The following is a 1058764-nucleotide window of genomic DNA, read 5'->3' on the forward strand; positions in this document are numbered from 1 at the left end:
AGCCTAAGCATAATAAAAGTGGTATAAACATAAACAGCTAAGCAGTTGTGATTTACATTTTACAATCACTTGGTTGTGACTTCTTGCTATAACATCTGATCATGGTGAATCAATGGATTTGTCTCCCTTCATCTTCCTTTTATCAGAAGCTCTGATTTAGTTTTGCTGATTACTGGTTAGCCCGTTCAGCGGTGGTATTTTTCATAACAGATTTTTTTAGCATCTGTTGCTATGTGTACACACTGAGACTGGTGATTAGGAACTCACTAGATGACAATACACACATTTCTTTATCTAACGAAAATGGTGTTGGTTGAAAGATCTATGCCTATTTTCATAATGCCAAGGCATTATCAAACATTTGCAGATACAGGGTGTTGTGAATTGATTGAAGTCAATATCTGTAGGAATGTGAGGAGAAAGTAACTCTCCATATATTAGTGATGGATCATGATTTGGTAGCAATCTTTCCTGAAGCTAGGGGGATGCCATGATTCATAGATTTCAAGGCCAGAAGGGACCATTATGATCATCTAGATCAGTGGTCCTCAACCAGGGGTATGTGTACCCCTGGGGGTACATAGAAGTCTTCCAGGGGGTACATCAATTCATCTAGATATTTGTCTAGTTTTACAACAAGCTACATGAAAAGCACAAGTGGAGTCAGTATGAACTAAAATTTCATACAGCCAATGACTTGTTTATACTGCTCTATATACTACACACTGAAATGTAAGTGCAAAATTTATATTCCCAGTGATTTATTTTATAATTATATGGTAAAATGAGAACGTAAGCAATTTTTTAGTAACTGTGTGCTGTGACAATTTTGTATTTTTATGTCTGATTTTGTAAGCAAGTAGTTTTTAAGTGAGGTGAAACTTGGAGGTACACAAGACAAATCAAACTTATGAAAGGAGTATAGTAGTCTGGAAAGGTTGAGAGACACTGATCTAGATTGACCTCATGTATAGTACAGGCCACAGAATTTCCCCAAAATAATTCTTAGAGTAGATCTTTTAGAAAGATATCCAATCTTGATTTAAAAATTATCTATGATGAATGCACCATGACCTTTGGTAAACTACCTCAACAGTTAATTACCCTCACTGTCAAAAACGTAAACTCAGACTGGAAATAAGGTGTGTCTAGCTTCAACTTCCAGGCATTGGATCATGTTCTACCTTTCCCTGCTAGACTGACAAAGCCCTTTACTAAATATTTGTTCTCCATGTAGGTATTATATACTGTCATCAGTCACCCCTTAACCTTCTGTTTGTTAAGCTAAATAGATTGAGCTGTTTGAGTCTATCACAATAAAGCATGTTTGCTAATCCTCTAATCATCTTGAAGCTCTTCTCTGAACCCTCTAAATGTATCAATATCCTTCTTGAATTGTGGGTACCTGAACTGGACACAGTATTTCAACAGCGGTCACAGCAGTGCCAAATATGGAACTAAAATAACCTCTCTATTCCTACTTGAGATTCCCCTGTTTATGTATCTCAGGATTGCTTAGTTCTTTTGGCCACAGAATCTCATTAGGAGCTCTTCCCCATTCTGTAAGTATGGCCTATTATGTTCTTTGTTCCCAGATGTACATGTTTACATTTAGCCATATTAAAACATATCTTGTTTACTTGCACCCAGTTTACCAAGCACTCCAGAGTGCTCTAAATCAGTGACCTGTCCTTTTCATTATTTACCAGTCCCCCAAGTTTTGTGTCATTTGCAAACTTTATCAGTGATGATTTAATGTTTTCTTTGAGGTCACTGATAAAAACGTTAAATAGCGTAGGGCCAAGAACCAATACCTGTGGGACACCACTGGAAACACCTGGTCAGTGATGATTCCCCATTTTCATTTACATTTTGAGACTTATCAGTTAGCCAGTTTTTTAATCCATTGAATGTGTGCCATGTTAGTTTTATATCATTAAAAAACTATAATCAAAATGTCATGTGCTACCATGTCAAACACCTTACAGAAGTCTAAGTATATTATGTCAACACTATTACCTTTAGGGTGATCAGATGTCCTGCTTTTTATAGGGACAGTCCTGATATTTGGAGCTTTTTTTTTAATATGGGCTCTTATTACCCCCCATCCCCTGTCCTGATTTTTCACACTTGCTATCTGGTCACCCTAATTACCTTTTATCAACTAAACTTGTAATCTCATAATAAAAAAATATCAAGTTAGTTTGACAGGATCTATTTTCCATAAACCCAACTTTATTTGCATTAATTGCATTACCCTCCTTTAACTTGATTTAATAAAGAGTCCTGTATCAGCTGCTCCATTTTCTTGACCGGGATTGGTGTCAAGATGACAGGCTTATAATTACCCGGTCATACTGTTCACCATTTTTAAAAATTGGCACATTAGCTTTCTTCCAGTCTTCTGGAACTTCCCCAGTGCTCCAAGACTTATTGAAAATAATCATTAATGTTTCAGTGAGCTACTCAGTCAGCTCTTTTAAAACTCTTGCATGCAAGTTGGACCTGCTTATTTAAAGATGTCTAACTTGAGTAGCTTCTATTTAACATCCACCAGAGATACTAGTGGAATGGAGTAAAATCAGTCTAGATCATCTGTCTTTTCCTCCCAAATACTGTGACAAAGTTCCTGCTCTACCTTGGTGGGTCTTGCACTTATTGGCGGATTTGCTCGCCTTGGAGCTTCACGGCAGCCCTCAGCTTGGCCATTTTTCTGAACCCACTGTCCAGGTCAACTCCTCCTGTATCTGATCAGGAGTAGTGAGGATTTAGGGGGAACCCGGGCCCACCCTCTACTCTGGGTTCCAGCCCAGGGTCCTGTGGAATGCCACTGTCTAGAGTGCCTCCTGGAACAGCTGTGTGACAGCTACAACTCCCTGGGCTACTTCCCCATGGCCTCTTCCCAACATCTTCTTTATCCTCACCATAGGACCTTCCTCCTGGTGTCTGATAATGCTTGTACACCTCAGTCCTCCAACAGTCCACATTCTCACTCTCAGCTCCTAATGCCTCTTGCTCCCACCTCCTCACACACATACCACAAACTGAAGTGAGCTCCTTTTTAAAACCCAGGTGCCCTGATTAGCCTTCCTTAATTGATTCTAGCAGCTTCTTGATTGGCTGCGGGTGTTCTAATCAGCCTGTCTTAATTGTCTCCAGAAGGTTCCTGATTGTTCTGGAACTGCCCCTGTTACCTTATCCAGGGACTTAGCCTGGGGATAATATATCTGCCTTCTATTACTCTCCTGTAGCCATCTGGCCCGACCCTGTCACAATACATAACAGAAATATTTATTGGAGGTTTCTGCCTTTACTGCATTAGTACTGGTAATTCTACCAGTTTCATCTAGTAATTCCATTTTCAGGATTCCTTTTGTTCCTAACATACTTTAAAAACTCCTTATTGTCCGTAACTCAGCTGGCCATAGATTTCTCCTGGTTCTCCTTTGCTTCCCTTATCAATTTTCTACAGTTACTAACTTCTGGTTTACATTCATTACTATCAACTCCCCCTTTCTTCCATTCATTATATATTATTTATTTATAGCTGCCTTTCCTTCTCCTCTAAAGCAGATAAGTATATTAGCCAGGACAGCTTTCTTTCTCAGTTATGGGATAGTGGCTTTTTGGACATCTAGTAAGGTGTTATTAAATGATTCCCAATTATCATTCACATTTGTCTGATTAAATTCTTCTTCAGAGCTAATATGGCTGGTAATTGTTTTCAGCTTTGTGAAACTGGCCCCAATAAAGAATGCAATACATACATTAATGGTCTGGACTTTATCCTGCTTGCACATTATACATATGATCAAGTCACAACCACTTGTACCTAAACTACCATTGATTTTTAGTGCTGTGATCGATTCCTCTCTATCTGTTAGTACAAGGCCTAATAAAAAAATCCCCCGTGTTAACTGCAACACTTTTGGAGTTAGGAAATTGTCATCTAGAAGGCTTAGAAATGACAAGGATGCTTTAGTATTGGCTTCAGCGTATATTATTCAAATTGAAGTACCCCATGATTATGCAGCTTTTTCCTATTATATATAGGTGCATAAGGAGTTGGTCATTCTGTTCCCTAGTGTGATTTGGTGGTCTGGAGCATATACCAACTAATACCCCATCTTGTGTTTTATCTGTTAGGTTATTGATCCATAAGCATTTAAGATCATTTTCTTCTCAATTATCAGTGACTCAGAAATAAGGTATTGCCATTTTTAACATAGTGTCACTCCCCTCCTCTTTTTTCTAAGTAGGATATAACCATTGATTTTAACATTCCAGTCATGCAAATCATCCCACCTAATTTCAGTAACACCAATTAGATAGAGTTTACGCTAATAAATAAGCAATTCCAATTCCTCTCGTTTGTTACCCAGGATCTTAACATCGGTATAGAGGCAATTCTAGAATTTCTTCTTTTCAAATCCTTTGGTTCCTTGATTAATTTTGTTCTCAACATCTTGATTTTATGCAGAGTGCTCATATCTTCCCTCTTTTTACCCTTCCATTTTGCTTTTAGTTTGACCCTCTCTTGACTACTCTAGGCAGCCTGTCTCCAAGGTGATTGGTCCTTCTTCTACTGTGGAGGCCATCCAACCCATACACTCTCCTTCCCCTATAGAAGGTGGACCAAGTGTTCCACAAACCAGACCTTTAACACCCATGTTTAGACCAAAGCTTTCCCAGCTTTTCTAATGAGAATGATCCCAAACTCCAGTATCAACTCCCTGGCATACTGGCCTGGCAAATAGAGTAGTGTATATGGCCATCACTAGCATAGGTGGCTGGTTACAAATGTTTCTTCTATACACCCACTAGTATGCAGTCTGAGCATGTGTTTACCATAATAGGCAACACTGTACTGTACACTCACTCAAATGCAGTCTAAAGCCAAGAGCAGCTGAAGAATATTTTTCATTAAGACTGATCTCTGATAAATTAAAAGTATATAGGCAAGCCCTGATGGCGTGAAGATCTCAGAGGATACCTACAATTTAAATAAAATCAGGATTTGGAAAATTATGGCAATGTGTAATAATCCTAATGTCAGATTGGGGGAAGACATAGGCATTTTGTAACACAGCTGTTTGTAAAGTAAGGATTTTCCTGCTTTTGAATTACTGATTTACGTTTCTTACAGCAACAGTTCTGCTGGTCTGCAATAGGCAGGTTGCTTTTTCCCTGCAGGGGACTGGTAGTTATATTATGAAAACATGGTATTAAAAAATTGTTGACCTGAATTTGATGGGTTAGTTGTTATGGCTTGCCACTGATTGCATTCGACCAGAAGATTTATAGGGTTTTATTCAATTTAGACTACAGAGTTGAAGAACTCAAAGAGCTCTATATCGGGAGAGGATTTTTGGGGTGCTTGGCAAGAACACTTACACTGAGGACAATACCAAATTGATACAATCTTTATTGAAATTAATATAAAAGTAAGAAATGCAATTAAACTTGTCTGGTAACAGTTTCCTTTGTAACAGACAAATTCTGGGTATCGATCCCAGAGAACTTATAATACTTCCTTTTTTTTCCTCCTTGCAGCTTGCGGGTTAAATGGTTTAACTGTTTTATGTCTTTTTGTTTTATGTGGCCAAATATTAAGAGTAATGGTAGTGTACGCGCAATAAGGGGTGTTTGGTTTTTTTAGTATTGAGTATTAATTAGGCAATTGCATTGGGCCCAATAACCCACACTTGTGATGGCAGTGAAGTTAATTAACGTGGTTAGCTCAAAACTTGTACGGTTCCAGTTACCCCCTTGGTAGTCCCCTCAGCTCCCCCGGATTGCCCCCCTTAAGCTGTCTCTGAGCAGTATTTGCTCCCCCCCCCCCCCGTTCAGTAGGTCCCGCCAAGGGTTTTTCCTCTTGCTCTGCTAATACACATTGGCCATCGAGGGAAGAGAAGGATCCTACCCCCTCCTTTCTTTTGGGACTTGTTTAAAGTATTGTTGAACAGGTCTGGAGTATATTTTTTATTACTATTATTAGTTTTGTAAGGCGCCTTTAAATTTATTAACTTAAGATTTAGAGTTAAGTTATAGTGTTAAGTTTCTCTCCTTGTGGTTAAGTATATTCAGTGTAAAAGCAAAAATAAGTAAAAGAAGGGCGGCAGAGCCTGTAGAGGCTGCCTGCAATATAGCCTTAGAAACGTTTATCAAAAAATACATTAGGAAACATGGAGAAGGACTGAAGCAATTAAAAGATAAAAAAGTTCTCTCCGAGCATAGTAACCTGTGGGGTCTAGTAAGTCGGGTATTTAAAATTAAAAAAAGAGGAAAATAAAAGGGATTGCAATGAAGTGTTTGTTAACAGCGTGTGGGCTTCTAGAACAAAAGTTAAATGCAAAAGTAAAGCTGCTCAATAAGGCACAAAAAGTTGTAAAAATAAAAGTTAAAGGAGCAGTTATATATTGCCTCTAAAAAGTGATTTTCTCTTTTCTGTAAAGGAAAAGAGTTTAAAAAAAAGTTAAAACAAAGTCAGCATCATAATCATAAGCTGCATAAAAAAGTGTATAAATGGCAAAAACAAGTAGCTGCCAGTTTAAAGTCACTAAAATGTTATAAGCTAAAGCGTGGTCAGTTATTAAATCAAAAAGTTAAAAGGCAGTTGAATTCACTCAAAAAGAATAAGGTAAAGTGTATGGAAGAGACCACAAAAGCACAGGTAACCATAAGCACTGGGGTCCAAACAAAAATTGTAAATAAAAAATGCCCCCACAAATTATGGCCAAAAAGCCAAAAAAAACCCCACCCCCAAATAAGTCAGCAGTGGTTCCTATCCCTATTGGGTTAGTGAAACCAAGAAAAATCAATCGGCCCGTGGGGTCAGTAACAAAACAAAAACAAAAAAAAGGCAAAAAAACTAGCTAGTGCAAAAATGGCTTCTAAAGCTGCTACCTCAAAAAAAAAAAAAAACCTGGTAAGTTTAAAAAAAAAAGTTAACAATAAAGTAACAAAAGCCAGTGTGCCAGCAAAAAAAAAAAAAGTCCTCCAGTCATAGTACCCCCCGTCCCCCCAAAAAGTTAAGAAACCAAACACTTTAAAAAGTGTTTAAAAAAGCAAGTAAATGTTACCCCCCCACACACACAAAAAAGGCAATTCTAAAAAAAACCTGTCTCAGCTCTTAGCAGAGCACAAAAAGCACCTTTAAAGGTTCAAATTGCTCAAAAAATAAAGAGTGCTGTATCAAAAGTAGTTCAGGTATCTAATGTGTGTAATACAATCATCACCAAAATAAAAAAAAAAAAAAGGCAGCCTAAAAATGTCATTCCCTACCTAATGTGGTGGCACCATCCAGTTTAAAAGGTTTTCTAGGATTCCCTTAAAGGGGCGGTCTTTTGCCCTGGCAACCAAGCCACTCACCGGCACCACCCAGGTTCATGGAATACCTGAAAACTCCAACTCCATGGTATGTGTTAACGTCACCACATGTACCAGTAAAAGTGTCAGTCTGGTATAAAAGTACCTTCCATAAAAGTTATCCAAAACGCTACACTAACTATATATTTCCCAGCTTCCACTCAAGAAAAATATCTAATAGTTCTAATAAAAAAGGTACTAACTCGGGTAAAAAAAGGCCTCCAGGTTTAAAAAAAAAAACCAAAAACACTTCAAATACTAATTCCAGTAAAAGTCAACCAAACTCTCCAGTAACTCCTAACTGTCCCATAGCAGTGGTTACAAATATTAAAACTCTAAATTTGGTAGCTAAACAAGTAAAAAATAATTTTAAAAAATTCTGTTGCAGTACAGGCACAGCGGATTCAGAAAACAGCACAAATATTTGGTTTGCCAAGTAATAATTGGGTTAAAATCTTACAGCATACAGTAAATCAAGACTTATAAAGCACTTTGCCCCCAAAGTTTAAAAAGGGCAAAAAGTCTTTTTCAGAAACAGTGATTAAACATAATCAGCATCCTGAACAAGCTGAAATGGCTATCCTGTCTAATTTAAAGCAAAAGCCAAATAAAAGTCTCCCCACCAATTTTATCTACGGTTAAGTGCAGCCTGGCGCAGTCACATGAAAAAGAATACAAAGGGTACACAGTATGTTAGCTTGTTGCTTAATAATTCTCTTCCCTATTTAAAAAAAATGGTTAACATGCTTATCCATAATAAAACTCTCTGGAGGAGGCCCTGGATTTGCTGGCAAAGGGCCATATTCAGAAAAACCCTAAAGCAGGTCAACGTAAAGCCCCAGTTGCAACTTTACAAAGGCCACAGGGTGCTCCTATAGTAAAAATTAAGGGTCCTACTGGGGCACCTCAAAGGCAAAACTGAACAAATCCCAGGTCCCCTCAATCTCAGCGCTGGGCCAATAATTTCAATTCACAAAACAATCAACAAGGGTATGCATTTGAACCCCAAAGGGGGCCTCAAAATCGTGTTTGTTTTGCTTTTTTTTTGCTGGTGCCGCGCAAAACTCTTCTTATCCTCAAGGCTCTAGGTCACCACCCCCTTGTCAAAAGGAAAACCTCTCAGGGATGTCAATGGTCAAGGCGGTGCAGCAAACCCTGGAAACCCAATGCCAGAATATCCAAAAACTCCAAACATGTCTAAACAAGTTGGTGTTGAAAAATCAACATCCAAATCTTTTCAACCAACCAGTGGCCTCTGTAAACTCAAGCGTTCCTCCTAATTGGGTGGCTTATTCTCAAGCAGGGTCGGCTACCCCTAAAATGTTAAACGTAAAAAAACCTAAAGACTACCCGCCTATCTATCCCATAAATTACTACGCATGACGCCAGTCGGCCCCAAAAAGCGTCACAACCCCTTTAGGAAGAAACGCAAGTGAAAAACCCACGGTATCTTTAGTGGTAGGGAGCCGCCACCTAAATTTTGTTGTAAATACCAAAGTAGCAATCAGTATCATTCATGTGAAGGATCCTAGATCCTCTGTTTTGGCATCTAAAAAAACAAAAATGTTATCAACATTTGTAAACTACCAAGATATGGCCATGCCATCTAAACTTATCAAAGTACAAATTGGTCACCTGCGCAAGACCCATGTCTTTGCATTAATCACATTGTCAGACCCCAAAAGTAATCTGTGGGATCTGCTTTCCTAGGTATGCAAAAATGCGTTATTGATTAGCTAAGCAATCGTTGTGTCTTACTGTAAAACAAAAGTAGGGTTGCCCACTAGTGGTCATGCCGAAGCGTAGTATGGTCACCCCATCGGAGGAACCAAAACCAAACAAATACCACCTAAACACATTAATAGCCAAATATGCACTTTATCAAAAGTTACAAGTCATACTTCACAAACATGCACACGTGAGCATGGGAGCACCAGGGGAACCGTGTTAGTGCGGATAGGAAAATCTTCACTTTTGACTGCCCAAGGCCCAGGGAAGAAAGCTTCCAGGTGGTGGTTCTCTTCTCCTCTCTTGGAGGCTGAAAAGGTAGGTAGTCCCTGGCTGGTAGGGGATAAAACACCACTTATGCCAGCATAAATTGGTGCGGGGCCTACAGTAGTTCTTGTCTGAGAAAATTAAATATTTGAACAGTTTGAACATAAGCTGAAAATAAACTGTCCTACTCACGGTGGTCAAGAAAAGAAATATTTGCATAACTGATCTTACCTCTAGAGCCTCTGGGCTAGAAAGACATGGAAGAGAGGCCATAATTTGGCCCTCTGAATTTGATTTTGCATGCTCTGGGTCTTGAACCGCCTACTTGAACAAAACAGTTATCCAGTCACTCCACACTTCTCTCCCTTGGGTCTGGGTCCTTCTACCTTCCTCCCCCGCACCCTACCCGTCTGGAGAACAATGGATTGCAGTTTGACTGCTGGGTTCACTGACCATTGGGTAAGCCCATCCCAGGTCTTTGGGCATGGAAGACTGTCAAGCCATCACCTGCCTATTAGGCCTGCTGGCCTCTGAGTGAAATCTGCTACAAAGGGGTGGAGAACATGGGCACATGTGTCTAAGAGGACTTTGTTGGCAGTAGCTCCAGCCTGATGAGAAAATGGGAACCCAGGTAGCTGAATGAGTAATCTTGAAGCAGTTCATCCAAATCCTCAGGGCTGGAAGATAGGAGTGGGTGATGCAACACCATCCCGAAGCCCTCTCCATGGTTGTAATGTTATCCAAGAATTATCTACTCACCACTGGGCCAATAGCGGAGACCTGACCCCACCCCAGCTGACACAGACCACAGAAGGGAGAGTGAGGAAGAGGGACATAAGAGGGACAAGTCCAGGGCTGCAGTTCTAGGGAGATAAGTGGGAGCTCGCCCCTGCCAGGACCCAAACCTAGAAAGTGAAGCTGGCCCTATGAAGAGCCTCTCCCTGAATCCGGCAGGAGGTGCAGAAGACCAAAAGGGGATCTGCCCAGTGAGGGAAGCTTTGCATCCGGGCACCCTGGACATTTTTGCTGGGACTGCTTGTGCATAGACTGTAATTATGGCCAAGTCTGGGTGGCTGACCTATTTCCTCCTGAACTGGAACTTGGGTCACAGGCTCCAATATTCCCCAGCTCCGATACTGGGGAGCCAGGCTATGGACGGAACAAGAAAGACAAATCTAAAAAGTTTGGCCAGTCCTTCTCTATGGAATCAGTGTGAAACTAGAAATCAGTGAAACAAAACTGGTGTGTCAGAAACTAGGCCTAACTGGTGGACAAAATAACAACGGAATGGGCTATTCTGCCCACCAGGCCTTTGTGGGTGCTTTAAAGAAAGAAACTTTGAGGAGAAAAAGTGGAGGGAGCTTCATCATCATGATTCCCACTCCCATCATCTCCTGGGACCCTGGAGCTTCATCAAAATCCTGAAAGATGTCCTGACTAGACTGGGACATTGAGAGGGACCCAAATGACGTCTCTACCTCTACTGGCTCCAGCTGAATCCCAAACACCACCTGGGATGAAACATGATCAGACTTTAACAACCGCAGCAACAACAGCTCTAGCCCATCACTTTAATTTTTTCTCTTTTTCCCAAGAGGACAGTTACCATCCTAGATACTATCTAAGAGACTGTCAAACAAGGGTTCTTTTCCCTTCTAAAAACTCCCTCCAACCAAAGAACAAGGGATGTTGTTCAAGTTAAAGCCTTACTTAATACTTTACATTTCAAATGCTTTAACTGTTTTCCTTCTTTTCTTTATCTTTAATAAAATGTTAAAAGGATTTTTAATGCTATGTTTGCCAGGATACTATCCAGGCTGAAATATACCAAACCCCAAACCTTGTTTATGACTGTTTAATGTTGAACAGTGACTGGATTATGTTCACACCTTTGGCCCATATATTCTGTCTAAATAAATACAACAGTGGGCTTAGTTCAGTTCTGTGGCTACCAGTCCGTACCAGAGAAAGCAAACCAAATGCTCCAGCTCAGACAGCTGATTGCCTTAGTCTTGACTAAATTTGAGGTATCTGATGCTTTTTCAACTCTCAGGGGTATGATGTCTTGAAAAACAAAGGTATTTTCCTAAAAGGTGTCAATATTCCCTGTCCTCAGCATGCCCTGCTCTGTCTTCTCCTTATATATTACACTAATTAAGGTATTTTAAGAAAGAAAACTGTGTTCATACCAGCTTCCTTGAATTTGAGTCCTCTTTTGGCATAATGTATCATTATTTTTCTTTTAAGAAGTTAGCATTTCACACATTTGTAAACCAGCCTTATCAAAAACAAACTAATGAAATGCAAGTTGTTCTCTTATGGTAAATGCCAGACTCCTTCAAGAAAAATGTTTGATGCCAAAATGTGAAAATATTGATGGAAATATGGCTCTTTAATATGAAACCTTTCAGTTTGTACTGACTTTTGATCACTTACGAAAACTGAAATGCTCTGCTTGATGAGGGCAATACATAAATTAACCTGTCAAAATGAAATTGGACATGTAATTTATGATCTGGCACCTAGCACAATTTTGGTGCTACCTAAAGTAATAGATACTAATATAAAAAGCATATTTTCTATGCTTTGCCAATGTAATATTTCAATTTTTCATATAATATTCACACTAGCCTTTGGACATTCAGCTTACACCATAGCAATTTAGATATCTTGTAGTGACTGATCCCAATGTTACATAGATGTTTGTCAGAATCTTTCTCAGCAAGTAAAATATATGCAGATGGTATCTGTATTGGAGAAAAACTTAACCGTTTAATAATAGAAATGAGGAAAATTCAGGTGCAAATTTTGGAAGACTCATCTTAATTTCTCTTGCTGGGAGTATAACAACCTGCTTTTATGTGTGAAAGGATAGTCACACTTGTAAATTAGGTACATGTAAGGCTGAATACTGAATTTGTGTTTTTTCTCATGCACAGATGACCCATAAATATTGCAGCTGTAGCTATGGAAACCTTTTGAAAATTTGGCTCCTTGTGCTCAAGTTATCAATGGACTTTAACTATAACTCCAGATCTGAACATGCTTGTATTCTGTGGGGTTTGAAATCCAAATTTTGTGTCTTGGGCCCGCTCCTACTAAAGAATGTTGTGTTACTTTTTAAGGGCCAAATTCAGACCCCTGTGAATCAGTGGATTTGCATGTGCTTAACAGCAGGTCTGCAGTTGGCCTGAACTGTTAAACAAAGATGAAATCTTTTAATCAATATAAGCAGTGTCAACAGGAGACCCAAGTATAGTAATGTAATTAAGAAAATTAATATAATATTAAACATATTTTGCAGTTTATAGATGGCAAGAGTTGCTTCCCTCTGTGTGAACGTTCAAAGCACTCTGCTGAGCAATATAGGTGAAGTTTTGTAGTAGGTGTTGTTGACTGATTATATTTGGACTAAGAGTTTGCCTAAATGGAAAGTTATGTTAGTATGAGCTAAGGCGTGAACTTAAACCAATCTTAGTGATATCAATAGGATTTTTCTTGTGGACACTTTTATTCCATTTTTTTTATCAGTTTATTTTGTGTTGCTTGGGAAGGCGTTTGTTAAACTGAAAAAAAACCACTCTTATTTCAGAATAAGGAGAGTTTTATATAAACTCCTATAACTATATTGGTTTAACGATTATACTGGTATATCTGGTAAAACTTTCCTGTGTAGACAAGCCCTAATTTGTGTATATGTGAACCACTGGTTTAATAATAGGAGTCATCCAGAGAAACTAATATTCACTTTGCCCTTGTGGTCACTGGCTGGTGTGCATGAGTAACATATCTCCTACTGGATGGAATCAGATCTGCTCAAGTATTATTCTATTGCCCTCTAGTGGCTGACCTAGTAAGAGGCTCCATATTTCAACCCCCTGATTAGACAACCTGCTTAACACTGCATAGAAACATACAGAGGCGAATTAAGGGTTACTTGGCCCCTGGGCCAGAGCAAGTGGGGTGCCCCCTCCCCACCTCTTCCACCTGTGGCCCTGCCCCCTTCTGCCTTCTCCATATGTAACCCCACCCACAGCCCCACCCCCTTCTGCCCCTTCCCTGGGGCCCTGCCCCTGTTCTACCCAGGGTACCCCTTATTATGCCCCACCCCACTGTGGCCCAAGACAGGAGAAGCTCTGTCCCCCTGCTGCAGACTGTGGCCGCAGCGGAGAGTGAGAGCTGTGCAGCAGGTAGCGAGAGCTTCTCCAGTCCTGGTGCCACAGTGGGGGTCCTGATGCTGGGGCTTCCGATGCTGCCCCCAGTTTCTGCCAGGGACAGAGTTGGGGGGCCTTGGGGATTTCCCCTGTTGCCTGCCGCTTCTGCTGGGGATGGGGTTGGGGTGGCTGCTGGGGGCTTCCCCTGTGGCCCCCCGGCTTCTGCTGGGATGGGGGGGGTAACTGGGGGCTTCCCCAGCTTCCGTGCCCATCCTGCCCAGCAATGCCATGAGGAGTGGGGTCTTTACCCTTGCCCCCATGGCCAACAAGGCCATTGGGGGTGCAGGGTGCCTCCCCTGCTGCCACCCCACCCAGCACTGCCGCCTGGAAGCGGGGTCTGGGGTCACAGGAGCTTCCCCCACCACTGTGCCGCCCCTCCCGCCCAGCACTGCTGCCCGGGAGTGGGGCCTTTCCCCTCCCGCACAGGACTTTGGGCCCTGAAGTTCGCTGGGGCCCCTGGGTACGGGCCCAGTGGCTAATCTGGCACTGGAGACACCCCCCAAAAAATTCATACCTGAGTACCTAAAGTTATGTTCCTGAATAAAAATGGCCTGATTTTAGGAAGTGATGCTGCAGTTTCCTTATGTATAAGGCTAAGTATGGATTTAGGAGCCTATCTTTAGGTTGGTTTTAATCCTCCCTTGCTTCAAATCTGACTCACTAGATTTTGTCATCCCCAAAATTTGCTTTCCTGGAATCTAATACCTGGGTACACTGGAATTCTCTCAATCTATTTCTCACTATGCTGAATTCAGGTTGCTCGAATTCACCAGCAGGGAGCCAGTGTGCAATCTGAACTCAACAATGTCATTTGTAGATGTTAAAAGTGAACCCAAACCTTCCTATTCACTTGAATGTTCAATTTTGATTATCTCATGTCTCCAAGGAAGCCAAGCACAGCTGCCTGCTGTCCCCAACAAGTTCTGGGTCCCTTTAAAGACATGCAAGCTAAGAAAGAAAAAACCTCCTCCTCCAATAAACCTCTCCTTGTTTTGAGAGCTAAAGAGGCCTCACCTAGTTTGAGCTGCAAGGTTTCTGCAACCCCTTGTGTCTCTTGTGCCCCTGTTCAAGCCACTGGATGGCCTTTCCCCAGCACCAGATCTGCTGGTTACAACAGCCCTTCCTCAGTGGGACAGTGTTAGACAGATTGCTTACCTATACACCTTTGGCCCCACGCTAGCCATCTTGGTCCTTCCAGAGGCAGCAATAGAATTAACCCAATAATAAGCTGCTGGGATCCTTACAACAGGAAAATTGAGGGAAAAATTGAAAATAGAAGGCATAAGGGAAGGAGAGAAGGGTGTCACATTTCTGTAAGTATTAATAGGTTTCTAAATTACACCAACCTCACTAAAATATTCAGTGGAACTTCCGCCTCCCCTCTCCTCTGTCCTTTTCTGACCCTTACACACATGGTTTGTAATTCAGAATATTTGTGCATTCAACATCTTCCTTCCGGTATCTATTTCTTCTCTCTCTCCTACCCCTGCACTTCCACTGTTTCATTAGCTACAATGCCAATGCCAACCTGTAGCTCACTGGTAGAGTATGTCAGTGCATGATCCATCTCCGGGCCACAGTGAGTCATCTCTGTTCTTTAATCATATTATCGGAACCCACATTCAAAAGAGGCACAGGCGATCTCTATCCTGATAATATCTTTATGGCATAGTTGCCCTTTCATCATGCCAGTTTGTTCTCTTATTTTCATTACTAGGAGGCATAAGTAGTGAGACAGTAACGTAATAGGTGAAATTAATACAGCCCACAAAAAATGAGCTGTTAAATAAGTGACAATAATCTTGATATTTAGACCACTTAATTAGCACAAATACATAGTGAATTTGACACCTCCTATTGTACCACAGATTCTCTTTGCTTTAAGTTCAAATACTCGCAAAATACTTAAAAGACCTGTGCAACAAAAGAGAAGTTTTTAAAATACATATATAATTGACTACCTTTTTAATTGGTATTTCAGGTAAGTGTTCTGCATAGTAATAAGAGGAAAAATCTTGTAAGCACATAAAATAATTACAACTGATCCTCTTTGCTTCTGTTCTCAAGTTTTGCTAGTGTTGAATGCTTACTTAGACAACTTTATTCATAGATGCCAGAAGGGATCATCTAGTCTGGCTTCCTGAATAACAAGGGCCATAGAACTTTCCAAAAATAATTCCTAGGACAGATCTTTTAGAAAAACAACCAATTTTGATTTAAAATTATCAATGACCCATCATGGCCCTTGATAAATTGTTCCAGTTGTAAGGGGACTGTTACTCCCTTACTAACATTCAGTGGGGGTGTTTTGGTTGGCTAGCTCCAGTACTAAAAGGGGAAGGGTCGATGGGGAATCAGGACCCTGAGACTGATAGCCCCAGGAACAATGGGGAGAAGCCAATGCTCCAAGTCAGCCTGAATGACAGGGCAGGCAGGCAAACCAGGGGGTCCCATCCTCTGGGTGAGCTGGATTTGCTTGGGTCAGACACAGTGGGGCCGAGCTAAGGAGAAAGCAGGGGCCCGAGCTAAGCTGGGGAGCAGAGCTGTGCCAGATCCAGAGGGACCAGAAAAGCAGCCCAGAGAGAGCAGACCCTGTGCTGGGAGCAGAGCGGCAGCCCCAAGGCTAGGGGCACAGCCCAGAGAGAGCAGACTTGCCCTGGGAGGAGAGCGGTGGCGGCCAGGGCCAGAGGGGCAGCCCACGGGGCAGGACAGTGCTGGGAGCAGAGTCACGGGGGCAGCCTGCAGAGTGGACCTGTCCTGGGAGCCAAGCTGTGGCAACCAGCCTCAGGGGGCCAGAGAAGCAGCCCAGGAAGCAGGTCAGTGCTGGGAGCAGAGTCACAGAAGCAGCCTGCAGAGCAGACCTGTCCTGGGAGTAGAGCTGCAGCAACCAGAGCCGGGGGGCCAGAGAAGCAGCCCAGGGAGCTGGAGGCAGAGCAGCAGCCGTGCTGAGGCAGAGTGGAGCTGGAGCTGGGGCTGGGCTGGAGCAGTCCGGAGCCGGGTGTCGTGAGCAGCTGGGGAGAGCGAGGGGGGACCCTGGGCAGTGGGCCCAGCACAGGGAGATGCCTCAGCCAGGAGGCTCTGCAGGCCAGACTCAGAGGGGGATATGTAACCCCGACAGGGCGGGGGCAACGCTGGGAAGAAGGGCCCTGCCACCTCGAGCCTGTGGCCACCACCGGAGCAAGTGTTCAACCTACAGCATCCCTACAGCACAGCCAGAGCCTGAGAAGAAGGCCTGGGACCTACAAGGAACAGACTGTGAACTGCCCTGACATTCCAGAGACACTGTTTGTGATGTTCCCTGCCACAGAGCGGGGTGATGTGTTTCCTTTAACCTTTCCCATTTTTCCCTTATACTTTTTAAAATTAATTGTTGATTAAATAACTTGCATTTGCTGCAAATTGTATGGAATGATCAGTGGGTCAGAGAAGTGCCCAGTGCAGAGAGAGTACCCCCGAGTGGGGACATCCTAGCCCCTGTCCTAGGTGACCACAGCAGGATTGGGGGTTGAGCCCCCAGGAATCCTGGGCCCAGCCTTGTTGGGGTTACGAGGACTCTGCCAGACAAGAGAGTGGAAGGGGAGTCGTCAAGGGCAGGGAGGCCACTGGGTAAAGGAAGTGGGAGCGAGGACTTAGATCCTTTCGCTAACCCACTTCACCGGGGTAGTGCAGAAGCCAGGAAAGTTCCCCACAATAGCGGGACTATTCCCCCGTTTACACAGTGTTAAACTAGATTGAGCTCTTTGAGTCTATCACGGTAAGGCATGCTTTCTAATCCTTTAATCATTCTTGAAGCTCTTCTCTGAAGCCTCTTTAATTTATCAACATCTTTCTTGAATTGTGGGCACCCAAACTGGACACAGTATTCTAGCAGCTGTCACACCAGTGCCAAATATGGAAGCAAAATAATCTCTCTACGCCTACTCAAGATTCCTCTCTCTATGTATGCCAGAATCGCGTAGGCTTATTTGGCCACAGCATCAAAATGGGAGTTCATGTTCATCTGATGATCCATCCGGACCCCAAACCTTTTTCAGTGTCACTGCTTCCCAGTATAGAGTTCCCCATTCTGTAAGAATGGCTTATGTTCTTGGTTCCCTGATGTATACATTTACATTTAGCCATATTAAAACAGATATTGTTTGCTTGGTAAGCTGGCTGCAAGCAATCTGGAGTGCTCTGAATCAGTGACCTGTCCTCCTCATTATTTACCACTCCCCCAATTTTTGTGTCATCTGTAAACTTTATCAGTGATAATTTTATATTTTCTTCAGGGTCACTGATAAAAATGTCAAGTAGCACTGAGCCAAGAACCAGTCCCTGGGGGACCCCACTAGAAACACACCTGTTTGATGATAGTTTTCCATTTGCAGTAAAATTTGAAGAGCTTCATTTTTGCCCTGTTTCTGAATTACTTCCTTATTATGTAGGTTGCTTCATTTTAAGGAGGTTTCTTCATGTCCAAAATTTAAGATTCAGTGTAAAAGGGAAGAACTAAAATTGAATAGGATGAGATCTAAAACTGGTACACAGTTATCAGAGGATTAGTAAAAAGCTTCTGACCCTTTCTACAACAGATAAGGTGTTAATCCTAGTGTCCTGGACAAATTCCAGAGTTCTGCCTAGCTGCCATGTTTCAGCTGAAGTTACTTTTAATTACAAAAATTTTGTGTGGTATTGCTGGAACAGAATGCCTAGTGCATTCCTTTCCAGGGTTGTTTGTATTTTAGCGGCGAATGTGTGATTCCAGGTTATATAGTTTGAAAAACACTTGGAGACCCTTTCTGGATTCTGGATGATGAAAGAGATGTTATGTTACACCCTCTCAGTTCCTGTAGCCTAGTTGTTTTCTGAAACTTCTTATTACGTGGGGACCGATTCGTCCTTAGTGTAACTCCACTGAAGTCAGTTGAGTTGCACTGAGGATGAATTTGACACATGATATTGGAATGGGATCAGAAAACGCCTCCGCTCAACACAAACTTGTCATTTTAAGATGAGAAAAAAATTGAAGGGTCTTAAGGAATAAAGGTGCATATTAGGTTTGGGATATTAGAAAAATTAAATTATCCAACTAGTTACATAAACTGGATGAGTGAAGTAGGTCAGTCAAACTAAGATATGACTCTGTTTAGAAATGAGAGGAAAGTCAAACGAGTAAATGTTCCAGGGACAAATATTTTGCATATTTTTGATTGATAAATTGCTGCAGCTATTTTATCGTGTTTTACTTTGTATTTTATCTAGCTTTTATTCAAGGATCTTAAAGCACTTTACAAAGATGACAACCGAAGCAGTAGTGTTCTACAGTTGGGGAACTGAGCAGAGAGAGCCTGAGTAATTTCCCATAGTTACAAAACAGAGTCCTTCATAGATTGTAGGTCCTATCTTCTGCCTCAAGACTAAACACCACTAACTCCTAATCATGAAAAACTTCCTTTGGGGGGGGGGGGGGGGCGGAAATCACCAAAATGAATTTCAGTCATATCTAAATGACATGAAAATTTCAAATAGTCTGAAATATTTCCAGGTTGATGTTCAGTATATCTCCACATGAATCAAAATCGGCAATGAGGTCTGGTTTGGCTGTCTTTTTGTGCATTTCAATTTTAAATAGTTGTTAAACATTGTTTAGCTCAATTGTGTAAAATAGAATCTCCCAATAAAAATAGCTTGTTACACCAGTCAAATCAATCCAGTGGCTAAACATTCTCAATCCTCTTTATTTGAAATGAGTTATCTTGTTTAATGGATCATCCACCAGGCTGCTCCTTTGTCACTGTTGAGGGAATTTGTTTTATTACTTTAAAATAAATAAAATATTGTTGTTTGTGATGTGTCATTTCTGTGGTTTTCCCCCACCTGTTAATCTTTGATTTAACAAAGAGCTTCTGTTCAAGAGCTTCTGGATAATACCAAGATCAGCTACTGCCCATATGAATCACAAGAGTATTTTATAATTCTATAATGACTGGTAGGAAAGAAATCATATAGTACATTGTACTGCAGAATATTCATGTGCAAATGAGGGCTGCTCATTTTATACAGGCGTTTGTATTTAATTTATATGAGGAATACATTTTGTGATAAGTTCTACCTACTGAAAATGCTCAAGTACTAGAAACGCTGCCTATTTTCTCTACGCAGGTCAGGTGCATCTTTTTGATAAATATGCCATTCCTAGCGATCTCTAACACTTATATACCTCATTCTGTGTTCAAAGTTCTCTGCATGCATAAATAATTAATTGTCATGATATCCTTGTCAGGTTAATAATAATGATTATCCTCATTCAATTTCATAGACGTGGAATTTGAGACCGAGAGGTGAATTGACTTACCCAGTTAATCAGCAGCAGAGCCAAGATTAGAACTCAAGACTTCCTGATTCCAAACCCTGTGCACATTCCTCCAGCCCCTAAGGCCTCTCCCACTAACTTGTTTAGACTGCCTTTCTCTTGACAGTTCTTAAACTGTTTGTGAGTGGCTTTGTTGTGCTTATTTGTATAAGGGTTTGATTTTGATTTTTTTTTTTTTTGTAAACTCAGGATGGTTTCTGTAACCATCAACTGGTGACATTGTCTTTGAAGACATTTGACACCAAAAAAACTGTCAGCTTCTTCCAAAGTGGACTTATGTGTCTGGAGATTTGATATGTTTGGGAGTTCACTAAAAGAATAGTCTCCATGATATGAAAAGTATTGAATACTGCTGGCCTCAGAGGGACTTTTCTAAGCTGACACTTGGTAACAATGACCCTGTTCAAACTTGATTGGACCAGGCTGCATGACTTTTAAGATAGGCCTCACACCTGATTTGCCTGAAGGCCTTGGAGGGAGGTACTGTAATGTGGAGTGAGAGAAATTTGTAAACCACAAGAATCAATGGTCAGATCATGAAGCCTTTTGGCTCAACAAGATGTCTGAGAGAAGACTAATGATCCAGAATTCCAAGAGCACTTGGGAAGTCACAATGTCAACAGCCTTCAACCAGTCTCTCCATGCATCTGAAGGAGGACCGCTAGCAAGAAGCGCTAATTCCAGCTCTTACCCTAAGAGAGCCCAGAAGACTTTTTTGCTCTGAAGAGTTTGTGAACCCTTTTTTTGTTGTCAGTATCATGCTCTTCCTATTCATACTTTCTGTCCTTTGTCTACTAGGGGGGAGAAGTCACAGCCTTTTAATTTTCTTTGTTTTTAGGGTGTGCAAGTCAAATTGTGGTTGTGCATTAATGTGTGAGGAAACCATAAAGTTCACAGTGCACAATTCAACACTTCTGGTGGGCAGGTCCTAGATCATTTATGGCTTGATAAGTTATAGCCAGCACCTTAAACTCTAGCTTGAAACCAACAGGCAACTAGTCCAGATCTCAGAGCACTGGTGCCTTGTACTTTACATCCTTAAAGTATTATGAGAACATTAAATAATTGTCCTTACCACTCCCTGTGCTGAAGATAGAAATTATCATCCCCTTTTCTATAGATGGGGAAATGAAACTACAGAGAGATTGGTGGCATTGCCTGTGCGAGACCCACACACTGAGTCAGTGGCCTCCAGACTACAGCTCACAGGTCACTGGCTCACTTTCATGCTCGGTCTACTAAACCATGCCACCTCTCAGACACAGAAGAATGCTACAAAATATTGCTGTCTACAGAGATCAAGAGTGTGTGAAATCTATCACAGCTACAAATGAAAGCTTATGAACCTCCTTTTCTCTATTTCACTAACGAAACAAAACAGTAACTAACTAGCTGGTTCTCAAGTGATTAAAATTTCCTGCTACTAAATATTAGAACTGAATTTTTTTGAGATTTCAAAAAATGTTCCTGTCCCAAAATGGGACAAACAGGCAAAATCTTGAAAATTTTTGTGAACTGAAATTCTGAAAAATATTTGGATCAGGTCAATTGAAATGGTTTGTTTTGATGATGTTGAAATGGTTTGTTTTCATTTTGACCATTTTTTAAAAAAAAGGTTTACTATAATTAGCTTAAATCTCTGAACAAAGTCATTACAACCCCCAAACTGGAATTTTTCACTTCAAAAATGTCACAATGAAATATTTAGACAATTAAAAAAAAATTTTTTTTCAAAAAAAAATTGGAGTAAAAAAAATGGTTGAAACTGACTCTTTGCTACACAAAGTTTCAACAATGATGAACTGATATTTTCCAAAGGAAAGAAACCTGTTGTCAAAAAATTTTCAATCAGCTTTACTGAACATAGTTCAAAGAACATAAGCCATTGCTTCATAAAGCTTTCAGAGATGTGCAAATATAAGATAAATATTGCAAAAAACAGCAACAGGAAATTCTCACTGGCTGACACTTTTGGCAATGTCCTTGCACAACATCCTAGGTTGAACTATTTTCTTGTTGCAGAATGACCACCCATGCATTTCCACAGTCACTGACCACTCAGACTGTCGAACATGAGAAGCAAGAAAGGATTTCAGATATATTTACTCTATCAATAAAAATGATTCAGCCAACAGGTGTTTTTTGTTGTTGTTGTTTTACTTATCTCTTCTGCCTGGTTTAATCTGTTTTAACATTTTGGCTTATTAAATAAACATTTCTCATCTTCCCATAGGTTTCTTTGCTTATCTGGAAGAATGTAGGATTCCTACCACCTCCCTGATCCCCTTCCCTCCCTATTTACACAAAATAAAAACTAACTCTCAACGTTATATGAATACAAATGGATCCATGGCCCCTGTTGTAGTATCTAGTTTTGCATAATGCAAGTCAGGTGTCTTTCAGTTCAATTTAGCATGGGCTTTGAACATTTTAATACAGAAAAAGAAGATTCCTTCTGATAATAATGAAATTTCATGTTACAGAGTGTGTTTCATTGCTAAGACACCTCAATCACTTTACAGATTGTCTCTTTCATTTTATATACACACCGAGGCACACAAACCATGCAGACATCTCTGGGTGGGAAAATGACAGCCATATATACCAACTGTTAACCAATATACTGCACAACAGTGGGGGAGAGAAATATTGGTCACAAATACCACACCAAACCTTCCTCTTCCAGAAAGAGCCATGGGGTCTTTAATATCAATATAGAGTAGATGTCTTTAATCTCTCATCTATAAGACCAAGTCACACAAGGAACTTAATGGAACTCTGTTTAACTAGATGAAAAACTAAGAATTTGAACCTGTGGCTGCCAGGGAATCTAGGAATGTCAGCACCAATGCTTAGAGCACTAAACCATGCTGTCTGGTCTTGATGAGGCAACATAAGAGGGAGAAAGTTGTGGGAAAAAGCCACCACCATAACGAGCAATGAGAAAAAAAATGCCACTCTGCATTCTGTCAGAGGGGGCTCAGCTAGCAAGCTTTACAAGACACAGACTTTGAAAGATGCACAGAAAGGGCATGTCTATGCAGTTACTAGTGCTACGTGCCTGAGATGTGGATTTTATATACATGTGGGGTTGACATTAAGCAGTCACCCTAGACTGTACATTAGCATGCGGTGAATATTGCCAGCAGTCGGTCTGATCCTCCATGGTAACACTCTTTAGGGAGTGCTGGAAACATTTTAATTATTAAAATGAATCATTCCTACCAACATATTTAATTGGGATAATACTACACATTTAAATGTGCAGTAATGGAACAGCTCTAAGAATCTAACAATGGAATACAGTATGCTGTTTGAAGTGAATTCTAGCACTATTTTTTCATCTAATAACACCATGAATTATTTATCTTGTCTCTTTTTAATACTATCTGATAGTTTATATGAAGACAGAATCACTGGAACCTCAGAGATAAAATGCAAATCTGTGAATTACCCCCTGTGTGCCTGATTGCAAGCTCTACCTTATTCACCTCTCTCATTTCCTGCCTCCTAGCTCCCAAGGAACTAGCTCATTGAATTTATTTCTGAAGCATAAATTAATCCCACAGTTTCTTCTTGAACACACACACAAGCACAGAATGACCAGCAAAAGCAGCACTGCTACCCAAATTGATAGCTCAGTGTAGCATATAATGGGCCAAATTTGGAGATGATACAGAACATGGTGCAGAGGTTACATGTTGACAGGTCAGTGTGAGTATGAGTTTCTGTAATTTACACACTGAGCGGGCAGAGGGCAAAACTGCAGCAGGAAAAGTTATCACAAGGGCATCAGAAGGTGTAAAATAAAGTAGTAGTCTGTTATAACCTCATCCTCTGGTTCTTTTGGGGCCTGAACAATACTGGGTTAGAAGGAACATTGACATGGCATGCACTGGCTAGCTCAGAAGGGTCAGAGTGATACAATGAGCCTGAGACAGGAGCATTGGACACTGAAGAATTCAGGAAGGCTAAGTGCATTTGGAAAAGCTGAGTAGTGGCAAAAAGTGATCCAGTGGGCTACTGCACGTATTGGTTTTAGTTTGCAAATGCCTATTGATGTGAGTGGGAGAGTGTGTGCTTATACCTGGGAGGAGGGGACATTTGGTGTCAAATAGGGACTCAGAGAGTTATAGAGAGAGAGGGGAAAGAGTTCAGAAGGAGCTGCCTACACCATACAGAGAACGTTTTAGACAAAGAGAAAGAATCTTGATAACTAGACATATTGTATACAGAGATTATCCTTTAAAATCTTGCCAGTTTTATCCAAGATAAATAGATAAGGTAACATCCACTATTTGCATTACTCTATTGCTTCTCCATAAATACCACAGGAAATATTTGGTGAATACTACAAATATAGAGGCAGTGTTATTTTAATATCTAAGGCAATTGTCAAGTTTTTAAGAACGGGAACTATATTTCAAGTTTCTCTAGATTTTAAGTTTTGAAAAGTGGATTCTCTCTACAAATTGTCGGGTTTTTTTAGAATTATATATATTCTATCTATATATAGAGATTATATAGATAGAATATATATAATTGTAAAATATGACAATTTGTAAAGATGATCCAATTGTCAAAACACACGCACACACACACACACATATATATAAAAAACACACACACAAATAACCAGAAATGAATACTCTCACTCTCTCTTGAGTGGTCACAGATACCTGGTGTCCTTAGCCTCAACGTTATTAGTGTGGGAGCACTAGAGTGATCCAGTGGCAGTAGAGTAATGCCATCTGAGCAGTCAAGTGTTTCTAGATGGTGTGGCGCAAAGGAAGATAGGAAAGAGATGGGCACTGCACTAGGATGACTGGTGCTACAATTTCAATTATTCTATCTTCCACCTTGCGGCCAGAAAATACATGGGAATTATCCAATAATCCAATTTGTTTTTACTGAGATGCCATTTTCTACACCTCCAACTGGTGCAGGTTACTTGGGAAGAATCTGACTTGAATTTAGTGTCTACCTTTAGGCTATGGAAATTGGCTGGTTGGGTGATAGGGAGGTGCATGAAAGGTTCGCCAAACAGGATTAAAGAAATCTAAACACAATATGTCCTATTTATACTGATAGTCCTCTGCTAGCTGATGAAGTGGTGAGAGTATATATAGTACTCATTCCATTTCCCCCATGCTTTGCTATTGTGTCCTGACCTGTTTCTTCTCTACTTATCTCCCGCTCCATCTATCTCCAACTGGTTACCAATCTGTGACATTTTTGCTCATTTGTTACAGTTGTGCAAGCTGGTCCTGCTGTGCATGAAAAAAGAAACGGTCTCATTTCCTCTCTGAATTGCCATCCCATATGCATAGCATCAACACAGGGCCCTCTAAAACGATATTACTATAGCAACTGGGCTCAGATCTTTCTCTCTGATCTGTTGTTTCAGTGAAGGGATTAAGTGCTATATTAAAGGTTCTAAACTGGATGTTTTAAGCCTTCCATGTTACTGGTTTTGTTACTGTAAAAAGGAACATTCAAAACTGTAGAAAAACATAAACAGTTTAAATACCAGATAGTAAATATTCAGCTCTCTAAAGTATTCAATTTGCTATATTTTAAGATGGATGATTGTATTATTTAAAAAAGTTTTAAATGGAAGCAAACTTTTTTCAAATTCTTTTTTATTGGTAGCAATTATGAGGTCTAGCCTATAGTCCTAGATTTTGTAATTTACTATTTTTTGAGAGAAGGTTATAAACTTTCATACAGCATCTCACTCGTAGTGACAAACTGCTCCTGCGGCCCATATTTACATATGTGATTAACTATGCGGGTGAGTAGTCCTTTGAGTTTTAGGGGGCTACTCACCTGTGTAACTGTTTGTAGGCTCAAATCCAATGGCTGATTTTTTTAACCCCCCTACTTCCCCCCGCTCACCCAAAATTCTAAACTTGAATACCTAAAGTTAGGCTCGTAAATAAGTAGCCTGATTGGCAGAAGTGCTGAGCATCCACTGAAAACAAAACCTTTTTGAGTTCTATAGACAAAAAGTGCCATATAATGCCAAGTGTCATTATCATGGTTTTAACTATTATCTGTATTTAAATGATATACAGATCTATGTTTCCATTTCTTTAAAACTGAGGTTGTTCATATCACATTATTTCTAGTTTAATGCTCAATTTTATTCTTGTTAATCCTTTACTAATACATATTTTTCACTTAAAGGGAGATTATGAATTTAAATTTGTTTTAAAATGTAACACTAAAACCTCCAGATGTGTTTCAACAATTTAAAACAATTAATCATGGAAATAGTTATTTAAACAATAACACATGCTCCCAAACTAAAACCTGAAACAATAATGAACCTGACTTCATCCACTTTCATTGTCCAAGGTGAGAGGAAGTTAAGCAGCAAACAAAGAGCATATAGATCAACAAGAAAATGAGAACTTAAAAAATTCTTTAATAACCAAAGGTGATAAGCATGCCCTATGTGAAGAAATGTGGGTATTTTCAGCATATGATTTTTAAATGGAGACTGTCCCTTTAAATATGGACAAGCAATCTTTATTTTTAGATGCTATCATTCTGTGTTTCACCTTCTTTGTCTTTTTATTTTGAAATAAATGGGGTTCTAGTTACTTTTCTTTCCAGGATGAAACTGGAGAAATGTTTGACTTTCTCCTGCTGTTTCATTCACATATTATCTCAGTTGTCAAAACCTTCAGTGGGAACTAAGGTGAGCAGGATCAGGACTCTCATGTGAGTGAGTCTCTTCTAGCCAGCATCTCTTTCTGTTCTCTTCCATCTCCTGTTTGTCTGCCTCACAAAGAATGATCAGTTAAGGCTTAAAGGAATGAATTAGTCAGCACAAAGAATGCAGTCAAACAACAAATAGCTTAGCACGCAAAACAGGGAGGAAAACTTGATTGAAAAGAGAAAAGGAGTACTTGTGGCACCTTAGAGACTAACCAATTTATTTGAGCATAAGCTTTCATGAGCTACAGCTCACTTCATTGGATGCATACTGTGGAAAGTGTAGAAGATCTTTTTATACACACAAAGCATGAAAAAATACCTCCCCGCACCCCAATGTCCTGCTGGTAATAGCTTATCTAAAGTGATCACTCTTCTTACAATGTGTATGATAATCAAGGTGGGCCATTTCCAGCGCAAATTCAGGGCTTAACAAGAACGTCTGGGGGGGGGGGTAGGAAAAAACAAGGGGAAATAGTTTACCTTGCATAATGACTTAGCCACTCCCAGTCTCTATTCAAGCCTAAGTTATTTGTATCCAATTTGCAAATGAATTCCAATTCAACAGTTTCTCGCTGGAGTCTGGATTTGAAGTTTTTTTGTTGTAATATCGCAACTTTCACATCTGTAATCGCGTAACCAGAGAGATTGAAGTGTTCTCCGACTGGTTTATGAATGTTCTAATTCTTGACATCTGATTTGAGTCAATACTCACCAGCAACCACATACCACACAACAGAACCACTAACCCAGGAACCTATCCTTGCAACAAAGCCCTTTGCCAACTGTGCCCACATATCTATTCAGGGGACACCATCACAGGGCCTAATCACATCAGCCACACTATCAGAGGCTCGTTCACCTGCACATCTACCAATGAGATATATGCCATCATGTGCCAGCAATGCCCCTCTGCTATGTACATTGGTCAAACTGGACAGTCTCTACATAAAAGAATAAATGGACACAAATCAGATGTCAAGAATTAGAACATTCATAAACCAGTCGGAGAACACTTCAATCTCTCTGGTTACGCGATTACAGACGTGAAAGTTGCGATATTACAACAAAAAAACGTCAAATCCAGACTCCAGCGAGAAACTGTTGAATTGGAATTCATTTGCAAATTGGATACAATTAACTTAGGCTTGAATAGAGACTGGGAGTGGCTAAGTCATTATGCAAGGTAACCTATTTTCCCTTGTTTTTTCCTACCCCCCCTGCCCCCCCTCAGACGTTCTTGTTAAACCCTGGATTTGTGCTGGAAATGGCCCACCTTGATGATCATACACATTGTAAGGAGAGTGATCACTTTAGATAAGCTATTACCAGCAGGAGAGTGGGGTGAGGGGAGGTATTTTTTTATGCTTTGTGTGTATAAAAAGATCTTCTACACTTTCCACAGTATGCATCTGATGAAGTGAGCTGTAGCTCACGAAAGCTTATGCTCAAATAAGTTGGTTAGTCTCTAAGGTGCCACAAGTACTCCTTTTCTTTTTGCGAATACAGACTAACATGGCTGTTACTCTGAAACCTTGATTGAAAAGGTCTTCCTGCCTGAAGCTGAGCCCTCCAAGGCACTGACTAGACTGAAGTTTTTTGTCATGCTTATTAACTTGAGGTAACATTCATCTAAGGTACTTACATGGCCCCAGTTATGTATTTACCTTCACACCCCTGAGAGTTGGGGCAGTGCTGTCATCCCCATTTTTGCAGACCAATACCTGGAAACAGTGACCCACATAATGCAGTTATGTATTTATTTTGAAAATTGTATCCCTGATATTTTAAGTTTTTTACACTGCTACATGTTCCTATTTGTGTGCACTGACTCATGTGCCCAACTTTACATATGCATGTAGTTCCATTGAACTTGGGAAAACTCTGCTGTAGAGTTAATTTTTTGTGTATTCATAGCAGCTAACAAGTCAAGTTATGAGCTGCCCAAAATATGTTCCAAGGCCACATCCACCTAACTTGTTGTCCCAGTATTAAACTTTAGGAACGGAATAAAAATACTTATTTCATCTTTTTCTTCTCAGAACTAAAACTGGTGATCTGAAAGAGACCATATGGACCATATGGATCGCTTCTCTTCTGATTCTGACCATTGTTGAAAGATGAATAGAACTGGTAAGTGTTTTCCTTCTTGGGGCATGAAAGTAGAGAGTATGCTGGGTGGTGCTTTGTGTGTTAGTCAGCAGACATCTTCAAGATTCTGTTTTGACATCTGTGTGAAGGCAGCCCCTTTTCTGTTCCTATATGATGGTGGTGCGGCTGTTTCACCTTGGTCTTAATTTATTCAGATGTATATAAGCAAAGTGAACTTTTAAGTAACCACCAACTGTTTTCTTTTTAATAGTATGCCATTATTGTGAAGTGGCAAACACCTCACATGTATAGTGAGTATTGATCCTTACTAAGGAAAAGTGTAATAAAACACAAGGGAACTAGTCCTTCCTGAATCCCACAAGGTTCAGTAAATAGAGATTGCTTAATCTATAAACAGACCTACACCAAATGAACTCTTGTGTCAGAAAGCATTTCACACCAGTGTTAATAACAATTATCAGTGTACTTCACAAATCATTGCAAAAGACAGAAGGAATAATTATCACCTACTTTTAAAGTCAACATAAGCACCACATTGAGGAAATTGATAGTTTTTCCTCAGGTGACAGGTGGCATACTTTCCTCCCTATGCATTTATTATCTCCTCAGTTGACAAAACACAAGGGCTTACTGTAGGAGTCATCTTAAATCACACAGTGATTAGTCTTCATTTGCACACTCACAGCTCAATAGGCAGCAATGTCAAAGGAGAGATCAGCCAAAGCTAATTATTGCAACCTTTGGCAGACACACCATGCCAGAACTCTGAAACTGCTGTAGGGTTTGACTCTCGTCTTCCAGCCCGCTGCCACACAAACACATCCCTATTGCTCTCTGCCAATGCACTTGCACCTGTCTCATCTCCTAGATTTCCCAGAATGAAGAAGAGACAGCTGGATTCATATTGGCTCATCTGTTGAAAGTTGCCTGCCCAAATGAAGAATAAACAGACAAATTTGGTGAGTCATCCACTTCTCTAAATGTATTGAATGAAAGTAGAGACTTAATTTTTATTACAGGAATTCAGGACTAATCTTTCATGGATCTTTAGTGACCTTGCTGGTTCTGAAATTTTTGGAAGAAAGGTTTCATTTAAGTAGGTTTTAATCAAATCTGGGTGCAATATAAAATAGAATATTGTTTACAATGCAGACAAAAGCTTGAATGGATAAATCTTAAGGCGTGTCACAATGTCAGGACGTTACAGATGTTGTTTTACAGAGCGAAGAGTTGAATGGTTCTGAGATTTGTCACCTTAGAAAAGGAAAATAAGATAATGAAGATGTGAGGGTTCCCACTCTTAAATAATTTGACCACTTCCACATGAGAGAAATACTATAGCTTAAAATTACCATGGAGTTTAACATACCTTAAGAACATGTTCATAAAACTTAAATTATTAAAAACAATTAAAATAATTAGAAGATATGTTTTTGAAAAATGGTGGTATTGAATTATGTAAAATAGTTGTGTTAATTTCTATTTAGTCTTCACTGAAGTTATTTTAATGTATTGTTTTAATACATTTTAATGACATTTTAATTGTTTCTGTACACACACATGTACATACACACAATCTTTTTGTATGGTGCTATTGTGCTTCATTGAATGAGCAGTTTCTCCACTTTTTAAAAGGTCTGTAATGCAAATAAATTGAAATGTAAAGTATCAATTTTATCTTCTGTAAGAAGAAATAGAAAATAGTTATTAAATCTGATACGGTATAATTATACAAACTTGTTTTAAATTATATATGTGAAAGCTAAAGCTGCATTTCATTAAAATCTTCTGATTTAAAAATATGATCTGATTATTGACCAAGAAAGTTCAGTTTTCATCTGAAACTTTTGCCTTTATTGTCATTTAAAACGTTAAGGGGAAATATAATTGAAACAGATATTGTAGAGTGGCTAAAATTTATAAAGTTTATTTCATCAAAATTCAGATAGAAAAACGTTTTCTCAATATATATGTGAAAGATACTTCAGTGAAATAATATCTATGACTAAAATTATCAAAATCAAAAGATAATTTCCTCACAGGATGTTAATTTGGAAATGTGCATCAACTATGGTAAGTGATCACACAACTACTAGAATATAAACTCCAGCCTTCTTTGATATCTTGCTGCTTCAGTTTTTCATACTACTATTTCATTAGCATCTTTGACAGTACTTCAGAAAGGTAGGTTTGGTGACACAGCCTAGGAGAGGTAAGTTTAAGAGCTGGAATGCGCCAGTGGAATCCTATATGTTATTAGGGCAAATGCTGAGCAATGACACATTTCTTTGTCTGGCATTCTTTTATATGTTATATGAAACTGTAGTAATTGCCTATGATTTAAAAAAGATAAGGAACTGTATGTGTGGTTTGTAGCACATTGCACTTCAGCTTGTATATTTGCAGGTCTATACAAGTTATTTTATTATTGTGGTTTGTAGATGCTTCATGGAAGATTTAAAACTATAAATTCATCTTCTTGTCCAAAGATGTCCATGAGTCCTAACATCCTTTAGTCCCATTCTTTTGATATTTTCAAGTTACATGTTTGCATCTCTGACGGGGGGGTGTAAATGTTATGGATGCCAAAGATATGTAATACAACTGTTATTAATCTCTTGGGAGTAATAAGATCACCATTTACTCCGTGAGGCTACAATTTAACAGAGCCATGAAGATTTATGGAAACAGCCCCAGTGTATATTTTGCTATAGATAATGGAATGGAATCCACATTTCAAATTCCTTCAAGGATTTGATGACTGTTTATGAAAGACTAAATACATTTTGTTTTCCTGAAGTCATATTGCATTTGTGTTGTCTGGTAGGTCTCTTTGAAAGGTTAAAATTATGGCATGGTCTACGCTACAGAGTTAGGTCAACATAAGATAGCTTATGTTTGGGGCCGGTTCAACCACTAGGCGAACTAGGCGGTCGCCTAAGGTGCCAAGTGGTTGGGGGTGGCCAAAAGCGCACTCCGGAGAGGCGGTGGAACGGAGGTGAGCTGGGGCAGGGGGGGCGCAGGGAGGGCTGACTGCAGCAAGTAACAGGGGGGCAGGGCAGTGCACAGGGGAACTGCTCCCCACCCCAGCTCACCTCTGCTCTGCCTCCTCCCCTGAGCACCGCCCCGCTCTGCTTCTCTCCCTCCCAGGTTTGCACGCCAAACAGCTGATTGGCGCTGCAAGCCTGGGAGGCGGGAGAAGCGGCAGCATGCTTGGGGAGGAGGCGGAGCAGCAGTGAGCTGGGGTGAGGAGTTGCTGCGGGGGGGGGGGGGGGGCTCCCTGGGTCGAAGGGAGGGGACGGCGGTGGGGAGCTGCTGCAGGGCTGGGGGGTGGGGGCGGTGCAAGGTAGAAGTTTCACCTAGGTCGCGAAACCTCCTTGCACTGGCCCTGCTTATGTTGACCTACTTATGAGAGTATGCATGGGGGGGCATGTGAACTGATGTCTGGGGGAGGCTAGCCCAGTCCCACCCCTTGTGCCCGAGGCCCCACCCTGCTCCCCTGCTGGAACCGAGCCCCCCTTCTGCCCCCACGCTGGAACCGAGCCCCCCTTCTGCCCCCTGCTGGAGCCCAGGGCCACCCTCCCCACACCACGGCCACTGGGTCAGTCCCGTGGCTAGCTTCCCAGCCCCAAAGGAGCAGTGGGAGGGTGGGCGGAATGTGGCCCCAGACCAGGAGGGCAGGTGGCGCGCGGCCCCAACCCCAGAGTGCCAGGAAGGCGGGCGGCGTGCAACTCCAGCCTCCTGAGTCCTGGAGCTCCGGGAAGGCGGGTGGCATGTGGCCCCAGCCCCAGCCGCATGCAGAGAGTGGTCATGGCAGGGGGTGGGGTCACACCTGGCTGTTTGGGGAGGCAAAGCCTCCTCCAGCCTATGTGACCCGCCACCCATGAGTGTATGGATTACAGCCTTGCTCCCTCGCCCCACGAGAGGTGTAGGGCTTGTGTCAGTGTCTGTGTAGTCACTGCATTACCTACATCGATTGTTGTCTGTCATTCCTGCCAATTTCAGCTCTCCTGGCTTCCAGCCCAGCTGCTGCCTGGGCTCCCCACTCCTCACAGCTAGGTGGGCTACTGCCTGGAGGCTCCCCCTTCCCACCGCCAGGAGCCCAGCTGCCCCCTCCCAGCTCTCGGCTCCCCGCTCCCCATGGGAGCCTGGCAGCTGCACCGAGGCTCCTGGGAACTCCCAGACTCCAGGCACGGAGCTCGCAGGCAGGAGTCCAGTTACAGCAGGGAGCTGGGCTCCTGGAAGGGGAGAATGGAGCTGAAATGCCAGGCTCTCAGTCCCCCATACTGCCCCTCTTAAGTGAGTGGAAGTGCTCCTCGTGAGGATGCGTACCACCGACAAAAGGAGGGTAGCATGGACATGAATCACCATAGTAATTACTGTGGTCGGTCATCTTACGTTTCTAGGGTAGACGTACCTGTTTGCCACTAGCAGAAACAGTTTGCAATTCCTTGGCTCAATAACCTGGTTCTAAAATAGGTCAAATCATTATAAAAACATATTATAAGGATTTTAATATTTTCTTGATTCCATGACAAAACTAATAAAAGTTGATGATTGTTCATCCCTCTGAAAGTTGTTTTATAACATTTTAAAAGCCACTGATGTGTCAGGGGAAACTCTGAACAACACTCTACTTAGTGTTTTGGGGCTTTGTATTTTCTCTGGCCTTTTTTATTAATACAGACATTTGAGCAAAAACAGGATATTTGGTGATTAAGATCTCATCTACTCCTGCTGCTTTTGACGTCATAATGATCTCCACAGCAATTTAATTGTTATGTCAGAAACAAAGGATTATAATGGGAAGTGAGAAATAATCAGCAGGGGATTAACATTTAAGAATAAACGTTCTGTTCTCATGTGAACTTGTGATAATAAAAAAGGAAATAATATTTTATCAATATTAGAGTTCTCTCTAAAGAGACTATTTTCAAAGTGTTTCTTTCAGTGAGGCATCAGTACATTTCAAAACTACTAGAAACTAGATTTCGAGGATTACACACATGACAATGGTGAACATTTTAAGAGTTTTAAATATTTTACAGTATTATACAGTGCACTGACATATGTATTTCCCTGCTAGATGTTGAAAATCTTAGCTATTTACTATGCAGGTGATAAATAGAATAACCTACGAAGTTTAAGAGGAATGGTACCGATGTATTACAACTGCATTTTATATTACCATACTGTAGTGAAATATCAAACTGCAGTACAGTACATACTACCTAATAACCAATGCAAGTAGTATAAAGACAGTCCTAACTTGTACAATGTCAGTGTCTTTATAATCAAGATTCATATCGTGTTACTGTGTGCATGTGTTTATATGGGTACAGACACTTTTAGAAATTTGATTTTTTTTACATCACAGTAATGTTATGCCTGTGATACATTTTATTGTTCAAAACAGGATTTTCTGTTGTGTTAAAAACTTTATAGAGTTAAACTAACATATTTCGTCTGCTACCAAAAAACAAAATTCCCAAAAATATTGGCATATAATAGTTTTGTTAAAAAAATCTTCACTTTACGGAAAGGAAAATATCAAGCTGACACTGAGAAAAGCATGCTGTGACTGCTACAGAACAGCAATGGCATATTGAGCTTTTGTTTGCTTGAGGCTAGAGATCCTACTTTCATCCTCATAGCAAACAACAATCTTTCCCTCAAGAATCTGTAGACTTAATTTCTCTCCCCAACTCCCTATGACCTCTTCTATACTCACAAATCACAATGTGGCAGACATAGAGGCCATAATTGAGGAAAGCACCTAAGTGTGTGCTTTAGTCCTTTCCTATTCATGGACGCACTGAAACACGTGTTTAACTGTCATTAATAATAATACCTAGTCCTTACAGTGCTTTTCATACATAGTTATCATAGGCTTTACAAAGGAAGTAAGTATAATTATCCCAATTTTACACAGGCATGTGCTCAAGTGCTTTCCTAAGTGAGGATGCTTTCCTTAATCAGGACTAGCACTTCCCAGGCAGTGAGCACAGCAGCTCCAGTTTATGCCATGCTGTGGATCTGTTCATTACAGTTATAAGATCTGTGTTTTCCCCCCATCTGGACACAGACATCTCCAGCTTTCTGACCATTTCAGCTTCTATTGGCCTAGTCAGCCTGAGTCCTGAATTCTTTCCCCAGTGTTAGAGTCTTATTGCTAATGAGTAATAAACTGTATTAGTTTTCATCATATACTGAATTACTGATGAAGGGGGCTGTAGCTCATGAAAGCTTATGCTCAAATAAATTTGTTAGTCTCTAAGGTGCCACAAGTCCTCCTTTTCTTTTTGTGTATCATGGTGTATTAGAAACACATTATCATTAGGCTGAGCCAGTGTTTCCACTAGTAGGGTAACATACAAGCACTCTGGGGAGCTACAACTGTATCCAACCTAAGGACTCTTGAGTCTTGCAATGTTAGGCTTTGGGAATATCATGCTCACAGTCAGTATTGACAGAGCAAAGTGTAGATTCCCTCTCTTCCACCCCATAACTTGCTGACCACAGAGTGGCATTAGAGGCTAGGAAGAGCTTGTTTGCCTGCAAGATTAGAGCCTTGGTGGTGGTGTAGGTTTGGATATGAAAGATTAGGCCTATTAAAAAGGATAGGGAAGCTGAAAACTGTTAACATCTGACTCAGAGAAGCCTAATAAAAATTATGTTAAAAGGGCAATTCCAATTTAAAGATCACATTTGTGTGAGAACATTTTTTTCTTATGTTGTTATAAGTAGCAACTAAGATGACTGGAACTAAAAGAGATTAGAGAAAAAAATCTTTTCTTCCTATTTGTCTTTGCTTTTCGTATTAGACAACAATTTATAAATAATCACTTTCACTGTTTCTAATTTCCCCGTTTTTTGTGATCATCTTTCACAAAGCATTAGGAGGGAGAGAAACATTTTAAAAATAAGGAAATGATTGTTAAACACTCAACTTGGCAGAGAGCTTCAGAGACTAGCTGAGGATTGAAACTACTTTGACTATTTCTTTTAAACTGCCTAGATTTCAAATTAATTGTGTCTCTTTAAATGGCATCTCTTCTGAATGCTTGTTTATATATCTTCCATGATGTAATATGCAATATATGGATCTTCTCTACTTTAAAAATGAACACATCTACTTAAATGCATTTTGGAGCTGAATAACTGCAGTGTTATGGAACACTCTCAAATATGTGTATTTGTTAAAAATTTGGATCAAACATCAAATAATAGCCACCCAATTTATTATCATCACAGTCTGAGTTAGACCCTATCTCTTGAAAAGCAACGTTTCCAGTACAGCGTGAATTTCTGAGCTGGCATTGCCTTGTTAGGTGTATGTTCTGAGAAGTAAAAGTTAACAGAACAGTCACATGAAATGGAGATTGGATCGTTTAAGCGTTACCCAAGAGACTGTGAAATAAGCATTTTTCTTGCCTAAATAAATGAAATGTTCAGAAGTGCTGTTTTTTTTCTTCTTATAGGGAAAAAAATATGTAAAGCTATAGTTAACAGCAGACAGGAACTATTCAAAATGACCAATGTTTGTTGCTTCTTGAGTATTTTGGTGTGAAAGAGTAAAATTCCTATGAACATTCAAATATGTTATTCATCTTTTCTGCCAGCAAACTTAGTGAAATTTTGATATGGGCAAGTGCAAAATTGGCTTTGAAATGAAATTAGGCCATTTGTACCAAGAACTTGGTGTTTCATCATGTACAAAATAATAGTTTTACTTTGGGGAAAAATTGTTCCTGGTTATTCATGGAAACCTATGGAAAAGGAAAATCTACAGGTGAATGGGCAAAATGTTTAATATTTTTGGAAAAGTGTGATTTCTCTCCCAAGCTCCCTCCAGTGCTCTGGTTTTGCTACTAGTGAGAATATTTTTGCATGCATGCCTCTACAACAGCCCACAGGAGGGGGATGGAGGGTGTGCAGGGGGTTGGTATGATAGTAACACAGTGGAAAGATCAGTTGGTCAGGGAAAAGCAACCTTCCTAAATGATGGACTCTTTTCAGCTATTATTTGTCAGAACATAGAACTACTTGCTGAATTGCTAGTTGACTTACACTTCAGTTTTAGGAAATATAAAGCAAAAAAGATCAGTACATTTCAGAACGGTATGTTGTCAGGGTTTTGGATTTTTTTAAACCATGAAAATCCTGGTGTTATAGATACTTATGAACATGCTTAATTTGAATATCAACGTAATCTTCTCATTGAAGTAATTTGGGACCTAAAGTTTACCACACACACACACGCTAGTGTTTGCAGGATAGGGGTCTAATATTGCTTTACTGCTATATAATTAATAGTGATGTGTAAGAGTGATCAACTTAAACTTTCAAAAGCCTTTTGAAATTCAAATCCATTGGGTAAGAGGCTTTTTCTTGATGAAACATGGCTAAAACAAGAAACAAAGAAAGAATAAATGATCAATTTTCTCCCCAGCCCATGCCCCATTCCATGCTTGTTACCATGGTACCTCAGAACCTAAGCACTTCCCCAAGTCTCCATCATTTCAACATCCCTGCATAATTGCTATCTCTCTGCACCCACGTTCAAGCACCCTTGCCACGCTGCATCCCTTCTGCAGCCCAACAACACTCTTTCCCCTACTTTCCCCACCTCCCTCCGCCATGCCCTGTGTCCTTGGATTAGGAACAATTAAGGTGACCTGGTTTCTGCTTCTCTATCTCTAAACATCCTATTCTCCCCTAGGATGTTGCCTGCTTTGATGATGGCAGGGCCAATTTTCAATCAAGGAAGGACTAGATGACACAGAACTCCCAACTGGTCAATTGGGAAGTGCCTCAGAAATTGAATCAGCCATCCTACCCCCTCTCTGCACCCCATCTTCAATTCCACCTCTGCACCTCAGCCACCCACTGAGTCCAACAAACAAATCCTCATTGGCAGCTTTAGGCATAGGGGCAGCAATGGCTCTTCCTGAAGTGTAGTACCCTAGGTAGCTACTTGGCTTGTGAGTAAAGCTGCCAATGGCCAGAAATACTTTGCTTTAAAGGAAATATTAATGGGTGTGATCTACTGCCATTGGAAGACACCAATTCATTGATGTGATGTCACTTCTAGGTGTTGAAAGTGCATCCAAAAATGATGACAAAAGTTCTATTTAGAATAATTACTACAAACAAACACAGCATTATTCTTGTATGATAAATTATTGTATTATAAAACATATTTATTAAATGCAAAATAATTTTTATTAATTTAGATTAAAAATGCCAGAAGATGAGAAATTACTTTTAAAAAATTGACAAATGAGTGTCTATGAAATATAGCAAAGAAAGGCAACTGAGCGTCATCAAAACTCAGAAATACATCCATTTCCTGTCCCTATCATTTATTAATATGATACTATATATTTCATACTATGCAAACTTGCATTCCTGAGATTTGTACTGAAGGAGTTTTTGCTCCCAGGGGCATACATATTTATTCAGGGAATAGTGCATGTGTCCAATGAAAATAATGCTGGCATAAGTGAAGCTAACGAGGACTAACCCTGAGGCAGTTTCTGTCTATTTCTATTGCATTAAAAGGATGCCTACACTCAAAATAGTGAAGGTCAAGTCAGTTATAATCCAGTTTTGGGGTGTAATTTAGGAGTTTGCTCAAGAGTTGTCCCACTTGCCACAGTGTTTCTGAAGGAGCAGGGAGGATGAAGAAAGCACACTGGCTGATGAAGAGAGAAACTCAGTCTAATTTAATTAATAAGAAATGGGCAGGATCATGCATTCCACCCCCAAAGCCCTGCAGTAATGATGAGGAGAGGCAGGATGGGTAGGACAGACACGAGCAATATCAATGAAACATGAGCCACCATTGGGGTCACGAGAGCTGCAATTAGATCTCAGGACTAGTAACATTTCTGACAGAGACAATGAAGCGTACAGAGATGTAAATTACCCTCTGTTAATTTAGTGAATATTTCTCAAGATTAAATAATGATTAAAGTTTTAAAATAAAAATCTGTTCCAAAGTCTTGCTAAATTCACTATACATTTCTATTCCAAAGGCCAAAATCGGTTTGTCTGTAGTGGATAAAGAGACTTAAAATATATCTACTAAAACATTAATGTGCATATCTATAATAAAATGTATTATAAATACCTAAATGAACACATAGAGGAGTTATTACCAAGAAAATCTATTATATGACTTATGGTTAGTTTTCAGTCCATGTAAAAATCACTTATTGTTTGAGTAATATTCCTGAATACATAAAGAATAGACACCTTGTGCCCACCCAGTTTCCCAGGAGTGCTTGCTGAAGTAAAAGCATTAGTATATTTCCACATATGGTATTTTTGTAGGGCTTGAATCTATAGTCCTTTCATCATCCCTATTGGAATCAATGATCTCTACTAGAACTGGTGGAAATTTTTTCATCAAAAAATGGCTTTTTGACTCAAATGAAAATTTTCAAATTTTTTTTCCATTTTGGTTGAAATTTTCCAATGTACTTAAAAAAGAAAGAAAAAAGGTTTTGGTTGTTGAAAAATTGATTTTTTTCCCAAGTTTTTGTTTTATTTTGTTTCTGTCTTACTCTCCCAGTATTATTCCCCTCCCCCAGGCAAAAAATGGAAGAAAGAAGGGAAAAAACTCTAAATTTTTTTTTTCATTTTTCTGAAAGCAAAATAAGTTTTTTGCTTTGTCAAAATTTTGCAACGAGTTTAAAACAATACATCATTTTTTTAGTTTGAAAATTTTCATTGAAAATGTACAGTATTTTTTACCCAGCTCTAACTTAGATGTTACTAGATAAAATTGTTTTTCTTAATACTGATACTTAGCAAACTTTTGCTGGTTCAACACAGTGTTGTACTTATTTTAAACAGATGTTGTCATGTTAAAAAGGGATAGGATATTTGTTTGATATAGAAATGTATGTATTTATCTTTCAGCTATCACATTTGCTAAAGGTGAATTTAGGTATAAATGCTTTAGATTCTCTCCCCTTTCCCCCAACCAAATAAAAATGCTTTCAGTAACTTGTTTGAGCATAATGTCATATTTTAAGCAGGAGTAGGCAGCACAGGTGGTATGTGGCAGGAGATGAGGTTTATAGTTCAGTCTCAAGAATGGGTTCAGATTCAGAGGTGCCCAAGTCTCAAACCATTCTTCCAAGATAATGGATGAAATCCCAGCCCCATTCCAATTAAAGACAAAACTCCCACTGGCTTAAATGGGATCAGAATGTCTCCTTTTTTGGCTGTATGAGAAATGGAAAACAGGCTATTTCCAGTCTTAGATCTAAGCTGAAACCAATACCATATGGTTGGTGTTGGATCCAGGTATTCAAATGTGAACCTTCCCTCATTCCCCAACAAAATTCCAAGAGAGATTTGTGTATCAGTTTGGCCCCCTCCAGTTTATAAAGCACCTAAATCTATTCTGCTAATTTGGTAACAACTCACAAGAGCACTCTGCTATTAAAACAAGCCAGGCATGAATGTGATTATGAATTTATTGATGGTAGCATCCACAATGTGTTAAGTACATTCCAAACAGGAAAGAAGTCTTGGCTCCTGCCCTAAGGAACTCACAATTTTCAGACAGGGTAAGTGGAAGGGATAATATGAAACAGCAGTCTGTATGAGATGGTGATTGGCCAGGTCATACCAATGTAAGGTTAAGTTAACATCTTTTTCAAATATAAATTACCTATGGAAATGATTCCTAACTACTTTTTAAACTACTCCACATCAGATAGTTTTCCCCCTAGACCATATAGCAGAATTGTCTTTAATTGGGGTGTGGCTCTGGAGAGGGTAGTGGCCTTATGGAATGAGAAAGAAGGGTTTTCTATGTATTAGAAGGCAGTGTGGAAAGAGGTGTGAAAACGTTTGTGCAAGAAGCTGGTAAGTGGGTGGATGAGGCTTGCATCACTGGTGGAACAGAGGAGGCATGGGCTGACATGAAACAAAACAAGGAGGGAAAGTAAGGAGGGACAGAGTAGTGCAGTGTGCTCAAAATGGTGACAAGAAGCTTGTCTTTATATAGTGGAGCCATTGGAGAGATTCAAAACTGCAGGGGTGGGATGGGCAGGAAGATTTTGGTGGATTTAGTAGAGGCTAATGTGGATGTGGGGTGGCTGGTAGGGAGGAATGATCAAGACTGGGGATAGTGACGGCCTTATCAAGAATTTTAGTTGTAGGGATAGAGGGAAAAGGACACATCTTAGAGATGTGGAAGGGGAAGATGCAGCAGAATTCTGGACAGGGGTTGGTGTCCATGCCATTTAGATTAATCTAACAATGACTGGTACAAGCAGAATCAGCGGATAAAGAGTGTGTGATGGCATTGGAGAGATGCAGATATATATGCAAGCATTGGGGTAGACAGGGAGAAAGGAGGAGATTCTGGGAGTAAGAGGATTTCCTCCCAAATACATATTACTGTTTCTTTAAGGTCCTGGGGCAAGGATCCCCTCTCCCTCAACCAAATAGGGATTAGCTTGGAGAAGATGAACAGCATAAATACCACCTCTTCTCTCAGAGCACAGCAGACACCAGAAGATACCGGCAGGGAAAGGCTAACCTTCTGAACACCTTGCAGGCTAATTAAGGAAGGGGACTCTGGCTAAATAGGGAAGCTGCAGACACAGCCGATTTGGTCAATTTAATGTATCCTCTCTACAAACATGCATATCCTACATCATTTGAAAGCTTATTATGTCTACTCTAACATGAGGTATGATGTGGAGCTGTCAAGTGGTGCTGTTTCAATAATACCATCAGCATGTTAAAATGGCTACTTTGAAATATTTGCATTCATTTCTGTTAGTTTAATGACAATGTAATATTTCAAGACACAAAATTGGGTTTCTTGATGCTTTGAGGTCATAATAACAAACTAAAGGGCAAAACAAAATCTAATAATACATTTTTAATAGCACTGGTGACATTTCTAGTCAACATCATTATCATTATCTTGCTCATCACTATGATCTCTGTCAAGTGTGTGTGGGTTACCACAGTCTTCACTGCCTTGGCACATACACAGTTCTATGCAGGGAAGATTGTTCTGACTACAGACACAGTTGATTGTGCAGTGTCCCTCACTAGTAAAGGCACAAATAAGGTCTTGAAGAAGCTCAGATGCCACTGGGCCCATGAAGAATATAGAAAGTAGTTCGTCGTGCACATTTTTCCATCAATGTTGCAATGGTGATCCAATACCTGGTTTACCTGTGGGTGAAGACATCCAAATCTTTGTTTCCTAAAATGTTCTTTTAGCATACTCTTCAAAACTGTCCTCACGTGGTGGGAGTACAGTAGCTTGTTCTGTTTGCACTTCTATCTAGCTGTCAAAAAGTTCAGGTCCCTATGGGTCTCCTTTTCTTTCTCACTCTGGTGAGACAGCACTGCTATCAACTTCCTTGCAGCATAAATGACAGCTTGTCTATCATTCTTTCCCAATTTGGTAAGATTTTGGAAGAAGTAAGGTCCCTTTGTTCTGACAACATTAAACAGCAGAAAGTATGTTGCTGAAATCAGGAGTGACTGCATCACAAATTGCATGCACAGGTATGAAGTGGCACTTGTGAGTTGTGCTGATAACGGTACCTGTTTCAATCCACATGTTATCAACATTTTCCATTTTTGGAAAGTAGTGAACAGCAAGAATCAAAAAATCTGTATCCAGTGACCTAATTACTGATTCCTTTGACACCAAGAGAACCAAAAGCCATATTGACACATACAGCATGGAGAAGCATCCTTGTGTCTATTTTCTCTTGTACAAGTCTTGAGATTCTTCAAGATCTCTACTGGTGATAGATCTTGCTGGAGGCTTTTCCAATGGTGAAGTAGCAAAGAGGAGTGTTTGTGCTGGATATGCTCCTACAGTCTCAGGTGCATTTTGAACCATATATTCACAGAGGAACTTTACAAGTTACTGCTTGTTTGGTATCACATTTAGAAACTTTTTCCATGGAGGGACAGGGCATCCACCAATCATCTGGTATTTCCTGCATCCCAGCTTCGTTTCTGTCTGTCACTTCTGCAGTTTTCACAGCATTACTGTTGTCCCGCCTGTCAGGTACTTTGATTACAGAATTAGCTTTGAGTTAAATCCTTTCAGGACTTGCTAAATACTCAGAGCCAATGTTTCTAATGCATAGAATTTATCTCCTGCCATCATTTGTATGACAGCCATGGCATCTCTGATGTATCCTGTGGTTTCTTTGTTGCATGATCCTAGATCATGGATTCTTTCAGCCTGAGCATCCAGTTGATGCCCTAATTCAGCTTTGTCTGTTCTTCTCATAGTTCCATCAGCATGGAAGAGGGACATAGGCACAGGTCCTATTCGGTGACTAAGAACACTTGCCACTGAAACATCATCTCTGCATGTTGTGAAGGACAGTTTCCAGACTGACACCTGCTGGGATTGTCCCTCCCTTGCCAGACCTAAATTTTGTCATCTTGGCCGTGTCAGCAAATATTTTGATTCCAGATTTCTTGATTGGGCCGGAGAAGCTATGTGTCCCATCAGAATCAAGTACATGTCTCACAAATCTCTCCATTTGTTCTTCACTAACAGCTGCTATATTCAGTAGAGACTCCTGTACATCTGAGGTTTTGTGCAGTACAGTAGATATGTTGATAAGCATCTCTGGATGTGATTCAGGGTCAAATGGGTTTGTCATATGGTTGATGACTTGGCTGGTAAGAGCTTAACATGCTTTTCATCCCTCTTCAGTTCAGAGGCAAGGACTTTTTTGTGGACTCTGTCTTCACGGCTTCTCGTTAGGCCACTTCTTTCTCTCATAGCTTTTTCATATACATAATATGGATCAATGTATTGTCATCTCTGACACTAATTTGACCTGTGCATACGTGTCACTGAATTAAGAAGCTGGTTTCTAGAATATTTAAAAGGCTAGTGGTGCATGCAAAGGCAATTACAAATTAAAAGCTTCAGCCAGGCAGACTAGATGCTACATTGCATGTGCAAAGTCTTACAGATGGAGAAGCACTATGTTAGGAATTTGTGTACATTTCTGTCTATCCACTATGTAGTACAAACTGTGGGCACACTACTGCAACTTGTGCACAATCTCCAGTGTGAGACAGATCAGGTCTGCAAATTTAAATTGAAAATATGAAAAACTGCTTTGAAAGATACTTTGAAATTTAAGAATATGAGATGTGAAAACATTTCATATTAACATATTACAAAATATTGATATTCATCATTTTGGTCACATGCTAAACAGTTTCATCATTTCTGGGGGAAAAAAAAACCCTTGCCCATGTAATATCAATAGAAATTTTTTAATACATTATCATTTGGTAGCTTTGACCAATAACTTCAATACCTTATCATGGTTAATTTAAACAGTAAAAACTGTAGTCGTGTTGCAGTGTTTGTAGAAATGTGCGAAAAATGACACACTCATTTTTGGTACCATTGTTTCAACTCACTTGCAGGCCTACATCACTGCTTGACAGCTCCACATCATACCTTATCTAAATGTACATAAAATAAGCTTTCAAATGATATATGATATTGGTGTCAGGTTTACATTCAATTTAAAAAAATGGCCTTTTTTGGAGAATTGCCACATGTCTTTAAGGAGGGACTGAAAGGAATAACCTAGAGAAGGACCTATGAAGAGTTCCAGAAACAGAGGCTGTTTGCAGATTCAGGAAGGAGAAGTCTCCTGAAAGAAGGCATCAGAGACCACTGGTTGGACTAAGCCCAAACAAATGAAAGTCCCCAGGTGTATGTGGGTAAATTCTTACTCATGCTTATGGCTCTTGCTAATAAATGAGACCCTTGGAAAAGGGTGTGCTTTTGGGGGGAAACTTTAGGGGGAAACTTTGAGAGTTTGTTTATAACCTGGGTGAAGGGAAGTGAGGCAGGGCTCAGCAGTGACACCATGCCTGACTGAAATGGGTTACACAAGCATGACCTCCACACCAGCAGGTGCCCTCCTTTTTTCCCCTCTACTGTTTGTTCCATGTTTTACTTGCTGCTGTACAAATCCAGCACCCAGCGTTCTGAGCACCCTGCAGACTAATTAAGGATAATTATTGCAGCTATGCATTTATTATTTTTAGCAATTTACATGGCAGTGTTCATTATAATCTTTCCACAGCAACTGACTTTAAAAACATTTGAGATCTAAGTACTTGCAATAAAAATGCATTTGCAGAAAACCTGTGTGCAACATTTTCTGAGTCAGGTGTTCAATTATATTTGTGTTTAATTAAGGATTGGAGTTTATTTAGCTTGCAATAATGATCTACCAAACCCTTATCAGAGAAACATGATTTCAAGTGTCTCCCTTAGCATTACAGACACACTTTCAAATCTTTTTGCCTTGAAAGTGTTTTTAATTTTTGCTCATTTTTGTGTTTTACATTTCAACTGAAAAGCTTTTAATACACCACATTGAAATAATACACCACATTGAAAACTCCAAGAGGGGATTTTAAATTCAAATATAAAGGGCTCTACTTGCATTGCCCAATGCATGCTATCTTTAGTAATACTGGTTGCAGAGTTTAATTAAAGTATTATAGTCAGGCAAAAAGCAATCAAATGAGTAATTTACAAAATTACTTACTTAATTTTGTCTGAGCTAACTATGCTGCCACTACAAGGTAACCAGAATATTAGCTGCATTGTGATCACAATGGCCTTGATCCTGCAAGGTTTTGGTTTTGGAGAACCAGGTATTGTTCAAATCCAGCTTCAGTTGAAGTTCAAGGGAGAAACAGTTTACATAAAAAGCTTTTGCTTCAGCCTCTCTTCAGTTAAAATTAAATATAGAACAAATTTTCTTGAGTTCCAATAAGTTTTTATATGCAACTGACATGTTGACTTAAAAGGTTCCATGTGAATAAGATGGACTTAAATGAAAATAAATGCAAAGTTTTCAAGTTGAAACTTAACAGTGATAAAACTTGAGTGTCATTTTAGTATTGAGCCTCTCTCTGCACTTACTTTTTGATCCCGAAAGATCCCATTCATGCTCTATTAATAATTTCAAATACTTCTATATTCAGCATATTTACTAGTTTTTTGCATAATATTTCCATGTTATATTCTAGTTGCAACTGTTCTGAAAATAGGGTTTGATATTGTCAGTCTTCCAGCAAAATTTAGTAAAGCTGAACAAATCGGTCTTTCAGGCATGTGCACAATATGATTTGTCTGATTTACAATAAAACAGCTTAAAAAAACCCAAAGCTGTCTTGTAACTTCAGAGGGTCTCTGGCATACATTTTGAATTGGCACTTACTAACAGATTTTAGAGAATTAAATCTTTTGTGACTCATTCACCTTCTACACAAATCTTTGATACAATAAGGTAACTTTAAACAAATGTAAACCATTTTTCTTTAGGTGAAATCTATGTGAAGAACTGAATTTGAAATTTGAAAAATGTGAAAAACTGAAAAAATAAGTCTCTGGCAAAATAGAACTTCTTTAATTAAAAAAGTCAGATGGACAGAAGAGGTCAAGGACTTAAATATTGAGGAAGCTTGGAATTTCTTCAACACAGCTATACAAAAACTATCTGAAAACTTGTCAGGTTTTGAAGCGCAATCCAGACCAGTAAGGGGTTGTATCACCTCCTGCTTTGTAACTTTGGGTGTTTTAAAATGCTCTGCTGCTGTAGCTCCCTGTCTTTATGCTCCCAAGTCCTGGTTCAGCAACTCTGACTCCAGCAGCTCGCTTGTTATACCACACCCACAGTCTGGTCTCCTCCAGCCTTGGATACTACTAGCCAAGTGACCCCAACACACCTCAAGACCCGAGTTTCCTCAAAACAGTGTGCCCAGAATTGTCCATCCCCCTCCTGGACCACTCAGAGAAATAATAATGTTAGTTTGTCCCTTTAAAGACACAATACCCAGTAGCTTGCCATATTAACTAGAGTTAACAATTACTTTTTCAATGAGATATTACATGACACCTTTTAGATATAGATTATGACAACAGTGTGTTAAGTGTTGTGAGTATGTCAGGCCTGATAAGAATTGCTGACACAGAGTAGTGAACCACCAGTGGGCCTCTGTGTCACAAAGTTGCAGCCCACAAAGGGAAAGAAACTTGTAGGGAAAGGCTCCCGATGAAAAACTACCTCAAAAAAATTATTGGGAATAAGCAGAAAGCCTACAGGGAATGAAAAAAGGGGGTTGATCAGCTTTGTGGAGGTTAGAAAATGTAGGAATAAAGTGAGAAAGCAAAAAGTCAAGTGGAGTTAGCTCTTGCCAAGGAAAATAAAATAAAAAAAGGGTTTTTTAGTTAAATAAATAAAAAGAGAATAAGGAAGGATGAGGCTGGGCCACTATGCAGTGTGGATGAGAAGGAGATTAAAGATAATCCATGTATGGCCAAAAAACTAAATGAATACTTTGCTTCAGTTTTCAGTTATGATGATGATATGAAGGCAGTTGATAGAACTCAATGTGCTCAAATTGGGGGGACCGGATAACTTCTACTGAGGAATATTGAAAAAACTGGCACGTGAGATTGCTCGTCAAGGAGCAAGGATTTTTAGTAAATCTGTCTATTTGGGAGTAGTACCATATGACTGGAGAATAGCTAACATTGTACCTAGATTTAAGAAGAGGGGGAAAAAACTGATCCAGGCTATTACAGACCTGCTAGTCTGATGTCAGTGGTATGCAAGGTTTTAGAACAAATCGTGAAGGAAAGGATAATTATATTCATAGGGTTAAATGGTAAAGGGGATGCAATGCAACATGCATTTACCAAAGATAGTTCGTGCCAGACTAACCTGATTTCCTTCTTTGAGAAAATAACTGATTGTCTAGCTAAGGGAAATGCAGTAGATCTAATATACTTGGACTTCAGGAAAGCATTTGACATTGCTCCACATGGGAAAATATTACCGTATTTAAATTAGGTTTATGGGGATCAGTACAAGCATTGTCAGGTTGATAAGGAATTGCTAAAGAGGAGAATGCAACAGGTTGTGCTGAAATGTGAATTGTAGGACTGGAGGGAGGTTACTAGTGCAGTCCCTCAAGGATCAGACTTGGGACAAATTTTATTCAATATTTTTATTGATGACCTTGGCACAAAAAGTAGGAATGTGCTGATGAGAGGCATCATCAAGAGGAGGTTCGGAACATTATACAGAAATATCTGGATGACTTGAAGACTGCAGTGATAGAAATGGGATGAAATTCAATAGTACAACGTGCAAAATCATGCACCTAGGGTCTAATAATAATTTCTGCTACAAGCTGGGGGCTCATCAGTTGGAAGTGACAGCAGGGGGAAAATGTGGTTATGTGGATTGCTCAGAGGATGACTCTGAGCCACTAATGTGATGTGGCTTTGAAAAGGCAAATGTAATCTTAGAATGTATTAGCTGTGGCATTTCCAGTAAATACAGAGAAGCATTAATGTGATTATACGAGGCACTGGTAAGCCCTTACTTGGAAAACTGTGTGCAATTCTGTTCACCCATGTTCAAGAAAGATCAATTTAAGCTGGAAAAGGCTCAGAGAAGAGTTACTAGGGTGAGCAGGGGAATGAAGGGCCTGTCTTATGAGAGGAAGTGGCAGAGCTTGGGTTCTTTAGTCTAGCAAAACAAAGGCTGAGAGGCTCTATGATCGTTCTTTATAAATACATTGGAGGTGGAGGATCAACACCAGGGAGGGTGAAGAGCTATTTAAGCTAAAGGACAATGTTGGCACAAGAACAAATGGATATAAACTGGCCAAGAACAAATTCAGGCTGGAAATTAGAAGGTTTCTAACCATCAGAGGGTTGAGGTTCTGGAATAGCCTCTACATCGGAGTTGTGAGGAGAAATAACTTAATTAGTTTTAAGAGACAGCTAGACAAATTTACAAGAGCATTTGTATGATGGGGTTGTTTGTGATAGTAGGGGGGCAGGGCTCAAGAGCCCTGCGGCTCACTTCTGGTTTATGTCTTATGTTCCTAAAGCTCATGCTTCAGGGTTTCAGCTGGACATCGGTGGGTCAGGAAGGGATTCATCTCTATCTCCCCCATGCCCCCGCAGTGTATTCTGGGAGATTTTTAATCTCCTCCTCTGAAGCATTAGGGATGGCTAAGGCTTGAGATGGGACACTGAGCTGGGTGGGCCAGAGCTCTGAAGTGGCACAGAGCATTCTCTCTCTCAAGTACTTGGTTGGCTGGTTCTTGCTTACTTGTGCAGGGTCTAACTGATCGCCATATGTGGGGTTGGGAAGGAATTTCCCCCCAGGTCAGATTGGCAGTGACATTGGATTTTTTTTGTTTTGTTTTGTTTTGCCTTGGTTTTTGCCTTCCTCTGCAGCACATGAATGTGGATCACTTGCTAGGATTTCCTGTGTATACCTCACTTAATCATTTCCCTGGCGTTACAGGGGTCTCAAGTGTCTCAGTCTCTCCTGTTCTTTGCCTCTGGCACATAATAGTCTAGTCTCCTGTGGGTTGTAGTATTTTGGTCTCATTTCAATTGTTGGGTTAGTCAGTGTGTGGGTGCTAGCTGACGTTGGTGGCCTGTGATACACCCAAGGTCAGAGTAGATGATGTAGTGGTCCCTTCTGGCTTTAAACTCTATGTATGCTGTTAATGATACACGTTCATACTGCAAATTGGTAAGTGTCTGCTTAGCTGCTGTATATTTATAAAATATCTAAAAGTATCCAGATGACTGGATTACAGATTAGTCCTTCTTTTGAAGTGCACTGACATCTAGTCATTAAAACTCAAATGGAAGAGGAATGGCTATATGATGTAAATACATATTACAGAAGCTACATGTGCTGTATGCACTAATTAGTGTTAATTATTCCAATCAAAAGTTTTAGCTGAGGTGTCATGAAGTTACATAATAATAATAACCTTGCAAATGAGGTTTCAGTATCTCCATGGCAACAAATTTTGAGTTTAAAGTTGTAAGCTTTCCATGACTTGGGTAGAGAGGAGACCTAAAATAAAATGCATTGGAACCCTGATAAAGAGAAACTTTTTCAAAATTACCTGTTGATTGGGATAGCCACTTCCCTCCACTTATATACCTGTACTTCTACAGAGATTGCCATTGTAAATCATAATGGAAACATGTTTTTATTTAACCCTTAGGATAGGGTGATTTTTAAGAGAGCGAGACTGAGTCCTTCAAAGCATTTGCTTGTAGGTACATTTCCAGATTCTCTTAATTCTAATGAAAGGTATTCAGTCTGTTTACAACAAGTCCCAGTTTATCAGCAGGTGACTTTCCAGATTATTTTACAGAAAAATATTCATTCCAAAACTTTTGGAGCTATATTTTATTCAGGACTCTGAACTGTCCCGGCACTAACAAAAGCTCATGTCAACTCTGTCTGGACTATCCAATTCAGGTGACACTTGGACAGTTTTCCAAAATATGGAAGTGTTGATACATTTTTACTGAGCCTATGATAATGACAATGTACGTGAAAATGCTTTAGGCACTCACTGTGTGATATATAGTCTGAGTATTTCTCTGTTTTCATTTCTCTGTTTTAATCCTCATTGCCTAATTTAATTACAGAGCAGGTAATGTGGAACTGGATAGTATTTAATATGATTTTAATTTAGAATCCATATAGAGTACTCGTATACAGGCTATGAGCACCCTGCTGATTATTTAAAATTAGAACAAAATGCAATACAAAGAGCTCAACCTTTCCACTCATGGCATAATACCAACAACCCACACGCATCAGCATATACTGTAATATCCTTACCTCTCATCAAAAGTCAGATGAAACTACCGTGCCCTGAAGGTCAGCAAAACCAAGCTATTTTGGGCCAGAGTAGGAGGGCATTCTGGAACCTCAGGACTCTTACACAGAATGCCCTGCCAGCCACCCCCTCTCTTATACCCCAAAGGTATATGCCCACATTGCAGCAATGTATCACAAAGAGAGAGGTAGGTCTGTCCTAGACCATTTAGGGCTTTATAGGTCAAAACCAATGCCTTCAAAACCAGCAATTATTAAGTGTAACAGTTAGTTAGGATTCAAAGTAGCAGCCGTGTTAGTCTGTATCCGCAAAAAGAAAAGGAGGACTTGTGGCACCTTAGAGACTAACAAATTTATTTGAGCATAAGCTTTCGTGAGCTACAGCTCACTTCATCGAATGCATCTGATGAAGTGAGCTGTAGCTCATAAAAGCTTATGCTCAAATAAATTTGTTAGTCTCTAAGGTGCCACAAGTCCTCCTTTTCTTTTTTTAGTTAGTTAGGATGTAATTTCCAGTTCAGGTAGAAGCCATAACCACACTAGCTCTGATCAAGCTAGCATGCTAAAAATAGATGTTTAGATGTGGTAGCACGAGCAGTGGGATGGGCTAGATAACATGAGCACAAGCTCCTCTGAAAACCTAGGTATATACTCAGGCAGCTAGTCCATCTCACTGCTCATGCCACTGTGGCTACATATTGTTTTTAGCACACTATCTTGATCAAAGCTAGCATAGATATGGCTATTTGAGCTGGAAATTCCGTCTCCAGCTGCAATGTAAACATATCCTTAGAGTATATGTATACTGACCCCAAGTCACATTACAGGGCTCTGACCTTTGAAGTCTTGACTCTGGCCATGTGATTGATGCCAGGGTAATAATTGTGCTTGCCAGCACTCCTGTGGGTCAGACCCTGATTTCACCAGTCACTTCAGAATTTCCAATTTCTAGTCTCCCCACGCTCTTCCTCATAGGTGAGCCTCTGTGCTGGGCCCTTGTATACTGCTGCAGTCCACCACTTACTAGGCCATTTGTAATGGAGTTTGAACTGTTCCAACCACTAGTCTTTTGAGTTCCTCTGTGGGTCAGGGCATGCAAGAATGAGTAAGAGATTACAGGTATTGTCTGGTATAATAGCATGGAAAATGAGAGTACAGGTCACTGCACCAGGTGCACTGAGGTAGATGTTGAGAAAGGGTACTTGCAATCTCCTTCTCCAGCACTTGTATACCCATGAAAGGCAGGGCAAAATCTGTCTCTTACCTTTTCTATGCCACCACCAGGAATAATAATTACATACCTCATAGTTAGGTATAGAGCTAAATTCATTGTTTGTTAGAATGCTTTGGGACCCTCAGCTAGAAGGCACCATAGAAGCACAATATTATTACTATTACACTCTGTAAAGGTAGGACCCATTGATGGAGTTCTTTTTTCTCTCCCACCCTAACTTTTTATGTGTGACCACCTGCATTAGCCAAGTTGCTGAGGGAGGATTGGTTATCAGAACCCAAACAAGTTCAGTGGGACTCCTCAGGGTAATGGATGAAACACTAAACTCCTTTATGTATTTGGACACATGTGCCTCAGCTCCTCACTTGTACCTCATGTCACCTGAAGAGAGACTCACTGGGAGATAAAAGCGTGAGCAGAGTTGAGGAAAAAATGCAGTGAGGGAGTCCTTATGGCCACTGAGATAAACTGGGTTCAAAACACCCAATTGTTGATGCTGGGGGGAATCAGAACATAAGCACGGCCATCCTGGGGCAGACCAAAGGTCCATCTAGCCCAGGATCCTGTCTTCCAACAGTGGCCAATGTCAGGTGCCCCAGAGGGAATGAACAGAACAGGGAATCAACAAGTGTTCCATTCCCTGTCTCCCAGTCCCAGCTTCTGGTAACTGAGGCTAGGGACACCATCCCTGCCCATCCAGTCTAATAGCCATTGACAGACCCATCCTCCATGAATTTATCTCGTTCTCTTTTGAACCCTGTTATAGTCTTGGCCTTCAATCCTCTGGCAAAGAATTCCACAGATTGACTGTACATTGTGTGAATAAACACTTCCTTTTGTTTGTTTTAAATCTTCTGCCTATTAATTTCATATGGCGCCCCTAGTTCTTGTGTTATGAGAAGGAGTAAATAACACTTCCTTATTTACTTTCTCCACACCAGACATGATTTTATAGACTGCTATCATATCTCTCTCTCCCCACCCACTTAGTCGTCTCTTTTCCAAGCTAAAAAGTCCCAGTATTATTAATCTCTCCACATTTGGCAGCTGTTCCATATCCCTAATAATTTTTGTTGCCCTTTTCTAGAACCATTTCCAATTCCAATATATCTTTTTTGAGATGGGATGACCACATCTGCATGCAGTCTTCAAGCTGTGGGCGTACCATGGATTTATATAGAGGCAATATGATATTTTCTGTCTTATTATCTATCCATTTCTTAATGATTCCCAAGATTCTGTTCGCTTTTTTGACTGCTGCTGCATATTGAGTGGGTGTTTTCAAAGAACTATACACAACGACACCAAGATCTCTTTCTTGAGTGGTAACAGTTAATTTAGACCCCATCATTTTATATGTATAGTTGGGATTATGTTTTCCAATGTGCATTGCCTTGCATTTATCAACATTGAATTTCATGTGCCATTTTGTTGCTCAGTTCTGAGAGATCCTTTTGTAGCTCTTCGCAGTCTGCCTGGGACTTAACTATGCTGAGTAGCTTTGTATCATCTGCAAACTTTGCCACCTCACTGTTTACCCCTTTTTCCAGATCATTTATGAATATGTTGAATAGCACTGGGCCCAGGACAGACCCACTATTTACCTTTTTCCATTCTGATATAGCTGTTAGTACCACCCAGGAAGGAGTGGAAGTAGAATCCATGGGAAAGAGAACAACCTTCAGTGGGCTGAGATTTGCTTGTGGGTAGGTACAGGCTGAGTATGAGCCTTCTTCAAGGTCCTTTTATCAAGAGAAAGATATTTCAGTCACTTATGCCAGCAAGGCCAGATCTATGGAGGGAGCTGAACTACAAGGAGGATCACCCACACTCCCCATCTGCTATGTCTAGAAAAGGTGTTTCTGTCAGCAGAAGAAGTCTCTGTATGGGAAGAGGTTAAAGGTCTGTCAGGATAACTAGCTAAAAGGATAGCTGAATATTTGTCTGCTACCAGCCAAGAAAAGAACCAAGAGCTGCAGCTGATGAAGAGAGAGAGAGATGGGCAGACTCAAGCAGGGCATCCAGGATCGGGATCAGGATCAGAGCCAGAAAAGATCCCGCCTGTTTTCTGGTCTAGAACATACAAAGACAGGAGATGTTAAACGGAAGCTGTCGGTGCCAGACAAAGAGAGGGTGATTGAATATAAGAAGTATATATTTGAAGAAAAATGTGTCTGTTTAACAGATAATTTTTAGTAACATGATGTTTGTTTTTATTTCTCTCCTCGTTGACTGGTTCAATGAATTCCAGGGTTGGAAGCAGAGTGGGTGTCAGAGAAAGAACAATTACTTGGTGTAGGGGAAGGTTAGGGCACCCATACTGACTCACCTGCTATAACTAGATGTTTATAGAGGAGGAAAGCATCTGTTTTATTAATCTTTGCTATAATCATCAGCTTTCTAATATTACATGGGCTCCAGCTTATTTTGGAATAACTGAAGGAATACTAAATTGCCATTTTGCCAGTATCTTGAAGTCTATAAAACTTGTGCTTTACTATGAAATTAATACAATAGGTATGAATGCTCCATAAAGATGGTAAAATCAGAACATATCATGTTCAGGGGATGCACAGGATGACTTCATTCTTACCCTTCAATTACTTTCTGTAATGGAGTTCAAGTTCCAAACATGGATTTTCCCCAGCCACTGTCTCCTCTCTCCCCACCTTCCAATACCTAAGTACTGTAGCAACCTGTTATCCTGCTGTTACACTACTGAGATAAGGGCACAGGACTGGGGGTCAGCCAACCTAATTTCTGTCCTTTGTTGTGTCACTGAATTTCGGTGACACCTTCGACAAGTCACATATGACATCTCTCAGCTCCATTTATTATACCACTGAGATTGGCAAAATTTCCTTTTTCTAAACTAATGTGTATTAACGCTGGTGCTGCTTTGGGACACACAGTCAAGGGTTCTGTGATTTTTTGCAGGGACCCCCAACAGGTGTAGACGTCCTGGATAGAGCTGCACTGGGTTGACACCACTGTGAATTTTTTTCAGATCAATAGTTTTTCAACTCTCTTACAGCCTCCAGGTGTAGGGAGCGTGAGAATCTATATAGAACAGCACAGAGGGACATGCACACATGCAGCTCAGTTGTCGGCAGGCAGCACTGCACAACATGGAGCCCAACTCAGACAGCAGGGCTCCCAGGTAGTCTGAAAGCTGTCAACCGGTAGGTCTAATTTAACCCCACCTCTCCACAGAGGAGTGCAACTCTGGCTCACAGGACTATGACCAGATGCCTGTTGCCCACTGCAGTTCCTCACAACACTGGGGAACTGGAATGCAGCAGAGCAGACTGGTGGAAGACTAAATTCCCCATTCACACAAACCCTTGAGAGCCCAGCCCTGGGAAGCAGGAGAGCAGGAGGAGTCAATGGCCTAAATCCTGCCCCTACCTATGTTTCTGGGAGTCCAATTTTGGGGAATGAGGATGCAGCAGGAGTCTGGCAGTAGCCCAGGTTACAGATCAACATTCCCCCCTCCATGCTGGTCCTCTGCAGCTCTTTCCTATGGTCTTGCATCCCATTGCACCTCACTAAGATTGGTAGCTCCAAAATGATCTCCTCTTTATGGAATATTCCCATATTCAATGTCTGCAATACTGTCCCATCAGTCTCAGATTAAAGAAACTTGTTTGGCACCAGCATTGGGTCTTTTGTGATGCACACAAATATAAATTGAGTTCACTTCTAATCAGAGATTCATACAGACACATTAGAGGCTTTTTTTCAAGATAGCCAGCAATGCATTCTCTTGAGCCTCTGTTTAGAACCAAGCTCAATCTAAAAAATTAACATGTACTGCAGCTAAAGACCATCTTGTCAAATGCAACTGTCACTCATTATACTGTAGGTGCCAGAACTACTCAGCTTTGCAGGCTTCACAAATAAAATGCTTCCACAGTACAATACTTTTGTAAGACTTGCAACTATGGCACATAGTAATTAGCATTTTGCCTTTTTTCAGTTTCCTTTCCCTTACCTGTTTGTTTGTTTTTTAACAATTTTCAAAATCTTTCCCTTGCCAATTCGCAGCAAAGAAAAAAATTACCTAAATACATATGTTCTGGATCATTAGTCTTTTTATTAATACAGTTCTATTTCTAATTTTTAATGAGCTGACTCACTGTTTACTTGCCAGGGACTCCTGCTAAAGAAGAAACTGTTTTTCTCATGTGCTGTAGCCTTCCTTAAAGCCATTATATCTATTAATTTCTGCATTAGCACAGAAGTTAAACTGCTCACCAAAACAGCCAATAATCCGGAGCCCTGTTCCTTTCCACGGAAGAACACTCCTCCACTTCCACCAACAGGTTTAACTAAGAAGGTTATCTTCTGGATGTGACACAGTCACATAGACTGGTGTGTGGTAAAGGTTATATTTGCCATATCATGTTCTGTGTCAGCAAGAAAAAGAGCAAGGGAAGCAGAGCTTGATGGTAAAGGTCCCACTTCATTCAGCGCAGAAGGATGCTAGTATTGATATCCATTCTTTAAAATCTAAAGAACTAAAAATGCCTTGAGCAAATGCCATCTCCCTGTAACAGGGTACTGGGCCTTGGGGTGTATGTGTGCATCTGTTACAGCCCTTGAGCCTTTAAAACTGGGAGCTGTAGATCAGGGTGTAGCTGTGTGAGTGAGCCAATGACTTCATGGGGAGTGAGGGGGTAATGCTGCAGGGAGGTAGGGAAGGCTCTAGTGATTAGTATGAATGGATCTCCATGGCTAGAACTAGATTTGCCAAGGGCTATACTGGCCACCCTCTTTGCCTTCTCTCTATAGTAAACATTTCCTTTGAAGAGCGAATCTGTTGGATTCTTTATATGGTTGATACACTGAACTCTTAGCATTTTTTCCCCTCCTCCCAAGTTTTTTTCTATGGGGAAGCAGATATAGGCTAGCATGTGAATTTTTGAATGTGCAGACTGAATTTTTCCATCTCTTCTCCAAATGTGAACAGTATTTTTGTTGCAGGAAACATGGGAGAAAGCAAAACTTCTACTTAAAAAATGAAATAAAAATCCATGCTCCTGCAAAGATTAAAAATATACTATAAAGAAATGTCTGTGCAGCTGCAAGTGGCTGGAAGTCAGTTCATCCATAAACAACTACCTAACATGGGATGGCTACCCAAGACATCTTAGCCCTGGTCTACACTAGGACTTTAGGTCGAATTTAGCAGCGTTAAATCGATGTAAAGCTGCACCCGTCCACACAATGAAGCCCTTTATTTCGACTTAAAGGGCTCTTAAAATCGATTTCCTTACTCCACCCCTGACAAGTGGATTAGCACTTAAATCGACGTTGCCGGCTTGAATTTGGGGTACTGTGGACACAATTCGATGGTATTGGCCTCCGGGAGCTATCCCAGAGTGCTCCATTATGACCGCTCAGCACTCTCAACTCAGATGCACTGGCCAGGTAGACAGGAAAAGAACGGCGAACTTTTGAATCTCATTTCCTGTTTGGCCAGCGTGGAAAGCTGCAGGTGACCATGCAGAGCTCATCAGCACAGGTGACCATGATGGAGTCCCAGAATCGCAAAAGAGCTCCAGCATGGACCGAACGGGAGGTACGGGATCTGATCGCTGTTTGGGGAGAGGAATCCGCGCTATCAGAACTCCGTTCCAGTTTTCGAAATGCCAAAACCTTTGTGAAAATCTCCCAGGGCATGAAGGACAGAGGCCATAACAGGGACCCGAAGCAGTGCCGCGTGAAAATGAAGGAGCTGAGGCAAGCCTACCAGAAAACCAGAGAGGCGAACAGCCACTCCGGGTCAGACCCCCAAACATGCTGCTTCTATGATGAGCTGCATGCCATTTTAGGGGGTTCAGCCACCACTACCCCAGCCGTGTTGTTTGACTCCTTCAATGGAGATGGAGGCAATATGGAAGCGGGTTTTGGGGATGAAGAAGATGAGGAGGAGGAGGAGGTTGTAGATAGCTCACAGCAAGCAAGTGGAGAAACCGGTTTTCCCGACAGCCAGGAACTGTTTCTCACCCTAGACCTGGAGCCAGTACCCCCTGAACCCACCCAAGGCTGCCTCCTGGACCCAGCAGGCGGAGAAGGGACCTCTGGTGAGTGTACCTTTTAAAATACTATACATGGTTTAAAAGCAAGCATGTGAAAGGATTACTTTGCCCTGGCATTTGCGGTTCTCCTAGATGTAGTCCTAAAGCCTTTGCAAAAGGTTTCTGGGGAGGGCAGCCTTATTGCGTCCTTCATGGTAGGACACTTTACCACTCCAGGCCAGTAACACGTACTCGGGAATCATTGTAGAACAAAGCATTGCAGTGTATGTTTGCTGGCATTCAAACAACATCCGTTCTTTATCTCTCTGTGTTATCCTCAGGAGAGTGAGATATAATTCATGGTCGCCTGGTTGAAATAGAGTGCTTTTCTTCAGGGGACACTCAGAGGAGCCCATTCCTGCTGGGCTGTTTGCCTGTGGCTAAACAGAAATGTTCCCCGCTGTTAGCCACAGGGAGGGGGGAAGGTTGAGGGGGTAGTCACGCGGTGGGAGGAGGCAAAATGCGACCTTGTAACGAAAGCACATGTGCTATGTATGTAATGTTAACAGCAAGGTTTACCCTGAAAGAGTGTAGCCACTGTTTTATAAAATGTGTCTTTTAAAATACCGCTGTCCCTTTTTTTTTCTCCACCAGCTGCATGTGTTTCAATGATCACAGGATCTTCTCCTTCCCAGAGGCTAGTGAAGCTTAGAAAGAAAAAAAAATGCACTCGCGATGAAATGTTCTCCGAGCTCATGCTGTCCTCCCACACTGACAGAGCACAGACGAATGCGTGGAGGCAAATAATGTCAGAGTGCAGGAAAGCACAAAATGACCGGGAGGAGAGGTGGCGGGCTGAAGAGAGTAAGTGGCGGGCTGAAGACAGGGCTGAAGCTCAAATGTGGCGGCAGCGTGATGAGAGGAGGCAGGATTCAATGCTGAGGCTGCTGGAGGACCAAACCAGTATGCTCCAGCGTATGGTTGAGCTGCAGCAAAGGCAGCTGGAGCACAGACTGCCACTGCAGCCCCTCTGTAACCAACTGCCCTCCTCCCCAAGTTCCATAGCCTCCACACCCAGACGCCCAAGAACGCGGTGGGGGGGGGGGGGCTCCGGCCAACCAGCCACTCCACCACAGAGGATTGCCCCAAAAAAAGAAGGCTGTCATTCAATAAATTTTAAAGTTGTAAACTTTTAAAGTGCTGTGTGGCATTTTCCTTCCCTCCTCCACCACCCCTCCTGGGCTACCTTGGTAGTCATCCCCCTATATGTGTGATGAATGAATAAAGAATGCACGAATGTGAAGCAACAATGACTTTATTGCCTCTGCAAGCGGTGATTGAAGGGAGGAGGGGCGGGTGGTTAGCTTACAGGGAAGTAGAGTGAACCAAGGGGCAGGGGGTTTCATCAAGGAGAAACAAACAGAACTTTCACACCGTAGCCTGGCCAGTCATGAAACTGGTTTTCAAAGCTTCTCTGATGCGTACCGCGCCCTCCTGTGCTCTTCTAACCACCCTGGTGTCTGGCTGCGCGTAACCAGCAGCCAGGCGATTTGCCTCAACCTCCCACCCCGCCATAAACGTCTCCCCCTTACTCTCACAGATATTGTGGAGCACACAGCAAGCAGTAATAACAGTGGGAATATTGGTTTCGCTGAGGTCTAAGCGAGTCAGTAAACTGCGCCAGCGCGCCTTTAAACGTCCAAATGCACATTTTACCACCATTCTGCACTTGCTCAGCCTGTAGTTGAACAGCTCCTGACTACTGTCCAGGCTGCCTGTGTACGGCTTCATGAGCCATGGCATTAAGGGGTAGGCTGGGTCCCCAAGGATAACCATAGGCATTTCAACATCCCTAACCGTTATTTTCTGGTCTGGGAATAAAGTCCCTTCCTGCAGCTTTTGAAACAGACCAGAGTTCCTGAAGATGCGAGCATCATGCACCTTTCCCGGCCATCCCACGTTGATGTTGGTGAAACGTCCCTTGTGATCCACCAGAGCTTGCAGCACTATCGAAAAGTACCCTTTGCTGTTTATGTATTCGGTGGCTTGGTGCTCCGGTGCCAAGATAGGGATATGGGTTCCGTCTATAGCCCCACCACAGTTAGGGAATCCCATTGCAGCAAAGCCATCCACTATGACCTGCACATTTCCCAGGGTCACTACCCTTGATATCAGCAGATCTTTGATTGCGTGGGCTACTTGCATCACAGCAGCCCCCACAGTAGATTTGCCCACTCCAAATTGATTCCCAACTGACCGGTAGCTGTCTGGCGTTGCAAGCTTCCACAGGGCTATCGCCACTCGCTTCTCAACTGTGAGGGCTGCTCTCATCTTGGTATTCATGCGCCTCAGGGCAGGGGAAAGCAAGTCACAAAGTTCCATGAAAGTGCCCTTACGCATGCGAAAGTTTCGCAGCCACTGGGAATCGTCCCAGACCTGCAACACTATGCGGTCCCACCAGTCTGTGCTTGTTTCCCGAGCCCAGAATCGGCGTTCCACAGCATGAACCTGCCCCATTAGCACCATGATGCATGCATTGGCAGGGCCCATGCTTTCAGAGAAATCTGTGTCCATGTCCTGATCACTCACGTGACCGCGCTGACGTCGCCTCCTCACCCGGTATCGCTTTGCCAGGTTCTGGTGCTGCATATACTGCTGGATAATGCGTGTGGTGTTTAATGTGCTCCTAATTGCCAAAGTGAGCTGAGCGGCCTCCATGCTTGCCTTGGTATGGCGTCCGCACAGAAAAAAGGCGCGGAACAATTGTCTGCCGTTGCTCTGATGGAGGGAGGGGTGACTGACGACACGGCTTACAGGGTTGGCTTCAGGGAGCTAAAATCAACAAAGGGGGTGGCTTTACATCAAGAAGTATTTCAGGCAGGACTTCACGGAGGGTTCCAATAAGAAATGGTGCACCTAAGTTATCGTTCTTATTGGAACAAGGAGGTTAGCCTGGCCTCTGATACATGGCTAGATTTACCTCGCTGCACCTTCTCTGTGAGTGACTGCAGTGTGACCTAGAGGAATGAGTCCCCTAGACAGGGGAGGAGGCAAATGAGTACAAAACAAATCTGGTCTATTTCTTGTTTTGACCCACTCCATCTATCTTTTACATCTTTGGCTGGCAGCAGACGGTGCAGAAGGACTGCATGCCATCCACATCTCATGGCTGCTCGGCAGAAGATGGTACAGTACGACTGCTAGCAGTCCGTATCGCCTGCCCGCTCACCATAAGACGGTTCAATAGGACTGACTGCAGGACTAAAGAGAATGACCTGGTCAAGTCACTCCAAATTTAGTCCCTGCGCCCATGTCTGCCCAGGCGCTCCCAGCCGACATGGCCAGGAGCACCTCGGACATGACGATGACGGCTACCAGTCGTACTGTACCGTCTGCTGCCAGAAGGCAAGGGGTTGCTGCTACTGTGTAGCAATGCCGTACCGCGTCTGACAGCACCCAGGAGACATAGGGTGACGGTTACCTGAGCGGGCTCCATGCTTGCAGTGGTATGGCGTCTGCACAGGTAACTCAGGAAAAAAGGCACGAAACGATTGTCTGCCCTTGCTTTCACGGAGGGAGGGAGGGAACGGGGGCCTGACGATATGTACCCAGAACCACCCGCGACAATATTTTAGCCCCATCAGGCATTGGGATCTCAACCCAGAATTCCAATGGGCAGCGGAGACTGCGGGAACTGTGGGATAGCTACCCACAGTGCAATGCTCCGGAAGTCAACTCTAGCCTCGGTACTGTGGAAGCACTCCGCCGAGTTAATGCACTTAATGCACTTAGAGCATTTTCTGTGGGGACACACACACTCCAATATATAAAACCGATTTCTAAAAAACCGACTTCTATAAATTCGACCTTATTCCGTAGTGTAGACATACCCTTAGTATGAATGGCAAGGAGTGATTTGGATAAAATTGTGCAATGTATCAATAGTATTATGGTGCAGCCTACACTGTAACAACATAAAAAGACCCCATAGCATTTAATCAAATCACACTTAAGAAATGTTGGCATTTTTTGCTGGATTTTAAACAAAGGAATGTTTTGCTTATCAAATATTCTTGCATAATGTTGTCAGTTTCCACTAGATGCATAGACTTTTCTTCATTCTTACAAAAAGAAAAGGAGTACTCGTGGCACCTTAGAGACTAACCAATTTATTTGAGCATGAGCTTTCATGAGCTACAGCTCACTTCATTGGATGCATTCAGTGGAAAGTAGCTCACGAAAGCTTATGCTCAAATAAATTGGTTAGTCTCTAAGGTGACACTAGTACTCCTTTTCTTTCATTCTTACAGATGCTAAATTTGCATAAGTAGGAAATATTTATTGGACTTCCCTGTTCTCTGGGCTAATTAAATTCACAGACCTCAAGGATTTTCAGGGTCTGTAGAAAAGAAATGCATAATCCATTTCATTCTGTATTGGGCATGGTAAGGGTATTTTGGTTCACATTGTTGAGACTGCAATGATGTTATGTGATCTCTATTGTTTGTGTACCGTTTTATTTCTCATCAGTATTTGTTGAATCTAAACGTTCAAACCCACATGTTTTATAAAGATTGTCATTCTCTTACCATTAATTTGATGCTGCTTTACTCTTTCTTTAAGAAATACATATTTGAAGTTAAGGTACAGTGGAGACCTATAATAATATGTGATCTAATTCCAGACATATCTAGCTTAATTAAACTTTTTAATGTCTACCCCATCTCCATCTAATTTTCTTTGTTAATATGATTCTGATGAAGAATATATAACCCAACTCAGGACCTTCCAAGCCACTTTGAATATATTTTAAACTAGAGTGGTGGTACCCAATATTATTCATTACCTCTGATGGGCATTTCTAGGCAGCTTTCTGTCTTGCATTTTGAGAAGTTGCCAGCTAAAATTAAAAATTCCCTTAGTTTAGTATCAGAGAATTTCCCTCAGTTTGAGTATTAAGAGCTGGCTGAATCTGGCAGGTAGAGAAATTTAAGAAGCAAACTCTTCCAATTTACATCTACATTTTTTTCCACCAGAGAAATGTTGGACATTCATTTTTGCCTTCTGTGCTGTTAAAATGTACGGTCTGATCCTGTTCCTGTTGAATTTAAGAGACAATGCCTACTGATTTCAATAGAAACAGAATTAAACCCCTTATTTTGAACTACTGTTTAAAGGAAAAAATATGTCTGTGCACTATAAGGACAGAAAACTACATCCTATTTAGTTCTGTTTGTTATGGCAGTTGTCTCACAGATCTGACTGTGGGCAAAGTGTCCATGTCTGTGCTTCTGCTAAATATTGACAGAATCCAATCTATCTATCCAATCCACTCTATCTTTGCTTATGAGTGTCTATATGTGTACAATTTAAGAGAAATCTTGGCCCCTTTGAAGTCAATGGTGGAACTCCTGTAGACTGTCTATTTGTCTCCTATGGCAGTAGCTCTAGTCAGGATTACCTTCTGAGTTCCAAGCCTTTTCTTTACCAGAAAAACATTTACACAGCAGAAAGGCTTGTCCCAGTCACTATGTGAGAAGTACAAAACTTCAGCTATAGTAGGTGTCCGTGGATGTTCTGGATTGTGTCATTCCTTTTATTACAGTAAGGTGTGCCATGTATGTCTAAAGGATGCAATCTCTTTGCCCATTTTTATAAGCATTTTCTGTTAATCTTTGTCCCCACATATTTTCTGTTCTGAAATAAACAAAATGAATAGCCAATTTTCAGTAAATTGTACTTTGACGTATTAAGTGAAGACTATTCATAATCTGAGCTATTTTTTTCCCAGGAAAGATTTCAAACAGATTAATTCAAATATTTTTATGGGAAAATCTGGAAAAAAAATTTCTTTTGTTTAGGTTTAAATCTGGCAGCACAGGGGAGCAAGCACCCTTCACAAAACCAGAGGAGGAGCAGCAGCAGTAGCAAGTAGTGGTATAATTATTTGTATAAAAGGGAATAGCTTCAACATGAAAGAGAGCCCCCACACAGAATATAACCCACATTGCCTGCAATGTGGCAGACCCAAGTCAAAATGTGGCAGACCCTGTTTCAAATCCAGCAGAGAGGGATCTTGAACCCAGGATCCCACATCTTGATCAAGTCTTTAATAATTGGGCTAGCAGGGGAAATCTCCACTTCCTCCTACTGCACTCTTGTGAATAATGCCTAAGTCTCCTTATGGATCTAGCCATTTTTTTTGGATGAAACTATCTGGTGATTTTGTATTGTATTCATAAATAGTTCAGTCAACCTGAAACTGCATTTTTCAGCAAATACACTTGGTCTGAAAAATTTCACCCAGATGTACTGCCAACATCTACAATTCAGTATATCCAAAACTGAATTTCTTATCTCTCCTCCCAAACTTGTTCTCATCCTCGCCTTGAAGGCTCGGCCTTCTACTGAATTCTCTGCTCTCATCTTTGCTCTTGTCCTGCTATTCTCTGCTTCACCCCTTCCATTCTACTCTCAACACTTGGAACAGGCTTCCAGTCCGAGTATGCCAAGCACTTTCCCACTCCAGGAAATTCCTACACCAAGTCTGCTATTCTCATAAAGCTTTCTAATGTTAATCTCTTCTCAGATGAGACATATGCGCACACACATGATTGTTCTATCTTAGGTGTTTCTAAGGTAACTATCCCCATCGTATCTAAGCACCAATATGTGCATTGCATAAGTTGGCTTGAAAGCTTCTCTGTCATTCCAAGGTGCTGTTTATTCTGTAGTACTCTATAAATAACACACCCTTTCCAAAACAGCTCTACTGTTAATACACTGAAAATTTGCAAAAGAAGCTGAATATAGTTTGACGTCTTTGAAAAACATGCCATTTAGTATCTTATATAATGATTAAAAGGACATTTGTCAAACATAAGCAAATTAGGGTATATGGGTATTTGTAGCATTATAGTACTGTATTGTGATAGTATGGGTAGGTATACATGAGTTGTTTGTTCAGTAAATAACATAAGTGATTAGCATCTTTCTAGATTAGTGTAGTGTTGAGGTTGGTTTTCATTGTCTAAAGCACAACTCTTCAGGTCTTGGAACTGTCTCATCCAAGCTATGGTCTGCTTTTCTCTGAATAAATATTTTTCTCTATTCTGTAGAAAAGGGAGCATGTCTCCCAGAACATAATACATCTAGGCTTTTATCAAAGGTGGATGTGGAACAATTATTTAGTTCTCTAATATGTCCTCATAGTATTTATAATATATTTTATGAAGGGTAAGTAAAAAGTATTTTACTCACACTCTTTGAACATCTGCATATTTTTGGCTATTACATGTGAGCTTAACCTGTGCAACTGATCTCTGGAAAAAAATACGTTGGGTTTACTTTATTTTTTTTAATGAACACACAAAGTAAAACTTGATCAAAAAAAAGAGGCCCTGGTTTTCTTTGAGAATTTCAGAAACGTCTGGGAGTACGTTAATGATTTGTTACGTGTGACTGCTTGGGATCAAAAAAGGCCAAACCAAGCCATTTGCTTGTCACATGGTAATCACTCCCTACAGTAATTCTGAATAATTGTTTATCTGCAAAAGGTAGATTAAAAGCAAAACAGAACTATATATCTATGTGCAACCCATCAGCAGTGTGTGTGAAGTACTAGTGGGTATTGAAATCTTGTAAGATATTAGCAATGTGTGAAGATAAATAACTTTAAAATATGTACTATAGTTTTGGTGTATAATTTATGTATACAAATTATATACAACTTTATTAATTTCTGTAATTAAGAAAAGAGTATGCGGATCTGGCACATGAAGAGGAAGCTGCTTTAAATTATGCCAGCTGTCAACACCCGAGGAGCAGCAGGGTGTAGGGAAGTCCCAGCCAGAACTCTTTCTTTATGGCAGCAGGGAGAGATAACAGTGTAGAAGTCAGTGTCAGTCCCATACCACCAAAGGAGCCCCCTATATGTGCGCACCTACTTGGGATGTAGGACTATACTCTACCAGTGGTGTGGCATAAAGCAACTTACAGGATCTGGGCCCCATACTCTAAATATTTTCCCTTAGTAAAGTGAATCTTCCATATCCTGCTTGATATTCAGGCCTTTTCTTCAGAAATGTTGTCTGCAGTGTCAAAAATTCCTTTCTTAAAGGGGGCAACTTCCTTTCTCCTTGTCTGTGTGATGAAAACATAATGGAAATAGAAAATCTCGGATTCTCCAAAATGAATCCTCTGCAAATTTTTTGCTGGAACTGCTTTTGCATAACACTCATTCTCCCTATCATATACACATTTTTCTCATCCCCAAATGATTTTCAGGAGGCTGTTCTAAAATACCACTCTATATACAGTAGGGTCTTATTGAATATTAACAGCTAGTAGATCAGACATAATATTAGATCTACAGTCAGCTGGACTGAAACATTCAGACCCTTAAGCTAACCCTTACAAAATCTTTATTTTTACTTCTCATTTTTTTCTTTTAAGATGTGTACCTTTTTTTTCAAAGACTCCACAACTTGTAAACATCATAATTAATGTCCTATTCTCCATATGCCCCATTTTTCACTTTGTGATACACTCCCGCACCAACTTAAAACCAAAAAACACAGGCATGAAACTATTGTGTACAATGTGAAAATAAGTAATTTTATGAGAACCTCTGCCACATTCCTGTTCTTCCGTAGCTCATCTGAAACCTCTCTCCCTGTCATATTGTACCTCACCTAGGGCCAGCTCCTGCCACCATTACTTATGATGAGTAGTACTTTACTCCATGAACAGTTCCACTGAAGTTCCATGGCAGAGTAAGGTACTCCTCAATGTGAGTAAGAAAGGCAGACTCCAACCCCTGCATTGGAAGATCATGGAGCTGGTTCTGTGTCTTATTTACCTGGCACTGAATCCAAAACCTTCTACTAATTTCATTGGGCTAGGATCATGACCCCATGAAGCACTCCGTGCACTTGTATATATTCTGAATAGCCATCAACATGTAAAATGCTTTCCAAATAAAACATATCTAAAATGTCACCACATTCCCTTTTCCATTTGGGTATTTTAGTCCTAAATAATACGTAAATAAAAACATTGATCTTTCACCTATTATTTTTTTTAAATGTATTCCAATGATAAGGCAGGGTGTCACTTTGACGGAGAGGGGAATTGTAGGCATAAGCCAGCATTCTTTATCAGTCATTTTAAAGAAGCGATCACATTAGACGACAACAGTAATGGCCCTGAGAAAGTATTAGCCTTCTAAAAGAACTTAGGGCACCATGGTAACTATTATTTCCAGCATTCACAAGATATGAGTTAATAAGATGTCTATCACTATTTATGGAAAATATCTTACACAGATAAAGGAACTAGAAATCTATTGCTTTATTCTCAGGCTCAATCTTGGGCAAATCCTTTTCTTTAAAGGTGTTTGAATTTAAAAATATAAAATGAAAGAGGCTTTTCTTTCTGTAATCTTATCCAAAGAAAAGGCTAAGCAACTTGTGATTGCAGGATAATGTTTGATAGTGTAACTCTATGAAACACGGCTGTTACTCTAAATTGGTTAGTCGCTAAGGTGCCACAAGTACGCCTTTTCTTCTATGAAACAGGAAATGAATTATAAAACACCCCATGGAGCTTCTTTTGTCCTCTGAAAAACTGATACAATAAAATATTTATCATTGTCACTGATATCCATCAGGTAAATTCCTAGCGAAGTGAATTGAATTTAATAGTTAAGATTATAGACTTATATTTGTATAATAATAAATTTAGCTGTTAAAGGTCCTGATCTTGGAAAGACTTAAGCATATGCTTAAGTTTATATATGAGTTGTGCCATAAGTGGGACTAATCATATTCACATAAATCTTTGTTGGGCAGGGCTACTTTATTAATGTTATGTTTAATGCACAAACAATTTGTTTCAGTGCACTTAGCACCATATTTAAAATAAACAAAGAGTGCAATATTTAGGCCTGAATTCTCAGTTCCATTGAGGCCTCTTTAAACTGGTAGGATGGTGTAAAGGGGCCTCAGTGGAACTGAGAATAAGGTCCTTACTGTTTTAGGCAATAATCTAGCAATGCACTCAAGCATGTATTTAATTTCAAAACCATGGGTAGTCCCACTGAAGTCATCCTTAAAGAGAAATATGTGCTTAAGTGCTTTCCTGGACTGAGGTCTAAATTTACACAAGATGAAATTTCATGATATCAGCCAGGGGTAGCACCAGCCTCTTCCCTGTGGGATGGGGCTGAGATGGAGTAGGCAGAAAACTGTGGGGGCTGTGCCTCTCTCTGGCCCTGCCCACTGCCCAGACTTGCTGCTGGTGGCAGCACTGCCTTCAGAGCTGGGCGCCCGGCCAGTAGCTAGCGCTCTCTCTGCTCTGCCTTCAGAGCTGGGCAACGAGAGAGTGGTGGCTGCTACAGAGTGCCTACAAGGACGCTAAGGCAAATTTTGCCGTGGCTATAGCCCCCGTAAGCCTCCCCAGCACTGCCCCTGATTATTAGCATAATTAAAGCATGAACTTTAATCTAAAATAACATGAATTCCTTAGATCCCTTTGTATGTCTAATCCTTCTGCCAGGTGCAGTCATCTGCAACCAGGACCACATTCAAATAACTAAGGGTCCCTCTTAAAATGAACATTACCAGCTCTAGCCACCACTCTGCATTTCTGGCATTACTAAATACCTTTCCTGGGCATCTTTAATAGGCAATACTTCCCCACCCCCAAGCACTGAGGGTGTATGAAAAGTGTTATTAGAGGAGGGAAAGTGTTGTTAGAGGAAAAAGAACAGTGCATCATCTTGGGGGAACAGAGCAATACTATAGCTATATGAATAAGTAAAATACTCCCCCATGGTACCATAAGCAGTAATCTGTTACTTGGTGTCCAGTAGGCAAGTGTCCCTTTACCACATCATGTCTCCCTCCCCCATCCACTAGACCCAACTCACAGTTTGGTATCATTGGGTAGCATAGTCCCAGAGTCCCGACATGTCACGCCTTTTAAACTCTTTTATTCAGAAAGGTATTAATTAAAGTTTAGGGACTTGCATTGAAAAGCAAGCTAGAAATTTGTTCCTGTCAGAATCAGAAGCTGTTTTATTTCATTGTTCACTTGTTGAATGATACTGGGCAGATGGTGGGGTTTAGCCCTCATGTTTTTACCAAACCATGGATAGTTACCTCACTTATCTGTGCTTTGAAGACTTACCTTTTATCAGATACAAAAATGTTAAGTGAACACATATCTTACTGAAAGTACATAATGTATTAAAACATGCTGTTATTGTCACTCACCTGAAGCTATATGATGATATAGAGATTGTCATTTTGTATTTTCTGTCAGCTGAATATAGTTATTTTCAAGTACTAAATAATAATAATAATGTGAACTCATAGCACAGAACTTTTATATGGCTGAAGGAGAATTATAAAAAAAATTAATTCTATCATTGACAGTGATGCCCAATAACATGGGCTGATTACCCCAGACATGAATGTAATAGATTTCCCTGTGCTCATAGATCAGACACAGTCAATATTATATAGTTCTTCTGGTTAAACATACCACAGTTCTATAGTGCAGTAAGAAAATGATGCAGTCATGGAAAAAGAGTTTCTAAACTACCTGTGATCTTTCAACCATACTTAAAAAGACAGCATAGATATTAATTAAAAAAAAAAGTAGTGACAAGAAAATTTGTTTAAGTAGATTGGTCCACCATCAAAAATGTCAGCAAAATAATATTCAACTGTCTGTATTTATAGGCAGAATTCATTAAAAATATTGCCTAACAGAGGCAATGATGGGGCTGTCCCAACATTTTTGGAGGACAATACCTAATTTGACATTTTGAGGATGCCCCTCTCAAAAGGAGACAAGTTGTTTTTTTTGTTTGTTTTTAATTTAAAATAGAATTTTAGTATTTCTCTTTCTTGAGGGTGGGATAGGAAGGCCTCTTCTTCCAACAGGGTGACTCCACAGCAAGTCGATACTCCACGCTTCTTATGAAAACACCCGGGAAGACATTTGGAAAGCATGATTTGCTTCTGATCAAGGCCTGCAAGATTAGGTCACGAATAATGAAAAATCATTAAATGATTGAATTAAACTAAGCCTACCTAAAAGCAAGTCCTACCTGTTGTTTGTCTGTTGTCAGAAAATGCTTTAAAAAAATGTCTACGTGTTAAGTCTTTATTACGAGCGAGTTGAGTGTATTATAGGAAGCACAGGTCGTGACACCGTTAGTGGAGGTTGTCTAATACTTCACAATATAAGATCATGTTTTTAGTTGCTTGTAACCTTACCAAACTTCAGCTGTTCAGGTTTACATTTTCTATGATGAGTGTCTGCATTGGGATTAATTTAAAAAAAAAATCAAATAAAAATTGTTCAGCTGTTTTTGAAAAAATATGATGGTCAAAAGCTGGGGAGTAGATAGGAGTCATGGAAGATAGTGACAGGCTGCAGACACAGAATCTATAATCACTAGAGAAAATGCTCCTCCAGAATTGAACCCAGGAGTCCTGAGTCTCGCTCTTCCTGTGCTGTTAGTGAATATCTGTGAAACCTTCTGGCAAAGTGCACGTTTCAGCCCCTCTTTAGTGGCTGGTTTACTCAGAGGATAACAACCAGCTACTTCTATCAGGTACTGTACTAACTCAAGTGATAGAGGTCTAACCTGTGGATTTAAAGATCCATATCCTGCTGATGATGCAAGCTGTGATGAGTATGTTTCCACATGGTAGAATTTCTGTTTTTTATTTAAATTAGGAAACTAAATCCTAAAAGCTGGTTAAAATAACATTAACCTTTCAAAATCAAACACACAAGCACAAAGGTTGTTTGGGGAAGAAAGAGCATGTGAACTTGTAATTAAATAATTTTTAAAAATTAGATTACCATAATACATACACAGAAGAGGGGAAAACTGAGGTTTCACAGGCAGTCTTAATTCTGCCACTTCCTAGCTTTTGAATGTTTGACTTCTCAATCTTTATGTTCTTTTAACTTAGTTTTTTGGATATTATATATATATATAGCATGTGTAAATGTGTATGTGTGAAAGAGAAAACGTGCAAATTTTTCATCTATCCTGAAGTCTGCTCTATGTGGACTAAGGTGACATTCACTCCATTTTGCTAAAGCCAGAGTAGTTGGGCTCCATGTGGATGGAATGGAAAGAGGTGACATTTATTCCCCCATCCAGGCCTGCCATAAAGCTTCTTCACACCCTACAGCTCTAACTCCAATCTCTGAGCTGGAATAGTGACCTCTACCCATCTGGCCTGCTTGCACAGAGTCCTGGATCTGCATAAATGGGTATCAGCAGTGCCTCATCCATTCCCAAAGTGACCATGCGTTGGTTTAGAGACCAGGTCTCTAAGGGCTGCCTGTACTCTTCCATGCAATTTCATTTACAGCTTCTATGTGGTGTTTAAATAGTGCTCGTGCTAGTCCTCCATATCATGGGTGAATTTCATCTTTGGAGCACGTTGTGTATTGTTCAAACATCCTCTGAATACTGTCTTAGCAAGAATGGAATCTGAGAAATGTTCTTACTATAATTAATGAAGCTTATTAAATATGCTGGAAATGGATTCTAGTTCAAGCTATTTAGTTTTGTAGTTCTGTTGTAAATTTGCTGCCTGTTCTTATACCAGATAAAATACAAGAGCCTTAATAAACTATCCTGTACAACTTGTTCATGCTTACTAGCTACACTCCTGAGAGACCTTGCAAGTATTCCTGACAATGTCACAGTGGAGGATTATGACCCTTGACTATGAAAAGAAGGAAGAAGAGAAAATTAGATATAATTAAGATGTAAATATTCAGAGCTTGATCCTGCAGTCTGTACTCAATTCTCATAGACTTCAGTGAATAAACACTATATGCTAGGGCGTCTAGGAAGTAGAATAAACATATTTCATAATCTGATTTTTTCTAGAGTTGCGTTTACTTTGTTTTAGAGCTGAGCATACTTTTAAAAATGTGTAATACAATTAATTATAAATGTTTATTATTCTGTATATTTCCAGTAATTGAGTGATGGTATAACCTACCTATTCATGGTTTACCTGCATTGTGCTAGTGGTGAGGAAGAACGGTCTAATGGATTGGGTACTAGTGTGGGACAAAAAAAATCTGCATTCAATCCCTCGCTCAGTTGTAGACATCCTGTGTGACCTTGTGCAGGTCACTTGATTTATTCTGTGTCTCAGTTCCCCATCAGTAAAATAGGAACAGCTCTTTCCTACCTCACAGAGGTGTTGTGAGAATAAATTCCACTTACGGTTGTAAAGTGCTCAGATACTGTTGTAATAATGACAGTAGGGATTTTAAAAAGGAGATAAAAGATGAGGTAGTGGAATTTGATATAGTGCATCTTTAGACAAAGGTGATTACTTTAAAATGTGGAGCCTGCATCTGCACCCATTGAAGTCAATGGCAAAACCCGATTGACTTCTGTGAGAGTAGGACTGGGCCTTCAGCATTCTGAACAGTATTTAGGACAAGCAGCAGACACCACTGATTTGGTCAACTTAATGTACCCCCTTTCTACACATGCACATCATACATCATTTGAAAGCTTATTATGTCTTCTTTAAGATGAGGCATAATGTGGAGCTATCAAGTGGTGCTGTTACCATAGAAATGGGGATAAACAAGACACTGTCAACACATTAAAATGCCCACTTTGAAATATTTGCATTTACCTGCTAGTTTAATGACTGTGTATTATTTCAAGACACACAATTGGATTTTTTTGTGACCTCAAAGCATCACAACAACAAACTAAAGGGCAAAACAAAACCTAGAAATAAATTTGTACAGGTATCATTGAAATGTAATAATGATGTGTGGTCTGAGGCCGTTTTGCAGTAAGGAACAGGAGCCGCAGCCATTAGCTAAAAGTGGGGAGTCGCATCCCATCTAAACTGTATAAAACAATAGAATATCTGGTTGTTAAGAAAGCTTTCCTGCCCTAAGGAAGTATAAGAACCAAGACTGACCAGATCAGCAGACAGACCTTAAGATGAGAAAAGAAAACTTTGCAAGATAATACTGTCTGGCAAAATCCATTTTGGTTGAGAAGATCTATACTTCCCTTTTTGTTTCTTTGGTTGCTTCTGTTTGTTCTTTAATTGCTTAATCGGTCAATTGTGCAAGTGATTTCTCAAAATTTAAATTAATTCTTGTATGTAAAAGGTGGTGGGCTAGGATTGGTGAAAAATACTGTTTTGTAATATTTTAGTTTAAAATTATTGGTTAAGGTATAGCTAAGTAGGAACCGAGTTTTAACTATATAAACTGAGCTCCAAGAAGGAATTCTTTGGAACCTAACTCCAGAACACAGCCCAGGATCAGAGCTGCCAGACCTCAACACCCTGCCGAGATACTGTGCAGAAACCAGAGTCCCAGACGATCTAAATCTTGATTTGGCCATCAAGAAAAGTTTGTCTGCTTTATTGGGAGAGCTGAGCATTGTATACTTAGTGTGTGTATTCTGTTGATTAACTGTTAATAAATATTGGTTAAGGATATTACTGTGTAAGGCTCTTTCACTGGGAAGAGGTCCCGCAGACCCATAGAGCCCTGAGTTCACTGGAAAGGGGTGTTAGCCCTAAGCCCAAGAAGAGGTAAAGTTGGGTCCCTTACTTCCTGAGTACCCAAAAGAGAAGGTAGGAGGCTGAGAATCCTAAATTATGCAGGTAACAGATGGTGACATTTCTAGTCACCATCATTATCATCATCTTGTTCATAATTATGATCTCTGTTGAGAATGTGTGGGTTACGACAGTCTTCATTGCCTTGGCAGGTACACTGTTCTTTGCAGGGAAGACTAATCTGACTACAGACATAATTGTTACCCCTATTGGTATAGGCACAGATAAGGTCTTGTAGAAGTTGAGATGCCATTGGGCCCTTGAAGAATACAGGAAGTAGTTTATCATCCACATTTTTCCATCTATGTTGTAGTCGTGATCCAGTATCTGGTTTACCTATGAACAATAATATCCAAATCTTTGTTTGCCAAGCTGCTCTTTTGACATTCTCTTCAAAACTGTCCTCACATTGTGGGACCTTGACCAGTGACTTGTTCTTTTTGATGGCTAGATTAAGGTGAAAGCAATTCAGGTCTCTGTGGGTCTCTTTTTCTTCTTTGCTCTGCAACTTTTCTGTCACTCTCTCCCAATTTGGCAAGATCTCTCAAGCAATAAGCCCCCTTTGTTTTGACATTAAACACAGATCTCTTTCCCCCTCCCCCCCATACCAAGTAGGGATGACATATAGTCACATCCTGTTAAATCATATACAGCAGGAAGTATGTTGCAGAAGGCAGGAGTGACAGCTTCACAAATTGCATGCACAGGTATGAAGTGACACTTGTCAGTTGTGCTGCAAATGGTGCCTGTTTCAATCCACATGTTATTGACGTGTTCCATTTTTGGAAAGTATTGAACAGCAAGATCCAAAATGTCTGTATCCGCTGACCTGATTCCTCTGACACCAAGAGACCCAAAAGCCATACTGGCACATACAGCATGCAGAAGCATCCTAGTGTCTAATTACTCTTGAGTACTGTTCAAGTCTTAGACTTCTTCACCATCTATATTGGTGATAGATGTTGCTATTTCACCATTGGAAAAGCCTCCAGCAAAGAGGAGTGTTTGTGCTGGATATGCTCCTACACTCTCAGGTGCATTTTGAACCGTATATTCACAGAGGAATTTCACAAATGACTAAATGTTGGATGTCACATTTAGAAACTTTTTCCATGGAGGGACAGGGCAGCCACCAATCACCTGGTATTTCCTGCATCCCACCTTTGTTCCTATCCGTCACTTCTGCAGTTTTCACAGCATTACTGTTGCCCTGTCTGTCAAATACTTTGATTACAGAATTAGCTTTGGCAAGTCCTGAAAGGATTGGACTGAAATACTCAGCAGCCATTTTTTCAAATGCATGGAATTTATCTCAGCCATCATTTGTATGACAGCCATGGCATCTCTGATGTATCCTGTGGTTTCTTTGTTGCATGATCTTAGATCATGGATTCTTTCAGCCTGAGCATCCAGCTGATGCCCTAATTCAGCTTTGTCTGTTCTTCTCATAGTTCCATCAGCATGGAAGAGGGACATAGGCACAGGTCCTATTCGGTGACTAAGAACACTTGCCACTGAAACATCATCTCTGCATGTTGTGAAGGACAATTTCCAGACTGATACCTGCTGGGATTGTCCCTCCCTTGCTAGACCTAAATTTTGTCATCTTGGCCGTGTCAGCAAATATTTTGATTCCAGATTTCTTGATTGGGCTGGAGAAGCTATGTGTCCCATCAGAATCAAGTGCATGTCTCACAAAACACTCCATTTGTTCTTCACTAACAGCTGCTATATTAAGTAGAGACTCGTGACATTAAGACTGTGCAATGTGAAAACATTTCATGATGCTATATTGCAAAATGCTGTTTGCCATTTTTGCCAGATGCTCAATATTTCTTTAAAAAAAAATCATGTCCACACAAAACCAATAAACATCTTTTAATGCATTTTTGGTCAGAGCTACCAGATGACAATTTCAGCCCCTTAATGTGGTGTTAACTTAAAAGGTTAAAACTGTAGTCGTCATCATGTTGCAGTGTTTCTGGAACTGTGCAAAGAAAATGACATTTTCTGATTTTGGGTACTCTTGTTATACCTCACCTACAGCACCACTTGCCAGCTCCACATTGTACCTCATCTAAACATAGATCCAAACAAGATTTCAAATGATATATGAGGTGGGTGTATGTAAAACAGCTACATTAAACTCCACATATGTGGTCCTTTTTGGAGATTTGCCATACACCTAATTTAATATAAAGCTTAATCCATAACATTTTGATCGCAAAACCTGCTACAGCTTCATGTTGACTACTATCAAGATTTTCTTAGTGTATGGTTTCTTTTGTAAAGTAAAATTTACTGTTGTTACTTTCAGGGATTTTTTTAATTGATTACGTTTTGGCAATTGCCTGAATTCTGATATTCTAGAGACTTTTAAATGAGCCAGTTCAGGGTGTTTTTTGGTTCTGTTTTGTTTAGTTTTTCCAAATTGTTTAATTTACTGAAAAGTGAATGATCATCCTCTGTAAAAACAACTCAAGATTATTCACTTTTATTTTTCAAAATTAAGGCAGTCTTGATATTTTTGATGCTCAGTATCAGTAGCAGATACTGTGTTTTGAAGTAAAAAAAAACATTCTGCATATAGCAGATACCAATATATAGTGTTTGGACATGGTTTAATTAAATTAAACTGTTTAATGGGATAATTTATTTTTATAGATGTACAACAAAATGTCTTTATTGCATTAGGAAATCTGGAAAGTTCTCTCTTAAGTATTTCTGATTCTGATCCTGATCATGTGAGAGAGTTTAACTTCCATAATTAAACCCCAGTGAAAAAGAGGGTGAAGGAGGGTCCCTTATGATACTAATATTAGATTCATACAAACATGTTTTCCTCCTATTTCAACAAGATTTTTATGCAGGAAGGAAAGTGTATAATGTTAGTAATTTTCTCATTAGGCATGTTCTGATCTTAATAGCAACAGTGAAAATTCACAACAGCTCTCAAAGGATTTCTTTTTAAAGAATAAAATTTTTGAGAGATATTGAGCTTTTTTTAAAAAAGAAAAACATTTCTATGTTGGAATTAATAAGAAAAATGGATAGGAAAATTTGCCTGAGAAAACTTGTCTTTTCACAGTGTGCCTTGCAACGTCAAGTAATTCTCTCTTCACCTCTCCCCCCATTTGCAGTTGTGTAATATCCCTGTAGCAATTGCATTCATGAAAAACTAATATAGGTAAAATATTTAATCTATGTTTGTATGTCATTCATGTGAGTTAGCAGCTGGAAAATAAGAGGAGAACCAGTACCTACTACGTCTCAAGCCACCGCTCACAAGTAGCAAGTATTCTCCAGACTACAGTTTGAGAACCACTGACTTATAAGATATGTAAGAAGGAAGGAATATAAATATTTCAGAGTGAGTTTTACCAAAATGCACCATAGGATATTGATGTGGACACAGGGGCAAAATGAGGACAGGCACATGCATGGAATTATATGGCAGGCCATAACTTTTATTAAACTTTAACAAAGGAGAAGGGCACTATCTGCCCATCACCCTATTCCCCTCTACCAAACATTTAATTCGTTCCAGTGCAGGGGTTACAGAGCTTCTTACCATATAACCCATAACGCAGGGTAAGCTCTCCTCAGCCTACCCACCAGGACTCAGCTTTCTCTTGGTCCTAGCACCTCCCCCCCGAGAGGGTGCAGCCAGGTGGGGAGCTTCGTCCCCGAGAGTCACAAGGTCTGAGGTTATCAGTGAGCCCAAGGCCCAACACCAAAATCCCAGGTCTTTTCCTCTGGGAACCATTCATTTTAGTCTCGTAACCACATTGGAAACTGGCTGTAAATTGCGAGGAATAAACAATTCCTTCCCAGTACTTGAGTTAGATACTAAGCCCCTTTCTTCTCAACCCACTGTGGTCTGAAGGTGCTGTGAGGAAGGCAAAAGACTACCTACTCCTCTGCTAATTGTCCTATGGGAGAAAAAAATTCCTCCTGACCCTCTAAACAGGTGATCGGCTAGACATGCAGCATCTGTCAAACTGGGTTCCCATTGCTAGATTGGGTGAGTAGGGTGGGCTGCTGGAACAGAGCTGAAAGAGGCTCCACATGGCCCCTGTACTGGCTAAATCCTGGGAGCTAGAAACTGCTGGCCAATCAGCTTCTCTCTCCCTCAGCTGTCTAATGGGTGCCAGAGAATCCCAGGTGAGGAGCTACTCTATTGTCCCTTGGTGAGTGTCTCCCTCCCTTGCCATTGGGACTGTCCCCCTTTCACTGCTAGCCCCATCAAATTCCCCCACCTGTAAATGTGGGTGGGTAGCATATGTCTTCATGTGGTGCAAATTTTCAAAGCTCCCTCACTGAGAGAAGTTCCACACAATGCATGTGAAGTCATAACTTATATTTTTATTTTCCTGCACACAGAATTGCTTTTGTGTATGCAGCCTGGATAATTGTATATTCCAACAGTCTTGGCAACCTCAGCATCCATGTGGACAATGATTCTTCTGAGTTCAGGATTTCAAGGTCACCATAATGGCCATGGGCCTATCCCAAGTGGCTCTTGGCCCAGCTGATCACATTCTTGATCCAGTATTTGGGCTGGGATCGGACATAGGAAAGGGGGTATAGGCCCCAGTCTTACAAACACTTAGTCACATATTTAAAATTAAGCATGTAAGCATTTGTAAACCAGCACTAAACATGCGCAGATTCAACTCTACTATTACACTCTGGGCACATGCCTGCCTGCTGCTCCTGAATTTGTTTTGCTGCAGTTGTTACTAGTGGGAGGAGGGAAAGTGCATAGTGAATTATCCCAGAGAACTACATGAGTGTGGCATCATTATGCTAGTAGTAGGAAACACGTGGAGTAATGCACTACTGATAAAACGATGTAATGGGCTAGACACAAAGTGCTGTCAAATGCTCAGTGACAACCTGATAAACATTTTTCCATCTAATCTATTTGTTATAGTAACTTCAAGGGTTAATTATAACAATAGTAGGTGTAGAATTTGCACCTGGAAATATGATTTTTCAGGTTGACTATTCCTTTTATGTAGCGTATTTCACTGGCAGCATGTGACATCAGCAATCAGTGATCTGTGCTGGCTCTTATTGGTTTCTGTGTAGGGTTTAAGGTGTTGGTATTACTTATAAAAAACCCTAAATGGGTTGGACAGTCTCTCTTCCTGCCCAAGGACACTCAAGCTGGAGTCACTTCAAATTTAAAAGAGTGGGCCTGTCATTAGGGTATCTTTCAACCAGGGCCTTTAACTTTAGAATGTACTCTTCCTCACACATGTTTTGAAATACCCAAAGTTGTTGACCTTCAAAGTGCCTTAGAAAGTCATCTAGCTTTTGGGGCAGGGAGGCTTATGATGGAGGCTATGCAGTGTTTGAATATGCATATTTTTTTTGCATATTGTGGGTAAGGAGAAGCTGCTTGGTATAATCTTGTTCACACAATTATATTTATAAAATACATAAAAAATCATAGAGTCTTTGCTAGATGATATTGTTAGAAAACCAAAATCAATCATGCAATAAAATCCATTACCCAAAGTACTTCTGCAGTGATGTTTTGTGCAAACGAGTATATGTACATTTTGAGCAGCTCTCTCATTGTACAAAGCTCTGAAAATTTTCCCAGAAAGAACTAGTGTCATGATAGTTCTGGCTTAATGTCCAGACCAAGGAATCCACTAAGCACCTGAATATTAAAATATTTATCTGAAATTCCAAATGGTTTAAGAGTCATGCCTCATCAATATTTAAACATATTTTGTAGACTTCATCTCAGTTTTTCATTTTATTTGTAAGCAACAACAGATGATGGTCTTAGCAGAGATTATGAAATATTTGCATTACTTTGTGTATATAATGAAGCCTGAAGCAGAAGTTTACCGTAACAGATGCCATAGTTTGAGTACAAGCTTAGATGAAGCTCTTGATATTAGTAAAGTGACTGAAGGTTTTAAGACCTCAGCATTTTAGAAAATGTATTAATTTGAATACTCTACAAGACATTCTATAATGCAGCAAAACTAAGAATGCATAAATAAAACATTACCAAACACAGTAGTAAGGAAAATAGTATAGCCTACTGTTATTTACCCAAGTAAAATGTATTATATCCAGACTTCTGTGTTCCTCTCCTAGTAATAGTGTATGGACATGGGAAAATCAGTGCAGTGCCACGTAAATGTGGTGTACATATTGTGCAGAGGGGAAAGATGGCTATACAGTTATATTCTCTCTTGGGAGTATTTCCTTTAGACTCTTAAGGGTCCCAGAGTTTGGGGTCCAGCTCATGCCTGAAGGTCTACATCACAATTAAATAGCCCTTAAAACCAAGCCTTGCGAGCCCCAGGCAGCTGATATGGGCCAGCCGCAGGTGTTTAATTGCAGTGTAGACACCCTCTGTGGCTGCAATGTGTGCCCAAAAGCAACAGTGTTCATGGTGGAGGAACTGAGGAACAGTCACTCAGCACAGCATGTTCCTATCTAAAAGTGGCATAACATTCCTTTCCTGGCTCGGACCCTATGAACAGAGAGAGAAACATGCTGCTGTTGGGGGCCCAGTCAATGGCAGGATGGCATGTGCTTGTTAGCCAAGTCTGGAGGAAGGGACAGGAGGAGCATGGAGCACGTCAACTGGAGTGAAGATGGCCTGAGAACTATCAGGTTTTTCACAGCTAACTGCATGAGAATAGTTGGCTTCTTTGAGAATTAATGTCCAGGGCCTTCAAGCAGAGAATTGCACAGAGGCTGGTTTGACTGCAAGAGGGAAGGAGACAGTGAAGTGGAACTAGCCCAGCAGGTCCTCCCCTTTTCTTTTGTTCTGTGGAGTATATGGGTCTGTTAAGAAACTCGCTCAAAATCAGACTGATTCAGTCACATCAACAGTCTTCAGAAATGCTGGAGTTTGAACAGTCTGTGAATGTTTTTATATTTAATATAAACACTATTACTGCAAAGGAAATATTTACCCATGTTATGAGTAATTAATCATATAATATATTTATAGTAAGAAATAACTATGAGGTGTGTATTATTTTACTATAAACACAATATCTAGACAAAGTACCTATTTTTAATAATAGCAGGACCCAATTCAGGACAACGTTTAAGAACATGCTTAAGTCCAGGTATAGTCAATAAAGCATTACTGAATGTGTAGGACTTATGTATATATTTAAACACCCTGTTTTAATGGGGATACCTTCCTGAATTAGGATAATAGAAATTGCACCATGAATAGAAAAACAAAATGTGCTATCTTTTTGCATATGTATATATTTTTCAGCATATTATGAATGTATCTAATAGAATATTTGTATTTTTATTATTGTATCAATTGTGACCCACATACTCATAGAAAGGGAAAAGGGGAGAACCATGGTCACCATGACCATGGCCAGTGTAGTGACAGATCGAAATCATCCTAAATCTCAGCTACTCTTTTAGGAAAGCAAAACCATAAAGATGTCAAAAAAAAATGGCTTAAATGTGCAAATTATAACCTTTTGTAAAGAGAAAATGTAGTGTTTTTCTAAAGCCTTGCTTATACGTTACTTCCTATTAGATGTAAGCATTGAATCATTGATACACTTTAGCCCCTTCATTAAATGTATATCTTCCACATACAAATGCTAAGGGAGATCCACAAAGGGATTTAGGTGCCTAACTGCCACTTCAGGTGCACATATCCAAAACTTAGATCCTCAAAACCACCACTCAGCTGCCACCTAAATCTGTAGGTACCTAAATTTCTATTGATAAAGTCCCCTAGGTGCCTAAAAATGTGCTAATGAGCATGCACACAACTGCCTCAGTCTAGGCACCTAATTCACATCTAAGTCCCAGCAGCATCCTCAAACTAGACATTCCCCACCTATCTTCCCTGCAGGGCCCAATTTGGTAGGTGGCTTCTGTTACCTCAGTGCCCCCAAAAACCAACCCAGGGTCACACTTGTATTAGTTTTATTACGATGCCACTGTTGGGTCAGATAGAAAAGAGATGGCACTTATCCACACATGCACACACTCACCACATTCATACCCTCATGCACCCACACACTTACACAGGCAGAGAGTTACCGGAGACAGCATGGAAGCCAAGAAGCCGAAGCATGGTAGATCTGGTGTGTCCACCTACGGTCATGAATCCAGGCTGGTGAGCAGGTCAAGGAGCAGCAGCTTGTGTGCATGCCTTCTTCCTTTTTCTGGAACGGAGTGGCTCCTGTCACGTACACTGAGTTTTCCTTCTGTGTCCGTCACTGAGAAGCATCCCCAGACCAGTTTTTTTCATGCATACCAGGTTCTTCTTTTCTTTACAGCACCCCATGATTGCCTTCTCGGGGCAGATTACATCATACACACCTGGCTCCTGTGGGTTCCGGGCTCTATTCTCCTTGCAGTTCCTCTCCACCCAGGCCCATATACACTCCCTTGTTCACACTCCCTCGTTCACACTCTCTCTGCTTATGTGATGGGATATTACAAAGCTTGGAAGTTCATACAAGTGATAACTTTAAAAGGTTACAGAGCTTGCAAAGGTTACAAAACTTAAAAGGCGATGTTAACAATAACTGAAGTTACAAAGTCTGCAAAAAGGTTGCATAACTTAATGATACAAGTCACAGATCTTACAACTGCATTTGAGCAGAGGCTTTACATAACAGCTGCTGTGGCTGCCTACTTGATTGTGTCCCACACAAAACAATGGGGAAGGAGATGGTGGGGCCTCCCTCCTGTCTTATAACTTTTAGCCCAGTGGTTAGAGCACTCACCCAGAATGTAGCAGACTCAGGTTTAATTCCCCCCTCCACCAGATCTGTGGCAGGGATTTGAATTTAGATTTCCCCCATGCTAGGAGTAGGTCCTAAACCACTAGGTTACAGGAAATTCTGGGGCATTAATTTCTCAATCTCTCCAGTTGAAACTGTGCCCCTGTGTACAAATAATTAAATAGTAATTGGGCCAGAGAGTAAGTGAGAATGACTCTATGGCCCAGTGGTTAGCACACTCCCCACTCTGATGTGAACAACCCAAGGTCAAGTCCCCCGGCTCAAATGCATATTTAAATTTTTAGATACAGTGGAACAGCTCCAACAGGAGAAACTGAGAAAACCCTTCTCCAGAATATCCCATAGCCCAGCGGTTTGGACACCTGCTAGGAGATGGTGGAGTCAAGTCCTTTCTCCACATTAAGCAGAGGAGGGAATTGAATCCAGGTCTCCCATGTCTTAATGAGTGCTCTAACCATTGTGTTAAAAGTTATAAGAAGGTGTATTTTCCTCCTCAGCTTTCTGTGAGAAAAGGCAAAGGCACCTAACTGGGCAACAAAATGGCAGATGAAATTCAGTGTTGATAAATGCAAAGTAATGCACATTAAAAAAACATAATCCAAACAATACACATAAAATGATGGGGTCTAAATTAGCTGTTACCACTCAAGAAAGAGATCTTGGAGTCATTGTGGATAGTCCCCTGAAAACATCCACTCAATATGAAGTGGCAGTCAAAAAAGCGAACAGAATGTTGGGAGTCATTAAGAAAGGAATAGATAAGACAAAAAATATCATATTGCCTCTATATAAATCCATGATATGCCCACATCTTGAATACTGCATGCAGATCTGGCCACCTCATCTCAAAAAAGTTATATTGGAATTGGAAAAGGTTCAGAAGAGGGCAACAAAAATGATTAGAGGTATGGAACAGTTTCTGTATGAGGAGAGATTAATAAGATTGGGACTTTTCAGCTTGGAAAAGAGATGACTAAGGGGGGATATGATAGAGGTCTATAAAGTCATGACTGGTGTGGAGAAAGTAAGTATGGAAGTGTTATTTACTCCTTCTCATAACATAAGAACTAGGGATCACCAAATGAAATTAATAGGCAGCAGGTTTAAAACAAACAAAAGGAAGTATTTCTTCACACAATGCACAGTCAATCTGTGGAATTCTTTGCCGGAGGATGTTGTGAAGGCCAAGACTATAACAGGGTTCAAAAAAGAACTAGATAAGTTCATGGAGGATAGGTCCATCAATGGCTATTAGCTAGGATGTGCAGGGATGGTGTCCCTAGCCTCTGTTTGCCAGAAGCTGGGAATGGGCGACAGGGAATGGATCACTTGATGATTACCTGTTTTGTTCATTCCCTCTGGGGCACCTGGCATTGGCCACTATTGGAAGACAGGATCCTGGGCTAGATGGACCTTTGGTCTGACCCAGTATGGCCATTCTTATGTTCTTACTACAGGAGAGGGTGCACAACTGTGAATTCCAAGTAGAGGATGGTGCCTCCCTCCACTCCCGATTTAGGCACTGAAGTCCCTTTGAGAGGCATGGCATAGGACCCACCCTTCTCCTCAGAATTTCATATTAGTTAGTTTAGGCAGCTCCCTGATCAGCTTGCTGGCTTTTGTGGATTACATTCTTAGGTGTCCCAACTCTTCCCATGCATTGTATAGGGAGCCTAGCTTGGGGCTTTGGATTCACTAGGCAGCAGGATACCTAAAAATTAGGCATTGAAAATGCTATGTATATGTCCCTCTTGTGAATTTAACCTTTTGTGCTTTCATATAAAGGTACAGTAAATACCTTTCACTTCACTGTTCAATTACCATGAAAAATGTGATGTTTTAGTAACAGTGACATGTAAGCAATTTTCAGTGCATGCAAAGACTTCCACATAATAAGAGTCACAGGTGTAGCACTGATGCCTTTGACATTAGTATAGGAGCATTTTTGATAGATGGTGACAAAGTTTTATATAGGGCCAAATTTATCTCTCATGTAGTTTCATTTATGTTAATGGTTACACCTAAGATTAATGTGGTGGTCCGTTATCTTTCATCTACCTAGTGTTGTATTTTAAAAAAAACCAAAACATAATTATATATATGTATACATATTATGAAAGCAATCAAGGAAAGATAGACATTAACTTAAAAACTTTTAGTACTATCATAGAAGAGTCCTTTCTCCACTTGGAGTAATATTACAAGAAAAGATGTTATATTTCTTGTCACTGTTTAAAAAAGTCAATATTTACCACCCGGTGTCATTAGAAATACTGTAGTACTGTGCTTAGCATAGGAGGTAGTTGCTGTAACTTAGATACCATAATTTTGATAAATTCTCACTTCTTCACAATGACCAGTGTATCTAATTCAAAGTGCACAATTTTCTGGACAATTTTTTATTGTATTGTCTATTAACTGGTCTTGTTCTGTGTCCTCTGACTGAGCTAACCGTTGTGATGGTTTTCAAGACAATGAAAAATCTAAGGCTACCCTAATAGCTTAGTGACAGACTTGACTTTGATTTCCAGTTCCTTGCTTCTCAGGCAAGAAGTGATTGGAAGTGTTGGGAAGAGATTGCATTCAGTCTTTTGGATCAGTGAACAGTGGAACATCTGGCAAGAAAAGCTCTCATATGCTTAGGGAATAGCAGCTAATCTTCCTCAAATGGAAAAATGATGGCAGTGAGATTAAGGTCTTGAAAGAGGAGGTTTAAGATAAAACTATGGAAAAACTTCAGCACCCTTATGGCAACCTTTCATCAATGAACGGGAAAAATAAAAAAATCAGTTGTTTCTCTTTTAGTTTTCTCTTTTAACAGAGTAATATTTTCTGCAGTACACTTGAGTGTGCATATTACATCTGTCCACCATTTCTGGCAACACTGCAAAAATCAATTCATTTTTAAAGCTTCTTGGAGGAAAAAGAGAAGAGATTTACAGGCAGTACAGTCAATGGGAGTATCAGTTCTGAGCCTCAAAGTAGGTTTTGTATTGAGCCAGAAACTCAAAAATACATACCAATTTAAGCTAAAATTCACCAGCTTCCAGACTCTGTTAGCGAATTATACACTTTTAGTAATGGTGACATTTCCAGCTTTCTAGCCCCTTGCTATTTGTTTATGTGGCAGTGTGTGTCAGACAGAATGTGCTCGTTTCTCCACTGCCTTGGATCTTGTGTAGTCATTTACACCTGATAGACAGTGGAGAAACATAACCTACAAAGAAAGAGATGTGTAGGGTAAGTCAGAAGTGCTATAAAACTCCACCATGCTTTGCTATAGATTCTATTTTATAATGAAAAGTAAAAAATTCCCATAAGATGAAGCAAATGAAATCTGTAATATGCATTAAATATGAAAGGCACTAGCTAAACTGTTGTTTCCTATCTAATTACTTCCATTTCATTTAACATAGTAGTTTTGGGGTGGGGGGGAAAGCATAATTAAACTTAGACAGCTTCCTTCTCTTCAATGTGGTTTGTTTATATCTACATAGGAATGATTTTTACAGGGATTCTGTATAATGAAGGGAAAAGGTCAGCTGTATGAAGTTGTTCTTTGCAACTTGAATATGGGAATAATAGATTCCTTGAACAATATAGTTAATTCCTGGTTACGTTAAAATTGCACGAGACGTTCTAGTCTTGCAGTTTAGTTTTATATAGTGCCTTCCATATTCTGGGCACTACTAACCACTTTGCTCCTGGCAAAGGATTAAAAGAGTTGTAAAACTTACAGTGCTTGGCATAATCAAGTATTATTAGGACGATGAAGTGGGAATTGGATTGGTATTTGATGTATACCTGAACTACAAGAGTTTAGGTATTTGTGTACTGTCCTGGCAAGGAAAAGTGAAACAGAGGATAATTTGTGATAGAGGGAGTAGTGGTTGTGGCAGATTAGGAGAAACACAGGCAGGTATGGAAACAAAAGTGTAGTGAGTCTTGAATTGTAATTGACTGTTGTAATATAACATGGTCAAAACAAACCTTCTGACAGTTGGAGATTTAAATTAAGAGTTCCAAAGTCTTCCTAACTAACATGGAGTAAAAGTATATGTAACTTATGTGAATATAATGTAAGTGGCATATGAATATGCTACCACTGCTGTTCCCCAGGGGAAGTAGGCCCAACCACTACTTGATGCCTAGTTGGTGTCCTCTTCACCACTCATTTTTTCTTTCTCCTCCTGACATTCTCCATAGTGGCAGGATGAAAGTGAGTACAGGAGAGGAGACAATAATGAATAAAGTGAGTATGGAATGAAGAAATAGATGGAATGAGAGAGGAGACTGAGTAAAGAGTTTAGATTAGTGGTAGAGAAGAATCAGATCAACAATGTGCTGAGGTAATTATCTAACTTGCTGCAGCCCAGTTTAACCATATCTCTTTCATGGACAGATTTCTTGACAATTCCTGCACTTAGGGCACGCAGATGTGGTCTTTCCTCTGCTCAGGAAAAGAGTGTTGACCCTCTTACTACAACACATATTCTATATATTCTGTCACAGCGATGCCTATAAAAATAATAAATTGAGTATATTAATCTAGAATGTATATGTGGTTCACATTGCAAATGTTGAAAATGAATTGTATGTAGAGGTTATTATTTAACACTTGTATCTTAAGACCACAACCAAGTTGGCCCCTATTATACAATGCATTGTACAAAACATATAATAAATGATGGTCTATCTATGCTCCAAAGAGCTTACAATTTAAAGACTGATTTTGGAGGATATGGGGAAGAATATAAGAGCAAAGGTGAGGTTGTCCATTGTACTTTGAGGCTGCTTTAATATACACTGAGATTTTTTAAAGTGTAATCTTAACTTTCAATGTCCTGCCACTCAATTATTTTTGAAATAAAATAAACAAACTACTGCATTATATTACACTTTTCCTTTGTTAATGATACATATTTACAACCTTAACTCCAACCTTCATGATTTTGTTTGGGAATAAAAGGTTCTATTCTGATTGAATGCAACAGAGGCCATACAGTTGATTTTTGACAGGGAAGTTATTACATAATTATATAACATAGTTATAACAATTACATAGTTATATAACATAATTTAGTAGCTTTATCTAAAAGGTATATGCAGGGGTAGAAAAAGACAAGATAATATCAATTAAATAAAAGATCCCAAATATGATGGTTGTCTAACAATTCCCATTATAACCTGTTATCTTCTGTTGCTTATATTTTTGTTAATTTTAATTGTTTGAGCTGAAATTATCTAGATATGGTCTTGCCCTGTTTTAATGTTTATTTTTTAAGTTTTAGCAAAAAATTATGCAGCACTTTCTGACAATGAGTGAAGTGAAAACTAGGTAGTTTTAACAATCTTAACCAATCTTTCCAGTTTTTTTAAGAGTTCTAGCTCATTAAGGGTTTTCAGGGAAACTTGAAATGTGTCAGACAGTTCAGTGGCGAGAGAGGTGGTTTTTGTTGTCCCTGTGAAAATTCAACCAGATTTTGCTAAATTATAAGCTTCAGAAAACCACTGTTTGTGCATGTGTAATAGAGCTTGTTAAATTCTCTTAACATTCTGTCTGCACTGCACAGCCTTCTCAGTCCTAATGAGTCTCTTACATCACTCTGAAGCAGCCATGTAGACAAAAATGCTTCTGATCTAGGGGAAGATGAACTGGGCTGGGACCCAGCAAGACAGTAGGTTTTCGACTCTGCTTTCCTGCTGACTGATGTTAATAATTCTATATCCTTAGTACTAAGCCAAGCCTCAGCCCCCTGATTAAAGAAGGAACCTGACTCAGCCCTTCTTACTCTCCATTTCACCGTAAACACTATTCCATACACTGAATGAAGCAGGGGTCCTGTGGAAAAAATAGAATGTGATTATATAATTAAAGGCAGTACCATAATGCATATACACAAGGGAGCTGAATTATGGTCACAAAGGCAATTTTAGTATTTTCTTTTTAGTGCTTGACTTTGCATCCTTAATAAGAGCTGAAGAGAAATCAACACCAGTTTAAGTATTTGTATGTATATATAAATTAGACTTTGGCCATTCACAAAATCGTACCTTCTGATGCCATTATCCTTTTGACTCACTCCACATATTACGTGCACAATGAAACATATATTCTACTTGGCTTATGGTAAAGGCTACAGTTTTAGTTATGGGTATTTTTAGTACAACTCATGGACAGGTCACCAGCACTAAACAAAACTTCATGGCCTGTGACCTGTCCATTATTTGTATTATAAATACCCCTGACTAAATCTTGGGGGGTGGGGAAGGAGAGTGAGGGGGTGTCCTGGCTGCTTGTGGGGGGTGGTTTGGGGATGCCACAGGTGCTGAGGGTGGGGGAAGCCTGGGGGGCACTGTGGGTGCTTGGGGGGGGGAATCAGCCCAGGAACCCTGCTGGTGCTTTGGGGGTGGGGGGCAGTAGGCAACCATGTGTGCCCTGGGACCCCCGCTGGGGATGGGGATGGGGGTGTTAACAGGGTTAGGAAGCTCCCTATTTGACTCCTTGTGGCTCCCCAGAAGCGACGACATGTCCCTCCCTCAGCTCCTAGCTCCTGGATCCGCAGCTCCCATTGGCTGGGAACCACGACCAATGGGAGCTGGGGGGTGGGGGAGAAGGCGCGGTGCCTGCGGGTGGAGGCAGCACATGGAGTTAGGAGCTGGGGGAGGGGGATGTTGCCACTTCCAGGGAGCCACCCAGAGCCCTCACTCCCTCTCCATGCACCCAAATTCTTGCTGCTGGTGGTGGGAGGGCCGTGGTGGCCCAAGACTGCCCCAGCAACGGCCAGTGTGGCTGGCCCAGTGGCTGCCTGAGCAAAAGTCACAGAAAGTCATGTAGTCCATGACTTCTGTGACAAATTTGCAGCTTTACTTATGGTTCAGTTCTTTTATAGCTTGGAGTTTTGATTTTAATCTTTATGCCAAAGACCACAAAATCTGTCGCCATCTTGTAAGTCAGCCTGTCAATGCCACTACTCCAAGTCAGAACATTCACCCTCTCTTAAACCAAGCTACACTACACTAAATAAACGTCTCTGTCTGTCTGGGTAACAAAACTGGTGAAAGAACCTAATTTGCTCTTTCAAGCTCTGAAGGACTGTCTTCTCAACTGCCTATAGTTTAGAGTTCTGGTTATTGAAGTACTTCTGTATCCAGAAATCCTGTCATAGACTCTTATTCCACCTCCTCCTCCGCACAAGAGAGAGAGAGAGGATGCCAACTTCCTTCAGTCCGATCTTGTGCAGTAGTTTTCTGTCTTGCTTAACCCTGTGACCAGAGACAGTCCCACATTTCTTTGTGGGTTCTAAGATGGTTAGGATAGAATGGACAAATTCACTTGTGAATTAATGTGAATAAAAACCATCCCCAACATATAAGAAGGTTTTAGATCTTCCAGTGGCCAACTATATTCCCTGATTTTGGTAATTTGCTTTCTAATAGCTATGGCCAAAGGTTCAGAAGCCAGAGGAAATATCACAGAAGATTAAATGTAGACCTGTCTTGAAAAAGATAAAATATTAATTTAACTTTTTACAATATTATGTATGGTTATTGCAAGCATATAAGATTATGTATTTGCTTATTATGACATCTCTAAATTGGCCAACCCTACTGACTTGAGTGCTGATGCATTTCACTAGAGGGTCACTGAAGCTACTCAAGAAGAAATATAATTCAGAGGAATTGAACCCAATTTCTAGGTAACTAAATCTTGGAATATTTGCCGCTCTTGGGAAGAGAAATGGCCCCTCAAATTATCTACTTATATCTTTCACTTTTTGAAACCAACTTCATCAGATTGTATAACAGGGCATTAGGCTTCCTAAGCCCAGAAAAAGTATTTAGCCTTTAGCTCCCAATCTACATTTAATAGAGATATTAGCATTATTTTGCATTTGCTGACCTAGCCTTCCTAATATTATCATGGCATTAAATATGCTGTGCAGCAACTTTCCACTTTCATGAATGGCATTAAATAACCTGGACATAAATGGGAATAATGTTGCATCAGGCTATACAGAATGGATCTGATTTGGTTTAGATATTTTATTTAGATGAGGAATATGCACAAGTATAATAAACTACTTTCCATTCAAACATTTCCTCAGGAATTTCTGTAAGGAAGGTTAACTGATAAGTGCAAATCAAAGGTTTTAATGGTCTCCTACGTACTCCTTTCAGAGTAACAGCTGTGTTAGTCTGTATTTTTTCATGCTTTGTGTGTATATAAAAAGATCTTCTACACTTTCCACAGTATGCATCCGATGAAGTGAGCTGTAGCTCACGAAAGCTTATGCTCAGATAAATTGGTCAAGTACTCCTTGACATGCTTGTTATACCTTGTCACCCTAGACTTGAAAAAGTGGGTCATCAAGGGATTCTTTTTAAACGTTCCCTTTTTATCCATGGAACAGTACTACATGAATGTGTGCTCAAAGTCACGGATTTATTATGCTGCTCCTTGAGACATCTATGAAGCACCTTAGTCAGTATTCTACATTTTGATGCAGAGACAAGAGCATTACAGTGCACTAATCGTTCCCGAAGTGCTTTGAGACTTTAGGATGCGAGCCACTTTATTATTGCAAAATACTGTTTTGTAAACCGAAGGATACAAGAACTCTCCAGCTCCATTAATAACTCCACTCGCAGTGGCTGTATCCCAAACCGTGGATGATTTTATGTTGTATATGGCGCCTGCTGCCTAAACACAATGGACATGTTCCAACAGGGAAAGACAATTTACCTCCCCCTAATTCTCCCAAATATATTTCCTTGCTTGCAGAGGTTCAGGTAAGAACTGTATGCTTAATTCCCTGGTTCCTAGATTGCAACTTTAATACACTTGGTTGTAAAATATCTAACAGCTTAATTGTCTCCTCTCCGCTCTTGCTTATGTAGAATGAAACTTGCCCTTTAATATCACAGTGGCTTCAGATCAAATTTAGCAGGTTAATCTACGGCAGCTTCTTCATTGGTCTTCGCCCCCGGGGGGATCAAGACTATTAAACCAAATAAACTCACTAGCTCCTGGGGGGGTGAAGAGAAGAATCTCGCATGTGTCTTAACAGATGCTGCTGCAACAATCAACCTGCAATTCATCTGATGAGTTTCACCTGCTGCCGCCACCTCTCACCAAACCCTTGTCGGTGGGGGTTGTTTTTTGCCCACGGGGGTGCATCCCGGTAGATTAGTGCCAGGAAAAGTGAGGAAAACACTGGCAGGTTCCCCTGCGGTTGGCACCACCTACCATCTTGGGCAAGACCAAGGCAAGGTGAAGCTTTTCTCTTTTCGAGACAGGGGAAAGTGCTAGGAGAGTGTCAAGTTGTGTGTCCCTGGGCTGGTCCCTATTAGCTGTCAACTGCACGTTCCTCCTTCGCCAGGTAGGACAACGTGACTAGAGACTAGCAGGTGAGGGGGGCAGGGCTGCGTTATCTTCCCCCCCTGCCACAAGCTGGGGAAGAAGTGGGCAAGGGGAGCAGAGAAGGAGGGAAGAGCGGCTTGTTCTGAGCCAGCTGCTACCCCTGGTCTCTTGGCAACGTAATTACCAGCGCAACCTGTGCTGCTGTGGTAGCCGTCGTGCTGCCGGAAGGCCGAGCGGGGAACGGCCTCCAGCAGACCCCGCCGCCGCGGAGCCTAGGAGCTGCAGCTCCGCGCCTCCAGGGGAGCGTCCCGGGAAAGGCGGGCGCGGAGAGAGCGCGCACACGCGCGCGAGCAGCCGAGCCGCAAGTGAGAGGACCGCGCCCCAGCCCAGCCGCGCCGGGAGAGCAAACTTGGCTGGAAGATGGGGAAGAAGTGGAGGAGCCCGAGCGAGGTGGAGAAAGGCTGCTCAGAGCAGGCGGAAGCGAGCAGGAGACGGAGCAGGAGCGCCAGCCGGGGGAGGTTTGCGGATTCCTGGAAAAGGTTAAGCTCGAGGCAGGGTTCCACCAAGCGGGCTGGGCTCGCCTCCCAGCAGGCGCCGGTAAGTGCGCAAGGCTCCTTCCCTGTTCGCCTCAAAGCGCCTGAACTTGTTGGGGCCCCGAGCCGGGAATTCTCCCCCGCTCGCGGGCCTGCCCTCGGCATAGTTCGCAGCCTCTCTGGGGGGTGGGAGCGGCTTTTCGTTGGGGGAGCGGAGTCGGACTAAGGCAAAGCGGCTGAGGTGTGGCACCCGTCTAGTTACCCGGCCTCGTTGGAGAGCTGCTCACACGAGTGCTGGGTCCTGGCTCTTCGCAGCCCTGGCTGGGAAAGCAGGCAAGGGAGCGCGTCTCACTCTCACTGGGGCGGGGAGGAAAACTCCCGAGTGTCTTACAGGGAACGTTGTGGTTTGACTCTTGTAATGGCTAAACCCAGTGGCTTGTGAACCTTCCTTCCCCTGTGCATCCGCGGGAACATTGCGGCTGCCTGGCGGGCGGTGCTCCTAGCCACACTGTGAAACCCCATCTCGTGTGTGTGTACGAACTCCTCTCCCTCCTCTCACTTGTTGCAACAGAAGCTTTCTGAATATTATTATCGGCCCTGCGTAGGGCAGTGTCTCAGTCGTTGCCTTGTTGAAATGACCAGATACCCCTACCAATTGATGAGGAAGAAAACTGTTGCATCTTAGAGAAAAAATGTCCTGAATCTGACTAGAGATTGGGACAAGAAAATCTCCTGCTGCTTGTACCAGCCTGAATAACTGAAAAAAAAAATAAGGTTTGTCATTTAGTAAAAGTCAAAATGCTTGCCCTGGTTATATTGGTGATGGAACGGATTTATAGACGTCTGAATAATCAAGTAGAACCACCATCAACTATGTATCTCTTACCTACTGGCATTTTCACATTACACTTAGACTTTCAATTTCATAATGTTCTGTAACTGCTGTAAGGACCATCACAGCATCCCTCCTTTTGTGATGATGTTTCTTCTGACAGCCCATTAACATGCTTCTGAAAGTTTGTTCTTTAAAATAATTTTAAATCCTCTTTAGAAGCAATGCATTGTGAATGTATGAACTGTTGAACCATAAGAAGGAAAACTGCATTTAACCAGTGTTTTAAATATTAACTTTTATTTTTCCCAAATATGAGACTTTAATACAGATATAGTGTTTTTTTAAAAAAGCTTTTATTTCTTGTTTAATAACACTGGGAGGTTGCATTAGGAATTTGTAAGTGTTGACAGACCTATTTATGAATATACACGTTGTATTTGAAAGTATATATAAGATGTTAATTTTGCTGACAAAATACATAAGAAAATTGAGGGGACAGTATAAATCTCTCATTTTACTTTGCATATTACTGTCATCTTCATTTGCTTAGGAAAAACACCATATGTTCTTAGCAAAAAACCTGTTGCTTCAGTTCTCAGGTTGTATATTTGATGGATTGAGTGATTTATTTCAAATGTATATGCAGACTTGTTAGCTGTCAAGTTGGAAGGAAAATATCCACAGGTTGAATACCTATGGGGGAAGAACATAAGGGTGAAAAGACCTATGATAGGAGGAGTGCTATGACAACCTGAAGACATATGGAGAAGCAATATTATTCTGATCTATGGAGAAAAGAGATGCAGTCATTTGTGCCACTTGTAGATAACCTGTTGTTCATTTTTTGTGTTTTGTTTTTTTTAAAATGAAATTGTGGTACTGCCTTAAGCTATTTTTTTTTCACAGCAGATTTTCAACTGAGAATTCTATCATCAATATTTCAGAAAAAAATTATTTTGGAGTCTTGTTTTAATTGTCTGTCTTATACATATTTTACAAAATATTTTGTGTGGCTTATAACTAAGATTGATTCTTTGAATTAGATTCAAGTTACAAACAAAATGTCATAACACAGGTTGAAACCATAGTAGAGTGTTAGCTAATTTATGCACAATAACAAGGGGGCAGGGGAAGGGAAGGAAACTTTTTTTTTTTTTCCTTTACAGTCTTTATAAACAGATTATCAATTTCCCCTTCCTCTTCTCTTCCTTAAAATGGCATTAAGGTGGCTTTACTTCCTACTTCCAAGGTAATACAAGCACACCATAGTTTCAGCTCCAGAATCTCTGGGGAGGGAAATGAGTGAATGTGAGACTGATTCTATAAATCTTTGTTGCTACCCACAAAATGAACAGGGCACGTTAGTGGCTGTTTTTACAACACATCTCCCTATTATGTGATGCTCTATCTGAATATTAGCATATAATCTCAGAAAATCTATTTGAGAATGTTAACCTTCTACAGACTGTGTTTAGAGCAAGCAAGAATAGGGTATATTCTCCACTGTTTTGGGAACATATTATTCAACACATTTGTTCTTTTTCTGAAATTATAGATCAATGGAATTTGGGTTTTTGTGTTTGTTTCTTTAAACAGGGGCACAAACCAAAATCCTGTATTTTTCTTAAAGTTCGGATCCCTTATCAGACTGGAACTTTGACTTGGGCTCATCTATATTTCAAAACTTCTCTCATCTCTGGCTTTGTTCTCAACTGCCTTGGCTTTTGCATAGTCATTATATTTGTTCAACAGGAGTGTAATTCTAATTTGGTGTAAAAAGACTAGGTGCAAAGCAGTGGAGATTAAACTCTAAAACTTTATCAGTAATCTGCTACCTACTAAGGATTTTTATGGTCCTTCATTATGATACTATTCGTATGTATAGTTACAGTGCAGGAAGAACAAATAATGGAGAGCATATTTTATGTAGATTTTTAAAGGGTTAAATGGTTGAGGTAATTTGGAAGGGAAATCTACTATACGTTCTGATGCAAACATGGGAAGCCTCAATCCTGGCAATATTTAATGTAAAGGAAAAGCTTTAACTCAGACTGCTGCCTTATGCTAAAAATTAGTCTTCTACACTAAATCTGCTGTTCAGCACAAACACCTTTAGATATGTGGTATTTGCCCTGGCCTCCTCACTTGCACAATATAAATCAACTCATGATGATTGTGGAAGTCAATCTCATATCTTTAAGGTGGTCATTTCAAATATTTAGTAAATAGTATAGGTAAGGAGTACAGCTTTGGCATCCCATTTTACATCAAGAAATATTGGCAAAAGGAGGGATGCTTCCATTAACCACTTGTACCTTACATTGCTTGAAGTGTTTGTCATGGGTACACCAGTAAGAATAAATAGCTCTTTATATGAATTTGTTTTTATTCTAATGGAAGGGGTCTTGGCTTTTTGCCCAGAAACGTCAGAACATGCCACTAACTCTCTCTCAAGAAGAGAGACGGTTCCGTTGGGTATCAGTGTTAAGGGAGCAAGATGACATCTGCCACACCCATCAGGCGCCTGCCTACTTACTGAGTAAAAACTTTCTGTTCTGAAATTCCGAGTTCACTGTTTGAGTAGCACTCATAGAAAATGCTCCCAATGATGGCAAGCTTTTTTGTTTTTGTTTTACTTCTCTTTACCTACAGGTACAGCCAAAGCTTAAAAGACCCAATCTTTGACTTTCTAATTGTTACAGGAAAAGCCAATTATAGCCAAGTTTTAGACATTGTACAAGGTATATTTCTAGTTCCTTTATTGGATGCTCTAAGGTTGAAACATGGAGGAAAACCACCCATTAAATTTGTGCTGAAGCTTCTGAGATGATAGGTCTATAGTACAGTATCTTTCAAGGTCTTTAATATTTTTCTGCTGGAAATAGCTGAGAGAAAATAACTCAGCAGCATAATACGCAGTTACTGTCTGAGTCCATTAACTTCACTTCCCACCTTCCAGCAACAATAGACTCTATCATGACTACCCCTACTAGAAAAATTGTTTTTTAATAAATCAACAAAAAACACCTTTACCATCATACTGGGGACATAAGTGCTTATACCAGTTTGCTCTTTTTAGATCATGCATGTTACTTGCAGCTGCAGTTTCATATAGCTCCAGAATACTTTATGTAGAAGAATATTTGCCTAAAATAAAAGTTGTCATTCATTCTTGAGGAGGGGGCTATTTTCTTTAGAAGCTTATCTGAAAGATAATGTCTTCTTCAGTATATACGTGAGATCTGTGTTTTAAATCTTATTTATAATGTAGGCAGTTGCCTGACTTGGGTTTATTTGGGTTTCAGTATCACATTGAAACTGTCTTAAATAAAATTACAGATGAGGATGCAATGATAGCCAATTCTATTATCTTAATTTTAGAAATTGATTACTTTCAGTAATGCTGTATAGTACATGGGCTAACATTCTCACTTAGATGGGTTAGACCTGCAGGCTTGAGTTCAACTAGTACCTTTTGACAACAAACCCTCTCTCAGAACTATTTTTTTCCCTTTTTTTTTAAAGCCTCTGTTTCTTAAGCATTAGAACCCCCAGACCTGACTCCATCCCCACCATCCCCGTATCATGTTTTTCTCTCAACAACCTCCATCTCTCTTGTACAACTTACTTTAAAATAACCATACTTCTCAGAATATGCAGCCTCATGGTACAGATGACTTGTATAGTTTTGCTTAGGTCAGTAGTGTAGAAGATACTTTTATGTGGATTTCTTTGCTCTTGTATCTATTGTCAAGTATGCATTCTTTACTGAGCTGGCCTTGCCTGTCCCTCTCATTCTTTGTTCTGGAACAACTGTGGTACCCTTTAAGGTCCGCCGCCTTTTTCATCATTTCAGTATAACCCTTTGTCGTCCACACCTCAGCCAACTCCATCTCCTCCTTTTGTCTTTAAGCTTCTTCCCTGTGTTAGCTTGTTACAAGCTTCTTGCAATATACCTTAATGGGAGAGGACACTGCTGTCCGTGCCCCTTTTACCTAAGACTTTAAGTAGGGTGGTGGTTAGGCTCCAGAAATACCTTATGTCTTGGCAACCTTCCTCAGAAGTTGAAGAATTCATATCTATGTAGGGCCATCTAAGTGAAGGTACCCACATCAGAGTAATCTTAAAAATAAGATTTATTTAAAATAGAGAAAATAAAAGTTGGTGGGGGGTTTTTTGTGAATATTTTTTGGGTGTGTTTTGCATAATATCCTATCTGAATATTTTAGAAAGCCCAGTTAAATAGGCTTCCTTATGTTGGTTACAGAGGGGAGTGAGGGAAAAATTGTGCATCTCTACAAATCAGGGCTGTTCAGAGGGAACTACCACCCACCTGACCTGTTTATGTGGTCCCAGGTGTTATACTGCCTGATCATATCAGGGTGCAGTTGCATCAACAGATCCACCAGGTGTTTGGTCAGGAGCATTGCCTGGAGAAAATAACAAAAATCTGTGTTGCCCATTGAAGGGTTCATGTAGCGTTCATGCACCTGGAAACATTCAGGGCATACCCTGACTGTTGTGTAGGAGTGATGCACACACTGCTCCGTCAAAGGACATGAACAGTGGGAAGCTTCCTTGGACTGGGCTCAAGGCCTGAGAACAAGGATTATAGTAGATAAAGGCTAGTAAATAAGAATATTAATCAAAGTCATATTATTTCCTTTGTTGATGCTTTCTGCGGTCGGAGTATGTAATGCGCAGGGGGGAGAGAAATAAGAGAGGTGGAAAAGCTGACGGGGCAATCCCATCAGCAGACCAGCCTGCTTGCTTGCCTAAAGCTGTGTCCTGTCTTGTATTGAACCGCCACAACTGGCACCCAAACGTGGGGCCCTCAGCACTCACCTCACCCGGCAGGGGTTTCAGATGTGTCACTCATCCGCTTCGCGGATCCCGGTGAGTATTTTTTATTGTGGTAAGTATGGGAAGCTCCCTCTCTGCTTTGCAAGTGCAACACCGCAGTGAGCTACAATATTTGCTGCATAAGGGTCAGCATGACTGCCCCACTGGAGAACTCACTCTCCTGCTACAGGAGGTGAGTGCCCAATGCCCGTGGTACCCTGAAGCTGGAACCCGTAAGCTAGCGGACTGGGAGCGGTTGGGCCAGACATTGCACAAGGAGCCTCAGGTGCCTGTGCAGGCTTTACGTGCCTGGCACCTCTGCCGCGACGGGATACAGCGTGTCGCCTCAGAAAGACCCTCTTCCACACCCACAGAGGGGCTGCCGATCTCGCCACCCCCGTCTGCTCCTGCAATGATTCCTCCCCCTGCTTCGCCCGCAGTGCCTCTATTACCACCGCCTCCCTGGCCTTCCCCACCGGAGCCGGTGTGTGATCACCCTCCCCCCGTGGGGCCCCATGCTAACCCTAACCCATGCTCCGGGGCCCCCCGGAGGGTCGTCCGCGTCTGCTCAGGGTCTTTCGCTGGTGCAACAAATGGTTCACGCAGCGAAGACTTGCTCAGATCTTACAGCAGAGGAGCTGGCTGAGCTGGTCTCAGTCTGTCCGGTGACCTGGCAGGATGATGGCCAGGGCAACCAGGTTGCAAACTGGGTCAGTTTGCCTTACTCGGTGATCAGAGAGGTAAAGAAAGCGATTCGCGAGTTCGACCTGACTAGCACGTATGTGCGTGGTCTCATTGAAGGGCTAGGTTCTGGGTATTCCCTGGTCCCTGAAGACTGGAAGGCGCTGTTGCGCATGATGCTGACGCCCAGTCAGTATGTTATTTGGCTTAGTGAGTATCGGCAGATGGCAGAATGCCAAGCCCAGGTATATAGAGAGCAAGGTATCATTTATGAGCACTTGGCAGGGGAGAGGCCAGTTTGCTACTGTCCAGCTGCAGTCTCAAATCCCTCAGGCCGTCTTCCCCATTATTTCCACCTGCGCCCAGCATGCTTTCTGGAAGGTCCCAGATTTGGGCAAGCCTACCAAAAGCTTTGCCAGTATCCGTCGGTGCATCAGAGTCCTTTATGGATTTTACCAACAGATTGCAGGAGGCTATCCTCCGAGAGGTGGATAGCCCTGCAGCAGCTCAGGAGATCCTGTTAAAAATGGCAGTTGAAAATGCGAATGAGGATTGCCGCCGTACTCTCCAGGCGGCACAAGCCTCTGGAATTCTAGAGCTGTTGGACATGCTGCGGGCGTGCCAAAACATCGGCACTCAAGCCCATAAAGCTGGAGTTCTGGCTGCCGCCCTGAGAAAAAGCGGAAAGGAGGGGAAGCGTTGTTACCGCTGTGGTAAGTAGGGTCATTTTCAGCGGGAGCGCCGCTCATCAACGGTGCCCGCTCACCCCTCAAAGAAGTGCCCCAAGTATCGGAAGGGCTATCACTGGGCTAATCAGTGTCATAGCGGGTCGGGAAACCGCATGACGGGTCCCCCCCGAACCCAGGGCCAAACGGGGGTGTTTCCCACTCAGACAACTGTTCCTCTGCTTTAAAACCCATAGACTCCATGAAGGCGGCGACTGCCGGAAGTGCAGGGCTTGATTTGATTATGCAGGAGGACGCTGACTTTCGGTTGCCGGGGGAGGTTTGCGCCATACCGACCCAGGTGACGGGACCTCTCCCTGCCGGATTTGTGGGTCTGGTTCTCCCTCGCTCACACGCTGGGAAACAGGAGGGTTTTTTTGTCATCCCAGGGGTCATTGATGCCGACTACACCGGCGTTATTAAGGTTCAGGTATGGACCCATCTTCCACAGTCGCTCCCGTGTGGACGGTCAATTGCGCAATTGATTTTAGTCCCCTATCAGGTGTCAGCTGCAGAGGATCGAGCCCGGGGCGGAGGCGGCTTTGGATCGACGCTGGCTCAGTCGCCATCTCACAACACGTCCTCTCCACTTGTTGCTCTAACAATGTCGGTCCGCCCCTCGAAACCTCAGTTAACACTTGTCTTAAATAATGTTCCTTTTACAGGGCTGGTGGACACTGGAGCTGACGTTACGGTGATTTGTGATCCGGAGTGGCCGGTCAGTTGGCCTACAGTTCCTTGTAAAGAGTTGTGGGGGATTGGGGGTAGTAAACCCGGGCGCCAAAGTTTGTCTTGGGTCACGGTCTCTAAACCAGGAGGCCGTGCCCTTGCTACAATCCGCCCTTTTGTGCTCCCTGTCCACCTCAATATTTGGGGCCGTGATTTACTTACAAAGCTGGACACCACCCTCGATATTAATATCTAATGGCCCAAAACCCTCCCGCACCCACCTTGCCCTCCGCATTACCCTTGGTGTGGCAATCCTTAGAGCCCGTATGGATTGACCAGTGGCCTCTCCCTCTGGAGAAGTTGAAAGCACTTCATTTGCTTGTGCAACAACATTTGCATGCACAGTGCTTGGAACGCTCCACTAGTCCCTGGAACACCCCGGTGTTCGTTATTAAGAAAAATCGGGTGCTTGGCGGCTGTTACATGATTTAAGGGAAATAAACGCATGCAACCCATGGGCCCCTTACAATTTGGCTTACCGAACCCAAATTTAATTCCTCAAACCGATCAGCTTTGTGTGTTAGATTTAAAAGATTGTTTCTTCACCATCCCCCTTTGCCCCCAAGATCATGAAAAATTCGTGTTTACGGTGCCACAATATAATAATCAGCAACCCTCTCATAGGTATCAGTAGAAGGTCTTGCCCCAGGGAATGCAAAATAGTCCAACCTTATGTCAACTTTTTGTGGATCGGGCCCTCGCCCCTTTTCATGCCCAATACCCCCACACTAAAGGTTTACCATTATATGGATGACATTTTGCTTAGTGGTCCCCAAGTCACAGCAGAACAGCTTGAATCTCTCTGTCCCAGATTCTCGGCCAAAATGGCCTATTGGTGGCACCAGAAAAAATCCAACGCTCTTATCCCTACCACTACCTCGGGCATAAGGTTTTACAAACCTATGCCACCCCTGTTCACCCGGAATTGGTTCTACCTCAACCCCTAACCGTTGTTAAATTACAACAGGTTTTGGGCCATTTAAATTGGATTCGACCCTACTTCCGTCTCCCCACATCAATGCTGCAGCCGTTGTTCGAGCTCCTATGTGGAGCTCGGGCACCGGGCGCAGTTATTGCCATCACTGAGGAGCACATTGCCTGCATTCGACAGATCAATGCAGTGTTGAGGTCAGCAGTTTGTGGATAGACTCACTGAGGTCCATCCCCTGCGGTTGGTTCTCTTGCCACCCCTCATACGCCCACTGCGGCTCTGTTTGTACCTCGTACGGACACAGCCGTCTTTATCATAGAGTGGATATATTTGTCATCCACTTCTCCTCGGAACATTTATCCTTATTTAGATGCCCTGTCCGATCTTGTTCGTAAAGCCCGCCACCGTGCAGTACAACTCACAGGCACTGATTTAATTGCTATTGTGTTCCCCTTGTCCCGTAGTGAATTTGATTCCTTGTACCACACCTCCTTGGCCTGGCAGGTTGCTCTTTGTGATTATGTGGGAGAGATCTCTTATAATCCCCCAAAAGATCCCCGATTGGTGATTACCGAAAAGGTACCCCTCATCGTACATCGTCTTAGCCGCTCTCAACCCATTGTTTCAGCTGTCACTCTTTTTACTGATGGCTCACCACGTCGAGGTGTTGTCACCTGTCAATTTGGTGACCCCCCTCGTTGGCATTCTCGTTTTACGCTGCCTCAAGGTTCCGCGCAGCGCTCAGAACTGGCTGCTGTTGTTTCGGCCTTTCAACTTTTTGCTGATTGTCCCTTTTAATTTGATTGTGGACACCCATTATGTTTATCAGGTAATTGATCATTTACCCCTAGCCCTCATTACCCCTCAGGTCGATGCAGACCTCCTTCGCCTGTTTTTGTCTTTACAGTATCTCATCACCACTCGTAATTTCCCTTATTTTGTTGCTCATATTCGCAGTCATACCCCTCTGCCTGGGCTACTCACTTAGGGCAATGCGCGCACTGATCGCGCGTTACGTGGTCAGGTAAATTCCCTTTTTTCTGACCCCATTGAAAGCCATTCCTTTTTTCATCAGTCTGCCTCTGTTTTGGCCCGGCAGTTTCACATTCCTGCTGATCACGCACGTTCTATTGTTCGTTCCTGCCCCCACTGTGCCGCTGCTGCCCCTACCTTTTCTTGTGCCGTTAACCCCAGAGGTATCGCAGCGAATCAGCTCTGGCAAATGGATGTCACTCACGTGCCACAATTCCGCTCCTATTCGTTTTTACATGTTTCCATTGATACCTATTCGGTATTCCTCTGGGCGACCCCACAGCGTGGAGAAGCCGCTCCCAAAGTTATTCACCATTTGCTAGCCTGTTTTGCTGTTATGGGTCGCCCGAGCCAGATAAAAACGGATAATGCCCCAGCCTATTGCTCCACAGCCCTCTCCACTTTTTGTGCCTGATGGGACTCCGTCTAAACCACGGGATCCCTTATAATTCCACAGGCCAAGCTATTGTTGAACGTGCAAATCGCACGCTGAAAACCTTGCTTGATAAACAATTAAAACAAGGGGAGGAGCGTCTCCGAACCTTAGGAGACATTCAGCAACAATTGCTTATCCTTTTGTTTACTTTAAATAATTTAACGCTGAACGCAGATCAGCAGACCCCCGTGGATCGGCATTTTCATAAATCCAAGGTACTAGAAAGACCACGTGTCTATTACCATCAGCTGCCCGACCTACAATGGCTGGGCCCAGTACCTCTAATCACTTGGGGTCAGGGATATGCTGCTGTGTCTCTCCCTGCAGGACTGTTGTGGGTTCCGGCCCGGTGTGTACGACCGGCACTGAAGCAGCATGGTGTGGCGCCAGGGACTATCAAACCCCATATCGGAGTTTCAGCTGACCCTGGAGGAGAGTGCGGTGCCTCCCGGGTCGACATCGACGGGACGGAAATGGAGGAGGAGTAGCGTCCCAAGTCAGCCCGTGACATGGGGAGCGGTAAAAGCATTGGTCGCCGCGGCTCAACAAAGACTGGCGGCAAACCAACAGCCTGAGACTCCTGAGACCTTGTTTGTGGCAATTCTCGCCCAAATTATACTGCTAATTCTGTATTGATTGTATGCCTTTTGTGCTTGATATTTCCTGTAGGGGTTGGCTCGGAAGCGCTTCCTCTGTTACGGGCCCGAATGATACATAACCTATGGGAAAGATTGGCTTCAATAGCAAATGTTACCCACTTTTGTTTATCTGATTCTGTAGCAGCCGGAGAACTGTTAGGTACATGCCTTATTGCAGTATGTCATGACCCTGAGGAAATAGGGAATGAGGCGATGCTCGCTGCTTACGCGAATCTCTCTTCCCAGTACTCTGGCATGGCTAATTGGGGCCCAGCCAACTATACTTTGCCTCACACGGCCATATCCCTCCACACACCGTATCCGGCCGGGGCCAACAATGTCACCTGTGCGCGTGTGGTCAACTGCACTAGTACGAAGGTGCCCTTAGGCTGTCGGCAAATTTCTCAACCCTTTTTAAATTGTTCCCACGCCGTGAATGTTTCGTACAATTATGGCCATATCATCCTACCATCCGGGTGGTTTTTTACCTGCGGCTCATGCACCTTTAGTTATATTCCCGCAAATTTAAGTGATGGCACCCTTTGTTGCCTCAGTAGAATGACACTCCTTTTGCTTTTTGCCGGCCAAAAGCGCAGTAAAAGAAGTATACCCCTTTCAGAAGATTGTGTTGCAGATGTCGATCTTTTCAGCTGCTCTGAGTATACCACCTTAGCAGCCTCTATTGTTGGGGTCCCCGGGCTTGTCACTTATACAGCCAGAACTTTGAATGCCCTGGCGTGTTTTACGGCAAAGGCAATTAATACAACATCCCAAGCAATTGCCCTACTTAACACAGAGCAACACGAATTAAGGGTTGCAATTTTGGATAACAGAGCAGCCATTGATTTTCTGCTCTTGAAACATCATCTAGGCTGTTCCACGTTTCGGCATATGTGTTGTTTTAATTTAACTGATAATAGTTGCTCCATAGAAACTAGACTGGCCGAATTGGCCAATCTTACAGCACACATACGCCAAGATCTGGGGTTTGAGGGCTTTTGGAATTGGCTTACAGGTTGGCTGCCCTCTCTAGGATGGCTGCAACAACTTTTCGGTTATGCTGTGTTTGTGATTGTTGGGCTTATTTTTTGCTGCTGCTGTATACAATGTATTCCCTCTTTGCTAAGGCTTTGTAGAGACCCGCCCTGGCAGGCTCCCCGAGTTATGTCCTTGTCTGTCTGGGAGTTAAATCGCTTGCAAAAGCAAATTGATGGCTACCGTGAGATGGCCGAGCACAAATAAACAAAAAAAGGGGGGATGAAGGGTTCATGTAGTGTTCATGCACCTGAAAACATTCAGGGCACACCCTGACTGTTGTGTAGGAGCGATGCACACACTGCTCCGTCAAAGGGCATGAACCGTGGGAAGCTTCCTTGGCCTGGGCTCAAGGCCTGAGAACAAGGATTGTAGTAGATAAAGGCTGGTAAATAAGTATATTAATCAGTCATATTATTTCCTTTGTTGACGCTTTTTGCGGTCGGAGTATGTAATGCGCAGGGGGGAGAGAAATAAGAGAGGTGGAAAAGCTGACGGGCAATCCTGTCAGCAGACCAGCCTGCTTGCTTGCCTAAAGCCGTGTCCTGTCTTGTATTGAACCGCCACAGCCCATACAAGGTTATTGTCCCCTTAATGAGAGATTTCAAAGTCCAGCATATTAAAGTCAACTTTCCATCATGCTACTGTAGAGTCTCTTCACCAGTCAGTCAAGGTGACTTGCATGACTGTGATTCTTGGTTCTAGGTGTTAAATCATGCTGTGTATTTTTCTATCTTTGCTGATCACAGGGAGCCTGGATTTTTTTTCTCTCATGACAAAGATGACAAGCAAAGCATTGATGGGTATTATGGATAGTATAACTCCCAGTTTTCTTCATACAAGTATTGCATAATGCCTAAATAGAACTGCAGCTCTCCAGTGTCTGCCTAAACTTAGATTCTGACATCTCGTTAGTTAAAATGCAGCAGGCTGTATCTTTAGTCTCTAACTATTCTCTTCGTTGCATGGCTGTAGAGTTCACTGACTAAGTATGAAACTTCAAATCATGAAGTAAAAAGTAACAATTAATTCTGTACCTGAGCTTTAATTTTGTTAGTCCTTTCTCTTTGGATAGCAGCCTGTAATCTTTTTGCTTTGTGTAGGTGGAGTTTTGTCAGGGTTTTGATGGTTTTTGGTTTGGCCTATATTTATTTTGGTGTTTAGATTGTGAGGAAGAGTGAATGGGCCAGTGTTGATTTAGGGGGAGTGGGGTGTTGAGGTGGGGAAAACTTTCCTAATATTGGCAGCTTATAATAGTAAACAGTGCATAGACCACAGAAAGACACAAGCAGCATGATCTAAACAAAACTCAATATTGTAATCAAAACTGACAGCTGTAGTAAAGATGAGAAAATGCTGTCAATGTTGGTATAAAATTTATGGGTGGGATTTGAAGAATGTAATGGAAAGGCCACAGCTTAAGTGTAGGAAAGTTTGACTATCTTTTTCCTCTCTCCATCCTCCTTTAATTAGCTGTGGATGAAATCCTGACCCTACTGAAATCAATGGGAGCCTTGTCATTTTGCTATTAACTTAGTGGGGCTACGATTTCATCCTATATTGTTAAACTCTAGCTATAAGTGGTGCAGCTGGCCTCCTATCACCAAAGTCAGTCTCTGTAATAGGTGTTTCCTTTGTCTTGTGTAGTTATTTTAACCCATTGTGGTTTTCCGAGTGGGTTAGTTTTACAATAGAGAAGCTAAATAACTGTACAACCACTCACTTTTGATGTAATACTTTTCTTTAAAAATGATTTCTTTTGAACTGAAACTAAAGTAATATGAAAGATATGTCTTCCCCCTGGTTATATACAGCATCACTGAGTTGAAAAGAAAATATTGGTGAGAAATATATAAGCACATAAAGTATTTCTATTTGGGTGGGGAACAAATCCTTTTAAATTCTGAGCAGTGTCTTTGGTCCTCCATTGGAATCTTCTGACACAATCTCTCACTTGCACTCTGTCACTCGCAGGTATTGAATGTATCTGTTAGCTAGCTCATGGCATAGCTAAATTGTGGGCATATAGTCTGTGGTTAGGGGATGAATAGGGTAGTTGAAGCAGTCATGCAGTGGATAGTACATTGAACTAAAACTTGGGAATAGAACACTCACTTGGCTGACTTTCAATAAGTCACTTCTACTCTTAGTAGCCTTAGGATCCTCACATGTAAAACAGGGATAACAATACTTGCTGCCTGTGTAAAGTGTTTTTGAGATCTATGGATGAGAAATGCTAAATAAGACAAAGGTATTGTAATCTTTTCTATACTACGTAAATGTGAGGAATTAACAATGGTCATTTAAAGATGGCAATTTTTTTTTTAATGCAAGAATAGCAGTGCTAGCCTAGGTGTCAATCTGGCAGAAAGGATTGAACTATTTTAATCAAAAATAGGTTTTCATCAAACTTTGCAGAAAGTGTTCATTTTTACTTCATTTTCCAAAGGGGTCTCCCCCCATCTTAAAAAAAATTGTGCCTGAAAATAACATTTTTGCTCTTTAAAGTCTGTCTTTCAACATGTAAGTGTGAAGTGTGGGGGAGGGAGAAGAACTTTCCTATATTTTTGACGAGTTCCCTGTGAAACTAGAATTTCTAGAGGGGGAAAACTTTGAAAGGGAATTCTTGTGGGGAAATTGTTTTCCAGCCAGCTCTATCTAGGTATCTTATTCAGGTTGGAATTTGGACAATTATGTTCCGCTTGCCTAATTTTTCTCTTTAGAGCTTCAAATGTATGTAGTATGCTTCACTTCAGTTCATATCCTAAACAGTTACTTGTAAGCAAGTGTTTGTTTGTATTCCACTGCGGAGTTGGTTGACTTGAGTGATGGGTGGAGTAACTTCTGCATACTCATAATGTGCTTTAGAATCCTTTTGGATGAAATGTTCTGTAAAATATGTAGGACTTTATCAGTTTCAGGTTATGAGCAGGTGTTTGCAGTCAGTAGAATGTTACTTAATGTAACAGAAATATATAGGGAAAAAGCAGTAGTGCATATATTCAATACTTGTGTCAAATACCCCTCCTCCATAACTATGGAGGACCCAGACCCAGCAGAACAGGGGCGCTGGTGTTGCAGAATGGAGTGGGAGATGGATACACCTGTTTCGTGTGGTGAAAGCTCTTTCTGTACTGTTTTTTTTGTGCTCAAGCAGTTTGGGGGAGTTGTGGAGGGACCCACTCCACAAACTGTGGTGGAGGAGGGGAGAGATTCCTGTTCCTTCCTTCAGTCTCAAATTCCTGCAAGAGAGCCCCTTGACTGCAGCCTGGACACTTGTCCTATATGGTGGATTACAGTATTTGGCCCAAACAGGGTAGTACAAAGCTTTTTTTGTTTGTTTGGATTGGTGTTTTTCCCCCATTTTTATTCAGGATATTAGTTATTCAGGACACAATCTTCACTTTCTGCATATTGAAGTAATCAGAAATGCAGTACAGCCTCTGCCAGCAAGACAGTTGGTTTTGACTAGGGAGGAAAGGTGAGAGCTAATGCGTGTAATATAGAAGACTTGTGAGAATCGGACATCTGGTGGATCAGACACTGACACACAGTTCCCACTTAGTAAGATTAACTTTGGTTTTGAAATGCTTAGCCTTGCTGTCCAGAATATTTATTGCTTTGTCATCATACCCTAATAATAGTTTTTACTGGTGGTGACTCTCTTGCTGAAAGTGGAAGCAATCCCTTGCAGAGGGAGCCGACGGTATTAACAAGCAGGTTGAACTTTGTTGACTACTACTCTTGTCATTCATTGGTTTCAGAGTAACAGCCGTGTTAGTCTGTATTCGCAAAAAGAAAAGGAGGACTTGTGGCACCTTAGAGACTAACCAATTTATTTGAGCATTCATTGTCTGTCTTTATCTAGATTTTACACACTTTTTTAAATAACCAATATTCTGTTTCTTAAAACTGTACATTTCATCATGTTACCAAATGATTAAAATAACATAAAGCATTTAGAAAATTGTTGACTTGGGTTTTTTAAAAAAATCCTGTTTCACTAAAACCTATTTTTTGTTAATCTAACATTTTTAGTTTTGTATGTATCCTGTTTGAACTCCATTCAATAGCAATTATCTAAAGTTCTGAAAGGTTTTAAACACATTTTTTTGTGTGGATAAGGAGGAATGGGATTTGGTGGGTAGTACATACTTCACAATTTAGGCACTCTTGCCTAAATTTCTTATAACCTACAGTGTTGAATGTTGCAATATATAAATTTCTGCTTTGAAATAGATGGAGAAAAATTTTCCCTTAATCTCTTATTTGTATGGATTGGTAATGAAGCCAAAGGCGATGCTTGTCGGTATTTAAGCATAAATATTGACCTACTGTTTCTTAACATAGGAGCACTAAAATTTTGTTCAACATATTTCACTTGGAGGAGAGGAAGGTGATCAGGAGCAGTCAACATGAATTCACCAAGGGCAATTCATGCCTGACCAACCTGATTGCCTTCTATGGTGAGATAACTGGCTCTGTGGATATGGGGAAAGCAATGGATGTGATATATCTTGACTTTAGCAAAGCTTTTGATACAGTCTCCCACAGTGTTCTTGCCAGCAAGTTACAGTAGTATGGATTGGATGAACGCACTATAAGGTAGACAAAAGCTGGTTAGATGATCGGGCTCAACCGGTCGTGATCAACAGCTCAATGTCTAGTTGACAGCCAGTATCAAGTGGAGTGCCCCAGGGACCGGTCCTGGGGCCAGTGTTGTTCAACATCTTCATTAATGATCTGGATGATGGATTGGATTGCACTCTCAGCAAGTTCACAAATGACACTAAGATGGGGGGAGAGGTAGATATGCTGAACGGTAGGGATAGGGTCCAGAGTGACCTAGACAAATTGGAGGATTGGGCCAAAATAAATCTGAGGTTCAACAAGGACAAGTGCAGAGTCTTGCACTTAGGATGGAAGAATCCCATGCACTGCTACAGGCTGGGGACCGACTGGTTAAGCGGTAGTTCTGCAGAAAAGGACCTAGAGATTACAGTGGACGAGAAGCTGGATATGAGTCAACAGTGTGCCCTTGTTGCCAAGAAGGCTAACGGCATATTGGGTTGAATAAGTAGAAGCATTGCCAGCAGATCAAGGGAAGTGATTATTCCCCTCTATTCAGCACTGGTGAGCCCACATGTGGAGTACTGTGTCCAGTTTTGGGCCCCCACAACAAAAAGGATGTGGACAAATTTGGAGAGAGTCCAGCGGAGCGCAACTAAAATGATTAGGGGGCTGAGACACATGATTTATGAGGAGAAGCTGAGGGAACTGGTCATCTTTAGTCTGCAGAAGAGAAGAGTGAGGGGGGTTTTGATGGCAGCCTTCAACTACCTGAAGGAGGGGTTCCAAAGAGGATGGAGCTTAGCTCCTCTTAGTGGTGTTGGATGACAGAACAAGGAACAGTGATCTCAAATTGCAGTGGGGGAGGTCTAGGTTGGATATTAGGAAAAACTATTTCACTAGGAGTGTGGTGAAGCACTGGAAGGGTAAGGCCCGATTTGACAAAGCCCTGGCTGGAATGATTTATTTGGGATTGGTCCCGCTTTGAGCAGGCGGTTAGACTAGATGACCTCCCGAGGTCTCTTCCAACCCCAATCTTCTGTGATTACCTATTCAGCATTTAGTACGTTCATCACTAAACCTCATTTCTAAGTAAACAAGTCATATTGGTGTGTATTGGCTTCCAGTAAACAAACCTGTATATGAACTAATCCATGACAGAGTTTCCTATAATCGGTCTGTGTGCAAGTCACAGCATTGGGTCAAACTTTTGTTTTAATATTAGTATAAGCATAAATGAAGCTGCAGATGAATTTTAAATATTGCTGCTTTGCAGTGTCAAAATAAGTCTTTTTTAGGTGGCTGTTCTGACAGTGTTCCCTATTTTTTAAAAATGACTTTCACAGTGAAACTTGAAGCAGAAGAATTTATACATGCACACTTAGCCATTTTTAGTCTCTTTACAGTTGTTGTAAAGATGTGTATAAATGCCTTCTCTCTCCCATGCTGTCTTTACTTCAGTTTGATTCTAGAATAGTCATCCTGTGCTACTGATGAACTAATCTGAAATGACTCTGAAGTTACAGTTTCAGATTATTCCACACAATTCTATGCTGATATGTTCACTCACCAACCCTTTTGAAGTTAATGGGTTAGATACTGAACTGAATAACTCTGAAGTTTATTCATTTATTTCAATTGAGAGTGCCACTGAGAGCAGAATTTTAAAGACCTCAGTGGGTTATATGGGATGTAAGTCATTACAGAATCCAGCCTTATGGCTTCTATGCAGGATCAAAAGACAAGGAGAGAGGGAGGACAACTTTGTTTTAACACATAGCTTTAGTAACTTAACCAACATGGTAAGAAAGATAATGAAGTTTTAATTCCAGCATTTTTGAAAATTTTCCCCAGTGTGTCAGTACCTCTTGACTAGGTCTTCAGGATTTTTTGTTTTTTTGAACAGTGAGACTTAGTTTAGTTGTCTAAGAGAAATGACTCCACATTTTGTTAATTCTGCAATAAGTTGGGCAAATACTGAAGTGTCCCATTTTGTTTGCTGAGATGGGGTGTGTGTGTGTGTGTGTGTGTGTGTAGTCTCTTCTCAAGTTCTCAAATTAAAGCTGAAATTAAAGCAAGTGCCTTATATTAGATGTATTGCATCAAAAGGAGATGGAATTTTCTTTTAAGTGGGATAATCGTGTTTAATGCAATGGACAAGACTTCAAAAAGTGATTAGAGATATTTGGATGGCTTAGGTTTTAAGCAGGTGACATTTTAAGGGGGTGCATTTTTTTTGGAGGATGGATGAATGTGTGCTCTTTTATAAAGGTCTTAGTCTGAGAATTCAAAATCAATAGATGCTCTTGAAATCTTGGCCCTTCATTTGGTTGAGTCCCTATGTCTGTATATAGTGGGGAGACAGAGGCTTTGGGTTAATGCCCACAGAACTAGTGCATTAGTTGGACTGGAAGTCTCCCTTACATAATAATTGTGTATTCAGACCTATTATCTGTTCTGTAATCCATTCATCATAATTTCCTTGAAGGTGTATGTTAGGTGACACTTTAAAAACAAAAACACTTCTTGTTTCTGTTACTTTAGAAACTTCAGGAATTTGAAGGGACAGAGAAGAGCACCAAGGAGGAATAGATTTAAAAAAAACCCCTGATTTGCCAAGCTACAAAAGCCAAGTCATTTTTCTACATTTGGATGCATTCTTCCACTTTCCCTCCCACCTGTCTGTCCCATCCCCTCTGGAACCTTATTCTCAAACAAGGACTGTGTGATTAAAATGCAAAAAAAAAGTCCTGTCTTGAATGTTGGAACTGCAGTAAAAGACGTTTCCCCCCTCTTAAGTTTAAAGAAAACTATTTTAACTTTCTTCAGCAGTCTAGGCAACAAGTTGAGACACATTTCTCACCCTGCAAGATGTAAATTGCACGTAAGGTCTCATTTTTAATTACAGCTGGTTTTTTTCAGTCTAATACTGGAAGGAGATACCTTGCTTGAAAGTGATATAACTTTTGTGTTACTGGAAACATGGGAGCCCAATCCCAGTAATTGTAACTGGAAGTGACTCATTGGAGCCGTAATAGAGATTCAGATTACTTGGACCAAGAGGAAATGGTGTCTTAACCAAAACAGTGTTCTAAAAGACTTCATTGTATGATGGGACTGCTGGAGTTTATTAATTGTAACTATAGAACATAGGAGTAACAAATATTGAAACAGTTTTGTTTGATTCACATTATTAAGACATAAACTCGCTAACAGAATAGGAATTAAGACGAGCAGCAGGAACGAAGCCCTATATCAGGGGTCAGCAACCTTTCAGAAGTGGTGTGCCGAGTCTTCATTTATTCACTCTAATTTAAGGTTTTGTGTGCCAGTAATACATTTTAACGTTTTTAGAAGGTCTCTTTCTAGAAGTCTATAATATATAACTATTGTTGTATGTAAAGTAAATAAGGTTTTTAAAATGTTTACGAAGCTTCATTTAAAATTAAATTAAAATGTAGAGCCCCCCAGACTGGTGGCCAGGACCCAGGCAGTGTGAATGCCACTGAAAATCGGCACGCTTGCTGTAGGTTGCCTACCCCTGCCCTATATCCTATTCACTACTGTCTACAACAGTGTTTCCCAAAACTTTGGACGCTGCTTGTTCAGAGAAAGCCCTTGGCAGGCCTGGCCAGTTGTTTACCTGCCGCGTCTGCAGGTTCGGATGATCGCAGTTCCCACTGGCCGCGGTTTGCTGTGCCCGGTCAATGGGGGCTGCGGGAAGCGGCGGCCAGTACGTCCCTCGGCCTGCGCCACTTCTCGCAGCCCCCATTGGCCAGGCACAGCGAACTGCAGCCAGTGGGAGCCTCAGTAGGCCGAACCTGCAGACGCGGCAGGTAAACAAACTGGCCGGGCCTGCCAGGGGCTTTCCCTGAACAAGCAGCGTCCCAAGTTTTGGGAAACACTGGTCTACAACAAAACAATATGACAATATGGTCCAGTGACAGTAGTGTATAAAACACATGAGATTATTCAATCCACTAGTATTTGTGTTTCTTCTTTCTCCTCTCCCCCTGCCCAGAGCCATGAAATTCACTCCTACAAGAATTTAGATGATTCCCTCTCCCCCCGCCCCGCAAAAACAAACAAACGTGTTTTATTTACTAGTCTCTGTATAGACATGTCTGGGGAAAGAATTTCAAAGGTCATCGGTAAATAAACAAGCAAAGGAAACCACAGTGCCAATGACTGACAGTGATGCAAGTGTGTTTGAGTGCTTGTTTGTGGGAAATAATGTGTAATGAGGAAGAATACCATGTAGTAACTTAGTAATGTGGTAACTTATTATGGATGTTTACTTCACGTTACTTCCACTGAATGATAATGACATGGTATTTACTGTGATTATTTTTTCTGCATTTTTATATGATTGTTTAATCTTATTATGATTGCACATGTATGTGTAGTTTTATTTTTAGTAGCTGATTGGGTTGAAAACTATGGGACAAATTTAAACTTGTGCAAACTGTGAAACTGAACTGAAATCAGTGTAGTTAGACCAGCGCTGAATTTGGCTCAGAATGTCTATTTCCTTTTAAGCCAATGTACTTCTAAAACTAAATCAGACAAACTCCAAGATATGTGCTTTTTCCTTTTCAAGGGAAAATTTAATAAGTAAATATATTCCACATAAGACAGCAATTTAGACCTGGAACTGACTCTCTCATTGCAAATTTCTCATTTGGAAAAAATTACGCAAAGCATCGTATCAAAAAATGTACTGCACCATTCTGCACACTGAAGTATTAACTAGAAAGTCCAAAGAAGGGTTGAGTGTGTGTGTGTCTGTGTGACACACAAGAAATGGCTTAAATTCACCTACAGGACCAAATTCTTTATTGACTGACTTAAACTGGAGGTGTATGGGTGTATGCGCATTAAAAAGCAGAGGGATGGTGATGCTGCTTAAGTGGCTATGCATAGATGCTTAAAAGCTAGTTGTGTAGTTGGGTGACATTATCTCACACAGTCAGGAATTCCTGGAAGACCGTATTGCTTGAGTTCTTAATTAGAGGTGGGCCTAGCTGAGGCACATCACAGTAAGGTGCATGTGGCATATTCAGCAGAGCACCCTGGAAACGTGTAGAAGAAGCCACATGCCGGAGAAGGTGAGTGTGAATGCATGTTTTGAGACATTGTGGGACTGGAAAGAAGTTACCATTTGGGTCTAGAAGAGCCAACAGCGAGAGAAATGATCTGGAGACAATGAGAAAATTGATAAGGGTACTCTGGGAGAAAAGCCAAGAGCTGCTGGAGATGGCAAGGTAGGCAAGAAAGGTAGCCTTGTTGAAGAGGGATGAAAATGATGGTGTATATAGGAATATATGTATAATCATAGAAATGTAGGGCTGGAATGGACCTTGAAAGGTCATCTACTGCAGTCCATTTCCCCCTGCTCTGAGGCAGGATTTAGAGATATCTAGACTATCTCTGACAGGTGTATATCTAACCTGTTCTTAAAAACTTTCAAGGACTGGAATTCCATAACCTTCCTAGTTAACCTGTACCAACGCTTAACTATCCTTAGAGTTAGTTTTCTCTAATATCTAACCTAAATTTCCTTTGCTGCAAGCTAAGCCAATGAAGAATTACTACCCACGTAGGTAAGAATACTTGGTCTTCCATTGTGGTAGAACTATTTCAATAACAATAGGACTGAACTTTGTTTTAAGGACAGGAGAAAAAGCTTGTGCCTTCAGCTGCAAAGTTTGAATCAAGGTTGAAACTTTTTCTAACAGAGGTCTTAAGTTTTGGTTCAAACCCATTTCTAGTTTAAAACTTCTTGTGGCAGTGAAGTTATTAGGATAAATGTTGCACGGATCTGTGGCCCAAATAACTAACTGGAATGGGCTGAAGAAAAGCCTTTCCTATTTGAAAGTACAATTCTAGTAGTTTTGAGCTATCATTGTTAACTAACAGAATAGTAGGATGAGGAGTCAATCTCCTCACAATAGGCTAAACTAATTTCTGATCTAACTCAGTTGAAGTTAGAGTTACAATTTGTTCTAGTGTCCTCAGGTGTTGCAGAACAACCAGGCTATATAAGAACTTTGGAGAATGTGAAAGGGTATAATTCAAAATTTAGGGATACTAGCAGGGTTAAAAGGGGATTAATTTAAAATCAATTAAAATACAGTCCATGACAAACTTTAATCACCACATCCCACTGTCAACAAGCTTTTTATAAATGCTGTTAACCTTATTCCCCCTTTTCAAAATGTCCCAGAAGGTACTTGGAATCCTGAGTTGTATGGATTTCATACCAACACATTTATATTGCCACATTTATGAGACTATCTTGTAAGGATTCAGATACAGTGATAACAATTCACCTCAATATACATTTGTTTCAGAAGATCAATTACACATGTCTAATTAGATTCACAGTAGGGTTACTGTATGTAGATCTTACTACTTAATGGGAGAAGTGTCAAGTACTGGAGTCAGTTCAGTGTGGGGCAACAGTGGAATTGAAATATATATATCCAGTATTTTGGTTAAAGGCTTTTAGCTGGTATCTATTTGCCATTTTATGTACCACACATGCTTCTGATGGTATATCTGTATTGTCTTAATTTAAGCAGAGTACACTGATATGACCCTCTATTTAAATAAAGATGCCAAAGCCCATGAAGATATTTATTTTATTTTTTGATTTAGTGTCAATACTATGTAATGAGCATGATATGGAATACAAATTTGCAGTCAACCCACCTAACTACAGGCCACACACTCTTATTGCACGATCAGCAATTTGCTACAGTATATTAGGCAGGGGAACACACATCTGTTGCTCAGCAAGAATGTGTTGGTTTAAAGCAATGTGTTTGGCTTTCAAGAAATTAATGCAGTGGTTAATGGTTGGAGGAATCTTTAATAGAAAAGTTTTAAAATACTGCAGTGGTCATACGATGACTTCTCTGGCTTGAGAATATAATTAAAGTGGCATATTCTTCTTGATGCATGCAGAACGGACAATGTGTGCATCTTGTGTGCATCCAGACTTGATTTATTCTCTAAATACTTGATATAAAACAAACAATTTCATGCTGCAAATACAAGCTGCAGGAGTTCAATACAACATAAAGGAGTCTGCTTCTAGGCCACTTCCCTCTCTGCCCCCTCTACTGGGTGCCTAGTGAGCAATTTGAGCATTGTAATAGAGGATGGATAAGCCATTTTGACACCTGAGCTTCAGATTCGCATAGTGTTGGTCTCTCAGCTCACACTGTAACTATAACGTCAATGTTTTCATTGTCAGCTTAATATTAAACTTGATCATCTTCTCCAGAGATACAATCACAGAGGAACAATCTGTTGCAAATGTGGATTTGTGTAGGTATACACCACTTACACAACCGTAACATTTTTTTACTTTCCTGGAGGCAGTATTTCTTACAGTATACAGTTGAATGATTTTCAAATTATGCAGTTTATTAATACAAGATTAGAAAGCTAAAGCTAATTGCACATGCTATAGTAACTATCATACTGTGCGTAGGTGTCATAGCCACCGAGGGAGATCATAGCATACTGCTAGTAGCATATATGTACACTTCCAGTTGCCAGCTACATGTCACACTTCAGAATATGTTCTTCTGCATGAGATGCCTCTAGTCAAATTCAGAAAGTTCAGACTATTTAACCGTTCAAGTTATCTGGATGAACATCCTATTGAGCTTTATGATCAGATTTAGTAGGTTAGGAATGTTCACTGTCTGAATATCCCGAAGTGCTTCCTAATTTAATTCATGTCAGAATTTCAACTACTGTAAATGCCAGGTCTCTGTGTCTTGATGTTGAAGGTAGGAAGCTATTGCTGTTCTGCTATAGATATGGGGGAGAGAGTATCTGTCTCAAAAGATGCCGTTTATCTGTGGGAAGATGACATAAAGTGAGATGTACAACTAATCTTGTCTGTTAGTTACTTAACCTGCCAAAGTAGTAATTGGTTCCAACTAGTTAGGCTACTGGTGCTGCAGCTGTGTATAACAAAAATAAATTGCTTATATTTATTGCTTAAGAATTAGCTTATTAGTAATCACTTTTTTTGCATAATAGTAGAATAAATTTAATGGAGATTAATTTCTTGTGCTGTTAGGCCATAAATTCAAATTGGCTTAATGGATTCCCTGTGCATTTGTTACGGCTTTCAAGATCAAATGAGGGATCCTGATACTCCAACATTGTTACGGTGTTCAGACAAGCCCTTACATCAATGAGTAGCATTGGTAGAACTCTATTGTTTAACTTCTTAGCGCTAATCTTTTTATTAATACATGTTGCCAAAAGTAACATTGCAAAATGTTTAGAACAAGAGAATGTAACTCGTTTTGAGATGTGCTGTTCATGTCCGATGTACAAAAGAGATTTTTCTAAAATTTAATTTTAATTTGTCAGATTTTGGATATTAAATTCTGCAGAGCTCAGGTAATCTTTGAGGTAAAATATATATTTTTCTCAAAGTAAAGTTTCCTTAGATGCAGCAAAATATCTGATGGAGATCAAAGCCTATTTGAATGAGAGAAAAGAAAAAAGTCATCTGGAATCTAAAAAAGATTATAATTCAACCCTGATTAACTGCCCTTTTTTCTCCTTTCACATTTATCCCTCATTTCAAAATCAAAATGTTGTCAACTTTATTTGTACACCAGAGGGGAGAATATGGGAGAGGCATGGGACTAAGAAATATATGAAATTGTTTTCACACTGAAACAGAATGCTATTGCTAAAGAAGGAAGGAGGGCAATGCCATTTTCCAAGGGTACCTTTAAATATCGATTTACTGCCATTAGCCTACTTCAAATGATTACAATGGTACATATGCTAAATCCCACTCTAATTACAGGAAATAATCAAAATACCATATTTGCCCTGGAGCACCCACAGAGTTCACTCTCAGTCATAGGCGCCAAGTTCCCTTTAAGCTGCGCAGCCGCACAGCAGCCTACTTAGCACCACGCAGGCGCTCGGGGAACCCATCCAGGGACCAGCTGGCGGAAGGGCACCCCTCTCCTAGCCCCCAACCAATCCCGGCACCCAACTTGCCAGGGCAGTCCAGACCTGCTGTGGCTGAGGCACCCTTCTGCGGGCCCAACTCTGCTGCAGCCCAGACCTGCTGGGGAAGGGGCGCCTATCTTGCAACCCCAGCCCTGGAGCTGCTGTGGTGGGGAGAGGCTCCTCTTCTCTCCCGCAACGCCCTCAAGCCCAGGTGCTGCTGCAGGGAGAGAGGTGAGGGGAGTCCTATCTCCCCACCATAGCCCTGGAGCACTCTCCCGCGCCCTGAGCCCCCTCCCACACTCCAAACCCCTCGGCCTCACCCCACCACATGCATTTTGTTCTGTGCACCTATATGGAGGTGATGTGTCAATTCAAGATTTAAGGTTTGAATATCTTTCAGTTACCAAAAAATGGTAGAAAAGCGTGTTTATATAGCCATCCTGTCTCTTTGAATAATGACATTTTAAATCCCCTAATGTAGCACTATGAGAGGTCAGAGATTATGACCTCCTAGTTTTCTTTGTTTCAACACTGCAGAGACCAGGAATGTAAAATCAGTCAGTCAAAGGGAGGACATATGATATAACTGTGCTGAATAAAAGCAATGCTTAATATATAGCTTAACAGTTATGCAAATTAAATTCAAAACCGTTTCCTCCATTGGAATATTGAACTAATACATAATGGAAGGCAATGGAATGAAATGGTGGATGGTAAGAGAGTCAAGGTGAGGTAATATCTTTTACTGGACCAATTTCTCTTGTTGAGGGAGACAGAAGCTGTCAAGTTTACACAGTGCTCTTCTTCACGTCATGAATGGAAAATGAATCAAAGCTAATCACTGCAAAAGGAGAACAATATTGGAGTGGATTTTTGCAAATGAGGTTAACTTGCTGCTATGAAAATACATTTTAAAGTTGAAAATTTGACATAAAATACATTTAAATATGGAATAAAACGAGTGATCTATTTTCTCCTATGTTGCAGTTTTAACACTTTACTCAAATAGCATTTTAAAAAGTTTATTATAGAATTCTTAAAAAAAAAAACCTGTTAACAAATGCCAACAACACACCACCCCAATAAATCAGCTCTCAATAAATAAATAATTTTTAAAAGGGCAGATTCAGCTATACCTTTTGGAAAGAAAGGGAACATTAAAAATTTATCTATTTGAAGGGCACATCTATGTACCATGACCTGCTTCTTGTAAGCAGACAACAACTTGTATTTTTTTAAATATAGTCATCCATGTGATAGTTAAACCAGAAGGCATCTTTTTTGGAAAATCTTAAGGAAAAATCAAAGGTTTATAATTATGGAAAAATGCAATCAAGATTTTTGAAAAAAATCTGTTCAAATGTTTTTATGTACCACTGGGGTTTCTCCACACAATTAGTATAATATGTTTTTTCCCTCACTGAATATTGTGTAAGCTCCAGAATTCTCTAACTTTTCTACTCTGGGGCATGAATAATGTATACTCTGCAAGGTATAATTATATGTGGCCAGTCCCAAAGGGTAAAGGCAAATCTAAATGATGGTTTTACATAATAGTGTCAAAAATACAATAGTTCTGTTCAAGTATAATTAGTGTAGTGGTATGGCCAAGCAGATGGACCGATAAATATACAAACACAAATAACGTGATTTAGAGCCTCTGGCTATTAATGTACAATAACGAATCTGAAATGAAATGGTAATTGTTGCTTTGCAAATAAGTTGTGATTGAGTGGGAGCGGGGAGACCCAGTTGGTTGGATGGTGTAAGGCTAAATAGGTAACTGGCATTCATTTTTCTGTATATTCTAAGGGAAACAAGAAGGTGGGAGCCAACTGCATGGTGTGCTCTGAAGGGTTGGATTCTCCTTCTGCGTGCGCCCCCCATTTCGCCCCTGGTGTTAATAAATTTACCTTTTGGGAGAACTGTACTGGTGGTGAAGTTAACCTGGAATTAAGTGTCTTTTGCTAGCTGGGATACTCTACTCTGAGTCTGATGGTGAAGGATGATAGGGTGTGCAGTAAAGCCTGCTTCAGTCTTGAAAGATTAACTTAGTTTAGGCTAAAAGAAAAGGAGTACTTGTGGCACCTTAGAGCCTAACAAATTTATTTGAGCATAAGCTTTTGTGTAGCTCATGAAAGCTTATGCTCAAATAAATTTGTTAGTCTCTAAGGTGCTACAAGTACTCCTTTTCTTTTTGCGAATACAGATTAACACGGCTGCTACTCTGAAACCTGTCCTTAGTTTAGGCACAGGCCTGTTCTAGCTGTGGAAGGCTGAGATTTAAGCTTGGCAGCCCCAGAAAAGCTGCATGCTGCTCCTTTTTTGAAAAAGCCTAGCCAAAGGTTTCTTCTAGCTGGAAACTCTATTGTTAGTTGCTAGAGAAATTTTGTAACTTAATTTCATTTCCTTCGGGACCTGACACTTTCTTAAAAAGTAGATTTTTTTTTTCTCTATATTTGCAACACTCCTGAATCTGTTTGCTTTTTTCCCTTCTGTGTTTTCCAAATCTGACCGACAGTTGACACGTCAGAACCAGGGGCAGCTCTACCAATTTTGCCACCCCAAGCAGTCGCTGCTGAATTGTCGCCGCCATGGCGGGAAGAACGGCAGAGCTGCTACCGAATTGCCTCCGTGGGACGCAGACTGCCGCCCCATTCTGAATGCTGCCCCAAGCACTTGCTTGGAAAGCTGGTGCGTGGAGCCAGCCCTGGTCAGATCACTGTATGTCAGTCTTTCCAGTCCACCATGAAAGCTGAAGGCCCTCATGTCTTGCGCACAGCAATCCCTCCTGAAACTGAGCATCCCCGAACTGAATGAATGTTCTTTCAGTCCATTCCTTGTGGAGGGAATCTGGCACTCTGAAGGTGATGCTCAACACTTGTGCCCCACCACACATGCGCACACCAGTTCCTGTATCACAACTGATAACCCCCAGCCTGTTGTCATTCTGAGCTCTGAGTCTGTGGCCATGGAGCTGAAAGCTCCCAACAGTAATGTGATTATTCAGCCTACAACAAATCATGAAACGACTCTGACCTGAAGCCTTAATACTGGTAATAAATATGGCTGCCCTTATTCTGCTCCATTATCACTGTTGGCACTATTAGCCTGTTACATGCTGTCCAAATGCCTCAAACTCTTTCATCAAGAGATTGCAAAATGTTTGCAGTCTGCCTGCTCATCCTTCCCTACAGCTAGCAATTGGGGAGGTGCATGTGGTACACTTCTAAACCTGAACTAGGAAGACTTTTAACCACACCATGTTGGCACGGGGGTGGTTCTGCCTCAGCTGCCAAACATTCCATTTAACTTTGACCTTCAAATCATCTGTTGCAGAGTGAACTCGTTCTTTACAAGAGTTAAGTGCTCAACTGCACCTTTGCCAGATCTGGCCCACCTCCCTTGTTGGAGGCAATAAGTGACGTCATTTGACAAGGGGTCAGCTGGCTAGGGACTGGGTCTTCTGGGAGACAACCAAGAAGACCGGGGAGAGACTCCAGAAGGTGGAGGGGGAGAGAGAGGGAGAGTGTGAGTGTAAAATAGGTGCTTTATAAAAGAGCAGAAGGTCAGCCAGGAAGGGATTGGTCATGCGGAGGAGAAGCAGGGCACTCTGTGGTTGCAGGGGGTAGACAGACCTGTTTAGGATTCCCAGGGCCAACACCCTGCACATAATGGGAAGGAAGACTGATTAGAATCTAGGGCAGCTGAGTCCAGTGAGAATCAGGTGAAGATGAGGGAAGAGAAGACAAATCCTCAAGAAGGAAGGGCTATGCCCTGAGAGAGATTTGTGTGTTTATCTTTGGACTTCGATACCCCAGAAGGGGTGGACTTTTGTGACTTAGCTGAATGGCTAAGTTACCTCTGCAACCAGACCATGCTGAATGATCAAGAGAACCAATCTGTGTGAAGGGAAACTGAAGGAGATGATGGGCCTGGAGCCAAATTGGACTTCATTGTCAGACATCAGATCATTCTTGCAGATCCCCGTTGTCCAACCACAGCATGCTGCTTAGCTAACGTTTCCATATCTGCCCAATCAAATTTGGGAGGCATGACTTCCTGCTGTAACTCTTGAGCCTGGCTCCTTCTGCACTTTGGAGCCCGATGGAAACCTATGCCAGCAAATCCACATTCTCAAAGAGAAGGTGAGGCGATGGAGTGATTATAAGCCTTAACATGAGAAGAAAAATAGGTTACTAAGTTCCCGAGAGAGCTTAAAATCCTGGTGGTATCCTGTGACATTATTGACTTGAACTGGGACCATATAGAACATCGTTGCAACCAAGGTCTTGTAGTGACACCAAATCTTGTATAAAGGGGGTCAAATAAGGTGTCTAAGATGAGGTTATGGTTTGCTGGTTATGATTATGCTATCCGTTTGGATGTATCATTTTTGTATCTAAAGATATAAGTATTGGCTCTATTGTCTGTATTTCAAACTTATGCTATGCTATGCTTCTGGGTGACACCCCAGACAAGTTGGTGTCAGCTCTGGTTAGCCTGCTTGATGGCCCATTAAGGACCATCAGCTATACAATTGACCCATTGAGAGAAGGCAAACACGTCTTGGGACTCAGCAAGGTATGCGGGGACCTGCCTGTGGACAGAACTCTGAGGTTTTTCCAGGCCATGTGATGGACAGCTTGTTCTTTGGAACAAAGAAAGAAAGACCACATGGCAAGAGAATATAAAAAGCTGCTGCAGCTCCTCCATCTTACCTCTGGAGGAACTTTGCTACACTGAAGCTTTGAACAAAGGACTGATGTCCCATTCCAGCTGTGGATGTACTCCAGAGTCTTGATTTGAACCTGCAGTTTATTCTATCACTGCTTCAAGCCTGAACCAAGAACTTTGCCATTACTGTATGTAATTGATTCCATTTAACCAATTCTAGCTCTCATTTATATTTCTTTCCTTCTATGAATAAACCTTTAGATTTTTAGATTCTAAAGGATTGGCAACAGCGTGTCTTTTGGGTAAGATCTGATTTGTATATTGACCTGGGTCTGGGGCTTGGCCCTTTGGGATCAGGAGAACCTTTTTTCTTTTACTAGGGTATTGGTTTTCATAACCACTTATCCCCATAACGAGTGACACTGGTAGTGGTTCTGAGAAACTGGAGGGTCTAAGGGAATTGCTTGTGTGACTTGTGATTAGCAAGTGGGGTAAAACCAAAGTCTTCTCTGTTTGGCTGGTTTGGTTTGCCTTGGTGTGCATAGAAACCCCAGCCTTGGGCTGTAACTGCCCTGCTTTAAGCAATTTGTCCTGAATTGGCACTCTCAGTTGGGTCCCACCAGAACCAGCCTCGTTACATATCCAAACACAGGATTGGAAGAGTAATGAGTGCTACATTTAAATTTCCAAGCACTTGTGGTTGAGTTGGCCTCAGTGATACCACAAACCTGGTGTGTGCACATGTCCACCTTGATTCCTGTATAGGGAATGGATGTCATTCTAGGCAAAAGGAGATGGTCTTGCAAGGTGGATAAGTGCACAAGCTATCATTCAGCTATCTGGTCCATTTATAAAAAGTACTTTACCACTTTCCAGGAGAACATAATAACATTTCCCAGAGAAGTGACCAGTGACAAGCAATTGTGCTGTCTGCTTTTTTTGTGGGGCCCACAGGTCAGACTATTTTGATCAGTTCCAAATGCAAGAAAACAAGGAAACCAATTGAATTATCAAATCTCTCAATCAGTCTGGGCTAGATCTACTGAGCATCCCTCAAAGATCCTTAGAGACAAATTATTGCTGGTTCTGAACTGCTTTGTGAAAAATAGGGGATGGAGGGAGAGTAACAAGAGAAGCAAAGGCTAATTACCTATTTGTACTCTAATAATAATGAAGTGCCAATCAAAGCGCTAACAGAAGAAAGTTAAGAGCCTGTCCTGCACCGTGAAATCAGCATTTCTTATTTCAGTGAGCTGTATCTCACGAAAACTTATGCTCAAATAAATTTGTTAGGCTCTTAGGTGCCACAAGTCCTCCTTTTCTTTTTTGCTGATACAGACTAACATGGCTGCTACTCTGAAACCGAGATTCTAATGTATTTTGTTGATTGCCATTTGTATTAAAGTGCCTTCATGCTTCTACATGCTATGTTATATTAACTTCTTTCCTGACTGGATGAAAGAAAATTAGATTTCTAAACATATTCTTGAAGCCAGAATTATTTTGGTGTCTGTAAAAGCAGCATCTTTTTAAATGCCAGCTTCTAGGTATATGCAGACTAATTCTTGTTTCTGGTAAGCAGCCTGTGACATCTTGTTTGAACCTTCCTTGCTGTCTCATGCAGCCAAACTGAAACTAAGATCAATAGTAACAATTTCTGTTAGTGAGACCATTAATATGCTTGGCACCCACAAACATAGAGCCCATCCTGTATTTTGGGGCAGATTCAGTTTTCCCCCTCACCTCTCTGCTCAGAACCCAATGACACCACCACTAATTTGATTCTGCGATGAGTGTGTAGAGTGAGGGGGGCAGACTGTAGGGGCAGACCTGAATTTTTTTTTTTTCCCTGAGGTGACATGGTGATTTTAAACTTCAGGATTTTGACCTATTAAAGCCTTAAATGCTTTGGGATCTTGTCTACTTGAAAGATGGCCCCTATCCTCCTTTGAAATACAGCCTCTGTTGTAACAGGATGGGAGCTGACAGACATTCTTTATGAGTGGCTATTTTCTCTGGAATTTCCTAACCTGGCTGCTACTCTGAAACCTGTCTTCTTGCCTTGGTTCACAAGAGCCTGGTTTGGGTTACCTTCAAGACGTGATTCAGGACTCTATCTTTGCCCAAGCTTATCCTGGAAAAGAATCTGGGAAATTATAATGGCAGTATTGAAGCAAGAAACCTTTTTTTTATTTTTATTTTTTTAAAAGGAGTATTTAAAACTCAGTGCATATACTTTAATTTGAAGTATGAGGAGGTTTTTCAGTGAAGCAGAAATGGGATGGGGGAATAAAATTTAACACCCCAACTTACGTATTGACTATTCATATATTTTTTTAAATTCAATAAAGGAATAATGGTGTCCTACAATTCTGGTGTTCAGAGAGAGAAGATAAACTTAGAAATCATGGTTAGGACATGACATGACTAATACGATCCACAGCTTTTTTTTCACTCTGCCAATAATTCACAGACCAGAAAAAAGACTAGGTTAATTGAATAAATTATTCACTGTTATTTACTTAGCTCTGATAGTCATACTGGAAGCTAAATCTTTGTATAGCATTCTGTGCAGGAGATGGCCAGAAGGAATATTGCTTGCATGCTTATAATTATTGGTACTGTAACCCGGTTCCTTAGGGCAGAAAGTCCCCGTGGAGCCCCATAGATAGGAAGAACTCTCTTGTCAATGAGTGCTGCAGTTTCATCTAGCAAACTATCTGTATTACCTTGGCATTGCATATAATATTCAGCAAACTGTGGTAGATGTCAAGAAGTACAGCTGTTAAGATGAAGTACTTAAAATAATCAAAGGAAGACAAACTATTCTTTTGTGTAAAGAATGAAAAGCAAAGATTGAGGAAGCCAGTTTTATTTAAAGGCAGTTTTGCAAGAAAGTGTTCCAGTATTGCAAACGATATTAGAAAGCTATTCAGGTGGATCTCCTGTAACTATATCCTACCATCCTTTTGAAAATATCCTCTGAAAAGGCTGTTACAAAGGTCTGGGGCACACGCTCAGGCACACGGTACAGGAGTTGCAGTTAGAAAAATGGCAGTGTAAAACAGACACTATTTTTTTTATTATGCCAGCTGGAATTTTTTGCAAGCATTTAGTGTAAATGCATCATAACAATGCTGTAATAATGCTGCAGTTCCTTAATATACATTTTTTTAAACATCAAATCCAGCTATTGGAAATAAAATCAATTTTGCTTTTCAACACATATGAAACTTTTTTCTTTCTTTCCATAACAAATTGAGCAAAGATCAGGCAAACATTTAAACATTGGCACTGCACCAGGAGCAATTAGTATCTTGATCTGGAGCAGATGCTTTGATTAATTTGTTCCTACATAATTGCAGACTTCTTTGTTTTGTCTTATTTTTTAAAGTATGTTATACACTCTGATGCTCATAGTGATTTGGCATATGCCTTGCAGGCAAGTTTTCTCCTTTTAAAAAAAATTTTTTTTTTTTAGCGTTTGATATTTATATCCAAAAAAGTAAAAAGGAGTTGGATGTACACAAATATAACAATATGCATGGGACCAATATTTTAGGAGAGTTTTGTGCATCTGGATTTTGGCCCTGAATATGGGTTAAATTGTCAAATGTGACTAGTGTTTTGCTTTTTCTTTTGTTTTCCCAACTTAAACTACTCTCTCTGCTCTAATCCTCTGGCCTGGTTGACCTGTGTTCCGTGCATGACTTAAGCAAGGTGGCAGAATACATCCGATGAAGTGAGCTGTAGCTCACGAAAGCTTATGCTCAAATAAATTTGTTAGTCTTTAAGGTGCCACAAGTATTCCTTTTCTTTTTGCGGATACAAACTAACATGGCTGCTACTCTGAAACCTGTCAGTATGCCTTAAGACACTTCTGAAGGTCTTTTGCTTACTAGCACAGATACATAAGTTTAGACTGTCCTGTGCTATCTGTCATTCGTTCATGGTGTATCTGCGCAAATAGAGTGGCTTGCATCGCAATAGATAGCGGGATGAATTGCAGACCATGTTTCGATGGATGTAACTCCATTCTGAAGATGTGCAGGCATGTAATTGAGTAGGTTAGGTACACATCCTAACTGATGGTCTGAATTGCACCTCTCTGCATCAAGGAACGGGCCTGCACCGAGAAGCTTTATCTGCTGATAAATCAGTGGGCTCTCCTAAGAGGCTGCAGCTGGTATCTAGATTGATTGATGTGCTTTCCCTGTGGCATAATCATGATTGGTGTAAATCAGTGGCTCTCAATCTCTTCTATGCTGGGATATCCCTGAATGTGAATGCCGCTTAACAATATGGAAAGGGCAGGGTGGTTACAAACCACAGGCTGAGAGTCCTTGGGGTGAGATTCTGTGCTGTCTGTAAGAGGTGCTGTGGCTCTGCCCCAACATGCTCTCTCTGCCCCCAGAATGTCCCCCTAAAGCAGGGCTTGCAAGGAGGTACTGAGAGGCAGTTTTAGAGCTGTCTTCTGCAGTGCTTGTGTAACCCACACACCACCTGGGTGTGGTGTTCTGTCCCATTTAGTGGCACTGAGACCACTTAGCTAAGACTGTAGAGCAGACTCATTTAACTCTAAGAGCCAGTTGGCTTTTAGCTCATGCTATAGAACAGGGGTCAGCAGCCTATGGCATGCGTGCCAAAGACGACACACGAGCCAATTTTTAATGGCATGCTGCTGCCTGCCGGGTCCCAGGCGCCGGCCCTGCTCAGCCCGCTGCCGAACCCAGGCCGGGACCCCAGCAGGCAGCAGTGTGCCACTAAAAATCCTGTCCGCCCCCCATGGGGGCAGGGTGAAGAAGCCTGGTCCTGCCTCTGCAGAGCATGCAAGGTCCTCTCCCCCGCTGTGCAGTAGTATTGCCACACGTATTTACCAGGACCATAATCAGCAAATTGAGTTTTAAATGAGTTTTAAACATCTTACAAGATAGTTTGTACAAAATTTATCATAGTCTTGACAAAGTGGTGAACGTAGGGTTACAGACTGTCACAAGGGGATTTTGCCTCCTGTTAGTTTGTGTGCGCGCGCATATATATATATAGGGGGTGTGTGTGTATAATATACATTTTTTTGATGGTTTGGTTAACTCCAGTGGTGGTGCTTTACAGGAGAGGGTTTTAAATGTCCACAAAGAGGAATGAAAGGTTTTATGGCTTCTCCATAAAACTGGGAATTGGTCCTGCTTCGAGCAGGGGGTTGGACTAGATGACCTTCAGGGGTCCCTTCCAACCCTGATATTCTATGATTCTATTCCATTTTTAAAGATCTGTATTGTAGTGTCTGCTAATCCAGCTCTCTGACAACTGCCACTACATTTGCCCAAAGTTTTTTATATTAACCCCCAGATCTAGGTCTGGGGTGATTCTAAACTGATCCCTTATCTACCTGAATTAATTGAAAGCTCTGTGAATGTCAAAGCGTGGTCAAATGGCAGCTGAAAGTACCAATGGTATCCAGAGGAGCAGTGATGTTGAAAACCTATAGGTTACCCCAATAAATACACTGGAGATTGGTCTCCATGACAGACCTGTTTTGTGTCTGGGGGATAGAGTAATGCTTACAAGGCCTCCTTTTAAAAATCAATTGGATCATTTCAGCTGAATGGCTCTGTCAGATCACGTTTCTCCCCCCCCCCACCTCCCACCCCCCAAATTCCTCATTGCCATTCAATACGATGTCTTACTACTAAAAATCCATAGTCTATTTCCATAGACGTATTCTAAAAGCACCTCTCTTGGAAAGCTCTGTGGAATGAAGAATTTCTCTGGGAAGATGGTGATGTCTACTTCTTTAACTAAACACCAAAATGCCCCCTGACTAGCTGTAAAATGCACAATAAATGGTGAGGCAAAAGAGGAAACTTTCTGGATATGGTAGACCCAATAATGTGTCCAGATAAAATTTACAGTCTGTCTGGAAACATTGATTTACAGGAAGCTTTTTACACGCTTGCAAAGAAACAAGTGTCTGAAAATTTATTCTAGCTGCCAGAGGCAAGAAGTGGCCAAATCTTCAAATTGAGCTGAAGCATTGTTTTAAATATATTTTATTAAAACACTTTTTTTCTTCAATAGTATTTTAGTGACCTCTTGTTTTCTGTTCATTCCATATGTTACATGCAGAGTTTAGAATTCAAAATCCATGTCTCTGCTACTAATGGGACATTCAATCAAAAGACTGACTTATGCAACTAAAAATACAGTAAAAATACTTATCAGCATCACATGAATTTATGATACTGGGAAGGTTGAGGTTGCACCTTTGTTCCCATAAGATTATAACTATTTCATTTAATCGTGAGTTTTCTTGTATATTAAAAATTTGAGGGAGCATAGTATTTCTGGAGAGGAGGAGGAGAAGAAAGCTTTATGATGGGATTTTTAGTAAGTGGAGTTCATGAGCAGTTATGGATAACTGTTAAGTAATAAAATTTCCCTTGGTTGGCTATTAAAATTTGGGAAGTTTAGAGAAAGCATGTATATTACATTATATACATCAGAGATTGGTTTCTAGGATAGCTCTGTGGATCTCCCCCTTGCTTATGCATTGTGAATAGTCCAAAGTATAAATATGTATTGTACAAATGGATGATGTCCTTTTGTACGATTCTGCTTCGAGAGGATTTACAGAACTCTGATCTCTCATTTTCTACTCGTCTCACATTTTGCTTCAGCTCATTGGTCTAGAATAGCAAGATTACAAGATAAACTGCTCTTTTCCCCAGCTGTCCTTGAATGTTTTCTTTAACACTGACCCCAAACCTTGCATGAACCTATAGGAAAAAAATGGAATTTTTACCTGGTCAGTGCATGGGTGGTTCATGGAATACCGCTCAAACATGGTTTATCCGGAGAGAATGAGAAATTTAAGAACAAGTTTAGCATTGTTAGTAAACAACCTGACCTCAACCTACATCAGAAATTAGCATAAAAAACTCACATAAACACAGGTTTAACACCAGCCTGTTTCCCAATCCTCCTCAATAGTTCCCAGGCATAAATCCACTTTCTAAGCCCTGGTCTACACTGGGGCAGGGGGGATCGATCTAAGTTACACAACTTCAGGTACATGACTAACGTAGCTGAAGTCGACGTACTTAGACCTACTCACTGTGGTATCTGCACTACAGTGAGTCAACTGCTGCCACTCCCCCATCAACTCTGCCTGCGCCTCTTGTGGCGGTGGAGTACAGGAGTCAACGGATCAATTTATCACGTCTAGACTAGACGCGATAAATTGACCCCCACTGGATCGATCGCTGCCTATCAATCCTTAGTCTTTGAAAATTCAATTCAAAAGCAAACTCCAAGTGGCTGTTTAAGACCTTTTTGAGAGCTCTTTAAGCATGCTGCAACACATTTTCTCTGGTACCTAAACAGAGCAGTTGAGTGCATCTCAGAAAGGTGGTATGAAAGCGACTCTTCACATCGGAACTTTTGATGAGAAATGTTCTTATCTCTGAACAAAGGCACAAAAGCCTCAAGCTGATTTAGAACAAACACAATCCAGTATCCAATCTGCAAATCCAGTAAGATTTAAAACTCCTGAGTGAGGAAAACATTTCTCCCTTACTAAAAAAGCATGTGCAGCACTTTTATCCAGACACTATTTTAACCAGTAAAGCTGAATGAACAATAAGAAAAATCATTTGTGACCATTTTTGCAACATATATCTTTTATTAAAACTTTGTATATCACGCTCTATATTTTGGGCAGTGATAGTTTCCTTTTGTTTTTAACTTTCTCTGTGTTTATACAGCATTTAGCGCAAGGGTGTCGTGGTCAATATGGGGGAGGGATAGCTCAGTGGTTTGAACATTGGCCTGCTAAACCCAGGGTTGTGAGTTCAATCCTTGAGGGGCCCATTTAGGGATCTGGGGCAAAAATTGGGGATTGGCCCTGCTTTGAGCAGGGGGTTGGACTAGATGACCTCCTGAGGTCCCTTCCAACCCTGATATTCTGTGACTGGAGCTCCTAAATGCTATCACAATACAAGTAATAAATAGTCCTTTGTGTGAAAATCCATAGGAGGGAAGTTATGTTCATATGACTCTTCAGAGAAAACTAATTTTGAGTCTCTGTAGCCAAAATTTCATTTGTCTTCGGTAAAGTAGAAGTGGTTTATAAAGGTTGGGTCATCCAATCAGAAAGTAGAAACAATACCCAGTGACTAATCTCACAGTCAGAGTAAAGAAAAATCTCTAAAACACAATGAACAGTTCACTCACAATCAATAGGCTAAAGTTGGTTCCTATTTAATGTCTATTAAACACACTGGCGAAAAAACAAACAATAAGAATAATCTGTTTACAGAATATTGTCAGAGAAGGGTGGGGGTGGAGAATAAATTCACTATGAATAATTCAACTGGTTCTTAATCATTTTCTTCAGGCTCCACAGCCAGCCTTTTTGTTTACAGGTCCCCCTGGAGCATTGTACAACACATGAATTTTTTATAGATAAACAAATCCCAAATAGTTTGAGGATTTAAATATTTTTTGACAGAGTTAAATATTTGTCATAACAGAAAAGCTGCTTCAGACTGCACAACTACTGTTACCTATTTGATTGTAAGTTGCTAAAATGTGTTTGTACTTGCAAGTAGTTCAAGTCTATATTTGGCAAAATTGCCACTTCAGATTTTAATCCTCCTCCTTTTAATTAACTTTAGATTGATCTAATGTCTTATGTAATCCAGATGCAGAGGGTTGCTGAATGCCTTGTAATAATCTAGAACTCTCCATTAAAGTCACTGTGAGTTGTAGATGGTCTGACCCTTTTCAGGATGGGGATCTATATATGTGTATAGTAGTATCAAGAGAAGGCCTCAATTTCGGGGATTGAGAGCTCCTTCCACTCTAACTTCCATCTGCTCAACAAAGACATTGAAATCTGAACGACCTTGCCAAAAGGCTCCTGGTTATGGAAAACCACCAGATGGATCAATTCTACGTGTGTTTCCAAAACCAACAGTGTGCCATTTTAAAATACATGCATAAGAACTCTGTGAAATCACTGGGGAAGAGGGCCATCCTCGAATGTTGTGGTGCTGCTGCTGTTTGTCAAATGTTCAGAGATCATGTTAAATCTCTGCCTGAGGCAAAGGTGCACAGACTTTTATTCTGTGGTTAAGGGAAAATTACATTTCACCTAGGGCCTATGCGTGTACTTGCCTTGTACTCAGTACAATGTTTGATGCTTTGCTTTGTTTCTTTTTGACTTGGGAGGCTATAGGAACTTTTTTCCAACAGGTCCAGAAGACTATTGTCTTTATGTTCTGCTGTGTCTTCCTTTTTGTGCATCCTCTGTCTAGCTCCTCTCCTTTTTCATCATCACACTCTCTACTGTTCTGTTGTGTACTCTGCCCAGTCATGCCATTTCACACTGAAGTCCTCTGTTAATACAGCTTCTTGATTCACTGCATTTTGAAGGATCAGAATGTTGGTCGGCCCACAACCATTTGACAGCCTCTGGCTGGAGCTTCTGAGAGAAACTGTTTTTTCCTAAAGTCCACTTGTCTTATTTTCTAGTGTTGGACCAGGGTATGTTCGTTCTTTCTCTCTCTCTCTTGCAGGGTAGCATTGTTGCCTCAGGAAGACGTGTTCTCAGCTCTACTGATGACAGCAGCTTGTGCAGCTTTCCTCAAGACTTAATATTTTACCAATAAAAGACATGAGTTTGATTCTACCTTAGCCAGACAAATTGTCACATCCCTAGACATAATGTATCAAGTTTGTGTTTGTCCCTAGATATTTCTAGAAAAGGTGAATGTGGTGTCTGTTCATCAGTGGCTGCTAGAGTTCTGCAGGTATCAACCAAGCGATTCACAAAGCTTTGAGAACTGTAAACATTACATATTCTTGTCATAATTTAATCCATGTTTCTCCCAAGCAGAATGAATCTTCTGAAATAGAATATCTCAACATTTCTCAATTTAACATAAATAACACTGGAATTAACTTATAATTGAGGACAATGACTAAGATTTGACAGAGCAGAGTTTTCTGAAGCTCATTGCCCATCTACAGTATGAGTGTGATCATGGATTGAATAAGCAATTCTAAATTGATTTAATATTTATAAGAACAGTAGACAATTACTGGATCTACGTTATGCCTGGCTCTTAGGTTTTCCTGTTAAAATGGAATGCTCCACAGAGGAAAAAAATCAATTGGCCATGCTGTTAGCCAGAGGCCTCCTAGAGCTATTGCAGTCAAGGTTACCAGACTAGATGCATTAAGTCTAATTGAGTTAATTTTATTGCAGATACTTTACTTAACAGAGACAGAAGGAGAATCTTACCCATAGGGGAGTTTGAAGATTGAGCTAATATGTCTAATACATACAGGAACACAGCCATGGGCAATATCCAGTACCTGACAATAGTCACCTATCTGAAAGATTTGGCTGGAGGACTGAATATTTCTCTAAAGCTCTCCTTTGAGATGATTTATCTAAGACACCCTCAAACAGGCTAAAGACTCCAGAAAAATGCTAATTTGTTTGCTTTAATCATAGTTCCTACAATTTATATAGGACTGAGCGGATAACTGTTTTGATTTATCTTAGTCTGTAATCTAGAAGAAATTTCATAACACTGAACAATTTCAATATTCCAGTATCATAAGAAAACAAAAGGTTTTCCTAGATCTGTCAGGAGAAATAAATAAGCAGTGGATTGGTCTGTTTGTTAACAATCTCCTGTGTATCAGAAATAGTGCTGTATACCTGGATTTAAAACCAATATCCTTGTTTTTGTGAACAAATGGAAGTATTATTGGCTGATCTCTGCTGAAAACAAGGCTGAAGATTCCTGTTATGTTGGTAATGAGTTAGAAGATGCCAGTTCTTAAATGTAGGTATTTGAATAAAGGAATATGTGGAGTAGGCTGGGTGAATGGGGTCAGGAGTAGACACTGTAGTGAATGTTTCCTTATGAGATTGCCGCATATCAGTTATTGGAGTATAGGTGAGTCAGAAGAGGGGCTAGTAGATGTGTAACTTGATGGATCCATGGGCCTTTCTCCTACTGGTCCCTGGGGCTACTGTAACCTTGAAGAGATAGTAGCAGCCAGAGTGGCTTTGCTGTTTGTGGGCAGAAGGATTTATTGGTAAAAATACTCAGGACTGAAGGAAGCCTGAAAGAAGGAGGAAAATAATACTGCAGAGAACTCAGTACTGCTGGTTATGCAGTGTGTTATGTCCATACACAGTTAAAATGAAAACTTGCTTTGCAAGGAGTTGTACGATTGTGCTTAGACAGTACTTAGGTTGCCTACCCCTGATGTAGCCTATGGCACGCGAGCTGATTTTCAGTAGCACTCATACTGCCCGGGTTCTGGCCACCGGTCCAGGGGGCTCTGCAATTTAATTTTAAATGAAGCTTCTTAAACATTTTAAAAACCTTTATTTACTTTACATACAGCAATAGTTTAGTTATATATTATGGACTTATAGAAAGATACCTTCTAAAAATGTTAAAATATATTACTGGCATGCAAAACCTTAGAGTGAATAAATGAAGACTCGGCACACTATTTCTGAAAGTTGCTGACCCCTGGGCTATATTACACTCAGAGAAATATCTCCTTTCCTTCAAAAAAGCATGCATCTCTCTTGCTCTGACACCTGGCAGCGTGAATGTTGGTGTTTATAATTTGAGCCTATTTCATTTAAAGGTTATGCCTGGAGCCTCATGTCCAATAACACAGTGGGTATGAATCATAATACCATAGTTCACATCATGTCATATCTTATTACTCAATTAAGTAAAAGCAGAAATCAGTTAGCATAAACACATGTGCATATTAACTGAAGCACAGAAAGCTTTGTCGAAGAGCCTTGAAACATGTTCTTCTATAACATAGTTATGGCTGCTGGTGCCATCTTCTGAAGGCAGTAATGTTGTTGAATGTTCTTTGGTTTTTATATTTAAATCAGAGTTGGCTGTATGAAAAAAGTCTAATCTCTGATTCTCAGCATTATTAGTTATAAAATATAGAGGAGATAATGAAAATATTTTGCACTTCTACAGCACATTTCATCTGAGGATCTCAAAGTGCTTTACAAGCTTTAGCTGATTATTCCTCAACTCCCATATAAAGTAGGTAGGGGATTTAATATTCTGTTATACAGATGGGAAAACTTTGTGGCATAGAGTGGCTAAATGGCTTGCATGGGTTCATGTAATGAGCCAGTAGCAGGAGAATGGAATTCTTTAATCTCTCTAAATGTTGTGGATGAAAAAGCAATGTGATCTGGACATCATCTCCAACTCCTCCTCATATAGATTATTTCCAGGTTATGGGCTTCTGACACCATGGGAGAGGGAATGAAAAAGATCCATATGCAGTCCTGATTAAACTCTCCTATTCACAGAAAGGGCTGTTGACTTGCTCTTCACCAATCGCTGTCCAGGTGTGCATGCGCTCTCTGTAGCTGAGTTCCCCTTCTGACTATCTGCTGATTTCTCAACATCTCTCCTCAGTGCCTTGTCATTCAGCCTTTCCATAATTTCCAATCCATAGGCATCAATGACTTCTCATCTGTTTTCAGCCCTCTTTCCCCTGACCTCCTCTTTCTTCCATCAGTATGGTTGAGTCTCTCCATTCCTCACTCACCTAACCCCTTGACTCTTGTACCTCTTTCTCCCATTGCAAGGTCTGCCCTGCCACCCTCAGTCCTGGCTCATCCCCAGCAACTGCATTCTCTGCTCTTGCACTGTGGAGCACTTCTGACAGAAATCCCCATCACCAGGCTAACTTCCTCTGCTACACATTTGTTCTTTCCTCTTTCAGTTTTGTCTTCCTAGCTAAACAACTCTACTTCTCCAACTCAATTGAATCTCACACTTGCAATTCTATCCACCTTTTTGTCACCTTTGACTCATTCCTCAAATAATTCACCTCCATTATGCTCTCTGCATGGGATCTTGCTGATTTTTGTTCAACAGAAGATTGTAAAAATACATTGTGCCCTTCCCTTCCTCCCACTACAACTCTTTCCTCCTCCTTCCTGGTCATAGACAAAGAAGTTTGTCATCTGCTCTTCTCCTTTGGCCCCTTAGTGACTCATCTCCTGATCACCTTCATGCACATTCTCATTCCCTTCCTTAACTTCTCACTCTCCTCTGGCTCTTCCACTCTCAATACATACGTGCTTTAGTTTCTCCTATTGACCCTACTTGCCTCTCAAACTACCACCACTATCTTTCATTTCCAAACTCATTAAATGTGATGCTTATCATTGCTGTGTAGAGTTATTCTCCAATTTCATCCTAGAATCTCCAGTCAGGCTTCCACTCCTTGCATTCAACTGAAACCACTCTCACTAAAGTCTGGAATGACCTCTTCTTATCCTAATCTCCGAGCCAGTACTCCATCCTCTTCCTCCTTGACTTGTCAGCTGCCTTCAGCACAGTTGACCATGATCCTTTTCTTGAAATCTGGTCTTCCCCGAGCTTCCATGACTGTCCTCTAATTGCTCCTTCAGATGATCCTCATTTTCCCCACCTCTCCCCATTTCCAGCTTTCTGTGCTGTTTCCACAGGGCTCTATTCTTGGTTCCCTTCTATTCTTCTCTGGGTAATCTCATCCACAAACTTAACTACTATTTCTATGCAGACAGCACATAGATCTACCTGTTCTCCCCACAACTGAAGTTCTCCCCGCTACCTCCTTTTTCAATCGTTGTGGACAACACCACTGTCCTTTACGTCACTCAGGCCCATAAACTGGGTGTCGTCTTTGACTCAGACCTCTCTTTCCCCAAGCACTTAAAACAAAGCCACACTGTTTTAGGTAAAATATAAAATTTATTAACTACAAAAAAATTAAGTAATTATAAGTAGCAGGCCTAGAGATCAAAGTTAGTCTAAATTGTAACTTTTACAAACTAAATAAGATTTGAATCAAATAGACTCTCACCCCTCAGGAAGTTAGACATCTTGCAGTTCTCAATACTCGGAACGAATTCTCTTCCAGCCTGGGACCAATCTCCTAAATTCAAAGTCTTTGTCTTCCAGACAGTCTTCCAGGTGTTCAGATGTGGGGTAGGGAGGATATGAAATTTAACTATGTGAACACAGTCAATTTGGCTAAAGGTGTCATCTAGGTGTTCCCCTAAAAGTATACTTGGCTTAATTCTGAGATGGTTGGTGGTAATCTTGGAAAAAGTAAAATACTCTACTAAGGAATCCTGTTTCTTCTGACTCCTCTATAAGCAGTGGGTGACAATGTACCTTAGTTGAAATGAGAGGAATAGGTGACTGCGCATTTTCACCAAGGGAAATAATATCTGGTATTTTGCCTCTCTCACTTTCATCATGAATCTGTTAAGTGAGGCATCTAGAATGATGACTTTATATGTATATATCGAGCCTTGGTTTGGCTGGGTTATTGAGGTAATAAGTACAGCTCCTGTTCATTACCTTTTACTTTTGGGTGTTTTAGAACATTTCAAAATAGAAAATTGATGTTTGTTTTAATAAAAGAAAACTGTCGACCCCACTTTTTTGAAAATATAATCTAAATCCCTTTGGTTAAAATAACAGGCTATTGTTGCTGTTACAACAATTCATGACACAGTTCAAAGTCCTGGTATAATGCTGCTAACTTTTTTCTCTCTCAGGTTTATAACTTGAGGAGGTCATCTTTGAGTTCTCATTCTCTTGTCCCACATGCTCAAACCATATCCAAATTTTGCTGCTTATTCCTCTAAAATATTTGTACAATCCATAATTTTCTTTCTATTTTAACAGCTTAAATGCTCATTCAGCTGCTCATCTCCTGTCTCAGATTACTTTAACTACCACCTCTCTGCCCTCCTTAACATCCGCATCACTTCAGTCCATGCAAAACAGCCGCTAAAATAATCTTACCTCTCAATCTGACTACATCAGCTCCTTCTTTAAATATCTCCCACTGGCTCTCCCTCCTTCACCTCATTAAATTCAAGCTTTATGTTCTTGCTTTCAGGCTAGGGCCCTGCATGCTTTTCTCTTTCCTATTTATCTGATCTTCTTTTACATCACCCATGTCCACATCTCACTGCACCATCAATAATGCTTTGACATATTGTCTGCTTCTCCCAGAAATATCATCTTGTTCTCTTCCATGCCGGAGTCTCTCCACAAGGCTATCCTTCCTGCTTTCAAATCCCCCTCAGTGAACCTTCTCTTTTAAGACTAGAGCTGTGTGACTGACTTTTTTTCAGTTTGGAGGGGTGAATCTAATAATAATCATTTCAGGTCAACCGGAAACTAAATATTTTTGAATTTTTGGTGAAATAAAGTTGAGAAATTCATTTTGGGTTGAACAAAAATTTAAGTTTTGTTTAAAGTTTTTTTTAACTGTTTTTAAAAATGAAATGGAAGTAAAATTTTAAACAAAGTTGAATCAAAATCAAATGTTTAGTTTCAACTTTTAAAAGGGAACATTCAGATTTTTTCCAGATTATTTTTGTATTTTTTAATTGAAGCAATTTAGCAAATTTAACGTGACTTACTACAATATTTGATCCAAATCTGCATTTTTCAGGGAAGAGAAAAAGTTTTGTCCAAAATACTTTTCCCAGCTCTAAGTATGATGTTGCTCAGTGAGTACTAATAAGGTATCCCTGAGTACCCTACAATCTTGCCATAATTATCTTTTTAAAACAAACCACCAAATTCCCCTTTACTCCCTGTGAGTGTGTGGTTTTTTAAATATAAGATCTTGGGGGCAGAAAACATGTCTTTGGGCATTTCAGGACACAAGCAGATACATTTGATAAATGCTGAGTATTGTGCATCTTCCTACATGTGGACATAGTGCCCTGAGAGCTCACAGTTTAATTAGGTCCTTTGCACATTTAATATCATACTTGTAAGGAGCACAGAGATTCAGCAAAGTAGTTAAATAGAAATGGCATAGCTGGGATATAACAGTGGCAGTTACTGAGCTTATAAAGAAGTACTATTAAACAATGTGTTGCAATGTAAGAAAAACTTACTTAGGCGGCATGCTTCACTGCACCTGTATAGTCTGTGAGCCAGATTCTGATCTCAGTTACACTGTTGTAAAATCTAGATTTCACTAAAGTTGCTCTGGATTTACAGCTATGTCTGAAAGGACAATTTGGCCCTGTGACTCAGAAATTCTGAAAAGTTTTTTAAGGGTTTAAAAGCTTCAAAATTCACTATTTGAAGGGAAAAAATACTCCATTGAGCTCCAGCTTTGGAAGCTTCTAGAGCCTGAGAAAAGCAGGCAAAAATACAGGCTTAACAACTGGATTCTCTAAACAGCTTCTGCCCCCTTTGGACTACACAGGAGACGAAAAGAGGCTAGAAACTGACTGCAGCCTGCCAGCAGAGAATTTCCTGCTAGGAGAGAGATCCCTACTGGCACAGATGTGTGAGCTCCAGGTTTTGCACCTTTCCTCTCTGCATAGGGTCGTGGGGAGGGAAAGGAGGAGGGATGGGCAGGGGGCATGGCTGAACTGCAATCCTGGGCAGGCACAGGGTTCCTTAAGAACTGTGGCAGTAGCGATAGGTGATTGGTTTAATCCTGGGATGGCCCTGAGAATTGTCAAGTTTAGCTTGGCAGAGAAGAGAATCTAGCCTTAATTCTTCATGAACTGCATTTGGGACCCTTTGAAAATGCCTGCTTCTGTATGATCTTGTCAAATGCTATTTGTGACTAAAAGTCAGTGAAACCTCTGTTGAGCAGGGTTTTGGTTAATTTCATCAAAGAAAAGATCAATATTGAGCCATTCAATTTGTGTAATATTAGTTTGAATAATATAATATTGAACACTGCTCAGCAGTTTTTAGATAAATGCAGAATATTTTGGCTAATTTCAGCAGGAAAAAAGTGGTGTTTGATTTTGACCTTTGCTGCTAAAATAGGAAGTTAGGAAAGTTAGGAATAATAATGAAACCTGCTGTGAATGCTTGTGCTATGTATTACCTTATAGTTATCAAAAATATAGACTTCAAAATTAATGACTATATCCAGGTGCATTAATCAATGTGTTCCTACCTTAATGCACTTTTCCAATAGTGGAAAGTGCATTAAGGTAGGAACACATTTTGATTAATGCACCTGGATATAGTCATTTCCATATGTTTTTAGAAACCTAATAGAAACACTGAAGGATGAATGAAGGAGACCTGAGAATCCTTTTCCATGAAATCCCTTTTAGCCCTGAATTTTAGGAGATGTACTGGGGAGTCTCTCTATTCATTGATGTGAATTTTTAACCTACTGTTTAAATGTCACTGATGGATTGAAGTTGCATGCAGCCATAAAGGCAGGAGCAATGTCTATTTTCAGCTCTTCAGGAGCAATAATTAATGGTATGATGACTCAGAATACTCTGCTGTTTGAAATCAGTCAGGCGTAGCAATTTAAATGGCAGAAGAATTGCGTTCAAACTGAGTATTTTGTAAAGTAAGAAAACACTAGTCTAATAAAAATGTAGTGCAGGGGCTCTCAGCTTTTCCGTAATGTGGATTTTGGAGTGTTTCCTGTGAACCTTTCCTACCCTTTCATGGTTTTGCAAACCACCTCTTTCTCCCTTTCATGATGACTTAACATCCCTGTGACAACTACAGCAATTATTTACATGGAAACAAATAACTAAGTATTTACCTGAGTTTAATACTCCTCAGAAATTGGAAACAAGGAGAAGAAGCCAGCACCACTTAACCAGTAATGTAGGAGTTCAGTCTAGGTGACTGTAAAAATCTGTTCTGGTCTTCTATCTGGAATCTATGAATAATCAGTCAGCTCAACATGGCCCACAAGCAAGTGTTCTGTGGACCACGACAGTTTGGAAGTTTCTGGGGTAATGCATTTACTCTGATTAACCATTTCATGTGACTCGTAAATTGGTTTGGAAGGTGGGATGTTGGTATGAAGAATGGTATCTTGGGTGAACCACAGGCCCCTGAGTCAGGATCCCTGGGGTCTATTCTTAGCTCTCCAACAGACTTCCTTTCTGCCTTTTGGGGGTGATATTTCCTTACCCACGAGACTCTTGAGAAGCTTAATTTCTGATGTTTGTCAGAGTACTTTAGAGTCATGGATGGGAAATGTTATGTAAGTATAGATGATGATGGACCCTTTATAGCAGCAAATTCAATGTCTTCAGTAGGCAAGACCATTCAAGATAAACTGACATATTTAACCCTTCTGCCCGTCAGAGTTGGCAGCAACAAGGGCCAGGTTCAGCATCTAGGGGTCCCATTCCATTAATACAATGCAAAACCGGCTCGAGCCCCCACCCAGTGATCTGGGACAAATATACACCACGCCCGCTGGGCACCTCCAAGAGGCAATACTTCCCCTCTTGCAAGCACAGGGTCTGAGTGTAGCAAAAAGCCTTTTAATAACAGAGAGAAACAATGTGGCATTATGTTGGGGAAACACCACCAACCAGATTCATAACACAACCCATGAGCAAAAAACCCACCCCAAGCAAATTGGTCTTTCCCTTTGGTCCTTGAGTCCAGCAACCCAAAGTCCCAAAAGTCTCTATCCCTGGTCAGGGAAGTCCCAGAATTCAAAAGTTTATCTGCAGAGTTTTACCTCCCAACCTGGGTGGAGATGGGGGTCCAAAGCTGATTGCTTCACCTCTCCATGGGGCTCCGCTCTGCCAGCCGCCCCCATGAGCTGCTCCAGGCATCCAACAAACTGCTCTGCCAGCCATCCCACAAACTGCTTCGCAATATATCTTCAGGCTCCCCCACTATTTAACACAACACTCAGTGATTTCAGCTCTTAGTAAGTTTAGCTTTTTTGTGATTTCAGCTTGTAATAGGGGAGCCTCAGTGCTGGTGCACCATTAGCCCAAAGTGAATTCAGCTCAGCAGCCTGTAACTAGACTCCTAATAGAATCAAAATTAGCTCTGATATTCCACAGTGGAGAGAGGAGGAAGTGCAATTAGCATAGGGCCCATACCACCAAGTATTAATACCTGTCCCCAGGTATTCATTGGGTTTTGGAACCCATGACCCTTGCCTAGTGAGTGCTGCTTAGTTGATGGTGAGTCCCTCCATCATAACAAAAGGCCAAGTACAGTTCCACTGTCCTTGATTCACATAATTAGGATAATAACAGTTTATTCCTCTCCCAATAACAGAGAAACTGGGGCTCCTGCAGCAGCCAAAGTGACCACCTAGGCAGAGTGGGTGTGCCTATGCAAATGAGATTAGCCCCTGAAGAAGTTTTCCACAACCCACCATGACTCGCCACCAGATGTCAGGGTAGAGCTCATCCTGACTCTGCTTACACATATAAATATCCTACAGGTAATGTTTGCCTTCCCGGATATCAGAGTGTTTAAAATAAACAAACCAGTGTGTTTTCTTAATCCTGTGATTTAGTTGTCTCTTAGTTTAACTCCAATTTAAATTTGAGAGTTCATTTTATACTTTTAAGATTAGAATAGATCCCTATTGATTATTTGTGTGTGCTGTGAAAATGAGGCCAGCCTGGAACATTTTTCAGAGATAACATGACTAAAAAAGAGTCCATGGGTTTATTGAGGAAACAGGTATAGAAACTTTCACTTGAAAGAGTATTATTTGAACAGTTGTTACTGCTTGAATAGATATTAAAATGTGATTAAAGTTAGTTTAGCCAATTTATAAAAATAAGACATTTAGAGTCAAGATCCTATCCAGCTGCAGGAAGAGACTAGATATATAAATCTGTACATAAAATGTGCATCAGATATGTATGGTGTCTTTTGCTTAAGGAAGTCATTTATAGTAGGCTTTATTGTGTATCTCTGGAAGCTAATTCACAATGAGCCTAGAAAGTTGAGAAGTTCTGATAAAAAAAGAAACACAACTATCCTAGACATACTCTGGTTATCCCTTTGATTTAACACTTGAGACCTTTTATTGAAAGGGATGCATGGTCCTTTCTATGACAAATCAGTGTGGTAGTTAATATGTCATACCTAGAAGCTAACAGACATTAAATATAATAGAAAGTGTACAGTTACTTTAAATATTCATACTATCTTGACTTTTTTAACCATGATGATTTTAATTTACATATCTGATTTTTATAAATGACTTTCTACAGGCAAATGGAATGTATATTCTGTACTGTATGGACAATACCTAGTACTATACAGTATTTTATTTGGATCTAATTACAGGTAGAACAGGATACACACAAATTATTAAGCAGAGAAATATTAAATCTAGTATTTCACTGTTAACTTTTCTTTCCCTTCATTTTATTTTTCCTGATGAGAATATTCCAATACAGCTATCTTAGACGCAAGGGATGGTTTCTGGCCCTGACTCTTGGACAGGCAGAAGAGCTAATGATAGAACTTCAAAGTTTTACTATCTTCTTCCCACCTCACATTTAGAGTGCCTGCTCCCAGTGTTGATTCTCCATCTGCTGACCACATAAAAACATGTTCTGGGAAATATCAAAGAAATTCCCCTTCCAGTTACAGCCACAGTAGATCAAAGATATTCTCTGGATTACCCAGGAGCAAGCAAGTGCTCACCTCTTGCATGGGTGCTTTTGTGTTCTTGAGGTTAATAGAGATCCTGGGAAGATCCTAGTGGTGGTGTTGGATAAGTGGAAATCTTCGGTCTACCCATCTGCAGCTGCTCTCTATTAATAGGAAGAATGGCAGTTGGTGGGAGTCCATCTGTGTATGTACTACATTACTTTGTTAGGGTACCTTGGTAGCTTCCAGGTACTACAACTGCCTAAACCATGCAGTAGGCATAGCGGAAAAGAGCAAATGGCACTTGCTGCTCTAAGGAAAGCATTAAACACTGAAGTTGGAGCCAGGAACATTACATAACAAAATGCAGTGACAATGTAATAGACTAAAACATAGTACTTATTGTAATGATTTATGACCAGTCGTTATAGGGCATTTCATCAGTTCAGCTAATGGTGGCAACTTATAGATACGGATACAATTTTTGTCATGGTAAAATTAAGAAAAGTTCACAGAACAGTCACGGTAAAAATGTACAAAATCAGGATATAGCCCTGGGGAGGGGATGCTGACAGCTGCAGCCGAAGAATTCACTGACGTCTGAAATCACAGAATCTGTGACCAAATCATATCTTTATAGACATTAAAATAAACATAACTACTACTTACTACAACAAAGGCTTATGTTTAAAAAACACTTACATTTACATAAGAACGTTCACCCATTAACATTATTATATTAACAAACTCAACCCCTTCCAAAATCTGCACACTACTATAGTTTTAAAATCCCAGATACTTTCTTGCGATGGCAAAGTTGTTAAATGGGAGTTCAAGGGCAGCGCTAGGTATCTCTGAATTAGCAGAGGCAGCCTAAGAAATAGAAGTGAGATACTGTTTGCACAGAGCAGATTAAAATAGATACAGTGGTAGTTGGTAATGATCATGGTTATAAAACAGCCACCAATTCAAACTTCAAAAACAGACTCCAACAAGAGACTGCTGAATTGGAATTAATTTGCAAACTGGATACAATTAATTTAGGCTTGAATAAAGACTGGGAGTGGATGGGTCATTGCACAAAGTAAAACTACTTCCCCATGCTTATTTCCCCCCACCCCCTTCCTCACACGTTCTTGTCAACTGCTGGAAATGGCCCAACTTGATTATCCCTACAAAAGGTTCCCCCCGTCCCCATCCACTCTCCTGCTGGTAATAGCTCACCTTACCTGATCACTCTCGTTAGTGTGTATGGTAACACCCATTGTTTCATGTTCTCTATGTATATAAAATCTCCACACTGTATTTTCCACTACATGCATCCGATACCGTGAGCTGTAGCTCATGAAAACTTATGCTCAAATAAATTTGTTAGTCTCTAAGGTGCCATACGTCCTCCTTTTCTTTTTGCGGATACAGACTAACGTGGCTGCTACTCTGAAAGAACTCTAAACAGGTAATCTCTTTTCTTACATGCTCCCTGGTCTTCACCTCCACTAGCATGAGATGAGACACTGTCCCTAGCATAAGGAATTTCATGCCAGACCCCCATGAGGATCAACAGGGTGTCCTCAAAGAAGCAGGATAGTCTTTGTGCTTGTGAGCACAGCTCAGCATCTGCCAGTACAACCTGTGCTTTCTGGCCGTGGCTTTCAGTGGCTGGCTGCTGAGGAGGAGTAAATATGCTGGAAGCTGGTGTTAGCAGGTGTGGCACAGCCTTAATATTAGTCCACATAGTCTCAGCAGGGATAGCTTGACAGTGGAGTCTCCCAAATCTCTCGATCTAAGCACAGGCAACTGCTACCAGCTCCTATCTCACTGGTCACCTAAACCTGGTAATGTAGCACTAAAGTGTGCTCAAAGAATCATGGGGATATTTGAATGTAAATGACCCTTAATTACTGATGTCCACTCATAGGCATCAACCTGTATCTGAAGTTCAGTACAGAGGATAGAAAAATTCTTTTAAAAAAATTGTTAGCTAATATAATATTTAACACTCTGTAACACCTATGCCCTGTCTACACAAATAGAAAATGTGCTTTTTAAAAATCAAATCAACTCAATTGAGTTGTCTTAACATGATTGCAAAGCCCCTTCACCCCCTTAACACTCACATAGACAGTCTAATATCTTTACAATAATGTTTGCTAGTGATGTTGTCACCTAGGGAACATTCCGAAATGGTTGTAAAGGTTTTTAATGCATCAACAATAGGTATTAAGGGGTGTTGAGAATCATGTTCGCTAACTGATTGTTTTTCTTCAGATCCTGTGACAGGCCAGACGTTTGAAAGATAATTTCTGCAGTTTCTTATGATTGAGATTTGACCTGAGTAGGAGTAAACTTTCTAAGACTGAATACAGGCATGAAGGAGGTGATGCTAGTGAGCCAGGAATGGAGGAGAAGAGTGGAGGGAGAGGAATGGAGAAGAAATTGTTTTTCATGTGCTGTGCTGTGCCACCCTTTCACAATACGTTTGCAGTGTCACTCTCCACTGCTTTGGATATAGCAGCTATGACTAGAGTTGTACAAATAGTTTTTTCACTTGATTGACAATTCTGAAAAAAAAATTAGAATATTTGAGGCTCATAACCAATTTTTTTAAACATTTTGCCACATTGAACCCCCCCGCCTCTCCAAAATGGATTATGGGTGAACCAATGTTTCATTTCAATTCTGAACGCTATTGTTAATGTTATTCCTTAATATAAGGAAGTCAGTCTGTGTATGCATGGCTAGAAAGCATGCTGCAGTGTCTCTGTAAATAGTTCTCCTTACTAAGAGAAGGTTAATTTTAGAAACATGGAGTCATCTTGTGTTATTACCCGGCACTCAGTACATGAAACAAATCCCTCTCGCAGTTTCAACTGTATGCAGTAATCCTCTTCATTTCTTTCCTAAGCCTTTGTGTATAACTGGCACAGATTTTAATACCAGGAGGTGGCTGAATTTCAGTGTTGAATGGAGTGATTCGTATTCTTGTCAGAGGTGATGAGGCTTAATTAGTGAGTGTTTGTGAAAAGTGCTTTGAAAGTCTCAGATGGAAGTAGAACACATTAATTAATAAGAACAATATTGTGAATTTTCCACATCTGAGACATAGTGGAGTTTTATACTGCATACACTTGTGTGCATGTTTAAGTGTTACATTAAATGAAACACCTGTGCCCTCAAAAACCCAAACGATTTATTGCCATTAAAACTAAGCAGCTTGGGAGGAGTATCTTTGGTTTACCAATTAACCACACTTACTGTCACCTTGTGAGCTAAGTTTTCCAGGAAATGAACAAGTAGCTGATCTCCATTTCTTGTTCATTTACAAGTTATATATGTCTGTCTGTTCTGTAGAAGAAGGCTTTAATGTCCACACGTGTGTGGTTTTTGTTGTTGTTTTTTAAGACTCATTTGGTTTCTTTTTAACTATTTGGATCTTTGCCCTTGCAGTTTTTGTCTCTTGCAGTTCATTGTCCTGATAAATGGGTTTTAAAATTGAAAATGCAAATTAAGTACTTATAATTCATATAGTTTATGGACTAATTGGTACTGAAATTATTGGCTGTATTTTTAGGTAGGTTGACTAACTAAGAGAATAAGATGGAGAATATCTTATTGCCCTTATATAAATCCATGGTACGCCCACATCTTGAATACTGAGTATAGATGTGGTCCCCTCATCTCAAAAAAAGATATACTGGCATTAGAAAAGGTTCAGAAAAGGGCAACTAAAATGATTAAGAATGGGTCCCATATGAGGAGAAATTAGAGGCTAGGACTTTTCGGCTTGAAAAAGAGGAGACTAAAGTGGGATATGATAGAGGTATATAAAATCATGAGTGGTGTGGAGAAAGTGAATAAGGAAAAGTTATTTACTTGTTCCCATAATATAAGAACTAGGGGCCACCAAATGAAATTAATGGGTAGCAGGTTTAAAACAAATAAAAGGAAGAAGTTCTTCACTCAGCGCACAGTCAACCTGTGGAACTCCTTGCCTGAGGAAGTTGTGAAGGCTAGGACTATAATAGGGTTTAGAAGAGAACTGGATAAATTCATGGAGGTTAAGTCCATTAATGGCTATTGGCCAGGATGGGTAAGGAATGGTGTCCCTAGCCTCTGTTTGTCAGAGGGTGGAGATGGATGGCAGGAGAGAGATCACTTGATCATTACCTGTTCGGTTCACGCCCTGTGGGGCACCTGGCATTGGCTACTGTCGGTAGACAGGATATTGGGCTGGATGGACCTTTGTTCTGACCCAGTATAGCCATTCTTATGTTCTAACTTAATGCTTAAAACTCAAGCTATTTTTAAAGAAAAGGAAAAGGTATTTTGTTTCAAGACTGAGTTGCCACTTCTTGTCTAGAGAAACAGTCTGTATTTTGAGGCTTATATCACTGGGTTTTGTAAATATGTTTGATCTTTCAGTCAGCAATATTTTTTTAAATCATGGGAGAAGCTCTTGTTCAGAAAATAAAAGGATTAAACAGATAGTTAAATGATCCATCTGCCTACACCAAGCAGTAGTTTGTAGAGAAACTAAATAGCGTGTTATCTACCTAGTTTTCTTATTTTTCATGGCAGCTAGTCTCCAATTCATCAGACATACATATATTGCAATCTTCTGGTCAGTGGTACTGAGTTACTAATGTCCTAAAAATGAATTTTGGTAATTGGATACCAGTGAAGAGGTTTTTTTTCAGTTATGAGTGTACTGGAAAGCACTGTCCATGTTCCACCTAGCAAGAGGGAGCCCTAATTCTAACTGGCTGTCTTGGAGCCACTGTTATATAAATGATCAATTCAGACAAAAGCCAAATATTTTTTACCACTCAAGTTTGTTTCTTTCGTGAAGTTATGTTTCAATATTGTCCCAAATGAGGATGAAGTGAACATCGTGGGAACAAATTTCTTTCCCCAACCTTTTCTGCACCAAAAACCACAGAGCATGTACATAAAAAAAAATGCATGGGGTTTGTGTATATTAACAATAACAAAATTCAGCTCAATCCTTCTTCCCCAGGCGTGACTGCTGGTAGGCTTCCTGGGTCTGAATTGCCTACCTCAAACTCTCTCAAATTTTTGGGTCCAGAGATCTGTTAGGACACCTATCTGCCACTCCATCAGGCCTACTCTCTATTTTTCTCTTCCTTGAGCAAACACTATTGTGATTGCCTGAAGACCTGCTGTTAATGACCTCTCCTGTCCCACAGTCACAAATTAGTTTCACATGACCCACTGAGTGAGCCTGGAAATGTATTCAGTCTTATCCCACAATAACAGGCCAAGGCAACAAGCAACAGCAAATGAATAGTCCCAACAAGATACCAAAGGATGCCTGCCACCTCCAGTAGTGTGCACCTTTTTAGTGGAAGGAGCAGAAGAAACAAGGGAGAGGAACAAAAAACATGAAAAAATGCGCGCGCGCACACACACACAAAGTTGAAATGGATTGAAAGCAAAATGAGAAGCAAAAAGAGAGAGGTCAGAAAATAGTTGAGATGTGTTTACTGTACTAGAGAGTGGTGGTGGTATGAGATGGGGAAGTACAAATCTTCAGTCAACCTGTTGCAAGGAAAGCAGCAACAACAGCATGGAAGCCACAGAAGTATTGCATGCAAAGTCAGACTGTATCCTTAATCAAATAATACATAGCTGACTTTGACCACCTTCCACTGAATAATCTAAACCAAAGAGCAGAATCCCAGTCCCTTGTGCACTTGAAAAATATTTTAAGTAGAGATCAATGGAATTGAAATTAGCATCTCAGCCTTGGGCTGTGCCTCACTCCCAAACTCCATAAAAGCAGGGAAAGAATCACACAAGATTAGGGTTGAAGAGACCTCAGGAAGTCATCTACTCCAACCCCCTGCTCAAAGCAGGACCAACCCCAACTAAATCATCCCAGCCAGGGCTTTGTCAAGCTGGCCTTAAAAACCTCTCAGGATGGAGATTTTGCCACCTCCGTAGACAACCCATTCCAGTGCTTCACCACCCTCCTAATGAAACAGTTTTTCCTAATATCCAAGCGAGACCTCCCACACTGAATCTTGAGGACATTGCTCCTTGTTCTGTCATCTGCCACCACTGACAACAGCCTAGCTCCATCCTCTTTGGAACCCCCTTTCAGGTAGTTGAAGGCTGATATCAAATCCCCCCTCACTCTTCTCTTCTGCAGACTAAATAACCCCAGTTCTGTTTGAGACTAAGCCTCAGTAAAAGCTACACAGATGGCTGAAGTTAGCTCCAGTCCTCCGGATGCATTATTGTTTCGGATCTGCTGCTTTCATTGTCCTACTGTAAATGATAGGTGAATGGGTTATGGTGATATTGGAGGAGCTACACTGTCTGTGTAATCTGCCAAGGACAGCAGGGATTACAATAAATCTGGGCATACTTCACTTATGGTAGACAGCCAAATACATCATCATACATTTAGCATGAGATTATCCTGATTTCAGGTTAGAGTTCCTTACTGGTTTATATTCTTATAACTAATTACAAGGAAATAGTGAAGATGGAAAGTCATGACAGTGAGAATTCCCTAAGGAAAGTCAGTGTGCTCTGAGCTTTTCCAATGGAAAGGGCTATATAAATATTGGGCTTTTAATTTAAAAAAAAAGTCTTGATAAAGTTCAGGCTTCAGTTACATAAATCTACCATACACCCTTAAGTTATGATTATACGTATCTATTTGTTGCTAGATATTAAAATTTACTTGTACAAGTTACTTTTGCCAAGCAAGACTTCACTAGTGTAATTTTTCTTCCTACGCCAGTTTCACAGATATAGCCTGTCTATTTACTGGGAAGAACTTTAAAGTGGAAACCCTACACAAGTGTAAAAGAAATACATGTTTAAAAATTGGATTTAAGAGCATAGAGTTTGTGATGAAACTGAGGAGCTCCTAACCCATCCCCAACAGGAGAAGGTAAGGTTGATTTGTGAAAGAAAGCCACTGAGGGCATTTTGAGTCTGGACTACAAAGCTGTTAATTTCTTCCCTAAACTCCACTGCATCCTAAACTGGGATGGGAAGCAAATTTATTCTTTATTGCTGTATGAAGTATTTGAGTTCAGTTGAATCAGGAATAACTGTCCATAGGGAAAGAGGAGCTCATTAGCACAAACTCTTCACTTTGTCAGGTCCTTCTGCTGCCTGGAGCCATGAAAATAAAACAACTAGAAAATAACCGTTTTTTCAGTTGGCCAGGTGTGGAGGCGTTGAGAGCTGCAGCAGTCTACACCAAACAAGCTGACAGAAGTCTGTAAAAGATCTAATCTTATTGAACCCACATGAGTCATTCTGTACATGTAATTATTTCTCAAAATCCATTGGTCTTAGAGAAGAGTAAAATACTCATCGCTGCTTGGTATCTGAATTTTGAGGAAAAACAATTTTCTTTGCAGAGGAGTCATGGCAGAGCTCCAGCAGAAGAGAGATTGCTTTAATGCAGTAAACCACTGTTGTGTAACACCACACCAAAAAGAAATATTAAAAATTAGAGGTGAATTTAAAGACATTTTTCCCCCATTGTGAATATGATGGGATACAATTTTTTTACTTCAGTGAAGGCCAAAATACTATATCTTTTAAATGCTAGCTATTTAGGCAGTGTGCTGTCTTGAAATATTTTCACATAGTAATGTCCATTACTAGGAAATCATAGAAGTTTTATGTGCATCAAACAGAACACTTCAACACTAAATCTGTAAAATCGGTGGGCCTTTTTGTAATTTTTCAATTATGTCTGTCTTGTTTAATCTTTCCAAAAATTCTGAAATCTATGACATCATTGACTGATTATAGAATCTGCAGTGCTCATTCACAATGCTTTTCCGTAATAGGCAGAGAATTTTTAAAAAAATATTGAAACCTAAAATGATTCATGTGTTAAGTCTTTTAATGTCAAGATCTAGTGCCTGTCAACTATGTACAGCAGGTGATGAATAGTCATAAACACTGGAAGGGATATGTCAGAATTATTAATTTCAGAAAACATAAATCATACTAAGAAAGAGAGGAATAAGAGTGATAGATTCTTATCCAAAGTTGTCTAAGACCGCAAACCTATTTTTGAATCGTGATCAGAAAGCAGAAGTCACTGAATGTTGTATAAAGAAAAAGGAGTACTTGTGGCACCTGAGAGACTAACAAATTTATTTGAGCATAAGCTTTCGTGAGCTACAGCTCAGCTCATGAAAGCTTATGCTCAAATAAATTGGTTAGTCTCTAAGGTGCCACAAGTACTCCTTTTCTTTTTGCGAATACAGACTAACATGGCTGCTACTCTGAAACCTGAATGTTGTGTATATATATTGAGGACACTGTTCAACAGCTAATCAGAATTTTTTTTCTTCTTGGGGTAAATGTCTTTTTTTAAAAAAAAAATGTGTGGGGGGGCGGGGAATTTTGTTTAGTGCTTCTACTTACCATCCTGCAGGGGGACAAAAAACATATGGACAAAAAATATCCAGGTCTCCCTCAAATCTATTTATTTAGTTATTTATGTATTTGGGGGGGGGGGGTGGAATGGAAGTTCACAGAACCTTGGGCTGATAAATCAGGAGACTTAAGGAACAGCATTCTGACTGGAATCGATCTGGAACAGTAGTATACGCAGTTTCCATGCCAAGGCTTGCTAACATACCTCCATCTAGAGCAGGCCAAAACTTGCATTTTTTGGTTAGTGAGAAGTTTTTGATTTACAAAATTTGATTTGTTCCTCATCAGAATGAAACCAAATTTTCCAGTGTTTCTCAGCAAATCAAACATTTTGATTCTGAAATATGGTGTTTCCAACATAGTATGTGAAACTGACATTCAGTTTCACCACTGCTATTTGCTGTTTTACCCTTTTCACACTTTTCCAGTGGGAGTAAAGGGGGGGTGGAATTTAAGTGAAAGAGAGAGTGGGTTTCTGATTTATTTTGCTACTTTCCCCTGAAAAGGTGCATAATTTTTATTAAAGAAGTGAATGTTACTTTTTTATATTAAATAATTGTTTCCTAGAGGAGTGGGAAAGGAGGCAGAAAAGTGAATGGTCTTCATTTTATTTTTGTTTACTTCCTCTAATTTTTGTACCATTTTCCCTCATTTCTCCCTTGGGGGAATAAAGGGATGGAAGTAAACAAAAAAACAATTGTGTTATCCTAATGTCTTGAAAAAGAAATAAGATATCCTTTTACTAAAAAGTTTAGTTTTCAATCACTGTCTCCCCCCCCCCCATTTTTTTAATTGAGATGACGTTTTGCATTAATTATCACTTAAAACCAAACCAGAATAATAAAGCCTGTTTGATTCCAGTTCAGATTAACCACGTTCCTCGCTAACCCCAACCTGCTTATGTATGATGACTTTATTGCAGTGGGAGAAAGATACTTAATGAGAGAGATTTTATAAGGGAAGAATGGTTCACTGGTTATGGTACCACTTTGGGAGACAGAAGCAGTGTTTTCCCCAGGATTTGAAATTAGAGGGGGTTAATGGGGATTGGGGGTGGGGAAGAGTTGAAAATAACTAAATTGGCAACACTGTGTAACTAGTTGACCACTGAGAAGATGGGTGAATTCAGTGGGGGGAGAGGGTGTACACCCAAGAGGTGGGTGTAGGGGAAATCCCTGCTCGGCAGACCTGTGTTCAGCTCCCTGATCTGCTACAGACCTCCTGGGTGACCTTGGGCAAGTCAGTTTCTCTTAGCCTTTGTTGCCCATCTTAAAATGGGAATAAGAATACTTTCCTACCTTTTATGGGGATATTCTGAGGGTAAATAAATTAAGATGGAGACTATGGTAATAGAGTTCATACAATAAAGGTAGGTCTGGCCTTAGGAGTTCTCAAGCAAACAGTGAGCTAAAGACCTTGATTTTGTGCGCCCCCTTATAGTAAAACAGCTCTTTCTCTGGAAGCCATACACACATGAGATTCCATGCACAAAGAATACAGGACAGGCTGTTTATATGATGAATTTTACAACTGTCTCACTCAAAGAACTGAACAACTCATCCTTGCTAATGTAAAGAGCAGGAGCTTGATCTTTTATGATACATTGAAAATTGGTGCCTATATTCATCGAAAGAAAAGAGGGCAAGTGATAGCACAATCCAAACAACCATTGTTTTAGGGATGCAAAAGAATGTTTGCAATGGAAGACGGTTTTATAGAAGAGAAACTGCCAGGTTTTTCTTCAGACATTAGCTACAAGAAATAATGCCTTGAGTGCACTCAGTACAAGAGCATAATATATGCAAACAGTACCTTTTATTTTACTACCAACCTGTAGTTTTGCCTGCATTGTATCATAGCTAGTCTAGAAAGAGCAGCAAGCCCTGTTTTGAGTTAGTGACTTGCAGTGTTAACCTTTTATCAAAGTGTGCAACATGTGTTTAGAACCAGACCCCCCCCCATAGGCTTGAGTATCTAGCAGTATTAAAATGAATATCTAAATTTTGAGGAATATGGAGATAGAATCTAGATATTCCCTTGAATACTTGCAGATAGATATATAAAGCTTCTCTTTTTGCATAAGGTTGCAGGCAGAGCACTTCTGTTTTCCATAATAATCTTTGATTACATATCTGAAAGGTTTTTATATACAGTTCAAAAGGCTTGTCCCCACGGATGGTGGTAGAGAGTGAACTGGCCATTCTACAAGGACAGACACTTAGGCAATGTAAAATGAAGGGGTATTTGGTTTTTGTTTTGTTTTGAAAGATTAAGATGTAGAACGGAGGGCTCACTGAGTGGTGAGTAAGTGCAAAATGACTGCAAAAACTGTTTGGGTTTGGCTGGTCTGATGGCGCAAGAGGTCCTATAACTGCATGTTTTAATGTGACTGCATTATATATGGCAATCCTTAAAGTCCTGTAGGCATTTGTTATAGTCTGCACAAACTACACAGTAGAATTTTGGCAGTTCAACATTTGCTAATTTGTGGATGATAATGGTAGTGTCTGTCTTCTCTGTAAAGATGTAATAGCAGATACTGTAATGTCTATTGTTTGTAAGACTGTTTTACAAAAAGACTACGGTAAGTTTACTAGCTGCACAATAAGTGCAGTTTATAAAAGAGGTAAACCTAACTATAAATGACCATGTCTGTATATCTCTGGTTTCAGAGTAGCAGCTGTGTTAGTCTGTATCCACAAAAAGAAAAGGAGGACTTGTGGCACCTTAGAGACTAACAAATTTATTTGAGCATAAGCTTTCGTGAGCTACAGCTCACTTCATCGGATGCATGCAGTGGAACCTATCTTTACAACAAAGCCCGTTACCAACTCGGTCCACATATCTGTTCAGGGGACACCATTGCATTAGCAACATTATCAGAGGCTCGTTCCCCTGCGCATCTTCCAATGTGATATATGCCATCATGCGCCAGCAATGCCCCTCTGCCATGTACATTGGTCAAACTCGACAGTCTCTATGTCAAAGAACAAATGGACACAAATCAGACGTCAAGAATTATAACATTCAAAAACCAGTCGGAGAACACTTCAGGCTCTTTGGTCACTCGATTACAGACCTAAAAGTGGCAGGTCAACAAAAAACTTCAAAAACAGACTCCCACGAGAGACTGCTGAATTGGAATTAATTTACAAACTGGATACAATTAACTTAGGCTTGAATAAAGACTGGGAGTGGATTGGTCATTGCACAAAGTAAAACTATTTCCCCATGTTTATTCCCCCCCCTCCGTTCTCACACGTTCTTGTCAACTGCTGGAAATGGCCCACCTTGATTACTACTACAAATGGTTCCCACCCACCCCCCGCTCTCCTGCTGGGAATAGCTCACCTTACCTGATCACTCTCGTTACAGTGTATATGGTAACACCCATTATTTCATGTTACCTGTGTGTATAAATCTCCCCACTGTATTTTCCACTGAATGCATCCGATGAAGTGAGCTGTAGCTCACGAAAGCTTATGCTCAAATAAATTTGTTAGTCTCTAAGGTGCCACAAGTCCTCCCTTTCTTTTTTCTGTATATATCTGTATTCTTAACAGATGAAAGACTGTTTTATAAGAAAAATGATACAAAGCCATAATCCTAATCCTCTTTAAGGAATATTTTAAAATTTGCCCATGTTTTATGATCAAAAACTCAGAGGAAACAAAGAAAAAGGAAAAAAGAAATAAGCCACAGGTGACAAAGGAAAGAGGGCCTCAGAACATAACACATCAGAGGGAAAAAATTCCATGCCAAGACCAAAAATTGTCCTTCGTACAGCCATGTCATCAATTTAAACGGTTTCTAGTATGCTTTCACTACTCTCATTATCAATGCTTCCTGAATAAATCCCCATATCATAATTGTCAACCAATTAACCTGAAAATAAAAAGTGGCATATTTTACATGATTATGGCTACTTTTAGTTCATTTATTACTTGCTAATTCACAAATTTTAGCAATTTTGCAATAGTCTCATAACCGTTAGCGTAAATTACTGAGGTTCTACTATGTTTTTTCTTTTAAATGGAACTTTTTACAAAATGTTTCATTTAGTTTTCTACTGTATAAATTGCTTAGACATTTTTCAGTTCACTGTGAAATGAACTGAGTCCCTGCTGTAGGTTTTAAAGAGCTGTCAGTTTTGTGTACACTGTCCAAAACTTTGGTTTGTTCACAATGACAAACTCTCACAGTAACAAGTGTTCAGGATCAAATTATATAGTGAATGACCAAGGCTAAAGGGAGATGACAGCCATAGTCTCAAACAATCATCGGTTGTAACTAAACTATCAAGGATTATTAAAATGTATGGCTTTTAGTAGGGGTAGGTCAATTGAAACTAAATTTGTCCAATAGCAATATGAATACTATTCAGAGAACCAACTAATGTCTAACAGCCCACAGATATCTGCCCACTGTGATCTGCTTCACACAGAAGCACACATGCAAGGCTCTAAACTTCCCCCTCCTGCACAGATCTGTAGCCTGTCCCTCTTTCTTCTGTTCTCAATGGATGGGGGATGAACACCCCCTCCCCAAGTGCCCTTCTTCCCTAGACTCAGCTTTGCCTACTGGCTCAGTTTACGCTGCCCCACTATAGTAAATTAGCCCATGAAGTTACATCTTAACCAGAACTTAAATTCTCACTGAATATTCTCTGGGGTCTCGGGGCTTCAGATATTTACTGGAGCTTTGCTCTGGGTGGCTCTGGTTGAATTTAAGACCTAATCTTAACACTTCTTTAAGTGCTAACAAATGTTAGTTGCTCACCAGGCCATGAAAACAGAGGTACATGCCTGTCAAATCTGAGACTTAAACTGGGTTTGTCACTCAGCTATTGCTGACTCAGATGCTCTCAAATGCATCTTCTCATGGACTTTCAGTCTCTTATTATTGCTTGTCAGTCTGTTTAAAACCATGCCAACAGTTTTCTTCACTGATTGAGGGGTATGAGTGCTAAGAACTGATATACCACTCTTAGACTAAATAATGCAGTTTTTGGGTCATGGAGAGTTGCCTTATGAGCTGGGATCATTGTCTTTTGGCATGTGTCCACAGTCTGGATGGAGCGAATATTGTCTGAGGAATTGACTTGATCCATGAAATTTGTCCCCTAAGAGCGGAGAGGCTGAACCTGCATCTTCAAAAGAGCCTTGAAGTTTTCCTTTTATATAATCTTGCCTTCATTGTCTGGATACGACTTCATGTCAGAACAACTTTCCTATGACTGAGAACATTATAATCTGAGCATTTATTACAGTTCACTTAATGCTGTTTGTGATTACTCAGCAGGAGTTAAGGTCTTGAAGTGTCCATTCTCTCGTTGTCCAGCACTTATAATGCTGTTTCTTCCTTTGGAGGAGGTAGAAAAATGCTGTTTATAACTTTGTATCTGCTCTGCCATTATTAAGTGGCAAATTCAGGCCATTTCAAATCAGGAAGTGCTATGCTTACTTGGAAGGATAGGGCTATATAAGAGTCCAACATGATGCTGCCTGACCAACAAATGGAAGTACTGCCAAACGTAGAAGACAAACCAAATTGAACGCATTTGTCAGGGTTCCCTCTCCACTCTGAACTCTAGGATATAGACATGGGGATCTGCATGAAAGACCCCCCTAAGCTTATTTCTACCAGTTTAGGTTAAAAACTCCCCAAGGCTCAAATTCTCCCTTGTACCTTGGACTAGGTTATGCTGCCACCACCAAGTGATTTAGACAAACTCAGGGAAAGGACCACTTGGAGTTCCTGCCCCCCCTAATATCCCCCCAAGCCCCCACATCCTCTTTCCTGGGGAGGCTTGAGGCTAAACAAGATGAGCACAGACCAACCTTGGGGTTTTTTAGGACACTTAAAATCAGTTTCTAAAAGAAACAGAACATTATTAGAAAGGAAAAAAGGTAAAAGAAGCACCTCTGTAAAATTAGAATGGAAGATAATCTTACAGGGCAATCAGATAAAAAACAGAGGATTTCCCTCTGGGCCAAACTTTCAAGTTACAAAAAGAAAACCAGGAATACACCGCCTCAGCACAGAGAAAACCACAAGCCAAAACAAAAATAAACTAACGCATTCCCTTGCTAGTACTTACTAATTCTAATGGAGTTGGATTGCTTGCTTCCTTGATCTGTGTCCAGCAGGCACACAGACCAGACAGACCAAAAACCTCGCCGCTTCCCCTCCGCCCCACCAAATTTGAAAGTATCTTGTCCCCTTATTGGTCCTTTTGGTCAGGTGCCATCCAGGTTACCTGAGCTTCTTAACCCTTTACAGGTAAAAGGATGTTGTGCTTCTGGCCAGGAGGGATTTTATAGTACTGTATACAGGAAGGTTGTTACCCTTCCCTTTATATTTATGACAGCATGGGATTAGGATTGCCAATCCCAAGAATTCAAAAACCATAAATCAGGCCCACTAAAACTCAGGAGATTCACTTTCATATACTGACATTAGCTACATGATAAATTATTTGCCTTCTAGTTTATGAACTTTTAGGCTTCAGTCAGACAATTTTCAAATTTTCTACCCAACCGTTAGGGATAGAAACTTTTCACAAGACTCATGATTAAAAATCAAGAGTTGCCATAATTGTGAGATTCACTGCTAACCTGAAATGTTCACACAACTCATAGCTAGGGGAACTGTCCACTAATGTTTACATACTTTTATGAAACCATGACATCACTATTAGTATTGACCTGAAAACATGTAGGATGACATCCTGGCCTCACTGAAGTCAATAGCAAAACTCTCATTGACTTCAACAGAAAGCTCCAGGATTTCACCCCTACTGTCTACATATGAACCAGACTGTTAAGACTTGTCAATCACAAGCATAGCTGTTAATGACAGAAATCTCACATTTTCAGGGCTCGGGGTGCTGCCTTTATAGGACATCCAGCCTCTCTTTGCTTGGGGAGCAAAACACTGATTCTGAAAGTCAGATATGAAGTTCAGTTTGTTAGCCTATTGTACTAATCCTTGTCCTGTATCAGCCATTTAGAAAGGGCTTCATTCTTGTGAACAAACTTTTCAGAGATCTATTGTATATTGCACTCTTTTTTTATAAAAAAAAAAAAAAAAAAGTGGGGGGGAGGGTTTGACTACAGCAGGCTTCTTTCTGCAATGTGACCCACTACATGGTTGTCTCCAAAGTTGCTTCAGGGCTGATTTTTGCTTTATCAGCTCCTCCTGTTGACACTGTTTTTAAAAAAAAAAAATTAAATTCTTATGTGTGAATTGTACTGTTCTTCTACATCAGGTCTAATAGAATCAACTTGATATTAAATCCTGTTATATTAAAGGGTGATGTCTATATTAAAGTCTAATAATGTAATCCATCTGAATTAGAATTAAATATTTTTCACAAAGCATAGGGTATAATTCCCTTGTGTAAAATTACTGCTTATGTATAGAGGAGACCTGCAAATCGTTTCACAAACTTGCATCAAGCATATGAAATATGTGTTTAGTCCCATAGGAATCCATATCTTTCAAATGCCCCTCATTCTGAGGGATGTCATTCACTTTATTCTGAGTTAACTGGGTTTTATTGTTGACTAAAAAATAATTGATGAAACTGAGGCTGTAGGAATAGCTGTTTTTTAAAAAAGCAACATTTTTGCCAAAAAATAAAATCCATCCCAATTTTTTCACTGAAATTTCAAGCAGTCCTGTTAACACTAAATGAAGGATTCCCACAGAATTTTAAATTTCTTGTATGAATAATTTTTTTTGATGGGCCTTGGCTTGGGTGGTTGTCACATTTTATAGCCCATTGTCTGCCTCCTGTGGCCACTATTTTGGCCAGTTTGGAGGATGCCAATTTTGGTATTGTGCTTGATATTGTATTGAGGCCTGCAAATCATTTCAAAAAATGCACCAAGTCAATGAAATATTTGCTTAGTACCATAATAGGCAGATGAGCATCCGTATTCAAATGCCCTTCATTTTGAGTGATGTCTTTCACTTTAGTCCAAAAGTTAAAGCCTGCCATCATCAGTGCCCAGAACTCTGCCCTGCCCCCAGCCCCCCCTTATATTTTGTTGTAGTTGCTGTGACTGGGTTTTCAGATTAGTAAGGAATTTTTCCCTTCAGGCACAATTGCTTATTTGTCTTTTTCCTTTCCTCACAGTATCCTAAAGACCTGGTTGATTAGGATAAAAAGGAGGCTATAAACTAGGAATAGAATTATTTCTCTCCCCCCCTCCCAAAAAAAAAAAAGACTAGAGGGAGGGAGATATGACTGAAGTATGTGGCTGGTATCCAGTGCAGGCAAGAGAAGTTGAAGAGCTTGTCTTCTCTGGCAAGTTAACTTAAGTTATAACTCATGTTACCCTTCGCTTAAGTCCCTGTTGAGTGCAAAGAGAAGCAACAATCATTACCTCAGTTTTAAATGAAGCTAACGCTTACCCACCTGATTAAAAAAGAAATAAAGTTTCAAATATTTTTTTCCTTGTGTTTGAGCTGCAAATCAACAAGTGTGCTAAAGACCAAAAAAGGGAACAAATTGTTATAGGAGATTTATTCACAGTATGCAGGCAGACAACTCTCCTATTCCAGCTTTTCCAGCCAAAAGACCTCGAGTAAAGGTAAAGGCTTCTTGACCAGAATACTGGAAAGAAGAATTATTTGGCTGTATATTTTGAATAAATATATCAAGTCTCCAAGTAACAATGATTGATGGTTAAATGCTCCTGGGTTTTTCCATAGCATGCAAGTATTTGAATACATGCAATGTTAGGTGGCACCAGTTATTTTACTGCCCCCTCACCCATCCCAGGGTTGCTTCTGCTGCTCTAGGCCGGGGAGCCTCCTCATGTATCTGCAAAAAGTGGGAAGTCCTACAAGAACTTTCCCATTGTCCATCTTTTGTAGTCCTTATAGTGCAGATCAGAGGGAATCAAATGCTTCTATTTGCCACCGGGCCCCTTTGGGGTGGTGGTGTGGCAGGTGCGGGGTGAGGAAGGGGGTGAAGTGTGTCCAAACATGTACACATTATCCCCTATTTAAATTCATACAAAATGCAGCCACTTGCCTTCTTCCCGACCTGTCACTTTATATCATGTTTCCCCCTACTTTGTATCCCTCTACTGGTATCCCATCCATGATTAAATCAAATTTAAGCTCTTGACATCACTTTAAAAATTCCATATAACTCTGCCCCTCACTACTTTCCTTGCTTGTCTAGCTCCACAGGGTCCCCGTCCTCTCTGCTCCACCCGTGTTTCCAGTCTTCTCTCTGTCTGTCTCTGTCACCTTCCAATACAATCACTTCTGTGTGTTCTTTCACATTGCCTCCTACATGTGGTACAACCCCTCAGATCTAGGGACAAAGCTATTATCCTGCCTATATTTAAGTACCTCTTCAAGATCCATATCTGCCATGCTGCTTACGGGCAACTGAATTGGCTTGTATGCAGATTGGCTTATTGATCCCCTTCTCTCTAACATCTGTCTGTTCTAAAGATAAGCACCCAAGGTCATCCTTCTTGAGCAGGAGTAGTCAATAGATGGATCATGGGCCAAATCCGGACCACCAGATGCTTTTGAATGGACCCCGAAATCTTTTTATCGTTGTTGTGGGTTTTTTAATTTATTTTCTCTGGAGTCTGGACCTTGAATATACCTTGACCAAGACATGTGATCCCTGACGAAAAAATAGACTACTTCTGTTCTGGAGTCTTTTGAAAGCATATAACACATAGGTGGCCCTACTATAAATTTATTAACAACTTCGTAGTCTATCTTACAGGGAGGGAGGAGGCTGTTCCTGAAGGCTAATGTGAAGCTAAATCCTAGAGGGGCATGAAGTTAAACTGGAAGTTCAATTAGTAGAGGTTAAATGTTCCACCCGAGCTTCTACTTGGCAGCACCCACCTGTTGGTAAGGGTGGGATGGGGGGTGGGGGGGGTCTTGACTGACTTGATTTTTCCTGTTCAAGCAGGTTTCCACTCCCTCCCAATGCCATTGGTCATCACTTGCACCAAAGCCAGTTCCTCCCTAAAGCTATCTGAGCAGCAGCAAATCTTCATTCTCCCAGCATCAACATCAACCCATTTTGCTTTCCTTCCTCATTGGCCATTTCCCCTATCCTTCCCTGCCCCCCAGTGCAGCTCTGAATCCATCCCAACTTGTGTGTTTGTCAAACATTCTGCTTAGATCTGTGTAAAGAGTGTAATACAAAGCCTAGGTATGACTCATTGTTAGCTCTGTAAATGATAATGTGTGAAGTCTCTGTGGGCAATTCAGATGACATCAAGTTCTCATTATATTCAAATATAAAATCTGCTGACCTATATCTGATGAAAACTTCTATAGATGTTAGTATATAAAATCCCCTTTAAGTTGCCACTGCTTGGGAAATTAAGTAGGAGGATTTGAAACATAATTAAAAAAAATGTTTCTGTGCTAACATTTCATTCCATTCTTTATGTTTATGTGTGTGTGTATGTGTATATATATATATAGAGAGAGAGAGAGAGAGAGAGAGAGAGAGACAACAAAGACAGTTTTTACATTAAGTAAACTTATGGCATAACCCTGAAATAAGACACTAACATGCTAATTTCTCATGTTGCCAAGCCTGAAATTTGAACTTTAAATGCTAGCAGACCTTTCTTGCTCTAGTTGAAGTCAATGGGAATTTTGCTATTGACTTCAGTGCAAATAGGATGAATCTATGGGAAAGAAACAAACAAAATTAACTGGTTTTACTACAACAGAGGAATAGATTATCTTGCTGAGAACTGAGCTACCACAGCAAAGAAAACCTTTACACAGACATCTGCCTAGGAGGAAAATCAATTGTATCATCTGTCCACAGTAAAATCTTTCCTATCAGCTTGTTCTAGTACAGCCTGGATGATTCATCTTTGAAAGAATTACTTCATAAGAAAAAAGAAAAGGAGTACTAGTGTCACCTTAGAGACTAACCAATTTGAGCATAAGCTTTCGTGAGCTACAGCTCACTTCATCGGATGCTTATGCTCAAATAAATTGGTTAGTGACTAGGTACCACTAGTACTCCTTTTCTTTTTGCGAATACAGACTAACATGGCTGCTACTCTGAAACCTGTCACTTAAGGTGAGCTATTACCAGCAGGAGAGCAGGGGGAGGGAACCTTTTGTAATGATGCTCAAGGTGGGCCATTTCCAGCAGTTGACCAGAATGTCTCTGAGGAACAGTGGGGGTACTCCTTTTCTTTTTGTGAATACAGACTAACACGGCTGCTACTCTGAAACCGTTCATAAGAAAAGGTCATTTTATTAGAGCCTGCCTTACTTGGAACTTTTAGTTCATGGATGATCAGCAGGAAGAGAACAGAAAAAGTTTCTTATTTCAGTGCAATGTAACACAAGCAGGCCATGATTCTCTATGGGCTGAGTGGAGGTCACAATCAAGTGTGGCTTCAAATATCTTATTTTGTTTTTGAATAAATGTTTTCATCCCAGCAGTACTGGGAAGGGGTAGAAGTAACATTTGAATACAGTGAATGGGAATTTTGCCTGAAATCACAGCTTCAGATTTTTGCCCATAAAACCCATGATCCAGCAAGATATTAAGCAATGCACAACTTAAATATATGAATTTGATTATAAGTTCCAAGTTTGATGGGACTACTCTCATGCTTGAAGTTCTACATATGCTTAAATGTTTGTTCCAATGTTGTTAGACATTTTGGTCCTGCAAAATGGGCTCTTCATTTTTGAATATATTATATTTTTCTGCCATTTGTTCATCACTTTGAGTCAAAATGTTTTGACTTCTGAGAGGATAGTAGTTTCTATAGCAACCAGTTGTGGTATCCCAAACAGAACAATTTATACCAGATTGTCCAGATACTTGTATACACCTATTTGTTTGCACCTGGATGTGTGAAAATACCTGATGGGTGCATGTCAATTAATTGGTTAATCAGTTTTGTACACCCTGAACTGCTTCACTTTAAAGTTTTATGTGCTTTGGATTTCAAGTGAAGAACAAACAATTGCAACAAAAGGAACCTTTAAAAAAAAAAAAAGAGGCAGAATCCTGTTTTAATGCCGTATCTGTAGAAATAAAACAGAGGAGAATAAATGCATGTAAGCCTCGGTAAACAGAAATGTCTCTAAATAGAAGATAAGATGGAATTTGCTCTGAATTTTCTAAGCTGTGAGCTGGTCTTCTAAACTACTGGTAAATCCTATTTCATAGATTAGAGTGGCAGCCACTTTATATTTAAGACTGCAATTGACTTTCTATCATAAAGTGGTTGTTGCCTGCTCCTCCCCCCTTTAAAACTAAAAAGAAAGCAAAGTCAGATTCCAGACTTGTAGGTTAGGTCTGAGAAGGAAGTACAATTTTTCTGTCAAATTGTGATGTGAACCAAAGATTTCTGAATTGGCACACCCTAACAACACGTACTAGGGTTCTAAAAGTGTTTTTTCTTTTCTTTTTCCACTCTGTAACAAAAAGAGAGAGAACATAAAACTTGATTTACTGGGCCTTGAGCTGTAGCTCATGAAAGCTTATGTTCAAATAAATTGGTTAGTCTCTAAGGTGCCACAAGTACTCCTTTTCTTTTTGCGAATACAGACTAACATGGCTGCTACTCTGAAATAGGCCTACCTAGTTGATCTCCAGTGCTCTGGTCCTGGCATAAATGTTAGGGACAGTCTCCTGTCCCTAAACGTTCCTGAGTATCTGATAAATTTAAATGTCTCCTCTTCTTCTCACCCACTTATGGAAACCCTGATGTTCCTTTTTGTGTAGCTGGCTGTATGAAACTGAAAGCATTTCAAAGCAACCTCTCATAGGCTCAGGTTTCTAGCAATCTAAATTTTGCTACACCTATGTCACTGTACCAGTTTGTAACACACATGCAGGCTCCTTCCAATCACTCATTAGAAGTACAGTGAATTCAGGAACTCCTGGGTAAAAATCTTTAGACATATCGTAGTTACTCAAATTAAAAAAATTGGCAATACAGATAAAATTTACAAGCAGCCTAAACATTTGAAAATGTATAAATACACAACTAAGGTACCCTAATAAACTTAATTCTGGCAACATAAAGATGTATTAGTCGGAATCTCTGACTACAGTATTCTATTCATCTGTGAAACAATTCTATTGTAACATTGATCTTAAACCAGGGGTAGTCAATAGGTGGACCATGGGCCAAATCTAGACCACCAGATGATTTTGAATGGACCCCAAAATCTCTTTATTTTTATTATTCATTTTTAATTTTTTTTCTTTGGAGTGTGGACCTTGACTGTATGTACCTTGACCAAGAAATTTGTACCTTGACAAAAAACAATTGACTACCCAGCCTTAAAACTTTAATCATAACATGACTAGGCTGAATCCAGCCTCTTTACCATCATACATACACCACAGGGGATACGTGCTCTTCGAATGGTTGATTACACAAATTGCAGACTAAAAGAAATCATTCACAATTTCTTAAGGCCCAGAACTACAAGCACTTGAAGGCACTCTTCCTTTTGTAGGATCAGGACCTATGATTCTATGTGCCAATCAATGATCAAAGTGTTGTTATACCCAGAGCCAATGTGTCTACGATGAAATAATGAAATCAATTATACACCAATTGCTCTAGAGTGTATTTATGGTACTTCATCTGTCAGCTTTACAAGTACAATGGTTGTTCAAAATTTAGTCAATAAAGAAATGTGTTAAACCAGGGGGAAAAACCTCTTACAAAGGAACCCTCTTGTAAAAGGAACCAAAAACGTAGGATGGGAGGTTGGGAATCACTGAGGGACAGAGCTAGGATTATTTGGTACCACCTTAAATGTGTATGTTCATTCCTACAAATGTTTGCTTTTCTTGCAAGTTTAGTCTTAGGTCTGCATTATCTGACTCTCTTTATGGTTGTTCTTTTGCTAACTATGTTCATGTAAGGACTTTTCTGGTATATATTCTCAAACTTAACTTCACCACTGTGAAATTTGTCCCTAGTGAAAGAGTGTATGCCTATTTCATCGGCTAATATATTTTTCAGGACATTGCTTGATGATCGTTAATACTACAGTACGAAAAGAGTAAACAATTCTAACTGGGTATTAAGACCTCTCAGCTGATTATTTGATTTTTTTCCAGTTTCAAAACTTTGTTAATAAGTGTTCTGATCCTTCTTGAAAGATATCACTTCATCAGTGTGATTACACATGCAAATAATTTCAAGCTAATAGCAGCTGGAAATTTCCTCTTTTATAAATTTCCTCTTCTATAAATGCTTGATACTGTACTATAGATGGGGCATTTGCTGTCTTATAAACAAGTGTTAGTGTAATCCTTGTTTCATGATAAGTTTCACAAGGAGTTTTGATCTAACACCCAATATATTTGCAGTGACCTGGCTAGGCTATACTCTCTTTCAGGAGAGACAGAGGCAAACTAAGGTAAGAGATAATTTTACATCTTTAGAAGTTTATAAGGGAAAACCCGCAAAATTTTACGAGGAGCATAAATAATATAGAACATTATCAAGTATTTACTACTTATAATAATAAACTATAGGTTACCAACACATTGACCTTTGCAAGCTTGTACACACTACTCTTTCTTATTCTGTACAGTTAATACCAAATGCATTATTACCAAAAAAAATTACTCAATAATATACTGTCACTTCAGAGAAGAACCAACTTTTCCTCTCCTTGGCTGTAAGTCCAGCTCTGCCCTTGCTGTCCTGTTTGCTTGTTTTTGGCTTGAAGCAATCCTTTGATTTGATGTTCCTGTGGCTGTACCTCTTTGCATCGAATTTATTCACAAGCGGGATCTCTTCACCTAATGGCCCACGCTTGTCACTTAAGCACCTGTGAACTCTATTCCATCAATAGATGTTCTCACAGTCATTCTCTCTGTTCATAAACCTTAGTGGGTGGGCTTCTTGTTTACTGCTTTCAGGATCTATTTTAATTTAACACACTTTTTTGATCAATTTCCTTTTTCACCAGTTCTATTTCCTTTCAGTTTTTTCCCATGATACTCTCTCTGGAATGTCTGTAGATTTTTATTTCCCTCTACTTCCCTTCTCTAATACCCAGGTCTAGTGTTTTCTGTTTCTACTGACCTGAAACCTTTCCTAACTTCCTTCTTTCCTCTTCAGTTCCAAGTCCTCTACTTTTATTGTACTCTTATTTTATCCCCAGCTCCAGATCATCCAGCTCATTATCTAGCGAACCCCTGCCATTTTGCTTCTGGACACTTTCTGATTTGTTGATCCTCCACTTCTGGCTAAACAGGATCCACTTCTAGGTCATGGTCTTCAGCCAGAAGTGGCAACACCTCATGAGGAAAAGAAGGAAATGAAGTCAAGCTTATGTAATAAGCTTCCTTTCACCTACTACTCCAGCCTACCTTAGCACTGTTTTCCCCAAGTCTCAAATAAAGTTTCCATTATTAAATTTCTCCCCAGGAGACCTCTTGATCTTAAAATGGAGAAAGAGTGTATCAACACTTTACATCACCACTCTCAAGGCTACTGTTGATCCTCACAAACTTGAACTGCAACAACTCACTCTAATTGATGCCCCTAGGCTGTAAATGTGTTTAGGACACCTGTTCTGTATGGCCTTCCACAAATTCAATGGTAAGCCAGGAACTGTGCAATAGCTGGAGAAAACCTGGTTTAGCTGGGCTGAAAGGTACATAGTTATTGTCACCCCACAGTTAGTGTGATGCATTCTCAGATACCACATTGAAGTAGGGCTGAATGAAACACTGGCTTCTGCACCACTACTGCTACACATTGGTCCTGGCCCGAGATTCCTGAAAGAAAGGATTGCTCTGCATGCTGTTTCACCATTTCATTTCAGGACTGGTGTACATGTGCAAATAAATCAAGTTAAACTTTAAATGTGCCCAGACTACACATCACTAACTTCTCCTCCTCTCGGAAGCTGACGTGAAAGATATCCTAGATATCTTCTACCACTTAGCAGGTGAATGACACTGTTGTCAGACTGGGACACTGATGCTGGAAGAAAGGGCAACGATATTTCCATGTGTAAAATGAGGATGTAAGGGAAGTTATGAATGGTATACATTACTTCCATATTGTAGAAATGTTTGCTTTTGGGAAACTATTGATCCAAGTGTTCTTGTTCAATGAAATCTGAAGCTTTTATTCAAATAACTAATTTTTATTGGATTTTTAGGGAATTTACTATTCCAATGAAAAACGACATGTATCTTAATATTTTATCACCTTTAAGCCATATATTCATATAGGTGCATATTAGTTCATTGACACATAAGACAACAAAAATCCCTGTCCAAAAAGGCTTACAATCTAAACTGTAAATTTTAAACACTAATGAGCAGTCATATGTGCATTGGGGAGAGTGGTTTTATGTTGATTCTGATTGCATTGTATAACATGCCTGATGTGTTTAGCATGCATCTATGCTAAATTGTTACGTATTCTGGATTAGATTATGCTTGGATTTTCTACTAGAATAACTGAGGCACAGCTACAATGACATTTTTGGAGTTGCAATGAATTTATATTGGGTAACTTAAGTATAGTTTGGCTCTGGATCATCAACAGCTAGTGACTGTTATTGAATGGAGGCTAATTTTTATATTCACTCTCAAGGCTATTTTAGTTGGTAGGATGATGGTCCTCACAAACTGGAACTGCAACCGCTCACTCTAATTGATGCTCCTACACTGTAAACCTGTTCAGGACACCTGTTATTCTGTATGGCTTTCTATTTTTATGTTCTATTTTTATTAGAACTCAGGAAATTTTTAAAATGAAAATAGGGACAATTTTTTTGTGAATATTTTCCCCATTTCTCTACCAGCTCAACTCTTGATTATTTTTAGCATAGCAGGAGTAATCTTTCTTCAGTATTATTTTTTTTTCATTAGAGCTGGTCAAAAATGCCTTTTCACAAAATTTTGAAATAGTTTTCATTTTGAAGTATTGGAAATGCAAACTTTTTTTAAAACTTTTATTTAAAAGAACTGAAAATGATTTTGGAAAAGTTATCAAATTTTTTTTACCAAAAATATGTATTTGGTAAGTAATTTTTCCTTTACCAAAAATCTGTTTTTGGCAAACTAAAAATTGATAAGTTTCAAAAACATATATCTCCATAAAAATTTTGGGGGTGGGATGGATACTGAAAGGCACTGAAATTTTCTATTTTTTGTCAAATATATTGATTTTTTTTTGTTAAATCATTTTTTGAAAAAAGAATCCTTCGATATTGTTTTGAAAATTTTTTGTCCATCTCTATATTTTATGCGATGGTATCTGTTCTATTCCGTTGTAAAGTGCTTTGACCCATGCGCATGTGTGTTTGGAAAGGAATAAAAACCCTCATGATCTCTTAAACCAGACTTTAACTGACAGAATTAGGAAGAAACTTTCTCTATAGTCAAGTTATTCCATTACTGATTATTTCTTGTTCTGAAGCATTTGGTAGTAGCCACTGTTGGAAACAGGACATTGGAGTAGATGGATCATTCATCTGATCTGATATCGCAACTTTTAAGTTTCTATGTAAATAATTTTAATGTTGAATTGACTGAGACTTCAAAAGATTTGACCGTTTGTCCCTATGCATATTAATTCAGAGTTAAAACTTGAACTTGTAGGGTATGTAAGAGAAGTATAATCTCACTTGAGTTGGGAGCTCCTGAAATGCTTAAGGGCCCGATCCTCAGAAATATTTGCTTTCTTAGTGATTCAATCCTAATAATAATTGTTTAGGAAAGCAGATGTGATAAAATATATTTTAAGCAATTTAATTTGGCATAGTTTATACAATGGGTTAATACTAACTTCGTCTATTTTTCTTGAAAGGGTGACAGTGACATGGCTACACTTAACTGCAACATTTACTTGTCATGGAATTGATCAAATTTGAAAGTCTTTCCTTTCTTTCACAAGCTAGTGGGTTTAGACGATCAAGTATTTAATAAGCATGATCAACACTGTAGCAGCTAAAATTTTCTGAGTGTTTTGCGTAATAAAGTGTTTTTTTCTGGTCCAAGTCCCCCAAACAACTTAATGAGTGTTCTGCAGCCTTTCAAAATTAAATAAGCATAATTAGTGACTTAGAAACTACTGTATAATTTCTTTATAATTTTTCCCCCTATTGAAACCACGTAGGTTGCTGAACTATCTGAGTAACCTCCCCATACAATATATGGACACTGCTAATCAAGACTGAAAAGGCAATTTGTTAAATAGTATAAGTAGTCCTACTTCCTTTCAAGTCCTGCTTATTTCATAAGCTTTTAGTCTGAGAACCCTCATACCTATCACAATATAAATGTAATGTGACAGCTATGAATTGATTTTTGGTTGGAACTGTTCATCCCTGACATCTTTGAAAAATAAATGACAAGATCTCCAAAGAATCAAAGGGAATTTAGGTTACATGTAGAATCTAAGTTTCATACTTACAAAATATAAATTTTCTTGAATAATTTTGCTAAGGAAATTAGTATTGTGTTTCTAAGTAATTGTATTTTCTCTCTTGTGGGGAGGATGGGGATGGGGGGGAAGACCAGACCAATCTTCCTTTGTAGCTCATGTAGAAAGTCAGGAAATACTCAGTCTCTTTTACCCAGGCAATATTTTTCACGCATCACAAGTGGTTTTACTTATGACTTAAAGCCATACATTTCTGTGCAGCAGTGGACAGATGTAGAAAATGTCAAAACATTTAAGTGTGATTTTGATGCAAGTGTAACGCAACACCCTGCTTAAAACTTTTGAGCTAATAGGCAAACTTCTTAGTTCAGGCAATAAAGATCTAAACCATTAGCCTCAAGGTCTCCGATTCAACCCCTGCTGACTAGGCAACTAGGGCAAGAGTCGCACATTTTCTATCTAACAACCGTTTTAACAGTAAATTACCAAATAAACTTAAGTTTTCATTAAATGTCTGCCTTTCGATATTTTTCATCAAAAATTCAAATGCCCCCAAACTGAAATATTTTGTTTACGTCAGCACAGTGCCTCCTGTGCTGTAGCTCAGTTGTCTTGTATCCCCACTGTCCTCTTTGGACTACGTTCCCCAGCTGGATTTAATCTCCCATGATGCATTGTTTCTGGACCCCAAGAGGGGAGATCATGGTGCATGATGACTGATGTAGTCTGTCCAGGGAACCCATTGCATCAAGGAAAATGGGATCATAAGGCATCTAAACTACAACTTCCATGAGGCACTATGGTGGCATTTTTGAATAAAAATATGTTGATATTTTGGAAAAGCTGAAATGTTCTGCTGGGGAAAACAAAATTCAGACCAGCTCTATTGACAACTCATCCAGGGGTGTTGCATTACAAGTGGTGACCTCTGCATGGACTTGAACTGCGGTGGAATTCAGTAGCTTCACTGACCAGGAGGAATTACAGTGACCAGACAGCGAGTGTGAAAAATCGGGGAAGGGGGTGGGGGTAGTAGGCGCCTATATAAGATAAAGTCCCAAATATCGGGACTGTCCCTATAAAATCAGGACATCTGGTCACCCTAGGAGGAATGGAGTTATTCAGACCCTACATGAGTCTTTCAGCCATTTTCTCTTTATGTCCAATGACACATACAAAACAGCTGTGTTGTCTTGATCTCTTTTGGCCATGCCTATGGATACCATTTTGTCATGGTAAAATTAAGCAAACGTTATGAGGAGAAATGTAAAAATCATGGTATGGTCACAGTGGGGCTGAAGCTGAAGCCGGAGCCCTGCCACCTGGGGCTGACAGTCATAGCCAAAGAAGTAAAAGAGATCTGTTAGTCACAGAATCCGTGACCTCCATGACCATCATATGTTTAGCAAAGCCCCAACCTTGGCTTAGTCCCTATCTACAAAATTCAAAGACAATATAGGTGGGGGATGATTATGAAAGAGGATTACATGAGCATTCAGTGAAAAGTTAAAAAGAGAGGGCTAACATTCTCATCAAGGTGTAATAGAAGGACAACTAGCACAGGATGCACTGAATTTTACTTAGTTGTATTTTCGTAGAATTTCTCTCTCCAGAATTGTAGCAGCTTACTTTTAAAAAAGAAAAGTGGTCCATGAGCTTGCAGTCTGTGGCCAGATCCCTGCAGTGGATGCAAGTACAAGATGTAGGTCCTATGCTTCAGATTCATATAGTTGAAAACACTTTATGTTGAATATAAAAAAAAGATGCCATCATAAAAAAAGTTTTCCAGCTATTGTATTCATTTAGGAACTGTAGGAAATTAACCCAAAATTTCACTATAAATGTTAATACTATGAATGGAAGCATGTATTGAAATTTTCCATAAACACTTTACATTTTTAGATATCCAATACTTTCAGATGGGAATGATAGTTTTCTTTCAGTCCTACTCTGCATCATCAAATTGGAACCTTGCTTTCTAATGGCAAAATAGCTAAGATACTGATCTAGATAGTTATATTGCATGTGTCCTCTCTTTTGGGTGGTGTATGTGCACGTGTGTGTGTGCGCACACTAATAATTGTGTTTAAATTTGGGATTATTTTAGTAAAAGCATGAGCCTCTACATTTTTGCTGAAAGCCAGCTGATAGCTGCAGCAGGCTCATTAATTTCTAAGGGGTTAGCCATTTGAGGGGAGGAAAGAGACACCCCCTCGCCTGGTGTGGTTTGCATATTCCCCATTGCTATGAAACAAATGAATATAGACTGTATCTATTTGCATGTGCAACCATTGTACCTGAATGTATATACATATGTGCACTAGGAGTCTCTGACTGAAAATATGACCCTTTAATAGCTACCAACTTTTGTGAAGCTCTTTGTCTAATATTTTATGCAAATTATTTTAAAATATGTAAATTGGCTCATTGAATTTTTATAGTTGCACATTTATGTAGGACATTAAACTTCAGATTAAGTTTAATGCACTCTCCTCTGACCAGTGATGAAAGGGCAGAAGATGAAACTACATAAAACTTGGCAGCTGGGTGGAGGCTAAAGGGTGTCTGGGGAGTAGGTGGTCGAGTGGGAGATATCAGGAGAGGGGAAATGAAGCAGCTGGGTTTGTGGAGGTTTCTGGTTGGAAGATAGCCCCCATCATCCTAATAGGCTGAGTGGATGGAAGGGACTAAGGGAAGTCCAACAGTAACTAAGAGAAATTGGGTTTGTGAGGGTACCTATGTGGAAGATAGGGATAGTTATGAGATACTGGGGAAGGGGGCTGGAGAAAGCTGAGGGAAGCTGGATTTGCAAGGGTGTCCAGAGATGTAGCTATGGGGAGAAACTGGGTTTGTGAGATGTCTGGAAGGGTTCATTGGGGGACCTGGGGTTGTGTGGGGCAAAATGGTGGCTGACGGCTGGGTGGAAGCTGGGACCCATTGTTGTGGGAACTGAGAGAGGATTGAGCTGGCTGGTCATTGGGGTAGGGGGCAGCCTAGAACTAATACTATTCCTGCTTATGCTTGCCTGTTTCTTCTAGTTTGTTCCTTCCCTGCTCAGGTCTAGGAGGGAGACTGAGACAGAGACTGCCTGAATGTATGCTCAGCATACTGTACAGAGGCCTCTGCCAGTTGGGAGCAGCAGCTGAAAATCATTCCTGTGGCGCAGCTGCTTGTGTGACATTCATTCTGGGCAGTGGGAATGAGTGATGATTAGCAGATCAGTAGAAGTCCAAATCCAACATAATTTACTGTACCTTTGCTATATTATCACTATAAATATATAGTCAAAATGTTTGTGTGAAGTTTTACTGGGAAGATAGCATTAAATGCTATAGAGAAGATAGACGTGGTCGGAGCACTGATCTTGGAGCTAGAAACTCCTGGATTCTAATCCTAGCTCAGTGATTTTACTAAGAACAGCGAGGAGTCCGTGTGGCACCTTAAAGACTAACACATTTATTTGGGCATAAGCTTTCATGGGCTACAACCCACTTCATCAGATGCATGGAGTGGAAAATACAGGAGCAGGTATAAATAAATGAAAAGATGGGGGTTGCTTTACCAAGTGGGAGGTCAGTCTAAGGAGGCAATTCAATTGACAGCAGGATACCAAGAAAGGAAAAATAACTTTTGAAGTGGTAATGAGAGTGGCCCACTTCAGACAGTTGACAAGAAGGTGTGAGTAACAGTAGGGGGAAATTAGGTTTTATAATGACCTAACCACTCCCAGTCTTTATTCAGGCCTAATCTGATGGTGTCCAGTTTGCAAATTAATTCCAGTTCTGCAGTTTCACGTTGGAGTCCGTTTTTGAAGTTTTTGTTGTTGTTGAAGAATTGCCACTTTTAGGTCTGTTATTGAGTGACCAGGGAGTTTGAAGTGGTGTTCTACTGGTTTTTGAATGTTATGATTCCTGATGTCAGATTTGTGTCCATTTATTCTTTTGCATAGAGACTGCCTGGTTTGGCCAATGTACATGGCAGAGGGGCATTGCTGGCACATGGCATATATCACATTGGTAGATGTGCAGGTGAACGAGACCCTGATGGTGTGGCTGATTGGTTAGGTCCTATGATGGTGTCCCTTGAATAGATATGTGGACAGGGTTGGCACCAAGGCTTGTTGCAGGGTTTGGTTCCTGGGTTGGTGTTTTTGTTGTGTGGTGTGTAGCTGCTGGTGAGTATTTGCTTCAGGTTGGGGGGCTGTCTGTAAGCAAGGGCTGGCCTGTCCCTCAAGGTCTGTGAGAGTGTTTCATCTATAAAATGGAGATAACAGGTATCTAGTTTGAGGATAGTATGTGTAGTATGCTTTGAAGATTAAAAGATCTATGTAAGTACATGGAATATTTCTCATGTTTCAGAGTAGCAGCCGTGTTAGTCTGTATCCGCAGAAAGAAAAGAAGGACTTGTGGCACCTTAGAGACTAACACATTTATTTGAGCATAAGCTTTCGTGAGCTACAGCTCACTTCATCGGATGCATTCAGTGGAAAATACAGTGGGGAGATTTATACACACAGAGAACATGAAACAATGGGTGTTACCATACACACTGTAATGAGAGTGATCAGGTAAGGTGAGCTATTACCAGCAGGAGAGCGGGGGGAAGGAGGAGAACCTTTTGTAGTGATGATCAAGGTGGGCCTGTAAGGTGCCACAAGTCCTCCTTTTCTTATTTCTCATGTGTCTTTTTACATAAGCCCTGCCCTGTACTTCTGTCTACCCATCTACCATATGTGTTCAGCGCCCAGTGTATTTCACAATGAGCAGAATTTGCTGCAGAATGCACTCCTTGCCATGGAATTATGCTTCAGAACCAAAATATGATTTTAAAAAAAATTGTTTCTAGCTTGTAAGGTTGTGGGAGGAAGGGGGCAAATAAACACTTAAAATCATGAACAGAACCAATGCATTGTTACCTTGCCAAGTCTGCTGCCAGTCTGACACAATAGCTCTGAGAGGTGTGAGCTGTTTTGTTCAGATCTTGAAACCTACAGATGACTATTTAAATGTCAGCTTTTTCCCAAAGCTGATTAATTTTATATCCAGCTAATGTTTATCCAACAATCCCAAAGCACATTTTGAGCTTCCCCAGCTGCAAAAAGTCCTCAGCTGCCAAAACCTCTTGTTCTCTTACCACTATTATAATTAGTTAGGAGTTTATTAATTTAAAAATCTTTGCAGTAAAAACATAAAATGTGGAGAAAGCATAAAAAATGTAATGTCAAAATAAACAAAGCATTCATATTGTTCATTTTCATATTTAACCAAAAACCTCCATTGCTTAACTTGAATAAGGCTGCCACAGAATTTCTAGCCTTCTGCACCAGAGTACCACAGAATGCAAGACTCTTGCTGCTGAATTTAAGTCTAACTTGCTACAGAGCAGGGGTTCTCAAGTTGTGGTCCACGAGCTCCATTCAGGTGGTCCGCGGATAGTTCCCGCTACAGTGTGCACCTGGGCAGCTGCGCAAGAGAGAATGAAGGGCCACCCACCTAATTACTGGAGCCACGCAGGACTGGCTCCACTAATTAGGTGCCTGGACCCTGGAGAAGACTCACATGTAAGGTGAGGTGGTGGTCTTGGGGGGGGAAACGGGGTAGGTGGGAGAGGGGGGTGGGGGAAATTGGGGATGTGCAAGGCTGCGGCGGCCAGAGAAAGAGGAGACTTCCCCCAGCTCCAGGGCTGCAGCTGCCAGGGAGAGATGGCCTTCCTTCCCAGCTCCAGCTCGGGTGGGGGAGACCCCCCTCCTTCCCAGCCCCAGCTCGGCAGCTGCCGTGGTGGGGGAGGGGAGAGCACATCTGTCGCGTTAGAAAGGTAAGACTACTGATATTAAAATATGAGTTGTGTGCTTTTATTTGTAGAACAAAACTTTTTTTTATATAGCGCTTTTATCCAAATTTTTTACAATAGTTGGCTAACAGTACAAACAACATTTGGAAAGATCATTAAGTGGTCCGCTGAGACCCTCTGCAATTTTTGAGTGGTCCACGGGAGAAGAAAAAAGTTTGAGAACCACTGCTGTAGAGTACACAAAGCCTTGAACACCTTTCTAAGATGTCCATTATTACTACCATCATTATTATTTCAGTTATAAGGCACCAGTGTATTAGGTACTGTACAAATAGGTATGAGGACAAGGTACCAGAAGTCTTTAATTGGTAAAACAGTCCATTCTTCAAATGTCATTAAGAACAAGAAGCTGTAGATTAAACAACTTAGTTGTTTAAGCCCCTAACAATATTTTCCTGGCATCATTCTTTTATGACTTTGTTGAATTCTAGGATGTATACCATTTTATCTGAGGATTTTTGCAGACTTAATAAATTCATTTGTTAAGCAATTATTTTAAGTCAATAAACTGAACAAAGTACAACAGGCTTTAAGTGTGGCTATATTTGATGGAGTTTAATTCTAATCATAGTTTGAGAGCTACAGCTGCTGCATATTTGTATAATTAATAGAGATGAGTAGCTAATTAATGAAAATATGTCACAGGTGGAATGCCGCGTATTAGCAGAAAAATCTGCTTCCTCCCTCTCCTGTTCTCCCCTCCAACCCCCTCAGTCTAATAGAACCCCACAACATTCTGACCTAATCGGATACACAGAATTTTATTTTGTCTGGAAAATGGATTTATGCACATTATTCCTTGGTCATAGGGTGCATTTTGGTGGGGAATGTATTGTGGGGAGTGTCTTAACTTCAAAGAAAAACCCATAGTGCAGATTCTCAGAGCCTGGGTCAAGTGGCTTGGGCTTGTGGGACTTGGGCTAAAAACAGTGTTGATGTTCCTTCTTGGGCCAGAGCCTGAGCTCTGAAACCTGGGGAGGGTCTCAGGCTCCATCTTAAGCAGAAATGCCTACGCTGCTAGTTTTAGCCCCACAGCACAAGCCCTAGTCAATTGACCTGGGCTCTGAGATTGGTGGAGAGAATTTTTTTTGCAGTGTAGACATAGTTCCTGCCTCAACGCATAGAGGATATCTCTTTGTTAATATGTTGGCATAGTGCCTAGTGCAGTCTGGCTGGGGTCTCTACTTACTACCGCAATACAAATAATAAGGTTTTGAAAAGTAGCCTCTGGGCCAATTTGCAAGTAGACAATGAAAATAAACAAGAATCTTGTGTAGAGGAGTTATAATCTACCTCTCAATATGGCACTGGTGCAACCGTTACTGGAATTCTGTGCCTACTTCTTGTCCATAATTCAAGAAGGATGCTGATAATTTGGAGAGCATTCAGAGAACAAGAATGATTAAAGGATTGGAAAACATGTCTTATAGTGGTACACTAAACAGATTAAGCACCTTTAGCTTAACAAAGGAGAAGGCTTAAGGGTGACTTAATCATAATCTATAAGTACTATTTGGAGAACAGAAATTTCATAACAGGGTTCTTCAGTCTTGCAAACCAAGATATAACCAGATCCAATGGCTGAAGTTGAAGTTAGAGAAATAAATTGTTTTTTAACAGTAAGGTCAATTACCTATTGGGACAATTTAGCAAGGGTTGCGGTGGAAGGGTTCATCATCATTGGAAATTTTTAAATCAAGATTGGATATTTATCGAAGAGTTATTTGAATGTTAACGTGCTGCTGTCACTCATTTTGTGAATCTTTTCAAAGATAGTCAAACTGATAAATTGGGGAAAATATTAATCAAACTGTAACAAGCATCTCATTAAAATATATTGAAACCGTTTCTAACGGAACCCAGAAGATGTTTTGAAAATTAACTTGGCAAAAAACAAACTAGCTAACAAAAACAAAACATGATCTTGAAATCAGATCATGGTTCCCAAACAGAAAAGTGACTATAGACATATTCTAAATACCGGAAACCTTCTGGGCTTATACCTGGCAGCTAAAATGGGTGCTCAAGCCAAACTATTACATGTATGTTACAGAGCAACAATTTTCAAATTAATGATTGTTTTAAAATGGTCTTGGCCCTTTGGAGTTTGTTGTGTTGTAGCAGGTAAGGGGTGCTTTATAACTGACTAGTACACATTTTGAGTGGATTGATGTACATTGACTGTAGATTGGTCATTGTTTACATCCCAGCCCAAATAAGACTTGAAATTTCATCATGTCTTTAGTGCAAAGATTGTATCTTCACCCTTTCTTTGTAGACTTATTGTAATAGAAATGAGGAAAAACTCTTTCTTGTAGTTATCCTAAAATAAACATATTCCTGGTGAATTAGGAGCAGTTGCCTGGACCTTGTTAAATCCCAAGGAATCAATTATCTCATCACAACCATAAATTATGTTGCTCCTCTATGTTCAATCTCTGGGGAATTTTTTAAATTGAACTTTGCTACATTGTTTTCAGCTCCTGCCTCACATGTCATTTTGTTAGTTTCATTTACAAAGCACAGCAATACTATTCGTGTCAAAGCACTCCATTATTTTGGTTGCTGAAGTGTAAAGTAATTTACAATCGGAGTAAGAGCACAACACATAGCCCTAGTTGGGACAAGAAAAGAAAATTGTTTTATGTTTTCAATTAAATGTTACAGTCAATATAAGCACCTTAATTTTAAGTTAATGAATAAGGAATTGTCTGTTTAATGACATGACACATCAAGACTTATGGCTACTGTCTATAATAGATGCATGCTGGTTAAATGCTTATTACACCTTAAATGTTTTCACCATCAATTGGAATTTAAATAATACGCCATAATGATTCTATTAATTTTCATTTTTTTGTGCCACCTGTGTTCATGCTAAGTATATATTTACTTTCTGGTGCAAACACACTTACATGTATGTTACATACCCTTGCTTTATCCTCTCTGTGGTTACTGTATGACAAATGGTAAATTGATTATTAAATTTCAATAATTTAATAATCTGAACCTCAGGAAGCAAATGCATTTCTTTAGGATTGGAGGGGGAAAATAAACAATTGCTCAGGTACTTGCAATTTCTTAAGGTAGAAATAGAATTAGGTGCTTGACCTTTAGTAATGCTTCCACTGAGTTTAATAGATACCTGAATCTGGAGTTGGGGAAAGAATTTCTCATCAGGACACACATTATCAGGTACCAGATGTTTTTATCTTCCTCTACAAAATTAGGCAGAGATAATTTGTTTGCATCAGGAGGTCATATCTCATAGGAGCACTTTTCTGCATGAACAAGGATTGACAGGCATTGGAGCTCCTTTCAAGTCTCTTTTATTAAACATTTTGAATACACTAATGCATTGCAGCAGTTATTTTCCTGTTAAGTAGCTTTTATTCCTCGGGATTGTTTTAATTCTTGAAATAGGCAGTGTTTCGGTCAGGGTGGAAAGATATTGCATAATTACGGACGTCTAACTGTATTTTCCCTCAGATGTAAGTTCCCTGCACTCTTATTATAGGTGACAGATTTGCGTAATCAATAATAACCTATATGAGTTTCTGTATTATGACTGCTAGTAGCTGTCAGCCAATCAGATACCAGGAATTTACATAATTGCCCTGTTAGAATCCCTCTGTTTTAGTGCTTGCCCTCAGAATTTGTTTTATATAAATGCCTATGTCAGAATTTACTCAGGCCGGAGACAGTGTTCTGGTCAATTATCTTCAACTTTTCATAGTAGCAACTTTTTCTTTTAGCATATAAAACATTTAAATCTTTAATGAATGCTTGAACACTCAAGATCTCATTTTTCAGTGTCACCTCAAAATCCTTTATTTCTATTTTCTCATTTATGTTAGAACTGGGAATTAATTAAACTCAATTTCCATAAAAAATTAAGGCCAGATCCACAAAGGCATCTAAAGCCCAGACTTCAGTGCATGAGTCCCCATTGTACGCATCACTGTGATCCACAAAAGTCCTGTTTTGACTGTCACCTAACTCTGTAGGTGCCGACACTTGGTGCCTAAATTTTCAGTGTAAAAGTTCTCTGAGCACCTACATTTCTTCTTTTGGCTGTGCACAGTGCTGCCTCCTCTAGGCATTCAGATGCTGTCTCCCACCTAAGCTCTGGTGCAATCCACAAACTGGATAAAGATAGTGGAGGAGCACCTATATCACTTATGACCTGATCTAATAGGCATGCTCAAAAGTCGCCTGCCAAATTAGGTCCCATTCAAAATGTGGGTCATCGTTAGCACCAGATACATTTTGAATGGGACCCAATTCGGTAGTTGGTCTCTGAGCATGCCTATTAGATCAGGCCACACAGATGAGATTCCTCCTCTGCCTTCCGGCAGATAGAATGTGATCAGGGGATACGCACTTCTCCGGAGAGTTCTCTAATCACTGAACTACGGGATAGTCTGATGTTCAGATCCCTCAGTCCCTGTGGGTGTGTGTTTTTTTTGCAGTGTAGACATAACCTTTGCGGATCCAGAGCTTAGTGAACACTGTGTACCTGCTGCTGAAGCCAAATATCAACAAAGAAGGAAGAGTTGAATCAGCATTCCCTGGGATGAACATGAAATAATGAATTCCTTTTATGCTACCAACTTTACTGAGGACTTAAACTATGGCTTGGAAAAAAAACTAACATATCTGTTTATGTTGCAGCAGTAGATTTTAAACTCCCATATATTCCTTTCTGAAGAGAATTGGAACTCTATTGGATCTCAATTGGAACGAATGACCTTACTTATTGTTTTTAAATCCCTCTTAGGGTATGTCTACACTACGGAATAAGGTCGAATTTATAGAAGTCGGTTTTTTAGAAATCGGTTTTATATATTGGAGTGTGTGTGTCCCCACAGAAAATGCTCTAAGTGCATTAAGTTCATTAACTCGGCGGAGTGCTTCCACAGTACCGAGGCTAAAGTCGACTTCCGGAGCATTGCACTGTGGATAGCTATCCCACAGTTCCCACAGTCTCCGCTGCCCATTGGAATTCTGGGTTGAGATCCCAATGTCTGATGGGGCTAAAACATTGTCGCGGGTGGTTCTGGGTACATATCGTCAGGCCCCCGTTCCCTCCCTCCCTCCGTGAAAGCAAGGGCAGACAATCGTTTCGCGCCTTTTTTCCTGAGTTACCTGTGCAGATGCCATACCACGGCAAGCATGGAGCCCGCTCAGGTAACCGTCACCGTATCTCTCCTGGGTGCTGGCAGATGCGGTACGGCATTGCTACACAGTAGCAGCAACCCATTGCCTTCTGGCAGCAGACGGGGCAGTACGACTGGTAGCCGTCCTCGTCATGTCCGAGGTGCTCCTGGCCACGTCGGCTGGGAGCACCTGGGCAGACATGGGTGCAGGGACAAAATTTGGAGTGACTTGACCAGGTCATTCTCTTTAGTCGTGCAGTCAGTCCTATTGAACCGTCTTATGGTGAGCAGGCAGGCGATACGGATTGCTAGCAGTTGTACTGTACCATCTTCTGCTGGGCAGGCAAGAGATGAGGATGGCTAGCAGTCATACTGTACCATCTTCTGCCGAGCAGCCATGAGATATGGATGGCATGCAGTCCTTCTGCACTGTCTGCTGCCAGCCAAAGATGTAAAAGATAGATGGAGTGGATCAAAACAAGAAATAGACCAGATTTGTTTTGTACTCATTTGCCTCCTCCCCTGTCTAGGGGACTCATTCCTCTAGGTCACACTGCAGTCACTCACAGAGAAGGTGCAGCAAGGTAAATCTAGCCATGTATCAATCAGAGGCCAGGCTAACCTCCTTGTTCCAATAAGAACAATAACTTAGGTGCACCATTTCTTATTGGAACCCTCCGTGAAGTCCTGTCTGAAATACTCCTTGATGTAAAGCCACCCCCTTTGTTGATTCTAGCTCCCTGAAGCCAACCCTGTAAGCCGTGTCTTCAGTCGCCCCTCCCTCCGTCAGAGCAACGGCAGACAATCCTTCCGCGTCTTTCTTCTGTGCGGACGCCATACCAAGGCAAGCATGGAGGCCGCTCAGCTCACTTTGGCAATTAGGAGCACATTAAACACCACACACATTATCCAGCAGTATATGCAGCACCAGAACCTGGCAAAGCGATACCGGGTGAGGAGGCGACGTCAGCGCGGTCACGTGAGTGATCAGGACATGGACACAGATTTCTCTGAAAGCATGGGCCCTGCCAATGCATACATCATGGTGCTAATGGGGCAGGTTCATGCTGTGGAACGCCCATTCTGGGCTCGGGAAACAAGCACAGACTGGTGGGACTGCATAGTGTTGCAGGTCTGGGACGATTCCCAGTGGCTGCGAAACTTTCGCATGCATAAGGGCACTTTCATGGAACTTTGTGACTTGCTTTCCCCTGCCCTGAGGCGCATGAATACCAAGATGAGAGCAGCCCTCACAGTTGAGAAGCGAGTGGCGATAGCCCTGTGGAAGCTTGCAATGCCAGACAGCTACCGGTCAGTTGGGAATCAATTTGGAGTGGGCAAATCTCCTGTTGGGGCTGCTGTGATGCAAGTAGCCCACGCAATCAAAGATCTGCTGATATCAAGGGTAGTGACCCTGGGAAATGTGCAGGTCATAGTGGATGGCTTTGCTGCAATGGGATTCCCTAACTGTGGTGGGGCCATAGACGGAACCCATATCCCTATCTTGGCACCGGAGCACCAAGCCGCCAAGTACATAAACCGCAAGGGGTACTTTTCAATAGTGCTGCAAGCTCTGGTGGATCACAAGGGACGTTTCACCAACATCAACGTGGGATGGCCGGGAAAGGTGCATGACGCTCGCATCTTCAGGAACTCTGATCTGTTTCAAAAGCTGCAGGAAGGGACTTTATTCCCAGACCAGAAAATAACTGTTGGGGATGTTGAAGTGCCTATATGTATCCTTGGGGACCCAGCCTACCCCTTAATTACGGCTCATGAAGCCGTACACAGGCAGCCTGGACAGTAGTCAGGGGCTGTTCAATTACAGGCTGAGCAAGTGCAGAATGGTGGTAGAATGTGCATTTGGACATTTAAAGGCGCGCTGGCGCAGTTTACTGACTCACTTAGACCTCAGCGAAACCAATATTCCCACTGTTATTACTGCTTGCTGTGTGCTCCAGAATATCTGTGAGAGTAAGGGGGAGACGTTTATGGTGGGGTGGGAGGTTGAGGCAAATTGCCTGGCTGCTGGTTACATGCAGCCAGACACCAGGGCGGTTAGAAGAGCACAGGAGGGCACAGTACGCATCAGAGAAGCTTTGAAAACCAGTTTCATGACTGGCCAGGCTACGGTGTGAAAGTTCTGTTTGTTTCTCCTTGATGAAACTCCCCGCCCCTTGGTTCACTCTACTTCCCTGTAAGCTAACCACCCTTCCCTCCTCCCTTCAATCACCGCTTGCAGAGGCAATAAAGTCATTGTTGCTTCACATTCATGCATTCTTCATTCATTCATCACACAAATAGGGGGATGACTACCAAGGTAGCCCAGGAGGGGTGGTGGAGGAGAGAAGGAAAATGCCACACAGCACTTTAAAAGTTTACAACTTTAAAATTTATTGAATGCCAGCCCTCTGTTTTTTCGACAATCCTCTGTGGCGGAGTGGGCTTGGGCGTCTGAGTGTGGAGGCTATGGAACTTGGGGAGGAGGGCGGTTGGTTACACAGGGGCTGTAGTGGCAGTCTGTGCTCCAGCTGCCTTTGCTGCAGCTCAGCCATACACTGGAGCATACTGGTTTGGTCCTCCAGCAGCCTCAGCATTGAATCCTGCCTCCTCTCATCACGCTGCCACCACCTTTCAGCTTCAGCCCTCTCTTCAGGCCGCCACCTCTCCTCCCGGTCATTTTGTGCTTCCTGCACTCTGACATTATTTGCCTCCACGCATTCGTCTGTGCTCTGTCAGTGTGGGAGGACAGCATGAGCTCAGAGAACATTTCATCTCGAGTGCGTTTTTTTTTCTTTCTAAGCTTCACTAGCCTCTGGGAAGGAGAAGATCCTGTGATCATTGAAACACATGCAGCTGGTGGAGAAAAAAAAAGGGACAGCGGTATTTAAAAAGGCACATTTTATAAAACAGTGGCTACACTCTTTCAGGGTAAACCTTGCTGTTAACATTACATACATAGCACATGTGCTTTCGTTACAAGGTCGCATTTTGCCTCCCCCCACCGCGTGGCTACCCCCTCAACCTTCCCCCCTCCCTGTGGCTAACAGCGGGGAACATTTCTGTTTAGCCACAGGCAAACAGCCCAGCAGGAATGGGCTCCTCTGCCTCCTGGACCCAGCAGGTGGAGAAGGGACCTCCGGTGAGTGTACCTTTTAAAATACTATGCATGGTTTAAAAGCAAGCATGTGAAAGGATTACTTTGCCCTGGCATTCGTGGCTCTCCTGGATGTACTCCCAAAGCCTTTGCAAAATGTTTCTGGGGAGGGCAGCCTTATTGCGTCCTTCATGGTAGGACACTTTACCACTCCAGGCCAGTAACACGTACTCGGGAATCATTGTACAACAAAGCATTGCAGTGTATGTTTGCTGGCGTTCAAACAACATCTGTTCTTTATCTCTCTGTGTTATCCTCAGGAGAGTGAGATATCATTCATGGTCACCTGGTTGAAATAGAGTGCTTTTCTTCAGGGGACACTCAGCCTTGGGTGGGTTCGGGGGGTACTGGCTCCAGGTCCAGGGTGAGAAACAGTTCCTGGCTGTCGGGAAAACCGGTTTCTCCGCTTGCTTGCTGCGAGCTATCTACAACCTCATCATCATCTTCTTCGTCCCCAAAACCTGCTTCCGTATTGCCTCCATCTCCATGGAAGGAGTCAAACAACACGGCTGGGGTAGTGGTGGCTGAACCCCCTAAAATGGCATGCAGCTCATCATAGAAGCAGCATGTTTGGGGCTCTGACCCGGAGCGGCTGTTCGCCTCTCTGGTTTTCTGGTAGGCTTGCCTCAGCTCCTTCAGTTTCACGCGGCACTGCTTCGGGTCCCTGTTATGGCCTCTGTCCTTCATGCCCTGGGAGATTTTGACAAAGGTTTTGGCATTTCGAAAACTGGAACGGAGTTCTGATAGCACGGATTCCTCTCCCCATACAGCGATCAGATCCCGTACCTCCTGTTCAGTCCATGCTGGAGCTCTGTTGCGATTCTGGGACTCCATCATGGTCACCTCTGCTGATGAGCTCTGCATGGTCGCCTGCAACTTGCCACGCTGGCCAAACAGGAAATGAGATTCAAAAGTTCGCCGTTCTTTTCCTGTCTACCTGGCCAGTGCATCTGAGTTGAGAGTGCTGTCCAGAATGGTCACAATGGAGCACTCTGGGATAGCTCCCAGAGGCCAATACCATCGAATTGTGTCCACAGTACCCCAAATTCGAGCCGGCAAGGCCGATTTAAGCGCTAATCCACTTGTCAGGGGTGGAGTAAGGAAATCGATTTTAAGAGCCCTTTAAGTCGAAATAAAGGGCTTCATCGTGTGGACGGGTGCAGGTTTACTTTGATTTAATGCTGCTAAATTCGACCTAAAGTCCTAGAGTAGACCAGGGTTTAGATATCTAAATATTTTAAATTTCACTTTTTCCAGATCTTTGTGGTGGTCTTCCAGAAAGGGTTAGATTTAAAAAAATCAGTGTCACTTCTCAGTCCTTGTTTCGTAACAATGATACTCATCCTGCCTGTTCTATGTGCTTTAAAGTGCCTGTATGTGCCTGATATGCCCTGCTACAGGTTGGCTGTAATGTAAGCTTTTACAGATGTGCTGGAGGTGTGCTGCCAGGAGCCAGCGGATTAGAGATTAATTCCCTGCCTTTGATACTATTGCCCTCTGTCTGCATACTGCTAACTCATCCATGCCAAAGATGAATTATCACTGGGGCTCCTGAATTTAGTGAGAACAATTTTTTGCTTTTTGGAAACATTTCCAATAATTTTTTCAAAAGGAAGACAACACTGTGATGCCCTCAAAATTCTTAAATCTATTCCTACATTTGAAATTGAGTGTTACCTCTATCTTTGGCTGTGGTTATTTGATGGTGTTTTTGCTTAATAGGAAACCAGATTTCCTCATTCCCTCTGTACATCTGCAACCCTGACAAAACAAGGGACCTGTCACAAGCAAAGGGGGGAGTTTTTTCAGAGCAGCATATCCTAATATAATCTGTACTTGACTGTAAAGCTTACTAGGAAATTTGTAACTGCACTGTTGAATATTATATGCATATATGGAACTGCCAGCGGCTTCAATAGTATTAACAATTGTGTGGAACTTGGAACTTTATACATAAGTTCATTAGGCAAATATGCATGGATATTTGCAAAGTTTACTGTAAATGTTAGATTTTTTTTTAATCACCTTTCATCCAATGATCAAGGCACTATACAGATCTTAGCTATCAGAATATCCGTGAGAGACAGGTAGAAATAATCTAATTCTACAGATGGGGAAACTGAAATCAGAAGAAATTATTTAAAAAGTGGTATTCTTTGTATTACAGTAACAATTTATTTTCCCTTTGTTTAGTAATCCACTCTAAATCAGATCAGCAACTGTGCTCAAGTATTTTACTAGAGAGACCTTCATATCCTTCAGTAAAAATTATGCTAAGATTATTGGGCCAGAATCTGTTGTCAATTACACAATGCAGACCTATTGCACAAGTGTAACCGTGAGCAGAATTTGAACCCTTTCCATTATCACTACAGCTCTTGTTTGTCACTAGAATGCTTTTATTGTTACATGTTTCAGAGTAACAGCCATGTTAGTCTGTTTTCGCAAAAAGAAAAGGAGTACTTTGTGGCACCTTAGAGACTAACCAATTTATTTGAGCATAAGCTTTCATGAGCTACAGCTCACTTCATTGGATGCATACTGTGGAAAGTACGGAAGATCTTTTTATACACACAAACCATGAAAAAATGGGTGTTTACCACTACAAAAGGTTTTCTCTCCCTCCACCCCACTCTCCTGCTGGTAATAGCTTATCTAAAGTGATCATTGGTCAAACTGGACAGTCTCTACGTAAAAGAATAAATGGACACAAATCAGATGTCAAGAATTATAACATTCATAAACCAGTTGGGGAACACTTCAATCTCTCTGGTCACGCGATTACAGACATGAAAGTTGCGATATTACTAAAAAAACTTCAAAACCAGACTCCAGCGAGAGACTGTTGAATTGAAATTCATTTGCAAATTGGATACAATTAACTTAGGCTTGAATAGAGACTGGGAGTGGCTAAGTCATTATGCAAGGTAACCTATTTCCCCTTGTTTTTTCCTACCCCCCCCCCCCCAGACGTTCTTGTTAAACCCTGGATTTGTGCTGGAAATGGCCCACCTTGATTATCATACACATTGTAAGGAGAGTGATCACTTTAGATAAGCTATTACCAGCAGGAGAGTGGGGTGGGGGGAGAGAAACCTTTTGTAGTGGTAAACACCCATTTTTCATGGTTTGTGTGTATAAAAAGATCTTCTGTACTTTCCACAGTATGCATCCGATGAAGTGAGCTGTAGCTCACGAAAGCTTATGCTCAAATAAATTGGTTAGTCTCTAAGGTGCCACAAGTACTCCTTTTCTTTTATTGTTACATGTATATCAATATGTGTCCTGCAGAAAGGAAAGGTTATACCCAAGATAGATGAGGATAATAATAGCCAATAATGGATAATGAGTTTGAACAATAAGGACTACTAACCCTTAAATGTTGTTGAAGTCTCATGGGCTAATTGGCATGTAAGACTCAAAAAAAAATATAGAATAGCAAGCCAGAAGGCTTACAAAGGCCTACACCTTTAAACAGCAACTTCCATTTGGAACTGAGAAATCAAAATTTGCTTAAGTGAAACGTGAGCAATAATTATTAACAGTGAACAAATACAGAACAAGATACAAGCAAGCTGACATTCTGAATTTGTTAGACAATTCTTTTCAGACACAAATATCTGATAGTGATCACAGTCAGAGGTTTGGTAAGCAAGGATAGAACCTGGGGCCTTCAAACTCAAAAGAATAAGCTCATTTTCTCTTGAGAGAAAGGATCAACTCCCTTAGCTTTGAGCAAGTAGCAGACTTTTATCTTCTAGATCAGATGGCCCTTATGGGGAGATATGACCACACAAGGACCAGTGTGTTAAACATGCGCTGTTAGTAAATTAAATTTTTTTTTTACACTATGGTGCAATATATTCTGGTGAGAATTTTTTCATTGGTAAAATGGACACCACAAACTCAGATTTCATGAAGAAATTGTGAATATGTTGCCCACACGCCTTTTGCCCCTGACACAATTGTGGCATCTTTAATTTTTAGCTGACTTTCATGTGTGATTGTTTTCCTAGTGTCCAACAATATAATTTTTAGTGGTGCTTATAGATATGTACTGGTACTTCAACAATGCTGCTTGAAATATTCAGTATATGGTTGTTTTTATTAATTACATTTATGGTGTTCAGACAAAAGTTTTCAAAACCTAAACTTCTGCTCTTCCCAGAGAGTTAATATGTAGCTGAGTGGATCTGGAAAATTTTCACTTGGATTTTATTAGTACTGTCACTGCTTCTAGAATTCAAGGGATTGGAAGGACCCTTTTTATTTCTTTTTCATCACTTTGTCACAAAGCGGCACCTAAAAATGATGAAAGGTTGACTGAAGAGAGAAAAGGCACTGCTACATTGTTGCAGCTCAGCTATGATGTTTGTTTCTGCTGGATGCCTGAAGGCAGTTGATAGAAACAATCCGATCCTTAAGAAGCTTAGAGCGACAAATAGTCTGAAATGAGAATGGGAAAATAAGTTCAAAAATATCTGAATGGAAAAGCTCATTTGAGATTTAAATGATTGTGTTGCAGTGAGCAATTTGTATAGCAATAATTAATTTAAAAGAATGCATTCAAAATACTGGACCTCTAGAATACTTCTGTTAGTAGGTGTTCATGTTAACAACTGAACTTAAAAAACAATTTAAAGAATGAAGAATGAACTCTGCACCATCTTGTAATTACAGTTTGGCTGATTCTGTATTTATTTTGCTTCAAAAGCCAACATTTTTTGCAACAGGATCAAGGTTTTTTCAAAGTTAATCCTCCTCCTCTGAAACAATTTTTTTTCGAAACAGCACAGGTTTTTTTGGTTCTATCCTGATGGCAGTAAAATAAGACAACCTGACAATATGTAGTTTTCCCTAAAAAGCAAACTGAAAAGCATCCTGCAGGGCTTCTTTGAAGTGTACATTGAAAGAAGCCTTCATTTTCTTAAATATTAAAAATTCTATTAAGTAGATAAGTAACAATGTTGTGTGAGTGCAGAGTAAATATTTCAGATGTTTACTGTACAACTGAAATGTCCCAAAAGGCAGAACTCTCAAGTGTACCAGGATTGTGGAACCATTCTTCAGGTCTGCCAAATCCAGCTGGATGTTCCACTCTACCACCATGTCCGACAATGCTCTGTAGATGATAGACAGGTCCACAATACCCTGAGACTTGAGAGCAGGTGCACTGAGGTGGGAGCACAGGAGTTCTGGTTTTATCCCTGCTGACTGGTGTTTATATTTCTGTGCATTTGAAACCCTATGTTACTGAGCAAAGCACCATGTCATACTCTACAAGGTAGTCAAGTATGATTCCTCTATTTTACAAGTTTCTTAACTGAGAAGTTGTATGAAGTCACTTCTAGCAGCTCTGGGAATAGACCCCAGGTCTGTAGTATGACAAACTCTTCTTATTGCACTCATCTACTTTGCCTCTCATAATATTGTGACAAAGCTCTGTCCTTGCCTCTGTGGGTCCCATGTTTCCTGGCGGATTTCGCTAGCCTCAGAGGCTCACTGTGACCCTCCACGTAACCCTTCTCTCTCTAGGAACAAGGGTCACAGTCTACTGAGCCATTTTCATCATAAGCCAGCAAGGGGGGTGAGGAGAGGTTATCCTTCCTTGCACAGTCTCTGTTGTCTCCCAGTCTCGGTGATTAATCAGGGGGCAAAGATTGGGGGGGAAGCCTGGGCCCACCCTCTACTCCGGGCTCCAGCCCAGGGACCCTAATAGTATCAGCTATGGTAGCTGACCTTTTAGAAACATGATATATAATTCCCTGGGCTACTTCCCCCACAGCAGCCCTCACTTCCTCAAGCTCCACTTCACCCTTACCTCAGGGCCTCCTTCCTTGTGCCTGATCTGGTGTGTACTACTCAGTCTCTCCAACAGCACAACTTCCTCCCACAGCTCCTGACATGCACATCCACCTGACTGACTGGGAGGCTTTTAACTAGTTTCAGCCAGCCCCTGATTGGCTTCAGGTGTCCCAATCAACCTAGCCTTCTCCCTGCCTTCTGGAAAGTTCTTAATTGGCCCCAGACCTGGAGCAGCTGCCATTTCACTTATCCTGGTACCAGGGATTTGTTTAGCCTGGAGCTAATATATCTATCTCCCACTACTTTTCTATAGCCATCTGGCCTTGCCCTGTCACAATATATATACCTCATCTATGGATATTATGTGTCTAGCCATGAAAGACTTCTCTCTCAGATTCAAGAACAGACCCCAGAATTCCTGATCTGTGACATTCTACTATTGTTTAGCAAATAGTTGTGTAACCCACTGCAGGATTAAATGTCAAGTCCCCTTCTTCTAGCTGCTTCATATAGAGAATGGTACTCTTTCAGTTAAAATGGTAAAGATCTGGCCTGGGGACCTGATGGCCCAGGGTTCAAATTCTGCAGATGACCTATGCAGATGGGCCTTATGGCTGCATGTGCTGGAATTTTTTTTCCAGTTTTCTCATTTTAAAAAAAAATTAATTCACAACTTTAAAAAACATTACAATCGGTCAATTATGGCACGATATATATCCGCTTAAAACATAGGTGTTCCACACTGAATCAGTTTGTGTCACACTTTGCTTGTGTGCAGACTGACAGTTCAGTGGTATGCTAAAGTGAAAATAGCAATAATTGAGGATAATTACCAGTGGGCTTACAGGGACACCATCATAGGGCCTAATCACATCAGCCACTCTATCAGAGGCTCATTCACCCGCACATCTTCCAATATGATATATGCCATCATGTGCCAGCAATGCCCCTCTGCCATGTACATTGGCCAAAATGAACAGTCTCTACATAAAAGAATAAATGGACATAAATCAGACGTCAAGAATCATAACATTCAAAAACCAGTTGGAGAACACTTCAGTCTCTTTGGTCACTTGATTACAGACCTAAAAGTGGCAATTCTTCAGCAAAAAAACTTCAAAAACAGACTCCAACGAGAGACTGCTGAATTGGAATTAATTTGCAAACTGGATACAATTAACTTAGGCTTGAATAAAGACTGGGAGTGGATTGGTCATTGCACAAAGTAAAACTATTTCCCCATATTTATTCCCCCCCTCCCCCGCTATTCCTCAGACATTCTTGTCAACTGCTAGAAATGGCCCACCTTGATTATCACTACATAAGGTTCCCCCCCACTCCGCTCTCCTGCTGGTAATAGCTCACCTTACCTGATCACTCTCATTACAGTGTGTATGGTAACACCCATTGTTTCATGTTCTCTGTGTGTATACATCTCCCCACTGTATTTTCCACTGAATGCATCCGATGAAGTGAGCTGTAGCTCACGAAAGCTTATGCTCAGATAAATTTGTTAGTCTCTAAGGTGCCACAAGTCCTCCTTTTCTTTTTGAGTACTATGGTGCTCTTGCCAGAATACCTGAGTGTTTCACACACATTGAGTTTATCTCCACAGTTCTCATGTGTGAATGTGTGGTGGTATTTCCATTTTACGCTAGGAAAACCGAAGCACAGAAATATTAAGGCAATAGTTGTCAAGTGTCTCTGAATTGTGGGTGCCAAATTGAAACACCAAGAGCCTGTTTTTTCCCAGAGTATTTAGCATTTTGATAACATTTTATATTTATAGCTCAGATTCTTAGTTAAAAGCTCAGTCTTTCTGGAAATCTGGTCCCAGGTGTCTCATGCTGGGCACACAGAAAATAAGAAACACACACAGTTCCCAATTATGAACATTTTGTCTTATTTCCTTGACCATGAGACCATCCTTTCTCTTTCTGCAATCCCCTGCCTCATTCACTACACAACTTCCAACTTTTGCAACAAATGAGGCTGGGTCCTACAGACAACAGCCTCCTTCACTCCAACACCGTGATTCATTCCCAAGAGCAAATTCATCTGGTGCATGGAATGAGGCAGGAGTACTATGGAAAAAATAGTATGTGATCATGAGCGTAAAAATTATATTATAATGCATACAAATAGGGAAACAGGGATGAATTTAGCTTGCACAGGGAACCTTAATACTGGCATTTCCTAACTTTTGAGTGCTTGGTTTTGCAATCTTAATGTTTTTTTTTTAAAGTAGTGTTTTTTTAATTTAATTTCCTAACTTTTTAAAAATAGCAAACTGGAAAAGCAGAAATTCTATCCTGTGGCACCACAAAGTTCAGATCTTTAGATCCACCACACAGACCTCTTCCACTTGAGAATAATTGGTAGCAGTAATAGGCTTTATCCTCCATATGGACTTGTCACGAGAGGGAGATGTGACACTAGTAGGTTTCACAGTTATAACTGATAGCAGAGGAATGTGGAGATTACGGACTCCAGAGTTAAATTCCAGGTTCTAGAGCAGGGCGTGCTCTAGTGGTCATAGACCCTTCTTTCTCTGTGCCATCAGCCTGTCTGTCCCCCTCTGTTCTTATCAGTTCCACCCTGGCTCCAGTTCTTCTCCTCCCCCTTTCACCTCCCCACCACATTGCTCTAGTACCCCTCCCTCCCGCCAACACCTATCCACCCTGACCTCTCCCCACCCAAACAAGCTCAAATGAGAGACAGAATTGTTTGAGTGAGAATATTTTATGGAGAACAACAAAGATCAAAGACAACATTTCACAGAGCCCATAGCACACACCTTTTTCATCTGAAATTGCTGGGTGCTGCCTGACAATAGAATAAAGGAATATAAGTTAAGACCAAATTTACCTGAAAGTACAAAATATCAGCAGGCAATACACAATTGTTTTATTCTTCCCCTTATTTATTGTGTTTTACAGGTTATCAGAAACATGGCAAAGTCCATGTTGTTAAGCTTAACTTTTTTGTTAGCTTTTAGAACAAGATGACTTTAAATTATTCTTGAAACTAGTCTGTCTTCAAGAAGTTTTAATATACACAAGAGCTTTCCTTTAACCCTGGCTTTTTTTTTCTTGCTCTATTCTTGCAAGTGCTCAATGTATTGCTTTTCCCCGCCCCCGAAGTTCTGTAAAGGGAAGAAAAATCTTCTCTCATTATTCATGTCTTCCCCAAAACCAAACGTTAACCCCTAATTAACTCATACCACATTCCCCCACACAGAAGATACTTTCTGTAATGTTGAATCTCAGTTAATTTGAATCCAAGGGTCAAATCTCTATTATTGTTAGGAGATAGTATATTTTCATAGTGCTGCTGCTGAGTGAAGTCTGTGTTGATAAACTAAGTTCCTATGCATTTCTTTTTGTTTTATAAAAGCAACTTCATGCTGGAGATGCGCTGAATGTAAAGTTTGGATTTGGGATTTGCTCCCCATAGAAAAACTGCTCCTAAACTTAATCCCCCATGTCTGTATTTACTTTTCATTATACGTTTTGCTGGGCTGGAGAGGGGACAATATGCAGGTGTGTTGTCCTGGCCATCCCTCTCCTGCCCCATCTCCAAAGGGTATGGTGAGAATATGAATCAATAGATTCATATTGTCCCCAAATCACTATCACTATTGGTCCCTTCCAGTGCCTCCCACAAAACTGATTTAAACCTGAAAAAAAATGGATGCATGTTGCTTAGGTGCCCACATTTGTGAATGCAGATTAGGTAACTGTATACCCAAGTGCCCATTTTTCATAGTCAACTTCCTGTTTGCATGCTTAAATGTAGGTTTTGAGAATGCAAAACTTGTATGTGCTGATATGAATACCAGTGTAGCTCAAAGGTACATTACATACTTTCTAAGTTCTCATTTTTTATTTTTTTTTGTAATTTTGAATAACAGGGAAAAAAGCAGTGTATTGCCTTGTACAAACTAGGATAGGATAAACCAGTTTGGATGTGGACTTGCTTATACTTTTATCTGTTTCTGAATTATTACTAGAGCTTGTTGGAAATTTTCCAACAAAACATTTTTCTGTCAGAAAATGCCAATTCACTTAAAGCTAAACATTTAATCAAAAATCTATTCTGAGTAACTTTTGTTTTTAAAAAAACTCAGAATGGAGTATTCTGATAAAGTCAAAATGGAACATTTGTTATGATTTTCTGTTTTGAAAAATGTTATATAATATAAAATGAAAAATCAAAATTGGAATTAAATATTTCAATTTCCTCACAAATTAAAATTTGTTTCATCGGAAATTTCAATTTTTTTGGCTTTTGTTCTGTTGTGGAATGAGAAAAGTTTTGAAATAGTAAAATTTCCTGCAAAATGAAAGTTCTAGTTCCAGCCCAACTCTAATCATTACCTTGTAATATTCAAGGTAAAATATATTCAAGGAAAAATTCTCCCCTTCTTTTTACAGGCTGACAACATACATATGTACTGACACAAATTCTTAAGCAATGGAACTCTGGATAGCAAATATGTAAACAGTGTAAGAAAGACTTTTCCCACGCTGTCTCCAGCAAATTGCGCTGCGCTAGACATGAATGAATTACTGTCAAATAACCTCATCAGTGCTAAAACAATGATGGAGCATAGAGTTCAACAGCCAGATTTGTGTGTGTACATTTGGGGAAGGAGGGGTGTTGGCATCTACTAGTAAATATGCCAGTGTAAATGTAATGAGCCATATGCTGTGCTGTGATTTAAGCTATGCAGTTAAATGACTGTTCATTTTTTCAGTTGAATAGCTAATGTGTATCACACTGACTATTTAGGCAAAATATCCTTTTTTTAATTCAAATTATACATAAAGGATTTATTTATAAAACAGTATTTCTGATAATACCATCATCACTACATAATTTATGTTGGAATAATGTACACTGAGTAAGAAATTACTGATGGAACTGTGCTAATTTCTCACACACTGCCCAGTTTAGCATCCTCTTAACAAAGTTATTTAGAATGGAATCACTAGCCATACTGGTGCATGAAATAACCTTAATTTGGTAATAAAGTTAAATAGCCTAATTCTGGCCATATATCATTCTCAGATCTGATGGAGAAGAGCATATTATATACAACCTTCAGGACTGAGATGGCAGATAGTCATATTACCTTAGGTATCTGGAGGACATGTGATAGATGAAGAGAGATGCATCCCAGGATGCAAGCTGTCTGAAGCGAAGTTGTCTTAAAGACAATCTACAGGTGTGCATGAATAATGATGCTACCTGACAAGGCCTCGTTATCACTTCTGGTTAATTCATGGAGCAGTAAGTGTTAGTACATAGACATTTTTGTCCAAAGTACTGCCTAGATGTCAGCATTAAATAGACATTTCTTGTTATCTTTAAGTTTTTCTTTGTTTGCTCCTAAATATTTCTTGCATGCATGCAGAAATTAGGGGCTTTAATGATTGAGGTCTTCATTTCTGATCCTTTTCAAAGGGAGATCAACATGAGGTAAGGAGATTTCCTGTTCACAGAGAAGAGCACTTAAGCTATGTCTGCACTACTAGTTAGGTGTGTGACTCCCAGCTTGAATAGACACGCTCATTTTAGCTCTGATCTGAAGTAGCACGCTAAAAATAGTAGTGTAGCTGGGGTAACAGTGGCAGCAGCAGCATGGACTAAAGGTGCCAAGCATGGACCCACAGGTTTCAGGCTGGTTTGTACTGACAAGGCTAGTCCCATGCCACCACTGCCCATGCTACTCCAGCTACGCTATTTTCAGTATGCTGGCTCAGATGAGAGCCAGCACGAGTAGCTCTGTGCAAGATGGGAATCGCACCCCTAGCTCATAGTGTGGACATAGCCTAAATGTGGAATATTCATTCCCCTTCCCTCCAGGGAAGAGGAGCAGCACCTGGAGCGTAACACCCTCTGACACCCACTGTGGGAGAAGGGGAGGAGCTGAGTGAGACTGCCAGTTGAAGAGGCACTGATGATTTGTGCTTCTTCTCCTCTGTACATGCCTGGGGTTGGTTGGTTTGTTGTCCTGAGGAGCTTCATCTTGAAGCATAACTTTTATGCCTTAAGAATATGGGTTTATAATGGCAGTGTTAAAGAAGCCTCAAATGCAGCACAGCATTGCGTGAGCACAATGGAATTAGTTGTAGCAAGCAAACCACACTTTCTTAATGAGGATATACAATGTGTGTTAGACAACCGAATTTCATCAGGATTACTTACATAGACACACACAGAGATGGAATTGTGTGAACTAGGAAAGCAGTGTTGGTGCTCACGTATTGTATGTTTCAAAATTTCTACAGGGTTCTGCCTTTCAGTCATGGCCTTGACAGAGGATTAACAATGATCTGCTTATTTATCTTATTCACATTTGATCTGATTTTTCCTCCAAAGGGCATTTTCTAGTTATTATTGCCCAATTACTCAGTGCTGTTGATGGTTACATTATGCCATAGCAGCAAGATACTATATACCACTGCTGTTCTGAAGGAGGATTTTTTAAACTTTGTTTTTGTTTATATGTAATATAAACACATAATGAAACAAAACATATATAAATACGTGCGCAAGATGAAAATACCATATAAATAACAAAATTCACTGTTCATTATTTGTAAAACCGGAAAAAACAAAATAAACAACCAGAAAACTTGAATCTGTAGAGGTCATGCAGGACATCAATTATTGAAGTGACTAAAAATAGATAAATAAGTGAGAACTTAACCCATGAGTATTGAGGACTAATATAGACTAAACCTCAAAAGCATGAAATAGTCTCATGTGAATGAGGATATTTGAGATGCTTTATATGGTTACCACATGACATTGGTTAAAAAGGGTCTACTAATAAAATAAGAGAGGGGAGGCAGCACCTTATATTAGCAAAATCTGTTTTGCATAATTTGTCACAATTTAATGCAATTAAGTAGTCTCTGCTTAAGTGATATTGGGGTAGACTGGAGAGAGACCTGCAATTGCACATTCTCTTTAAGCTCCACTGGCTAAAAAAAAAAAAAAAAAAAGGGATGAAAATTTAGAAATGGGAAACTGTCCATCCCTGATATACCTTCAATTTTAAAATTTACCTTCATCCAATTTTCCTGATTTTTTTCACCATAACCCTATCAGCAAATCTGAGTGGCCCTCTGGAACGCACTTGTTGTATCTGCTTCAATAACCTTCCCTGAAAATTGATTCAGATTTTCATTTTACTTTGCATGAAATGGTTCTACAATTCTCCCACATCATTCTGCAGCTGTTTGGGTCAGCTATTTCATTATATACTTGATAAATTTCCAAACAGATTGTGGCAAAAGTTTGGTGCTGAGGCCTCTTCTTCCTTTTTATAGCCCAATTCTTGCTCTTCCTTGCTTTGGAGTGAGTTGCGAGAGCAGCTTCTGCTTCTTCATGCCTGAAAGAAATGACAAAAGATTTACACACCATCAGTCACAAGACTTCTAAACCAAGGAAGTGGGAAGAGAGCAAGATTCAGACTCTTACTTTTCATTATTTGCAGTGTCTTCATGTTTCAAGTGAGTGTCAAGGAAAGTTTCTGACTTCTGTGTTTTGTAAAGAACTTCCCTGTATTGTAGGACCAAGCAGTTTTAAATTAAGCTTTCCATTTAGCCTGTTAACTCATGGAAAATCTCCATTATTGCTGAAGAAAAGAGAGAGTGACTACCAAATCCAGCAGTGGTTGCTATATGAAGGGAGACGGAGCGCCTGGACTGCTGGTGTATTGGATGAGTTCTTTCTCCTATTTACGATAGCAAAGAAACAGGTCTGCTGTCAGGGCCAGCCACTAGATAGTGGAATCTAATTACTGAATGGATGGCTAATAAATTTGTTAGTCTCTAAGGTGCCACAAGTACTCCTTTTCTTTTAACTTGTAGTGCAATTCCCACTGTGAAATGGAGCCTCCTATCCTCAGTGTTCCAAACCTGGGGCCTACATTGGGTCACCCTTATTTAGATCTCTTTGCGTTCTCTTTGAATGCTACACTGCCCAAGTAGTGTAATTTGAAAAAGAGATGCTGGAGAGCCCTAGGTGTCAACATATTTATAATTTCTTTGAATTATTTAGTACTCCTGATTTCTTCATCTTTACAATGGATAGAATTTATTTCTATCCACTTTAGCAGTCCCAGTCATAACTTTGAGTTGTCTATTCCATGACTCAATTTCCTTCATCTCAATGAGAATAAAACATAACACTTCTTTGTACCTTTAGATTTTTGAGATCTGGCATTGTCTTATACTAGCAATTATATTCTTTCTGTGACATGACAACTGGTTCTGAACACAGTATTCCAAATCTGAATACCAGTGATGCTAGTATCACCTCTTCCTTTCATGGAAGTTACTTTAGAATTATAGGATAGGGCATTTCATTTTTATTTTAAATTATGTAGCAAGACAATTATGCTACATTACTTCCTAATATTTACAGACAAGTAATTTTTCATAGTAATAGAATGTAATTCATTTTATATGTTAAATTGTACATATGTCTTTATAATGAATGCAGCCAGGGACATCTAGTGGCTTAAAGGGAACAATGTAGCTAATTTTATACATATTCTGAAGCCTACAGGAGTATAGTCAGTGGTGAGCTGGAGCCGGTTTGCACCGGTTCACTAGAACCGGTTGTTAAATTTAGAAGCCCTTTTAGAGCCAGTTATTCCGCGAGGGACAACCGGTTTTAAAAGGGCTTCTAAATTTAATCACACAAAAGTGGTGCCTTAGGTGCCGACTCCATGGGTGCTCCAGCCCTGGAGCACCCAAGGGGAAAATTTGGTGGGTGCAGAGCACCCACCGGCAGCTCCCGGCCCCAGCTCACCTCTGCTCCGCCTCTGCCTCCTCCCCTGAATGTCCTGCTCTCCCTCTCTCCCCCTCCCCCCCCCCCCGGCTTCCCATGAATCAGCTGTTCGCGTGGGAAGCTGGGGCGGGCTGAGAAGCAGGTGGTGGCTTTGCACTCAGGCCCAGGGAGGCGGAGGTGAGCTGGGGTGGGGGGGGGCGCGAGGAGGGCCACCCACGCCACAGCAGGTAACCTAGGGTGGGGCGCAGGGGAACCGCTCCCCGCCCCAGCTCACCTCCACCACCCTTGGCCTGAGCAGAAAGCCGCTGCCTGCTTCTCAGTCCTCCCAGGCTTCCTGCTGAACAGCCAGCCCCGGAGCACCCAGGGAGTCGGCGCCTAAGGCGCCACTTTTGATGTGATCAGTGGGGGAGCGGCTGCTCCCTCTGCTCCCCCCCCAGCTATGCTCCCCTGCCCCTAGGAGCCAGAGGGACCTGCCAGATGCTTCCTGGGAGCTGCTCCAGGTAAGCACTGCTAGGACTTCCCACCTCACCCCCCGGCAGGTCCCTCTGGCTCTTAGGGGTGGGGTGGACACCCACTATGGTGGCCCACGAGACCCTCCTTCCTGGTTCTGGGGGCAGTCAGGGGACAGGGGAGGGGGGTGGAGGGGGCAGAGGTCTTGGGGGGGCATCAAGGAACGTGGGGGGTTGGATGGGGTGGGAGTCCCAGGGTGCGGGGGTGGGCAACAACCTCGTGGGGTGAGGAGGGAAGCGGTTGTTAAGATTTTGGCAGCTTATCACTGAGTATAGTTTATAAAGCCTTAATAGTCAGAACTACATTTTATTCTTCAAGCACCTCTAATCGCAAATATTGATTCTGTGGATAATTCAAAAGATTATGTTGATCCTGAATATAATGGTGTCTTGATCTTTTGAGCTGGAAATGTGGAAGAATTGGAAGAAATGCCAGAGGAAGAACCTGAAATTATCAAAAGCATCTCTTATCAGGCACCTGGTTAAATAGCACACAAAGTCTGAACTCAGACCTTTGCTCCTACTGCTAGACATAAGGACATATGACTTGTCATAGTGGATCAGACAAGTGGTTCATCTAGCCCACTTTCCTATCTCTGACAGTGGTGAAAAATAGATACTTCAGAGGATGGCATAAGAGCCCTGTAAGGTGTATGGGTAGTTTAAATTTTCCCTTATAATATACATTACTTCGCATTTATTGACACAGAATTCCATTTGCCATCGTGTTGCCCATTAGCTTAGCTTGTTTAGGTTAGTCAAGACCAGAGAAGACTGAGGAACTTCAGAGAAACCTAAATAATGTTGTCATCTTCAAATTTTGCTAACTTACTACTTGCCCTTATTCTAAATCATTAATGAATACATTAACATGGGACCTGGTACAGAACACAAAGGCACCATGCTGCTAACCTTTTGCCCTGTGGTGACTGATGTTTTAATTTTACTCTTACCTTTCTCTCTCCTGACAGAACTTTGCCTCTAACCCCATGACTACTTCGCTTTTCTTGTAGCCTCTTCTGCAGGACCTTGTCAAAGGCTTTTTGGAAGGCTAACTACATTGTCATTTGGTTCTCCTTTATTCACTACTTCGTTGACATGTTGGAGGGAGACCAGATTACATGGTCTGTGACTCATTTTTCATGGCTGTGAATTTGTCAGGGCCCTAATCATGATCTTCCAGAGGTTTTGTCATTATATTTAATTATTAATGTTACTAATTTTCCCAATACAAATGTATGGCTTACAGGTCTATAATTCTACAGATCACCCATAGGGTCTCAGGCTCTCTCTCTGAAGCAGAGAAGCTCCACTAACCCCACCTTGCTCTAGGCTGGCTTTTTGTAGACTGACTTTTGAGGAGCCAGATGGTCCACTTTCTTAGAGCCCTCTAGACTGCAAGCAGGAATAGAAAACCCTTTAGAATTTAATGACAGCCTGTAATTTTAACAGTTTTCAATACACCACAATTAGTAGCTTAACCACTTCATACCTGAGCTTGTTCAGGACTCTTTGTATCCATCTGGGCCTGGTGACTTACTACTTTTAAATGTATTAGTTTACTCCATCATCACTTCTTCTGTCCCCTCATTCTCTGAGAGTACCTTGTTACCAGGAATGACAAGGTCCAGGGTAGGAATAGCCCCAATATTCTTGTTTGTGAAGGCTAATGCAAAGAAATAATCATTTCGTTTATCAGCAATGTCTTTATCTTCCTGATTTGTTCTCTTTAATTGATGGTGGTTCAGTGGACCCTCCAATATTTGCACACGCTCCCTGCCTCTGATATACTTAAAGAATCTTTTTTGTTTTTACATCGTTAGCTATTTGCTCTTTGACCTCATTTTGGTGCTTCTAATTTTTATCTTAATGTCTGCTGTATCTACTTGAGCCCTGTATTTCTGAGCCTTATGACGCTTTAAAATCTTTCTGATATTACCAGACTTTTCATAAGGAAGCTTTGTCATACACATCCACAGGGACAGTCCAGACCTAAGGCTTACTTCTATAACCAAATTGATTTGTGGTATGCCTTGTGTGCTTTATTACTTATTGTTGTTTATTTAATTGTGGTAGTGGCCAAACTGTGCTTCCCCAACACAAAGCAAAAAATCATTGCTACCCCAGAGAGCATACAATATAAAAAGATGGTGCCATACAGAAAATTATTACTTATGGATAGTTTCTGGACTACATTTGGCTACACTTTGGCTTCTCCAACATTTTTCCTGTTTCTTCTGCTGTCTGCATCCCCTGGGAAAAATCAGTCTTCTGGCTTTGCAATTATCTCTGTACGTTCTGTTCCCTGGAAAAACTCTGCTTTACGAAAAACCCACTGAACACTTAAAATAGACCTTGGGGTGAAAATAAAAAACACAGTATTCATGGATTTTTAAGGCTAGAAGGGACCATTATGATGATCTAGTCTGACCTCTTGCACAACAGTCCATAGAATTTCACTTTATTCCTGTATGGAATCCTTAATGTCTGGTTCAAGTGATGGAGAATCTATTGTGTCCCTTGATAAATTGTTCTAGTGGTTCATTACCCTAACTTTAAAAACTTTTATGCTTTATTCCTAGTCTGAATTTGTTTTGCTTTTGCTTCCAGCCATTGGATCTCATATCTTTGCTAAATTAAAGAGCCCTTCTACTGTCAGAATGTTTCTCCCATGTATCTATATACACTGTGATCATCAAGTCACCTCTTGACCTTTGCATTAAAGCTTGCTGTTGACAATGGAGTTTAAACCATATTTTTTCCTATTATTATAGTAATGTAGTGGTATTTAAGATGCTGGTGATACTGCAACAGCAACCCCCAAAATATGGATTTATTTGTAATATTTAATTCCAGCACAGATGGTGCAACAGATGTCTCTTGCCAACAAACTTCTACAATCCTAACTCCACTTTGAAGTTTTGTACATATGTATATAAATCAGCAAATAGCTTTGTAATTATTTGGAGCAACTTGCATTGGGGAGAGACACTGATCTGTACAGTAAAGATGGAAGTTACTTTTTCATGGTAAATCTAATTTTGCCATTCCTTTGCACCTCACATCTAATTTGTCAAAAATTCAGTCAATCTGTCTGAAATTTCACTTGAATTGTTCAATGCCAGGGCAGAATTTTTCAGGGAAGTTTCAAGGCAAGTCAGGCAAAATATTTGTGAGAGGTGAGACTAGAGGGGAAAATGGTGGCTTTTTGTCTAGTGTTCAAGCATAAAAAGAAAGCGAGACAAGACAGTGCAACATTCAAGCTGCATTCCTACTTCCATATATGCTGTTCTCGCTCATCAAGCACTTCTGAAAGTACAGTTATGTATGTTCCTATACATAATCATACAGTAGTGCATACTGTATACAGTATTCCCCTATTGGATAGCAATTTCTCATAACACTTTCACTTTTGGGAAAGTTTCCTTAATACAGTATATTTTTCCTTAGAAAATCTCTTGATCAGATTAGTCTAGAAACTCCAAATATATTTTAATCTGATGCTTCATGAGACTACTGAAATGCTTAAAGTTAAGCACCTGCATAACTCTTTTCAGGATCAGGACCTTAACTGACTAATCCTCATTAGCTAATTTAATTTTTTTTGTTGCAATACCTCTTAGTAGCCTCAGTCATAAACCAAGACTCCATTGTTCTAGGCACTGTATAAACATAGAACAAAAAGACAATCCATGCCCTTGAAGTATTTACAGTCTGAGGATGTGTCAACACTGCATTCAAAGGTGTGACTGCAGCACATGTAGACACACTCAAGCTAGCTTAGATCTAGCTAGCTTGAATAACAGTAGCCGTGAACCCACAGAAGTACAGGCTAGCAGCTTGAGTATAAACCCAGGTTCACAGATGGGCTTGGAGAGGCCATACTTCCATGTGTTCACTGCTATTTTTATTTGAGATAGCTAGATCAAAGCTAGTTCAGGAATGCCGACATGTACTGCAGTCACAACTCTAAGTGTAAGATAAGAGACAACAGGTGGATGCAGACAGTTGAGGGAGTGTAAAGAAACAATTAAACAATACTGGTCATCATAATGTGTGGAAATCACTGCCTACCAGCTGTAGAACTGTTGTCACGTTTTTGGTAGGATATCATGTTTTCTAGACATTTTATAATTTTTGTTGCTGTCCTCCGGACTTTCTCCAATTTGTCTACATTTTCCCCAAAGTGTGGTGCTCTGAAGTGGACACAGTACTTCAGTTGAGCCGTTATCAGTGCTGAGTAGAGTGGCAGAAATACTACTTGTCTTTCTTACAACGTTGCTGCTATGTCCCAGAATGATATTTAATTTTTTTGCAACAGTATTATATTGTTGGGCCATATTTAGTTTGTGATCCATATAACCCAGATCCTTTTTTGTGGTACTCCTTCCTAGGCAGTCATTTCCCATTTTGTATTTGTGCAGTTGATTATTTCTTCCCTAACATGGTAGTTTGCATTTATCCTTATTGAATTTCATCTTATTTATTTCAGCCCATTTCTCCAGTTTGTGAAGATCATTTTGAATTCTGATTCTGTCCTCCAAAGCGGTTGTAACCCCTCCCGGCTTGGTATGGGCAAATTTTATAAGTGTACTCTCTATGCCATTATCCAAATCATTTATAAAGACATTGAATTGAACCAGATCCAGGACAGATCCCTGTGGGACCCCACTTAATATACCCTTCCAGCTTGATTGTGAATAATTGATAACTATTCTCTGAGTGTGATTTTCCAATCAGTTGTGCTCCAACCTTATAGTAGGTTTGTCTAGGCTATATTTTTCTAGTTTATGAGAAGGTCATGTGAGATGGTATCAAAAGCCTTACTAATGTTGAGATAGATCACATCTACTAAAAAAGCCAAGGAGTCCTTGTGTCACCTTAGAGACTAACAAATTTATTTGGGCATAAGCTTTCATGGACTATAACCCACTTCATCAGATGCATGGAGTGAAAAATACAGTAGACAAGTATAAATATACAGCACATGAAAAGACGGGAGTTGTCTTACCAAGTCAGTGCTAACAAAGCCAATTCAATTATGGTGGATGTGGCCCATTCCCAACAGTTGGGAAGAAGGGGTGAATATCATCAACTCCCATCTTTTCATGTGCTGTTTACTAATACCTGCCTCTTGTATTTTTCACTCCATGCATCTGATGAAGTGGGTTAAAACCCTCAAAAGCTTAGAGACTAACAAATTTATTTGGGCATAAGCTTTTGAGGGTTATAACCCACTTCATCAGATGCATGGAGTGAAAAATACAAGAGGCAGGTATTAGTAAACAGCACATGAAAAGATGGGAGTTGATGATATTCACCCCTTCTTCCCAACTGTTGGGAATGGGCCACATCCACCATAATTGAATTGGCTTTGTTAGCACTGACTTGGTAAGACAACTCCCGTCTTTTCATGTGCTGTATATTTATACTTGTCTACTGTATTTTTCACTCCATGCATCTGATGAAGTGGGTTATAGTCCATGAAAGCTTATGCCCAAATAAATTTGTTAGTCTCTAAGGTGACACAAGGACTCCTCGTTGTTTTTGCTGATACCAACTAACATGGCTACCCCCTCTGAAACCTATAACATCTACTGCTCACTCCACCTTCCCCATCCACAAGGCTTGTTACCCTGTCAAGAGGATATTAGATTAGTTTGACAAAACAAAGAATGATTTGTTCTTGACAAATGATTGTTCTCTCAACAGTTGTCTGGGTAGTTGAAGTCCCCCATAATCATAGATTCTTGTGTTTTGGATGATTTTGTAGTTGCTTTTTTTAAAAAAAAGCCTCATCCACTTTTTCTTCCTGTTTTGTGATATATATTAGACCCCATGGTTTTTACTTTTTATCCTTATCCAGAGACTTTCAACAAGTCTGCCTCCCTCTTCTATCTCAACCTCAATGCAAGTGTGTACATCTTTGATATACAAGGCAACACCTGTCTGCCCTTCCTGATCAAGTTGTTCCTTTCTATACCGGTATTCCACTCATGAATTATCCCCCAAATGTCTGTGATGCAATTATGTTGTCATTATTATTCATTAGTATTTATAGGTCTTCCTATTTATTCCCCATATATCTTGCATTAATATACAGACCTCTAAGATGTTCATTAGGTTTCCCCTCTATATTCCCTCTTGTCTCTCCTTTGTTCCTGTTATGATTGCCCAGATTCTGACCGATCACCTAGGTCTCCATGTTTTAGACTTACCTGTGGGTTTTTGTCTCCTGCTCCCATTGAACTTAGTTTTAAAACCAACCTCACTTGGTTAGCCAATCTGTATCAAAAGATAGTCTTCTCCTTCCTTGATAGGTGGACCCTATCTCTGCTCAGCAGTCCTTCTTGGCACAGCATTCCATTGATAAAGATGCCAAAGCTGTCCTGATGACACCATCACCTCAGCCATCCATTCTCCTCCAGGATGTGCCTGTCTCTGCCCAGGCCTCTACCCTTGACTGGAGGGATTGATGAGAACACTACCTGCCCTCAACTGCATCACCTACACTGTGAGAGCGCTATAGATGCTTCTGATCTGGGCAGGGTCATACCTCACAGTATCATTATTAATACATCAGTATACTACTCAGAAATGACCTACTCTTACAATATTATACAGGCCTGAATTATAATTATTCAGGCCTGAATTAGAGGGGAGTGGTTCTGTGCCAGTAAGATCTGTTCTAACACAGGTAGTATGGCCATAGTTACTGTGCAGTGTAACTCACAGGGTCATAACTTTTGATGTTAAGGCAGCTGACAGAAATGGAATTAACATATGTCTCATGAAGGCAGATTACATCTTAGAATATCAGGTTTGGAAGGGACCTCAGGAGGTCATCTTGTCCAATCCCCTACTCAAAGCAGGGCCAATCCCCAATTTTTGCCCCAGATCCCTAAATGGCCCCCTCAAGGATTGAACTCACAACCCTGGGTTTAGCAGGCCAATGCTCAAACCACTGAGCTATCCCTCTTTGTCAGGTTTAGAGGCAAGAGGTTGGAGCATTTGGTAGCTGAGACACCTTCAGCATTTAGCTGAAAGATTGAAAGGGTTGGACAAATATACAAGGTTTCTTGACCATAGTTAAGATCACTGAGATTGCTTGAAAGTCTGTGCTGGCCAGGATCCGAAGGATTTGGCCTGCTAGTTCCATCTTTGGTTTTCCCTGCTGAAGCAAGGTACTTATGGGGTTTACATTGGGATCACAGTTGGATTAAACCTCATGTGAACATCAATAAGCAATACTAATGCAATGTGGGTCAAGAACCAATTTTTCTAATATTCATCAAATGTAGTAAAGAATAAACTTGATTGTATGCTACAATACAATAATCAATAATTATGTTAATTTGATAAATAGTATTCAGCATGATATGAATATAAAATACATTTTCCATGGAATATTGCAAAATTATTTAATTATGTATTTGATTATAAGTATTTGGCCTATTACAAAAAAATAGGCAGCAGAACCTGGACCTTGATGTATTCAATGATTGTCCTCAGTGTGTATATAGGTCCCAATCCTGCAAAGATGTAAGCATGTGTTTAAAAAACTGTCATCCCATTGAAGTTGTGTACATAATGTACATAATTTATATAGTGCAGTAGCAAGTTAAGCCATTAAAATACATGAACCAATAAATAAAAGTATGTACAAAATATGTAGCCCTGTGCAACTTGACATTCAAATATAAAATTTCATATACTTGCCCTAAACATGCTTGGATAATCCTGCCTTCCCAACCTCTGTAGTAATTCTTATGAGATAATCACAGATTGTAAAAGGAAGGATTGTTTTCCTCCGGTTAAAATGACAGTAATAGTCCTGGCAACAACAAAGAAACAAATACCTAAAAACTAGGTCTGAGGCAGGTAATATTTTTTATGGATAGATAAACATTAAATGTAAGAGCCTTGGAGAATAATATTTCCTCCTAACTCCATTTGTTTCCTTGCTGCAGTGGGAAACTTTCTACTACCAGAAGTGAAGGAACTTGAAATGCAGCCTTGCATAGCATTAGCCATGCACAGAAGAAAAAGGGCATTACTATGCAGTATCCAGTAAAAAAATTCAATAAGACCACTGTTATGGATTCTTATTTTCTTGATTTGAATCATGCTTCTGCATAAGCACTTTGAGTAAGACAAAGGTGAGCAGAAAAAGGCACGCAAGCCTCACTGACCTGTTCAGATGAATACACGTGATGCAAACCTACAGTAAAATATGGCCAGATTAAAAATAAGCCAGTTGGCAGGAATGATTTTTTTCTCCCAGAATAAAAACAAACACTTTTTCATTAGCAATAAAAAAGATGCCATATTAACAGAAGTGTTCTGTCTAGGACATGTGTTTAGTTGTTGGTAACTATTTTGAGCAACTTGGCATTTAATTTTTTTTGCTACAGACTGTTTCTCATTTCTGACATGTATGAAAGAAACTAAATTATAAAATTATTTTGCAAGTACATTATTTTAACTTTACAATCATATTCATTTTTTTCTGTCTATTCATAATAGTGTCACACAGTACTTTAAATTATTTAGGTAGTTTTTTCATTGTGGTGATGATGGTGGGCAAAATAATCATACTGTGGATTTGGGTAAACAGATATTCTGGAAATATTTGAATATTGGGCCACAGACAAAAACATCAAAATTTTTAGAGCTCTGATTAGAAAAATATTACAACAGGTAACTCTAATTTAAAACCATATCCACACATAGATAGTTCTTGACTTGAAGCAAGATCCAGTTTATCATGAAAGTTGCTATCAGTTTGCACAAGAAAAGTCCAACCTCTGAAATTTCTGAGGGCACGGTGAAGTTCACTGACTAATTCAAAGAACAGGGAGAAAATAATGAAAGCATCTTGAAATGACATAATATAACTGGAAGATATGACATGCTGATTTTTTCATAACTCAGGTGCAGCATCTCAACAGCACAGAAGAGAACTGATTAGTATTTAAAATTAACTTACTTGGGTGGGCATCAATCAATTCTATACCTCTCAAAACTGAATGAATAAATTCCAGTTCCTCTATTTATTCTCTATTATTTCCTCTGTTATTCATCTTTCAAAGGTATTGAACAACTTTGTCTTTTATTTTAACTTTGTGATTAATAATCTATAATGTGAGTATTTGAACTGTGTTAGTTTAGTTTGTGTTTGGTCAGGTAAACGTTGTATGGGTTCCGTTCCCTACATGGATGATCATATAAGCACTTCCGATTCAAATGTAAAAGTTAGTTTCCATGGAAAAGAAAACCCTTTCTGTATGTCACTGAAATGTCCTTCTATTGACATTTGTGCCAGTAAAACTTTTTAATCAATACGTTCGTATTAAGTTTGTGAACATGGCCATGGCAAATTAATTGAAAAAAACTCAAATATTTGTGGAAAGTATTTTTGGCAGTGTTTGAGCAACTCCAATAGTCAGTGTCTTTGTGTATTGCTCAAGAATGAAACTGTCTTCTGTTGTACTAACTCTTTCAAACACTTCTTGAAAGAGGTTGAAGATGGGGTTGGGGGAACAGTGAAGTGGCCCCTAACTGACCCAGATCTCATAAGGTGCCCTAGTGTTGTTTGTGAATGCTAATTCCTTTTTATACTTTGTGTCATGCCTCTTCCTCCCTTGCTGCTGGTTTGAGACAAATTGAGACTATTGGTCCTTACTGGATGGAAGATATAATGCCCAGAGAAATGGGTTCCCTGGGAAAAGAAAAGTGAAGAAAAGTCAATAATATTAGTGTGTTCAATTTTTGACCTCGCTGACTTAGTGATGCCAATCAAGCTGATTGGCACATGTCAAAACCAGTAGTAGGACCCAGAAGTGTTCATTCAAAACAACGTGATAATTTTGACTTAGTATCCAACATGCACTAGGGGATTCTTGTAAATGACAGGAAATTATTCTTGAACTAACTACCGTAAATAATTCCATGTGTGTGCGGGGGGAGGGGGGAATGTCGCCTCTGATTGCATGTTTGAATGTGGTCTTATAAAATTTTTAATAATAATAATTTGAACTTCCATAGCACCTTTCATCTGAGGATCTCAAAGTACTTAAATATCTTCCAAGTGTACAGGTCTCATATTCCCTGTGAGATAGGTAAAGATTATATAGGGATCATTTGCGGGGGAGGGATAGCTCAGTGGTTTGAGCACTGGCCTGCTAAAGCCAGGGTTGCAAGTTCAATCTTGAGGGGGCCATTTAGGGATCTGGGGCAAAAATTGGGGATTGGTTCTGCTTTGAGCAGGGGGTTGGGCTAGATGACCTCCTGAGGTCCCTTCCAACCCTGATATTCTATGATCCACCACTGCAATGCTACCACCTGTTCAGTGGAAAGCAGTGGCTATTTAGCATCACTGTACAATAGTTTAAGAAATAGATTTTTTTAACACATAACTGGCTAGTCAGAATGCATTTCCTTAGATAATTCTTACTCTTATAAAAAGTGCAGCTAATTGATTATGCTGAAGATCAGGCCTTTCTGTATTATATTAAATGTGAGGCCATTCTGCTTTCACAAAGAATGAGTTAGGTGAGTCCACTGGAAATGGAATCAGTGTAGCTGTCATAAGGCAAAACCAGTCAAGTGTAAGATTTGAATGTTCTTGTCTGTGTCAATATTATCCTGAGCAGTCTATGTCTAAATACTATAATTGTACGTTGAACGTTCCCTAAACTGAAAATTTCATTGTATCCTGAGAACTATTTACACATGAAACAACTTAAATCAGGGGGTTTTTTTGTTTTGTTTTTTTTATGTTAAGATAGTTTTAACTTAGTGTTTGCTTTGAATCACTCTCTGATAATACAGTGCTACAATAATATTAATCTTCCTAAAGGTATTATTCCATGCAAATAATTGCTGTTTCATTCGGAGCCTGCACCTAAGAGTTAAGCACTATTTGATGGTATGTATTTCAGCTTATTATTAAAACTGCAGTTTTTAATTAAAAGGTAACATAGGGCAATGATTATTTTCCCAGAGTACATACTAATGGGATTTTAGTTTTTAGTTTACCGTCTTTTACTCTTACTACTTTACCACAACATCTTGGTAGGGTGACCATATTTCCCAAAGGGAAAATGGGAAATCCCCAGACCCCCTTCTGCCTATGGCTGTCGCTGGAACCCTGCCTCCCCCCGTGCGAGGCTGTCGTCTCCGCTTGCTGTCCTCCGCCCCCTGCACATTCCTCTGCACCCCACTTTTTGATAAAAGTGGGCATTTGTCCCATTTGCTCTTTGCCAACTGAGCAAGTTGGAAAGAGTAAATGGGACAAGTGCCCATTTTTGCGCACCAAAAAAAATAATGGTCAGAATGGTTGGGACAGAGCTTAAAAAAGAGACTGTCCTGGCCAAAATGGGACGTGTGGTCACCCTACATTTTGGAAACATTTTTACTGATTCCTTTTAGTATGCAGGAAAGAGTGTTCAAAAAAATCACACGGTAGAAAAATTAATGTATATTACATTTTATTTTAAAAGTTACAGTAATATAGAAACAAAAAATTATTGAAATTAGAGATATAATCTTTTCTATTTTCTATATGAAGAAAATTCAAAGTCACCTTTTCCCTAATTCATACTGCAGTAATATCAGCTTTACATTTTCATCTGAGAGATTTAAGTGGGTGTTTCACATTAGCCAGAGGGAACAACTTGTTTGTTATCAGGCAGATTGAATTTTGCTCTTCATCAAAATGCTTCACAACCAGATTTTATCTGTCTATTCTAGGCATGGGTAAGAAAAGTGACACCCACACTCTGCTAAAATTCTTGAGAGAATTTTATGATATTTAATCTTTTTTTTTAACCTAAAGGTTATTCTGTGTTACACCGTGAGACAAAAATATCTTTGTTTGGTAATGAAATCCAGGTAGTTAGTTAGTAACACACTGAAGACTAGAGGATTTTAAGGTGCACCTAATATTTAATTACAGAAAATTATATAAGTATTATGACTGAGGGATAGTTTATTAATAGGTCTAAATGGTGTGGGAGCATTACTGTACTTTTAAAATTATTTTTTTTACCTGCAAAATACACTGCTGTGACTCTCTGGGAGTCCCTCATTGCCAATTGGGAGAAACCCCTGCCCCCCCCCCCCCCAATAACTCACACCAGACTTGATACTCATTGCCCCAACATATTGTTGTCCTAATGTGTTTCAAAGGGGTTATATAAGCTATCGTATGTAAACTGCTGACATGCTAGTCCCAAAAGTCATTGTGTGATGTGTGAACAGGTTGTGTACAAAGTTATACATGTGCTCTGGAAATATGTTATTAAAATGTGTTTTCAGATGCAGTGTGTGAACCCAGCCTGCCTTAGAAAAAGGAATGTGCATTTCCCTGTCTGACTGGCTTGGCTAGGGATGGAGGACAATTCAAGTGCAATTACATATAAGGGAAACATAGCCATCAAGCTAAACTAACTGGGGAGATAATTTAACAGTCACACCAGAGGACAGAATCTGCACCCCTCCCTGGCTCTTGAGGCAGAGATAATAGACTGGATAATATGAGAGTAAAAAAGACCTTTTAGTTGTTTATCACTGAGGGGACATAGGATAAAGCACCCTTCGAAGCTGTGAAAGTTAGATCCCCTAGTCTGGAGGGCGAGGGATGCTGGTAATTTGATGCAAGTATGAAAAGTAAGTAGGCTAAGATTGTAACGTGCTAAAATTAAGTTTGTCGCTAGAAAGTGTTTTGTTTTGTTTGTAACCATCCTTATGTCTGCTCTTGCTTAGTTTCACCTGAATCTCTCTTCTTCTTCTTCTTCTTCTTCTTGCTTTATAACAAAGCCATCCCAGTGCTGTGTATTGAAGTGAAGCGTGGGTCTTCAGCTAACTTAACACATGGATGTGTGCTCTGTCTCTTTGGACGCAAAGAACATAATTTCTGTGTATGTCCAGTGAGAGGGACTAGATACTGCAGGGAGATGATTCTGGGGAACTCAGGAACTGGGGTTTACTAATTTGTTACTTGCAAAGCAAGGTTTAGACTGGCAGAGTCTTGAAGAGTTTGCTGGCCAGGCAGATATGCTGGTGTGTCAGAAAACTGACACAAAATTTAGCAGAAGCAAAGCTCTTGCTCTTTTTAAGGCAGAGTAGTAACTCAATAGCTCACAGTTCTGGGTATCCTGGGCACAACACCATAACTGCTGCTACACTATAAGCTTATTGTATTTATCAGATGGAACATTATTTCAGATCTAATGTAGTCTGACTCCCAGCTGAACTGGACCTACTGTGTCTGATCCTGTGAAGTGTTCGGTATCCTCAACTCTCTTTGGTTTCAGGAGTTGAACCACACAAGTAAATAAAGCTGATCAGAAAAACTTTGGCACTATTTTCCATAGGAAAGAGGTTGAAAATATGGTTGAAATCAAAACACTTTGTGAAATCTTCAAGAAAATTTTGTTTTAGAGAAAAGTCAGAAAAAAATTGACAATGTTGAAACATCCCATTTCAACATTTTCTGAATAATTTTTTTCATTTGAAAAGACATTTCATTTTGAAACTTTGTTTTGGATTATAATATAAATTTCTAAGAAATATCAAAGCAAAACATTTCAGTTGGTCTGAAATGAATATTTTTCTGAATTTTCTTTTGTAAAGGATTTAGCAATTTTCTGATTTTATTCTAAACTGGAATTAACACATTTTGAAGTCTCTAAATCCCTTGTGAAATGGAGTGTCCGTCCTCCATTCAGTCCTACTTAGCAACACTCAAGGAGGACTGGGTCTTTGTACCAGGGTGGTTTGCCCTTTTAAGAGCCATCACTGTTCAATTATAAGACTCAGCTGTGAAGGGACAGGCGATTCCTATAAAGTGCAGAGAGAGCTCAATTGAAGAGGAGAGTTATAGAAAGAAAAGGTTGGTATGGGGGAAGAGATCCAGAGGAAAGGTTTCTAGGCGCCTACAGCCTGATTTGGTCAGGGGAGTAACTTTATTGTTTTATGAATTTTATATTTGAAGCATAAAACTGTTTCCTGAAGGAAAGACTTGAACAGACTTTTGGATATGGTGTTAGTCTTTCCTGGGCTGGGGAGACAGGCCAGAAGCCTACATATGGTGGATAATGTAGACAGGTGATTGATCTCTGAAACTGAGGAGAAATTGAAGCAACAACAGAAAAGACCAGACAAAAGTGCTTACTGGTTGGGTTTCTTCTCTCTTACTTTTTAGGGAAAAGACAAAGGGAAGGGATGGAGGTCACTTCCATCTGCTGGTCAAACTGCAGCAGCAGACATGGGTGCTTCTCCTACAGAGTCAACAGGAGCAGCAGGAGGCAGAGTGTGCTAATCAATAGCAGTGACACAAGGCCCAACACCAGCAACAGGAGAGTTTTCTGAAAAACCTAATGGTGAAGTGGGCTCTTGGGAGTCTTAGTGAACCTGGAGAGGGTAGCTCAGGCCTAGTCCAGGGTTGTCAAATTTGGGACCAGAAGATGATGCTGAGGTCTTTCTCCACCTCTTTGAGTGAGTGACCAGTGCTGCCAGCTTGACTTGGGTGGAACTATTTTTGATGGGAGTGGCTCAGGCAGCACACCGATCCTTGAGCAGCAAGCAGTGTGGCTCTATGCTGAGGTAAAAGCTGTCATTTTAGACACAACTGGGACTGATTCCAGAGGCACATCACCACCAGTTCTGGGTAGAACCATTTCCATGGCGAGCATACCAATATCTAGTAGCCCAGCAGGATCTCACTATGCATTCGTTATGCCCAGCTCTGTGGAGAGAGTGGTAGTTCTGGAACAATTCTTGCTGGTCCTACATGTGGGAGCCCAAAACCTAGGAAAGGCATTTTTTGGCCATCTGTTGGTGAGAGCGTGGAGGCCTACTTGGAAGCTGAGGAAGCTAAGCAGTGTGCCAGACCAAGACTGTATTACTGCAAAAGGCAAGAAAAAGAAGAAAAGCCCTGTCTGTGGAGACTGTGGGGAGGCTGTCAAGAAGAGTCAGTCCTGGGTAGCCCCAGACATAGGGTTTCATAAGAGTTACCCCCAATCACTCCTGCAACCTAGGGATGTTTCCCTGGGCATTGCCAGGAAATCATGGTGGTACGTTTCCAATGCATCAAACCTGGGCACACTGAGAGAGTGCCCATTAATGGAATGCAACTACGTGGCATTCTATTTTAGTCAAATGGGGAGGCTGGGGTCCCCTCCTAAGAGACTATCCGCTTAAAAACTGCATGTAAGGCATGTCAGCCTGTGACAGAAAGACACTTCAGAGGGGTGCTGCAGATGTGGGATGGTGAGACGTATATTAAAGGCAAACCCTTTTGATGACTGGGACCTTGGAAGTAAGTGAGTGGCGCTGTGAATGAATAGGAATGGTCTCCAGGATAGAATCAAAGTGGAGAAGAAGCATGTATACTCCATTAACACTAGTGTGTGAGTCCCAGGCACCTGAAGTGCAGCAGGAGGGGAAAGGGAATCAGTCCCAGCTCAGGGATATTGAGGAAGGGTTTGACCCCTTGAGCAATATACCCACAGAGGTGGAGTGCAGGGCAGATATTGCAGTAGTAGCAGCAGCTGCTACAGCTACCCCACAGACTGCTGCAGGAGTGAATAAGAGAGAGCTGCAGGAGAAGGTTTGTGTGGCTGATGAGAATAGGGTGGAGGTTTTTGCCCAACCTAGCAGCCCTCAGACTCATATGGCAAAATGCTTGTGGGAACAGGAGTTGGATGCATCCCAGGCTGAGTTGTGTGTCACATAACAGAACCTTGAATTTGAGACTGAATGGTGTATGGTGGGAACTCAGACATTGCCCCACAGGGAAACGCAGAGTGTGTTGGCAACTTCAGCCCTCCCCTCATCATTATACATGAGAGCAACTGGCAGAAGAATATTGGGGAACTCTGATGGGGGAAGAGCCATCTACTCTTGATTGTCAATAAGCTTGAAGAGGAACTGGGGCATCTGGATGCACAGACCCCAAGGCAGAAAACATGTGTCTTTGTCCACTGACCTGTTCGGTATAAAAATGTTTAAAATCTTTTCTGATTTAGTGTTACAGCGACTGATTATACCAGTATATATTTCACAATATATACTTTATATTTAAAAAGATTTTTGCGTTAGCCTTTCCATTATTCTTTTCTAGATTACATTCTGCGTGCTACACATTCTCTGAGGTACCCTGGGATAGGATTACAGAATTGTAAAAGAACTCACCAAAACACAGTTTCAGGAGTAAATTTAAGAGCAGATAATATCCCTCCATACCCTTCATACTGGAATTTTAGCAACTGGATCTACCTAAACACTCCATCTTGGCCTGCTAGCAACTGGTTTACTGGTGCCAAGACTCCTCAATTGTACACAGGGATATGGAAGCTTTCTCAATACGACTCCTTCTACTTGTCTGCTCTTTTTCAGTGATGTTTTAGCTCCATTTGTATTGCACTCCCATACTATTGCTCTCACTGAGGTTAGAAGAGATAAAAATAGGGATCATGAATCGCCAATTTTTCCTTGAGTCAAAATGGTGCAACTAGTTACTAAATGATCAATTTAGTGAGGAATAGGAAAATAACTTCTAAATTTCAGCAGGTGCATTGAGTGGTATTAATAATCCTTTGCTAATGTGAACAATTACGTTTGATTGCCTTTTGTATCTCCAGTTGCCTACTTCAGATTAATAAACCATATTGTGGTTTTTTTCCATTAAGCAACATGGGTATATAATACATTTTAAATCATCCTCCTTTGAGCTAATTAAGCAGCAAGACGTACCAATTGGTGTAATATTGAAATGCCCTTAGCTTTATCAAGAGTTAAGGAAAAATTCTGCTACCAGTTTTCAGCTCTGATATTCTGCTCTCTTTTGGATGTTGTTCAGTCAGTTCTGAATGGGCTACTCAAAGCCCTCCACCCCACAAAGTGATAGAGACTATATTTTGTCATCAAAAGGTTTTTTTTCTTTAGTAACATACATAAAAAAGTATGATTTATTAATCCAAAATAGTCATCTGCAGATACATTAAAAGACAATCAATGTAAGTGTTCAGCTCAGAAAAGGTTTATCAGCTTTTGCTAATAATACTGAGTGCCCAAGATGAAACTCAGAAATTATTTTCCTCTTCACTGGATTTAATAATTTTTAAACCTCTCTCCTAATTGTTACTCAAATAATATTTCCTGACTCACAAGCCTTATCATTCTTTATCTATCACGGTACTTGATTTTATTTTAGAATCTTGTATAGTTTGCTTAATGTTGGTGGCATTTAATACGAAGTAATATAGATTATCCTAGATCTGTTTGCTAGATAATTTCTCTCTATCATTTAGTCTCCCCACAACTCTCCCTGTTGTTTTTTTTTCAGATCATTTCTTCTTTCTGTATTTTTCTTCTCAAAGAGATTTCTGAATATGATTTGCCTGAAACCTGCAGTAGCTACGTTGTATTGAGCCTTTTTTAATTTACTTTCAAGTAAAGGCTTTTTTTCAGAGGACAAAGGATATGTCAGTGAAAAGCACCCACTGTTTAGAGTGTAATCCATAAAGAGTAGTCCCAAGCAATAATAAGAAAGTGCTACAGTCAAAATTGCATGTGATCTGAGTTCATGGCATCTGAATACAGTCCATTGCAAGTAGCATGTAGTAGATATCTCTTTCATATTTTATTTTTATTTTATATTATTAGCACACTACAGAAAGTCTGATGCCAAAATCCTGGGGAAATAATTTTTTTCCCTTCCGTTGAATTGTACTCTTTGGGCCTGCCTTAACAAAAAATATCCTGCAGAATTCAATAGGAAGTAAACCAATAGAGTTAAATAAAAATGTAATGGGTTTCTATAGAAATACCTCTGAAATCTAAATATTTTAATAGAGAATGGTATCTTTTCTTTAAAGATTTTTGAAGCCCTCTATGGCAAGAATTCAGTTTTTTCTACTGAAGTCTATAGAACTTCATTAATCTTGTAATTAGCTTTAAATTACATATGTATAGGATGTGTAAGAAACGTGATGTTAACCAGAATATTGGTACTATGCGGTAACAAAATCAGCACAGTATTTTAAAATTGCTATTTTGTTTAAAGTATAATATAGTAAAGTTTCATTTTAAAACCGATAATATATCAGATATGCACAGTTAAGACAACAGTGGTAATTTGTGAATAATATTGGAGTTCTTTTGAATTACGACTGATGTCTTCTCTGCCTCTTAATTTAAAAACATGGTATAAGAGGGAACTGAATTATTTAAATGTATCTATGAAAGAATACAGGGGATTAATTTCGACAGGAGTCTAAAAATTAAAATTCATAATGTCCAATTATAACATAAATATTATTTGGAACACCCTCTTGGACTAGTTTTACAAGCTTTTTCTAAAGGTTTGCTGATTTTCACCACTAGATGGTATTGTAGTTAATATAAAATTGGGGAGATGATTCAGCTCTCTACTATCTTCAGCCACTTGATGGCATCTTTCTATTGTTTTCAAGAGGAGGTTTTTCTAAAAAGAAGCTGACCTATACAACATATTCCTTTAATGCTTCATTACCTTCAGTGTATCTTCTGCTAAAAGCCTTTTTTCTAAATGCAGGCAAATACTAATGTGTTACATGGATGGCTCTGTGTTAGTTTTTTAATGAAGGCTGAAAACTAAGATGACTTATAGAGGACAAACACTTCAGTTACATAACTGCCTTATTTAAATTGAGGCTTCTTTCAATGTGATAGAAGGTTAGAGGAAATGTAACCTACAGGATCCTTTAAATCTGTGGTAGATCAGAGAAACATCAAAGAAGAAAATGTCATTTTTAAGGTTATAAAAGGAAATGTTTGCATGGTTTATTGTGGTGATATTTGTGCTCAGTATGACATTAAAAAGCAGCTGCGTACACGGTAGCTGTGTATTTACCCAACATGTTTAGTAGAATAAAATCCCTTTGAATATCCCAGTACCTATATAATTAAACGTGTATAGATTATTTTCAGAGACGGTATCACCTCACAATACATAATATAACATTAAGGATTTGGAGTGTCATCACATCAGAAACAGGCATCATATGTGCTTGTTTAAAAAAACAAATTCAGATGTTTTGAATTTGAATGGTCCCCCTCTTTTTATAATCTGCTTTCAGATTGTTACCCAAATCTTCAGTAAAAGGATTTATTTGAATGTATGATTATATTGTTAGAATTTTCTGCTAGAGGTAAACTGGTGTGGGTGCCAAGAGGGGGAGATCAAGTGTTGCTAGTACCCTGTCATACTCCTCACAAGCCATTGGTGGAGTCCTGTATTAACCCTTCATCCTACCACTCACAGCTACTCTGGTGTAGGGGAGGCAGGAGTCTATTCCTTGCATTCCTCATTTGGGGGAATGAATCTGGAAGGATTGTCAGGAGGGAGGTGGGGAGAGATCCTGGCAGACATGGTTGTTGGAAGCATTGAGGGCCTGGGGTGCTTGGTGTGGGGGAACCTAGGATAGCCTTTCTTCTCCTCCTTTCCCTATAACCTTCGCAGAACTGTCCACTTGTCTTGTCCTCTTCTGTCCTCTGCCCCACAAACTTCTCTGTCTGCATTCTGTCTCTGCCAGTTGCTCACTTCATTTTATCAGCTGCTGTCCATGCCAGCTCAGCCTCCTGCCTGGGAGTTTTCACTCTAGCTTGGCACCAGCAAAGGGAACACAGGGGTGAGGTAAAGAGGTTGATTGACTGCCTGTAACCTGCCCCATACTGGCCCCTGACAGTCTAGGGATGGGCTGTCTCTTCCTGCCTGAAGCCCAGCTGAACGCATGAAATCTCAGCTGGGCTGTGGGCAGGCATGACAGCGCTGCCAACTGTGTGTCAGGTGAGATGAATGGCAGTTGGCAGCCCTGACAGTCACAAGCAAAGCCCATCTGTGCTGGGGTGGGAGGGGGGGAGGAGGGTTGGGGTTTAATCACATTTCCTCATTACTCCACAATGAGGAACATGTTACATTCGTGTGCTGTGATTCCACACCTCACTAAGCTGTTCTGTGTTCAGCTGCAGATTTTTATGTTCTTAGAGCCAAATCCTTACTGCTGTTCATGGCCTGTCATAAATATAAAGGGAAGGGTAAACCCCTTTGAAATCCCTCCTGGCCAGGGGAAAGCTCCTCTCACCTGTAAAGGGTTAAGAAGCTAAAGGTAACCTCGCTGGCACCTGACCAAAATGACCAATGAGGAGACAAGATACTTTCAAAAGCTGGGAGGAGGGAGAGAAACAAAGGGTTTGTGTGTCTGTCTGTAGTCGTCTTGGCCAGGGACAGAACAGGAATGGAGCCTTAGAACTTTTAGTAAGTAATCTAGCTAGGTATGTGTTAGATTATGATTTCTTTAAATGGCTGAGAAAAGAATTGTGCTGAATAGAATAACTATTTCTGTCTGTGTATCTTTTTTGTAACTTAAGGTTTTGCCTAGAGGGGTTCTCTATGTTTTTGAATCTAATTACCCTGTAAGATATCTACCATCCTGATTTTACAGGGGGGATTTCTTTATTTCTATTTACTTCTATTTTTTATTAAAAGTCTTCTTGTAAAACACTGAATGCTTTTTCTTTGTTCTCAGATCCAAGGGTTTGGGTCTGTGGTCACCTATGCAAATTGGTGAGGCTTTTTATCCAACATTTCCCAGGAAAGGGGGAGTGCAAGTGTTGGGAGGATTGTTCATTGTTCTTAAGATCCAAGGGTCTGGGTCTGTAGTCACCTAGGCGAATTGGTGAGGCTTTTTACCAAACCTTGTCCAGGAAGTAGGGTGCAAGGTTTTGGGAAGTATTTTGGGGGGAAGGACGCGTCCAAACAGCTCTTCCCCAGTAACCAGTATTAGTTTGGTGGTGGTAGCGGCCATTCCAAGGATAACGGGGGTAATATTTTGTACCTTGGGGAAGTTTTGACCTAAGCTGGTAAAGATAAGCTTAGGAGTTTTTTCATGCAGGTCCCCACATCTGTACCCTAGAGTTCAGAGTGGGGGAGGAACCTTGACATGGTGGCACAGTGGTGGGATTAACCTGAAATCATTTTGAGATCCAGTTGAGATTTTTTTGAACTAGAAATACAGATTTTAAAAAGGAATTTTTAGGAAGTCCAGAAGGCAGCTTTGAAACTGAAAGCAGCTTGGTTTCTCTCTGCTTTGTGGCCAAGCAGAGACAAAAGGGGATTATCTTGTGAATTGCAGGTTTCATTTGCCTGGAGGCAGGGTACTTAACTCCTGCAGGGAAATTCACAGTCTTCCAACCCAGAGGTTTGTGTTTTTTTTTTTCTTTTCTTCCTAAAAGTAAATAGGGGGTGTGTGCTCTACCCATTTGCCTGGAGACAAAAGTGGCAGGGTTTTTTTTTAGGATTTTGATTTTTTTTTTTGTTTTGTTTTACAAGGAGCACAGGTTTGAAAAGAAATTTTTTTTTTCTTCGTTGGGCTGGGTAAGCAGGTTTCCAAGTAGTTGGAGGTTTTTTGCTTTAATTTGGGCCCAGAGCAGAGACAAGGGAATTGTCTTTTTCTGTAGGCTGACAATCACTATCAGAGAATAGGTATTCTATTCCAGCACAGCAAAATTTTACAGCCAAGTTTTGTTTGTTTATTTCTAAACCTCAGGTGTAAAGTTAGTTAAAAACAGAGAGGTTAGAATGACCAAATCCTCAGCTCGACTACAGCTGGAATTAGCCAAATTTCAGGCTGAGGAAAAACAAAGGGAACATGAAAGACAGATAGAACTCATGCGGCTGGAGAAGGAGGTACAGGAGGCTGCCCACAAGAGGGAAATGGAGGCAAGGAAGCATGTGGAGGAGATGGAGAGGATAAAGGCCCAGCAGAATATACCAACAAACCCTAGCAATCCTTCTCCAGGTACCACTTCCCATCCCAGAAAGTTCCCCACCTACAAGGCAGGTGATGATACTGAGGCCTTCTTAGAAAACTTCGAAAGGGCCTGCCTTGGGTACAACATCTCTACTGACCAATACATGGTAGAGCTGAGGCCGCAGCTCAGTGGACCCTTAGCTGAGGTGGCAGCTGAAATGCCTAAAGAACATATGAACAAGTATGAACTGTTTAAATCCAAGGCGAGAGTCAGAATGGGGATAACACCCGAGCAGTCTCGTCGGAGGTTCCGAGCCCTAAGGTGGAAACCAGACATGTCATTTACCCGACATGCCTACCACATTGTGAAACATTGGGATGCCTGGATATCAGGAGCAAGTGTTGAATCTCCAGTAAATTTGCCCTTCCTAATGCAAATGGAACAATTCTTAGAGGGTGTTCCTGAGGAAATAGAAAGATACATCCTAGATGGGAAACCCAAAACTGTAATCGAGGCAGGAGAGATTGGAGCCAGATGGGTGGAGGTGGCAGAGAAGAAGAAAACTGGTCGCAGTTGGAGCGGAGACCAGAAGGGACCACCCCAGACCACACCCTATTACCGGGGGCCGCCCAAAGCCCCACCTACCTCCCAAAGAACCCTCCAGACCCCTTATCGTCCCACCACCCCATTCTCCAGCAACCCTCCTCGTCCCAGTGACCCGTCAGCTGGACGATGTTTTAAGTGTAACGAGCTGGGGCATGTAAAGGCCAACTGCCCCAAGAACCCCAACAGATTACAGTTCATTGCACCGGAATCACACCAGAGGTCCACAGGCCCAGATACCTCCCAGATACCCTTGGAGCGGAGGGAAACTGTGAGTGTGGGCGGGAAGAAGGTCACCGCGTGGAGGGACACCGGAGCACAAGTGTCAGCTATCCATGCTTCCTTAGTGGACCCCAATTTAATCAACCCAGAGATCCAAGTGACGATTCAACCCTTCAAGTCCAACTCTTTCAATTTGCCTACAGCCAAGTTGCCTGTCCAGTACAAGGGCTGGTCAGGAATGTGGACTTTTGCAGTCTATGATGATTATCCCATCCCCATGCTGTTGGGGGAAGACTTGGCCAATCATGTGAAGCAGGCCAAGAGGGTGGGAATGGTCACCCGCAACCAGGCTAAACAAGCCGTGAGGCCTAGCTCTGTTCCGGAAACTTCTATCAGGACCCAGTCAGAGGTGATGGACCTGGACCCCAGGCCAATGTCTGCAACAGCAGTAGTGGATCCAGTCCCAGAGACCCAGACGGAACCAGTCCCAGAACCGGAACCAGCCGAACAACCAACACCAGACCCCGTGTCAGCACTGAATCCAGTACTTGCAACCTCAACACCAGAGGGCCCCACCGAACCTGAACTGGCAGCAGCCGATAACCCTACACAAGAGGCTCAGCCGGAGCCTGAATCCCAACATAGTGCACCAGCGGAGAGCGGTTCACAGTCAACAGAAACAGCTCCATCCCCTATATCGCTTCCAGAGGGACCAAGCCTAGGTCCACAATCCCATGAGGAACTGATGTCTCCAGCATCAAGGGAACAGTTCCAGACCGAACAGGAAGCAGATGAAAGCCTCCAGAGAGCTTGGACGGCGGCACGGAGCAACCCACCGCCTCTCAGCTCTTCTAATCGATCCAGGTTTGTTGTAGAAAGAGGACTTTTATACCAGGAAACTCTTTCTGGGGGACACCAGGAAGACTGGCATCCTCAGAGACAGTTGGTAGTTCCAACTAAATACCGGGCCAAGCTCTTGAGCTTAGCCCATGATCACCCTAGTGGCCATGCTGGGGTGAACAGGACCAAAGACCGTTTGGGGGGGTCATTCCACTGGGAGGGAATGGGCAAGGATGTTTCTACCTATGTCCAGTCTTGTGAGGTGTGCCAAAGAGTGGGAAAACCCCAAGACCAGGTCAAAGCTCCTCTCCAGCCACTCCCCATCATTGAAGTTCCATTTCAGCGAGTAGCTGTGGATATTCTGGGTCCTTTTCCGAAAAAGACACCCAGAGGAAAGCAGTACATACTGACTTTCATGGATTTTGCCACCCGATGGCCGGAAGCAGTAGCTCTAAGCAACACCAGGGCTAAAAGTGTGTGCCAGGCACTAGCAGACATTTTTGCCAGGGTAGGTTGGCCCTCCGACATCCTCACAGATGCAGGGACTAATTTCCTGGCAGGAACTATGAAAAACCTTTGGGAAGCTCATGGGGTAAATCACTTGGTTGCCACTCCTTACCATCATCAAACAAATGGCATGGTGGAGAAGTTTAATGGAACTTTGGGGGCCATGATACGTAAATTCGTAAATGAGCACTCCAATGATTGGGACCTAGTATTGCAGCAGTTGCTCTTTGCCTACAGAGCTGTACCACATCCCAGTTTAGGGTTTTCCCCATTTGAACTTGTATATGGCCGTGAGGTTAAGGGGCCATTGCAGTTGGTGAAGCAGCAATGGGAGGGATTTACACCTTCTCCAGGAACTAACATTCTGGACTTTGTAACCAACCTACAAAACACCCTCCGAACCTCTTTAGCCCTTGCTAGAGAAAACTTACAGGATGCTCAAAAAGAGCAAAAAGCCTGGTATGATAAACATGCCAGAGAGCGTTCCTTCAAAGTAGGAGACCAGGTCATGGTCTTAAAGGCGCTCCAGGCCCATAAAATGGAAGCATCGTGGGAAGGGCCATTCGTGGTCCAGGAGCGCCTGGGAGCTGTTAATTATCTCATAGCATTCCCCACCTCCAACCGAAAGCCTAAGGTGTACCATATTAATTCTCTAAAGCCCTTTTATTCCAGAGAATTAAAGGTTTGTCAGTTTACAGCCCAGGGAGGAGACGACGCTGAGTGGCCTGAAGGTGTTTACTACGAAGGGAAATGTGCTGGTGGTGTGGAAGAGGTGAACCTCTCCATGACCCTTGGGCGTATGCAGCGACAGCAGATCCAGGAGCTGTGCACTAGCTACGCGCCAACGTTCTCAGCCACCCCAGGACTGACTGAACGGGCATACCACTCCATTGACACAGGTAATGCTCACCCAATTAGGGTCCACCCTTACCGGGTGTCTCCTCAAGCTAAAACTGCTATAGAACGGGAGATCCAGGATATGTTACAGATGGGTGTAATCCGCCCCTCTGAAAGTGCATGGGCATCTCCAGTGGTTCTAGTTCCCAAACCAGATGGGGAAATACGTTTTTGCGTGGACTACCGTAAGCTAAATGCTGTAACTCGCCCAGACAACTATCCCATGCCACGCACAGATGAACTATTAGAGAAACTGGGAAGGGCCCAGTTCATCTCTACCTTGGACTTAACCAAGGGGTACTGGCAGGTACCGCTAGATGAATCTGCCAAGGAAAGGTCAGCCTTCATCACACATCTCGGGCTGTATGAATTTAATGTACTCCCTTTCGGGCTGCGAAATGCACCCGCCACTTTCCAAAGACTTGTAGATGGTCTCCTAGCGGGATTAGGAGAATATGCAGTCGCCTACCTTGACGATGTGGCCATATTTTCGGATTCCTGGGCAGACCACCTGGAACATCTACAAAAAGTCCTTGAGCGCATAAGGGAGGCAGGACTAACTGTTAAGGCTAAGAAGTGTCAAATAGGCCTAAACAGAGTGACTTACCTTGGACACCAGGTGGGTCAAGGAACTATCAGCCCCCTACAGGCCAAAGTGGATGCTATCCAAAAGTGGCCTGTCCCAAAGTCAAAGAAACAGGTTCAATCCTTCTTAGGCTTGGCCGGTTATTACAGACGATTTGTACCGCACTACAGCCAAATCGCTGCCCCACTGACAGACCTAACCAAAAAGAAACAGCCAAATGCTGTTCAGTGGACCGGAAGGTGTCAGAAGGCCTTTAACAAGCTTAAAGCGACACTCATGTCTGACCCTGTACTAAGGGCCCCAGACTTTGACAAACCGTTCCTAGTAACCACAGATGCATCCGAGCGTGGTGTGGGAGCAGTTTTAATGCAGAAAGGACCTGATCAAGAATTCCACCCTGTAGTGTTTCTCAGCAAAAAACTGTCTGAGAGGGAAAGCAACTGGTCAGTCACTGAAAAAGAATGTTATGCCATTGTCTACGCTCTGGAAAAGCTACGCCCATATGTTTGGGGACGGCGTTTCCACCTGCAAACCGACCATGCTGCACTAAAGTGGCTTCACACCGTCAAAGAAACTAACAGAAAACTTCTTCGGTGGAGTTTAGCTCTCCAAGATTTTGATTTCGACATCCAACACATCTCAGGAGCTTCTAACAAAGTGGCTGATGCACTCTCCCGTGAAAGTTTCCCAGAATCAACTGGTTAAAATCGTCCTTGAGATGTGGAAAATATTGTTAGTCTTTATGTACTTGGTAGTATATTTAGAGATGCATGTGTCTTATTAACTCTGTTTTCCTAGAGCTCCAGGAAGAAATCCCAGCCAGTGTTTCACCCTAGCTGAGATTTGGGGGGCGTGTCATAAATATAAAGGGAAGGGTAAACCCCTTTGAAATCCCTCCTGGCCAGGGGAAAGCTCCTCTCACCTGTAAAGGGTTAAGAAGCTAAAGGTAACCTCGCTGGCACCTGACCAAAATGACCAATGAGGAGACAAGATACTTTCAAAAGCTGGGAGGAGGGAGAGAAACAAAGGGTTTGTGTGTCTGTCTGTAGTCGTCTTGGCCAGGGACAGAACAGGAATGGAGCCTTAGAACTTTTAGTAAGTAATCTAGCTAGGTATGTGTTAGATTATGATTTCTTTAAATGGCTGAGAAAAGAATTGTGCTGAATAGAATAACTATTTCTGTCTGTGTATCTTTTTTGTAACTTAAGGTTTTGCCTAGAGGGGTTCTCTATGTTTTTGAATCTAATTACCCTGTAAGATATCTACCATCCTGATTTTACAGGGGGGATTTCTTTATTTCTATTTACTTCTATTTTTTATTAAAAGTCTTCTTGTAAAACACTGAATGCTTTTTCTTTGTTCTCAGATCCAAGGGTTTGGGTCTGTGGTCACCTATGCAAATTGGTGAGGCTTTTTATCCAACATTTCCCAGGAAAGGGGGAGTGCAAGTGTTGGGAGGATTGTTCATTGTTCTTAAGATCCAAGGGTCTGGGTCTGTAGTCACCTAGGCGAATTGGTGAGGCTTTTTACCAAACCTTGTCCAGGAAGTAGGGTGCAAGGTTTTGGGAAGTATTTTGGGGGGAAGGACGCGTCCAAACAGCTCTTCCCCAGTAACCAGTATTAGTTTGGTGGTGGTAGCGGCCATTCCAAGGATAACGGGGGTAATATTTTGTACCTTGGGGAAGTTTTGACCTAAGCTGGTAAAGATAAGCTTAGGAGGTTTTTCATGCAGGTCCCCACATCTGTACCCTAGAGTTCAGAGTGGGGGAGGAACCTTGACATGGCCCAAGCAGCCAAGCTGGGTGGAAGGGAGGTGTGCTAGGACCCTTGCAGAAGGGATCCTTTCCTTCTCCTGGCTGTGCTGTTGATCAGCAGCATTTCCTTTCTGTCCCCTACAGAGGAGGGAATTGGACAGTGTATCCAGCTCAATCCCATCTCCTATTGTATGGTGCACAGCAAGTCCCCATCCATCTGTATTTCATGGTGTACAAGAGGGGTTGTATCCTCTACATGGGTATCTCCAGACTTGGCTCTTTCATTGAATCTTCACTTGTTCTGCTTCACACTGTGCCCTCCATTCCTCCTGAGGGGATTGCTAGCAGGATCAATTCCTTAATATTGATTTACAGGTGTGTGATTTACGGAAATGTCAATGAGCCAATTTCTACTGTATTTGATCTGTTGTTCAATTATCCAAAGTGCAAATGAAACCAGTGAGCATTATAGACTCCTTTTATCCAGGTACATGTATTAAACATTAATTACTGCATGATAAATCATAGCCACTCCGGAAGCCCCTGGAGGGACAAAAAACCTTTTATGTCTTGGTCTATGTGCATATCTGTTTTTATAAATAACAAAACCTCCTACACATTGCAGAGGTGCAGAATTCCATGCAACTCCAAAAAATGCAGTACTTTCTGTTTAGAGGCTTCAATTTATCTGTGGTTATTGTTATGCTTTTTGGGGGGTACCCAGGGCTGTGAGCCACTTGTGAGATCACTTGTTCTTACTATGAGGAAGCCTTGACTGTGCCTGGGCTCACTGACTGCGCCAGCCCCAGGCACCAGAAGCGCTCTGCTCTCCCTCTGCAGGCAAGCAGTAAGTACCCTACACCCCCGAGCCCTTAGAGTCTCCAGCCCCTGATCCACTGGGCTCTTACAGAATTCGCCCATCTGCTATTCCCAAAGGAACACTATACACCAGCTTACCAGTTTCACCTCCATATCGTCGCTCCACTCAACTCACAGCAGTTAGATTTGTTGAGTGAAAACACGTAGAAGTAGAATTAATGGAAACAAATGGTTACACAAAAACGATTATAAAATGATTTCTAGAGCCTAAACACAATTAACACAACATTCTCCTGTCTCGTAACGGGTAGCTCACCCAAAATTTCTTTCCCAGCATTAAATAGCTAGGCAGTCTGTGATCCTCTCTTCATAAAACAAGCCAGTTGGAAGATTTCCCCCTAGGTGAAGGATACCTTGGTTTACCTCTAAACCCCCATATGTAGTTACAACCATTAATTGTCTTAATTTGTAAGCAGGTTATCCCTTGCTTCTTGTTTTTTTATTTTTTTTTCTTATACGGTTTCTCCCCAGGAGACTTTGCAATCACTTAATAAGCGTTTTGCTCAGACTGTACATGGGTGCCAATTGTGCAACATATAATAGGTTACATTTAGTCAGACAAGTAGATAAGCGTCTCCTGCCTGAAACAAACTGTCACCTTTGGTAACCAGCCCCAAATCACAGACTTTAAGAACATAATTTTCAGTATATGTACATAACTCTTTACATATTATCCATACATATGTTTCACAATGATGATGATCAGTGTGACACAAGCTTTCAGAAGAGACCTTACATGACATCCGTTGAAGTATTGTGGAGAGCCCAGACCTAGGGGATCCCTATAACCCTTATGCCCTCTGATAGTTGGCACCAAGAAGTCCTGGGATCACAGTTATACATGAGGGTTCTTCATGTTATGTCATTTAGTTCAGTATGCTTTAGAAGTAAAATATAAAATCTGATTCAGTGGTGGGATTCACATATGTATTTCTTTTATTATGCACATTAAAATCATCCTGCTCTATTTATTCATGAATAGGGCTCTACCAATTTCATGGCCGTGAAAAACATGTCACAGACCATGAAATAAGCCCTTCCCTGTGAAATCTGATCTCCTCGAAATCAGCTGGGCTGGGGAGGGACAGGATTTGTCTTTCCCCTGCACGGCTGTTATGTGGGAAGTTCAGATCCACCTCCACAGGCAGTGCAGAAGTGAGGGTGGGAAGCTCCCAGCAGCACTGAAGAGCTAGGACCTACCTCTACCTCTGGGACACTCCTCCAGCTGCACGAAATTCCGCAGCTGCTGCCTTCAGAACGCAGCTCTGAAGGCAGCACAGAAATGAGTATGACAATCCTGCAACCCCCTACAACAGCTTTGGGACACCCCCTCCCCTGCCCAACGATCCCCTTTTGGATCAGGACCCCCACAATTACAACACCACAAAATTTTAGAAGTAAATATCTGAAATCATGAAATTGACCAATTTTAAGACCCTGTGGCCTTCAAATTGACCAAAGTGAACCGTGAATTTGGTAGGGCCTTACTCATGAATCAATATAAGCTGAGCGAAAGAAAAAAAAATAACTTCAAACCCTTAAAAGAGAGGTGGGTTTGAAGTGAAGGACATCCAGAAACTGAGTGGCAGCTATAAGCTGTCTGTGAAACACTGGATCCCTTCTGTGCTGGCTACTGGTGTAAATGTTCTAAACCATACCAGCATAGCATTAAGGCACCCGACATTATAAGGAAGGCGGTGAGAGCCCCTGTCTGCTCTGGGTGATTTCCTGCCCCCCACCCAGGCCCCGAAAAAAATCACAGTTCACTACCTATAAAATACAAATGAAATGTATCCCTACACTTAATATGAGGGGTACGAAAGAAGCACATCTTTGGATGTGTTTGGATAGTTTAAATATCTTGTACTCTGAGGAATAACATTAAGTTTTAATTGAATATGTTTCTGAAGAAAGTGTTTCAATAGGTTTACTCTGTATTAATTAACAGATCAAGTACTATAGCAGATTAAACCAACAGGGTAAGAAGTCATTCATCCTTATGGTGACAATGTCAGGTTTGGACTGTACCAAGTTGATCCATTTTAATAATTGTAATAATGCTTAACACACCCAGTGCTTTAGATCTTCAAATAGCTGGACAAACAGTAATCAGTCTAATCTAATATTGCAGCTATTTGGGGTTGGGTTTTTTTTTTTTATTTGAAGCTTGACTGGTTTTTATTATGCAGTGTTTCATGCTGAGTCCTCTTAGGTTTCTCCTGTGGGGTGGGAGGAGGCTTTCTCCACATGCCCACCAGGAACCCCATGCAGCTGCAGCTTTTGGGGGGCAGGCGGGGGCTGTAACTGGACAGATATATGCAGAGGCCAAGTTGGATGCCCCTGGCTGTTGAATCACAGTGCTTTTGTTCTCCTCATTACTTCTTCCTTGTTTGACCATCACCTCTTTATTATCTGTATTGTAGAAGCATGTAGAGATCCTAGCCCCACTATGCTAGGTGCTCTGCAAACACATGAACAAAAAGACAATCATTGCCCCAAAGAGCTTACAAAATATGCTTCACTCAACCTCAACTAAAATATGCTTCACTCAACCTCCACGAATGGTTGCAGTTGCAAGATCTCACAGTTCAGGTACATTTTTCAATAGCTGCCACAACCTTCTTGTTTCCTACCACACTGATTCCTCTTAAGTACCAATAATTCCAAACCCCTAATTTTTATTCAAAAATTAAAAATATCAAGACCAAAAGGGTTAATTGGGTACAAATAGGCTAATCCACACTAACAATATGTTGAATAGATCTCGTCATTTTAAAAAAATTCCTATGAAACACTTTTTCATCAGAATTTGCTGATTAGTTGAAATGAAAACATTTTGTGGAGACAGTTTGATTCTGATGAAGTTCTGATGGAACCCAGGCCAGAGTGAAACAGGTCATTGCCTCCATAAAGGATTCCATTGGAAACCTGCTAGGTTTCCTGACATCTCACATGCTCAGCTCTTTGGCAGCTTACCTGGCAGACTGCTGGGAACACCAGAGCATCCAGAATCCACAGTTTTGGTACAATCCTCCAGGCAGACTGTCTCAAAGCTGCGGTCCCATTCCCTTTTGCGGAGCATTTCAAAATATTTGCTTTTTAATTTTGTTCTGATTCAAAATTAATTTCAAAATATCAAAATCCTCCATGAAACAGAATGCGTTTCTCCAACCAGCTTGAATGTTGTTTTTTTGTTTTTGTTTTTTGAACAAAGTACAGCAGTAATAGCAACTCAGACATTCAGGGTAAAATACTGGCCCCACTGAATTCAATGGCAACATTCTAATTGACTTCAATGGGCCAAAATTTCACCCTTGATATTTTATATCTACCAGATAGTGAATAAACTGTTCAGCACAGTAGAAAACCATGAGTTTGGGCCTCAAACCTACTCTGGATTTGGCCCTCGTGTAAGCGGGGGAATAGTCCCACTATTGTGGGGAACTTTCCTGGCTTCTGCACTACCCCGGTGAAGTGGGCTAGCGAAAGGATCTAAGTCCTCACTCCCACTTCCTTTACTCAGTGGCCTCCCTGCCCTTGACGACTCCCCTTCCACTCTCCTGTCTGGCAGAGTCCTCGTAACCCCAACAAGGCTGGGCCCAGGATTCCTGGGGGGCTCGACCCCCCCCAACCCTGCTGTGGTCACCAAGACAGGGGCTACGGTGTCCCCACTCCGAGATACTCTCTCTGCACTGGGCACTTCTCTGACTCATTGATCATTACATAAATTTGAAGCAAATGCAAGTTGTTTAATCAACAATCAATTTTAAAAAGAATAAGGAAAAATGGGAAAGGTTAAAGGAAACACATCAACCGGCTCTGTGGCAGGGAACATCACAAACAGTGTCTCTGGAATGTCAGGGCAGTTCACAGTCTGTTCCTTGTAAGTCCCAGGCCGCCTTCTCAGGCCCTGGCTGTGCTGCAGGGATGCTGTGGGTTGGACACTTGCTCTGGTGGTGGCCACACACTCTCACGCTCTAAGTGGTAGGACTCGTCTTCCCAGTGTCGCCCCTGCCCTGTCGGGGTTATGATCCAAGCCTGGCCTGCAGAGCCTCCTGGCTGAGGCGTCTCCCTGTGCTGGGCCTGCTGCCCAGGGTCCCCCTCGCTCTCGTCAGCTGCTCACTGCACCCAGCTCTCTGCTCCAGCCCTAGCTGCACCACTCTGTCTCTGCGCTGCTGCTGCTCTGCCTCCAGCTGTCTAGGCTGCTTCTTTGGCCTCTCTGCCTCTGGTTGCTACAGCTCTGTTCTCAGGACAGGTCTGCTCTGCAGGCTGCTTCTGTGACTCTGCTCCCAGTACTGACCTGCTTCCAGGGCTGCTTTTCTGGCCCCTCTGGCTCTGGTTGCTGCAACTCTCCTCCCAGGGCAAATCTACTCTCTCTGGGCTGTGCCTCTGGCTTTGGGGTTGCAGCTCTGCTCCCAGGACAGGGTCTGCTCTCTCTGGGCTGCTTTTCTATTCCCTCTGGATCTGGCACAACTCTGCTCCCCAGCTCGGCCCCACTCTGTCTGACCCAGGCAAATGCAGCTCACACAAAGGACGGTACCTCCCTGGCCTCCTGACTCCCTGATTAGCGTGGCTGACCTGGAGTATTGGCCTCTCCCCATTGTTCCTGGGGACTATCAGTCTCAGGGTCCTGGTCTCCCATAGACCCTTCCCCTTTTAGTACTGGGAGCTAGCCAACCAAAACACCCACATTGAATGTTCGTAAGGGAGCAACAGTCCCCTTACACTCGGTTACTTCCCATTTGTCAATGAACAAGATTCTTTGCTGTCCAAAATTTCTTTGCAACTAGTTTCTGGTCTGGTCTGGAGAGTAATTCAAAGTTACAAAATAATAAAAAATATATACAAAACTCTTAATAAAAGAAAAGCAGCATTTTTAAAAATGGATTTTTTTTTCAGACCCTAAATCTCTATATAGCAAACTTGTATATTAAAAACACACCCTTATTTGTATTGCATCAAAAAACTCTAGGTAAATTGAATCTGGTTCCACTGCAATGCAGGGCCAGTAAGCATAAGAAACATTAACGCAATCTGACTAGTGAAAGGATGAATAATAAGAAATGTATAAAGAAAAAAACTGAACATTTAACTTTGATTTAGACCAGTGAATTTACATTTTTTAAAGGAAATCTAGGTCAATAATTACATTTTGTTTTACACACATATATCAACCTTTTGTTCAAGAAATCACTTTATTCTAGCAGGGTTGTTTTCTGTAACTAGTATTGTCAATTATTACAGTGATGTTTGGCAAGTCTCCCATATGACTGCACCAAACCAACATCACGCTGAACATACTGTATTGCCCTACTGCAGTAAACTGCTGCATACTGCAGAGATAAGGAGCTTTCAAGTCACATTTACTGTTCTGCCATATTCTTGTGCACTAATGCTTAACAAAGCACTCAGAATATGTCACATTTGATCTGATAGTATTTAAGTTTTTTAGCCCTGAAAGCATTAAACTTTCCTCCTGTCAGCTATAAAACCTACTTCCGGGTTGTAAGCGACAGGGTTGCTGCCTTCTCACTGTCACCCAAAAGGGGTTTTTTGGCATGCACACAGATCAGAATGCAGATGTATTGGCAGTTAGTGTTTGGTGACGGTATTTATATTTTTAAAAAAATTCTTAGAAACACTTTTTCATTGGAATTTGCTGATTAGTCGAAATGAAAACATTTTGTGGAAACAATTTGGTTCTGGTGGAATCTAGGCCGGAGTCCAACAGATTCATAATGTAAAAATGGTTCTTATATGAGACCATATCAAGGTGTTTGTGGCCTGGTATATTGTGGTATATTCAAAAATGAAATTTCATATTTGCTAAGCCCTATCCAATGATAGAATCAAAGGGTTTTTAAAAAATTTGCATGGGAGGATACTTTTTTTTAATTTCCGCTCCTGTTTTAGGATACAATCAAACTTATAAATGAATACCCAATGGAGTTAAAAAAAAAAGTTTAAAGATAGTTTGTTTCCACTATTTATTCACGCATGGCATGTTATGTGTTTGTGTACACCTTTTCAATAAATACCAGACAACAGAACAACACCTTTCAAATGAATGACTCTTGAAACTTCTATGTAGTGGGTATTATGACTAAATCTGCAAGGTGTCCCCAGCTAATGTCAGTTACTCAGTTATAAATACAATGAAATCAATTTTTAAGCGAAGATCTATGGAAGACTTAAATATACTAGTCACTGATCCATCTAACATGTACATGTGTTTATGCATGTGAATAGTCCTATTGAAGTCAAAGGGATTATGCAGATTCATAAAGTTATTCACATGCATAAGTATTTGCAGGATTAGGGCCTAAGACTGGCAGTTCTCAGGGTACCCTGGGCGTGTCACCCTTGTTACCTTCCTTCCCCTAGCAAGATGGAGACTTGTTTGTGCTTAACTGAGTGTCAGCTCCCTGACACCATCAACCTATAAGTCGCACAAACAATCTCCTCTGGGCTATGGCAGCCCTTATTTTTGCCTTGTAGGTCAACAATAGTTGTACCCTAGCCTGTAAGTCCCTTTGTGTTTCCCTGTAGCATACAGCCCCTTATCCGCCGAATGCTCACAGAAATACCAAGTCTGCTGTCCCCAAGGGAACAGTGTACATACCAACTTGCATGATTGAACTCAGGATCAGCACCTAGCTTAATATCACTTAGCTATATTTATAGTGAAATCAAAGATAAGTTACCAAAAAAATCGAGAAAGAGTGAGTAAGGATAATGGAAACAAAAGGTTACATATAAAACAAAATCATCACTTTTCTAGAAATTATACTTTAACTGGTTAACATTCTGTCTAAAGAAGTTTTATCTCACCCAAAGTCTTCTGCATCATTTTCAGCCAAGGCTGGTTGTGATCCTGTTTTTTCATGAATGTAAACAAACTGCCTATTTACTTCTTAGGTCCAGGATGATGAATGTATCTTCTTTGTTTTCCAGATATAGTCCAGCAAACCTTTGAAGTTTATATCCAGATAAGGTTCTATACCTGTTAGTTCCTTTCTGAAATTCTTACAGTCCTTCATCTGCCTCAGCTTAGATGGCCGATGGGAGACCCATTGTGACTGTGACAATGCTTAATTTACATTTCAAAAGAGAGACCAGTGAATAAACTTCCCATGTTCGACAAAACTTGATTATCACCTCTGCCTTTATATAGAATTTAAAACATTTTCAGTATGTGTATATAACTCCTTACATAGTATCTGAACATACATTGCCCAACAATATTAAGGACCAGCGTGACTCAAGTTTTTCATTTAGGACCTCATATGACATTCTTTGGTGAACTAGATTGTACATACCAGAAGCAGGACATTCACATGCGGAAGTATTTGCAAGATAAGGATCTAAAACTGTGAATGTCCTCAACAGATGAAATGATTGGTATTACTATTTGATGATGATGCTTTATTAATTGTATTTGTGTAGTAGTGCCCGAAGTTCCAAAGTCAGAATTAGGGCCTCAATATGCTAGGCTCTGTACAATTACATAGAAAGACATAATCCCTGTCCAGAAGAATTTATACTCTAACTTTGGAGACCTTGTTGTAGTGAACTGTACAGTCTATGCAAAACCACAGATGCCTTGAACAGCTGATTTTTAGAAAATTATGGAATCTATATTGACTCTTAATATATTATCCTTTATAGTTTTTTCTCTTTTTTTTTTTTAGTAATGACATTATCAATCGCATATATTTCTACTATATCTAAAGTAATCACTGTATTATGCATTGTGGTACAGTATTGGAAAGGTGGAGTTTGATGCTTCTAGGATATGCATTGAAGTTTTCATTTCAGTATTGGTAACTGTCAGTAAAAGCTTTCAAAGCCAATGTCGGGATTATTTCACATACGCTGTTTTGAATAGTAGCTCTCATGAGACTGGGTAAACGTCTGTTTCAATTGAGCATTTAGCTTGCTGATTCCTTAATTTAACTGCAGTGCAGGTTTTATGCATTTATAATGTAGTTAAAAATAGAGGCACGAAGAGTAATGTTTTAAGGATGATATATACATACATACATACAAACACATCTCAACTATAGAATGTCAGAAATAGATATTGTTGATAGAGGGTTGGTTGTTTTTTTGTTTTGTTTTTTGTTTTTTAAATACCACTAGAAAAATCTCAGATTTTGAAATTAAAGCAAAAGAATGAATTGAAACTAAAGGTATACTGTCAAAATACATTATCCTGTCTTATCTATTTATAAAAATATACTGACGTTAGAAATAATGCATTTCCACCTAAAACAAATGCTACAAGTGCTCTTTTTAAAAATATCAAAATAAAAATATCTGTGCCCATAGACTAGCTATCATGAGCAATGCAATAACAAGACAATGTGGGCACATATGGTGAAATTCACGCACAGGCATAGGGCTCACAGAAGCCCTATGCTGTGGACTTAACTAGTATTGGGGGACGCCGGGATGCAGAAATGGTAGAATTGTCAATAATAATTGAAGAGATAAAATAGTTAGATAAATATTTCTGTTCTGTATTTGGGGAAAAAGCCAGCTGATGTAGTTATACCATATGATGATATACTTTCCATTCCATAAATATGATTGATAGAGAGCAGTGTGCATGTAATAAACTTAAACTTAAATCTGACATGTTGATTCTGAAACTGGAATGATACAAAATCATCATGGCACACATTAAATGGTTTAAAAACAGGTTAAATTGGAGGTCTCAAAGTATAATAATTGGACAGGTGTGTTTCTAGTGAAGTCCTGCAGGGGCAGGTTCTTGACCTTACACTATTTAATATTTTTTATTAAAGGAAGGAATCAAAAATATTACTGATAAATTTATAGATGACACAAGCATTGGTGGTGTGGTAAATAGTGGGGAGGACAGGTCACTGAGAACAGAGATCTGGATTGATTGGTAAGATGGGTGCAGGCAAAACAATACAGCTAAATGTGAAGTCATACACCTAGCAACAAAGATTGCAGGCTGTATTTACAGGATGGGGGATTTATCCTTGGGAAACAGTGAAAATGAAAGAGACTTAGGGCTTTTGATGGATAATCAAATGAACATGACGGCCTGCTGTGATCCTTGGATATATCAATGTGGGAATATCAAGTAGGAGTAGAGAGGTTATATCACCACTGTATTTGGCATTAGTGCAACTCCTTCTGGAATATTGTATCCAGTTCTGGTGTCCACATTTCAAGAAGGATGTTGAAAAATTGGAGAGCGTTCAGAGAAGAGCCGCAAGGATGATTAAAAGATTGGAAAACGTGCCTCAAAGAGCTTATTCTATGAAAAAAAGAGGTTAAGGGGTGACATGATTAATAGATGGGGAACAGAAATGTGATGATAAAAGGCTCTTCAAACTAGCAGACAATGGTATGACAAGATCCAATGGCTGGAAGTTGAAGTTTAGAGAAATTCAGACTAGAATTAAGGCACACAATTTAACAGTGAGTTCATTAATTGGAGCAACTGATTACAGGTTGTGTTGGATTCTCCTTCACTAGAAACTTTTAAATTATGACTGGCTGTTTTTCTAAAGAGAGATGCTCTAGTTCAAATAGGAATTAATTAAGTGAAGGCCTATGACCTGTGTTATGCAGAGGTCATATTAGATGATCATGATGATTCATTCTGGCCTTAAAACCTATGAGTCCTAAGGTAGTTCTGCAATGCCAGTCTCTGTAGCCTGGCTACATTTAAACTCACTATGTCACTACTTGCTTCCCCCTCTGTAGCTGAGGTTACAGCCTTGCCACTGTTGCTGCTTATTCCCCAAAACCTTGGGTTGTGTCATCTCCTCTCTTCTCTGTGTGTGGGTGTGGAGAACGGGATTTGACTAATCATATAGAGGGAAATCAGAGGTATCTTCAGGAGGCCCACTGCACAATTAAACCAGTTCCAGCTCTTAGCGAGCGGTGCTGAGCATTCTCCATTACAATTCAAGTCAAATTCAGCACTAGGTAAGCTGTACTCAGCACAGTGCTAGCTAAGGCCCTGTGGGCATAGGCACATTTTCATGTGCAAGACAGACAATTGCACTTATATGCACAATTACCCACTTTGCATGTACAAATACCCTATTTGCATACGTGCAAAAATGTCAATGCCACAAGAGCACGCTGCTCTTTTGCAGGTGCAATTTAGGTACACACATTTGAAAACGGGATGCATTTGGCTATGAATTCCCATTGATTTCAGCTGCACTTTTTCTGAGGGCAGAATAGAGTCCTTAAGCATCTGTAATACAATTTTTTTCACGCAAATGAAAATGTAAGGCAAGAGTTTCTTCATATATTGAATTACCCCTCTCAAAAATATACACCATTAATTACAGGGAATCTCTATAATAAGGTTTGCCATACAAGATACAGTATATATTTTGCATATAGAATACATCCACTTTATTGTTTGCGTAGCTCCATTTTCAGACTGTTGTCATAAAGGCTGTTGGTAAAAGCTTGGAACATTGATCCAATAATACAAATGTTTCTGTTCTGACTCATTTATGCTGACTGTCAGGAGGTCAAATGCTGTAAGAAGATAATGAAAGAAGTGGACTTCTATCTTATAGATTCATAGATTCATAGAAGGTTAGGATTGGAAGGGACCTTAGGAGGTCATCTAGTCCAACCCCCTGCTTGAAGCAGGACCAATCCCCAATTTTTGCCCCAGATCCCTAAATGGCCCCCTCAAGGATTGAACTCACAAATGGCCCCCTCAAGGATTGAACTCACAACCCTGGGTTTAGCAGGCCCATGGTCAAACCACTGAGCTATGCTGAACAGTCTTTGAATTTGACCTTCTCCTGTTGAACTAAGGCAAGAAGCAGATTTTCAGTTTAGGTTTTTGTTTTTTGAGGGGTAAGGAAACTTTATCAAGGCCCAGGAGAGAGAATCAAAGCTGATCAGAGTGTACAAAGGATTTTCTTAAAAAGGTTGGCACAGATACTTACAAATGTATATTACTACCTGTTCAGCATTGTAGATTGGTCTCTGTGAGTCTCACAACTAAGAAAACAAACAGTTTTTACTGGCAGTTTCCAGTGATTTAAAGTAATTTACTGAAATTATTTATTTATACACAAAACTGACAGAATTGTCCTATTAGCGATAAGGAACTCCACGAAAGCATTTATGTGAAATAATCTGATATTTGTGCCTGAAGTCTCAAATGCTTGAGGAATGTGGTTATTTCATGGAATTAACGGTACCTGTTTTGCCTCATTACCTTGTTTTGTGAGCATTTGCTCTGTTTTGGCGCGATAACAACTAAGGCCATTAGTCCTGACAAGGGAGAAATAAGCCTTTCAGCTATGGAATGCAGATGAAAGTCATGTTATAGGAATGCAATTCTGTCTACCCTAGTGTTGCCAGTTTTGGTTGGACATATTCCTGGAGGTTTCATCATATGACAATCTTTAATTAAAGACTAATCTTTAATTACTGGAGACTCCAGGACTATCCTGAAGGGTTGGCAACCATAAAGCATCCCACAGAGTTTGGTCACTAGGCCACAAACCCATCCAGCTTCATAACTTACCCTTACTGGACTGCTACAAACAGTGCTGTATTAAAGAATTTTGGTGCTCTGTGCACTATGAAAATTGGGGATCCCCACACATACTCAAATTTGTCCCAGTTGCCTCGTGTCATGACAGAGGGGCACCTGGGCCACATCTGAGTGGTGTTGTAACCCTGTTCTAGCTCTTCCAGCTGCTGCCTGCATGATATGAACAGGCCACTCAGAACTATGTCTCCACCCCACACACACACCCCCAAATTCTCCTCCAACCGCACAACCACCTACCAGCTCCCACTTATCCTGGCAATCCCCTCACACCCAGCAGCCCTAACCTACATCCCACTGGCCACAGCCCCCAAGACCACAGCCCACACAACTCACCCCATTCCTCCCCACCACTCTCTTTTCACCCCATAGCCACCAACAACTTACTCCCAGCCCCTCACCCACTGCTCCAAGACCTTCCCAGTCTCTGGTGCACTTCCTGTATTCTGCCCACTGTTCCACCAGGCTAAAATGACTTCTTCCTGTCCCAGCCACACAGTGGCTCGACTCACTCCCATCAGCCACCCCATGCTCAGCGGCATGAGTCAAATTTGAGTGAGTGGCATGGCAACCTGGTGTCCTAGATCATAGTACCACTCAGGTTTGTCTTATTGCAACACCGCTCATCCAAATCCGGTGTTCAGGGGACATCTCAGATGGGGACTCTGTGCAAGACCACCAAGTGCACATTGGTTAACGCTGGCTGCAAAGGTGGGTTGGCATTACTCAAGTCTGTCAAGTTCCAACCCTTTGCTCTATAGTACTGCTATGAGACCAAGATTTGGCCTTTAAGAAGTCAGTGGCAAAACTCCCACTGACTTCAAGTTGAACCACAATTTGGCCCTTTCTTCTCAAAGTCTGATTTTTCAGAAGTGTTCAGTACCTTGAAGTCCAGCTGAATGCAGTAGGAGCTTCTGATTAGTCAGCACGTCTGAAAATAGTCTTTAATAACACAAGAAACTAGTGAGAGAATCAAGAATATTTATTTTCCCTCTGGTCAGGTGCTTGTTGATACCTGATACATCTTCAGTTTGATCCTGAATACTCTCACTAGTAAGGGGCTTGTTCAGAGGTTGAGCTAGGCCATCCCTGATTCTGGGATCCGAGGGGGACTCCCCTGTCACAAAATCAGTCCTCAGAGGCTACTAAGTTGGTTTTCCAGCTGCTTTGCACTGCTGATTGCTGCAAAATGGTAACAGTGAATCCAAGGATCTGGCCCCATTCCTTGCATATCTTCATTGGAATCAAACTCATTTTAGCAGTAACCACATTTAAACATAGTTATAGCGATAGCAAGAAGGGTATTTCAGTGTCCCTGACAAGTGTAGAACGTCCCCCCTCTCCTGAACCATGTTACCCAAACTGTGCTATAGATATATATAATATATAGAACAAAGTCATATATTACAGTTTTCAGGGGGGGAAAGCTGTGCACAAACTATGATCAAACTCTGCTCGTGACAACCAGGCTTAAATTTGTTTGTCTAGCAAGCCTCCCAGTATGGACAAGGTCTTTCATTCTCCCTGATTCCATGAGCAGATGTATGAGCTCTAGCATAAGATTTGTTATTACTAGTTTCTCCTATATGTTGATAATGATGCAACATGTTGAAAGCCCAATAAACATGTAATTTTAGAGGACTCTCTTGCACCTAACACTGAAAATAATTTTTAAAGAACACTGTACCTACTGCTGACATAGTGTTTTACTGCAGTGTGCCCTCCCCCCCACCCCACCCCACTGGATGTTTGCCTAGTTCTTGTTAGGACTACATGCTCTAGGAAGGAAATGAAACCATTTTCTAGTGTACTGCCTACCAAATGTATTGGGTAATTATAAGTTTCATTCACCAGTACAATGGCCCAGTGTAATTGCTCTGTGATCTAGAGGATCATGCTCTGTCGTGCATGGCGACTGAGTTATCTGTAAACTATACTGTATCTTTTTCAAATAAAAATTGGAAAACGAGATCATGTATACATGCCTTGTAGTCTCAAAAAGCATTTTGAACGTGAACTGGTCCCGTACTAGATATTGTCTAGGTCTGAGGCTAATTTAAAACAAAATCAAAGAAGAAATGACTACTAAAGTTTCATGAGCAAATAAACTCTATTTACCACTTCAGTACCCTGGTATGTCAGATTCACTGGTTTTTACCACTGTACAGCTATAGAAATTGGTTATGGCCATCCCAGCTGCCATTCATTTTTTATTTTCAGAATGAAAACACATTTCTGCTCCAAAAATTTGTCACATCATAAATTGTGCAATTTTACACATTCACACAAAATACTTCAATGATAAAATGTCAGCTAACTGCTTAGGTACATGCATTATAGACCTAAACCTATTTTCAATTTGAAATACTGCATTTCTGACCTAGGATTTGAGGTTGGTGTCTTTGAAATTCTGAAAAGCATGCAGATTTCAAGCATTCAGATTTCGTATTAATATGGAGAATGAAATATTTTAGAAGCTGGTCTGTGGCAATGGTTCTTGTGTAAAATACAGAATGCAAATGTTTTAAAATCAGTATAATTTCTAGCAACTCTTACAGCCTGGCAAGATGATTTGCAATATTAGTTTCTAGCTGCTATAAAGCACATTGTTAAGGAACAGGCATACAATTTTAATCAAATCATTTTCCTTGAGAAATGGACACACATTACTGGGGGTTGTTTGAGTAGGGAAGATATCTTATGATGTTAAAGGTTCTTCATAGCTATGTCTAATAGTGGATGCTGATTTGTCTTTTTGATTTTCCTTTTTGAACAGCATATTTGATGGCTGCTTGCATCCAGCACAAGAGTTAGATGATGCTGAGTATAAAAAGTCTTAAGATCCCTCAACTGTCATAGTTTTATGAACAATGTGACGGATGAACCCATGGATGTTATAAATAAGGAATTGGTTATAAAACTGCAGAACAATTCTCCATAATGTGTACAAATCAGATGAATCTTACTCAGTCTGCTAAACAGTTGAGAGTGAATGCTTAGCTGTATATGATTATACCATCGAGGCAAAATTAAAAATATTTTTAGTGAGAAATTGAGACACTATAAGTCATGCAAAGTACAAGTTCTCTTTTAAAAAAAACTAAAATTGTTTTCTATGGTTTTTATGTGACTTGGTGCTTACTGATCTTGACATTTTTAATAATAAGTAATACCTGATTTTACCTTGTGAATATATGTCTTATATCCAGAGATTTTTGTTGCAAATAGTTCAAATTTAAATAAAATACAAATAGAGTACAATTCCAAAAACTAAGGTGTCGTCTTTTATTCAAATAAACTTTAGTAGATGAATGCCACTTCTATTATATGTTTAGCACTTTTATTGTTAGTGGAACATTAAAAATAGGGAAGAGTGAGACTATGAAATGTCTTGGTAACTTTTTTATTAGCGTGGTGGGGGGAGGGATTTCTACCATTGTTTCATCTCTCAATAAGTATGGGCATAAGATATGTAGTAGTAGCAGGTTTGTGGCATGCTCTCCCTTTTTCTTGGTTTTTGGGAGAACCTTTCCAAGGGTCCACCAGGCTTGGCCAGATGGGTCAAGAAAGGACACTCTCCACAACATTTCTCCCTTTCAAATCATGTGGAACACCCCTCCACACTCCAAGATAATGCTAAGCCAGTGTTACACAGTAACCCAGTGCACTGAAGCAAACACCTCTAGAGGGATGGTGTTGAGGAGCCTCTGTTCCAGGGCCTGTACAGGAGGACTAAAAGGGAAATAATGTGTTGAAATATTTATTATCAGTGTGCTCTTGCCATATTGATCATTGTTGTATCTCTCTCACATAATAAAGGGCAACGTGTAGCAATAGGGAGGGTTGACAGCTAGGATACTGTTAGTGTAAACTGCTTGGAAACCCAAGATTTTGTTTTCTAATATTTGTCACTTAGCCAAAACCACATCACCTTTAAGTTGCTGCCATGATTTTGTTGCAAATTTTCAATTTTCTGAGTTTATTACCAAGTGAAATAGGTGTGGGAATGGATGGCAGGAATGGTTAATATGATATGGATATTTTTTTTAACTTCTAGGTCACTAGTACAAATCCAGCCTAGGTTGGTCGTAGCAGAAGGTCATTTGCTTGACTCTATGGTAGTCTGTGGCATGAGTTTGTGGTCCTAATCCACATTATTCATTCTTTCCAAGAATATTAGGCCTAATGGAAAGTACATAGGACAACAGAACAAATATTTTTAACAGAAATAGATCCCTGAAGATTTATATGCAAAGATATTTAATTATGCTCTTTTATTAGCAATAGGAGCTAGTGGTAGAATAAGAAGAGAAGAATCTGCTACTGACAGTGAAATGTGAAGTACCCAAAGTGTTTGAGTTTAAACCTGAATGAAAAAAACAAACACAAAACCCCATAGATTGGCAGAGTCTTGGAAGAAGGAAAAGATGTTCCATAATTTACAGGGCTTTCTCCCTTCCACCACCACCACCATCACCTCCAAACCTCAATTCTAGTACCTGAAGTCAGAACTGGACTATGCTTTTGTTCAAACAAACTTTCCAGTAAATGAGTTTTGAACTAGCTAAGTTACGTGGCTAGAGAGTAGAGTGACTCTGATCTTGGGTTTGGACATATATGCAGGCAACTGAGGATTTCTTAGAGCTGACCAAGAAAGTACAATAGATGAGGATTTAGATTCTGGCTCACATAAGTGTAATATGTCATGCTTAGTTGTAAACAGTAAGCAGATTGATGTGGTGTTTGTAGCCTATAATAATCTTGTTTTTCTAATTGTTTAAGTGGATAGAGAGCTTGATATTTCAAGATTGACAGCCTACGCTCTCTGACCTAGATGATGCATTTCACACACTATCCTATAAGGTCAAGCATCAGAGGGGTAGCTGTGTTAGTCTGGATCTGTAAAAGCGGCAGAGAGTCCTGTGGCACCTTATAGACTAATAGACTATGAGGGATAGTGCAGAGCCGCTCCTGGGAATGCTTAATGATGTACGTGGAGTAGTTCCAGTGCGGAGATGGGAGGAGCTGTTGCCCAATTCCTCTTTGCCCTTCTCTGCCTCGTTTTGGGCGATATGCTTAGCAGGCAGGAGTCAGGAGGCATCAGACAGACCCAAGTCACAGTCTCTTCTACAGTGATTGGCCCTTTTGAAGGCTCAGAGGCATCTTGTATGCACCCACTTCTGACCCCCACTATCACGCCAGTGTGCCTTTGCCAGGAATGCTCACAATCTCTCTCTGTTAATGTGGAACATGCTATGTAGAAACACATATATGGCTTTTCAGTTAGAGCTCCCTTTACTCATTCTGCAGTCTGGAATGAAGTGATAGAAATGATCCATTCTTGACCCTTAGATTTAAAGGCCACAGCTATCTCTATCTTATCACTGAGACTCAAGTCTCCTTTCCCCAGTCTAATTTCTCTGCGGATGTGCTTTTCATAGCTCTGGGATTGTGTACTATCTAATTATGAATTGGTTTTGCCAATGATCTAAGAGTTATTTGGATTGCAGATGCCTTCTTAATTGGCCCTATCCATCTCTGCTGAATTGCTTCTCTCCTTAGTTCCAGTGAAGAACGTTATAAAGCAAGAAACTTGTGATTTATGCAGTGCTCAGATTAGAAAAATAAAATGGCCGGTGTGTGCCTCCTTTCCCCACAGAGTCATGCAGCATAAAAATTAACACTCCCTATCCCCCTGGAACATATTTAGACTCTTCCCTTGCTTTCAACTCCTTTTTTCTGCCAGAGATTTTAAATCAAATGTAGAAATACAGAAAAGTAAAGTTGCATATGCTTTTCCTTGCTTTTGTCCTCTCCTTTCCTATTTCTTCATTACCTTCTCTCTTTCTCATCCATTTCTTGGTTTCATCTTTTCCCTCTATTTCCATGATGCTTTTCCTTCTTTTTGCTTGGCATTTTCAATCAGCTCTTCTGTTCCTCTCTCACTGAAATTGGTATTGAGGTAGTGTCTAGAGGCCTCAGTCATGTATTTCAAGGCCTCAGCTAGGCACTATACTAAACAAATAATAAAAACAGCTTGTATGGAATAAGAGACAACAGATGGCACAACAAACAGACAAAGGGAAGTTTAAAGTAACAATGGTCGGCATAACAAGAACACTGGTCATAGCAGACATCATGGCAGAGGTGTATTTTAAAGGGGGGATTTGATGGAGGACAATGAGGTGTTTTTTGTGAATGTTATTAGGTAGCTTCTCCCATGCCTGACGGGCAGCATCGGAGAAAGCAGGCAGATCCTTGTTTGAAAATTTAACAAATGGGCAATGAAGGCTGGTGTAATTGGCTGAGGCAAGGGCTGAGATTTCAATAATTTGTGAGAGGTAACTTGGGAAACGGTAGGCCATAAAGGCCTTAAAAGCGATGGCAACTACTTTGTGTTTGATGTGGAGGAGATATTCTAGATGTACTTTACACCTTGGAAAAATAACTCTCCCTTTCTCCTTCCTCTCTGCACCCATAAAAGTCGTGCTGGGTTATTTTACTGTTTTTGTTAGCACTGAGAGTTCCTTTACTTTTGAAAGTATAGTTCGACATACTAGCAGCAAACATTGTTTATTGGGCAGCTGTGGTACAAAACCTGATTGCAAGGTTTTTCATCATTTCCTATTGAGCTGAAAGTTTCTGTGTAGATTTCAGAAAGAAAAAAGGTTCATATTTATTGTTATTCCCAAAAGCCCATTTTAATTAGTTGGGAGGCAAGTAGAACACATTTCTTCAAGTGTCACCCGATAGTGAGTGAAATTTCAATTTAGATCAAAACTATAGTCAATTTTTATTGTAGGAAAAAGCCTTTTCTGTTTGGGGGAAAAAAAGGAGCAGGTATCTGAAACAGCAGCAGTAGACGTATGAAAATGCCCATGTAGTAGAAATACAACATAATCTGTTAAAATGGACAGATTGTGTGACCAATTAACAAGCCATACAAAAATCACTTTCCCAAACCGACCACCTTGTCATATAACCTAGGTTGCTGTTCTTGTGGATGTTTTCGGTATCCTTTGTAGCTTCCTTCCCTTTGTTGCCATCAACTACCCTCCACAACCATGGAAAATTTGAGTTCTCCCTTAAAATGGATAATTTAGGATTTGCACAATGAGACCATCTGTATTAGCTTGTACTGTAAAATCATTGATATGAGAGAGAAACATACCCTGTAGAGTTGCATAAATGTGGTTAATTTATGTAGAAAGATATTGGAGAGTATCCCAATTACTGGATTTCCCTTTGTTCTGGCCCTGGTTCTAGTTGGTGATCTATTCAAGCTATCTGATACTTATTTTTTAAATGTATTGTCTTGTATTATTTCATTGTACAACACTTAGGTGCTTTACAAATGTAATCAAATAAATCTTGTGAGATTACCACAGCAATCTAACCAGAGAGGTGATTCTTATGCATGATATAGCCCTCTAACTACAAAGCAAAAGAAATAAAATACAAACATTGAACTTAAAATATGGTCTGAAGTCTGGATTCAGTTTACAACAATAAAGAGGCTCAGGATTAAACCTCAGGTGCTGCAAAGAGCATTGGTTTCAAGAGGAGTTCAGTGTCACACAGTAGTGAATCCCTTTGCAAGATTTGGGCCTAAGATCCAAACCATTTTCTAGCAGAATTAATAAAAGTAGGGTTACCATATTTGAACATTCAAAAAAGAGAACACTCCACAGGGGAGGGGGGTATTTGATTGCATCCCCCAGCCCCACCCCAACTCCCCCCCCCCAATTCTGCCCTCTCCCCACCCCATTGGACCCCTTCCCCAAATCCCCGCCTTGGCCCCACCTCCTCCCCTGAGAGCGCTGCATTCCCCCTCCTCCCCTCTCCCTCCCAGCCTAACGAAACAGCTGTTTTGCGGCACAAGCACTGGGAGCTAGGGGGGAAAAAGCGGGCACTCTCTCAAGTGATCAGCATTCACTTTCTTTCTCGAATGATCAGCATTCACTCTCTTTATTGAATGATCAGTTCTTCTTTGGGGAAAAATAATAATGGCAAAATCCCGGACGTTTTTAGATATTTAAAAATTCCTCCCTCACGGTGATTTAAGAAAAAGATGGACATGTCAGGGAAAATACGGACGTATGGTAACTCTACATAAAAGTCTTGCAAATGACACTTTAAAATTACCAGAATTTAAACCAAAAAAAAAAAAAGAGGGCAGAAGAAAATGACAAGGAATTCTGCTGGAAAGTGTAAAAGCAACCTCATTTTTGCCTGGTTATTCAAAATTTTGAAGACATTTTGAGGTTTTTCTTTATTCTGGAATGAATCTGATTCAAAACACTCCTACAGTAATAACATTGTAGTTGGCAATAATTATGAGGGTGCCTACTGTCCACTAATATGAGGTGTCAAATTCTCTGCAGACAACTAAATGCTGTGTATTTTTAGGGTACCTATTTTTTGTGTGGTGGTGGTGGTTTCTCTTTCGCTTTTCGAAATCATGTCCTTGATTAAAAATGGGGAAAGCAAAAACTGTAAAAGAAATTAATTGTTCTTTCCACATTACTGTGAAGTAAACTCCTTTATGACCAAAGTACTGAGGCATATAGGCATATGTGCTCATCTTTTTAATTCAGCTGCTTATTCCATTGCTTTTAGCAGTGAACCACTTATTCAGAGTTCTCAATAGCTAATCAAGTCAGCGTTCAGGCGCTAAGGAAGGCGTTTTGTGGAAGAACTGTCTGATACAGCTTCAGGTCAATCAGTTCTCCTTTTTGTAGGAAACAGATAATGTGGGAAGGTACCCCAACATTGTTACTGTCTTGCAAAGTATTTACATATCTAAAGCTTCTTTTTTTTACTGATGAAACCTCTCTTTATGCAATCTTTAGTCTCTCCTCCTTTTCTGATCCCTGAGTAATTTTCTTTACATGATAGCAAAACTTTGCTTCACATTTACTCTTCTCTTGAGATGGCATTAGAGTGCTCTTTCTTGAATGTTCACAAAAAAAGTAGTGTCTGAGTAACTGCATTTTATATATAACTTATGAAAGAGTTATAGCAGACAGTTGTGTTGCACATTCAAATTGCAATTTAACATCTGGGATTTATGCTGATCCTTGTGATCTAATCAGATACTTATTACTGTTAGAGTGGAAGCCTTAGAACTGCTAGCTAGTTATCAATAGTATTTCAATACTTATCTATATGTTAGTGGTATTCATATAGCACCACTGATCATGGTCCCTAGGCACTGAAATATAGCATTAGTGGATTTATAATTTAAAATAATTACAATTAGAGGATTTATAATGCTGAGTTTTCACAATGTGGATTAATATATGCAAAATATAAACCCCATAATTATTGCTCCTACATCAATTCATTAAAATTTTTTTTTGTCCCCCAGTGATTTGCAGTGGCCCCGTGGTACAGTCTGCAGAAGCTGTAGTGTGCTATGCAAATACAAAGTATTATGTGCTGATAGTACATGTTAATCCTTGACTCCTTTAAAAGAGCAGCAATAGCAAACGGCTCTTCAAGAGACAGTTCCACACATTTGCTTAATTTTGGTCTCGGTAATCTCTTGAGAGAGAAGGCTTAGAAGTAAGCATTAGCCAATGTACTGCCCCAAAACCCAGTTGTAAATTTTAAATTACAAAAAGTGTAGATAAAATTACAATACTATATACATGCAATTGTATCTGACAGCAAGAATTTCTTCCACGGAGTGTGCCCATTTTCTTCACCCTTCCAAAAATAAGATGTGATTTTGTTTAATATATGAACAGATGGGCAAAATCAGGGTTGGTTTTGCAAAAACTTAGGTTTTAGTTTTAAATTTCCCATTTCACCATAATTCTTCCCTTAGCCAAAGTTTGGGAACAGATTGTGCAGCTAAATATGTCCATTTTTTTCCCCTCATTTCTCCTTCAGATAGAGATGGGACTAAAGAGGTGTGTATTCTGTGTCTGTGAAACCTAGTTGATCAGAGTTTTGCTTTTTAAAACCACAACCAAGGGTGGTTCAGATCCAGTCTTATTTTATTTGAACTGTGAAAGATCAGAAGTTCAGATATATGACATTTCTGGTTCATCTCCACCCTGAAGAGCTTTTAGGGAGAAGTTTGAACATGTAAAATGTTTAATAATGTACATTTAAAATGTTTGTTCTGATATTATTCCCAACCAAATTAAAAGTCTGAGGAGTCCAGAGAAAGAAGCAAGCTCTTTAGACCTTTGAGAGAACCCTTCAGGGCAGGGGCGGGCAAACTTTTTGGCCCGAGGGCCACATCTGGGTGTGGAAATTGTGTGACAGGCCATGAATGGTCACAAAATTGGGGTGTGTGAGGGGGTGAAGGCTCTGGCTGGGGGTGCGGACTCTGGGGTGGGGCCAGAAATTAGGAGTTCAGGGTGCGGGATGGGGCTCCAGGCTGGGACAGGGGGATGGGGTGTTGGTGGGGGCGAGGGCTCCGGCTGGCGGTGCGGGCTCTCAGCTGGAGGAGGGAAGGACTGAGGGATTAGAAGGCAGGAGGGGGATCAGGTCTGGGGCAGGGGGTTGGGGTGCTGGAGGGGGTCAGGGGTGCAGGCCTGGGGAGGCGCTTACCTCAAGCAGCTCCAGGAAGCAGTAGCATGTCCCCCCTCCAGCTCCTACATGGAGGCGTGGCCAGGCGGCTCTGCGTGCTGCCCCATCCGCAGGTGCCACCCCTGCAGCTCCCATTGGCCGCAGTTTGCCTACCAGCCACTGGGGAAGTAGCACTATCAGAGCAGGGCCAGAGAAGAATGCCTGAGACTATTTGTGTGGAAGGACTTTGGATAGCCCTTGGAAGGGGAAACCATATAGTGACTAGAGGGCCGAGTCACAAAGTCACGAGGCTGCGGTTCCTGGAGCAAGAAGGGTCTGCAAGTGAAAGGACAATGGGTAGGGACCATAGGAGGGCAGCACCTGGCAGAGCTAATCCTGGCCAGGAGGAGGCACCACTAGCAGTGAGTGGACCCCGTGACCCCTGTTAAAACAAAGAAAAAATTGAACTCCGTACAAAATTTCAGATAATATCCTGAATTACTGATTTGCAGGAAACAAAGATGTGAATGAAAAATAGTTCTTGGAGTTTGGCACTAAACTGCACTTATGGAAGACAAACAAGACCAACAGTAGTCCTGGATTTCAGATCCCATAACCCAGAGAGAGAATGAGAGCGCCAGCCACTGATGTCCTTATTTTCAGAGGAGCGAGCACCTGCAGTTCCTCCAATGATTTAAGTTGTAGATGTGGGTGTACAGCATAGCGGGAAAACAGACTATAAATGAACTGCAGAAACCAAAGGGGGAATAATGTTCATAAGCAAGGTTTGTTAGTGTTAGTGGACGTTTATATTGTGCCACTAATATTTTAACGCCTACGGCTTTTATTAGCATCATTTCCTAAGGCCTCCTGTTCAAATATGTATTTTTATTACATTTACATAAAGGCAGAAAATAATGGTTTTTTCTCAATCAGAAGTTGAAAAAGCTACTATGTGATCCGATGAAGTGAACTGTAGCTCACGAAAGCTTATGCTCTAATAAATTGGTTAGTCTCTAAGGTGCCACAAGTCCTCCTTTTCTTTTTGCGAATACAGACTAACACGGCTGCTACTCTGAAACCTGTCACTATGTGAGAGTAGCAAATGTCTTTTGAAAGCTGAAAAAAAACTTTAGTATAAGTGTTAGGGATGTGTGATAGATGTTTCTATTAAATGGTCTAAATTCGGTGAATGGCACTAGCTCACTGGTAATCCAGGGCAGTGAAGAAAGATGTGCTTTTTGTATGTGTTAATATTACATGAACTAAGCTGGAAGCTTTGTGTTTGTAAATGACATTTCAGGAACAGCAGGTGTTGGGAATGTATGCGAATGAACATAGACTTTTTAAAATTAAAATAATTATTTGTCTAACAATATTCATCTTATAAATATTTTTCAGCATCTACAATAGCACACATCAAATGCAAATATTTTCAAAATATCTTTGTTAATGGAATCACACCACACAGAGGCAACTCTTGTTTAATTGGTGCTTTCAACAAAGGCAATGGCTGACAATAACCGTATGAAAGATAAATAGAGCATTCCCTTACTTTTATATGGATTGCATCTTCTCTTTGACATAAAGAACCACGAGGAAGTGTTAACCCCCTGAAACATTCAGAAAATGAAAAACTATTTGAAGATATGGACAGACGTAAGGTAAATGGTCTACCATTTTGCCTGCTGATCTAGCTCCTTGTGTTAATCCAGGTAGTATCTCCTAAAGAAGAAACCTGAGAATGAGTACAGAATTTTTAGCTTTGGGAATCTTTGCCTGGGTTTCTCTGAGAGTACAAATGATGAGGCATTAGGAGTATATTATAATGATTTCAAAATGGAGGAACATCTTTAAAATGAACACATTTATATTTAAGGAGATGGGAGGGGGAGAGAGAGAAAGAGAGAGCATGAATGGAACAGTATTGTGAGCTAGCCCATGACAGAGAAGTCCTTGATGCAATGGAATTTCATGCCATAAAGGGACTGCTGAAAACAGATGACTTTGTAATAATGCCAGGTTAATTTGTGCTTGCAAAAGTGTTGCTAAAGCAGTCATGGGACCTTCATAAATATATGTGCAGTGTAATGAAGCTTGCATAGTGCTGCTGACATGCTGCATGAAAATGTCATGGAATTGATAGAGTGCTGCTGGGATTTATTTAATCCAAAGTAGTGCTGAAAAGGAAAATCTGACATCTGTGTGACTCAAACTTGACAAGTTGCTTGGCAGCTGACTGCAATAATTTTTGTGTCTTACATTAGGGGCCTACTAATGTGATACCATTGCAGATAGCCAGTGATTTTTCTTCTGCAGTTATAGTGGTAGAACTAGTATGTTCTAGATAAAAGCAGTTTTGCATCATATTACAATAGCAGCAGATTCTTAACAGATTGAAAATCCATTTATTAGATTAAATTGATTGATTTAATTTCACGGCTAAATTACAAGGGGGATTCAAGACATGCTCAAAAGGGGAATGCTTGTTAGCTGTTAAGGAAGTTATAAGGAGATGCTGCATGCAGTGTTGTTGTAGTGCTGAACAATTTTGGGACTTCTAGGTTTTCAGTATTTTGCATCTTCAGTGACATAGCTGGAAATCTCATGTTACTCTTCTTGATTTCATAGGGACTGATTATAAGAACATAAGAATGGCCCTACTGGCTCAGACCAAAGGTCCATCTAGCCCAGTATCCTGTCTTCTGACAGTGGCCAGAGCCAGGTGCCCCAGAGGGAATGAACAGAACAGGTAATCATCAAATGATCCATCCCCTGTCGCTCATTCCCAGCTTCTGGCAAATAGAAGCTAGGGACACCATTCCTATCCATCCCTGCTAATAGCCATTGATGGACCTATCCTCCATGAATTTATCTAGGTTTTTTTTAATCCTGTTATACTCTTGGCCTTCACAGCATCCTCTGGCAAGGAGTTCCACAGGTTGACTGTGTGTTGTGTGAAGAAATACTTCCTTTTATTTGTTTCAACCCTGCTGCCTATTAATTTTGTTTGGTGACCCCTAGTTCTTGTGTTATGAGAAGTAATAAACAACACTTCCTTATCTACTTTCTCTACACCAGTCATGATCTTATAGACCTCAATCATATCTCCCCTTAGCCATCTGTTTTCCAAGCTGGAAAGTCCCAGTCTTATTAATCTCTCCTCATATGGCAGCCATTCCATACCCCTAATCATTTTTGCTGCCCTTTTCTGAACCTTTTCCAATTCCAATGTAATAGGGTATTATTTTCAGTGACTGAAAATGTGGCCCTCTCTACAGTCCCTCTTGGAGTAGCATTGTAATCTTGGGCTTCGGTGACTAACCTGAATTGTGGCTGTAGCCAATATATGACTGCAAAAATGATACATTCTTAGGGATGGTCTACCAAATTGTAAATTGATCTAATGGTGATCAAATGGTAAATTGATCTAACTTATTCAACTTCAATTATGTGAATAATGTAACTGAAGTCGACGTAGTTAGAGCCACCTACCACCGTGGCTACGCTGCGCTGTGTCGATGGGAGAGCGCTTCCCGTCAACTTCCCTTATGCTTTTGGGGGAGGTGGAGTACACAAATCGATGGGAGAGTGCTCTCCCATCAATTTAGTTTGTCTTCACCAGACCTGCTAAATTGACTCTCACGGCATCGATTGCAGCAGTGCCGATCTACTGGCAAGTGTAGACATGCCCTTAGACAACACACCTAAGTGTTTTGCTACTGTGAGCACTGCAGAGCCAATATCATGACGGGAAAATGGCCCGGATTTAGTCTGCCTCATGCATCCTCAACAAAATTTGTCAGTTAATTCTGACTGAGGAATTCTCATTACTAGTGCATGTGAGGGGTGGGGAAGCCTGAATTTGTTACTGCTCTGGCTGTCAGAAAAATAATCTTTTTACTCACAAAATGAGCAAATTAGATATGGGAGTTGTTGAGAGACCATACATTTCTTACAATAGCTTCTCATACTATAACAGCATTTTGAAAAGCACTGCAACTGTGCCATTGAGAGAATTCCTGAGGGGAAGCAAACCATGTACTATTTAACCATTTTAGACTGTTTGCATGATGTGATGAAGAACTTCCTACTCTATTACCTCCCCCCCCCCCACCCTGAAGAGACATTAGACTTTGAATATAGTAGCAATGTACAGATAAATTAACATTTGGAAAAAATCTATAAATATCAAGCATTAATAGAAGAGGCTAGGGAAGCCCCAATACTCTGGGGTAGTGTGGATTACTGCTAGATTATTGTATTGGGCAAAAAGAAAAGGAGTACCTGTGGCACCTTAGAGACTAACCAATTGATTTTAGCATAAGCTTTCATGAGCTACAGCTCACTTCATCGGATGCACACTGTGGAAAGTACAGAAGATCTTTTTATACACACAAACTATGAAAAAATGGGTGTTTACCACTACAAAAGGTTTTTTCTCCCCCCACCCCACTCTCCTGCTGGTAATAGCAGTGATCACTCTCCTTACAGTGTGTCTGATAATCAAGGTGGGCCATTTCCAGCACAAATCCAGGGTTTAACAAGAAGGTCGGGGGGAGGGGTGGGTAGGAAAAAACAAGGGGAAATAGGTTACCTTGCATAATGACTTAGCCACTCCCAGTCTCTATTCAAGCCTAAGTTAACTGTATCCAATTTGCAAATGAATTCCAATTCAACAGTCTCTCGCTGGAGTCTGGATTGGAAGTTTTTCTGTTGTAATATCGCAACTTTCATGTCTGTAATCGCGTGACCAGAGAGATTGAAGTGTTTTCCGACTGGTTTATGAATGTTGTTATTCTTGACATCTGATTTGTGTCCATTTATTCTTTTACTTAGAGACTGTCCAGTTTGACCAATGTACATGGCATAGGGGCATTGCTGGCACATGATGGCATATATCATATTGGTAGATGTGCAGGTGAACGAGCCTCTGATAGTGTGGCTGATGTTATTAGGCCCTGTGCTGGTATCCCCTCAATAGATACTTGGGCACAGTTGGCAACGGGCTTTGTTGCAAGGATAGGTTCCTGGGTTAGTGGTTCTGTTGTGTGGTATGTGGTTGCTGGTGAATATTTGCTTCAGGTTGGGGGGCTATCTATAGGCAAGGACTGGCCTGTCTCCCAAAATTTGAGAGAGTATTGGGTCATCCTTCAGGATAGGTTGTAGATCCTTAATAATGCGTTGGAGGGGTTTTAGTTGGGGGCTGAAGGTGACGGCTAGTGGCGTTCTGTTATTTTCTTTGTTAGGCCTGTCCTGTAGTAGGTGACTTCTGGGAACTCTTCTGGCTCTATCAATCTGTTTCTTCACTTCTGCAGGTGGGTATTGTAGTTGTAAGAATGCTTGATAGAGATCTTGTAGGTGTTTGTCTCTGTCTGAGGGGTTGGAGCAAATGCGGTTGTATCACAGAGCTTGGCTGTAGACAATGGATCGTGTGGTGTGGTCAGGGTGAAAGCTAGAGGCACGTAGGTAGGAATAGCAGTCAGTAGTAGTAGTCAACCTATCCTGAAGGATGACCCAACACTCTCACAAATCTTGGGAGACAGGCCAGTCCTTGCCTACAGACAGCCTACAGACAGCCCCCCAACCTGAAGCAAATACTCACCAGCAACCACATACCACACAACAGAACCACTAACCCAGGAACCTATCCTTGCAACAAAGCCCGTTGCCAACTGTGCCCACATATCTATTCAGGGGACACCAGCACAGGGCCTAATAACATCAGCCACACTTTCAGAGGCTCGTTCACCTGCACATCTACCAATGTGATATATGCCATCATGTGCCAGCAATGCCCCTATGCCATGTACATTGGTCAAACTGGACAGTCTCTAAGTAAAAGAATAAATGGACACAAATCAGATGTCAAGAATAACAACATTCATAAACCAGTCGGAGAACACTTCAATCTCTCTGGTCACGCGATTACAGACATGAAAGTTGCGATATTACAACAGAAAAACTTCCAATCCAGACTCCAGCGAGAGACTGTTGAATTGGAATTCGTTTGCAAATTGGATACAATTAACTTAGGCTTGAATACAGACTGGGAGTGGCTAAGTCATTATGCAAGGTAACCTATTTCCCCTTGTTTCCCCCCCCCCCCCCGCCAGACGTTCTTGTTAAACCCTGGATTTGTGCTGGAAATGGCCCACCTTGATTATCAGACACACTGTAAGGAGAGTGATCACTGCTATTACCAGCAGGAAAGTGGGGTGGGGGGAGAGAAAACCTTTTGTAGTGGTAAACACCCATTTTTTCATGGTTTGTGTGTATAAAAAGATCTTCTGTACTTTCCACAGTATGCATCCAATGAAGTGAGCTGTAGCTCACGAAAGCTTATGCTCAAATAAATTGGTTAGTCTCTAAGGTGCCACAAGTACTCCTTTTCTTTTTGTGAATACAGACTAATACGGCTGTTACTCTAAAACCTGTATTGGGCAAGACTGTCTGAATACCACAGACATGAAAGCACTAAAGCAAGTTCAAACAGGGAATTTTTAGCTAAATTTTCATTCTTTCTCTGTCATGTGCCAATAATTTTTAATGTTGTAATCTCTGAAATTCTGTAGAATCAAGGAATGCAAAGTTATTGTTGCAGCAATGGTAATTAATAAAGAGGAACTTGTTGACTACAGAAACCCCCAAACCAGAACTTATTTCTAATATATATAAAGAGAGAAGTTGTATCCATATTCACTTGCTGATATTTCACATGCAAAAACTGCCATTCTGTAGTAGCAATTATTTGGGTGTGGAGGCAATGTCCAGAGATTTTTAAGAGCAGTTCAGGATTCATTTTTAGAATCATCTGTGTCAGTATTGTGGTTCAATCAAATAACACTTCAGGGAGGTAGTTGGGTCATTAAAAAAAATACTGTTTGGATTTGTATATACTTTCAATATTAAGGCCAGGTCTAAACTACCACTTACTTCAGTATAATTTATGTTGCTTAGGGGTGTGAATAAGCCACTCCCCAAGCGGACATAAGTTACATCGACCTAAGAACTGGTGTGTACAGCACTATGTCAGCAGGGGAGCTTCTCCCACCGACATAGATACCACCTCTCGCAGAGGTGGATTTATTATGCCAACCAGAGAGAACTCTCTCATCGATGTAGAGCGTCTTCACCAGATGCGCAGCTGCCTTGGTACAGCCACGCCAATGTAGCACTTCTAGTGTAGACTAGTCCTAAGTTGTCCAGGCTAGCATCCCATGAAAGTATAAGATTGTTTCCCGTAAAACACTTCCTAACTCTCCTCCCACCCAGTTGAGTTTAAATGTTCCAAATGATGTTGCTCCTGCCACTTACTTAGGAAGTAGTAATCCAACAAATCACTGGTACAAATCACTGTCAGGAAGTTTTCCATGAACCCCATTGGGGCAGGGACTTTCTTTTTATTCAGTGTATACAGTGCCTAGCGTAGTGGAGTTCTGGTCTCTGAGTAGGGCCCTTCGGTATCTTGGATATACAAGTAATAATAATAAAATTAGGCTGATTATTTTCTTTTTCTTAACTTCATCCCATTACTAGCGTGAACCACCCAAAATAATTGTTTTTCTTCTTGGTATTTATACACATTTGAAATATTTTTATGTTATTGACGTCTTTCCGTCCCCACGAAAAACAAGATGTGGGGACATTGAATTGAAATTAAATTGATCCTCAAATCATACAACTGCAGAATTACCCCCAGATTCTATCCACTATGGCCCCAGTCCAGCAAACACACAAGAGTGACTTTATATATGCAGTGTTATTGTTACTGAGTGAAATGCACTCTGTCACAGCAACAGACTGTGACACTGAGTGTTTTTCCCAGACCTGAAGAGGAGTCCTGTGTAAACTCCATAGCTTGTCTGTCTCACCAACAGAAGTTGGTGCAATAAAAGATATTCCCTCATCCACCTTAAGTTTCTAACATATGTAAGGAGTCCCACTGAATTTATTGGGACTATTTATATGACTAAAACTACTCAGATACATAAAGTGTTTGCAAGATGGGGGCCTACATATGCTCCTTGACGTAAACAATCATTCAAACAGCTATTATTTCAGTTTAATGAAAGCTTATGCTTCCCTTTAAATGGTTAAAAGAGAGAAGTTTGAAGATAAAAACTCATTTCTGCTACCCACACATAACTGCTTCAGGCAACTCATTGGGGGAATAAAATAGATGAATTACCTTGACTTTACAGCAGGAAATCCTCTGAAGTAACTGAACAGTCTGATTGTAAGTAGAATTTCTCGGGGAAAGAGAGGAATTTTTAACAGCAGTTTCAGTTAGTAGGAATATATTGTGTGATCATTTGGGTATTTTAGTTACACATTCTAGTAGTATTCATTATCTATATCAATGTTGAAAATTGGTCTTTGAAATGTAAAAAAAATTAGCAATACTACAAAGTTGTTAAAAATATGTGGACATTTTTTTACATGCCACTTCTGTCTGGCAGGGATAGCTGAAGTCATCTTTGCATGTCAGTCAACAAATTTTCAAATAGGAGTTTTACTAATTATATCTATAAATTTCAATTTTTCATCCCAAGTCAGGATAGGAAAAATATTGAACTCTTTAAAATATTATTTTTTCCAACCCAGCGCAGCTCTACATGTTATGCACTATAATACCTGACATCATGCAATAATGTAAAAATAATTTAAAGTGGGGAAAAAAAGTTTTAAATGAAAATTTCATTTTGAAACCAAATTTGAAATGTTTCTGAAATATAATTCTTGAAAATGAAATTTTTTCATTTAAAAACATATTTTGCAGGGAAACTTTGTTGTTTGAAAGCCCTGTTGTACTACAAAGTGAGGAAGGAGAGAATTTAAAGGTCTGTTTAACTGGTATGATATCTCACCTGGCTTGCTCACAGAAGATGTTTGGTATAGAAAGGTTTAGAGTATATCAGGAGGATCTGTTGCTGCACAGAGAAAACCTAAAAGGACTTGTGGAGATTACCCTTTACCAGCTACTGCGCACCTATCCATTTGTCTGCTTGTTGCTCATTCCTCTCCCTTCCACCCACTCATTCGCCAACCGATGATGGGAACAATACCGTGTAGGGAGATAGCCACCTGCCCACATGGGAGAATAGCAGGTAATACTAGGCACTCTTTCCAACTGCAAGTGGATGTGGTTAGTCATCAGAAATTTGGAAGGAAGGAAGAAAGAGGCAGAACATCCAGAAACTTGAAAGAAGTAAAGAGAATGGAAGACCCAGAGTAAGGAGAAATAATGTGTGGTTTGGGATGGACATACTGGGTGGGTGGATGGCAGATGTGGCAGGGCATGGAAAGGGAGAGTACTTCTAAGTTTCTAGGGGGGTAACGTTGAATTTGTCTTTGTGGAAGGGCATCTGAATATTATTATACCTTGAAGTGAAGTATTTTTGTCATCTTGTTGGGTTTTCCTCTTGTGTTGTGTTTGAGCAAAATTTATTTCCCAGAGGGCACATTTAGCCAACATTCATTCTCTGTGTGTGTCTCTCTCTCTCTTGCTGAACCTTAAGGGTCTGGCTTGAGAGAATGTTGATCATTAGAATTTTCCAGGAGGTTCGGAAATGCAGAGCTCTGATTGGCCGCTGAGGAGTTAATGCTTTCAAAATTCTCTAAAGAACCTTGTAGTGTTAAGGGGACATCTGCTTCCAACAACCAGTTAGTATTTGAGCAGGGGGGCAGGGTAGAAGTCTCCACGGAAGGTGCATTATGGAGATTTCCTCTGAAGATTTGTACCATTGACTGGATGCCAGTTGAAGGTTTACTTTCAAGTCACTGAAGGATTTCCCCCCTTCAAATAAAATCCCATTTTCAGAATTTATTTTGCTATTTAGTTAAATTGGCTCAATACTCTAAGACGTATTAAAACAAAATTAAATCAGATTTAGCCAACAGGAAGAAAACAAGTTTTTTTTTTAAGAAATCTATTCCAGAGAGAATGAAATTTTCAGCAATATCAAAAGGGTATTCTAATTAATATTTTAAAAAGCCTGAACTGTTCAGGTCTCATGGTCTTTGCCAGATATATAGCCTCTGAACATATTTTTTTCTGTTGCATAGAAACAAAGTATTTTAAAGATTTGTATATTGTTAGTAGCTGTTCTTGCAAAATAAAACCACCTTGAAAAGTTAACTGACATTAAGGGCTTCACTACTAATTGTACTCCAGATAAGCAGGGCTCTTGCTGACCTGATGGTACAGTAGCAATAGTTTATATTCTAGCAGGCAGGCTACCAAAGATGAGTTTGTGGGTAATCCTGTTTATCAGGGACTGCACAATTTTCCCCAAATGGGCCAAACTCAATGTTAGAGTAAGCAGATGCAATTCAGTTCATTTTAATGGACATGCGTCTCCTCAAACAAGGGCTGAATTTGACCCAGTTCTTTTGGTTTCCATAGGGAAAGTGCATCTCAGTCCATTCCATCAGCAGCCAGAAGAAAACTATGGAAGAATGAAGGGGAGGGGAAGTTTCAAATTAAGGAGAAAGGAAGTAATATACCGTATGCATTATTGCGAAAGCCAATATAAAGGAAATGAAAGGGGGAAAAACTAATTATAGCTCATATTGTATATAAATAATAATCCTTGGGGAAATCATCTGTTTGCTCTTATTGTCACCATTTTTCAAGTAACAATTCTTTGGAGGACCCTTAATTACCTTAACTGAGATTAGGCATATCTATTTTATTCTGATCAATTGATTGAACAATATAGTGTATCTAACGAATGTTTACTTTCACTTCTCTATAGCCAGTTTTTTACTAAGCAGTCCGTGCCACTGGTGTAGTATTAGTCATGGGAATTTACTAGCAGACTAGATCATGCAGTCATTGCATTAACTGTAATCTGCCTTACTTTCAGTGTTCAGAGGGAAAATATCAGTATATTAGACCTGTTAGCAACTCTGGAGAATAATAAAATTGTATCTAATTATGCAGTTGCAAATTAAAATACCTGACACATTTATATTTGACATTACAAGAAGTGTGGTGTAATCGCTAAAATAAAGGGTAAGAGATAATGTTTAAATTCCTAAATCCAATATTTACTGCTGTTCATAATGAGATTTCAGCACAGAATTCAAATCAAAATTGCATTCACCACAGAAGTTAAATTGAAGGAATTTGGGAAATGTTAAAAAGCATATGGGTTATGACTTAGTCCTCCAATAATACACAAAGCTTCTTATTTCTTACGTTAGACTTGGAAATATTTTCCTGCGTGAGGACCCAATCCTACCTTCTTGATTTTTCCATTTACTTCAGTGATACTAAGATGAGGATCTAAATTGAGAAAAATTCACTGAAGATGATTTTTTTCTTTTTTTGAGTATACACAATGTCAAAAACTATTTTAGCTCTTCAAACTGAAACCTAAAACCTAATCAACTGATTAGCTGCAGTACACAGAAACGAATGCTTGCATTGCTCTTTAGTAAGTCCTGCAATGGGAGTGAGGAATGGAATTAACAGCTTTCTAATACAAGTGCTTCCAAGAAATAAATTGTACAGAGGCACTACCTAGAGCAAATGTTTGTTTAAGTAGCAAACATGAAACCATCCCTGAAAAGGCCATGTGATAGTTTTCAGGCTTAATTTTGGATGTCTGTTGTAAAAAATTTTCTTCTCATCTGAGACTGACAATAACAGTCCTAAATAAATAAATTAAAATGTGAACGTGCATTTATTTTCAGCTCCAGCAAAAGAAATCTCTGCAGACAGTTGGCATTACATTTCTCATCATGATGTTGCCCTCCCTGTTACAGTATATGTATTTATCTTTAACATTTCATTTTGTATAGCTTCTTCCCCCCTCAGAGAAGAAACTAGTATCTTATTGGATTTTATCTTTTCAAAATGAATGTATCACTCTGTTTATAATGCCAACAAGTAGTCCAGTGGCACCTTTAAGACTTTAAGATTTATTTGGTCATAAGCTTTTGTGGATAAAAACCCTACTTCCTCAGATCCAAGAAATGTTTATAATGCCAACAAGTAGTCCAGTGGCACCTTTAAGACTTTAAGATTTATTTGGTCATAAGCTTTTGTGGATAAAAACCCTACTTCCTCAGATCCAAGAAATGTTTTTTTTACCCACAAAAGCTTATGCCCAAATAAATGTTAGTCTTTAAGGTGCCAACAGACTCCTTGTTGTTTTTCTGGGTACAGACTAACACAGCTACCCCCTGATACTTGTTTATAATGCTGCATTGATAAGTCTGTCAGAATTATTCTTATTAGTCCTGTTTTCAGAGTTGGTAACTTGGCTACAAAAACCTGCTTGAAAACTAAAACTCGTTGTGCCATGCTTCAAGTGGTTGCTTCAACTGTTTTTCAGAATATGGAGAGAAAAAATGACTAAATGTTCACCCTAATTCCTAAGCTTATTTTTAAGGTGGCATGCAGAAGACATACAGTGCATTAGCAAAAAAAAAAAAAAAAAAAAGTGCTAATTTTAATGTTATGACCTGTCTACTTCCAGACATTGTAAAAAGGGGTGGGAAGTGACAAGCTCTAACTCTGATGCACAAATAGTCTTCCAAAATGTTTGTACATGCAACGTCAATTCCGGCACAATAATTTAAATCTTTGAAATCCACACTATTCAAATTTCTTTCTTCTGATAGTAGGAGGAATTGCTACATGTCCTATAAGCCGTACTGTCATAAATATAAAGAGAAAGGTAAACACCTTTAAATCCCTCCTGGCCAGAGGAAAAACCCTTTCACCTGTAAAGGGTTAAGAAGCTAAGACAACCTTGCTGGCACCTGACCAAAATGACCAATGAGGAGACAAGATACTTTCAAAGGGGAAAGGGGGGAAAACAAAGGGTTCTCTCTGTCTGTGTGTTGTTTTTGCCTGGACCAGAGCAGGAAATCAGGTCAGAACTCCTGTAAAAAGTCAGTAAGCAATCTAGTTAGATATGTGTTAGATTCTGTTTTGTTTAAATGTGCTGAATGGAATGTATATTCCTGTTTTTGTGTCTTTTTGTAACTTAAGGTTTTGCCTAGAGGATTTTCTATGTTTTGAATCTGATTACCCTGTAAGGTATTTACCACCCTGATTTTACAGAGGTGATTCTTACACTTTTTCTTTAATTAAAATTCTTCTTTTAAGAACCTGATTGCTTTTTCATTGTTCTTAAGATCCAAGGGTTTGGGTCTGTGTTCACCTGTGCAAATTGGTGAGGATTTTTATCAAGCCTTCCCCAGGAAAGGGGGTGTAGGGCTTGGGGGGATTTGGGGGATAAAGATGTTTCCAAGTGGGCTCTTTCCCTGTTATATTTGTTAGACGCTTGGTGGTGGCAGCAAAAAAGTCCAGGGACAAAAGGTAAAATAGTTTATACCTTGGGGAAGTTTTAACCTAAGCTGGTAAAAATAAGTTTAAGGGGTTTTTCATGCAGGTCCCCACATCTGTACCCTAGAGTTCAGAGTGGGGAAGGAACCTTGACACGTACACAGACAGAAATAGTCGTGAAGCTAAAAATAATTCATACACTTGAGAAATTCCTGCAGAATCTAATTCATGTCTGACCTGTAACCATAGTGTTTATAGCTCAGAAATGACTTGCTAGCCATGCAAAGTAGTACTTGCTTCAGTGTCTGCTGCTAGTACAGTTTGAGTATAGCAGGGAAGAAGCCTTCCTCTGAGTTATGGATTAGATTACCAGAACAGTACAAGGCTGTTCACTCTTTAATGTAAGAATACCCAACAGTCGCACACTGTTCTATATTGATCCTCTTTCCCCACGCACACTGTTGTACAATAAACCTCTTCATTTTGAGGCTGCATTTTTTAATTCTGCGTGGCTCATTCATCTTCCTTCTTTGTGTAACCTTGATCCACTCAGGCTGCTGCAAGTGTTGTTCAGTTAGTGAGTAGTTACTGAAGCCTTGTTGGCATGGGAAAGTTGTAACGATATAACTTAAGGTGTGAATTTAAACTAAAAATAGTTGAATTCATGCAAAATTTTGTGTGGACATTTTTTATTTTGGTATGAGTGACTTAATTTTGTTTAGGTTAAGCTAATTAGGAAAAGATTTAACTAAACTGAAGTAAACCACTATTATGCATATGAATAATCTCCCAGCCTTTTGCACAGGTTTCACTATAACAATTGAAAACTATTTTAAGTTATGCTGGTACAACTTTCTCCCACAGAGAGGCCCTGAATGCTCAGTGAATGAATGGAGCTGCTCGAATTGCATCTGCAGTTCATCTGATAGCCATGGAGCAAGATATGGAACTCACTAAATGAATGTCCCTGCAAGGTGTTTCTGTTGAACAGTTGGAGATTTTATTTAAGACTTAATTTTAATGCCTTGAAAAATATTATTGTAACATTTTGCTGTATCACTGGAGTGCACAGAACACGTATGGTTAAACTGCCATTTAGGTCTTCATGAGGAAATAATGGATGCCTATGTTTCACTCCGTTGCCTAGTATCAAAGCACCACTGTCTCTGCTTATACTCTAACTATTCTGGCAATTCTGACTGTATTCAGTGTACCATTAAAAAGGTAAAGAAGATACCTTAAAAATCTAATTACCACTATAATGTCTATTGTAGAGAGGATAACAAGATTGTCAAGTTTTATGTGAATGAAATATTCAAGTACAAGCTGCTTATTACATAAGTAATCATATCACATAATGAAAAAAATTAAGAACTAAGATTTATATTCTCAAAAAATAAAAGAATTTATGAAGTATCTTTTTCCCCTCTGTTAAAAAATTAATCCACCTTCCCAATCTACGTTGTTATCTAGCTACGATTTTTGGCTTTCATGTTTTCATTTGGTATCACTCTTTGATAATACCAAAATGAATAAATGGACATCCATCCAAAAGGCCAAATTAAGGTGGCTAGATGTAGAGGCATGCTGGGATGGATGGGATGTGGTGTAACAGCTGTGGTGTCTGTGTAGGTGGGCATTATACCTTTGTGGCATGGGAGTGTAATGCTTCAGGTGCACTGAAGGGAGTGCATTCCTGTGCAGGCTTTGCTACTGCTTGGAAAAATCCTGTGCTTTCTACCCCAGCACAGCCAATTGTTATTTGAAGTGCAAGGGGTGGAGTAATGCCCACATCCCACACCACACTAACATATCCTCCATCTGGGCCATTGGACAATGATGGCAGTACTAGACCCACTATCTGAAACAAGGATGTGTAGTTTTCCTAACGATCTGTATAGTAAAGTTGCCATTCATTCTGCTGTATGATTATATCTGCTAAGTAGAGTTGATGATGGAGTATAGCTGCGCAAATAACTAATTTTTTGGTTTGGTAGCTGAACCAAAAAGTAAAATAATTTTTGTTTATGATCAAACAAAATGTTTCATTTGATCTGAAATGAAATGTTTGGGATTTTCTGAACTGTTTTAAATGAAGTAAATTTCTAAAAATAAGTAGTTTCAAATAGAAAAAAGTAAATCTTGTATTTCAAAATGTCAATAAAAATGTTTCAATATTTTCAGAATTTATTTTGACTGACACAATTCACCAAACATTTCAGTTGAACTAAATGTGCATTTTTCAGCAAAAAAGTTTCAGCTGAAAAATGTTGTCTAGCTATAGACTGAGAGTCATTAAACCCAGGAACAAGGTGCATAAAAGTAATTTGATAAAGTCTTTGGTAGGGTGAAATTGTACTGCTGGTAATATTGATGATTAATTAGTTCACCATTGTTATAGTTATAGGGCTGCATTAGTAGGAGCTTGATGGCGTATTGGACTGCATTAGTAGGAGCATTGCCAGCAGATTAAAGGAAGATAAGAACAATGGGCCATGATTACTGCAATCATACCCTGAATCCCGATTATGCGGGAGATTCTGTTTCTCTCCAACATTAGTGAAGGATTTGGAGATGGCCCAGAGCTCTGCCTTTAATTTTATCCCAACAATCTGTCATATATTCTGAACAGCACAAATAGAATTTTACTTCTGCTATCAGATTCTGCATTCTCCATGAAGAACTGCCTAAAGTTCATTATTTCTTTAGAGATTTTATTTCTTACAGATGTTATTCAAAAAGTTCAGCTTTGAATAGATTTCATGCCATGGATCCACTGTGTTCCATCCATCCTTTTTGTTTCCCATCAATCATATGAACAACTTGTATAATCAGGGAAATGAAATCAAAGTTGCAAAGGCTCAGTATTTGAAAAGCCTTATTAAATATAATACACTGCCATATGCTGAAATCCAAAAGATGCTCTTACTGATGGGCAGTTCTAAATAGTTTTCAATTAAATGTCCATTATTTAATTGTGGCACCTTAGAGACTAACCAATTTATTTGAGGAAGTGAGCTGTAGCTCATGAAAGCTTATATTCAGATAAATTGGTTAGTCTCTAAGGTGCCACAAGTACTCCTTTTCTTTTTGCAAATACAGACTAACACGGCTGTTACTCTGAAACCTGTCATTTAATGTAATCCCATGTACTCTGTGAGCCACAAAAGTGCCGTGTTTTATAGAGTCCTTCCAAATATGATATTGCAGTTTTTCCAAAGAAAGGGAGGTTAAACATATGAATTATTAAATACTTTCAGATGTACATTTCATAAAAAATTAAAAGATTGAGTAAAATAAAAACCAACATGAACTTTCACCCAAAATGCAAACTGAATTTAAAGAAATTTTCGCTCATGGATATTTGTGTCATGTTAAAGAAAATAAGTCATGTTTATGCACACCCCATTTCTCAGAACCAGTCCAGAACAGTTGTGCTGTTTATAATAGTTGGCATCTATTGGTTATGGGCCCATGAAAGGAGCACCCAAATGATCTGTAGATTTATTGAAATGAAGACCTTCCCATAAGCAATCATTTCTTAAAGGGAATACGCGATCAAGCCAGACATTTCTTAAATTCCTCTTACCCCTATGTATGAAAATTTTCAGAAAGTCAAAGTTGTAAAATTATCTACAGAGAATCTCCCCTTTGTTTTGATTTCCTCAAAATTAGGGCAGTTCTCCTTTGTTATAATTAGCTGTTGTCCATGTGGGCCAAGTCCTGGGGCACAATATGCAGAGGTCAGAAGAAAGAGGGACAAGGGATACAGTAATATTTCAGATAAATTTTGTTAGTGTTTTAAATTGAAAAGAATAGTTATTTTAGAAGGAGAATGATTCAGAGCATGCTAAACTCACTTTCTGTCATGCTAGTTCAAGTAGTTATTGCAATGAAATTTGATTGGAAATGGATTCATTTTCTGTTACAAAGCACAGAAGAAACCAGAACAAGAGGTGAACTTATCATTCATTTGTTCTTAATTTATGTGTATGTTGCCAAAAGTGGGCTAGGGATTTAGGAAGCAAGGAAGGAGTGACCGTCTGTATTTTATCTTCAAGACAAAGGAAGAGGGAGGGTCCAGTAAAAGCAAGTAATTGAGAGGTGCTATTTAGATAGGCCTTGATACTTCCACTTTTATTTAATTTTCTTCTATCCACTTATTTTGACAACTCTTTCTGGAGGGAAATCTGAGGATTGTAGGCCTGTGAAAGAAATGTGTTTTAATGGAGGAGTCCGGAGTAGAATCATAGAGACTGCATCTGGGAACGGGTGATAAGTGCAGAGGGTTTCTTAGTAGCAAACAAGAAGGCACGTGTAGGAGGACACAAAGGAGATGTTAGTCATCCAGTTTGAATTGAAATGTGAAGCGGATAGAAAGTTAACAGGATTAAAGACAAAATAATGTGAATGCTTGATAATGCAGCTCTCAATTAATACAATTTCTTTGACATAATCTGTTATGCAAGTTTTCATTATATTGGTTGTATACTATACAAACATGTTTTAGCCATTAATTTATTACATGTCTAAATATGATTCAGCTAATGGGGAAAACTGGTTGATCCAGTATTCCACTCTCCATCTTGCATATGCATGACATTCCAGACTACAATCCAGATGAGTGAGAGACTGTGTCATCACCTGTCCTGGGTATCTTACAATGGTTCGCTGCTGCAAGTCCAAACCTAGGCCCCTCTCAAACAGCAGGCAAGTCACACCCTAAGTGTCTGTGTATAGCTGCAGCCTGCCAGTTACATGCCAGCTTCCACCAGCCTGGGTTGTTATTTGCAGAGTGACCCCAACATACTCCCAGTCCCAGATTTTCCTCCAAAAAGGTGTGTTCTGCACTGTCCAGCTCTCTCCTGGACAGTCCATATATTGGAGGTCCATTGCCCATGTAAAGGGTCAATGTACAACAGTTTGCTACTTTAAATGGAGTTACCCCCACAGTTCAGTTTAAAGACAACACTGAATTAGTTTACTTAACTACAAGGGGATAGGTTTTAAGCAAGTACAAGTATAAGGCAGTAAAGTCAGAAATGATTATAAGAGAAATGAAGATAAAATGATTTCTAGTAACTAAACTTAACAAACTAGACTTGGCTCAAAGGTAAAATTCTCATCACAGGTTCCCAGTAACATTGCGGCCCAAATTTTCAAGTCAGGATCTGCCCTCAAAGTCCAAAGGGCTTGTTTCTTCTCTCTTCTTTGATGAAAGAGAGAGATGGATAGGGAGAGAGACCTTGGGGTGTTCCCTTTCAAATGCACTTTCCTGAGGGTTACCCTTAGACAAAGTTCATTCCCGCTGTGAGGATGGAGACAAGGAGTCTTTCATGCTGTTGTTTGCTAAAATGCAGATCAGTCTGTTCCAGCCCCTTTGCTGTCTGAAAGACCTTGTTTACTACTTACATGTAAATTGAAGTAAGCACATGTTCCTTTGTTTGATAGACCTGCTTAACCACTCCTGCCTAATTGGCGCTCTGTGGGTTTGAACATATACTACCAACATCATTCAGAGGGAATTCATAACTTTACATATAATGTTGCTACATAAAGTATACCATGATATTATTGACCAATGAGGTATTACAGGGGTGCATTCAGTCGCAATATGTAGTTGCTAATAAATATTACAAATGGATATGTGATAAACTTCAATGTTGACAGCTTCAGTGGTTAGGAAAAAGTTGTCACTTTTTACTTTGGGAGATTTCTGCCAAAATTTTTTATTTAAAAGTTAAATTAGAATTAGTGAACTCACATAGTCTGGGATTTACAAAGGAGCCCAAGAGAGTTAAGCACCCAATCATACAGTGGGATTTGGGTGCCTAGCTTCCATAGTCTCCTTTGAAAATCCCAGCCAATGGGAATATTGTTTTGATCATTTTTCAAGAACCTGTTAGTATATGCTGTACAGTTTTCCATTTTTCATTAACCTTATTGACGTACACAGTTGTAACACTGGCTAGATAGAAAATTGGACCTTTCTCTGAACACTCTGCTGGTGTTGTAATTACATGGCTGTCTCAATCTCCTGTGAATATTAAGAACTATCTACACTGTTGGAAGTATTATTTATCAGTTATTGAAATGTTGAAAGCAGATTTAACTGCATCAGTTTCTGGCCTTGTCCAGAATGTTAATTAGCATAAGCCCAATAAAATTATTTTTCTGCTGAAGCCTGTTTGGCGCAAACATATCTATCAGAAAGTCAAATAACCTTTTTCACTCCAGAAGGAATTCTGAATAGTTTTACAGAACATATTGAGGGATCTGCCTGGAACAGTTCTGAATTGAAGTTCCCCTTATGCACTTGATTGTGTAAGCATGTATGGAATGAATTTACTCCATTGTCAGATACTATATTTATAGATTCAGGACTAATTTTATGTCCGTGCAACTTCAGTAAAATCATTGGAGAGAGTTGCAGTAGTCTAACACAATGAAGAATCAATCCTACAGTAATAAACTTGTAATTTATAAAGCAAATATAGTTTGTATTTGACAAATTGAATATGAGTCAACAAGATGATGCAGTTGCAAAACAGGCTAATATCATTCTGGGAAGTATTAACCTGAGTGTTATATGTCCGACATGGGAGGTAATTATCCTGCTATACTTGGCACTTAAGAGACCTCAACTGGAGTAGTGTGTCCAGTTTTGGGTGCCATGCTTTAGGAAATGTGTGGGCAAATTGGAGAGTCCACAGGAGAGGAACAAAAATGATAAAAGTTTTGGAAAGCGTGACCTATGAAGAAATGTTAAAAAAATAAAATTGGGCATGTTATTATTCTTGAGAAAAGACGACCCGGGGGGACCTGATAACAGTCTTCAAATCTGGAAACAGCTGTTCTAAAGAGGATTGTGATGAGTTGCTCTCCATGTCCATTGAAGGTAGGAAAAACATATAATGGGCTTTTAATCTGCAGCATAGGAGATTTGGAAAGTTTGGAATAACTTTCTAACTATAATGGCAGTTAAGATTTGGAACAGGTTTCTAGGGAGGTTGTGGAATCCCTATCATCTGAGGTTTTTAAGAACAGATTGGACAAACATCTGTCAGGAAGTGTCTAGGTTTACTTGGTCCTGCCTTAGCACAGTGGGCTGGACTTGATTCCCTTCCAGGCCTGCATTTCTATGATTTTATAAGATGCCTTTGGGCCTGACCCTGCAGTCCTTACTCAGCGAGGAATTTTTTGTTTGGATTTCAGTCTTATAGAAACTGCACACCAAAGGCTACCCTCCAAACCTATAGGAGCAGTTCATGAATATTTAAAAACAAGAGAACATACGTGATAAAAGTAAAAATGAACTAAAGGAGCAGCACTTCTTCCTACCACATCATTTTCATTAGGCATGTGACTAACACAGCTTAAAACTCCCTGAAAAAATTCCTACACCCAGTTGCTTCAGCCAACATCCACTCACAGTGTTACACTTTGCCATGTGCCCCAAAGGTCAACAAATTCAGGTTATTTTGGATCCTAGGGAAGCAGAGTATTTCAAAAGAAGGAACCCTTCACAGAGACCACTCAGCTAGCAGTTTCCTTTATAATGATGGGGAATCATACACAAGGACTGATATGACTATGACAGAATGTCATGGAGAGAGAGAAGCAGTCTCTTAAATCTCAAACTATCCAAGGCCTTATAGGTCAAAAAAAGCCCTTTTAAACTCTAGAAACCAGTGGGCAGCCAGTGAAGATCACAGAGCAGAGATAATATGTGCTGTCATTGAGAGTCACCATTTAGCACAAGGGCTGCCATATTCTGCATCAACCAAAGCATCAGTAGATTTAATTTATTGCCCCATGTAGAGCACTCTGCAGTAATCCAGTCTCAAGGTGGCAAAGGCATGGATCATGGTACTAAGAACAGCATCTGGAAGAATCAGTCACAATGTTCTGGCTAGGGACTGATGGTTATAAAAAAAAGCATTCATGGACCCTGACATACAACACATTTTATTTTATCTGCGGTACATTTTCACTAAATAATCTGAGTTTTTTAAAGTGATCACGTTCATTTTAATAATGCAATACTATGACAGTTGTCTGGGAGTTTAACCTGAAAAAGGACTTCAGGAGTGAGATATGAAAAAGTATGCAGTGTTGTGTTTGTGCAATGACAATTGCATTGTTGATGTAATAATCTCCATAAACTCTAATGCCCCAGCGGACTAAAAACAATACTCACTGAAATATTAGTGGCTTAGATGCCATGCTGATGGGTGTGGTATAAAAACATAAATAAATTACACAATGAGAATGAAATATGAGGTGCTTAGCTGGAATAGAACAAATTCAAAATGTGCTCTCCTTTCCGTATGTAAATGGTTATGAAAATATAACCAAGTACTTTCTGGATTGTGCTACTCCTTTGAACTCTGATTTAATTTCCATTTAAATTGGTGGAAGTACTCCCACTGATTTCAATTAGTTTTGGATTTGGCCTGTGGTTATCTTCTTTTCTATTGTATTTTGAAAGCATATATGCAGTGGTGGGATGTAGGATGAGCTACTATAAATTTTCACTTATTGCATTTTTTGAAAGAAAATAGTCCCTTTGCAGAGCTTCCAGTTCACTATGTCTCTCATTAGTTGCTGCAAATGTTTTGTGCACTTCATGTGTCTTTTTAGATACCACTATTGGTTAGAGTTACTCATCAGTAACCCTGATTCTGTGCTGAAAATTCAAAAAACACCATTTGCATTGTGTGCCACTTAGTATTAAGATATATCTTCCAAAACTGCTTATGCTTGTTTTGTTTTGTTTTTTCTTCAAAGGTATTCAGTTTTTGTGATACAAAGTTTGTGTCATTCGAAGGTGACTAAACTACACAGCTAGAGTGCATAGGCAGCTACATAAACAGCCCCTATAATATTGAGATATCCTTGGAGATCTGCATAGATATATAAATATATTGTAACATCTGTGTGATTTGATAAGTGATACTTAAATGATAATTCACAATTCAGGGCTAATGAAAAGATTCATCCTTTCTATTGACCAGAAAATAAATTTCTTTAAGGTTAATGTATTCTATGTCACAATGATCCCAAAAATGTTTTGAAGTTTGTGGACTGAACATTCTTATTACCATTAATTACAGATACATTTTCAAAATATAGCATAGGAAGAAAATAATGCCTAGTCTTATATAGATGGATGCCATTTATTCTGCATATTAAGTTTTGTGTACTTCACCCTTTCACATTATTTTGACAATTTATCTTCTGATGGTCTCTGTCAGTAACTTTACAAAATTAATTAACTGGACTCTTTGCCTTTATTAGACAACAATACAATGTGTTATCACAGAAAGGGGGAAACAAATGTTATACATGCAAGTATGTGTAGAAGTAGAGCTTATTATCAGTGCACTGAATTTTGAGATGTGTTTTGAAAGCTACAACACTACATCCTCTGGAGATAAGCAGAAGGCAAAATAAAGATTAAATTCTTTATTACCGAGCCTGTTGAATTTTCACAAAAGTTGCAGGTGTTAGCTCTGGTTTCCTACACACATTCTTATGAATTTGGCAATCACATTCAGCTTATTTCAGTTGATTGGTAATTTCTTGTCTCCCCTATTGTTCTCTTCCTGGCAGAAACTGTTTTTCTGTATTGTTGTGCACTGTTAGCTACGTTGTTTTGCACCAAGACGTCGCTGCATTTCAGTTTTGGGTTAAGTGATCCTTTTATAGTCTGTAGATTAAAGGCTGCTATCCTTTCATTTGCATTTGTGCAACCCTCAATAATTTATGTGGGAGGTGCATACACACAACTGACATGATCAGCAGGCCCCAGTTTTAGGCCTTGATCCTTATCAGTATGTACTAACACAACTCTCTAGTTGCTTGGAGCCCCATTAACATCAATCTCATTGTTGCTATTCTGTATGATCAGTTCTACATTTCAGACTAGATGGATATTATCCATAATGCTTTGTAATGAGAAAATTACTTAGATTTTAAATGGGCTATTGACTCCAGATTGAGTTTTACATTTATCACACAGTCTCATTTCTGACTGTCTCAGACTGGTGGTGAAAGTGGGATTTTCACATATATGTAGCCACTTTCCCAAGTTGTGGCTTAATCCTCCTCCCATTTCTCTCTCTGGTGCTTACTACCACTAGAATCTGGAGCAGCTTCTCCCCGTCCATGTGTGGGTCTGGTCCTGAGTTCTTTTTCTTAGCACCTACATGCCTCCACTCAAAGTGACTCCTCATTGTGCATGATACACAGGGGAGCTGTCCCTTGAGAAATCACTTACAATACTACTAGCTGGCAAGGAGTGTAAACCCTGTACACACATGACAATAAGGTAAACAAAACAAACATCATCAAATGCATGGCACAACAATAATAACAGCACAACAGAGGACAGACTTGATTGGGCACAGGGAAGGAAAGGGTAAAGGTTAACCAGTAATTAACAAACATCAGTAAATAAACCAGTTCCCTGACTCCTAAAACTCTCAAACTCCTCCAACTGCTCCACCCTCCCTGGCATGTTGTGCCACCTGAGCCCCTCAAAATCTCAGAACAATGCAAAAAACTCCCTTTGCGGGAAAGGAGAATTCAGCAGAGACTCTGAGCCATGCTTGCTCTCTCAGCTTCCAAACTTACCCAAAGAAAAGGAGAGGGGGGTAAAGCCAGACTGTCTCTTCCCCAGTTAACTTGCTGGAGTCTGTGCAGCCAGGTCTGTTGTTGGTCCAGTGCACTGCTTGTCCAGATCACCACATGCTGGTGCTCATCATGTGGCTACTCCACAGTCTTGTATGTCTTTTTCTCTTAAATATTGGTACTAATATGTTCTTTTTCTAGGCATCATCTTCAGTCCTCCTGATGAAAGTAAACAATTATTTCAATATGTACATGTTTGTTTGCCCCAGGTTTTCCATATTTCTGCTGGTATGCCATTGGGACCAAGAGCTTTCTTTCTTTTCATGTTGCTCAAGGCTTCTCTAACTTCTAGGACTGGTACCACCAGACCCGTGTTTGGTTTTTATCATACATCATGGTTTCCTGGGATTCTTTTCATTCATAATGACAGGTTTCAGAGTAACAGCCGTGTTAATCTGTATTCGCAAAAAGAAAAGGAGTACTTGTGGCACCTTAGAGACTAACCAATTTATTTGAGCATGAGCTTTCGTGAGCTACAGCTCACTTCATCGGATGCATACTGTGGAAACTGCAGAAGATATTATATATACAGAGACCATGAAACAATACCTCCTCCCACCCCACTCTCCTGCTGGTAATAGCTTATCTAAAGTGATCATCAAGTTGGGCCATTTCCAGCACAAATCCAGGTTTTCTCACCCTCCCCCCCCACACACACACACACACAAACTCACTCTTCTGCTGGTAATAGCCCATCCAAAGTGACCACTCTCTTTAAAATGTGTATGATAATCAAGGTGGACCATTTCCAGCACAAATCCAGGTTTTCTCACCCCCCCACCCCCACCCCTTTTTTTTTTCCCCAAAAAAACACACACACAAAAACTCACTCTCCTGCTGGTAATAGCTTATCCAAAGCGACCACTCTCCCTACAATGTGCATGATAATCAAGGTGGGCCATTTCCAGCACAAATCCAGGTTTTCTCACCCCCCCACCCCCATACACACTTTCAGAGTAACTTCTCCACTGTTTCGTAATCTGGTTCTCATGATTAACATGCTTCCACTTTCACCTTTAATTACTTTGATTTCATCAGTGTCTTTAGTTCTCTGGTCATGGGTGTTTGCCAGTCCATATATTTTTTTTTCCTCACCCTTCTTCATTTCAAGATTGGAATATAAATCTGGGAAAATACATACGTGATTCAGCATATACACTAAAATGCTTGAAGAGCTCTCCTGCTCTGATCATAAAAAGCTTGCAGAAAGGGCTCTCCAAAAGTTCGGAGTGGAGTTGGTAGAGCAGAAAAACAGCACCCAACTCTCCTCCTCAACTCATAGTTTATCTGACATGTCCCCAGAAGCATCATCTAGGCGAAATTGGGTCCGACAAGTGTACACACGTACTAGTGAAACTCATTTGCTTTGTAGATTTCCTCAGCCTTCGTGGCAGATCATGTGATGTTATCTATTCCTGCTTGATAAGGATTAATAGAGATTAGTAATAATTTATGGTGCATTTTTGGAGACTATAATTTTCAAAAGAAATTGGATGGTTTTTCTTCTTTTGAGAAAATATTAGCAGAAAGCGGTTTCTAGTTTTTCATCTGGTAAACCCAGACACCTCATGCTGGCACAAAAAACAAAAACAAACTTTATCAGTATCTTAATGTTGATGCAAAACACAGGGTCTCCCCTCCCCCCAATTCATCCACTAGTATTGTTTTTCCCACACCACCTCTTTTATTTAATCCACATCACAGAAATACTCAAACAAGCAAGCTTTAAGTGTTTAAGTTCTTAAATTTACATTTTATACCAAATATTACTCAGCATCACACTGCTGAGATATAGCATCTGGTTTAAATATCAACTCATATTAACTCAACAAATACTAACTCATGGTGACTGGCTGAATATCAAACAGTTATTATCTATACCTAAAGTATGTAAGTAATGTCATGTTGTCATGTGGGTCTGAACCATATTGGGAATTGCATAATGAGGTGACGCATCAATTTCTGCTTGAAAGTACATGGTACAAATGCACATCCGTGGAATCATTTGTTCAGACTGCTAAATTAACCCTATCATCTAGAATAGTGAGCAAAATATTCTATACTCTTAAAATAAAAAGTTAGTTATTGATTGTGAATCTCCCCTCTACCATGATGCCTATAAAGCACTTGATAATGGCGAGGCAGCTGGCATGGTGTGATTCCTTATTACACTTATTTTTCAGCACTGTTACCATATTCTTTTATTGTAAGATGTTGGAGGAGGTACTGTCTTTCTGTTATATGTGTATAGTGCCAAGCCCAATGTGGGTTAGGGCCTCTGTGTTACTGCAGTAGAAATATTTAATAATATTCAGACCAGTTATTTTAATTAGGGTTACATTTTATCCTCATATGAGAGTTGCAGTCATCCATTCACTCAGGGGCCTTCAGTTATATTTCAGGTAGGCCATTATGCTATTTCCTTGTGAGACTCCACATAGGAGTTAAGGATCTGGACTGGGGCCTAAAACAGTCAATGCAGTTCAGAACAGTTTCCGTAGTTGTTAGCAACCTATGTGTTACTAGCTTGAGGATGCTCCCTCCTCCCTGCACTCAATAAATAAATAAAAATAGATGGCAGGCTGTTCCAGGAATAGACAATGATGGGAGAACTGTGCTTCTGTCCTATCACTTCTATGGTGTTGTCCCTCTCTCTTTCTAAGAAAGGGGATAACTTTATTCCATAATAAAGGTCAAGGGAAAGCTTTATTTTGACATTTCAGTTTGAAACTTGCATGAGGTATGCTCATTCGCTCAGTTTTATAGTTCCAGTAGTTTATATAGTTTATAGTTTATATTCCATGGTTCAGTATGTTATTGACAACACATTGTGCTTTTTTAATTTCATTGTAGAGAGCAGTTATGCATAACAGAGACTGGAATTTTAGTGGTACCCAGCCTGGTGAAACCAGGCCCCTCTCTCTAAGGGATTTAAAGATGAGTTGGCTGTGCACAAAGCACTCCAGATGGAATCCCATTAGGAAAAACAGTAGCATAAATGATAGGAACCTTATTTATTTCATGCAATGGATGTTTCTAATTTCTATCAGTGCTTTTGTTACAGTCACAACTGTGACTTACTGATACTGAATGACTGAATCATTTGGAAAAATAAAAGGAGGACTTGTGGCACCTTAGAGACTAACCAATTTATTTGAGCATAAGCTTTCGTGGGCTACAGCCCCCTTCATCGGAGTTCAGTCCCCACTGTACTTTAACAGAGTTAAAATCCTGTACATTATCTTATTGAAGAAAATGTTTTCCTTCTGATAGGATTAGTTTCAAACCATTACACACACTTTTTCCCTGTATTTTGAATATTGTAGAAATATTACATATTATGCCAAATAAAACACCTGGGATAGCAAACCATCTTATTTTGTTACTTCCTTTACAGTAATTTATGTAAAATGTAGTGAAACTACTATATGGAGCTCAAAATATAAATTTGGGTTGTCATGGATACACACATGAGGAGGCTTTTTTTTATAAATTTATTATGAGTCTGACAATTTATTTTTAGTACATAACAGTAGTTTCTCCCAAAGAGAGAGATGATGTAACGAGTTTCATTATTGTTACTCTTATTAAAGCTAATTACGTTGCCCTTTTCTTTTTTCTGCTCACAATCCAAAGATATTTTATAGCCTACAGGCGCACTGTATTGTTTGATGTCAAAATGGCTGATCAGGGCTCAAGGGTTTTCTTTCACTCACTTGACTCCTTGTGTGCCAATAAGCCAAAGATGCTTAAAGTGTAAATTGTATATTGTTTACAAACAGTTACAGGTTAAACTGCTACTGTAAAATAATCAAACAGGAAAAGGCTCGCTTTTGGATTTGCAAATGTTCCAACTGCTGTTTGCTGCCTTAGTAATTAAATTAGATGAGGTATACAACATAAAGCTGCATGAGCTAAATGATTTATGGAACTTTCTCCTGTTAGTAAATAACTTCTCGTGCTGTGTGTTGTACTTGGTTATAGTGTCTACTTTGCATATTCAATGAAGTACAACATGCACTTTGTTCAATATGCTGTTCTTTTATTTCTGAAAAATATTGGTTAATCAAATAACAGGAATCTTGAGGAGGGATTATTATATCAGAGAGAAAATGGGAGAATAAAAAGAGGAATTCAATAAGGATAATTCATGATAATAAAAAGAAAAGTAAATTAAGCAAAAACATGACTTCTTTAAAATTTACCTCTTTCAAAACACAAAATGGAATTACAGCTTACTTAGTAAGTGGCCTCTTTTGTGGGTATTTAAGTGTCAGAATAAAACAAAATTCTTAAAAAAGAAAGGAAGGAATTGAGCAACATTGTTTAGAAATCAGTGAGCAGCTACACAAGTAGCAGAAAGACAAATACACACCCAAAAATCAGACTGGTTATTTGGGTTTCGTTTTAAATACAGAAGTAATTTTTAAAACAAATATTAAATGTTTTTATGCAACTACATTGCATCAGGATTTATTCACTGTCATTTTCCTGATTTTCCCCTCTTTCCTCCTGCCCTTTCCTACCCCAGTATTCTAAGTCATTCTCAAAAACAAATAAAATAAAAATTGATAATTAACTTACATGCTATGGCATAATGGCGCACACAGAAGAATGACCCTCTGTTCCATTAAAAAATCACTAGAGCTATTTTCTCTAATTCTAAAAAGTAAAGTATGTGTTCTATTGATAACAGGAACTTTAAGCATAACAGGATAGGGGGTGTAAAGCATGGTGTCAACAAAACCAGCAGAATCAGTTCATTTTCCTGGAAGTGGGCACATAAATCACAAAGGAGAGAGATTCTGTCCTAGGGTATTAAGTAGCGCTAAAAGCATTTAAGTAGGGAACCAAACCTCACACTCATGGGGGAATCTGTCCTGGTAGGCATAATGCACTGTTTACTTTATATAGCCGTTTGTTAACAGAATATAAAATGGGATTCACAGAAATAAGAATTCATTTGTCCCTAAAAATTCAGAGTCATGGTGATAATAGAGGAAGGGTTTGAATTTACAGGCTAGTTAGAAGAGGATTCTTTGCTCAGAGAGCAGCCCCAATGACTACACTGTAAATACTCAATAAGGACTACTCTCATGAATAGGAGTTTCAAGGTCAAGCCCATAGGATTGTCACGGCATGAAACCTTCAAAACCTGCAACAAATGTTCTCATTTTTCTCCATGAGATAGAAAGCATTAGTAGTTTTTAATACTCTAATTATGGAGGCATCTGTTGTGGATCCAAAGTTAAGATTTAATTGAGTTTTGCACTTAAAGCAGGGATTCAGCATCTTACGTATGGAAAAATAGACTCTTCATCTCAAAATTAGAGCACTTAATCTTAGAGTGTAGAATGAATTTTCCGAAACTTTTCAAGTAAATTATGTATTAGTTTAGTAGTTAATATTAATTATAAAATAGATCATTTAAGAAATGTATTGGAGAGAGTCAGAGAGAGGTTTTATAACAGCGGTAAGACTTAGGCATAGTGATATAGTAGAAATCATATTTTTAGGATGTTTGCAAAAAGCAATAGAGTAAGTGAAATTACATTTTTCCCCCCAACTGATCTACACCAATTTCCTTTTCTTTTGCCCTGTTTTCTTTCCTTTATTTTTTTTTTTCAGTTTGGTTGCTACAGCTAAACAGTCTGTCCTCTCATTAGAGAAGCAAACAAGCACTGTGTGGACTAATATGCATCAAGGTTGGTGGCATGTCTGTTTTAAATCAGTGAATTTATTTAGTCAATGAGAAACAGCATTATAGCACTATTGTTGTTCCATAAGCTAAATTAGAAAGGTAATTTGAGAGTTTATTTTGCAAAGAAATGTTACACCACATTTTGTTTGATTTCTGATTTAAAAAATTAAAACCTTATTAACATGGAATTATTACTACCCTCCACACATTGCAGAGGATCACATGCAGAAGCACTTAGTAAATAGGCCCCATAAGTAATACATTTCAAAAGAAGGCTTTGGGAATATGACTAATAGCTCTTAAAACAGACTAGTTTTATTAAAGTTTTAAAATATGAAATTTACATGTTATAGTATAAAAGATCATTTCTGAGTTTAATTGCTGATCCCTTGACTTCCATGGCTTGGCTCCTGCAAACAACTAAACTATACTAGCTACAGATAGATTTTTAGAAGAAAAATTGTTCAAATCCTTAAAAAGCAAATTTCTCATAGAAAACCACCATTAATGGGGCCTCTTTTGCCTTTACTAATAGGAAATGCTGCTGTTACTGGAAAATTAGACATGCTATTGATCCACTGTTCAATTCCAAATAGGGTGTTACTGTCTCAGTGGGAATTACACAGACACAAGCAAGCATGGATCTTTCAAGGATCTTGTTGTGTGTTGTACCAACTGTTATGTAAACAGCACACAAACAGATAAATTGCAAGGTCACAGTCTTTTACTTCTTAAAATCCAGAACCACAGCCCACATGAACCAAAAACAGAGAGTGAGTAAGCTAGCTGTTCTATAAGACAGAGAGGCACAACTCACCACACTATGCTTTAGGCTGACTCTTTGCAGATTGATTCCTGAAAGACCCAGATCACATGCTTCCATACAGGGCCCCTTGCCTGCAAGCGAGACTAGGAATCCTCCCTGACCCCTGAAATGGAAAGTGATATTTTATCATTTTAACTCAGTTTTCAATACGCTATACAAAATGGAATTAGAAATAGTTTGTGGTGTAAGGCAGTGTGGTTGATTTCTGTGTTTCCAGTTCTCTATGTGACTAATATGTTTTGTGTAGGGTTGGGAAGACTTCTGGTAATTCAATGCACACAGCTTGTCTCATCTTGTACCTCCATCTCCCATCATGCCTACAGCACCCTGTCATCTGACAATGGTTAAGCACGTGGCAAGCTGAGACTACTGCTTATTATGCAAAAACATGCTTGCTTTACTGTTGTTTCATCCCATTCCCATCCACCTAGTTCTTCTGTTTCATGTGCCTGTTGTGTCTTGGTGTAAACATAGATAATTAGTTTTCTGGTGCAGGGACTGTGTTTTTACTACTATGGTGTTAGGCCTAAAGGGGTGCTGATCCTTGATTTGGGTCCCCTAGCTGCTACTGTAATACACAGAAATAATGATTGAAAAAGTAATTGCAGAAACATTTTCCAAGGTAGAAAAGGGACTTTCTTGTTATGGTTTTCTGTGATATCCAGAATTTGTGTCACTATCCAAGTGTTTATAGTTTTTTTTAATGAAAAGACATATATTTCTCAAGTGTGCACAAGTGGAGGATGTAGGGAAACATATATTAGTGTTGGATGTGCCTAACAAATTGTAAAATTTTGAATATGGAATTGGTTACATATGTAAAGTTGAAGTCCATAGGACTCAATAAGGCTTCATAATAGTTCAAAAAGAGAAAAAGTATCTTTTTAAATTACAATGGTCTTATTTCATAATTTAGTTAACTCTCTTTTTTTTTTTTTTGTATTTTCCTTTTGTTTATTTTATGGAGCTTTCTGATCTGAATCTCACTTTTAGTTCTTTGATGTTTTGCAAAGAAAAAATATCAACTGCTACAGCTGGGCCACTTCTTGCTGAGGAGAATCAACTATTTCACAGGCCAAGCTTCTTTGTACTAGTTGACAACAGTCACTAGTGCTCAAAATGCCCACGGAGTGTAATGATGGAATGTTAGTAACAGTAACTCTTGAGTGGATTTTATTTTTCAGTCATTGACATCTGTGAAAACTGACGTCTGTCTGAAACATCCATAAAAAGGGTTTTAGTGGTGCTTCCAAATACATAGTATTCCAGGACATCTTTGTAATTAATATTAACATCTTTCTGAAGACTACTTGTTGCTATATTGGTTGTTAGCAATATAACTTTGGGTGAAAGACTGATATTGACAAACTCTCTTCACCTACTCCTAAGTTACATTTGCTTATTATGTGCAATCCATCACTGTAGACATTTCCTCTTAAGCACAGAGTTGTTCCTTTTTGTTTCTTCTCTTTGGTGATGGTTTTATTTACTGGAACAGACCCTTAGGTATATGTATTCTCTGGCAGTATTAATTAATGGAGCACACACAAACGCTGTTACACAGCTAACTGAATAACTGCAGAACAAACTAGAGGCACTCCTGGGTCAGCTGCCTGCCCTGCTGAATATTGGAGACAGCAAGATGTTAACAGAGATGTGTATCCTCAGGTAGATGAATATTGTGACAGTCAAGGGGAGCAGCAGGGTTCTCCCACCTCCCAGCCAAATGAGTCTGGGCTGAGTGATAACAGGAGAACAGTCAGCTGAGATAACCACTCTGGTATAAGACACCTTATGTTGGCCTTGTAATGTCGATAGCATGGTGTGTGCGCAGTTATGGACAAAGAGCAGGTGCCAAATGACCTTCTGGACAGGTACTGCTAGATATAGTATAAAGGGAGACTGTGAGGATATGTGTACTGTTTAAATCTCAAACAAGAAGTCAGGTAGCACAGAGCTTGGTAAATTTCTAGGCAGAAGCTCTACAAGGAAGTAGAGAGACAGAACAAGCTTTAGAGATGGATATTACTGTTTTCCTTATTCTACTAAAGTTCCTTGTTTAGTGTTAAAAGAAAATGTAACATTAGTGTTTGTAATTCTTTGCCATTGTCATGTGGCACAGGACTCCATTAGAACTAAATGTGACTGTATACATTTAAATTACTGAAAGGAGTGAGGTATATGTTGCAGAAAGTTGTCACTCTGTATCTGTCCACTGTCCTTTAAATGCAGAGGAGCTCCTTGCCTAGTGCAAGGCTGTTGCCATTTTTTTTCTCACCTCATATGCATAACAGCACAGGGCAAATCACTGTTTCTCTCTCTCTCTCTCTCTCTCGTATGCAAACTTTATATTTGTTTTGCTTTCTTTATTATGACCTAAGTCATCTAGACTAAAAAAGTTCACTCTTTTTTGACTGGGAAACATGGTAACCTGATGGTTAGAATAAGGAACTGGAAATTAAGTTTACTAGGCTCCATTCCGTGCTTTGCTTATTAATTTTCTGTGTCAATATAGACAATTCACTTTGATACTCTCTTGCTCTCTCTATCTTTCAATTTACTCATCTTGGAAATTAGGTACTAGATGATCTAACATAAATGATTCACTGGGGAACTTTGTGACTTAGTTAAGTGATAAAGAACATTTCAATAGTTAGATGAAATGGGACAAGTAAGTACAAAGTACTAAATAATAAAAATGAGAGTATATAATTGCATGAGAATACAAAATGTAACAGACAAGAAATATAAAAATATCACATGACTGTATGCAACAAAAGTCAGAAAAATACTGTAGTACTCGGGTAAGGACTTAGACTTATGGCTCATTATTATCAATAATGGAAAGGAAATCTAGTTGAGAGGGAAGGGCAAAAACACAACTTTCTGGGGATGCAAAAACATTAGAAAAAGTTAGAACACAACTTTCTGGGGATGCAAAAACATGCAAAACAAAGTGGGAAAATATGATTAGCACTGAACTTTGTGAATTTAAATTTAAAGGTAGTGAACAAAGATGGTTATTATACCATATTTGTGAACAATAGCTACTACTTATATACTGCAGGGGTGACCACCCTGTAATGCTGGAGGACAATGTTGTCAATAAGAGAACTTGTATTTGATTATGAATTGAAAATGTTTCCTAAACCTAAACCCTGTGACTTTTAAACTCAAGCTTCTGAGTCAATCCCATGACTAAAGGGAGGTGGGCGGGGGGGGCCTCAGGAGTTACTCTCTTGCGAGCAGCAAGCTTTGAGCAGCTGCTGTCTCTTCTCTTTGGGCATAAGCATTCGTGGGCTAAAATTTGTTAGCCTCTAAGGTGTCACAAGTACTCGTTGATTTTGTTGATGCAGACTAACACGGCTACCACTCTGAAACCTGTATCTTCTGTGTATCTGCTGCTCAGCAGCTCCCCTGCTGACCATGTGCTGCATTACAGGGGAGGGAGAAGTGAGTTGCTTGGATTGTCTGCTTGGCTGTTGGACTATGAGAGCCCCAGGGAGAGCAGGATAGGATAGGAGCTTGAATGGCTCTGCCTGAGCTTACGGGAGTGCCTATTAGCAAAAGATACTGCAGGAATATCCAGGAGAAGGGGGAAAGAGGTGAAGCACAGAAACAACAGCCAGTTACACTTCCTTGATTAAGCAGGCAGAGTGCTCTGTCTTGTGCTAGCTGGAAACCTTTCCCTAGGGACCATACGTCAACTGGGGATAGATAGCCAGAGTACAATGCACATCCTTCTCACTCCTGATAGACACCTCTCTCTATGCAGCTCCTGGTGCACGGCGTAAGAGCCAGTTATGCTAACTTGATGTCTGCTGGAAATTTTCCCATGCTTAGAGAGAACTTGATAATAGTGAGGCAGCTGGTGTGCAGAGACTGCTGCCTGTCATGCTGACCAGTACTGTCATGTTTCCTTTTGCTCTCCTGTCTGTCTGCATCCACCTGTTGTCTCTCATCTTGTACTTGGATTGTAAACTCTTTAGGGTAGAGACAGTCTTTGTTCTGTTTGTACAGAGCCTAGCACAGTGGGGTCCAGATCTGTGACAGTACCGACTAGACACTCCCTAAGTGCAAAAAAATAATAGGGGAATCTTGAGCAGGGGGCATGCTACTGGCTTCCATTCCCTTTGTGCTGACTGAGTGATGCCAAGAGAACAAGAAACAGGACAGTTTGCTCTTAAATATTTGTTAGCAGCAGCCCTTTGATCTTGTTGTTATATATTTGCCCCCAGGCTAAAATGGTTGGGCACAACCAATATACTGTAACTAGTTTGGATTTTATGGAATGTCAACCATTCTTTCATTTTTTTAGTATTCTTATATGTGCTGCTTTCATGTATTGTACGTAGGGATATGGGCTATGGTAGATGTTTATGAACACAGGATTGTTATGTGAGATTATGGAAATTGGCAAGAAGAGCTTTTAAAAATACTTTCTTTAGGTACCATGGCAATCTTTCTTGTCAGCTGGCAGCAACGGAACTTGCCTTAAATTGTTATGATTTTTGTTTGGCACTTGACAAAGTAATAGGTCTCACTGTAATGGTAGTGCAGTAACTGTGTCGGAAAGGGGGAACACTTTAATATGAACAATGGCAACGCTAACATTTAGTGCTGCTATGTTATAACAGCATTTAATAGGAGGATAAAGTCTGACGTGATTCTTGCACCTCCATAATCTTCTGACGTAGAGACAAGGAGCCTGGTTTTCAAAAGAGCTGATCACCGACCATTGCAACAGAATTCAATGACAGCTGCAGGTGCGCAGCAGTACCGCTGGTTGAAAATCTTCAATTTGACAATTTTTCATTACAGTTTTGACCAAAAAATGGATTAAAATTCATGAGTACTTACATGAAAATGGTGTCCCATTTTTCGACCAGCTCTTCTCAACACCTCTGAAAATCATGCCTTTGGAGCTTGAATCTTCACTGCCACTCCCTTAGATTACTTACAGCTATTCAATGTGTGAGTTAGTTACTATTCTGATTGGTAGCAACTATCGGTCTATTTGTATGCCCCTCATCACTGTTATATCTGGGTGCCTTACAGTCACTAATCTATTTATCTTCATGTGTGAGATAGGGGAAGTCCTATCCCCATGTTGCAGTTGGGGAACTGAGCCATAGAGCAGATTTAAGTGATTTGCTCAAGGTGACACAGAACCGGGAGCTGACTCTAGATCTTTTGAGTTCTATTCCCATGCTCTATTCACTACACCATCCTTTCTACCCTATCTGGAAGTTAGTAGGTAGTATTTTTTACACACACACACTCTTTCTACAGGTCTAAATGACTAGTCAAGAGGCCAGGCAGTGAAGAAGCAGGCCCATGAAAACAAATGGATGCATACTAAACACTGCACTATATAAAAGCGATGGCTTCTAAGCCACTGTGTGTAGCAGAGGGGCATTTACAGAGCTCTATCTCAAGCATTTAAAATGCAGTGGAAGCTAAGATGCATTGGACTTACTATTTTTAGTTTATTAAAACAATCTGTTATATTTTTATAGTGTCTTCTGCTCCCTAACCTTTTTAGAGGTTTGTTATCCTACTTTCTTACACAGTGACAAGAAAGGCAGAGTTCTACCATTTTCCAGTTTCCCTATCTCTAGTGCAATCTGTCCACTTTCTTTTTCAGCAGGTGCCCAATGAATAAGCAGATGTTGGGAGGGTTTACGGTGGTGATGGGGTATGTGTCTTACCAATGAGCCTTCCTGCAGCCTTTTGGAGAAAAAGGTGGGTTATTCAAGGCTGCAGTTTTTCTGCTTTCTTTCCATGGCAAACTCCTCGTCCCTCAGTTTAACCATTTGACAGCACTCATCTACTCCTACTTTCCTAACCCAGCCAAAATGATCATGCTGTGCTCCTTTTAAGTACTATGGTATTTAATGTCAAGATTTAGATATGTTCTATCTGCCTGGTTTCTCCTTTGCCTCTTTTAATGAGCCCTGTCAAGGTTCCTTCCCCACTCTGAACTCTAGGGTACAGATGTGGGGACCTGCATGAAAACCCCCCTAAGCTTATTTTTACCAGCTTAGGTTAAAACTTCCCCAAGGTACAAACTATTTTACCTTTTGTCCCTGGACCTTATTGCTGCCACCACCAAGCGTCTAACAAAAATAACAGGGAAAGAGCCCACTTGGAAAGTCTTTCCCCCAAGCCCTACACCCCCTTTCCTGGGGAAGGCTTGATAAAAATCCTCACCAATTTGCACAGGTGAACACAGACCCAAATCCTTGGATCTTAAGAACAATGAAAAAGCAATCAGATTCTTAAAAGAAGAATTTTAATTGAAGAAAAAAGTAAAAGAATCACCTCTGTAAAATCAGGATGGTAAATACCTAACAGGGTAATCAGATTCAAAACAAAGAGAATCCCTCTAGGCAAAACCTTAAGTTACAAAAAGACACACAAACAGGAATATACATTCCATTCAGCATAGCTTATTTTATCAGCCATTTAAACAAAACAGAATCTAACGCACATCTAACTAGATTGCTTACTGACTTTTTACAGGAGTTCTGACCTGCATTCCTGCTCTGGTCCCAGCAAAAACAACACACACAGACAGAGAGAACCCTTTGTTCCCCCCCCCCCCAGCTTTGAAAGTATCTTGTCTCCTCATTGGTCATTTTGGTCAGGTGCCAGCAGGGTTGTCTTAGCTTCTTAACCCTTTGCAGGTGAAAGGGTTTTTCCTCTGGCCAGGAGGGATTTAAAGGTGTTTACCCTTCCCTTTATATTTATGACAAGCCCTTATAAGAGTGTCAGGAAATGTTATTGGAGTCACACTGTAACTCATCAATGGTAGATGTTTACTACTTTTATATGTTATGTTTATAGTTCAACTGAAAAAGTAAAGTGTGTGACATTGAAACCTGTGCAACATGGGCAAAGGGGGCTTGATCACACCCCTTTTCCTTTTCCCTCTGTGGAGGGGGTAAAAAAAAGCAAAAGTCAGATACTTTGGGCCAAATTTAGTTAGGAGGAAGGACGTTTGAGCTTCAGGTCCTTTATCTTGATAACTCCTCAATCTCTGCATGTTTAGAACTCTGCAGTTTTAGGATTACAGGTGAGATTTGGGCAGAGCTGTTCTGCTGAATAATTCTTCCACAAGCCTTGTCTTATTTCAGAATCTGCTCTCAACTTCCCCCTGAATGTGAGTTTTTGGTTGGTAAACAGTTAGAAAACCAACCGGGGTTCAGTTCCTCAGGGAGCCCAACCAATATGAAGGGTTGGGGAGGGGGTCAGGAAGGAGCACAGAGGTACTTGGCTTCTGCATCAGGCCACCAGTTTTCTACAGATGTCCCCAGATTTGTAGGCTTTACTGAGGGATCTTGAGACATACACAGGAACGAGGGCCATCCATGCCCCACAAAAGCGGGAGGGTGGGGTAAACTCTATCCTTGCATCATGTCTTAGAGAGGATAATTCAGAGGATGCTCATTGGGAGTCTGATTCAAATACCATGGAACTCAGTGAAAAGAGTCCCATTGTCTTCAACTGGCTTTGGATCAGGTCCTGAGTTTTCAACTCGCTCAAAGGCTTATCCATTTAAGACTGATTTGCGACCACAAATATTGGTTTGCTCTTATTAGTGTGACTCTCAGGAACCCATTGTAAACCATTATAGACATATAGATATGTACAAAATAGAGAGCTATAAAAGGTGACTATTAGCATAGCCTCACAAAAACAATGTTAATTGAACTGTGCCAAATCCTTAAGGGGTCATTGCAATATTTGTGTTCCTTTTGCTTGTTTCTCTCTTTTGGAGACTGTCAGCTTAACTGTGGAATATGGGAATGATAGTTTTAGATAATTATGAATAGAGAAACAGTGTCTTTAATAAGGAGAGCTACCTGTGTAAAATGGAACATGAAAATGCCTTGTTTGTCACATGTCCCCAAATTGAATAAATATGATCTACTGTGAGCCTTAGGAGAGAAGAGAGTGAAGATGTTGCTGTTAAAAAAGGAGTTGATTATCCCCTTCCGTATTCTGATTAAAAGTAACTGGTTATTCCTGTCACACTGGAAAATTCCAACTACCAGAGCCCAAATTGCTGTAAACCTTTATCATTTTAACTAGTCACCAGTGTAACCTTTGTTAAAATAAAATAAAATCAAGGGTACTTCACCTTCTGTATTGCAAAAGCTAAAGCACATTTTAAGTGTTATTAACTGGGCAAGCCATTAATTATCTCAAATGGGATTCTATCTTACTATAAGCGTTCCAGCATTATACATCTCTTGTATCTGTAAATTATAAAGTAAAAGCAAAATACCCTTCTGGGTAATCAATTATTTTTTGTCAAGATCCAAATTTATTGGTCAAGGTATACTCAAAGTACAGACTCCAGAAGAAATAATAAAAAATGATGATAATAGGTAAAACAATTTTGGGGGTCTGTTCAAAAGTGTCTGGTGGTCTGGATTTGGCCTGTAGTCTGCCTACCTGTGCCCTTAAGTATTTTCCTCAGAGGAGTTATCTCTCAACAGACCCTTAATTTTTAAAAAGTGCATTATATCAGGACATAACCCCGCTCATTTGCTGATGATTTTCTGCAATATGACAGAGCAATAAAATTGATCCGTTTCACAATCTCTCTCAATTCATTATGCCAGATAAATCAAGGAAGATATAGTTTTTGTCTTATCAGGCAGAGCCATCTCTCTTCTATCTGAATGTCGGCCCCTCCCCTCATGCTGGTTTATCTCTCCTCAAAATGCTTTGTGAAAGAAAGTGGAAGTACCCTGTCGCTTGCTTTATTTATATTCTTTCATTCCATTCTGCCTTCTCTCCCACAAAAAAAAAAGGAAAGAAAGAAAAAAAATCTGAGGAAAAGCAAATGGCTCGGATTCCCTTAATGTCTAGCCTGCCTATACTCTGAACAGTGTGAGAAAGCGAGCAAGCAGCTCTTACTGCAGGGTTTTATTCATGCAGGCTTTCCCTTTCCTTTAAAACCGTGCAGCCCTCCTCTGAGCAGCAGGCTGATTGCTTCCATTCAGCCACATTTGGTATGCATGAGCACTACTGCTCCAAGACAGGAGGTTGCTTTCTTAAGGAGGATCAGTGGCTAAGGCAAATCCACTTTGCCAGCCTTCCAACCAAGTTCCAGGAAGCATCTGTCCTACGGAATTGCAGGTGTGGAAATGATGAACGTGGGATGTCAAAACTGTGGAGGACCATTTGTTTTGTAGGCATTATAAGGTTTGCAGTTCACTTTCAAGTGGAATTTTTAGAGGGTCATGAGTCAAACTGATGCTCCCCGACCACTAAACTGGACCATTCGGAAGCTATGCCATGCTGCTTTTCTCCCATCTGTCAGACTTCTTAAGGTATTGTAAAATGGTCATTTTAATATAAAACACTTATTTTCATCCTTTATTCAGAATGTTTCAGATTTTGTTACTGGAGTGAATCCAGAAACTTTGCTTTGAATTATTTTTCCTGTTATCTTAGTGCATAAAGATAGCAAAACTCTGTCTTTACGTATATGGTATGTTTAGCAGAAGTAGAGAGGTCCGAGAGACATCTAACAATGTGAGGTTGGAATAAGAGATGATTGATTCAGTTTCTGCTCCAATTCACCATTTGTTAGGAAAAAATAACTATATGAACTTCTAGGGAAGGAAAAATCAATTTAAGGGTGTATGTGTGTGTATACTGTGAGAAGTCTTCGAAGCAGATATTAATTATATGATGTTGGTTAGTCCCCAGGGACACCTATGGGTAGAGTACCACAGAGAACGAACTGTTACATTGATCCTGTGTGAGTGAACAAATATTATCATGGCTTTTTAAAGCTGTACATAATGTTCAGTGGTCAGCCTATGGCTAATTGATAATGCAGATTTCCTGACTGTAATTTTCTGCTAATCCTTTGTTCTTAAACCAAGTGTTACGCTTTGTTTTCATAAGGAGTTTTAAAGATACTTACCTAAATAATAATTATACTATATAGTACATGATGGATGGGTATGAAACTCAGATATTTGCTTCCGTACCTGAAGTACCACTACTACAGTACATCCCAATTTAGCCTTCTAGAGACATATATCAAAACCAAAAGTCAAACGCTTCAGAAGAAAATAAAGTTTGTATTGAGCTGAAAAGTGTCGTTTGTTCTTGGGAAAGCTGATCACTTGATTTGTTTGAATGTGCTGTGCACATTTTAAACCCCATAATAATCAGGAATCTGAAACTATTCTCTTTGGCTTTTACACCTGTAATATCTCTTTTGATCAAGTGCATCTGTAACCTTAATGTTTTATAGGCTGGCCCTGAAGTGAACATTTAATCAGCTGTCATATGAGTATTCTAGTTTAATGTCTTTGAATATAAAATGTGATGTACCCATTGATTTCATATGGCTAATTGGCATTGTGAAAATGAAGTCATTTATTAGAAAGAGAATCTTTAAATGTACTATTGAGTATATAATAGCTTACTTTTTATTAGTTTTCCAGTTAAGTACTGTATGTATAATAATTGCAGTGTATGCATTGAACAAACTACTACAGTAGCATCATGGCAGGCATTTGATGGATCTTAATTTGACAGAAAGGGGCTATCCTAGGAACAATTGCTTTTCTCAGCCTAGGTGGTATGTGCTGAAGAAAACACAGTGAGCAGTACAGTTGAGTAGATACAGAATATGAATTTATATGTATGAGTAAATGAAAATGCAACAGAAGTAGATCCTACAACAAATGTGGTATATGTGTTTATTTTAATGAGAAAAGCAATTACATGAAGAGCACAAGCTAGAATAAGCAACACATTACTATCAAAATTCACTTAGGAGACTATAATTTCCCAGAGAGGTGGGGGGAGAGACCTCGATGTGGTGGTTTATTAGCACTCCCATTATCATGAAAATTATTTTGTTATCTTTTTGACAGATAAACATTGTGTAGTTTTTCATCACTGCACATGTTTTAAGGGTAAATGTCACTGATTATTTATTAAACAGCACAAGCTAACTATAATCTTTTTCTTGCTACAACAACAATCCTTTAGGGCTAGATGATGGCTAGTCCCTACACAGGTGAACAAGCATTGGAAGAATTCACATACAGGAGCTAGGGACAACACAGTCCTTGTGCACAGGGGTATGCAAGCATTGTGGAAGGCTTTGCACTGGTAGGAACCCTAATCATACCAGAGACGATGGATAGGAGGTGGGGCCTTGGCACTATCCCAGTCCTTCTGCACTGGCGGCTGGCTATGGAAGAAAGCACATGTAGTACCATCTTAAAGGGACACTATCAACTCAAAAATCACACCTTCTAAAACCTTCACCGATTTTTACCATTAGTTTTGAATATTTACAGAGCAGTATCCCCCAAAGGATCCAGACAGGAGCAGGGCCCCAGAGGGCTAGCTACTGTACTGACACATACAAAGACACAATGCCTGCCCCCCAAAGAACTCACTTGTTATAATTAGGTTCTATGCTTGGATTAGAACACCTAACATTACTCGAACTAGGAGAGAGAAGATTGAGAAAATTTTCCTTCATTTTTTCCTGTGCATTTGACAGTAATTTGTTTATAAACAAATTCACTTTCCCCCCTAGGTACTCAGTTTCCTTATTCTGTGTCTTTCTCACAGCAATAAAGGAGAGAGAATCTTTTTTTCTTTTTTCCCCTAAAGAGAAGAATCTGACTATAAATCCACAAACTTTGACAAGGGGATTCAGGGACAGGTGTAGTACCTGAAACTAATTTGAACTCATTTTAAAAAATTGCCTAAATTTTAAGTTGATAGCATCCGTTTAAAAGGTAATGCAGTGGCTGTGTCATGATAAATAAATGGCGCAATAGTTTCCTTTATTCTTGTATTTGCTTATATAGCTTTATTTTTGTTATGTTGTACTGATTTCTCTTAAGTTAATACCATTTGTGAAAATGCTGGACACAGAACAAGTATATTCTTATCACCTGTTATATTTATAGAGTTGGATCCCAAAGTCCTTACTCAGTTTCTTCTATCGAAGTTGACGGGAATTTGCCTGTATAATGATGTCAGCCAGCCCTTTCTGTTTAATTTCTCTTTTGCCTAATATACTGTATTACTAAATGGGATTAGCTTCTTGCACAATGAGTGTGCTCAGTAAAAGGATTATCTTTGCTACAACTGATGTTTCTATCCATGTAGCATCCATTTTATCATCATTATGTACTTTATCTGATGTTGCCAAACTCTATTTCAATATATTTCATACAGCTGTACTGGTGGGCAACCTGCAGCCCATGGGCTGCGCACAGCCCATCAGGGTAATCCGCTGGCAAGCCGTGAGACAGTTTGTTTACACTGACTGTCCACAGGCACAGCTGCCTGCAGCTCCCAGTGGCCACGGCTCACCGATCCCGGCCAATCGGAGCTGTGGGAAGCAGCAGCCTGCACGTCCTGCGGGGGCTGTGCCTGTGGACGGTCAATGTAAACAAACGGTCTCGCAGCCCGGCAGCACATTACCCTGATGGGCTGTGGGCCACAGGTTGCTCACCACTGATGGTATAGTCTTTTATTTAGTCTTCAAAGAATAAAAATTTACAATGACACTAAATCATTCTCATCTCTGTACTTTATTTTATACAATCAGAACAAAATAACAAAACATTTTAAAATTGAAAGCTGACATATATGCTCAAACTGTAAGAGTAGTAACAAACTCTAGGGACTTAGAATAATTTTCCATAGTGACCTCTGATGTAGTACTCAGTATTAAACAATGTAACCCCCATCTTCATCTGTCTATACTGTATGTTAAACTAGTCTCTTTAACAAGGAGCTGTCTTCTCCCTTCACTCTGTCAGTTCAATTTTAGTTGTAGTGATCTATTAATTTTAAGATACAACAGTAGCAGCCAGGACTGGCTAATAGCTTCCCTTTACACTATTCTGTGCTGATAAGCCTGTGGGATGCACTTGAAATGACTGATTTTAAATTACTAACATAATTCTGCTTTTCAACAGGTAACCCAGATTCATTATCCTAGTGTTGTGTTGAATTGGCATGGCCTTCTCTGTTACATGGATTGACAGTAGATGTAGTGTGGGACATAGTGGCCTGATTTGATTTAGCTAAACTAGGATCATTCACAGATGCTGACAGGCTGGACACCATCCAACTCTATTTCTTATGCTTGTCTTCCAGGCATGCATATCTGTTTTAACCTATTTTAGTAATACCCTCATGTTTAGAAATGGTTTTATAATCCTATTTTCTTAGTTTTTCATTTTCTAACAGAGAAACAGAATATTAAAGAACTAGGAAGCTATTACATTTGAAGCATGAATTAAACCAAATTACTGTTTGGCATTTTTACAATTGGTGCTTCATTGGATTGGGTTTCTTTATTTTTCTTTTTTCCCTATAACATATAGAGCATTCTTGCAGCAAATACTATGTGGCTTTTTTACATGCTACACAAGCACTCAGTATCACTGCTTCAAATATAAAATAAGAATACTAAGATGAACATAGCTTGGAAATCCTTGTGCAGACAGAGCAATTTTGTGTTGTAGAGAAAAATTGTCATTTCCCCCCCAGATGGTCATCGAAAAGAGAAGAGCTATCTTCCAAAGAGGGCTTTCCATCTGTGACAGCTTAGCTTCAATTTCTCTGCTTTAGCTCTGTTTGCTTGTTTGCATGTTGAGACAGGACCTTGTTATATTGATTTTTCTTTGAATCTTTAAATTAGGAGAGTTGATTTTAATGGCATAATATTAATTGTGCAAGGAATTTCATATGATATGTATACAGTCTCAATTCATCCAAGTATTATGCATTTAAAAGCTGTTCTATTTTGAGAAGATATGGGGAAATAAACTCCATTTAGCTCAATGATATTGGCTGAAGAGGAGATGCTTGGGAGTGAATGCAGCAGCAGAGAAAATAAAGATGGGAGGATTTAGAGTAAATATACATTTCTGAGCAGGTCTGTGTGTTGATGAAAAATTGATCAATAACATCACTAGCAAGGCTTCACTTTAAAGACCGTATGCCTCTAGGAGTGTCTGCAGATGTTAAACCTCTGGTTAAGGCAGATATGAGGATGACACATACCATGGAGGTAGGAGATGGAATAATGCATAGAAAATCCAGGGCAGGGCTTGGATAGTAAGGGGGTACAAAGGAAAATTCGTTTGATGTTCAGTAAGGTCAGTTTTACCGATTTAGAGGCATGCTCATATGGAAATACTGTATATCAACCTTTGCATAACTTGTAAGCAATGATTTTACTTCACCTACTTCTGCACAATAGGGCTACTGGGATGATTTTACAATGAGTCTGGAATTTACTTTCTATAAACATACAGCTCTAGGTTTGCCCAAGTCATAAGAAAAGGAAAAAGTCAGAAGAAACAATGGAAAAAATAAATTAGCTATTTCTTAACCACATGGTTCAGTGGGAAGTGTCCATTTGACTATATCAATTAACTACAGAAGAAACCTACTCAGTTCGGGGACAATCTGATTCATCTTAGTGATTGCCATGTGCTGTCCATCAAATGCTTTTTGGTGATTTAAAGGCATCAGATGCTAATTTCTGATCAAAATAGAAACCAGTTAAAATCTTTTAAAGTTGCATTACACAGGAAAGTGTATGTAAGGAAATTGAGAGGGCAAGCACTTAAGGGGCTGAAAAAAAGAGGGTGTTGGAATATGGCATGGTGTCTTTTAAAGTACAAAAAATATATGCATTGGGTGAAATCCTGAACTCATTAAAATGACTGGAAAGTTGTGCCAAATGTCTAGAGATGTGCCAGGATAGCTAAGTGTGAAGATTAACATTTCTTAATACTGTACCATCTTTTGTAACCTGATTTGACACTCTCATTTCAGCATAATTATTCTCTTTTAAATTCATCCGTAGAAAACTGGTCACACTTCAGGGATTTGTGTGCAGTTGTGTACACTACATAGGTGGCGAGTTGTATGGGCCCGTGGTGTCCATGCTCCACCAATGTTCAGGATCGTCAGCCCGACTTCACCAATGTTTGGGGCTCCGTGGTCAGCCCTGAGACCAGGGTCCTGGCTGCCACCTGGGGCTCTGCTGCCGGCCCCGTGCCCAGGGACACCAAATTTGTGTGGAACATGGTAGGGGAGGGTTTGGGGATTTAAATGAGAGAAGCTAAGAGGTAGACACAGAACAAATAGGAACCTGAAGACATAGATCTTGCTGAGGAGCCTGACCTTGCTCCCATTGTAGTTAGTGGGAGTTTTCCCATTGTGCTCAAAGGGAGAGGAACTGAGCCCAAACTGTGATTTAAACTGTGTTTTAAAACCTGATGAAAGTCACTTTGCACAACAGTTAACAGATTTCCAGCTGCACATTGGAAATTAGAAGGCACTGCTAAACAGGACAGCTATACGGGAAATAACAGAGTGTCAAACGTAATAGCAGAAGCATACAAAAAATAAAATGGAAACGTTTGTTAAAACAACCACCTTTCCTGTATATTAAACAGATAAGACCTCTTCCCTATGGTCTAGTGGGGATTTAAGAAACAGATGTTCCTTGGGGGGAAAATTCTTCAGGGCAGGTTAGAGAATGGAAACATTGGAGCAATGAAGTAACAAAACCAAGAAACAGCTTAATGTGCTGTACCAGAGACACACAAACATCTAGACACATTAATTCAGACATTTGAAGAGTTCAGCTAAATTAATCAATAAACGGATTGGAATAATGAACTAGATCCTAAACAGGTGTAAATTGGCATAGCATCATTAACTTTGATGGAGCACCATTGATTTATATCAGCTGAGGATCTGACCCAATAAGCAGAATGTAACATTTTAAAATTGATATGTTAGGGTGAAAGTTTATATATATATAAAATCGGCTTACAAGGCACGGGTGGGGGCAGGACTTGGACCTGTTCTGGGCACCACCAAAAATTATACAAACTTGGTGCCCATAGTACACTATGAAATATAGATGATTGCATAAGAGTATGTATGATCCCTATGTAGAGCAACCTGGTATAATGAATCGATAAAGTTCTGTTTTCTCATCTGAATTGTCAGTTAAGTAAGTTTACAATAGACTTTAAACATTTTGTCTCTGAGTTTCAGCTGTGTTGGGGGCACTTTGCATTGCATTCCCAGCACATAATGGCTCTAAATCCAGCTTAGCTGGCCACTGTTCAAGAACCACATTGTAGAGAGACAGGTATAGTGGCTCCTGTACCACCCCTCATCTGACATGAGGCATAGGGTTGAAGCTAGGAGAGAGATAATATGGCCAGGATATTCTTGGGCCATGACATTCCCTTGCTGTTTTAACAGGGGACAGGTCTAAAGCCCAGTAAACCACCTTTGCATTTCCCTAAGCTTGGGGCTACTAGGCACTGAGGTGATCCCCCTTATATGGCAGCTGGGGATACTCATATTTGGTGAGCTTTGAGCTGATTCAGTTGAATCAGTTCTCCTGAAGGAGCAAAATCCAGTGTTTTATATTGATAAGTCATTTTAAGTGTGGGTAATTATACTGCAAAGGTATAGGTGTTCATTTTTTAACTATATAAATATCAATGAGAAATATATTAGCAAATTGAGCCTACATTATGGATTTCAGAGTAGCAGCCATGTTAGTCTGTATCAGCAAAAAGAAAAGGAGTACTTGTGGCACCTTAGAGGCTAACAAATTTATTAGAGCATAAGCTTTCATGAGCTACATGCATCCGATGAAGTGAGCTGTAGCTCATGAAAGCTTATGCTCTAATAAATTTGTTAGTCTCTAAGGTGCCACAAGTACTCCTTTTCTTTTATTACATTATAGATGTAATTCTTAGCAGCAGTGACCATTTGCTTGAAAATGATGCAGAAGCAAATCTATTTTGGCAAATAGAAAAATAAAGTTAAAGGCCGGGGGAGTCTGGATCAGTTTCCTGTACGGTACATAATAACAGGTTTCAGAGTAGCAGCCGTGTTAGTCTGTATTCGCAAAAAGAAAAGGAGTACTTGTGACACCTTAGAGACTGACCAATTTATCTGAGCATAAGCTTTCGTGAGCTACAGCTCACTTCATCGGATGCAACCGATGAAGTTTGCTGTAGCTCACGAAAGCTTATGCTCAAATAAATTGGTTAGTCTCTAAGGTGCCACAAGTACTCCTATTCTTGGTACATAATAAGACACTCACATATGATGCTTTTTCAAGAATAATATCTACATTAGTAGATTCATGGGAACCAAAAATGCATCAGATTTTCAGGTGCAGTTGCAAGTGATGTAAGTTTATTGTGTATACATGGAGCTATTTTTTTTAACGACCTCTAACTTTTCAGCTGCACTTTTGCACATGCAACCAGCTGTAACTTTAATGACAGAATTTTGCCATCTACATATCTAATTGCACTCAACTATCAGATAGTTTTGATGTCTGAATGCTATCATTGATGCTTACAATTGATTTTGCTTTCAATTTTCCTGGGATTGTGAATGTAAGGTAAGAGTCTAGATTAAAGCCCTTTAAAACTATGTGATAACTTCTTATTAGGATAATATATTATTAGCCAATAGGAGCTGAGGACGCACAGCACCTTGCAATATTCTTTGTATATTGCACAACACACTAGCATTGTACGATACATATACAAACATTGCAAATGTAATAAAATTGCAGCTCTCCTCTTTGCTGACTCTCCATGAAGTGTCTTATTTGCATTTGTCTTTGTAAGAGAAGTTTAGACGTAAAAATAAGAAAGATAAAATAGCAGTTACTACTTCCATCAAAAAAAAAAGTCTAATATAAAACAGTGACTATATTTTGGAGCAAGAATTGTAAAATGTTGCTCTTAACAGAAACACTTGAAACAGAAGGGTACAGATGCAATACCATTTAATATGTTAATGATTTTGGTTAATAGCATAAGATTTAATATTGTTCGGTGGGGTTATTTCTTTGTTTGAGAGGGTGCCATGTGAGCAGTTCAGGCCATTGGACTATGAACTAAAGCTGTGCAGTTTTATTCCACCTGAGCTGCTAAGAAAACTATGTATGCTACAGTGCAAAAAGAGAAACCCTTGAGGCTTTGTGGAAATTTATGTCAAAGCCAGTAATAAACCATGAAATAAAATAATTTAATCAAAAATATCTCTCATCCTTTAAATACAACGGTGACATGAAATAATCTGACAAATGGCTTTTTGAAAGGCCAGGTAACCTACAGAATAAAAACAGGCTTCAGATTATTTAATTAAAATGATAACCAGGTTTTTGTCCTTCAGTGATAGCGTGATGCCGGAAAACATTCCATAACCTCTACCTTGAGAGAGTTCTGCAGAATCCTCCTCCTTCCTCTGACCCTTGGCTTCATAGCTGCAGTGGGGAAACATAATTTATAAGCCATTACATTTAAGAATTCTTTTGTCCTTCTTGAGGATGCACCACATTAGGTACTCTGCATTGGAGGGATGTCTTTCTCAGCTGGGTACAAAATTGTTGCATGATAACTTTGTGGCATTATTTTGTCAGTTGCAATGCAACCTCATGCCGCAGGGTCACAATGTGATGACTTACTTATTTTGGACTATTTAAATATTCTTTTATAATACTGGACAGATAGATCAAAACTGGGACAGCCCTAAGCTTTTATAGCACCTTTAGTCCAAGGATTTTAATATGCTGTACAAATAATTGGACCTCACTTTTGAGGGAAGTATTGTTGTCTTCATTTTACAGATAGAGAAGCTCAGGCCCAGAGAGGTTAAGTGCCTTGTCCAAGCTCAGACAGCAAATAAGTAGTATAAGCAGGAATGAAAAACTGTACTGTCTGGCTCCCCATTCTGTACTTTAATCACTAGTACATGTTTACACTAGCACAATGTTCACAGCTCTACAATGCCCTCAGTTCCCAAAACTAGTACAATGCCCTCAATCTTCATAGAGTCCATAGGTCTATCTGCCTCTCTCATATGACAAACAGGAGACTGCGAATGGCATCACAGGGACTCCACTGAGTTATCTTAATGTGTGTCTACTCCGCAATTAAAAACCTGTCGCAGGCCCATGCCAGATGACTCTGGCTCAGGCTAAAGGGCTGTTTAATTGCATTGCAGACGCTCGGGCTGGAGCCAGGGGTCTAGGATCCTGCAAGGTGGGAAGATCCCAGATCTTGGGCTGCAGCCTGAGTCCAAACATCTACACCACAATTAAACAGCACCTGGAGCCAGAGCCAGAGTCGGCTGGCACGAGCCAGCACCTGGAGTCTAACTGCAGTTTATACATACCCTCAGAGACCAAGGTATTCTATGTTTTTTAATTTACTTTCAGTACTCAGACAAATCAGTTTGAAAACTGAACATATGGGGATAATCAAAAGGGGAACTGCTATTATTAAAACATTTGACTTTAAATAGATGTGCTGCTCAAATTGCTTAAAAATAATATGAATGAAGGAATTTATTTATTGAATGTGTATCTCTAATATAAAGTATACTTTAACAACCCATGTAACATTTGAAACCAAAAATTTCATTTTTCATAAGTATTTTGGTGGAGAATTGAATGCACACTCCTTATTTCACTCTAGGATAAATAACATTTTCAAAATAAACTTGTTTTAAAGATAAATGTCTCTAATCTATTACATCCAAATTTCCTGTGCAGCTGCTGGTCAGTGGAGACTTTGGGAGTTGTAACCTATTCTGAGGTAGAAGTAATGAACTATTCTGCAGGTTGCTTCCTTAGAAGCAGCTGTGTAATGCCAGTTTTAATCTCACATAGCTAACATCCCAAGATGGGTTTTCTTTTTTCTTCTTCGTTTACTCCTGTTTCAAAACTAGTCAAAGGAACATTTTTCCAGTTTGCTGTTTGCGCAATTTTTTAGAATTGCTAAAAAGTCATTTGATGGGATGTAAGTCTAGTAAAGTTGGAACAAATAATAGGAAATGCTTATTCACAATGTGTTGCAGTCTGTGGAAAGTCTATCACAGAACATCATTAAGTTAAATACTTGAGCTGAGTGAATTATTTGTATCAGATTAAAATTAAAAAACATTTTTCTGGTCATACAATGTTCTTGAGCAGATAGTTTTTATTAATTTATTCATTTAAGGCTCACCCACAGCCCACTGACGTCAATGGAAAGACTTTTTCATTGACTTATGGGCATGATCCAGATTTGTCAGGTAAGATTTTGCTGCAGATTCTGTTAATAGTTCTGGATAGTTACAAGTGGCATGATGCTATATTTGCTCCATTCTCGGCTAGGTGAGCAGACCCTTCTTCTGCAAGTACTCACTCACATGACTAATGATAGAGTTCTGCAAACTCTTGGACATACAGCCTTGAAAGTCACTGTCCTCAAAAAGTACACTCGGACGGACATGCACATTTTCACAGAAATCAAATTCAAAAGGGGAGGGAGCAAGCTGGAAGTAAAAGAATTAAATCAAATATTTGAGTGAATAGTTGCTGGAAACATTTTTCTGCATTCGTCCATTTTTAAGAAATAGTATGGCTTTTAATTGTTTTTAGAAAAACTAAATAAATTTTACAATATTTATAAATTACTCTTACCTTAGCACACTGAATCAAATGTCATGCTATACGTCATAAGCTGGTTATTACAGGAGTCAGGAAGGATTTCTCCACCATATATAACATTGCAGATTTGGCTTAGATGTGTAGGAAAGGGTTCCCTCTTCTGAAGAATCAAGTACTAACCACTGCCAGAGGCTGAATACCACATATACAGCCTAGTCCAATATGGTAAATCCTGTGGCCTAAATATTTGAGTGACTACTGATCTTGGTTTGTATGCAGTGTAGTTGTAGCTGTGTCGGTCCCAGAATATTAGACACACAAGGTAGGTGAGGTAATATATTTTATTGGTTAAGCCTGGGAGCTTAAATTCATTACTCTGCTAGACACAAAAAATCATGGACTGAACAGAGACACTGGATTTATGGCTAATTAAAACAGTGCTATTTTAATAATTACACTAACCCCCTCTTTTTGTCCTTTGACTGCAGAAGCGTAAACAGGCCTTGAATTCTCCGTTACAATTGGTGCCATCTACTTACGCTAAACAGTCTGTTTCACCTTGTACTTTGCTGTGATGCTCCTCTCACAGACCTGAAGAAGAAGAGCACTATGTAGCTCGAAAGGTTCTCTCTCTCACCAACAGAAGTTCTTCCAATAAAAGATATTACCTCACCCGCCTTGTTTCTCTGTCTATCTTGGGTGTTTTTTACTTTGGGGTGCCCAACTTTAGAGCCTTTAAAGGAGTCCAATTTTCAGAAAGTTCTGAGCACCTATTCTCTGAAAATCAGGCTCCTTTAAGGCCTCTCATGTTGTGCACCCCAAAATTGAAGTACTCAGAACCAACAGTCATTTTTGAAAAATTAGGTTTGTTTCTTAATTCAAGCTGAAAAAGAATACGTGTGCTCCCTTGAATTTTTAGCTCTCCCATGATTTTCTCTTAAGTGTTTCCATGATGCAATAGTATATGACAGGTTTCAGAGTAACAGCCGTGTTAGTCTGTATTCGCAAAAAGAAAAGGAGTACTTGTGGCACCTTAGAGACTAACCAATTTATTTGAGCATGAGCTTTCGTGAGCTACAGCTCACTTCATCGGATGCATACCATTGAAACTGCAGCAGACTTTATATATACACAGAGAATATGAAACAATACCTCCTCCCACCCCACTGTCCTGCTGGTAATAGTGCATTTCAGATTTAAGTGTTTCATCTGAAAATTCGAGTGAGCTGTCATTAAAAAAACATTGCTTCCCGCTGTGAAGGATTTTCAGGCTCACAGGGAGGCCACAAACAATATAACATAATGCATTAGTTTTAGCTCAATGAAGAAACATTAATTAAGGGATGAAATACCCACAATTAATGCAGGTAGCTGCTGTGTGATCTGACTATACTGGGAATACATAAATGCTATATCACATGTTTATGCTCACAAGTGATTATTATTCCCCAATTTTTTGAATTACTTTCCGATAAGGAGTTTAAAGGCAGAAAATACTGACAAGTGGGGATTACAAAATCAGGTTTATACAAAAATAAAACACACAAAAATATATTGAAGATTTAGCTTGTTACTGTGAATCAGTACAGTTTCAAAGAATGTCACATACAGGATAAAGTGACATGTTTTAGAATGTCAAATTGCTAACATTGATCAGTTTATTTTCTGAATGTTAATCTTTTTCTTGTAGCTAGGAGACTCAGACCTTGACCAAAATAGTCGTAGTTCAGGTTTTCCTCACAAAAACTACTGTAGGCTATCTTCATTCATGGAGCTTATGTCAGAGGTTACAGATCTGTATCAAGACTGCTTATTGTATTCAAGAGGAAAGCTGAACGGTCTGAAAAACGCTTCTTGGCATTTAAAAAGAGGTAGGCTAGAATGATGCATAGGGAAAGGAAAGTATGTGGTAGAAAGAACTCCATTTGGGATTTTGCTTCTGTTTATAGCATACCTTCTGTTTGAGGAAAATAAATGTATTTTTATATAGAAAGTATTTCAACAAAAAGCTGGGGCTGTTGGACAATTGGGTTTGTATGGTCTTTGTTGACTAATGACTCCACAACATCCTGAAGGGAGGGTGGAAGAAAGTAGAAGAGGGTTAATTTTCTATGTAAACATCCTTGGTTTTACAATGGCCTCTTTTGGTTTGACTGTGGGCAGTGATCCATCTTTTACAACACATTGAATCTTCCTAATCCATGCAGGAGCATTCTAGCTGCAAGTCACTCATGGTAGGTATTCCTTGAATTAACGTCATCAGGGGAGTTCCCTAATGTTATATCTAAATGCTGTATGAAGACTGGAGATACAGGAAGATCCAAAATATCAAGAGACAAAAGTATACAATGAGTAAACCCTGTGAGGCATTTTGTGGATGGAGGCCACAATGTTTTCTGGGACATACATTAGATTGCAATTAAATTCTGAGATTGTTTTGCTGTAGAGGCTCTATAATTCAGTTCCCACATACATTTGATTTTTGTTTGTATGTTTTTGGCTGGATAGGACATGACAATTTCAGCCACCCTGACAATTTCCCCTTCTGCTTCTCTGTGACCCTGTAATAGTCCATAGATGTGCTACTAATTATGTATGCTACTTGCAGCCTAGCACTGGGTTATCTGTGGTCTCTGATTCACTTCAGGTTGAAGATTGGGCAGCAATACATACATCAGGTGGTGGGCAACAAGTCTGGCATCATCGTTGCAGAAGATTTCTTTATGCCTCTTTGGTGTGTGAGGGGAGAGAAGCAACAATATCTGCAGCAACAGCAAATATTCTTTAGGGAAACACTCCGGATTTCCTCAGTTAGTTTGTTTGAACATGTTCAGCCAATCTCTCTCTCTGAATGTGCTACTGGCCACTCAACATCTAAAAGGCAAAGAACCATACATGGGTGGCTCAGCATAAACATTCACTCTCCTCTTGGTGTGAGGCAGATATTTAGACTTGCCATGACCCTTGTACAGCAGGGTAGGAGAGAGATGTTTAGGAGTGGGAAGAGAAGTGACCCATTGAGGAGAGAGTCAGAGGAAGAGACATGAAAGAAAAACGGAGGAAAACAGAGAAAAGAGAATTGAGAAGGAGAATGAATAAGGGGAAGAGAACTGTGGAGAGATAAAAGGGAAGAGAAAGAGGAGTAGGCTTATTGGAAAGACTTGCATTCAGATACCGTGGTGATGATGGATATCTTTTTTTTCTTTTTTTTTTTTTGGCCTGGGGTTCGAGGATAGTGGTAACAGGTGCAGGCTACCAGTGGCATTTTCCTGCCACTAATATAATCTCCCTTCCCAAAAACACATTGTTACATAATATTTAAAAAATAATAAATTGCTAGGAAAGAATGCTCTTAGATTTCTCTGCTAGCAGTTTATTCTCTCTCTCTCTCATTTAGTTCATAAACTGCAGTGGATGAAGGGTAGAGAGGTGATAAAACTTGCTGACTACAAATTTGGCCACAGCCATACCACAAGTCTGGAATATAACATCCAGGCAAAGATTCATAAGTACCTCTGCTATCCTGGGCTTCATGCCTGTATCTCTATCCAGCTTCCAATTTCTGCCCTACACAACAGACTTCCCCACCTTTTAGTAATTTGGTTGATGTGTCACTCTGCTCTTAAATGATACAGCCAGGAGCCTCCACAGTCTCTTCTCAGGACAGATCTTCAAGGAAGTAATCCCCTTGTGGATCTCTCTTAGGATCTTTAGGAGGCAAGAGGGATTATCATAGGGGCTTGGGTGAGCTTTTTCCCTCTTCATCATACATAAAAGATAAGTGGAAGACTTGTGCAGCCCACTTGCTTTCTCCACCTCACTCTCATAAGGCACATCTGGGACAGAGTGTGGCAAAGAACTAGATGGTCCTCTTGAAAATCTGGCCACTTATTTTGGTACCCAAGTGGGATCTGAACTCTTTGGAAAATCTGGCCTTTAATGTTTAATGTCCTCTGCTTTTGTTTTTGTGTTGTCAATAACCCCAACCAATGACATATTTTAACCAAATATTATAATCTTAAAGGAGAACACCTGTTCAATCTCATTGAAGTCAATGCTGTTGCACAGGCAAAGCTAAGGAATGACATCTTAAGTTCTATATAAGACATTACAGTAGAAATACTCAGAAATGATCCTTGTTTCCTCAAGACTGAAGCTTGATTAGGATTCTTTCTCAGTAGGAAGTGGGGAGAAGAGCATGCTGCAATTAATTGAAAGTTATTTCCCTCCTCCATCTTTCAAGTCAATAACAAATAGTCATTTGATGCAAACCAGGGGAGGGAAAGGTTTGGCTTTTGGTTTTCGTTTATGGTAAGCCATAATTACGTGATCAATTACACTGCAATAGACTGCATTTCTAATATAGTTCCTGTCAGGTGGGGGAAAATGTGACTGCGTACTTTTACTTTAGATGCTATTTATATTAGTCAGTATGTTTCAAATATTTTACGTTCTGTTCTATCGTAAGTTATCTCAGAACTGGATCCAAATTAATGTTCACTCTTAAGTTCAAGAAAAATAATATGCAGTTGTCTGGAAGACTTTAAGAACATGTTGTTCATTTTGCTTGGAGTTTGTCATCAGCAAATAGAAAAGGACGCTGCAGCCATACCATCTCAGGTTGTGATCTTCTCAGATTTCATAAGTCAAGCAGGGTGAACCTAATTATTGGTTGACTGGGAAAGGAAAATTTAGGATGCTTCTGAAATTGCAATTGTTGTTTCTGAGTTAGTGTACTGAACAAATACTCAAGTGTAATATTAGATGGTACTGTGCTGTTGGAGGTGCTGCCATTCAGATGAGATGTAAAATTAAGGTCCTGATTGGTCATAATTATTAAAGAACCACACTTTGTCCTTGCAAGGTGTCCTGGGTACATCTCAACTTTTACATAAATTTTCCCTATAGTTTCAACTGGATCATTATTTGATGTGATCAGACAATCATGTACTCCAATATTACAGTGCCCTTTGTCATATTCCAGCCCAACGGTAATAGTATTTTCAAGGGACAGATGACATAACTATTGCATAGATACTGGTATTGTGTGTAAAGTGCTTTGGGATCCTTCAAGATGAAAGACAGTAAATGTAAGTTCTTTCCATGAGTTTGCAGAATTAATATATAAATACTAGATTCAAGAAATGTAATTCTCTCCAAGGAACTGAGGAATTTTTTTAATAATGTCACCTTACAAAATTAGATCTCACAAAAATATGAAAATTAGTCACACACTTCTACATCCTACATTAAATTAAAATTGCCACCAGAATGTAAGAACAGCAGGGATAAGAATTTATTTTTAATCTTTGTAATAGTCACACGAAAATACATATAATTAAACTGACTGAAAAAAGATCTCTTGTTTCCTATGCTTCATATATGAATCTAGGTACACAAACTGAAGGAAATACATAAGATATTGAATCACTCCCAGAATCAGGATAATGCAAGCTCCAGTCTTTAACAGATGGTTACCTACCCAACGATCATCTGCATAAGAAAGAATGGAAAAAGACACAATGACCTACCACTAAGACAAAAATGAAATTGTCCATGTCAAGGTTCCTTCCCCACTCTGAATTCTAGGGTACAGATGTGGGGACCTACATGAAAACCCCCTAAGCTTATTTTACCAGCTTAGGTTAAAACTTCCCCAAGGTACAAACTATTTTACCTTTTGCCCTTGGACTTTATTGCTGCCACCACCAAGGGTCTAACAAATATATAACAGGGAAAGAGCCCGCTTGGAAACGTCTTTCCCCCCAAAATCCTCCCCAAACTCTAAACCCCCTTCCCTGGGGAAGACTTAATAAAAATCCTCACCAATTTGCATAGGTGAACACAGACCCAAACCCTTGGATCTTAAGAACAATGAAAAAGCAATCAGGTCCTTAAAAGAAGAATTTTAATTGAAGAAAAAAGTAAAAGAATCACCTCTGTAAAATTAGGATGGTAAATACCGTACAGGGTAATCAGATTCAAAACATAGAGAATCCCTCTAGGCAAAACCTTAAGTTACAAAAAGACACACAAACAGGAATATCCATTCCATTCAGCACAGCTTATTTTATCAGCCATTTAAACAAAACAGAATCTAACGCATATCTAGCTAGATTACTTACTAAGTTTAAGACTCCATTCCTTTTCTGTTCACGGCAAAAGCATCACACAGCCAGAGAGAGCCTTTGTTTCTCCCCCCCTCCAGCTCTGAAAGTATCTTGTCTCCTCATTGGTCATTTTGGTCAGGTGCCAGAGAGGTTATCCTAGCTTCTTAACCCTTTACAGGTAAAAGGGATTTTCCTCTGGCCAGGAGGGATTTTAAAGGTGTTTACCCTTCCCTTTATATTTATGACAGTCCTACAGACTGTTAACTAAAACTTGACAAGAACAAATTATATGGCAGTCAAACAAATGACACCAAATAAGTATCCAAGTATCGAAAAAGTGCCTACAGACACATTTACCTGTATGTCCTCAGTGTACCAAACTAGCAATAATATATACCTGTGAGCACATCATAGGTATGTCCAAGCTGCAGAGGTCAGACCTTGAGCCTAACTTTCCTCACATTAGGGGACATCTAGATCTAGAATTTTGGTTTAGTCAATAAGAGATTCGATTAGCTGTGAAGTTCAGTTCAGATGTGGATGCAAATTTCCTTAAAGTTTGGGGGAATTCTTTTTATCACGATTGTTCATGCTTGTGTATTATATATGTAAACATAAATAGTTTAAAGTGTGTGGGGAAAGCTAAAATGAATGATATTATTCATTAAGGTTTTATAACAAAATTTTCCACTGGGGTCATTTTTTTTAAGTGTCAATGCTCTTACGAACATAGTTATCATACCACTAATTTTATATAGACTATTGTAGCATATAAGAAATTATATATTATATAATATCTCTCCTTGTGCATATATTTGGTTGTTTTTGTTTTATTTTTATTTGATTTTTGCTACAGCAGCTCTCTTTAGGATTTTTTTAAAGCTTCTGCACTTTCCAGACATTCCAGGAAACTATCAAATGTTTCATTATGTTCTTGATGTGGTGTTGTTGCAAACACAAGAATGTCATCACTGTAGTTCCGCGCATTCTTCACAGGACTGATTTGTCTGATGTCTTCAAACACTGCTGACTCTGAGGAAATTCCAAATCACAATCACTGCATTGTGGGATGGGATCAATGGAAAAAGTGATTGTATCTAATCTATGTTAAGACAGATTTTGAATTGATATTAAAGTTTTGGCCCCTTTATTTTTGAGATGTATGCAGTCAGGTGTGGTATACTCCCTGGAGTTTGTGAATGAAATGTTTTAATTTATTATTTTACATTGGATAACATGCCCACACAGTTGCATATCACACATTTGGCTTTTTGAGTAATGCTACAGGTCCATGGACTTGCTCAAAGATGATTTGTCCTGTTAGTTTGCATTTTTCTATTAGTTCTCTTGGCCTACTGATATAAATGCCTCAACTATGAACCTGGCAGACCTCTATTTTACCAGTAAATATGGCAGCATATTCTGCTAGTAGTTTCTTAATGCTGTTATTCACTTTGGGGGCAGGAGGGGTAATTGTAAATTGTGGTATGCCAAGTAATTTTATTTTAAACAGTATTAAAAATATTTAGTCCAGAGAAACAAGAAAAGTTAGGTCAGGTCTTACTAATTCTTTTTTAATTAATAATAACCAGACAGTTTGTAATTGGGCAAAGTAATCAATCTTAACTAAATCCTATGAAATTGAAGAAAATATTTAAATCAGTTACTTAGAAGAAGCCATTTAAGGAAGTGTCTTAAAACAGGTCAATTACAAATATTAAGAATCTTAAATCCCACTTTTTATTTGTTTACCAGTGATTAGCCTCAGTGTCTTCTCCAAGAATACATGGTCTAACCATTTGGTAATTAACAGAACTGTTAATATAAATTACAACAGCATTTCTGTAATCCAACAAAATTATTACAAGAATTTTTACACCTCATCTCTTGGCAACGTCTTGGTTAACTTTCTCTTACCAATCCATGTTGAAGTTCTGGGGAGGTTCTCCTTGGGTTGATTTCTTTTTTGTGCATTCTCTGTTCTTAGCTGTTATCATAGCTTGCTTGTAGAGATGATGGACAGGATAAATTGTAGAGTGCTGGAGTATTCACTTCTAAGGATTTTTTAATACTCCCTTCCTTTCTATTTCTATGAAATTAAGCAAACCCCTTCTGCTTCTGAATATGCTATTTAATTAATATGAAACCATTCTAATTGCCTTTGTTACTTGTGGCAGGAAAAGTCTCTGATAACCTTTTGAAGTTAGCTTACCTCTTATTTTTCGTTTTATTCAGATCATTTTCTGAGATATTCCTTCAATTTTAATAAAGTTCAACTTGAACTTAAATTCTGTTTTAAAAAGTCCAAACACTCCTACCCTTTATTTAAAAGGTTTTAGTTTTTAAAATCTTTTAATATCAAATAATTATGCGAGTGTCTTTAGTTTAAATAGTTATTAAAGTTGTTGATTCTACATGACAATTTTTAGAAAGTTGATTCTTCTTGCGTTTCTGAGTTGGTTCAGCACTGCTAATAATTAATTTCCCATTAATATAAATATTCTATACTTAGATGGCTTCTTGTATTAGTCATCAGTTTACCAAGGTCAGCCTTACTTATTTTTGGAAATTCAGTCTACTACTTTATCAGCAACTGATGTGTCTTAATCAGACTCGGTCAGTCTCTGTTCAGTGAACCTTTTTTGAAAAAAAATTTTTTTTTCCCACTGTGTCTAATATAAAACCATAGATTTTGAAGATTTGTGATGATGTGAAGTGTCACATGGTTTCCTACTTTGACACACCAAGGCAGATTAATCTCTCCACAAATGCCACAGGTTTTCCTTTTTGTGGGACATTCTCTTTTCTGAGGATATGGTTGACTAAACTTACAGCAAGTCTTTTCTGACTGAATGACTTGTCTTTTCTAGTTATGTGCACTTTGTTGCACACTTGCAGCTTCATTTATTTATTTATTTATTTATTTATAGGCCTGTAGAGGAGACATTTCCAGTCCTCCGCCATGTAGAGAGAGATCCATGAAAGGGATTTCAGTCCTTGGCACGTCTTCATATTTTATGTGTGCTGGAAATTTATTTATTGCTTCAGATCATCATTTTTGTTCAGGGGATTTGTATATTTGGCTAGTGTCCCCAGGTGTTTAATGTTCATCTGTTGATTGAGCATTGTGTTGCTTTGTGGACATATGTTGGGTATCATGAGTGGCATTGTGGTGTAAAATCCTTGGCGAGCACTTCTCCACATTGAGCATATGTGCCATATGTGTCTTCTGGCATTTATTGATTTTGACTTATTCCTATCATATATACTTCATATCGCTATAGTCCTATGTTTAATATCAGCAAACTCTGATTTTTTACTGTCCAAGATGTGTTTTGTGGTGTCAGTAGCTTCTAAGTATTGGCCATATTTTCTGTACCATTTGCATCATGATTAATCTGTTTGGTGCATCCACATGAGTAAATGGTGGTATTAATTACATTTGGGGATTGTAATGTCTGGTTTCTGGTTTTTCTCATTTTCAGTGTTTATTTCTGGCTGATTTAGTGTCTTGTAACTTTTCAAACAAATCAATTATTTTTGTGGTACTTCGTAAGCTCTACAGTTCAGGGGCCGTCTTTTTGATATGTATTTGTACAGTGCCTAGCACAGTGGGGCCATAATCCATGATTAGGGGCCTTAGGTGCTACCCCAATACTTATAAGCTATTGTTATATTGGAATTGTATCTGCATAAAGATGAGCAGAAATCAGTTGTTTGTTAGAAATAAAATAACACAAGTGTTTTTAAACAAATACTCTTTGGAGCTTTTTAAAACAGCATTTTTTGTTTGCATTCTTCATTTCCACATTGTTTGTGGAATAAACTTCCACTTAACTTACTGCTGTTGGTTGCATCCTAAAACTGGAACACACAGCATGGACAGAAGTAATATAAATTTTAATTGACAGAAGACAGTGTGATCCGAAATTGAATTTCATTGAAAGTCCCATTTCAGGAACCTTGCCATTTTCTGTTTGTTTCCCTCCCAAGTCTATACTTTTTAAAAGCAATTTAAAAAAAAATAATAGCAGCTGTTTTATTGATTATTTTTAGTTTAATCAAAGGAATCCCTAGTTGTGATATGTTAATATTTTTTGCTTTCAAATCCTGTTTTCATTCATGTTTTTGCGTGTGAAAGGAAAAAAAAATTACATTTACAACAACTGAATGCCATGTTTTGATCTGATGTGTTGTCAGTAAATGTTCAGTGTACTTGCAGTATTAACTTATCACCTCTTGTCAAGACCACGAGGTGGCACAGTCACAATTTATTTTTTTTCTAGGAGTACCTCTGGGAAATAGTATAGAAATATATATAACACGGCTGCTACTCTGAAACCTGTTATTTTGTGCTCTCCCTCTCTGTTTTGTAGCTACCTATTGTCTTTTTATCCCCCCTCACAGAACCTCTGCCTCACAGTCCATCATGGGCACTGAATCCCTAGTAATGAATAAAGGTAGTGTAGGGAATGAGGCTATTCTGTGTGGACCCCTGCTTCTTTATTGCAGAAGTTGGAAGCTTTGTGGTGAATGTGGCAGGAGAGTGCTGTAAAAGAAAGAATGGTCTTATGGTTAAGATTGTTGAGTACTACCCTGGAGATCTGGCTTTTATCTCTGTCTCTGCCACAAAGTTTTATGTGATGCTGGGCAAGTCATTTAAATGAAACTTTTCATAGGTGGCCACTACGTTTTTCATTTTCTGGATGCCAAATTTAAGGTGTCTGGGGCCAGATTTGCACATATGCTCACAAATTGCCCATCTTTAAAAAAGGGAAGGAGGAGGATCTGGAGAACTACAGGCCAGTCAGCCTCACCTCAGTCCCTGGAAAAATCATGGAGCAGGTCCTCAAGGAATCAATTCTGAAGCACTTAGAGGAGAGGAAAGTGTTCAGGAACAGTCAGCATGGATTCACCAAGGGCAAGTCATGCCTGACTAACCTAATTGCCTTCTATGAAAAGATAACTGGCTCTGTGGATGAGGGGAAAGCAGTGGACGTGTTATTCCTTGACTTTCGCAAAGCTTTTGATATGATCTCCCACCGTATTCCTGCCAGCAAGTTAAAGAAGTATGGGCTGGATGAATGGACTATAAGGTGGATAGAAAGCTGGCTAGATCATCAGGCTCAATGGGTAGTGATCAATGGCTCCACGTCAAGTTGGCAGCCAGTATCAAGCAGAGTGCCCCAGGGTTGGTCCTGGGGCTGGTTTTGTTCAATATCTTCATTAATGATCTGGAGGATGGTGTGGATTGCACTCTCAGCAAGTTTGCTGATGACACTAAACTGGGAGGAGTGGTAGATATGATGGAAGGTAGGGATAGGATACAGAGGGACCTAGACAAATTAGAGGATTGGGCTAAAAGAAATCTGATGAGGTTCAAGAAGGACAAGTGCAGAGTCCTGCACTTAGGATGGAAGAATCCCATGTACTGCTACAGACTAGGGACCGAATGGCTCGGCAGCAGTTCTGCAGAAAAGGACCTAGGGGTTACAGTGGACGAGAAGCTGGATGAGAGTCAACAGTGTGCCCTTGTTGCTAAGAAGGCTAACAGCATTTTGGGCTGTATAAGTAGAAGCATTGCCAGCAGATCAAGGGATGTGATCATTCCCCTCTATTCAGCATTGGGGAGGCCTCATCTGGAGTACTGTGTCCAGTTTTGGGCCCCACACTACAAGAAGGATGTGGCAAAATTGGAAAGAGTCCAGCAAAGGGCAACAAAAATGATTAGGGGGCTGGAGCACATGATTTATGAGGAGAGGCTGAGGGAACTGGGATTGTTTAGTCTGCACAAGAGGAGAATGAGGGGGGATTTGATAGCTGCTTTCAACTACCTGAAAGGGGGTTCCAAAGGCCAGAGGTGGGCAAACTGTGGCCCACGGGCCACATCTGGCCCACAGGACCGTCCTGCCTGGCTCCTGAGCTCCCAGCAGGGGAGGCTTGCCCTTAGCCCCTCCCCCGCTGTCCCTCCTCCCCCACAACCACAGAAGCAGCGCAGCTTGCGACCACCCACCTCCCAGGCTTTCCAACAAGCCTGTCCTGGTGCTCTGAGCAGCATGGTAAGGCGGGGGCAGAAGGTCCTGAGGAAAGTGGGCGGTCAGATGGGGCGGAGGTTCGGGGAGGGAGGGTGGGCAGGAGACAGGCAGCAGGGGGGGTTGGATAGGGGGTGGGATCTTGGGGGGGGCAGTTAGGGATGGGGTCCCAGGAGGAGGCAGTCAGGGGACAAGAAGTGGGGGGACGGGTCAGGGGTCCCTGGGGGGTCTGTTAGGAGGCAGGGGTGTGCATAGGGGTCGGGGCGGTCAGGGGACAAGGAGCAGGGGGCTTAGATAGAGGGTGGGGTCCCGGGAGGGGGTGGTCAGGGGACAAGGAACAGGGGGGTTGGATGAGTGGGGGGTTCTGAGAGGGGCAGTCAGGGGGCAGGAAGTGGGAGGGGGCAGATAGGGGGCGGGGGCCAGGCTGTTTGGGGAAGCACAGCCTTCCCTACCTGGCCCTCCATACCATTTCGCAACCCCGATGTGGTCCTCTAGCCAAAAAGTTTGCCCACCCCTGATCTAGGCTTTTCTCAGTGGTACCAGATGATAGAATGAGGAGTAATGGTCTCAAGTTGCAGTGAGGGGGGGGGTTAGGTTGGATATTAGGAAAATCTTTTCCCCTAGGAGGGTGGTGAAGCACTGGAATGGGTTACCTAGGAAATGGTGGATTCTCCTTCCTCAGAGGTTTTTAAGGTCAGGCTTGACAAAGCCCTGGCTGGGATGATTTAGTTGGGGATTGGTCCTACTTTGAGCAGGGGGTTGGACTAGATGACTTCCTGAGGTCCCTTCCAACCCCGATATTCTATGATTCTATGAAATGCAACTGAGGAATTCAATGGGTGCTTTGCTCTGATCATATGAAGTGCTATAAAATTCTAAATTACTCTGAAAAATCAGGCCTGAAGCTTCTCATCTTGGGCACTCAATATTAGCAAGTGCTTTTGACACTTTAATCTTTGTGTCTCAGTTCCCCATTTGTGGAATAGGAAAAACTAATACAACCTGACTTCTGAGTGTTGTGATGATAAACTCATTCAGGTTTATAAAAAGCTAATATACTATGTTGAGAGCACCATAGAAAATTTCACAAGGAAATTGAAATTTCTGTATTCAGTGCAGGGGTTTAAACCGTGTACAGTAAATGAAGCATGGAGCCACATATTGAATGATGAATACAAAAATAAATGTTGAATACCACCCATTCAAAAATCACAGTCCATTCTGCGCACTAAATGAGGCAAGGGTCCTTTGGAAAGGAAAGCGTGTGATCATGTAATCAATGACTCTCTCATAATTCATATGCAGAAAACAGCTGAACTAAAATTATACAAGCAACCTTAATTCTGGCATTGATGTATAGTACAGTGTGTATGTATGTGTACGTAACTGTTTTATACCGTATATATTTTAACAGCATTGAAAATGTTATTACCAGTGAGACTGGATGAATGATGGAAAAGCAGATGCTTTTCTCTGTCTCTCAGATCATCTTAAGGTGTCACATACAGGACAGTCAATGGTAGTGCCATTAAAAATAGTAAGCATGAGACCGATGTTGCCATGTTTTCATTCAAATAGATAATACTAAGACATCAAACTCTTAAAAGATCCCAAATACTAATAGTGATCATTTCAGAGGGGGAGAGAGAGAGAGTAAAACATGTTTGAAATAAGGATCTTATTTCCATATGTTCCACATTTTCTTTTTTAATAGGAATCCTTGTATTTCTTTAAGATACTAAGCAACTACCGTTATAACAAATCTCTCTCAAATCTATGTGAATATGCTGTACAAAATGTACACATACAGACAGCATTTATCCACTGGTCTGTAGTAATACATGTAATTTTCTTTACATGTGCTGTTGCCAAAAGAGCATATTCCAAGGAGCACGGAGGGCCCAGACTCCCACAGAGGGAAGACCTGGGGTGGCTTGGCCAAGCCTCATGATAATCAGGCAGTTGTTGTATGTTGTCATATTCATGGGGTGAAGACAGTCTCTATGTAAAAGAATAAATGGACACACAATCCATTGTCTACAGCCAAGCTCTACAATGCAACCGCATTTGCTCCAACACCTCAGACGGAGACAAACACCTACAAGATCTCTATCAAGCGTTATTACAACTACAATACCCACCTGCTGAAGTGAAGAAACAGATGGACAGAGCCCGGAGAGTACCCAGAAGTCACCTACTACAGGACAGGACCAACAAAGAAAATAACAGAACGCCACTAGCCATCACCTTCAGCCCCCAACTAAAACCTCTCCAACTCATCATCAAGGATCTACAACCTATCCTGAAGGACGACCCATCACTCTCACAGATCTTGGGAGACAGGCCAGTCCTTGCTTACAGACAGCCCCCCAACCTGAAGCAAATACTCACCAGCAACCACACACCGCACAACAAAACCACTAACCCAGGAACCTATCCTTGCAACAAAGCCCGTTGCAAACTGTGTCCACATATCTATTCAGGGGACACCAACATAGGACCCAACCACATCAGCCACATCTTCAAGGGCTTATTCCCCTGCACATCTACCAATGTGAGATATGCCATCATGTGCCAGCAATGCCGCTCTGCCATGTACATTGGCCAAACTGGACAGTCTCTACATAAAAGAATAAATGGACACAAATCAGACATCAAGAATTATAACATTCAAAAACCAGTCAGAGAACACTTCAGTCTCTCTGGTCACTTGATTACAGACCTAAAAGTTGCAATATTACACCAAAAAAGCTTCAAAAACAGACTCCAATGAGAGACTGCTGAATTGGAATTAATTTGCAAACTGGACACCATTAATTTAGGCTTGAATAAAGATTGGGAGTGGATGTGTCATTATACAAAGTAAAACTATTTCCCCATGTTTATTTCCCCACCACCACCACCTACCGTTCCTCAGACGTTCTTGTCAACTGCTGGAAATGGCCCACCTTGATTATCACTACAAAAGGTGGGGGTTTTTTTGTTTGTTTTTTTCTCTTTTTCTCTCCTGCTGTTAATAGCTTATCTTACCTGATCATTCTCATTACAGTGTGTGTGGTAACACCCATTGTTTCATGTTCTCTATGTATATAAATCTCCCCACTGTATTTTCCACTGAATGCATCCGATGAAGTGAGCTGTAGCTCACGAAAGCTTATGCTCAAATAAATTTGTTAGTCTCTAAGGTGCCACAAGTCCTCTTTTTCTTTTTACTGTATCTTGTGTGCTGGAATATGTCATAGGGAAGAGAATAGGGACAAAGGAATAAATTATATCTGAAAGGAGTCCATGTGCCCAGGCAGACCTAAATCTTCTGGGGGGAAAATGTGCGTGCATGAGTGTGTGTGCGCGTACTGCTTACTGTGAAGCACTAAGAGGGGAGAGGGAATTGACAAGGCAGTTCTGTTTCCCCTGGATTTTGGCTAGAAGGAAAGCCAATGACGGCATCTCCCTTTTGCCCTGGAAGAAACAGAGTTGGAGACAGGAAACTCTTTCATTTGTGTTCCCCTGGAGAAGTGGGGGAACCAGCAGGGGAAAGATCTTCCTGTAAAAGAAAGGAGGTCCTGTGGAAAATACAGCATGAGGTCATGCCATTAAGTATGGTATCATAATACATATCTACAAGGGGACAGAATTAAGGTTTCACAGGCAATCCTAATTGTGCCATTTACTGCCTTTTAAGGGCTTGACTTTGCAAACTTAATGTTCTTTTAATGTAGTTTTTTTGTGTATAATTTAACAAATATAGTGCAGTAGCTCATGAAGGCTATAGCCAGATTGGGTTCTGTTATGCCAGGCACTGTACAAACATAAAATAGAGGCCCTTACAGAGAGCTTACAGTTAAAAAGACAAAACACAACAGGGGGATGAGACAGACAAGTGGGTTGGGGGAATCAGTGTAACACATAGTAAGCTCTGCACAATTTGTAGCCATTCAGTAGACTTGGTGATAACTCACCACCTGCTTCTCCTGGCTAATGAGTCGTCATTTACAGACTCTGCCACTGAGGGAAAGGGTCGGGCTGTGTGGCTTCTGAGAAGAGAGATGTGCCTTGTCTCCTTTCCTCAACAACCTACTAGTGCTTGCAAACACCAGAGCCTGGCTGAGGAGCAGAGCTGTGTCCATGTACCTTGCCCTTAAAGTGCTTATACTAAGGATTAGGTCCAAGGTGAAGAAATTTCACACTGCTCTTAATATGTTAAGACTTTAATTTTATTTTAAACCTCACAATAGAAAAGTCATTGCAGCTTTTACTATAGCATGTCACCTACAAGTATTACTGTCCTGATGTGAAAATTCCCTTCTTATATGTATATATAAAAATGTGTGGTAGTGTCTACTTTGTAAAGCTTGGTGACATTTTTTGGGCAAAACTTTTTCACTAAAAATATATATATATTTGGATTGATCAAAACATTTTTTCAGATTCATGTCAAATTTGCTGAATTGTTTTGGCCAACTCTCCAAAAGAAAATTCCACATAAGTCACAATATTTCATTTCAACATTTTCAAAAGGAAAAGTTTACTGATTCAAAATCACAGTAGATTCTGAATTTTGCTTTAATTTTTTTTTAAGGGAAAAAACCCTGAAATGAAATAAACAGTTTCTAATTTTTCACTTCAGCCACTGAGCCAAAAAATCAGTTCTTCACATAGCTCTGCAACTATGTCTAGACACTTTCAAGACAGTAAAGGACAGTCCCTGCTCTGAAGAGTTCAGTGAAGAAGTACAGTCATAATCTTGCTCTCCCTTATGTGCAATTACCTTGAGGACCCTCTAATGCAACTCCTCCTCCACAGGGCAATAATAACTTTAGGGGACACTGTATTATTTGACTATTCTCAAATGTTTTTAGTCTAGTTTCTTTTTTAAATAAATTTTGCTGCCTCTTTGGTGCTTCTCTGGCCAATGAAACAAAGGCAATAGCTCGCAGAACTGCTTGATATGCTATACCTTGGTGGATTTTTTGTTTGTGGTGGTGTTTTGCTTGCTTGTTCTGATAATAGCAATCTGTGTTTTATTGAAACTCTGTACAATGGAACTGAAACTCTTCTTCATGAGTCTGATTCTCTTTGGTTATGCAGTTTGTCTTTGTTGTAGGACCTTGTTTTTTCAATATGAATAGAAAATCTTGTAAACTGAAACAAAGGATGCTGAGGGAGTTGCTAAACAGACCGGCTTTTTTATTTTTATTTCATGGGCAGCTACTCATTACCGCAGTTGTAATATGGATTTCCAATTGGCCTGCATTTTATAGTAAACATCAAAACTTAAATTTATGGAACTATAATGCATACCAGTTTCCTCCCCATTAAACATGCATATATCCTTCCCTAAGGATCATGTTAGACTTACTTTTACACAATGCATCCCCTTTCTGCTTTTCTAGTTTGATGATTAATGAAAACCTATATTTGCCTCTATATAGCATTCCTGGCCAAATATAGAGGAGAAAAGAATGAACAATACATTTTACTAATAAAACATAATGTCCTTTTTTGTGATTATCTACACAGGGGTGTTAATCCGCATTGAGTTAAAAGAATACTGAGTAATAGCATGGGCACAGGACAGCTGTGCCATCTTTCAGTTCACAACATTGTATACACATGGCAGGGACTTGCTTAGTACTAAGCACGTGACATTCTCAAAGGGTGTATCCCAGGGTTTTGTGCTTCTCTGCTGAGCATTGTGCATTCTGGGATTTTTCTCGCTGTGTATTTGAACCAGGCAGGTTCAAATTTTAAAAATCCCATGATTCCTCCCTCTCTATTCCAGGCTTCCTTTTTGGGTGGGCTAGTGCCATTTTCAGATTGCTGACAGGCACCAAAGACCCAACAATGCTTCATGCCCCTGTGGTGGAAGAGGCTACTTGGGCTGTATTTCCGCTCTTGAAGCCAGGTGGCTTCAGTTTTGGACTTCTCCCACTGCACCACTGAGTGAATGATGTGGTTGTAGCAGTAGCTGCTTCAGCAGTGGTGGAGGAAGCAGGATGAGGAAGAAGAGGGCAACACCGAGCAACTGCTACTACAGAAGCTGTTCCTGAAGCAGCTTCACATGGTGCAAAGCCATTTCTAGGGTCGGGAACCCAGCATGGATTGGTAGGAAAGGATTGTTCTGTCGACCTGGGGTGACCGAGTAATGGTGAGAGAATTTCAGGATGGTGAAGGCAACCTTTTTTTAAATATGTGCTGAACTAGCCCTGGAGCTTCAGTGGCATAACATCAACATACAGTGCCCCTTACTTGGGAAGAGTTGGTCACCATTACCATCTTGAAGCTGGCCACCCCTGAATGTGACTGGTCTGTAGCCGCCCAATTCAGCATAAAGAGAGTGTTGGGGTCATTGTCATGCAGGTATGTGATGCAATGCATAAGGTACTGTTGCACTGGGTCATAAAGCTCAGTAATGCACAAGAGATTATTGGTGGCTTTGCATGCTTTGGGTTCCCAAACTGATGGGACCCATGTGCCAGTTATTTCCTCACCGCCATCAAGGCTTAGAATTTATAAATGGCAGGGAGGATATATGGTACTCATGAAGACGATGGCTGCCTAGGACTTCCTCACTCCCCATATATCAATTCTTCTCCAACAATTACTTTCCTAGAAAATTGGCAATATGTTTCTGTCATAAAAGTTCAAATTAATCCCCTGGATAACTTCAAACTGTTGAATATGGATTCCAATGGGAAAATGAGAGGCAACAAAAGACTTAAGCCTGAATCACCTAAGCAGCTGAAGTGGGAGAGCACAAGGCCACAGGAGAAACTAGCCCATATTCAACAGGATATCGTGGCACTGAAAGAATTCCTCATAGACCAACTGGATTCAACCTCAAAAGGTACTTATGACCTCTCTAAACGTGTATGTGATGTAAAATCTCAAACGCCTCACTTGGAAAATGAGCTACAAAAGAGTGCCATTGAAACCAGTGAAATTAAAGAAAAAACTGCCTCCCTAAAGCTTAGACTAGACAAATTGGAAGAAAAACAGGATGACTTAGAAAACATCTCAAAGAAACACCCTTCACCCCTTGGGCATTGCTGAGGGTCTAGAGCAGGGGTCTCAAACTCAAATGACCATGAGGGCCGCATGAGAACTAGTGCATTGGCCTGAGGTCCGCATCACTGACATCCACACCTTGCTGCCCCCAGCCCCACCCCCACTCCACCCCTTCCATGAGGTGCTGCCCCTGCCCTGCCTCTTCCCGCCGCTTTCCTGCCCCCATTCCAACCCCTTCCCTGAAGTCCTCACCCCAACTCTGCCCCTCCCTGCTCCCAGGGGATGCAGGAGGGATGCAGGATGTGGCAGGGGCTCAGAGAAGGGAGTTGAGGTGCAGGAGGTGTGCAGGGTACGGAAGGTGGCTCAGGGCAGGGAATTGTGGTGTGGGGTGGAGGACGGCTGAGGGGTGCGGCAGGGGGCTCAGGGCAGGGAGTGCAGGAGGTGTGCAGGGTATGGCAGGGGGCTCAGGGCAGAGAGTTGGGGTGTGGGGTGTAGGAGGGGTGAGGGGTGCAGCAGGGGGTTTTGGTGCAGGATGTGGCAGGGGGCTCAGGGCAGGGAGTTGGGATGCGGGAGGGGTGCGGGATGTGGCAGGGGGCTCTGGACAAGGGGTTGGGGTGCAGGAGGGGTGCGGGCTCCGGCCCAGCGCTGCTTATCTAGAGAATCTCCGGGGTGGCAGCACTCCGCTCTGCTCCGCTCCACTCCAGGAAGCAGCCGGAGTCCCGGGGGGGGGAATGGTGCCATGTGCTGCTCTTGCTGCTCCCCCAAAGCTCCCATTGGCCGCGGTTCCCCGTTCCTGGCCAATGGGAGCTGCGGGGGGGGAGGTGCCTAGAAGCGAGAGCACAGAGCCCTCTACTCCCCCTCCCCTGCCCCCCCCCCACTGCCCAGGGTTGTAGGGACATAGTTCCAGCCGCTTCAGGGAACGGGGCTCGCGGTGCCATGGGGTAGGCATAGGGGCACGGGGAGCTTGGTGGACCTCACGAAAGAACCCCACGGGCCGCATGCAGCCTGCTGGCTGCGTGTTTCAGACCCCTGTGCTAAACAATCTGTTCCATCTTGTATTTAGCTGTGACACTCTGAGGCTATGGCTACACTAGAGAATGTAGCATAGCCACTCTAAACCAATGGGAGAGAACTATCCTGTCGATTTAATTAATCCATGCCCAATGAGTGGTGGTAGCTATGTTGGCGGGAGATGCTCTCCCACCAACGTATCATTGTCCACACCGGCGCTTAGGTAGGTGTAACTTAAGTTGCTAGGGAGAGTGGCTTATTCGTACCCCTGAGCGACATAAGTTATATGGTCCTAAGTGGTAGTGTAGACATAGCCTGAGTAAGTTTCCCAGACATGAAGAACAGCTCTGTGTACCTCGAAAGCTTGTCTCTCTCACCAACAGAAGTAGGTCCAATAAAGATATTGCCTCACTCGCCTTGTCTCTCTAATATCCTGGGACTGACAGAGCTACAACAACACTGTACACATCTGATCATGTTATGGTACCCACAATTCCCTTGGCACAGTCAATACTCCTGACGTGGAGTAGACTATAAACCTTAAATAGTACTAGTTATTCAATTTGTGCAGGGTGAATATGAATTTTTATATTGTATTTTTCATATTTAGATTTTGTACTAATTTATATTTGATTTACCAAATCATTTGTAAATTTACATGTATACTCTGTATATATGCATATACATATGTGTGGGTATGTATACATAAAGACTTTTGTAGGTAGGAATATATTATACAAATTCTGTAATACCCAATGGTATTTACAGGGTAATACCTGATTTAAAATATATTTGCATTTAGAGATTTTTTAGACTATTATTCGATAGTACAGGCAGGGAGGAATGGATGGAACTGAAACCCTCAAGGATCTCATCATGCCCATGCTGGCTTTTACATCTGTTAGTTTTGTTTTGTTTTGTTTTCTGTTACAAGTATACTTTGAAGGTGCACAGCATTTAACTATGCATCTTTTTGTATACCTGACATCCTTAAAGCCTCTATTGAAGGCATAAATTCTTTCAGAACTAACCAGTATCTAATATGTATAAATACAGACCATATCCTAGAGATGTGGTTTTACAATATCAACAGGGAAATATGTATCTTTAGAATAAGGTTAAGTTCTTAATATATCTTTTAAAATTTTGCCATGAATTTTCTTAGTGTACTCCTGGAATGTGAGGAGATTTAATCAACCTTCCAAAAGAATTAAAATCCTGAGACACCTCAGATCTAAAAAGTGGCTCTGCATTGCCTCCAGGAGTTGCCCCTGCAGCTCCCTGTCTTTCTTCAGTGTGTTTTGCCATGGCAACGCTGTTTCTGGCCACTGTGACGCTGTCTGTGGATACTTCAACGATGTCTCCGGATAGCCCATTTCTTTTTCCCCCTCCAACCACAAGTACAACTGCCAACCCTCCTTTGTTTTTGGGTTTTGGGGAGAGATTCCAATGAGGGCTGTGAATGTCATCCCAATTTTTTGTCCCTCCTCTACACTCAGCCAGCCCCTGTACTTGAGCATCCAGCTGCTGTTTTGAGGCTGTGGAAGAAGGAAACAAAACCACAAATGGTTATTCTTCATAGTCCAGAGAAGCTGTGATAGCATTTTTTAAAAGTATGCATTTCTGATTTCCCCTCCTGAGATTCTTCCCAGTCATGGCAGAACCTCAGAGATGGTAAGTGGTATGGATGAGGAGAGCTATACTGGGATTTTTGACTATGCAGTATATGATGGCTCAGGATGCGAAGAGGGAATTGGAATTACATTCCTGGTTTGGCTTTTGCAGTTTTGCTGCGCCTTGGAGGTGCTTATATGGTATTGAAAGGAGTTAGCGGGGGCATCTGAGACTGAGCTAGAAGGTATCCCTTCTGCATCCCCATTAGGTTTTCCTCATTCTCGGTGCCAATACATTGAGATGGAAGATTAAGAAACAGAAAATGGCCTTATTTGAAAAGGCAAAGGACAGACCACAGAGATACATCGTAATGTTTTTCACCAAGATGGTGCCCCCAGAAGAGCTGCAGGAATGAAAGGGAGTTGCAAGCTATACCAAGGCAATAACCGTGCAGCTATCACACAATGTCCAAACAAAAACTGAGCAATTTCTGTTTTAGATTCTGCTTTATCTCCCCTGAAGACATAGTGAACGTGCAGAGAAAAATAGATAGGGTTCTGTACTGATTGTCTGAAGCACTCACAGTTCCCAGCCTTTCTGAATGTAAACCTGTGAAGAGACATTAAGAGCTTTGCTATCCCTGAGGGAAAGCACTTTTCCTGTAAGAATGAGTGTTAGAGCATTTATTCCTCAGCGGGGAGCTGTAGTCTTTGTACCTTTACAGGAATGCAATGCCTGTGTCTATCTCATGAAAATAGAGAATACTAACCACTGTCTCAATAAACTGTGGAATTTTGCATAATTCAATATTTTCATTATTTTAATATGTCATGGGAGGGGATATGGCACAATGGTTGTAGTTGCACCATGCTGCAGCTGTCATTTTGGCTTTGGGGGCATTCACCAGGCAGGACAGATGTAGGATGAAGAAAGTAAAAACCCATGGCTTGGGTTTAAAAACAGTTGATAGTGGGGGTTTTAGCATGAGACAGAAGCTGATTGCCCAGCTGGAGCAGCTGACATTTTGAAAACATGTATCACAGGGCTGAGCAGACACTGTGGGCCAAGGAGAAGGAGGCAGAGGCTGGAGACTCAAAAAGGCTCCTAGCTCACATCTGATGAAAATGGCTGTAGCCCTGGGGCACCCAGAGCAGAAGCTACCACAGCAATATATCATAATAATAAATTGCAAAGATAGATACTTATGTGCCAAAGTTCCCGCAATGGCCTATGCCTCCTCAGTCCTAGTTTGGGTTTCTGGTTAGGAAACTGGCTTGGTTCCTGAACAGCAGGAGTACAGCTTGGTTCCTACATAGTCAGCATAAGAATCCTGTGTCCTGAAGAGATCCTGGTTTTCCAGGGACAGCTCTTCATTTGCTTCCAGGTGAATTCGTCCTCCAATGACTCTTGCTGTTCGTCCAGGGGGAAGCAGGATCTGGAACCTTCTTGGGTTCAGTAGTGGAGTAATTTCTCAAAATCTTGCCCTAATTGTTCAACATCTGTGTCTAGCATATGGAATACAGACAGGATGGTGTTAGATTCTTCTGGAGACTCTAATTCTGGAGACTTAGATGTAGATCGAAAACATTGTAAGGAACACCATGGAAACTATCCCTCCTTGATCCATATACAGTACAAAATATGTTTTGCTTTTCTGACATAAGGTTTTGAGAATGGTTCATTGTGTACATATATCTATCTCCTCTTATTTCTTTAAACTGATGGAATGAATAAAATATACTATTTTTGATACAGCACTGTTGAATAACACATCAATGTTTCTTTCACAATTATCAGTGATGACCCATTAATCCTTTGACAGTGCTTGTGATCAGATATGTCAAAGATTTCAGGCACAGTATCTGCAAATACAGGGATACCTTTTAATCTAGGAGTCAAGGAGATATTTTGTTACCCATCCTCTTACAACTTCACAAATGAATGATACTGTAGTCTATGTTTCAGAGTAGCAGCTGTGTTACTCTGTGTCTGCAAAAAAGAAAAGGAGGACTTGTGGCACCTTAGAGACTAACAAATTTATTTCAGCATAAGCTTTCGTGAGCTAACTGTAGCTCACGAAAGCTTATGCTGAAATAAATTTGTTAGTCTCTAAGGTGCCACAAGTCCTCCTTTTCTTTTTACTGTAATCTGTGCTGTTCAGACTCATTTTGAGCAATACAGGGTTCCCATTGCTACTTAACATTTTATAGTTGTTTTTAAGATGATACTTCTGCATATTCTTTAGCATGAAAGCAGAGTGCAAAGGGTGTTTCTGTGAGTAAAGGGCATATTGCCTGCATATCAGTATTTGTGACACTCTGATACTGAAACTACCAGGAAGCACATTTTAGTGTTCAGGAGTGGGAGGGGGATGTATGCTGCTAGTACCAATGGGCTTATTTTGACAAAAAGGGAGCAAAGTGGATTTGAAAGAAAGATCTCCGTTTATAAAAATGCATCTCTACCAAATTCCCTCTTTGTGGAAATGAAAAGTCATAGATTCAAGGTGAACTAATTACTATTTAGACAATGTACTACAGAAGAACAGTTTTCATTTTAGAGTGCAGGAGGAATGGAATTACCACACTGGAATTTTCGGCCAGGAGTCAAGGATTCACACCCCTATTCTTACAGAAACTGCTACAGAGTCTTTGATGACCAAATATAGTCAACGCATTGGGTTTTCCATCTTTTCTGCAAGATGGCATCTCCACTAGTACAGTGTCCCCTAGCACAGCAGCACTCTGGGCATTGATTCATTTTGAACAAAAGAAGTGCTGCCTACTAAGGGCGTAATACAAATCTCATTTAAGTGAATGGACCGTCTCCCATTGTCAGCAGTGTGCTTTGAATCCAACACTAAATCACCAACACGACTCTCTGAAGTGTTTTTTTCTTACTTAACTATTTTCTGTTGGATTCTGTATATGCTAGCCGGTGAAAACTCAGCACCACAAAAAGCTACATTATTCAAGAATGTATAAGTTCTGTATTAGCTTACCTACAGAATACAATAAACTGGTTTTGTTTATATTTGTTTCATTATGTGAGTCACATAATAGAATTTAGAGTTCAGCTTCATACAGTAGCTAAGCTTCAGCTCTAAAGTATGAGAGTAGAGTAGTCAATTGAATCTGATGAAGTTATGCTCTGTAAGGTGTTCTTTTCAGTCTGTTCAACCTAAGGTATTCTTTTAAAGTGAAAGAGAGAAACCCTTGCTGCTCCTTGCCTATGTCTTCACACACCAGGGACCAAATTTCTAAATTTATGTACATAAGAAGATCCAAAGGTGCTGTTACTGAGCAGGAACTGAAAGCTTAACAACTCAGGTTTGTAACAGTTGTACTCTGATCCTTGTTCTGCTAAGCCCCTAGACTCAGCGGAGTTAGTGATGCTACTCATAGCAGGGAGCACTACCCATATTGCAGGACCACACCCATATTGAGTTCACATCATGCATGCTGCAGAACAGTCATTGAATACAGCAGGCTCTTTGGATAAAACATTGTGGATAAAACAGTGATTATTTTTACAATACATTGTAATAAATGGCAAACCCTTCCTCCCTGATATGATATTAGGTGGAATAACACCAAGTGTTGAATTATGGTGGTTATTAATGATGACTGTAATTCAGCATGGCATGCATGTGGACTTACAGCACACAAGTCAAAAAAAGGAATATAGTTTTTCTCAACTGATGGAAACAAAAACTTTGTGCAGGAAATAGATGTAGACGACAATGAGCAGAGCTTTCCTGTATTGTACAGTAAATAGTTTGTCTCCCATCAGTCAGTGTTTCTGAGGTTATGCTGGGACTGGTGTATGTAGGGTGGGAGGTAATGCCAGACTAGTCTGGAAGAAAGCGTTTTGGGCACAGGTGAGGCCCAATGTGGGTGGAGTGACACTCAATCCAATCTGTCCTCATAAATGTCGTGCAAATGTGATGTCTTTTTGTAAAGATTAAGGAGTAAGTAACTCCTTGAATGCTGCCTAGTACCTTCCACTTTGCTTCTACAGTATCTGCTGATGCAGCCAACCATGGTAGCAGCTCACTTGTACAGGGCTGTAGACTCACACAGCAGCCCACAGGCACAAGCATCTCTTGCTAATTTCAGTGGGAGTTACTTGTGCTTCTTGGGAGACAATTAGGCCCCTGGTGAGTAGATAAAATCAGGAAAGGGATCCAACAGAAGAAGGGGAAGTGATCAAACAATGGGAAAAAATAGAAGAGAATATTTGAGAGAGAGAGAAAAAAGGAAAAACAAGAAAGAAAAAAATGGGGGGCGAGTGAGTGACACTGTGTGTGCATGTCTCGCTGCATAGTGTGGGTACAGAAAAAGGTAGAGGTGGCAGTCTGTGCCAAGGAATTCCATGAAAGGACAGGAGGAGTGAAGGGCCCTATCTTCCTGTTTATTATAAGGAGGTTTCAACATCAACAAAAGGTTGGAAATCACTTTTAGATACCATGCTTTTTTTCCAGGTTTTCCTGAATCCTTTTATCAAAATTCAAAGAAAATCCTAATTATTTATGATTTTCATTAAACACTGTGTTAGTTGCAGGGCTGATGATCAAACCACTGAACTTTGATACCAAACTGATATCTTTATGCCAGAGGTGGTTCTTGATCCCAAAGACACAGAACTAGTTAGACCAATTCTTCAGATAAGGAATATTTTTCCCTAAAGAGTAATTTACAGATGTTACTGAACTGGGAGATGTTGTGAACATCAGTTAATGTTAGTTAGAGCTTGATACAAAACCCACTAAGTCAATAGAAACAGTACTATTGGACTCAGGATAAGGCCCTTAATGAGCCTAACTGTGTGCTTGCTTTATTACCTGCACAAACTTATTGAATTGAATAAGATTGCATGGGTATAACTGGAAGCAAAATTTGACCCACAGTTTTTAAAATCCTTTGTAAAGCACTAGATGATGTTGTATTTGTTATTTCTAAAGGATCTAACAAATAGAAATATGGTCAGGAAGAAACAATGAGATTAACCTCAACGGTGCAAATAATATACAAGTTAATTATCCAGCAGACACACATCAAGTTAGAGGGAGAAATTTGGCAATGCCAAGACATGGCTCTAGACAACTGGAGATTTGAGGGAGCTGTAGAGATTGCATTAATAAATAAGGGAAACACTGAGTTTGAAACCAAAGATTGCTTATTACACTTTATTAAGTGTCCAAATTTAGTCATAGTACAAAACCACTAATTGAAGCATTACTTTTAAAAACATGATAAAAAAAAAAGATAACAAATCTGAAAAAGTTCCCATGATCTTCACCCTGGGTTTCCTGTAATGAGTTATTGTGCAACATTTGTAAGCTTTAAGTTGTCAGTTTGGTCCTTGTATACACGTGAAATCATACACTAGCTCAACTGTGACTGTCTCATTCTGAATCAAAACCATAGTTTAATACAACATAGAACACTGAAACTACACTCACTTGTGGCACTGGTTGCCAGTCCCACCAACATAATTTTTATCAACCTTCCCCCTTTGGAAAACAGCTGATGTTTAATTGGCTAAGCAAACTGAGATTTCTGAACTGACTTCTGTGATTTTACTGTAAACTGACATTTGGCTTGCAGTAGAAGAAGCTCATTAATCAGCTGAGCATGGTTGAAATCAGAACCAATCACCATCACAACTTGTGTTTCTGTTTGAAATTCTTATGAGAGTTTCAGGATTTTTGAATAATTTTGTATTGTCTGCAAATCTTGATTTAATATTGGACATTGTAAAATCAATTACTTCAGAGTAAATGTCCTTATAAAATTCCTTTACTGAATTTAGGTAGCTGGATTCACTTTCCCTATTTGCATTTTCTTGGCAACTTTTCTTTTTCTTGGAAGCTTAGGCATACAGACATTTTCCAACTTTAAACTTTTCTAGTGGATTTGTTCCCACAATAAGTTTTTTTTCATCTGACTGGATGAGATTAAGAGGATTAAGTGCCATTTTCATAAAAGAATAGACTTCTGTTGCTAAAATATCTGACCCTTGCAGAGTTTTGGACAGAGTGTTTACCTTGTTTATGACTTTTTGACCTTGTTCAGTGAAAAAGAGGAAGTTAAACTTTTCCATTTGAGCTGCTATGCCACCAATTTGAGCTATCATTTCAGGATCTTTCATTGCATCCTTTGTAACCTCCTAAATTGCATACAATCCAAGGTAGTTCTCAGAAATTGAAAATAAAGTGTCTGCACAGTCTATGTAGTAGGACAGAGGACAGAATGCCTGGTGTTGTATTTAATACTTTGTATTTTATGTCCACATAAGGGCATATTTTTAGCTTGTTCAGTATAATGGATTTGCAGTGTCAGTCCTCATTTGACAAGATAATGTATACTACTAAGTATTTTCATTAGGATCTTCCTGTTTTCTTCTTTCTTTCTGACAGTACAGAAACTGTAGCATATCACCCACATTTTTGTGGCTTTTTGAGAAATAACAACGCGTCATCATAACAACAACAAGAAAATTGGTGCAGCTTAAATTTTTCTCAAGCTTTTTTCCGGTTAGAGAATACAGAACATGTGAAAACTTCATCTAGTTAAAAGTAGTTTGTGCTTAAAAGCTAAACAGTAAAAAATAAGGTATGGCTGTCACTTTGTTTTTGTACTTCACTCAGTCACTACTCGTTTTGGGGGAATAGTATAGGATTGTTACATTAAAAAAACCACACAATACTCTGGTAGAATGAAACATGTACCTGGTCTCTTGGTTTTATGCAGTCATAGTGTTCTTTGTGGAACAGTCTAGAATGTGCCAAAATGAAAAAAGGGAACAGTCTGCACCCGATCTGTTGATTACACTGGCAAACAGCTGCTCTTATATTTTGCTTATGTACCCACCCTGAGTTCCTATCCCACCAAGACACTCTGACAAGGAACAGACTACAAGTAACATGACAGCTGTAGGTCCTTTGCCTCCAGGAATGATGGGACTGCAGTTAAAGAATGCCAAAGGACAGCAAAAGAACCATCGGCTCCCTCCCTCCCTTAGTGAAAAGAGAACGCAGAACCCATGTAGAGAATGGGAGGGAAGAAAAGAAGAGAAGAGCCAATCAGGAGGCTCTGGTAGTCTGCCCCAAAGGAATGGCAGCTCACTGGACCAGGTCTCCGTAGGGACAGGGGATCAGAAGTCCTCTTGCACACAGAGTGAGAAAGCAAGCATCAATAGTAGCCTTCGCTGAGAGAAGGAGGGAAACAGCCTGCCTGCCTGCTGAAAGAGTGAGAGAAGCACAGCTGGGAGCCTTATCCAGGCAAAAGGAGTTCCCCTTCACAAGAAGTGAAGCGTCTCAAAGATGTTTGGAAATAGGCAGTACATTAAACATGCTTGTTCCATCAGTGCAAAATAAATGCAGAAAAAACGTAAAAATAAAATCCATCTAGAAAGGAAGAGTTCATTGCCAGTAACTGAATAATGCAAAAAGTGACCACCTTGTAGGTCTGTGTGTCTTCCATGATCCATTGTAACGTGCAAAGGGTGAAGGAACCAACACTACATAAACAAGTCCACAAGTCAATTTACTTTATTTCTGCTGATCTCAATTATTGTTCTTTTCTTGCTGAAGAAACAAATGTCTTGTGTAAATGCCGCATCTACATGTTTTTTCTAGCACTTGGAAAGCTGTTACACAAAGATTTTGTGGACTCTGGCAAAACAAAAACCAGAAATCCCCCCCTCCCCCTTTTTTCCCCAGACAAGGGGAAGACCCTTTGTATCATTTATCATTTTGGACTCCAAACAGCCAAATTCTATTTCTGTATGAGTGAATGCAATGGATTCAGAGCCATGTGTCCCTCTTTGTGTACAGAATTTTCCCCACACTTACTTGCTAACAACCTACAGTCGGAGAGCCATGCAACAGTTGCAGCTTTTGTTTAATGTGTAGTCTTGATATTTCAAATAAAATAGTCAATAAAATAGAGGTAACACTCAACATGTAAAGACTAGTGGCCACAGCTCATTGTGTGTGTGTGAATGCGTGTCTGTATTTATGTAGAAGAGGGCTGTTGGTGAGACAACTATTATTTCATACTGCAGAGGGAGCTCATGGAGGATTTCTGGTTGAACCAGGCACAACTCCTCCTGTCAGTCCAGGGGAGCACATGCTGGAGTAGGATCTCCATCACTCCTTTGAAGTTACATAGGAGGGGAAGGCATTGACCCCATTTTCACCCTTCCCTTTTGGAGAGCCTAGCACCAGATGCAATACAAGCCTTATATAAGGTCCACGTTCTACACCGACATTGTGGCTGGCCCCTGCACAGGCATCCTAAGGGACAAGGAGGCTGTTTGTGTCTTCTCCCTCTTGCATAGCCACAAGGGCCAGCCTCAAATGAAATCAGGGGAATGTACTTGATAATTAATTGTCTGTGAACACAATGACATAGGAGATTGGCATATAAACAAATATTCTCAGGCCAAAAAAATCTTCTACTGAGTTCTTAAGGAATCTCTCTTTTCTGTGTATTGTGAAGGGAATTTAAACAGGTAACTGCCATTGTTGGTAATAGGAGGTAAATTACACATTCTTGAATGCATCAGTGGGAAAGATGACCCCTCAGTGTGCAAATAATTTTTCTTCTGAGGAGGATTGTTTTACATATTCCATGTTTTGACTTTTTACTCCTGTTCATCAAGAATTTTATCCAATGGGAGTGCCATCTGGTTAACTGCACACCATGGCAATTGGAGAAATGGATGTGGAAGTGTAGCAGGAATAGCAGAGTATTTATGCCCTCAGCTGAAGTGGTTTGTACAGTGTCAAGCTTCTGAGAGCTCTTGCATTAGTGCTGTTAGGTCTAAAATTTTCAGCAGAGCTAATGCATGACTTCTTTTTTTATGGTCGCAGCTTGTACCTGTAAAATTTGTACCCAAAATTCAGCATGAATTGAAGATGTAAATAACAGTACCTGCATTTGTCACTCTTTGTTTTGCACATGTAATTGGATAGATTAAGATAGCAATGTAATTTGATAGCAAGATACAATAGATATTGCTGTATAGAATCAAACCAGTGGTCCATCTAGTTCATAATCAATCTTTGACAGCGGCTAGCACCAGAGGCTTCAGAGAAAGGTTAAAAGAACCCTGTATTGGACATTTATGGAATAATCTGTCCATAGGAGTAGTTCACACATGGAAACATGAGGCTGTATATACTATATTAAAATATTTATCCTATCTAATGTACCGTAGATGTTCTCCATATTCATAAAATTGTTTAATGCTATTTTGAATCCTAGCTTCTGTCATAGACTCAAACAAATGTAGGGTTGGAAGAGACCATGAGAGATCATCTAGTCCAGCCCCCTCTGCTGAGGCAGGACCAAATATACCTATTGCAGATTAAACTCATCCCAGAGATCATTATAGCAGAGATTATGGGGTCAATTCACTAAGGGTCTAAACCTCTGTGGTACTTGTGAATTTCCTGCAAAGTGCTGACACTCTCTCAGTTTCCTGATATGTCCTCTTCCTTGCTTGTCTTACAGGATGCATTGTGAGGATTAGTTAATAGTGCTGATTTACTGCCATGGGGACAAGGGGTGTGTGCACATTTCACCACCCATCCATCACCCCATGCCCTGAAGTAGGGCTGTGTTGTCACTATGGCAGCACTCCCCTAGTTTCCTCCTGGGGAGAACAGCTCTAACTCTTCATGGAGCTCCAGAGGAGCCCCACAGTGGAGGCTGCTCAGGAGAGGATTCCCTAGTTAGGCTGTCCTCATCTGGGTCTGAATGCTTTTGCAGCTATGCTGTCTGGCTCCGTGCCCCCTGGCAGAGCAAAGTATGGCTTGTGAGAGGCCTTGTGCAGCTGCATCCCTGCCCCCAGCAGAGTTTCTGCTGCTGGGGGTCCAGTGCTGAGCTTCTGCCAATCGAGTTAATCAGGACTAATATCTATATATTGGGTTGTTTTTTTGTTTAGAGGTAATGTGTGAATGTAGAATCTTATGAGTATTGTTGTTCGCTTGTACTGCTCAAGTAACCTCTGCCCATATAGTCGTTGTTTATCTCCATAAAAAGGAGACCATGAGGACATTATCACAGGCTGTATTGGCGATACAACTCTTGAATCGGTCACTTTTTGTGCCAGGGAAAGCTACATTAAAGAGGCAGGTCAGAGGAGAGCTAGCTCTACGAATTAGTTTGTAACACTTGGTTGCCTCATAAAAGGGGAATTTTCTTCACTGCAAGATCTCACCTTATCAATATTATATTGCCTTCATTCTCTCTGGATAGGCAGAGTAAGCATTGTACATCTCTACCCGTCTGCTCAAGGAAACAGACTTCACTACAGCGCATCAGAGATTGTTAATGTCATCATATTGGCTACAGTGGTACTGGCACTGAAAAGGTTTTAGAAGTGGTTTCTCCTGTAGCTTTTTTTAATATGCGTGCAGTGGCAAGAACAATTGCAATTAGCAACAGATAATATAAAGTGGAAAGGAAAGACTGCTTTGCTTCATTTCCTTGTAATAACTGAAAGGTTGTTTTTTTTAAAATAAGACAAAACATATGCAACTGAACAGCATTATAAAAGGCTACAAAACTTAAGTACTTCAGGATCACATTTTTATAGTTCTAATTCTAGTATGTTGTTCTAGACAGATGGATTCAAATATATAGTATTGTCTATTTTTCTTTAAATCATTGCATGAGATAAAGAATACACCACTGCTGCTAACCAAGTAATACCAGAGACTGCATGGGTTTGTTTTATACTCATGTGTATTCATATGAAGCCAGTGTACATATTTAAAATTTTGCTTCATTTGGTCTTCACTACAGTTTTTAAGACCCAGATAGATAGCAGATAGTATGTCTCATTGGATTCCTTGTTTCTTTGACAGCAGAAATGAGTACAATGACATTGAAGAGCCAGGTTACTCATACAAATACTGTAATCAGCTTTGCTGTTATAGTCCTTTCAAAAATTGGTTTTGCTTCCTATCTCGGGAGCAGGGGATGGAGCGAAACTGATATTTTATCTGAGAAATTGTTCAGAATCAAAATATCTCACTATCCAAACCAAAATATAAGCTGTAGATATTGCCATTTAGCTGCAAATATTTCAGTCTGTGTTCGGCTCCTAAATGATTTTACCTGGGTTGCAGCCTTCTAGGGTTGGAGCAGATATTGGTTTGATAGCATTCCTTAACCCTGCCACAGGATGAAAAAGAACTAAAAACAAAAACCAACAGGAAATCAAGAGTGGCTTTAGCAGGGGTTCCTGGGTTTGATTGCACCTGCTGAAATCATGAAACAAAGGATGCAAAACACACCCTGCAGAGGGGACAAGGATCCATGTTTGCTCCTTTGCACAAGAAGCCATGCCCAGCACCACAGCTCGGCCCCACATCATGCTGGCACTGTTCCCAGCCACATCATTGTGCGATGATGTCAGAGTCATGCACTGCTGTGTAGGCCCAAAGGGCAAAATCTGCCAGATGGAGTGCTGGGGAGGAGGCAGGGGGAAGCAATGTCCCCATGTGTCCCATTCTCTAGGCAGTAGGATTTCAGGGGCAGGACAGGGCTCATAGCTGAGCCTCTTCATGAGTGGAGCTGCCTCCCCTGAAACATCTCAGACAGGGTCTCTCTCTCACACTACACTGAGGCCAGTGTATTTTGTGTTTTGTCTCATGTTGTGATTACTCTAGAATTTAGTATAGTTCACCCATTGAATCAGGAGGCTACATCTGCTACTGCAGGAAATTTTGCCTAAAGGAACAATCCTTAAATGTGTGTCTGGTATGGGGGCGAGGGGTAGGAACTTTGCTGTTATGGGACCCCTCGGTGGTATGCTAGTGGATTCAGCTAGCATTTTTTCTGCGGTTCCTTGGGAACACTCTGCCACTGTTTAAATGGGCCCGGCGTGAACTTGTGCTTGGCCAGCTCCTGCCCCTTCAGAAAGCCCAGTGGTGGTGCTAAGGTAGCCAGTCTAACCCTTAGTGTATAGAATACAAAGGCCATAGGGTTTACTTGGTAAATACAATGTAACTGTTTAAGACTACAGCTTTTTAGTGACAAGTTTTTCATGGATAATCAAATAATTTAGTGGTTAAGGAGTTATGTAGCTCTCAATATATCTGTATGAGGCTAGCCCCTGCAGGAGACTCCTTCCCCTCATAAGAATGTGCTGTTCCAGGGAGTGGCAGTTCTCTGCCGGGAAGGAGAACTCATGCAATACTGCTCCACAATTTCCTCAGCTCAGCTAATCTGTATTCTCGGCCTGTTCCTCTACCCACCGTTGGCATCATGTAGCCCAGAGGTAACAGCACAGTCCTCTGTGCGTTGATGATACAGATTTACTAGAACCTAAGGCTATTTATTGACTTTTCATTTTCTTTTAATCAGTCTGCAGTGCATGTGTAGGGAGGGAACGGGGGTCCCTACCAGATGAGTTGGGGTTGGTGTGGGAGGATTTCTGCCCATTTTGCCAGTATGATAATAGCGGTTGATCCCCCTCCAGCTGAGAGAAGTTTGGACTCCCCACAGATGGGAATTTCTTTGAGGGCAGAGGGGATCAAAGTGACTATTGAACACAATGGATCACTTGCAGCTACTACATTATCTGACAAGTAAACCTTACCTTTAAAAATGTTCTTTATCTGATTATCAATAACTTGGTTGAGAAAGAACCAACCCCTTCACTTCCTCTCCTCCTCCATATGCCCTGCTTTATACAGCCCTCATCATTATTCCCATGAGTAGAATTGTCATATATGGCAACCCAGGTGGTTGAAGTCTCTTAGTGTGCTCCTAGGAATTGTACAATCATTGGTTTCTGTGCAGTATCTACTAGTCCGGGGTGGCCAAACTGCAGCTTGTGAGTTGCATGCAGCTCTTTTACAATTAAAGTGCGGCTCTCAGTGCCCTGCACACCCCACCATTTTCTGCCTACCTGACTGGGGGGCAGGGAAGTGCAGGGCTTCTGCCCTGTGACAGGATGGTGGGGCTAGGGACTTCTGCTAGAGATGACTGCTGCCTGCTAAGAGCGGGGGAGCAAAATTTAAAGGTTCAGCTCTCCCAAGAGCTTGAGTCACACATCCCCAGACACGCTCCCCCTCTTTCCCTCAGCGGCCCCTCCCTTCAGCTCCTAGGTGTTAGTTCTGCATGGAGAGGCAGTGGAAATAGCTGGGAGCTACAGGGAGGGGCCTCTGCTTTAGCTCCTTAGGGAGAGGTAGCAGCAAAAGCAGCTGAAGCCCCGAGCCGGGCACGCTCCTCCTGCAGGGCTAAAGCCCCAAGCCCCAGGATATGTGTCTCAGCTCTTGAACTTCTGAATATTGTCATATACGGCTCGGAGGCTCAGGAAGTTTGGCCTCCCCTTTACTAGTCCCTCAGAAACAGGCTCTATGGCTGCCTAAGCTAAGAAACTTGCATCACGTCTGTGGGCCAGCATCTGTAAAGGCTGTTTTGCTTCCATGTAGAGATTGGTAAAAACATAGTCTTCCTGATTGATTAATCGGTATTGGTAATTTAAAACTGGTAGGTTCCCAATGATACATAAATACCTAGCAATCTGTGCAATACTTCCAGGGACAACTGTCCAGTAATGGCAGCTTAGCTGGCTCACATGTATAGTACCATTGGCCTACCCATGAAATGGTGTAAGAAAGTGTCTTCTATGATTAAATGGACACTGTCACATAATACGAAGATGACCAGATAGTGCTCTATCAAATTTGTTTCAATCACAGATAACTCCATTTACTTCCACAAAGATACTTTGGATTTGCATAATACATATGAGTGCAGAAGTGGCCCATTGCTCTTCATAATCATAGAATCATAGAAGATTAGGGTTGGAGAGACCTCAGGAGGTCATCTAGTCCAACCCCCTGGTCAAAGCAGGGCCAATCCCCACTAAATCATCCCAGCCAGGGCTTTGTCAAGCCAACCTTAAAAACCCCTAAGGATGGAGATTCCACCACCTCCCTAGGTAACCCATTCCAGTGCTTCACCACTCTCCTAGTGAAATAGTGTTTCCTAATATCCAACCTATACTGCCCCCACTACAACTTGAGACCATTACTCCTTGTTCTGTCATCTGCCACCATTGAGAACAGCCAAGCTCCATCGTCTTTGGAACCCCCCTTCAGGTAGTTGAAGGCTGCTATCAAATCCCCCCTTCTGCAGACTAAATAAGCCCAGTTCCCTCAGCCTCTCTGAATAAGTCATGTGCCCCAACTCCCTGACCATTTTCGTTGCCCTCTGCTGGACTCTCTCCAATTTGTCCACATCCTTTCTGTAGTGTGGGGCCCAAAACTGGATGCAGTACTCCAGACGTGGCCTCAACAGTGCTGAATTGAGGGGAATAATCACTTCCCTCAATCTGCTGGCAAAGCTCCTATTAATTCAGCCCAATATGCCATTAGCCTTCTTGGCAACAAGGGCACACTGCTGACTCATATCCAGCTTCTCATCCACTGTAATCCCCAGGTCCTTTTCTACAGAACTGCTGCTTAGCCAGTCAGTCCCCAGCCTGTAGCGGTGCATGGGATTCTTTCATCCTAAGTGCAGGACTCTGCACTTGTCCTTGTTGAACCTCATCACATTTCTTTTGGCCCAATCCTCCAGTTTGTCTAGGTCACTCTGGACTCTACCCTCCAGCATATCTACCTCTCCCCACAGCTTAGTGTCATCTATGAACTTGCCGAGGGTGCAATCCATCCCATCATCCAGATCATTAATAAACATGTTGAACAAAACCAGCCCCAGAACCAACCCCTGGGGTACTCCGCTTGATACTGGCTGCTAACTAGACTTCAAGCCATTGATGCCATTGAGCCCAACAATCTAGCCAGCTTTCTATCCACGTTACAGTCCATTCATCCAGCCCATACTTCTTTAACTTGCTGGCAGGAATACTGTGGGAGATCATATCAAAAGCTTTGCGAAAGTCAAGGAATAACACGTCCACTGCTTTCCCCTCATCCACAGAGCCAGTTATCTTGTCATAGAAGGCAATTATGTTAGTCAGGCATGACTTGCCCTTGGTGAATCCATGTTAACTGTTCCTGATCAACTTCCTCTTCTCCAAGTGCTTCAAAATGGTTTCCCTGAGGATCTACTCCATGGTTTTTCCAGGGACTGATGAGAGGCTGACCAGTCTGTAGTTCCCCGGGTTCTTCTTCCCTTTTTTAAAGGTGGGCACTATATTTTCCTTTTTCCAATTGTCCGGGACCTCCCCCAATCACCAAGAGTTTTCAAAGATAATGGCCAATGGCTCTGCAATCACATCAGCCAATTCCTCAGCACCCTCGGATGCATTAGATCTGGACCATGGACTTGTGCATGTCGAGCTTTTATAAATAGTCCTTAACCTGTTCTTTCACCACTGAGGGCTGCTCACCTCCTCCCCATGCTGTGCTGCCCAGGACAGCAGTGTGGGAGCTGACCTTGTCTGTGAAGACTGAGGCAAAAAAAGCATTGAGTACTTCAGCTTTTTCCACAACATCTGTCACTAGTTGCCGCCCCCATTCAGTAAGGGTCCCACTCTTTCCCTGACCTTTTTCTTGTTGCTAACATACCTGTAGAAACCCTTCTTGTTATCCTTCACACCCCTTGCTAGCTGCAACTCCAGTTGTGTTTGGCCTTCTGGATTACACTAATTATAATACTGTGCCTTAGCTTGTAGTTATAATACTAGATTTTAGTCTTGCAACAATTTCTATCACATAATACAAGGAAGGAAGAGGTAGTTCTTTTGTGTTTTTCATACGATCCTCATCATTTTTCCAGGCCCAGGGACACATATCACGCCATTAATAAAGAGACAAATGGTCGTTAGAGTGAAGCTGGTAGCAGTGCAAGAACAGAAGTAGAAATAACAGGAAAAACAGCCTGGACCTCTGATACAGCTTTGGTGGGTGTTATAGAACTTTCCTAAATTGAGAGACAGAATTTATAATAGCTGTTATGGCCAACTTTCTCCTTTTTTTTCCTCTTTTTCATTACATTTGCAACTCAGCTTGGAACCAGACTAGTAGCCTTTAGCAGTGATCTGGACAAATGAGATTTCAGTGCAACATAGAACAAAATGGAGATATACCTATCTCATAGGACTGGAAGGTACATTGAAAGGTCATTGAGTCAAGTCCAGTCCCCTGCCTTCACAGCAGGACCAAGTACTGTCCCTTATTTTTTCCCCAGATCCCTAAAAGGCCCCCTCAAGGATTGAACTCACAACCCTGGGTTTAGCAGGCCAATGCTCAAACCACTGAGCTATCCCTCTCCCCCAAAAAATTATAAAAATAAATATAAATTAAATTAAATATAAAAATAAAACTAGCATAAACATTGCAATGAATAGATTGTGGTAATGACTTGGGATATAAGTAAAATGGCAGTGACAAAATGAATATTTTTGCCTCCCTTATCTACATTAGCTAAGGTTGACAGGTGAATGGATGGACTTGTAGCTACAGAAAATGAATGAAAGTCATGAATTCTTGGTTCTGTTGCTGGTCTTTTCAGACTTCATCTGTGTTCTTGGGAAAACGATTTAACCACTCTGTGTCATCTTGGGAATAATATGTTCATTTAGAGATTGCTGTAAGGCATAATTCATTAAAGTTCATAATTAATGTAGGTTGTGAAATATACATGTAGAAACCATTCTAGAATAGAATGCAAAATATTATTGGTTGGGGTACTGCAACTTCCGCATACAACACTTTATCCATCCCTTCTCTCCTTACCCTTCACAAAAAATCCTTAAAAGGTGACCTGCAAATTGTGTTTCAAAAAGTCTCTCATCTTTAGCAATGCATGACGAATGCCCAAAATAGCCTGATTGAAAGGGGGAGCTCAGTTCACAATTTACTTCCCTCCCCACCCCCTAATTTTTAAACAAACAGTGAACAGACTGTCCTGCTTAGCCTGACTGTTGTACCACATATTGCTACTGCTGAAGGAATTTGTGATCACAAATCTTAGGTCACTTTTAATCATAAATTACAGTCCTACGTGGGTTAGTTGGTGGACTGTTTAATACAATAGTGCAGACTGGAAGAAAATAAGCTTTGTGAGGTTGGAAGTCTCCCACATTGGGCTCAGTTCTCCAAGGGTAATGTTTCGTATTTGATTCACACCGGTGTAAAAGTACAAGATACTGAGACAATGTACTCAGTGCTGTACAAGACCTAAAAACATAGTCTTTTCCCCAAAAAGTTTATACTCTAACAAGACATGTAGAATAGACAGGATGTACAGACAGCCCAGAGCAGTAGATAACTAGGATTTTAACTTCACAGTTAATATCACTGATTCACTACTTGTGGGTTAAGTTGAAATGATCTTGACTGTAGCTTCTATGGGGTAAGAATCCACTTTCTGAACTGTGGCACTTAACGTAGGACACTGATTTTATTGTGGCATTCATCAGAAACTCATGTAGTACATTATCATCTTCTGTTTGTTTTATTTAGGTAAGCTTTTCAGCAGTGCAAAATGAAAAAAGAGGTGGGCTAATGTATTGGGATTGTTAGGAACTTGATCATTTGTTATATGATGCAACTCTATGGTACCTTCTGGTTGCTTGATTCCCTATCACACTTATCTTGTGTTTTACATGTTCCATGAATGGGACAGTCAATTAGCTCTGTTTGTGCATTTTCCCCCAGGCTCTCAGTATATAGCAGTTCCTGCAGCTCTAGTTCTGTTGAAAGCAACAGAATGAAATTGTCCAGTCTTTCTAATAAATTGAGTATTTGTAGTCCAGTTCATCTGGGAATGAAGTGCTCACCGGCATGGCAGTGGCTTTATCTAGGTTTTGTTTAAATAAGTATAGCTACTTCAATGTAATATTTTGTTGGCTTGTGTGGGTATAACTAGAGTTGGTCACAAAACTTTTGATGAAAAGGTTTTTTTGTCAGAAAATGCTGATTCATTGAAACCCAGACTTTTTACAGGAATGTACCCTTTTCAATGAAACTGTCATTGGGAAATGTTTCTCAGGTCTAGGATGGAATTTCTGGAGGGAGGGAGAGACCGTAGAATAACCAATAGCCCAGTAGTTATAGCATTCACTTGGGTTGTGCTATTTATGACTAAGATCAAAGGATTAGTCTGGTATATCAGGTACTGTAAATAAACATGCAGCATCTCCTACTGAGGAGGCAAGTTGACAGCTTGACTTGTCTCATGATCAGATCACAGCCAACCTGGCTGTAAATCACTGTAAGAACTTTGGGTAAACATTGCTCTATAAGACATAAAAGTATCTAGTTAAATAAGTATAGGTTCTAGAATGTGTGTTGTGATTTTATTTTATATATAACCTTTCATTTCCAATACATCTGCTTGCTCTTATTAGAAACATTATCCTTAAATAAACTTATACTTGTTTTCACTATAAACATATCTAAGTGCTGTATGTTACAGGGAGCAGTGATCTAAGCTTTAACTGGTGAGCTGGGGGGGGGGTACTGTCCCTTTGGGAGCAGAAAATCTGTGAATTTGGTGAGTGTCAAGTGGAACAGGGATTGGACACTCCAAGGAGACTCGGAGGGCTCGGGGGTTGCAGTGTGCTTATCGCTAATCTGTGAAGAGACAGCAAGGTCTGTGTAGTCCAGGAAGGGAGTGCTTGCGTTGCCTGTGGCTGGTGAAGTTGGGGAGTTGACTCTCAGCAGACATAGACAAGGCATCCTCATACAAAGGGAAGGTGTCTCACAGCCCTGTGTACCCCAGGACCATGTCACAACAGGCTATTGGCTATTCTGCGGTGGGTGTGTCTTTTTTTTCCCCCTGAAAAACTTCCAAAGGTCTTGGTTTTATCCCTGTACAAACCAGGAAAAATTTTGAAATCTCAAAATTTTGCTGGACAGGAAAACCACTTCCCACCCAGTTCTAGATATAACCTATGGGAAGTGCCTACACTTACGAAAATTATTCTGAGTCAAACATTCAGGTAGAAAACATGGCATTGATGATGTGCTCACGTTCTAAAAATAACTGCATCACAACTGTGAACATGCATTTCTCCGAGAGCTAAACTGCTTATACATTCAGATAAATAGCACTTGTATTTGGATAATAATACCATTCCAATAGTATTCTACCTATGGACTGTGATAATTTAACTGGTAACCAAAGAGAGATTCTAAATTATGTATTGTGAGTGACATTATACATTGTATAGATCTGTGAGAATGAATGAACCCTGCTAGGCTATTCTTATTATTTTTAAATGGCATTTTTTCCTCCCTCTCACTGCTTTTTATTCATCACGCTGTGCATTAGGGCAACCACAGGCACCAAATAGCTTGATTTTGTATCATCTAGAATTCCCATAGTTCAGCCAGACAGTTGTTGTCCATTTAGAACAGGTTCTCCCAACAGGTTCAGTGTGATAGATGGCAGAATATTCAGCTAGTTTAGTATTGACTGGTTCCCCAGAATTATCATGTGCTCTTCAATGACTGCTCTTGTTCTCCAGTCTTCATATCTAGCCTCCTTTGAGGCCTGATCCAACTTCCATTGAAATCAATGAGAGACTAGTATTAATTTTAACAGGAGATGTATCAGGCCCTTCAATATCCCTATGTAACCTTCAAACTCAGGCAGAATTCCCATTGACGTCAGATTTAATTTTGTGTCTGTGCTACACCCCTACAGCGGCACAGCTATGATGCTGCAGCTGGGACACTGTAGTGAAAATGCTTCCTACACTGACAGAAAGGGTTTTTCTATCAATGTAGGTAATCTGGTAGCTTGTTCAGTGGTATCTTCCATTGACTTAGCTGCATCTACAGTGGTGGTGAAGTCAACTTAACTATGTTGCCTGGGGTGAAGAATTGTTCATAGCCCTCAGTGATGTAGCCAGCTCAACTTAAGTTTTAGGGTTAGGCCAGGCCTTTCCTGAGATACAAGTCTTGAATAGGTGCAGTAAGTAAGCATTTTTCTTGAGCAGTAGGTAGCTGTTCACTTCTCACCCCTCTCTCTCTGTCTCAGTATCTGGTGGCAGAATTTGATCTGTATTTCATGTTTAGTAATTTAATCAGAAAGTACCTTACACATTTTAAGTTAGTACTAATCACTAAGTGAGATGTTTTCACTCTTAAGCAGAGGGAACGCCAGCCCCATCCTCCACAATTCAGCAACTCCCAAACAATAGACCTGGGGCTTGATCCTGCACCCATTCAAGTCAATGACAAAGCTCCCATTGATTCAGAGGTGCAGGTTCAGGCCATTAGGGTAGCTTTGCAGAACAAGAAGGAGTGGAGGAAGCCAAGGACTCATGAAGGGGAGTGCACATACCCCTTGCATGGCTCAGACCCTCGGCCCACGTAAACTTTCTGCACAGCTGCAGAAGGCAGAGGTGGGTGGGAACTAGGAAGTCTAATTCTGCCATTGGGCTGGAGTGGCCTTCATAGAGCAGCTCAATTGCCAAGGCTGAAAGATTCCATCCCTTTTTTCTGTGCATCTATCCAGCGCCTGGCCTAGTTGCTTTGTTCGGGCCCTACAGGGATACAGTAGGACATGTTAACATGCATTCATTTAATTTGTTCTAGTGTTATGATCTCCTTTTTATATGCTTTCTGATTCTTCTGTATATCCCTACTGGAATAATCATACAGTGTTTGCAGTACAAACAATATTACTGGAATAACTATCTGAAATCAGTCTGATATACATACACAATAGCTGTTGAAAATAATACCTAGCTCTTCTATAGTGTTCATTGTGGTTCTTATTTGTGTATTTCCAGCTTCAAGACATTTCATTTCAACAGGGTTTTCTTTGGAACTAGATATGCGGGTTTAGTCAGATAAACATGGGACTGCTTTTAGCACGTAACTTCTTCAAGGGCCATTACATCTGCTTCTGTTACATAGCTATCGGTACTGCTATATGGTTGGAACCTTACATGTGATACACCAGAGAGAGATTATGGCCACTGAGGTATGACTGAATTGCCCAAGCTCTGGCAGAATCAAAGCATGCTGCTTGCTACTGAATAATAAAGTTGAGTAGGACAGCACAAATGACGATACCTGTAGTTTGTAAAGTACTTTGGAATTGCCATACAAATCAAATCAGTGGTCCAGCTAATCTGTTATCTTATCTTTGACAGTGATCAGCACCAGATGCTTGAGAAGAAGGTGCATGAAACATGCAGAAGACAAGTTGTAAAATAACTTGGACATAAAGGAAGTTTTTTCCTATCCCCCATCACCTGCTGGTTGGCTTCTATCCTGAAACTTGAGGGTTTATATCCCTTCCAAAATATAGAATTGTTTTAGTAGAGAAACAGTTTGTGATTATGTAATTAGACTATCAAATGCATATGCAAAATAAGGCAAAGTTAAGTGTGTGTATAGAACCATAATGCTGGCTGTCACAGTTTCAGGGTAACTGCAATTGTATTTCACCCTCAGGAATGCACTCCAGAAGTACCCAGGTCAGGTCTCGTGCTGTGACCTGTCTCTTGGTATGGACCCAGTCCCACTCCCTTCTGACTGAGGGTTTTAAGGCTGCACAGCTCCCTGCCTTATACTAGAATATCTGCAGTAAACTAGTTTGTCTAAAGCCCAGTGCCTGTGCTTTGCTTTCTCTTTGAGGCTTTTGAACAGCGTATTGCCAGAAGTTACAAGTTACCACACAGTGCTTTCTAAGTAAGCACGTTTATTCTTAAAGTAAAAGCATTATAGAGAAAACATTTAAAAAAAACAATAAATATATTAAAATACACATGAAATATATCAGGATTCACCCATCAGTCTTATGGGCAGGACCCTCCCAAATTCACAGCCGTGAAAAACTCGTCACAGACCATGAAATCTGGTCTCCACCGTGAAATCTAGTCTTTTGTGTACTTTAACCCTAGACTGTACAGTTTTCACAGGGGAGACCAGCATTTCTCAAACAGGGGGTTGCAAGGTTATTGTAGATGGGACATGGTATTGCCACCCTTACTCCTGCGCTGCCTTCAGAGCCGGCTGGAAAGCAGTGGCTGCTGGCTAAACGCCCAGCTAGGAAGGTAGCACTGCCAGCGGCAGCATAGAAGTAATGGTGCAATGGTCGGCTGGAGAGTGGTGGCTTCTGTCTGAGGGCCCAGCTCTGAAGGCAGCAGGACAGAAGTAAGGGTAGCAGTACAATGCCAGGCCATCCTTAGTTCTGTGCTGCAGCTGTCAGTGGCGCTGCCTCCAGCAGCTGCCACTGTCAGGCCGCCCAGCTCTGAAGGCAGCGCTGCCGCCAGCAGCAGCAGCGCAGAAATAAGGGTGGAATACCACAACCCTTCTACAATAACCTTGAGACCCGCCCCCTTTACCTCCTTTTGGGTCAGGACCCCTACAGTTACCCCTACCATTGAATTTCAGATTTAAATATCTGAAATCATGAAATTTGAGATTTTAAAAATCCTATGACCATGTAATTAACCAAAATGGACCATGAATTTGGTAGGGCCCTACTTACGGGGCTGTAGCAGGCCAAAGTCTTTCTAACCCTCAAGGATTAAGGCCTTGCTTGGAGGGAAGGTCCTATCTGTTTGCTGGATCAAAAAGAAGGCCCCAAAGTCCATTCAAAGCCAACTTTCTTACGTCAAAAGCCCTTTCTTTGATTGATGATTTATAGGGTGGGGAGAACAGTTTGAAGCAGTATATGCAAGCCTTTCCAAGCCTATTTGGAGATGTATATAACCTAAGAGGTTCGATTTAATCACCCTCAACTGTTTTTTAATGGTTGGCAGAGCCTCCATCCTTGGAGTTGTATACAATCCCTAGCCACAGTGTTACATAAACTATTCAACACAACACAAATATTGCATACATTGCTATATCTGTAATGCTGGCATTTCCTGAATTTTTAGTGCTTAATTGTGCAAACTGAAATTTCTTTTAAGATAGGCCCTGATCCTGTGGAGACCTTCACCTGAGAGTTGTCATCATTTGGACTATTCTCACGCATAAAGTTAAGCAAACACAAACGTTTGTGTAGGGCCCATACTTATTTTTATCATATAATATGAGATGTATTCTCCCGGTAGAGGAAAATATTTGATTTATTTTGTACAAAATGATTTTATAAGGAAAAAAATACTAAGATTCACTTTTGTCATGATGCCTACAAAACCCTGGATTTTGATTATAGCTAGATGAATGAGGCCAGGTTTCTGTGGGGAAAAATGTAATCATGTACTTGTATCATAATGGATACATACAAGAGGGACAAATTAAGGTTGCACAAGCAATGCTGATTCTGCAATTTCCTAGCTTTTCAGTGCTTGACTTTGCAACCTTAATGTACCTTTAATAGATTCTTATTCGAGTGCTTGCTCATATCAATTCCAGTTAGGTGTGTGCGGCACTGCGTGCATGGATGTTGGACACTTTTCCCTCGCAGCTACCTGTCGGGCTGGCTGTGGAGCCCCCTGGAGTGGTGCCGATATGGCCCTTTATATACGACCCTGCCGGCCCAACCCCCCTTCAGTTCCTTCTTACCACCAGTCATGGTTGTTGGAACAGTGGTCTCTTGTTCACAAGTGCTTCACTACTCCCTAGCTACTCTACTTACCTTTATTGCTAGTCAAATGTCTGTTATCTGTTATCTTTAGTGTTAAGTGTTGTCATTAACACTTGAGGGGTTTCCCCTCAATGAGTGCCCTTCAGAGCCCCGGGGCATGCTGTCCCAGGGCTTCAAACTTTGTGGCTCCTGCTGCAAGTCCATGCCCACGGGTGATCCCCACGACTCCTGCCTCCGGTGTCTGGGAGAATCCCATCAGGCGGATAAGTGCAAGATTTGCAAAGCCTTTAAACCTCGCACTAGAAAGGAGAGGGACATTAGACTTAGACAACTCCTCATGGAGTCTGCTCTCCATCTGCCTCAATGCTCGACCCCAAGTGCCTCGGTGCGGAGCGCACCTCCAGCGGTGCTGTCTTCACTGCCAAAGAAGGACTCGGCATGCCTCTCTAGGGCCCAGCGGTCCCCTGGGTCCCAAAAGCGCCCCTTCTCCCCACCGCATGGTTCTCACTCCTTGGCCACTCGCAAGAAGTAGGCCACAGAGAAGTTAGCGCAAAGGCCCAAGGCTGTAATCGCACTCCCGTCAGAACATGGTGTGGACCAGAGGAATAAGGCATACAGCCCTCCCAGTAGGCCTCGTCCTCCATGGACCCCTGCCTCCCTGGGAAGCCCTGTACTGCCAGACTCCCTGCAGCTGCAGGTTGAGGAGGTCACGCTGCCTTCCACACCCGACACCACTGAGGCCACCAGAGGCCTCATTGATATGGCGGCGCCTAAGTCTCTGGTCTCGAGGCCCACATTATCTCGAGCCCTGGCACCGTCAAGGGGCAAACCGGCAATCTTTGGGCCGCCTGCCCCCAGACCAGCTCCACTGCGCCGCTCTGAGTCCCGGCACCGCCATACTCTGCGCCAGTCTGACTTGCGGCTCTGGTCTCGCAGCCCCATCCTCGGATCTGCTCCAGCTCGAGGTGGTCATCAGCTGACAGGTTGTGGTCCCACTCGAGGTCTAAGTCAAGGTCTGAGGCCTCGTGGCACCGCTCATAGAGACACGTTCCGCGCAGTGGCACCGCTCCCCATTGCGGTACCGCACTTTTCTGCGCCACCACTCTCCATCGCGGCACCGGTCCCCGGCACAGCACCGCGCTCCATCATAGCACCATTCTCCATCGTTGCACCGCTCTCCGGCATGGCACTGTTCCCCGGCACGGCATCGGTCGCGGTCACACTCCCGTGGTCACTCCCCATGGAGAAGTTCAACATCTCTGCACCAGTCGACCTCTCGGTACCACTCCCCACAATGGCACCGTCGATCACTGTCTGGGTCCCTCAACTCTGCAGGGTACCCATCCTGCCCGTCAGGGGATGCAGAACCCGCCCCCTTGCGCAGCGTACCACTCCTCCTTGGCCATCCTGCTCCCAGTCACCCTGTCCCAGGTTGGGCAGGGCATCGGGAGCATCAGCGGCACCCCAATCAGGTCCAGGAAGTCTCGGATGGGACGTTTCGGCACCCCACTGGCAAACCCAGTGGCAGTTCTGTACTCCCTGGGTGTACCACCAAGCCCAGGGTGCCCCTACAGGTGTCCATCTGGCATCACATTCTGGGTTGCATGTTCCCAAGGCAACCATCAGTCACCATCCTCCGGACCCCGCAAAAACCCTGGATCCAGCCCCATCCCCGGTGGAGGCTACACCCGGTGCCCAGGAAGAACTGGAATCAGTGGACCAAGGAGCTGTCTCGGACCCAATCCTGCCGGTTGCCGCCTCCTCGTCTTCACCTGATGCAGCGGTGGCGGGCACCTCCACATCTGGCCGAACACCCATGGACTATCGGGCCCTACAGGAACTTCTATGGAGAGTGGCCGTAAACATGAATCTCCAGGTGGAGGAGGTCATAGAGGAAGAAGACTCCATGGTGGACATTCTGACACCAAAAGGGCCCTCTAGGGTGGCACTGCCCCTTATGAAGACTATTCAGTCTAATGCCAAAACAATCTGGGAAACTCCGGCCTCCATTCCCTCCACAGCCAAAGGGGCCGAAAGAAAGTACTTTGTCCCCACTAAGGGGTACGAATGCCTGTTTACCATCCCCCCCATGGTCCCTGGTGGTGGATGTGTTAAATGAAAAAGAAAGACAGGGTCAGTAGGGGCCCGCCCCAGAGTCAAAAGATGCAAAATGCCTGGACCTCTTTGGGAGGAAGGGTTTAATTCTACCAGTGGCCTCTCCCTGCAGATCGCTAATCAGCTCGTAATCCTTAGCAGATACAGCTACAACTCCTGGTCTGCTATTCAAAAGTTCAAGGAGCTCCTCCCATCTGAGTCTTGGCAGGAGCTGGGTGTCATTGCTGAGGAGGGCAGACTAGTGGCCCGAACTGCTCTTCAGGGCTCCCTGTATGCTGCTGATGTGGCAGCACGTACACTGGCATCTGGTGTCGCCATGCGGCGTAACGCCTGACTTCAGCCCTCGGGTCTCCCGCCAGAAGTACAGCAAACCATCCAAGACCTTCCGTTTGATGGTCAGGGGCTCTTCGCTGAACAGACCAACTCTAGGTTGCATAGCCTGAAAGATTCAAGGAACACAATTAAGTCTCTAGGCATGCATACCCCGGCGACTCAAAGAAAGCCATTTAAGCCCCAGCCCACCCAGCAGCGGTCTTTCCCGCTAGACCCAGGCAGGACTTCTCCCGCAGGAGAAGTAGATACACCAGGCACAGACCATCATGCTCTCCATCTGGACAGGGCCAGGGGCAGTCCAAGCCCACCCCAGGCTCTAAGTGCCCATTTTAAAGATGAGCACGAGAACGGACTACCAGTCCATATCTCGGCCAGTTATCCTCCCTTCCTGAACCATCTATCCCGCTTCTACCATGCATGGTTCTTTATTACATCGGACCAGTGGGTCCTCCACATGGTAGAGGTGGGCTATTCTATCCTCTTCTGCTCATTCCCACCTTCCCACCCCCCTTGCCGGTCCCTCTTCAGGGACCCCTCTCACGAGCAACTCCTTATCCAGGAGGTATTATCCCTCCTTGCCCTAGGGGCTGTGGAGGAGGTGCCTCAGGAGCTCAGGGGCAAGGGTTTTTACTCACGTTACTTCCTTGTTCCCAAGACAAAAGGAGGTCTACGGCCCATTTTGGACCTCAGGGAGCTCAACTGGAAGTTCCACACGGTCTTCTTGGGCATGATAATTCCCTCACTGGATCTGGGAGAATGGTATACTGCCCTCGATATGAAGGACGCTTATTTTCACATCACATTTCGTGGTGAACAAGATGCATTATCAGTTCACAGCCCTCCTGATCGGCCTGTGCACGGCTCCCCGCGTCTTCACCAAATGCATAGTGGTTGTTGCAGCCTTCCTTCGCCACCACCACATGCACATCTACCCGTACCTAGACGACTGGCTCATACGAGGCCGGTGCCACCAGCATGTGGAATCACAGGTGCAATTGGTCAGGGACACTTTCGACTGCTTGGGCATCATTCTCAATGTCAACAAGTCAGTTCTCGCCCCGACCCAAACAACAGAATTCTCGGAGTGGTTCTGGATGCAAATCAAGCGAGAGCTTTTCTCCCAGAGGCTAGATGCCTAGCCATTGCACATATAATCGCCAGTCTTCGCAACTTCCCCACTACCACAGCGAGGCAGTGCCTCAGGTTGTTGGGCCACATGGCGTCCTGCACTTACATGATGCAGCATGTCAGATTGTGGCTCAGACCCCTACAGGCGTGGCTGGCGTCCATATATCTCCCGGGTCGTGACGGGTGCTCACCGTCCCAGGACACATCCTCAATTCCCTGCATTGGTGGCTGGACCCCCTCATGGTGGGCGCCGGGGTCCCATTTCGCCCTCCCCAGCCCACTCTGACCCTGGTAACGGGTGCATCCATGCTGGGCTGGAGAGCACATCTCGGAAGCCTGACAACTCAAGGTCTATGGCAAGTAAAGGAACTGGCCCCACGTATCAATATCAAAGAACTCAGAGCTATCCGTCTCGCATGCCAAGCGTTTCTGTCCCGCTTGTGGGGCCATTGTGTAGTGATGCTGACTGACAACACCACGGCCATGTTTTATTTAAACAAACAAGGTGGAGCCCGGTCACCTCCTCTATGTCAGGAAGCCTCCTACTATGGGAATTCTGTCTAGCCCATTCCATCTTTCTCCAGGCTTCATACCTGCTGGGCGTTCAGAACATACTGGCAGACAGCTTGAGCAGACGCTTCCTTACTCATGAGTGGTCGATCTGCCCAGATGTTATCTACTCTGTCTTCTGCAGCTGGGGGTTTCCCCAAATTGATCTGTTCACCACACAGGTCAACAGATAGTGCCCAACTTTCTGCTCCTTTTGGGGTCAAAGTCCGGGATTGATCGCAGATGCCTTTCTGATCCCTTGGTCCGGCCAGTTACTATACGCCTTCCCGCCATTCCCCCTGGTCCACAAGGTCCTTCTCAAGGTCCGCAGGGACAAGGCGGACATCATACTGGTGGCCCCAGCTTGGCCTCACCAGTGCTGGCACCCCACTCTCTTGGATCTGTTGATCCGGGCCCCGCTGCGTCTACCTCTCACTCCCGACCTCATCTCACAGAATCACGGTTGTTTCCTCCATCCGGACCTACAGTCTCTCCACCTCATTGCCTGGAGGATCCGTGGTTGAACCAGGCTGAGCTCACCTGTTCAGACTTGGTGAGACAGGTGCTCCTGGAGAGCCAAAAGCCTTCTACCAGGATGATGTACAAAGCAAAGTACAAAAGGTTTTCCATTTGGTGTGCCCAATGGCAGGTGCTTCCACTTCAGACCTGAATTCCATGCATCCTAGATTACCTAGTGCACTTGAAAGACCAAATCTGGCCTTCAGTTCTCTTAAGGTCCACCTCATGGCTATCTCAGCATTCCACCCAGGAGCTGCTGGGCATTCCCTGTTTGCACACCCCATCGTGGGACGTTTCCTAAAAGGGCTGGAAAAGATCCATCCTCCGATGAAGCCCCCTGTGCCGGCCTGGGACCTTAACTTAGTCCTATCCTGCCTCACGGGTCCCCCTTTCAAGCCGCTAGCTTCCTGTTCACTCCTTTACCTCTCCTGGAAGGTTGCCTTCCTAGTGGCCATCACCTCAGCATGATGTGTTTCTGAGCTACGGGCCCTCACGTGTGAGCCACTGTATACTATCTTCCATAAAGACAAAGTTCAGCTTATGCTTCATCCAGCTTTCCTGCTGAAAGTTGTATCCTGTTTCCATGTCAGCCAGGATATTTTCCTGCCAGTTTTCTATCCAAAGCCGCATGCCAATCTTTGAGAGCAGCAGCTGCATTCACTAGATGTCAGGAGGGTGCTTGCCTTCTACGTAGATTGGACAAAGACCTTTCACAAGACGACCCAGTTGTTCATTGCTATAGCGGAACAAATGAAAGGTTCTCCTGTTTCTTCCCAGCGGATATCTTCATGGATCACCACGTGTATTTGCACCTATTATAACCTGGCAAACCTTCCTCCGCCTGTTGTTATGGCTCATTCCACAAGAGCTCAAGCGTCCTCTGCAGCCTTCCTGGCGCACGTATCTCTTCAGGAAATCTGCAGGGCTGCCACTTGGCCTTCGGTGCACACCTTAACGTTGCACTACGCCAGGGGTCGGTGACCTTTTAGAAGTGGTGTGCCGAGTCTTCATTTATTCACTTTAATTTAAGGTTTTGCATGCCAATAATAAATTTTAACGTTTTTTAAGAAGGTCTTTCTCTATTAGTCTATATATTATATAACTAAACTATTGTCATATGTAAACAAGGTTTTCAAAATGTTTAAGAAGCTTCATTTAAAATTAAATTAAATTAAAATGCTGATCTTACACCACCGGCCCATTCAGACCGCTGCCGGCCTGGGATTCCGTTCACCTAGGCCAGCAATGGGCTGAGTGGAGCCTGCGGCCGACAGCCAGAACTCCAGACTGGCAGTGGGCTGAGCGGGGCCGGTGGCCGGGACCCCAGACCAGCAGTGGGCTAAGCAGCTCAGCCTGCTGCCAGTCTGGGGTTCCATCCGCCGGCTCCTGCCAGCCAGAGTCCCGGCTGCTGGCCCCGCTCAGCCCGCTGCCTGTCTGGGGTCCCAGCCCTGTCCACATAGAGTAGCTACCTACCTTCTCCCTGGTTCTAGCCATTCTCTTCCTCTCTCTGCACTGAAATGAGGGTGGGAGTGCGCTGAGAACAGGGCTGGGGTGAAGGAGCAGGCTGGGGGTTGGGGTGCAGGGTCTGGCTAGGAGCTAGAATGAGGGAGGGGGCTCAAGGTTGGGGCAGGAGGTTTGGGTGTGGAGCACTTACCTGGGCAGCTCCCATTTGGTGCGAGGGGTGCAGGTGGGAATGTGACAGGGGGTGTGCAGGAGCTCCCGTTTGCTGCTCAGGGTGGGGGTGGGGATGTGGGGGGTGCAAGAGTCAGGACATGGGGTGTGGGGCGTGCCGGAGTCAGGGCTGGGGTTGTGGGGGGATGCAGGGGTCAGGGCATGGGGCTGGGGTGTGTGGGGGGAGGTGCAGGGGTGAGGGCAGAGGGCTGGAGGGTATGCGGGGTTCAGGGGTCAGGGCAGAGGGCTGGAGGTGTGGGCTGGGGTTGTGGGGGTGCTCCCAGCCCTCTGCCCTGAGCGGCTCATGGGAGGGCGCTGGAGGGGATATGCCGATTCCTTCCCCAAGGTCCCCGGAGCAGAGAGCGCGCTGCGGTTCCGCTTTTCCCTCTACCGCTCCGTAGCAATGGCCGTCAGCTGATCGGCCGCAGGGAGGGAGAGGAGGAGGGGCAGGAACCCTGCACACGGGGGGAAGAGGTGTGGGGAGGGGGAAGCTTGCCAGCCCTGCAAGGAGAGAGCGGTGGGCGGAGAAGAGCGGGCCGGGCCGGGCAGGATTTTTAATGGCATGCTGCTGTCTGCCGGGCTCCCCGGCAGACAGCAGTGTGCCATAAAAAATTGGCTTGCGTGCCGTCTTTGGCACGCGTGCCATAGGTTGCCAACCCCTGCACTACGCCATCGTCCATCAATCTCGCGATGATGCAGCCTTCGGCAGGGCGATTCTTCAGTCTGCAATACCTTGACTCTTTCCCCACCTCCAAGGTAAGGCTTGGGAGTTACCTAACTGGAATTGATATGAGCAAGCACTCGAAGAAGAAAAAACAGTTACTCACCTTTTTTGTAACTGTTGTTCTTCGAGATGTGTTGCTCATATCTATTCCATTCCCCACCCCCCACCTTCCCCTCTGTTGGAGTTGCCAGCAAGAAGGAACCGAAGCGGGGTCGGGCCGGCAGGGTCGTATAGAGAGCGACGGGTAGCTGCTAGGGAAAAGTTTCCGACATCCGTGCACGCGGTGCACGCACACACCTAACTGGAATAGATATGAGCAACATATCTCGAAGAACAACAGTTACAAAAAAGGTGAGTAACCATTTTTGTGTGTGTTTGACATAGATTTGTGTGTGAAATTATTTGTAGCTATAGAATGTCACACAGCTCTTTACAAAAAAAAAAGATACAAAAGTGCACAATCTAAATCAGACATTGAATAACTATTTTCCATTTTAACTCTTTTTGAGGGATACACAGTGTATTAATGCCTTTTACACTAGAGGGATGTGAAATCAGTTTAGACAATAAACCACTATATATATTTCTTTTCCATCAACTTTTAAATCAACATAATGTTTCCTTTCACAAAGGTAGCCGTTTAACTAATCTGTATTATGCAAGTCTAAAGGTACCTACTTACATCTGATTGTGAATCACTAATTCAGCCCATAAGTAAAAACAAAATAGTCATGTAGTAACAGGGCTCAAACTGACAGGGTCTTGGGAGAAGGGCAATACAGTGTTCCTGTTAAAGTAATACACTGAATGTACACGTAGAGAGGGTAGAAAGGAATACAAATTCCTCTTGATAAATGCTTATTATTCAAACCCTGTGGAGAAAGTTTGATTCAATATTTCTACTAAAAAGAATTTATATCTGTTACCTAGTCAAGATGTGTTCAAGTACCTTAAGGGTGAACTTCAAAAACATTTAAAATTCAAATCACATTAAATGTATATGCTGAACATCACTAAAGAAGCAGGATTAGAGAGGCTTTCATCATATTGTTAATGTTAAACTTCTTTTTATTCCTGATGGATCAAGGCCTGATCAAAAGCTCATTGAAGTCAATGGAGTCTTTCCACTGACTTCAATACGCGTTGGATCAGGTGCTTACTGAAGATTGGATTGTTTGTTTTTGTTCTGTGAGGTGCAACAGCAAAGGGATATAAAATATTTTTAAAAAAATCTGCAGAAGTGTGAAATATTGTTAAAATCCACCATGGTGTTCCTTACCCCATAGACTGGATCCAGTCTGCAGTGGAGTTCTTCTGTGGGTGTGGCGTCATCAGTGTAAGCACATTACAATGAACAGGCACTGACTTTCTGCAGCTGAGCCTACATGTTGACCTAGAAATGTGAATTTTAAATTAGTAATGTGCTGAGCGACTCAGTTCCTTGGGTTACTGAGAAACATTCAGCACATATTGAAATGTTGCATGGAACCCTTGTTAAAGTAGGTCACTTTCAAAACTTGGTTGATCAGGCTCAGATCCAGTCAGCTAAGAAACTTAGAAACAATGTTTCCTTTTCTTGCATGATTTGTTTTCTGTTTGGCAAACATGGGCCCTGATCCTGCAAACTTTTACACATATGAGTAACTTTATGCACATGAATGTTATGAAATCTGAAAATACCTCCACTCAATGTGCAGCAGCAGTCAAAAAAGCAAACAGAATGTTGGGAATCATTAAGGAAAGGATAGATGATAAAACAGAAAATATCATATTGCCTCTATATAAATCCTAAAATACTGTGTGCAGATGTGGTCGCCCCATCTCAAAGAAGATGTATTAGAATTGGAAAAGGTTCAGAAAAGGGCGACAAAAATTATTCGAGGTATGGAACAGCTTCCATTTGAGGAGAGATTAATAAGACTGGGAATTTTCAGCTTGGAAAAGAGATGACTAAAATGAGGGATATGACAGAGGTCTATAAAATCACGACTGGTGTGGAGAAAGTGAATAAGGAAGTGATATTTATTCCTTCTCATAACACAAGAACTAGGGGTCACCAAATGAAATTAATAGGCAGCAGATTTAAAACAAACAAAAGGAAGTACTTCTTCATACAACGCCCAGCCAACCTGTGGAACTCCTTGCCAGAAGATGTTGTGAAGACCAAAACTATAACAGGGTTCAAAAAAGAACTAAATAAGTTCATGGAGGATAGGTCCATCAATGGCTATTAGCCAGGATGGACGGGTAGGGTGTCTCTAGCCTCTGTTTGCCAGAAGCTGGGAATGGGCGATGAGATGGATTACTTGATGATTACCTCTTCTGTTCATTCCCTCTGGGGCACCTGGCATAGGCTATTGTTGGAAGATAGGACACTGGGTTAGATGGACCTTTGGTTTGACTCAGTATGGTCATTCTTATGTTGTTCCCAGTGAACTCAGTGAGACTACTCATGTGAATCAAATTATTCACATGCGTAAGTATCATACAGGATCTAGGCTTTAGATTTTATTTTCCTCAGTGTTTTCATGGAGCTTCCACCATCCTACCAGTCAAACAGAACTCATCAGAACTCTCTTCTCATCACTTCAAGGTTCTTATCAGCCTGCAGCTTGCTGTTATATGGTATTCTCAGCATCTGAAAAATTCTGGTTTTTGGATGCCATTTTCCATGTATGATCTAAGCCCAAAGATTAATTTGTTTGAAAAGGTTGAGTAAAATCCGTTAATCAATATTATGTTATGAAAGAGAGGAGAACGTAAATATACACAGAGTGCTGTAAACAGTATTTGTGCACACCACTCAAAAATGGTAGTATGTTAGAAGCTGAAACTTCCCAAGAGGCTATTGCTTGCTGCAGGTTAGTCACCAAGCTACTTCACAATATTACAAAAAATAAAATATGAATTTATTTTCGGAGTGAGGTACTGGAAGGGGACCACAGTATCTCCTCAGAAAAGTATCTTTTGTTCTCCTCACTTACTGCTCTGTTTTGGGGCTTTAGCTGCACAATTGTGAAACTGATGTAACCTCTCTGGAACAGCTGCTACCCTCGCCCATGGCAGAACTACCTTCTCTGGCTTCCCTGGTACCATGTAAAAGCAGCAAAGAGCTTTGGAGCCTCTCTGCCCCTGCAGCCTCATGTGGGGCTGTAGGCAGTTGACTTGAAAGAGGCTGCTACCCACCAGGGTCCATAGGAGAGTGCACTCATGGGAGTGCACACCCTTCAGCCTCAGAGCCATCAGAAATCTACAGAAGCAGGGATTTCTTTCTTCAAGACCTCTTCTAAATAAAGGCATGGGGTGGGAAGCATAGGGAGGCAGTTTCCAAAGGGAGATGGGAAAGTAAGTGGTAAGGAGAGACAAGAAGGGAGCAACTGACAAGTGATTAGAGAGGTTCAGGCCAGATAGACTCACCCAGTGCAGAACTCAACTTCGGGGAGTCTCAGAATTGGAATGGAGAGGTTATTAGGCATGGAGGGCTAGATTGGGTAGCATAGATTGTGTCAAGGTTAAAGGAAAATTCTTACGGTGTCAACAACAATCTTTTAAGCGGGAGTTGCACAGAGAAGTATCTGAGAAGCTTATAGGGCAAATTTTGCTCCACAGTGACATCTGTGTGGCCTTCATTAGCACTTTGGAAATCCCATTTAATTCACATGGCAGTGTTTAGCTCCCTGTCTGGAGCAAAACTTAGCCTTGGAGCCCACATATTCTACTTGTCCTGCAGAGGGGCGGGGGAGGCGTGTTGTATGTGCGTGTTTTTTCACGAAAACCCAGTGTGTTATCCTTTGGCATTCACCCTGTGGTACAGGAAATCCCCTGCAGGAAAGTTGTTTCAGTGCTCCAGAAAACTAAATGCAGTGTGCCCAAACTAAGGTGACTGGCATCCTTATCTTTTCTACTCTGACATATAGGTGTTGTATCCCTAGCATTATACTAATATAGATTTTGTTTTAATATTATCCTTTTTTAATGTTTAACATGGAGCTGACTGCCATAATCACCTTTTCCTTAGAGCAATAGTTAGCTATCATCAGGCATGTATATTTTAATAGTTAATATTCTTAAGGACAAATGAAACCACCAACAAATGAGGTGAGAAATTAATGGAGCACTAAGGAAAACAATGAATGATCTTTTCTCTATAAACAACATTACAAATTACCTTTCAAAATTAAAATTACAAAAACACAGATTGAAAAAGATGACATTATCAACCCATTCACTGTTCACATGAAATAATCTACAACTATTATACACAGTACATGGCCATTCTCCATTAAATATGATTAATGTTGCTTATACCTTATAATGCCATAATCTAATTAATTTATTTTTATGAGCTGAACTAACAGGATATGGTTGTCTATTTTGTTCCCTGGAAAGTCAATGTTCATGAGCTAGGTATTATGCTCTATGAGCTTGCCACTTTTTTATATTTTTTCATGCTCATGATTTAAAAAATGTTAAGCACAAATGTAAAATCAATATATTCCATTTACAAAGTAGCAAGGAAAATCATGTGATTTGCCAAATACCATCATGCATGTATAGTACCAGAAGGTGTAACTTAAATCATCTCCTATAGCCAATATAGTCATTTTGAAAGCTAGTTCAGTAGTTTTGTTCATGTAACTTCTCCCTATTGCTTCTAATTTAACATCTTATGGGGCTTTCTGATGATCTGTTCATGATTTTTCATTTTTCCCAATTGTTAAGTGCATAATATCTTTTTAAATAAACTTTTGTGATGCCAACCACAACCATTAGGCTTATAGGGCTCAATTTATCACAAATTACAGCTCCTCTTCAGTCAGGTAGAGATTAGGAATATAAAATCATAGAGCCCTGGAAATGTAGGGATGGAAGGGACCTCATGAGTTCCAAGAGTCCAGCCTCCCTAGACCATGAGAAATGTTTGTCTAACCAGCTCTTAAAAACCTCCAAGGATGAGGGTTCCCCAGCCTCCTTTGGAAGCCTGTTCCAGTATGCAACTATCCATATAGACAGTTTTGCTAATACCTAACCTAAATCTCCCTTGCTGTAGATTAAGCCAATTACTTCTTTTCCTACCTTCTGTGGACATAGAGAACAATTGATGACCATCTGTTTTAAAACAACCCTTAACATATTTGAAGATTTACATATTATCAAGTTCCCTCTTCAGTCTTTTTGTCTCAAAACTAAACATGCCCAGTTTTTTTAAACTTTCCTCATAGATCAGGTTTTCTAAACCTTTTATCATTTTTGTAGCTGTCCTATGGACACTCTTCAGTTTGTCCACAACTTTCTTAAAGTGTTGCACCCAGAACTAGAGACACAACTCCAGCTCAGGTGTCACCAGTGCTGAGTATAGTGGGACAGTTGACCTCTCCCCCCACCCCTCCGGCGTTTTGTACATTACATTCCGGTTAATAAAACCCAGAATATTAGGCTTTTTCACAAATGAATCACATTGTTGATTCATATACAATTTGTGATCCACTATAACTCTCAAATGCTTTTCAGTAGTACTACCCCATTATTTCCCATTTTGTGGTTGTGCATTTGATTTTTCCTTTCTAAACACAGTACTTTGCACTTGTCTTTATTGAATTTCATTGATTTCAGACCAATCATCCAATTTGTCAAGGTTGTTTTGAATTCTAATCCTGTCCTCCAAAGTGCTTGCAACCATTCCCAGCTTGATGTCCTCCACAAATTTTATATGCATACCATCCACTCCATTATCCAAGTCACTAATGAATATATTGAATAGTATCAGAACCAGGATGCACCCCTGTGGGAGCCCACTACATATGTTCTTCCAGTTTGACTGCAAACCATAGATAACTACTCTTTAAGTATGGTTTTTCAACAAGTTTTTCACCCATTTTATGGTAATTTCATCTAGATCACATTTCCCTAGTTTGCTTATGAGAATGTTATGTGGGGCTGTGTCAAAAGCCTTATTAAAATAAAGATATATCCCATCTATTGCTTTCCTCTGATCTACTGAGCTATTAACCCTGTCAAAGAAGGATATTAGGTTTATTTGGCATAACTTGTTCTTGACTGTTACTTATTATCCTATTATTTTCTAGGTGCTTACAAATTGATTGTTTAATAATTTGTAGGATTATTGGTCTATAATTCTCCAGGTCTTTTTTGTTCCCCTTTTTAAAGCTAGGTACTATGTTAGCCCTTCTCTAGGCCTCTATGACCTCACCCATCCTCCATGATTTCTCAAAGATAATCATTAATGGTTCTGAGGTAGCTTTAGCTTGTTCCTTACATACTCTAGGATGAATTTCAGCAGCCCTGCCAACTTGGATACATTAACTTTTCTAAATATTCAAGAACCTGTTCTTTCCCTATTCTGGACTGCGTTCCTTCCCCCTTGTTGTTAATATTAATTATATTAAGTATCTGGTCACTATTAACCTTTTCAGTGAGGACCAAAGCAAAATAAGCATTAAACACCTCAGCCTTCTTCATGTCATCTGTTAGTAGCTTTCCTGCCCCACTAAATAGTGGACGTACACTTTCCTTCATCTTTCTCATGGCCTGAATTGTGGCCATCCCTAGCCATTTGAGTGCCCTATGCAGCCCCCAGGCCTCTCTTCCCCCCACCAGGGTCTGGGAGGAAGGAGCTGTGGTGGGGCACAGAGTGGCCTGGGGGATTAGCTGGGGGCCAGGAGCAGCCCGCTCCGCTTCCCTCACCCCAGCCCCAGCTGTGTCGCTCGGGGAGGGGACTTGGGGGAGGGTCCCAGCCAGTTCTACTCCACCAGCTCCCAGCTGCAGCGCTCTGCTTCCCGTCGCCGGCGAGAGCAAGGGGCGGTCCTTTCCCCAACCCGAGCAACATGGCTGGGGCTGGGGCTGGGGCAAGGGTAGCGGAGTGGACTGGGGCCGCGGCGCTCCTCTTCCCGCCACCGGTGAGTGTGGGGAGGTTGGGAAAGGATGCCCCCCACACTCACCGGCGGTGGGAAGCGGAGCGACGTGGCTGGGAGCTGGCGGAGTGGCTTCCCGCTGCTGCCAGTGAGTGCGGGGTCACTGGAGGAAGAGGTGGAATGGGGCGGGCTGGGGGCAGAGCAGGGGGGAAGGGTAAGAGGTGGGGCGGAGGGAGTTGTCCGGGGCCCCACACCCCCCTAGGGACGGCCCTGCCCCTTGCAGTGGGCACAGCCCGCAGGGGGGCCGGCTGAGGGATAGGGCTGGTCCTGCCATGTATGCAAATTTGGTCCCCCACGCAGCTGCATATGCTGTGTATGCCTAAGGACAGCCCTAGTCTGAATGTATTTATAGAATCTCTTCTTACTGTTTTTATGTCACTTGCTAGGTGTAACTCATTTTTCACCCTAGGCTTTCTGATTTTGTCCCAACATCCTTGCATTAATCATTTGTACTCATCTTTAGTAATCTATCCAACTTTCCACTTTTTGTAGGATTCCTTTTTTATTTTCAGGCCATTAAAGAGCTCCTGATGGAACCATATTGGCCTCTTACTATTCTTCCCATCTTTCCTTCACATTGGGGTAGTTTGTAGGAATATGGCTAATAAATATAAAATGGCACAGCGTGGTATTTGGATATTTGTGTTTTTGGGAGACATTTTGGTGAAATATATATTTTTTTACTTTCGGTGGAAATGGGGAGGATATTTAGTACTTATACAGAATATCACTTTACATTTTCACAACTCTGTATAGCATTAATTAATTACCTCACAGCCATTTGTGTGAGGTAGTAAACTATTCCCTGAAAAAATGGAGATGGAGGGCTAGATGTACAAAGGATTTAGGCACCTAACTGCCACTTAAAGTGCCTAATTCCAAAATTCAGATCCCTAAAACTGCTGCTTAGCTGTTGCCTAACCCTGTAGGCACCTGTATGATTCTGTGCCTTCTTCGATGGCAAGGGCTCTGGCCCTCTGACTCATGTACCACAAGTGCATCCTTTTAGTCAGGCAGATGGCAACCACTAGAAGCCAAAGATTTTCCTACTATCTAGCTGACATCACTTCTTCCCTCTGTCCTCAATGCGGGTTTGTTTCCTGCCCATGTGAGAAACTGTCAGATGGAGGCAGGTCCCTCTTCTGTGTTCATTGCTCTACTTGCTGCTGAGACCTTATTCCACTGGTTTGCACCTGGTTTGGCAATGTGGTCCTCTGTCTCCAATTATTAGCATCTCAAAGGAGACAGAAAACAAAAAGAAGAGGAAAGGAGTACTTGTGGCACCTTAGAGACTAACCAATTTATTTGAGCATGAGCTCAATTGGTTAGTCTCTAAGGTGCCACAAGTACTCCTTTTCTTTTTGCGAATACAGACTAACACGGCTGTTACTCTGAAACCTGTCAAAAAGAAGAGGCTGTATCCACACTGTGTGGCAGTACTCTGAAGGACTTTATTCTTATCTCCTTTAATGCTAATATGAAATGTATACTGTTTTTGAAACCCTGGTGCTACCAAATATGAATAGTATTCCCCAAGGAATAAATATGTGACTGCCAGGATCTATGCACATCTGTAGTGGACACACATGCATTTATGTGCAATCTATACTGTGCAATGGGGAGGAAAAGCTGTCTTTCCTCTGGCTAACTTCAGGAAAACCAATTGCTTGAGTTATGTCCCTGACTAGTGCCTAGAAAGCTATGTTGTCAGCAAACAATTTATTCAACAATTTTTGCCCTGTTTTTCTGTGTGTGTATTTTTCACAAACAAGACTCCTTCTTGTAAATAAAGTTCAACAAATGCATTATACAAAACCTATTTCAGTTTGTGGCTTGCTCGCCATACAGTCTCCACCGTGTATTCTCTATACGATGTCTCTCTATGACTGTTCACTTCAGGGTATTGTTTCTGCTGTCTGACTATGAGTGTGTCAGTGTAATCAAGAGTGGAAAGGGAGGTTCAGATCACTGGGCCTTTGATTCAGGGAGGGAGCGGGATCAGTTTGGGTAGGACATTTTGTACCTTTTTCTTTAAGGTCTACTTCCCCTGAGGAGTTCTTGCTACAAAAATAAGGCTATTTTATATTACAAATTGGAGACTGATTTAAACTGATTTTTCCCTTGGCATGTTCACACAAAGTAACTATGCGGTGTGCACATTTGTATGTCAATTCAGTCATGAAGGGTGTAGCCAGTTCTACATGCCTTAACTGCAGCTGTATTATGCTTCTAACTAGTGTTTGCATGGTCCCAGTGGTTATGGCTGTGGTCACATACCCTTATCTATCTTGGGGTACATCTACATTGCAAAAAAAAAAAAAGACCCGCAGCAGTGAGTCTCTGAGCCCAGGTCAACTGACTCAGACTCTCAGGGCTCATGCTACAGGACTAAAAATAGCAGTGTAGACATTCAGGCTCAGGCTGGAGCTTGGGCTCTGAAACCGACTTAAAGGAGGTGGGTCTCAGAGTCGGGTTCCAGCCTGAGCCCAAACATCTACACTGCTATTTTTATTCCCACAGCGGGAGCCCAGTACAGTTGACTCAGGCTCTGGGACTTGCTGCTGTGGGTCTTTTTCAATGTAGAATACCCTTTTTAACTACATCAATATTGCTAGGGCTCTGGCCTCAGGCAGTGATTGAGCCAGGTTTTGCAACTGAGGTAGGGGTGAAGTTGGAGGGAATGATGGACCATTGATAATACCTCTCTATTCAATGGACCCACTCCTTCTCCACCAGCCCCCGGGGAGGTGGCTGAAGAGCAAGTCCACCCTGCACTCAACTGGCAGCAGTGAACCCTGTCCTGTAAGACTGGGCCTAGCTTCCCATTCCAACCATTGTGACCTGGTGCACAGGGTTGCAGCACCATTTGGATTTGTCCTGGCTAGCCAGGCCAAAAGTTTCATAGATCTAAGACCAGAAGGGATCATTGTGATCATCTAGTCTGACCTCCTGTGTAACACAGGCCATAGAACTTCCCCAAAATACTTCCTAGAGCAGACCTTTTAGAAAAACCTCCAACCTGGACCTAAAAATTGTCAGTGATGAAGAATCAGCACAACCCTTGGGAAATTGTTCCAGTAGTTAATAACCCTCACTGTTCAAAATGTATGCCATATTTCCAGTCTCAATTTGTCTAATTTCAATGTCCAGCCATTGGATTGTGTAATATCTTTCCCTGTTAGAATGAAGATCCCATTATTAAATACTTGCTCCCCATACAGATACTTATTACATCTGAGTGAGCAGCATTGCGACATGATGCATAGGGTTGCAGCACTACACAACCCTGTGTGCCATACCGCAACACTGGAAGCAGCGAGCTGGTCCCAGCCCAGACGGGCAAGACAGGAGCTGCCACTGCTGGGTGAGTGTGGGGTGGGCTTGCTCTCCAGAATCTCATACATTGGCTTTAGTCAGTGGCGTAATATCCTTGCAGAGGCACTATACATATGCCTAGAGGCTGTTGGAGGGTAATTGTCCCCCTCGACAGTCTATTAGCTCTGCCATTGGCCCAGGTTTCTGGGAGTGCCGTCAGTCACTGGGGGGAGGGGGATAACTACCGTACAGCAATAAGTGAAGAAGTAGGTCTGCCAAAAAAGACACTGACACCATGCAAATGCCAGGGGATGGTACTAGCTACTAGAAGTCTCGCTAGCACCAATATTACAGCCTCATCTCTGCAGCCTGGCACTTCTGTTAGTGTTAGATAATGGCCGTCTGTACTTTTTTGCGGAGATCACACATAGGAAGCCACAACTTGTGTTTTTCAGTAGTTCTAGACTTCTCCATTTGTTCATTGATGGTATTGCTAGGTACAGGCTTTTCCCGGGTCTTGGGCAACCCTTTTAATAGATTTTGATGCTTTAAGGACAGATATTGTGCGCAACTCCTGAAATGCATTCAAAAACTCTTTACATTTATTATTTTGCCACTGGTATACATGAAAGAGAGTCAGAGAATTTGTGTTCTCCTCAACCTGTTTTTCCAGAACCAGGAGCTAAATTGGGTCTCTTTGAGTTTTAATTTTCTTTTAAAAACAAAGGTCCAAACTCACGATGGACATAAATGGATACAATTCTGGACAAATCAATCAAATTGCTTGTGTTTATGCCAGCAGTGACTTTGGACTAAAATCTCTTCACACTGCCCTAACTACTGCTGGCACTAGTTCCCTTAGTCTGTTGCTACACTGTACTGAAATGGAACTGGCAGAAATATAATAGGAATATTTAAACAAATTAGAACAAGAAAGTCAAAACAAAGTACTCCATTTCAAATTTGAATCATTTCAGAAATTTCATTGAAATAGGCATATTTCAATTAAATATTTCCATTTTGATGGAACAGCATTTTCTGACGGAAAATGTTCCATTGAAAGTTTTTTGACCAGTTCTAATTTTTATGGGTATTGCTCTTACCTGAGGAATTTCAAATATACCTGTCATTAGGGTACGCAGTAATGATGCCCAGAACTTCATAGTACTTTACATCTTAAGTCTTATGTAGTTACTAACTGAATGACTAATCTTCACAACCTCCTTTTGAGGGAGCTTTGGTATTCTTGCCATTTTGCAGATGGGGAAACTGAGACAGAGAGCAGAAATGACTTGCCCTAGACTATAGAGCAAATCAGTGGCAGAACCAATGTTAGAATTTGGTACGTCATGACTTCTGACACTTTACTAATTTATCTCCAGACCATTCCATTCTTCCTCCTGAATATAGTATGGAGAGAGTTTTAACTCTCCTGCCCACCCTCCTCCCCCCTAAAAAAAAACTACCCCTTTCCTTCTGCCAGAAACACATTTTTGATATAACCGAATATAAATCAAGACTGACATTCAGCAGACAGACCTGTTTTATTTCCAAAGACTGTCTTTCCTCTCTGTGACTCAATATAGGTGAAGTAGTTGCAACTAAATACATATTTGATTAATTTAGCCCCTTTTCAGTTTGTGAATTATCTATGAACAGACTTTGATTTTCAAAAAATAATTTGTTTGACGTTATTTAATGGGTTTATGTTCATGACTGCATTTCAGCCTCTGGATTGTTTCCAAATTATTTGCCACAATTATTGTTTTAAGTGTTCACTATTGAAAATTGACTGATTATAGTCTGTGATTGGGCGTGTAGGTCTCATGATATTTTCTCAGTTCCTTTATTGGATGACTCTCAGACCCATCAAAAGCTTTAAAGACAGCTGTGTGAACACTCCACACACTACTCATACCAATCCATATTTGAAACACTTTCTTTTTCCTGGACCATTTTTATGAACAAAAATTCACTTGAATCTGGTATGAATATGATCAGAAAGTTAATATGAATACCATTGAAGCAAATTTGTGGCTTTTATTCCACCAACTGTTTAGTGAATACTCTTCTTCGCTATTAATAGTCAATGAAGAATCCCTTATCAGAATGACAATTTCTGCATAGATCACACAGTGGACTGTAGCTGCTTAGAAAATATGATTTGGGAAAAAACATCTGATTGATGTGGCTTTACACCATAGTAATATTCTCTTATTTGTGGCCTACAAATTGACTACTGAAAACAAGTGTGGAAACTCAGCAATGGACTGGGTAGGGTTGCTTGCAGGAAATAAAATTCAGATAATTTTTATAGTGAGTGGAGTTGACATGAAATTTACTCTAAAGAATTTGGAAATGGAACATATCAGAGTCAATATGTCATCTGATCTCTTTGAGTCTTAATCTATCCAGCTGTATAAAAATGAGGAAAAGAAGAACTTTAGTGAAAAACAAATCCAGTATCAGAACAGTGATCGCAGACAGAAACAATGGTATTGAGGAATGTAAATTAACAAAGATTAATTAACACTCCCTCACTATTCAGCCATCCTCTCCATCCATGTCCATTCCTAGTCTGTCATCTTGCAAACCTCCTTTGGACAAACACCCAGCTAGCTGAAAATCAGTTCTTCCCCCCCTCATCACTCCTGAGAGCCATAAAGGCTGCTCCTGTTCCTCACCCTCACTCCCTCCATCCAGGTTGCCTGAATGAACAGCCAGCTGACAATGTCTTGTACTACTGGAAACAACTTTCTCTGTCCTAGTTCATCTCTGAAACAAGGGTTTTGTTTTAGCTGGTTAAGACCATATCATGAGGCACATGATTACAGATATCCTTGCTTTGGGCTTTCTGTTATTAAGCTGCTTTGAAAAAGATTGTCAACAATTCTGGCTTCCAGTTTCACTAAAGTTAATTCGACTATAATTTCATCTCTTATAACCCTTCAATAAAATTCAAATCTCTCTCTCCTCCTCCAAAAAAAAAGTGACTTCTGAAAATAGCCGTGTTGAGAAGTTGCGCTGATATTTTTTTTTCTTTGCAGAATGCCAGGAAATGTTTTGGGGTTTATATGTGAGAAGAACCAGCCTTGCTAACAGTGGATTTCTAGTTTCCTAACTCTCAGTGGAATCATCAATTTACATAAATGGGGGGGGGGAGTGACAAGAGTATTAGAGTCAACCTGTATTATGCAACTAGGAGACTGCTGCATAAATTACTAGAACTGTTACGATGAGTGTCAGTGAAAGCATTCTGTGTAGTGATAGGACTCTACGCTGAATGCAAACTGCACTATGAGTTTACATTTTCATGATCAGGCATCTTCTAAATTTGAGACTAGAAGAAATGAAAGGGGAGCACAGTTAGTTGTTAAGAGGTTAGTGACATGCTTTTATATTTTAGCAAACAAGAAAAATATTGCTTTGGGCCCTGACTTTGGTAAAATATTGCTCAAAGGCTTGGGTGGATGCCTATGATTTTCCCAGGCAAAAATTTATTCTTTTGAAGTCTGATCTAGTTTATATAACCTATGTGATTTAACCAAATATTTGCACCAGCTAATTAATTCCTCCACACAAAACAGGAAAATCTGATGTAAACAGTTGCATGAATAGTTAAGTTCACCATTCAAACCAGTTACATGCAAGCTGATTTCAATAAACTGATTCTAAATAATGGGAGACAAGGATGGGGGGGAGAATTAGCTCTCAAAAAGTCCTGCGTGGGTATGGTCTTGGCAGCTGAGAAAAAGCGCTAGGTAGCGTTTATCTCTGACATAAAGATTAATGGGTTGCCATGTCCATTTCCCTGTAGTTGTTTTATATGGACACACAAGCAATGAGAAGATAGAACATGCAAAATATCATAAAGAGAATGTTCTCATTCCATGGTGATATTGCATGCAGATTTGACACGTTACATTTAATTTATAAATGTGTGTCACCAAACAAAGGTCCTGTATCATTTTCTACATAGTCCATTCAGCTCTACCTAAATGGCTATGTTTGAAGCAAATGGCTAGGCTGGTGAATCTCTGGATACTATATTGTCAATGCTTTATTCTCATTCTCCTCACTGTTCTTGTTTACAAGTGTAACTATTTCTATGGATGGCATTCAGCCTTACAACAGGAGGAATCAAGTATTAGTGTGAAAGACTACTTCTCATTACGCAATGTACGGATAAGACTAGATCCTCAGCAGGTGTAAATTGTGTAGCTTTGTTGAAGCCAATGTAACGATGCCAATTTACACCAGTTGAGGATTTGACTCATAATGTTTATTAAGCAACCAGTAATCTGGTTTGGCAAGGAAATGCACAAACATTCATTTCAGTCTGACTCCGCCTATGTTTTTTTGAACTTGTTTATCCTGGGCATTCTCAGAGGTTTAGCACAGAGGATAAGCAAAGTCTTTATCATTCTTGTAACCTGATGGAATCCATTGTTATCTTAACATCAAAGAACTGCTGTATGTATTTCCATCATCAGTTTCTTTACTAATCACTTGCCCTTCTTTTCTTTGAAAGTAAACCCATTCTCCTTTTTTCATGTGACTGCATGGTGTTTTCCGGCATCTGTTCCAGAGACTTCCTTAAGGTGTGTTGTGACCTGTCTGTGCATGTAAAGGAACTGTCGAGCTACCACAGCCAGGTTCAAATGAGTGTCGGGTTACTCATTAGAGAGGGAATGAAAATCCAATATTGAGGACAAAAGTAGGAAACTTTTCATGAAATTAAATAGAGCAATTAAGGGACAAAGAAGGAAGTATGGAACATTGATGCTGAAAAGTAAATGGCAAATACTGGGCTATCTTCCATATTTAGCAAAACTAGTTGAAATTTCTTGAACTTCAATATAAAAAGCAATCAAAGTTTCAATTTTAAAACATGAAAAATATTTCAACTAAATGTTCTGAATATTTTAAGCTTTCCCAAAGTCATTCTCAGAACCAGTCTGACGAAGTAGAGATAACAGCTTGGAAAGAGTTAACAGTTCTCTGCTTTATCACATGGTTGGACATGGTATATAAGGAAGAGGAACATAAAGGTTTAGTCTTCATCCACATATAATATATGATTTGGGATTGAAAAATATGTATGTAGATACAATATTGTATTTGGTCTGCATTGTATATGTCTATTTTAGATTTGATCCTTGGAGCAGGAACTAAATCTTATGTATTTTGTTTTGCACTGAAAACACAGTGGACATTCATTAATAATTATATTGATATACTAACTTAGAAGAGCAAGATAGGAAACTAAAATAATTGATCTGAAGCATCTGTTATCAAGAATCTGATTCTACAAGAGGAAAATAACTGAAAACTTTTAGAAACCTCGAAACACTATTGAAAATAACATTTCTTCAGATCAAAGGTTGTAATTTCAAGGTCCAATATCTTGAAACTTGCTAAGGCTATAACAAGTGCAGTATTCCACTGGGAAGAATATATTAATTCCTACTACTTCAATAGGACACAGGACTGTTTTTTAAACCTGGTGGTTCACATGCTACTGAACCTTAAACCTATCAGGAGTGAGTATTTTCTCAATCTGCACCTTTAGCTAGTGTAATTTAGAAAAGGTCTGGGATATTTCACATTTGGAAGAGGAAAGGAAATTTCTATAGTAGGTTGGGTTTTTTAAAAATAAATACACAAACACTCTGTCTCACTCTCATTCTCACCCTGACTCTCTCACCAACCAACCAACGAAAAGGCAGATGTCTTACTGCTTGCTTAGGGGTGGGAGTGTTTCAGTAACAGTCTTACCAGAGATGGATTAATACTTGACTAGACTTGGATAAAAAGTGTATTTTAAAAACACATTACCTTCTTGTTCTGTAGGCATGACAAGTTGTATTTTAACACATTTTAGCAGGGGGAGGTGAACCCTAGTGGGGAGCTTGGGGTTCACCTCTTCCTGCTACTGTGTTAAAAATCAACTTGCCCGGTCTATTGTGGGGTTTAAAATATGCTAGTATTAGCCAGCACATTTTAAATAAACACCTTTACTCTAGTCTAGACATACAAGGTCAAACGTGAAAGATAAATGCCATTTATTGCATGGGTCTGAAATTTGTTTCTACATGTTTTGGTGGTGATACACATGTATTAGAGTGTGAATGTGTGTCTGTATATTCCTCAGATAAAACACACACTCATGCACTCATCCTTTTAAATAATTCTTCAAATTGCTTACATAAAAGAAATAGCAAAAATAACTTAAAACATGACCCTGAAAAACATAATATTTTGTCTAAATTCAGGATTTTTTTTTACTGCAGATAAACCTACTTTCCACCATTACTGCCTATACTTTGTGATATAACTAATTCATTAATTAACAGGTGATTTCACTTGTCACCTCATACAAATTAATCATCTACCCGCATTTCAAAATGAATAACCCCATCTAGCTAAAAATAATGCATTCTGCTCTTGTCATGTCATTAATTTTATTAGTTAATTAAAAGTTATGCTGCATAGTTCAGGAAATTTGACATTTTAACAGTGAATACCATGCCACTGCTCAATCTGTATGGAAATATTAATTTACTGAGAGATGCTAGTCACGGAGTTGAAATTTTGTAATTGTGCCACTACATGTGTAGGAATTTAATATTCTAGTAATAGGTTAAAATTATCAGCACACTTGTTCATCTTATTTTAATACTATAGTCAGCAGTAGATAAGAACTAAGTCTCTGGATCTGATTCCCCCAAACTATGAGCAAATTTGGGTCCATGCTTTGAGGCTCAGACCCATCTCCAATTGTAAAAAATATTTAACAGTTTAAATAGAAAGTAGTGAAACCCCCCACCCCCCTAGTTTGGATACAACACCTGCAGGGTGCTGTAGGGGTAATGTTGCTAAAGACTCAAGCCCTGATTCAGCAAAGGACTTAAGCACATGCCTAATTTTAAGCATGTATTTGTGTTCATCCCTGTTCAGCAAGGCACTTGCTTAAGCATTTTGCTGAATTGGAACCTAAGTGATAATCGTTCCACTGAGTCAATATTAAAACAGTGTGTTCAGTGTAATGTTAGAGGCTGCTGTGCTATTGAAGGTGTCTCTCTCAAATCCAAAATGCTTTTTCTATTATTAGGATTTTCAAATTATTTGTGCTGTTTTATCTTTACATACTTTACACACTTATTTTATCAAAACTCATAAGAAACAGAATATGAGAAATTCAATGTTGTGTGTTTCTAAAGTCTTCTACACACACAACACTTTTGCATTATGGGTGCAGTGACAGCTGCCATTAACCCCTTCATTCATGAATTGAAATATACAAATAATCCTAGGGGTTTCAGTGGTGGTGGGGATTAGTGAATTAAATGGAAATATTCCATTCAATTTAATGGGAGCAAAATCTGGCCCTTGAGTGAGAAGGTAGATATACAATTATTCTCAGGTTAAAAACTCTCTGAATCACATGCATTTGGTATCAGTAAATTCCTCAAGTCATTGCTCCTTCATCCCAAAGGAGAAACTTTTCTGAGCCACTGCACCTCAGCCCTTTCACACAGTTTAATTCTCCTAATGGTTGTTCCGGAGGTTTTGAGGTCATTTCAACATCTACTTCTGCACTTTACTGTAAGAGAGAAGCAATTTATCTACAGTGGCCTCAAAGCCAGTAAGCAGTTCTTGACACATTATTAGCCTTTTTATTTTTTCAAACACTTCATCAGTGAGAAGGTGTATGAACTATGAAAAAAGTAATCAATTGACCTAGATGACTTTTCTGTTTGGTAATGCATCTTACATTACCTGAGGGGCATTATATTCATGCTAGGTGTAAATGGATTGCCCACTTCTTAGAGGATGACAAGAGAAAAACAGGGTTGTCTATGCAGTGGCTCCTGGTGGTCCTGCATGACAAATGAGCAGTACAGACATATGTAGGGAACTAGATGAATAAATTCAGCTGGAGAGAACCATCTTTTCTCCACTCCCTTTTCCCCTCCACAACATTCTAGATTACAGAAATATTCATGTATCTTGCTGTTGCCTGGAATTGTGCCATTGAAGAATGCAATATTTTACTGACCTTTTAAAAATCCTATAGTTTCTCTTTTTTCTGAATAGTAAGTATTTTGTCAGGCTTAAATGGGACATGTTTTCCTCACTGGTATCAAAATAAGTTATACGGATGCAAGATACTTTTTTCTAGTCTGTCTTGCTTACTGTGACCCTAAGTACCCCTCAAAATAATTGGCAAAGGGTCTGTAACAGCATCTCCTTTCAGGCCTGAAAAACTCACTACACCTAGCATACTGATTTTATAGTATTTGTATATAAAGAATGTTGTGTGAGGTTTCAAATGAAAGCTCATATCATGCTGGCTGTCATAAGCACTGAGAGATATATGTAGAATCAGTGTCTGTGAAGTTATGTGTACCTTACCAAAAATATGTTCAAACTGTATAAACAGGCAGAGTTGACAAACAGGATTTTTCCAGGCAGGAGATAAGATGTATATCTCTCTGTCATGAGTAAATTAAACATGGTAAAGCCAACACACTGGAAGCCCCATTTGCAAGTGAAGTCAAAGGGGAAAACAGGTTGATGCGGGGGATGTGAAATCAACATGAGGGTGCACACCGGAGAACAAGCAACAGGGAAGAAGAGTCTTATCTGGGGGGGGGGGGGGAGAACTTCAAAATGGGCATTTTAAAGATTTATTAGAGTAGAAGAGGAAGGAAAAAAAGATACCTTTCTTATCCATTTACTGAGAAGCCCCTTGTAGTGCTCAGGGATGAAAACTTGGATCCTGGTTGTGACTAAAAAACAGCAGCTCCATCAAACTCTGAATCCTTGAGAGAAAATCTACTTTATTAAAGAGAAAATGTAACCATTAATAAGTGTAGAGCTAGGACTGTGTTTGTTTTGTATTATTTGTAACCTGTTGTTCCTTGCTCACTATCTCTTAAATCCTTGCTCTTTGCCAATAAACGTATTAGTGTTCACTATAAATAAGTCACAGTGCTACGCTGTTATAAAGGATCTGATCCTGAATTGTTCCACTCAAGCTGTGTGTCCACAGAAAGATTTTATTCTTTTACCTAGGGCCCCAAGTAGTTGTGCTGTTTTTAAATTTCTCCATCTCAACATCTCATTGTTTGTAGTTTTGGTTATCCAGCTAATTTTTAACTTTCTTCTATAACACCAAAACTTAAATGTTCTGAGTCATCTCTCAGCATTCTTTTAAGTGTCCAGCTCTCACATCTATAGAGAAGGGTTGACCATATGTATTATTTCAGCAGTTTAGTGTGGATATGCAGTTTTAATTTGTGACAGTTCAGAAGTCTTTGGAAGTTGTTGAATACATTTTTGAAAGCTGTATCCTTCTCTTCATTTTTTAGTCAATCTTCCATCTGATACTAATAGATGGCTTAGGTAGGGAAAACTGTTGACTTGTTCCACCACTTGACCTTCAAGGTATAGGTGTTGCCTACCTTATGTGTTACTGTGTTTACGTATTCTAGGGATCACTTTGCCTTGGCATACACACTTGTCCACACTTTAGTCCATACCAGTTTTTTGGAGGTTGTCCTACTAAGAATGAAGAAAACTATTGTGAGTTCAAAAAACTATTAGAGTTCAGTGACCCTATTACACAAAGTTCCAGACCTACCTCTGCAGTTGTCATCTATTTGTTGCCTAACTGCCTTTAATGTCTAAACTATGAATCAATGGAAGGATCTCTGGAATGATTTCCATATTCAAAACCTCTGCTGGCAGGTCCATAACAAATAATCCTCTCTGACTTGATAAATGCATTTCATTACTCCATTCTCCATAACAATATAATAATAAGAGACACTTATATAATTTCTTCTATCTGAGGATCTCCTAGTTCTGCTTAAACATTAAAAACGAGATTCTGCTGTGACAGATTTTCATTACCAATCTTCCTGGGGCCATAGTTGATCAGGCTGGGGCCACAGGATCTTTTTGGGGAGGAGATGATGAGGCACACCAAGTGTTTAAGTTTTAAAGCTTTATTAATGAAATAATAAAATAACAGCAGAGAGTGTTGGGAACGCTCCCACATCACTCAGAGGAAGAAAGAAAGTGTTAATGTCCCAAGCCCTAACCCACTTTCATACTCACACACGCACGACCCAGACTGGCCAAGTCTGGGTGTAACGTAAGAAGAAGGGGGGAGCGGGGTGGAAGGGAGTGCTGTCCTGGGCCCAGGCCATCCAAGGATCTGCTATACTCTCTGAGTTGCTCCAGCTCACAGGAGGGTTTTAGGTGCTGGGCTCCTTGGGGGGCGGTATTCCACTCAGGGACCTCTGCTTCTGGTGCTCTTTGTGCCAGTCCAAACAGGCTTGCTGTGGCCTCCTCGGTTTCCCAAAACATCCTGGCTCTGGAGACTTTGTTTTTCCTTCTATTGGCCTTCGCTGCCGCCGTCTCATTTGCTCTCACTGTTTTCGCTGCTATCTCTGCAGCTCTACTCAGCTTAGTTCTTCTCTTCTCACGGCTGGGCAGCTGCTGATTCTGGCCAAGCCCATGACCTTGGGCCAGGGCCAGTGTCTTATCTTCACACGGAGCTAGCTGAAGTGTTGCGTTAACCCATTCTCTGCTCTTCTTCTTTCTCTCCCCCTGGCCTCTCGTATTCTGCAAAGAAAACTTCCACTCTCCACTCACACATCTTTGACCCTCCCCAAAATGCTTTGCAATGCTTGCAACAGTGTTAGCCACATACAACGCTGATCTGCCTTCCCAGGGGAACTCCTGAGGTTGTGATACTGCCACCCTCATCCACACCAAGTAGTAGCCTCCTCCTTAGTCCAGTCGAAATCAGTCGTCCCTTGAGGAACAAGGTAGTATTCAAGGGCGTAACCTGGCCCTAACTGTGATTAGTAGCACTAACAAACAATATAATCCCCATTTTTTGGGTACAGAGATAGAGGAACAGATGTAATGTGACTTGTTGAAAAAGAAAGTCAATGTCAGAGCTGGAATTAGAACCCAGGTCTCTTGATTTCTCTTTCTGTGCTATAACTACTAGACCAAGCTACAGTAAGGGGAAGGGAGTTAATTTGAGGGCCAGAGATAAGCCAGAGTTCTACATATTTTGAATCAAATAAAAATACTGGGTGAAATCTTGAGTCCATTGAAGACAATGAGGCTAGAATTTCACCCATTTATCATGTTAGAGAGACAGGTGATACCTACTGATAACATTTCAGAAATAAATGCAGAAGTGATGTGTGAGATGCTTGGTACAGAAGATTAATGCTTGATAATGTATTTCCTGTGGCGCTCTGTTGTCAGCTTCATCTCATGTTTTATTATTTCACCACATACCATTATAGCCAAGAAATCCCAGGCAGCACCTGCTCATCAATCTGACACATGAATGTTTGATATAAAACAAAATGTAACAAGAACAAAGTAGAATTAGAATATCTGTTCATATTTAGTATTAATAATATTTTACACTGAAATATTTAGCTCATCAACTGACAGGGGATGACAGAAAGGTAGGAGTGTTTCCAAAAGGTTAGAATGTAACTTTTAATGAAGAGAGCAGCAATGTAAAATTTAGGCAGGTCTCTCTTTAAATGTCATCACAACAAACCAGTTTTCAGAGGTTTTACAGAGATTCATTTAATCTCCCTTATAAAGCTTTGCAGTTCTAGGTGTTTGCTAGTACACCTCATAACAGCACCGCCTGCTTCCTGTAAATGCACAACCAATTTCTGAGCGGCAGCTTTTGTATATACTCAAGAAAATTCTTTAGTACATTTGTTCATATTTATAAATAATGCATTTTATTTTTATGGTGCTAATCTACCCTAGCATACTTAAGGTGCCTTGCAAGAGGAAAAAGAGGGCCTGCTCCTGCTCCTATTCCCATTGATTTTAATGGGAGTAGCGGGCCCACCGACAGGGGGAGGGGAAAAGGGGCAATCGCCAGGCAGGCCACAGGGCTCCTAGGCTTACGCAGGGTGATACCGGTGGCAGCAATCCCTTTCTAGGGGTCCCATTGACTATTCTGCCTTGGGGTCTGGAATTGCTGTCAGCGGGCCTGGGGAGCAGATGGTGCCCATAACAGGGCCAGATTATGGCACAGACCCTTTAAGCACATGCTTAGAGCCCCAACAGCTGGAGTCACAGGATGGGAATCAGAATATCAGCTTTCATTATTTACAATTGTTTCTACCACTCATAGTTGTAAAGAAAAGCCTGAAAAATCCACAAGTGTAACTGATGAAGGGGTTTGTGCCTATACCTGGAGTTAGCTCTGAAAAGGGCAAACTACCTCATTTATCTTCATGGGTTAGTAACTCTGAAACGTATCACTTCAGGCATCAACATTAACCCATCAGACTGTGGCCCTTGCTGTCATCACTCCATCTTGACTGTGAGGATGGTGTCAGAAGAGGATTTCCCCTCTGCTCCCCAAGAGTCCTCTGGTTGTTGGATGGGGGATGAGTTCTCCCCTTTCCAGAGCAGACCACAATTCACCTGAAGACAGGAAACAGCAAAGAGGACTGGTGGCAGCACTCATCAACCCAACAGATGGCTCTTCAGTGTGTTGTCCCTACCACTTTCACCCCAAATAGCATTTTTCAGGGCAGAGCCATACTTTAAAGTAACTCCTCTGACAATTTCTTGGTGCTTAAAACTATAAACACTGCCAACCAGAAGTCAGTCATTTTATGCAAAGTGTTTCTTCTCCACTCACTCCACATGAGAAACTCACATTCCTTGAAAAATTTAGTAGGATTAGCAAATTATACGTTATCTAGGATGGTAGCACCCTTCACATGTTTCTATTTCAATTCAGTTTACAGCAGAACAAGTGCTGGACTTTTCCATTGGTGGACATACTATGATAACAACCTTCCCCAAAAGTTCTAAGTATTTAAAGCGGTCCACTTTGAAATAATGATCGAGCTCTTTTTGGTTGTGTTTTGTTCAAGCATTTTATTGAACATTTTTACAAAGAAAAAGAAACAGACAATTAAAATCATCGTCAGAAGAAAATACATTAATATGAAACTACAAATGAGAAAGAGTACATCATTGTGAAATAGAGCCTAAGCAAATACACATTATAGTCAATAAATGGGACAGAACACTTGTACTCCTCAATAATGAATTCAAGGGGTAAGATTATATGACTTTGAGTTGAGATTTTCCCCTTACTGTGAAACATTACATGTCAGAGCTGAAATAATGGGTAATTATTAATCTGTTTTGTGTGTCTGATTTTAGTGTAACACTTACCCATTCAAAAACTGAAACAACTGAGTTTGATGGTGCTTTGAAGTGTAAAAATAAATAAAAATCCACAAACATAAGATTGATTTTAGAACTGTATAAACTAAAATATCAGTTCACCTTTTCGTATTATTTCCATAGTTGTCTGATAGACCTGATGATTTCATCACTATAATACTGTGGTTTGTCTAAATAAGTATTTGTCCCTTTTAAGAAGGCCAGGGTCATGATCTCTCATTTGTGCTTTATGTGTGGTTTTTGGTTTAGATGCTGACTTCTCTTCCACTCTTCAAGCTGTTGTCACCTCAAGAGTAGAGTCCAGGTGTACACATTTACATGGGACTACACTTTAAGTCAATCAGAAATTTAAGCTGGTGAAGAAAGCAACTGCTCACTCATTAATGGTGCTTCATGCATATACACCACTATGCTGGTGCTCTCCGGGTTCTGCACTGGTCTCTGACTACTTTTTGGATGGAATGTAAGGTATTGGTTTTGATCTGTAAATCGCTAAATGGTTTGAGTCCTGGGTACTTGAGACTGCCTCTTTCCTCATATGATTTTTCTGCAGTTGCAATCAGCAGAGATGTTAAGCCGTTTGTCCGCCGTTTGAAAGAGAAGGGACTGTGGCAGGTCATTGAGAACACCTTTGACTCTGGAACTTGATCTCCACCGCACTCCTTAGTTCACCAGAACCCCAAATTTAATATCAAGGCACTTAGCAAAGCTCATCCATTTTCTATGTTTTTATAGGAGGGATTTGAGGTGGTTGCTTGTGGGTAGTTGTTATTCATGGTGACTTCCTAATTGGTCCTGTATGTGGATTGATTGTGCTATTAAGTGGGCTTGCTGAAAAGTGCCCTGAGCAGCAGAGTCCTTTGTACAATCAGTATTTAACTTTTGTTGTCTTTCTAATACTCATATAGGCGCCTAGAGCTTGGACAGGAATTTTTTAATACATTTAAATGTGCTGCTGGGAAGCTGGAAGGGCAGCAGGTGTCACAGAGCCAATGTAGAAACACATGGATAATCCTGTAATGTAGCGGATTCTTAGCTATCTGTGGGATTGTCTGTATTTTGTGGGTGGAACTGGTACTGCCACATGGAGTGAGGGTTGGCTGATGTTTTCCATTATAATATCCTGTTTTCAGTTGCTTACAACTTTCCCAAACTTTACCCATTTGGGCTGACGTTTTCCATGCCAAGGTGTCTGCTCAGTTATATATTTTTGGGAAGTTTCCACTAAAATGCTTTAGTGAGAACAAGATCAGGGCAAAATCTGGTGTTTTGCTCAGGTTACAAATATTCTTACAACCATTTACCTTCCAAAGGTTATCCATGCAAAATAGTATGCGATCATGTAATTAAAGACACCATCATAATGCATATGCACCAGGAGGCCAAATTAAGGTTTCACAGGAAGGCCTAGTTTCCAGCAGTCCACCAGGTGAGCTGGCAGGAAACCAGGCAGAAGTTTGTCAAAACCAAATAGTTTCTGCAAAACATTTTTGTTCTAACAAATCAGCATTTTCCAGTGAAAACCATGCTGTCCAAAAATTTCCAACCAACTCTACTCCAAAGTTTTCTTTCTTAGTGGGGGAATAGTGGTCATTCATAGGCTTCTTCGCCTCCTCCCCACCTCCAAGGGTTCTTTCTCATCTGGGCCCAGGATGGTGTAAAACCACTTGTTCTAATCTGTTGTCTCCGGTGCTGTTCAGGTGCATGAAAGCCAGGTGGGAGACATGGTGAGCCCAGAGGAGCAGCAGGAACCTTTTTTAAGTCACCTCTCTTACTTACACACAGACACACACACATACACACACACTCTCTCTCTCTCTCTCAGATGCTGTTGAGATCCTGCCCACTTTCATTCCTGGTTAAGTGGGACTGGAAGGGGTGAGATGCTCTATTTCTTCTGAGAGAGGAAGGTGAGAGTGACCACACCCATTCAGCAGAAAAATGTGAGGGAAATTCTGTAAATGGAACCCCATTTAAGATTATCACCATCCCACCCTACATTTATAAACACTTTAAATCATCAGGGGCTGGCATCTACTGTGAGTTTGTGCACCAAACACAGCGGGGTTTCTGATCCTGATCTGGGGTTGCTGTTGTAGAAATAGTTTATTAAACTTTTCCAGCGAGCACAGTTCCCTTTAGTTTGGATTCAGGCTGCTGCAGAGCCTTTAACCTTTGTAGCTTGCAGAGGCCAGAACTATAATGTGTTTTCCTGTGCTCTCAGTCAAACCAGTTGAAATCAGGAGTAACTCCATCAAAATTAGTGAAATTGTAAGTGAGATCAGAAACAGGCCCTTAGAATTACATCTTCCTCTTGACTTGACAGTAAGGAAGATGCTTGGCTTTCAGTCAAGCATTTTTTAAAGGATCAAGTAGGTCCAAAGAACTTAAGAGATGGAAAAGAAGATCAAGGTTTAGAAGGTTTCTCAGTGTATGTGGAGATATTCCCTTTACCTGGAAGGCAGGAATTTTTAAAGTATTATTTTTGTATTCTGTGCTCAAGCTTGAGTCTCAATTTGCAGCTATGCAGGGGAAATATTCCAAACCTGTTGTAGAACAGCTATGCTTGCTGAAAAATTCAGGGCATGTCCATGATGTGAGTTGAGTATCTCTCAAGTTTATCAGCTATTGGAGTCTGCAACATGAACAAGAAAAACATATTTTAAAAGCTCTCCAGCAAGCTAGCCAGGAACAACTTTAAGATTTTGGGAGGGCCAGCAATACAATTCTTAGGGTCCCCAAAGTTTTTGAATTTGATGGATTGTAGGTTATTTTTTTTAGGCCAAAATTTTAAAATTAGGCTTCTAGATCCACATTTGAGCTCCTAAACAAAAGTGGCCTAATATCACTTTGGACACCCAGGTTTTAAAATTTTGGCCTCAGTCTTTCTCTCTCCAATAATTGAACTATAAAATCCAAAATAGTTAATAAACGTCAATGCCCCAGGTAGATATCTCACCCCATCCCCAACATGTTCTGAGATAATGAATGTCTGCCAGGTAATAGCAAAACAATGAACATAAATAAAAATGTGCCATCCTAAAAGTTGTCTTGCTTTCCTCCTTTTTAAATTTCTTCATTCCTTTCTTTTTCTCATTGTTAAAACTTTCTGTTCATCCCATACTTTTTTCTCTCGCAATTTCTGTCATTGTTCTGTCTCCTTTCTCCCTTCTTATCTTCTTTTTCCTTTCCTTGTACAGAAAAAAATCCATCTTTCCTTTCTTTTTAGAGACATCTGGGGGTCCCCTTCTCTTCCCTTGTGGTGGCTCCTCTGTTAACCTTTCTTCCCCTTTGATCAAACTTCATATGGGTAGCTCGGGGGAGTAGCTACCCCATGCGCAGACAGCCAACTAGGATGGAGCTTGTGGCAACTCAAGTTACTGAAAGGCCCATGTAAGCATGAAAGGGGGTCAATTTAAGAATTTGCCAGGATGCTAGTTAGATTGTAAAGCTGAAATTTAAGAAACTAGGTTTGCCAATATATTAAAATCCAATAGGATCACCCCTTTTATTGAGTCCAGAGAGCATTAGCTTTCTATTTCAGTGCCAAGTTCTTTTCAGGTCAGCTCTTAATTTGAACAGTATTTCTCAAATCAGGACACTTGCTTATTTTTAACCAACCAACAATTTATTAATTCACCCAGAACCACATTAATATATAATTAACAGTTCACCGCTCAAATGTGGACACAACCAATTCTGTGTGCTACACACACAATACAGTCCTGCAGACTATCACAGACTAGAGTTGAGGTTCAGTAGTTATATCAAAGCACAATGCAAATTACCAAGATTTCCTATTGAATTTATTTATGATCAACAATTTTCAGTTCTTTAGTACCTTATCACACTTCCAAGTGTGCACTTGTCTTTAAGGCACATTGAAGAGTGTGGTTACTTCTCTTTGACTAGATTGGTCCAAAGGAGACAAATTTAGAATATTAAAGGCAATTGCTCAAAACAATTCTTTTCAATATCCCTTAGGCCAATTTGCTTGGACTTATAAAGGAGTTAAAATATAAAATATGGTTACTTAAAATCTTGCTACAGAGTGTGGACTCAACAAGATAACCCATAGTTATTTGTATTAAAGAATAGAAGGGGAAATACAATCTTTTAAATGAAATTTCACCACTTCTTATCCTCTTAACCCTGGAAGGGGTGGAACTACTTTCCACACAGCTGGTCCAGGCGTAGGTCACCTTAGTTTCTTGTGTTGGGTTCAGGGAACTTTTCTGAGCACATGGTGACCTCTGGTTTACATACCCTAGTTTCAGGACTTGTTGAAGGGGACAACCCTCTGATTCCTATTGGACACATGCCAAGTGAAGCCTCAGATTTCAGCTCTTAGTTTCTCTGATACTTCCATTGGTATCCAGGGGACGGCATTAGTGTATATCAAATTTCCTTAATCCTTTTCTTATCGGAGGTGTTTTAAGTTTAATTCATCTCAAGGACAGTATTTCATTATTTGCCCCCACAATCAACTGTGATCCCCCCTGCTTTAAGCAATTTCTGTTAATATCCCACAATTATATCCTGGTTTCTATTTTTTAAAATTTCTCCTTTCTTGTGCCAGACTATTTCTGTTACTTCTAGAGTGCAACAATTATTTACAATGAAAATCAACAAAATCCTTATAGTCTTCTAAATATAGAAGACATATGCTGTACATGCTTTGGTTATACTAAGAATTTCACATTATTTGGGACTTACAATAGAAGAAGAGACATTTTCCACATATAGCGGATATAGATCTGACTCACAGGGAAACAAATATGCACGTTACAATTTGGAGTAAAGAGAGATTATTCATGGTATATGTGATTTACAAGGAAACGATGCATAGTTTATAATTTGGGGTTTTATGAAGAGCAGGATGGTGTGCATGTAATTACAACCAGAGCTCAAAAACACATGCACACCATCCTGCTCTTCATAAAACCTTTGCTGGCCTAATATATCCAACTGTCCAAACTAAAAATATTTTCTAGATGGAACTAATAACTATTGGTTTGCTTTAGAGAATAAATTTTTAATAAGAACACAGTTCAAATATGTGAACAAAGTGCCACAGTAAGTTAGTTAATCTATGAATTGTGAGTTGGGAGCCTGATTCTGCTTCCATTGAGGTCAATGGTGAAGGCCATTAAATGGATGTCTAAAGTTAGGCTGTTTAGTCTATATTTGAGCACTTAAATTACCAGTTTTGTACAAGTGCCAAGGATACAGTAGCTCCCACTGACTTCACCAAAACGCCCAGTCCTGCACCACTGATCTTCCAGTTCCCATATATGTTGTACCAATAAAATAAAAACCAGCAGGATCTTATTAAAGGGAAAAAGGCAAAATACCACATTTATTGTGAATACAGAAAGAATCCTAGTAAGCAGTTCGTTATAGCTATAACATTCCATTCAATCTCATATTTATTCACACATTCATTCATACAAACACACACACACACATACACACCCACTCACACAGGTTCTGCAAGGTTGTTATCATAGTTACCAGCCTTAGAGTTGCTCATGCCAAGCCACTGGCCAGGTGGCCTGGACATGAGGAGGGAGCAGGGCCTTGTCAGATGCTCATCTGATGTTCCTGGAAGTTGGTTTGCAGAATCAGACCCCCAAAGTTCTCACTTTTTAGAGTCTATTTTTATAGGAATTTCTTCCTATGCCAGTCTATGGGAATTGCTTCATCATGCTGTTGCTGAATCAATCAGCAGATAGCACATTCCTGACGGCTCCAAGATGTTATCTTGTTCTTTGGTTCTCCCATTCTTGAGGCTGTTGGGTGGATTCCAGTCTGCCTTCCGGGTGGGGTCCTCTGGTTATTTCCACTTGACACCTTCTTCAGCCGATGGACACTGGATTCTTAGGCTGGCACCTCCCTGATCATTCAGTTATTATCCACACCAAGCATCCATCCACATACATCCTCTATCTCTATTTTAATCACAATGGTTAATACAACAAAAGGGTGGGGAGTCTCTGGGTGCTGTTTCTGTTGTTAGAGTATTGCTTTGAGTCTCTCTCTCTTGTGAATTGCTTTGAGAACAGACTCTGTCTTAGAATCTACTAACACAGTTAGCAGCTTGCAAGTTTCACACATAGAGGGAGAGAAACAGTACCAAAAACCAAGAGACCTCTTAATTAGTAATACCCTGGAATTTAAACTCTGGGGAATCAAACTCATTTGTGATTTTAATACAGAACTTCTTTAATATGATCCAACATAATCCCCCTTTTGACACTAAGATTTATAATCGTCAGTGTCACTTTCTATGTAGCCTATTCAAGAGAAAGTACTGTGAGGCAATTTGAGTTTGTGATTCCAATTCATGCCACATACATGATCCTGGTGATGTATCTTTACTACAAGGTTCTGGGGCAACAGGCAAGGTGAGGCACACCCACTTTTGAGGAGTCCATTCGGTACAACCTCTAGTGTCCAATAGCTTCCCTCCCTCCCCAGCCCACTGGCTCAAGGTCCAGGGTAGCCAAAAGGATCCCATGTGTAATATGGGGAGTGGGTTAACCTTCAATACCTTTGCCTCCAGGGACTGTTGGTGTGCAATTTTGACAACAATTTCTCCCATTAACAAGTCTGGTTTACAATAGTGGAAACATATTGCATCCATTCATATTGATAAGTGTCAAACAATGATCTCTTTCTTTTTTAACAAATGCATCAAACCCTTAATATTTCCCAATATGACCCAGAACATTTTGTGTTCCAAAGTAGCTAGTGCAAGTATCTGCATTTCAGTGCATCCCATAGTTATGGCTGTGTAGTTTCCTATTTCTAATATTTTTTTTTTCTTATGGATAAGCCATGTGGTAGTATTAAGCCATTACTAAAGATTCCATTGGCCTTTTAGGTTACCCAGACCAATTTGGACCAAGTCTACATTGGCATGTACTTGTCTTTGTATCAGGCTGTCCTGTAGCTGGGACAGAAAGCTTAATTTATTTTTAAGTTCCTGCAGGTCTTCAGTATTTTTTTTTTAAACACACAACAGTGCGAGCAACAACACAAAACACAAGACAAAACATAGAACACAGAACACAATTTCTATTGTGACAGTAGATTCATGGTATTGGGTTGCTTTTCAGCTGGCAGCTTTTCCTGATTTTCTGAAAGACAAAAAGAACATGTTTCTACCCCTTTTGGGGTGGCAGATTATTGCTTAAAATATTTCTTTTACAAATACCCGTGCTGATTGCAGGCAAAACAGAGAAATTGCCCCCATATTTTCCTGTTTTTGTTCTATAGGCAGGCCAGGTTTCAAAGGCTTTTATCTTTTAAGGGTTATGGGGAAATTATCCCACTGTTTAGTCATTAAATCCCTGAGTTTTCCTTCTTATACAGCAGACCAAGTTTATAATGTTTTTCCTGCTGTGTTAAGCTTTAAGTTTTATTTACAGGTAATAACTGAGAAGCATCATTACCACACGACCTTAAAGGATTTTTCCAAAAATCATACACACTATACGTTGTTACAGGGATACTTATTATCATTAAATTTATTAAAATTATCTTGTTATCCCATGCCTTTTATTTAGATAATTTGTTTGCTGACCAGGTATGTCCTTTATCTGCAGCTCCTTTGTGCTGCTAGTTCTTTCCTTCCTTTATCATTTAGGTAATTTGCATTTTCACAGAAACTTCCTGCTTTTGGATTTAAAGCCATCAGCAGCTCAGAGACTCTGTCTTAGGGACACAATCAACTTTCACCAGAGTTTTGATTACTTTTAACTTCTGCTTCCAAAACACACAGCAATCTGAAAAAGAAAACCCAACCTATTGTGGCTCCCTTTGGAGCCCTAATAGCATTTTAATTAAGTAGCATGGTATGTTTGCATTTCTTTTGCCCCTTCTACAATATACCCTGCACATGTTCTGGGGCAAATGCACATTTCTTCCATAGTTTAACTTCTATAACATTATCCAGATCCATTTTTACATAAGGTGTCACTATTTCTTTTTTTGCTTACAGAGTTTTCATGTACCTTTATCAAAGTGACAGTCTGATTACTCAGAGCCATTTTAAGACTCAGTGTTTCTAACATTGCTTCTTTTTGTTTTGTGCACCTCACCCCTGCTGTTGCTTCAGAGAGGCACTGTCTTTTTTTAATTTTTTTTTTTTTTTACTACAACTCTCATCTGCTATTTTGTTACAAAAACAAACAAACAAAAAACAAACAAAAAGAATCCAAAATTTTTTTTTTTTATATTCTCCTGATTTTGACTGCCCTGCTGCAGCCACAACTTAAAAACATTTTAAATTTTGTAAAGCATTGAGTTACCTTTTAAGGGTTAAATGCCAAATCCCAAAGCCAAACAACACTAATTACCTGTGTCTAGCAAAAAGGTCTGTCAGTTTTGCAACTTTGAATTAAAGAGTCAAATAGATTTTTAGTGGCATTATTTAAAACAAAAACAAAACTAACTGGTCCTTAGAACTTTACATATTTACACACACACAGACAGATACATACACATTTTCTTTTCCTTAACATCCCTTCCACACTGCTCTGTTTTTTACATCTTTACATTCCCTTTATACATTTGAGGCAGTTAAGTTCCAATAGAACCCTCTTATGTTCTTTTAGCAAATTTGACTAAATTGTCCAGTCAAATTATTTTAATCAGATAGTTTATTTTTGCCTGGCTAATTTACAGACATTCCTTTGGAAAAGGGCCCATTTTTCTTTCAGAATGGCTGCAAAGAAACCAAGAATGCTCTAACACTTTTCCTTTTTAACATTTTCGGTTAAAAGCTGTTTGGGTGAAATACAAAGTTTAACTGCTTAATTCCCTCCAGCCTCTGCAGAGTTAACTTTTTTTTTTTTTTTTTTACTCTCTTTTCTCTTTGTAATTATGCCTGGGGGTGCCCTACATAGGACCTTCTCCCCCTTTACCTGCCTCCCTCCAGCCTCTGCAGAGTTAACTTTTTCACTCTTTTTGTATTCCTGGAGTGCCTCTTTCACTATTTTCAGCTGGCTTTGGATATTTGTAGCCAGCACCTTCCTATTGTCTGCTCCCTTTTCCATTTGTGCCTTTTCCTCTTTACATGAAGACAAGCGGAGAGAAGAATCCTTACATGCCTCCCACAACAACCAAATTGCTGCTGCATCTCTTTTGGCAGCACTAGAAGGTTTGTATATGAGGATATACTGAGCCAATCTATCCTCTAGGTCCGAAATAGTGCAGACATCAGCTAGGGCTTGTTTAGTCCAAGGACTGTGCCCAAATTTTTGAAGGATTTGTTTAAAAGGTGTAATTTCTTTAACAAAAGGTGAGGTTGGAGTTCCTTCTGACTCCATTCCTCCCTCTAGTACTGGCTTACCCTGTTTTCTTTTAAACATCTTAACATGGATATTTCAATCTCTTTGTCACTGCTGGTATTACTTAGCAAGTGACACAGCCTAGATTCTGAAATCATAGCTTAATCTATGCGTTTTTCCCCTGCTACCTTCCCGGAGGCCAGCAGGTCCCCTGCTACCCTCCCAGAGGCCAGCAGGTCCAGTTAACCTATTTCTCCCTGCTACCTTCTCGGAGGCCAGCAGGTCTGGTTAACCTGTTTCTCCCTGCTACCTTCTCGGAGGCCAGCAGGTCCGGTTAACCTGTTCTTCCCTGCTACCTTCTCGGAGGCCAGCAGGTCCGGTTAGCCTGTTCTTCCCTGCTACCTTCTCGGAGGCCAGCAGGTCCCCTGCTACCTTCTCGGAGGCCAGCAGGTCTGGTTTAATCTGTTTTCCCTACTACCTTCTCGGAGGCCAGCAGGTCCCCTGCTACCTTCTCGGAGGCCAGCAGGTCTGGTTTAATCTGTTTTCCCTACTACCTTCTCGGAGGCCAGCAGGTCCCCTGCTACCTTCTCAGAGGCCAGCAGGTCTGGTTTAATCTGTTTTTCCTGCTACCTTCTCGGAGGCCAGCAGGTCCCCTGCTACCTTCTCGGAGGCCAGCAGGTCTGGTTTAATCTGTTTTCCCTGCTACCTTCTCGGAGGCCAGCAGGTCCCCTGCTACCTTCTCGGAGGCCAGCAGGTCTGGTTAACCTAATAGAAATGCCTAGCTCACTAGAGCTGGCGGTGTGCACACCAATATTTACAATAACTGAGGTTTTTTACCAATATTCCCCCTTTCGCAATTCTCCACCAAAATCTCATATTTATTCACACATGCATTCATACAAACACACACACACAGGTTCTGCAAGGTTGTTATCATAGTTACCAGCCTTAGAGTTGCTCATGCCAAGCCACTGGCCAGGTGGCCTGGACATGAGGAGGGAGCAGGGCCTTGTCAGATGCTCATCTGATGCTCCTGGAAGTTGGTTTGCAGAATCAGACCCCAAAGTTCTCACTTTTTAGAGTCTATTTTTATAGGAATTTCTTCCTATGCCAGTCTATGGGAATTGCTTCATCATGCTGTTGCTGAATCAATCAGCAGATAGCACATTCCTGACGGCTCCAAGATGTTATCTTGTTCTTTGGTTCTCCCATTCTTGAGGCTGTTGGGTGGATTCCAGTCTGCCCTCCGGGTGGGGTCCTCTGGTTATTTCCACTTGACACCTTCTTCAGCCGATGGACACTGGATTCTTAGGCTGGCACCTCCCTGATCATTCAGTTATTATCCACACCAAGCATCCATCCACATACATCCTCTATCTCTATTTTAATCACAATGGTTAATACAACAAAAGGGTGGGGAGTCTCTGGGTGCTGTTTCTGTTGTTAGAGTATTGCTTTGAGTCTCTCTCTCTTGTGAATTGCTTTGAGAACAGACTCTGTCTTAGAATGTACTAACACAGTTAGCAGCTTGCAAGTTTCACACATAGAGGGAGAGAAACAGTACCAAAAACCAAGAGACCTCTTAATTAGTAATACCCTGGAATTTAAACTCTGGGGAATCAAACTCATTTGTGATTTTAATACAGAACTTCTTTAATATGATCCAACATATATTCATATCACAAAACCATTACAGAGTATTGAAGAAATCAGCAGACTCAGCAGTATTTGCTGAGGAGAAGCCCCATAACTAGAACTGGCGGTCCCAACTAGTGACTTGGCAGAGCTATGCAGGAACTTGCATAGCATCTGCTTGTACAATGCTTGGTTATAGTCACAGTTATTAGTTCTCCCCTTTCATGAGCACTGAATTCACTCTCAGATTTTAATATTTTTATTTTTCTAAAATGTCAGAGCAGCCAGATGTTGTATCACAAATTTGACAATGTATTGCAGTCAATAATTTCATTTATTTTAAAAAGAAATACTACATTTCATTAGATCATGCAAATCATTTCATACCTGAATAACATTCTGTATTTGAGTAGTCCCACTGCATTCACTCTAATTGGACCTTCCACTTGTAAGTTTTTTGCATTATCAAAGCCATAACTTGCATTATCTTAAAAAAATAAAAATACTGTGATCCATTGTGAGTGATGGCCCATATTATCATATATCTTCCTTTTTCAAAAAATTAAGAGGCAAAATGTGAAGCAGCTTGCAAATTTTATAGGTAGCATTATCTCTTATCAAAAGTCAGAAAATCTTTACTACTTGGCCTTAGTTTTTTATTTTAGTTTGATTTTTTATTTTTTTCCTTCCAACCCCCTCTGTTTCTCTTGAACTCAATATCCGATTACAGAATTTGTAATCAGCATATTGTTTTAATCTCCCTGACTTTAGTGTCTGGCCTGAAACACAATTCGCACACAAAGGAGTAAGATTACTTTTTCTTTCTGTTGATAGAGGATTATGTAACTTAACCAATATGGTCAATTTACTTTAAAGATGGGTAAATTCCATTGTTTGGTCACTAACTCTAACAGACAAGCTCAATGACTTTTTAAACACAAACGCAAAACTCAAAGCTTCATTCAAGCTTGAACAGAACTATTGAACATTTCTCTATCATTAATAATTTCCTTTTATTTTTATTTTTGTTTATTGATGGCATTGTGTTAAACAAACTGACTTTGTCTGTGACCTGACTGGTCTCCTGCAAGTAGAACTGCAGTGTTTTATTTGATACACTAACAAATCTCTTACTGGGTGACACATTTAAAGGAATTAAAAGAAATTAAAAAAAAATAAAATAGGGGAGGACTTCCAAAGCCCCAGCTATAGCATTGAAACCAAGTATCATCTCTGCAGTTCTGTCAGACAAGATCCTCGGGCTTTGAACTATAAAAGAGTTACGTCTATCTTGATCTTTGATACAGGAGATCAGCCAAGACAAACATGTAGATGTTGCATTCACTGACCTGAGTTGAAAGTAAAATGCTTAATAACTCCTAATGGACAGAAACTGGATTTGGAGCAGTTCCCCCGGTATCCTCTTTCTTTTGCTGTTTCTCATGATTTCCCTGTCAGAAGGGAGGCAGTCACTTCACTAAAATCCCTTTGTAGGAAACTCATACAATCTATATAAGTGAGATCAGAAAATGGTGAGGGAAATTACCATATCTGATGCTGAAATGCTCTGTGAAATACTAAATTTAAAAGCAATACAGTATTTAAAGAAAATGACTTTACTAAAGCCAAAACTAAATAATCTCTTCTAGATATGCAGAACAATAGCTACTGTTTGTTTCTTTTGGAAACCGTGGAAATGCTATCCTACCTTTTAGGCCTCTTCTGCAGAGAAAAAATATCTGGAATTAAAGGATTATATAGAACTATAGCTACCTCACTGAAATGTTTTCATTAGATCATAATGTAGGATAAAAATAAACCAAGATCAACATGGAAGTCAAATGTATTTTATATAAGGAGAAAGGAACAAAGACTTACAATAGCAGCCTACCAGAAATAGTGTGTAATTAACAAAAAGAAAAGGAGTACTTGTGGCACCTTAGAGACTAACCAATTTATTTGAGCATAAGCTTTCATGAGCTACAGCTCACTTCATCGGATGCATACTGTGGAAAATACAGAAGATTTTTTATACACACAAACCATGAAAAAATGGGTGTTTATCACTACAAAAGGTTTTCTCCCCCCCCCCACACACACACAAACCCACTCTCCTGTTGGTAATAGCTTATCTAAAGTGATCACTCTCCTTACAATGTGTATGATAATCAAGGTGGGCTATTTCCAGCACAAATCCAGGGTCTAACAAGAACGTCTGAGGAACAGTGGGGGCGGAGGGGGAGGAATAAACAAGGGGAAATAGGTTACTTTTTATAATGACTCAACCATTCCCAGTCTCTATTCAAGCCTAAGTTAATTGTATCCAATTTGCAAATGAATTCCAATTCAACAGTCTCTCACTGGAGTCTGGATTGGAAGTTTTTTTGTTGAAGGATAGTCACTTTGAGATCAGAAATCGAGTGACCAGAGAGATTGAAGTGTTCTCCGACTGGTTTATGAATGTTATAATTCTTGACATCTGATTTGTGTCAATTTATCCTTTTACGTAGAGACCGTCCAGTTTGACCAATGTACATGGCCCAGGGGCATTGCTGGCACATGATGGCATATATCTCATTGATGGATGTGCAGGTGAACAAGCCTTTGATAGTGTGGCTGATGTTATTAGGCCCTGTGATGGTGTCCCCTGAATAGAGATATGGGCACAGTTGGCAACGGGCTTTGTTGCAAGGTTAGGTTCCTGGGTTAGTGGTTCTGTTGTGTGGTATGTGGTTGCTGGTGAGTATTCGCTTCAGGTTGGGGGGCTGTCTGTAGGCAAGGACTGGCCTGTCTCCCAAGATTTGTGAGAGTGTTGGGTCATCCTTCAGGATAGGTTGTAGATCCTTGATAATGCGTTGGAGGGGTTTTAGTTGTGGGGGCTGAAGGTGACGGCTAGTGGCGTTCTGTTATTTTCTTTGTTAGGCCCGTCCTTTAGTAGGTGTCTTCTGGGAACTCTTCTGGCTCTATCAGTCTGTTTCTTCACTTCCACAGGTGGGTATTGTAATTGTAAGAATGCTTGATAGAGATCTTGTAGGTGTTTGTCTCTGTCTGAGAGGTTGGAGCAAATGCGGTTGTATCGCAGAGCTTGGCTTTAGACAATGGATCGTGTGGTGTGGTCAGGGTGAAAGCTGGAGGCATGTAGGTAGGAATAGTGGTCAGTAGGTTTCCGGTATAGGGTGGTGTTTATGTGACCATCGTTTATTAGCACTGTAGTGTCCAGGAAGTGGATCTCTTGTGTGGACTGGACCAGGCTGAGGTTGATGGTGGGATGGAAATTGTTGAAATCATGGTGGAATTCCTCAAGGACTTCTTTTCCATGTCAGATGAAGATGTCATCAATATAGCGCAAGTAGAGTAGGGGCGTTAGGGGACGAGAGCTGAGGAAGCGTTGTTCTAAGTCAGCCATAAAAATGTTGGCATACTGTGGGGCCATGCGGGTACCCATAGCAGTGCCGCTGATTTGAAGGTATACATTGTCCCCAAATGTAAAATAGTTATGGGTAAGGACAAAGTCACAAAGTTCAGCCACCAGGTTATCCGTGACATTATCGGGGATAGTGTTCTTGACGGCTTGTAGTCCATCTTTGTGTGGAATGTTGGTGTAGAGGGCTTCTACATCCATAGTGGCCAGGATGGTGTCATCAGGAAGATCACCGATGGATTGTAGTTTCCTCAGGAAGTCAGTGGTGTCTCGAAGGTAGCTGGGAGTGCTGATAGCGTAGGGCCTGAGGAGGGAGTCTACATAGCCAGACAATCCTGCTGTCAGGGTGCCAATGCCTGAGATGATGGGGCGCTCAGGATTTCCAGGTTTATGGATCTTGGGTAGTAGATAGAAAATCCCAGGTTGGGGTTCCAGGGGTGTGTCTGTGCGGATTTGATCTTGTGCTTTTTCAGGGAGTATCTTGAGCAAATGCTGTAGTTTCTTTTGGTAACCCTCAGTGGGATCAGAGGGTAATGGTTTGTAGAAAGTGGTGTTGGAGAGCTGCCAAGCAGCCTCTTGTTCATATTCCTACCTATTCATGATGACAACAGCACCTTCTTTGTCAGCCTTTTTGATTGTGATGTCAGAGTTGTTTCTGAGGCTGTGGATGGCATTGTGTTCTGCACGGCTGAGGTTGTAGGGCAAGTGATGCTGCTTTTCCACAATTTCAGCCTGTGCACGTCGGCGGAAGCACTCTGTAGAAGTCCAGTCTGTAAGGAGAGTGATCACTTTAGATAAGCTATTACCAACAGGAGAGTGGGTTTGTTTGTTTTTTTGAGACGGGGGGGGGGGGAAGAAAACCTGGATTTGTGCTGGAAATGGCCCACCTTGATTATCATACACATTGTAAGGAGAGTGATCACTTTAGATAAGCTATTACCAACAGGAGAGTGGGTTTGGGGGGGGGGAGAAAACCTTTTGTAGTGATAAACACCCATTTTTTCATGGTTTGTATATATAAAAAATCTTCTGTATTTTCCACAGTATGCATCCGATGAAGAAAGCTGTAGCTCACGAAAGCTTATGCTCAAATAAATTGGTTAGTCTCTGAGGTGCCACAAGTCCTCCTTTTCTTTTTGCGAATACAGACTAACACAGCTGTTACTCTGAAGTGTGTAATTAAGACATTTTAATTTTTGACACTCTCCTTGGGATCCACACATTTTAAATAACGAAGAAGTTTTGTTGTACAAGGAGTTGTTATAATAGTTTCATGCCATTAAGAGCTAAAGGATAGGAGGATTATATGGGCAGAGTGTTTATTTATTTATTTATATATATATAAACTTCTTCTAAAGAGGGTGAGATGTGTTGGAAAATATTCTGTAGAAGAAATTATCTCGGTACGGATAGCGAATTTTATGGGTGAAGTGGAGAACTCTGCTCTGATTGCCTTAATCTTCTTAGAAATTTTCTATATATAGTCCAGTATTGCAAGAAGGACAATTCAACCAGAAAGGAAAATCTTTTCCAACTGGTAAAAAAGAGTGTAATCCTGAGTCCTTACACTAACAGTCCCATTGAAGTGAGTGGGCCTACTGCTATGAATATAGACTATAAAATTGGGCCCTAAAATGGCATTATATGTGGGAATTTAGTAATAACCATTATTATTTTTCAACATCTTTATTTGAGGCATGTGTCCGTGAATCATATTATATTTAGATGAGACAGAATATTTAAATATCTATTTTTTGTTAAGATCCAAACAGATACACAATGTGAGGGTAAGCATCAGTTATTTTAAACTTATAGAATCATAGAACTGGAAGGGACCTTGAGAGGTCCTCTTGTCCAGTTCCCTGCACTCAAGGCAGGACTAAGTATTATCCATACCCATCCTGACAGGTGTTTGTCCAACCTACTCTTAAAAATCCCCAGTGATGGAGATTCCACAACCTCCCTAGGCAATTTATTCCAGTGCTTAACCGCTCTGTCAGTTAGGAAGTTTTCCCTAATGTCCCACTGTAGCGGGGTGGTCACCCACTCCGGGCCTGAAAGGGTTGCAGCCAGCCCTGGGAGAGGGCTGGGGCTGGAGCCAAAGGCTAGGCTGAGGGGGAAGGCAGCCACAGCTGGGGCCACACCCCAATCAGGCCACAGCTGGTTTTATAAAAGGCTGTGAACCAGGAGCTTAGTCAGTCTCTCTCTAGTTGTGGAGAGAGATGGGCCTTGCCTCTTGGGAAGCTTACTAGGCTACCCAGAGTGAAGCAGGGCTGCGGAAAGGCCAGAGGAGCTGGGGCACTCCAGGCTGGAAAACTCCCAGCCTGCAGGCTTTGCTGAAGGCCTAAAGCAGGTACTGGGGTTGCAGAGGGGTAGCCCAAGGTTAGGCAAAGGCAGCAGGTCCAAACTTTCCTTGCCGATGACGAGTGGTACAGACTGCAGTCTGCCGTAGGGTGCGGGGGCTAGAGGAGGGCTGGCAGTAGCCGCTGAGGCAAGGTGGGGATAGAGGTGGGGATTCCCTGGGGCAGGGAGACCCAGAGACTGTGGGTGGACTGCAGAGGGCAGAACCCCGAGGGAAGGAGCACCGGGGTCCAGGAGGGACATGAGGTCCTGCGGCAAGCAGGACACTGGCCTTCAGAGGGCGCTCCAGAGGCTGGAGAGCTAATTCCTAGGATGATCAGCGGAAGGTGCCACACTGGGGAGTCGGGTCTTGCTACACCCACCTAAACCACCCTTGCTGCAATTTAAGCCCATTGCTCCTTGTCCTATTCTCTGAGGATAAGAAGAACAATTTTTCTCCCTCCTCCTTGTAACAACCTTTTACGTACTTGAAAACTGTTATCATGTCCCCGCTCAGTCTTCTCTTCTCCAGACTAAACAAACCCTTTTTTTTTTTTCAATCTTCCCTCATAGGGCATGTTTTCTAGACCTTTAATCATTTTTGTTGCTCTTCTCTGGACTTTTTCCAATTTGTCCATATCGTTCCTGAAATGTGGTGCCCAGAATTGGACCCAATACTCCAGCTGAGGCCTAATCACTGTGGAGTAGAGCGCAAAAATTACTTCTTGTGTCTTGCTTACAATACTCCTACAGGAGTATAATACTCCTCTAAAACTTAGATAACAATAAACATGCCCAAATAAGTTATAGAGCTTATTGAAGTCTGGAATCTTTCTGGATAAAAGATGTGCTGTGTGAGGATGCTGGTAGTAGTGCATTATATTTTAAACCTAGAAACACTTTTTAAAGAATACAAATTTACTATTGGTCAAATCCTACTGTCTTTCTTACTGTTCTCAAAACTACTGCTTCTCAATATTTCTGTTGATTTCTGCAGGACTTCTGTCTGTGTTAAAGACTGTCGGATTTGGCACTCTACTAGCTGTAATTCACGATTGCTGCTTCTTTGGAATATTATTTCCCTGCTGTTAAAATTAAGCTAAAGACCAAAGAAAGCAAAAGTAAACCAAAATTATTGGAATGCTTTTTGCTGTTATAATTTATTTTGCTTTTGTTCTTTTGGGTTTATTTTGAAGTCAGCATTATGAAGTCATTATAAAACATTTATTTAGATCTTCAGGTTTCGCTGACAGGTTTGAATATTTTAGACAATTGATAGTTAATTAAACTGATTTTATTTTTTGCTTTTTATATATTGCTGGTTTATTCCCATAGCTATGCTTTAATGGGGTCTGCTGCAATAATGTGAAATGTCAGAATGCCCAACAAATATCTTTCCCAATTGTCACCAGGATGCTGTCTGCCCAGTATGACAAATGTCAACACTTCAGTCAGATGAATAAATGGCTGTGGCCTGCTAGACACAGCCATTGAACTAATGAGGTGGGTTTCTGTGTGTGTGTTTTGTTTTGTTTTTTTTTTAAACAATTCTGCTGGCAAGGCTCCTTGAATAACCAATGTTTAAAATAGCAAGTGGATCTTGCTAATTGCTTTAACAGTGTTAATCTGAAGATATCTAGATGACTAAATTACTTTTAAAAGTTGGCAGGATAGCATTTTAAGTTTATACACACATTTGGCGCGATTAAAAACCTTTCCTGAAACAACACTGAGGTGCCAAACCTGCTGTGAGCTCTGTGTGGGTACACCCTTGTTCATCCAGACCTCTTTGCAGGAGTGGGGATTAAAGGCTCTGTAGTGGGGTGGTCACCTGCTCTGGCCCTGAAGGGGTTAAAACAGCCCTGGGAAAGGGCTGCCTGTGGGAGCCAATAGGCTAGGCTGATTGGGGAAGCAGCTGCAGCTGGGGCAATGCCCCAATCAGGCCACAGCTGGCCCTATAAAAGGGCTGTGAGCCAGGAGCTCAAAAAGAACTCTCTCTCTCTCCAGCTGTAGAGAGAAGGGCCAGGGAGCTGAGCAGGGTATTTAGAGTGGAGCAGGGCTGGGGGAAGGCCAGAGGAGCTTGGTAGCTCCAGCCTGAAAAACCCCCAGGCTGCAGGCCTTGCTAAAGGCTAGGAAAGGTACTTGAGCTACAGAGGGGTAGCCTGGGAATAGGCAGAGGCAGCTGGTCCAACTACCCCACCTGCCCCGGCCGATGATGACTGATTTACAGACTGCAGTCTGCCCCAGTGAGCGGGGACTAGATGGTGACTGGCAGTAGCCATTGAGGCAAGGTGGGGATAGAGGGTTGGGGGTTCCCTGGGAAGGGGAGACCCAGAGACTGCAGGGGTACTTCAGGGGCAGCACCCCAAGGTAAAGGGGCACCAGGGTCTGGGAGGGACACGGGGGGCCAGCAGCAGGCGAGACACTGGTCTGCAGAGGGCGCTTCTTAGGATGGAGAGCTAATTCCTGAGATGACCAGCAGGAGGCGCCGAGCTGGTGAGTCATCGCCTCAGTACAGGCCCTATCATGGAAGGTTCTCAGTGTCCTCAAATCTTATTAGACTTTAACACTGTACAGGAAGTTGAGGGACTGAGAATCTTCATACAACTGGGCCCCTAGTTTGTCATTTTGGAGAGTCTCTCATAATAGTAATGATTTTATATATAGCATCACAGCTCATCTCAGTGCTGTACAGTGTATTCACAAGACAGGGGTCCTGCCCCAAATAGCTTACTGTCTAATTTAGGCTGATATGCTCCAGGATGACAGTTCATTTAGTAGCAGGTGCAGAGACAATGCTGCTGAGGATATCGATGCAGGAAGGTTTTTATGACAGTGTATTGTTAAGGGGGGATTTGGACTTTGTTCTGATCCCATACTTCATTTATTTCCCTAAAAACTCGTCATGAGTTATAGTTTGTATACTTTAATGTTTGTAGTGTTTGAATTGTATGTGTAGTCATTGAAATAAATGACTTTCAAGACCAATTATATGAAATCGTTATGAGCTACCTCAAGCAGAGGCTGGAAAATGTACCAAACTTTTCATAAATATTATTAATGAAAATCCTTCAGATAAGGCCATTGGATCTCACTGCTCACTCATTACTTCCAGTATGCAGTGTAGTTGTAGCTGTGCTGGTCCCAGAACATCAGAAAGACAAGGTGGGTAAGGTAGTAATTTTTTATGGAACCAACTTCTGTTGGTGAGAGACAAGCTTTCCAGCCACACAGTGCTCTTCTTCAGGTCTGGGAAAGGTATTCCTGGCATCACATAAAAATGCAAGGTGGAACAGATTGTTTAGCATCAGCAGTTAGCACTTACTGTAAGGGATCATTCAAGGTAGAGTAGTCTGTTAACACCCCTGCAGCTATAGGACAAAAAGAAGGGGTTAGTGGGTTACAGTGTTGTGATAGATTTAGTGTCTCTGCTCAATCCAGGATTTTGTTAGTGTCTAGCAGAGTAATTAAGAGCTCCCAGGCTCATCTTTGGAAAGTGTTGTGCAAGTTTCCTTTTGAGGATATGGACTGATAAGTCAGATATAAAGTGATTGCTTTGTGAAAAGTGTTCACCTGCAGGCAATAGGGTGTTCTTGTTGTACCATTTTCCTGTGAGTTCATTGGGCAGTTATTTCTGGTGTCACTTTCAGCCACTTAAGACAGAATGGGACAATGAATTGACTTCAATTATAAACACTGGGAAAACTATTAGAGCCTGATTCTATAGCTTCTAGCTCTTGTGTTTAGTCCTATTAAAATAGAGACCGATAACAGGAAAACTGCTCTCTCTAATGCTCCCAAAAGTCTCATCAATCTTTGTGCTTTATCCCAGAATTAAATGTCTTTTCTTTCTTTTCTCGTCCTAGTCTCTTAAGGTTCAATCTTTTGCCTATTCAGGCTAAAAATCAGGCTCTCTTCTCTTCCATACTTTACAACCACCATAAAATAATATTAGAAACTGGACTGGAACCATTAAACTCATTTCAGATGTTGTAGGTATAGCTGGTCATAAATTATCCAACAAAACACTTTTCTGACAGAAAATGTGTTCGTCAAAAACAAAATGAAATTAACACTTTTTAAAAACAATAATTTATTGAAAAGAAAGGGGAATCTAAATGGAACACATCAGCCTCTTCAGAATGGAATGTTGCAATTTTTCATTTTGAAATTATTTTTTCTTTCAGCTTTTTATATTTTCTATTATGATAAAAATAGTCAATATTGGAACCATGTGCCAATTTGGAAACAAATTTTTATGGAATCTTGTTTTATGGGAAACTTCCAAAATTTTTTGTTTTGAGTCCACTGCAGAACAGAACAAAATTTAAAATCCTCAAATTTCCTGGAAAATGTCCCCACTGTGTCTTAGGCAGCGGGTCCATTGTCCAGTTGGATGGAAGAGAAGGGGTTTTCCCCTTTAACTGCCTGTGTTCAGGACCTTGTCCAGCAGGCTGGAATGAAAGGGGTCATTGCCCCTTCGAGGGCCCACTCTCCAGCTCGCAGCACAGGGGGCAAAAGTGGAAGAACAGTTTACCTGTCCTGAGCTGGAAGGAGGAAGCTGCGCAGAAAAGGTGTGTGGGGGGGGACCTCTCTCTTCTCCCCCCCCCCCCCAGCTGACTGGAAGAGAGTGGGGGGGTACTTATACCCCATGCAGTTCCTGTAAAGCTCTTTTCTGCTTTGACTGAAAGCAGTTAAAGGGCAAGATTTTGTCATAATTCACTATGGTCGTTTCACTTAATCACCCCTTTTCTTGGGGGCCTGGAAGGATTTTTTTTCTTTTTTTTTGGCCAACCTGGTGGAGAGCAATGTGGGATTTATTTTTTTTCACCTTTCCCGCAACAGGATTTGGACCTGATGAGGTGGGGCAAGCTCCCATGGGCCGGGAATGGAGAACCGCAGGCAGCTATGCCTGCGGATGGTCAATATAAACAAACTGTCTTGTGGCCTGCCAGCAGATTACCATGATGGGCTGCAGGTTGCCCACCACTGGGCAAGATGGTTAAGCAATCAGTCACAACTTATGACATAAAACATGTGTCAGGTGTCCAGTGCCGGTACTTGTTGTGGAATGGACATGGTGATCAGATAAGATTGATTTGTAAAAGATATAAAGGAGTGTCCTTTAAAAGTAGCCAAAGAAGGGGGTTTGGGGCTCTTACATCTGTTATGGCAGGGAGTCAGCCCACCTCCTTTCTAGCCCCTTTACCCTCATGTGAAGGGAGGATGGAGGGGTCAACAGTGAGATGGCTGGGCCAGGTTGCAAGGCAGGAGGGTTGATGGCAGCATCCCAAGTACATGGAAAGCATTATGGAAATGATGGTGACCTGCACTGTTCAATTTATTTACTGGGTACTCCCAGATATTTAAGAGAATAAAGTTGTGGCGTAATCAAGCCACATCCACTGCATGCTGTCATCCTCCTGGCATATCTGGACAGTCAGATTCCTGCCCAGGTCTAATTTAGGTCACCAAACAGCCGCTAAGGGCTTGGCTGCACTTACGTTTTGTAGTGCTCTAACTTGCTGGCTCAGGGGTGGGAAAATCCCCCCCCGAGCGCAGCAAGTTCAGAGCGCTTTAGAATGCTAGAGTAAACAGGCGCCGAGCACTAGGAACTCATCCCCTCATGGAGGTGGATTACCAGGCGCGCTGGGAGAGCTCTCTCCCAGCGCTCGAGTGCAACCACACTTGCACTTCAAAGCACAGCTGCGGGAGCACTCCCACAACAACACTTTGAAGTTTCCAGTGTAGCCATGCCCTTAGGGATAACAACTTTTGGTGACTCTTTTAAATTGGATGGGATTTGCAGTGGTGACATGTAGAGGTGGAAGGGCTCTATATATCTTTGGTACTTATATGTACAATTTCCTGAACAAACTGCTAATATGAAGTTTTTCCTGGATGTTCAAATCAGTTAATGTATTAACATGGCTTTACAATTTCTCATGTGTATCTGATGGTTGTGCATATTTGATATACTTACATACACATTGGATAGCTTTGGGGATTAGTAATGGTATGTGGCAAACCTTTAAATGAAGCACTTCCCCAGGAATAAGTCCCATAAATAAGATATGAAGCAAAGAAATACACTCAGCCTGTATTCTGAGGGAATGCAGATAGAAAAGATAATAATTTTAAATCTCAATTAAGATATCGAGCTCAATTAAGAATATTTAAACAACATACACAATAGATGGAGCTATCTTGACAAACTTGATTTTTTTTATTTTCTTTTTTTTAAAAAAACCTGACTTGTATAACTTGCAGATCAGGAGGTGGATTGCAATGGTGTTCTCTCTTCATAGAGTAGGACTGGTAATTGAAAAGTCAGATTTCTTACAATATTTATAACTCTCTGCAGAGCAACATCAAGAAAGGCCGGCCCTTTGCAGATGCAATTTCTCAGTGTGATTATCTCAGAGTTAAGTGTTGACTATAATATAGTCAAACAGAGTTTGCACTAAGGATGAATTTCCTGAATGCCTACTTTTTTTTTTTTTTTGCTCAGTTTTGTCTCCTTATGACTAGTCATAGCTCCTTGATCTACCATAAACAATTCTCCCTTCCTAGTGTTTGCTCCAAAATATATTTTGGTGCAAGTGTGTATATTCTGACACATTTGTAACTGTTTTGACAATTTATCACTTGCTTAAGCTTTTCAAAAATAGTTAGTCATGTGAATGTAAATTTTGTGGTAATAAAAAACTGAGCTGTTGTGCTTCCATACACAAAGCAAGGTATGTACTTCATTATTGATTACTTGTTCTAAATTAAACAAAACTAAAACCAAGAAGGAGCAAAAGTAAAGCTTGCACTTGAGTACTGTCTCATTCTGACGGGCTAAAAACAAGTCTGAGAACAAAATGGCTGCTGTACTGTACACATACAGAGAAATTTAAAGTCACGGTAATTAAAAAATGAAAAGCACTCTAGTTCCATAGCTACATACATTTCATGAATAACTTTCATATTGATAACAAACATGTATTCTGAGGACAACCCAGTGATTTAGAAAGAATCATAGAATATCAGGGTTGGAAGGGACCTCAGGAGGTCATCTAGTCCAACCCCCTGCTCAAAAGCAGGACCCATCCCCAATTAAATCATCCCAGCCAGGGCTTTGTCAAGCCTGACTTTAAAAACTTCTAAGGAAGGAGATTCCACCACCTCCCTAGGCAACGCATTCCAGTGTTTCACCACCCTCCTAGTGAAAAAGTTTTTCCTAATATCCAACCTAAACCTCCCCCACTGCAACTTGAGACCATTACTCCTTGTCCTGTCCTCTTCCACCACTGAGAATAGTCTAGAACCATCCTCTCTGGAACTACCTCTCAGGTAGTTGAAAGCAGCTATCAAATCCCCCCTCATTCTTCTCTTCTGCAGACTAAACAATCCCAGTTCCCTCAGCCTCTCCTCATAAGTCATGTGTTCCAGACCCCTAATCATTTTTGTTGCCCTTCGCTGGACTCTCTCCAATTTATCCACATCCTTCTTGTAGTGTGGGGCCCAAAATCCCCACACTACAAGAAGGGGGGCATCTTCTCATAGCACAAGCATCCTCATATAAAAAGAGCCCTGACCAGTTAATCTTCTGAAATCTCCATAGGTTTCAGGAAGCCACTATGAAATTTTTAATACACAGATCATCAAAAGTGTAATGGAGCGTACAGGTCCTGTGGGTCAAAGACATCCTGTGTCTCTTTAGTAAATGCATTCCCTAAGGTGGGGAAAGGAAGCAACCAGGTGGTGTTAGTAAATGCATTCCCTAAGGGGGGGGGGGGAAGGAAGCAACCAGGTGGTGGTAATTACTTCCTTCCCTCTGCTCTGTGAATGGGACAATGGGGAGGGCAGCTGTTGTTGGCCCAGGACTCAGTCAGGGAAAACAGGTGGGTCTTACACTCATAATGAAAGACTTTTCTCAGAAGGAAGAGAGACTCAGAGGAAATAAGAAAAGGAGGACTTGTGGCACCTTAGAGACTAACCAATTTATTAGAGCATAAGCTTTCGTGAGCTACAGCTCACTTCTTCAGATGCATATCGTGGAAACTGCAGCAGGCTTTATATATACACAGAGAATATGAAACAATACCTATTCCCACCCCACTGTCCTGCTGGTAATAGCTTATCTAAAGTGATTTCCAGCACAAATCCAGGTTTTCTCACCCTCCACCCCCCCACACAAATTCACTCTCCTGCTGGTGATAGCCCATCCAAAGTGATAACTCTTTACACAATGTGCATGACAATTAAGCTGGGCTATTTCCTGCATAAATCCAGGTTCTCACATCCCCCCCACCCCCATACACACACAAACTCACTCTCCTGCTGGTAATAGCTCATCCAAACTGACCACTCTTCAAGTTAAAATCCAAGTTAAACCAGAACATCTGGGGGGGGGGGGTAGGAAAAAACAAGAGGAAACAGGCTACCTTGCATAATGACTTAGCCACTCCAAGTCTCTATTTAAGCCTAAATTAATAGTATCCAATTTGCAAATGAATTCCAATTCAGCAGTTTCTCGCTGGAGTCTGGATTTGAAGTTTTTTTGTTTTAAGATAGCGACCTTCATGTCTGTGATCGCGTGACCAGAGAGATTGAAGTGTTCTCCGACTGGTTTATGAATGTTATAATTCTTGACATCTGATTTGTGTCCATTTATTCTTTTACGTAGAGACTGTCCAGTTTGACCAATGTACATGGCAGAGGGGCATTGCTGGCACATGATGGCATATATCACATTGGTGGATGTGCAGGTGAACGAGCCTCTGATAGTGTGGCTGATGTTATTAGGCCCTGTGATGGTGTCCCCTGAATAGATATGTGGGCACAGTTGGCAACGGGCTTTGTTGCAAGGATAAGTTCCTGGGTTAGTGGTTCTGTTGTGTGGTATGTGGTTGTTGGTGAGTATTTGCTTCAGGTTGCGGGGCTGTCTGTAGGCAAGGACTGGCCTGTCTCCCAAGATTTGTGAGAGTGTTGGGTCATCCTTTAGGATAGGTTGTAGATCCTTAATAATGCGTTGGAGGGGTTTTAGTTGGGGGCTGAAGGTGACGGCTAGTGGCGTTCTGTTATTTTCTTTGTTAGGCCTGTCCTGTAGTAGGTAACTTCTGGGAACTCTTCTGGCTCTATCAATCTGTTTCTTTACTTCTGCAGGTGGGTATTGTAGTTGTAAGAAAGCTTGACAGAGATCTTGTAGGTGTTTGTCTCTGTCTGAGGGGTTGGAGCAAATGCGGTTGTATCGCAGAGCTTGGCTGTAGACGATGGATCGTGTGGTGTGGTCAGGGTGAAAGCTGGAGGCATGCAGGTAGGAATAGCGGTCAGTAGGTTTCCGGTATAGGGTGGTGTTTATGTGACCATTGTTTATTAGCACTGTAGTGTCCAGGAAGTGGATCTCTTGTGTGGACTGGACCAGGCTGAGGTTGGTGGTGGGATGGAAATTGTTGAAATCATGGTGGAATTCCTCAAGGGCTTCTTTTCCATGGGTCCAGATGATGAAGATGTCATCAATATAGCGCAAGTAGAGTAGGGGCGTTAGGGGACGAGAGCTGAGGAAGCGTTGTTCTAAGTCAGCCATAAAAATGTTGGCATACTGTGGGGCCATGCGGGTACCCATAGCAGTGCCGCTGATCTGAAGGTATACATTGTCCCCAAATGTGAAGTAGTTATGGGTAAGGACAAAGTCACAAAGTTCAGCCACCAGGTTAGCCGTGACATTATCGGGGATAGTGTTCTTGACGGCTTGTAGTCCATCTTTGTGTGGAATGTTGGTGTAGAGGGCTTCTACATCCATAGTGGCCAGGATGGTGTTATCAGGAAGATCACCGATGGATTGTAGTTTCCTCAGGAAGTCAGTGGTGTCTCGAAGGTAGCTGGGAGTGCTGGTAGCGTAGGGCCTGAGGAGGGAGTCTACATAGCCAGACAATCCTGCTGTCAGGGTGCCAATGCCTGAGATGATGGGGCGCCCAGGATTTCCAGGTTTATGGATCTTGGGTAGTAGATAGAATATCCCAGGTCGGGGTTCCAGGGGTGTGTCTGTGCGGATTTGATCTTGTGCTTTTTCAGGAAGTTTCTTGAGCAAATGCTGTAGTTGCTTTTGGTAACTCTCAGTGGGATCAGAGGGTAATGGCTTGTAGAAACTCATGTTGGAGAGCTGCCAAGCAGCCTCTTGTTCATATTCCGACCTATTCATGACGACAACAGCACCTCCTTTGTCAGCCTTTTTGATTATGATGTCAGAGTTGTTTCTGAGGCTGTGGATGGCATTGCGTTCCGCATGGCTGAGGTTATGGGGCAAGTGATGCTGCTTTTCCACAATTTCAGCCCGTGCACGTCGGCGGAAGCACTCTATGTAGAAGTCCAGTCTGCTGTTTCGACCTTCAGGAGGAGTCCACCTAGAATCCCTCTTTCTGTAGTGTTGGTTGGGAGACCTCTGTGGATTAGTATGCTGTTCAGAGGTATTTTGGAAATATTCCTTGAGTCGGAGACGTATATAAAGCCTGCTGCAGTTTCCACGATATGCATCTGAAGAAGTGAGCTGTAGCTCACGAAAGCTTATGCTCTAATAAATTGGTTAGTCTCTAAGGTGCCACAAGTCCTCCTTTTCTTTTTGCGAATACAGACTAATACGGCTGTTACTCTGAAACCTGTCATTATCAGAGGAAATACTTACCTGGCTGGTGACTTCAAGATTTAGGGCAAGTACTCTATTATGTATATCTAGTCTGGATTATTGTCTGGGGTGGGAGGGGAAATGCAAATCTTCTTTAGAAAACAGAAATATCCTCCCCTACCACCCACAGGCTCAAAATAGGCTGTTTTCTTTGTGACCAAAAAAGACTGGTGTGGTTGTCTCAAAGTTTGAGGCCAGCCCAAATCTTAGGCCTCCTATAAAACTTATTTACTGGGAGTATTAAAAAAAAAAAAAAGCTTCTTTGGTGAATATTTTTTCCCTCATGCTGCAAAACTTTTGTGGCCTAAGGAAAATCATAAATACTCGTCATGCATGCAGATGCTCAAGCAAAGTTGCTTAGATTGGGACTCTTGTGTAATTTTGTACATTTGGAGCCTCTGTGAATCATAGAATTTCAGGATTGGAACAGACCTCAGGAGGTCATCTAGTCCAACCACCTGTTCAAAGCAGGACCAATTTTTGCCCCAGATCCCTAAATGGCCCCCTCAAGGATTGAACTCACAACCCTGGGTTTAGCAGGCCAATCGCTCAAACCACTGAGCTCTTTCTCTTCTTCTCTCCCCCCCTCCCCCCCCCAATGTTTTCAGAATCTCAATCCAGACCATTTGTGATACCTGGGTTTCTTTTGGTATTGAATTGTAAATTTGTGGCACATTGATTCTCCTTTTTCATTTCTCATTCAGGTGCTCTCCTCTCTTGGTCTGAAACTGTCTAAGTCTTTGAGTCTGTCTTCCAAATCAGACTTGAAACTACTTCTCTGCTACTAGATACATTTTCTGCATGAGCCTTTACCCTCTCTCCTTCCTCCCACAACCCCCTTGCAAAATATTTGACCTCACAAGTACTTTGACCATGCTGTTGTGGGTTGGTTGATTATTTCCTTCACCACTGCTCAGTTATACTATCTGTGCTCTGTTTGGCCCCATCTAACTTACAGAGTGTGGTGTGTTTGTAATATCAATTCTTCAAAATTTGTTTCTAATGGCTCCAGTTAACATGTTTCTGATGGTAGGGTGGATGGAGTCTGAGGCCATGATCCTGCAATAATTGTGTGGATGGATCCTTCTGCCTAAGCAGAGCTGCACTGAAGTCAATGGGCTTTGCACAAACAGGTCTGCCAGTGCACAATGCATGACAGGATGGGAGTCTTAGACTGTCTTTTTTGGAAGTCTGTAGAGAGCAGGAAAAAAAATCAAATTTATATGTATGGTTATAGTAGACAAATGAAACATGTTTAAATTATTTACAGTTGTAGACCTATATAATCACCTACATAAGATTTTGATTGTTTCACCATCTAATTTCAATCAGGTTACTACAGTATTAAGAATGCTTTCAGGCTTACATCACAAATTCAAATCCAGCCCAGGTAAATTGTGACTCATTAACATCTGATATTGCTGGCTATTGTGTATTGAATAAGTAGTTTCTTCATCTTTCTAATGGCTAAGCCTCTGTCTTTGATGCCTCTGAAAAATCACACAATTCCCCTTGAGAGTAGTTGGAACTGTGTATGTTCAGTATTTCTGAAAATCAGACCCCGAGTCTGTCAGGAAACAACTAAAAGTGGCCATGTTTGGCAGAGGCCAAGGACTGAATGCCTATTGATGCCAAGCTACCCTCTGAACACCTGAGGTCTCCCACCAGGACAGGCTTCTGCACCTTTACAGGGCAGTGTGGAGAAGTTTGCACTACTCCTGTGTGTTCTGCACCTTTTCTGTAGTGAGAGGTCTGTCTCTACTGCTGTTCAACCCCTACTTTTCCACATGAACTAAATTCACTTAATCTCCCCCACTACACACACATTTTTATTCTGTATGTTGTCTCATCTTACTCTGAGCATTACTCACTTAGTTCTCAGAGTGGTAGCCGTGTTAGTCTGTATCAGCAATAATAAGAGTCCTTGTAGCACCTTAGAGACAAATTGGTTAGTCTCTAAGATGCCACAAGGACTCCATTTTTTTTTTTCACTTTAGTTCTGGTGTTTGAGACATCAGAATGAAGGAGAGTGACAACATGAGCATTGTTCATGATGATAAAAGTAAACGCATCAATCCTCAGAGGATTTTTCAAACCTCTAACAGAGGAATGGCCAAACTGCTTGACCCTCTGAGCCGCATACGATAATCTTAAGAAACCCAAGAGTCAGGGCATGCCTACCAGGGATCAGGTCTTCAGCCCCGCAGCTGGGCAGAAGCCAGAGGGCCCAGCTCAGTCACATGGTGCTGCCAGGGCAGCTGCTGGAGCTGGCAAGCTGGGAGCTGCAGGGAGAGCTGGTGCTTTTGCTGCTACCCCCTCCCCAAGGAGCAAAAGCAGTGGCCCCTCCCTGCAGTTCCCAGCTGTTCGCTGCTGCCTCTCCATAAGGCACTAACACCTGGGAGCTGAAGGGAAGAGCTGCTGGGGGTGGGGGAGGATGTGACCAGGGCTGTCCTTACCCATATGCAAAGTACACAGTTGCATAGGGCACGAGGAAATTTGGGCTGCATGCTGCTCCAGTGGCCAGCCCAATCAGTCAGCTGGCTGAGCTGCCCAGGAAAGCTGCTCCCATCTCTGCTCTACCTCTTCCCCATGGCTCCTGCCCCAGCCCCGCCTCTTCTCTTTTGGGTGGTCTTATACCTTTATTTCCCTAATTTTTTCCTCCTGTTTTCTCCATGGATGTTAGTTCAGTTCTGATTTGGAACATGAGCTTTTAAATTAAGGAGAGTGTTTGCTGACCGAGCAGATTTTACCTAAGCTTCGTGGGCAGTTTTGGCAGAAAGTCCATTATAAATCTCAGCTTGGCCCTGAACTTGACCTCACGGCAGAGTTACAATTGTGTAACTACATTACAGATATCCCACATCTTATTTACACCAAGGTAAGCAAGATCATAAACAATTCCCTAAAATTTGGGTTAGTTCAGATTTGCATCCACAGCTGTCCCTGAGAAGGGAGTGCAGGAAGGGGAGCCAGGGCTAAAGGTGGAAGGGAAATAGACCAAGGAAGGAGATGAAAGAAAATAGTACTCATGATATACCATAGAGAGATGCTAAAGAAGTGAGTGATACAAAACTGTGAAGAATTTTTTTTTCATTTACTTTTGATTGATGTATGAATTGAGAAGCTTGGACAAGATATAAGGGAACAATTAAAAAACATTGGGGGGGCAGGGAGAGGGTTGGCAGGAAAATGCTTCCAGATTGAGTTTACTTAGTGAAGAGCCCAGAGCAACCCCCACCTTCCATTTGGAATTCATAACCTCCAGCATACTCAGCTTTCTTTGGCATCTGTCTCTTTCGCCCTCCCATTTGAATGAGAGATTAGATATCGAGTACAGAGAGGGAAACACCAGCTTCCTTCCTAGCCCCCAGAGTGGCAGCTGGCTGTGTTGCACTGAATCAAGGTTGGAATCTGTATATGCCTCTCTAGCAAACATTTTGGGTGCACCCTTGAAGTTTCGTCATGCAAATCTCTTGGAGAAGCCTAGACTAGAGCTTTTGATTCTTCTTACACCCTTATGGAAGAAATGGCTTTAACATTAATCAAGTGACATTTTAGTAAAATTGAATCCCTGTCTAGTAATTTTAGGAGAGTTCATTGTCATTACACTTCAAGGGTAATGCAGAGACATACTGGACCTGATTTTGATCACGCACTGTTTTAAATCCAGTGTAATTCTATTAAAGTCAATGGAGTTAGGATGAAGTAAAACCAGTGTCACTGAGATAAGAATCAGGTCCATTTTGCTTGGATAATTCTGCATATACTGCAAAGTATGTTATTATATGTGTACTACCTCTAAAAGGAGAAATTTTTACCTTTCAAATTGTTTTTTAAAAAGATCTTTAAATTAAACTTCTAGTAAAATTGCCACTGCATGTGGGCAGTAGAGGGGGATAGTAAAAGGCATTTTTTTCTCCTAAGAGGCATAATTCAGGCTGCTGTTGCAGAGTTATCTCTCAGAATTAACTTCAATTTTAAGGGATTTATAACTGCTATAAAAATGTGCTCTAGGCTGAAGTTAGACCAAAGCAATATTGTTGCTGCTGATGTTGCACTGAAAGAACTACTTAGTGCCTTAAAGTTTGAAGGCAAAGCTGTGGTGAACAGTACAGACTTAATGGATTGCCAACAATGCTTACCTGCTACTGTGCAGCCATGACTTCCCCAGTGACTTCCTGGACTTCAGGAAAGCAGACTTCGACTCCCTCAGGGAATGGATGGCCAGGATCCCCTGGGGGACTAACTTGAAGGGGAAAGGAGTCCAGGAGAGCTGGCTGTATTTCAAGGAATCCCTGTTGAGGTTACAGGGACAAACCATCCCGATGAGTCGAAAGAATAGTAAATATGGCAGGCGACCAGCTTGGCTTAATGGTGAAATCCTAGCGGATCTTAAACATAAAAAAGAAGTTTACAAGAAGTGGAAGGTTGGACATATGACCAGGGAAGAGTATAAAAATATTGCTCGGGCATGTAGGAATGTTATCAGGAGGGCCAAATCGCACCTGGAGCTGCAGCTAGCCAGAGATGTCAAGAGTAACAAGAAGCGTTTCTTCAGGTATGTTGGCAACAAGAAGAAAGCCAAGGAATGTGTGGGCCCCTTACTGAATGAGGGAGGCAACCTAGTGACAGAGGATGTGGAAAAAGCTAATGTACTCAATGCTTTTTTTGCCTCTGTTTTCACTAACAAGGTCAGCTCCCAGACTGCTGCGCTGGGCATCACAAAATGCGGAAGAGATGGCCAGCCCTTTGTGGAGATAGAGGTGGTTAGGGACTATTTAGAAAAGCTGGACGTGCACAAGTCCATGGGGCCGGACGAGTTGCATCCGAGAGTGCTGAAGGAATTGGCGGCTGTGATTGCAGAGCCACTGGCCATTATCTTTGAAAACTCGTGGCGAACCGGGGAAGTCCCGGATGACTGGAAAAAGGGTAATGTAGTGCCAATCTTTAAAAAAGGGAAGAAGGAAGATCCTGGGAACTACAGGCCAGTCAGCCTCACCTCAGTCCCTGGAAAAATCATGGAGCAGGTCCTCAAAGAATCAATCCTGAAGCACTTGCATGAGAGGAAAGTGATCAGGAACAGCCAGCATGGATTCACCAAGGGAAGGTCATGCCTGACTAATCTAATCGCCTTTTATGATGAGATTACTGGTTCTGTGGATGAAGGGAAAGCAGTGGATGTATTGTTTCTTGACTTTAGCAAAGCTTTTGACATGGTCTCCCATAGTATTCTTGTCAGCAAGTTAAGGAAGTATGGGCTGGATGAATGCACTATAAGGTGGGTAGAAAGCTGGCTAGATTGTCGGGCTCAACGGGTAGTGATCAATGGCTCCATGTCTAGTTGGCAGCCGGTATCAAGTGGAGTGCCCCAAGGGTCAGTCCTGGGGCCGGTTTTATTCAATATCTTCATAAATGATCTGGAGGATGGTGTGGATTGCACTCTCAGCAAATTTGCGGATGATACTAAACTGGGAGGAGTGGTAGATACGCTGGAGGGGAGGGATAGGATACAGAAGGACCTAGACCAATTGGAAGATTGGGCCAAAAGGAATCTGATGAGGTTCAATAAGGATAAGTGCAGGGTCCTGCCCTTAGGACGGAAGAACCCAATGCACAGCTACAGACTAGGGACCGAATGGCTAGGCAGCAGTTCTGCGGAAAAGGACCTAGGGGTGACAGTGGACGAGAAGCTGGATATGAGTCAGCAGTGTGCCCTTGTTGCCAAGAAGGCCAATGGCATTTTGGGATGTATAAGTAGGGGCATAGCCAGCAGATCGAGGGATGTGATCGTTCCCCTCTATTCGACATTGGTGAGGCCTCATCTGGAGTACTGTGTCCAGTTTTGGGCCCCACACTTCAAGAAGGATGTGGATAACTTGGAGAGAGTCCAGCGAAGGGCAACAAAAATGATTAGGGGACTGGAACACATGACTTATGAGGAGAGGCTGAGGGAGCTGGGATTGTTTAGCCTGCAGAAGAGAAGAATGAGGGGGGATTTGATAGCTGCTTTCAACTACCTGAAAGGGGGTTCCAAAGAGGATGGCTCTAGACTGTTCTCAATGGTAGCAGATGACAGAACGAGGAGTAATGGTCTCAAGTTGCAGTGGGGGAGGTTTAGATTGGATATTAGGAAAAACTTTTTCACTAGGAGGGTGGTGAAGCACTGGAATGCATTGCCTAGGGAGGTGGTGGAATCTCCTTCCTTAGAGGTTTTTAAGGTCAGGCTTGACAAAGCCCTGGCTGGGATGATTTAACTGGGAATTGGTCCTGCTTTGAGCAGGGGGTTGGACTAGATGACCTTCTGGGGTCCCTTCCAACCCTGATATTCTATGATTCTATGATCTCAGACCCTTTTCTCTGCAGGGGTGGTGCTCAAGCCACTTGTACAAGTGTCTCCTGATGCCTGATTCAGAGAGCACCTTTGGAAGAAAACTGCTCATCTGCACCCTTCTTCTCGGAGAAGTTGGTTTACCATCTATTTGTTAATTTAGAATAATGGCAAAACTATTAAAACAGACTCAAGCAGTGGTTCTCAAACTTTTTTTTTGTGGACCACTTGAAAATTGCTGAGGGTCTTGGCAGAGCACTTAATGATCTTTCCAAATGTTGTTTGTACCATTAGCTACCTATTGTAAAGCGCTTTGATAAAAGCGCTATATTACAAAAAACTTAATAATAATTAGTTTTTTGTTCTATAAATAAAAGTGCACAACTCCTATTTTAATATCAGTAGTCTTACCTTTCTAATGCGATGGATGTGCCCTCTCTCCCTCACAGCAGCCCCCAAGCTGGGGCTGGGAAGGAAGGCTGTTTCTCTGTGGCAGCCGCAACCCTGGAGCTGGGGAAAGTTGCCTCTTTTTGCATGTCCCCCCAAATTCCCCCTCCCACCTACCTTCTGTTCCTGGCCCTCCTCCTCCTCCCCCCCCCCCCCCCCCCCCCCGGCTAGCACCTCACCTTACATGTGCATCTTCTCCAGGGTCCAGGCACCTAATTAGTGGAGCCATGCCTGTGTGGCTCCACTAATTAGGTGGGTGGCCCTTCATTCTCTTGTGTGCGGCCGCTGAAGTCCACACCTTAGAGGGAACTATCCGTAGATCACCTGAATGGAGCTCGCAGACCACTGGTGGCCTACGGACCACAGTTTGAGAATCTCTGGACTAGACTGTTTGTGCTACTGGTGAATGGCGCTTCTACAGAAAAAGGGATTTTTTTTTTTTTTTTGTGGAGGGACAAAAGTCATGTTTAAATGGTATTTTTAGTGCACTCATGAGTCATTTTCCTTTCACTAATTGTCCTTTCACTGTCACTAGTGTAACTCTATTGAAATCCATTGATTTCACAGGTCTGAAACAGGAGTGAGAGCAGAATCAATTAAAACTATTACTTATTAAAGCTTGTATCTGGGAGATAATTAGAGCTAGTAAAAAAAAAAGTGGTGACTATAGTATAGCTCATGAACATTTTTGGAAAAACTTAAAATGTTGATGTAAAAAAAACCAAGTGATTCTTTTCTTCCCCCTCCCCCCCCCTTTTTTTTTTCTATTTTGCCACTGAAATGGGGGTGGAGGGCAGGGAAGGAAAACAGGAAGAGAAAGAGGAAGACAAGTGAAAATCCAGTGAACAATTTTTAGTTTTGAAACTTGAAAATGAAGTTTTCATTTTTCCCCAGTCTTTTTCATTAAAGAATCTACAACTTTCTGTGGAAATTTTTATCTTTTAAAAGGCTACTTTTTTGAACAAATTCTTTTTCAATGTACATCTTAACCAGTTCCAGAAGTAATTTAACCACAAACTAACTTTACTGGACCACATTGTTGCAAGAAATATTATGAGGAGCTAATAAAAACAATTTTTCTTCTGCACTAGTTCTAAAATTGCTCCTTTTCTTTCCATTTCTATTGCTAAAGCCTTTGCCCACACTATAGGTATTCTCACCTGGGCTCCTTAACACCTTGAGTGAACTTGCTTAATTTAGTCCATGGTTTCTACCTTTGTACCTTTCTCCTACTCACATTGTCACCTTCCCCTTGTCTGTCCTCTGCCCTACACCTACTTCTCACCTCCCTCCCCGGACCAATTATATCCCTCCATAAAACACATTATAATCAATGTTTGGTTGTGTATTACACTGTTCTGACTGTGGCAACGTTAGGTTATCTGCAAAGAAAAATATATAGCAATGTACATCTTAAAACTTTAGAAAAGATACAAAAAAAATATTACCTTTAGTACATATGTACCATCTGTTCAGTACAGAGAACGGTGTACATTTTTGTCCATCTAATGCCCCTTGTAATAGTACTCAGAGGGCATGCTCCAGAAGTCATGGTATTGTGAGCTGTATGCAGGCATTTTAAGAAGTAAAAATATATTTCAGAGAAATATCCCTCTCTTTATCTAGATAAAGAGATGTTTCTTTGTGGTTGGGAAATGGAACAAGAGCTTGGGTTGCTTTGGATTTTCTTGGGTAACCTTCATGCTGTAGGTTAGAGAAACATAAATCCACTGGTTCTTTTTCAAGCTCTTGAAGAGTAAAATATGAAAAACCCCAAATGACTGTTTCACTGGAAATGTAAATTAAGAGCACTATGTTTGTTCAACTTGAAAAAAATGTTTACACAGGTTGTCAGGGTTCCCTCCCCACTCTGAACTCTAGGGTACAGATGTGGGAACCCACATGAAAGACCCCCCCCTAAACTTATTTCTACCAGCTTAGAGTAAAACTTCCCCAAGGCACAAACTCTTTGCCCTTGGAGGGTCTGCTGCCACCACCACCAAGTGATTTAATGAAGAATCAGGGAAAGGACCACTTGGCATTCCTATTCCCCCAAGCCCTTACACCCCATTTCCTGGGGAGGCTTGAGAATAATTTCCTAACCAATTGGTTACAAAATGATCACAGATCCAAACCCCTGGGTCTTAGGACAATAGAGAAATCAGTCAGGCTCTTAAAAGAAACACCTCTTATTAGAAGAAAAAAGGTAAAAGAAGCACCTCTCTAAAATTAGAAGGGAAGCTAATCTCACAGGGCAGTCAGATTTAAAACACAGAGGATTTCCCTCTGTGCAAAAACTTTCAAGTTACAAAAAAGAAAACCAGGAATACACCTTCCTCTCGGCACAGAGAAAATCAAAAGCCAAAACAAAAGTAAACTAATGCATTTCCTTGCTAGTACTTACTAATTCTAATGGAGTTGGATTGCTTGCTTTCTTGATCTCTCTCTCCGGCAAGCACACAGAACAGACAGATAAAAGCCTTTCCCCCGCCACTCCACCACCTAGATTTGAAAGTATCTTGTCCCCTTATTGGTCCTTTTGGTAAGGTGCCAGCCAGGTTACCTGAGCTTCTTAACCTTTTACAGGTAAAAGGATATTGTGCCTCTGGCCAGAAGGGATTTTATAGTACTGTATACAGGAAGGTTGTTACTCTTCCCTTTATATTTATGACACAGGTTGTGGAGCATTATTTAGTAGTAAATTACATTTCTGCTGTGCCTACATATTCTTATTTGTCAGCTTTTCTCTCTAGATCTCTGCATTTCATTAAAAGTTCAAAGGTCCAGATTCTTCAAAGGAATAGCCTAGGCTTTGCATACTGGACAAACAATAATACAAGGAATAAAGGATGAAAAAGGAAAACCCTTGTAATGATGCTGGCTTTTGTGGGACCCAACTGAGAGTACCAATTCAGGACAAATTGCTTGAAGTTACAGCCCAAAGCTAGGGTTCCTTTGCACACTAAGGCAAACCAAACCAGCCAAACAGAGAAGACTTCGGGTTTTACCCCACTGGCTAGCTAGAAGTCACACAAGCAATTTCCTTAGACACTCCAGTTTTCCAGTATCACCACCAGTGCCACTAGTTATGGGGACAAATGGTTATGAAAACCAATACCTCAGTAAAAGAAAAAAGGTTCTCCTGATCCCAAAGGACCAAGCCCCAGACCCAAATCAATGTACAAATCAGATCTTACCCTCAAATCACGCTGTTGCCAATCCTTTCAGAATCTAAAACTACAGGCTTATTTATAAAAAGGAAGAAATATAGATGAGAGCTAGAACTGGTTAAATGGAATCATTTATGTACAGTAATGGCAAAGTTCTTGGTTCAGGCTTGTAGCAGTGATAGAATAAACTGCAGGTTTAAATGAAGTCTCTGGAGTACATCCACAGCTGGGATGGTTCAGAGCTTCAGTTTGTAGCAAAGTCCCTCCAGAGGCAAGAAGCAGGATTGAAGACAAAATGGAGGAGATGCAGTTGCCCTTTATAGTCTCTTCCAGGTGGAAGGACACCCTTTTTGTTCTTTCTGTGGGAAAATTACAGCAGCAAGATGGAGCTTGCATCTCCTCCATTTTTGTCTTCAATCCTGCTTCTTGCCTCTGGAGGGACTTCATTTAAACCTGCAGTTTGAATGTTCCCAGGAAAGCTCAGATGTGGATTGGCATCTCCCAAAGTCCATTGTCAGCTAAGTGTTCCTTGATTGAGCACTTATTGAGAATAGTCCCTTTTCAAGAAGCTGACCAAATGCTTCACTGAGGCTACTTAGAATCAAAACACATTGATATACAAGTACATAGCTGATATTCATAACTTCAACTACAAAAATGATACACACATACAGATAGCATAATCATAATCCGCAAATCATAACCTCTCCGTAGACACCTTTTGTACAGTATTTGCTGCAAATATATAGTGGTTTCAACAATGATCAATACGGCCACAGGTTATGTCAATAACATCACAACCCTCTAGGATTTTTTTTTTTAATTTGGGTTCTTGTGCTTCAAAATGCCATTCTAGTCTTGCTTACACCAGTCTAGGTCCATTGACTTCAATAGAGTTAGTCCTGATTTACATTGGCGTAAGTGAGAGCAGAATCAGGCCATATTTCATTCATCAGTAGCTCTCTCAGTTAAATTCATAACATTTAAACAGATTAAACTCTTATTTCATAGAAACATCTAGGAATCATGTAACTATAAACAGACTCTTTTGTCATCCAAAAGAAGGTAGGCCTTTGTTTAGCTTTGCATGAATTGATGTGTAAGGCAGTGAGACTACGATTTGGCACTTTGAGTTACCAATGAAACTGTTGCTTTCCCTCAGTTTAGACAAATTTGGGATGGAGGAATTTCCAACTGCTATTTAGGAGTTCTGGTCTCAGGGGTCATTAAGATCTGCATCAAGGTTCATTTAAATAACACTAATAGCAGTAGTTGGCTTTCTAATCCTGAGGTTGTTTACAAAGCCAGTCAGGTATTGTTGAGATCCAATAGGATGCTTCTGATTGAGTGATGCTCACATACCTAATTATGATAGGCTATCATAGTTGGCTAATGACATTGGTATCTATTTTGATAGACTCTAGTGTATGAGATAGACCTGTAGGTATTTGAAAACATTTTCACAAGACACAAGGATATATAATCTAGAAATCTGTATAAATAGATGTGGGTAAAATCCAACTAGGAGACCCAACATAAAACTGGTTTTAACTGTTGGGGTGAAGAAGCCAGTTAATATGCAATGTTTTTTGTTTGCATTGTAAGGTTTGAATTACACTTTCTTTCTCATCTGCTTTGTTGTTTTTTATCCTTATGATGATCTCCATGGCAGCAAATGCTTCATAGCATTTATCTTGTTTAAGGGTTTTGTTGAGTTTTTTTTTCTGGTGTGTTCAGTTTTTTTGCTGTTTATGCACTATTTTCCTCTTGCTTAAAATCATTGAAATCATTGTGAATTTTGTGCCTGCTAAAGAGGGGGCAGGGACAATGCTGTGGAATGGCCAAAATTGTGCCTTTGGTCAGGAGTATTCAGTACACTCGCAGCCTTTTAAAAATGGCCAAACTCATTTATTTGCAAATTTAAAAATCCATTAAAAAGTGTTTGTATGTGTGACATTGCACCCCATAAGGCTTTATGGAAATATGCTTATGAATGTATATATGACATAACTGGAATATGTTTTATGCTACATATGCCATGTAACGTATCTCTGTAAAGGTTATGATCTACTGAATCTATTCCTCCTATTTGTATGCATGTATCATTTTTGTGTTTGAAGTTATCGATATGGGCTGTATACTTGCTTGATTTCTAAGTAGTCTTAGTTAAGCGTTTGGTCAGCTTCTTGAGAAAGGAATGTGCAAGTTAAGTGCCCAATCAAACACTTAATGGACAATGGCTCTTGGAAGGCTCCAATCCACATAAGAAGTCTACTTGAGGACGTTCAAAGTAGCATGTGAACCATGGCTGCTACCTGTAAGTTCTGAGTCATGCATGGACATCTCACTTGTCCATGTGACTCCAAAACTCCATCTTGGAGCTGGACTTTGCATAGGAGAGAGGAGGGGGTCTCCACCCACAAGAGTCTATTTAAACCCCTAGGAAACCCCTCTATTTTGTCTTCGGCTGGCTGAAGAGAGAGCCTCTCCACCCCCAAAGGATACCTGAAAGAAACTGGAACAAACGACAGTAGCCACAGGAGGTGTGAGTGATTGCTGGACCCAGACTAGAAGGAGACTAGTCTGTAAAAGGAAGCTTATTGGAACACCTCTGAGGGTGAGGTTTTATCTGTATTCGGTTTTCTTACTGTATTAGGCATAGACTTGCATGTTCTATTTTATTTTGCTTGGTAATTCACTTTGTTCTGTCTGTTACTACTTGGAACCACTTAAATCCTACTTTCTGTATTAAATAATAGGTAAAAAGTGACTTTATTAAACCCAGAGAATGTATTAATACCTGGTCGGGGGGGGGGGAGGGAAAACAGCTGTGCATATCTATCAGTGTTATAGAGAGCAAACTATTTGAGTTTACCCTGTATAAGCTTTATACAGGTAAAACAGATTTATTTGGGGTTTGGACCCCATTGGGGTTGGGCATCTGAGTGTTAAAGACAGGAATACTTCTTAAGCTGCTTTCAGTTAAGTTTGCTGTTTGTGAGATATGGTTCAGACCTGGGTCTGTGTTTGTGGCCAGAAAGTGTGTCTGGCACAACTAGGCAGGGCTCTGGAGTCCCAAGCTGGCAGGGAAAGCAGAGGTAATCTTGGCACATCAGTTGGCAGCCCCAAGGGGATTTCTGTGATCCAACCTGTCACACTATGATCCACATTTGTAAGCAAAGTTTCAGTTCAGAGTGCATTTTAAGATTCAATTATATAACCCTCTCAAAAAGAGAGTTTTGGGGTAAAAATGCTCACAGACCTTTAACCCAAGAAGCAGGAACAGTACCACTATAATAATGTACAACATTACAAACAATCAAAAAGCAGTGGGAGAGGGTAATCTTGAAGATAAGGAGCCTGATCTTCCTAGGTGCTGAACACTTCATTGAAGCTGTTTAGGACTTCTGTATGAAGTGAGCACATCCCAGGATAGAATCCAAAGCATTGTGAGAATTCAGCAATAACTGACCTTGCATCTGGCTTACACAAATGATGTTTTTGGAGTTAGCAATCAGGATTGTATGTAGGATCACAAAGTGGGAAAAACTGAAAAAAGTTTCCTGAGGTTAGATTGAAAATTGAATACAAAACAAAGCATATCCATCTGATTCTGGTCTTTTTAGTACAGCAATGTCAGATACTCTACAGTACAATGCCACACTACTATAATATTATCCCTCGTGCCAAAGTATCCCAGGGAGCCTGATGGATGGGTGGGGGGAGAGGCAAGGGAAGCTTCTTTCTTGAGGTTCAATGGTTAATGGAATATGCAGAGTGTAGGAATCTGTTTAAGCAATGGCTGTTCTGAGTCGGGGGAAATTGGGGTGGGTGGGTGTGTGTGTGTGTGAGAGAGAAAGAGAGAGGTTTCAAGTGGGTGTAGAAGCATTTGGAGATGCTGTCAGGGAGTTACAGGTGGGAAGACAGGCTGGAATTGGCTGAGACAATATAAAGAACTTTATCTGTTGGAAACTATTTTCTGCATGTGGCTGAAGTAACGTTAAATTTGTTTTTAAAAAATTGGACTTTTCTCTACATTGCCCAGAGCATTGCGTTTCAGTGCATTCCACTATTAAGCTATCCCAAGAAGTGCATACAAATTTTATATATATACGTCTTGTGATAGCTTAATAGTGGGATATAATAAAAATGTTAACAGTGCTTTGTGGTACCATGTGAGAGAGACCAGTTTAATTTCTGAGCCCAATATCCCTTCTGGGGCATCAGAGCACTGAGAAAAGAGATCAGTCACCACCAGGAAGAAGGACTTGCTCTCCAGCAATCCTTTAGGCTGAGTAAGGAGCAGAATGGGTAGGGTCTGAAAATCCCTATCTAGTCTTGCTCAGTTTATTGGGCTCTTGGGAGAACTGGGAAGGGTAACATTTCCAGTGAGGACCAGGTGAAGAAGAGGTCTCTGTTGGGGAGAGGGTGGTAACAATCAATGCCTATCCTGATATTTTTGGAAATCTTCACTTGATTTCTTGACTTTCTGTGGCTTGTGTCACCAGAATCTGTTGCAATCCAATCTTTTAAGTGGATTAGAAGCACACATTGGGTCTCTTTCACTGTTGTCTCACATCATGTGTAGCCATTTTTATCAGTGCAAAGTGGACATAAAACACTACTAAATCAGAAAAGTCTCATTTGACATGCAATTTGCACCAGTGAAATAATTACACAAGGTGCAGGGCAATGGTGAAATAGGCCCATTCCCTTTGCACAGTTTTAATGTTTTATCTTTCCTTGGGGAAACTGCCAGCAGATTCCACTTCCTACATTTACTGCTGAGAGACAGTGCTTTGGCTATGAAGAGAAAGTTTTGTAGGATGTCTCTGGCCTCTCACCCAGGACTACTGTTATCATGGAAAGCACATCCGGCAAGTAATGTAGTTTTTCTTATCTCTACAGCAGATTTTCTTGCTCTTTTGACAGTGTATTTGATGGTGGTTCTGGGAGAGGAGACTGAGGAAAGAAGACTTACAGTACTTCCACTGGCAATGTTCAGGAGTGTGGTGTGTTTTGTCAAGTTTGGCAGCTGGCATTGTGATGTTTATTGTGCCTTTTATACTCAGAGGCAACAATATTCTGTATTTTTGTGAGCACTTATTTCTGATTACAAAAACTGGCAATTGGGGAAAAATGCAATTTCTTAAGAGGAAAAGTGCAGTCTGGCTCTCCCTCTTGCACATCCATTTTTAACTCATGTCAACTCCACAGGGAGCTCTCTCTTAACAGGCACTGCCGTTGCAGACTTACCGGGAGGACTATTTCACATTTAAGGCTGATGTGCCTAGACAAGAGAAGCACAGCATCTCTGTAAGCTTGCCTACACATAAGTATTTGTTGGATGAATAGAAACCAGAGAAGGCAGTCAGCAAAGGTGACAGCATGAACAAAAGCAGAGGTGGTAACAGATTCTTCAAATTTGGCTTGGGTTGATGAACTAGAAGAATCTCCAGAAGTTATCAGAGTTGCATCCAGATTAGGAGTTCTAGTAATTAACTTCCCTGTAGTGATTTTTCCCCCCTTTTTGAGTTTGTTTGAGATTCAGAATCAAATTTGTTACACACAATTATCTCTACAGCCTACTTCAGTAGATTCAAACTACACTGAGATACATAACAGAGAGGAAAAATGGGAGGGAAAGTGGTGAAATGCAAGTCTTTTCACTTTAAATATATTGGTATATATCAAAGCATAGTATCTGAAGTATAGTACAGATTAACACATCCACAATGATTTTTATTTATTTTCTTGTTTACTATATTCAAGACCTTTAATCTCAGTGCAGTTAAAATGAAATTGGAAGCTATATCCAGCATGCCAAGCAAACCTGCACAGACATCTCAGAATTTCTAAGTATTTAAAAATAAAAAAGGAAACACTTAAGTCATCCAGTCCATCTCTATAGGGCTACAGCAACTTTTCCATACAAAACATTTTTAGTATTTTGTCCATTCTAGTTTTAAAACTCCCAGGAGAATGGGACCTTATCCCATGACTGCTTACTTTGCTGAAGAGCCTTTGGTGAAGGACTTTGTCAAAGGCTTTCTGAAAGCCCAAGTATGTTATATCCACTGGATCACCCTTGTCCACCTGTGTTTTGATCCCCTCGAAGAATTCTAATATATTGGTGATGCATGATTTCTCTTTACAAAAGCTGTGTTGACTCATCTCTAACATATTGTGTTCATCCATGTGTCTGATAAATCTATTCTTTACTATAGTTTCAACCAATTTTCCTGGAACTGAAATTAGGCTTACTGGCCTATAATTACCAGGATCACCTCTGCATCCTTTTAAAAAAAAAAACCAGCATCACATTAGCTTTCTGTCAGTTATCTGGTACAGAGTCTGATTTAAGTGATGGGCTCCTGGGTCAGTAAGAACATAAGCAGCTAGATACAATGTTGGTCACCACAGTGTGCAATCAAACCATAGGCAAATTACTGTAGTTAGAAAATAGGAAGACCTTTTGTTTCATAAATTTTAGCAATAATTCACAAAGAAATGACATGTATAGAATCTTTCATTTACACACACATACACACACACACACCCCAGTAGAAAATAAATAAGAAATTCAAAGAAATTGAGGCTCTAAGGCTAAGAAAGATTAGAAGATGTAAATATGTATAGTTTCACTGAGCATAAACTTCTAAGAGGCTGAATAGGGGGAGTCTGGGCAAGCTGCTGCCTTGAGGAGGAGAGACCCTAGTCCCAGCCAAGGAAGCGAAGGTCCTCTCATGGATCAATAACTGGCTAAAAGATAGGAAACAAAGGGTAGTAATAAATGGTCAGTTTTCACAGTGGAGAAAAGTAAATAGTGGAGTCCCCCAATAATCTGTATTGGAACCAGTGCTTTTCAGCATATTCATATGATCTGGAAAAAGGCGTAAGGAGTGAAGTGGCAAAGTTTGCAGCTGATGCTAAATTACTCAAAATAGTTAAGTCCAAAGCTGACTACAAAATGGTATAAAGGGATCTCACAAAACTGGGTGCCTGGGCAAGAAAATGACAGATGAGATTGGGTGTCGATAAATGCAGAAGTAGTGCACATTGGAAACAAAATGATGGGGTCTAAATTAGCAGTTCCCACTCAAGAAAGAGATCTTGCAGTCATCGTGGATAGTTCTCTGGAGCCATCAGTTAGCTGTGCAATGACAGCCAAAAAAGCTAACAATGTCAAGAACCACTAGGAAATGGATAGATAAAACAGAAAATATCATAATGCCACTATATAAATCCACAATACACCCACACCTTGAATACTGTGTGCAGTTCTGGTTGCTCATCTCAAAAAAGATACATTAGAATTGGAAAAATACAGAGAAGGGCAACAAAAATGTTTAGGTGTATGGAATAGTTCCCATGTGATGAGAGATTAAAAAGACTGAGACTGTTCAGCTTTGAAAAGAGAAGACTGAGGTGAGACATGATAGAGGTCTGTAAAAATTAGGAATGGTGTGGAGAAAGTAAGGAAGGAAGTGTTATTTTACCTCTTCACATAACACACAAACTAGGGGTCACACAATGAAATTAATAGGCAGTAGGTTTAAAACAAACACAAGGAAGTAATTCTTCACAGAACACACAGTCAACCTGTGGAACTCATTGCCAGGGGATGTTGTAAAGTCCAAAAGTGTAAATGGGTTAAAAAAGAATTAGATAAATTCAAAAAGAATACATTCATCAGTGGCTGCAAGGAACTTTGGGCCTAGGTGGTCTGGCTGGGGTCTGCAAACTAGGGTTGGTAGTCACCCAGTAGGAGTTGGAGGAATCACAAGAGCCAGGGTCTGTAAGCAAGAGGCAGGGTCAGAGGCAGGTTGGACTCAGAGACTAAAGATCAAGAGATCAAGCAAAGTCTATGTGGTTGCCAAGACAACTTCCTAGGGCAACCCCTAGGGTTAAATATGGTGCTTGGCCAATCGGAGGGCTTCAGGGTACCGGCACTATGGATCTCTTGCTTGGTACTTCCTGCATTGCCCTATTGTTCATAGCACTTCCTGGCTGTTCCTCTTGGTGGCACTCTGGGAATGTCAGCTGTCCAAGGCTCTGCAAATTCAGGTTCTAGTCCTTGGGTCCTTATATCTGCTGTTAGCCGAGATGGTGTCCCTAAATCTCTGATTGCCGGAAGCTGGAACTAGATGACAGGATGGATCACTCAATAAATTGCTAGATGACAGGATGGATCACTCAATAAATTGTCCTGTTCTGTTCATTCCCTCTGAAGCATCTGGCACTGGTCATGGTCTGAAGATGGGATACTGGGCTAGATGGAAGTATCTATTTGAAATTCTATAAACCATTGAAAATCCATAGCATGAGTTGCAAGCCTCAGATGTGTGCCTCTTGAATATTAATACATTGTGCTATGGATACACCTGTAGTTAGCTCAGTTGATTTTTTTGTAAAAACATGTAATGTGCTTTATTAAAGAAGACAATGAATAAATTTGAAATAAATTTGGAAGAAATACTACATTTTATTAAGCTAAATGTGATTCTTGGAAATCTGTTCTCTTTCAAGTTCTTTATATTGAGAGCAGAGAGTTTTCTGTATTTTTAGAAGACAACTTGAGGTTCGTTAGTCACTTACTCTTTTCACAAATATTGACTCTTGCGCTGTTTGGCGAAGAGCTCTTTTGCAAATCCAGTTGGAAAGCATTTACTTTCAAAATATGACATTGCATTGTTTTAAACGAAGATTTTTACATATAAAGAAAATATTTTGAAATCTTTTCCTGAAGTGAGGCTATCTGTGTCAGTTGTGATGTTAGTGTACAGTATGTAAATGTGGAATTTGATCTAATGCCTCTTTTTACATGAAAAAATTTAATCTCATTTTATTTTGCCTCAGACTCTGTGTGTGTGTGGTGGGGGAGGAGGTTATTGTTTTGTGAAAAATTATCTATTCAATCCCAAATGTATGCAATATATTCTGGATAACATTTACATTTCTGTTGTTCACTTACACAGGGTAAACACATTTAAATAGTGTGAAAAATATCCGACAGCTCTGGAAAGAGAACTGCACATTTTAAACCACATAACAGGTACAAAACAGAATGGTCAGTGATAACACAGTGATAACCCATTCCACTTCAGCAATGTGCCCCAACTAATTTAAGATAGTTCATTCTCCATGGCCATTCAGCCTTTGTTTCTAATGTAAAGGTTGCCAATAAGGATGCCAGTTAGTACCAATCATACTTATAGCTTTCTGTGCTGTGACTATCCATCGGTTAGGAACTGGACTAAGCACACCCACTCATTTCAAATTAGTGTTGTTTTTGGCATCAATAATACAAATATTGTAAAAGCTGATATATAAAACAGCATATTTGTATTTTTTAGAATTCATGTACGGAAATATAACCAATGAACGGCACATGAATTAAGAGGTATAGTGAGCTAGCTGTTGCTAAATCTGTCTGATTTTATGACATTCTACATTTCACATAGGTACCAAACAGCCACAGATGTGGTCATGCTGACCTTAGGCTTCATGATATAGTGCATGGATACATTTTGCATTTTCAGGGGGCGTACAGAGTGAGCTGGATTTTGAACCACACTAGGTATTGATTTGGTAGGAAATTCATTAAACCAGTCTACAGAGCTTCATACTGAGTTTGATAGGCAGATCTGACACCAGAGGTTCCTATAATTAAAAGAGTCTCAGTAAAGCACTCTTTGAACCACAGTTAATACCCTGACCTGTATTTTTTTTTCTTTGAGGAAAGTTATATAGTTCTTGCTATTCGACCTGTTTAATAAGAGGGCCAATGTAGCAGTAGAGATTTTCTTATAATTTAAATAGTACAGGGAGCACCACAATTTAGCGTAACTCAGTTTAGGAGACAGGTCATGGCTGCTTAGGAAATGTTTACAAATACACATATAATTTTAACTAGTTAGCAAACAGGTCATCAGCCATTCTGAAGCAAGTTGCATTAGTATAGTTCCAGGGGACAATGTCATAGCTCCTGAGATTTACAATTTGCAAAGGTATTGTAGAATATGTAGGCATAGTAGAGAACTAGATTCTTTTTAGTCTAGGCAGAAACTCCAGTGAGGTATTTACCCATGACTGTCACAAGTGAGCAGTGTTTGTTCACAAAGTCAGCACAAATATCAGGCAGATATTCCAGACGACTCCCTCCATTTTTTTGTTCCTTTGTGATCATTCATTAAAGAATACCTGTCACCTGTGACAGTCACAGGTATCCCAGATAGGATTTTCTCCATTCTTTCATTCCTAGGGAGTGAGGTTGAGCTAGTCAAAGCAGGAGGCTTGGTGACAGGGGAGACAGAAGAGAATCAGAAGAGAGCAAGTCTGTCAAACTCACTTTCTCATGGATTTTACTGGTGCATTTTCCTTCCAGATTTTTTATAAAGTTGAACAGAGCTTCTGTGACCTGCCAGGCATATAGGCTGAGGGGTTTACTTTTCACCTTTGAATCAATCACCCTTCTCTCTATCTCTCTCTCCTATCTCATCTAGCTTGACTATTGTGGCATTTATATGGCACTTATCACAGCTAAATTTCAATTTCCAGCTCAGTATGGAATATAAAGACATGGGAAATGAGATGGAAAGCGGACCTTTGGGCTGTACCTGAATTCCAAAGCATCTCAGACAGAAAGAGTGCCTTTATCTGCTCCTTCCCAGTGTCTTCATCTTGAGCCAGTGTCATTTTCATCAAGATAACAGTGCTGTGAAATATGCAAATTGCTCTCTCTAAGCAAAAAAAATCTTGATTTGTGTGACAGCCTAGTCTCTTGTCAGCCCATTTAAATAAACACACACTCATAAAATCTAGGGAAGAATGACCAGAATCAGAGGAGTTCAAGGTGGAGTTTTGGAAACTGTTTAGGTTCAAGGGTTGGTGACATGAGTTCCTGGTCCTGAAGAATAGATGGGTATCATCAGATCAAGAAATTTGCCTTTTAGACTTTTACTGATGGTGGGTTTCGGCCATTTGATCTTTTTTTCAGGAACTGAATCTTGCATGGAGTTGGGTTGTAAGGCTGCCCAGAAGAGCCATTAATACTGGAATAGTCTACGATTGATTTCTCCCCCCTGCCCCTCCCCCCACACACACACATTCCTGTGGGAAAGCAGACCATGATGCTGGTAGGTTCTTACAAAATCTTTGCAGGCAATTCCAGGGAGCAATTGGGACTTACAAGTTTCATGCACAAGTGTGAAGCTGAATACAGCTTAAGTTGAACAAGTGAAACGTCACTGAATCCTGTAGACTGCTCTGCCCATGTGTCTGAGAGGCTTCAACCCTAACCCCCACATGGTCCCTCTTCCACTCATGTCCCTCCAGGGAACACTGGCCCTCATGACCAATGGAATTGGAATAGATACATCTTCCCTATTTTATAAAGATTTTAATATAAATATTAAAAACAATTGATGCCTAGTCTCCCACCCCATATCCTTTTGGCTAGAGGCTGCTAACACATAGAACATTGGAGTCTCATCTTTACAACAGACTCAGCTGATTACAAAGCCTTTTGAGATATTTTGGTCTTCTCGATAGGAAACCATACCAGTAATGACCTCTCTGTCTCCGTGTCCCCTGTCTCTGAGTCTAGCAAAAACTCTCTCTGTGTAAAGTCTCCCTCCCTCCCTGTGGGACTGGCCTCCAGATGGTTCTTTCTATCTGTGTTCTGTTATGCTCTCTGTAGGCTCCCTCTGAGTGTTGAGTCTGCTGGCTTGTAAGTGCCTCGTGTCTCTTCAGTTCATTTGACCCTCTTATGTAGTCGTCACATATGACCTGGATGCCACTGCACCCCTCACAACTCCTTTAGTCCACTCCTCTTGTGTGTGTAATGGCTGGATCCTCTCAGGAGTGCCTCTCTCCAGAGCCAGTAGGTCCTTGATTGACCTGTCATACTCCAGTGTCTTCTTTTTTTGATTGCTGGGCATCTACTGTCAGTAGTAAAAGGTCTCCCCTCATTGGTAGCAGGGTTTTGACCCCATCAGTGCCCACATCTGATTTTTGGCACCCCTGTGATAGGGTATTCCTGTGTGACAAAAATGCTAACAAGGGGTCTGAACCAGAAGAAATAGCCTTGCATAACAGTCTCTTATCTGTGTTCACAGCTAATTCCACATTACCATTACTCTGTGGGTATGCCGGAGAGGAAGTATGGGGTCAAACTCCCATTTGTATACACATTCCTTGAATTTTTCTGTGGCAAATGGGGGTCCATTGGTGGTGAATCTGGAGTCTGGAATGCCATATCTCACAAAGTGGACATATAGCTTGCCAATCACTGACCTGCTTCTGGTATCAGGCAGGGCATCAACCACCCAAAAAATTGAATAGTAGTCCATTGCAATGAAAAACAGTACTTGATTAAAGGTAAATAGGCCCACTCCCACCTTTTCCCATCGTCAGTGGGCAGCTCATGTTGTAAGTGTCTCCTTCTGCTGGCAATTATAACATGAGCAGCAGGTGTCATACCTTTCTATCAAGGAGTGGAGTTGTGTATTCATTTCCAGCCAGTAAACAGGTGAGCCCATCTAAGACCGCTCTCAATGCCCAGATGTAAAGCATGTGTTTTTTGCATGTCGTCCTTAGGTAATGATAGGGTGACCAGACCACAAATGTGAAAAATCGGGATGGGGGTGGGGAGGTAATAGGAGCCTATATAAGAAAAAGACCCTAAAATCGGGACATCTGGTCACCTATATAATGAGATGGGGACAATATGAAAATATGGTTCTACTCCTACTGGTAGTTGACTTTTGTGTTCTTGACACCCTGCTAGTATCAGTGTCTTGACTTCCTGTAGTTGGATGTCCTTTACCATAGCCTCTGCTTCACTGTTGAAACTGGGAGATAGTGCAGCATGTTAATGGATTCGGTGTCCTGATCCCATTCCTACAACTCACTGATGTAGCAACCAAATGGTGTTGCAAAGGTTGTCAGCATGCTGCACACTTCATCCTGGCCTTTATACCAAAACCCATTCCTCACAGCACAGGCTATAAAGATTCTGGCTTTGGAAAGTTTGGGCAAGATGTCATCAACTGTGGGTAGTGGATAGTGGTATCTTCTCAGTGCCTGGTTCAGTGGCTTTGGGTCCATGAAAATGCAATTTGCTTCATAGTTTATCTATCACCACCATGCTGATTACCCAGCCTGGATTGGCATCTATAGGTGCTATGATACCTCACAACTCTGCAGACTTTTGAGCTCCTAGCATACTGGATTGTGTAGAACCACTGGAATTTTCCGTTGTTGTAAGCACACAGGTACAACTGTGGGGTCTACTTCCAGTCTCAACTTTCTTCATGGTATCTGTCCCCTTTGCAAACATCCCCATATGCTTTTGAAATTGTATCCGCTGTTCATAGGACTCTCCTTTTTCCTTATTGCATTGCAGTTATAAAATTCTGAAGCTGTACCCTGATCAGATCCATGGCTTGTATGGCTGTATATCCCAAGAGGGGTCAGTGGTGCAAGTGGAATCCATTTCTTACCAGTATGGTGGTGGAGGGAACGTGACCTCCTCACATGACTCTCCAAGTGACTCCTCCTCACCCCACCCCCAACCTATGGCCCCTATGCTCTCCCCATCGGCTCTGTCCTCCTCCTGCTGCGCTGGAGACTTCGGAACTGCAACAGCGAAAGGAGCAGAACATGCGGCCGCTGGGTGGCCCCATGCCCACAGCTCCTCTGGTGCTGCTGTACCATCCCAACCCTTCCATGCAGGGTCTCCTCCATGAGGCTGAGCTATTCGAAGCTACAACCGCAGCATGGAAAGGAGCAGAACGCCAGCAGCTCCTCTGGGGTTGCCGTACTGCCCCAGCCCCACCCCTCCAGCCCTGTCCTCCAGTGGGGCTGCTGCTCTACAGACGGAGCCAGAGGAGAGAAAGCTCCGTGGAAGGGCAGGGGACAGGGCTGGGGGTTCTGCTTCTTTCCTTGCTGCGGTTCCCAGGAGAGTCCTGAATCGCAGGGTTCTCCCGGGAACTTCAGCAGGGAAAGGAACAGATCATGGGACCACCAGGCGGCCCCGCACCAGCAGCTCCTCCAGGCGGCTGTACCACCTCCAGCCGTCTCCTCCAGCAGGGCTGCTGTCAGATGGAGGAGACCCTGTGTGGAAGGGCGGGGGGCGGTACAGCTGCGCTGGAGGTGTTGCTGGTGTGGGGCCGCCCAGTGGCCTCAAGTTCTGTTCTTCCTGTGTCTTTCCAGTACACCATACCAGCTATAAATAACTTGCTGGTATGACAAATTGGACTGTCGTAAACATAAAGAGAAGGGTAAACACCTTTAAAATCCCTCCTGGCCAGAGGAAAAACCCTTTTACCTATAAAGGGTTAAGAAGCTAGGATAACCTCGCTGGCACCTGACCAAAATAACCAATGAGGAGACGAGATACTTTCAAAGCTGGAGGGGGGGAGAAACAAAGGCTCTCTGTCTGTGTGATGCTTTTGCCGGGAACGGAAAAGAAATGGAGTCTTAGAACTTAGTAAGTTATCTAGCTAGATATACGTTAGATTCTGTTTTGTTTAAATGGCTGATAAAATAAGCTGTGCTGAATGGAATGTATATTCCTGTTTTTGTGTCTTTTTGTAACTTAAGGTGTTGCCTAGAGGGATTCTCTATGTTTTGAATCTGATTACGCTGTAAGGTATTTACCATCCTGATTTTACAGAGGTGATTCTTTTACTTTTTTTCTTCAATTAAAATTTTTCTTTTAAGAACCTGATTGCTTTTTTATTGTTCTTAAGATCCAAGGTTTGCGTCTGTGTTCACTTATGCAAATGGTGAGGATTTTTATCAAGTCTTCGCCAGGAAAGGGGGTGTAGGTTTGGGGAGGATTTTGGGGGGAAAGACGTTTCCAAGCGGATTCTTTCCCTGTTATTTTTGTTAGCCGCTTGGTGGTGGCAGCAATAAAGTCCAAGAGCGAAAGGTAAAATAGTTTGTACCTTGGGGAAGTTTTAACCTAAGCTGGTAAAAATAAGCTTCAGGGGTTTTCATGCAGGTCCCCACATCTGTACCCTAGAGTTCAGAGTGAGGAAGGAACCTTAACACGGACTGTACCATCCCACTTGCACTGCTGGTTGTCTCTCTGCCTGCACTTCTGGAGGTATTACGTCTCCTAGGCTTTTCACTCTCTCTTGAGACTTCTCCTGCATACCCAATGTCTAAACATGTGTCTAATGTAGTAAGATTGCATTCCCAAAGCAACCACTAGGTGGTGATCCCAAGTGCTGCAGACCATCCTGTCCCAAATCAGTGTGTCTGTCAAGTCCCCAACATTGCATGTAGCAGGCAGCGTGCATAAGGCTGTATCACCTATTAATACACTATTTCATCTTTAAGTGTAAGAATAATTGCACTATTAAGGGATAATTGCATGCCTGTTTGCTTAACTAATCATTTTCTGTCAAATAAAAGTTTGATTTGATCATTTAAAGTGTTGCCTACAGGTCCTCTACTAAATAAGTTTTCTGTAACTGACCTAAAGGCTCAAACGTAAAAAAAACTAGGTTGGGTTTTATTGCACCATTATTTTTAACAACCTCACATTAATTAAAAACGTTTCAACTTAAAGGTTAGAAAAGCTTACACAGCTGCTGCACTGCAGAGAACTGACCTCTCAGACACTGCCAGCATTTTTCATTCACAAAGTGTGAAGTGGAATGCAATTTAAAATGAGAAATTTTATTAAACCCTGTGGACTGCGCTGTCCATGTTGTTGAGTTGCTTCCGGCCTAACTGCCTGCATTCCCTGTTCCACTGGAGTTCTATCAATAACAGTCCCTTCAGGGAACTTTGACACCGGTTCCACTGATCATGATACATGGAATGCCTACCTAAAAGATCCTTTCAGGTAGCTCTGATAGGGTAGTGGGCCGTTGACTGGTCCTTTTCTGCTTGTCCCTCTCCAGAACATGACTATGTTTTCAAGTCCCTGTAATGCTCAGTCCACTATGCTGCTGCCTTTTCTAGTTCCTTTTAGGAGGTAACTTGAGAGAATCATCCTTCATCCCATCCGTCTCACCCCAAGGTAATAAGACATAAATTGGATGCTGGATTCCCTGCTATATCCCCCTACATCTGCATTCTGGGTGCAAAGTAGGAATAGATTCTGGAGGAAAGAGGCTGTTATCTGTGAAACCTATCCAAGCATTGCTGTGATTCACACATCATAAAACATTTTGAATGTTTACCTCCGTCCAACTTCTTATTTTTTATGGACCAAATTCTTGCTCCTATGAGGTGAGTGGCCAAAGACTGCCTCTGTTATGTGTCTGCTTGTCCAACTACCCCAGGAGGAATAATGTCAAAGGACAATAACTTCAAACTTTAAGTGTTTTAAGAGTAAGGTTTCCTGTAATTACCTGTTGATTTGGGGACAGTACGGGGGACTCTTACAGCAAACATAGGGAAAAGCTTTTTCCTCCCTAGGAAGCAGCATGTACTGATCCAGCTGTCTTTCTCTGTGCTGCTGCTAGTGCCTTGTCATTTTTGTCTTGCTTCATGTCCCAAGAAGAAATACTAACCCCTTCCACAAAATCAGTGGAACAAAATAAGCTTATGTGGCATTACTTCCTTCAAGCATTCCCCACAGCCTCTCTCTCTGCTGGTATTATCTTGCCTTTCTGCAGTCTCAGTAACTGTTCAGTGCGAGTAGAATCACCATGGAGCCCAAAGGGTTCATGTTCTGAAGTATCTCAGAATAATCCTATTGTACTTTTTCTTAGTGTCACTTTAACCTGCTGATGGAGCTCTGAATTGTTTCAAGTTCACTTTTTTAAAAAAGGGGGGAGAGCAGTGGGGAGAGAAACTCTTATTGAGCTGCATGCCCGCCAGGAGCATGTAACAGAGTTCTTCATGAATTAGGAAAATGCTTTTTTTTTTTTTTGGAGGAAGTGAGCACCAAATCAAACTGAAGTGAATGTTTTGTTTTAGGATCATTCTGTGTTTCTGCTTCTGAGTGGTGAAGATTTCAGTGTGAAAGGTCAGACTGTCCAGAAGTACAAATCTCTGATATGAGTCTAAGCAATATTTTACTGAGGATGCTGTAGAAAAATCAGTCTGTTTGCTCTGGCTATGCTCTAAAATTTGCAGAAAGACCTTATGAATACATATTCTATTTTCCTCTAGACAAAATATGTAGTACTGTAGGGCAGTGGTTTTCAAACTTTTTTTCTGGCAACCCAGTTGAAGAAAATTGTTGATGCCCGCAACCCAGCGGAGCCAGGGATGAAGGATTTGGAGTGTGGGAGGGGCTAAGAGGTGGGGCGGGGGATTGTTGTGCAGGGGTTAGGGCTGCAGGGTGGGGCCAGGAATGAGGGGTTCTGGGTGTGGGAGGGGGCTCAGGGCTGTGGCAGGGGGTTGGGGTGGGTGAGGGGATCAGGGCCCTGGGCTGGGGATGAAGGGTTTGGGGTACAGGAAGGGGCTTCAGGTTTGGGGGGGGGCTTAGGGCTGGGGCGCGGGCTTACCTCAGGCAGCTCCCAGGCAGTGGCACAGCGGGGGTGCAGAGGCAGGCTTCCTGCCTTTCCTGGCACCATGGACCGTGCTGTGCCCCAGAAGCAGCCAGCAGCAGGTACCCCCTAGGCAGAGGCATGCAAGCGGCTCTGCGTGGCTCTCGCCCACAGGCACCGCCCCCCCCATCAAGCTCTCATTAGCCGGGAACCGGCCAATGGGAGTGTGGAGCCAGTGCTCGGGGCACAGGCAGTGTGTGGAACCCCCCGTCCCCTCCCCACCTAGGAGCCGGACCTGCTGGCCACTTCCGGGGCGCAGCACGGTGTCAGGTAGTGACGAGCCTGCCTTAGCTCTGCAGCACCGCCGATGGGACTTTTAACGGCCCAGTGGTGCTGACCAGAGGTGCCGCGACCCAGTGCCTACCATTCTGCAACCTAGTTCTGGGTCGCAACCCATGGTTTGAAAAACAGTGTAGTAGGGGATTACAGAGGGAGGAAGGGGGCAAAACTCCAGCATGTGATACCTGTGCCTATTTGAAGTGAAATGTTATCTCATGAATTAATAATTTGAGGGAGCTGTCAACCTCTTTGAGCCCTGTACTGTTTTTAGCCATATATTGTCTTCTGTCTCAAAGTGAAACTTTCACTGATGTTAGCTGAAGTTCTGTGTCTGGACTGAGCACAATAATAAAGCTCATGAGATTCCATATCTGCTAATACAAATGCAAAAACTTTGCTAAAAGATGCCACACAGAACCCATAGCCTGAAGGGAGGAAAGGGGAAGTTAAGGTAGTTTTAAACCACCTTTAACAATTTAACAAGTGCCAACTTGTTGGTGAAGAAGTTTCTGTTTTAGGTACACCAAGCTTGGAAACACAAGTTACCCCAGAGCTGGCGTACAGAGAACATTTTTTGCTGGTTTATCCCAGATTGACCAGCAATGAAAGGCCTTTTTTTAGGTTCCACAGTCCCAAAATACAGAAGAATTATACTATCTGGTTTGCCCAAGGCTGGCATCTCCTGTGCTTTGTGTTTACCACACCTTGTTGTCAGTGAAAATGGATGCTCGCCGGCTGTGTTTTAAAGGGGCAGTCCTAATTGGAATGCATCTCTTTTTATAGCCAGCAGGTCTGCAAAACCAGCCAGCATCCTCTAAAATTGCAGTCTTCTGAGACTGTCAGAAAATTGTTCTACTGCCCCTGATAAGTGTTTGTGTGTGAGAACTAATAAGTAATTTTAAGTGGATTTGTTTGGGTGATTTTAGAGCAGTGTTCCAAAATTCTCTGAGAACAGTTTCATTGAATTGGGTTGCAGATGATGCTGAGTGTGTGCAAATTTTCTTTCTTGGTTTAGTAGAGAGAGACTTTGCTAGCCAATTAGCTGCTTTTATATTAATTTCATGTTAATTCCACTTTTTCCACTGGTGTTTTTATTTGTTTTTAAAGAGTTTCTAATGTGTTCCATCCACATGGAACAACATGCAGTTCTGGGGGCTTAAAATCTAATCATGTATGTGTGCTAATATGTTTAAAAGGTGAACTATTTTGTGCTTATTTATATAAATCAACATTTTAGTTACACAAACTGACATAATTGGAGCAATCAAATCTCTGTCTTTAAGGCATAAATTGATCATCTGCACTGTCAGGAAAGAATTTTGCCTCCATACCACACATGTGAAAGTGTCTCCCTTTTGTGGTTATATCTGAATGAACTCAAGAGGACATACCAGTCATCTGGGCCTTAAAAGTCCATTTTTAAGACAAGTGAAGTAAAGTAGCAGAATAAAATACTTGCATCTGTCAGTAGTTTAGTCTACCCTAAATCCAGCAGGTTTTTCTCTTTACAACATACAGTATCTGCAAAGAAGGGTCATTTTTGAGCTATTAGTGGGAATGCTGCTGTTTGTTGTGGTCTGGGGACGACTTTGTTCCCCTTCCCCCCACATTTAACATCTAATAAAATATTGTTGATAGGCAGTCTTCAAGTATTGGAGATTAGGGCTGTGTCAAAAAATACATCATTTTACCTGATCTTTTAACCAAGCACATTTTATTCTTAAAGTAAAAGCGTTTAATAGAAAACATATTAAATCAATAAAAGAAACCTACACAGATGCTAAAACAGTTAACAGAGGTCACATCCAATTCCAACCTAGGGCTCTGGTAGGTTTTAGTCCTTCAAAATCCATGACTGGTTTATCCCAGTGATTACAAGTTTATCCGTCTCAGATCCAGAACAGAGACTGGGCAGCTCGGGTCTTTGATCTTCGCCTTTTGTAATAGGTAAACAAGAGCAGACAATGACCCTCTCCTCAGAACATAGCTTCAAAAGGCAATGAAGCTGTGCATTTGTAGCTTGGCCTCAGGAGAAAGGGTGCACTGAGGCACTCTGTCCTGTTGTATTTGACCTATTTAAATATCTTCTGCTAGTTTACCTTGAAACTGTCCCTCTCACCTCAGTTATAAACTGTCCAGCATGGAGGAGATCATCATTCACAATCTACACTGTTTTAGTTGTAGGCCTGTCTAGTCTCCCCATTTTATTGCTTTATGTAGACTGATGTGCAGTTAAAGCCAGCTGAATAATTTACATACAATAATACCAAAGAGTAAGCATTGCAGCCATCTGAGGAAAGCCCTGGGGCCCATATGCAATCAGCATTAGTTACATTTGGAATCTTTGATCATGTGGAATATACTTATGAAATGTCAAGAGAGAGTCAATATATAAAGCAAATGTAGTTCTTCAGACCAGAATTTCAAATGGACATAGCCACAGGGGGGATATGCACCCCGTACAGCATATTAATGATTTAATTAATACTTATGGTCTTGTACTTGGTGTTAGCTGCCCTACACTTATGGCCATGTTCTGGCTTTTGGGTATAAATAGAAACCATGCACACGTATACAAAACCAGAATGTGGCCTTTGGAAAGTGCAGTGGTATTTTATACATGCTTCACTTTGTTGATAGTTCACTCCAATAAATTTAAGAAATAGAAGTAAAGTAATGGAAGGTAATGTCCCATCTTAATAGAGTGTGATTGTATTCCTTGTACAAATTTGAAAAGCTGGCCATTTTGTTATGTATTATTAGAATAAAAGATGTTATATGCTGGTGAGGGGAATATTCAGAAAGCACCTTTTGCTTCTAGATAGGGACATATTCCTATCCTGCCTTGAATCTAATACCAAGAGGTGCTTTGGTTGAATGAATTTGCACAAGGTGCATTAGGTAATCAGAGTAGTTGAAATAGCATTATATGGATATATGCACTGAATTGTCGCACTGTCTGTTAATCATCAAAACCACTTTTAACTAGAACTGGTTGAACTTTGGAACTGATTGAAAAACGAATGGATGACTTTTCACAAAAAGTTTCTTTTCCACTTTTCCAGCTGCTATAGAGCTGGTAAAAACAAGATTTTGAATTTTGACCTAAACCCTCTAAATTTTTCATGAAAAACTTTGTGAAAAAGTGTTCCCATTATTCAAATTTTTACAAAATATACTGGTGTAAATTCTTTATGTAGAAGTGCAACATACAGAAGGGAAATGCTATTATGAGATACAGTGATTGCCTTTAAAAATTCAACATTTACCAATAATTGTCAGCCGTAAAGACATTACAGCTATTCTAAGTGTAAAGAAATGCTCTGGTATTTTATATACCTGTGTGGGATAGCTGTTGACTTTTTAAATGGACACCACTCTGCCATCATACATCTGTGCACACCTGAGGCCATGTCTTTTAAAACTACCTTGTGAAAAATCTGTGGCTATATACATGCCAATTTATTTATCATCTGAACTGCACACAGGCAGCATGGAGCAGAGACATCAGGATGAAATCCTTCCACATTGAAGTCAATGGCAAACCTTCCATTGACTTCAGTGAAGCCAGGATTTCACCCCAGGTCTCTATCATCTGAGCTTGCAGAAGATTTCCATTAGCAGTGCAGTAGTAGAATGCTTATGTTTTTATAAGCCACCTACTTAACACAAAATCATTATGATGGGTAGATTGTGTTTGGCCTTTACATGCATTCACAGGAAGGATGCTTTAAGTGTATGTGCATACATACACCTCACAGTGCCCATTACCCTTTCTGAACAAGAGTAGTACAGCCTGCATGCCACACCCTCCTCTCTCCCACCTCCTGCAGGCCCAGTTCCTCTCAGTGCTCCCTCTGGGCTGATACTGTTCCACATCACCATTTACACAGGGTTGGGTGTTAAAACACATAGTCTAGCCTAACAAAATGTTGCCCCATCTGTAAGGGGCTGAATATCCTCAACTAGGAAAAGGCCCAGTGTGTGTCAAATAATAAAAGACAAAATCTATTGAAAAGTTGTTTTTTAATCTTCCTAACCCTATGTAGGAAGATTCTGGAGTACCGAATAACTGTTATAAGGGTTCCTAGCCCAAACACACACTTCTGGCTGGTGCAGGGGCATGTGATTGAGGGCAAAGGATATTGCCAGGGCATCCCTGGATTCAAGCAGTCTCTGGGGCTATTGCTGGTTGGTGTGAGTTTGGGTAGCTTTCAGGAAACAGTTCCACAAAATGCAGCCCTATGACTGGGGAATGCAAATATGGCTTAAATCCACCATTGTCCTCTACCCCACCCCCACCTGCAGTGAGTAATATTCCTCATTCACAGCTGAGGATCTGTCCCTGTGTGTTTTATCAGTAATGTTGATTTAATATTAAAGATTAGAAATCTCTGTATGCAAGGCCAGGCACATATCTGGTAAATACTCCCAAACGTATTTCATCATGAATCATCTCATTTAAAGTTTTTTTTAACTACAGGTTTTCTTATTAATCTTCAGCAGGTAGTGCTACTTGATTGAAACTAAAATAAAATGTTGACGAATCTTTTTTTCCAGCTACACTCATCTACTTAGGATATGTTCCTTTTTTGGCTTGCAGCAATTTTTGTCTAAAACATACCCTATAATTTATAAACCACATTAGCTTCTGTTCTGAAGTGTTTAATACTTATTGAAAGCAAGAGATAAAATGCTGAACTGAAAATGGATGGTTGAACTTCTTCTCCGTTATCTGGGGCACTTGGGATTCCAAGTGATTTTGACAGAATATGTCCCGTTGGTATCCAGTGGCTTTGCCCGCCCACTACTAAAGGACCTCCCCCAGCCTAAGGGAAGGATCCACAGGTCCGGGATTCCAAATAATTGCAGGGGACAACTAATGAGATAACAGGAACGGGAGTGAGGTCATAGGGCTAAATGAAGGGAACCAGATGGGGACACTGAGCAGAGAACCCCAGACAGCGCCCACTGCTCCTTGAAGGTGTTAAGGAAGCCAGCGAGAGGAACTCTGCCCGGATACGTGAATGGACTGAGGAGCAGAAATAGGCCCCACAGTTGCAGGAAACCCCATCGGCCAATGTCCTCTCCCTGGTTTTGTAGATGACCATTTTGGCCAGGGCCAGAAGGTTGACAAGGAGGTCCCACGACTTTGTGGGGCCACGAATGGGGAGTGCGTAGATGCACAGGTGAGGGGAAAAGTGCAACCAAAAACATAATAGTATAGCCAAGAGGAGCCAGAATAGGGGCTGCAACCTGGCACACTCCAGGTACATGTGTGCCAGGGTCTCTCTCATGCCGCAAAAGGGACAGGTGTCTGGGAGGGGAATGAACCGCTCCAAGTAAATGCCCTTGCTCACAGCTCCATGAAGGATCCGCCAGCTGACATCCCCGGTGGGCCTCGGGACCAGGGTAGAATATAGACTGGTCCACCGGGGCTCCTCACCCTCCAGAGGTGGCAAGAAGTCCCACCACTTCATGTTGGGGCAGGACGCGAGGGTGAGGACGTAAAGAGTGTGGAGTACGAGCATGCACAGATGTTTTCTTGGCACGGTCCAGAACCGAACCAGCTGCAAGTCGTGCAGCTGGCTTGCGGTAAAGGGGTGGGATGGCCTGGCAGGTCCACGGGGCAGGGGTCCGACAAAAAGGTCCGGAGGGCCTGGGGTGGAGGGTGGGCATGGCGTGCCCTCTCGCAGGACCCGATGTTAGGGTAGTGAACTGTTCTTTGATGGTTGTTTTTGTTTGTTTTGAGACGTTGAACCTGGAAGTTAGCTGAAATCCTCAGAACACACTGGCCAATTAATCTAACCAAACCAGATTTCATCAGGCTTTCCCCCAAATTGTGAAGTCTGATCGGTAACATGAGGCAGAAAATGAACAGAAGGAAAGATTCAGGGATTATGAAAAAAATGTGGAAAAGCAGGGTTTCCTCTTTAGGTTCATAACCTCTAACGACACATTACCCAACAGACTCTTCCATACCCTCAATAAAATATGTTGATACAGTTTTAAAAGTTATATAATGTGAGCAATGCAATCAGCCAGAAAGTTTCTCCACATGTGCATCCATGTGGCCTCAGCACATTGCAAATGGCAAAACTGGAAAAACAGGCATGGAGGCAGATAACAATAGAAAACAGCAACTTTTCCCCTTAGCAGAAATTGTGATCTTCTCTCCAATACTAAGGGAACCCTAAAAAACCTATTAGGTTGGAACTTCTGGTGCCTTATTACAAGTTATGTACAAGGGCACCATATATGGGCAGCTCTCCAACTCCTTGTTTCACATAGCCCAATGTATTGTGAAGTTATTTCCCCCCTGAGCCACCATATCCTTCATAAATAAATAAGCAAACATACTATACAGTGCCTGTTACCTTACTCTTGTTTTACCTTTCTTTTTACAGCCAACCTACTGTACCATACAGTGGCATTAAGTACAATATCTAGCCTCCAGTGCTAGCCAGTATTGTTGCCACAGAGGAAGATAACAATAATGCCCCCTCTCTCCCCAGCCAACTGGGTAGACCTCCTCACAGAAGAAAATATTCCTACCTAACACCTGCAGGTGATCAGTTTGCATCTTGATGCATGAAATCTGATTACCTTTAATTTTAGCTACCAATGTTTTAAAAGTTCGTAAAATTAAACAGCCTTTTTAAAAAAATCCAGTCAGTTCTCTGATGACTGACAGAAAATTCTGCAAGTTGGCTATATATTGTGTAGAGTAACAGTTCCTCGTGATTGTGCTGAATTGATCAGTTTTTAAATTTGAGTCTTGTATTATGGGATAGGGCAAAAGGCAGAGAGACTATATTTTTATTCTATTATACATTTTTAATTATTTTGAATACTTCAAACATATCTCCTCTAACACAGCTCTTAGCTTGGCTAAATAGTCTTAATTCTTGTGCTTTCTTGTCATATATAACTCAGTATCCCTAAACTATTGTCCCTTTCTGGACCTTTTCAATCTCAACTGCATTTTTCCTAACTGAAACAATGAAAATAAGATGGTTCCACTGAAGAGTCCTAGGTGTAGAACCCACTTCTGCCACCTCTTATCCTGTGCTTTAATCGCAAGACTCTCCTTCCTCCCTGTATTTATGAAGACGTTCTCCATAACTTTTTTCACGTATACTATAAAATAAACCTTCTGGTCTTACATTTCTATGATTTTGTGAGTATGACCCAATGGTACTGTAGAGCAGTTGCTATTATCCGGTACACAGAATATGGCTAACAGTATATTTATTTATTACTGCTATAACAATCCTCGGATCAGTTTCATAGGCACCAACTCTGTCAGTGCTCCAGTCCTGGAGCACCCACAGGAAAAAAAGAGTGGTACCCAGCACCTACCGGCAGCCCCCTTGGATCAGCGCCTCACCCCCACCCCCGTGACTCCCACCCGCCACAATCAGCTGTTCAGCAGCATGCAGGAGGTGCTGTAGGGAGGAGCAGAGGAGGAAGAAGTGGCAGAGGGGTGGGAAGAACCAGGGTGAGGGTGGGGACTTGGAGGAGGGAGTGGAGTGGGGACGGGGCCTGGGGCGGAGTGGAGGTCGAGCACCCCCTGGGATCTGAGCAAGTCAGCGCCTATGATCAGTTCTGTACCCTTGGTACAAAGGGAACTATCTTTTCAGATATAGAGTACTTGTGGCACCTTAGAGACTAACCAATTTATTTGAGCATAAGCTTTCGTGAGCTACAGCTCACTTCATCAGATGCATACTGTGGAAACTGCAGCAGACTTTATATATACACAGAGAATATGAAACAATACCTCCTCCCACCCCACTGTCCTGCTGGTAATAGCAGCTGTAGCTCACGAAAGCTTATGCTCAAATAAATTGGTTAGTCTCTAAGGTGCCACAAGTACTCCTTTTCTTTTTGCGAATACAGACTAACACGGCTGTTACTCTGAAACTTTTCAGATATGTCATCCTTTGGGAGGGAGCTGAGAGGGCAGATATACCCTTTGGAGTTAATTTCCTAAAAAGGTTCTAATGTTTGTAAAGCCTCAGGCAGCTCATAGGGAAAACGTCTGCCTTGTAAAAGACAAGGGGCACTGGTGAATTGTGCACCTTTGTCTCAATGCCTGCAGTTTTGTATACTCCTGAGATTTTGGCCTCTTTGCATAAAGACTGATAGGGGCTCTACTACTGCTAATTTTTTAGTAGTGGCAATAGCACTAGTACCTAATCTCTAGTATTGTACCAGGATTTAGAGGAAACTTTCTGGTATATTTTGGTTACTTCTAAATTTTGCTCTGGGGTATAAGGCATAAAAGTTTAATCTAGCCAGCTTGGTGATGGGTGGGGGTCCCTAAATCCTAGTTTACTTGTTAAATGTTTACTGATTCTTGGAAATGTGGTCAAACCAGACTGCGGTAATAAAGAGAGGATCTTTTCCTTTTCCTGTTCCCTTCCTCCTTATCTTTCACCTCAGATACCTTAAAAGCAACCGCTAACAACAGCCATTTACCCTAACGTAGCTGTGCCAATTTTTCACTATATTAATTTGCTTGTCTGTTGTATCCATATCCTTTGTCTTTAGACTGTAGGTCCTCCGGGTAGGGATTGTCTCTTTTCTGTGTTTATATGTTCCCTGACCCCAGTTGGGGCCGTTGGATACTACTATTACATAAATATTCATTATTGATAAGACACTAAAACCTGGGGATTCCCTTGGTATAGTGAGAATACTCAGGGGACAGTGTAGCATATTTATTCTGATCTCTCACTATTCTGCCACTCCAGTGCAGATGATATTCCCAGGAAAAGGGGGTTTGCTTTATCACTTTTTCATCTTTTACAAAATATTGTGTCTTAATAGTCGTGAGATCAATTCCCTGTACAGCTTTTTCTGAAGGTAACTTTTTGAAAATGTAATGATTTATGTCTGCCTTGAGATGTTGTTTTATTATCTGTTCTAAGAATTTTATGAGGTTACAGAGGTGTGATTTTCCCGTGTAGAACCCATGCTGGTTTTTGAACTTTCTTGTCCAGCCGTAGTATTATTTCATCCTTAATTAGCTTCCCTTGATCTATACTTACTGCTTCTCTCTTCTGTAGGAGCCTATCAATAAGAGAGCAATCACCACAACAGATTTTTGTAACTCCTATGGCCCTCTCTTTGTGATTCATTGATCATCTCTGATATCCATAAAAAATAGAAATCAGGCTCAGAGCCAAAAAATATTTTTGTAGCTTGTTCACAACTTTTAGATGCTCCTTCATTCAGAAAGGATAGAGCTACACACACAGCAGACTTGTACATATGGGAGAATGGCTGCCATATTTGGTAAATGGCCACCTTCTTTGTAAGTAGATAGGGCAACAAGTCCAGGACACACTGCATCTGTTTTTGACAGCGTCGGTGCAGTGCGGTGAATGACTAGCTGCTTGGTAATCTTAGTATCACTGAGCAGGTATTCTAAGGGGCTGCATTTTAAGTAAGTGTCATGCAAATCTTGGTTAAGTGATTTTTTTTTCTTTCTCTCTGTGCATGCATGGGGAGCTATTTTTGTACTTTGGTAAATGTTAAAGCGAGAAGGGACTGTTATGACAATCTAATCTGATGTCCTGCATAACACAAGCCATGGTACTTTACCAAGTAAAGTCCCCAAGTCCAGTTAGTTAAGCTGTTGTATCTTTTTTCTCACGCACAGTGTCTTTAGTGCAGTTATACTACTATGGAGTACAATTTAATTGGCTATAATAAAATGCAGACAAATATGGGGGGAGGAATAGCTCAGTGATTTGAGCATTAGCCTGCTAAACCCAGGGTTGTGAGTTCAATCCTTGAGGGGGCCATTTAGGGATCTGGGGCAAAAAATGGGGATTGGTCCTGCTTTGAGCAGGGGGTTGGACTAGATGACCTCCTGAAGTCCCTTCGAACCCTGATATTCTATGATTCTATGTTGCACAGTGCTTAACAGTGTTTAAATGGTATAATTTACAAAATAGTATACATGTAACATCTGTAGATAATTACAAAGGCTTTGCACTTAGACATTGTGCCTAGATAGTGGTTTTCATCCAGAGCACCTTACAGAAGCTAGGGGCAAATGTAAATAGCTGCAATGTCAAGTTTCAGAGAGAGGTAATCTTTTTAAATAGCATAGAAATGAAAGGTTTCAGAGTAACAGCCGTGTTAGTCTGTATTCGCAAAAAGAAAAGGAGTACTTGTGGCACCTTAGAGACTAACCAATTTATTTGAGCATAAGCTTTCGTGAGCTACAGCTCACTTCATCGGATGCATACCGTGGAAACTGCAGCAGACTTTATATATACACAGAGAATATGAAACAATACCTCCTCCCACCCCACTGTCCTGCTGGTAATAGCTTATCTAAAGTGATCATCAGGTGGGCCATTTCCAGCACAAATCCAGGTTTTCTCACCCTCCACCCCCCCACACAAATTCAGCAGGAGAGTGAATTTGTGGATGGGCTATCACCAGCAGGAGAGTGAATTTGTGTGGGGGGCTGGAGGGTGAGAAAACCTGGATTTGTGCTGGAAATGGCCCACCTGATGATCACTTTAGATAAGCTATTACCAGCAGGACAGTGGGGTGGGAGGAGGTATTGTTTCATATTCTCTGTGTATATATAAAGTCTGCTGCAGTTTCCACGGTATGCATCAGATGAAGTGAGCTGTAGCTCACGAAAGCTTATGCTCAAATAAATTGGTTAGTCTCTAAGGTGCCACAAGTACTCCTTTTCTTTTATAGAAATGAAAGGAATCTTTTATTTCTTTTAAAAAATAATTTGGTTTAATGTATATCTGTATCTTCAGTTGTGCTAAAATGCAAGGCAAAGCTGCTGCGCATTTTGAATCTGGGGCTGATACCAAAGGCAAGTAGATCTGAATCTAGGCACAAAGGAAGAATAGGGGGGCTATTTTGTGGTGGAGCAAGGAGACTTGAAGGAGAAAGGCACTTGTAATTGGGGGGAAAGGCACCCCATAGTCTATATTTTTAACCCTGTCTTTCAAGTTTCAGTTTGGAGATTGTAACAATGGCTGAGTGAGCAATAAACTTCTGGAGATTAATAGTGAAAATTCTGTCAGGTGCCTAAATGAATTGGCACAAACAGAACCACCTGAACAATTACTGTAGCTCAACTAATTTAGTATATATGGTGTTTTTTAATTAATACACTTATATTTATACCCTTAATTCAGAAAGTTGGCATCAGAGATATTTATACTGTATGCAAGAGATTTAAGTAAGATGCACTTGCATTGACTTCTCCTTACTGAAGACATTATATAATGCTGGTCTTTTATAACATAACTCCTACGCTCCAACTACTATTACAGCAGCTATTCATTTAGCACTACTAACAATGGGTCATTTTTTAACCTAAGTCTCAACAAAAAGCCTTTGCCTGCAGTAACTAAACACATTTCAGGGACTCTCTAAGTGCATTACTAATGATTTGTTTTGAAATACTTCTGTGTATTAGCGAAGAGTGAACATCAAAAGGATTTAGAGGTTTCATTCAGCTAGGGAAAAATTTGAAGGATCCTCCTTGGCCTCAGCAAAATTTAAACCACCACTGAGGGGGAAGAGATGGGAAAGACTCATATTTAAGGCTATGATTTAGTCATGGGTATTTTTAGTAAAAGTCAGGGACAGGTCATGGGCAATAAACAAAATTGCATGGCCCCTGACCTGTCCATGACTTTACCCCTGACTAAATCTTCACTGCTCCTGGGATGTTGCTGCTCTGGAGGGCCTCAGGGGGCTGCTACTCTGCGGGGAGGGGGAGCGGTGTTCCGGCAATGGGGGTTGACTGCCCCCAGCTGCTTGCTGCTCCAGCCATCTCTGGGACCATTGCTGCTGGGCAGTTCCTGGGCCGCGGACCTCTGCGTGGTCAGTCCCTGGAGCCAGCCACACCAGCAGCTGCTCGGGCGGTCCCCAGGATCAGGCGCCCGGGGCTGCCTGAGCAGCTGCTAGTGTGACTGGTCCTGAGGACTGCCTGAACGACTGGACACTGCCACTGCAGAAGTCATGGAGGTCTCGGAAAATCATGGAATCCTCCGTGACAGACTCGCAGCCTTACTCATATTTAGTGCATCAAACCTAGTCAATACAAATTTTAAATAGGGAAACATTTAAATAGATTGACAGCAGGGTGATGGAAAGAAAGGGTGGTCTTGTCATAAATGATCATCTCAATAGAATCGGTGTTTTCTCTAAGATTCCTAAGCAATTATACCTATCAGTCTGGCTAGGGTTTTTTTTTTTTCTTCAACACACGAGTTCTCTCATTATTTTTCACATATCATGAAATCTGTCCATCACAGAATAGACAATGCACACACAAATAATCATAATAATGTAGAGATGTGATTAGTGACAGGCTACTTTGGCCAGAGTCTTATTTCTAACACCCAGTCTAAATAACAGTTGAGTACTAGTGTGATGAGGTGGCCACTTCACACAGGTTTGGAAGGGGTTAAGATGGCTAGGCAGGCCAATTAACTCCACAGGCTGCACCTGGAGGAGGAGCCAGGGAGCAGGGAACTACTTGAAAGCAGGCTCAGCTGTGCAGGAACAAGCAGGGCCTATATAAAATGAGGTAGTAAGCAACAGATAGGGTCTGCTGGGAAAGGCTGCAGGCAGCAAGCAGTCACTCCCTAGAAAGAGGGAGGAAGGTTTTGGAGCTGGTACACCCAGAGGGAGAAGGGGAACCAAGTATAGTAGGAAGCAGTCAAGGGACCAGTGGTGGCTGGGAGAGGAAAGCCCAGAACTGCTGAGCTGAGGGTCCCTGGACTGGAACCTGGAGCAGAGGGCCAGCCCAGGTTCCCCTACCAGACACTGGGGGAGTAGCACCAGAGGCAGTGAGTGGGAAGACTGCCTGGACTGCAAGGGAAAAGTGACTTTGATACCCAGGAAGGGGGGGGGGGAACACTGAGTGACCTGGCTGGAGGGCTAAGTCACAAAGAGGACGCTGCGATTCCTGGAGTGAGAGAGGGGCTGCAGACAGCGAGAAAGACGAAGCGACAGCGTGCAAACAACAGAAGAGGGCACTGAACTCAAGAGCTAATCCCCAGAGTGACCAGAAGGAGGCGTCAGACCAGTGGTGAGTGGTGCACCTTGTGACAGCTAGTCAGGACCCTATATGGAAAGAAGGAAAAAATCCTCCCTCACTGGCTGACACTCCTCCCAAGTAGTGTTTGCAGATCTAGTGCCCTTTCCCTCTCCTACCTCTTCTGTAGAGTGGGCAAAGACTAGAGGATTTGCCTAGTGGTGGATCCTGTGGCCCTATCCACAACAGTGCACAAAGGTATACCCTCAGCACTGTGTGGACTCACCAAATCCTGTCTTCCCTGTATAATAGACTACCATGAATTCCATGCCTTCAGGAGAGCAATTTTTTCCTCTTATGTCTTCCAATACTACTGAAACATTCAATCAACATACAAAGGTTATCAGTCACATCTTTACAGTTTTCCCTTTTATATAATTAACATATTATATAAATAATACTGCATGTTACATGGTAACATTAATTTTTAGCAGTCAACCATGGTAAAGAGTCTAATGGCAACTACTGCACTCCTCTCAATCCTACAGTGTGTAAAAGCTTGCAATGATCTCTAAAAGCCTGGTGACCCTTACAATGTCTATAGCAATTTACTGGAATGTTTTTATTTTTACCTTGTATTCCATGTTTGTTTTGAGTCAAAGCAAGAGTCTATCGAAAATATATATAAAATGGTTATTTGAAAGCACTTATTCTGTCACTACCTGTACCATGCACGAATTCTGTATGCTATCTGTACTAGTGAGATATTGCTGCAGACACTACATGGTCCATGTAACAGGACGGGCTGGACAGCCTGGGGCTAAGCCAGCCTGATTGCAGAATGAGCCCTATCTGAGGGAAATCCAGGAGCAAATTTTGGCCGTAGTGAATGAGTCAGGCTTAAATGATAAAGCCCAGCTGGAGAGAGAGAGCCAGGTAAAAAGCTCAGAGTAAGGAAAACTCTCCAGCTGGGACTCTGACCAAACAGGGAAGAGACTGGGAAAAGCTCTCCAGGCAGGGAGGCCTGGGAGAGATTCTGACAAAGCAGGGAAGAGACAGACCCCCTCAGAGGAAAACTTAAGAGGCTGATAGGGAGTAGCCCAGGGAAAACTGCAGCACCAGTAAAGGAGCAGACCTAGCTGGTCAGTACAGGCCCCCAGACTGGAACCCAAAGTAGTGGGTGGGACTGAGTTCCCCTACCAGTCCCAGAGAAGGGCTCACACAAGCCCACTACAAAGGTTATTGAGCCCAGCAAGGAGGCTTACTGGCTGAACTGAAGACAGGCTGAGGAAAATCCCTAGGGAGGAAGAATGATTTTTGTTTGTGTTAGACTTCTGGAGGATTTTCAATTCAGACGATAGTGGCCCCAGAAGGGGTGGACTTAACATAGTGACACCAATCACTGGAAGAGGAACTACCATAGCAACCATTAGTACAGGATGCTAGCCCAGCGAGGGAACAGCTATGCCGTGCCTAGCCATGAGGTGGAACGTAGCAGAGAGTGGATTCTGTTAAAGTCCAATACATTCAAAGCTCTGTGTATAAATATTCTGCTTCCCTATTGCAGAGAGTTCAAATTAAATTGAAAAATATATCATTATTTTCTTCTTTGCTGCTGGTGGAAGTTCAGGTAATGGTTAAAGAAGTTAGTCTAACATCTTGGTCTGAAGTGATGAAGTCTATGGTCATTTTTACCTTCCCCAGAAGGGAGCTCCATAGTCTCATGCCCATTGCTGAGACTGCTATCACTTGTTTGACCTTTGAGCTTGATAGTTTCATAATACCTGTGAAACACAACCATCTAGGGAGGTCATAGTCCCTTAGTGAGAGTCACACTTTTTGTTGGTCCAGTGTCATGGAGGGACATTTTGGGGACCACCCATGCTGGTAAGGGGTTCTTTCACCACCTACCCTGTAACTTTGGGGGCCTTAATGCTGTGTAGCTGTGGTTCAGATCCCTGACACTAGTAGCCAGCCCACAAGCATAAGGTGTGACTCTGGCTTTCACCAGCCCAGTTACACTTTGCAGGGGATACCAATAGGCCATCCAGTCCTGAGTCTCCCCAAATTCATTATCAGTGAGTTCTTAAATACCAGACACTCAGACCATTCCCCTCTAGTTTGTCACCCCCAAAGGCATGAAATCAGACCCCCAGTTATCAGCTCCCTTCGGCATATGCACTCCACACAGTTTGCACGCCAGAGACCTGCTTGGAATAAAAATAAACGAAGTTTATTTAATAGAAAAACCACCAATTCAAAGATTAAATAATAAGGGAAAGCAGAAAAAAAGCAGAAAATCAAAATGAAGACACAACCTCCAGCTTTACACTTTCATATTATATAACATTCCTTTCCTAATGAATTGCCTGTTGCCTTAAAACCGTGCCCCACCATACCCCCTAAATATGCGAGGGAGCCAGTGTTCATGGACAACCTCCTGTCTTGAGACTGTCCCCCGTGTTCTGGATTAAAAAAATCTCAGTCCCAAACTTGCTTTTAAAAGCCTTCTCTCTCTTTCTGTCTCTCTCTGTCTCCACCATGACTCCTGATTTGAAGTTTGGGAACCGAGATGTTCTTCTCTATTTTGAGTTGTCAATGTTTTTCCATTAACTCTAATGGTCCAACAATGTCCTTTCCTGGGCTGTGGACAATGGAAGCCAGTTTTATGTAAACAACTGGTTTTGGAGATGCCCCTGCCTGACTGACTTCTCACACCCTACTGTGAGGTGGAGTTGAAGATGCAGCACAGATTATGAGCACTGTTTTCTATATACTCAAATTGACAGCCACAGGCTGTATACATAACTCATAATGATTGCGTTTAGAACACTATAAGTTTCCATAAAAGACCTTACTAGAGAGGACGCATGCTTGGAATTACTATACTGGCTGCTCATAAAAGATTGTGTTGTGTGTAGCATTGGGATGAGCAGTGTTGTTCAGGAGGAAAGTTAATACACTTTAGATCAGTTGGGGCTTTTCTTAAGGGGTTGGCACAGCATCCCAAAGTATGCAAGTTGCCATAATGGAGCCTAGAAAAGGCATGGATCACTGTGGCAAGAATCATCCAACAGTGTGGGGCACAACCTTCTTTCCAGGGGCAGATTAAAGAAAATGTTACGGACAGCTGTAGCTATGCTGCCAAGTCCTGTGACCCCTTAGAACCACACTGTGTGTTTTGCCTTGCTGTTCACGTTAACTTCCTTCAGCACTCTATATATCTGGCACATTGCATTATTTTTTATTTTCACCATTTCATGTTTTCCTCCTCTTTTGCATTCTTTTCAAATCTGAATTTTTGAGGGGATAAAAATAGAGCTTTAAAAATGTATTAAGTGCTCATCTTCCATTGAATATATATGATGTTTTACAGAAGAACTCAAAACAAAATGAATACCAAAACTGGCCCAGAAACAGCCAGCCACCATAGTAAAAGCATCCCAATGAAGAGCTGGCAAAAAAGGGGAGGCAAAAACAGTCATTGATGCACTTGAACTAAGCTCTGTGGAGAGCCACTGAAAGGTTCCAAGGGACATTCTGTGGGAGACAGTTCCAGAGAAGGGTGGTCACTAAACTGAGAATGCCCTGCTCCCAGCCCTATTCTGGTGAAATCTCAGGCTGGAGAACAAAGATACTCAGGCTGATTTCAGTTGCCTTGGTGGAACATAAAGTTGCTCAAGCACCATCTGGTCTGCAGTATTAAAGAGTTTGTACAGTTACATTCATATCTGGAATTGAATCTGTTGATATACTGGCAAATAGTACCCATTGTGAAGGGCTGAAGCTGTAGATTCCGTTGTCCTTGTGCTTTACAAAGGAGCAAAAGGGCATCTATGTTCTGCAATATATGTCGTATCTGGATGAATTTGAAGGTGGGGATTAGTTAAGCACAAATAAATGTCCAGCTTGGAAGTGCTGAAGCTTTGTTTAAGCCTACTACTATCCAAATCAGAAAGAAAAGGGTTAACTTTCCAGGAACTGAAAGATGGTTATAGCCAATACATTGAACTATTGCTCTGAGCGCTTTCATGCTGAGAACACTCCTGAGTGACATTCATTCATTCTCTCTCTCTCTCCTCCCCCTCTTCCCACCGGTACTTACTTTCTTCTCCTGCCATTAAAATCCCTTCCCCCTCCCCCCCATCATTATGTGCACACCAAGAGATGCCAACATAGTAATCATGTTATGGCCCGTTTTATGTTCTTGGGCCTTTAAAGTATATGTTAATACAGAAAACAAATATTTCTCTTGGAATATTCACAAGATTACCATGGGGAAACGCAGAGATTTAAAAAACCCTACTTCTTCATTACTTAATGTAATTAAAAAAAGATAATGTTTTAGTACATGCTGTTGTAGCCCTAAGTTATGCAAGCGATTAACTAAGTCATTAATTAGTGATTAACGATCATTAAAAAATTACAGATAACCAGAGGATCAGTACAGAATAGTGCTATGTCACTTGTCTTTAGTCATGTTATGCTTCTCCTTATGTTAAGTGAATTAATAGACTTGAGTGATGTATTCTGTATCACTAGAATTGTCTGAATTATTCATCAGCCACTTCTAGAAAATTCCAAACTGAAGCTTTTATGACCCTTGAAATAATCTACCTAGCTTGAATCTTTTTCAAGTTAATACAGAAATATATGGAACCATATTCTGCCATCAGCTAACTGCAGTGCAAGAGTTGTGGAAAGAGTTGTCACTTTGGATGGGCTATCACCAGCAGGAGAGTGAATTTGTGTGGGGGGGTGGAGGGTGAGAAAACCTGGATTTGTGCTGGAAATGGCCCACCTGATGATCACTTTAGATAAGCTATTACCAGCAGGACAGTGGGGTGGGAGGAGGTATTGTTTCATATTCTCTGTGTATATATAAAGTCTGCTGCAGTTTCCACGATATGCATCTGATGAAGTGAGCTGTAGCTCACGAAAGCTTATGCTCTAATAAATTGGTTAGTCTCTAAGGTGCCACAAGTACTCCTTTTCTTTTTGCAGTGCAACTGATTTCCATGAGAGGCAGCGTAATAGCATGGCAGATTCTAACAGACCCCGAATGTAATGACTCAAGGCTCCTCCATAAAGTCATTGTGATGTCAGGCATATGAACTTTGTAGGAAGACGCAGGATAATTACAGCGGAGTCATAGGAACATCTTGTTCCCTTCAATAAGGAATATAGGAGGGGATGATGTGTGTCTTTGAGAAGCGAAGGGAGCTGGGATAGAGAAAGTCCTACAGGCAAATTCTAGGAAGTCAATTTTGGAGGGGAAAGCATCTCCTCAGGGGTTTATGTTCTTACATAGTTATATGAATTAGCCGCTGAGAAAAACTCCAGGAAAGGGGAATGTTTGAACTATCTAGAATGTGTATGGCTTTGTTCAGAGATAGGTGTGAACTCAGCCTGCTTACAGGAAATGACAATGTAGCTGATTGATTTGAATTTTCTGACTGAAGCATGTGTTGAGGTTTGAGTAATGTTAGCAACACTTGGTTGATTTAAATTCTAGTTACCTAGTATCTGGCCAGGGCCGTGTGTATATTATGGTTAGGTGGCTATGCAAATTGGTACATAATTGTCATTTCATATTTGCAGCATCGTTCTGCTCTAGGGGGTCATGTGACGTTGAGGAAGAAAGCTGTCTGATTCTGAGCACGCTGTGGTCATCCATTCTCTCCTCTTCCTCTGAGTTTAAGTCTAATGAGCTCAGACAGGGCCTTGTATGTGGCAGGCTTTTACTTGGTGGGGGAAGACTTAAAGCCATGCCATTATAATATTAATACAAAGTGCCACTTACCCAAGTTCCTTTGGGTTGATTCCATGCTTCTGCAGAATTTACAGCAGCTAAGCTAACCCAATAAGGTGTTGTAAATGGAGCTGGTGTGGGTGTGAAAGGGGGTGTGTGTGTGTGTGTGTGTGTGTATATATGTGTATATATAAAAAATAGAATGTTGAGTGCCAAGTCACTTTGTCCCCAAAGTAGTAAATTATAGTCTGGAAAAACAAACGCCTTGTGAGGTAAATTAATGGTTTTTCATGATTTAACATCGGGGTATAATTCCACTATCTGTCGCAAAGGTTTTTTTAAATACTTTATGGGACTTCATGACTCTCACAGGCAAAAGCACTCAATTATGAATGATGTAGAATGTATTCCACAAAGAAGATAGTAATCAGAAGGGCAATCAGTGAAAAAGGTGTTCATTCACTTGCAACCTGCTTTCTAATGCATCTCACGTGGAGATTACATCTCCTAGAAGAACAAGACTGATTTCCTATAGTGGGCACTGTTCTCGGAGCAAGCTGAAACAGAAGTTAGGTGAATCTTGTCCAAAGGTGGTTTTGGTTCTAAAAGTAAGTGATTTTACGCTTGTATTATTACCAACTTCTTCTTGGGGAAATTCAGTAATTGGAGGATTGCTTTAATTCATTTATTTCAAGAAGCAGCTCAACAAGTATTTGTTTTAGATTTCCATGTTTCTTTAAACCCACCTGCTCACTGAAAGAGCAGTCTGAAATAAGCAGCTGAGCAAAACCAGCATCCATCCAGAATTTAGCTCAAGAAATTATTAATAAAAGTGGGCTCTCAATAACATTTCAGTAGCCTCAGTTAAACTACATTTTTGCAATAAAGTCCTCCAAACCCTGGGCAATGCTTATGCAGCTCTTCAGTCTTGCCAACTGAAGTTTACTGCTAGTGAGATACTGACTGAAAGATTCTTCAGAAATTAGCTTCATTTCTTGTGTCTTGTGCTTTTTTAGTTGCTGAGGAGCTGCTGTATAATAGTCTGTGACTCTGTCAGAAGGACAGTAAGCTTCTTTCTCCCTGGCTCAAGCTTCATGAATTTCAGGAGGCTTTCACACACCAGATGTGCCTATACCAGCATTTTTCTGCATCATTGCAGCTCCATCAGAAGTAGCAATAATGACAGCTGTAGTGTAGCTGGAGCCCAGGAGTTTTTACAACCCTATAACTCTGCTTGACTCAGTGGCTTAAAAAATGCTGGTGAATTTTCCTAGTGTAAAAAAAGCCATTGAATTCCTTGAAATCTAAACACGTCTCTGGGGATTGTTTTGATTCAGGTCTGAGTACCTGTTATATCCTCAGTTAGCTCATTTACATGTGGGCTGGTCTTGGTTGCTGCTTCAGCTGATGCACATGGAGGTAGAATAATAAGTCTTAAATTCCTATTTATTTATTAAATCCTCTTATCACCTTCTGTCCTGACAGAGATGATTCTTTGTTGTTCCCTTTAAACCTCTTTCTCACTTCATTTTGTGGAATCATTCCAGTTCCACAAATACTTAAATACTTGAGCCCTTTTTAATTAAAAAGTCTGCATCAAAGTGGTATAGTATGCCACACAATTAATTAGTTCCCCAATTAAAATATTATGTATATGTAGTCATGCAGGTTCTCAAGATTACACAAACATTAATCTCTAACAAAGTATTTGGTTCCGTGTTTGTACTTAATATACCTCATGGTTCATATTAAAACTGAATTAAGAAAAATCATGATTAAACATAACAATTTCTTTAGATGTTTTTATACTATAACCATTTTATGTCTTGGTTGCCTCGAAAGTAAATTATATATCAGTCTAACTCAATCAGTGTATGAGAGATCAGAATCAGCATGTATAATTCTATCATTCTTAGCACTCATTAAAGACAGACTTCAATCTTCAGATTGCATCAGTCACCCAAAGAATAAATGCAGCAACTGAGTCAATTTTGAAGGTTTCAGTCTGACACAGGAATAAGTCTGACTTTGAGACCTAATTTTATTTTAAAAGTATGTTTAGCATTATGTTTTTGTTGTTGTTGTCTTTCTGAATACCCCTCTGCCCTTTGGTTTTTGAGCTATATATCATGTAACTTTACAATTAGATTTTTTTAAAAAATATTTTGAAGGTCATTCATAGTTTCTCCCTATAAGAGAACCTTATAAACAACAACTAATAAACCTTCAGTCAGTTAAGTACATCATAGCAGATAACAGAGCAGTGGCTTCTGAACAGAGGAATTAGGAAACAGTAGGTAAAAGTAGCTATTTTTAGCATTTTAAGGGTATAGGATTTGAAAGGAAAAGGTTTTCAGGTGCTAGAGGGAAAATGCAGAACACAGAGAATTCTCTTTTTAAGAGGAAAGTATCAGACTGGATACTGAAACATAGGGCAAAACAACAAGAGCTCTTAGACATGAAAACAAAAAGGAAAATGTCCTGAAATTTGGAAAAAGAAAGAGGTAGAACCTTAGAAATAGACAGCAAGACAGTTGTGAAGATAGAATTTCAAGCAAAAGAACATAATAAAATAAGAACATAAGAATGGCCATGCTGGGTCAGACCAAAGGTCTGTCCAGCCCAGTATCCTGTCTTCTGACAGTGGCCAATGCCAGGTGCCCCAGAGGGAGTGAACATAACAGGTAATGATCTAGTGATCTCTCTCCTGCCATCCATCTCCACCCTCTGACAAACAGAGGCTAGGGACACCATTCCTTACCCATCCTGGCTAATAGCCATTAATGGACTTAACCTCCATGAATTTATCCAGTTCTCTTTTAAACCCTGTTATAGTCCTAGCCTTCTCAACCTCCTCAGGCAAGGAGTTCCACAGATTGACTGTACGCTGAGTGAAGAACTTGCTACCCATTAATTTCATTTGGTGGCCCCTACTTCTTATATTATGGTAACAAGTAAATAACTTTTCCTTATTCACTTTCTCCACACCACTCATGATTTTATATAAGTCTATCATATCCCTCCTTAGTTTCCTCTTTTCCAAGCTGAAAAGTCCTAGCCTCTTTAATCTCTCCTCATATGGGACCAGTTCCAAATCCCTAATCATTTTAGTTGCCCTTTTCTGAACCTTTGGTTCTGGAGTGCCAAAGAGTCTTAAGGTTATCTGGTCTTTTTGGCCCAAACACTACATCTTTATAGCAAAAAGAAAAGGAGTACTTGTGGCACCTTGGAGACTAACCAATTTATTTGAGCATAAGCTTTCGTGAGCTACAGCTCACTTCATCGGATGCATACTGTGGAAAGCTGTAGCTCATGAAAGCTTATGCTCAAATAAATTGGTTAGTCTCCAAGGTGCCACAAGTACTCCTTTTCTTTTTGCGAATACAGACTAACACGGCTGTTACTCTGAAACCTATCTTTATAGCAGTGACATGACCATATTTAGAGACACTACTGTAGATAAGTCATTTTTTTTTAAATTTATTTAGTAAAGCGTACTTTATTGTTTTTGGAGGACTTCTCCTTCAAAATGTATGGTAATAACTCATTAAGCACTAAAGGACTTCAAATGTCCATATTTCCTCCTCTTCTGTTTCTACATAATACTGCAGCTCTGAAGCAGTCATGTACACTGGAAAATCTACACTGTGTTTATATATGTGTTTTGTGCTGCTAATCATAAAAATGTGAAATTACATTACTAAGCCAATATTATAATATGTACAGATCATTAGGTCTTAATTTAATTGCAAATAGTGTTTAAAATATATAATTACATTAGGAAATGTGTGTTTAATGATTAACACATGTTCCCACTTCCTGATTTCCTTATTAGTTTATTATCTTAATTTTCACTCGTTTTAATTGGCACTCTCTCCTTTCTTTTTCCCTTTTCCCCTCAGTTATTTATATATAATATTTTTGGTCCCCCAATCTCTCCTTCTTAGCACCGGGTTTCCTTTATCCAACAAAAACACTGACTAATTATACCCTTAGTAGTACTTGAAACCTCCTCACATACTAAGAGGATCTTCAGGCCTAGTTGTTTAGGGTATAAAATCTGAGACAAGAAGGGAACTGGGCTGAAAGTGACATGTCATTAAAAGCTAGTTTTTATGTACTTGTGTTTACAGTCCTTTTCACTGTATGTTTGCCTCATTTAATTATAATTACAAGTTTAATTATAAAAAGAAAAGGAGTACTTGTGGCACCTTAGAGACTAACCAATTTATTTGAGCATAAGCATCCTATGAAGTGAGCTGTAGCTCACGAAAGCTTATGCTCAAATAAATTTGTTAGTCTGTATCCACAAAAAGAAAAGGAGTATTTGTGGCACCTTAGAGACTAACACGGCTGCTACTCTGAAGTTTAATTATGATATTTTTGCAACATGTTCATGACACGTTCATCTGGCCAGGTTGCTATAAACAAGGGTGAGTTGTGGCCACATAGAAACTTATTCCACATCACAGCCAAGTGTCAACTGTGAGTGTCATAGCTAACATATCACCTAACCATGTTTGTATCCATGCATTCTGGGAAAATCTGGGCCATCGTCTCTACAGAAAGAGAGAGATCTCTACAGAAAGAGAGAGTGCATGAAGACGTGTAATGAGTTGCACCAGCACTTTAGGGGTGTGTTGTCACACACAGCTGGGAGAAAGGAGGCTTGGTCAAAGCAGGTTTTGCAGGCATGGTTAGAAGGTCCCATATACATGTTCCATGTGCTGAACAAGTTACAGGAAGACACTTATGTGCCAGCCAAGGTCTCTAGGAAGGGCGGATCATGGTAACTGCAATGGGTTGGAGTATTGTGTGTGTTTGGTTAAAAGCACATTTGGAACCAAGGTCAACTACTGGTTATAAACTCTGCTTAAAGCTGTATTTTAGATAGGGCTGCCAACTTTATAATTGCACAAAATTGAATACCCTTGCCCTACCCTTCCCCAAGGCCCCACCCCTGCCCTACCCCCTCTCCAAAGCCCCTCCCTCACTCACTCCATCCCTCCTTCCCCTCTGTTGCTTGCACTCCCCTCACCCTCACTCACTGGGCTAGGACAGGGTGTTGGGATGCAGGAGTTCTCCAGCTGGGAGTGTGGCTCCAGGATGGGGCCAGAAATAAGGGGTTCAGGGTGTGGGAGAGGGATCCAGCCTGGGGTAGGGGGTTGGGGTGTGGGAGAGGTGAGGGCTCTGGCTGGGGGTGCGGGCTCTGGGGTGGGGCTTTGGATGAGGGGTTTGGGATGCAGGAGGGGGCTCTGAGGTGGAGCCGAGGGGTTTGGAGTGTGGGAGCAAGCTCAGGGCTGGGGCACAGGGTTGGAGTGCTGGAGGGGATGCAAAGTGCAGGCTCTGGGGGGGAGTTTCGGTGCAGAAGGGGGCTCAGGGCTGGGGCGTGGGAGGGGGCGAGGGGTGCAGGCTCTGGGAGCGTGCTCAGGGCTGGGGCAGGGGGTTGGAGTGAGGGCTCTGGGAGGGAGTTAGGGTGCAGGAGGGGGTTCCAACCTGGGGCAGAGGGTTGGGGCCTGGGAGAGGGTTTGGGTTCCAGATGGGTGGTGCTTATCTCAGGGGGTTCCCAGTCAGCGGTGCCGTGGGGTTAAAGCAGGCTCCCTGTGGCTCCAGGAAGTGGCCGGCATGTCCAGCTTCTAGGCACAGGGGCGCCAGGTGGCTCTGGGCCACAGGCACTCACTCCCCCCCCCCCGTGGTTCCCGTTGGCTGTGGTTTCTGGCCAGTGGGAGCTGTGGAGCCAGCGCTTGGGGCAGGGGCAGCGCACAGAGCCTCCCTCACTGCCCCTGCACTTAGGGGCCACAGGGACATGCTGGCCACTTCTGGGAGCTGCACAGAGCCAGGGCAGGTAGCCTGCCTTAGCCCTGCTAGACCACTAACCAGACTTCTAATGGCCTGGTCAGCGATGCTGTCCGGAGGCATCAGGGTCCCTTTTCACCTGGGCGTTCCGGTCAAAATCTGGATATCTGGCAACCCGAATTTTAGAGTCTACACCTTTTGCAGCATATGTACTGTAGCAGTATCGGCACGACTCTCTAGGCTAACAGGGCTAAACCGTAGATCTGAACCCATTTGCAGCTGTTGCTCAATGTTTACAGATATAAACATATTGTTTTTAAAACAAATTTTAATTACATGTATGAATAACAGTATATTCTGGAATGGAAGCATAGCTAATTTCTAAAATAGCCAATAGAAATATTGGATGCATTAAATTTTGTAAATTAGTAGCTTTTAAAAAGTGTGACTATACATGACAAAACATAAATGTATTTTAATGTTTATCATGCTGTTTCATGGTTTACTGGTTATAAATCTGGAGTATATGTTGAAAAAAAATATTAGTCCTAATGAGATTTCATTGCTGTTGAATATTTACTGGAAAAAATGGAGATGACCCTTTTCTTTTGGGTGCAAATTATGGAGTGTGTGGATTTCCTAAGTGATATAATTTTGAAGACTTCAGCTAATGGCGTGTTTGCACAGGGAGGTAGTGCACAGCAAGCACAGTGTTAATCTACAGCACATTAACTGCCCATGTAGACAAGTCAAGTATTTGTTGTGTGGCTATTGTAATAGCAGCAACTACTGGAAAGCTAATACCGTCAAACAATGATCATTCATCTGCCTGGGCACTATACCAGGGTAAAAGTATCTGGGTTTTGGCCAAACACGCTTAGTGGTACACTTAGTCAAATCTATTTGTTAATATCTTCACTTTGAGTATAAATTTAGACATCTCTCTCAAATGATCCAGGTAACAGGATCCATAGATGTCTGTGTCCTACCTATGTTATGTCTGAGTATCTGCTTATTGTGGTGCTAACAGGTCATAATTCAGTCAGTCTGTACTACTGCACCTTCTAGTATTATAGAAATAATATTTAATTTTAACCACACTTTTGGTTTTGAGGGCAGATGCCATAAGAAGTCAAAAGCACAACTCTCTTTTTAACTTAAACATGGGCAGGCCTTTGGTGCAAATGTATGAGAATTTGCCCTGGCAGAAACACAGGAAATACAGTATATCACATTTATTACAGTAGTGCCTAAGGCCAAGTAAGATTAGCTGACAGTTACTGCCCCAAAGAGTGTATAATCTACATAGATCAGGCAGACAGAGGTGGGGAAAAGGGTGCAATACACAAGCAGAGCGAACAATGTCATGGTGGCAAATATCAGCAATTTTTGCAGGACAGGGGTTAATTAGGAGGGGATCAGCTAAATTGGAATAACGGGTAAGCAAAGAGGGTGGGAGGGCAGGGGAGAAGAGCGTAAAAGTGACAGGTGCAAAGTAAAGCTGAGGTGAAGAGACTGAGGAAGAGTGGGAGGGTTGGAGCAATCAGTGCAGGGCTGAGAAAGTCCGACACCATTCTACAGTTTTGACTGGAATGTGTATAGGTGCAAAAGGTCTCTGGCTTTGGCTGCTTCTGTTCCTACAGGCTAGAGTCTCTGGCTGGCTCCTTAGTTCTCCCCCAAGGCCACGTGGTTGGAGGGAGAGGAAATACCCCTGGGATCCTAGTGCCCTGGAGTTAGGAGATCTCCCTAGCACAATTCTGAGTCTAGGGGTTGCTGGGGAAAATTGTTCAGGAAATTGACAGTATGGGTACTGCCCATCTTAGGTAACACAGAAGACTGTATTTTTATATACCCATCAGGGTTGCATAGTTGCTTGAAAATTCATTTAGTGGTAGCCTTACAGATGTCAACTGCCCCTTTCTACTAGTAAGTTTGGAACTGCATCTTTATGCCAAATGCTTTTTCTTTTTTAGCGTCTGAACATGGTCCATGATATGTTTTATAAGTCTTACAAATGGGTGGCTAATAAATTTTCTTAAGGAAAATAAAGGAAAGGTGGACTTCCTTTACATCAGATATCACTTAAAAATGGCATATGCTTATTTGAAGGACCCTACTGCAAATTTACCAAGTATCCTTAATATCCCTAATAGTGCAGCTGAAAAATTACTGATTTGGGCCCATAATCTTCCAATGTGCTGTGTGAGAGACTGACATGAGAACTGAGTGTACTCTGTAGTTTGTGGAATTGGACCCTTTCACTACTTAATGTATTGTATATGTAATAATTGAGATACTAAAGAATTAACAATGTGTTCTTAGCCCAAATGTGCCCTCATCCCATCTCAGAAGCAGAAATGCAATCCTCCTAAATCAATGGGTGGGGGAATTAAATGGGGGCCAGCAATGAAAGGGGGACAGGGACCCCTAACAAGGGAAGGAGACACTTGCCAAGGGACAATAGGTAACTCCTCCCCCTGGGAGTCTGACACCCATTGCCCAGCTGGGGAGGAGAGATGCTAACTGGCTGGCATGCCTCAACTCCCAGGATTTAGCCCAGTGCAGGCATCATGTGGAGCTTCTTTCAGCTCTGCTCCAGCAACCCACAGTACCCACCTGAGCTAAGAATAAGAACCTGGCCTCGGGATCAGGAAGGATTTTTTTTTCTCCCATGGGCCAGTTGGCAGAGGACCATAGAGTTTTGTCTTCCTCACAGCACCTTCAAGCCACAGAGGGTTGAGTAGGAACATCCTTAGTACCTAACTGAGGTACTGGGGTGGAGTTGTTTGTTTGTCTCAACTTGTGGCCAGTTTCCAGTGCGGTTAAGAGAATAAAATGAACAGTTCCCTGAGGAAAAAACTTGGGATTTTGGTGTTGGGCCTTGGGCTCATATCATAGGGTGCGAACCTCGTGGCCCTCACAGGCCAAGATCTCTACCCTGCTGCTCCCTCTATCCCCCTTGTGGGGCGGCCAGGGTGCTAGGACTCAGAGATAGCTGAGACCTGGGGAGTCAAGTGAGGAAAGCCTACCCTGCGTTAGGGGTTATATGGTAAGAAGACCTGTAACTCTGGCATCAGTTACATATTATATGGGGGGAATTATTAGTTAAATTGGATAAGATGGGGATCAATAGGAAAATTGAAAGGTGGATAAGGAATTGTTAAAGGGGAGACTACAACGGGTCCTACTGAAAGGTGAACTGTCAGGCTGGAGGGAGGTTACCAGTGGAGTTCCTCAAGGATCGGTTTTGGGACCAACCTTATTTAATCTTTTTATTACTGACCTTGGCACAAAAAGTGGGAGTGTGCTAATAAAGTTTGCAGATGATACAAGGCTGGGAGGTATTGCCAATTTAGAGAAGGACAGGGATATCCTACAGGAGGATCTGGATGACCTTGTAAACTGGAGTAATAGTAATAGGATGAAATTTAATAGTGAGAAGTGTAAGGTCATGCATTTAGGGATTAATAACAAGAATTTTAGTTATAAGCTAGGGACGCATCAATTAGAAGTAGTGGAGGAGGAAAAGGACCTTGGAGTATTGGTTGATCATAGGATGACTATGAACCACCAATGTGATATGGCTGTGAAAAAAGCTAATGCGGTCTTGGGATGCATCAGGAGAGGTATTTCCAGTAGGGATAAGGAGGTTTTAGTACCATTATACAAGGCACTGGTGAGACCTCACCTGGAATACTGTGTGCAGTTCTGGTCTCCCATGTTTAAGAAGGATGAATTCACACTGGAACACGTACAGAGAAGGGCTACTAGGATGATCCGAGGAATGGAAAACTTGTCTTATGAAAGGAGACTCAAGGAGCTTGGCTCGTTTAGCCTAACTAGAAGAAGGTTGAGGGGAGATATGATTGCTCTCTATAAATATATCAGAGGGATAAATACCAGAGAGAGAGAGAGGAATTATTTAAGCTCAGTACCAAAGTGGACAACAAGAACAAATGGATATAAACTGGCCACCAGGAAATTTAGACTAGAAATTAGACGAAGGTTTCTAACCATCAGAGGAGTGAAGTTTTGGAATAGTCTTCCAAGGGAAGCAGTGGGGGCAAAGATCTATCTGGCTTTAAGATTAAACTCAATAAGTTTATGGAGGAGATAGTATGATGGGATAACATGGTTTTGGTAATTAAATATTCATGGTAAATAGGTCCAATGGCCTGTGATGGGATATTAGATGGGGTGGGATCCAAGTTACCCAGGAAAGAATTTTCTGTAGTATCTGGCTGATGAATCTTGCCCATATGCTCAGGGTTTAGCTGATCGCCATATTTTGGGTCGGGAAGGAATTTTCCTCCAGGGCAGATTAGAAGAGGCCCTGGAGGTTTTTCGCCTTCCTCTGTAGCATGGGGCATGGGTCACTTGCTGGAGGATTCTCTGCTCCTTGAAGTCTTTAAACTGTGATTTGAGGACTTCAATAGCACAGATATAGGTGTGAGGTTTTTCGTAGGAGTGGTGGGTGAAATTCTGTGGCCTGCGTTGTGCAGGAGGTCAGAGTAGATGATCATAATGGTCCCTTCTGACCTAAATATCTATGAATCTATAAACCCCTGCACTGGAACCAATTAAATGCTGGTATAGGAGAGTGTGGGTGATGGATTGATAGCGCTCCTCCTCTTTGCTAAAATTTAATAAGTTATAGCCTGATGTTTATTCCATGCTTGTCTGTCCTCATTTTGCCGTTGTGTCCACATCAATATCTGTCTGCTCGGTAGTGTGAGCGGACATTAAACAAACTGTGCTCTGTTACTTTGTGAGGAGCAGAGGAGATGTTTCACACAGTGACAGAAAAGCAGAGAACACATTAAAAATTAAAATCCAGCAAAACATTGAGTGAGAATGGATGGGATGTGACTTTGATAGCTAAGGAGAACTGCATATTTACAGACTAACAGCTCACTCTGAAAATTATAAAATGAAATGTGACTCAGTTTTGCTTCAAACCAGTGAATAGGATTACCAACGTTATATAGATATGGCTGTGGATATTGTGTATCAGTGTGTAACAATAGTCTGAAAAGAGTGACAAGACATCTGGTGTCAAAGCATACACTTTCATAGTCTAAACTGATTCCTTTGTCAGAGCATTTAAGCAAAAGAACTTTTTAAAAAAAATACATTACTCCTTTGGTAATTTGGTGTGTTTCTGATCTCTGTATTCTACCTTACAATTCATTCTCCTACTCTAACATTTTAAATTATTTTTCCTGGGGCTCTCCCTGGAAGGGAATCCAGGATGTTTTGGGGTCACAGTGGGGAGTGGATGGACAGAGTAAGGGACTGGCTGTCTCCACTGCACTGTCCATTTCAGAGCCATACGATTTCTGTGCAGAAACTATTCAATATTTTATACATATTGGAGCTGTATTCATTCTCTTTGAGTACCGTATGACTCTGCTTCTGCAAAGCCACAGAAAGCTGCAACCAATAGCAGCATAACTTCTGCAGGAGCCTTGTTGCCATCAATGGGGCACACAAGTGAAGCCATGTGAAGAAACAAACTACCCCCTCCCAACAGATGCTACCTCTGTGGATCTAGGGGTTCCCTTCCCTGTGAATTCCAGGAAGTTTTTGGAAAGCATAGGGGACAATTTCCTGGTGCAAGTGCCAGAGGAGCCAACTAGGGGGGGGAGCTTTTCTTGACCTGCTGCTCACAAACAGGGAAGAATTAGTGGGGGAAGCAAAAGTGGACGGGAATCTGGGAGGCAGTGACCATGAGTTGGTTGAGTTCAGGATCCTGACACAGGGAAGAAAGGTAAGCAGCAGGATACGGACCCTGGACTTCAGGAAAGCAGACTTCGACTCCCTCAGGGAATGGATGGGTAGGATCCCCTGGGGGCTAACATGAAGGGGAAAGGAGTCCAGGAGAGCTGGCTGTATTTCAAGGAATTCCTGTTGAGGTTACAGGGACAAACCATCCCGATGAGTCGAAAGAATAGTAAATATGGCAGGCGACCAGCTTGGCTTAACGGTGAAATCCTAGCAGATCTTAAACATAAAAAAGAAGCTCACAAGAAGTGGAAGGTTGGACATATGACCAGGGAAGAGTATAAAAATATTGCTCGGGCATGTAGGAATGAAATCAGGAGGGCCAAATAGCACCTGGAGCTGCAGCTAGCAAGAGATGTCAAGAGTAACAAGAAGGGTTTCTTTAGGTATGTTGGCAACAAGAAGAAAGCCAAGGGAAGTGTGGGCCCCTTACTGAATGAGGGAGGCAACCTAGTGACAGAGGATGTGGAAAAAGCTAATGTACTCAACGCTTTTTTTGCCTCTGTCTTCACTAACAAGGACAGCTCCCAGACTGCTGCGCTGGGCATCACAACATGGGGAGTAGATGGCCAGCCCTCTGTGGAGAAAGAAGTGGTTAGGGACTATTTAGAAAAGCTGGACGTGCACAAATCCATGGGGCCGAACGAGTTGCATCCGAGAGTGCTAAAGGAATTGGCGGCTGTGATTGCAGAGCCATTGGCCATTATCTTTGAAAACTCGTGGTGAACGGGGGAAGTCCCAGATGACTGGAAAAAGGGTAATGTACTGCCAATCTTTAAAAAAGGGAAGAAGGAGGATCCTGGGAACTACAGGCCAGTCAGCCTCACCTCAGTCCCCGGAAAAATCATGGAGCAGGTCCTCAAAGAATCAATCCTGAAGCACTTACATGAGAGGAAAGTGATCAGGAACAGTCAGCATGGATTCACCAAGGGAAGGTCATGCCTGACTAATCTAATCGCCTTCTATGATAAGATTACTGGTTCTGTGGATGAAGGGAAAGCAATGGATGTATTGTTTCTTGACTTTAGCAAAGCTTTTGACATGGTCTCCCACAGTATTCTTGTCAGCAAGTTAAAGTAGTACGGGCTGGATGAATGCACTAAAAGGTGGGTAGAAAGTTGGCTAGATTGTCGGGCTCAATGGGTAGTGATCAATGGCTCCATGTCTAGTTGGCAGCCGGTGTCAAGTGGAGTGCCCCAGGGGTCAGTCCTGGGGCCGGTTTTGTTCAATATCTTCATAAATGATCTGGAGGATGGTGTGGATTGCACTCTCAGCAAATTTGCGGATGATACTAAACTGGGAGGAGTGGTGGATACGCTGGAGGGCAGGGATAGGATACAGAGGGACCTAGACAAATTGGAGGATTGGGCCAAAAGAAATCTGATGAGGTTCAATAAGGATAAGTGCAGGGTCCTGCACTTAGGATGGAAGAACCCAATGCACAGCTACAGACTAGGGACCGAATGGCTAGGCAGCAGTTCTGCGGAAAAGGACCTAGGGGTGACAGTGGACGAGAAGCTGGATATGAGTCAGCAGTGTGCCCTTGTTGCCAAGAAGGCCAATGGCATTTTGGGATGTATAAGTAGGGGCATAGCCAGCAGATCGAGGGATGTGATCGTCCCCCTCTATTCGACATTGGTGAGGCCTCATCTGGAGTACTGTGTCCAGTTTTGGGCCCCACACTACAAGAAGGATGTGGATAAATGGAGAGAGTCCAGCGAAGGGCAACAAAAATGATTAGGGATCTGGAACACATGACTTATGAGGAGAGGCTGAGGGAACTGGGATTGTTTAGTCTGCAGAAGAGAAGAATGAGAGGGGATTTGATAGCTGCTTTCAACTACCTGAGAGGTGGTTCCAGAGAGGATGGTTCTAGACTATTCTCAGTGGTAGAAGAGGACAGGACAAGGAGTAATGGTCTCAAGTTGCAGTGGGGGAGGTTTAGGTTGGATATTAGGAAAAACTTTTTCACTAGGAGGATGGTGAAACACTGGAATGCATTACCTAGGGAGGTGGTAGAATCTCCTTCCTTAGAAGTTTTTAAGGTCAGGCTTGACAAAGCCCTGGCTGGGTTGATTTAATTGGGGATTGGTCCTGCTTTGAGCAGGGGGTTGGAGTAGATGACCTCCTGAGGTCCCTTCCAACCCTGATATTCTATAATTCTAATTCCTATGATCTGCTGGGTTAGAGGCCTTCATCTTCAGTAAACTCTGGGAACCTCAAAAACCATCTCTTTGGTGAAGAGCTTTACTGTAAATTCAGCAAGGATTACCTTGCTGTGTAGTTCCTGCCTATCTGCCTCATCGTTTAAAGTTTCAGTTCTTTCATAGGAACATACGATTTACCATGCCATATAAGATCCATCTAATCTGATACACTGCCCATGGCAGTGGACAATACCTAATGCTACTGCGAAAGGCAAAACCGCTTTCCATATAATGCATGATAATACCACATTAAAAATAAAACAATAACAGAAGAACACAAGAATTTATTTGTGTATTTAATTAGAAAGGGGCAAGTCACCATGTGGAGGTGAACTCTCCACACGGACACCCCTGCTTCTACATGAAAAAAATTCATCTGCCTCCACAGCATCATCCCCTTTTTCCAGGCCCCACGGAGAGCTCTATGCTTAACAAAGCAGGGGAGCTGAGTTCCAAAGAGGAAAAATAAACACTCTGCTAGAACCCTACCACAGAGGTAATTGAACAAGCAGAATTAAGGTTTTGACTGCCTTCTTCACATCTCCCTTTTCTGAGGAGGATAAGTGTCCCTGAGAGATTCAGAGCCCTTCAAGTCACCTTTCTATCTATCAGTTAACGCCTCTATTCAGGGAACAGACACAATATCATGTGATTTATGCAACAAATCACAGCTAACTGACAGAGATCAAGTATCTAATACTCACAGAGAACTGTTTCTGACTAATCCTTCTATTAAAAATTGAGTAAATTTGAATTTTGAGTGAATTAGACAAAAATCACAATCTGTTCTCGGCCACACTGGGAACACAGTCTACATTAATTATGTAAATTATTCATGATGAATTATTTGCTCATTTATGAGAAGTTAGTACCATCAGTAAAACCATAAGCAACAAAACCAATAGCATTTGTGCTGTGTGAGAGTCTTGTAATGAATACTGGAATGACAGCGAAAAGCTGTAATCACTGGAGGGTAAATTTAAAATGTAATAAGCATAAATGTGACTTACTGTATATGTACTAAGATTACAACTTTTAACAAAGCTAGAAACCATTCTTCATGGCTGAGAGAGTTCATAAGCTGTACCTTGATAATATGAAAATTAGTCAAATAGTTTGCAAAGCATTCAAACAGAGGGATTTGCTGTAATTTCCAGAAAAAGCACAGACAAACTGGTACAGAGGACCTGAGATGAAAGTATTCCACAGTCAAGTCTGAAACCTGACTAAACTAATGATCATACCAGAAGGAAGCAAAGATGCTATTCTGCAGTAGCCAAGATAAGATGGCCAAATATGGGGGAGAGGAGGATCCTGTTATCTGCTTTCTGTCCTTTGCCACATAATGTCAGTGAACACAGACAAAGATGTCCAAACTGCAGCATATGAAACATGAAGTGCTGTAAATATTTTCTGTGATACAAGTCATGACTATTCATGAGTAAAATAAAGGGTAAATTCTTAGGAAAGATTTCTGAGAACTCAAACCTGTTCCTCATTTAGGATATGTCTACACTACCACTTATGTTGCTTGGGGTAAGCCACCCTGCTGAGCAACATAAGTTACACCAACCTTGCCACAGGAGTTTTTTGTTGTTGGCATAGCTACCGCTGCTTGTTGGAATGGATTGAGTCGATGGGAGCATAGGCACTGACTCCAGTGGGTGCTCTGGGGCTCAAGAACCCATGGAAAATTAGGGGTTTCTCAGCACCCACCAGCCACAGTAGTTCCGCCCCAGGGCTGGCCGCCTGATCAGTTGTTTGGTGGGCCCCCAGGGCTGGCAGGCGAAGCAGGGGTGGGAAGAGGCAGAGCAAAGGTGGGGCCTGCGGGGACAAGACCAAGAGGGGCCTCAGGGCAGAGCAGCTGGAGCACCTCCCAGTAAAAATAAGTCAGCGCCTGTGGATGGGAGAGCGCTCTCCTGTTGGCTTAGAGCGACTCCACTAGAGAGCTTACAGCAGCACCTCTGTAGCATTAGGGTTTGGTCCAAAGCCCATGGAAACCATGGAGACACGCCCACTGACTGCAATGGTTTTAGTTCATGCCTCCCTCTGAGAAGGGCAAGCCCATGTCTGAAATCATCAGCCCCATGTTTGATGAAAATATTGTACAACCTCTCCAATACCGTCTACAGGCCTGAGTCTCCAGTGCCTTGCACGTTGAGTAGTTAGTTTGGACAGGTATGAATGTGGAAAATCAGGTTACACAGATTTACCCACAAAACTATAATTGACCTTCATGGCAACTGGATGGCTAAAATCCACAGAACATTTTCAAAATGTGTGGTATTATGTTTAAAGGAAAATTGAATAATATCTATACAGAAATTAAATGAGTCAAACTGGAAAGAAGGGAAGTCGTGGGGGCAAAACATCTAAATGGCTTCAAGACTAAGCTTGATACGTTTATGGAGGGGATGGTCTGCTGAGACTGCCTACAATGGCATGTAGCCAATTTGCAACTGCCAGCAAATATCTTCAATGGCCAGTGATGGGACACTAGATGGGGAGGGCTCTGATTTATATAGAGAATTATTTCTCAGGTGTCTAGCTGGTGGGTCTTGCCTAGATGCTCAGGGTCTAACTGATCACCATATTTGGAGTCGGGAAGGAATTTTCCTTCTGGTCAGATTGGTAGAGACCCTAGGGTTTTTTGGGTTTTTTTTTTTTTTTTTTTACCTTCCTCTGCAGCATGGGTCATGGGTCACTTGCAAGTTTAAAGTAATAGGTGATTCTCTGTAACATGGAAGTCCCCATGATTTAAAGACTTCCAAACTCAGAAGGAGGTTATCATGTGTTACAAGAGTGACTGGGCAAGGTTCTGTGGCTTGCAATGTGCAGGAGGTCAGATTAGATTATCATGATGGTCTTTTCTGGATTTAAGTCTATGCATTCATGAGTCTGAGAAATTACATGAGTCAAATGGGAAAACTTTCTTGTACTGAGTACTGGATAGCACAAACATAAAAATCAATTTCTTCTAGTTGAATGTGGATCCAGATAAATATGATGATGTAAAGCAATTGGGGGAATTATGTTCTTGACAGAAGTGACATTTGTTCATGAATCTATTATATTGCAAAATAAATTAAACCTTTGAGAGCTTGGATCTATATATCTTTGGAAGCCTTCCATGAAGATAAAGGAAAAAGGAACAACAAAGCTGGATCTAGACCTTTGGAAAATATTACAATATTTTGAAAACTAAGCTTCTTCTGAACTAAAAAGAATTTTAATCGGTGTATTCCATGTATTGATGATCAAGATTTAGACAAGATGTAAATAGATTTTTAAAACAGGACACCATGCATGAGTTTGTCCATATTTAAAGATGGAGCAAACAGATAAAAAACAAAATAATATTTATAACTGATACTTATTAAATGAAAAACACTGTTAAAATTAAGATCAAAATTATGCCTCCTAAGAAATAAATTAGATTCCATTGCCGCCCCATATATAAAAAGGGGGAAATGAGCATTATTAAACAAGACGTATGAATTTGTTTGTAATTTCTTTAGACTTTCTTGGTCATCATCATAGATGGAGAGCGAGAAATCTCCATAGAAACGGAAGTCTTCAAAGCTTATTGTCTGTCTTCACTGTTTTAAAATTATGTTGTGAGCTACAGTGAGGCTTTACAATGGATTTGAACATTTTTCCACAACCAATTAGTAAAAAGTTATTTGTTTTAGAAAAGAAAAATTAATTAATGTATCAGAGTTCTGCTATCCTCTTCTATTCCCCAATCTCCAATGGCTGTTTTGCTTTTGAGACATCTGTTCAATTTCTTAATGATGGTGTTGATAAGGTCAGTGCCTAATTTAATGTAGTCACACTAACATTTATGCTTTTGAAGCTACAAAGGTGTCACAGAAGTTGTGATATATGTATTTCTAACTCAGCCCTTGACCTACTTTCCTTTGATCAGGAGACATCCTATTCACTATATTTTTTTTTTCTTGAGTGGCATATAACTTAAAATTTTTAGCTTCTCTTCCATTTCATCCAAGGAGACTGCTATGCCTGATTTGGAAATAAGAAAGTGAACAAGTTTGCAAACTATCAGCATGTTTCTAATTTTCTTTCTTTTAATGAAGTTTTTTGATGAAGATCATAGCAATTCAGCTGCCACCATAACGTTGATTTGAGTCAGCTCTCAAAAAACTTTGTGACTCAGTCTTGTTACAACAGTAAGGCCTCCTTCATCTGAATTTGCAACAGTATGCTGAGAGCTGTAGAACAGTAGTTCTCAAACTTTTGTACTGGTGACCCCTTTCACAGGTGACCCCTTTCACATAGCAAGCCTCTGAGTGCAATCCCCCCCCCCTTCTAAATTAAAAACACTTTTGTATATATTTAACACCATTATAAATGCTGGATGCAAAGTGGGGTTTGGGGTGGAGGCTGACAGCTTGTGACCCCCGCCCCCCACGTCCCGACTCCCAGTTTGAGAACCCCTGCTGTAGATTTAGAGTGATATTCTTTGCTGCTGCTGTTAGAGCTTTCAATGGTTTTGACACTGGAGATTACAGTATAGTTTTGGTGAATCATTTACAGAAACTTGGCATATCTCTTGGAGCTTCCCTAAAATGGTTTTTCATGGGTCTTTCCCTGTGCTTTAGTTTATAACCCATGGCAAATTGCTATTCCAACATTTGTTAAGAGAGCTGTTTGAAAATTGGAATTTCCATTCCATTGGAAATTAAAGGTACTTTAACATTTGGTTTTGGCCTGAATTGCGGGTGGGGAGAATCATTTTGTTTCTGCTTACTTCAACATTGAACTGCGTTTCTCTGAGCTGTCACAGCACCTCATGAGAGTTGTGGCTTGGATGCCTCAAGCCCCTGTTCTTTGGGGTCCCCAGCCAGACTACATCTCCTATGATGAACCACAAACATGGCACTTCCCATACTGCACTGTAAAGGTTCAATAAAAGGGCATCACAACGCATCTTGGGAGATGTAGTCCAGGTGCCTCATTCTCTCCACATCCTGCTCTATGTGCTGGGCTGCATGGCTGGACTACAACTCCCATGAGACATTGCAGCAACTCAGGAAGACATAGTTCAACTGACTCAAAATGAATCATTTCAGGAAGGTTCAACAAACCAAAAGTGTTTAAATTTGGGTTGACCAAAATACTTCACTTTGATATTCCTTCCTCACAGACAATAGGAAAAAATTGAGCAAAATGAAAATCTTCCGCAGAAAAATTTATGTATATAAATACTTTTGTTTTACTTACATCAATAAATCTGAGATCTTTAGATGGCACTTACTATAGAAATGTAAACTTGCAACACCATGGAGACAGGTATATCCTCATCCCCATTTTTCTGGTGGAAAAACTGAGCCATAGAGATTTTTGTGAACCACTTTGACAACAGTGTCCCTGATATCCTCAATTAAGAGAATGATTTTAGGCTTTGGCAGTCTCCAGAATGCTTCCCAAAACCAATCAGCATTTTGTCTCTTATCCAAATTGGCCTTCAGCCAGCATATCTAGGAATAAAAAATACTTTGTTTTCTGAACTCTTGTCCACCTTTTAATGATTGGGAATCCTACAAGACTGCATAACATTCTCCACCAGATGGATGAGGAATTATTCACACGACAGCAGCTGAAAACTGTGGTGAACTTTTACCAAATTTTTAATTTAACAAAGCAGGTCCCATTTTCAAACAAGTTCCTAAGATCTCCTATTCCTTCCACATTTGGGCACTAAAATCAGGTCTTAGGCATACAAATATTCATTTTAGGTCCTCCAGTGCCAATTTTGTGCACTCATGTAGAATTGGGTGCCAGAATTTAGGCACTTCTTAAAACTGAGTTGAAACGTCTTAAAACTTCTTAAACTGAGTTGATTCATGCACTCTACTAAAAGTTGGAGCAGTAACTGGAGAAGAAGTGCCGCTGCCACTTTGAATGATCGTGTACCTGCTTTTTACTTTATTTTTTTGCATGTATGCCAAGGGCACTGGAACACTCGTTCAGGACTCTGGGGTGCAGCTCTCAATTTAAATTAATAAAATAAAATAAGTGGTACTTTGGGCTATCCAAACCCACTAGAATGGTTTGAACTTTAGGGTCTCCATCAAACATTTTTGAAATACACAACAGTTATCCTTAATTTAAATCGTTGCTTTTCAAGATAAATATAATTATTGTATTTTTAATTAAATGGAAGCCTGTGCCATACAAATATTTGATTCTTGCCAGAAAATGTTTCATGACCTTGTCCTACAAATTTCTGAAACATGCCTAGCCATCAGTTCAAGCTCAACTTGTCTAAAACAGAGCTTTTAATCTTCTTCCCCCAGCTCCCCTTGCTATCTCCTTTCTCTTTCACTGGACCTGTCACTCAGGCATACAGGTGTCACCTTCAATTCTGACCTCTCTCTATGTCCTCAAATCCAGGCTACATCAAAGTCTTGCAGATACTTTTTGCTTAACATCTCTAAGAAACATCATTTTCTATCCACCCACACAGGCAAAACCCTCATAGTCTTCTGTCTAGATTATTGCAACATCCTTTTTTCTGGCCTTGACAAATGCAACCTTTCTCTACTCCTATCCATTCAGAATACTTGCTGCAAAGATCATTTTCCTAGCCCTTTCCCTCTGGGGCAGGCCCATGCTGCACCACACAGCCCCCAAGCTTTGACCATGTATCACTCTTGTTGTCTCCCTCCACTGATTCCTTCTGCTTTATTGCATCAAACATAAGCTACGCAGGTGAAAACTTCAAAACTAATTATCCTCCTTCAAATCCTTCCTTAAAACTCTCCTCAGCTGCATTGCCTACAAAAAAACCTTGACAATGGTTAGGCTGCTGGTGTTCTGAGATGCTATCACGCTAACCAATGCTATCCCATTGTTTCCTTGTACTCCCCTTTCAGTGTGTCTGGATCCATCTGTTGTCTCTTGCCTTATTAGTAGATTGTAAGCCCTTTGGGGCAATAGGGACCAGAGTGTAGGCAGCCATGCCCAATGGTTAGTCAGGAGCCTGTAACCAGAGCCAGGGTCAATGTCAGGTGCCAAGCAGGTCAGAGCTGGAGAGAGAGCCAGGTGTCAAGCTAAGGGTCGAAGCCAAAATCAGTGTTGGGGTCAAGTGTAGGAGCAGGGACCTGGAGTGAGGCAAGAAAGCCAGAACCGGGAGCAGACAGAGATCGGGGATAAAAAGGACAGGCACAGGGTGGGAGGCAAGGCTCAGAAATCAGACAAATAGGCTCAGGGTCCATAGTAGCTGCCAGACAGGGATTCCTCTTTAGTTACTCCAACTTCCTGTGACTCTCTTTGGTTTAAGTAGAGTTTCCCAGCTAGTCAGTCAGGCTGGTTATCTCTCCCAATCAGGATCTTTTTGTGCATGGCCCTTTGAAAGCTTCACTAGTCCCCTTCTCCAGGGCTGGATTAACCTTTTGTGGGCCCGGCACCAAACATATTTGTGGGCCCCCCTGGAGGCAATGGAGCATGGCGCCAGCCAGGGGCAATGGGGCATGGCATGGCAGAGGTGGTCCCACTCCACTCATCCCAGTGAGAGGGCACTATTTACAAAGCAGCAGTTGCTAGACGGACAGTGGCATGGCCTGCCCGGCCCTGTGCTGCCAGCATGCCCCTTTCCCTCTGGGGCGGGCCCATGCTGCACGACACAGCCCCCAAGCCCAACACCCTCTGACTCCCTATGCCCAGAGTCCCTCCCGGACCCCCACACACACAAATGCACAGTGCCCTGCACACCACTCATGCCCAGTGCCCCCCTGCCCACAGCCCCACCACAACTACCCAGCACTCCCCAAAGAACCCCCACTTGCTAGTACCCCAACACACACACCCCAGAGACCCACTCCCCCAAGCCCTGTCTCCTGGCTGCACTCACCAGCACTGCTGGGAGGCGACTGTGTCTGCCAGGCTGAGCTGGCTGTGCAGCCAGAGCCGGGAATCACTCCGTCCCTTCAGGAATGGCGCGATCAGCCAGGCCAGGGCCTGCCCCGGCTAGGTTCCCTCAAGACGCCTTGCCTGGAGGGGCCCAGCCAGGTCCCCCACACTGTCTCGTCCCCCCGACCTGGCTGAGACTGGCCAGGCTTCTGCACCGGTCCCAGGTGCTTCAGCTCTGGGAGACAGGTGGGGCCCCACAGGTGCTGGGAAGCAGAGACTGCCTGGAGCTAGAGGCGCACTGCGGTCCGGCCAGGGGGCAGAGAGGAGCCGGAAGGTGAAGCCGGCTGGCGGAGAGGAGCCCTCGGTTAACGGGTAGGCAGGCCGAGAGGAGCAAGTGGTGGGCAGGGGGAGCCTGCCAGCAGAGTAGGCCGTGGCCCCTTTTGAGCATGGGCCCAGCTCCATGGAGCCACTGGCACTATTTTAAACCCAGCACTGCCTTTCTCCAGTTGTTCACGTGAGGTGCTGGGTGGCAGCCCTGGTCTGAGCACTGCCTGGGGACACGTGCCTGGCTCTGAGGCCCATCTTTCCTCACAAGGGCAAGGACTGTCTTTGTTCTGTGTTTGCATAGGGCCTAGCACATGACTATCTCCTGGTTACACTGAGGTGAGAGAAGAGTCAGGTTCTATACAATGCCCTATTGTGAAATCAATGAACTAAGTTCCTGGTCCTACAAGGTGCTGAATGCTTTGAATTCCCATTGACCTCAGTGGGTGTTAGTGCCCTTTGCACCTTTCTTATATTCCATGGAGCTTCCTGGCTGATCAGGACCTAAGATTGGTCAAATCAGAAACAATTTATGCTATTTTCATCTACTTTTTCTCTTAATTCCAGGTATATGCTAAAATAGATTTGTTCAGTACTTCTTTGTTGGCGTGTAACAAAAGTTATTCCACTGTTATCAGTGTTCTGGTAAATACCTACCAGTATTCAGAACATGGGAGTTATGGTGTTCTTGCTATGTATTTTTCAGTAGGTTTATATAGTACAGCATATTCACTCTGAGTTGTCAGTCTGGTGTGACTTGTTTATGAATATTAATGTCTGCTGCCTTTTACAATTCAAAAGCTACCAATGTCTACAACAGAAACTTTGTTTAGTAACCTTGAGTGAGTGAGTCATCCTTGCTCAAACAACATTATGAAGTTGAAATCAGTTATGAAACTATACAGAAATGGGGAGAAACTTTCTATTCTTCCTCATTCTCCTAGGAGTTCTACTCATTGTGAACTGTTGTCTAACAAATTAAAATACTGGTACTACAGTAAAAAGAAAAGGAGTACTTGTGGCACCTTCACTGAATGCATCCGATGAAGTGAGCTGTAGCTCACAAAAGCTTGTGCTCAAATAAATTTGTTCGTCTCTAAGGTGCCACAAGTACTCCTTTTCTTTTTGCGAATACAGACTAACACGGCTGCTACTCTGAAACCTGGTACTACAGTGCCATCTGCTGAAAAGTAGCCGGGACCCACCAGAATGTTGTCAGGCACTCCCATGCAACCCCTTCAGTTTCAGTGGGTAAATTGCTCGTTCCCACAACTTTTCAGTGATGATTACCTGTTAGATTTTAGTGGATTATACAATTTCCCTTTGTCAGTTCTAAGAAACATCCAGTATTTCCATGACACTATTCACAGAATTTAAACAGACACAAAGCTATGTATGTAACTTCAGCCATTAATTTGAGGGCCCTCCGAGAATGCCTTGGAAACAAAAAGGGAAGTTAGGGACAATGGTGTCCTCTGGTTTTTCAGCACCCTTGCTTTTGTTGTTTTTGTATCACTAATGTTGTATATGAATTCACTTTCAAAATCCATGTTAACTTTTGTCTCCTAAGCTAGTCAAAGACATCAGCTAGCCCACATGAGGGGCCTAGTTGCTTCCAGGGGCCCAGATTATGGCTGACCCATTCACCCCTGCAATCTGTTGAGCTGCAAAGGAGAGGGCACAAAGAGATTCACCCATGTCCTTCACAGAGGGTGGCCAGAACTGCAGTTCCTTTGCTAAAGGAATCTAAGTGCAAGAACTGCATCCTGCTTGCACCACCTCACCACACAAACCACTCTAAAAGAGGAGATGATGGGTAGCAGAGACATGGCCCCAGATCAACCCTCCTACTGGCTAATGCACCTAGTCAGTCACAGAGGTGAGCACACACTGTGCTACAAGTACTGGCATAGTAGGCAGGCTTTCTATATGCCAGGAAGCTCCAGGAGGCAGACCTATTAGAAACAATAGCTCTCAAATTTCCTCCTTGGGCATGCTCTAGTTCCTAACCCCTCTTACCGAGGGGGGGATGTTTTGAGGGCGCAGTCTGGCACAGAACTCCAGTTCTAAAACTAAAGCAGCTTTTAAGCTGTGAGAAAAAAGTCTGAAATTGCTAACTTTTGGGTACTTCTATAACTGAAGACTAGTCAAAACATTCTCCCTCCCCCTAAATTTCATACAGAGTTGCTCTCTGAGCAAGATTATTTTAAGCAAAGTTTGTTTTTTTTCCCATGAAACAACTTGGAGAAGTAACATGCTAAGTGCTGAAATGTTATGGGCATAGAAAAGAAAAACTGACTATGCCTTAACATTATAGCAGTGCAAATGTAGCCAGTGTAACAAAACAGCTGTAAAGGTTTGGGCCAAGATTTTAAAGCGTGCCCAAAGTTTGAAGCCAATATGAGCTTTAGCACCTTTGAAAATCAGGCCATTTATTTAGGTGACTAAATATGGTTTAGAAGACTCATTTTATGCACTTTTTCCCCTCTAAAATCTTTACCATAGTGAATGACCTATTCTATATTGGCAGTTTTTGTCCATTACTAGATAGACCTCTCTTAGCCCTAGTCTGCACTACGAGTTTAGGTCGAATTTAGCAGTGTTAGATCGACTTAACCCTGCACCCGTCCACAAGACGAATCCATTTGTGTCAACTTAATGGGCTCTTAAAATCGATTTCTGTACTCCTCCCCGACGAGGGGATTAGTGCTCAAATCAACATCGCTGGGTCGAATTTGGGTTAGCGTGGACACAAATTGACGGTATTGGCCTCCAGGAGCTATCCCACAGTGCTCAATTATGACCACTCTGGACAGTACTCTCAACTTGAATGCACTGGCCGGGTAAACAGGAAAAGCCCCGCGAACTTATGAATTTCATTTTCTGTTTGGCCAGCGTGGCAAGCTGATCAGCACAGGTGACTGTGCAGATCTCATCAGCAGAGGTGACCATGGAGTCCTAGAATCGCAAAAGAGCTCCAGCATGGACTGAATGGGAGGTACTGGATCTGATCGCTGTATGGGAAGATGAATCTATGCTATCAGAACTCCGTTCCAAAAGACGAAATGCCAAAATAACTGAAAAAATCTCCAAGGGCATGAAGGACAGAGGCTATCACAGGGACCCGCAGCAGTACCATGTGAAACTTAAGGAGCTCGGGGTCAGAGCCCCAGACATGCCGCTTCTATGATGAGCTGCATGCAATTCTTGGGGGTGCCCCTACCACTGCCCCACCCCTGTATGTGGACTCCTGCAAGGGAGGGGGGGGGACACACATCAGGGATGAGGATTTTGAGGACGAGGAAGATGACAGCGCACACCAGGCAAGCGGAGAAACCTTTCTCCCCAACAGCCGGAAACTGTTTATCACCATGTATCCAATACCCTCCCAACCTGGGCTCCTGGACCTTGAAGGCAGAGAAGGCAGCTCTGGTGAGTGTACCTTTGTAAATATAATACACTGTTTAAAAGCGAGCATGTTTAAGGATTACTTTGCCTTGAAGTTTTGGGTACAGCTACTGGAAAAGTGTGTTAACATATCTGGGGTTGGGGTGGAAATCCTCCAGGGACAGCTCAATGAAGCCTTGAAGTCCTGGAGGTACTCCCAAACCCTTTGCAAGAGGTTTCTGGGGAGGGCAGCCTTATTGCTTCCTCCATGGTAGGACACTTTACCACAGCAGGCCAGTAGCACATAGTCTGGAATTATTGCATAAGAAAGCATGGCAGCGTGTGGTCCTGGTGTTTGTTGACATTCAAGCAACATCCGTTCTTTATCTCTCCGTGTTATGCTCAGGAGAGTGATATCATTCATGGTCACCTGGTTGAAACAGGGGAATTTTATTCAGGGGACATTCAGAGGTGGACATTCCTGCAGGGTTGTTTGCCTGCGGCTGAAAAGAAATCATCCCCGCTGTTAGCCACGCGGTGGCAGGAGGGGTGAAGCAATCATCTCAGAGAATTGGGTATGTGCATGGTGGGAGGGGGGGTTAGTTGGGTTTGTGGTGCGCATTAACCCAAAAACATCAGCCCCTCCTTTTAAATGGTCAATGTGTATTTTTCAATTTTAATCTCCCTTTTTTCCTCCCACAGCTGCAAATGTTTTAACTCTGCGACTAGCATCTCCGTTTCAGAGGCTAGCACAGATAAGAAGGCAAAAAAAACGCACTCCGATGAAATGTTCTCTGAGCTCATGCAGTCCGCCCAAACTGAAAGAGCCCAGCAGAATGCATGGAGGCAGCCAATGACAGAGTCCAGGAAAGCACAAAATGAATGCGAGGAGAGGTGGCGGGGTCAGGAGGAAAGGTGGCGGCAGCATGATGAGAGGAGGCAGGATACAATGCTGAGGCTACTAGAGGATCAAACTGATATGCTCCGGTGTATGGTTGAGGTGCGGGAAAGGCACAGACTGCCACTGCAGCCCCTGTGTAATCAACCACCCTTCTCCCCAAGTTCCATAGCCTCCTCACCCAGATGCCCAAGAACACAGGGGGTGAGGGGCTCCAGGCACCCAACCACTCCACCCCAGAGGACTGCCCAAGCAACAGAAGGCTGGCATTCAATAAGTTTTGAAGTGCCGTGTGGCCTTGTCCTTCCCTCCTGGGCTACATTGGCAGTTGTTTCCCTATTTGTGTGATGAATTAATAAAGAATGCATGACTTTGAAACAACAGTGACTTTATTGCCTCTGCGAGCAATGATCGAAGGGGGAAGGGGAGGGCCGTTGGCTTATAGGGAAGTAGAGTGAACCAAGGGGATGGGTTTTCATCAAAGAGAAACAAACAAAACTGTCACACCGTAGCCTGCTCAGCCATGAAACTGGTTTTCAAAGCTTCTTTGATGCGCAGCATGCCCTGCTGTGTTCTTCTAACCACCCTGGTGTCTGGCTGCATGTAATCAGTGGCCAGGCGATTTGCCTCAATTTTCCACCCCACCATAAACATGTCCCCCTTACTCTCACAGATAGTGTGGAGCACACAGCAAGCAGTAATAACAATGGGAATATTGGTTTCGCTGAGATCTAACCGAGTCAGTAAACTGCACCACCGTGCTTTTAAACATCTGAATGCACATTCTATCATCATTCTGCACTTGCTCAGCCTATAGTTGAACAGCTCCTGACTACTGTCCAGGCTGCCTGTGTACGGCTTCATGAGCCATGGCATTAAAGGGGTAGGCTGGTCACCAAGGATAACTATAGGCATTTCAACGTCCCCAATGGTTATTTTCTGGTCTGGGAATAAAGTCCCTTCCTGCAGCTTTTGAAACAGATCAGAGTTCCTGAAGATGCGAGCGTCATGTACCTTTCCTGACCATCCCACATTGATGTTGGTGAAAAGTCCCTTGTGATCCACCAGTGCTTGCAGCACTATTGAAAAGTACCCCTTGCAGTTTATGTACTCACCGGCTTGGTGCTCCGATGCCAAGATAGGGATATGTGTTCCGTCTATGGCCCCACCACAGTTAGGGAATCCCATTGCAGCAAAGCCATCCACTATAACGTGCACATTTCCCAGAGTCACTACCCTTGATAGCAGCAGCTCAGTGATTGCGTTGGCTACTTGGATCACAGCAACCCCCACAGTAGATTTGCCCACTCCAAATTGATTCCCGACTGACCGGTAGCTGTCTGGCATTGCAAGCTTCCAGGGGGCTATCACCACTCGCTTGTGAACTGTGAGGGCTGCTCACATCTTGGTATTCTTGTGCTTCAGGGCAGGGGAAAGCAAGTCTCAAAGTTCCATGAAAATGCCCTTACGGATGCGAAAGTTTCGCAGCCACTGGGAATCATCCCAGACCCGCAACACTATGCGGTCCTACCAGTCTGTGTTTGTTTCACGGGCATAGAATTGGAGTTCCAAAGCCTGCCCCATTGCCACCAGGATGGCCAAATTGCCAGGGCCCATGCTTTGAGAGAAGTCTGTGTCCATGTCCTCATCACCGCACTGCCATCGCCTTCTCACCTGCTTTTGCAGGTTCTGGTTCCGCATATACTGCATGATAATGCACGAGGTGTTTACAATGCTCATAACTGCCGTGGTGGTCTGAGCGAGCTCCATGCTTGCTGTGGTAATGGCATCTGCAGGAGAGCAGAGTGGCAGCGGAAGCATCATTCAATGACAGTGGTTTGCAGACCTACTGCACCGTCTGCTGCCAGGACACAATAGCTGAGTGGGTCGCACGCTTGCCGTGTTACGGCGAGACAAGAGCAGCCGAGCAGAGTTGCAGCAGAAGCGGCCTTGTGAGACCACCGGGAGAGCAGAGTGGCAGCGGAAGCGGTGGCTGCCGACTTGCGAGGTGGATTCAGGAGAGCAGAGTTGCAGCGGAAGCAGGAGCCCATGAGAGACAACATGGAGAAATTTGCAATCGAGATGAGAGCAGAGGTAGCGTAAGTGGTGGTTCAATGACAATGGTAAGCAGTCCTACTGCACCGTCTGCTGAAAACAGTATGACGCCTGCACAGAAAAAAAGCGTGAAATGATTGTGTGCCGTTGCTTTCACAGAGGGAGGGGCGACTGACGACATGTACCCAAAACCACCCACAACAATGTTTTTGCCCCATCAGGCATTGGGAGCTTAACCCAGAATTCCAATGGGTGGCGGAGACTGTGTGAACTGTGGGATAGCTACTCACAGTGCAATGCTCCGAAAGTTGACGCTAGCCGCGGTACTGTGGACGCACTCCGCCGACTTAATGCGCTTAGTGGGGACACACCCAATCGACTGTATAAAATCGCTTTCTAAAAATTGACTTCTATAAATTCGACCTAATTTCGTAGTGTAGACACGCACTTCTTGGTGTTCATTGTGTAATACAGCAAACTCAATGGTTAGTCCCTAAAAACAAGATTATAGAGTCCAATATGCACCTATAACGTAGTGCTGAAAGGTAGGTTTGAGTCATCATGAGTTCAAAAATTAATGTTCCTCAAAAAAAAATAAAAATTCAGACTCTTGCCATTCACTCTTCGTGTGGCTCTATCCTTTGATTTGTCCTAATGGCTTCATTTCTGTTTGCATAAGTTCAAGCAAATACATGTTTGATTTAGTTTTAAGAGAAGTAGTTTTCTTGAGCTGCTCTTGATGGAGAACATAAAGCCATGTCATTTTCATTTTACTGGGAAAAATAAATTTGCAGGTTTTTTATGTTAAGCAAACAAACCCACACATCTTCTAAAATGAAGTATGCAAATTCTCTCTGAATAAAAAGAACACTGCCATAGCCATGTATAAATCTTAACTAAAAATATTGATATGGAATATAGTGTCAGTTTAAAAAAAAAAAACACGTTCAGTAGGTATTCCAACCACATCCCATTATTTCTATTCCAAGATACAAAAAAGAAATTAGTTTATGAAAATTCTGTTTCACAGAGTAATACTGTTCATGAGAGAGGTAAATATTTTGTTGGACTTCTTCTCTGGTGTAGAGGGCATGAGCAAGGTCCTCTGTAGACATTATACCTTTCCTAGCGTCTGAATGCAGACCACAGGTAGAGTGGCTTTAGAGGGCTCTTCGTTCACCACCTTCATGTAGCAGAAAGTGTCTCCTTATCAGGCCTGTTGAAAGCTGGAGTTAGGTTAGGGTGGGGCTGCCCGTCTCCCTTTATGCAGCTCCCCTGGTCCCAATATTTCACAGAACTGTTATGGAAGGACTGCAGCCACTGTTTAGCCAATAGCCCCAGGCTGTGGGGGCATAGATTTCACCTCTCCAGCTTCTCTGTACTCCCCCTGCGTAGAGCCCACACATGCCATATCTCTGTGAGTGGAATTAGTTTCACCTTTAGGTGTTATAAAAAGCTGTTTTAGTATTGAAGATTATTATAATGTCAGCTGAGGGACACTGTCAACTTCAATGCTTTTACTATCTATTATTCATAGCCATCTCTTAAAGCTTAAAATAATGTCTTGCCCTGCTGTTCATCTGTTTGCACCTGGAAAATACTGCATTTTTATGTGCGCTATAAGAATGTCTCTGTGGGCAGTTGTAGCGGGGTAGACTCCTGCTCCTGCCCTGAGGGGCTTAGAACAGCCGAGGGAAGGGCTGGGGCTGGGGCAAGCAGCCCAGGCTGAGGAGGGAAGTAGTCTCAGCTGGCCTTATAAGTAGGCCATGAGCCAGGAGCTGACACGCACTCTCTCTCTAGCCTTTGGAGAGGGAGGGACCTGGCTGCAGGGAGCAGAGAGTACCTAGATTGGAGCAGGGCTGGGGAAAGGCCAAGGGAGCTGGGCTCCAGCCTGGAAAATCCCAGGCTCTGACCTAGTAGAAGGGGTTGCAAAGGGGGCAGCCCATGGGTAGGCTGAGGCAGCAGGTCCAAACCCCTCCTTGCCAGTGATGAGTGGCTTTTACACTGCAGTCTGCCCCCGATACAAGGGGCTAGTTGGTGACTGGCACTAGCCTTACACTGAGGGAAGGTGGGGATAGTGGGTGGGGAGTGTGGTCTTCTGGGATTGGCTCCCCTTTGCTTTCTTCTCTGTGCACCGCAATCATTCCTGGTATACATTAGGGCTGTTGATGGATTGCTGTTAACTCATGCGATTAAAAAAAATTAATCATGATAAATTGCAGTTTTAATTGCACTGTTAAACAATAGAATACCAATTGAAATTTATTAAATATTTTGGATGTTTTTCTACATTTTCATATATATTGTATTCTGTGTTGTAACTGAAATCCAAAGTGTATATATTTTTATTATAAATATTTGCACTGTAAAAATGATAAAAGAAAGTGTTTTTCAGTTTACAAGTACTGTAGTGCAATCTTTATCATGAAGTGCAACTTACAAATGTAGATTTTTATTTTGTTACATAACTGCACTCAAAAACAAAACAGTGTAAAACTTCAGAGCCTACAAGCCCACTCAGTCTTACTTCTTGTTCAGCCAATCGCTAAGACAAACAAGTTTGTTTACATTTACAGGAGAAAATGCTGCCCTCTTCTTATTTATAGTGTCACCAGAAAGTGAGAACAGGCATTTGCATGGCACTTTTATAGCCAGCATTGCAAGGTATTTACATGCCAGATATACTAAACATTTGTATGCCCCTTCATGCTTCGGCCACCGTTTCAGAAGACGCTCATTTAAAAAAAACTAATGCGTTAATTAAATTTGTGACTGAACTCCTTGGGGGAGAACTGTATGTCACCTGCTCTGTTTTACCCATATTCTGCCATATATTTCATGTTCTAGCAGTCTCAGATGATGACCCAGTATGTTCTTTGTTTTAAGAACACTTTCACTGCAGATTTGACAAAACGCAAAGAAGGTACCAATGTGAGATTTCTAAAGATAGCTACAGCACTCGACCCAGAGCTTAAAAATCTGAAGTGCCTTCCAAAATCTGAGAGGGACGAGGTGTGAAGCATGCTTTCAGAAGTCTTAAAAGAGCAACACTCTGATGCAGAAACTACAGAACCCAAACCACCAAAATCAACCTTCTGCTGGTGGCATCTGACTCAGATAATGAAAATGAACATGCATTGGTCTGCACTGCTTTCAATTTGTCATTGAGCAGAACCCGTAATCAGCATGGACGTATGTCCTCTGGAACGGTGGTTGAAGCATGAAGGGACACGTGAATCTTAAGTGCATCTGGCATGTAAATGTCTTGTAATGCCAACTACAACCGTGTCATGCGAACACCTGTTCTCGCTTTCAGGTGACATTGTAAACAAGAAGTGGGCAGTATTATCTCCTGCAAATGTAAACAAATTTGTTTGAGCGATTGGCTGAACAAGAAATAGGACTGAGTGGACTTGCAGGCTCTAAAATTTTACATTGTTTTATTTTTGAATGCAGTTATTTTCTGTACATAATTCTCCATTTGTAAGTTCAATTTTCATGATAGAGATTGCACTACAGTACTTGTATTAGGTGAATTGAAAAATCCTTTTTTTGCAGTGCAAATACTTGTAATCAAAAATAAATATAACATATATTTGAAAATATAGAAAACATCCAAAATATTTAAATAAATGGGTTTATTATTGTTTAACAGTGCGATTAATTGCAATTAATTTTTTTAATTGCTTGACAGCCCTAAATAAATATGAAAGGACACATCTCTGGCAATAGCATTACTTTGAAGATGATGTAATACATATTGCTCTGACGCATCTGAATGATTGATTACTGCTGGGATTTTTACTATTTATTTCTAAAACAGGATTTGGGATTTTAAAAAGGCTAGATTCTGGATGATTTTGCTCGCAACTATATTAGGTATTCTAGGTCCCGTTTGAGACACTTGGACTTAATTGAAGGTTTGAATTTCCTTCTAAAAATTCTGTCTTCCGATACACGTACACTGCTCTCAGTGAAGTCAGTGGGAGCTTTTCCTGTGCATCCAAGAGGATAATATGATGCTCAGTAGTGGTAAATTGAATTAAAAGGGTGCCTATATTCTCTAATTTGAGATGCCAGCTTTGAAAGAATCTCTGTTTTAGCTGTTTGTTTCTGACAGGTAATCTCAGTTGAACTAGAAACAAACCTGATGTGCTGTCCATTTCAAATCTAATACATGAAAGCCAAGCCAATCATTATCTTGGGAGAGCTGGAAATCCCGATTGAATAAGAATAGCAGCAATTGAGTGACAATGAATGGATCGTTAATTTTTGTGCCAGGTTTTTTATTCAATTATTAATTTATTGAATGTTGCTGTACAACTAGCAGTAAATCCCAATAATTTCACCAATGTTAGAATGCTGTAGTCAAAAATAATACCAGAACCAGCTCTGGTACTTTAAGGTGAGGATTCCATATGCAGTTTTACGTACGCTGTCTCTTTCTCACTCGCTCCATGATTACAACACGATGCACAGAAAGGGACTAGTGATGTTGAGGATAGATCTTCAAAATTATCTTTGGTATCTTCCCAAATGTTTGGATAGTCCTTAGTCCATACCACCACATTGAGGTAGGCAGATAAGTATTAAGGGGAGATTAAGTCAAAGAGATTAAGGTGAAAATTCACATAATTGCTTGTTTAAAAGCTGGGAACTTATTAAATGGCTTGATTTAAGAAAAAGCTGAGAATTAGCAGCTTCCATTGACCTCATTGGAAGCTGCAGGGCACAGTGCCTTTGAAAATCAGACTATTAGGTGCCTCTCTCTGAACACCCACATATGAAAAGTTTTTGGTCTGTGTGATTTGGCCGACGCCCAGTACAGAGCCGCTGTCCAAGCTGGGATTAGAGTTCACAAGTTCCTTGCTTCCAGACCCAGGCTTAATGCATCAACTGCTTCTCACGCTACCTCTTGCACTACCTCCTTTTTTTGTCAGAAGACATATTGACTGCTCAGCGGAAGAGTTATCTGGCAGCAGGCAGGTGGCTGGCAGCCAGAAGGGAACTTGTGGTGGTTCTGATGCTAGGCAGGCAGCTCAGATAGCCCTTGCACCCTGTAACAGGATGTCACGCTTTCAGAACCCTGCTATCCTGCTAGCTATACTGGCAAGTAAACCAGGTAGGGCTCATTCGCTCCCATCCAGGCTATCAACGTATTTATGTGCCTCTCTGAGGCAGAAGAGGGAACTAAGAGCAGGGAGAAATTCTGGGAACAAATCAAGCTTGGGAGAAAACTTAAGAGTGAGGTTCATGTTGTGTTATTTAAGTTAACAATAAAGGCAAACCACAGGCAGGGGTAAGTTTTAGACACTAAGCCACGGTGGTGCTGGAACAGTTGTATAGTAGGGGTGCTGAAAGCCTTTGAATCAAACTGGAAACCCAGTATGTGACGGAAACTACTTAAAGCGGCAGCACCTATGCTAACCCTGGGCAGGCGTGTTCTGCATTGAATAGGGTATAAGTACTCTACCCATTCACACTTTAACCAAAACTCCAAAATGGTCTGTCACTGCCTTTCCTCTTCCCAAATGGAGGAAACTGCAGCTATAGGTTTTCACGAGACACAGAGGCCAGCCTTGAGTAATGTGAAGAAGAATACATGAATTTCTAGAATAATCAGAATAATAAATTATCGACTCTAAAAGTCCACTTATGTTTTCCAGTCTTCCCCCACACTGAAAAAGGCTGGCAGTTTACTATTTTCCAATGAAACCTAAAATTAGTCTTTGACATTGATAGGCTGTCAGAAGTATTGATGAGGGGCCTTCAGCCACAGGCATTATGGGGCCCTAAAGACTGGCTCAGCAGCTACAGCAGTATATATCTGTTTAAATGTAAGTACAGAAAGGGAGAAAAAGATTTTCTCTCTGTGTAATGTACAGTTTGAGGGGGTTTTTATTATAAACTAAAACAAGACCCACATTTTTTGTCAGTATTCAGTGAACTGAAATAATTTATGACACTTATAACTTCCATAGTGCTTTTCGTCTTCACAGGTGGGCTGCTACAGAGTCAAGGGGAAGAGGAGAACAAAGCTATGGCTTGCGTTCCCTCCCACCTATCCATTTGGGACCTGCTGGGTTTTATTTCCTTAGACATTGGAGGTGGAGGGGGATAACTTTGCCCTGAACTGTCTCATATTTAGAACATAAAACTCTTTGGGGCAGAAACTGTGTGCGCGCATGCATACAGTGCCAAGCACAGGCAGTCCCTGATCCTTGATTGGAGCCTCTAGATGCTAACACAATGTAAGTGAATAATAATAATCTATTACTTAGGGGTGTAAAAGAGGCTTGGTAAAGTACATAGAAATGGAAATAGAAATCAAAATATTGCCATAGTTTTTTTTTTTCATTTTACTGTAGAGTGAGAAAATTGTGTAACTAGTATTGAATTGAATTATCTCAAAAACTGAATGTAGTTTAACAATCAAAGGTGGAGGGGGGAATGTGCTTATAATTATTTATAACATCAGCACTTAAATTGAGTTCCTGAATGCTTCTAGCGCCACAGAAATGCCGTCTGGCTTTTATTTTGGTCTGGTGCCATCTCTAAATTGCTACTAATATAGTAGATTAACATTTTTAAAATGTGGTTTCTGACAGTAATCCTATCAATGGTTCTTGTTAACAATCCTTTTAAATGTTCACAACTATTAATTATTTAGATAATGTAAGGGTAAGATAAGATACTATTGTCTGAAAAAGGAAGAGACTAGCACATGTTAGTGACCTGAACTGATCAGAGTCCGGCTCTTTCAGACTTTTGAATGGCCTCCTGGTTGTACTTTTGTTTTTGTAATGGTGCTGATTTGTCACGTACGTACAATGGCTGTAATCCCCACAACCAAACTTGTCTGTCATTTTCTGCTGAATAATACACTGAGAATTAAAAAAGTCTGATGATGAGTAGGATCTCATTTAAACCACAAAGAAAACTCAGATAATTGTTTCAAGTGCAAAGCCCTGCTGCAGAGCAGACTGCATCCAGACCCTCCACATTGTCCAGGCTCAGTGACCTGGAAATCAGAACTACAGTACCAGCCCAGGGACTCAAAGCATTAGGATTTTCAATACAGGAAATGGAACGGAATAGCAGCACAGGATCTCTGGATGTCTAGGATGAGACTTCTGATCGGTTTCTTGCAAAAGATTCTAACCAAAAGTTATTTTCCTCAGATTGTTAAGGAGCACAGCCTGCTGGGTAACCATTTTATTTTGTTAGATTAAACAGTTATTAAATTAACTGGGTGGAACATAGATAAATTCCTTGCCCTGATGACAATTGCCACATTTTCCCTGTAGTCAGAGATGAAAGTGCCAAGAGAGAAGGTTCAAGGAGTTTAAGTACTTAGTGATCTGAACTTATATGGGTTCTGCAACATACTCATTGCAGTATAGATTTTTTCAGAGGAGTAGAGTACTGCCTATCAAGGGGCAATGGATAGTCGGTGAAAAACCAGGTCACTTCCTTCCAGTGATATGGAAAGTAAATAGATGCATAACAAACAATTCTGGCACTTGTCCCAGTCCCCATATGTTGCTGTGACAGCATATTGGAACCATTTAGGGGGGGAAAATTCCCCTGCTGCAGGAGCTGCACATGCATTCCTGTGTTGACTCCCCGGAGTCCCCAGCATAGAGGTTGGAGGGGTCATGGCTATAGTGCATAGTATTATGCGTTTTCTGGACTGCAGGATAACTCTAGGAAGGCTGCTATACAGCCACTGGTGCATGCAGAGGCTGGCCCGGGTGGTGCAATTGTGGCTTACAGCCCCCTCCAACCTCAACTCCCCACCCCTAACCTGTACCTTTATAAACTGCATCTTCCAGGAGTCACAGCAGACTAGCCCCCTACTATGTGGTCAGCTGATTGGCTCACAAATAGTCTCCTCAAGGATCTCTTTCACCTCACACACTTCTCACATCTTCATGGATACTCAGAAAATATGCATTTATTTTAACAGTTCTGGGTCTCTTAGTGTAAAATTAAGTTTTCCACATTATTTTCTATTTTCACCTGACAACCCACAGCTTCCATCATCCGAATGTACGCGACTCCATTAAACCACTTTGACATTGATCAAATTTAGACTTAGAAACCGCAGGCCAAAGTGTGCCCTGATCTATACATAGGGCAACCAGCCCAGTAAACTGTTTCTGCTGCATTTTTTATATCCCTTGTGGTTTTGATTTTTTCTTCTAGCTTCTGATGGGCAATGTGCCTGCAATTCGTGCCAGTTTACCTATCACAGCGCTTTTCCTAACACAGCATGTGAGTAGATTTCCCATCTGATGGAACTGTGCACTATTGAAGAAACAATTAAAAGGCCACCAAAAGATGTCACATGCCATACTTACTAGCACAGGTGCTCGCTGATTTTCTTTTAGTAAAGCCTATAAATTCACTTCCAGGATATGGCTATGGCTCTTATTGGCTTTTGCATCCATACAGAGTCGTACTAACCTAGGAGGAATAAGACAGGTAAATAGTAATAACTGACAATATTTTACATTTAGATAATTAAACTGCTTTTTAGGATTGCGTTTCCTTAGAGAGAAGACTCTTTGAGCTCTGCCTCTGTTTCATTTTCTTTTAAGCATTGAAATGTACAATCTAAATATTCCTAAGAATGTAAAGCATTTATAACAAAATGTGCAATCCTCAAAAATAGAGTGGATGTCCCAAATTCATCTCTAGTGTAACGCTATTTAAGTCACACTTGTATTTAAGTCAATGGAGTTATATAGGGATGGATTTGTCCAAACATATTTTTGATGGTTACTTAATGTGCTAGAACTGTTCTGAAATACAGCATTTCTGTAATTAATTCCAAGGTACTTCTACATTACTGTGCGTGTCACTATCCAAAATATATCCATAAATATTGGAATAAATCTTTACAACACATTAGCTGACACATTTAAAATACAGCTTTACTATGGGGAATGATAGAGAAAAATGTCTAAAACTAAATAAGACAACACCATTAATGCCTGAAGTTGTGTGTTCCTCGATATAAGAAAAATGTGAAGAAATTGCAGATCAGATAGGAATTAAAATGATTAATAGTCAGAAGTATAAACATGAGGTAGGGGACCATACAGTGTCCTCAATCTACATGTGCAACATCTATTGATAGCAATGGGCATTCCTTTGCAGACTCAAGGATAGCATTTGGTCCTTGCTATGTATAGCCTTGATTAACTCCACAGATGGGAGGAGATATGATAATCACATATTTGTTCTCTCTCCTCAATGCCCATGCTCTTGAAGCACTATCATTTTGGTGGTCCATATTGTATGACAACAGGTGTAGATATTTGACAATATTCTTAAATTTGTTAATTTTCCTTGAACATTTATATGAATGGCTTTTGTTTGCAACAATGTCTCATCAGTGGAAGACTCATGAATACTTGTACAAATAAGTGCTTGCATGGCCATCTTCAAATCTCTTTTATTTTATTTTCTCTTGCTTATGAAAATTTGTCAGTCAATATATGAGTAGAATCAGTACCATGTAGTGCAGATGACCCATAATGCTCCACAAATATTTACCAAGTAGTCAGTCTTTGTTGAACCAAATTATTGGCAGCTGAAGCAAACAGTTTGTGAGCAACCCAACTGAGACAGAAAATCCATAATGTTTAATGAACAATATCAGAACAAACATGTAAAAATCAGTTTGTAACTAATTCATGAGCAGAAAAATTAGCTAAGTTCATTGATTCAATTATTCACTCTAAATTGTTTGACTAGTTTTAACCCAGAATAAAGGTACAAAATGTAGAAAAAAGGAAACTAAAGTTAGACACTAAGAAAAAAATTCTCAACATATTGTAATAGACTATGGAATATTCTGAAGAGAAGACGACAACCCACGATGTGATTAATTCAAAATGCAAATAAACAAAACACCGAGGAATATACCACAGGAAATGTTTCTTATTTGGAATCACATTGAACTGATAACAGAACTTTTCCTTGCCTACTCCTTTAAATCTCTGATAATTAGGTGGCAGATCATTATAATTTCCTGTTAGTGGAATCAATGTGGTCCAGTGGTAGGACACTAGTTTGGGATTCAGGAGACCTAGGTTTATTTCTGGCTCTGCTCTTGTCCTGTTGCGTGACATTGGGCCAATCATTTCCACATTCTGTGCCTTTTTCTCCTCCCTTCCTTTTTCTGTCTTGTCTATTTAGACTGTAAGTTCTTTGAAGCTGGGACGGTCTCTTATTGTTCTTTATGAAGAATAATGTAGTCAATATTAAAAAAAAAAATTTCTTAGCATTAGAATTTTCCATTGGGGAAAATATCGTTCAGACAGTTTCCATAGTTCCCTCCAATTACAGCCAACAGAAAATATCATTTAACCAAATGTCTCATTTTATCTCCCTCAAATTTCAGGGTTGTCCTCGTATGCTGTTATTTCCATTGGATTCTTTCAATTTTAGGGAACTTACAAACAAGATACTGGATAGTTTCACTCCATCAGGTTTGCTTGTACGCTTCCTTAAAGCACATGCCCTCTATTGACATATAGTCATTCCAGTACCTGTAGAGCCTATGTACAGAGACAGTTAGGGGCAAAACTGAAGCCTTCTCAGGTCTGCTTGAGTGCACCGCAGGGAAGGAAGAAAAGGCATGTGTATATTAAGTTCCCATGTTCTGAGCTTGTGAGTACATACTTACCTGTTTTCCTAGTGCTTTTTAATATATATTACAAACTAGAAAATGGAAGTAAGAGAAATGAGAAACTATTTATATACAGTGAGTCAGAGTCATGGTCCAAGTCAAATGTAATCAGTCATCAGAAAATAAAAGCTTCAGAATTCTACTGAGAGGTGCTGTGGGTTGGACACTCTGCACTGCATTGATTTTTTTACAAAAACCTCACAATTTTGAGATGCAAAGGAAATAAATGGAATCGGGAAACTACCGGTATGTATTTCTATTAACAAGGAGGAGGCAATGGAGGACATTCCAGTTCTGCTAAGAATTGATGATAAACTTTCTGGTACAAGCAGAACTTGTTCAGGTAGGGATTTCAAGTGAAGAACAGCAAACGCAAGGGACATCCGAAAGGGGTAGAATCTATGCAGGAGACAAAGGAAGGAAATTCTTCCAGTATGTCTTTGTGTTAAGCAAGCTCTGCTCTCTGCCACTCCACACTGTGACTATAGTAGAAGACTCACAGAAATGTAAGGCCTGTGTATGTCAAAGTCCTGGTGGTGATTTGCCCCACCTCCAGTTGAAATGTGGGCTCCCATAATTTATTTTTTGCTATCAATCACAAATAAATAAAAGTTCTTCCTGGTTGAGATTCCAGGCTCTGTACTAAAATAGTTACAATCAGCAATGGAACATGGGGACCAGGAGAGGGAAATCTCTCTCTCCTCATTTTCAGATTTTTCTTTTTCTTTTACATACCTCTCACTCATTCAACCCCTTCCGTTCCTGCTACCTTCAAAGCTTAGTCTCTGAATTGGAGTTGGCTGAATCAGAGAGCTTCCTAAGGGAAGAATGGGAGGACACCATTTTGAGCAGGATAAGTTAAGTGTAAGAATGAAAGCAACTGGAGCTGAGAGTGGGCCTGGCAACATGCAGAGGAAGAATACTTTGCAGAAGAGAAAGCAAGCTTGGTATTTGAGTGTATAATTTATGAATGAAAATGTCTGAAAACAGAGGATGAAATTGTCGCTAAACAGATAAGACCATTCTAGTAACAAGTGTGCTGGATTATTTTTTTAGTTGTATTTGATATAGCAAATCAGAAGATGCAAACTAAACTATTCAGTCTGAGAGACTGCCTACGTGCTACAGTGGATTAAGATGTTAGTCTTTCAAACCTGGAAATTTGAGCTAAATTTTAGAATATTTTCACAAGTACAGTAACTTTTGGTGGTCTAAACATAGCTAAATATGTTTTGGTTCGGCATGGTTTGTAATCTCTATTCAACCAAAATCTCAGGCTGGAATTGCAAGTGATGGTAGGTCAGCACTGAGGTGCTCAAAAATTGTAAAAAGCTATATGGAAAAACTAGGACTTGTCTAGCCTGAAATAAGCTTGCCTTTTGCTCATTTTAACATTCTCCAAATATTGTTGTTAAGAGAAACTCATTTATGTAAATTGTTTCTCAAGTTTCCTAGAGCATAACATATTTAGTGTGTGCTACAGTGATGGCATGCTGAAGCAGCATTTTCCCCTGTAGGGACTTCAACTCCCTGATCGTTTTTGACTCTCTTCAGTGTATAATTGCCATTTTATGGGAATTTTTTTCCCAGTGTGCCTTCCTGGGGTCTATCTAACCCTTCTGGGCTGCAGCAATCTGCAGCAAGAACTTGCTTCTGCCAGTTCTAAAGTGGCCATTTTATAACTAACCACGTCGTCTTTCTCTCTTCCAGCAGGTTAGTATTCTTAAATTTTTATTATGTCTTCCTTTTCTAATTCCTGAGGAGATGGCACAATACCGTTTTCAAGAAAACCTCACAAATTTTCTTAGCTCTGGCTCCCATATCCTACATAAATAAATTACCTAACAGTGTGTGTAAGGTACACAAACTGAGTTTTATTCTTTTTTAAAAAATATTTATCCCAGTATTTAATTTCCCCTTTTCAATCCTTTTTGCATTTTTCCTATTCTCTCTCTCCTCTCCTCTCTCCTCTCCCCCACCCCCTTGTGAAGTCTTCCTTTTCAAGATTTTAAACTTCTGTCAGTTTGGATTTGTGGCGGGGGTTTCTTCGTATTAGTTTTCTCCTCTGAGAGAATATGACTTGGTATAACTGCTATTTAAGTCCATTACATGTCTTTGGATATTTTCTATTGATTTTCTATAAGTTTAATTGCTCTGTTCAACTGAATGTGCTGGTAATGCATGTATCCGTATTTTAAAAGAATTTTTCACTTTTCCTATCTATATATTCATATAAGAATTATAATGTTTTCACATTTGAGTAATCCTCATTGTAGTGTGACCAATTCCACATTGCGACCCCCATCCCCTCCAAAATTACATAAAATACATATAATGGAACAGAAACCAAAATATATCAACACAAAAATTCAGTTATCTGATATCATGGACAATATTTATTACATATACTAAAAAAGCAGTGAATGAAAATGTTTGATTATACACAGTAAAAAAAGTAAAGGTCACTATTCACGAGAGAGCCAATATTTGTCAACAGTTACCATAATTATTTCCCATTACAAGTACCGGGGGAAAGTATGATATCTCAAATACCTCTGAAATTGATGCTGACCTTTTCCATTACAACTGCTGTACCTTTGCATGACTTAAAATAAATGAAAAATGTATTTTAAATAAATCAGCTGTAGATTTTGTTACTTCAGAAAACATTTGGACATAGAGGTGTGCTTTATGACTTATACATAGTTACCTACTAACTATACCAATATTGGCTACAGTTTCATCACCTGAATACCTACTAATTTCCTACATTATCATTTTATTTCTAGACGTTCCCCCTCTGAAGGTAGAAAAGTGTCACAATACCAGAGTTCACATTTTCAATACTTCTTAACTGTACCACAATTTAAGAACATAGCACTTTTATGAACCACACAAGAAATGCAATATTTTCCTTTTACACAAGAATAAAAACTGGGTGTGGGGGATCTGTATATAGTCCCTTTGCTTCTCTATTCTTCTAGCCCAATCATGCTTTGACATAGCATCGCCTCTGTTTAAAGGCCCAGGGATGTAGACACTTACACACTTGAGTAGCTGAACACACATGCATAGTCCCATGGATTTATTGACTTCAGTGGGATTATTCACCTGAATACAGAATGACATGTCGAGGTGTTTTCAAACTCTGGCTTTAATACTGTAAAATGACAACGTTTTTTTTCTAGGTAAGTTAAGTGATCATTCAAATTAAGTATACAAATGAAAAATAATTTTAATGAAATAAAAGCAAATTTGTAGTTGAAGTGTGTGTGATAAACTTTTAATAGCCAATTAAAATTATAAAGTTTAGTCAAACAGTTACATTGAAACTACCCAACAATTACCTCCTTTTAATGTTTCTCCACAAAATGACAGAAATTCTTATCGCTCTTCCTTAGCCTATTTTACGATTTCATTTTTATGACACCCTTCACAGTGGTATCAGAGTATAAATTTTCTCTTATCCTCATCAGCCCTTTGACTTTTCATTCAGACTGTGCTCCAGGTTTTATTCTTGTTCGTTTTTTTTCCAATTACTCATACTTGAATCTGTCCCTATAGTTTAATCCTTTGTTCTTCTCGTGTAGATATGACCCTCTCCATCTAATTTATCTTAACTAATTTTCTCAGCTACTCCTCTGAGTGATTGTATTCTAAAAGAAAAACATGGAGGGAGTCAGACCTGTCTTTAATAGAAAATATAAGTACAAAACTTCTTTCACTCAGTACTTTTTTTCATTTTTATATACCCTAACAGTGTTTCTAGGGACATGTTAGTAGGAAATGCTTCTAAGAATTTTCCATCTCTATAATATTCCTCACTATCAAGGACATCTGCTCTTAAATTAAATTAGTCTGCAGGCTTGGGGTCCTTTGGACTCCACAGTGCTATTGGATGTCCAAACAGCCATGGCAGCAGAAAGCATCCACTTCCATCTGCAACTATGCAGAAGTTTTGCATGCCATCCTATCAGATAAGGATTTAGCAACCTATTCATGACCTCCAGGCTTGACTATTACAACTCATATATAGGAATAAAGTCTGAAAAAGCTCCGACTGGTGCAAAATGCATAAGCCTGCCTACCTACTTCTCAACACGGGTCAGCCCCAAGCATAAGAAATCCATCACTTTCATCACCGGTTTCGAGCTCCAGATGGATAGGATCATTTAGTTTGCTTCAGTACCTCAGTGGATGCTTCCATTTGATGTAAATTAACTAGTTCCAGTGGAGAAGGCTGCCTCACTTACAAATCTAAGTGGACAAATGCATATATCTGTTCCTTAAAAGGGTGTTGAGGCATCTGTCACAGCCCTTTGCCTTATTCTGTTATCGCTGCTGCTTCTGCTGGCAATGCTAAGCATATTCTCTAGACAGTAATTCAGAGTCCGTATCGTGGGCCTTTCTGATCCAGGCTTTATTTGAGGGTACTGAACTATTTGGGGAAATCATGGACGGAATCATGAAAACCCATGGATCATTCCTACTAATTCTGAAGCACAGTTAAGGACGATCAGCCCACCTTATCCCAGCATCTGAGCAGCCTGGTATTGTGGTGATTGGGGGGTTTTTCTGACAATATTGCCCAGTTTCACCATGAAAAATGGGCGCTGAAAATCATGAAACACGATAAATCGACCTCTTGAGCAGCATTGATCTCCCTGTAGTGAAGACGAGCCCTGTGTATGGATGGTTGGCTACTACAGGGTCAAATTCTTTTCTGTATGACTACCATTGTTCTCAGTGGGAGAGATGTATACTTTGGAGGGCAGAGTTTAGTTCACCATAACTGCTTTGAACGGTGCTGGTTCATTCAAGCTTGTTTTGGTGTTTTAGCCAAGACACTTGTGTTATAGAGTACCAAAGATTTTCAGTTATCTTTTTGGGGGGAGGGAACTTTTTAAATTATGCTTTTTACAGAATACTGTCGAAATTTTTATTAATTTTTGAATTAATGTTGAAAAAGCCAATAGTATTGCTCTTGTGCCAGTTAATTTTTTTCATGAAAATAGAATGCCCAGTCTCCTTCTGCACATTAGAAGAGAGAAGAACAAATAATGCAGATGGAAAGGATCACCTTGGCAGAAAAAAAAAACCAAGACAACCCTCCCACGTACACCGCGTGCAGATTACCAGATTAAAAGTCTGTAATTAAAGAATGAGAGCAGGTGAATAGATGATTATTTTTAAAGGATTGCTTTAAAGGAAAGCTTTGTCTCAAAGGACTTTTATTCTCAAATAACTCGGGGTGCCAAAACAAGTAATGTAAAGCATTCAAAGCATCCCAGAGTTATTAAAACCCAGCTAAATTATGGTAATACAAAACATGGCTGTGAATATACATTCGAAAATAGAAGTTCTAATTTACAGTTTCTCATTCTTTAGTTATAAATTTTAATGTGTTAAACAATACGTTATATCCTGTGAATTTTAATCTCTGATATAAAACTATAAAATAGAATACAGGAAAAAGATGGGAGAGATTCTACATGAAGTTCTGATGTAGGAAAAATAAACTGAGTATAAGGTATATAGAATCATAGAATATCAGGGTTGGAAGGGACCTCAGGAGGTCATCTAGTCCAACCCCCTGCTCAAAGCAGGATCAGTCCCCAATTTTTGCCCCAGATCCCTAAATGGTCCCCTCAAGGATTGAGCTCACAGCCCTGGGTTTAGCAGGCGAATGCTCAAACCACTGAGCTATCCCTGCCCCCTAAAAAATAAAAAATATATATATATAATCGCTATAAACAAATTATAGAAAATAATCCATCAGAAACAATTGAAACTTTGTTCACAGTAAGCTGTGATCAGATTTTCCAGGTGGAAAATATTTAACCCAAGGAGACATTCCTATCTCAGTACTGCAGTCAGAATGTCCTAGCAAGAATCTCAAGCGGAAATCATTCATGAGTTTTGGGTTCTGACTTGAGAATATTGTACACTTAGCCGTACACATTAACCCACTCCAGCCAAATAATTTAAAATTCACTTGACATCTAACTACTCTACCAGCAGAACATAAAAGTGAAGCAATGCAAGCATGGGCATAAGCTGTTTTCAATGCTATAACAAAGTTTTCTTTGCTGAGGAAATCAGATTCTTGACATGCTATTTGCAGGTTTTAACTTATTTATATAGCTTTTTGAACTCTGCAAAAAAAAGTGTGGCAAAGGAAGGTTAAGAAAGACAATTTGATTATTGTAGATTAAAACAGATGATTCAGCAACTGATAAAATAAATATGTTGCAGTGGGATATTAACTTTCCTTTTCTCTTACCAGACTAGATTCCAGCAAATGTCTCTCAATTGTCCTGCACAAGAGAAAGAAAACAGTAATTAAAGTTAATCTTTGTGCTAATCTTAAAATTAGTTTGTAATAAGGAATCTCTCTGTTTTAAGGGATTTTGCTCTTGCGCTCTGTGTGTGTGTGTGTGTGTGTTTGTTTTCATGAGCATGGGGGGGTTTAGAACCAGGATCAGAACTGGACTTTGGAGAAGTTTGAATATTGCTGTCTGTTCACTCCTGTAACTGGCTAAGACAAAATCCTTAATGTGAAACTCTACTCTCCATCTTTGAATTATTGGCCTATTTGGGTCTGAATTTGTTCCTTTAGCCCTCTCTCTGGTTTTTACCAATTCTCACCCTCCCTTCCTGTCCCGTACAAACTAACTTGTTTCTTTATAGTCTCATGTATTCTACTTTTGCCCCTAATAAGAGTTCTGGGAATATCAAGTGTCTGTGAAACTTTCCTTAACCATATAGAAAGCTCTTCTGTAGATGGCTGAAGTTAATGGACTTGTAGAGGAAGAGAAAAATCTACTGAATTTCTCTCACTCATGTGTGTCTTTGACTTCTCTTGCTTCAGTAAGTAAATTTGTATAGACTTGATCCTGCAGTCCTGATTCTTGTGTAACTCCTGATGAAGTTGACGTGACTCTTGCCTGTATGAGGACTTCAGTTTAAGGCCATAAATAAGTAAAGGTCAGAATAATTAGGGGCTATAAGAAGAAAGGCATGGTCTTCTGCCAAGTAAGAAATGGTAATTATTAGTGTAACGTTGCCTTAACTACAAAAGTCTGGCTTATTTCTTTGGGTGAAAGGGGTAGATGAGAAAGAGAATGGGAAATATGAATGTGGTTGGATTGGCCCAACTTCTGTGAAACGTTTTCCAGAGCAATAACTCCATTGCCTATGGACATTAATGTGGCAGTACTTGCTGGTTTGGGGTTTAGGCAGTGCTATCTTGTTGCTGCACATCACCTACTTTGGGATTTGATTTTATTCACCCTTCATAAACATGATCCCCAACATTGCTCTGAGTAGCTACACCAGCTATACCATTTCCTATGATGCCAACTGGATGCTGCTGATAATGGGTTTGATGATACAGTTCCCTCAGATGATGTTCCTCTTTTATACTCCTCCACCAGGCGGGCAGAGTGGGGTAAAAGAGCACCCATTTTTCTGGGCCCCCCAATTGGCCAGGCCCTTGGCACAAGCCTAGTTGGCCCAGTGACTAATCGGCCACCGACTGTGATCATCCCCCCCCAAATAACCTTGAGACCCCCCTGCAACTCCATTTTGGTTCAGGACCCCCATTTTCAGAAACAGCGGTCTTCCCCCGTGAACTCTGAATAGTATAAAGTAAAAGCACAGAAAAGACCAGCTTTCATGGTCCAGGACACGTTTTTCATGGCTGTGAATTTGATAGGGCCCTAATTATATTCCTTAGTAAAATATTGCCTTAAAGGGGCTAATCAATCTGCTGTGTTGTGGATCATTTAATCATTTCTACACCTTCCTTTTATAGTGGTGCAGAAAGCTGGATCTTCATCCCCCCTGGATGAATTTCTGTTACCATGATAACAACTTGCAATTTTATACTTGAAATGGAATGCTTTGTGTTTGGTTTTGCATGAAAAGCAATATACTGGGGAGCAGTTATATTAAGTGTGTGGTGGAATCTGCCTTTTTGTTCTCTTGAGTGAATTTAATGCTTGTATAAGCATTCAAATCAGCAACTCTGGAATTGAAGTTACCTATTTATCCATAGAACTGAAACAGCATGGGCAGCAGCAAGCTTCTGCAAACCATCCCACGCTCTGCCTTTTTCTTCCAACCCTGGAACCGCATCTAGGGAAGATGGGGTATATGAATTTCTATGCTAAGTCCATCCTTGGTCTCCTGGCTGAGTGTCAGTTGTGATGGTGGTTTTTGAGGATGATGTGGATACTTTTCCTTTGAGAACTGGTGATGACTTTCAGTCATTGTCCCCCAGAACTATGTTTGAGCTGGAGACCAAAAGATGAACATGTTGTTATCCGATTACCAGTTCCCTGAGACATCCAGGGTTTGAGTTTCACCTCTCCATTTTAACCACCTGATTAAATTGATGGATTGTACTGAACCGTGTCTCTTCAAGTTCCCAGGCTGGACATTTGACAGAAATGATGCCTTTTATCTTATGACACCAGCAAATTTATCTTTAAAGCCCCAATCCAACTCCAGGCTCTGTCAGCATAGACCAGTGTAAGCACCAAGGGTGCTAAGCTGACTGCAGTCCTTGTCCGTTTTCACTGCTCCTATGCAGAACACTGACCTGATTTTTGTCAGTTTCACAATCTTCCCACAGTTTCATTCTGTTGACGCTCAAGAAAGCTCTTATCCTGTCTGCGTCCACTGCAGCTAGCTGCTCACAGGAGAGGACCATGTGAAAATAGAGGCTGTGAAAGTGCTAGATGAGCTAAGAACATAAGAACGGCCATACTGGACCAAAGGTCCATCTAGACAGTATCCTGTCTTCTGACAGTGGCCAATGCCAGGGGCTTTGGAGGGAATGAACTGAACTGGTAATCGTCAGTTGATCCATCTCCTGTCTGTCTAGCAGAAATATATCATGGCCTTCGCAGGAGCCAGAAAGCTAATGAAAGGGGTAGAGTAGAAGGGGGTGGAAGGCAGGGAAAGAGGTAGAGAATTTTTTTCACCTTCCAGCAGCTGGTGGAGGAGGCTTCATGTGTATCAGAGGCTGTTAAGCAGGGCTCAGAGAGAGCACTCTTCTTGTTCTTACACCCACCCCACACATCAACCCTCTGAACTATGGGGGCAGGGAAGGTTTGGCTTTTCACCTGGGCATTGCCCCTGGCCAGTAACTCCTTCCCTCCTCCCTTTCCTCCTTTGTTTCAGTTGTTAGCTAGTAGTTTATTTTAGAGGATGTTAAGTGTCTGATAAAATTTCCAAACTAAGCTACTACCTTAAGACCAAAAGGATGAAGGGACATCAGTATCTAGGGGGAAATGCCCAGATAAGTGTGAGTGAGTGTGTGGACTGATGTTGGGTGAGAGAGATTGATGTGATACGCTAGAAAAGAGAAGTACTGTTTTGAGAGAGAGCGGGCTTTTGTGGGAAAAGATAGGAATGAAAATATTTAGAAGAGCCAGTAGAGAACACAAAACAAAAGAGAGAGCCTAGGGAGTGGAGTAAAAGAGAAAACAGTGAAAATCATTCAGGAAAATATGCATTATAATCTATTATAGGGAAATAGAGGAAAAAGTCACTAAAGCCAGGATGGGAAAGAAGTTATAATGCAAGAAAGAGAAAAATCGTAAGTTACATTTCTTGAAATGTATTAAAGAGAACGTTGACTGACCGTATGTTACATTTAAATAGAGTATATAAAAAGTATGCAACTCACTCCTTTCCATTTTAAGGACATGGTCTTTTGGGGAGCATAGCAGCATTGGTAATTTTCACCTGGCTGCAAGGCTAGTAGGTGTTGTGACACCGTGGGAAAACCTGTAACCCACCGCACCCTCCAGATATTGGTTCCTTATGTTTATGGTCATTATTTTCATAATAGCCAATTAAACCTTAATTGCTTAATATATAGAAATGATTGTTTTCCATTCCTGTTAAATGATGTTAACATATTTAGGATTCTACTGTATGGGAAAAACACATACTACTTTCTCTCTGTAGGTGATACTTTTCCTCTCCTAGGATAATTAGCTGCTTCCAGGTCAGCAGGTAAAAGACTGAAATAAATTGTAGAATCCAGGATTCTGTTTGTTTTTTTAACTACTCTGTCTTTGGCAAACTGAGGCCTCAATTTAGAAAAACATCTCTATTCAGGGAAGCACTTATGTGTTTAAATCCCATTGAGGCAATGAGACTTAAGCATCTGCTTAACTGCTGTTCTGAACAGAGATGAGCTTAAGAGCATATTTAAATGCTTTCCTGAATTGGAGCCTGAAAGAAAAAACTTTGAGAATTCTATTTGATTCATTATAAAAGGTTAAGGGAGGCCCCCCACCACCACGGTAACCACGCCTTAAAAGGCAAATTGTATTTGCAGATTGTAAGCCATGTTTTTTACCAAAGATAAAATTGTATGGTATGTGTGGAATTGTATTGTATGTGTCCCTCACATCACCACTAAGCATATATGCAAGTAAACATCAAATTCTGCCTTCCGATATTCCAACACAACTCCTATACACTTTAATGGAGTTACAAATGTTTGTCTGATGGGAGAATTTGATCCAGTGTTTTCATGCTTACCTCTCTGTTGGACAATAAAAGTCACCGTTAAAGGGCCTTATCCTGTGAGGTGCTGACTGCCTGCACCTTCCATTGACATCAACAGGAGTTGAGGAGGCTCAGCATTTTCAAGATCAGGAGATGCTGAGACAGAAAAACAGTGACCTTCCAATGAATCTGCAGTATTACTTAGTTCTTGCTGTGCATTAAATGCTCCGTAAAAGTAACCCAAATATTTGTGAAACATCATAATTACTACTATTTTGTTATAGCAAAATACAATTAATATTCTTGGTTTTGGCTTAATGGAGCTTGCTGAAGTCTGTGCCAGAGGTAATTAATGAATGGTTCAAATGGCAGTCTGCAAGGCTTTGAAGATATCGGTGGGAAATAGGCTGTTCCGTTGTTCTTTACTACCATTATGTATTAGAAGTGACATTACTAAAAACAAGCTCGTTTCTCTGGTCCAGTAGACCAATTAAGGCATTCACATTTGTCATCCCATGACTGCACAACTGTTAGCACTACTTTTATTCTTATAATGGCTTCAGGGAAAGATCCATAATTTTATGTGAAATCTTTTGATATCTGTTCTTCGGGGGGGGGGGGGAGGAATCTATAAGAAAGAGAATAAAATCCTGTTGGGGGGGAGTGAAGAGTAAAAACAGATTTTTTTTTAAATGTTTGACAGGCAAAAAGGACAAATGTAATTTTCATGTGCTGCTTAGTCTGAGTAAGTTAAACTACGGGCTGGTCTACATTGACATTTTACGTCGGCATAGCTACATCCCTCGGGGTGTGAAAAATCCTGAGACATATAGCTATGCCAGCCTAACCTGGGTGTAGACATTGGTAGGTCAACAGAAGAATTCTTCCCTTGACCTAGCTACTGCCTTTCCGGGAGGTAGATTAACTACAGCAATGGAAGAACCCCCTCCCACCTCTGTAGAGTGTGTCTATGCTGAAGCGCTACAGAGGTGCAGCTGCCATTATGTCACGGTAGCAGTTTAAGTGTAGACATACCCTGAGGCTATGTCTACATGGCTGTGCAGGCTTTGGGGTGTCTGAATTGCAGGGCATACCAAAATGGTACACTCTAACTGCCCAGTGTGGACACTGCTTGAGCAAACTGAAAAGTAGCCAGTTCATGTTAACAGACTACATTGTCACAAGTAAGTACTTCTTAGTTCATGCCAACAGAGTCTACATGGGTAGTTAGAGCGGAACATTTTGGTGCACTCTGCAGTTCACAGCCCCATAGACTGCACTATGGCTTAGTATAGACAAGCCCTAAATAAAGAGGATTAGATGTGGTCAAAAAATGCCTGCAGTAGTAACAAAATAGTTGATTTTTGCAGTTCTTCTTGATTTCTGTTAAACGTAAAGGGTCAAATTCTGAAGTCTTTACTCAGTCTTTTGACTGACTAAGGGCTTAAGGACTTAGCTCATGCATAGTCGTAGATGTGAAGGCCTTTACTTAATCACAGATCCCATAAACAAAAGAATTTTTCCACTGCAAATCTCATCTAGCCATTATACGTTCATATTTAATCATGAATCAGACAGAAAAAGCAAGATGTTTAGTAATTGCTTTAAATTATTTTGCTTTAATATTTACAAAAAATACTTCTATAACAAATCAGTTTTAGGATAAATTATTCAAAAGTGCCAAAGTCCCATTTTCAAAAGCGAGAGGCTCCTAGGTGGCTGTCACATTTGAAAATAGGACTTAGGCTGCTAGGTCACTTGGGGTATGCCTATACTGCAATTACAGGGTGTGACTGCAGCTCAAGTAGACTTACCTGAGAGAGCTTTAATCTAGCTCGCTCAGGTACCAGAGCAGTGAAGCCATGGCAGTGTGGGCTGGACAAACCTGCCAGGAACTCTGGGTAAATATTCATAAGACTAGACCCACACTGAAGCATGAATTGCTACTACTCCATTACTCAAGCTAGATAGATGAAAGTTAGCTTGGATATATCTACTTGAGCTGCAATCATTCCCACCATGTGATTGCAATATAGATATACCCTTAGGCACTTTTGAAATGTTATCTATAGATGCATTTTGTTCTGTCCCTGTTTAATTAGGCACTGCTGTCACATGCATCAGACCCTAAGACTGTAATGTAACTAACAGTCTGAGGACCCCTAATGAATGCAATGGGAGCTGGACTGGGAATACATAAGAATGGTATTGTAAAGTCATTTGGGGTGTATATAGCACTTGCTCCATGCTATTTGTGGTAAGCAGTGCAACCAGAACCATAATTAGACTAGAAGCAGCATAAACAAAATAATCTGAATGTTACAGAAGAATCTTTTACAAGCTTCAAGATATGATTATACACAGTACAGAAACTGTCCTGCAATATGGCATTGCCATTTCTTTTTGCGAAAATATTAGTATAATTATTTGACAGCTAAAGAGAACACAGGTTTTATTTTAACCTGTTTCCGTTTTCAGAAGGCCAGCACTCCTGATAGGTACAGTAAATTGTTACTCTTTGTGATGAAAATGTCAGCTGTCAATGTATGAGCCAAAAGGAGCTACGCCATGGCGTGTTTTGTTGTTTTTGGTTTTCAGGCATGTAGCTGAGATTGTTAGGTTAAGGTAAATAGTTGGCCTGTGTTGTATAACATGTAGCTGAGGGCATAAGGCAATGATGGTAAAATGGAAACAAGCTAATTGCAGTAAATTATGGAAATTGTTAAGCACATAACACTTTAATTGCTAAAAGTGGGCTGCTTCTGTAGAGTTGCCTCTAAGGTTTCAGTAGGGATCTTAAAGAAACAGGTTCTGTCACTGCAATTTAATTACTGTTTTTAGAAAATCATGTGAGGTATTATTCATTTTTATTAAAGGAAAGGCAATAAAATTAATGTTACCTAGTGGGCTTGGGGGAGGTTGTTCGTTTTTTGTTCTGAGGGTTTGCTTATATTAAAATTTTGTTAGAAACAAAAACAGTAAACAAAACAAAAAAGCAAGGAGCATGTCTTTAGCTATCATCAGAAGATACGCTTTTAGTTAAAGTTAATGCCTTAGCTGGTAGGTGGATGTTTGTTTCCTCGCTTATTCTCTGTACCCAGGTGTGTCAAGAATCTTAGTAATACTCAGTAGTGTAATGACAGCTGAGTGTGGTCTGTCTAAATTTATACTTGCAAATTTCAAGTGTGGGAAAAGTTGAACACTTTTGTTTAATTTGTTAAATAACTGTAAGACTTACATGGACAGACAGTGTTGCATGGTTGTTATAACCTAGCCCATTACCACTCTGAACAGTCACCAGTTGGTTAATGCTCTCTTGTGCAGTTTTTCTCCCTATTCCCTTTAGGGACTTGAGCACCCTTTCACTGTGTTGTGGCCAATTGTTCTATTGACTAATGTGGAACCTGTGTCAGGTAATGACTGTCACTGGGAAATAGGATCAGTCTTTAATTGAATGGTGTGACTAGTGAGCCAGAAATGTACCCCAAACTTAAATAAGTAATTAGGGATAAAAAAAATTACATTTAACTCCTGTTTCCTCTTAGTCTCCTCTGCCTCAAATATCAAGGAACTCTGTTCAGGCCTCTGATGCTAGCCATGTTTAGAACTTTCTCAGAATAAACACACTGCACAATTCTCCAGACAGAATACCTGAAAACCCTGTGTAAAGGCCATATAAATCATTCATGCTGTAACTAGGGCCTGAAAGATTTAATGTGGCAAGAACACTGTAGATTTGATTGCATTGAAAATTAATTTTGCAGGCTATTAAGTCTGCCTGGGCAAACAGTTATTCTCTTGTCATCTTTGGGCCAAAGTCCATAGAGTTTAAGGCTGAATTCAATCCTGTTTCAATTTAGATATTAATCTTTTATAAGATAAATCAGAAAGAAAATTCTATTACTGCTGAAGGCTAAGGATACATTTTTCTGTCTTTTGACTGGCTTTTATTTCAAAGGTGATTTTTTAAGCAGTTGGAATATATAAAAGAAGGGGAATAAAAACTGAGTCCAGTCCTATGTGTGCTCTGCATAGAGGATTCTAACTGAAGAGCTGGGTGCTCAGTCTTCAAATTTTCAGTGGATCAGGATCTGTGATAATTTTATAAGATTGTTTATCTTTTTCACAGTGCTGAGTATGCTTCAGTCATTGCTTTAAATGTTTTAAGAATGTATTGGAATGGATCATTCTTAAAGCCTAACTGCTACAGAACACACACTGTTATGAATCATAGAATATTAGGGTTGGAAGAGACCTCGGGAAGTCATCTAGTCCAATCCCCTGCTCAAAGCAGGACCAGCACCAACTAAATCATCCCAGCCAGGGCTTTGTCAAGCCAGGCCTTAAAAACCTCTAAGGATGGAGATTCCACCACCTCCATAGGTAACCCATTCCAGTGCTTCACCACCCTTCTAGTGAAATAGTGTTTCCTAATATCCAACCGAGATCTACCACACTGCAACTTGAGACCATTGCAATTATACATTGTCTGGAGACTGGGGCTTTCCCTATTAAACTAAACATACAGTATTTATTTAGTAGTTAAACATATTCTGGGTCAGGCATACTGAAACTAGTAAAACTAAACTGATGGACTGACCACAAAATATACTGCTTATCTATCAGTGCAGTCCTCATGGTCTATCTCGCGTGTGCGCTCATGCTCTCTCTCACCCCACTCCCACCCCCCCGCACTGTGTGGCCTCACCAAATCTTTCTTTTTAATATGTGCTCAATAGGTGTTTTCACGTATTTACCTGTTTTACGACTTAGCCCTGCCTTCCTTGTGCATTTGGTTCAGTGCAATTTAGGAGCATGCAAGAAATTCAGGAATGAGGCCTCAGTGGCAAACTATGAGGGAAATTTAAAAATAAATATATCCAAGGTATCCAGGTGGTTAGACAAAATTTCAACTGCTTGTGTGGCTGTGCAGTTAGTATGCTGACAGACAGGTAAAATTTGATTATTAGCTGTGTTGCTGTTTGTTCCTGCTCCATTTCCCATTCAGACTCGCTCTTAGGGCTTAATTCTGCAGTTGTTGAGTGCTCCTGTGAGGAAGAGCATAGTTTATCACCCTCTTTGAAGTCACTGAGAGCTAAGAACACTCAACAGCTTGCAGACTGAGCTCCTATTGATAAACCATTTGTCATCTTCACCTTGGAATTCCCATTCACCCTCCCTGACCTGTTTGTAACTTGACACAATCCTTCAGAAAATGTAGGGAATTTAGAAAGTAACAAAAAAAATACCCCTAACATGCTCAAATATTTATTCATAAAAATGTATAGGGCCTCATTCTAATCTCTCTGACATTGACGTAATTCCGTTGACTTCCATATAGTTACTCCTGATGTAGGAAGATCAAGATCAGGACTACAGAGCTTGATTTAACATCGAGTGTGCCAATTCCATCAGGTATTGCAGCAGATCTATGGCAGGATATCAGCAGTCATCCAGTAAATAACTGTTGGGAGCTATTGTGTGACAAATTATTATGGCTCAGATCCAGGACTCATTTTGGTCCCAATCTGTTTGGTAAATGCAGATGTTATTTTTAAGTTTTACTTCGACTTTAAATTCAGAATTGGTTTCTTTGATATTCATTCTGCTAAATCCTTCCTAATTCTTTGCATCAAAGTCAATGGGAGTCTGCCTGAGTTAGAGCTTAGTACAAACTCAGGACTGAGGGCCAGGTGTTTAATAGATATTTAGGCACTTAAGGATGGAGATAGGTGCCTCGTGGGATTTTTAAGTGTCTTCAAAAATCTGACCTTGAGTCCTGAACCTACTGAAGTCAGTAACAAAAATACTATTAGGAGCAACATCAAATCCTGAGCCTTAATCCCCCCTTAAATAGCAGGAGTCTTCATCAGAGCTGTACAAAATGACTCCTTTTATTTTTGTGAGTGTTCAGGGTGAAGACGACATTGCTATTTCTGCCAGCAAACTTCATGGTGGATGTTTATAAGGTCCCAGACTCTTTGCTTTTGCAAAGTAAACAAGTTTTTCTGGAAGAATACATCTCTTCTGCCACACAATATCCAGGGAAAACTCCAATTTGTTTTTGCCAAAATAAATGAAACTCTGTGGAATGATTTTTTTTTAATAACAAATCCATGAAATTGAATTTTTTCTGTTTTTGGCTCTTCTCTAATCAGCAGAAACAGGTGAATATTTTTGTCTAATTTTAGCCGACTCAAACATTATGGATTCAGAAGCTTGACTCAGACATTGAGTTTATATTCACAGAGAATGTGAAATAAGGATAAACTGTGACTACTTCATAAAATTCCAGTGAATTATTGACTGCAAGTACAACTGCACTACAGCTAGGACTTCAAAGTGATGAATATCAAATGTATGAAGGCAGATTTTCCACTTATTACAGAGTGCTGATATGTATATGTAATCATACCAGTACTCCATCTTGCCTTTGTTTTGAAAGGATTGTCCGGAAGCTAGGAGCACCTTGAACAAACCCTCCCTGCACTGCTGTGCCAATGATTCTTGTTTCCACTGCTAGAGATAGAAAAACAATTTAACTTTATAGGAAACTAAGGGAGAAATGTACATAACGCTTACTTAAAGTGAGCCATAGGGGACAATTATTATTATGAAAACTCATAGCTCACAATAGAGGAAACTGGCTAAACTTGTTTTCATAACAAATATATGAAGTCCAGCACTTTATATAAAAAAAATTGAGTGCATTTCTAAATAATTGTGATGGGTGTACAAAAGTCCTCATTGGCTTAAGGTGGGAAGAGATTAATGGTCTGCTTAGGAGACAGATTTAAATCTTCCTGTTTCCACAACATTGGCCAGAAGTGTCAAGCCTATGGTATTGTAGTTCAGGAAGAAGAGGACATAAGGGTGAGGAGGGAAGTTTACACCAAGGCTTGAGGCTTAGGGTATGTATACACTTTGAATTGAAGGTGTAAATCCAGCTCAAGGAGACATTGCCTGCTCTAGTTCTGATTGAGCCGGCATGCTAAAAATAGAAATGTAGCCATGGGGCCCTGAGTAGTGGGAGGGGTTTGGTGCTCCAAATGTGTACTTATGGTCTCAGAGAGGATTGTACTGGGGTGGTTACTCCCTCTTGCTGCTCATGCTACTACTAGCTCAATCAGAGCTAGCACAGGTATGTCTCCTTCAACTGGAATTTACACCTTCCAACTCTAGTGTAGATATACCCTTCATGACGCAAGAATCTTCCCTGAGGAAGAGAGTGACTATGCAGTGGGTGACACCAACTGACCCATCACTCTCTAAGAAAAGAGAAGACTTGGATAAAAAGTAGATATAAGTTGGGAAATAGATAGTTTTCCCTCTGGAACTGACCCCATCCCATCCCTGACTGAGGTGAACATACTTTTTTGTGGAACATTGTGCTTGCTTTGCTTAAACAGGATTTTTCCCCCAAAACCACCCAAAGGCATGTTTAGTGACCTGACTCTTGCACAGTAACCAAAGTGGATATTTTTTAGATTGTGAAAGAACAACACCCTTAAAAGGGGGTGTGTGTGTGGAGAAAGACTGACTTATGCACATGCACAAACATATCTATACGTATGCATGTATTACATCACTGTTTGTGTTATTCAAAAACTCTAATAACCAGTGGATGGAACATATATTGCTAGTTCCTTCTCAGAAGCCACTGTCACATGGGAAGTTTCAATTCAGTTTTTGTGGTGATGAGCTTTAAAAATGTCAAAGCTGGTCTGATGGCTGCTGTGGCTGCTTTTTCTTATTTTTAAGTCTTCATCTCAGCTAGCTGGAATTTTAATATTACTGTGTGGTTCATGGCCAAAGCTTTAGGATTTCATTAAAAATATAAATTGAATGCAAATTGTTCTCATTACCAGTGAGTACCAGAATAACAAGTTTCCTCGGTACAATTCTTTATGTAAAATACCTTTTTCCCTCCCCAGACTTTATACTTTCCTACAGCACTTGAAAGGCTATTCAAGTTGAAGTCTCTGAGCCACTAACAAGAAAGCTTTGGAGGGAATTGCAGTAACAACAATCTGAATCAGATGTTCAAAAATATGTTTAGATATTTTTTTTAAAATTTTCTCCTTCCTGTAATCTTACCTCATTTTTATTCCACCCTAAGGGTAGATCACTCTTTTTTTTTTTTAAAGAAAATGGTTTGCATTTTATAGCCAAACATTCTGCATTCTGAACATAGTGTAATATACACAGTGTAATGTCCCTCTCTAGGGATAGGTCCACATAGAGGATAAGATTCTACTTTTACCAGCTGACGATGAGAAACTGGGGACATCTTCTATGTTTACTGCAGTTAATAGGTACCAAGTCTATCAAGTGTTGGTCAGATCCCCAAACAGCTGGGGAATTCCCCCAGTATAGGAAAATCCCCAGGTAACACAGCCAGCCCTGCGAGCGGTATGGTTGGGAGAGAAGAGATGTGTTTAGAGGGCTGCTGTGCTCCCATCAGCCTCAGTCATTGCAATATCCTATTCATTGAGGATTCCCAGTGCACACTCCCAGCCCACTATGTATCCACCCCACTGCATTGCCGCAGATACGGTAATGCAGACTACATCTTCACAGTATACAGCTGCACAGCAGAACCACAATTCCATTGCCTGCAGGGAGAGAATTGCCCTTTAATAAACTTTTAGTGGTATAACTAATGCTTTATGTAAAAAAGGAATCTGTCTGTGAGAGAGAGAGAGAGATGCCTGTGGTTTCTCGGTACTACACTTTTTTGAGTTTGGTAGGAGTTCTTCCTGTGTGCAGACACAGCTTCTGTTTTGTTACCGAACTACTGCAGCCTGTATAGAAAAGATAGTGGTTTCTCTTGGACGCTTAAATTCATTTTTATTGGTATTTCCCTTTTGTCTAACATAAGCCTGATAAAGAATATGATTGCTCTTTTTATGTGGGGGGAAAAATAGAAGAATCCTCAAAGTTTATAGCAGTTGTCAGTCACAGCGAAAGGGCCGGGGATGGGGGCAGATGATGTGATAGTTTCCCTGTACTATTTTTTTTAGATTGAATCTTAAATTCTTTCCCTTAAGAATATTAGTAGACTTTATGCAGCAATGAGGCAGAACATTTTGTTTTCTTGCACATGACCTTTAGGTAATCTAAAGGTATGACTATTATAGTAGGGTTTAATGAGTGAGAAATGAAATCTTGGCCTAGGCTTCTGTAACATAAGTAATATAGCATCCTACCTACAGCAGAATTACCATTTTTAAACTTATTTTTAGATTATGTACAGACAACTTTAAAAATTGTTAAAAATACTTTCTGATGAGAGTGAACAATACCTTGAGCACAATTATTAATCATATAATTAGCAAGGTATTCCTGGTAGTGAACTTCAAGTGTTCTATTTAAAAGCTAAACCTGTTGGGGATGCCATTAGCGACAGCTTAGTATCAAAGTTTATTGAAACATATGAACAACTGTAAAATAGAAAATTGCTGGAAATATTGAAGCCATGAGCACTATAGTAATGTCACCCCTTAGTAACCCATTGGGGAAAAGTAATTACTTTGTTCAACCTTTATTTTCTGTGAGAGAGCAACAAATTAAACCAACTAATCCACTTCACTGAACAGTACTTAACGAAGCTCAGACACTTCAATTAACCACAGTTTATTAAAAGTATTAATCTGTATTAAATGAAATCCTTCAAGAAGTCATATTGAAACAATGCGTAAGTAATAATCAGCAAGTCCTGATACAGGAGCCTGCTGTGGCAGGTAACTGGAATGCACCGTATAATCAAATTCCACAAGATTTAAACCAAACAAAAATCAGAAAAGGCCCAAGCCTTTTAAGTACCAACTTTGTTTTCCATAGCTAAATTCTTACACCTAGCATATTCAAAATTACATATTTTTAAAAATGCAATTAAAATCAGTATTAGAAACTCAAGTCAAAACAAGAAAGTAAATTAAAACTGCTTAAATACCCCTACTATGAATGACCTCCATCATACCGCTTTGATCTCTTGGGTTGCTTTTCATGTTTCTATCGCATTTATATTCACTTTATCCAGAAGTTGTAATAAGCAGTGTATGGTTAATTCCTTTTCATAACCATCTGTCACATGGGAAACGTCAATTTACTTAGAGTGCAAAGATCTCCAAAGACTTTGTTTAAAGTCTAGTGCAAGAAAGATAGGGTATAAAATGAAACTTAGTTAAGCAACTGCATAACTGATTACCCATACCAACTTTTTAGGGTTCTTTTAATTTTGGTTGCTTAACTAAAGTAAAAGGACTCAAGATGAATTTGGTTTTATAGAGCTTTATTCAATATCCTTAACACAAGCTAATGATATAGGATATAAGAAGGCAAAAATGGTATTGGACTAAGATTTGGCTAAAACTAACTAGAAAATTGGTCAATACAACCATTCAGGTTTTCAGAATCTTATCCCATAACCACAATAGTAATTGAGTATAAGTATTATTTTCTATCTTGGGAAGGTATCTTTGATTAGATTTTTGACTGAGTCCCTCAGAATACGGCCTCACTTGTGCCAATTAGTTATTAGCTCCTGCAGTCCTGTATTGTTAACACACCAGAGGAAAAACAATCGCAAACTGGTTCACAAGAAAATTTGATCTATTCTTCCTGATAGATCTATAGTAGTCAACCCTTACTATTATCTGTTTCCCATTGAATGATACTAGCCCCAGGATTTGGCTAACACTTCTAATGTCTAACAAACTCCTACATTTATGACAGATTGTACAGACTAGGTGCAGTTCAAAAAGCTGGCACACTTTTCTCTGTCTACACCTAGAATGATCTGTAATCTTTAACCACAGTGATTTGTTCTGTGTTAAGACTACTTGGCAGCAGTCTCGTTTGAGACCTGTTAGAAAACAAAGATCCACCGTAATTCTGTGACAGTCTTTAAAACACATTCACAAGCATATACACTTCCTTACTAAATAGGTACACCGTTTCAGAAAGTGGTCAACTGACTGATTTGGGTCAGTGGGTTGCCATCCAAGTGAAAGTTTGTGTGTTATTTATCTACAGATCTTTGCAAAGCCATCAGCTTTCAGCTCAGTTATCATGACGCTGCAAACGCAGGTGGAGCGAAGGACAGACATGACTGTATGCAGTGTTGTTGCAGCCTTGTCAGTTCCAGGATATTAGAGAGAGGTAGAGTGAGTGAGTTAGTATCTTCTATTGGACCAGTTTATACCACTGCAGGCCTCTACATGGTAAAAAGGCCACCCACCGCAGCACATGGCACCCCCAACCCTTACCCTCTCAAAGTGCCAAGAGCCAGCCAGCAGATTCCTATAAGTGAGCAGATTGGCTGGCGACAAGGTACCACTCAGAACAGAGCTCGGGACCTGCCATCCTTGGGTGGAACCCTTACCACTTGACGCTTGCCCTTCCCTGGGTTTGAATTCTCCTTTAGTCCTTTCTCCTATAAACTCCAAGTTTATAGTGGTCTTGCAAATCACCCAGTGAGTATGTTGCCACTGTGTGACAAACTATTGTTGTCTAAGGCAGTCTCAATTTGCAATATTTTTATTGATGTATTTTAGACCTCTCTAGAGTTTCCTCTAATTCACTCAAGTTTCCAGTTTACACCTTCTAATCTGGTTCTCTCCATCACCCCGTATCATAGATGTTTTGAATTATTTCATTTCAGGAGTTTACACTGATATGAAGCTATACCACAGAGGTATTATTCTCTTCCACAGTGCTACCATGGTTACACTGCTATTTACACTCTCACTAGCTTGATGAGAGCTAGCACAAATATGTGCCCTCTGACACGGAATCATACCCCTAACTTGTGTAGATATAGCCTTAGTGAAACAGGGCAGTTCAGTAGAGCTGGGTGGGAAATGGTTATTCACATCCCCTGTAAATTTTTGAGATTTAAAAAATATTTCCCATCCCAAACAGGGACAGAAAGTCTATCTTGAAAATATTAATGAACCAAAAGTCTGGAAAAAAATTCAGAACTGTTTTCCTTTTTTGTTTTTAAGTTTAAAAAAAATGTTAATTACTCTTTCCTGTGAGAAATTTTGGTTTCAGCGACTGCCATTTTCAACCAAAAAACATGTCATTCAAGGATTCTTGACCACTTCAGATGATTACAGCATCCTATCTTACTAATTCTCTTCTCATACTACTATGGCATACCTGTATCTCAGGATCAAGGCCAACTCCATGTTTAAGACCATTTGGATAGAAAAAAGATTAACAAAAATTAAAGATATAATGCAAGATCATAAACTGACCTGCTTCGATTACATGTGTAACAAATATCAGCTACCGCTGTCTTCACAGTTCCTTCTTTCAGCAGTCATGCTCAAGGATTCATGCAAGGATAGCGGATACTTGGTCTGTTTCGACTCTGTCACCTTTAGACCAACATGCTAAGGAAACAAAAGGTCACTTTGTAGGAATTACTTATAGGGGGCTTAATGCTTTCCCATTATCCTTAAAATCTGAATCTCAAAAGAAAATGGGAAGAACTCAGCCCTCACTGTCACAACAGAAACCTGGGAAGATATCTGGCTTAATGTGAAAGATACTTCAAGTTCTTTATCCTTGCGATTTCTTCCAGAACAAGATATTGAACAGGTATTACTGGACTCCAGAACATTTGGTTTTGAGGCTAGATTGGAAACACACACTGAATGTTGGAGATCCAAACAGCCACATGCCAATCTTTCACACATCTTCCATATCTGTCCAAAAAGGCATGTGTTCTGGAACACTGTATTCCATGCTCTCTCAAATTTTAAGTGTTGCTATCTTTCCTTCTGCAAGCTTGTGTTTTAGGGGTGCTGGATTAGTTAGTATTCTCAGTTAACATTAAGAAGTGGCCAAAGTTGAGAAAATAGAAATCTGCAGTTCCTGTCTCATACACAGACTGGCTTAGTGAGCTGTCTTAGAACTGCATTAATGGAAAAATCTGCTCTAATAGAAACACTTGGGGAAAATATGAGGATGTCTGGTCACACATGCAACTATTGCATGCTTTTGCAGTTTAGTATCTATTAGTCCCTGATGCTCAGAGGTTATATTTACACATCACTTTAATAATTGATGCCCTACATGATCTCTATGGGTTAAGGGTTTGTTCTGTTCTGATCCAGGTTTTACAAATAATGACACTGGATTTTGTTATTTATATAATATTTACATCTTGTGCATGTATTTATATATATTTTGCTTTGTTATGTTTATATTTTATATAAAAACAATAAAAATACAGTTAAAAAAATCTTGGCCAGCTCTAGCTTCAGTCTTTTGTCCTGTATTGACTCATAAAACATAGGAGCATATAGCTCTAAGACATGAAAGCATATGTGACTATTCTGCCACAGATGTTTCCAGTGTTAGGCCTCAATCCTGCAAGCTGCTCCAGTCAGGCAGACCCTCTGAAGTCAGTGGCCTCCAAAAGGGGCAGAGGGTCACCCAAGCAGACCAGCTTGCAGGGTCTGAGCCTTATTGATAGCTACCTGTGTACATTGATGGTAGCGTAGATTCTGTTAAGTTGTAAATCTAGTATTAATTCAAAAAGTAAAAATAAGCAAAGTCTACCATGTGAGCTGAAAGAGGGACTTCCCTAGGTTAGTCAACACAGATCTTACTCATATAGCTATTACTGTGTAAAGCTGAATCCTTAAAATAAAAATATACAAGAGAAGCCAAAAAATTAAATAGATTCTCTTTTTTCAGTATATATAGCTGAGAGTCTGGCTGATTTTTTTTAAATGTTAATACATAAAATTGCATATAAATTTGAAATTTCAGAATGGTACTGCTAACACAAGATAGTAACATTAACATTTTACATTAGTTTTATTTCATACCATTTTATTGTTTGAGTGTCAACAGTTTTCCATGTTCATATAACTGAACATATCATTGGTTTAAAGTTCTCATGGTCAATATAATCATCAATTTTTCATTCAGTACCTGTGCATTGAAACTTTCATTCTGGATCAAATGAGGACAAGTGAGAATGGCTATTTATTTTTCAAGTGGCTTTATTTTTATTTCTCTTGCTATATGCTTTAATGAGTTTGTTGTCTCCAAATTTCCCCTTCTGCTTTGACGCTACTGTAAAGTTATAATCTTTTATTTATGAACTCATAATTTGTCTATTTTTATATTAAAAGTTATTTCACTCCAGAATAAGGCCCTAATTCAAGAAAGCAGGTTCAACTTTAAACATATGCTTAGGTCACATTAACTTCAATTGGAATTAAGCATGTGCTTAAGTGCTTTCCTGAATTGGGACCTAGCATAGAGGAGCAAATGGGGAATAGAGTAATGAAATCTTGTTTGCAAATATTAGCAAAATTATTAAAATTATATTAAATAAAAACATGTGTGATGAGAGTCACACTTCTGTCACAACTTTTTCCCTAAAAGGGAAAGGATGCAAAAAGGCTGACTGGTTTAAGGATACATGCACTCTTCTAAAATGTAAAAGATATGGTATATGTAGGTGTAAATTTAAGTAAGCTACAGTACTGTGGTTTTCCCGATGGAAAATTCCTCTCTTTAAGGGAACACTGTTAAGCTTTTTGGATTTCAAATTTTGACCCTTTTCTTTCTGACATTTATGAAGGACTTTTTGTCAAAGTCAATGTAATTTTTAAAATGTATGTGAAATAGATGGATAAATGAAGATTTTTGAAAGACAGAATTAATACATTAATGTATCATTGCCAGGAGGAACAAAGTAATAGTAAACAACCATACATAATAAATAACTCAACACATACACTGGATGGAAAATATTCAGTAAGAAAACAGATTTCAATTTCAGGCTCCCAGGATGTGATTATGATTCTAACCAAGAGTCAGTCAATGAAATATTTTATAACTGTATATTCCCTGGCAGTAGGAACACCCCTCCTCCCCGTTGTATATCTCTCTTTTGCATCTTATCCTGACAGACATAAGCATGAAATAGAATTCAAATCAAACAGGAAAAAATACTAATTTATAAATACGCTACTAATATTCAAAAGATGAATTTATGTAGTGATGGTTAAGCGGGGGGAGGAGAGAAGGTGCTTGCAGAAATATGTTTTTATCGGACCAATTCCAAGAACATCTGAATTACATAATGCCCTAATTATTAATTTGAAAAAAAAGGATCTAAAAATAGAAAGGCACAGATTCAGTGTAAGTTCTAATTAAGACATTGTGTACACCATTTACAAACACAGAATTGCTGAACCATAACAGTATTAAATGTGGCACTTGGATCACTACACAATTAGACATGCTTCCCACATGACAATACTGTACCTGCAAAGCATAAGGAAAGTGTAATAAAAGCAGTTTGTATTATTCTCAAAATCCAAATCAAGTTTAATCTGAACAGTTGGAAATTACTCATCCATTCTAATTAATGTTCATATTCTCTATACAGTTCTTCATCTATTTTGTTCGCAGCTAGGCAAAAATACTGTAGACACTAGCAAGAGATTATTTTTTAGAGGTTGATTTTAAAAACCTGTAATATCCAGAGGAATTCAGTAGTCATGCTGTTAGTTGTGGTTGTCACCACAGTTTTACTCTAAATCTCACTTGTTTTGCATTTACTACAACACCTTTAAAAAAGTGCACCAGGCAGAAACTTGGTCTGCAGATTCTCGCCCAAAAGTGATATTTTTTCTTTTGCAAATTATATATTAAAAAAATTAGATGTTATTAAAATGTATGTATTCCATTACAGCCTAATCTGTTCATTGTAAGAGAAAAGTAGTATCACTAACCATTCCTCTTAAATCTAGTTAGTCTTCCATCTCTTCCTACTGTAGCATGATTAGCCTATTGTCTGTATAAAGCCTCTTCTGGTTTCTAAAGATCTCCTTCAACTTTGTTTGCTTTCGTGCACTTTGATTCAGAAAGCACTTGTGATTGTGCTTAACTTTAATCGCCTGCATAAATCCATCCCTGTTCAGCAAAGTGTTTAAACCCCACTGAAGTCAACAGGAATTAAACACATGATGGTGTTTTTTTGTGAATAAGAATAGATTTAAGCATATGCTTAGAATTAAGAATATGCTAAAGTGCTTTCCTGTATTGCTGCCAGAGTTAGGGTTTGTTCTTTCCAGGATACATCTTAAGTCCACCATCTTAGTGAATTTGTATGGTTCTGCTTCATATATCATGGCTCACTTTGACAATATATGTGATGCTTCTTTAGTTTTCTGCCAACATTTACAAGATATGTTTGTGCTCACAAGAACATTTGTTGAAATCTGGCTTGAGCAATCACTGGAGCATTATGTTCATTTATGTTAGCACAAGATAGAACATATTTTGGGTAAATATATTAAATTTTAAACATGGCTTACTTCATTCACACTAACTCTTCAAGAAATGTCATAATGATTTTTCCTTATCATGCTTTTGTTGTATGCACCATATAATAAAGGTGTCAAAACCCTGTGTATTTGCAAAACAGAATAAGGGCAGTCTTTGATATACTTAGGAAAGGCAGTAGTGGTGATATTTCAAATTGTCCACAGCTCTGTGACCTCTGGACTAATAATCAAAATGTGGAGGGATAAAATGGAGGTTTATCAGCCTTAATTCTACTTTGTTTGAATTTAGGGTGTTAAAATAGACCTTTCACATGAATTTTGAGTTTGCTTTTTGTTTGTGTGAATTGCATTGAAAATATTTAAAGTGATGATAAAAACCTTTGATATTCCTTTACTCTTAACACAAAGGGGAACAAAAATAATGAATGGCCCCAGCGTGAATATTAGGCTGATGATTTGCTAATGCCAAAAAAACGGTAGATAGCTGCTAGAGCTATTTATAAATGGCTTCGGCATTTGAGAGTGAATTAAACCTACAGTAGATCTTCCCTCCAAAACCATATGTTCTGTTTTATAACATTACGTTTTATTTTTCTTTGAAGTTTAAAGATCTGTAATTTTTGTATTATAATATGTCAGTTGGGTATGAACCCTGGTAATAGACAATTAATTGAATCTGTATGAAATCTATTGAATAACAATGGCTAGGCAGGTGGCAAACTAAGACTATTGCTTTATGATGCAAAGCATGCTTGTCTTACTGTTACCTCATTCTTCATCCCCCTTTCTCCACATTTGTCTGTTTCGTGCATCTCCTCATATGTCTACATTGTGAGCTCTGTGAGATAGAAGACTGTCGTTTCTTTTGTTTGTGTATCATTTAGCACAATGCTGCTTTGATCCTGATTTGGGTTCTTAGGCTTTACTCTTAATACAAGGGACAGATTTTCAAAAGAGCTCAGCTCCCATTTAGGCACCTAAAATTAAGTGGCCAGATTTTTTTAGTTTCTACTGAGAACAGTGAAGAATGTTGGGTTCTGACCACTTCAGAAATCTGATTACTTCACATATGTCTATGTGGGAGCTGATCACTTCTGAAAATCCAGTCTTAATTGTGGCCACCACGTACTTTTGAAAATCTGGCCCCAAATAAATCATAATAGTAACTACAGATTACTCTTCAAATCAGTGGCATGATCGAATATGTATACAAATGGGCAATCAATAGCAAATATGCCTTTTACCATAGTACTAAATTGTTTCTAATTACATAAAAATGATTATTGATAACGTCATAGTTATTAGGGAGGAGGAGAGATTCTAAACTTTGTTTAATAAATCTAGCTGATGTTCTTCTCTAAAAATCTGTTTCTAAGAGCTTGTTTTTAGGAATACATTTTTAGATCTGCATGCTGGGTATTATATGACAGTATTCCTTCTAAAGCAGTGGTTTTCAACCTTTTTTCATTTGCAGACCCTAAAAAATTTCAACTGGAGGTGCAGACCCCTTTTGAAATCTTAGATATAGTCTGCGGACCCCAAGGAGTCCTTGGGCCACAGGTTGAAAACCACTATTCTAAAGGATAGTTTTGAAGGGTAACTCTGCCACAGGCACTTTTGGAGGAAAAGTGAAAAATAGATTGGTCTGCCAAAAATATAAGAATTTGCTGGGGATAGGTCTGTCAGAGCTTCAGATTTTTCTCATGGTGGACGTTTTCTATCACTTCATATCATACAAGCAGTAACTGGGGATGGGTATAGGAGAAGAATGTAGGAATTGGTGCATTTATTATTTATTTTATTTTATTTGTATAGTGTCATAAATGTGCAATGGAGATAAGAGTTCAAGTATCTCAATTCATTCCCAAGCCTACCCAAAATAGACAATGATCGACATTGCAGAAGAAAAGGTGTCCGTTATGGCTGTCAGAGCCATTGACTTGGCGGGAGTGGCTGTGGAGTAGCACCATTCCACTGGAGGCATTCTGACTGTGGAGCACGAGTGCCAGCAGATTGTCTTCTGCTGCAGTGCCGGGGGTGCACTGAAGAGTGGTGCTTACAATTTCTTTTTGAATATGCAACTTCTCCCTATGTCAATGGCAGTCCGGGGAAGGTGCAAACATGAAGGGGTTGAGGGTTAAGGTCATGGCCCTCCTCCCTCTTTTGGAGCATATTGCCCCCCTGACCTTGCACAAGGACAGCACAAGCGCTGGGTTAATGGCTGCCCCCTGCATGGGTGCTCAACATGCTGAAAGCCTGTCCCGCCCAGCCAATTTGCACACCTGCTCAGAGGCAGCCATAGTCTGTGTCAAAATGTCCATTTCTGACCCTGTTTGTTGAGACACTTCCTAGTTATACCCATGTGATTTTAGCACTGTGTTCCTAATTTTCTCTAACGTAATACAGCATTTAATAGTACTGTATGCCCTTAGTAGTGTCCTATATACTATTTCCTTTATACTTTGCCTAACCTGTCTACCATTAATATTTTTGCTAATATAATACATTTGGCTCACTGTACACATGATTTTTGTTGCAAGTGCCACTCGGATAAAAGGTCATTTCATTTGTGCTGTCCTGGGAGCCTAGACTCTCAGAGCCTTGGCTCGTGCTGGGGCTTTCAGGTTCCCAACTCTGCAGTAGGGAGCCTGGAAACATTGGAAGCTGTTGCATCGTAGGTCTGCCGTGGGACCACAGACCCTGGAAATCCAGGATCCCTGACCCCTTGACGGTCCACGTGGTGGGGCTGCTGTGGGCCTGGACAGTACCCTGAACTGCAGACTGTGGAAACCCAGAGTCCCCAGCAGCCTGCCAGGTGAGCTGGCAGGGAACCAAGAAGGTTTCCACTGGAAACCTTCCTGTGGTTGGACAAAATTTCATCAAACCCAAACTGTTTTTAAGAGATACTTTGGGTTTGTTGCAAAATATCCAGCCAGATCTTCTGACCTCAGTCTGTACTACCTACTGTTCTCAAAATTGTGGAGCTGTCTACTGACCAGCTGTTGCAGTGGGAGTAATACGTTGTCCAGGAATCAGATGGCAGATTTACCTGCAGAAAGAGGACATGTTCATGAATTTTGTGGGTGGAATTTTAAGAGTGCTGAAAATTTGGCCCTCATATTTTTTTTTTTTAAATTTTTGCATCAAAGCTAAAGTTATTTTGTGACATAAGTGTCTCCTGGTCAACCTCAGGTTTCCATTGTAAGCCTGAGCTTCAGTGCCTTACAAATTCCCTTTTGCAATCACACCCCATTTCTGTAGTAATCACCCCCAAAAGCAATGGACCCTTAACGCCTGGACATAGCTGTAAATCTTATACCCTGGATTAAGAAAATTTCAATAAATAGTAATTCTGATTTAAGATGGGTAACAAAAGGCCTTTAAAAAATAAATGTATGGGTCTTTTTTAATAAATAAAAGGAAAATGGGGGGAAGAAATGTCTCATTTCTGGGATTATCAACTTTGAGAGCTGTTCTAAGCTTTTAGTTTCTAGTGTAATTTGATTTCTCATGAATTTGTTAGTCATAGCCTAGTCTGTAAAATCTTGGAGCATTTGATCTAGAAACTCTTTTCTGCAATATCTTTCTGTAATTTCCTTCTCTTGTAGAAATCTCTCTACTGCTGTTTCTGCAGTGAAGGCCCATTAATGTGCCAAGTCACACATTAAGGCAAAAATGAGTGACTTTGGCAAGCAGTTCAAATCTGTGTCTAATAACCTGCAATACCCCAAGTAATGTCAAATTAGTCCTGCATATCTCACAGAAAACTTATGGTGATGGCTTTGTTTTCTCGTTAGCAATCAGGCCACATCATTAAGGTTCTCTTTGAAAACGAAGAAAAATGAATATGAAACTAAAATATTTCCATAATGTTTAATCTTAATACTTTATTCCTTCATTGTACTAGATGGTTATGTAGATATTTTTACTTTTATGCTGCTTGAAATATGTGCTTGCAACTTGCCCCCATTAGTAAAATGAATTTGAATTATTCTCTTAGTACCGTAACACTACCCATATATCAGATCATGCTACATACAAATAGAAGATAGTCTTACATTTTTCCTATTGCTGGAATGTTCTTAATTTACTGTATGTGGACAAAGAGGTCCGACCATAAACTCTTCTCTCCAAATCTCTCAGTTGCGGGCACTATACTATATCTCAAGATGGATGATAGGTTTAGCAAGAAGTAGAAATCCTTTCTATGCTATTTAAAACCAATGGTGTTTTCAATATCAATAGACAAAAATTTGAACCATGCCTATGTACTTGGTGATATGCAAAGTAATAAATAATAATAAATCATAGAACACATTTCATCCCAAAAACTTGGAACATATTTTATAAGATAAACAAACTGGTAGAATACACTTGTACATTGTTAGTCTTTTCTTCTGTGAAATGCAGCCACCTGTAGGATGGAATGCAGCAGTTGCATGTCAACATAATTCCTTAGGTTGTGAAGAAGAATATTGTATGTTTGAAGCATCTGTTGTTGTTATGTATTGTATTGCACGTGGCCAGAGAATTCAGAGGGTCATCCTTTGCATTTGAAACTGCAAGCACAAGTTGGGCAAACAGAATGTGATTATTGGAGGTATAAAATCCACTAGTTTTGAGTTCACTTGGTGTCAGCATGGTGACGCTTTTGAGTTTGAGTGGCACTAGAAGCCTGCCACTAGAAGCCATTACCGAAAATACTTTGCAACAGCATGGCTATCTGCTCTTTCTGCCTGCAACTGGCTACTCCTTTCCTCACTCTGTCTACAGCCTGTCTCCATGCACAGTGAAGAGTCAGCAGCAACAGCTGCAGAGAATGTTGGGAGAGGCAGTATCAGACAACCTCTAGTTTTGGTGGGGTTTGAGGTGCTTTCAAGTGAGATACACTCCGGGGCTGGGAGCAGACCCTAGGTGCATGGGAGAGAATGGAAGGAAGAAAACCTCAGGTGAGAGAGAGGCTGGAGCTTACCACATGTGTTTTGCCACATGGATGGAACCCCAGGAAGGAGTTAAGGGAAAGAAATATTATGAGGATTTCTTTGCATTTCCTCCACATCATCCCATCAGTTGATCGCCACAGGGACTGAACTGCTTGTTTGCCCCCAAATCCTATAGATCCTGGTGGAGGGAGGGTGTCCATGGAACACCAGGCCTCTGCACCAATTCTAGGACCTTGGTACATGTCTGCCTGTGCGCTCCCCACCCCACATCTCTCTCTCTCTGTCTCACACACACACACACTTGGGGCAGGTCTCATAGGGTATGTCTACACTGTAATTCAACATCTGCGGCTGGCACGTGTCAGCTGACTCTGGCTCATGGGGCTTGGGCCAAGGAGCTGTTTAATTGTGGTGTAGATGTTTGGGCCCCGGGCTCTGGGACCTCTCCCCCACCCCCCTTTGGATGCCAGGCTCCAGCCCAAGCCCAAACATCTACACCACAATTAAACAGCTCCTTTGCCCGAGCCCTGCGAGTTCAAGTCAGCTGACAGATGCCAGCACACGTTTTTAATTGCAGCGTAGACATGCCCTTAATCACTCTGCCTCCATTTACTCTTCTGTAAAATGGGGCTAATAATACTAAGTCACAGGGATGCTGAGGACTAATTAGTTCATATTTGTATAATACTTCAAAAATACAATGGACAATAAAAATACTAAGTAGTATTACATGGCACCAATAATTAAAACTGTAATATTTTTCCATTACTTTGTGACAAGAACTCTGTGGGATATGGTGGTGTTTACAACTGCAAACTGTTGAAGAAAATATATTTTTTCAGATTCTTCTTACATTGCATTTGGAAGAAATGTAGTAATGTAAAAGTTACTTTGGGAAACTTGTGATGATAAATGGCCACATTTTTGCCCTCCTCCTGTGTGCTGAATACAGCTTGATTTTCATGACAATTGAAGATTGTTCTTGGAACAACTGCGATGATAAAGTTTTCATGGTTTCACATAGAAAAGGAACAGAGTACAGAAAGTAAGCTACAGTAAGTGCAGGTTTAATGTCTTGGCCTCTACAGTACTGCCAGTGTCAAGGTTCCTCCCCCACTCTGAACTCTAGGGTACAGATGTGGGGACCTGCATGAAAAACCTCCTAAGCTTATCTTTACCAGCTTAGGTCAAAACTTCCCCAAGGTACAAAATATTCCACCCGTTGTCCTTGGACTGGCCGCTACCACCACCAAACTAATACTGGTTACTGGGGAAGAGCTGTTTGGACGCGTCCTTCCCCCCAAAATACTTCCCAAAACCTTGCACCCCACTTCCTGGACAAGGTTTGGTAAAAAGCCTCACCAATTTGCCTAGGTGACTACAGACCCAGACCCTTGGATCTTAAGAACAATGAACAATCCTCCCAACACTTGCACCCCCCCTTTCCTGGGAAATGTTGGAATAAAAGCCTCACCAATTTGCATAGGTGACCACAGACCCAAACCCTTGGATCTGAGAACAATGAAAAAGCATTCAGTTTTCTTACAAGAAGACTTTTAATAAAAATAGAAGTAAATAGAAATAAAGAAATCCCCCCCTGTAAAATCAGGATGGTAGATATCTTACAGGGTAATTAGATTCAAAAACATAGAGAACCCCTCTAGGCAAAACCTTAAGTTACAAAAAAGATACACAGACAGAAATAGTTATTCTATTCAGCACAATTCTTTTCTCAGCCATTTAAAGAAATCATAATCTAACACATACCTAGCTAGATTACTTACTAAAAGTTCTAAGACTCCATTCCTGGTCTATCCCCGGTAAAGACCAGCATATAGACAGACACAGACCCTTTGTTTCTCTCCCTCCTCCCAGCTTTTGAAAGTATCTTGTCTCCTCATTGGTCATTTTGGTCAGGTGCCAGTGAGGTTACCTTTAGCTTCTTAACCCTTTACGGGTGAGAGGAGCTTTCCCCTGGCCAGGAGGGATTTCAAAGGGGTTTACCCTTCCCTTTATATTTATGACAGCCAGTAACAAGTGTCCCGTAAAAGTCAGAGGAATATTGCAATAGTCATTTTGGGGCAGACTAATGTTCCAGTTAGTGAAATATCCTGTTTCCAACAGTAGCCAATGCCCAGTGTTTCAGGGAAGACACAAACACATCATAATGCACTTAATTGTGCAATGGGGAAAGAGAAATTTAACCTGACTACAACTAGTGATAAACTTATTCCCTGAAACATCTGAATTGCTATAGTTGGTAATTTTACCTGAGCTAACCTAACTGCAAATACTGTTCTTATTCATGCTGAGTGGGGTTTTCAAAAGCATCTAAGGATATGTCTATACTACCAAGGTTTGAACTCTCACTCAAGCCTAATCCCCCTCCCATCTACACACAGATTGTATTAACCCAGGGTTTGGACTCTGGGTCATAGGACCCCACGGGGTCAAGGTTCTGAGTCAAGATGGGATCTAGAGTTCAAGCCTAGTGCTTTGGAGTGTATACACGCCCCACTGGACCTGTGCTGTAGGAGTCCATCAAAAGTATTCCAGAATCCCACAGGCTCTCTTTGCCCTCTGGACAGTCAAATTTTTCCACACTGTACCAAGAATGAAAGGCTCTAGGAAGTCTGAGAGATTGGTCCAGTCCAATGACTCAGGCCTGTGTAATGCAGTGCAGATGTTGGATCCCCAAGTTGGGACCCAGGCTTCAACAATTCATAACCTGGGGTTACAAATGAATGTAGACACTCAAGCTGTATATTAACAAACCTGGGGTCTGCTAACTCAGATTCTACTGCTTGCATTGCAGTGTAGACATATGCTTAGTGACTTCGGATCACCAATCTCATTGGCTTTCGATGAGACTGGTGTTCCCAAGTCACTTAGTTGCTTTTGAAAATCTCACTTGTAAATATCTGACCCATTTTTTTAAACATGCAAAGTTATTTACTTTAGAAATATTCTGGTGTTTGTCCAGCTGCATTAGCCCATTGTAGAGCAGATGACACTTCTTTTTCAGCACTGCTTCTGCCCTGCTGAAGGTTTTTGTTACCATTGTCCAGGGGAGATTAGTGAGGTTGTGACACTTTGAGCTAAGGCTGTCTCCCCGTTGGTTTTACCAGCAAAGCTGAATTTACCAGAAATAATCCTCTTTAATAGTGCTGCTTATTGGTTCCATGTTAATTATTTGAGCTAGTCTGAACTTCCAATTCTTAGATCAGCAGTTAAACATCATTGGTACCTAGTAGGTTACCTTCTAATGGAACTTATTGTCCTGAAAGATTTCTGCTGCTGACTGTTTTTAATAATCATTGTCATCTCCCTTGAGAGATTGATATTCAGCTCATTACTGTTCCTGATTTTAGGAGTACCAATTTCACTTCATTAACGGTGAGCTGGGTTTTAAATTCTAATAGCATTTATGTTGTAGGTTTCTAAATGAGCAGTGTCAGCCTTTTAAAAAGCATTGATCAAGAGAATAGAGTGCTATTCCATTGTGTAATTTACACAATATAAAACAAAGAACATAGGTCTCTCTGCTGTGAATTTATGGACTATTCTCTTTATTACTACTCATAGGAACAGCAACAGTATTGGTAGTTTATGACCTCATGATGTGATAATGTTAAAGCATCTCCATAAGAGCTCCCACAGATAGAGCTGCTGTTCTCTGTTGAATCAGTGGCATTTGCAGAAACTTTCCAATGCAACATCTTGTGAAAAATTCCCCACAATGTCACAGGTTGACACCAGGAGTAGTTAATGCATATTGTAGTTTATACTGATGGTTTATTATTTCTGTCACTACCCAAAGGTGTGATATGCACCTCTCAAAATATGACTTCTGCCCCAAGACGTTTACAAAGGCCTAGATCCAGCAACGTTTAAAATATGAATAGCCCTATGAAATCAACAGGACTACATGTGCTTACAGTGCCTGGCTGGAACCTGGGCCTAAATTAGAAAACAATGCAGAGCGGATGGGGGAGTGAAGACAGGGCACGTCTGTGGTAAATGCAGCCTGGGCACTGAAGTCAAAAGGACCCCAATGAAAGTTTGGAGCTTGGTCTTTCAACGTCTTGATGAGCATTCTGACTCTGATCCAGCAAAGTATTTAAGCACGTGTTCCATTTCAAAGTGAAGTTTGGATGCTTATGCAGTCATCCAAATCTTCTGATGCCTGTCTTGTCCCTCTCACTTCTTTGTTCCAGTCTTTTTTCCCTTTCTCCTCTTTGCCAAATCAAATCCCTCTCTTTAAATCCCCAAATCATCTTTCTCCTTTTCCGATTCTTAAACCTCACTCTTTAACCCCCAACAGGCTCTCATTTGACAGCTGTTTTCCTGACACTGGCCACCTATTCTCCATAGGCCCTCACCTGTGTTGGTATCACACTGAAAAGATCTCTCCATGTTCCACACAGTCTATTTCACTCTGGCTAAGTCCTCTGGTCAAATCTTACATGCAATAGAGATTCCCCTGGTAACAGTAACCCCAGAATGTAGTGCTCATTTTGTCCATCGGAGGCCTCTGGATACTATAACACTTTGTGAGAAATTTCAGGTGTCACCCAACCTTCCAGAGATTACCAGACCCTAGTAGAGTTTAGTAAGTTTGGAAGGTCTATCTGGGACAAGAATAGTGTGTGTGTCTGTGTGTGGAGGGAGAGAAACTCATCCAAACTTTAAAAAATCTAAATAAAAAGTTTAAATTTGGGTTGAGGTTTGGGCTCATTCTTATTTATTTCTCAAAACTAGTCACCCATTCTAAATGTATAATTGCTTTCTTTCTGAAATATTCAAATGTAAAATGATGGTTTATAAAGTTCTCCTTCTGCCTTAATGCCAGATCATTGGAATCATGTTTTGATCCTCAAATTTGTAGTCACCCAAGTCAAATATAAATCACTGACTTTTAACTAACACAAGCATATTCAGCTGTCCCTGTGTTTGAAATTCAAACATTCAGGTTTATGGAATGATAAATTTGTGACAGTTGAGCAAGAAACTGTTGCAAAACCTAGGTTCCTTGGATAAATGCCATTGTTGATTAATTTTAATATATTTACATTTTATGTAGATTCTTAGCTGTTGGCTAATATATATTCTAGTTTCATTCTTTAGAGATTAACAATATCTCTTGTGTGGTCAGTTTCCAGTTTAGTGCACTGTTTCTTTTGAAGGATTTGTTTTCCTGAGTTCAACTTTCAGAATCACACTTTCACAAGCCGCCTTTCTGAAAATAAAATACAATTTAAAAAAGAGCCTGTCAGGGCTTGTGCCAGTTAAATCCAAGCTCTCAGAGGATTTGTTTTTCTTTTGGCGTCAGATTAGATGTTCAAATCAAGCAGTGTTTCTGGGCTGCGGATGAATGTCTATAGAACTCTTAATGAGGCTAATCCCACAGCAGCACATTCCAAGTAGCTAATGGGCGCAAGTTCATTGCTTACTTTAACATCTCTTGGGTCAGAATGGAGTGAATGCCTTGCTTAGTGGGCAGTCATGAGTGCATTATTAGCAGAATGACCAGCAGCAGTGAAACGTGGACAACATAATATGCTCTGGTACTGCCTTAGACACCACCCAAGTTTGATGTTCAGGTAAAAAAATATATATACTATATATATTAATATATATACACACTAGCCTTGATCTGTTTTGTTGTTGTTAGTTTTGGGGTTTTTTTTATTTTTTATAGGAGAGTAATATTGACTCCAAGGAACTAAACTAAAAACAAACTAAGTCTGAGGATAAAAGATGAAAGGTAATTTATTAATTGAACCCATTGAATTAATTTTTGGTTTGCTAATTAGCATCAAGAGACCGTGTTTGTGGTATAATGAAAAGCAAAGACAAGCTGTATCGTTTGCTATTTTATTAATTCATATAGCACATCATAATTCATGTAAAGTTTATAAACTGTTCATATCTGACTTGCATAACAATATTAAAGTTCATCTAGTCACTTATCTCTGCCTTTGACTCTAAGGTGAACACCATGTTGCAAGTAATTTTATTATCCTTTTTCATTTCTGAGAATGAATGAATATAGATATACTATTTTTATTGCAAATTATCTATCTCAGGAAGTTGTTGGTTCAGTGCAATACAACTGGATGCTGTCTTTTTGGGATGGAAGGTGACAGTGAATTATGAAAAGATAAACCATAATATTTGGCAGGCAGGGTAATAGATCTTTTAAGATCTAAAAGGTAGAAATCTTTCTTCTGATGGAGTGAAAACAAGCTTTTATTTTAATTTGCTTTTTTAACAATTTTCCAAACATTCTTTGTTTTTTAATGTAAAACAGAGAAACTCAAGGGCATATTATTATATTTAACACATCTCATTTTTCTTTTGTCTTCAAAATCTCAATTGGAGTTACGAATTGGCAAATAAATACTGTAATTTCTAATACATAAAATTTTGCCTACTATTTAAACCTTTTTTAAATATGTGCCTCCCCACTTATTAAAAAAATAACGAAGTATTGTTCTATGAAGTCTCTTTTGTTCATTTTCTATTTGATTTTTTGTTTAGATCAATTCAGTTCCTGAACTATCTTTAAAGAAGGTACTTTGGGCATATTTTTAATGAGTGAATTCTCCGAAGTCTACTGTAAATTGTTTTTGTGGATTTCCATAAAATTTCAGAAGTATATGAAAAAGGCAAAGTTCTAGGGAGCCCTGCCATGTTACTGAGGTAGAACTTTGTGGAGGTGTTTTGTACTAGGAAATTACTTAGGAAGTCATCCAGAAATGTGGCATGTAACAGCTATTTTATGCTTTCCAGAAAGACGATAGATGTGCCAGGCACTTACTTTAATGTTAAAATAAATAAGTAAACTTAGCATAACTGAATTTCCCTTACTTTGAGAAATGTTAACATGTATAACAAAAAAGTGATTCATAAATCCGCTTCTACTTATATTGACAAATACTTTTCTAAGGCAATAGTACAAAGTGATATCTGAATAATAAGTGTGGCTTTGTAATTGTAATGTTTTAGTAAAACAAAACAATGTCCTGCCCCAAAATTTTGAAGTTCCTTTCTCATTGTCCCAAGTTGTATATTCTTTGGATTTCAATGGCTACAAGTATTCACTGTAGGTAAATATTCAATTGAAGTTTTTTTTAAAAAAAAAGTTCACTTTAAAATGCATTAAAACCCTAGTTGGCTAATAAGGAAATGGCTCATTACGTGTGAAAAGTCCATTAAATTACTAAACTGAAAATTGGCCAATTTAATATTGACTAACAGGATAATACGGCATGCAAAAATATGGTTCCTATGCATTTTCGTACTTATTTTGATTGTGTTTCAGAGCCTTTCAAGTAGCTACCAGAATTCATAACAGAGAGAGAGAGAGAGAGAATAAAGTCTATTAAAAATTGTACACTTTTCTTAGACTTCCAGGATCTCTATTATACTTTTTCTCTGTATATTAAATATGCACACCTTGCCCCAGGGCTCCATATCCTAGCAGCCCTCGTTCCACCCAGGGGGAAAAGAGTGTCTACCATGGCTCCATCTAGAGTTCCTTAAAGCCTCTCTGAATCCTGGCTAGTGGTAGTCACTTGGAATGCCTTCTACTCTTTATGATGCCTCCTTCTGTAATGTAAAAATCCTGACTTTTGTAAAAGTGTAATCTGGTAGATTGGTTTCAGACTAAAAATAACAAGAGTAAAATGTGTAACTCCCTCAGCTAAATAGTCAATGATTAAGAACAAGGAATCAGTTCCGAGTGGAAAAATGCAGAGAACAGTTTTTATTTAAAAGCTTAGCTGAGGTGATTTTACACTATTGCAGAGATGTAACATTGTTTTTAAAGTCTGCACATGTGAAAATTCATGTAGTCTGAAGGATTTTCTCTGATTTGCACACATCCAAGAAACGTGGGCCTCAGGGATCAAAAATAAGTTGCAGAAATTTTGTGTTGCAATAAGGTTGACAGTAAGTGGAATATCAAGCAATGATGAGGTCTCTCATCCTATCTATGTCACACTTAATTTCCTAAAGGCAGATTTTCTTTTTTTTTCCCACTCTTTTATATAGGCATTATCACATTGCTTAAATTTGTCTGAAACTCACTTCATGTTCCTTAAACTTCACCCACTTTGGTATAGTATGTTTCATAATTCATTGCTCTCTTTCACCTGTTTGTGATTAGTATTAACAATATCCCTGTTTCTGTTGTGTGACTGTAAAAATACTATTTTATTCTTTGCATATACTTTATAAGATGTACCTGTTTGTGCTGAATATTTTGAGATTTTCCTTCAATCACCTGAATATTAAATGGAAATAATTACGTTCTATCTGCAGGAATCCACTGGGTAATTTACCAGGACACTCACTCACTTGATTCATCAAGAACTACCCAGATAATTAAAAGGAGTTCAGAAACTCTGAAGATAGGTTTCTCTTTTGTTCAAAAAACAAACCACCACACCTCTTCATTCTTGTCTGGAAATAAGATCATACTGAGAGAAAATCTTTTGCATTACTGAGTACATTTTTGGCTATAGGCTCAGATAGTATAAAGCAGCATAGCTTAATTTAATTTGATGGAGCTACATTAATTTATACCATATAAAGATCTGTCCCTTTATATTTCAAGTTTCAAAGTAGCAGGCATGTTAGTCTGTATCCGCAAAAAGAACAGGAGTACTTGTGGCACCTTAGAGACTAACAAATTTATTTCTACAGCTCACTTCATCGGATGCATAGAATGGAACATATAGTAAGATACACACACACACACACACACACACACACACACACACTTATTTATTTTTATATATATATATATATATACACACACACAGAGAGATAAGTTGGAAGTTACCATACAAACTGAGAGTTTTTTTCTCCTGCTGATAATAGCTCATCTTAACTAATTAGCCTCCTACAGTTTGTATGGTAACTTCCAACTTATCTGTATATATATGCTCTAATAAATTTGTTAGTCTCTAAGGTGCCACAAGTACTCATGTTCTTTTTATGTTTCAAAGCTTCCCTTGTTTCACATGTATCATTTCCTGCTTTGTATGTGCTCTTTCCTCCAAGACACTTTAAGTGACATTGCGATATGCTGTTTAACTGCAGTTTCTACAAAATGTTGCAGAGGATTAATAGTGGATTGCCATTAATTTATATTTTAGTGGGGGGAGGGGTTAATGTCTAAAAATTTTACTATACATCCAACATAGCCACATTAGTTAACGTAACAGAGTACTTTAAAAAATTGTTTCTAAATTGAGGACATGTTGTTTTCTTACCACTTAGAAAACTTTGATCAATTATTTGTTTTAATTTGTTTTGCTTTCATGGTTTCTGTCATGTGAATGTAGGCACAAGTATTAAATTTATCTGGCCAATAAACATGAACATATTATAAATTTAAGTATATTGAACTTTTTATTGCTATGCTCTTGAAATGCACCCAAATTCTGATGGAAAATGTTTACTGATACAGCATGTTTGCAAGGTCAATAATTAAAGATTCTCTCCATGTTTGAGTTATCTTTTCATTTATGCTTGAAATCTTGAAATTGTATTTAATGAACAAATACAGTTTATGGGATTTTTTTACACTCTCTCTTTCAGGCTCAGAAATCATGGATAGAGAGAGCATTTTACAAGAGAGAATGTGTTCATATCATACCCAGCACCAAAGACCCCCATAGGTAATTGTATTGCTATATGCTACAGATTGTATAGTATTGTATTGCTACATACTATGAAAATGAAACTATATAGTTACAAGAAAACAACTGCGTAGATGATAATTTTTTCCAAATCTCTGAGTATTCTATACAAAGACTGGCTTGTATTTTGGAACCATTCGAGATGGATTTCCGTGAGGCATGGCACCAATACTTTATACACCCCAGAAAGTGTCAATTGAAAAACAAAACCTGAATTTATATCAGTGTTTCATTTGTAACTTAGTCATCTTCTTGGTGATGTATTCCAGTCCCCTGAATATTTGTACTCTATATTAGAGACACAGCAGCTAGTATTGTAAGGGACTGATAGACATGAGCTTCATGTGTGACTAAAATATGTTGATGTCCATGTGAAAAAGTTTTATTTAGCTTAATGTAGTCTGTGGGAACGTATAGAATGTATTGGGGGGGGAGTGGGAATCTTTGCTTTTTTTTATATTTAGAACAAAGCACTTTTTTATTTAGTTTTACACAAAAATGACATCACAAAGGAGAATCACAAGTCAAAAAAAGTCATATCTATATTGTAACGGTCTGTTTCCTAGGCATGTCAATGTATTTGCTACAAGACAGGACTTCTGACAACTCTGTAAAATCACTTCAGCCTGAAAGTGACTTTCTAAGACTTTGCAGTGCATGCAAGAAGTTTCTTTAAACATAGCCTGATGCATTTTTAGGCCAATAAATGCAACTAATTTTTCCTTACTGCCATAGGTGTTGCTGTGGGCGTCTAATAGGTCAACATGTTGGACTGACTCCAAGTATCTCCATTATTCAGAATGAGAAAAATGAAAGCAGACTAACTCGAAATGACAATCAGTCAGAGAAGTGGTCCATCAGCAAGCATACTCAGCTCAGCCCAACTGATGCCTTTGGAACCATTGAGTTTCAAGGAGGGGGTCACTCCAATAAAGCCATGGTAATCAAAACCCTTTCTTAGTATACTAACTAATGCTACTAACCACAAAAGGCATTCACGCAGTATCTTCCTTCTTACTTAATTCATTTAACAGTTTTACCTGCTGTAAAGCCATATGTTTTCTAAGTTTCATGGGTCATGGAAGGAAGAAGATAGTTGGACTATAACTTAAAATCAACTACAAAAGATACAATGCTCCAGGAAAGGGCCTACTGGTTATGATGATAGAGGCACTATCATTGAGTTGTTAGAGTAAGGGACAGGATGTCTGGACTATCTGGATTAGGTTCCTGACACTGACCTACTGAGTGATTAAGGGCAAGTCCATTAATATTTCAGGGAAAGTTATATTATATGCTATATGGTTTCTTCCAATTCACACCTAAAGTTCTATGGATATTTTTCATGGGGAGGTGAATAGTGAAGTAGACCAGTGTCCCGGGGTAACAAAGCTGTTTTTTCTACAGTGTTACCCAGATTGGGAGTGGGGCTACATCTAATTCTTTATCCTGTGCTTGGCTGTATCTTCCAGAAATTATGTGCATATCCTCTGGCAGTACCTATTCTGCCAGTGCAACACCAGTTGTTCAGGTGTGTTTACAGGTGCATTAGTAAATGTCTTGAATTCCTAGTTCCCTTTGTCGCGGTTAACTCACACGATTAAATCAAAAAACTTAATCACGATTGATCGCAGTTTTAATTGTACTGTTAAACAATAGAATACCAATTGAAATGTATTAAATATTTTGGATGTTTTTCTACATTTTCATATATATTGTATTCTGTGTTGTAATTGAAATCAAAGTGTATATTATTTTCTATTATACATATTTGCACTATAAAAATGATAAAAGAAATAGTATTTTTCAATTTACCTCATACGAATACTGTAGTGCAATCTCTTTGTTGTGAAAGTGCAACTTACAAATGTACATTTTTTTTGTTACCTAACTGCACTCAAAAACAAAACAATGTAAAACTTCAGCGCCTACAAGTCCCCTCAGTCCTACTTGTTCAGCCAATGGCTAAGACAAACAAGTTTGTTTACATTTACAGGAGAGAATGCTGCCTCCTTCTTATTTACAGTGTCACCAGAAAGTGAGAACAGGCATTTGCATGGCACTTTTGTAGCCAGCATTGTAAGGTATTTACATGCCAGATATGCTAAACGTTCATATGCTCCTTCATGCTTCAGCCACCATTCCAGAGGACATGCTTCCATGCTGATGATGCTCTTTAAAAAAAAAAAAAAAAAAAAAAAGATTAATTAAATTTGTGACTGAACTCCTTGGGGGAGAATTGTATGTCCCCTGCTCTGTTTTACCTGCATTCTTCCATATATTTCATGTTATAGCTGTCTTGGATGATGACCCAACACATGTTGGTCGTTTTAAAAACACTTTCACTGCAGATTTGACAAAACGCAAAGAAGGTACCAATGTGAGATTTCTAAAGATAGCTACAGTATTCGACCCAAGGTTTAAGAATCTGAAATGCCTTCCAAAATCTGAGAGGGATGAGGTGTGGAGCATGCTTTCAGTAGTCTTAAAAGAGCAACACTCCAATGCAGAAACTACAGAACCCTAACCACCAAAAAAGAAAATCAATCTTCTGCTGGTGGCATCTGACTCAGATAATGAAAATGAACATGCGTCGGTCCGCATTGCTTTTGATTGTCATTGAGGAGAACCCGTAATCAGCATGGACGTATGTCCTCTGGAAGGGTGGTTGAAGCATGAAGGGACATGTGAATCTTAAGTGCATCTGGCATGTAAATGTCTTGCAATGCCGGCTACAACCATGCCATGCGAATGCCTGTTCTCACTTTCAGGTGACATTGTAAACAAGAAGCGGGCAGTATTATCTCCTGCAAATGTAAACAAATTTGATTGGCTGAACAAGAAGTAGGACTGAGTAGACTTGTAGGCTCTAATAAAGTTTTACATTGTTTTATTTTTGAATGCAGTTATTTTCTGTACATAATTCTCCATTTGTAAGTTCAACTTTCATGATAAGGAGATTGCACTACAGTACTTGTGTTAGGTGAATTGAAAAATACTATTTCTTTTATTTTTTTACAGTGCAAATATTTGTAAATCAAAAATAAATATAGTGATCACTGTATACTTTGTATTCTGTGTTCTAATTGAAATCAATATATTTGAAAATGTGGAAAACATCCAAAAATATTTAAATATTAACAGATATTATTGTGATTAATTTTTTTAATTGCTTGACAGCTCTAACTATAACTTCTTTATTCTCAATTAATTCTTGCTTCCTCCTCTTTTTCCCTCTCTTTGACAGCCATCTCCCACAGTTCCTGGCTAATTCATAACATTGTTAGAATCCTGGTAAATTGCAGTCTGTCACTGTCTGGCATGTTTGGTAAACTTTAAATATATTTTATTTCTCTCACATATTGGACAGCATGCCTGTCAGAGTCAGTAAATCAACATGTGGGAGGATTACAAAGGATTTGAAGGTTTGAAAGTCAGTGGGAGTTAGGCATATAACTGTGATTTGTGCCTTTGAAAATCTCCACCTGTATCTGTTTCTGAAGTAGTAATTCTGTGAAGTATCAGAACACAGTGTCACCCATGATGAGTAGATATAGAAGCAGCTAGAAAATTAGTGTTTCCCTGAGGGTCTAACGATCCCCTAATGCCTATTCAGTGGCACCTGAAAATTGATAAAGCGAATCAACTCTCATTCACTCTAACAGAAAAGAGTGTACAAATATGTCTAGTTTAGTAAAATGAAATAGGATTTATCTAAAGGGAATAAATCAAGCCACCCATTTCACAGTGCTGTATATCACATTCAGTGGAAGCAAGACGCTTCTCACCAAACCTGTGCAATTCAAGGACAGCACTGTAAAATATGGCAAGGAACAAAAAATTGTACTCATCAGTTGTAAAGTAGAAAGATTATTTCCAAGGAAATGAAATGTAATGGGAAGCAGGAAGTTACATCCACTTCTTCTATTCTCCAATCATGATTAGTGAGGGGCTAACATTAACCGTTCGTAAGGTGCTTGTTTACATTTTACATAAACTTCTGAACCTTTTGAGAGCTTCTTCCCTCAGAATCCCCAAATAGCAACCGACTCTCTTTATCTTGGTCATTCTCTGTAACTATTTGGCAGGCATCAGTGTTTCTCTGCTTTTAAATTTGGGGCCACCCTGTTTTACCATAGAATAAATGAACTAGAATAAATAAAGTGCTTTTGGAACCTCACTCCTTTCTATGTGAGATATTAAGCCTGAGGGAGAGGGAAAGCGTTTTATGTAATCAGAAGTTCCTAGGGGGACACCATTCACTATGGGATAGAACTCAAGGGAAGCTTGAAAGCAATGCTAAATTTGAAACAATCGGTATTGGAGCCCAGCAATCCTGCCACCACATCCCAAAGCAATAGAAGGATAGTTTGGATGAACTATGGAGGGGTCACTAAAAGAAAGGAAATCTAATCTGTTAGTCAAAGTTAGTGTTCATTTCAAAGGATGGGTGAAAATTCAGGCTGATTTTTATATTGATTTAATCTCCTCTACGTATAACTGCTGCTCCATCAAGAGAAATCTTACAGTACTGGACTGGAATACTAAAAAAAGAGAATACAGAGATGATTTTCATATATAGAATTCTAAGGGTTACAGTCCAAAGTATGTGGGCCAAATTCTGCTCTGAGGTATAGATGTGCAATTCCCACTGAAGTCTGTTATCACATTTTAACAAACACTAGAGCACCAATACTATAGCATCTAATGGTAACTTTTGACTTAGTATATGTGTGGAAAATGAGTGCATATTATTATGGATAATAGTATCTGTGACATGCTGGTGTTCTATTATAAAACTGCTGTTGGAGGAACTCTGGACTTATTTTAACAGTACCAGAGAATAGGAAGAACCAGGAAGACATTTGCATCCTGCCAACCATTCAAAGTCATTAAATCACATCAGAAGGGAAAGAGAACAAACAAGTTCTGAATGGATGAAAAGCTTCCATAAAGCCGCCAGACATTCAGAAAGTCTATTGATGGGGAAAATGCCTTCAAATCATAGCTTCTCTGAATAGCTGAGCTTCTTTCACGCTATTGTACATAAAAGGATACAAAGCTCAACATGCATATGACCACAGTAAGGTGACAACCATGAAAGCAGGTCTGCAGAACTGTAACGGTGACTGGTTTTTTTTTTTTATGATAAACTAAAGAGCTAATGAGATAAGTGTCTCCCTTAAAGGCCACCCTTACGGTGCCTGACAGCCATAGCACTGTGGGCAGGAGAGTGTAGTGTGAGAGCTGGGTAAGTACATAAGCTTAGTTGTTGTGGTTCTAATTATGAAAAGAATTAAACCTATACAGTACCCGAATATGCATCTGAATTTACCTTCCGCAAGGCTCTCATTTTGCAAGACAAACCAGATGGCCATTTTTGCCAGTGATTAAGTGAGAAAAATGAACAGCCTCCAGAACCTTGAGAAATAAGACCTAGATAAAGAGACTAATGTATATCAAGCCTTGGGGCCTTGCATATTTTCAGGAGACTTAACACTTACTCTCACATCAAATGCAATATATAAGTGTAGCATAAAGTTACTCCAGTTAATTTCCTAAGTACAGATAAAATCTGTTGTGTCTCATTTACCACTGTATGGTAATTCTTTGCATATGCTGAGTGTTAGTGGCAACCATTATAGATAAATATTATACCCACTTTAAAAATGGATAAAACTGCAAAACAGCAAGGTTAAGTGATTTGTTGAAGATCACCCCAATAGTCAATGGAAGAATTTGGAATAAAAATCAGAAGATTTGAGCCATTGTACCTTGTAGAACATGCTCTGAGGCCTAAAGATTGATGGTATTCAGCAAGATAAAACAAAATCGAGTAACATCATCCAGATCCATGGTAATCACAAAACTATAAAATCTTGAGGGACGAAGAGCAGTGAGGATGTCAGGTATTTAATTAACAGAAAGACAAATGAAAATTTCCACCATGCGCAGGTTATCCATGGAGAAAATTTGATCTCTGTTTATATTTAAATAAAAGGGTTTCAAGCATCTGATAAATAAGGTAACTGTTTCCCCTTTTCAGGTTTCAGAGTAACAGCCGTGTTAGTCTGTATTCGCAAAAAGAAAAGGAGTACTTGTGGCACCTTAGAGACTAACCATTTTCTGCTGCAGTTTCCACGGTATGCATCCGATGAAGTGAGCTGTAGCTCACGAAAGCTCATGCTCAAATAAATTGGTTAGTCTCTAAGGTGCCACAAGTACTCCTTTTCTTTTTGTTTCCCCTTTTGTAAGTATATTATTTTCAGTTGAAATACAGTTAAGTTACCATTAATACAGAGTGACAGGGAACGTACAAGTACTTTGTAAATGAGTTTACTAGTGAGCATCATTATATCCCTTTTTAAATTGTAGCGAAAATCAAGAACAAAGCTACAATAAGGCCGTAATAACCAAAAAAAAAAATCAATACAGAACAGTAACAGAGGAGAACATAATAGACTGAACATCCTCAACAAAATTGGGCCATACCATTCCTTTTAATGGTTCAAACTTCATTTTTTCCTCCAGAAATGTAAAACAAAAATTCCCAAAAGACATTAATTTTGCTAATATCCTATTTGTGAAAAACTGAACTCTATGGGGCTGCTAAATGGACTTCACTGGGTATGTCCTGACATAACTGAGGACATTATTTGGCCTCATGCTCATTGTAAGAATTTCTGCCATATTTGTACAAATAATTAAGTGTGATGCCAACACTGTTCTCAGTTTTCTTTTTAAAAAGTTGTTTTTCTTAGGGTAGACATAATGAATCACCTTCTAAGAATTTGTCAATGTTGTTGTAGCCATGCTGGTCCCAGTATATTAGAGAGGCAAGGTGAGTGAGGTAATATCTTTTATTGGACCAACTTCTGTTGGTGAGAGAGACAAGCTTACACAGTCCTGAAGAGCTTTGTGTAAGCTCAAAAATTTCTTTCACTAATGGAAGTTGGTCCAATAAACATTGTACCTTACCCACCTTGTCCTTCTGAGAATTTGAGAGACATACCATATGAAATCATCAGCGAAAGCCTGTGTAGTGGTATTCTATCCCATATTTCATCAATGTTATGTATTTGCCTACAGCATTACTAATTCAGAGTATCTACTTTCTATCCACATCTCCAGCATATGTGCAATGGTGATACATTTTTAGTAACATTTAAATTAGTTTTCCTGTGCCTATTGTGGAATTAAATTTACCATACTCTTTTCCACTTATCCTTTTAATGTTTTAGGTGAATCATGTGGATAAATTAACTCTCTTATGGCAGAGTATATTTGAGATTAGATTATAGTGGTTGTTAAGATCAGTTAATAAAGTGGTGTTTCCTCATTTCTTGTAACAGTTGAGTGTCCTATAATAACTACACCCACGTTTCTAGATCTGCAATTAGTAAAAATTTTCTTTGGTTTTATAAAATGGTTAATCCTGTTAATACTCAGCAAATGCATTACAAAATTTCTCCCTTCAAGGGTATATACAATATTTGTGGTGCGGCCGGTATTAGCACAGCTAGACAGAAAATAACAGGTTTTTCAAATTTAAGCAAAATCTTCTTTATAAACATTTTCTTGAACTCAATATTTAAGTTAAGGAAAATCTTTAGAGTTTCAGGTTTAATTTCCATGTGTTTTTCCCCCTCTTGCAATCAAAATAAAACACACATGCACACACACAAAAGAAGGGACTCTATTAATGTTAATTATTTTTATTGTAATTAAGCACTTGTGCTCAGCACAGTACCAGACATAAAAATACAGACAATTTTACCCACAAAGAGCTCACTGTCTAGCCATAACAGAGACACAATAAACAAGATATACTGGAAAGCCCAGAAGAGGAAATAAGTAGGATTTTGTTTTAATAAAATAAAATTGTATATAAACCTACAACAAAAAATCAAAACTCGGGATTTGCAGGACAGAGCTTGTAGCACAGCTCATTAGGATATAGTTACCCAGCCTCTATGTATTAATCTCTCATCTATTTGTTGGCACCAACCTTCTGCTGTTTCATCAAATTCTTTATATATCTTTTAAATTGTTTTATTACCAAAGGCTTTTGGGCACTAAATACAAATCTTCCCCCACCCAAAAACTAGCAACATGGCTGAATCAATAAATTCTCCAAAATGTTCGGGGGTTTTATTTGCCAAGGACCACCACTTTGCCACATTGCTATGGTCCTCTGCACACGTTCTGCTCCTTAAAAAGACCTCCATCACACAAAGGAGCAGTAAAGAGCTGGGAAAGAGGCTGAGAACTGCTAATTCCATGATCTTTTGAAAGAGGTCAAGGGCTAGCGGAAGAATGGAGACAGGAAAATTAAGTCAATGTCATCAACAGATCTCCTCCTGGGTGGAGAGATACCATCCAACAGATCTGTCAGCGAGATTTGAGAGATGCAGTAAAATGTTTTAAGGCACCTGTTTGAAAAGCTTGAGAATCCCTCTTTAATGAATAAGAGTTACCTGGTTTACTAAAAAAGAAAAGGAGTACTTGTGGCACCTTAGAGACTAACCAATTTATTTGAGCATGAGCTTTCGTGAGCTGTAGCTCACGAAAGCTCATGCTCAAATAAATTGGTTAGTCTCTAAGGTGCCACAAGTACTCCTTTTCTTTTTGCGAATACAGACTAACACGGCTGTTCCTCTGAAACCTGGTTTACTAAGTAAGTCATTATTGGATTTAGGTGGGCTTCTAGTGAATTATAAAACAGTACATGATATGCCATCAGGTTTTATATCAACCCCAACCCCAAGAATACATGCATGCAAAATATAGCTTGACTGTCAACTTCTAATTAAACCAAAATATGAAAAATTAATTGACTGAACAGAGATTTGGGGGGTCTGGACCTTGGTAGACCAGGTGGGAACAATCATGCATTGTTGCACTGTGCATTGAATTTAAAGGACCAAATTAAACTGCTGTGTTGAATTTATCCTCCTCTTTTTAACACACAAATAATTCTGGAACCCCTTTCATTAATTGGGACATTTGAATCCTATACAGATTTCTAATTAACTCTGCTTTGCTGAACTAAAGTTGCTTTGATCATGGTTATACAAGGTTGGATGGCTGATGGCTGCTTGAAAGGTTCACAGTGAATTAAATACATTTAGTTCTGTTTTTAATAATTTCCTGCTAATCCAAAGCGTTCAAATGATACTTTTAACATGCTCATTGAGTGGCTGGCATATGTTTGCAACTTCAGAAGACAGAAAGTATATTACTGTGGAAAAGGCTTAGTGTCCCTTACATTGTTCTTTCATGTTGAAATGCATCATTGTGGCTATGAGGCAGGTAAATAGATTTGCCAGATATAGTTTCTCATATATAGCTTCAATGTGTTGTATTTTATTAAAGTGTCTTGGAAATCAGCCACACCTAAAAATGCATTTGCGGTTTTAAAAAGTACAGATTTGACAAAACTGCACAGGAAAGATTTTAAAAAGCCATTAGTGCAAGGAGAGAGAAACAAGGGGGGATAATCTATAATCCTTTGACATTAAACCATGAAAAAGACAATGGGTTTTATTTTTTGACATAGCAAATTATTAATATTCAAAATAAATTTACAGCATTTGAAATAATAAGGGTTCTGGAGAAAAAAGTGAATGAAATACACAAAGGACTAGATCAAGGGTAGACAAACTACAGGCCGCATCCAGCCCATCAGACCTTTTAATCTGGTCCTCGAGCTCCCGACAGGGAGCGGGGTTGGGAGCTTGCCTTGCTCTGCTCCACAGGTGCAACAGCTCCACATGGTTCCTAGAAGCCGGAGCAGCCAGGGGGCTCTGCACTCTGCCCCCACCCCAAGCGCCAGCTCTGCAGATCCCATTGGCCGGAACCGTGGCCAATGGGGGAGTGGGGGCAGTGCATGCGGACAGGGCAGCGCGCAGAGCAGCATGGCCCTGCTCCCAAACGGGGGACGGGCCACTGTTTCCAGGAGCTGCTTCAGGTAAGCGCCGCCCAGATCCTGCATCCAAGCGCGCTTCCCCCCCCCCCACGCCCCAACCCCAGCCCTGATCACCCTCCAAACCCTTTGATCTCAGCCCAGAGCACCCTCCTGCACCCCAAATCCTCATCCCCAACCCCACACACACACACCCGTGCCCCAATCCCCTGCCCAGCCAAGAGCCCCCTCCCGCCCTCCAAACCCCTCCATCCCAGCCCGGAGCACTCTCCTGCACCCCAAACCCATCATCCCCAGCCCCACCCCAGAATCTGCACCCCCCAGCCAGAGCCCTCATCCTCCCCCGGCCATGTGCCCCAATCCCCTATCCCAGCCAGCCCTATATACAATTTCCATACTGAGATGTGACCCTCAGGCCAAAAAGTTTGGCCACCCCTGACCTAGATCCAAAGCCCATTGAAATCAATGAGTGCTTCCATTAACTTTCTTTGGATTTGAATAAGGCCCTAAAATATTAAAAGAATATTAATAAAGATCCTATTCTGCTTCTGTTAGCTAATGAGAGTTTTGCTCTTGTTTATAATGGGAGCCGGATCAGGCCTTTTGCTGTGAGGCACAAACAGCAAAAGATTCAGAGATTCAGCTTAGTTTAGAAAAGCATCTGAAACTTTGGACAGTTAATTGAGGTAGGTAAAATGGTCATGTCATCATCCAGTTGCCACTAGTGAGAAAATACAGGGATTTTCCAGTTGCCACTAGTGAGAAAATACAGATTGCGTTGCAGAAGGCAAAGTATTAGGCAGTATGTTAATCGAGGGAAAATTCAGAAATACTTAAGTGTCATGTCTGTCAACAGCAGAATGAGTCTGTGCAGTGAGTTTGTAAGTGTCTCCCTCAAATTATCATTATCAGCAATCAGCCAGGTACAATGCACACTGCAGTTTAATTATATGTACTCTAATAGAGGCATTGTGGTTGGAGAACTGTATGGCTCAGGATATGAAAAATTTTACAACTAGATTACCACTGTAGTTCAATTCTAACCTAGGTTGGGCTATTTTGCAGCCATCTGGCTGTTTATTGGTCAATGAGAAATGAGTCTGAGTTTCTGGCTAATCCCTTGATATGAAAATAAAGCATCATAATCACAGCTAGTATTAAGTGACATTTTTGTTGAGTCTAATCGTCAAGCTATAGATTAAATGGACATGGGAACTTGAACTAATCTTTCATCCTATGGTGTGGCCCATCTAAACTAGTTCAGTGGTGAGCCAAAGCACTTTGGCAGGTTGCTGTGGTGAAGCTTCTCCTTCTGCTTCCTATATTGTACCTGTTCTGTTGATAAATAGCAATGCTGTCAGTTTGGCTTCTTTCACAAGTGTCAAATTCTCCTCTATAAAAATATAATCACTTATGGAGCTGAAAGGTAGATATCAGCCAAAGAGATATGGGGAGACTGATGGAACTGAGCAGCGATTTGGCTCAAGTTCATAGTTACATTTAAAAATCTTTCCGAGCAAGTGGCGTTGAAGGAAGCCAGTAATGGCAGCAGAATCTAAACAGAAAAGGGAAAAGGTCAAATGTTCTACTACAAAATAGAGAGAGATAAATTATTAATATGATCAAAAATGGTTTTAAAAGCACTTATTCATAATTTAGTGGGTGCCTTGGAAGTGATGACAAAAGAATGATCCTATACACATTAAATTACATCTGAAGTGATTACAAAAGAATTATCCAAGGCACACCAAACTGAAAATGCCCCCCACAAGAGCTAAAAGGAATAAGATAATCACAAAATTGAAGTCTAGACATTTCTTCTCACGAAAAGAAAATCCAATATTTTAGCCCCTTGACCTTTTCTCAGAGGAGTTTCTAAGATTTAAATTTCCTTTGCATTGCTGGTTCTTGTAGTTGAGAAGACCCACTCAGATTTGTTTACTCACATTTCTTCATATGATAAAATTTCATTTCACATTAAGAGTATAGTCCTTTTTCTCGCCTAAATAAGAACAAATGGTGATTTGAAATTAGTGATAATTTTCAGATAAATAAAAGAAAATATTTCTTCAATATCTTGTAGTCAGCTTATGGAATTTGTTACTGCTGGAAGTTATAGAAGTGGCTGAATAAGGAGTTAATATTTTTACCAGTTGGTAGTTATGCAAGCTAAACTGGGGTTAATGAAATCATGTGTTTTATGGAATAAACCGATTGCTACAAGGGTCAGAAGGAAACCTCCTCACCCCCAGTCACGCTTTTGCAAGATGGTTGATGTGCATCCTACGCAATTTTTGTCTTCATTTTAAACATTTGGTGTCTGTCATGAGTGGTGGCAGGATACAGGATTTGATCTGAGCAGGAGTGGCACATGGGATGGTCCTACAACCTCTGCTTGTAACAAATATATATGAACATCATCAGTTAAAATGCATATATTCATCATGGGAGACTGAACACATCAACTCTCATTGCCAACAAAACCGAAATATAATACTCAGACCAACAGAAAATCTTCCCTTTTTTAACTATTCAGAGGGTTCAGCATTTTAAGATGTTGAGTACCCTCAATAATAGTTACAATATGTGGCTGCTAACCCCTGCCATGTAATAGTGGTATAACCTTTTGTAACCCCAACTTCTGTCTGTGACAGGGAGAAAGAAATAAAGATTAGTGTCTTACCAACATTCCTGTTGTCACAAGTCCATGATATCCTCAATTCTTAGTGAAGCCCAGAAGTTATGGGCTTCATGCAGGAATTACTGGATGGAATTCTTAGTGAAATCTATTATCTTCAGCATTCAGCCAGTGCACTCAAATGCCTAGCAGAGTTTGCCTTTCAATTTCAGCAATCCAGCCATTAAAGCCATTACACACATACTTGATAGTACAGTACATGCTCACCAGATATACACTACATATGGCCTTTTGCCTCCTAATAGTAAAAAGACTTAGCAGATGTTGGGAGGATTATTATAACTGTAGAGTGAATCAATATTTTTTAACTCTGGTGTGCTTTTCAGTTGGACCAAGTTCTTATTCGTTTGTTTTCTCATGATCATTTGTGCAAATGGGGCTCTGCTTGCAGGAATGTTGAGAAAGGCCATTTGTCATTGAATACCCATATTTGCATGCAACCACAGATATTAGCATTCATGCCAGAAATACTCCATCTGAAGTTTCACATCCACTCAGGAAGCAGAAACAGTACCATGAGACTTACTGTAGGTGACCAATCACAGACCACAAAAAAGGAATAGACATAGTAAAAATGAACAAAATGTTCATGAAATATGTCAGCATAATATGTTCTTTGAAATGTACTACTGTTCTAAAACCAGATATGCTTATTCTGAAGTCTGTGCTGTGGATCTGAAGGTTATGCTGATAAACCAAGAGGGGTGGGGGAAAGAAATATATTAGTGGAAGGTTCCAGAATAATTGTATGTACTCTAGTTCAACCTGAAGTTATGGTCTTGATGCAGGAACTACTGGGTGAAATTCTATGGTTTGTCTTCTGCAAAAGTTTAGTGTAAATGAACCTAATGGTCCCTTCTGGCCTTTAAAACATATTCTCAGTCGGGGTAATAATTTATTCTTTATTAAATCCACACAAGTGAAGCAAGTTGAAAGGGGAACCTTAATTCAGCCATTTCCTAACTTCTGAGTGCTCGACTTTGCAACCTTAACCTTAAATGCAGGCATGTCCACTATTACATATTTTGTAGATGTTTTTCAATACATTTGTCTAGAATAAAGAGAGTTCTAAATGGAGGTATGATACCAACTGCCCCTATGGCCTTGGGCAAATCACTTAACCTCTCTGCCTTAATTTCCTCATCTGTAAATTGAGGATAATGTTTATCTATTAGCTCCTGACAGGTGTTGTGAGGATTGATTGATTAATTATTGCAAAGAGCTTTGGAGAGAGTAAACTCTGTGAAATGGCTACCTATAATTGTCATAGTCTGTAGTTTCATAAATTGCTTTTTAAACCATCAAAGTTACAATTAATTAGTTTTTTGTTGCAAAAGTTGTATGTTTTAAAAATATTTTCTTGGTGTTACACATCATGAGTCATAACCAACCTTTTTCTTTATCAATGCCCTTAATTCTGCAGTATGTACGTGTGTCTTTTGACACAAAGCCTGATCTTCTTCTACACCTAATGACAAAAGAATGGCAGCTTGAGCTTCCCAAGCTTCTCATCTCTGTGCATGGAGGCCTTCAGAATTTTGAACTTCAGCCAAAACTCAAGCAAGTCTTTGGGAAAGGTCTGATTAAAGCTGCCATGACAACTGGAGCATGGATATTCACTGGAGGAGTAAACACAGGTAACAAGCAACATTAAAATAAGAGCTTTGTGGCATCAGGGAGGCTTTCATCATTTTAACATCATGATTTAGAATCAGTCCAGATTCTAAAGAGAGGCTGAGCCATTTTATGGTAACTTTTTCTTTTTATTGTACATTAGCAAGAAAATGCCAGAATAATATGTATTGAACAGCTCTCCAAGAATAAAAGGTTTATTAAAGCATGAAAGACAGATTGTAAAGTGCAAAAAATAAATCCTGCTGTGAGACCATCTGAAGTGTTTTGTCAGAGGGGACTTCATGAGACTAACATCAATGGGTCCAGGTACCGTTTATGGAATGGAGTGATCTGCAGCTAGCAGCCTGAAAGGGTAGCTAGTTTGTAGGTATTACAAACAAGAAACTTTCCACTTCATTAAAGGAAAATATTTTCATCCAAAAAAAAGGCAACTTTTATCTTTCACTTATAAGAACAAGTTAGATGTGACAGAGAAAAGAGTTTTTCTATTTTATGTGCCTGAAAAAATAAAAGCCTTTAATCTGAATAAAAGTCATTTTTCCCCCCTCTCTGTGGATTAGGAGTCATTCTCTCCCCCCCCCCCTCCCGGTTTTTTTTCCCAATTGTCCTTGCAGAAACAGAGGTAACATGTTTCAATTTGTATGCAAAGTTGAACACATCCAAATTTTAGAACCCTGACATGGAAGTTATTTTCTACCTGTCCACATGCGTTTTATAGTCATGGAGAGACTGAAATGATGGGGAGGCGGGGAAATGAGGCAAGGCAAAGCATTCTACATATGGGGAATGATAATATGTAAAATTAAAGTATGCACACGTGAATTTTTGTGGCACATTATCTCTACCTGAGTCAGCACAGCTACATTACATCAATATTTCAGCATTATTTAATCCTTTCAGTGCCTATGGAGAGTAGCATATTCGTTCTACCATATTGATAATACAGGCCTGATACAAAGCTCATTGAATCTTTGCATTAATTTAAGTGGGATTTGGATTAGGCATCACATATTTTGAAGCTCAGTTCAGAACATGCCTAATGAGATTGTTTGTTTGTTTGTTTGTTTTTTGTTTTTGTTTTTGTTTTTGTTTTTTTAATATATATTGAATTAAAGATGACTACAGTAATTGTTAGCCCAGTTTCCTTTGTTTCTTAGCTGTCTGGGAAGTTTGTCATCTTCTCAGCTTTCCCATACCTACAACAGAAACAGGAGCAGGTGGAATCTCTTGGTATTTTTTTAAACATCCCCAATGCCGCAGTTGGAGGAGGAAGGAAACTAGAACAAGGGTTGGCCTGTAAATTGGGGTGGTGATAATTTTGTTAGATGTTCAGATCGTGTGGCGTTGAGTGTGGCAGATATAGATAGAAAATCCTAATTAAAAATGCATCCATCTGTGGACCTTTTAACCATACTGCAATAGGCTCGCCAACTCAGCATTTCAAACCAAGCTGCGAAGATGTCTTCAGAGGACTGAATATGAAGTTGTGCTTTGTAGAATAAGACTGGAGTTAAGAGAAAAAGCTCTATGTCCATTATAGTAGTTTGCAAAGTGTCATAATTGTAGCTGACAAAAAAAAATCCCAAATTGATATGAACAGGTATTTTTTTCTGTGCCAAAAAATTATTCATAGTCAAATAAGACTGTGAGAACAACCATTGTTGTGTATGATCCTAAAATCAATCCTGAATATTCAATTACTTCTATTTACAACATAAAGTATACAGAGTAAAGCAGAAGAGAGCTCTGGGGTCAGATTTTTAAACAAGTTGGGTACACAGTTGTGAACCTAATCTCTTCTTGCAGTTTCCATAGTTGCATGCACAACTCAAAAATTCTGCACATAAACCACTCATTTGCACGTACAACTATAAAATTTGTTTTGCATAATTGTGATAACTGTGCACTTAAATTGGGTGTCCAATTGTACATGTAAATTTGGTACCTAATTTGTTTGTAAATCTCACCCATTGTTTTGGATAAAAATTCTTTCCAGCATTTCCTTTCTGAAGAATATTAATAATATTAGATGCAAGGTGTGACTATTGACCTGAAGTGTGTATATACATTAGCTGCTGTCACTCACAATGCACCCATAATATGGTAATATACACACATTACGTGGAATGCAACTAATGTAGTAGTTAGACAGGGAGCTAGCTGTATGTTGTTAAAAGGCATAATAGAAAACCCCCTAAAATGTTGCCCTCTGAGTAGTCATATTCACGACATAACATAAATAGCATATGCCTGACTCACCCCATATCTTCTTATAAACAAATTGCTTCAATATCCATCTGGAATCAGAAGCTGTATTTCCTAGAAAGCAATAGCTTTCGTAGACAGAGAAGACCTGCTATGCACCATCAGGATGTGGGATCACAGATTCATTTGGCTGAGATGTGTGCATTTTGCCCTCATCTGCCAGACAATGTGGTGGCAGCCAGGAAGATTAGAAGATTAGATGTCAGGTTTTTTCACTGTTGATTTTAAATGGGTATAAGAGGGTAGTAGCTATGGGGAAACTTGTGGTTATTGTCTGACTGTTGTAATCTGTCAATGTCACTTTAGGATTCATGGAACCAGAGCAGGGAAACAGTAAAGAAAACTGGTTTAAAAAAAAATCAATCTAAGAATGTAATTTGGAACCAATTATCCCCTCAGTGAGCACAAGTAGATTTTAAATGCATTTTATGCAAAGCTGTCAGCAAAGAAGAGCAAGTGACATTAAATTCCACGTGCTGCTGTGCTACTGTTAGCTGCAGTCAGGTGATGAAAGTAGCTCTTGATACAAGCTGTGTCAAAACTGTTAGGAAAGTGAGCCTGGAAAGCAGAAAAGAAAGCCTGAGTCCAAAAGCAACTGTCCAGCCTGGCACAGTAACCTGTACATGTGCACTGTACAGACGTTAGCATAGGAATGTAATTAAAGTAACCAGAAGTTGCTTTAGACAGTGCAAGCAGTAATCAGAGTATGGCAAGCCATGGGGCAGTCATTTTGTGTGCACCAGTCTCTACTTTCTTGCACTTCCTGCCGGCTTTTCCCTGGTGACTGGGTTTGTGATTTGATGGGATGGTGCCACTGCTGTCTACAGCTGTGTGTAATGGTGCTTTCACAACATTTCCATCAGTATTTCAACCGCCTTATTTGTGGGTTATATGCCTGAGAGGTTTCAAAATTTGAGGGGACAATCATACATGCTACACATTTTCCCCCCTTTTCTGTGCATTTCTGCGTACTTGGAGAGGATTGAAGATATACACACTACACATATTAGAGTGTGTATGTATCTGGATACAGATGAGAAAAAGCAAAGTTATGATGATCAGTGTCTTCATTTTCATTGTTAGAGTTGTGGAATTTGTTGTTTACATTAATTTATTCAGTAAGGTTGTATGTAAAATACACTGAACTAGTAAGGCACTGTATATATCAATCTAAATTATTTTATTATGGCCCCAGTTCTGCAAAACACTTAAGGAAATACTTAACTTTAAGCGCATGCTTAAGCACTGTGCTGAATAGGGATGTGATTAGGAAAGCATACACTTAAGTGGTTGGCTGATTCCAGACCAACGTGACCAAAAATGCTGTGCTTTGAATTTTTGATTATGAGCCTGTTTCTTTTTTTCAGGAGTCATTCGGCATGTTGGAGATGCATTAAAGGATCATGCCTCAAAATCCCGAGGGAAGATCTGTACCATTGGTATAGCCCCCTGGGGAATTGTAGAGAACCAAGAGGACCTGATTGGCAAAGATGTAAGTCTTAGGGGATCTGTGTCATCTACAACATACCTGTATATTCTGGGTTATTTTGTCCTTTACTTTTTCTCAGTGCTTCTCAGATAGAAGTGGTATTTGTAGTCAAGCTGCTTGGTAAAAGGCAAATACTCAGGCATTTTCAGGCATGTTCTTAAATTTATATTTTGTGGGAGCATAGCAAGATTAGAACAGGAAATCCATCCTGTAGATTATCTAAGGCTCATGAAATAAGGCATTCCAGTTTTTTCTAATATATTTTGTATGCTTTCTTCTTTTTTAAAATAAGACAAGGAATTTCCATTGAAAATCTACATTAAAAGCTTGTTAAAGTTTCACAGTAAATCACTAAATGTCAGAGAATGCCAAAGCTAAGGTTTCATGCACAACTTGAACTCTGCCCTCTTTTTTGCAAATGTACTGTGTTGCGGTCTTGAATTCCATAATTACATACTGTTTCCCAATTAATATATAATTATTCCACAACCTTGGAAAGCTCATATTATATGAATTCTTCATTCATGAGCCAGGACTCCACAGAAACCCTGCCCCACATATCTTCTAAGGGGTGCGGGTAACATTTACCATGCATCTTTCTTCATGTCATCCTCTTTACGGCTAGATCTCTCTCTATCCCTCCCACCTCAGGATCTCCCTCTCTCATTGTACATAATGTAATAACTTTATAATCTGCCTGCTTTCTTGATTTTGCCTTGTTTGAAATTTTCCTACCCCTTTTTCCTGAGAATTTTGAATGAGAACTTGTGTTTGACATTTTGGGTAGATGTTGGAAATCCCAGTCTATATTCTACTAGAATTGGTTTATATATTTATAACAAAGGTAATATAGAATACAGTTTTTATCTGAATTACTTTAAATCTGTGTCCTCCCACCTGGATTTATTCATTTGCACTCAGTATAGAATGGGGAAAGGCATTCACTTATGAGTTAAGTTGAAAGGAATTACAATAAGAGTAAAAAGGAGTGGATCCAACTGGAATTTATCGTAATTCACTGAACATGTAACCACAAGAGGGGGAGAGAATTGTGGGGTACAACTTTGTACTGTCTATTCAGTCTCTGGCCTTTACATGATACAATACTAAGGCTCAATCCGCCAAGATATTGAGGGTGCTCAGAACCTGGATGGAGATGGTCACCAAGGAGAGGGCTCTGTGGAAATAATTTAGAATCCTATTGTGACATAATTGGGGATTCACTTAAAAACTAAGCCAAAAACCATAACAACCACAGGAATAAAATATTCCTGGTGATTTTAAGTGCAAGGCTGACATAAATGCTGGACTTCAAACAGTCTTGACTTAAATTGTGTGAAATGAGTGGCAAAGTATTGCTTTGGAATTTAGGGATGAGCCAAGAGAGTAGTAATACTTCAAAAATCAAAAATGTCAAAATGTTTGAGAATTGTAGGCTGGCGCAGTTATTCTAAGCTATTTGGAAAATTTTAAAAGGATACCATTGTCTGAATGACAAACAAGAGGGTTTTTTGCTGAACTCTGCCAAAAGTTACAACCATGCAACTCCACTGAAGTCAGTAGGGTTGAGACAAGATAGGTGAGGTAATATCTTTTATCGGACCAATTTCTGTTGGCATGTGCAAGCTTTCGAGCCTCACAGAGCTAAAATATTTGACCTTTGAAGTGTATGTATAACAGACAAATTGTAACTGAACCCTTCTGTCTCCAAACTTTGATAGTTTAGAGAAAATGGAAACTGGATTGACCAAGGAGAGAGTGCAAAATTAGATCATTTCTGTTTCTACCCATCCCTAAAGTATAATATTATCTGTATTGAAAGGTTCGTAGAAGTTCTTGCTCTTTACATTTTTCTGAGTGTGTCTCACACACACACACAAAATGTAGATTTAAGGAAACAAAGATTCAGGCAAGGAGAATGACCTATAATACATAAACCATTATCTGTATATTTAAAAAATATGGTGAATGCCATAAAACTTACTGAAAAGGAAAAATATCATGAAGAAAAAACAAGAGAAGAATAATGTACACCTTGGTCCATGATTATGTAAAATAAATCCTAGTAAAGCAAGTAAAAAATGAAAAATGAGTATCACAAATATATACATAAAACAATCTCAGAACAAATCAACCAACAGTAGAAGACTTATTAAATTCCAGTATATATTGTGGCTCTGTGTATGTGCATTATGTCTAGTTAAATTAGTATCAAAACTGAAAAAATTGTCAAAACATCCCTTCATTGGGTGGAGCAGGAGATACCATCATAGAATCATAGAATATCAGGGTTGGAAGGGACCTCAGGAGGTCATCAAGTCCAACCCCCTGCTCAAAGCAGGACTAATCCCCAATTAAATCATCCCAGCCAGGGCTTTGTCAAGACTTACCTTAAAAACTTCTAAGGAAGGAGATTCTACCACCTCCCTAGGTAACGCATTCCAGTGTTTCACCACCCTCCTAGTGAAAAAGTTTTTCCTAATATCCAACCTAAACCTCCCCCATCAGCAGCATTGGAGACAGAAAATTTGCTTCTGCATGTGATATTTACAAGGGTGAGAATCTCAATCTCTCTCTCTCACGCTACATTTGACTTGCTCAGCAAGTGTTTTCAAAATTGTGTAACACGCCTGCCAACACTCCCAGCCATTGTTTGGGCTGGAGGTTTGTCATGATGGATTTATGGAGAGTCAGACTCATTACTGCAACTATGTCAGAAGTCTCATACTGTAAATTTTTTTTTGAAATTTTACACATTAGCCTAGGCCCCTATGAATTCATTTGTCTTTTCTCCTTTTGATGCCTACAGTAGGCTCTGCTCCTTTCAGCCTTAAATAAATTAATGTCATAGGAAGAGTCATTGTTTAAAAAAACTGTCACAAAAGCTATGAGCCACAAGCTACTCAGCTAAAAAGCCCCATTGATTTCAATGGGAGTTTTGTGTGAGTTCAGACTTAAGTAACCTCTTGCTTTAGGGGGCAGACTCCACCTTTTGGTCTGCCCTCCAGCTTCCCCTGCTGTTTCTCCTGCTTTCTTAACAGGTTGCCAGGATGGGCAGGGTCAGGGTCTGAGATGACTTCCTTCCTCCTTTTCCCTGCCCACTCCTCACTAGCCTCCCTACTCCTTTCCTCTACTCCAGTTAGAGAGACAGCAGAAGCTGAGGCAGGAGCCCAGAGCAGGAAGTGCTAAACAGATGTCAGGGAAGGAAAGAGTCCCAGTAGCAATAGGAGTGCAGCCTGAGTGTGACATGCTAGGAGAATGAAGAGGACTCGTGGGGGGGATGGAGAGAACTGGCGGGAAATGTTTTGGAAAGTTCAGTGTAGGTTTGGAAAGTTTTACACTAGATCAGCCATTTTTAATTGTCTGAATGTTAAAAGGTGTTCTTCATTGAATATGGGGTTTTAAACACGCAAGTAATTAAAATGAATTTTATTAAAGTACAAATGTGGTATATATGTAATACTGAAGGAGAAATACGTGCTTTGCCTTGTGCAAAGAAATATGATTTGGAAATAATAAAGCTCTGGGTGTTTAAAAGAACATTCTGAACTTTCACAGCACATCAATTGCCTTAACTTTGGGGACTCACTGTATGGGATGGTGCACAGATTCTTCACACTGGAGGGAGGGAGAGGAGCTCTTCTTACTTCTTTTAAACCACATGTATATAGCCAAAACCCCACATATTCTGCAGCGATGGGCCTAATTCAGCTGTTAGGTTTCCAGATTCTTTGACACAGTCGTGCACCAGACTAAAAATTCTCTGGCAGTTTCATTTAAATGTAAAGAAGTTTTTAATTAATATTAAAATGAACAATACAGTCAGTACAGTGGCACCCATGTTCTGTTAATATTAAATCCCACTTATCATACACTGCCCCCATATTTTCAGTTTTTGGTACGTATCAGAATTTTGCCTTAAAGCACAACTCAATCATTGAGGTTGTCAGAGGGGAGGCTGGAGCTTTTGCCAGTGGGCAGGAGGAAGCTGGTGCTTTGTTCTCCTGTGAAGCTTTAGGAGGCAGTTTGGGATTGCAGGATAAGCACATAAAATGAATGTTTCTGCTAAAATGGGCAGCAGTTAAATAATTAAATAGTGTTGACATTTAAATTACATGTCCTGAGGTTTCAGACTTAACAACCTTCTGAGATGAAAGTACCTGTTCACACCCCCAAAACCATTTTTCAGCCTGTCAGCAGACTCTGTAAGGCGGCAAAGCATCAGTTTACACTTGAAAACATGAAGTTAGGACTAGAAACACATTTTTAAAAATGAAAGCTGATATTCTGGAGCACAATTCTGTGGCAAGTTCTGCAGTCATGATATACACAGCTCTGTATACTCTCAGGAATAATGTTGGGCTACCAGGCAACCTATCAACTTGTGTGAGGCTAGTGACAATCTTGTTCAAAATGTAATGGCGGATTCTCCTCTGGTGTGATTCTTGGTATTATTATTATTTATTAATTCAGGTGTAATTCCTATTGATTTCAATGGGAGTTCTGGGTGATTAAGGAATGAATAATGACTTAAGGATTTTCCCCTTTGGCCTTGGAAGTCCATTAAAATACACATTTTAGACCAAGGAAAGTTAGTATTAAATTTGTGTATTTTAATTCAAAATTTTTATTGTATAGCTCTGGGCTTACCTATACAGGGATACTCAGGAAAATTATATGATTAACTAAAGGTCTGGATTTAAAGTGCATCAGTTGAACCGCCTTAAGCCTCTGTGTGGACACTCTCTTATTCAGAAGTAAAGTGGCCTTCATTTGAATTAGCTTAATTTACTGTTACTGAATAAGTGTCAACACAGGGATTTAATGTGGTTTAAACAGCGTTAACAATTAATTTGGATTTAAATTTCCCAAATATCCCTGTGTAGACAACCCCTGAATAAATTGATATCTCCAACATCCTATGGTGTGGCAAAAGGAGTATCAGGAGTACATGGACTGGAATATTTTGTGGAAATTTTAATTTCACAAAACTTACTCTTTGAAGCAATTAAACTCAGAATTCAAGTTGAGCTCCGGTCCTGTTGTGCTAAATCACTGAAGTCTGGTTATAGGTTTGTAATCCCATACTGTTCCATGACTGCACTGAAACACTGCTAGATGTAGGCACAGCAGGGAGGAAGGGTTCCAGCGTTCTCTCTGCATTTTCTTGCTTGTATTGGTTTCATCCAGAACCTTAATATAGTCTTTTTCTAAAAGTTTTTTTCACCCCCATATTTAATTAATCTCTGATTTGCACTCAGCAACTGTTCTGTGGTCAGAAAAGAAGCACAGCAGAAATTCTAGAGAACACAGAGCAATTATTATTTTAGACAAGGGATGTTACCCAGTAAAGAGGAGACAATAGTGGTTGGATTTATTATTTAGTACTAACACCAGAACAGGCAAGTCCACAGTATAAACCTTAACTGAATCTAGGGCCATTCACACATGTAAGAATCATCACATGAAATAAGAAATATAACCACAAAGCTACAGTTCAAAATTCTTCACGAACAACTATAAGAATTTTTTTCTTACCAAGTATTTTATGTTCACAAACTAACCATGTTCTGAATTCTGAAACCCCAGGTGCTGAAAACAGGATGGCTGCAGCTTGCAAGCATTTTCAGTAGTATATGCTCTGCATGGGCCTGACAGTGCCAGAAATCTACTGTTTTATATTGTTCATGGCATTTAAAACAGACAGTGGCTGAACAAAACTAAAGGCTCTAAACAGATGACTGCACTGTACTTGAAGTTGAATTGCACCATAAATATTCTGTGTGATGATGCTAGAGATGAGCTGAAACTGGAACCTTTTATCCAGCCCGTAAATTTAGGTAGGTTGGATTAAATGGAAAATGAATCCAAACCATCCCTAGTTTTCATTTTACAAAAATAAATCCTGGCTCATATCTAGCTAATATCCCTGGGTTTAAGGGTTTTTAAAGACTACAATGTCACGTGAACTATTATTTTTATTTGGGTTGCTTCAGTGATGGATTCTGTTACCTCACTTCCAGTGCTTCTTTGAGAACTAGTTGGGAATCCTGCCTATGTGTGCAAGGGGAGGGAAGAGGTACCTTGCGGCTCCTTCTTGAACTGCCAGCATATTCATGCATCTCAGGGTTATACGCGGAGCCATTGGGTCAAATTCTAATCTCAGCTATGTATGTGCAACTTCAGTGGGAGTTGTGTTAGATCTCTGAGGAAGACAATGGCGCGTTCGAGTTTGTAATCCCCAATCAGAATTTCTGTCTTCACTTGTACTTTGTGGACTATTTTCTTAATTCAAGGAGAATCATATGTTTGATAAGATTAGGAGACAGACCAAATTGCCTCTAATTTTTAATGTATTTATTTGTTTTTATTTTTATTTATTTGTAAGCTAAGGCAGCTTTAACATTCAGGAAGAGTAAATGAGATTTTGCAGTTTGTATACTAGGAACCAAAGTCAGAACATAAAAAGAGAAGAAAAATCTCATCTGTTTGCAAATTACAAACCATGTTTTTTCCCTTTCTCTGCCTTTTTGTCTCTATTTAGAAATCAAGAATATACACTTCTAAAGTAAATTATTGCAGCAGTTTTCATAACAAGAGAAAAAGGAAATAGATATTGATCAGCACGTCATTCAGAATATATTACTTTGCAATACTGTATAGTATCCATTGCCATCAAATTGTCACCTATTATCCTTTTGTTTAAGATTTTCTGGTATATTTTGTTAATATAAAAGCAAATGTCCACCAGGAATATGTTGCACCTAAGCTTGAACTTCAGTCATTGGAAAATAGATGAAAATAAGCATAGTTAAAGTCTCACTGAGACCTTGTTCAATATATTGGGTGAGATTTGAGCTGTAGCTCACGAAAGCTCATGCTCAAATAAATTGGTTAGTCTCTAAGGTGCCACAAGTACTCCTTTTCTTTTTGCGAATACAGACTAACACGGCTGTTCCTCTGAAACATCCCCACTTTGGCTCTCCTACCGAGGATAAAGGGCTGGAGCAATGTAAAGGGGGCTTTAAATTCCCGCTTTTAGCCAAGGGGAATTCCCCTAGTGCAAGACCTGAGGGAGGCTGCCTTTAGAGGACCCCCTAACAAGCCCTGGCCTGACAGGCATGAGCATGAGGTAGGAGGGGCATATTAGCAGTGAGGTTACAGCAATGAAGCACTGCAGAGATTTGGGGCACTAACACACCCAGGGCTATCTAAATTACACCAGGAACTGCTCCAGCCCCCAGAGTAGCCCAGGATCAGGAGGGCGGAAAGGTGGCTTAAAGCTACCTTTCCATGCCTCCCACCCCATGCTTCACTTAGAGCTGTGCCATTAATTGTAAACTATTGAATCTCACTCATTTTATCTTGGAATGCAACAAGTTTGGGCTAGATGATGTACCCTCCCCTGGTATGTGTAGATACATAATGTGCAGTGTTGTAGCCATGTCGGTTCCAGAATATTAGAGAGACAAAGTGGATGAGGGAATATCTTTTATTGGACCAACTTCTGTTTGTGAGAGAGACGAGCTTTCAAGCTACACATCATTTTCCCATGTGAGTTCATTCAAGACAAAAACACTGTATGACCTGTGGGTGAACACTTTTCACAAAGCGATCACTCTATATCTGATCTATCAGCCCTCATTCTCAAAGGAAACCTGCACAACACTTTCAAGAGATGAGCTTGGGAGTTTAAATTCATAGCTTTGCTAGACACTAAAAGTCATGGTCTTAATAAAGACACTGGATGTATAACTCGTTACTACAATCTGTAACCCACTACCCCCACTTTTTGTCCTATGACTACAGAGGTGTTAATGGGACACTTCACCTGGAATGGTCCCTTAGAATGTGTGCTAACTACTTATGCTAAACTATCTGTTTGATCTTGTATTTAGCTGTGACACCCTCAATACCTTTTCCCCACCTAAAGAAGAGCTCTGTGTAACTCAGTGGTTCTCAAACTTTTGTACTGGTGACCCCTTTCATATAGCAAGCCTCTGTGTGAGACCCCCCTTATATATTAAAAACACTTTTTTACATATTTAACACCATTATAAATGCTGGCAGCAAAGCGGGGTTTGGGGTAGAGGCTGACAGCTTGTGACCCCCAATGTAATAACCTCATGACCCCCTGAGGGGTCCTAACCCCCAGTTTGAGAACCTCTGGTGTAACTCAAAAAGTATGTCTCTCACCAAGAGAAGTTGGTCCAAAAACTCAACTTAACTCTGCCATAAAGACAAAGCCTATCAAAAGGTTTTATTTCATTTTCGTAATACTATCTTTTAACTTGCCCAGGAAGCATGAAGGATTGGAAAGAACAAAAGAAATGGAAATCAGTAAGGATGATAAATTGAAACCTTGTGGTCTTGATGCAGAGCTGTGCTTCCCCAAGGAATATTCACAGAGCATGGAGTTTTGCTGTCTTCATGTAGAATTTTTCTTAACCTTCAAAGAGGATTGGAGTATCACTGTGTAGTCTCTGATCTTTATTGTAACAAGAAGCATCACAGATAGTGAACAGGTTTCAGTGGGTAGCCGTGTTAGTCTGTATCAGCAAAAACAACAAGGAGTCCTTGTGGCACCTTAGAGACAAACAAATTTATTTGGGCATAAGCTTTCATGGGCTATAATCCACTTCATCAGATGCATGGAATGAAAAATACAGTAGGCATGTACAAATATACAGCACATGAAAAGTTGGGAGTTGCCTTACCAAGTGGGGGGGTCAGTGCTAATGAGTCCAATTCAATCAGGATAGATGTGGCCCATTCCCAACAGTTGACAAAAAGGGGTGAGTATCAACAGAGGGAAAATAACTTTTTGTAGTGACCCAGCCACTCCCAGTCTTTATTCAGGCCTAATTTGATGGTGTCAAATTAATTTCAGTTCTGCAGTTTCTCGTTGAAGTCTGTTTTTGAAGGTTTTTTTTGTTGAAGAATGACCATTTTTAAGTCTGTTATTGAGTGTCCAGGGAGACTGAAATGCTTTTCTACTGGTTTTTTGAATGTTACAATTCTTGATGTCTGATTTGTGTCCATTTATTCTTTTGCATAGAGACTGTCTGGTTTGGCCAATGTACATGACGGAGGGGCATTGCTAGCACATGATGGCATATATCACATTGGTAGATATGCAGGTGAATGAGCACGTGATGGTGTGGCTGATGTGGTTAGGTCCTATGATGGTGTCCCTTGAATAGATATGTGGACAGAGTTGGCAACGGGGTTTGTTGCAAGGATTGGTTCCTGGGTTAGTGTTTCTGTTGTGTGGTGTGTAGTTGCTGGTGAGTATTTGCTTCAGGTTTGGGGGCTGTCTGTAAGCGAGGACTGGCCTGTCTCCAAAGGTCTGTGAGAGTGAGGGATCATCCTCCAGGACAGGTTGTAGATCCTTGATGATGCGCTGGAGAGGTTTTAGATGGGGGCTGAATGTGATGGCTAGTGGCGTTCTGTTACTTTCTTTGTTGTGCCTGTCCTGTAGTAGGTGACTTCTGGGTACCCTTCTGGCTGTCAATTTGTTTCTTCAGTTCCCCAGGTGGGCATTGTAGTTTTCAGAATGCTTGTTAGAGATCCTGTAGGTGTTTGTCTCTGTCTGAGGGATTGGAGCAAATGCGGTTGTATCCTAGGGCTCGGCAGTAGACAGTGGATCGTGTGATGTGGTCTGGATGAAAGCTGGAGGTATGTAGGTAAGTATAGCCAACAGTCGGTTTCCAGTATAAGGTGGTGTTTGTGACCATTGCTTATTTGCACTGTAGTATCCAGGAAGTGGATCTCTTGTGTGGACTGGTCCAGGCTGAGGTTGACGGTGAGGTGGAAATTGTTGAAATCCCCGTGGAATTCCTCAAGGGCCTCCTTCCCATGGAGCCAGATGATGAAGATGTTATCAATGTAGCGCAAGTAGAGTAGGGGCGCTAGGGGACGAGAGCTGAGGAAGTGTTGTTCTAAGTCAGCCATAAAAATGTTGGCATACTGTGGGGCCATGCGGGTACCCATAGCAGTGCTGTTGACTTGAAGGTATAAAATTGTCCCCAAATCTGACATAGTTGTGGGTGAGGACAAAGTCACAAAGCTCAGCCACCAGGTCTGCCATGATATTATCGGGGATACTGTTCCTGACGGCTTGTAGTCCATCTTTGGGTGTAGAGAACTTCTACATCCATAGTGGCTAAGGTGGTGTTTTCTGGAACATCACCAATGGATTGTAGTTTCCTCAGGAAGTCAGTGGTGTCTCGATGATAGCTGGGAGTGCTGATAGCATAGGGCCTGAGGAGAGAGTCCGCATAGCCAGATAGTGAACTAACTGCTCATGCTTTGTGCAATCTCACTGTCAGGGATCTCCTTATTTACTCTTTTCTTATTTTGATTAATATTATGATTCAAGTTCTTGTATATCCAGATCTTTTGGTTTAACAGCAGACATGAAACCAGAACATTTCCTTCTCATCTGCATCTAAGCATCTTTACTGAATCTGTACAGTACTATACCCAGACCACCTTTTGAACTGCAACTCATTATCCCTCTATGTCAGACCATTACTATCTGAAGATGCTTAACAGTTGCAGAAATCATTGTATCTTATTTTGAGGTGCAAAGTACAGGTCTGAGCAGCAAAATTTCATTTGCCAGTGGGCTGAATTTTTCCCTTCTTTATAATCATGCAGTAGGTAGGCAAACTTCTTGCCCATCTTCTCAGAATTACTGTACTTTCTTTGCCCTAATTTTCTGTTATATAGCTCATGAGATGCTGCTGCAAGACAGCAGATAATAGTAACCAAACTCTGTGAGGTTTCTTTGGTTTGCGGCAAAGGATGCATGATCACTTTACTAATATAAGAAAAACTAGCTGATGAGTCTATTTTAACAAAGCATTAATATTTATTAACATTTACTCCTCTGTGGAATAATTTCTATATGACTGAGGGGATTAAAAGGAAAAAATATAAAGAAACTACAGCCAAAATCAATCTCCTATTCCAGTACAGGGAGGAACTGCACGACATTGGCAAGCCACCCTCGTGGTCTTTTCTCTCTCCCTGGCAAATGCCTAACTGAATACTGCTCTGTGTGATACTTTATAACAATTACAGCAGTTTGCAGGCTTTCATTTGTCTTCAGAGGACTAACAAAAGTACTGTAAGCACTGACATTTTAAGAACATAAAAAGAGCCCTTTGGCCAGGGACTTTCAATCAAGTACTATTCTTTATAAACCTCTACTTTTCCATCATAAATCTTTTTCAATAACAAGAGAAAGGGGGACTTCAGATTCTTTCTTAACGCTTGTCTACATGGAGAAGCTATTGCAAAATAAACTAGGGTGTGAATTTAAAATACAAATAGCTATTCTGCACGAGGTCCCCATGTGGACAGTTCTTCTACACTGAGTGCCTTTTTGTGGATTAGCTTAATCCACTTCCAAAATGGAAATTTAACTGCAAAAAGGCACTCTTTGTGAGGAATAAGCATGCCCACTTCAGAAGCTAGTGTGGAGTAACTATTGCCTGGCTATTTCCCCAGGTAGACAAGCCCTTCGTTAATAGCAGACTTTTGCTGCCCGTAGTTGTCCTAGATGCAGCACAGAAAACACACTGAAGACAAGCCTAATCCCAAGAGCTCACCAGCTATTGTTATCCACCATGTCTTACACTATTATTTGATTGTCCCTCCTACTGCACTGTATCATGTCATGTTAATAAAGCAATAAGTCATGCCTGACAGCATTATCTTTTAAAATGATAAATAATCTACCATCAAAGTTGTATGTTATCCATTAAATTGAATTTTTTCCAAATATTTTCCTTTTTCTATACAGCTGAGTAATTGTACACATGTTTAAAGTACAGCACTAGTGGAATAACCACGTTACTTGTGGTATAATTTGCAAGATTGTATATATTAAGTATTATCTTTAAGTATTATCTTTGCTGATTGACCTGGGATGACATAGATTACAAGTATTATTCTTCTGAGGGTGAAATTCACCAATGTGCAGAGGCTCTAAAATTCTTTAAGGTGCCTGAAAAGTAACTGTATTCAGACTACCAGTCCCATTGAAAGAGAATATCCTAGAGTTCTTTTTAACAGTGGTAGGCTTAGTAAGTCAATATTTACCAAAAGATACCACACCATTATAAGTGCCACGTTATTTCCTATGTGATGTATACATGGAAACTGCAATATCTAAAATACTATAAAGTAGTAACTATTGGCAAACAATTACTTTTTAATTGTGACCTATCTACAACTCAGCATAAATATTTTGTACCTCATGATTTACTTTAATCAGAGGGTGTTTGCTGTCTTGTCGTATTGAGCACTTTCTGTCTCTATAATGCAGGTGGTCCGACCATACCAGACAATGTCCAATCCTATGAGTAAACTGACAGTACTCAATAGTATGCACTCCCATTTTATTCTGGCTGACAATGGGACTACCGGCAAATATGGGGCAGAAGTGAAACTTCGTAGACAGCTGGAAAAGCACATCTCACTTCAGAAGATAAACACAAGTGAGTAACATCTTTTCTCTATTATTGTATAAATTACAATTATAGGAAGGACACTGAGAATCTAAGTAGTTCATCTACAAAGGGCATGGGATTTTTTAGTAACATAGTAAACATGAGTTACTGTATGTTAAAGTAAACAAAAATCACATTTTAGGTGCACAAATGTACAAGTAGTCAAATAACATAGGTTGAATTAGTTTCTGGAAGTTTATGACCATAGTGGCCAAAGCTATTAGGGTTCATTCCATGGCAAAGTTAGAATGAATCCAAAAATTTTCTGTCATGGTACTTGTATTTCTATATCCTTTAGACAACAATGCAATTCTTCCAAAGACAAAATCAAAACTAAGAAAATGTAGGAAAATGTTCCATTTAGCAAGCAGGGAAGAAAACCAGTTGAACAGCAATTGAATCCACAGCCTCTTTGCTGAGAACTTTCAACAAAGGTGCATTTTAGAGCCAACTGTGGTGGCAGCTTTTATGATATGGATACCTGAAATTGGAATGACACCACAAAACTCATTTAACCAAACAGCCATTACATTGTAATAGAGTGTGTTGAAAATTTTTTGAGGCATTGTATTTTCATTAAAAAATGGCCCATTTGTCAAAACTGAAACTGTTTGCAAAACAGAATTGGGTTCAACAAATTTCCCAACTCAAAAAAATGCCAAGAAAAAATTTCAAAATTGTCAAAATGTTTTATTTTGGAATTTTCTAAACAAAAAATTATGAAATTTAAACTGATTAGACTGAAAAAAAAGTTTCAATTTCTATCTGTTTTAAAATAAGCATTTTTGGTTGACGCCCCAAAAATTTAAAAATCTTTTTCATTTCATTAATATTTTTGCAATTTTGACGTTTCATGGGACAGGATAACCATTTCCTGCCCAACTCTAAATAGTAGTGACTTTCATACATTATCAATTGGTGCTGAATTCAAACCAGCCACTTTGGGGTGAAGGTCTCTATATCAAGAGGACCTTCCATGTTAAAGTTGAAATTCTTGTACATTTATAGGGACATTACAAACTAGATAACAAATGTTATTTAGCAGTTCAATATAGCAACTTATGGAGAATGAAGTATGCCTCGAAGCTTCCAACTTCACTGCAAGATCCAACTGTTTTCATGCCAAAAAAGCCAAAATGGGAAGCATTTTCTAGATTATTGTTGTTTCCAGGCTTACAATTTTCATCCATCAGTGGGCATCTCTCTCCTTCTGAGGGGGCAGTATGTACATATCCTCAGCAAATAGGCACAACATGATCTAAACTTAAGTTAACCAGCAGCAAAGCATCATGTTCAACAATGGTACAAACAATGTAATCTGACTATATCAAGCTGTGGCATAAATAATTACTTTGAGGACTTTTGAGGAGATTCAATCTATAGTACAACAATCACATGTTAGGGAATCTTCGTGTAAAAATGACTTTATTGGAATTGTTGATCTCTTTTCACTTAGATATTTACCTTAGCTTGTTTTAGGCAAAAGAATAAATTTACTGAAAGGCATTATTAGTATAGATGAATTAACCTTAAAAGCTTCGGCCGTTCAAGTCAGATACTTACCTGACTGTTACTAGAATCTCCTAAACTATGGAGGACCTCTCTCCTTGACCCCCCTGCTGGAGCCAGCCCATCCAAAACTGTAACCCTTCCTCCCTCCTCTTCCATTCTTGTCCACACGTTGGCTGACCTTCCATTGTGCCCTCAACTCATCTCTCCCTATGACTATTGCCCCTCAGTTGATCTTCCATTCTACCACTACTTCATATATACACCTTCATATTCCGCTGTCTTCATATACACACACCTTTAAAGATAAAATATAAAGATGACTTGGCCCTGGAATGTCTACTTGAACTTTCAGCTCTGACTCATAATGCAATTCGGAGCACACTAAACTCTGCTGCCAGCCAGATTTTGCAAGGTTTCAAAGTGGAAGCGTCAGAGCCTCAAATAAAAACATTTTGGCCTCACAATATATCTTCAGTGGTAGGGGGAGGAGGTGTTGTTAAGAAGACAGAAAATTGGGAAGAACTGGTGGATGGGAAGGCTGCTTAGTGGAAGTTCACAGGTCATGGTGCAATGAAGTCTGGAAAGTTGGTGGCTTTAAAAGAGGAGATGTAGGACTTGGAAATAACCTTCAGCCAAACAAAACAAAACATAATGTACTTGAGTTTGTTTCAAAAAGAATTCTGAGGTTTGCCAAGCTTAATTATTAAGGTTACCATATGGATGAGATAAAATAAAGAACACCTGCACAATTGGGTCAGTCAAACAGATGGCTGCTCTCTGATGCCTTTCCCTTATACTTCTAGTGGAAAAAGCAGAATAGTGGACATCCTTGCTGCTTGCCCCAGAATCCATAGTGGCACTGCTATGAAGGGACTTAAATCTGAACCAGTGTGTGCGCAATTGTGCACGTATGCCCATATTTACAGTTTTAAATAATCAGCAGCCTGAAGTGGAAAATGCTCCTTGACAGTATCAAGCTCCAATCCTCAGAGACAGAAAAGTCAGAAAAAGGCATGTTTTTGACCTAATCTCAAATCCAAAGAGCAAAGGGCGAGGCAACAGCACAGATTCAGGAACTAATGAACAGTTGGCAAGCCGTCTCATCCACAGACAGCAGGATTGTCGTTTTATTCAAAACGTGTTATAAAAACTCTTGATCTTTCCCATCCCATACGAGATCTACATTCTGCTTTTTTTAAAATCATTTTTACCTTGATTCTAGGTCATTTTTCAATGTATTGAACAGTATTTTAGAGGCTCAGTATTGTAGACCCCATCCAAACAAAGGCTTTTAGGTGGCATGACCTCTGAAATTAGCTGAAAACTAGATCATAAACAAATATATTAGCCAAGTCAAAGGGGAGTAGAAATGAGTCATCTTATTCAAATGTAAGAATAGAGAAGGCCTCTAAGGGTGCCAGATAATTCTGAAAATATAAACTAGTTCTCTCATTAAAGTAACATTATTCTTGATCACTCATCAGTGGCTAATATGCCTGAATTGAATGTAAAGCACTGTGCTTCGTTTAGGTTCTGCATAAATGTATGAAGCACAATTAAGGAAATATCCTCAAGGAATATTTTCTTTGGAAATCAGTAATTAGTACTGTTCCTGAGATTTAGAAAGCCTTGTCCACCATCCCAACCTTTCCCTCACCCCACTTCTTACCTCTCTCATTGCCTCAATTCTGGATTTCAGTATTTGGCTCCATTAATGGTTTAAAAATTAGAATAATATTTTCAGACATGGGGAAAGTTATCCAAAGTTGGTGTCAGTTGTTCTGCAGCTTATGGCCCAGCACTCAGGATCATATACTAGCTATGTCAAAGTGAATTATGCATGGAGTCAGAGATCAATATATGAGCCTGAAAATGTGCTTAGAGCAAATCTTCCCCCTCCTCCCTCCCCTTCCCCCCCCCCATGGTGAAAAAATAATTTAAACATAGCCAAGTTACCTGGTTCTGCACTGAGCAGATCCCTGAGGACAGTTGTCACTGGAGTCAATCAAAGTGGAGGCTACTGATCACCACTCCATACCTGAGAGCTGTGGAGCTCTTTCAGGAAGGAGACAAAGGGAATAGAACTGTGCCTTTATTGTTTTGGGGGAAAAGTTGGCGGGATCGGTTGGACAGAAGGTGAGGAGGGGAGCTGTCTTCCTTCCCTTTGTCCATGCATTCCCCAGTTACTGGGAATAGGTTATTTTCATTCCTGCGGGGTCCCATCTTCTCACAGACACATCCATTTTTTAAGCTTCCATCTAGGAACTCTCTCTCTTGGGACATGCTGAGGTACTGCATCTCCCCAGCTTCCAGTCAGTTGGAGAAGACCGACCCCACTTCCATCTCTGTGCAGAGTTGGGAGGATATTGTGTATATTCATGGTTTCCTTGACCTCATCCTTGATTGTATATAGGTTGGTGATCACTCCACTCCTTAACCAGAGGAAAAGGGTTAAGACTGAGTTTGACCACTGCATGGCGGCCTCTGTGCAGAATTCTCTCCTCAGATTGAGTAGGTCTCTCTGAGCCCCCTGCTAAACTTATAACCTATTCATACAGCATTACAAAGACAATTTGTCACAAAATAGAAGAGATGACTTATACCCAATTTAAATGCAGAATAGAAACAGTATTTTTCCATTATATTTTAAGAACATTTTATAAATGGATTGTAAAATTATATTAATAGCTTCCATGAGAAATGTTTAGAGACCAAAGTTTCCCTACTCAAAGGGTAAAAGGCTTCATGGACCTATAACTAGTTATCTTCGAGTTAACGTATCTTCGAGCTGTGATGCTATGAGTAGACTATTTCTATAATAGAGCAGGCATTTAGGTTCCTTAACAGCCAGAACTAACACAGGCAAGTCAGAAAATTTCTGATTCAGTGTTGTTATCCCTCACCACTACTACTTAACTGATTTCTGGTTCAGTGCTTCTAAAAATGCACTTAATGCTGAAATATCTCCCATTACAGTATATGCATCACAGATATTATCTGACTAAATCAAAATACTGCAAGTTTTGACTCTGAACATTAGGATAACCTATAGCGTGGGGGTTATTGCCAAGAGATAACATGGTACCGCTGCAGTTAAATTATGGCAAGCTAAATAGAAATGCTTGAGTTCCACTCCTTTGAAAATCAAGCCAGTGACTCAGGTGTGAAAATAAGGATTTAGGTGCTTAAAATATGCTGAGAAATATGGCTAACTCCACTATTCAACAGGTTGGAATTACACAGGCACTGGTACCTGAAATATATATCACTACAGTGTGGAAGCTATCTTGATTACTACTCTTCTGAAATTCTCATGCATGCCTCCGTCTCCTCTTGGCTACTGTAATTCCATTTTTAAAATCCATCTAAATCTAAACTTTCAGTGCTTCCTTTTGTTCATATGGAGGGTCACATCAGCTCCATCTTCCAAAATTTTAATAATTTCTTAACCATTTCAGAATCCATTACAAAATCTTCCCTCTAGTCTTCAATATCCTTTGTGGATTTTCTTTCCTTGTCTCTCCCTCACTTTTTCTCTCTCCAGCCCATCCCTCTCCAAATACCAGACCCACTCTTCTTTCACATTTTCCTGTAGACGATACAGCCTTATAGCAAACAGACCTTCACCTTTGGAAATTGTCTCGCTGTGTCTTGACGTAGGTTCCGCTCCTGGTTCTGTCAGACTTCATGTGTGGCCATTGGCAAGTCACTTAACCTCTCCATTCTTTAATTTCCCTATATGTAAAATTTGAATAATAATACTAATCCAAAGGAGTGTTTTGAGGCTTAATATGTCAATGTTTACAAAATACTTTGAGGTATTTGGATAGAAGACAAAGAAGTGCCAGATATTAACTTCTTATTATACATCAAGATCCACATCTTCCCTGGTATATGATTCAACTTCCTCTTTGCTTAAGACAATAAAATCTCAGTAACTGAGCCCATTCTGCTTTTCCCATGCTTAGTTATTCTCCCCAACACTTGAGCATTTTACCTCTCCTCATCTTTGTCTTTCAACTCGTGTAGAAGCTACTGTACCTCTGTGATATGTTATAATCTGCTGTGAATAGTTGGCTTGTTTATATGTATTTGGCTGCGGAATGTTGTGTGACATTTTAATGATGCTATCCAGAATAGTTTGTGTTGCATGAGAGAACATGGATCATGTCTGAATGGTGGAGAGAAGTAAGTTTCAAAGGTGCCAGTTTAAAAAAACAAATCAGTTGAAACAGATGGGTTAATTCTCTTTTCCTTCCCCCCCCCCCCCCCCCCGCCATGTGATTTTGTTAACAAGCATCAGAGTAGAGATTGGTAAAAATTACATGATCCTGCAGAAGTAAGAGCACAGCCAGGCCTTTGTTCCTGTGCTGGGAAAATATTAAGGGACAGCATGGAAGGAGAGCTCAGTCCATCATCTGACTCAAATGAACAGACAGTGGAGTGCAGTGAAGCATCTAATTACTTAAAACAGCCTATTGCAAATTATCCAATTATAACATTCCCAGACATTAATGAAGCATTTCTATTAAATACTGGTGTGTCAGATATTACTGATGGTGCATTACTACCTCAAGTTTCAAAATGGCATTGGAAATCTAGCTGCATTTATCAGTCATGCCTGAAAATTACTAAGTAGTGGTTGTAGACCTAAAAAAAAAGTTGTCACCCACAGTGCATTAAAAATGTCAGGCACTAAATTATTCACATTTGCTATCGTCACAAATAATAAGTTTTCTATTGGTTTGCGATTACTACAAGTCTAACACAATGCAACTGGTAGGTGTTGTCCATAGACTGTTCAAGCTTTGTTGGGGAAAAAATCATCCCAATTGGTTGTCACTCTTTAGTGTACACATGTTGTTACAGAAAGAAGTTCTCTGGCTAAGTAAAAGAACGCTTCAGTAATACTCCATATTTTAAATAAATGTTACCCAATATTTACAAAGTCTCGTGCCAGATATTCCTAGCTCTTTTTCCACCTCATATCTTTCTTGGCATATTTATTATTTGTAATCACTATTGTTGTGATCTTATTGGTTACTTAAGTCATGAGGTATTGCTATTGCTCCCTAGTTGGGTGGCTCTCAAACCCATCAAGAGTTTTCAAGATGGCTGTCGATCACCTCAAAATTGTATACAGTACTTTTCCTGTCCTTGAATGTTCTTGTGGGAAGGAAAGGGGAAAATTCACTTGTACAAGGGCCTGATCCTCAGACAGTGTAAATATGGGGCAGAACTCCAGAAAATCTGTCCTACAGATATTTATGGGAAATGAATAAAAGGTGTTGTGACTACAGTAGGAGCAAAATTTCAGTTTTTATTTGAATGGATGTGCTTAAATACTTTGTCACCAGCTCTAGTTAATATTCTTATTAACTGATACCCTCCCCTGGGTTTCAGAACCTGGAAACATAGCACAGAAAAATGTATGTTTAATTATAGAATATCCTCACATACACAAGTATTCCAGCAAGCAGACAATTATTGTCCATGCTTTGAACATGTTCACATATATTTGCTTCTGGTAAGAAACTCAATATGGCAAGTATGGTGACAAGCCCATATAAATACCATTCTTACCAGCTATATTTCTTTTTACAGTTAATATTTTTAAAATCTAAAAGGAACCCTTAGAAGCAGAAAGGGCGTACAGATTTATGGAGCATGTCTTCATTTTGTATCCGTACCTATGAGAACTGAATAGTCACTTCATCCTATCTTTTGTTTCCTGTGAGTGTAGTGTCTTATTTGGAAGCAAGAAAAAACTCCACATGAGCAGAGCATACATGGCAGCTACAGCCAGATAGTGTGTGTTAAAGATCAAATCATTCAGGCATTTTGAGATGCAGTTTGCTATCCAATTCCACAGGTTGTGCTCAACAAAAGGGAAATGAGCATTTTCAATACCAAGTAATTGGGTTTTTATAATTGGAAAAGGCAAGTAAATATAACAAATACTCCAGCGCTGCATGAAAGCACCAACTCTGCCAATTTTGTGCTCTGTTCTATCACCAAATGTTTGGACTTAATTCCCAGGGAACATTTTTTATTTAGTTTTGCATTCAGTGTGCTTTATCAGAGGGATAATTGACCCTCATGGTTGCGATAAGTGCAGAAAAAGGGGCTTGTAAGACATTTGTAAACCTGATTTGTGGCCCTAAAGACTCTCCATTAGCTTTGGAAATAGATTTAAAAATCTTTGCTTACATTTACTTCATTTCCCTTTTCAGTATAAAGTGTAACTTTGGAGTGGGGGGGCTTCACCTTCAAAAGAGATGAAGGATATATAAATAAGTATAAAGCCTGGGCCCTAATCTGGTCATAATAGATAAAACAAACAAAGAAAGCCACACATGCAGTTTTCTTTTATTAAAGTTCTTTTCTTTCAGTAAGAGTAGCTATTCTGTTTCTCTTCAGGAAAAGCTGATGGAGCATTTTATATCTGCTGGGAAAATAGATTTTTTTTAAAAAACCAAAAAGTTGAGCTCTGTTTAAAGTTTTTTTATTTCTCTAGAAGTCTGTGAAATACAATAAAAATAAAGAACCAAAGAAGCCAGTTAATACACTGGAAGATGTATTTGAAACATTTGCATTAAGGTAGTGGAAATAAAATCAAAGCATGCTATATTCTGTGTGGGTTTTCCTAAAATCAGTTAAAATGTTTTAGTTAATACATTTGTATAGCAACTTTCACAAACCTAAATGTGCTTTGTGGAATTGGACAAAATGTTTCTGTTTTCAAAACCAGAATAGAGCAGTAGAATGGAAGAAGTCTAATTGTGTGTGGTAGGTCCTTTAGCCATTTTCCCCAAGCAGGCAGGCCAACTCAGGAGACTTTGGAGAACATGGTCTGCAGTGCACTTAATTGTTGCACCAATTTCAGTATATGTGCAAAGGAGGCTGGGTCACACTCCTGAGCCAGCAGACCAGATCCTGTAAAGGAAGTAGGGCCCCAGCGAGTACGCTCGATGTTCTCCCAGCTTGGTGTTCAATGTAAAAGATAGGACAGGTTCCTAGCCAAGTGTTGCACTGTGGAGTTGCTAGGCATCATTGCCCCCATTTTTACAGAGGGTGAAAATGAAACAGAGAGATTAAATGACTTGTCCAAGTTCACGTGACAAATCATTGTCAGAATGAATGGAACCCCCAGGTCTCTTGAGTTCCAGTCTTGTGGTATTGCTACTGCACCATGGTGGCTCCTTTTAAAACTTGGCTGTTTTCAGATATTGTTGCTTTTGTAACACAGGCATAAGCATCTCTTCAGGCTAGAGATGGCAACAAAATACAATCCAAATCTGAACTTTTCCTGAGAATAGGGTTGTTCTGATCCAGCTTTTATTTTGTTGCCTTATAAGATAGGGGTCAGACACAACATTCAGCTCCAATTCACAGTTTGAAGGTGTTCAGCTCCAAAGTTTTGATCTGTATCTTTACTTCATACTATCAATGAGCTAAGTAACAAGGACTGTGTTAGAGTGTTAAGCAAGGGCATCAGTCTTTCTTGTTTAATAATTTATTCTGTATGTAGTAGGGTAGATTATTCCTCAACAGGCAGACTGACGGAACTAAACAGCAAGGCTGGGGTGGTTCTGGTTGTGTGGAGAAGGGAATTCCGACAATGTAACATGTCTACAGTATCTATTCATGTGACCCGTGGACTTCCCTTTGTCATCCTATGCCTGAGAATATATGAAGGGGGCTGGGAAGGCAAAGGGACGTTCAACTGTCATCACTGGCATCTTTTTTGACCATTGTACCATCATCAAATGCATTGGAATGCTCATTTACGTCAGATTTTCCTTTCACATTCTGTGCAGCTCTTGATGCATTTCCATATGTGTGTAGTTAGAGGTACACACAGATTTATTTTTAACAGATGGACCAACTGTAAATTGGAGCTGTCTGAAATGTTCCCAACAAAACTCAGAACCATCTGAAATTGCCTGGTTTCAGGTTTCATTACAGCCTGGAAGCTCGAGCCATGGTCATCAGAGAATTCACCATGGTTTGTGAATCCGGCAGTGGGAGCTGATGACATATGAGAGAGGGTAGAGAAAATGGATTTGGAAAGGTGTATTCACTTAGTGAATACAGGTAAAGATCATAGTGTATGCCAGTCAAAAGAGGGCAGGCATTGTCTACCATAACTACCTAGAGAAGCCTTCATCAGAACGTGGGTTCAACTTTGAGCAGAGACAGCCTGATTTATAGTTTTGACAGAGTGTACAAAATGTGTAGTTGTGCATAATTTGGTTATGAAACAGGAGGAACTAAGTAATTTCAACTCTGTTGCTTTGAAATTTCAGGTTTGCTCAAAGTAACCTAATTAGTGGGCTACATTCTGTGACGGGGTTCGGTGTTAGAAGGAGGTTTTAGTACCGTTATATAAGGCACTGGTGAGACCTCACCTGGAATACTGTGTGCAGTTCTGGTCTCCCATGTTTAAGAAGGATGAATTCAAACTGGAACAGGTACAGAGAAGGGCTACTAGGATGATCCGAGGAATGGAAAACTTGTCTTATGAAAGGAGACTCAGGGAGCTTGGCTTGTTTAGCCTAACTAAAAGAAGGTTGAGGGGAGATATGATTACTCTCTATAAATATATCAGAGGGATAAATACCAGAGAGGGAGAGGAATTATTTAAACTCAGTACCAATGTGGACACAAGAACAAATGGATATAAACTGGCCACTAGGAAATTTAGATTAGAAATTAGACGAAGGTTTCTAACCATCAGAGGAGTGAAGTTTTGGAATAGCCTTCCGAGGGAAGTAGTGGGGGCAAAAGATCTATCTTGCTTTAAGATTAAACTCGATAAGTTTATGGAGGAGATGGTATGATGGGATAACATGGTTTTGGTAATTAAATATTCATGGTAAATAGGCCCAACGGCCTGTGATGGGTTTTTAGATGGGGTAAGATCCAAGTTACCCGGGAAAGAATTTTCTGTAGTATCTGGCTGATGAATCTTGCCCATATGCTCAGGGTTTAGCTGATCGCCATATTTGGGGTCGGGAAGGAATTTTCCTCCAGGGCAGATTGGAAGGCCCTGGAGGTTTTTCGCCTTCCTCTGTAGCATGGGGCACGGGTCACTTGCTGGAGGATTCTCTGCTCCTTGAGGTCTTCAAACTACAATTTGAGGACTTCAGTAGCACAGATATAGGTGTGAGGTCTTTTTTAGGAGTGGTGGGTGAAATTCTGTGGCCTGCATTGTGCAGGAGGTCAGACTAGATGATCATAATGGTCCCTTCTGACCTAAATATCTATGAATCTATGAATCTAAACTATTGAGGGAAAACTAACTTGAATTTTGCTCTGAAGTGGGAGTGAACATTCTTATGTTAATGAAAGGTGTAGTCTTTGTCAAGCTCCTGTCAAAGTTCTGTCTCCTGAGCTCACAAATCTTCCCCTTTTGGTCAATAATTTAATTGTTCTGGTGGAAGGTGATGGTAGCAGAAGGAGAGGCAATCTCTCAGGCTACTAGAGCCTATCCCATGGAGGGCTTTAAATATTGAGGGAGATCTTGAAACTGGGCTCTGTATTCATTGGACAGCCAGTGCAGAAAGCAGAGCACTGGGCTGGAGCACTCACAGTGACCTTTGTTACTAAGCAGATTGACTATGTTTTATGTGTTTTTTCAGGATGTGAGACTTCATTCTTGAAAGACATAATGAGCTGTAGTATTCAAGCCTGGAAGTCACGGACGGTTGATCATTGTGGCCAGATCTGTGTCTCATAGGAGGGAATACAATCTCCCTACTATTTGTAGATGAAAGTGGACTTCCTTTGTTGCCATAGGTATTTGGACTTCAAGTAGCCGTGAAGTGTCCTAAAGGAATTTAAGGTTACAGACCAACTTGACAATCTGAAGGGCAAATGCCCTCATTATGGAAGCTGTTATGGAGGGATTTGTTCAACAACTTGGTTCCTTCTTCCCACCAGCGTTACCACTGACTTTCCTGGGTTCAGCTCTAGGCAGTTGCTCTGCGTCTAGGTCATAATCTGAATTGAGCATTGAGAAAGCTTGGGAAATGCTGTTTAACGTTGACATAAAGGTGTGTGTTATCTGTATGCTTCTGGCACCACGACCCATGTGGTCCAAAACAGCTTCATATAGCCATTGCATAGTATCAGGCAGAGGATTGAGACTTGGGGGTTTCTAGAGGGCTCCAAAGATGGAAAAATGGTTTCCTATAATAACCTTTTAGATTTAATGAAGGACCTAAGCCATTTCAGGGTTTTCTCCTTGCAGCCTCTTTGAGGTGGTACAGGAATATCTGGTGGTAAGTGGATCAAACAGCACTGTGGCCCAACAGGATGAGTGTGGATGCATTTGCTTTTTCTGTGGACTGGTTTCTGTCTAAATCTGTTGCTCTGTTTAAGGGTACTGTGAGAATATCTTTTTGCCATAGTCTCTCTCTAGAGAAAGAGGGAAAGGAGTTCATAATGTGTTGCTGCAGGGCAAAGGAGTTCAGAAAGTGAAAATTCCTGTCTCAGGCTTTTTGATTTCATGTTAGGTGTGGACTTTTGTTTCATATGATATAAATGCTGCCCCAAGGCACACAAGAACATTTTTACCTGTTTATTGTTTCTGTTAAAGTACCTCTCACTGTGGTATATGAGTACTGCACAAAATTAAAGAGCACAAATGCCCAGAACAAAAGCAGTGGTTTCAAAAGTCACAAAACACATTTATGCAGTCTGTTTGTGTCAGCCTATTGAAGCATGCTGCTGAATATTGTACTAGTGTAACACTGACAGACCCTGGTTGTCAGCGGGTGAACCAGGGATCTCTGGAGCTTAGTGCATGAGCCACTACAGCATGAGCTAAAAGCCATATGCTGTTAGCTAAGGCTGTAGAGCAGACTCATTATTCTCTCTCTCTGTGGTCTCAGCTCCACTAGATGGGACAGGACACCACACCCAGAAGGTGTGTGGGTTACACTAGCTCCAGTGCTTTTACAGTGGTTGCATCCAATCCCCACTAATAAAGTAATTCAGGCCTAGTGGTTGGCCTACACTGGGAAAACATTATTACATCTGCTAACTAGAGCTGTACAAATATCTGCTGTTACAATTCACAGGGATTAACTAGAGCATTCAGATCGTATAAATCTTTCGCCTTTTACCAAACATTTCAGTTTGGGTTCCCATGGGTCCCATAGCCCCAAAGTTCTACCTTGAGTTTCAGGCTAGAAAAATCCCAAAATCCTAGTGTGACCAAGTTATGTTTGAGCTCAGACCAGGTTTGATCAAAAGCCAGTCCATACTTGTAAAAGCTTTGAAAAATGGGTGAATTTTTTGATGAACCTTGATTGATCTTTCCTAATGACAGCTAAGGGGGATTCTCCTTTAGTGCAAATGGGAAGGGGCCACTGGAGCAAAAGGTCCTGAATTCTAACCTTCTGTATTGGATAAATGCTTTGACTGACAAACATAATGGCTATATGAATGCAGAAATAGATTTGTTATTCTAACACATATGAAATCACCGCTAAGATAAAGACCCAGATATGTTTTTAAAAGAAGTCATTCTGGCATTTGCACATGCAAATTGCAACTGCCATGCACATTTTTATGATATTATATTTATTTATTTCACTTTTAAAGAAAATATGTACCCGCCTTATAATCTGGGTACTTTTAAATACATTACAGACTTACAAAAAATTAACCTAAAACAACCAACCTAAAAACCTAATACTTACTCTCCACAGTCCGCCAAATCAAATGTGGATATCCAAAGATGCATTTGTAATGCAGTTACTACAACTGCATGAACCCAATTTGTTTATTTATGGAGGGAGAGATTAAAATAAATTTCTCCTCCTAAACGTCACCTAATCTAGCATCAAATTTACTATGTTATATTGCTGTATTTATGTCATTTCCCCTTCTGAGCCTCAGTAAACATTTATAACAGTGGTTTATTGATGACTCATGTAGTTATGTAGAACTGCCATTTTCAGAGGGTAGTATTCTGTTTTATAAGAAAAAAATAGTATATGTTAAAAACAAACTCAGTTCTGCTTGTTGTCCGTCTCTGCTTATTGCCTGGGGACTATACAAACCTGTTAACTGCAGACTAAGCTGCAGACAACATTGCAATTAGCTTGCTCTACAGAGCAATATAGGTACTTGCTGCATACCTGAGAATTTGGGTATGTTAAGAAGGCAGGAAGCAGCAGTACTAAGATTGGTCTGAAATGACTCTCTGGTGGCACAGGAGAGTACATTCTCCCTGAGCTATGGGTATCAAAGTTCTGGAACAGTGTGTGCAAAGGCAACTTCTGCATAGATTAACAGATAGACATTTAAGTGAAATCAGCAATCTAGTGAATAGGTGATGCATCTGAAGAAGTGGGTTTTTTACCCATGAAAGCTTGTGCCCAAATAACTCTGTTAGTCTTTAAGGTGCCACCGGATTCCCTGTTGTTTTTCCAGTGAACAGGAGCAGCTAACAGGAGTTTTGCAAGGGAATTTACAGGGGAAGAGTGGGGGGTGGGGCTACATACACTTAACATTCCTTAAACTTCTTTAACGTTAAACCAAAAAACACCCCCTGATAAAAACAAAACAACAACAAGGAACGAGCTGCAGGAGTAAAAAGAGAATGCAGGCAGAAGTCCTGCAACAGAGTGGGGGCTACTCAGTTTATTGCACCCAATGCAGTATGTATGGTTACCTGCCCTTTGGGCAGGTGGCATATGTGTGCATTTGATGCAAGGAGCTCCTGGCCCTCAAAGACTGTGTATGGGCTTTGGAGACCGGGTGGCTGAGCTGGAGGAGCTAAGGGAGACACAGAGATACAGAGATGAGACTTTCAGGGCACAGTAGAACAGTCCCACCCCTGGACTGACAGCCTCTGTGCTGTTAAAAAGGATGAAAGTTTCAGGGAAGGAGAACATCCAACTGGAGCAGAGAGAAACAATCCCATAGTTGGACCCTCATTCCAGATGATGATGTGGTATCTTCTCGCACTGAGGATACCTCTCCGTGGGAGGGAACTCCAGTTATTAGGAAGAAACAGGTATCAGTGATTGGTGATTTGAGCATTAGAAACATAGATAGCTGGGTATGCAATGACCGGAAGATCCTCATGGTCACATGCCTGCCTGGTGCAATGGCTGCGGATCTCTCGAGACATCTAGATAGACTTATGTGTAGTGCTGGGGAGGAGCCGGTGGTGATGGTACATGTAGGTACCTTTAATGTTGCATAATGAAAGCAAAGAAAGCCTATTCAAAAATTCGTAAAGCAAGTGGATTAGATATTTAGTGCCAGATTTAGAGGCCTCAGGCTCCACTTGTGCATGCTCTTTAAAAAGTCTAAAACCTGGGAGCATATTAGCTTTTCTACTTGTAAAAATCATTAGGGTCAATGGATTTTGCAGGTAGAAATGCTACTACTTACTTACATGGTCCCAAGTGTTAGACTGTTAAAGGGTTAATTTAAATGTTAGTGTGCATACAACTGTTCGTACCTGGACAGTGCAGGCAAAAGTATGTGTGTGCACCATTTTGTGCATACACAGGGAGAGACTGGGTAGAGAGTCCCGACTGAAAAGGTACCCTTAATATCCTTTAAAGTACATTTGTAGAGTGAGTTTTCTTAAAATCAAAGATTGGTTTAACTGAAATATTTTCCTTTTACATAAAGTTTTATACAATGAGGTTCTTTGTTTAATGAACTCATTTATTCCAGAATTTCCTACCTTCCTATGCTACTTTTACAGAGAATATTTAAGGTTGTTCCATCTAATAGTGAAATGTAACTCACCAGGATTTTTCAATAATATTAAGGAAACTTATTTTGGGACTTTAAGAACATAACAGCCATACTGGGTCAGACCAAAGGTCTATCTAGCCCAGTATCCTGTCTTCCAACAGTGGCCAATGACAGGTGCCCCAGAGGGAATGAACAGAACAGGTAATCATCAAGAGATCCATCCCCTGTCACCCATTCCCAGCTTCTGACAGAGGCGAGGGACACCATCCCTGCCCAACCTGGCGAATAGCCATTGATGGACCTATCCTCCATGAATGTATCTGGTTGTTGTTTTTTTAATCCTGTTATAGTCTTGTCTTTCACAACATCCTCTGGCAAGGAGTTCCACAGGTTGACTGCCTTGTGTGAAAAATACTTCCTTTTGTTTGTTTTAAACCTGCTGCCTATTAATTTCATTTGGTGAGCCCTAGATCTTGTGTTATGAGAAGGAGTAAATAAGACTTCCTTATTTACTTTCTCCACACCAGTCATGATTTTATAGACCTCCATTGTATCCCCCCTTAGTCGTCTCTTTTCCAAGCAGAAAAATCCCAGTCTTATTAGTCTCTCCTTATATGGAAGCCGTTTCATACCTCCAGTCATTTTTGTTGCTCTTTTCTGAACTTTTTCCAATTCCAATATAACTTTTTTTTTTTAGATGGGGCTACCACATCTGCATGCAGTATTCAAGATGTAGTCGTACCATGGATTTATATAGAGGCAATATGATATTTTCTGTATATGGAAGCCATTCCATACCGCCAATCATTTTTGTTGCCCTCTTCTGAACTTTTCCCAATTCCAATATATCTTTTTTTGAGATGGGGCGACCACATCTGCATGCAGTATTCAAGATGTGGTCATGCCATGGATTTATATAGAGGAAATATATTTTCTGTCTTATTCTCTATCTCTTTCTTAATGATTCCCAACATTCTGTTCACTTTTTTGACTGCTGCTGCACATTGAGTGGATGTTTTCAGAGAACTGTCCACAATGACTCAAAGATCTCTTTCTTGAGTAGTAACAGCTAATTTAGAGCTCCTCATTTTATACGTGTAGTTGGAATTATGTTTTCCAATATGCATTACTTGCATTTATCAACAAGGAATTTCATCTGCCATTTTGTTGCCCAGTCACCCAGTTTTGAGCGATCCTTTTGTAGTTCTTCAGTCTGCCTGGGACTTAACTATCTTGAGTAGTTTTGTATTGTCTGCAAATTTTGCCACCTCACTATTTACCCCTTTTTTCATTAAATATTAGATACCACCTCCTTTCTCCTGCCTTTTGTTGTCTGAATATAAGAAGATAAGAATGGCCATTTCAGATCAGACCAATGGTCCATCTGGCCCAGTATCCTGTCATCTGACAATGACCAATGCCAGATGCTTCAGAGGTAGTGAAAAGAACGGCAATTATTGAGTGAGCCACCTCCTGTCATGCAGTCCCTGGTTCTAGCAGTCAGAGGTTTAGAGACACCCAGAGCATGGGGTTGCATTAGGATTGCCAGATGTCCAGTTTTCAGTGTTAACCAGGCCTCTAAAAGTCCAGTTGGCTGCAGCAGCTGGCTCCTCATGGCTCCCAGAAGCAGCGGCATGTCCCTCTGGCTCCTTGGCGCAAATGTGGCCAGTACATGGAGACCCCTGGCCACCCCTGCGGCTAGGAGCTAGCAGGACAAGCCGGCCACTTCTGGGAACTGCATGAGGTAAGCACTGCCCAGAGCCTGCGCCCCTCACCCGCTCCTGCACCCCAACCCTTTGCCCCAGCCATAAGCCCCCTCCCGCACCCAAACTCCCCCCCCAGCCCACACCCCCTCCTACACCCCAACCCCCTGTCCCAACCCTGAGCCTCCTTCCGTACTCTGAACCCCTTGGCCCCAGCCCAGAGTCCCCTCCTGCACCCCAAACCCCTCATCCCTGACCCTACCCCAAAGCTCACACCCCCAGCCAGAGCCCTTACCCCCTCCAGCAGCCCAACCCCCAGCCCAGTGAAAATGAGCAAGTGAGCGAGGGTGGGGGACAGTGAGCAACAGAGGGAGGGGGATGGAGTGAGTAGGGGCGGGGCCTCAGAGAAGGAGTGGGGCAGAGGTGGACCTCAGGGAAGGGGCAGGGCAGGGGTATTAAGTTTTTTGCAGTCAGAAAGTTGGCAACCCTAGGTTGCGTCCCTGATCATCTTGGCTAATAGCCGTTGATAGACCTCTCCATGAACTAATTCTTTTTTTATTCCAGTTTTAGTTTTGGGTTTCACAATATCCCCTGGTAATGAGTTCTGCAGTTTGACTAGATGTTGTGAGAAGAAGTACTTCATTATGTTTGTTCTAAATCTGCTGCCTATTAATTTCATTGGGGGACCCCTGGTTCTTGTGTTATGTGACGGGGTAAATAACACTTTCTCCACACCATTCATGATTTTACAGACATCTATCATATCTCCCTTCAGTCATCTTTTTACCAAGCTTAGCAGTCTGAGTCTTTTTAATCTCTCTCTTCATATGGAAGCTGTTCCATTCCCCTAATTATTTTTGTTGCCCTTCTCTGTACTTTCTCAGATTCTAATGTATCAATTTTTAAGATGGGACAATCAGAACTGCATGCAGTATTCAAGGTGTGGGTGTAGAATGGATTTACATGTATATAGTTGCGTTATAATACTTTCTATCTCATTACCAATCCCTTTCCTAATGGTTCCTAACATTCTATTAGTTTTTTTACTGAATTGGAAGCATAATTAGACCTGCCAGTAATCCCCATTGTGATGAACTCAATGATTGTTCAGAATATTGACTATTTAGGCTATGAACATAAGAACATAAGAATGGCCATGCTGGGTAAGACCAAAGGTCAATCCAGCCCAGTATCCTGTCTACCGACAGTGGCCAATGCCAGATGCCCCAGAGGGAGTGAACTTAACAGGTAATGATCTAGTGATCTCTCTCCTGCCATCCATCTCCACCCTCTGACAAACACAAGCTAGGGACACCATTCCTTACCCATCCCGGCTAATAGCCATTAATGGATTTAACCTCCATGAATTTAACCAGTTCTCTGCAGATACTGCTAGATGAGAAAGTAACTATGACATCTCTTTCTTCAAAGAAGAGTCTTTAAGAATTCAGAGGCACACAAGAAGAGAAGAATTTGTTGAAAAGAGTGCTTGTTGGAAAATGGTGAAAAAATATATTTTGTTGAAATTTTGAATCATCCAGAAAGTTTCAACCAGCTCTGAGGTGGCTGCAAAGCACCAAAATGAGTTTAAAAAAAATATTTTGCTGAAAATTCAAAATGCATTTACCAACTCTATCTGAAACCAAGGGAAGACAGGATATTCATGACACAGGAGATAACTGAAGGAAAAATACCTGGTTTACTGCAGCCAAAATAATTCACGAACACCAAAACAAACAAAAAAATACTGATCTTTGGAAGTGAAAGGCTCTCTTTACATCATGATCTCTAGTGTTTCCTCTAAAAGCTCTGTGCCAGTATTGGAGGATCAAGTAATAGGGTGCCCACCCACAAAGGGCTTGTTTGCAGCTTGAGGATTGTGTTAAATAGTTCAATGTTCAACATGTCTTTTCAATAAACCCACGACCATCTGACACAAAGCTGAACACAATGTGTCCCTGCAAAGTCATATTTAAATCGTTCTATTAGTTAACACAACTTGTCAAGATCATGTTCTGATATTTCCCAATTTGCCTGGGTCTTGGAATCTTGACCTTGAAATGCATTGTTCATAAGGAAAGAATGACAGCCATGTAAAGGATAGCTAGCAATCTCTGGTATACAAGGTGGTTATGAAATGGTGCATTGATCTCTTTAGGAAATTATTGTTCCTAAACAAACTCTCTCCTACACTATGACATTTTTCACTATAGTCTCTCTATTTGTTAGCAATTCCCAAATAGTTAAAGGCTAAAATGAATCCAAGGTTTCCTTGGATTATATAATCTAATGAAATCAGCCTGTGGCTTGTCAACCTGTACTTGAAAGGAAAATCTCCTTCATAAGGGCAGCTAAATTATTATGTTAATGAACAAGTGAAATGGAATACAGTAAAACAAATAACTAAAGTGCTGTAGAGGGCATCATGGAGGAAATGAGAATGCACTGCTTTCCACTGATAATACAGTCTTGTCTACTGAATTTCTTAGACTGTAAAATGTTCAGGGCAGGAATAGACTTTCTGTATATGTGGAAAGTCCCTACCACATTATGGGTGGTACTCTAATGCAGATAATTATTAATAATAATGAGAAACCCATAGAGCTAGGTTTCAGAGAAATGGAGCTCAGAAATCTAACTCAGCTCAGTAATCCTTTCCAAAGATTGCTATGCTATTGGATCCGAAGAAATGTCAATTGGAGTTTTTTAGAATAAATTGGTTTTAAAATGAGATTCTTCCCCCAAAGGATTACATTATTTTATCCCTGCAGCAAGTGCCAAATGTATTGCTCCCCAAACTCAAGAAGTCTGTGTCACTTTTCAAACTATTTGCAGTTTATGGAGAATGAAGAAACCTACCAAGAAAAGTAATTCCTCTCTTTGATAAAGCAAAAGCAGAATTTATAAAACATCCATAATAAAGCCCACAAAAAACAGGTTTGTGTTTAAATCTTTTCCTAGATGCAGGATGTTGCACAAAGGAACCTGCAGGGTCAATTGTGAAAGTTAGGTTTTAATCTCTCATTCATTCATATTTGGTATAGGACAGAATTAAAGTTAAACAGGAAAGTCTAAAATGTATGAGTCTCATCTCTTTAAATGCCAAAGGAAAGGAAACAATAATATCACCTAGATTACTACTTTAATTAGGAATGTTGGGTTTTTTAACCTAAAGTTGTTTAATCGTATATTCTTGCTGGAGGTGTTTTCACAATCAGGGGAAAGTAAACCATGCCATCTGACTAATCACAGTGAAACCCAGCTTGGACACTTGCAGAAAACTGTTGTACATCAGTCAATAGAGATTTAAAGAAATACACATTTGCTGAATACTTTTGAATAACAAACTCATGAGCCAAAAAGAGATTAAGTTCTTCAGATAAACTATTTGTTGAAAATTATTTGCTCAACTGTAAATAATAATCATCATAATTCAAAAGGTTAAAATTAGCAGATTGATGGATATCCAGAATAACCCACCAAAACTGATCAATCCTTCCTGCAGGGTGAAGGAAGATGCACAAATCTGTTTGAAGGCTTTATTGTCTAGTGTTCCTCCTAACCAAATTGTGAACTTTTGCTTTCTTTCACATTTGAGAAAATACGTTTTCCTCCTGTGGAATCCAACCTCAGAGTGAAAGCAGTGTTGTTCCAATGTTACTGCATTCTAATTGGATACAGGAGGAATGAATAGCTCAGTGGTTTGAGCATTGGCCTGCTAAACCCAGGGTTGTGAGTTCAATCCTTGAGGGGGCCATTTAGGGATCTGGGGCAAAAATTGGGGATTGGTCCCGCTTTGAGCAGGGGCTTGGACTAGATGACCTCCTGAGGTCCCTTCCAACCCTGAAATTCTATGATTCTATGATACAATAAGCATTTGATTCAAAAGGCTGGTATATGTTTGAGTATTGTTACACAGCCACTATAAGAAATGTCTCCTAGTTCACATTATGCACTCCTTAAAATGCATCATATTGACCCCATTCAGTGAAAGAGATCAGTTAAATATTCTCCTCATGCATACTCTGCTGTTCAGAATGATATGTTTCCATTTATATGCAACTGTCCTGAGCCACATGAAATGTTCCTTTGCAGTGTACATAATTACCACAAATAATAATTACCACAAATGTTGTTCCTTTGCAGTGTTCATAGTTGTAGTAACTCTGATTTCTCTGGAATTATCCATCCTTTAAGGTACTACTCAACATTAGTAAGTAAGAGGTCTTTAGATATCTACTGTACCTTTTCTCCATGACTGGAAGGTCATTTTCCAGCTGGAGAGGTCTATGCTCCAGAAAAAGAATGTTGGTGCAAGATTCCAATAAATTATTTACACGTTGATCATGATTTTTTTATATCTGCCTTGTCATTCACATCTAGAGCAAAAAGGAATGAGGAAAAGGCAGCTGAGGTGGATTCTTGCTCAAGAATCAAGGAATTAATTTCTTGAGGAAGTAATTGTAGAGGAAGGAATACATAAAACATTAACCCATATACTGTACTATAAGAAGAAAATGATGTAAATAAGCAGAAGAGAACACTGATCCTTTCGACTTTCAGAAAGCTTGACATTGCTCTATTAATTGGAAGTCTAGAAGTTGAATCCAAAAACAGTAGCATTAACAACCTTCCTTTTAATTTGGTGAGAGAATTTTAACAAGGTTCTCTAATAGCACCTGTGAAGATGTCCAGTGATTAAGTGGGGATGCTGTTCAGTGGGAAATATACTGTGCAGTGTGCCTTCTTATTGGTGCTGTTTTGTTGGCAGTCAATTGCTGTAGTACATGAACAATTTTCTTGAATTAGAAATCACTTGTAAATAATATGTCTGTTGTCATCTAGTAGCAATAAAGAATTAGGAATGCTTAGTTAGCCCGTCTTCTGATGTCAGATGTATACTATTAAATGTATCAAGGTTCCACCAATTCCTCAGCAAGAAAAAATTTCTTCTTTTAGCAGTTTATATTAAAAATGTGTTTTATTCTTAATTTTTAAATTTACTTTTAAGTGGTTTAATATTATGCATGATAAAAATAATTGTATTTTTCCAACCATGTGAAAGGCTGTCAAAAATATATTCATTCGTGAATGGATGTACACTAGGCATAATTTAGTCCATCATACTTGTCTTTTTTTTATTCAAGGTTCTTAATCATCCTCTGACATTCAAATATCATTCTGTTGACTTGCCTCTATAGCCTTACTTACAAGAAATTAACCAACTAATAATGATTATGGTAGAGAAGCAATTGGGGATAGTTTATAACGTACAAAGCAGATGTGGAGCTATTTAGCTGTGTGCTAATCATACTGTTAATCACTTTGCTTGTATATTATACCTTTTCACCCATGCTTCATCATTTGGCCTGTTTGTCATTTTAGACTCTAAGTGTTTCAAGGGAGGGACTGGGTCTTCCTGTATGGCAGGCACAGCACCTACTGTGTTTTGGGTGCTGCTGTAATATAAATAAAACAGTAATAATAATTTCAAGCAAGTTTTTATTTATAACTATATTATATCTACTTAAATAGTTATAAAGCATAATAAGCATGACATCTCCTTTAAATGATAAATGTTAGTAATAATAAGGCGCATGGATTGACAGTGGATTATGGCTTTAGTTAAGTACACTGAAGATGTCCTCAGGGATGGTAGGACAGCATTTGTGTTTGCTGAAATAGATAAAGGTAAAGTCAGATAAAGTTTTAGTCTGCATTTATGCATGTAAAGTGGCTGGGCTCCGTGGTCAGACTACTTCTCCCATGATTCACCATGGTCTCTACTCTAGGAGGTGGGACGTGATGCATCATGGGGTTCCCTGGCCATCATGGGAGTCCCTGGCCTTGGTGCATCATAGGAAAGGTAATCTGGCAAGGGAGCCTGGCCAGTCGAAGAAAAAGGGGTCATGAGTCAACTGAACTACAACTCTCCTGGTGCTCTGTGGAAGTATTTCCCGATCGAAATATTTCAGTTTGTGGGCATTTGGTTTTTTGATTAAAAATCCAAATTTTCCACAGAAAGAGAACACTTTTCAAAAAAAAAATCTCCCTGGTTTTTCATCAAAAAGCAGTTTTGACAGGAAATTTTCAACCCTCTATTATATACCCCATTTCAGATATCACCAGCCTCCACTGGTTAAGAAGGCACAAGCAGTACAAGTTGTACAAATAAAGAACCCTTTGTTAATGATATAACACACACAACTATTTTTTCACTCAGGTGAGTCTGGTCAAACCACATCAGTCTCCTGACTGATTATAAATGTTGCCTCTTTTGCAGAGGAATCCTATCTAATTGCATTACAAATGTTGAGAATGAGGTCATATTACTTCTGTATTTGGTTGACTGCTACTGGAGTATTGTTTCCAGGTATGGTGTCCACACTTCAAGAAGGACATTGAAAAATGGCAGGGGGCTCAAAGAAGAGACAGGAGAATGATTAAAGGATCGGAAAGCATGCTTGGCAGTGAGAGACTCAAGTTGCTCAATCTGTTTAGTTTAGCAAAGAGAAGGTTGTGGGGTGACTTGATCATAGTCTGTAAGTACCTACATGGGAAACAGGAATTTGATAAAAGAGGGTTCATCAGTCTAGCAGACAAAGGTATCAGAAGATCCTTTAAGCTGGAAGTTGAAACTAGAAAAATTCTGACTAGAAATAAGGTACCTTCTTTTTTTTCTTCTTTTTTTTTTTTTTTAACAGTGAGAGTCATTAACCATTGGAACAACTTGTGGTAGATTCTCCATCAGTGGGAATATTTAATCAAAGATTAGATGATTTTCGAAAACATCTGTTCTAGTTCAAACTGGAATTAACTCAGGGAAATCCTATGGCACATATTATACAGCCCGTCAGAGTAGATGATCACAGTGGTCCCTCCTGGCCTTAAAATCTAATGAACCTATGAATCTCTTAACACCATTTCTTGTAAGAGACCAATATATAGTTAGTATGCAGTAATTTCAGCTTGTTTTTTTCTTTCTTTTGTTGTTGTTTTTATTTGGTTTGCTGGCTTTGCGGTTTTGTTTGTTTTTGGTTTTGGGGGTTTTTTCTTTTCTTTTTTTCCCCTTTTCTTTCTTTTACTCCAGGAATTGGGCAAGGGGTTCCAGTGGTGGCACTTATTGTGGAAGGAGGGCCCAATGTTATCTCTATTGTCTTGGAGTACCTACGAGACACTCCGCCTGTTCCTGTTGTGGTATGTGATGGCAGCGGCAGGGCGTCTGACATCCTTGCATTTGGTCACAAATATTCAGAAGAAGGAGGGTGAGTCATTTGCTAGGAAACATTCATGAAACAAAATAATTCTTAATGTGCATGGCAATTTTTTTTGGTGCTAATATGGAGGCTGGGAAACTATTAGCAACATAACAGTACCGAATACTTCCTCAAGTCACACTTTCTAGCACTGATTAGAGTACTGCTTAAAGATATTGAGATATTCAGTGCAAAAGCTGTCTGGCTCCTAGATGGGGAAAACTGATGCAAGATGGTAGAAACCCTGAAGAATTAATTGTATTGGCAGGTCTACCACTGGGATAAATCCTAGTTATATAACATGAGCAGCTGTATATAGGCATACACACTATAATGAAAGTCTGGCATCAGCAACATCTTACCATTGCAGGTCAGGATGTCAAACAAGGGACTGGCTCAGTGGGCACCATGAAATATATGCTCACTGCAATCAGAGCTGTCTTATGCATACTATAAATGGTGGTATGCTGTCTACTAACTCTAGCTTTTGGCACAGCCCTGCCCTTTAAATAATCATAATTGTTCACATTGGCCAAGTGTATCTGCTTCTTTCTGTACTCTGTAAAGGAATTCCATCTGTCCACCTGTATTCATGCACTGCTGCTTTTGCAATGGTTTTAGCATGTCTTCCACCTTTTCTTGCGCTAACTTGAGGCGAGGCAAGAACAGTATTTAGATCATGGTGTAGATATTGTAAACATATTTTTGGCTGAATTGGGATCTACGTGTGCTTTTATTAATCCCAAGTGTGTCTAATGATTAAGTGCATACATTTTTAATGTGTTCTTTTCCTCTAATGGTGACTAATCTGTATGAAATCATATTGGCAAAATTAAGTCTGAGGACTTAATGCCTAGCAATAAAAACACCCTCTCATTGTAAAACTTAAAGGGCTAATTCATGGTTTTCCTCTACAGTTCCTTTATACTGTTTTAAGGTGGTTCAGATCCGGGGTTCTTCTTGGGCTGGTGTGTGTGTATATGTATGTGTGAAAAATGCACATCAGTAACAGATTTATAAAATGAGAGAATATGTATAAATAATACACACTGTAGACTTTAAACACATGTAAAATGTGCTTTAATAGTAAATATAATTATCAGGAACTTTTTTTTTTACGTTTAAAAATGTTCTAATGGGGAATGAAGGATCAAAGAATGAGTGACATTTTTATTAGTCTATTTTCATTACAAATGTTGAACAATTTCTATCACGGTCATTTAAATTCAGACTTAATTTGATGTGGTCATGTCCTAGTACCAAAAAGTGTCCCTTCTGCACCAGTTTAAAGCAACAATATTCAGTGATCAGTTCTGTTTTGTTTTATTTTGAGGGGGGGTTAATCTTCAAATTGTGATAATTCTACTGTATGTTCAAAATAATATGGATATGCAAGATTTTAAATTGGCTAGAATTATTTGTTTAATTTTTCTTTTGGTTGTGTTTCATAATGAGGCGCACCCTAAGAATACAGGTGCTAGAGAAAGTAGATCAGGCAGGTATTTTCAAAAGCATTCAGAGTTGGCCTATCTCTGTTCCCTCAAAGCCATGTTAAAACTTCCACTGGAGCTCAATGGAAGCAAATTCAGTCCAGTGCAGAGGACTTTTGAAAATCCCACCTAAGTCATTATTATTAATGATTATGATGCCCTTTTTTAAAGGCTGGTGAAATTCCCTGTGCCACATTTAAAAGCTATTGATCACAGAAACATGTGTTAGCAAAGTTCTAGAAATTACAGATGGAAAAGACCAATCAGACCATCTACTCCAGGGGCAGGCAACCTATGGCACGCTTGCTGAAGGCGGCATGCAAGCCGATTTTCAGTGGCACTCACATTGCCTGGGTCCTGGCCACTGGTCCGGTGGGGGGGCTCTGCATTTTAATTTAATTTTTTAAATGAAGCTTCTTAAACATTTTAAAAACCTTATTTACTTTACATAGAACAAGAGTTTAGTTATATATTATAGACTTATAGAAAGAGATCTTTAAAAACGTTAAAATGTATTACTGGCATGTGAAACCTTAAATTAGAGTGTTTATTGCAGCCTCGCATGGTGCACAGTTGAAAGACTGTGACATGATTTACTGTAGAGTATATTATCCTGTCTGACATTTGGGCATGGTTCAAAAGAGATTGTCATGTGAGGCAGAAGTAAGCCAAAGCCTCTCATCTGTCTCCATTGGGTCAGCCAGAGCAAAGAAAGGAGCTGTTCTTTGAGAATTATTTTCCAGGGTATTATAGGAATAATTAAAATGCAGATTGCTAAAGGCAATTAAAGTTAAGCATTTTAATTGTTTCAGGTGCCTTGTCTAGATGGATCCAATACATCTTATGATCATCATCTTTCCTGGGGGAATATATACATAAAGCTCAGGCTCCTGCTTGCTACTGATGCCTATTTCATGTCTACTAGGGTTGCCAATCCTCCAGGAGTGTCCTGGAGTATCCAGGAATTAAAGATTAAGCTAATTAAAGATTGTCATGTGATGAAACCTCCAGGAATATATCCAACCAGAACTGGCAACCCTATATCTGACAAATTTAGGTGGGAATGGTATTAGGCTTAATGTCCTTTAGGAATCATGCAGACAAAAGATTAATGTATGTTTCATCCTAAACTTGGGTGAAGGTTTACTTCATGCTGGAACTATATATGGATGTGCACCATGGGAGTTAGGCACCTAAATATCTTTGAGAATCTGGGTCTCGTTGCCTTATCCTGAAGTCAAATGGGGTGGAGAATAAAATGGAATGGAAAACCGGACCCTTGATCTATGCTGGAATATGGTTTGAATGAAACACTTTGTTTAGCTAGAATCAATCAGAACACTTTGTTTAGCCATATGCAATACTTTGTGAATAAAAAATATTTTTCTTATGCAGATCATTGCCATGATGAATAAGATATATGTAATTCACATTATGTCTTACACTTTTGGGATGAAATTTCCCCTCATGTGGAGGATCAGCACAAGACCAATGTACTATACAAGTCCCACTTAAGCACTCCAACTAGGACTTACATTTTGCATATATCTTGTGTTGGCCCTCTGCATAGGAGTGAATCTGATCCTTTATTGATACCAAAATATTGTCTATTGTCAAACTTGACAGAGACTTTTAATGAAATCATTTCTTCCAGTCTCTCATTTTTACTACTAGCTCTATTATTACTATTTTTAAAAATTAGTTGAAGAGTTCAGTTGTTTAGCAGGGAGTGCATTGAACCTCACAGAAGTCTTGAACACAGGAGTAAGATCAGGTTTCATTTCCATGAGATGATGCATTTAGCAGCATTCTGGGTATGATACTTATAATCTGTATATGGAATATCAGTAAATGCTATATGAGGTTTTCCTGGTAATAGCAATAGAGAATCATAACTACAACAATTGTGACTCACCTTCACCTTTTTTATACTGCTATTAGATCAAAATTGTCCCTAAGGCAGAGTCCACCCCACATCCACAAAATAGGAAAAAATAAGTGGTACCAGGTAGAACTTTGTGTAATGTGATGTTCTAGGACACGATATCATGTACTGAACACATTAATTTCCTACAGTGAAATCCTAGCCCCACTGAAGATAATGGGGAAACTCCCATTCACTTCAGTAGGGCATGATTTCACTCTAAGTGAAAGTTCCAAAACCTGATGACAGTTATTTGATGACCTGGTGAAGATGAAATATCTTCTATTGATATATTTATGAAAGTATCAGTATTAACCTTGCTCCAAGAAAGGTCTGTTTAGGAACATTGAGGCAACTTGCATCTTGTTTTAAAATTGATATTGTAATACAGTACTTTGTTATATAGTTATTATGTGAACTAGTCCCTTCTAGTTAAGTCAAATAAATTAGGCTTGGAAGGATTTGATTTTTTTTTTTAAATCTGTAAATGTTGGTAAACTTCCATTTCACCATACACGTTAAAAACCAATGAGAAAATATTTCTATTGATCAAAATTGACAGGCAAAGTCAGAAGAATGCTGCTTGAGAACTTAGTTTGATTTTAGGATATTTACTTTCTATATTTTGACAAGTGATGTCGACAGTTTGTGTTTTAATGGTTATATAGTTTTAATTTTTTTGAATTTCAACATCTACTGTCACTAATTAATTATTGTCTGACATGCACCCCCATTATATCCCAAAACAGTGATAGTTTAAATTTAAAAATGCTGAACACCTGTAATTTTTCACAACTCTGAAAATTTAAAGCAATAAAAAAATTTAAGAGTTTAAAAGTAAACATTGATATTATTCATCAAAAATATAAATAAGTAAAATTAGAATTCTTCCAGACCGGTATATAATTTCCAAAGACATGAAGCAATAACCAGTAAGCTCTGGATAAAAATACATTAATTTAAGCTGCTGTAGAGAATTATTTTTCTTATTTTTTAAATCTTACTACTGTATAATATTACCAGTGCTTTCCAGGTCAATAGCATTTTACATCTTACTCTCTGCTGTAGTAGTAGCTGGGTGAAATTTTTCATCTAAAACTGGTTTTCACCAAACAATGCAAATTTGGGGTGACGGAAATATTCATGGATAGTTTCAATTAAAAAAATCAAAAATCTTTGATTTTTTTATTCAAAATGATTTATTGCCAAATTTACTTCACTTTTATTTTGTGTAAAAAATTAACATAAAATACTCAAACATCATGAAATATTTTATTTCAGTTAGAACAAAACATTTTGGTTGACCTCAAATGATTTTTTTATTTCAATTTTTTTATATTACCAGTAATCAAAAAATGAATTATTTGCACATCTCTCAATTGCCATGGCCATGTGATATGTTAGAAAATTAACCGTTTTCATAATAATCAGTATGTATTTGAAAGTACTAACTGATATCTTGGAAAAAAGTCATATAATGCTCAGCAAATGATACCTTGCTACTTTTATATTTGGTTATCTGTTGGCATTCACAGGGGAAAGAAAATGTAACGGTGTTGGAGAGAAAATTAGGCTACCTTACAAAAAAGAAGCGCCACAAAATGTTGGGTTTATTTTACCTTGGCTCTTATTCTTCTCCCATTAGCATGATTTCTCAGCACTTGGTTCCTATATTTTTTTTAAAATGTACAGAAGTGAACTTTGTCAGTCATATAATGTAAACTCTTTAAGAAATATCACACATATTAGACATTTCCTTCCAATGAAGGAGATAGATATGTATAATTGCTGGGATGGAGGATTTCAGTGTTATCCTAGATTCATTGGAAGGTAATGTTTAATGTGTGTGGTGTTTCTTAGAGTTTACATTATATATTACATCTATTAAAATCTGTCATTTTGAACACATTTGTTCTTAGAGTTTGGAAAGAGAACGAGTGTTATTGCATGATTGCTCTCTTCATCAAATGACTAGATCTCGGTTGTAAAGAACTATAGAATGGCAACATCTGTGTGCCTTATAACCACCATGCCACACAGAAGGAAATTGTGCAACTTGAACAAAGCTAACATTGAAAGGAGACTGGGCTTTCAATCTAAATTAATCTAATGCATCTTGACAGGGTTCCCATTTGTAAATTCTTGCCATGAAGAACCATCATTTCTGATTTGTTAAGTGTTTAAAATACTAACATGGACTTGTTAAGGTACTATAAAAATGTTAAAATAGGAACATTGATGAATTTTAGCCCTATTAACCTTAAGATTCCAGTGCATTATAGAATTAAATATAGGGATGGCACATACCTATTTGGATCATCTAGCTTAACCCACCAAACAAGAAGGAACCTATACTACTTTTTCTCTGTAATCTAACATTCCCTTAAAGATACTTAGTGATCATGCCATAATTACTGAACATCACAAGACAAACAGGTCCCTTATCTGGTTGACCTGACCATCAAAATAGTTTTCCTAATACTGAAATTAAATGTATCTTTTTTTTTAATGTGATCCTCCTAGCTGTTATAACACTAGTGTCCAGTGAGAATAATTCTTTTCACTGTCCTTTATATCCTTCATTTATACTTATCATATCGCCTCTAAGACCTTGAACTTTTAAAAAACGACACTTACATTTTTCAGTCTCTCTTTGTGAGCAGTGGAGTCATTTGCAGCAAGGAATGGACAGGGGGATGGATAAACAGGCATTGCCTCCTGCCTCAGGTTTGGACTTGTCCTTGCTTCCCAGAAAGCAATCTTTCAAAAGCATTCTGCTAATTTAAGGTGGAACTAGAAGACCTTAAATATCAAATGATACAACAAATTGAATTTTCCAGATCTGACAGTATTGCAGTAACTTTGAAAACCAACTTCAGCTTGTTTACAGCTACATGATAATCATTCCACTTTCAGCATTTGTCCCTAGAACTGTTTTCCAGTCAGAGATGCCAGATCCCAGGCTTCTTGAATCTATTTATTTCATGAGGGGTGATATCTACCTTTCTATCTGTCAGTCTGAGGTTTTTCCATAGCTCCATGGTATCTAAGCAATATTTACTTTTGCAGTTGAAAAGAGTGCTTAAAATGAAACTGTTCAGAAACCCAACAATACCACAGGAAACCAGGTCTTGCTATTACCTTCCTCTTTCCCCAGTTTTTCTGAAATGGCACAGCTGAATTTTTTGGTGGCTTGCTTGTTTTAGTGCAGTATTGGCGGTGGGAAGGCAAGAAAAGTAAATACAAAAAATACATTAAAATAATATTAATGGTTTGAGTTAAGGCAGTCACTTTTATCTTTCACTTGTGATGCAACACATTGCACTTTAAAGAACTAAAGTATATATGAATGGGAAGTTCACCTACTGTGGTAATGTCTAGGTAAGCCTAACATAATCGGAGGACAGTCTTAACTCAGTTTCTATGCTTTTGTTGCTTAGTCAAACCTTTAAATTTGTTTAAATGTTGCTTTTTTTATTTGATTGCCTAACAGTAATAAGATTATTTCAAATGGGGTGTTAGAGAGCTTATTCCTTCACTCTCCCACTTCCCTGGTCCTTCTTGCATGAACAGAGAGCAACAATACCCGATGTCCAAAGGTGCAAACAATTCGATGTTTATTGGGGTGAACTTCCAGCAAGCTTAAATACAAGTTCCTTTTTCCTTATTTTCGAATCCCAATTTACTTCCTGTTTGCCCCTAATTTATATAGTAATATTCTTAGCTATACCTTAACCAATCATTCTACTGAAATTTAACTAACCAATCCTAACATATTGTAACATGATTAGCTAACCAATTATATCCCACCACCTTAATTAGTTTACACCCAGCAAAATTAATTGTACAGCAGACAGAAACAATCACAGAACCAGACAGAGACCATGCCAATAAACAATAGCAAAGTGGGAACTATAATGACAAAACAATACAGAAGTGAGGATTTCACATCCCAGCTATTGATAAGTGAGTTCTTGCCAGACAGGATGCTATCAAACTAAGTTTCCTTTTACATTTTCTAGGCACTTCCCTTTCTCTGGAGGTGATAGGAATACAATCCTGTCCTGATAGTGCCTGACAGCCCAATAGCACCTTATTTCAATGTGACTAGTTTGGAATGTGAGGATGTGACTGTTCGCTTCCTAGCTTATGGCTGCTTCTGCTGCTTAGCCAAAGGCCTTAGCCTAAGAACAGGGCCTCAAACTGTCACAGTAAGAGAAGGCCCTTACACCAGCAGACAGTGATTTTGATTCTTTCTTTTATACCTCTAGAACTAGCCAAGTGATAAGAATACCCCTAAATTCTTAAAGTACAGGCCTTTGCAGACAGGCCTGAATATCTATATCCTAACATGGGTTTTTTTCATATATTGATTATTGAATTATTTGTGCACATAGAATTAAAATTAACCAGAAATAAATGAAATAACAGAATCCTCAATGATCAATAAAAACAAAACAAAAGACAGACTTTTCCTTAGCAAGGACAGAATAGATAATGAGGTATCTACTAATAATGCTTTGCTCCCAGTTGATTGATTATACATTAATAGAATCTGGGAATTCATCTGTTTAACACATAAAACCCCCCAAAACACCACTCTCAGGTAGAGTAAATGATCAAACCAAAAGAGAGAGGGTAGGAATCCTAAAGAAAATTAGACACAGAAAAGAGTAAAAGGTCAACAAAGCTGTTCTATGCCTTGTCCCTGAGGCATCATGCAACAACATGACAGATTCTTCAGGGTTCAAACAGGTTGTGAGGAGGCAGTAGGAATATCCATCGAAGATAAGAATCCAGATGATTTAGGGTAAAGACTCAGGTTTGTCCTGCAAGTTATGGGCTGGATTCCCCAATAAGCAGTGCAAAGTGGCATTACACCACTCCTCTAGCCTAGCGTATAAGAAAGACAGGCTTGTCAGGGAAGGGCAGGGGGAGGGCCATGACAGAGCTGTCCTCCAGGCACATAAGATCCCAGCCCTAACATGTGCCAGGATCAGGCAGCCCTGAATCAGAGAAACTCAGACAGAGTAGATAATCAAGGCCTAAATATCAACCATACAAGACCAACCATGGTTCCTTAACCATATTTTGCAGGGATAGTGGTGGCAGCAGGTCCTCCTTTTGGCAAGTTTTTAGATATTTGGTCCATAGGAGATAATCTATTAGAGACCCAAAACTCCCATAGGACAACAAAGTATGAACAATTGGGAACAGAGTCAGAGAATATTAACCCATGACAGCACAGAGAGGCTTAAATTAAATTAATGCCTCTTAAGCTTCCACATGGAGGGCTGTATTTTTAGAAGAGGATGCTAATTTGAATATGTGAAACATGCAGTTGTTTGCACTAAGCCCGTAATTCTGCATGCATAATTTCCTGTGATTTTGTTGCAGATGCCAGTATAATTACCTGTTTTGTACATGCTATTTTTAGCATGTGCATCATAGGTATATATTTTTTTTTAAAAATTAACTGATTGTTAATTGTGCAATTCAGTTGTGTCCAGTACAATCAAGGATCCTTGATTTGGGCAGCTGCTAGCACTTCTAGGGTCATAAGAAGGAAATAAGGTTTAGACTTGAACCAAATTATTTCACATTTAACACAAAGCTTATCTGACATTGCTATGTATGCTTTATTAGAAAGAGACAGTTACTAACCCTGCTATTTGATTCTATTTCTGATATAATTATTTCCAGTTTGCTGCATCACCAAGGCACTGAATAGAAAAATATTGAGACTGACCTTAGGCCTACAAACCTCTCTGATATAAATAGTACATTTATAAGCATGGAAAATTAAGTGACAGATCACATGATAAATGATACAACCAAGCAGTTTGCAAACTGTCATGCTGCAGGAAGACTTGCCTCTCGGTAATTAGACAGCCATCTCATGCCACTGATTTTTAAAAAGAACTCCCATTAGTTTAATTCAGAAGTTTGCTTTTAAAAAAAAAATTATGGCATGATATGTTCTGGATAACTTTAATATAGGAAAGACAAATGAAGGCTACTTTGAAAAATTATGGACCCTACCCTGAGAGCCTTATCCTGTTTTCACTCAATGCTTACTGAGGCAAATTCCTATTGACTTCAAGGAGTTTGCCTGACAGAAAGTGGTCTACATTCTGAGTAAAAACTTCAGGATTTGTATTTAATTATTTTTGGAAATTGATCATGGTTGGAGTAGAGACTAAAAGAGTTTTAGAAAGGTATGCTATATAAGTCCATAGGCCACAGCATCTTATTACAGCTTCTAAATTGTTTCACATACTTCACATCTTTCCCAGTAGGGGTGCCAGATTTTTTAAATCTCTTTAAGGGGTGTTTTGAGCAATATCCACTACACTTTACTACACATTTTTCTCATTATAGGATGGAATAACATGTTTACTAACCCAGCTGAGTTCTGAAATACATTATTAGAATATTAGCCCCTTTCCACACCATTTTAGAGCATAAGACCCTTGTTTTTATTCAGTTTTTACAAAGGCAAAATTCCCTTTGATTTTTGAAAATAGTTTTGCCTGAATAGGGGCTTCAGGGTTTGGGCCTGTATATTTAAGCCACATACTAACTTGCAACAAAAGAACTATGTTCGGCTGTGAACAAAAAGATGTGCTTCAGTGTACTGGAGATTAGCTGGTTTCAGTGGGTACGTAATGAAATGACAGCTGTGCGCTAACAGCAGTGATGCATTGGTTGCAACTCAGACCACCAGGAATGCAGAAAAGTTGCCTCACATTTCCATATGTGGTGGCACTTTACCTCAGATGCTTCCATGCAATGGCCCAGATTGTGCCTCCAAGATCCTCATGTATACGGAACCCTCAGTGTAACGTGCAGCTTTCACTTTTCCCATGTGGAAGGAGGTTCACCTGCCTCCCCAGCATTATCTCCATCCCCCTTCTTGTGCGGCACCCTTCAGATGGTGCTCCATGGGATTTGGATCTGCATAGAGGGACTAGGCAGGCTGGTATCAGGAATGAGTGGCCACAGAGTGGGTGCAATATAGGTTCACTATATGTAGAGAACAGTTGATATTCCAGTGGTTTGGGCACTTGATCCTGGGTCTCCCACATCCCTGCTAAGTACTTGATTCAGACCAGAGATTTGACCGTGGGTCACCCATGTCCTAGGTGAGTGCCCTAAGCTTTGGGCTATTGGCTGTTCTGGGGTGACACTTTCTTTCTCTCTGGCTTTGATGAGAAATTCCATCTGAGACCTCAGAAACCTTCCTGATGCGAGTTTTGGTTTTGACAAATCAACATTTTGCACATAAAAAACACTTTATGGAAAAATTTCCAACCAGCTCTAATGATGAGATGATTCAAACTCCATTTTGCAGTGATTATTTGCAGCTCCTATTCATTTCTGCACCTCTTTACTCCAGGGGGGAGAATGTGATGCTACAACTTTGCATGACGCTCACAAGCCACATGAAATGGGTTTCAGTGTTTGTATATCCCAAACCAATTACCTTAAGCCAGCTTTGACTATTATATACTCTGCTACCTGACTACAATTGCTGCACGGGTTTAAAATCATAAAGCTTTGGTTTTATCTAATATAATATGGGAGCTGTGAAGATTTTCTGGTTCAGTACTCTGTATTTGATTAACATTGACTTTTACTGAAAATATTCTGACTCATCTAATAAGCTAAAAAAAAACCTAACATTTTAAATGAGCAAACTCCTTTTAGTATAGAGTCTTTCAGATTTCAAAAGATACATTTTTCTAAATTACTGAACCCACTAATTTGTAAGGTATTTAAGAATAACTATGTTGCATCCAGAACAAATAATTAATGGTTTCAATTATCAGGCTCTCTGCTGTCAAGAACCTTGGTTGATGTGGCATGCAATATTATTTCATTTTGATGTTAAGGCATTATTTAAGTATTAACATTTGCACTAAGTTAAAAATGGTTCCTTTAAATTTCTAAAAGCTTCAACTTGCCAAAAGCAAATCTTGTATATGGCTTCTTGGTTAGATTCAGTCAATGCGGAGTGTTCTTTGAATCTTCCCTTCCTTATTCAGTGACTGTCTACTTCTGGAAAGAATCTGCAAGCAGAGTGTGGGATATAAACAGTTAAACACAATATAAAATGTATTTGAGCATAAGCTTTCATGAGCTACCGCTCACTTCATCGGATACTGCATGCATCCAATGAAGTGAGCTGTAGCTCACAAAAGCTTTTGCTCAAATAAATTTGTTAATCTCTAAGGTGCCACAAGTCCTCCTGTTCTTTTTGCAGATACAGACTAACACGGCTACTACTCTGAAACCTGGAATTAAGACATTTGGTATTTGTTTATTTTTAATCTACGAAAGTTCCCAGATGTTATGGTTCTGATTTCTTTTGGAATAAACAAATACCTCTAAATGTAAATTTGTTAACATTTATTAATAATTACTGATACGATGGCATTTACTTTCGCACCATCAGCATAAGCATGTGCAACAATGATGAGGTCACTGATTGTTAATGTGGTACTACTGAATCCTCTCAATAAAGATTCGTAGGGCCAAATCCCACAGTCCTTATTTACTTCTGATTTCAGTAGGACTTTTGTATAAGTAAAGACTAAGTTTTCCAGATATAGTCCATAGGCAATATACTGTGATACAATTAATCATCAGTTGAAACTGTTAGTTAGTTATGACATTTTAGTAATGAATGAATTATATTATTCCAATTTGTAAAAGCAGCCTATAGTACTGAGGTAAGTGGAAGACTTGCTGAAGTCAGGACTGCTGTAATAGACTATATTTTTCAGGTGCCAGCTGAGAAATTAACAAATTCAGAAGATGTCAAGATATTCTGTGGTAGTCATCATATCTGAAACCACAGCTTTGATGGCCTAGATAAAATAAGCATGATTATCCGATAACGTAATAGAAGGTACCAAGTAATTCTAGATAATACAAATTTTACATAATTGCATGAACTTTGAATGTATTGGTAATATATTCATATTGGAAGAAATGGATCTTCAGATAGTAGTTGTCCTCCTCATGGAGATTAAATTTTGGAGAACAATAGGGGCAACACATTAGGCCACTTTGGTTATTTAGAAAAACAGTCTTATGAACACATTTTACATCAACAGGTTTCAGAGTAGCAGCCATGTTAGTCTGTATCTGCAAAAAAAAAGGAGTACTTGTGGCACCTTAGAGACTAACAAATTTATTTGAGCATAAGCTTTCGTGACCTACAGCTCACTTCATCGGATGCATGCAGTGGAAAATACAGTAGGACGATTTTATATACACGAAGAACATGAAACAATGGGTGTTACCATGCACACTATAATGAGAGTGATCAGTTAAGGTGAGCTGTTACCAGCAGGAGAGAAAAAAAACCTTTTGCAGTGATAATCAAGATGGACCATTTCCAGCAGTTGATAAGAACAGTGTGAGGAACAGTAGGGGGAACAAATAAACATGGGGAAATAGTTTTACTTTGTGTAATGACACATCCACTCCCAGGCTTTAGTCAAGTCTAAGTTAATGGTATCCAGTTTGCAAATTAATTCCAATTCAGCAGTCTCTCGTTGGAGTCTGTTTTTTGAAGTTCTTTTGTTGTCATATTGCGACTTTTAAGTCTGTAATCGCAGAATCATAGAATATCAGGGTTGGAAGGGACCTCAGGAGGTCATCTAGTCCAACCCCCTGCTCAGAGCAGGACCAATCCCCAACTAAATCATCCCAGCCAGGGCTTTATCAAGCCTGACCTTACAAATATCTAAGGAAGGATATTCCACCACCTCCCTAGGTAACGCATTCCAGTGTTTCACCACCCTCCTAGTGAAAGTTTTTCCTAATATCCAACCTAAACCTCCCCCACTGCAACTTGAGACCATTACTCCTTGTTCTGTCATCAGCTACCACTGAGAACAATCTAGATTCATCCTCTTTGCTGCTTTCAACTACCCTTTCAGGTAGTTGAAAGCAGCTATCAAATCCCCCCTCATTCTTCTCTTCTGCAGACTAAACAATCCCAGTTCCCTCAGCCTCTCCTCATAAGTCATGTGTTCAAGTCCGCTAATCATTTTTGTTGCCCTCCGCTGGACTCTTTCCAATTTTTCCACATCCTTTTTGTAGTGTGGGGCCCAAAACTGGACACAGTACTCCAGATGAGGCCTCACCAATGTCGAATAGAGGAGAATAATCACGTCCCTCAACCTGCTGGCATATACATATACATCCCAAAATGCCATTGGCCTTCTTGGCAACAAGGGCACACTGTTGACTCCTATCCAGCTTCTGATCCACTGTAACCCCAAGGTCCTTTTCTGCAGAACTGCTGCTGAGCCATTCGGTCCCTAGTCTGTAGCGGTGTATGGGATACTTCCTTCCTAAGTGCAAGGCTCTGCACTTGTCCTTGTTGAACCTCATCAGATTTCTTTTGGCCCAATCCTCTAATTTCTCTAGGGGCCTCTGTATCCTATCCCTACCCTCCAGCATATCTACCTCTCCTCCCAAATTTAGTGTCATCTGCAAACTTGTTGAGGGTGCAATCCACACCATCCTCCAGATCATTTGTGAAGATATTGAACAAAACCGGCCAGAGGACCGACCCTTGGGGCACTCCACTTAACACCAGCTGCCACTAGACATGGAGCCATTGATCACTACCCGTTGAGCCCGACTATCTAGCCAACTTTCTATCCACCTTATAGTCCATTCATCCAGCCCACGCTTCTTTAACTTGCTGGCAAGAATACTGTGGGAGACCGTATCAAAAGCTTTGCTAAAGTCAAGGAACAACACGTCCACCGCTTTCCCCTCATCCACAGAGCCAGTTATCTCGTCATAGAAGGCAATTAGATTAGTCAGGCATGACTTGCCCTTGGTGAATCCATGCTGACTGTTCCTGATCACTTTCCTCTTCTCTAAGTGCTTCAGAATTGATTCCTTGAGGACCTGCTCCATGATTTTTCCAGGGACTGAGGTGAGGCTGACTGGCCTGTAGTTCTCCAGATCCTCCTCCTTCCCTTTTTTAAAGATGGGCACTACATTAGCCTTTTTCCAGTCTCCTGGGACTTCCCCAGATAGCTGAGTTTTCAAAGATAATGGCCAATGGCTCTGCAATCACATCTGCCATCTCCTTTAGCACTCTCAGATGCAGCGCATCTGGCCCCATGGACTTGTGCTCGTCCAGTTTTTCTAAATAGTCCCGAACCACTTCTTTCTCCACAGGGGGCTGGTCACCTCCTCCCCATGCTGTGCTGCCCAGTGCAGTAGTCTGGGAGCTGACCATGTTTGTGAAGACAGAGGCAAAAAAAGCATTGAGTACATTATCTTTTTCCACATCCTCTGTCACTAGGTTGCCTCCCTCATTCAGTAAGGGTCCCACACTTTCCTTGACTTTCTTCTTGTTGCCAACATACCTGAAGAAACCCTTCTTGTTACTCTTAACATCTCTTGCTAGCTGCAACTCCAGGTGTGATTTGGCCTTCCTGATTCCACTCCTGCATGCCTGAGCAATATTTTTATACTCTTCCCTGGTCATTTGTCCAATCTTCCACTTGTTGATCAGCAAGGATTTCACTGTTAAGCCAAGCTGGTCGCCTGCCATATTTACTATTCTTTCTACAATCGAGTGACCAGAGAGATTGAAGTGTTCTCCAACTGGTTTTTAAATGTTAAATTCTTGACATCTGAATTGTGTCCATTTATTCTTTTACGTAGAGACTGTCCTGTTTGGCCAATGTACATGGCAGAGGGGCATTGCTGGCACATGATGGCATATATCACATTGGTAGATGTGCAGGTGAACGAGCCTCTGATAGTGTGGCTGATGTGACTAGGCCCTATGATGGTGTCCCCTGAATAGATATGTGGACACAGTTGGCAACGGCCTTTGTTGCAAGGATAGGTTCCTGGGTTAGTGTTTTTGTTGGGTGGTGTGTGGTTGCTGGTGAGTATTTGCTTCAGGTTGGGGGGCTGTCTGTAAGCAAGGACTGGCCTGTCTCCCAAGATCTGTGAGAGTGATGGGTCGTCCTTCAGGATAGTTTGTAGATCCTTGATGATGCACTGGAGAGGTTTGAGTTGGGGGCTGAAGGTGATGGCTAGTGGCATTCTGTTACTTTCTTTGTTGGGCCTGTCCTGTAGTAGGTAACTTCTGGGTACTCTTCTGGCTCTGTCAATCTGTTTCTTCACTTCAGCAGGTGGGTATTGTAGTTGTAAGAACACTTGATAGAGATCTTGTAGGTGTTTGTCTCCATCTGAGGGGTTGGAGCAAATGCGGTTGTATCGTAGAGCTTGGCTGTAGACAATGGATCGTGTGGTGTGGTCTGGTCTGGATGAAAGCTGGAGGCATGTAGATAACTAGAGCGGTCAGTAGGTTTCCAGTGTAGGGTGGTGTTTTAAGTCTTCCATACAGATGATTTACCGTGCCTTTATCTGCCATACAGCAAGTCCTCACTGTGGCTTGATGGTAATTCATTAAAATCCCAGTTAAATGGGTAAATTTTACACTGCACCTTTAAGCCACTCTATCTCAGAGGATTCCAAAGCACTTTGTAAACCTTACACACAGGATACACATGAATTACTCCCTCAGCTACTGAAATGTAAACACCTCCAGTGTAGAATGTGGCTTCTCTTTTAACAGTGAAAGATCCATGCTCTACAAAACACAGTTTAAGACAGGAAGAGAAAAGGAATGCAATTGAATTTGCAAATGGAATGGAGGTAGACATTAGAACTTGGTAAACAGTGGAATCAACACCTTTACTCTGGCAAAAAATGCCAGGAGGATATCCAGTGAAAACAAGTAGTCAATTCAGTTTTAAATTTCATCTGAAAGGTGGAGCCTTCAGCAGGAGAATTGACAAATGGTGTTTAAGGATAAACATTTCAGAAGTGTCCCACTGGGACTCCTAAGTCACTTAAGGTTATGTCTATATAGCAATAAAAAAAACCTATGGCACTGTATCTCCAAGCCCACATGTGTTGGCTCAGGCTGCAGGGTTAAGAACAGCAGTGTAAACGTTCAGGCTCAGACTGGAGCTCTAAGACCCTCCCCCCTTGTATCTCACAGCCGGGGCACCAGCCAAAGCCCAAACATCTACACTGCAATTTTATAGCCCTAAACCAGCTGACCAGGGCCACCCATGAGCCATGCTATGGGTCTTTTATTGTAGCATAGATATACCCTTAGGCACTTTGAAAATTTTACCCTTATCCTTCGCTTATTGTGACTACTTACTTGTCTCATTACCATGCTCATTTTGGTTTCATAGATGACAGACTTAACCAGAGCAAAAAAATGGCATTCAATATAATAACCTATAAAAACTTACCTTTTAAAATACTGGTTGTAAAATATTAATATTGGGAATTATGGTAGCTGTTTTGGTGTAATTGTATATGGTATGGTATGATTCATTAAATACAACAAAAATATTCACTAAAAACAAAAAATTGGCAAAAAAGAAAGTCCCCAAAGCGCCACCAGCTGAACCCTTCATTGAACTCTGCGAGCCCATTGGTAGAACTGTGTGTTCAGCTCATCCTGACATCCCAGTCTGCATCAAAGCCAGGCTGTCATCTTGCTTTCATTAAGAAATCCCCCACAGCTGGTAGCCTTGAGTGACTTTCTGTTCAGGCGATATCTGGGAATTGAAATCAAATCTCAGAAGTGAGGGACCACTTCACTGTGTTCAGGGCAGCATGTTTTCTCAGCATAACATTGTATGACTCTTTAATAAATCTTTGTCTTTCAGTTCTGTGCAAAAAGATCAAACTTTTAACGCACTTTTGTTTTCTCACTCTTACCTCTTTTGCCATTCATTTGACATTGCAATCCTTTTCAATGCAAGTTTTAATGACACGCTTCTGCATTTTCTCTGCTCTTCTGAATTTCAGACTTATCAATGAGTCTCTGAGGGACCAGTTACTAGTTACTATCCAGAAGACTTTTACCTACACTCGAACCCAGGCACAGCACCTCTTCATAATCCTCATGGAGTGCATGAAGAAGAAGGAGCTGGTATGTGAATGGTTTTCTAGATCTGAAATCAGGGACCTGAATGCAGTTCCTCATCATGACTGACATTTTCAAATGTCGCTCAGGGAACTGGGTGTGCAAATCCCCAAGCAGCTTTGAAAAATCTCTCCCCGTGCATTCATTACCCTTTGATTCCTAGAATACTTTCTATTGCTCTCTAGTCTTATTTACTCATCAACTTAGGTGCTGTATTTACATCATGCATTTTATCCGTTGTATGGGCGCTGAAGTGGCTTCTCTGTTTTTGCTTTGTGAATGGTGTTATGCATATTATCTGATGTCCATAATGTGACTGAAAAAAACGACAAGATGAGCCTGCCAATGTCTTTAATAGATCTTAATCAGAAGAGCACTTGTTGGTGCTGTCTTGCCATCCACACCATCTGTACACATTCATGCTGATGAGAGCTCTGTTCCCATTAAGGCAGCAAGCTTGAGCTTTTAGCATTTATTCTTGTTGCAAGTCATAACCAAGCAGCAAAGAATTCATACATTCCGTGCCATATATTTCACGCCATGTGGACGGTAATGGGTAAGAGTAACCTGCAGCAAACAACAAATGGTGCTGGTATTTGGAATCAGTAGCAATGTAGGGCCAATTCCTGCCTTCATTTACACCTGTACAATCCCAATGAAGTCAGTGTCTTTACAGAATGGGCCAAATTATACCCCAACCTTAAACAGTTCACAAAAATGTGTAATGGAAGTGTTGGGTAATCATAAATACAATCACAATAATATTGTGGATGATTTGGTTTGAACGTTACTGATTTAAAGAAGTGACTGTGTTTAAAAATGCACATTCCTAACCCAGCAAATTTGTGTATATTCTACCCCTGGCGGAGCCTAACACAGCTAAAAAGATACCAATGTTACCCCATTTCATGTATCATCAGCCATATAGTTTATTAAATTCCTACCAGTTACACCTGTGCAAACCCACTGAAGAGAAGCACTGCCCAACTGTCAATAAGAGCACAATTTGAAGACATGGGATTGCACAAGGGCCACTACAGGCTTAATTCAGCCTGTAGAACCTTTATTACAGGTGGTGATGTGTGAGAAGGAGAGAACAGAGCTTGATTCTGAGACCCCAGCTTGAGTGTATAGGGCTGTCCCTTAGAAAAATATTTTTACTTATAAACTGAGCACATTTCATATGGAAATCATTGAGAGACCATAAACATTGGACCCCGTAAGACCACTTTTACAAAGTAACTTTTCAGAGTAGAACCACGCTTTAAATACTGGGTAAGTTACTAGCCTAAAAACTGCTAAAAACTTGGACGCAGTGTGGTCTAGTAGATTGAGCACTGGACAGGGACTCAGAGGTCTTGAGCTCTGTTCCCAGCTCTGCCCCAGACCTGTTGGGAAAGTCAGTTTATTGCTCTCTGTCTTGGTTTCTCCATCGTAAAATGGAGCTAAAGATGCTTATCTCCTTTGTAAAGTGCTTTCAGATCTACGGATGGAAAGTGAAATATTAGAACTAGGTATTATTATTAGGCATTTAAATGGACTGCATGTACTAAACTCTATTAGCCTTGATTTTTGACAGGCTGGCTGAACTGAGACTTTCATTTTATAACTCAATCCTTCCTCTAAAATCCATTATAGATTCACATCAGTCCGAATGTATAAATTCCTGCAATTTCAGGTTGCAGACAGTTTGCAATACTTTGCTCAAATCAGCACTTTTGAAAAAGACGGGTACAGTTTGATTTTAAAAAAAAAAAATTATTTTTCTGTAGTTACTAGCAGCTTCATACCCTGCTGAGCCTGCTTATTTCCATTTGAAAGTCCAAGCAGGAGTGCTGCCTATGAATACCCATGTAGCAGTGGTTTGCAATTGTGCTGTATGACGTTTGTGCTTGTCATCTCATCATTACATTATTGTAGATACTGTACATAAGCTACAACCTTGATGATTAAAGTGTCAGTATTCCACAAATACTTGCCCCCCATTCCCTCCTATATATGGTTGCCAAGCATTTACCTGCATGCCAAGCAGAGTTGTCCCATTCCTACAGCAAAACTACAGAGATGCCAACTATAATACACGTAAGTGGAATTGCCAGATCTATCACTGCCTTATTCTGCTGCCCTTTTACTACTGCATCTCCACTTCTGCGAGTAGCACCACTTGCCAATCACTGGCAGAAACAGCTTCCTTAGGAAGACCCAGATCAACTTTGCAGAGCACAAAACCTACAGGCAAGCAGATAATGAAGCTTCTCTGGCAGAAATACTTTAACTCTAACTCGGTGAGGACCAGTTTTTCCCTGTTGGATCAAAACAGAGCTCTCACTGAAAACATCTATTTTTTAGAGGGAACCATTTGACCTAAAAAACAAGCAATACTGCACTCTCACACACACACACACACACACACACCAAAAAGGAGAAAGATCACAAAATGAAACAGAATATCAGTGAAGGAGGAAAAAAAAATAGGTCAGAAGGAAAAGGGAAAGGCAAGGTCAAAGAGAAGAGAAAGAAGAGACAGGAAAGCCCAAGAAAAGGCAGCATAGATGGTATGAGAGAAGCCTGCCATAGAAAGAATGGATATAATGTACAGACAGAGAGTAAAAGAGGAGATTTAACACACACACATTCTGAAGAATGATGTACATTTTATGGTATTTCAATTCCTCCTGTATTTTACAGCAGAAGCAAATTTTTGAGTATCCTTTAACAAGTTTATTTTGTGCATTTTACTATGCCTGTGAGAAATGCAGAGATTAAAAGAATCTTCAAACATGAATTAATATAAGGGAATTAGAATTTTTAAAAAATCCCTTAATCCCGGTCACATTGTTTGATGTTAAGTCGCACAGTTTTTATACTGTTTTCTTTCTCATCAACCTAGCAGGCATGGCTTTTCTTTATCAGTATGGGATAATTCCAGAGGCCAAAAGAGGCTGCTGCGCATAAAGGCTGCCCCATAGAGCCCTGCTGTAGCTAAGGGCTGTCCTAGACCACACGATGGAGAATTAGGCAACGATGTGTTAGGAAAATATCCATCTTTGCATGCCCATGAATACTGGGATACTTCTTTACATCTCTGGGGCCATTTGTAGCACATAACTGCTTAAATCCTGTCTGCAAGCACTATAAAGGTCATCACACACCTCACAACAGTAGAGACATCCCTGGAATTCTTTGGTGCCTAGCCTTCACGCTGTATTCCCCTCAACTCCTGGTTACCCAAATAGCATGAGGGGACAGATAATCAGGAGTTCGGATTATCAAGAGGGCAGGAGCCATTCAGCAGCAGAGTGGCCTACCCTGCAACTGTGGGCTTGTCGTCATAATCCTTGCAGTCCTGGCTGAGGGTCTCTGCTTTGCTCCACTCAAACACTTCCGTGATAACAGGGCTGCAGAGGGCTCCCTCTGCTGCTGCAGGGCTGGTGACACCCGATCCTTGTAGGCACAGAGGGCAGGCTGCAGTCCTGGTGGGGCAGAGCAGAGACCCCCTCTCCTCCAGCCAGGGCTCTGTTCTGCCCTGCTGGGACCATAGGGCTAGGGTCTCGCTGGCCCTGCATCATAGAGCTCTCTGCAGCACTGCTGTCATGGCCCCACTTGCTCACTCCTGTGACAGTGCAGCTGCAGAGGGCTCCCTGCCATGCTGCAGGATGGCCTCCCCTGCGGTTGGAGGCTAGTCCTCCACCGCCTCCTCGTCTCTGCTCTATTATCTGAACCTCTGCATTAGCCAAATCCGCTGCAGTGGGCATGTATCTCATGCTGAGAGACAAGGAAGGGATTCAGTAATGAGGAGGTTCAGATAATAGGGTTTCAGGTAAATGGGAATATACTGTACTCAGTATTAATACATAGATAAATGAGATTAGCAGGAACCCTGAGAACAGCCAGATAGAAAATATGCATAACACATACATAGAAGGAATAAGAAAAGGGGCTACTCCATTACTGTGATACTCAGTGTACCCTTCAGACACTTGTATGTGGCGTTTGTTGGTATGCTAAGAACTTCTCTAGCTCTGCCTAGCCTCATGCAAGTCTAGAGTCTCTCAACACTCCTATTGAGGCATCTGTCATAATAGAGAGCAGCCTACTGAGTTTTTGAAATCCTCCTAACTAATGTACATACATCACCAAATTCTCACTCCCCACCCCTTGCTTATATTATAATAATACTTTTATTACAGTTTATATTATAATAATACTAGTGTGCATTTACAGAAGAGTGGGCATGAACCAGCGTTCTGGATCCAAATTCACAATTCAATCTTAATTCTAGTAAAAATGATGGAATCTAAATACTCAGGACTTTGGGAAGGTTCAGATTCAGATCTGGATTTCATACCCTCAAGTATTCAGATCCTGGGTTTTGATAAGACCAAACAGACCATTACAGAGCTAACTATGAAGTTTGGATTCAGGCACTAAATCTGGGATTTTTGCTCAGATCCAATTCTGATTCCCATCACAGATTTCCTTACAGCTATATATACCTATGCCACCTCTGAAATGCTGCAACTGCCTCTCTGGCATGGGAGACAGTTGGAGGCAGGGAGACAGTTGGCACACAGAGAGATGTTATGATCTTGATTTCAAAACATTGCCATAGTCACTATAAAACTATACATAACATGCAGTCAAATGCAGTGTAAACAAACTGGAGAAAAATAGATTAACTTTTGTGTCTAATCTTTCAGTTATAGTAATCTAGGGTGTTGCTTTTAACAACGATAGGTTTAAAAAATCTTCAGACAAAATTTTGATTTTTAAGTTAATGACTTCCTTTTAAGACTCTCAGTGTGTCGCACTTTTGCAGAATAATATTGACAGAGGTGTTGAATGACTTCAACAATATAGTCCCTTGAGTGGGTGGAGACCTCACCAACCTTGCACAGCCAGCTTTCTCCCCTGCTGCTCCCCATTTCCACATATGCTTAAGACAAAACATTGCCTGATAAACTGATTTTAGGTTGGTACTCAAATATTTGTCCAGAACAAACAGCAGGAAGCTATAAGGGCTTGTCCCTTTCAGTGGAGCTCACAAGTAGCATAAACAGATCAGTTCCTTTTTTTCACCATTTTTCACTAGGCTAGATGATGTGATGCTTTCTCAGGATGTCCAGGACTAAGAGTCCTCTTGTTACTCCCATGCCTCCAGCCAGAGAGAGACTTGCTAGTGCTTAACTAGGTGCTAGCTCCCCAACACTGCCAGTCTGTTAGCTACCCAAGAGATCTCATCTGGGCAAGGATAGCCCTCACTTTGTGTTGCAGGTTAACAGCAGGTTCACCTCAGTCTCAGACCCCTTTTGGAGTTTCCCTCTGATATCCAGCCCCTGTTACTGGCTACTGAGAGAAGTACCATGTTTGCCATCCCAAATGGCACAGTGTACATAGCAACTTGTTTGATTTAACTGAGGATCAGCTCTTGTATAACATCGCAGCTCTGAGATATATTTACAGTGAAATCAGTCATGAGTGTATTATCAAAGGGTAAGATTTAAGAGAGAATGTGTAAGGACAATAATGGAAATAGAAAGGTTATGTATAAAACAAAAACATAACACACTTTCTAGAAACCAAACTTAACATTAACAGGCTAAGCAACAATCTAGAAGCTGTCCGTTCTCACCCAAAGCCTTCCTGCAGCATTTCCAGCCAAGGCTCGTTGGGATCGCATTTTCAAGAATGTAATCACACTGCCTGATTATGTCCCCAAGTGCCAGATAAAGAAGTGTCCTTTTGCCTTCTCCTTACATATCCCCAAATCCACTTTGTGTCCCTGGAGTCAGGATGACTCTCGATTTATGCTCTGGTGTGGTAACTTCATATGGAAATATGGGGCTTCTATTGTGTTGGCTTATGATGCTTAATTTACATTTGAACTGAGGCAGACTGACAAAAATACATCCTTTGTCTGTCAGCAACCTGTTTGTCAACCCTGCCTGGAGTCACACTTCAGGAACATATTTTCTTTATAGGTTTTTACATGATATCTGTACATACATTTCACAACAATATTTATAATCATTGTGATGCTGGCTTTCATTTAACAGCTTACATGATATTCTTTATGGATAAACACTATGAAAGCAGTGGACTAGGCAGTGAGATTCTCAGGCCTGTCAGACGTTACTATTACAGACCAGGGAACTCCCTTGCCACTGGGCATTGAGAGGTTCTTAAGGTCATAGATGCACTTTGTGTTTGCTGAATTCATAAGGAGCAAACGGTAGGGCTCTGAAGAGGCTCATTTCAGTATAGTGAGCATGCAAGCAAACAGACACACAAATGGGCACAGGCAGGAATATATGCTGTAGCACTGAGAAAGTCACAGACACAGCTGAAGTACAGATGGAGAGAGACAATAGAAAAAAAGAAAAACAAACAAGCTTCTGCCATTTAAACCCACCAAAAACAAAAAAAAAATGTTTCACTTTCAAAAGCCTGTCTTTTCCAATGCATATGCTCTTAAAAAAAACAAAACTGTATTAACAGGAGAATAGTTCAGTCTCAGCAAAAGTTTCCTAACCCCACAGGGAATGAGACTTTCACTTTGGCTGTTTTGCACTACACTTCTAACCAGACGCCTCTGCTGCCTTATGCACTCAGAATGTGCCATTACAAAATGAGTGATTACATGTGCAATTACATGTTCATTTGGTAATAAGTAATTTCATTTACCGAGGACATGCTTGGGAGCAGAGTGATCTATTTAAATGTGTACATGCACTTTCAAAGTGGAGAACAAATTTTACTTTTCTGATCTGCAGGTTTTGTTGAACTGGAAGCTTAGGTGAGCGTGACTCCATGTACCAGAGCATTTTCAGAAGTGCGATTAAATTGCACTAGTGTAGAATAAAAGTATAATAAAGTGGCTGGAAATATTTTCTAGAAATTCAGCAACTACACACTTAGCATGAAATCTGAAAAATCCAGCTCTGGGGTTCCCAAAGCATTGCAATAAGGAGAGTTGACCAGAGCAGGGTCTGAAAATAGTGATACAGTCTGAGTGCCAAAAAGCACCATTAGCCAGTAATCTTCTAACTTTTTATGACTCTATGTCAAGTAGATAAGGTCAGACACTTTTCTTAATGACTGTTAGTCAACTCCTTCGCAAGGTTTTTCTAGGATAGATTTTGTCACAAAACTATTTAGTTAAGTTTGTAAAGCAGTTTGAGGATTTACCTAATCCTATTCTGTTGAAGTCAGGGGGAGTTTTTCCATTGATTTAAATGGCAACAGGCTTTGGCCCATAGAGCACAATTGGCCTGGTCCCGTGCCTATTGAAACCAACACAAAAAGAGTCCCACTGACTTCAGTGGGCCTTGGATTGGGCCCTCTATGCTGAAATATAGGCATACAGGGTAGGTCTCCACTGCAATATAAACCCGGCTTTTGAATTCAGGCTCAAGCCTAATCTCCCTTCATCTACACACAAATGCCACTAACCCAGAGCTCAGACCCAGGATCCCAAGGGGTGGAGGGTTTGAGCCTGAGTCAAACTGGGACCCAAAGTTCAAGTCCTATTGCTTTGCAGTATAGACGCTGCCCCACTGGACTCGTGCTCCGGGAGTCCACAATTCCACAGTCTGACTTTCTTTGTCCTCTGGACAGTCAAGTTTTCCTACCCTGCACCATGAACAAAGGGCTAGAACAGCCATATTATGGAAGGGGGCTAGGAAACTTAGGATATGGGTGGTTGGACTCAAGCCCCCATAATGCAGTGCAGATGCTGGAGCCCAGGCTGGGACCCAGGGTTCAACAATTCTTAATGTAGAGCTACAAATAAGCATAGATGCTCAAACCCTAGGTTAACAAATCCAGGGTCTGCAAACTCAAATTCTACTAGCTCTAAGCTTACATTGCAGTGTAGACATACCCACAGATCCTGTGGCGACAAGTAACATAGAAATGCACGCACATGAATGCTGGTAAAGGTTAAATGTTATTACTACTACCAAGGACATTTTATGGCTGACGTAAAACCCCTGAGTATTTCAAGTGGCATTTTTTAAAATGCTGACAGTGCCTTAGCTGAGTGAATGGCACCACTGTAATATTACTCCATTATAAAAAGAGTTCATGTAAGGAAGAAATTATAGATAGTGGATGCAAGCCAGTGCCTACTAAGAAGAAACTGACTTGTGAATCGCAGGAGTGCGTTTCCAAGTTAAGGAGCCACAGGATAAGATTTAATTAGTCTCTTGCCAAAGGGAAACAAGAGAATCCCATCTCTATTTGACATCCATGAATAATGAAATTTTTTTTCTCCTCTTGCCTGTCATGTTTTCATTTACTTTAGTGGTAACCGCTGTGCTACTATAATAAAGACTGGAGCTAGGTTGCCATTATAATCCCCCTTATTTTCATTGTGTATAATCTGACAATAAAAGTTCATTCCAAACTGACACTTGGCACACAAGGTGGTTGTGCCATTTGTTCTTCTAACATTAACAAATCAGTGCATCATGCTGGAAATACCCAGGCACAATGAGCTGAGTTCAGAACAGAGGTTCACTCTGTACTGTGATTTTACTGGCTGTTTGTTGGCTTTTCTCTCAACCGGAGATGGATCCAAACTTTTCCAAAACTCAGAAATGTAAAGATTTAGAGTACTGGTCTCTTGTTGTAAAATTCACATTCATACCCAGATCCAAATTTTTCTACAGATCCAGGATTTAGGTGCAGCCCATCTGTTATTTACATAACTCAGATGCCAGTGAGTGATGTAGCTCATTCTTTTCTATTCAGACCATGGAAAAGATCTAATTTATTTCCTTCATAATTGTTGCATGAATGGAGACCTTTGGGGATCTTTGGAGATTTCCATTTTGTCAGACCAAGAAGGAAATCTTTCTTGGTAGGATAGATTACGCAATGAAACAGTACAAGCTATGATGCAGGTAGCCACCATCATGGAAAAGCTGAGGGAGTATCGAATGAGATAGTTGAGTCATTTGAGACAATGAAATGTGGGATCTGTTTCAGATAAAACAAGAGCTAATAGTGATGGGACAAGAAGACCCAGAAAGACGATAGATGGAAATAAAGAAGGCTGTTGTCATCTTGGAAAACATACTTAAGAAAGAACATTTGGAGATGAAGTGCCTCCCTCTGGCACTTTCCCCAAAGGTTGAAATATATATTTAGTTACAGTTGTTTTAAAAAAAAATCAGATTTCAAAAACAAGTTAATGAATAAATTATCTCAGCTAAAATTCTTGATAGCTGATGGCATTTTTTTGTACTGGAGCAGAAAGAGGAGGTACCATATTTATGAACTGTAAAATCTGATTTTCGGGAGGATTATGGCGGCTCCATTGAGCATATAATTTGGCAATGAAGATCTGAAGAAGGAAAGCAGCTATTCTAGGCAGCTAGTAGTTTACTGGTTGCTAGAACAACTGGCCTTTAGTCCATCAAAACATTCTGTGAGATTTCTAACATGAAATTAATTGATTCTGAATTAATTTTCTGCGTCTAATGTGAGGGAACTAATCTGTGAGGTGATGAGCACTGCAACTCCCATTAACTTTAATGCAAGTTGAGGATGCTCAGCACTTTGCAGAAATTAGATCTTAGGTACAGGCATGTAGCTAAATCTATCCCCATTCAAGGAAACACTGAAGCATGTGCCCAAGTCCCACTGATTTCAATGAGATTTATTGCCTGTTCCTGCTGCCTGTACTCACATAAGCAGGTTTTCTTTACACCAGTTGCCATACTGATTTCACTATTCTAATAAGTAAGGACTACCTGTGTAAATAAGGGGTGCAGGATCTGACTAATAGTGGTTTTCAATATGTTTTATTTCCTGCCAGTCTTATTTGGTTCTTTTTTCTCCTGGAGACATACTTATTTTACTTGTTCAAAATTGTAGGCTAGTTGTAGGTCTGGGCCTGTTTTCATTAAAATCAATTTGGCTGTGCCATAGACGTCAATGAGGGCAGAATTAGAATACTAGGTCTTTAAGAAACAGTTTGTTGCAATTTTAGTTATTTTCATTTAATAAATTCCGATAAGTTTTGTGAGTGAAACTATGTGCATTGAAAAAAGAAAAAAGCAGCCATTCAATTTGCAAGGTAATCACTGTATTTTTATTACAGCAGTTGCTTGGCAACTTGAAAAAAGGGAGAGGGGAGAGAGATTCCTATGTGCAAAAGGTACAAGAATGTCAACCTGCAGTATATGTTAGGGTATGAAATTATGATGGTCTCATGAACCTCTGTTACCCCATCCCATTACTGCTGCCCCACTATTAATATTTAAAGACCAATAACAGATACTCCTTGTTAACTCAAGAAATTTTGAAGTGCTAAGTAAAATCTCTGACCCATTAATTACATTCAGTATGTCCCTTTCGTTTTATCTGATATGCATTGCTCATACATTTAGTTCAAATGATGTTAGCTCATAAGTGGTTTTGATCTAGTAGAAACCATGTTCTTTTTTCCCCCACATACTCTGTGACAAAAATTACAATTGAGAAAATTAAACTAAACAGTTTCTGTTGCCACTTAAAGTACAGATTTGCTAATACACCCTATTTCTCTTGAGCATTAGCAAACATTTCAGGAGAGACCATTTTCTATTATTTATCTTGTTTATCTGAACTTCAATAATGAAAACTTAGGAAAACTGCTACTGTGTGTGGGTAGGGGGGAATGTTTTACATGAGGTGATGCAGAAACTGGCCAGTTATTGAAATTATAGATCTGGGAGAGTTTGGGACATTGTTGAGTTAATATAATGTGTGTTCATTGTTTATATATGTGCCCAGGCCTTTTATGGGTGCATCTTAAATAAATAATTATTCCAGACACCTTCTCTTTACCTCTTCCAGCTCCCTCATAAAAACCCAACACTTCAAGCAATCCCTTCTTCTCCTTTCCTCTACTTATCAGTAATCCTCTCATCCTCACCATTTCTGTCCTGATCTGTTTTCCTCTGTTTGTCTTTCGTATGTAGACTATAAGATCTTTAGGGCAGGTAATATCTCTTATCTATAGCCCAGAGAGACTGCTGCACCTGCACAAAGCCCTATTGTTTACTACTTTTTATTTGTATTGCAATAGCATCTAGGAGACCTAATCATGGACCAGCTCCTGTTAAACTAGGCATTGTGCAAGCACTTTAGGCAGGGCTGTGCATGGACATAGCAGTCTATTCCCATGCTGTGTGCTGCAGGAGTGAGTCCAGTGCTTGTAAAGTGCAATATAAATTTCAACACCATAAATGTATTATAATAATTATTAACTAGTCTCTTCCAATTGCTAACTGATTAGTAGTTCAAAGGACTGCTAAGCAGCTTGGAAGGTAATAATTGATAGCTATTTTGGGGGTAATGTTCCTTCCTCGGCCAGTCTGATTTCATTATCAGTCAAAATATGGAGTATATACAGTCACATTTTGTGATGCAAAATAATCTGCATACCCATGGAATACAAGGGTTTATTGGTGATATTTTAAAAAGCAAGAGCAGAGTCTGAAGTCTGTGGCAGAGCAAGGGAATAGATTCTGGATCTTCTGAATGTCAGGATAATGCCCTAACACCTGAACCCTCCATCCTCTCCTGCTTCTGAAGCTAGTGTTTTCAGTTTCAGTTAAAAGCAGAGACATAGCTGCTGACTGGGTCAATTTCAAAGCAGTGCATGGGAGGAATGCAGACAAAATTCTTTAAAATAATGACATTCAAACAATATATCTCCAGTACCTACAGCTATGGGCATTTACTTCGCAGAGTCTTACTCCCTTAAAGCACCAGAACTTCAATTCTAGATCTCTTTGACTAACCCTTAATCCTGCTCATGGCTTCCATATTTAAAGCCTGCTCCAAAACCAGTCCAATTTTACAGTTCTTTAACAGGTGTGTGAAAGACATTATGGGCCAAGACTCTTCCAATGAAAGCCCAGTGTGGAGCTAACTTGCTTGACTTGTTTTTACAGATACATATAAAGATTTTTTCTTGCTCAAGATTGATCAGCAAATGTACCACAGACTCAAAGTGAGGTAAAAACAGGAGTATATTTATTCAGGTATAACCCTCAGAGAAATAAACTACTCAAGAATATGCTGCCAGAGGGTGGCATACAAGAAGATCACAGAGCGCTCAGGTTCTAAAAGATACAGATATCTCAAACAGTACACAAATGGGCCATCACTACAATAAAGTCTTAGCAGCTGAACCTAAATATCTCCATCCATGGAAGAGAGGCCTGTTGCTTCATTGTCCTCTGAACCTTTCCAAAGAATGCACCAACCTAACAGGACAATTTCTGTGCACACTTTCTCCTGTAAATAAGTTCTATAGAAGGCTTCTTCCAAACATGTCCTGGAAGCAATGCCTGACTTTTCTAGAATAAGTGGGACAGTGTGTGAGAATAGTAACCTTCTAGTTTCCATTGGGGTTAGTAATCTGCAATATGTCTGTTCTAAACCCATCAAAATGTCTGTTATTTAGAATTCAGACTAGCTTCCAAGAGTTAAAGCTTCAATATTTTATTCACTATGCCACTCAATTCCCATTTTACCATTAACCTATTTAAGTCACTTTTTGTTTGTAGAAAAATATGTGAAGGAAGCTTGATTTGGTATATAGTCAGGGCATCTAAAGAACGCTCCTTCTCTCTAAAGCATAAGAAATAATGGATGTTCCTTTAGCATTTTAAAAATTAAACAAGATCATATTTGTTTGACATTCTGTCCCTGAGTCAATGTGATGAAAGAGGTCAGGAATTACTGTGCAGTTTTAAATGAATATTAGTGTCTCTTCACCTTACTTCCCCGGCCCTCCACATACAATTTCTGAAATTCTCAGCTCTCTGTGGAAGCGCATTCCTTGTGTTTGTATTCATAAACTGTTGATTTAAAAACATGGCTTAAAGAATAGGAGATGGAGTCAGGATGTCCTAGATTCTATTCCTCTGCTCTGCCACTCCCTTGTTATGTGTTCACCTTTCCTGATCTATTTAAAAAAAAAAAAAGAAAGGAGACAACACTATGTACAACCTCACAAAGAAATTATGAGACCTAATTCATTAAGGTTGGTAAAATGCTCTGAGAGCCTCGTATGGAAGGTGCTATAGAACTGTAAAGGATTGCTGTAGGTGTTATTTTCACCACTGGTTTGTCCATATGTTCAGGTCAAAAGGGTGTGTGACAGACCCAGACCAGTGGGGTACAGGAGTCTGGTAGAAGGCAAATATACTGGCCACGGGATAAACAGTTTTCTGTTCCCTGAGTGAACAGAGCAGGGGCTGCCCTGGAGCAATCAGGAACCTGCTAGAACTAATTAAGACAGGCGAGCTAATCAAGACTCCTGGAGCCAATTAAGAACTTTCTAGGATCAGTTATAGCAGGCAGGCTAATCTGGGCACCTGGTTTAAAAAGGACCTCCCATCAGTTAGTAGGGAAGTGTGCAAGGAGCAGGGAGTGAGAAGGTGTGCTGCTGGAGGACTGAAGAGTTCAAGTGTGAAGATAAAGAAGGTGCTGGGGGAAGGCCATGGGGAAGTAGCCCAGGGAGTTGTAGCTGTCACACAGCTGATACAGGGAATATTGTAGACAGCTGCTATCCACAGGACGCTGGGCTGGAACCCGGTGTAGAGGGTGGGCTCAGGTTCCATCCATCCCCCAACTCCTGATCGGACACAGGAGGAGTTGACCTGGTCTGTGAGAAACACCAGAAGGGAAGGACTAAATAGGAAAGGGATCTGGCCTGTCCCTGACCCACTAGGTGGGACACAGAGACTGCAGGGATTGTTCTCTGTTTCCCCCATGCTGGCCAGTGACGAGGTTAGCTGAGCGGACGGCAGGTTTGAGCCACTAGCAAAAGTGGCCAACCTGAAGGCTGCCGTGAATCTCTGAGGCAAGCAAATCTGCTAATAAGTGCTGGACCCCCCAAGGCAGAGGAGGAACTTTGTCACAGGTGGTAGCACTGGAGGGGTTAAAATGAGAAATACAAAGTTTGGTGATCTAAATTTGGACACAAATGTGTTGGGTTGAAGCGCTTGATGGCAGAAGTATAAGTTCCAGACACAGAGATGTAGCTGTAGGAGTGTTTCACACACACCCAGTCATAGGGTTGTTGATGTATCTGTGACTGTGCTGATCCACAGAGAAAACCCTCTGATTACAGAGAGAACAAAGCAAACATTCATACTTCTGTATGTTTCAGAATTTTGACTAGATCTGTATGTGTTGTGCTTTGAAGAACCATTGCCCTACATACATGAATTAGGACTTTGTTGCTGTTGTTTGTGCTCCTGCTTTTCTCCACATCAGTCTGATGACACACACAAACTTTCAGATCAAGGAAGAAAATGCAAAGAGTTCTCATGCTGTCAGGTAGAGGAAGGAATTGTAAATTTAGAACTTTTACAACTAACGTTCCAACATACTCCCCTTGCTCCTCAGCCTCTTGTCCTCCCCTCCTCTTTTGACCTGCAACCCTGCATCATTTCACTCACCAAAAATGGCTGTTGACTTGATATGATTTTCTCTAAACACTTTACTCTCTTTCCATTGGTGAATTCTCCATTGCTGAATTCTTGTCTCCTGCAGCATCACCCACCTGCTCACCCACTCACAGCATGTTGATCTTAGCTGTACCTCTGTCCCAGACAGTTTTATGCCCCCATTACATAGGATTATTAATTGCCACAATTCTCAGACTTTGCATAGCTGATCACCTTAAATGGCTTGTTTAATTAAACTCTGATTCTGCTCTAACTGTCAGGGGAATAATCAGGCAGAATTAGCTGAATTATAAATGCTAAAATGTACTGGAGTGATTTGACTATTTTATAGCACCTCTTCTAGCATGAGAAACATCAGAGTTTCAGAATACATTAATAACCCTGCCTGCTCCGCTACAAACAGTGCTGACTTTTCTTTCAGATGTATGTAACGATATGACACTGACATACAGTTCGTGTGTTGACGAGAGGTGAGAGAAGGCACTGGCAATATATTCAAAGACAGAGGGAACAGGAACATCGTTTTAAATTAATGTTGGCTCACTATATGTTCTCTCCCCCTCACTAGCCATACTAAAATGATGGTGGAAAAATCTGAGCTCTGTCCAAAAAGATGAATAACCTGTCGTGCCTTAATATGTTGTAATATGATTACAGCCTATGGAAGGAGTACTACGGGCTTCTCTCCCTGTGCTTGTCGCTGCTACTGCAGCTTAGCCTGTATCCTCAACTGTCCCTAGGTCTGACAGCAGGCACCATAAATCCAAGACGTAAAGAATACATTTTCTCCTGTGCTTCCGGGCTCTCGAGAGAAACAGAGTACAATGTGTTTCATTTGCTCTGCTCATACGTTATCATTTCCTCTCTTTTCAAATTGACATCAGCTAGAAATCTGAGTTGATTTCAGTCCTTCCCTCTCCTCATTGGGTAGCTGCGATTTACCACATCAGCGAAAAAAGAGTTAAAATATATATTGTGAAAATTGGGCTGCACTGCCACGCCAGGGACACCCATTCATTCCCAAGCTCCTCGTGCTGGCAGGTGCTGCAGGCATAGCAGAAGTGTGCACTCAGGTCCTGGGGGGAAGCAGCCCTTTGCTTTGTTCTTGAGCCACTCCTAGGGTTGCCAGCAGCCTAAGTTGTCCCAGGATCATCCCTTTTTGGAGGTAGCTGTCCCAGGAAATCTGTAAGGGTGCTCAGTCAGCACTGCCAGCTGTCCAGTTTTATGGCGTCAGGATCATCCCAGATGTCCCATTTGTGTGTTTTGTATCTCAGAGGCGGCAACCCTAGCCACCCCTGTGACAGATGTTTGGAATAGTTACAACAGGTTCCAGAAGTCCTGTGATGAGAAGGAGGGTCACTGTGATGTGGTTAGGGAAGGGATTAAATGAGTCGTGGCCCAAAGAACCTTTGCTTCTTAACATTTTACTAAAAACAAATCTATTCACGTTCCATGCTCCTGAGATGCAGAAGTTGGTAGAGGGCTATGGCTGCTACACCTAACTACTGCCGCTTCTGCTCCCTCTAGAGGTGAAATACACTCCACCCACATAAACCACATAAACTCTCAGGTTCTGGAACAGCTGGGGAAGGGGGATTAGGCTGGAATAGTGGCTGCACTCCCTCTGTGCCAATTGTACATGGGTACTGGGGCTAGTGGACCCACATAAACATGGCTCTACAGTCCATGCCCTTGCCTATCCCCACTATGGGCTTCTGCTCCCTGCTATGCAGAGTCTGTCCAGACACCTTTATGCAGCTCTTACTGCGCCTTTTTGTGGCTGCTCAGTCAACAGACACCTGCACAGCTCCTTAGCATTGGCCTTCTACATCCAGAAAAATGTTACTCTGTACAAATGGAAGTCAGTGCGGGCAGAGGGGTCTGCTCCATCCATCACGTTGCAAGGTTGGGGCCTAGTGGCATGTGAAATCTTTGCAACAAAACTGGAACCCAGAGGGGTGGGTTTTGTTTTGGTTTTTTTGAGGTGTGGTGTTTTTTTTTGTGCATTTTGTCATGAACTCAGAAATAGATCCTTCTTTCACAAAATGAAATCACTAAGACAGAGATACTTACATCGAGGCTCACATGCCTTGGGTGGCTCTTTAATGTATCTCCTGCAGCTGTTCGCAGCACATGATATTCAAGCACTGGGTGATTTAATTTTTAATCTATATAAGTTATTAATCAATCGGGATGCATCTACTTTGTCATTAGTCAATTGTAGTTGGTAAAATAATAATACTTGGTCAGTCATTTTGGCTGGGGGAATAATATTTTATAAATATTTCCCCTGTCATACTGTTTAAATATGAAAATATAGCACTATAGTAAATGAAACAATGAATTCACACTACTGTGGCTCTTTTGGGTAATGCTGATTGCTAATTTAGCTCCTGAATAACTGAGGTCTGAGTACCACAGCACTAAGGTATAGCATTTCTTAGGAAGTGCTGTAGGAAGGATGTGCCTATATTGAGCAACAAAATGTTTGCATCAAAAACATGAGAAATTTTTCTGTATGTATCTGCAAGTTTTCCTTGAAAAAATACCCATTTTATTGACCTTTCACTTAAAGTAAAATTGTGTGAATGAAACATTCCTTTCCTACAACATACATTTGTTGTGTATATATGTAACAAAAATTATCAGTTTGGAGTGCTTTTTGTTATGTAATATGCCTGTGTTCTATAGTAAAAATCCAGAATATTCCAGCAACACTGTTGTAAACTGAAATGTTTTAGATACTTAACCCAAATTGTTAAAAGTCCCCATACTATGCAAGTCTGGTCTGTGTGCCTTGCACACAGGCACTGCAAAACAGCAAGTATGTGTTGTACGCACACACATAATCTGGGAACTGCTGTATATTTAACTCCTGATGTAGCACGCATTCTTTTGGGGATGTAAGTCATTTTTTGAATGTTTCCTATTTGCTAGGATGCCCTCAGCTGAAACAAAACAACCTACTGTATTTTGCAGAATTGCAATGCAGCATCACAGTGAAGGCTGCTAACCAATGGGGCACATCATATTAGATAATACCTACCATGATGAGGCAGAACCACACAGAGAAGGGGAAGAAAAAGGGAATCAGTCAAGGAAGAAAGGGGTTCTCACTAGGGAGAAAACAGTGCTGATTTAAAATGAGTGCTTTGGCTAAGAATTCTGGAGTCAGGGCAGTTTTTGTTCTTAACTGCTTTCTATCCTGCCCTTTCCTCTGTCCCCTTTTTACTTGGTTTCTGCCTGCCTTGCCTGAAAATGAGTTTACTATCCTGCTGGACTATAATTACAGCTGGCAAGTATCACAGTGTGCTGCGATCATTGTGCTTGTAGTGACAGTCTGGTTTGGCTCAGTGACTTCCCAGCACTCTTTCCTCAGAAGGATTAGAACACAGCTAGCTGTCTCTAGAGGTTAATCCTGGTCACATTAACGTGCATTCAGTAAAATCCACGTTAGGGGGGAAAGGGACCTTCGCAGGACTTTTCTTTTCCTAATATTTCTAGGGGTGAATCCTGGTCCATGTACATGGTAGGTTTTGTGGGAGCAAAGAGGGGAGAATCCTGTCTGGCACTGCATTTATTCTCTGGCTGCTATTGTGTCCTTCCCCATCAAGCTCATATAGGAATTTGGCTAGTGGATCCACACTGTATGACGTCCCATTGTTCGCCCCTTCCCTTGCCCCATGGCAGCATGAAAGGATCCCTGCAAAACTGGGTTCCGTGCTGCACATGGGACCTTCCTGCACCTTCCTCCTGCTTCCTCACCTAAAGAACATCACTGTTGATCCTACACAATGAGAGGTACTCTGCTTTCTCTCTTATAGAGATTGGATGTTTATTCCTTCACTAAAGAATACATGTTTTGCTCTTTATGTAGAGAAAAACAAGGATGCAGCAAGGGGACTATGCATAGAGCTAGACTCAGCAATCATCCAGGTGCACATTACTACTGTACTATTTTGCAGCACTATTTTGCAGCATGTTAGTGCCACCCATTGTAGGAAATGGGGAGGCTTTGCTCCTGTTTCCAGGTGTCAGATAGGATTTGGTCCAGAAACTCTTAACTGCATTATTGGGCAGCCCTCCTCTTAAGGTGTTTTTCTCAAATAGGCTATTTGCTTTTGTGAAGACAAGAAAAAATTATTTAAAAAGAGAAAACAAACCCTCATTCACTTAACAAAGGCTTGTGCTGTGATTGTAACTTGCACTTGTTCTCTAGCCTCAACCTAGTTCCCGGAAGAGTCATGGCATGTTAATAAACAGTATCAGCATTTCCAGAAGATGGAAACAGCCAGCAGCAACAACAAAAGACAGCAAAAATCATTTTTTCTTAAAAAGAACTCAGGTTAACAGAGACTCAAACAGCCACCTACAAATGAAAATAATGTGGCTCAATCTAGAGGGAAAATGGAGATTTTTTTTTCTCTTTCTACCAGAAAAATAACATGATTTTTCAGGGCCAAAAGAAACAATTGAGTAGATAAAACAGAAGTTCTCTCTAATACAGTTTCAGCCATGCTTGGAAGAATGGAAAACTGTTTAAAGATGAGGTTCAAGCCAGGTCAGCATAATGTGAAATCCTGAGTCTAGACTAGTAATTTGCTTTTTCCAGTTAGCAGATGAATGGCAATACCAGACTGTATAATACTATAAATCTTTCCCTTTTTTCCTCTTAACAAATTAAAAATAATGCAGTCTCAAGTACAGGCACATAGTACTTTCTTGAAATATAATTTAATATATATTTATTTCATTTAGCTCTGTAAGTAAATGCTTTAGAACAGTGGTTCCCAAACTAGGGGCGCTGCTTGTTCAGGGAAAGCCCCTGGAGGGCCGGGCCAGTTTGTTTACCTGCCACATCTGCAGGTTCGGCCGATCGCAGCTCACTGGCCGCGGTTCACTGCTCCAGGCCAATGGGGGCTGCGGGAAGGGCGGCCAGCACGTCCCTCGGCCTGCACCACTTCCCGCAGCCCCCATTGACCGAGAATGGCAAACCACAGCCACTGGAAGCTGCAATCGGCCGAACCTGTGGGCATGGCAGGCAAACTGGCCTGGCCCTCCAGGAGCTTTCCCTGAACAAGCAGCGCCCCTAGTTTGGGAACCACTGCTTTAGAATGTATGTTTCTTGTTTTTAGGGATGTTCGATTGCTCTCTCTTCATTCTGGTAGGACAGAATTCAAGGCTATTTGTTTTCTGTAGTAGGCTTTAAAAAAGAAAAGGCAAAGGGTAAAATCATCATAAGCCTAAGCGCCATTGAAAGGGAAAGATACGAAGACTCTTAAATCACTTTAAGCCCTTTTGATAATTTTACCCTAAAACTTTGCTAGCACCATTTCTGAGGAACTAGTAAACATTTTGGTAAGAGTTTTGGTCAGCACCAGGAAAGTTGTCAGATGGTAACTCTTAACAGGTTAATTGACAGGTCTCCATTAGACTGGTCATGCAAAACAAGCAAAAGCCACAACAGTATCATGGGGAAGTGTGTGCTCCTCAAATGACCTTTACATGCGGTTGCTCTTTAATAACATTTGACAGGTCTTTTAAAGACGATTCCTAGTCAATGGCCTGTTTCAGAAAGGTGCTCAACAAGAGTAACTCAGATTTATTTCAGTCTGTGTTATAGGGGCTTTGCACCTCTCAGGCTCAGTGAGAGTTTTGCCTGAGTAAGGATTTCAGGATTTGGCCCTACATGCTCATCCCTGTGAGTGTGGGAATTGATGTACATCTAAACAATCCATAGCCCTGCAAAGCATATGTAAAAATCCCTAATTTATGACTACTCTCTCTTCACAGCCACTCTAAACAAATATAAACCTGGAAACAACAGTGCAGTTCATCTTTGACAACCTCATCCTTTATCTCTGAGAAGGTGAAAACAGCCCTTAGTCATGGGTATTAGGGCAACTCCTGATTCCCACCCAGGCATGCCTCCCTTACCTCTCGCCTCCCTGTCTTTTCCAGGAATTATTTTGTGTGGCTTCGTTATCCTTTTTGTTGTATCTCTGAGAGAGGTGATAAAAAACAAAGGAGTGACAGGTGCAGATGTATTCCAAATAAAAGCTGACAGGAACATGCAGCCCTGTTCTTTAATTAACAGCCTAAGAATTACAGCAGCTCAACAGAAATCACACTACAGCAGGGTACAAAAGTCATCTGTGCTACTGACAGTTTTTCACATATTGCTGGTCTATTTTTCAATATAGATGTATAAAATATTGCTCCAAACCAAAAGCTTTTTTCTTCAAACCTATAATTATTACCTCAGGAAAAATTTAATCTGAAGCCACCTGGTTTGATGACGACAAACCGCTGACATTGGTTTAAAAAAAGTCGTCTTGGTTCTGTAATGACTCTACACATAGTAGCCCAGCTTTCTGACATTTAATTCCGTCAGAGTCACAACTATTCAAACGTTATCCTTTGGCCACTTTAAAACAAATGGTCAGCAAGGACAGACCTGAGTTTAAACACTTCTTAAGACACCCATCAAAGGACATAATTGTTGTCAATTTGGCAAAAGTAGTTGGGAATTCAGGACTGGAATAACAGAAGTGAGATGCATAGACAGAACTGCTTGAGGAAGCTTTCACAGTGTCTGCCCACAATACAGCCCTATTTTAACTCCTCTCTTTATATGAGAGCAATAGTCACTCTCAAGAATTAAGAGGCAAATTTATACCACTAGCTTTCATATTGTAGGCACTGAACCTAGAGCTACACAGATGCATAAGAGATTTCAGGATCAATTATCGCAGTTAGCAAGAGCCCACAGTTAAATTTGGACTGTTTATTAGGGACCCTTAACAGGGGGTGAGCTATCAGGAACTGTCATGGGAGTTGTCAGTGAGCTGTAACAGGGAGACAAGGTGACACTGAGGCTATGTCTACACTACACAGCTTTTAGCAACATGGCTGTGTCATTACAGCTGTGCCGCTAAAAGTCATGCAGTGTAGCCGCTGTTTATTTGCTCTCCTGCCGACAAAAAACTTCCACCCCCTACAAACGCATTTGCAGCGCTTTCCTGCTGACAACGCAGCAAAACTTTTTGTCTTTTGCGGGGAAGGGGTTTTAACACCTCTGACAGACAAAAGTTTTGTTGTTCAGTGTAGATAGGGAAGAGAGGGAGAGGTTGAGAGATTTAGTTTGGATCAGTGTCGCAACACAATATGGACCCTTCAAGGGAACTGAGTGATGACAAATGAACAGCTTTTTGGAGGAGGTACCCAATGTCAGTTGCTACAGGGGATTGGAAAAAGTTGACATAAAACTGATGCTATGACATCTAATGTGTTAGTAGATAAATGGCACACAAGATGAAGTGCTTGTTGCTGCTCTTACCACAACTGGCGGAGGGGGGAGCGTTTTACTTTTCCTAGCAAGGAGAGAGCAAGAGAGTTTACATTTGTAAATGTTTAACCCAAGTCTTAACTAGGACTTAATTGGCCTAAAAGAAGGGTCCAGCTCTATCACTATTCAGTGATGGAATTGCATTAGTTCATTACAAGATATTAATGCCTCGTCACCAGCAGCCACTCAGTCTCATATCCACTTGAGAAGTTTCCATATTTTATGGCTGGGATAGTGAAAGCACATGACCAAGCCTACCTCAGAACTCATTCTAAATCTTATTTGTGCTTTATAATGTGTAATCTGGAGTATATGTAACTAATTTGCTGCAGTCTGAAATCATGGTGCTGAGTAGGATTGTGGTTTGAATGGTAAACATCAAGGGTCATTCTCCATCAATTCTGTCCTCTGCTGATAAGCCTACTGGACCAAATTCATCCCTGATTAACTCCAGTTCAGTAATAAATTTGACAAATTAAATCTAATTTGAATTTAACAGAAGGATATAATTTCCTCCTTAATTTTGGCCCTGTAGTTCTTGCTCAAAAGATTCTGGCTAGGTTCTGCTGTATGGTCATTAATGCCATTTACTGTGGTGAATTATATGGCACAGAAATCCTATTCGTGTTAATGCCATCTAATATACTTACTGCTGTATGACTATGGTTAGATAATCACTTTGCAGCCATAGTGGTCTTTTGAGATCAAATGTTGCTGCACTGATTTAATTTCTATGTGAGCAAAAACTGAACAAGTTTCTGACAGTGGCATTGTCTTCTAAAATTACAGATTACAGTATTTCGAATGGGATCAGAAGGACACCAGGACATTGATTTAGCTATCCTGACAGCATTACTAAAAGGTAATAGAGTTTCACTGCACAGTGAGTCCATGAAAAATCCAAATGGTTTAACTCTGTCTCTGATGTACTGCAACCCTGCATTTATTGACAGCGTATAAAGTATCTAAATGGTAAATTACAGGAGGAAACAATAAGTACTTGATGCTTCAACTATTTCTCAGACTGCACAATCCAATGCATGCATTAACATTTAAAAACATCCCATTTCTTCTCCTTGATTCCTTAATTTTAACCAACAGTACTGTGTCAGAAGAAACATCAGTGTGCAAGGAAACAGAGACCTAAAGAAACTTAGGGTATGTCTACACTTCGAAATTAGGTTGAATTTATAGAAGTCGGTTTCGTAGAAAGCGTTTTTATACAGTCGATTGTGTGTGTCCCCACACAAATGCTCTAAGTGCATGTAGTCGGCGGAGTGTGTCCACAGTACCGAGGCAACCATTGACTTCCGGAGCGTTGCACTGTGGGTAGCTATCCCGCAGTCTCTGATGCCCATTTGAATTCTGGGTAGAAATCCCAGTGCCTGATGGGGCTAAAACATTGTCGCGGGTGGTTCTGGGTACATATCGTCAGGCCCCCCTTCCCTCCCTCCTTCCGTGAAAGCAAGGGCAGACAATCATTTTGCGCCCTTTTTCTTGAGTTACCTGTGCAGACGCCATACCACGGCAAGCATGGAGCCTGCTCAGCTAACCGTCACCGTATGTCTCCTGGGTGCTGGCAGATGCGGCACTGTATTGCTACACAGCAGCAGTTTATTGCCTTTTGGCAGCAGACAGTGCAGTATGACTGATAGCCGTTGTCAACATAGTCCAAGGTGCTCTTTTAACCGACCTCGATGAGGTCAGGGGCACCTGGGCAAACATGGGAGTGACTCAGCCAGGTCATTTCCCCTTTAAGTTTCATCTCATGGCGATTGAGTCCTACTGCCAGTGCACTGTCTTTTAATCAGCAGCCAGCAGAAGACGGTGGCCAGCAGTCATACTGCACCATCTTCTGCCGAGCACCCAGGAGATGATGATGGCTAGCGGTCATACTGCACAGTCTGCTGCCAGCAAGATGTATAAAGATAGATGAAGTGGCTCAAAACAAGAAATAGACCAGATTTGTTTTGTATTCATTTTCTCCTCCCTCCCTCCGTGAAATCAATGGCCTGCTAAACCCAGTTTTGAGTTCTATCCTTGAGGGAGCCATTCTGTTTCTCGCAAAGCTACCCCCTTTGTTGATTTTAATTCCCTGTAAGCCAACCCGTAAGCCATGTCATCAGTTGCTCCTCCCTCCATCAGGGCAACTGCAGACAATCGTTCCGTGCCTTTTTTCTGTGCAGACGCCATGCCACGGCAAGCATGGAGCCCGCTCAGATCACTTTGGCAATTAGGAGCACATTAAACGCCACACGCATTATCCAGCAGTATATGCAGCACCAGAACCTGGCAAAGCGAAACCGGGCAAGTAGGCAACGTCAGCACAATGATGAGAGTGATGAGGACATGGACACAGACTTCTCATAAAGCATGGGCCCTGGCAATGCGGGCATCATGGTGCTAATGGGGCAGGTTCATGTGGTGGAATGCTGATTCTGGGCTTGGGAAGCAAGCACAGACTGGTGGGACCGCATAGTGTTGCAGGTCTGGGACGATTCCCAGTGGCTGCAAAACTTTCGCATGCGTAAGGGCACTTTCATGGAACCTTGTGACTTGCTTTCCCCTGCCCTAAGGCACATGAATACCAAGATGAGAGCAGCCCTCGCAGTTGAGAAGCGAGTGGCAATAGCCCTGTGGAAGCTTGCAATGCCAGACAGCTACCGGTCAGTCGGGAGTCAATTTGGAGTGGGCAAATCTACTGTGGGGGCTGCTGTGATGCAAGTAGCCAACGCAATCAAAGATCTGCTGATATCAAGGGTAGTGACCCTGGGAAATGTGCAGGTCATAGTGGATGGCTTTGCTGCAATGGAATTCCCTAACTGTGGTGGGGCCATAGACAGAACCCATATCCCTATCTCAGCACCGGAGCACCAAGCTGGCGAGTACATAAATGCAAGGGGTACTTTTCAATAGTGCTGCAAGCACTGGTGGATCACAAGGGACATTTCACCAACATCAACGTGGGATGGCCGGGAAAGGTACATGACGCTCGCATCTTCAGGAACTCTGGTCTGTTTCAAAAGCTGCAGGAAGGGACTTTATTCCCAGACCAGAAAATAACCGCTGGGGATGTTGAAATGCCTATATGTATCCTTGGGGACCCAGCCTACCCCTTAATGCCATGGCTCATGAAGCCGTACACAGGCAGCCTGGACAGTAGTCAGGAGCTGTTCAACGACAGGCTGAGCAAGTGCAGAATGGTGGTAGAATGTGCATTTGGACGTTTAAAGGCGCGCTGGTGCAGTTTACTGACTCACTTAGACCTCAGCGAAACCAATATTCCCACTGTTATTACTGCTTGCTGTGTGCTCCACAATATCTGTGAGAGTAAGGGGGAGACGTTTATGGCGGGGTGGGAGGTTGAGGCAAATCGCCTGGCTGCTGGTTACGCGCAGTCAGACACCAGGGCAGTTAGAAGAGCACAGGAGGGCACGGTGCGCATCAGAGAAGCTTTGAAAACCAGTTTCATGACTGGCCAGGCTACAGTGTGAAAGTTCTGTTTGTTTCTCCTTGATGAAACCCCCCGCCCCTGGGTTCACTCTACTTCCCTGTAAGCTAACCACCCTCTCCTCCTCCCTTCGATCACCGCTTGCAGAGGCAATAAAGTCATTGTTGCTTCACATTCATGCATTCTTTATTAATTCATCACACAAATAGGGGGATAACTGCCAAGGTAGCGCAGGAGGGGTGGGGGAGAAGGGAAGGACAAGGCCACACAGCACTTTAAAACTTTAAAACTTATTGAATGCCAGCCTTCTATTGCTTGGGCAATCCTCTGGGGTGGAGTGGCTGGGTGGCCGGATGCCCCCCCACCGCGTTCTTGGGTGTCTGGGTGAGGAGGCTATGGAACTTGGGGAGGAGGGCGGTTGGTTACACAGGGGCTGTAGCGGCGGTCTGTGCTCCTGCTGCCTTTCCTGCAGCTCAACCATACGCTGGAGCATATTAGTTTGATCCTCCAGCAGCCTCAGCATTGAATCCTGCCTCCTCTCATCACGCTGCCACCACCTTTCAGCTTCAGCCCTGTCTTCAGCCCGCCACTTACTCTCTTCAGCCCACCACCTCTCCTTCTGGTCACTTTGTGCTTTCCTGCACTCTGACATTGTCCGCCTCCACGCATTCGTCTGTGCTCTGTCAGTGTGGGAGGACAGCATGAGCTCAGAGAACATTTCATTGCGAGTGCGGTTTTTTTGCCTTCTAATCTTCGCTAGCCTCTGGGAAGGAGAAGATCCTGTGATCCTTGAAACACATGCAGCTGGTAGAGGAAAAAAAAGGGACAGTGGTATTTAAAAAGACACATTTTATAGAACAATGGGTACACTCTTTCAGGGTAAACCTTGCTGTTAACATTACATACATAGCACATGTGCTTTCATTACAAAGTCGCATTTTGCCTCCCCCAGCGCGTGGCTAGCCCCTCCCCCCTCCCCATGGCTAACAGCAGGGAACATTTCTGTTCAGCCACAGGCAAACAGCCCAGCAGGAATGGGCACCTCTGAATGTCCCCTTAAGAAAAGCACCCTATTTCAACCAGGTGACCATGAATGATATCACTCTCCTGAGGATAACACAGAGAGATAAAGAACGGATGTTGTTTGAACGCCAGCAAACATACACTGCAATGCTTTGTTCTACAGTGATTCCCAAGTACGTGCTACTGGCCTGGAGTGGTAAAGTGTCCTACCAGGGTGGATGGAATAAGGCTGCCCTCCCCAGAAACCTTTTGCAAAGGCTTTGGGAGTACATCCAAGAGAGCCGCAAATGCCAGAGCAAATTAATCATTAAACATGCTTGCTTTTAAACCATGTATAGTATTTAAAAGGGTACATCACCAGAGGTCCCTTCTCTGCCTGTCAGGTCCAGGAGGCAGCCTTGGATGGGTTCGGGGGGTACTGGGTCCAGGGTGAGAAACCGTTCCAGGCTGTCGGGAAAACCGGTTTCTCCGCTTGCTTGCTGTGAGCTATCTACAACCTCATCATCATCATCTTCCTCATCCCCAAAACCTGCTTCCGTGTTGCCTCCGTCTCCATTGAAGGAGTCAAACAATATAGCTGCGGTAGTGGTGGCTGAACCCCCTAAAATGGCATGCACCTCATCATAGAAGCGGCATGTTTTGGGTTCTGACCCGGAGTGGCCGTTCGCCTCTCTGGTTTTCTGGTAGACTTGCCTCAGCTCCTTAAGTTTCACGCGGCACTGCTTTGGGTCCCTGTTATGGCCTCTGTCCTTCATGCCCTGGGAAATTTTGACAAATGTTTTGGCATTTCGAAAACTGGAACGTAGTTCTGATATCACGGATTCCTCTCCCCATACAGCGATCAGATCCCGTACCTCCCGTTTGGTCCATGCTGGAGCTCTTTTGCGATTCTGGGACTCCATCATGGTCACCTCTGCTGATGAGCTCTGCATGGTCACCTGCAGCTTGCCACGCTGGCCAAACAGGAAATTGAAATTCAAAAGTTCGCGGGCCTTTTCTGTCTACCTGGCCAGTGCATCTGAGTTGAGAGTGCTGTCCAGAGCGGTCACAATGGAGCACTCTGGGATAGCTCCTGGAGGCCAATACCGTCTAATTGCATCCACAGTACCCCAAATTCGACCCGGCAAGGCTGATTTCAGTGCTAATCCCCTTGTCGGGGGTGGAGTAAGGAAATCGATTTTAAGAGTCCTTTAAGTTGAAAAAAAGGGCTTCGTCGTGTGGATGGGTGCAGGGTTAAATCGATCTAACACTGCTAAATTCAACCTAAACTCGTAGTGTAGACCAGGACTTAAAGAGAGACTATTTAAGGTCACTTACAATGCAGGCATTTCCATGCTCTGTAAAACATACTTGATAATTTGTCTCAATTTATAATGGTCTGTTGTAAATTAGTGTTTGTAATTCATTCTTAAACAATAGCTGATTGGCCCAAAAAAAAGTAGACCCAAACAATTTTAACAAAAAAGAATTTGTGGTGCATTGTTATACAATTATAGGTGAGATGTACTGTATGGTTGTGTATGCTTCTTTATTATATTATGATGAATCACCAAGTAATTCATCAAATGACATAGTCATAGAATCATAGAATATCAGAGTTGGAAGGGACCCCAGAAGGTCATCTAGTCCAACCCCCTGCTCAAAGCAGGACCAATTCCCAGTTAAATCATCCCAGCCAGGGCTTTGTCAAGCCTGACCTTAAAAACCTCTAAGGAAGGAGATTCTACCACCTCCCTAGGTAACGCATTCCAGTGTTTCACCACCCTCTTAGTGAAAAAGTTTTTCCTAATATCCAATCTAAACCTCCCCCACTGCAACTTGAGACCATTACTCCTCGTTCTGTCATCTGCTACCATTGAGAACAGTCTAGAGCCATCCTCTTTGGAACCCCCTTTCAGGTAGTTGAAAGCAGCTATCAAATCCCCCCTCATTCTTCTCTTCTGCAGGCTAAACAATCCCAGCTCCCTCAGCCTCTCCTCATAAGTCATGTGTTCCAGTCCCCTAATCATTTTTGTTGCCCTTCGCTGGACTCTCTCCAATTTATCCACATCCTTCTTGAAGTGTGGGGCCCAAAACTGGACACAGTACTCCAGATGAGGCCTCACCAATGTCGAATAGAGGGGAACGATCACGTCCCTCGATCTGCTCGCTATGCCCCTACTTATACATCCCAAAATGCCATTGGCCTTCTTGGCAACAAGGGCACACTGCTGACTCATATCCAGCTTCTCGTCCACTGTCACCCCTAGGTCCTTTTCCGCAGAACTGCTGCCTAGCCATTCGGTCCCTAGTCTGTAGCTGTGCATTGGGTTCTTCCGTCCTAAGGGCAGGACCCTGCACTTATCCTTATTGAACCTCATCAGATTTCTTTTGGCCCAATCCTCCAATTTGTCTAGGTCTTTCTGTATCCTATCCCTCCCCTCCAGCGTATCTACCACTCCTCCCAGTTTAGTATCATCCGCAAATTTGCTGAGAGTGCAATCCACACCATCCTCCAGATCATTTATGAAGATATTGAACAAAATCGGCCCCAGGACCGACCCTTGGGGTACTCCACTTGATACCGGCTGCCAACTAGATATGGAGCCATTGATCACTACCCGTTGAGCCCGACAATCTAGCCAGCTTTCTACCCACCTTGTAGTGCATTCATCCAGCCCATACTTCCTTAACTTGCTGACAAGAATACTGTGGGAGACCGTGTCAAAAGCTTTGCTAAAGTCAAGAAACAATACATCCACTGCTTTCCCTTCATCCACAGAACCAGTAATCTCATCATAAAAGGCGATTAGATTAGTCAGGCATGACCTTCCCTTGGTGAATCCATGCTGGCTGTTCCTGATCACTTTCCTCTCATGCAAGTGCTTCAGGATTGATTCTTTGAGGACCTGCTCCATGATTTTTCCAGGGACTGAAGTGAGGTTGACTGGCCTGTAGTTCCCAGGATCCTCCTTCTTCCCTTTTTTAAAGATTGGCACTACATTAGTCTCTCTATCAAAAGTTCTCAAAGATCAGTCTGCAAGCAGCCATCTGTCTTTTGTGTGTGTTATTCATGCACTCTGGGGAACCAGCAGAATGATGGACTGGATGACATGCTATAATACAGTGGTGACCCTTAAAATCTTACCGGTTACTTTTGATAACAGTCAGTGTTAAGGGTACATAGCCATAGTATTTGCAGTATTCAGAGTCTTCCTTATAATTAAGGCTAAGATTTTGTCAAGGTTATTTTTAGCAAAAGTCACAGACAGATCACAGGCAATAAACAAATACTCATGGAAGCCGTGACTTGTGTGTGTCTTTTGCTGCTGCGGCTCCATGGTTTACCCCACCACCGTGGTGGCTGGGAGCTGCAGGGTTCTCTTCCCCCTCTCCCCCCTGCAAGGCTGTCTCCAGTCGCTGGAACCCTGAGTAGGGCCCCCTGAGGAGCCTGTCTGTCCCTGGACCCCCACCCCTGCAGGGGGACCCCTGTTGCTGAAACAAAAACCCTGCTGGGGCCCTGCTGACTGCCAGCTCTGGTCCCGCAGCGCCAGGGGCTAAAGCAGAAAATGTCAGGGAGGTCTCTGGAAGTTACGGATTCAGTGACCTCTGTGACATAACCGTAGCCTTACTTATAATTTAGTAGCAAGGAGTACAAGTGGATACTACAAATAAAGGTAACCTCATATGCTTATCTTAGGTAAAATTGGGAATATTTTAAGAAGAAACTACTCTACATCTTTATCTCTAACTTTGGTGATCTTCTGAAGGGAAATAAGATACAGCAGGGAGATACTGGGCTAGATTCTTAGTGGAATTACTCCCAACTGAGACAAGTGTAAGTGAGATCTGGGCTACTTATATAGGTAAAGATCATGTACTTGGAAAACTCCACAATTTGCTTAATCTGTCTGTAGCCCCATAATAATCTAAGTCTGTTCTTCTATTCAGTAATCTTAAAAGATTGCATTATGACAAATCAGCTTTTTATTTGCTTTTAAAATCTTTTCACATTTTGATTTACTTTGGATCCATTCTTACAGACTGTCATAAATATAAAGGGAAGGGTAACCACCTTTCTGTATACAGTGCTATAAAATCCCTCCTGGCCGGAGGCAAAACCCTTTCACCTGTAAAGGGTTAAGAAGCTAAGGTAACCTTGCTGACACCTGATCCAAAATGACCGATAAGGGGACAAGATACTTTCAAATCTGGAGTGGGGGGGAGGGGACGAAGGGTTTTGTCTGTCTGTGTGATGCTTTTGCTGGGAACAGATCAGGAATGAAAGCTTTACAACTCCTGTAAAGTTAGTAAGTAAACTAGCTAGAAAATGCGTTAGATTTTCTTTTGTTTAATGGCTTGTAAAATAAGCTGTGCTGGAGGGAATGTGTATTCCTGTTTTTGTGTCTTTTTGTAACTTAAGGTTTTACCGAGAGGGATTCTCTATGTTTTGAATCTGATTACCCTGGAAGGTATTTACCATCCAGATTTTATAGAGGTGTTTTTTTACCTTTTCTTTAATTAAAATTCTTATTTTAAGAACCTGATTGCTTTTTCATTGTTCTTAAGATCCAAGGGTTTGGGTCTGTGTTCACCTGTACCAATTGGTGAGGATTATTATCAAGCCTTCCCCAGGAAAGAGGATGTAGGGCTTGGGGGGGGTATTTTGGGGGAAGATGTCTCCAAGTGGTCTCTTTCCCTATTCTTTGTTTAAAACGCTTGGTGGTGGCAGCATACTGTTCAAGGACAAGGCAAAGTTTGTACTTTGGGGAAGTTTTTAACCTAAGCTTGTAAGAATAAGCTTGGGGGTCTTTCATGCAGATCCCCACATCTGTACCCTAGAGTTCAGAGTGGGGAAGGAACCTTGACACAGACACTCATACAATTAGTCCTAACTCACATGAGTCATTCTACAGATTTCAAGGTATGATGCATCCAAAAGGTACAGGTAGATTGCTACTGAGTAAGATCTGCTTGCAGACACAAAACTAATTTAACCAAACTGGAATTCTGTGGCAAAATAGAATTACTTGCATGATTAAGTGTTATTCACCTGAACTTGTGTTTGCGGAATTCAGCTCTCTGTTTACAAATATCCCATTTTTTGTAAAAAATAGGGAGTACAAATAAGTATCTACAACTGTTGTCACTCAATTCTTTATTACAAACTGTATTGGCTGAAAAATGGAATAATATTTTTAAACATCAAGCAGTTATTTTAAGAATAGTCCTAGAAATATTTATGGCATGAACTGTGACTGCCATATATAAACAGCACACAGGGTATTACCGTGTTCCCCAGTACCAGCATTTCATAGAATCATAGAATATCAGGGTTGGAAGGGATGTCAGGAGGTCATCTAGTCCTGCTCAAAGCAGGACCAATCCCCAACTAAATCATCCCAGCCAGGGGTTTGTCAAGCCTGACCTTAAAAACCTCAAAGGAAGGAGATTCCACCACCTCCCTAGGTAATGCATTCCAGTGCTTCACCACCCTCCTAGTGAAAAAGTTCTTCCTAATATCCAACCTAAACCTCCCGCACTGCAACTTGAGACCATTACTCCTTGTTCTGTCATCTGCTACCACTGAGAACAGTCTAGATCCATCCATTTCTGCCATCTCACTTGCTACAAACTTCAAATATACAAGTCAACTTCTGAGTCCGTTGTGAAGAGGGTCCATGTTTCTCTCTCTCTCACACACCATATGAGCTGTCATTTATATAGCATTAAAATTCAAGGAGCCTAATAAAAGATGTATGTGCATATGGTGTGCAGGATGGGGTGCATATGTTATACAGCCCTAGTGTGTTATACAGTCCTAGTACGCAGATAATAATGAACCTTTCCCAATGTTTTTCTGTTCCTATCAGAAATGGTTTGAAAAAACAATGAAATGTGATAACATCTTTTTTATGGTCTTATGTTTGCTTGGAGTCCTAGCAATGTGTTCCCCCTTAACAGATAACGAGGCCAGTTAAATCACTGTGCTGAATTAAGGACCGGAAGGTTAGATGGTATTTTGGCAGTGCCATTCTGCTGCCTAGGAAAGTTTTCTACAATTGTCAGCAAGCTGCTCCCACCCCTATTTTCTGGATTTGGCAGAGTGCACTGCCATGTGGGAGACTTGGATGTGTTGGACTAACAAAGTGCAGCTTTCATTTAAGTTAATGGGAATTGTGTCTGCTTATTCCAGGGCTGAGTTTCCCCCGGTCTCTTGCCCTGCAGGCTGAAAGAATATGGGCTTGTGGGGAAAGAAGAACACTCAGCCCCACCAGGGAGATGAATGCCTTATATGATCAATAGCTCCTCCTTTGGTTGATGGACTGGCATATTGTGAGAATCAAAAGATGAAGAATAGTGACTGTGACATAGGTTATAAAGCAGAGAGAAGTATGGGGAGATCCTCCCCCTCAATGCCAGTACCAGCCTCCCCCTCAATGCCAGTACCAGCCTCAGCATAGGCATGAGCCTTACTGTAGGCGAGGCAGGTCTAGGCCCAAGACCTGCGCAGGCTCAACAAATTCCTGGTCAAGGACCAGTTCCACATGGTTTCTCTGGGCACCATCATCCCTTCTCTGAATCCAGGGGATTGGTACGCCACCCTAGACATGAAGGATGCGTACTTTCATATCGTCATTTTCCCAGCACATCGGTGGTTCCTATGCTTCACTGTGGGCCGAGAACATTATCAGTTTGCAGTTATCCCGTTTGGTCTAGCCGTGGCCCCAAGGGTGTTCATGAAGTGCATGGTGTTGGTGGCGGCCTTCTTACAGAGGCAGAGAATCCGGGTGTACCCGTACCTCAGCGACTGGCTCCTGGTGGATCCGATCCGAGGCAGAGGTGCGGGGCCATGTGGAGGTGGCCCTGAGATTGTTCCACAAGCTGGGGCTCCTGGTCAACATCCCCAAGTCCATGCTCGTCCGCACGCGGAGAGTGGAATTCATTGGGGCGGTCCTGGACACGGTGTAGACCAGGGCAAGCCTTCCGGTATCCCGATTCCGGGCTATCCAACAAGCAGTGGCCTCCCTGTGCCAGTTTCCAATAACAATGGCCAGGTGCTGCCTGCGGTTGCTGGGCCACATGGCAGCATGCACGCACGTGGTCAGGCATGCCAGACTGAGACTCAGGACTCTGCAGGCGTGGCTCACTCGTGTGTACCGCCCAGGCAGGGACCTCCTGGACTTGGTAGTGACAGCCCCAAGGGATGTGCTGGACTCCCTGCTGTGGTGGCAGTCCCAGCCTGTGGTTTGCGAAGGCATCCCCTTTGCCGCCCTACTTCCGGACCTGACGCTGGTGACGGACGCGTCAGACCACGGATGGAGAGCTCACCTGGGGGACCTCATGATGCAGGGGTTGTGGTCCAAGGCAGAGTGGTCGCTCCATATCAACGTGAAGGAGCTCAGGGCGGTTCGTCTCGCCTACCAGACCTTTCACGCCACTCTGAGCGTGACAGTTCTGACAGACAACACTACTGCCATGTTTTATATAAACAAGCAGGGCGGGGTTCGTTCCTTGCCACTCTGTCGCGAGGCTCTCCTCCTCTGGGACCTTTGCATAGGATGCCTCGAGGTGAATCACATGAGCTATCTCCTGGGGGTGCGGAACGAGCTGGCGGACTCCCTCAGTAGATCGTACCGTATGCATGAGTGGACGCTCAGGGCAGACGTCGTGCTTTCGCTCTTCCACAGGTGGGGGTTTCCATGGGTAGATCTGTTTGCCACCAGTGCCAACGCCCAGTGCCCGCGGTTCTGTTCATTCCAGAGCCGCAGCCCGGGCTCACTCGCGGAAACGTTTGCAATCCCATGGAGAGGGGGCTTGATGTATGCCTACCCCCCACTCACCTTGGTGCACAAGGTCCTGCTCAAGGTGCGCAGGGACAGGGCAGCAGTGATCCTCATCGCCCCAGCCTGGGCCCGCCAACACTGGTACACATCGCTCCCCCCGTTTGAACTTAGTGTCAAGTGGAAAAGGTTCTTGTGTTGGTGTGAACCCCTACAGGTGCAGCCGGGCCAGGCCCCGGTGCAGGCCATTCTGGAGTACCTCCTGCTCAAGCAGCAAGGGCTAGCCCCATCCTCACTCAGAGTGCACCTGGCGGCCATCTCCGCCTTCCATCCGGGGTTCTCGGGGGGCTCGGTGTTTTCCCATCCAATGGTGGGGCAGTTCCTTAAAGGGTTGGACGCCCCCCAGTCCCTCCATGGAACCTTAACCTGGTCCTTTCTAAACTCATGGGACCCCCATTCAAGCCCCTCGCTACCTATTCTCTCCTCCACCTTTCCTGGAAGGTGGCATTTCTGGTTGCCATTACCTCGGCCAGAAGGGTATCCAAACTGAGGGCCCTCACCTCTGAGCCACCATACACAGTATTTCACAAGGACAAGGTGCAGCTCCGGCCACACCCCAAGTTCCTCCCTAAGGTGGTGTCCCAATTCCATCTGGGCCAGGACATTTATCTGCCGGTGTTCTTCCCGAAACCCCATACGGACCCGAGTCACCGCAGCTTTGCACGCCTTGGATGTGCGTCGAGCGCTAGCGTTCTATTTGGAGCTCACCAAGCCCTTTTGCAAATCCACGCAGCTGTTTGTGGCTGTGGCCGAGAGGTTAAAAGGCCTCCCAGTGTCGGCGCAGCAGATTTTGTCTTGGATTACAAGCTGCATCCGGGAGTGCTATGAGCTCGCAGGCATTCCGGCCCCCGCGGTCACGGCCCACTCAACCAGGGCGCAAGCGACTTCCGCGGCGTTCCTGGCACAGGTCCCGATCCAGAAGATCTGCAAAGCAGCCACCTGGTCCTCGGTGCACACCTTCACGACCTACTATGAGGTCAACCAGCAGGCCAGAGAGGACGCGGCAGTTGGCAGAGCAGTCCTCCGAGCAGTTGTTCTGTGACTCTTACCCTCCACCAGAGGTAAGCTTGTAAATCACCTAATGTGGAATGGACGTGAACAAGCACTCAAAGAAGAAAAAATGGTTACTTGCTTTCTCATAACTGTTGTTCTTCGAGATGTGTTGTTCACGTCCATTCCACCACCCACCCTCCTACCCCTCTGTCAGAGTCGCAGGCAAGAAGGAACTGGAGGGGGTCAGGCCGGCAGGGGTATATATGTGGGGCGCAGGGGTGCCACTCGGGGGGCCCGCCGGCCCACCGGGAGCTGCTAAGGGAAAAAGTTTCCGACACTCGAGCACGCGGCGTGCGCACACCTAATGTGGAATGGACGTTCACAACATATCTCGAAGAACAACAGTTACGAGAAAGTAAGTAACCGTTTTTTCCTTCCAAACGTGTAAGAAAAGTCTGCACAGAACAGTAAACTAGCAATGTTCTGTTTAAATAATTTTACTATTTAAACACCAGAGCACTGAGCACGTGCAAATGTGTGACTGTAAAATACTACTCTGGGTTGGTGACTGCCGACCAAGAAAATGAGCAGACATTTTCTTATGACAGTGGTAGATTTTTCTTTTATGTTTAAAAAAAAAAAAATAGAAGCCACCAACCAAAAGCTTTTCTAATAACATTTCTGTATCTCTCTTTATTTTTAACACAGATGCCATTTGGTTTGTGGTTAACATGAATGTTTTGCTGCTACTCCATAGTAATAAGTGTAGTTAAAACCTCAAGGCATTATGGACATTTTCACACAGAATTAAGGAAAAGAAGTTGGTCCAAAGAAACCAAAAATCATCCCTTGCTTAAATAAATAAAAATCCCAAACCCAGGAAATACATGATTTCAAAATTTTATTCTGTTCTTAATGATTTTAACAGGATCCTTCCACTATACTCTGCCTAAAGTGTGAAAACTTGACATTTGCTATTAAGGCAATCACAGAAACTGCAGTTCTTCATCCCTGTTTGTTAGTAGGTCACAAATCAGCTCCTTAAACTTGACATTCTGCTTTTTTCAGGTATTTTTCCAAGGTTTGAATCCCAACATGTATTCCCCAAAGACTTCAACCTCCTACAATGTAATTCTCTATGCAGCCAAAGAGGATGATTTATTAGCCAGGGAAGGGTCATTCTCTATTTTAAAAGTTATTTGCAGTACCAGCTCCTGCTGTAATACTAAGTTTGTGATCAGGATGTATACCCTGCAGGGGTCCTGTCTGGTCCAGAATATCATTTTTGCAAGTATCATCTATTCATATCTTCTCCTTTCTCAGTAAATGTAAAGGTGTTGCCTCTTTGTCCATATTGGTAGTATAAGACAGCATTTTCCTCGAAGTGATTTTCTGTTATCTCAAAAGGAGGTTGATCCTCTGAGGATAATTTATTTTCATAGAATCATAGGACAGAAGAACCCAATGTACAGCTACAGACTAGGGACCGAATGGCTAGGCAGCAGTTCTGCGGAAAAGGACCTAGGGGTGACAGTGGACAAGAAGCTGGATATGAGTCAGCAGTGTGCCCTTGTTGCCAAGAAGGCCAATGGCATTTTGGGATGTATAAGTAGGGGCATAGCGAGCAGATCGAGGGACGTGATCGTCCCCCTCTATTCGACATTGGTGAGGCCTCATCTGGAGTACTGTGTCCAGTTTTGGGGACCACACTACAAAAAGGATGTGGATAAATTGGAGAGAGTCCAGCAAAGGGCAACAAAAATGATTAGGGGTCTGGAACCACATGACTTATGAGGAGAGGCTGAGGGAACTGGGATTGTTTAGTCTGCAGAAGAGAAGAATGAGGGGGGATTTGATAGCTGCTTTCAACTACCTGAGAGGTGGTTCCAGAGAGGATGGTTCTAGACTATTCTCAGTGGTAGAAGAGGACAGGACAAGGAGTAATGGTCTCAAGTTGCAGTGGGGGAGGTTTAGGTTGGATATTAGGAAAAACTTTTTCACTAGGAGGGTGGTGAAACACTGGAATGCGTTACCTAGGGAGGTGGTAGAATCTCCTTCCTTAGAAGGTTTTAAGGTCAGGCTTGCCAAAGCCCTGGCTGGGGTGATTTAATTGGGGATTGGTCCTGCTTTGAGCAGGGGGTTGGACTAGATGACCTCCTGAGGTCCCTTCCAACCCTGATATTCTATGATTCTATGAAGAGTATGAAAGAAGAGACATTTTCTGGATTCTACTTTATATCACATATCTTCTTGTTAACATCAAGTTTTTTTGATCGTAAAGGAGAACTGGAAAATGTAGGGAATGTGTGACTTTTTTAAAATCAATGTGTTCAGCTAAGTAAAATCTCCAAGTCTAAAATAATTTTCAATTGTCTAAGATTGGACCTGAATTATCCTGAAATTCAAGGATGTTTGGATACAGAGTTGTAGTTGTGGCCCATCTTTACAGCTATGTCAAGAAAGCAAAAAAAGGAAGGGAGAGCGATTACTGGCTGATTTGTCACAGTATCATTGAGAAGGATTTTGTAACCCTTGCCCACCACTGGTTCAGTGCTATATAAATGCTAATTAATAGTCCCACCACGCACAATGAGGAGTTCATAGGGAATGGTAGAAGGTAGGAGGGTTGGAGGCAGAGCAGCATCAATTCTTGCCTATAGTGAGTCTTGCTACCAGCTCATTGCCTTTTAAGACGGAGTCAGATACATTTCCTTATAGTGCAGAAACTCTCTTGCCTCAAACATTTCACATAGTAAAAGCTTGTACAGTGTTTGAGAGATTGTTTCCTTGTTTGTTCTAAAGAGCCATGAAAGACCTGCACTTTGCTTAATCATGTCTTCAGCCTCACCTTGCTTTAAGGTGATCTCCTATAAGGCAGAGAACGGTATCCAGACCAGTTTTCAGGTTATATTGCCCAGGCGCTACAACAACACATTGTTCCAAGAGCCACTTGAACATGTGGGAAGTAGATTTGCAGTTGTATGATTTTTTGGTAAGTAATTTTCTTGCTACAGGTCATGCAGTCTACATTTGCCTACCTTTAACAACAGTGGCAATTGATTTTGTGCTCTTAGAGCTGCTTTTTCCAGGAAGAAAGTATGACAGGAAAGTTAAAGGCAACATCCTGTGATTAGTACTACAAATGCCTGGTTTTTGTGTGTATCAAATATCCTCAGTTCATAATACACTATAAGGGAAAGGCTGGGTCCTGCAGGATCACAAGGCTGTTGCAACGCCTGAAGAACGTTGACAACACAGTCATGTTTCCATCCAATGGACACATAGGGCTGCCCAAGTCCTTTCAACGCCTGAACTGTTAATATTTTGAAAGAGGCACACTGTATGGTATATGCTTATTATGACATTACTGCCACATAATTCACTGATATGTTCACTGAACCATTTGCTAGGCTAATGCAAACCTGGAGCCTGTGCACTCCTTCCAGCTTGTGAATAAGTCATGATTCCTGCTTACAGAGCATCCATAGTGTAGCATATGATTGTCCTGGAAGGCACAGTGTGATGGGTCTGTCAGCCATGAAATCACTGCACAGTTGACACAAAAGGACATGGCATTAGCTCAGTACATTATGTTTCAAAGATAGGCGGGAGTCTGTTAACTGCTCCCCTACTTATTAATATAATTGTTATTGTTAATTTTTTTTAAGTGTCAGTAATTTTCTTTGAGCTGTGCAAAATACAAATGCACTAGAAGATACGGAGGAGTTAATGTGGATTGTTTTTCTAATCTAACACCCTTCAATTCTAATGAAATGATGGAACAGAGAGAATGTTTTACATGAAGTTGTGCTGAAAAGCATGAGGGAAGAAGTGAGGATTCTTTTTCTTTTTCCAATTCTTTTTGGATTCTCCTTCAGACATGGTTATCTGGACAATGCAATGTCTCGGGGGCACCCCCTCTAGATTCTTGATGATGAACATAAAAAAAAAAAGAGAGAGAGACTATCCCAGAGAATCCATCACAGGTTTTACACTGAGCACTGTGTCTCTAGGAAATTCCAGCTAGTACAGGATGCTGCAGTGTGTCTCCTCAGCAACACAAGCTACCATAAGCACATCAAAGGAGTCCTCTGCTTTCTCTACTGACTTCTCATAGATCATCAAGTCAAGTTCAAGGTCTCAGTCCTTATTTTCAAGGTACTCAGTTGCCCACACCCAGGATATCTAAAAGATAACCTAAAGCTCCGGGATGAGGACTGTGGTTTACAACTCTACTCCCTGGGCACAATGGAATTTTCTACCATAAAGGTAAAGCTCATCTGTGCTGGAGACAGAGCTTTCCAAGGGGCCAGTCTAGGACTGTGGAATTAACTCCCATGGAAATTAAGGACCATCATAGACCTCACCACCTTCCACTTCTTCCCCTCTTCTACTATAAACCCACAGCAGTGTGTACATTAAAAAACAAAAACCCTTCCGAAACAGAACATCACACTGCAAAGATAATTTTCCCTGTGAGCAGAGGATGAGAGGGAGAATGAACCACACATGATAGATGTTAGTCATGTGTCACTACTGGGAGCCCTGGGCCCTTTTAAATCACCTGTGAGGGCCTCAGGGCTCCTAGGCGTGTGCGGGGTGGTACCAGCAGCAGCGAAGGCAGCCAAGCAGGCATGGGGGGAGACCCTGGCCATGCCGGAAGAGCGCTCTGGGCAGCACAGCTGTCCTGGGGCCCGGAATTGCTCTCAGAGGGTCTGTTTGGGAATATAGGGTCTTGTCCTGCAAACTCTTCCATGTGTGGAGCTTGGCTTCAATAAAACTATTCTCAGTAGTGTTTGTTGTAACAGGTCCTTGGTGAGTACTTTGCAGAGATACCCATACAATGTGGTTTGCACCAGGAAGTTCACAGATAAACTTGTTACTGAGAAATGTAAGTACTCTGATTTAAGGAGAATGCTAATAATCCAGGACACAATATTCACCAGTCAGGCAAATTACTACCAAGTAATAGCCACAAATGTTGCTATTCTCTGGATTACCATTGTATGCATGGGTCTGTGTTTTCCTTTACGTGCTGCTGACACTCTTGATTCTGAGCTCCAAGGAGTGGCCCCCTTTTCTAGAGTGGGCTGAATTCAAAGTTTTGCCTTCCTTTGGGGTCTGTCAGTGGCACTGCATAAAAGCAGAAGCAGCAGGGAATAGAAATGCTAGTACCTCACCACAGATAGCATCAAAACGAGTGATACCTTTAGTGTCCAGACTAGCAGATGAATGAGAGGTGTGGATACTGTGTTTACTGTGCCCTATTTTTGCATTTCCAATTTATTCTTTGACATTGATTTCTTTATGCTGCAGCAACACATGAGAATGAGGGAATCCTACCTATAGAATCAGTCTTGGGAGTAGGCAAACTGGTTAATTTTTAAATTTTTCACACAGCGCACAGTCTGTGGAACTCCTTGCCAGAGGATGTTGTGAAGGCCAAGACTATAACAGGGTTCAAAAAAGAACTAGATAAGTTCATGGAGAATAGTTCCATAAATGACTATTAGCCAGGATGGGTAGGGATGGTGTCCCTAGCCTCTGTTTGCCAGAAGATGGGAATGGGTGACAGGGCCTGGATCACTTGATGATTACCTGTTCTGTTCATTCCCTCTTGGGCACCTGGCATTGACCACTGGTGGAAGACAGGATATTGGGCGAGATGGACCTTTAGTCTGACCCAGTATGGCCGTTCTTAGTTTTCTAGAGTACCAAAACCAGATGGCATCTATTGGAGTTATAGGTGAATCTGTATCCACAATTGCAGTGGCTTTTCTAAAATATTTGCTTGGTTTTGCCCATTTCATACATGTTGGAAAGGATGTTTCTTACTCCAGTGGACATTTTTGTTTCTTGTTCTTAGTGCTGTTTGGAATTTAATCTTAAATTGTTTGAATTTTCTTTATCTATTAAAAGTAATCAGTGCATCATGGAAAAATATGGACTAAACTGCATCCATAGCCCATATGCTATTTTGTATAAATGTTCTACACCTTTGATTTTGTTTTCCTTTGATCTATTAGCAGCATAATCTAAACAATCACACACTGAAGAAGGCAGCCCTCTGATGTGGACAGACAAATGAAGGGGTTTCCTAGCAACAAGAACCATATGATGGCTCTCAGAGCAACTCCTCTGCCTGGGTCAGGTTTCCTTCCACATTCATGGCTCTCATGAAAGACAGGGAATCAAGATGCCTGTGCCCAGTTGGTTTACTAACTGACGGACTGATTTTGATGTAAAGTAAGAACACCCTGGAGAGACCATCTGTTTCATTCAAGTATCACATCCTGGTGTTCAGCACATTTGCCAGATAATAAAATGAACCAATACAGTAATTAACCCATATAGAAAAATGCTGCCTCATCGAGGCCCTGCCTACCAGCAAAATCAAAGGGCTCTTATTTATTTTGCTGATCAGTTCATTAATACTAATTCTCATTGTGACTACTGAAGTTCAGATATTGTTTTTGGTTGCAAATCCGCTCAATAACCCTGAAATCCTTAGCAGAACATTGTTTTTAAAAAAAAAAAAGGGGGGGGGCAGATCAGGAGTGTCCCACAAAATCAGTTAAAACTGAAGTGAAGAACTCTGCCTTTCCAAAAACAACAACCCTCTCATAAGCCTTAGCTGCATACTCTCTTACTTAAAGAAAGTAATATTACACTTCATTATCAGCTATATGTCATGCTTGCTCATATGAATTTCTCTGCTATGGGACTTGCTGTTCATCCATACTGGTAAAAGAAGGCATAATGCCAGTGTTTTCTTTGTGGGTAATACAAATCCTTCTTATAATACAGAACCCTCAGGTATCCAGCACTATTATGCATAGAAAGTGGAGGCTTCTTCATACGTAATCAGTCAAGGCAGGTACAAGATTGACATGTTTGTAGATTGGGCACATGCCCCTGCGTATATGATCTTGCAATTGGAGCAGGAGACAGTCAGGACAACTGGGTTCTATTTCTGGTCCCTATTTGAGTGGATATTGTACTTGTATTTCACAAGGGTGCTGAGGCATAATTTATTAATCTTTGCAAAGGTGAAAAGTGCTATATAAGTATTTTATTGCAGGAGCACAGGGGAAGGGTTGTATCTGATAATATAGGGCCCAGTTCTGAAGCTCTTACTCAGGAACAATTGCCGTTGACATTGGTGGGAGTTCTGACTAAGTGAAGAGACTTCATATTCTAGTGTTGGGCCATTGACCGGGTCTAAAATGTGCCTTTTTTTTTTTCTCCCTGTCTGTTTATATATAGGAGCTAATGCGTCTGCTCCAGACCAACTGAGCCTAGCTTTGGCCTGGAACAGAGTAGACATCGCTCGCAGTCAGATCTTTATTTATGGGCAACAGTGGCCGGTACAGTATATACCATCGTCTGCAGAAAACGCTTAAAATCTGATATGAAAGGGAATGCATTTTTTTTTAAAAACAGACTAATATGGGGTTTACAACATACTGAGACATGTTCAAGTCCATCTCAAGTTTCCCTGGTCAGAGCTACTGAAGGCAGGATAGATCACAAAAGTGCCCTGCTCTTCTTAAAGGAAATGATGCCATTTAGTGATGCATCTAGATCATCGCATCCACTGGCCACACCTTCCATGAGATAAACAACAAAAACTAAGCTATATTAAAATTTGTTCTACAAACTACCAGTGAGTGTCTGCTGCATACCTTTTGTATGCCAAAAAAAAAAAACATTAAAATGTAGTTATGGGGAAAGTGAGATTTTTTTTTAAACTTTTCTAAACATCCACATGACATTGTATGCTAATACTTATGATAATCTGTCATGTTGTAGTACATGATGTAGTAAATTTAAGTTAGATACCTATCAGGTGTCATCAGACACAAACTATCACAATGTGAGACCCCCCAGAGCAATTGTATCAAAGAAAATTGCCTATGTTTAAATACATTTGTTGAATTTTTATTTTAAATGTATTCTCCAGTTCTTGCTACTCACAAAGTTGGGATTTGCAAAGGAGCCTTGTTAGTCAGTTTTTCAGTTAACCAGAATATTTCTCTTGCATTCTCTATTGGAAATGAGCATGCAAAACACATGCAGCAGAGATTTAAGAGGGAAACCTGGATTAGGTGATTCCAAACAGCTACTGATGTCTCTCTCCATCACAAAATCACAGTGGCAATCTGTGTAAAATCTATTGTGTAAATTCAGTTCACAAGCTAAAAGCTGTAGGTACAAAGTACCTCCACAGAACAGAAGAAAGCCTGGACTGTGTGTAAAATGGATGTGATCTATCTGTTGCATTTGGCCCTTGTTGGAAATGCTGTTTAAATATTTCTGCTTCCCTGGTTTCAAACTCTTTTTGGCTGCTTGTGCGACAATATTCACTTAGTAGGAGGTAGGACTGAATGAGTACAAAGTGCAAAATCAAAAGAAACAAAATGTTTGTCAAGAGAGTGAAACTAATAATGAAAAGCTGACGAGGGTAGTGACTTGGTCACTGGCTACCTGAGAACTGAACCTTTCAGCTTATAGGTCTTGATCCAAATTTATCAGACTGTATTGATCTTAGCATACTGATCTTTTCATTTTTAGCATACTGATACTTTGAAACAGGGAAACCAAAATAGTTTTGAAAATGTGATGATCCCCTTCTAAGCTTAGCAAGCTAAGGGAATTCTGTCAAAACACCAAACCCTCCCCATGCTAGAGTGACAGTAGCATCTAAAGGCTGTCCTTTAAACCCAGGAACAAGCTGAATGAATCCTTTCCTTTGTAGGTGGGATCCCTTGAGCAGGCAATGCTGGATGCCCTGGTGTTGGACAGAGTGGATTTTGTGAAATTGCTCATTGAGAATGGAGTAAGCATGCATCGGTTTCTCACCCTCTCCCGACTAGAGGAACTGTACAATACGGTAGGGCCAAGCTAAGGCAAATTTTCTATCTGTTTGTTCTTGTGTTTCACCATCTGCCTATCCTAGAATGACCCAGTGGTGCACAGCACAGTCTACGCCTTCTCCACAAATGAGTTGTCATTTCCTTACATCACAAGCCAACATTGTTTTCTTGGGTTTGACTCTTATCATGAGAATTCACTATTGCTTCCTGCTTACTCTGTCTAAACACACATTATGAAGTGTGGTTAAATAAAGGTCACTGAAGTTGCAGACGGCACTAGGTGGTTGCTGGGAGTTGTAGTTCAGTATGATAGACCTTGGGCTTAGACAGGCCATTGGCAGGGGAGTCATGGGCAAGGTAGGACCTGAAGGATAGTGCCACATGACTCCAGCACATGCCAGATTCCTGGAGAAGATAGAATGTTTTAAAAAACCAATGTTTGAGTTTTCCAGTGTTGCCAGCTCTTGTAATTTTTAGCAAGGTTAGCAATATTTGGTGTTTTTCTTAATCTGTTCAGCAGTTGCAGCTTTATTATCTGAGAATGAGAGCTTTTATTAGAAAAACAAAGTTTCCAGCCCTTATGGTTGCAGAGAAAAGCTTTGAAATATGTACTCTTAAATATTCCAACACCAGAAAGCTTATAAAAAGAACCCTACGTATATTGTTTTGTAAATCTTCTGATTTTTAAGAAAAATCTCATGGGGTAGAGGCTGGCTCATGGTTTTTGAAAGCTTGGAGTTGGTAATATCATCATGCAAAATTTCACCATTTTTGCAATCCCAAAATTAAGAGTTTTTACTTAGAAATTTTGGAAATAAAATGTGTAATTCTCCAAAAAGCAAAAGTCCTTAAAGCAAATGTGTGAGTATTGCACTGCTCTAGTTGCTTACAGCACTTCCTACACCAACGCTCACCTCTGTCACCCTCATCATAACAGCATGCCAAAAATATATTTGGGTGCTGTTGGGGAAAACTCCCAATTCACATCAGTGCCTGGTTCTGATAATTTCTGTTTCAGCCCAACTGAAAGGAGCTGTGATATGATACATGGATACAAGGCTTTGTTCTGCCTGTACATTTTAAATCCATGCCCTCATTGGGTATGTCACAGGGTTCAGCCATCACCGCCAGACTGGCACCTGTTCCTGGTCGTGTTGGGGATTAGCTCGAGGCTGACACCCAGGTCTGTGGTCTCCACACTGGCACTCTGTTTCTGCTCCCACCTACAGCTCCTCTCTCAGCTCCTAGAACCACAGCATCCTCTTTGCAACTCAGCCCTATGGCTAGGTCATCATCTGTGTTTCCCTCTTCCGGGGGGGCATATCTCCGTCCAACTGTCCAGCCTCTTCTCCAGTAGCAAGTTGGGGGGGACACGGTCCCACCCACTACTCCAGACCCAAACCCAGGGACTCTGTAAATAACAGCCTCCTGCTTCTCCCCTGTAACCTCCATCAATGCTACTCTATTTCCCTGGGCCACTTCCCCATGGCCACACACCTTCTTTGCCCTCACATCCGGGCACTCTGCAGCTCAGTCCTAGCAGCAAGCCAGGAGCTCCCTCTCACTCCCCCGTCCCTAGCAGCTGTTCTGTCCAAGGTACTTAGAGTTCTCTCAGCCCTTCAGGGACACTGGCTTTATTCCATGGGCTCCCAGCAGCCACTGACCCTACTCTGTCTTGCTGGTCTCTTTTATTTGAGCCAGTTGGGCCTGGATTGGTTGCTCCCTGCAACTCCTCCCTGATTGGCTGTGCTTCATGCAGCCTCTCTGGGCTGCTCAGAGGACTCACCTCCATTGCTCCTTCTGGGGCAGGGCATGATTAACCCCTTGTATGCCTGTGTGGATTAGGTACCCCATCACAGGCTGTCACATTATGGGCCTCAGGGGCATATATTACAAAATTTACTTGTGGCCAGAAGTTAAAGTGTCTCCAAATATCAAACCCTAAAAGATTTGACTCAGCTCATACACGTAATAGAAAAACTAGTATCTATTGCTGCCCTTAAGCCAAAGGTACAGACCTGCTCTTTGACTGGCTTGTTCTTTGACTGTCTAACCTGGGACATGTCTATTAACTGAGAAGAGAGAGCCTGAGAATTTTCTGAAGGATGTTGGACAAAGCTATGCTGTTGTAGTTTATTTGAAAAGAATGGATAAATTTGTGTGACTGAAGTGCTACTGATTATTCGAGGAGTGCATATGTATGTTTGGTTGACTGGTTAACCAGGAAAACTACATGAATGGAGCATATTCCAGATTTTACATTTGATCTCCTACGTGGCTTCCGTATAAGGAAAAAATATTTGCTTCTTTATCTGTCATTTACAGAGACATGGACCATCCAACACTTTGTATCATCTAGTGAGGGATGTCAAAAAGGTAAGAGTCCAATAGACGGTAGGTTGGAGGTAATGTCATGATTGCTTCTCGTAATTAGAAACAGTCTCTGTTTTGCATGAGCTTTCAGAGCATTCTCTTGTTCCTTCCCCTCTCCCCATCTGTCCACCATGCCATTTCAGACTGCATTGTTTGTTTGTATTGAATCTGAAACTCTTGCACACAATGCACAATTAACAAGTTACTGGGCTTGCTGTCTCAGTGGTTTTAGATGCTTTGGATACAGCGCTTTTGCTAGTGGAATTATAGGCTTTTTCATGCCATGTGGATTTATGCTGTTATCTGTATTTTTCCAGACCCACGACTATTTTGGAAGCTAATGTCCATGTTGTCAGTCAATCCCTGAGACTGTAATAGATCTATATATATTTTTTCTGCTCAATCCTAGTCCACTGCAACATTTCCAGTTTCATCTTCTATGATATACTATAAAAGCTGTAAAGTCCTCCATCACAAACAGCATAGAAAAAGGAATAGTGCAATAAAGCAAGAAGACAGCTTGTCTCTCCCCCATTATCAGAATTTCAAGTGAGTTTCAGGCATCTTGAAATATAAAGGTCCCAATGGGGTGAAACCAATCCACTTTCTTTAGCAGTATCTTTGGGGGGGAAATTGTTATGCACCAGAAATAAATGAAAAACCAGTATCTTCTATGCAGATGATTCAAGCAGGGCATTGTGACCCTGTGCTGACCCCATCACCTTTAATTTTCTTTCAAAGGGTGTGTGAACTGCAGACATTCTCAGTGTACACTGGGGTGTCTACATTTCTTGTGCCTCCAGAAGGTATATGCTTTCAAGGGGACTTTCTGTGTACAGATTAACTAGTTAAATAATAGAGGGAAGAAGGAGGGAGAATTTTTGTCAGAGCACAAATCAAATTTGTGGTGTTCCTTTCATCAGTGAAAGCTAGACGGGGTTAATAGGGTTCTGGTACAACAGACATTTAGGGACTTCTAAACATCACAGTGTAACTAACGGCTGATGTTTGATGCAATGCTACTATATTAAATAATGTTATTTAATAATTATATTAAAAATATTTTGGGTGGGCAGGCCACAGCCCCATTGGTTCTACCACACCCAGATAAAAGCAGCTAATGGGTCTGTATGCAATTGTATTAAAGGATCAAAGCAGTGAAACCATCCCACCCCAGAATCTGATCTTACTTACCCCATTTTAGCCCCATTCATTTCAGTGGTGTTACATAGGAATTACAGTGGTGTAATGGAAAGCAATCAGAGACCTTCCAACCCTTCCCCCCCTTTATTTAAATTATTCATGATGCCCCTTCTCCACCTCTTTCCTCCCACCCCTTGGTCTTTGGCTATAAATGTAATGGTAAAAGGGTCATTTGTATATGAGGCAGAAGAAGGGCTAGTTGCAGTGTCCTGCATTGCTTTCTGAAGGAGCTGAATAAAAGTGGACCTTAGGGGCTATTGCCTTTCATGGAGGTACGATGCTTCGTTTCTGGAGGGAACCTCTTTTCAGTCACCCAATGGAGCTGTGATAGCAATAGCAGCAGCCTGGGAAAAAGCCTCACAGGTCATCTCTTCTGCTTCATACAGGTGTAACAATGTCTGGCACTGAGTGGGAAGGCAGAATTAGGATTGAAATAACAGACAGGCATGGACAGTACATAATAAACAAGTTGGCAAGAGTCTATTACTGGGGTTTCCCAACATAGAAACAAAAGAAAGCAAAAGCTTGAAAATTGATTAGAAATATTTGAAGAGGTTTGGGTCATTTTAGTTTTGTTGAGAAGGGGTCTACAGTATCATCTGTAGAATAGACAGCATTAACTAATATACAAGTGTCAATGAGAAAATAGGAAATGCCTGCAACATAATTGGAATTGTTCGCATGCATAAATCCCTTGGATGGAGCACCGTACTCCGGTAAAGCCTGAGTGCAACGAGGCTGCCTGCTTCTCTGTACTTTCTCTGTGGGGCACAAGCCAGTGGTACATTTTTGTTAGTAGACATGTGATCCTTTTTGTGTCTTTAAATGTTTGGCATGATTATCATCTGTCTTTTAGATTAAACAGATTCCATTTCAAGTTCCTGGGTCTCCTCTTTCTAACATCCTTCTTCAGAAGGAAAGCATTTCAAGTGTCAAAAGGTTGCGTTATAATAAGGGTAATTAGAACATTGTTTACCATGGTTTCCCAGGGCCTCCAGTCCGAGAGGCGTTTTTAAAGGAGTCTTATAGTGAAAAATTAAGTGTTTCGTAAGCACTTTATATAAACGGAAGACTTTTTCATAAAGCAGTAAGAAACTAAAAGATTTTTAATATATTTTAACAATATGTATCCCTGGTGATTAACAAAATTTGCAAGGTATTGGAATTTTTCCTAAAATGTATCCTGTTGAGGTTTATGTTGTTTTGTTTTTCCTCGTGTAGAATCTTTCTTTCTTTCTTTAACACCTGTCTTTACGTTGAGAAAATGTATGCTCTAACTGGAATACAGCTAATGGCTTAGAATACAAACAGTCCATCAGCAACCATCCGCTAGTGCTCATCAGAAATATGCCCCATTATGGCCTATTCTTTTCATTTTGTCAATGATGAAAAATACCTATGCCATGCTGACTGATATCTGACATTGTACCACAGTCCTGCACCTGAGCAATCAAATCCCTTACTAGTCAATCGATCAGTCAGGAGATTTGACACGAATTTCAGTGCAAACACATTCTTGAAAAAAGCCTCTCAGTGGAACATAGCATTATTTGATAGTGAAATGGTTCACTATGCATGACAGAGGCAGATTGGTGTGTTGAAGCTAGTCTTTTAGTTGAGATAAATTTTGAAGCCAGATAGTTAAACTTTCCATCGTAATGGCAGTCTCTAAAAATATAAACACCAAAGAGATTTAAAATCGGTCACCTCATCCTGGTACTTCCAGGACTAGCACAAAATATATGCATTTTATTTCATAGATAGAATAATTTGTAAATGTTCTACTGTAAAATGTGAATTGTTTACCATCTTCTGTATCTTGGCAAATTACAGAATAAAAATAACTGCTTGAAAAAGGAAACATGAAAACAATGCTGAAATTGCCATAGTATATTAAAATGTATCGCCCTAAATCTCTAAGGTTTTTCCTTTGATTTAAGAGATATTCATGGTTTACAGGAGTTCTCATAGTACTATTGGGATTCCCTTTAGAGCAAACTATTATGCACTGGGAAGTTACATTGCCACAGTCTTATTTATGGAAGCTTGTATTTGTTTTGTGCATTCTGATTCACATTCTCCTGAGAGTTTCCAAATATTGTTGTGGAGATTGTTACCTCAATATAGCTGTTTACAGTGTAGCCCTAAGAAAAAAAGCTAAACGAATTACAGCCGCACTCAGGGTTTGAATTCTAAATGTATCAATTAACAAAGAGAATACTCTCTCCTTTCTAATTACTGTGGGTTATGGAGAACTGTGTCCCACTCCCACTTTTGATCCCCTTAGTTCAGCCACTACGAGTAAAGCTAATTCTGTTTGCCTTATTCACATACACAGCCTCACTGATGTCAAAGAGACCTCTGTAAAGGCGAACAGAATTTGTCCCACAGTGGTTACTTTCATCACACTGTTCAGATGATACTCTTAAAATAAACAGCCGGAAAAAATGGAGTTGAATGTGTCTTGACATTATTTTTGTGGGCAGAGATTGCCCTCTACTGGTCACTTTTTAAAAAAAATAAATAAGATTCTGCCCTACCTTTGGACCCTATTCGTGCAAAGTCCTGCAGATCAGCAGGTCCGTATTTTTCATTTGTTTATTCTTAATTAATAGATGTTCATCCTGCTCATTAGTTATATATACATTCAAATTTCACTGCTCTTAGTTCTAGAGACAGTTTCTGGATTCCTGTGTTACAGGGAACTGTGAAGCATAGTTTTTTCACCAGTCAGTATTTGTGAAATACTATTGAACTCTTAGTATAGAAAATGAGAACTGGTCATTATTTGTTACAAATAAAAACAGTTCTGAAATAGTGAAAGGAATGCCACTGATACGTTAGAATTTGAGAGGGGAAGAATAGTGCATTCGTGTCATAAAACTTACTTCAGGATCATTGCAGACTATTCGTACCATTGGCTCAAACTGTCCTCTCTCATACCTGTGCTGTGTAGGTAGGTTCCATGCTGTCTGAGGATCAAGGGTTGTGGGCAGCTTGCATCATTCTGCTGCCACTACAGCCAGACTTGGGGTATGAACTGAGCCTTATTATTAATCAGTTTATTTGCTGCAGCTTCTGCTACAATAGTCACGAGCACTGACTTAAGCATAATGTGTAGTTGACAATGTAAATAATTATAATACATCCTAGAATATTTACAATAGCTTAATGAAACCTAATATTGCCCATTACAGTTAAAAACAGGGAGCTGTTTCATATCTACTACAGAATGGACATATTTGCTATGTGGGCCTGATCCTACAAACACTCTGGCACATGGGTAACTTTTCTTTCCCATTGACTTCAATGAGACTATTCGCTACATAAAATTATTCCCATGCTTTACAGGATTGAGCCCTGTGTATGTATTATAGAATGTGTGCTTTTGCTATTGTTTTACAAGGTTTCTTCAGCAAAGTGTCCATTGATAATTAAATTGACTGAAATTTTCAAAACTGTCTAAGGGGATTTAGGCACATCTTCCATTAAAGTACAGGTAAATGTATTGGAAGATGTCTAAATCCTGTAGGTTGCTTTGAAAATCTGTATTATATGATAAAGTATTTAGTTCAACATTGTAATATAAATATTTATATATTATATAAATATATGCTATTGGATATTATATATTGTGTTTATTTAAATTGCATCGAGATAACTAATATTTACCACTTAACATGTTTCTATGGCAGAACATTCATTTATTGAGGTGTCCAAAACTGCTCCCATTGAAGTCAATGGGAGATGGGTAAAGAGATGCAATTCTCATTAACTTCAATAATAGTTGCTCCCATTTCTGCAAGGGAATGAATTTGAACCTTTCCCTTTAGAACGGTCATAAAGCGGCTCTACATAAGTCTCCTATATGGCACTTTGTCATTGGTTCCTGCTCACATGTGATCACAAAGAGAAGGCTAGAGCCTGCAGTCCTTACTCAGGTAAAACTCACATTGGCTCAAACATTCTGGACCGAGAGAACCATTTTTAAAAAGCCAATAATTTTAATTTTTCTTCTTTTAATGAGACAATGTTCATTTTCATTAGAATACTCAGAACACAAACATGTTACCGGTTATGATCACATGGATAGATCATGCCTTTCGTAAGGAGCAGTGCAGAGCCACTGTGTAGTTTCTGTTATCAGTGCTGACCCCTTAAGACTTCCTTCTGGTGTAAACACACCGTTTCCCAGACCTCCAGCCATGCTGGACATTCTGGTCACAATTTAACTTTCAGAGCAAATGGTAGGTGTAGCACAGAACACAGACAGACATTGCACCAAATTCTAACACATTATTGATCTTTCTTTAACAGCATGAGAAATACACAGATCTATACAAAAATAATAAACCCTACATGCATTTCCCTACCTCAGTTTTCTCATCACCTCAGAGCATTCTTTGGCCTGAGGTCAGGGCTGTCTGGAGCCATCCAGGATCTTTCATAATCACAGTGCATGGCTTAGATTATGAAACATGGAGCCTTCTCTCCGACACTTGCCTCCTCAGATCTTGGATGATCCATTTACTTCCCCTCTCCTGCCCAAACTTCCTGCAACTGTCTTTCTGAGGGTTTTTCCCCCCTGTGAACCGTTTTACAACCTTCCAGTCCTTCTGTCAGGTGACTCCTGGATCAGCCTCCTTAGGTGACCCCAGACTCCTACCAGGTGACCTCGTTGCCAGGCAGCCTCTCCCCTGAGCCTCTCCTCCTCTTCTGTGTGGGAGCCTGCCTATTATCTACGATGTTTATATTTGAATGGAGGCTCATCTTAAGTTAATGACCCTCTATTGTCCGTCCTGTATCACTACACCTTGGAATTTCAGTCCAACATGGAGGCAGAGAGACCATGGAGAAGGCAACTAGTCCTCATTTTTAAAATAGAGTTGGTAGTTTGGCAAAGATACATAGAGTTCAGAATCTCACAAGAATTTATAAATTGTACACAAAGATTCTTAAAATCATCACAATCTGTCCCGCGGAGTGTTTTATAATGTATGCTTTATTAATCTAAATCAAATAAATACATCTGCACAGAAGTCAGGCAGATGTACAGAACCTCTACAGACCTGTCTGCAGAAAATTCCCAAAGCAAAAAAGGAGGAGTATTCATAAAATTAATTATTTTGAATTAATAACCCAGGTGTAATAGTACTAAGAAAAGTACAGATTAACTACAGTCCATGCTGTGTATCATTATAGCAAACATGATGGTTTTACTTGACAGGTTTCAGAGTAACAGCCGTGTTAGTCTGTATTCGCAAAAAGAAAAGGAGTACTTGTTGCACCTTAGAGACTAACCAATTTATTTGGGCATAAGCTTTCGTGAGCTACAGCTCACTTCATCGGATGCATACTGTGGAAAGTGTAGAAGATCTTTTTATACACACAAAGCATGAAAAAATACCTCCCCCCCACCCCACTCTCCTGCTGGTAATAGCTTATCTAAAGTGATCACTCTCCTTACAATGTGTATGATAATCAAGTTGGGCCATTTCCAGCACAAATCTAGGTTTTCTGCTCCCCCCCCCCCACACACACACACACAAACCCACTTTCCTGTTGGTAATAGCTTATCTAAAGTGATCACTCTCCTTACAATGTGTATGATAATCAAGGTGGGCCATTTCCAGCACAAATCCAGGGTTTAACAAGAACGTCTGGGGGGGATGGGGGAGGTGTAAGGAAAAAACAAGGAGAAATAGGTTACCTTGCATAATGACTTAGCCACTCCCAGTCTCTATTCAAGCCTAAGTTAATTGTATCCAATTTGCAAATGAATTCCAATTCAACAGTCTCTCGCTGGAGTCTGGTTCTGAAGTTTTTTTGTTGTGATATCGCAACTTTCACGTCTGTAATCGCGTAACCAGAGAGATTGAAGTGTTCTCTGACTGGTTTATGAATGTTCTAATTCTTGACATCTGATTTGTGTCCATTTATTCTTTTATGTAGAGACTGTCCAGTTTGACCAATGTACATGGCAGAGGGGCATTGCTGGCACATGATGGCATATATCACATTGGTGGATGTGCAGGTGAACAAGCCTCTGACTCGTTGTGGCTCGATAGTGTGGCTGACGTTATTAGGCCCTGTGATGGTGTCCCCTGAATAGATATGTGGGCACGGTTGGCAACGGGCTTTGTTGCAAAGATAGGTTCCCGGGTTAGTGATTCTTTTGTTGTGTGGTATGTGGTTGCTGGTGAGTATTTGCTTCAGGTTGGGGGGCTGTCTGTAGGCAAGGACTGGCCTGTCTCCCAAGATTTGTGAGATTGTTGAGTCATCCTTCAGGATAGGTTGTAGATCCTTAATAATGCGTTGGAGGGGTTTTAGTTGGGGGCTGAAGGTGACGGCTAGTGGCGTTCTGTTATTTTCTTTGTTAGGCCCGTCCTGTAGTAGGTGACTTCTGGGAACTCTTCTGGCTCTATCAATCTGTTTCTTCACTTCCGCAGGTGGGTATTGTAGTTGTAAGAATGCTTGATAGAGATCTTGTAGGTGTTTGTCTCTGTCTGAGGGGTTGGAGCAAATGCGGTTGTATCGCAGAGCTTGGCTGTAGACAATGGATCGTGTGGTGTGGTCAGGGTGAAAGCTGGAGGCATGTAGGTAGGAATAGCGGTCAGTAGGTTTCCGGTATAGGGTGGTGTTTATGTGACCATCGTTTATTAGCACTGTAGTGTCCAGGAAGTGGATCTCTTGTGTGGACTGGACCAGGCTGAGGTTGATGGTGGGATGGAAATAGTTGAAATCATGGTGGAATTCCTCAAGGGCTCCTTTTCCATGGGTCCAGATGATGATGTCATCCATATAGCACAAGTAGAGTAGGGGCGTTAGGGGACGAGAGCTGAGGAAGCGTTGTTCTAAGTCAGCCATAAAAATGTTGGCATACTGTGGGGCCATGCGGGTACCCATAGCAGTGCCGCTGATTTGAAGGTATACATTGTCCCCAAATGTAAAATAGTTATGGGTAAGGACAAAGTCACAAAGTTCAGCCACCAGGTTATCCGTGATATTATTGGGGATAGTGTTCTTGATGGCTTGTAGTCCATCTTTGTGTGGAATGTTGGTGTAGAGGGCTTCTACATCTATAGTGGCCAGGATGGTGTTATCAGGAAGATCACCAATGGATTGTAGTTTCCTCAGGAAGTCAGTGGTGTCTCGAAGGTAGCTGGGAGGGCTGGTAGCGTAGGGCCTGAGGAGGGAGTCTACATAGCCAGACAATCCTGCAGTCAGGGTGCCAATGCCTGAGATGATGGGGTGCCCAGGATTTCCAGGTTTATGGATCTTGGGTAGTAGACAGAATATCCAAGGTCGGGGTTCCAGGGGTGTGTGTGTGCGGATTTGATCTTGTGCTTTTTCAGGGAGTTTCTTGAGCAAATGCTGTAGTTTCTTTTGGTAACTCTCAGTGGGATCAGAGGGTAATGGCTTGTAGAAAGTGGTGTTGGAGAGCTGCCGAGCAGCCTCTTGTTCATATTCTGACCTATTCATGATGGCAACAGCACCTCCTTTGTCAGCCTTTTTGATTATGATGTCAGAGTTGTTTCTGAGGCTGTGGATGGCATTGTGTTCTGCACGGCTGACGTTGTGGGGCAAGTGATGCTGCTTTTCCACAATTTCAGCCCGTGCATGTCGGCGGAAGCACTCTATGTAGAAGTCCAGTCTGCTGTCTCGACCTTCAGGAGGAGTCCACCTAGAATCCTTCTTTTTGTAGTGTTGGTAGGGAAGTCTCTGTGGGTTAGGTCCTGGACACCACAGTGCTAATAAACAATGGTCACATAAACACCACCCTATACCGGAAACCTACTGACCGTTATTCCTACCTACATGCCTCCAGCTTTCACCCTGACCACACCACACGATCCATTGTCTACAGCCAAGCTCTGCGATACAACCGCATTTGCTCCAACCCCTCAGACAGAGACAAACACCTACAAGATCTCTATCAAGCATTCTTACAACTACAGTACCCACCTGCGGAAGTGAAGAAACAGAATGATAGAGCCAGAAGAGTTCCCAGAAGTCACCTACGGACAGGCCTAACAAAGAAAATAACAGAACGCCACTAGCCGTCACCTTCAGCCCCCAACTAAAACCCCTCCAACGCATTATTAAGGATCTACAACCTATCCTGAAGGATGACCCAACACTCTCACAAATCTTGGGAGACAGGCCAGTCCTTGCCTACAGACAACCCCCCAACCTGAAGCAAATACTCACCAGCAACCACATACCACACAACAGAACCACTAACCCAGGAACCTATCTTTGCAACAAAACCCATTGCCAACTGTGCCCATATATTCAGGGGACACCATCACAGGACCTAATAACATCAGCCACACTATCAGAGGCTAGTTCACCTGCACATCCACCAATGTGATATATGCCATCATGTGCCAGCAATGCCCCTCTGCCATGTACGTTGGTCAAACTGGACAGTCTCTAAGTAAAAGAATAAATGGACACAAATCAGATGTCAAGAATTATAACATTCATAAACCAGTCGGAGAACACTTCAATCTCTCTGACCACACGATTAGAGACATGAAAGTTGCAATATTACAAAAAAAAACTTCAAAACCAGACTCCAGCGAGAGACTGTTGAATTGGAATTCATTTGCAAATTGGATACAATTAACTTAGGCTTGAATAGAGACTGGGAGTGGCTAAGTCATTATGCAAGGTAAACTATTTCCCCTTGTTTTTTCCTACCCCGCCCCCCAGACGTTCTTGTTAAACCCTGGATTTGTGCTGGAAATGGCCCACCTTGATTATCATACACATTGTAAGGAGAGTGATCACTTTAGATAAGCTATTACCAGCAGGAGAGTGAGGTGAGGAGAGGTATTTTTTCATGCTTTGTGTGTATAAAAAGATCTTCTACACTTTCCACAGTATGCATCCGATGAAGTGAGCTGTAGCTCACGAAAGCTTATGCTCAAATAAATTGGTTAGTCTCTAAGGTGCCACAAGTACTCCTTTTGGTTTTACTTGAGTACATTAAATAGTAGTATTAAGGTAACAATTGCAATTTTGCTGCCTGATTTTAGTTTTACTATAAAAGCTCTCATTGTATTATAGCATATTTTTTCTCCTGGGATACCGTGCTATTTTTATGGATTGGCTAATTGATCTCTTAGGCTTAATTCCATGTCCAATTAACCCAGAATTGTCATGTTTCCTATGAGATACAGACAGACTGTAGCTAATCTGGAGTTTTCTTAATATTATCATCAGAGTTGGGCAAATTATTCATAATGACAAATTTTATGAATTATGCCCCTTTTCTGTTTGTGAATTGTTCACAGGAAGAGGTCTGTATAAAAAAGCCAAATATTTTTGCGTGGAGGTATCCCTTACTTAGTCCCTGACTGCCCCTCTACTCTGTGAGTGCACCAAAGCTTTGTCTTCAGAGTTCCCCTATGGAGACAGAGAAAGGCCAAATGCCAGCTTTGTGGGACTGTCCTTCCATCTCTGGAATTTTCCAAGAACTCTTGCATGGGAGAACTGTGAGGGCACTGATCTGTGGGATTTTGATGGTGGGGTCTAGTGAACAAAGGTGTGGAAGAGAGGACCTGTCGTTCTCCATGCCATTGTTCTGTTCTGTTCTAATCTATGTATACTCTTATACCATGCTCATCACAGTAGTATCTGAGTGGAGCTCACTTTACATGCAGAGCAGAGAGAACTGTTTTAAGGTCTGATTTCACAGCTTCACATGCAGTAAGCTGCATGGAACTCATGACCTTCAGGTCATTATTAGCAGCATTGATAATAGGGAGTAGAAGGGAATGGACCAGGGAGCACACAAAGTTGGAGCCATAAATATTCTGTATATTTGTTGTCGCCCTTTTCCATTTAAACTTAAAGGTGCTTGATGATGGCATGGGAAATTAATATGAATTTATTCCAGTACCAGGAAGGGTAAGAAACAGTGGAGCAATGGGTCAGAACTGGTTTTTCAGCTCAACAGCACCCAGAGTCCCAGAGGTTATCTAGGACATCAAGGGGTCATTTTTCAAAGCAGTGTATGACAAAGGAGCTGAGTCGCCCATATTGGCATTAATGAGAGTTGTGTAGCAATAACCCTGTGCTGAAAACTTACACTTTAAACTATCTTAAAATAAAATGCATCAAGTCCACAAGAGGGCAGTGTGTTAAAATCATTGGGCTTATATATTTGCTCCTAAAACTCAAGATAAAACAGAACTAGATAAGGATCAGAATTACTTGATGCTCACCACATTCCTGGCCTATGTATGTAAAGCAAAGAAAATAGGCACTTTATGAGCCAGTTTAATGTTTTCTACAAAGCAGATGATGACATACCTCCTTGGCTCCAAAAAGTTTTTTAAAAGACTCTTTTCAAGCAAAAGAGATTTAAGTCGACATTTAAGTGGACACACCTTGCTAATGAAACTTTTTTCCCCTTCCTTTTATTTGATGAGTACTATCTATTAAATAATGCAATGTAGGGAAGAAACATGCTTCTAGGAAATAGAGATCACAACTGAGGAGCTGCAAAACCTCTGTTTGCAAATGATATAGAGCTGCCTTCAAAATGGACTGACAGAGAAGGCAGCCCAAATGGTGCCAGTGCAAACATATTCAGCCAAAGATGTTGTGAGCAGATTGTGTGGAAAACATGCCTCACAGAGGGACTAGAGTTCAGCAAGTGTGCTTGACTTTAGGAAAATGATTGGGCCTCACACTTTTTGTTCTGCAGTGGTGTTTCTTGTTTCCCCCAGCAGAAGAAATTGAGTACTGTTTTCTGACATTATTATCTTCTGTTACTACCAAGGATTACTGCACATTCTTATTTACTTATGTCTTCTTTCCAAGCGAGAATATCCAGGTTTCGGTTGGATCTATTTTAAGGTGAATTAATTAACCAGCATAATACATTCCTATGTTTCTTAACTAATTGTGTTTGTTTTACTCTAATATAGTTAGAGGAAACATTGAATGGTATCTGTACTAATCAGCTTTGTCTCTTTGTTTCTTTTCCTTTTTCTTTAATTGGATAGGGTAACCTACCTCCGGATTACAGGATAAGTCTGATTGATATTGGCCTGGTGATTGAGTATCTGATGGGAGGAGCTTATCGCTGCAACTACACCCGAAAACGGTTCAGAACCCTCTACCACAACTTGTTTGGACCCAAGAGGGTAAGGACTTGGTATTTTTTTACCAGGAGTACTGCGATTCTGACGTCAGGCCCACCAAGAGCGATTCCGGGCCCCAGGGTAGAACAGTCAATGGGCCCCCATGGACATGGTCCGCTTGACATTTTTGCGGTGCTGTGCCTGTGCTGGCTGATGCCCAGCGAGCTGCCAGCTGCACTGGTGGTGCCTAGCAAGCTGGTGGGAGTGCTCTTCCGGCATGGCCAGGGCTTCCACATGCCCGCCAAGTAGGGTTGCCAACTGTCTAATCACACAACCCCAAAGACCCATGCCCCGCTCCACTCCTTACCTGAGACCACGCCCCTGTCCTGCCCCTTCTCTGAGGCCCCGCCCCCTGCTCACTCCATTCTCCTCCCTCCCCCACCCTCACTCACTTTCACCAGACTGGGGCAAGTGGTTGCAGTGTGGGAGGGGGTGCAGGGTGCGGGCTCTGGGAGGGAGTTTGGGTGCAGGAGAGGGTGTGGGGTGCGGGAGGGGGTCAGGGGGTCAGTGCTTACCTCTGGCGGCTCCCAAAACCAACCAGCACACCCCTCTGGCTGTGGCTTCTAGGTGGGGGACCCAGGGGGTCTCTGCATGCCACAGCCCGCAGGTACCTTCCCCGCAGCTCCCATTGGCCGCAGTTGCTGGCCAATGGGACATGCGGAGTCCGCACTCGGGACGGGGGCAGCGTGTGGAGACCCTCTTCCGAGGGGTCGCAGGGACGTGCCAGCTGCTTCTGGGAGTGGCACAGAGCAAGGCCAGGTAGGAAGCCTGCCTTAGTCCAACTGCACTGCTGGCAGCAGCCAGGGGCCCTGGGCCCCTTTAAATTGCCCGGGCCCCTAGGCAATTGCCCCTTTTGGTTCCCCCTGTCAACGGGCCTGTCTGATGTGGTAACAACAAAAAGGTGCTGGGAGTCAATTCAGTGAGGTGCTGAATTTTGGTAGTTTTCTTCACATCGTAGAAGCTATCAGAAGAATCAATACATGGCATGTCATTTGCTGCTAAGATCCAGCTGGTGTTGGCCTGAGTTTAGGATAAAGATTGTTACTGGGTTCTAGTTTTTTAAAAAGCAACAAATCTCTCTACTGATCAGCAGTTCATTATGATCAGGGTTTTGTGCATAGCAGAGCAGCTTCCTCACTGCGACCTAGTGAAAGTCAGCTCTTGACACAAGCTATTTTATGGGCTGGATGCAGAAATTATTAGGTGAGGTTCTTTGGCCTGTGTTTTGCAGTAGGGCAGACTAGATGATCATCATGGTCCCTTCTGACCCTAAAATCTATGAATATGAATCTGGGAATGGTTCTGATACAAAGCCTTATGAAGGCAATGAGTGTCTTTCCATTGACTTTCATGGGCTTTGGATCAGCCCCTGTAATAGGTAGTATGCTGGAGTTAGACTGAAAAAAAAATTGAATTGAGAGAGAGAGAGAGAAATTTCCCTGGTATGTGCTGAACCCTTTGTAAGTGGCATGGAGATTTTAGAGCAGGAAAAATCATAACTCGAAATGGGCTTTCATGGGCTTAATCCTGTACCCCTTGAGGCAAGGAGTGCAGGTTCAAGGCACAATTTTGTATTTTTTGATGTTATACTGCTGTGAATCTGGAGTAATTCTTCAGTCTTTATAAACAAAATGTTGTTTATTCTTGTATGTATTTTTTGTATTTTTTTTTTTTTTTGGCCAATTCCACCCTGGGTATGGCTGTTCTGTCATTTTATTTTATTTATTTATTTTTAAAGTAGCAAAATGCACTCTTTTGTCTGCAGAGAAATGCTCCCTTCTCTCAGCCACTCAGTAGAAGAACTGTATAAATTAAGGTCTTTTAAACCTTGGGCTAGATCCTTGGTCCCTTTGAATTGCTGAAGCAGTGCAAAAAAGGGCCGTATATCGCTCTATGAGGAGATGGGAGAATCCCTGAGAGATATGCAGGGCCAGCAGTATGCCCTCTCTTTTGCAACTTCTTGTTAGGGGGGTTGTCAGGTGAAAGGTACATGTCCAGAATGCTAATGAACTCCAAAGATCGTCAACGGATGGAATGGCCTCTTAGTGTCTGTTGCCATCCAGCACAAATTAGAGCTGCTGTAACTTATGGTAGGGGCCAAACTTATGCCAGGAATCTTGGGGGAGGGGGGATAACTAGGATTATATAATTTTGTTTAAAATGTTATTGGTATGGATAGGTTATATAATGGTTTTTTTTTTAAACTCTTTTTTTGTACAGCCAAAAGCCCTGAAACTTCTGGGAATGGAGGTAGGTGACATGTGATAAATCTTAATGTTAAATTCTCTTCCCTTTCTCACCAAACAAGTTCATCAGCATTATACTATGTGAGACTTGTAATTAATATATTTTAAAAGTTCCACAGATTTAGAATGAGAAGTTAATCACACACAAGGCTGTACGTTCTACCAAGGTAAATTGTTTATATAAACGCAAATAGAAAATCAGTTTCTCAGTATGCTTCCCCATAGACAAACTAAAAAAAAAAAAAGTGTCGGGGGGGAGTAAATCCTGCTATACTCCAGGTCTCTGTTGGTGAAATCAGTACATATAGTTTGAAATAGTACAGTCTATTTGAAACCAGTATCCCAATCCAGCAACTATAAAAATAAAAAGCTGTCAGAGAGGGCAAACAAATATAGTATATGATGCCCAATTCCCATTGACGTGGCTGAGGCTTTTGACTTTTTCTTTTCCCTTTGTAGAAAAGGTTAGGGGCAATTGTTTGGGGTGCAGGGAAGCACAAAATCCTACTTTGCCACTCCAGAATCTATAAATAGCAACTATATGCCTCGCTGTCCTCAGCCAAATACCTGCTACCACATCCGACGGCAATGGACAGATTATCACATTACATGAATGTTTCTGCTAAAATAGGGTCAGATGCACATACTGTTACTCATACTGAGTAGTGCCTTGCTCCACAAATAGTCCTGTTTACTTCAGTGGAACTAAATGGGGGAGAAGGTACTACTTAATGTGAGTGAGGGTATCAGAATCCGGCCCATGCCCATCAGGGAATTTGTTAACAATTAGATTGTTGTTTTAAAGTTTCAGAGTGTGCACAATACTTAGTTGAATGTGAGTGGTTTGCACTTCTCAGAGCAGTTGTTTCAGGCTGTCTGCAGACTCAGAAAACCATCACTGCACTGTTTCATGTTTTTCTCATATATTGAAGGTTTTCTTTGCAACTATATGGGATAGAAGCCTCTCTCTTTTTTTTTTTAATTAAAACTTCAATTCTGGGGCATAATTCTGTGTCAAGTAGTTGATTTCTGTAGCAATTTCTGTGGCAACCTAATCATGGAAAATATGGAGCACTGAGTATAGTTTTAAAAAATTATTTTACATGCTATTTAGTCTGTGATTTTCAAAAACCCTCCACTTTGTCCTGTCCGCACTCCCAATGACATCCATGGGAGCACTTTCACAAATCCCAGCCTTAATTATTTTGTAAATATCATTGGTTTATAATTGTCACTGTTATGATCACTTTTTAACTATATTTAATTGTAAACAATATTAAAATAAAGATTTTTCAGAAGTAAAATATCTTTACTTCGGAACCTGAGCTGAGATAAAATGGAGGGCATTAGTGTAGCAAAATGTCAGTGTTTTATCCAGTCTTCAATAACCCTCTAATGCTGTGCACTGGAACTTCAGAGAGCTGAGATTTTGTATAAGTTTCACTTTGCTGCTCATACAAGGATCAAAGTTCAGCGCATGCAGTCTGGGAACAGAAGAACAAAGGAAAGTTATAGGACAAGATGAGAGGAAGGAAATAAACAGGAGAGACAAGCAAGAAGGAATAACATGGAATTGGAGGGGAAAAGGGGAGAAGAAAGGACACAGAATTGAGGGAGTGGGATAGTATGTGAGGAGAGATAGGTTAACCCACTGGTAAGATCAGGATGGAAGATCACTAAGAATGAGACAGAAGTGGGGAAAGGACAAAACAATACCATGCTACCATCTTTTGATGAAGCATCCTCCAGCCTCTCTCTTGTCGTCCTCTCTAATGTAGTTAGAATGGAAAGAGGTGAATGTATCCACCCCAATGAGATTTAAAAAACTCAGAGGTAAATGAACAAACCAAACGCTTTAATGTAAGGGTGGCTTTCCCAGGAGTGACCTGGGCATGTTCTGATAGTGCTTTGCAGTGCCACAGGGAGAGGGCCAGGTTAGATTGACATTCCCAGACTCCCATTTCCCACCAGGCAGGAGCTGGGAGTGTTGAATCATTGTTTCATATGCATCACATTTATTCTGTGAATTATTTTTTTCAGTGAATGTGAAATTAGTTATGTAAGTTTGCGTAAGGAGGAGGAGTGGGAAGCAGCAGAAATTCTCCTCCTAGAAACTCAGAACGTGGGCTGGTCACAGTGAATAATTGGTCAGTCTAATTAGCAATTAAAAGAAAGTAAGTTACATGAACATGTGTGTGGCTTTGGTGAGGGAGTCAGCTTTCTCGTGTCGTGTCTCCTGTATTCAGTGTAAACGATTCACATTATTCCCTAGAACCACACTTTCTCCTTGTTTGGCAGGATGATGTCCCTTTGCGAAGAGGAAGGAAGACCACAAAGAAACGAGAAGAAGAAGTGGACATTGATTTGGACGATCCTGAGATTAACCATTTCCCTTTCCCCTTCCATGAGCTGATGGTGTGGGCTGTGCTGATGAAGCGTCAGAAGATGGCCCTCTTCTTCTGGCAGCATGGGGAGGAGGCTATGGCTAAGGCTCTGGTGGCCTGTAAACTCTGCAAAGCCATGGCCCACGAGGCATCAGAAAATGACATGGTGGATGACATATCCCAGGAGCTGAACCACAACTCCAGGTTGATTGCCTTTCATGCATACTTTCTGGAGAGTAGCAAAGAGAGGCTGCTGAAACTGCCAGTAATCAGCTTAGGAGTGGCTTGCTTTAACTGCTAAAGATGTAGGGAAAATGCTGTCCCCTCAAAGCCAAAGGAGTGGCTTTTGGGGCGCACCTGTGCTAACAGAGCCCTTCTAAAAACTGTGCTAACAGTGCAACTTCTGAAATGGATAGAACAGGAGCCAAAAAGGTGAATGAAGCCTCTATACTGACTCTATGCTTTCCTCCATCTTGAGGCCACCAAAGCCTGAATGTGATTCTTCTGAGTCACTTTTCCCATCCCAATGAAATACAGTTCAAAATCTACTGAAGTAGTATCCAGGTGCAGGAAGTAACTAATCAGGAGATCAGACTAGATCATCATCATAATCCCTTCTGGTCTTAATCAAAGACCAACAGGAATTTGAACAATTTTTGGACACTGGTTAATAAAGTCTCCCCTTCAAGGGTACTTGACCATGAGTTCATGAACAAGCAATGGGGGCCTGGACTGCCTAACAGCAGATAGACAATGGGCTTCAAAGAGACAACAGCAAGCAGGCAGGCAGGTGGGAGCAGATGTCTGGGAGTGGAGGGTACTCAGTACTTCTAAATCAGGATATTTATTTAAGTGCCTAAGTTTAGGCGCTCAGGTTTGAAAACGTGGGCCTCCATGTTCAGCCAGCATTGCAACTGCATTTCATGGAGTGTGATGCAGCTCTTGCAGGAGCTGTCATTAACAGTGTACTTTCCGCAAAGCAGACACTGCTGGCTAATGAGAGTGCCCTCTGTTGCAGGGATTTCGGCCAGCTAGCGGTGGAGCTGTTGGACCAATCATATAAGCAGGATGAGCAGCTGGCAATGAAACTGCTGACCTATGAGCTGAAGAACTGGAGTAACGCCACGTGCCTGCAGCTCGCGGTGGCAGCCAAGCACCGAGATTTCATTGCTCACACTTGCAGCCAAATGCTGCTCACAGACATGTGGATGGGCCGGCTCCGGATGCGCAAAAATTCAGGTCTAAAGGTCAGCACTGCCTTCGTATCAATTAAGAGCAAGAGCTCTGAGGGATGGCGATGGGGCTGACACCAACTCAGCAACAGCTAGATGTACTAATAAACTAATTGCATGGTCCTGTGTTATTTATAGCGACATGACACAGTGTTCATCCCTGCTGGCCCAAATCCTGAGCACCTTACTCAGCCCTTTGTCAAAACTCTCTCCAAGATCAGCAGGACAGTTACTGGCATAGAGACTGAGCAAGGACTTCAGGATGTCTCTCTAACTGCAGGCTTCGGGATTTGGCCGTATTTTAAAAAAAAATCAATTAATAAATTAAAAGGGGGCGTGAGTGAATTTATTACTAATGAAAGGTGCTGAACTGACAACCCTGGAGAATGATCCTCAGAACAAGCAAATGGAGCAGCAGTGCAAATACCCCTGCAGTCCCGTGTCAAGCTGCCTCCTACCTGACCTGGACAGACCACCCCTAGGGGATGTGGGGGATAATTCAGTCAAGCCCATTTCACATTTAATTTCTCTAGTAAGACAGCCAGGGAGAGTGGGGTTTTCTGACAGGCATTTCTGTCCAAGAGGAACTGAGCTATAGTGCATTCACCTTCACCACAGTATTCACTAGTCAGACCAAGAATTGCCATTTTTAATTGTGTTTTGTGGTGATATTCCCTGACAGGGGCATTCCCTTGCCTGTATCAGGTTTACATGTGAAAATCGACACTTGTTCTGGCTGTTCTATTATGCTGCAAAAGCATGTGTCTGAGAAAATAATTATGAACAGCACAGATATAAATATATCATTATCCCACTGGAGCTAATGCACTATCAGTAAGAAATGAGTGTCAGTGGCTAATAAGATTCTTATCTCACTTGTGTCAGCTCTGCATGAGTACCTTTCTTTTTAAAACTAGGACTGTTCTTACATTTTGGAAACTCCTTTCTCTTAGCCATATGTTTTCTGAATCTATCTGTGCCCTGATCCCCTTGCTCTCCCTGGGGGGCCTGACCCTCTTGCAAACCTGACTTCTGAGATGTTCCAGTTGTTCATTACTCAGTAGATCTTGCTTACTGTAGTGTAGTGGATCTATCCATTTTCCCCCTCTATGCCTTGTCCTTTACAGCACGTATCTCTTCAGTCACACAGCAGACTCCTGGCCGTATCCTTTGCATGATAAGTACCTCAAGGTGATAAATTCCATTTTCCTTTCAGTTTGTCCCAACAGCAGCTCCTCCCAACTGTCCACACTCAGTTTATTGTTCACTCTATTCTGCTTTATTCCATAAACCTTTATCCTTTAACTCTCCCTCCCTGAAGCAACTCTCTTTAGGCAAAAGAGAGAACAGCATAGACTTTTTATGCACCTTAATGGATTATATGGCAGTGGGGGGGGGGGGGGGGTTGTACTTTAAAAGCAGGGCAGCTCCAGTCCAGAGACCTGGAATGACCTCTGCAATGCACTAGTAGGCACCAGTAGACAAAGCAGGAATGTTCTCCCTCATGGGATGGAAATATACACTCCCCACATATGCCAACAGGCCTACTGAATAATGTCATTGGCATTACTGAAGTTAAATTCATTGGAGATATGTATACAATGATTTTTCCATGAAATGCTGGCAAAAATCAAGCTTTGGTGTGTGTGTGTATGTGGTTACAAATGGGCCTAAACCATGGTGGGCTTGATTCCACACAACCCAGGTATAGAGTGATGCATGTATAAGCAGAAGGTAAAATTGATGTGAATCACAAGACAGCGAATACAGGAGAATATGACCTCACATTGACAGGAGCAGTGCTGCAGGGCTGCTAAGTTACAGGAGTGAATACCTAAGCACATAAGTTGCTTACTTTTAAGTCTGTCTCCTCAGACTCACTCATGCCATTGTCCTGACCTATTCTACCCTATTCTACTTGCAAGTAAGGGAGCACAGGGAACTTACTAAACCCTGATCTACATAACTACATTTCGTTGACCTAGCTGTGTCAAAAATATCACACCCCTTCCCCACATAGCTAAGTCAACAACCTCCCTAGTGTAGATGTAACTATGCCAACAGAAGAATGCTTTCGTTGGCATAGCTAATGTCTTTTGGGGAGGCAGAATTACCATCCTGGCTAAACTCCTTCTGTTGGTTTATGCTGTGTCTCCACTAGTGGGCTCTGCCAGCACAGGCTCTGTACTGTAGACACTGCCTAACACTTACTGCAGGGGACTATGTCTATTGCCTAATGTTTCTTGTGTGTCACATGAACACTGGAACACTCTACTGTGCAATGTGCAAGACTTTTCAGGTTCAAGGTTCAATGCTTTTGTGGGTCCGCCTACTACGTAGTATGGTAATATTTTGTAGTGTTCTAGCTTGTAACAATATGTATGAGATGAGCAGTTTAGGGATAAATAAATTATTCAGTACAATGAGTTAGCCATATAACTTCTATTAACATTGCAAGTCATGCTATGCTTAGTTTCCCCACAGTCCTCTGAAAACATAATTTCAAATGACAGATTTCCAGGTGCCATTGAAACTTACACACTGGAATGTTTGATTTCCAGATTCCCCAAGGGGCTTGTTCCATTTGATACTAAGATACCACCATAATCATAACCTGTTAATTGAGATTATTATTATTATTATCATTATTATTGCTTTAGGTAATTCTAGGAATTCTACTTCCTCCTTCAATTCTCAGCTTGGAGTTCAAGAACAAAGACGACATGCCTTACATGTCTCAGGCCCATGAGATCCATCTACAAGAGAAGGAGCCAGAGGAACCAGAAAAACCAGTAAAGGAAAAGGAAGAGGAGGACATGGAACTCACAGTAAGAGCAAACAATACAAAAGCCAGCCTAAATGCTGTCAATTTACTATTCCCACCTCTACAGGGACTGCAGACTAGAATGTCCAAGTTTAGTGAATAAACGCTTCCAAAAATCCTCTTTCCTCAGCGGGACTCAGTACTTATGTTACAATGCTGAATCACCAAATTTGCCTCTTTGAGTTCTGGTGTTGCCTCAGTGCATGACAATACTGCATCATCACGTTGTGATGTGACGTCATGTATTGACCAACGGCAACGTGGCATTGTCTGAAATAAATGTAACAGACTTGCAGGATTCAGAACACACCCAAGAATGTCAGGATGAGTGGCCTGGATGAGACTGAGCACTTGTCTTTCGTGTGTTCAGAAGGCAGGGAGAATGGAAGTTCCCAAAGCTTGGATGGAGACTGGAGGTTTTTTCCTTTTTATCTGTTCTCATTCAGCAGAAATTAGTGTGCTGGTATGTCTACTGCTATGATATGGAAATCTGTCTAATCAGAATTTCACCTCTTTGAATCCCTCACTCAACCCTTTCTCACATTGGTAATTACTTACTAGTATACATGTGGAAGTACTTAGAAAGGATTGCACATTCTAGCCCTGAGTAATAACAGGAGTTCGGTGGGGAGGTTACATTTGATTGTGTTCTTCTGTTTTTTTTATAATGAATATTTTATTTGCTTCATTTAAAATGTTAGAATTGCACAATGTAACCCTGAATGAATAATTTATACCACAAAAGGACCCAAACAGTTGAAATTCCGATGATTAGACAAATCTCCACAGTTTCTTGTTTGTATCAAGCTTCATGAGCATTTTTTATTTGGCCAAGGTAGGGGGAAAATTGCAAATCCCATCATCAGAGAGCTTTGAAGGGCTTTAAACCCACCCTAGTCCTCCAGGGCCAAGATGCAACTGAGACACATCAGTAAAAAAAGAAAAGGGTTCTTTCTGGTTAATTTTTTTAAAAAACAGCCTATTTCCCACAGGCAAACAGCAGGCGCTGCCCCCAGGACCCAGTCTGCAGGCAGGCAGAAGGACCTGCCTACAGGACCCAATATGCAGGCAAGCGGAAGAACCGGTCCACAAGACCTGCCTACAGGACCTATTTGCAGGCAAGAACCTGGCCATTGGAAAAGACCAGATGCCAGCATAGCATTTGATGGGCTGTTTTCCACTCATTAGCTATTAATTACAATTAATTATTGCTGGCTTCTGCTCAATTCATGAAGTGCTTATTCAAATCCAATAAGCGCTTCACACAGTGCCATGTTGATGGCATTGGGTAAAAATATGGCGATGAGGTAAATACCATGATCTCTCTGTGAACATCCCGGCTCTCTGTTTCTTGTCTCCAATACTACATTTCCCTTTAAAAACCTTCTGATTCCCACTACAAAAGCACTATATGCTGAATGATATATTCTTGTTTCCAGGCCTTAGGATTTAAGCTTTCCTTCCTCTCTCCTCTCAGCCTTCTGATAGTCCTATGGCTCTCTCCTTTGACTGACCCCGCCCCCCTACTCCCTGATATGCAGCACACACACCACTGATAACCCAGTTCAGGGAGAATGACTACAGCCTTCTCTACAAAAAGCAGGAGCAGGGGGACCTAGCTGATCGCATGGAGTCCAGCAGCTCTTGTAATATGGTCTTGGGCCCTCTGCTGCGGAATTCAAATGTTTTTTATATGTCCTTGAGTTGTGAGCTATAGAACACCCAACTAATTAATTTTGCATCAGTCAACAGCAGGGAAGCTGCTGGGCCCCACAGTGGAGATGTAGGAGATTTGCAGAGAATGGGACCTTTCTGGATAATAGTTTCAGAAGAAAGACGACATCCGTGTCATGAGGCTGTTATAGTTAGTCCTTTCCCAGGCTTGACAAGAAGTGACATTTTTTAATTATAAAAAATAGTTTGGTTTCAATTTTGGGTGAAAGTTATGCATTGGTTCTTATTTTATCTGAACTGCTTAACCCCTGGGACAGGAGGACCCCAGAAAGATTACTCAAAAAGCTCTTTCATGAAGACCTTTTTTTGATCACACTTGATATTTAGGGTACATTTTAAACAGTCTGAGAGTTAATAAATTATTAATAGATGTTTTCATAAACCGGTTAATTGTTATAGAGACCAACAATTTGCTTGTAACCATAATTTGTAACCATCTACAGTCTTATCACTGTCCATAACACACACTACTCAGGTTTGTAGAGTGCTTATAATGTCTATTAATTCTTTATAAGTGTATCTTGAATATAAAGTTGCCCTCCTTTTTTTAAATGGCTAGTAGTCCAACTCTGTGAATTGATTATTATAGAATAGGGTGTGTTCTATGTTTTCTGTGCTGCCCCAGAAGACGGGGGGGACTTTACCACCACCCTGTGGTGCACGAAAAGGATTGTGTTACAGCCTTGGCTTACACTTATGCAAAATGGGTGTAAATCGCTACCATTCTGATCTGATAGCATTTTCCACCCAATTTGCACTCGTTCTGCACAAGAGTAAATGACCACACAAAGTGCAAAAGCAGGGAAATAAAGCCAATGTGTGTGACTCGGCATGTGTTTACACTGCTTTTTAACAGCTTTTTGTTTGGTAGTACCCAGAGGGACAGTTATATCAGGAGAGGGGAATTGAGGGCTTGTCCACATGGTGCAGCAGTGCACAATACAGGAGTGTTATTTCTAAAGTACACTAATGTGTTGCACCCTGCTGGTGTGCACTAAAGGTTCCCTACTGTGCTTTAATGTAGTGTCATTTGAAATAGTATTTCATTAGGGAACCTTTAGTATGCATCTGCAGGGTCCACACAGATCAATTAATGTGCCTAAGAAATCACACCCTCATAGTGTCCATTACCCTAGCCAATAGACAAGCCCTAAGTTATCACCCATAGTATGCTGAATTTATACATTGTAAATTACTTGTTACTCACTTTTGCTTTTTAAATTTCTAACAGGTGCATGGGAGTGCCAGGCACAAACCCCATTAACACTTTGGTGATAGGCAACAGGATTTCCTGATATAACATGCCCACAAGAACACATTTGCTAGAGCTCCTCTTTCATCATTGCAACCCCAGCACCAAAAGGGTTAACAAGTTGTCACGGTTCCTCCCCCACTCTGAACTCTAGGGTACAGATGTGGGGACCTGCATGAAAAACCTCCTAAGCTTATCTTTACCAGCTTAGGTCAAAACTTCCCCAAGGTACAAAATATTACCCCCGTTATCCTTGGACTGGCCGCTACCACCACCAAACTAATACTGGTTACTGGGGAAGAGCTGTTTGGACGCGTCCTTCCCCCCAAAATACTTCCCAAAACCTTGCACCCCACTTCCTGGACAAGGTTTGGTAAAAAGCCTCACCAATTTGCCTAGGTGACTACAGACCCAGACCCTTGGATCTTAAGAACAATGAACAATCCTCCCAACACTTGCACCCCCCCTTTCCTGGGAAATGTTGGATAAAAAGCCTCACCAATTTGCATAGGTGACCACAGACCCAAACCCTTGGATCTGAGAACAATGAAAAAGCATTCAGTGTTTTACAAGAAGACTTTTAATAAAAAATAGAAGTAAATAGAAATAAAGAAATCCCCCCTGTAAAATCAGGATGGTAGATATCTTACAGGGTAATTAGATTCAAAAACATAGAGAACCCCTCTAGGCAAAACCTTAAGTTACAAAAAAGATACACAGACAGAAATAGTTATTCTATTCAGCACAATTCTTTTCTCAGCCATTTAAAGAAATCATAATCTAACACATACCTAGCTAGATTACTTACTAAAAGTTCTAAGACTCCATTCCTGTTCTGTCCCCGGCCAAGACGACTACAGACAGACACACAAACCCCTTTGTTTCTCTCCCTCCTCCCAGCTTTTGAAAGTATCTTGTCTCCTCATTGGTCATTTTGGTCAGGTGCCAGCGAGGTTACCTTTAGCTTCTTAACCCTTTACAGGTGAGAGGAGCTTTCCCCTGGCCAGGAGGGATTTCAAAGGGGTTTACCCTTCCCTTTATATTTATGACACGCCCCCCAAATCTCAGCTAGGGTGAAACACTGGCTGGGATTTCTTCCTGGAGCTCTAGGAAAACAGAGTTAATAAGACACATGCATCTCTAAATATACTACCAAGTACATAAAGACTAACAATATTTTCCACATCTCAAGGACGATTTTAACCAGTTGATTCTGGGAAACTTTCACGGGAGAGTGCATCAGCCACTTTGTTAGAAGCTCCTGAGATGTGTTGGATGTCGAAATCAAAATCTTGGAGAGCTAAACTCCACCGAAGAAGTTTTCTGTTAGTTTCTTTGACGGTGTGAAGCCACTTTAGTGCAGCATGGTCGGTTTGCAGGTGGAAACGCCGTCCCCAAACATATGGGCGTAGCTTTTCCAGAGCGTAGACAATGGCATAACATTCTTTTTCAGTGACTGACCAGTTGCTTTCCCTCTCAGACAGTTTTTTGCTGAGAAACACTACAGGGTGGAATTCTTGATCAGGTCCTTTCTGCATTAAAACTGCTCCCACACCACACTCGGATGCATCTGTGGTTACTAGGAACGGTTTGTCAAAGTCTGGGGCCCTTAGTACAGGGTGAGACATGAGTGTCGCTTTAAGCTTGTTAAAGGCCTTCTGACACTTTCCGGTCCACTGAACAGCATTTGGCTGTTTCTTTTTGGTTAGGTCTGTCAGTGGGGCAGCGATTTGGCTGTAGTGCGGTACAAATCGTCTGTAATAACCGGCCAAGCCTAAGAAGGATTGAACCTGTTTCTTTGACTTTGGGACAGGCCACTTTTGGATAGCATCCACTTTGGCCTGTAGGGGGCTGATAGTTCCTTGACCCACCTGGTGTCCAAGGTAAGTCACTCTGTTTAGGCCTATTTGACACTTCTTAGCCTTAACAGTTAGTCCTGCCTCCCTTATGCGCTCAAGGACTTTTTGTAGATGTTCCAGGTGGTCTGCCCAGGAATCCGAAAATATGGCCACATCGTCAAGGTAGGCGACTGCATATTCTCCTAATCCCGCTAGGAGACCATCTACAAGTCTTTGGAAAGTGGCGGGTGCATTTCGCAGCCCGAAAGGGAGTACATTAAATTCATACAGCCCGAGATGTGTGATGAAGGCTGACCTTTCCTTGGCAGATTCATCTAGCGGTACCTGCCAGTACCCCTTGGTTAAGTCCAAGGTAGAGATGAACTGGGCCCTTCCCAGTTTCTCTAATAGTTCATCTGTGCGTGGCATGGGATAGTTGTCTGGGCGAGTTACAGCATTTAGCTTATGGTAGTCCACGCAAAAACGTATTTCCCCATCTGGTTTGGGAACTAGAACCACTGGAGATGCCCATGCACTTTCAGAGGGGCGGATTACACCCATCTGTAACATATCCTGGATCTCCCGTTCTATAGCAGTTTTAGCTTGAGGAGACACCCGGTAAGGTTGGACCCTAATTGGGTGAGCATTACCTGTGTCAATGGAGTGGTATGCCCGTTCAGTCAGTCCTGGGGTGGCTGAGAACGTTGGCGCGTAGCTAGTGCACAGCTCCTGGATCTGCTGTCGCTGCATACGCCCAAGGGTCATGGAGAGGTTCACCTCTTCCACACCACCAGCACATTTCCCTTCGTAGTAGACACCTTCAGGCCACTCAGCGTCGTCTCCTCCCTGGGCTGTAAACTGACAAACCTTTAATTCTCTGGAATAAAAGGGCTTTAGAGAATTAATATGATACACCTTAGGCTTTCGGTTGGAGGTGGGGAATGCTATGAGATAATTAACAGCTCCCAGGCGCTCCTGGACCACGAATGGCCCTTCCCACGATGCTTCCATTTTATGGGCCTGGAGCGCCTTTAAGACCATGACCTGGTCTCCTACTTTGAAGGAACGCTCTCTGGCATGTTTATCATACCAGGCTTTTTGCTCTTTTTGAGCATCCTGTAAGTTTTCTCTAGCAAGGGCTAAAGAGGTTCGGAGGGTGGTTTGTAGGTTGGTTACAAAGTCCAGAATGTTAGTTCCTGGAGAAGGTGTAAATCCCCCCCATTGCTGCTTCACCAACTGCAATGGCCCCTTAACCTCACGGCCATATACAAGTTCAAATGGGGAAAACCCTAAACTGGGATGTGGTACAGCTCTGTAGGCAAAGAGCAACTGCTGCAATACTAGGTCCCAATCATTGGAGTGCTCATTTACGAATTTACGTATCATGGCCCCCAAAGTTCCATTAAACTTCTCCACCATGCCATTTGTTTGATGATGATAAGGAGTGGCAACCAAGTGATTTACCCCATGAGCTTCCCAAAGGTTTTTCATAGTTCCTGCCAGGAAATTAGTCCCTGCATCTGTGAGGATGTCGGAGGGCCAACCTACCCTGGCAAAAATGTCTGCTAGTGCCTGGCACACACTTTTAGCCCTGGTGTTGCTTAGAGCTACTGCTTCCGGCCATCGGGTGGCAAAATCCATGAAAGTCAGTATGTACTGCTTTCCTCTGGGTGTCTTTTTCGGAAAAGGACCCAGAATATCCACAGCTACTCGCTGAAATGGAACTTCAATGATGGGGAGTGGCTGGAGAGGAGCTTTGACCTGGTCTTGGGGTTTTCCCACTCTTTGGCACACCTCACAAGACTGGACATAGGTAGAAACATCCTTGCCCATTCCCTCCCAGTGGAATGACCCCCCCAAACGGTCTTTGGTCCTGTTCACCCCAGCATGGCCACTAGGGTGATCATGGGCTAAGCTCAAGAGCTTGGCCCGGTATTTAGTTGGAACTACCAACTGTCTCTGAGGATGCCAGTCTTCCTGGTGTCCCCCAGAAAGAGTTTCCTTGTATAAAAGTCCTCTTTCTACAACAAACCTGGATCGATTAGAAGAGCTGAGAGGCGGTGGGTTGCTCCGTGCCGCCGTCCACGCTCTCTGGAGGCTTTCATCTGCTTCCTGTTCGGTCTGGAACTGTTCCCTTGATGCTGGAGACATCAGTTCCTCATTGGATTGGGGACATAGGCTTGGTCCCTCTGGAAGCGATATAGGGGATGGAGCTGTTTCTGTTGACTGTGAACCGCTCTCCGCTGGTGCACTATGTTGGGATTCAGGCTCCGGCTGAGCCTCTTGCGTAGGGTTATCGGCTGCTGCCAGTTCAGGTTCGGTGGGGCCCTCTGGTGTTGAGGTTGCAAGTACTGGATTCAGTGCTGACACGGGGTCTGGTGTTGGTTGTTCGGCTGGTTCCGGTTCTGGGACTGGTTCCGTCTGGGTCTCTGGGACTGGATCCACTACTGCTGTTGCAGACATTGGCCTGGGGTCCAGGTCCATCACCTCTGACTGGGTCCTGATAGAAGTTTCCGGAACAGAGCTAGGCCTCACGGCTTGTTTAGCCTGGTTGCGGGTGACCATTCCCACCCTCTTGGCCTGCTTCACATGATTGGCCAAGTCTTCCCCCAACAGCATGGGGATGGGATAATTATCATAGACTGCAAAAGTCCACATTCCTGACCAGCCCTTGTACTGGACAGGCAACTTGGCTGTAGGCAAATTGAAAGAGTTGGACTTGAAGGGTTGAATCGTCACTTGGATCTCTGGGTTGATTAAATTGGGGTCCACTAAGGAAGCATGGATAGCTGACACTTGTGCTCCGGTGTCCCTCCACGCGGTGACCTTCTTCCCACCCACACTCACAGTTTCCCTCCGCTCCAAGGGTATCTGGGAGGTATCTGGGCCTGTGGACCTCTGGTGTGATTCCGGTGCAATGAACTGTAATCTGTTGGGGTTCTTGGGGCAGTTGGCCTTTACATGCCCCAGCTCGTTACATTTAAAACATCGTCCAGCTGACGGGTCACCGGGGCGAGGTGGGTTGCTGGAGAACGGGGTGGTGGGACGATAAGGGGTCTGGAGGGTTCTTTGGGAGGTAGGTGGGGCTTTGGGCGGCCCCCGGTAATAGGGTGTGGTCTGGGGTGGTCCCTTCTGGTCTCCGCTCCAACTGCGACCAGTTTTCTTCTTCTCTGCCACCTCCACCCATCTGGCTCCAATCTCTCCTGCCTCGATTACAGTTTTGGGTTTCCCATCTAGGATGTATCTTTCTATTTCCTCAGGAACACCCTCTAAGAATTGTTCCATTTGCATTAGGAAGGGCAAATTTACTGGAGATTCAACACTTGCTCCTGATATCCAGGCATCCCAATGTTTCACAATGTGGTAGGCATGTCGGGTAAATGACATGTCTGGTTTCCACCTTAGGGCTCGGAACCTCCGACGAGACTGCTCGGGTGTTATCCCCATTCTGACTCTCGCCTTGGATTTAAACAGTTCATACTTGTTCATATGTTCTTTAGGCATTTCAGCTGCCACCTCAGCTAAGGGTCCACTGAGCTGCGGCCTCAGCTCTACCATGTATTGGTCAGTAGAGATGTTGTACCCAAGGCAGGCCCTTTCGAAGTTTTCTAAGAAGGCCTCAGTATCATCACCTGCCTGGTAGGTGGGGAACTTTCTGGGATGGGAAGTGGTACCTGGAGAAGGATTGCTAGGGTTTGTTGGTATATTCTGCTGGGCCTTTATCCTCTCCATCTCCTCCACATGCTTCCTTGCCTCCATTTCCCTCTTGTGGGCAGCCTCCTGTACCTCCTTCTCCAGCCGCATGAGTTCTATCTGTCTTTCATGTTCCCTTTGTTTTTCCTCAGCCTGAAATTTGGCTAATTCCAGCTGTAGTCGAGCTGAGGATTTGGCCATTCTAACCTCTCTGTTTTTAACTAACTTTACACCCGAGGTTTAGAAATAAACAAACAAAACTTGGCTGTAAAATTTTGCTGTGCTGGAATAGAATACCTATTCTCTGATAGTGATTGTCAGCCTACAGAAAAAGACAATTCCCTTGTCTCTGCTCTGGGCCCAAATTAAAGCAAAAACCCTCCAACTACTTGGAAACCTGCTTACCCAGCCCAAAGAAGAAGAAAAAATTTCTTTTCAAACCTGTGCTCCTTGTAAAACAAAAAAAAAAAATCAAAATCCTAAAAAAAAACCTGCCACTTTTGTCTCCAGGCAAATGGGTAGAGCACACACCCCCTATTTACTTTTAGGAAGAAAAGAAAAAAAAAAAACCTCTGGGTTGGAAGACTGTGAATTTCCCTGCAGGAGTTAAGTACCCTGCCTCCAGGCAAAGAAAACCTGCAATTCACAAGATAATCCCCTTTTGTCTCTGCTTGGCCACAAAGCAGAGAGAAACCAAGCTGCTTTCAGTTTCAAAGCTGCCTTCTGGACTTCCTAAAAATTCCTTTTTAAAATCTGTATTTCTAGTTCAAAAAATCTCAACTGGATCTCAAAATGATTTCAGGTTAATCCCACCACTGTGCCACCATGTCACGGTTCCTCCCCCACTCTGAACTCTAGGGTACAGATGTGGGGACCTGCATGAAAAACCTCCTAAGCTTATCTTTACCAGCTTAGGTCAAAACTTCCCCAAGGTACAAAATATTACCCCCGTTATCCTTGGACTGGCCGCTACCACCACCAAACTAATACTGGTTACTGGGGAAGAGCTGTTTGGACGCGTCCTTCCCCCCAAAATACTTCCCAAAACCTTGCACCCCACTTCCTGGACAAGGTTTGGTAAAAAGCCTCACCAATTTGCCTAGGTGACTACAGACCCAGACCCTTGGATCTTAAGAACAATGAACAATCCTCCCAACACTTGCACCCCCCCTTTCCTGGGAAATGTTGGATAAAAAGCCTCACCAATTTGCATAGGTGACCACAGACCCAAACCCTTGGATCTGAGAACAATGAAAAAGCATTCAGTGTTTTACAAGAAGACTTTTAATAAAAAATAGAAGTAAATAGAAATAAAGAAATCCCCCCTGTAAAATCAGGATGGTAGATATCTTACAGGGTAATTAGATTCAAAAACATAGAGAACCCCTCTAGGCAAAACCTTAAGTTACAAAAAAGATACACAGACAGAAATAGTTATTCTATTCAGCACAATTCTTTTCTCAGCCATTTAAAGAAATCATAATCTAACACATACCTAGCTAGATTACTTACTAAAAGTTCTAAGACTCCATTCCTGTTCTGTCCCCGGCCAAGACGACTACAGACAGACACACAAACCCCTTTGTTTCTCTCCCTCCTCCCAGCTTTTGAAAGTATCTTGTCTCCTCATTGGTCATTTTGGTCAGGTGCCAGCGAGGTTACCTTTAGCTTCTTAACCCTTTACAGGTGAGAGGAGCTTTCCCCTGGCCAGGAGGGATTTCAAAGGGGTTTACCCTTCCCTTTATATTTATGACACAAGTCATAGGATTTGTGCATGGAACTTTCACTCACTAATCCTTAATACTTAAATTTGAAGAATTACGGGATGGGGGGAGGAGTGGCAGGAAACTAAAATCTACAGGAGTCTAACTCTTCCACGGACAATCTTATTTCTGGAACCAGATCACAGTCATTTATTCAGTATTTTCTTTGTTTAGTTCTAATTTTCCCCATCAAATAAAGAGGCTGCCCTTCTACAAGTAGTAAGAGTGCAAATAAAAGAAACACATTTGGGCTTAGGACATTCCCCACTTCAAAAAATCTCAAGTAGGTTAATTTTTTGGATATGAAATGATTCCGGCTCTTTCTGGAATTAAAAAAAAATACAATAAAACCAATACAGACTGAAACCCTAAAGCTACAAAAATTAGCTTTGAAAATTAGCTTCTCCGTGGGGTCAGCGCTGCAGTGGTACAGATGAGAGCTGTGAGATAGCAGGGCTGTTTGCCTGGTTTTTTTTTTTCTTATTCATGATAAAGACCAAGTGAACTGGGGGAAAAGAGCACAGTTGTCGAGGAAAGGTTGGCCAAAAAATGGTTCCCTCTTCATGCCAGGAAACACTGAATGGCTGTCTGTGAGGGAGATTGTTTTCCCACAACCCCTGGTCATGTTTCTGTGTCAGTGTCTGTCCTCCCTGCTGTCAGCAACTCTTAATCTGACTTGAGTAAGCTGCTGGTACTGGCCAGCAATAGGAGCAGCTGAAAATGCTAAAGGGGGCCACTGAGCTGAACTTAACACCTTTGTCTTGGCTGTGCCTTAACTCACCCCCACTCACACACTTCTGCTCACTCCCCATGACTCAGTTCAGGGTGAATATATAGGCTTGCTCACATTGCTAAACACTATGGGTGAAATTTGGCCTGGTGCAGAGAACCAGCACAAGGGATATGCATCACTTATGTCTCATGTAAAAGCCATAATTTGGGGACTTAAGTAGTGCATTAGCCGTGCTGGTCCCTTGCACAGAGCTGAATTTCACCCTAACTGCTGTACATTTCTGCACAGTGGGTGGAAACCTCTCCGTACAACTGCTGAGCAGACACTAAGGGTAAATCTTACGCAGCATTTTGGAGCGAACCTCGTAGGCCAAGTCAAAAGATGGGCTGGCGGGGATCACACTAGTGTGCCAAGAATAGCTGTGTAGGCAGAGCTTTGGAGTTTCGGCTTGGGCTTTGAAGCCCACCCCTCCCAATAAGCTCCTGCCCAAGCCACAGCTTCAAAGTGCTGTCTGCACAGTTCTTTTTAGAGTGCTAATGCAAGCCCGACTAGCCCATCACTCACCATTTTTTACATCACGCTCGCATGTTTTTCTAGAAGATCTGTTCTAGGAAGAGCTTTCCCCAAATGATATGTATGGTCTATGTTATACAAAGGTCAGACTACATAATCAGAATGGTCCCTTCAGGCCTTAAAATCTATACCTCGGTTGACTTAGGCTGGGGGGCTTGCTCCAGAATGCTGTGTAGACATATGCCCAGCACTAGTGCTTTGGCTCTGCTTATTTCTTTCAACAGTGTTCAGCAGATGCTCCAGAATTGAGCACGTAGAGCTGCAGTTAATATATATCAGTGTCTAGAAAACTGTTCTAAGTGTTCAGAAAAAGGAACTCTTGGGCACATGCAAAAGCTGGTTTTTACATGCTTACATCTCTGGGGTTTTTAGCTATTTTTGTCCTAGAAACAATGGAAGTATCCATTCCTTAGCAAGGAATAGCCACCCAATACCGTTATCACATGGCCATCATTTCCCTCTGTATTGTGGGGATGGTTGTGTATTGTGTGTGTGCACGCACACGCATGCGTGTAGGTGGATATTCAGCAAGCTATGTTCCATTTTTCCTCACTAGTTTGTAGGTACTAAAGTTTGTAAGTAGCGTGTGCGTTTCACTAAAGATGAGTTCTGAAAAGCCGAAGCTCATATTCAGTGGGATCAAAATTCTTGTTATAAAACAAATATACAGTATATACTGCTACTACTAAAAAACATATTTTAATTTGTAAGTGCACAACCCAAATGTATCTTGTTGCCGGAACAACCCTAAACATAATTACAAGGAAATAAAGCCACATGCCTAAAAATATCCCCGAACCCTGCTCACAAAATCCCCATGTCGCACTCAATAATGTACATGTAGCACACAACATAAAACTGCAAGCCAAAGGGAAAGCAAGTAATGAGGATGCTGCAGATACACTGCACTGTGCATGTTGCCCTGAAGTCAGGATTACCCTGACTGACTCATGGCAAATCACAGGCAAAGTTTTACATTAGAAAATGAGATGCCACTTACACCAAACAGTCTCAGTGTAGTCTCACTGCTTCTCCTAGCTTCTACTTTCCCTTAGAAATAGACACACATGTTTGTTCACATTCACTGCTTGCAACAACACCGTGCATACTGTCCATTGACTCAGGCTTTTTTTATAATATTTTTAATGGGAAGGCTTTTCAGATTTGTTAATAACATCATGAAATTAACATCCTGGGACATTAGATTAAGCTTAATCCTGAGCAGTTTTAAAGCTGTTCGCCATCTGCAAGGTCGGGGAGGGTGGCTCTGTGGTCGATGGTTATTTTGAAATGACTGTAACATGTTTAACCTCAACATCACTATCCACAAGAATAACTAGGCAATAAAGCAGCAATAGTGAAAGAAGAAATGAACCTAAAGCAAGGTACTGAACAGGACCTTATCACATTGACTGCTGTGGGAGTACAGGAGCATTTACAGTCACATGTTTATGAAACTGTGAAGGGTTTAGAATCTGTTAAACAGTCACCCGCCCTGAAACACTGCCCGGTGCCTTAGTTAAATCTGCCAACGCCCATTTTCACCTCTCCCTCAGAACTCTTGAGCACAAGCAGGCAACAGAGCTAAAAGCCCCAGGATAGGCACTGCAGATTTGTGTAGTATCAGATATCAGTTTTCCCCTTAAGCACTCAGGAGGCAGAGGGAAGTAAGCAGACAAATGATTTTCTCAGGCAGGAAGAGCAGAAATTGTTCAGAATATCTCAAATCACATGCAAAAAGCCATCCTCTCTCGTGACCTGGGAAATAACTCTGTCCCTCAGGCAAGCTGCCTTTGGTAATGGGAAGGGTTAACAGTTTCTATTAATATTATTACATTCACTGAGTGTTTGTTGGAGATAGAGTCTGCAAGGAGTGAGTCAGTCTGCTTAGCTAAAGTGAATCCTGCTACCATTTCCCTTTGGGCACTATCCACTTCCTCCTTTTATTCTGATACTGTGTCTCACCCAAACTTCTTGTGACTTATTTTTTGGGTCTAAGTTGGGTGCCCTGTGTTAATATTTAATACCAGTTGTTTTAAACACATTTGGTAATGCCCCTAGTGTCTGGGATAGACACAATGAGCTAATGGATAAATAACTCTTCTAAGATGAGGAGGACTTGTGGCACCTTAGAGACTAACCAATTTATTTGAGCATAAGCTTTCGTGAGCTACAGCTCACTTCATCGGATGGACTGCAGTTTTAGGAGGGGGAGAAAAGACTCAGCTTCTCTCTATCCTTGAGTCCTAGATCTTTGTTCTTTTTCTATAGAGACTTACAGTTAGCAGGTATTCAGTCAAATACAAGAAACTGAGCAACCACATGGCAAATAGCAATAACTTTGAGAAAACTAACATGAATCAAATAAAGTGTAAACACTAGAAATGGCAGCAAAAACGTAGATACCTTAACAATAAGTACCCTATAAATATCTAGACAGACAGAAATAAATACATAGGTTCATGCCTTGATTGAATTGTTATTTATTCTTTAATGAGGCCAAAACATGCAGGAAAGGCTTCCCAGAAGATGTAGCCAGGTACAGTTCCTGCCCTTAAGAACTTGCATTCTAAATTATAGATATGACACCATAATGTGGGGTGTCAAACAGTCTGAAGAGTATGGGAAGAGAAAGGGTTAGGGCTGTCAATTAATTGCAGTTAATTCATGCAATTACTCAAAAAAAATTAATGGCAATTGAAAAAATTTATCGCATTTAATCACAGGTTTAATCGCACTGTTAAACAGTAGAATGCCAATTGAAATTTATTAAATATTTTGGATGTTTTTCCACATTTTCAAATATATTGATTTCAGTTACAACACAGATTACAAAGTATACAGTCCTCTATATTATTTTTATTGCAAATATTTGCACTGTAAAAATGATAAAAGAAATAGTATTTTTGAATTCATCTCATACAAGTACCGAGGTGCAATCTCTTTATCGTGAAAGTGCAATTTACAAATGTAGATTTTTTTTGTTACATGACTTCACTCAAAAACAAAACAATGTCAAACTTTAGAGCCTACAAGTCCACTCAGTCCTACTTCTTGTTCAGCTAATCGCTAAAATATAAACAAACTTGTTTTGTCTATATTTATGGGAGATACTGCTGCCTGCTTCTTATTTGCAATGTTACCTGAAAGTGAGAACAGACGTTCGCATTGCACTTTTGTAGTCATCATTGTAAGGTATTTATGTGCCAGATATGCTAAACGTTTGTATGCCCCTTCATGCTTTGGCCACCATTCCAGAGGACATGCTTCCATGCTGATGACGCTCGTTTAAAAAAAACTAATGCGTTAATTAAATTTGTGACTGAACTCCTTGTGACTGAACTCCTGCTCTGTGTTTAACCTGCATTCTGCCATATATTTCATGTTATAGCTGTCTCGGATGATAACCCAGCATGTTCGTTTTAAGAACACTTTTTCACTGCAGATTTGACAAAACACAAAGAAGGTACCAATGTGAGATTTCTAAAGAAAGCTACAGCACTCGACCCAAAATTTAAGAATCTGAAGTGCCTTCCAAGTCTGATCGGGAGCATGCTTTCAGAAGTCTTAAAAGAGCAACACTCTGATGCGGAAACTACAGAACCCGAACCACCAAAAAAGAAAATCAACTTTCTGCTGGTGGCATCTGACTCAGATGATGAAAATTAACATGCATTAGTCTGCACTGCTTTGGATCATTATCAAGCAGAACCCATCATCAGCATGGATGCATGTCCTCTGGAATGGTGGTTGAAGCATGAAGAGACATATGAATCTTTAGGACATCTGGCATGTAAATATCTTGCTACACCGGCTACAACAGTGCCATGCGAATGCCTGTTCTCACTTTCAGGTGACGTAAACAAGAAGCGGGCAGCATTATTTCCTTCAAATGTAAACAAACTTTTTGTCTGAGCAACTGGTTGAACAAGAAATAGGACTGAGTGGACTGGTAGGCTCTAAAGTTTTACATTGTTTTATTTCTGTATGCAGTTATTTTTGTACATAATTCTACATTTGTAAGTTCAACTTTCATAAGAGATTGCACTACAGTACTTGTATTAAGTGTATTGAAAAATACTACTCTTTTATTTTTACAGTGCAAATATTTATAATAAAAAATAAATATAAAGTGAGCACTGTATACTTCATGTTGTGTTGTAATTGAAATCAATATGTTTGAAAATGCAAAAAACATCCAAAAATATTTATATAAATAGTATTCTATTGTTAACAGTGCGATTCATCGCGATTAATTTTTTTACTTGCTTGACAGCCCTAGAAAGGACAAAGGTGTTACAGCAATATAATGGTTATTCAGGGAGACAGAATGTAAGAACATGAATGTTATGAATTAATATTATTATAGATTAAGGAAAGTCATCAAGAGGTTATTTAATATAGTACTGCCCCAGCAAACATCAGATATGATATATCATAAAGTTTAGGGGATTCATCCTTAGTTTACCTGCATCTTCCCAAAAGTACCTTCAAAATTTTCAGCACCAGGAAGAATGGCACAGAACTGTAATGTCATTATCCTCAGAAATACAACCTCCCATTGCAGAAAGTAAAATTCATTTTTTGACTTGACCTTCCTCGATTAGTCTACGTACACCACAAATAAACAAGAGATTGTAATGTTTGTTTTTAAATATTTAGGAATCGCTTAGCTATTATGGTGATGGGCCATATCACATTTCCAGCAAGGCACTTTAAGCACATAAATAATCCCACTAAGTCAACTAATTACGTACACGATTAAATGCCTTGATGAATCAGGATGCATGAATGAAGGAAGGACAGTGTCGTTAAAGTACAAATGCCGGGTTTGGAGAAATCATCTCTGCCATGACATCCTGTGTGACTTTAGACAAGTCACTTGACCTCTCTCTGTCTTAGTTTCCTCCTTTGTAAAATGGGGATAATAGCAATACTTGCAAGGGTGTTATAAGGCTGCATTAATTATTGTGTAAATAGTAAAATGCTTTGAAATCTTCAGAAGGAAAGTGTTATAGAAACATTAACTAAAAGCAGCAGGGCAGCACCAGCACACTTAAGTAAGGCAATAGGTATTAAAATACTTGACTTGTAGATGTCACTACATGGAGAAGTACCAAAATCTGTGCCTGTCACAACAAATTTAGGAGTGGGAACTTGCTCGCAGCATGAAAACTCTCATAAAATTCCATCTACCCTGAGCCTTTTATTCAGAGAGGAGTGAAAACAACAGAGCAGTTCTACAGTCAGTATTACAAATACAGCAGGACAGTTCTCTTTGGGTTTTTTTGGCGTTATTTCTTTAAGGAAAACAATGCCATTCTTCAGAGGTTATAAAATCATTTAAGATTCAGTGAATAGTATTTATTGTAATTATTTTCTCTCTCCAAGGTTGAGCGTGAATTTCAGACTAGCTCTGCATGTAGACAACATCTGTTGTTGTTTAGTCACCATTAGTATTGTATTTATTTCTACTGGCAGATCCTCAGCTAGTGGAAATTGTAATAGTGCCAAAGAAATCAAGTCATTGAAGTCAATGGAGCTATGGCAATTTACACTATGTGGTAGATCCTCAGCTAAAGTGTGTTCAGCATTCTGGAAAATAACCATGGAAGAAGATGCAATCCCTATAGCAAGGAGCTTACAGTCTAAAGCTGTAGAGGGGGAGGGATAGCTCAGTGGTTTGAGCATTGGCCTGCTAAACCCAGGATTGTGAGTTCAATCCTTGAGGGAGCCATTTAGGGATCTGGAACAAAAGTAAGGGACAGTACTTGGTCCTCCTGTGAAGGCAGGGGACTGGACCTTTCAAGTCCCTTCCAGTTCTATGAGGATAGGTATATCTCCATATTATAAAGCCTCATTCCTGCAATGGACTCCAATGGGCAGGCCTCTGAATCCATATTGAGATCACTGCAGGATTGTGGCCTAAGTGGGATACAGTGAACAACAGCCAGCTTCATTATTTCTAATCCAGTAACCTTCAACATCTGCTTTCCTCCTTCCTGCGTTTCCCTTCCAGTATCAACTCTCTGATCGTTTTCCTATAACAACTTATTTTCTAACCTTCTCTGCTTTGCACATAGCTACATAATAGGAAGTGACTGTCAGGAGAAGAGACGAGAAATCAATGTAGCAAAAAGCAGAAATGTCTCTCACATCTTATTCTTGTCCCAGAACCAACATATGAATGGAGCTCAGTAGTCACATTGCTATTGACAGTTCTGCTGAAGCGTGTGGCTCCTTCAGCTTATAAGGAAACAATTGGTATGATCTGAACTGGAGCTTCCCGTCCAAAAGCAGTTGTTTGCAAACAAAGTAGTTCGAATCCTGCAGCTACATGGGCCCAACAGGGATGGGTCATCTGATCCGGTCCTCATGTTCAGATGAAGATATCAGTGAATCAGTTAATGTGGCTCCTTTTGACACTTTCAAAAATAACAGTCCCCCTTGTGGGATCCAATTAAGGTGTAGTTCATAGTTCACAAGGAAATAACTACAATAGTGGCCTTTCTTGTTACAGGCAATGTTGGGCCGAGGGAATGGAGAATCATCAAGAAAGAAGGAGGAGGAAGAAGTTCACAGCGGACACAGACTGATCCCTCTCGGAAGAAAGATATACGAGTTCTACAATGCACCCATAGTTAAGTTTTGGTTCTACACGGTAAGCTATCTTTCTCATAATACAGACACTTGTAAAGAAGTCAGTGTCACTCTGTTCCGTGTATCTGTTTGTACTGGCACAAATTTTCAGAGGACCTCCATTAATACATTCACAAATGCCATTTGGGGAAGCAGACTGACATTTGCAAGTCCAACCACAGTATTTGCATACACAAATGCTGATTTACATGGACAAATGGGTGAGCCTGTAAATGTTGTAGACATATTTTTGGAAATATCTGTCTCTGAGTACTACAATAATAGAGCCAAATTCTGAAATCCACCATCAGGCGGTACTCCTATTGAATTTGTTGTTGGACTCAGTGGGAGCTTTGCCTGAGTAAGGACTCCATAACTGGCTCACAATTAATTAAAGTAGGTATCACCTACTACAGCAATGTACTTTCTTAGCTCATTTTTGTTTTGTTCGGCTAATTTTCATGATCTACCTTCTGCTGAACCCAACCCCAATTTCAGCAAATCACAAAAAAGAACTCCCTGTTTCTGGAGATGACTTTAAAAAAAAATCATGCTTTCCTGCTGAGACCTTAATGATACATATATAAGCAACACAAACAGCTCCCTGTCAACAGAGATCAAGCCATGGTGGGTAGCATATGCTAGTAACTTACTCCAACCTGGCAAGTGTCATCCGAACAAGATACTACCGAACCGTAGCTAATAGATGTTAATCAAGCTGATGAATCTAAAAACTGCTCATCAGCAGTCCAGTATCATTATGAGTATCAATGTGCATTATGCCTACCAAGAAAATTCTTTCCACTGCAAGCAAAATGAGTGTCCTGGCTTGCACTACTGTTTCAATCCTGAAATGGAAGAGGGAGATCAATACTGCATTTTCATTTAGACCTGTTTCTACTATTTTAAGTCCTGAGGGAGGTCAGGGTCACTTATTAATGGGTCTTGGCTAGATTCATCTTCCAGAGCAAAGTAAGGCTGTGAGGCCTGGCTGATTGGACTTGAATGAGAAATGCTTCAAAATGAAAAAGTGAGGGTTAGACTCACTCTGAAATTAGTCTGGCTCATTTTTTAAAAAAGTATAGCCTAAAAACTATTCAAAAGAAATCCCCAAAATCTTTGTATCCAAGGTTCAACAGGCGAGGAAAGTGTCCATGTAAACTACAATTGTCAATATGAATGGCATATAAAACTATTCCATTATTCTGTGCCCTCCTCTAATACCGTCATTCTTAATGTATATTGGAGTGGGCTAAATTCAGCATGTTGTGATTGTTACTATTGAAATGGATCTTGTATTTTTACAACACTAATGTCCACTCATTCAGTAAAGGGTCCCAATTCAACTTGGATTGGTGGGATTAGTTGCCAAGAACAGGCAAAAATCTATCTAATTGGTACATTTTAACTGAAAAAGGACATCAAGAGGATTTCAAAGGTACTGTCCCTATGTTATTTTGCGTGGAGAATAGGCCCATCCTATTTTGGAGCTGTTCTTTCAATTAGGTAGCAACATTTTCAGTCCAGCCAGTCCCACTCATCTTAGTCTTCTGTTGACTCAAAAGGACTAGACCCCAGAATAAGTCAACCTGGCTCTCCCTTTCCTTCAAACATGCTGAGAAGATCAGGTTAACTCTCGAGAAACAATCCAATCACCAAATACAGATCTGAAAGAAGGGATGAGTCCATTTCCTCCTCCTGTTTTAAGTAGAAGGGGTAGATCTTAACTGTAGTCATAATTCTGGTCAATTTAAAGAATTTATCTAGGTGGTTTCCAAGCCAGTAACTGAAAATAAAGCCAGCACTAAGTGCTGCAAGCTTTATGCTTTCACACACTTCAACAAATTGTTTGTGTGAACTAATTGAACCGAGCAGAACTATGGACTCAATTCTCTGAGGTGCTTATCACTGGCTACCACCACTGAAGTCACCCTGTCCAAAATCCATAGCCCCACTACGTTGCTTCCTTTTGACCTTGTTACAGCATAGGCAATAGACCTAGAGTAATACACAAGAAAAAGAAACCTACTTCTTAAAGTACAAACACTTGTAATAAAATGTCAGCGTTAACAGAACACATGCCTAAATCTCTACGCCTGGCACTGAAGATTTTCTCTGAAGAGTTTGACTTAAAATATTCTATATCATAGAGCTGTTGCTTGAAAAGTGAGGTACTCACAGGAAAAAGAGAAGGGAACTGAGCACTCCAAAGTCTGACCAGAGTCAAATATCCCTGCCACAGAATTATTCCACAGTGACTCCATGTCACTCGCCAAAGTTCCCTCACCAAAGGCTCTTAAGCAAAGCAAGCATTCATGGGATAAGAGGGAAGGTCTTCTCATGGATCATAATTGTTCAAAGACAGGAAACAAAGGGTAGGAATAAATGTTCAGTTTTCACATTGAAGAGCAGTATATAGCAGGTCCCCCAAGAGTCTCTACTGGGACCAGTGCTATTCAACATATTCATAAATGGTCAGGAAAAAGCAGTAAACAGTGAGGTGACAAGGCTTGCAGATGATACAAAATTATTCAAGAAGGTTAAGTCCAAAGCAGACTGAAGAGTTACAAAACTTGGCAGCTGGGCAACAAATTGGAGATGAAATTCAAAGTTGATAAATGCAAAATGACTGACATTGGAAAACCTAATCCCAATGATACACACAAAATGATAGCATCTAAATTAGCTATTACCATTCTAGAAAGAGATTGTGGAGTCATTGTGGATAGTTCTCTGAAAACATCTGTTCAATGTGCAACAGCAGCCAAAAAAGCTAACAATGTTAGGAACCATTAGGAAAGGGATAGATAATAAGACAGAAAAATATCATAATTAAACTATATAAATCCATGATATGCCCACACCTTGAATACTTCATGTAGTTCTGGTTGTCCCATCTCTAAAAGACATATGAGAAATAGAAAAAGTACAGAGAAGGGCAACAAAAATGAATAGGTGTATGGAGCAGCCTCCATGAGAAAAGACTAAAAAGACTGGGACTGGTCAATTTAGAAAAGAGATGCTGAAGGGGTGATATAAGATAGAGGTCTATAAAATCATGACTGGTGTGGAGAAAGGGAATAGGGAAGTGTTCTTTACCCCCTTCACATAATGCAAGAACCAGGGGTCACCCAATGAAATTAATAGGCAGCAGGTTTAAAAATAACATAGGGAAGTACTTCTTCCCACAATACATAGTCAACTTGTGGAAAGTGTTGCCATGGGGTGTTGGGAAGGCCAAAAGTATAACTGGGTTCAAAAAATAATTGGATACGTTCATGGAGGATAGGTCCACTAATGGCTGTTAGCCATGATGGTCAGGGGCGCAACCCCATGCTCTGGATGTCCTTAATCCTCTGGCTGCCAGAAGCTGGGACTGATCTACAGGGATCGATCAGTCGATAATTGCCCTGTTCTGTTCATTCCTTCTGAAGCATCTGGCACCAGCCACTGTTGGAAGACAGGATACTGGGTTAGATGGACTATTGGCTTAACGCAGTAGAGCCATTCTTATGTTCATGGCTTCTCCTAATTGGCTGATCAGAAGTGCTTCATTTATTTTATTTCTTTGTTTTTTATAAACGGCCTATGTCCCAAAGTACTAAAAGAAAACCCACCATCTTTTTCAACCCCTACAGGTGTTAGGGCAGATGGCAGGAATATGAAGGGAGAGGACCAGAGCAGTTGTGCTGTGAAGCTTGGAAGGAAGTGAGGGGAGGTGGGTGAGCAACAGCAGCAGTGGGGCCAGAGAAGTAAGGAGATAGATGGTCAAGGTGGTAGAAATAGTATGCATCATGACCAGGCTAGATGGAGTATTACTCTGAGTCAGGGCAGGTAGTAGTGGTCACAGTTCAGGGTAACTTCACCTGTATTCCCCATTGTGGTCCACCAAGAGCACCCACTCTAGGCTTCCGACTCCTCAGCTGTCACCTCTTTTGGGCACAGATGCACATCTCTTCCCCCTCCTCAAGGATTTTTCCAGGTTGCACAGTTCCTTGCCTATACTATGATATCCCCGGACTACCTAAGAAACCAGTGTTTGTGCTTTCCTTTCTCCCCAGAGGCTATGCTCAGTGTATTGCCCACAGTTATAAGTTACCACACAGCTCTTTATAAGCAAGCACATTTATTCCTAAGGTGAAAGCACTACAGAGAAGACATTAAAAAATTAAAATAACCTATGCACATGCTAAAAAAGCTTACTAGAGGTTGCACCAACTCCAATCTTAGTCTCCGATAGGTGTCACTCCTCCAAAACACACAACTGGGTTTTCCCTTTGATTATAAGCACTTAACTGTCTCGGATTCAGAACCAGAACACCAGCTGGATAGATCAGCCTGTTTCTTTAAACAGTTCAAGTCTTTGATCTCTAAATCCTGGAAACAGGTAACCAGCAGACAGTCACCCTCTCCTGGAGAATGTAGCTTCAAAAGGCTGGGTTTTTGCATAACTGGAGGTGAGGAATTTGCATTAGCCTCTCCCTAGGCATTTTCCAGGAAATCTACTTCACATTTATTGCCCCAAAAAGTCCATTCTTGTCTGGCACAATTTCATTATATTCCTTTAAACTCAACACTTCACGTTACATCTTTCCCCTAAAGAGGTTGCATACAACTCCAGCCCATACTAGGTGATTTAGGAAGTCTAGGTTTGATAGTGGCCTCATGGAGGATATAGAACCATGACTGATCCCATCTGGCATAGTGAAGATCCAAGTGGGTTGTGTTAACAATGATGGGAGTGATTATACTTCTGAAGCAGCAGTAGCAAGGGAGAGGAGACCCCCAAGCATTTATTTTAGAGCTTCCACTTGGTATGCAGATTCAATTTGCATAGTTGCTGCTGCTGTTCTCCTCTCTGTTTACAGATAGAAGATCTTTGCAAACTGAAATTAGGGTTCTAAAGCCACTTCAGAGGATCTGACTATGCTGTACAAACATTAGTTAATGGTTACTGATGTCGAGAAATTCTTTGTTTCCTTACAGTTGGCATACATCGGGTACCTGATGCTGTTCAACTACATTGTGCTAGTGAAGATGGATCGTTGGCCTTCTACACAGGAATGGATAGTTATCTCCTATATTTTCACATTGGGAATAGAGAAGATGAGAGAGGTAACACTATCCTGGAAGAGCCAGAAACAGAAAAGAAACACAAATACTTTTCACATTTTTTTTGTTTTAATTATTTTTCTCTGAGTATTTTGTTAGGTAGACTTACCACAAAGTTTCTTTTTTTCCAGGAAAGCAGAAGGGATGTTGAAAGTTCTATTGCTACATTTATCCATTTTACTGCTTTTAAAAGCAACACACTCGTACAACCCCTTGGAACTTCCAAGTTCAGATTTCTACACAAAGTCTAATGAAATTGTCAGAGGCTGAGTTTTCTTCAAACATAGTCCCACTTTCCATGGGATTTCTTAGGGCTCTTCACAATGTTCCTCATAGGCATGGCCACTGAAGTATAATTGTGGGGCTTGTTTACTTTTAGGTGTGTGTGTGGAGGGGGTTAGAGAGAGGATTCCAACCAGAGCCCCACATCTAAATACCCCCAAACTGTCCGAAACCTTGGCTCTGCATTCAATATTTGCAACTGTCCTATGTCTCCATAATGTGCTGAACCAAGACTCTGGATCCAAACGTCCTGAGCTCTGGGACCATTCAGACTCATAACCAAACACTGTGACCCATTTCGGGGGGGTGAGGGGGGAGGGTTCTCCTTCTTTATGTAAATGTTTGTTCACTAATTACATTAACTGATGACAGGCGTCTCCCAAAAGATTTGAAAGCACTTAGAGAAAAAAGATGAACATCATTCATGAGTGCATTCAAAATTCTATAGTTATATGAGAAGCAGAATTGTTTTTTCCTCTTCTGTCCCCTGTCCCCCTGCAGCTACAGCTGTGCCCTTTTCACGTGGCCGAATAAGGGTTTATTTCTGCAGTGAGAGCACAGGCCAAATTCAGCCCTGATGGGAGCAGGTATATCTCCCATTGACTGCATTTGTGCCCCCGGGCTGAATTTGATCTTGTCCTCAGATTCTGCCATCCATGTTTGCATTTTCTACCAACAAACCTATTTAAGTGCCTTTGAGGACTAGTGAAAAATTCATCCTAAAACAGTTACTTAAAAGCACAATGCAGGTTCCAAAAATTTGGGCTTTAGTTTTAAATCAAATGAATAGAGTTACAACATGGTGGAATAGGACAGTGATTTTGTGGGCATGCACCCCATCAATCAACCACAAGGGGGCTCTGCAGCACAGATAAAAAGTTGCAGAGAATTCAGTGGATGAAAACAAATGCTGTTAAATATTTTCTGTGAATATTTGTTCCATTTTTATAATCATTCACTTCAACTGTGTGTGTACTTTCCACAAACATTTTAGAATGTTTATGGAAAAAGAGTTCTAAGTGGAGGTTGGAGATTATTCACAGAAAACTAGACTACAATTTGTCTAAGAATTGTGTTCACCAGGTCAGGGAACAAAAACAGACCATATGACTGTGCTCAAACATACTCAAATTCCAAATGTAGAATACTCAAAACAAACTACTTGCAAACAAGCTAAAGGCAAGTAATTATTAATGGAAATTGTTTGTTGAATAGTTTCAAATGACAAACAAATTCAGAGAAATTGTAAACTCCTCACAGATGATTTTGCAAACAGAAAAGAAGCTAAATTCACAGAATAAGTTATTTTTAGGCATTATTTTCCCAACTGTGGAACTCAGTCTCCCAAAGCTATGTTCAAGTAGTAACATCAGTGTTTTGGATGAAATATACAACCACAGCCCTTATGGTCATTAAAGACCCCTGGCTCTTTTATGTGTAGTTTGGGAACACTTTTCTGTAGTTTCTTTAAATGAGAATTTTGTTATTAAACACCTTTCTACCTCTCTTCCTTTGCCCTTTAGTTCAAAATTGGATCATTCAGTTTGGGAAATAGAAAGTGAACAGTGAATTTTTTTTTTGACACTTATAGGGGATTTTAGAAAGATGTGTTTGATTTTGTTTTACAAATGAATAACTCTTGATTATTTTTTTTTAAAATAGCACATTGTGAATATATCTCAGATGGAGTTTGATTGGCTAGACCACAGGGTATCTAAAGATGGGTCAGAAGCATGTGCGGTATTCATGAAGGATGTCGTAGCAGGGACTTCATCAGATTTGCTTTTGGTCTTTATAAAATATGAATGTTTGCCATGTGTTTTCTGTAGGGCCTAAAGTAAAGATAACATAGATCCCCTTCTATCCCTCTTTCATGCCCTTCAGATATTGATGTCAGAGCCTGGGAAGCTGTTACAGAAGGTAAAAGTGTGGCTCCAAGAGTACTGGAATGTTACAGACCTCATAGCCATTCTCCTGTTCTCTGTCGGAATGATACTTCGTCTGCAGGATCAGCCATTCAGGAGTGATGGGCGAGTCATATACTGTGTTAACATAATTTACTGGTATATACGTTTGTTAGACATCTTCGGCGTGAACAAGTATTTGGGACCATATGTTATGATGATTGGGAAAATGGTAAGAGAAGTTTCCTCATTCTTTCCATACTTTCTTAGCATTTGCTTGATTTTATTTGTTTGGGTTGGCAGAATTAAATCACTACAAATCACTAGTATTTTCCTGTAATCCTAGCAATCAGTGCCTTTATCTAATGTCAGCATCATGGCAAACCCACATCCTCCAGATTGGCCTCCTATATAAGAGATGAGCATCAAGCTCTTCTCCAGGCTTCTACAGATTTTTATATGGGAGTCTTATATTTTGCTTGGCAACCTCAGAAACACCTTTTCAACAGCAAAGTTCTCTCACTAGTTTCTGTGCCTCAGTTTACCCATGTATAAAGTGAGGGATAATAATTCTCACCTACCTTGAAGACATGCTTTGAGGTCTATTTAATTAACTAATATTTTTTGGAAATGCTTTCAGATCCTTACAAGAAGGATGCTATAATAAGGGTGGTGTGTTCATATATTGTTAATATTTATTATAATAGTGGTCTTGCTATAGCTTGCTGCCCCATAGCTTCATTTCCTTTTGTCTCCCATCCCATGGGCATCCTGCTGACTAAAGGCCTCCTTAGTTCTTGCCCAACTGCACCTCTGCCATACTACCTCTCACTTTCTTCTACTAGGATCACTTCCTATCTTCCCCATCTTAGGCCTCACATTTGTGTTGCCTTGATTTTCTTCTGTTCCTTCCGAGAGATGTCCCCAGTTGCTGCTGAAGAGCTTTGTCAGGGTCATGTCACGTTTTATCTCTGGGGAAGCACCAAAAGGAACCCTCTCTGTGAGAGCTGAAAATCCATTCATGTGACCACAGGAGTAGGGTTGCCAACTTTCTGACCGAACAAAACCGAACACCCTTGCCCCGCCCCTTCTGCAAGGCCCGACCCCACTCCCTCCCTCCATCACTCGCTCACTCCCACCCTCACTCACTCGCTCATTTTCACCGGGCTGGGGAGGGTCCCTTTTTGACCAGGTGTTTGGTTGAAAACTGGACACCTGGCAACCCGAGCATCTGTAATGCAGTCACATTGCATGTACATATTAATGTTAACAAGTTATATCTAATACAACACATAGTCAAGTGTACTGAGTTAGAAATGCTGTGAGATCCACAGCTTTGAATTTCCTCCTTTTTCTTGGTTTAAAGTTTCAGCTGTAACATTGCATTAATGTTGGATTTTTTGCATCTAAAGCCAGATTCTCAAAAGATAGAAGAAGGTCAAGTCCACATACTAAAAGGCACCTTCAGTAGGTGTCCAAGTAAAATAACTGCACGTAAATGCCCATTCGTACTGTATGAGTATGTATGTGACTAACTAGCCTCTTAAGTGCACATATATCTGATTTACATGCTCATGTTTTGTGTAGACCTCTGGTTTCCATTTTTCAAAATTAGGCCCCATTATGTGTTTCAAATGTTTAGACTATATGTTTAAAAATCAATATTAAAATATCACTTACACATAGCAGAGATGGGTCAATTGAATATTAAATTTACCAAATAACACAAATATTAATATTGCCTGATTAATATGAGGGCAATACTCAGTAACCCTAATAACATCCACATTATGGTTCAGAAGTAGTCTTTTGCCTATTGAATCTGCCATGGAGAACACTTTATACTTTCAGCAGCAGACCCCGTCTGTAAACTACAGTATAACGTCCATCTCTCCTTGTACCGACGGGGACAATACCTGCCCTCTCCTCTGTGCAGCTAAGAGTGAGACTCACTCCTGGGCCTTAGATTAGGGGAAGCACGTAGAACCCTGTACTTCAAGGCAATGAGTGCCAGAGACCCCTAGACTTAGGATACACCAGTGCAAAATACTGGCGCTCTTCCTCCCAGAGTCACCAAAATAACCAATTCACCCTCTCGTTAGTGTGTTAGCTTGTTAGGGTCTGAACTGATAGCAAAGAATCAAAGGGAAAGGCCCATTTTAAGGAAAAAAGAGAGACCATAACAGAAACTGTTGAAAAGTAGTTTTTCCTGCAGAAAGGCCTTAGCGAGTCTATGGAATCCTTCAAGGGAGCCAAGGGAACCGTGATTACAGGACAGTGAATGGAGAGACCTCCCAGAACTGCAAAGTCGAAATAGAAAACGCTCAAGATATCAGCAACTGCTGCTGCAGATTACTGAAAGGAGAAAACAGGCTTCCAGACAGAGAGGAGAGAGGAAAAGATCAGACAGAAACCATTGCAATAGCTCCTGCCCACCTCAGTCTAGTTTGTCCCAGACTGTAATCCCTCCTTGTGATGATCTATACTGGCATTGCAGCTCAAACTGCCTGTCTCATATGAAACTACAAAAGAATGTCAAAACAGCCATGTATTCCTCTGGTTGTCACTGGTACCATACACAGCCACATTTTTTTACCCATCTGCTGAGCAAAGGCAGCTTGGAGACCAATTTGCTACTGGACAAATTGCCAGACCCCTACTAGCTGAGGCAGTGGCAGTCAGCATTATGATGAATTGACATTAAGGTCACTGAGTCCAATTCAGCAGTGACATGAATGGTGACGTATGTTGCACCTTGGGGGTAGCAGGGCCTGCAAATGGGTGTATGTAGCAAAATAATGTAATTTGCACCTCTGTGATATCCCTGCATGTGCACAAGGAGTGTAACCTCCCACTGCTTTGGTATTCTGTGAGGCCAAATTCATCCCTGCCATAAATGGATTCGACACCCATTGCAGGCATTGGGAGTTGTGCCCACTTAGCCCTTGGAGCACTGGGGAAGGCATTAAGTTAAAGTCGGGGGACTGGTTTATCTTATGCCCTTCTGCTATTTGATTTTTATACTTTATCCCTGTTTCCATGCACTCAGCATTTTTGACCATTTTGCCCATACAATGAACGCCCAATTGGTGTGAGTTGCACAAATTTGCCACTCTCACCCATTTTCTGGCCACCTTATACCCAGTGTGTAACTGACAGCCCCATTTATATCACGCATATACTTACGTGCAGTTGCTTGCTCCAGGCTGTATTTGGTTCACTGACTACATTTTTATTTAAATCACATTTCATTTTCGTTCTCTAGGTTCTATCTAATCTCCTCTTTCATTTCATGTGCTTGGGAAGTACAGCAAAGCATGTGAAGGATCTACATGATTAAACATGTCTCTACCAAGCAAGCCTAATCACAGCTACTGTATTTTCCAAAAGGCCTATACGTCGTATAAGCTGTACCATCATCCTATTAATATTTATGTGGAATTTTAAATCATAAGCAAGGTTTTAGACTCTTCAGACAAGGGGCAAGTCTTTGACCTTACTCCCTCAAGTATTTCATTAATTTCAATGCATCAGAGTAAGGCACCGATCGCCACTGGGGCCTTTAGGTGCTGCCATAGGATAAATGGTGATGTGTTGCCACTAGATTCATTAAAAACAGTGCATAAATCTGTGCATGCTGAAATTAAATCAGGAATGGAAGGGGGCACTAGAGGTATTAAAACAAAGAGGATGGTGCCTTTGAAATGTCTGGATTTGCCATTACCTTCTTATTTCAGTGACTGAATGTGCACATTAAAATCTAGCTCTTTGATTTTTATATTATGATATAATTATGTACTTTTCATTTGCAGGTAGGATGAAATGTCTCTGACATGGTGTCACGAGATTAAGAAGTGTATCAGACACTTTTCCATACACACACTAACATCCAAACTGTATTTCATTTTTCAGCAAGTTAGAAATTGCTGTGGGGCTAAACTTTTATATATTTATAAATCTATTAAATAAATATATTGATACAGGAACAATTCACGTTTTGTCAGCTAACTAAGCTTTTTCAGCTAGACAATTAAACAGTTACTATGAGTGAACAATCAAGTTAAACTAGCAATTGTAATTTGGCACATCAGGCAAACACACCCTAATCCAATCCCCAGTAAAAGAAAGACTCCTATCAACTTCTTTGAGTTTTAGATCACGCAGATTGAGAGGGCTGAGCCTACAGATGAGATATCATCTTGCTTGTGGATGAGACAAAAACAATTGAACTCTTATTTCTAGCAACAAGAGCCCCAAACATCATGATTGCTGGTAAACAATATATCAGAAGGTTAAAAGGTTCTCTTATGGTAACATCAAAGATAATTGTCAACGTTATTTGGTTACTTCCCTGACATTTTGGTACATCTGCCTGAAATCAGTGCTTGAGTTGGAGGGGACAAGGGATGGCATGCTCCAGCTTGGTCTCCATGTGTTTTCTCTCTGCAGCAGTTTCCCCGTATTTTTCATACCACAATATGTTGTTAGTTAATTTATTATATTTATTTATTTTTTCAGTTTACATAACACCTATGATAGATAGTCTAGGCATTCGCAAGGGTTACTCTTCCTTTAATATCCTTTCTTGGGGTTCTCATCCCTACTGCTAGTGCAACATCTGTCCCCAACCTCATGCCTAAGATCCTATCCAGTATCTCCTGGGCCTGATGTGTGGGTTTTGGGGCACTGAGGATATCCCTTTTTCCTAAGCATTTCCCTGAATGCACAGATATTATAATCATGTAGTATTGAGCGATTTGCGTATGCTAATGAGACACTGCAGAGGGGAGATGTATAGGGCTGAGCCCCCTAGGATATTTGCCTGTTATCTTTTGAAAATTCACCCTCCCCTGAGTCCTCTGACCTCGGCTGGTCACCTCCAAACATGCTGCTCTAGTCCTTCCAGTGTCACAGACTTCCTATCTCATTGGTCACCACTGTGCCTGTCCATTATGTTGCAATAATGAGCTGTTCTGCCGCTCACTACTCCTGTGTGACCAAGAGAGGTTGAATCCTTACGGTAGCTGCAGCCTCACTTCCTTTCCCCTGGGACAATGCCTGCTGCTAGCTAAATAGATGACTGTGCCCATGGCTGCCCCTCGTTTTTGTAGATGCCACCTGTAGCATAAGAGTGGTGCTTCATCTTGCAAGTGTGGCCCAAACTGGGCTGAGCAGACATCAGTGAACTTGTAGTAGTTGCAGGCAGCCCATGTAGCCAGACAGTAGCTTGTAATTTCAAACCTGCAAACACACTCATAACAAGCTTTGAAAATCCCACTGAAAATGAACTCGGCCAAACCAAGCACGCAACGTCCCCACTCACCACCTTTGAAAACTCCAGCCCATATGTGCAAAATTGCATCCTTAAACTTTACAGTTTTTTCATATATCAAGGTTGAAACATAATACCCAAATAATTTTCTCTAATTTGTTTCCTTTATCTCTGTTTCTTCCTCCTGCGCCCTTTAGATGATAGACATGATGTATTTTGTCATCATAATGTTGGTGGTTCTGATGAGCTTTGGCGTTGCAAGGCAGGCAATTCTTTTCCCCAATGAAGAGCCTTCATGGAAGCTGGCAAAGAACATTTTTTACATGCCCTATTGGATGATCTATGGGGAAGTGTTTGCAGACCAGATAGACCGTAAGCGTGTTTATGATTCTCATACTCCAAAGTCAGGTATCCAGTTTTGATCAGATGATGTCTTACAAGATCATTTGTATGTTCTCAATAAATGGCTTGAGACAGGGGACTCGTTCATTGAAGAAGATATTCACAGACAAGCTATTACTAGTAGCTGCTAATACCAATTTCGGGGTACCAATTTCTGTACTGCTAAATTTTATCTTTTATTTATATATATATATATATATATATATACACACACACACACACACAACTTTTATAAGTGATTGATTCTTTTTAAATGCTTAAGGGTGTTGGGGTGAAGAAAATCTAGGTATCCATGAAGAGTTCATTGGTATATGTAGGTCACAGCACTCCACTCCTTTTCCATCCATTGGTTTGATTTTGGAATGAATGCACCAGTTTTGCTCAACTTGGTATTGAGAATCCAGTCTGAAAATACTGAGAGAGCTCTTCAGCTGGTAAAAGTCAGCATAGCTGTACTGAACTGAATGGAGTTACACTGACTTACACTAGCTGAGGATTTGATCCATTGAGTTTTGCTTTCAATGGGACCTGTTCACCGCTATCACCCTTACGTTAAATCATGTGATGTGACCATTTGTGGATGGTGGATATATTACTAAAATTTTATTTATTGAGAGGTGAGTATGTTCTCAGTTCAGTGCAAATAGAATGGAAGCCACCATTTCTGATACTTTCTCCTAAGGATTTTTTTGGCTGGCAATCTGGAAAATGCCAGTTTTCTATTTAAATTAAACCTCCTGGTGCCACCAGGCTTAGTATGGCAAAGGAGATAAGTGATCATGTGAAATGATGCAGTGTGAGGAATGGAAAAAGCTAAGAACCATCTTTTTAACAAACACTGACATGCTAGAGACGCTCAACCCCTTCTTTTCTGCTTAAATGTGCATAGGTCTTGGAAGCACTTACAAATTAATACAGTATGTCTACTAATAGTAGAGAGAGCCTATTGAATCTATATAAATATATCAATTTAAATACTAGGTACAGCCTTAAGGAAGGAGTGTGCTTCCATGATATATCTTGTGCTCATTCAACATTGAAGAATTTACAATGGTGTTTTGACTTTCCCTAGATTGTTTAGATCCGGAAATAATAAACATATCTGCATCACCATTCATCCCCTTTAATGCCCTTTAGATGTAGACTGTGTGCTCCATGAAAGATGACTCAGAGAGCCCTATTTACATTCCTTCTCCATCATGTCCATGGAACTCTATGCCAAATGTAAATAGTCTCCTTTTATGACTACCCCTCCATTATGTTCTCAAAGGCAACATGGCATTCAAGCAAATAAATAGCCTGAAACCCAGAGAATTTCTCCCTGTATTTACCTTTCCACTTGGTTCCATCTTTTTTTCCTCCAGAAATCCATTTTAGTTCCAACGGTATAATAATTGGGGGCTGATATTATCCCTTTTAAACTGTGGCTCACCTTTACAAATGGAATTCTATCTGTCCCACTACAAGTGGCCATTTATTGATGTTGTACTAAGAAACTAGAATAGTGCAACAAGTGCGGCAATCTGGCTGGATAAAAGGATTTTTTTTAATGAAGTGCTGATTGTAGTTTAGAACCTGCAATCGGAGAGAGATTATTTTAACATGAGTGGAGTATGGCTGTTGGGTATCTGTAACAGGCTGGCAGACTCTTTGTCCTTGCATAGGGATCCAGGGCTAATCTAATGAATCATCCTGATGTCCAGTGCTTAAACCTTGCATAAAAGTGCAGGGTAATTACTGAGTCATGAAGGCAGGTGCATTATCTTAATTCCAACCAGGTATAAAAGGAGTTGTTTTGTCCCTCTGCTGAGGAAATTAGGGGTTTTGACAGATGAGGTCCGTCTTAGAAACTCTAAGAGCAGCCCCTACTTCTTTCTCTGAGAGAGAGACTGAGACTGTGCAGGGTATTAGAGTCTGCCACACTCTTTCAGTGTTTTTCAGTACATCACAAAATATATACATGGAATAGAGTGAAGAATGCACTGATTAACTGACACACAATTGTGGTGTTTTTTTTTTATACTGTTCTTTTTTCACTGTTTGGAAATTTACTGCTATATATTCTCCACACTGTTCTAAGCTAAATCAGCCACTGTATTCTATTTAGAGTGACTGTACTTTCTCAAATGTGATTCGAAGCTTGTCCTAAAAGCTGTTGTGCCACCTCTAAAATGTAATCAGATTTCACAACCTGTGGTTTTACTTTCCTCTTCATATTACATTGAAAGGCTTGCTCAGATTATTTTTATATTTTTTTAATATTTGTATTTTGGCCATGAATTCCAGATTCTGCCAGAGTGCTGATCTCTGACATGTTACACAATGGAGCTGCATTCTCAAGATTACTCGTGTCTATTTGAGAAATGTACAAAAAGTGTATGTTACTCTAAAAAAAAATTTTTCTTTTATCTCTTTCTGTGGATTTGTGAAGCATGTTGTAAGGCTGGCCAGATCCACCTCATCAACTGGCAGCCTGTCCATCCAGTAGATCTCTTATTTTTAATTTTATCTCAAAATACTACACACTTAAAACACTAAGTAGTCATATTTTTCCAATTTACTGCATGGACTGTATGTGTTTATATATATATCAATAAATGCCTGCATTCATTTCATGTGAAAAAAAATTCTCTGAGTTGAAATGTTTATAGATGCTCAACAATGCACTGTGGACACTGAATCTCACTAGCTACTCAAAAGTGGGGACAGTTATATCCTCACTTCTGGGAGTTAATATATAACCCAGTGGTAATCGCTATTACATATGCAGTATATAAATACTACACTCATATAGATTATTGGCTAGCAATCAATCATAAATAGGGGCCCTACTAAATTTACAGTCCATTTTGGTCAATTTCATGGTCATAGAAGTTTTTAAATCATAAATTTCATAATTTCCGCTATTTAAATCTGAAATTTCATGGTGTTGTAATGGTAGGGTCCTGACCCAAAAAGAAGTTAGGGGGTGGGGTTGCAACATTATTGTAAGGGGCGTGGCGGTGCTGCTACCCTTACTTCTCTGCTGCTGCTGGCGGCGGCACTGCCTTCAGAGCTGAGCAGCTAGAGAGCAGCAGCTGGTGGCCGGGAGCCCAGCTTTGAAGGCAGAGCCACCGCCAGCAGCAGCAGAGAAGTAAGGGTGGCCTGGTATGGTACTGCTACCCTTATTTCTGCGCTGCTGCTGGCAGGGCACCACCTTCTGAGCTGGGTGCCGGCCCAATAGCTGCTGCTCTCCAGCTACCCAGTTCTGAAGGCAGTGTAGCAGTAAGGGTGGCAAAACTGCGACCCCCCCACCCCCAACAATAGCCTTGTGACCCCTCCCGCAACTTCCTTTTGGGTCAGGAGCCCCAGTCTGAGAAACTCTGGTCTCCCCCATGAAATCTGTATAATCTAGGGTAAAAGCACATAAAAGACCGGATTTCATGGTCCGTGACGCATTTTTCATGGCCGTGAATTTGGTAGGGCCCTAATCATAAAGGAAAAGAAATAGAGCAAAACTTCTAAGATTATATTTAAAACATATTCAAATTTTAAAACAAGTTAAATAAAAAGATAAGCTAAAATTGAAACTAAAAAGCAGTTTCTCTCAGATAGACACAATCTTGTTTATTGCAGAAGGACAGGCTGGATGAGACAGGGAATTGGTAATAGAATTTCACTTTTAGGTTGCCATTTCTAATCCAGCTCAGACTGGCATTGATTGATAGTGACTCCCAATCAACTGCTGATTAGTCAGTGCATTTCAGTGCATTTCAAGTGTCCTCATCATAAAATCTACCACGGCAATTTGCACTAATTGGTACCCTTATTGGAAATCTGAGCAGAGAACCCACAGACTGAATTGCCACAAAGAATGAATAGTCTTCTCACCCCTAGAGCCCATCCCTCCAGAAAAAAAACAAGTGGGGGGGGGGTGTAGAGACAACATCAAAGGAAAGCTTGTGATGCTGTTGTCTATAGTGTGCCTGTTCTATAAAGAGGAAAGGGTGAGTTTGGTAGGTACTCTTATATGTGGTCAGATAGTAACTGTAAAATGACATCTTGATGGACAGCAGTCACCATTAAAATCCAACACAACATTCTTCCTGGACTTAGAATATGGAATCACTGTGATTGCTGTTGACAGATATTGACTTGTTAATGGCAACCCCTGTATGTTGGCTCATTGTCTTCTATGTAAAATTTGCTTAGTGTATAGATCAAAACAAGATTTTCTTTCCAACTGACAGCATTTCAAAAGCAAGCTGAGAACTAAAAATCAATCTGGATTCTTTCTGCTCCCTACATCCCCTTATGGAAAAATCCCATAGAATTGTAATAGACAGTGATGGAACCTGATTCTCCTCTCATTAACACTTGAGTAATGCCAGTAATTAGAGTGGGGTTACTTCAGTGTATGGTCAGTATATGCACGAGGAGAGTCATACCTAACAAGTCTTTACAGGTTTTTGAATCACCTTAGAGAATGTAACAAAAAATTATATCCTTTATATAGAATTCTCTAGTGGAGAGGGAGAATTCTGAGCTCAAATTCCCAACCAGGGGTTAAAGGAAGTCTGGTATTGGGCATTGGTATTGGATGGTGGTCTGCCACGGCTATGGCAACAAGGTGGGAAGAGAGTGAGCAAGGACTTAGTCTAATTGGGGAAAGGCATTCTCACTGTTCAGGAATGTCAGCTGCTACACTATTGTTCTTATGGGAGCAAGATGACTAGAAGAATATAGAATTCTATAGGATGGTTAAAACAAATTATAGAAAGGGTATATTTTTCTGTTAAATTCTATGGACCCAGTTCACACTGACACTTTACACCATTCTGGTTGCCAAGCGGGGCCTTAAAGTGAGTAAAAATTGCATCTACATCCACTTGAAAGCCATTTAACACTGCCAGAGCAGAATAAAGGTGCCCAATATGAATGAGAATTCAAGGCCTGTAGATTTTTATAATTATTTGCATTGAGCCTTATTATATTTCTGTAGAACCTTTTAAGTTTCAGCCTTCGTACATTTCTATGGAACTTTCTCATACGGGGCCATCACCCTTATTCCAGAATTAGAACTAACAGCAATTTTGTACAAGATGGAATGAAATGCACCTTTGCTCTTCTGTGACTATACTGTACATTAACTCTGCATCACTGACAGATTTTGTTAATATGCTAGACAGACCTACTGAGTGATATTCCTACAAGGCCTATGTACCCTTCTGTGGGGTTTTTGCTTCTCTTGTTGCAAATATGTTTATTGTTTTTAATATATGGAGAAGGAAGGAACTAGAATAAGAGGGAGCAAGTGTAGAATAAATAGACTTTTCGTATAAAATGTGACTAGAGCACCAACATTGCAAGGCACAACAGATATTTGGAGGAAATGTTTTAGCACAACCCAGGACAAAAAGTAAAATACAAGAACATGGTTTACTTGGTCCTGCCATATCTCAGGGTGCTGGACAATGTCCCTTCCAGCCCTACATTTCTATGATTCTGTATCAGAACAATACTATCTATTAATGCTAAAACAATCATTTAAAATAATGAGGTATTGTTGCAGTTCCCTGACAGGTTTTTTTCCCTAGTGACTAAAGCAAAGATGTGATAATCAGGACTCACAGATTTTAGTGCTTTCTCTGCCTCTGAATCACTGTGCAGCCTTATCCTCTCTATGCTTCAGTTTCTCCATTTGGTGAATGAGGATAATAAATACCTAGCTGACAAAGTTGTTTAGTGTTTAATTAATTAATTAATTAATGGTTATAAAGTGCTTGAAGATCCTTGATGGAAAGCTCTGTGGAATTTGAAGTATTATTAAGATGGGAAAAGCACCTAGTTATTCATAAGGATGAGGATATAAGTACATTTCAGATTTCTGGAGATTCACAAAAAATATTATTCATTACTTAATATTCATATTTTTGTCTTCATCTTGAGAAACATGACTATAGGTGCCCATTAAGAAGATCTTTCTAACATACCTTGAATTGTAGAGACTTTATCCATTTTTAAAAGAAAAGCTTTTATACAGAAATTGTTGTTGCTACTAAGTAGTACCCTTCCCTCTCTCTTTTGGGATGGCAGATGGGGGAGGAGATTTGCAACTGTCCCTTCACAAGCCCTCAGCCGAATGCACATTAAAAATTAGTAATGCCCATGTCATGTCTGGTGTAATTATATTAGAGAAATGGACCTTGGAGTAAACATAGCCCTAGGCCTAAATTCTGCAGATGCTTTAGGCCTGAAACACTCAGAGATGTGGGTTACAGCTGTTTGCTCTCATGTGATGAGCTGGCCAGGAAAGAGGAAGGGCTGGGGAGCTAAGAGGAAAGGCTTGTACAGGAAGCTGCAAAAGTGAACATGGAAAGGGAAAATAAGCATAGGAGGGGATTATGAAAGAAGAAACAAAGGATGCAAAAAATAACTGTTTCTACTGATGTCAGGATCCAGTGTCCTAAAATTTAGTGAAGTTGCACATGTGTAACTGAAATTAGAGCTGGGCCCTGAAGAGCCAAAATGTTAGGACATTGAGCATAGATCTCAGAGCTATGATTTTATCTTCATTTAATTTGTACTTAGGTATCTAACTAGTCATGTGTATGTGCAGTCACCTAGTATACACATGCAGTTGTAGTAAAAGGCCTTGAATCAGCAAAACACTTAACATGCTTAAGTACTATGCTGAATCAGGGCCATAGCATGCACAAACATAAGCACACAATCTTAAACAAACATTGCAACTCTGTTTTGAAAATGTTTGTCGTCATGATCTAATTCTGCCTTAAATTATACAACATAAATGCATTTATCAAACTCTATTTTTAAATGGCTGAATAGAACTTTGATGTTTTCTTATGCCCGTATGAGCATGTATATTTATTCTCTAAAGAGAATGCTAATTGTGTTAATTTTATTTTAATATAATCTCTTTTAAACACAGTCATGCAGTGTAGCGCACCTAGTCACAGATTACTGTGTTTCACAGCATGAGAGACTTCTGTGGTACTGGAATCATTCCACCTGTGCCTCGATGCTTCTCACTATCCCTAGGGTGTGTTTCTGTAGCATATGCTCACACTGGACCTGCACATCTCATTGTATTGCTGTAGACACCTGTGTCACATAGATTGGACATTTCAGATTGAAGCACAGGGTGTTTTGCTTGCTATTTGTAAGTATATGATCACAGACTTCTCAAGGAGCGCAGATTTTGTGGTGCATTTCAAGCGAAACACCCTCTTCCATAGCAACACCAAAGCAGGTGATGGTCCATACATCAGAGACAGGAAAAATGACCTTTGGCTTAGGGGAGGCTGCCCTGGACTGGGAGCTAGGAGACCATGAGTTCTAAGGTTACCTCTTGCACTGCCTGCTGTTCATATTGCTATGCACTTCATAGCCATTATTATTGAGCATGTCCTCAGATCTCTCCCTTAGCCTACCTAGAGGGAGACAAGTATTATTCTCCCCATCTCACGAATAAGTTAACTGAGATTTGGACAAGATCACACCCAGTAGAACTAGGAATAAAACTCAGGTATATACGACAATCGACCCAAGGCTAAGCTGTGTTGCCTTTCAGAATGAACATACCAAATCTATGTACTTGGCTAACCTATCTTCAACCACTAAACCATGCTTCTCTCCCAGGGGCAAGAACAGAATCAATTAATTCTGATTCCCCACCATCCTACTGTTGACTTGCAAATAGTTGTGTGTCACTTTGCCCCCAAAGCTGGCCCACATGGACGGTGACGCATCTTGTTCAAGTGGTAGAGAGCTACGCTGGTGATCTGCATGGTTCTTATGGTTGTATATAGGAAGCAAACAAGAAAAACAGAAATTCTACTAAATAAAATCCATTTTAATCCATTTGTTTAAAAAGAAACGAAAATAATCCTATTGTATAGTTTAAACCATCGTAAACAGTCAGTACTGGTGTGATGTGCAACAAAACACAGGTGTTCCATATTTGGGTCATTCGTCACACAATTTAATTGTTTCAGGCAGATCTGAAGGTTGAGAGGTATGGTTGATTATAGCAGGTTAGCTGCCCATGGAGTGCCACACAAAATTAATATTGAGTTGTCACGTAAAGGCAGCTGACTCCAACACAACAGGCATAGGCACGAAGCCTTTGGAAACCTGTACGGGGAAAACCAAACACCCATGTGTATGTAATTCCTGTGGCATGAAAGGGGTTGGAGAGCTGTTGTCATACTAAGTCTAATAGTCCATCATACTCTACGGCATAAACTGACAGGGCTGTATTAATGGCATTCTAAATCCTCAGAGAGGCAGTCTATATTAAAGGAGGCTGGAGAAATCCTCTTTGTTCAGATAATTAAAGCTGGATTTTTTTTTTTTTTTTTTTGTAATTAGAAAAACAGGATAAATTTAGCCAGAGTTTGGGCTAAGCTTTCAATTTCCCTGATGTATGGTACAAAATACGCTTTTGAGACATTTCTGTCAGTGTGATAGAGCAAGATTATTCTTCCTGCGCAGCTGTTCCTCAGCATCCTTCATGTGCTATAGCAACTGATTATAGGTGTTTATTTTGTTACTGATCTGGAGTCTTTATAGGGCCAAGTTATGAATTAGGCTTTGTATCCTGCCGGACTATCGTAGCTTGAAATCAATGCATGCACATAAATCAATTCATGGCCTCGCCCAACAGAATTTTAAAAGCACTTTGTTTATTTCCTGATCCTGATAAGTGCTGAGTGCCCTCAACCGCTGTTGAATGGAGGCTGAGATCAATCAGCACTTCACAGAAAATCCTCCACAAGTCTCAAGGCAGAGCCCTTGATGCCTACATGAAACTACAGTTTGACAAGCTAAAGGAAACATTCAATAAGCAGCTAATTGAAAAGATCTGTAACTAGCATGTTGTTTGAAGAATTATTCTCTTTGAATTCATCCCAGAGAGAGAGGTTTTTTCCCCTCTCTATGGGGGGGAAGACTAATAATGATTATTAGCATATGCACATGCCCCCAAGCACAGCACAGCCTTTACAGAAGGGTGTTATTGGTGTATGAGGTATTGCTTGTTCTGGCAATGTAATGCCTTTTCTGTGGGTGGTGGTTGTATATTTTGCCCTGGGATAGTACGTCAAACATTGACCTTTCCCATACAACTGCATCAAGTACAGATTTAATAGTATAAAATCTTCACATACTGCCCCAAAAAAACAATGCCTCAGTGCTACTTGATACACATGACTAACACCCCAATATCATCCACAATTGACTCCAGTGGGCTTTGGGTCAGGCCCAGAGTAAACATTTTGAAAAGAAATCAAACTAGATTTGTATGTCACAGATTTGTTGATTTAGGGGGGGATTTTCAGAAGCACTCAATGTTTGCCTAACTCTGCTCCCACTGAAGTCAGTGCTAAAACTCCATTGACTTCACTAGGAGCAATGTTAGGCCAATGCTGAGTACTTTTAAGAACATAAGAACGGCCACACTGGGTCAGACCAAAGGTCCATCCAGCCCAGTATCCTGTCTACCGACAGTGACCAATGCCAGGTGCCCCAGAGGGAGTGAACCTAACAGGTAATGATCAAGTGATCTCTCTCCTGCCATCCATCTCCACCCTCTGACAAACAGGCTGGGGACACCATTCCTTACCCATCCCAGCTAATAGCCGTTAATGGACTTAACCTCCATGAATTTATCCAGTTCTCTTTTAAACCCTGTTATAGTCTTAGTCTTCACAGCCTCCTCAGGCAAGGAGTTCCACAGGTTGACTGTGCACTGAGTGAAGAACTTCCTTTTATTTGTTTTAAACCTGCTACCCATTAATTTCATTTGGTGGTCCCTAGTTCTTATATTATGGGAACAAGTAAAAAACTTTTCCTTATTCACTTTCTCCACACCACTCATGATTTTATATACTTCTGTCATATCCCCCCTTAGTCTCCTCTTTTCCAAGCTGAAAAGTCCTAGCCTCTTTAATCTCTCCTCATATGGGACCCGTTCCAAACCCCTAATAATTTTAGTTGCCCTTTTCTAATGCCAGTATATCTTTTTTGAGATGAAGGGACCACATATGTATGCAGTATTCAAGATGTGGGCATACCATGGATTTATATAAGGGCAATACGATATTCTCTGTCTTATTCTCTCTCTTTTTTTTAATGATTCCTAACATCCTGTTTGCTTCTGGGGAGGTGGGATTTTGAAAAATCCCACCTTAATGGAGGGAATGATGGAAGGCTATCGATAATGTCCATTGTATCTTTGAAGGGGTATATGTAAGTCACTTCTTCAGTGGTTTCCTTGAAGAACCCAAAAAGATGCTTACTCAGGATGAATCTTAAGGTATAGGAAAGTTACATGCCAGCATGAAACGGGTCAGGCAACAGGAACCACCACGTGTTACAAGGCTCACCACTTTAAGTTGCTCAAGGAACCAAAAACAAAGAAAGAGCTCTGACATTACATGCCTTTTCCCTGACAGCTAAGGCACCTTTAAAAACCTGGCTGCCAAAGCCAACCTTGGTAGGTAGACAGCCGGCATGTCATGAAAATAAGGAACCTGATCTTCACAAAAGGCTACTCAGCACTTCATTTCTCTTGCTGCTGATCTTCAAACTGCACCCTTACCAAATACTACAGTATTAAATGGATCAAAATAATGTGGCTGCTATCATATGTTAGACACTTATTTTGGGACACTGTCATCATTAAAAGCTGATCTGAATAAGTCAGGGTGCTGCAATGGGTTAGAAAGAGTACATAGATCGCTTGAGACCAAAATGCCAACCGGAGTTATGAACTGAACTCACATTTATAAATGGGAGTCTGACCAAAACATTATCAGAGAACTTAAAAAGTAATATTTTATCCCTCCTCCCCCTACTTCCAAAAAACTAGTACAGAGTGTATTTGAATCTAAATCATTCAGAAAATAAATTGGGGGCAGCTCCACTGCCTCCATGTTCCTATACCTGGTACAATAAATACTTGATTGTTTCATGCATTATTCTAGGCAGGCAGTCAAAAGTCCTTTATAGCAGAGGGTCATTACAAACACTACCATGGTGGTTCTTAGATTCTTGTGTATAGCAATGGCCAAATAATTTCATATATTACTTTGTGGTATTGATTTGCAGTCCCTTCTATCAATTAGCAAAACCCTAATTATTTATTCCAAATAAAAAATATATGTTAGCTCGTAGGAATAAGCATTTGAGTCAGTTCACATGCAAACCTCTAATTACCACCAGTACATAGCACTATTTCAGAAGCAGTTTGAAAGGTCAATGAGGGACAGGCAGCTGCAACTAAAATCACTCAAACCACATAGACTTCCTGAAATTTCTCAGGGAAAATCTTGATGCTGCTAACAGAAGAGCATTCAATATCAAGAGCAGTAGCTTGTATAATCTGTAGTGAATTTGACAGGTGTTGGATCACAGCATGAGGCAAGTATATAATCAAACCTCTTGGGGAAGCATCATCCCACTGTGCTTTGGAAGATTTTTTGGGGGGAAAAAACCTTCTTCATAAATATTTAAATGCTTTTGTAGGGAGTGCTGAAAATTAGGTTTCGTTCTCATTCGTTTGTTTATACTGTTTCTTCCCAGCTCCCTGCGGCCAAAATGAAACCAGAGAGGATGGCAAAATAATCCAGCTGCCCCCCTGCAAGACAGGAGCATGGATCGTTCCTGCCATCATGGCATGCTACCTCTTGGTTGCAAATATTCTTCTGGTGAACCTCCTCATTGCTGTTTTTAAGTGAGTGGAACACTGATACATGTGGATTCAGGGAGTTATGATTGTGACGTTTCCCTGGGGCCCCCTAGGTTGTGAGGCACTCACTACCACCTGAAAGAAAACCTGCTTATCACCTTTCTGGTGACCAGTCCTTAATCACAGACCTTAAGAACATAATTTTAAGTATATACACACAACTCCTTATACAACATCCATACATACATTTTGCAATGGTTATGCTGACCAGTGTGATCCAGGCCTTATATGACATGCTTTTGATGAACCCATGGGATCCCTGTACTCCATCCAGAGGTCCTTGGGTCACAGTGATGATTTGGCCAGCATGGCAGCCTTTGCAGACTGCTGTACTGTAAACTGGGGTTTGGAATCCGTTTCAGGGGAGCTTTATTATAGGTGGGAGTGACAGAGTAGATTGTCTCCAGGCAAGGCCGGATTTAGGGGCAGGTGACTGCCTTGGGGTGTTGGGCTTGGGGGGGGGGGCTGTTTTTGTTGTTAGCGACAAAAGAGAAAATAGAATGTTTGAAGTAAAATGTTTCATGTGTTGATGTTAGTACATTTCAGTTATTCTTAAAATTAAAAAGTTTCTACAAGCTTAGAGGAAATGAATTTTTTTAATTGGTTTATAGATGACATGAAATAAAATACAGATTTATAGATCCTAGCATGCAAATTTATCCTCTTATATGACAGGGATAAATCATGCATGCAAATCATGCATCAAAATCATGAAATGGGTTACAAATGCAATAAAAATAAGATATTCAAAAGTGTAACAAATGGAGTTACAAAAGACACTCCTCACCTTGGGCGCCATTTGGTGTAGGTCCAGCCCTGTCCCCAGGGTATGTGGTGGCTGTATAGTTCTTTAGAATTTGTGGTATCCAACCTACAGAGATCCACTGGGACAGAGAGCAAGGAATTTCTGCATTCTAATCTCAACTATGGCACATGTTCACTTAATCCTTCATTGCCTCATTTTACCCATACATAAAATGTGGATAATAACACTTACTCACCTCATGAGCCTAACTACATGAGCCCAACTGTGAAGTATTAATATTCTGTCATTCATAACCAGCATATCTTTGAAACTGCTGGTACAGTCATGCTTTCTTGAGGTGAAAACAGTTAATCTTGTTCTGTTTTTTATGATGGGCTTTGACACTATGTGAAATCTGTCTAACTAGGTACTGTATTATCATGTGGGGGAATACCCAAAGATGGTTTCAATCTCACTTTATTGTCCTTTTTTCCCCTCTCTCTCTTCTTTTAGCAACACATTTTTTGAAGTCAAATCTATATCCAACCAAGTGTGGAAATTTCAGAGGTATCAATTAATCATGACATTTCATGAAAGGCCAGTCCTGCCACCACCTCTGATTGTTTTCAGCCACATGACTATGATTTTCCAACACCTCTGCTGCAGATGGCGGAAACATGAAAGTGACCAAGATGAGAGAGACTATGGACTAAGTAAGGTTCAACCAGCTTACACCTGTAGATAAAAAGCGTGACTTTCAAATTCATTTGGTGGTCCTTATAGTTTGGAGGGCATGTAAACTGAATTCAGCTCTACAATAACCTTTTCAGTGAGAAACGACTACATATGCACACAAATACTAACAAATTAATTATTTAATTTTATCAGTGCATCTCCCACCCTTAGAGAAAGCCAGCAGAATGTATTAAATTTTCCCCTCTCCCTTACCACTGCTCGATATACAAACATGCCCTTCTTCCCTCCACTTGACAACAGGGAACCCTGAGACCTGAAAGTTTTGAAAACAGCACCTGGCCCAGAAGAGATGCTAAGAATTTAAGTACAATTAAGGATCTTTGTTTGGGAGATATTAGAAATAGGAGAACTTACCCAAACTTTTCCCAAGTAAAAAATGGTTCAAATTTGGCTAAGGTCCAGGCCTTATTTCTTTGTTTTAACTAGTTCATTAAACCCTAATAATGATTTTGTAAAAAGACAGGACTACATTTTCAAAGTGATATTCATCCAACTGCTAAAATTTACAGCAATAGTTTTGTGTGCACAATATTTATCTGCCTGATTGATGGCTGGTGCGCTAATTCAGTTGCTGATTCTCATACAAGTGTATGATGTAGATACAGCCTTGGAGACTGCTTTTGAAAGTTTCGCCAACGGTCTACAATAATAAAAATCAGGATTTTGTTTCTTATAAATTTCTGCTTTGTCAGTGTCACATTCCTCCTGTAATTCCCACAGAACTGTTCATAACCGAAGACGAACTAAAAAAAGTGCATGACTTTGAGGAGCAGTGCATAGAAGAATATTTTAGAGAAAAGGATGATAGATTTAATTCTTCCAATGATGAAAGAATCCGCGTCACTTCTGAAAGGTGATTTTTGGTTTGGTTTGGTTCATTCTATATCAGGGGTGGGCAAACTACAGTCCACGGGCCACATCCGTCCTGCCAGCAAATTTAATCCGGCCCTTGAGCTCCCACTGGGCAGCGGGGTCGGGGACCGCTCCACAGGCTCATACCGCAGCTCCACGCAATTCCTGGAAGCAGCAGTATGTCCCTCTCTGGCTCCTACAGGGACATACAGCATACATACTGTCCTACAGGGACATACCTCCTACAGGGACATACTGGCTGCCCCTATAGGGGCAGCCAGGGGGCTCTGCATTCTGCCCCTGCCCCAAGTGCCACCCCCGCAGCTCCCATTGGCCAGGAACTGTGGCCAATGGGAGCTTCAGGGGCAGTGCCAGTGGAGGGGGTAGCACACAGAGCTGGAGGCAAGACATGCTGCTGCTTCCAGGATCTGCTTGAGGTAAGAAGGGGAAGCCAGAGCCTGAACCCCTGACCTCCTCCTGGGCCCCAGCCCTCTGTGCCCCTGCCCTGATCCTTCTCCCGCCCTCCGAACCCCTCAGTCCCAGCCCAGAGCACCCTCCTGCACCCCAAAGTCCTCATCCCCAGCCCCATCACAGAGCCTGCACCCACAGCAGGAGCCCTCACTTCCCCACCATGCCCAAATTCCCTGCCCCAGGCCAGAGCCCCCTCTGAACCCTGCAGTCCCAGCCTAGAGCACCCTCCTACACTCCAAACCCCTCACCACCTCCTGCACCCCAACACCAATTTCGTGAGCATTCATGGCCTGCCATACAATTTCCATACCCAGATGTGGCCCTCAGGACAAAAAGTTTGCCCACAACTGTTCTATATAGTATGTATCTTTAAATGTGTTCCTGTTACCATTGCTACTTTCTTCCTCTCCTTGGTGAGGGAACTGCTTGAGGCTACTTTTTAAATTATTCTTCACAGCCTACAAACTGCAGCGGGCTGGAAAATGTTCAAATTTTTTTACTACAAATTTTCATCCAGATTTTGAAACTATAAAACATTTAACCAGCTCAGCTAGAAAATAACAAATCCATGCGTTCTTCTTGTATCTGAGTTTTTCAAATCATAGCCCTAGAACACAGGTGGTCAAAATATAACCTGGAGGCCCAATGTGGCTATTAGTTCTTTAAGGCAACCTGTAACTTTAGCACTGAGGTGTAGCCCACTTAAGAGCGGTCAAGAGCACTGGATGTCTGGACCTGTGAATTGGAATGGGAGTTTTGCCATTTACTTCAATGGGACCAGAATTTCACCCATAGAATTTACAGACTCACTCTCTCTGTATTAAAGATGAAGGTAACTGCAATCAACTCCATTTTATGTAAATTCTATGCAGCCTCAGGTTCCTGGCAAATTCCCAACATAGTTCTCAGATCTCTCTCCTCTCTCTGTTTAAATGAGTGTTTATGTAGCCCTCATAACCACTGTATCTGAGCAATTTAGTTAAGTTCGAGTTCGCCATCACAGATCATGTCTATTGACTTAAGGCATTGGTCTCAGTAAATATTTCAGGCCAACATCCAGTCAATCTATTAATAACTAATTCATATGAGCCAATGAAAACTCTTTAATTCTTTCTGGTTAAGTTTTTCTTAGAGAGACAATGAGAGTGATGGTTGTGAATTCATTTCAAGAAACAACTCTCTTCCACCTATGCTGCATCCTCACAGCACCACATCTGATGCAACCAGGTTTAAAATGTGCTTTATACTGGCATAGAAATATATTTTAGTTTTATTTCAGCTTTGAAAGTAAATCCAGCTAAGAACAGGACTAGCATACCGTATATCCCCTTAACCATCCGCATTCCTGACTGAGAACTGTATTCTCAAACAACACACTTTTATGAAAGTACATTAAAGAGGAAGGATAGTCCAGTGGTTAGGGACTAACACAGAACCTGGAAGACCCAGGTTCCATGTCAGCTCTGCCACAGACTTTCTTTTGTGACTTTGCATGAGTCACTTAGCTTTTCTGTGCCTCAGTTCCCCTCTGTAAAATGGACGTGACAGTAATTTTCTTCCTCACAGGGGATAAATACATTAAAGATTTGAGGTGCTTAGAATCTTATATAGCCCCAGTTATTGTAGTATCTTAGATAAAAGACACTTTATGAACCAGAACCACAGATCTGTCCCAGTCCATTCCCAGCTATCTTGAACACGGGAAAAGTTTGGATCTGGACCCAGACTCTATCCAATTGTTCTGACCCAGAAACATAAATCTAACCCCTCTACTCTTTCCCCAAACTGAGGAATGTTCAAAACTCGCTCCAGATCCAAGCTACATAACTCAGGGCCATCTCAATAGAAATTGTTAATAAGTTGCAGGACACAGAAGCTTACACACCCTCTCGCTTTTCTATCACAATACCTGGTCATTATCCTGTAGCAGAATACATAGAGCATTACATCCATTAAAAACTTAAATTATAAGCAAGGTCCACAAAATAATAGGTCGAGTCCACTAAATCTACTTTGTGTGACATAAAGTGGATGTGAAATAGCTAGAGAGGCCTGTGAAGAATTCCCCCTGAGTTGGGGAACTCTCTCCCAGCAAGAAGCCGAAAGAAGGCAGCTCTACCACCTCCAGAATAAGCCACTCCTCCCTCTCCAACCCCTAGCGTAAGGAAGGGGGGGGACATATGAGTGGCACAGCAGAACTCTGCTATGCCCAGTCTTACAGTAGCGTCAAATCCCTACAGGACTGTATGCTAGTAGTGTAAGTCAGAGCTGCTGTCTTGCCTTGCACGTAGGCCAGACGGCTCAGAAGCAGGCTCCCCAGTCAGACTCTGTTGAGCATCATTGCTTCGTGTGCTGCACACCTCATTCAGGATTGATGCCTTTGCTTTTTAAACATCCTATTGAGCGTTTTGGGTTTACACAGTCTGTTCTGTGGCTTAGCTTGAGAAAGGACCATAGGTGCAGGCAGGCTAGTTATGGGGAATGAATGAATGAACTTCCTCAACAATACTACAAGAGGAGATGCACTGGGAGGAGTTGGTGGGGTAATGTGAGAGCAGGACTGAGTCTTGACTCAGGGGAAACAATCTCTAGGAAGAGAGAAGAAATTGAGAAAAGAATTGGGGTGGGAGTTCCTATACTGTGGTGGAAGTCAACCATACTTAGGCCCCAATCCTACAAAGCTTGCTTATATGCTTAACTTTAATCATGTGAGTATTCCCGTTGATTTTACAGTTATACATGTGCTTAAGTGTTTGCTGGACCAGGGCCTTGCTCTTTTGCTTCAGGCTTCTCTGAATCAAGTGACAACTTACACCTTTACCGTAGGTTGTGGCTGAAGGGAAAGCCCTCTGGCATTTGTGTTTGAGCGGACATGCTTTATATTTAGTATTTGGATTTACAATAAAACACCGCACAAAGGAGTTCAAACTTGGTCTGTGTGTAGAATCTTTCCTACTCTGACCATCCTATAGCGTCCTATAATGAAAAACTGAACCTGGAAAAAAACAAAACAATATTTTAGTAATCCCAAATGTTCATGGGGCACACCAGTCAAATAACTTAGAAAAGTATCTATCTACCTACTTAGTAGGTTCTCTCAAAGGCATTAATCACAATAATATCTATGTGTTAATAATACACACTTCAGGAGATGAGAATGAAAAGTAACAAGCTGTAAGGTGGTTCTTCCAATTATATTAACTAGAAAGGAAAGCCTTGTTCAATCTCCTGGAGACCAAGAGCAAGGAGGGATTGATATGTTTTTACATGGACTTTCTATTGTAGAAGAGTTACAACACATTCTCTTTGGAATCCTTCTTTCATAAACAATATACTACTGTCAGCAGTTCATTTCAATCAGCATAGCATTATATATTTACATGAAGTTAAATTATTTTGCTTAAAATATATGCAGCCATCATATCAGTCCACCCTGCAAATGTTCCTTCCTAATTAACAGACAAGTCCTGTCTTAAAGCCAATGGAAAAACCTGCCATTGACTCCAAAAAGATGAGGATCAGACCTTAATAGTGCTTAAGATATTAGGTTTAGCTTCACCTAACTCCCAAAGATTATTTTTAAAAATCTATCCTTAAACTATTTGCCCAAGGTCCCACAGAAAGCATAGGCACTTGACCCATGGTGTCCCACATCCCAAGCTGGATCCTTAACTACTGGGCTATCTTTCCTCTCAAAATATTTAAAATTATTACTGTAACCAGAGGCCCCACATGACTGTTGATGGGGAGGGCACAATTTAAAGGTACCAGGGCAATATGTGACCACCCCACCTTGCCTCTGGATCTAAAATAGATGTTTTAAACCTGTGGTGTGTGCCACCCCATAGGGGGAGCAGAGGAACGTTTGGGGAGGTAAGCAGCAATGCCAGGTGCCTTGAGCCCGTGACTCCAGGCAGTTAGCTAAATAGAAAGCAGAAATCTGCGGGCGGAGGGCATGTGCTCCCCTCCACACGCATTGTCTCTGACTGTAGCATCCAAAGACTCCAATCAAGATTGGAACCAGAATGTATTAACTGGTGCACAAATACGTATTCAGACATGGTCCCTACTGTTATGCAACAGCATGCACACAGAGAATTAGATAAAAACATAAATAGTCTTGCTGGAAGGCTGCAATGTAACACTACTTTATTTCCTAGAATTCAGAACAATAACACACAAGAATCTAAACAGAGAGAAAAAAACCAGGCTGCTCCCTAAAACAAAGAGGCACAAATCACCCTGCCTTACTATACACTGGCTGTCTACAAACTGACTCTAATTGCATGCTTCATTCCAGAGCCCACCATTAAAATCAATGGCAAAATTCCCCATGAGCTCAATGGGATCAGAATTTATACTTGTTCAGTATCTTCTATATCCCTAAATTTTAAAGTTAGATATGTCATCAGAGAAGAGTTATTTTACAGGTTGAATGTGTGCCAGTGCATTCAGTCATTGGCTAAGAAGTATATAAAATTTGCATTTTAAAACCAGAACTTTTTGTTAAATTGTTAAATTATATGGCAAAATTGATTCCAGTAGGAATTGGTAGCTTGAATATTCTCTATTATGGGATTATATCTTGTGCTTGAAGTGGGAAAGGCCTTTTGCCCCAAACATTTTTGTTTCCTTTGACTAGAAGGGGTGGTTTAGTGGTCAAAAAACAACTTGGGAAGAGTGACGTTTCTCCAGACCACAGCTTCAAATCTCAGCAGTGTTTATTTAGCCATTCGTCTTTCCAAGTCCGATACATATACACCTCTACCCCGATAGAACGTGACCCAATATAACACAAATTCGGATATAACGTGGTAAAGCAGTGCTCTGGGGGGCAGGGCTGCACACTCCGGTGGATCAGCGTGTCTGGCTCCGACACGCTGCTCTGAGCGGCGTGTTAAGGGTGCCAGGCTGGGGCCGAGGGGTTGGATAAGGGGCAGAGGGTCTCGGGGGGGGGGGGGTGGTCAGGGGACAGGGAGCAGGGCAGGTTGGATGGTTCAGAGGTTCTGGGGGCAGGGCGGTTGGGACGAGAAACGGGGGCGTTGGATAGGGCGTGAGCGTCCCGGGGGGCCTGTCAGGGGGCAGGGGTGTGGATAGGGGTCGGGGCAGTCAGGGGACAGGGGGTTGGCTAGGGGGTGGGGTCCTGGGGATGATTAGGGATGGGGGGGTCCTCTGGAGGGGGTGGTCAGGGGACAAGGAGCGGGGTGGGTTGGAAGGGTCGGGGATTCTGAGGGGTCAGTCAGGGGGCGGGAAGTGACTATTAATAACGGAAGATCCTGGGAACTACAGGCCAGTCAGCCTCACCTCAGTCCCTGGAAAAATCATGGAGCAGGTCCTCAAAGAATCAATCCTGAAGCACTTGCATGAGAGGAAAGTGATCAGGAACAGCCAGCATGGATTCACCAAGGGAAGGTCATGCCTGACTAATCTAATCGCCTTTTATGATGAGATTACTGGTTCTGTGGATGAAGGGAAAGCAGTGGATGTATTGTTTCTTGACTTTAGCAAAGCTTTTGACACGGTCTCCCATAGTATTCTTGTCAGCAAGTTAAGGAAGTATGGGCTGGATGAATGCACCATAAGGTGGGTAGAAAGCTGGCTAAATTGTCGGGCTCAACGGGTAGTGATCAATGGCTCCATGTCTAGTTGGCAGCCGGTATCAAGTGGAGTGCCCCAGGGGTCGGTCCTGGGGCCGGTTTTATTCAATATCTTCATAAATGATCTGGAGGATGGTGTGGATTGCACTCTCAGCAAATTTGCGGATGATACTAAACTGGGAGGAGTGGTAGATACGCTGGAGGGGAGGGATAGGATACAGAAGGACCTAGACCAATTGGAAGATTGGGCCAAAAGGAATCTGATGAGGTTCAATAAGGATAAGTGCAGGGTCCTGCACTTAGGACGGAAGAACCCAATGCACAGCTACAGACTAGGGACCGAATGGCTAGGCAGCAGTTCTGCAGAAAAGGACCTAGGGGTGACAGTGGACGAGAAGCTGGATACGAGTCAGCAGTGTGCCCTTGTTGCCAAGAAGGCCAATGGCATTTTGGGATGTATAAGTAGGGGCATAGCGAGCAGATCGAGAGACGTGATCGTTCCCCTCTATTCGACATTGGTGAGGCCTCATCTGGAGTACTGTGTCCAGTTTTGGGCCCCACACTTCAAGAAGGATGTGGATAAATTGGAGAGAGTCCAGCGAAGGGCAACAAAAATGATTAGGGGACTGGAACACATGAGTTATGAGGAGAGGCTGAGGGAGCTGGGATTGTTTAGCCTGCAGAAGAGAAGAATGAGGGGGGATTTGATAGCTGCTTTCAACTACCTGAAAGGGGGTTCCAAAGAGGATGGCTCTAGACTGTTCTCAATGGTAGCAGATGACAGAACGAGGAGTAATGGTCTCAAGTTGCAGTGGGGGAGGTTTAGATTGGATATTAGGAAAAACTTTTTCACTAAGAGGGTGGTGAAACACTGGAATGCGTTACCTAGGGAGGTGGTAGAATCTCCTTCCTTAGAGCTTTTTAAGGTCAGGCTTGACAAAGCCCTGGCTGGGATGATTTAACTGGGAATTGGTCCTGCTTTGAGCAGGGGGTTGGACTAGATGACCTTCTGGGGTCCCTTCCAACCCTGAGATTCTATGATTCTATGATTCTATGAAATGCTCGAGGCCAAAGCAAGTTCGATATAACGCGGTTTCACCTATAATGCGGTAAGATTTTTTGGCTCCTGAGGACTGCGTTATATAGGGGTAGAGGTGTAGTACTAAACAGTTTGCTGTGTGTTGTTCTTTCAGATAAGACTTCTGAAACTAAAATTTTGTCCACTCTGCATGACCATTAAACTGGGGTGCAATCCAGACCCCATTTATGCAGTATTTTCCACCTCTAATTTCTATGGGTCTATTGTATTGAATCTACTAAAGTATTTAAAGGTAACTGATAAAACAATTGTTTTATCAATCAACTAAAAATAAACTGCAAAGCAATTAGACTAGATCCTTAGATCTGTATAAGCTCTACTTAGAGAAAACCCAAGGAGGGACAGGGGCAAAAGTGGTTGTATTCCACTTTCACACACACCCCCTTAATCCTGGAGCCAGCCATATCCCGCTTTGCCCTGTGGCACAATTTATAGCAACCTCATCGCTGCCCTAACTTTTACCCATCTGCAACAGCACCCAAAGCAGCAGTTCTGGCAGCTGGGGATTGCCAGAGCAGACCACCCCCTTCCTCCTGCCAACATACCCTACATCAAGGCCTACAAGTGGGTAGCATAGAACTGGTTATTCTGGTTCTACACCGCTACTGCAGTTTCCTAGAAAAGGGGAATCATTTTGGCCACTTAATCCATCCTTAACTGTTTTGCAGCAGATGGGGTGATATAAAAATTAGAATAAAACAGAGGATTTGGCCTGGACTTTTTAAGCCCTATTTGTTCCCATACCCTTTGGCAGGTTAATAAATGAACACCAGTAATCACTCCCCTGCATATAACCCATGCATTCTTCTTTTGAAGGGTAGAGAACATGGCCATGCGCCTAGAGGAAGTGAATGAACGAGAACATTGTATGAAGGCTTCGCTTCAGACTGTAGACGTCAGGCTTGCTCAGCTGGAGGACATGATAGGACGAATGGCTGCAGCCTTAGACAAGCTGACTGGTATAGATAGAGGGGAAACGACTAAGATACGATCTAGAACCTCCTCAGACTGCACAGATGCAGCCTACATTGTGAGACAGAGCAGCTTCAATAGCCAGGAAGGGAACACTTACAAGCTTCAAGAGAGTATAGATCCTGCAGGAGAGGAGTCAATGTCCCCAACCTCTCCTACCATCATGCCCCGCCTGCGAAGCCACTCTTTCTATGCAGTGAATATGAAAGACAAATGTGGGTTAGAAAGGTTGGAAAATATTTTTAAAGAAAAGTCTGTGAGCCTGCATCGAGCAAGTAGCTCACACTCTGTATCAAAAGAAGCAAAAGTACCATTAGCCCCTACAAGCACTTTGTCAATTGCCCCAGACTCCAGAAGGCCTTCGTCTTGCATAGATATTTATGTTTCTGCCATGGATGAGTTGCATTCTGGTATAGAACCTCTCGACGGTTCAATTAATATACTTGGTACCGGAGACCCATCTCTGCAGGCTCAAATAGCCTCTTCTGTTCTAGCAAACAGTGCGTATATTAGCAGTACTCCCAGTGACAGAATTTCCGGCAGGAGTATTGATTGTGAGGAAACCTCTACAATGGAAGCAAGAGTGTTTTCTTCAGATTATTCACATATCATAGATAGCCAAAACCTCTGGGAGTCAGACCCTCCTTTGTATCAGACCTTAGAGCGATCTAAAAGCAGTCGCTATCTGGCTACTACCCCATTTATTCTGGAGGAAACCCCAATTGTGAAGTCTCACAGTTTTATGTTCTCTCCTTCTCGGAGCTATTTCAGCAGCCTTGGGGTGCCAGTCAAAACAGCGGAGTACACAAGTATTACAGACTGCATAGACACCAGGTGTGTCAGCGCTCCCCAGAATATTGCAGAAAGATCCAGTTTTCCTGGAAATCATGGAGACAAAGTGGAGGACTTGGGATGCTGCCACCCAGAGAGAGAAGCAGAGCTAAGTCACCCAAGCTCTGATAATGAGGATATTGAGGTCAAAGACAAAAAGGGGGCTTCCTTATCTCCGCAAGAAAGCAGCACAGCAAGAACACTGTCCAACAACATACCACTTCCAAAAATAGAGAGAGCCAACAGTTACTCAGCAGATGAGTCCAGCATGTTGTATGCACACACAAGGAAAAGCTATTCTATCAGTGATAAACTTGATAGACAGCGTAACACAACGGGCCCACGAAATCCATTCCAGAGGAGTAAGTCATCCAGGCCGGAGAGTAGAGGAGACAACTTGTCTATGAGAAGACTGTCTAGAACAGGTGCCTTCCCTAGCTTTGAAAGCAAGCACAGCTAGACATGCATAACAGGAGGTCTAAGAGTCATCCTCTTAGATGAGGAATTTAGTCATCCTCTCCAGTCCATTTTCCTTAACAGAATAAAATATGATATGTCAACTAAAGTCAGAGTCTGTCACTGGTCAGGTTAGCACTTTGTTAATCTCATTTTCGCACACTGAGTTACTGGATCCTGACCGAGTTGACATTTGCACTTAAGGAAAGAGGGAGGGAGGAAAGCTTTATAAAGGCTTTAATTTAAAAAAAAAAGAAAAGAAAAAAACACCCTCACAAAGACTTGAGTAGGTTCAGAGATCTGCCTTTTACTAGAAGATATCCTAGGATTTCTCGTAATTATTCATGAGTTTCTAAGACACAGGGCTAAATTGGCAAAAAGAAAAGCATACAAATGAGATACTCTAAACTGATTTCTATTTACATCAGTTCCATCATTGCAATGACTGAGGAAGAGCATCATTGTAGTCTATAGAAACGAGCTGTAAGCAAATCCTAAAGCTCCCCCATTTCTGCAACTGATCATTGTAAAGATAAACAAGGCAACAATCATATAGTTCACCTGTCTCTTTTTGTATTGAATTCTAGTGCCACAAAATGTTTATATTTTCAAGATGGGAAAGGAAAAAGAACTGCTTTTTGTATTGCAATGTAAATGAAGGAAGAATTTATGTAAAAAAAAATAAAATTGTCAGGTGGTTTCCTGTACTAAACAGGCATTGTTATTGTGGTACAGTTGAGCCAAGCTCAGGATGAATGTAATTAAGTGGAATAGTATATATTTATTTTTTTACCACATTTGTCATCAATATATTGTCTCACTAAATTAAATGATGTCATGGAACAGTAAGAATAATGGGCTGAGATGCTCAAAGCAGAGCAGGAGGGATATTATATTTTCACTGTTCTCTGCAAGATTTCCATTATTTCCATTAATTGTTATCCCCCTCCCAAATTGCTACCATGTTCTTCTTACTGTTCTTGCTGCTGATTTTTCATATCATTCACCCAACACAAGCATTAACATTTTACTTATTGAGACAGTTGTATCTGAACACTCAAACATACAAAGTTTATCAAGCAGTCTGATTTCAGATTACTGTTGTTTAATGGAAAATGCTCTTGGCAGAGTATCTCAAAACAATAAAATAAGATTTTAGAGGTAAGCTAAAGCACCAAAGTGAAAACCGATATGTGTTAACAGCAAAAGTCGTCAGTTGCAAGTATGCTTCCATTTAACAACAAGATAGAACAAACCACAACATGCATTTTAATAAAAATTCTGCCCTCAATTGTGTGTATGGGACCCCAAATGAAGTCAGCAGTAATACGTCCTATGCATCTGAGTGCAAAACCTTGTTCATGATGTTAATAAGGTGTTTCATGCCCTTATGATAGCATCTCTTGGTCATATAATAGAGCCTTAAAAGTAGTAATTTGATCACAATTTCACACCATTTTAGAGGGGGAAAGCTTAATCTTGAGAAGTTTGGAAGCGAATGCTATGACCATTAGTTTAAAAATAAAACAGCCTCTAAAAAAAAACTACTATACATGTGGATCCAGGTCCTTTATTATTAATGTTAACGTGGCTGGGATTTTCAAAGTTACCTATGGGGTTTTGAGGCATTCCATGCCTATTAATTTTAGTGGGAGTTGCCACGCAAATCTAAGAGACATCTTTGAAAGTCTCAACCTAATTTATCTCTAGGAATTCATCCCAGGGGCATCTGAGTGATAGGCAACAAAGCCCTATCTCAAAATTAAATATCTGACCCCCGAGAAGAGGCAAAGAGAGTGGAAAAAATTGTGAGCAGTGACTCACTTTGTGGAAAGTTGGTGAAATAAACAAATGCAACATGTTGACTTTTAAACACAAAATGTGTTATTTGTTAGTGCACCAATTATTTCCATTTCGTACTTTGTTAAATCAGTCCTTCTGTGATCTAGGCTCAGCTTGATCCACATACTGTGTTTACTTGATTGCCTTGAGGTCCATGTACTGGTTTTCTGTCACATGTCACTGATCAAGGGTACAATTTCTGACCTGTCACTCAGTGAATTACAAAGTGTGCTTGTGATGGGCTGATTGTTAAACAATAGCTTTCCCAGGGACAATGCCATTTTTGTTTAACAGTCTGCTTCAAATGTGCCAACTTTTGTATCAGTCTGTTCCTAAGGTTTCTCTAAATCAGCCGTTTTATTTATTGCTTTTTTAATTTAAGGATGTTTTCTGAAACTATTCATAGACTTTTCCACCTTCATCAATAAAATTAGCATGTACAAGAAGAATGAATTTGAGACATCCCCATCACTTTATTAGTTCAAGGTGCAGAGATCCCCTCTGGGTGATTCATTGTTAGTTTATTGGGGTAAAAGGGTTTCCCAATCCAGGAGCTGTAAAATAATTAGAATACAGCACTTTATTGACCTGGAGCATAAACTCCAGGCATGGTGAACCAGGACACTTTAGTTATGTCTTTTAACTGCCATTATATATAAATTCCACTATAAAAAAGTATAATTCCAAAATGTCAAAACTTTTCCTGAATGTTTCCCATTTACCTAAAATAAGGTTTCTATAGCATGTATTATGATGGATGGTAGAGTATTTTGTTTATCTTCACTTGTTAATGTCAGTGGGATGGGGATTTTGCCCCCCCTCTCAACACTGAATGGTACAGGTTGTTAAAACTTCTTTAGTGGAGATAAAAAATAACTCAGCCTTCATCATCTTATAACTATAGCTTGTGCCATATGATATATTATGTATTGAATGATATCTTATATAGCCCATGTATAATCCAGTATGGTTTTGACATGTGATCATATAGTGAATGTTACAGGGCAGCTTTAACATTACATTATGAAGTCATACTTTTAAATCTGTAACATTCAGTAAAATAGCACATGTTGCATTGAACATTAAATCCCACTATCCAAGTTAGCATACATATGGATTATGCATTTTTGGTCACAATCTGTAACTGCTGTATGTTTCACACGTCCTTCTGTACAGCACCACTGTAAATGTTTGTATGAGCTGATGTATAAGTCTCTAATGAGCCACTGTGAGCTGTGATTGGTGAGTTGTGATAGTGTGAACGATGAACTGGCATGTTATGCAAAAGATAAGATAAATGAACTTTAAATAATATTTTGAAACTCAGTTGACTTAGCTGTTTGTTTACATATGCTGGCCAATGAAGGAAGCAGTGTACAGTATTTTATAAATATTTTCATATAGTAATCTGTTCTGTTGTTTCCAGTTTAAGTGATGCTATTCTATAGTTGGGTGTACACTTGTCCTAGATATTGGAGTATAGCATATTATTCTTTCACAACAACGTGATATGACTGAACTAGTTTCTCTTCCTTAAAGTCCAGTCTTTTTTTGTGTCAATGAAAATGCATGCATTGTTCCATGAATTTCTTTGGACTACTATGAGGCTTAACATTTTATTATTGCCTGCCTGTAATAATGAATCCAGTTAGGAATTTAAAAAATCAAGTTTTTGGACTTTTACATTATGTTCAATCTTTAAGCAAACTAAATTGATTTTTATTTTTTTGTAATCTACACTTCAAGATGTCATGAAATTGAAGTACTAAACACAAAGGTGTGAACCTACAGCAGTGCTGAGACATTTAGCTCTCTACTTTGGAAAAGATAAGGTGTTTCATTACTGTTCTCGGCACACCTGTCTGGTAACTAATGGCCGTGAGGTACAAATTGCTAAAACATAACAAACAGTGAGAAAAGGCTCATTAATCCACATGGCAAAAATCGCTCTCGACTCCAGATAATTAATGTTGATTTAAAGACTTCTAGTGAAAATGAATCAGTGTATATGGATGGGATGGATGATTTTGTTAGGGTGGGGGTGACTTGAACTGTAATATTTGTAAGAGAAGTAGAATATTTGTTTCTTAGAAACTATCTGGCACCTGGGAAATGCAAAGGTAAAGCATGTCTACCAAGTTTGAACAACTGCTTATACCGTAAAAATAAGTGCCATTCACAGGACAGGGCCTCAGTCCAATTCAGCGGTTTTCAACTGGCAGCCTGTGGGCCGCATGCAGCCCAATTAGTGCACAGCTGTGGCCCGATCCAGCTCAGCGCTAAAGACCATGTGCTAAAGGGTCTGGGCTGCCCTGCTGCCTAACGTGGCGGGGACAGGAGCTCCTGGCCAACCCCATGAGCTCTGGGGCGCTGGGCAGCCAGCCCACCCCACATGGCAGGGCTCTGGGGTCAGGGCAGCCCACACAAACAGCCCACAATGTGTAATAACTTGAGAACCACTGGTCTAATTCCTGCAGTTGGAGAGACCAGGCCTGTTCTCTCAAAAGCAAAAGTTATCAATTTACAAATGTGGACTGAGCTCACTGAAATGATCAAAAATCTCTCTCTAAACTGTTTGTTTAAAACAAGAAAAAAAGTCTTCTTGTATTTGCTCAGGTTATCACTTTAAGGGGATTCAACAACCAAGAATAAGGAAAATATGAGGTGGTCATTCTTGGATTTCCAAAGTGGGAGTTGTGATTTAGGTGGTTGTGATGATTATGAATTTCTCCCCTCACCCACCACCACCTAACAAAGAGAAAAAGGAAAACAACATTTGCATTTTTGCACACATCAGCCCATTTGAGACAGCAAAACCAGATTAACGTAAATTTATTATGACAGCTAAGTTAATACTTTTTCTAAGAAAGGAGCCTAAGGGTATTGTAGGATGAGTTCTCCCTCACCAATCTCACATAACCAAGAGCACATTCCAAATAAGGAAGGAGGGCAAAAGTAAAGGACTTGGCAGGGGGGTTGCATTTAGCTGATGAATTCCTTCATTACTGTACATTAGAATTTACCCTCCTGTCCTCTCTGGCATAAACGAATACATCACAGCACTACCCCTGCACATGAAAGGAGTGACTGTCTCCACTCCCATGACTGTTATGTTGCTTTATAGCCAACTGTAGTTGCATTTTGGAGAGCAATATAGCAAGTTCCATCCTTCCCCTTTCCAAGGTAGATTATTGGCTAGATTATGATCTTTGTTACACTGGTGTAAATCTGCAGGAAGTCTACATAAGTGGAGTTACTGTGTATTCACTGCAGAATAACGAGCAGAACTGGACCCTGAATTTCCAACTTTACATCACTTCTAGCCATTATATACATTGTCCTTAACCAGGTTTCCAGCGGGCAGTCTACTGAATGAGCCACTGGGCCTGCCTAACTTCAATTCAGATAGGCTGTGAAACCTAGTTATCTGCTGCACTTTCATTCTGAACAAGGTTCCACTGAAGTTCTTATTTCAAAAGGCTCTCGAGGAAAATGGTTGGTTATGATATTGCTGTTGCTGGTGGAAAATGGTAACTTTTGTTTATATGACAGTAGGGGGGGAAATGGCTCTGAAATATAACAAGGTGCGTGCACAACAGTAACCTGTATTAAAGGTATGTCCTCCTTTCACACCTGAAGCTGTCTTATGTGAGGAGAGCCTATATGCTGCTAGTGCTGTCTGGAACAGTGGTTGCAATATTACTGTACTAATAGCTATGTAATGATATAATGTAAGGGTTATCGTTTGTAACTGTTATATCAAACATTTATAAAAGGAGGGGGAAACCATTCAAATGTCACTTTTAAATAAATTCCTATAAATATGAAGGTTTTGAATTTTGATTTATTCAAATATATATATTACTAGGGAAAACAGTCCTTTTTAAAAGGTCTGCTGGATTCACAGTGCACTTTTAGACGGTGTGGTTAGATACAGAATGAAAAAGCGGAAGTTGGCAGTTACTGCAGTAGAACTTTCTGAAATTTCTGTAACAAAATGTTTTGCAATAAAACAGGATGTAGTTCAAAACATTTCTACAGCCTTCCAGTGCATTTATTTGACGTCATCTCTTTTCAACACCACAATGGACAATGACGCAAGTGGCAGCTGCCTTTCTCCAAATAAAATCTGATTGTTTTACTTCAGTTCTCGCTAAGGCTAATTTAAAAACAGAGGTACCCTCCCTCGCAGCATTTTACAGGTGTAATAAAAAAAATCAGACTAGCTTAATAGTTCTCCCAAACACTTCTGGGTCCTGGTCATCTAGATTTTTTAAAAGTAGGCACCAGTTCCAGCTGTTCTGTATTAGTTCAAACCCTTTGTTAGGTGCCCTGACACAGGTAGTCCTAGATTTACATATACCCCACATATCATAGACACAGTAAATGAAGAGAAGTGAGGTAATCTCTCCTATTGGACTAACTTCTATTAGTGAAAGAGGTGAGCTTTCAAGCTTACACAGAGCTCAGGCCAATACATTAGTCACCAATGTATGCAAACTGGAAAGGATCCGGAGGCAAGCAACAAAGATGATCAAAGGGATGGAATGCAAAGGCTGAAGGAACTGAGTAGGTTTAGTCTGGAAATGAGATTAAGGGGGAGCGGGGACAGAATATGATAGCGGTCTTCAGATACTTGAAAGGCTGCCATAAAAAAGTTGTTCTCTTTTGCCACTGAGGGCAGGACAAGAGGCAATGGATTCAAACTACAGCATAGCAGATTTAGATACAGTTAGGAAGTTTTTCCTGACATTTTAAGAACAATAGGACAGAGTGTGTGGGGAGGTTGTGAAAGCGTCTTCACTGGAGGCCTTCAAAAGGAGGCTGGGTAGCCATCTGTCTTGGGGGGGGGGTTTAGACACACCCTGCATCTTGGCAGGGGGTTAGACTAGATGACCTTTGCAGTCCCTTTTAAATCCATGCTTCTAAACAATATTACCTCATGTCTCTAATATCCTGGGACCAACACAGCAAATCATAAGATTACAGAGATTGTCAGGCGGTATGATGCCCATTTTAGGTTATAACAGAATGCAGGAAGCCAGGTCACACAGCGTCTAATCCTGGCTTTGCTACTAACTTGCTATTGCATTTTAGGTAATTTACTTAATTTCTGTGTCTCTGTTTCCTCACCTGTAAAAATAACACACCCACCTTTGTAATGTGTTCTTGGATTTTCAGATGAAAAGCTCTATATAAGTAAGTGCAAAAGGTCATTTAGTGTTGACAATCTGAAATAGTATCATTTACAATTATTGTATTATATAATGCTACCAGAAATAGCCAATACTTGCTTCTAATCATGAAACATAAGACCATGGGGTAATAAACGAAGATAATTGGCTCCATGCTGCACCATTCATCTTTGTTTTGTAACCCTATACTGTAGCTTTGTATTGCCAGTGTGTGCCGAGGAACACGTATGTAGTAGGTTTGCCTAAATGTGTGTGTGTGCGGGGGAGAGGCTGCCGATAATACCAAGCTGTATCTCTATACCCCGCGTATCCTGAATGGTGTGTATACCTGAGGCTTTCCAGCTCAGGTACCAGAGAGCGCAAATGACATAAAAATAGGAATGAAGTGAAGAGTGTTTTATCCCTTGGTTTATAACAGTAAATGGTATCAACCATCCATGAGAATGAAGCAGTTTAAGAGCCGTTAGGTGCCTTTGCAGCAGAATTATAAGGTTAGGACAGAGGAGGGCAAACTATGGCCCACAGGACCCTTCCCTCTAGCCCCCCCCCCCCCCCCCCCCCCCGAGCTCCTGCCCAGGAAGCGGGGTCAGGATTTAAACCACCAACATAGAATATTAGGGTTGGAAGGGACCTCAGGAGATCATCTAGTCCAACCCCCTGCTCAAAGCAGAACCAATCCCCAATTTTTGCCCCAAATGGCCCCCTCAAGGATTGAACTCACAACCTTGTGTTTAGCAGGCCAATGCTCAAACCACTGAACTATCCCTCCCACAGGCTTGCAGAGGCGCCAGCCCAATGCCCTGGCAGCTCGGAGGCTAACCCCTGGCCCCACCCTTTCTGCTCCCCACCCTCCCTCGCAGTCACAGTTTCCCCAGCACCTGGGCAGCATGGCTGCTGCTGCAGCCGGGCGGCACGGCTATAGCGCAGCCAGACCTGGTGCTCCAGGGCGGCGCGGTCAGGGGGAGCTCCGGGGAGGCAAGGAGCAGGGCGGGTTGCAGGGGGCTGGTCAAGGGGCCTGGGCTCTGCTGCCGGGAACAGGGGCAAAGGAAACTAGGGCCCCCCTCCGTCTCCAGCATGCTTGGCCCCTGTCCCGAGCAGCCAAGCCCAGAGAGGGAGCGAGCCCTGCCCTACTGCCAGGGGGAGCCGGCAAACGAGCAGGGGAAACGCACAGGGAAAGGACTGAGCCTCCCCCCTTTTCCCCACCCCACAGATAACATAGAGCGGGGGGGGGAGCAGGGGAGATTGGGGGGATGGTCAGGGCAGCAGGGGTGTTTGGCTAGGCTGCAGGAGTCCTGGCGGACAGTCAGTGGTGGGGAGTGAGGGGATGGGGTTGGGATTTCCAGGGGGCTGGAATGGGGGTGGGGGCCAGGCCATGCCTGTTGGGGGAGGCATAGCTTTCCCCCAGCCTTCCCTACCTGGCCCTCCATACAATTTCTGTACCCGATGTGGCCCTAGGGCCAAAAAGTTTGCCTGCCCCTGGGTTAGGAGCATGCTGTGTCAGTCCCAAGCTATTAGAGAAACAAGGTAGGTGAGGCAAATCTGTCGCTCTGACCCTCAGAAGTTGGTCCAATAAAAGATATTACCTCACCCACCTTCTTTCTCTAAAGTTAAGCATGGTCAGCACTATGGCTGGCAAGCCGTAAGCACTTTTTAATTAAACACATATTGGGCTATTTCCACCAGGGTTTTAATATCGGTTTCTGTTGGCACAAACCCTCGCAGAGACCCTCAGGAAGAGGGTTTCAGCAACACAAGATACCATAGCAACCCCTTTGCTGGAGCCCTGTGGCTGGCACAATCCCAAAAGTTGCATGAGAAGGGTCACATGAACAATGTGCTGATTCAGAGAATCCCAGCTGCCACCTCCACAAAAAAGGCTAAAAAAGCAGTGCTCAGACTAGGTTAAGGAACTAAAACTGCCTTCCCCTGCCAGAACTCCTGAGAAGAGCAGAGGGCGAAAATACAACCTGCCCAACCACACTAAATGCCGCCTTTTAGGTTCAGAAGATTTTAATGGTGCAAGGATTTAAATTTGAACAGTGAAGGTGACTCTGGCTCACTCATGTTTGAATGGAGAGTTACTTATTTGAGTGGGAACTATCAATATAGACAGAGCTTTTTTTCCTTGAGGAATAATAAATGCTGGTGTTTGCTAGTCAAAGAACTGCAAAAGCTATTCTGATATCCATTCTGAATGGCTTTGTTGAAGCCTCTGTGTTGTCATGTGTGTAACAGGTTTCAGAGTAACAGCCGTGTTAGTCTGTATTCGCAAAAAGAAAAGGAGTACTTGTGGCACCTTAGAGACTAACCAATTTGTTTGAGCATAAGCTTTCGTGAGCTACAGCTCACTTCATCGGATGCATACTGTGGAAACTGCAGAAGACATTATATACACACAGAGACCATGAAACAACACCTCCTCCCATCCCACTCTCCTGCTGGTAATAGCTTATCTAGAGTGGGATGGGAGGAGGTGTTGTTTCATGGTCTCTGTGTGTATATAATGTCTTCTGCAGTTTCCACAGTATGCATCCGATGAAGTGAGCTGTAGCTCACGAAAGCTTATGCTCAAACAAATTGGTTAGTCTCTAAGGTGCCACAAGTACTCCTTTTCTTTATGTGTGTAACAATTTTCCTTTGAAAACAACATTTGAAGAAGGGAGGCACTTAGAGGTTTAAAAAAAAAACCCCAACATCATTCACCCCTTAGGAGATTTATGGAACTTGCTGCATCCATTCTGGATGTAACTATTTGCATATGTGCACTGATTGGCTGATACTGTCCTATATTTTCAGTTTTGTCTTCTGAGAAACTAAACAATAGACATTTTTCTCTCTTTCCTCTCTGCTCCTTTTCTCCAGTCTCTCTCACAAAAAGAGCACAATAATGGCTGACTTTGGCTCAAACTTTCAACCTCACAATGTTTGAGTGAGAGTTTGAAATTAGACAAAAGAAGCTCCTCTAGTTTATGGGGGAAACCTCAACACACACTTTTCTAGGCATTTTAAAACTTTGAAAGTAATTTGGTCAAAACTCAGGACTAGAACTTTGGTGAGGGTGTGACTGGATCCATACTGGCATGCTTAACAAGCAGCCATCACCCGTTCCCCCACCTTCCTTAGAATGGCAGCCATTTTCTCTCTTTCCACCCCAGTAAAGGTTTACAGAATAAAAAACAAGTACCTTTCTATTTTTAGTTTTCTAATTTACACAATCCTCATCTGGCCCAGTGCTGTGAGGTGCCATAAGTGGCAGCTGAAGGAGTGCAGTATATTGCAGCAGCAGTTTACATTACAAGGCCTCCCAGATGCAGCTGAGCAGTGCACAGTGTATCTCTGGAGGAGAGAGAGTATGCAAAAATGGCTTGAAGCCTCCTTTGTAGTCCCTCAATGATCAGTTGGCAAAGTGGCAAAGGATCTGGGTTCAGACCTTTATCCCTAAGGAACTATTATCTGCCCAAGCAATTATTCATTTAAATAGGGAGACTAACTTCCCAGATGTAGACTGGAGAACAAATGCTACTAATAATGGTAGCCTGAATGTGATAGGATTTCTTCAACCAATACTCACTGAACCAACAAGAGGTGATCCTATTTTACAAGTGGATTGAGTTTTAATTAAATGGAAGGGTAATCAAACAGCTCAGTAACTAAGCATTTAGATTTCTAAAGCGCTGGCTTTGAAAATTAAAGTAACTGGTTAGTGAAGTCAACTGGATTGATACACTGAAGGACTTATATGTGAAAAAGGGGTTGTAATTCCTTTAAATCAGAGGTGTGAAACTATCTGGAATTTGAAGCACAAGCCAGGGAAATAAACTTATAAAGAAGGGCTCCAGATCTAACAGGATGGGGGCAAAAAAACCCAAACCTAATCTCAAAAAAGAATATTCAGATTAACCTGAGTGACCATGAGGAATGGGAAAAAGATTGCTCAGCAAAGAAAGCTACATTCTAGAGCTCAAAAAGTGTACGGATAAAGTGAGGATTGCCACTTTAACAGGTTTTTTAAGTTAGCCATTGCACAAGAAATTCAAACAAATAGTAAAAAGTCTTATAAATAAATAAATAATAAAAGCCTAACAACAGGCTCATTAGCCTTATAAATAAGAGAACAAGAAAACCAGAAGTGGAGCCTCTATGCAGCAAGGATGGGCTAGAGATTAAGGCTACCAAGGTAAGGCCCAAAAACTAAACGAACACTTTGCCTCAGTTTCCAATAAGGATGATAATGTACACTATAGAGGAAAGGCTAATGAGAATAAATATATAGAAATGGATATTACTACATTGGAGGTAGAAGCCAAATCAATGAGCTTAATGCCCTCAGATTGGAGGAAACAGATCATCTCTGCCCCAGAATACTGAAAGAACTGGTATGTGGAAATTGCAAGGATGTTTAATAAATCCGTCAAGGAGAGGATGACTGGAGAACAGCAAATGTAGTAACTACATTTAAAAAGGGACAGGGGGAAGTGAAGTGGGCAATTCAAGACCATGAATACATTTAGGATGGAAATTAGAAGAAGGTTTCTAACAATCAGAGGAGGGAGGGTCAATCAGCCCAACTAATTTGAAGATGGAGCTTGTTAAGTGTATTAAATGAATATAACAGGGCTGCTTGCAATAGCAGGGGAATGGACTTAATGACCCAGGAGGTCCCTTCCACTCCTATGTTCCTTAATACAAAAAAAAAAAACCCACCAGCAAGAAATTAGCATCTCATAAAGGTGAAATCAGCTATTCTTCTGCAGCGATCACTCATACACAAGCAAAGGGTTGGGTTAGGTGATCTAACAGGCTCTCTCCCTCTCTACCTTCTGGGGAACAAATTAGCACATTCCAGAGTGCAATCCAGGCCAGTGAGGAATTGTGTCACTGCTCGCTCTGCAACCCTGGGTGCCTCACAATGCTTTGCTGTGTAGCTCCCACTTGGGTTGCTCACAAACAGGGCGCAACCTACACAATGTTAGTCTGAGTGTCTGTGTATAGCTGCAGCTCTGGTCCAGCAACTCTGATCCCAACTGCTTGTCAGCAGCTCTCCAATCACACTCCGACTTCCACCAGCCTCGGTTACTACTTGCAGGGTGACTCCACCAAACTCCCTGTCCCAAATTTTCCCAAAGTAGTATCTCCCTCTTCTGGACGCTTCAGATATTGTAGGTCCATTGCCCCTATGAGTGGACAATATACAACAGTTTACTACTTTAATTGGTGTTACCAAACAATTCAGTTTAAACACAACACTGGATTGGTTTTGATTACAGAATAAAACAAGTTTGTTTAACTACAGAGAGATAGGTTTTAAGTGAGTACAAGTATAAGGCATTAAAGTCCAAAATGGTTACAAGAGAAATAAAGATTTCTAGTAACTAAAATTTAAGCTAGATTTGGTTCAAGGTAAAATCCTTACCACATTTTTCCAGCAATAGGACTGACCAAATTTTTAGGTCAGAACCCCTCCCAAAGTTCAAAAGCCAGTTCCTTCATCTTCTCAGGTGAGAGAGAGAGAGAGAGAGAACCTGGGGTATTTTCACCCCTCACTTTTATAGTCCAGTCATCTTTTGAAATGCATTTTCCTGACAGTTACCCCTAGATAAAGTTCCTTCCCACTGTGAGGACAGAGAGAGAGTCCCGTAGTGAAAGAGTTGTTTGAAAAATGCTGACAGTATTTCTTCTCCTCCCCACAAAAAACTTTAAAAAAAGATCAGTTCTCAGTGAAAAACCTTTGATTTGTTTAAAAAAAATTAACAGATCTAAGCAGAAGCATGAATCATAACCCACTCATTACTAATTTACAAAAGTTGTGTACATATAAGACATAATTTAGGAACATAAGGCAGTGGGATTTTTGGGTGCTCAAGGACTGAAGGCAGAAGACATCTCTGAAATAAATTCAGGGTCACTTGACCATTACATGTATTTTACATTTCTCAGTTTGCCATACAATTTAGAGCAATGTTATGCATTAAATTAGTGATAAATCTATTTATTATTAAAAACAAAGTTTATGCATCTCAGGAAGCTGTCCAGAAGTTCTTGGTGAAGGTCTAAAAGCATAACACTCTACTGTGTCTTTGCTGGATGTCCTAAATAAGGGACAGTAGATAGCTTGGTCCTGGGGCAGCATAACTAAGGACTCAGAGTCACAATCTAGTCCTTGATTACCAGTTTGCTTTGGGGGGGAAGTAATTTGTGTCAGCCCTGTAACCAGTACAGATTGCTCCTATGACAGCACAGCTATGCTAGCAGGGGAGTAGCAGGCCTATGGAGTAAAAGAGGGGTAGCCGTGTTAGTCTAGATCTGTAAAAGCGGCAAAGAGTCCTGTGGCACCTTACAGACTAACAGACGTATTGGAGCATAAGCTTTCGTGGGTGAATACCCACTTCTTCAGATGCTACTGTGGAGGCCACTCACTTTCATGCACTTCTGATGGCAATATGGGAAACACATGCATAGGAACAAAGCGGCAGGGTCTTAGCCAGGGTCTCAATTATGACCTCAGAGACTAAGTTCGTTGGGTGTTATCTGGACTGAAAATCAGACTGCAAAGCTTTACAAAAAAAAACAGGCTCACTCATGAAATGTCTAGTCATTTACAGCTGGTTATACACGGATAACATTTTTGTGCAAATAATCATTTCATGAAACACTGCTGAGCTTCTCAACAAATTTGTAACATGTTGTTCAACCAGTTCCATCTTGAGTCAGACTGAGTAGGAACCAGTGCCTCCCGGTATTTCAGTGTCTCCAGTTCAAGTCCTGGCCAAGCACTGTAACAATACTGTGCCAGATCCTGAGCTGGTGTAAGGCAACCTAACTCCATTGACGTCAGTGACACAATGCTGACTTACACCAGCTAAGGCTCTGGTCCATTGTTTTTAATTAACCTTTTAATTAACCTTTTTCAAATGTCCAAACAGGTTTCTGTTTTGGTTTGGTTTGCATTTTAACCATAAGCCTGTATCAGTTTTTATGGCTCCTGAACCAATCTGTGCAGTCTGCTTTCCAGTCATAGGAGAAGGCCTGGTTACAGCCCAACTGCTGCTGCCCTGCCTGCACACACCCTCCCTGAAAGTAAATGAGAGTGGAAGTGCTCTGGAGCCAGATCAGAGGGTGCTTTGGAGCCAGATCAGCTACAAAATCAGGGCCTTAAACAATGGAAGGCAGAAAGTTCACATACCACCTCACCAAATTCGCGTCTCTGAGATTGGATTTGTTTAAAACACCCAGGTTCAAAAGTTACAACTTTTAACTGCCCCCACAGAAAGTTCTGTAATATCATATTAATCTTTAAGTCTTTGGAATATTAATAGGCAGTGACAATCTTATGTAGTATATTTGGTGATATAAGCTCCAATTCAGTAAGGTATTCAAGCTCATGTCTAACTTCTTAAGCACAAGCAGTATCTTTGAAATCAGTTATCCCTGCCATGGAGGTTAGTGACACTAATATGCTTAAGTCCAAATGCTGAAGTGGAGCTGTATTCACTGCTGTTTTCTCAACCTTACTCTGCATTAAGGGCCTGATCTCTATACTTACCCATGTCAATATTTTACTCATGCAAGTAGGCCAACTGATTTCAACTTCATTGTTTATATTAATTATCTTGTCTTAGGATCCAAGATGTAACTGCATCTTTTTGCTGTAATAAATGAGTATAGTCTAAGCCAAAGCCAAATAATACATAGTGTGACAAGCAAAAGATTAAGCATGGGATTTTCAAAAGCCCCTAAGTAATTTAGGTGTACATGTCCCATTGAAAAATCAAGCCCAAATCCTAAGGCACTTAGGGCAAGATTTTCAAATGTGTCTAAGTCACACAGGCAAAACTAAGAACATTTTAAAAGTTTACATCCAAAAAGGGAAATAGAACTGAGTGATCTTAAATAATAAAACTTAAGTAAGGAGAAAAAATTGATAAAGTGGACAACTTTATAATCCAATTTCTTTTTACAGTACCCTGTTCCAGAAGGGCAGCCAACCTTGTGTGTCATTTTTTAAGCTAGCTCTTTTTTCCATGGCTAAAATTCTATCCAAGGTTTTTTCTGCCTTTAGGGAGAAGTCTACTAATCGATCATTTCTGCTTTGTTTGATAGGAGTTAGCTCAATAAGTAAATGCTATTGTTTTTAGCCTATTTTAATAGAAATTGTGGCCTAGAACATTGGAACAAACCCTTACTCTTTACAACATAGAGGGGATAGAACCGAGGAGAACTTTGCTGTCATGGAGAAGGCAGGGTCAGTACAATGTCTTCTCCTTTTGAAAGACAAATTTTGGTGTATGATGATCAAACCTGAAGGAATGGATGAATCCTCATATATATAATTCCACTGTAACTTTTCCTCTGGCATTTTCTGTTCCCTCCTTGATAGATCCTTGAGTCCTAATCACATTTTTGAGCACTGCTGTGTATGGAGTATACCGGTCCATGAATCAGGACTGCTAGATCTTTTCTCTCAACTAATTGTATGTGTCATTCATTTCAGAGCTTTATTTATGTCTTTTCAACACAAACCTAACTGTATAATAATGAGGATTACTGGCATCAAAAATGCTGAACTATTAAACAGACATTATGCGAAAATATTGTACTGTACATGTTAGAGAAATGAATGTCAGTATTTCAAACTTCCTTCACCGGTTAATTTCTGCCCCAGCCCTTATTCTGGGTCTTCATCCCACAGTTTAAAGGCCAGGCTCACAGAGCTAGAATTTGGCAAGTTAAGAACTAATCATCCGAGTGGTACTCATGTAGGAGATTTCACACCTTACTTTGCATTTCTCTGCACTGAATTTCATCTGCCATCAAGTTGCCCAATAACCTATTTTTGTCAGATCCTTCTTGAGTTCCTCAATCCTTGACAGTTTTCACTACATACTAGAGAGGCAATGTGGGTGAGTAATATCTTCAGGAAGAAGAGCTCTGTGTGGCTCAAAAGTTTGTCTTTTTTACTAACAGAAATTTGTCCAATAAAAGATATTACCTCACTCATCTGGTCTCTCTCATATCCTGGGACCAACACAGCTACAACTACACTGCATTCACAACATACTGTCTTTTTGTCTGAGTCGCCACTGGATGTCACTCTTTCGCCTCTGAAATACAGCTGCACATTTATCTGGCTCCAAATAATGAAGTGTTTAAAGACAGGGCTGAATGAACCAAAAGGCCCAGGCCTAGCACACAATTTTGCAGCTTCCTCTACACTGTTACAGAAAGAACAGCCTCTACAATGACTGTAATCACTAGGGTTGCCAACTTTCTAATCGCACAAAACCGAACACCCTTGCCCTGCCCCACCCTGCTCTGAGGCCCCACCCCTGCTCACTCCATCCCCCTCCCTCTTTTGCTTGCTCTCCCTCACCTTCACCAGGCTGGGTCAGAGGGTTAGGGTGTGGGAGGGGGTGAGGGCTCTGGCTGGGGGTGGAGGCTCCAGGGTGGGGCCATAAATGAGAGGTTCAGGGTACAGGAGGGGGCTCAGGGCTAGGGCAGAGGGTTGGGGTGCGGGCTCTGGTCAGGCAGCGCTTACTTCAGGCAGCTCCCAGAAGCAGCTGGTATATCTGGCTTCTAGGCGGAGGAGCCAGGGGACTCTGTGCGCTGCCCATGCCCCCAGGCGCCAATCCCGCAGCTCCCATTGGCCACAGTTCCTTGGCCAATGCGAGTTGCGGAAATGGCGCGGCGGGGGGGGGGGGGGTGCATGGAGCCCCTGTGGATGCCCCTGCATGTAGGAACCAGACATGCCGGTCACTTCAGTTAGCTGGGCGGAGCCAGGGTAGGTAGGGAGCCTGCCTTAGCCCCACTGCACCGCCGATCAGACTTTTAGCGGCCCAGTCAGCAGAGCCACCACGGTCCCTTTTCTACTGGGTGTTCCAGTCGAAAACCAGACACCTGGCAGCCCTAGTAATCACCCCATTTGAGAGGCAGGTGGGGAAGCAGAAACAACGTGGCTTGACTAGTAATCAGGAAGGCCCTGAGGAGCAGCATATGGTCAGCTGGCACACAGTTAGCAGCAACTCTAACAGTGCTGGATAATGCACAAGAAAAGATGCAGCAGAATACTGACAGTGCATAGCAGAGAAGTTGTTTGCCAGCTTGTGGGTGTGTGGGGGCGTGGAGAAATGGGATGAAGAAGCAATACTCATGAAGACGAGAGGGGAGTGGATAGGAAGTGTAGAATGAGCTGAGATGTTTCTGTGAAAAGAAAGTGTTGCAATAAAGTGGGAGTGGTGTAACCCTAACATTTCTGAGCTGCTCCAAGTGAACCTTGTTAGTAGTGTGCTGTAATTAGAATTACAAATGCTGCGGGGTGGAAGTGGAAGTCCTGGTGCAAAAAAAAAAAAAAGTCAGAGGTCTGCGAGCACAGATTGAGGTGATGTAGCCTTGTGAAAGCCAGAGCTTTAAAAGGAAAGTATTGGATGTTTGATCTATTTCCATTTTCCACATTCATCACAATTTTCATCTCTCACGCTATAATCACGTGTACTTGCAACAGCATCACTGCCCAAGTGTCTTTTATTACCAATTTTAGCTATAATTTATAGGCAGAGTTGATAGCATCACCTACTATTAAGGTTTCCCACCACTTCCATTTATAAGACCCCATTTGTATTACTTATAACTTTAAATGTTTGGTCTGAATTTTCCACACCGTCTGCCTCATGCTGAAGTTTTTTGGAAAATTTCAGCCAAAATGTATCAGCTGTTTCCAAGAATGAGGCAAAAGAAAAATACAGGGTCTCTGTAATCCTAATTTGGCCCCTTTGCAGGTATGCATTATGATTAGAGCTGGTTGGCAATTTTCCAGTGGAACAGTTTTCGCCTTCCTCTGCCACATGGGGCCTGTGTAGGTTTAAACTAGTGTAAAGGGTGAATACTGTATAAATTGAAGTCTTTAAACCAGGATTTGAGGACTTCAGTAATTCAGCCAGAGTTACGGGTTTATTTCAAGAGGGGGTGGGTGAGGTTCTGTGGCCTGCAATGGGCAGGTCAGACTAGATGGGACCATCGTGATCTTCTGGCCTTCCAGTCTATGGGTCCATTGGAAAATGCTGATTCAGCAGAATTGAGACGTTCTACAGGAATGTGTGTTATTTCCATCAAAACTATGAATGGAAACCAGGAAGATTTCCAGTGGAAGCCTGTCTCATCCGCTTGCTCACTTCCAAGGGCTTCTAGGCCCCATGCCAGCCCACCTGGAGGGCTGCCTCAGAGCTGTTCTAGTATTTGTAAGGTCCCCTATTCCTCAAGGAGTATAGCTTGAATGCAAGGAAGCCCTGGCAATCCCCAGCCAGCAGGACAGGACAGCACACCTTGAACCTTTGGCATCCAGGTGTACATTCAGGGTACTCCAACTTATACCAGGGATCAGCCCAGCACAACAATCAAGGGAACCTTTGTCCCTCACTTTTTGATCTTGGCTCAGAAGCAACTCAGCCAGACCAGAGAATCAGGGCCCAAGGGTTTTTTGTATTTTTTTTTTATTAAATTTCCCCTCCTCCCCCTGCTTTTGTTCCTTTCTGATGCATTCAGGATAATAAAAACAAAAAAAACATAAAATGCATAAACCCATTAAACAAGCAACACTTTTAACATTCCTATACAGCCTGTTCCTGTTCTCACTGCAGTCAATGGGAGATTAGTCATAGATTTAACTGGGAGCAGGAACAGAACCAGCACTTCTGGGGCTGGGTATCCAAGCACTACCCCAGTGCAAATAATAAAGCAATAAAGTGTCATCCTGATGAAGTTTAGCATCTGATACAAATGTGGTGAGAGGGAGCAATATTTTATTTCTTAAGGTTTTACTAAATACGTGATGAACTTATGGTAAACAATTATCATGATGCAGAGAACAAGACATTGATGTTCCCACCCTCTGAACAGACCAGAGACAAGAATACAGAAGTGAAGAAAACAATTTTAAGGGCTAAATGCTCTTCTTAAACTGGTATCAACTTGGAGTAATTCTATTGAAGCCACCTGAATTACTCGAAGTGGATGCCCCTGTAACTGGGAGCAAAATTTGGTCCTATAAATAAACCCACAGTTCCATATCTCATCAAGTTAGCAGTGCAGTGTGCTATCTGCAAAGCCGTTTTACTCATCTAGTCTGGCATTCTGAAATTCCCATCCAGCTCCAAATAAGATCTAAGGTCAAATTCATATCCTTCCTGGGATTTGTTCTTTCGGGTACCTCAGATAAGAGCAAAAGGATGTAAACATCAAGCTAAAATTAACCCCTAAGCCTAGCTTTTCTTAGGTTTTCCTGCACACCCTCCTGATCTTTGCTCACTAGTCTTATATGCTAGGGGTTTACAAGCTGCACCTGTCCCAGTGAGTCAGCAGGAGTTACTCCACAGCTTTATTCAAGGTTATAACTCAGACCAACAGCATGGGTCAACATAAGAGCACTCAATCTCTATGCAAGGTCAGAGATCCTGCCAGCCTGCCAAATGTTAGAGACATTTAGGGACAAATACCTATGCAACTCCAGTAAACTTGACGGTGTAACCAGAATTTGGCACTGAAATAGGAGTTACAATTACTTCTTATTTCCAATCCCGGCTCTTTTTTCACTGCATCAAGGTGCTATGACGACATAAAATAAATATTGTATTACTGAGGCCAAAATTTTCAAACCTAAAGTCAAGCACCTAAATAATAGCGACCTGTAGTCAATGTAAAACTAAAGCAACTACCTGTTGACATACACCGCAACATCATTGTTCACAAATATAAAACACACATGCATGACATCTCTATTATACAATGACCAAAGCATGGTATAAAGTGCTACCTATGTTAAACTGAGACTTAAGTAGGCTGCTAAGGGATCCAACTGGGTGAGTACTCAGAAAAGTTCAAATTCCATTTGTCATATATACACCCACATGGGCATTGCCGCCTCAAGAAGCTGGTACGTCAAGAAAAATACACCACAACTACTGTCCCATGTAGCCAATATGTGTCCCTTGATATGTCAGCATTTCAGAGGAGAAGCATAGCCTCCAAGAGCAGAGGCGGAAATGGAGGACAGTAGTGAAAGGGCTAAGATTTGGATAAAGAGGAAATTTTAGTAAGTCCTGGCTTGGGGATACATCCTGAAAGCAACATATTAGCCTCTGACCCAAACATACTGGAGTTATGGGAATCTAATTGCAAAGAAAAGCTGTCTTTGAAGTCAGCTTCCTACCACACTGTTGATTAAGATATATTTATTTCGCAAGGTCTCTAATATGAAACACCTCTATAAATATGGTATTACAGGGCATCTTTAAACAGATTGCTGAATGTCTTTCTTAGCTTAGATTTGCCTGGATTTAGATGCACAGAAAGAGTATGGTTGTGTTCAGCATTTCATAGGCCACAAAGCTGGCTAACTGTGTTCTGAAAGTCATCATCCACATGGGGTATCAGATATGTTTATCGTCATGTGGTTTTATGAGGTTTGTAGCGTTTTCTGTACGGATACCACCTGAAAAGGTCATATCATGCTCAGATGTGGCAACTCTTCCCTGAGGGTTATTGTTTACATGTTAGAAAAATTATTTCGAAATGCCTTCAACTCCACCTCCTCCCACCAATGATATCTAAGCGTTGCAATACCAAGTATTTACTAACTTTTTTTTTCTACGCTGACTTTGCAGACAATGTGACAACACAGTTTATTATAGTCTGAATGGTAAAACACCGCCACCATTGGAAAGCATGGAAATAATCAAGAGAGAGTAGGATCACTTGCCTTCAGTAACATCTGCATGGGATCTCAGATTTTAAGAACTCCCAAACTCTTTATATAGTTGTCACTCCTTATTAGTAGTGGCAAATAATTTGTAATGACAACATCCATCAAATAAATTACTGTACCCAAATTGTGCATGAACAGATTGTGATTTACTCCAATTTCATTGTTTGAAATTATTTGTCACATAATTTCAGCAAATACTTGTATTTCTTTACATTGTTTGCAAGGCAGCTGTATTTACAATTCACGCTACACACAGAGGTCATGTGGTATGTTTATGTTTCCTTGACTGGACTGGACTAACTCAGATTCAAGTTTCTGGTGTGAATAATTGCAAATACAAATTTTAAACTAATATTCTGTGAATACTCCGCAATTGTCACCTAAGACTGTTTCAAATAATATCTAAAATAACCTCATGTGCTTGTATATTCATGGAAATCAAATATAAGGTACATTAAGAAAGTCATTCCCCTTCTGGTGTCCTGGCCATATAAAAGGTTTATGAGTCTGCCCTCACTGGAAGCAGTAGGAGTTGGGCAGAGATTTTTAAAGGCCATTATGCCCTAAAGATGTAAACAGGCATCCCTGGGAGTTAACCACTTAGGAGCTTTTGAAAATCCCAGTATGTTCCTATCTTTGACTTTAGGGGGCCTAAAGATCTTTAAAGATCTGGCCCTTAGTCCTTTAGCTCAAGTGATAAAGGCTTTTAGCAATGAAAGTCCCCAAGCAGGCTCAGTTACAAAAAAAAACACAAAATGATCACAAGCAGTTAAAGCAAATTATTTGAAAAATGTAAACAAATTTGTGGAATTTTCTATTATTTGTTTAACTCTACAAAAGGGTCAGCACAACAACCCTGTTTCAGTATGAACAGTCCACTGTTTTCTAGACAGCTGTAAAATCTTTTAAGAAACGAAGCAGTAAAATGAACAGCAACAAAGAGGCTGCTTGATCTCCTGTCCCTGAACACCCCAGATACAATTGCAATACTTGGTTTCTTGGTATCCTGCTTTCAGCAGTTCAAAACAATTTGGGATAATGAGTTGTGCCGGTGCTATTTCATATTACACACACACTAAAGCACTCAAAAATCAGGAAATACCAAAATTAAGGCTGCCTGTGCAATTTTAATTGGGCCCCCTTGTGCATATCCATTATGAAACAGTGTTTAATTACATGATATAAACTATTTATTTCCACAGGACCCTTGCCTCATTCCATGCACAAAATGGACAGTGTTCACTTAATGAAGAGCTATTCCGTATTTTGTTTGAATAACAAGGAAAAATGTATGACCCTATGCCTTATTTACTACACATTTCTCCAACCCTGCTCTGAAGATAGAATTATTAATATCCTCATGGTCTTTTCTATGGCACTCATCACAATGGTATCCAAAAGCTTCACAAACATTCGTGAATTTATTTTCACAAAAACCCTGTGTAAGGAGGAAACATATTATCTACATTTTAAAAATGGGGAACTAAGACACAGAGACATCCACTGATTTTGGTGCTCATTTTGATATGCCTAGGATCTGATTTAGTATTACGTAGCATTTTATATGTTCAAAGCACCGCTCCCGTTGACTTCAGTTGCGCCTTTGAGTGCTCAGCACTTCTGTAAATGAGACCATGTGTCTCATGTTGGGTGCCCAGAAAATAATGAACATGCAATTAGTGACCCTCCCGCATAGTGAAAAGTTTGGTGTAAGTGACTAGCCCAACACACACAGGAACTCTGTGGCAGAGGTAGGGGTAGAATCCAATTCTCCAGGGCAGCCCTCTCTTTCAGCAAGCCTCTGACTCATTCATAGGCACTGACTCCGTGGGTGCTTTGGGGCTGGAGCACCCACGGGGAAAAATGGTGAGCACTGAGCACCCACCAGCAGCCCCCCATCAGCTCCCCACGACCACCCTCAGTGCCTCCTGCCCACTGGTGGGCCCAACGGATCAGCACCTCCTCCTCCCTCCCAACACCTCCTGCCTGCCGTAAACAGCTGTTTCAGGAGGCTGGGAGGGATGGGGGAGGAGTGAGGACTTGGCACACTCGGGGGAGGGGAGGAACTGGGCGGGAAGAGGCTGGACAGGGATGGAGCTTGGTCGGGAAGTGGCAAGACAGGGGTGGGGCCTGAGCACCCCCTGACATTTTGAAAAGTCGGCGCCTGTGGCCTAATTCACTACATGCCTTCCAATTTCTGCAACAAATGGGATGGGGACCACAGACAACAGTTTCCTTCACTATCCAACCCTGATTCATACCCAGAGCAAGCCCATCATCATCTGCACTGAATGAGGCAGGGGTCTTGTGGGAAAAATAGTATGTTATCATGTGATTAAAGACAGTTTATAATGCATGCACACATCAGGGCCAGATTAAAGTTACACAATACATAGGCAATCTTAATACTGACATTTCCTAACTTCTGAGGGCTTGCATCTAGTGACTCTCAGCCCTCCTCTGTGGCTCCCAGCCCCAGTCTCCTTGCTCAGCCAATTGCACTCTTCCTCCCAGTCCCAGTTCTCTTTTCCCCAGCCTCCAGTCCCAGTTTCCACCACCACCCACCCCAGGCACCTTGTCCCAATCTCCTCCCACTCCATAGCTCATTCAACTCTGGTCCCCTCTGCATTTGAATCAGGCAGCTTCCTCCTCCACATTGCCTGGCCCAGCAGGGGGTCATTGGGAGCCCAGGAGACCATCTCCCTGGAGCCCATAGCCTGCAGCAGCTCAGAGCTACAACTGCAAAGAAAGTTCTGCTCGGCCCTAAACGGGGAGCATGCCCAGTGCACATGGAATCTTAGGGAAATTAGCTGCTAAAATCAAAGCCTGTACTGAGCATTTGCAAACAAAGGCCCTGCACCAAATTTCAAGTCTCTGATCCAAAGCATAGGGGTGCTAGAGATTTTCAACAAAAGGATCACCAGAATCTTTTAATGTTGGCAAAACATATTTTTCCTTAGCCTTTCTGAAAAATGGCTGAACCATTTTGGATGAAATTTTCCAGACAAATGCAGCCTTGGGCAAATATGCAGCAGGGAATATTTGGGAAGCAGTTAAAGTTTGGCAAATCTATAAGAAGCTGAAAACATGGTCTTATAATAGGAAGTGCTAGGCAACCTTAATAATAGGCAATGCTACCAACCCTACCAATAATAAACCTAGATTTTTTTTCACTCCACCTCCAGGTTTATTTAATTGAGGCATTTCAAGGTAAGGCCAAAGGTGAGGGCAATATCAGGCTGTCTGACAATGCACCAAGACTAGCCAGTCTGATAACTGGTTGTATTTTCTGTTAAGAATCTTTTTTTACTATAATCTGATAATCCTTTGGAAATGGTTATCTTCAAGTCAGTTAAATATTAAATGATCACCTTCTGGCACACTTGTATCAATGAAATGGTGACACAGCATTCAGATAAGCCTCTGATAAGGATATGTAAATTTTGACAGTGTGTTTATCAACTGAGTGATTGTTCACATAGAGATAGTTCACGCAGAGAGCAAAATGCTCAGATGTCATCTGAAACAAAAAGAAAAGGAGGACTTGTGGCACCTTAGAGACTAACAAATTTATTTGAGCATAAGGTTTCGTGCGCTTATGCTCAAATAAATTTGTTAGTCTCTAAGGTGCCACAAGTCCTCCTTTTCTTTTTGCGGATACAGACTAACACGGCTGCTACTCTGAAATCTGAAACAAAAACACTGGTAACAGAAACATAGAAAGGGAGATAAAGAATAGCTATGGTGGATTTAGCACATTACCAGAAATGTGAAAGGCAACAGACCCAATTCGCCTCTCACTCACACTTTCTGCACAACATATAACTCATTTAATTGCTGTGGAGTTATCCTAATTTAAGTGAGATTCACCAGAATCAGACCCAATGTATTTCTTTATGTAGGTAACTAGGTACACCAATTTTAAAGAGAGACACTGTCAACTTGAAATGTATCAGTTTTTTAAAATTATTTTAAATTAGTTTTGAAGACCCTAATTGCTCCAGACTTCCCCCTGACCATTTTTGCAATTTTACGTCTCTTTTTTTCAATAAAAAATGTCCTTCCCTGTTGCATGAAAGACCCTCAAAAAGGAAAACTGAGTAACAGACTATACAAAGAAACCAGTCAAACTGACTATAATCTAGGTGATACACACAGTAAGCAAACTGGAAAACAAAAACAAAAAAACCCACCAAAACCTTTTTCCTAATATCTTCTATTTGTAGTAAATGTAGCTGTTCCCTGTAACAAACTGTAGGAAAAATGTTTTCAGACAGAAGTGCGACTTCTAAATTGAAAGGGCCCCTTTAAATTACCACATGTTTTTAAAGTGATTATCTGTTCTCAAAGCCCCTGGTCTTATCTGGAAAAGTCACAGGAAGCTACAGACGCTTCTGAGTTATACCAATGTATAACCATAAGCTTCGGTGAGGTTGCACCAGCCAGGGTAACTTAGAGAAGAATTTAAATCTGGGCCTTTCAACTAGGCACTGGGACATCAGTGCCTAGTTAGAAGGCCCTGATTTAAAGGAGAGGAACGTGTACTGAAGTTCTGAACTGCTGGTAAAAGGCTGGCTTTTCCCTGCAATTTAGGATTTTATTTGCAATTACAAGTCATGGCACTTTTAGTACTAGACTTTCATGATTCTGTCTTTTCACTGTCCCATCTAGCAACAGGATAAAAAAGAGACTCAGATACCAGCATAGATGCTGCTCTTTTTCAGGCCCCAAGAGTGTTTGCAAGAGTGTTCTGGAAGCAGCTTGTGCCCACATCATACATTGTTTATTATCCACACTTTGCGTGAATGACCTGGTATCTTGTTTTTGTCTTTGTGTGGTATTTTAAGTGAGCAGGGCTTTCCATTCTCCCTGTTTCTCAGCACATATGTATTTAGCACAGTTTGTCCCGTTTGTGTAGAATTGGAGAAACCTATGAGGTTTAAAGAGAGATTTTGGCAGGGAGGGCAAAAAAACGTATCAGAGTTAAACATAAATCCATTGAACATCCTGTACTTTTCCAAGCTTACCTTGTCACTTGTTCTATTTGTTAAAGATATTTGGCTCATATAGGAATTTTTGGCACAATTGCTTAAAAGGCTTTAATTTAGCCTCCCTTTGCAAATTATCAAAGGGTAGAACTATTTGCAAGGGCAAATGAGGGTTTTAAGCTGTCTACTTTATTTCTGGGTGTAATCAAAGAGACCTCTACATGTAATTATTTGCAGTTGTAAATGAAGAATCATGCAAAATTGTGCCTATAATTATTGGAGAGTACAAATATTGCAGAAGCAAAAAGGGAGATTTGTATTAAGTCTGATGATGATGATTAACAACAGGCCTTCAGAAACTGTTCTTCCTACTACTTCAAACTTCATCCCAAAAGTATCCCTAAAACTAATGCCATCCAAAGTCATTAACAAGGCATGGTAAGAACTCCATAGTTGTAACTTGCTACCCATTTTAACGTTTGTTTTAACCAGCTTAGTGGAGGGGGGTGGAGGGGGGTGGAATCATGCCTGCCTCAAACTTCTTCTATGTGATCTCTGGTCAGAAGAGAATTTTTATTTTTTTATTTTAAAGTTTCAGGTTAATTGGAAGAAGCATTTTTCAGCCATCGGATTTTGATAGACAAATCAGAGTTTATAAATGCCATTGGCCAAATAGCTTTAGTTCAGAGCAGTGGTGTAGTGGTTAAAAAAAAAAAAAAAAAAAAAGAGGAAGGAGTGGATAAATTAGCCTAAACTCCATATTCCTCAAAGGAGAAGTGGGAAAACTCTGTTTACCCACATTTACCCTTGACTACACTACTGGTTCAAAAGTCTTAGAATCCCACAGACAACAGTGCTTGTAAATTCCATAGGCCACATAGCTCAGTGCCAAGATTTACAAAGTTAGGACTCTAAAATGAGGTTCCTAAATCCATTAGGCACCTGAAGAAGTACCTTGATTTTTCAGAAGTGCTGAGCACTCAGCAGTTCCTGTTGGCCTTTGCTGGTTCTGGGAATAGTGCACAATCTGGCTCAACAAAATTCCAAATTATGCTGGTTTTGCCAACATTGCCTGCCACCACTTCTGGATCCGTAGGTCTATTTCAAGAAATATATAGGCTATGCCAACAACACTGGCAAATTTCCCTATATCCAGATCCAGACATCCTAAGAAGACCCACTGATAACAGAGTACAGATGACAATTTATATGTCAAAGTCAAGAGAGAAAATGTTAGGAATTAGAGAGCCTGTAGAAAAGAATTTTAACTTCCTGCTCAGGTGATGCATTACTAATTAGAATATGAAACAAACCTATTCATATGGTTTAATCAAAGAAATATTTAAGAAATGCAGCCGTCATTATAATTTATGGTGACAACTATAATTTATTAACATTTGAATAAAAACAAAGGCTTTTTGAAAATCGGAAATATTTGTTAATAATTGTTAATATAGTATAATATAAAATAATAAAGGAGAACTTCATTAGACTACTGTAGTTTGAAAAACTAAATATAGAAAAAATATCAAGAAATTCAAAATTAAGGTTCCACAGACAATCTTTATATTGTCAAACACTTTTGGTATCCTTGACCTGTCTACACATGTATTCCTGAGACACTCTTATAAATCTCAGATCATAATTCTACAATTCTCAGTATGAGCCATATAAGGGCCACATATGAGAAAGCCACCCAATCACAGACCCACCTCCAATTCAGTCTACTTTTCAGCCTGCAGTACCAAGATCTCCTTTGCTGAGAGTGGGATCCAATTCTGAGAGGTACTGAGTGCTCTCAGCTTCCATTGCTTTCCACATACAGATGAAAAACTTGCCAGTTCCCCGACCCACCTGCCTGCAGTATCAAGGAACAGCAACACTTTCACTTCTTTCTCTCACCTTTACTTACCACTCACAAACAACCACAACCACCTTCCTCCAGCCACCATCACAATTTATGCCATGACTCCCATCAAAGTTATTCACCCTCTCTCTTCTGAGAAGACATATCTATCTGCTTATCTCATTTGCCATTTTCATGTGGATCTGAGACCCTACCACCCCCAGGCACCCAAGCAGACACTCCTTTAATCCAAACCTGTTAGAATTTGGGAAAGGGGTCAAATTCAAGCCCCAGATTCAAACCTATCCTTCAGTGTTTGTTCTGGATTGGATGCAAAACTGGAAGGGGCCTATTTTCCATATGTACATTAGCTGTTGGCAAAAAAAAATGCACAAGAGCAGCTATTCTTACAAGATTTAAATGCAAAATAGTAGACAAAAATTTCACAAGATTCACCTTTGGTCAAAAATATCATGGGCTTGTGATGCAGTTAGTCCTGTTTCAGCCTGTAACCCTGAGCTCAACCTGTTGGGATCAGAAGTTAGAACCTGAAAATACTTTCTTCACCCAACTCTAATTATAGCCTGGTTCCAGATGCACTTGAGCTTCATTCTAGCCTAGAGTTAACTGCCATAATGCTGCTCATTGTACAGAAGCCAGCTTGTTACTTATCCAAGTTAGAGCTCATAACTGTGGCACGTCTGTCTTTGGAGAAGGAGAGGAGACTTCACCCAGATGCAGATGCTGTCAGTAAGGCTAAGGATCCTAAACTAACACTAAGGCCTAATGATGGCTGTAGGGTATGGATGTGAGCACCAGAAAGGTTCTGAATAAGACTTAATAAGGACCAATAAGAGTTTCTGACAGGTTCTAATTAAATCAGAAGCTTTCATAAAGCTGTCAATCATATGACCCAAATACAGAAAAAAGAAGTCACATTTACTTCCCAATATGCTTTTTTTCAGGGTCATACTTATATTCCCTGTCATAGAAATGGACTTTTATACAATTAGGGCTAGACAGTGCTTAAGGCTCGATTCTCCACTAACTCCAAGCACAGCTCAGTCAGGCAGTGTGGAGAGGGGGACCCCGCCTCAGCTTGCTGGCTGTGGCTCCCTGGTTCCAGGCCACATGGCCCTAGAGGAAATAAAGCTGCACAGGATCCTCCCTAACTTAGGCCACTGGCATAAGGTCCCTTGTACCTTACATTAGTGTTGGATCACACCTAGCACAGCTCCACTAAACTCTCTTCCACACCTTGTCCTGCCCATGCTCTGCCCCAGCACACCCCCATTCCTCCTCTTACATGGAGGATGAGGGTCAGCTGATGCAGGAGGCAGCAGAATTGCCCCAACAGCTTTAAAGCAGCAAAGTGTATTCTTCACAAGGTGGGATTCTTCGCTGGCTGTCTCCAGCCACTCCAAAACCATTTTGCACCACACAAGGGCTTTAGCAGACCAGAAAAATCTGTCTGTCTCAGTCACAGCACCCCTGTTCAGGAGCTTGCTGCTGGTACACAGCCACTTCCTCTCCAGCCATGGCAGCACAAGCCATAACTTAAAATCCTTACAACCTTTCCCTTATTTTACATTAGTGGATTTAAATGAAAGCTAAAACAGGAGGCAGGGGGGTGAGGCAAGAGGCAGAAGCTGTTTAGGTTTTAAAGTACTGTTTTTAGGGCTTACCCATCAGGCACTACTTTAAAAAAGGCCTTTTTGTTTACATTGCAATAAACATGAGACAGTACCCCATCCATCATTACAGTTCCTCTGGGTGGCATCAGTTTGTCATCACCATAGCGACCATCTAGCTGCAAATATAGTGTCAAAAATTTATTTTGTGATTGGGAATCTGCCCCCAACAAAGCAGGCAGAGAGACAGTCACTAAACAACTGCTCAGCTCAACAGCCACTCTTGGTGACATCAGGCTGACATTAGGCAAAGCAACTGTGACAGCCAGCAGTGTGTCAACAATGACACTATCCCAGTGCAACACTACTGCTGGACTCAGTGGATCCTGACCCTTACCAGGTGACACCAATATTAACCCTTCGTAGCCCAAACCCATTTTATGTGACCAGAGCTAAACTGGAAATAAAGGCCATTCTCTTTCCAGCTCTCATGTGTGCTCCCAGGGACTGTGGAGCACCATTTAAAGTGGGGAGGCATGGGTGGGAGGAGGTCTAGTTCTGCCCCCGGGGATGGGAGGAGTCAGGGGAGGGCTGGAGAGCAAGCCTGCATTGCGTTCACACTGCAGCGACGCCTGTCTTGCGGGGCTGGGCCCACTTTCCTCTTGGGCCCATAGGCTCTTGCCTCAGCATGCAAGTGGGACCCTCCCTACCCCACTAGTGCCCTGCCCTCTTTCTGGCCCTGGCACCAGCAGATTGCATGCCCTGAGCTGGGCTGTGGCAGACCAAAAAGTAGCCAGGTCATGATCCGGGGGACCGCATCCCCCCCACCCCAGCTCCATGGCCTGTGTGTGTCTCACATTGTCAAGCTACGGTGTCAGAAGAAAAAAATCTTTGGCAAAAATGGAGCAAATAAAGCCACCTGAATCTCCCGATTAAGAAAGGAACCTGGCTGAGAACCACTGAAGTTACTTGCAGCTAGAACTAGGTGATGTTTTTTTAGCTGAAACTTTTCTCAGTGAAATATGCAACTCAGTGACACAAACATTTCATGAATGTTTATGGGGAGCTCCTCTCAAACATGTGGGGCAGCACAGGAGAAAGAAGGAAGGTGCTTATCCAAAAACTTAACAAGTGGGCAGTGAAGGCTGACATCAGGAGTCTACTGGAGGTGCGTCAACACCTCATTTATAAGTGAAAAATGGTAGGTGGAGTACAGATAGACCCTGAAGGGCCTTGCAAGTGAATACAAGCAGCTTATTGTTGACACGATAGAGAAGGGAGAGCCAGTGGAGGGATGCAAAGAAAGAGGTGACATGGTCAAAGCAATGGGTGAGGAAAATGATCTTTGCTGCAGCATTCTAAATGGATATAAGTGTGGCAAGGTTGCATTTGTCCCAGCCAGAGAGAAGGATGATGCAGTAATCGAGATGTGAGATTATTTGAGCCTGGAGGAGAGAGTTTTAGTAATGGATAAGAAAGATCGTATTTTAAAGATATCATGCAGAAAGACTCAACAAAAGATTTAGGGTATGCCTATGCTTCAAGCTGGAGGTGTAATTTCCTGCTCGAGAAGACATAGCCACGCTAGCTCTGATCAAGCAATCATACTAAAAATAGAGTGTACCACTGGCAGCATGAGTGGCAGAGGAGGCCAGCCGCCCCAAATACACATCTTGGACAGGTGCATGCTCAGGGCAGCTAGCACCTCGTGCCATTGTAGCTACATACTATCTTTAGCACATTAGGTTGATAAGAGCTAGCACAGGTATATATCTTCCAGCTAGAAATTATACCTCTATCTTGAAGTGTAGGCATACCCTTCGACACAGCCTGACTCTGAGGACCTAGAGAGATGTTCAAGTCAAAGAAGACACGTTCATCATGGGTCTGAGTGACAGGCAGGATGATGGTGTTGTCAGTGCTTAATTTGTGCCAAGACTTGCTAGGGCTAAGCCCCAGCACTCCTAGGCTTGGCAGTTCATAGCCCTGGCATCTCTGGGCTTGCTGCATCAGTTTTGAATGTAAAAAAATTGCTTGAGCCCCAGCACCTAATTGCTTGAGTCCCGGCGCCTCTTTCATTACAAATTAAGCACTGGACGTTGCCCACAGTGATCAAGAAAGAAGGTAGTGAAGAAAGCTTGGGGGGGGGGGGAGGGAGGGAGAACTGGGGAGATTGGGAGTTCTCTTTTAGCTATGATGAGATGTAAGAGAGGCAGGCAGAGATTTTAGTAAAAAGAAAAGGAGGATTTGTGGCACCTTAGAGACTAACAAATTTTAGTGAGTCCAAGGTTGATGCAGATCTATTTGAATTAAACATTAAAAAATTACTTCTATGTAGTTCAGTGGTTCCCAAACTTTAATAATCTGTGAACCTCTTTCACTAAAATGTCAAGTCTCGTGAACCCCATCCTAAAAATAATATTTCCAGGGATTTTCTCCTTTACCTGAGTATAAATTATAAAAGCAGTGATCTTAGAAATATAACATTTGTTTTTATGACATGCTTATTACGCACTGTTTATTATTAATTTTTATTATTTATCATTACAGTATTTTTATTACATTATGAAACTGGCAACACTCTTCCAAGATCTCACTTTCGTAGCTTGTATCACTTTAAATAAGCCTGTTATAAGACACAGCTCCTATGTTTCACCAAGGAGTATCAGATGTGAAACAGCATGAAGGTATTTAAGAAGCCAACTCAAAGTTCTTCCCTATACAAGCATTCAGATCTTGAGCAGTCCAGGCAAACAACACACATTACAACAAACCTTAAACTTGTTCTTCATAATAATTTTAAACACAATACTAGCTGCCTATTTAATTTTAAAAACAGCAAAAAATATCCACCTCTTTTTCCATTTCTTATAAGGAGTCTTGAAGGTTAAATCTCCTCAGTGTGACAGATATGCTTGCTTTGATCTGCTTAGATTCTTGGAAGTCCAGGGGCTCCAGGCTGCTGTCCCTGTGCTGCCCGGGGTTCCTAGAAACAGCTCTGTTTGGAATTAGGGAATTTTCTCCCGAGAACCCCCTGTAACATTTCGCAAACCCCAGTTTGGGAACCACTCATTTAGTGGATTACTTCTCACATTACTTTGAAATTAACCTCTTACAAGCACATCGAGTAGCTATACCACGTGCTGGTCCATAGACCTGTCCTTACGAATGTCCCAGTGTTCCAATGGAATGCTGACAACAGCAGGCCTTCACTTCCAGTTCAGCAGCGGCTGCAGCAGGTTAAAACTACTATTCCAGCTTTTCTGATGCTTGTGCACCTTCCATGTAGTGCTTCAACACTGATAACCCAATAAAGGGCAAACCTAGCCCTGGGGATCCCTCCTTAAAGTTACACCATAGGATGAATACTCAAAAAGCAGCTGAATTGCTGCCATCAAACCTCCTCACAAAATGTGGCTGTGAGGAAGCTATGTTCTGCAAAGCCCTTCTCTATCACTGGGGGAGTGAGGCTCATTTTCATTTTCTTCAGAAAAGAAACAGAAGTGTTATGTGGAGAAATGTGGTAAAGTAAAACAAAACCCAGATGCTTAGCAGTAACAAATACAATTAAAGAAAAACACCTATTCATCCATCTCTGTGAAACTAGGTTGCATTTTGTTCTTTAAAACATTTTATAGTTTAGCTTTTTTTGGTAAATTTACACAGAGACAAAACTGAATACTTCTGATGAAATCAGACCTTTTGGGGGTTGGGCTTGGGGGTGGGGGAGGGGGGGGAGAGGTGTTGTTCTCTCTCTCTCTCTTTCCATATATTTATGTGGTTCCTGAACCAAAGTGGGCTGGAGAAGTTCAACCTCAGTTCACAGAAGAGAACATTCTGTACTCTGCACAACAGGCAGGACTGCTGTAAAACAAGATCAACAACATGATCTCAGCAGCAGCACTACAATAGAGACACTTTCAATACTCAAACTGTCCAAAGGATTTCACCACTTATTTAAAAAAAAAAAAAAAAAAAAGTCACAAGGATGTGTGATCAAGGTCAGTGAATTAACTGACTTTCTGCCCTAGAACTAAGTCGTTACATTTCCTCCCCTCCTTCCCCCACAAATTTGGGAAGATTTTTTCCCTCCCCAGAGTTGAATCATAGCTGAAGCATTTCCAAGGAAACAACCCCTCCTCCCTCCAAATTCCCTCACGGGTGCACTGCTCAGGGTTTGATTAAAGTAGTTCAATATTTTCTGCCAGTGGCACCTGAATGCTAGGTTTTTCATCCAGATCCTTTGCTGATATAATCCCAACAATTTCAGTGGCAATGCACAGAGTAAATCTGCACAGATTCCACCCAGCGTGTGCTTTATACTGAAGCCAAAGTGTTGCCACTTTAATGGGGAAAGGGCTCCATTTGCTGTTCTTTCTAAGCCTCCTCTAGGTGATAAACAGTATGACTTCATCCCTCAACCTGTTTACTGTTTAAGATGGTCAATAACAGAATCACTCACAAATTTGGCAAGCTTTGCTAAGAGGCTACTGAAACAGGGGAGGAGTAAAGGGAGACATAGATCTGAGGGGATGTTTTTGTCTGTGTACTAAGATCTGACCTGTATCTGTAAATCAGTGATTCATTATTTCACAAGTCACTGGATCTAGCTGAGTTTTAAACATGGACATATGCAAATTTGAAATATAATCATCTGATCCATCTTTGCCTCTTTGCATTGGATCTGAAAGAGGAAGAGGAGAATTTAAAGTCTGCAAACATTCCACACTGATAAGAACCTTAAGATATAATATTCCTGTGTAGTAACCCATCTCAAAACTATCTCAACACTGGACAAGGGGTCAGTAAAGCAGTCACTGTGGATTCCCACTGCCAGAGCTGTGAACGAAATCACTCTACTGGTGAAGAGGTGTCTGTTAGAGTAAGAGATAGATGGCAAAGGTCCTGCAGTAGTAGTTCCAAAAAAAATGTGGAGCAGACTGTAACTGAAGTTGTCCAATAAGGAAACAGCTTTGAGCACGGAGTTGTTGTCCGTGCAAGGCATGAATCCATGGCTTACTCTTGTGGTTTATGATGTCATCAGAATCCCCCTAGGCAATTACAGCCCCATTACTCATCATCAGGGCTAGTTCAGACAATACTGCCAAGCTTGTGGGTGATGGGGGACCCAGGTCACAGGGATCCCCAGCCCAGCAGATGCAGGTTGAAAGGCTTATGTGATGTTTATTGTTCATGCACCAATGCTGTCCTGGGGAGCATGAGCTCTTTCATTCTGATTAAAAGTTGTCAGGCAATAAATTGAGCCATTTGTGGCATCAGGATATCTCCATCTTTGTCCCTGTCATGGCTGAGATACATTGAAGGTTCCCCCTTCCTCCTGTTTAACAGGAAATCATTACTTCCCTAACACATACTCCTGTCCTGGACACATTATTTCTTCTACTCCCTGCCCATGGGACTGAAACCCCTATCAATTTGGCATAGGAGTTTGAGGCAGGTTGGAGAGTAAAAATTATACAATGAATCATGGGCCTCAGAGCCAATGGGTCCAACTGAATAACTTAACAGATGAATCTTTGATTTAACTGAACTGGCCCTGACCTGTTACCTGTTTGTTCTCTGTGCCTTACTTATTGTGCTATTTTTATAGCTATAGTGCTGTAAGCTGAAAACAAGCTGTATCATCACAGGATAAGATAGAAAGAACATAAGGAGCATTGAAAGTTTGCTATAGCATGGTACAGAGCCCTGGATGCAAATTCCTGCCGCTTCCTTATGTTCATCACGTGCTGTACCTGACATCACTGTCCACTTGAAATTGTCACCCTCTTTGCTCTGATCATCATCATCTCTATCACTTTATGCAAATCCACAGAAAGACTCTGATCATTTTAAGAAGGAAAAAAATCCTTCCCCTACTCATCCCCTTTCCTTTCCTCATTTGGATGGATTAAAGTTCATATGCATGTTGCCAATGCATGAGTAACCAGTTATTCATAATTAATCTCTGGGTGTAACCATGTTTTTATCTGAGCTTCAAAGGAATGGATTGCACAAGGTTTTTTCCTTCATCTTTATTGTACACTGATAATATGCTGCCCCATTTCTACAGACACTTGTAAAATAGAGGATTTTCTTCATATTTACATGTTGGCAAAAAAAAACACCACCACCACCACACTGAATACGTTTTCCCTTAGACTGCTCTGAATTGTCTTCTTCACATAAAGTACATTTAAAAGGCAAATATTTACCCTGCCTAAACAAAAGGTTCTTTCTACACTGCTTGTGTGCGTGTGCAGCAAAGGGAATTTGCCAGGCAGCTGCCAATATTCAGGACCTGTACACAGGCTGGTTTAGCATTTGTATAGCTACGCACATAAGAAACTTGTAGTCTTCAGAAACTCACCTCACCCTCCTGAGCTATGTGTGTGCCAGCTGGGAAAATCATTATCCAAATTGATAATGGATTTCTCAGAAGAAAACTTCTCAGTTTTCCAATGGGCATCTGTGTTTCAGCATTTCTAACAATATCGTTACTTACATTCAGCCTTCCATTCCCAAAGCTCCCAAGGCATTTTATATGCTATACTCCAGAACTGTTTCACTCCTTAAATCCTAATATTAGGTATATTAAAGGGATGTGAGATAAGATGCAAAAGCAAGAGTTGATTAATGATGCAAGGTTTGCTGAAAAAAAATTGAGATTTTTGGAAGAACTTGAAGGAAAAGTGTGAGAACCTGATGCACAAAAGGAGAAAGGTTGCTACAGATGTAGGGATAGCATGCAGCCATGAAGGGGTTAATGGACAGGCCAGTTATTTTCCCAGCTGTGATTCAGTGCTGACTAGCAGCTGGGTTAAAAGGCTGCCACTCAGGCAGAAAGGGATGGTTGACAGAGAGGCTGGGGCTATCCCAAAGAGGTTCCCCAGCAGTAGCCTGGCAAGGAAACACCCAAGGAAGAGATGCAGAGGCCTGCCACAGGGAGATGGGGGTGAGGCTCCTGGGAAATAGTAAAAAGGACATTTCTTTCGCTTCTACCATCTAAGGGAGGGAGGGAAGGAGGGAGAAGGCCAGACTTCTGGAGGCCCACATCCGACCTTAGAGAGTTTATATAGGGACACGGACTAGCTAGCAGAGGCCCGGAAAGCTGGGAGACTATACTTTTAATGGTCCAGGGTATCAGAACAATCTCTTAGGAACAAGTCCCTTCACAGATAGCCATTAATATAGGCACAGAGTTACAAGTGGGAGAAGAAGACAAAGTAGGCAGAGCTTAGCACATGAGCAGCAGTGTAGCAGTGGGCAAGGGAAGCACTATGCAAAGGCCTGAAAGTGAGGATGGGACATTTGGACTTGAGGTGAATTGAAACAGGAAGTTAGCAGATGGACTCTGGGATGGGGTGACCTATTTAGAATGGCAAGCAAGGAACATTACTTGAGCTGCAATATGTGGTGTGGACTGAAGCAGGAAGAGATTGGGATACTTGCGAAGAGAAGGTCACAGTTGCCCACCGGAGCAATATGGAGTGTGAGGGCCAAAGTATTACCAGTAAAAAAAGAAAGAAAGTGGCAGACTTGGAAATTTCAAGTACTTTTTAAAAAGAGGGGAGGCCAAACCTTTGACATCAGCCATTCAACAATAGTTAGGCTGTGAGCAGCAAGAATCCTCCCCCTTTTCCTCCTCAGTGCTATTTTAGCTCCTATCCCAGGATTAAATGTTTTATTCTATGAGACTCTTTTTATTGGCCTGGGTTCCCAAATGAGAGATCTCTTCTTTTAGCTCTGCTTTACTATCTTGTCAGCTTTGATGGTATGTCCCCACCACCATGTGCACAATACACTCTCCTCACCTCCCTTTGTCTTTACTGTTACAAATATATAGACTTTATCCCCACCCCAGCATTAAATATAAGGTACTCATAATGAGAAAGTTCTCCACATATCCCCTTTCTCCCCTTATTTCCATAAAAAAGGAAAAGACCAATTGCAAGAACGCCTTCCCCTTTGTTGTCCTCTTCTAAAAGCATCCTCCTCCCCTATATCTAGAACCATACCATATAAGAAAGTAAATACAGTGCGGAATTTTAAGTAAGATTACAATTCAAACACTATTATTCACCAAATGGATGGTAAACAAATGTCACAAAGGGTTCCTAAAATGTACTGTGTGTTCCAATTATGTATCCCCTCTTGTACTATAAGGCTCTACCAATATCCAAGTCTAGGAGCCATATCACAGAGGGGGAGTCACTAGATCTTGGAGTGCTATGGCCCAAGATTGCTCTAATCCCACCCTGAGACTCAGAGGAACTCAAAGAGAAATTGGCATAATCTCCTGACTAAATGGTTGATTATTAAAACAGTACAAAGTCATCAGGTCCCTTATCCCTAATAAGGGAAGGGTTTTGTCCCGTCCCCCCCCCAAAAAAAAAACAAAAACCAAACTTATGGAGTAGAAGGTATCAATACAAAAGAAAAAATCAGGACATTTCCATCTAATTCTCAAATCGTAAAAAAACAAACAACAACAAAAGGAAATTCTCCTCCCTGACTAGTTACCCATATAAATTTATACACACTACAATTCTCATTTCTAATGGCCAAGGTATGAAAGATGAAATGACCCACTATGCCAAATTAAAGCAGAGAGAGATTACATATGAGGCCCTGAGGGGAGAGTATATCTTCTTCCATGCTGAGAGCATGGCAGATATTAGAAGCCATGGATTACCTTCTCTACATTTCTGCTTTTCCACTCCAAAGTCTTTGTCTTAGCACATAATTTTGATCTGAGGATGAAGAAGAGAGTGGTTGTGTGGACCCTCAAAAGCATAGAACCTCATTCAGCCACACAGACTGAATAAATGCCTCTGTAAATTACAGGTTCCCCCATCCCCATCCCTCCTCCTTTGTCCTGGGCCCTCCTCTTATCTCATTAGCCCTTAACTTGTGCCAACAACAAGAGCAAAAGAATGATTGCAACCTTAGCAGTTTAATTCTAGCCTAGCTGTTATGCAATGGGCTAGACCTGAAATCCTTTAAGGCAGAGCATTAGGGATGACAGAGAAGGGACTCAGGGACTGTGCTTGACTTTTCTCTGCTACAGTGGTGCCCTACTCTTTCCAAGCTACTGCGTCAGTTTCTACCATTAAATCTTACCTAGAAACCTTTGTCCTTATCATATAAAGCAGTTTATAGGTGTATTTCTAATACACATTTTCCCATTACACTGTACCCTCTTCTTCTAGATGTCTTTGCATATGGAGAAGGGAGATTTAACTGATAACCCCACACTTAGGACCACTGCACAACAAAGTGGAGAAGCACACATGAATTTCCACTCATCTTCCATAGGACTCATCCAGTAGCTGTTACTTGTGACTTTTAACTAAGATCCCATCAATTTGGGTTTCTTCACACCCCTCCGGCAGAGAAGGCTCTTATGAATGAGGTGGCTTAGGTGCACTGTGACTGTGGTGCAATGGATGTAGTTCAGACACCAGCTGGAATGAAGAACGATTGTCATCAGTCATTTCATAAATTGTGACGAAGCTGAAAACTTTAACGGGGGATGGAATAGACTGGTCATATAAGAGAAAAGAAGTCATTTAGATGAGTACTATCAGATAATATAAATTATATTGATTGTGAGGAATGTTGTAAGACTTTTGTTGGGGCATACTATCTTTAGTTTGTTCAGGGAGCTAAGAAGCTTAACAGCTCCCCTGTCTGTAGATCTGTAGACCATTGTCATCAAGAGGACTGTGGTTAAAAAGAGGGAAGATTTTCTCTCATCTCTTTGTAATGTGCATGCCAGCCCCAACACCTGTGGTACACAGCAAATCACTTGTAAGAACAGTTTCAATATATATCAAATCTGTAAACTGTTGCATATTGAAATTCTGCATGTATTCAGTTGCTACATATACGTATGTCAGTGATCAGGGGCTTAGGTCAACAAAAACAAATACTTTATCCCTCTTCTCCCTTACACATACAAGCCAGTTGTAAACTGCTTTATAATGCAAAACTGTATGAGCAAGCAGTAATACAGAATAGAGTCTCTGTTCATCAGGCAATGCCCACACAATTTAGATGTGAATAAAACAATCAAACTATTATCTTTTTAATACAAATCATTTCACTAGAGAAGAGCAGCACTATTCTAAGTAATTGGAACAAACAACAATTTCTTTGTAGCCGGCTCCACAAAGCTGAATAAATGTCAAAGACACTCTGGCTCGCTCCAGTAATAGTGAAAATTCATTGTTATTAGTACTGGTTTCACAGTCTCATGAAGTCTTGATTAGTGGGCTGCTGGCTAAGTCAAGTGGAATGAAGCAGGATAAATGCAGGTGTGCAAAGGAGAAAGGGGGAAAGACTGGGAATAGGACAGCCACAGAAGAAAGTTTCTGGCTAGCAAGCAAGCTCTCAGACCTACAAAAAGATACCCGTAGTACAGCAGCAGCAGCTTGGACAAATAAGAAAAGGTATTTAACATTTTAAAATATTGCCATTATTTTAATTAAATAAAAATCTTGCAACCAGATCACTTCCTACTTTTGTCCAGTCAGGTCTTACAAGACAAGTCATTATGAGCTGAGTCAATATTTGGCTGGGAGACTTCCCAGGAATACTTAACTGCTACCGAAAGTTGAGCTGGTCATTCAAGAGGCAACATTCCTCCACCTGAGTCAGAATTGAAAATGAGCAAGCATGGGACAAGGGGGGTGCCGTGAAGCTGGAGTTGCCATTTTTTGGATGAAATGGCAAATTAAGGTCCTGTTCATATGTAGTAACTGAAAGTTACCATTGCATTCCTTATACAAGAAAGGCTGCTAACCCCCATTTCCTGTCCAAATTCCAACTTGAACGATTACACTCTACCTACCTAAATTGCTCACAGAGTTGCAGCCGAATAGAAGCATTCTTCAGTTCCTGTCCTAAACTGTTGCTGTGCTGTTTCAGAATTCCACGTTTCACTTTTGTAGAGAGCGGTGCGGGCCGAGGGACGTGCTGACAGCCACTTCCCGCAGCCCCCATTGGCCTGGAACGGCGAACCACGGCCAGTGAGAGCTGCAATCAGTTGAACCTGAGGATGCTGCAGGTAAACAAACTCTCCCGGCCCACCAATGGATTTCCCTGACAGGCCACGTGTCAAAGATTGCCGATCCCTGGTCTATGGCCTTGATCATGCTCCCATTGACTACAATAGGAACAGGCTTGGGACTTAACAGAGCATCCCATGGGGAATAATCTTTGAAACTATGCATTAAATTCCCATTTATCCTGAAGAGAGTGAGGTGGATTTTTCCACTGGAGGCTGTATCTTAGGAACCAAGGAGCATTTTTATTAGTGTATTTTATTGTTTGTATCACCTAAAAATAAACTGTACTGCATAACCATAGCACACCATTGAAATAAGGGTTGATAACATCAAGATTCCTGGCATGTTAAACTATTCTAAGTAGTGCTATTTTAAAAAGCTATAAATCTTTATACATAGCACTGAAACTATCAACCATACAAAACCAGAAGAACAGACAACACAAACAGATAGAAACATCAAGTGATCAGACTTCTGGCTGCAAAACAAATTGCTCGGGAATGTAAATGGCATGCTAACCTTTTAAGAGAACTCTTGACAGGGTTGTTCCTAACCTGAGGACACTAGCTAAATTCTGGGTTTGTACATTCCAGTGTATCAAAAGGAGGCTAAAGGGCATGTTTCCAGTATTGTGCATCTATGTTAAAAACTGATTCAATATAAATAAACCAAGATATTTTACTAGTTAACCCAATCATGATGATCCACAGAAGATCTGTTGATAAAAGGATTATGTTTGTGATTATCACTGTATTCACAGGTCAGAGAGGAAAAAGTATGACAAAACTAACATTTTTCATTGTTTATGCATAATATCCCCCCTCGTTTTAAATTTCTCTAATCTGAGGTTCCACAATAATGAAATAAGATAATATGCAGAGATTGCTACAAAATTGGCTGATATGAAACCTTTCTGTTGCCCACAAGGACTGCAATAATTAATCAAATTATTTAATAGTAAATTAGTGTTTTTGAAGGGTGCTGGACTGGCACCCCTAAAACTGAAGTCCTGTAGGTCCACAACACAGGTAAAAAGGTATAGAGAATCTACAGTAGAACCTCAGAGTTACCAACACCTTGGGAATGGAAGTTATTCTTAACTCCGAAATGTTTGTAACTCTGAACAAAACGTTATGGTTGTTCTTTCAAAAGTTTACAACTGAACATTGACTTAATACAGCTTTGAAACTTTACTATGCTGAAGAAAAATGCTGCTCTCTCTTTATTATTTAGTAGTTTACATTTAACACAGTACTGTACTTGCTTTTTCGGGGAGGGGAGTCTCTGGTGGTGTCTGAATGTTTACTTCTGATTCTAAATGAGGGTTGGGGTTGACTGGTCAGTTTGTAACTCTGGTATTGGTAACTCTGAGGTTCTACTGTAGCTTCTTACTAACAGGTTTGCTTGTTATCAACATTTCTAACCATTTCACGTGATAAAGCAAAACTCGCACTATTGGGAGTGGCTGTGAATGAACCCTGGCTGACTCTGAGCACTTCTTTACACCACCCGTATAGGACCAGCAACAATTTAGCCCTTCATGCAGAAAGACTACATTATTCAGCAGTGCAAGTCCCCCTTCTGGGGATCAGGACACCGGGCTTAGGATGGAAGGGTCCAAGAATTTTAAAGGTCCATTTATACAGTCAAGATTGGTATGTCCAAGACAGGAAGTATGTCCAAGACAGGCTAAGCATTTAGGCCAGTTATTGAAAATGTTTGACTCCATCTACATTACAAATTGTAATTATATTATAATTAGTTTAGGAAACCACCGTGTTATAACTGAACCCTCTGACTCAGTTGCATTTCTGGTATGGATGGTCTCCTGAAGAGACACTAACCCTAATTTAAAGTTGGTAGAATCTAATGAGATGTTTTCTAGATTCTAAATGCTGAAGGAGGAAAATTTGAATTCTACTATTTCACTGTGGTGGATTAAAAGAACAAAAAAATAGTCACTATTTTTGCAAGTTACACACACACATGCGTGTGCATGCACACACAATGTATTTTGTGTTGGTTCTGTAGCAACAACAGTTTAGCATTCTCAGAGCTGTATTGAGATTAATAACTTTATGCACAAAATTTTTTAGAAGGATCAAATGCCACAGGGTCACGCTAAAAGTAGCGTACCCACAAGGTGCCACAAAATTCCATTGCACCAGCTTGCAGCTGCTGTGTTGAATTTGCTTCACCTGAGGAGCAAGTCTCCACAGCTGCCTACACAGCTTTTAGAAGTTGGGTTTTGTTTTTTTATTATTATTATATCATACTTGAACAATGCAAAGCAATCAAATGCTCGAGAACTGTATTTTCTGTCTTAGTCATCTTATGTTTTGTTTTCTGTACAGTATTTTGAAATAGGGATAGCCAAACTGGTTCAAAATAAATTAGAATTGTTTAGTCTGGGTGTATCTCTCAGAGACAGCACTGTCTCTGAAAGGACTCAATGCACTGTTGGGGATCTGGAAGTCTTATGCTCTAATTCTGGCTGTTAATGACTCCAGAACCTTGGGCAATATATTTCTCTGTCTCAGTTTCCCTATTATAACATGGAATTAATACCTACCTACCTTACAGGTGTAGTATGAAGATTCATTAACGTTTGTGCAGGATTTTGAACATATGAAGTGATATGTTAAGTGCTATGTGGCAACATTAAAAAGGAGCATCTTTTCAAACTAAGATACTCCAAGTTAGTTTCAAACAGGCCAAGAGACATTAACATGCAAGAAGCACCTGCAGAAGTACATATCATGGACATTTCCTGGTTCCTTATAAAAATTAGAGACAAAAAGGACCTACTAGATATAATAATCCATCTCCTTGTGGTAATACAGGATTGTTAAACCACCTTTGTTCTGCTGTCCCTCAAACTAATTAATTTCACTGTAATTTCATGGATTTGGGGTGTTTTTCCCAGCCCCTTTACACAACTTTTTCGAGATATAGAACAGGACAAATATAAGACTGGAAATTAAATAAAATCTGACACACTATGGTCACTTATAAGTTACAGGTATTTGGAAATTGGATAGGTAAAAATTAATTGGTAATCATGGCAAACAAAAGTCTATCTAGCTCTGCAACCACTAGGATTTCATTTTCTGTGTCCTGAACCTAAATTTCCAAGAATCTGCTGTCTGTTGCAATTTTGTAAAGCAAAGTTGATGCAGCATGTTATGCAGGTGACTCATCCTGTGCACCTTCATAGACACTTTCCTTTTGCTCTTTAATATGTTCTTATTTCTTTTTATCTAAAATAAGGGCTGGCCTGCACACAAAACTTGCACCAAACATAACGTATGAATGAAACAAAATTTTGGTGCAAGACTGTGTGGGTACATTCTTATTTTGGAATAAAATGACTAAACCTGATTTAGCTGAAGTTAGTTTGTTGCTGTCTTTAGCTCAAAAAAAAAAAAAAAGAAAGAAAGAAAGAAAGAAAGAAAAGAGTCTGGTCACTTATTTTGAAGCCAATTTAAGTGACTGACTGAACTAAACTAAACTGATATAAGCCTGTTGCAAACCAGTTTAAGTGTCCCATTTAAATTGGTTTGAAAACAGATTTTAGTTATATGATATAACTTGTGGGTAGGAAAGGCCCCAGAATGAAAGAACATGGTTGCTCTCTGTGTAAAGAAAAAATATACCAGATTTAAACAAAGCTAATACTTTAGCATTTTGCCAAGATCAGAACTATCCAAAGGAATGTTTACTTCTTTTTTTTTTAAGCAAATGTAGCTATTAAGAAGCTTATTGTGATCTTACAGCTGCACAAGCCATAGTATGATACAAAGGTGATTATACTAAAAATAGGCTTAGGACTAGTGCTACAATTAAAGCATGAAGTAGGGTCTCTTTGCAGTCTTTCAGGAAGATATGTATTCTAAATCTACATAAGCTTCCTTGAAAGGGACATCATTTTTAAAAACTGGAGTGGATAAGAGGAGAGCAGATTAATATGTGGAATAATTAACGCTTTGTTTGTTCTCATGCACAATCCAAATCCTAAGAATTTACTCCCCTTAACACCTGCTGACCCGCTCAACTATCAAATCCCCATCCCTTCAAAGAGAATTGCCTCTCATGCACATTTCCCTGTGGCCTTGTCTACACTAGTCTATGTGATGTATTGGAAACTTAAAATTACAAGCTCTCTCTTCAATAAGTTGTTTCCTGATCCTGCTCGCAGGCTAGGGGACTCTGTAGAGAAAAGTGCGCCAATTCAGAGTCAGTCTCCAGAGTGGCAGCTTATAGTAAGGCAGGTGGGGTTGTGCTTGTTCTAGGGTTCTTGTCAGTTATTCCGAATTCTAGGAAATAAAGTAGCATTTTGTTGAAGCCTTTCATCAAGTTACAGAAAAATTAGATAAAAATGTGTTTTTGCCACAAATGCAAGTATTCTGGGGGGAAATCTCCCACTGTTGCACTGTCATAATGTAGCTCCACCTCTGATAGCAATCGTAGGAGCAGTACTTCGGCACAGGCATTTCTACCACCGTAGCATCGAGATCTGCTCTCAGCAGGCTTAGATGACACAGTGGTAAAAAATGCCATAGGCCAGCCTTCCTTAGTACTCCAGCACGCCCCCTGGAGGAATTGCACTGGTGGTAGTTCACTATAGTACAATGGTGATAGATTTACCAACAAAAAAGTGGGGGAGGAAGGAGAGCTAGTGTAAACACAGTTAAGTAGAAGTGATTGGAAAATAGTCTTTTTCTGTGGAAAATTTTGACTTTTCCTCTAAAACCAACTTTTTTTTTTTAAAGGAAAGCTGACAGCCCATGCAGTTTTGTTTAGTTAAAAAAAATTCCATCCAAAAAGGTCTCAACAGAAATTTTTTCACCAGTCACACTTCCAAGCCTCACTCTCCTATTTACACCCAAGCCTTGTCATTTTCCTTACCTACTGGACTGCAATGGTTCTGATACTGTGCAGAAAGTCTTGGATGCTTCTCCTGATATAACTTACAGGAGCAAAGCCTTCTGGGGCATATTAGAACAGCTCCAAGTTGGTAGACCTACTGGGTAGAAAATAAATGGTTTCAGAGACTCTGAATACACTAGAAGTGCTGCAGGCAAGGATTGTGATGAAGTATTATAGCAATATAGTACCACTACTGCTTTTTGCCATGGAAGACAGAAAGTGACTTCTTACCTCATAACTTCCCTTTCAGTCTGACCACCCTGTGCTCATCTGAGATTAAGGCTAACTGTGACCTAGATCAATGAAAAAGTCAGGCCCACAGAACCATTATGTGAAGAAGGGCCAGTTGTTACAAAATAAAAGATCCATCGTACTAGGGAGAAAAGGAGTACTTGTGGCACCTTAGAGACTAACAAATTTATTTGAGCATAAGCTTTCGTGAGCTACAGCATCCGATGAAGTGCGCTGTAGCTCACAAAAGCTTGTGCTCAAATAAATTTGTTAGTCTCTAAGGTGCCACAACTACTGCTTTTCTTTTTTCAGGTAAGGTGAGCTATTACCAGCAGGAGAGAAAAAAAACCTTTTGTAGTGACAATCAAGGTGGACCATTTCCAGCAGTTGACAAGAACGTGTGAGGAACAGTAGGGAGGCAAAAAGCTATAGGTGTCTTAAGAGCACAGGGCCTAGACAGGCTGATCTACAGGGTGGACCTTTTCAGCACCTGTCCTGCTGACTTAGAGATAGGAAGTATTCTCCTGGTTGGTGACAAATGGGTCTGAAAACAAAGGGCCTAATTCAAGGAGTATCCTTGAGATAAATTACTACAACAAAATAAAATTACTAACTCCAACAGCCAACAATATTCCTGGACACCCCACCCTCCCCCAGTAATACCATGCACACTACACAGACCTCGACGCCCACCAGACCCTTCCTCAGCAAAAGCCCACATAAATAGATGCAACGTAAGAATGGCCATACTGGGTATGATGCAGTGGGGGATTTTCTTAATGGTTTGGATGAATACTGTGTATGTCTCAGTTTTCCCTATGTGCTGTATGTTTAATGATGTGGTGGGAGAGGGTGCTTGTTGTTGCAGAGGACCAGGTGTGACCTCACCTAGCTGCCTGGACCATGGTCTGGACATAGTCTCTAAGGTGCCACAAGTCCTCCCTTTTCTCTTTGCGGTCTGGACACTGTGAAACTTACCAGCTGGTGACCAGGAGGCCCATCTTGGAAGCCTGCCAGTTTCAGCTAGTGGGAGAACAAAGAGCTGAAGAGAGAGGGCCCAGATGATCTGTCTGTCTGGGAAAGAAGACAAAGGATGGAGGAGAGGCTTTGGGGAAGATGATATATGGTGGTCAGCTGGAAGGATGCTGCTTCTGGACTGGGAACAAAGAGAGGTGAGGGCCCACTCGGATGGTGGGCAGACCCAGATCTACTATGCTGACACTTTCTAGGCTCAAGGCCTCCGAGAACTTCCTGTGCTGTGGTCCAGATAAGAAATAAACCCTTCTGTTTTTACACTGCCTGAAAGTCATTGCAGTCTAGAGATCAGGGTTGCATTATTCTGTCTGGGTGTGGAGGCTCTGGGGCAGTGGTTAGCAACCTGTGGCCTGCGGGCTGCACACAGCCCATCAGGGTACTCCACTGGTGGGCTGCAAGACAGTGTTTACAGTGACCGTCCGCAGCTCCCAGTGGCTGCATTCGCTGTTCCTGGGCAATGGGAAGCGGCATGGGCTGCAGGGACGTGCTGGCTGCCACTGCCCACAGCTCCCATTGACTAGGAACGGCGAACCACAGCCACTGGGAGCTGCAGGCGACCGTGCCTGCGGACAGTCAATGTAAACACTGTTTCGTAGCCAACCAGCAGATTACCTGATGGGCTGCATGCGTCCTGCCCACCACTGCCCTGTAGAGAGTGAGTGGACCCATGGAGGGGTTCATGGAGTGAGACAGGCATGCTGAAGGCTCAGAGGTGTGGTTCCAGGAGGCTGTGGGGCCAGAGGCCCTAACCCTAGAGAGAGCGTGCAATCCTCAGGGAGGGCTGTCACACTGAAGGGGGTTACTCCCAGGGACTGTACAGAGCCAGTAGAGCACTGGTCCTGAGAGTCCGACACTGAGTCACACCAATGGTCCACCTACCCCTGTATCCCACCTTCTAACAGTGGCTAGCACCAGATGCGTTAGAGGGAATAAACAGAACAGGGCAATTTATCAAGTGATCCATCCCCTGTCATCCAGTCCCAGGTTCTGGCAGTCAGAGGTTTAGGAAAACCCAGAGCATGGGGTTGCATCCCTGACCACCTTGGGTAATAGCCATTGATGAACCTATCCTCCATGAACTTCTCATTCTTTTTTGAACCTAGTTATATTTTGGCTTTCCCCTGACAAATTCCACGGGTTGACTGTGCGTTGGGCAAAGAAGTACTTCCTATTGCTTGTTTTGAACTTGCTGCCTATTAATTTCATTGCGTGACCCCTGGTTTGTATGTTAGGTAAAAAGGTAAATAACATTTCCTAATTCATTTTCTCCACACCATTCATGATTTTATAGACCTCTATCATATACCCTTAGTCATTTCTTTTCCAAGCTGAAAAAGTCCTACTCTTTTTATTCTCTCAGCTGGAAGCTGTTCCATATCCCTAATCATTTTTGTTGCCTTTCTCTGTACCCTTTCCCATTCTAATATATCTTTTTGAAATGGGATGACCAGAACTGTACACAGTATTCAAAGTGCAGGCATACCATGGATTTATATAGAGGCATTATGACATTTAGTCTCATTTTCTAGCCCTTTCCTAATGATTCGTAAGCTTTTTTGACTGCTGCTGCACATTGAGTAGATGTTTTCAGAGAACTAGCCACGATGACTCTAAGATCTCTTTCTTGAGTGGTAACAGATAATTTAGAGCTCATAATTTTGTAGTTATAGTTGGGATTATTTTTTCCAATGTGCATTACCTTGCATTTATAAATATTAAATTTCATCTGCCATTTTGTTGGCCAGTCACCCATAATTGTAAGATCCCCTTGTAACTCTTCACACTCTGCTTCAGCTTAACTATGTTGAGTTATTTTGCATCATCTGCAAATTTTGCCATCTCACTATTTACCCCTCTTCCAGATCACTTATGAATATGGTGAACAGCACTGGTTCTAGTGCACATCCACTGTGAAAACTGGCCATTTATTCATACCCTTTGTTTCCTATCTTTTAACCAGTTACTGATCCATGCCAGGACCTTCTCTGTTATCCCATGACTGCTTACTTTGCTTAAGAGTTTTTGGCGAGTGACTTTGTCAAAGGCTTTCTGAAAGTCAAAGTACATTATATCCACTGAATCACTCTTGTCCACAACTTTACTGACCCCCTTAAAGAATTCTAATAGATTAGTGAGTCATGATTTCCCTTTACAACAGCTGTGTTGACTCTTCCCCCAACATATTTTATTCATCTATGTGGCTGATAATTCTGTTCTTTACTATAGTTTCAACCAATTTACCTGGAACTGAAGTCTTACAGCACAAGATCATAGCAAATGCCCTGCCAGCAGTCCCATCTCTTTTAAAGTGAAGGGGTACCATCCTGATTGCCTCTGGCGATCATACCTGTAGCAGTATGGGGAAGGAAGCGGACTAGGGGCAGGAAGATCACAGGGCTTTATAGTGTAGTGCTGGGGGTTGGGTGAAATCTTGTTGAAGCTGGCTGGTGTAATAGCCACCCGTCATTCAGGACAAGTGTAAGAAAGAGTTAGGTTTCTTTTGGAGTAAGATACCTGAAACAATAAGACCCACTGCCTAAGACGTAGGCAGGGGTGAAAGTAAGTCAAGTGACTTACCGGTACTCTGGCCCCCAGAAGGGCCGGGGCCTAGAGTGGAAGGGGCGGCGTTGAGGGGGTCAGAGCCAGCCCCAGCCCCTCCTGTAAGGTAAGTGCCCCCCCACCCCACCAGGGTAGCAGCAGCAGCCCAGGGCTCCGGGGGCTATTTAAAGGGCCCGGGGCTCCCCGCTTCTACCGCCCTGGCCCTTTAAATAGCCGCTGGAGGCCTGGGGAAGCAGCGGTGGGGCTCCAGTGGCTATTTAAAGGGCCCGGGCGGTAGAAGCAGGGGAGCCCCAGGCCCTTTAAATAACTGCTGGAGCCCTGCAGCCGCAACCCCAGGGCTCCAGCAGCAGGGCTCTGGAGGCAATTCAAAGGGCCTGGGGCTCCAGCCACTGCCGGGAGCCCCAGGCCCTTTAAATTGCCCCCTGGGGAAGCCGGGCTGCCCCAGTACGGTGCACCGGCTCTTGCCAGTATGCCGTACCGGGGCGTACCGGCTTACTTTCACCTCTGGACGTAGGCCACACACAAGGATGGTCAGGCACTGAGCTATAGGAGTGGTTGGTGAGGGGAAACTGAATGCTAATGCAGCAGGCTGGATATTGTTTTTGATGGAAGCATGTGTGAGAGTAGATGAAGTCAGAAACACCACAGAAGTAGACATAGAAGGGAGGATAAAGCTAAGGAGATCCCAAGAAGCACTTGTCATGTAACCCTTGAGAGAAATGTAATAGCTTTTTGGGTAGAGTACTGGCTGGAAAAAAGAGGCTTGGAATATTAAGCAAGGAAACTGTCTCCTGTGTGATTCCTACTATGTTCAGGGAACCAGAGCTGTGTGTACACTCCTCGTGAATAAACATCATTTCATCAAAGAAATACTTAGCTCCACCACCAATTTCTCCTCCTAACGAAAACAACCCACAAGACCCCAAATACTGGTTAACCACTCAGGTCAAAAGGGCTACTAATAGATTTGAACTTGAGTCTCTAGAGATGATCTGCAGCATTTTTGCACCGAATTAACTAGAGACCGTAAGAACTGATTTAGTTAAATCGGTGCAACCCCTTCTGAGGATGCAGTTATAGCAGCATAAAAGCATTGATAGCAGTATAGCTATGCTAAATTGTTCAGGTAAGCTAGGCTATACTGGTATATCACCATGAAGGGGTTTAACTGCATTTCTCCACACCCCCAGGGAATTGCACCAGTTTAACTAAATCGGTTTTTCTACTGCTTTACAGAAATGGTTCAAAACTCTGTTGAGTCAGGAAAGGGAATATGAAGCCACATACCCTGGGGTTAAAAATTAGAGGGCTTCCTCACAGGAGTTTCCGTGTCCTGTGTTCGCACAGCTGGACTTCAAACCTTCGCACGTCACCCCTCCCCATCCCCGAAGACGCAGTGTAAACACCACCTCCAAGCAAGTCTCATGACTGCAAGTGTGTGTCGGCGGGGCTGCCCCCGCTGCGCTTGGCCAGGGGATGGACGGGAGGACACACGCAGCGGGCTTTCATGCCCATTGCAAACCGCAGCAGTAAACAGCCCCCGGCCGGCTCGGCTCCCGCCCCGGCTCCGGGCTGCGCCTCCCCCACCCCGCGTGTGCTGAGGGCGCATGTGGCTGGGGTGGGGGGGGGCCGGCGGCGGCTCCAGCTCCGCACCGGCCCCTCCTCGCCTCTGTCCCCAGGGGCTGGGCTGGGCTGAGGCGCCCCCAGGGGTGCCGAGGCGCCCCCAGGGGTGCCGAGGACACGCTGATGAGCCTGGGGGGGCGGCAGCGCGGGCTCCCCGTCACCAGCAGAGGGGCGCGGCGGGCTGCGGCGGGGGCTGAGCCGGAGGAGAGGCCGCGAGGGGGCGGGAGCTGAGCGGAGAGGGGAGGGGGGACGAGGAGTTGAGGGTATCTGAGGTGAAACGGGGCGGAGCCGGCGCGAGGAAGGGGTGGGCGGGAGCGGAGGCGGCGAGGCGCGCGGGGGAGGGGGCGAGGGTTTGCGGCCCGTGCGGGGAGGCGGGCGGGTGTGTGTGTGTATGGGGGCGGGGGTGTGCAGTGGGAAGAGGCTGAGCGGGGGAGGGGGGACCCTGGTGGCCGCTAGTAGCCGGCCAGGGGAGGGGAGGGGCGGGAGCCCCGGCTGTTTACGAGGCGGTGGGGACTGGACCAGGGGGCGGGGGGACTGGAACACGGTGTGCAGCAAAACAGGGCCCGGAAAGGCTGCGGGCAGCCCGCACAGCGCCCGCCGCTGACAGAGAGGGGTGGGGAAGCTCCCTGGGGGGGGAGGGGCCGGGGCGCCCCCAGCATCCATGGTAAGGGCTGATCTCGCCCTCTTCGGGCACATGGGCCAGCCTGGCCCCCTGATTGCGCTGGGGCTTGACAGCCGTCCAAGGAGGGTGTTATACCCCCACCCCAGTAGGTGCCTGTCAATCACTAGCCTCCTCCACGTTTGCTCCGTTACTGTCCAGCCGGGCCACACGCCATCGCCCTCATCCGGCGCAAAAACAGGGTACCGGCCAAACCGCTCAGGAGAGGGTTAAAGCGGATTCCGCTGCGGCTCCGCAAGGCGCGCCCCACAACAAGCCGAGGGGACAAAGGGAGAGAACATTTACACGGAATGACATTAACAGGGATGGTGGCCCGGGGCCAGAAGTCAGCCTGCAACCTTAGCTGTAAGAAAACCCAGCAGTTGGTTCCCCTCCCCCGCCCTTCTCGGTCTGTCTCTCTCTGAGGTGTAGGTGCTAATTTCAGTGCGGCTCACGTGGGCTTAGGCGCCCTGAGCTCCGTGCACGAGCTGGGGGCGGTCTCACCAGCCCCCGATCTAGGGCAGTTTGTTCAACTGCAGTAAAGAGGGAGCTCGATGTTCCAGCAGCGAAGGGATTTCTGAGAACTGGGACTGTGTCCTCAGCTGAACTCCACTCCTCCACCTCCCCCTCCCTTCTGCTGCCTGCAGAACAGCTTTAAAAGGGCAATGCCTGAGCAGCCTGGCTGCGATACACGTACATCTGCAGCCTGCAGTGCAGTTTATTAGCGCTGTCCCCACCGAGCTTCACTCTGCAGTGAAGGGAGCTGGTTTGGATTTATGCAAGCTATGGGGGTGGGTTAGGAAATAAGCTCTGCTAAGATTGCTATGACTGTAAGTGCAGACTTTTCTCTATATAAATAGTGCAGTTTTTGCACCACCTGAATTGTGCTGCATGCAGGAGCTATGGCCTTTCATCTCCTTCATCCTACATCTACATTGTATTTTATTGTTTCTGCAGTTCTGCTATATAGTATATTTTTGTTAAAGCTCCCTACTGTAACAGCAGCCCCACTGGACACAAACGGGTCAGACCATTCCACTCTGAATTACATTCATGGTTTAGTCTGCATATCAGATCTTTTCTCCTTTGCGTCCCCTCTTGCCCCACCAGTGATACCAACCTCACTGCCCTCTTTGTTTCCATCTCCTGTCCCCCTGCTTTCTTCCTTGCTGCCCTCTATGCTTGGAATGTTCTCCCAATCCTTCTGCAGCAGGCTTCACCCTCTACTTATTCATATCCCTCTTGATGAGGTATTCCTTTCTCCCCACAAGGAAGCCCAGACAGGAAAAAAACAAAAACAAAAAAAACAAAAAACCTATACTAGCCCCTTCCCCAGCCTCCTAGGGTATGTCTACCCTGGGGAAATGTATGGCGTTAGAAAAAAATATATGAGCTAACATGATTTAGCAACTAGCGTAGACAAAGAAAAGTCATGTTTAAAAAGGTGTTAACTCATCATAGTTAACCCTGGGGGGAGGGACGGGGTGTCCATATAGGGTTTACCACAACCAGCTTTTTTTTTTTTTTTTTGGACAGTGTTAAACTTTGTCTACATCAGCATTTTGAAAAAAATGTTAGCTATAACTGGAGGGATTCTCCCAACCACAATGGCTCCAGTACACCGTACAGTATCTGTCACAAGCCCTGGTACCGGGGACATGAAGTACAGGCCCACAGCATATAGTACCACAGGCTTCTTGATATCTGTAGAACAGCCCAAGGAAGCTGCTACAACTTAGTAATTTAAAGCCACCTATGCCCTCCCTTCCTCAGGTAGATGTAGCACAGAATCTCAGCTCATATTTTTAATCATGAGCTATTTTCCTAGTCTAGGCATGACCACAGTATAGACAAGGCACTACTGTGGTTTATCTTATGTGGCTTTCAGGCCATACCTACATTAAGAAATATTTTCCAGAAAAATGTCATCCATGGGAAACCTAGCATAGGCATACCTCCAGTAGCTTCTCATTTTCTCCAATGGCCTCCAGCATTCTTACCATGATGTCTGTTTAACTGATATAGTGGTAAAAACTGGTCTGGCTGTGGCAGTTGTGTCCACAGTAGGATTCCCACTAATGTGGACACAGCCTTTCAGCGTAAGCTTCTCAAGGCAGGGAACATTTTTGTTGATTGTACAGTGGTGAGCACGTTAGGTCTTTATTTTTTTAATTCAGACTCAGAAATATAGTAAACCACTCTATAGAGATCAGTCATCTCATTCACATGATTTGCCAAGTTACAGTAGCTTAATCCATTTCATGCCAGCCCTCTTCATACCCGTTTTTAAAAAGACTTGAAACATTCCAAAACCTTTGCATGGTTCCTACATAGATTGCCATTCATAAGTTTGTCTGAGGGGATAAACTTGTACATCAAACGGTCATTTCTTCACTCATACTCTAAAGCCATGAAGGCAAAATTGCTCACTCCTGCTTTACATTGATCTGAATCCTGCATCTTACTGTGAAGTGTTTGCTGCTTCCCCTTTGCCCCATCCCCACAGTGGTCTCCCTGATAAGGCATAGGAGTATGGATCACTTGTCCTGACCTGAATCATTATCCATTTCTTCCTTTATCCATCATGAGGTCATCGTTCTCCTCTTATATACTTCTCCACAGCAGACAGCTACTATTACTGTGCACTTCCTCTTGGTCAGAAGAACAAGCAGCATCCTCAAACAGTGCACTGCTAATGACCTCAACCCTAACATGAGTAGGCTTAGCTTCTCATGAAGAAGTAATTTAGCACAGCTGGTGGCCTGTGTTGCAGGTTTACAATGTGAACACCTGTCCATTACACACTGATCCAAGGCCATCAACATCAATTTGGATTTGAACCTTGATCCTTAACAAGCAAATGCCATTTGCCCATTAAAGCACTCAGGTTTACAGAAGTTTTGTTAGAGGGGTATTAAGTTGTATCCCTGCAAACTAAGATAGTCAACCTTGGTAACTAAAATATTAATGCATTTTAAATATTGTAACAAAATAAGTCAGGCACTTTCTAAATTCAATATTGAGTTACAGGTCAAATGGCATGGATTTTTGTAACTCGCATCTAAGGTTTCTGTGCCTGGATGAAAACTGCTATATTGATAAGATATGAATACAGCTACATTCAAGCCATGGTCTATATCCTTGATTTCCTGGGAAGACCGGGTTACAAACAGTACTAGTGTGCCACAAGTAAATCCTACCATTTAGAAAGACATGGCAGTAATGAGTACTCAGTTCCAGAAAGTATCAATATCTACTTACAGCAATTAGTAAGCCTTTTGAGCTTGGACTCATATTTTTTCCTTCATGAAGAGAACATGCATTTTGGAGGCATATTGGAAGTTATTAGACAGCTCTATAGCCACTGACTTTGCCACAGAATCTTCCTTTGCCTTCAAACAATAAGGCAATAGTTCAGCTTAAAAAAAAAATATCTAGTTGTAAGAAGGGTGGACTCACCAGTAGAGCTCCCCTCTTGCAGCTGCCTCTCCTCCACCTATGGCCCCTAGCAACAGTCACTATGGTCTTTCAGTGGTCTGCTTCTTCTTGTGATTCTGCCCTTCAGCCATTTTAGTCCCACTCTTTCCAGGTGGGCAAGCATCCAAACAAATACTAGTCCCCATCCTTACATCCGGTCCTTGGTCCTCAGTTCTGGACCCCGCACTCTTTAGACCCCATCTCTCAGGCATTTTAACTGTCCTTATCCCTTTATGTCAGGGGAGCTTTACACCCCTTTCCCAGTGGCTGGTAGGGGAACCAAGGCCCATCCTCTATACTGGGTTCCAGTCCAGGGACCCTCAAACAAGCAAGCAAGGTCTGCTCTGTCAGACGCCTTGCAGCTACCTCTCTGAACTCCTTCCTACCATTAGCCTCTCTTCAGGCCTTTTCCCCAGCCATTTCCTGGGCTCTTTGTAACAACCCTTCCCTAGACTTCTCCCTGGAAGTGCAGTTCTTATCAACATGTCAGGGTCAGTCACAGAAGCTTGTTCCAACCCTGAGGTATTTTCTCTTTATAGGCTTCCTCTGCACCTACAGGACCCTTCCTGTTACCCACAGCATGCATGCTCTTGCCCCTTCTCTCTCCCCTACTGCCACCACCATGACTGCAAAGTTCCTCCTTCTCTCATACAGCCCCCTTCTCCTGCAGACTTTCTGCTGTTATAGCAGCCTCCCAACTGAAACTCATCATTAAGTGGGGCTGGTCCACTCTCCAGGTGCAGCCAGGGGGGCTTGAGGCCAATTAAACCACATTAACCCTTGCTGAGCTAGAATGGGGTATATATCCCCATTTGCACTAGTCCTTATGCTTGTGAAGACTCCTTCCATCTGTGAGCAGAATATAAATTAATGCAGTCATCTTCCCAAGTCTGCAGAATGCCTGAAACAATAGCTCTAAGAGCCCCTTCCTTTAAATAAGATTTAATGCTGAAGACTCATTTCAGCAATGTAAATGTTAACATTAACTATTTCACTTCTCACCAACTGTAGAGACAGCAGGCTCTGCTTTGCAAGGGCTCTGGCTGAATTACATTTTGGGAATGTGGGTGTGTGCGTCTAGTAAACACTAGAGATTGACTGAAGTAAGACTAGCTGGCTTGGAGAAAAACATCCTGATTACATGGTAAAATTGATATTCACCCCATTGATAGGAAAATTTCACTATCCAGGTAACTCCTTTGATCCTCATCTGCCTTTCAATGATCCAACAACAGCTGTAGCAACCAGTGTTTTTTTCCAGTTATGTTTGGCTAGAAGAATGCAGCCCTCATGAGAGTTAGCCATACCTTTATTGAGGGCCACACCTGAAGATTTATTCAGCTAGTATAGAACATGGCTTCTGTTTACTTAGTGGTGTTTCTTGCAGAGAGATAGCAGCAATGTTTCTTACTCTGTGCTAACTTCCCAATTATTTCCAGGCTCAGTTAAAGGGATTGCTTTTAATCTATAAAGCCCTTTATGGTTTAGGTTCTGTCATTTTAAGGAAGAATGGTTTATAGTTGAGGCACTGGACTAGGATTTAGGAAACTGAGGTTCAAGCCCAGATTCTCAAGAAATTATTTAGATGCATAACTTGTCTTGATTTCACTGGAAGTTGGTCACAGACTTTTTGTTTAACTACAGGCACATAACTCAATGCCTCAGTTTCCTGTTGATAAAATGAGGCTAAAAGTTCCCTGTCTCAGATGGTTATCTTCAGAAATAAAGATCTTGAAGACAATCAGATACCACACTGAAGGGGTTTGTGGAAAAGCCTACTCACCACAGGCACACCCCCTCATGTCTGGACGCAGCAGCAGCTTCCCTTCTTTGGTGCCCTCTGCCAACAGCCACTCTGAACTTGCAGTGATGTGCCTCTTCCTATGACTTGGCCCTCCAGCCCCAGTCACTTAGTCCTGCCCCTTCCAGGGAAATCTGAGTCCAACATGCCAGTGACCTGGCACCATCACACCAGAGGTTCAACCCAACTTCAGGCTTTTGGGCCTGCCAGCCCTTGGCACCAGGGTTTTCACATCCCCACCCTAGATGGGCCAGTAGAGGAACCCAGAGCCATCCTGTTCTCTAGGTTCCAGCCCAGGGATACTGTATGAAGCGGATGAGGTCTGTTTGTCCATACCCTCTGCCGGATCCCCAGGCTACTTCTGCCCATGTCCTGGAGCTAAGCATTTCTCACAGCCTCTTCCCTAACTTACTCATCTGCAATTCCAAAAGAGAGTGGATCCAAATTAGTTCAGGAACAGAAGTAATATTCTATACTGGGCCTACTTGCCCCAAGGCAGCTCTGACACTTAAGAGTGTCTAATTAGGCTCTAGCCCCCACTGGTCCTTCCTTCCAGGCAGTCACTAGTTAGGCTTTGGCCCCAGCCAGACTTTCCTTAACCAGGCTTACTCAAGAGTTCTACTCCCTCTTGCATTCAGCCATTACTAAGTTGGGGTTTTCCTCTTTTACCTGCTCCCTCCCGGTTTTACACCTTTCTTAGGTGTAACAGGGTGGGGCTGATTGGGCCCACAGACTCTCATTAACTCTTTTAGTCATTGAGGGGTCTGTGTACTTGGTCACATGGAAGCTATATAAGTACCTTGAGACTGATATTTTAGAGACTGCTTCTTTCTCCTTATGTTTTCCCTGATATTTAACTCAAGATGGGGTACACAAGCTATCTTACCACAAATTTAAATGTTAGGAGCTGGTGATGGGTTGTTCTCTCTCAATGGTGCTTGCTCAGGAAATCATACCTTCTAGTCTGAGACAGCCCAAGTTGGCTAACCTTCAGGGTATGCTGAAAGAACTATCTATTTGCTCAGGCTTTTGCCTGATAGGGTGAGTTAGAGAAGAAGGATATGTGCATTGGAAAGGGGTACACAGGATTTTCTTTCATTTAAATTAGTTTTTTTGGGGGGTGGGCCTCTAACAGACATTGGCTCTGGTTGCTAATTGTGCTTTGTATTCACAACAAAGTATATTTTACATATGCTTAGAAGCAAATGATAAACACACTTTATAAATTAAAAAGTAAACATTCTCAATGATAAAAGGTACTTGTGGCACCTTAGAGACTAACCAATTTATTTGAGCATAAGCTTTCATGAGCTACAGCTCACTTCATCGGATGCATTCAGTGGAAAATATGAATGCATCCGATGAAGTGAGCTGTAGCTCACGAAAGCTTATGCTCAAATAAATTGGTTAGTCTCTAAGGTGCCACAAGTACTTCTTTTCTTTTTGCAAATACAGACTAACACGGCTGCTACTCTGAAACCTCTCATTCTCAATAATAGTAGTAAAAGCAGGTGATATATCAAACATTAACTGTATGGCAACAAGTATCACAATCATATGGAAAAGACCAGTATTAACTCTTTGCTTTATCCCATATTATGCAGATGGCCCTGGGTTTGTTCAGTCACCAATGGTTTATCAAGTTGTTCAGATACCAAAAAGACAGTCAAACATTATGATGAGGTGTGTAGTGTAAAATCGTAGATGGAGAGATGGATGGATAGCTAGAGACTAGATAATGATTGGATAGGTTCTCAATGTCAATTAAAGGATTCCTGGTAATATTTTAGCTGTGTTATCAGATTTGCACCATCACCTCCATGAAGAGGACATTGTTAATAAATCCCAAGGGAATATTAGCTCACCATTGACTTTCACAAGCCCTAATGGGCATTGATCTCTGCAACAAGTTGAACTCCCCACCACCTTGATAAACCCTCTTTACATCAAAAGGTGATATGTGGTCAAACCCAACTATGGTAGCAGATTAATTCACATGTCTTGTTTTGATACTATCTGCCCAGGGTGAAAAAGACTGGCTCCAGCATGGCTGATTTTCCAGGCAAAGATGGAAAATTGCTCAAAGCACTCAGTCAAGGAGACTCCTCAGGCTACAGTTTGGATGAACCAGTCTCAAAAATATGTATATAAATATGTACAGTAGCTACTTGTCAAATAACTTTGTTATTCTTTAGTTGGGAGGAGATATGATCTATTTATTTGGTCAGGTTATATTTCACTTGTTTAATTAAAAATACATAAGTCTTTGAAGGGAATTAAAAGATGTTGAAAAAGGAACAGCTGAAATAAGTAGCTTTAATACTAAACTTTTATTAGGCTTGTCAGTGAAGGGAGACCATATAATATCTCTAATAGCAGCAAATAACCTCTAAGCATTTTAAATGGATTAAAATGGATTTTTCAACATCCATAAGAGATTTCATCACTGACACCATTTACCCACAAAAGCATTCCTTGGATACAGTGGGCACCCTTAGAAACTTTTTAGGTGCCTTTGTTAGATAACTTTATCCCCTTATTTGCTGTATTTTAGGTACTCCCTATAGTACGTAGAGAGAACTTTACATATATACAGTGAACATTGAAGTAAGTTCCCTAAGACAAAATTAGCATATTTTTAAGTGTGACCCCTCTAGTTATGTTATTTTAAAAAAGGAGGCCAAAGAACTATTTCTGAAGTCTCATTTCTTCCTGAGTCCAGAAGAAGCTAGCCAACCTTTCATTCACTGGATCATGCCCTGTTTTTCCTTCCTTGAGTAATTGTGTACATTATTGACCTTTGCCCTGTCCTTCCTCCAGCACCCCTTCCCATTAACTTGTGGCCTCCTTCTTTGTTTCCTACCTGAAATTAGTTTTTACGTTCCTCCGGGCAGGAATCATGTAATTTTCTGTATATGCATATTAGACTCTTGGGCTCTGTAACATCAAATGATACTAATATTTAGGGTTGCTGCTTCTGGACGTTTTTAAGCATATCAGAAATCCAGCAGACTCCTGCCCTAGTTTAAAAAAAAAACAGCCCTCCCTGGAATGGAACTTATGGGTTTTTAACTGGGGTGGAGAGGTGGCTGCAGGTCAGTGACTTTACATTTATTTTCGCCCCTTTACGTCTGCAGTCTAAACTCCTACGACAAGCACACTCCCGGTCGGGTCTCCCACTCCGGCTCTCTAGGTTTACAAGTGCTGAGCCCTGTTTGGAATTCCTTTCTGATTGGCTAAGCCAATGTTAGTGACATCAGCCAACTTACTTTCGATTGGCCAGCTGGTTGCTGGGACTGTAGGACTTCCAGCTAGGCAGTTAACCCGGTAAGTGCTGGAAAACCAAACTTGGAAACCTGCTTGGCAGAGGGGGCTATAGCTAAACCACAAGGGAAGAGATTTAGTCCAACCGGCAAGCAGCAGTGTACGGCACCCTGCGAGATTAAGCTGCAGTCAGAAGGAGCTTGCTAAAGAGAGTTTTATTCAGGCTGGAGCTCAGTAACAAGTGATTATGATTATATATTTATTTCAGATTCCTCCCCCATCGCCCTTTTAAATCGCAGCTCTCAGACTCCAGGAGTAGCACGAGGCATTGGGAGGAAATATTAGGATTGGCCGGACCCCTCATTTACAGACACGCCTCTCATGCAAAAAGGCTCTTCTGACTGGAAGGGGGAGAAGGTAAACAGAGTTGAATCACCCTCCCCGCTGACCAATTGGTGGGGGGCTTGGAACCTTACGTGATGGGATTCTGCGAAATTGTTACTGAGCAAGAGCATGCCGGAACAGTGAGGAGCGGCAGGCGAGGGGGGAGTGAATCAGGCAGTGGGCAGAGGGGAGGCAAGAGTCTTGTAGACCTGGAGCTTTGTCTGCTATTTCAACAGAGCGTCTTGATGAGTGGGTGAATGTACAGGGAATTCTAACGAAGGCAAAGCGGCTGGGTGCATCTCCTGAGCTCCTCCTGCGATTTTTTTTTTGGGGGGGGACACACCTTGGGTCCTTTTAAAACGCTGGATTACTTGAAATCACCACTAGTGACAGTATTTCCAAGAGAGCCTTATTATAGCCTGTCAATGTGCTTGTCATTGGGAGTGAATTGAAATCTAGAGTTTCTGGTGATCACGGGTAAGGGGTCTAGGAGTGCAAGAAGTCCCAGTGTAGCACCAGATTGTGGATGCTGCCTTTGGAGTCATGGATTGTTATATAAAGATCAGTGGCTGAATTCTACTCCTTGCTTGGATACTAACGCACACCGCCCCACCCCCTCGCTACTGATCTTGGAGGCTGAAGGCACCAGTGTGCTGATTAAAAACCCCGGGGGGTACGACAGAGAAGTTTCGGTGCCTGGATTTTGGTTCTCTTTCTTGGTGGTTACTCATCTGCAGAATGTCAGCAGTTGCCTACATGGATTTTGTTGCTGCTCAGTGTCTGGTTTCCATTTCCAATCGCTCTGTGGTACAGGAACAGGGGGCTCAGGATGCAGAGCTACTGAAAATGTCTGATGAAGAAGTGACCAAGGACCTGAATGACCCCAGGGATGCCTGGAAGGATTATTGCACATTGGTCACAATTGCTAAAAGCTTGTTGGACCTGAACAAGTACAGACCCCTCCCAACCCCTTCGATCTGCAGTGACAGCGTAGAAAGTCCAGATGAGGATGTAGGATCAGACAGCGACGTGACCACTGAATCTGGGTCGAGTCCTTCCCACAGCCCAGTGGAAAGACAGGATTCTGGCAGTGTGCCCAGCTCTCTCTCTCTCCTCCACAGTGGAGTGCCTGCAAAGGGGAAACTAGCCACTGAAAAGAGACACAAGTGTCCATACAGTGGATGTGGCAAAGTCTATGGAAAATCCTCCCATCTTAAAGCCCATTACAGAGTGCATACAGGTTAGCTGTGGTCTCTCAATTGCAGAGGGGGCTGTTGGGGTTAACTCAGTGTTACAGAGCAGCATTGGCTATGCAACACTGATTTTAAGTCATGAACATTATCCTTGTTCTTAAATGCTGCAAATACAGACAAATATTAACGTTAAGGAAGTTGGTTGTCCTGGTTTGAACTCCTTAGAGATTATTTTACTATTTAACCTGTTTTCCTCCCATCCTCCATTTTTGTCTCTCATCCTTGTTATTATCAGTGATGAATGCAATGGCTTTCTGGCTACATTCAGTCTATGAAAGCACGGTATGTTACTGAAATTATATGGAATGTTTAGGGTAGAGAGCAAAGGGTGTTCTACGGGTTTGTCGTGTTGTTGAGATTTTTTTTCTCTTCTCTGCATCTGTAACAGAGGTTTACATGGAGAAGATCAGGCCAGTAGAGGAGCTGTTCAGTCTAAAAATGGTATAATCTGCTTCTATGAGAGTAGCAAGAATTAACCAAAAATTGCATGGAAGCTGCACACCCTGAATGCAGTAGAGCCTTCTAGGGATTGCTCAGTATTCTTTTAGCCTTATGCTTGTTGTTTTTTGTGCTTGCCAAGCTGGCTTTACATTTGACCAGGAGTCTTCAGAGAGTTTTAAAATAACACTGATTAGTACAGCATAGAATTTTGACAAGATAGCGAGTCGGAAGCTAACTCATCATCCCCTACTTACAAAGTCAGATTTCAGAGATTCATTTTATTCATCCTGTGTGTTAGGACTTGTCCCCATGAGCTCTGCTGTGAGATTAAGGGCGTGGTCAGTTTCTGAGGTCGTGGATTGATGACGAATTTTACAAATTCTCATAAGGAAACCTGTAAAGTTTAACCCCTACATAAATCAGAATGTGAAAGGTCTAGTAATTAATGAACTAAGATCTGAAAAACAGAGGAGGAGAAAGGCAGTGTAAATTCCACCTTTAGAAATGTAACCATCCTTGACAAGGCAAATATATTTTGATTAATCAGCACACTGAAGGAAAGTTGTGAGGTGGTTAATATTCTAATTTACAAAGATTATGAACTGGTATACCTCTTAATTCAGACTTGCTGGTATAAGGTTACAGCACACTGGGTCCTAAATTATATGACAGCCACCTTCATTATAACCATTTATATTATAACACTGCTTTTAGCAGACTCTTTTTGTGAAGGTATTGAGCAAATTTTTAATGAGCAAATGTTTTTAAGGAAATGCTTCCCCCTCTTGCCCCCCCCCCATAAGCAAAGCAAGAATAGAGGGGCAAATTCTCTGCTGATGTAAATGGGCACACTTCCATTGACTTCAATGGAATGTGGCCCATATTTTTAAAATACAAGCACATGAGTATGATACACACAAACTAGAAGGGCAACTGCTTTTAAAGATCAGATGTTGGGTAATTCTCAACCACTGTTCTTAACTTTCAAAGCTAAGTGCATTCCAAAGCTTTACAATTTGTGTTTTGATAGCACCTGTTCACCATCATTTTAATCTGCTCCCATGAGGGGACTGGATGGCTCAAAATACTAGTAATAGAGGGTTACAGAGCTATTCATTTTTACATCAGTGTTCTGAATGCAATATAGGTCAGTAGTGGCCAAAGGTAAATTACCATTATATTATGGCTGTTTGGTGGCCTATGTGAAATGAACTGGTAGTCTGAGTCTAGTTTCTAATGACATCACTCTCCCTTTTTATCTCTCTCACACACAACATAAACTCCATCATGACAAACTTGCAACGTTGTTGGCAAAATCAGCAAAGAGACCAAGAACTGAATGGACCTTGGGGGAAATTTCAAAAGCATGTAAATGACATAGGGCCCAAATCCTTAAAGGTACCTAGGTGCCTAAGTCCACCATTTAGGCACCACTGACACTTTCAAAGTTGCCAGTGAGCTGCCACCTAACCCCATAGGTGCCTAAGTATCCTAGCTGCCTTAGTTTCTGCTAGTCAGCATTTGCAAAGCTACCCCACAGTTAATGAGCTGCTCCAGCTCAAGCCAAAGCCCCAGAGTGAGATTACATGGGGGGATGCCTATCTCATCAGTGGGGCCTGATCTGGTAGGCATGCTCTGAACATGTCTTAAGACCTGATACTTGTCAGACCCCACAGCTGAAGGCAGGTCACCAATAGGTGGAAGGACAAAAGAGTACCCATACCAAAGAGACATGGGGGCATAGGGAAATGTATAATGAGTGTGAGAAAGATATCAAGTGAGAACAGGGGAAAGAGACTGTTTTGGTTGCTAAGATATGGCCTACCTAAGTGGCTGATCTGGCTTAGGTGCCTAACTCCAGGAGAGGATCCTCAGCCATGAGCCCTGAGTGGTGGGAGGCACCTATCTCTAGGCCACATGCACCAGTTCAGCTACTTAGATGCCTAAGCCCCATCCCTCTCCTTAGCATTTCACTCCTGGCTAGCCTAGACAACTCCCTGGTCAGCTGACTGGCTTCTGAAAATCTCTTCCTTAAGTGCTTAACTCTCCCCATGCATTGTACAGGGAGCCTGAGTGGCTGGCTGCTTCAGGTTTCAGTGTTCAGATGCTGAGTGGAGCAATACCTAAATACCTTTAAGGATCTGGGCCTAAGTCCAATGACTTCTAATGGGACATATGCTCCTAAGTCATTTGGGCACTTTTGAAAATGTTACCCTTAACCTAACTTTTGACCCCCTCCAGGTAGCCTAGTTAGCCTGGGGGGATGGGTCACATTGACAGGGCAACAAAGATTATTTCATTATCCATGCTCTTCCTGTTCCATAGAGGACATAAGTCTCCAGTAGTGTCACAATGGGGTTTTTCACCAGGACTAAATTCGTAAGACTGGATTTGCTAATATACACAAGCGGTTTAGCGGGTGAGGTAGTATGGTAAAATGTTAACCTAGCAGTAAAAAAAAAACAACCCCCAAAACTGCTATAGTAATTGAGATGTCCACAGGCTCTCCTCAAAAACTGTAAACATGGTAATTGTAGCCTTTTTTTTAATTTAAATTGTCATACAAGTCCTTTTAATTCAAGTGTCTAAATAAAACCATTACCATACATGCAATAGGAGACACAATACTGGTGCATGGGGCTGTTTAAAAGTTGCTATAAATAAGAGTTGTGCATAAGTGTAAAAGTAGAGAGTCAGAGGAAATCAATAGCACCAGAAGTTGGAAGTTTACCTTCCAATCATAGCATCTCTGTTGTAGGTTACTTTGTTCTTTTCTGAACTTTCTCTAATAGTGGTGGTGGTAAAAGAGGAGATTTTTATCACAGGAAGATATACCACAGGGCACTGCTGCAATAGTTATGCACTAAGAGCAGATTCATGAAAGAAAATGGCTAAATCTGAGTTACAGTTAAACTCCCATTGAACAGGCTCTCCTTTTGGCCTAGCAATACTGTACTACTTTGCATTGCAATGAGGAAGACCTGGTTTTGATTACCTCTCTTGCGCTCTCCATGCTGAAGGGCTAATAAAGCAGCATGCTTAGCTCAGGGAGGACAGGTGACCAAGAAGAATGGTTGTGTGTTATTCAACAGCAATCCCTATGGTTAATTAAGGAACCTCTCTGATTGCCTGTGGGAGCAAGGAAAGGAATACAGTCGTGCTCATCTTGTTGGGTTGGTAGTCATTCCATAGAACCTTATGGAGAAGGGAAAGTCCACCTGAACTTCTATTTATATCTTCCTAGTAAAGAACTTTGTGGATAGAATGTAGTCCTGATTTTTAAGCCTCAACAAGTGAAGTTTGTGGGAGAAAAATCATTCCATTTGCCCACTTCCAGCCCATAGCTACAGACAGAAACTTGAGAAGGGAAAGACATGTCACAAAACTAGGTTTTTTATTTAAACTCTGTCTTTTAACCTACCCTAGGGCCTGTGTGGTATCTGCCCAACCATTTCAGGTCCAATACTTACTCAGAACTATGGTAGCTAAATGTAGGTGAAGATTTGCAAATTTCTGGCTTGCAAAAGACAGAGGAAATGACAGTATCATTTCCAGTTTGTTCCCAGAGCTCAGGTATCCATCCTATTCTGAAGTAGACATCAACTGGAATAGCATTTTGCATGTTGACATGCAAATTAACATGACACTTTAGAACCTATCCCCCGCATAAGATGTGACTCCACTGTACTAGGTTTCCATGGGTATCCACTTCATATGTGGCCTAGGTAAACCCTATTCCACTTTGCTTCCAATTTCCTATCACCAGTGTTGTTAGATCAAGTAGGTTTTAAAGTCCGCCCATGAGGCAAAAATCGCATATAGTCAAAAAGAGAGAGATGGAAGAATGACAGAATAAAAAAGGGAGAAAGAAGACTTCAACGTCGTTATGTGCAAACCGGATGGCCAGGAGCATTGTCTATGATCAGCAACACTTTAAAGTCAAGTCCTTTCTCTTTGAGGTACCGCTTGACCTCCAGAATGAAACACTTGTGGAACCAATCCAGAAATAATGCTGCCGTCACCCAAGCCTTTTTATTTGATTGCCAGAATGCAGGCAGGAGATTTTTGTTCTTGCCTTTTAGGGCACGGGGATTTGCAGCCCTGTAGAGCAAGCCCAGCTTTATTAAATGCCCAGCTGCATTGCCACAAAACACAGTCATATGGTCTTTAGCTGCTTTGAAGCCAGCAGCTTGTCCTTCTGATTTTGAAGTGTAAGTGCAGTTGGGCATTTTTTTTCCAGGAGAGCCCAGTCTCGTCAGTATTAAAAACTTGTTTCAGAAGATAGCCCTTTTCTTCTATGATTTTCTTTAATTGTTCAGGGCAGGCTTTTGCTGCCTCTTCATTGGCAGATGCAGCTTCACCAGTAGTCTGCACGTTTTTGAGGTTGAATCGGTTTCTAAAACTGTTAAGCCAATCCTTGGCTGGCTTTGAATTCCTTCTCATCAGAAGGCTGTCCCTCTTCGGCGGGAGATTTGAACAGTGCGTAGAGGCTAAGAGTTTACTGTTCATGTCTTCCAGCCATAAGTTTAATGCCTTTTCAGTGTTCACTAAAGTCTTATCATGCACCTGGCTCATCACCTTAGCAGTTATTGGTGCACTTGATGCCACGGCTTGACGAATTTCTCTCTCAAATCTTGATGGCACGGATGCTAGATTCATTGTGGCCGTATTTACGCGCCACGTTGGAGACCGACATAGCGTCTCTCAATAAGTCCAACACAGCCAATTTTTCCTCCAGTGTTGGAACAGATTGCTGTTTCTTCAGTTGAGCATCAGATGAAGTAGTTGGCTTGCGTTTAGGGCCACGTTGTATGAAAAATACATATCTTTAAACACTAGAATCAGAGCGTGGCGAGATGGGGACCAGCAGGCAGCAATCAATCCGGTGGGGGTCAATTTATCACGTCTAGTCTAGATGCGATAAATCGACCCCCCCCCCCCCGAGCGCTCTCCTGTCGACTCCTGTACAGTACTCCACCGCCGCGAGGAGTTGTTGTTTTTTGCCGAGTGCGTATAGTTGAATTTGCATAAGTTAAATGTGCGTATGATGCGACTCCACTGTAAAAGTTAATGTTAACAGTGTACTGCAGTTTTCAGTGATTAAATAACACCACAAATATTCAGCTATATTCTTGAGTAATAAACTTTCAGCACTTTCCAGTGTGAACTGAGTTAACTTTAGCTGATGGAATAGTAAATGATACTCCTCATCAAGAGAATTACTTCATGAATGGGAGAACAGAAAAAGCTGGGTGTAGCCTCCACAGTTCACCCAAAATCTGTACCTATAAATCACAGATTACTCCAGTGCCATCTTTGGAAGGGAAACAAAACAGGTAAGTCACTAAGGGAGATCAAGACAGTACCATGGGCATGTAGGATTCTTGAATTCGGCACATGAATGTAAAATACACATGCCGGATTTAAAGTCATTCCAAGAGTGATACATTTCATAGCCACAGTGAGGTATTTCTTGATTGGATTGGCCAGGGACATATATGACTACACATTGTAGCGTTAACTATCTTAAGTGATTGCTTCCTTCATTCATTTAAAAAAACTAAACAAAACCCATTCATCTACACGGTTTCATGAACCCTTAAGATCAACCTGGCATTTTTTAATGTGAACTTGCTTTCCAGGGCAGAGATTTGATTTCTCACTACGTTTGCAGCCTTTAGCACTCTTAAAGTAGATGCTCATCAATAGTTACTGCCATCTTACATTTCTAATATTTATCTTATTCTCCATCTTGAAAAATAGTTTCATAATGTCTACTCATTGTACCCATGGTCTGTCTTTTATTAATATTCCGTTTCACCCATACATAGCAACTAAACAAGTTCAAAATGTTTAGTGACCACTCATGGATGTTGTATTGCTGTGAAACTAAAAACACACTGGCACATCTTGTTCAGGCTTACAGAAGATGAGGGATGAAGTACCAAACTAAGTTACAAGAAGAGGGGGACTGCATTATCAGATTTCTTTTATCTCCTTAACTGCTCGTTCAAAACCAGCCCCTCTTGCAGAGACCAAAAGTAACCATCTGATGATTGGTTGCCTATGGCCTGCCTCATGACTCCTGCTCAAAGCTAGCTTGAAAATTAATATTTAATTTTAGTGATGTCTTGAGTTTTGGACTGAAACATTAGTAAGAGCAAGATTACTATTATAAATTTATTTCTGGTAGCACCTATGAAGTGCTTGGAACTTTACAAATAGAAGAGGAGGCCTGGCCATGTTCCTCAAGGAACTCACAATTTAAAGACTGTTTCTCTCTCTCTGTCCTGAGGATAGGAGAAGGATTCAATACATATGCAGTTATGTTTAGAATGTGTATACAAATATAATAAAAATAGGACATGTAAAATTATACCCAAACTACTTCTCAGAGTTGTTGTTGTCAGTGGCAGCTTTCCCATGAGCATCATGATAAAGGTGGGTCTTCAGGAGAAACTTGAATGTGGCAAGGATATGGGTCTTCCAAATGAACTCTATAAGGCTATTCCATGCATAGGGAATAGCACAGAAGGTATAGAACCATAGGCGATGCAGTTGCAGACAGAGGGGCAGGACTATATTCCCCAGGAATATCAAGACTGAAGTCACTGGTGCAGTGAAGAGGCCAGGTGGAAGTGGGTGGATGGTTGATTTAGAGCAGTACAGCGCATTAGCTTGGAAATACAGTCTCTTTGTTACCAAGTTCTATTTTGAATGAGGGTAGGGCTGGGGTTCATAGCTTTTTAAAGTTTTTAATAAAAAAAATGGAAGGTGAAAGGAGGGTGTAAATAAGGAGGATGAAAGAAAGCCAGTAATTGGACAAATGGCAATTGGTGGTGATGGTCTCCCCCATGTGGCAAGAGAGGATATGGGCAGCAGCATAGGTACCAGGAGGCTAATTCTGTGGGCTGTCTGTTACAGGATTAGTAGAACTCTACTCAGTTAGGGAACCCAGGCAGACCAGAGGTCCTGAGTGCTCCATGTAGCAGATGCACTTGCTCCTAAGATTTGGCTGTAAATGCTTGTGCATATTAAATATTCATAATGAACAAGGATTTCCTTGTATTATAAGTGCTTGGAAGATACAGATCCCCTTGACTGTGCTATAAAGTGCATGAGGTATATACATTATCTGCCTCCTCAATAGGGCCTTAGAGGAACCCATGTCAATATGTGAGTCAGAGCCAATCCAACAGTGCAAGAGTTTTGTAACAATACAACAGAAGCTATGCCCTTGAACTCCTCCTTTTGACGTTTTGCCTTTGGTGATATTCAGCAATAGGTTAAGGGCAGAGACATGGAGTCACAGATCTGAATTCTACTGTCCAGAGGGAAGGCAGGGAGCAGCATTTCTGTCACAACAGATTTCAGAGGAACAGCCGTGTTAGTCTGTATTCGCAAAAAGAAAAGGAGTACTTGTGGCACCTTAGAGACTAACTGATGGATGCTGCAACACAAACTGCATCGTGAATCCAGGCCCCTTATTAGTTTAGGCTGCTCCTGACTGCATTACTTTCCCATTTATTTACTGAACTATCCCTAGTTTCAGACAGTACACATGTGTATATTAATGGGCAAAGCTTGGAGCATTTTCTTGGTGCTTTTAAGTTTCAAATGGAAACAATCTGAAATCTAACATTTTAAGCTCCTTATTAGTACACGTTACACAGGTAGTGCATTTATAATATGGCTAAAGATCAGATAGCAGAGCTCAAAGGGTATCTTGATAAAAATGTGTGAAACCATTCTTCTCAGGGATTTATAAAAATGTGAAAACTTGTATTGTTACTTAATGGACATGTTCTCTATCCAGGAGAAAATTGTAATATTTGATAAAATTTGATTACATTGCTTGAAAGGCTAGGAGGGTGAGCAAGTTAGGCAAAAATCACTCTCATTTTCAATATGCTTTTTTTTTAAAAAAAAGAGAATTAAGTATTTGTTAAATTTCACATTTGGAAAACTACCAAAAAGCGTTAGTGGTCACAGCACCTCATCAAAGCAAGGAAAAGCACATTTAGAAGGGAATCAGAGAACAACAAAGTGGCCTTATCTCAACTGCTTTACTTTATCCTTTCACACCAAGAATGTAACTCCTGTTGCCAGCAGAGGACATATTGGAAGAACTGACTCTAATGAGTTATCGCACCCTGTTGTGCCTTGGTACTGGAGAACACTTGGTATATTTCTTCCTAACCTGATTTTGTCCATTTGTGCGTGTAACCATTAGGATCACTGTGGGTGAGCACATTCACCTTCAGTTCACTGCACTGCAATACTGCACCATCCTCACATTCATAAACTGACAGAGCTGCCAAACCTGAAAGAGGGGAAAGAGTTGGGGAAAACCAAGTTAAGTTTAAATTGCCAAATCCTAGGATACCAAGAACAGAGCCCATTTCAAATAATCCTATGATTGTCTTAATCCTGTGTTTAGATGCCAGCCAAGCACTCTTGTGCAGGAATGTTCTGGAATGCCATGCTGGCACTTTTTTGGGGGAGCCAGAATGGCATTCCAGTACCGCTGATAACTGTAAAGTAAACCCATGATAGTGGTTATTGCTTTCATTCTTCACCTTGCACTATACATGGTCAGTGCGTATGCAGCAAAATGGTGCATTCTGGCTTTTTTCTGTTTTTTTTAAATGGCTTGAGAACTGATGCTAATTACAGTGACTGGCACCCTATAAATACCTAAGCAAGAGTGTGTCTCAGGTTGTCCTGTTGAATAGTCTAGCACACTTTACATGATGAATAATTAATCAATCAATGGGGGAATTCATAGATAAAATGAAAACACCTTTTTTCGCTCCTGAACATAGGGGCAACAGATGTAAATTGGTGCAGTCAAAGATGTATTGTAGGAATCCTGCAGCAATACTGAGCTTAAGTTTGGTGGGTATGTGTACGTTGTGGCTTTGGATCTTACCCATACTTGAGCAATTTGGCAAGCTAACTGCCATTTAAACCTCCCAGCACACCTGTCATGTGTCTGCCCACAAAATTACTATCTACGGGGCAGATAGTAGATAGTAATCTATCTTGCTCCAAGCAAGGTTAGCTACTGTGTTGCCCACATCACTGTGAGGCTCCATTGGTACAGTGCCACTGTAGATACAAAGAGGTGGTGCAATCAGAAACTTCTATGCCTAAACTCTGTACCGTTTTCTTTTTACTTCAACATTATCTTAATAAAATTATTAAATCTCTATGGTGCAAATTGTCCTCCCATCACTGTCCCACAGAGCACTAGTCACCACTTAGGGGGTCTGTTTAGCCTAGTTCTTCTACCTTGCTTGTTCAGGATCAAGTTTTCTGGAAGTCCATTGCCTGTATAAATAGTACTGCATACCTTCAATCTCATTGTGTGCTGGTTTTTGTCAGTCACCTTAGCTTTGTGTGTTTCAGCAAGTCAATTTTGGAACAATTTCAGAAGGAAAAAGCTATTGTAAAGGAATGCTGTGAGCTGGCCAGAGGCAGATACCCAGATGCCTGTGAGATTCAATTGCAGTTGAACTCTAATTAGGAAAACTTTGGATTATGACTGAGTGACGCAAATATAGTGCGTGGCAGGGAATCACCCACTTGGGGGAAAGACAACACCAGGAGAAAAGTAAAAGGGCCACAAAAGGGCCTGAGATAACTGCAGCCAGTCTGGGGTAAGGAGGAAAACCTGCCTTTTTTCTCCCCCAATGAAGTGGACAGTATTTTTGGCACTCATCCATCTACAAAGCATGAGATACTTTGGATGGCACTGTGACACCTAGCACCTGGGCCATCAGGAGAAGAGGAAGGAGAAATATTCATCATAGCCCAGTCCATGACAAGGGATGTGGGCCAGAACCAGGAGATGCCTGAGACCTTACCAGGATTCCAAGACCTCTTTGGAGAAGCTCAAGATCTGGCTACAGCAGCCAAACAGGTTGGGGTGGACGTAGGAGACAAAGGAGCACACAAGGTACATTGGATTTTATTATTTGCAGCACTCAGGATTGGTTTTGCATGCTTGGGGGCTGTGGGAACATGTTCTTTGGTTCTTTCAAACACCATACTCTTACTGTGGGTGGTTATAAGATCACATGATGCTAGAAGACCCCATTCTCCCTAGCTCTACACTACAGCATAAGGGGAAGCTTTCTTTACCCTCCCTCCCAGGTTCAGCTCCCCCAGATTCTGTCAGGATGGACAAGCCCCACCATAATTCTCCACATTTGGCTACATAGCCAGGTGTCCCAAGTAGGGGCAGAATTTTCAGGCATGCAGTGAACTTGTCACAGGGCCAGGCTCAAAATGGAGGTCAACCAAGGAAAACCTGTTCCAAGAGTCAATCAAACCCTGAAATATCCTAAATGTAAAAGCAGAAGAGTATTATTACTAGAAACCACATACTGTGCAGCATGATCCCACTATGTCCATGACCTTGTCTCAGTCAGCCCATATATCAGCCAAAGGCATCTGTTTAGCTATCCACTCTTATCAAGCTGTTGTTATAGTTCATTCTGCCTTTCTGTTTAACATATGAGACACACAGGCATAAGCATTACTCGATAACAAGCTGCTCTATACTAACCACCAGTGAGGGTGTGGAATAAGGACTGTGTTGAACTTCCCTGCGGTCAGCCAACAACGCAGGGCAGAAATCTAGAAGAGATCATGTATTTTAGCCATATTTTTCCCCAGTCCTCCAGGAGTGATCACTGAAAGTCTTTTGTAAAAATCAGTGCTCAATCTGAGCAATCAAATTAGGGGTAATGCTAATTTCCCTATACACCCACAGAAGTTCACTATACCTCTTCAGTCCCAGAACAAGTCCTATATTCAGCCATGAGAACAACTCAAGTGTAGGATTATCAACTTTGCTCCTAACTTGTTCAAACCGAGCTGTCGTTTCCTGTTCTGGAATCCTCAGCACAAAAAGAGTCTCTCTGTCTCCTGTTTGCCTGGATTAAGCAACTTTTTAGTCCCTTTGAACTACAGCCATCAAGCCCCACCCCTGCACACATTGTTTTCATTCCCACTGCCTAAGAATTGATTTTAAATTACAGAGAGAATGTTAGTTTATGTCCTTACCATCTTAAATAGTAAGAACAGAGCATCTTGCTGTAAGAAAGCATTGGAGTGAGAAAGGAACCAAAAGCAGTTACTTTTATTGCATTCCTTGGTACAGACAACCCTGGAATGTCATTAATTAGCCTATTAACATTCTTCTTCTATCTCATTTCAGAGGGCCCGACTGCACCCAGGCCCAGTGTGGAAATGCTGGCACATCACAGAATGGGACAGCAAAGGCATCAGGAATCACAAATTATTGAACAGTTGACCATTTCACTGGAAGGAAATGGAAATGACTCAGAGGGGCATGTAAAGGGACTCCGATACAATGTTTAGATTCAAGAAGGAAAAAGCTGGTCGTTTTTTGGAAAGACAAGACCAATTTAGGCAAGAGGACAGAAAGCCAATGACAGAATGTATATGGCATGATGATGAAATGACGCTGCTGGATCAAGAGGTCCACAGAAAACTTCAAAGAGAATACATGGAGAAGCAAAGGCAGCTAGCACTATTCTGCTAGCACCTGTTTACATTGTACAACCACCTCAGCATGATGCTATGGTACAGAACTGCATCCCATACTGAACTGGCTCATCCCTGTCTGCTCCCTCTGCTGTGTTCTCCTAGCACTCTGGTGGTGAACAGGACAAAGAACTGGAGTATGCCAGACATGCATTTTATGGCCCTATAGCCCTGTAAACCAAATTTGTGTGTGCTTGGTTTATTTTTCTCTGGTTACTTATTGGAGCTGTCCTGAATGTTTGTGGTTTTAAATAAAGTAAAATTGCATAATTTATTTCAGTGTTAAGAATCCATTAAACATACTTTTAATTTACCCTCATTATACCACCACTCCATTATGCCATAATTTTCTTTACCCAGACTCAAACCGATAAGTGCATACATAAGGTGAAACCCACCATCAACAAAGGAAACAAGGATATTTAAGGACAGCGCATGCTAACCCTTCAGGCTTGAACAGGCAGAATGAACATCATCACCACCCCCTCTCTACACTACCCTGGCAAAATGTGAACAAAGCATCTCTGATTCATTTGGTTCACATGCCTGGTACAGCCAGCATTAACAAGTGTTACAGATTCTGGTAGTGCTGCTTGTCTGCCTGTGCATAAATTGTTGCAAGTTCCTCATTCCACAGACTCTTAAACACGTCGCTATTGCTTTCACAAATGTGCAGAATGCAACAGGCAGATACGATGTCCACCGCTGCCAAGTGCGCTGTCGCTGCACGTCAGCAGGCACCTCCACCTTGTTTAAAGCCTTCTAAATGCACACTCCACTACCACACTGTCTCTGTCAAATCAGCTATTTAATCACCATTTCTCTGGGCTTTGAGAATGGCTTCCTGGCCAAGGGGAGCAGTGGATTTGCAGGCTCACAGAAAACTGAAAGCCTGGAAAAGAGGATGGTCCTCTTTCTCCTACCTCTATCTGCTCTCCAAGAGTTCAGAGTTTTAACATTTTCTTGTATCATGCACTAAGCTTATGCTAACTTCTACATGAGACCTGCGTGGAAATGAATTTTCTGGCCCACAAAATTTTTTGAAACTTCAAAAATGTTCCCATTCTGCATCAGAATGTACCTGAAATTTGAAAATTTCTTCCCCTGGATAGGGAAGAGACACTGACTAGAGGCTGGTGGTTAGGGCATTTTCGGTATACACAGGTAATGCAGGGACACCACATATTGCCTCTCCGGCAATACGTTGTGATTTTATTTTAGGAGCTCCAGCAGAAACATTTCTGGCTGAGCGAAGCGTGAGCTCTGACATTTCAGCCTGACTTCCATTTTAAGTTCATGTCCTGGTTATTGCTGAGCTTCCCAAAGAGTGATGGGATTTTGACCTCTTCTCCCACAATTCTCTTGGAATCCCAGAATACATTGCCAAATGTCCTGCAAGCCAATGCTTCAGGACTTTGTGCCAGAAGGTGAGAGTTAGACATGGAGAAGGCAGTACAACCGAAACCCTTGAGTAGAGTGCTGTACAAGGATCTGGGGTAGACCTAAACCCCAAACAGGATGGCTAACATGTACACTCTACACCAGTGGTTCTCAGCCGGGGTCTGGAGCCCCCCTGGGGGGCCTCAAACAGGTTTCAGGGGGTCCACCAAGCAGGGCCAGTGTTAGACTCACTAGGGCCCTGAGCAGAAAGCTGAAGCCTTGCTGCATGGGGCTGAAGCCAAAGCCGGAGCAACTCAGCTTCGTGGGTGCCCCTGTGGTATGGGGCCCCAGGCAATTGCACTGCTTGCGACCCCCTAATGCTGGCCCTGGCTTTTATAAGCAGAAAACCAGTTGTTGTGGCACAGGTGGGCCGTGGAGCTTTTATAGCATGTTTGGGGGGGGAGCACCTCAAAAAGAAAAAAGGTTGAGAGCCCCTGCTCTACACGATGAACTCCCAACAACCCCATTCTGTAGGATAGATGCAACCATGGCCTGTGTGTGCATACACAGCACACCTATAAAATTAAATTGTCTCCTTTCTGGGCAGTGGTTATTTAAAAAGGCTTTCAACTGCACTTGGAAAGGTAGAGCGGGAAACAGAGAAACCTTGAAAACCAGAGTCAGAGCTCCGAAGGTTAGAATTATTCAAACACGTGTCTTCTCCCCCTCTCTACTAGTGCTCTGGAGTGACTCACTACTTTGCTACTCCTTTCATCCTTCTTCCTTGACCAAGAGCCAATCTTTTTCTGGGCTAATTCTAAATCAAGATAGTTTCAGAGTCATGTCCCCACTTCATGGGCAACATAAGAGTTCTAGTTTAACAACATACAGAGTCCTAGCATATCCTTTTCAGTCTGGGGCAGAAAAGTCTGACAGGTCACAAGGCATGCCATGTAGCTAGAAGACTGAACTTCATAATGTATTATATGAGCGACTGTTTTCATCCATTAGACTCAGCTTTTACCACTTTCACTGAAGTCATGCATTCCAGTCACAAAGCCTAGCAGACTAGTAAGAGACCGAACAGAGATTCTAATCTGGCCTGGCCCTGTCACAGCAGACACAGCAAACTCCATCACATCCCAGCTGGTGGCAAATGGCAAGATTTCTAATTGAGGAAGAGCATTCTGTGCGGTTAAAATGGTGGTTAGAAGGCTCTGAATGTGGACATGAACCTGATGGCTCTTTCTACCAATCAAGAGCTTGACCTGGTTATATATCAACTGCAGCGTGACAAGGCTCCTGGTCTAGATTACATCCACAAGTTTCTTTCTCACTTTGGGCCAATTTCCAAAAGCTGGCTACTTTGATTTTTGAATCATTGTACCCAGGTGCAGAGCAAAGGCTGTAGCTGTAACCAAGCCAGGGGAGCCATTGACAGACCCAGAGAGTGGCTGACTGAATTCTCTGCTGTGTGTTATTTACAAGCTGTTAGAGAGACTAATGCTGATGTGAATTAGTGAGGTAGTCAAGGTACCCTCAGTTGCCTCACATTCAGGATGGAGTCAAGATGCACCCAAGAGTAGATATACTGAAAACACATTTGAGTCAGGAAAGTTGGTATAGTCCTTATGAATCTGACAGCAGGCTATGACACCATGTGGCACATTGGGCCGACTGCCAAGCTGCTGCGAATTATTCCTTGTAGGCCGATGGTGCAGTTCATCAAAGAAATGATCAATAACCAAAGCTTCAGCCTGCAAGTTGGGAAGAAAATCATTCACCCTACATGTCTACACAATGGCCTCCCAAACAGGGTCAGTTTTGGCTCCTCTTTTGTTCAATATATACACATATGACCTTCCTGAAACACAGGCCGAGAAGTACGTGTATGCTGATTACATCTGTATTGCGGGCCCCAGAAATGACTTCCACAGGGTTGAAGAGAAGCTCAGCCAACACATTCCTATTTTGACCACATATTCCAGCAGGGGAGATGAATTCTCAATGAAACCAGGACAACGGCAACCACTTTCCATTTAAACAGTTGTCTTGTCAATCACTTCCTCTCAATCTGTGTCCCAGGATGGCTACTGAAATTCCAGCCAGTTATCAAATACTTGGGAGTAAAACTCAACCGTAGCTGGACATGCTGGCCTCACCTGAGACTCCTGAAAATGAAGATCTCTTCCCATACTGCCTTGATACGAAAACTGTTGGGAGCCTCCTGGGGAGCCCACTCTTCAGTCCTTTCTACATCTGTATTGGCCCTGCTGTTTGGTGTAGCTGAATAGTGCTCCATGGTCTGGGCGAGCAGTTGCCACATTCAGTTTGTTGACATGAAGAATACTGGTCATTCGTATTAGTGACTGCTTGAATTACACACCAACCTCCAGTCTGTATGTGCTAGCGCACATAGCTCCTTCAATGAGAGGCTATTACTAGTAAGTCTGACAAAACTAGCCTGTTACATCTCTGGCTGGCTGATGCCCCATTCTCAGACTGGAAACAACACACAGTGCCAACTCAAAGGTCTGCTCATCTTCAGAGGAGTTGTCCCACTCCTGTGGACAGGGGGTGTTACACCCCTGCTAATCTCTCAACACCCCTTTGCAATGGCAACTCACACACTTTTGGACAAGAGCGCTACAGATGATCAGCATCACTAGGGTGCTGAAAACTACATCATAGATTGGAAGCATTGGTAGGAAAGAGAACCCAACACACTCAGTAAATTCAGGAGTCCACCACTGCATCTTCCTCCTTGTCTATATGATAGTACATCTTGGACCAACCTCAACAGGCTACTCTCTGGTTCGTTCAGAGTTGCTACAATTATGCGAGAGCTTGGCCTGGTTTCTTCCCTACACTCAGACTGTGGGACAGCATTGCAGACGATAACTCACATTGTGGAAGAGTGCCCAACCTGACATCAGAATGGCAGTTTACAATGCCTAGCTTCCATTGACACAGAGCCTGGACATCAAGCTCTGACATCTATATATGACAGAGAGAGACTAAGGTTGAAAGCAGCGGTTCTCAAACTGTGGGTTGGGACCCCAAAGTGGATCACAACCCCATTTTAATGGGGTCGCCAGGGCTGGCTTAGACTTGCTGAGGCCCAGGGATGAAGCCTGAGCCCCACCCCAGGCCAAAGCCCAAGGGCTTCCGCTGTAGGTGCTGGGGCTCAAATTACAGGTCTCCCTGCCTGGGGCTGAAGCCCTTGGGCTTTGGCCCCTCCTCCCAGGCCAGTGGCTTTGACCCCCCCCCCCCCCACCAGGGCAGCAGAGCTTGGGTGGGCTCAGGCTTCGGTCCCCCCTCCTGGGGTCATGTAGTAATTTTTGTTGTCAGAAGGAGGTTGCAGTACAATGACGTTTGAGAACCCCTGGTCTAAAGCCACCATTTTCTGGCCAAATCTCAGAGAATCTACTCCCATCATTCTCCCTGAATTCTTTGCTTTTGACTCTGTCAGTAATCCTCTCCTTGACATCTTATCCTCAGTGGACCTTTGTGATAGTTTCCTCTCCTGGTTCTCTTTCTTCGTCTAGCTAGTCCTTCAGCTCTAACTCCTTTCTTCTCATGCCATCTTCATGGATTAATTTTAGGGATTTTGATATCTGTGAATGCAACCTATGGGTGCCTAGGACACATCTAATGGTTATTGCCCATTCTTGAAATCTTTGTTTCTGAAAGTGTTCAGCAACACATTTTGGGTTAAGATAATGGGTTTTGCTCCCCACACCCAGAAGCACATCAGTCCATGTTGCTGGATCTGACAATAAAGGGACAGTAACTTTTTAGCCTAGTGTTGTACCAATAAAATAAAAACCAGCAGGATCTTATTAAAGGGAAAAAAGGCAAAATACCACATTTATTGTGAATACAGAAAGAATCATAGTAAGCAGTTAGTTATAGCTATAACATTCCATTCAATCTCATATTTATTCACACATTCATTCATACAAACACACACACACACACATACACACCCACACACACAGGTTCTGCAAGGTTGTTATCATAGTTACCAGCCTTAGAGTTGCTCATGCCAAGCCACTGGCCAGGTGGCCTGGACATGAGGAGGGAGCAGGGCCTTGTCAGATGCTCATCTGATGCTCCTGGAAGTTGGTTTGCAGAATCAGACCCCCAAAGTTCTCACTTTTTAGAGTCTATTTTTATAGGAATTTCTTCCTATGCCAGTCTATGGGAATTGCTTCATCATGCTGTTGCTGAATCAATCAGCAGATAGCACATTCCTGACGGCTCCAAGATGTTATCTTGTTCTTTGGTTCTCCCATTCTTGAGGCTGTTGGGTGGATTCCAGTCTGCCCTCCGGGTGGGGTCCTCTGGTTATTTCCACTTGACGCCTTCTTCAGCCGATGGACACTGGATTCTTAGGCTGGCACCTCCCTGATCATTCAGTTATTATCCACACCAAGCATCCATCCACATACATCCTCTATCTCTATTTTAATGACAATTGTTAATACAACAAAAGGGTGGGGAGTCTCTGGGTGCTGTTTCTGTTGTTAGAGTATTGCTTTGAGTCTCTCTCTCTGTGAATTGCTTTGAGAACAGACTCTGTCTTAGAATGTACTAACACAGTTAGCAGCTTGCAAGTTTCACACATAGAGGGAGAGAAACAGTACCAAAAACCAAGAGACCTCTTAATTAGTAATACCCTGGAATTTGAACTATGGGGAATCAAACTCATTTGTGATTTTAATACAGAACTTCTTTAATATGATCCAACATAATCCCCCTTTTGACACTAAGATTTATAATCGTCAGTGTCACTTTCTATGTAGCCTATTCAAGAGAAAGTACTGTGAGGCAATTTGAGTTTGTGATTCCAATTCTTGCCACATACATGATCCTAGTGATGTATCTTTACTACAAGGTTCTGGGGCAACAGGCAAGGTGAGGCACACCCACTTTTGAGGAGTCCATTCGGTACACCCTCTAGTGTCCAATAGCTTCCCTCCCTCCCCAGCCCACTGGCTCAAGGTCCAGGGTAGCCAAAAGGATCATCCCATGTGTAATATGGGGAGTGGGTTAACCTTCAATACCTTTGCCTCCAGGGACTGTTGGTGTGCAATTTTGACAACAATTTCTCCCATTAACAAGTCTGGTTTACAATAGTGGAAACATATTGCATCCATTCATATTGATAAGTGTCAAACAATGATCTCTTTCTTTTTTAACAAATGCATCAAACCCTTAATATTTCCCAATATGACCCAGAACATTTTGTGTTCCAAAGTAGCTAGTGCAAGTATCTGCATTTCAGTGCATCCCATAGCTATGGCTGTGTAGTTTCCTATTTCTAATATATTTTTTTCCTTATGGATAAGCCATGTGCTGGTATTAAGCCATTACTAAAGATTCCATTGGCCTTTTAGGTTACCTAGACCAATTTGGACCAAGTCTACATTGGCATGTACTTGTTTTTGTATCAGGCTGTCCTGTAGCTGGGACAGAAAGCTTAATTTATTTTTAAGTTCCTGCAGGTCTTCAGTATTTTTTTTTTTTTTAAACACACAACAGTGCTAGCAACAACACAAAACACAAGACAAAACATAGAACACAGAACACAATTTCTATTGTGACAGTAGATTCATGGTATTGGGTTGCTTTTCAGCTGGCAGCTTTTCCTGATTTTCTGAAAGACAAAAAAACATGTTTCTACCCCTTTTGGGGTGGCAGATTATTGCTTAAAATATTTCTTTTACAAATACCCTTGCTGATTGCAGGCAAAACAGAGAAATTGCCCCCATATTTTCCTGTTTTTGTTCTATAGGCAGGCCAGGTTTCAAAGGCTTTTATCTTTTAAGGGTTATGGGGAAATTATCCCACTGTTTAGTCATTAAATCCCTGAGTTTTCCTTCTTATACAGCAGACCAAGTTTATAATGTTTTTCCTGCTGTGTTAAGCTTTAAGTTTTATTTACAGGTAATAACTGAGAAGCATCATTACCATACGACCTTAAAGGATTTTTCCAAAAATCATACACACTATATGTTGTTACAGGGATACTTATTATCATTATTATCCCATGCCTTTTATTTAGACAATTTGTTTGCTGACCAGGTATGTCCTTTATCTGCAGCTCCTTTGTGCTGCTAGTTCTTTCCTTCCTTTATCATTTAGGTCATTTGCATTTTCACAGAAACTTCCTGCTTTTGGATTTAAAGCCATCAGCAGCTCAGAGACTCTATCTTAAAAGGGACACAATCAACTTTCACCAGAGTTTTGATTACTTTTAACTTCTGCTTCCAAAACACACAGCAATCTGAAAAAGAAAACCCAACCTATTGTGGCTCCCTTTGGAGCCCTAATAGCATTTTAATTAAGTAGCATGGTATGTTTGCATTTCTTTTGCCCCTTTCTACAATATATCCTGCACATGTTCTGGGGCAAATGCACATTCCTTCCATAGTTTAACTTCTATAACATTATCCAGATCCATTTTTACATAAGGTGTCACTATTTCTTTTTTTTTGCTTACAGAGTTTTCATGTACCTTTATCAAAGTGACAGTCTGATTACTCAGAGCCATTTTAAGACTCAGTGTTTCTAACATTGCTCCTTTTTGTTTTGTGCACCTCACCCCTGCTGTTGCTTCAGAGAGGCACTGTCTTTTTTAATTTTTTTTTTTTACTACAACTCTCATCTGCTATTTTGTTACAAAAACAAACAAACAAAAAACAAACAAAAAGAACCCAAAAATTTTTTTTTATATTCTCCTGATTTTGACTGCCCTGCTGCAGCCACAACTTAAAAACATTTTAAATTTTGTAAAGCATTGAGTTACCTTTTAAGGGTTAAATGCCAAATCCCAAAGCCAAACAACACTAATTACCTGTGTCTAGCAAAAAGGTCTGTCAGTTTTGCAACTTTGAATTAAAGAGTCAAATGGATTTTTAGTGGCATTATTTAAAAAAAAACAAAACTAACTGGTCCTTAGAACTTTACATATTTACACACACACAGACAGATACATACACATTTTCTTTTCCTTAACATCCCTTCCACACTGCTCTGTTTTTTACATCTTACATTCCCTTTATACATTTGAGGCAGTTAAGTTCCAATAGAACCCTCTTATGTTCTTTTAGCAAATTTGACTAAATTGTCCAGTCAAATGATTTTAATCAGATAGTTTATTTTTGCCTGGCTAATTTACAGACATTCCTTTGGAAAAGGGCCCATTTTTCTTTCAGAATGGCTGCAAAGAAACCAAGAATGCTCTAACACTTTTCCTTTTTAACATTTTCGGTTAAAAGTTGTTTGGGTGAAATACAAAGTTTAACTGCTTAATTCCCTCCAGCCTCTGCAGAGTTAACTTTTTTTTTTTTTTTTACTCTCTTTTCTCTTTGTAATTATGCCTGGGGGTGCCGTACATAGGACCTTCTCCCCCTTTACCTGCCTCCCTCCAGCCTCTGCAGAGTTAACTTTTTCACTCTTTTTGTATTCCTGGAGTGCCTCTTTCACTATTTTCAGCTGGCTTTGGATATTTGTAGCCAGCACCTTCCAATTGTCTGCTCCCTTTTCCATTTGTGCCTTTTCCTCTTTACATGAAGACAAGCAGAGGGAAGAATCCTTACATGCCTCCCACAACAACCAAATTGCTGCTGCATCTCTTTTGGCAGCACTAGAAGGTTTGTATATGAGGATATACTGAGCCAATCTATCCTCTAGGTCCGAAATAGTGCAGACATCAGCTAGGCCTTGTTTAGTCCAAGGACTGTGCCCAAATTTTTGAAGGATTTGTTTAAAAGGTGTAATTTCTTTAACAAAAGGTGAGGTTGGAGTTCCTTCTGACTCCATTTCTCCCTCTAGTACTGGCTTACCCTGTTTTCTTTTAAACATCTTAACATGGATATTTCAATCTCTTTGTCACTGCTGGTATTACTTAGCAAGTGACACAGCCTAGATTCTGAAATCATAGCTTAATCTATGCGTTTTTCCCCTGCTACCTTCCCGGAGGCCAGCAGGTCCCCTGCTACCTTCCCAGAGGCCAGCAGGTCCAGTTAACCTATTTCTCCCTGCTACCTTCTCGGAGGCCAGCAGGTCTGGTTAACCTGTTTCTCCCTGCTACCTTCTCGGAGGCCAGCAGGTCCGGTTAACCTGTTCTTCCCTGCTACCTTCTCGGAGGCCAGCAGGTCCCCTGCTACCTTCTCGGAGGCCAGCAGGTCTGGTTTAATCTGTTTTCCCTACTACCTTCTCGGAGGCCAGCAGGTCCCCTGCTACCTTCTCGGAGGCCAGCAGCTCTGGTTTAATCTGTTTTTCCTGCTACCTTCTCAGAGGCCAGCAGGTCCCCTGCTACCTTCTCGGAGGCCAGCAGGTCTGGTTTAATCTGTTTTCCCTACTACCTTCTCGGAGGCCAGCAGGTCCCCTGCTACCTTCTCGGAGGCCAGCAGGTCCCCTGCTACCTTCTCGGAGGCCAGCAGGTCCCCTGCTACCTTCTCGGAGGCCAGCAGGTCTGGTTTAATCTGTTTTCCCTACTACCTTCTCGGAGGCCAGCAGGTCCCCTGCTACCTTCTCGGAGGCCAGCAGGTCTGGTTTAATCTGTTTTTCCTGCTACCTTCTCGGAGGCCAGCAGGTCTGGTTTAATCTGTTTTCCCTACTACCTTCTCGGAGGCCAGCAGGTCCCCTGCTACCTTCTCGGAGGCCAGCAGGTCTGGTTTAATCTGTTTTTCCTGCTACCTTCTCGGAGGCCAGCAGGTCCCCTGCTACCTTCTCGGAGGCCAGCAGGTCTGGTTTAATCTGTTTTCCCTACTACCTTCTCGGAGGCCAGCAGGTCTCCTGCTACCTTCTCGGAGGCCAGCAGGTCTGGTTTAATCTAATAGAAATGCCTAGCTCACTAGAGCTGGCGGTGTGCACACCAATATTTACAATAACTGAGGTTTTTTACCAATATTCCCCCTTTCGCAATTCTCCACCAAAATGTTGTACCAATAAAATAAAAACCAGCAGGATCTTATTAAAGGGAAAAAAGGCAAAATACCACATTTATTGTGAATACAGAAAGAATCATAGTAAGCAGTTAGTTATAGCTATAACATTCCATTCAATCTCATATTTATTCACACATTCATTCATACAAACACACACACACACCCACACACACAGGTTCTGCAAGGTTGTTATCATAGTTACCAGCCTTAGAGTTGCTCATGCCAAGCCACTGGCCAGGTGGCCTGGACATGAGGAGGGAGCAGGGCCTTGTCAGATGCTCATCTGATGCTCCTGGAAGTTGGTTTGCAGAATCAGACCCCCAAAGTTCTCACTTTTTAGAGTCTATTTTTATAGGAATTTCTTCCTATGCCAGTCTATGGGAATTGCTTCATCATGCTGTTGCTGAATCAATCAGCAGATAGCACATTCCTGACGGCTCCAAGATGTTATCTTGTTCTTTGGTTCTCCCATTCTTGAGGCTGTTGGGTGGATTCCAGTCTGCCCTCCGGGTGGGGTCCTCTGGTTATTTCCACTTGACGCCTTCTTCAGCCGATGGACACTGGATTCTTAGGCTGGCACCTCCCTGATCATTCAGTTATTATCCACACCAAGCATCCATCCACATACATCCTCTATCTCTATTTTAATGACAATTGTTAATACAACAAAAGGGTGGGGAGTCTCTGGGTGCTGTTTCTGTTGTTAGAGTATTGCTTTGAGTCTCTCTCTCTGTGAATTGCTTTGAGAACAGACTCTGTCTTAGAATGTACTAACACAGTTAGCAGCTTGCAAGTTTCACACATAGAGGGAGAGAAACAGTACCAAAAACCAAGAGACCTCTTAATTAGTAATACCCTGGAATTTGAACTATGGGGAATCAAACTCATTTGTGATTTTAATACAGAACTTCTTTAATATGATCCAACACTAGGAAGTTGAACTGAATTGACTTGAAGCAGCCAACCAGGAGATTGAGCAGCTTTGTTTTTCTCTATTTGGAACTGTTGGTGGTGGCCTGGGTCCCCCTTTTTGTTTCTTTTCTCACAACTCCAGATGACTTTACTTAGTGAAACAGGAATACTAGAAGAGTCTGTGTATTCAAAAATAATCATCCCAATTTTGAGGAGTGCTTCAGAAAAGAAATAGAAAGTGCAAGTTTGTGGATACAGCTCATAAAAACCAAGTTCTAGTCATTTTGTTCTATATAGCTCTTTATATTGCACTCATTACCACAGGATCTGAGTGCCTATAAGTTATGCTATACAAATACACTGGCTGATACCCCACTGGCAGCTGTCTTGGTGAAAATTAAAGATCCCATAACACTAGTGTTCTAATCAGGACTCTCCATCTCAATTTAGAAAACCAGCAAGTAACTGATTTTAGGTCCTAATTCAGAAAAGCAACCCTGTTCAGGACAGCACTTAAGCATTATATGAATAAAGTTAAGCATATGCCTAAATGCTTTCCTGAACAGCTGTTTATGAACTAGTGGTGGAAACAAATTGGCACTTTGTTTGCTTACATAGTTACTGTGCATCTAAGGTGAAATCCTGACCTCACTGTAGTAATGGCAAAACTCTCATTGACTTTACTAGGATTTCACCTCAAGTATTTAGCATCATTGTAAAGTGCTTTACATAAGCCAGAGTATGAAAGGTAATATTATGGAGTTGCTGATCTGGACTCCATAGTTTAAAAATGAGTCATAAGTTTTCAGTTTAAGTTTAAAACCATTGTTTTGTATAAATCCCATTAAGATGGCAAAAGTCCAAAACATAGACTATAAAGATTAATACTATTTATCTTTTTAATGGCAATTTGATTAAAATTGGGTTATTACAGAGAGTAATCAGCTTCAAATTGTCCCCTTTTTTGAAGTTTTACACTGGATTGTCTCACCTGTTTTCCAAAAACCTTTGAAAGAACACTAAAGTGCCCTGGGATCTGTGCTTTGCACCACACGTCGCTCATCATGCAATGATTAATACAGTATCAGTTATACATAAGTGTCCTTCATTGGCATCATAATTTTAAACTTTTCTCCGTAACCGAAAAGAAATTTATTATACTAAACCTGCTGTAATGAGCAGTGATGCTGTAACATGGTCACTGGCAGGGGAGAGAGAGAGAGATAGAAAGAATGCGAGCCATCCCTACCCAATACTCCTCTAAGCTAGGGGGAAGCTCCCTAAGATGGGAAAGAGGATATCAAATTCACATTTCACCTCTATTGAACGTGGTTTATATTTCCATGATTCTCACCACCTTGATTATCAATCCAGTCCTTGAACCCCAATTCTAGAAGGCAAGTATGAGCTGGCACCTCATTTTACAAAATTAGATTAACAGAGACATTGCACAAGTTCACTGCAGGTACAGTCAGAAGTAGAAGCCAGGATTAAAAATGGCAGACTCAGTTAGCATCCCTTAGCCACACAGCCTTTCTGATTGAATGTGCTTTGGTTAGCCTAACTCCTAAACTCTCTTTTCAAGACCCAACAATAGACCCTGGGATTCCTGATCTGCAATATGCTAATGTTGTCTGGTAAACAGTTTAGTAACCTCTTGTGAAAGTGTGTGTCAGGTCCTCTTGTGACTGACCTGAGGGTAGCAAATACTCTTGTAGCTCTAACAATAAAGATCTGCTTTGAGGGTTAAGGGTTCAAACCTTGCTGTTGACCTGTGTGAGGGGATATTCTGGTTGCACGTGACAGTTTGTCTTTCAGGTTTTCTTTTTAAATGCAACTGGTTTATTTAATTTACACAAAGAGAAGATATCCCATAACACATTAATAATTTACTATAATCTGTATTTTGGAATATGTAAATTATAGCATGACATCAAAATACAGGTATTTTGCATTTCAACCATTGGCATCTCTCCCTTGGGGACCAATTCACTGAAGTACATCAAACCAGTATAAAACACTAGGAAAGTAACACACAAAGGCTTTATTTGGTGACAGCGAAGGTTGCTTCAGGAAACACCCCACCAACTGACAACATGAAAAGCGTAGAAACAACTAGGTAAGGGAAAAGTCTCCTGCATTTCTTGCCACTTTCGTATTGCCCGCAGCGCTGTCAATAACACACTGCAATGCTCCACAAGGTTTCATTTCCCCCTCCACCAGATACCCAAAAGCAATATGTACCCCCAATTTCATCAAACTTCTACTCTAATGCAAAGCCTTAATAGTCACCTCAGCAGTGTTAGGGCAGAAGAACTTCTCAGCTGTATGGAACGTATGGCAGTCAGACGTGCTCATTTGCTCATACAACAGCTTCAGAGGCCTGTTAAGATTTTGCACTGGAGTTTGATGAAATCAGGGTATATACTGGCTTTTGGTATCTGTTGAAGGGAGACATGAAACCGTACTGGTTGTTATTGACAGCCGTGAATAACCGTAGGGTGTTATTGACAGCACTATAGGCTATGTGAAAGTGGTAAGAAATGCAGAAGACTTTCCCCCTTAGCTTGTTATTCCCTTCATAGGTGCCGACTTTGTGATTTCCCAGGGGGTCCCCCACCTCTTCCTGCCCCTGCTCCACCCCCTCTCTTGAGCATGCCCTGCCCCACTCCTCCTTCCCTGCGCCTCTTGCACACCGCTGAACAGCTGATCACCAGCAGGGGGGAGGCCCTGGGAAGGGGGAGGGGAGGAGCTGATCGGCAGGGCTGACAGTGGGTGCTAAACACCCACTATTTTTTTCCCGTGGGTGCTCCAGCCCTGGAGTACCCACAGAGTCAGCACCTCTGATTCCCCTGCTTTTCACGTTGTGAATTGGTGGCATATCCCATAATGCAGCCTTAACGGTGATTAAGCAACACGTGTATAAATTTATTGATTTGTGTAAGCTCTGTGGTATTATTTGGTATTGCTCTGCTGTCATCTTCTAGATTCCTGTTTTTCCTTCTAAACTTTCTGTTTTTATCATCATTACCTTCCTACAGGTGAGCGACCATTCCCGTGCACATGGCCCGATTGCCTTAAAAAGTTCTCTCGGTCAGATGAGCTGACTCGACACTACAGAACCCACACTGGTGAAAAGCAGTTCAGGTGTCCTCTCTGTGAGAAGCGGTTCATGAGGAGCGATCACCTGACAAAGCATGCCCGTCGCCACACTGAGTTTCATCCAAGCATGATTAAGAGATCAAAAAAGTCAAGCTCCACCTCATTTTGAATGATGGACTACACTGGGGGAAAAAAGACATTGGTAAAGGCATAACTGATCAGCACAAGAAGTCTGCCACTGTACAGTTAATATTCCCTACTTGCATTTTTAAAGCACATGTAGCTGAAATTTAAAATAAATATTTTGTCCCCCGTGCTGATAACAGTCTTAAATGAGTGACTGCTGAGTGAGGTTGGGGGCAGAGATGGGGATCAGAGTAGATGATTAATTTCTTTTGTAACTTAAAGAATCAACACGGGTGTATATATGTCTGACTGGGTGGTCTGACCTGTGACTCCACAATAGTGATTCCAAGGTCTTTGTGATTGCTGTCATAAACATGTTTTGTTGAACAATGTAATGCTGCTTGTATTTAAAATTTGTTTAGTAAAACCACTTTCCAAATCATTTAAATAATTCTCAAGTAAAACTCCATAGCACACATCTTAGAAGTGGGTTCACTTCTATCTCAGAATGATCCATCATTTAAAGACTGTTAAGAAATACATCACATGTGTTACTAATACCACCTGATTGATGTACAAAAGTAAGTTGAATTTAGACTAAAGAAAACTGCGTCTAATTTTTCTTCGTATGAACTATACTTTTGAATTTTTTTCCAATAAATCTGTGTATAACGTAAGCGGATACTTTAAGAAAAAAAAGTAACAAAAAGCAAAACTCAGACTTTCTGACATCATGTGTATTTAGCTCTATTATTCAAAGTTACCAGAAAAAAATATCAGTCAGCCTAAATAATGTGGCAGGAGTATGAAAGGAGAAATATACTTCTCTGAATTGTTCCTATAATTTCATTTGACAATATATGTACTGTACTATATGAATGCCACTAACAGTGCTTTATTCTGCTGTTTTATTTGAATGGATGCATAATAGCAGCTACCATCTTTAGAAGCTGCTGCTTTTTAAAAGGTTTTTTCTCTTCATACACTTGCCTTAAAGGTTTATTCTCATCATACACTTGTCCAACTCCCATAAATTCCAGTGGGAGCTGTGTGTGCTATGGAGAGACTAGACCTTTCCTTAAGAGCAGTCTATGCTAATGGAAACAGCTAAGGCTCCTTTATCTTTTCATAGCTGTTGTATAGAGTTGAGGGGAAAATCATGAGATAATTAGAACTACAATAAAGAAGGCATGTCATAATATTCCGTATGACATGAGCCTCACCACTAGGTACCTTGTATAGTACTTGTGTGTCATATACAACATATTTTATTATAATGGCAATATTACATTTATTTAAAAGCTATGATTTGCTCTTTAAGAGGAGTTAAGACATCACTGACGGAAAACTTAAGATCATTTACATTATCTGAGTTTTCGTCTTGTTAAGTTAAAAGCATGAATTTAAAAAAAAATATTATGGATTTTTCCCTCTTCATCCACTTGTATGGTGGAGAATTATGTTTACACACTTTTCTTTCCAGAAACTTTCTTCTGGTCTTTTGTTTTTACCCCCCCGTCAAAAGACATAAGGTGAGGTGAAGCCCTATTACAGACATCTAGGGCCAAATTCATCTCTGAATTAACCACATTGAAGTCAGTGGTGTTACACTGGGGATGTTATTTGGGTCCTCTTGTAAAACTTTGTATATATAATCTTGTTAGTACACCTGCAGCGACAGTTATCTTCTTATTGTTTCACCTGATAAAAAAGCTTGCTTCCTAGAAATAAAATTCTACTCAGAAGTAGAATATTTTCTTCTACAATTATACCTGGCTTCCAGCTTTAGAGATCAGTTTGTCTATAGCATTTTTACTTATGTAGTTCATTAGAAATTCTGTCTATGTGAAGAGAACTGCTTTTAAGGCATTAAGGATATTGAGCAGTCTGTGGAATAAAAAGGGAGGCGTTTTCTTCAGTGAAGACATCAGGAAACCAAGCACACTTTCTACCTCCGTTTCAGCTTTTTGAAACAGTTATTTTAAGAAACAAGCATTAATTTCTGGTGTCCAAAATAACTTGTAGGGACATTTGTTCTTCCTAATAAATAGGTAGCCTGGCTATTTCTATTGACCCAATGTAAAAAATGTATTCTGCTTACCAGTACTGTAACTGCTGCCTTGGGGTCAGGACCATGTGGTAGCCCAGCAACTCACAAAGTAATATTTTTACACTCGTCCTCCCCTTCTCTAACAAAAAAAAAACAAAAAAAAAAAGACACTTAACAGAGTTTAGAGTCAGTTCTACAATCCAGCAGCTGTTCTATGTGTACTGTTGCCATTATGTGGGACAAGTGCAGTACTTAGCAAATTAGGGACGGATCATGTGAGATGCCGAGTGTCCTTACCTCCTATTGACTACACTGGGAGCTGTGGGTAATCAGTACCTCTTGAAAAAACAAAAAAAATCAGACCATTTAACTACCCGTAGTAGCCTAAATATGGATATAGGTGTCGAGCTATAAGCAACCAAGCTTGAACATTTGGGGCAGAATGTACATTTAAACAAAGGTCACTAAATTGTTTTTCATGTTATAAAAAAATGTAAGGTACTCTCACAGGTACAAAAAATGGAATGTATAAACTCATGTCTATGTTTGTGAGAAGACCCTGTCTATAAAAATTTCCAAGCAGAAACCAACATTCTGATTTGCTTTAATACATGCTGTATCTCAGCCCCATCCAGATGGGATTAACATGGTTCATTAACCACGAACAAAATACATTGAGAAAGTTTTGGGGTTTTGGTTTGTTTGTTCGTTTGTTCGTTTTGAGTGAAAGCCGACAATGGATTGAACATACAAAACAAATTGCAGGATAGTCATTTGTATTTTAAACTGAATTTCTGTAAGAGACTGTTGCAGGTGTTGGAAAAGAAAGAAAAATCAGGTTCTCTAATACTATATGTACTTGTCATACTATTCGGGAAATACTTAATAGTGCTGAAGTTAGGACAGCTCCTCTCCTCAGTTAAGAAAGCCCTTCACTATTGCATAAAGAAGCCAAGGCTTTACAGGTATAGCTATACAGCATGCTACTTTTGTGAACAATTTTTTGATAACTTCCATAAACAATTCTATTTTCAGTTTGCAGATGGACTTCATTCAGTACACACCAGACTGGACTCGTTCTTCAGAATGCTGTTTTACTACAGACTAATGATCTGTAAACTATAAAATACCAACCTTTACAATGATTTAATCAGTTTTATTTTTGTACAGTATTCGTATCCTTTATAAGTTATTTTGCTGTCCTGTTTTGTAAATCACATGAACTTGTAAAAAAAAAAAAAAAAAAAGGAAGAAGTAGGCATAGGTGTTTTTTGTACATATGTATATAAATTGTCCAAATAAAGAAAGGAATAAAAAAAAATCTTGTTATGGATGATTTTAATCAGACTGTGACTGCAGAAAGGTCAATTTGGGTGACAGAAAAAACTTCCACTACCGTAGATGAAAAACATCTATGTATGTAGCTCTCTGAAGACGCTGAGTTTTCAAAGCTGACACAGACATTTCATCACACATCTCCCAGTTAAATTAATAAGAGCGGTGTGGCTAAATCCCTGCATCAGTTTTAAAAATCTCAACCTTTGGTAGTGACTAAAGAGATTGGGTCTTGTTTCTCTACTTTTTCAGGGCCATATTCTCCCTTCTACTAATAAAAGCAGATGGGAGCTTAATTACGGTATAACCTGCTGAGGAGAAAGAATACCAACTCTTCAGTGTGCTCCCCCTTCCCTGGAACCTGAGAAGCTTCTCTGCTATAGCTCTATGGTGTGAGGGCTCCACAGATGTTTAGAGGATAGGTGCTGGAAGAAATGCAGCTGGGGAGCAGCCACTATTCATGGCATTCTCTCCTCCTCACCAGGCAGATGCCCAAGGCACTGGGCCTTTACTGATATCCTGAGATCTGTGTGGTTCTTGAGACATTCTCTAGTTTAAGTAGTAAAAGCCTCTGTTCATTCCATACAGGGAGGGAAGGATGGTGGATGCCTGCTCCTAGATGCACGTTGAAACTCAGTCAGTGTTGGCAATTCTTATGATTTTATAGTGATTTTCAAAGACTTTACTCAAAGAGTAGCTGTCAATGGTTTGCTGCCAAACTGGGAGGATGTATGTAATAGGATGCTGCCTGGGTCTGGTACTATTCAATATTTTCATTATTGACTTGGATGGAGTGGAGAGTATACTTATTAAATATGTGGACGACACCAAGTTGGGAGGGGTTGCTAGCACTTTGGAGGACAAAATAAGGGTTCGAAATGATTGACAATTTCGAGAACTGGTCTGAAGATCAACAAGATGACATTCAGTAAAGACGTGCAAAGTGCTACAATCAAAGAAAAAAATCAAATGCACAATTACAAAATGGGGAATAACTGGCTAGGCAGTAATACTGCTGTAAATAATCTGGGAGATTTGGTGGATCACAAATTGCATATTAGTCAACAATGTGATGCGGTTGCTGAAAAAGCTAATATTCTGGAGTGCATTAACAGAAACATCATATATAAGACACACAAGGTAACTGTCCCGCTGTACTCAGCACTGGTGAGGTCTGGGCTGGAATATTGTGTTCAGTTCTGAGTGTACCACTTTAAAAAAGACATGGACAAATTGGAGAGAGTCCAGAGGACAGCAACAAAAATGATAAAAGGTTTAGACAACCTGACCAATGAGGATAGGTTAAAAACCTGAGCATGTTTAGTCTTGAGAAAAGATGACAGAGGGGGGGACCTGATAACAGTCTTCAAATATGTTAAGGGCCATTATAAAGAGGATGGTGATCATTTGGTTTTCCATGTCCATTTAAGATAGGACAAGAAGTAATGGGCAAGGGAGATTTAGGTTAGATATTAGGAAAAACTTATAAAAGGATAGTTAAGTACTAGAATAGGTTTCCAAAGGAGGTTGTGGAATCCCCTCACCGGAGGTTTTTAAGTACAGGTTGGACAAACACCAGTCAGTGATGGTCCAGGTTTGCTTGGTCCTGTCTCAGTGCACGGAGCTGGACCAGATGACCTCTCAAGGTCCATTCCAGCCCTACATTTCTGTAATTATGATATTATTTGGTGGTTTCTTAAAGGCCCAGCTTCTAGAGTCATGTGATTATCAGAAAAACTCATTTCATTTGGGAGGAAAAACCTAAAAAGTAAGTCTTCTAGCTCTCAAGGTTGCAGAGAGAAGCTTGAAAATGAACACCAAAGGCTTAACAAACCAAAGACAAACAAAAAGAACTCAGTAGTTATTATGTAAGATTGATTTTTAAGCCAACGTCATGATTTGGGAGGCCGGATTCATTATTTTTTAAACTGTTCAGGGCTGCAGTTCCTTGCTCTTTCTGTAGGTTTCACCCCCAGAGGGGAGAATTTGGCCCTAAATTAAGGGGTTCCCAAGCAATGCACTTTACTAATTGTTTCTAGAGGCACCAACCAGGCTTTGAACTGTTCCCAAAGAGAAGTGAATTGGATCATCATAATCTGGGTGTAAATTGATTAATTTTTGAAAAGTGATTGCTTCATTGTTTGTGTAACATGATACCCTGGGGCGGTCATCTGCAACAGGGATCAAACTTGCATCTAAAAACATGACCCTTTACTGCCCAAATTATAGGACCCAGCTCTGTTAGTTCAAAGACTATGCAGAGTAAGAAAACTATATATCGTTCAGCCACTAGGGTAGGACAGAGAGCCAGAGTGAGTCAGCATGGGTTACAGCTGCATAGCAGGACTTCTGTGAACAGTAAGACTATGGGCAGAGGGGGCCAAATGATTTTTGTTTAAAAAAGACTTATTGTCCCTGACTCCATTATATAAAAAGAACAAAAGGAGGGGTTTGGTTTGGTTTGAAATAATACAGAATAAAAGAGTAACAAAGCAGAGCTTTTTTAACTTAATTTTTGGAGAGAGCAGACCCCTTCTAACAATTTGGGACTCTCTCTTTAACAATAAGGAGGGGGGCATTGTAACAAGCAAATAACCTTGCTTGCCACAAACCCTGAAGGATAACTTGGCATTTATATTTTCCTCTGTGTGGTATCTTTAAAAAGTATCCTGAAAAACCTTCTAAAATAGACACATTGAACAGATAAAGGGCCACACTTGGCTGTGATTTATACCCACTGTGACCATACCAAGTGTAAAGTCAAGGCAGGATATTGCTCTTCATTTGCAAATTTAAAATTACAAAATAAAATTTAGAAATGATTATTTTATCCTTTGCTTACCCACCAAGACCTGAGCTCAGGGGTCGGTTTCCACATTTCCATTGTGACAGTAGATGACATCACTTAATCTTTCCCTTGATAAGATAAACACATTGAAAAATGGAAAGGAATTCAGAAAGGAATAGCTTATGTGACCAGCAAGCTGGAGGGATTGCTATAAGGGGAAATAAAAGATTTTAAAATACATAGACTAAGTAAAGGATGTTATCATTACTTATTAATATTTGTCAACACAAGAAAGAAGGAAGATTATTTAGGTGTGTCAAGGTTCCTCCCCCACTCTGAACTCTAGGGTACCAATGTGGGGACCTGCATGAAAACCTCCTAAACTTACTTTTACCAGCTTAGGTTAAAGCTTCCCCAAGGTGCAAATTAATTTTATCCTTTGTCCTTGGAATATCCACTGCCACCACCAAACTCTAACTGGGTTTACTGGGAAACGTAGTTTGGACACGTCTTTCCCCCCAAAATCCTCCCAAACCTTGCACCCCACTTCCTGGGAAAGGTTTGGTAAAAATCCTCACCAATTTGCATAGGTGACCACAGACCCAAACCCTTGGATCTGAGAACAATGAAAAAGCATTCAGTTTTCTTACCAGAAGACTTTTAATAGAAATAGAAGTAAATAGAAGTAAAGGAATCACCCCTGTAAAATCAGGATGGTAGATACCTTACAGGGTAATTAGATTCAAAACATAGAGAATCCCTCTAAGCAAAACCTTAAGTTACAAAAAAGACACACAGACAGAAATAGTTATTCTATTCAGCACAGTTCTTTTCTCAGCCATTTAAAGAAATCATAATCTAACACATACCTAGCTAGATTACTTACTAAAAGTTCTAAGACACCATTCCTTTTCTATCCCCGGCAAAAGCAGCATACCGACAGACACAGACCCTTTGTTTCTCTCCCTCCTCCCAGCTTTTGAAAGTATCTTGTCTCCTCATTGGTCATTTTGGTCAGGTGCCAGCGAGGTTACCTTTAGCTTCTTAACCCTTTACAGGTGAGAGGATTTCTCCTTTGGCCAGGAGGGATTTTAAAGGGGTTTACCCTTCCCTTTACATTTATGACAAGGTGGTACAAGGAGTCAAGAGATGAAGTTCAGGCCTGATCTACACTTAAAAGTTTTACTGGCATAGTTATATTGGTTAGGGGGGGTGTTTTCTCCAACATAGATATGGTGCTAAAAGCCCTTGGGTAAATGCCGTTACACCAATATTACTGTGCTTACACTACAACATTGTTATACTGAGGTCTGATCTACACTTAAAATTTAGGTTGACATAGCTAGGTCAGTGAGGGGTGCGAAAAAATCAAGCTATGCTGTCTTAACCTCAAGTGTAGATGCAGCTGGGAGAGGAGGTGATCCTACAGTGACAGAACAACCCCTTCCATTGCTGTAGTCTGCCTCTACACTGTGGGGTTATGATGGCATAGCTACAGTGCCGTAACTATGCCGCTATAGTCCCCATAGTGTAGACACACCCTGATACTGCATCCACACTAACAGGCTTTGACGGTGTAACTATATAGGCAAAACCATCCTAGTGTAGACAAGGCCTTAATTTCAGGAAAAATCTTCCCGACAATGAGTTCTACTAGACTGTGGAATATTTTCTCCAAAAGAAGAGTAATGGAAGCCTCATTTCATGAACCATTTAAACACAGACTGGACTAGCCACTAGATAAGAAGAATGGTAAGTCTCCATGGGAGCACTAGCCAGAACACTTTGTTTAGTCTGCAAAGTACTCAGATCTGTGGACTCTGAATACAGACCAGTTGAGTAAGAAAGTTAAATTTTTCCATGGAGAAAAAAAAAATCTTTTGTTTCTTTCATTTATTTTTATTTATGCTGAAAGAAAAAAATAGGAATCACAAAATACGCTAATGGAAGGATCTTGGTTAAATATCTGCAGTTGTTCAACAAGACCCAAGAGTAATTTCTTACCTGCTAAGAAGATTTCTCATAATGCCATAACATGCCAGCCCAGACAGTGGGTATTAAATCCTTCCTGCAGTAAACACATAGGAAAACAAACAAACAAACTGAAGGAGTGTCATCGTTCTCCTTCAATGGGATGCTGCAACCAAATACTGCAATACACAGAACTTTTGGCTCAGATTTTTAAAGGTATTTCAGTATTGTTGCACTCAGCATTGCAAGGACTAACTGATTTAGGAGCCTAAGACTCATTTTAAAAAGTGATTAAGGCATTTAGGAGCATAAATCCCATTGACAGTCAGTGGGATTTTGGCTCCTAAGTGCCTAAATACCCTTGAAATGAAATGTAGGCCTTGCAATGCTAAGTGCAGCAGTTACCTAAATACCTTTAAAAATATAAGCCCTCCTGAACAATGAAACAAGGTGAGCAACCTAACTAGCAGATAAGAAGTTACTCTTCTCCTTCATCCCTATGATGTCAGCCCAGACAATGGCAGCTGCAAAAATATCCTCCTCCAAAAGCGACATTGGGAGGGCACCGAGGGAGAAACTAGAAACCACTGACTAACTCAAGCACATCAAAAACCTATGCTGACATATAAAGTTTTGAGAAGCCCTAGTTTCCAAAGGACGACTTGTTTCTTTTCGTGCCTGTGGGTGGGGACCTGCAGCCTCAGGGTGGGTGAGGGACAGGATGGAGTAGTACTTTTAGCCAAGCAGTTTGACAAGCTAATACATTTATGGGCGTCTGGTCTGTTTTTATGTACTAGCCATTGCCTTGGTAGCCTTTAATTGTTTCCAGACTGGAAGCCTATGTCAGTGTGACTTGAAAGGCTATGAATAATGACTCTGCTGAGAAAACAAAGACAGGGAGAAAACCATAACAGCATCAGTCATAGATGCCATGGTAGGTGTGAAGATTGCTGTGCTTGTTTTACTGGACCCTATCAGAGTGCCTTAGGCTCTGCTTAAGGGCTGGTCTACACACAATTCTTGTACCCATTCAACTATTTTGCTTAGGGATGCTTTTTTTTTAACCAAAATAGTTGAAGTGGTACAACCCCGAGTGTGGACGCTCTTACAGTGGTATAAAGGTGACTACACTGGTATAGCTTACCCCTACAAACTTTATGGGAATAAACTATTCCAGGATAAAGAACCTTTATACAAGTATAACTGCATCACATTAGGGATTGTACCACTTTAGCTATGCCAGTTTCAAATCAGCAAAGTTAAAGCAGTACCAAAACTGTGAGTAGACAAGCCCATAGTGAGGAGGACTAGTGGGGTTGGAAGCAGGAAGGGAAGTTCCAGCAGGTGGGTCCAGATTCCCACACACTTGAAGCCCATTAAAATACTTCTGCGACACTGGTGGGATGGCCTGAGGCCTAAACAAACCTCTAAGGTGGGGCCATCGGATACTGCTTGTGTTGGTGATGAAGACGTCCCCAATTCTTCTCTTTCCTAGACACCTTCCTTGGACTTTCCCCATGCCCCAGCTATCCACTGCCAGCATCCCTATAAAGTACAGGACTTTCCCTATGCTCAAGCTTTGGACAGTGTTCCAGGTGGGTCCCTCTGTCCCCACTCAGACTTATCTCAGTTTGTATTCCTCCTTGCTGGGAATGACTCACAGCACTTATCTCCAGTGGGAAGTCGGCAAGTCCCCTTATCTTCGACAGCTTACAACATCTATTTCATTGGAAGATATGTGCTCCAGTGGTAGTGGGGACTTCTTTGCTCTGAGCACTCCAGAGCTCAGTAGGCCATGGAGGTTTTAGCCTTCGTCTCAGCTCAGCTGTAGAGGACAAATGGATTACACCATCTCACATAATCTAGGGGCCTTTCAGTTAGATATACAAGGCCCATCCAGAATATGCACACTCTGCTCCTTCAGGGTTTGCGGGGAGAAACATGAGGAGGAAGAAGAGACATCCTTGGCCATAAGATAAGGAGAGGGATTTATCGAAGAAAAATGAGGTATCATCTTGATCACTACTTTGTTTTGCTGAAAGACTAGGTAGTGGTTTCTGATGTCCAGGAATTCCTCCAGCCTTCTAGCCAGGAAAATTGTTATGCGGGCAGGCTGCTCTCAAAAAGCCTCTCTTTAAAAGCTCAAAGAGAGGGCTATGAGAGCAATAAGGGCCAGGCTGAAGGGCCACAAAAAGCAACGTTGGTTTTAGCTTGGTTGCTACCTTCAAAGCATCCATCTCTCTCTATAAGAGTCTCTACCCTATGGACAATTTATCTATATTATCTTGGAGCCCTGACCACAGAGGCCTGGTCCTCAAGGTAGCACAATCCTGGTCTCTATGTAGACCCTCCAAAATTCAAGCTAGAAGGTTTCTGTTATCTAAGTGCCAACACTGAAGAAACAGTTAATGGGCAGTGATGGATTTCCAGACATTCACGCACCCTTGTGGTTAGCACCTGTTCTGGTATGACTTTTTCAAGCACGGTCATTTGAACAGGCCAAAAGATGGGGGCAGCTAGGATCCTTGTGCAGGAGATGTTGAGAGGAGGGTTTGCTGAGGGGATAATCAAGGGTAACACTTAAAAGTTGGCAGGGTTTTCTTTGCACTTAGTCCATAGCCTACTTGGTCTGAACAAGGACAAAGCCCAGAGTTAGAAGTTTCAAAGCACGCCTGGTTTTCTGGGCTAACCCAGAACCAGTAATATGATAATCATCCTATCCCTTGCTACTGCTGGTTTGTTTTTTAATTTTCAAGAGCACCTCGGGCAGAAAATGCATAGGCTTAACTCTAACAATGGGAAAGTATTTGTTCTGAGAACAAGGTAGTCCATGGTTAAAGTGAGCAACTGAGGATTTTGATGTCTACTTGGGTGGTCATTAGGTCTTTTTAGGGCATCCTCATACTTCTACATTATGATTGCAGTTCCCTTTTCCCTCATGGCTGTGGATAAGCTGATCTACTATTGCTCAGAGTATCTTTAAAGATACTATGCAAAATGAAAAAAGTTACTTACGTTTATAAAGAAAATATGACATTCCAATTGTCTTCAGTCTTCACAAACACCAGAGACATAAGAGCCCAAGAGTTCACAGTTATTGACAAAATAAGTTGGTGAGTGTCTGTTGATTTTCTCACATACATCATCTATTCATGGCAGTGGACTGAGAGCCGTCATCAGCCTGCAATTTTCTTACAATTCCCTTTACCTCCTGTTACTGTTATATTTCATTATTTGTTCAGTGTAACAACTACCCATCTGCAGCAAAACAAAACATCTCTGCCATTTTTAAATGTCTCAGTATTGAAGTATCTAGGTGTTTGAGTTGGAGGAAATCACTATTTCAGAAGCCCTAAAGTAGCAGATTTCATACTAAAAGCAAACAAATGCTTAAATCTCACGGAACTGAAAAACCTTTGTGGAGAACAAAATAGAACTAAATGAAAGCAAAATGTTAAAGACTTTGAGTGGGTTTTAATTATTTTGCTAAAAAGATATGGTCAGGTTGGTATGATCTACTATACTATACTATATCTACTATACCCTTTTCCACCCGTTTCTGAATTACAAGATAGTATAATGTGCCATCTAAGAAAGACAGTGGATTTTGTGTAACAAACAAAAAACCTACTGTCACCAAACAACTCTATTTTTGCACACCTCAGAATTAACAAATGAGTATCCATGAATGATGGAGAAGGGAAACTATAGTTTCTTTTGTCTGAAAAGCAAACAAAACATACTTAGCCTGTAAACTGACTGACTTCTCTCCAGAATGGACCCAAATTCCAAAGTTCAGAGCAGGATCCAAACTTTTCAAAACTCAGGATGCTTGGAGATGGAGATTTGGTTTGACACCTTTCTTGTTATGAACTGAAACAGAAGGGTATGTACAGTACTAACATTTAAAAGGTAATTTGCCAGATCCTCAGATGATGTAGGTTATCTTAAATGGAACTATGCTAATTTATACCAGTTGAAGATTTGGCCCAAAATTTAGCTTCTTCATATTTATTTCTAATTATACTTTTCCTCTGGGGTATTTAATGTAATGGACGTGGTAAGAAAAATTAACTTTCTTTGCAAAGTGGGAGCTAACATTAGGAAACGGGAGAGAAAATGGGCCAAAGAACCCTATCCACCTGCATCTGTTACTCTTTCTATCCTTTTAAAAAACTGTTAGGAAAATCTAAAAAATTTACTGCATATTAGATTAGTCTGTTCAAAGAAAACTCCACCACATTGTCTCAATCCTGTCAAATCACTGTTCATAAGCCCGGAAGGAATCACTTTTTGCGAGTACCCTGTGCAATGGAGCCTATCATTTTAGTTACAAATACATTTGGCATTGCTCAGTCTTCCTGCCTCTCACAGCCATCTTGTCTGTGATAGAGACTGTGTGATACCCAAGGTTAAGGTAAACCAGTGCTGATGGAGACTGAAACAAGCACAAAAACTCTAATATTAGTTTCAGAGTAACAGCCGTGTTAGTCTGTATTCGCAAAAAGAAAAGGAGGACTTGTGGCACCTTAGAGACTAACCAATTTATTAGAGCATAAGCTTTCGTGAGCTACAGCTCACTTCCTCAGATGCATATCGTGGAAACTGCAGCAGGCTTTATATATACACAGAGAATATGAAACAATACCTATTCCCACCCCACTGTCCTGCTGGTAATAGCTTATCTAAAGTGATTTCCAGCACAAATCCAGGTTTTCTCACCCTCCACCCCCCCACACAAATTCACTCTCCTGCTGGTGATAGCCCATCCAAAGTGACAACTCTTTACACAATGTGCATGACAATCAAGCTGGGCTATTTCCTGCATAAATCCAGGTTCTCACATCCCCCCCACCCCCATACACACACAAACTCACTCTCCTGCTGGTAATAGCTCATCCAAACTGACCACTCTTCAAGTTAAAATCCAAAACATCTGGGGGGGGGGGGTAGGAAAAAACAAGAGGAAACAGGCTACCTTGCATAATGACTTAGCCACTCCAAGTCTCTATTTAAGCCTAAATTAATAGTATCCAATTTGCAAATGAATTCCAATTCAGCAGTTTCTCGCTGGAGTCTGGATTTGAAGTTTTTTTGTTTTAAGATAGCGACCTTCATGTCTGTGATCGCGTGACCAGAGAGATTGAAGTGTTCTCCGACTGGTTTATGAATGTTATAATTCTTGACATCTGATTTGTGTCCATTTATTCTTTTACGTAGAGACTGTCCAGTTTGACCAATGTACATGGCAGAGGGGCATTGCTGGCACATGATGGCATATATCACATTGGTGGATGTGCAGGTGAACGAGCCTCTGATAGTGTGGCTGATGTTATTAGGCCCTGTGATGGTGTCCCCTGAATAGATATGTGGGCACAGTTGGCAACGGGCTTTGTTGCAAGGATAAGTTCCTGGGTTAGTGGTTCTGTTGTGTGGTATGTGGTTGTTGGTGAGTATTTGCTTCAGGTTGCGGGGCTGTCTGTAGGCAAGGACTGGCCTGTCTCCCAAGATTTGTGAGAGTGTTGGGTCATCCTTTAGGATAGGTTGTAGATCCTTAATAATGCGTTGGAGGGGTTTTAGTTGGGGGCTGAAGGTGACGGCTAGTGGCGTTCTGTTATTTTCTTTGTTAGGCCTGTCCTGTAGTAGGTAACTTCTGGGAACTCTTCTGGCTCTATCAATCTATCAATTCTAATATTAGTGTTCACAATCCAAAGCTTTTTAAATAAAACTGTTAAATTGTTAGAGGAGGATGGAGGGTATTTTCTTACCTACTAATCAGTTTGCTCTTAGACCCTCTAGCTGGTTTCTGGGATTGCTATAATGTTTTCTCCTTCCAGAAGACGGAGGTGGGGAAATGGAAAATTTCTCCATATACTTTTCCTGTTGGGAACACTAGACTCTCATGCCCACCTCTCACACACGATCAGGTCTCCCAAAGTCCCTTTGACCCTCACCCCATGATGTGATAGAATATTTTGCCACAAATGTTTGTTAAATAATTGAAAGAAACATCATAGTGTTTCTCGTTTTTTGTTCTTCCCATTTCTCTCTCTTTCCCTCATTATCTAATTTCCCAGACTGCTTTTCCCTACAGACAGCCCGTTTTCTTTTCCATGCTCCCTCCCCAATTTTCTGACCTTCTTTCTCTTCCCCTTTTAATTTCACTCATTCCGGTCTCTAACCCCATCCTGGCTCCCTTTCCTTAACGCTTCTATGTTACATCATCTATTCCTTGGGGCTTCCTTTGTGCTCACTGTGTCCCTGTTACCTCAACCTCATCCTGTTCTTTCCCAAGACCCCTTTCCATCTTCTGTGACCACCCTCATGTTCACCTCCAGATAAACCAATCCTATGCTTTTTACACCCCCAGCAAAACTTCTCATGTCTCCCTCCAATTTTCTCCAGGCCCCATAGGAGAGTCTTAGGTTTGGCAGATCTCCCTCCTCTCACAAATGAGCAATATGCCATAGCTGCCAAGTATTGTGCAGCTACATGGATAACAATTTATGGAAATGATTTGCAAGTATGAAAAACCCTATTATGTAATATGTATAAGACCATAAACTTCAGTTTAAGGTGAATACAACCTGCCCCATGCAATGGTGGGCGTAAGTCATCATGCTGCAGAAACTTGGCATTTAGGTGGATGCTGAAGAGTGTATGGGGAATAGGTGGGTGGAAGATGGAGTGGCTGGGGATTGTTGAAGGGGCTGAGTGGGTGGAGGTTGTGGGGGGCGGGGTGGAAGGTGGCAGTAGTTAAGAGAAGTGGAATGTACAGGCCGTGTCAGAGAGGACAGAAGCTGGGAACTGCTGAGTTTGTGAGGTGTGGAAAGATGGGGTGGCTCTGGGGAACATCTGAGAGTAGATGCTGGCTAAGGGCTGATGGAAAGCTGGGACTTGATGCGGGTGGGATTGGAAGGTTGCTGTGGAGGGAAGCCTGGGCCAGGATTGTCCCCATCTTACCTTCTGTCCCTACTGTTGCCACTTCCTGCTGCCACCACTGCCGGCCTACTCCTCTTGGCTGCTCCTTGCTTGGCTCAGGTCCAAAAGGCACCATAGAAGCTTCTGGAGGTCTTGAACTGAAGTTGCATGACATTTAGCGCTTGTCTACATTTGAAAGTTAATTCATATTAAAGTAAGGTGTGTATTTAAAGTGCACTGGCTATTCCTGAATAACTCCATACACAGACAAGCCCTTAGCCTGGACTGTGGGAATGTGTATGTGTGAGTGTCACGTGAGGTGCATGGCAGTTAATGCAAGTCCCCTTGCAGCATACCAGGCAGAGCTTTTTGAAAGTCAGAATTTTGCAGAAAATTCCAATATTTTGAAATTTGTTTTTGTTCCAAATCTGAAACGTCAAATTCTTTTGTGGATAGAAAATTCTGAGTTTTCAAACTGAAGTTGCGTTTAGACATTCCCAAACTGACAGATTTCATTTTGGCTCAGTCCAGCATTAATCTACGTCCCCATGAGCTGCCACAGTGCTCCGTGTTCCCATTTTTCTCTATGGCTCGGCTCCCTTGCCATACATTTCACGTGATGCACTATGACCCTACGACTCCCATGATACAGTGTGTCAGTTCAACCTATGGAGAGTCCATGATGCATCATCGGAGATGGGCCGTGCTCCCTGCCTAGCCTATGCAGAAGAATGGGAGCCTGAGGCACCCACACTACAATGCCCATGAGGCACTGCACCAGCTGATGCAGACAGATGAATATGGAACTGACCCAAAACTAATTATTTCAATTTGGATTCAGCTGACTGACCCAAATGGAGAAATACTGCATTTTGATTTTTCATCAGGGAAACAAGCATCTAGCCAAAAATCTTTGATTTTGCAGAAATGTGCATTTTCCATTGAAAAAATATTTTGATGGAAAATTCCCGACCAGCTTTAGTACCTGACACACAGCCAGCCAGCAAGCCCACTGCTGAGCTGATGAAGCATGGGAGAGGCAAGAGCTGCTGCAACTCTGAATGCTACCCTTTTACACAGAAGGTGCCAGGCCCAGCATTTTGGGGCTGCAGAGGTGGTGCTGGGAACACAGCATCCCATTTTACCTCCCCAAAACAGGGACAGGTTGTTTCTCCCCCTCAGCCCATTCCCAGAAGCCTAGTTGCCCTCTCAGGAGCAGTTTCTCAGCCAGCAGTATTTTTATTTAATTTTTTAAAATGTAAAATAACAATTAAATAGAGAATCCAAAACAGCTCCCAGTTGAGCTTTTACACTAAAAAATGAATTCCAAATGGTGTAAAGGTGTGACACTGCAGCCTGAGTACTTTGTAGGGAGAACGGCAGTACTCTCTCCCCTTCCTCAGTTAGGTGTTTCACCTTGATCTCCAAGGGATGTCTTACTATCTTTTACAAATTAAGAGTTGGGAGAATTTTGAGTATTTTATTTCATTAGTGTTGTCCATGCCTATGCCATGAGTTTAGAGGACAATTACCCAGCTAACAACAATCTATGAGAGAGTTTTATTCTTTTTCTGTTTCTCCAATGTTGTTTCCTCACCCTGTAAGACAGTGATTCTCAAACTTTTGTACTGGTGACCCCTTTCACATAGCAAGCCTCTGACTGTGACCCTCCTTATAAATTAAAAATACTTTTAAATATATTTAATACCATTATAAATGCTGGAGACAAAGCATGGTTTGTGATGGAGGCTGACATATTGTGACCCCTGAAGGGTCCTGATTCCCAGTTTGAGAACCCCTGCTGTGAGATAAAGATCTATGGAATACTGTTTCCAGTCCCCTAGTGACAAAACATGGAATGACCCTCCCAAAACCTGAAGGTGGAAGGGGTCCTCACGCACCACTTCTGTTTGAAACAAATGGGAGAAAATAAGCAGCACTCTTTTTAACACAAAACCTACATCTGGGGCTAAATTTGACCTGACAGTGGCCTGTTAAATAAGGCTTTAATTTCTAAAATGTTACTTTTGTCACACAGCAAATTAAGTGGATGCCAGTCAAACTAATACCGTCCTTCAAATGGCTCCTTCAGTAGTGAAAATAAAGATATTACATATTGCTGTAGATTTTCAGAGAGCATCTGGGACTGGCTCATTTTCCTAAAGATTAGTTGGAAAATGTAACTGACAGCAGTCGTCCAATTTTATACAAATCTGTACCTTTTACAATTTTGTATCACAGATTAGTTAGGCAGATAAGAATTTCAACCAGCTGACACATTCTATTTCAAGAGTTCACAATTACTATTGACAGCAGTAACTGTTACCATTTATACTTAAACAGATATGGCCAAAACCCCACCAGGAAGCCAGCAAATTTAAACAGCTACGTCATCAGAGATCTATCCTTCACTAGGAGTACAAAACCACTCCAAAGAAACTAGAGTTGTTAAGAATAGCCGAGTTCAAATGTAAAAACCTACAGGAATAATTTCCATACCCACCACCAAAAACAATCAACATTTAGATTGATGTTACTTCTACAAGCTATCTTGTTTATAGCTCTCCAGAATAGAGACAAATACAAACAAGGCTACTGGCCCAAGTAAAATTTTTGTTTAAAAAGCTAAAATTTATATTTGTCCATGGGGCAGAGAGGAGGGTAGTGGTGTGGTGTGTGTGAGTGAAGGGTTTGGGCTTAGGAATCCACTTCACCCTACTGAAATAGAGTTTAAGGGGAAATGTTAATATACATAATACTATAACGTCTAGTTACATAATGTATGCTATTTTATATTTAATAACCACCACAAGAAAAAACTGTGATGCAAAGCTACACACACAAACACACCACACTAGTTGAGAATCTGGTGACATCACATCCCTTCTGCCTCACTCACATAGTTATCATTTCAACAGAACCACTTCAAAGCTATCCACTGTAACTTTATCTTTGAGTTAACTGTGCAATGTATTAACCTAATATACATATCACAACTTTTGGAACAACAAAAGTGGATTTGACCAGATGTAACTCATTTGGAAGGAAATAAACTGACAGCTAAAATTTCCTGATCTGGTATGTTGGATATAGCAAAGTGCAAAAGATCCAGATTTCTAGGGGTCCTCCCATTCAGACAGCCAGTCGTAGATAAAAATGAGTTTTTCTTTGAAGGAACAGATGGCTAGAACAGATCTAAGCAAATATTACATATATTTGAAGGTAAGTTTCTAAAAACAGAAGCCCAGCTCTTCATTGTCAGTTCTCTGCAGATTTCCCTCTCAGATTCAACCACTTTGTTTTCATAAATACAGTCTCACAGACCAGTAGTTCCAAAAGGCTCCATGGAATTCACTACTGATCCATTTGCTCAACTTGTCGCCGCCGCCTACGGAATGCCTTTAAGTTCCATTTGGTTGGTTCTAGCATAAAAGGTCCATTGTAGACAAACAACACTGTCATTTTTTCAGCATAGGTGAGATTTTGCAGGAGCTGTGAAAAATGGGAAAAAAAGAAAAAAAGTCACACTAAGCAACACCTCTTATGCCAAGCATCACTTCTGTATTAGTTAAAATAGATTGTTTCCCCCAAAAGAGCTTTTACATGGTGGTTTTACCACTGTTTGCCATTGACCACATATGCACGTCTCCCACTACCTGGACAATCTGGGATAAGGAAATGAAAGAGTAGAAATAACAACAAACACCACCATCATTTTTCCACTCTAAGGCCACGTCTACACCACAGAGACTTCAGTGGCAAAGCTAAAGCACCATAGCTACTCCAGTATAACCCTGTAGCGTAGATGCAGCCTATAGCAACAGAAGGGGTTTTCCATTGCTGTGAGAATATCATCTCCCCGAGTGATGGTAGCCAGGTCAACAGAAGCATTATTCCGTCAACACAGCTGCATCTACACCAGGGGTTTGGCCATCAAAGCTACCAGTGCTCAGAGGTGTGGATTTTTCACATCCCTGAGCATCGTAGTTAAGTCATTCAAAGTTTTAAGTGTAGACCAATCTTAAATTATGCCAGACACTGAAGTTTAGGTGACCAATGAAAAAAAGTTGTTTTTGGTAGATCCCTTGACTGCCATATAATCAGATAATTGGTTCACATCTGCTAACATCTAAATAAATTAAGTTTTGGGATGTAGGGGAATGTTAACTTAATACCTTAACTGGCGATCAAGCAATTTACCCCTATAATCTCTCCTAATTTCCTGTAGTAAACAGTGTAGGGTACTTGCTGAGATTGCATTAGAGCAGGCAACCCCATTGGTCCTTTCAAACCAAACAATTCTGCCAAAGTACTACAGATAAACAAAACTTGTAAATAACATTCCTTCTTGGGGCTGTTGTTTGGGTCATAACAAATATAAATCATTCAGCTGGCTGCCTCAGGCACAGACAGTATCTCCCCTGGTCAATTAGTTCTCCGCAGCCCTCCTTCCAGAGAGTACAGCACAATCCCCTTTCAGGCTCAGTAAGCCTTCAGCCTGGTGCTCAGGCTCGAATAGTCTTTCCTCCCTAGGTGTATGGTTCTCTGCAGCCCTCCTTCCTAGGACTGCAACACTGGTCTTCCTAAGCTCTCCCTAAGCCCTCAGCCTGACTGTTAAGGAAAGCTGTCTCACCTTTATCTTTCTCCTTTGTTTAGGCTACAGGTGTGCCTTTTATTCCATATCCCTGTTTCTTGAGGGTCCCCTGGTTCCCAGCAGTGTGTACTTCAGCTTGTTTGTACAATCAATCGTTCCAGGGAACCACAAGTCCCAGAATGCCTGTTCTTAAAGAGACTAAGCCTTGGAACAGAGTTGGTTGAGCCCAGGCCACAACTATCCTTAAAGGGGACAAACTGCTGTTATAGTATTTTTATTTCATCCCTGTCAGTCTCAAATGAACAAACCAGAAGACATTTATATAGCACCTATATCAATGCTATTTATTATTTTATCAAAGAAGTTGAAAGAAAGAGTCTGACACACATGAAGAAAAGGAGTACTTGTGGCACCTTAGAGACTAACCAATTTATTAGAGCATAAGCTTTCGTGAGCTACAGCTCACTTCATCAGATGCATATCGTGGAAACTGCTGCAGACTTTATATATACACAGAGAATATGAACCAATACCTCCTCCCACCCTCAGGTGATGATCACTTTAGATAAGCTATTACCAGCAGGACAGTGGGGTGGGAGGAGGTATTGGTTCATATTCTCTGTGTATATATAAAGTCTGCAGCAGTTTCCACGATATGCATCTGATGAAGTGAGCTGTAGCTCACGAAAGCTTATGCTCTAATAAATTGGTTAGTCTCTAAGGTGCCACAAGTACTCCTTTTCTTTTTGCGAATACAGACTAACACGGCTGTTACTCTGAAACCTGACACACATGAGAATCTTTTTGTTTAGTTTTCAGTTACCCACCTTCGGCGTAATAAAGAAATACTGAGAAGTGCTCTCTTTACAAGCAGTCTTCACAACCATTTCAAAAACTCTCCTCTCATTGACTGGGTCCATTCCCTTTAAAAAAAAAGAAATATATATTTTTACAATTCCTCTGGTCACTCTATAAACCCCTGTGGAATAAAGTCTTGTTTCACACACTAGCAACCTTACCTGATTTATTTCATCTACAACCCTGAAAGGACATCTGTTGAGTTCCTGCAGAGCCATCAAGTACAGCATAGTTGAAACACTTCTCTCACCTCCACTCTGATGGTGGGGAGTCAGTTCATGCAGCTGGGTATTACTACGGAATTTAACTCTAATTCGAATCCCATATTTGTCATATTCCTCCTGTGAAAGTAGACAGGAAACGTTAGACATCTACAGCTTCCTACAGTGCACCCTATTTGACAATGCAGCAAAAGTGAAAGGAAACCATTTTATGTATGTCTTACATTAGGAGAATGATGTGTTCGGGATCAGTAATATATATAAACTCTTTCATTCTGTTTTAAACTATGGTTTATCTCTTAGCATTGATCTATTCTTCTTACACATAGAACTTTTCTCTAACCCATTCCCCAGCTAACCAATTTGATGTCTAATTTTAAAAAGGGTAAGTTATTAGAAATTTTGTTCTTATAAATACTTTTTTTCCCCCACACACTGGTTAGTAAATTATTGTATAGCAAACAAAACATTGGCAGCAAGGTGCTTTATAAATAAAATCATAATTGAATACAAAAGTTAGTGTTTCATGAGACAATAATTGGTCCTAGAAATTTACCCTAATTGTGAGCTCAACTGGAAAAAGTGAGTGAAAGTTTATAAAATGTCACAAAAACCTGTAAGAATAAATGTTGATAGGAAAAGGTGCAAAGAAGACAGCAGAACTGAATTAGTTTAAACAAAAAGGCCTCCTGATTTAACTCAAGGACTGTGTTAATATTATACCTGGTAAACATTCAAGCATGGAACTGAAAATCAATTGACCAAAATTGTTTTGTTGGAAATTAGGCCTAACAGGTAAACAAAATAGTGACAGCATGAGCTATTTGCCCACCACTTCTTTTCTGGGGTTCTTGAAAAGAAAAAAGAGATTGGGGGAAAAATTAGCTGAAGAAGCTGTCTGTTAACAACTGCTTCAGCGAGCCTTACCATCATGGCTGCCACCCTCACCATTTCTTGGGATCCACTGTAACATCACTAAGCTTTTATCACCCTAATCCCAAGAGATGTCCTGACTAGACTGGGCCAGAGAGAGGGACCCACATGAAATCACCACCTTCACCGGCTTTGGCTAAATCCCAACCACCACCTGTGATGTGACACTTTGTTGCCCCTCCCCATGTGTCCCTTTCCCTTCCCCATCTTATTTCATTTCTTCTCTACCCCTTTTATTTTGCAAATGTGTTTTTCCAGCAGTGATAGTCAACACCAGAAAAGAAGCTGCGTTTTCGGTCTTTGCTGATCTTTTCTTTCCCCTTTGAGGTATGTGTGTCTTGTTATCTTCTACGAAACAGCAGCTTTAGCAACAGCAACACCACCACCAGCTACAGACCATCTCAATTTTTTCTCTTTTCCCCCCAAAAGGAGTTACCACCATCTAAGAGACTGTCCAACAAGGGAGGTTTTTTCTCTACAGCTACGGTACCAAGCATTTGTGAAGTTGCTGTATTTACAAAACCTTGTTTCAAACTGTTCAATGTTGAGCAGTTTCAGGGTCATGTCAACATCTTTGACTTTTTGGGCCCATGTATTCCATTGGAATTAATACAACAGTTCCCAATTTACCCACAGAGAAGACCCTATTTATTGTACCTATGATCACACCAAGCCACAATCATTAGTCAATGGTTTTGATATACTGCACTGATACACTGTGATCTGCAAATCTGGGCTGGTGATTTCTGTTCATCTAAATGGATTTTAGGATAAGATGGACTTGAAGCTGTCCATTAAGGTACTATTAAAAAATAATTCTACTTCATAAGTCTTTTTTTTAAAATGTCTGCTTGTCCAAGAGTCAGTATACTCAATTAACACAATTCTTTGTTTCTCATTCTTCATTTCTCTGTCAAGAGCCATGATCTTTTTTCAGAAGATTCTATTAATATCATAATTGGTTTTAAGTGATTGTAAGTTTAAAAGCAAATTTTAAAAGTCATTATGCCTCCTCCTCTTTTTTTGAGCCTTTTTTAGAATGGTACCAGCTGAATGTAAACATGGTTTTCATATTTGTGCACACTCATTTCTGTTCCTCAGCTTTTTTATTGTTGTTGCAGACAAAAGATAACTGTTAATCATGTATTATACCATGCTGACCTTTGCACAATAAGTTCTATAAAAAATTTTAAATGAATGGAAAACTTCTTAAGGCTAATTTCCTTTCTGTTAGCAGTGTCTCCCACAGACCTGGGATCAGGGCTGCTCTCTTCTCGGTGCAGCTCACAGAGGCAGATCAAGAGTTCTGGCGTTGCAGTTTGGCCACACCCTTTCTGCTCCTGCTTGCTTCCAGGTGAGTTATTCCTAAACTGCAGAACTTGCATATCATTAACAAATATTCCAGAGATAATGAAATCACTATGTACATTAGACCAAGAGGAGGATCATATGGTAATGATTCTACTTAATAGCTGACCCTTGACTCATGAGTAAGGCTGCGAGTTTGTCACGCAGGTCACGGATTCTGACTTTCCGTGACCTCTGCAGCAGCCGGTATGCCTGGCTCGGGGGCCGCCTGAGCAGCTCAGGCAGCCCCTGGACCAGTCACACCTGTCACTGCTGGGGCAGTCTGGGGCCACAATGTCCCCCCACCCCAGCAGCAGGAGTTTGGCTGTGGGAAGGAGTAGGGGCATGAGACGGGGTGAGGTGGGCTCTGGGCGGCGCTTACCTCAGGGGGCTCCCTGGGAGCGGCGACATCCCACCTCCCTCAGCTCCTAGGGGGAGACGTGGCCAGGCAGCTCTGCGTGCTGCCTCTACCTGCATGCACCACCCTCACAGCTCCCATTGGCTACAGTTCCTGGAACTGAGGGAGGGAGAATGTCGCCATTTCCAGGGAGATGTGAAGCCACGTAGGGAGCCTGCCAGCCTCCCACCCCTCGGTGTCCCTGGACCCCTTCCCCTCCCCGAGCACCCATGGCATCCCCCAGCACCCACAGCACTCCCGGGCTGTCCCCGCTCCCAGCACCCATGGCACTCCCGGGCGCCCCCCCCCCCCACAAGATTTAGTCAGGGTTATATAGAAGTCATAGATATGTCACATGCCGTGAATTTTTGTTTAGTGCCCATGACCTATCCATGACTTTTACTAAAAATACCTGTGACTAAAAACACAGCCTTACTCATGAGCCATCAAGGGTGGGTAGAATTGTGGAAGATGCTGCTATCAGAAAGGAAATTATTGGTAAGAAATTTTCAATTCTGCAGCCCTCATTCCACCCAGGAGGTTGCTACCAATTTTGTGGAGTGTGCCTTGATCCATTCTGGGACAGAAATCTCTAATGATTTGTAGGTTTCCACAATATGGTCTAATGTACACCTAGTAATGGAGGACTTGGAAGTTCTAAGTCCCCTGCATGTCAAGTAGAAAGACACAAATAGGGAGCCCCATCTCCTCATGGATTCTCCACACCTGAGATAGATTTTTCAGTGCTCTTCTGACATCGAAGGTGTGCCACGCTGTTTCAATTGGATGTTAAAGTTTTGGACAGAATGAAGGAAGCACAACCTTTTGGGAGGCATGAAAGGAGGAATTTACTTTGGGAAGAAAGGATTCAGGTATCCAGACCACCACCTTGTTCTCATAGAACAGGCAGTAAGGCTCCTTGTCTGGAAGACATGACAGCTACTAAGAAACAAGTCTTAATGGATAAATAAAAAGCTGAAACTGAAGTCAGAGACTCAAAAGGATGACTTGTCAGGGCCCTCAAAACTTCCCATTTTGGGAAGAGTGGCCTGACCACTGTGGTCTGTCTAATCGGACTGCTTAAGGGAATTTGGCTGTCTGTGAATTGTCTGCTAGGGATCCCAAGGATCCTGTGAACAGCATGCTACTAAAGGCAGAGACCTGATGCTCAATGGTACTGGGCTGAAAGCCTCTGTCTATGCCTTCTTGGAGAAAGTCCAGTATCGCTGGAATTCTTTGATTTCTGGAATCTGTATGGTGCTCTTGGCACCAGTTTTTGAATCTGGATCAGACAAAGTAGTACGCTTTTAGTGCTGATATTCTCCTAGATGAAAGTAATACTTAATGACTCTGGTGGACATACCTAAATGTTCTAGTGCTTTCCTCTCAGTAGCCAAGTTTGTGAGAGTACATCCAGTCTTCACAGAAGCTGGAGCAGGGGCTTCAATTTCTGCTCTATCAGGTCTGAGAACCAAGGTCTCCTCAGCCAGTGAGGAGTTATCAGTATTACCACTGCCTGTTCTTGTTTCATTTTCTGAAGCACCTTCCCCAGTAGTGGAAAGTGTGGAAATGCATAAAGAAAGGCCTGTGGCCAACTATGCGATAAGGCATCTGTCCATGGATCTGGGGTCTGCTTCCCTTGTGAAGTATTCTGGCCTCATTGTGTTCATACGATTCATGAACAGTTTGGTTGAAGGGAGGCCGAATGTCTGTTGACCCTGCGCCTGCTAAGTTAGTCTGCCTTTTGGTTCAGGTGCCCTTTAATGTGGTTCACTCAGAGAGAAAAGAAGAAATGTTCCACGTATCTCATTATATCCATTACGTGCACATGTAGTACCAGAATCCTTGTTCCCCCTTGTTTTTTTAAATGTATGACCGTAGTTGTATTGTCCTATTAAAACATAACGTGATTCCCCATTAGGGTGAGCTGGAACCTTCACAAAACTAGCTGGACCACTCTCAGCTCTAGGAAGTTTAGGCTGCGAGTCTTTTCCTCTTAACTCCAGAGGCCCCAGTCTGTTTAGGTCTCCAAGTGAGATCCCCAGCCCTCCAAGCTGGCCTGGTTGCAAGGACTAAAGGATCTGGAAGGCAGATGAGCATGCCTTTGTGGACATTGTTGTGGGCTGCTGACCACTGTAAGGAGCAGAATACCTATGTTGGAACCTTAATCTTTCATGTGTTCTGGAGCATGGTCCCATACTTGTAGTATGAAGGCTTGAAGACTTCTGATGCATGCTTGTGCCCATGAAGTGATCCCTATGCATGACACCAGGAGTCCTAGCAGTTGGAGGCACAGTGCTACGATAAACCTCCTGCAGCTCCTAAGCAAGAAAATCAACTCCTGGATTTTCTGAAACCTTTCTAATGATTGGTAGATCTTCAATACCAAGGTGTCTATTTCTGCCCCCAGGTGGGTTATTCTGGTAGATGAACCAGAGAACTCTTCTTGGTATTGATGATGAAGCTGTGCACCTGAAGGAGAGTCAACATCCAAAACGTGGCCCTGTGCACTGATGACTGCAATAGAGCTCTGATCAGGAGGTCATCCAGAAAGGCGTACAGGAGAGTTCCCCGAGACCTGAATCTGGCTATTCTCACCATCATCATCTTAATAAAAACCTTGGGACCGAGGAAATGACAAATGGGTGTAGTCAGTATTGATGTTTCCTGCTGCAGAAGTCTGCAGTGGCATGGTCTGATGGGGATATGGAAATATGTGTTCACTAGATCTACTTAAGTGAAGAAGCCACTCTGGGACATGGATAACACCATAGAGGCCACATTCTCCATCTGAAGCCCTATTTTCTTCACCCACTTGATGAGCCTTTTGAGGTTGAGAACAGTTCTGATACTCTCCCATGCACTTCTGTACAATGAAGATGATGATTTGCTAGGTTCTACTCCTTTCTTTTGAGGGAACACTCTTTCACTGCCATATGCAGATGAGATATTTTGCGCTGGATCAGATTGCGTTTTATGTGGTTGTTGGAACTGGATAACTGGATGAAAAACGGATGGGGTGGAGCCCGCAGCTCTCGGGAGTATCCTTGACTCACTATTTCCCTGACTGACTTGTCTGTGGTCAGTGAAAACTATTCTTCTAGGAAATGGGAAATCCTGTCCCCTTGCTTCAGTTCCTGATCGAGGCCTATGCAATTTTTGCCATAAAGTAAATCTGGCAGGAGGGAGGCTGAAGTCTCTCTAGACTTTCTGTTCAGACTTCGATTACACTGTTTCCCTTAGGGAATCTATTTTTCCTTTGCTGATGCCTCTGAGAATGAGGAGCAGACAGAGGTGCTCCTTTTGAAGACCGATCTATATTCTCTCCTGAGGACATTTAGTGGGAAAGGGAGGGACTATTAGGATTTTGCTGCATTGTCAGCCACCACCTTATCCAGCTTTTATCAAAAAAGAAGGAAGCCTAGAAACTTAGCCAAGCACTGGATCTGCTTAGAGTCAGGATCCACCTTTCATGGTCAAAGCCACTGGTGGTGCCTGACTATTAAGCTGGAAGCCATAGCTTGGACTGAGAACCTCACTGCATCCATTAAAGCATCAGTTACAAATGATGTTGCTAGGGCGACTTTCTTAAAAGTGGAGCAAAGTCAGGGTGAACTCTGTCCTTAAGAGCTTTGGAGATCTTCCAGCCAGGAAAGAGATGTTCTTGCAAAGTGCCAGCAACGCTTGGAGGGTGGCACAAAAGGATTGGAACAAGCCGAATAAGACTTGTTCCAATCATCCCTAATCACTGGTTGAAGAAGAAATGAAGGGGTATTGCAGCCTGAGGGGAGGATTTTGAGGGGAGAAACTTATTCTGAGGTACTCACAGGAGCCTTAGCAGGTTTCATAGCCATGCAGCTTGTCTTCCTCAGTTCAGGAGGAGGAGGAGGAAGAGAAGTCAGAGGACTCATATCTTCTGGATTTTTTGTCTTTTTTCTTTTTAGCTTCTTTAGAATTTTTTTAAACCTTTTTTAGCATGGTTTGGGAAAGTGAAAGCTCTGCTGCTGCTTTATTGAGGCCTTTTGCAATTTGCCTTCCTTAGGGCCTACTGCCCTCTCGAGAGGTCTGTCTCAGAATCCTCCCACACTGGGTCCCATTCCAAGTGGGAGGGGGGAACTTGCTATCGAAAACCCTCCTGGTTGGCATAGCAGAAAGGGAGGCTGATCAGAAGTCCTGTTTCTTTCCCCTCTGCACTGAGTGCCCACTTTAAAACTTGCAGCGTTGCAAGTCCTGCCCAAGCCTCCCCTATTTGTTCTGTCAGAGGTCCCGTGTGATGTACTCCTTAAGCTGAGTGGCCAGGGAGGGTCCTCCCTGCTTTTGGAATCTCTCCCTGTTCTGCACTGGAGTTCATTTTTCCCCTGTTGGAGTTCTGGCTTCCTTGGTGGGAAGGAGACCCCACCTGCTGTTCAACTCTTAGTCCTGGGACCTAATGGAAATAGGTATGGAAGGCTGGGTGCAGGTTGGGCACATCTTGCTGTCTGCCGAGCCTGGGAAGGCTGCTTCACATACAGAACACTGCTTAGATTTGACCTGGTGCTTTCTTGGCTGCTCTGTTATGCCTATAAGGGGCAAAAGAGCTGGCCAAAGGACACTGCTCTGAAGGCTCAGGGAGGGTTAAGCTGCCAAAAGGTTAACTGACCCTGGGGGGAGGAGAAAAACTCAGGAAGGAGAACACTTCTGCCCAGTTTTTTGGGCAGTGGGGAGCAGAGTTAGCATAGAAGGCAAAAGGGCAGGTGCAAATGAAACCGCCACTGTCTGCTGTCACAAAGGCGGAGAATCTGGCAACAAGCGATTGCAGAGAAGGCACAGCCAGACCATGTGGTGTCAAAATGGTACAATCAGCTCTTGACTGGCAATTAAGCTGCAGCATCACCCTGAAATACAGAATAACTACGTCAATACAATTTTTTAATGCTAAACAGCAAACAACCATGAGCTGTTAACTAACGAACTAGAAGAGGACCAGGAAGATTGGGCGAGGAAGAGCTAAGGTTTCCGTTTCCATCTACTGCAGTGATCAAAAAGGAACTTGGGGTAAGATCAGGACTGTGGTTCCTGGCATCCCCTTGGTTCTTGTGATGAAGGATTTGGATGGCTCCAACAGTCATTGCTTTTTCCGCAAGGTTCTGCTTTGACAGAGAGGGGACATGCACAACCAGAAAGTTGGGATCTAGAAAGGTTTAGACCTCCTTAAGAAGGATGTGATAGACAAACTAGTCTTTGGAATAAGTAGATTACTCAGCTCCATCTAGCTTTGGAAACTTCTGATAAGACTGACTGTTATACAGCTGGTGATGATTCTGCTTTCATTTGGTTGAGACACAAATTAATTGGTTCTGATAGTTAAAGAGAAGTTAGATTTTCATGTAAAAGGATCAAGAGAATTTAAGATTAATGCCTGTATGTGACCCCCATTCCCCCATAACCCAGAACAAAATTACACATCATTTTGAGACATTTAAGCACAAAAAATTAAAATGTAGAAGCTATTATTCATAGATATGGTAATCATACCTCATTTTCTGTATGAAGATCAACTTCACCAGCACACTGCATAGAACTAAAGAAATTACTGAACTTTTCATTAATTTGTTCAACCAGCTGTTTCAAAGGTGTTAGCCACCTTTCTTTAACCTAAAAATAAAGAGACTAATGTAAAACAGCCTCTGAAAGAATTTACAGTTGAAGCAATAATTAACAAAATATCAAATTTAACTATTACAGTAAAATTTAAATTAAAAATTGCCCACAGATCACCATACCTTACTTCATAGATCAAGTAACCACCCAAACTATTATATATAGCCAGGCACTCAGATACCACAGAATATACTCTGAAGAGCAAGTCTGGTATATACACCTTAACACATTCAAAACTACTTTCACCAAACAAAGACACTCCACCAGAGAAGTAGATCACTTCACTTGGGCCACCCAAATAATCCAAGAGATCTTGCTTCAATACAGAAATAAAACCCAACTCCAAATGCACACCTCTAGTTGTTACCTACCATCCCACATTGGAACCCAGACAAGGTATCATCACACAACTACAACTCGTACTCTGTGGCATGGGCAGCATGGAGCCCCATTTCAGAGAGGCTAGCCCCTGGCTCCACCCCTCAAAACTGCCTCCCACCCTGCAGCAGGAGACTCCCTCTCTCCCTCCTGTGGCCGGAGCACCCCGAGACTCCCTCCCACCGCGGCCAGAGCGCCCTGAGACTCCCTTACCCCGCCACCTGCGGCCCGAGCCCCAAGACTCCCTTACAAACACCCCAGCGGCCCGAGCCTCCCTTACGCTATCCCCCGAGCCTCCGTGGCCTGAGCCCAAGCCTCCCTTAACCCCCGCTAATTGAACCTCTCTTACCACCCTACCTTCCCTGTGGCCCAAGCCCTGAGACTCCCTTATCCCACCTCCCCCCGAAACCTACTCCCCCCTCTGCGGCCAGAGGAGCCCCGGGCCAACCAGGGCCCTGAGCACCCCCCCAACCCCAACCTACTCGGAAGAGTCCCGGGGCAGCCAGAGCCTCCCGCACCCATGCCTCCCCTCTGCGGACCCTAATCCGCCCCTCAAAAATTCAAAAACTCTTTTCTTCTCTCTTCCGGAAAGAAGAAGAGCTTTTGCTATGCCCCATGCAGGTTCCAGGGCGGCTGAGGAGACGGTATGTGTTACTCAGACAGCATCCAGGGTTCGTCAATAATCTCCCTAGAGTTCAGGGAGATTACTAATAAATGCAGGAAGTTGAATAGCATGTACGGCATCCTCAGTCGTCCCAGAACCTGCATGGGGCATAATAAAACGCAAAAATTTCGCCCGCTAAACCTGCAACCGGAGTCCTGCAGCAGCGGCTGCGCTAGGCTCCCCTGGCCTATTATATCCACCACCCGATGGGGACCCCATCCTGAAAGAAATCTTTCCTGAACCCCCTCTTCTGGCCTTCAAACAACCCCCACAATCTCTCCAAGCTCACCATCAAAAGCAAACTCCCCACAGATCAGGCCACACCAACTCAAAACAGCACCAGACCTTGCCAGAACAACAGATGCAAAACCTGCACACACATCTGCACTGCTACAATGATCAACACCCCCTGCAAAACACCTTTCAAGAACCATGGGTCCTAGACACACCTTTCAAGAACTATGGGTCCTAGACATGCCTATCACATGTGGAAAACCTCACCAGTGCACTAAATGCCCCAATAGCAACTATTTGGGTGAAACCAGAAAACCAGTATGCTCTGTAATGAGCTCTCACAGGCAAATGATAAAAAGATAAAAACACCCTATCATCTGTGGGTGAACACTTTTCACAAAGCAGTCACTCTGTATCTCACCTATCAGTCCTCATCAACAAAGGAAACCTGCACAACACTTTGAAGAGATGAGCCTGGGACTTTAAATTCATAAAACTTTGCTAGATACTAAAAATCATGGAATGAACTGAGACACTTGATTTATGGCTCATTATAACAATCTGTAACCCGCTAACACCCGCCACCCCCAGCTACTTCCCCCACTTCCTTTCCTCCCTATGACTGGAGGGGTGTTAACAGGCCACTTTACCTTGAATGGTCCCTTAAAATGTGTGTTAACTGCTTATGCTAAATTAACAAACTGTTCCGCCTTGATTTAACAGCACCAGTCTACACTGGCACCATTAAAGCGCTGCTGCAGAGTGCTGGGAGAGAGCTCTCCTGGTGCTCTAAAAAACCCACCTCCACGAGGGACGTAGCTCTCAGCGGTGGGAGTGCGGCTCCCAGCGCTGGTGCACTGTCTACACTGGTGCTTTACAGCACTGAAACTTGCTGCGCTTAGGGGGATGTTTTTTCACACCCGAGCGAGAAAGCTGCAGTGCTGTAAAGCACCAGTGTAGACAAGCCCTTAGTTTCCCAGACCTGAAGAAGAGCTTTGTGTAAGCTTGAAAGCTTGTCTCTTTCACCAACAGAAGTTGGTCCAATAAAAGATATTACCTTATCCACCTTGTCCCTCCAACATCCTGGGACCAACATGGCTACAACACTACTGCATACAGCAATTGCCAACATTTCATTTTTCTTAGCATCAAAACTTGAAATATCTTTTAAAATGAATATGGTGCATTTTAATGGAAGTATATACCCATTTATGTTTCTCCTACATTAATTATACTACAGTAATGATTTCATATATTACCTGTGAAATGTTTTGCCTATAGCTCTCCAATTCGTTTTTCTTTTCCTCTAGTTCCTCCGTTACTTGCTGTATTTCTTGTGCCCTTCTATTATATTCTTCAACAACCTGTCAGGAAAAAGCATCATCCTTCAAAAATACAGTATTTCAAATTGACAAAATAGATATTTGTCAATTCAAATCTTAACAGTAAAATACACATATGTAAACACTGCCCTTGTTTACATATAACTAAGTAGTGTATGCACTGTTTATACATTGAACAGGACACACTTGTCTCTTTAAAGCAAAGAGCAACTAAGCCATTGTTGTATTTCAGGTTAACCCAACTATTTTTCTCTAAACAAAAGGCAGAGAACATGCTGTTCCTTTGGAAGAACCTACTTAAAATTCTAACAGAGTCAGATCTGGCATTTATAGCACATTGATCCTGCTGTCTAGCTAATTATTATCAAGAGTTCTAGTACAGAGTGGGAAGCAAGTACAGTACTGCAGGAAACATACTGAAGCATTTAGGCCTGTGAAGCAGGAGGCTCTTGATTTCTCTTCATTCAGTAAAGCATCGATTTCATCCAATGTGCTTGGAAGGTCTTGGAATGCCTACAAGAAGAAAAACAATTTATTCATTAGATAGTTTAATGTTGAGAGAGGCTTGAAATATGACTAAAAAGTTGCAAGAAATTGGACAACCAAGAACACTGCTAGTCGCTAGATCACTTTATTAAGACACAATCCATTTAAATTTAAGTGGCTAAATTCTCCCCTGAGAAGTGCTTGGTGTGGGGGGGGGACGGGGGAGGGCCGTTGGGAAGCTAACTATGGCTCCCTAATTCTCTGCCTGTGCAGGTATAGCCCCAACCCTGGTGCAGCGGCTCTAACTTATCTCACCTGGCAATGGTCCACAAGAGCCCCACTAGTTGAGAACTGGTGGAGTGCAGTGGCACTCTGGTCATGCATCTAGAAACTGGACAGTAGCATAGGAGGTGGCTATGCCAGATGAGAGCTTCCCTACACAGCCCTACTCGGCTGGCCAGATACATCCAGGCTCTGGGCCTTTCATGTTGCCTAAACTGGAAAAGGAAGGAGAATCTGACCCAAATTTCTTTCCTTTAAAGTGGGAGTTTTGATTAATTAACCAGACAAATTCTCCCCCTCCCCTATTGTGTATATAGAATAAACAACAAGGAAAAACCTTTTTGTGATCATGGGATATACCAGTTTTCATAACAGTGTAAAAAATTAACTAAACTTAAAACACTACTTAATTCCTGAGGGGAGAGAGTTCGGTGTGGGTGGAGCGGTAGTTAAGTTTATATAGCACCTGCTTTACAGACATGGTCCCTATTCTTGAGAAGATGACAATTTAAGGGCACAATGATCATGCAAATCCTTACATGAACAGTTCTTTATATTGAAGTAAATGTACTCATACAAGTAAGGTTTTGCAAGACCAAGTCTTACTTTAGAGAAGCATAAGCAAACGACAGATAAAGGAGTTAGGTGGAGGATAGAAGAAAAAAATAAAGAAAAAGGGAAACTTCTTTGGAGAGAGGTACTTCCCAGACAAACATACACTTCCGGCCCAGAAGAAATCATAATGAATACTTGACGTAACGAGGGAAGACAAAACAGAAAGGCCTAGGTAGCATGCAGGGTGGAGAGGTCAGAGACAAGAAGAACATTCAAGAAAACTTACTAGCACGTATTTTTTAAAGCATTTATATCAGGATGATTTTAAAGTGAAGGAAAAGGTAGAGGTGGCATTAAGGGGGAACTGGAGGAAGGAGAAGAGAGTTAATAAGAAGAAAGAATGGAGGAAAGGACAGACAAAAAGAGGCAATAGGCCGATAGAGAGGAGATAGGGAAGGTAAAAACAAAGGGAGGGAAGGCTGTAGCAGAGCACTGTGGGCAGGAAAAGTAAGGCCAGCAGCAGATGGGGGGACTACAGCAGGGGTGGGCAAACTTTTTGGCCCAGGGGCCACATCTGGGTGGGGAAATTGTATGCAAGGCCATGAATGGAGGGCTGGGGTAGGAGGTTGGAGCGTGGGAGGGGGTGTAGGGTGAGGTGCGGGGTGTGGCAGGGGGCTCAGGGCAAGGGGTTGGGGTGCAGGAGGGGTGCGGCAGGGGGTTGGTATGCAGCAGGGGGCTCAGGGCAGGGGGTTGGGCTTACCTGGAGTGGCTCCCAGGTGGCAGCGGCATGCAGCGGGGCTAAGGAAGGCTCCGTGCCTGCCCTGGTCCTGCGCCGCTCCTGGGAACCGCAGCCAAAGGGAGCTTCGGGGGAGGTACCACAGGCGAGGGTAGCGCATAGTGCCCTGTGCCTCCCTCTTCCCCCAAGGGCCACAGGGACGTGGTGCCGGCTGCTTCCAGGAGCAGCATGGAATCAGGGCAGGCAGGGGGCCTGCCTTTGCCCTGCTGCACCATGGGGGTGGCAATCCCGTGGGCTGGATCCAAAGCCCTGATGGGACGGATCTGGCCCGGGGACCATTGTTTGCCCACCCCTGGACTACAGCAACTGGAACAGGTGGAAGATAGTGCAAACAATCAATCAATAGAACGTCCAAAGTTCAGGTTATAGAAGGGTTCTAACTCTGTTCTGTGTCCAAAACTTTAACTGGAGCTTTTGGATGTTCAACATTTTTGAAAATTGGGCCACTTATCTGAGTACTCTTTTTGATTTTCAAACCTATTACTCCCAATATCCCCCTTGGAAAACTCATATTACGCACACAATTCATCCCAGGATAGAATCTCTCTTAAAATTTTTCCTACTTTTAATAAATTTTCAAGTTATGGTGTTTAAAATATTTTCTGGTCACCAAATGACATTTTTCCCAACATATTTTGTCTCAACATACTTCCAAATGAACATGTCTTACAAACTCCAGATTTATTTTACTGAGAAGTGGGCTTTGTTTGTTTGGGCAGAATTACAAAGATATATAACAAGGATTTTGAAAACGGGGGTGCACTTGCCCCTTAAAGTCGTCAGGGAAGAAATTAACCTGAGGATCAGAACAGGGATCGAGTGGCCTGATTCAAAGCCCACTGACATCAACTGAAAGATCTACTTGACTTCAATGGGCTTTGGATCAGGCCAATAAGCAGAAGGCATAGAAAGGCAGGGTAGAGCCCGTAAGGGGAAGAGGAAGTGCTTGCTCTGTCTTGTACTCCACAACTGTAAGAACCTGGGGCAGGAAGCAAGGAGAAATTGGAAACTCACCATCTAGCTTTCACAAACGGACTACCTTGCTTTAGGTGCAGGTGCACTAAAACGGTCTTAGCTAGTGAAAGTATCTCCTCATGTTATGCCATTACATCCTTATAAAAATGTGGCCTTTTGTTTTTAATACTTACAGTCTGAAAATCTTTTGGAATTTCTTGATCAGGGCTGAGATTACACGCCTGTCTAGCTTTCCTCATCAGTCCCTTGCACTTCTCCAAAAGAACACGTTTTTTTTCACCCAGGTCAGAAACTTGTTGCTAGTATAGAAGAAATTAAAATAAAAAGTTGTTTTATTTTAAAGAAAACTCCACTGCCTTCAGTTACAGTCAATCAATCTGTGACCCTGCATGAAGTCCTAGAGAGAGGGAACTACAGAAGAAAGTTTAATGACAAAAGTGATCAATTTCACACACTCCAACTTCACCATCACCCTTAGAACCAGCATACTGGATGTAATCATGTCAGATTCAGAGAGAAGGTTTGTGAAATCATAGCAGATTGTTTACAGAGGTTGAAAATAATCCCTCCTTTCAAAAAACAATCTTCTTCTGGCTTTTTAAATTTTTTTTTTTTTTTAAACAAAAGGGATGGCAGATCTGAGTGAATGGATCAAACTGAGTGCACAATTGTAAAATATATGAATGTGTTTTTCACAAAGAGAGCCACGGTTTTGATCTCTGCCTAGGTCCAGATGTAGATCTCTGCTTTAAAATTTGGTGGTGGAAAAGATGGACTATCGCAGGGTTTCTTTATTTTGTATCATGCCTCCCAACTAGCACTAGTTTTTCTACTAGATATAACAGAGCCATCTAGTAAATAGGATTTGCATTACGAGGAATATTTCAGTTGAAACTATACAAACAGATTAGCTGTATGTTAAATAGGAAATAATGTACTTCTCTTCATCTCTGATATGCTACCTTTACTATTACAGGCAAAAGATACAAAGTAACAGTTTCACAGTAATGACTAAGAGCAAATTTAGAAAAACAGTGCTACATGTATCTATCAATCAAATCTAGAACATCTTTAGACTGTAAACTCCTTGGGGCAGGGACTAAGATCTTGTTTTCACTTTTGTTGAAAGCACAAATGGTCAGTTACATCCAATTTTCACACATTTACGCCCCTACATAAACCAGGAATCACATGGACAAAAATGGGACCAAAAATGTTTTAAAATGTATACAGTTAAGTAAAGACTCAATACTTGTATATTCTACTGGATGAAGTGTGTGTTCATATTTTAAAAATATACTGCCCACCCTATAGGTACTGACAATAAAACTTGTTTAAGTAACTCTGTCAATGTAATTAGATTAATTCATATCACTGTTCTAAATAATACAACAGTAGTAGTAGTAATAGCTATAAATTAAGACAAACGCATCCTCAGTTCTTACAGACGTTCGAGAGTTTGGCATAAATATTTTTTGACTGAAATTTTCTACGCTAGGTTATCAGTCCAAAGGAGTAGATTTTCTTCCCAAAGCATGTGTAATATATGTTCAAACATTTAGGCTCTGCACTTGGAGGTGTGTGTGTTGGAGGGGCCGGGAGGGACGGGACCACAGGATGGGATGGGATGGACGGATGACAAAAACATATCCCATAAGGCCTGAGCAGAAGCGTTCACCTGCATAACGTGCAAACTTGGCTGCTTTACGGACAAAAGTGGTTCAGTATTTCTGAAGTTAGACAAAGTTGGGAAAGTTAACCTCATTGTGCCTGTTTCACCTTCTGTAAAATGGAAATCATACTTCTCTATCATCCTTAAAGAGGTGTTGTGAGATTTAATACATTTTTCTAAAGTGCTTTGGTATCTTCAGAAAAAGGTGCAATAAAACCACAAAATATAAAAATACCCACAGAGTTAGAGACCTTCCATTTAAGGACAAAATAAATTTTAATAACATTAGTTTAACAGTTCTAAAGTTATGAAAGTTTAAATCAGCATCTTAAAACATTCATACTAGGCTTTTTAAATTAATTCAGTGCTAGTTTGGTTTGAGACTCTGGATCATATCAAGCTCTGTCGTTTGTATACCTGAGGACCATATAAAAGTTACCCTGAATGTTAGTCCATTCAGCTTTTAATAGTCAGAATTTTAAAGTTTCTGTACTAAATTTCTGAAAACTAGGCTTGTTTTGTAGATCTCATTGCAACTTAAAAATCAAACAAGGCCTGACTACTATTTTAAAGTCTTGTGACTGAAAAAAATCAAGACAGACATTAAAGGCTGCATATATAAAGTTGTAAAGAACTACCCAGTTTGAACAGGTATTTTATAATGATATAAAAACAACCCATTTTAAAGCAGCAGCACAGGAGAAAAGATGGAATTTTCAACCCCCTATGTAGGTATTTTTAAAGCACAAATAACTGGAACATCTTGTCATTAATTCTACCCTTTTTCAGTTTTGAACATTTGATTTCTCTAATGTGTTAAATTTTCTTTTTTTTTTTAAATATTAACAGTGTGTGCATATAGACAGAAAGAAAGAATTCATGATGGTGTGGTTTAGCATAAAACTTATTGTCACAAGTTTGGGATGGCTCAATTACTCACAAGCCAAAAATGAGTTACACAGGTCACTCTAAATAAGTGTCAATAAAACCTACATACCTCACCACACCTGCTCCACTATTTGTTTATTCATGCTATTTATTACAGAAAAATATTTAGGAACATTTTAACGAGTTTTCAAAATGTAACTGGGACTATTTTTTGTATCCCAATACTTTAAAAGCCAATTGCCTTCATTACCATGAGTCCAAACATACAGGGTTCAAAAGAAGCCAAAAGAACCTGTGAAAATGACATATCACTTTTCTGTACATAAAAATGTCAATTTTATAGTCTGTCATCTCTGATAATGAAAGGCTAGAAGCTCCCATTTATAACCCCACAGGGCTGCATGAAAAAGACCTTAATGTGATGTTTTTAGACACAGGGCTGAATTTTGCCTGTTCTAGCCATTGGGCAGCTGCAGTTTTGGGGGAACACATGTATCTGGGAAGAGGAGGAAACATATTGGGGCAGGCTGATTTTTTTAAAAAGAAAAAAAGCAGGTGTTTGAAGCTGTTCTGGGCTATAACTGTTAGAATAAATACCAGGATAAACGGATGAGTAGGTAGGTGAGGCACTCAAATGTATGTAATGAATTCATTTATCACATGACTGATATTTATTACATGGCTATCATATCCACATGAGATGGATATTTTCCTCACACACCCTTATGTATGTATATAAGTACGTACATGTGGAACCTTCTATAGGCCCATCCAGTTATTATGTGTTCAAATACTTCATGGAAATGCTAACATTTGGCAAGTACAGTTAATCCCATCCTGGATATAAGGGATGTGCCCCTTTGGGCACGCCCCTCTGGGCACAGGGAATTACTGTCTAGAATAGATAGGTCCTAGAGGGAAATTCTAGTTTAAGGGAGAAGGCTTAGAGTGACCTATGTGTTACTGTTATTTCAGCTGACAATATAAGAACTAATTCAGGAAGAGAGAGAGTTTAGTCTGGGCAGTGGGTTAGTCTATGCTAGAGTGGAGCTAAGACATAGCTAATGAAAGGCACGCTACTGGATACTAGAACCCTCTCACATTCTACATTCGTAAGGAGTGCAATTGGTTTTGTGGGAAATGAGAAACTAGTCAAAGAAAATATAGTAGCCAGTAGCCAATATTTTCTCATGAATGTGTGTTTGAATGCATTCTTAGTGACAGTATTTAAATAATTAAAGATGGGCAATTCATACAGAAGGAAAACAGAATTTGCATTTTCTTCAAACTTGGCCTAAAAGAAAAAACAACAACATACATACAGAGTTTAATAGCAATCATTTAAAAAAATTACACCAAATGAACCTAAAAATTAACAAGCTATCAAAGCAAGACAATTAGCAAATCTCTTACAATCATCATAAACACAAAGGCGACTGTGCCAATTATGTAATGAGCAGATGGGGCTAACAATCCTCCCTACTGTTCAATATGGGTCATAAACACACATTTGCTTCTCATGCTCATTAGACAAATTAATTACAAAAAGTTGTTAAAATAATACTAAGGTTCTGACTTGAGCTGCCATGACAAACAAAAAACCCCACAAATCTGTTGCTACTAACGTGACACATTCTGAAGCACACACGTTGGGAAGGAAAATGCCTTTCAATCCAAGTGTCTAAAATACACCCAATGTGCTGCTATTCCCACGGAATCCCAGTGCTGACAACTCACACATGAACATATGCAGCCCTCTTTCCTCAGGAAGAGGGAGTGAATTGGGTTTTGTGGGCCATTCAAGTCTTATAACCATATTTTAAAGACTAACAACTTTTAATAAGAGAAACATTATTAATAAATGCAATGTTAGCAAGAGTTCAGTTTCTCCCAGGGGTACCACCAGAAATTTTTCACATGGTATGCAGAATTGAACCACTCTCACTTTAACTCAGCACAGCACCACTCAAGTTTGGCCCATCCACCCCTCCATCATGACAGAGTCAAATTTCAGAGTGGCATTGTGAGCCACTGTGCAGTGTTCCAGTGTCACTCAGGTTGGGGTGCCTGGCACCAGAGCAGCTCTACCCCACCAATGGTACGCACCATGTGTAACGTGCATATGGCTGCAGGCGCCACTGGTTTGGTTTTTTTTTTTTTTTTTTTAATTGTCCCCTGCTCTGATCTTCACTAATGGTAGCAAGAGTAACGTGATCTGTGGCTGTCTTTGTTGATTGTTTGACAATTAATTTTATGTTTAATCATAATGTGTAGGTTTTAATTTAGTTTCACTACATAATTTCTGTAACACCTCATACTAATTACTTCTTCTGTGCACCAGTCTCTGTACCTTTGCCTGTAGTTTCTTGAAAGCTTTATTTTATTATTTCAACTTTTCTGCTATATGAAGTTGTCCAACAAGTGATGCTGATTCAGGTCACAGGTGAACTGAAAATATAGACCCCTCTTGCACACCCAAATTCTCACTGCCAGGAAATGGAGTTTTTTACTTGCAGAATCAAACCAGAAATTATGAAACTTCTCATGTCTACCATATATGCTAAATTCCTCCATAAAATTAGTTTATGTGGAACATTTAGTACACTACTTCCTAACATTTAAAAGTCACAGTGTAAGAGAAATGGCAATGGGGAAGAAACTTGTTCCTACTCATTCCACTAGGCCTCCCCAAAGGCAGGAGTTTAATAAAAGGGATAAGGAAAACAGCTATGGAGAACTAGGGTCTCAGCCCTATCCTACTTGAATGTGCTTTCCTCCAGATCTTCATCAGGACCCTGACATGTCCCATTTGGGTCAGTCCACTACCAAGTGTCAGTTCTGGGAGATTGGTCCCAACTGGAGCTACTCACTGGAGGAAAATGACATTTCTAAATGACAGATTGGGCTATGCAGGATATTATGCCAGCTTCACACTGTTTAAAATGCTTAGGGCACATCTTCACAGAAGAGATAGCCATCTTGGTTATCATGGGGAAGCAAAGCTCCTTTTCACCTGGAAGGAAAAGGGACTAGAGAACTGATGCAAGCTTCGGAAAGCACAAAAACCTTAGCATCAGGAGTAGAGATACCTTTTATTAAGAAAGGGAACAGAAGCAGCCCATTCCTGAGTGGGGAGGCTTCCGGGCAAAAAGTGTGTTTTCAAAGTTGATTTACCAATACACTGAGAAATAAAAAACAAAGCTTACCTCTAAAGCTCTTAGTTGTACAGTTGCTGCTTTATAATCAGATTCTAGTCTATTCTTCTTGGAATTCACTGTAGTGCTCTGAAGAACCAAATCCACTTTGAGGATGTTCAATGTTATGCAATTCTGCAGAGCAAAACACAAAAAATCATCTCTCTTTTGTCATGAAACACTCAAAACTGATATTGTCAGCAGCATCAGGCTTTACAAACCAGATTACAAGATATCAATTTTTAAACGAAGTTCTGGACTCCAGATTCAGCTCTCCAGCCCAGTTCTGTTTTCAGTCTGTTTCTTGAAGCAGCAAGGTGTTTGCTAAACGTCTGATTTGTTTTGTAGAAAAAGCAGAGCTTTGCTGGTGTGTGGGATGTGCAACTAAACATACAGATTTGTTTTTTTAACATTACTTACAGCTGTGAAGGTTATGTAAACAACATCTAGGAAAATCCTCTGCTTTAAAGTTACAAAAATTGTGAAGTAACTTATTAAAAAACCTAAGAAAGATTATATTATTTGAAAAAAGTGTACAATTTTTAAAGGTTACAGCTATTTAAGGGGAAAACAAGAGCTAAAGTTCTGCAACAAAAAGAGGGAAAAACCAATTACTTACTGTGTCACACTTTGGGGTTCACCCAGGTCAGCAAGGAGTTCACACTCACCACCTGCTTTGCAACTCTGGTTGCCTAGAATACTATGCTGCGGTAGCTCACAGCCCTGACACCAACAGCCAGCATACAAGCATGCAGGCTTTCACTATTCAGTTACTCTTTTCAGGAGGACCTCAACAACCCTTCCAGCACCAAGTTCTCCCCCCAAAACTTCTTTCTGCAGTATCTAGTCCTTCTCACTTGAACACTCACTACTCCTTTAAAGAGACAGTACATAGCAGTAGCCTGTTAATTTGGCTCAGAATTTTACTGTTCATTTGAAACACGGTACTGAGATGGTTGTGTAGCCTAAACTGTTGTATAATCCATATACATTTCTGTGACCCGTAATTAACAACTATCATTCTTCCAGGTTTCAGAGTAGCAGCTGTGTTAGTCTGTATTTGCAAAAAGAAAAGGAGTACTTGTGGTACTCTAAAGTGCCACAAGTACTCCTTTTCTTTTTATTCTTCCATGCAGCTGGGCAATCAAACACCCTCCAATCTGTATTGCTAAGGAATAGAAAGTATATTAGAAAGCCAGTTTGCTATGGGGTAGTGGGAGGAGAAGAATAAAATACTCTTCCACACAGGGTGTTCACTGGTCTATAACTGTACATGCCACTTTAGTTGTGCTGTGTATGAGAAGCAGAGGAACGCTAACTGCACCCAAGAAGCATGTATGTTGACTGATAAACACAGTCATCCTAGAGTGCGATGCTGTTCTTATAAATTGATATTTTAAAATTTTAATTTAGAAAAATTTTTATGAAAATAATACTGCTTTTGAAAAAGTATTTGCTTAATAACAGCATATTACCTATACAAAATTACTTTTTAAAAGTAATTTGCGAACCCTGGGGGCCCACCGTGCCTTAAAATTGGTTATCTTCTGCAATTCTCTGTGGTTTTCGAAGCTGCTTCAGCCAGATGACCCTACATGATCCGTGAAAGACTCCAACCTCTGCCATTCAGGGCTTACCAATATACTCCAAAACAACTCATCTGTTTGACATGGTAAGCAGAAGCTTCTTTTAACGCTGGTTACTCAGTGCAATAGAACCAGCATTATTTCACAGGCAACACCCAAAAAAAGAATTAGAGGGGTAGCTGTGTTAGTCTGTATCCACAAAAACACTCACCCCCAAAGGTGGTAGGAAACAACTGAAGGCTTTCACAGGAGACCATTTAGCATAAGCAGTCCCCCAAAAAGTCCTGGGAATTGAAGAAGATGATTAAGGAGCAGGAAGAATATCTACTTTGATTATTAAAACTTAAGGATTTTATTTTATGGTTCTCTACCTTTCCCAAACAAGTGGCCATTACCATTTATACAACAACAAAGGTGTTCACAGTATTTTAAAATATGTATGACTGATTCATTATTCCAAGGAGTTTAAAATTATTGAAGGGCTACAGACAAATTGAAAACGAGTCCATTCTTTAAAAACCTGAGTTCAAAGTAATTTCAGCTACTGCACCTGACCCCTTCTTGATTTTTGTGATTTTACAATTGCAGTTTACAGTTTGTAAAGAAGGGCGGGGTAGTCTCAGGTGCTGTGTGAAAAACCCACCTGAAGTAGACAAATTAACTATGCAGAGGAAACACAAATGAAACATGCACAAGTGCTGTCAAAAAGACAAAATAAACAAACTAGAAAAAAAATACTGAAAAGATTCTTTTTTAATTATCATAAACTAGGGTATTTTTTGTAGGACCAAGAAAATATGTTCATATAGAAGTAACGGTAAGAAAGAGATCTAAGGAAAATAAAATTAATTTAAAAATGTATATGGTAATAGAAGAAATTTGGTGAAAAGGTTATATACTGCACATATGTTTGCTAGGCAATTTCATGGGCTGGAAGCCTCTTAAGCCAGCAAGATGGCAGCTTTTATCCAAGTCAGTTTATAATATTTAAAGTACACATGTAGTAAACTCTGCATGCCAACAACAGAAAGTGGAAAGAGTTTATATGGGCTATGTTCAAACCGAAGCACATCTTCATGTAGCAGAAGTAAACTTAGCTCTTTTAAAAATAAAAACCTACATTTCAAAACACCTCCCACTATTAAGGCAGGCTCTACTCCCTCCCCCTTTTTTATTTTTATTTTTTAACTATACTAGGCCCCTCACAACAAGGAAAAATGTGTATAAAGCTAAGAAGGAGCCATACCTTTATGAGTTGCATTAATTCTGTAACAAGCTTTGCTTTTTGGATATTAATTTCTTTGATCCTGGCATTTGTTTGTTGAGACTCCTCTTCTAGATTGATGGCATCTTGCTCCATCTGTTTCAAACTATGAAAGAAAACAATTTATTATTAATACTGATTAAATCATGCTGAGATACCTAGGTTCTTAATCCTAAAGGGTCCATCATAAATGAATACATTGAAAATTAGAAGAGGTCCAACTGCCCTTACTAAATAAAGAAAAAGGGGAAATCTATTTTTCTGCCTCTTGACTTCCTGCTCCTCCCATCCTAAAGGATTCTGTAAAAAAATTCAGCAGAAAATGTTATCTGTAAAAGGGATCTCATTCTTAATTATAAAAAGAAAAGCAGTACTTGTGGCACCTTAGAGACTAACCAATTTATTTGAGCATAAGCTTTCGTGAGCTACAGCTCACTTCATTGGATGCATACTGTGGAAAGTGTAGAAGATCTTTTTATACACACAAAGCTATTACCAGCAGGAGAGTGGGGTGGGGAGAGGTATTTTTTCATGCTTTGTGTGTATAAAAAGATCTTCTACACTTTCCACAGTATGCATCCGATGAAGTGAGCTGTAGCTCGCGAAAGCTTATGCTCAAATAAATTGGTTAGTCTCTAAGGTGCCACAAGTACTCCTTTTCTTTTTGCGAATACAGACTAACACGGCTGTTACTCTGAAACCACTCTTAATTATGGTTCTAAAACAAATCTTACATTCTTCCTCCATTTCCTTTTTCTATTGTCTGTAAGCAGACTAAATGCAGGTCAGCTTTCCAAAAAAGGTGATAATGTTGCTCTATGGATTAGAACACCATTTCAAACCCAAAACTGAATTTATCCTATTCCAGAACTTAGATTCTTCTACATGATAACTATACAGCTATCAGATACTGTAATAAAGAGCCTTTTGACTGTTGAGGTTGAGAGTATGTATCACTAAGGGTATGTTTGCACTACAGACGCTACAGCCACACAACTATGGTGCTGCAGATGTGCTGCCGGAGCATGGTAGTGTAGACGCTTCCTACATTGACAGAAGGGGTTTTTCTGTCGATGTAGGTAATCCACCTCTCTGAGAGGCGGTAGCTAGATTGATGTAAGAATTCTTCTGTCAACCTAGCTGTGTCTACAGTGGGGGTTAGGTCAACCTAACTATATCACACAGGGCTGCAAAAACTTTCACAGGCCTGAGTGATGAAGCTAGGTTGACCTAAGTTTTAAGTGTAGACTAGGCTTAATTTTAGAGTAAAGAATATGACAAGGATGTTGTAAGTATCCCCAAACCAAGCATTTTCAACCCAAGAAATTCAGAATTACGATTACACCTGTAAGAAATCTGAACACGTTAAGGCAAGTAATGCACAATTAAGACACTCAAACAACCCTAACTCTACCCTGTAATGATATCATTCAATGAGGATATAATTACAATTAAGGCGTTTTAAAAGTGTGTGTTCCCAACAAGATGAAACCAATTTTCCCCCCGTTCATTGCATCATTTTAAGTAAGAGTTAAGGCTGTTTTCTTTAATTTCTGTTCTATGTATTAATTTATGAAAAACAGCTACTTATCTTCTATTATTGCTCTCACTGCAGAGGAGAGTTTGGAAATTTTGGCCTATGTTTTTAAGCCTTGTTTCCCAAAGTTAGGCTCTTAAATAACAGTGGCTTGATTTTCAGAGATGCTGAATATCTGCAGCTCCCACTGAATTCAGAAAATTTGGCCACTTTTTCGGGAGTCCAGGTTTCAAAATTTTGGTCAAATATTTTAAGAGTGGTTATACATTAGCACAAAACTTCAAAAATTATTTGCCTCCTCTTTTTATTGAGGAAAAATATTTTCTCCACTATATAATAAACCTTAAGAAAAAGAATGACAGTTTTCTGGTACTGAAGTAGTGCAACATACAACTGATTAGGAGATCTGAATTAAAGAGAAACTTCAGAATTTTGTCTTCACTGGACTAATAGAGATTAATGGACAGGATTAGTTTCTGGGAGGAAGGTTTAATATGCTATAACCCATTCTGACTGGACAACAAAGCAGAACTGAATCTGAATTTAGAAACCGCTGTCTGTACTTTATCCTCTAATGATGTCCTAAGAAAATGAAGCAACATTGTAACACTAAGATGCAAGGACGCTACATAACCACATTTAGGTCAGTCCATTTATCTTTGTGGCACTTGCTATAATGTACTTTATTTCCCATCTCATCAGCAAAAAAATAATATAATGATGTTTCATGCGAGTACTAAGAGAATATTTGAAGATGAACCCTTTTAAGGTTGAGGCTTCAGTTTGTTTTTTCAAGTGTTTATGAAACAAAGATCAGGTAACATCTTTGCTGATCATGTAAAATTGTGTGATCATCTTGTAACAGACCAAAACACCCATGGGAAACTAGATTAAGGGTTTGTCTATACACAAAGGTTGTACTGCTTTAACTATATTGGTAGTTAAAGTGTATAACCAACTAGTGCAGATGCATGTATACCAGTATAAAAGGTGCTTATATCGGTATCCTTATTCCTATAAGGGAAAAATAAATAAAAACTATTAGAGAACAAAGGTACCTTTAACCTGGCATAACATCCAGTATAATTTTTTTTTTTTAAAATCATCCCCCTCCTCATTTGTATCAGAAAGAGTTTCACCGGTATACAAAACTGTGTAGATCAGGCTTAAGAGAATAAATATATTCTCACTGGTGACCTCAATCACAGATGAACCTATATTTCACAAGTGAAAGGTAGGAGAATCAAGCCTCTGCATCACCTATACCACCCCATTTCTGAAGCCCAGCTGCCAACCAGTTCTTAAGAATAAATTATATCTTGTCAGAATCAATGGGCTAGAGGTAGCCAAGACACATTTTAGAGATTGCTTGTTATTTCCATTTTGTTACTGAAATAGCCCTAGTCACCGATATACAAAATCATAACTGATGTTAATACTTCAGACTTATTTCTGCATCTTAATGTCGTCTCAGTAAGAGAAAATATTTGCAATCAAACAGGCTCATCAGAAGTCGTACCTATCGTGTTTCATACTAATTTTTGATTCCAGTTGTTTCCTTTTGTTTTTTCTCTCCAAATGCTCCTTCTTTTGCTGTCTCAGCTCATTATCTTTGCGTTCCAGATACTTCTGCCTCTCATATAACGTATGCAATTGAGAATCCCGTAACTGGAAACGTCTATTAATATCCTATAGTAAATAGTGGCACAAAAAATCTTTAATATTCTCATTACAATCATACCAGATTCAGGCCAAATAATAGTTTTATTGAACAAAAAATTGGCAGTATTTCAATCTACGTAATTTAGAATTTTTTTTCTAAACACTAAAATAAAACAACCTACCTTTAGTTGGTTTTCCAACTGCCTTCTTTCATCTGCATCTACTGTGACAGTGAGAAACTGCGCTGGTCTCAGGGATGTGTTACTAGAAATAGTTTGGTTTGTATAAGCAGACACTTTCACTGAATATCTTTCTTCTGCTGTGTAGATTTGCTTAAATTTGGTTTCTTGTATGACCTAAACATGAAAACCAAAGCCATTTGACAAAAATCTTATGTAAGGCTCACCTGTTCTGAACAAGGAAGATTATTTTCAGGCTAGAAAATAAAAAACTAACTATGATTTGGAGTGGGAATACTAAAATTAGTCAAGTTTCTGGTTTATGAACATGCCATTGCATAAAGGAGATTAAACAAGTTTGTTGCATCATTGAATTTGAAGTTTTTGCCGACTGAATTAAAATAGCAATTAAAAAAAACCATATCACACTCATTCTGTGTTATCATACACAGTAAAACAACTGCTGTGCTTCTGTGACGAGTGAATGACTCCTGTATAGACACAAAATTATATAGGTAGTTCTTTCAGATTTTTGGAGAAGAAAGATGCTATGTAAATGTCTATTATGGTGTTCTAAAGAGTTGGCGTTTAAGGTGAATCCCAAAGCAAAACTGAGACTTAGATTAAGAACAGACACCTGAAAGGAGGTGTGGAATTTATCATTTATCATTATTCTTTTAAAATCTCATACCTTCCCTGATATCTCGTACTTCATGATTCACTGAAGACGCTCAAGGTGGAGACATCAGAAATAAGGGAAGCCTCAATACAACCCATGGTACTGCAATATTCAGAAGGATTATGTGACATCCTCAATCAACCATGATGAATCAAGAAGTTTCCAGAATGGAAAATAATTTGAAAATTATTTATTAAAAATCTCTGTACAGAATTCTCCCCACAACCTGGATACTGTGAAGTTACTGAGTACTGAAATCTGTGCTTAACTAAGTCTTCATTTTGCTTTGCAGTTCACCTTAAGGTTGAGAGGGCAATTCCATTCTAACTATTTTTTCTCCTTCAGTCTATGAGTAAAGCTTCCCATGCTTGGGCTGAGCCCCAAAATTAATTTATTTGCAATGTTTCAGCAAAATTGATTTAAATATTAGAGTTATTATGAGAGCATGAGGAATACCACACATTTCACTGAAAAAAAAAACCCCCAAAAAAAAACAAAAAAAAAAAAACCCACACAGTTGTGGTGCCCAAATAACTCAAAACAGCCAATATAAAATACACATAACACCTCACATAACTGTGGTCCACACAGCAGAGGAAAGAAAAATCAGGAGAAGTTTAAGTGAAGGAAAAGATTTCAAATTATTAATGTTTGAAATTTCATGTTTGTGCAACCACAGTAGAAAAGTTATTAGCTCCTGTTCTGGGCTACAGAAAGTATCATTTAGGATTTCAAACGGTATCAAATATTAGGTAAGTGCTGCAAGAGGAGCTTTTGTTTCAGAATAAATAGCCTATCATATGATCAGTAGGCAAATTGGAACTGGTGGGATTCTCTCACCTGCCACCCTGAGTAATGAATTGGGAGTGTGATTAGTTCCCTGTCGAGGGCATGGGGGGACCCACTTAATACTTGAAAGCATTCCCTTCACAGATATTTTAAAACTGCTGTTCTACCCCAGACACATCATGAACACACTGGGTTGGTGAACTGGGGGCTCCTCTTCATCTGTGCTCATAAGATGAGTTGCCAGAAAAGGAGAAAAAAGTTTTTTGGACTTCTTTCACCTTCCAGTAAGTGCAAGCAGCCTGCTGTCTTCCCTTCCCATTGCCTGTGGTGATGGGGGAGAGATCAAATAACCTTGCCCGAAAGAGGATATGTGGAGAAGTGTCATTTCTCACATGGGAAGCATGATTCCCATCAGAGTTGAGGAGCAGCTGCCAGCTCTCCTCAGTTAATGCACCCAAGACACATTTTGGACATAGGCATGAACTCCAGCAAATCTTGATCACATAACAAGTGACTCCTCTTTCCTCCCCATCAAAAGAATAGGCTTCAAGACCAGTAGATAGGTCCTTCAAAATAGGGAGATGAAGAGGAATTTCTTATCTTCTGCCATCTCATCTACCCTGCTGTTCTCTCCCTACCATATGAGGATGGAGAGAGAGACAGAGAGAGATAACCCCTCTCCCACAAAGAAGGGGCAAGCTTCCCTGCTTGTAGACCTTATTCCTTGAATGAGCATTAATTTTCCCTTTCTCCCTATTGAGGGCAACAGGCTCCCTTAGAAAATGTGAATTTCCAACCATACCCCAGAAGAAAAAGCAATTTTTCACATTGGGATCCCATTCTCTGTGCAAGGTGAAAAGCAACTGTTCACCACAAACAGAACTACTGGTCCTGAAAGGCGTATTTCTTATTACAGTTACAAGTGCAAATCTTGAATGCATAATTCAGCACTGACTGAGGTATGGGGTGAGGAGAGCGAGCGAGCACGCACACAGGCTTCCCAGGAAGGTGACTCTTTCTGTAAGCCCATTTAAAACAAGTCTAAATTTTCTGACAGGTTTCAGAGTAGCAGCCGTGTTAGTCTGTATCCACAAAAAGAAAAGGAGGACTTGTGGCACTTTCGTCAGCTACAGCTCACTTCATCAGATGCTCACGAAAGCTTATGCTCAAATAAGTTTGTTAGTCTCTAGGGTGCCACAAGTCCTCCTGTTCTTTTTTCTAAATTTTCTGTATTTCCTTTATCAAAACAAATAATACAGTGAGGAGGTTACAATACTATATTAGATACAAGACATTTCAAGCAGAAAGTACCTTTCAATTACTGCTCTCAATAGTTCACTGTTTTAAGTAGGGGTCATGAGATTTCCTAGCTCCAAAATGAAAACATTTATTTTAAAATTTGGAAAGCTAGTAACTGTTTGTAAGTTATTTTACTTTAAAAGTACCCAGAAACTCTCAGGCCTGACCCCCCAAAAAGCTTACTTGGTTACTATAAAACAGATTAATAGTTTTGACTTTTTACCATAATAAACCTCTGAGTTTTAGAGATTTGATTAGTGCATTACTAGGGTAAGATGAACATTTAACTTCCTGTGAAGCACTGCAACCAATAGTTTGCTCCAATGTGTTAAAATCTACTCATAATGTAAGCTACTATTCTTGGTTTTCTATTTGTACCCAAAATAACACCCATTACAACAACTTTTTTCATGTCGACTTTGCAGCAACTTTCCTAAATATGGTCTTAAGAAAATCATAGTCCTACTCATGTTATTTAGCACCTCTCACCCTTTCAATCATGCTTCTGGTCTTCTCAGTTCCCACAGGGACATCATGAACACGATACTGGGAACAAAGGTAACTCATCACAGGATGAGGAGCATCAAATAACTCTCGTAAATAAGAGAAAACACCATATTGGCTAAGGAAGAGAAAAGGTGAAAATCACAAATAGATCTTTAACCATTTTTGTTTATGACAAGTTAACACAAATATTCAGAAAGAAAAAAAAACATTAGATCTTAAGGTAAGAGTTTGATTTGCCAAAAAAAAAAAAAAAAAAAGAGCATCATGCACAGCTACATCATTTTGCACTGAGACCAAAACATTCAATGTTGACAATAGTTTTAAGGTTAAGTATTTTATTGCTTACTGCAACTCTTCAACTGATCTTGAAGGTCTATTTTCAGCACATGACTCAGCGGGTGCACATACAGTATTAACTTTTAATTTCTGATGGTCACGCACCTAAATGTTACACCAAACAAGATAGTAAGTTAAAATGATACTAATGTATGAAAAAGATGTATTTCATAGAAGCAAACATTTCCTTTAAATTGATTTAATCTCCCAACCATGCATTTGAAATTATTCTGATTCCCACATGATAACCAAAGCTATTTACATCCATTAAGGCTTTTTCCTTTTCTCTACATTCAGTTAGCAGAAAACTGTGGTCAGTTAGCCGGTAAACGAAGAGAAGAAAGAAGTCCTCCCTATGTTTTTTCCCCCATTAATGATCAATCTCCTTAGCAATGTTTCCTTGGTGATCTTCAAAATCCTGAACAGAAATGAGTTACTGTAGAAAGAAGATCCTTTCTGCATCAGCATCTGGTAAATATGTAATATAGATGTGAACTAACCCCTCCAGATGTTTAACTGATCTTTTTACCAATTCCTTAAATATATACATTTTCAATTTCAATTTACTAGACAAGCTGAAATATCCAGTAAAAAAGGAGTCTCAAGACAAACATGAAAGGAACACAAACCACTAAAACATATGCAAGTATCCACAAAAGCCCACAACTGTGGTGCCCCAACCAGCTGAGTTCTCCATATACTACCTAACTACCACCATGCAGAAAATGGTGAAAATACATTTTTCAGAAAATACATTAGTCAAATCAGCAGCAGTCACTGACAGTCAAATGCAGAGCCCACTGTCCCACCCAAATAGCTGAGCCAGGTATGAGTCAGATGCACAGGGATGCAAGAGCAAAAAATCCTCCTCTCTGGATTTTGAAAAATCTTGCTCTTATTTAAATTATGCAAGAGAAAAATCAGGTGGGAGTCTGTATATCTGTGGTCTCAGTACAGTTTACAAAAAAATTGATCTTACCTAGCAAATGTATTATTACATAGTGCATAAATTACTTAGTGATCATAATAAGTAGGCTCTAAACTGGAGGGTTCCTGCATCAATATTATTTATTTTAAGCTACATTTTTACATGTTATATGACTGAGTACTTGCCTCCCGAAGAAATATTTCCATGTCTTCTTGACTTTCAAAAACAAAGGCCCTCATATCATTTGCTGAAATGTGATTTTCAACATATTTAGCATGTCTATTGTCTTTCATGTTTATCTGCTCAGATAAAAAGACAAAGGAGGATCATGAAAAGAGTGATGTAATATAATTATAAAAATAAAACACATTAAAAACAATAAATAACTTAAGACAGGTAATATCCAAGCCAATAGTTAGTAAAACAACGGCAATACTTTGCCCTAAGGAAAGGTGGAAATATCAGAAAACTCCAGATTCATCTTTAGGATATTCACATGCAGTTCTCATTGATTTCACTAGTAGCCAGTGAGCCCATCCAAACATAAATATAGAAACCCAAGGCCCTGTGAGGAGACAGAGGATTTGGAATTACTAGAAATTAATCTGGTTTTCTCAAAAGAATTCTCAGACAAAACAAATCCATTGTTTAAGATGAAGGAAGGTTTTTGTACCCTGATAAAATATGGTAACACTAGGAACATATCAATACACTAAAATTATATTAGCTGTAAAAGGATCAAGATATGTTTGAGAAAATGAACACACACGACTATACAACTCTATTTAATAGAGTGGCAGTTGACCAGAGTTGGATTGATTCCACCAGAATTTCAGAACAGGTGAGCCAGTTTTAATTCATCTAAAAGTTTCAGATGTTCCTAAAACCCTCAAAGAAACAGGGTTATATTGTACAGTACAGATTAGGGAAAAAAGATTCAGATGTTCATGGACATTGTGAAGATTAACTAGCCTTGAAGGAGAAAGGTAACGGCCCTTAGATCAAGATATGTTTTTGATTAACTTGACCTGACAATGCTATATCCAGCAGGACCGAATGATCTGGAAAGGGCAAAAATAATATTTGATTCTGATAATACAAAACCATTTCTGGCATTTCCAAAACCAGCATGAAGCAGCAAGTTTAGAAGGATTAGTTAAACTTAGTTACTGACTCCTGAGTACCTTAAACTATATAAAATGAACATTACTGACAACTACTGGTAATAATAGGAAAGTATGGCCAAGAAACAAACCAGGACTGAGCACAGACTGAACGCCTCTATGCCTGCCACTAGATGTGGAAAAGAAGTAACTGAAGCAGGTGAGGGAGCAAAAGTCCTCTTACAACTTCTGCTCTGAATATTCAGAACTATGAGAAGGCTCGCATGTAATCCCAACCACCACTTTCTTAGAAGATTCCCAAATTTCAGAGGAATACAAGAGGGATGCATCTCACTAGTTGGAATGTGTAGAGGCCACCTTGAAGTAGGGCAGTTCCATTGGAAACCTATATGTTGGATGGCTGAAAGCACTCTGTGTTCATCCATGTAACAACATACCGAAGGTACAAAGGAGTCTAGTAAAACTTTCACATTTGTCACATTACTTGAATGAGATAAATTACACATCTTAACCAGCTGTAGACACTGATTTACATGTACTCCAGTTTGCTAACTCATTGTAAAACAGTAGATAAGGTAGGGAGCCTCCAGATTTTAGGTTTATAATAGAAATAACAACCAATCTAGAATTTAATTTTTTTAAGACACACTATTAGCCACTAATTAGTATTGTACTCAAGCGAATTTTCTTACTGCAAGCATCATGGGTTCACAGACACTTCTTTTAAATCGGTCTTTGTTCTCCCTTAGCCACAGAAGAGCATTGTATGTGTCTCGATATCTCCCTCTGAGCTTATCTTCCTTCAGATTCATCATATTGTTAAACTGTACAATGCGATCAGTTACTCCTGTAATTTTGTTTAAGAAAGTTATATTAAATCATGCCTACACATCACAACTAAAGATTTCTAATATTTAATAACTATAGTGCTACAGTATTATGGTTAGGAAAGACCGTTCCTTATTTTCATACATTTATTAACAGTATCCCATCTATTCTAAAGGATGTACTCCATTAAAATTTTAAATCCAAGAACTATGTGAAATAAACAGAAATGTTAATCTCTGTTTTGAAGTACAATGTCCAGGTATAAATATTAATATTCAAACTAATTTTTGCAATGGGCCTATTCTAGGTGCAGAGATATTCAAGTCAACAATTGCCAAATAATATAGCCAAAAATTCTGGACTGCCACTATCTTTAAAAAAAACCAAAAAAAAACCCCAAAACCTTCTCCACCACTACTCGAAAAAGGGAGGAGGAAATTTTATACTTGTGGGGCATTGGGGGATAAGAAATTTCTATTTCAGAGTATTTTTCTATTTGTTATTTATTTGGTGACAACAGAAGAATGTTGCTGTAATGCAAGAATGGTGCGGGAGGGTTCTTGCCACCCAAGAGAAAGGGAGAACTCATTCTCCCTCTGAAGACACACCAAAGTAGCATTCTTCATGTCATCCCCTTTTGGGAGGGACCTTGAAGTTCCCACATGATACTAAGAAAAAAATACTACAAAATCTTTCGGGAACAGAATGTTTCCAATCTACATTACTCCAACAGTGGGGAAGGAGAATAGTCTTGTACTTAAGACACTGGACTGGGATTCAGGAGACAGGGTTCAATTTCCTGTTTTTCTATATCTCACTAAGCAGGACAATCAGTCTCTCTGTGCCTCATTTCTCCATTGGGGTATTTATGGATTTATCCTTGCAGTACATGGGAGGTGTTCAGATACTACAGTGTTGGGGCCATACAGACAAAAAAAATGTGTGGAAGCAAGTTAATCAAAAAGAGCTCTAAAAAGATAAATTTTAATTCTAGCTCTCAAGTTACATCAAGACAGAACTAACACAAAAGGCCAGGCTGATATAAAAAAGTGCAGTGTAATTCATTAAGGATAAAAAAGACTGGTCTCCAAGTTCATCTAACAAAGGCAGAAGGAGAAACAGTCACTAAGATAGTGCCATTCTACACATAGCATCTTGGCACCATGCCACATTTAATTCTTCTAGTTTAAATGAATACCATCAATTTAAAAAAATGACCATTTCTGTCTGAAGTTTTTTTTACTTAAAGTTACAAGTAACATCTAAAAATTACTGTAATAAAGAAAAACCCTTCTGTATTTTGTTTACTTTATGCATTTGACAAGACTGTTTCAGCATTTCTCCTATACAGTCTATCAGTTTTCCTTTTGTTTGTATGGGGTTTTCACAAAGTAAGAGAAAAAATAATTTAAATAGAAAAATTCAATTGGAAAAACATACGAACTGGCAGCATCTGTGAGGAGCCGGTTTACTGAAACTACATGCAATCATTTTTTGAAAGACTAGTTTTCAAGTTGATGGTATCCCCATAACAACAAGCTATCCCTGTCACTTTTACAGGCCTTGAAAGGATGAAAGCAATACAGAGATGTACAAAAATACAGTTACTGAGGTTTGAAGCAATTTAATCTCAGTTAAGTCACTTAAACACAAAAGAATTGCATGTAGTAACCATAGTAGGGAAAGAATCAAGCAATCTCACTTTTCTTTTCCCTCTCTAGGTTCTCTCTCTCTCTTCGCAGATCACTCATTTCACCATCAATATTTGCCTTTTCTTCTTGCAACTGTCTCAGCTCATTGTTAATAGAATCAATTTGTGGTTGAAGATTCTCAGAGTTTCCTGTACTGTTGAGCTCATTCTGCCAGTCCTCTATCATCTTACGAGCGTTGTGTATTCTCTTCTGTCGATCCATTTCTTCATCTCTTTTCATTCTCAAAACTTGCTGAATTTCTTCAATCTAAGAGAAATGCAAATATTTTCCCAGAATGGCATTTACAAATGAAATTTTTGCATATACAACAAAAGGCAGACAATTACAAAAGACTGTTGTAACAGATATTGAAATGTTGATGTAGTCAAGCAGGTTTAAAAATATAAGATCTCATCCTTGCTCAGAAACCCACCGAACAACTCAAATTGATGCCTTTTTGTAAAATGACTAGAATCTGTGCCAGAATTTTAAAGAATGAATGTGTTACAATCCCAATCTTTAAACACATTATTACAGATTCTTAGATATATGTTTATCTAAAATTATAGTAAAAGTTGCATGCTACTGGATAGTTTGAGAATTAGTACAGGATTGAATAAGTTCAACGTAACAAAAAGGACTATGCAAGTTGAACTCTCCCCCTTATGTTTAATTTTCATATTTATTGACTGAGTGCTTAGCTATGGAGCCTTAATGTGGCATTAACAGTTTTTTGCATTTAATTTTTTATAAATTGTGTACATATAGAAGCCCTCTGATTAGCTAACACAAGCAACTATTCTGTTTCTTCATCTGGTTAGACTTAAGGCACCAAGGTACAGTGGATAAGAGTAAGAGAGCACTAGAAAACATTCTAATGTAGCAAAAGTATTCAACAATAGCAAAAACTTGTAATATCATATTGTATACAAAAAGTAAATTCCTTATAAAAGAACATTACATCTAACTGGAGAAGACAGTTGTTCCATGATAGTGCTCTGTTCTACTGATAAACTTCATTTTCCTCGAGGATAGCAACTTTAAGGAACTCAGCAAGTCTGAGTGCAGAGGGTGCTGGGAGATACAGTGATTCATTGCATCTCCTGGGTACATTGTTCCTGTTGCCTCCAAATTTGCCTCTATACACTTTGGAGCGGGCTGTACCAACCAGCCGTGGGTCCCCGGAGGAGTGGAGGTTGCAGACAGCTTGCAATACTACATTTCATCTCCAGTTCAACTTTCCATCATGAGCAGCTGAAATATGGGTGTCACTGATGGAATCCAAACAGTGACTCAGCCACGACAATTCCACAATATTTCCCTGAACACTTCATGTGATGCATTTAGTATTACATCAGTGCTCCACAGCACCAACAAACAAGCATAAAAAAACCCCACACACATTAAGGTTCTCTTACTTGTTTGTCTTTCTTCTCCACTGCATCTTGTTTTTGTTTACATCTTTGAGAAGTGTCTTTGATTTCAGCAGCCTGAATACAATGACATTAAATGAAAAAAGCAAGAAATTAGCCATAATTATTTTGTATATAACTATTTTTTAAAATGATAGCAAATATGCAAAAATCAGACTTTGGAAGGACATTCAGTTTGGAGCATCAAATATTCACCTATCATAGAATTTATTTTTGACAAAAGCTGCACATTCATCAGAAGAAAATTGTTTCTAGACACCAACAGCTGTTTTATTTCATTGTAATTAGTCTAGCGATGTTTACTACATTTATATTGTCTATAATTTGTACAGAACTTATAATTACAAGTGGTTTAGGAGCTACAGTGTAAAATCATCAGCTATAGAGCTGCGCATTTGGATTTACTTGCCAATAAAGAAAGGCTCAACATAATTCTGAAATTAAAATCACAATGCTCTTTAAGGATTGTAAATAAAAGAATTACGTTTAGAGTTTTATATTTTAAAAGGTAGCCTCCTTCTCCAAAACAACTTTCCCAAGGAAGATCTAAATGACTTAGTGCTCAACTGTGACTTTACAACAATTCCAGAGTAAGTGGCAGTGTATTGTTGCATTGTCTCAAGAGCAACCCAGGAGAGAGTCTGGGACTCGAGACATAAGTCTCTCTCCCAGGTCCTCTGCAGCTCAAGGAAGAGATTAAACTGTACTGCATCTATATCCTGCACATCTGTGCAAGCTGACATGCTTGAGAGAGAGATGGGGTGTTGAGCCAATGTCCCTCCCCCTCCTCCACTTGATTCTCTCTCCTTCCATCCACCTGTGAAAAGAAAGGGTGTGTGGCATGGCAGCTCTGTAACCTGTTCCCTGACTGAGATGCTATCTGTCATGTGGGTAACTAGTGAGGGGCCATAAGGAGGCAACTTGCATCCTCTTAAACCCCTCCAGTGCCAGGCTAGCCAGGCCACATTTTGGCTTAGTAAATCTTTCTTTTTCAAGAGGCATTTAAAAGGGACCCCACCAATCTGAGATTTAGTGAGGGTTTTTAAAAAAAAATATATTAAAGTAATTTCAGGTACTGTATCTGAATATCTGAGTCCTTCTGGCAAATTTTGTTATTTTAAATCACATTTTCCTACTTATTAATTTAAAAAAAAAGTGTCCAACACTCCCCTCCAACTGTATTCAAGACCCATGCAGGCAAGAGAGGGAAGTGATTGACTATACAGGGGAAACAGTGAAAATGACTACACTCAAAGAGCATAAACTCCATTGATCTCAATGAGCGTCTTGAATTCAATGAGTCTTTCCAGTGACTTCAAGGCTTTGGATCAGACTCAAAGTACTTTCAAACTCACAGAGTAAACAGGGAAAAAAAAACCTAGAAAAATATCTCCTCTACTTTTTAACAGTCAGTAATGGCACTTAGTAAATGACAATAATCTTAGGAGTTACTTGCACAACAGTTGCTAAAAAGTTTTCGGATGCAACAGTGGATTTTTTTTATATTATGGTGCCCCTTTAAAAGAGCGTGTTAAGTAAAACAACTACAGAAAGATATATTTTGCATACCTGAACTTGTGAATTAATAACAGCACCACTGTCTACTGTAAGTATATTGCACTGACACATAAGGATTCATCTGTAATCCCTACCTCCCTGAGCCACCAGAGCTGGGGGGGGGAGGGGAGGGGGGAAAAAAATCACACTGGCGTGTAGGGGAAGTGATGAAAAACTCCTGTGGCAACTGTTTGGTGAAACTCAAACCAATACAAAGAGGGAAGAACAATTCAGCATTCTTTTGCCAGAAGGAAGACCTGACAAATTCAGGATGGTAGTGAGCATCAGCATACTGGGATCAGAAAGAACCTGGAGGGTCGGCAATGGATCCAGAATTTAGAAAAATCGGGAAACACAATCAGAAGGTGTGTCCAGTTTTGAAAGGAGGAGGGAATCAGGACGGAGAGAAGTACCTAAGGTATTGTATTTTTGGTTGTAGTTAGGGAAAGATGCACAAAAAGTAGGAGGAGAATGAGATGGGTTGTGTCTTGTTTTAATGCATTTTATATATGGTCACACAAAACAAGTTTCTCACCCCTCTGTGATCTACTGGACTCTAAATTCTGACAGAGGTATCAAAAAACATTAAGGATAATTCATCAATATTTTACAGACAAGCGCAATTTCACTAAAGAACCAGAGGAATACAATATCTGCTTGCTATTATCATGAATGAACTGAAAGTACTGTATGGCTGCATATGGATGGAGTTTAAAAATACTGTATTGGAGGCACAGAGCCAAATCACAACAGGGAGATACACTTCTACTTGGCTCCCTCAGCAAGTGGTATCTAGCAAACTTAGAGTTAAATCTTACCAATAACTTATTTATTTTTAAGACAATATTTAATACTTCAGCCAATCCTACAATGCCAAAGATTACGAAGAAAGCCAGCTATTAAGATTTCATGTGAAATTGCCCACTGCTGAGATGAAGGATCTACCATCTTACTGTGAAGCAATTACTGTTTCTGCTCCCACTGAAAAGCAGACTAAATCAAAGAAAACCTGCCAAAATGTAATGCCTGTTTCCAAAACGTGTGTGTGGCAATAGCCATTATGGATGGGGAAAATGGATTCCATCAACTTCAGAATAGTGCAACTGGAAACCGTACAGACAACAGTACTGAAATTAGACCCTTCAGTGCAGAAGCCACAAAAAGATAAATGACCAGAAAAATGACTTTTGGGGCTAAATTTTTAAACAGATCTCTCTACCTGGCTGTCACATGGAAATATTAAAAACCTATGGCCCTCAACTCATTACGAACAGGACAGATAGCATGTCAGTCAGGGAACAGGTTACCGTCCTGCCATGCCACACCCTCTTTCTTCTCACAGGTGGATGGAGAGAGAATGGAGAGGAGGTAGGGGAGGGACATTGGCGCCACACCCCATCTCACTCTCAGGCTTGCAGCTTGCATAGATGTGCAGGATATAGATGCAGTACAGTACAGGGAGTACTACAGATGATAGAATCTTTATTGAAAAACCATAGTCCACTGCAATAAGAGAAATACCAAAGAACCCCAACCTATCAACTACAAAAGCTACTATTTTTAAAGCAGGGATAAGGACAGAATCTTATGTGGAGTTAGATATGCAAGAAAGTGTCTTAAAAAGTCATATTGTGTTTTTCCCTAGACCTAAATCCCGGTATTCAGACAAAGAGAAGATTATTAGTACTAATTTAAGACCCCAACCCTGCAGCTGACTGTACACATGTGGACCAAAGCACCTACACACAGTCATTTGCAGAATCAGAGCTTATTACAATATTGAAAATATTGACGCTGTAATCTTCTTTCTCCCCACCCCAAAAAAAACCTCAGGTAGGCATTCTAGAGAGAAATCTCTCTCTTCGGAAACAGTCAGCTGCAAGACTTTAAAAAAAAAAAATCCAAAACCCGCAACATTTTAAATGTCAGCACAGGGACACTTGATATCAACTGGAAAATTAATTCTAACTAGATTATGACAGGTTTCAGAGTAACAGCCGTGTTAGTCTGTATTCGCAAAAAGAAAAGGAGTACTTGTGGCACCTTAGAGACTAACCAATTTATTTGAGCATGAGCTTTCGTGAGCTACAGCTCACTTCATCGGATGCATACCGTGGAAACTGCAGACTTTATATACACACAGAGAATATGAAACAATACCTCCTCTAAGGTGCCACAAGTACTCCTTTTCTTTTTAGATTATGACAGACATTGTTAAATCATATGTACATTTGATTTACATTCATATTTAATATATGTGAATAACCAACTTTTTTTATCTGCCTTTCATTTTTTATGACTGAGAAGAAATATATTTTTGTATGAAACTGAAAATTGTTTTTTAAAATAGGGCCAAACAGCCTCCTCCTGTGTAAACCCCTTTGAAGCTCCCCAAGGAAGGGAAGACTCAGCAAGGTTCCCCTCAGGGAATTTTCCCAAACTGTTCAAGGGGGAAAGCCTTCTCCTAACTTGAAAAATGAACAGGATTTTATTCCTTCAGATCCTGCGATTCCACCTAAGGTACAGGGTCATCCCATGCATAGACCATCTGCTTTCATTCCAGCTCTCCAGTCCCTGATCCTTCCCCTAACTTCACCTTCCTTATCACCCCCTTAGAATGGGGTTCTTAGCCAGAGAAGAACCACAGAAAAGTTCATGTAATATCAGATGCATTAATTTTCCTACAGATTTGCTTTCAGACTTGCCTCCTTCCAACCAGTGATGCCCAATACTACAGAGAGCTTTTTGCAAGCCTGGGTGGAGCAGTGGGGACACACACATGGGCATGCACATCGAGATCTCAGGGAAACAGTCAGGCTTGTAGATGTTTAATTCTGATGTCTGGCACAAATGGCCTGAAGAAAATCCTATTACACAACTGGTCATAACATGCCCAAAACTGAAACAGAACTTTAAAGTTGGACTGCTTCCACCCATTGCCAAACTGAGGATAAATGGAAGATCACACAGTTCTTGGGGGGTATGGATTTATTATTGCTTTCCATAACAAAAAAAGTGTCAATCTTTTTATTCCAATTATGAAACAATGTTTTCTACATGTAGATTGTTCATCTGAAGTTTGTAATTAAAAGGAAATTCAAAAAAGTTAGATACGCTATACTGATATAGTGAAGTGTTTTTAATCTTTAAGAATGTGTGCAGTTTCTCTGACTTATTTTAGGAGATGACAGCCATGTGAAGTAGCCTGTGTTAGCATGTACTATTAAACTGGTTGATTCTTTAACATAAAGCAAAAAAGAATGTGAGCACAGTCTTCCCATGATCGTACAACCACTTTAGTTGCTGCCCCCACATCTTTTGCTATTGATGCCAGTGAACATTCTCTGGCAACAAATCAAGGAGCACGCGCCGTTTTCACATGCCAAGAAAAGGCAGGGTGGGGGTAGAGAAGAAATCAATTACCAATCCCCAAAAGAGAACTACTGACACAAACAATGAGTAAAACAATATCAGTAGCTCTATGGCAATACTTACTCACAAAATACTAATCCTGCAACGATGTTATGATAATGAGAATTTAATTTGATTATCAGGAATTATTCAATTTATGTGGTCCTCATTAATGTAATATATAACCCCTCCACACACACACACTTTTCCTCACAACATAGCAATAAAATAGGAAAACATTAATACCACCTCCCCCTTACAAATGGAGCACTGAAACAGAGATAATGAGAGTAAATTCCTGGCACCATTAAAGTCAATGGAATCTTTACCATTGACTTTCGTGGAACCAGGATTTCATCCTAAGTGACTTGCCCAAGATCATACAGAAAGCAGAAGGCACAATCAGGCACACAACTCATATTTCCTAGGTTCCAATCCGTTGCCTTAACCACCAAAACATCCTTTCTTCCCCAGAATAGAACAGTGCACCTCAATCTTGAAAAGCACTGTCATCAAAACAAGTCTTAGACACACCAAATAATATCAGCACAAAATCTTGTTTTAAGGCAATATTACATCACAACACATTAACTGTAAATTAAATCAATCCAACCATAACAGAATTCTAAATTAAAATCAACTGTAAAACAATGTTAGAATATCACAGTGAATATTCTATTACTCTCCCATTTGGAATAAATGATTTATTTCCTCTACCACTTCCTTGCTTTTTTGCTGGTAGGAACACAGACGGAGTACTGCTGAACTACAGGCACAATTTAGACCTATCTAATTTACACACACAGGCCCTGATCCCACAATGGAACTACTCACTCGCATAAAGACAAAAGAAGGTTTATAGGATCAGGGATTTGTTAATCTGACTTCAGAAAACAGACGTACTAATTCAAGTATGTTGCTGTCACCTGGTTTGACCCTTTTCCATCACTTTTATCATTTCTATCACCTCCTCAGCTTTGGCTCCCACTTTTACATAGCACATAACCCATAATGAAGAATTTCTTTTCTGTACAAGTTAAAACAAAGATGCTTAATATGTTTTCCTGTGTTTTTCATACAGAGCATAACTTTTTCATTAATATAGCCCTATATTTCTAAGAATTATGGCAACGGTGATTCAGAGCAGAATTCCTTCCTGCTTTTAGAAATCAGTAAAACATTAATTAAAAATGAGAAAATGATTAAAACTTAGCAGGATAATACCAAGCTGTGCAAATGCAGCTTTGCATTTAACAAGCATGGAGGACTGTACAGCATTATGAAAATTTAACAGCTGGAAGCCTGAGATTAATTCCCTCTAAGGGGAAACATACTTTTACAATAAAACTGAAAATAGTGCAATTTGTTTAAAAAAAAAAAAGTTAAGACATTTTGAACCACAATAGCAAAAAAAAAAAAAAAAAATCAACCTCCTCCCTCGCAAAACACCACCACCACCACACAAAAACTTTGAGCAGTATTGTGGAGCATGAAATCAAAACATGCTTGCATTTATTTACTTGTAATGGACTAGTTTAGCAAAAACGTTTTAGCTGTCTTTGAAGTAATTTAACAGTAGACTCAGTCTAACAGAAAATGGTTGCATGCACTTATCTGCTAAAAACAAGATAAAAAGAGAGTATACACCCAGAATCACATCGGTAATACCTCATCAAATTTTGGCATAAACCTTTGCTACTGAAAAGTGACACTGCACAGTGCAATCCATTTCATCTGCCAGAGCAGAACAAATAATGATCTGAGCCAGGTACTGCTCTCATTGAAATCATAGAATCATAGAATCATAGAATATCAGGGTTGGAAGGGACCCCAGAAGGTCATCTAGTCCAACCCCCTGCTCAAAGCAGGACCAATTCCCAGTTAAATCATCCCAGCCAGGGCTTTGTCAAGCCTGACCTTAAAAATCAATGGTCAAACTTACATTATCTTTAGTGAAAGCAAAACTGAGTCCTAACTGATAAAACATTAAACAATATTATTTATACAATCTCCAATTTCAAATGATATAAAAGGTTCCTGATTAAAATGCAGTGTTAAATTCCATGTTAATATAAATTATCATCCACTAACTGAATACTACTGAGTTTCTTTTTAAGAAAGCATATGATGAAAGAGTACAGCTAATTAAACTTCGTTACAAATAATAGTTACTAAAAACTTAGGTCCCAATTCTGCAAGTTCCCCCATGTGGGCAGTCATCTTCAGTTGTGTGTTCGTTCAGGCAGGAGTGATAAGATCGTTGTTCAACCTGATGCTGATTTTCTTCAAATGTATTTATCAGCAATCAAATAATTTGGACAAATATTTTTCATTTTCTCAGTTATTGATTAACAGTTTGATTTGCCTATTTGTTATTCATAGACTCAGACCGTAAGGCCAGAAGGGACCACCATGATCATCTATTCTGACCTTGTGCACATTGCAGACCACTGAACCTCACCCACCCACTCCAGTAATAGATCTATAAACCTCTGGTTGAGTTACTGATGTCCTCAAATAATGATTTAATTTAAAGACTTCAAGTTACAGAAAATCCACAATTTAATCTAGTTTAAACCAGCAAGTGACCCGTGCCCCAATGTGCAGAAGAAGGTAAAAAAAAAAAAAGCCCAGGGTCTCTGCCATTCTGACCTGGAGAAAAATTCCTTTGTGACCCCAAATATGGTGATCAGTTGGACCCTGAGCATGTCAACAAGACCCACCAGCCAGACACTTGGGAAAGAATACACTGTAGTAACTCAGTTCTTCCTCTCTAGTGTCTGAGCTCCTGCCATTGGGGATATTGGCAACTAGTAGTTGCAGATGGGCCACAAGTATTGTAGACCAGGGGTCGGCAACCTTTGGCATGCAGCCCATCAGAGTAATCTGCTGGCAGGCCACGAGGCGTTTTGTTTACATTGACTGTCTGCAGGCATGGCCCCTCGCAGAACCGCAGCCACTAGGAGCTGTGGGGAGCGTGAGGAGGGTGTGCCTGCGGACGGTCAATGTAAACAAAACGCCTTGCGGTCTGCAAGCAGATTACCCTGATGGGCCACATGCCAAAGGTTGCCTACCCCTGTTGTAGACACTCTGATTGTGGCATCCACGCCATAAACTTATCAAGCTCAGTCTTGAAACCAGTTGGGTATTTTGCCCTCGCTGGTCCTCTTGGAAGGCTGTCCCAGAACTTCACTCCTCTTACGGTTAGAAATCTTTGTCTAAATTCAAGTCCGAACTCTATGGCCAATTTATATCCATTTGTTCTTGTGCCAACGTTGGCGTCTAACTTAAATAACTCCTCTCCATCCCTGGTCAGTTGTGTGATTGGTGAACTAAACCATTAGTATTGTTTCTACACCTTGATTGGATGACACGCCTTCAGGGTGGATAAAAAAAAAATCGATCTTTTTTTTTTAAAACAGAATTTAAATTGCATTTTTGAAATTTAAATTAACTACGTTTTGTTTTTAAAATAAACCTATTTAAAATTAAAGTTGAAACTGACAGCTTATGTTAAAGCCTAAACTTACTATAATCTATTAAAATCATTTACATTAAATACAAAAAATATTAAGCAGTATATTGTTGCAGGGCTGTGACTTAATCGCAATTAACTCATGCGAATAACTCAAAAAAAATTAATTGCGATTTAAAAAATTGCGATTAATCGCAGTCTTAATCATACTGTTAAATAATAGAATACCAAGTGAAATTTATTAAATATTTTTGATGTTTTTCTATATTTTAATATATATTGTATTCTGTGTTGTAACTGAAACCAAAGTGTATATTACTTTTGATTACAAATAAAATGATTGCACCGTAAAAATGATAAAAGAAATAGTATTTTTCAATTAACCTCATACAAGTACTGTAGTGCAATCGTTTTGTCGTGAAAGTGCAACTTACAAATGTAGATTTTTTTTTTACATAAACTGCACTCAAAAATAAAACAATATAAAACTTTAGAGCCTACAAGTCCACCCAGACCTACTTCTTATTCACCCAATCGCTAAGACAAACAAGTCTGTTTCCATTTACAGGAGATAATGCTGCCCTCTTATTTACAATGTCACCAGAAAGTGAGAACAGGCATTTGCATAGCACTTTTGTAGCTGGCATTGCTAGGTATTTACATGCCAGATATACTAACATCTGTGTGTCCCTTCATGCTTCGGCCACCATTCCAGAGGACATGCTTCCATGCTGATGAGTCTCATTTAAAAAAAAAAAGTTAATTCAATTTGTGACTGAATTCCTCTGAGGAGAATTGTATGCCCCCTGCTGTTTTATTCACATTCTGCCATATATTTCATGTTCATAGCAGTCTTGGATGATGACCCAGCACATGTTGTTCCTTTTAAGAACACTTTCACTGCAGATTTCACAAAACGCAAAGAAAGTACCAATGTGAGATTTCTAAAGATAGCTACAGCACTCAACACAAGGTTTAAGAATCTGAAGTGCCTTCCAAAATCTGAGAGGGACGAGGTGTGGAGCTCTTTTAAGACTTCTGAAAGCATGCAACACTCCAACGCGGAAACTACAGAACACAAACCACCAAAAGAGAAAATCAACCTTCTGATGGTGGCATCTGACTCAGATAACGAAAATGAACATGCATCGTTCCGTACTGCTTTGGATTGCTATTGAGCAGATCCTGTCATCAGCATGGACGCATGTCCCCTGGCACGGCTGCAGCATGAAGTGACATGAGTCTTTAGCGCATCTGGCATGTAAATATCTTCCGATGCTGGATACAACTGTGCCATGAGAATGCCTGTTCTCACTTTCAGGTGACCTTGAAAACAAGAAGCGGGCAGCATTATCTTTTGCAAACGTAAACAAACTTGTTTGTCTGAGCGACTGGCTGAACAAGATGTAGGACTGAGTGGACTTGCAGACTCTAAAATCTTAGTGTTTTATTTTTAATGCAGTTTTTTTTTAAACATAATTCTACATTTGTAAGTTCAACTTTCATGATAATGAGATTTCACTACAGTACTTGTATTAGGTGAATTGAAAAGTACTATTTCTTTTGTTTTATTACAGTGCAAATACTTGTAATCAAAAATAAATATCAAGTGAGTACTGTATTCTGTGTTGTAATTGAAATCAATATATTTGAAAATGTAGAAAACATCAAAAATTTTTAAATAAATGGTATTCTATTATTGTTTAACAGTGCAATTAATCACATGCGATTAATTTTTTTAATTGCTTGACAGCCCTAATAAGTTGCCAAGTTTTAAAGAAAGGGATACCACAGAACTCGTGAAAATCACTGGTTAATCAAGCATCTGGAAACAGAGTTTGTTGAAGTGATAAACCATCTTTTGACAGTAGCAGCCCATTCTGCAGGTGCAAAGAGAATATCTTCTTCATTTCAGTATATTCAACTAGTTCAGTTCGATTACTAATTCATTCAAAGTTAAGAAACCATTTGGGAGTTAAAAAGTTGGAAAGCTTGTTTTCCTCTTCCAAGCTATGGACAAAAATTAGGTGTGAGAGGGTGAGATCTACTAGCTCTATCATCTTGAAGGACATGGTGACCAGAAACCAATCAGTTCAATTCACTAACTATAGATAGCACTGCCTTTGTTTAATAAATTAGTTGTTTTTCATTTAAAACTATGTTTTGATAAATTTTCTGATAAGAAAAAAAGTTAATGTATCCTGCACTTGGGTAATTTTATTTAATAAAAAAATTAAAATGCTGTTTTTAAGCATTTTTAATTTAAATTTGAATTTCCATCCAAATAGAGTTTGATACAAATCACAAGTAAAATATTAATCACCTTGTAAATAAGAAATGCATTACTCCATTTTCAAACATCATAAAAATGTAAAAAGTAAGCATCTGAATAAATGCAAGTTAAACACCAATTTTAGTGCAAAGGCAATATTTAGTTGCATATCAATATATTTCAATAGTTACCAACTAATGAGAATCAATCTTTCTTTAGGAAAATAACTAAAAAGTACAAATTTAAATGATTAAAACTGATGATATGAATCAAGGTTTCCTGCTTGCTGATTTAAATCGTGATTAAAATTCGTGATTTAGATTGCTTTGATTTAAGTCAATCCACTCTGCTCACCATTTTTTAAAAGAACAAACAGCAAATAATGAATACAGTACATCTGATACTCGGGCTAAAATATTCATAGAAATCTTTCAGGATTCACTAACATTTTTCAATAGTATGAATACATTGCAGCTATCCAAAAACTCTCAAACAACATATTATACCACAAAACATACCTAAATTAACTGTTTTTATTCATAAATATTATTATGAATCATGGAGGAAGACCGGTTACTATTTGACAAACTCTATCATATAGGTATTTAGAATCGGGTTAAATGTAGATGGAGTAGCAGCTCAGGAAATCAGTAGGCCAAAATATTCAAAATTGGATGCATGAAGCTAGCTACCTAAACTAAACTGGCCTGATTTTCAGGAGGTGCTCATCACTCACAGTTCCCAAATTAAGTAAATGAAAATGCTGCAGGTGCTTGGCACCTCTGGAAAAAAAAAAAGAAAATCAGGCCAAATTAATTAGCTGCCTAACTTTATGGAACTAAGTCTGTATATGTTGGCCTAAAGATTTTTAATATAAGAAAACCATATGGCTGTATCTATTCCTATGGTGCTTTTGCAGTGGTGCACCAAATGGGATCACGGAAAGTGAACTAAGTAGTACATAACTCCACATAGCCATATTTAATTTCCTTTTAGGGAGGAGAGGCACAAAGAACAGAGCAGGGAAAATGAGGGGCAAAAATACTTTCATTAAAATCCCTTCTAAAAACATGCTATTTCTACTATACAAAAATGAACATATTCTGATTGCTTCATGTTCCATTTTCACCTTTATTAAACATATGGAATGTCTAAATATTTTAACCGAGAATCCAAAATACATACCTTCTCTTTGATTTTTATATCCAAATTTCTCCATTGCTTTTCAACTTCTTGGATTTGCTGTGTCATGGGAGACTTTGTTTGTTGTAGTTTTTTTAATTCTTCCTTTGCATGGTCACGGTTTTGTTTCACCTCCTCATGCATTTGGCGAACATTTTCATATTCCTTGCAAGAATTTCAAGCAAAACAATGAAAGCCTTTTACCTTCTGCGTTTAGCTGGATACACATATTATGCCTCTGCAGTGCTCATGTTTAATTCAACAAGAATCGTGCAAAAAGTCTGTTCTACAGTGATCGAGTTCCAGTAATGGTTCAATTAACTCGTTAGGTTTGGATCAGCTTGACCCTGAGATACAATGACCCACCTATTTCCTGCTGATCAAAAACATGCAATGGCATTTGAATAATTTTGGTATAAAAGTATGAGTGTAAGCATCCAATTATTCTGTGAATATCCTGACTTGTGTTTGTGTCCTGGATAATACTGAACCTGGGGAGTTTGTCCTGGTTTCGGCATAGCCCACCAGTTGACATCAACCCATCATTCCACTGCCACTCCCAACACCAGGATGAACCTGGAAACTCTACTGGTATCCACAGGAACCTGAAATGTGAGTTCAAGAGCACAAGAGTCTGAGGTACTCCAAATTCTGGGGCATGCGAAAAGCAGAAATGCTCATATTAGAATTTCAGACTATTATCTATTCTTTTTGCTTTATGTGTTGTTGCCTTTTCCCACCTGGATATTAATTTTCTACTTGTAAACAAAGAACATTTTTGTATTGCTGCCCAAGTTACTTTGAAACATTCTTTGTCAAACCCTTCCAAAATGGTGAGTCTCAGAAGAGCAACTTAATCCCCTGGTGACACTGACAGATAAACAGTTTGCTCTCCAGTTACTGTAGTTCAAGATTATTGCAGGGACTGATTCACAGACTTGGGATGCACCTCACAATGCCACATACTTGCTGGAAACATCTAGAAAGCCTTGGCCTATGGACAATGCAGCATCAAATGTTGAGACCCAAAGGGTATATAAAGGAGCTATGGGCCTGCCCTGCCCCTCAGTTTCTTTCTCTATTTCAAAGTCCACTAGGAAGGCTCAGAAATAGTTGGGAAGGAGGATTGATCATGTCAATTAACCTACACAAGCTAGCACCTCCAAGTTATTCGTTATAGGTGAATAACTATTGCTTTTTTCAAATATTTTCTTAAGAGATCTATTCTCTGTGAATCTGATTAGCAAAGATTTTTGTAAAGGTGGTAGGAGGACCTAACTAAACAAACATTATTCTACCAAGTTGAGTGTCAGATCTTAAGATAAATCTAGAATGACATGTACACGTATGAACAAAGATCCAAGTCACAGCTCTACAGATGCCAAGTATGGGGATGTTTCTAAGAGAAACTGTGGGTATTACAAATAAAGCAATGGAATGTACCTTAAGACTTTTGGGAATCATAACCCTCACAAGATCATAACACTTTGTATCTATATATATTCTCTACGTAGGTAATTTTAAACCATAAAGAATCTGTAGGACTACTTGAAGGGTTTATTTCCACTAAAGATAGTAGCTAAATGCTCTATTTACACCTAGGCTATGTAGTAAAGCTTTCCCCAGTAATTAATGTAGTTCTGGGGGAAAGGAGGAGAAAAGTCAAACAGGTGGTTAATAAAGGGATATCAGAGTAGATCCATAGATTTCCAGACCAGGAGGGGCCATTATGATCATCTAGTCTGATCTCCTGCATAACAAAGGTCATAGTAATAACCTGTACTGCACCCAATAATTTGTGGTTGACCTAAACCATGTCTTTTCTAAAAGACATCCAAGCTTTTCCCCCCCTCCACAGCATTGCAGTGAGAACTTTTGTTCAGATAGTTATGAATAATGACCACCAGGTCATTTTCAAAGTCATTGACTTCCAACATAGTCCAGCAACCTGTAAGTATCTAAACTTCCTTAGATAATAATTTGGACTATGTACAAAATCACCAGTGGATCTTCATAGAGAAACTTGATAAAGTGAAGTAGTAGTCAAACTGAGCTCAGTCTGATACTTGAGAGGGTTTTTTGTGTCAAAAGATAATCAAATATCATCAGAATAGTAGCAGATGTTGGGTTACTCTGGTTTTGGGCTGCCCAAAAAGGGAATCTCTTACATTTTGCAGCACGTTTGTCTAGTAGAGTGCTTACAAATCTGCATCAGTATCAGCTCCAAAACACACTAATAATTCTGTCCTGTTAAGATTTCAAAATCCAAAGAGGTAGTTGCAAGGATTTTAATCTAACTGTAGCACGCTGTCATTTTCTGTGAAAAAAAGAGTGGGAATTAGTGAAGACGAGGATGGAAGCTGCAGGTTAGCCCCCAATTGGACTTATTGGTACTGAATATATCAGAAGCACTTTTTCTCCATCCTCTCTAATTTTCCGTTATTCTCAGGATCAGCGGTATTGGAGTTAAGGCATAAAGAAAAGAAAACATGAGAGGGGAAATAAGGTCTTCCTCTTTCAAAGACAGAGGGTGGCATCCTCTTTCATTGCCAATAGATCTATTTGCAGGATTTTCCCATGTCAGAAACAAGGAACAAAGCACTTTTTACTTTCAAGACCATGGTATACCTACATCTTGAATACCGTGTGCTGATGTGGTCGCCCCATCTCAAAAAAGGTATATTGGAATTGGAAAAGGTTCAGAAAAGGGCAACAAAAATTATTGGAATGGTATGGAATGGCTTCCGTATGAGGAGAGATTTATAAAACTGGGACTTTTCAGCTTGGAAAAGAGACGGCTAAGGGGAGATATGATTGAGGTCTATAAAGTCATGACTGGTATAGAGAAAGTAGATAAGAAAGTGTTGTTATTTCTCATAACACAAGAACTAGGGGTCACCAAATGAAATTAATAGGCAGCAGGCTTAAAACAAATAAAAGGAAGTATTTCTTCACACAACGCACAGTCAACCTGTGGAACTCTTTGCCAGAAGATGTTGTGAAGGCCAAGACCATAACAGGGTTCAAAAAAGAACTAGATAAATTCAAGGAGGATAGGTCCTTCAATGGCTATTAGCCAGGATGGGCAGGAATGGTGTCCCTAGCCTCTGTTTGCCAGAAGCTGGGAATGAGCAACAGGGGATGGATCACTTGATGATTACCTGTTCTGTTCATTCCCTCTGGGGCACCTAGCACTGGCCACTGTCGCAAGACAGGATACTGGGCTAGATGGACCCTTGGTCTGACCCAGTGGGGCCATTCTTATGTTCTTATGTGCTAGAAGGTGAAATTTCTGCTGAGATTGTGGACTAATGTACTCTATATGCCTCACAGGCCAACAGTGCTGAGGACAAGATTTTTGAATGCACTGCCTCCTCAAGGAATAGCTTTATTACAAAGAGCAGATCTGGCTCGACCCTGGTAGATCATATAGTTCATCTTCATGCTACTGCCGGCTAAATATTTGTATTACCTGATTCTGTACTTGATGGATAATAGACTTGAGAAGCCAACTAAACCACTTGTCTCAGTACAATGGTACGTAACCTGGCATCTGCCAAGTTACAGAACGTTAATTGTGACTTAACTAAGTGAGCACTCCAACCCGTGGTAGAGACACCTGTTGCCATTACTATACTGGGATTCAATGGATGGAAAGGTACATGTCTTCTCTGTTCAAATCCACTATGTAAGTGAATTCAGTGTTCTGAGGGATAGCCACAAGCAGGTAGGGGTCAGGCTGACTGCTTCTTGTCCACCTTTAGACCCAAATGTTCAGGATGGCAAAAGTGTGATCAATGATTTCTACAGAGTTCTTGGGAAAATTTAAGTGTGCAGGTGTGTCTCAGCTGTGTGAATCTACAAAGGCATTACTCAAAGAACCATTTGTTTCCAAATATAAGAGTCAATTCAGAAATATTTGTGTTATGACAAACATTAATTAGTTTTCCCCTTAGTCACTACTGATTAGCCTTCAAAGTACTGCCCCAATGACAGTGATGTCAATGATCTTTCCTGATTAACTGTGCACCGCCTGTAGCTGTCCTGTTTAGATAACTCAGTTAAGGAGTAAGAAGTATCCCCTACCACTAGAGGAGAAATTCACTTCACCCACATAAAAGAAAAGGGCAAAGTCCATCCTCCGCTGCCAGGTTGGAAGGCTATAGCCCTTGTCCCCCAGTAGCGGTCCCTTCATACCATTTGTACTGTGGGTTAGGGGCACCTGAGTCACATAATTATGAATTCTGTTGCCCCTCCTCAAGTCTACCGATCAATGGCTGGCATGGAGGCCTCTTCCTTAATGTACAGGGAGCTTCTGTGTGGTTGCTACACCTCCAACTCCCCACATGCAGTGCCACTACATGGCTAACCTACTATAGAGTGCCAGGCTTTCTGCACCCTCTGTGAATTTCAGTCAGTGTGAATGAGATCCAAAAACTTGCCACATATACTTCATTAAGCAAGCCCATGAAGGAAACTTTAATCGATGGCATGAAAGCAGAGTAAATATAATAATGACAAATGCCTCAAAATACTAAACAACCCCAGCTTAAATGATCCTTTGATTCTCCAAATCTGAGTCCGTTTTGAAATATTACATTTCGTAATTCAAAATAATTCAGACTCTTGTGGACCTAAGAGGATGGTTATTAAGTAAGCCAAAATGATTTACCTTTAACCCAGCAAGTCTCTTATTTATTTTGATTTCTTTAAAGCACTTATCTCCAGTGCTAGGTGCTTGTATGACAAAACTATTTGTGAAACTCACTGCAAGGCTTACTTCTGAAGCAACAAAAAGACCGATCATTCATTATGCTGTAGGGCACAAGGTGATCAGCTGCTTGGAAATACCACCACCCAATAATACAATACTGAATGATTGGTCTAGCAGAGGGAGTCACTAGTACTTCATGCTTTAAAAGGAAGGCAAAGCCATTGCTTGAAGCAATAGGTGCAACTAGGCAAAAGCTAAGTTATGCCAGGGGTAGAACACAATGTTTCAGGACAATTATACACTTTCTATAATGTTGGTAGTGCTCAGGCTATTCTGGGTTGGAAAAAATTATTTCACTGCATAGTAACTCTCTCTTTTTAAAAATATGGCAGATTTATAACAGTTTTTCAGAAAAACTGGGGGAAAACTTACCACCCATGGTCTTTTTCTCTCAAGCATCTCTATTAAATCTAGATGACGCTTGCGTTCATAGTATCTCTCCACATCTTGCTTATACCGTTCATTTCTTTGCTTCATTTTCTCCAAGAAATTAGTTTTCTCTTGCAATGAATTCTGTCAGAAAATATATTTTACATTTACTTTACTCTATTAAAATAAGTAAATACAAAGTGGTATGCAGAAATTATGAAAAGTATGTCAACTGAGCAGAAATTAAGGATTAGACAGACTTTTAGAACAGTTTAGTTGTGTTCTAATTGCAACTAAATTTCATTCTTCAAAAAAGGAAGAGTCAAACCTAGTTATAGCCAACAGCACTGGAAGGCGCAGGACAACTTTTCCCACATAATTGTGCCATGGAAACTCAAGTTTGATACAGGTAATGAGATGCAAGATGGATGAACCAATATCTTTTATTGAACCAAGTTCTGTTGAAAGAAACATGCTTTTGAGACTACAAACTCGAAAGCGTCTCTCTTTCACCACCAAAATCTGGTCCAATAGAAGATATTACCTCACCCACCTTGTTTCTCTAATATCCTGGGATCAACATGGCTACAACAACAAGTAACAAGAGTAATTCAAACACAACTAATCTTTAAAAAAAAAAAAAAAACCAAAAAACATTTTCTGATCAAACAAATTATTCTCTAGTGGTCAACAGGAGAGGGCGAGGAACTATTTTTCATTACTACATTACACAGTTTGCTCTTTCTTGAATGAATTCTAATTAGTAGTGAAAGTAGAGATATTTAGTTCAGTTAAGAAGAGATTTTATAACTGTTAGTTTTGCACCTCTTTATAATTCCTTTATCTATCTTGTTTAATTAGATTAACAGATACTATATGGCAAACAAAGTGAAATTTTATTATTAGCTTGGTATCGCCATAGTGCCTAGTCAATGTCACTGTTTGTCATATAATATTCTACCCCTTAAGTTAGGAACTGTGTGCATGCCCCCATTCAGCCCCATTCCTCTCACCATTATTATTCTTTATAACTGGAAGATAAATGTCAACGTACTAAACTTTATTTGGAGGATAGGCAGAGATGAGATAGGGTATTGTTATGCTGTTAAGCATTAATGGGTGTCATTAATTAGTTGTTTGATCTACAGACAATGGCATAAAAGTGATTGAAGCTGTGGCTGTACTAATGAGATGGGAGAGGCTTCATGTGCGCCCAATTTTCCCCTTGGAGTTTTCAGATTTCCCCCCATATCAATAATGTTCTGGACACTTATGCCTAGAACATTCCCTGAAATTTTGGAAATAATTGGATGTGGCATTCAAACATTATTGTATTACATACAGAAGACAAATGCCACTGAACTGAGTTTAAGGCCTTCGCAAGCTTGGCCAGTTAACTCAATATTGACACAATCTTCCCTGGCCAGAAGCCCAACTTTTAAATATGAATACCTCCTTATTATGCCATTGTACAAGTGAGCATAATGTCAGAAACAAACAATTACTCTTGTAAAAGCATCATATTGTACAAAAATTACCTGACATCTACCTATTATTGATCATAGTTAAAAACAAAAATAAACTGGAAGGTCTATGAAAATCCCTCCTACCACTGTCCCTCTACTATGTAGGTACTTACCTCAAGTTCTCTCTCTCGCTCTCTGAAGTTTTTTAGTTCACAGTGGAATTGGTACATTTCTGGCGGGCCAACTGATTTCTCTGTGGCTTCAAGAAGCTCTGTCTTGGACAGTTTTGCAAATTCCCCAACTTTGTCCTGCAAAGCAGAAACCAAAAACCAACGATGCTGCAGGTCTGTTATGTTATAGCAACAAAGTATTATTTTATTGCAATATATTGGCCTATCTCAAGCTAATATGCACATACAACATACAGTTACATGTCAGACAGCTTTGGAAGTTAGTGCATAAAATTATTATTAAATGTGCACCTCAGTTATATATTACAGCCAGCCCTGTAACTCTGTTATCCAAAATCCTTCAAAATGCCCACAGTATCCTGACAAGTAGTTAACATATGATATAGTCATAGTTCTCCTGGCTGAACAATCTAATTGCTATCAAATATTGTCCAGGGCTTTCTGGTGATCACTGAACACTTCTCCAAACAAAAACAAACACCCTGGAAAACCTAAGTGCTCAAAATTTCACTCTGCCACATTCCCAGAATTTGTTTTAACGTCATTTTCCCGCTAAGGTCGAGTAGTGAAAAACTGATTTAAAAAAAAAAAATTGCGACCTCATTAATAAACGTAGTTTAACCACCACCTGATTAAAATATGTCGGCCAACATGTTTTAAAATGACACTTTTTACCCCTAGTCTAGAGAGTGTCTAATTAAATGCGTCTGTTCTCAAGTTCAGACATACTAGGAAGCCAACTACCTACATGATGGAGCTCTCTGCTACTTTTCTTTTCCCAAACATACCCAGGTTCCTCCTGGCTTTGTTCGGAGAATGTATCTTCTATATTTAAAGATACTTAATAGTTTCGATTATTTTTCATCCATAGACGCAAGGCACTTTCCAAACTACGGCAAATACCATGATCCCCAATTCAATAAGGTACAGGGGAAAAAAGTAATTTGCCCAAGATCACATAACAAGCCTAGTGCAGGCCTCCAGCCTCCTAAACTTGATCCCTATCCATTGGACCATGCCATCTCCAACACATGCTTCCTTTTTTATGGAAGATTACCTAATTTGACAAAATTAGCTAGCCTTAAAACATTATGCATGCCATTCACACCCGCACACACAAAAATGGTTAAAATTGGGGTTTGGTTTTTTTTAAACCCTTTTTGGCCTTCCAAAGAGCTACCTCTAGTCGCCCTACTAAAAGGCCGAATTTTAAAAGTCACAATCCCCTTCTCCTTCCTTCCCTCTCCCCCACCAAAAAAAAGCAGTACTCAATTTTTATCTGTTATTGTCTCTCCTACCTGAGGAAGAAACTGGCACAGATTGGCCACTTGGATATTTAAGGCTGCAATTTGCTCCTCTACTATTTTCAGGGTTGAGGGCTTTTTATTGACAAACCACACAGATGCATTGTTTGCTACATGAATCTCACGTGTGATAATGAGATTGTCAGGAGTCTTAAACCTGATTAATAGAAAAAAAGATGTTAAGCGTTTACACTTTTAGCAACTTTGGAAATATACACACAGACTGCACTGGTAACACATCTTGTTGCTTTAAATAAAAAAGCCCCACAATTTCTGATGATAATGACTAATCACTAGCAAGTGAATAACAGGTTTAAAGTGTTAAAAATTACTAGCTATTAGATTGGTAACGAGTTAATCATACAAGCCATTACTCACAAAAATACTCCTTGCTCATATGACTAGACCCATTAGTTCCTGAAAAATCTTCACTCAACTGACGCCAATGAGATTATTCATGTAAATATAGTACTCATGTGAATGTATCCATGTAACTGTTTCAAAAACTGTTACAAGTGTGAACAGTAGCAACATTTAACAAGTTTTCAAGTAATTGTGCAAATAAATTTTTAAAACACACACATAGCTATAGTTTAAAACATCTGAAATGTCTGTTACCGCACAGTACAGATTTAGATGCCTATATTCCATTTGTATTGTACTCATTCCTGAGGAAAACAAAAACATTATACCACTAAACTAACAAATATTTCTTTATTTTCTGTTTATAACACTAAAAATACAGTATACCAGATACCTTACGAATAAATATGCAAACAAAATCCCTGTACTGAAATGCTTACCATCTAATTAGCAAAACATGGGGGATGAGATGTATCAGCAAGCAAATAAGCAGTGAAGTCAGCATGTGGTCTTGAAATTGCCATTAGTTTGGTTTAGTTTATTTTTCTAGTATCTTTTCAGTTAACACTTCTTTAAAAGGTGATAATTGGGCTTATAAGGCCTTTTGGAAAAACTGTATTTTAAGCAGGGACTTAAAAGGAGCAGATCTTGAAAGAGAAGATGGGGTTCCAAGCATGAAGGGCTGCATGGAAAGCAGCACTAACATGTAAGTGGGATACGGATGTGAATACCTTTTTTGTGAACCCTATGCCTTTCCTTATAAATTCCTACCATGTCATTAATGATATTCCATTAGTCCCAGTCAAGAATACTTCACCACTGTATACATCATAATCTTGATTTTAGTTATGATCCTAGAGTCAAATTCACCCAAGCTGGCACAGAGGGGTACACATTTGAAATTCTAAGAGGTATTAGGCGTCCCATCAGTAAATAGTCCCATATTTGATCACTTCCTCTCTAATCTTTCATCTGAAAACTTCCCTATTAAACAAAGTACTGAATTAAATTTGGACTTCTGCAACTAAAGGTCTCTACAGACCATAAGACCCTCTCCATACTTCAAGTGAGATATGATTGGGTTACTTAATTTATCTCCTTTGACCTGCCTTACTACTTCCCAGAGAAAAGCGTGACCTGGAGACGCATTGCAGCACCAAACGCCCCAGACTGTCTCACTTTGACCCTCCAAAGATATAGCTTTGTATTTGGGAGCCAAATCCCATCTTATCTTGATCACTGTATTGACAGGGCTCATGCAAGGTCTGTCCTCTGTCCCGCTTCTTATCGAAACAACGTCTTTAAATACTATGCTGAGATTCATGAAAGGTTATATGCTGCAATATAGTTAATTTGTAAGACAGGTAGTATCTTTATTAGGTTGATCTTTTCTATGAGAAAGTGGAAAATTCAAAAGATTTCGAGCTAGATTTTTAGATGTGCTCAGCACCCACAACTGGGATCAGGATTTCAAAAGAGTGAGACTCCCATTTAGGCATCTAAATGAACTGGTCAGGTTTCCTAACAGGCTTAGCCCTGAGTGTTGTCATATTTTCAGAAATGTTCCTCCATGGGTGGTGAGCATTTGAGAACTCTATCAGCCACTTCATTTAGGTGCTAAATGGGAACTAAACAAGTTTTGAAAAATTGAGCCTGGAAAAGCATTAAGGGGATCTCTTTATGGCTTGCAGGCATCCTTTGACTTTGGCAGTATAGTCAGTGTGTGTCCAAGACTACCCCTTCATTATATGTTTTGAAAATCTTCTCCCCTCCATGAAGCAAAAGGTTATCCTTGGCCACAGAGGTGGTCTAAGTATCCCATTTCTGCAGAATTTAAGTTATTTTGAAGGATTTAGCCATTAAAGCTGATCATTTCCCTAGTTAACATTCAGAAAGTTGTCTTCACAAGTCCACAAACATTAGTATTCTGCTGCTGCTCACAACTTTGCTAAACAGAATGACCAAATTTGTCAATGATTCAGAAATTACTATTAAGATCCCTGGAGGAGAGTAAGAAATTGTCAAGAATCACGGTCACTCTGCTACTTGGGAACATTAGGAGCAAGCATAATAGCTATTTGGGATCAGGGTACGGTGGAAGAGAGGATTCAAAGAAACTGAAGAGCTAGTCTTCACTCCCTCCACTATGCCCTCACAACAGCCAAGAAGCTCTGGGTGAAGGAAGGTAAGAAATGTAGCATGGAGAAAGTGAGGGAATTCCAATTGATCAGAAACTCCTAGCCACAGACAGATGTGAAAGATGGAGTTCCACCATCAATTTCTGGGAACAGCACCCTCTCCATTTACAGAAGAGGGGAAGGAGGGAAAGAGACAGATTCTCACTAGTTCTTTGCTGGTTCATCCCCATATCTATATTTTATATTAGCCATTGGCTATTGGATAATCCTCTGAATAGTAGGTGTCTGAAATGTCTCAAACCCCGTTTGCACCATTTAACCTGGTGCCTGGTTCTCTACATTTGATCTTAGCTAGATGTTTTCCTACACTTCTGTTAAAATCAAAAAAATTACAGAAATGTACGACTTTCACAGAGTAAACTGGATATCTACATAAGATACTATTCCAGACTCCAGTGATCCTATTCATCCTCTCTCTCATTTCACTTTGTGCTGTAATTGTGGTATGCCATTAGCCTGTCCCTTTCTCTCCTCATTCATAAAATAGCACTTTACTCAGGGTGGATTTGATTTAAATCACTAGTCAGAAAGACTCGATTTAATCATGGATTTCTACATAAAAGTGCATTCTTGTTGGTTGTTATAACCTTAATACATGTTCTTCACAACTCAGATAGAGGTAGGTTTCATTTTTAGAAGGTATACACTATGCATTTTTAAACAGCGATTTACTTTGAAAACTTTTCAAATTAGTTTTACAACTATATCAGAAAATGAATGATTGTTTGGTTATTTCATTTACCAAAGGTAATTGAAACAGATATTTATGAAATCATTAGGAGGAGATCACCAACAGACGGACATTTAAATTGTTATATTTAACTAAAACAACAACATTAAGTATTCTGGATTTTTTAGTTCAACAGCAAACATATAATATTTTAACAAAACAAGGGTACGTTCCTCGCGTCTCACATTTATCTTCAGACTTCTTCTCCTTGTCCAGATCTATTCCACCCCCAACAATCTTCTATTCATTGAACTTTTTGAAACTTCGCACTTTAGAGAGAGGTAAGGGATTGTCTCTGTGTACACAAATTTGCAGAGGGATAATAGAGTTGAGGTCTGTTATTTCTCACCTCTATATAGTATTTATTTATTTGAAAACATTTTTGCTGTTAACAAGCATGTTACCTCTGGAGACACAAATCCACAGTTTGAGAACTGCAAAACTAAGCATCTCTGATGGTATCTTCTAGACTGAGCACTGAGTCCCACTGGATAAATAGAAAGATTAACCTAAATAATCTACACGGAAGCCCCTTGAACCCCATAAGTTTGGGTCCCTAATCCATGAACTATTGGAACTCGTTTACGAAACTTTTTAAACATTACATGAATATACTGTCTCATACTATAGAATTAATAATTCCTATTCCATGATGAGATATCTCTGAGCTCTAATGTATCTTAAGATAGTTTTAATTTAGATAAAATGATTGAGGAAAATTATGAAAAAAATCCGATTTAAATAAATCTGATTTTTTTTTAAATAATTGATTTATAGGTAAGTAGCAATTCTACAAAAAAGGCCATATTTTTTGGAGTTAAATGCACCCACCCTACACATACCTATATCATTTGGAAGCTTATTTTACATACGTTTAGATGAGGTATAATGTGGAGCTGCCAAGTAGTGCTGTAGGTCTACAGGTGAGATGAAACAGTGGTTCCCAGAATTACGAAAAAGTGTTAATTTTTTTTTGCACAGTTCCAGAAACACTGCAACATGACTAGGACGACAGTTTTAGTTCAAATGCGACACCTTAATGTGGTGTTTATTGATCAAAGATACTAAAGAAAAGTGTACAGAGATTTTTACTGGTTTTGCATGGGCCGATGAAGTTGCCCTCCAATGAAGCTGTTTAAATATGGCAAAAAATCAACATTCTGCAATATAACATGAAATGTTTTCACATTGCATATTCTTAATTGTCAAAATATATATCACAAGTAATAATATTTTCTATACTTTCAATTAAAATTTGCTGACCATATCAATCTCACGCTGATGATTGCATGCCCATAGTTTGTACCAGATAGCGGGCAGATATAAACCTAAATGAATTTCTAATTTAATGCTTCTCCATTGTAAGTTTTAGTACATACAATGTAGCACCTAGTCTGCCCGATGGGAGGTTTTAATTTGTAATCGCCTTTGCATGTACCATTAGCCTTTGAAATTCTATAAACTAGCTTTTTAATTCAGTGACACTTATACACAGGTCAGTATTACTGTTACAGATGACAATACACAATTTCATACAAGGCTTCAGTCAAAGTGACCACTAAATAAAAATGGTAATTTTGATACTAACATTTAGCATTAATTCCTATCTAATTTAGCACAAGTCTATACTTGTACAAAATGAAAAATGGTGGTAGTGGTAATGTTAACAATATATTTTGGGAATTTTATCTCTCTAGGAAAGTTACAGTATATGAAGACATGGCAGTATAAGCCCCTTTAAGCTTCCATCAAAGAGAAAGAGACTTCACAAACTTTGAAAAATGTCTTATTTGTCAAGAAAAACAAAAGAACGCAAAAAACTGTCAGGAGGTACCAGTGCTGGACAGAATTCTGTGATTTTGGCAGCAGAATCCAGGAAAGATTAACTGTAGTGGTGGCTACCGGATGAGTTTTCTAATTTGGATGACGTGCCACGAATGCTGTCACAGGGGCTGTTTTCAGAAATATGCAAGCAAGTTGAATTTGGCATGTCAGAGTTATGTTGAACCAATGGAAGAAAAAAAGACTGAATCTGATCAGAGAGCATCATGTTCACCTGCTTCTATTGCCACCACAGCAAGCACGTCCTGCAGCGATTGGTCCTGTTGCATTGTTTGCTTGAGAAAACACACACAAGACAGACAAGAGAGCAACAAATCTAATGGAGGCAGCATTTCAAGGAGGAGATGACGACACATTGTGCAGAACATCTGTGGAAGACTTAATTGCTAACGATGCAGTTTAGCACTCAACATGCCTTGCTTCCTATCTGAAGGAAACGAATCAAAGCAAAACCATCCAGTTACACTGCAACAATATTCACCTTCCGACACTGCATTTCTTCACCTGATTGAAGAGATAGACAATGATCTTATGTACCAGAAGGCTCTTCTCTTGTCCAAGCTGCTAAAAAGATATGAAGCTCTGCTTCATTCAGATGTAGAAACTGCAACCATTCCAGTAGCAAATGACAGGGAAAAAAATCAGAAAAACACTATGGTTCTGCAATTTCATTCCATGCATAGTATGGACAAGGCAAGTCTACCATTGCTCTGTGGAGCACAGTAACATTAGCTGATACTATTCAAGCTGCTAGTAATCTGAAGCAGGAACTCAAGTCTTCCAAAGATTTTAGGGATGTTCTTTTGGAGAGTAAGCCTGATGAACTGCTTTCAAACGTACAAGTGATTTTGCATAATGGTGCTTCAATCCTTTGGTCTGAAATAGCTGAAATGAAAGCCTCAGAATATTATCCAAAGCCAGGTGATTGTCATTTACCGAGGTCAGCTACTTTTGTGCCCCAATTGATACAGGAGTTTGTCCTTTGGTTGATGGAGATATATAATTCAGCCAGCAATGAATATCTTCTTTCAGAAGACATTCAAAGAAGATGCTTCTCAATTGCAGAGTGCATATATTTAACAGTTCCAAAATTATCTCACCATGAATTTGGGTCTTCCAATTTATTGACATACTACAGCTTCATAACTGATGCAGAGTCCATGATGAGCTGAGGTGGTCCATCACTAGTGCTCCAAAAACTGAAGTAGAAAAACTCCAGGAGGTGTGTTCTTTCCAAATGGAGTTGTACCACTTGATGCTGCTGGAATTCTCATCCATTAAGGAGATAATAATATAGGGTATGTCTACACTGCAAAAAAAACACCCTTGGCTGGCCCAGGTCAGTTGATTTGGACTCACAGGGCTCAGGCTGCAGTGTTATAAAATTGCAGTGTAGACATTTGGGCTTGGGCTGGAGTCTGGGCTCTCAGACCCTATGACAGGGGACGGTCTCAGAGTCTGGGCTCCAGCCCAAGCATCCATAAAGTTGCAGTATAATCCTCCAACCTGAGCCCAAGCCCCACAAGCCCAAGTCAGCTGACCCAGGCCAGCTGCAAGTGTTTTATTGCAATGTAGATATACCCAGGACCAGCTCTAGGCACCAACAAAGCAAGCATGTGCTGGGGGCGGCACAATTCCAGGGGAGGCATTCCAGTGACTTTTTTTTTGCGCGCACGCTTGGGCAGTTGCGCTCTCGGAGCCGGGGGTGGAAAATTTTTTGCTTGGGGCAACAAAAAAACCTAGAGCCAGCCCTGGATATACCCATAGACAAAAATGTACAGACCACTGATGGAAAAAAGGCCTTCTACTCCAATATGAAGCAAGTGTCTTTTCTTTCCCATGGCTCCATGGTATTTCAAGAACAGTCTGCAGACAGTCCAGCATCACAAGAAATACCAGTGAACCATGGGAAAGAAAAGACACTTGCTTCATATTGCATAAGAAATTCTGATTGCCCAGAGAAAGTATTTGAAAAACCTAGAACACCTCCAGAACAGACTACCCATGAAAAAGTATTTGAGAAAAACTTATTACCTACAAATGAACACTAGCTGATCTCTCCTGGGGTTTTTTAAGACTACCACCTCCTGATGTCCTACCAATACCAAATGACAATGATATTGTTAGAGACACAAGGTGGGTGAGGTAATATATTTTATTGGAGCAACTTCTGTTGGTGATGGAGACAAACTTTTGAGCTTACACATAGCTCTTCTTCAGGTCTGGGAAACTAAACCAACTAACTAATGGTCCCTTGAAATATGCGTTAACTACTTATGTTTAACAATCTGTTCAAATCTTGCATTTAGCAGTGACACTTGGAGTTAGTTTCCCAGGCCTGAAGAAGATCTCTGTGAAAGCTCAAAAGTTTGTCTCTCTCACCAACAGAAGTTGGTCCAATAAAAGTTATTACCTCACCTACTTTGTCTCTCTAATATCCTGGGACAAACATGGCTACAACAACACCGCATATAGCAATGGGTGATACTGTTCACATTCAGGTGATTGTATTTTGGACTGGTTTCAACCACAAGCTTGCACCAAAGAAAAGCAACTACATGGCAGGTACCCATGCACTAATTCTACCTCCAAAGAGCAAAATATGCCACATTTATAGGCAAGCAGCAGACATGATTGATGTGGTTGACTTAACGTACTACTGTGGATGCCAAACCCACTGCCATGGCCACAGTCTATACTACAATGCTGAAATGTAAAGAAATGTCAGCAGGTCTAGGACAACAGCATGCTGTTCAGAAATGGATTCAGACTATCTATGTTGTTCCTCAGCAAGTGAAATGGACCTTCCCAAATGAACTTGGTACCAATGTGATTCACCTGGGTGGTTTTCACACCCTGTACCGCTTTATTGCATGTATTGGGAAATTCTGAGGAGACTCACGATTGCTAGACCTTGTTGATTCTGATTTACATGTAGCTTGCAATGAAGATCAAATACTTGCTGGCAAGAAATTCAGCCATGCTTTATATGGCTTGACTCTAGCATCTGAGGCCAGGAGCATGCTGTACAAATTTTTTATTAGACTTTTTTACCCTTTAAATGGTTGTTGTAAGGCTGTGAAGTCAAAGAAATCCAATTTTATGTCCTGAAATACACAGAGTCATTAAACTAACAGAAAAGAATACAAATATTTCACAGTGGTAATTTTAACATGTTGATGGTGTCACTGTTTACCCCATTTCTATGGTAACAGCACTACTTGACAGCTCCACATCATACCTTAAAGTAGACATAAGCTTTTAGATAATGTATGACTTCAAGTAAAGCACGTAAACAAGTGTTTGCAGCAGAAGTTAACATTTTTATTACAAACTATTTCTTAGTAACAAAAATCTTACTTCCAAAATAAAACGTGTAAGTATAGTTTCATTTTTAAGTGATTAAAAATAAATATATACTGGCCAAGTTTTTCAAAAAGAGGACGTTAAGTTAGGCTGCTAAATGTTTAGGCACCATATTTAGGGTAGTATTTTCAAAAGCATGAAAAGTAACTTTGCAGCACAATTCCCAATGACTTCAAACCCTGATGGAGGAGTATAGCCTACTCAAAGCTCTTCAGCTTTTTTAACTTGTGAAAGTTCAATGTATGGGATGGCAGAGTTGGTTTCAATTATCATACAAGGGCTATTTGCTCATCAAATTTTGCATTTGATTGAATTGTTCTCACAGTAAGGATGTTACTGAGACTCTAAACTTGTCATTTTCAGCACAAATTTTTGTAATATGAGATTTCTCAGTAAAAGAAGTCTATGTAAAAAACTTGCTTTAGGAAGGGCAGTACTATCTGTCCCTGAGATTTTATTACAGTTAAGCCATTTGACAGGCTATTTTTATCACATATAGCATCTACATACCTTGTTCAAACAAACATAACTATGCTGAGAATAGACTAAGTGAGGTTTATTCTTCCAAGATCTATTAATTTATCCCATCAGTAATGCAGTGTTTGCAGTCTACTTTGTGACTAACCACAAAATTTCTTGAGTCCGCTTTCACTGTATATATGCATGTCCCGATTGTACCACTTTCCTCTGCCTTTCTTTACCTTCTTGTACTAGGATCTACCTTGATTAGTTTTGATATGGTGCTATTATTCCTTGTTCTTTCCTTACCACTTTCTGCCTCTGTTTACAATATTTTGTATTATCAGAAGCTGGAGAGCTATCATATTCAGTTTCTTTCTCTCTCTCGTCTATGTATTCCTTGAATATTCTCCAACTCTGCAACCAGATGCCCACCCATCACCAAGATATGCAGATGTTGGCAGGTCAGTTACTCCTGGTCCTAGAACCAATTTGTCTACCAAGGTTCACTGTTTCCTCAAGATCCAGGATAACCTCCTTCAGTTTTTTCCCCCTCCTCACTGGTAATCAGCTATCACCATGGCATCTCTTTCCTACCCAAGCAACAAGTTTACTAGTTAATCAGCTTCTAATATCACCTCCTGTGCTTGGTTTCAAAGAAGTCTCTTCTGAATGGGTCAGTCTTTGTTCAACCGCCCCATACAGGTTTGAGGCCAACTGTTTGGTTCCTTTTAGTCTACAGGAAATGTTATGCTACCTTTTATTATTTTACGCTGCCTCTCCTTCCTCCCTATTCTTCTGCCTGTTGTCTTTTCTGTTTGTTTGATGCAGTCTAAGTTCTTTGGGGCAAGAACCCAACAAGTACTATGCAAAGTTACGTTGCAATGCAAGATTGGAAAAAGGTTCCTGAAGAGTTTTAATTTTATTTTTATTAAATATAGAACAATTTGGATATAATTACATGTTATATTAATGGTTATAAGTGTTTACATAAAACAGTATTTGCATCACTTAACATTAAATACACCAAAATCTAACACGATTAAGTCAAAACACTTGCTTTCTATATACGACTTTTCTTTCTTTTTCTGCATGCCGGGAGCCTCCCTTAAAGATTAGGCAAGCTGCAGCAGAAAATGACAAATTGTTAGCTAGCTAATGGATCATTTCTTACAAACCAGTTACCTGACACTTTAAAATTTATTATAGTAAGCTTGTGCTTCAATAAAGTACTCTTTACACACCACAAATCACCAGTGCCTCAATAGATGCTGTCTACAAAACTTTTTACAAATCTGTTTATTAAAACAGGAACACAAGATAAACTCAGCAAAAATGGTTTTAGTACTTACAGTTCAATTTCAACCAAGCCTTTAGAGCACCCTCGCTTTACATATAGACCAACCTGCAGAGCAAAAGTTACAGGAACCAGTATTTTAGATTATTAAACACAAAAGGTATCTATTAAAAATATATTTAAAAATCAGACTTAAGACAATTTAGATTTAATGTATAGGTATGTGAATAACTAGTACCAATTTACAATGCTGCCATGCATACAATTCCCTCACATGTAGTTACAATAAAGACTATGCCTGGGCAATAACTAAAGAAATCCTGTTACGAGGAAATTAGAATTTTATACAAAACTTCTCCCTCCCTCCTTCCCTCCCCAAAGCTTCAATTTCTTCTACGGGGGAAAGGGAGAGTATGGCTCTTTTTTGTCCTTCATGATCTGCTCCAAGACTGATGCCCTATATTAGACTGGTCCTTGAATCAAGTTACACAGAAGAAGGAATTTCAGACAAAGTCATATTGCCTACTGCTAGAAAATACAAATGAATGTGATTAAAAGATGAGTATGCTGATTTGGCCCAAAGCCCATCTATTTTTACAAAAAATTGAACCCCTTGGGCATGGGGAGGAAAAAGTCATTTAGAAGTTATGAGTTATGAGGAGAGGCTGAGGGAGCTGGGAGCTGGGATTGTTTAGCCTGCAGAAGAGAAGAATGAGGGGGGATTTGATAGCTGCTTTCAACTACCTGAAAGGGGGTTCCAAAGAGGATGGCTCTAGACTGTTCTCAATGGTAGCAGATGACAGAACGAGGAGTAATGGTCTCAAGTTGCAGTGGGGGAGGTTTAGATTGGATATTAGGAAAAACTTTTTCACTAAGAGGGTGGTGAAACACTGGAATGCGTTACCTAGGGAGGTGGTAGAATCTCCTTCCTTAGAGGTTTTTAAGGTCAGGCTTGACAAAGCCCTGGCTGGGATGATTTAACTGGGAATTGGTCCTGCTTTGAGCAGGGGGTTGGACTAGATGACCTTCTGGGGTCCCTTCCAACCCTGATATTCTATGATTCTATGAAGTCTGGAACAATTAAAGGGATTCAGCCTGACAGCTGTATAATCCATCGGCACTAAACCAACTTTAAATATATATACCCTCTTAATTTGCAAAAACACATATAAAAAAGTCAAACCAACAAATAAGTAGACTAGAAAATCCTACTGCCTATGCAAAAGGTCCACTTTCAACATACCATAAACACACTTCTCCTTTATAAAAGTGTAGTGTATTAAAGAAAAAAAATGAAATTTTATTCACCTGTAAACAGAGTTTTTAAAGATGGACTCTACATATTCATGGAATACGCTGATCGTGCAGCGCTGATGGTGGAACCTTCTTGTAGCAGTAAAATGCTCCAACAAGCACTATCAGGGCTGCAATGTCACTGCAACATATGAACAGGATGTGCAGAGCCTACCCAAAGAACTACATTTAAGGATTCTCTGCACTTGGGCGTTGTTCCCAATTAACCCCTTATGTTGACATTCTTACTCAGGAATAAGAGTGATTTGTTCCTGCTTACATACATCTAAAATGTATTAAGATAACAGGAACGAGGCACTCTTATTCTGGAGTAAGAGTGTACACATTGCTAATAATGCTGTCAATAACACACTTCAACCCTCTATAAGGCTCTTACCCAAAAGCATTATGTGCCCCAAAATCATCTAACTTGCTCTCTAACACAAAGCCCTTTGATATCAATTATCAACAGATAAGCACCTCAGACTTTCACAGATTCCATGCATTTTGGAAGTTCTGATGAAAAAAGATTTAAAAGTGAAACACTACAAAGTTAGAAAATATAAGAATTACCACTATTCCTACATGCTTCAATTTATCCAATTAGGTTGTGTTAGCTACAAAATTTTAAGAGGTCCCAACATGAATCAAGTGCTTCCAGACTGAACACAAGAGCTCAGTTAGGTTGATAAGCAGAAGACCAACATTACAGCTGCAGATCTCTTTGTAGATTTACAGCAGAGCTGGACAATTCAGAGAGATTTTGTTTCTGCAGCAGATTGACCTGCTGAGATGTTATTATCCACCTGCCGTTTACAAAGCACCAGGATTATGGTTATTCCTGTTGGACTGGGCCCTAAATTATTAAATGAAATGAAATGAAATCTCAAAAATTTGCACTCACCTTGTCTGCACGCCCTATGAAAGAAGGTTTTCCTGCCAATCCCAGACAGATGGCGCACACAATGCTTGACTTTCCTGTTCCATTGGCTCCTACTATCATGTTCAAATGGGGTCCTGGAGACACTTCACAATTATCGTATGTTCTAAAAGAAACCATCATTTGAGGCTAATAGACAGTGATATGGACCAGAAAAATCAATCACAATTTCATGCAAAACAAGCATATTTGCCTCAGCGCCATTCTGACATTATTTTGAAAAGACTTCAATCTTATCTGCGGTATTGTTAGAAGTATTGGTTTATCATATTTAAAACACTGTTTTCTAGAAAAACTCAACACATGCCAAAAAAACCCTAATCCCATATCATTTAACACAGTGTAATGAAAATATACCAGCTGCAGCACATATCTATCCTTTACCACGATGACTGCAGAGAATGAAAAGCTTAGGGTAAAATCCTGGCTCCACTGAATCAACTGCATAGCCCCTCTTGACATCAATGGAGCCAAGATTTCATCCTTAATATTTTTACCCCCAAAAAGTTAGTCTTTTAGAGAAAATGGATAAGTTGAATTTTGCAAGGCTGATTTAAACACTTTTTGTTCAGTTGATTGTTTCTAAGTCTGTCAGATTTGACTCATGTAGGCAGAGGGCTGTCTCCTGTAGTTGCAGATCTTAGAAGGCATAACCAGCACCAACGGCCTGTGTGATATCACAGCAAGCCAGATCTAAGATCTGCAGCATAGTTCCTGACTGTCAGTAGACTGAAATTTCCAGTCCAATCTGAAATTTCTATGATAAATTAATATAGTTACAAAATCTGAGAATTTTAATTAAAACTAATATTAAAGAGCTCTTTGGGGTAGGGGCAATGGTTTTGTTATATGTTTGAACAGTGCCTAGCATAGTGAAGTAATGATCTATTACTGGAGTTCCTAAGCGCTAATGCACTACAAATAATTAATAAAATTAGTACAGTCAGTAATGTACCTCCTGTGTCATTTATTTTTACATTAAATTCAGTATCTTCTATTGTCCATTCGTTTTCAATTTTCCAAATGCAAAAGAGATTTTACTGACAACACATAGCCGCACTTAGAAGAGCTCAGGGATATAAGTAACAGCTTGTCTTCATGTATAGCAGTACAGCTGCGCCACTGTTGCACTTCACTGAAGACACTACTATGTCTTCGAAGACCATCTCCTGTTGGTGCAGTTTGTCCACCTCCTGGAGAGGCAGCAGCTATGTTGGTGAGAGAAGCCCTCCCGTCAACACAGCACTGTCTACACAGGGGGTTAGATCGGTATAAGTTCATCACTCAGGGGTGTGAAAAATCTACACCACTAAGCAACAGTTATACTGATAGTGGTCTGTAAAGCAGACCTTGCCTAAAGATTTGGTTGCTGGGGCTTTTGGCACCCGAAGATGAGTGGGAGACAGGCTGTGCAGCAGACACATAACCTAAATGTTTCTTCTTTAAATGATCAAGCAGTTGACTACTTCATGCTGAGGCTTAAACTGCCATACTTTAGGTGTCAGTGTTAACCTATTGTGATCCATAGGGCAGTTCACACCTCCAAAAGCAGTTGTTTCCCAATCAGGAAGACGACAGCGCTGTCCTTACATTTACCGTTTTAAGGTTTCTGTCCCCAGCCATAAAGCTAGAGCAGTTTTTTTTCTGGAGATGTGGAACACGAAGCGCGTGGGAAGCTAGCCAGTACCCGGCGCCTAGCCCAAGCCGTCTGTGAATGCCGGCCAGGCGCTGTCCAACACTGAAGGTATAACCAGGGACACACGCTGCCCGTTTTACAAGGCGGCCGACACAGGGCCACTCTAGTCTCCTGAAGCCGCTAGTGCGCAGAACTAGGCCGGCCGCAGCAGCCCGAGCACCCGGGTCAGCACAAGCCGCACCGGCCAGCGAGCTCCGCCCACACGGCTGGGGGGGGGGGGGGGGGAAGAGGCCCCCGCGTTCCCACACCGCAGCCGGGCTCCCTCCCACTACGCACGTGACAGCAGGGGCAGGACGGCGCCTCCACCGCCCATGGTCACGTTTGCGACCCAGGCCGGGCCGAGCGGTGCCCGGCGTGATCTCCTGACTCCCGGAGCTGGGCCCTTGGCCGAGTGCCAAACGCCCGCCTCCCCGCGGCCCAGCCGGCGGCCCCCCAGCACGAGCCTCAGCCCCCACCAGCCAGGTCGCTCTCGCCCGGCGCCTCCCCTCGCCCCAGCAGCAGGGGGCGCCGCACTCACAGGAAATTCTCCATAGTGACCCTGACTATGGAGCCCTCCACGAAGGGCGACTGCAGCTGCCCACGGCCGCTTCCCTCCGGCCCGGCAGCCCCCGAGCCTCGCTTCCGCCACCCGGCGCCGCTGCCGGCAGTGGCGGCCCCGAGTTTCCGTTTGCCCGGGGCCGCCATCTTTGCGCCCAGCTGAAGCACCGCCCACCACCTGAAACTCTTGTCGCGCGCCGTTAAGATGAAAACGAGCCCGACACCGCGCGCCCTAGTCCCATTGGTAGACTGGGACGGACCGGGGAGAGGCAGAGTCCATTGGCTAATGGAACACCGGGCCTCACGCGAAATCTCACTGGTTGAGAGATGGAGGGGTGGGGTCAATTCGTTACTTTCAGTTTAGTACGCAGGGTCCGTTCGCGCGACAGGGAGAGGAGGAGCCGTCCCACAAGCCGGCCAGCCTGCTCGGTCACGTGGTACATTTCTGTCCGGGGGGGGGGGGGGGGGTGACGTTGGATGTGGCGGGCATTCTGATAGGGTTTTATATGGCGATCGGAGGAGGGCGGTATAATAGCGTCCGGGCTTGAACCCCTGTCTCCGCGTAGAAGCCGCGCCTCATTTGCATACGCCGGAATGATGGAGGGTTGTCCCCCACCTGACGAGGAAACTGCCTGCAGCTCGCCGCCTGCTGTGCAGCCATCAAAGACTACATTGCCCAGCGTGCAGCGCGGCAAGCGGGCGCCCCCCTTCCCCGTGACTGGCTGAGCATGGCGCGGTGGGAGGGGGAGTTCTCTTGAGCCCCTCCCCCCATTTTGCGGGCTGCTGCTCTCTGGTTCGGGGTGGGCGGAGGTCTCTGTTTTCCCTGGCTGGGCTGATTGCCCCATGCGCGAAGCAGGGCTCAGCCTTTGGGGCAGGGGCAGGGCGGGAATTGTTCACCCCACCAGCTGCCTGCAGGCAGGGGCATGCCTGAAACGGCCCAGACCAGGCCCCGCCCCTGGGTTTCTGTTTCAAAGTGGTTTCAGAGTAGCAGCCATGTTTGTCTGTATCCACAAAAAGAAAAGGAGGAGTTGTGGCTCCTTAGAGACTAACAATGGCAGCAGCCTTCACTGCTGTGCAACGTGCCAGGACAGGCACCAGGAGGCTGCTGCACCACTTCTCCAACGCTGCTTTGGTGGAGGTGGCCAGGTACAGGCACGGCCCTGACACCTGTGGACAATTTTATAAGTGTTGTATAAAAATGCTAGACTTCTAAATACTATGATGGGTGAACTGGACTGTCTGGTACTATTAAGTGAGACTATTGATATAAATGAAATCACAGCAATTTAGTGAACTTCTGATAATCTATGGGGTACAGTAATACCACAGTATAGAATCACAGGGTTGGAAGGGACCTCAGGAGGTCATCTAGTCCAACCCCCTCTCAAAGCAGGACCAAGCTCCCATTTTTGTCCCAGATCCCTAAATGGCCCCCTTAGGGATTGAACTCCCAACCCTGGGTTTAGCAGGCTAATACTCAAGCCACTGAGTTATCCCTCCCCTGATAGAACGATACAGTAGGTTGCACCAGTGGGGAAGTGGCACTATATATGAAAGAGAGTCAAATATAGTAAAAATCTAAAATCTCTATGGATATAAATTCCATTCTTGAATAATGAGTATAGCAGTAGGAACATATTACCGACCATCTGACCAAGATAGTGATTATAACATGCTCTGGGAGATTAGAGTCTATAAGAAAACAGTAATAATGGGAGATTTTTAACTATCCCCATATTGACTGGGTACATGTCACCTCAGGACAGGATGTTGAAATAAAGTTTCTAGACACCATAAATGACTGCTTCTTGAAGCAGCTAGTCCTGGACCCACAAGGGGAGAGGTAATACTTGATTCAGTCCTATTAATTTCATTAAAACAGTCCTATCATACCATGTGCCAGTAAGAGGCCCTTCAGGAGGGAAGGTGATTTTATATTCTGAGAAGCAAGGGGTAGGAGAGAAGCTAGGAGCAGGGCTCAGATGGTTTACGGTTAGTCAGATGAAGAGTTCCTGGCATGGAGACAAGCTAGCTGCTGGTATCTTAGTATTGTTTGACACCAGATGCATTTACATTTTTAATATGTCTCAAAGTGCCATTTTCAATTCACTCCTCTATCCCCTCCCTGATATTTGAAATTGGGAAGCATAAAAACTATTGCTGTTACAAAAAAACATACTAAGGTGATTTCAAACTGAGGGTGGTGTTATTGTCTTTTCCACAAGATGGCAGCATAATCAAGTAGTTCTTCCATAGAGAAAGAATTTTAAAGGCATATGTGATATACAATAATTAACAAACAAGTCCTTCAGGAATATGCTTGTTTTAGTTATTTGCAATCAACTAGGGAGCAGGGGCAGAGATAGCCTTCAAAATGGAAGCTGCTGGATTGTATGGAACATTAGTCACAGGGATTGTTCCTAAAAGTCATTGGTTATTCAACATCCTTTTCCTTCTTTTTGAGGAGGGCCCTCAACAGATTCATTTTAGGGATGGGTGGGTATTCCACCATCACTGTTGGAACTGGCAGGACTTCCACCAATGGCATTAGGGTTTCTGCAACTCCCTTTCCTTACAGCTGAGCTGACACTCTCAGTTGTCAATATAGCTCCAGCCATAAAGAGTGGGGCAACTAGATTAAGAAGTTACATGAAAGTAAAACTGAAGTAACAGAGTGGTGAGCCTTTATGTTAAACAAAGATTAATCTAATACTGGGCCAGAATCTTGTCTCATTTACACTAGTGTAAACCCAAAATAACTGTATTAAATTTGATATCAACTGGATTTACACCAGTGTAACTGATAAGAATTTGTCCCTCTTAAGTAATAAAAATATGCAAAAAGAGGAGCTGATAGAACATATACATACAAAATAAAGAGGACAATATTACAAACAACAAAGGGACAATGGAAAGGTCTGTCGTGCTCTCAGGACAATGCCAGTTTTACTGCAATATAATTTGTTTCCAGAACAACCAAATATAAACCACTGAGTGTTTGGGATCCTGTAGTTGCTTTTGAAGGCTCTGTTTACATACCTATACTGGAATAGTCCACAGAACTGGGCTCATAGCAGTTGCATGAGGATTTATTTTTAAAGACATCTGAAGAGATTTTTAGATGGCTGATTTATATGACATGTCATATAGCTTAGGTATCAGCTTCAATTCTTTGCTTTGCTGTGATCCACTTATGCTCCAGTGATGCAAGGGGCCATATAATAGATGAAACTGGTCTCCAGGTCCAGGATATTCCCCTGATGCAGAGGGTTTCCTACTTAGCATAGTCATTCCATCAGTCTGTGCAGTCTCCCTCCCCTATCTCAGCATAGAGACTTGCCAGTTGGGGGAGCACTGTGCATGCTACCTCTATTCTTAATTGACCATGGGCATCAAGGGGTCATGTGCTGCCCTGAGGCTGTGAATTCAGGAGGCACAAAGTGTCTTAAAGCCACCTTTTCTCTTCTCCCTTTCATTCCGCTGTCTAGTGGCGGTGTCTTTTTTGGACCCCTAAACAATTTTAAATGGAGCTGTGGACCCCTTTGGAAATCTTAAGACAGTCTGCAGACCACCCCCTGTTCTATGGTAAAAACAACATTTTGTGGACCCCTTAGACATAGTCTGTGGACTCCAGGTTGAAAACCACAGGAAGTATTGGTTAATTAATATATCTTAAGATAGTTGTTTAATGTATATACTGAACAAAATCAAATCCTTTGATTGTGCCTCCAATGTTAAAAAAAAGAAAAACACACCAAAAACTCAGCTGATTGGAGGCATAAGGTAAATCTACACAGCAAAAATAAAAACCCTGCAGCAGCGAGTCTAACAGCCTGAGTAAACTGACTCAGTCTTGCACTATAGGGTAAAAATAGCAGCACAGATGACTTTTGGGGTCGGGCTGGAGCCCAGGCTCTGAGACCCACCCCTATCACCAGGTTTCAGGGTCCAGGCACCACCCCAAGCCCAAACATCTATACTGCAATTTTTAGCCTCATAGTGTGAGCCCCATGAGCCTGAGACAGATGACCCAGGCTATGAGACTCACTGCCGCAAGTCTTTTTTGCAGTGTAGACTTACTGATAGAGGTCCAGATCTTCAGCTGTGGCCAAGGAATGTTCAGTGCAGCTTGTGGAGGTAGGGGCAGTGGATTGGACTCTAGATGCAAATTAGAGCAGCCTGAAGTCTGCTCCAGTATGCACCAGGTACCAGCAGTCCCAAGGGATCATTATAGCAGCTGGGGATCACGGGTGTACAAGGGAGCATTGGCCACTCCTGTTTCCTGGGCCACATACCCTGTTTCAGCAGCCAGAATGGGGACTGGCATAGGAACTGTTACAGTGTCTACATACAGAATCCTCCTGTAGCTGGTTACGTTGGCTTTTGGGCTGCTCTGGGCTCCTGCAGTGCAAATGTACTGGAGGATCCAGCTCATAATTTTTTCTGAAAATTCTAACCTTGTTTGCATATCATGGCAATAACTGGAGAACATGGTGTTTGAAGTGGAGCAATAAAATAAGACATTCAAAATTACATTTTATTAGATAGTTTGGTAATTTTAAAACAACCATCTTGTAATACAAACACACATATTATGTCTTAAGAGTTAACAGATTATGTGAATTTAGTTTCTTTTTAAGATAAATGCAAAACATTTCTTGGGTAAAGTCTATAAAAAGTGTGAGTGTAGAAACTAACATTTAAAAAAGGAGGCCTGCAGTCCAAACAAAGTGTTCTTCTTCTATTGCATACAAATCAATAGCAGTGTATTTTAATATAGTATTAACTTGCACTGAATCACACTGGAACATTGATGGAAGTCCTTTTGTTATGCACATTGATGGCAAATAGATTCATTATAGTAATTAATCTGGCAAAGAATAGTGAAAAATCCATTCATATGGAACATTAGAAGTATAACCATTAAAAGACTACATTTTCCCAGAGAGATTTGTCATCATGAATAATTGCATTCAATGTGCAGGATATTATTAATATGCAATATTATTTACGTATTTCAAAATATTTATAAGTCTTGAAATAAAAACAAAACCCAATTTCTACCCAACACAAAACATTCATTGAATGCAGATTTAAGATAACACAATATCAAATTTTAATTGTGCCCTTTTTACCTTCTTCTCTTTACCTATGTGACAAAAAAGATTTACCAAAAAGCATTAGTATTTTATTGCTTGATCTGTGCAAAATGGGAAGCCTTTATATAATATCTAATATCACATGCAAAAGAGAAAAAATACAATAAGAACAGTCTAAGAAGCCCTGAGTCAGTAACTTTGTTACAAAGGCCAAAGACAAGAGTGCGCTGAGTTCTTCCTATACATCGGTGACATATTCAAAATACTCCAGTATTTATCGTTTTATACAAAAAAGGGAGGGAATTGTGCAGTTTCTCACATATAACTTACATAGTGCTTCATTCATTTCAACAGAACTTATTTAATACTCAATTTCATTTAAGTCATCATAATCCCCGGATGAATGCTGAGTAATTTCTCCCATTTCTAGAACAGAAAAGAGGGAAGACTATTAACTGTTTTCATATTTCTTTATCATTTTTACGTACACAGAATTGAATTACCATGTTGGACTTTGACCAAGAGACTGGGCTTACATCCATGTGCCATGGGATCTTTACTTACCACAAGCTATCAGGACTCTGGTTTTACATCTCTTCCAAAAAATGGCCCATCCAGCAGTACGGTGGTCCTTAATACCACACTACTGTGGGATTGATTCAATGCTGTCTCAGGAAAAATAGCACTGACTCACTAAAATCACTACCTATAGTACCTAGGTGTCTTAGAAAATTATAAGCAAGTATAAAATTTACCTATACAGGGTCCAGCCTGGAACAGAATATCATCTATAGCAATGTCACTTCTTATTGACACTCCACGAACTGCTTCAACAATAATCTGTAAAAACAACCCATATGGTTTTCATAAATATCACATCTAGAAAAAAGTACACCTTTTTAAAAATGCAAAACCCTGATGCAGGCTATTTTAAGATATAATGCAACCCCAATGCTATTCTAAGAAAAAATATATATACTCAGTAATTAGCATATTTTAATAGACTTCATTCTAATTAGTCCGAGAACTGGGATGCATGGGACACCCAGAAAAGGCCAATCAAATCTCAGAATTTGGTATGGAACTGTTTTGTCCTAAGGATGACTGACAAATAATCAAAAAGAAAAGGAGTACTTGTGGCACCTTAGAGACTAACCAATTTATTTGAGCATGAGCTGAAGTGAGCTGTAGCTCACGAAAGCTCATGCTCAAATAAATTGGTTAGTCTCTAAGGTGCCACAAGTACTCCTTTTCTTTTTGCAAATACAGACTAACACGGCTGTTACTCTGAAACCTGACAAATAATCAGTTAGTTTTCGTGATGTAATGTTTCTGTTGTTTTTTCATTGCCTGAGTGTCGTCCTTATCACCCGGGTAAGTTATGAGGGCATAATTTTGTGATAAATCAGCAAGTTGTTCCTCTTACTCCTGCAGTTGAATTTAGCTCTTAATAAAAAGCAATTTTTTTCTAATTAATCTCTAGACATTTAAGACAAAATGAACCTATCAGTATATGTTTTCTATTAATGGTTAATGCATTTTGGGGCCACTCTTGTGCCAATAGATATTAGAAATTTTACCACTGACTTTAATAGGACCAGACACAGGTTCTTATTGTACACACCAGAGTTAAAATCCTGGCCTCGTTGAGGTCAATTGCAAAGCTCCCATTGACTTCAACAGGGCCAAGATTTCACTGCAGAATCACTGAGGCACAGCCACAAGAGGAAACACAGCAAAAGGATGCATTTGTGCATTGTTACAAATGTTTTTGATAACAAATAAAAAATTATTTGATGATTAAATTCTAAGTGTATGAGGAACTTTTTTAATAAACCAAATATAAGCTCTGATACCCTTCGGTAGCCAAATTCTTCTAAGCAGCCTATCAACAGAGAATTCTTGTCAGCAGAAGTATGCATTCTCCCTGATAAAAAGCAATTGTCTCTATTCTGGATAGTTTACAAATTGAATTAAACATTGTGAAGGAATACAAGATGGGCATATTTTGTTTGGTTGTGTGTGTGCATCTGTTTGTTTCATTTACACAAGGGCCAAGATGCAGCAATTCTGGTGAAAGCCAGGAGGTCCTGAATAGTTAGAGAGAGTGATAGGATGGTCTATTTTTCACCCAAGTTACATAATTTTAGAGGTCCCTCTAATAAGGCCGTTGGTTAAGGAGTATGGAATAACTGAATCTTAAGATGCATTGCCAGGTGAGGTCACAAAATAGATGACCAATGGTCGGACAGATGAAATTGGCAACTATGGGATGTGCTCTGAGACCAGTAGAATGTGCATCTTAACCAAGAGAGATGCATCATTAATGATTCCAAATTTCAATGAATTGAGAGTTTATTGATCTATAGTGACATTGAAAGAGAAATGTAAAACCAGTTGTGGAGAAGAAATACAAGCAAAGATGTACAGATATATTAAAAAGGGACTGAAAGACTTTCCTCCCGTAAGATTTTTATGTGCGTATCTATGCAATCAAAGTATTTGGGTCAATAAGGGTCTAAGTCATTTTTGTTATCGTCTTTTGTAAGCCAACATACAATTAGATTTAATAGTAATTCATAGTAAAATATTCCAAGTATCACAACCTTGGGTATTACATCATCTTCCACCTGGTTCATTTCCTGTTATAACTTGCATCAGTGCATTTCTAACCTTCATATCTGGATATTCAGAATTGGGGTTTGGTTCAAATACATCTCTAAATTTAATGTCAGTGGGGCCCAGACTTTCATAATTATGCACACACTTGCATGGCTCACTTGCATATGCAATGTAACTGCATAAGCAAATGACCAGTTAGACTTGCACAATCAATTAATGTAATTACATTGGCAATCGTGGTAATCTTGGCTTCAAAAAAGGCATGCAAATATGCCTGCAATGGAAAACGTGCAGTTCAGAAAATCTAGATCTATCAAGAATGAACATTATTAGGGTCCAGTCCCGTGAGGTGCTGAGGGTCCTCAAATTCCACTGAAATTAACCTGGAGTTTAGGGCAGATGGAACCTCTCAGGACTTGGCCCCTCATTGGCAGTTACAACCTCAGCTCAAACATTTATGAGCTTGAGATAAAAATGAGATCTAGAAGACAGAGCTAAGACCACTAGCAAGAAAGGGTGGAACAATATCATTTAAATTAATATATACAAAAATGGACATGATCAGTAATATAAATTGAGATGTTCACATTTGCAACCCACTTATGACTGTATCTGGTATATTCCCTCCCTCTTATAAATTGGGAGAAGTTTTCCAGTATTTCATCTTGCTCAAATGAAATGCCACACGCAGCACCAGTCAGTGATCCTGAACAAGAAGCATCTCAACACTTTCTCTGTCATGAACAGAAGAGGACACAAGCTCTGAATAGCATCATGGATTTGATTTCCTCCTTCCTATAAAATGTCCAGGTCTCATTGAAACCCCACCTATGGCAGTTTTTAATTCTGACTTCAAATGGAGCTCATTCTCTGAGCTAAAAAATAAATCCCAGAAAACAGTGCAATTTAATCTTCCATGTGGCTCAGTCTTTTGCTTACCTGATGGTATTTATCACATTCATATTCTATCAGTCCCCTTAGCCATGTGATGCTCTGTTCACCTCTCCTTCTCCATAAGAGGGTTTCTTCACTATCACCTTCCTTTTTCACATAAACATTTAACAATCCAGTTCCAGCTCCGTGCATGTGATAGAAAAATGTCAAGCACTGCTTTCCGGAGATCCCTCTTAGTGACCTTGAAGTCAGACGCGCTTTCTGTCCATAGATCATATTGGATGCCTCTATGTACATGTAGTATCCTTAAAAAGATACAAGACCAAATATTAGTAAAATAAAATGGTTCTTTCCCTCAGTATGTTCAATAATAAGCCTGTGTGTGAAACCTGTTTGATAAATGCTTGCTCTTGCTCACAATACAGTTCAGAAATGGATGACTCTGTGTTAGTTATATAGTAAAGCAGAGTATATGAATGATTAATGAAAAATATTTTAAATTAATATATACTAAATGAAAAAAAATGTGTACAAAGAAATAAGATACCATGAATGGTGATAAAGGGGTAACGTTGGAAATAATAAAGGCCTGAAGTAGGTGAATAAATGTTATGGAAAGGTTGCATATTTTTAAAATATACACTGTTTTAAATTTTTGCTTATGCAGTGGAGTCGTACCGGTGGAACTGAGTGGAGATTTTTTACCCCAGTGTATAGTACTTGAGTATAGTAAAGAATACTGATTTAGATCAAAGGTGCAACCTCTAATAATTCAAATAAAGCCATGAATTTAACATAAATAGAGATTTAATTATGTTAATATATGGACCAAATTCTGCCTTCAGAATGAACAGGAATGTCTCTGACTGCAACTGTTCTTAACGCAGGGGTATGGCATGAGAGAGGCAGAATTTCACTGATCTGAGAGTTTATTGATCTCCTGGAGTACAATGGGAGTTGTGTACATGCATCAGAGGTCAAAATTTGGCCCTATATTTAGAATTGGTGCTTTTGATAAATCAAAGGAATAAAAATAAGTCTTTGCCACGGAAGACATCAATCATGTGTCTGTTTCAATTAACAAGATGTGAAGATACAAGTCAAGAGAACTGATTAGCCAGAGTGCATAAAGGGTTATGCTCTGAAGTCTGAATTGTGGGAAAATTGGTTATTAATCGGCAAAAGACAAATAATTTTTCCTCTGAGGGTCATCACACAGCTATTTCAAGCTGGAGCATACTGATATATCAGAATACTGGGAAGCATCCCAATGTCCCATCTGTTATACATGGCAACTGTTTTGCATGTTGCGGCACATACTCCACCAGTAACTGGTAAGTTAAAATTTTGCAGCAGCTGTTCCTGCGGTCCCACTGCTCCCTTCTTGTCATGTTGGCGAGGAAAAGCTGCCCTTCCACCCCTCTGAATAACAGAGTTTACAACACTCTTGGGGCAACAGGGAATTCTTAAGGATCAGTGAGACAAGAGGAGAGCAGAGAATGGCAGGAACAGCTGGTAGATGCTCTGAATGTCTTTGATGATATTCAGAGTCATTATCTAAAATCATTCTGAAGAGGTCCTCTGTGGCCAAGGTTATTTTTTTGGTGGTGAGTAGCAGCAGGAGAGTGAAGGAGAGAAGATGTGCAGGGGGTGGAAGCATAGAAGAATATCTACAGCTGCAGATCTTCAAACAAAAGCGCACTCCCTGTAATCTGTCAGAGGAAATTCCCAGGGCTATTGTGGCTATTATACAGAACTGAATGCATGCTGGTTATAGAGATTTTAACTACTGTTTTGCTTAAAAATTATTCTTGAAGTAAAAATCCAAACTCAGAACTATGTCATTAGCGTAAGCTAATAACACAATTGTTTTGAGAGCCAAATCAAGTTATAAACTAGCTGGAATGACTAGATCAGATCTAGATTTCATTATCCCATGTTTGTAAAGTTCCCAGTATACTTGGGTGAGCTAAATAAGTGAAATAATTATCATCATTTTGAAAAATATTTTTGTGTGACAGCATTAAGACTGAAAGACCAAAATTACTCTTTTTCAGCACCTTTGAAAATCAGGACACCATCCTCTTGGCTGTCTCAATGGTTAGTGGTCTGTACAATCAGACAATAGATTTCTGCTCTGAAGAGAGCACACTAATTTCCTAGGGTGGGGAATCTCTCTACAATGTCTCCTTCAGCAAGCAGATGGGCTTCAGTCTTGAGAAATATGGGGCCTGGAATATCTACTAGAAAGGGGATAACAGAGGATACTATGTAGAAAATCCTGCTGGGGGAGAAACAGTAAACAAACCTGTGCCCTGCATTTCTTTATGACAGTGGTTTTCAACCTGCGATCTGCGGACCCTTGGGGAGTCCACAGACTATGTCTAAGATTTCCAAAATGTCCACACCTCCACTCAAAATTTGTAGGGGTCCACAAATGAAAAAAAGGTTGAAAACCACTGCTTTATGATAGTACAGCCTGGTTATGAACCAAAACAAAGCTGGCAAAGCTGATTTAGCAGAGTCCTTTTAGATTACTGTATATAGAAAAGGAAGGCTGTGCCAGACAGTACAGGGATCGTCTACACATGCCTATTCAGGTATCAAAACCACATTTTAAAAAATATTCAGTCAAATGGATTTAAAAAACACTTGGAAAAATATTTATCCTGACTTTCTGGCTGGATTCAAGCAAATCTAGTTTATGCAAAAGAAGTGGGTGTTAAAGATGGCAAAGACCTACTGGTATTAGGTCATCTAGTTCATAGCCTGCCAGAGTAGGATTGTTTCCTATGCTACATTTTCTAGCATTTTTCCCAATTTTAAATGGACCAAGCAATAAGGCTTCCATCATTTCCTTTTGGAGACTATTTCACAGTATCGAAGACGTAATCATTAAGACAGTTTTTCCGGTTATTCAGCCAAAATGTTTCCTTTGCATAATTTAACCATAACAACTGCATCAAATATGCTCAAATTTGTAACTGATTTGTTTGCTTCCATTTTTCATTTCTAATATCATAGCAGGAGTTTGATCAGAGCTTTGGCATTCCTGAAATGTATTAATACTTCTGCCTACATGTAGCACTGGCTAGCATTGGCTGTGGGAGAACATAATTGCTTTGAAGACTGAAAACTACAAGTGAGGTTAAAACTCTTCCATGTATATTCTCAGTTCAATGCCCAGGGCTTTGGCCATGTAGTCCACATTGACATGAAGGGAAATTGTGTAGCTGAAGCTCTGTAAACAGTCAAGAATATTCTCCTCCTCCATTAGCATCTCTTTCCTTTCCTGCATTAATACAGAATTTTTCAATCCTGCCCAGGATGTAGCTACTGGAGGGGCTTTATTAAGAAGTGTAAACGTGATGTTCTGCGGAGTATACATCTCTTCTATGCACAAATATCCCTCTCGATAGAGTGTGATTAGAGACAAGGCAAGGCTCTTATTATTTTGTTAACTAGAAACAAAATAGTTTTGCAGGTGCTCTTGAATGCAGCTGCGTAAGACTCCACATACTCAATTGAAACAACTATGTTTAAAAATGTTAGCATGGTTTAAATTCAGCTGTACACAGACTGAGTTAAAACACTATTTGGCAAGACACTTTGGACAAGGCCAAGCTGTGTTATAATCAGGCTTAAAATATGTTCATCACAGCTATCAGAATTGTTATAATTCAGCTCACCTACTGAGTTTAAGCTTTATTGCGTGAATTTCAGCCCTGTGCAAGAGGCCCAACAGAAGGCACCACTTAAATCCTTTTACGTCTGCTAAAGTATTCTGAGAGTTTAAGCAGTTATGAGCTGGGTGAAACCTTGTATAAGGGTTGAACTCATCCTTCAATTGATATATCTGTAAGCAAAAGCCCCACCAAAGACAAAAGATATGCGTGAACCTGCCCAGGAGTTTTTGGCTGAGGCAGGGGTGAGAAAAGTTTTTGGCCCAAGGGCCACATCTGGGTGGGGAAACTGTATGCAGGGCCATGAATGTAGGGCTGGGGCAGGGTGCAGGAGGAAGTGTGAGGTGTGGGAGGGGGTGCGGTGTGCAGGAAGGGGCTCAGGGCAAGGGGTTGGGGTGCGGCAGGGGGCTCAAGGCTCCGACCTGGCACTGTTTACCTCGAGTGGCTCCAGGTGGCAGCAGCGTGCAGTGGGGCTAAGGCAGGCTCCCTGCCTGCCCTGACCCCACGCCACTCCCAACAGCATGTCTGGCAGTGGCTTCTGGGGGTGAGGTGGGGCAGCCCTTGCCTGTGGGTACCATCCCCGAAGCACCCATGGCCGGGAATGGGGAACCGCGGTCAAGTGGGAGCTGCACGGGGCGGTGCCTACAGGTGAGGGCAGCGCACAGAGCCCTCTGCCCCCCTGCAGCCCCCCAGGGGCCACAGGGATGTGGTGCCAGCCACTGCTGGGAGCGGCGCGGGGCCAGGATAGGTAGGGAGCCTGCCTTAGCCCCGCTCTTGCCATGGGCCTGGCAGTCCCATGGGCTAGATTGAAAGCCCTGACGGGCTGGATCCGGCCCACAGGCCATAGTTTGCCCTCCCCTGGGCTGAGGGAAGTGTGTGTGTGCACACATGTATAGAAATTATATAGAAACTGAGGTCAGACAAGAACAGAGCTGCTGGAAGGAGCAACTGAAAGCACAAGGCTGACCCTGGAATAAACCTCAGAAGAGGATTTGGGATCAGGGGTGCAAGCTAAAGAGCCCTCTTAATGCTGTGAGTGAAAGAAGCTGTGTCCTGCTATTTGGTTCCCTCTGTGGTTCAGGGACACAGAACTTTTCACTTTCTTTGTGAATAAACAAAGCTGCATCAAACAAATACCTATCATCAATTTCCACTCCCAACTAGAACGCCCACAGGGCCCAAACTTTGATGAGTTGCTTAGCTCAAAAAGGGGCCACACAGTACATAGGCCTTAGGCTGGCCTTCTGCACAGTGATGAATTTAATCCATTATGCTGCAGTCAGTAGAATTACTTCGAAAGACTTACACTGGTATAAAGTGAGCCATAACCCATACTATATTAAAGCAGCCGGGTGACAGCACGCACATGAAATGTCCTGCTAATTAGGTTGCTCCTTGGTGAATTGATGTAAGAGGCAATGTGAGGTGGAATTCTCTTCTTCAGGACAAGCAAGCTTTAGCTTAGACACAAGGTGAACTGTTTTATAATTTAGGTCTGGTCCCATAATCTTTTTCATGTTTTTGTGAATCCTTGAATATTTTAAAAACTAAACAGGACACCATGAGTCCACTCTCTCTTCTTTGAACTTACTTCTGTTTAATTAACAAGCTAGTTAAGGGCAAAAATTCTAGTGCCTGCATCTTTGTTCTCTGAGGTAAACAGCTATTCTGTGTATTTTGTAAACACCTGAAAGGCATCCTTCAGACCAAGGGAGAGACAATATATTGGAAAGTTTTATACTACAAATTTTCTGTGACTCATGGAAAATACTAATATGCATCCTGTTTAATACAGCCAATTAGTTATCTCATTGTTTTGGGTGGAGAACATGCAGTAACCATTTAGGTTGGTCCTTTTAGTCTCTTGTTTTAGTCTTCTGAAATCTAGGAGGGTAGAATCCTTCAAATTTTGGAAGTATAAAGAAGGAAACAAAAACATTTCAGATGAAAACAGAGTTGCCAGCCATGGAGGATGGGCTTGTTGGGGCTGAAATTTCCCCTCTCCCAGGGCAATTGGGGGTCAAGAGATACAGAACAGCCCCCTTGATTCCCCAGGCCCAACTATCTATAGCGTATCTTTTTGTTCCTCATCTCTTCTCTCTTCCTTGAAGCAAGGAGTTCATCCAAAAGGGCTGAGCGCCCACCCCTTTATCTTGCCTCTTTCTCCCCTGTGGAGGCCTCACAGAATCTACTGCAGATCTGTAGTGACTGTGGACTTGGGTCAGAGTCTGGGCTTAGTGTGAAGTATAGACATACCCTGTAACTCCTACGTAGCTGCTATATCTTCAGAATCTGTGAAACTAGTGCTAAGCCTGCTGTGTAGGGATAAGGGGCTCCTTTCTCTACATAAGACAGGGCCAGGATTTGGCATTTACAGTGAAATTCTTCCTTTGTCTGCACATATGACACATATCACTGAAATCAGCATAGCCCTGGCATACACAGACAAATTCTAAATTTGTCACTTAGCTTTTACAGCTTTCAGTCAAACCCTAGATCAAATAGTCAGCTTGCCTAAGGCGGCATAGCTCTACTGAAGTAATATAAAATAGCTGTTTTGAAATCAATAGAGATATGCTGATTTACAGCAGCTGAGATTTTCCACCTTCTATGTATATCCAAAGCCTGTTGCTGAAAGAAGAAAATAAATTAATAGAAAAAAATGAAAAGTAAAACCTACTTTATTTGCAGTTTGAAACCACTAGGTTTTGTCTTTCATTTGTGTTTCTATATGTGAACATTTATTATCGTAACTAGAAAGTATGTGTAATACTGACAGACCGGAAAGCCGAGCTCTGTTTAGCCACAGAGAATTTAGAGCACAGACAGCGATAGTTTACACTGCCCCATCCATGTGCCCAAACACTGTTCTGAAGGACTACCGCAAGACGGGGAGGGTCCGTTTCTGCATTTCCATTCAATCACTGATCTCTCTATTATGAACTCCAACCAACAAAGGTGGGAACTCTTATGCTATTTGTGATGTGAACACCTTTTGCCTCTGACGGCCAACTCATTTCACACAATCCAAATAAAGATGAGAAAGAGAATAGGAAACAGAGCCTATCATCTGATCCTTCAGTCCCATGGTTGACACTGTCAAAGTTGCATCAGTCTCTATATTATAAAATCTTATGTTGAGAGATTTGAAAATACTTTGTATCATTCGCTTAAAATTAATTTCCTTTTAAGCTAAAGTCTGCAGTAACATCCCACCCCAGCACAGAGAACAGGCAAATCAAAAAGGTAATCTCTCAATGAGCACGCATTAGCTATCATTAATGGAATATATGCAAGAACATCCAGAGAAAGATAGACACCTGAGTTCAAAAATGAAGGGAAACACTATGCTCATCACATGATGTTAGAAGCACCCTTGACTAAGCTGTGTTAAAAGTGGCAATGACGGCTGCCCTAAAGCAGGCTGTATGTTCAAGAATGAGGAAAGATGCTATCTAGCCCCATGTAATTCAGAGTAAAAGAGGAAAACCAACAAGTAAAGAAGCGGCTCAGAAAGAAGAGGCTGATACTGCATTACTCTGCACTAAATTCCAAGGGGTCACTTACCAGCAATATCTCAGATGCTGTAAGTGCACCCATATGCTATCCATGTCTCCCACTTTCACTATTATAGGGTTTCATTTGACTTTACCTTCAAATTTGAAATGCAATTAAGCTGCAGCAATCATCATCACACATATTTATAAAGGGATGAGGGCTGTTAGCAAAAGGTACTTGATTTGTAAGAATAAGTCAGATGATGAGTGAAATTAAAAATAATTTGCCTACCACTGAGAAGTCTCTATGTGTATTTTTCACTACTACATTATAGGGTTGGAAGTACCATTTATATTTTCTGAATAGTTGGTAAATTCTCTATTCCCTATGTAATTATTCCCACTAAAATAAAATGTAACCACTGTTATACTAACACACAACCCCAAATTCTGTAGAGATAAAAAGAAATAAATCTCTACAGTACGTTTCCTTTATGGAAAACAGTGAATCTCTTTTTAAGAACAGCTACAATTACCCAGACACACTTGGTGAAAACATTTCATCTACCAGTTGAATGCTATAGGCAGGCACATGACACAGATTAAAACACTATCTTCCCAGACATATATTCATAGTAGCATCTTTCAGATAAGCTAACAGATTTCTTGCTTGTTTGTTTTTTCAGATTTTTGTTTTCAATAACTATTTTGGATATGAAAAGGAGGATTTGTGGCACCTTAGAGACCAACAAATTTATTTGAGCATAAGCTTTCGTGAGCTACAGTTGACAAGAACGTGTGAGGAACAGTGCGGGGGGGGGGGGGGGGAAACATGGGGAAATGGAATTAATTTGCAAACTGGATACAATTAACTTAGGCTTGAATAAAGACTGGGAGTGGATGTGTCATTACACAAAGTAAAACTGTTTCCCCATGTTTATTCCCCCCCACCATTCCTCATACTTTCTTGTCAACTGCTGGAAATGGCCCACCTTGATTATCACTACAAAAGGTTCCCACCCCCACCCCCGGCTCTCCTGCTGGTAATAGCTCACCTTACCTGATCACTCTCGTTACAGTGTGTATGGTAACATCCATTGTTTCATGTTCTCTGTGTATATAAATCTCCCCACTGTATTTTCCACTGCATGCATCCGATGAAGTGAGCTGTAGCTCACGAAAGCTTATGCGCAAATAAATTCGTTAGTCTCTAAGGTGCCACAAGTACTCCTTTTCTTTTTCGGATACAGACTAACACTGTTGCTACTCTGAAACCTGTTATTTGGATATGAAGGGTAAAAACCTTTTTACTTTGCTCTAGAATATCACTTCAAAGGACATTCATTTAACTGTCACTCTGCTCTGAAAATTCAATGTGACCCTTAACTCACCTACCCCAGTAGTGTGGTCTCCTTTTGGTCCAGTGTATGAAGTGGGAGTTTGACCCCTTCTCCTATGCCAACTGCTTCGGTTTCTTCTCTCCTGGGTAAATGCACACTCATCCTTTTCAAAAGTACATTCTCCAGGAAAAGATGACCACATCTCTGCAGTGAAAGAACAGAGTTACGTCTAAAAACGTATGGTTGGATACATTACTTATATAATCTATTTTATCCATCCATTTACAATGTCTCTTTATGCATAGAGATATTTATGACAGGTTATACACACAGTGTAGGAGAGATGGGTCCAAATTGGAACACTAGATAAAGCCCCCATTTTCACAACTTTAGATCCCATTCTGGATCTGAATTTCACAATTTGGACCCTTCTCATATTCTTTTAAACAACCCTGCTGTTCACCTGATAGGTCATCCGCTTGCTGTGACCCTGATCCTGCAATGGGATCTGCTAGTGTAGGCCCTTCTACCAGTGTGACAACCCAATGAGCTTAATGGGCTCTGGGCATACATAAGGGACTGCACTAATAGATCCTACCATAGGATCAGGGCCTATGTTAACTGAAGTCAAATGGAGAAGATTTAGCCTGCTCAGCCCACAGTACAGGATTCTGTGTTTCCTTTATTTCAGCTGATAATATCACAACAACATGCATTCCCTGAACTACTTTAGCTGTTTGGAATATCATTACATGATGCAGAAGAAATAGACAACCCAGAATTCAGATCCTGGCAGGAATGTAAAGGAGGAACTGCATTTCAGCTATTCTGTTTTAATTTTTTAATTCATGAATATTTTAAACTTGCTTTTACCCTAGACTCTCCCTTTATTCTTCAACCGCTCTGGCCTGTTGGGACATTGTAGACCTTTTTGCTTGTATCACCCATGAGTCCCAACATGTGAGGTAAGTAATCCATATAGGAATATCAGTTTAAGTATGTAAAGAGCATGGTAGTGTCTGTGAAAATTCTGTTTAAACTACAGTATAAGAAACATGTATTTAGTCATATACTGATTGAATTTTACTGCTCCTTCTCCAAGCCACTTTTCCCCTTTTTATTCAGCCTGCAGTGGTGGGAAATGGGAGTATTGCATATCCACTCCTAGCCTCTCCAAACTGCCCCTTATATCCTAATCAAAATAGCTCAGGATTAAAGGAAAATCATCATAAATACTAGTACAAAGGTTGATTCTGATTTTTATTATAAAGCAGACTTTTAGGACCAAATTTAGCTCTGTATTAAGCACATACACCACCCACTGGAGACAATGGAGTTAATCAGGATTTACTCTGATGCCAAAATTTGGCCCTCACAGTAGATCACTGAAGCAATGCTGCTTTCACTGCTTGACTGACACCCACGAACACCAGTGTTACAGCTAGCTATGGAATGAGAATTTGATATAATTCTGTTAGGAAAATGGACACATAAGAAGGCTTTTTATAGCAAGGGCTGAGATTGGACAGTGGTTGTAGCAGAACAAAAACCTAGCAGAGATTTCAAATGCACATTGTCTTACCAGTGGTTTGGCAGCTTCCCAAGCTCACGGATATGTCATCAAGTGCCACCAGCCCACAGTCCCAAAAGCTTTTGCACCAGCTCAAAAACACCACCTGCAATTTATGAAGAACATGGGTCTCAGGTGTTTTTAGTGAAACCTGGCGTTGTAAGCAGTCCTGAAATTTTATACTTTTCTTGGTGTATTAATAATTTTAAATTTTTTAAGTGTTGAAGGGATTGATTAAAAATTTTTCTCCAATAATTTTTGTCATGTCAGTTTAAATTAACTGGTTTTTAGACATTAAAAATATGTCAGTTCCAATAGAATAACCTTTCTCCATTTAATTTTTTTAAAGCTAATGATATCTATCTAAAAAATAGATTCCATTAATATAAGTTCTCTCCACGTACAGTTATTTTATTAGGGCACACATCTTTATCAATATAGGAGAAAGAAAATCTCTAAACTTAGATCTCACTTCATTAAATTTCCTCTGGAAAAAAAATAGCACAATTTTAGATTGTTTTCTATTAAACTAAAAGAAATTTTTCACCCCAAGAATGGTTAGAGTTGAATCAAAATATGGCAAACAGGCATATTATAGGTTTGGCAAGATCTGTGTTATGCTACAATTTCTGAAAATGAGAAAATATAATATAGCCAAGAACAGAAGGTTCCCATGATTACATTCAACTCTGAAACTGAAAAATTACATACTGTATTCTGGTTTTACAGTCTAATAAACTCTAGCATGTAGTTTGGTTTCATGCAAACCACAATATTATAGTGACTGTACATATCACTCTAGAGCACTGGGATTTTGAGTTTTCCGGATAGTGTACACAATGCTCTGGTGCATTTAGCCAGCAATGCAAGGGCAGAAGCAGGCCTCAATGCAGGGAAACTGGTGTTTCCAGAAGGTTGCTGTAGAGCAGGCGCAGAAGGGGACTTCACGTCCCTCTGAATGGACTCTCCACTTACTTCTCATAGGCTAGTGCAGAGGTGCGGGTTAGATGGGGAAAGAGGTATGACTAGTTGGTCTATAATTACATAAATCCAATGATCACAAACCATCAACTAAGAGGGGTTGCAGCTCTTATTACAATAACTCAGGGACCATAATAGCAGCCGTGGAGGTACTGACTGGCAGCTTCACACCATGCCTGTGCATTGCGAGGATGGATACAATCCTTCCCAATTCCTGCATATCAGTAGATCCCATGCACAGTGCCTGTTTAGTTGTGTAACAAGTTTCAAACATTAAAGCGACATTTTCTCCTAAAGAGAAACAGGATTCTGGGGGAATATCCTGAATGCTGCTGCAATACATTAACATTCCATTACTGTAATGGATGTACTTGGTACAGTCAACAACTTAGAAACTGCCTTTGTATTGTATTACGCCAGAGGGACTCCTCAGATGAAAATGTTTTAGTGCACACTCTTTCATACTACGAATCATCCTAGACTATCAGGGCTGGAAGGGACCGCAGGAGGCCATCTAGTCCAACCCCCTGCTCAAAGCAGGGCCAATCCCCCATTTTTGCCCTGATCCCTAAATGGCCCCCTCAAGGATTGAACTCACAACCCTGGGTTTAGCAGGCCAATGCTCAAACCACTAAGCTATCCCTCCCCCCGACAGTCCACATTGCTAGGGTCTAAAACTCTTCTCTTACTTTTTTATTTATAGTCTTGAAAATATAAACTGCTGCATGGGATTTTCTGTTAGTCTTTGCAGCTTGTTCCAGGGCCAACTAAAGTCGCTCTCACACACCCATCACAGCAGCAAGCACAGAGCCACTAACTTCTCCTGACCACCAGGGGCTGCTGTGGTGTCAGCACTGAGGCAGGGAGATTTCTCCTCCACTCTCAAATCTGCAGGTGCGTGGCTAGAATGCTGCCAGTGTGTGGGGAGGAGATGGCAGCTGCTGGGATGGAGTGAAGAGAATGGAATGGGCGACAAAATGGGCGAAGCAGGCTGGGAGGGACAGTGTACTGCTATGTCTTTGCTCTCTGCACAACATGGATCAAAAGGGAAAAGCTTGGGGGGGGGCAGAATAAGAGAATGGGGGATCGGGACAACAGGCATGGGGAACCAGGGTTCCTTTTGAGACCTTTAGCCCCATTCTACACCTCCTCCCCTCCTCTCTCACAGAGTTGCGCCTTGCACCCATGCGGAGCGTTCCAGTGAGAATGTTGCTTGAGGACAGTACAAAATGGCACTGGCATGATTGGCAAGAATAAAGCCATTGGGAATTTAAAAAAAAAAAAAAGTTATGGATGCACTAGGGATGTAAAATGTTAACAGATTAACCGATAAGCATGAGTCTTATAGGTAAGGTAGTCTGGTTAACGTTTCAACTCCACTGCAGGATCCTGGCTGCCGCGCTCCCTCCCACCCCCGCCCAGGGTCCCAGCTGCTGGCCCCAGGTCCCAGCTGCCGGCCCCAGGTCCCAGCTGCCAGCCACGCCCCCAAGATCCTGTCTGCTGCCCCGTGCCCAAGATCCTGGCTGCCGACCCCAGGCTCAGGGCCGGCAGCAGAGTCCCCGGTGTGGGGCTGGCAGCGAGCAGAGTTCCCAGGCGCGGGGTGGGAGGAGAGCCCTGGGCACTCAGGGTGGCAGCCGGGACCCCAGGTGCACAGGGCAGCAGTGGAGCCTAATGGTTAAACTTTTAATGAGTACCATTTTAATAGTTTAAACATTTACTTTTTTTAAAACGCTATGGGATGGCCACCAGAAAAGGCCCAGGTATGCTTCAAAAATAAAGACATACCGTCCTGAGTTTATAGAAGTGAAACTGCTCCATAAAATGGGATTCTCTACAAACGAGATCATATTACTATGCAGCCTGAGGTTGAAAATGCTAAGCATACTCCATAGTGTCCATCTGGGTACCGAGAAGTATAAGAGGAGTCCAAGACATCCTATTTTGGCCAGGCATGAATTCTGCCATGAAAAATAAGGTATTCAAGTATGTAATCTGCAATCAATACAGCAAACAGAACGCAAAGAACCACTGAAACCATGTGAGATTCCTGATTGCCCTCGGATCAAGGTTGGTGCAGATCCGTTTGAATTAATCAAGAAAATACAAAGCTTATTTCCTGTGCGTATTGCTGCAAAGCAGTAGATGGGCAAATAATAAAAATTGTGTATCTGACTAACAAAAGTAATTTGCTGCCATCATTTTTGGGAAAATTTTCAAAGCTATTTCATTGTGATCAGGCATGACTTAGTGGCTGCAGCCAGGTATGTTTCTCATGGCTGATTCACATTCCAGTACAAATTGTTAATCCCTCAGCTTCACATTTGAGGTTCTCTGCTCACTTACAATTTTTGGCTTATGCTGAAAATTCGTTATCATAGAAAACCATGTATATACTTTTAATCACTTTTCACTGTCTTTAACAGGACCTGTGGTGCCTGCAAATATAGTTGTTGAACAGGGTAGTGCCAAGTTGCTTAACTATGTAATATTTACTAAAACCTGCAAATGCATAATGAACAGTCAGATAACCACACTTAAATCTTTAAAGAATACATGAATACATGAATTCAATTTCCAGTCTCCTTCTAATCATGGTTCTGAAACCTTTTGCTATGGAGATATAAAGTTTTCATCCTCATATGATTAAACAAATTGTAAGACAATTCTCAAGAAACAAACTATTCAGTAAAAATTCAGTGCCTTGGGAATAATTGACACAATGACATATAACCACTATGGCATATGTTAAACATCTATCTCTATAAAATAAAAAGTTCAGTGTGGATGACTTTTGGCTACAGAGATGATATTTTCATAAAACCCCCAAGCTTCAACTTCAAGAAAGTGGCACGTGAATGGATGAGTCACAATTTTACAACTCTTAATAGTGAAATAATGTTTAAGCACTTTGGGCCTAAAGCTGCTCCCTATTAAATTTTTCCATTGACTTCAATCAGAGAAGGATCAAGCTTTTTGTTCAATTGCAATAATCTACACCAGGGGTGGGCAAACTTTTTGGGCCAAGGCCCACATTTGGGTGGGGAAATTGTATGCAGGGCTGGGGCAGAGGGTTGAGGTGCGGGAGGGAGTGCGGGGTGTGGGAGGAGGAGCGGTGTGGAGTGTATGAGGGGGCTCAGGGAAGGGGGTTGGGGTGCAGAAGAGGTGCGGACTGCAGGAGGGAGTTCAGGGAAAGGGATTGGGGTGCAGGAGGGGTGCGAGGGGCAGGCAGGGGGCTTAGGGCAGGGAGTTGGGGGCAGGATGCTGGAGGGGTTCAGGCTCCGGCCCAGCGCCGCTTACCTAAAGCGGCTCTGGGGTGACAGCAGCGTGCACCAGGGCCAGGGCAGGCCCTGGTGCACGCTGAGCGCTGCCCTTGCCATGCCTCCAGGTACCTCCCCCAAAGCTCCCATTGGCCATGGTTCCCCGTTCCCAGCCAATGGGAGCAGCAGGGGGCGATGCCTGGAGGCAAGGGCAATGCACAAAGCCCTCTGCCCCCACTGCCACCCCCGGCCCCAGGGACATGGTGCTGGCCGCTTCTGAGAGCAGCGCGGGGCCTGCGGCACCACGGGGGGCAATCCCACAGGCCAGATCCAAAGCCCTGACAGGCTAGATCTGGCCCGTGGGCCGTAGTTTGCCCACCCCTGATCTACACCATATAAAAGATTTCATATTTTCAAAGAATCCAAGGCTAGAAAGGACCATTAGACCACCTACTCTGAATACCCTGTATTAAGTCCAAAATCTTTAGTTAGACCAAAGCATTTCAGGAGACTAACCTGTGTGCCATAGTTAGAGAACAGCAGTGATTAAGGTGTCACCAATGCAATGGCAGGGAATTGATTAGCTGAGAAATGCCCAAATGATACTAGCAGGTGAACCATGCCACATGCTGCAGAGGAAGGTGAGAAACCTCCAAGTCCCTGCCAGTCCGACCCTGGGGAAAATTCCTTGCTGACCCCAAATCTGATGAGTAGGACACCGAGCATGTCAGCAAGACAAACCAGCCAGGCATCTAGGAAGAGGATTTTCTGTACCACCTCAGAACACTTGTCCTATGATCCATCTCTCGGTGTGGCCACACTCTACTGCTTCAGAGGAAGGCAAAGCCTACCCCTATTCCCTCCTCAGAATACAGCTGGCCAATTATGCATTGGGGGGAGAAATTCCTTCCTGACTCCTGCAGGCAACAGGCTAATGGCCTGAAGCATGAGATTTGATTATAATCATCGTCTTAATACAGAGCTGCAAGTGTTTTGCGAACGTTGAGGGCAATGCAAGCAATCCTGTTCTCCCCATGGCCCATAAAACAGGGGGATGAACAGAGGAACTCAGATTCAGACTCAAGGCCAGAAGGGACCATCCAGCGTACTCCACACCACACAGTCCATACAGTTTCTCCTAGAAAATGAATTAAGGTGTATCTTTTTTTAAAAAAACAATCTTGTTTTAAAGATTCCAAGCAATGGTGAGTCCACTACCTTGCCTGGTAAGCTGTTTCAAAGTTTAATTCCCTTCCAAAAGATGCTACAAAATTGCATCTTATTTCAAGGCTACATTTATTAAACTTCAACTTCCAGCTATCAGATCTCATTATGCTTTAGTCATCAAGGTTGAAATTCCCACCCCACTCTTATGCTCAGATCTCTTTTCTGTGTGTAAGCATCTATACACAGCAATCAAGTCCCCACTCAACCTCTTCTTTGATAAGATGAATAAGGGGAGCTTCTTAAGCCTCACTTCATCAGGCTTGTTTTCCAGGATCTGGCTCACTTTTGTGGGCCTCCTTTAAACAGACTAGTATTTCCATATCCCGCTTCAACTGCGGACACAATAACTGGACACAGTATTCTAGCAGTGGTCTTACCAATGCTAACTAGAGAGGCAAGATCACTTCCCTTGATAGTCCCCTTTTTTACATCCACATTAACCCTTTTTGCCACAGCATTGCATTGAGAGCTCATATTAAGATGCTTTTCTTTGATGATCCCTAAGTCCTTCCCTGAGTCACTGTTTTCCAAGATAGAGTCTCACATCCTACAGGTATAACTTGCATTCTTGATTCCCAGATATATCACTTTGCATTTGGTTCCATTAAGAGGCATTTTGTTGGATTGTGACCATTTAAGCAAATCAAATTACCCTATAAGAGTAACCCCTTTTCCTCATTATTTACTATCCCACCCATCTTTTTGTTCTCTTCAAACTTTACCAGCAAAGATTTTCTATCATGATCTATGTCATTAATAAAAATATTAAATAGCTTTGGACCAAGATTTAATCCTCGGGAAACTCACTAGAAACAGCCCTGCTCGTTGATATCTTTCAGTAACAACTACATTTTAATATCTAATGTGTGCCCTGTTAATTCCATATAATGCAAATTTTTAATCAAAATGTCATGTGGTACTAACTCTAATGCCTTGGAGAAATCTAATTATACTGTATCAAAACAGTTGCCTTTATCAACCAAACCTGTAATGCTGTCAAAAAGGGACAATAGGTTTGTTTGACAAGACCTACCTTCCAGGAAACCATGCTGACTGGCATGAATTATATTTTTCGATATACAGTTACCCATTGGATCTCACAGAAAGCAGTAGTGATGTAGTGCTTTTACAATAGGTATTGGCCAGTCAAGGATTTAACTGAGTAAGTACTCAACTTTCCCCCCAAAATTTTAGTTCAGCCTTTTAGCTTTACCAAGCAACAAAGACTATCCAATGTGTAATTCTGTCCCAGTGTCTGTATATGTACCTTTAACCTTGCTAAATTCTACCCTTGTTTTTTGAGGTAGTAAGTGACATGCTACTGCCACGTGGCTAATGTTTCCATGGCTACTTTGTTGGCTTATGCTCAGGAAAAATGGATTTTCCAGCACGGAAGTAACATAATGCACTGTGAAGTTGTCTAGTGTTCTCTTGACCAATTCAGTGTTTCTGAAACTTTCCTTTAGTAACATTCCTGGTGCCATTATGAGGAATGGAGTAGAAGACATTTTTCTTTACCAGATCAAAATGTATATTTATTTGACCCCTTATTTGTCCCTAACATCTTTCATTATAATTTTGGCCCATTTAAGTATGCTTGCTGCTCACCTGTAAGTTTGGATGGTATCAGTATGTCTTTCAGTCTTTTGTTTATTTTCATTTCAGGTTTGGCCTCTGAATCGGTCCTTCACACTGCACCTAGATTAGCGGTCACCAATAGGCCCATCGTGATAGACTAGTCGATCCTAGAGGATCTCCCAGTCAATCGCGATCTCTGGCGGTGCAGTGTGGCTGCCACTAAGGTGCAGTGTGGCTCCCTCTGCTCGTTGCTCCTGCCTGTAAGCACCGCTCCCCGCAGCTTCCATTGGCCAGGAGAGCTGCAGGGACGGTGCTTGCAGAGAGGCACATTGGCCCCTTCTGGGAGCGGTGAGGGGCTGGGGTAGGCAGGGATCCTGCCTTAGCCTCGCTGCACCCATTGCTGACCAGAAGCTGCCAGAGGTAAGTGCTGCCTGGCAGGAGGCCGCACCCCAACCCTCATCCCTGAGCCCCCTCCCAGAGCCAGCACCCCATACCCCTTTCTGCACCCTGAACCCTCCCCAAGCCCCAGCCCTGACACCCCCTCCCAGAGCCAGCACCCCAAACCCCCTCCTGAACCCCAACCCCCATCCCTGAGCCCTCTCCCAGAGCCAGCAACCTGTACCCCCTCCTGCACCCCAAATCCCCTCCCAGAGCCAGCACCCTGTACCCCAACACTCTGCCCCAGCCTGGAGCCCCTTCCCAGAGCCAGCACCCCTTACCCCCCCCCCCCCCGTATCCCAACACTCTGCCCCAGCCCAGAGCCCCCTCCTGCACCCAAACTCCCTCCTAGAGTTTGCACCCCTCACCCCCTCCTGCACCCCAATCCCCTGTCCCAGGCTCAGCCCAGAGCCCCCTCCCACACTGCAAACCCCTCAGCCCCAGCCCAGAGCCTGCATCCCCTCTGGAACGCCAACCCCCTGCCCCAGCCTGGTGAAAATGAGTGAGGGTGGGGGGAGAGCAAGCGACGGAGAGGGGTGGGGGATGGAGTGAGCGAGGCGGGGCTTTGGGGAAGGGGCAGGGTAGATCCTGGGTTGCCCTTAGATTCCAAAAGTGATCTTGGGCATAAAAAGGTTGGAGACCACTGACCTAGATGATGACTGATTGTGATCTAATTTGAGCCTTGCAATATTTACGTTTATATTAATTTTGACAATTTCTTTTCCCAGGGTAAGTCTTCCATAAGTGAATTAATGCATGCCATAGAGGAGGGGATGAGAGGGCAGAGGATCATCTGAGTGTTCAGCTCATGTTTTCTTTATTTAACATGACAGATGATGAAGAATACATTTATTGTTTCAGTCTAGAATTATTAAAATACCTCTTGGGTTTGTGTGATATCCTGGAGGTTAAATTAGGAAATATTAGTGGATGCAGTCAGCTGTTGCCAATATTATTGAAGTTAAAAAGTGCTTTCCTCCTTTACCTCTGATTTTTGCAGTGAGTAAAGGGAGATGCCCAGGACATTATTCACGCATCTGTTTACAAATCTTTACATCAGTTTCTCAAAACATGTTTGATTTATGTTCCAGTGCTTACTTAATCTCCTTGGTCTACAGCATCAACAAAAATCAGTGATCGAGTCTTGTAATTTATCAGCCACGTATCAGTAATTGGTACAGAAGAAGGCAACATTCATACTAAATAGAAACGCAAGCATGCAAGTAATTTGCAATGATGATTCAAAACTCATCTCTTCCAGGATACAAAGTTGGGTTTTGGCTCGCAGGTTATATTGAGTTGGGTTGAATGATTCCCCATTCTCTTTTTCTGTACCTGGACCAGGAGGACTGAGGTTGAAATCTGTATATATGTAGTCTACCTGCTCCTAGAGGGGGAGGGGAAATGGGAGGACCTGCTGTAAGTCTCTGCCAAGGAGGAAACAGGCAGTAATTCTGATCTTGCCAAGGAGAAAGCACCTGACATAGAAGCCTGTAAAAAAAGCCCTAAGACTAATAGAAGCTAGGCAAAGGACCAATCGGGAGCCCTGCATGAAAAGGGCAAAGCTCTGAGAAAAAGGAAGAAGACCCAGCCAGACCCTGACGTAGCGTAGGAAGCTGGGTTTTTCCTTTTGCACTGTTTACCCCAGAAATGAGAGTTTTGGTTCAGGTAGAGACCTAGACTACCCAATCAGACAGAAAACTGAGGCACTGGCCCAATCTGATGATGGGAAGTGTGACAGGGTCAGGCCAAATAGCTACAGGAGTGTTTTTTTGAAGCAGAAGCCAGATTAAGCAGGTCCATTTCCCCGGGTAAGGTAACAGGGGCAGTTCCAGAACAAGAAGGAATTTGCTGGAACAAATTCAGGCAGGCAGGCTAATTAGGACACCTGGAGACAATTAAGAAGCTGCTAGAATCATTTAAAAAATAGCTCACTTCAGTTTGTGGTGTGTGTGTGTGTGAGAAGCTAGAAGCAAGAGGCACTAAGAGTAGAGACGGTGTACTGCTGGAGGACTGAGGAGTACAAGCATTATCAGACAGCAGGAGGAAGATCCTGTGGTGAGGATAAAGAAGGCGTTGGAAGGAGGCCAGGGGGAAGTAGCCCAGGGAGTTGTTGCTGTTGCACAGCTGTTCCAGGAGGCACTCTAGACTGCTGCAGTCCACAGGGCCCTGGGCTGGAACCCGGAGTAGAGGGCGGGTCTGGGTTCCTCCCAACTCCTGATCAGACATAGGAGGAATTGACCTGGACTGTGGGTTCCATCAGAGGGGAAAGTCTCTGGGCTGTTCCCCGACCCACATGGTGGATCAACAGAGACTGCAGGGATTGTTCTCCTTCCTTTTTCCCATGCTGGCCAGTGAGGAGGTTAGCTGAATGAATGGCAGGTTTGAGCCACTAGCAAAAGTAGCCAAACTGAGGGCTGCCATGAATCTCTGAGGCAAGCAAACCGCCAATAAGTGCAGGACCCACCAAGTCAGAGGAGGAACTCTGTCACAGAAGGTAAACTGTGCCCCAGCAGTAGGTTATGTTGCCTGAGACCGTCATGCAGTTTAACCTACAGTATTGCTGACTATTTGGTCTGAGCCTAACAAAAACAGAGATTAAGGCAGTAAAGTGCAATTATACTATAAACATGACTGTACACTTTTGTGAATTTGAAAATAACTTTCAGGTACTGTTTTCAATTATGCTGCTACTGAGCACTCCCTCTCACTACCCAGCAATAAGCTTCCCTAGTATCAGTGGCCGTGCCCCGAGCTGATGACTTTGTCACTGACCACTGCTTAGACTTTAGAAAACCTACTGCTGCGCAATGTACTCTGGGAAAATAATGGCGTGTGAATGGCTGGTAAACTCATATCCATCGAAGAAATCTGAACCAATGACTTCAAAAATTATCCAGGATTTAAAAAAAAAATTGTAAATCTCTATGAGCAGGAAAAACACAGTTTAGTTTTAAAACTTAAACTAAGTGTGAAGAATTAAATTTAGCATTTAGTCTCAATTTTTAAAACAGAACCTTCAAGTGCTGAAAAAATGTTAACAAATTAGCAAAGAAGGTATGAACTATTTCATTCTGATGAAGTACTGAGCACATTCTGGATGGTCCAGAATGCCCTTAATTCCCACTGAAGTCTAGATGAGGCAGTTCAGCCCCTCACAGCACACACTCAACATCTTGCATGCTTAGGCCCCTTAAGCCCAGTTCCACCAAAGTCAATGGAAAGCCTGCAATTGACTATGAGTGGAGTTGGGATCGGCCTTACATTAGTAGGAATAGTTATAAAACTTTATATAGCACAAAGATATTGATGATCTTGCCAAATCCACAAATATTGCATTCCAATACAAATAAAAATGTGCTAAAGTGTAATTGGCCAGTTCATAACATTTCACAAAACAAAACATTGGGCCTGATTCTTCACTCGGTTACACTGGTTTTACGCAAGTGTAACTACGTTAAGATAATGTCACTAGCATAAAACTGGTATAGCAAAGGGAAGAATCAGGCTGATCGACTCAAGGCTTGTCTACATTGGGAAAGTTGTACCAGTTTAACTTTAATCAGTTTTTAATCAAACTGGTGCAAACAGCTGTATGGACATTCTTATTTCAGTTTAACCAGGTTTATTTTGGTTAGCTAAATTGATAGAAATTGATATACACTTAACTGAAATAAGTCACTCAAACCAAAATAAGAATGTCCACACATCCGTCTAACCAAGTTGGCTTTAAAATCACGCTAAATTAAACCAGTGTAACTTTCTCATGTTACAGATTACTCAGATAAACTGCCTATGCAAATGCTGTGGATTGTAAAGAGCAAAAGAAATTGATCTGAAAATCTGGTGCATATTGAATTGGAAAAGCCTGGTAACATCTGCTCGTAACATTTGGACAAATTTCTGAAATGCACATTTGTCTAAGGAGAAATAGACTGAAGAAGGGAAATGAGAAGCTCACAGAACAAGTTAAAGCCACAGACTCTGCCACATCTATATCAATGGATTATTTTATCTAGCAGAGAATGCTGTCTGTACAGAAAAGTAAATAGACTAGTGATATGTTTAGCAGTCCCACAGAGCCCTGCTAAATTTCCCATATCCTAATATTATGAGTTTGTTCCCTCCTTAATGACGCTGTTTGGTTCTTAAATTTTGGGGCGGTGGGGAGGGACAGCGCAGCGGGAGATTTTGCCCTTGGACAGAAGAGTACTGTCATATCTTTGGCCACATCATTGACCTGATAATCTCACAAGCTCTGTTAGACATACACACCTCTTGGAAAACAATATTCAGTGCAGAGAACCAAGCAAGTAAATAAATGTCAGTTAAATAGTGCAGAACAACTAAGTAGTCATAATGGGGATATAGTATTCACTCCTCATCTAGCTGCTGTGATGAGTGTAGGAGGATTTATATTTCCTAAGTTTTTAAATTATTTTCTTTAACAGTTTTTCTAGGATGTTATTTTTAAAAGTGTATATCAAATGTCACAGACAAATGGGTATCCAATACTGATCACCATATTTTGAGAAATCTTACATTATTTGAGATTTTAACCATGAAGACTCAGAATGGGATTTTCAGCAGCTGACATTTTAGGGCCATTTCTTTGTTTTTGGGGCAAGGTTCGTTTCCCTGTTGCTTTAAGTTGCACACCCACAAGTTCTTATGACACAGCCATCACCCTTCCAATTCAGAAACTGCATGGGAGTCCCTTTGAAACTTGACAAAAAATGCTTTAACTGAACGTAGAAGTTGCATATTAAGGAGTCATAAGGCTTTATGCCCTCTTTCACTTGATATTGCCTAGGGAACTTCCCTTTATAAATGGCGAATTGTCTGTGGTTGCCCAGGCTTTCGTGACTTCAAAGATTGGATTATTTCAACTCTCCAACTCTCCAGGAAATACAAAGACCTTGACAAATTTTTGTTAACCCAGAATGCAACAGCCCAGCCCCTCAGCAACACCACTCACCAAGTGAGCTTCAGCCTGAATACTGTGTGTTCTACACTGGCTCCCCACAGCGTACTGGGTCAGGTTTAAAATCTCAGTTCCAGTCTTCAAAGACATCTGTGGAACTGGTCCAAGGTGTGTAAGAGAGCATCTCCCTCTCTTTTTCCATGTTAATGATCTCCCCTGGTGATTGTGTTTCTAAGGAACTAAGAATGAATCTATGTCCTGTCAACTTCAAGGCTGAAGCTCATGAGAGCGGGAGACAGGGATTTCTCAGTGTAACAGTGGGGCTTGCCCCTTAAGGGCTAGAGGTCTGGGGCCAACCAACCATAGTTACCAAGGGGGCACACCTGAGCAGGGATCTGCTGATTCACCTGTAAAGGGGTAGCAAAAAGGGGCAGAGAAAGTTCTCTGGGGGAACAGAATGAAGTACAGAGGCTGGTGGAAGTGACTAGGCTCCAGTAGAGCAGGGGTTCTCAAACTGGGGGTCTGGACTCCTCAGAGGGTCACAAGGTTATTACATGTGAGGGTTACAAGCTGTCAGCCTCCACCCCAAACCCCACTTTGCCTCCAGCATCTATAATGATAAATTAAAAACACTTGTTTATCTATTTATGGGGGGGGGGTTGCACTCAGAGGCTTGCTATGTTAAAGGGGTCACCAGTACAATAGTTTGAGAATCACTGCAATAGAGAAACCTGGAACTTGGGGAGTGAGACTACCAGCAGGAAAGACCTGGAACTGACCTGATAAGGAGGTAAATGGATGGAGTTGAGAATTTTGTTTTTTGCGTGTTTGTTGATTTAATAAAGCAGAATCTGAGAAGGGCTGTGACTGGACAAAAGGAAATGCAGTGGATCTAATTTACCTAGATTTCAGTAAGGCATTTGATACGGTGCCACATGGGGAATTGTTAATTAAATTGGAAAAGATGGGGATCAATATGAAAATTGAAAGGTGGATAAGGAATTGGTTAAAAGGGAGACTACAGCGGATCATACTGAAAGGTGAACTGTCAGACTGGAGGGAGGTTACCAGTGGAGTTCCTCAGGGATCGGTTTTGGGACCAATCTTTTTATTACTGACCTCGGCACAAAAAGTGGGAGCATACTAATAAAGTTTGCGGATGATACAAAGCTGGGAGGTATTGCCAATTTAGAGGAGGACAGGGATATCATACAGGAGGATCTGGATGACCTTGTAAACTGGAGTAATAGTAATAGGATGAAATTTAATAGTGAGAAGTGCAAGGTCATGCATTTAAGGATTAACAACAAGAATTTTAGTTATGAGCTGGGGACACATCGATTAGAAGTAACGAAGGAGGAGAAGGACCTTGGAGTATTGGTTGACCAAAGGATGACTATGAGCCGTCTATGTGATATGGCCGTGAAAAAAGCTAATGCGGTCTTGGGATGCATCAGGCGAGGTACTTCCAGTAGAGATAAGGAGGTGTTCGCACCGTTATACAAGGCACTGGTGAGACCTCATCTAGAATACTGTGTGCAGTTCTGATCTCCTATGTGTAAGAAGGATGAATTCAAACTGGAACAGGTACAGAGAAGGGCTACTAGGATGATCCGAGGAATGGAAAACCTGTCTTATGAAGAGAGACTCAAGGATCTTGGCTTGTTTAGCCTAACCAAAAGAAGGTTGAGGGGAGATACGACTTCCCTCTATAAATATATCAGAGGGATAAATACCGGAGGGGAATTATGTAAGCTCAGTACCAATGTGGACACAAGAACAAATGGATATAAACTGTCCGTCGGGAAGTTTAGACTTGAAATTGGACGAAAGTTTCTAACCATCAGAGGAGTGAATAGAATAGCCTTCCAAGGGAAGCAGTGGGGCCAAAAGACCTAACTGGCTTCAAGATTAAATTCAATAAGTTTATGGAGGAGATAGTATGATGGGATAACATGATTTTGGCAGTTAATTGATCTTTAACTATTCATGGTAAATAGGCCCAATGGCCTGTGATGGGATGTTCGATGGGCTGGGATCTGAGTTACTACAGAATTCTTTCCTGGGTATCTGGCTGGTGAATCTTGCCCACATGCTCAGGGTTTAGCTGATCACCATATTTGGGGTCGGGAAGGAATTTTCCTCCAGGGCAGATCAGAAGAGGCCCTGGGAGTTTTTCGCCTTCCTCTGTAGCATGGGGCACGGGTCACTTGCTGGAGGATTCTCTGCACCTTGAAGTCTTTAAACCGTGATTTGAGGACTTCAGTAGCTCAGGCATAGGTGAGAGGTTTATTGCAGGAGTCGGTGGATGAGATTGTGGCCTGCATTGTGCAGGAAGTCAGACTAGATGATCATAATGGTCCCTTCTGACCTTAATATCTATGAAACACCTTGAAGGAGAAAACCTGAGGTGGATTGAACTTACAACCCTGGGTGCTAGAGAAAGGCAAGAGGAGCTGGGGTACTCCAACCTAGCAACTCCCCAGGCTGCAGGCCTTGTGCAAGGCCTGAAGAGAGGTATGGGGCTGCAGGGAAAGGCAGCAGGTCCAAACCCCCCCTTGCCAGTGATGAGTGGTTTACATACTGCAGTCTGCCCCAGTGAACAGGGGCTAGATGATGACTGGCAGTAGCCACGGAGGCAAGGTAAGGATAGAAGGTTGGGGGTTCCCCTGGGAGGGGAGACCCAGAGTGTGGGGGCACTGCCCGGGGGCAGCATCCCAAGGTGGAGGGACATGAGGGCCAGTGGCAGGCGTGACTCCAGCCAGGAGGAGGCGCTCCATACACTGGAGAGTTAATTCCTGAGATGACCAGTAGGAGGTGCTGTGCTGGTGAGTTGTCGCCACACACACATTCAAGCTGTGTAGTGCATGTGTGTGCATGTTTGGAACTCACTTGTTAAGTGGATTCCCCCCCACCTCATATAGTCTGAATCCACCCCTTCACTCTAGTGAAATTGACTCCAAATCTGTTCTCAATATTAAACTGAAATGTGTTTCAAACAATCTAAAAAGCTGTCATTTTTCATGCTACCATAAACAAAACCTTAATAGATCATGGGTCTGATCCATGCCCATAAATGCCAGGATCTTCCCTCTGACCTCCTCATCCTCATGCTTGTTCATAAAGTACCATTTTCAAATTCTGCAATGCTTATGTACAGAATCATATGCACTTACTCTGTCCTTAGCTCATGCTGTAAGAAAGGATAACTTTGAATTTCCTGCCTTTTCTGAGATTAAGTTCATCTGCTAACATTATTCAATGTAACTTTTGTGTTCTATTTGCAGTATGTATATTAGAATTTATAACTTGCTTGGGTGATTCATATCCATCTAACATTTTGACATGGTACTTACAAATGCTACATTAATGCCTTCTGGACAGCTGCAAGTTTCCTGCGCTCAGAATTCAAGCCAGTAAACTGCTCCCAGACTCCAATTTACTTATTCAAAAAGAACCTATACAAACCAGGATCCTCAAAAGTAGAGAGCCTTTTATTAGTCTGAGACACACAAGTGCTAGCTTCAACAGACAAATGCCACTTTGTCCCCAAAATTCATCAGAAAAATCTCAAAACGTACCTGAAAAGATTTTGGGAGTAATGTTTGTACCATACATCATTCCCTAGACTGAGGAGAAAGATGAAGGAAATATGCAATCAGAAGCTCTGGAACTACCACTTTCTGACAATAGGAGTCTTACAATTTTCAAAAGATTCTCTGGCCAAAGAAAGGAACAGCATAAAGATCTGAGTCGCTGGCTTTATTTGCCATTAAGTGGCATCCAAGACATTACATCACCAGAGGCTGTTTGCTATTTCCACAGACACTTACTTAGCCAACCTACCAAGTAACATCTGTCAACCAAAAGTTTGATCAAGCAAATTACCATGCACATTTAAGTTTACTTTTCAGTTTAGACTTGTTCTGTCTCAAACATATGCATGCATCAACTATGATACTTTATAAACAAAATATGCAGAGCTAGTCACAGTGCCTATTAAGATGTCTTATGGGAGATGGGCAAAGACCCTGTTTTCAGTTGCTTATAATTTGCCAAACTAACCATTTGGGCTGAAATTTTCCCTGCCAGGTTTTGGGGACTGGCTGGGCAAAGAGACTAGTTCCGGGAGAGAAGGAAAGATTGGGAAGGGGAGTCTGGAGGGGTGAGGGTGGGACTTGCTGTGAAAGGAGACTGGAACTAGAATGAAAAGCCCGAGGAACGGAGGCTGGGACGAGGACCCATGGATGAGAAAGAGACCAGACTGAGATGTGGACAGGCTAGAGGGGATGAGACCGAAGGGATCGCATATGGGGCCGGGGGTGGGGGGGAGGGGAAGGGGGGAAAGAGCCAAAAAATAAAGTCTATACCCCACAGAGCACCCTGGATTGGAACCCAAGATTCCTATGTCTCACCATTCCTCTGCTGTCAGCAAATATCTGAATCTACTGGCAAAGTGTGCATCTAATCCCCCTCTAGAGCTGGTCGACACAGAGGACAACAACCTACTGTTATCAGTTAATCTGTTAGTTCAAATGGCAGAGGTCTGCGTGGTGGGTCTAAAAGTTCCATCCCTGCTGATGACCCATGTGTCCATATGATGCCACATAATGGAGTTTTTCTTCAGTTTGCTTTTTTTAAAAACTAGGAAATTACACACACAAATTATATAAAAAGAGCAGTAAAAGATTTCAAAGCCTACCACTCAAAAGTTAGGAAATCCCAGAATTAAGGTTGCCTATACCACCTTAATTTAGCCGCCTTGTGTGTCTGCATTATGGTACACTCTTTAATTATGTGATGACACACATGAGGACCCCTGCATCATTCAATGCATAGAATTGAGTTTCTGTGGGGATGAATCAGGATTGTGTAGTAAAGGAAAATGTTAAAGACGTTAAAGACATATGTTAAAGCAAGTTAAAGACGTATGGGCTGGATGAATGCACTATAAGGTGGGTAGAAAGTTGGCTAGATTGTCGGGCTCAACGGGTAGTGATCAATGGCTCCATGTCTAGTTGGCAGCCGGTGTCAAGTGGAGTGCCCCAGGGGTCGGTCCTGGGGCCGGTTTTGTTCAATATCTTCATCAATGATTTGGAGGATGGTGTGGATTGCACTCTCAGCAAATTTGCGGATGATACTAAACTGGGAGGAGTGGTAGATACGCTGGAAGGCAGGGATAGGATACAGAGGGACCTAGACAAATTGGAGGATTGGGCCAAAAGAAATCTGATGAGGTTCAATAAGGATAAGTGCAGGGTCCTGCACTTAGGACAGAAGAACCCAATGCACAGCTACAGACTAGGGACCGAATGGCTAGGCAGCAGTTCTGCGGAAAAGGACTTAGAGGTGACAGTGGACGAGAAGCTGGATATGAGTCAGCAGTGTGCCCTTGTTGCCAAGAAGGCCAATGGCATTTTGGGATGTATAAGTAGGGGCATAGCGAGCAGATCGAGGGACGTGATCGTCCCCCTCTATTCGACATTGGTGAGGCCTCATCTGGAGTACTGTGTCCAGTTTTGGGCCCCACACTACAAGAAGGATGTGGATAAACTGGAGAGAGTCCAGCAAAGGGCAACAAAAATGATTAGGGGTCTGGAACACATGACTCATGAGGAGAGGCTGAGGGAACTGGGATTGTTTAGTCTGCAGAAGAGAAGAATAAGGAGGGATTTGATAGCTGCTTTCAACTACCTGAGAGGTGGTTCCAGAGAGGATGGTTCTAGACTATTCTCAGTGGTAGAAGAGGACAGGACAAGGAGTAATGGTCTCAAGTTGCAGTGGGGGAGGTTTAGGTTGGATATTAGGAAAAACTTTTTCACTAGGAGGGTGGTGAAACACTGGAATGCGTTACCTAGGGAGGTGGTAGAATCTCCTTCCTTAGAAGTTTTTAAGGTCAGGCTTGACAAAGCCCTGGCTGGGATGATTTAATTGGGGATTGGTCCTGCTTTGAGCAGGGGGTTGGACTAGATGACCTCCTGAGGTCCTTCCAACCCTGATATTCTATGATTCTATGATTTGACCTTAATCTCTCAGTGCCTTAGTTTACCATCTATGAAATGGGGATAATATCCCCTCATCTCACAAGGGTGTTATGAAAATAAAGTCATTAATGTTTGTGAAGCACTCAGATGCTATAGTGATAAGCACCATAGAAAAGCTCATGAGGAAAATAATAATTCTGTCTTTATAGCAGGCTTTGAATAGTTTCCAGTAAATGAGGCCTGAGGCAATCCAGTATTTTGTTCTTTGTTGTTCAGTGAATAGCTGCTCAGTAAATGAGCACCATCCATCATGTGACCTGAGTCAGACAGGGGCCCTGTCAAAAGAAATAGTATGTGATTGTGTAATTAAAGACTCTAATACATATGCATAAAGAGGCCAAATTAAGCCAGCACAGGCAACCTTAATTCTGACATTTTCTAACTTTTGAGTATTTGACTTTACAACCTTATTAACGTTCTTTTAACGTAGTTTGTGTGTGTAATATTTATATATACACACACGTGCGCCTCTGAAGGCATTAGAGATATGGTCTTCAATATGACAGGTTTCAGAGTAACAGCCGTGTTAGTCTGTATTCGCAAAAAGAAAAGGAGTACTTGTGGCACCTTAGAGACTAACCAATTTATTTGAGCATGAGCTTTCGTGAGCTACAGTTCACTTCATCGGATGCTGTAGCTCACGAAAGCTCATGCTCAAATAAATTGGTTAGTCTCTAAGGTGCCACAAGTACGCCTTTTCTTTTTGGTCTTCAATATGTTATTTGTCTAATCAACAATTTGTAAAACTATTTTATGTAAACTATATATGGCCATAGAGAGAGCTGTAAAGCAATGGATTCATTACAGAATTAAGACATTCTGTTGTTGGTCATTACTTATGTAGCAATGGCAGCTACTGCATCATCAAGATTGCAACACGGTTTCCACTATAAGCCCAATTTTGCCTTCCAAACAACAAAAAAAGTCGTATCAGCCTTAAAATGAGTAGGCTGAGTCTACGCTGAGGTAGGGTTTTTTCACAATTTTAAGTAAAATTGGATAAAGAGTTCCTAAATTATGACACCCTCAAAGTAGGTATTCTCCACAGCTCAAAAAGTCTCTGTGTGTGTGAGTAAAATAAACCTTAAATTTACAGGACTAACATTACTGAGACCTACTGCACAATATAAAAATTTAGCTGATTACAGGTCTAGTTTCAGAAGTCATTAACTTCTGGACATGTAATACCACTATAGAACATCTGCTCTACTGAGCTGAATATAGAACATCAAAGAACTGCTGGAGACCCAAGGTTTAATTTAAAAAAAAAAAAAAAAAGCAAGCCTCTAGTCTTTTCCCTTGCAGAGATGTGTGTCCCTGTGTAAGTATATCAAGGGGAAAAGAAATACTTTTGCACATAAAAACCTCTCCGGGGAGTGACTGAGTGAGACTCTTAAGACTTGCCAGGAGGCCAAGGAGCCTGAGCCTTCAATTGCACATTGGGTTTCTCCCACCCCCTGCAGGTTTCAGGAGGCCCAAGGGAAGATAGGAATACTCCCTTGATCTCCTCTTTCTCCAGGTCCAGTTCTCAACCAGTCTGCCCCTGCCTACAGCCATCCTGGAAATTATACACACAAACTGTATTTTGTTTAGTTATTTGCTAATTAAGTTTTTAAAAGGTTTTTAAATACATTAATTACTAAACCTTTCAAACAATTTAAAAAAAATCAAATGAGTTTCTAAAGATTTTCCAGATAAATCAGATATTAAAAGAAATCAAACTGGGAGTATATATTTCTTCCATTGTCCTAGGAAGATTTTTATCAGCACCATTTTCCCACCACACATTTGCTATATATCTAATAGAAGTTTTGCATTGTTTTCCATATTAATCTGAAATTGCATACAAGAATCTCATTACTATTTATTGTGACTTTGCAACTATAGCAGCTACCTGACAGAGCCTGCTACTTTGTAGCTAAGGTAGAGACTTTCAGTGCAAAACCCCCTTTTCACATGTTCATAAGGTTTTTTGTTTGTTTTTTAAATTCTTCTTTTGGGGTGTACTTGGTCTCCACCCAAGGAGAAGTTATTCCTAGAAAGTTTGAACAAAATAAATACCTTTAGCAATTTTTAACTATATGAAGGTAGGAGGAAAAAAAAACACACACACACACCCCACATTCTCCCAGTGTAGGAATGTTTTAAGATGCTAGTTAGCTTATACATAACTCAGAAATGGCTGAGCTTTAAAATCTGTCCATTTTATGTTTTTCTTGAGGTTTCACACATGCAAGGTAGTCATTTTTAGCTCTCATTTGAAGCAATGGTACTAAATACAGCACTAAATCAAATCTGTACTCTTTTACTCACACAAGTAGTCAAACACACAAGTAGTCAAAGTAAGCCCATGTGAGTGGTTAATGGGACTGTTTGCAGAGGAAGGAACTACTCGGGTAAAGATTTACTGGACTGAAAATTTTTTATTTTTATTTAGTATCATAGCTAGACACCGATGTAGAAAGTTTCACCATAGGCAGATTTCAGTGCAGAAGATTCCTTTATGCTTTTGTAGAGCTTGTGATCTCTCCAGGAAGGAAGAGATTCTACTCTGGATCTGGTAACATGGACAGTGCATTGCAGTACTCAACTGTCAGGGGAGCAAAGACAGAAATGATTGTAACAAGATCTACATCTGAAAGACATGGGCATACCCCTAATCATCTAGTGCAGATTGAAAAAACCATGCTGGCCTCACCTGCCACAAGACTCTTGCACTGCAAACCTGCATAACAAATGGCAGCTTGCTCCCTCAATTAAGAACATTAATATAACTCACCAAATCTTATAGTTTCTTCCCATCATCTAATGTCACCTTAGTCTTGTCTGCTTGAAGCCTCAGCCAGTTAGCCTTAATCCAGGCCCCAGTTACATACATACCATTCTATCACATTAGCCTGGTCAGATAAATCAAAGACAAAGCTGAGTGTCATCAACATATTGACAGAACTATAACCCATGTCTCCTCACAGACACGTTTTGCAGCCTAGTACGTACCTTGAACAGAGTAGTAGCAAAACACATCCTCATAGTACTAGGCACTTGTGCTGTGAGGGCTCTCTTATGCAGTTACACAAAGCTATCCCCAGTATCACTCAAAGGGGCAGAGCTAATCACAAACAATTCTATCTGCTACTTGTCAGGAGAATGGACATATTAGCACACTGATAGATCTACTGATGCCAATCAGCAGGGTACTGTTCTCATCTACTGCATGGGGAGTGGTGTCCTAAACCTATATCACCACTGTGGTTTCTGTAAAGTTCCCCGACCTAAAATTAGATTAGCTGGAGTCAAGGAAATGTGAGGCCTCCAAATATCAGCAAAGTTAGCCCACGAAATCCTGCATTTGGTCACTCAAATAGATATTTCATAGGTGCATGAAGCAGATGTCTGTCTGGGACTGGAACCCACATTTGAAATTGGGCATACAGTCATTGTGTGTGTACCACACATACCAATGGTCCTCCACCTACACCTCTTTCTCCCTCTCCCTCTCTCTCATTGAATTAAAATTGACTGTTTGCTCAAAAGAATGGCAATACCATGTGGCAGACTTGTGAAGACAGGACCATCTTAGGGTTCAAACAGCAGCATCTCATCTTGTCAAAATTTTCAAGTCTGTACCACAACCTCTTAAAAAGTTTTAAGGAGCTCTGTAAAAGTATTTATGTAGGACAGGATCTATGACTGCCTGTCTCAGTTTCCTTCTGCATTATCATATTGTTCCTGAAGTTCAATTCCCTTCTACTACTGGTCACTTGTAGAAACATCAAAAAGGCATTAACATTGATAGTAAAATTAAACAAACTCTCCAAAATCGTGAGTGTCATCCATCTTTTTATGTGATCCAACATTCAGCCACTCGCAACTGGTCCCCCAAAATCTTTTGCACCATTTGCAATGGTGCTCCAAGGGTATGTCTACACTCTATCTGGGAGATGTGATTCAGAGCTTGGGCAGACACATCATGCTAGCTCTGTTTGAGCTAGCTCTCTAAATATAGCAGGACAGTTGTGGTGCCATAGGCATTGACTTGAGCTAGTCACCCGAATAGAATCCCACCTGATCCCCTGTGTACACACTCAGGTGACTATCCCAAGCTGTGACCATGGCCACATTGCTAGTTAACATGCTAGCTTGAGCAAAGCTAGTGTGTGTATGCCTTCCAGTGCTGGAAATCACACCCTCCTGCTGTCATGTAGATGAACCCCAAAAGAGGAACTGTGATAACTGATACAATGACTTCTAGACTGATTTTGATACCTGGGGATTATCTAAGTCAAATTAACTTTGGGGGGAAAAGAGAAAGGTAGTAGAAGTGTGATGACTGCTTGAGGGTTGGTGTGGATGGTTCTGAGAAAAACTTTGTTAATTCACCTATTTTTGGTACAAACTCTGACCAGATTCCACAAAACCTTCACCCATGTCTGTGAACTTGGACTGACTTCTGGGTTCAGGTTGAGACTTAGTTTTAGTCAAAACTACCAAGACAAATTCAGCAGTTTGAGCAGAAATTTTTGCTTTTGAGGTTTTGGGTTTGTTAAAACTGAAAATGAGAATGGCACCTGCAAACCCCCTGTGAAGCAAAACTAAAATTATACGTATATGGAGCCCATGAGAATCAAATCCACCGAGTTGCACACAGCTATAGCTGTAACTCACAGACTAAGGTCCTCCGGAATAACATGAGCACCAGGATTACTCAGATTGCAAACTTCTTGGGGTAGGGATTCGTTCTTCATTATCCATATGTAACGTGCCTAACATAATGCGGCACTGATTTTTGACTGATGGCCTGGAGGCACAACCTCAATAAACAAACAAACAAACTAATAGTAGAATAAACCTGCTAACAAGTGCCCTAAGATTCTGACCATCGCTGCAAGCTGATTGCCCTCCACTCCATCATTAACTTCACTGGAAGCTGAAGACTCTCAGCACCTTGCAGTGTTGGGCCAAAGATGATTAACATTCCCCCTAGAAGGGAAGTGAATGAAAAATCTCCGTCTACACCTTTGAGAAAAACAAAACACAAGCAATGCTGGTTGTTACCTTGCAAGGCATAGGCTTTTTGAAGGTGATTTCAGCTTGAGTCCAGACTCCCTTTGGGGATTCCAAGACAGACCAGATTTTCTCTTGAACCACGTGATTCTCCTCAAAGATATAAACAGCCAGGGTGTCGCTCATTTTGAAAAATCCATATACGGCATAATAAAACCGCAGACAATACTGCAAGTTTCCTGGCAGCGAGGGGCCATACAGACGTCCAATGTACCCAGGCTGTGAGGTAAACTGTGTGTTCGCCAGCAAGTAATAACCTGCAAAACAGTGCAATTATTGAGTCTTTCTAATAAACAATTCACAAAGCCTATTCACAGGTAAAAGAAGCTTTAGTCATTTCAGCAGATTTTGGTGCTAATGAGAGTTTCCCCTAGCAGGTTAACAAATTATATAAAAACCCTGTTTGTAGTGGTCAAATCAAAATCCTAAATAAACTCCCTGCCATTACAAATTTAAGACTGCACATGGCCAGATTCCAGTTTTCACTGGAGATCAACACTTTGCAGAATTACCTTTAATACAAAACAAAAAAACCTCAATTTTATAGCATCCTGCTGACTCCATTGGCAGCCTGACTCAATTTCAAGACTACCACTCCCTTATCGGAAGAGGTAATGCTAGGGCACTCAGCACTTTATTCACGGTCAGATTTTCACTGGATAGTTCATACAGAGGATGCAAGCCTCTCTGGCACATATGGTTGAATGGTGGTGAATGCTACACAAAAGGGTCTCTATGAGCAGTGTCAGAAACCACAATGTAAAGGATATTCCCAAAACAACCAAATATCCTGAGGCTCTGCTTTGGAGAGGTAAGAGCACCACTGACATGCAATTCTTGCTTTTTTAATCAGCAGGATGCTTGAATAGAGTTTATATTCATGTGCCTAACACCTCTCCTTATTAAAAAAGTTACGCAAAACTCCTGACTATTACAAATTCCTACAAGTAGTTCATTGCATGCTTTGAAAAACATTATGAGACAGATCCTCAATGGGCATAAATTGGTGTTGACTAGTGACTTGAATGTAGCTGCATTGATTTATATCATCTGAGGATCTGGCCCTATATTTCCATAGAGAAAGGGCAAGGGTTTTCCTGGCACTTGTGAGAGTGTAGTGATAGAAGTGCACAAGAATCCTCCCCTCTTGAAATGCAAAGGCCAGGCACAATTGTAGTCCATTTTAGGACCTTCACAGGGATGGTGCAGTGTACATGCTCCTTCTATATGACTGGGAGCTTGGGATGGTTCTCAGGGTGCCCACGACTTACCACCACCCTGCCTCAAGCAAGAGGGACACTTGTTTGTGCTTAATTAGGTGCCAGCTCCCTGATACCTCAGTCTGTTAGTTATCCTCTGGGTTATGGAATCTCTTACTTTGCCTTGCAGATTAACAGTACGTGCACCCCAGTCCCCAAGCCCCTTCAAAGTGTTCCCCTGCAGGGGTCAGCACCCTGTACACTCCAAGGAACATCAGGTTTGCTCTCCCCAAGAGGAGAGGGTACATACCAGCTTGTTCAAGTCAACTCAGGATCAGTTCTTGTATAATACCACAACACAGATATATTTATAGTGAAAATGATCATCAGTTGATTATCAACGATCAAGGTTTAAGAGATAATGTGTGAGAATAATGGAAACAGAAGGGTTACATATAAAACGAATCATAACACGATCCCTATAGACTAAGCTTACTTTAAGAGACTACTTTCTGTCTAAATAAATTTCTTACCCCAAATGTCCTTTGCATCATCATTTTCCACCAAGTCTCATCAAAATCCCATTTTTATGAATGTAATCATACTGCCTGGTTACTTCCTAGATGCAGGATAAAGGGGTGTCTTCCTCGCCTCCTGTACATACCCCCACCCCAAGTCCATTTTCTTTGCACACAGCTAGGCTAACCCCGATAGCTTGTTTTCCTTTCCTGTGTGCTCCTTTTCTGTTGACGCTCTATGTAAATAGCGCTTCTATTGTGTTGGCTTGCAATGCTTAATTTACATTTTGACAGATATGCATCTTACCTCCTCTCTGGAAGGAAACCTGTTTTCCTCTTTGATTGTGACAGATGTTAAAATATATTTTTAGTACATATACACAACTCTATAATCCGTACAGACATCTTGCAACAATTATGAGGATCAGTATGACATAACCTTTCATTAAAGGATGCACATGACCCTCTCTGGTGAAACAGAATGTACATGCCAGACTCAAGAGACACCTGTACTCTCTATGCACCCACTCTGTGCCCCCTTGCCAGCTGGCATTAACAGGTTCTTGGGTTACAGAGCTCCCTCTGGGGCAGTATCTCTCTGCCGTACCCCCAGTGCAGAGCAGTATGTCAATTGCATAGTCTGTTCTGGAATAAAGAGTAATTTAACCTTCATATCCAGTTGGACTTTTCCACTTAAAAGAACTTTCGATTTACCTAATCCAGTAGTGTGATCTCCAGTCCTATATGCATTAGGCTTTACTTTCACTCTGCTCCAGCCAGGGCCATCCTTGTGATCCTGATAAAAATGACACAGATCTTCCTCAAAATTGCAGCTTGCCTCAGCAGGATTGAAAGAAAATCCTGCAAAAAGATAAACATGCTCTGCTAGGAGGGGTACACTGTAATATGCATAAGTATTTTAAGAACAAGAATGCCAAAATGTATTCTGTTTTATCTCGGTTTGTTCATGACTAGTAATTGTGTGTATTGCAGAAGAGAAGCAGATACATATACACACACACTTTATACATATGGAACACAGTTTGAGGTCAGCCTGACTATCATTTTTGTATGACAAATAGATCCTATTTTCTTATATTTTGCCAAGGGGGGAAATACCTCTTTCACAGTCCCTATAAAAAAAATAAATAGGCAACAGACATCAAAAGAAAATAAAATTTCTCCTTCAGGGTGTAATGCATAAAGACACCCAGACATTTTTTTCTGTCTTACTCCATTCAAAAGATATCCAGACAAAAAGTGTGTGTATAATAATAATATTTAGATTTCCAGTGTGATAACCTTCTAAGACAAATATTTAAATTTTATTTATTCATTTAAACAAACCCTCCTTTCCTGAAAGGTAGGTAGGGGTAGTATTTTTTATTTATGGCTGACATCTGGAGCTTTGCTCAATTCACATTAGTATTGCATGTTTCACTGCACAAAGGAAAACATTACTATAAATGGTGTAATTTATTAAAGAGTTGAGCTAATCTCTTCATTCATGCTGAAGGCTTTTTGGTTTTCCTGCTGTGTGGAATTCAAAGGCCAGAGTTTTAATCTAAAAATATCTCCACCCGGCAGACTGCTTCTAATAAAAAAGGCTTCTCTCTAAGATATTCACAGATCATTTGTACAAGTTATTGGGGAAAATCAACATATGGCAATCAGGGGATGTTCCTACAGGTTGTAGGTCAGGTCTATAGGAGCTCCATGATGGCCTGGCTCAGTCCTCCCTAGCATTACAGTACAGTAGCTAATACAAGGATTGAAAAGTCTGCTTGCTACTGCCAAGTAGGAGCTTTCCCAGAGTGAGCGTAATAAAAAAAAAAAAAAAGTGGGGGGGGGGGTTCAGCCCTTGTAGAAGACTGAAAACAGATCAGCCCTAATGGCAACCAACCCTATTGCAGCAGCTAGAAGGGCAAGGGAGGGTTAATGTTTTGAAGATGCTACCCCTTACAACAGCTGGAAGACCCTGAGTAGAAAGGAAAAGCAGAAAGTAAGTGCTTCTCTTCCTTTCCAGTGGACAAATAGGGTTGTGGTGGCTTTAAATTTAACAGACACCTACGAGCCAGCTGTGAAAGATAGAGGTGCCAAGCAAGGTCCAAGAACAGCACTTGGAAAAAATCCCTGCACCCTGACTCTGGGTGCTGATTGAATTCAGCTTTTCATTAGGGCATTGGCCAGAAGAGCCAGGCCCCATCTTTTGAATCAGCCTGTGACTAGTAAGTTTAGTCCTCTGACTAATGGGTGGCTGATAGATTTTTTGAAGATCTGAGCTAATATTTGTGCACTTTTGAATCAGAACTCCTAGAAAAAAAATCAAAACTTAATGTCACTATTATACAGCAAAGGATTTCAGATAGAGCTGACACAGTCTCCTGGACAGCTGGAGGCAGAGAACCACTAAAGCCAAGCAGAAAGAGAATGCAATTTCAGAAGTACTCAAAGCAACTAGAGATGGAAATAGGGGAATTGGTGACAAGACTGAAAGGTTAAAAAGTAACTGAACATATTTCAACAAAACACCAAGAAAATTACTGGCATGAATTTCTCACACAGAAAAACTTAATGGGCCAAAATCAGACCTGGTGTAACTGAATGTAGCTCCACTGACAACCTAGAGTTCCACGCACTTACAGTGGATAAGAATTTGAGTCAGGATATTTAGAATAAACTGTATTGTGTTCTAAAGAGGTAACAGACTGTATTTAGCCCATCAAATAAACAACATCTAAAAGTTAAAATAGAAGAGGAAAATATATTATCAGTATAAGTAATAAATGGATCAAAGCGCAACATTATTGCAAACATAATCAAGAACTCAAAAAAATACATAAATCCCAAGCACAGACTGTTACATAAATGAGTAAAACCAGAACAGGAGGAGAGAAGATAGTTATACAAAAACTACATTCAATCAACCAAGACTGGTAGATTAGCAACACACATGGGGTCTCAGTCTTATGCCCTCCAGAGAATGCATCTTTAAGCTGTGCAGATAAAGTTTGCAGAGACCATGTAGAGATAGATGTAAAAAAGGAAGAAATTGCTTTCTACTAGATCAGTACAAAATGTTTTTTTCTTCCCATTTCAAAAGAATTCATAATTGTGACCAAAAAGAATGAATAGGTTTGATAGCAAATCATTAATCATTTTGTTAGAATGTTACTTAGCAACGAAAAGCAACATTCAAACTAAACAGTATCTGGCTAGTCCAGGGACAGACACTGTATCTGCCAAGGGCTGAATCCTGGCCCTAACTGCCCCGCAACAACAATCACATGGATCCATCTTGGTTCTGTTGTTGTGGAAACCTAATAAAATCCTGACAACACTCTCCTCTCAGAGGCAGCTCCATCAACTGAGGGAAGTGAGTAGGTCACATGACCCCAAAAGGTATCTTCTGACTTAACTCTGAAAGGGCATACCAGGCATGTGGGAAGATATTAACACTGGGACATGTCCTCACTGTGGGAAGGATACAGCCCTTGCCAGTCACCTGTGGTTTCTTGCCACCATGGCACCTTGTTTATTTAATTTTGGGCACTTGTCCCTGTCCCATGCTCCCTCAGAGGCATGCTGTACCAGCTTCAGTCTCTGTGGAAATTTGTTTAACCTCAGGGGAGATAGAATCACAGCATTCCAACTAGCTTTCCAGTTGCAGCATGGAGCATGCAACTTGTCTGAGAGGAAGGGTAGACCATTCTGTTTTGGATCAATTGCCCAAATGAATGACATTCTCTACATACTTCATAAAAACTTCCATGATTCCAAGGCCAGAAGTCTGACCTTCTGTATAACACAAGCCATAGAAATTCCTCTAAATAATTCCTGCTGAACTAGATCATATCTTTTAGAAAAACATCCAATCTTGATTTTAAAATAGTCAGTAATGGAGAATCCACCACAACCCTTAGTAAACTGTTCCAACAGTTAATTACCCTCACTGATAAATTATTTCCAGTCTGAATTTGTCTAGCGTCAGCTTTCAGTCATTATCTTGTTATACTTTTGTCTGCTAGATAGAAGAGCCCATCATCAAATATTTGGTCCTCTTGAAGGCACTTACAGACGGTGGTCAAGTTACCTGTTAACCTTCTCTTTTTTAAGCTAAATAGACTGAGCTCATTGAGTCTATCACTACAAGGCATGTTTTCCAATCATTTAATCATTCTTGTGGCTCTTCCCTGAACCCTCTCCAGATTTATCAACATCCTGCTTGAAGTGTGGACACAGTGTTCCAGCTGTGGTTGCACCAGTGCCAAATACAGAGCTAAAATCTTCTTTATTCCTACTCAAAATTTAAAATGCTGTGCTTTAGTTTTGAAGCTCTGGCAATCTACAGATTAAGGTCAGAAGGGACTATTATGATAATCTAGTCTGACTTCCTGCATAACTCAGGTCATAAAACCCAACCTAGTAATTTCTTCATCAAGCCCATCACTTCTGTTTGAGTTATAACACACCTTTTAGAATGATATCCAGTCCTGAATTCAAGACGTCATATGATGGACAATCCACCATGTCCCTAAGTATGTTGTTTCAATGACTAATAATAATAATAATTAATAATAAATAAATACCTAGTTCATATATAGTGCTTTTCCATCATCAGATCTCAAAGAGCTTTACACAAAGGGTAAATTACCCTCACTTCTGATCTGCATGTATCATTTATTCTACAATCCCATTTCATTTCTTAAGAGGAGGAACCCAGTGGCATTGCTAAATTGAGCAGGCTAGTATTTGAATGTCACTATAGTATATTCCAAGCAGTGAAATCTACAGACTGATAAAAGGAGGCAGAGGAAGGGAGAAACTATGGAAAGTAAATACCCAAAAGAATTCATACCTGTCTGATTGCTGCAATAATTTGGAGAGAAAGAAATGTCATCTAGAGCAACATAGCCTCCTTTGGCACTATTGAAAGCAACTTCAAAAATAACCTGAAAAAATAAATGGCAATTTATTACTTATCTATTGTGTATGTCACTACAATGTAGTAACACAACTTCATCATCTGGAATTCAGATTACTTAGGAAAAACTACAAAACCTCTTTGAGAGGATAGTGCAGGTATTGGCATTCCAAGGCCGGGATGGGGACAGAGGGAGGGTGTCAGGAATGGAATCTTCTTCCCATTCTGTGAAGCATCAAGAGTCAGCAAAGAATAAACACTTTCTACTTCCTATTTCTTTTGGATAGCTCTGAGATTTAGAATAAAATAATAATAAATAAGAATAATAATAAAATATAGAGCTCAATTTTAGCTTTGAGAAATCGAGCTGTGTTAAGGGGGGTTGTGGAGGAGTAAGATCTAAGCTGTGGTTGCTGGAGGCACCCTATCTGAACAGGGAAAAGGAATAATACAGCCCAGAGAGTACACTCGGGTGCATTAGCTACCACAACTTTTAAAAGTGCATTTATTTTCAAATGAGATTGCAATGGGGTAGGCCAGGATAGAGGGCAGTAGTGCCTACTGGTCAGCCCTACCACTTGGCCCTTTAAAATGTTCAGAGGAGTTCAAAAGATACATGTAGAGACCTAAGAGTCCTGGGAATGAATGGTGCTCAGGGAAGGAATCAGAAGACCGTACCTTTAAAGGCCCAAATCTTTCAGAGAGGGCAGGGCAAGGAAGGGGTTAGGAGAAGGGGAGCAGTATAAAGGCTTCCTCCTCCATCAGAGCAGGGAGATGCTGACAGCAGAAGTCCAGCCTGACAAACCCTCCAGACTGGAAGGCTTACTAGGAAGGGTGTTCAGCTGAGGGAAGCTGGCACAAGGCCTTGCAACTGACTAATCTAAGGCAAGAGGCATGAGGCACACTCCCAGCTCCAAGGAGAGGGCTGAGGGGAACTCCTGTTCATAAGAGAGAGCTACTGACTGCCTTGAAGAAAGGGGCAAAGAATTGCTAGAATTGTACAGTCCATCTGCTGCAGAGAGGAACGAAACTGGCTTGTAGGAGATGCCTCCTGAGCTAGTCCCAGGAGAAACTGTGAGGAATCACAGAGTCAGTGCAGGGACAACAGAGCCTGCTGATCTTATGAGGATGCTGATAAGTGAAGCAAAGGGGAAATGGTGGCGGGATTAAAGGAACAGTCCTTAACTGCCTAAATAAGGTCCCCAGACTGGAACCCAGAGGAGAGGGCAGACAGGGTTCCCCTACCTCTTCCCTAGACCAAGAGGGGATGCTCAGGCAACAAAGATAAAAGAAGCCAAGAATATCAAGCACCAGATAGAGGCCAGGAGATGGATTAGAGTTTACTATTTTGGGGACTGTTCTGTTAGCCCCGGAAGGGGAATGAACTGAACAGCGACCTGGCAGGAGGACTAGGCCATACATAACAAACCAACAAAAGGGGGTGCTAGACTGAAACAATCCCTGCAATGCCATACCTGGACACTAGTAGGCCCTCTGAAGGTAAGAGAAATGATGACAGAGATACACATGTTCTATTTGATTTTATGATATAGTAGAGAAGAAGCGGTACGTCAGCAGCACTGACATATGGAGCTGCAATGCAAACTGTGGAAGATATAGCTATACTGCACAGGTTTTGATTTTCTTACCTCCATTGGATATGGTGCATCAAAATCAACCTTTGCTAAACTCCAGTCTGTATTCATTGTACGGTCTATCTTCCAGATCTCTTCATAAAAGCCATTTATATCTCTCATATAGAGAGTAAAAACAATGCCGCTCTCCTGCTGAAGTTGGTAATAAAAGGATAAGCAGCCGGACATGGGAGTGGTTGTCTTAGGTGAGACCAGCTGGGCCACTTCTTGGAAATGCTTGACATAGATAGAGTCCACATACATGTAATGACCTAAAAAATATAAATATATATATAAAAACCCCTTAAATATATATAATGGTGAAAATGACAATTAAATAGATGTATCAATAGATGTGCAGAAATTTGATATGCTGCTTATCCACAACATATACATTGGATAACTACTGTGAGGGCCTCCTTAGAAATGCTAATAGCAGTAATACTCTCTTCACTTGACAAATTACAGATGCTGCCTCCCTTTTTCTTTTCTCCTCTTCTTCTTTTGGCACAATCCTATGAATAGCATATTGGTGAGTTGTGATTTTGAGAGACTGGGATTCCAGAGGTAAATAAGCCAATCGCAACCCTTACCTGTTGCTGTCTCAAGTCATTTAAGTCTTCAATTTTACCTTAAATTGAAAAAATCTGCTCTCCAAACTCACAACTGAAAAAATTCAAAGGACAAAAACTTACCATATCCCAGTCAGATTAGAATAAAAGAAGTAGGTTACTTCCTGCACACACGAGGTAGATTCTCAGTTGTTGAAAATTGACATAGCTACATTGACTTCAGTGGATTTATGCTGATTTACAGCAGTTGAGAATTTGACCCTTTATATGTATTTCTGTTTATCTAAACAGCATATGCATATCTGTATATTTACATTCTCTCTTTCTAGGTCTCTGATGCACACCCAGAGCTGCCACAGTTAAAGGACATAAAATAATATATATTGATCAGAGATGAGGTTTATCATGGAAAAATATTGCTCAGCATGGTGAAAATATATATAACAGTAGAGTGAAATGCCACAACCACAGGCTATTTCAGAGCTAACATTTTAAGGTTTGTATGTTGGTTTGTATATACTTGTTGCTGGGGAGGTTCCTCATCTCTGTAGCCCAAATAATTAGTTGATATTTTATGAACTTAGAAGCTTTAGCTGTTGACCACTTCATCTTGGACTTTGAGAAGGGCTAATTTGGCTGTCTCTGCCTCTTTTACTAGTCTGGCAAGTTCCTGCCTCGCCACCAACCTCCCAACCTAGGTTTCATTTCTACTGTAGTTGGCTGAGGGCATTTTTGGTGCTTCATTGTTTCCATGCAGTGTTACCACTTGTCGCAACTTAATTTTCACTGTTTGTGGCAAGCTCATTCACAAATGGTGAAAGGTTCTCAACAATGAGTCACCAAGTGTGGGCTAGTGAAAGTGTAACATATTAAACTCAAGTTAAATTGGTTACCAATTGTTTAGCTGACTGGGGGCCAAGCAGTGTTAGACTGATACTCTGTACTCAACTCATACAATTGTGGTGGTAAAAGGCACAGCGGCATCAGTTAAGGAGGTGTTAACCATCACTTTTCATTTCCTGGTTTCTTGTTTTGTCACACACTTCACATTGTTTAAGATCTGAATTATAAGTCTTGCCTATTGCTGCCCTTAGAATGCCCTCAACTTCTTTTCTGTAAGATCAACAAGGAACTAAAAAGTCTGCCCTGTCTTTGCTAGTATAGTGTAAAAGAGGCACTTCAAGCAAAGTAGTGAAGAAAAGGCATCTACTACATAAGTTTTATGTACAAGGAGAGATCCGAAAGATCCTCTAAGCCTTTAAGTGCTTTGTGTTCTATGACCTAAAGAACAGAACCCTAGTTAAGTTAAAGAAATAAAAGTCTTCTAACTCCAGCTAAGTCAATGTCATATAAATGAGTTGTGTTTCATTCCCTATACTTTCTGCTCACTGAATTCCTCCATCCAATATCAATGATAAGCAAACGCTTGGAATATGTACGGCTCGGCATTACAAGGATGAAAAGGTTTCTGTAATTGGCAGCACGTTGTCATGTACCATAATTTTAAAATCCAGACAATGAGTTATTTCAGTATTTATAAATGTGGAACAGTTTTGTCCTAGATATAGTTGTGGGTGGTTTCTTTTTTCTTAAACAGACTACAGACCATAACAATCATGTTATAAAGATTTCAGAAAATTTTTCTTAACTTTTTCAAGTTATCTGGATCACTGATGGGTTTTAATCTCTTCTTTCATGTCTGTTTTTCCCCCTACAAATGATGACAGTCAGAACAGGGTCCCAATAGAAGATTTTTAATGCGTAAGTTTTACAGAGATTGTAAAACTGCATCATAGTCACTGCTCTAAACATAACAGCATTACGGTCTTTTGTTGTACTATCAAAATCAGTAGATCACATGAAAATCAATAAAGTCTGTTAAAAGGGCAAAAGAAACAGACAGCACTACGATTTGAATAGGACACCCACTCTATTTTTAGAGCACAAGTTAGGGTTTAACTAGCTTTTGCATTCACGTTCCTTCATTCAAGTTACACAGGTACTTTTTAATTTTCAGAATCTACAGCCAAAATTTGTAGAAGAGTTTGCTAATTTTGTGTGCCTCTGTTTTTCAATGCTCAACTCAAGATACCTTTTGCCTGATTTTCAGAAGTGCTAAAGACCTGCAAATCTCATTGGGGTTACATCTTGAATTCACCCAGAGACTAAAGCCGTTGCAAAATGCAGCAGTCTTCTCTAGTCTAATGTTACAACCAATAAAGGTGGTGAGAACAGATAGCGTGGTCTTGTTCCCTTGTAAGGGGCATATATTTAGAGCAGGAACCATTTATCAGGATACTAGTTCTCGGATCTATGTATAAGACATTCACTTGCTTTCTGAATTTTGGGCCAAATCCACATGGAAAATACATATTTATATGTTCAGCACAGCCCACTTAGAAATGGCCACTCAGCCTGGTATAATTTCTAATACCTGCTGAACAGAGCTTTTGGTAATACATATGGTTTTAAGGAGAATTCTATCTTTTAGCCTTTCTTACCACTGAGGGAGGAAAGTGAACTTTTTTCCCATGCCAAGTTCCTTGTATGTTTAAAAGAGAAAACACATCTTTTATATGTCTGAAGCAACTGATTCACAAACTAGATGTCTAATATTTACAAAGCAGTGTCCAAGAAGAAGTTTTTTCATATCAAAAGCAACTCAAAACTTCTACTTTTTCATTTGCTACAATTTTTTTTTTTTTTTTAATTTGCTGTTCTTTCAGTGAGCTATAAGGCCCTTACATCTGCTCAAGTCTGGACTGGGTGAAGAGTGGAATGTAAAAGATGACAGGAACATGAGACTAGAGTAAAGGAGCACAATACAAAATGAGGAAAAGTTGCCATGAGAGCGATACTTAAGGCCTGATGTTTCAAAGACTTATGCACGTGCTCAGCTCTACACACTGTGAGCAGACTGCTCTTAAACCAGTGGCAGACTTAGAGTTAGTGGGGCCCTGTGCACAGCTTCATTTTTGGGGTCCCCCATTGGGGACCCAGCCATGAAAAAGAACATTATCCTCTTACCTCCCCCACCCTGTTTTTCATTCTTTTTTTCTTCATCCTCCTCCTATATTATAAGTAATGAGAAGTAAATGAAAATAAAGTGCGGTACCTTGATTGGGGCAGGGGGTTGCGTTCGAGCGGGGGGGTGAGTGGGCTCTGGGAGGAGGTTTGGGTGAGGGGTGCAGGCTCTGGATGGGGGGCAGGGGAGCAGTGCTTACCTCGGGCAGCACGGCTCCCAAAGTGACCGGGACACACACCCCTCTGGCAGTAGCTCTTAGCCAGGGGCAGGGGGTCTCTGTTGGCTGCAGTTCCTGGCCAATGGGAGGAGTGGAGTCAGCGCTCAGGGTGAGGGCAGAGTTCGGAGACACACACACGCCGAGGGGCTGAAGGGACATGCCGGCCGCTTCCAGGAGGAAAGCAGCATGGGAGGGAGGGAGGCAGAGCAGGCAGGGAGCCACCTTAGTCCTGCTGCTGGCATGTCTCTGCGCACCCCTTGAGGGCAGGGGAGCTGCCTCCTCCCCTTTCCCTCCTAGGGGCATGCAGAGATGTGCCAGCAGTCGGCCGCTTCCGGGAGTGGCGTGGGACCATCGGCCACGGCATGCAGGCAGCCGGGTCTCGGGGCAGGTTGTCAGATATTTATCCTGCATTTGGGGGGCCCCCTGTCTTTGGGGGCCTGGTGCCACCACATGGTGTGTTTCATGGTAAATCTGCTCCTGCTCTTAAAGCAGGCTGCTCACAGTGCACAAAGTTAAGTATGTGCATAAAATCTTTGTAGGATCAGGGCCTAAATTATTCAACAGACAAAAGGGCTTAGTCTCCTATTAATGCTGCAGATGCAATTGATTCCTATCATCATTGGTGTGTTACTGTACTTACATATGAAAGTTACCTGACCACTGAAAGTAAAACGGACCCAAAAGAGTGATGGGAATGAGAGAAAATGATGAAGACAAGAACTTAATGACAAAGAAGAAACAGGATCAAAGCCTTTAGAATCATAATAAGTATTTTCCATCACTAACATCTAAGTCATCTAGCCCATTCTCCATCTGCCAATGCAGGATTGTTTCTTACAGTATTTTTTCCAATACTTTGTCTATTCTTGTTTTAAATATCTCAAGCCACGTGACTCCCACATTCCAATGTGAGAAACTTAGAACAGGCAAGTATTGGAATGAAAAATAAATGGACTTTTTTTTTCCAGTCACATACAATATTAAGTAGTAGATGAGGGGAAATATAAAGAGAGCAAGTTTGAGAAAGAATTCGTTTCACCTACTCTGAGGTATTTACACTAGCTAGGAAAGGAATGGAGAATAGCTGGCCTTTACACCACCTTTGATCCCCTCAGCCTAGATCTGAAGGAAGTCGCCTCAGGAGAAGCAGCAAAAAGAGGAATTATGAGTAGCAAGGACCTGGCCTCCTAACTTTTTCTTAAAACGCAGCCCTTCCTTTGCACCATTATAAATGTCACAATATTATTCGCCAACCATTTATTTTATTTTTCATTGACAACAGGGTAAGCAAAAGTAAAGTCTTAGTTTATCTTTCGATCATGTGACCTGGTTAGGTCGGTTAGTTGCTACCACAATACAAAAGTTAAAAGTTAGATGCTTTTGTGGGCACAGATTATTATTAGCTTAGATAATCTACTTGTTGCTTACCCAATTCACTGTTAAATGTATGGTCTCTGGGGAAGATGGATTGTGAATTTCGAACGTTGCCTCCACCAACAAACCAGTTTACATTGGGGTTCCATTGGTTCATGAAGCCACAAAGATGATTTTCTTCAAAGTCACATTCTGCAATTGCAGATAACATCATGAAGATCACATATGTTCATTACAGAAGCACCAAGAAAGGCTATTGCTAAGCATCTACTTTATTGTCTTAGTAGAGACCACATGTTAGCCTTCTGCAATCTAAGAAAAAACACCTACAGGGCTTACTAGCTAGCCATCAAAGGAAGCAATGTAAACTGCCACACTACCATAGCCAATGACCCTTGATGTGTGCTATGAACTATTGTGTCACATCCTGTTCAATCCCACTTGTTCTTTTGACATTTGCTAAAGTATCTCACTAATTGCTGGAACTTAGCACCAATTAAAATATTGCAAATGCCAAAACAGGGTCTCAGTGTACTACTTTCTGACCCTTATCAGGTCTGTCAGACCAGAGCTCCCACTGGTGAACCACAGTGGGTCCAAGAGAGGCTGGAATGGGGCTCAGTGAAATGGGGTGTATGTGCAGGGAGCTATGGTGATGGGCTGGCTGGGCCCTGTAGTCACAGGCAGGTAGACAGGCTGGGGAGCATAGCTGGATAGCTGAGATTTATAGCAATGACTATTGTAATTGGAGCAGGGCTGGTAAAACAGAAAGGCCCCCTGTCTATTGAATGTCCATTGCAGAGCCAAACAGATGCAATGATTATTTTTAAACTTCATGTTTAAAAAGTAGCCTGCCCAAAGAAGAGTAAAGTATGCGTGAATTATCAAGCATGTGATGCTTGTGGTAAGTAAGTTATTCAGAGCACAATAAAACGTTACTTTGAAATGTTATCTTTTAGTGTGTAACATATACACACAAGAATGGAAAAATGCGGATTCATCCACCACTAAATTTACCTAAAAATTTAAATATTTCCTGCTCATTGCAATTTTATTACTTTGGTAGGGATCTCTGGGAAATATCATGGGGAATTAAGGGACTTAAAATTCCTCCTTTACGTACAATCATCAACACAACTGTAACTATGGAGCTGCTCGGACATCTGCATAATGAAGCATGAATGGACAGTTAGTCATAGGGTTGCAGCTGTTACGTCCAGTACTTGCAGCAGTCTAGTTTTCTGAGTCCTACAGTAGATCTTGAATGTGCAATAAATAGCCCAGAAATATATACATTTAAGTGAAGCTCTCTCTCTGTCATAGAGACCTATATATGTGTGTGTATACGCACACACACACACACACAGAGTTTAAATATAGTGAACTTTTTACATGGACTATGCTAGACTATTCTCTAATAAAAAATATTTTTTGTTTTCATCTATGCACATGGGGAGAGGGATGGTACTTACCAATACAATATCCATTAGTTATTTTAATTTCAAAAACTGCTATACTGGCAGAATTATCTTGTCCCAGTACACCTTCCAGTACAATCTGGAAAATATAAACACAATAGTATAATTGAGTGCTAGTATTTCTGTTACTGTATATAATATCGAAACTTTAAAATTGTGATATTAGAGTAGCTAAATAAATGTAGCAGTCTTGTCCTGTGTTTAATCACTAGAGGTGCCCTTGCTGGGCAACAGAGAGGCCAAGGATGGAATGGGCATGGAGACTGTACTGCTCTCTTTCCTCTAAGTCAGCGCTAAAGCACATTGATGGATAGTGAGAGGAAGCCTGCATTTTACCCACTGTGTTATACCTGTTTTGCAGATAACAGACTTCAGACCCCTCTGTTGTTCATATGGCACCTTCAGATGCACATTAATTTACTATAAAGAGATAAAACACCCACAGATCCTCTCTCTCAAAACTTCACCATTATGGCTACCCTTAAGTAGCTGCCTGGACCTACTCAGCCCATCCTGACTCCAGCTTCCCCTGCGCTAATACTCCTGCATGGGAGGCAGCCAGTGGTGAGCTGGAGCCGGTTCAAACCAGGTTGCATGAACCGATCGTTACATTCTGAAGCCAGTTTAGAACCGGTTGTTAAACGGGTGGGCAAACTCTGGCCCGCGGGCCTCATCTGGCCCACGGGACCATCCTGTCCGGCCTGCCTGAGCTCTTGGCTGGGGAGGCTCCCCTGAGAATCTCTTTTTAATTTTTACTCACCCGGCGGCGCTCCGGGTCTTCGGCGGCAGGCCCTTCACTCGCTCCAGGTCTTTGGCGGCGGGTCCTTCAGTGCCACCGAAGACCCGGAGTGAGTGAAAGACCTGCCGCCAAAGACCTGGAGCGAGTGAAGGAACCGGTTCTTCAGCTTTTGGCAGCTCATCACTGGAGGCAGCTATGGCTGCAAGTGCTCCAGAAGCACATATCCAAAAGAGACATGTCTGAGCAGAATGGGAATAAGGCCATGACTCCGGCCCCTGGGCCCCAGCTAATGCTGGCAATGCAAACACTTAGGAGTTCTGCATAGTACTGCTGCTATATAGATGTATCAATGTGCCTCCCATTCCTCCTGAAGGCTATTGGGAAAAATTCATCTCTTAGGTATCTCCAGTGACTTGAACAGCATTACATCACAGATTAATTTAACCTAACATGTTTTACACAAGCATGGAACCTGCTCCTGCTCCCACTAAAATCAATAGAACATTTCTCATTTTCTTTCCTGGGGATAGGCTCAGATATAGAATTACCCCAGCTGCAGTACCACAGCTGGGGCAGAGCACATCCCTTCCACCTCAGCTCAGGCTCTTATGCTTGTGTGTATGCACAGTTTGGGGACATTAAGGGGGGAATGACCATCCTTATCATTCCATCACCAGGTATTCTTTATTGTCCCCATGAGCCCTGTGACAAAGACAAGAACAAAAGCATGGGCCTAGTGTAGCTATTGCCACCATTCAAGACAATGACTTTTTTTCATGGGTACTTGCTGAAGTTTTCTAAGTGTGTATGTCAACATAAATGGAACCTGGGGATGGTACTAATGCAGTCACTCAGTGAGGCGGTGATGTCACAGGGACATGGAGAAAAAGGCTTCTAGAGGGTTCAGTGAGAGTTAGAGACAGCTAGTGAGGTAGTACAAGAGCTAGCAATGAGCTGGGAGCTTTGAGACCAGACTGTGAAGTGAAGAAAGCTACTGCCAGATACTCTATGGAAAAGAGCTTGGGTATCAATACTGCCCTGTAAGCCTCGAACCCTCTTCTCCTTTGAGGGCAGGCGAGCAGAAGCAAGAACCAGTGAGGGTGGGAATAACAAAAGCTAAGCAGCTCTCTAAAGAAGAGTGGTGACTGGAAAGTAATTACTGATCTGGGGGCATAGCTGATTAATCCAAGTGGGGGTAAGAGTTGATTAATTTGGGGAGGTTATTAACCTATTTTTTTGGTGGGGGGCAGCATTAATTTGGATTTTAGGGACTGAAGATATATGGAGGTCAGCATTAACTACTTGATTTTAGGGATAGAATTAATAGATTGCTATCCCGAATCAATCTCCAAATCAATCAGTTTTAAAATGCCTAGATGCCCTGGAACCAGCAGCTAACAGGTTACAGGAAGGATTAATTCTTTCCTCCCTGGCAGTTACCTAAACTGAGTATCATGCACTCTATAGGAGTTTTCTGAAAGACCTTAAAAAGTGAGGTTCTATTTGCACCAAAAAACCACCTTTAGTGAAGTAGAGATCTGTTTATGTACGTGCAGTTCTATGCCTACTCTTTCAGTCCAGTTACCATGCATGCTCAGATTGGACCACTCTGGCAGCCCCAGCTTGATGCCAGGCTTATTTGGAGAATTGTCCCTGACAACATTTCGGCAACTATGTATTAAATGTGAAATCCTTTGTGCACCTAACTTCCACTGAATTCAATGTGAGTTTTGCATACATTAAGCCTGCATGTTCAGGTCCTTGAACACGTAGCAGAGGAAAGTGTGTGAAAACCAGAGAGAGTCTGGGTTCCAGTGAAAAAGCTTTCATTTTCCACTGAGTTCTCTTTCTGTGTTCTCACTACTCAAAGATCCACCTACTGAAAACAACAATGAAAGCCAAGAAGAATGTCAATGTTGTCTGTAGTGTTGTTGTAGCTGTGTTGGTCCCAGGACATTAGAAAGACAAGGTAAGTGAGGTAATATTAATCTTTTAGTGGACCGACTTCTGTTCATGAAAGAGACAAATTTGTGAGCTACTCAGAACTCTTCTTCAGATCTATGACAGTTTGTTGAATACGGATTACTTTTTCCAGACCTGAAGAAGAGCTCTGCACTACAAATAAAGCTTGTCTCTTCCACCAACAGAAGTTGGTCTGTTAAAAAGATATTATCTCACCCACCTCATCTCTCCTGTTCAACAAGAGCCAGTACATTCCAGCATGTACACAGTAAATCCAGTACTATCTTCTACAATTGTACTTACTTTGTACTTTTTTGTGGTGTTTCTTAAATCAAGACTGGCTATGAGCCAGCTATCTGAAGGCTCCTTGGCTGACCATAGTAAATGATCAAAGCTTTCTCCTTGTAACCTCAGATACAGGTTTAGCCTGGTAGGATCAAATGACGTCTCTGAAGCTGTTGCAATCTGATATATAAGCCTGATGCAGCTCCACTCTTCAGAATGTAGTTCAGGACTGGTAAGTACTGCTTTCTCATCGTGAGTTCCCCAGGAAGTATCCACAGAAATGTAATGGCCTAGGAACACAAACATACACAAAAATAGGACAATAAATGTCAGGCACTTTACTTGTGCATCACTATATAAAAGTATTCATTTTAGGGAGGAAATGTTGTGTAGAGGTTAGAACAGGACATTGAGCCAGGACTCCTACATTTTGTTTTCTGCTCCTCCACTGACATACTGTGCAAGACATTTAATCTCTCTGACCAATTTACTCATCTGTAGACAAGATATAATCTACCTTACAGGTACTGAGAATCTTAATTAAAGTTTGTAAAATGCTCTGAGATCCTAAAGTGAAAGATGCTATAAGTGCGAAGAATTAATTTTTTTAACAAATTTCAGTTATTTTACTCAAGTATTATCCTTTAAAACTATACTTTTATGGAGTGATTGTTTATATAGATAATAAATGGATATCCTACAGGAATATTCCATTATTTTCTGGACAGAAACATCTCTAGCTTCATTTTATAATTCAACTTTTTTAAAAATAAAAATATATTTTAACTGACACTTAGTAAAATCTAAGCACTTCTCATAGTTTTGCAGTAGAACTTGAAATAAGCTGTTGGCAGTTCTTTCTAAGGTTACTACTGAAAATATACACTAATATGTACAAATGCCCTGATTCATCATAGCACTAAAGCACATGCTTAACTTTAAACACATGAGTAATCCCCAAAGAGGCAATGGAACTAGACTTATACTTAAAACTAACTACATGCTTAAGTGTTGTTGTTGTTTGTTTGGAATATTATCTGGCCAAAACTAGTAGATAGCACAAGACCCCACAAAACTACCCTGTGGCCAGTCTGATGCCATCTTCTATATTTGCATATCACCTAGACCTCCTGTAAAATGATCTTAGGCAATCTACTGGGAACACATAAGGGACAAATCATAGAATATCAGGGTTGGAAAGGACCTCATCTAGTCCAACCCCCTGCTCAAAGCAGGACCAATCCCCAATTTTCACCCCAGATCCCTACATAGCTCCCTCAAGGATTGAACTCACAACCCTGGGTTTAGCAGGCCAATGCTCAAACCACTGAGCTATCCCTCTCCTCCAAATGTTATTCCCATTGCCCACTCTAAATGCTTAGGCTAGGAGCCAGGACTCTCTGGGGGCAGGGCTGGGAAAAATTCTGTCAGAGTGAGTGGATCTTCAGAGCTGCAGTAGTATCACATGCCCCGTCACTCCCTTCTGTCTGGTTTTTTGCTCAGTGGCTCCATATGGCTACAAATTCAGGGCCCCATTCAGCAAGGTATGTAAGGGAGTGCTTAACTTCAAGCACATGAGTAGTGTTGAAGTTAAGCACATGTCTAAGTACTTTGCTAAACTGGGACCTGAGTGAGCACAGCCTAATTCCCAAGATCGCGACTGCAATGACAGTGGAAAAGTTAATCCATCTCACATTCAGAAGGCTTTGGCCCTCTGTATAGCAAATAACCCAGAAACATAGAGCTTGATTCACTGTCCCTCCACATTCTTTGTTCCACTCCTGTAGCCCAAAGGGAAGGAAACGTGGTGGTCCTGTGACCCCAGCAGGTGTAGAGCTGACATACACAGCTCCCAACTTACCCATTCCTAAACCCCTGGCACAGGCTACACACTGGGGCAGAGGTTGGGGAGTAAGTGTGGCTGAAGTATGGTGTGCTCCAGCTATCCTCTGCCAGCAAATAATCCACTGATCGCTTTTGCCACTGGTGCACATTACAGCATCCCCCAGACAGCTCTCTGACACCCTCTGCAGCTCTGAGTGGCAACTCTGGACAAGAGAAATTCTGGCCCATAATGTATATGCTTGCACTGTAAGCTCTTTGAGAGTTGCTTACAAATATTGGCTGTTTGCCTCCTTCAAATAGCTCCTCGGTACTGCCATTTATTTTGATCAAATATGTGACTGCTGCTCACACATCCAAAGCACAACCTATTAAAAATCTTTGTTGTTTTTTTAGGAATGGATTTTCACATCTTGCCATGATCTCTCCTTTCAAGATAGACATCTACAGTACACTCTTTTAGTCCCTAGGCCTTGGAATACGTGCATTATGGCATGTTAATCATGGGTGACTTGCTAATGCAGCAATATGTAAAAGAAAAACAAATCAAGGGCCAAAAATTTAAAAATAGGCACCAAATGTGCTTGCCATATATGAGAGCGTGCAGCTAAACAGGTAACTGCGTATATAAAAGATGCAGTTGCATGTGCAAGTCAAGTAACGCACAGTATGTTTGTGAGGGTTTATTTTTCTCTCTTCGTACCAAGATCTAGTATGGTATTATGAAATGTTTATCTAAATGATATTTTAAAAAGACAGGAATTCTATAACAATTAATATACCCTCTGAAAAATATTATCTTCTTATCTCCAACAGGTTTGTCCTTCCTCTAATCCGTTCTATGACAGATATTCTTGCTTATACACAAGCAAGTGATTAAATATACTCCTGCTTGTGAAATGTGAATGGTTTTAATCACAGTTTTCCTTTAGTATACAGTTTTCCCAGTCACTCAAATTGCAGGAAGAAATTGGTACAGAAATGTATTTATGGATTTTTACCTAGTTTGAATGATCAGCTTGCATGTATTTAAAAACCTGTTTTTACATGCACAAAGAGAGAAAACTTTAGGTCTGATTCTGATCTCACACTAGATTTACATCATTGTAATTCCACATATTTCAGTGGAGTGACTCCTGATTTACAGTGGTAGTTGACATCAGTAGGCTCCACTTTCAGAAAATGCATGCAATTTTTCTAAAAATTCTAAACAGAATGATGCGGAAACATTGTTAGGGGGTTTGTTTTGTATTGAGTTAACCAGCAATATCCAGCTCAGGCAAGGAATTGGATTTTCAAGATGGTCCTACTTTTGCCCCGTTTTAACACATGGATACGAAGAAACATATAATTCAGAGTCCAGACATTGCAATTGCTGTTTAGATTTCAGTCCTATTTTAGTCTAGAATTTATGAGAAACCCCAAAGGAAACACAACCTCCTTATGGCTGCAAACCATAATACTCACCATTTTGTGTTTTTCAAAAATAGATTAGTATAAAGACAGGGAAAAATACATTCAGATAGAGACCTCAAATTACCAGCTATGGGACTCAACTGCCTTTCTAACTTGAAAACTTAATTATAAGTAGACTAGGGTCTACTTTTCTCTCATAAATGGTAATTTGTTTTAAAATGTCCTCTAGTGACTCCAGTCTAGATGTTTATGCCACATAAATTTGATGCTGCTCCTTAAATACATGATACACTTGTTCTCATTTGCTCTAGACTCCCCGGGAAAGTGAACAGCATATTTGATCGCAAAGCTGGAAAGCCTGTCTCTTGAGTCGTCTCTTTCAGATTAATTTGACCAGTTCATTGTTATATGCTAAAGCCCTTTGCAGCAGAGGTGAGGAGACTAAGAGAAGCTCGGTTCTATAAGATGCTGAGCACCCTGACTTCAGTCCAGCAAAGCACTTCAGTACATACCTAATTTTAAGCATTTTAAACATTGCAGGATCAAGCTCCGATGGAGACAAAATTCTAAACCTCTTACAAATGAATAGTGGCACTGACTAATATGCTGCTATTGCAGCACAAGGACACTGTCCAGCAGAAAGGACTACAAGGACTTGGTCCAGAGCGATGGTGGGAGAGAAGTTAAGGGGCGTTTATGAGGGGAGTAAGCTCCCCAAAGTAGAGAGGTGTGCATATGCAGAGTTGTCCTTCCTCCAGCCAGAAAAGAAGAAAAATGTTGCCTCCAGAAGTTCTCTCCTGTTTGGGGAAACCTTTGGAAGTGGCTGAACTTGGTAGATCTCTTGTTAAAGGCTTTTTGTGGAGATAACTTTTAAGGCAGAGTTCTCATTGAACCTAATTTTAATTTTCTAGCATTTCATATATACAAATATTCCTCAAAATCCCATTCCCTTCCACAGTATAGAACATTTCATTTACTAGTGATCACAGAGAGTTGTCAGCATGGACCAGACTGCAACAACCATATGCCCTAAGTAGCTGCTTCATCCTAGGCACAGACCAGAGAACAATGACCCAGTCACAATTCCTCCCCTGCTCGCCCCTTGCTCTGGGTGGGGAGTATGGTACTTCAACCATTTTCTTGGAGCAGTTTACTCCCAACTGTGCCACCCAGCCAGCTACTGTGGCTGGAAAGTTGGTGGGAGGTACCAGAGCCAGGGCTCCTCCAACTCTCCATCCTCTCCCCACCCACTTGCTTGCAGGAGGGAATATGAGGCAAATAATTCCCCTTTTTCACTTGTGGCTGGAAGACAGTCTAAGCAGGGTCAAACAGGGGAGTAAGTTCGTCTTACCCTCTGCACGTCCAAGCAAGGGCAGTGACAATCTAGACCTGCGGCTGAAGGAATAAATCCTGCAAACCCAACGGATGTCAGTGGGACTGCTCACGTCAGTAAAGTTTGAAAGACGAGGCCTTTAAACTCCCATGGGTGAGTATGTCTCTGACTTTGCTTCTCTAGTAATCAGTTTCTTAAAGACCGACATCAGTTTAAATTGATTAGGCTATAACCTTGCCATTTTTTCCCCACACAAACACTGCACTTCTAGATCACAATGATTTTATCTTTACTTAGCAAATTTCAGTGTTTCAGTGCTATTATAGTAAAATCTGAAGGGCATCAATATATCACTAAGCACTGATTATATCAGTGGTTTTTTTGCAGCATTTGTTCCTCAAAACAGTAAGAAAATTATGCTGATTGCACATTCTATGAGTAACATGAAAGACAGGAAGCCAGATACTGTGGCTAACAAACTAAACTACAAGCCATTTAAAAAAAAAAAGATTACAAAGCATTTGTAAGAACTAAAAATTACCAATTCTGCAGATGTAACAGGGTGTAAACATTTGGAAGTGTAACCACAAATATGTTCCACCCTTCAAAGGAGTTTATGTCCGGTACAGCTGTTCATTCAACCTAGCAACAGTACAGTTTTAAGGGGGAGGGGAAAAGGGAAAACATGTTTATAAACGCAAGTTCCTGAGGAAACATTATTTAATAATGTGAACTGGAGAAATCTGAGTGAAAATTTTATTAAGCATTAATTTATGCCCCCAAATCCATAGATTTGCAAGAAATGCCTTGAAGTTACAAGTCATGTGACTGTTTCCTCTGTACCCACCATACAAAAAATTAGGAGAGGATCATCAAGGTTTCTAGGAGCAACAACTTGCTCTATGGAGATCTCCTTTGGGACAGCAATATCCAGTTTTATTTTTTAACATACCATTCTATTGCCAAGAATAAAAGAACAAAGTAGACACCATTTTTGTAGATGTCCACACCGTATTACATAATATGTGTTAAGCTTTGCTCTTCCTGCAACAATGGTTAGCTAACAAACGCTATTTCCCAAAGCCATGCAGAAATCATTTTGCACAATTAAGTTTGCACTGTGAAGGCAGTGTTTTGATCTGGTTTAGGTTCAGGTTCAGGTTCGATTTAACAGCACTGAAATCTTACTTGCTGTTCTCATGCGATTTTGGCTGAAAATAGCAGAAGTTTCAGGAGAATAAACTTGAGGTGTTCAGCTTCAGGATTCCCTATTTGGTCCAACCTTTTTTGCCAGGAAAAAAACTGTTTAATTTGCCGAAGTTCTCTGCCTGCCTCAAATATTTTCAGTTTTTCCACCAGAAAACTGAACACCTGAAAACCAAATACTTTTGGCTGAAAATTGAAAGTGTTTTGGTTTTCAACTTTCCAACAAAAAGTAGAACAAAACAAAAAGTTTCTGCAGAACAAAAACAAAGCAAAAAAAAAAAAAAACAACCCACCAACACCTTATTTTCCAAACAGCGTTAGTTATTTTAAGACACTTTACCTATAGTTTTACATTTTATAAAATGAAAGGACTCAGCATATTAGCACAAAAGTAGAGCCCAATAGTTAAACAAAAGGACTATCCTGGGAGAAGAAAAAATATCTGTGTGCACATTGCATTAATATTGACCTTCTCTGAGAAGGAATTACTTTATACCATACAAATCCAGTTTAAAAAAAAAGGGGGGGAAGGGTGGAGAGAGAATCATCCAGCAGATTCAAAGGCAAACCATCTATTCATTATTTTCATATGGGCACAGACTTTCATGCCAAGGTTAGAGAATCAAATTTAAATTGTAACTATAGCAATCTCAGCATGCCCATTCAAGGTTTGGCACAGCTATGCACTGCCCTTTATATACAGAAGCATGCCTTTTGGCAAACTCTAGCCCTAACTTAATGAAGGTGAAGCCTACATTCCAAATAGTCCACAAATTATAGCGTTACTGTTCCTACAGCAATGCAATCTGACTGCATTGCACATATGTAGTATTTTCTATTCTTGTTAAATTGTGACTGAGTTTAGGTTGTTCCATTTATACCATAAAATGTACATGATGTGCACAGTGGTCAAATTAACACTGTGGCAGGAACCTTAATTTTCACTCGTACTGACTTAGTCTCTTAAACAGTTTATCCTTAAAAGTGACTATGGAAAGAACTTTTTAGGGTTCCATGTTTATTGTCTTTCAGTGACTGAAACATTTTGGGTGAAGCGCCTACTGCACCATTCCGACTGCAGTGTACGTGAGTTCCTGCCCACAATGGTAAGTCACTGTCCTGGGTGCAGTGGTGCAGGCAGAAATGGTTTAAAGGCCTTCCTCTGAAGAGATGTGCCCCTACTACTACTAAGCAATATATTTACTGCTTTTTGCGTGTGGGCACAAGGTACTTTTGAAGCATTGCTACTACCAGCGGTGGTAATGCCTTTTTGCCTTGATCTATCAGCCCAACTGTAACAATCTGGCAAGTTCAGTATATGCTGCTGTTTTCGGATTTAAAACATCTGCTCCACTACAATGATCTCATTGGTGATACTTAATTGTAGACTTTTTGGCAACAATTGTGACCTTTCTTTGCTCTCCCTCTAGATGTCCCAAGATTCTTACATCATGTACAGATTATACCAGATTCTCTGTTTGTTCCAAATGCAAGCATATGGGTTTGTTTTCTTTTATAACAGCCTCATATACTTTTATTCTCTTCTCAAGTTTTCCTTTGTTGTTGTTTTTTTTTCCAACTGCTGCATCAGCTTCAGGGGCCTGGTGTAAAAAGCATTCAGAAGTCCTTTTAAGTTGCTCATATGTGTATTTTGTTTGTCAAATCGGTTAGCTACTGCAGTAAAAGCCTCCAGATATGCTGAATTTTCCCATTTATTGTTTCCAATAGCTCTTTCAAGAAGCCATCCCTGTGATTTTTGTTAGTACATTTGAGCAGGATGGGGGTCAGATTCCGAGACCCCTCTGTGATAGCGGTTTTTGAATTGGAAGGGAAATCATTTAATAAAGTATTTCCTTTATTCTTTGGCATCTTAGAAAAGTTTCCATGATCTTATATGCTTTAAAAATATTTAAAAATAAAAAAGCAGCTAAAAAGGAAACATCCATGCATTCATTTGTTCACAGTCCAGTTCTCTTGGGTTCTGAACTCCACCTCTTCTTTGAATTGTGTTTTTGACAAGAATCAACATTCTGGAGAAGGAGACCTGGGCGTTCTTACTAAACAATTGTTTGTTCTGCCATATACCAGTACAGAATAGCCCTAACACCTCCGGGAGAAATGTTAATTTTTTCTCTTTAATCTATTGAACTTCTATCGATTGTTTCCCTCTTTTATTTACACAGATGCACAACATGACAGAGTGGATATATCTGTATGAAATTATGAACTCCATCTTGTATTATGTGTTGAACACATCTAAACTTGCCCAAGGTACTCCTACTCAACTGCACTCCAGACAGCGTCGCTGCCTAGGAAGGGTACATAATACCTCACTGAAGGACTATCTCCATGAAGCCATCAAAGCTGCAATCTGGGGCCATTAAATTTGATAGTCTGTCAGCTGTTGCCCCCCACCCCCCCGAACAATGAGCTCCTGTGTAGAAAAAAAATGTAGGGTGCAGGTGGGGGGAGCATGATTGTGGGATCTGTGGTTTCTCAGTTGGAGCACCTGGATCAGAGACAAGGCCACCCTACTTAAGGGCAGGGGCGAGATCAGATACAAAGGATGGTATACCTCAGCATTTTGTTGTTTTCCAAAAATCTAACTCGAGTGCTTTGAGAGTAAAGGGACTATGGTTAAGAAATTCCTTTGCTAAGCTTGGGTTCCTTGCTTTCTGGCCACACCGTCCTCAAAAGGGTTAAACTAGAACTAGAGTACAGAGGTGTCATAAATATAAAGGGAAGGGTAAACCCCTTTGAAATCCCTCCTGGCCAGGGGAAAGCTCCTCTCACCTGTAAAGGGTTAAGAAGCTAAAGGTAACCTCGCTGGCACCTGACCAAAATGACCAATGAGGAGACAAGATACTTTCAAAAGCTGGGAGGAGGGAGAGAAACAAAGGGTCTGTGTCTGTCTGTAGTCGTCTTGGCCAGGGACAGAACAGGAATGGAGTCTTAGAACTTTTAGTAAGTAATCTAGCTAGGTATGTGTTAGATTATGATTTCTTTAAATGGCTGAGAAAAGAATTGTGCTGAATAGAATAACTATTTCTGTCTGTGTATCTTTTTTGTAACTTAAGGTTTTGCCTAGAGGGGTTCTCTATGTTTTTGAATCTAATTACCCTGTAAGGTATCTACCATCCTGATTTTACAGGGGGGATTTCTTTATTTCTATTTACTTCTATTTTTTATTAAAAGTCTTCTTGTAAAACACTGAATGCTTTTTCATTGTTCTCAGATCCAAGGGTTTGGGTCTGTGGTCACCTATGCAAATTGGTGAGGCTTTTTATCCAACATTTCCCAGGAAAGGGGGGGTGCAAGTGTTGGGAGGATTGTTCATTGTTCTTAAGATCCAAGGGCCTGGGTCTGTAGTCACCTAGGCAAATTGGTGAGGCTTTTTACCAAACCTTGTCCAGGAAGTGGGGTGCAAGGTTTTGGGAAGTATTTTGGGGGGAAGGACGCGTCCAAACAGCTCTTCCCCAGTAACCAGTATTAGTTTGGTGGTGGTAGCGGCCAGTCCAAGGATAACGGGAGTAATATTTTGTACCTTGGGGAAGTTTTGACCTAAGCTGGTAAAGATAAGCTTAGGAGGTTTTTCATGCAGGTCCCCACATCTGTACCCTAGAGTTCAGAGTGGGGGAGGAACCGTGACAATAGGCTAGGTGGAATTTTGAGGGCACATGTGTAAGCAACTGGGGGAGGGGGACTCATGAAGTCTTAGGCACCGATTTCCAATGTTTAGGGCAGATAGGTGGAGCCATTCCACTTCATAAAAAAGAGTAGCAGCAAGAGATCTGAGCGTAGGAATGTGCCCTAGACTCCCAGAGATAGGAACAATGACAAGACCCTACCCAGACCCAGGTGGCTTGGAAACATATGGGATCCAGTGATTGGTGGGCAGCAGATTAGTGACTGTATAGTGGGGTACTAGCCCAGATTATAAAATGTGCTGTTTGTCTCTTTGATCCCCCCCCACCCCATCACCACTCATAGTACTCTTAATTTTAGCTACAAAGAGTTAAAAAAAAAAAAAAAGAGAGACACACTAAAAATTAGGCTTTGTTACAACACATATATGCTCTACCTGCATCTTCCAAGGCACATGCGTAGTTAGGACCTGTTGTGTCGTGTGAGGCTGTCACTGTTGTATGTAACTGCTTCTGATGTACCAGAGACAGAGTTCATACAATTATGTAATTCTTCCCTTCAAGTTCAACTATGTAAGGAATGATAGTTACCTATAAAAGCTTACTTGCTTTGCATGAATAAAATTGTCCTTATATCTACACATAAACAACTCACTTCAGCCCCAGTTCAGCAAAGTGCTTAAAGCAGGTAGCTAACATTAAACAAGCGAGTTGTCCCATTGACTTCAATGGAACTACTCATGTACTTAGAGTTAAGAATGCTGAAAGGCAGCGAGGCTGCATATAAACACTGAAACCCAAAACTGATTTTAGGAGGAAAAGACTTTTTACTCTGACCCAGTTAAAGTGTAATCTTACCCAGAATGTGTCTCAAAAATATGCTGTTCAAAATTGACCTTCTGCGTATCAAAATAAAAAGGGGGAGTTATAAGCATCTGTCTATAAAACAGGAACCAACCCTTCTTGTGCATGTCTGAGTGAATGTATGATTCATGTATTCTCATGATTTCAGTTCCAAAATTTTACTAGCTTTGTTTCTTTTTTTTAATTGTTTTTTGAGCTAAGACTTTTTAGGATGGTTGAGATAATGCCTGTGGACTGACCCATGACCTCAAATGTCTCAAAATACCTATGAATTTGCTGACTGATTGGGTATATTTTTGGATCCATGGATATCCAAGCCTGAAGTTACTGGAATGGGGAAGTTCTTCATTTGCAGAAGGTTGACCTAATCAAACCACATTCGGTGATGCCAGTGACTTCAGAAGGTGTGCCCCATTCTGATTCACCAAGAAGTTCCTGAGAGTAGTTCCAAGAGGAATGAATCAGCCAAGCCACCATCTTCAAAAACTGAATAAAAAGAAACAGCCTGATTGCTGTGACTACTGGCTTACCTGTTTCTGGCACTGGTTGCTAGCCTTTGGCCATGCAATGCCACCAGGCCTGACAAAGAGGCCTGTGCTTGCTCCATTGTCCCAGCCAGCCATGGGTAGGAGTCCAGTATCATTTAAATATAATGGATCCAGCTCCTTACCTGTTTCCTCCAAGAAGAAGATATTCTTTAAACAGCTCACACTCATGCTTTAGCTCAGTGGTAGATTAGACCTAGGGGAAACTGAGCAGCAGGGTTTTGGTCCTGATCCCACTCCTGTCAGTGATTTACAGTTCTTTCTAAAGGAGAGGAGTAAAGACTGCTGGCTGAGTATGGTTAAGCAGAAAATGATAAAACTAGCAAACCTAGAGCCAGAGCTGGCCTCTGGAGCCTGGGAAACCTATGGCTGCAGGGCCCCTTGATTTCAGGATATCAAAGCTTATCCTACTCTTCTTTCTTTCAAGTTAACTCCACTCTGTTTTGGTAAGGAGATGGCTTGCAAAATATAAAAATGGAATTCAATAGCTAGGATGGCAAGTTTGTCACTATGATTTTTTTATTCCAGAAACTCACATGATCCCCCAGACAGTTTTCCAAAATTGGCTTTAGGACCCATTCAAATAAGCCCTTAGATTTTTCAGGAACTCCAGCCACATTTGCAGCTGTGGGATTACTAGGGGTCACCCAGAAACCTGGAGGATCCTTAGCATTCCACTGGAGTGTAGAACCATCTATGAAGAGGCTCTGTGCCCCAGTGCCTTCCCCACATCCGCAATAGCGGCTGTCCCTGGTATACCCCATGAAGGGGGATCCCAACTGCCAAGGTGCGCTCTGTGGAACAGGTAATACAGATTTTGAGAAGACAAAGTTGCCCAGGATTTATATTCATGGGGCTCTATCAATTAATTCTGAGGTCCTTACTTGGGCAAATTCGCATGGAAGAGCAGGGGGAAGAAAAAGAAACAGGTATTAATGCAATCTTACAAAGCAGGTGGAATGTGAATTCTGTCCATTACACATGAATCTGTAATCATGGATGGCCATAACATTGTTAAACTTTTGTTTTCTTCTTCTTGACACAGCCAGGCTGATCCTCCTTTAGCGACCAAACATAAATTTAGTGAATTAACTTACTAATATGCTAGCCCTTAAATGTAAACAAAAATTTAACTGATGCTGAAGATGCTTTTATAGTTTCACATGCATGTCAAGATTATACCTTAAGAAACAGCTTTGCTGTATATGTCAAGCTTTGTGTGGTCTTTCAATAAAAACACTGCATTAAGTTCTATTCTGAAATCACTCCTTAGGGCAAGAGTTATATTTGTCTATGAAACCATTGCAATAATGCGTGCTTCAAGAGTTATTCAGGATAAGGCCAATAGTTAAGATAATATCACTTTTAGAATCAAAGTATTTCTTTACAGCACAGGTATTAAACTAAGTCCTCACATATCCTATGTATTCTTGCAACTTTCACAAACACAGTGGACTCAGTACTGAAAAACTTTGGCCTATAATGTGCAGATTGGTTTAAATAACCTTATGATAGAAAATGGAATTGTCAAGGTTCCTCCCCCACACTGAACTCTAGGGTACAGATGTGGGGACCTGCATGAAAAACCTCCTAAGCTTATCTTTACCAGCTTAGGTCAAAACTTCCCCAAGGTACAAAATATTCCACCCTTTGTCCTTGGATTGGCCGCTACCACCACCAAACTAATACTGGTTACTGGGGAAGAGGATGGAGTGGAGGTCAAGGATAATCTAGGCATGGCCCAATATCTAAACAAATACTTTGCCTCAGTCTTTAATAAGACTAAAGAGGATCTTAGGGATAATGGTAGCATGATAAATGGGAATGAGGATATGGAGGTAGACATCACCATATCTGAGGTAGAAGCGAAACTCAAACAGCTTAATGGGGCTAAATCGGGGGGCCCAGATAATCTTCATCCAAGAATATTAAAAGAATTGGCACAAGAAATTGCAAGCCCATTAGCAAGAATTTTTAATGAATCTGTAAATTCAGGGGTTGTACCATATGATTGGAGAATTGCTAACATAGTTCCTATTTTTAAGAAAGGGAAAAAAAGTGATCCAAGTAATTATAGGCCTGTTAGTTTGACATCTGTAGTATGCAAGGTCTTGGAAAAAATTTTGAAGGAGAAGGTAGTTAAGGACATTGAAGTCAATGGTAAATGGGACAAAATACAACATGGTTTTACAAAAGGTAGATCGTGCCAAACCAACCTGATTTCCTTCTTTGAGAGAGTAACAGATTTTTTAGATAAAGGAAACGCAGTGGATCTAATTTATTTAGATTTTAGTAAGGCGTTTGATACTGTGCCACATGGGGAATTATTAGTTAAATTGGATAAGATGGGCATCAATAGGAAAATTGAAAGGTGGATAGGGAATTGGTTAAAGGGGAGACTACAACGGGTCCTACTGAAAGGTGAACTGTCAAGTTGGAGGGAGGTTACCAGTGGAGTTCCTCAAGGATCAGTTTTGGGACCAATCTTATTTAATCTTTTTATTACTGACCTGGGCACAAAAAGTGGGAGTGTGCTAATAAAGTTTGCAGATGATACAAAGCTGGGAGGTATTGCTAATTTAGAGAAGGACAGGGATACCCTACAGGAGGATCTGGATGACCTTGTAAACTGGAGTAATAGGAATAGGATGAAATTTAATAGTGAGAAGTGTAAGGTCATGCATTTAGGGATTAATAACAAGAATTTTAGTTATAAGCTAGGGACGCATCAACTAGAAGTAACGGAGGAGGAAAAGGACCTTGGAGTATTGGTTGATCATAGGTTGACTATGAGCTGCCAATGTGATATGGCTGTGAAAAAAGCTAATGTCGTCTTGGGATGCATCAGGAGAGGTATTTCCAGTAGGGATAAGGAGGTTTTAGTACCGTTATATAAGGCACTGGTGAGACCTCACCTGGAATACTGTGTGCAGTTCTGGTCTCCCATGTTTAAGAAGGATGAATTCAAACTGGAACAGGTACAGAGAAGGGCTACTAGGATGATCCGAGGAATGGAAAACTTGTCTTATGAAAGGAGACTCAGGGAGCTTGGCTTGTTTAGCCTAACTAAAAGAAGGTTGAGGGGAGATATGATTGCTCTCTATAAATATATCAGAGGGATAAATACCAGAGAGGGAGAGGAATTATTTAAACTCAGTACCAATGTGGACACAAGAACAAATGGATATAAACTGGCCACTAGGAAATTTAGATTAGAAATTAGACGAAGGTTTCTAACCATCAGAGGAGTGAAGTTTTGGAATAGCCTTCCGAGGGAAGTAGTGGGGGCAAAAGATCTATCTTGCTTTAAGATTAAACTCGATAAGTTTATGGAGGAGATGGTATGATGGGATAACATGGTTTTGGTAATTAAATATTCATGGTAAATAGGCCCAATGGCCTGTGATGGGTTTTTAGATGGGGTAAGATCCAAGTTACCCGGGAAAGAATTTTCTGTAGTATCTGGCTGATGAATCTTGCCCATATGCTCAGGGTTTAGCTGATCGCCATATTTGGGGTCGGGAAGGAATTTTCCTCCAGGGCAGATTGGAAGGCCCTGGAGGTTTTTCGCCTTCCTCTGTAGCATGGGGCATGGGTCACTTGCTGGAGGATTCTCTGCTCCTTGAGGTCTTCAAACTACAATTTGAGGACTTCAATAGTACAGATATAGGTGTGAGGTCTTTTTTAGGAGTGGTGGGTGAAGTTCTGTGGCCTGCATTGTGCAGGAGGTCAGACTAGATGATCATAATGGTCCCTTCTGACCTAAATATCTATGAATCTATGAATCTATGAATCTAAGAGCTGTTTGGACGCGTCTTTCCCCCCAAAATACTTCCCAAAACCTTGCACCCCACTTCCTGAACAAGGTTTGGTAAAAAGCCTCACCAATTTGCCTAGGTGACTACAGACCCAGACCCTTGGATCTTAAGAACAATGAACAATCCTCCCAACACTTGCACCCCCCCTTTCCTGGGAAATGTTGGATAAAAAGCCTCACCAATTTGCATAGGTGACCACAGACCCAAACCCTTGGATCTGAGAACAATGAAAAAGCATTCAGTTTTCTTACAAGAAGACTTTTAATAAAAATAGAAGTAAATAGAAACAAAGAAATCCCCCCTGTAAAATCAGGATGGTAGATACCTTACAGGGTAATTAGATTCAAAAACATAGAGAACCCCTCTAGGCAAAACCTTAAGTTACAAAAAGGATACACAGACAGAAATAGTTATTCTATTCAGCACAGTTCTTTTCTCAGCCATTTAAAGAAATCATAATCTAACACGTACCTAGCTAGATTACTTACTAAAAGTTCTAAGACTCCGTTCCTGGTCTATCCCCGGCCAAGACAGAATATAGACAGACACACAGACCCTTTGTTTCTCTCCCTCCTCCCAGCTTTTGAAAGCATCTTGTCTCCTCATTGGTCATTTTGGTCAGGTGCCAGCGAGGTTACCTTTAGCTTCTTAACCCTTTACAGGTGAGAGGAGCTTTCCCCTGGCCAGGAGGGATTTCAAAGGGGTTTACCCTTCCCTTTATATTTATGACAGGAATATACCAGAATGTTGACTTGCAGGTTTATGATCTTCTGCACTTGACAACTCTGGCTGGAGTCCTGGCATGTCTGACTGGATCACTGACAATGACTCATTCCTTTCTTTCTTGTGTCAAGAAACAGATTTTCAGTTTTCTAACGATGCTGTCAACTCATCTTGATAGGCAAAGAAAACCTGCCTGCAGCTTCCCATTGGCCTGATATGTCAGAAATTTCTAGTGTATTAACAGCATTCTTTTTCAAAGAAACTTGCTGTTTCGTGTGCCTGGGGTGATATGGAGATAATCTGAACACACGCACACACATGGGTGGAATGAGCTGAATACCAAACATCCATGTGTGTTCAGATTATCTCCATAATCTACAGTTAAAATGCAATTTACACACACACACCCCTGCACGTAGTCTACCCCTCAACCTGTAAATTAGGGTGCAGAGCTGTAATGCAGCTCCTCCACAATCTCTATTCCAGCCTACAGACTGAAAGAGCAAGCAGCCCATCTGTGCCCTGATGCAGGGGATTCCTGCCACTAGATCCATGTAAGCACAGATCTCATTGCCCTTTCCCCCAATTTGTGTGCAATGCCCCCTTCCTACAGTGGCCTATTTGGGGATGGAGCAGAAACCACAGCATCCAGTGGCCATTTCACCCGTCACAGAGCTCAAACAGCATGAATGATTCTGTACAGGCCCACCATAAATGGTTATCAACTGAGAATAGAGCAACAATCTGGCAGCTAGCTGTTTAACTGGAAAAAGAGAAAGGGGTGCAAAGCCAATCAGAGGATCCCGAGAGCATTAGAATGGAATGTCAGACTGGACACAGAGTATTCTGTTTTTTGTCAGTTTGCATTCTAGCCCTAACACTGATTCAGTGTTCTTGCCCTTTTACATTGAGGGAGGAGGGGGAAGTGGGAAACAACAAAGCCATAAGTAAATCAGATCATGGGCTAGTTGCCTGCCAAATTTCATCTTTGAAAAAAATCAAAGCAAGTTTTCATGACTGTTGGAAGCCCCCAAAAAACATGTTTTCAGTGTGTAATATGGACATAACCTTAACTACTGAAGCACATAATCATCAACCATTATAATCTAAAGGGGGGAAAAGGCAGTGACCTATACACCAGTCTTAAAAGCCTCCAGAGCATAACATTACCAAGATGCTGACTCAAGCTGACAATATGTACTGCAGTATTCCAGACCTAGTGCCTTTCACCACCATAGCTAAACTCATATTCTCACTGAATTGTCCTCCTTATAATACAGATTTTTTTAAAAAATAAGCCTTTTTTGTGAAGGAAGGAATAAGAGACACTATCAAATACTTAAAGGCCACAACTTGGCTGATTAGTTATTTATGTAGTGCCAATAGCATGCTAGGCTTTCAGAGAAAAATAGATAGCATATAGATCACAGATGCAACACAAAGCAAGTGATTAAACTGGGATACTTAGCATATCTTGTTAGATTTTTTAAAAAATCACTTCTTTAAAAAAGAGGACTAGAGTTCATAGGCCTCTTACAAACTTTAAAAAAAAAAAAAAAAAAAAAAAGGCCCAGTCCTCTCTTACATTCTGGCAGCCCTAAGGGGGATTGAATTGGCACCAGATCCCGAAACAGCATAAAGCTGGTGGAATGTTTCTATGCTGGCTGCACTTGCAATCTCCAGCATAGGCAAGATGTGCTCTAGCTATTTTAACCCACAAGGACACCCATGTATGCCATCACAGAACAAGTTGAGAATAAGTTGACCCCTGGCAGAACAAGCAGAAAAGTGACTGTGGCAAACTTGCTGTCTGTCACTCTACATCCCAGTGCTGTATATGGCATTGCAACAGATATGCCTCAGTTTCCCCCCAGGCCTTTTCTGGCCTATTTCAGCTGTTGGTATGACCTGGCCCTCCAGCCATGCCAAGTAACATGGGTCCAAAGATCTTCAGGATCTCAAATTCTTTCACTTAAGTCTAACAGAAAATAGCAAAACAACTGAATCTTCAATACAGCTGGGCTCAGCTAGTAGCCTTCTTTGCAGGCTAGTCCTGCTTCAAACCATCCCAGCACTGATCCATATTCCTGTCTTCCACTCCTAATGCCCGATGGAGGGCAGGACAAGTGGAACCCATCCTTCCCTCAGCCTAAGGGAGGAAAACTCCCAACTACCTCTCACCTGGGTCTTGTCCCTAACCCTTCCTCTAGCAACAATTTGATCCTTCCTTTATGAAGGCCCAGCCCCTCCCTAACTGGGTTTGATCACCAGTTATGCCTAATGCCCCTCCAGCCCAGTCGGTTAATTGGTCTCTCAGGCCACTTTAATCCTTTCATCCCATGTGTGTATGTGTGTGGAGGGGGAGGTATATACGCCATCACAGTGACTTTAGGTCTACATCATGTGGGTCAGGCTACCGGTTTGTTTAATTGTGGTACAGACTTTCGGGCTTGGGCTGGAACCCTCGCTCTGCGACCCTCCCCCATCCTGGGGTCCCAGAGCCCAGGCTCTAGCCCGAGTCCAAATGTCTACACAGTGATTAAACAGCCCAAGCCCAAGGCAGCTGACATGGGCTAGCTATGAGTGTGTAAGTGTAGACCTACCCACAGAAAATTTTGTCCTCCCCTCATCTATGTGCCAAGCACAGCTCAATAAGAGAGAAACCAACCCCAAATGTCTATCAGTTTTATCTTCTATTTGATAAATGTAGTTTCACCCATATGAGCACGTGTTTGTATTTACTCCTTTGTGTCCTAATATTACCCAAATATCAGCAATATGCTGGGGACAATGTATATTAAATCCTACATTACAGCCAGTCGTGGGAGGATAAGGGTATAAAAACAAATTAATGGCTTTTTTGCTTAATTTTTTTGCGATGGAATGCTGCATGAAAACTCTCTCATATGACACAAAGGTTGTGTCTAGCTCTTTGACAGTTCCATAGTAAACAGTTCTCCAGACATGCCCCCACCTGTGACAAGCTGAAAATATGACATTGGCTATATGCTTATCTTGCTGTTTTACTGACAAGGCATCTACCGGAATCTGTATGCATTGTAGTGCATGTCTTCTGGTGTTCAGCTTTTTGTTACTTGGTAGGGAAGAAGTGTTTTTGTTCGGAGCTGTGTCTGAATATATCAGATGTTAGTCAGGGAGATGATTTCTGTTCTAGTTGCTATGTTGGCATCACAGACTGGATATAACTACATTGCCTAGAAACTACTGTGTTTATAACAATATGTACAACAGTGAGAACACCATTTCAGACAACTTTGGAGAAATACAGCAGAATTGATATACGGGGTGAGAGACGCGTCCGCCGACTGCCCCCTTTACATTCAGTAAAAAGGCCAAAGTTGCATAAATGGAACTTAAAAGCCCCACTTCTGGGCCAGGTAAGAATTCCTCCAGTGCAGGAATTGAAGCAGACAGCCACAGTCCCTATGGATTAATCTCTAATTGTTTAGGTTATGCTCACTACTGGGATTTCTGACTGCATTCCCCATTATTCACACACCTGCTCCTACGCTGTGTAAAAGCTTGCTTCTGTTGATGTAACATGCTGACATACACTAACTACCCTTTCTGCACTGCAGAAATGTGATCTCTCACATTAGAGCTGATTAGTTCCATAATTTGTCTGTTGGGCCTCCAGGAGTCATAAATGAGCATGCTTTTACATCAGTAAAGTAACCACTACTTTTTCTTCTATGGCATATCTGCTCTCACTGAAGGCTGTACTTATCTTTACATTAAAATTTTATGTGAATTTGATGGGGCAATAGGGTATAAATTATGCTTCCTTATTTAGAAGCTGTCAAGGTTCCCTCCCCACTATGAACTCTAGGGAACAGATGTGGGGACCTGCATGAAAGACCCCCTAAGTTTATTTCTACCAGCTTAGGTTAAAAACTTCCCCAAGGTACAAATCCTTCCTTGTTCTTGGATGGGTACTGCCGCCACCACCAAGTGAGTTAGACAAAGATTCAGAAAAAGGACCACTTGGCGTTCCTGTTTCCCTAAAATATCCCCCCAAGCTCCTTCACCCCCTTTGCTGGGGAGGCTTGAGAATAATCTACCAACCAAATAGGTAAACCAGGTGAGCACAGACCAGACCCTGGTTTTTAGGACACTAAAAACCAATCAGATTCTTTAAAAAACAGAACTTTATTATAAAGAAAAAAAAGGTAGAAGAAACACCTCTGTAAAATCAGGATGGAAGGTAATTTTACAGGGTAATAAGATTCAAAACACAGAGGATTCCCCTCTAGGCAAAACTTTAAAGTTACAAAAAACGGGGATAAACTTCCCTCTCAGCACAGGGAAGATTCACACGCTAAAACAAAAGATACTCTAATGCATTTCCTTGCTATTACTTACTATTTCTGTAAGTTAGATGTATCATTCAGTAGGAGCTAGATTACTTGCATGACCTTTCTCCTTGTGTCCGAGAGAACACACACAAAAAAACAAAGCAAAAAACCTTCCCCAAACAGATTTGAAAGTATCTTCTCCCCTTGTTGGTCCTTTTTGTCAGGTGCCAACCAGGTTATCTGAGCTTCTTAACCCTTTACAAGTAAAGTCTGCTTGGCGGGGGGGGGGGGGGGATTTTATGCTACCCTTAGCTGTATGTTTATGACTGAAGCAATCTTTGGAGTATGCCTCTTGCCGCCCGTCCCCGTCCCCCCACCCAACACACACACACACTCTCCCCTGCTTCTTTTTAAATCCCACACACTCTAAAGAAGACAAGATGGCTAATGCACACACAGTACTTTCCCAATTAAATTATAACTAACCTGAAATGCATCACATTGTGCATGCAAGAGTTTTGACAGCATCAATTCAAATAGTCATTTTTCCTGCCGAAACCAAACTGTAGGAGTATCTTATCATCAACCTGCCTTGAAAGTTTTTCCAGAAAGATCAGAATTTTACTTTTAGGATTGCCCTTTTATAATTACTTCAATAGCACTGGGAGTTAGAATACAATGACTTTATACCAAGGGTGGCCTTTTAATAAAGATTCACCATGAAGGAGAAATATACTTTCTACTCCAGGATATTTAAAAGCTTTTCTTTTAGTTTGTATTTGGTCATCTTATGTGTTAATACAAGCTCTGCCAGCTAATTACTAAGGCTCTATCTATACTATAGCCGATGTTAGTAAAACTTTGGTCACCCATATGCCCCCCCCTCCATCCCCCAAGCAACATACCTTATACCAAGATACATGTTCAGGTGCACAGGGCTATGTCAGGTTTCAGAGTAGCAGCCGTGTTAGTCTGTATTCGCAAAAAGAAAAGGAGGACTTGTAGCACCTTAGAGACTAACCAATTTGAGCATAAGCTTTCGTGAGCTACAGCTCACTTCATCGGATGCATTGAGCTGTAGCTCACGAAAGCTTATGCTCAAATAAATTTGTTAGTCTCTAAGGTGCCACAAGTACTCCTTTTCTTAGTGCAATGTCAGTGGGAGAGCTTCTCCTGTCAACATAGCTTCTGCTGCTCTCAGAGGTGGGAGTTTTTATACCAGCCAGAGAGTTCTCTCCCATTGGCATTGAGCTTCTTCACCAGACGCACTCAGGTGCACAGCAGCATCGGTACAGCTGTGTTGCTGCAGGGCTGTACGAATAGACATACCCTTATTGGTAATGGAACATAGAAGCCCAGGTGACAGACAACCCAGACAATAATCCTAATAATGAAACATGTAAAACAGAAAACAATTTGCACTGGAACCAAACAGCATCCACCATTCTTGCTATACAATTTTTTTTTGGGGGGGTGAGGGGAGTAAAATAAACATAGCTGAATAATTCTATATATCATATAAAAAAGTCTAATGTTACAATAATATTAAGAACCTGATGATGAAAAAAATCTCCATTGTGAAATTCAGGTTTAAGACTAATAATTGATTTAAAAACCAGGTGAAAATAATATTAGATGGTGACTACATGTAATTGTGTAATAAGCCTTTTTATTGGGGAGGAAATGAGGAGTCTTAGTCAATTGTTCTAACACCCAGCAGTCGCAGCCCACTGAGCTGAGATACGAATGATTGACTGGCTTTTCTTAGACTATTCGGATGTGTCAAAGAAAAAAAAATTCCATGTTTATACAGCATTTCAGAACACCATAATTTTAGTCCAGAAGCAACAGAGTTTACATTTATAAATCAACGAACAAATCTATTGTAGGTACCAGTAGAAATGTATTTGCAATGGCTGTAGGCAACATCAGAATCAATTAGTTTTTACATATGGGTAATCACCTTGTCTTGATTAGGGTCAAGTGGGCAGTGCTAAATTCTTCACTTTTTAAAACAACAATTTGTGGGTCCAATAGAAACAACTTATTTTATCCCTCTTCTCTATGCTTACTGGAGTGGCCACATAGTGGATGCAGCCTCCTGCTCTTTGTCTCCCACTGCCTCCAGCCATCTTTCCGCTATTAGACTGAATTCTCGGCTGCAGATGAGCTGCGGCTGGGGAAGCTGGGATGAGATGGAGGTTAGGTTTCTTCACCCTTATGCGCCTCCCCCCAGTCCTGCAGCCAACTGTAAGTTTCACTGGTTGACTATTTGCTGGCATTATTTTGAGAGGCTCAAATGAGGAGCCAGGATCTATGTGAACGAACAGAGGTTTGATGTTGGATTCTGTTTTGTATTCGACCGCGACTGCTCTTCTGGACATCTCTCTGACAGCAGGTCAGCTGTGGATGAGCTAACTAAAGCCTTGTAGGTTTGGACTCTCTACTGCTCTGGACTTCTGACTGAGCACTCCAATAGGGCTGTGTCTACGCTGAGAATTGTGGGTCAGTCTCCCACCATTGGTCTAGCATCAGGGCAACTCCAGGAGTGCTAGCAATGGTGCAAGCACCAATGGAGAGTCCACAGACACATTTACCACCATGCCATTCAACACTGCACTGGGCAGGTCTGGACTCCATGACTGGAAAAATGCCTGTTGCCTTCCTCCACTGCTGTTTATACCATTGCTAGCACAAGTGAAACTGCACTGGTGCTAGAGCAATGGTGGAAAAATTGTCTAGGAGTCTATGTACAACATGGCTTAGGAAACTTTCACCTGCAAGCAGCAGTGGGTACTGCATTACTATGGGCACTCTGCAGACTGCCACGTTCCCTTTCAGGAAGACAAGTATCAGGGGGTAGCCGTGTTAGTCTGTATTCACAAAAACAACAAGGAGTCTGGTGGCACCTTAAAGACTACTCCTTCTTGCCTTTCAGGAAGAGTTTTTCATGGTTCGGTGACGGGCTGTTTTGTGCCCACACTGCAGCCTGTGGTGGCAGAGCCCCCAAGTTAGAAGGGGCCCCACAAGGGAGATATAGTTATTAGAGCTGTCTGGAGGACAATTCCCTTTCATGGCAACTTTCAAAGTTTCAAGTTTTGGTTTTGCTCTTCACTGGAACAAAAAACAAAACCTTTTGAATGTTTTACCAAAACAGAATTGCGTCAAGACATCTGGTTTTGGATGGAAAAGCTTATGTTTTCAGTTTGAGTCTCTCTCATGTTAGAAGTGACCAGAGAGCCCTGGTCCTCAGAAATCTTTCAGATGAAAAATTAATCAAATCTGATACATCTCAGCTTCAAGGAAACAGCATATTTCCATGAAATTTCATTTCATGAGAAACATCCTGACCAGCTCTAATAATTATATATAGGATTCTCACTCCTCCTCCAGGCCATGAAAGGAATGGTCAAGAAAACCACGCTACACATTTCCTTGGGTTGACTGGAGAGATTCCACCCCAGATCCAATCAGTCAGGACTTTTTGCGGCCACTCAAAAATGGCATTTAAGGTGTGATAGAGCGACTAACTGGGGGACTACTTCATCAGCCCCTCCCCACTACCTTCCCCTTTCTCCTGGACAGGTAAGAGGAAAGATCCTGAGCCAGGAAGTGGCTGGGCTCTGTTGGGAAGCAGCAGCTGCATGGCTAACCAGGAACTGTAGAGAAGCTAGATGCAGAGGAATCCCCAGGATATGTATGCATAGCTGCACATAGAAAAGGCTGTGACTGCTGGATTTTATAGCCAGGTGCAAGTCTGCATCGGACTTATAGGAGAGCAGCAGCAACTGGGCAGGGACACAGTGCAGAAGGGCCCCAAAGCAAAACACTAACTGAGCCTGGCTTGGAATCATGCAAACCATCTATTTGCTTGACTGGAGAGGGCACCCCATACTCTAAAGAGCTCAGACTCTCAGTTGGACTATGCCAGGGACCTAAACAAGAACCACTATTGCTCACTTAGAACTCTGTTTAAGCCTCTGTACCTAGGGTACTTGCAACTGTTCCCTTTTCTGCCAGTCCTAGTAAAATACCCTTGCCCTTATCCATGTGTCTGAGTGGTTATCGGGACCAACCAGGGCTAGCACCTACATGGCCTAGCTGCTGAAGCACCTCCAGCGCTTGTCTCCCAGTTGCAGAACACCTAGCATGCTACTGCCACCCTAGGGATCTGTTAGGCCAGTGATTCTCAAACTTGTTTTTTTTCGCGGACCACTTGAAAATTGCTGAGGGTCTCGGCGGACGACTTAATGATCTTTCCAAATGTTGTTTGTACCGTTAGCTAACTATCGTAAAGCACTTTGGATAAAAGCATCATATTAAAAAAATGTAATTAACTTTTCTTTTGGTTATACAAATAAAAGCACACAACTTGTATTTTAGTATCACTTATCTTACCTTTCTAATGTGATGGATGTGACTTCTCTCTCCCGCCACTGCAGCCCCCCGAGCTGGGGCTGGGCAGGACTGAGGTATCTCCCTCTTTCCCCCCGCGACAGCAGCCACAGAGCTGAGGCTGGGAAGGAGGGCTGTCTCTCCCTGGGAGCTGCAACCCTCGAGCTGGGGAAAGTCGCCTCTTTCTCTGGCCGCCACAGCCTTGCACATCCCAAATTCCCCCCCCCCCCACCTCTCCTCTTCTCACCCCACTGCCCCCTCCGACCTGCCCCCTATTCCTTCAAAGGCCACCACCCCACCTTAAATGTGCGTCTTCTCCAGGGTCCAGGCACCTAATTAGTGGAGCCAGACCTGATACTTGATATTTAGATTGGGAGTCAAGACCCTCTGCCCTCTTACCTTACCTGCTTCTCCCACCATTGGTAGCTCCTCTAGGGCCTTCTTGCTGAAGCAGCCTGGGTACTACCTAATACCCCAGGCCCGAATTTGTTCTAGGAACCCTAGAACTGCTGCCTGAGGCCCAGGTGCTCCCCATTCCCCTCAACTGGGAGCTGCTCTTGGGCCTTTCTCCAGACACTGCTCACTGTGTCTGCCTCTCCATTGCGCTCCCCTCTATTGCCCTACTCTGCCTGTGCACCATTCTCCCTCATAAGGAGGGGTCTCCATTTTTCATCCCAACAGGGATTTCCCCACACACACCCCCCAATTTCCCCAACACCACCACCTCCCAGTTTTGTGAACTAGTTACATGCAGTGTTGCCAATTTAGTGATTGTTTGGACATTTGAATTGAAATTGAAACATTAATACACACTTTAAAAGCATATAAAGTGATGATGCACATATTTTATCTGAAAAAGTATAATAGATTTGAAAAGTATGAACATAAAAGCTGTATAAGGAAGCCAGTCTGTTTTTATGAAAATGTCAGTGCATTCATTTCAGTGATGTTGGCCAACCTAATAATGTCAAAATGATGATTTGTAAGTAAAGTCTAAATGAGCTCTCCCTGACAGCTAGTGATGAGCTGCTGACTGGGGGGGGAAAGGCTTCAGGACCAGATTGTATTTACATTCACACCTAATCTACCTAGGTATCCAGCAAACAGAGCTGTGTTGCCCAAGGGATAGATTTTGGCCGGGGTTGGGTTACAAATCACTTGAATGCGGGGGGGGAGGGATGGCGGAATGTTGTTATTCTTATTGTAGGAGTAAAGGGCAGTAGAACTATACTTAGCCTGTACTGATGGAGGGCATGAAGAGAGGGTGGGGACATAGAACTCACAACACTGGGTTTGGCAGGCCAATGCTCAAACCAGGTGTTTTGCTTGATGACCTGCCCCTCTCCACCGTTTAAAGACACAGCTGATTAGGCTCCATAGACAGTCTTTTGTTTCGTTAAGTGACCACTACAGCTGAAATCACTGATAATCAGGCCTAAGTGCTTAGACCGGCTGTGGGACAGTGTGTCTGTGGAAGAGACGGCCCAGCCTGCCCTAGCAGCGAGGTTCCCCCCACGGAGAGCGCAGCTGAAATCTCCGAGAGCTGGTGGAAACTCAAGAGACCAACTCGCAGAGGTCACAGCGGCAGGTGGCAGCAGAAGGGGACGGCGCAGGGCCATTGGCCACAGAGCGATGGAGTGAACGGTGGCACAATGAACAGCAGTGGCCAGAGTGAACAGTGAGCAACTGGAGGAACGAACAAGGTGCCTTCTTGCTCCCCACCTGGGAGGTGAACTCACGTGAAAGCACGTCTGAACTCCGAGTCTCCACTGACCAAGGACAACATCCGTGAGTGTTCATGAGGCTGTTAAGAATGCTGGAGACATAACACAGTTCATGCGAACAAACGTGGCTGTGGCATCATACTTTCTATTTAAGCAAGAGATAACATTGGCCTCCAGTTTGTAGTATGTAGTAAGTGCATTGTCACTTGCTCATCCTGAAGTTGAACACTGGTTCCGAACAAGACCAGCAAATGCTCACTATCTTTCCTCAAGAAACTCAACTGTCTGGCTAGAAGCATATGGTGCAACAGTGAAAGACTCAACAGTTGAAAAAAATGAAGAACTCTCTCATCACATTCAAAACATTTGCATGCGTGGCTGATGAATGCACCGATGCAGATGGGCATCAAGTCACTATGTACATTATCTTGATGTCAGTGGTAGGCCAGTAGATGCATTTCTAGATGTTCAAGTTATAGAAGACACATCGGCTGCATCTGTGACAACCCACATCTTAGAGTTAAATGCTTGTCAACTGGACCCCAAACAGAGGGCTGCTTGTGCATTTGATGGAGCTGCGAACTTCTCTGGAAGACATGGTGGAGTACAAGCTTTGCTCAGAGAAAAGTGTAACCCTAATCTCTCCTATACACACTGCAGAGGCCATCTACTCCAACTAGCACAAGTACAAGCTGCAGACTGTTCAAAAGACATTTAAAAAGCTATAAATTTAATGTCTTCATTATATTCTTTTTTCAGCAAGAGTCCAAAAAGACTGAATATCTTGGAAAATATAGAAGATACACTGGGACTAAAGTTCATATTAGTCCAACCTGGGAAAACCCTCTGGCTTTCTCATGAGCAATCCTTGGCTGTGGTCTTAAAATTACTCCAGCCATTATTACTGACTTTGGAAAGTATCTACGAAGATGGGATGCATCTAAGTAGCGAGGCTGGTGGATTACTTTTGCTACTATGTTCAGAGAAGGCTATTGCCATTGTCTCCCTTGTAAGTCTACTGTTGAAACCACTTGGGTCATTAAACAAGGCCATCCAGGCATCTGCTACAACATTAGTAAGTCTTTGTCTAGCAACAGAAGCTACATTTAGATCAGAGAGCTATCCACTGAAAAAGTACTGGAAGAAGAAAAGACTTCAGTCCAGAAGTTGTCTAATGAAGGCATTTATATTGAATGCTTAAGTGAAGAGGACAAGAAGTGTTTGTTGTCAAGACAACTGAAAAAGTACACAGACTTGATTCTTAAAAAAAATCTACAACAGCAACTTCCAGATTCTACTCAACCTCTAGGTAGCTTTTACAGATCCCTGTCCTATAAAACACTGACTGTTGAGTGGAGTGAGGCACTACCAGCAATGGGGCTTCCATGTGCTCAGGATAGAATAGAGAATTTGAACACAGAGTGGAATATCATACAACAAATGAATGAAGATTTTACTTCAACTTCTTTTTTATCATCACTAGTGGCTCAACCCAACCTTTATGCTATGTTTCCTGCAAAGAAAGAAGTTGGAAGTAGCAAGAGATGAATTCCTGTCACAACAGCTACAGTTGAGTGTTCTTTTTCATCATTGAATAGAATTTTGTGTTCTGAAAAGTCACCTTTTGCCTGATCATGTGAATAAACTAATGAGCATATCAATTGAAGGAATGGAAGTACCAGACACAGGAGAAGCCACCAAAGATGAACACGCTGCATTCAAGAAGTTCATTAAGAAACCAAGAAGGATGTAGTGCTCCACAGAAGGCTTGAGTATCTAACTTTAATTTGTGTGATGATTTTAAAACATGAGTTAAATCTAATATAATGGTCACGAAACATTTTTCAGTTTTTACTATGGTGCCATACAATCTATTTTCACCCCTCATCGGCCCTGATCCTCCCCCCATCCGTAAATTCAACCTCCTCCCGCCCCCATTTCAATTCCTGGGGAAAACACACTCCAACAAAATGAGTCCACATTGAGGACTTGGAGGTGTCTGAACTAGCCATGGTACAAGGAACTCCACATCACAGCCCTTCACTCTTCTGCTTAGAGAGCATGACCTTGCCATTTTCAACCCTCCCCACCCCCCATTCATGAAGTGAGTGCCCACCCTCCCCAGGTCTTTTCAAAACTCTCAAATCTTACAAAACTAAAGAATGAGTGAGCCAAACTGGAGGAGTATGCACTGAGAGCAGTCTGGTTGAAAGTGAAGGATTGTGGAGGACCTCTTCTTCTAAGAATGCTGGATTATTTTCAGATTGGCCAAAGTGGAATTTCCCCTGGAAGTGGAATTTCCTGGCAGAGAGACAGCTAAAAGGAAGGATTCTCACTTACATGTACGGAGCAAAAGCATCTGTCCTAATGCAAGGCAGCTATGCCATTACTTCACATTATGGACTTATACAAAAACTATGCCCTTCAGCTTTCAGAGGTAGACAAAACCCTCTGAAAACCACTGGAGTTCCCCAATTTGGACTTCATCAGCCAGTCTTATGTCAGGAAGATCAAACGACAATCTCCCCCCCGGCCCCAAATCTATGGTGGGAGTGATCGTCCCCAATCTCATCAGACAGGATCTTGGAAAGCCTTGATCCTAGGCTCAGAATTGATTATTCATTTACAGGATGAAGTGAGGCTGGTACTGGTATCAGGACTCTTCCACTTCCTCCCCATTGATCCAGTAGAGGCAAGCAATTACCTTTTAATCCCCTCTCCAAAAGGCACAAATTCTCTCTGCCCTTTTGAACAAGCCACTCGAGAATTCTTAACAGGCGGCTTCAGCCTGCCTATCCCCGACAACCACAGGCACATTCATGCAATACACAATGATATGGTCTGGATAAATCTGAACCCTTACCCCCTGAAGGGAGTTTCAGAAAAGCTGAAGTTCTGCTGTCCCTTTGATACAAATCCAGGGCAAAACGGCCTCCTTTTAAACCTGTTCTACCTCCTAAGCAGTAGGGGAAAACAGACAATGCCTTCATTCTTGGGCCTATAGAAGAGGTACCACCAACAACATTCTGGGAGGCGTGGCAAACTCCATATTTGCAGTTCCTGAGTGGAATAGGGGTTGCCATCAATCAAATTTGAAACCCCTTAATCGGTTCATAACCACACAGCCGTTTTGGATAGATGGTTTAAGAACCTGAGGGTCACATAACACAAAGGGAGTTAACTAACAAAACAGATCTGGCCAAGCCCAAATTATGAGAGATATCTTAGTTTCTTTTGGAAATGAGTCTTCTACTAAAGGAGGGTGATTGTTTTCCTAGTGTAATCTTATCACCCTCTTTTGGCTTGTACAGCTCTGCAACTGTGTAGCCTATTCCCAATTAATCAGCCCTCTGTCAACATTTTTTCTCTTACTAAAAACACTTACATTTGACTTTTACTTACCCACATTTGTGTGGAGATCCAAGCTACACCTCCCTCTAACATCACTGCCATATATGACAGCCTCACAGTGAAAAGTTCCCTGTTGTTTTTCAAGGAAAGTGCAATTATTTCTATAATAACTCCCTAGCTTGACACTTAGTTTAAAATAAGCACTGAAGTGGCTATATTTAGAAAACTATTGATATAAAACCTCTCTTGTTTCCACTCAAGTGCATAAATGTACTCTTAGTTAGGAAAGAAATCCCTCTGCAAATCTCTCACACACTTGAAGATCAGAACAATGAACCTGAATAATACACCCTCAGTAATGTATCTGCAGATGAACAGGTTAAAATATATGTATTCAAACTAAGCCTGTTAATTCCAAAACTTCAAGTACCAAACAAAACAACAGCTTGGACTGGCACTTATGAATCTGCAAGCTCTATACAATAGATGTTGTTACAAGTCATCTGGACATGCTTTTAAAAGACATAAGTATATGAATATTTCATAAAATGAAATATGTAAGTTTCCAGAGTTATACATATGGGTGAAAATGAGGATGATAGTAGTTATATACATGAACAGCAAGTGTTTGCCAATTTAGGATTTGATGGCCCTAGAAACTTAAGTCCAATTTATTTACAGAACAGGTGCACCACAGAGAGCAATGCTACATCTGCTTCACCAATGTGCCTCCAATTTCTCTTGAAGCATTGAGAGGATAGTTCAGAGACTATCCTCATTTATTCCTCAGCCTCTCTACTATACTACCATGCCAATTATGGTCAAATATGACTGCGATGTTTGTCATGTGACTTGAGATGAAAACACCTCAGTTAAACAGCTATTAGATGATATCTCGGTCAGGGAGGCTCATTTATGGAATGAACCACCAGGTGAGATTAGACAGAGCAGACATATTTTCTAAAGGTTTCCCCATCATAACTGCAGTGTGTAAATCACCATACACAAAAAGACATCCCCAAGTAGAGGTTACTAGAATCTTGGAAGGGTTCATAGCAGAATCCTCTAAGTCCATTATGGAGAATTCCACATAGACTTACCTATGCCACACTTGGGGCATATCTACACTGCAATTAATTAATCCCAGTTATTTTACATGTGTCTATGAAAACCAAGAGGTCATAATCTCCTGAGGTTTGTGAAGCACAGAAGGAACACCAGAACCTGCCTAAAAGTGCCAACCAAAGCCTCCTGCTTGAGGTGCTGCCATATCAAATGAGGGCAAGAAGATGGTGCCACACAAGACCTGCAAACATCCAAAATGGGAGATGTGTCCCAGTGAAATATGGAAGGACTCAGGGAAACACCAAAGTGTTATTTATATTACCTAGCAAAATCAACATTTCTTATTACCGAACAAATACCCCAAAGGCCAAATTATCACCTGTGCAAAAACATACAGAAGGGGAAAATTAAGGCAAAAACACCACAAGATTTAATTTGCAAAGGTGCAGACACATTCTCCCCTCTTAGAGCAAGATTACTGGCTCCAAGGAAGCTGAATGGTATGGCCTCTTACCCACATGGATCCCTGAATAAATCTGCAGTTTCACTGAAACCTGGGCCATCTGTGTGGAGATCCAGCTTATCCACAGTGCTCCACAAGACACAACTCTCCCTCTCCTTGCAGCACAGAACCTGTGCTACCATTGGACCCCTGGTTGCACACTATCCCACTGAGGGGCAGTGATAATAGCTACAAATGGTAACTTCATGATGCTATTAGCTTTAAGTTCCATGGGAAGTTCCATATGAAAATCCCCAGGGACAGCAGGAGATATTACAGAACAGCTGCTCTCCATCTCTGCCCTTCTAGAAACTCCATCCAAAAGTATGTGAAGCTCCAGCTATGGAGATTTTGCATGGAAGGGTGTCAGTGGATTTATGAACATGGGCAAACTGTGCAGGCTCTAATCCCCCCGTTCATTATTTGTATTATAGTGGAGCCTAGAAACCTTATTGGAAGACTCAAGAGCCATCACAATGTGGGGCACCACACTGATTAGTAATACTGCCCCCTTATGACCCAAGCAGCTAGTCAAATTTCAGGGCCCCAGGGATGTTCTAGTTGGAAACAGAAATTGGTGGAATCTGGAATTCTCTTTGAAACATCTTGTTTATTTACAAGGATTTCACAAAGTTCTGCTTCTCTAAGTGTGGGAAGAACTAAGAACAAGAGGAGCGGTTTCAGCCCCCAAGCCTCTTTAGCCAACAGACCTTGGCCAAAAGCTCTCTCTAGCTTTTCCGACATTGTGCTCACAGACTACTGCCTGGCTTTCTTGCTTTTTGCCTCTGCCTCCTCCCTTCTTGCCTCTTCTCAGTTTCTATGTGTTCTGTTCTCTCACACCCCTGGCAACAGAACCAACCGTGGCAACCTCCCACCTCCAACCCCCACGTGGGGCTAGATTCTGCGCGGACTCTAATAGGCCTGTTTTAGAGGTAGTGCCTTAACCTTACAATTGCTTTAACTGAAGGGCATGAATGAGGTTTTAACTCATCCCATAACAAGGCTTCACTAGGCTCATAATCACAACCCCACCTCAGCTTCACTCATTCTCCTGATGAGGCCTTAAACAAACAGTGGCACAATTCCCTGGGAGAGAATCACAGAGCGGCTCTGCTTAGTGCAGCACAAAGAGCCGTGGGACACACATGACACAAAGGGGAATGCAGCAGCACCAGTGAGGGCACAGTAACTCGGGTAGGGCTTTGCAATGTGGCTGCTCACAGCCAGGCCAGGCTAACCTGGAGGTCTATCATCCAAGCTAAATGCACCGCAAACATACCCACGGACTGCAAGGGGTTCAAAAGAAAATAGGATCCAGACAGAGTAGCATCCTATCTGCTGAACTTGGTCCTTTACAGTGGGTTGGTTACTACAAATGTTTTAGCTCCTAAATGGCATGGTCCATGCTGAGAGACAGCATAGTTCAGCAAATGGAATACAGGTCTGAATCAGGAGACTTGGTTCTATTCCAGGCTTTACCAGTGGGGGTGTCGTTGGGCAAGTTTCTTAACCTGTCTGCACGTCCACTCTCCATCTGTAAAAACAGGGATAGTTATAGATCTCTGTAAAGTACTTTGAGATCTGTGGATGAAGAGTATTTATATGGTAACCTTAACTCTGCCCCATGTTCCAGCTTCAAAAAGAATGAGATAGCACTTCCCTGTGCACCACCTTCAGGCACAACCCTTGCTTCATTCCTTGTCCAGCCTGCACACTAAATGAGGAAGCAGTTCTGCATACAAAATAAGATGCAACAAAACCATTAAATAGCATATTGTAATATAAAAAAAGTGAAAATTTGAGACAATAATAAGAAAGGCCATTTGAAAGGCCAAAATAAAAAGGGCATATAGAATGAAAATGCTTGGGCAACCTTAAATATAGGTATCACTATGCAGTCACCTTTGCACAACCTGCTTTTGTAGATCTCTGCTCTTTCCACATATTTTGATGGAAAAGGATAGTCTATCGCCCTGAGAGTCTAAAGGAACTCATAAAGGCATTACACAGTGCCGTAATGTATGTTTAATTGTTCAATAATTGGGTATTTTACAGTCCAAATTCTCTGAAAGACTTTAGATTTCCATTTGAAACACCAGTTAAGCACTGTGATTCATGGATTTTTGGATATTAAAAGTTGCGAGTGTTCCAGTACTGAACAAAATGTTAGGAACATGTGTAGATTACACTTTATCTAGGAACACATCTATTTCAAACAAATGTTCAAAGTGAGCCAATGCAGTTACTCTACCTACCAGAGTAATACATCACTTCAGTCTTGATTTATGTTTGCCAAAATAACTATACACTGTATAAGAATTATGTTGTGAATGACAAAAATCACCTATAGGCGGTGCTGTAAAGTTACAGGATTCTTTAGTTTGATTCTTTGGTAGACATTACACTAATGTGAGTGATTGCAGCAACCAGACTGGAAAATGTTAGTATGCATAAAAACAGGAGAGTATTATGGTACAAAAAATACTGAGTCCTCTAAAAAGATAACAAACTATGCTCAAATTGCACCGATGTTGCCAAGCAACCAAAAATGACAGCATGCATTTAAAGGGTCACAGTCAATCACACTTCTGTCTAAAACATCTTTATGTACCATTATTACAATACTTAAGATACCTAAAATTGAAAATATACATTTATTTATATTTTCAATTTGTTTACTTGGAGCGTTTGACAGTACTTTGTGGTTGCTTTGATAAGTCAGCCAGTTAGTCAATTTTCAGTGTTGTTTATGTTGGTCTTCCACACAGCAATCAGGAGAGAAAAAACCATTTAAAATAATAGTGAAATGTGAAAGTAAAACCACAAACATTGGCAGGAGGCCTCCAGGGGAGGGAGCTGAACTACTTTTAACTTATTTTTTGAATGTCAAGATTTCAAGTTGACAGTGGCCCTTTACAATTAATAGGACACTTTCAGTTTAGTTCAGCTAAGCCTACAAATCATAGTCTCTATGATCTACAATGACAGCAAATAAATTCTGATTAAGTAACAGTGATAATAATGGTTATTACTTGTGTAACGTAACACGTTTCACACTTTCAGGATCTGGTATTACCAATAAGGGTGCAAACTGATTACTGTACTCTCAAAGCTGTAAGCACTTGTTTCTTCCCCACAGATCCTGGCCTAGATCAGCTCCAGGGTTACATGGTGGAGACCCAAAGCATTGGAAATGCCACCACAGGTATTACGCTGCAGCAATGCAACCTGCCCTAAGCTAACATGGCTTTTAGAGAGTATAAGCAAAACCCTGAAAGTGTGTGATGCTAGCTAGCAAGGCTGTGCAGCTAGAGCAGTCAGAAAGTGCACTAATTCAGCAACTCCTTTTTACCATTACAGCTATTGTACTTCCTGGCACTTGTTTTACTGAATCCCCTACATCCCAAAGTCCCTAAATATAAAGTCTAGCTATTCGATTAACTTATGTTCCTCATTTACTGGGAAAATTCAAAATATTTACTACTGTTTAAAACAGACATGTTTGCATGTTTATAAATTTTAAACCAAATATTTTTAGTGAGTTTCAACAATATTTTCAAGTTTAGCACAGTTTTATATATAATTAACTTATTTTTTTTTAAATCGAACCATAGCTATATCTCACAGAGTTGAATAGGTTCCATTATCAGAAAACAATTTTAATATCCACTGGAGTCAGTGGTGCAGTTAGAATTCAAAGTCCTATCTCAGTCCTGTGGTCCATCTATAACTCCTCAACCCTTTTTACTGCAAAAACACACACACACACACCTTTGTTTTCACCCATGTATGCAAAAATGTGCAAAAAAAAATATCACCAGGCCTCTATTATGTGGTAGAGAAATGTTAAACTAATACAAGTATTCTGTTTAATAAGAGGATATTTTGCAACATTGAGGCATTTTGCAAAGTAAAGTCAGAAGGCATTTGCATTAAGATTTATAGTGTCATGAGATAATGGTTAAAAAAAAAATCAGAGAAGCAGCTGCTTTGTTCTAATATAGAACAAGGAACTTCATTAGAATAAATAAAACCGTTTTATTTATCCATGAAACCTCTCTCTCCCCTTTACTGCAATACTTTGACCTCTAGTACCTTTCCCAACCCTCTTTTGCCCTGTTTCCTGCTACAGATTCAAAGACGCAATGCATACATCCTGACGTTATGCTATTAATTATAATCAATTATAATCTTTCCAGTTACTTGAATACTCCAAATCAATTTATACATATTAACCCATTTTAGTTGTTTTGTTACAAATAAAGCCACAAGAGAGGCAAGGTAAGTGAGGTAATCTCTCTAATTGGACCAACTTCTGTTGGTGAAAGATCAGCTTTTGAGCTTACACAGAGCTCTTCTTAAATAGAGTCAAGCATTCTGGCACATGCTTCAGGGATATTTAATAAACAAGAACTTTAAAAACAGCTGTCACACTTATCTTGCAGCCATCCTCCCTGTTTTAGTGTGAACAAGCTAAAATAGGTTGTTGATTCCTAAAAATACTTAATTTGTGACAACTATAAAAGAAAACATGATCCTGATAACTGTATTATATTGTGGACGAGAAGGAGTACTTTGAAACTGGTCTCTCATATTGTGATGTACTGATAGCAATCGAGGATTGGTTTATGTGTCCTAGAACAGATGGAAAGCCAGCGTTATCAGAGGTTTCACACATTGCCTGTTGTTGATGCTGAGAGTCTCTTGTGAATGTAAATAGTACTTTGTTTTTGTTGATGTTTTTTCTGGGAATTGTATCTGCAGCTGAGCTAAGAGTAAATTAACAATCGTAACTCAGAATCAGATTGAGAAAAATTCTATTGCACAGAAGCCTAAGTTAACAAGTGATATCTAGGCAAGTAAGTGTCAGATTTGTTGCACATGAGATAAGGACAACAGAAGAGGCTGCAAACATGACTGAGGGGCATCACACACAGGAGTACTGAAGGTATGTCTACTTTGCAGTTAGACAACCACAGCTGACCCATGTCAGCTGACTTGGGCTCCTGGGGCTTGGCCTCCAGGCTGCTGTTTAATTGCACTGTAGACTTTCAGGCACAGAGTGCAGCCTGAGCTCTGGCACCCCCCCCCATCTCACAGGGTTCTAGAGACTGGTGTGCAGCCAAGCCAGAATGTCTACACCACAATTAAATAGCCCCTTAGCCCAAATCAGCTGGAACGAGCCAGCCTTGGATTTTTAAATGCAATGTAGACATTCCCCTCTGACCGGAAGCTCAAGGTATGCGTGAGACTGAGTGAGAGAAGAGAAGTGAGCTGCCTCAGGGGGAGGAGGCAGCAGTGGTGGAGCAGAGCAGACCAAAGAACTGGACTGCTAGTCAGAGGGGAGTGCACAAAGAGAAGAAAGGTTGAGCAGAGCAATTTAGGCTAAAATGGCAATCAGAGGGGATGGGGATGGGCCTAGTTGAGATCAGACATGCAAAAAATATCTAGGAGAAGGAGCTGGGCTCAGGAAAGAGTTTACAGCTGTGCACACATGAGGATGGACCTCAGTTTGAATGTTATGTTTTTTTCTGCTGCTGTTCTGTTCATAGGTCTCTGGTGACTGGGAAAGGCAGAGATTGGGTCTGAGCTTTTCACTACAGACAGGTAGTCCAAATGCAATTATTTTTGCCAAAAAGGAAAGCAACAGTTTAATTTTCCAACCAAGCTAGAGGTGGCTGTGTTGCAACTCTTTGAGTTTTACAAACTTGGTTGCTTTACTCATAGAGCGAAAGCTTAATCCAAGATTAGTGTTATATATATATATATTTTTTTATAGAGACAGTTGCATAGTAGGGTAGGAAACTGTTCCAGAAATGTACTACAGACAGCTAAAATTACTACTGTACTAACAGATCTGCAACTCAGCAAGAGTATGCATATATCAGATTAGAACTGCCTTTGCTGACATATTTCAGAGTAGCAGCCATGTTAGTCTGTATCCTCAAAAAGAAAAGGAGTACTTGTGGCACCTTAGAGACTAACAAATTTATTTGAGCATAAGCTTTCGTGGGCTACAGCCCACTTCATTGGATGCATAGAATGGAACATATAGTAAGAAGATAGATATATTATATCTGTACACACACACACAGAGAGAACATGAAAAGGTGGAAGTAGCCATACCAGCTATAAGAGGCTAATTAATTAAGATGAGCTATTATCAGCAGGAGAAAAAAAACTTTTGTAGTGATAATCAAGATGGCCCATTTAGACAGTTGACAAGAAGGTGTGAGGATACTTAATATGGGGAAATAGATTCAATATGTGTAATGTCCCAGCCACTCCCAGTCTCTATTCAAACCCAAGTTAATGGTATCTAGTTTGCATATTAATTCAAGCTCAGCAGTTTCTCCTTGGAGTCTGTTTTTGAAGCTTTTCTGTTGCAAAATTGCCACCTCTAAGTCTCTTACTGAGTGACCAGAGAGGCTGAAGTGTTCTCCTACCAGTTTTTTAATGTTATGATTCCTAATGTCAGATAAGTGTCCATTTATTCTTTTGCATATCGACTGTCCGGTTTGGCCAACATACATGGCAGAGGGGCATTGCTGGCACATGATGGCATATATCACATTGGTAGATGTGCAGGTGAACGAGCCCCTGATGGTGTGGCTAATGTGATTGGGTCCCATGATGGTGTCACTTGAAAAAATACGTGGACAGAAGAATCCCATGCACTATTACAGACTAGGGATCAAGTGGCTAGGCAGAAAAGGACCTAGGGGTTACAGTGGACGAAAAGCTGGATATGAGTCAACAGTGTGCCCTTGTTGCCAAGAAAGCTAATGGCATTTTGGGCTGTGTAAGTAGGAGCATTGCCAGCAGATCGAGGGACGTGATCATTCCCCTCTATTCGGCATTGGTGAGGCCTCATCCGGAGTACTGTGTCCAGTTTTGGGCCCCACACTACAAGAAGAATGTGGAAAAATCAGAGTCCAGCGGAGGGCAACAAAAATGATTAGAGGGCTGGAGCACATGACTTATGAGGAGAGGCTGAGGGGACTGGGATTATTAAGTCTGCAGAAGAGAAGAAGAGGGGGAGGGGGGAGAGAGAGGATTTGATAGCTGCTTTCAACTACCTGAAAGGTGGTTCCAAAGAGGAAGGATATAGATTGTTCTCAGTGGTACCAGATGACAGAACAAGGAGTAATGGTCTCAAGTTGCAGTGCGGAGGTTTAGGTTGGATATTAGGAAAACCTTTTTCACTAGGAGGGTGGTGAAGCACTGGAATGCGTTACCTAGGGAGGTGGTGGAATCTCCTTAGAGGTTTTTAAGGTCAGGCTTGACAAGGCCCTGGCTGGGATAATTTAATTGGGGATTGGTCCTGCTTTGAGCAGGGGGTTGAACTAGATGATCTCCTGAGGTCCCTTCCAACCCTGATATTCTATGATTCTAAGGGGTAAATAACAGCTCCCTATTCACTTTCTTCACACCAGCCACGATTTTACAGACCTCTATCGTATCCCCTCTTAGGTAATCTCTTTTCCAAACTTAAAAGTCCCAGTATTTTTAATCTCCCCTCATACGGAAGCTGTTCCATACTGCTAATCATTGTTGTTGCCCTTCTCTGTACCTTTTCCAGTTCCTTTGTGAGATGGAGTGACCAGACCTGTACACAGTATTTAAGGCATCGGCACACCATGGACTTATATAGTTGCACTATGATATTTTCTGTCTTATTATCTATCCCCTTCCTAATGGTTCTTAACATTCTGTTGGCTTTTTTGACTGCCGCTGCACATTGAGCGCATGTTTTCAGAGAACTATCCACAATAACTTCAAGATCTCTTTTTTGATGGTAACAGCTAATTTAGAAACCAGCATTCTGTACGTATAGGTGGGATTATGTTTTCTAATGTGCATTACTTTGCATTTGTCACCACTGAATTTCATCTGCCACATTCTTCATGTTGGTGTGTACTATCTCGTCCCCCGCCTTGTGTTTGCTATTCTGGTTTTCAAAAAGTTTATCCTCATCTTAAAAAGTTTAACTTTATTTTGAAAAACATTTTCAACTGTTATTAAGTCCTACACGACAACAGCAATGTCAGTTCTCTGAGACAACTATGACCTATTTCAGATACATCTGCCGGGCATGCTGATTTACTAATCAAGCCAATGTTCAAATACGGTCATCAGACGGTCACCCATTTGGAATATACTACAGAAACCCGAGTCTTGGACTGAGGTAGCTCAAGTTGTAGCATTTGTAAGGGGATCAAGACAGAAAAATTTATGCACGTTTTGTAATTCAGTATGTACTTAATCTCCATTCTGACTGAATTTCAGAGGAACAGCCGTGTTAGTCTGTATTCGCAAAAAGAAAAGGAGTACTTGTGGCACCTTAGAGACTAACCAATTTATTTGAGCATGAGCTTTCGTGAGCTACAGCTCACTTCATCAGATGTTTACCGTGGAAACTGCAGCAGACTTTATATACACACAGAAATCATGAAACAATACCTCCTCCCACCCCACTGTCCTGCTGGTAATAGCTTATCTAAAGTGATCAACAGGTGGGCCATTTCCAGCACAAATCCAGGTTTTCTCACCCTCCACCCCCCCACACAAATTCACTCTCCTGCTGGTGCTAGCCCATTCTGACTGAAGTCTTTCTTTTCAAGGACCGAGCCTCTTGTGTGAATTTTAGCAACAACAACAAAAACTAGAAAGTTCCATTCAGGAACTCTCAGCAACTAAAAACAATCCTGCCTTTATGTCCAAAAACTTATCCTTAGAGATGATCAATTGGATGGGGTAAACATTTCTGGATCTGTAGAGGCAAAGCAGCAGAACAATCAAATCTATATGCTTGAAGCTGCCACTGACCATACAAATGCCAGATTCCCCAGACTACAGCAAGCACCATACACATAGCTCACCTTCACTCAATTCATTATGGAAAAGTACTAAAAAAGTCTACTAGCAAACATTACACAGGTAAGTGTAGAGGAGAGCCCTACATCAGTAGCTGCCTGTAAAATTGCTGCTAAATACCACTAAATCCACAACAAATGCCAGTGCATACGCACATTTAACAAAGCATTCAACCACCAAACTACTTGCCTTTCAGAATATATTGCTGTGAATGGAAACAATGTTCTCATAGTCTTGGAGCTCAGCAATAATAACACAATGGTGATCAAAACAAGCCTACACCAATACATGCAACAAAGCACAGTCCAGGACTTGGTGCAGATAGGAGTCAAAGGCCCAAGTGTGGATGCTTTCCAGCTCTATTAAGTTGTTTCCTGCTGACTTGAAGGAACAAAACATACTCCCGGCCACAGTCAAATTGAACACTCAACAGGAGTAACAGGTGGCACCTGTGGTGGATTAAACTAGGGCTATCCTTGACAAAAGTAACAACAAATGAAGTGGTTCACAGGCATAGAAAGGATGGACCCTGATTCTTGAGTCTAAGGAAACTATGATTTATAATTTTGCTATGAACATGCTGTTCTTAGGGCCAGATTACAGCTGGCTCTTGTGCAGGTTAGGTTGCGGGGAGGGAGGCAAAAGAAGGCCAGAAAGCTTACCCCATGGCACCATCTATGTAATGCAGTTACAACTGCAGTCCTTGCACTCTGACTGCAGAGACTGTTCTCTTCCTGCATTCCAGGTGGACCTATCTCCCTGTCTCTACTGTTCCAACCACAACTGCTGTCTGGCCATGGACAGGGGCACTCCCTGAACTTTCCTAAACCACAATGTCTCTTGGAGCTCCCACACAGTCAACACAACTGTGTTGTGTAACAAGATCCTGTGATGTTGAGTCACAGAGGATTCTGGGCAGGAAGGAGATAAAACTTTCTTCTACTTAACAAAAAAAAAAAATTATTTAAAAAAAAGCATTTTCTTTAATAAACTTCCTCTTCTGCCAAAGAGTTATTTGTAAGCCTAAACTATTTGTAAAATCCTACAACACTACCTTTAAGGATTTGTAATATAGGTAACAGTGTCCCTTATTGTAGGGGGGTCTGATTTCATAAATTCTGCTAACATTATAAACCGTAAGAGTAAAGCTCTAGTAGTTTGCTCATATTATCGGAGCCTCAGCATGGAATTACAGCCTAGATCAGAGCTGGCCTTCAGGGGTGTGCAAAGCCAATGTCCACAAGGTATCTGAATATAAACCTGGGCTGAATTTGACCCCAAAATGCAATTAGTGACAATTATTATTGCAACAGGTTTCAGAGTAACAGCCATGTTAGTCTGTATTCGCAAAAAGAAAAGGAGTAATTGGTTAGTCTCTAAGGTGCCACAAGTACTCCTTTTATTATTGCAACAGTGAATTCTAACTTTTTGACTAAATATTACTTGTATTGGTGAATATGGACTTGCCTTCTGTCTTTCTCATAAACTATGAGGTATTATCAAGGGAGAATGATATTTGTCTCATGCTCCTGAAAAGGAGTTTTATATGTAAATTCCTGTTCAGAGATACAGTGCATTCAAGGATATTTATGGTAAAATGGAAGTAGATCCCTTGCAGATGTTTCTAAAAAGTTACTGAAGGTCACTACTAGCAGGTTGGCTGATGCATACAATTGAACAACACTCACAGAGCTCATTACATCTTCAAAGCACTGTACAGACATTAGCTAATCTCTTGGTCACCAGTTTATGTTTGAAAACAATATATTGCATAAGGCAGCCACTTTGCCATGCAACAAATTCACAACCGTTTTCTTTTTCACATCGCTAATATAGAAACTTGCACACAGTGGAGTCCTCCATTATTCATACACATTACATTGCAAACTGAACTGGAACACTGGAAAATGCTGCTGGATTTTTAATGTTATATTTACTCAGCTGGGGTTCAGTTCTTTAGGGCTCACACATTACTGGACATTGTACACTCTCCTCTGTACTAGGTACACCTTTTTAAACATAGGGTTTGTAATATTCTGAGCCAATTTTAGTTCTTATATTATTCTTTACCCAGTGATTTTTAGCAATACATGAGAATAGTCTGTGGCATTTACATTTTGGAATGTAAAATTTTAGTAGTAAATGACCTCTATCTGTCTGATAGAACAGCTATCAGACAGAAAGGGCACCTTGTTGTTTATAATATTAGGCCCCAATCCTATATTTAGATCCATCTGTGCAGAATCTTAGTCCCACACAGGGTACCACTGAAGTCAATACAGGTTCATTTGGGCACAAGAATCCATCCCATTGATCCAACTGCAGAACTGGGGCCTTAAAGCCCAATCTTACAGTCCTTTATCAGACAACTCCTGTTGGCTAATACTGAATATTTCTGTTTGATTTTCCAGTGGGTCTTCTGCAAAAATTAGGACTGCAGCAGCTGTCAAGCTCACTTGACTCAAAAGATCAGGTAAAAAGTGATTTAGAATTATTTAAATGGTAAAATTGTATGGTACTCAACATCTTTTCCAACTATCTCAATGTGATCCTTATCTATTTGAATAAAACTGACCCACCTCAAAACTCTCAGATAGTTAAAGAGAAGCCATAAGCATTTCAAAGGGAAGTTGAACCCATGCATCCCCACTGATCTAATTGGGAATACACAGGTATATACCAGAGCAAAAATTGGCCCCTTATGTCCAACCTGGGTCTGGCCATTAAGTACACACTGGCTTCCCTGGCAGTTGGACAAAAGACTTTCAAGTATGGAGTGGAAATTTCTCAGCGGGATTTAACTATGCACACATCACCTAAACTGCTTGGCATTATTGAGAGATTTATAGGATGAAAGAGCTGAAAGATTTTAAACAGCAAGTCAAGTAGTCCCTATAAGGGTATATGCTCCAAATAGTAAATGCTACTTAAAAACAATAAAAGATTTTAAACAACCAAAAATAACTGAAACAAGTCACAGTTAAAGTTGCCACTCCCGTCCTTAACTTTCTTTGTCGTGCCAGTAAATGCACAACTTATGCACACGCTGATCAGAGACACCTGGGTTAGGCTGCAAATATCAGCTTCCAGAACTGTATTATGGAGCAAGACAGTATCTGAAACAAATTGGTTCTGCACACCTGGAAGCAAAAGTTGGATGAAACATTTTAAACTAGTTTTGGTTACAATACTGAATAAATTTCAGAGAGGCTAATACCCTGTATGCCAAATGTCAGCCTGGAATGTCTTACTACCACTAAGTTACGAACTCCTGGAAAAGGGGTTATAACAGAAATACTGACAGAGCCCTACCTATTACAAGTATTACTACACCAACTGTCCTCCCAGAGTGAACTTTACAATCCAGTTATACATTCCTTAATAAAAACAGTGATTTCCAGTGACAGAAACTTAGCTGTAACTGCAATGTTCAGATAAAATAAAGAGTGTTGCAAGCAGCCAAACCAGCGCTCTATGAGCCAGGACACTGTGGCTGTTAGTGCTCCAAGTTGGAGGTTGTTTTTTTCCCCCCTTCTTTCAAGCACCATAACAGTTACTCTACATCTCATACCGTTGCTCCTGCAGGTGTTGCTGCCAATGTCTCACTGCTACTCTGGACTGAATCAGCAACGCTTTACACAGGGCTTCCTGTCAATCAGTAAGAGGAAGTGCTGCTTCCAAAAGAGCCAATTCAATGAGGCGTGATGCTAACAGACAAAGTAGTGGTAACAGAGACTGTTAACACAGCTTCCAAAAATGGATGGGGATCCATTTGGCTCTTAGGAGCTGCATTGTTTTGTTATTTTAAATAGTTAGAGAGGGATTGGAAACAGAAAGAGAAAAATCTTTTAGTAGTTGGAAGGCTGAAAGGAGAGCAGACGAGAGGATTTATCTATAGGAATCTATACTCACCACTTTATTATACCGGGACGCTGTTTGGGGGATTTATGTGGCTGCCAAAACCACAGCTAATAGGGCTTCCTTTTATTATGTGAACCCAAATTTAATCCTATGTATGGTACCCACTGCCATACCCAAATATAAATATTTCCACTTCTCAGTTATATCCAAATTGTGTTAATTATATAAAGCACGACAAATTCTGCAATCATTACTCTGGCCACACTGCCTGTGAATCCATGGGAATACAATACTGTCACATACTTTCCCAAAATAGCCCAAAATAGCTCAGTAATACAATGTCAGAAATAGTGACTTACAATTTTTCCTATTCAATTCTAGATACCACACAATGGACCAAAAAGAATATTGAAACACCAACAATACCTAGCAATCATATATTACTTTTCGTTCAATGATCTCAAAATATTTAACAAACAACCCTATGAGGTACGCATAGAAATTATAACATATACAGACATCATTTCTCTTGCCATAGAAATGCAGCCACTTCTGGGATGGCAGAAAGCATATGTTTAATATAAACAGCAATATTACACAGACGTTTAAGACACAATGCTTCATATATAAAGGTAGAGAAAGAGTAGGCAGAGCCACCACCTCAAGGGGATGAATTAAATTAGGTCTGAAATACTGATTTTGTAAAAAGGAGTTTTTCCCCTCAATAGAAAGTTAAACCAATAGAAAGTTACCATGATATCTGTAAGATTCCCATGAAAACAGATATTTTTAAACAAATTAATATCTCTCTGTAGTGCCTGTAAACGAAATACTACAAGACTGAGAACCGATGAAACTGTAAACAAAAGTGAACAGACTTCAGTGGTATTCATATAAGAGTTAAACAGCATCAACCATGAAAAGTATATTGGAAATTTAAAGTTCTTAATACTTTTAGTTTATTGTAGCCTAGGTATAAAAATGTATTTGTTCATTTTTAAGCACAGCACGTCCCTGTAAATACCAAAAAGCCATCCTTACCTTCTTCATTTAAAATCCATGGCAAAAATGCATCGTCCGATTCATAGCCACAAGTGCTGTCTTCAAAGGCACAAGACCCAGCAGAGAGCTCAACAGCTCCAGCAAACAGCAAAACTGTAAGGACAAAGAAAGCTCTGTTCACACAGATAGCATTGCATTGCACTCAGAATGAAAAGAAATGTGAGGGAAGCCACATGCTTCTCTACAACTTGGGCAAGCAGACTCAGGCTCATTCACTCATGGAAGCATCAGGAATAAGGGCAGCAGATAGAACCTGTTGCATTCAAGACTCCTTTTTTGCCTTGATATCACAGGTTACATTATAGCCCCCAACAGAAAGATGCTGCCTCACTCACACCTTCCAAAATGAGGCTGCACACACGGGACTGTTACAGGCACTTCCCTGCCTTCACAAGCAAACAGCCCACAGAGGCAAGAAAGGGATTAACAGCAACAAGGACTAAGTTTGCTGGTCCCTCCACACAACCTCTCCCCATAGCTGGGCCCCCTTACCTTGCACAGTGAGGAGATACAGCAGGAGCATAGTCGCCCTTCCAGTGAGGAAAACAGTACAGCTCGTTGGGATTGAACTAATAGAGCGGAGAAAGGGGGGCCGGGGGGAGTAAATGAACCCTCCAGGGACTATGGCAAATAAAACTTCCAAAGCAGCAGACAAGTTCGTTCAGCGTATGTGTGTTTGCACCAAGCTTCCTTATGTGCTCAGGACAAGACACCAGAATGGAAGCAGCTGCAAAGATGAGCTGAGCTTGGAGAGGGAAACTTACCAGCTACACAGCTGGTCCTTGGCTCAAAGGAGGATAGGGAGGGGCTACTCCAGGGCTCTGTGTTCCTCAGGCACTGCAGCTTATAACAGAGTTCATCTCCACAGCCACTCCGTGCTGGAATAGAAAGGAAGAGTGAAGGAAAGGCTGAATATAACTCATGCAATTTAGGAAATTTGCAAAACAGAAAGGGGGACGAGAGGTTCTCCATGGGTGCTATGGTCATTTTACAAGTAGGTAAGCTGCACCATGCACAAAGACCAACTTCCCACAGCGGTATTTTGTTCTTCACGAACATTACTCTGATGTCCGCATATCTAGTTAAAATGGGACCTGTCATGTATGCTTTTTCTCCTCAACACTAACAGTACCGGAAGATGGAATTTCCTTATATTAGATTGCTTGAAACGCTGTAAATTTATAGCAGAAGGGAAAGTTTTTCCTATTCACGACTATTGAATGTTTCCATCTGTCTGCAATGCTTATATCACATATGCTGATATGCTAAGCAGTCCCATGCATACATTGATAGCATGTTTAGTTACTAATAAGACTTTTATGGTGTCACATTGAAGGTTTTGTTTTTAAATGATGTTTCCTATATAGAAATAATACAAGCCGTGCAGTTGAATAGATCATAAGCAAACATTATATCAGAAAGATATGAGCCATCAGCTATAATGGTTAATTGTGACTGTTTGTTACAGAATATTTTGGATGTATGTCAGATACAGGAGCATGCTGGGAACTGTAGTTCAATAACCAAGCCAGTATAACATGGCTTAAAATCATTTTATTTCTATTTTAATAATTTTTCCATTATACAATCTTCGTTGCATCAACAGTTTTTTTGAAACACAGGTTTTCTATTAAAAGGTTTGGGAAAACCTCAATTTTAAATTATCAATTGTAAGGATTTCTCAGGTTGTTGCTAGGAGATTTAACTTCAGTGGTGCATTTAATTACTTGTTTAATTAAGTGATTTGAATAATTTGAACAACATAAACAATCAGTACACTCTGAACCACAATTTGTGCTGACTTTAAGTACTGTGCAATTCCACTGAAGTCCATGGAGTGGCACACAATTTATGTCAGGTAACTTACAATGTTGATCTGTGTACATGGGAGAGGAGGTGTTAGTGAAACAAGAGGAAAATGCGGAGGTAATGGACAGGCGATGTGAAATGCACTGGCAAACCAAATTCTGCCAAGACTTAAGTAATGGTACAAGTTATATACAAAACTGGTTTTGGAAAATGACTTTTGCGTAGATCAGTGGTCTCCAACCTTTTTACTCACAAAATACATTTTTGAATTTAAGTGCAACCCAGGATCTAACCTGCCCCTTCCCAGGGGCCCCGACCTGCTCACTCCATCCCGGTTCGCTCTGTTGCTTGCTTTCCCTCACCCTCACTCACTTTCACGGGGCTAGGGCAGGGGGTTGGGGTGCGGGCTCTGGGCTGGGGCTGAGGGGTTCAGAGTGTGGGAGGGGGCTCCAGGCTGAGCCTGGGGTAAGGGGTTGGGATGCAGAAGGGGGTTTGGGGTGCAGGCTCTGGGAGCAAGCTCAGGGTTGGGGTATGCGAGGGGGCTCGGGGTATGGGGTTCCGGTGCGGGCTCCCACCGGATGGTGCTTTCCTCGGGCAGCTCCCAGGTGGCAGTACAGTGGGGCTAAGGCAGGCTCTCTGCCTGCCCCAGCCCCACGCCACTCCCGGAAGCAGTCAGCACATCCCTGCAGCCCCTGGGGTTGGGGGGCATGTGGTTCTGTGCACTGCCCCTTCCCTGCAGGCACTGCCCCTGCAGCCCCCATTAGCTGCAGTTTCCTGTTCCCAGCCAATGGGAGCTGCGCAGGTGGTGCCTGCAGGCAGGAGCAGCACGCGCACACCTCCTGCCGCTCCTCCCACCCTCCCCCCCGGGCCATAGGGACATGCTGGCTGCTTCCAGGAATGGCGTGGAGCCAGGGCAGGCAGGGAGCCTGCCTTAGCCCCGCTGTGCCACCAGACTTTTAGTGCCCGGAGATCGAGATCAATTGTCAGAGGCTCCAGGATCGTCCAGTAGATTGCCATCTACCGGGTGGTGACCACTGATGTAGATTAATCCTTTCAAGTGGAGTCTACATTGTTTCCAACTCTTACAAATTTGTCATGAGTATTGCAATATTTGATGCTTTTCTTAAAGCCCCAAGTCTGGGAGGCATGTAATTGGCTGAGAATCTCGGCTTACTTTTTTTTTCCAAAATGAAAGATTTTAGCCCTCCTAGTTGTGAAGAAAAGCTTGGAAATCTGAACTCCAAAGGTACAACACCAGAAGATAAACAAAAAGCCCCTCAGAATTGTTTCTAAAACTCTCAGGATTTTAAAGACCATCTCATTTTTAGCGCCTGATTCATGATTTTTGAGCATTTGGGCTTGGCAATCCTGAGTCTATTATATCAGATGTAAAGATAGACACACAGATGCACACATTTCTTCCTAAGTTTCTTAAAGGTGATATACAAGTATATGGGAAAAATATATAAAATAATGTTTATGTACTAAATACCAAGAGGTAAGGGGGGGCTTTCAGAACAAAATGCAAATCACAGCTCACCTGCTCCAGGTGGTGTCCTAAATTTTTCATAACCACCATGTAACCTTGATGGACCAGGCACCCAGCCTAAGAGATTATGATAAATGGTGATTAGTTTGTTTTTGCCATACGGGACTGTGCACAGAAATCATAATTCCATCCCTCCTGCTGAATGTATCAACTGCTTCTTTTTTATTTTTCAGTCTTTAACTTCTTAGAATATTTAAATTTGCAAAACTGAAAACCGACATCTGCCTAGAAATATCCTCAGTGGTGTAATATACTATATATTTTTAACTATAAAATGAACAAATGTGCAATTCTGCCATCTTTATGCTGGAAATTGGATATGACTTGTATGACAGACTGGCAATGTCCTGTAATATTAGGAGGACCAGATAGAAAGTGTGAAAAATCGGGACAATGGGTGGGGAGTAATAAGCGCCTATATAAGAAAAAGCCCCAAATATCAGGACTGTCCATATAAAATCAGGACATCTAGTCACCCTATATAATATCCTGAACAAATCTTATGAAATTAACAAACTTTACTGAATTAAATTAAACCTTATTGAATTAGGGTTAATGCCTTTTGGGTACATTGTATTAAAATGCAGGTTTGTATGTGCTACTGTGGCTTTGTATGTACCTTCTCTAGTGGGGGATGCTAGTGTACTTCTTCTGTGGTCAGCCCTTTGAAGCCACTCCCGCCTGAGAGGTTTGGATATACTCGTTCAAACTGGCTTCTCCAGGGACCAACAGACAAAGAAAGGGATTTTGGATAAACAGCCTGGTTTTAAACTCGCTCAGGGGGTTCTTCTTGATCCAGCAAATGGACAGGACTCCTGGTTCATGGAAGGCCTCAATCCTTAGGGTAGGGTTGGAAGGACTGGACATTTGTTCTGAGCTGAAGCTGTAGTGAACTTGTCACCGCAAGGAAACCCCTTGGGTGGGAAACTGAAGTACTGCTCCCACCAGAGTCCATGTTAGGGTGATCTCTGGTAAGCTTGTTAGCATGTAGGTTCTTTTATAGTTTTTAATAGGTCTTCTCTGTACCACTTTGTTTCCTCCAGAGGAAAGAAGGAAAAAATATAAATCAGATAAATCACTATGAAAACTTCTATAAGACGGGAGATTCCAAACTGAGAACAACCCAAATGAGGCAGTGGTTTAATTATTAGAATTCAGACTAGAGTGAAAGACCTAATTCCTGTTTACCTTACTTATATTCTAACTTGAAGTCAGCTAGACTTCATATATGAGTAAGGAAAGTTGGATTTTTCTCAAAGTCTTAGGGCTCATTCCAGTTCCCATGGAAACCTATTGATTTAACAAATGCTGGATTGTACCATAAGTCTTTGGAGGAGGAGGATGACCCTAAGCTAAAGCACAGGACTGGGACTAGGAGACCTGAGTATTATTTCTGTCTTTGGCACAAATTTCCTGTGTGACATTGAGTAAGTCACTTACAGGCCCTATGACTCAGTTTCTCTATCTGTAAAAAAGGGGATAGTAATATACCCCTACTCTCACTGGTGTTGTGAGGGTTTATTCATTATGTTAGCAAAGTATGTTGAGTTCCTCAGACAAAAGGTGCTATAAAAGTGCAAAATATCCTTGTGGTTACACAGTTTTAGTCTTTTGTGAATCTAATTCCTTCTCTGAAAACTAATGTAAAATAGAGATGGGCCTGAACCCACCAGATCTTGCATCCGAGCCACCAAACCACCCTCCCCAAAATTGTGGTGCAGAATCTGAACCCAGATCTGGATCTACCTTTTGCAGCTGGCCTGGTTCTCTATAATGGGGTGAACCTAAGCCCTACTCACAAAAATACACAAACTTAAGGGGGCAGGAGGAATAATAGTCTCGTTGAGAATTAATTTGCTTAATGTACAGGGCTATGTTATGTTTGCTTAGATCATCTCACAAATAAGGTGAATTTCAAACTGATTTATCAGAAAGAAAATGCTTCTCTCTTGACTAGAGTCCCATGCTCTTTATTCTTTGTAGTTAGGTACCTTTGTATTACATTTGCCAGTTGTATAGAAATTCATATTTATATTGGAGCTGAACAAAAAAAGATTCTGAAATTTGGTGGAAAAGAAACTTCTCTCTTACATTCAATTGCATTACTAAGTGCTGACAAATTCAAAACAACTGTTCTGAGTAATGCACAGGGAAACTCCAAAGTTAAGTGCAGTAATAGTATTGAAAGGAAAATACCCTGTTTTTTCCTAAAGGTTTTTGGATTCTTTCTCTTTAATTTTTTTTTAAGTGCTTTACACTCTTTTCTGCCAGGCTTATTTACTAACAGTTAAATAATAAAAAAGAATCCTTGCAGTTTTATACAAATATTTAGAGCCTCCATAACAGAAATGGTATCACAAAATATCTCTACAGGAGATTCTTTCAAGTCCTCCGGAATGGAGGGTGTGAGTTTACATAGAGGGTTTGGTACAAAAATGTAATGGAAACTGGTTACCCTGCTGGTTCTCAACTTAATTTACTTTGTTTCCATAACAATAACCTCTGAAGTGCTATCCATCCTTAAAAAGAACAGGAGTACTTGTGGCACCTTAGAGACTAACAAATTTATTTGAGCATAAACTTTCGTGGGCTACAGCCCACTTCATTGGATGCATAGAATGGAACATATATATATTTATACATACACACACACATACAGAGAACATGAAAAGGTGGAAGTAGCCATACCAACTATAAGAAGCTAATTAATTAAGATGAGCTATTATCAGCAGGAGAAAAAAAACTTTTGTAGTGATAATCAAGATGGCCCATTTAGACAGTTGACAAGAAGGTGTGAGGATACTTAATATGGGGAAATAGATTCAATATGTGTAATGTCCCAGCCACTCCCAGTCTCTGTTCAAACCCAAGTTAATGGTATCTACTTTGCATATTAATTCAAGCTCAGCAGTTTCTCCTATTACCTTTTCATGCTAATAAACTAATGAGGTTGTCTACTTCATGTCAGGGAGCAACATAGCCACACTTGAGTTATCTTAGCTCTTTTCACAGTGAAAGCAAATGTCGAAAGACTTATTATGCACTATATATGAGCTTCTCATGTGCACTAATGTGTTCTACTAATGGTAGAATTGACTCCAAAGCAGGTTTCCCATGGTTATTTCTTCATGGACTGTAAGTGGTTAGGCCTCACATATGTTTTCTTCCATTTAGGAGCAAGAACATGGGAAATCAAAATTAAACGCATAGGGATAAATTAATCTCTGTTAGAATTCCATTGATTTCAGAGGGCTTGCTCCAAAGAAAAATTTGGTCCACAGACCCTGATTTGCCTCCTGTTACCTTATATGAACTTCTTTCATTATTTCTGATTTAGTCCAGTAGAAGAGAATCAGGAGCATGATGGTTAAATCCTGAACTTCTCCATATTGATTCCTAGCTACAGATGTTTGATTTGAAGTGGAAAAAACATTTTAGAAAAGACCTTGCTGCATGCACAGGCCAGAACTTTCTGCTTGTTCCCAGAGCTTGGACATCTGTATTATTCTGAGCTGGAAACGCATGTTGGTATCTGTGTGCAAATTAGCATGGTTCATTATTTGTGTTTCAGCATCCCCATGTCTAATATTAACATTATAATTATGCATTATTTATTTTTACAATACCATGCGTGTGCATGGCACTTTAGAAGCAAAATTAGGCAGATGGCCAAGAGGGATTACTTGCATCTTTTTTTTTTGTTTAAGAGAAGTTCGAGTTAAGACCATCTCATTGTGCACATAGGAAGATTTGTTATAGTCTAGCTATCACCTCACTCGGAGCATTCCCACTGATTTTAATGGGGCCACTTGCCGAGTAAGGTACAACTCAATGTAAAGATGACAGAATCTGGCTTTAGGACGTGTATGGATTACAGTTACATGAGTTAAATATAATCACTATTAGTCAGCCTGATTGTTGCAACTGTCTCTTTACTATACAGCTCACAGCACAATGGGGCCTTGATCTTGAGTAGGGCCTTTGGGTGGTACTATTATACAAATTAAGGAATATCCAGAGTTGTGCATCACTATAAACACGATATAACTCTGTGGGAGTGCTCTAAGGAAAACAAGCACTTCTCTCTTGTTTCAGTAACCAATAGAGGTGAAACTTCCCTCCGAGAGTTCCTTATAAACGTGCCCCATTATATTTATTCACTGTTTACTTGTCACATGACCTTGGAGTTAAATTCATTCAGAGGAAACAAGAGAGAGGCTTAACAGCAGTCAGTGATAACCAGTGATTGTGCTGATTATATCTGTTGCCATTGCTCTATTTGCAGTTATTTTGGAAGGAGGTAAGATAGGCATATAGGCATAAGCAGTACTATGGAGAAAAGGTTTTGGCAATGTAGCTTTATTTTCTGTGATCACTATCATGTCATACTACTTGCAGCAAACTGTAGTCAGCTATTGCAGCATATTGAGAGCTGCTACTGCTGATGGTAGCATCTGGTGCAGGTGTTTGTCATTATTGTGGCAACATCTGGATGCTTTTTATCGCAGCTTTTTAAAGGAAATTTTATCCATTCTATTGGCCTGATTCTGAACTAGGTTTTAAAGGCACATCTACCCTGAACAGCCTGTTACTGTTTAGTACTAACAAAGTACATGTGTCTGGCATGTTGACTCAACATAGAGTATCCTGCTTCAGCACATTTGCATGTTTTCCCCTCTCTGGTGATTTGCGCTCATGACACTGTAGTGAGAACAGAGCTCTGTGCTATTGCTAATTTGCTAAGGGGTTGGTGGTGGGGGCAGGCTGCACAGCTAAAGAAGAGGAAAAGAGACCTTGAGCTCTCTGACAGAATTTGCAATGAGTCTGTTTCTGATTCACCAGCAAACATTGCCAGGCATCAGTCATGGGGAACCATGCAGCTGCTGTACTTGACAAGATTACTTGGCATCAAGGTTAGTCATACAAAGCACCAAAGCCTGTCATAAAACCGGAGTAAATCTGCCTTTTTAAACTTGAAGAGTATCTAAAAATACTGCTGTAAGCCTCAATAATGAATTTTTGTGGCATAAATGAACAATCTATACTCCAAGTTTTATTGTAGAAAAGGCCATGATGTACAAGCTCATGAGGGAGAAGCTCATAAATGGCGAAGTCACACAAGAAATCACAACCTATAAAGCTGGCTCTCATTTTGTCACTGACCTAGAAAAAGGTTCCTGGAACCCACATTTACATTAAAAACATCAGCCTTCCTTATTTAATAAATTATTGATGTTCTAAACAAGGTCTGGAAAAAAGAGTGCCAACAGCTTGCAGCCTGGAAGGAGCAGGCTTCTGCAGCATATCATCATGTCACTTCTTTAAACAGAAGTAAAGGAAACAACAAAAAAGATTTTCAGAAGAGGAATTATTTAAATAACTTGAAACCCAATGATCTGATTGCTTCTTTGTTTGTCACAACTCTACTGGCACCAAAACTGGCAAGTTAAACAAGAAATGACTGCTTCCTGAGTTGGAAAAACAAACTGACTCCAGAGAAATATTTAAGTTAAAAAGCTCCTGATTCAGTTTTAACACATATTAACATTTCCTAAAATCCACAATATTTGACTTTCATAGGTTGTTGTTTTTTAAATCAGATATGAAGTACCTCAGCATTGGCTAGGGGCCTTGATAACTCCCAGCTATTCAGATATTGGCCTGTATAAGAAACTTGAGCATTTAATGCTATTTTCTTAGGGGCAAGTTCTCCCTTTCCTCTGTGGTCACAGAGGGTCCCTGAGGCTGCAGGACCATTGCAGTTTCTCTGTGAAGGATGCAAGGGGCAGGAGTTGAGGAGTCTGTACCAGATATCCATGCCTTCTTCCTGCCACGGAATCCAACTCTGCAGGATGTTCCATACATTCACGTGCACTCTGGGGTTTGTAGACCAGAGGCACCAGGTGGATCTGCAGCCTATTGAGGCTCTGGGGGATGGGCAGGTGCACCTGCATCTAATGGCTCACCCTCCAGCCTAAGGGGAACAGCCACCAGTCCCAGGGATCAAATGATCACGGGGGGGACAACAAATGATAAAACAGGGACGGGAGTCAGGGTCAAAAGCAGGGAGCCAGACAGGGAGACCAAGCAAAGAATCCCAGACAGCACCCACTGCTCCTTGCAGGCATCCAGGGAGCCAGAGGACGCAGCCTAGAGGAACTTTGCCCAGAGAAATGACCTAAGGGAGGAGCGGAAATAGGCCCCATAGTCACAGAGCACCTCCACGTCCTGCATCCTCCTCCTGGTATGGTGGATGGCCACCTTGGCCAGTGCCAGGAGCAGGTTGACGAGGAGGTCTTGTGACTTCATGGGGCCATGGATGCGTGTGTAAATAGGAGGAGGTGTGTGGGAAAAGTGCAGCCAGAACCTGAGGAGAAGGTTCTGGAGGAGTCGAGAAAGGGACCACAACCTGGCACGCCTGAGATTGATGTGCTTCCAGGGTCTCCTTCATGCCACAGAAGGGGCAAGTGTCGGGAAGGGGAGTGAACCTTGCCAGGTACACGCCCATGATTCATAGATTCATAGATATTTAGGTCAGAAGGGACCATTATGATCATCTAGTCTGACCTCCTGCACAACGCAGGCCACAGAATTTCACCCACCACTGCTGCAAAAAACCTCTCACCTATGTCTGTGCTATTGAAGTCCTCAAATCGTGGTTTAAAGACTTCAAGGAGCAGAGAATCCTCCAGCAAGTGACCTGTGCCCCATGCTACAGAGGAAGGCGAAAAACCTCCAGGGCCTCTTCCAATCTGCCCTGGAGGAAAATTCCTTCCCGACCCCAAATATGGCGATCAGCTAAACCCTGAGCATATGGGCAAGATTCATTAGCCAGATACTACAGAAAATTCTTTCCTGGGTAACTCAAATCCCACCCCATCTAATATCCCATCACAGGCCATTGGGCCTATTTACTATGAATATTTAATTACCAAAACAATGTTATCCCATCATACCATCTCCTCCATACACTTATCGAGTTTAATCTTAAAGCCAGATAGATCTTTTGCCCCTACTGCTTCCCTTGGAAGGCTGTTTCAAAACTTCACTCCTCTGATGGTTAGAAACCTTCGTCTAATTTCTTCGTCTAATTTCACAGCCTCATGAAGGAGCCATCAACTAATATCCTCGGCAAGCTGGTACCAGTAGCTGCAGAAGCAGCCAAAGCTTTGGCCTTCAAAGAACTTTCTACAGTTTTGACTGGATTTTCTCTGTGGCTGATGGCTGTTTGCTCCAACCCTACCCCCTCCTTCACAATCTCATCTCCTCAGCTTCACTCCACATCTGCCCCCTTACCCTTTTCTCTCCTACCCTGTCCCTCTCAATGTTCAATGCTTCCCTTCCCACCACCTTTCTTTCCATTTAGCTAATCCCCTACTAACTAATCCCCCTCCCATCCCAAAAACTTAATGTGGAACCAACATGACAATTACTGCCATCACATTGTTCGCGCTGCTTGTGAGTTGTATCCCTTTCCCCCAGCCTGTGTCTGTCTGGTCTATTTATATTGTAAGGTCTTCAGGGCAGGGACTGTCTGTCCACTGTTTTTGTACAGCACCTAGCATCAGAGGGTATTTGCTCTTGGTTGGTTCATAGGTCCATGAGTAATGATTAATAACAACACCAGCATGAACACCCCCACAGAATGGGAGCACAGGAATGGCAGAGGTTACTGTAACCTCAAGGCTGTGGTAGCTGCTGCAAGGAGGATCCTCTACTGCCCATGATCCTCAAAGGAAGGATTCCTTTTCCCCCCTCAGTTCCCAAGGATTCTCCTTGCAGAAACCCCTGCTACTTGTACAGAAGAGGAGAAAGAAATTAACAATTAAAACCCCGGTTTGGTATTTTTGGCTCAGTTTCTAAACAGGTCTAGTTCCCACACCAAACCACAGAGCATGCTTTCATTTTTTTTAAACCAGTCACTGTACCAACTGCTCCATTCTTACAGAATCCCATACTTGATGAGCATTGATGAAAAGGATCAGGTGTTCCAGACCAAAGTATTCCCTTCAGCCCAGGGAATTAGTATCTACCTACTCTACATCTGGATTCTTCATAAGCACTTTGGAATTCAGAAATGTTAGCCCTGACCAGCCATTTTTGGTCATACAACCCAGTTACTCCACTTTATAGTTATTTGTTTATATGTACAATGACAAATCTACTATGTTAAATCTTCCATATAGTCTAAAGCAACTTCTCTGTCACTTAAGAAAAAAATGGGGAAAATGTTGAATCTTCCACACCATCACAGTTATTAACAACCTTGTAGTCTATCGTTATTTATATAGTGGTAGTGCCTAGGAACCCCAGCCATGTACCAAGACCCCGTTGTGCTAGGTGCTGTACAAATGCAAAACAAAAAGACCGCCACTGCCCCAAAGAGTGTACATGTCTAATGAAGGGATAGGCAATAATAAAAAATAGTATGGCATCTTCAAAGAGAACGTAGGGCTTTTGTGAAAGACAGAAGAATGAAGAAGAATCAAAATAAAGTATTGGTCCAACTCCTGAAGTCCTTATTCACGTCAGTGGAACTTATATTGGCCTCAACTAGAATTTTGTCTGAGCAAAAGTTTCACTTATAGACACATTATTATTAAGTAGTAGTGATGGGTAAACCTTTCAAATTTGAAGGGTTTGGTTCAGAGAAGCTTATCCAACCCTAACTTGGTCAAGAATTTAGGCTGAATATATTTTTGAGAACTGATTCTCTCAAAAGATTTCCAGTTCTTCCAGGTTTAGAATGGATCAGAAACAGTGCAAAATTGTTAGCTTTCTTCACATTATTTTTTGTATTTCTGCTTCTGACTCCAGCTGGAACGAAAGAATACAGTAGACAGACATGAAATTTCTATTAACTTTTTGGTTTATCAAACTTTTTCAAAACCCATAAAAATTTGTTTTGGTTTGATCTGAGGTGAATCTTCAGTTTTATTTTATCCAAATGTGTTCATCTATCTCTAATAAGATGACTTGTATTACCCTATGTTCAATTATATATTCAATTTATTCAAATAAAAATAACAATAAACACATTGATCACTGACCTGTTTTTAAGGGCTTGTTTAAATGTTTAAGGGGTTGCTTACATGGGACAGATATACTGGTATAACCTAATGTGAAATTAAACTGATATAGTTATACCAGTTAACCCTATCCCCTCCACCCCATTCATGTAGACATTCTTGTCCCAGGATGAGTGCCTTTTTTTCAGTTTAACTTATGTTGCCTGGAAGAGGTTTTGGTTTTTAAAAATTGTTTGTTTCACCACTATTGAGAGTCACCACCACCACTTGACATCAGAGTATGAGTCAAATGAGAAGATACGTGTTTTTTTTTTCTAATTGTCATAAATCTCAAGGGAAGGGTAAACACCTTTAAATCCCTCCTGGCCAGAGGAAAAACCCTTTCACCTGTAAAGGGTTAAGAAGCTAAGACAACCTCGCTGGCACCTGACCAAAATGACCAATGAGGAGACAAGATACTTTCAAAGCTGGAGGGGGGGAACAAAGGGTTCTCTCTGTCTGTGTGTTGTGTTTTTTGCCGGGACCAGAGCAGGAATGCAGGTCAGAACTCCTGTAAAAAGTCAGTAAGCAATCTAGTTAGATATGCGTTAGATTCTGTTTTGTTTAAATGGCTGATAAAATAAGTTGTGCTGAATGGAATGTATATTCCTGTTTTTGTGTCTTTTTGTAATTTAAGGTTTTGCCTAGAGGGATTCTCTGTTTTGAATCTGATTACCTGTAAGGTATTTACCATCCTGATTTTTACAGAGGGGATTCTTTTACTTTTTCTTTAATTAAAATTCTTCTTTTAAGAACCCGATTATTTTTCATTATTCTTAAGATCCAAGGGTTTGGGTCTGTATTCACCTATGCAAATTGGTGAGGATTTTTATCAAGCTTTCCCCAGGAAAGGGGGTGTAGGGCTTGGGGGAATTTTGAGGGGAAAGATGTTTCCAAGTGGGCTCTTTTCCTGTTGTTTTTATTAGACGCTTGGTGGTGGCAGCAATAAGGGACAAAAGGTAAAATAGTTTGTACCTTGGAGATGTTTTAACCTAAGCTGGTAAAAATAAGCTTAGGGGGGTTTTCATACAGGTCCCCACAGCTGTACCCTACAGTTCAGAGTGGGGAAGGAACCTTGACACTAATAATCCAAAAAGAACAAAATACACTGGGCCAAATTCTGTGCTGATTTACATCCCATGCAACTCTGATAAAGACATCTGTGGGATTGCAGGAGTATAAATCTGTACCTTGATAGCAAAAGAAAATCAAATATTTTACAAAATAACTAACTCCTGTTTCCAGGTGTGACCAAACTAGTAATCTGTACACCTGAAACACATCTTGTCCAAAGAACAGTTCACTTTTTCTCCCTTCTGGAGTCCATGTAACAACTTCTATTATGGAGGCTTTCATTGAGATACCAACAGCAGAAGAAACAGACTAGAGCCACTTTCTGGACAATAGCTTCACAGCTGAGAAAACTGTATAATGGAAAACAGGGGTTGCCATAGTGAACAAATGGGCACAAACACATAGCCTGTGGTTAGTTTTTTCCTTCAGATGACACTGCTTTGGAGATCTTGAAAGGAAACAACAGAAAAAAGCAAAGAAGAGGGCATACATGCAGAGATGAAAGACAGAGAGATCATGAAGATGGGGAAAAAGAGTAAAAAGAGGAAGGTATGGAGAAAGTGATGAGGAAAACGAAAAAGGGGTGAAAATAGAGACTGAGTATTGACCATTTTTCAGGTTTGTAGGAAGGTTTATGTAGAAATCCAGGGAGAGATCCTCAGTCCTGATTCCAGCCCCCTTGCTGGGTAAAAGTGACAGATGCCTAAAGTGTCTCTGTACTGGCTGCAGGAGGGTGAAGGCACTGTAAAAATAGCGTTAAGCCTTACTTCCAAGGACCCCTTCACAAGGCCTGGAGCAGGGGGCATGCTGTGGGTGGGGCCAGGCCAGGAGGGGTACATGTCAGATTCGGAGCTGCATCTGCAATGTTGTGGCACTGCTGTCACCCATAGAGCAGCCTTGTGAGGCTGCTCCCTGTAAATTAGACCGGGCCGGGGTTGGGAGCCACTACACGCACTCTGCCCAGGGGCTATGAATTCTGTGCAGCCCAGAATCTCACTCCCAGGATGTTGTCCATTTCTTTGTCAGTGCGCTCTCTCTCCTGTTTTTCATCTTCTTTATTTACCAGGGGTCTCAGTTTTTCCTCTTGAAATAATTATTTCTTTCCAAATAAATAGTTATTTCTGTCCAAAGAAAATGAGGAATATAATGGTTTCAGAGTAGCAGCCGTGTTATGAGGGCCTACATAAAAGTAGAGAATGTTTTATTGCAATAGCAGTTCTAGAAATTTGAAAATATACATCTCTGAAGTTGAGATGAGCCTGCAGCTGAGATCTTTTGCTTCTGCTTTATACTTGCTTATGCATAATCAGTGTTTATTTCAATCTATTTTAGGAGACCATTACTACTTGAGGCAATCTTCACTATGGAGTAGCATCCAAAAATGAATGAATCAGAAAATCCTAAAATACAGCAATATTGCTGAGATTTATATAATACTTCCATCCAGAGAAACTAAATATGAAACTACAAACTCACTGCAAAGCAAAGAATATCCCATCCAACTCATGCTATAAAGAGAAATTCATAGAGAAGCAGCTGAAGGCTAACCTCCCTACTCTTGCACATACCAGGAGATTTTTAATTACCACAAGCAGTCAGAACCTTATCTTTACATCTCATCCAGGCTACAACACTTCCAGTAGCTCTCTCCAGTAGCATGACGTACTAGTAAATGGACAGAATTTAAGGCAAATTTATATCAATAGATACTATTTAGGAAAGCCTTGCCACAAGGTTTTTACAGCCTGTTCATATTAAAAGCCAGCATTTAATAGACTTTGTAAAACACAGAAAACCTCTCTAATGCAGCATCTGCTTTAACTAAAGGCCTTAACCTGTTTATTGCCTAATATCCCAAATTCATCCTGTACGACAGGCCTACAATGTTGCTATGTATCAAACTGGTCTTGACAGTCCACTTATTTCAGTGGCTTTTTTTTTTTTTTGTCCTGACATTACACTTATTTTGTTTCCACTAGTGAAATGTTGCAGCACTCAAGAGGTATGAAGGATCATAAGTGAGGTGATTATTTCATGGTTAAAGGAAGGAGATTATCAAAGCAAGGAAGGATAAGGATGCCAAGGACGGTGGTTATAGGTATACATATGTTTTGTGCAGGAAAAACTATGTTGTATTGAAAGATGAAGGAGTCCGTATTTTATATTTTGTTTAATCATTTAAGGCCTGATTCTGCTGTCCTTTACCCCAATTTTACACTGGCGAAACTTCATTGATTTAAGTAGAATTAGTCCTAATTTGGTATAAGTATGAGGAGAATCAGCCCTGGTCTATGCTTACAAATTAGAGTGATCTACCTATGTCGCTCAGGACTGTGAAAAATTTCATGCTGTGTGCTATAGGTCGGTTGACCCAACCCCCACTACAGATGCAGCTAGGTTGACAGAAGAACTCTTCCATTTACTTAGCTACTGCCTCTTGGAGAGGTGAATCAACTACTTTGATGGAGAAACACCTTCGGTCAATGGAAGCTGCAGCTGTGCTGCTGTGGCACTTGTAGTGTAGATCTAGCCTCAGGTAGCTGACCTAGAAAAACTATATAGACAGAGGTGAGGGAGGCTGGGACCCAAAAGGAGGAGTTACAAATTTTACAAGCTTCAAATTTTAAGAGGCAAACAAATATTGACACCTACTCTGATTGCTGAGTGGCAAGTTAGGTCCATGAAACACACGTGTTCACAGAACGCTCTAGTTATCACAAATTAATTGTGTTTTTAAAAGTACTTCTTTATAAGTCAGTGATGACAGCAACATGTTCATGCAGGTTTAAGTGTTTAATCATCCAGAATTGCCTACTGTTAACTGTAGTCTCATGAACCGTATGGCACCTCTTCTTCCATCCATTTTCACCAAAGGCATAACTGAGGCATACAGAGCAGCTCTGTATAGACAGAGACTGCCAAGACAAACATAGAATCTGGAATTTCAGAAGCCCTCGTTCCTGCTTTTTAAGGCTAGTCACCAGACCAGACTGCCTCTTCTAATTATTTTTATTTAGACAAAAATCAAGAAATATATGTCTTGTGGTTTGCATTGTCAGCTGAATTGATCCATGTCTGAAAACAGTGACACTCCTATGTGTTGGGCAACTCACAGCAGGCCAAAAGTATCTAACATGCAAGTAACAATCATTGTACCAGACACAGTATTTCTGTTTTTGCTTTTGTGATTAGTAAACTAAATTAAAGTTAAAAAAAAAAAAGACAGGTCTGTGGTTTCTTTGACTAGCTTGAAAAAGAAAAAACAGCGACCAATGATGACAGCGGTTGATAAAGTAGAAGAAGTGATTAATTATTGATGGAAATTGCCACATCAGAAGATTTGTATGCCATGAAGCTTTTCTTATATGGTTGATTAATATGAGTAGCATACAAATGCAGGAATGCCAATATGAATTGTTCTTTGCTCTGTTTGGAATGTACTTTATTTTGAATTCTAGCATAATGTTCTCATTACAAGATGTACCCTGTAACCACAAGCTGTCAAATTCTGCACCAAGCGTCAGGTTCCAGACAGATTTCTATACATTGCTACATTATGATCTACTAGCAGCTAGGAATCCAGGCAGCCTCCTTGTCTGCATATGTGTCCTACAAATGACAGACAAACCCGTTTTTTAAGAGATGGCAATGTTACTTATAGCAGCTCTTCTGGTTGCTTCCCCCACCAACCAACATCAGAGTGCGAGTGAGCCATTTAACTCTCATCCATGGCCCCTGCTATCCCAAAACTAGGCTAAAAAATCCAGTATTGTAGTTGGATCATATAATCTGGAGATACAGAGCTGGGTGTCATCAGCATACTGAAAGCACAGCCACCCCCATCTCCTAACAAACATTTCCAGTGGCCTCGTCTACTCTAATATGAATCTGGCCCACATCTGTAGTAGCCGAAAGCCATTGCCATCTCATTGTTTATGCAGTATGAATGGGTGGTGCCAATCCATGTCATAGTGGACAGCAGACTACATCACACAAACTGCCATCATAATCCGAATGAACAGGCAGTGAATCCAAGGACTGAATGGACATTCAGAGACTGTACTGCTCCATCACTGTAGAAATGTTCCCATCAGGTCAGGACTGAGGCACATGGGAGAGGTCAGTAAGAGGGAGCTGGTGCTGGTGCAGCATGTACTGTTCCTGTTCTGTGGATAAAAGACAGAATGGAAACTCACCTACTCTATCAGGAGCATTAAATTCACTCCTCCCCTATCTGACCTTCTCTCCCCAATCCACGTCCCCTCTCTGCTCTTCTGCCTAATTCCTCTCTCACCTCTATTGCCAGGATTGTGAGAAGACCAAAGATCCCTTGATGACCGGGGGTAGGACTTACTGATGCTATACCTATAGCCAGTGCTTCGGATTAGGCAGCTCAGACTGCTACACCTGGATCTAAAAATACTTGGCAACCAAAATGGAAGATGATGTAACCTATAACAGTCAAATGCAAATAACTGGGACACTTTGGCTGCAGGTACTTTTCTCCCAGATTTAAAGGAACAACTACCAGACAAAATGCCAGGAAAGGCTCCGTAGGAGGTGGTCAACCTAAACTGGAGAAGTCAGTAGCGACAGAGAATTTACAAAGAATGTAGTTTGAAGGCCAGGGGCTCAGAGCCCAAACGTTGAGGAGCAGTGAGGTGGGGGGAAAGCATTCTGAGGTTTCCAGAACTAATCTCTGGTGTGCTTTATCACCGTGGTAGTTACGTTCTTCAATTATCTGACATATTTATACTGTTCAATATTAAACCAGGTGCTTGTGGGACATCAATTGTTTCCTGTGCTTACAGTTCACTACTACCTCATCACAAACACCGTTTACAACACTGCTGCGTTTGGTCCTTAAAATAAAGTATTTTACATTAGATTTAAGAATAAACTTGTTTTATTCTAACTTTTGTATCTGTCATAATTTTTTTTTTAAAGTTCTTGTAGGTAATCTAGGAAGATGAAAGTGACTGGAAATAAAGGCGGGGGAAAGTCCATGTCTTCCTCGATACAGTAAACTAATGATGTTAACATCTGAATTTCTTTTGGTGGGCATTAATACTTCCATATTGTTTATCACTAACTTATATATTATTGAAGAGACAAGTATATCTTTTTCTAATATCATGATGCTAGTAAAATATTGTTCTCAGAACAGCTTAAAAAAAGCTTAGGGTCCAAGAGATGATAATAGAAATGGTGCTAAGGAAGATATACTGTGGTGGTATATTTCTGGAATTTAAGTAATTAATTATGTCTTTTTATGGCTATGCTTAAACTTCCTTATGCATTACCATACATATTTATATGCCAACAGCATAAATTGTGATAGCTGGGTGTTTGCTTGTAAAACTAATTGGCCCTGAAAGCTGATCTGGGCAGAGCCCCACTTAAGTCAATGGGATTGCATGAGTGCAGGAGTCAATGTGTGTGGATCAAAACGTAATCCACCACATGTAGTATGTTCTTTTCCTTTGTACAGATAACTCCAAGTTTCTCTGTTATCTCCCTTGATGTGGGCAAAGGGTAAATCATAAAATACTCACAAAAACCTCTCCCTGGGGTAACTCAGAAATATTGCTAAGTGATTGTCCAGGAGATTAATAAATGTTTTTTCTTCTGTTAGAGAGAGGCAGTCATAAAATCGTTAAGAGAAACACCCCACTTGTCTTGCAAACCATCTGGATGGAGACTCCCCCCTCAAGTTAATGGGAGAAGGGTTTCGTGCATATAGCATTTGTTAGGAATTATGTGACTTGAATCTGCTTTTGCGCTCAGAAAGGCACTGGAGGCAATGCACAGGAGCGGTCTGCAGTGTCTTCAGAAGGAATTTTGACTGACTTCCCCCCCGCCCCAAAAAAAAAAAAAAAAGCACACAGTGAAGCAGGAAGCATCACCACTCTTGGAGCCTCACTCCTCCACACAGACTGCTAACATCCAGATGTCAGAGAGCAGGGCCTGCACTCTCCAAGCATCCTGGACAGCTGGATGGAGGCTTCTGCTGCCTCACGCTCCCTACACATCCTACTGTGTACCGACTCAGAATGAATGAATACAATATATATATATCTTATCTCTTCATTAAAACTTGGACTAATTACATCCCCTTCTTTCCCCAAACTACTTCCGGCTGTAACAATATTGCAGCTCCTGCATTTCCTAGAGCTTTAAGCACCGCATTACAATGGGCTGTTCTTCAGATAGCCATAATATACATATGCATCTTTCAGCTGCTGTTGCTAGAATTTTAAACATAACCTCCTTTAGAATTGCTTAATTCACCTAGGATGTCTCTCCGTAATGAAGAGTATTCTATTAAATAGCCTGTGAAGTGTGTTTTTATTTTTATCATGGAGTTGGTGCCAAAATAATTCATTTTTGACACCCCCAAAATACAAACACATAGGTGATTTTCAGTATGATGGTATATTCTCCAGAAGAGGTCTGAACAGTTAGAAAAATATCATCTAAAATTCCAGCCTTTTTGCAGAGCACAGAGGAAATCAACTCTCTCTCCTTTACCCACCCCTTAATATTTAAGGGGCGCAGTGGATAACTGAGTGGTAAAGCATGTTTGCAGCTCAAAAAAAGTTGTGTCTCCCATCCCCCTAAAAGGGAAAAAAAAATCTCAGTTTAACCTGTTTGTTGTCCTCCTTATTTTCAGTCCTTTGATGTAAATAACAGATAAGCACATAGCTATGGTTTTCTTTTCCAGCTTGATCCAAAGCGTTGGGGTTTATGAGGCAGATAATAAGAATGAATCATATTATTTGCTTAAATTAGTTTGATAACCCCTATTTGGTAAATCACCAAATCATGTTTTTCAAATTTAGCTTAAAAGTAAATGACATGCACATTATCCAAAGCATTAGGGGCTGGACTATGGTTGACCCTTACGGAGATGCATAGTGGGTGGCACGGAATAAAGAGCCTCTACCTCTCCCTGTGTGGTCAGTATGAAGGCCAGGAAGAACTGCAGTTTCTGCTCTCAGGGGAGCAGAGGGTCTACTTCCTAACCATTGCCCTGAGAGTTCATGGTGCCCAAAGGCATGATGGCATGGTGAGATGCGACAGAGAACAAGCTATGCCGTGGCTCTGTCCTCCTATGTGTTTGCCAGCAGAGGTGGCACCTGTGAGGGAATATGCTGCATACGTCTTAAGGGGTGTATCAATGTGTGTACACCCCAGCCCACCACCACCCCCCCCGTGCACCAGGGAGCTGCAAGAGGTATTTTGATTGGTTGATTTTTAATCCCAGGTTGATGACAGCGTTTTAACTGAGGTGGATTATCACAAGTTTGTGAGATTCACAGGAGCAGTGAGCTTTAAGGGAGGATCTGAGTGAAGAGAGGGCACCTGAAGCACTGGGAACTTTAAAAGGGAACAGTATGGAAGTAAGCATGAAGGTGAGAGCAGGAGGGAAAGATGGGGTTCAGGGGCTGGATTCGTTAGAGAAACGTGAGCAGATGTTACAGCAGCTATTTTTCATAAGTTATGAACATAAGTAACTTACTCATTTTCTCCTGCAGTCTTAACTGGTGCTTTATAATATTTGCAAAGTAACAATCTGGTTTTCAAAGAAATCTGAAAATTAAGATATTTCAACTCCAACATAAAGAGCTGCAGCTTACAAAAGAAACCTGCAACAGAACAGTAACAACTGTAAATTTGAAGGTGACCCTGATAGGCATGTTTTCCAGCCATCCCACAACAATTAAATGCTTTAGACAGCTCTGTAGAGTGCTTTGCCACCAGTTTTTTTTTTTTTTTTTTTTAAATCAACACTTACTGATTATTTCTGAAATGTGTTAATTTGGCGTGTTTACACACAGCTTCCATCCATCAAAAAACTTTTGGAGTAAAGCTCAATTCCTGATTAGGTATTTGTTGTTATACTGCAGACCCTTTCAGCTACCCTTTGTACATTTTTAATTCAGTGGTTCTGTTTTTCACTTGTGACATTAGGGCCATGTCTACACTACAGAGCTTACAGTGGCGCAGCTGTATGATCTCCTGTGTAGCTGCTCTATGCCAAGGGGAGAGCGTCCTCCCGTTGACATAATTAAATCTCCTTCAACCTGCAGTGGGAGCTATGTCAGCAGGAGAGGGTTTCCTGCTGACATAGTGCTGTCCACGCCGGCCCTTCTGTCAGTGTAACTTGTGTCCCCCGGGGGGGGTCATACGCCGAGCGACATAAGTTATACCGACAAAAGTGCTAGTGTAGACATAGCCTTAGTGACATTATGGAGGTACTATTATTTTAATATTATCACTTCAAATTTGTAAAATACAACTAACGGCGCAAATCACAACATTAACACTAGTAATAAGACACAGTGGCCATGTTCTAGCATACTCTAGAAAGTAAGTAAAATAAAGTAACCGCCGCAGGAACTAAATATATTTTGAGTAATACCTGTTCAAAAGAGCTCTGCATGTGTTTCTGATTCTAATCATTCTTAAGAGATCCTTGCTTACAGACGTGCAGTAGACAAAGAATTTTCCACCTTAGATAACTGAACAACTTTACCTCAGCACTTCCCAAAGGGACTAGGGACAGGCCTGCCCAAGTGCACCTCAGGACAGGGACTATTAACTACTGATGCTGAATCATGCATGGGGTTGAGTGGATAGGGGAAGGGGAAGTGATGTGATAAAGGGACACTTGCCTATTGGACTTTTACACCAGTCAGTGGGGAACCATGTTAACGGATTACCACTAAAATGACTGTGGGGAAGTGTTTTATTTATCACTCATATAGGTATATTGTTGCTGTTTTTTCCCCAAGTGGCTGCTGTTCCCTTCCCCCCAACAAAATTTTCCTTCTTTCTTACATAGACGCAGTGCTTGTGAGTGGGGAAGTATTGCCTATTAAGGGCTTGCAGAGAAGGTAGTGATCCAGAAATGCTGGGTGGGGATTTAAACCAATGGTGTTTTTTTAGTTTTAAGAGGGACCACTAGCTCTTTCTACCTGGACTTTGTTACTGCTGACAACACCTGATAGAAGGGTAAGCTAGATTCTTTTTTGATTTCTGCTTATTATAATAGGAAAGTTCAACCAGGAATTATTTCAGGGAAGTATGATGGCCTGTGCTATGCAGGAGATCAGATTAGATGATCACAGTGGCCTCTTCTGGTCTTAGATTCATAGGTTCATAGATTCTATTAAATCTGTTCATCAGTAGCACATGCTCCAGAAGAGAGAAGGACAATGGAGACTCATGGCTTGGTTCTGAATTCAGTTACACAAGTGTAAAATGAGTGTAGCTCCATTGGCTTCAATGAGGTTACTCCTGACTTACACCAGTGTAAATAGGGAAGAATCAGTCCCTCAGTATCCATAATGCACTTCAATGTGTTATTGGTAGACTAGCATCAGTATGAAGTCCAAGCAAAGCAGCCCTGCCAAGCCAGAAGTGATCATCAACCCAGAGAACTGGGTCACGATCAAAAGTGCAAGGGAAAAAAAAAGAAAAAAAAACAAAGAATAACAGAAGAAGCAGAATTTGCATGAAATAATCAGTCTATGTAATCATAAACCCAAAGGAATACTTTAATCCAAAATAAAATGCCTGATCATCCTCTCACTTACATCAGTGTAAAGCAGAAGTAACTCTATTGATATGAATGGAGTTGCACTGGTGTAAAACTAGTGCAATTGAGAGATTTTAGCTCATAGACTTTAGCAAAAGTTGTTGGTACTAAAGCATAAAGGTACTGTCTTCCTGGTAGATACGCTCAGGGTTGTGTGGTCAAACTAAATGAATAACTGTATGCACTCTAGTCATTACTTGAAGTACGGGAAAAGATATCATGTGGCCTCTGTGTTTATCAAACTCTGGGACTATTGCCCTTCCCTGAAACCATGTACCTTTTTTTTTTTTTTTAAAGTCATGGAGTGGATAGGTATTCTGCTACATTATTACATTTTTGTTAAGTGTATTAAAGGAGACACTCAGAAAATTATTAGTCATCAAGATTAAAATCCTGAAAGATTAATATAAGAACACATGGCATGCACCATACCAAAACTATGAATTCAGAGATAACATTTCCAGTAAGAAATAAAATAAGTTAAATTAGGTGTTGTTAGGAATAAGGAAATACAAAGATTTTGAAAGTTTGAATTGTAGTAAAGAGTTCAAAAGAATGATGACCAGTTCATAACTGCCACACTTACCCTCCTCACTAAACTAAAACTATTCTGAAAAGCCTTCTTAGACTCCTGCCAAAATAGACTGTCACTCTGAACAAGCCAGCCCTCCAATGGAAAAGACACGTGAAGACCTGTCTAGAAGCTATGCCACAATCAACAGTCTTCTTGCCCAAGGACCTGCATTTAACAGTGCCAGGCTAAGGAGTTACTTACTTTTTGCCCTGTTGTAGACAGCTTCTGTTTAGGAGTATAATCTTTTACAAGACATGGAATACAAGCAACATCCACTCTTTGCTAGACAAGATCAGGTACAGGACTTGTTGGCATACAGTATTATTGACTTTTGCAAGGAGTCTTTCATACAAAAGTATCCCAGAATACTTCACTGAAATTATGTGCCCACAGAAGCCACTTGCTGCATCTTTTATAAGTAGAAGAATTCTCCAAGTTACTGCCAAAAGGCAGGGGAGCTACATAGAGTGAAAGAGTGGTCCAAGAAGGAAGAGTTTAAAATTCTTTCAAGTTGAAAGAACAGAAAGGAGGTACAAAAAATAATGGAAAGATCAAATTTCACAAATGTACTAAAAATACAAACCACATGTGGACTCTGGTTCTGATTTCAGGTATACTGGTGCAAATCAGGAGGAGTAACTCAACTGAAGACAGTCAAATTACAATGTGTAAAACTGGTGGGAGGAGAATCAGGCCCAGTAAAGTTACATTGGTACAAAACAACTGTAAGTAAGATGAGAATCAGGCCCATTTGGTTTAGATTGCAAGTCCCTTGAAACAGGGTCTTTGTGTCTTGTACAGCTTAACAATGAATAATAATAATAATAATGTAACATGTTAAGGACACAGGATGAAACATAGAATCAGAGAGTGTGAAAACTTTTTAAATCAAAGCATCTCTTGCCTATGATATGCCCTAATTTAGAAGCCACAGACAGTGACATGGATTTAAATAAGAAACTCCATAGAGCACTGCCAACTTCCCGCCCCGCAAAGGGTGCCTAGCCCAGCACTTAGGTCAGCTGGGTGAAACATGAAGAAATCAATGTGATACTTTTAGGCAACCCCATGGAACCTGCAGCCAGCACCCTTGTGAGTCACAGATATCAGCTAGTACTTAAGAAAGGAAAGGAGGAATTAATAATAAACAAAGTTAAAGACTGAATTACACAATTCTATAAAACTTCAAAAAGGTCTGATAAGACTGCATGAGAAAAATGTAACCCGCTGCAGTATTCTGAGAATGTTGGCACAAGGCAGAAGTAAGTACCAAGCCTTTTCAAGTCTGTCTCATGGTAATGTATTTCTCCTATTTTGTTAACAGCCCAGCTCTGAATATTAACTAAGTTTTTCCACTGCTAGTTACAGAATGATGAAACAACAAATCCAGTGGAGTCAATGAAAAATCAAGGGAGTAAAAGACCTGGTAATAATAGAGAATTACTGTTATTCTTAAGTTTGGGGTGGAGGGGAAGAGGAAGCAAAACCAGAACCGGACCAGAAGACAGTTCCTTGCAGAAAATGTACTAATGAATGACCAAAAGCTTGCTCCCACTGAATTTGAGACTTTAACGGAAACAGAATAGGGCCTTTGGCTCCTTAGAAATACAGCTAACTTAAATGGAGCACATTCATAAAAACAAGGGGCAAAGTAACAGAAAATTCTATTTAATTTCACTCCCCTCTCCTTATTTTGGTGTTATCTGGGGCTAGACATGAGAAGGCAGTGTTAGAACACTAGAAAAAGTTCAGCAACCCATGAGAGCAGCCAATCACAATAATCAAAATGCTTAGCAATTTTTACTCTGATATCCAAGAGCCATTTCTCAAGAGATGGAAGCAAGGATCTCTGACTGGCTCAGTGAGTTGTTCACCACGGCTCTGATGGAAAAGCTTATTACCAGGATTCAGGAAGGAATAATTGCAGGAGGGTAAGTGGGGAGGAATACAAAATGTGGATATCCACAAAGAAACCACACTTCCTTTTCAGCTACATGAATCTAATTCTCAAATACACCCCATAGGCCAAATTCATTCTTTTTGTAACTCAAGGAATAACTTGCCTCTATCCTTTGGGCCAGCACTGTTGGGGCTGTTCTGAATCTGAGTTAATGGAATTAATGAATCATCTAGATGCTATTTATTTTGAAAACACTTGTTTCTGTACCTCTTATAATTTATGCTTGTTTCTTTACAGATCATGAACCAAATTCTGCTCTCAATCCCATCTGGGATAATTCAGTTAGCCCATATTTTCCTGTCTCATAGCAAAAGCCAGCTCCCTGGGATCATAGGACACTCTCTGGCAGCAGTGGCTCTTGGGGATCCCAAGGGAGTTTGGGAAAATTTGTGTAAAAGTTAATACAGTTTAGGATGTTCTTCATTTTTAATGGAAGTTTGCCAAAGTGTAGGGGTAAAAACTGCTTACCCTCATCCTCTGGACCATTGTAGCAGATCTTCATCACTTTTCCAGCATAAATCAGGAGTAATGGCACTGAAGTCAGTGAAGTTACATGATGAAAAATGAATATGAGATCAGAATAAGGCCCACTAGCTTCAATAGAATCACTCTCATTTGCACTAGTTTAACTAAGGGCAGGATATGAAGTCATTCAAAACAAAAACAAAACAACAAGGCAGGTGGCTCCTATTTAAACAAATTTCACACTCTGAACAGCATGTGAGGGAACTGCCTGCAAAGAAAACACATTCCTGGGTATGAGTTGGAAAGAAATCCATAATGGTTATTGAAAGCATTCTGCCTCACCACATCCTTAACACCACAAAGATAGATAAAGATTCCCACCCTGGTGGTGGATACTGTGACTTATAGCTGAAACAAACTGGGACTAATTAAATCTACTGTTCCATAAATAGGCCATTTTCATTACCTCAGGATAAGTTTTTACAGGCTCAAGCTCTAGATCTTCTAATGCATTTTAAAACCCCATGAAGCTAAAATAAAGCAGAGGATTTTTCTTTCTTCCTTCATCAGCCATGCATAAAGTTGTGCAAGATCAGAAAGGATACAGCAAGCTCACTCAGAATATCACCTCAGCTATAGATAAGGTGAATGTAACTTCACTGGAATGGAACCTTAAATAACTGCTAATGAATGTGCTGCATCTGCCCATTTCTCTTTGTGATCTGTTGGCTTTTATCAGAGACAATGGACCAAATTCTGCTCTGAGCTACTCTAATATAAATCCACAGTAATTCCACTGATTTAAAGGGAGGAGAACAAGCAGCAGAAGGAGCTGGTTTCTTTCGGCAGGTGCACTATTATGAAACTTGAAATTGTTTTCCTTTAGTTTTCATTCAATTTACATAAAACAATTGTGGTTAATCTTAGCAATCTTTTACTGTTTCTGCAACTGCTAATGAGGAGCTGCACAGTTTAGGGCTGCAAAGAACCAATTTCCTACACCTGCCAGGTGCTATTGTAGGGCCCAGTCCAACTCCCATTGAAGTCAATTCGAGTTGGATCAAGTCCTTGGAGAACAGTTCCTTTAAAAGTGTTTTTCCATAGGCTGATTTGCATTTGACAAAAGGTTTCTGTATTACAATAATTTCGAGGCTTCAATTAGCACACAGAAGAGTCCTATCAGGAGAGTATCGGCAATGTCAGCTTCAGACCAAGATTTAATATTGGGGGGTTTATGGGCCTTTGAAACTAACCGCAGAACAATTGTGCATGTTTACAGTAATGAGGTTTAACATGCCACTGGGGGTTGTTTCATAATCACAAAGAAAAGAAAAAACCCCACAAAAGTCAGACTTCTGCCAGAAAAATAAGTAGGTTAAATCAGGCAGATGGTTAATATTAGCCGAAAGAATGGCCAGATTCATGATTTTCTTTTTCCTTAACAGCAATATCAACAAACAAGTTTAACCACACTGGGAAAAAAAATCATCCTGTACCCACTTAACTATTCAAGTGCTGGATCTATTAATCTGTTCTGCTTCTGTGGTTATTAACTGCTTCAGTTCTGTCCCTCTTTATCATGTCAATAACAGTGAGACAAAGCACATCTCCCCTGATGCCCACTACACCTAGAGAATCCATATGGATGCATCTTTCTTACTGTAGCCTCTGCAGAACATGTACTTAAAGCCCTCTGCAAAGTCTTCCTTCTCCAGTAATAGTATATTCAGTATATGTGGTTGGGTTTCAAAGGTTTGGTAATTTTTAGATATTAATCTAGCATCAGAGGACATGCATGTATGCTTTATTCATTTTTATCCAGTTGTGTTTTTTAAAAGAAATGCAATGGGCCAAACACAATCTAAAATTACCACATTTGGTATAAAAATAGAAACAGTTATGTAAACACAGAGACAATAGGTAATGAGAGTAATGTGGCTATGTTTAATCATCTCAGCAAAGCAAAGAAAAGACAAAGGACACAAAATAAACTCTTTAGTTTAATAAATGGAAAAATTTATGTTCAGCACATAAAGAGTTCTTACTATAAAGCCTTATTTTTTTTCCTTGTTTTTCAGAAAAAAACAGAGCTTTGTTATGTCTCTATAATGAAGACCTGTTTCCCAGGTTATTTACTGTTTGGATTACTTAAAGGCTGATGATGCCACATAATACATTTTTAAAGACTGATGATACTTTCCTTAAATCTGTTTTGACTAGTAAAAGTTCCGCTTTTAATTGGAATCAAGGTTTGCAAGAGAAAATAGCCTGCTGTCTCTAGTATCTGATAGGGTAGATTTGGTACATTCCAGTGGGGCTTGTGTCACTGTTTGGGCAGACCAGCCTTGCTATCAGTGTATAATTAAATAACCCACAAAATGAAGCCTTTAAGACTGTTCTACTCTATTATTTATTTATATTGCAGTAGTGGCTGGGAGCACCAAACTAGCAAGGCCCCACTGAGTGAGGCACTGTACAGACTGCAATACAAAGACAGTTCCTGTGCCAGGGAACTCCCAGTCTAGCCAGACTCAAGAGCTGTACCTCACTTTGGTGCCCCAAATTTCCTGGTGCCCTATGCAGCTGCGTACTTTGGGTAAGGATGGCTCTGGTTTTTCTGCATATCTAGTAGCTTAAAAGCCAGGACTGGCATTAGAGGATAGCAAGCAGGGCAACTTCCCAGGGCCCCATGCCCATGAAGCTTTTTTGCTCAGGCTGCGTCTTCAGCCCACACAGTGGGGCTTGGGCTTCAGTTTTCTGCCCTAGGCCCCAGCAAGTCCAATGCCAGCCCTGCTCTCTAGTTTATTTTGGCAGACCCCCTGAAACCTGCTCGCGGACCCCAGGAGGCCCCAGATCCCTGGTTGAGACCCACTGCAGTACAGTACTGTGTTAAACGTAAACTACTAACAAAAAAAAAGGGGGAAAGCAGCATTTTTCTTCCACACAGTACAGTTTCAAAGCTGTATTAAGTCAATGTTCAGTTGTAAACTTGAAAGAACAACCATAACGTTTTGTTCAGAGTTACAAATATTTCAGAGTTACAAACAACCTCCATTCCCGTGGTGTTCGTAACTCTGAGGTTCTACTGTATTGTAGGAAAGATTACATGCTTTTGGAAACTTAAACCATGCACTTTTATCTAAATAAGAATTGGTATGAGTGTATGCATCCCCAGATGGCTTAATGCAAGGTTGGGTCCTTTCCTGATTGAGCTGGGGAAGAATTTTAGAGGTCCTTGATCAGAAACTGGGGTATCTGCAAGGCCAACCGTTCTGTTAAGGAGCACCATTTGGGAGAAAGCAGGACTACAAGGCCTTATCTTCCACTCATGAAACCTAGGTAAAGGGGGGAGAACTCCACTACAGGACTCCTGTTCGGGGTATCCCCTAATTATAGAACAATGAGGTGAACAGGATAGCAAGCTCCTTCACATTCTCTTCTTTGAAATGAATGGGTGTGGAGCTAATGTTTCCTGTCATACTCCCCACCTGAGGATTTGTGTGTATACCCAGTCCTTGAATTCATCTTATTTCCCCACTTAGGGACCTATATGTATTCTCAATTCACATAAGAAGCTAATGTATGCATTCTACTTCCCTCCACTCCAGGCTTTTCTGCAACTTGCTCCTGAAGAGTTGGTCCTTTCTCTTTTTGTTCGGCCCTCTGCAGCAAAGCCAGAATCCTTGGCCATCTGGGTGTTGCATGGCTCAGAACACTGCGGATATTTTCTTCTTGGATTGTGTTCTACAGTTGCATAGTCTTAGCAATAACAACCATGGATTTCTTTCCTATAAGGAACAGCTGGTTTTCATGATTTATTTCTGTCTCTCGGGCCAGTACACCAGAAGATTCAGACATCTTCATCCCCGACATGGATCTAATTCTTACAAACGAAACCAGGGAATGCTTCAGCAGACAGGATTTCTTGGAAACAATTCCTACTATATACTGTAAGCAGTAATGGGGGTAAAATGTGTCATTAGGAGGTCACTACAGGGTCAAGGGAAACTCACTGAAAATCTTAGGGTAATCTGCATGGGTGTCTTTTTAAAAACATATAGTAATGACATTTTAATAGTTTACAGGCAAAACAACAAATACTGTATACAGACTAGTTAAACACACATCTGGAGCCAGATACTGCATTTTTTGTGCAACGAGTTTGGGGTGTGTAAGGAAAGAGTTTCAGACCCATACAATCCAAACTAATGAATATTCCAGAAATTACAGCCTCATAGAATCGTATTTTGTTGGATTTACCCAATCCACTTTGCAAAACTACATAATGAAACTATCTGCTGCATAGGAGGTGCAGAAGGACCACAGTTCAGCCCAGAACTTGGAGTAGCAGCCACAAAGGGGATGTGCTGCATCCCATGACTTGTCTGGGGATCGTGGGGGATGAGTTCTAGACTACCAGATCCTGTTGCTTTCTCTTCACAAAATCTGAATAGCGGCACTCTGCATGGAAGGCTGGAGCTCTCCCTTAATATTGTCTCTACGTGCAGCACACACTGATAACCAAGCAGTGAAATTAAATAATTGGGGTGCACAGGTTTACCCCGTTTTTCTTATTGAATTCTAAATCCCATAACTCTTTTATTCATAGCATATTGGCTCTCCATATTTTCCTGTTTTGGACACTGGGGTTCAATAGTATGCGTACAACTGCCTTGGCCCTAGTATCACCATGCTAGCCTGGTTGTCCCTTATCCTATTGTGCTCCATTGGAGGGCTATTCCTAGGCAGTAGCTGCTCTAGCAATGGGGATTAGTAATTCAACCACATACTCACAGGTGGGAAAATCAATCCTCACATGCTTTAAAACTGACCTTCGTTTTTAATTGGTCAGCAGTGCAAACAGTTGCTGGTGAAAGTGGGAATGGGATAAAGTTTGGGGTAGGGCTTTCTCTCCCTAGAGGCAACCACAGGAGATAGTTCAATTAGAAGACTTACCTACTTATTACCATGCGTGCAGTGGGAGACGGTTGTATAGACTCCTGCCCTAGCAGCACTAGAGAGAGGTAACCTTTGGTGCACTGGAAGATGGTCCTGGCTGGTATCACCAGATTTGGAGACCTCCTGGACTATGATTATAGAGGGACTGGGTGGATGCCATGGCACTCAGCCAGCGCATGTGGCTCCCCACCCTCTCATGTGCTCCAGGAGTGAGGGCATCCTTGCCTCCTGCTTCTCCCGCTTTCTTCAAGCAAGTCAAGCTCCCTGCCCATCCCTCTCCCCTGGGCCTCTGGAACTCATTATCAGGCCTCTGCCCCGCGAGCCTCCCCAGCCACCTCCGACATGCCATCTGAGTCGGCTGCATGTCATTCAGCCAATACACCTCCGAACTGCACCCAGAGAACATCTGTACACACGTTCATCCCACCATCCACTTCCTCATGTCCTGCCCCAACACCTGCTGCCACCTGAGGAGGCGAGGAAACCCAGTGGGCCAGCCTATAATCCACAATGGTCCCATGGCCTGCCGGAGATATTAGTTGGCGACTCCTCCATCAAGCCATGAGCATGGGCTCACAAACTCCCCTGGCATTGTCCCTTTTGTGGCAAGAGGGAGACCTTGGCACACATCTACATAGAGAGCATCAGACTGAAGCCCTTCTTATGGCTCCGCCAGAACCTCTTACTGAGGTTCTGGCTGCACTTCTCCCTGCATCTTCTAATTCTTGCTCCCCGCATCTGTAGTCCCACAAAGTCACAGGACCTCCTTGTCAACCTCCTCCTGCCACTAGCCAAGATGGCCATTCATTATAACAGGAGGAGGAAGATGGATGGGAAGGTACTCTGGGATTGTGGGGCCTATTTCTGGTCCCTCATGCAATCAGGCCTCTGGGCAGAGTTATTCTGGGCAGTATCCACTGACTCCCTAAATGCCTTTGAGGAGTGATGGGCACTGCCTGGGGTTCTCTGCTCAGTCTCCCCCTCTGGCTCCCTCATTTTTAACCTTTGACCTCATTCCTGTTCCTGTTTTCTCTTTCGTTGTCCCACATATTCACTTGCAGCCTGGACTTAGTGGTTCCTCCCCCTTAGCTGAGAGGGCAGGCCTTTAGTTCTGGGCAGGACTAGATCCACTTGATCCAGTCCTGCAAATAATACAAGAGAGATATAAAGACCGGGCAAGGTAAAACAATCTAGTTAGCTTTGAGAGAGAGTATCCCAATCCTTACCACACTAATTGATGCAGCCTTTAATAATACTATGTATTTACATTTTGAAATCATAATTCTTCATGAGTATTCTTTAAATGTCAAAGTAAATATTAGGTAAGATACTAGACACACTTAAGGAGGCGCCTGCAGTGCAATAATTCTCTATTAAGATTATGCTGACACCTATAAAATGTCTCAGGACACATTTGTGTAGTTTATGACATCAGCTGTGCCCTATTAACAGATAACTATTGCATTTGGTAACAGTTTTTGGTTTCTAATTATACCAGCAACTTTAGCAAAAGAATCCACAAAACCTTGACTTCTACCCTGACCTAAGAGAACAACAGAAATACACATATGCTTCTTTAAATTAAAGAAACATTTTGAGGATGAAAATGTTCAATTACATTTTAAAACTAAATGAGTACTTGTGGCACCTTAGAGACTAACAAGTGCCACAAGACTAACACGGCTGCTACTCTGAAACCTGTCATTTTAAAACTGCCTATTCAAAGTTGTCAATTTCTAGATTTGATTATTCCATCAGTAAAAAGGATTTCTATGTTGTTTGTTCTAAAAAAGCAATAATTCACCTAAATGACAGAATCCTAAACCTCAGGACCAACCCTAATACAATAAATTAAGGTGGGTTCACAAAGTAGAGGGGAAAAAAGCGTTAACCACTTCAGTGTTTCCTAATTTACCAGGTACAGTGTGCACAAGTGCTGCCCATTAGCCTTGGCATATCCACTTTGACAATGGAGCACTAGCTTTTAAAGTACAATTTCTAGTCTGAAGAGTGACTCTAATAATAGGATTGTGGGGTACAAGGCTGGTTGTCTCAATTATTTCCATATCAAATGCAGTCAATTTACGAGAAAAAGATGCTTTGCTAGCTTCTGGCCTTGCAAACTCAACAGGGGTGCTGTGAGTCAAGCTAGGTTCACTCTGTTGCATCATTACCAGCAATAAATGTTTGGCAGGCCAAATTAGTCCTTTGGCTTCACCTGCCAATCCAGTTATCTTTAAATTGTGCCGTTGCCCACACCTCCGCAAACTCTCTGAACAGATATAACTGACAGTAACTTAATGAACGATGATATTGGCACAGAAAGAAATGTGGCTTATCTGTGGCTCAAGAGTGTTGGCCACAAATTAAGAGAAGGAGAGAATGGATGCAAAGGTGACTTGGAATCCTAATCTCTGAATACACACAGGATCAGTTTTTAAATAGTACCATAGTCCTCTGGGACTGCTCATGGAGAAAGGTACTACTCAAAGTAGGGCTGACAGAACTGGAGCTATAGGTAGCAAATCTGTTGAGTAAACATTGGCTTTTTTTCTCTCTCCTCATTATCTCTTTTCAAAGTAGAACCATACTTTAAAAGATTACAAACACATCATACTGCGGCAGAGACAGCAATAACAGAAGTATGTAGAGACAAAATTAGAAAGACCAAGGCATAAAATGAGATTAAACTAACTAGAGACATAAAGGGTAACAAGAAAACATACTACAAATACATGAGAAGCAAGAGGAAGACCAAGGACAGAGTAGGTCTGTTACTCAATGAGGGGAAGGGGAAATAAACTGTGGAAATGGCAAAAGTGCAAAATGACTTTTGTTTCAGTTTTCACCAAAAAGTTTAGTAGCAATTGAACATATAACTTAATGAATGTCAGTGGAAATAAGGTAGGATCAGCGGCTAAAATAAGGAAAGAACAAGTTAAAAATCACTTAGACAAGTCAGAGTCTTCAAGTTACCAGGACCTGATGAAATGCTTCCTAGAATACTCAAGGAGCTGACTGAGGAGATACCTGAGCCATTAGTGATTATCTTCAAAAAGTCAAGGAAGACAGGTGAGATTCCAGAGGAGTGGAAAAGGACAAATATAGTGCCATTCTATAAAAATGGGACTGAGGACACCCCAGGGAATTACAGACCAGTCATCTTAACATCAGTACCTGGAAAAATAATGGAGCAAATAATTAAGCAATCAATTTGCAGACACCTAAAAGAAAATATGGTGATAAGTAACATGGATTTGTCAGGAACAAATCATGTCACACCAACCTAATAACTTTCTTTGACAGGGTAACAAGCCTTGTGGATAGGGGGAAAGCAGTAGATGTGGTATATCTTGACTTTAGTAAGGCTTTTGATGCTGTCTCACATGACCTTCTCATTAACAAACTAGGGAAATACAATCTAGATGGATTGTACTAAAAGGTGGGTGCATAACTGGTTGGAAAACCATTCCCAGAGAGTAGTTATCACTAGTTCACAGTCAAGCTAAAACAGCATATCAAGTGTGGTACGGCAGGGATCAGTTATGGGTCTGGTTCTGTTCAATATCTTCATCAATGATTTAGATAATATCATAAAGAGTACACTTATAAAGTTTGCAAATGATACCAAGCTGGGGGGCGGGGTGCAAGTGTTGTTGAGGATAGGATTAAAATTCAAAATGATCTGGACAAACCGGAAAAACGGTCTGAAGTAAGTAGGATGAAATTCAATAAGGACAAATGCAAAGTTCTTCACTTAGGAAGGAACAATCAGTTTCGCACATACAAAATGGGAAATGACTGCCCAGGAAGGAGTACTGCAGAAAGGGATCTGTGGGGGGGAGGGAGGGGAGGGTCATAGTGGATCACAAGCTAAATGAGAGTCATTTAGAGTCATTGTTGCAAAAAAAAGCAAACATCATTCTGAGATGTATTAGCAGGCACGTTGTGAGCAAGACACAAGAAGTAATTTTTCTGCTGTACTCTGCTCTGATTAGGCCTCAACTGGAGTGTTGTGTTCAGTTCTGGGCACCACATTTCAGGAAAAATGTGGACAAATTGGAGAAAGTCTAGAGAAGAGCAACAAATATTACTAAAGGTCTAGAAAACATGACCAATGAAGGAAGATTGAAAAAATTGGGTTTGTTTAGCCTGGAGAAGAGAAGACTGAGAGGGGACATGATAACAGTTTTCAACTACATAAAAGGTTGTTACAAGGAGGAGGGAGAGAAATTATTCTCTTAACCTCTGAGGTTAGGACAAAAAGTAATGGGCTTAAATTGCAACAAGGGAGGTTTAGGTTGGAAATTAGGAAAATCTTCCGAACTGTCAGGGTGGTTAAGCCCTGGAATAAATTGCCTAGGGAGGTTGTGGAATATCCGTCATTGGAGATTTTTAAGAGCAGGTTAGACAAACACCTGTCAGGGATGGTCTAGATAATACTTAGTCCTGCCTTCAGTGCAAGGGACTGCACTAGAAGACCTCTCAAGGTCTCTTCCAGTCCTACAATTCTATTATTCTATGAATGGGTTAAGGAAACAGATTCAGTTTCAAGCTTTCAAGGAAATATGGAAAACATAAGGGGGGGGGATTTTAAAATTATGAAAAATGTTTTTGTGCCTCCATAGCTGCATTTTGACTAGTTGAGCTGTCAATATTTATACTTCCCAGCTTAATAAGAGTCATTTCAGCTGTTCATTTTTCTTCAAGTGTTCATTTTGGATTGCAGAAATGAAGTATATGCAAAAGCAAATTATGGATGACATCTCCTACAGTTTAAACAAATAACTTGGTTTTTCTTCTGTGTTCATTTTCAGCTCCAGTGCTCTGGATAGGAGAAATATTTACTTATAAATTTTTTCCACTCTCCTCCTTCATAAGGATTAACAATAATAATAAATAATAACACAGTATAATAATAGTAACTGATGGAACTCAGACCAGGATTTGACTCCGCTTTGGCCATCTGTAGCACTCTTTTTCTGTATCTTTGTACAATGAAGTACCAACCTGTTAAGATAGTAATTCCTAGAGAAAAGAGTTAGATCAACATACGATTCTGGCATCATTACTTGGAAAGAACAAGTGATGGGGATCTATTTCTGGTAAAGAAAGCATATGTTCATCACAGCAATTAGAGCCTCTTGGAAAATAAGCATTTTTCCTGCACTGTAGCTATTATGGGATATAAGATGATCCCGAGGGGCAATTACAGCAAGGGTGTAAATTAGAGAAATCCTTGGGATTATTCTAGTTTTTTCTGAGGGGCCAAACCAGTCCCTGGCAGCCACAGAATTTATTGAAAGCCACGTTTGACCTTACGCTCTTGGGCTACATTGAGCTCAGCACAGCTGTAGCCCAGAATCAGAGCCAGCAGGTGGCATTTTATTGTATTTTCTATTTTCTACTGTGACAGAGTCGGGCCAGATGGCTACAGGAAAGTACTAGAAGGCAGATATATTAGCCCCTGGTTAAGTAGGTCCCTTTTCCCTGGGTAAGGTAACAGGGAAGGTTCCAGAACAATCAGGAACCTTCTGGAGACAGTTAAGACAGACAGGCTGATTAGAACACCTGCAGCCAATCAAGAAGCTGCTAGAATCAATTAACGCAGGCTAATCAGGGCATCTGGGTTTAAAAAGGAACTCACGTCAGTTTGTGGTGCGTGTGTAAGGAGCTGGGAGCAAGAGGAGCTAGGAGCTGAGAGTGAGAATGCATACTGCTGGAGGACTAAGGAGTACAAGCATTATCAGACACCAGGAGGAAGGTCCTGTGGTGAGGATAAAGAAGGTGTTTGGAGGAGGCCATGGGGAAGTAGCTCAGGGAGTTGTAGCTGTTGCACAGCTGTTCCAGGAGGCACTCTAAACAGCTGCATTCCACAGGGCCCGGGGCTGGAACCCGGAGTAGAGGGTGGGCCCGGGTTCCCCCCAAACCTCCCAACTCCTGGTCAGACACAGGAGGAGTTGACCTGGACTGTGGGCTCATGAAAACGGCCAAACTGAGGGCTGTTGTGAAGCTCCAAGGCAAGCAAATCCACCAAGAAGCGCAAGACCCACCAAGGTAGAGGAGGAACTTTGTCACACTACTTATTGGCTTATTATTCTACCTATTGGCCATGATTTCCTGGGTGTTGGCAGGTGACACTATCTATAATATTATTTATGCTCTCGAATTCTTACTTGACTGAAATAAATTACATAGTATCTGACTCTCTGTCTCAAACAGGTGGTAACAGTGACATTTTAATGAATATTAAAGCTAGGACAAAGCTAAATATAAGACCAAGTGAGAGTCAAATATATGAAAGAAGAGAATAAGATTGAGAAACCCTGGCAAAATAACCCCCAAAAGAAAATTACCTGTAGATATTCATAGCAGAAACAATATTTCATTTTAATTTACTTGTGAATGAAACCATACCCCAAAATTTAAGAGACCAGTTGTCTTGTTAGACAACTAAGTGTGAAGTCTTGGTCTTCTGCTCAGTTGGAAAGCAGTGCTGATTATCTCTTCTGTCATTAAGGCTTGTTTCAATTACTGCTGCCAAATCTCCCTCATTTGGTTATTGTGTTCCACTGTAACAGGTAGTCATAGGGTTGCCAAGTCTGACTGAAGCTATTCCGGGAGATTTTCCCCCCAAATATGATGTAATGTCATTTTCTTAAAATATCCTATTAAAATCTCCCGGAGTGCTTTCAATTGTCACTGGAAGATTGACACTGATTCCAGGAGACGCGAGGCGAATCCTGGAGGGTTGGCAAACCTAGGCAGTCACCATCTTAGTGTCCCTTTATGGCTATGGGGGGGAAGGGGAGGAGGGCCGTGTTTCCTCTTTCAGGCCTTTTAAGACCTCCAAAAAGTCTTTGGCTATGTGTACACTGCACCATAGTGTGAACTATGGGGGTGTGAACTGCAGAGCGCACCAAAATGTGCTCAGTTGCCCTGTGTGAACACTGCTGGCACAAACTAAAAGGTACCTATTTCATTAGTATTAACGTAGTCCTCTTTCAAACACTACTATGTTAATGCGAACTGAAAATCTTTTAGTTCACGCCAGCAGTGCCCACATATGACAGCTAGATCATAACATTTTGGTGTGCTCTGCAGTTCACACCCCCATAGTTTGGAGTGAAACACAGTGAAGATAAGCCCTTTCTTTACATTCAGTAATATGTCTCCTTAGGGTCTGGTTTGACTGGATTAAAGTTCAAGAAAATCCAAAAATAGTCTTCTCCCTAGAAGCTGGGCACAGTCCCTTCTCCCCCTCCCTGGTACTGTCTCAAAACTCTCCTGATGTCTAAGGGTCTTTTCTGCAGGAGACTTTTCACTCTCTGCAGTCCCTCTATAGCTTTCTCCCTCTAGGGCCCAGGTGCCCTCTTTTAAGAGTAATGGGGGGGGGTCACCTTCCCAATCACAGGTGCACTGGCCTCTGCCCTCTTAAAAGGCCAGTGTTACCCCATGACACTCACAATGGGGAAATCACCGCCCATATCTTTAGCCTTGTAAGGATTAAGTGTTCTCTTTGAAAGATCTGTACATGAACATTGCTGTCAACCAGAAACTTTTAGTGTGTTTGTCTCTCTGGGCAATGTTTCCTGTTTCTGTAATAACTATCCCTTCTTAAATGTAATCCAGCGGTGTTAACAAATGTTTATTTCATAGGGATGATGGGATCAGACTCTTTACTCATCGGTGTTTCTAGTGCTCTGATATTTTGTGAACAATCTTGGCTCTCAAGGAGCGCATCTCTCATAGGTTTGGTCACGTACTGACAAACTGTGTAACTTAAAAGGCACAAAAAGACTACAGCTCCTGAGCTAGCGTCAGCTGTGGAATCAACCCCTCTTGGATGTTTAGATAGCAGAAGCACAATTGTTAGGGTGACCATATTTCCCAAAGGGAAAACGGGACACTGTATGGGGCTAGCCCGATCCACCCCACCACCGCCCATGCAGGGCTGGCTTGAGCCACTCATCCGGGTCTCCCCACTCCACGTGGGGCTGGCGTTGCTGCTCGCCTGAGCCCTGCCTGCCCCCTTCATGGGACTGGCGTCACCGCTCACCCCCCTCCGCACATTCCTCTGCACCCCACTTCTTTGACAAAAATGGGCATTTGTCCCATTTGCTCTTACTAACTGATCAAGTTGGAAAGAGCAAATGGGACAAATGCCCACTTTTGCCAAAAAAGTCGGACGGCCAGGACAGGGCTTAAAAACTGTCCTGGCCAAAACAGGACATATGGTCACCCTAACAATTGTGGGATGGGGAATAGCAAACAAAAGGCTGCATGCTGCCATCCACAGAGAATCCCATGTAAGTCCAACCTTCCACAGGTCTCCCAGCCATCATCCTGGGTACATGTCATGCAGGATCTCTCCATAAGGACATGCCCCTTCACCAGGGCTAAATCCATGGCCGGGGAGTTACTGCTCCAATCAATAGTAACTTAAGATGTTTTATGCATTGTTACTTTTAAAGGATTTGAAGGGCAATACACCATGAACAGTGGGTCATTTCTAGACTTTGCCTTCCTATGGCACCAGTACCAGCCCCTCCATTGGCTGGGCACACCAGAAATCGATTACAGTAACTGCTAAGGGAAGGCAGATAGCTCTCAGTGGAGAAGAAAATACCATGAATCCTCATGTGAAGACTCTTCTCTGTGATACCTGGTCCTTTCTGTCCCCTCCAAGCTGCATGAGCAGGAGGAGCATATGGTCCATAGTTCAGAAGTAAGATTTAGTGCAGTTTTGGGGACATTTTTTGGCAACACAACACAGATTCAAATGGAACATGAGGATATCCCTAATGTATTCAGTAGCCCAGGAGGTGTTGGCCTGGCCATTATAATATGATTATCTAACAATAGGTGGATTAAGTTTAGAGGCAGCCACAGAGGTAGGATGCTCTCTTTTCCTATTCACAAATTACCCGTCTTAGTAAAATTCTCTTGCAGACTGTCAGTTTGTACACTGCTATAATGCGCCAGTTCTTTCTTACCACTAGGCCAGGGAGTACAGTCAAAGAATTTAGCACCCGTATGTTCAAATGCAGTTCCAAGCAGATATGTCTGATTTTTCTGCAGCTTTGCCTCTAGAGACCTGGAAATATTTATCCCTTCAGATTTGCCATCTCTAAAGATATGTTTTCAGACATAAGGGTTGGGATTGTCTTTCTAGCCATGAGTTCTAACATAGCACTTTCTAACTTTTACAAATGAGTGATCAACTCCTTGAAAAAAAGGATACTTCAGTCATCATAGCGATTAAGTCCATCACAAAATTGTGTGCCCCCAAAACTACTGAGCTTAATTGATTACCTTAAAAATGCCCCTAACTTGGCCTACATCAGCCCAACTCAGTTCTGCAATATGTTCCAAATGGGTGACAGCCAAATGATCATTTTAATCATGGCCTCCAGTACTCTGGCCTGACTAGTTCCTTCTAAATAGCTCACAATTGCCCTCTGAGGCATTAGCAAGAGTTACAGTTGCATTGTCTTTTGGGTTTTAAAAAATACAATTTTAGATTGGCTTTTCAAAATAAAACCAAACTTTTTAAGGTTGGGTGAAGATCAGAATAATCTTTGTTGAGATCCGGAATAGTAATCTCAGGATGGAGGTTGATGCAGTACACAGCAATACTATTGAGAGGATCTGTCTAGACTTGGCATCCAGCTCATTCAACAATATTCACTGTTACGTTATCTAAATCCTGACCATTCTGTTTTGGTATGAGATCTTCTGCCTCAAGTGCCATAGCTCCTCAAGTTATTCTAATTCCCTGTGTGTTGCCATCAGCTGTCCTAGATGCCAATCTACTATGTCAACAAAGAGTAAAATGCTTGCTCAGCTTCAGACCTGACAATGGGTCCATCAACATTCACCCTAGCTTTCCGGTTAATATTCATTCTAGCTTTCTGGTCAATATTCACTCTAGCTGTCTGGTACTTCTGAGACAATCCCCAGCACCCAAACCAGCCAACGCTTTTTGTCAGGGCCCCAACTCCACAGCTGGGTTGCAAGAAGAAACTGTGAGTAGTTTGTTTTTTGTTGGGGTCTGCATTGAAAAAGGTTGATAACTACTCTACTAGATAGCCCACAGTGGGTCACATCCAGCTCTAACAATTCTAAGGTTCTCTGATACACCCACTCAAAAGATCTTTCCTGTTGATTTTTTGATTGAAGACCTCAGTAAACAAAGAGAAGAAAACATGTGCTCCCACTGGAGCTGTAGAAAGAACACTCTGTGATATCGGATAACAAATATTCCTAAAATTGCTGTGCTTTGAAGCTGTGCTATATTGTGTCCGATTTCTTCGTTGGTATCAGGAAAATATCCTGATTTGGTGAATCAAACTATGATGGAAATCTGCTCATAATACTTGTGATTACAGTCAATAAATATAGTTAATCACTATGGTTGCAAACACAAATGCCATTTACAGAAATGTGGTTGACCAGAATAAAAGAATTGAGAAATAGAATAATTTACTGCCACTATTAGATTAAAATGTGAATTATTAGAGGAAAGGCAGGCCAATGAGAATGAACTGATTCAAACAAAATTATTAATGTAACTTTATAGCAACAATACCTGCTGTCACTCATCAGCTATACTGCCTCAACTCTGCTGCATTTCCTTCTTTTTATATCTGTCACCCTCTCACTTATGATCTATGCAAGAAAATAACTTGTACTGTCAACAACTTCTGTGTAATTTAAAAAAATAGTAACTGGAAGAGTCAGTGTTAAACTAACAACAGAGTTTCTGCAGGAAGCATTTAGCCATGCTACTGTTGTCAAGCTATTAGTACAGGGAAATTATGGAGGCAGCTGAAAAAAAACTCTTGTCATTGTTATAAACCAATGACTGCTATTAAAGAAGCAGTAATTCCCTTTAATATGCTCTTCTCTGCAAACATGCCACTTTAATAGAAAGTTAACTGGCTGGGTTTCTTCTTCAGCTGTGAATTGTCAGATTGGACATTTAGGGTGGGATTTTCAAAAGTGCTTAGCGTTGACCTAGCTCTGCTCCCAATGAAATTGTTGGTGAAGCTCTCATTGACTTTAATGGAAGCTGAGTTAAGCCAACACTGAGTGCTTATGAATTTCTCTAACCCTCAGACCTGTTCCTGCATCACTGGAGTCCATGTGAAATTTGCAATTAACATACATGGGAGCAGGAGTGGCCATAACTAACCACATCAGCTCTTTATTTTTGTAGGGAATGCTGTGTAAAAATAAAACACCAGCTGATACTGTTATTGGGTCTGATTCTGCCCTGTGAAAGTCAATGGTAGTTTGCTGCTGGGGTGCTTCAATGGGATCAAGATTAGACCCACCTCTGTATTTGTGATCCAGGTTTGTGATAAATAAATTAAATAAATAAATAAAAGCAGCCATACTAATGCATATTGTCTTTTTCTGTCTATACAGAAGATACAGTGTAAGGTCACTCCCTACTCTGCCCCTTTCTATGCTACTTACAAAGCAGAGCACAGTGTAGCCAAACTGGACATATTAGGATACACCCTGGAATGCGCACAAATTCTTGGAGCAGGACAAGACAGTAAAAGTACAGTTGGCACCAGAATGTGAATTCTAATGTCAGTGTAACCCAACAGTATCATTTAATATAAGTAGGAGGGATTATTGTTTAGAGAAGGATCCAAAACAGGAATCAGAAAACCCCAAACTCTGGAAAAGTTTGGATTTGGAGACAGTTTCACTGCTAAAGCCTGTTTGAATTGTTTTATATTTTTCCAAAAAACATACAGAACATATACCAGTATCCTCCAGGTAAGGGCTTATTTCTCAAACATGCCCCTGGAAAATATGCTTCAATCAGGCCTGCTTTGTTTTCCTGATGTGGTAGTTTCCAGACAGAGAAGCACAATAGGGTGGTAAGCAGGCTACCCCCATGCCAACTTTGCAAGGGTCTGATGCCATGTTCCTCCCTGAAGCAGCTTACTCTGCACCTACATTTCTCCATTCTTTGTAGTTCTTAGTTTAGAATGCAGTTCATGCCAATCTTGAATGCTGAGAGAGAATCACCAGTGGTTGTTTACATTTCTCAATGTTGACCTCTAGTATATCCATTAAATATAAAGGATCATTCAAACACTAGCATTGTTTCCCAAACACACAAACTGCAAAAGCCATCAGAAAGAAAGAGAAAATGTTTTGTCTACATTAATTCACATTTTGTTTCTTTCCTTTCAGTAACAATTTATTTTAATGATACCTTTACACAGTTGATACCCATGGAAATACATATGTCATCCACACATTTACCAAATGAGTTCACTGTGATTAGTGCGACAGTAAGAAATCCCAACTTAATTAATAATGATGAGATGTTTAAAATGAAATGTTACTTTGCTTTTGCTAGGTTCATAATCAGTAGAAGGAAGTAGCTCATGCACAGGGCGTATTTGGTGGTAATTGGAAGGATGATACACAGCAACAAAAATTATTAAAAATCTTCAGCTCCAAGTGTTCTGCAGGCTTTGCAGAACCCAAAACCAATTAGTCTTTTATCTTTCAGGAACAGCCTGGGAAGTGTGATCTTAATTCAAGCTCAGCATGATTTCTGTGCCATTCAGAATAAGAGATGGTGGCAGTGATGGTAAAATGGGAAGCTGCTGATTAAATCTCATTTGAGTTTTAAAAGCTAAATGTTTGGAAAAGTTCCAGTAATTTGAGATAATAACAGTTACATCTTTCCAGATTTCACCGAGGCATATTACTGCACCTATGCTTGATATATAAAAGATATATAAAATATCATAATATAAAAGGGCACCATATTGACCTTCAAAGTAGTTTCATATCCCCAGATATATACAGTGATCAACTACTGTATGTTCTGATTGTTAATGGTAAGATTCTTCCTTTTTCTTATGTTACAATGGCAGAAAGAAGCCAAGCGATCAAAAAGAATTCTAAGATGTTTGTGTGAAAAGCCCTAAATGAAATATACAGCATATAACTCTGGGTGAGGGGAGAAAATACTTACATTTATTCCATTTACTTGTAGAATTTAGTCTAATCTGTCTGGATTTTTAAATCTACTGGGTTAATACCTTCCTGAGAAGCTCTGGATAAAAGAAATGTGGTAGAGGGGAGAAAAAGGGTGGTTTTATTGTTAGATTATGTTTGGAAATATCTGAAAATAAGTCCTAGCTGACATTTGTTAACTTGTTTTATATTATTTTAACATATAATTATGTCCAGTTGTGATGGGTGTGTTATGGTAGGGGTTGGGCAATTGCACCATCTCGTTGAAGCTGTTGGGTGTGATAGCCATCTTCCATTCAGGCTAAATGGGGGAACTAAATGCCCTATTGTTTAGTGATAGGTGAAACCATGGAAAACCATCAGCCAAGGACTAAACTGCATGCAAGCCTGAGCAGTGACTAAGCCATGAGGCCCAAGGAGTTTTCCAGGGGTCAGATAACAAACATAGGGGTGGGGGTTGATTTCCTTCTGGGGGAGGGGAATGTGCACGTGCACACATGTGTGCAAGAAAGAGAGAGCGAAGAAGCATAAACATCACAGAAGCATGCAAAGAAAGCAGCAAGAAAGCCTGACTGCCAGCCTGAGAGGCACTTGCAGCATGACCCTTAGAAAAGCTAAAAAAGAGCTTTTGGGCAGAGTGCTGGCTAGAAAGAGGCTTGGAATTCTGAGCAAAGAAACTGTCTTTTCATATTTGATTCCTGTGTTCAGGGAAACAGGAGTTTGTACGTTCTTTGTAAATAAACAGGATTGCATCAAAGAAACACCTCCCTGAAACAGCCTGCAAGTCCCTGAATGTTAGCTAACTGCTAGAGCCAAAAGGGATAGTCGGTACATATTGAAAGAAAATGAGAAAGAAAACACATTAAAGATCTCCTACAGAAATAACAGTCAGTACAATCGGATAAATAATAAAACTAATAACATTCAAATCAATGTTTACATTTTGCTTGTATGAATATTACCTGTGGTGGTTTTTTGTTTTGTTTTGTTGGTTGCTTTGCTAAAAGTCACAAGCATACAGTACCTTTAATACAAATCTGATTTCTGTGCTACTAGAAATTCACAAGTAGTATGGAATTATGAAACTGAGTCAAAAGTGAATATTGATGTGAGTGCACTTCTGAGAATGGAAAACAAGATGGCAGTGAATCCCTCCCTACCTGTGTTTGTGTTGGCTCTGGAGATGTGGAGGAAGGTGAGAAATAGGATGGCATCCTGATGGAGAGTTTGCCAGACTCAGAATACAGTAGTATATTCAGAAATAAATGTTTAGACCTTGTAGAAAGAAGAGGGAAATGTACATTGAAAAGGAAAGGATCCTCAAATCCTACTAAGCAATTCATTTTAAGGGCTACTTTAATAACTAAAAAACAGAGTTTTCAATAATAAAAGCCTGCTTCTCTGACTACATTTAATATAGTAACCCAAATGACTCAGTTAGCTCCAAGAGTTTCATTTTAATTACTATGTAGAAATAGTACTTGTTATGATATTTGGGCTTCATTCCAGAGTTCATAACTGGGGTGATTATTATAACTTAAATGGCAATTGTATGTAGTTTATACATGGTTTATACTAAGTCAATGTATAATAAGACTACTCTTGGCCTAATCCTAAACTCAGATACATAAATGTGTATCACCCAAATGTGGAACAATCTGAGGCCCACACAGCAGCCAGTAGCTGTTAAACTCTAGCTCTCTGGGAATTTGGCATTCTCCAAAAAATGTATTTGAATAGCAATCTATGACTCTTACATTTGTGCTTGATGGTTCCCAAAATGAAGAAGGATTTAAAAACTGTATCCCAGCTTCTTTCTTTCTATGTGGCAGCACTTGCTGGCTTCAACAACAGTATCCTCCAGAGCAATGAAGGAAACAACCACACCCCAAAAATATTACTTACAAGGGCCAGATTGTAGCCAGCTTCTGCATAGGTGCAAAAGGAGCTTCCAACTCTTGTAAACCCTATGCAGCAACCAACCACAGTTATAATCCTTGTGTTCAGACAGTGTAATGACTGCTCCCCAGTAGTGCCCAAAAAGAGGCAGGGAGAAGCTGTGGCCATGATGCTGTGGCTCCTTCCTCACCAGCCAATGGAGTTGGCCAGCCATGAAGAGGAAGACACAATGCACCCGCTTATGGGTAGTAGTATAGGGACATACGCCTGTATGTCTGGGGCTTGTGAAGGCAAAATGCCTCCCAGAATTCTCACAGGAGTGGAGTGGCTCCATGCCGATCCCAATATGGAGCAGTACCTAAAGACATGACGGAATCCTACATCATTGGGGGGAAAAATCCCTAGGAGAACAATATATATATCATTGGGAACAACAAGTCTGCACTGAGCTAGACTACCACAGATCTCTAAACAGAAACTTCACTCTGACTGTCTTAACCCAGTAAAATAGGCAAAATACAGGTAGATTCAACAAATACGGGATCAGCTATCACAAAGAGGACACTAAAAGTGGGAAGTACAAAGCATAGAGTGGAAACATAAGGTGAAATCCTGGCCCCTTTGAAGTCAATGGAAGAATTCCTGTTGACTTCAGTGGGGTCATGATTTCATGACTAGAGCAGTATAAAATGTGTCAGAGTAAAATCAAGAGACATTTTCTGCTCCATTTGGCGATGATATTAAGGTGTGATACTTTCTCAAATTATAAGAAATGATAAAAGACTTTTCATCAAAAAACAAAGAAGCAAAACTGTATAGCTCTTGAAAACAGGAAAGAGATAGTAGAAATGGTCTTATGCTATCTGGCAGCCTGCCATAGTATAAGAACCTGATCCAACTCCACTCAAGTCAATGGAAATATGACCAGAGGTAATAAAACCCCAAACACAGGACAGATGCTTGAAGCAAAAGTAGTTCTGGCAGATACTGTACTCATAGTAGGGCTGGTTGAAAAAAATGTTATGAAATATGTGGTATTTTTTCACATAAATTAACTGAATTTCCCCCATTGTGTGCCCCAATTACAGACTGGGCAAGTAATATGTGGACACATTTCTCAACTATATTTCACAATTTTAAATAATAAAATAATTAATATTTGTTCAGGCTCTGTCTCTTTGATGCTCTGACAAAGCCAGTTATGCCAATCAGATATTATTTATGTGATATGGTTCCTTTCCTTGCAATTCAAACAGGAATTTCAAAATAAATTTCCTGAATGCAAGGTACTTCATGTACATAGTGAAATAAACATTGCATGTAGCCAATAAACGTTCACCAAACACAAACACATCTCACAAGTAATTTAGATTCAAATGCAAATCCAGCATTCAGCAGGTAGACCTGTGACTATCACTGCAGGACCGTGGAACCATAAACTAACCAATGGATTACATTTATCCAGGGATGTAGTTTTTCCATCTGTGATAATATCATGGGCAATAATTTTCATTTACTAATCTACATATAATCAAAACAAGCTAGTGTTGTAAGTAAAAATACCCTTTGGGTCAAATTCTGTCCTGTCATAATTCCATTGACTTCAGTGGGTGATGCCCACAGAATTTGGCCCATTTTATTTAACTATTTCTGAACACCCTGTGTGAGATGGAATGGATACAGACTGGAAATTACTTATACAGAATGTGACAGGGACTTGCATCATTTGGTGGCATGTAGCACAATCTGCAGGGAAATGACAGGCATGTCGCGTGATACCTTTTCAATGTGTCATGTCAATAGCAGTTGTGTGAGATGCCTATCACTTGGCTGATTTGCTTACTGACATGATACTTAATGCTGACCAGTGCTATTAGGCAATGGATGCAAACTAAACTATATTACTGCTGGTCAGTCAATCAACTGAGACAGGAAGTAAGACATAGCAGCCCTCTTCAAGGCAGAAATATCAATATTTCAGTAAGAGAGATAATTCCATTGAAGCTGATATTCAAGAGACTCCATGATTTATACCCCTGCTAATTTCCATGATAATTGCCATGACTGATACTTTGGTAACCAGTTAGATGTCTTGAGAATTCACAAGCAAAAATTATTGAGTGAAGCAATAACTGGGGAATTTTTTCAAATGCTCCATCTGTGCACTGCAGAAATGTCTTGTATACTTGTATTTGGGTTGCTTTACAAATACGTCATCTCTAAGACTCTGCAAGGAATTGGCAAGTGGAACTTTGCCTTCTCCAGATTTGTGAAAATGGTGTCTTTTTATTATTAATTATTATTATTATTTTAGTGGAGCAAAACCTCCATAAGAAGTTATTGGAATGCTGGAACATTTCCTCTTTTGCCATTTTAATGAGCATTGAACATCAACAATGAGTGGATTACATGGAGACATCAATAAAATCAGTGTTGTTCTTCTCTAACATGTAAACATAGATGCTTAAGCTCTGACTCCAACATGTTCCAGCCAATGTCTCAACTTTGTCTGTTTTGCCTGCAGGGATCCTAGGGCCTTTATAAACATCTGCTCTACTGGTTCTTGAGGGAGCTTGCTGACATTTCTTTTCCATGTTCCATAGTAGCGCATGGTGGTCCATTCTAGATGTAGGCCCTTGTCCACATCACCTATCTTCACTTTACCCTGTGTACTTTTAAGTCATTTGCGTATTTCCAGTAATACAGTCATTAAAGTTCATATGGAGATGCTGTGAATTTATTAGATGGCCAGTATCCTAGAACTAGTCAGTGAAATTAGAAATACCATCATCTTTTTTTTCTGTGTTATTGCTTCAGGAAAGATATTTACACATTAGAATGGGCTTCAACCAATTTATCTGAGGGAGGCCCCCTTTTACTTCTAAGACTTCCTAGTGACTTCCGCTGATCTTAATGAAAAAAATCTTTCAAAAGCATTTTCAAATTTCTTATCTTCTTGATTGGTGTTGTGTTAAGAGTCGATATTGCCTCACTTAATAATAAACCACCAGTGCATAGAAATACAGCATACAGCTATTGCATATGGTTTTGATATCCAGAGCAGTGACGAATATTTGGTTGTGCTGCCCTTAGTTTCAACCTAATATCTACAAAGTAATTTCTAATCTAGATGTGGGTACTTTATCCGAAGCACAGTCATTTGGATACAATATATATTTTATGGGCAGAAAATGTTTGTATTAAATCACTGTATTGCAACAAAAGGACAGCTCTGAACCCCACAAAGATCTCTATTTATAAGTGATTCCTTTTGATCTGTGTGGACTTTCTGAACTGTTCTTAGCCTAATTTTACCTACATTTGCTTTTGTTTTTTCCTGTTCAGTTTATTTCTCTGACAGGCAGCTTTCCTCTGCCATGTGCCAGTTTGAACATCTGCAGTGCATGATTGGCTCCAGGACAAAGTCTGCTGGGATGCACAGTTTATTTTGGGTACTATTCAGGGCTGATTGTACGTGTGACCCTTTTAATTAATGTCAAATGTACTCCTTGGCTACTTGTGGTACTTGGTCAGTAACCTATGCTTACTGGTATTTGGAGCCATTGCACTAGAAGAATTAGTTTATTCAGTAGAATGCAGGCTGATATTCATGACTAATTTGAACAAACTTGAAATACACAGTATTGTTAACTGAGTATCATGTTCTATTAGAAACTTATGTTCTTTATCTCACGAATTCTGAGATGTCCTAAAGGCATCCTCTAACACCTCCCTGTCTGTCTAATGAAAAATGATACAAAAGGGGGAGAGAAAGAGTCCTTATGTTGCCAAAGGTTTCAAGTGCATATAGAATCACTAGTCACTCATCTACACCCACAAATAGGAAAACAATAGAATTACGTTCATTGGCTTGTTTCATTAAAATCAACATCAACAAAAGCCATTGTATTTACCAAGGCTGATTTTAATTTCTACCTCAGAGTCAGAGTTAATGAACTGTGTGGAAACAGATTGGCTGTGCAAGATTTACCACACAGAAGGAAAATCCAGTTAAAGTCCTATGGGATTGAAGGCCTTACCTCTCTCTCCACTTCCACAGCTGAACATTTTATTCATTATCTACTACTACTGAATCTGGAAACTATTCTATTGAACTGTTTTAGTATTAGGATTAATGTCCAATCTCAATCTAAGGACAAATATAGTAGCTAGTTGATGCCGTGATTAAAGTTGCCTTAGACTTTCCATATCAGTGGCACAGCAGGTGGCAATCAGGCTATACAGTCAGGTCAGACATCTCTGCAACATTACACTGAATTTGACATCTCTTTTTTATGATATTGTATTGCAGCATTACTCCTGGCCTTCCTTGGTTCCACCGCAAAAGAGAGAGCT

The 1058764-nt window shown here is 41.0% G+C and overlaps 4 protein-coding genes across 15 annotated transcripts; 2 read left to right on the top strand and 2 right to left on the bottom strand.

Annotated features, from left to right (window-relative positions):
* The first annotated feature begins 91969 nt into the window (after positions 1–91969).
* Positions 91970–730488, top strand: TRPM3 (transient receptor potential cation channel subfamily M member 3). Of its 3 annotated transcripts, XM_073345157.2 has the most exons (23): positions 531133–531262; positions 544369–544582; positions 548213–548337; positions 560672–560843; positions 584892–585066; positions 602359–602482; positions 625091–625163; positions 644858–644958; positions 646350–646484; positions 648793–648843; positions 661065–661205; positions 663423–663452; positions 665747–666036; positions 666851–667079; positions 669725–669892; positions 687995–688135; positions 693100–693228; positions 695392–695643; positions 700881–701055; positions 712672–712822; positions 714096–714295; positions 715059–715191; positions 723174–730488. In XM_073345157.2, exons 1-23 carry the CDS (start codon positions 531260–531262, stop codon positions 724618–724620), a joined length of 4659 nt encoding a protein of 1552 aa, XP_073201258.2. In that variant the 5' UTR covers positions 531133–531259; the 3' UTR covers positions 724621–730488. The 3 variants fall into 3 exon arrangements, with proteins under 3 accessions (XP_073201261.2, XP_073201258.2, XP_078709010.1); XM_078852884.1 differs by lacking the exon at positions 531133–531262 and having other exon boundaries at positions 544375–544582; XM_073345160.2 differs by lacking the exons at positions 602359–602482; positions 625091–625163; positions 644858–644958; ... (13 more) ...; positions 715059–715191; positions 723174–730488 and adding exons at positions 91970–92146; positions 530222–530301 and having other exon boundaries at positions 531058–531262; positions 584892–585070.
* A 54455-nt stretch (positions 730489–784943) lies between these two features.
* KLF9 (KLF transcription factor 9) lies at positions 784944–816100 on the top strand. Of its 4 annotated transcripts, XR_012159076.2 has the most exons (3): positions 784944–786144; positions 812469–813236; positions 815741–816093. XR_012159076.2 is itself a non-coding variant. In XM_073345161.2 (2 exons), the coding sequence occupies exons 1-2, from the start codon at positions 785643–785645 to the stop codon at positions 812696–812698; spliced, it is 732 nt and encodes a 243-aa protein (XP_073201262.1). In that variant the 5' UTR covers positions 784944–785642; the 3' UTR covers positions 812699–816100. The 4 variants fall into 4 exon arrangements, 2 of the variants coding, with proteins under 2 accessions (XP_073201262.1, XP_073201263.1); XM_073345161.2 differs by having other exon boundaries at positions 812469–816100; XM_073345162.2 differs by lacking the exons at positions 812469–813236; positions 815741–816093 and adding an exon at positions 797826–798449.
* A 13080-nt stretch (positions 816101–829180) lies between these two features.
* Positions 829181–904074, bottom strand: SMC5 (structural maintenance of chromosomes 5). Of its 6 annotated transcripts, none has more exons than XM_073345165.2 (24): positions 904002–904074; positions 901473–901614; positions 899331–899383; positions 889015–889177; positions 887699–887833; positions 886063–886203; positions 880920–881081; positions 869005–869076; positions 867598–867853; positions 865760–865914; positions 864129–864242; positions 863026–863120; positions 862662–862794; positions 859409–859582; positions 859084–859253; positions 856010–856133; positions 853190–853312; positions 847597–847722; positions 844747–844842; positions 844246–844350; positions 841585–841704; positions 833334–833513; positions 833142–833237; positions 829181–831212 (listed from the first exon to the last, which is right to left on the bottom strand). In XM_073345165.2, exons 1-24 carry the CDS (start codon positions 904019–904021, stop codon positions 831075–831077), a joined length of 3093 nt encoding a protein of 1030 aa, XP_073201266.1. In that variant the 5' UTR covers positions 904022–904074; the 3' UTR covers positions 829181–831074. The 6 variants fall into 6 exon arrangements, 5 of the variants coding, with proteins under 5 accessions (XP_073201266.1, XP_073201265.1, XP_073201267.1 ...); XM_073345164.1 differs by lacking the exon at positions 904002–904074 and adding an exon at positions 903722–903978; XM_073345166.1 differs by lacking the exon at positions 904002–904074 and adding an exon at positions 903049–903065.
* Positions 904075–908314: 4240 nt separating this feature from the next.
* Positions 908315–1009146, bottom strand: MAMDC2 (MAM domain containing 2). 2 transcript variants are annotated; one of them, XM_073345169.1, is made up of 14 exons: positions 1008923–1009146; positions 1008410–1008523; positions 963905–964176; positions 960895–960979; positions 959477–959614; positions 954250–954506; positions 952535–952628; positions 948391–948537; positions 945951–946216; positions 922459–922552; positions 920928–921080; positions 912402–912661; positions 909596–909680; positions 908315–909266 (listed from the first exon to the last, which is right to left on the bottom strand). In XM_073345169.1, exons 1-14 carry the CDS (start codon positions 1008951–1008953, stop codon positions 909202–909204), a joined length of 2061 nt encoding a protein of 686 aa, XP_073201270.1. In that variant the 5' UTR covers positions 1008954–1009146; the 3' UTR covers positions 908315–909201. The 2 variants fall into 2 exon arrangements, with proteins under 2 accessions (XP_073201270.1, XP_073201271.1); XM_073345170.1 differs by lacking the exons at positions 908315–909266; positions 909596–909680 and having other exon boundaries at positions 912559–912661; positions 920932–921080.
* Positions 1009147–1058764: the final 49618 nt, after the last annotated feature.

The sequence above is a fragment of the Lepidochelys kempii genome, chromosome 5 (assembly GCF_965140285.1).
Source record: "Lepidochelys kempii isolate rLepKem1 chromosome 5, rLepKem1.hap1, whole genome shotgun sequence".
Lineage (NCBI taxonomy): Eukaryota > Metazoa > Chordata > Testudines > Cheloniidae > Lepidochelys > Lepidochelys kempii.

Excerpts from the sequence above, each read along its gene's own strand:
- SMC5 (XM_073345164.1), bottom strand. The coding sequence starts at position 903,888 with ATGGCGGCCCCGGGCAAACGGAAACTCGGGGCCGCCACTGCCGGCAGC. Across the intron at positions 889,178-899,330 it reads GGCTTGGTTGAAATTGAACT|GTTTAAGACTCCTGACAATC; the intron begins GTAAGTACTAAA and ends TCTATTAATCAG. Across the intron at positions 833,514-841,584 it reads ATCTTCATACAGAAAATGAG|GAGGAATATGACAAATATGG; the intron begins GTATGATTACCA and ends CTACTTTCACAG.
- KLF9 (XM_073345161.2), top strand. The coding sequence starts at position 785,643 with ATGTCAGCAGTTGCCTACATGGATTTTGTTGCTGCTCAGTGTCTGGTT. Across the intron at positions 786,145-812,468 it reads CCATTACAGAGTGCATACAG|GTGAGCGACCATTCCCGTGC; the intron begins GTTAGCTGTGGT and ends ACCTTCCTACAG.
- TRPM3 (XM_073345157.2), top strand. Across the intron at positions 646,485-648,792 it reads TAGAGGAACTGTACAATACG|AGACATGGACCATCCAACAC; the intron begins GTAGGGCCAAGC and ends TGTCATTTACAG. Across the intron at positions 712,823-714,095 it reads CTCCTCATTGCTGTTTTTAA|CAACACATTTTTTGAAGTCA; the intron begins GTGAGTGGAACA and ends CTCTTCTTTTAG.
- MAMDC2 (XM_073345169.1), bottom strand. The coding sequence starts at position 1,008,953 with ATGCTCCTGCTGTATCTCCTCACTGTGCAAG. Across the intron at positions 954,507-959,476 it reads TACATTTAACAGTGAATTGG|GTCATTACATGTATGTGGAC; the intron begins GTAAGCAACAAG and ends TATATTTTTTAG. Across the intron at positions 946,217-948,390 it reads AGATCACACTACTGGATTAG|GTTATTACTTGCTGGCGAAC; the intron begins GTAAATCGAAAG and ends ACTGTTTTGCAG.